Source organism: Myotis daubentonii, chromosome 8, assembly GCF_963259705.1.
Source record: "Myotis daubentonii chromosome 8, mMyoDau2.1, whole genome shotgun sequence".
Classification (NCBI taxonomy): domain Eukaryota; kingdom Metazoa; phylum Chordata; class Mammalia; order Chiroptera; family Vespertilionidae; genus Myotis; species Myotis daubentonii.
In genome coordinates this window covers 87,421,946-88,552,744 of record NC_081847.1, presented here as the reverse complement: position 1 = coordinate 88,552,744, position 1,130,799 = coordinate 87,421,946, and the positions used below count along the sequence as shown (strand labels likewise).

General features: G+C 40.3%; 6 protein-coding genes and 1 pseudogene across 9 annotated transcripts; 2 read left to right on the top strand and 5 right to left on the bottom strand.

The window, feature by feature from the left end:
* Positions 1 to 7,927: 7,927 nt before the first annotated feature.
* On the bottom strand, positions 7,928 to 13,802 carry ZNF396 (zinc finger protein 396). Its single transcript, XM_059707349.1, has 4 exons — positions 12,830 to 13,802; positions 12,545 to 12,632; positions 12,443 to 12,478; positions 7,928 to 10,151 (listed from the first exon to the last, which is right to left on the bottom strand). The coding sequence occupies exons 1-4, from the start codon at positions 13,232 to 13,234 to the stop codon at positions 9,652 to 9,654; spliced, it is 1,029 nt and encodes a 342-aa protein (XP_059563332.1). The 5' UTR covers positions 13,235 to 13,802; the 3' UTR covers positions 7,928 to 9,651.
* Positions 13,803 to 18,124: 4,322 nt separating this feature from the next.
* On the bottom strand, positions 18,125 to 42,619 carry C8H18orf54 (chromosome 8 C18orf54 homolog). Its single transcript, XM_059707341.1, has 8 exons — positions 42,431 to 42,619; positions 38,749 to 39,076; positions 36,679 to 37,461; positions 35,850 to 35,997; positions 32,290 to 32,392; positions 28,367 to 28,498; positions 26,053 to 26,123; positions 18,125 to 21,583 (listed from the first exon to the last, which is right to left on the bottom strand). Exons 2-8 carry the CDS (start codon positions 39,029 to 39,031, stop codon positions 21,511 to 21,513), a joined length of 1,593 nt encoding a protein of 530 aa, XP_059563324.1. The 5' UTR covers positions 39,032 to 39,076; positions 42,431 to 42,619; the 3' UTR covers positions 18,125 to 21,510.
* A 107-nt stretch (positions 42,620 to 42,726) lies between these two features.
* On the top strand, positions 42,727 to 59,544 carry STARD6 (StAR related lipid transfer domain containing 6). 2 transcript variants are annotated; one of them, XM_059707339.1, is made up of 7 exons: positions 43,377 to 43,489; positions 45,789 to 45,882; positions 46,060 to 46,109; positions 47,151 to 47,277; positions 51,743 to 51,860; positions 54,636 to 54,729; positions 58,339 to 59,544. In XM_059707339.1, exons 2-7 carry the CDS (start codon positions 45,793 to 45,795, stop codon positions 58,535 to 58,537), a joined length of 678 nt encoding a protein of 225 aa, XP_059563322.1. In that variant the 5' UTR covers positions 43,377 to 43,489; positions 45,789 to 45,792; the 3' UTR covers positions 58,538 to 59,544. The 2 variants fall into 2 exon arrangements, with proteins under 2 accessions (XP_059563323.1, XP_059563322.1); XM_059707340.1 differs by lacking the exons at positions 45,789 to 45,882; positions 46,060 to 46,109 and having other exon boundaries at positions 42,727 to 43,489.
* Positions 59,545 to 71,686: 12,142 nt separating this feature from the next.
* Positions 71,687 to 99,472, bottom strand: POLI (DNA polymerase iota). 3 transcript variants are annotated; one of them, XM_059707337.1, is made up of 10 exons: positions 99,373 to 99,472; positions 95,929 to 96,051; positions 94,391 to 94,555; positions 90,029 to 90,181; positions 87,878 to 88,114; positions 84,887 to 85,065; positions 83,378 to 83,469; positions 80,735 to 80,865; positions 78,865 to 79,070; positions 71,687 to 75,840 (listed from the first exon to the last, which is right to left on the bottom strand). In XM_059707337.1, exons 1-10 carry the CDS (start codon positions 99,410 to 99,412, stop codon positions 75,028 to 75,030), a joined length of 2,139 nt encoding a protein of 712 aa, XP_059563320.1. In that variant the 5' UTR covers positions 99,413 to 99,472; the 3' UTR covers positions 71,687 to 75,027. The 3 variants fall into 3 exon arrangements, with proteins under 3 accessions (XP_059563320.1, XP_059563319.1, XP_059563321.1); XM_059707336.1 differs by having other exon boundaries at positions 99,197 to 99,448; XM_059707338.1 differs by lacking the exon at positions 87,878 to 88,114.
* Positions 99,473 to 125,772: 26,300 nt separating this feature from the next.
* On the top strand, positions 125,773 to 177,415 carry MBD2 (methyl-CpG binding domain protein 2). The gene is made up of 7 exons (XM_059707335.1): positions 125,773 to 126,428; positions 143,580 to 143,739; positions 153,020 to 153,157; positions 169,999 to 170,089; positions 171,413 to 171,590; positions 175,627 to 175,749; positions 176,964 to 177,415. The coding sequence occupies exons 1-7, from the start codon at positions 125,893 to 125,895 to the stop codon at positions 176,965 to 176,967; spliced, it is 1,230 nt and encodes a 409-aa protein (XP_059563318.1). The 5' UTR covers positions 125,773 to 125,892; the 3' UTR covers positions 176,968 to 177,415.
* LOC132240118 (metallothionein-3-like) lies at positions 139,779 to 139,986 on the bottom strand (annotated as a pseudogene).
* A 299,309-nt stretch (positions 177,416 to 476,724) lies between the features above and the next one.
* On the bottom strand, positions 476,725 to 1,053,060 carry DCC (DCC netrin 1 receptor). Its single transcript, XM_059704942.1, has 29 exons — positions 1,052,985 to 1,053,060; positions 1,050,310 to 1,050,630; positions 954,405 to 954,689; positions 941,500 to 941,650; positions 939,761 to 939,897; positions 818,312 to 818,466; positions 815,357 to 815,477; positions 735,532 to 735,688; positions 723,924 to 724,078; positions 698,668 to 698,816; positions 696,662 to 696,800; positions 691,646 to 691,695; positions 630,838 to 630,979; positions 621,201 to 621,311; positions 610,580 to 610,774; positions 581,153 to 581,248; positions 575,929 to 576,161; positions 571,138 to 571,276; positions 567,408 to 567,515; positions 557,845 to 558,039; positions 552,533 to 552,565; positions 540,001 to 540,066; positions 526,717 to 526,879; positions 520,141 to 520,367; positions 518,683 to 518,799; positions 513,440 to 513,595; positions 504,837 to 505,049; positions 480,203 to 480,345; positions 476,725 to 478,201 (listed from the first exon to the last, which is right to left on the bottom strand). Exons 1-29 carry the CDS (start codon positions 1,053,058 to 1,053,060, stop codon positions 478,112 to 478,114), a joined length of 4,323 nt encoding a protein of 1,440 aa, XP_059560925.1. The 3' UTR covers positions 476,725 to 478,111.
* Between the last annotated feature and the right edge of the window lie 77,739 nt (positions 1,053,061 to 1,130,799).

Here is a 1,130,799-nt window from a genome sequence, read left to right as displayed (position 1 = left end):
GGAACTTCACCAGCCCCAGGTCTCAGCCGACCCTGCACAGGAACGAACCCAACCAGAGAGTGGGCAGCAGGACTGGAGACCGAGGCAGGACTCCAACCTTCGGCTCCCACCGGCGATGCCACGGAGCTTTATTTTGACCAATTTACCTATTAGGCTAATAAGGCAAGAACACGCAGAGCTGCCCTGGCCGGTTTGGCTCAGTGGGTAGAGCATCAGCCTGCGGACTGAAGGGTCCCAGGTTCGATTCCGGTCAAGGGCATGTACCTTGGTTGCGGGCACATCCCCAGTGGGGGGTGTGCAGCGGGCAGCTGATGGATGTTTCTCAGCGATGTTTCTAACTCTCTATCCCTCTCCCTTCCTCTCTGTAAAAAGTCAATAAAAAAGAAAGCTCAGAGCTTTGGGAATGCTCTCACATTGAACTTGTGGTCATCTGCAGGCTGGCCATTTCATACCCCAAACAGCTGCTGAAGTGACATTTAATAACATAGATTATGCTACTTTATTTCCTACTAAAGGCCTTCCCTGGGTCCCACCGAGTCTGACATAAAAGCCTTTTTACACTCAGGCCCTCGGTGTCTGTGCCCGCCTTCCCTGCCTGCCCTCCCCTTAAGCCACCTTGGCCCAGGATCCCCGGCCTCACCTTCCCGCCCTCCTGGCGCTGTTAGACGGGATCTCACTTACCCGTGGCCCGGCTTTTTGTTTGTTTTGTTTTGTTTTTAAACATTTTTATTGATTTCAGAGAGGAAGGGAGAGGGATAGAGAGAGAAACATCAATGATGAGAGAGAATCATTGATCGGCTGCCTCTTGCTCGCCCGCTTCTGGGGACGGAGCTCACAACCCAGGCATGTGCCCCTGACTGGAATCGAACCCAGGACCCTTCAGCCCGCAGGCCAGTGCTCTATCCACTGAGCCAAACCAGCCAGGGCTGTTTCGCTTTGTCTGCCCGGGAAGGGCAGGGAACTGTCTTGCTCCCCACAGCATCCCACCTCCTCACAGGAGGCTGCCTGCTGGGCTTACGGAGAACTCCAGACACATTGGTTGAGTAAATGAGTGAACTGTGCCGGCCACAGCGCCACCCTTGCTAGGTCACATGTCAGGCATCGGAAGCTGCACCACAGAGCCCTGTTGTTTCAAGTCGGTGCGAGCCGCGCGGGTCCAGCCTTGGAGAAGCCTTGCAGGATCTGCCGGCTTCGGCTCCGGTGGCGGCGACCGGCTGTGGTCACTAGTGACTGTGCACGTCCTCCTTCAGGCAAGTGCCCTCTGCGACCGCCCTCAGCCTGTGATGGGTGCGGAATGAGAGAGCGAGCAGACCTCATCTCCCCAGCAGCCCCGCTCACTCCCATGCTCCTCTCGCCTCCTCCCTTGAGGAGGCTGCAGAAATCCAGCCTTTTCGGTCTCCTGCTTGGCTCCTGCCGCCCATCTGCTTGGCTGCTCTTGCCACCTTTCCCTCTTCTGTGACCCTAAAGGCTAGCCCAGGCTTTTCTGTTTTATTTTACTGTAAGAGTTTTCGCATGTAATTAATATTGGAAAACAAAGAAGATCAGCCCCGTCGGCGTGGCTCAGTGGCTGAGCATCGACCTATGAACCAGAAAGTCACGGTTCAGTTCCTGATCAGGGCACAGGCCTGGGTTTCGGACTCGATCCCCAGTGTGGGGCGTGCAGGAGGCAGCCGATCCATGATTCTCTCTCATCATTGATGTTTCTATCTCTCTCTCCCTCTCCCTTCCTCTCTGAAATCAATAAAAAGAACATCTATATTTTTTCTTCTTTTTTAGAGAAAGAAAACAGAAAATATCAAACAGAAATACTTAAGGAAGTTAAAAATGTTGCAAAATGTTACAAATCTCTGCTGGGACCTGTTCTATAATTCCTAATTCCAAGAGAGTAAATGGAAGCCACGTGAGGTTTTCTTCTCTAATTTACTCTTTGGAGGGCAGGCACGGCACCTCTTTGAAACACCATCCTCTGAGCCCCACGGGGCGGGCTGTTTCCCGAACCCGGTCCCTGTTGCTCTTAGAGAACAAGTCAGGACAGAGCAGCGTGTTCCTCTGAGCGGCCTTCGTGCAGGGAATAGCTTAGTGCCGGCGCTGGACAACCCGGGACTTACCTACCTGGGCCCACAGCAAGGCCTGAGCCGCAGCTGATCTGAGTCTTGGCAGAACACCCGTGAGTCTCCGGAACACGAGGAGCTGCTGCCACTCCGTTCCCAGTCTCCCCGGGAGGTTGTCATGAGACCGTTTCTCATTATTTCCTGGATTGTGACTAAGGCTTTCTGCTCCCCTCCCCCCCACCCCCTCTCAGGTCAGTTGCAGACCATATAAAAGCCAGTTTGCTCAGTGACTAGAGCCTTGGCCCATGGACTGAAGGGTCTCAGGTTCGATTCCTAGTCAAGGTGTACCTCGTACCTCGGTTGCAGGTTCCAAGCCCCAGTGGGGGTGCAGGAGGAAGGCGACCTAGAGATGGGTCTCTCACATCTATGTTTCTCTCTCTCTCTCTATCTCTCCCCGCCCCTCCCCCCTTGTCCTTCCCTTCCATCTTCCTCCCTCCCTTCCTTCCACTCTCTCTAGAAATCAATGGAAAAAATACCTTGGGTGAGGCCTTGGCCCTCAGCCCCGAGGCGGTCCACGGCTCAGTGTGTGAAGGAAAACCCCTATTCTGTAAAACTACTGTTTGGAATTCTCTGCTATTCTTTAGACGGCCTCTTATTCTGAAAAGGTAACTTTGCTTTCTAGCCTGCCTGAATAGTGGGGGAGATAAACTTAGCTATCTGACCTTGTAGGCCAGAGACTAGATACACCCAATGCCATGCCAGGTGCATTTTTTAATTGGATAGAACTGTATAGTTTTCAAGGCCGCCGCCAGCAAGCACACAAAGGGCTGGCTCTTCTATAAAAAGGGAAGTTCTGCTTGTAGCTTTGCTTAGATTTGGATTCATTTCCCTAAGCCCGCCGTGGTGAATAAAGTGTAACTCCAAACTCTCAGAGCGTTGTTTGGTTCTGGTCCGGTTTTTTCTGTAACAAGTGCAGCCATCTGGCTCCTCCTGTTTTGGTGTTGGCCTTTTGATGTGTGTGTGTGACAAAAACTCGCGAGGAGTTGGGACTTTGGGCCAATCTTGCTTTCACTGTCTGTTTAAATAACAATCTGTCTAAATCTAAAAAGCACTCGTTCCTTTACCAGCCACATTTTTCAACTTTGCCTTAAACTATCTCATTCATTCATTAATGGCCACAACAAAAAACCCACAACCAACCAAGTGAAAAGCAGATACTAATACCTTCCAGAGAACTGAGGATGACGAAAATGAGGTCATGATTTCTTCTTAGCATTAGCCTCTCCTTAAGGACTTAGACAAGGAGACAAGCACTTACAAGGCAGCGGAGACTGCCACAGAGGAGCAGCGTAGAGCACCATCAGGGGACCTAAAGGAGGCGCGCTGAGGGGCAGGGAGGCACCAGGAGATGGAGAAAGAGAAGTTTTCACTTGGGGAGAGAAGCACAGGCCTTCAGATCTGGTGTTATTAGATGTCAAGCCTTTTCCAGGCTTGTCTCTAACAATTGCTTTGGAGCCCTCATTCCCACTGCTCAGCTCAGAAGTTCCTCCTGGGGGTCCTTTAAGTCCACTGGTTAAGATCCCCGTTAGCTGAGGAGTGCACTGCACCAGGAGTCCTCTGTTTGCCTAACTGGCAGGCATTGTTAGTGTCCTACATGAAGCACTCACCTTCTTTTTTTAAAAAATATATTTTATTGATTTTTTACAGAGAGGAAGGGAGTGGGATAGAGAGAAACATCGATGAGAAACATCAACCAGCTACCTCCTGCACACCTCCTACTGGGGATATGCCCGCAACCAAGGTACATGCCCTTGACCAGAATCAAACCTGGGACCCTTCAGTCCGCAGGCCGATGCTCTATCCACCAAGCCAAACTGGTCAGGGCATCCCCTTACTTCTAATACAACTCTGATCTTTTGCATTTGGGAGTGGTGGGCAACACTGGGTTCAGCCATATGCAAGAAATTGTACTGGGGCCCTAGCTGGTTTGGCTCAATGGATAGTGTCAGCCTGCAGGCTGAGGGGTTCCAGGTTTGATTCTGGTCAAGGGCACGTGCCCAGTTTGCAGGTTGGATCCCCAGTAGGGGGCGTGCAGGAGGCAGCCGATCAATGATTCTCTCTTATCATTGATGTTTCTATTTCTCTATCCCGCTCCCTTCCCCTCTGAAATCAATTAAAAAAATTATAAAAGAAATAAAAAGAAATGGTATTGAGCTACACCATCCATGACCATTCTATTTCCCTTGGCCAGGTACTCACATTGCCTCCCTGGCAACTAGGAATGGCCATATTATTCAGTTCTGTTCACTGAGGTGTAAGGGGAAGTAGTCTGTCTTTCAAGAATTGTACCTAGCCCTGGCTGGTATGGCTCAATTGGTTGGAATGTCCTCATGTGCACAAGAAGTTCTCGGGTTCAATTCCTGGTCAGGGCAATTACCTGGGTTGTGGGTTCCCTGGGATTTCTGGGTCATACAATGTTATGAACTGTATGTTTGTGCCTGTCCCCCTCCCCCCCGCAAAACTCACATATTGAAACCCTAACCTCCATGTGATGGTATTTGAAGATGACCACTTTGTAAAGTAATTATATTCAGACTAGAGGCCTGGTGCATGAAATTCGTGCACAGGAAGGGGGGTCGCCTCAGCCCAGCCTGCACCCTCTCACAATCCTGGACCGCTGGCTCCTAATCGCTCACCTGCCTTCCTGGTCACCCCTAACTGCCCTCCCCCGCCCCCGCCCCCCCTGCTGGCTTGATTGCTCCTCACTGCCTCTGCATGCTGGCCTGATCACCCCTAACTGCTGCCCCTGCTGGCCTAGTCGCTCCTAACTACCCCCCTGCCCCCCCCCCCCACGCCAGCCTGGTCATAGGCAGCCATCTTGTGAGGGCATGAGGGTTAATTTGCATATTGCCTCTTTATTATATAGGATAAGATCAAGAGGGTGGGGCCCTTATGATGGGATTAGTGTCCTTATAAGAAAAGATACAGGAAGAAGATGCTTGCTTCTCCCTCTCCTCACTACATGAGGACCCAGTGAGAAGTCCTCACCTGGGAACTGAATCAGCTGATTTTGGACTTCTCAGCTTCCAGAACCATAAAAAATAAATTCCTGTTATTTAAGCCATGTGGTACACGGCATGTGGCTATAGCAGCTGGAGCTGAGTAATTTCTGTGGTCAGGATGTGCTTATTTTTATGGGAACCTGCCACTTTTCAGAGTGGGTGTGCCATTTTCCAACCCCATCAGCAGTGTCCGAGTGTTCCAGCTGCTCACCAGCACTTGCACTTGGCGTTAGCTTTTGAATTTTGTCCAACGCTTTTATGCATCAGTTGACAGGAACATGTGGTTTTTCCTTTGGAAACTACTAATCTGGTGGATGACTGTGCTCTGAGTAGTAGGTAGTGTAACCCCACTTGCTGCGGGTATTTCATTCTGTTTATACCCGGCTGCATTCAATTGGATAACATTTTGTTGAGGGTTTTTGTGCCGATGCCCATTAAGAGTTTTTGGATTGTCGTTTTCTTGTACTGTCTGCTTTTTTTTTTTTTTTTTAAATATTTTATTCTCTGTGTTGTTTAAATATGATAATTTCTATTGATTACAGTTATTTGCCCTGTCACCTGGATCCTTCCATTGAGCTCATACAGTGAATATTTTATTCTGGTTGTATTTCTCAGCTCTAAGATTTTCATTTGATTCTTATTTATATTGTTTCTTTCCTGAATTTTTCTATTTTTCCATTAATTCACTCTTACTTCCTAGGCATGGTTATTTATAATACCTTATTTAAAGTCTTTTTCTGATAATTCCAATATCTTTCTTATCTAGGTATTGGCATCATTTGATCTTTTCCTTGCAAATTGCGATTATTCCGGGTTCTTCCCAGGCCTAGTAATTCTGCACTCTACCCTGTACATTTTGAGTCATGGTATCTGGTTCTGGGTATCATCTCAACCAGTGGTTCTCCACCTTCTGGCCCTTTAAATACAGTTCCTCATGTTGTGACCCAACCATAAAATTATTTTTGTTGCTACTTCATAACTGTAATGTTGCCACTGTTATGAATTGTAATGTAAATATCTGATATGCAGGATGGTCTTAGGCGACCCCTGTGAAAGGGTCGTTCGACCACCAAAGGGGTCGCGACCCACAGGTTGAGAACCGCTGATCTAAACCGTTAGGAGATTGATTGGTTTGGTTTAGCAGGCAGTAGCCCTGGCAAGGGTCAGGCCACAGTTCTGATCTGCACTGTGTGTGCTGTGGCTCCAACGTCAGTTCCATTTTCAAAACTCGCAGTGCAACTGGGAGCTGCCCTTTGCGTATGCCACCCAGCGGTCAGTCTGGATTCTGGGTGGCGGTCTACTCTGTGGCTCCCTTCTCAACGCCTGCTGTCTGCTCCATGCACGTGCAGTGTAGGGGTGAGCAGAGGAGTTCATACATTGCTTTTGGGGACCACACTTGGTCTCCCTCCTCTAGGCAATAAACCCATCGCTTTCTGGCTCCCTGAGGCCTCCATTACCAGCCATTCAGCTAGAAAATTGGGGTTTCCATGTCCCTGCCCTGCTGTTCACTCCTCTCAACTGCGTCTGCATCCTGGTCCAGGCAGAGGACACAGAATGAAGGCAGGGGGACTGGCGCCATGCTCCTGGGACCAACGCTCCTAGTCAGAGCAAAGGTGCCCTCCCCTGAGTAGAAGGAGCCTTCCCCAGGACCCCTGCCACTGATGGGCGGCTGCCACATACTGCCGGGAGCCTGGGCCAGAGAGGAGAGAGCCCGCTTTCCTCCTGAGAGGAGGGAGAAGAAATGAGTGACGTAGATAAGTTGGAAATTTGGTGGTAAGAGGCTCTAAGAGCTGTGATCTTTTCTTTCTGTAACATCGGAGGCACAATCACAGTCACCTGCCCACGATGAGGAAGGTGGCGAGGAGAAGGACGGCAAACACCGTTGATTGAGCCACGTGGTCCCCAATCCCGTTACCAGACATGCAACCAGGAAGCGTCAGCAGCCTTTGCAGGGGTTTCTTGGGAAGCCTTCACTTTTCCTAGTAAAGGAGACAGCCATGTCCGTGCCTCTTTCCCATTTCCTTCCTGTCATGATCCGGGGCGTCGTTCCTGGAGCTGGGACCGCTTCCTCGCGTTCTGGAAGTAAGCGTGAGGGGAGGCCAACAGAAGGGCAGATTCCCCAGCCAGACCGGCACTGTCCAGCTGCTGGTGGAGAGAGCCAGCAGCAACCCGTCCTCCAGACTCCTGGTTGCAAAAACAAACATTCCCACTGCAGGAAGCCTTCAGGAGTGATGGACGTGCTTTCAGAAAGAAGGGGGGTGAGGTAAAGAAGGAACATTGGGTTACAGATATAACACTGAAGGACCGGATAAGGTGAAATCCATCTAAAAATGTTCCCTTCGGAGTATTTGCTGTCTGTGAGAATGAGTCGATCTAACAGGGTACTACTAGCATGCCAAGTTTTATCAACGTTAGCCCCAGTCACAGTAATTCTCCACTGAGATAAGCCAGCATCTTCTCCTCATTAGGAGACCTCTGTGCGTGCAAAATAACTCCCAGGACTCAGCAACGCCCTTTGGAGACCACCATGCACTTTGATAAGATGATCCGCATCGCTTTCGGGTGGAGAAGTGCAGGCCGACCACCATGAACAGATGCAACTCTGTCAGGTTTACGGCAGCGCCACGTGCAGACACGGCAGCGCCACATGCAGACATGGCAGTGCCACATGCAGACACGGCAGCGCCACATGCAGACACGGCAGCGCTATGTGCAGACGCGTCCCCGGGATACATGATGCAGACGGTCACTTTATTCACACTGCACCCAGAAACTCTTCCCGTCACTAAGCAGTGGCTCACAGGACACACCCTCTGAGGCATTTGCTGCTTTAATAGCTGGCTTGTTCCTCTCTTAACTAGAGACTGTCACCAAACAAAGAATCCCTACATTTTTAATAACGGAAAATATACAGAACTCAATATATAGCCATATGCCCCAGAACTAGAAAATATAATCGCCACCAGCAGATTCCGGAATTAAAGCTCCCATTTACTTCTCCCCCTACTAATCTTATGAATGGAGTAAGCGGAGCTCAGGGACCCCTCCTCTGTGTCTGGGGTGACTCTAAGCACGGGACACAGCTGGATCTTCTGATGGCACACTTCCACTTCTGAGGAGCCCCCCGCAGCAGAGTTCTCCATGTGGGGTCACTGTGACGCCAGGGAAACACAGCGATACATACATTCCCAGAACAGTCTTCCCAGGCTCCCTGAGAAAGGGAGGGCCTGTTGCATCCTGTCAGGATACGTTAACACACACACGTCGGCCATTTTACACTTGTACAGGGAATCTGACTGAAGTGGGTAAAACTTGGGCGGACTCTAAATTGACTTCCGTGGTTTCATTTGTATAAGAGCGTCAAAATCCGGGGTCCCATTTTGCACACGTTTGTCTGGAAGATCATCTTATTAAGAACGTAGAGGACCCTGACAAGGCTGCCTTGTGGTGCCTGAAACACGGTCACAGCTAAAGGGGGCCAGGAGGAAGCCGGAGGGGCAGGCATCCGCCGGCTCATCTGGAGTCTTTTTTTCATCTCCCTTTTCCTTCCCTTCCCATTAAGAGGGTCATCAACCTTACATAAGCATAGACAACCCACCTCATTACCAGAACAGTCCTCAGGCCGAAGCCACTCCCTGAAGACGTGTAGTCATCTTACTGCCTTCACTGAGTGATCTCCAAATTAACTGTAAAGGAGATTATTCTTTTTCCTACACAGGGAATTTCTTAGTCTCATCAGTAATGTATATGCTCTTGTGAGTTTTCGTAAGAGATTAAGTCCCTTTACTCACCAGCCTCCTGACAATGACCCTGGGTGTTTCAGCCTAGATCCTGAGGTACATATTCTCTTGGGCCTCCTCAATCCTATTCTCATATTTAAAATCTAGTAACGGAAAGCAAAATGAGAAATGTTTAAAAAGTGCTTTCACCTTTGGTGTGAGAACTCCCATACTTAAGGTATGAAATGGAAAAGATTATGTTTTTATACGGAGTAACTCACATTCTTTCTCAACAGGGGACATGCATTTGTCTAAAAAGAAATACACAGTCGTCCCTCAGTATCTGCGGTGGACTGGTTCCAGGCTCACCTACCCCCCCCCCCCCCCCCGTAGATACCCAAATGGGCGGGTGCTCCATTCCCTTGTATGAAATGGCACAGAACAATGCACACAGTTGGCCCCTGCATCTGCAGACTCAATCTGTGGTTGGTTGAAGCCGAGGAATACAGAGGGCCAACTGGATACGTACGGAGAAAAATGTACATAAAGTACACTTGTGCTGTTCAAACCAGGGTTCGAGGGGCCGCTGTACTATGTCATCGATGGTGCAAAGAGCAGAAATAGAACGTGTCTGAGAAAGTCTTTCAAGAGCTACTCTCCGGATGGAAATCAGAAGTTCAATTCAGCCTTGTCTGCTTTTCTGCTTATCAACACAGTAGCCAAAAAGCAAACAAGGCTGACATAAGATGGTCTGTATGCTCTCCTTTGTGACCTTTGAGAGGACCCTGCTCATTAAGACCAGTGATCGACACTATTGAGCTACTGGTGCCTTGTGTCTTCCTCTGTTGAGAAAGTTTTGAGTAGACGCTTTGACTCCCTCCCAGGACCGACGCACGTGTGGCTTTTCCTGTGCCTGAAGAGATTCGAGCTCTGACTGAAGGCTTTCCCACACTCGTGGCACTTGTAGGGCCTTTCCCCGGTGTGGATTCTCCGATGCTGAACGAGGACTGCGCTCCGGCTAAAAGCCTTTGCACACACGTCACACGCGAAAGGCTTCTCTCCACTGTGGATCCTCTGGTGGAGCATGAGGGCTGAGCTCTGACTGAAGGTTTTGCCACACTCGTCACACTTGCGCTGTTTCTTCCGAGAAGGATTTCTGTATCTTCTATCCAAGGTGTCATCTTGGCTGCCGGTTCCTCTGGATGTGGAACTCTGGGAAGCGTTCCTGTGGACGGTGTTAGGGACATCGCCATGCAGTTCTACGCCCGAAGAAGTCTTTTGCCTCGAAGCTGATTTCACATTTTGAGTTCTAGTGTCATCTGAAATAATACACAGAAAAGCCAATGTCACCAGTTCCTCTGTTCGGAAAGGAAAAGAGAACGATCCAAATGAAATATACATGGATTATGTATTAGCTAGCATGCTTTACAATAGCATCACAACGTGGAGGAAGGAGAGGGTAAAGCAGAAAACACTGAGATCATAAAGCAAAGGGGAAAAACGTATAGACCGAGGAGACAGTCAACTAGGAATACGAAAAGCTCTATGCAGAAGGTAGAACGGTGAGTAGGGACAGAAAGGTATCTCAGAGACTGAAGGAAGTCTGGGCGAAAAGATGAAGGGCCTCTGATCAATGTTTCTCTCCCCCTCTCTTCCCCTCTTTCTGAAATCCATTGAAAAGAGAGGGCTCAACTATGGTAGTAGGTCGTAATAAACAAGAGTGTCAATCAACAAAACAAAGCTTAATAATGACACTTGAATCAATAATTAAGGAAGGAGATGAAGAAATCCAAGGGGACACAAAGGAAGATGGAAAATAAGGTCAGAAAATACAAATTAGGCGCACACACACACACACACACACACACACACACAGGTGCGGTGGGAGAACACAGAGCTAGGATAACAGCACCTCAAGAGATCCAGGGTAGCAAAGGGTACCCGTCTACGAAACACCGCCACTCTTCTGTCGTTTATAGTGCTACTTAAATGGCATCATTACTGGTTCAAATGGAAATCATCTTATTAGTAATGGCAAGGAGCTCAACTTTCAAAGCGACCAGAATGTCTAGTCACTACTATCGAAATCCCGGCAACAGTTAGCACCTGGCAGCATGGAGGCCAAGATCATCCGCAGAAGCTGCGACGTGACAGGACTCTGTACTGAGGAAATCATGTGGCAGCCGTAAGACACACTTCTGTTAGCCTGTCATGATTCCGGTTCTCTCTGCCTTGAAGTGAAAGATCCTGGGCCTTCTTCTTTTGGTTTAAAATTTCTATGCATTTAAGAAAGTATGCTTTCATTGATTTTTAGAGAGCAATGGAGGGAGAGGGAGAGAGAGAGAGAGAGAAACATTGATGTGAGAGAGAAACATTGATCGGTTGCCTCCTGCACACACCCCTACCAGGGACTGAGCCTGCAACCTCTATGCATCTTTAAAAAATGTAGGAGAGGCCTCTGTGAGGACAGTCACAGCTGGAACACGGTTCTTGCCAACAACAGGAGTCCAGGACCTGGCTTTGCGGCTGATCGCTTTGTTAGTTACCAGCACACCAAGCCGGGGAGGCTGGGATGGTTTCCCGCCCCATCCCGTGTCCTGTGAACACTTCCCCTTCTCCTAGGTAAGCCCAGCGATCGCTACACTGCAGGGGCCAAGTGCGCAGTAGGCAGTTTGACAAGTTTCTACTTCCAAGCCTCTTGGAAGTAGGATGTTGTCAAACAAGAGTAAGGAATCTTTTCTAAGTGTCCCTCTAAATTTTTATATATTGTTTTTTCTATAGTTTCTAATCAAAATTCCCTGGGGAAAAAACCTAACCTTCCTTAGCTGACCAGCCACTCCTAAAATTTAAAGAAGTGGGGGCGCGGGAGGGGGAGAGAAGAAACTGGGGTTCCCTCCCCATAGCACTTATTTTTTAGTATCTGCAATGGAAGAGCAAACTGCCGGGCGGGCCATTCCGAAGCATTTCCATAAAAAGTGACGCGAAGGCCAGTTTAGAAGGACGAGAAAACCAACCACCAACAAAAAGAACGGGAAGGAGCAGAGACACACGTTCAAAGCCCGTGAGAGCAACATCACGGCCGCAGCGACATGGCGGGGTCCACACGGGATCCCCTCAGTAACCCAGCAAGAGGTCGCACAGAGCAGGACACAGACCAAGGGCCCTCTGACAGTAAAAGGGGTGGATCGAGGCCACGTGGGCGCCCTCCTGGGCCGAGACTGCTTGCTCCTGCTTGGGTCAGAGCAGCTGTGCTTTCACCTGTTTTAAATATTGGAACTCCGTGTAAAAGTTCATTTGAAAAAACGATCATGCCGCTTGAAAAAGGTTTGACAATCTTGGTGGAGATGATGCCAAGAATTTTTGAAATCTGCAGATTTAAATCTATGAGAAAGAACAAGCTAGGAGAATGTCCATCAGCACGACATATAGAGGTCGAAAGCAGAGGGAGAAATTCCCACAGTGGGGGGTGCAGGGGGGCGGGAGAGGGGGAGGCTGGAGACCTCCGTGCGAGCTCGGGGACTGGGCCGCCTGTGCCCACACCAGGAGCTGGTCCCGCCCTCAGCGTGGCTGGGCCCCCTGTGCCCACACTGGGAGCTGGGCCCGCCCTCACCGCGTGGCCTGGAGGAGTGGCGCTCCCGCGATGGGCACGTCAGCTGGGGCATCGCAGGCTGGGGCATCGCAGGCTGGGGCATCGCAGGCTGGGCCATCGCAGGCTGGGGCATCGCAGGCTGGGGTGGGCCACTTGGCGACTCCCGAGTGATTTCCTGAGCTGCCACGTCCTCTGCATTTTGTCCCAAAACCTGGAAACAGATTATCTGAGGCTGAGGCAGGACCTTGGGATAAAGTGAGAGAGACCCCGGGCCACAGGGAGAGGGAGGGAAACAGCAGAGCCACGCCCTGTTTCCTGGCACAGCTGGGGGTGCACTCACCCCGCTACACACCCGGCTGCATGGAGCCCCTGACCCAGCCGGGTCGCGCATCCCCGACCCCTTCTCACCTGCTCCGCGGACCCGTCGAGCTCCTTCTCCAGCTCCTCCAGCATCGTCACGGCCTCCTCCCCGCTCTCCGGCCGGTGCGCGCGCAGCCAGGCCTGCAGCTCCGCGGGCAGGGCGGCCAGGAACTGCTCCAGCACCAGCAGCTCCAGGATCTGCCTCTTGGTGTGCACCTCGGGCCGCAGCCACCGCCAGCACAGCTCCCGCAGCCGGCCCAGGGCCTCCCGCGGCCCGGGGGCCTCCTGGTAGCCGAACTGCCGGAACCGCTGGCGGAAGGCCTCGGGGCTGGAGCGGCCCCTGCGGGGCAGGCCGGGTTCCGGGTCCCAGGCCTCCTCCTTCCCTTCCATCTTCACCTCGATGCAGTCGGGCGCTGGTGGGAGGCCCGTTGGTGCGGACATTGGCGCGGACATCGGCGCGCAGGGCTCAGGACGGCCAGGCTTTACGTCTCCGGGAGGGGGAGCGCTCCTTCAACGGGACGACAGAAACAGGTGGAACAAGACAAAGACAGTAAATGCTCCTGAGAACAAAGCAATTAGGACTAGAAACACGACTGGCCAGAAAGTACTGCTCTTCATCTTCACATGCATCATGCTCTCAAAGAATACGCCCTTCTTTAAGAGAATCAAAGAGCCCAAGGATCAAGTGAATGCATCCATTCACAGGCATGAGTAACTCCCACTTTATCCTGAAAGCCATGCCCACAGGCTGACTTCCTGTAAACAGCACATGGAGAGACCAGCCAGGATGGCATAGGCGCTCCGGGCACACAGGCACAGGGCAGCCTGGGGAAAGCTATGCCTCTGGGACAGGCTCAAAGGGCCGGTTAATTTTCTCCAGCCTGCTGCAAAGTGTTCTAAGAAATGGTCTCGAGATGGAACAGGAATTTTAGGGATAAAATGGGACAGGTTTAGGAAATTTTAGAAATGAAGGGGACCATGGAGGAGGCACAGGGCTGCAGAACAGCTGAAGGTATATTTCCATAGAATAGGGAAGCTGAAAAGCTGCAACAGGTACATTTCCTAGAATGGGGGAGCTGGGAACAGCAAAAGGTTTATATTTATAAAAAGAGAGAGAAGGAAGCCCTTCGTCCAGAAGAAAGCCCAAAGGGAATAGGAAAATAAGGAAGTGTGTGTGTGGGGGGGAGTACCTCTCATGTCCATTGTGAGGTTGGACCTTTGAGCCCAGGAGGAACTATAGCAGTGGTTCTCAACCTTCCTAATGCCGCGACCCTTTAATACAGTTCCTCATGTTGTGGTGACCCCCAACCATAAAATTATTTCCGTTGCTATTTCATAACTGTAATGTTGCTACTGTTATGAATCGTCATGTAAATATCTGATATGCAGGATGTATTTTCATTGGTACAAATTGAACATAATGAAAGCATAGTGATTCATCACAAACTAAGGGAATGGTGACCAATCAGAGGGGATATCAAGGCACCAGGATCTGCAACCTTTATAAGCCATAAGGAAAAGGAACTCAAGGGGACCCTTTCCCCCTCCCTACGTGGAAGTCCATTCGGGGGGACTCTTTCCCTCTCCCCAGGTGGGAGTCTGTACTTGTTCTTCAATAAATCTCCACCTTTCCTATACCACTTTCTGTCAGTGGATTCATTCTTCAATTCCGGCGGACAAAGAATCCAGGTTCCAGTCCAAAAATCCCGTTTCAGAGAGCAAAGGGCTTTTGTGTGCATTTTTGTAATGTTTACTAATTCTTAAAAACAGTATTATTTTGACATTAAAGGAGTCATTAAAAAAGGTAATCACAATCCCTCTACCTTAATGTATACCCATTTCCCCCATACTCACTTCTACTTCCCATCTGTAACATTTATATTAGTTAACTGTATCTGTTGTACAGTCTTAGGCTGTTTTAATTGTTACTATTATAAATAACGCTGGGAGGCACATTTTCATGAACATGCCATCTTTCTTCTTTTTAAATTATTGAAAGTATGTCCCAAGGCCTTGCCTTATTGAGGTCCAATGGGAGTGGCAAGTTCTGTCTTGCTATGTGTTACCACCTACATTACAGGAAAGACGACCAGTTCCCAATACCGCCAGCAACGTAACTGTGGGTGAGCGCAGCAGCTTCTCCGAGAATCATTAGCGCGTTCGCGGAGGGGGCACTGTTCTTCATGTAACGTTTTTCTGAGGACCAGTTTGCACAGCACCATTTCAATGCCATCAGGTAGATGATGATCAGCATCCGATGACCGACTGAAAACTCTTACACGCGCCCCTATGTCTCCCTGATGTAGCCGACATCCCCCGTCCCCCCGCCACTGCACCAAGCCCAGTTCTAGGCACCCAAGACACGCTGGGCAAAGCCCATGCTCCTTCAGCCTTGCGGATGAGAAACCGGGCCGGGCGGGCTCAGGTACCGCGACCTCGGGCCAGGCGACGGGGCTGGCGTCCGCACCCAGGCCACCCACACGGGGCCGCGTGGTCCGGAGGCCGGAGGCGGGAGCCCCAGCTCGGAGGATGGAGTCTGGGTGGCGCCAGGAGCGGCGGGAGGGTGGGCCAGGGGTTGGGAGCCCTGTAGGGTGTCACATTGAGGGAGGGTGGGGCCCGGCTCCGAGGGCTGGCGACTTACGGACCCAGGACAGCCCCCCTTCCCCACCCCCCGGGGGATGCGAGGCCGCGAGAGGAGAAGCGCTGGGCGCGTGATGGGGTGCAGAGGGTCTAAAGAGGGGTGCGCCGAGGAAGGGGCGGGCTGCACCCGGCGGCGCCGCCCTCCCCCCGCCCTCCCCCCGCCCTCCATCCCCGGAACGGACGCTCCTCGGGCCCAGCGACGGACGGGAGGCGGCGGCGCTCACCTCGGGGCGGAAGGACGACCCGCGCTGTCGGGGAGGGCCGGGGCGCGGGGGCCGCAAGCTGCTTCCGGTCCTCGCGGCGGGCTGGGGCGGAGCCTGGGGTAGCGGAGCGGTTGCCCTGGAGACGAGCGGCCGCGTCTGGCTTTCGGAGGCGGGGCTCCGGAGCCGGGGGAGCGATGACCTCCGCGGGTGGGCGCGCAGCCGCTCCGCCTCGCGGTTCAAATCAGCAGCATTGCTGTTTACCAGAGTGCCTTTCCTCACATCACCCAGGAAGCTCATTCCCACTTTCCAGGAACTAAAACCGCGGCTTCCGTGACTTGCCGAGGCCCGAGGGTCACCGCGAGGGGAGGCTCCTGGGCTGGCAGCCGCTGAGCACTTCCCCTGCGGACCCATCCCGCCCCGGGGGCGGGGTCCGCTCCCAGGCGAGCGGGTTGGACCACCCACACGTGTCTTCTCAAGAGAACCTCTTGGCCCTTGAAAGGGGTGAGACGACCTGCTCTCGAATATCTGGGGACCAATATGCATGTCTATATTCCCTCCGAAAATCCTGTCGGTTTAAAAATTGGAGCCGGTGAGCTGCAAGGCCGCAGCCCCACGAACGGGCTTGCTCCTCCTCCCCAGGGACTCTTGGGGATGTTTGTAGAAGGAAGCGGAGAGTTAGGGGAGGACAGAAGCTTGAAAACCACTACTGTTCATGAATAAACAACGAGCAGAAATAAAGCGCTTTTGGTGTGTGAGAGAAAAAAGCGTTAGTGCCGGGATCTGAACGTGTTGAGAGAAAAGGCTGGTGTGGTCCGTCTATACCAGATCTAGGCAATTCGGGAAGGAATTTGCACCTTAGCCTACAGTGACATTAAATTTGAAGAAATTCTTGATTCCACAGGGGCGTTCGCTGGATAAGATTTGTTGCTGGGACACGAAGTGTAGAAGTAAATTGTATCTATGTTGATGGTGGGTAGGTTAAATGACTCAAGGCAACCAGGAATTTAAAACAATCCTTCCCAGGCAATGAAGGCAGTGGTGTGAAATAGGTGGTTTAGGGAGAAAATGGACAGCTGTCAAAAGCTCCAAGAATAAAGACCTGTGAAAAGCCATTGGACTTGGCAAAATGTGTGGGTGAATTCATGGGTTCTCATTCCAACAAATAGCCAGATCTACGCATCTCAAGTTTTTTTTTTAAAAAAAAAAGCAAGCAGCAGCAGCCCTGGCTGGTTTGGCTCAGTGGATAGAGCGTAGGCCTGCGGACTGAAGGGTCCTGGGTTTGATTCCGGTCAAGGGCACATGTCTGGATCCCTAGAAGGGGGCGTGCAGGAGGCAGTCAATGATTCATCACTGATGTTTCTATTTCTCTCCCTTCCTCTCTGAAATCAATAAAAAATAAATTTTTTAAAAAAGCAAAATGTAAATGTGACAGGGGAAGGGAAAAAGAAAGGCAACTTACCAGCCTTTGGAAGGTTAAAATGTTTGAAACAGGAAATACACGACTTGGTCAGAGCTTTAAAGAAATAGCAGAATATGCTTTAGAACCTAAAGTTTAGATAAACTATGTGAAAGAAAGTGGAGTGTTTCGAGTGTGGGAGTAATACACACCAAGGTGAGAATATTTCCATGGAAAGCGTGGGAGAATCTGAGCACTTAGTTGTAGCATATTTGATGAAATAAACCAGTGGTGGCGTGCAGAGTCTTCAGTGTTAAGGGCTGAAAGTGCAGGGAAAAGGTTTAAGGCTAACACGGGTATTAGGCGGCCAAAGGGCTAGTCTCAGCTAAGTTACTGAAGGATGGATCAAAGTTAAATTTGTTGCCTGGGTGGCGTGGCTCTATGAACCAGGAGGTCACAGTTTGATTCCCTGTCAGGGCACATGCCCGGATTGTGGCCTTGATCCCCAGTGTGGGGCGTGCAGGAGGAAGACCATCAATGATTCTCTCTCATCATTGATGCCCTCTCTCTCTCTCTCTGAAATATATATATATATAAAATTTGTTACATTGTGAGAAAGGTTGTTACACAGACAAGTCCCGTCAAGATAACAACAATGTAAACTGGGAGGGTAAAAAGCAAAGATTTTCTTGTTCAAAAAAGGAAAATGCTATTGACCACTGATGACTTTTTAATAAAAGAATGGAAGCAGAGAAGTAGGAAAGGAGTAACTTCAAATATCACAGGAAAAGTATCTGACAATTATTGCTCTACAATGTGTTCAGGTATAGGCCTAGGTTTGTCCCAATCATTGTGATAGGCACTGCAACCCAAACGAATATCGACCCAGGTATGAAACTTTCAGTTGATAGAGGGACTAGATAGAATGACACACCGACCTCCACATTTGAAGAGACTTCCTTCGTTCAGAAATTACCAATTTTATTGGCCCATTACTTCTTTTGTCTGCTTTCATGCCACGTGCCTTTTAGCAAGTTCACTTCTTCACGATAGCACTTCCATCAAATAGGTTCTGAGACACAGTGAAGAGTGTGACACGAAAACTTAAACAAAAATCCAAATTTATGAGTAATTGTATGTATTCAAAATACAGGTGGGAGAAAGGAATCTTGTCCTGATTCATCTTCAGGCACATTTAGGTATACCTATATGTAATTTAACAAGACAGTATCATAAACATTAAATACAAAATACCAAAACACCCACATATAGAAATTTCAACAAGAAATATCATAAAAAGAGAAGACAATTAACTCAAACAAACCCAAGATAGAGTTCCTCAATTTGGTTAAAAAGCTCCATGAAGCTGAAATAAATTATCACAGAAAAAAATTAAAAGTAGAGTTCTTATTGATAATAGAGAAAATATAGTTGAGTTTTGCCATCACATATACATCACACTTTATCCCTTGATCTCAAATAACTTTTGGAATTAGGTTAAATTTTTTTCATATTCAAAAATTTTAATGTCTTATTAAATTTTATTTAATATTTTTATATACCTGAGAAAAAGATGAAATTTTATATTCCCAATGCAGTTTTTAAAATCTAATTGTTCTCATTTTTTGCTTTAAATTCCCAATTCAGCAGTCAATACTGTAGTCTCTTTTTCCCCAGGAAATCTCAAAATAAAAAAAAACTGAGCCCTGGTCAGGTGGCTGTTGGTTGTAGTGTCATCCTGTACAACAAAAGGTGGTGGGTTTGATTTCCAGTCAGGGCACATACATAGGTTTTGAGTTCGATCCCCTGTTGGGGTACGTACGGGAGGCAACCAATCAATGTTTCTCTCACATCAACATCTCTCTCTCTAAAAATCAATGAACAAAAGAAAAGAATTTTTTATAATGAAAGAGCCCTGGCCGATGCTGCTCAGTGCATAGAGCAACAGCCCTTGGACCAAAGGGTTGCAGTTTTGATGCCCAGTCAAGTTCGATCCCTGGCCCTGGTCGAGAGGCAACCATTCTATGTGGAGAGTAACCTCTCTCACATCAATGTTTCTCACTGTCTCTCCCCTTTGCTTCCACTCTAGAAATCAATGGAAAGAATGTCCTCAGTGAAGATTAGCAAAAACAAACACTGAAATATTTAACATGTAATAAATTAAATCAATTCTTAAATTTCTTGAACACTTATTTAGTTTTTTCTTAGTTGACTCTCCTACATATTTTTTAAAGTCTGAAATTAATCATTTTGATAAATTTATTCCCTTTTCAGGTAAAAGATTAACTTCCATATTTAACAAAAAAAAATGTACTCCATTAAATATAATCAAGTTTCTTAAAATATTAGTTATAACATAAAATTTTAAAGCAGTATTATCTTATTCAGTATTGGAGATATTTTCTTACAAATGGGGGCAGTAAGCAAACCAGTGCCATTCGGTCATCACACATAATCCCTTTGGAGATGCTTTCTAAGTATATCCTCTGTCTGACCAGCATATATTATATAATTACAAGTTTATTACATGATGTCTTTATCTTCTCTGCCTTCTTCAGAATTTGTCTAACAGTGGATTTCACTAAGCCTGGAGCATGCTCAGCCCAGATCCACCTGATGTTCACCTGCTAAAAATCTGCAACAGCTAAACCACATTTTTTTTAAAATATATTTTATTGATTTTTTACAGAGAGGAAGGGAGATAGAGAGTTAGAAACATCGATGAGAGAGAAACATCGATCAGCTGCCTCCTGCACATCTCCTACTGGGGATGTGCCCGCAACCCAGGTACATGCCCTTGACCGGAATCGAACCTGGGACCTTTCAGTCCGCAGGCCGACACTCTATCCACTGAGCCAAACCGGTTCTGGCCACATTTTTAAATCATCAAAATAACACCTGTTTGATTGGATGCAAACTATTAGCTGAGAAGCAGAAGACCGGAAGATGATCAGAAAACAGAATGTCCATGGCAGGTACCTCCACACAGCAAACCAAACAAACTTACTGAGGCAGGAGACTCTCAATCTGAGCACAGAGACCACTATGACAACTGGCTCACTGGTCAAGAAAATAGAGACAGGGTTCACTCTACATTTTTGACAAGTAAGTTCTATAACAAAGGTTTTATATAGAGCTTTACACTTAGAGAAAATAGAAAATTATCTGACATAATGTATTTAGAAATTCCTATTTGACAATAAAGCTACTTGGTAAGGATGCTGCCATTTGGGTAAAGAGTTAATTTGTAGCATTTGTATACAGATATTCTTTAATTTCATATGCTTCATTAGTCACACTTTATAACTTAAATTCTTATTTTTGTGGTAAAGAATGCAGCTCTGCTCACTTCCAGGTAGAGACAAACTTTAAAGACTACAGACTGCTTAAGAGAAAGTTCAGTTCTTACAAAGTAGCTTTAAAATAGAGTATTGCAAAAATAAAAAATAAAAAAAACAGAGTATTGCTTTCTGATTTCCCATATTCATTTTCTTTTTTAGTTACAAAATTTCATAAAGCAATTGGTCACTGATCTCATAGTTTTTACTAATTTCAGTTAACCCCCAAACTAAAATCTGGTAAATAATCTAGTATCAAAATATCAAATTCTCAAATATCTCCCCACAAAATGTTTTGTAAACTGTCAAATAATATCAAGGTTATCTTAAGTCTGGCCAGGTAGTTTAGTTGGTTACAGCGTCATCCTGATAACCAAGGTTGTGGTTTTGATCCCAGTCAGGCCACATACAAGAATCAACCAATGAATGTATAAGTGAAACAACAAATCGGTTTCCTTCTCTCTCTCCCTCTTCCTCTTTCTCTAAAATAAAACTTAAAAAAAAAGACTATCTTTTAGAGAATCAAATCAAAGCATTAATTAAAGTTCTCTTGGATTACACAACATAGAACAATATTCCTTTTAACACTGAACCACCCCATTATTAATGTTATTTACAAATACAACATATCTTAAAATATTTGATTTACAAAATTTAAAAGTAACATACTTCCATATGGATAAGATACACAAGAATTTTGATATTCCTTTAAGTTCCTTAAAAGTGGATGTTAACTGTAACAAAAAGTCTACTCCACTTAAGAGATTTTAAATAGAAACCAGGAAAAATTTCTTAATCCACAACTAGACGATAAAATGGCGAGGATGCTGAAGAAGGTTAAGTCCACATGAGCTTCAAGAACGGAAATCATCCATCCATCTTTGAATATTAGACATTTGCTGGCCTGAAGACCAAAGTCAGACTATAGAATAGTGTAGGTCCTTCCAGTTCACATTCTGGTATTTTGGCATAAAATGAGGATAGGTCACAAAACCTACAGACACTTTCAAGTTTGTTTTTTAAATATACAATAATTGAACCAATCAGAATAGTGGATGGCTTATCATTATTCTGCCAGCTTAAGCAATAGGAAAAAAAATACATTTTTGTTTTTGTGGTGACTATTTATTGGTTAAACTTTTATTTTCCTCTTCACATTTTCGGTGACTGTTTCCCACTGGTATCATCAACCAGGTCCCTCAGGCGAGATAAATGGTGCAAAGCCCTTCATTAAAAAGTATAAAACACATTATAAACCAATATTAAGGACTGAATAGGCAACGCAGACAGCAAGAAATGGTGATTATTGTTTATTAACTTCAAAGTTAGTAAGAAAAATGAATTTATAGAATAACAAATATCAAACTTTGAGAATTTTTCCTTTCAAAACTTAGATAACTGAATAATTGAGGGTTAAAATTCATCTAAAACTCTATAAAAACATTTACTTTTAAAAAATTATTTTTGACATTCAAGATTTTTTTTTAAAATATATTTTATTGATTTCTTACAGAGAGGAAGGGAGAGGGATAGAGAGTTAGAAACATCGATGGGAGAGAAACATCGATCAGCTGCCTCCTGCACATTCCCTACTGGGGATGTGCCTGCAGCCAAGGCACATGCCCTTGACCGGAATCGAACCTGGGACCTTTGAGTCCACAGGCTGACACTCTAGCCACTGAGCCAAACCAGTTAGGGCCAAGATTTTTTTGAAAGTTTTCCAAGTAAGCTTAGTAAGAAACAATAGGTATCATTTGTTATCACACATAACAAAACATTTTTTCAAGTAATTTTCACAACAGTGTATATCATTTCAGAAACAATGTGTATAGCTTGTTTTTTACATATGCATTCAAGATAGCTAAAATAAAAAAACACTAAAGGATCAGTTAGTTCTGAGGAAAACTCATTTTTATTGAGCATGGAGGAAACAAACAACAATTATGTTGAATGATGTAGTATTATATCAACAACTTGGTTTTCTCTAAATAAAGCTAAGATTACAGGCCAGGTATCAGTGGAGAAAACTCAGTCATCCTTCAAACAAACCAGGAAGAGAGAGGCTTTAACTTTCCAATCTTCCTCTAAAAATACTGTTCCAGTTTTCCCTCTCCTATCCTTCAGATCCAAGGGCCACTCAAAAAATGTCAACCATATTAATCAACCATATTTTAAATCTCTGATGAACAAGAGATCAAGAAAAACAAATAATAATGTGTAATCTCTAATGGTTAATTTCTAAGATGAGCTAAAGGTGGTTACTATAACAACCTATTCTACAGTCTCTACCACAGGTTCAATAAATGAAATAAATACTCAGGATAAAGAGGTGGAGGAAACTATTAGTGTTAATTACTGCATTGTATCTATTTCAACCAAGTGTCTCTTTCTTTAACACTTACTCAAATATAATTAGAGGCCCGGTGCATGAAATTTGTGCACGGGGAGGGTCCCTTGGCCTGGCTAGTTTTCAGGGCTGATTGGGGCCTCCCTTCCCTGGCTGCCAGCTGCTGGCCGGGGCCTCCCTTTGTTCCAAGCCGCCCCCTGGTGGTCAGCGCATGTCATAGTGAGCGATGTCTCCCAGTGGAACTCCCACAGGGACAATTTGCATATTAGGCTTTTATAGCCTATATAATAAAGGGTAATATGCAAATTGACTCTAAAGGTAGAACGACTGGTTGCTATGATGTGCACTGTGGGGGACAGATGCTCAACACAGGGAGTTACCCCCTGGTGGTCAATGCGTTCCCACAGGGGGAGCTCCACTGCCATAAGTCAGGCTGATGGCCGTGAGCACAGTAGCGGTGGCGGGAGCCTCTCCCACCTCCTTGGCAACGCTAAGGATGTCCAACTGATACCCCAAAGGGCTCCCAGGCTGCCAGAGGGATGTCTGACTGCCAGCTTAGGCCCGATCCCCTGGGAAGCGGGCCTAAGCCAGTAGGTGGACATCCCCTAAGGGGTCCCGGACTGAAAGAGGGTGCAGGCCAGGCTAAGCAACCCCCCCAGTGCACAAATTTGTGTGCACTGGGCCTCTAGTATATAGATAAAAGAAGAAATTGGATTCTGCTACCCTTGGCAACTTCAGTTAATTTTTGAGATTCTCATTTGCTTTAACTAAATGACAATAACTCACCCAAAGTTACTAAGCAATCAGAGGTAAAATTAACTAGACCCTATCATTTCTACATCCTATAGTACATCTCTCTACCTAAAGAATTATTTTCTTCGTAGAGGCATACAGATATGAGAAAAAAAGACAATTTGCAAATATACTTGGGAATTATCTTCCCTTTTATTTTCAGGTGTATTATTCAACTACTTGTGATTCAAGAGAAAGAAAAAGGCAAGTGACTAGAATCTTATCTTACTTACAACCCCAATGGCCAGACCCCTTGGATTTAAAGGACTTTGAAAATGGATAGAGAAAAAACATCCTCATCTTTATTTTCACTAAATACCACCTATAAATTAGAATTTCTTTCCATTATGCATGTAAGCAACAAACCAAATCTGCCACAGAAACTGGAGATATTTTCATGTCACATTACAATCATTACAGGAATATCAAAATCATTTAAACTCATCATTACTTCAAAATTATAATAGTCATATGATAATTACAAAATTACAATAGGTATCAAACCAACTGTTAGAACCTATGTTATCTAAGTCTTTCTGTCTGTATCCAAAAGTTCATATGACATAACTGATCAACCACTAGACAATTTTAAGCCTAGTTGCTTATTCATTGAATAGTAAGGTATCACTGGTGACCCAGAAATCAATGCTTTCCAATATTTCCTTTCTCTAATTGTTTGCTGATCAACATGTGAAATAAGTAAAAGACCATGCCATAATTTAATGCTTTTATTCAAGCAATGCAAAAGGCCTTCATATTATGTTTTTACAAAATGAATTTTAACTTACCTAGATTTTAAATGTATTGTCTTACTTTAAATGCATTAATAAGCACATATTACTAATTAGCAATGTATTTTAATATTTTCATAACTATAATTCAATATACCTGGTTCCTTTTTAGTCCTATGTAGTTTGTATTATACCTTTAAAAAACAATGGAAGAGCCCTGGCCGGTTTGGCACTGGGGGGGGGGTCCCAGGTTTGATTCTGATCAAGGGCACATACCTGGGTTGTGGGCTTGATCCCCAGCAGGGGGTGTGCAAGAGGCAGCCAATTGATGATTTTCTCTCATCATTTCTATCTCTCTCTCTCCTTTCTCCCTTCCTCTCTGAAATCAATAAGAAAAAAATATTTTTTTAAAAATAGAAGAAAGGAGGGAGGGAAGTAGAGGGGAGAGGTGAGGTATGATGGGAAGGAATAAGAAAGTTAAGCAGAAACGAAATCTTCAGTCTCCCTACCTTGGCTACACAACCAGCTGTCAGTGCCTGTCATTTAACCTCTATCTGCCCTGCTGACAATAAATAATTTACTTAGAGAAGTGGCGGATAAAATTGTAGAAGGAAATAATTCTTTATTTTTTTTTCCTAAAAAGGTGAAAAACAGGCTAATGGGGAAAACATCAATTTAAGGTTCATGATACAACACTGTATACAGCCAAGTGAAATGGTGTTATGAAAGTAAAAAATTTTCATCTTAGCTTTTCCCAAGCTCAATATACCATCTTCTGAGTGCACTTTATATTCATACAACCAAACCTATAAATAAATACCCTCCCTCTGCCAATTAAGAAAGACGTGTATTCCTTCCCAATTTTTATTTATTTATTTTTTTAAATATATTTTATTGATTTTTTACAGAGAGGAAGGGAGATAGTTAAAAACATCGATGAGAGAGAAACATCGACCAGCCGCCTCCTGCACACCCCCCACTGGGGATGTGGCCGCAACCCAGGCACATGCCCTTGACCGGAATCGAACCTGGGACCCTTCAGTCCGCAGGCCGATGCTCTATCCACTGAGCCAAACCGGTTTTGGCACCAATTTTTAGTTTAAAATAATTTAACTAAGAAAATAGGTGGATTAACACCTTTAGGGCATTTAGATTATCTTTATATCCACAACATTATATCTACTTTAGTTTTCTGTGGATATAGGTCAAATAATGAATTATTGATGATTATTGTATTTCTTCTAGAACAGTGGTTCTCAACCTTGGCTGCACATTAGAATCACCTGGGAATCTTTTTAAAATCCTGATTTCTGGGCCTCGTCCTCCGGAAATTCTGTTTCTTTGTTATGGGGTGGGGCCACAACATTAGTAACAAAGAAACAGAATTTCCGGAGGACGAGGCCCAGAAATCAGGACTTTAAAAAGATTCCCAGGTGATTCTAATGTGCAGCCAAGGTTGAGAACCACTGTTCTAGAGGGAATATATGAAAATACATGTCATGATCAAGGTGTTTTTCCAGGACATCCACACCAATACTAGCTCAAATTGTTGTTATTGTTCAGAAATAGAAGAGCATCAATTAAGGCCATTCACATCATTATATTTTAGGTGTCTAAGGTTATCTCATTAGGTCCTAAGAACATTTTAAATAGGGAAAAACACAGGTTTAAGAGAAAACTTCAGGATTAAACAGTATGTTCCAAGAAGTTTAATATCCTTATAACTACTTAATTCCATCCTGAAACCTTCTGATTTCAATCTAAGAGATGGCTAAAATAGATTTGTACCCATAACATATTCAGAAATTACTAGAGAATACTTACTTTTGAAGTGACCTAGTAATGGGAACCATACCTTCCTTCAGTTGTAATTCAGAGAAATCATCTTCTGAAACCTATTATTAAAAAGACCAAATGAAACAAAATACTGAAAATATAAATATAATTTTAAACATAAATGCTATTTAATATGTGGCTTAAAAGAACAGTAAAATAATATTGTCTTTGTTTCCAAAGAAATGTAGCAGAAAATTTTCAGTAAAGTATTACATATTTTTTCTAAAAATAATATAACTATATTTAGATTCATCTTTAAATTGTCCTAAAGTATGCTTTTAAATTATGTCCAATAAAAAAAATCAAATCTTGGTTTGAAATTAAGACTTTATAATGAACTCAGTCTTGTCTCAATGTTTAAAAAGGGAAGGAAAGAAAAATAAATTACACATTTTATGTTAATGTTATGATCATTAGAATGGAAAGATAAAAATTAAGAAATACAACTCCAAAGAGCAGGCCATGATAGTCTCCAAGAGTTAACTTACTCATTTGTAATGAAAACTGAATTTCAGAAAGCTCTACTGAATAATCCTATCAAAATAATGACAACAAAAACATTTATTAAGTATTTTAAGGCATTCTTATATTTAAACAATTTATTACTATTTAAGTTTTTTAATGTTTTTATTAGTAGGGTAATTATTTTATTAACGAGAGGCCCAGTGCACGAATTCGTGCACCAGTGGGGTCCCTTGGCCTGGCCTGCGGGATCGGGCTGAAACTGGCTCTCTGACATTCTGAGGGGTCCCCAATAGCGAGAGGGCACAGGCCAGGCCAAGGGACCCCACCGGTGCATGATAGGGGCCGGAGAGGGACACAGGAGGTTAGCCAGCCAGGGAGGGACCGCAGCAGGGCTCCAGGGCATGTCCGGCCCACCTCGCTTAGTCCCGATCAGCTGGACCCCATAAGCAAGCTAACCTACTGGTTGGAGCGTCTCCCCCTGGTGGTCAGTGTACGTCATAGCGAGCAGCTGAGTGGCCTTAGTATATCATTAGCATATTATGCTTTGATTGGTTGAACTGCCAACTGGCTGACCAGAGACTTGGCATATTAGGCTTTAATTATATAGGATAAGGTATTTATTAAACTTTTATCAGGTGCCAAGCACTATAATAAGTACTTTATATAATCTGTCTCAATTTCTCAACAACCTTTTTTTCCCCAAATATATTTTTATTGATTTCAGAGAGGAAGAGAGAGGGAAAGAGAGATAGAAATATCAATGATGAGAAAGAACCATTGATCGGTTGCCTCCTGCATGCCCCCTACTGAGGTCGGACCCACAACCCAGGTATGTGCCCTTGACTGGAATCGAACCTGGGACCTTTTAGTCCACAGGCTGACACTCTATCCACTAAGCCAAACCAGCTAGTGCTTAACAACCTCATTTTGCAGAAGAGAAAACAGAAACTAGTAAGTGGTAGAATTAGAATTTAATCAAACTTGGGATTATATAAATATTCTCCCAAGTTATGAATAAGAATATATTCATAAACACTATATTATTGTGAAAAAATTCAATCCCTAAAGAACAGTAGCCAAAGCAGAAACAGATTTCCAAATTCCTAGGAAATATAAAAAAAAAAATTCAATGTTTTTTAAAAAAAACCTTTCATAACTGTATTCAGAAGTCAATAAACACATGGCACCAAAATTAAGTTTCAGACGACAAAGGTCTGTGGAGAAGTCTAATGTTGAAACGTTTTCACCCTGGCCAGTGTGGCTCAGTGAGTGGTTCTATTGTCCCATACTCTAAAAAGTCTTGGGTTTGATTCCCAGTCAGGGCACATGTCTGGGTTGCAGGTTTGATATCAGTCCCCAAGTGGGGCAGGTGCGGCAACCAATCAATATTTCCCTCTCACATCGATGTTTTTCTCTCCCTCTAAAAATCAATGAAAATGTCCTTGGGTGAGGATTTAAAAAAAAAAAAAGTTTTCTAGATCTCCCCAATTTATAAATACAAGTTGGAGTACAGAGAATAATTTTGTAGGCAATTCAAAAACAACTTTTATAATCCGTTCATACCATAGTTGTGATATCATCATATCTAAATGAGATGGTGTATTTATAACCATAAACTAAATAAAACAATCCATTCATGGATATACAACTGCAGAAATCTAACAGTATTCAATGTGAATAAGTTTCTGGGGGCGGGGGGGGGGAGAATAATCCAACTCTACAACATGTGTTATGTGGCCTGCTTATTAACATAAAACTGGAGGTCTAACTAAAGAGGTTCTAGAAAGAATTCTTATCTCTTCACAGATCCAAATTCATAAATCAAGTTTGTGCTTACTTGTTTAATCTCTCCTTTTGGCTCCACAGTTTTATTCTGATTAAAACTTTCTTGTACGGCTTGAAGATTAAATAACATTTGTTTCAGGGCTTCAACAGGACCATGATGTTTTCCTCCAGACAGGGTACAGCTCTAAGGTTAAAACAGATGATCAATTAACCATCCAAATTTAGGGGCAAAATGTTATATTTTGTAATATTCTCCCCAATACAAAATTAATGCAAAAATCCTAACAATACATGTCAACAGAGTGTTTTTAAATGTTGTGCATAACTTAGCACCTCCTTTTACCTAGTTCCCAGATGAAGTTACTTAGTGGTAATCATTATTAACAGTGTGGCATATCCTTTCTAGTTTTTGCTCTTTCAAAATGAATAGTACTTGTTTATGTTTGTAATGCATTCACTTAGTACATTTAAAATCAAAGATTTTTAGAACTAAAACATCCTCAGAGAGCAGGTAAGTCAACCTGCTCTTTTTGGGTGTGTAAATGGAGCTGATTATCAGGTGAGCAGTAACTAGAATTTTAAATACATTATTCTCTACACACTTTTAAATATGTTTGACACACAGAATACTAGTTTTCCATCTCTTTATGGGCCACACATTCCTTGCTACCTAAAAAACACTCATAACTTAATTAGCACTGATCTTATCTACATCCCAAGAAGGCAATAGCACTTAAGCTACATAGGTGGTCAGGATTCTTTTAAAAGAATCTGTAATGGACATTTTCAAACTTCTTTTTTTTTTTTTAAAGTCTTTACCAACCTATTACTTTTACATATATACATGAGTTGTTGTGTACTGAAAACTATCCACAAAGTGGCAAATAGTCCTCTTAAGATTTCTGTGATTTAACGTATTCAACACAGACCGTAAATATGTGTATAATTTAAACTTCAAATCTAGAGGAAATTGTTGACTAGCAAAGAATAGTAGAAGTGTCACATTAGCATAACCAATGGACACAGACACTGGGGTGGTGGGGGCTTGCCCTCAGGGGTCAATCGGGAAAAAGGAGACATATGTAATACTTTAAACAATAATTTTTAAAAAAAGTATTAAAAGTGTGCTCTCATTGGTGAAGAGATTCAGTTAAGTATAATGGCTAAACAACATTTTCTAATAAAAAGAACCACAGCTCAAAAAAAGGGGGACATGTCAAAAAGACACAGGAGCCAAGTGAAGGAACTCCTTATGGCGTAAACTGGAAGAATTTGAGCAACAAAATAAATAATATCTATAGTAATAAAAGCGTAATATGCAAATCAACTGAACAGCCGAACAGCAGAACGACTGTCTGGATGTCCTTCTGGACGACCTTCCAGATGAAGCTGGGGCTGGGGGGCTGCAGCCGTGGGAGCAAGACAGCCGCCTGTGGCTGCGAGGGAGGGATCGAGGAGCTGCGGCTGTGAAGGCCTACTCTTGCACGAATTTTGTGCCTCGGACCTCTAGTTGTATTATAAACCTAGAATAAAATAAATATCTACGAATCCCTGCTGATATAATTTAATAAACAAATAAGTAAAAAAAACACACAAATAAGTGTGTGGAGAAGGAATAGCCCTTCATTACACAAGAATTTCTATTAATAATGTAGAAAAGACAAGATTCCCCCATGGATACTAAAATTAGTGAATGAGCCAAAACCGGTTTGGCTCAGTGGATAGAGCGTCGGCCTGCGGACTGAAAGGTCCCAGGTTCGATTCCGGTCAAGGGCATGTACCTGGGTTGCGGGCATATCCCCAGTAGGAGATGTGCAGGAGGCAGCTGATTGATGTTTCTCTCTCATTGATGTTTCTAACTCTCTATCTCTCTCCCTTCCTCTCTGTAAAAAAATCAATAAAATATATTTAAAAAATAAATAAATAAAATTAGTGAATGAGTTTTCGACTACTTGCATAGTCTGAAAGTATCTCCCCTAAGATATTTATTCATTACAAAGGGAAATTAATTTTACTAAAGAGAAAGCCAGTAGACACCAAGTATTCAAGGTTAACAGCACAAATTTTAACATATTTCCATAACTTTGTATATTGTTATACTATTGTATTAATGAATGTGACAATATCTGGAGGAGAGGCATGTGCGGAGCACATGAATGAAATTTGTGTCCTTATAAGAAACACAAGAGAGCTTGCTTTCCCTCTTCTCTCTACCATGTGAATATATGGGGAAGATGGCCACCTGCAAACTAAAAAGCAGGACCTCACAAAACACTTTGATCTTACACTTCTCAGCTTCCAGAACTCTGAGAAATAAATGTTTGCTATTTAAGCCACCAAGTCTATGGCATATTATAGCAGTGCAAACTAAGATATACATTATCTGTATATCAATGGTAGCAATACAACACGAACCCTCTGATGTAATGCACTGAGAAGGGCACACAGCATGATATCTGTTGCATTCTTGCAAAAAATACATAACCACATTCTAATCATGAGAAAACTTCAGACTAAAACAAATGGAGAAATTTTCTACAAAATAGCCAACTGACCAGTATTCTTCAAGTGTCAAGGTCATGACAGACAAGGGAAACTGAGAAATTTTAACAGACTGAAGTAGATTACGGAGACATGACAACTAAATGCAAAACTGAATCCTGGATTGGGTCCTGAAACAAGACACTAGTAGGAAAACTGGTGAAAGTAGAATAAGGTCTGTACTTGGAAGACCCCAAAAGCATTATTTCAGTATGGCTTTTATTTCTAAATCAAATTGTTTATCATTTCTTATGTGCACACATACACATTTATGCTTTATTTTGGGGTTATGTGCAAAATGCACATATGCTGATTTAGTAAAATTGGATAATAGTTTCCTATTTAAAAAATTATAGAGCCCTAGCCAGTTTGGCTCAGTGGATAGAGTACTGGCCTGTGAACCAAAGGGTCCTGGGTTTGAATCCAGTCAAGGGCATGTACGTTGGTTATAGGCTCCTCCCTGACCCTGGCCATGGTCAGGGTGTGCACAGGTGGCAACCAATAGATGTGTTTCTCTCACATCGATCTTTCTATCTTTTCCTCTCTCTTCCACTAACTCTAAAAAAAAGATCAATGGAAAAATATCCTCCAATGATGATTAATAACACCAACAACAAATCATAAAAAAAATAGAGATTTACAACTGTATCTCAGAAACACAACTCTCAATAATCAGCTGCCTGTGTGGGAAGATATAATTTACTCTATAATGGTCTGTTTTATATGTTTTCCAGAAAACAAACAAACCAAGATTGTAATGACAATTTAGGCTTTCTGTAAGAGTTCAATCCCAGGTCCCTCTACTTTAGAATCTATCTATATATATAAAACCCTAAGTGACTGTTCGACTGTTCAACTGGTAGCTATGATGTGCACTGACCACCAGGGGCAGACGATCAATGCACAGGCATGGAAACATGGAACAGAATGATGAATCTCAGAGGGAAGGGCGGGAAGAGATTAACCAAAGATCTTATATGCGCTGAACCGGTTTGGCTCAGTGGATAGAGCGTCGGCCTGTGGACTGAGGGGTCCCAGGTTCGATTCCGGTCAAGGGCATGTACCTTGGTTGCGGGCACATCCCCCGTGGGGGGCGTGCAGGAGGCAGCTGATCGATTTCTCTCATTGATGTTTCTGGCTCTCTATCCCTCTCCCTTCTTCTCTGTAAAAAATCAATAAAATATATTTAAAAAAAAAAAAAAAAAAGATCTTATATGCATGCTAGAGGCCCGGTGCACGATTCGTGCACCAGTGGGGTCCCTCAGCCTGACCTGTGGGGATGGGGCCAAAATCGTGCACCGGGCCTCCGACATCCCCTGAGGGGTCCTGGATTGCAATAGGGTGCAGGCCAGGCGGAGGGACTGCACCAGTGCACAAATCTGTGCACCGGGCTTCTAGTCTTTTAATAAGTTAAAAAGATTTAACTTCACCCACCTGATCATCATCATTTAAAAAGTCTTCAAGGAAACTTTTAGCATACTTTGTCCTTGGAGCTTGTTGAGGACTGTCATCAGAGTTAATAGGAACAGGAGATTTACTACATAGGGTTTAAGAGACAAGATAGCAATTAAGTTCCCAATTTATAAAAATTAGGCAGTATATAATTGAATGGTTATCATTTAAATATAAATGGTCACCAAGAAATAACTGTTATAGATATGATTCATATTGATGTTGCTTGATAATTCTCTCATCTTCCTGAATTTATACCAGAATCTAACCCTATTTCCTTGCTTCTCCTTTAAAGCTTCAAGAAAAAAAAAACTTGGACTGGCTGGCATAGCTCAGTGATTGAGCGCCAACTTATGAACCAGGAGATCAGAGTTCCATTCCCAGCTAGGGCACATGCCAACGTTGCAGGCTTGATCCCCAGAGTGGCGCATGCAGGAGGCAACTGATCAATGATTCCCTCTCATCATTGATGTTTCTATCTCTCTCTCCCTCTCCCCTCCTCTCTGAAATCAGTAATAAAATTATATTTAAAAAATTGAAGACATTAGTCTTCAACTAAACAAATAATCCATCAACTATAGGCTATGCTCTGAAAGCTCACTTGTTTCAAATAAGCAGTACATTTTCCCAATTAAAAACTGTTAGTTACCTAATGATAATACACAAAACTCTCATGAATTTATAAGATTTTCAACTGGGATGGCAGTTATACTTTCTGCCACGTCAAAGCAATAGGACAGATGCCCCACTCCAGAACTGGCATTAACATATAAAACAGATTAGAGTGGGAAAATAATCAAATTTGAAATTATAATTCCTAAATTCAAATCCCAAACCCAGTCACTATATGACCTTAAGTAACTTATCTGAACTTCAATTTCTACATTTGTAGTCCCACTTATCTCACAGAAGTACTGCATAAATTAACGCCATGTACCTGGTACCTTTAATAGATACTCAATAAATATTAATTTTTTTCTTAATTTAAGGGGTAGCAGAAAAAAGGGCATCCCTAGCAAAAGTAAGAATTTTCCCCAAACCAGATTCTGTTAGTCACAGAAAATAAACTCAGACTATCTTTCTCTCATACATATACACACACACACACACACACACACACACACACATATATATCAATATGAGATGTGTTTCTAACTCAAGTACTCAGATATCTAAGTATCTTTATAATATGTAAATTTCACAATAATTTTTATTAGCAGCAATTCATTATTAATTCATTTAATTTGTAACTCAGCTTTTTATTGTTCTCCAGTAGTTTTCCCCCTCATTCTTTATAAGAGTTTGTACACCCACCCACCATTATCAAAAGCATTTACCTGATTATTGAAGGTGGGTGCTGGGTACATAAGGATTCATTAGGCTACTCTTCTACTTTGTATTTCTTTGGAATTTTCCATTAAAACAAAAAAAGCAATTATCTGATTGCAGTTGTACTCCATCTTTTAGTATATTACTTTGAGTACATCCAGGTCAATTTTAAAAAATATATATATTTTTATTGATTTCAGAGAGAAAGGGAGAGAGAGATAGAAGCATCAATGATGAGAGAGAATAATTAATTGGCTGCCTCCTGCACGCCGCCTACTGGGGATCAAGCCCAAAACCTGGGCATGTGCCCTTGACCGGAATGGAACCTGGGACCCTTCAGTCCACAGGGTGACGCTCTATCAACTGAACCAAACCGGGGGCCAATTTTTTTTTATGACAGATTGATAATAATTTGTCAATGTCATACTAAGACTAGGTCTATTCCTTCATCTCACAATCCATCATTAATTTTATATACAAACATACCCATCACTATATGAACCCAATTTTCTAAACATCAACTACTGTATACAAAGTACTGGGCCAAACCACTGATGATAATAATTATACTAGCCAGAAGTTATATTATCTAATTATAAACTACATTAAAATTTTCAACCTTAAATATCTCTGATATTATTTGCGCACCCATTTGGGTTCCAACTGAAAGCAAAGTATTGCAGCTATGGTACTCTACAAATACACAGAACAACTGATAAAGAGAAATTAAGAAATAAAAATAGCCATAGCTGGTTTGGCTCAATAGATAGGGTGTCAGCCTTTGGACTGAAGGGTCCTAGGTTCGATTCCAGTCAAGGGCACATGCCCAGATTTCAGATTCAATCCCCAGGAGGGGGCGTGCAGGAGGCAGCCGATCAATGATTCTCTCTCATCATTGATGTTTCTATCTCTCTCTCTCTGAAATCAATCAATATATATATTTTAAAAAAATAAAGATAAATTTAAAAATTAGATCTATTGACTCATTTTAAAAAAATATTATTGAACCAACAAGCTATAATAATAAAAGCATAACATGCTAATTAGACCGGACAGCCAATGTCCTTCCGGACGAAGCCTGGGCTGTGAGGGCCGAGGCAATCCACTGCAGCTGCGGGGGCCGAGCACCTTGCTCAAATTTCGTGCATCGGGCCTCTAGTTGAAAAATAAAGCTAAACAAAGAAAAAATGTATTTTGAATAATCACCAAATTACAATTTACGAGATTACCATATCCTGACTTAAGTACCTTGTATTTCTTTTCTAATCAATTGAATCCTCACATAAAAACGCCAAAGCAAAAGAACTTGTACAAGACCTTGTACAAAGTAGAATTATACAAAGTAGACAAAACTTGTACACAATCTCAGGGAAGAACTGACAGAGCTGGAATTCCAAACCAGTATTGTAGTCAGTGCACACATTTAAAAATAAATAAATAAAAATAAAAAAGACATTTAATTGAGAACTAAAAAAGGATCCATTAACTAATAAACTCCATTTATGACAAAATAAAAGTTTAGACAACTGAATATAATAAATATCAGAAACTAAGGCAGGATATAGGGTTACCAAGAATGCATTTCTAATAAGTCTAGATATAATAATATCACTAAAAAAAGCTTTCCTATCTATACTCCTAATCCTTACTCTAAATTCACATTCAGTTATCTAGGTGAACACTTCTTAAATTATTCTGAGAAACTATGTCATTGAAACGTTAAATATACAAATGAAAATAATCTTAGAAATTATAAAAATTTATACAATATAAAAATGGACGATCATTTACGGAAAATAACGACTGAAAGAGAAAGTAAAAGTAAATGAAAATAGGTAACTCTTAATATATGGAGAGAATATAGTAGAAAGTAACAAGACTTCCATAGCCCTCCTCCTTCTTCTACAAAATAGTTGCTTTTGGTTCTAATTCCTCACAGTAAACATATATCAATATTTTATAGTGCAACAAAAGGAACTGTAACAAAAACAAAAGTTACATAATGTACTTATGAAATAACCCACGATCTTGTGGTAACAAATGAAAAATATAATATCAAGCAAAGCAACACTGAACACCATTTTCTACAGAATTACCATGTCATTACATTGCTAGTTATAATCAAGTTATATAAAAATAAATTAGACGTTCATATATTTTTCATATGGAAAACTAATGACCTTACATGACTTTTCCATTAATAACGTACTTACAAAGCAACAGGAACATTTTCCCACGATCTTTCTGCTTCCAGTTTATCTAATGAACAAGGACTATCATCCTGTTTCATCGACTTTGGTAATTCAGTACAATGCTCTAGATTTCTCTTGGCCTTCAGGATAAGTAATTCAATTTTGTCACCTATTTTAAAAGACTACATTAATTAAGAAAAAAATAAATGCAAAGCATGGCAAAATCTCATAAAGCAACAAGGATTCAGATAACTTGGTATGCATACAGGGTGCCCCCCAAAATGTATACATACACTTTGAATAATTATAAAGGCAGTGTTTATTAAAATACATTTCATTTTCGCCCTAACCAGTTTGGCTCAGTGGATAGAGCGTTGGCCTGCGGACTCAAGGGTCCCAGGTTCAATTCTGGTCAAGGGCATGTACCTTGGTTGCGGGCGCATACCCTGTAGGGGGTGTACAGGAGGCAGCTGATTAATGTTTCTCTATCATTCATGTTTCTAACTCTCTATCCCTCTCCCTTTCTCTCCGTAAAAAATCAATAAAATATATTTTTAAAAATACATTTCATTTTCAAAATTGAGCTATCAGCTGTTAAAGTATGCATACATTTTTTGGGGATACCCCCTCTACACATCTTTAACAGCAAATTATGTCAAAATGTGACATTTCAAACAAATAAAAGTAGATATTTTCTAGTTATAAAATGCTACTTAAAATGAAAATCATAAGAGTTTAAAAAATATATAATCTGATCATTACATCAAGAATATAACATAAAAGCTCCTATATATTAGGTCAAATTTACAGCATTTTCTTTGATTCTTAAAAGCAAACAAAAAACAATTACCATTGAATGGCTTTTTGGATTGTCCTGGAAGAAGTGGATTCTCACAATGACATTGGCTATGCTCAGAATCACATTTATACTCATTAACAAATCTTTTATCACCACTCAAGAAATCTGAACTATTTGAGGGTTCAAAAGAATATTCGAAACAATCTAATTTATTCATAGGTCGAGAAGTTCTTTGTGCCTGATAACTATGTCTTGGAGAACAATGCTCGTCTTTAAATATTTTATAAATACTTTGACTATTTGTGTCAGGTAGCAAGTCTTGGTTGTGGAGCCAGACTGGATATTTGAAATCAGGTAGACTAGTTATCCCTGAAACATTAAGGTCAGATTTATGGCCAGTGAGCCATCTTGGGTAATTCTTTTCAAGATCGCGTTCTGAACTGTCCTTGAAAGATGATTTCTTAAAAAAAGATGGTTCAGAAATGCATTTACTCGTCTTATTCACAAGTTTTAGGTTTTTTAGCTTATGACACTGCTTTCCATTTATATTTGTGTATACCACAGGAGTAACTAAGTTATCCTTGCTTCTGGCAATGCAGGGTTCTTGAAAATTGTGATTCTTTTCAGTGTCTGATAAACTCAGTCTTCCAATGCATTTCTTGGTTTTCTTGGTAATTTGATGACCTGGTCCAACACAAGTACAAGGAAATGATCCATCTGCTGGAAGTTTTAACAGATCATCAGTTGTTAGGCTAATGGAGTCTATGTCATTGATAGTCCGTCTTCTAGAAGATGAGGACAAGGAGCTTTTTTTGTGATGAAATTTTTCAAAAGCTGAAAAACAAAGCATACTTCTGTTCATCTTCCCATATCACATATAAAAACACTTCAAAATATCCAACAGTAAATGAGAATTAAGAATTTAAGGAAAAAAAAGAATTAAAGAACCATTTTTGCCACTTTCCCATGATCTCCAATAAAGTTTTGATTAAAAGAATAAAAGGGATAGGTTGATGAAATAGAATGTGCTTTTCCCCCTCACATATCAATTTGTTCTAACTAATTTCTACCCTTATCTCTACACCCTCTTGACTTTTTCCATGTTCTTTAATTTACTGTTTCTTCCATTTTTTTCATCTAGACCAGCGGTTCTCAACCTGTGGGTTGCGACCCCTTTGGGGGTCGAACGACCCTTTCACAGGGGTCGCCTAAGACCATCAGAAAACACATACAGCATATCAGATATTTACATTATGATTCATAACAGTAGCAAAATTACAGTTATGAAGTAGCAACAAAAATAATTTTATGGTTGGGGGTCACCACAACATGAGGAACTGTATTAAAGGGTCGCAGCATTAGGAAGGTTGAGAACCACTGATCTAGACATACACAATCCACTGACACACTCACATTAATATTGGTCACTCAATACTGGCTGCAACACAGGATTTGGAAAAGTTCGTGAATAAATTAGGTGAAAAATAATTTGCTTTCTTTACTAACGCTGCAATAGCGAATAGCTGTTCTAATTCTCCTCTGGAATAGTGCCCACATCCTTCTAAAATTTGAATGCAAACTTTTTCCATACTAGGGCTACTCCATAAGTGCTCAGTAACTGGTTATCAACAGACTCATTCCAAATTTGTCTTCATAAAAGCCTTATCAAGGAAAAACTCAATGTAGTGTGAATATTATTATTCCATAGAATAGAGATCAGGAAGACTAATATAATCCTTTGCAATCAATTGCATAGGAACAAGTATAAACTAAGAAAGGCTGCGCTTCACTTAAGTCATTAAGCTAGTAAATGAAAACTAAAACCACCAAGTCAACACTTTTTCTATGATGCTACAATAAACAGCTTAAGGGTTTAGGACCAGCCACCTGCTGTAATTCATCAGCTTCCACTCCAAGGTTGCAAGGGGATCTTAGCTGAAAATTCCTAAGTACCAGATAAGTATACAGTCCTTAAAGAAATATATTCAGATCTCAACATTATAAAAGTAATTTTTACCCCAAAAGAATAAAAAAAGAAGCATCTGGATTTCAAAGGCTACAACACATCTTTCAAATGATTTAAGTCAGTGGACAAAAAGAAAACAAACAATAAAAGCATACCATGGTTTGGTTTATAAATATAGTTGGAGAATTCTGGCATATTAGCAGGACATTTACCAATGTTAATCTTTCCAGTGCTTACACCAGGATACATCTGGCTTAGATCAAAATCATCAATATAGGCCTGTAGAGCCTGAGATGCAGAACTGTACAGTTTATCCTTATACTGAACAGAGCCATCAGCGGTAGAGGACTTACTACCACTGAGGCTGCAGCTTGCTAACAGAGAAGATACTGAAGATTCCCGAGAACAAACTCTGTGTTTTGTATTTGGTTTTGCCATGCCTTCCTCAAAATGGGTTATTTCTGTTCATTTCTCTTAGAACCACTGTAATACAAAAACAAAAGGTTAAGGTTCCAAGTAAAAGAAAAAATAGCCATATACAAAGAAATTATTCAATATGTAAACTTTTTATAATTTTCTTTAAAGAATAAAACCCATTACCTATAAATCCTTTAAAGGCAATACACATTGTAAATTTTTTTATTATTTTCATTATTGTGAATTCCTTCATCATTTGTTTAGAAAACATTTATTAAGTACTTACTATGTGCCTGGAATTATGTATACAAAGATTATCTGAGAACATGCATAAGTATAGGAAGGAAAGGGTACTCACTTTTTTAAAACGTCCTAAAACAACTGATTTACATAGTCTTTTCTTATGGTGATATATTCTATGACATCACAATACTTAACATTCCCTTATACATAATACTTCTCATTCATAAGCCTACCACTATGCACTACAGAGAGTAGGTCCTCAATAAATTTTTAAATGCATCAAATGTGGTATTAACAACAAGGAACAGTGGAGAATGTTGTAAATACCAATATGTAACTTTAGCCAACTCCTTCACCCCCAAAAGACTTGAGAACAAAATATAAAGAAATAAACTACAAGTCATACCATAAAATGAACGGGCAAAATGCTTTTTCTAAAACAACATCTGCCGAAACCGGTTTGGCTCAGTGGATAGAGTGTCGGCCTGCGGACTGAAAGGTCCCGGGTTCGATTCCGGTCAAGGGCATGTACCTGGGTTGCGGGCATATCCCCAGTAGGAGATATGCAGGAGGCAGCTGATCGATGTTTCTCTCTCATTGATGTTTCTAACTCTCTATCTCTCTCCCTTCCTCTCTGTAAAAAATCAATAAAATATATTAAATAAATAAATAAATAAATGTTTTAAAAAAAATAAAACAACATCTATCTATATAAAAGCCCAAGTGACCGTTCTCCCGTTACTATGATGTGCACTGACCACTAGGGGGCAGACGCTCCAACTAGTAGGTTAGCTTGCTGCTGGGGTCCTGCAGATAGCAACTGGGCTAGATGAGCCGGACATGCCCTGGAGCCCTTCCTCGGTTCCTCCCTGGCCGGATTGTACACTGATGGGGTCCTGAATTGTGAGAGGGGCCAGGTCGAGGGACCGCACACCAGGCCTCTAGTTGTTAATAATCATTTTCTGACCATTTTTGGTACTACCCTCACTATATTCAATTCTTATATTAAACAGATTCAGACTACCTCTCTTTTAAAGGAGGCTTAAATAATTAGAAAACTGACAATGTATTCATCTTACTGTTTTTGCATCACTAAAATGGGCAGAATTCCTGTCTACCTTAGTATAACAATAACAAGATCTATACTTGAAGCCCTAAGAAATAACAGAATGAACAGGCACTACTTCAGTGCACAATGTGACATTCTTTTAAAATTAAATCAATGGGTTTTCTGTACTTAAAATAAAACATTAATGTCTAGAACTTAATACATGCTATGATTATTATAAAGTTACTATGTTTAACTTTTGGCTGTATTTTGGGGATGTTTTAAGTTATAACAACTTCCAATGTTGTTTTTCTAAACAACTGTCAAATTTGACTTTAAAATACTGAAACTTTTCCATGTGAGAAAGTAAAAAGAGTAACACATCCTCCTCTAGCCTTCAACCGTGCAATCGCCTTTGCAAGAGCTGAAAGCAGCCGGTGGGAGCAGCGACAGAACAATGCTCAGCCTCTGCTTCGCCGAGTGCGGTGACGCTGGTGAACACCCAAGAATGGCCAGGCAACTCGTCCCGGCAGCCAAGGCATGGAACCACCTACGGGTCCTCCGGTGGGCGATGGCTAGAGGAGACGCGGTACATAAATACAATGAAATACTGCTCAGCGGCAAGAAAGGCTGGAACAGCGCCACTTGCAACATGCGTGGATCGGGAGGGTATCGTGCTAAGCGAAGGAAGTCGGACAGAAAGGGACAAGAACCGTAGGCTTTCACTCATGTGGGCTATAAAACGGAAAACAACAGACCCAGACACAGACAACAGCATGGTTGCCTGAGGGGAAGGGGGCAGGAGAGGGTAAAGGGGTCAAACACATGGTGACCCAAGGAGACGAGATTAGGTGGAGAACGCACAACTCCTTATACCAGCGGTTCTCACCTGTGGGTCGCGACCCCTTTGGGGGTTGAATGACCCTTTCACAGGGGTCGCCTAAGACCATCGGAAAACACATATAATTACATATTGTTTTTGTGATGAATCACTATGCTTTCATTATGTTCAATTTGTAACAATGAAAATACATCCTGCATATCAGATATTTACATGACAATTCATTACAGTAGCAAAATTACAGTGATGAAGTAGCCACGGAAATAATTTTATGGTTGGGGGTCACCACAACATGAGGAACTGCATTAAAGGGTGACACCCGGCATTAGGAAGGTTGAGAACCAACTCCTTACAGAGGATGGACCTGGAAAGCCTAAGCGGCGCTGCCACCCTTAGCTGTGACGGGCGCTGGCCACCAGGGGGCAGAGCTCCCGCCAGCAGGTCAGCCTGCAGCGGGGGTCCGGCCTCGGGGACTGGGCTACACGGGCGGGCGGGGCACTCGAACTACCATTGTGCAAAGTTCCCGAAAGGAAACAAAAGTAGAAGGAAATACTGAACCACCCCCTTCGCAGCTGTCCCTCGGCTTCAAACGGTGCCCGACAGACCCGCACTTCTCCCCGCGGGGATCTGGCAGCAAACCCCCAGCATCTTTTCCTTCCATCAACACCCGTGCGTATCCGCGCCCGTAGGGAAACTCATCGCCCCGAGCAGAACGGGAAACGCAGGAACCGTCAGCCGCCTCCGACTCGGAAACACCGTGTTCCGCACCGAGTCGCCGAGGGGAGCGGCTCACCCTCAGCGAACGGGCCTCAGACCGCACGGCTCCGGGGCGCCCGGGACGGAACCGGCTCTGGCGCATCGTCGGCGGCAGGAGAAGGAGTAAGCGGGCAGCCGGCGCCCCGCCCCGGGCACGCCCTGCCTTCGGGGCCCCCGCCATCAGACACGGCTTCAGGCCAGAGCACTGGCGCCTCGGGAGCGAACGGGGAGCAACCGAGATCCTCGGGGTGACGGCCCCCAAAGCTCCCACCCCCACCCTCACTTCAGTCGGCACCTCGATTCCCCGAGACCCAGGTCGGGCACCTCGGTCCCGGTCCGCGATCCTCCCCCTAAAACTGCCCCTTTTCCGCAGGCGCCCTCCCGCAAGAGTCGCCTTCCCCTTCCCTCCCCGCCACCCTTCCTGAGCCTTTCCCTCGGGCTGTCAAAGGACCGGACGCCCCTCGAAACCCTCCCCCTATTTTTCGGGCCGAACTCGCCGACAAAGGTCCGGACGAGAGAGAAACACGCACACTTTACAACTGCCCGCCGAGAACCCAGGCCTGTAGCCCGGCGGGAGACGCAACAAAGCATCCCGGTCGGACCCCGCCGCGCCTCAGGCTCCGCTCGCTCGCTCGCAGCATCCTCTGCCGTCACAGCGGAGCGCGACGCCCGCGCGGGCTTTCAAACTGATCCAACATGGCGCCGGCTCGCGGTGCGCATGCGTGGCGCCCCGGCGCCCGGGGCGAGCCAGCCAGGGGCGGAGTGCCGGAGGGGAACGCGGCGCCGCGGGGCGTTCGGTCGCGCTGCCTGCTGGGAAGTGTAGTTTCTCCCCACGCCTCTCTCTGGGGTGGGTGTTCGTCCACGTACTACGTACGTCCACGTCGCTGCCGCACACGCCCCCCCCCCCCCCCACCTCGGTCTCGGCTGCTGGGGGCCAGTCTGCGCGGATGACCGGCCGAGCCTCCTCCCGCCGGCTCCCGGGGCTGAGTGAGGGGACTCGGTCGGGGAGATTTGGGGCGCGTGCGGCTGACGTTTCGGGTCTCCGAGCGCCGGCCCCACCTCCCCAGTTCTTCCAAGTGAGCTGGTCTCCCCGCTTTCAGAGCACCCCTTTCCGGGATAAGGCATCACCTGGGCCAGGGGCAGCGTCCCCGGCCGCTGCCTCCCCTCCCCCCCGAGTCACTTCCCCATTTTCTCCCCGAGCCCGGCCCTCCGGGGCTGCCCAACCCCTCACACTCAAAGCAGATGCGGGATGGGAGGAAGGAGGGCTGGGATCCAGCCAACTCCGTGGGGACCTGGATTCCCAGGAAGAATGGCAGCGACCCAGTGCGGATGGGGCAGCCAGGCAGGCAGACGGGAAGAGGGAGGTGATGCTGTACAAACCGATGTAAAGACCCACGTAACAACGTGTGTGAGCCGTCTGCAGGGCTGGCTCAGCCTCTGAGAAGCGAAGAATCCAGTTTCAACCAGGCGGCGGATCAAAAAAGATGCCATCGCGGTGTCGGCGGAGGCTTCCTTCCACTGACCCTGCGGGCGAAGACGCCTGGGTTACTCCAGCGGAACACACTCCGCGCGGCCCATGTCCCGCCACCGGGTGATGCAGGGCATTCTTGCTGTTTGCTCTCTTGTTTTCATCCTCTCTAGCCCACGGCACTTAATCTTCCCCTTTTTCTTAGCAAATGAAAAACATCCAGAAACGATAACATTCCGTTGAGTGGTTCAGTTAAACACATGTTTATTGTGGCAGTAAGTGCTAGGTGATTTGACAACGAATAGGACAGAGCCCCTGCGATTGACACCCTACCGGGATGTTCCTATCATCTGTGCAATTCCTAAAGCAGTCAATATCATGTATGTTGCTGGTTGGAAATAACATATTTACTGAGACAAATCCAGGTCAGGGGCCAGCCACAGACTGCTAATGGCATGAGCCTAAAAACTTAGGCTTTTTGCTCTGGTCGGTTTGGCTCAGTGGGTAGAGCCTCGCCTGCAGACTGAAGGGTTCTGGGTTCGATTCTGGGCAAGGGCACATGCCTGGGTTTCTGGACTGATTCCCAGTAGAGGGCCTGCAGGAGGCAGCCAATCAACGATTCTCTCTCATCATTGATGTTTCTCTCTCTCTCTCCCTCTCTCTTCCTCTCTGAAATATATATTTTAAAAAAGTTAGACTTTTTAAATCCACGTTCCACCTAAATGTTTTTTAACCTGCCATTCTTTAAAATAATTGAACAGTTCTTTTCATTGACAGTATCTTTAATGTTTCACTTACTACCTTTTTCTTCCATCTCGGAGCATATGTAATGTGCACATGTTTCCTGATAAGAGCATAAAGTGTAAATAAAGGACGCTGAGAAGATATAAAAGAACATATCAAATAAATTGATGTAATTCATGGATAAAAATAATTCTACTTCCACTTTGTTCCTTCACAGTTTAAGAGATATGGAGACCTCCAGGAGGATTTGGAGAAGAGTCCCAATAGTTATTAAAATTCTGGACTAGATCTATTAGGAAAGATAAACTAAGAATCTACCAGGAAAGAGGAGTTACAGTGGTTTATGAAAGCTTTTCAAGTAGAGATGTCAACCAGGTGTCATGCCTTGATGGAGAACTAAACAGGAGAAAATAGATTTACGTTCCAACCTAAAGAGCTTTAGGTGAGAGCTAAGGAAGACATGTCCTGATAATTAAACTTTAAGAAGGTTTAGTGAGGCAGCTCTTTGGAGAGTTTCTGTAAAAGGTAGTTCTCGATGTGTCCATTTTAAGAACAGAAACTAACCTTTTTGATCACCAAGAAGGGGCTCCACACTTTCAATCCCTTTTACACATATTAACTCAATCCTTACGATGAACCCATGAGATAGGTATTATTATCTGTGTCTATGAAGAAAAGGCATAGATATGAAAGTTGAAATTCAAGGTAAGCAATTTATCCAAAATGATATAGCTGGTGTGAGTGGCAAAGGCAGGATTTGAATCCAGCTCTGTGTTGTCACCCTCTTCCCACCACACCAGCCAGCTTCTCTTAACTGAAAACTAGATGATGGGCCAAAGGATCGATGAGACTCCAGCTCCTGAGCTCATTCACAGCAGGAACAATATCTTACTCAAGCATATTTGCCACACCTACCTCGATACCTCACCCCTACTGAATTGATTCTAACTTTATATCCCGTCTGACATTTAAACAAAGACGCCAGTGAAGAGCGGTCATCCATCCATATTGAGGAAGAGTGTTACAAGCAGAGGGAACAGCAAGTACAACGGCCCTGAGGTAGGAAGATGCTTAGTTGCTTTTGAGGAACAACAGCTAAGTGGGAGAGTCGAAGACAGGAGTTGCCGTTGGAAAGGAAGCCAGGGGTCACATCATTTAGAGCCACTGCCACTCACTTTTAAAAGGTTAATTTCCAAGAACACCTGGTCAACAGATTGTGGTGCTTTACAAAAGCAAAAAAGCATGATTAAGCTGATAGAAATAATAATAATTTTTTGGTTGTTATATGCCTAGCAATGGGGTAGGACATTTAAGTGCATTATCTCACTTAATCCTCACATCACTTCTACAGGGTTAGGTACTATCCCAGTTGTAAAGCTTGAGAAAACGGGGAAACAGAAATACCAAATAACGTGGTTCACAATTAGCCCATGGCAGAGCCAGGAGGTGAGCCAGGTCTCTCTTGAGTCCAGAGCCGAGCCTTTGGACGATGCCACATCCACATTTTCTCATTGCGAACAGGGAGGAAGGGACTCTTGCCTGTGGGCATTCAACGAGTAATTATTGTTCACTGCCCTGTGAGCAGCACTGTAGAAACAGTAATCACATGTAACACAGCATTTTAAAGCGCTTTGCATGATCACATTCTTACCAATCATTTCTTTTTAAAACTTTGCAGGTAGATGGACTATAAGGTACTTGCCCAACAAACCGCTCAAGATATTTTAGGTTACAGTCAAGATACATCAGGCTGGAAAGTGGCTAAATCTTCAGTAAGAAAACAAATATGTTTCAAGTTTTTGTTTTTAAATGAGAAACAGTTGATTTAAAAAAAATTTTTTTTTTTTACAAACCATTTACTTTTGCTTTGTTTTATTTTGTTGTTTTTTCCTTTTTTTTTTTCTGTACTTGACAGCTAACTTATTTGTTAATTTTTTTTTCCCTTTGAGAAAAAAATAACTGTTTCTAGCAAGCCTTCTAAAACATTCCATGGAAATATGTAAGTACAATTTCCTATTTGCAATTATTGTTTTGAATTCAGTGGCATTTATGTATCTAGAATTTAAAGTTTGCTGACCTCTCATTTATACCTCATTACATACTTAAATTAAGAATTGGGGCTGAAAGGGGCTGCATAGCCACACAAAATTCTATATCAATTACTGTTGACTTATTATAAACACAGCAGATAAATGTTTATAAGAAAGATTTTAGAAAAATCCTAAATGAAATTTGCCCCTCTAGAAAAATAACTACAGCGCAGCTGGCATGGCGCAGTGATTGAGCATAAACCTATGAACCAGGAGGTTGAGGTTCGATTCCTGGTCAGGACACATGCTCGGGTTGCGGGCTCGATCCCCATGGGGAGATGCAGGAGGCAGCAGATCGATGATTCTCTCTCATCGTTGATCTTTCTATCTCTCCCTCTCCCTTCCTCTCTGAAATAAAAATATTTTTTAATTTTCCACTCATTTGTGGAATATAATGAACAACATAAACTGATGAACAAAAACAGATCCAGAGACAGAGAAGCAACGATCAGATGGTCAAACCTCAGATGGAAGGTAGGGGAGGGTGGGGGGAAGGGGGAGGGACCAACCAAAGGACTTATATGCAAGCATATAGGCCTAACCAATGGACACAGACACCAGGGGGGTGAGGACATGAGTGTGGGGGCAGGGGGTAGGGGGTAACGTGGGGATAAGGACACATATGTAATAACTTAATAAAAAATTAAAAAAATCTTCAGGAACATTATAAACAAAGTTTTTAGAAAAAATGAACTTTGAAGTAACTTATATTAATTATTATAATATATATTTAAATAAATCTTGCTACTTCTAATTGAATATTAGTGTTTTGTATGTGAAGGAACCGCTGAGCTAAAGCCAGCGCTGAATATTAGTGTTTTGAATTGCTGATATGACCCTCAAATTTTCTTTACTGTTGATTGCTAAATTAGTCTGTGTTATACTATGACATTATATTTTCAACTTAGACTGAATTAAATTTTGAATTTTCTTTATTTTGCTAACTATAGATACCGTGTTGAAGGAATAATTTCAGAATCAACATCTAAACTAGCTGATTTCCTCTACAAGCCTGAAATTAGAATTAAATGGGACAAATCACTGAAAGTGTACAGTATAATACACAAGATTGATTCGGTAATTTGTTGTTTAATATTAAACTTTTCCTGTATTAATATATTTTTAGTTTTATATCTTAGTGATTTAAGTTTATTAAGCCTATTTTAGGTAGACTCTTCATATTTTATAGATTTCACATTGAGTTGAAATCTTTATAAAAGCCTTAAAACTTCCTTCTTTATCACTCAAGAGTTTAATTGCAGTTAGCTTCTTTCTGTTTTAAATGCACACCACATTCTGAATCTGGTTAGCTCTGTTGAAGGTGTGTGCCTTTGGTTACCAGGGGACAAACTCCTGGATTCTCCAACATTAGGTGGAGAAAAGACTAAACATGCCTTGTTAAAGGGAAGTCAGTATATTTACATTAGTCACTAGAGGCCTGGTGTACAAATTCGTGAGCATAAGGACAAATTCATGCACCAGTGGGGGGGTCCCTCAGCCTGGCCTGCGGGATCAGGTTGAAACCGGCTGTCTGACATCCCTTGAGGGGTCCTGGATTGCGAGAGGGCGCAGGCCAGGCCAAGGGACCCCACCGGTGCACAATCGGGGCTGGGAGGGATGCGGGAGGGCCCCAGGGCATGTCTGGCCCATCTTGCTCAGTCCTGATGGGCCGGACCCCAGCAGCAAGCTAACCTACTGGTCGAATCATCTGCCAACTGGTGGTCAGTGCACATCATAGCAACTGATTGACTGGTCAGCTGTCTGTCCCCTGGTGGTCAGTGCATGTCATAGCGAGCGGTTGAGCAGCCTTAGCATATTATGCTTTGATTGGTTGAATGGATGACTGGACACTTGGCATATTAGGCTTTTATTATATAGGACTAGAGGCCCAGTGCACAAAAATCTGTGTACTTGGTGGGTGGGGGGCTGCACCCTCTCACAGTCCGGGACCCCTCGGGGGATGTCCACCTGCTGGCTTAGGCCTGCTCCCCGGAGGATCGGGCCTAAGCTGGCAGTCAGACATCCCCCTGGCAGCCCAGGAGCCATCTATCGGACATCCTTAGTGTTGCCAAGGTGGTAGGAGAGGCTCCCGCCACCCCGCTGTGTTTGCAGTCATCAGCCCGGCTTGTGGCTGAGCGGAGCTCCCCCTGTGAGAGTGCACTGACCACCAGGGGGCAGCTCCTGTGTTGAGCATCTGCTCCCTGGTGGTCAATGCACACCATTGCAACTAGTCAATTTGCATATTACCCTTTTATTATATAGGATAATAGCTTAGATAACAGGAACAATGCAGACACATACCATAGGGACTTAAGAAGGAACAGCATGTAATGTAATTAAAGAGAAGGATAAAGTGTGAAATAACAAAACAGAAAAAAGTGTGAAATAACATATACATGGTTGTGGTTTTAGAAACAGTTTAAATACATTATCTCAGTTAAATGAAGATGAAGAGAGAGGAAAAACAATGAGGAAAGAAAATATAAATAATTGGTGTAGAAAGTGATCATAGAAGCAAGTAGGGCTTAGAAGAGGGGAGGAGAAAAGATCAGTATGAGCTGAGGGTAGATATATGCATATATGCCTAGTCTATGGACACAGACAATAGTGTGGTGAAGGCTTGGGGTGGAGTGGGAGCTGAGTAGAGGAGATCAAAGGTGGGGGGAGCAGAAATGGGGGACATCTGTAATATTCTCAATAATAAAAATAAAAAAAATTCAGGAGAAGAAAAATATGATATAAATGAAAGTAATAATGAGATGTACAAAGAGGTAGAAACAAGAAGACAGAAGTGGGGTAAGGGATTCTGAACTTGGGAGCAGTTCACTAGATCTCTTATTAAGACTGCTACACTTTATGGTATGTAAATTACAGCTCAGTAAGATGTTTTTAAAAATTGAGTTGCGCAATTTTGGCTAACAAAAACTGTATTAGAAAGAGGTGGCAAATGTGAATGTTAGCAAACTTTTATGATTTTCACAAACAATTGCATTTATAAAACTCCACATCACTGGGTCTTTGAGTCTCCAAACTACATTCCACTTATCAAAAGAAACAAATGTCCCACAAATAAATCTGTCACCATTTTATCATTTATTTACAACTCTGTAGGTTAACTTTGCCTGCTTTCATTAAGCTGATTTTAAAGTCTGGGAGTTGCGGGGAGAAGCCCAGAAAGGTAAGTCAGGTAACAAACAACACACGTCCATGACCCTCTTGGGATCTGTACCTTTAGTTTGAGAAATATGGTCCAGCCCTGGTTTGGCTCAGTGGATAGAGTGTTGGCCTGCGGACTGAAGGGTCCCAGGTTGGGTTCTGGTCAAGGGATTGTGCCCGGGTTGCAGGCTTGATCCCAGTAAGGGGTGTGCAGGAGGCCACCAATCAATGATTCTCTCTCATCATTGATGTTTCTATCTCTCTCTCCCTCTCCCTTCCTCTCTGAAATCAATAAAAATATATTTAAAAAAAGAAAAAGTAAATAATAAAAAAAAGAAAAATGTGGTCCATCGCAAATGAAAATCCAAACATTGGATTGTTTCATTCATGATTGTATTAGACTAATTATATAGTTCCATTAGCACTTCAGGTCTTTCTGCTGTTGCTGCAACTCAGCTGTAATAATGGAAAGAATACAAGACTTAGCACCAAAAAACTTGAAAATAGAGTCAGAGAAATTATGTGACATGCTCAAGGTCAGCACAGCCAGTACATGATAGAACCAGGGTTTATACCTGATCTGATCCCAAATTCTAGGCCCTTTACAGTATACCACACTATCTCTGAATAGCTTTACCCTATAATAGAATTATTTTACCTTCTTATGAATATTTATAGTATTCCTCTTTAGGAGTGTGTTTTAGTTGACTCATTCATCCGATTGGTGAGCTCAGGATTCCCGCCCAAAGGTTACAGGGGCGGTAAAACATGATACCTGCCACTAGGCAAATGAGATCAACAGTAGTTTATTAATAATTAATCTCAGCCCAGAGGAGGACTGTTATTTTGTTAACATTTGTGAAGTGGAGCCTAGGGTGCCGGATGGGGAGCCGTGTTTCAACAACAGCTCATAAGAGAAATTGAAATTAGTCACAGGTCCTGGAGGAAGCACAGTGAAGCCTCAAGAGGCCACGCAGGGAGAGCAAGGCAGGTACAGGCAGGGCCGGGCAGGGCCTGAGGCACATGTCTTTGTTAGGGTCTGTGGGTGGAGTGGGCATGGGAATTCCCAGGCTAAGGTCTGATCGGTCAACTCAAACCAAAAAGAGCAGCGTTTCGGTAAGCTCCCTGGGGTGTTTTATCTAAGGGGTCACCAGAGGAAGGGGGCCCTGCGAGGCTGGGGAGACTGTTGAACCCAGGACTATTGGGACAGTTGTATCAACTTGCATTTGCTTGTGAGTGTGGGCTGGTATCCTTGGGATGCACTTGTATCAGTTTAAGGCCCCTGCAGGCTGCTTGGCCAAACAAAATGGATGCTGAGGCAATACCATGCAATGGCCTGGCTAACCTCTCAAGGATACATCATGCCAGGCTGTATGTCATGGGAGCTGTACCGGGGGACAGAGAATAACCAGGGAGGCAGGCGCTTTATAGTACCAAAAGGTTGAGATGACCCCGAATCCTGCAGGAGGATGCACTTGGCTGTTGGAATAATTCTCGAGGCTAGCAGACACTGTGCCTGATCCAGTAGATAAAGAGGGTTGTTTGGCTGAAGTCCGTATCCATGGGAACAGTCAGGAGAGAAACTTGCAGTTAGGCCAGTTAAGACCCTATTTTCACCAGATGTCAACACATAATATTGGTCACTTAATTTTAGGACTTACACCATAGGTGCTAAATCAATATACTTTTCATAATATATTAGCTAGCCAATGTGGAATAGTTGTACTGGGAATCAGGGAATCTGGGTTCTAGTTCTGTACTTATCTCTAGTTATCTGTTAGGCTTTAATTTCTTCATTTAAAATGTCAAAGTGTAGATGATATAAAGATTACTTTTGAATTTTATGCATTAATATATAAATAGATATATGATTTAAAAATATTTTCTCTAATTCTGTAGGTTCCCTTTTCATTTTTTAGAATAGGTTTTTATTGATTTCAGAGAGGCAGGGAGAGGGCGAGAGAGAATCATTGGTCAGCTGCCTCCTGCATGCTCCTTACTAGGGATTGAGCCTGCAACCTGGGCACGTGTCCTGAACAGGAATCGAACTGTGATCTCCTGGTTCATTGGTTGACACTCAACCACTGAGCCACACTGACAGGGCCCCTTTTCATTTTGTTGATGATTTCCTTTGCTGTGCAGAAGCTTTTTAGTTTGATGTAGTCCTGCTTGTTTGTTTTTGCTTTCGTTGTCTTGTACTTATAATAATACCTAATGTTCCTTTAACACAGAAAATGCAGGCTGATAGGGTGATGAGTTCTTAAAATTGCAAAGTCCTGCTTTTTCCAAGTAGAGGCCAATCTTCTACAGTGAAATTCTTTGGGGAGCAGTACAAGGAATAGATACTAACTAATTGTTGCAATCTTTATGGTTTGATTTGTTTCAGGACACATTCATATGTCATGCCATTACACAAAGTTTTGCCATGGGCTCAATTTCCCCCCGAGACTTTGTCGACATAGTGCACAGCAAGTGCTATGAAGGGAATGTGTATGTGATCAGTTGTAAGTTGAAACATTTTGCCCACATTTTAGAATTACTATGAGTTATTAATAATTTTTCCCTTTAACTCACATTTGGAAGAAATATATTTTCAATTATTTATTTTCTATTTACGTGGTGAGACTAATACATACATGTATAATGTAGACCAGCCTGCTGTTTTTACCCTACTCTGGAGGTGCCTTTTACATCATAGTCAATGGTGTGGCATCTCCTGGCCTTTTTGCAGCATATAACCACACCACTGAGTACAGGTAAATAACTGTAGGCTGAAACTACACAGCAAACATTTCAAAACTACTGAGAAACAAAAGTAATCTTTAGATATATCATTTTATATTTGAACTAGAGGCCCGATGCACGAAGATTTGTGCAAGAATGGGCCTTCCTTCCCCTGGCTGCTGTCACCGCCTTTGCTCTGGCAGGGGCCACCTTTCTGCTTTCGATCTGGCCCAGAGCTGCCTTTCTGCCTTCCCACGCTGCCCAGAGGCCCGGAGCGGCTGGGGTAGTGCAGAATGCTTACATCCCGCTCCGCCCCCGGCCGCTCGGCACCCATGTATGCTAATTAACCTGCCATCTTTGTTGGTATAATTTGCATACTCCTGATTGGCTGGTGGGCGTCACGAAGATATGGTCAATTAGCATCTTTGTCTTTTATTAGTGTAGATTGCATAGAATGAGCTTATCCAATAACTGACAAAACTCCTATTTTTACTGGGTGGGTCTTTACACAATGTGCTTATATTTCTTTTAGAAGGTTGGGGTTTTGATGTATCCTTAGCCTCCCAAAATATGTCAGCCAGTAAAACCCCAGTGTGTGACCATTTCTTAATGTGTATATTCACTTGAAACATTACCAGTTCATACCATGAAGATCTTTGGAGCCAGACAACTCCAGATAAGTCATGATGAAGGATCTTTGGCAGGACAGCGGCCTAGAGCCCTGTTTCTCTCCACAGCTCAATTTAATCTGACCACTACTATCTGAATAGCTTTCCGTACTGTAAGCTACCTGGAGATAGGGACAGTTAAGTGTTGTCAATGACTATTTCCCAACAAGGTTTCTGATATGTCCGTGGTACTAAGTTTCAGAGTCCAGAGCTGTGCTAATAGCACTCACACACACATAGCTCAGGTGCAACATGCCACTAAGGACTGATGTTCACCCTTTTCATATAGCTGTCATTTAGTTACCTCATTGTTAAAACGGGCAGATGAAAATCGATTCACTGTCTACAACGCAAAATGGTGTCTGAGTCATAGATCTGCGATTTCTGTGTTTTGAAAGCAGACCATTTCTGTCTCATTTTTTAGGGGTAAAAAAGAAGTCTGAAATCAAAATCAACAAATGGTTGTAACGAGTCATTCAGTGATCAGTACTGAATTTGCTTTAAGCACTTTCTTTGAATTAATTATCAATGAATACACATAGTTTTCTTCTTCACCTTTCTTTTGCTGTTGTTCACTTTACTGTGCTTTGAGTTAAATGTTTTGCATGCTTTATCGCACCAGTACGGAAACTGAAGTCCAGAGGAAACAAGTTAGACAGCAATAAGCTGCTGAACCAGAATTAAAACACAAGTCTTTCTAATTTTCCAAAATCAGTACTAACTACCAACCCAATATCACTCACAAAAGACCCATATCTGTTCATGGAATAAAACAAATTTTCTTTTACGAACAAGCATAATCTCCATATTTTAAACAGGGAAAATATGTTCATATCACTTCTGGAAGTATCATTATGCTAACAGAATAGACTCTGTTAAGGTGATGAAACAAGTAATAAAAATGGAAAATTCATTCAACCACACTTGTTTGCTAAGCTAGACCAAAGCTAATGCTTAACATTGTACTTCCCACAGAATTGATAGCTTATGTTAAAATCACATGGGAAAATCCATCTTCTCTGACAAGAGCAGGATTCAGTTGCACAGAATACATATATTTAAAAAATATTTTTTGAAAGAGTACATATAATTATCATAAACAATCATTATCAAATCACCTCCCTTCTGTATTCAGATTCAATACAATTATACTGCATAATTCCTAAAACAACTCTACTGATTTTTTAAAACATATATTTTTATTGATTTCAGACAGGAAGGGAGAGAAAGAGAATCATTTATGAGAGAGAATCATTGATTGGCTGCCTCCCACACGCACCCTTACTGGGGAATCAAGCCTGCCACCTGGGCATGTGCCCTGATTGGGAATCGAACTGTGACCTTCTGGTTCATAGGTCGATGCTCAACCACTGAGCCACACCAGTCGGGCAAACTTCTGATTTTTAATTATAATTTGAATTTAGAGAATTTGCAGAAAGGGACATTTAAACTATCTTCTTTGACATGCCAAATAAATACATCCAATATTTTATTTAAAAGTGATTTAACAAAAAATCTATAAACCCATTCTCCTAATAGCCTTTTTCTTTGTGACTTCTTTTGCTTCAAATCTCAGAAAGTAATAAAATGATTCTTTGAACAGTTCTTCTTGTATGTAAAAGGTAACAATAGCATCTTTAGAAATACTAGCATGAAAACGTTTGAGAGGACAGTCGTGCTCAAACTGGTATTTTCTCAGTTTTGGCCTATGCACACATTCATACGTACAAACATACAGCCCATGTATAAAATCAATGTCAGTGCTGATAATACCTAAGTTAAATTAAAAGCTGTGTTTTATATATACATTTTAAAACACCCTACTTGAAATAGGATTTTTTACCTTTGTGGAAGAGGTTTCATTTTATTTCTTTTTAAATCACTTAGCTAAAAGTGTGGATTTTCCAGGATATCCTCCATCTTCACATTACATCCGTGGTTATAACCATGCTTCTGGCTTTGTCTGTTCACCTCTGAAAGAGTAAGTATCATTTGCATTTATTTATTGTAACAGTTTTTAAGTTCAATTTGTGATTTAATTAAAGGATCCCTAACTCATTAGTAGAATATGTACCAGCACATTCTACTGGGGAAAAATGGCCCCTAATAGAATGTGATCTTTAAAATAATTGTTATAAGTATTTTCCTATGAAGTATAATCAGAAAAGATAGTTCACTATAAAGTATGATTTGAGGTTTCTGGGACAAGTCACACATACACAAAGCTTTTCCCCTCCGGGGTTAACATTAACCTGATGTTTTATATTTCTTCATTGAGTCAGTTCTGTGAATTACTAAGGAATATTTGTGAATTGAAAATAAATTCCCTAGAATTATAATACAGTTACATTTATCAGCAATGAATGCTTTATCTTGAACACATTCTTTCTAATAGACTGCCTACTAAGAACAGATTCCTTCAAAATGAGACTTCTGGTAGGTAAATTCAGATAAGAGTTGGAAATCAGAAATGAGTCATTGCCTACAGATGGCCAGCCTAGCGATAATAAAAATGGTAACATAAAATACCATTTTGTAAGTTAATGTACATTAACTTAGTGTATATCATTTCAAAAAATCCTTGTTTTAATTTTTGCTAAATGATTTTATATTAAGTAAAAAATATTGGTACATAAAGATAAACGTAAAAACTTTATATTGGTCCAATATAAACTTCAATATGAGAAAAATATTTATGCGAATGAAGTAAAAATAAAATTACATTTTAGACCTGTATTCCTTATGAATATCATACTAGTAAATATTGACTACTTAAAAATTTGTTATGATGCCCTTATAAATGTATTTTATAGAATACAAATTCCATAACATATTACATTATCAATTTAAAAATATATACAACCTTTAAATCAGATTTTTACATCATTCCTTTTCTCCTTGAACCCGTATTTTTGCTCTTTTTCTCTCACATAACTTTATCCTAGTAAAATATGCTTTGTGTTTTGAATTCTTTTATTAATCATTCTATCATAGTTCTCTGCAAAAATGAGTATTTAATTTTCAAAATTATTTTCTGTTACTATAAGTATCTAAATATTAAAAATATAAGTGTGGGGGAATAAGGACACATATGTAATACCTTAATAAAGAAATTTAAAAATTGAAAAAATAAAAATATAAGTGTGTGTGGGATTAAATTATTATTACATATTTATCAAAGCAGATAACATATTACCAAATATGTTACCTGGTGTATAATTATTAAAACTGTTATTGGAAACACATTTTTTTATTACTAGCCAAACTTAGATAGCACTTACTATGTGCTGGGAACTATTACAAACAATTTACATATATTGATTGATTTGGCCCTCACATTAACTCCACGAAGTAGGTAGTGTTACTGTCTCCATTTTACAGAAGATAAAATGGAAGCTCAGAGAGATTAGGTAACTTTTCAAGGTTCCACATGGATAATAGCAAAGCTCAGCTTTAACCAACGCAGACTGTTCCAGAGTCTCTGCTTCTACCAGCCACACTCGTCTACCTGTGGATCAGTATTACATTACTGGCACTAATAAAATGAGGAAACGCTTATTATCAAGTCCACTTCTACTTTGCATTTTATAAATATAAGCACTGAGAAATTTTGTTCACATAAATACGTGGGTTAAAATGGAAAGAGTATAAGTCTAGCACTGCCCTTCAATCCCTTGAACTTCATCTGAGCTATGTACCATAAATTATAGTAACCTATAATCAAAAACTTCTTCATGACCTATCAACAGACAACTAAATTAGATCCTTAAGTTTTATTTAAGCAAAGAATTGACAACATGACTGGGTAAGGATTTTCACCCAGTCATTAGCCATTCCCTTTCTTTCTTTAAATTTTATTTATTTTTATTTTTTATTATTAGTTAAGGTATTACAAATGTGTCCTCATCCCCCCCCACTAACCCCCCGCCCCGCACACTCATGCTCCCATCCCCCTGTTGTCCATGTCCATTGGTTTGGCTTATATACATGTATACAAGTCCTTCGGTTGATCTCTTCCCCTTACCCCTGCCCTCCCCTACTTTCCTTCTGGGGATTGATAGCCTGATCGCTGTTAGCCATTCCCTTTCTTAACTCACTTCCAATAGACGAAAGTTTCCCTTTGTCATCTCAAAGGTGTTTGCATGCCGGGGTAAAGCATCACTGTACCTTCTTTTCTGTTTTCTTTCCTTCCTTCCATAGCTATGTATCCTAGCATAATCACTATGGAGAGACTTCATTGTGAATAAGACAAGCCTATAAATTCAATAGATAAGTCATTCCTATTAGGGGTTGGGGGTGACAGGTATACCTTCATTTTGAAAAGCAAGAGAAGTGTGACGTGAAGAGGCTGGTGGGAAAGGAAAAGCCCTCATCTCCATCAGAGACATATTCTCAGATCAGTTTAAGGAAAAGATATATGTGGTAGTTAGAGTTTTGAAAAGGTATTCCCTTAGCTCTAGCTAGTTTGGCTCAGTGGATAGAGTGTCAGCCTGCAGACCAAAGGGTCCCAGGTTCGATTCTGGTCAACGGCACTTACCTTGGTTGCAGGCTCCTTTCCTGGCCCGGGCCCTGGCTCATGCAGGAGGCAACCAATCAATGTGCTTCTCTCACATTGATGTCTCTCTCTGTCTTTCCCTCTCTCTTCCACGCTCTCTAAAAGTCAATAGAAAAATATCCTCGGGTAAGGATTTAAAAATATAAAAATTTTTTTAAAAAATGTATTCTCTTAAAAATTATTCATCTTCTTGTACTCCTTGGAAAGGCTTCACATAGCCCAGTTTAAAGATCACTGGGTCAGAATATAAAAAAAAAACTAGTCTCTTGGAGGGCAATTTGGAAATAACACTAAAATGTTAAATGTACAAAACCCTTGACTTAGAAATTCAGTGTAAGTATTTATAGAAGTGCAAACAGATATATTACAAAGATGTTTATTGCAGCTTTATCGCCGCAAAAAGTGAGAAATAACCCAAATGGTAGTCAATAAAGAACTGGTTAAGTGAAGTATGAAACACTATATTCAGTCATGGAAAACAATCAAGCTGATCTATATGTATTGATACAGAAAAATGTGCATGATATCCTGCTATGAGGAAAATAAAATCAGTTGCAGAAAAATAAACACATCTCATTTTTATATAAACAAAAATGTATATGTGTGTATATGTGGGGTACATCTGTGTACATATGTGTGCTGTCTTTGTATACATTTAGACAACCATCCGAAAAGATACAGTCAAAACTATAAATAGTGATTTTCTCTGAGGAACAGGATGAAGGGAACAATTATGACAATTCTGTATTTAAATTTTCAAAAGCACACATTACTTTTGTAATTTAAAAGTCAATGTGACAAAAAGGAAAAGCTGACTAAAACTGAAGACTGTAAGTCGGACGAGTTACCGTTTTCATGTAAAATGTGTATGAGTGTGAAAATCACTGTACCTGTCCTTTTCTCTCTCCTTCCTTCCATAGCTGTGTTTCCTATCATAATCACTATGGAGGACTCCACTGTGAATAAGACAAGCCTGTAAATTCCATAGATAACTCTAAAGATTATTTATGTTTTTAATTCTTCCTTTGTTTACAGTAATCCAGCGCATTCCAAAGTAGTGATGTTTGTCCAGACAGAAATGAGGGGGAAATTGTCCCCATCAATAATTGAAGCAACTATGCCTTCCAACTTAGTGAACCTCATCCTCAATGTAAAAGATGGAATAAAGACACACAAAGCTCCCCCAGAACGTGGACGTCATCATAGCTGCCACTCGCTCCGTAAGAAGAAATGAGGCTGTTGATAATGAGGCCATATAAAATCATGTGTAGCAGTTACTGCAGTTTACTTCTAAGTCAATATGCATAATGACTGTTAAACTATTCTGGACAGTATTCTTGTACACATTACTGAAGGTACATTGTGGAAATGAGAACTCATACAAGAGGACAGCCTTAAATATAGTTTTGAATCGCATATAAGACTGATGTTCAATAACAAGTGTTTTTTGTTTTATTTTTTTTTAATTATATTTTTATTGATTTCAGAGAGGAAGGGAGAGGGAGAGAGAGAAACATCAATGATGAGAGAAACATGGATTGGCTGCCTCCTGCACGCCCCCTACTGGGGACTGAGGCCACAACTCGGGCCTGTGCCTTGACAGGGAATCAAACCATGGCCTCCTGTTTCATAGGCTGATGCTCAACCACTGAGCAACACCGGCTCGGCCAATAACAAGTGTTCTTTTTCTTTTTTAATATATTTTTATTGATTTTAGAGAGGAAGGGAGAGGGAGAGATAGAAACATCAATGATGAGAATCATCCATCAGCTGCCTCCTGCATACCCCCTACTGGGGATCGAGCCTGCAACCCAGGCATGCACCCCTGACCTGAATCAAACCCGGGACCCTTTGGTCCCCAGGCCAACGCTCTATCTACTGAGCCAAACTGACCAGGGCAACAATTGTTCTTAATGCCCTTTTATCTTTTGCTTTTTCCCCCTGGAAAATGTTCTGCAAAAAAGTCAATAAGAAAGCATAAATAGTAAGAGATCATCACTAATTAAAGATTAAAATATATTTTAAATTGGTTTTCCTTCACTTACTGCTTAAAATTGATAATTGTAAGAAACATGAACATAAAACTGAAAAGAATTACACTGGAATTATGACCAATGATATCTAGCATTTAAAATTGAATAAGTCATGAATCAAGTTCTGGTTCTAGCCAAGATGTAGTAGCCCATCCTCCCAAGTCCTTTTTCTCTTACAAGTAAGAGACTCTGCACATAACAACAAACAAGCATAGGAAGATGAGTAGAGGTGGAAAGGGGGCAAACTTCCTAGGGACTTTGGGACTTGAGAAATGACATAGCAGTGAGTTCTCGGTTTCCTTGTTGCCTCCCATATATTCAGGACAAGGCACCAGCTACAGAAGGCTCCAACCTGGAACCACCCAGAGGCAGGAACAACAAAAGTTTCTAGAAAAAGCCTATTCCTCCTAGTCATAGGACTGGCTATAAATGAGAGGGTGGCCCACCAGAACAAAATCTCTTTGACAATACCTACCCATCACCAAACAGAAATCTAAGAATTGCACCCGCCTCACCCTTCAGTTTGAGCGGGGCCAAGCAAAGCGATCTTCCACCCCACCTTGCTCATGTCCCACAGAAGTAGGTGGTGTTGGCAAGGCTGAGCAAGGAGCCAGTCTTCCCTGTGCCCTGCCAGAAGCAGGCAGCACTCTGAGCCCCTTCCAGGTGGTGCAGGCTGGCCCAGCAGGGAGCTGATTTCCCACCTCCCACCGCAGAAGCAGGTAGCAGGGTTTTGTATCCCTGCTGGGTAGTGTCAGTGGAGTCAGGTGGCAAAGTGAGCCTCCACCTCACCTCGCAGCAGCAGCCAGCCAGCTAGTGCAAAGAAGGGCTCGTCACATCCGGCTTCACTGCCCTCCCTTGATCCCGTGTCACCCAGGCCCACCGAGATGCTGAGCCACCATCCCCACCAGCACGTTTTCTCCTCTGCAGTATGTTGAATGGTGGCCCCCCAAAAGCCATGTCTTTGTCAAATCCCTGGAACCCTGATTCTGACCTTATTGGAAAAAGGGTCTTTGCAGATGTAAGTTAAGGATCTCAGTAAAATAATTCTTGGTTACCTGGGTGGGCCTTAAATCTAATCACACGTGTCCTTACAAGAGATGCACAGTGGAGAGACGGGCGAAAAAGGGAAGGCCATGTGAAGACAAGCCACAAACCAAGGAACACCTAGTTACCTAGTGTGGTAGTTATAGGAAACGAAGACACCCCCTCTGGTGTCTGAGCAGGGCTCAGTGGGCATCTGGGCCTCCACCCGCACCTGGCATCAACAAGTTAAAACAAGGTAGTGGGAGATGGGATAGTCAGCACACCTCCCTCCTACCTCCGCCACCCAGGTGTCACTTCAACCTAGGATTCTGTGATATATGCCTGGTGCAAATGCAGCTCCTCTTGATCCAGAGACCTATGAAATAAAAAGACAAGTTACCTGCCCTTCTGCCTACACACACACACACACACACACACACACACACACACACACACACACTATCCTATCTAATAAAAGAGAAAAATGGTAATTGGCGTACGACGATACCCTTTTCATTGGCTAATCAGGGCTATATACAAATTAACTGCCAACTATGATTGGCAGTTAACTGCCAACTATGATTGGCAGTTAACTGCCAACAAGATGGCGGCTAATTTGCATATGTAGGCACAATGCAGGGAGGCAAAAGGGAAAGCAGGAAGAAGCCCCCTGCCACTGACAGTGATCGGAAACCCAGGGGGGAGCTAAGAGCTGGGGGGCAGGGCAAAGGCGGCCCTGGGGCCGCCTTTGCCCTGCCCCCCAGCCATGATAGGAGAATCAGGCACCTTTGCCGCCCTGGCCAGTGATAGCAGGAAGTAGGGGTGGAGCCAGCGATGGGAGCTGGGCACAGTCGAAGCTGGCAGTCCCAGGAGCTAGGGGTCCCTTGCCTGGGCCTAAAGCGAAGCCCACGATCGCGGGGCCGCTGCAGCTGCGGGTCCCCACTGCCCGGGCCGGACGCCTCAGCCAGAGGCGTTAGGTCTGGGCAGGGGCGGAGCCTGCAACCGCGGAGAGCTGGGGGTCCCCTGCCCAGGCCTGACACCTCTGCCGGAGGCCTCAGGCCTGGTCAAGGGGCCGATCCGGTGATTGGTGATCGGAGGGTGATGAGGGTCAACTCCTCTGGCCGAGGCATCAGGCCTGGGTGGGGGGCGGAGCCGGGGATTGGGGGGATATGATGGTCCCCTTGCCCAGGCCTGAAGCCTGGGTCAGAGGCGTCAGGCTTGGGCGGGGGGTGGAGCAAGCGATCAGAGGGAGATGGGGGTCCCCTGCCCAGGCATGATTCCTGGGCCAGAGGCCTCAGGCCTGGGCGGGGGCCAGAGCCAGTGATCAGGGGGAGATGGGGGTCCCCTGTCCAAGCCTGACACCTCTGGCGGAGGCGTCAGGCCTGGGCAAGGGGCCGATCAGGTGATCAGAGGGTGATGGGGGTCTACGCCTGAGGGCTCCCAGTATGTGAGAGGGGGCAGGCTGGGCTGAGGGACACTTCCCTCCCCACACACACCCAGTGCACGAATTTCGTGCACCGGGCCCCTAGTACAATTATAAAAAAGGAAGAGGAAACCCCAGTAAACATACCCACTGGAAAGGGGGAAGAATATAGTCACTGGTTCATAGCAATTCTGATATCCCACCGGGCCTCATTCTGGCCATGGGGAAACGTTCCCAGACTAGACCCTGATCCTGCTCGCTGGGGCTTGCTCCCTGACTCACTGTTCTCCACTGAGAACAATGGTTTTCGTGACATTGCCTGAGGTGTCGCTGTCTGAGATGTCCTCCTTTTCCATCCTCTTCCTCTGTTCTTTCTGAAGAAATAATCCTTGTTTGTAGCTGATTAACTTTCTTAGGCTGCTTCCTATACAAAAACAGTAAAGGGCCAAGAGGCATTTTTATAGCTTCATCCATCTTTTAGGCAAGTTGGTGTTTTTGCCAGTACCCCGCTCTTTCAAACTTTTGAGTTTTCTATATCTGGTTATGGTCTATTATATACCCTAAAGCCACACCTAGAAGTGGTATCAACATATGCTTTTCTAGATGTTCTTACTGCCACTTTTGGATCAGGCTTCTGTGGGACCAAACCCTTGGGCTTTTGTCCACTTGAAAAATCTACTTAACTCTCAGAAGTCTTATCAAAATGTCTGATGGTCACAGTCTTGATTTGAAGTTGGACTTGTGCTCACGTCTTACTTTGAGACTTTGCTACCTGTGTGGCTACAGATAAGACAACAGTTTTGTTTTCCAATTTAGTAGTTCTGGCTCTCTGTATTACCTTTAACCTCTGCTTGCAACCTAAGTACGTATTTCCACCCCCTAAAGCTCAACTCTTTCTTTGGTACTTCAGCCTATACAGCTAAAACCCACCAGGTGGCGCTTTCTACATTCTACCTGGAGATATCCTTGCCCAAAGTCAAAGTTCATTAGGTTTATTTTGTTTTCCAAGGTACATAGGCAGCTGTTTTAGCAAATGTTTCACAAAACAGCTTCTTAATAATGCCACAAAATAACCACACATTTTTTTCTTGACTCAAAAAGAATACATTGTCATTATAAAGTTATCAAGCATTTATCCTTTATATATATATTCATATATGTATATTTACTTAATCCTCCCCCGAGGATATTTTCTCATTAATTTTTAGAGAGTGGAAGAAAGGGCGAAAGACAGAAATATTAATGTGAAACACACTGACTGATTGCCTCCTGCATGTGCCCCGACCAGGGCCTGGGCTGGGGAGGAGCCTGTAACCCAAGTGTGTGCCCGTGACCAGAATTGAACCTGGCAGCCTTTGGTCCACAGGCTGATGCTCTATCCACGGAGCCAAACTGGCTAGGGCTATTCTTTCAATATTGATATCAACTGTCAACCTCTTTCCCTATTCAGTAGTTACTATTGCTAATAATTGTTTTCTACACAAAATAGCTTTCATAATCATTAATGAACATTTTACTTTGAAATATAACTAAAATTTATACTTTGAAGGAATAATTAGAGAAAGCTTATGGGTTTTTTTTATGTTGAGCCTCTATTTGAGAGTGAATACCCAGATGCTAATAATAAATTTGAATTAATGCCTTATTTTAATGACTGGAATCAATACTGACTATACGTATATAATGGTAACCTACATATTCACATGATAATTCCATACAAAATTTCAGTGATGTCACAAATGATCCTGAACTATATGAAAACATGCTCAAAGTCACTAATCATCCGAGAGATGCAAATCAAAACAGCAATGAGGTACCATCTCACACCTGTCAGACTGGCTATCATCAACAAATCAACAAACGACAAGTGCTGGAGAGGATGTGGAGAAAAAGGAACACTTGTGCACTGCTGGTGGGAATGCAGACTGGTGCAGCCACTATGGAAGACAGTATGGAGTTTCCTTAAAAAACTGAAAATGGAACTCCCATTTGACCCTGTGATCCCACTTCTAGGAATATATCCCAAGAAACCAGAAACACCAATTAGAAAGGATATATGCACCCCTATGTTCATAGCAGCACAATTCACCATAGCTAAGATCTGGAAACAGCCTAAGTGCCCATCAGTAGATGAATGGATTAGAAAACTGTGGTACATCTACACGATGGAATACTATGCTGCTGTAAAAAGGAAGGAACTCTTACCATTTGCAACGTCATGGATGGAACTGGAGAGCATTATGCTAAGTGAAATAAGCCAGTCAATAAAGGAAAAATACCACATGATCTCACTCATTCGTGGACAATAGAGACCATTATAAACTTTTGAACAATAATAGATACAGAGGCAGAGCTGCCTCAAACAGATTGTCGAGCTGCAGCGGGAAGGCCGGGGAGGGTTGGGGGGCAGGAGGTAGGGGGGTAAGAGATCAACTAAAGGACTTGTATGCATGCATATAAGCATAACCAATGGACATAAGACACTGGGTGATAGGGGAGGCTAGGGGACTGTCTAGGGCGGGGGGATAAAATGGATACATATGTAATACCCTTTGTAATACTTTAAGCAATAAAAAAAAATAAAAATAAAAAAAAACAAAACAAAAAACAAATGATCCTGAACTAGTTGATTATTCAGCTACCCAAAGGCAAATAACTGAATTTGGCTGAATACCAAGACTAAAGCTAAACCTTAGTGTACCCCTAAATATTCAGATATTGGGAGTGTGCACTTCCCAATTCTTTTCACTGTGAGGGTGTTACATCAAAGAAGTTGTCTATAATGAACTAGAATACGATAGCCTGGCTACATCTAAAGATGGAATATTCTACTATTAATATCTCAAAATTTTCTATCAGTATAATTAGTTTACATAAATCAACTGCAGGCTGAATTTTATTACAGTACAATTTTGTAATATGGGACAAAAAGAAATTGCTACTATGACACAAGTAACCACTTTATAAAAATTCCGTAGTAACTTACGTTTTTTAAAAAATGTTTTTTTTTAATTATTGATTTCAGAGAGGAAGGAAAAGGGAGAGAAACATCAATGATGAGAATCATCTATCGGCTGCCTCCTGCATGCCCTACACTGGGGTTCAAACCTGCAACCTGGGTATGTGCCCTGACCGGGAATTGAACTGTAACTTCCTGGTTCATAGGTTGATGCTCAACCACTGAGCCATGCCGGCCAGGCTATATGTATTTTATATTTATGCATATGCAAACAGACATACATACACATATAGTTGAAAGATTCTGTGTATCCAGAATCCTGCCTGGCTTCTAATTGAAGACGACGGAAAACAGAAAAACATGCAGCCTCGGGTTGACTGCACCTAGTCTTCTGGTTGCAAATTAGGTTACACCCACTGGCTGAAGTCTGGTGGGAGTTGTGGGGCAAAGCCACTTTTCTCATTTGTTGTTGTTGTTGTTGTTTCTGCTGGCTATCGAGGACAAGGAAAAGTGAGGCTTTCCCCCCCCCATGTTCCAGTGTCCACCTGCCAGAGTCTTGTGTGCAAAAGGTGACTCATCAATGACAGAGGGGGCAGCAGCTTCCTGATCACGGGGTCACAGCAGTGGACGACTGCTCTCCAGCTCCTAGATGTTGAGAAGCAGTGGCAGTGGTGACAGCGTATGGACTCCAGCTGCTGGCATTCATAGTTCCACTGATTGCTTCTAGAGACAGCTCACCGGTGGACTGGTTCTGTCTAGTCCTGATTTGTGTCTGGAGTCCCAGCCTAGAACGCATACCTTCAGCTCCCCCATGATTTTGTAGTAAGCATTTAATTCACTACGTTAAATTTCCCCTTGCTTAACATATCTATAGAAGTTCCAAAACAACATTTGAAAGTTTATAGTTTTTTAAAGGATCTTAACATATTTGAAAAAATACTTATTAATATCTTAAACTTCGGTGTATCTTTTATGTAAAAAATACAACTTAGGAAAGCAAGGAAAAATACCCCAAGTATCACCAAATTATGAGAGCCTCACCTGTATATATCAAAAGCAGGACTTTCTTTGTGAACTAAAAGTGAGACATCATTGTTTATATGAATCAGTTTTATAGAACAAGGTTATATAGAGATTACAGAAAAAAAATAGTGCAGATAATACTGTGAGGCAACAGGATGAAAGTGCATTCCACACAACTCAATAATTTATTTACAAGTGGTAGCAGTATGCAAAAGAGAGAAATGCAATAAATAAGAAAACAAAATAAATCTAAGTACGCAGATAGCAGACAAAACCTCGGACTCCCACAAGGTAACGGATAACACTGACCAGGAACCTTGCAGGATTACCTCTCAGTAAAAGGGTGAACTAGAAAAAATAATCCAACCACAAAATAAAAGACAGAATTAATGGGGGAGGGAAACGGATAGTCTCCCTGATGTATTTTGTGTCCATTGTCTGCCCCAGATCTAGGGTTTAATTTTCAAGATGAAAAATTAAAATGATCCAAGCTAGTGGTTCCCCAAAGTGCTAGCAGAAGCAAGTGCAAATATTTTCTGGAGGGACACCTGGCATGCAGACCTTATAGGAGTCCCACAAATAAAGCCCAGCAAAGGTGAGCCCACACTCCAACATCACAGGACACGTGAAGGAAAAGGCAAGCACGAATAAGTTGCCAACATAAATAGGACAAAGAATGTCTTCCACCAAAAAATTCAAACATGTATATTACCTAGCAAAGAATAAAAATGTTTAAAATAATGAGTAAAATAAAAACAGGACTAATAAACTGGGTTTAATACAGATAGTATAAGAAAAAATCCAAGTAGATTTTTAGGAAAATAAAATAGAACTTTGTATCATTCTAGGGACAGTGCAGAACAGAAACTGTTTTGAGCAAAAAGGAACAGATTTAACACAGCTGATTAGACACGTAGAACATTGTTGAAAGAGCAGGAAGGGCTGAATCTAGGCCCTCAGGGATGTCCACCAGAATACTACAGAGCTAGGAGAGATACTACCTCTAAGTGTATAATGGAACTGTTACATGCAACAGCATATACCAGTATTACAGCTGTAATGTAAATATCAGGAAATCATTACGTCACTTCCACAAATACTTCTTGACATCCATAAGCTGGTGACCAGACAATGGAACAAGGAGTCCAGTTACCATCTCCCTAACAATTCTCTCTCTCCCAGAAAACTAGAATAGACTAAGGAATAGTATTACAAAAATAACTCATGTTTGGGGGGAAAAATAGAAAGGGGAAAAAATGACTCCTGTTTGCACAACCTTACTTGCCATCCCCCCAAATTCCTAGATGCTCTATCCAACTCCAATAGAAGACTAGAGATTTATTCTCTAGAAAAGAAAACAAGATGATCTTTGAACTGGACAATGCCAAATACAGTTGAGAAACTAGGAAGTGTACTAAAAAGGAGAGGATTAAATGACTATATGCATATTAAATGGTGAAACTTTCAGTCCCCTACCCCCCACTTTGTTCCCACAAGACAGGAACATCCATAATCCAAATAGGTTATTTCAAACATCATCTTTGAGAAATATAACCCATCCAAAAGGAAAGACCTACTGTTACTGACATCAGAAATTCCCCCCAAAATGGCCCAGCCAGATCATCCTGCATGAAATTTACAGTTGACAACTCCTGTCTAAACTACCAGAGCTTCCAAATTTTTAGTCCCATACTCTTACTCAAACAAATAAAAGCAAACTCAAGTTTGAGAAAATATTTGGAAACCCTATCACTAACATCTTTAAAGAGATAAGAAAATGTTATATCCAAGAAATAAGAACAGGATGTCATAGAAAGGAACATTGAGAGAATAATAATTTACTCTTTAAAGGTCGGTGCATAAGGCCCTATAATTGCCCTAGCTCATTCATCTGAAGAGAGTTTCTAGGGAACAGTTTGGGCGGGGAAAGCCAGAGAGCCTACCAATCTGTGAATTGAGCAGAGTACTGGAGACAAGAGAGGCTGCCCAGAGAGCTGCAAGGACTAACTCCCAAGTCTCTAGCTGAGTACTGATTAATACAAGGAATTACCCAAGTGTGGGAAGGAACCAGCTGAAAGGTGCAAAGGGAAAAATCTCCTGAGCCCACCTAGAACCAGACATATTTCATGCTATGACCAGCCAGAGTAAAAAAAACCTCACAAATCACAGGTGACATAATATGTCTTCAGAAGGATTTTACCCTGTAGTAAGGCAATATTTTTCCTAGATTAAATGCTGCTTTGGTTGCTCGTAATAAAGTAACTTTATAAAGCTATAAAGCACAACTTGTAAATATTTATGATAAAACAGAAACAATCATTATCCAACAAAGTAAAAAAATGAACAATGCCTTTCATACAATTTAAAAAATTACCAAGCATGCATAGAGCAGAAAAATATGACCCATAATAAAGAGAAAAACAAACCAATAGAAATACAATCACAAATGAGCTATAGAAAAAGACTTTAAAAAGATTAACATTCCATATATTCAAGGATAGAGAAAAACTGAGCATATTAAATAGAAACATAGAAGATACAAAAATTAACCCAATTAGGTATCCAGAGAAAAAAAAATGTCTGACATGAAAATTACACTGAATAGAAATAACAGATGAGATACTATGAAGAAAACTTAGTGAACCTGAAGACAGAGCAATAAAATCTATCCAAAGGGAAATAAAAACTGAAAGCAAAATGAACAGAGCATTAGTGAGCTATATGTTAAAAACATGATAAAAAGAAATCGTCCCAACTGGTTTGGCTCAATGGATAGAGCGTCGGCCTGCAGACTCAAGGGTCCCAGGTTTAATTCTGGTCAAGGGCGTGTACGTTGGCTGCAGGCACATCCCCAGTAGGGGGTGTGCAGGAGGCAGCTGATCAATGTTTCTCGCTCATCGATGTTTCTAACTCTCTATCCCTCTCTCTTCCTCTCTGTAAAAAATCAATAAAATATATTTTTAAAAAAAGATATCAGTAGGTAGACACACAATAAAAACTGCAAAGATAAAAGTGAATATTTTAAAACAGCTCAAGAAAAATGAATTCTAGACCCGGAGAACCAAGATGGCAGTATAGCTTAACGCCGGAGTTTGCTGCTTTGAACAACTACTTCAAAAGTAAAACTAAAAGACGGAAGGGACATCACCCAGAACCACAGGAACGCTGGCTGAGTGGAAGTCCTACAACTAGGAGGAAAGAGAAACGCATAGGGACACTCAGAGGAGGCGCAGTGCTGAAGTGAAATACTGAGGTGCGGAGTGCGCGGAGCGGGCTGGCGGCAGAGGGCGCGGTTGGCGTTTTCAATCCGGAGGGAGTCGCAGACTCTGAGCTCCAGATACAGGCGAGTCTTTAGGGACCCAGACTCAAACGGGGGAAGCGGGACTGTCTGGCTTCGGTCAGAGCGAGTGCAGCTTTCTCTCTGAGCTTTGCAGCGGGTGCTGGGACTCAGAGAGGCAGAGCCCCTGGAGACAGGACTGAGAACCGCCATAACTGCTCTCTCCGGCCCACCCTGTTGATCCTGTTCGACCCGCCCAAGCCCTGCACAGAGGCATTTGCCGGATAGCCTCAGGCAAAGGCTAGATTAGCACCTCCCTAGAGGACAGAAGTTCTCTCACTGCTGACACAGCTGATTCTCATAGCCACTTGGCCTGGAGGTCAAACCCTCCCTGGGATTAGCTACAACAATCAAGGTTTAACTATAAGACTTCGAACAAAGACCACTAGGGGGTGCACCAAGGAAGCATAACAAAATGCGGAGACAAAGAAACAGGACAAAATTGTCAATGGAAGATATAGAGTTCAGAACCACACTTTTAAGGTCTCTCAAGAACTGTTTAGAAGCCGCCGATAAACTTAATGAGATCTACAAGAAAACTAATGAGACCCTCGATGTTATATTGGGGAACCAACTAGAAATTAAGCATACATGGACTGAAATAACGAATATTATACAGACTCCCGACAGCAGACCAGAGGAGCGCAAGAATCAAGTCAATGATTTGAAATGCGAGGAAGCAAAAAACACCCAACCGGAAAAGCAAAATGAAAAAAGAATCCAAAAATGCGAGGATAGTGTAAGGAGCCTCTGGGACAGCTTCAAGCGTACCAACATCAGAATTATAGGGGTGCCAGAAGATGAGAGAGACCAAGATATTGAATACCTATTTGAAGAAATAATGACAGAAAACTTCCCCCACCTGGTGAAAGAAATGGACTTACAGGTCCAAGAAGCTCGGAGAACCCCAAACAAAAGGAATCCAAAGAGGACCACACCAAGACACATCATAATTAAAATGCCAAGAGCAAAAGACAAAGAGAGAATCTTAAAAGCAGCAAGAGAAAGAAACCCAGTTACATACAAGGGAATACCCATACGACTGTCAGCTGATTTCTCAACAGAAACTTTGCAGGCCAGAAGGGAATGGCAAGAAATATTCAAAGTGATGAATACCAAGAACCTACAACCAAGATTACTTTATCCAGCAAAGCTATCATTCAGAATTGAAGGTCAGATAAAGAGCTTCACAGATAAGGAAAAGCTAAAGGAGTTCATCACCACCAAACCAGGATTATATGAATTGCTGAAAGGTATCCTTTAAGAAGAGGAAGAGGAAGAAAAAGGTAAAGATACAAATTATGAACAACAAATATGCATCTATCAACAAGTGAATCTAAGAATCAAGTGAATAAATAATCTGATGAACAGAATGAACTGGTGATTATAATAGAATCAGGGACATAGAAAAGGAATGGACTGACTATTCTTGGGGGGGAAAGGGGTGTGGGAGATTCGGGAAGAGACTGGACAAAAATCGTGCACCTATGGATGAGGACAGGGGGTGGGGAGTGAGGGCGGAGGGTGGGGCGGGAACTGGGAGGAGGGGAGTTATGGGGGGAAAAAAGAGGAACAAATGTAATAATCTGAACAATAAAGATTTAATTTAAAAAAAAAGAAAAAAGAAAAAAAAGAAAAATGAATTCTAAATCCACAGTTCTAAAGACATAATTTCAGGAAGTAAAAACAATTCTACTTTGAAGGAATGTCTGAGATGCAAGAAAAAAAGGTGAGCCAAAAAAATTAAATAACATGTGGGCAAACCTAAACACTGACTATATAAAATACTAATAATATCAAATTTGTAGGTTAAATAATAAAGAACTGGAGGAATTTGATTAGAATTAATATATTTTAACATCCTCATGTTTGCAAAGAGGGTACAGATAGATATTTACCATTTTTAGATGTTAAATTTATAAAGGTAATACAAAGTACTTAGAATGATTAAATTTCAAATCAGTAGAGGGAAAACATAATAAGTAGAAAACACATCCAATCCAAAGACAGAACAGGAATAAGGATAGGAAAGAAGCATAGCACAGAACAAGGGAAACATGGGCAGTAAAAAATAAGGTGGAAAAATAAATCCAAATATACTTGTACTTCTGCACTATGGTGGGACAGATATACTTCATAAAAAACAGACTTTGTAATCATTGCTTGGTTTTACTATATAAGAGAAAAATCCTATCTCTCTACCCTTACAACACGGGGGGGGGGGGGGGGGGGAGAGTGGGGGGAGAAGAGCTGAAACAAAAGCAGGAAAGGAACAGGAAGCATCAGGCAAGAAGCTTGGAAGGTAGATTTTACCCTAAAAGCAAATGGCCTGCAAATGACCTCTGGAGAGAAAAACCTTAAGACAGTAGCAAGGTCAGGCGGCTCAAATAAAGACAACTATATTCAGTCAGAACCTAGAAGGGATTAAAGTGGTGCCAGTGGATTGGCACTGCCTTGCCGGAAGCAAATGCAAATCATCTCTGAAGGGAAGCACCCACAATTTAGGTCCTTTGTCTTCCCACAGTTTAGGTTGACTCACACCCTTAAGGAAATAAGCCAAAATGGTACACATCAATATCAGAAAGTTTAAACTTATAAAAATTTAATAGTATTGAAGTAATCAGAAATAGAATCCTACATAATAAAAGGGTAATATGCAAATAGACCAAATGGCAGAACAATCGAACCAATCAAAGCGTAATATGCTAATGATATGCTAAGGCTGCTCTACCACTTCCTATGATGTGCACTGACCACCAGGGGGCAGTCAATTGGTCTACCAGTTGCTATGACGTGCACTGACCACCAGGGGGCAGATGCTCTGACTGGTAGGTTAGCTTGCTGTTGGGGTCTGGCTGATCAGGACTGAGGGAGATGGGCCGGACATACCCTGGAGCCCTCCTGCAGTCCCTCCCTGGCCTGATCCCTGGCCCAGTTGATTGTGCACCGGTGGAGTCCGTCAGCCTGGCCTGTGCCCTCTCCCAATCCAGGACCCCTCAAGGGATGTCGGAGAGCCAGTTTCAGCCCGATCCTGCAGGCCACTCCCCTTGGGAGGGCGCCAGATGCAGGGCTCATGGCTGGTGAGTGCTGCTACAGCAGCGTGAGCCTCTTCTGATCGATCGCGGCAGGCACAGTGGGGCTGGGATAAGAAGGAGTGACAGATAGGAGCTGCAGGCAGCGCTGGACTGCGGGTTTCGGCTGGATCCCTGCAGGCCACCCAGAGGGACCCCACCCATGCACGAATTTGTGCATCGGGCCTCTAGTATAAAATACTTAAGGTTTTGTGTGTTTTTTTAAATGAGACTATAATGAATAAACAGGTAGAAAAAGAATCAAATGAAAAATATACTAAAATTAAAACCATTCTTAGTGTTTTAAACAGATCAGACACCACTGAAAAACAAATCAGTGAACATAAGAACTGATGAAATTAGCCAAATTGTAGCAGATAAACAAGATAATGAAAAGAAGTAGAGATTAAGGGACATGAAAGGTAGAGTTAGAATGTCCAACATTGAACTGGAGAGCATTATGCTAAGTGAAATAAGCCAGTCAGTGAAAGAAAAATACCACATGATCTCACTCATTTATGGATAATAAAGAACATTATAACCTCATGAACAAAAAGATAGATACAGAGGCAGAGAAGCATGAAAGAGACTGTCAAACTACAGCAGGAAGGCTGGGGAGAGTTGGGGGCGGGGGAGGTAAGAGATCAACTGAAAATATACAAGCTTATATGCTTGTATGCATGCATATAAGCATAACCAATGGATGCAAGACACTGGGTGGGGGTGGGGGGGCATGTGCCGGGGGGGTAGGGGTGGTCGGGGGAAGGTCAATGGGGAAAAAAAGGAGACATATGTACTACTATTTGTAATACTTTAAACAATAAAATCAAATTAAGAAAAAAAAATGTCCATCATTATGCAATCAAGAGTCCCAGAATAGTAAAGCGATCTTTGAAGGGCTAGTGGCTAAGAATTTTAGAGAACATGAAAGATACAGGATATCAGCATATATCAAAAATAAATAAAAATAAATTCATACTTCCAAATATTATAAACTAGAGGCCCAGTGCATGAAATTCGTGCACAGGTAGGGTCTGTAGGCCTGGCAGGCGATTAGGGCCAATCAGGGCCTTCCAGCTGCCGGCTGGGGCCTTCCTTCGTTCTGTGCCACCCCCTGGTGGTCAGTGCACATTATAGTGAGCAATCGGTCTCCTGGTCGAACTCCTGTGGGGACAATTTGCATATTAGGCTTTTATATATATATAGATAATCTAACACTAAATAAATATTATTTCATTAAAAGCAAAGAAAGATAAAAGATAACTTAAAAAGTCAGACGCTGTTTTCTGGCTGAAATGATTACAAAGATTAGAACTTTTTGAAAAATAGATTATCTAAAAAAGTAATAAACTCCATTTATAAGTTTAACTACCTTATCAGAAAACTACATGTAGAAACACCTATAGTTATTTGTGTGGTGAATAAGTTCTGATGTTCTTGCTACAAGTTATTGCTTTTGATAATCCCAAACTCCCTCTTAAAAATCCTTGGTGATTAGGAAATTTTCAAATTTCAAGGAATCTGAAACTTAGTTCAAACTTCTTACCTAGGAAATATTTTTAAGCCACCCTTTACTCACATTTTTGTACTTTCTTTTTATCGTCTTTTCTTTATATCTGCGAAGGTTATAAATAGGACTCCTCCAACAGCGCTCTGGTGTGTTCTAGAAACATTCTGTCTTACAAATTAAAGGTGTCCACAACCTTATATCCAATTTTTAATCTGGCAGTAAAAGGTGAAGGCAATAACAGGAGAAAGAGGACATCCATCACTTTAGTAACTGTATATTTTTTGTGGATATGACATTCTTAGTCTCATCTACAAAATGTAGAGATGCAAAAACATAATCACTGCTTTTAGACCCTACAGACTGGTCAGAGGAAATGGACCTCTTTCACTACCTAGCACCCTTATAGACCCACTCTACCTTGCACTTCTAGTGTCTGTCCTTCTTTTCATCTTTCTGCATGGAAAGTTCCTTCTAGTTCTCTACTTGTACAGTCACTCGGCTGCCCACTCCTCACCCCTTTATTCAATAGTCATTGAATGCCCTCTGTGTGTCAGGCATTGTGGTAGGTTCCAGGTGTAATAAGAGGCATTAATTGAATTTGTATCACTTTCCTATTTAAAAAAATTAACTTAATAAATGGTACATAGTACTTCAAAGATATCTACATTTTTAACAGGTGAGTTGGCAATAGAATTTCTTATTTGGTTAATTTTTAAAAAATATATATTTTCATTCATATCAGAGAGGAAGGGAGAGGGAGAAATAGAAACATCAATGATGAGTGAGAATCATTGATCTGCTGCCTCTTGCACGCCCCCTACTGGGGATCGAGCTGGTAACCTGGGCATGTGCCCTGACTGGGAATCAAACCATGACCTCCTGGTTAATAGGTTGATGCTCAACCACTGAGCAACACCAGCCGGGTTTTGGCTGTTTCTTAATGTGCTAAATTTCTTGAAATATTCCATATTTCATAGAAAAAGTTATTTGCTATGGCATAGCAATGATTTGACCAGTCTATTTTTTATATGCAGGCATATACAGTATATCTTTCCCCTAATTTTATGGGAAATGAACTAATGCTAAGATATATTTTTATTGAAAAGCAATATAAAATAGTTTTAGAAATAAGAAGGTAATGTTTAACATTATTTCTCCTATTATGAGTTTTTTATATTTTGTGTCAGAATTTACTTCCCATAACTATTCTTGCTTTAGAACATTTTATATTGGATTGTGACATTATTAAATATTGATTAGTGTTTCATTTAGACGAGCTTAATAAACTGCTAATCTGAGAACAATGATCTTCCCCTTGTTTTTTAGACCTTTTTTCTGAACATGCTTATTTATGTACATCGTGAAAATCTGATCCTGTTCTTCTCTTCCAATCAGCCAACAGTTCTTTTTGTACCTCTTCTGGAAGTTCATAGAAAACTTTAGGATCAACATCAGAAGGAAAAGTAATTTTCTCAGCAGTAGAATCTTGCTCTCTATTTTCTGCAAGTCCTCCGTAATGAGACGCCGCAGCTGTCGGTTGCTTATGGCTATCTGTAGTGCGGTTTTTGGAGAAAAGTTGCTCACTCTGCAAATTTGGAAATGAATGAAAAACAGATCCAGTGGGGTTTGTATTTGAAAAGTGGAATCTTTGAGACTTTTTAGGTCCTTGACTCATTCGTTCATCTTTTAAGCTACTGTTTAAATAATGTGAATAATCCTTTTGGCTGGACAGGTAAGAGGAACTGTTATTTAAGCCTGAGGTTCCTGGTTCACAGGGAGACAATGAGGATATCTGTTTGCTATTAGATAAATTATCTCTAGGATTTAAGGGACTATCTTGCATTTGTTTTGTAGAAAAGAAAGATAATATTCCTCTAGAGGCCTGTAATGGAGAACTCAAACTTCCTTTCCCTTGAACTTTTTCTCTAGATTTTCCAGACAGGATTTCTTCTTGAATATCTACTGGAAGCTGTTTAAAGACTTCTTGGTCAATACCCTCAGGAAGTGAGCAGAGTGGGAAATCATCACTGTTTTGATCTTTAGAAAAACTTAGTGGAGACTCCCCAGTTCTTGGACTTTCAATTCTTCCAGTTGGTAGAAAATCCCAATTTGTTTTTTTGTCTTTCGAAAAATCCTCCATTTGAGTATCTTTCATTTTCTAGAACACAAGGATAGCACAATAATTTAGATATCTCTTTAAATATTCATGAATATACCTTATTATCTGACCAACGTGTTTCTATCCTACTCAATAACTTCAACCCTTTGGGTCAGCTCCCAACAACTAGAGGTGACTAATCCACCGCAATTAGTCACACTATTGTGTGCATCTTTACTCACTATTCCAGGAAGAGGTTTACTTCATAGATAGCAGCACTAAGCCAGAAGGTAGGCATGCATTTATAGACCTGGAAGGGATCTTAACAACTGAAAATTCAAACTTCAAGGTTTGTGAATAAAAGAATGATGGCCTAAAAAAGTAAGTGATTCTCCAAGGGATAGCTAAATATTTAAGTATATATGTATAAATATATATTTATAAATATTTATATGTATGCATAGAACATCCCTATTCTAAACTGTAACATTTTAATGGAAAGGAAAAATATATACTTCCATGGTGAAAATCCAACATCATTATTAAGATACTAGAGGCCCGGTGCACAAAAATTTGTGCACTCGGGGGGGTCCCTCAGCCCGGCCTGTGCCCTCTCGCAGTCTGGGACCCCTCAGGGGATGTCCACCTGCTGGCTTAGGCCCGCTCCCTGGGGGATTGGGCCTAAGCTGGCAGTCAGACATCCTTCTGGCAGCCTGGGAGCCCTTGGGGGATGTCCACTAGCCAGCGGGGAACAGGTCTAAGCTGCAGTTGGACATCCTTAGCGCTGCTGAGGAGGCAGGAGAGGCTCCCACCACCACTGCTGTACTGGCAGCTATCAGCCTGGCTTGTGGCTGAGCAGAGCTCCCCCTGTGGGAGCGCACTGACCACCAGGGGGCAGCTCCTGCATTGAGCGTCTGCCCCCTGGTGGTCAGTGTGTGTCATAGTGACCAGTCATTCCCAGTCGTTCTGCTGTTAGGGTCAATTTGCATATTACCCTTTTATTATATAGGACAGAGGCCTGGTGCATGGGTGGGGGCTGGCTGGTTTGGCCTAAAGGGTGTCCCGGATCAGGGTGGGGGTCCCACTGGGGTGCCTGGCCAGCCTGGGTGAGGAGCTGAGGGTCATTTTCAGGCTGGCCACACCCCCTTCAGGGTCAGGGTCCCCGGTGGAGTGCCTGGCAGCCTGGGTGAGGGGCTGATGGCTGTTTGTAGGCTGGCCACAGCCCCTTCAGGGTGGGGGTCCTCAATGGGGTGCCTGGCCAGCCTGGGTGAGCGGCTGATGGCTGTTTGCAAGCTGGCCAAGCCCCCCACAGGGACCCTCACCCCATGAGGGTGTGGCCATTCTGGGTGAGTGACTGATGGCTGTTTGCAGGCTGGCCAAGCCCCCTAGTAGGGACCCACACCCCATGAGGGTGTGGCCATCCTGGGTGAGGAGCTGATGGCTGTTTTCAGGCTGGCCACAGCCCCCAGCAACCCAAGCTCCCAGTGGAGGCTGGCTGGAAGCAGGTATCTGAGATTTATTTGTCTTCTATAATTGAAACTTTGTTGCCTTGAGCAAAGGCCACAGCCAGCCAGGGCAGGCGGGAAGCTTGGCTTCCTCCATCGCCGAGGCAACCAAGCCTCCTGCTTGCTCCAGCTCCCTGGCTGCCGGCGGCCATCTTGGTTGGGTTAATTTGCATATAGTCACTCTGATTGGCTGGTGGGCGTGGCTTGGGCATAGCAGAGGTGCAGTCAATTTGCATGTTTCTCTTTTATTAGATTACACTTTTCAAAAAATTAAATTTATTGGGGTGACACTGGTTAATAAGATTATACAGGTTTCAAGTGTACAATTCTATAATACATGATTTGTATTTTGTATTGTGTACCCACCACCCAAAGTCAAATCTTCCTTCACCATATATTTGACGCCCTTAACCCTTTACTAGCCCTTTTATATATTCATGAAATAAAAATTTAAAAACGCCTTCAATTCTAATTTGCATAGTTTTTTACGTAAAATTTTTCACTTAAAATTTTAAGCACCATAAAAATGTATGCACAGTCAAATATAATTCATCAACACAATAAGTTCAAAATAAAAGAAGAAGAGATTTGGGCCATTGCCAGACACACACAAGGTGCTTTCACTTATATCTGCCACTCTAATACCACTGTAAATTAATTCTCATTTTACAGATTACAAAGCAAAAAGTCAGCACCTTTTAAAATTTCAGTTAATAGATGGAATAAAATTGGTCAGAGAAAAATAGTAATTTGAAGAGGGCACTAATTCATTATTTCTGTAACACTACTCTATTCTCATTTTAAACTTATATGTAAATAAAATATTACTAAAATTATACTAACTAATAAATAAAGAAAATAAAAACACTTTAAATTAAGAATTGGGGGGGGGGATGGACACATATGTAATACCCTTTGTAATACTTTAAGCAATTAAAAAAAAATAAATTAAAAAAAAAAAGAATTGTAGACCTAGACAATTTAGTAAAAGACGATTATTTTTTAAAGAAGCCCACATTTAGTAAATAGAGGTTTGCTAAAGGGCCATACACAGGGATTTGTTTTAGTCATCTGAAAATATGACTGGCCTTTGCCTCTCTACTGCCAACCTCTTATTTCTACAATTATAAAATTAGCAGTCATATTCTATCAATATTGCTATCAGAATTCAATTTAACGTCAAAACCAAGAAAACTTAAATGCTTTAACAAAACACTGAGCGGGGTGCTGGTAGCTTATGTATAAATTAACAGACAAAATAATTTGATTTCTAGTATCTAAAAATATTTTCATATGTATGAGCTAATCATCATATTTCTACATATTGCTATAAAATGTTTCAATACTTCCAAAACAGGGAATCTCTATAATGGTTTCCTTTTTTACCCAGTGATGCTTATGTTTTCTTCTTAATCATAATACTGTATACTTATGAGTAGCAACTGTAATATGATAGGTATTATATATACATGTAAATCACTCAAAAAAATATAACCCCAAAGAAACTCTAAGTTATATCCGTTAAACACAAACTGAGACCTGTAATTTAATAACACAAATCCAGTAACAGTGTACTTACAAAACTGCGCTTGCCAGAGCATGAAGTTGTTGATAATGATGGTGTTAAATAATAATCAATAGTCCCTTTCTTAGTAGTATTTAGTGATTTAAGGTTGCAGAAGCACACACTTAAAAGGGTAAGATGAAATGGCATCTTCACATTCACCATGCTTCGAAAAAGTTTCATAAGTATGTCAACCATTGGCGTCATCACATCATAACTTCCTAAATAAAATGTTTAAGAAGACAGTATCTAAACACATTGTTAAATAATTAACATTAAGAGTTTAATATAATTAAATTAAAATCCTAAATAGATATCATTGGGACATTTTGACAGTATATATGGAAACTAGGACATCTCAACATTACTACTAACTGCCAAATGAGTAAAAGTTTCCAAAAGAGTTGAAATATGTAATATTTCATTAAGGTAGTAATGATGTCAAAAAATATCCCCCTGTGTCATGCTCTCACATCGATGTTTCTCTCTTCTCCCTTCATCTCCCTCAGAAACCAATAAGTGACTCTTTGAAAAAAACCAAAAAACACCTAAAGCAAGCAGAAAGAAGAAAACAACAAAGTTGAAATAAATAAAATAGAAAGAATAAAAACAGAAAACAATGACAAAAGTTGGGTTTTAAAAAAGATCAAAATTGACAAACCTTTGCTAAAATTACAAAGGAAAAAAGAGAATACATAAATTACCCAAATCAGGAATGAAAGAGAAACCTCACTACAGACTTCACAAAAATTAAAAGAATTATAAGGGGATATTAACAACTTCATGACAACAAATTAGACAACTATGATGAAATGCATATATTTCTAAAAGACACAGATTACTAAAACAGACTCAAAATAAATAGAAAATCTGGATAAACAGTTAACAAATCAAATTTCTACTTTAAGATCTTTCTACAAACAAAAGCCCAGGACCATGAATACCCAAAACAATTTAGAAAAAGTTAAAGCTGGAGAACTTACACTACCTAATTTCAAGAAAGAATCAAGATAGGGTAGAACTGGTAAAAGGATAAACATGTAGATAATCAGAATAAGAACATCAAGAAATACATTTCTACAACATGTTTAGTTTTTTTACAAAGGTGTAATAACAGTTCACCGGGGAAAGAATAGTCTTTTCAACAAATTCTGCTGTAACAAATGGATACCTACATGCAAAAGAATGAACTCAGACCCTTACCTTATACCGCACATAAAAATTACTCAAAGTGGATCTAAGTTTAAAGCTCAAAACTTTAAAATTTCTAAAAGAAAACATAGAAATACCTGTGACCTTTGACTTAGGCAAATAACTTTTAGATATAACACACTAAAAGCACTATTCATAAAAGAAAACACAAACACAATTAAATACCACTACACAGCCTTAAGTATGACTATCATAAAAGAAACTGATAATACTAAATGTCAATGAGAATCTGAAAAAACTGGAATGCTCATACACTGTTGATGGGAATGTAAACTGTTATACCCACTTTGGAAAAAATTTAGCAGTGTCTTAGAGTTCAACTTACCATAAAACCCAGCAGTTTAAATAAAAGTATATACCCACCCAATGACTCGCCAGCATCATTTTTCATAATAGCCAAAAAAATTGGAAACAATCTAAGTGCTCAAAAAGAAGTTATCTCATGCCATATAATTACAACAGTCTTGTTTTTTCTGAACTTGGGAAGCATTCTTAACTGAGTCTTTACTTTTATAATCCATTAAACAACAACAAAGTTTTCTAGTGAAAATTTCTGATAAAGAGTTTAAATAGCTCACTAACCCCCTGTGAAAATCCTCTATCTATGGATATTTCTAATTCAAAATTTGCTCTTTTAAGAGTCTAATTAAATTATTAGGAAATTAGCCCATACCTATCCCAAACTTCTGAATTATGTGGGATGGAATAGAGCACTGACGACTCTCACGGCTACAGTGCTTCTCAGATGAATACCGACGGATTATTAATCTTATTGTATGTGGCTTCCTTCCATCTTGGCATACTCTAAAAATAAAGAGAAAGGGGAAATAGCAATTTGAAAAATATTACCTAAAGATTTTAAAAAACTGTCAAGTTAATTTATATAAAGATGACAGATTTAGTAACTAAAACAATTATACAGTTGATAAGTAGGCAGTAAGCAATAAAAATCCTAGACTAGCCCAAATAAATTATGCAAAGTCTACACACTAATGCTCTGAAATGTTAAGTGTAAGGCTCTCAGGCCTCACTCAGAATTGAGTGTCATCAGAAAAAAAACAGAAATAAGGCATAATTATAACAAGCAATTTTATAATCCAAGTCCAAATTATAACCAAAAGCAAAATATTAAAATTAGCAGGAAATTAAAGAAACAAAGAATCATTCACTGACAGAAACAAATATATGAAAAGTGACAGATTTTTGCACATATTTTAAAATACAGGATCACGAAAAGAAAAAAATTAATGAGATTATTTTTGTCAAAGAGCACTCCCCAAATAGATCCAAGAGAGCCAATAATAATGTCACCAATATGTTCCAAATTAAGCAATAACTTGAAATATCAATTATATATTATACTTAGGAAGTACATGTACATGCATCCTAAAGAGTGTTCCATCCAGCCCTGGCCAGGTAGCTCAGTTGGTTAGATTATCCTCCTGATACACCAAGGTTTAAGGTTTAATGCTCCACCAGGGCACATACAAGAATCAACCACTGAATACATATATAAGTGGAACAAATCAATGTTTCTCTTTCTCCCCCCACCCCTTTCTCTTTAAAATCAATAAATACAAAATTTTTTTACAAATTAGTGTTCCATACAAATTGTCTTGGTTTTGGATGGAACACTAAAACAAAGGTTTTAATGATATAGATAGAAAATTCAGTTAAAGAATAGAAAAATCTAATTAGAGAAAATACATGTCATTAAGGAATAACATTTTCCTTTTTATCTGTATGGCAATGAATTAAAAATCAAGTACAAAATACAAATATTTTACACTGTTAAATATACTCAAATTAAATATTTTGAATTAGAAAATTTAGATTTCTGTAATAAATAATTTTTCTTTTATTTATCACAAAATATCTTGATTGCTGCTTTACTAAAATAATAAATATCTTAAAGTTTCTGTAAACATATTACTAATTTAAATATTTTCCAGTTAAACTTGTTCTAATAAGTCAATATGCAATTAAAAGACAATAATTTGATTCCTATAACTAATTAAGACATATTATAAAATGGTTACATTCTAAGCAATCTTGAACTATTGCCTAGAAATTGGATTAAAAATCATATCTACATATACTCAAGAAGAAAAATACATTCACACACGATTATTTTTTGCCAGTCACTTAAAAGGTATTACACTCAATCACTGAAATAAGGGGCCATGGTAGAGAAGAGAGAATGGCAAGCAGAGATAAGGATAAATGGTTAATAGTTGGTATCGCACAGGCTTACAGCACCTAGACTCCATTTCTGGGTTGATTCTTCAAATAAGAGAACCTATAAGAGTTGTAATTCTTGTGGTTTTTCTATGTGCGGAACTATTTCTAATGGCAGGCTTTTCATAGTAGTCTTCTATTTAGTTGAAGCAAAGCAGATGACCCACTTTCACAAGCATATTCACGGGCCCAGCATGAGTCATATCATTGGAGCTGGGTCATTGGCAGCCCCACTTGCATGCAGCAAATGGTGAGCTGCACAGCTTTGCTCACAACATGAGAACCACACTGCACGTGACAGCAAAGTTGTAGGAAATTTCACTTCATCCGTTTCTGCTACTTAGACTCATCCAAAAACCTTTTTCTCTAGTCAGTCAGTCATCCAGGCATCCTTAGAGAAGCACACCTACCTATCCAAAACTGTTAGACCGTGACACCCCATTTTGAGAAATCAAAGAAATGAGAGGAACAGACAATACTCTTCTACAGAGTATTGGAATAGATACATGACGGCAAAGGAGCGTGTCAGGTAGGTGCATGTCTTGTTCTGCTTATGCTGGGCAACTTGTATACTCACAGTCCCAGTGGGCACTCTTCATGTGCTTACAGACCAGAAGCCTGCACACACTCACATTCACTCTCACTGCTCACGCACAGCCCCAGTTAGCTATGCTTTTGTCTGACTCCATTTTCTTTCACACAGAGTAAGGCTAAGGAGACATAAGGGTTCTTCTGCTTTATCGTTGTTGCTCTTAATAACTACCTATCCTCACCCATTACAAATTTAGAGGTGCAGGAATTCTAGAAAAACAGATAAAACCCCTTTAGGTAACTACCAGCAGCTTAAGATCCACAATATAACCACAATGTTACTAAAAACCAATGGAACTAGATGGATTAAATTTATTTAAGAGCATCTGTTACTATCTTTGCAATAGCTTATAATGTAGAGAAATTCAGTGATAAATGATCTATTGTTATACTGATTAGTCTCCAGGTAATCTGTAAATTCCAAGATACAACATCAAGTATTCTTTCCAGTACAGAATATACAGGATATGGCAAAATGGAAAATCACCTCTTCAAAAGACTAGCAAGTAATTCTTGGATCTTACTTTTAGCTTCAACTTCTGATGAACATTTTTTAAGTGAATCTTCTTCACTAAAGGACTACCAAAAAAGCACAAATAAGGATTACTGTACACCAAATAAGCATATACAATTACCAGTGTATCTGTCAGGTAAACCAAAACAGCCTTGACTAACTTACCTCTAGTGCTTAGTTTGAGCCATTTAGCTCACTTTGATATTAACTTGTTTTTGTCTGCAAGTTTTCATACTTCACTAGAAAGTGCACTGGACGTCAAGAAAATTTTAAAGCTCTAGTAGCAACTCCAAGCTTTACTGTACGATTGCACTGAGGCTCTTACTCTCCTAAAACTTGAATTTAACCTTGGGCAAGTTATTTAACTTTTCTAACCTACAGTACCCTCATCTTAAAAAAAAAAAAAACAAAACTAGGGAGGGAGAGAAAGAGAGGAAAAGTTTATAAACAAACAATAGAACTATCTACCTTAAAGGTTTGTGAAAATTAAATGGGCTAATGTACATAAAGAAGTGCCTGTCACATAAAAGATAATCAATCAATATGAACTAGGTAATTAAACTTTTCTCCATCTCCTAAATCATTAGACTTCTCTAAAACCAAGACTTTTTAAAAAATTAAAACATTTTGCCTCATATATGTAATACTAGAGGCCCAGTGCACAGGTTCGTGCACCAGGGGGGTCCCTCAGCCTGGCCTGCGCCCTCTCGCAATCTGGGATCCCTCAAGGTATGTCTGACTGCCAGTTTTGGCCCAATCCCCACAGGCCGAACCGGCAATCCAACATCCCCTGAGGGATGCAGTAGTGCACAAAGCGGCAGGCAGCCAAGGAGCCCGATGAGCCTCCACTCATCCCAGCCCCACTGCGCCTGCAGCTGCTGCTCGGTAGAGCTGCACGGAGGCGGGAGAGGCTTACATTGCTGCAGCTGTGCTTGCCAGCTGTGAGCCCTGCGCCTGGCACCCGTTGGTCAGCTGAGTAGCGCTCCCGCTGTGGGAGCGCACTGACCACCAGGGGGCAGCTGTGTTGAGCGTCTGCCCTCTGGTGGTCAGTGCGCATCATGACTGGTTGACCGGTCGTTCAGTCACTCAGGTTTTATATATATACTAGAGGCCCAGTGCACAAAATTTGTGCACTGGTAGGGTCCCTAGTGGCTGCTGACTGCCGGCCGGGTACTCCTTCCCTTTCCCCGGCCAGCCCTGCCCTTTGGTCGAACCCTGGACAACTCCTGGTCAAGGGGACAATTTGCATGCTATGCTTTTATTATATAGGATATAGATAGGCTATTGGCTAACTTGAGATTGAAATACTAATTCTTAAATTTAAGAATATTTATTAATATATTATAATAAATTAGTTTCCTTACAGGAAAGGGATCATGTACTGACCTAACAAACTAGATTAGTAAAAACAGCAATAAACTAGAAATCTTTCTCAAATAATGTGACAACCAGTAAGTACTCAAGTAAAATGTCATTATGCACCTGAGGTGGTCCTGAGGGTGTTACAGGAGAGTTATCTTCTCCAAAACTGAGCTTCTGGATACGCTGAGCAATGGAAATTCCTAATTCCTTTTCTAATATTTTGGATGAAAAGGTCTGAAGATCATGCACACTACTGATACCCAGTGCTTCCAGGCGTTTGGCAGTTTTATAGCCAATACCTAAACAAAAAGAAATGCACAGGGTGTTACAATAGCTTTTCTCCTTAAAATAAAGCTAATTAAAATATTATCATTCCTATAGCAAGCATATCTTTAAATTCCATAGCGAATATTTTGCTAAGATCAAAGTTCATTAAAAATTAGATTGCTCTTCTTCTGCTCAGGGCCTGAACCACTTTGAAAACCTAACAGCCCTAATATATTTAATATAATATAATGAATATAGAGAGAACCAATAAGTTCAGTCTTGATAAAATGAGATTTTTACCACCTGTTATATACCACTGTGCAAGTTTTCAAGGATCATGGTGATTTTTCATATAAAGATAAACTGTCATCAGAGCAATTAAAATTAGCATGTGCTTATTATTAGTTAATCTAACTGATTTCTATACACACACCAAATACTTATCTAAAAGTCATATCTGGCAATATTTACCATCCGCATATAATTAAGAGCCAGAAAACAAACAAACAAAAAATTCTCATTGGCAAAACTCCTATCATACAGTTTTTTGCAGGAAAACTCAGTCATATTTTATCACAGAAAAAATGTTCAGGCAATTTAGTGCCCCTTTACCTCCTCTCATTTACATAAAATTAATTCTTCAGTTATCTGGTTTTTTTTAACAGTAAAAGAAGTAAATAAAAAGCAATGGTGTGTAGAGGATATTATTAAAGTGGAGTGACAGATATTTTCAAAGCTGAAATAAAAGAGAATGGGCAAGTTGGCAATAAGGAAGAAAAGAGAATGCCTATTTAAAATAAATACAAGAATTCAAAGAGCAAAGCTGAGTAACAGTGTTAAGTATCAGTATACAATCCTCAATGTATTACAACCTGACATAGTAATTGTTCTTCAAAACACAGACTCAGATTCATCCAAAAAGTTAACAATTGTAATACTTAAGGCAAGGCAGTGAGTAACACATTTTGAAATCACATAAACACAGGTTAAATATGTGAAGAAATCTAAAGATTAAGTTTCAGTTGTCTTAGAAATTCACTTCCATAGAATTCTATTATAGCATCTTTGTCCCCAGCAATGAAATTTAACATACCCATTATTGATGGTCTATGAAAACCTAAATATTTGATCTTCAAGGGTACAAACTTGCCCCAAGACCTGCATAGATCACCGAACCCTTCAAAAAATCAATTTCCTCATCTTTAAAATAAAAACTTTGCTTAAATCTTTGGAAGGTCCCTTGTAGTCTAACATTTTATATACTAGTGACCCGGTGCACAGATTTGTGCACACTGAAAGGAAATTAAGTAGAATATTTTAGTAACACTATTTGCCCTTTCTCTATAATAGAAGTGTCAACCAAATTCACAATTGACAATGACAGATCGAAACACATGTGTGCGATTGGTGCCAATGAGAGCTTTATATATATTACACATGTGAGTCAACTTAGCCTTTTATATATATAGAACAAACTTGCTTAATTAAACTTTTTCCAGCCCCGTAAAGCACCCCAGCTTCTCTTTCAGGTAATTGTCAGCAACACAGCAGTAAATATCAACATGAAGCAGATTATTGTAGATCATGCAGGTGGAACAAAAGGTAAAATTTTTAGCTGCAGCAGTGTTTGACTATATTCTATACAGTGAGAAAACCTGGTCATTTTTAAGTTCCACCATTTCTTTCTTCTTTTCAGTCAGGTCAAGTTTCTAAACTTTCTAAATCTCTGTTTTCCAGCCACTGAAAATAGGATTCCACCGAGTCTCCTATCTACCTACTCCAGGACTTCTGTGAGAATCAAATGAGATGAGGCACATGAAAACGCTTCATAAACATTTGGTTGAATTGTAAAATGTTTGTACCTGGCTATAAAGCAAGTTAGGTTCCTGGGCTGAAAAAACTCCAAGGAGGCTAGTCGCTAGGGAGAGGAAACTGGGTGTTGCTACGTGATGTCATTCCCCGACCGTTTCTGGGCTGGAGTGGGCTGTGGGCCGCATTTTGCACCATGGGGTCTTGGCAGCGTTGGCTGCTATTTGGTGGGGTGTCACTCCAGGATGGTGGTGGGGCCTGTGTCCCACATGGGGGAAGCTGAGTGTTTGTCAGTGCCAGGTCCGTGGTGCTATTTAATTTTAAATGGCCAGTGCGTGTCATGGCAGCTCCTGCATTGAGCGTCTGCCCCCTGGTGGTCAGTGCATGTCATAGCTACCAGTCGGATGGATGGACACTTAGCCTTTTATATATATTGATATTCCTCACATAGAGTTAGTAAAAGACCTCTTTAGATGCAATGTACAGTATAAGATATGAACCAGGGATTGGAAATAAAGGACTATACACTTCCAGGTTATAGCTTTCATGATCATATTCAAACTATACAAAAGTAGGTGAAACTAGAAAAGTACATTTATATATTTCCTAATACAGATGTCCTCCAAAGAACATTAGCTTGTTTGGTTTTCTCCAAGAGTCAAGTACATAGGCTCTAAGAATTAACTACATCTTACCTAATAATAATAGACAAACATGTAAATTGACCATCCCTCTGCTACACTCACCAGCCAATCAGGAGAGTATGCAAATTAACCCAACAAAGATGGCGGTTAATTTGCATATGTAGGCACAAAGCAGCGGAGCGAAGACTGAAGGCTCTGGCCTGAGCAGCGAAGACTGAAGGCTCCGGCCAGAGTGAAGGCCTGGGTCCCAGGAGCCGGAGGAAAATTGGTGCCGGCAGCCAGGGGAAGGGAAGGCCTATTGCATGAATCTTCGTGCAACGGGCCTCTAGTATATCTATAATTTTTCAAAAAATACAATAAAATATATACTTTTCAAATATATGTGTCTTACCAGGCATTTCCTTTATGTGTTTCAAACTATGAATGAGATCTTGAGAACTTTCAGGTAGTAAGACTGTTTGTTGATTTGGTTTAAAGATGCCAGAAACTAATTTTGCCAGTAATTTATTGGAAGCTACTCCAGCACAGCCAGTGAGACCCAGTTGATTGTACATGGCTTCCCGCATCTCTGCCGCAATCTGAGATCCAACAAGTAGTTTGATGTGCAAGACATCATGCAGGTTTATAGCTATAAAAACAGCCAATGTCATTAAAAAAACCACAAAACAATTTAATTTCCTTTTTTACGAATGAGTTTTATTTACAAATGAGGGTTTATTTAACCTAAATTCTATGTCCCACCACCACCATACTGCCACCCACTTAACTAATCTGCTTTGTTCTTCACTGGAATTCTGTTAAGTAAGTAAATACAGGGAGTGAACTCCAAGGGCCTGTGATAGAGAATGCACAGACGTGCTTAATAATGCACAGACATGCTTAATGTTGAACAGATTATAAAAATTCATCTCTCATGAAAAATTCCTACTGACATCAGTAGAACTTTTACATTCCTGTTTACCTATAAGTAAGCATAAAAGTACTGCATTAATAAGACAGTCAACATTACAGTTTTAAAGAACTGAATCTAAACTTTATGTACTGGCTGTATGAAAAACAATTTTAGATCTGTCCATATTTAAGAGATTTCTTATGAAAAGTGCAGGGAAATTATCTAGAAACAAATTTTCTTAGGTGTGAAAATGGTCTTACAACTATATGAGACAATCCTTATCCTCAGGAGTACTTAGAAATGAAGTGTTATATTGCAATTTACTTTCAAATGGCTCATCAATCAGTCAACCAGTCAATAAAGAGCAAGATAAAGCAAATGTGAAAAATGCTAACAGTAGTTGTATGGACAAGGAATGTACAATGAGTGTTCTCATTGTATTATATTCTGTCAATTTTTCTGGGCAGAAAAAATTTTACCAAAAATTGTGGGGAATAGGAAGAATTCATGAAGAATTAGACATTTCCTTTTTAGGTTATAAAACCTGGCTCTCTGAATTATGTTCCAACCAATGAAGTCTGAGTTTGCTTTAAGAATTACATAGAAACCTATTTGGAATCTTCTTGCTACTTAGTCTTTGAAAGTGACAAGAGACCACAGGTACAAAAGATGGAAAAGCTTCATGTCGTCTTCTAGAAGAGAATTGTAGCTCTCCCCCTTTTCTATAATATCAGGGAGGTGGAGAACTAGATGGGAGATTGATCACCAGCTCTCAAAACACAGGGATAACATGCTGAAACCTAGGAGCAAGATGGTTTCTTACCAGGGCAAGTCTTACACAGAGCAGAGTAGCTTGTCTTCCATTGGTGTAATGTGGAAGTCACCAGCAGAACTGCTTATGTTTCAAAGTCTAATTAAATAGTCACTAGAGATATTGCAGCCGATTTTCAAATGCAATGTCCCTGGAAATACCATCAGCCATTTATACTTTAATCTGAGAAGGAAATGAACCATCCTGCTTTCATGCTAACAGTTGGCAAAGGTTATCTGAACTAATGAACTAGGAGCTTGCAAAAGATGGCAGGTAGGCCTGGACGACCTTCCACAAGGGTTAGCTCAAGGGACAACATGAGGGTTTTGGTGCCTTGGGGGACTAGAAGCAAGAGGGGACAAAATCAAATTTATTTGGTCTACCTCAAAATCTTGCTTAAAGATCGTTTTAAGAGAATAAAAAGTTATTCTAAAAGTACATTATCAAGCCAACTCCTGTAACTTAAGAGGTATGAAAGTTAAAAATGATAATGCATGGATCATGTCAGAGAAATGAAAAGTGCACGGAGCATTGAGCTACATGAGCAACACCTAATTTTAGCCATCTTAGATTACTGAAATATGGCTATACCTCCAACAAAAGCCATAACATTTTCAGAAAGTCAGTTAACTTAACTCACAGAATACTAAGCAGAAGAACATACAGGCATAACCCACAGACACAGACAACAATAAGGTGATGGCCAGAGGATGGGAGGGGCTGAGGGATGGATGGAGGTAGGCAAAGGGGGGGGGGGGAGATGGGGACATCTATAATAGTATCAAGTATAAAAAATACAAAAGCAAAATACTAAATAGGATAAATAAGAAACCACTTACACTGATTATTGTATACATGACCTGACACAGTCAGTGCTGAAAGGTCATCACTTGGAAGCTGCTGTAGTCTCTTCTCAACCATTTCTGATAGATCCACAAAATTTTCATCAAATCCAAGTCTCTCAACAACTGGACTAAATTCTTCCAACAACTCTAAATTTAAATAATATTGGAACACAGATGTAACAAGTTATAACTATAGTAAATTTGTCTATTTTATGCTTACCTCAAATAAGTCCAAAAATGATATTCCCTGGGCAGATACTCATAGCAGATTTAGTGCAATTTCCTATACTTATAGTTACTATATTCTACATTAAACATCAATGGTTATAATCAATTATGATCTTGAAGCAGTGGGTCAAAGAATAAATTATAGTCTGCCTAGAAAAGCAAAAACAATAATATATTCTAGCTATATTTTCCACAGGAATTTCTAAAGACAAAATAAAAAATTATAATTTCCAATTATTACTGAGACCAAAAGAAAACTCACTTGATTTTCCAAATATACCACAATTCAACATTTTAATTAGCCATTCCCCAACTTATTCCTTAAGGGCAGAGATGGACCATGATTTACATGTATTTGAATGTCTAGCACCTAGAAAAAACCTAGTCCTTAAGTCAAATGTTTACTAAACTGAACTGAACCAAGATTTAATATAAATTCAAAAGGATGATCAATTCTCATTTTTAGGATTAAGATTAATAACAACTTAGAAATCACTGAGAAGAAATTTCATTTCTCTCTGTATTATCTATTGATACCAGCTGGATAGCAAAAAACATTTACTATTTTTTTCATCTCTGAGGTAAATCTTTACAATTTAAGAATATCTAACACTCTCATACCTACTAATAATATGTTGGGACAAACTCATGTGCAACATATAGCAGTATTCAAAATTTTAAATGGAAATTACCTCTGACCTAGCACTGAATTCACTCTTACCTTATAAATACCCCATAAAATTATGCCAAAATTTCCATATGAAAATGTCTACTGAAGCATATATTAGTAAGAGCAAAAAGTTGGTAACAGCTTAATAATCCATCACTGTTGGGAAAACCATAAAATTGATCACTCAGAACAAGACTGCATGCCCCCTACTGGATATCGAGCCTGCAACCCGGGCATGTACCCCCAACTGGAATTGAACCCGGGACCCTTCATTCCGCAGGCCAACCCTCTATCCACTGAGCCAAACTGGCTAGGGCAAGAACAAGACATATTTTTTTATTATTATTATTAGTTAAGGTATTATAAATGTGTCCTCATCCCCCCCATTAACCCCCAACCTCCCCCCCCCCCAAGAACAAGACATTTTTAATACAAAGAGCTGTTATTAATAATTATGCAGCGACATTAGGCATAAAGTGGGATATACTGTCTTCAGATCACTAGAGGACTGGTTAAATAATATGAAACCAAATTCAATGGAATACTGCAGTCATTAAAAAGAGTGAGGAGGAGCTGTATGAACGGCATGAAAGATCACCAAGAACAAAGGCAAGATGCACAACTCTCTGTATCTTACAATTTCTTCTGTATATACTAAAAATCAACTTCTTAATATTCAGACACACAATTTTGTATAGATGCACAAGTGCTACTTGGGGAATATAGTCTTGTCTTTTCTGCATGGCTGTTTTTCCTTCCCCCTTCCTCTCATAAAAGCACTGCCTCTTCCACTCCAGAAGGTAACTATTAAAAACTTAGTCCTAGCTGGTTTGGCTCAGTGGATAGAGCACTGGCATGCTGACTGAAGGGTCCTGGGTTCAATTCCAGTCAAGAGCACATGCCCGGAGTTGCGGGCTCAATCCCCAGTAGGGGGGCATGCAGGAGGCAGCCAATCAATGATTCTCTCCCATCACTGATATTTCTATCTCTCTCTCCCTCTCCCTTCCTCTCTGAAATCAATAAAAATATGTATATTTTTAACACATTGTGTACCGCATAGAAATCTCTAAGACATACGCCAGGGACTGCACGTTTTTGGGCAAACTGCACGTTATTTAAATCATCATAATGCACTTTAGGTGTTGTTTTTCAATAATTATAACATTTTTATTTACAAAAACAAAGTTCCTAGTACTTTTTTTTTTTTTTTAAATATATTTTATTGATTTTTCACAGAGAGGAAGGGAGAGAGATAGAGAGAGTTAGAAACATCGATGAGAGGGAAACATCGATCAGCTGCCTCTTGCACATCCCCCACCGGGGATGTGCCCGCAACCCAGGTACATGCCCTTGACCGGAATCGAACCCGGGACCTCTCAGTCCGCAGGCTGACGCTCTATCCACTGAGCCAAACCGGTTTCGGCCCTAGTACTTTTTTAACGTATGGTACTGCGTAAAATATTTTCCTCTATGAAGAGGGACCAAACAACATTTACATAAGTATCTAGATTTGCTCCTTTTTCCATGGGTGTGAAAAACGAGAACACTCGTGAGCGGTCCTTAACAGATGGCGCGCGAAACACGAGAAAGCTCCTGAGCGGTACGAAATGTGTTAAAAAGTTAAAAAGAAACTTAGTATATACTCTCTCATATTTATCTTCCTGTTCATAAATACATATGTACACACATATGTGGGGGAAGGGTTTGTGCTATTATTTATACAAATGAGTGTTATACACGTTTTGCATCTTAACTTTTGCTCACTCAACAAGGTATGTATTTATGAGTCAAACATACAGCACCATGCATTCTTTTTCTTTTTAAAAAAATATATTTTGTTGATTATATCACTGGGTTAAAGAATATAATATGTAACTTTAATTTTCTATATTGCTTTTTCATAAAGGCCGTAATACTTTGTTTCTATTTTTTCTCACATTCTTTCTTTTTTTTGTTGTTGCAAGTATGATGGATATAAAATCATTATCTTACTAATTCAAATTTCCGTAGCCAATAATGAATTTGAGCATTCCTTTTTTCCAAGTAATTATTGGACATATATTTGCCCTTTTTGTCAGTTGGCTATTAACATTTTTTGTCAATTTTCTTGAGCATTTTTGTTAGTTTGTTAGCACTTTTATTTATTTATTTAAATATATATTTTACTGATTTTTTACAGAGGAAGAGAGAGGGATAGAGAGTTAGAAACATTGATGAGATAGAAACATCGATCAGCCTCGTACTGGAGATGTGCCTGAAACCAAGGTACATGCCCTGGACCGGAATTGAACCTGGGATCTTTCTGTCTGCAGGCCGACACTCTATCCACTGAGCCAAACCGGTTAGGGCTTGTTAGCACTTTTGGTTATCATATTTAACCATTTCATCTGAAAACTGCTACAAATACTAAACAAACAAACACAAACAGGAGCAAAAATATAAATAAATATAAAGCTAGTTTTTAACACATTGTATGCGGGAAACGTGTTTACACGTTTTACGTATGTATACGTTCTACCAGTGTAGTAGAGCGCGGGACACGTATTAATACGTTTTTTTATAGACTAGCGGTAGAATGCGGGTAATGTATAAATACGTAAACTAAAGTTATCGTAATTTTACTGAATGTTGCCATTTGCGCAAAAAATTAGCAAAAATGGCCCGCGCCACCTGTTAGCGCGCGCGATAAAAACTACCCGCAAACAATGTGTTAATTATGTTAATCATTACAGAAGCCTCTCCCAATTAACATTAATGCATTAACCTATAGCATATCTCTCATAATTAATTTAAATTAAAAATTAAAATATTTGGTCCTGGCTGCAGTGGCTCAGTGGTTGTGTGTTGACCTATGAATCAGGAGGTCACGGTTCAATTCCCAGTCTGGGCACATGTCCGGGTTGTGGCTGGATCCCCAGTAGGAGGTGTGCAGGAGGCAGCCAATCAATGATTCTCATTACTGATGTTTCTATCTCTCCCTCTCTGAAATCAATAGAAATATGTTTTTAAATTAAAATATTTGGCTTTCTTTAGTATATCTTCCCATTTCTTCACTGTTAAATACTGTTTTACATTTCTTATATTTACATGACACCATTCATGAAAGACTTCAAACTTCTTTTAACTTTATATTTTTTGTCAACATTATTTATATAGTCATCCTCATAAATATTTCAAAAAGTGGGCAAGACCTAAAATAAAGTTATTAGCAAAAATACCTTTGGCAATTTACACTTATTAAAAGACTAGAGGCCCGATGCAGGAAATTTGTGCAAGAGTAGGCCTTCACAGCCCTGGCTGCCTCGGTCCTCACAGCCCTGGCTTCTAGACAGTTGTTCCGCTATTCAGCTGTTTGGTCGATTTGCATATTACCCTTTTATTATTATAGAAGATTCATGTAATGAACAGGCCTCCATTGTAAAAATTAATGTTAAAATAACATTGCCTATAATCTGTACCTGTAACCTTGTATGATATCTCTCTGTAACGCGTCAAGTCTTCTCCATTAACTAACACCAGCTGTGGACACTTTTCTTTTGCATCTCTTACATTCATAAGTTTCTTTACTCCAAGTTCCCTAGCTTCATAGTTGCAGGTAACCACCAAATATTTCTGCTGAACACCTATAAAAATAAATATTTATGAGAAAACAGAGAATTAAAAAAAATCTTAAAATATAATTTACTAATTCCATCTTATAATTGTAATTTGCAAGGCAATCTGTTTTGATAAAAATAAAAAGCTCTACCCCAGCCGGTGTGGCTCAGTGGTTAAGCATCAACCTATGAACCAGGTAGCAGTTCGATTCCTGGTCAGGACACATGCCCAAATTGCAGGCTCGATCCCCAGTGGGGGTGTGCAGGAGGTAGCCAATCGATGTTTCTCTCTCGATGTTTCATTCTCTCTCCCTCTCGCTTCCTCTCTCAAATCAATAAAAATATATTTAAAATAAAAAGCCGTATCTTGGTTTAAAAATACAGCATCCATTCATCAACGTTCTATAAGTAAAATTTAACAGAAATTTACCACACATCAATACATTCTATGGAGTCTTCAGCAAAAAATACAAATAAAGTTAGTGTGGAATTTTTTTCAGGCAATACAAACCCAGAATAATTTATACTGAATTAACTCTATACAACTCTAGACCATGATTTACCAAAAAATAAAGCAGATGAAAAATAACAGTACAATTACTGGTGGCTGCTAGAAAAACTCACTTTTCTGAGTAACTGTCCAATGAATATAAAGCAAAATTCTGTTAACAAGTGCCAACCTACAGCAATTATCAGGGATCTCCCCCAATACATGTTCTAATTATTCAACTATTCTTGCTAGCCACCTACAGAAAAGATTCCACAGTGAGGGGGCATTCTGAGCCCCCTCGTTATCAAAAGTGATTAAATCATGATCTACAGCACGTACAGAAATTCTAGTTTACTGAATCTTAGTGGCTTAAGGTTGCTAAAACTCTACCTTTTCTTTTACGCAAATTGACTACGTGTTTACCACCGTAAAAACAATGTTCACCTAAAACATGGTAAACACAAATATGTAGAAAATAAAATGACTGTGTCAAATTCACCATTTGTTAAATGAGGCTTATAAAGTCTACACCTGGTAGTGAAGCATCTTAAGAACTGCTTCCCGCCGAAACCCGTTTGGCTCAGTGGATAGAGCGTCAGCCTGTGGACTGAAGGGTCCCGGGTTCGATTCCGGTCAAGGGCATGTGCCTGGGTTGCGGGCACATCCCCAGTGGGAGATGTGCAGGAGGCAGCTGATCGATGTTTCTCTCTCATTGATGTTTCTAACTCTCTATCTCTCTCCCTTCCTCTCTGTAAAAAATCAATAAAATATATATTTTTAAAAAATTGAAAAAAAAAAAGAACTGCTTCCCAATCTTTCTAATGTGGTTAATAAATCAGAATACAATAAACGTAATAAACCAGTGCTAATCCTCTTAGACAATGAGAACATTATCGACATGCACCATTACCTAAGGGTTTGCCCTTTAGTTCCGGATTTGAGATCATTTCTACTTGTGCATAAAAGCAGTCCAGGTCCACGTGTACTATGACTCTGGAGGAAGGACTTCCTGCTGGCACCGCCCGATCATGAACTGATCAAACAAAAGCAAAAAAAAAAACAAAACACAAACATAATATTCAGGCTGCTTATCATCTCTGAGCAACTGGCAGTTCCTCACAATATGGTGACTGAGGGGGGAAAAAAGGATGCAGAGTGATTTTAAAAGTCCTTTCCGGGATTTATTACATCTGTCAAAACATCTAAAAATCACAGACATGAGAGCAGTTCCATCTACAGTAGGGTCTGCAGCCCTGTTTACTTAGCATTTCTGTGTGCACTGTGTTTTTCTCAAGAAGTAATAATTTTTAGGGGGAGGGGTGTAGAAACTTGATTAATAATGGAAGATGCAAGAGGTAATCCTCTCACTTGGGAGTTGATAGTAAAATTCAGGGTAAATCGGAAGGGGCAGGAAAGTTTAAACACTGATTTCAACCGACTTAAAAATTATGTAAGTGGATAATAAAACTAGAAAAGAGAGAACCAAGATGGCGGCATAGGTTAACGCCGGAGTTTGCTGCTTTGAACAACTACTTCAAAAGTGAAACTAAAACACGGAACGGACATCACCCAGAACCACAGGAACGCTGGCTGAGTGGAAGTCCTACAACTAGGAGGAAAGAGAAACGCACACGGACACTCAGAGGAGGCGCAGTGCTGAAGTCAAATTCTGAGGTGCGGAGTGCGCGGAGCGGGCTGGCGGCGGAGGACGCGGTTGTTGTTTTCAATCGGGAGGGAGTCGCAGACTCTGAGCTCCAGATCCAGGCGAGTCTTTAGGGACCCAGACTCAAACGGGAGAAGCGGGACTGTCTGGCTTTGGTCAGAGCGAGTGCAGCTTTCTCTCCCAGCTTTGCAGGGGGTGCTGGGACTCAGAGAGGCAGAGCCCCTGGGGACAGGACTGAGAGCCGCCATAACTGCTCTCTCCGGCCCACCCTGTTGATCCTGTGCGACCCGCCCCGCCCAAGCCCTGCACAGAGGCATTTGCCGGATAGCCTCAGGCAAAGGCTAGATTAGCACCTCCCTAGAGGACAGAAGTTCTCTCACTGCTGACACAGCTGATTCTCATAGCCACTTGGCCTGGAGGTCAAACCCTCCCTGGAATTAGCTACAACAATCAAGATTTAACTATAAGACTGCGAACAAAGACCACTAGGGGGTGCACCAAGGAAGCATAACAAAATGCGGAGACAAAGAAACAGGACAAAATTGTCAATGAAAGAAATAGAGTTCAGAACCACACTTTTAAGGTCTCTCAAGAACTGTTTAGAAGCTGCCGATAAACTTAATGAGATCTACACGAAAACTAATAAGACCCTCGATCTTATATTGGGGAACCAACTAGAAATTAAGCACACACGGACTGAAATAACGAATATTATACAGACGCCCGACAGCAGACCAGAGGAGCGCAAGAATCAAGTCAATGATTTGAAATGCGAGGAAGCAAAAAACATCCAACCGGAAAAGCAAAATGAAAAAAGAATCCAAAAATGCGAGGATAGTGTAAGGAGCCTTTGGGACAGCTTCAAGCGTACCAACATCAGAATTATAGGGGTGCCAGAAGATGAGAGAGAGCAAGATATTGAAAACCTATTTGAAGAAATAATGACAGAAAACTTCCCCCACCTGGTGAAAGAAATGGACTTACAGGTCCAAGAAGCGCGGAGAACCCCAAACAAAAGGAATCCAAAGAGGACCACACCAAGACACATCATCATTAAAATGCCAAGAGCAAAAGATAAAGAGAGAATCTTAAAAACAGCAAGAGAAAGAAACTCAGTTACCTACAAGGGAATACCCATACGACTGTCAGCTGATTTCTCAACAGAAACTTTGCAGGCCAGAAGGGAGTGGCAAGAAATATTCAAAGTGATGAATACCAAGAACCTACAACCAAGATTACTTTATCCAGCAAAGCTATCATTCAGAATTGAAGGTCAGATAAAGAGCTTCACAGATAAGGAAAAGCTAAAGGAGTTCATCACCACCAAACCAGGATTATATGAAATGCTGAAAGGTATCCTTCAAGAAGAGGAAGAGGAAGAAAAAGGTAAAGATACAAATTATGAACAACAAATATGCATCTATCAACAAGTGAATCTAAGAATCAAGTGAATAAATAATCTGATGAACAGAATGAACTGTTGATTATAATAGAATCAGGGACATAGAAAGGGAATGGACTGACTATTCTTGGGGGGGAAAGGGGTGTGGGAGATGTGGGAAGAGACTGGACAAAAATCGTGCACCTATGGATGAGGACAGTGGGTGGGGAGTGAGGGCGGAGGGTGGGGCGGGAACTGGGAGGAGGGGAGTTATGGGGGAAAAAAAAAAAGAGGAACAAATGTAATAATCTGAACAATAAAGATTTAAATTAAATTAAAAAAAAAAATTATGTAAGTGGCATGTCCTTACATTAAAAAAAAAAAAATCAGAAACACAAAACTGCATTAGACCATGCATGCGGTCCAGTGGGCTATCTTTGGCTCCCAGAAGAGAAGGACTGAGATTCAGTGCTGAATCCCCGTGCCTGGCCTATAACAGAAGACCAATAAACGCTCGCTAAATTGAAAGAATGCGTAAATATCTCTTGGATTTTAAAAAAATAGCCAATGTCATGGGGGAACGGGGAGGTGGGGATGGAGACACGGGGAAGATGAGACGCCAGCTGTTAACATCAGCTGAAAAATAAGGCAGGTTAAAGGCGATGTGATATCTGGTTTGGATCCTGGGACAGAAAAAAAAAAAATTATAGTGAGAGAAAACCTGGTAACATGTAAACAAAGCTTGTACTTCAGTGAAGAGTATTATGCCAATATGAATGTCTTCGTTTTGACAAATGTACCCATGGCGAGGTTAAGATAGTAACATTAGGGAAAAGTATTTCTCCAACTTCTGCAAATCTAAAATCATTCCAAAATTTTAAAGTTTAATTAAAAAAAATAAAAGGGCAGGAAGGAGAGCCGGGGGTTGGGCGATGCCAGGTAGATCCGAGGCTGGACGTGGGTCACCAGAGAGGCGGCCACCGCACACGTGCCTCGTGCTGGGTTCCCAGCCCAGCCCCTCTTCCAGGACCCCAGCCCCGACGACTGGGGGACAGGGTCCCCCTCTTGCCACTCCCCGCCGCCCGGGAGCCCCCTCGGCTCCCAGGGGGTCTCGCAGGGACCCTACCAACACACCCTCAGCGTCTACGACGCGAAGCCACCCCTCTCGGGTCTCAAAACAGGAGGCAGCAGGCAGCCGCCCTCGTGGCAGCGCCAGGAGCCACGCGGGGCGGGACGGTCACACCCCAACGGCCGCCGCCACCGCCCCGGGCGTCCGCCCGCCCCGCCCTGCTCCTCGGGCCCGGGCGCACCCGGCGATCCGACCGACACTCCCGCCTCCGCGCCTTCCATGGCCCGAGCCGCGTCCTCTTCCTCGTCGCCGGCGCCTTCCGCCTCGGGCCCCGCCCCCAGCTCCTCCCTCCCGCGGCGGCCAATCGTAGCGCAGCTTCCGGCCGCTTCCGCCCGGTCTCTAGGGAGACCGGGGGCCCGCCCCCAGCCGCCGCAGCCCTGGCGCCTGCGTGGTCTGGGCCGACTGGCCAGTTGCCCGGATGGACGCGCGGTGTGGGAATCGTGTGGATCCACGTGCGGAGGTTTCCTACCGCCCCCTCGAGGCCCGAAGGGAGGGGTTGCCATGCAAACTGCTCATTTTTTTCTTGAGGTCATGGATGTTAGTGGGTTTATCTTCACCCAGAGGCCGGCGGGTTCTGCGGGTCCATTGTTAGGAGCATCGCTACCATATAGGCCAGCGGTTCTCAGCCTGTGGGTCGCGACCCCTTTGGGGGTCCAACGACCCTTTCACAGGGATTGCCTAAAACCATTGGAAAACACACATATATATATAATTACATATTGTTTTTGTGATTAATTACTATGCTTTCATTATGTTCAGTTTGTAACAATGGAAATACATCCTGCATATCAGATATTTACATTACGATTCATAACAGTAGCAAAATTACAGTTATGAAGTAGCAACAAAAATAATTTTATGGTTGGGGGTCACCCCAACATGAGGAACTGTATTAAAGGGTCGTGGAATTAGGAAGGTTGAGAACCACTGATATAGACACTGAAGGATTTATGGTGATGCGGATGGGGGAAAGGGGGAAAATGATGGCAAGAGCAAGGCGGCCATATAAACGAATATGATTAGCAAGTATGTTAAAGTTTATTGCGTTTTGTTTGTTGTTTGATTCAAAGAGACTGTACCAGATTGGACCCCTGAATTTTTAAAAATCTAAACTGAATAGAATTTTTAATACGTGAGTCAGATAAAACCTCTAATCCAGACCCATCAACTTGTTGGGTGCCTTTGGACAGGTTATATAACTACTTAGTTTATCTGCTGTAAAGAAATAAAAGTCCTGCCCTGGCCCGCGGCTCACTTGGTTGGAGCATCTTCCCCTGCACCAAGAGGTTCCGGTTCCATTCCTGGCCAAGGCACCTGCCTAGATCTCGGGTTCCATCCTCCTGGGGGGCAACCGATCATGGCTCTCTCCCACATCGATGTCTCTCTCTCTCTATCTCTCTCTCTCCTCTCTAAAATCATTAAACATATCCTTGGGTGAGATTTTCAAAATTATTACAAATAAAATCCCAAGATTAAATGAAAACTAACATATATCTTAATATTCCCATGTATATCACCTGCCTTCTGTTAAGATGTCTTGTGTGCCTGTGTATGTGTGCGTTTCTTCCAACAGAGGAAATTTGGAAATTTCTGTGTGTGTGTGTGTGTGTGTGTGTGTACATATATACATACATTCAAACACATTGTTCTTTTCACAGGATCTGCTCTTACAAATAGGATGTGAGAACCTTTAAGAACACCTTTAAAGGACATGTTGATGAATCCATAAAGGAGAAGAAATAACAGGCAGAACCCGACTCAGTGGTTTGGAGACCAAGTCTTCCTCTTAGACATCTGGACCAGTTCCCTGAAGGTCTCCATTGTAGGATCTAAGAGACTGATGTAAAACCCCGCTGATTTTTTGTGTGAACACTGTTTGATAAGTCCAGGTAAAGAGCTTTTGAATTAAGCGCCTCCTTGGCCACTAAGTGCTCCTTGGGCTATTTTCAAGGGTCCAATTACTTGTAGAAAACAGAGTGGTTTTTTTTTCTTAATTCCTCCATGTCGAGAATGACCCAAACCATGGAAATACCATGGGAGATTAGAACTGCCCCTTTATAAGAATCCTACGCTTCCTACACTCAACTTCAGAAAAAGTGAGTCAGCATGAAAAAAACAACACACGTAATAAAGCCCTCTTTCGTTAGTTTCATTTATTTCCCTGTCAAGTGTCAAATTGAAGGGTGGCTTTTCACTTAGTAGCATAATAGACAAGTAGAACCTTGAAAACCCGAGGGGAGGGAGCAGGGCCGGCTTGATGAGTGTGCAACCTGAGCAGGAACACAGAGCCCCATGCTGAGGCAGGCCCCACACTTGGTTCAATACTCTGCCATTGTCGTCTTGAAATTGTTAATATTTGAAAAAGGGAGCCCGCGTTTCCGTTTTGCACTGGACCTCACAAATTATTTAGCCAGTGCTGGGAACAGAGAGAAGCGGCATAGAAAATGACACTTAGAAAACACCTGCAGTTCAGGCACAAGGCTCAGAGCTTAAAACAATTATTTCATTCAATATGCCACCGAGGGTAGGGATCATCATTCTCGTTTTACCAAAGACAAAATAGGCCAGCAGACACTAAGCTGCTTAACTCGAGGTTATGAATCTAGTAATGGCAGATCCACTTTTCAGTTTTCCATGGAAGAGAATTCATTAGTTATGTTCCTCCCTTGAAGGAAATCATTCCCTTTGCCCATTTTTGTTGGTGCTTCGAACACCAGATAACCTGGAATAGCGAGAGTAAACATTCCTCAAATATATTAAGAAGCAGCCCTGCCCTGACCGGTTTGGCTTAGTGGATGGAGCATCAGCCTGCGGACTAAAGGGTCCTGGGTTCGATTCTAGTCAAGGGCATGTACCTTGGTTGCAGGCACATCCCCAGCACGGTGTGTGCAGGAGGCAGCTGATCGATGTTTCTCTCTCATCGATGTTTCTAGCTCTCTATCCCTTTCCCTTTCTCTCTGTAAAAAATCAATAAAATATATATTTTTTAAAAAGAAGCATAAAAGACTCAGAAGAGCTAATATGCGTTGTTTTGTTGTGAATTAGGGGAAGTAGGGGACTTTTTGATTTGTTTATTTTTTAAATGCTATAACCTTCCCTCCCCAGTTTAATCAATAGGCTCTAAACTAAGATAATTTCAGGAAATAAATATGTTAAGACTGGAACATAATTGTATATTTAAGTACAAAATCAAATGCCAGGCAGAATAAATGAAAGTATGCTTGAAACAATATTCATGGGGGAGCATGGGGTTTTAGAGTGTAGCTGATGGACAAAGAAACGGAGGAGGGGTGTATCTCAGAGCTTCAGAAGTCAGGATACATTAAAAGTGACAAGCAGGAACCCTCATATCAGTGCAGGGTGCAAAGGTACCTGCTTCTCTCCTAAGTCCTGAATTGGTCACATGGGGTTCAGAGGACAGTCTGTAGACAGCGTTCGAGGGCTTCAGCCTGAAGAGTGTGAGGGTATTTATGAGTGTCTGCATTTCATGTTGGTGGGTGGCTAGGTAGTCAGAGGTTGACCATGGGGTCAAAGGGACAATTTGGATTGGCAAAAACACAGAGAGCTTGGGTTTGTAAGATCTTTGGCCTAGTGCAGTGACTCTCAGTCGGGGTCCATTTTGTTCTAGGAGATATGTGGCAATATCTTGAACCTTTCGTGGTCACATCAGGGGAACTGGAGCTCTGCACTACGGCACCCGTGGGTGGAGGCCAGAGATATTGTTGAATATGCTACAGTGCACGGGACAGCCCTTCACCATAAAAAATAGCCACCCCAAAGTGTCAGTGGGGCCAAAGTTGGGGCGCTCTGGCCTAGTAGTGTTTATACCATCCTGCCCCCCACTCCCTAACTCCCTCCTCAGCTTAAGGTCCCCAGTTGTAATAAAGAATTGGTCTTCAGATATGTGCTTTTAATTGTAAATGACATTTTTTAGATATAAGAGAGGGAGGCAAGTGTTATTTAATTGCTTTTCACTGTGGGAATCTACATTCTGAAACTAAAAAGCAAATGGATGCATTTTCGAGAAGAGAGATTTAAGAAAAATACGCACACGTTTACGGAGCATGTGAGTTGCCCGTAGGGAGAAAAGCTAATGAGTCAGAAATAATTTACAAGGCTTAGATGCAGAGACCAGAAAACGCAGGAAGGCTTCAGAGGGTTGAAAGCACACTATAATTATGATGCGCTGCTGTACAATGTGCATGTCATGCAGTATTTAATAACTTCCTTGCAAGGATCTGAAACTCTGCATAAAAGCTTCAAATGTCTTGAAGAATCTCTCTCCCTCTCTCACTAGAGCTGCAGTTTCAAGCGTTCTTGGTGTAACCTAAAAATATGTGCTGCTTACCATGTGATTGTGGCTAACAGAAGGTGTAAGAAGCTGGAGCTTTTCTAACAGTCAGCTTCTCTGTGCTTTGACCTTTTTGTGGTTCTGCAGTTCTGATGAAAAGCCCGCATAGTCAATTTAGTAACAACCTTTAAAATGTTGCTTGTTAGGGTGTACTCGATGGATTTCGCCTCATCATTTTGCAGAGAGAGAGGTGGGAATTAGTGTGATCACAGTACAAATCATTTGGTCCCAGGCTGTGAAGTCTGCAAACTTCAGTCACTGAGAAAAAGAGAAGTACTTGATGTCATACAGAAAGTGGGAGCAGATTAACATAGGTCAGGTATACAGTGTTAAATTTATAGACATCTAACTTTAATGTAACAATTGTAAGATCTCTTTCTGATTGCAAAAGTAGCTTATAATTATTATCAATAATTTGGAAAACAGAAAGAAAATAAGCAACGGAAATAATCATAATAATCCATAATCCTGGTGCTCAGAGATAAGCACATTTTGCCTCTTTATAAGTCACAACTTAAAGTTTTTGTTTCATTTCACAAATAAATTTCTGTACCTATTTCTTTACCAAACCACAAAACCACTGTGAGATGCACTGCCTGAATAAACGACACAGATAAAACTTAATAGACTTGTTTTTGATGTTATTTGAAGGAAATGACTTAATATTGTCTCATCATCTCAGAAATGTTAATAATCTCAATTTTTCTGGTTTAGATTAATATAAACTCTACAAAGGAAAGTGTTTATATTTATAGGATTTATTTCTTGAAGTTGATTCAAAGACTCTATTAAAGTGCGTATTAATCCTGAAAGTACTGCTTGTGCCTCTGATAAAACAAAAAAATTTTTTCAGCCATCATTTAAGATGTTGTAGTGAGACAAAAAGGTATCAGGTACAAAGTGAAAATCTATCCTACTCCCCACTGCACTTTGAGATAACCACTGTTGACAATACATATTAATACTAGAGGTCCAGCGCACGAAATTCGTGTGTGGGTAAGTCCCTAGGCCTGGCCTGCGATCAGGGCCATTTTCCCTGGCTGCCCGCAGCTGGCCCCGCCCCCTGCCGCCACCCACCCCCAGTTTCCTGTTCACCATCAGGTGATTGGAGCCTGCTGGCCAGCTGCGGGAAGGAACCAAGAGGTGGTCAGTGTGCCTCATAGTGACTAGTTGATGGGTCATTCTGGTCGTTCTGCCATTAGGGTCAATTTGCATATTACCCTCTTATTATCTAGGATACTTTATCCGACTTCTTCTTGTAATAATATAGGTGGACATAGTGATAGTCATTTGTAATTCACATGGGTGGGATCATACTGTGCAGACTCTCTTCTTCACCAGGTTTTTTCATGTACTTGATCTCGAACATCATTTCTCTTCCCTGCAGGAAGATCTACTGCATTCTTTTAATGGATGCACTGTTTTACCAATTCCATACTGACAGACACTTACTCCTGAACTTTCGCTGCAGTGAACATCCTTGTACACTTGGTATGTCTTTGTGCCCTTCTTCAGGAGTCTGATCCCACCCTTCCCTTGGACAAAGCTAATCTCCTAAACTTTGGTAAGAATATTATCTGTATCTTTTTAAATTAATAAGAATCATATGAAAAATAAAATCCAGAAAAATTATTAAGAAGTCAATGGTAGCCCTGATTGGTTTGGCTCAGTGGATAGAGCGTCGGCCTGGGGACTGAAGGGTCCCAGGTTAGATTCGGTCAAGGGCATGTACCTTGGTTGTGGGCACATCCCCATTGGGGGGGGTGTGTAGGAGGCAGCTGATCGATGTTGCTCTCTCATCAATGTTTCTGACTCTGTCCTTCTCCCTTCCTCTCTGTAAAAAAATCAATAAAATATATTTTAAAAAAAAAAGAAGTCAATGGTAACGAAACCCGAAGCCAGAGTTGCTCAATCTCCAATCCATCGGAGGTGTTAGAAATGGAGCACTACCCACAAGCTCTCCCACCATGTCTGACATGGCTCCCAGAATAGATAGTAACTACCCAAGAATAAGAGCAATTGGTTCATTTTGGTGTCACTTGGGCAGTGACATTCACTCAGATAATGGCATCTGTTACCTTCACTTGTGTAATGACAAAATGACAAATTAATAAATAATCCAACCCACCTTAGAAAATATCCTGGTTTTGGATTTACACAGAATTACAAAATCAATACCTACTTAAGACATTTTTTTAAATTTTGACTACCTTCATGGAGTCACAGATCAAAGTCAGGAAAGACAAAGGAAGACAGGAACTGCCACAGACTGAAGGACACTAAGAAAATATAACAAATAAATGGAAGGTAGGATCCTGGATCATATCCTGGGACACTGGGGAAAAAAGACACTGGGAGAAAACTGGTGAAATTGGAATAAGCTTTGTAGTTTAGTTAATAATTTTGTACTAATGTTATCTCTTGCTTTGGATAATTATAGTTATGTACGTTGTTAACCTGAGAGAAACTGGGTAAAGCGTAAACAAACTATTTTATGAACTACTTTTGCAACTTCTGCAAGTCTATAATTATTTCAAAAGATTTTTAAAAATTGCATTGGAAAATTCCTCAGGAAGTTGTTACTTCAGAGAGAGAGAGAGAGAGAGAGAGAGAGAGAGAGAGAGAGAGAGAAGATAATATTTCTCAATGATTCCAACAGAGCCAGCCTTTCCTCCAGCTTCAAAACAGAGCACTCTTTCTTCCGTTGAGCAGCAGATAAAGTACAGCTGCTGGCTTGTGCTTTAGGAATATTTTGTACCAGAAATATATATCTTAAGATACAAGAATTAAACTTTGTACAGCACAATGTTCATACTTTGAGAGGCCCATGGGAAGTGAGGCCAATTGAGACAAAGATTTTTATTTCTCATCTTATATTTGGGTTAGAATATTTGCTTGTTGAATGGAATATTGAGCTAAGTTGACTAGTTGACTAGATAATTTAGAATTGGGGAATTTTTTCTCTTCCCATTATTTTTCTTTCTCTTTTTAAATGTTTTGTTTTTATTTTTTTTTTTTTTTTATTTTAGGGAGAGGGAGAGAGAGAGATATGAGAAACATCGAAAGGCAGCCTCCTGCACCCCCACTCCTCACCCCCAATGTGCATGTGCCCTGATCTGGAACTGAACTAGCGACCTTTCAGTGCATGGGAAGACATTCAACCAATTGAGTCACACAAGCCAGGGCTATTTTTCTTTTTTGTTAAGTACATACAGTTAAATTTGAATAAGTAAAATGTAGAAAATCATGTGACTTCACTGTACTCCAATGGAGAAAGTAAATAGGAACTTTGCTAAAAGGGTGACAGGAGAATTCATTCTTTGAGATTACCTCATAAGTGATAATCATTAAAAGGAGGTCCTTTCATTAGTTAAGCCATTATACCCTGTTTTATAATTACGTTCAGTAATCATCTACCACATGCTTGCCCATTCATCTATCTCTAGTCTAATACATAGCTCAACAAGGAAATGTCTTCCTTAGTTTATAGTTGAGGGAATGGAGGCTCAGACAAGCTAGTAACTGGCTGAATCTAGGCTTCAAACTCAGATTGAACTGTCTTCAAATTTCTACTTATATTGGTTAACTTTGCAACAAATTCTACACTTAATGAATTATGCCATAGTAAGATTTCAGTATATTTCTTTTGACATATTTGAACTGTCCTGTTAATTTTAAGAGGATATGTGATATTTAATATGAAAATTATCATGTATAATTATATTTTCTCCAACATATAGAAATATATATGAAAATCCAAGGTCTTCTAAGTTAAGTTACTAGGTTTTGTTAGTAACAGAATGTATTTAGTTAATAAATTATATATTTCATAAGTACATTAACTTAACTATATTAAGAGCCTAGAGTACCTTTTAATAATGTATAGTACTTCAGTACACTAAATGTGTTTTTTAAAAGCCAGAAGAAAATATCGGTCATCTAAAGGAGTACCCAAAGTTTACTTTAAAAGTCTTGGGCCCTTTATTTACCATTCGGAATTACAGTGAAAAATTCATGATAATATCCTTGGCACAAAGTTACCCTTTCAGAGCAGAGATAAATAATCAGCTCCACTCTGATCTCATTGAGTCCTACTAAGACATTGAATTACAGATTTTGGGAATGGAAAATATTATTCAGATGAGCTTTTATTCTGGAATGCAGATGCTCTATAATTGGATTGGTAGGCAAAGATCATCCCCTTGATAAAGAGAAAAAGAAAACTTTGTGGCTGTTGTTGCTTTCACCTTACAATTAAAAGCGACATAATTAGAGACTGTACTTTAGCACCCTGTTATAAGATACAGGTTTAAACCTATCCCTTATGTCATGAAACCAACAAGTTTCATTCCCTGCTCCCAGCAGCCCTTTTCAGTGAAGCTGAAACGCATTATAAGGGGTTCTGAGATGCTCTTTTGCCTGAGCAGACACTGTTCTCTCAAACTCTCTGATAAAAAGAGCACATCAACACTCCTTATTTAAGTTTTCCAAACTATAGCATGACCTAGCTCAGTGGTCGGCAAACCACAGCTCGCGAGCCACATGCGGCTCTTTGGCCCCTTCAGTGTGGCTCTTCCACAAAATACCACGTGCAGGTGTGCACGTACAATGCGAAGTTGACTTAAAACTTTAAGTTTATTAATTTTAGGGAACGTTGTGGAGTGAAAGAAGATGTAGTGTCAAGGATTGAGAAAGGTATGTTGAGATGGTTTGGACATATAGAGAGGATGAACGAATAGATATAGACTAAACAAGTATACAAGACGAGTGTGGGTGGGAGAGTTGAAAGGGGTCGACCTCAGCGAACGTACCTCAATCAGATTGAGGACGTTTTTAGCAAAGGCTAGCTTAGGAGTACCCTAATTAAGTTAATAACAATGTACCTACCTATATAGTTTAAGTTTAAAAAATTTGGCTCTCAAAAGAAATTTCAATCGTTGTACTATTGATATTTGGCTCTGTTGACTAATGAGTTTGCCGACCACTGACCTAGCTGATCATTGTTTCTTAAACGTTCCTGGTCACAAGAACCATCCAGGTGCCAGTTTAAAATACCTTTTCCTAGGCATGTCATCTGCAAATTCTAATTTAATAGTTTGGGGTGGAGCCTGAGGACCTAAATTTTAGACAAATGTCACAGGTGAGCAGGCATATTTGAGGGACAAATTTTAAAAAATAAAGTATCTGTTACTCCTATGGAGTGTTATTAATGACAACTGGAAAGAGTAGGAACGTTGCTATTAGACAAATTTCAGGCTTCCTCATTTACGAATTTTTTAATTTCTCCTTCAATGTCTGTTTTAAAGGTAATCATAGTATCTGTCTCTCAAATGTATTGTAAGTATTAATTATGAAGGAGCTGGGCTCTTGCTACACATTGCGTGATCTGTGGACCAGTCAGTAGCAGTCACGAAAAGTTGTTAAAAATGTGAGACTCTCAGGTCCTGCCCCAGACCTGCTGAATGGCAATAGGCATGTTAAGAAGAAGGAAAAAGTAACTGTGTGTGGTGATGGATGTTCAATTTATTGTAGTGATCCTTCTGCAATATATACAAATATGGAACCATTATATTGTACATTGAAACTAATATAAAATGTCAATTGTATGTCAATAAAGGGGGAATAAAAGCAAATTAAGTCTCCTTCCCAAAAAGAAGATGCTTGGATGATTCATATGCACATTAAAGTTGGCCAAGCGCTGACCTGGTCAATGAGGAAGTATACAGGAAGTGCTAGGTTCTTTCCTTTTCATTATATTCACTGCATTAATACTTTCAATTCAACTGGGACTCATTGACTGTCACCACCAGTTCTCACTGTTGGTTTAAACCCATCAGGTCCACTTCCAGCCCTTGCACAGTGGAAAGGCATTCACGAATAAACAGATGCATGGGCTGGAGGTTAAGCTACTGCAAAAGGTAACTGAGGATTTCATGTTCGGGGGTGAAGACGATAATGCGCATTTTTTAGTCTTCTCTAATGACTATTTCTGAACTGGTATGTGCCTCGCTAATACTTTCCTACATAGCTTTCATACCATTTAGCAGTTGATACTAGCAGGAGAGGCCTACAGCTAATAACTAAACTGGTCACTGCTTGAACAAAAATTTGAGGAAGGTTTCATAAAGACGTTGAGTTTTTTTTTTTTTTATCTTGTTTTGTTTTCACTTTGAGAGTTTATTATTGAGCCTTGCAGAGTCTGGAGAGGAGAATTAGGTAGAACCTGTCTTACTGCATCAAAGACATTTTCAGTAATTGCCTGCATTGAGATGTACAGTACATGTTAGTACATGACAAATGAAAATGAAGACTATATTTTAAACGCTGGGGGTGCACTCAGGAAACCATGTAAAAAAGCCTGGCTGCTTCATTAATATTTTAGCCAGAGTGCTTTTATTAAAACAGCAAATACATTTTGTTTGATGTTTAAAAGTAAATATTTATTTTGAGAAATAGAAATTATAATTCTAATTTAAACTTTAGAATTTTAATCTAATTCTCAGATTTTATTATCCTTATTATCTCATTGAATTCTCACATTGACAGATATTCCACAAAAATGTCTGGTGTTTCTTAAAAAGTGTGCTCCCCAGAAGGACTTATTGAAATCTGGTGTTTGTAAGTGTTCCACTGCTATCAGCAAAACTCAGTACTTGATATTAATAAAGGGAAGAAAGCAAAGGGAAGTCAGACATTGCAAGCATGGTTACCTGGGAAGCTTCACCAGGAATCTACAGCTTCACACAACATTGTTCCTCCAAGGGAACGAACACCCCGCTTCCCGTATCCAGTACTGGATTGTTGGAGGCAGACGGGAGAGATAGGCACGTGTGCAGTAGAAGTCAGGGTGGCACAGGGGAGGTGTGTGCCTGAAGTCTAGTCTGGGGAACAATGGATTGCCCTGGGGGATGGACTCCACCAGACGCACGTGAAATCTTAGAACGTTAATTGGTTAAAGAACCTCTTGGTTGAAATTTCCAAAGAGTTCCCTCTCTCTTGTTCTCTCTTGCTCCATGACCTGCATTCGCCTGTGCATTCACCCATTCTTTCGCCATAGCCATGAGGCCTTAGCAGCTACATGGTCCATGGCTGTGCAGACTCCACACGCAGGATGTTTGACTGGACTGGACTTTAATATGGAGCAGAAACTATTCTGGCCCTAGTGAAGTCAAGATTGGACTTCTTCTATGATGGGATGGCTGGAAAGGGGACATTGGAAAGCCTGGGGTTTATTTCCACCTGAATAAATACTAGCCATCCTCCCATGCATGTCTCAGGAAATTCTTTTCCTCGAGACATCACAAGAACTCTATCACGGAGCTGTTCCTTATACAAATACTCGTTTTGATTTTTCTTTTTAAACTGGTGAACACCTATTCTCAGGGGCTTCTGATTACACTGTGTTCTGCAGCTAAGCCCGCAGCCTGACTCCAACCACAGCCACACCTCTCCCGTTTTCTGGGCTCTTGGAGAAGGTGGTAATGTGTGTGCTCTTTTATTATTCCTAACTTCTTGGGGAAAGATATGAGTCATGAGAGAGTAGAGCACCAAGTTGGGTATGCCTGGAGTTCCACACAGTAGGTCTTTGAATTTACTGACCATTCTTTGCCATATTGTGGAGGAAAAGCTTATTCATCTCCATTTCAATGAGATAGATGCAGCCAAGGAAATAAGACATGCCTTGCTTGATTTTGAGAAAGTAAAGAAGGAAGAAGCTTCTTACACTAACATCAATGGGTCATTGAAGAATTAGGGCTTCAAGAAAAGGACTTTGTACCTAAACTCACAATATAAACCATCCTTCATGTTATGGGTTGAATTGTGTTGAATTCATATGTTGAAGCCCTAACCCCCAGTACATCAGAATGTAGCCTTATTTGGAGATACAGTCTTTACAGAATTAATCAAGTTAAAAAGTCACTAGGTAGATCTTTAATCCAATATGACTAGTGTCCTTATAAGGAAAGGCAATTTCAACACAGACACTCATAGAGGGCGGATGATGTGAAGATAGCCATCTACAAGTCAAGAAAAGGGGCCTGGAACAGATCCTTCCCTCACAGAAGGAACTAAACCTTGCTGGCATTGATTTTGGGATTCTAGCCTCAAAAACTAGACAATAGCCCTACCTGGTTTGGCTCAGTGGATAGAGCTTTGGCTTGCCAACTGAAGGGTCCTGGGTTTGATTCTGGTCAAGGGCACATGCTGAGGTGCAGGCTTGATCCCCAGTTGGGGGCGTGCAGGAGGCAGCCAGTTGATGATTCTCTGTCATCATTGATGTTTCTATCGCTCCCTCTCTGAAATCAATAAAAATATATTAAAAAACAAAACAAAACTAGACAATAAATTTGTTTGAGCCACAGTTTGTAATACTCTGTTATGGCAGTCCTAGTGAAAAAATGTACTTCATGAGTCATTGGGAAGGGAAAACAGCAGTGGATGTTGTATCTGTCAGGATTAGGGCAGCTAAGCTATCTATTTATTATGTGCTTAGAGTATTAAAAAAGTACAAGACTACCGATTTAGTTTTTTCTCTATTTTAACCTCGTCTTGTTTTTAGATTGATAATAACTGTGTATACATTATTGTTATATTGCCACAGTTCAGGAATGCTTTCACCTGTATAATTTCGTTGTCAGTATGAAGTAGTTTCTCATTCATTAACTCTGCTGATCTTCAAAGAAAACTTGAGCCAGACAGGAGCTTTTCAGATCACCCTCAAGAATGGGGCCAAGTACCAGGACAGAAACACCCCTATTACCTTCCGTCTATGACCTCTGCGGATGTCCCCATAGCCTTATGGAGCTGGGTGGGATTTTATTCCCCAATCAGGATTAATTGTGGTAGATAACAATAGAAAGCAGAAAGTACCTGTTCTGGATTGTGCAGAAATTGGTTATCTGGTGAATCAGGGAAGAGGTTTAACTAAGGCCAACCTTACAAGGAGAAGGTGAAATCCGAGGAGCACATCACAGATGTCACGTCCTTCCAATATCTCCAAGTCCTGCCCAAATGCCTGAAATTCCCACTCCTGGGAAAGGTTCTTGTAGAGGATCCTAATCTACACAGAAGTCACTGGGATTTCTGAAATGTATAATTTGTACTGGTTTTTATATCACACAGGAGGTGGCAAACTTTTTTTCTAAGGGCCAGATAAATATCGAGGCTTTTCAGACATAAGGTTTCTTGGTGTCTCTCACAACTATTCAGGGTTGCTGTTCTAAGTGAAAGCCATCACAGCCAGCACATAAACATGGTGGTGGCTGTGCTCCAATCAAGTTTTATACTAGTAGACACTGAAATGTAAATTTCATGTAATTTTTATGGGTCAAAAATTATTCTACCCTTCCCCCCACACACAGCCATTTAAAAATATAAAAATCATTCTAAACTCATGGGTGCTAGCTACAAAAACAATCTGTTGGCTGGATTTGGCTCATGGGTCTTGCTTTGCCAACCTCTGATATAACATAGTTCTCCACCAAACAGTGGAAATTGAATTCATATTTGAAATAATTCTTAAAGGTCATCTAGTTCAATGACTTTGAGGGGAAAACTGTTTAGAAGCAGTAGGGAACTTTCTTCCAATAGAACTGCTCAGTACATCCCCCCAAAACAGAAGCTGCTCCAGTTGAATGGGTGCAGGATGGGAGGCAGGCCGAGAGCAGCTCTTGCTTTGCTCTTCTGGGCTTGAAATACTTTTCCAGAATCCACACAACAGTCTTAAAATCACTAATTTATAGTCTAAAACCACAGATTTTCAAGGAGTAGTCCAAGATGTCATAGCTACTTAGAGGACAAATGGAGACTATAATGCAGGTCTATTGATCTGTTTATGAAATAGAATAGGAAGTCTTTCTCAGCTCTATTACGAATCCTGCTACATTGTTTAATTGCTAAGTAACTATGCTCCTATTGCCCTCCCCCTTTTTATTAACTTTTAATTGTGAAATAATTTTAGACCTACAGAAAAGTTGTAAAAATAGTAGCTAGTATTCTCATATATATAATAGGAAGAACTCTCCTGTATGCTTTCCCCAGATTCATTAATTTTAAAAAATATATATTTTTATTGAGTTCAGAGAGGAAGGGAGATGGAGAGAGAAAGATAGAAGCATCAGTGATGAGAGAGAATGATTGATTGGCTGCCTCCTACATGCCTCCTACTTGGGATCAAGTCTGCAACCCAGGCATGTGCCCTGACTAGAATCGAACCATGACCTCCTGGTTTATAGGTTGATGCTCAACCACTGAGCCATACCAGCCAGGCTATTAATTTTTAACATTTTGCCATGTACATATATACACACATTATTTTTTCTGAACTATTTGAGTAGGTTCCATATATCATGCCCTCTACACTTTAATATTTTGGTGTGTATCTCCTCAATTTTATCACTCATTTTGGCATATAATTTTGCAGCCATAAGCCTTTTTTTATTGCAATTTAACCATCAAGTTTATATCTTTTCCAAGTCTTAATTCTTTCCAACATAGTACCTATTTGTTTATTTTTTGTATGCTATTGATTTTCAAATATTTTTTTGTCTATGATTCTCTCATTGTACCTGGCTAAGTAGTGAGAGTTTCCCAGTTCCTTGTCTTCCTCATGGCTTTCCCCCCTGCTGTTCCCTGTACCTTATCTCTACCTTTCTGGTAAGGAGTGGCCATAAGTGAATCATAGCTTTGCTCAACACTATAGCCTCAAATGTACCCACCCAGAGCTCAGCAGTTATCTTTTTAATCCCTCATAATTACCCCTATATTCATACCACAATAGAGCACTGGTCATTTGGTTACTTTTATTTCTGATGTTTACTTTTATTTTGAGTTTAGAGTGGTCTGAGTAACTGAGGGAAATATCACTAGTAGAAGTACGTAATTCATGCATATCATCGATTCCAAACAGTTTTGCTTTCTCTCGTGTTTTTGTGCAGTTTACTCAGGAATTTGCTGAGACGACCTAAGTTCATGTTCCAGTTCTGCTATTTATCAGATAGGTTATATTGGCCAATCACCTAATTTTCCACGACCACATCTAAAATGATACCTAACCTCTCTGTCCTGCAAAGACTTGCCTTGTATCCACCAGGGATTCTTTTGAGGATAAAATGATAAAGTATATGTGAAAGAGCTTTTTAAGAAACAGCTGAGTATTTCGGAACAGTATATAGTTCAAGTATTCAAAGTTGGAGGGGTTCATAGAGATTATCCAGTCCCACTGGGTCATTTTACAGACAGGGGAGCTAAAAACCAGAAAGATTAAAACACTTTTTCACAGTCAGTGAGCTGTTTGGCAGAACCAGGTTTCCTGGTTCCTAAACCAGTGCTTTTCAAGTCTCAGCAAACTGTCTTCCTAGACAGAGTCTACCTCTTAGGCTGCTCTCTGTCATCCTCCCACAGGATGCTGTGATGTGAGAACACAACCCAAAGATCTTGTCAAATATTTTAAAAGTACCAATTGTGTAGAGTTTAAATAAATAGACAAGTTTCTATCTCTCTCTCCCCCCTCTCCCTTCCTCTCTGAATTCAATAATAAAAATATATTAAAAAAACAAACAAACAAAAAACATTGGACAACATGAGAAGAAAATGGGCAAAAGATTTGAACAGGTACTTCACACAAAAAAAGATGCTTAACATCATTAGTCACTGGGGAAATGTCACTTAAAACCACTACACACCCATTACAAACACTAAACTTCTAATGACTGGCTATACCAAGAGTAGATGAAGATGTCGAGCAGCTGGAATTCTCACACATTGTTCATGGGAATGCAAAATGGCGGAATGACGTTGGAAAGCTGTGGGGCAGGTTCTTGAAATGTTAAACATAACGCCCATGTGTTATTCCATTCCTAGATATTTACCCTAGAGAAATGAAAACATATACCCACATAAAGACCTGTATGTGAAAGCTCTGATCAGTTTTATTTTTAATCGTCAAAAGTTGGAAACAACACAAATGTCCATTAAAAATGACTGGATAAAGAAATTGTGATACATCCACATGGTGGAACACTATTCAGCAATAAAAAAAGAATGGATGATTGATGTTCACCACAGCATGGATGCATCTTAAAAGGAGTAGCTGAGGGAAAGAAGCCAGACAAATAAGAGCACATACCAGATCATACCATTTATATAAAGTCCCAGGATATGTTAATTAATCTGTAATGACAGAAAGTAAATCATCGGTGCTCTGAGGAAGGGGGTGGAAGCAGGGAGGGATTACTAAGAGGCAAAGAAAACTTTTGAGGCTGATGGAAATGATCATTATCTTGACTGCGGGATGTGCAAATTCTAGCTGCTCGGTGTGTGTGGTTTGGTGCACTTTTATTACACTCAGTCAGACGGAGGGGAAACACCTTGAGAAACCTAACACTTTAGGACATTTGCATTTAGGCTCTTTTCCTGGCCGCATTCCAGGGGCGGCGATTTTTGTGACTTAGGAGGCATACTGGTATACCAAGGAATGTTCTGTGTTTGGGAAATTGTATCGTGGGTTTTATGCAGCCTACAGTTAACGAAAACTACAGTTGACAGTTGAAAGAATGACACTGCGTGGTAAAGTGCCTATCATCAGATCTTGGTGGTAGGAGGCTTACTTATTCAGATATGAGTCTTACTCAGTGACACACGACGGGCTATTGTGTGTCTTTGAAGGAGAGCAGGAATGGCGTTTTGATCAGGTACAATGAACCCTGAGCTGGAGGCGGTGATGCCAGAGTGGGTGGATCTATAAATGCTCAAATTATATATCAGCTCCATAAGTCCTATTAAAGAAAGGGGGGAATTAAATTACTACTTAATTAGGTTCATTTACCAACTGTAGATCCAGCCCTCCCAATACTATCTTGTTCAAACTCTTTTGTGGCTTTCAAACCTTCTTAAAGTCATAGACTCTTTTTTTTTTTTTAATATATTTTATTGATTTTTCACAGAGAGGAAGGGAGAGAGATAGAAAGTTAGAAACATCGATGAGAGAGAAACATTGATCAGCTGCCTCCTGCACATCTCCCACTGGGGATGCGCCCGCAACCCAGGTACATGCCCTTGACCGGAATCGAACCTGGGACTTTTCAGTCCGCAGGCCGACGCTCTATCCACTGAGCCAAACCGGTTTCGGCCATAGACTCTTTAATCACACAAAATCCTGCTCACAACACCACCCTAATGTAGATTAAAAAGATGAAACTTAGGACTACATATTTATTTTATAAGGTTATATTTTAAATTCTTATCAATAAGTGCAATGTAACTAGAGAATAGTAACCTAATGGTTGCCATGTAGGTTTTGTGGACAACGCTTGCTGATATATCAACCTCAGTATCCATTTCTGTATCTTGTTTGGTTTGCAGAGTTTTCAGAAATTCCACATCCATAAAGATAAGCAATTTCAATTGGTATAGGTTTTAAAATCAGTGCCCATTGTAAACTGAATATACTCTTCAATTAAACTGACCCAGAAGCTTGAGAGAATGTTAATAAATGTTTGCCTCTAAGAGGAATCATTAATATCAAATAACTGCTTTCATCTCTTACCAAAAAAGGCAGGCAAGAAGCACCGAAAATATTCAGTAAGTGTTAAAATGATTTAATATGAACATATCACAACTTAATCTGCTGTGCATTTACTTGTTATTGCACAACTTTTACTCCATGGTAAGCACACAGAACGCAGACATACCCGAGCCTCTCCTGATATTTCACAATAGTGCATACATGTTGTAACAGTGTTTTTACTTATACAATTTTATGTGTTCAGACATGTAAAGCTCTAAGTGAAAACTGAATAGAGAAAAAGCTGAGTCAGAACCAAGTAAGGAACTCAATAGCCAGTGAAACAATACAAGTTCAAGTATCTAATCCAGATCAAGATGAAGGGGTTTTGTAGATGCAATTAATGTCCCTGATTAGTTGGCTTTGAGTTCATCGAAAGGGAGATTATCCTTGGTGGCCTGACTTAACCAGGTGCACCCTCTAAAAGAAGGTCTAGCCAAACCGGTTTTGCTCAGTGGATAGAGCGTCAGCCTGCGGACTGAGGGGTCCTGGGTTCGATTCCGGTCAAGTGCATGTACCTTGGTTGCAGGCACATCCCCAGTAGGAGGTGTGCAGGAGGCAGCTGGTCGATGTTTCTCTCTCATCGATGTTTCTAACTCTCTATCCCTCTCCCTTCCTCTCTGTAAAAAATCAATAAAATATATTTAAAATAAAAGAAAAGAAAAGAAGGTCTAGAGATCAGAAGCAGAAGCCAGAGACTCTTCTGTGGGTCTTAAATAAATCGGCCAACCTAAGTTCTACAGCTACATGGACGGAATACTGCTACCAAGCACCTGAGCTTGGAAGAAGAACAGAGCCTCAGACAGACCCTGGCCTCAGGCAACACTTGAATTCGCCAAGAGCAGAGGACCCAGTTAAGCTGCGCCCCATGGCAACTGTGTGATAACGACTGTGTGTTCTTTTTAGAGGCTACCTTCGTGGTAATGTGTTATCCAGTAAGAGAAAATGAATGCAGGTGCTTTATTCCCAAGCAAATAAGTACTGTGAACGCTTTAGGGCTATCATTCAGTGTTAAAAATTCTTTAAGCTCAAAGAGATGTAGCTGAAAGTAATTTCAGATCAGAAAACTCAGGTAAGCTAAAGAAAACACAATATGAAGAGTCATTCAAAATTATATAGCAAGAATCTGAGGAAGGTAGTAAGTAACATCCTAAGCTCCATGCAAATATGAGTTAAGCCAACTTAAGATGGCCTCCAATGAATTAAAAGTCGATTTATAACATAATTGACTGTGTTTTACTATCATTAAAAATTTTTAGCTTATAGACTTGAAAATATATATGAGTTATAAAGGCAAAAAATATATATAACTTTATAGTGGAGGAGCTTGCCAGACACCACCTTAACCAAGTGACCAAAGTTAACATCACCAGTAATGGGGCACACTGGAATCCTGTGTCAGGGAACAGAATGCAATGAGAAGAACACAGCATCGTTTCTGCAATGTCCCTGCCCAAGATGCACCTTACCTAAATTTAATTATGAGGAAACATCAGATAAACCCCAACTGAAGGACATTTTACAAAGTAACCAACCTCTTCTGTGGCCAACCTAAGTTGAGATTTCTCTCCAGAAGCTTCAAGGTCATGAAAAATCAACAAAACACTGAAGAATGTTCCACAGTTGAAGGAGACTAAAAAGATACGATAGCCAAGGGCCCTGATGATTTTGGACTAGCTCCTTTTGTGATAAAGGACATTGTTGGGAGAAGTGGCAGGACTTGAATGGGAGTCTGAGGGGTATGGTCATAGATCAATGTTAGTTTCTCGATTTTCACGGTTGGCTGGCTGTTCTAGAGGAGAATGTCCTCATTTGTAACAATTACACATTCAAGTATTTGGGGTTATAGGACATCATATTAGCAATTTACTTTCAAATAGTGAGGCCCACCTGGTGAAGCATTTGACATGTAATCAATTGAAGGGCTTTGTCTGATTAAGATACAGTGAGAAGGTACCATAAGAACCTAAGAAGGGGGTTGTCTGATCAAAATGATAGAGAAAACATCAGGGAGTGTGGGCTGAAAACTCTAGTGATTGTATTATCACTAGAGGCCTGATACACAAAATTTGTGCAAGGGGCTCGGCCCTTGCAGCCGAGGTGGCTGCCTCGGCCCTCGCAGCCCTGGCTTCATCCGGAAGGTCGTCCGGATGGTCGGTCATTCTGCTATTCGGTTGGCTGTCCAGTCTAATTAGCATATTATGCTTTTTTAGTTCAAGGAAGAGAAGTCAGTAGTTTGGGTATTGTGCTGCTTCTATGGGGGTGAAAATGACATATGGCTTGATCTGCCTCTGGTTATGAAGAGAACTTTAATGGAATATTAAAATTTGACAGTGTGATTATCTCTTTTATTACTACAAAACAATGATTTCAGCAGGGACATGCAAAAATTCCACCTGTAATGACCCCCCCCCCCAATTCATGTGAATTTTGAATGATTAAACAGCACATACTCTAAAATGAGATTTCTCTGGCAAAGAAAATTCACATTCTCATGATGGTAACAAGAGGTTCACATTCCAAAGAATGTTCAGAGATTATTCCCTTATCTGTTCCATGATAAAGTAAGGTTAGGCAAAAATGAGACCAGAATAAAATTATATTTCTTTCCAATCAAATTACTGACTTTCCTTGTGTTCCCCTCTACCCCTGCAATACACACCCCATGGAAATATCAAAACCTTCTTCACTTTATAGAAAAACTAGAAGCCTGGTGCATGAAATTTTGTGCACTGGGCAGGGGTCCCTCAGCCCAGCCTGCACCCTTTCTTAGTCCGGGAGCCCTCAGGGGATGTCCCACTGACAGTATAGAATGAGCAGGCTGCAGTCGGACATCCTTAGCAGAGGCAGGAGAGGCTCCCACCACTGCCCCTGCGCTGGCAGCCATCAGCCCAGCTTGTGGCTGAGCGGAGCTCCCCCTGTGAGAGTGCACTGACCACCAAGGGGCAGCTCCTGTGTTGAGCGTCTGCCCCCTGGTGGTCAGACGCTCATAGCGACCGGTCATTCTGCTGTTAGGGTTAATTTGCATATTACCCTTTTATTATATAGCATTATATCAGTATCTTATCCTTCTATCTTATTAGACAATTCAGATCTTATAATCTAGTCATTATTCTAAATTTTGGATTAATTCATTTGAATATTTTCCAAACTTCTCAGAAAAAACACACATGTTAACATGGTTTTGAAACATAATACTTAAAATGACAATTTTCAGCACTCACATGATATACTACTAGAAGGTAATGTGTCTTTCTACTCTTGTTTTTAAACAGCGAGGGGTTTTGTTTGTTTTTTTAGCCACTTCCTCTCTTCTCTTCCTCTTTGACATTTTGCTGCCTCCCTTGTCTATTTATTCTTGATTATTCTTAATATATCCTTGATTATTCTTGGCCATGTTATAAAGACTAAGAGTAAAAACCAGGTCCACAGAGCTGGGTGGGGGGCAAGGAAGAGATCCTATGTAATCTGACCCTAATAAAGTAGTTTAGTCGATTAACTTTTGGGGTTCAATAACAAGCCCATTAAGCTCTCACACTATATGATAACCTCTGGCCTAGACTTTCTCTTTGACAAAGGAGTTATTTTGGACATTATCTTTCTTTTTTATTTTTAAGTTTTTATTTTATTTTATTGATTTCAGACAGGAAGGGAGAGGGAAAGAGATAGGAACATCAATGATGAGGGAGAATCATGGATCAGCTGCCTCTGCATGCCCCCTATAAGGGATCCAGCCTGCAACTCAGGCATGTGCCCTTGACTGGAATAGAACACGGGACCCTTCAGTCAGCAGGCTGACGCTCTATCCACTGAGCCAAACCGGCTAGGGCTGGACATTACATTATCTTTCTTACTCCTTTTCTTATTTCTTAATTGAATTCACAACTCAAGAATGATAGAGGGGTGCTTGGCCTTGGGCCCCTCAAGACTTGAAAAGTAGCCAATGAATGTTTGTTTTTTTCATCTGGAGAACTGCTATAGGGTGTCTATAGTAGGATGACCTTGCCAATGTTGCCTAAGCCATGCTGGCATCGCAGGGTGGGAGTTAGCTCCTGTGGTTAAATCTTGTAAGTAGGCGACGTTGCCAAAGGAGAGCATGCAGAATGGAAGACAAGGTACCTCAGGGTAGACCCTCAAAGAACACCATCATTTGAGGAACTATCCAAGGAAGAATATACATGAAGGCAACTGGAAAGTAACAGATAGGAGAATCAGAAGCGTTTGATGTTTCATAAGTCAAAGAAGGAAAGAAGTTCAAGAAGTAAGGCATCACCAGAGGTGAATATTAATTTTATTACATAGGAAGAAAGGATATGCAAATTAGGGCACTTTTTCCTCAAACTTGAGAAAATACATACTCCTTTTACAAGGAAAAAATCACTAAGGACTACCACCCCTCCATGCTGAGTTAAATTATTGTTCTAATGTTACTTAAACATGTGAAAATATGAAACTTGTTTCAACTTCATTATACTTCTGGTTTTTATGTAATTAAAAATTAAACAAATTTATGTTAAAAACAAGTAAATTATCAAATAAATAGTCATCAAATTAAATAAATTTACTATTTGGAATGGTCCCCCCCAGAAGCCAAATCACTCATCCCAAAGTGAATTGCAACTAGTCAGATAGTTTATTCTTGTTTTTCAAAAATTTTGTGGAATATATATCATGAAAGACTTAACACAAAATGAGACTCTATTTCTAAACAATTATTCCTGAGTTTGTATATTTACCTACACTTACATATTTGTTTTTGACTTCAAATAAGTTGACTCCTCCCCATATTCTATGAAATTTTATATACACACGTATATCTCAATGTCTTTTTAAACTTTTTTTACATATTTTTATTGATTACAGAGAGGAAGTGAGAGGGAGAAGAGATAGAAAAATCAATGACGAAAGAGAATCATTGATTGGCTGCCTTCTGCACGCCCCACACTGGGGACTGAGTCCACAATCCAGGCATGTGCCCTTGACTGGAATCGAACACCGGACCCTTCAGTCGCCTAAGACCATCGGAAAACACATATATAATTACATATTGTTTTTGTGATTAATCACTATGATTTAATTATGTTCAATTTGTAACAATGAAATTGGGGGTCACCACAACATGAGGAACTGTATTAAAGGGTCGCGGCATTAGGAAGGCTGAGAACCACTGACTTAGAGGAAGCAGCAAGTTCACAGGTGAAGAAACCAGAGACAGTAGGAGCAAGTTTGAAAACAGTTAAGCAGACAAGCTCTCAACTGAGACGGATGTGAGACACTGGGAAAGCCACTTACCGCAGGAGGCGTCCTGGCGAGATCATTTTCTGAGTTACTCCTCCTCCTCCTCCTGCGAACAGCAGCCATAGTGAGCCCTATTTCTCCTGGATCATATGTCCTAGACTTCTGGTGCTTTGCAGAGACAATGAAGGTTTAAAACCACCGTTTAGCCTGTTAAATGGTGTCTTAGGGCCTTGAAACCTAAAGATCGTTTTCTTTCTGCTGGTAGAACTGTGTTTCCTATTTTAGGAAATTAGATCAAGTAAGCATCTCCCCATGTTTTAATCCTAAATACTTCAGAGTACCAGCCACTTGCCTATGGCTAATGTAACAACTAGCAGAAAATTAAAAAAAAAATGTATCAGACACTGTCTTCGGAAATAATTTCTTTTTGGTTCAAAATGCGCCTCTCCTTGTTTTCTCTTGCCTTTCGGGTAATTAACTCTTCTCAGTTTGAACTATGCAGTGTAAGAGTCTCTGTAGTCACTCCAAGTAAAAGGCAATTAAAAAAAAATCTTTATTTATACTGCAGGTACTTGAAAGTGTCATCCGGCCTCCTGACATGCCACACCAGCAGCGTTTCGTCTTAGCTGGGAATTAGGTGAACAGTAGTTGGGCCAACTCAGTGAATCATACAACCTGCTAATTGGAACTGGAAACGTTTTGTGGCTGTGCCCTTATTCCGGTGTAAGGTCTTGATACATTCTGACCACACTGTTTGAAAAAAGTAAGTTTCCCCAACATTTAAGTCCTTCTTTCATTTAGTATCTTATCACACTCAAAATCTCAAATGCAGGTTATATATTTGTCAAAATATATGGATCTCAAAACCAGTCATTATCTCCCAACAGTTCCTGAATTTGTCTTATTTTTCTCAATAAAAAATCCAAACGAACACTTATTTTTCTTGAAAACCACCTTTTTGTTAATGGCTTAGCCTCAAATTGACTTGGTAAACAATAAAAAGAAGAATATTTTTTGAAAACAAGAGTCTTCCAGGGGTGACAGTTGGTGTTTCAGCACCTGCTTTACACCTGGGAGGCTCAGATCAGAGGTGGTTAAGTCTCTATTGTTTGTTTAATGGACCAGATTTCAAACATAATTCCCTCTTGTCTTCCACTTTTTCCAAACGGTGAGGCCAGCGAGACCTTTTCCACTGCAACGGAGATAAAATTGAAAAATGTTGTCACAACTGTACCGAGAAAAACAGTGTTGCTATTCTTCTTGGAGGAGTGATGTAAAATGCAGTTCTCCAGAATTACCAAAGTTTATTATTTGTCCAGGGACAAATAATTATTTTAAGGGAAACAAAGGGACCTATCTCAGGTATTTAGCATCTGTTCTCAGTACTTTTAGGCTCTCAATCTAGTTCCTGAATTTAATCAGTTTTCTTCTTTTATTGACAGAATAAATAAGTGATGTTTTGTCTGTTTGTTTCTTCCTTTTGCTACGTTGCTTTATGACATCATAGCAGAAAAATTCAAGTGTTACCTAAAAAGCTTTCGAAATGTCTAAATGAGATTTTTCTTAACAGAGGGAACATTGAACTAGATCTACCAGGATTTAGCAAATGAAATCTGGTAGTAGGAGTCAAAGTAATTACCTTAAGTTGGTGATTTATTTATTTAAAAATGCTTTTATACTCACTGTATCATTTGATCTATACCCTTGGTAGATAATAGCTTGGAAAGGTAAACATTTCCAAAAGTATATCTTTTCCCACCTATTGCCTCAATTACCATTTCTACCTAGATGTTTGCTGTGTACCCTTTAGTTTTAATCAGGTGTAATAATCAAAGCCCTTTTTCTTACAGAGGGTTTGCCATCTAAACTTCAATCTCCTATTTCTCAGACTTTTACTCCTTCATCTGAGCCTTAATGTAGGTGTTCCTTAAGATTCAGTTATTGGTTCTTTTTTTCTTTTCTTCTTCTTCTCTCTCTTTTTTCTCCTTCAACTGTCACTTTCACAAGGTGCCTTCGGAGGTGCACAGGTAGATGCTCAACCACTGAGCCAGGCTGGCTGGACTGCATCAGTTTCTAATCAACTTGGCATTATTCATTAAAAGTCACTTATGAATGCGTGTGCAGGTCCAAATAAATTCCACACAGACTCCTACCTACAAGTTTGTGACAATGGGTTAACTTTCAAGATAAGGGAGTGTTTACCAAGCCAAAGGCCACTGATACTTGCCAAAGGCCATTAGTCGAGGGAGTCCAAATTAGGAGAAGATCCTGAAATTTGGTAAATTCTAGACGGATTCAGGGATTCTGGTCTTTTTAAGAATTTTGAGGTAAACCGCGTACAGCTGGAGTTAAAGTTCCAAGTTGTCATTTTCCTACATACATTCAGCCTCACCAAGTCCTAGGACAGTGATGGCGAACCTTTTGAGCTCGGCGTGTCAGCATTTTGAAAAACCCTAACTTAATTCTGGTGCCGTGTCACATATAGAGATCTTTTGATATTTGCAACCATAGTAAAACAAAGACTTATATTTTTGATATTTATTTTATATATTTAAATGCCACTTAACAAAGAAAAATCAACCAAAAAAATGAGTTCGCGTGTCAGAGGTGTCATAGGTTCGCCATCACTGGTCTAGGAGGACCATCAGTCAGGGTTTGCAGGGTAGTGATACTAAAGCAGTGGTTCTCAACCTTCCCAATGCCGGACCCTTTAATACAGTTCCTCATGTTGTGGTGACCCCCAACCATAAAATTATTTCCGTTGCTACTTCATAACTGTAATTTTGCTACTGTTATGAATCATCATGTAAATATCTGATATGCAGGATGTATTTTCGTTGTTACAAATTGAACATAATGAAAGCATAGTGATGAATCACAAAAACAATATGTAATTATATATGTGTTTCCCGATGGTCTTAGGCGACCCCTGTGAAAAGGTCGTTCAACTGCCAAAGGGGTCGCGACCCACAGGTTGAGAACCGCTGTACTAAAGGGACACTGACTCACTCCTTCCATCCGGCTGGCTGGCAAGCTTGGACGCAGAGAGACAAGAAAGGGCATCTGTTACCCCGTTCAATGAACAATCGAATTAGTGAATATAAAACATGAGACATATCTTTTCGTCGTTCAGTAACTGACAAGCAAGCGCGGGTAAAACCACCCGGTGGGAGCTGAGCCCTCTTTGAAGCTCCGGCAGCCGCATCACCTCTGACATCCCTCCACCAGGGACTCCGAGCCGGCCCGCCTTCCGGGATCCGCGCGCGGGGCGGGGCAAGAGCCGGAAGGGCGCGGCCGGGGGCGGAGCGAGGGCCGGCGCGGGGGCGTGGCCTCTAGGGGGCGGAGACAAGATGGCCGCCCCGAGCGCTTGGAGGACCTAAGGGGCGGTGGCTGGGGCCACGCCCCGGGCGGGAGGGCCGCTCTGTGCGCGTCCGCTCTATGATGCTTGCGCGCGTCCCCCGCGCGCCGCTCTGCGGGCGGGGCGGGTCTCCGGGATTCCAAGGGCTCGGTTACGGAAGAAGCGCAGCGCCGGCTGGGGAGGGGGCTGGATGCGCGCGCACCCGGGGGGAGGCCGCTGCTGCCCGGAGCAGGAGGAGGGGGAGAGCGCGGCGGGCGGCAGCGGCGCTGGCGGCGACTCCGCCATAGAGCAGGGGGGCCAGGGCAGCGCGCTCGCCCCGTCCCCGGTGAGCGGCGTGCGCAGGGAAGTCGCTCGGGGCGGCGGCCGTGGCCGGGGGCGGTGGAAGCAGGCGGGCCGGGGCGGCGGCGTCTGTGGCCGTGGCCGGGGCCGTGGCCGGGGACGGGGACGGGGCCGTGGCCGGGGACGGGGCCGCGGCCGTCCCCCGAGTGGCGGCAGCGGCCTTGGCGGCGACGGCGTCTGCGGCGGCGGCAGCGGTGGCGGCGGCGCCCCCCGGCGGGAGCCGGTCCCTTTCCCGTCGGGGAGCGCGGGACCGGGGCCCAGGGGACCCCGGGCCACGGAGAGCGGGAAGAGGATGGACTGCCCGGCCCTCCCCCCCGGATGGAAGAAGGAGGAAGTGATCCGAAAATCTGGGCTCAGTGCCGGCAAGAGCGATGTCTACTACTTCAGGTACCGCCCTTGGGGGGGGGGGAGGGGGAGGGGGTGGCGGGGTCAGGCCGGGGTCAAGGGTCAAGCGCTGCCCTGGGCCGGGGGGAGTCCAGCTGAGAGCTGGGGTGTCCTAGGGAAGCGGCACCGGCCGGCTGGCCTGGTGGTCGAGGTGCCTGAGCCCTGGGTGCGAGCTGAGCCCGGTGCAGTGAGAGCCCAGAGCCGGGCGTCCGCGGTTGCAGGTGCTGGAGACGGTGGTTGGCGAGGAAAGGGTTCCTCTGGCGGCGATGACCCGCCGCCGAAGGGTTAAAAGGAGGTGCAACTCATCGAAACTGTAAACCCCAGTCACGGTTGGCTCCGTTCCCAGCCGTCGCAGACGCGTCCCCGCCAGCGTTGAATCACGCACACGTGCAGGAACGAGCCGCCGGGCAGCGGGCTTCGGCCACCTGGTGGGTCCGGGCCAGTGGCCTGTCAAGTGCCTGCAGCCCTTTCGGTGGGTGTCGCAGGACTTGCACCCGTTTGAAAGCTAAGCACTGTCCTAAGCAGTGAGACTCCTAGACCCCAGTTAGCCTCCCGGGGGAGGGGGGCAGGTGTCAATGTCTGGGGACGTTTTTGATGGTCACCCCTTGGAAGGGGCAGCGACCGGCATCTGGTGGGTCGAGGCGAGGGATGCTGCTGGCTCTTCTAGAGCACGCAGGGTGTGCCCCCAGGGACACGGCGCCACGGTTGAGAAAGCCGGGTCTGAATGATGAAGGTTTTCAGCTGGGTGTCGTCCTGCTGTCCACGTCTTTAGTTTGGATGACCCAGGGAGATGAGGAAGATGCCTGTGGCTGTTGATACCAGTGGAATTTTCTTATCAACACATTGACTCACATTTCTTTATGAGTCTTCCCACTTCCAGGACAAAGTGGGAGCATGTTCTTCTATTCAGTGGCTTTGCAGGCTGTGTTTGTGGGCTGATGGAATCATTTTTCCAGGAAATAATATTTGGGTGTTACAACCAGTTGTCAGCCATTTGGCCATTAGAATAATATTTTGAAGGGTTTGCATTCTTCTGACCTCGAGTTGGTTAATATAGTACCCCTGGGAAAACATATTAAAGTGTATGTGCATATGAATTGCAAATACTCTTAAGTAGATTTAAAAGGTTAAAAAATAGACGCATGTGTATGGGTATATACATACGTGCATACACAAGAATGTGATCACTGCTGGGATCACATGTAAATATGAATGTATATTTCTGATAGTTGCTCAAGTATATGGATGAGTAGTTTCAGTAAATTCATCTCTTCAAGTAAAAAAATTAAAGTGGCTTATTAGAACTGTTTTGTCAGTTTATCTGAGACCACTTATCTTGACATCGTAAAAGATGAAAAACTTAATCATACAAAGATGGTTATCTTGTTTTGTATTTTCCCATCATTAAATATTAAGTGTACTTGAATAATACTAAGAAAGTAAATTGTGGAACAAATTCTTACTCCTCTCAAGTTCACTTGTTTGTTGTAGTGATATTCACGTTGTTCCCTTTTGCGCATTCTTTCATTAACAGCTCCTTCTGTTTTTCTAAGCAGGTGGTATGCAAGCCTTCTTTCTGAGAACTTGGGGGATAGGAGGCTAGTCTATCCTCAGTAGAGCATATTAAACTCAGTTGCACTCTCTGTGATGTTTCTCCTGGGATATGGGTTGTTTGGCTTTGAGATGACGTATTTATTCAAACTAACTTTTGGTTTTTGCAAAGTTTTTTTTTCCCCCCTTGCAGTAGTTAGAAAAATTATTTCAGAAAATAGATTACTGCGTTCTAATTTGTGGTCAGTTAATATATTTTGAACGTGTTGTAAATTAAAAAATATATTTTTATTGTTTTCAGAAAGGAAGGGAGAAAGAGAGAGAGAGAGAGAGAGAGAGAGAAACAGCAATGATGATGAGCCCGAAACCCAGGCATGTGCCCTGACTGGGAATCAAACTGTGACCTCCTGGTTCATGGTCGATGTTCAACCCCTGAGCCACCCTGGTCGGGCGATGTGTGTAAATTTTTGACGTTTACTTTTTTTTATACAAACTCAGTAGATATTTTATGGTAGAAAACTGATATAATTTAAAACAACTTTTCAAACATTCGTTGAAGACAAATCACAAACCAGTATAGTGGTAATTATTCTTTTTATGAGACAATACAACGTAATATGCTTTTTACTTGTTCATGCAGAATTAAAGGACACATTGCATAGATTTGTGCCGCATGTTCTTGGTTCAGGGCTGGAAGGAGTATTGTCTGTTCACTACCTACAAAGTGTGAGTTCCTAGGCAGGGTTGTAACACCCAGTCTTCATTTCCTTCTGAGAGGTTAAACTCTGAGGTGGGAGGACATGTGGTATGTGATACTGACTTCCACTTTCAGTGATGAATGTGGAAGGTCACCTACTTGTAGCGAAGGTGAACACATTTTTCAATCCGCAGTGTCACTGCTTTGCATATTACCATCCCTGTATACACCGACCCGTTAAAAACCAGTAGCTCAAAACACCCACCATATCGTTCATAGGTGGTTAAGCGTTAACTCTCCCGTTGGCAATGTGAACACCTGCACCAAGTTGTACACACTGATTCTAATAATGCTGACTCCTGAATTAGCCTGCCCCTAGGGAGATTAATTTAGAGAAATCTGTGTTAACGCAGGTCTGTCTTAACACTTATTAATTGGACTTAAGCTCATCAAGAAAGCCTCACATTTTGGTAGAATGGTATTTTGGTTTCCTGAGACTGCCAAGTTCTAATAGGAAGGTGTGCCTCCGGTTGCCAGTTAAGCAGTATAATTATGCCTTCTGTCAGGACTACTGATAGTATAGTGGCAGTTCATATATTATCACCCAAAGTTTGTTTTTCCAAAGGGTGTGGTTTGATAAAGTGTTGGATCCACTGGTACAGTTCCTAAAAAAGTTCGTTGCCATTATTTGAACTCATGATTTGAACAATCATTTTACTGGCAATGGAACCTGAGACTCTTAGGTGCTCGGCTGACACTGTAACCACTGGACCACACTGGACAGGGCTCTCGACTTTTGCTTATACCTGGGTTAAACACCTGGGAGTCATGGGCAACTGTTATAGCTGCTGCTGTAATATATCATCTGGATGGATATTGGAAACATAACAGTAAACATTTTGACTCTTACCAAATTATGATGTATTCACACCTGATCACTTCTCTCAAAAGAAAAGACAATGGAACTAGAGGACAATTAACCAAAACAAAATAAAATAAAATAATCATAGGGAGCCAGGTGCATGAAGAGAGACTAGAGATTTCATCTCAATCTGGAGAGAAGAGGACTTGGACACAAAATAATTGAGGTCTGTAAAATCATGAGATACGTGATGAAAGTAGGAGTCTAGGGAAGGCAGTAGAGCACAGGAGCTAAGAGGTCTGGAGTTGGTATTCTAACTCTGTACTTCCCAGGGGTGCAGCCTTGAGCTTGTCACTTACACTTCCCAGGGCTGTAGTTTGTTTCTCCCTTTGTAAAGTGGTATGGTTGTACCTCTACCTGTCTTCTAAGGATTCAGTTCCAGACCGTTAAAATCAATACATAGAGCTCTTGAAGCTTTAGGTATATTTAAGGACCAATAAGGAAAATGATTCAGTAACTCAAGATTTATGTGTTGAACGTATGTAAACAGATTTGAAAAAATGTATAGCAATGTCCTGGCAGGGTAGCTCAGTTGGTTAGAGCGTCATCTCTATATGCAAGATTGCAGGTTCAATGACCAGTCAGGGCACATATAAAAAAGCAAACGGTGAATGCATAAAATAAGTGGAACAGCAAAATGATCTCTCTCTCTCTCTCTCTCTCTCTCTCTCTCTCTCTCTTTCTCTTTCTCTCCCTCCCCCTCCCACTCCAAAATCTAAATAGAATAAAATCTAAAAGTAAAAAAATGTATAGTAAAAGTTGTAAAACAAAATCTCGTTTGTTACTGAAGGCTAGTATGGTGCTTTAAGGGCATGATTTCTGAATCATTGAGAATTTCAAAGTTCAGCATCTCCCCCCCCCCCTTTTTTGTCTTAAAAAAACAACTCAGGTAGTCTTTGTTGGAAAAAAACTAGCTGAGTAAATCAAGGAGAGATCCATTGCCACAGTTCTTAAATATTAAAATGTCCGACTTTCAATAAATGGTCCTTCCAAAAAAATATATATTTTGGATCATTTGTGTGTCCCTGTATTACTTTCATGTTCATTTCCATAGAATCTGTGGCTTTCTCACAAATCTCTTTCCCCCCCATGCACAGTGCTAAACACACGGATGCTAAATAAGTATTTACCAGTTGATATGACAGTTAAAATTTTGTAAAAGAAGTCTTAAATGGCTTCTTAGCCGTTGTTTTATATTACCTGTGGTGTTGTGCTAAGATGGAATAGATTGAGATATTTTACTAAGTCCATCTATTTTCAAGTTCCTAATTTTTATCATGTTCAGGGTATCATAGAAGGACAGAGAGCTTTTTTCTTTTTTAATGTTAGAGATACAGCTTAAAAAACATATTTTTAGTGATTTCAGAGAGGAAGGGAGAGGGAGAGAAAGATGGAACTATCAATGATGAAAGAGAATCATTGATCGACTGCCTCCTGCACGCCCCCTACTGGGGATCAAATCTGCAACCTGTGTATGTGTCCTTGATCAGAATCGAACCTGGGACCCTTCAGTCCGCAGGCCGACACTCTTATCCACTGAGCCAAACCAGCTAGGGCAGAGATACAGCTTTTAAAAAATAATATTAGAGATTTAGTCTCTCTTCATAGAAAATAAGATGCTTATCAGAGATACTAGAAGCCCGGTGCATGAAATTTGTGCACAGGGGGTGGGGGTGTCTCAGCCCAGACTGCACCCTCTCCAATCCAGGACCCCTCGGGGGATGTCTGACTGCCAGGATTGGGCCTAAACTGGCAGTTGGACATCCCTCTCACAGTCCTGGACCGCTGGCTCCTAATTGCTCATCTGCCTGCCTGCCTGGTTGCCCCTAACTGCCCCCCCCCCCCCCCCGCTGGCCTGGTCACCCCTTACTGCCCCCCCTGCCTGCCTGGTCGCCCCCAACTGCCCCCCTTGCCAGCCTGGTTGCCCCCAACTGCATCCCCCTCCCCCTGCCGGCTTGGTGGCCCCTAACTGCCCCCCCTTGCTGGCCTGGTCGCCTTTTACTGTGCCCCGCCCCCCTGCTGGCCTGGTTGCCCCACACAGCCTGCTGTTCAGTTGTTTGGTTGCCCCTCACCCCACTGCTGGCCTGGTCATCCCACGCAGCCTGCTTGTTCAGTCATTTGGTCGTCCCTAACTACCCCCCCTGCCGGGCCTGGTCGCCCCATGCAGCCTGCTTGTTCAGTCGTTTGGTTGTCCCTCACTAACCCCCCTGCTGACCTGGTCATAGGCAGCCATCTTGTGAGGGCTTGAGGGTTAATTTGCATATCACCTCTTTATTATATAGGATTACATAGGATAGTGAAAATGGTAGAAAAGATACTCATAAGGCACAGACACAGTAAGAAATCAACATTCAAATTTTACTAACTCTATAGTGTATATAGGATTTAGTATAAAGTGTATAGTGTATAGTATATAGTATAGGATCTTATGTAACTTAATTTTATGTGTATGCAGTGTCACAGCTCTCGTAATTTTGGCAGCTATTAGTATTATTTTGCTAAATGCTTTTCAGTATTATCTGATCAGATCCTTATAGCCCCATGAAGCATAGTACAGTTATCTCCAATTTACCTATGGGGAGTTAGGATGGGGGAGTGGAGTGTGCTCCAGGTTGGACTGCTGCTTAGTGCAGAGTTGGAATCCTGATGTAGGTGGTTTAACCCCAGAACTCTTACCCACCCTGTTCTGCAGCCTCGAATAGAGCTCCTTACTCATCTTCTTATTGCAACATCTCGTGCATAATCCGCTTGGGATACTACTCAAATAATGTAATTATGTATTATTACACTTGCATCTTAAAGTTGACAAAGGGTAAATTTTAAATCCTATTTGGCAGTGAAGACGTTGGACCAAAAGATGATCTTCTAGCTCTGTAATATTGGAAAGGGAAAATTGCCACTAATTAAAGCAGTTTCATTCTGGGTTATAGACGTGATCATTTTTGTTTAGAAATGTTGCCCTTTTCCTCCCTCCTCCCCCCTTTTTCAAATATTTAACTAGGTTGACCCTGTTATTTCTCAGATGTTCAGATAGGCAACACATTTCCTAAGGAGCAGGCTATAGGTCTTCGTTTTAAAGCGTTCACTGAAATGAGGTGAAATCAGTTGTAACTCGCAGGCTAAATGTGGCACATTGAGATAGGTTTATATGTTCCTGCAAAAACACACGCTTCTTTCAGAGTTGATGTACAGTTGAAATAGACCTTGCAGACCAAAAATCTTTTAGTTGGAAGAAGGAAAGAAATGCAATATTAAGCATTTATTGCATAATTGAAAGTTTGACTTGCTTTTAGTTTGTTTTTTCCTTGATATTGCGTGTTTAAAGCCTGGACCCATATATAAAAGACATACAAGTCTGGTGGAAATTGTGCTCTGATAACTCTCTGTCAGCAGTACCAGTACATCTTTTAGTCATTTGCTGGAGAAATTTTTGTTAGGGTGCAACATTGCCATCTGTCCTACGTCTGATTTTTAGAATCTGCCATGCAGAGTCTTACCTGCCATGACTCCCACCACAATACCTGCCGTAGAGGAAATACGGAGCTTAAAGGGAACTGACACACTCTAAAAATAATCTCCAACAAAATTGACAGATGATATTTTCAAATTGCTTTAAACATTCCAATTGTGAAACAGAATCATAAGTTGGTTTTAATAAATGGAACAGAAACAGGTGATTTGCAAGGGAAGTGATACTTTTAAAAAAAAGATTTTATAGAGGGACTAATAGAAAATTCATAACCTTTTATCCCATGTTTGAGATGTTCTCAGACTTGCATGATGAATTAGAAAAACATCATCAACTCTCATTTCCTGGATTTACTGTTTGGCTAGAAATATTCATACGCTTTTCAGCTCTTGTTATTGATCTTTTATTGTTGTTTGCCGCTTCCACGAAGAGGTGGCTAGGAAGGTGTAAAATGAAGTTTTACTTAATTTCATCAGAACTTCAAAAAACTAAAGCTTCCCAAAGAAGGAAAATAGAAGTATGGAATAGAATGAAATTTGAATAATATCTGTCGACCTTATGCTTTTGTCTTGTCTTGTAATTTAAGTTCAAACTAATTTGTTTGGGAACTTGATTACATAAGCTGTGTATGAATATAAGTAATAGCAAATGTAATTTAAAATTAAATTTTAAAATTGAACACTTAACATTTGTCAGGAACAATTGTGAGTGATTTGTAAATGTGAGGAAGAAGAACATCATCCTCTCAGAGATTTTTGAATAATGTATCTTGATATTTTTTCCTTGTTCTTTTTATGCTGGAAGAATCATAGATTAAGGCAAGGATGAATGTCCTTGAAATTCTTTTTAACATGTGTGCAATGATGTATGCATCTCTTTAAAAAGGCCTATCTTGGAGGCCACTAGCCTCTTCTTTTTTTTGAAAATATAGTCTGGTTTGGGGTATATTTAGCTATCTATTTTTTATTATGGAAAAGTTCAAACGTATGCAGAAGCAAAAGTAGATGGGAAAGTGTAATGAATCCCCCCTGTGCTGAGAAGTAGATGGGAAAGTGTAATGAATCCCCTGTGTGCTCATCAACCAGTTGAGCATATGAATGAACAACTTCTGGCCAATCTTGTTTCATCAATATTCCACCACCCCCCCGGCCCATTTTATTTTGAAATCATTCCCAGACATATTTAACTTCTGACTTTTCCACAGCAGTGTCCATTCTCCAGTTTAACCAAAACAGCCAGTGTTTTTCTTTTCTCTTTGTTCAGAAAGTGAGTGTACTTCTGAACAAGGAAGATTAAAAAAAAAAAAAAAGTATTTTTTTTTAATGGATTAACCTGGCTTTTTTTGTTTTTTTTTCTGTGATATGGCGATAATAGAATTTGCTACCAGTAACACACTGTTTGTATGTCGTTTTTGTTACGTAAATGTTAGTTTAAGGAATGAGAATGATTGGTACAATTGGAATTATACTTAAGGTCTTTTACTACTGTTTAAAATTGTATGGTGATTCCTTAAACATTTATGTTAAAGGAAAAAATGGAATGCTCTTACATTTTATTAGTACCCAAATTGTAAACAATTTTTTCCTTATCGATACTTAAAACAATAGTCTCCCTCCTAGTCCTCCTTCCCCCTCCCCCGTCCCCCCACTGCTAAAGAAATTCTATTTAAAAATTTTTATTGATTTTAGAGAGAGAGAGGAAGGGACAGAGAAAGACAGACAGACAGACATTGACTTGTTGCTCCACCCATCCTTGCACTCTGGTTGATTCTTGCATGTGTCTTGACCGACCCCATCTTGGTGTAAGGGGATGATGCTCCAACCAACCAAGCTAACCGGCCAGGGCTAAAGAAATTATTTAATGCTCAAATTACTTGCCCAAACTTCATATTTTTAAAAAGAACTTTCCAGTTTTCAGAGGAAATATTCAGCTTGCATACTTTAATATTTATATTTTAAACATTATAGGAAATTTCAAACATATATGTAAAAGAGGGAATCACGTTAGAAACTACCAAGTAAGTACAAAGGTTGCCCATCTTATTTCATCCATGCCTCAATCTGCTACTCCTGACTCAGTCTGCATTATTTTGAAGAAAATTTGACATCATTTCATTCATAAATAATGACTTTAGTATGCTATTTGTGAAGATAAGATTTAAACTTGTGGAAGTTTTATAACCATACAGAACTCAGTATTTTGAAACTAAGAGATGCCAACAGGCAATTCATAATTATTTGCCTGATACAGGGAGTAAGCTGTATGGTTTCGTTAAGGCTTATGGAAGAGGTACAGGTGGATTGGTATTTCTGGTCTCTTTGGAGTTTGCGGTAAAGTCATGCATTATGGACCAGGTGAAATACATCATTCACAAAGGGCTGAAGAGGGAAACCATTCAGCCGGTTCAGGATAGAGTGAGTAAACCAATGTGGTTAGAGAAGAGGTCACTGGGTAAGAGGAGTGGAAAGTAGGGTTGAAAGGTTAGGAGAAGGCTAGATGGAAAAGGATCTCAAATGCAGGTATTTGGCTAGTGAGTTGCTAGTGAGTTGAAGTCCATTGTGGGCTTCATCTGATAGATCATAGTGGTGTTCTAGGAAGAGCAATCTAGAGAATTTAGAATGCAACGAGACTTAGCAAATAGAAAATCAGCCTACCATGGTGATTTAGACCATGATAAATAATAAAACACTAATATGCAAATCGACCAAACAGCAGAACAACTGGTGGAACCACCAGTCACTGTGACGCGCACTGACCACCAGGGGGCAGATGCTCAATGCAGGAACTTCCCCCTGGTGGTTAGTGTACCATAGGGGGAGTGCTGCTCCGCCAGAAGCCAGGCTCATGGCTGGTGAGTGCAGCTGTGGTGGCGGGAGCCTCTCCTGCCTCTGCTGCAGGCAGGCGGTAAGGAGCAAGGGGTTCCGGCTGCGAGAGGGTGCAGGCCGGGCTGAGGGACACAGCTTCCCCGACCCCCACCCCTCCAGTGTACGAATTTTGTGCACCGGGCTTCTAGTGATAAATAACTTAGGCAGTGGCAGTGGAAAGGAAGGATGGATTCAAAGGTGATTATGGAGGAACTGGATGTACTAACTGGTTAGAGATGAAAGATAATAAGTAAGATAAGAGTAGATAAAAGCTACCAGGAACAAACTATAAAGGAGGGCTCAGGATGGTTCATTTTAGGCAAGGTCTACATTTAAAGGTTGAGGGAGTGGAGAACTGACCTGTAGATTTTTCTGCATGTATGTCATGTAGTTTTATTTTTATTTTTTTATTTTATTTTATTTTTTATTGCTTAAAGTATTACAAACGGTATTACATATGTGTCCTTTTTTCCCCCCGCCCTTGACAATCGTCATGTAGTTTTAAAGCAGTGGTATTATTCTTTGGATTAATTGGTTTTCTGATTATATGTTTTGTATCTGAAAAGGGTTCCCAGACCTAATTCTTATGTGCATGTGGCAGCTTCCCCACATCAACAAGCAAGTCTCAGACCCCAGCAGGGTGTTCAAGAATTCAACTCAGTTCTGACACTGTGTACCTGGGGATAGATCCCGCAGGTTAGGGGCTCAGTCCCACCAAGCTGCCTTCCACTTCAGATGCCAGGCACAAGCCCAGGTTGTTACCTGAACTTCTGACCATCTATAAATCAGAGGTTCTCTATTAATTTGTTAGAACGGCTCACAGAACTGAGGCAAACCCATTCATTCACTAGATCACTGATGTGTTACAAAGGATATTAAAGGATGTGAATCAGTAACTAGCTGAGAAGATACACAGGGGAGGTCCTGAAGGAAAGAGCTTCTGTCTTGGAGCTTGGGGCATGTGGAAGCTTTCTGATGCCCCAACTTGGAATTCTCCCAGAAAAGGCTGAGGAGCTCGATGTTTATGAAGGCTCATGACCCAGACATAACTAAGTCATTGGTCATTGGCAATTGATTCAATCTGCAGTCCTTCTTCCCTCCTCATGTCAAGAGGTGGGACTGAAAGTTCCTATTCTCTGACATGGTTGCTCCTGTTGGCAACCAGGCACCATCCTTGAAGGATCCAGAAGTCACCTCAACAAAACAAGAGACACCATTGTTGCTTTTATCACTTAGGGAATTCAAGGGATTTGGGAGCTGTGAGTCAGGGAAGGATGAAGACCACATGCTTATGAAATAACCATTGTATTTCTTTTTTTTAAAAAAATATATTTTATTGATTTTTTACAGAGAGGAAGGGAGAGAGAGAGAGAGAGAGAGTTAGAAACATCGATGAGAAAGAGACATCGATCAGCTGCCTCCTGCACATCTCCCACTGGGAATGTGCCCGCAACCAAGGTACATGCCCTTGACCGGAATCGAACCTGGGACCCTTCAGTCTGCAGGCCTACGCTCTATCCACTGAGCCAAACCGGTTTTGGCCATTGTATTTCTTATAAATTGCAGTATCACAGTACCTAAGTCCAAAAAGATAACTTTAATTGCAGATGTTTACTCTTAGCTAAAATTTGATTTCTGGAGACAATAGTTATTTAATGTTAGAGAAATCTCTTTTTTTCAATACTTATTCTTGTAACAGGTAAGCGTTAACATTTAAGGAGGCAGGAAAAGGTAGAAAGTTGATATTTCCTTATTCTTAAACTTTTCCAGTGCAGCTTACAGCATTTTCAGTGTGGAGATTTTCATTCCCCACCAAGTGCTCCCTGATATTGTTGGAGAGTAGGGCACCTCTGAGCATGCTCTTTATCTTTAGTCTCACAGGTAACACCTGCCATCCACAGTGCTACTTGCCCCTCATCGTCCAGTTCATCCTATTCCACTCAGATTGTTGCCCTCCCTCACAGTTTATCCCGTTATAAATTCCTTTGACAGTATATTTGTGTTTGCTCAGACCTCTGGTCTCCTCATAATGGTTTGACTAAATATGATTATTCATACCAAAGTAACATGCAAAAATGTGTTCTGTTCTACTCGAGGAGTGTTTTCAAAGTGAAGTTCCACATGCAAACAGCGGGCCTTCGTAAGGGGCAATTAGTATATCCTAGACCAGTGGTTCTCAACCTTCTGGCCCTTTAAATACAGTTCCTCATGTTGTGGCCCAACCATAAAATTATTTTCGTTGCTGTTTCATAACTGTAATGTTGCTACTGTTATGAATTCGTAATGTAAATATCTGATATGCAGGATGGTCTTAGGCGACCCCTGTGAAAGGGTCGTTCGACTGCCAAAGGAGTCGCGACCCACAGGTTGAGAACCGCTGTCCTAGACTTTCACAGCATGTTAGAGTTGTCTAGCCCAGATAACTAAAGATAATTATGATTACAGGTAAATTTATAGGGTGACAGAATGTGAATACCATTAAAGTGAGGTGACCATTATTTAAGTATTACTGGTATCTCAATTAGCTTTTTTTTTTTTTTTTTTTAATTTAAAAGCCACATGCCAAATAAAAAAAATTTTTCTTTTACTCTATATTTAGAAACCTCTAAGACAGAGTTTGGTTTAAACAGTTTAGTCAAAATGAAAGCAAGCAAAGACCGTTCAAGTGATGAAATGTTCTTATATGAACTGGAAAAATACACCTCATTTATTTTCACTAGATTATTTTCTTCAGGGCACTTAGTGGGTAGAAGTTAAAGGTGAGATCACAAGTTGGTTCAGGATTGGTATATCTATGGGGTAGTTGGTAGGGAATGTTCTTTGTGGTCGAAAGTGAAAATATTAGTATTTCATTACTGGGATTAGAAGTAGTCACTCTGGACAGAGTAAACTGAAAATGACTAATATCGTTCACTAGTCTACTAGAGCTTAAAAAAAAAAAAGTAATTTCCCTAAGTTACATTTTGATGCTCTTAGGTACATTAAGTCCTGGTGTGCTTGAGACTGGGACCCACAGCAGCCATCTTAGAGTGCAGGCACGTGATAACTTTGTCATTCTGGGTGCGACCAGAACTTAAATGACGTATCATTTTTGTGTGTTCATCTAGCATTTACTTTCTCAGCCACTTCCAGGGTCATGTTGCTACTGTGCAGATGGTCTATATGTGATGGGCAGAATTCCTGCATAACTGTTCTCTTGGGGCCTTGTCTTTTCTATGATTGGCTTCATCTTCTGCAGTAGAAGGTCCTTGGTCTTAAAATCTACTGGGACAGCCAAGCTAACTTAAAGCGCCAAGCACAAGCGATAGCAGTTACGGGAAGCAAATGCCTGTACCACGATTCTGAAGGCAATAGTGTGTATGACAGTACCTGTAGCTATTCAATATAGATGCTTCATAGACGTCCATCTTTATGACAGGGGGCAGGGACTTGGGATGGATTAGATCTGACTGAATACTAGTTGATATTTCTACTTTCTTTTGATATGCTAATAGTTAAAACTTGATTTCCACCATTTTCCTTCCTTACTCATTAAGTTTATCTGTAGAGTATGTCAGTCCTTTCTTACAATGCATACTTCTGTTTGATTTTTAAAATCACTAAACATAGGAACTATTTGAAGCCATACTAAATTGCTCACCTAGATCATAGACTGCGCCATCACTTTTCATGAATATAGCCTCTTACCCGAGGTTTTCTTTTTTTTTTTTAATGCCATTCATCAGTCATAGATTTATGGTCGCTTGCCAGCAGCTAGCAGGGGTGGAGGATACACAGCCACACCCTCCTGCAGGGAGAGGTGCCACTGGCCCCCAGCAGCATTGACATGCGTTTCACACAGGGCAGGTCCTCATCTCCTTGGCAGGCAGCTGCACGTCTGAGCCTCAGCTGTGCCCCTCTCCACCTTTGCACAGGGTCCTTGCACCCTTCTAGCACTCTGCCGGGCAGCAGGGGCAGCAGCTTTTCTTGCAGGTGGTGCATTTGCATCGCTCGCACTTGCAGGAGCCAGAGCAGGTGCTGGAACCACCAGTAGGACAGAGGCTGGGCTCAGGGTCCATGTCCAGCAGAGATGCTCCTGGAGAAGGTGAATTGGCTTCTCCCAGCAACTGGATGCTTAATGGCGTCCTTAAGTATTTAGATTTTTTTTTACTTTGGGAGAGAAGTATCTACAACTGGGAGATCTCTGATTAGTTTTGTTCTGTAGAGGAATGTTACAGTGAGGCTCTCGTATGTAGATACTACTACATAGCAGGTAACTGGCATTTCACCTGTTACATAAGGAACTGCTTATTGCAGGAACTACTAATTTGTGAAATTAGTCAATTGCTTCTTTAAGAAATGACATTCTAGTTGTCTCTAAGCCATATCCTAAGAATAACAGTGCTTATTTTTTTTTTTTTGGTAGAAGTTGCTACCTTAACATTTTCATCATTTGAAACATTAGTCTGTGAAAAGAAAATACACTCTGGAACTCAGCTTTTTATTGCATTTCCTAGAGGCCCAGAGCACAAAAATTTGTGCTGGGGGGTGGGAGGGGTCCCTAGCCCAGCCTGCCCCCTCTCACAGTCCGGGAGCCTTTAGGGGATGTTCTACTGACAGCTTAGGCCCATTCCCCGCAAGGAGTGGGCCTAAGCTGCAGTCTGGCCTCCCTCTGCGGAAGGCGATGGGGTCGATCAGGGGAAGGCACTGCCACTGCTGGCCCTCGCAGCCTCCACGGCTTTGTCCAGAAGAACATTGGTCTGTCTTGTCTAATTAGCATATTACTCTTTTATTAGTATAGATGAGATCTTATTAGAGAGATATCTGATTGAAAATTTTCATTTTATTTTTTTGGAGAGGTTTTTTTTTTTTGCTTCTGAGGTATGCTAAATAATTTATCAAAATCTTTTAAAAATATTTTTATTGACTTCAGAGAGGAAGGGAGAGGGAGAGAAAGACAGAAACATCAGTGATGAAAGAGAATTATTGGTGGGCTGCCTCCTGCATGCCCCCTTCTGGGGGTTGAGCTCACAACCTGGGTACGTGCCCTGACTGGGAATCAAACTGTGACTCTTGACTCATAGCTTGATGCTCAACTACTGAGTCACACCAGCCAGACTGCCAAAATCTTTTTTTACCAGTAATTGGTATATCTAATTTTAAGGACTATATGGCTATTTTAACTTAATTAAAATTAATTTTAGTTATATATGTGACATAATAACAGAAATCTTTACCAACTTTTCAAATTTATTTGGGTCTTTAGGTAATATTTCATTTCTTATGTGGACTAGATTAATCACGAAAATATTTTCCAGTTTAATTTTTTAAATTCCATGCAATATAACTTTTAAATAAGCATAGAATTGGCCATTTCAGTGTGTCTGCAAATGAAAACCATATTTTTCTACTGTTCAACTGATACAAGTTTTTTGCTTTCAGGAAGTTACTTTGTTTTGTGCAAGCCTGTATAAATTGTGTTTGAGGGTTTAAAAGGTGGCATTGTAATATCTGGTTGTTTTGTTATAAAGAAGTATAATGGCAAGGATAGCAGAATTATTTCTAATTAGAATTGGAGAATCACAAACAGCATTATGGAGGAGATGACATAGTAGTTGGGCTTGGAGGATTTAATAGTTTTATGACAGGCATTGCTTATGCTCATCCTTTCATCTGGAAAGACATGCATATTTTTGTGACTTTGAGTTTGGAATTCAGGGTACCCAGGGCTGGTGGGAAAAGGGTCTAGGAAAAAAAAAAATCTTAAACAGATGGAAGGGTTTTGATGTGTTATTAAGGAGGTGAAGCTGTATTGTCAGCATTGAGGAGTCTGAACATTGAGAGCTTGACACTGGATGTGTGGCTGAGGGATGGGGCATTGTGATTACCTTCTAGCTTGAGGATTAGGTGCTAGGTGGGCAGTGATGCTGCAACCCAGGGCAGTACAAGAAGATGAGGGGTGGAAGTTTGTGGTGGGCAGAGATGATTCAAGTTTTGGACAACATTGAGGGTTACAGGCTATTTTATTTTACGATACTGAGCATATTTTGAAATCTGGGTTAGAATGGGAGTTGAGGCTTGCTTATACATAATCTTAACGTCCTTTCCTCTGCTGTTCTTGTTGTCTGCTTTGTTCTATTCTGTTACTTCTGGTTGTTATTTTCATCAGTAGGCAGAATTCTATACATTGAATTGTGTTTCAGGAATGCTTACGTCATGTGATTGTGGAAAAAGAATGTTGATCTGATCTTCCATTGTCTTGAAGTTGGTGGCGGCAGAATACCAGAGTTTGTGACAAAGAGGGGTGTGTTGGTTTGGATTTGACCCAGAGAGAAGTTTTGCTGTTCCAGGGGAATATTTTATTGCTTAGTTTTCCAGCCTTTTCTCTTCTGACTTCCTGTTGAATTATTTTTCTTCTATAGTAGTCAGTTGGTACAAGGTTAAGTTCTAAATATAACATGTTGTCTTTGGTGAGAGGTATTCTAGAATTCTCACAATTCACTTCTGGTTATTTGTCCCACTGATTTTAATAGTTTATTCTAGCACATTTGGTCAGAAGATTTAGATAAGACTTTGGGGCAATGCCACACAGAGAAAACATTTTTTAGAACGTATCAGTTTAGCCTTCTCTGTAATTCTAGCACTTTTGTGATTTTCCAGCTTTGACAATATTTCTTTTTTTGTTGTTAATCCTCTCCCGGGGATGTTTTTTCCATTGGAGAGAGTGGAAGGGAGGGGGAGAAACGGAGAGCCCTTCTTTACAGAAGGGCTTTGGCTAACAAAACTAATGTCAGCATTGTATAAACACATTGGCAACCCCCCAACAGTTTTCCTTTCAGTAGTTACTTTAGGGAGCATTAAATATTGTCAAAATTAAACATTTTTTTTTTCCTATTGTAAATGAGTTCAAATTGGTAGCCCAAAGATATATGGATTCTAAGTTTTGTGTGTGTGTGTGTGTGTGTGTGTGTGTGTGTGTGTGTGTGTGTGTCTTTGTTGTTGTTTTTGTTAATTCTTGCCCGAGGATGTTTTCCATTGATTTTTAGGGAGAGGGAAGAGAGAGGGAAAGACAGAGAGAAACATCGATGTGAGAGAAACACATTGATTGGTTGCTTCCTGCACAAACCCCAACCAGGGCCCAGGCCGGAATGGAACCCAGGACCCTTTGGTCCGCAGGCCGATGCCCTATCCACTGAGCCAAACCGGCCACGGCTGTGTATGTGTGTTTTTAACAAGGGTGTTGATTTCAGAAGAGTTTGTTCTGAAGTTCTTTCTGATTACTGCTGACGTTGTGTCTGTAGTATTTATAAAAAAATAGCATTTCAAAAGTCAGTTTGGAAAACAGTTTGTGAGATTGAAGACAGTTGCAGGGTGCACGTTGTGCTGTGCAAGCGATTGTGTTGGGATTCTGTCAGTGGTTGCTGAGTGAGTGCCCATTGGGGTGACCTGTAGTAACACCTGCTACTACAGGTGGTGGACCGAGCGAAGTGTTACATTAGATGGCACATGATCTCTTTATGGTGAAGTTACTGAGTTCCTCAAACACTCACGTTTAACATGTTCAGTTGTGAAGTAACAGTTGGGACCAGGAAGACAGTATGAAAAAAGTTTTATGTAGAGTGTAGGGTAAATGTTGCTCTGTTTTGTACAATTAACATTATCTTTCTTCTAGTCCGAGTGGTAAGAAGTTCAGAAGCAAACCTCAGTTGGCAAGGTACCTGGGAAATACTGTTGACCTCAGCAGTTTTGACTTCAGAACTGGAAAGATGATGCCTAGTAAATTACAGAAGAACAAACAGAGACTGCGGAATGATCCTCTCAATCAGAATAAGGTTGGTTAACTTACTTATGACATCTGTATTCTATTTCAAGAGCTCTCTAAACAACTTTAAAATATAACACTGAGATTTTAATTGTATGTCCAGTTTTTTGTTTTTTCTCCTCCTGCTAAGCATTTTGACTTATAAATCTGATTAATTTTCTGGTAGTGCAGTCCTTCCAGAGGAGGAGCCTATGTAAATTGTACACAGTTGAAAACACATTTCAGTATCTCTCTAGGCCAGCATACTTTTCGCATGTTGGGACTATTTACAAAATATTTCTTTGTCGATGTTAATTGTCCAACCTCCCCCCCCCCCCCCGCCCGCCCCCTTAAAATAGTTCCTGTTGCCAAAAAGAGGCAGCACTTTAATGTGGCGTGTATTCTTACCATATAGTTTATAGTTACCTGTTCATTTTCAGGATTATGGTTTGAGAAGGGGGAGTTTTTATTTTGACTTGTTGAGGATAATGACTTTCAAGAATGTTCTCATCCTAATACAGTGATTAGAGATTTTCCCATTAGCTCTTATTTTTAGGTTTAGTTGATGGTTTGTAGTATAGGAATTTAAACAAGTAGCATTTGAATTATAATGTTAATTTAGTTGTATTAATGCATCCAATATCTTTACAAAAGCACCTTTAACCCCACCCCTCCCAAGGGCAACTTATAACCATTTTTTCTTAAAATTTCTTCCTGTAAATTCCATAGATATGTGTGTATGTGTGTTGCCACCACATTGCCTCACACGGACGGAAAATGGTGAAGGGAAAGGAAGGGCTTTTCTTCTGGGGGGTGTGGCTGCCGTAGCCCTGCCTGCACCTGGGAGCCCGAGGTGGTGGTGTCCAGGGCAAGGGCTTAGGATCCAGGCCCGTGGATTGATGCCCTGGCTCTGCCACTTCCGAGCTCACACAGACCCGGGCAACTTCCTTACCCTGTGATGGCCTCAGCTGTCTCAGTCAGGTAGTAGAGTCCTTCCCTTAGTGAGCATTGTGAGGGGTGAAGAGGAATTTATATGAAGACATCTCCCCAAGCATTTGACCCATGTTGGTTCCTTTCCTGCCCCGGTGCACCTTTCCAAGCACTAAGCTACCTCAGTGAGCAGTGCTGCCTGGTAGCCAGTGCAGGAAACTTTCTGCCCAAGCTGTTTTCCTCCTCTTCTTTCACTTTTCCTAAAAGGTGTGGGGTCTCTGTTTCATATCTCTTTATTCAGAAATCAGCTTCCTAGTTTGTTTACAATAGTTTAATTCCAAAAGCTGTTACGGAGATTAGATTGCAGTGTTTCCTCGTCTGTAGCTTTGGTTACCTTGCACAGGTTCCCATGGGACATTGGCAGGTACCTTGTTTAGAGAGGCAGGGTGGCGGGGTGGGGGGGGGGCGGGGGGGGCGGCTGAAATGGTGTGACTTTAGTTTGATAGTTAAGAAGGTGCTAAGATATGAAGAGTGATAGGAGTAGAGGGAGCTCATGTTAGTAAAAGTTGGGACCTTGAGTAGTGTATAGGCAAAGCTGTGTGAGTTCAGCTTAAAGAATCCTAGGTTTATTTTGCTTCTTAAATATACGAAAACAGCCTTCTAAAAGCTCTGACCACAGGGCTGGTATCTATTGAAGGGGCTCACATATTTATGGAATGAGTGGACCGCTTTCAGACTACCTTGTTGTTACCAGAATCATGGTTAAGCTACCCTAAGTGTCATGTGAAGATAAACTTCCTGATAGTTATGATTCACTAAAACCAAAACCTAATTCGTCTCTTTAGTTTGTGTGCTCCTTTGCGCTCTAGCCGTGCGGACTGCTCCTCCTGCACCGTGGCATGTGCTTTCAAGATTCTGCTTGCTCATGTGCTGTGTCCTCTGCTTGGAATGCGCCCCCCTCCCCCTCTACCTGGCAAGCTCCTCCTCCTCCTCATCCTCATCGTGGCCCAGCTCCATTGTCTCGCCTCTGTGAAGCCTGCCCTGCGCTCTCCGAGCAGAACAGCCCCTTCTTCGTTGTGCCTCCCTGGTGCTTTGCTGTGGTGTTTGTGCTTGTCTGTCCGCGTCAGTACGCTGTGAGCTCCATGAGGGCAGGGACCATGTCTTCTTTTTGTGGATTCTGTATGTGCTGTCCAACACCTAGCACACGGTAGGTACTTAATACATGTTTGCTTCATGTTTATTTGATTAAATATCTACCTCATTCCAGAAGTTCATAGTGGTCATAAATGTTTATTGAATAAATTAATGTACTGTACATTTTTTTTGGAAATGCCTTTCATTGTCATTGGTTTCTGAAGATATTCTATTAGTTTAAGGGAAAAAAACTAGAAAAGATTTAGAAATCATCAACATCAAGTTGATATTTGAAGTCTTTTTTTTAAAAATATATTTTATTGATTTTTTACAGAGAGGAAGGGAGAGAGATAGAGAGAGTTAGAAACATCGATGAGAGAGAAACATCGATCAGCTGCCTCCTGCACATCTCCTACTGGGGATGTGCCCGCAACCCAGGTACATGCCCTTGACCGGAATCGAACCTGGGACCTTTCAGTCCGCAGGCCGATGCTCTATCCACTGAGCCAAACCGGTTTCGGCGATATTTGAAGTCTTGAGCGGCTTTCTCAGAGCAACGCTCTGCAGAAGTAGTTTTTGTGCTGATGGGAATGTTGTACCCACCTGCCACATGTGGCTATTGAATGTTTGAAATGTGGCTAGTGTGACTGACTAACTGGACTTTTGATTTTATGTAATTAATTAAAGTTTAAATAGCCACATATTTCTAGTGGCTACCATATTGGACAGCACAGTTCTCAATCCTCAATAGGTACATAAGAAAAACAGAAACTTTGCTTTGAAAGCTACATGTCATTTTGGCATTTATGCAAGCTTTCGTTTTTCAAAGAGGAGCTGTTTCAAGGTTTCAGAGATAGTCTCAACATTTTAAGAAGAAGTTTGTTTCTTAAAAAGATGGTCTGTTTCTTTAAAAATTTAATTGGAGAACACTAGGATTGGATAAAGAAGAGTATAGTGATTCTTAGTGTAAGATGGGTTTAAGAAGTTTGGTTTTGTTGCTATAAATTCCTTTTATTTTAATGTTTCAGGTGTGTAAACACTAAACTCGATTCCATGTGTTTCTGGCTCTTAACATCAAAATGTTTATCAATTAAAGCTACAAACTAATAAAATTCAAACTCCCTAACAATATAACATGATGTATTTTACAAATTCCTTACAATATTTATATGGCATGGAATAAGTTATTTTTTACCTGGGCTTGTTAGTTCTACTAATACCTTGGAAAGACTCAGTTCTTTCACTACATTTCTCTATTCACACCAATTTGATACATTTTGAAATAAAGAGCATCATCTTCTCTTGAATGGAATTCATTGTATAAGTCTGTCATTCATTTCTCAAACTATCTCGGTGTATGGTAATATGCAGTTGTGATTATAATTCACACAGCTTTGCATTCTGTATCGCTGTGTCCTAGGTAGTCAACCAAAAGATCTAGCAGGTGCTTGTTTTGAGTATCTTCAACAAAATACTAAAAATAAATTCTTGTAGAGAGTTAATGTATCATGGGGACAGCATCTGTAGTTTGAGAAACAAGTGAGCTGCTGCGATGATGGGCATCCGGTTGGGTACTGGATTCTATAGAATAGGTGCAGTATGGAGAACGGGTTAGGGAAAGGGGAAACTGAAGTAGAGAAAGCAGTTTGGGCTGATGTAGTCTAGGAAAGAGATGTCTTGAATGAATGCTATAGCAGGAGGCATGGAAAGGGGTGAGACTCAAGAGAATTAGCACATCTAAGTACCTGGTGAGTGGAGGAAGGAGGACTTGATGCCTGCTACAATTCTGGCTTGAGACATTCGGGGCAGTGGTAGAAAAAGCTGCTGTTTTCTTAGAATTTATGTCCAATGTGACTATAAATGATAAACCCACCCTGTTAATTGTTGTCTTCCTTCTACCCCTAGAATGTAAGTTCTGAGGCAGGGATTTTGATGTTTTGTTAACCATTTGTACGCCATAAGTGTCTGTAGACGCAAGCGGCGGACCTTTTTAAATTAAATTCAAAATACCCTAACAGTTAACTGGTTTATGACTGTATACCCTGCATGCAGTAAGTGCCTGACAGATAGTAGGCACTCAGTATTTGTTCAGTGACTGACTGAATGAAAGCTGCCTTAGCAGCAGCAGCACTATACTACATGTGTTACCTCATTTGATCTTTATGAGAATCTTACAGGTAGTTGTTAATCCTCATTTACAGATGAGGAAAGTGACCTTAGGAGAATAGTCTGTTTCTCAGGTTGTGGCATGAATCTCTCTTGAGGGCATGTAGTATATGCAGAGCCAGAGCAATAACATGCTACTTGGATGTATAAGTTTCATTAGAACATTTGGGAGGTAGAGCAACATTTTTACATTAAAACAATCATGGCTAATTTTTTAAAAAGTACAAAATTTGCATGAATTTTAAAGATAACATATGTAGATAGAATATACACAATTCAGAACTGTTATACAGTAGCTTTATTTAAAGACAGGCTGAGAAATGTGGTATTTAGAATATACCGTGTAAGCCCCTGCTGTTCCAGCTATGCTGTGTGAAGGCTTTCCCTGGTATCACCGCATGGCTGGGTTTCTAGTTGTTTCTGTGTCCCGAACTTTCACATATGTATGCTCCAGTTGATCTGAACATGAACCTGAGAGAGGTACAGGGTCCTTTTTGCCCAGTTCCCCTTTCGTAGTCAACCTTCAGTTTTACTGAAGGGCACATGTACACTTCTCATTTATTCACAACACTACCAAGGTACCAAATTGTCTCCAATAAGGGGACAATTTGAAATATTGGTGTTGGTATGGAAAAACGAATGACTTGACAACAGTGAAGTCTTTTTGCTCGCACAATTCTTTGCAACAACATTTACAGAGGACTTAGTGTAGAGGTCGATTATTACAATTTTTGATGGTGCACATTTTGTCCTGTAACTCAAAAGAAGTTCAAAAGAATTGAGTGACAGAAGAAAAGTCATTCTATTTACTCATTTATATGAACAAGGATTCTTGGTGGTACATTAAAAAAAGAATATAAATAGAATTGACACTAACTCTTGACCCATTTTAGCAATTAATAGTATTCAAGGCCATGAAGTTATTTTTAAATAACTTCTTAATATATTTATTTGATTTTTCACCTCTTAAGTTTAATAATTATTTGTTAAAATGTAATTTATCATTTTTGGCCAGTAATATACAAATAATCGTAATAAAACCAGAATAGATTTAGTTATTTTTATCATTAAGAGCTCTATGGTCACAGAAAGTTAAAAAAAATAATTTCATGAGATAAATGATCAATTAAAGGGTTTCAAATTTAAAATAAGAAATAACACTGGGAATGGAATTATTCAAAGAGAAAAAGGAGGGAAATAAAATATATAACTTCAGCTTGTTCATGTATAAATGGTTAATTGTGGAAATATTTAGATACTGCTGGATATATTTTAAAGTGATGTAGCAGTTTATTAAAGTGTCAGTGTTTAAATACTCCAGTAAGTGGATCCTTTGAAACTATTTCCATTAAAATATGAAATATTCTTGATGTCAACTTTAAAATGTAGGTGGTGTATATATATTTTCAAAACAGTTTTAGGGGTTAGGAATGCAAATAAAATGTTTGAAAACCACTGGATTTTGACATGCACTCTTCACCCACCTCCGGTTATCCTGTTTTCTAGCCTTAATCCAGGGAACTGGAAGGCTGCACACCGGTGTGGTCCCTTTCAGACTCAACTTCACTGTGTGGTCCTTTAAGTGTTCTGTTCTTGTTTTTTATGGAAGGTCATTGAGAAAAGAAAAAGCATTTGAAATCTGTTTAATATTTGTTGTGATGTCAAGTGCCTGTAATTTTTTTCTAGATTTAATATCAGGACAGCTTTTGTTTTCTTCATTAATTGGTATACTTCCTCCTTCCTAATCATGATATCTATATAATTTAATCTTTTTTCACCCAGGCCCCAGAAAACACACATCCCTATTTGATGCGCAGCTCTAGTTTCAATTACTATTAACCTCTTCAAAAGGAAATTTTACTCCTTGTCCTTGATTTTCTATTTTTAAAAATTAATGTTTACATATCTGTTCTTTCTGAGTGTAAAAGAGCCACCTCAAGATATTTCTTGGAAAGAGATGAAGTAAAAGATTAAAAAAAATTATATTCTTGGCACCTTGGGCAATAGAATAGATCCTTAAAATTATTTGAGTTATTTGAATACTTCCAGCCTAGTATGCACATTATTGTAAAATACATTAAACTTTGATTTGAGGACTAGTCAGTATACTGAGAAAATTTTTTATAGGTTAGAAACTTTTAGTTGTAACATTAAAGTGTGTTTTTGCCAGTTTAATTTTATAATTTAAGGAACTTTTTTTTCTTATATTAAAAGGGAAGATTTCAAATATATGTATGAATAGTTTTAATCTTTGTCCTATCAAAAAAAGTATTGCCCTGGACATGTTTCTCAGTGGTTAGAGTGCACCCCACTCCCCATCCCCAGGGTCAAGGGCACGTACTTGGATTGCAAGTTTGATCTGTGGCCTGATTGGTGCCAAGGGCGAGGCAACCAATTGATGTGTTTCTCTCACATCAGTCTGGCGCGCGCGCGCTCGCGCGCACACACACACACACACACACACACACACACACGCACACAAAACCACCCACAAAAAAAGTGTTTGCTTTATAGCTCCTGGGTTTATAGCAGATTGGTAGTTCTCAAAATTCAGACACACAACTGGGCATGAATTAAAAGTGACAGGCAGTTCTGAGGGGAGAGTGGTAATAAAATGTACTGTTTTTGTGACAGTTTCTGGGAAAACCAGTTAGTCCAGCTTTTCAGATTACATGATACTGTTTTGGAATACAAAATTAATTAGTAAAAAATTCTTTCTTCAGAGCTTTGGAGGCCAATTAAAAGGAGAAAAACTAATAAAAAACAAAAGATCAAGAGGAAAGTAACAGCACACTCTTGAGTAATCTCTTCTACCACTGGGAATGAATTGTCTGTCTCAATGTTAGACAATAGAAGTCAATTGTATATTTTGAATATTTTTAGCCAGCTTTTCTAATTTTTATTTATAGAATCAAAAACATAAGTTAACAAAAAAATAAAAAAAGACCAGTCTTACTATTGTAGCACCAATAGTTTTATGTTGCATGCTTCCTTCCAGTCTGTGGATTCAGAATTCGCAGTTTGGGGTAGTCTTTGCTGCCTCCAGTCATCCTTTGTAACAATGAGAATCCTACTGGCTTGACCTTGTTTGCTCATACAAACAATTGAGGTATACTTTTTGTGTCTCCTGATGCCATCTTTGTTCTAATATGAGCAGAATATATTTTTTTATTAACAATTACAAAACCAAAGGTATTGTTTAGTGATATATACTGATTATAACTAATTAGTGACAGGAAAAGTTCTCCATAAGCATTTATGTGTGGAGCTTCTTTAGGATTGAATATTGATTGTTTTATAGATGGGGTGGCTTCACTAAGGGCCTCAGGATGCTGTCATGAATCAGAGGTGTCACAGAATTACTACCAGGAGAGCTTTTAAAAATACACATTCCCGGGTCTCACACTTTTAAAAATGACATAATAAGTGGTTATTTTGCAGCCTATTGGCTAGGCTTGTACAGTTCTAAATAAAAGTTTTTTTTTTAATTCATAAAGATAAGAAAGCTAAATACCTGAGAAATAATATTGTTAGTGTTATTTAAGATGAATATAGCTCATAAATGTAAGCACATGCAGTGAGAAAAAAATGAGTGAGATAAAGGAATAACGAGCATGCCCAGTGCATACAGAGGAGTGTGTGTTTGAGGGTTGGGTGGAGGAGGGAAGTGGAGACTTATGTAAATAGTGGGTCCCAATAATACTGTAATAATTGTCAGATTAATTTATTGTGATGCTTATTTTTCTAGACATCATTTAAGCAGAGGTCACAAACTCCATCCCCACAGGGCTCAGACAGGTAACACAAAGGGAGTTGTTGAGAAATGCTGCAAGGACCCTTGACACCTCAAGTGGGCAGCCATTGCTAGTTAATCGTGGCCTATTGTGGCTAAATCAAGTCCAGTATTTCTAGATCTCTGAGTTTTTAAGAGAAGCATGAATTCTGGACTTCATGTGGTCTCCAGATTCGTAGCTCTCAGCTTAATTTATCGAAGACCCCAAAATGGAGCAGAACACGACTATGGGTTAAACTCGGTTTGTCTGCTACCAATTTGCAGTCTTTTAGTAGAAATGCAGTTCCCAGGCCCACCTCATACCTACTGAGTCGAATCTCTGGGATTGAGTCCCAGTGGTCTGTGTTTCAATAAACCCCCTGGGTGGTTCTGACAAAAGCTCAAGTTTAAGAAGCACTATTTTGGAGTTTGAAAGTTGAGATTATAATTTTTACATGGATCACTAGTGTAAAGATAAAAGTTCATTGACTATCCTAGCATTTATCAAATATATTTCTATATTAAAAAATAGCAAATGTGTGTTGTTTTTAGATATATATGACCTTTTATGTTTTTTGTCATTATCACATTTTGTTCTTTTTCTTTCTCACTTCCCCTGGCCAGCCCCCCCCACCACCCCTTAAAGTATTGCAAATGAACTTAATGGCGATTCTGTGCTTCATTTTGACTTCAATAGAACGCATTTTTCTAAATTGAGTTCTGTTTGCTGGAATTAGAACTTGCATTTCTAATTACCTTTCTGTAAAAGGGGAAGGTTAATTTATGTGGTTTTATGAGAGCCTGGCCTCCTAAAAGCTGACCAGGTTGTTTGTATTTTAATGGCCAAGTACTAGTATGCCATCATTTTCTTCCATTCTCAGAACATAGAAATGACCACTGTCCTGGTTATTGTTCTGAAAGCTCCCCTTCCTTTTGTATAAGCCAACTTTAAACATAAATTAATTATGAATTTTATAGAGAGAAGTTTTTTACATTTAAAAGTATAAAATTTTTATTATGAAAAAAATACAGGTGGAGCAAAAGTAGGTTTATAGTTGTAAGTACAGGAAACATGAAGTTTATTCTTGTATTTATTGCATTTTCCATATGAACAACTGTAAAGCTAATTTTGCCCCACCCTGTATGTCTTACATAATAAAGTACTAAAAATGTACTTTAGAGTATTAAAAATACTGATTTTGAGAAGTTTGGAATAATCGGATTTAAAGTAGTGGATATTGGATTAATAAGAATTCATCTACGTAATTATGTATAACATTTTTTAATGAAAACATGCTTATATCCACAGGGTAAACCAGACTTAAATACAACATTGCCAATTAGACAAACAGCATCAATTTTCAAACAACCAGTAACCAAAGTCACCAATCATCCTAATAATAAAGTGAAATCAGACCCACAACGAATGAATGAACAGCCACGTCAGGTAAGGATCTAATTAGTTCTCCAATTTCAGTTTTCAGAAAATTATGGTATTTTTGGCAGATATAGTTTAAGTAAAATCTGGTTAAAATGGAATATATTTGGAAAGAAAATTGTTTTATGTCCTAGGCAATTACATGAATGCTGGAGAAGAATGAATAATTCAATATTTAGGTACAATGTTCTAAGAAAAAAATAATTCCAAATGAATCTAATATTATAGACTACATTTTTATGCTTTGTGTGGTAATGTACATCAGACTTGATTCTGCTCATCTTAGTTTTTTAAAGATTATCTTTCTAGGGATAGTATTTCCTAAGGGGATGAAGGATGCAGTTTGTGTTTAGTCTAAAAATCTTTTATTTGGAAACTACTTTTTGTTCTGATTTCTTACTACATGAAAGCTATCCCTCCCCTTTTGAAAAACAAACTTTGTAAATAAGGTGAATTGTCCTGTGACTTCCACTTTTGTATAAATTGGATGTATTAGACTCTTTCTTTATTGCCTCAAGCTGTATTCCACCAGAATCTTTTCTTAGGAAAAAGTGTTATCTTTCAAAGGCCTCCCTGCTGCTTATAATGCACATAGCCAGGGGAGGGAATCTTCACTAAATGCTTAAACTTTCCAAGTAATCTTGCTTATTCATTCCCTAATGATGGTAAAAAAAAGTTCAGGTACTTTGTGAATTTTTAGTAGCAATTAGGGTGAGGAAATGGAGGGAGAAACTTCTGTGCATTTTTTTTCTCTCCTTTCTCTGCCTCCTCGCACTTAGGATGAGAAACACTGATTGACCTACACCATTATCTTGTGCTCTCATATTCCCCTTTTAGATGTCTCGCTCCACTTTTTCATTTGAATTTTGTTTTTCGCTAGTCCCTCAAGTGTCTCATCTCCAGGCTTGATAAAGGATTGGGCCAAAACTTTCAGACAGTTGCTCTAGGAGAAACTACATAAAGAAATTCAGTTCCCACATCCTCTGTAGTGTTTTTTCCTCTTCAGGTGAGCCAGGAAAACAGAAGATATTTGGAGCCACATTGGATCAGCATCTTGCTATAGATGTCTCAAGATTTGAAGTTCTAAACTTGCTTTACTGTTGGTCCCCAAGAGATTCAACAGGGGCCATGTAAGTGTATCACATCCAATATAAAAGATGCGTACCTGCATGTGCCTGTAGGCTCTTGTCACCACTTAGGTTTTCTCTGAGCCGTTCAGCTTTTTGTACCAGGCTTTTCCCTTCTGTTTTACTACTGTGCCCGGAGGTAGTTACCAGACTGGTAGGGTTAGTGTTTTCATTGCAACAGGCAAGGACTCTGCCATTCTGAACTTTGCCCACCTTGATAAAGCCATTCCCTGTGCTTATATTCTTTCTTACATACTCTCCAAAGTCTTGAACATCTTGTCCTTTGGCGTTTTGGTGATATTAAAATTGTTTTCTTGTAAAGATTTTTGTTGAAAAATTTGAAAGTATGTAATTTGCTAAGCAGTTTGCTTCAAAAAGCCCAAAAGATAAAGAAAGTGGAATAACTAAAATATTAGTCCCATGTTGGAAATCTGCGTTGTCTTATTGAGGACAGATTGTATTTAGTAGATTTTATTCTCATCTTTTCTTTGCCAAATCATCCTTAGTATAATCTACAAACCCAAATATTTTTGTTAAAGACCAATTGAGTAACAAATTATGGTCATTTTAACAGTAATTTAATTGTTTTCTGCACCTAAGTTCATCAGATTTAAAAAACGAGTAAATATATTTGCTGAGTGTTCATCTGGCTATAGAGATATTGGTGACCTAGATTTTTGAAGTTGAAGTAACCAGATCAGTTGCTCTTTATTGGTGTATTGAGTAGTTTCAAGTTTACCTTCTTTTATTAAGGTTTATGAGGTTATTCTCAAATGAAAAGAATGTAAAAAACACACAAACCAAATCCTACCTCCCAAACCCCCCCTTCCCCACAAAAGCATGTCATTTTAACCAGATCTTTTCAGGGTTTATCTACCTTGTAGCTTGCATAGACAGGGAGGGTTAAAATTATTTGGGAGGTTACTTTTCTAAGAGTTTGGACTGCTTTTTTACTTGATCCTCATGTCACCTGATAATTTTGGCTGGATATTTTTGATTATTCTAAGACAGTAGTTGTCTTTTCCCTTCTTTGTCTTCAACATAAGAATTGAGATAATATTTAACTACTATTTCACTAATGGGATTTCAAAATGTTGGATTGTGCATTGTGCAAATCTGACAAAATAGTAGAGACAACTTTTGTGTTAATGTTTTTAAAATTATGCTTTGTGATTCTGACTATTCAGTTTAGACTCAAGTTTTTTTAGTAAAGGAAAACTGTTGATTTTAATTGTGTTTTAACATACATATGGCAGGTGACTGCTAATCATGTTATTATTGAGGAGATAGTAAAAAATTCATAGGTAAAAATGATTCTTCCAATTTTGCTACCTTTTGTATAGCTTCATTGAACTAGATTGGTAATATAAATTACCAAATATTCCACTTGGAGAAGTTATTTTGGTCATAGAGTAACTAAATTAGACAATGAGGTTTCTATTTTTGAAGTTTCTGTAGATATAAATGTTTTTATTCTTTAACCATATCATGGTCTCTTAATAAGATATTTGAGCTAGTGGTATTATAATTTTAAAGTTGAATTTTCAGACCTAGAACTAGGATTAGATTTTTGTGTCCTAATCGAGGCTCTACCTTGAATAGGTTTGAAGTGCTTAATTTAGATGTGATGCAATCATAGAAGTTAATAACTCTGTCTGATGTAACAGACATCCTATGCCTAGGTCTGGCAGTCTAATTTGAATTCTGTAAAATAACATAAATTATGAATTTCTAATGCATTGAGTCCTGGAAATGCTTTAGCTTTAAAAGTGCAAATTAGGGTATGTAACCAAATGTGCATTAAATAGAATTCAGCAGAAATTTCTGCCTACAATTAAAATATACGGTAGAGATGGGATTTGTAAAACCTGGTTATGGTAGGGTAACTAGCCAGAGGGTTTTATATATACTATCATCATATTTAATGAGTGCTCTTGTCTTTTCGTTAGTGTAAAAAGAAATCTGGAGTGGGGTGGAGGGAACTCTCTCATCTCTAAGACTGTTACCCCAAATAGACAGGCCATTGAGATGTCCTTGTTTGGCCCAATATGTAAAACACGCCAAAGTCTTTTAAATCTAACTGAATTGTGATTTTGCTGTTAAAGGTGTCTTTCCTAGCTTTCTTCTTTTACTATCTGAAAAACTCACACTTCTGTTTCTTCCTTATTTCTTTGATGCCGTCATCTTTTGATACTTCCTGGTCTCATGCTATTATTCTCTTTTATCAAATCAAAGAAATTTCATCTTTAACCCATTCTTCCTTTTAATTATTAGATTATAGGGTACTGATAGCTTTGGGTGTTTTTGATAGTCTTTGAATATTAATTACATTTCTTACAGAATAGTCACTTTTTTATCAAAAAGTAAATATTTAAATCAGTGAAGTAGATTCAAATCTTCCATTTGATCCTAGATTTTTTCTTTTATTTTGTTTGTTAATTTTTCTTTCAAAGTATATGAAACTTTTCTTCTTTCCAGAAGTCTGCCTCTTTTAGGATGATTTTTCCCCCAGCTTTATTGAGATATAATTGACATATAACATTGTGTAAGTTTAAGGTGTACAACATGATTTGATACACATATCCATTGCAAAATGATTACCACAATAACATTAGTTAACACATCATCACCTACATAATTACCATTTAAAAGTATATTTTTATTGATTTCAGAGAGGAAGGGAGAAGGAGAGAAACATCAGTGATGAGAGAGAATCATTGATGGCCACCTCCTACATTCCCCGCCCCCCCCCCCCCCCCCCCCCCCCCCGCCCGCCCTGGGATCGAGCCTGCAACAGAGACATGTGCTCTTACTGGGAATTGAACTGTGACCTCCTGGTTCATAGGTTGATGCTCAACCACTGAGCCACGCTGGCTGGGCTGATTACCTTTTTTCTGTCATGTGGTGGTGATGAGAACATTGAAGATCTCTCTCAGCAACTTTCAAGTACACAATACAGTTTTGATCATTGTAGTCACCATGCTGTACATTAGGTAGCTGGAATGTATTCATCTTATAACTGAAAGTACCCTTTGGCCAACATCTCCCCACTTCCCCCACCCCCTATCCCCTGACAGTCACCAATATACTCTCTGTTTCTATGAGCTTAGCTTTTTTTAGATTCCACATGTAAGCGAGATCATACAGGATTGACTTTCTTCACTCAGCATAACGCCCTCAAGGTTCATCCATGTTGTTGGCAATGGCAGGATTTCCTTCTTCTTCTTTTTTTTTTTATGACTGATAATCGTGTGTGTGTGTGTGTGTGTGTGTGTGTGTAGCTCACGTTTTCTGTATCTATTCATTTGTTGATGCACACATAGGTTATTTCCATGTCTTGGCTTTTGTGAATAATGTTGCAGTGAACATAGGGGTGCAGAGGAACAGATGCCATGTTCTGTGCTACTTAAAAGCATGATTCTGGGTGATGTTGGAAAGCTGTCATGTAGAAAGGGTCAAATAAATAGGATAGACAGTGCTATAGGTGTTCAAGAAAGGTGAGGTTACTATAGTTAGGAGGTTTGGAGAAATCTTTAGGAAAGATGTGGGAATATGCTGAACTGTACAGATTGAATGGGATTTAGAAAAGCAAATGGGAGGGAGAGGACATTCCAGTTAGGGAAAGTAGTGTGCTGAAAGCTGTTATATGGGAACTAGAGGCCTGATGCATGAAGATTTGTGCAAGAAACGGCCTTCCTTCCCCTGGCTGCCGGCACCACCTTCGCTCTGGCCAGAGCTGCCTTTCCACCTTCCCATGCTGCCCAGAGGCCCGGAGCAGCGCCTGAGTATGCAAATTAACCCACCATCTTTGTTGGGTTGATTTGCATACTCATGCCTGATTGGCTTGGTGGATGTCATGAAGTTACAGTCAATTTGCATGTTTCTCTTTTATTAGTGTAGATGAGCAAGGGATGAGGAGACAAGTTGGTTAGAGATCAGGGTTTTCATGGGAAGTAGTGGGAGCTGAGAATGTTGTCAAGGGTTTCCTTAAATAGCAATCTTTACAAAAAGTTCTAAAATATTATTTGCTTTACTTTTAAGAGAAAGAAATTTGAATAGATAAATAAAAGAAAAATACTCATAATTCCTTTTTTATAATATAACTAGAGGCCCGATGCATGAAATTTGTGCAAGGGGCTCAGTCCCTGCAGTCCTGCCCCCTGCCCACTGGTCATTTTGGAAGGTTGTTCTGCTGTCTGGTCTAATTAGCATATTAGCTCTTTATTATATGGGATTACAATAGAATTTTAGCATTTTATAGTCTTTCAAGATTTTAATGCTTCTTTTGAAAACATCATAAATATATGCATACTTTAAAAATTTTTACCTACTATTACATTATATACATTTTATCCATGCTTTATATAATTTGCATGCATTGTTTTAACAACTGTGTGTTGTGCTAACATGATTTACTTAACCATTTCCATATTATTTCCAATTTTTCACTATTATAGGTAGTACTCTAACGAGTATCCTTATGTATACGTATAAGTTCCTTTCTATGTTGTACAGTGTTTCCTTGGCTAAATTTCCAAAAATATAATTAGTTGACTATTAATGATTTTTGAAACCTTTTAATTTGGTTGTACCCAAATTAAAAGTCTATTGAAAAGTCCTGTTCATTCGGTTTCAGCCTTCCTTCTGTGGCACTGAGTATTACAATACTTTTTCTTTTTGGTAATTTCATTTTAAATTTGCATTTATTTGAGTAGTTGTGAAGTTGAACAGACTAAAGCATTTGTGCTAAATTTTGCAATTCAGATTTGCAAAATTAAGCTTTCTTAACAAGATTTGAACTCAATCTATACATTTACTTTCCCCATAGAAATTTAAACTCCAATTTTGTCATCAAATTTGTTAAGATGACATTTATTATTTAGAAGTTAGTCAGTTATAATGGGTTATGCTTTGTCTTATTTGATACTTATTGCCTTGAAGTAATCTATATATATAAAAGTCTAATATGCAAAGTGTCCCCTCAGGAGTTCGACTGACCAGGAGTTCGATTGCTCACTATGATGTGCACTGACCACCAAGGGGTGGCGCGGAACGAAGGAAGGGCCCAGCCAGCAGCTGGCAGCCACTAGGGACCCCACTTGTACATGAATTTTGTGCACTGGACCTCTAGTCTTATAATAATATTTTTTAAATTAAATCTTTATTGTTCAGATTATTACAGTTTTTCCTCTTTTTCCCCCCCATAGCTCCCCTCGACCCAGTTCCACCCCCCTGCCCTTACCCCCCCTCCCCCCCAACTGTCCTCATCCATAGGTGTACAATTTTTTTCCAGTCTCTTCCTGCACCCCCCACATCCCTTTTCTCCTGAGAATTGTCAGTCCACTCCCTTTCTATGCCCCTGATTCTATTATATTCACCAGTTTATTCTGTTCATCCGATTATTTATTCATTTGATTTTTAGATTCACTTGTTGATATGTATTTGTTGTTCATAATTTTTATCTTTAACTTTTTCTTCTTCTTCATCTTCTTAAAGGATACCTTTCAGCATTTCATATAATACTGGCTTGGTGGTGATGAACTCCTTTAGCTTTTTCTTATCTGTGAAGCTCTTTATCTGACCTTCAATTCTGAATGATAGCTTTGCTGGATAAAGTAATCTTGGTTGTAGGTTCTTGCTATTCATCACTTTGAATATTTCTTGCCATTCCCTTCTGGCCTGCATAGTTTCTATTGAGAAATCAGCTGACAATCTTATGGGTACTCCCTTGTAGGTAACTGTTTTTCTCTTGCTGCTTTTAAGATTCTTTCTTTGTCTTTTGCTCTTGGCATTTTAATTATGATGTGTCTTGGTGTGGTCCTCTTTGGATTCCTTTTGTTTGGGGTTCTCTGTGCTTCCTGGACTTGTAAGACTATTTCTTTCAACAGATAGGGGAAGTTTTCTGTCAGTATTTCTTCAAATAGGTTTTCAATATCTTGCTCTCTCTCTTCTTCTGGCACCCCCATAATTCGGATGTTGGTTCACTTGAAGTTGTCCCAGAGGCTCCTTACACTATCTTCGTATTTTTGGACTCTTTTTTCTTTTTGTTTTTCTGGTTGGGTGTTTTTTGCTTCTTCATATTTCAAATCTTTGACTTGATTCTTGGGATCCTCTAGTCTGCTGTTGGATCTCTGTATATTATTCTTTTTTTTTTTTTTTTTTTGTATTTAAACAAACTTAAATTTTTATTTATTTATTTATTTATTTTTTAATTTTTTTAATTTATTGCTTAAAGTATTACAAAGGGTATTACATATGTGTCCATTTTTTCCCCCCGCCCTAGACAGTCCCCTAGCCTCCCCTATCCCCCAGTGTCTTATGTCCATTGGTTATGCTTATATGCATGCATACAAGTCCTTTAGTTGATCTCTTACCCCCCTACCTCCTGCCTCCCCATCCTCCCCGGCCTTCCCGCTGCAGTTTGACAATCTGTTTGAGGCAGCTCTGCCTCTGTATCTATTATTGTTCAAAAGTTTATAATGGTCTCTATTATCCATGAATGAGTGAGATCATGTGGTATTTTTCCTTCATTGACTGGCTTATTTCACTTAGCATAATGCTCTCCAGTTCCATCCATGACGTTGCAAATGATAAGAGTTCCTTCCTTTTTATAGCAGCATAGTATTCCATCGTGTAGATGTACCACAGTTTTCTAACCCATTCATCTACTGATGGGCACGTAGGCTGTTTCCAGATCTTAGCTATGGTGAATTGTGCTGCTATGAACATAGGGGTGCATATATCCTTTCTGATTGGTGTTTCTGGTTTCTTGGGATATATTCCTAGAAGTGGGATCACAGGGTCAAATGGGAGTTCCATTTTTAGTTTTTTGAGGAAACTCCATACTGTCTTCCATAGTGGCTGCACCAGTCTGCATTCCCACCAGCAGTGCACAAGTGTTCCTTTTTCTCCACATCCTCTCCAGCACTTGTCGTTTGTTGATTTGTTGATGATAGCCAGTCTGACAGGTGTGAGATGGTACCTCATTGTTGTTTTGATTTGCATCTCTCGGATGTTTAGTGACTTTGAGCATGTTTTCATATGTTTCTTGGCTTTCTGAATGTCCTCTTTTGAAAGGTGTCTATTTAGGTCCTTTGCCCATTTTTTGATTGGATTGTTTATCTTCCTTTTGTTAAGTTGTATGAGTTTCCTAAAATTTTGGAGATTAGGCCCTTATCAGATATGACATTGGCAAATATGTTTTCCCACACAGTGGGTTTTCTCATTGTTTTGTTGATGGTTTCTTTTGCTGTGCAGAAGCTTTTTATTTTGATGTAGTCCCATTTGTTCATTTTCTCTTTAGTTTCAAGTGCCCTAGGAGCTGTATCAGTGAAGAAATTGCTTCGGCATATGTCTGAGATTTTGTTGCCTTTGGATTCTTCTAGAATTTTTATGGTTTCCTGTCGTACATTTAAGTCCTTTATCCATTTTGAGTTTATTTTTGTGCATGGTGTAAGTTGGTGGTCTAGTTTCATTTTCTTGCATATATCTGTCCAATTTTCCCAACACCATTTATTGAAGAGACTATCTTGGCTCCATTGTATGTTCTTTCCTCCTTTGTCAAATATTAATTGAGCATATTGGTTCGGGCCGAATTATTCTTTATTTCAGTCAGTGTATGTAATTTCTAGTAATTTCAGTAATTTCTAGTTGTTCCTTTTTCATATCCTCCAGGGTCTCACTAGATTTATCAAGGGTCTCACTAAATTTATCGGCGGTTTCTAGAAAATTCTTGAAAAACCTTATAACTGTGGTTTTGAACTCTATGTCCAGTAGTTTTCTTTCCTCCATTTCTGTCATTTGTGATGTGTTTCTTTGTCTCCACATTTTGGCTGCTTCCCTGTGTTGATAGAGTGGTTTTGTGTGCTAGGTGTCCTGTAGGGCCCAGTGGCTCAGCCTCCCCAATTACCTGAGGTGGACACTCTTGGTGCACCCCCTTGTGGGCTTTGTGCACAGTCTTGTTGTAGTTAATCCTTGATTGTTGTAGGTATCACTGGGAGGAATTGACCTCCAGGCCATTTGGCTGTGAGAATGAGCGGTGTCTACAGTGGGAGAACTTCTGTGCTGGAGACACCCTTATGAGGCAAGACTTGCTTCAGTGGGGCTTTGGTGCTCACTGAGTCTGCCCCCTGAGTGTGTCCCTTATGGATCTGAGGAGTTGTAATCCGGATGGTCCCACTCTGACCACTTGGTACATGGGCTCTTGGATCTAAGGAGGTGCTAATTTAGACTCTGCCTGAGGCTACCCAGCAGGAGCTACAGAGAGATCTGCAGATTCCTCTTCTTTGTTTGGGGTTTGGAGGTTCCCAGATAAAGCCCAGCTGTGAAGCAGTGAAAGCTGCTTTGAGGCCTTGGGCCTTCTTTTGTATGTTCTGGGTCTCTCTAACCCAGCTGCAGTTTGTTAGGTAATTTTAGATTGCAAAGGGCCAGGGCATTTATATGCAAAAGCCTCTGTGCACAGCTTGGGTGGGGCGCGGTCTCAGGGAATCAACAGGATGGAGCAGACAGCTATGGTTGATCCTCAGTCCTACCCTAAGAGGCCCCACGTCTCAGTGTCCCGGTAATCTCTGCAAGCATCTCTGAGAGAAAGCCGCCCTCGAGTTCCGCCTGATGCCAGACAGTCCAGTTTCTCCCCGTATGAGTCTGGGTCCCCAGAGACTCGCCTGGAACTGGAGTTCCGAGCCATCGGGAGCTTGTGTCTCCCTCCCAGTTGCCAGCCCTTTCTGCGTGCGCCTCCATACCCCTGCACTTTACTTCCACACCTCTGCTGAGTCTCAGTGTGCTTTTCTCTCTCCTTTTAGTTGTAGAATTTCCACTCAGCCAGCCTTCCTGTGGTTCTGGATGATGTCTGTTTTGTCTTTTAGTTGTATTTTTGTAGTGGTTGTGAGAGGCAGCAATTTTAGGTGTTTACCTATGCCGCCATCTTGGTTTCTCTGTACCTTTTTTTCTTAATGTCTATATTTGCTTGTTATTTCTTTGCTCTTTTTATTTTCAACTTTCTGAGCCCCTTTATTTTTATATAATGTTTCTTGCATAAAACATAGAGTTTATTTTCCTCCCATCTGATCTGACAGTCTTTTTCTTTTATTGGTGAGTTTTCCATTACATTTATTGATAGTATGGGCATGTTTGTTCCTGATTCTATTATTGTGTTTATATACCGTTTCTAACATTGTTTTGTCATTTTCTAGTATTTCCATCTTTGTTCTGTGGTATGGTTTTCCCATTTAAATCCATCCTTCTGATAATTTTGAGGATTTATAACCTGATTTTAGTTCTAGTGGTTGTTTAATGTCATATTTCACAGTGAGTACATGCTTCTATTTCTTGATTTACCAGTATTAAAAAGGAAGTAGTATCTATTGATATCCCACTTAAAAAACTAGGAGTTAACTCATATGATTGAAGTTAGTTTCAAGAAAGCTTTTCTAAAGGCCATCTCTTCTGATAAACAGTAAAGATAATGAAAGCTTTCTCTCTGTTGCAGATCACAGTTCCTGCCAGTGAGTGGGTTTGAAATCATTAATTTATTTATTCACCAGTATGTATTGCAGGTTATATTTACAGGTGCTGTATAAATGCAAACGTCAGACATGCATCCTGTCCTCATAAAACTTTCAATATAATAATGAAAAAACATACTGAACAAATGATTCCAAGTGGAAATGTGACAAACGAGTGAAATGAGGGAGCATGCCTGCGTCCCTGTGTACTGATTATGTATTAATGAGAAATTACTATGAAAACTTTGCCTGTGGGAGCAACACATGAAAAACTTGTAGGCATCACGAATGAGCACTCTTACTCCAGGGCAGTGGTCGGCAAACTGTGGCTCGCGAGCCACATGTGGCTCTTTGGCCCCTTGAGTGTGGCCACGAAGTTTCAGTTGCAATGTACGTGTGCACCCGCATGGGTATTTTGTGGAAGAGCCACACTCAAGGGGCCGCAGTTTGCCGACCACTGCTCCAGGGTCATCTGAGGGTAATGGTACCCCTGGAGGCATTTGGCGGGCGTTACGTGCCCACTCTGTGAGTTAGGTAGACAGACAGCCACAGCAGATGGCAACCGCTCCCTCACCCTCCTCAACTCTTTTGTGCATTTGCTTCATTCTTCCATCCTCTTTAGCCCTAAATGTTATCTGTTGCCTTAACAAGAGATCTCACTGTAATTTTCGCCACCACATGAATCAAGTTTTTCCTTGGTTCACATCATCATTTTCTTGTCATTGTCTAGCCCTTTCTTCTTAGGCCACTCTCACAAAACAAGGGGCCAGCTTATGTTTGTCTTTTGATGTTTGGTGTTCATGGTATTAACTAAGTTAAGTTGGGTTTTGCTGACCAAAATTAGACAGCTCATATATCACATGGGGTTGATTTGGAGAAGAGCAGTGTACACACTGGACAGTGAATTCCTTCTGGGTAGGAAACTGCATCCCTCTGCACAGTCCTGCCCCAGCGTCTTGCGTCTTTAGCTTTTCATGAGCCAGGGCCTATGAAGTGCACATTTTGTGGGTTTTGCGTTAGTTAACAAATATATGACAAGGTCCTTTGTTCTTTGATTAGATTTAGCCAAAGCCTTAGGAAAGTGAATAATATCTTTATTGTATTTAGCATCAGAAGTATCCTGAGCAATTCAGTAAAATATTTATATTTTTCAAGAATTTTCTCATGTTTTGTCACTATTTTGATACCCTTCTGAGACAGATTTAGGCAGTTACTGGTATTTCTATTTTGCTGGTGAAAATACAAAGAAGTCAAGTGACTTACCTAAGGCCGCACGTCTGTTTAGTGGTTGAATCAGGAATACAGCTCCCAAACTGGTGCTCTTTCTGTTCCCTGCACTCCCTCCGCTGGGCCACAACTTCATCCGGCCCGATGCGAGTGCCAGCTGTGTGTCTAGCATCATGCTCTTGACAGATGAAGACTGTGCCAATTGAAACTCTTAAAATGGTGAGAGTTGAGCGTTAACTTTGGTTCTTCTGTTTTACAAAGTATTAACACTTTTGTCTTCATATACTTTAAAAGGTATATTCCACCTTAGGCATTTTAAGTATTTGTTTCCATTAGAAAAATGCTAGTAGTCTTATTTCTCTGACAATTACTGTTAGAAGTTTTAACTTTTAATGTTAGGAAATACAAAACATACAGAGAACCATCAGAAGAGGCAACTTTCAGAGTCTTCTGACAGCCCGAGATTGCAACGGTGAAGTGGGGCAAAGGGGGCTTGAATCAATCAGGAGTTGGATTTGGTAATTAGAAGGTTACTGTGACCTTGGGCAGGTCAGTGTTAATACAGTAGTAGGAGTGGAGTCCAGGTTTGAAGGAAAAAGATGAGTGGAACGTGAGGAAATAAGGCAAAGTTTCTCTTCCAGTGGAAGGGGGAAGGCAGAGATGGTTTGAGGGAGAAGTGGTGTGAATAAGGGCAGTTTTCAGGTTACCAGAGTGTGCGTATGTCTGTCACTTCAGGGGAAGAAGCCCCAGGAGAGGAAGAGGGAAAAGGTGAGAGGAAAAGTTGGGCAAATTGATGAGACAAGATCCGCAGGAGGCAGGAGAAGCTGTGACCCAGAGTCAAGTTTGTAGTTAGAAAGGTAGTGGAATACTCACTCCTCGCAGTCAGGAGGTAGGTCAGGAAGTTACCCTAAAATGGTTCAGAGGAAGCCTGAGGTAAGGGAGGGTATTTGAAGAGGCTCAGGGCTTTAGGCTTGAGCTCCTGGTTTTTCTAGCCTGCTGTGGAGTCTTGACTTAGAAGCTAATAATCAGCTTATGCTATTTAAAAGATGAGAGTTCAGATATATAGGAAGTTTGATGGACCTTACCTAGTTTTATTATTGAAATTTCAGTGTTTCTTTATAATCATTTGTGGAAGATGCATTTTAAAGCAATAAACGAGGGCTAAAGGAAGTTTTAAGTTTTTGCGTGGCTCACTTTGTTGAGACGCTTTTTCCCAGGGCTTTTAATTTAGAATTGGCCAGGCCCTACTGATAGCTACATACTAAGCATTTACGGAAATTGACATGTTCAAGATCAACCCACCAGTTCTATTTTGTTGCTGCACCTATCCTTGAAAACCTAAAGTCATTCTGTGCCTTTCTCTGTATCAATCACAGATTTGCACACGCTTATGTTCTCAGAAAGCTCCTTCTAAAATCTCTACCTACAGGTGCTTTCTAGCATACGGGGTGGGATATAAAATGTCCTGTTTCAGTTGTTTGGAACTATACCTCTTCCAATAGAAATGATATTAGAAATGGCCAGCCCACAAAAGACCATTGACTCTAAAGTGTAATGGAATTATTAAAAGTAATCATTGTGGCTTGGCTGGCGTGGCTCTGGTTGAGCATCGACCTATGAACCAGGAAGTCATGGTGCGATCAGGGCACATGCCCGGATTGTAGGCTTGATCCCCAGTGTGGGGCATGCACGAGGTGGCCAGTCAATGATTCTTTCTCATCACTGATGTTTCTCTCTCTCTCTCTCCCTTGCCCCTTCCTCTTTGAAATCAATAAAAAAATATTTTAAATAATTACTGTGTATATTTATGTTCCTATCAGGAAGTCGTTAAATTTCAATTCCTGAGATAAGAAATGCTTCTCCCACTTCTGCTGTATCTTACCCCCTGCTTGTCTGGCAGTGACAGAGGCACCCAGCTCCAAGCCACTTAGCGTGGTTCTTGTAAGGCCCAGGACCGAGGAGTTGGGCCAGAGACTCTTGAAAGTGGACAGAGGAGCAGCTGCAGTGATGGCGTGTGTCGGTGGAGGGGTCTGCCAGTGTTTCAGCTGGGAGCCCGGGCACTGCCAGTGCAGACCTCCTGTCCCCTATCCTCCTCCCCTGGACCATGGTTCTCAACCAGACATGATTTTGTCCCCACACCCCACCCTCCCCCAGGCACCAGGGGCACTTGGCCATGTCTAGAGACATTCTTGGCTGTCACAAACGGGGTGCTGCTACTGGTATCTAGTGGGTGTAGGCCAGTGCTGCTGCTGCTGACCATCCACACACAGACTTCCCCAGCCCCACATGCCAGCCGCGCTAAGGGTAAGAACCTCTGCTCTCGACCATGGCTGCTGGTTCGAGTCTCTTTCCCCTTCTTGCTTGGCTGCAAAACAAAAGTGTAGTTTGTGTTCCCTAATTCTCTTCTACCTTTGTTCTTGAAATATTCTCAAAGAGTCCTTTTGAGGTTTTTCTAAAGGCTTTACTGTCATCACACCATGGAAATAGATGGGCTAAAAATAACAAGAAAATTACAGTTTCAGGACATCTTAATTAAAAGCTATCCATGTTATCCACCAGACCGTAAATAGAACAAACTTCAGCTCCTTTTCTTGGCTTTAGTCTAGTCTTCCCATTGTGGTTTCCGCTTTCCTGGGCTTCCCTCCTTCTTTACCCGGACTGCTCAGCTGGCGAGAGCCTGGGCCGCGATCCGTCACCGGTCCAAATGAGGAGTGGCTGGCAGGAGCGCTGGAAATCCTTGGGTTCTTTCAACAAGGAGTGAAGGGACGTTTCCTTTGTATTGCATATCCCGTTGCCTGCCTTCTTTTAAGAAACTCACAGAACGAGATGAGTCACAGCATCTCCCTGAGCACTGCTGCATCGGCACAGCGGTCCTTCCACGCCTGCGCTGTCCTTGCCTCCACCGCGAGCTGGTTTTCTCATCATTTCCCTTGAATTAGTAGAAATTTAAACATTAAGAATTAAAGATTATAGAATGTAAAAAATGTAACTTTTGATAATTTAGAATTGGAGTTGTTAGATGTAAAATATTATTAATCATATCTGTACATACTTTCCATACTTTGTTTTTTGGTAGTGTTGATTTATTTTTTTCAAATTAAATTATGTCTATATAAATTTTATTATAAAAGTACTTACTAATCTTATACTCACTGATTCCTCTGAATATGTTTTCATTAGAAATTAACTGGCTTTTGTTTTCAATGTCTTTTTGTGTAGTTGTGATATTCAAAGCTTAGTGATGGTATCCCCTAAAGAGGAAATAGAAAGCAGGCGGGGTTTCTTGGGACATCTGTCACATTCATCATTTATAACCTTCACCTAACTGTCTTTCACCCAGGATGATTAATGTATTTGTGTCCTCATATATGTTGACCATATATTCAGCTGATGATGCAATGTGTAGAGAGATGTAAGGAGATCTTACTATATACCAGAGGCATTCAAAGGGCAGTGAAACATTCTATTGCAGGTATTCTTGGTGCTGGCAATGAGGTTGTTTTAAATACAACATACTACTATTCTGCCATAATACAGTTATTTTACTGTATCTTTGCATTTGTCTGGGGAGGGGAGGAGGGGCAATATTATCTGATACTTTTTGTGTATCTGGGAGTCAGAATGAGAAGCCCCAAGAGTAAATATAAAGCTTGGTCTTTGCTCTGTGACAGGTCTTTACCTGTACTGGCTTGTTTAATCCCCACAATAGTCTTATGTGATAGTCATTGCTGCCACAGTTTACAGAAGAGGAAATTGAGCCTTTTAAAGCTATAGAGCTTCTGCAAGGTCATATTTCTAGAGCTGGGGTTTCAGCTTGGGTTTGTATGTCTCTCAAGATCCTCATTCTAAGTCCAGTGACTCCCATATTTAGTCATTCACACAAACATTTTTTCAGTACCCCTATGTGACAGCCTCAGGGATCCAAGATTAAAGACAGATACGGAGTCCTAAGGAATTTTTTTATCTTTTTTTTTTGGCAGTGGTATATATGAAACCGACTAGAGAAAGAGGAAGGCTTGAGGACAAAGATACTATGTTATCTACTGTTGCATCCACAGGGCAAGCACTGCACATAGTAGAAGCTCAGTAAATGCATGCTGAGTGGATCAAAGACAGTAGTGAGAAGTAGTAGCTAATAGGAGAGAGAGTGAAGTGTAGAAAGGATATGAAATCAAACAGCAGAATTGTCCTGATCCATTTAGAGTTGGGATAAGCAAGTGGCTACTCAGTAGCCACGCGAACTCGTTTTTTTTTGGTTGATTTTTCTTTGTTAAATGGCATTTAAATATATAAAATAAATATCAAAAGTATAAGTCTTTGTTTTACTATGGTTGCAAATATCAAAAAATTTCTATATGTGACACGGCACCAGAGTTAAATTAGGGTTTTTCAAAATGCTGACAAGCTGAGCTCAAAAGGTGCCGAGCTCAAAAGGTTCGCCATCACTGCTCTAGTGTGTTCACTGAAGCCCGGAGAAGTTTCCATAACAAATGGTCTTTCACACTCCCTCCCATCCCCCTGCCTTAAAATATGCTAAAGGCTAAACGTGAGTGCCTTGGAAAATCGTGTAGGTGAAGGGCTCTTTCCCTAATGACACTGGATAAAGCGGTATTACATAATGTAATTTGTTTTCTTTCCCCTGATGAAATATAACATTACACTTTCATACCAAGTGAATCTTTAAAAATTTAAGTTATGTTCTTTGGAAGATACCTTATAAAGAACTATCTATAGTGTATAATGTAACAATCTAGAGTACTGTAACAGGTTACATAAAGTAATAAAAACAACTTTTTTTGAGTAATATCATTTGAAAGAATTGTGATGCGTTGAAGTAATTTCTGTTTGGAGTACCATGTAGCTTTTTGTAAAGAAAAATATGGGGAAATTAGGAAACGATTGAAATGATTTCATTTTCATTATTCAATAGCATCGATGCGCTACTTTCTTGTTCCGAGACTGTGTCCATTAATAGTGATATTTTGCTTTACAGCTTTTCTGGGAGAAGAGGCTACAAGGACTTAGTGCATCGGATGTAACAGAACAAATTATAAAAACCATGGAGCTGCCTAAAGGTCTTCAAGGTATTACCTCAGCTCAGTTGAGCGGTGCCCACTGTGTGCTGGGCTCTGCGGAAGCTGTGGAGTCAGGATGGAGGGGGTGGTGTGCCTTGCTGGGTGAGGGCCCTCTTGCATAAACCCAGGGGGAAATGTACATGAAACGCTTGTATTTTGCAAGGATGCTTTAGGGCAGCGCATTACCTAAAATTATTTTTCTGTGTAAAAATGTTGGTTAGGTTTCTCATATAAATGAACTCATGTGCTGCTTCTGGAACCAAATGCACTGAGTGTCAGACTTTCCCAGGCTTCCTGCTCAGACTCAGAGCAGCATCTGGCCCCCCCACCCTGCCCCCCCAGCACCTGGTCTTTCTTTCTGTTACGGAAGGAAGAGCCAGCAGCTCTCCCCCTGCCTCTCCCTCCACAAACTGCTGCTGCACGCACAGCGGTGGAACCCCTGCACCTCAGTCCTGCAGCAGCAGCACGTGGGGTGGGGGTGGAGGGCTCAGCTGCTAGGTGCCTGCCCTGTCATGTTGATTCCAACTTCCAGAGAAGCATCCTTTTCTAAGCAGGAGAACTTCAGCTCCTAAATCTTCATGTAATGTAGATTGCTTAAAAAATCCTCATCATCCGTTGGTTAGAATGTTGTCTCATTCCTCTCTGCTCTTGGGAATTGTTGCTTTAACAAGTTTATGACTAAGCAATGCATTTGAAGGTGGCCCTAGGGGCCAGTCTCCCAAAAGTAGTCAAGGTGTGCAGTTATTAGGTAAATCTGTGAACTTGGATATTTTGTTCGGTATTTTGAAAAAAACCGTTAAAGCTGTAGGCACAGCATGCTTGCATTGGCGTCTCCTTTGAAGTCTTCAAACAAGGAAGATAAGTGTCGAGATATTGCTGGAAATTAATGTTAAAAGCTATAAGAGAAAGCTATTCCAGGAATAATTTAGGAAAATATTAAGGGGGATACTTGAGTATAATATGACTTCAGAAGGGACTTAGATCATTAAAATAATTGACCTTGCTTGAGTAAATGTAGCCAACTTCTAAAAAGTGGAGAAAAATTTTTGGGAAATATATTTTAAAATTATGTTAAAGTTTTATTGAATTGCTCGGCTATTTTGTTACTGTTTCTTTAATGTTAATTCATTGGTGTATAATAACTATTAAATAGATATTATCTAATCCTTTGCTGCTTTGGCTTATATCAGTTTAATATATGACCTCCCCCCGCCCCCCAAAAAAATATATATGATCCCAAATGAATATAAAAATAGTGGTTGTTTTAGGTAACATAGGTTTGTCAAACACATTTAGAAATTTCCCTTAACAAGTCCATTTTTCTGATTGCAGGAGTTGGTCCAGGTAGTAACGACGAGACCCTTTTATCTGCTGTTGCCAGTGCTTTGCACACAAGCTCTGCTCCAATCACAGGGCAAGTCTCCCCTGCTGTGGAAAAGAACCCCGCTGTTTGGCTCAACACATCTCAACCCCTCTGCAAAGCTTTCATTGTCACAGACGAAGACATTAGGTAAGGCAGTTTCACTTAACTTCAAAACCTTGTTTTTTACATCTGGTAAGTGATGAATCAATCAGAAAGTTACGCATGTATATTTATAGAGCTTTTGTGAAGCCAATGGGAGGTGATGTAGGACATTTGAAACGCGTGAAAAAAGTAGAAGTGTGTGGATAAGGGTATCATTGCAATCATGTCCAAAGGACAGGTCAGTTGCCCTCTACTCATCCTTTTTGTAGTGTCTTTTGTAGTCTGGCTCTTCCTTTCACTTGGTTATGCCTTTTGTGATTGCTTCCTGCATTGTTTTGTCTGCAAAGCGGTTTCTCTTCAAAGCAGATGATAGCCATGCTCAGTTGTGTTTTCAAAGTTAATTTACTTATCTTGATTATGTTTACTTCAATTTAGAGATTTATTATCTCTAGTTCAGCTTGTTTTAAGGAAAGATTTAAGGTGGCTCCAAAGAGAGAGAGGGAGACAGAGACACACACACATACACTCACTCACTCAAAAGCAGGGGTCCTCAAACTTTTTAAACAGGGGCCCAGTTCACTGTCCCTCAGACCATTGCAGGGCCGGACTATAGTTTAAAAAAACCTATGAACAAATTTCTATGCACGCTGCACATATCTTATTTTGAAGTAAAAAAACAAAATGGGAACAAATACAATATTTGTATTTGCATGTGGCCCGTGGGCCGTAGTTTGAGGACCCCTGCTCAAAAGTCTAATGAGAAACAAATGTGGAAGGTGACACACAGGGTAAACCAATAGAACAGAGGGTACAAGCTGCATCTGTTAACATCTTTTACTTTTTCTGAGGCTGGACCGGGACTCGGGTTTCTAGCAGTTCATAGGGAAAGGAAAGCATACAGCTTCAGCTGATAATGCCCAGGAAGTATAAGCAAACGGTTGTTCAGGAGAAGCAAAATATTCCAGCTATGAAGACCTCACAGACATTCTGATGAGGGACTTGTGAGCTTTGTTCCTATTACTTATATGAGAGTGTGGTAAATAGGGCAGTGGGAGTGCCTCCCTGTTTCCCTCTTCTGGGTGTCAATGAGAAGCTTTACTGGGTAGTATTTCTAGACAAAACCAGCAGATGGCACTTTTGAATCGTGTAATTTACAAATACGTTTTACACTTGTATTTTTTTTCTAAATCCATGAAAGTTGTCATGAGAGTGTTTTTTAAATAATGAGTCTAGCCAGGTCTATAATTGGGTTTACACCTTTCTGGGTTTACAACGCTGTAGAGCGGTTCAGAGTTGCATCACTCAGATGCCTTGCTCACATAGACTTGATGATGTGTTGTTTTTTAAGGAAAACAAAATGTAACATCAAGGAGAGGCATCAACTTGCTTTTTGGGTTATTCTTACCCTTAAGGAAGGGAATTAGTCAGGAGACAAGTTGTTTTCTGACTTGGAATGAGTAATCGGCAGGATTTCAGCAGGTCGTTATGGGTGTTGACTGAGGCAGCCTGAGCAATCCTCTGGGAATGCTGATGGCTTCAACACCAGATCTTTTGATAGTGAAGGAAAGATCTCAGAGCCAGATCAGGATGATTGCCTTCTAAGGCAGACTTGTCTGACAAATTGCCCATTTGATTTAATTGTCATAACAAAGATTATTAAACAAACGTTTCTTGTTGAATTAGTACAGATTCAAAATAAATTACCGCAAATGTAATTGTTGCCCTTTCTCCAATAGTGTAGCCAATATTCTGTTTATATCTTCAATTAGAGATCTCAACATTAAGTATATACTTTTTCAGCATCCTTGATAATATTTTCATCCATAGGTATATTTGTTTTCTAATACCAAATAACAAATAATAAACTTAGCAGCTTAAAACAATGCCCGTTTATAGCTCACGTCCGGAATCTGAGCCAGGCACGGCTGGATTCGCTGCCCGGGTCTCACAAGGCTGCAATCTAAGTGTCTGCTGGACTGCATTTCCTTCGGGAGCTTTGAGTCCCCTTTCAAGCACCCATGGTTGTTTCAGAATTCATTTCCTTGTAGTTGTAGGACTGAGTTCCTGTCCTCTTGTATACTTGGGGTGGGGCGGGGGGGTTCTCAGCAGTTAGAGGCTGATGGCAGCTCCGTGTCCCTGGGTCCCTCCGTGTTCCCTCCACCTTCTTTCAGGAAGGGCCAGCACCTTTCAGGGCTCTTCTTACTAGGTCTGACCCTTTACCATAATCTCTTTTGGTTAATTCAAGGTCAGTTGATGAGTAAAATAATCGGTGGTTTATCCCATCATATTCACAAGGTCTGCTTGTTCTTAAGGGGAGGGAATTAGACAAGGATGGGATGGGGACAGCTTGGGGACTGTGTTAGAATTCTCCCTACCCCAGTGGGCAAATGCTTTAACTTCAGCTTTCGTAAGTGTGGGACGTAATTCTCAAGGCAAATATGAGAGTCTAAGATATACTACTCCAGCCAAGAGCACCATTCACTCCATTTTCTTTGTCTTTCTAATGGGATTACTCTGGGGCGGCCGAGCACATTCCCATCCTCTATTATTAGGAGTGAGAGGCTGCCAGTGACGTCCCTGTGTCATTTGTCATAGACCTCGAGCCACTGAGCCCGAGGCAGGACTGACTCTATAAGAAAGAAACACTGTGTTCCTCTTGACGGCTGCCCTACATGAAAATCTGACAGGCTGTGCAGCTCCGACTGACTCAGCCACAGCCTCCCTTTCTTTGAAAATTCATTTAGAAAGTAGAGGTCTATACCTTTTAACGCTTTGTGCTGTTTTCAGAGTTAAAGAGAGATGACATAAGGTTTTTGTGGCTGCACAGTATCTGTTAACTTCGCCACCTTGAGGGAGTCTCATGAGATAAGGAGGCGTGTGGGCTGGAATAGGTAAATGTCACTTTCCAACTGGCTGAGCACCCAAGGATGAATATCAGGGAGTCTCAGGGCGTCTTCCGGAAACTTCCCAGGGGTGGGCAGTGCTGCATTTGTCTTCCTCCATTACTGATGAGGAGCCTCCTTTTTCTGTTCTTGTCCTTTTCCTTTCCTGTCCTGTCCTGTCCTTGAGCCTCAGTACTCCTTGTCACACCTCTTGGCACTGGGCTTCTCCTCTCCCTCAACATCTGTCCTCGCCAGCTTTCCTGGTCTCAGGAGGCGGCAGGTTCTGCTTTCTAATCAGGGCTCACCCTCCCACCTGGGCCTTTGCCTCTCTCTCCCTTGTTTTTTTCTAACACTTTAATGTACTGTTTTCTCCCTCCTCCTGTGTTTCTTCAGCCTTGCCGCCCCACGTGACCTGCATGTGACACTGCGTTGCTTGCTTGAATTGTTTGAGGAATCCCTCTCTTGCCTGTCAGGAAGCTACTCTCCATTTTTTTCTGCTCTTTTGAGATAAAATGCATTCAGTAGCCTTCTTCCGGTGCTTTGTTTTTCATCTCATGGCTCAGAGCCTTCCCCCCCTATTTTTATGGTTTGCGTTACTAACTCACTTTGGAGGCTGCAGTCGCCAAGGCACAGAGGCTTGAGGCATGTTCCAGTAGACCCACTCAGCTTGTCGCTGTTGAAGGAGCTTTTCATTTCTGTCCTTGGTGGAGAGAGCGTGTGGCCATGGTTCCTTCCTGATGGCCTGTTGCCAGCAGGCTTGGGCGCCCAGGGGGCAGCTGCCCTGGCCTCCTCACGGCCACAGTGCCACGCCGAATGCAGCTTACCCTGCCCCCCCCCCCGCCCTTTCAATTTCTCAGCGCTTCATCAAACAAGTGTCTTTTTATTCTGTGTTTTCCATGTTACTTCCTATTCTATCCCTGCTTCCGAGATATTTCTAATTACCCTTTATAGGAATAACCCCGAATCTTCACGTAGTTGACTTTCTGAAGTGGAAGAAAAGGCCACAGAAACAGGACACCCCCCCCCCCCCCCCCAGAGCTCTCTGGAGGTGAGGGCCGCCGGCTCACCGCCCGGGCGGGGTGGTTTTGTGACGATAGAAGCAGCGTCTGCAGTGTTTTCCCAGGAACATTCATGATAGCAGCTCCCTATTCCCATTGCTTGCCCACTGACACATGCTTTCTGATTCTGTTGTTTGAAAGGAAACAGGAAGAGCGAGTACAACAAGTGCGGAAGAAATTGGAGGAAGCCCTGATGGCCGACATCTTGTCTCGAGCTGCTGACACCGAGGAGATGGACATTGAAATGGACAGTGGAGATGAGGCGTAAGAATGTGGGCAGGTGGACTCACACCTGAGAGGGAGGCTTGGCCTTGGGATGGTCTCTTGCTTTCCTTCCGTCGCCCGCCTCACGGGAATGAAAAGGCTCCACCTTGGCCTGGGTTGTGCTCTTGTGGGCCCCTTCCTGGGGTTAAGGACCACGTCAGTACTCGCAGCCTTTCGTTCTCATTGTGTGGGGCAGGCCCAGCCCTGCAGCGCTTGCCAGGGACCTCGCCTCCTTCCTTAATGAAGGGAGAAGCCTGCACGGTCCCTTAGAGACTCTGCCAGGGAGGGAGACATGGCCACAGGAGGTGGAGGTAGCTGTCATCGCCACACATAGCTTTCTGGGGTCACTGTCTCCCCTGTAAAATTATGGCTGCAAAGTAGGCAAAATCCCGCCCTTTTTCTAGATTGTTTAGCGTAGGTTCGATGCAGGGAGAACGAGGACATTTCAAATTATAAATAACTTCCCTTTAAAAGTACAGATTTTGATCCTATCCTCATCTCACATAGCAGTTTCATGGACTTTGTTCCATTGGGTATATGTTCTCTTTAAATGATTACAGTCAGGTCTCAGCGTGCTTCTCTGCTTGCTTCCCCAACGTCTCTCCTGCTTCATTCCGCAGGCCTTGGCTTACTTTCCACCACTCGTAGCTGATTATTGATTTGTGTCCTTTGAAGCCAGCACTGAGGAGGGGGGAGTAAGAGAGGGTCGGGAGGGAAGGAACGAGCGGAGTGAGTCCCAGAGTTGTGGCCCTGAAATTGGCTTTGAACCCTTCAGTCTGGGGATGTGCACCTCGTCCTGCCGTCACCCTTGTTCAGTGCCAGGTCCTGGGGACACAGTGAGGGACGCAGGCGCACAGTTCCTATGCTCACAGAGCCTACAGTGCAGCCATCTTACATGAACGCTCACATAAGATGCGATTACCAGCTGTGTTATGTGCTGTCAGAGGAAAAACAAAGGTCCTGTGAGAGCTGATGGCGGGGGCCTAACGCAATGTGAGGGTCACAGGCCTCCCTGAGGAAGTGACATTTCTTTGAGCCTGAAAGATGAGGGGATGTGTTGAGCACTTTTTATGTATGACACATTACAACTAAATGCTAATCAAAGCTTTAAAAATGTGGTGCTCAGTGAAATTTAGCCTCTAATTACTCTCCTAAGTTTTGCTGACTGCACCTGCGAAATCATTGACTGACAAGTTTTTTGTTTTTCCTTACAGGTAACTTTGGCTGATGTTCCCCAAGAGCAAATTCCTAGAATTGAACCAAAACGTTTCCACTGGGTTTTGCCTGTAAGAAAACAAATGTACCCGAGCACACACAGCTGTTTAATAGCACTAACCAATGCATTTTAGATGTATTTTTGATGTATATATCTATTATTCAAAAAAATGATGTTTATTTTGAGTCCTAGGACTTAAAATTAGTCTTTTGTAATATCAAGCAGGATGAAGCTGAGCTTTGGATGCCAGGTGCAATCTACTGGAAATGTAGCACTTACGAGACCGATCTGTCTGCCCCAGTTTGAATATGAATGAGTACCAAATAAATTCCCAATGAAAGATTATTGTGACTTCACTGTATATAAGTAGATTTTTATACTTTATTGAAAGAGGACATCTGTACATTCTTCCATCATCACTGTAAAGACAAATAAATGATTATATTCACAGACCGATTGGGATTCTTTCTGTTACAGAACACACCCACCTGTCCTGGGCCTTCCCGGCTTCCGTTCAGCTGTGATCCCTGGGCCTTAGGTGTGAAACGGAGCTGGGAGGGAGGCGGGAACACATTTGCAACAGGCATCGTGAGGACTGTGTGTGCACCAGGATTCTCAAGCTTCATCCAGTGTGTGTCCTTTTCCCCCTTGCCTCTGACGAGTGCTTTTGTTTGTTCTGTGAAAATAACTTTCTTCCCTGGGACAGGAATCCGTACACAGTACCCTTCGGTGTTACGGGAAGCCCACGTGTGTTGTTGTTTGTAGATCGTTTTGCATGTTCCAGTGTCCACCAGCTGACTAAGGGAACGGTGCAGGTCAGACCCTCGGCCGAGAGAGGCAGCTTTGCTTCTAGGCAGGCTTGCTTCATGGGCCAGATTGCCATACTCTACCAGTCAATACCTGGCCTCCCGAGTACTAACAGTTTTTTCCCCCTTGTTCAGACTCATAAGTGTAACTTCATTGCCACTTAAATTCCTTGATATATTTAATTACTAAAATCGGCATTTGTTATTGAATTTTACAAATCAAAACAAGTTAGTCTGATGCTCGGGAAAGGAGGCCGTGGTTATAAGCAAACTTAAGCACATTTGGAGAAATAGAGCAAAAATAATGTACTCCTTAACTCGGAGTTCTTTTAAAATTAGACCCAGAAATGATGTGGTCAAGGATGTGACCACTTCCATTAAGTGTCACTTGTGCAGCTGTTGCCATGACCTGCAGCACCCTTCCGTTCCCGAGGAAGGGAAGGAAGAGAAAAAGTCAATAACACGTACTGGCTAGGCTTAGGCTGCTGTCTCTCTGGACCTTATGCCAAATTTCCTAAGAAGCTTGTCTTGGAATTCCTGATTTACATTCAGCGTTGATCCCTGGGCTGCCGGCACCAAGGTCCTGGAGCAGCCCTGTTGGTGGATGAGCAGGGGCACATGCAAACGCTGGGGAGACTTGGCAGAGGGGCTGCCCTGGCCGACACTCCCCATGGGGTGTCAGTATGATGTTCATGTTGATTTCCTTTTGAGAACTGGTCGGACTACTTAGAATGACGCCCAAAGGCTTTTCTTAGCCTCTCCCAAGTCCATGGTTCTTAATTGCGATCAAGTTTGGGTACTTTGATCTTGGTGAACGTATGTTCTTTTTACAGAGCAATCCAACCAAGGTATACGTGTTTTCATAAACAGCTTTTGTAAAAGCAACACCGCAATGTGCACATGTACAAAACTTTTTCGTTCTTCTAGACTTTGCTCAGGTGGAGAGCAGGTGTGAAAGCCATTGCATGGTGTCCAGCTGGGGACCAGATCATAAGTCCAGGTGTTCCCAGGATCCTCACAGGATGACACAACCAAAATCAAACTCCTTGTCTCATCCTCACAACTGTCACCGTCTTGCATTCCGTAACCCACGTAAAGGCAGATCATCTGGTCCAGTTGCCAAGGCAGAGCCCAGAAAGGATCCAGGTGCCACTCCTCCCCTTGCCTCCAGCATCCCATCATCCTGTTAGAACTGATAACCAACCGCACTTCTCACGTTTGCATCTCGTCTCCATCCCTGCGGCCCCTGCCTTCATGCAACCTTGCCTCTCCTCTGGGCTTTCAGTGCATTCCTTTAAAAAACTTTTTTATTTTTATATTTTACCTGTCCCCCTTCCCTCCCCACCCTTCCTTTTTCTCCTCCATAGAGCCATCAGAAATGGTCCTTAAAGCAAATGTGACGATATCATTTCCCATCTTAAAATCCCTCACTTAGCTGTATTTATAGTTTAGAATAATTTTTCAGAGTGAGCACTTCGAAGTGAGGAGAACCTGTGTTTGAACCCTGGTTTGCCATGTGTGTGACTTGTCAGGTTACTTAATCTTGAGCATGTTCCTCGTCGGTGACACAGGAATAATACTACCTACCTCAGTCGTGGTGAGGGCTGCATGGGATCCTGTTTAGTGGGTGTTGGGCACAGTGCCTGGTGCACAGTGAGTACTGCCGTGCGAACACATTAGTGTGGTCCCTCAGGTGTCACTTCCGAGACAACGCTTATCCTCTCAACACCCCAACCCCCGCAATCCTTACTTTCTGCCTCAGCACTCCATTTATGTCCTTCGATGAGATTGTCTAAATCTGGGTTTGGTTTATTTGGTGGCTTCCTGCCTGTCTCTCTGCTAGAATGTAAGCTCCACAGAGCAAGGCTGCGCCTGTCCTGTCCCTGTTCTAACCCCAGCCGTAGCCTGGCCTGGCGCACAGTAGGCACTCCCTCGATGGCCTTTGTTGAATAGATGGAAGACTGATCAACAGGCTCTTCATGATCTGACCCCTGCCCACTTGCCTCACTCCTCCTGCACCTTTGGCTCAAGAAAAACTGCAGGACCTGCTCCTTCCAAGTGCCCCTTGGGCCTCTGTGTCTTGGCACCTGTCATTCTGTCTGCCCGCCTGTCTACATGGCAAATTCCCGACCATTGGTCCCGTCTCAGCTCAGTGGCTACCTCCTCTGTGAAGCTGTCCCTGATTTCTCCGGGCAGGTGATCTTTTTCCCTCTTTCAAGTTCCCACTGCACTTTGTAAATACCTCCAGGGAAGCACTTTACTGTATTGTATTATACATTTTTTTGCATGTCTGCTCCTACTTGGAGATTGTAAGCACCGTGACAGCAGAGATCGCATCTTTTCATCCTAATGTCCCTAGAACCTAGCACAGTGCCTGGCACATAACAGTTGGTCAGTAAATACTTGTTGATTGGGTTTGTGATTGAACAAAGAGGCTTGCAGTTGGAAAAATGTTGCAAGGTGTGCGTGCCCTCAAGGAAAGGAGTGCCCGTGGTGGCTTCGTTTGTTCTCGAGAGGAGACCTAAGAAGCATTATGTACTTCCTTTGAATATAACATTACTTGTTTTGAATTCTAAAAATAAGTTGACTAATATAGATCTTCATAAATGATTACAAAAGATTAAAAAGCTTTGTGACCTCTCAAATGCTACAAAGTCCAAAATAAATATTTGCACTATTAGTATTTCCATAGTAAATGCTATGCGAAAATGTACAGCAATAAATTTTGAAGCTTTAAAAACGTTTGTGTAAGTCATCTTCAGTGACTTAACCCGGAAAGGACATCTCTGGCCTGGGTTTCCCAGACACGAGGGGACCCAGACGGGGACGTAGGGTCCCAAAGCTCTCGGGGCTTCTCCAGTGACGCTGCTTCGGTGGGCTACTGCGATGCTTGCTCAGCCCTTCTGGGGCCATGGCTAGTGAACAGAAGGCCCGAAGCTTCTCCGTGGATCAGGGGCAGGCCACACCAGGCCCCGTGAGGCCATCCCTCCCTCACCCTGCCGCCTTCACTTCCGGGATGCAGATGTGTCGCCTAGACAACGTACATTTGAATGGCCTCTGCCAGGTCCACAGGTGGGCATGTACATAGGGCACTTACAGCAGGGTTAGCCGGGAATGGCTGAGGAGTTGGGAACTGGAGCAGCGGGCTGTCAGTCTGGACTCCTCAAAGGGCCTGGGGTGGGCTTTAAAACTGGAAGTTACACACTGATTTTTCTGGAGGGGCGCATGTACTAATAAGTTGCTTTGTGAATTATTTGGCTTTTGTTTTTATGGCTGGAGGACAAAGGTGTTTATTTCCTGTCCTTTACAAAGCGTTTTGTAATTTGCAGAGCACCTTCACCTCCATCAATGTCATGTTTGAGTTTTAATCTATGAATAGGCCATGTAATAGGCACATGTTATCACTCCCATTTAAGGGTTGAGGGCTCTAAGAAGCAGGCAGGCTAACTGACCGCTCCAGCTGAGGAAGAGAGAGGGATTTGAATGGAGAGGCCTTCTGCTTCTAGAACATGCAACTTTCCAAACCTCTTCCCCACTCAGGCCTCACGCTGCCCTTCTGTGACAGAACAGCACAGCTTGGTTTGTAACGTGCAGTGTGACTGTGGCTTATATAGGGCAGAGTGATTCTTTATCGGAAACCTGGTTCTTTTTTGTGTGAATAGTCAAAGCTTTTGCAGGGGCCTCTTCTGCTGAGAACTCGTCACTAGGGTTGCTCATCTTTTATTAGAGGTGGGACAGGTGCAGCTTCCTAGCCTCACAATGCTAGGAGTTATTTTTATCTAAGGGGGGGTTAGCATTTTTCTTCCTACTGTAGGACTTGCCGTTTTTCCATCTCTCTCCATTTTCCTCTTTCCCATTTCTTCGTTTAACCATTCATGAACCCGACCCGGTGAGAAGTCAGGCAGCGAGATGCCACTGGACCCAGACCCTGGGGAAAAGCTTCAAAGTGGGGTGCGTGCATCTAGGGCATGTGTGTGAGCATTCACTGGGGGGGGGGGGGGATATTTGACCTTTTAATGTTTGTTTTCACCTTGTCCTTGACAGATTTTAATTTTTGAGTGTTTTATTAAGCACGTAATACATTAGGAGAGCAGCCCATGTATATAATTACTAGAGGCCCGATGCACGAAATTCATGCAAGGGGCTCGGCCCTCGCAGCCCCGACTTCGTCTGGAAGGTTGTTCGGCTGTCCGGTCTAATTAGCATATTATGCTTTTATTCTAGATAAGTATCCATAGATTTGGGACACATGCTTCTGTGTTTGAAAGGGCTAATTACTTAAATAGTTTTGAGACCACTACTCCAGGGCAGGACTCCCCATCTGAGGTGCATGGACCTCTGAGGTCAACTTGCCATCGTTGGCCAAGTTTTGCTACGATGTGCCCTGCTCTGGGGGTGGTCACGTCCATGGCTTCCGTACAGTTCTTAAACGGGGAAAATACATCACAGTGGTACATGGCAACATCCTTCATAAATGGAAGCAACCCCTTTCCTTAAAACAACAACACTGGTGATTTCTTTGGGGATTGGAACCTGCTCTTGGGGGAGCTATCCTGAATTTTGCTGAGTGGACAGATACTGCTCCTACAGAGAGAGAGCCGAAGCAAGAGCTGTGTGTGCTGGGGAGGCCATGGCCAGCTGTCCCAGTGGCTTGCTGATCACAGCATGATTTACACTAAAGGGCCTTGTCCCCAACAACAACCAGTTGTGTGCAAATAGAAACTTAAGGGAAAGAAGGCAAACAGCAACACGGCAGAATGTGCTCTTTATGATAGGAGTGGATGCCTTCTCATAAAACCTTCCTTCCTCTGTCCCTCCTCTGTCTTCCCCAGAATGCAGCGTCACTCAGATAAGGTTATACATGAGAAAACCCCAACCTTGGTGCTATGCCTAATACTCTTTAAAACGATGATTGTGGTTTATCAGAGGCCGCTGTGAGGAGAGTGAGTTAGTCACGTAACACTGAAAGCACGCAACCCCGGGGTCAAACGCAGCATTACTGTCTGATCTCTGCTTCATGTGTCTGACCCCAGGCGAAGATCTCTGTTTTTAAGAGCTCATTTGATTAGATCAAATAATCTAATATAGAGAAGCCAGGATACACTTTCTTTAAAAAAAAAAAAATTATTGATTTTTTACAGAGAGGAAGGGAGAGGGATAGAGAGTTAGAAACATCAATGAGAGAGAAACATCGTTCAGCTGCCTCCTGCACACCCCCTACTGGGGATGTGCCCTCAATCAAGGTACATGCCCTTGACCGGAATCGAACCTGGGACCCTTCAGTCCACAGGCCGATGCTCTATCCCAGCCGTGGGCAAACTACGGCCCGCGGGCCGGATCCGGCCCGTTTGAAATGAATAAAACTAAAAAAAAAAAAAAAAGACCGTACCCTTTTATGTAATGATGTTTACTTTGAATTTATATTAGTTCACACAAACACTCCATCCATGCTTTTGTTCCGGCCCTCCGGTCCAGTTTAAGAACCCATTGTGGCCCTCGAGTCAAAAAGTTTGCCCACCCCTGCTCTATCCACTGAGCCAAACCGGTTAGGGCTAGGATACGCTTTCTATTCTATGGTTCACAACTCTACCTGCATCTGCACAGTCCTTTTTGCTGTGTTACCCCAACTGTGTTTCCAGTTTCTAGGAATTACCGTATGGGCATTATTTTATTGTTACTGATTTCAGAGAAGAAGGAGCGGGAGAGAGAAATAGAAACATCCATGATGAGAGAGAATCACTGATTGGCTGCCTCCTGCACGCCCCACTTTGGGGATCGAGCCCACACCCCGGGCATGTGCCCTTGACCAGAATCAAACCTGGGACTCTTCAGTCCACAGGCCGACGCTCTATCTACTGAGCCAAACCAGCTAGGGCTTTGAGGGGCAATTCTGTTTGCTACAGATTACAGAAAAATCAGTCTCAAATGGTTTAAGAAATGAGGAAGGTTACAGTAAATGCATATGCAAGGCAAGCCCAGGGGAGGACAGATTCCCCGCGGACCCTCAGGGACCGGCCTGCTTCCGTGCAGTCCTCTGGCCCCCCTCCCGCTATTCCCTCCATTCTCTCCTCAGCAGCAAGACGGTTCCAGGGCACATGTCAGGACGTGACAGTGGTCAGAGGGAAAGGATAGACTGTTTCTTCCTTTGCCTGCTCTTTACAACCCCGCCCCCCAAACATTTTCCCTCACACCTCATTGGCTAGAATTGGTACCATGGCTATTCCTAAAGTACTGGCTAAGAAGGGGGGTTGGGATTACACCAAATGGCTTATATTAATCATATGGAAGTGATATGACTGTTGGGAGTCAACCACAATACCTGCTTCAAACTGCTAACTAGTCTTTTGTGTAATAGGTCCCCCCCCCCCTGTTGGCCCCCTGGCTTGGGGCTGTCATTTTTACTGGTTTCTCTGTAGAGTTAGGTTCTTTTTCTCACAATCAGTTCAAGTCCTAGATTTTCTTTAAGCCCAAGAGCATTACATTTCTTTTCTGTCTAGTGCTTCCCTCCCTCCAATCTATCCCTTTCAGTAGCATGACTCTACCTGGCACATTGTATATGACTCCATATCGCCTCTTCCTCAAATTTCTCATCTTTTTTTTTTTATGGTAGGTTTTGTTTTTATTTAATTTATTTATTTAAATTCTTTATTGTTTAAAGTATTACATAAGTCTCCTTTTTCTCCCTTTGACCTCTCCCCAGCTACTCCCACCCCCAGCACATGCCCTCATCCGCCCCCCCCCCCGCCCACTGTCTGTGTCCATGGTTATGCTCATATGCATGCATACAAGTCCTCTTACCACCCCCCCAACCCTCGCCACCTTCCCTCTTAAATTGGACAGTCTGTTCGATGCTTCTATGTCTCTGGCTCTGTGTTTGTTCATCATTTTATATTGTTCATTATATTCCACAAATGAGTGAGATCATGTGATATTTATCTTATTCCGACTAGCTTATTTCACTTAGCATAATGCTCTCCAGTTCCATCCATGCTGTTGCAAATGGTAAGAGTTCCTTCCTTTTTACAGCAGCATAGTATTCCATTGTGTAGATGTACCACAGTTTTCTAATCCACTCATCTGCTGATGGGCACTTAGGCTGTTTCCAGATCTTAGCTATTGGTAAATTGTGCTGCTATGAACATAGGGGTGGATATATCCTTTCTGATTGGTGTTTCTGATTTCTTGGGATATATTCCCAGAAGTAGGATTACTGGGCCAAATGCAAGTTCCATTTTTAATTTTTTTTTAAAATATATTTTATTGATTTTTTACAGAGAGGAAGGGAGAGAGATAGAGAGTTAGAAACATCGATGGGAGAGAAACATCGATCAGCCGCCTCCTGCACATCTCCTACTGGGGATGTGCCTGCAACCCAGGTACATGCCCTTGACCGGAATCGAACCTGGGACCTTTCAGTCCGCAGGCCGATGCTCTATCCACTGAGCCAAACCGGTTTCGGCCATTTTTAATTTTTTGAGGAAACTCCATACTGTTCTTCACAGTGGCTGCACCAGTCTGCATTACCACTAGCAGTGCATGAGGGTTCCTTTTTCTCCACATCCTCTCCAGCACTTGTCGTTTGTTGATTTGTTGATGATAGCTATTCTGACAGGTGTGAGATGGTACCTCATTGTTGTTTTGATTTGCATTTCTTGGATGATTAGTGACTTGAGCATGTTTTCATATGTCTCTTGGCCTTCTGTATGTCCTCTTTTGAAAAGTATCTATTTAGATCCTTCGCCCATTTTTTGATTGGATTGTTTATCTTCCTTTTGTTAAGTTGTATGAGTTCCCTGTCTAATTTCTCATCCTAACTGGGTTATACGTTCCTCCAGGACATGATCAAGGACTTTTCAAAAGAGTCAATTTGGGGATGAGATTGTCAATTTAGTACGTGACATTAGCTGCAAAGTTTGAACGCACAGTCCTCTTCAAGACCACTTCTGACACTAACGGCAAGTTCAGGGGTTCCCCTGACCACCCTCAGCTATATGCATGACTATGGATGATTGCAGGGAAAGGAAGCAGACTAACATCAGCCAAAGGAAGAGCAGAGTCTGGGAGGGTTCCAAATGCGAAGGCTCCACTGTCCTCTCCCGTTGAGTGAGGACACGCTGCCCTCCCAGCATCAGCGTGTGATAATATGCATAGGGTGTTGCCAGCCAGGAAAGCTCACCTGAGCCTCCGTGTCCAGAGACTTTTGCTGGGGCTGCACTACGTAGGCATGACTGATGGGTTGATTGACTGATTGCCCATGTAGGTGAAGTGTCTCCGGGTTGACTGATACAGCTTGACCCAAAGCACCCACGTCAAGTCACATGGTTGTGACTGGCCCACCCTAAAATGTAGTGTGACCAGGCCCCACCCTAAAAGACACCTCTTAACTGTGGCATACATTACCTTCCAATAGCCAGTCTTCTCATTGGGCAAGGCCAAGTTCTTTCCTACATACTTTGCGATCATCATTTTAGTAGCAGATGCTAACTTGGTTATTACCAGGGTCTTCGGCAAAGCTCTGTTGATGACCCAATTCATATTTAGATATTCTAGAATGAAAATACTTAAAGAGCAATGAGCATTTGGTGCCATTCCATTAAAACTTTACTTTTCAATTCTACCCTGGCTAATCTTATTTGCACTCATTATACAAAATAAGCAAGAGAATCTCTCTGCTGCTCTTTCTTCACAAATTATCTAAGCTAATTAAGGCATAATTGCTTTATTTTTTTTCTTAATCTGCAGCAAATAAATGGTGTAAGAATAAACAACCAGGCCACAGGCTGAGGAATCTTGCAAACACTTTACCTCCTGGAAAGAAAAAGCAATGCTCCTCATTAAACTTTGGCAATAATACTTAATTATTGCAGCAATTACAGAGTCATAGGTCTTCGCTACCTTGAACTTAACATTTTAGACTTTTTTTTTAACCCGTTCTTTTATCCATGTCATATTAGAACTTTCTTGGTTAAAAGGGCTAGAACTACTCAGTGAGGCTGTAGGACAGAGAAAAGGTCCTGACACGTATTGTTTGCACAGTAGAGTCTTCATATCTGGGCAGGGGCGTCCTGAGGTTCCAGCACACGCAATGAAAAAAAAACATAGTCAAAATGTGGAGATATCTGAGCATTTTCTTTTGCCTTTCAAGTACATGCCACTCTCCAGGGTTGAGTGGGAGTGGATGGGCGGGAGGGTAGAGAAGTACTCCTGCATGCCTGAAGGATTAGATACCATTCTAAGTTTTTAGAAAAATGTTTATTTTAAAAATCATATTGAATGCAGACTTTTGCGATGCAGCCCTATGAGCGTTGACAGATGGATAGAGGCCCATGTCTACCACCATAATTGATACAGAAAACTTCTATCACCACCACCCTCCCCAATCCCCTTGTGCTAGCCCTTTGTAGTTAACCCCTTCCTTACCCTAAACCTTGCCAACACTCACCTGTTCTCCATCCCTATATTCTTTTCGCTTTTCCAGAATGTCACATGAATGGAGTCATGCAGTATATAACCTGTAAGTCTGGCTTCCTTCACTTAGCATAATGCATTTGAGAATAAGTCATGTATGTAAAGTTCTTTCTTTTATTGCTACGGGTGTTTGCTTAGCCATTGTTATTAATTTATCTGTTGAAGGACATTATTTCATTCTGTTTAATATCAAAACTTAATAAGCTTACATCTTAAGAGACTTGTTTATTGTTGAGAGAATCAAACAAAAGAGTAGCCTTATAGTCTATGCACAGTGAAGTCCAAATTCAATGTAAGTTCAAAGCACATCTGAAGCAATCGCTCTGTTTTTAATCCTTCTGTTTCTTGCTTCAAAGAGTTGCCTTCCTTCACCCTAATATTTTCTCAAGATTGTGCTGGATGTAATAATAAAAATACAGAATACTCTCCAAACCCAACACATGAGTGAGACATCATCTGTCCTCTGTCCTAACCCAGTGTCATATGGGATGCTGTTTGCTTGGTTACCATAATCTTTATGGGGCTGAAAAAAAATTAATGATATTCTTACAAAATCATAACTTGATCCTGACATTTATTTTAACATTTCCCTATCAAGTATTTGAGTGATCTTTTTCTTTTCTTAGGTAATTCCATTCTGAGTCATCAGAATTTCTTTGCCTATCCTAGTATTAAACAAATGTGGATAGGAGGGCTTTCTGGCCAAAATATCTGCCAGAAAGGGGTGAGACTGTTGAAGCTCTGTGGAGAGGCAGACGTACCAGACAGACCTTGGTGAGCAATAGTTCAGTGTGGAACTGATGTTACAGTAGCATCTTCCTCATTATAAGTTTCAATTTTAATTTCTTTCCTTTGATGGCAGACTCATTACTTTTATTTTTTATTTTAAAAAAATATATTTTTATTGATTTCAGAGAGGAAGGGAGAGGGAGACAGAGATAGAAACATCAATGATGAGAGAGAATCATTGATCAGCTGCCTCGTGCATGCCCCACACTGGGGATTGAGCCCGCAATCTGGGCATGTGCCCTGACTGGGAATTTAACCCTGACCTCCTGGTTCATAGGTCAACACTCAACCACTGAGCCATGCCAGCTGGGCTAGTTTCTTTGTTGCGTTGGGTGGTTTTGCTGACAGGTTGTGGTTAGCCCTAAAGAAAAAATGCTGATGTCTGTTTTCATCTCCCCTGGTGATATAAATTGGCAGGCTGGGCTAGTGAACACGGGAAAGAACTCTCAGTTTGACCCAGTGCTGTGCTTTTAGAAGATGCAACCACTTCTAAAGCTAAGTGTGGGCACACACATGGGAAAGAGAGAGGATAGGTGGGGAGTAAACCCAGAGTCACCCCCGTGACCACATTAAGGCGCCACATTAGAAACAGGAGAAGATCGCAGTGACTGGGCCTTCCTGGCACATCTTTCTGCTCGCGCAGAGGGAAGTGCCACGTTTCACACTCTTTCAGGATAACTGTGTCTCATGTTACAGTCCATTTTCATTTCCAGAGAATATAAAAATGAGCTGGAGAACTTCCAGAGGACAGCTCATGATATAGGAAATAATAATGCCAGACACAGGCAATTAGCTCATTTTAGACTCACACTAACCCACAACAGAGATAGCACTGTCCCCATTTTGTAGATGAGGAAACCGAGTCCTAGAGAACCTCCCACAAGGGCACCCAACTAGTGGGCATCAGAGCCAGGGCTTGACCTTGGGCAGCCTGGTGCCAGAGTCCACGCAGGACCCCACCGTCCCCTCTCCCTTCTGTCTGTGTGGATTAGGTTAGTATGTTCACAGAAAGAACAGCATGGCGGCCATGCCAATCCTAGAGAGGAACGGATCAGGTTAACATCCGGTAAAATACCCAGAACCGAGAGGAATAACATGACCTCTAACAAGGGCAAAGTGTGAAGCTTGAGGAGAGTAGGGAACTTGGGAATTAGAACAGAATGAGAAAGGTGAAAAAATATGACTTTGGACAGAAATACAGGGAGGATCAAAAGTAGGTTTACAGTTGTCAGTATGGAAAGTAATACAATCATCTATATATATAAAAGCCTAAGTGACCGTTAGGGTGGAATGACTGGGATGACTGGAATGACCGGTTGCTATGTCGCGCACTGAGCATGCAGGCAGGCGAGTGGTTAGGAGCGCGCAGGCAGGCAGGAGAACAGTTAGGAGTGAGCAGGCAGGTGGTTAGTGGTCCTGGATTGTTACAGGGATATCTGACTGCGGATATCCGACTGTAGGGATCTGGCCTAAACCGGCAGTTGGACATCCCCCGAAGGGTCCTGGATTGCAAGAGGGTGCAGGCCAGGCTGAGGGACCCCCCCCAACCACTAGGTGCACAAATTTTGTGCACTGGGCCTCTAGTTAATAAATAATACAAGAATAAACTGTGTTTCATGCACTCACAACTGTAAACCTACACTGAGTGGCCAGATTATTACGACTGGCCCGATTATTATGACCACCCCATCAGTACTTCATTGACACTTCCAAAAACACTGAATATTGAAAAATTCCTAAGCAAATACTCTCAAGGTTTTATTATTATTATTATTTGCATAACTAATTCACTTCATTGTACTGATGGGGTGGTCATAATAATCTGGCCGGTCATAATAATCTGGCCACTCAGTGCATTTTTACCCCGCCCTGAATATATAGTATACACACATATACAGGGAATGCTAAAGAAAAATGCAAAGAGCCCTGCTGGTGTGGTTCAGTGATTGAGTGTCGACCTATGAACCGAGTCACTGGATCAATTCCCTGTAGGGAGCGTGCAGGAAGCAGCTGATTGATGTTTCTCTCTCATCGTTGATGTTTCTATCTCTCTCCCTTCTTCTCTCTCTCAAAAATCAATAAACACATTTTTTTTAAAAAAGAAAAATACAGTCAATGGGGAAAAAAGGAGACACATATAATACTTAAAACAATAAAGAATTAAAAAGTATGTTCACAAGATAATGGATATAACTTGGGGTTTATTTTTAATTTTATAGTTCATTAGATTGTAAATAAATATGGTTTTATTTAAAAATAAAAAAAAATGCCAAGTAAAATCTTGTGTCAAAGTTGATAAAAATAAGGGCGATAGTCCCCTGTTGAAAGAAGGCACATTAGGATATTTGAGAAAATATTGCTGCTTCGGCATTTTGCAACCCCGCTGAGACGGCTGCTTTCTTTCTTTAACGCTTCACTCTCCTAGCCTTTGGTTGGCGAGGCAGCCTCATTACCTTCATTTTTACTGGCTGTCGAGATAGGTTCAGGCGGACCAAACCGAGGTAATGACCCAGCAGGGTAAATGGGAAACTTTCTGTACCCTTGGGAATAAGTCATCAATTTAATATGTTTCCCAAACACTACATTCTTTCTAAAAATAATATAAAAATGTATGCAAGCTAGTTTCAGAATTGTTTTTATTCAAGGAAGTGTGGGGTGAGGGCTGCCAGCTCATTCATCAATGTCCACGAACTGTTTCAAGTGAAACGTGCTCGGAGAAACAGGCCTGGCTGAGCGTCCAGAATAACCCGCAGGTGTCCTTACCGGCCTCTCTCAGCGCTCCGTCCCGGCTCCTCCCGAGAGCTGGGGTGGGACTCTCGCTCGGCCTCCATCGGGGGACCCGTTATCTGCTGGGGTGTCCTTCCTTCTTCCCCTCTCCTCTCCTCTCTCCTCCTCTGTTTTCTCTCTCATCAGTCAGTGCCACGGCACCTACAGTCGAGGATCTGGGTACAGCTTTCGACTCTACCACCGGCCCTTTGCACCCGCCGATCCAACCAACCGTGGATCGGAAAGAGTTTGTATTTTCCACCCGAGTTGGGGAATCTGCGGTTGCGAATGGGAGAATAGTGTTTTTGACCCGTGATTGATTGAATCTGTGAATTGAAAACCCCGGATACACAGGGCTCATCGTATTTATTGAGAAGACCTGCGTGCAAGTGGGTCTGTGCGGTTCAAACGTGTGCTGCTCAGGGGGCCAACTGCATACGTCGCCTTTTTTTTTTTTTTTTTGTAATTTGGGAAGATTTACATTCTCCCAGTTTGTCGGAAACTGTAGATGTGACGACGACGAAGCCTTCCAGTTCGGCAGCAGGGCTTGCTCTGTTGCTCTTTTGTCATTAAAAACACGCCTGGGGAAGGGGTGTATCTGAGGACAGGCCGTGGGACCCGCTGCGCCAGGAGTCCTTGGAGATGGAGGTGGGGGCTCCGCAGACTGAGGTGCCGGCTGGACTGTAAGGTGGGTCCCTCTGACAAGCGCTTACATATTTACGGGTTTCTTTTGCTCCGCTTCTCGGCCTCCGCTGTGAGTGACAGTTGCAGAGGGAAGCTGGAAAATTGTGAATAATTAGGCTGCTTTGTGGGTCCAGGAAGGAGACCCTAATGGGCAGAAGATGGTGTGCACGCTCCTCGTCTGCGAAAACTGTCCATCCAATTATTTCGGCGAAGTCACCCATCAAATCAGGTCGCCGCCCGGTCCATGACTAGATTTATCCGTAGCAAAGACAGCCCGAGACGCCAAACAGTGCCGGGGGCAGCATGGAAGGCATCGCCGCAATTTTCATGAGACGCGCAACGGGTTTAGTCACGGACATGGGCTGTTGAGTGACATTTTTTTTTAATGTGTGGTGTCAAGTCAGGTGTCTAGCTTAGAGATCCGGCCCCAGCCCCTCGTAGGTATTCATTTTTGAAAAGAAAACAAATTCCCTGTAGTGACGGGCGCAGGAGTCCTTCTCCCACAGTCCCCGGGCTAAAGAGACTCCCTGCGATCACATCGCTCAGGCTCAGCCTCCTAGCAGGTGCGTGCCCCCGAGAGGTGCGAGCTCCGTGGAGATGTTCGTGGTTTCTCTGCTGAGGAGAGGGGCTTGAGGGCAGCTGTCTTGGAGGGGAGGCCATTACAGCCCCACCTCTCACCTGCTCAGACCCAGGCACTCAGGGGAGGAGGAACTGGGTGCCACGCAGCTCCCCCCATTGACCCCCGTGACCTCTCCAGGGCAGTTGGCATGAAACGGGCCATTGGTTTAGTCACAGACATGTCTTGGGCACGAGACGTGCACTGACAACTTTTGCTTCATTCAGGTGGTTTTAACTGAGAGCACGTGGCTAATTGAAAAATTAAAAAAAATTAAAAAACAAAGAAAATAAAAACCTTTTAAATGGTCAGACAACAACAACAATAACCCACCATCATAACATCAAAGGACAAAAGGCAAACTGGGGGAACAAAGTCTTTACATGATGTTGAGAGAGTGGGCGAGCTATGGTGTTAGAGCGAGCGCTTCCAAAGGCCCTGGTATTTCCCCCCTCGTCCCTATTTGTGACACGCTGTGGATTCCCTGACCATCACTGCGGGTCATTGGCCTTTTAGGGCACATATCCTGCTCCTTTGGACTGACGGATGGGCTCTCTGCCCTTCCAGGGTTAACTCCTTAACTGCCACCTTGGAACTCACCCTCACAACTACCCAGGCCCTGCAGTCAGACAGGCGGACGGGAATCTCAGCTCCATAAGTTTCCTGCGCTTATTTCCCTTCCTTCCCCCGCTGCATGGGACACATCCCTGTGGGGCCTGGGAGCTAAAAAGCCAGATTTCTGTTCCCGGAGTGTGTCCCCGAGGTTTCCGGGAGAGCGAGACAGTGTCCCCTCACCCTGTGGCCACAGGCAGCCCACCTTTCCGGGAAGGGTTGGGGTTTCATCGCAACAGGACTCGGCCTCCTCTCCTGGCTGAGAACGAAGAAGGTGAGGAGAGTGACTAGAACAACCTGGCCATCGTAGGTCACACCTTCCCGCACCTCCCTGCAGCCCGCAGCCCGGGAGGTCTGGGCTGGCTGGTGGCCAGCCAGCGTCTCAGCTACCACAGGGGCAGGAAATCAGAGACGCACCTTCAAAATGCAAGCAGTTGTTTCCAATCTTCCCCACTAACACTGTGGCCAGTGGACCGGCGGGAGCTGGGGCAGGAGACACAAGCAGGGCAGATTCTGCTTCACGAAGGTGGTTTTAATGGTAGCACCTGGCAGCCAGATCCCGCTGCTTTGCTCATTCTCACACCCCTTTGGATGTTAAGAAAGCAAAGCAAGCTTATTCTTTTTCCCCCCCATTTATTTCTCCCCCCACCCGCCTCCCCGCACCCTGGGCCAAATGCCTAGCACCTTCTGAACGAAAGGGAGGACCTGCAGGGGTCAGTGTGGTATAAACAATGGCCAGGGCCCGGCTCTGAGCTGAACCCCGAGGTTTCAATGACAGCTCTCTCCCTGTTTCACTCTAATGAGGGCCCGATCCATTACCTCACGCTGAGACGGCTCCAGAAGCAATCCCCTAGGCGGCCATCTCCCGCTAATGCAACTTTAAACATTGGCCATCGAGGCGGCTGTCACTGGAGTTTAGGACTGGGCGGGTGGCGTGTTTCCCAGTCTGCGGCTGGTCACCGTTGCTGTTTGACCCTCGCAGGTTGTCCCTCCCACTGTCCTTTCAAAGCTTCATCCCGGGGTGGGCAGGGCTCTGCTGTCCTTTCACCTCATTTAACTCCCTTTTATTATTATTTTTTTCTTTTAGTGAAAGAGCCTTCCTCTTTCTCTCGCTCTGTATGTGTCCTTTTATATATAATATGTCCTTTTGGCCTTTGTCTTTCCAATTTGAAAAGTCCTTATGTTCTTTCCTTATGTTATCCAAGGAGAGTTAAACTGTCGGGCAAGGTGGGGTGATGGTGTGTGTGTGTGGGGGTGGGGTGGGGGCGGAGAATGACAAAAGGGCACAGCACACACGACAGTGGTAGGTCGGGATGGAGCGCGTCTTGAGATTCCTGGGCAGACGCTGTGTGACGAAGGACCCCGGGATTTCCCGTGGGCACAGTCTCTCCTCAGTGATGTCATTTCAGCTCCTCCCGCGTACTCCTCCATCCTCCTCTGGGTGCCCCTCCACACCACGGACACAGAGCTCAGTCAACTCACAAAAGGCCAATACCAGCGTCCTTTTCTCAGCCCATAATCCTCCATGGTTTCCCGGGGCACTTGCCCCTGCTGAATATTCCTTTCTGGAGTGCTTCCTGGCTGTTCTTTGGCATTTTGTGTCTTTGGGATGCTGTCCCCATGTCTAGCCTCCTCATCCTGCCCCTCTAGCAACCCTGGGAAGCATCCTGGCACCTGGCATCTTCCCCGGGGGCTCCAAGAAGGCATGGCCGACTGATCTGATGGGTGACACCTCCTCTCCACCTGTCTTATTGTGCCTCTTCTATCAACCTGTTTCCATTTGACATCATCCTTTGGATGATGTCATCCCTTCCACAGCTCCAGTACTCATAGGGAAAGAGTCACAGGTGAGAACTCAGGAGCCAAGTTTCAGATGCATGGTGGTAAGGGAATGATTAGAGAAGGGAGTGATTGGATATCTGAATGCAAAGCCCTGTTGAAACAGACTTACCTGGCCGGCGTGGCTTAGTGGTTGAGCATCAACCTATGAACCAGGAGGTCACAGTTCGGATTCCTGGTCAGGGCACATGCCCAAGGTGTGGGCTCAATCCCTAGTAGAGGGCATGCAGGAGGCAACTGATCAATGATTCTCTCTCATCACTGATGTTTCTATCTCTCCCTCTCTGAAATAAAAAAAAAAGAAAGAAAAAAAGAAATAGACTCACCAGATGTGAATCCCAGTGGTGGGAATGTGAAATACAATGAGAAGCCGACGGGTCCTTGCATGTTTGAGGTTCAGACCATGGAAGATCCTCCAGGGTTTATTCTCTGTGCAGCCTGGCTGCTCCATTTTTTTCAATATATTTTATTGATTTTTAATATATTTTATTGATTTCAGAGACGAAGGGAGAGGGAAGAGAGAGATAGAAACATCAATGATGAGAGAATCGTTGATTGGCTGCCTCCTGCATGCCCCCTACTGCGCAACCCAGGCATATGCCCTTGACTGGAGTGGAACCTGGGACCCTTCAGTCCGCAGGCTGAGGCTCTATCCACGGAGCCAAACCAGCTAGGGCCTGCTCTGTTCTTAACCACACTATCTAGTTTTGCCCAGCCTTCTGTTTCCTTCTTTCTTCTTCTTTTTCTTTCTTTTTAAAAAAATATATTTTATTGATTTTTTACAGAGAGGAAGGGAGAGGGCTAGAGAGTTAGAAACACCGATGAGAGAGAAACATCGATCAGCTGCCTCCTGCACATCTCCCACTGGGAATGTGCCCGCAACCAAGGTACATGCCCTTGGCCGGAATCGAACCCGGGACCCTTGAGTCCGCAGGCCGACGCTCTATCCACTGAGCCAAACCAGTTAGGGCTGTTTCCTTCTTTCTTGATCGTGTTCATTCACCAGAACCGCTGCTGTTTTATGTGGCCTGTTGGTGGGTCAGGACAGGCTGAGTTCCATTATGTTGTCCACAGGTCCCCGATAGTGGCCAAGGCTGTGCCATTGTCTTTATCAGGTCACTTCAGCTTGAGCTTAAAAAGACGCTTAGAGTAACAGTAAATGCGTCCCTCCCGGCTCTTCCCATCCCTCCAATTTCAGGGTCTCCAGCCGCCAGCCATTGCCAGGGGTCATCTCAGAGTACCTCGTGTTGCTCATGAATAGAAGCCTTTCAGCCACTGCAAGGCATCCTCGTGCCCTTTGTGGTTCCGGGGCTGATGCTGGCGAAGCTGCTCTTCCTCCCGACCTGGGAGTTTTGCTGTGTCAGCCCCAAAGGGCCCTCCCAGGGTGCCTTGTGCGGGAGCCCTGAGACTGCCGAAGCCATTGAGCTCTGGGCCCTTGGTGCGTTGGTGTGTGCTAGGCACATAGATTGGGGGGCAGGCTCTCCCCAGCTCTGTGTCACCCGCCTCCTGATTCCCAGTGGTTCCAAGGCTCCCCAGATCACCCTGAGAGTTGATGCTGCCCTTTTTATAAGTAGCTCTCAGCTTTCAAAGTCCCTGACAGGAGGCCGGAGCTCTTGGGGCCAGAGGGCAGTCTGAGCGAAGGATCCCAGCAGGACTCAAGGCTGTGATGGATCTCAGAGGGAAGGGGGTGGGGGGAAAGGATGGGGGGTGACGGGGCGGCGGAAAGAGATTCACCAACGACCTTCATGCATATCCCATAACCCATGGACACAGACAGTAGTGCGGTGAAGGTGGTGGTGGGGGGGCGGGAGCGGGGTGGAGGGGTCAATGCGGGAAAAAGGGGACATCTGTAATACTTCCCACAAGAAAGATTTTAACAAGGGATTTCTTCCCTTGGATTCTCGGACCCGGCCATGGGACCAAGTGTCTGGGTCTGTGGTCTTCCCTAGGGTCAGCCCTCACCCAGGGCTTCCCCGTGTCTCCTATAAGCACACCTCTGCAGGGCGTACCCCACTATTCCGAGAGGCACCCCGGAGGTGTCTTTATCACCGAGGCAGGATAAAGGCAGCCCTGGGGTTGGGTACATTTCTGCTGCAGGAACCAGAATAGCAGGGCCTGACATGCAAACCCCGTGTTTCCACCAGAGGGCAGACTTGTCATGTCTGCTGAAACAAGTTATGTTTTACAAAGAAGGCCACCTAAATAATAATAATAATAATAATAATAATAGCAATAAAGCATCATAAAAATTAGGTTCCTGCATCTTTCTCTGAATGTCTTCATATTTACAGGCATCTGTAGGGTATGGTAGTGTATGTAATAACAATCTCTAATCTCAGTGAAAACGTAATTCTTAGCGTGGTTTTCCTTCTCCATTTACTTATGGTGGTTTTTATGGACATGGAAAGGGTATTTAGTTATGGAAATAATTTTACCCTACGTCTACTTAGAAGCATGAAATATATATCACACAGGAAATGCGTAAGACTTCCTAAATATAGATTTAATTGGTGTGCCACGGCATGTCTTAAGGACTTTTGCTCCGGTACCCTGTTTTTCCCGCTATATCGTTGAAACAACAATTCTGCTATCGTGATTTATTTCTCCTTCAAGATTTTTTTGTCCTTCATTTTGGAGAAGAGCTGTCTGCTATTTCCAGAGGATACCGTGTTTTGTTTTAAGTATTCTTTTTGCGGGTTTGCTTCTGCACAGGAAGCGGGGTCCCGTGGAGGCGGTGGCTGGTGTGCGGTGTGAGGGAGCTTTGCTCTAAACCAGGGAGAAGTGGGAGCCTTAGAAGGTGCGTGTGAGGTGCGTCTTCTTCGGGACGGAATCCTCTTTGGCTGTTGGGAAAACCAAGATGTGGAAATGATCCCGTGGGCCAGTTCAAGGGAAGTTCTGTCTATGCCGTCCTGTGGGCCACGGCTTTAGGGCATCGCTACAATGGCATAGCTACAGTTTTTCAGTAAATATGTTTCTGAAAATACAGTCTCATGGTTAACTTCAAAGTTGATACAGTGTTTAGAGCCCAAAGGTGTTCTGAGGCTAATGTGCTCCTTTGGCCCATGTTCAAAGGAAAAACTTCCCATATTCTGCACTGTTGTTCCAGAGACATCTCAAGACAGGGAGCCGGTGTAACAAACATGGCATTAATTTTGTTTGAAAGAATGAGCAGAGGGTGGCTCCGTGGAATACTGCTGCCTGAGACCAAAGCTAAAAACCTTTGATCATATCCAGTACGTCCTCCCTTCCCATGGCGGCTATAAAATGTGAAGACTCTGCTGAAAACAGTATGTAGCTGCCCCCTGCTCCAAACAGCTGCACCCCCCCCCCCGCAAAAGTGGGGGTGGGGCTGTGCTATGGAAGAACATTTGGGGAGTAGGAAATGTTGTCTCAAGTGATTTCCCCTTTCTCTCGGAGACCTCAGAGACATTTTGCCTGGATGTTCACGTTGCTGATACACCGCATAGTACAGCGTAGGCTTCTAACCGCCTGTGTTAGAGACTTGGCTCAGTATTGGCATCACCCCCAACTTGTTAGAGATGCAGGACCTCTGGGCCTCACCACAGACCCCCTGAACCAGAATCTGCAAGTTAACAAAATCTGTGGACTCCTGTGTTGTGCATTGAAGTGTGAGAAGTGCTGGCTGTGTCTTTCTTCCTCTGTCCCTCCCTCCGTCCTTCCCTCCCTCCCTCCGTCCTTCCCTCTGTCCTTCCCTCCATCCTTCCCTCCCTTCCCTCCCTCCTTCCTCCCCTCCTTCCCTTCTTCCCTCCCTTCTTCTCTCCTTCCTTCTTCCTCCTTCCCTCTTTCTTGCTTTACCAGAAAGATTTTTTTTTTTTTAAAATAGAAAAAGGGTTTTCTTCTTAGTCTGCTATTTCCTGGGATTCTGGTCTACCTGGTGCAACTTATCCTGAACTAGAAGAGCTGCTCTCATACACCCGATGACTAGAATGCATCTGGAGATAAATTGTTGCCAGGCGCTGCTACTTATTTTTAACATAAAATATAAGGTGCCGTTTGCATTTCATGACGCCAACTTGACAAAACTCCAACTTATAAAACATAACACGAGGAAGTGATTATTCACATTATAAGAAAGTATCTGCTTTATAAGGAAATTTACTGAATTCCTTCTTTAAATTGCCCTGTGGTAGAATTGAAATAGAATTCTACTCAAATGTTGATTCACATTCCGATTGTTGAGATAGCATATAATGCAGACATTGAGACATGGTTGCACAGAGTCGTTTGGGGCACATTAGTAATACGTTTCTGAAAAAGCTCTTGCCCATCCTCCTCATTTCTTATTCCCATTTCATTATAATTTTTCTAAGTCTGCAAAATGGAATGACTTTTTTTTTTTTTCTTCTCATCTACCAACCCATATAACTCTATTGCTTCACATCCCTATGAAGCCAAAGACATCACTGAGATTAAATTAGTAGAGGAGACATCTAACGATGAATAGTAGAAAAATGACCCTTTCTTTAGCCGGATGAGTAGTAATAGTGGTATTATGCGTGGTTTGAGCCTGTGAAATCCTCTCTGGTAGTACAATTCTGCCAAAGGAAAGCAGATACATTCCTATATTTCTCAGACCCCAAAATATTATCTACAACTGCAAACCCCATTGAACGGCCTCTCTGATCACCACGCCTCTGTGTTCATATCTCTGTGATGGCACTTCTATTTCTTTAGTGAAACTGGTGTTTTTGTTTGTTTCTCCTAGGAGCTTCTGGAGGGCAGAAAGTTTAATTTTCCTCATCTTTGTTTATCCAGTGCCTAGCACATAATATTATTTCACACAAGCTTGTTGGATGAAAGACTCCGGATGCTAAGATACAATTGCTGATACCTTTAGGAAGAAACAAGAATTTGATTCTGAGCAAAGCACCTACAAAAAGAGGGTGAAACACCGATGTGTTCTCTTTTGTTCATAGAGGCAGCAGTAACGTGGTTCATTTAAAATATCAGGTAGCGCCCAGCCAACATGGCTCAGTGGTTGAGCGTCGACCTAAGAACCAGGAGGTCACAGCCCAGGTTGTGGGCTCAATCACCAGTGTGGGGCATGCAGGAGGCAGCTGACCAATGATTCTTTTTCATCATCCATGTTTCTATCTCTGTCTCCTTCTCCCTTCCTCTCTGAAGTCAATAAAAATATATTAAAAAAATATCAGATAGCATTTGGCTTAGAAATTGTGGCTCTATTTGAATATTAAAAACTATGAAGCATTAGAAGCACTAAAAACAACAAGAAGAAAAGGGTGAGAGGATAAGGAGAAAGAGGAGAAGGAAGAGGAAGGGGAGAAGGAGAAGGGAGTCAGAGCTGAAAATGGTTTCTCCATTGGATAGAAATATGGGCTCCCAGGTGCTTCTCACGGAACATGGAATACTTCCCACTCTGAATTGTGATTCTCTTTAAAAACCCCATACCCGATGTAGCCTCGGATTTCAAGCACAGTTGGTGTCAAGAAGAATTTGGAAGGACAGAATACAGAAGGAGATAAGACATAATGGAAGGAAATCGATGAAGATAATTGAGCTGGCATAAGCCATGCGTTAGCACCAGATTTCTCATGATCAGGATAGAATTTCCGTTTGGGGGAGGAAAGCAGAGGACTCATCATTAGCGATTCTTGGGATTACAGGACACAGTCCTCTTCCTCCCCCTTGAGAATCAGCTGACACTTGGAGATGTAAATCTTGGGGGAACATTAACTGATTCACTGTACTCAAATCTGCCCCCCGCCCCATTTAAAAGTGTGCAGCCATTTAACTGAGCATGCTGAAGTGAAACTAAATATACACTTGATCGATTCCCTGGAATGTCAGTCTCCTTTTCGCTTGGGCAATGCATGGCTGGTTTATGAGAACGTGCCGTTAGCTAAGACCTGGAGGGAAGGGGAGTTCTGGAGACAGGTGGCTGGGTGCTCAGCGTTTTCTCACTCTGGGGCTTTGCAAGCCGTTTGATCTCTTGAAATTCTGTAAGGTGGGGTGCATCTAGGGACCTTTTTTTTTTTTTTATGTGGCTGTCAGAGGTGTGACCAAGATTGTTATGGAATGTAGCGTGAGCAGCTGACAAGTGGTAAAATAGTTGATCTCTCTCTGCTATGGGCTGTCTTAATGCTCTATGCACTCTCAGAGGAGATGGGAAGCAAAGAGATTGATTTTTGCTCCGTTTGGGGTGGGGTAGGCTTGAGTTGTATCGACAGATGCTTGTCCCCAGGGAACTGTAGGGGGAATGAATGCAGCTCCGGGTCAGACAGGCCCTTTGTCCAGAAGGGTTTTAACTAGGAGTGCACAAGGGAAGCTTCTTGTGGCTGACGTTTTGTATGACGAAGAATTACCACCAGTTAGTTGAGAATGTTGGCTATTATTCTTTCTTTTTGCATAAGATGATTTATAACCTTTGGGATTAGTCAATAACGCAGGGTCACCAATCCCAATCATCCAAAGATCAGAACCCCTGCCGCTGGCTGGAGGAAGGGGCAGGATGTGTCTCCTGACGAGGCCAGGCCCCTCAACGCCTGCCAGCCCATCTGGAAGGATGACATTGGTCTGTAATGGTTGGTTTCCGCGGTCCAAGGGTTCCCAGCGGGGAGCTGTTTGGAGTGCGTGGGGTTCTTCCTGGAAATATTTATAAAAGAGAAACCAAACGTTAGCATATTGGAGAAGGTACACAGCCAGGACTGACCCATGAAAAAGCAAAGAGGAAGGCAAAGTTTACCTTCAGCGCCTGGGGTATTCCCTTTGGGTGTTAATCTTCCTTTTCTGGATTCTCCGTTTGGCCTGGGAGTGCCTACTTTTTTTAAAAACCGGAATGAAAAATTAACATGTTTCCACATTAAAAAAATAAGCCTTAGCGGGGTGGCTCAATTTTTCTCTCTCCTCTCTCTCTCTCTCTCTCTCTCTCTCTCTCTCTCTCTCTCTCTCTCCTTCCCCTGGACATAGCAGTAAACTCGGAGGACTGGGGCACCTCAGTGCGGAGTCCTCTCATCACTCAAGCCAGCACCTTGCGATCCGACTGCATTGTCCTCACACATTTGAAATTGCATCTGTTTCTTTGTATTATTATAGCGTAAATGTGGAACACCTCAGGTGAGAGAAATGTTTCAAGAAAAATGATGGCCCGGAAAATTGCCTTAGGGGAAAAAACACAAAACAAAAATAAAAGTTGTATTTGAAACAGCTGTTAGCCTGTATTTTCCTACGTGCCAGCTATTGTTTTAGAGAATTGTCTTCAGAAGATGAGCTTCAATGATTTTTGCAGGCTCAGAGTTCAACTTAAGTAGCTTGAAGTTCCTTGCATAATTATATGCAAGAGATTTAAAGAACAACAAACACAAAAAAACCCAAAGAAATCACACATTTCTTTTCCTTCTCTTCTCTACTCACGTTTGCCAGTACACAGCTTAATTGAAAATGCTACATTTTTGTGTTTTCTGTTTTTATTTATTTATTTTTTTATGGCTCAAATCCCTTGAGATGATTTTGTGCAATTTAAAGGCTGTTAGGACCACATTGCTATTATTTATAACAAACTTTCATTGGCTGGTTGGTAAGGTCATCACTGCGACTGAAGTCATCTTTCTCTTCTTAGGGAAAAAATATCTAAGCACTGCTGACAAGACAGTTAGATCATCAGGAGAAAATGGGTGGTTTGTTTTGTAAGCGGCGCCTGTTTAAGAGATACATTTTTAATAGGAGCTTCTGGCGGTATTCCCTCCTGCCACATTTCCTGCAGAAGCTTACAAAGGGGAAAAATGAAACACCTTCAGGTTTCGCCTCGGGCTCCGTGTCTTTCTGGCATCGATCTCCGCCGAGGCCAATGTCACCATTCTGTTTGGAGTTTTAAGGCAAGGGACAGAGAGAGCTATTGAAAAGACATCATTAAACAAGTCTTATCGGCAGGAATGTGCTATTTTAAAAAGTGGAAATGAGGTGATGTTTTGTTTTTGAACAAAACTAGCTGGTGTAGTGTCAGGAACACCAAACAAGGAGTCAGAGTTGCTAGATTCTCCGGCTGGCCGGGTGTCTTTGGGCAAACTGTTTTACTTCTCTGGGCTTCAACAAACTGACACATGAAGCAAGGGCACGAGACGGCACCCCTGGCTTGTAAATAGTGCTGATGACCACTCACAGGAACAGATACACTCTACATTACAAACCAGCATGTATGTATACATGTATGCGTAGGTAGAGAAACATAAATAGAAATGTTGTGAAAACCTGAATACTCTTGCTGTATCTCATGCTCTGATGTTTTTTCAATCTATTCCATTCCATTCTCTCTGATTTAGAGGAAAATGCTGGTTGAGACACATTGAGTTGATTTCACTGCAATCAACAGTTTCATAAACACTGGGGTTAAAAGCAGTGTTTAAGGTCTTTTTTCAGCTAGAAAAACTCTGAAGTAGGATAATGAGAGATCATGGGATTGCTCTTAAGACAGAAAACACCACTTTCCCGTGAATGAGTAGCTTTTTTTTGTTTATGAGATTTGTCAGCATATGTGAACTAATCACCTGGATTTTTCCAGATGAGAATGTCATTTTTTTTCTGCATTTCAGGTGGGTTAGCTCCTGGAATCCTGTGTGTTAGTGGCTGCCGCAGGGGCCACCAGGCCAGCTTTGGGTGAAATCATGACACAGGTGACGTTTGTTTGTAGAATCTCCCTTTGCTAACCCCCTGCTCCCGTTCCTGCTTCATTCTAAAAGGTCCACGAGGTAGACCTTTCTATAGGTGGGCATGGGTCGGGCATGTTCTTGGGGAGCCAGCTAACTTCCCAGCTTGTTTACATCTGAGGATTTACTGGTAGGACAGAGGCCAAAATCCATTTTGAATGCTTGAGGGCAAACGTGTGAAAACAAGAATCAAGTTCTCCAGGCAAGTCAATCTCCTCTATTGAAATATTTTTGATGACTACTCTTTCCTGCTCTCATTTTCCCGAGTTCTTGGAGCTAGTGCAATCTATACCACTGCTTCTCAGAGTTATAGGTATGCCATGTTGATGGGTATGCCCTGCTTAAAGCATCCAATGAGGCTGAGACGTGATGCTATAAGAGAGTTAGTGCATTTATTTACTCCTAATGAACATTGAGGGTCTCTGCTAAGAGGATCAATATTCACCGTACTCACCTGACCATGAGACTTTTCACAGTCTCTTCTAGACTGTAAGCCCAGTGAGTTTGTTGCTTTTCTTCAACTAAGCCCTTAGCACCTGACAGATGCTCATAATTGTTTGTGGAATGAACATTGCTGATGGTAAACTATTTGGTGATGTTAAGATATCATGAAAAAGAATGAGTCAGTCTGAAGGCGTTGTCTGTGGAGTCTTTTAAAAAATATATATTTTTATTGATTTCAGAGAGGAAGGGAGAGGGAGAGGGAGAGAGCAACATCAGTGATGAGAGAGGATCATTCTTCAGCTGCCTCCTAGGGATTGAGACCACAACCCGGGCATGTACCCTGACTGGGAATTGAACCATAACCTCCTGGTTCATAGGTCAACACTCAACCACTGAGCCATACCAGCTGGGCGACAAGTGGAGTCTTAACAGCACATACTGGCGAAGTCTAGCTGGAAGGAGTTCTAGCCTTTGAGCATTTCCAGGCCCAAGGACAGGGCTGTCTTCCTACTGGAGTAGAATGGAGAGGACTCTGGCTTCTGAGCACTGATGCGTCCGCTGTACAAGATGGCTGTGCTAAGCCAGGCTGGTACGTTAAAGACTGAGGGCACGGAATGCTAATCTCTTTCTGTTCAGATTTGGTACTCGCTGTGCCTCATTTGGTTGCCGCGTAGGTCTACATAAAGGGTTGGTGGGGTGATCATGCAGCACAAGTATTTATTGCCCATTTGAGGGTAATTTCTTCTTGCAAATGAGTCTGGTCTACCTCAAGCTTGTGTTTGTTTTTAGCTATTTTGAGTCTTTCTTCCGGGGCCTGGGAATGACCCTGGACACTGATGGAAACTGTGTACTGTTGCCCCAAAAAAGGAAGCTCAGGTCCTACCAATGTCTCTGAGATGACATCCCTGCCACAGCATTCCAGATTTCCAGAATCATTCATGTCAGACACAGTTATATACCTTTAAGGTGGGCCAGTGCTCCCCAAAGTGTGTGCCCTGGCCTTGCCCTGTTGTCACCGCCTGGGGCTTCTTGGAGACACTTCGGAAGAGAACTAACTTATGTCACATAAAATATGTGATTTCTCCTGATGGGGAATGTGCCCTAGGAGTTTGCAGTATTCTCCATCATGACTCCCTGCAGAGTGGTGACCTGAGCACTAAAAGACAAGGCCTCTGTCCCTATCACTCAGTACACAACGCTGAGCCTCTCACAGACCTGCCTTCCTGGCTCCCTTTACCCTGATCCCGCTCCCTGGCGAGTGTCTGGAAAGGTTAGGAGTTTATGAAAAGATGTTAATGGCTGAGAATCCTCTACTGGATTCTCTCTTCCAAATAATTGCATGGTGGAAAATCTCCTTCGCTATTGTCCATCAAAGGAATGACTCATGTTTGAATTTTATTTCATTTATCTATTTATTTAAAAAACATATTTTTACTGATTTCAGAGAGGAAGGGAGAGGGAGAGAGATAGAAATATCAATCATGAGAGAGAACCATTGATCAGCTGCCTCCTGCACTCCCCACACTGGGGATTGAGCTGCAACCCAGGCACGTGCCCTGACTGGGAATCGGACCATGACCTCCTGGTGCCTAGGTAGATGCTCAACCACTGAGCCATGTCGGCCGGGCTCATGTTTGAATTTTAGTTCAGGTCTTGGGGAAAAGGTCTGGAAGAGTCCAGTGCAAGGAGCTACTAACTCATTCAGGAAAAAGGCTGGCCCTGTCTGGGCATTTCATGATTCACAGGTCATAGTGAAATTGTGGTATTGAATTAGTTTAACTCTCTTACTGTTATATTACACGGATGGCCCAAATACGAATGAAAAATAATTAGCATATTGACTTCTCTGCTTAGGCTCTGACAGGAAGAGTGGAGTGTACCACCGTTGGAAGTAAGGGTTATGTAGTAATTATAATAATAATAGTAACAAGGCTTAATTTGCATAGCAGGTTACAAGCTTGAGAGATTGTGTATATATATACATTGTATATTTACATTGTTTATGTATGGGAACATATAGCAACTGTTTATTACGTAGTCCTATTTAACCCATCTATGAAATAGGTCTTCTTATTTTACAAGTGAGCACATCAAGGCTCACTGAATGTGACTCACCCGTCTCAATGCATCTAGGCCAGTGATGGCGAACCTTTTGAGCTCGGCGTGTCAGCATTTTGAAAAACCCTAACTTAACTCTGGTGCCGTGTCACATATAGAAATTTTTTGATACTTGCAACCATAGTAAAACAAAGATGTATATTTTTCATATTTATTTTATATATTTAAATGCCATTTAACAAAGAAAAATCAACCAAAAAAATGAGTTCATAGGTTCGCCATCACTGATCTAGGAGGTGGAAGAGTTGGGTGTATCATTTTTAACTAAACGCCTGGCGGATGTTGCTGCCCAAGTAGGAACTACTACTTTCTGGCAAACATTTTAGTGATGTGTAACATATGTAACTAAAAGGTTCATGTGGTGAATTTTCATGAAGTGACCACAGCCATGAAACCAGCACCAGGAACAAGTCCAGTTCCTCAGGGGTCCTTCCCCCTCATGCCCCATCCCATGTACTGGGTCTCCCCGCCTCAACCTCAGGGAAAACCATTGTCCTATCTTTTGACAGAACATATTACATGTGTGTGTTTTTGACCATTAGATAATTAAAACCATAAAGTGTGTACTTCTTTACCCTATGTTTTTTAAAAGGAAGTATTTGGAGCTTATACATATTTGAGTGGAACGTACATATTATTTTAGATGATTTTAATTTATTCTCTCTGATGAGCCCTTTTGTTCTCCCCTGATGAGTCGAGAAGGGTGGCTTTGAGATGAGGATGAATACACGTCTGTCAAAGGGAGGTTATCCTTGATTTGGAGCTCGGTTTGAACAGGTCAATTAATCAGATCGCGGTGGTAAAATATTGCCACTTTCAGGAATCATTGCAGGTGGTGTTAAATTATAGAGTCTAGTCTTGATGTTTATGAATAACTCATAATAAATAAATAGACTTAGCATTTCTACAGAGTGACTAATAGAGTTTGATTTATTCCCGTGGGCTGATTTACAGTGTTCAATCAGCTGCCAGGAATGGGTGCCAGGGAAGCATGCCAGCAAGCAAAGTCAAGAGGAGGCATTTCTATTAAGGGAGGACAGGGCATTGCTCTTAACAGATAAAACCCTGAGACCTTTTACATAAACCATGTGGGTCTCATCAACGTGGAGAATCTCCTCTGCTGGGCGGTTCGCTTTAACAACTAGGCAATTTGGTTTGCGAACACATCTAGAGAGCTACCACTATGGCTTAAGAGGAAGACACAATAGGCTGTATCTCAGTGCCTCAGTTTCCACATCTGTGAAATGGGGATGATGACTACATTTGCCTCACAGGTGTAAGGAGAGCAAGGATTAAATGAGAGAATACATGGAAAGCATTTAGAATTGTACCTATTGCATAGTAAGCACTCAGTATCAGCTCCTAGAGACAGGCTAATGTTTAGGTAGAGTATATGGCTGCCCATGTGATGTTTGAGGGGCTTCAAGAGAGTTCCATTCACACAAAGAATTTCTGACAACCCCCATCATCCATAAGAGATTTCCTATTGGTTTTGTTAAGTGTCAGGGCGACACCTCAGAGGGCAAAGGGGTCAGACTAACACATTGCCCATCAGTTCAATCTTTTCTATTATGTTTACTCCTTCTTCCTCGGCCTTCTTATTCGGTAGCTTTGTAACAGCTGCTAATGCTGACTATTTGCTGTCCGTACACAGACATGTCCTCAGCTCTATACACTTGGATCCAATTGTCTATGAGGCAACCTCAATTGAATATGCTACAGGCACCTCTATCTGGACAAACTTGACTTCACCACCTCTCCCCCTTCAACGGGATTCATTAATTAAGTAAATTACTCATTCATCATGAATATGCTAATTGCCAGTACTATGCTAGGCACTGGGAATACAGTGAGGCACACCTCTGTGCCTTTCTCTTCTTACAAGGACAGCGGCACATTGGATTAAAGGTTTATGACTTCCTCTGAGCTAATTACACCTGCAATTAAGCTGTTTTCAAATAAGGTCACATTCTGAGGCGCTGGGGTTAGGCCTTGGGCATGTCTGTTTGGGTGGCACAGTGATTCAACCCATAACCATTATATTTCTACTGCTCAGAGATAACCACCTTCAACACTTTATCATCTGTTTTCCCCACATCTTTTGAAAAATGCAGATGTATACACACATGCAGTTTCTAACCAAACTGAGATGATACTGTATATGCTGCTTTGCAAGCCTGCCTTTTTTTTTTAAGTTAATGATCTAAGATGATTAGCTTTTATTATCTGATTTCTTGGATCTCACTTTGCAACTCTTGCTTTCTGGCTTATTTACTGTGATTTTTAGCCCTTCTATTGGAAATGTGATGCTATAATGCTTTTTTGAGTTGCTAAGCATATTTTCTGATTATTAAAGAAACTTGCTGGGTTCCCTGTGGGGCTAAAAGAGAAAAAAGAAACCGATGTGAAGGCCCCGTTTCATTATGCACAGTCCATGCAAGCGTGTCTTCTGGACGCTCCTGCCCTCATTGACATTCAAAAATTGCGGGCCAGGCTGAGCTCCCACAGTGCCCCCAGTGGAGGAGGCCTGAGGTCAAGCGAGACCCTCCTTTGAATCTCTCTGATCGGATTCAGCGAGCTGTGCGCCTAATGAAAAGTCCCCTCTAAAGGCTCATTTGCTCAGAGGAACTTGTCCTTAGCCTTTCTTCCCTCGCCGAACGTGAAACGTTGCAGGGAAAACGCCAAGGAAGGGAGCTCTGCTTAAGCTTATGCTTTGATTAAGCACAACCTAGATAACTGCACGCGAACTAAAGTAAAATGAGGCATGTTAGGGCGGAAAGGATGCTGTTTCATCTTTCCTTTCCATTCCTTCTCTTCCTTTTTCCCTTTTGCAGCTGACCCTGATGCTTTCAGAAATAGAACCATATTTGCTGCCAAAAAATAAAAAAGAATAATATTTGCGATGGCAGCAGTGACTGAATAGGAGCTGTGCATCTGGGCTGATGGAATATTGACCCTCCCCTCCCACGCCCCGATCAGCTGTGTAATCCCTCTGAGGCCGGGGTTTGACTCCACATGTTTTATAGAGAGAAAGTGTCAATCATCAATGTGGGAGGAGATATTAGGAATACACTTCCTGCCCAACTGTATAGTTTCCTACTGACCCACCAAGACGCCTGAAACTATGACATTATGCGCTTCTTGGGTTGATGTCACCAAAAGAAAAGCAGGTAGTTGAGCCCCAAACAGGGTCCGTCTGGGAGGAGTGTTACTGAGGTGACGCCCAGAAAACGTCTCTATGTGGACTCAGGGTCTAAGTAGGAGATGTATTCTTATTCATTGACTCCAATAGTCAGAACAAGGTCTCATGAAAGACTAACATGGGAAGTTATTTCTAAATCGCCAAGTTGTGAGAAATCTGGTGAGGCCAGGGGTGTGAGGGCTGACATCTAGGATGGCCCTTCCCTCTCAGCTTATAGGCACTGGTCGATAGTCATAAGGAAACACAGCTATGGAAATGGAGGGGGACCCTATAATGTGGCTCCCAGCATCTACTGCAGGGCAGGGTGGAGTTGCTTGAAAGACAGACCAACATCGCAACTAACAAGTGTAGATCTAACCTGAGAATAGAGTGAGGCTGAAATGGTGGCAGGGATTTAGGGGTGATTGGTGCATAAGCCAAAGTTCCAGTTATGCTTCTGCAGTATACTCATTGGCTGAGCCTCTCTACCCTGTGGAATAAGGGGTTTCCACCAGTAAAAGGAGGATGTCCCCTTCAACCCTAAAACTTGATTCCATTTTGTTGGCACTCAAGCCAGAGACCACTGACGTGTGGCTTTTACCCCAATTAGAATGACACCCCCTCTATCCTTCACCAGTGATGAATGATGGGCTTACAGCTTATTTTTGTGTGTTTCACTTTGAAAAAATCGAAGAAAAGCTTTGACAAGTTGGTTTTAAGTAGCACTTGCAGATCGTGTGTTTTGGTAGAGATGGATGGTCGTGGCATGGATGTAAGGAAGGCTCATCCTTCCAGTGTGTTTCTAGGTAAGGAAGTGAGAGAGGCCATCGGATCCAATGTCTAGGGGACAGGCCCAGCTCTTACTGCTCCAGACAGGCAAGAACCACGTCACCCCAAAGTGCAGGTGGAGAGCCACTCGATGGGGCTCTTGCTGATTCAAAGCAAAAGGGGGACCCCAAGTGGTGACAGCTGGTCTAGCAGCACAGTCCCGGAAGCATGATGGGGTGCCTTAGTGGACAGCCAGTAGCTTTGCTGATTTTTAGGATCTCTGGTGCTGCTTTGCTCATTTAAAATTAAACCCAAGAACGTATATACTTATATGAATAGCCTATGGACACGGGCAATAGGGTAGTGAAGACCTAAGGGGGTGACTAGGCTATCATTGTACATTGTAAAACAGTCCAGCTTGTAGGGTAATCTAAGCTTTCCTTCTTTAAAATCCCAATCTAAATTATACTTGTTATGTAAGTGGACCTTGACTTACTTCCTAGCATATGGGGGGTCACATCCTTCCAGTATGTTCTGTCTCAACTGCTACAGAGCCTGTGTGTGTGTGGAGGGAGGACCCTGCTTCCAGAACAACTCTCTCTGCATTTGAGGTGCTGATGTTTCTTAGCTCAACCAATAGCAGCATTGAAAGAATCAGCTGAGCTTGTTTTTATTATTTTTTGCCCGCCTAACGTGTGGGAAATAGAATAATTTTTTTAAAAATTTTAAGTGGACAGTATCCTCTTGGTTCTCTCTGTAGTCACTGTATTCTCCCTCCCTCCCTGCCCCTACATCCCTGTCCATCTGACTCCAACCTGCCTATGGGAATGGAAAAGTAGCCCCCTGTTTCGTGAAGTGCTAATACTTTCCAGGTATCTATTGAGGGTGACCCAGGAAACTCAAGAGGAGGCATTCAGGGGACAACCTTGAGCTGAGGTCCGCTGGCATCCTTGGATAGCAGTAGGCCCTTCGAGCTTGTAGCCCTAAACAGCAAGTGGGGTCCAGGTTGGTGTGTTTTATGAATCCCCTACCAAACCTGAACTCTTCTTCAGTGACGGGCAGAGTACCACGCTTCTGTCACTTTGTGTTTGTACTCACGTATCATTGCGATGTGCTTGGGAAATGTTTGGAACTCCCAGAGCCACGTGGATTTCTGGGTTGAGGTGAGCTTTGCCGGCTAAGGGCGTTCCTCCCTGGGAGTGCCGGGGAGCATGTGTGAGCCGAGCTCGCAGCAGCCCTAGGAGATGGGCAGCTGCGCTTGTCTTTCCCAGTTACTTCCGCACAACTTTCTGGGCCCAGAGTCCGGGGCTGGGTGCGCTGTGCATTCACTGGAAATGTACTCAGAGTCTATTTTCACTTGCTCATATGCTAGGAAGTAAGTCAAGGTCCACTTACATAACAAGTATAATTTAGATTGGGATTTTAAAGAAGGAAAGCTTAGATTACCCTACAAGCTGGACTGTTTTACAATGTACAATGATAGCCTCGCCATCTCTGATTAAAAGCAACGGCCCGTTTATCCCATGCTCTACGGGTTCCTCTATGACACCCCCCAATGCTCTGACACCTACCCCGGATGTGAGGCTGATAAAGGGGTCACTTCCTCCTGCATCATTAAGGTCGCCATCTTCAATTCTATTTTGCTCAGTGGTTGACCTGCTTAAAAAGACCTGTCTTCCGAGCTTCCATGAACTTCCTGTCAGCTCTTGGGCTTTGGGTTAAGAAAGCAAATACAGGTCAGGCTCATCCTTCCAGTATGTTCTGTCTCAACTGCTACAGAGCCTGTGTGTGTGTGGAGGGAGGACCCTGCTTCCAGAACAACTCTCTCTGCATTTGAGGTGCTGATGTTTCTTAGCTCAACCAATAGCAGCATTGAAAGAATCAGCTGAGCTTGTTTTTATTATTTTTTGCCCGCCTAACGTGTGGGAAATAGAATTTATAGGAAAGAAAATAGGGATGAGATTGTTTCCTTTATAAAACAATTTCACATGGGATTCCTTTTAATCACAACCATGAATGCAGTGCCTGATTCATTGTTAAATTAGCTAGACTATTACCAAAAAAAGTGACACACTCTCACCAGGGAAAGGGTCCCTTAAAGACTCAGAACAAAGTTTCTTGCTGTCACAGTTTCATAAAGGCGGAAGTAGCCATAAGTGGAATTATCCAACGACTTGTTAATTATTAGTGGGAAACCAAGGGCCCAGTATTGCCTCCCACAAAAAGCTAAAAACACCCCCCCAAAGAAAAACTGAACACAGGACGTGTTGTTGCCTGCTTACACAGAATGTTGTAAAACGTCACTGTCTCCGTTAAACAGCTGTCAGAGGCTTGACTGCATCTGTTGCGCTGACGACATAGAGAAGCCAAGAAACTACATTTTATTCGACAGCAGGACCAGAGTGAGCCATGTTTTGACACCGAGATGAGCACCTCCCACTCCCGGTGGGGAGGACCGTGATGCTGACGCAAACACGGGTGCATGTTCACTCTCATTCATGATGGATTTGAATGTTCATTTCGGTGGTTTGTTACTATCACAGAACCTGAAACGGAAGATGGGACGTGGCTATTTTTCACACCGTCTACAGCATTGGGATAGCACGTTTTCACACGAAAATATGGTCACGTAGAGAGCCTGGCTCGTAGAAAACGCTAGACGTGGAAAAGCTCCAATTTTCAGAGGAGAAAATAGAGACCCAGATAAGAGCAGCCAGTGTATTGAAAAGTCTGATTTTAGGAAGGGACCAGGGACACAATGGTTCTATTTTTCTATAATCATTGCCTTGCCTGTAATCATGCTCTGCCGAAGTTCCCTTTTCCAGTCCTCTGTGACATCTCGGGTGCATCCCAGAGCTTCCCAGCACTTTCAGTGGGGAGCAACCCCAGTCCAGTGCAGGCCAGTGTAGAACAATCACCGAGGTTGAATTGTCCATCCTCTCTCCTCCTCACGTGGGCCAGGTTGGTTCTCAAGGACTTGAAGAGGGGAGAGAGCCCGGCCAGCTGTGAAACACGCTCTCCCTCCTCTCACTGCTGCGTCCCCTGCTCCTCAGGGGTTGGAAATGGCAGGAGGGAGTAGATTTTTCTAAAAGCTTAACTGGGCAGGGCTCTGCAGTCTGTGTGAGTGTTGATGCTCAATACTCTCTCCGTGGCAGATGTCCAAACGCTGGCTCCCTCGGGGCAAACGTGTGAGTGTTTTGGAGAATTTAGCGAGGTTGTGTTGACATTGGCTGTGGATAGTCCTTTGCTGGTGGTTTACTCCATAGACTCTTCCTGTGCGGTCTCTTTGCCTGATGACCAGTGCTGTTGGGTGGAGTATTGAGAAGTTTGCTCAAGCCCATTACCATCTGGGGTGGCCACTGTGCCCATGGACACTCACCATCCGTGTCCCGCTACGCCTTGGGAGTGCTGGTTGCTTTGTAGCTGACTTGTCTCTTTCCTGCCACTGAAATGCAGGGCATATCATCCAGTCTTGTCTAAGCAAATGTCCAACTGGGGAACCAAGGCCAGAGTCCCCCCCAACCCCCACCTCCCTTTTTTTTTTTTTAAATGATTTTAGAAAGGGAGGAAGAGAGAGTGAGAGCAACAGAGTGAGTGACAGAGAGAGAAACATCTATGTGAGAGAGAGACATTGATTGGTTGCCTCCCGCACATGCCCCTACCAGGGATAGAACCCGAAACCTAGGTATGTGCTCTGACCGGGAATTGAATCTATGATCTCCCGGTGCACAGGACTGTGCTCCAACCAGCAGAGCCACACAGGCCAGGGCCAGAGTCCCTTTCTTGGAAGTCCTCTAGCTCTTTGCTTGGCGCTGACACTTGTCACAAAGCCAGTGATTCAGGACTGAGGAGTTTAGGTAAACTGCAGGAGCATAACACAAACTTAAGTGATAGAGTCACAGTCAGGAGCCTGAAGCACAAAAGGATGGAAAGGAAATCGAAGTGTACTGTAGCCAAAGGTGAGTTACGTTCTCTTAGCTGTGTGGGGATGGTCTTGATCGAAGCCGGTGCTGCGTCCTGCCGCTGCTGTTACAGAGGCCAGCTTTCCCAGTACCTCTCGGTGATTTATTGCTGTTGGTAATCAATGCACTGCAGTCATGAACAAAATGTAATGGACTGTGTTGGCAGGAGGCACGGCTGTGACTGTCCCACTTAAGGTTTTCTAAAGTCAATGCAGTGGTGTTCTGACCAGCTGAGAAGCTTTAATCGTGCTTAGAAAGAGAAATTGTAATATCTCCTCGACTGTGTAGTCAAGCCATAGCATATCGCCCATTTTCTCAGCCACGTTGTAATCACCTGCCAAGCATATAAAACTCAAAGTGGTTCTTAGCCCCCCCTCCCCCATTGATGAGTTAGGTTTACCATTGTTTCATGAATCCTCATGAAGAGTTTTACAAATGAGATGACGTATTTCCATCCAACATGAATGTTCAATGGCTTCCTCTATTAATTAAAGAATAGCTATGGAACATCCTTTTTTAAGAACTTAGAGCTTATGATTAGAATTTATACAAAATTTCATCACTTCTCAAACTTATCAATAAGAACAACAATGACAGAAAGGGATACTCTAGCTGAGATGCTAGTCCAGTGAATTACACTTATATATTTTAAAAAATGGGCATATTTTATTCCTTAGGATATGCTGTGATGTGAAATTTACAGAAATGTGATCTATAGACACATGGGCACAAGAAAGAAGCCAGGATCTAAAAGGTGGATCAAAGACATATTTAAGTCAATTGTGTCTGTGACCAGTGTGTTAACATCTCTGTTTACACAGCGCCTTCCCAGGCAGTGATTTGTGCTGTTGCTTGGTGCATAAAGACATATGGTTGGGTAAGGCTATAAAATGTTTTTGAGGAAAGTCACTACATTGCATGTCGTCATAAACCTATATTTTGGCAAGCAGAATGAGCCAATTTGTCTACATGATTAGGACAAAACTCTAGCAAATCATCAAGATACACAGGAGTTGGCAGCATGGGCATTTTTGGTTGCTTTATTTTTGAAACATATTTGTTTTTCCTCAAAGGGAGAGAAAAATCTAAAGGATTGAATTGCCCAAAAATAAAAAGGAGGGAGGGAGAGAGGGAGGGAGGGAGGGAGGGAGAGAGAGAGAGAGAGAGAGAGAGAGAGAGAGAGAGAGAGAGAGAGAAGGTTAGGTGGCTTCTCTGCCTCCAGTGAAAATGACTTCATCTGTATGCAGCATGTTCCATGTTCTGCTGCAAAACCAAACTGTTAATTAGGGGGAAATGTGTGAATGAAAAATTTCTTCCGAATTATGATTCACGGTTGGGAAGGATAAGCATTTAAATGTTAATGACAAAATATTCTTACTGTTCTCCCTGAAAATAAATCCACATATGAAGAGATCATTCTATGATTAAAAAAATTAAATTTGCATCAGGATTCTACTTAAAACTCACCTATGAAATGTCAAGGTCACGCACCGACCCTATTCTGTCACTTAAAGTGGCTTTCAATACAGTCTGATTAAGAAAAAGACCATCTAGATGGGAGTGAACTAGAGGTTGACATTTCTATTCCTATCAATTTTGTGGGCTGTTTCAACTTTTTAAAAAATTTAAAACTTACAGAAAGTTTGCCAAGAACTTTGGTATGCCCCTCACTAAGATTCTCAACTATTTCTATTTTTACTACTTTTGCTTTATTCTTCTGGCTCTCTTTCTACAGATACATGTTTTTTCCTTGAACCATTTGGGGGTACACTGCTTGTCACCTCTAAATACTTTAGAGTGTATTTCCTACAAACAAGGACTGTCCCTTGTAATGCAGTACAGCCATCAAAATCAGACATTACACTGATACATTGCTACTATCTAATCCACCAAACCCATCCACAATTTTGTAACTGTCCCAATGGTCTCAAGATCCAATCTAGGCTTACCCATTGCATTTAATTATACCGTCTTTAACCTGTTCTTCCATTTGGAACGGCTCCTCAGTCTTTTATCTATTATGGTTTTGACTTTTTTGAAAAGTACAGGTCAATTGCATTGGAGGACGATCTTCACTTGGGTTTATTTGCTATATCCTCACGAGTGAGATTATGCATTTTTGTCAGGAATACTTTAGATATGATGTTGTATCTTGCCCCACAATCTCACATTTCAGGTGACATTAACTTTTATCATTTGGTTAGGATGGTGCCTTCCAGGTTTCTTCAATGCAAAGTTCATTAACAAGTATTTTGTACTTGTTAATTAAAAATTAAGTGGTAATAGTTTTGATTCTGCTATGAGGTGGAACTATATCATGGATCCTTATTTTATCCAATGGGTTATAATCAATTACTATCATCATTTATTTATTTACTCATTTATTTTTTAAAATACATTTTTATTGATTTCAGAGAGGGAGGGAGAAGGAGAGAGAGAGAGAGACAATCATCAATGATAACAGAGAATCATTGATCAGCTGCCTCCTGCATGCCCCACACTGGGTATTGAGCCTGCAACCCAGGCATGTGCCTGACTGGTAATTGAGCCGTGACCTCACGACTGATGCTCAACCACTGAGCCACACCGGCTGATCATTATTTATTTTGATGCTTAAATTGTCCCAGATTTGGCTAGTGGGAGCTCCTTCAAGCTGGCTTCTGCATCCTTTAGACATATTCCCATATTTCTTAGAGCACTTCTTTACTTTCTTCCTTAAAAAGATGTTCCGGTGCATCTAATATATTTCCTTTTGAGCTCTGGTTCTTTTTAGTGGAAAATGGTCTTTAAAAACCAGGATATGGGTGCTACACATGCTTATTGCTACAGAGGTGTCACTCATTTTTACCCTCTCAGTGGCTAGAGCATGGAGATGAATGTATGTATATGTATACACACATGTATGTGTGTGTATTCATTTGGTGGTTTTAAAAGTGTAGTCCCTAGAGCAGCAGCACCAGCATCACCCAGGAACTTGTTAGGAGAGTAAATTATCAGGCTCCACCACAGGCCTCCGAATTAGCGATTCTGGGGTAGGGCCCAGCAGTTTGTGTTTCAACAAGCCCCCGACCCCGACGTTACTGCTGATGCACCTTAAGTTAAAAAACTACTGATACATTGATAAATTACATATGTGTGTGTGTGGTGCGTGGATCAGTAGTTTTTAAACTTAAGCATGCATCAGACTATGTATGTATGTATATATATTTGCATCTATATTTCTATATCTTTATATATATATATATATTTAAACCACGAGTTTGCTTTGATACTTCCAATTCCAATCCAAACCAGGGGGCTTAATCTAGACTAGTGGTTCTCAACCTGTGGGTCGCGACCCCTTTGGCGGTCGAATGACCCTTTCACAGGGGTCGCCTAAGACCATCGGAAAACACATATATAATTCCATATTGTTTTTGTGATTAATCACTATGCTTTAATTATGTTCAATTTGTAACAATGAAATTGGGGGTCACCACAACATGAGGAACTGTATTAAAGGGTCGCGGCATTAGGAAGGTTGAGCACCACTGATCTAGACTAGTCTTTCCCATATTTATTTATTTATTTATTTATTTATTTATTTATTTTTTAAATTAAATCTTTATTGTTCAGATTATTACATTTGTTCCTCTTTTTTTCCCCCCCATAACTCCCCTCCTCCCAGTTCCCGCCCCATCCTCCGCCCTCACTCCCCACCCACTGTCCTCATCCATAGGTGCACGATTTTTGTCCAGTCTCTTCCCACATCTCCCACACACCTTTCCTCCCCAAGAATAGTCAGTCCATCCCCTTTCTATGTCCCTGATTCTATTATAATCAACAGTTCATTCTGTTCATCAGATTATTTATTCACTTGATTCTTAGATTCACTTGTTGATAGATGCATATTTGTTGTTCATAATTTGTATCTTTACCTTTTTCTTCCTCTTCCTCTTCTTAAAGGGTACCTTTCAGCATTTCATATAATCCTGGTTTGGTGGTGATGAACTCCTTTAGCTTTTCCTTATCTGTGAAGCTCTTTATCTGACCTTCAATTCTGAATGATAGCTTTGCTGGATAAAGTAATCTTGGTTGTAGGTTCTTGGTATTCATCACTTTGAATATTTCTTGCCACTCCCTTCTGGCCTGCATAGTTTCTGTTGAGAAATCAGCTGACAGTCGTATGGGTATTCCCTTGTAGGTAACTGAGTTTCTTTCTCTTGCTGTTTTTAAGATTCTTTCTTTATCTTTTGCTCTTGGCATTTTAATTATGATGTGTCTTGGTGTGGTCCTCTTTGGATTCCTTTTGTTTGGGGTTCTCCGCGCTTCTTGGACCTGTAAGTCCATTTCTTTCACCAGGTGGGGGAAGTTTTCTGTCATTATTTCTTCAAATAGGTTTTCAATATCTTGCTCTCTCTCATCTTCTGGCACCCCTATAATTCTGATGTTGGTATGCTTGAAGCTGTCCCAGAGGCTCCTTACACTGTCCTCGCATTTTTGGATTCTTTTTTCATTTTGCTTTTCCGGTTGGATGTTTTTTGCTTCCTCGCATTTCAAATCATTGACTTGATTCTTGCGCTCCTCTGGTCTGCTGTCGGGCGTCTGTATAATATTTGTTATTTCAGTCCGTGTATGCTTAATTTCTAGTTGGTTCCCCAATATAAGATCGAGGGTCTTATTAGTTTTCGTGTAGATCTCATTAAGTTTATCGGCAGCTTCTAAACAGTTCTTGAGAGACCTTAAAAGTGTGGTTCTGAACTCTATATCTTCCTTTGACAGTTTTGTCCTGTTTCTTTGTCTTCGCATTTTGTTATGCTTCCTTGGTGCACCCCCTAGTGGTCTTTGTTCTCAGTCTTATAGTTAAATCTTGATTGTTGTAGCTAATTCCAGGGAGGGTTTGACCTCCAGGCCAAGTGGCTATGAGAATCAGCTGTGTCAGCAGTGAGAGAACTTCTGTCCTCTAGGGAGGTGCTAATCTAGCCTTTGCCTGAGGCTATCCGGCAAATGCCTCTGTGCAGGGCTTGGGCGGGGCGGGTCGCACAGGATCAACAGGGTGGGCCGGAGAGAGCAGTTATGGCGGCTCTCAGTCCTGTCCCCAGGGGCTCTGCCTCTCTGAGTCCCAGCACCCGCTGCAAAGCTGGGAAAGAAAGCTGCACTCTCTCTGACCGAAGCCAGACAGTCCCGCTTCTCCTGTTTGAGTCTGGGTCCCTAAAGACTTGCCCAGATCTGGTGCTCAGAGTCTGCGACTCCCTCCCGATTGAAAACAACAACCGCGCCCTCCGCCGCCAGCCCGCTCCGCGCACTCCGCACCTCAGAATTTGACTTCACCACTGCGCCTCCTCTGAGTGTCCGTATGCGTTTCTCTTTCCTCCTAGTTGTAGGACTTCCACTCAGCCAGCGTTCCTGTGGTTCTGGGTGATGTCCCTTCCGTTTTTTGGTTTCACTTTTGAAGTAGTTGTTCAAAGCAGCAAACTCTGGCGTTAACCTATACCGCCATCTTGGTTTCCGCGAGCTGGTTTTTTCTTCTTCTTCGGGACAGTGTTATTTTGATCTAACTCTGAGGTTTTGAAGTCCTCATTTGCCCTTTCCCATATTTACCGCTCCTCCTTTGACAATGAGAAACTTCACTCTCAGTATTTTCACGATGTTCACTTGTTTGGTCAGTTCCCCTGCAGCTAAGCAAACTCTTGGCCTTGGCAGGGAAATCATCTTCCCTGACTGCCTTCTTCCCTTGGCCCCAAACTCTGCTGGCCACCTTCAGCAAATATTACAGAAAGGGAAGGAGGAAGCTCTGGATGTTCAGTCTTGATTATCAATTGAGAAATATCAGTAAGTCATTCCTTCGTTAGTTGGGCAGTGTTATTTCCTCTAGGTTCAGTATCATTTTTAGTCATTTGTTCCCCCTTTCCTCATACCTATTATTATTATTAGTTTATTGTTCTCAGCAAATTGAAATGTGTAAACATAAGTCAATTTAGCCTATAATCTTTCTTCTGTAAACAGAGATCTGCTGCATCAGCAGTTGATTCTTTCAATTTGTTCTCTTTCTTCTCCTCCAGCTCTCCTACACTGATAGAATTTTGAGTAGCAATTGCCATTTTTGTGTGTGTATTTATTCAAAACACATTACTCAGACAGTACCATAATCTTCATTGGGAAAAGTTGAGTCTGAGGTGCTTTTGAGCTGCTCAAATGTAGGTGTCTAGTTGGCTGTTGGGCATACAGTATAGGACTCAGAAGAGAGATTTCTGGGGGTGGAGAAATAAAATAGTGAACCATCTGCATACATCTAGGTGGCAATTAAGGCCATGCACTTGAATGAGATCTCCTAAGAGAAAATCTAGAGCAGTGATTCTCAACCTTCCTAATGCTGCGACCCTTTAATACAGTTCCTCATGTTGTGGTGACCCCCAATTTCATTGTTACAAATTGAACATAATTAAAGCATAGTGATTAATCACAAAAACAATATGTAATTATATATGTGTGTTCCGATGGTCTTAGGTGACCCCTGTGAAAGGGTTGTTCGACCGCTAAAGGGGTCGTGACCCACAGGTTGAGAACTGCTGATCTAGAGTGAGAAGAGAGGGCCTGGGACAGATCCTTAAGGAAACCTAATACTTTATGGTCAGGGAGAGGGTGAATCTGAAAAGAAGATGGAAAAGGATGGTCAGAGTGTTAGAAGGAAAATTAGTAAACTGTGTGTCATATTAATCAAAGGAAGTGTTTGAGGAAGGAGAAAGTTCAATGACGCTTGCGGGCCAAGGAGCTACCATATGGTTATATGGTCTTTGTACAGGATGTTTCCGTGGAGTAATGGGACTAGAAGGAGCCAGTTTGGGGTCGGTCAGGGAGTGAGTGGGAGATGAGGAGATAGAGACAGCAGATAATAATTATTTTGAGGGCTTGGCTTTGAAGAGGAATGAAAAGATAAGAACTGGGGTGGGGGTGGGGTGCAGAGGGAGGAATAATAGTCCAAGTGAGCTGTTCTTCTTGAATGGGAGAGAACTGAACATGTTTAAAAGTCATTGGGGGAAAACTCTGGTTGAGGAGGAAGAGGTTGAATACATAAGGGGAAACTAGATTATAATATGGAGTTTCTGTGAAAGTGGGAGGGGATGGGATCCAAATAGAGTTAGGAGTGGAATTAACCTGCAGCAGGGATGAGGGCTGGGAAAAGAATGAAAAAATGAAGGCAGATGTGGTCGGCTTTTTAAAAAATATATTTTATTGATTTTTTACAGAGAGGAAGGGAGAAGGATAGAGAGTTAGAAACATCGACGAGAGAGAAACATTGATCAGCTGCCTCCTGCACACCTCCTACTGGGGATGTGCCCGCAACCAAGGTACATGCCCTTGACTGGAATTGAACTTGGGACCTATCAGTCCGCAGGCTGACGCTCTATCCACTGAGCCAAACCGGTTAGGGCATGGTTGGCTTTTATATTTGTTACTGGGAGGGTGCGTAAGTGCTTGCCTGGTGGCTTCCAGTTTCCCTGTAAAGTAGGAGAGTTGGATGCTGAAAATAAAGGGAGAGCTTGAGGAGAAGAGTTCAGAGATGTGAGGTGAGCAAAGAAATTTAAAAATAGGTACATGAACTGCTTTATAGGACTAATTGGCAGAGTTGAGGTTGCTTTGAGTTGGGTGATTATGTATCTACTAGAGGCCCAATGCATGAAAATTTGTGCAAGAGTAGGCCTTCCTTCTCCTGGCTGCAAGCACCAGCTTCCCTCTGGCACCTGGGACCCGGGCTGGCTTCCCTTGGGCTGCCCACAGGCACTCGGGACCCAGACTGGCTTCCCTCTGGCCCTGGCTTGGTCAGGAAGGATGTCCGGAATGACGTCTGGAAGACGCCTGGTCTAATTAGCATATTACCTTTTATTATTATAGGTTCCCCTCATTGTGGAACTTTTCAGCAGCATTCAGGGGCCTGGGTCTAGGTTTGGATAAAGGGGATACTTGTGTTCACCTAGGGTTGAAGGCAATAAAATGACAGAGGACCTGAATTCTTAGGGTCATCTCAAGGGTATTATCAAAGTGATGTACCGTGTAATCTAAGGTAAATAAGTGAAAAAAAAAAGGGCTTATGGATTGGGGGAAGGCAGAGGAGTCAGTGCTCTGGAGGTTGAAGTAGGAGCAGCTACGTGGAGAAGAGATGAAGTCAGAGAGTGTTATATCCGAGTTAATGATTTTGGAGGTGGAACTGTTTTGGATATAACTATGCAAATGGGTGGCTGGAGACCAGGGGCGGAGGAGGTCACTGGAGACAAAGAGGTTGAGTAAGAAATAAGCCGTGGGACCTTCCATGTGGGCAATGAAATCACCCAGGATGATGGCTGGGCATGAGTTAAATACTCCAGCAAGGTATCCAAGTCTTCAATGAATGAAGAAGAATGGCCATAGTTATCCATTTTAAGATGCACAGATTTCATTTCACATTTTCAATGTTTGTTAAGTATAGATGCAGCTTTTGGCTATTGATGGGTTTATTTATTTATTGTGGTCATTTTTGCTGCCCTCTCCCTTTTCCTACCAAGCATTTACATAAAAGACTCATGAAGCTTATAACTGTTGGCTTCTCTAAACTGATGAAGTGTGATATATATAACATGCATGTTATACATATACAATATGTATCATAAACAGATTGGCTGGTCTAAATTGAGGAGGTCTGAGATATATGTATAATATATCATATGTAATATTTGTCATACATATATCATATGCATCATAAATAAAATAGTTAAATCATATCAAGCTCTTAACACTTCATTTGGCAAATAATAAGCACTTGGTAAATGGTAGCTATTTTGATTTTTGTATTAGAAACCTCACTGCGGTCCATAACAAAAGAAACACTAATAGAAATTATTTTGGGCAGCTTAATAACTAATGAAACGGGCTCTTCTAGAGAACATCTGTTATAAGTCATCTTCAATAAGAAAAAAATCACACAAGACCCTTGAATTGGCTGCTTGGTATTCTTATCGTCACTGATTTTGTTTAAGACAGTTGCCAGACTAGAGAGTTCCTGTGTTTTTGTAATACTTTATAGTATTTAATTAGTAAAGAAATGTAAAAAATCCCTTCCTTAAATATTATCTATGAAATACAATGGCTGAGAATTCAACCTTGGGTGTCAGGAAGCTCAGATTTACAATCCTTGCTTCCTACCAGCCTAAGCTCCTCCTGAATTTATGCTTTACTGTGGCAATCATTCACAATTACCTGCAGAGGATATATGGTATCTCTCTGTGTACAATGCACACATATTTCTAAAGCCACCTACAGAAGCGACAAAATATTTGCGTTCCAGGCGTTGTTGGGGCCATTGTCTAATGCTGAATTTCTTAACTCATTTGTACTTTGCTGTTCATCAATAACTTTATATTAATGCAAGCTTTTGTGCAGGATGCTTTTTAGGTCATTTTTATTAGTTGCAGAACATGCGGAGTGCTATAAATAGTGTTGTATTTGGAGGACAATAACTTGGGCAGATTCAGCTTCCTCATAAACAAATCCTTGGTCCCTGTGTTTACCCATATTTTTCTTCATGAATAAGAAGTCTTGTTTGGGTTATAGAATGTATATGGTGCTAAACTCTAATTTAAGGAGCCACACCATGATACATTCTTGGGTTTTATTTCTGAACTTCATATTTTATACCAGATTGTTTAATATTTAAGATGCCCCAGTTTTCGAATTTCAAATGAAGGGTGTGGTCAGGGACAGTATTGGAGTGTTAAAGGTCAGTCTCTTGGAATTTTGACATGGTCTCCATTTGTAGGTGTAGCCAGCAGTAGGCAAGCATATGAGGCAGGTAAAATTTGTCCTATTTGTCCAAATTCTGAATTGCTTTTCAGTCTGAGGACTCCATTTCTCTCTCTCTGTAGGAATGCAGAGGCTCTATGCTCACTCTATGTTTTTCCCACCAAAACTATCATGAATGGATCCATATTTCAATTCCACTATGGCTTGTTTCTCAACATGCAGTCTATGAAAATTTACATTAGAGTTATTTGAGAGGCTTTTAAAAAATATAGATTCCCAGTATTATTGCTGTATCAGGATATTTGGAGATAGAGCTTGGAAATTTTTGTTATCAAATTTCCCAGGTAAATATTAGGCATGACAACTTTGAAATCACTAATTGAAAAAATGATCTCTCCAAGGACATTTTTGCTTTTTAATAGGAATTTCTTAAGTTGTAGAATACAACTGCAGTCATGCAATTTTAGGCACTTTTGTGTTTCTGGTGTTTTTCTGATGCCCTAGAAATTAGACCATGGTAGATGGCATGGGATTTTTTTACATTTCTTTACTAATTAAATACTATAAAGTATTACAAAAACACGGGAACGCTCTAGAATCCTGGGGGAAATCTAGTCCGCCTAAATTGAATACTTTAGCTGTTATACATAACAGGAAAATAAATTAATTGGCTATTTTCTTAGAAATCTGATATCATATACAAAGTGATTCTCCATGTTAGAAAGTAGCATTTTCTTTTTTTTCCTCAAGAGAGGAGAAAACTTCACAAAAATTGGATAAATTCACCTGGCTGTTAGGGTGAACTTGTGTATCTTTTTTGAAACCAAAAATGCATCTTTAAAGTAATTATCAGGAAAATAATGAGGTTAAAAATCATTTACTTGAAATATCCAGAGTCATGCCAATGATAATTTTTAGGGAACTCACATTATTCTGATAAATCCCTAAATGAACTCAAATCACTTTATGACTTTTTGGAGGACTGATGTTGACTTAGAGCAGTGGTTCTCAACCTTTCTAATGCCACGACCCCTTAATACAGTTCCTCATGTTGTGGTGACCCCCAACCATAAAATTATTTTCGTTGCTACTTCATAACTTTAATTTTGCTACTGTTATGAATCGTAATATAAATATCTGATATGCTATATGTGTTTTCTGATGGTCGCGACCCACAGGTTGAGAACCGCTGACTTAGAGACATAAGAGCTGGGAATATGCTTTCTGAGAAATTCATAGAATTTTTATTTTTTGGGAACTTCAAGGAAGGAAATAGAAGTTCTATAAATTCCTTAGAAAACATATTCCAGGTTCTGTGTCCTTAGGTCAACATCAGTCAAATGTTGGTGAATTAGGTCAGATATTACCATTTTACAATGATCGCAGTACAATGGCACATAGCCGGGGAACTGGAATTCATCTCTTTGTGAACGTGTTTAGAATGAGCGAGGCACAAAATCTTTATAAAGGCGCATTTTTGACCTAACCATTCCCTAGATCTCTGAGTGGAAAATTGATGCTCTCTGTGCCACCAGCCTACAGAATGTTGCTTTCCTCTTCACTGTTGACAGGTAGTATCATCAAACAAAAATGGTTTTGGAAGGATTTGGGATCTTGAGGGGAAGGAGAATTGCAAGAGGAGGAGCGACAAAAATGGGGGAAAGAGATTAGAAAGAAGAGTTTGTACACAGTTTTGCCTCCGGCTGGCCCTGTTGCCATCTGTCACCAGGCTGTCTGCATAATCGCCCTTTCCGCTTTGGAGAGACTAAGAAATATTTAATGATACTGAAAAGTAGAACATATGAATCAATTTCATAACTTCATTCTTTACTTATTTTTAATCATCTTCATCCACTCGTCTAAAAGTAATTATACATGAAGAAATAGAATTGGTGAATTTAAATAATAACTAACTTGGGGGGGAGGCCCTGGGTACATTAATTTTATGGTGAGCCATTTGCCTCTGATAATTAGTTTGCTGATACTGATGTTCTTAACAAATCATATAAAATAAATGAGGTTGAAAGATACATTTTTCCAAATTAAAAATAAGATATAATATACTAGTATGAAACAGTGGAGATTGTGTATTAGATTCTGGAAAGGAGGAGAGGGAGGCTGATTTAAAGGATGTTTTATGTAGAGATGTAGACTCAAATAATGATAACACTTTATACTTAGGGATTGATGGAAAAATCACATAGGGTTCATTTTAAGAAATAGCCAGGGGGTAGTTTATTAAACCCAGTTTTTTCATGATAAAGGTCTGGGCGGCTATACCTGTGTGAGATCAACAGAATTTTTACAGATAAAGACAGCACCTCTGCCCAAGCAAAAAGTAGACTACATCCTTTAGTTCTATTTTCAGATTCTCCCCCCAGTTTCAATGTGATCGTATTTTACTCGCACAAGAAGGAGCTATGGAAACTTTGGTATCAGACCCTCATAGAAGCTGGCAGACCTTATCAGTAAGTATAAACATAGTTAAGCTTTTAGCAGGCTAATCAGCTAATCAACCATGTCAAGTGCACCTGTATATTTCTTGCTTTAGTTTTATTAAGTTTTGCTTAGTGTCTTTTGCAACTGTTATTTGATGCGTATACATTTAGGGGTCATGTCTTTCTTGATGAACTGACTCTTTTATGATTATGAAATGTCCCTCTTTATCTGTTAATTCTCCCTGCCTTGATGCCTACTGTGTTTAATGGCACCACCGTGGACTTCTTAGGCTTAGTGTTTACACAATGCATTTTCCATTATTTGACTTTCAACCTGGTTTATATCTTTATATTTAAAATGCATATCTTTAAAACAGCATATAGCTGTGTCACTTAAAAAAATGCCAATTTCATATTATCTGCCTTTTAATTGGAGTGTTTAGTGAATTTCTTTTCAGTGTACAGGCACACCTCATTTTACCATGCTTTTCTTTATTGCACTTTGCAGATATTGTGTTTTCTGCAAATTGAAAGATCTTGGCAACACTGTGTTGAGCAAGGTTATTGGCACCATTTTCCCAACAGATTCAGAGGATGGTTAGCAGTTTTTAACAATAACATGTTTTTAAGTTAAGACGTATTTTAAAAAAAGACAACCTAGATATGTACTCTGACTGGGCATCGAACCCACAACCTTGGTGTATGGGACGACACTTCAACCAACTGAGCCACCCGGCCAGGGCAGAGGGCATAAAGGAATTTCTTGATAATAAAATAGTGAAAGGGTAGACAGGGAGGATGGCAGTGGGAGGCCTGGACCACAGGTCAGTATGAGGGATGGAACTCTGGAAGATGGATTACTAGCTGCAGCTTCATGGGGTACTCGGGCCAATGTCAGAGAAGAAAGGATGGGATTAACTGGTCTACAGTATCTGATAGAGCTTCGGCAGAATAAACGCTGGTTGCTTACTAACATGGATACAGCACGTCAGTATCACCTGCAGGTGCCTCCAGATGGTGCTGAGACTAGGAGGTGCGGCTGGACCTTCTGCTTCCTTCACAGTGACAGTGGGAGGAGCTAGCACGAATCAGAGCTTGGGTTCTTATACATGAAGAATATACTTCACCTGACAGATTCGGCCTAAGAGTGGGTTGCAAAAAGGGGGTGGAGGAGATAATTCTGTTTACTGTCTTAAATGCCCCAGGACATTAAGGTGCCACCAAAGAGGGAAGAAGATACACAGAGGACTTGAAACATGAAATCATATTTGAAATCAGAGCATTTATCACTCATCTTGCTTTCCGGTTCTGAACCGTCCCTCCACTGAATGGCATGTACTTCCTTCCTCCTTCTCTGTTCCTATCCCTTAAATTCGAGTCATGGATAGACTGTTTCTTGCTAAAGCTGTGCCTTCTGCTAATCACATGTCCCAGACTCAGGAGTTAGGGAATTCAAGTCTTGCTGTCACTGACTAAACAACTCATGAATTGAGCTTCAATTTCTTTTTTGAAAATAGAATTCAAGTTCTCTTTTATAAACATTTTAGTTTCTAAAGGCAAAGTATTAATTAAGGGACTGCTTCATAGTCATTGGATTTTAGAGCCAGTAGGAACTGTAGAGACCATTCTTACCTTTAACAATCTTTGCAATTTCATTTACTTTCAACTTCTAATTATTGTTGCTTTTATGCAAACAGAGCCGAGTGTTGCTGAAAAGTATCTTCTGTTTTCAGCAATGGATATTTTGCTTATTTTTATAGGAACTTTTTTTTGGGAAGGGGAAGTTGAATTGGGGCCTGAATAAGGTTTTTGGTTTTATTGATATTCTTTTTAGTTACAGAATATTTGCTGGAAGCCGGTCCATCCTTGCTGCTTGACACAGTCGCTGCAGGGAAGAGACATCTGCACAGCATATGTTTCAAGGGACCTGGCATATACAGCATACTGTTCTTAATATGTTTGCTCCCCTTCTTGGCACTATGTGTTTTAACCAAGGTCACCTCTCCGAGAAAGGTTGTTTCCCCAGGTAGGGATTTTCCCCTGGAGTTAGGGAGGGAATAAAACCCCTTAACTAAGTGCCAGGTGGGTAGTTAATCACTTTAACTACGAACAATCACGCTTAAGCTACATAATCTTCACTCCCTGGAATGGAGATAAGAAATGCCCTAACCTTTGGAATAGAAATTGATAGGATTAAAATCAACTGGTATAAATACAGATGTAACAAGACAATAAAACATAGAACCTGGCTGGAGACCCTGACAAGAGAACCCTGCTATGATGATCAACTGAACGCAGCCTCCATGTCATTCATTCTTCGCTGACTCCGTCCACACCTATGGGAACCCCTGGACCTGCTGGGGCTGGACCCCAACAAATATTGACAGCATGACTGTCTCGAGAAGTTACTTAGAACCAACTGCAAAGGATTCTCCCCGAAACCCTTCTCACCTTGATAATTTGTGCTAGAAAGAGCTAAAATAAAAAAATCCCAAGATACCTAAGATATTCTACCATAGAACACGGTAAAACCCTTAACATCTTAGGTATCGATTTTAGCTGGTTCCATTTAGCTCCTCCTTCATTCAGGTGGAAGAAGGACTTTCCCTTCCACACCTCCATCAGATTTCCAAGGCTCTGCTTACTTCTGGAAATTACAAGTATAACTTGATTTGTCCACCCAGGGTAAGTCAGATGGGCACGAAACAAAATCTTATTGTGCGGACAGGTGGTGCTCTTTGGCTGCAGGTGTGGGAAGCCGGCCGGATGCCCACTGGAAGGATAGTGTGCAGAGCAGTGGATGGAGATGGGGGCCTGGTGATGGATGGTGATGGTGTTCCATGGAAGCCCTCTGGATGCTGAGTCTGCTTTCATTTTCTAGTCTTATCTTATCACCTACCTCTCTCAGCTGCCTCCGGTCTGGGGTCTGTGCTGGGACTGGTGCTGGCAGCCAGTGGGGGAGTGGTTGAAGAGATTTATTCATGTTTTCTACAAAATGTAACTTCTGCCGTGAGGTGGTTTTGTTCTTGCTGCTGTTTGTTGTTGTTGTTCTCCTAACCCATAGACTTTCAAAATTCAAAAACCAATAAGGGCTCCTTTTTTCCTATGGCTTTTGCCTTTAAAGTCTTTCCCAACGACAACAAGCACAGAATAGTTTAGCTGCTTAAATGGGGAGCTAAAGCAAGGAAAACAAAACAAAACACTGGGCAAAATCAGATTTACTAACAATGTCAGCAAACCAGTTAAAATACTCTAAAAGCAATAAAAATAAGCTAAATAATGCACCTCAAAAAATGCTAAAAGTTATCTGCCTCTTTATAAATACTGTTCAGTGTCTATTGGTGTTTTATTTACCTTAAACTGTGTCTGAAATACAATCTTTGTGAAAAACAAACACAAAAACAGTTGAATGATTGAAAACAACCATTAAGTAATTGTTTGATATGATTCATTTTTCCTTCAAACTGCTTTTGAGATACATTTGTAGGTAAATTTTATAGCCATTGCTATAAATTTATAGCTTAGTAGTTTCTGTTTATAAATTTCTTAAATTATATTTCTGGAGTAGACTTAATGGGCTAAAAGGGTTTTTTTTTATGGTTTTCAGCTGTGTGTGTGTGTGTGTGTGTGTGTGCCCATGTGTATGCATGTGTGTGTAGACTTTTGGTATTTATACAATGATCTCTCACTCAAAATTCATGAATAAAAATGAGAATGTGAAGACATTTGTTAGAATATAATTAGAGCAGGACACATTATGTTTTACTACATGTATGTTTATGTGCTATTACTCGCTATGCTTCCAAGATTTAAGATAATGCTTGGTTCTAAAAACACAACAAGTTTCCTGAGGAGGCAGAGTCTAGGGTGGGCCTTGTGAGACCTGGTATGATCACTGTGTGTGCTAAACTCTTTCCTTAGGTGTAAGGATTTTCTTGGACTCTAGGTGTCTTAGTATCATTTCAAAGTCATATACTCATTTTGGCTTGGGGGAGTTGATTCTGGGAATGTAGAACTAATGAGAATTAGTACATGTGGTGTCTTTAGGTCATGAACTTCGGGCAAGTCAATTCACTGGCTCGGGTCCCAGTCTCTTTAGCATACAATGGAAGGGTTTGAATGCCTAACGTCCTCTCCAGCTCTAAAAGTCAACATTTCGGTCTCATTTTATATAAATATAATAGAAAGAACTAGAGAGAAGGATGGTGTCCTGAAACACCATGCGTTTCACTTGGGCTTCTAGGTAGGGTTCCACTGAAATCACTTTGGACAGATGCTCAAGCCTTTCTACAAGCTCTTCAGGGACCATTCTTGATAATTCCTCCTGCCATCTAGCTCTATTGAGAATTTTATAGTGTCTGATGATAGTAATAATATCCTACCCTTTGGCCCTCATACTGCAAACTCCAGAAAAATAAAATGATTATATCTTCTATTATTATTATTTTACTAGAGGCCCGATGTATGAAATTGTGCAGGAGTAGGCCTTCTTTCCCCCGGCTGCCGGCACGGCTTCCCTCTGGCACCCGGGACCTGGGCTTCCCTTGCAGCCCCGGCTTCATCTGGAAGGTTGTTCAGAAGGACATCCAGCCTAATTAGCATATTACTCTTTTATTATTATAGATATTTCTGATATTTTATTGACATATTGAGGTTTATAAAGCAAAGGGTTTAAATTTAGCAAACAATAGGTTATAAGTAGCATAGAAGCGTGGGTTCTTACTATATTCCTATCTCACAAATATTTTTGGTTTAGTGACTAAACATATTTGAAACATAGCCATGAATATTTTCCAATCAAGACATCTGTTTCAAGTGGGAATGAGGTACTTGAGGGAGTGCATTAGTTTAGAGTGGCTTCTCATTTCAGGCCAACTTGAACCACTTGCCTGGGATGAGTTGTAATTTTATCCAGACAAATGGTAAAAACTTATTTTTAATATTATGATCTTTTGAGTGTTTACCGAGTAGGACTCTTATCTGTCAAATATTATACATCTGATATCACTAAATATGTAGCCATGCCGCTGTGGATGTCCAATAATATATTTGCAGATGATGAGGATGAATGTATTTTTCTAATATTTACTCGGGTAAGATCACAATGACATAAAATTGTTTATTTTTCTCAGAGCTAGATTATGAAACTAAGATCAATGTGTTGAGCCCTAGTTGGTTTGGCTCAGTGGATAGAGCGTCAGCCTGTGGACTGAAGGGTCCCAGGTTCGATTCTGGTCAAGGGCACATGCTCGGGGTGTAGGCTCGATCCCCAGTAGGAGGCAACTGATCAATGATTCTCATCTTTGACTTTTCTATCTCTCTCTGAAATCAATAAAAATATATTTTAAATTAAAAAAACCAATTTGTTGAATATTGAATTATGTCATGAAGAAAGGCAATATTTTGTCCTGAAGTTGATCTGTACAAGCTTATTATTATTATGTTTTATTGTAGTGAGAAACACATAACATGAAATCTACTATCTTAACCATCTCTAAGAATACCATAGAGCAGTGTTAACTATATAAACAACAGTTCAACAGATCTCTAGAAATTTTTCATCTTGCAAAACTGAAATTCTATACCCATCGAACAACAGCTTCTCTTGTTCTTCTCCCTAACCCCTGGCAACCATCCTTTTACTTTCTGCTTCTAAACAATCTTATTTTTTTTATACCAAAGCCTTCACCCTCTGCTCACTGCCTAGTGTCTATACATGATGCCGCTATTCACCCAGTTCCCTCGACTCACATCTCTGCAGTTTATCTTCAGCTCCTACATTGACTTTATCATGCATGTCAGGTAACTGTCCAGTTGTGTGCTTTGAATAATCTCATCATTTTGCTTTCCAGGACAATATACTGTCCACTCTGCCAACAGCCTCACTCTCAGTGGTAACCTGTCTCAGAGTTTCAGAATATTTTCTCGTGTTACCTTTGAAAATGTTCGATGTGGAGCCGTGGGTTACCAGCCACCTTCACGTGTGGCCTGACGCCATTTTTTCCAGCCACACGTTGACAGATAGGTTGGTCTCTGCAGCAGATAGAAGTAGTTAAGCCCCATGGAAGGTTAAGCCTATGCAATCCTGACTATATGCTTGATGGAGAATAATAAGGTCTCAGCACCATTTCAAGGTTCTCAATCATTTAAAATAGATGCTAGGTTTGATATGGTAGTCAGTCTCCATCAGGCGTATCCAGAAAACCTTGAATCACTCAATTCAGCAAGCCTCTGCTTATGGTCATTCAATTCAACAAATCACTGCTCATGTGGCACTCATGATAGCAATTTGAGTGGCGAGCAAGCTTTAGAATGGCTTTGTTCCTATTGAGGACATTTCTCGTGAGCCTTTGAAGGTTGACGAACTTAGTCTGAATCCTGCAGGGCATGTTGGGTGCCTGCGGTGATGCTGCTGATAATTTATGTTGCATTTTTATTTGATAGGGTTTATACTTCTTTTATGATTCCTCATAAACTCCTCATGAAGTATAGGAGGCTTTTTCTATAAAGGAATAAAATAAGGATTTATAAAGCTTTAATATTTTTAGATAGTAGGGGTAGACATTTTATCTCGGGCTTTAGCCTCCCGAGACATTTGACCTTGTGAGTCAGCATTTTGTATAATCTATATGGAGATGAAAGGCTTCCTTACTGAGTCACACAGGAAAACCATTTGCATCAATTGGCTCTCTAATGCAACCGTTTCCAGACCAGGTTGCATAAGAAATACCGGGGGAAGAACTATGAACATGCAAATTCCCAGGCACCATTCCCTCAGATTCTTACTCATTCATCCACTGGGTCTAAGAACCTACGTAACATTTTTTCATTGTTGTAAAATATGCATAACCTAAATTGGACCATTGTAATTATTTTTAAGAGTACAGCTCAATGAAGTAAATTCACATGGCTGTTCAACCACCCCTAGTATCCAGCTCTGGAGTTGAGTAAATCAATCTTCTTTTTCAACAACACCCTTTGTGATTTTGAGGCAAAGAAATCCCACCATATCTTGTGACACATTGATATAAAGCAATAATAGTGCACAAAAGATTTTTTACACGATCAGGTCCAACATTTAGACAACAGATCAATCCCAAGCTTCTAGATCAGTTATCTCAGGCAACATGATGTTCCTAGAACCCAGTTTGTACCATTGCCAAAAAATTATACCAATAACATAGGCAACCACTGAGCCATGCTGGCCTGGCAGATCTTTTTTTTTTTTGAATTCAGCAAATTCAAATTTTCATTTCCTATGTCCACCACGCCGGTACCAGTTTGTGTGTGGATTCCAATTACTGATGAGGCGTCTGTCTTCTCTTGTGAGTGGGCATCTTTAGCTTTACACTCAGGAGCTTCCTAGGCCTACACAAACCTGTCTCCTAAGAAGAGTTTCCTTCCATAAGTAATGAAGTCAGTCAGCCAAACTAGAGACTACGTGGTGGCAACATGACTCGACTTGGTGGACAAACATGAATTTAATGGTTATTCCACAGAGTAAAGGGTCGGCACTAGTGATGCACAGCTAGGACCACCTCAGTTCTCTGCAAGGCAGGCGTTCTCACCCGGGGACAGTCCACATTTCGGACCGGATCATTCTTCTGCGGGGAGCTGTGCCGGGGTTCTTGTCCTGGCATCAAGAAGGGTTCAGGAATCTAGAGAAGACTGTGCGTAGATGTTAAGTAGGAATCCAGAGACTAATAAAGAGCCCGGAGATGAGATATAATTTTGAAAGGCATTGGAGGTCAGAGGAGCTTAGCTAAAGGAGCTAAGATCCAAGATCTTAAGTCTAAGGTCTTAGGTTCTCTCCGTCCCCAGGACCCCATGCTTTTTATTAACACAACTTGTCCTGAGGCGAGGCAGAGATATACACTTCAAAGGGTCAGTGTTTGGTACAGAGTCCATTGTCAGAATGGGGGAATTAGCCTACGGCTGTTCAGGTGTTTGGCCAGTAGGAGGCAATAACACGTAGATTAAGATGCCTTTTAGCTGTCTGGCAGCCAAGAATCAATTTAATGTATCCTATTCAGGTTTGGGGAAATGCCTTTAGCCATTCCCACCAGGTGACTATATGTGTGACTCAACTCTGTTGAGTCCCCAAGTTTTATCAACCTTTTGATGACACTGTTGAAATTATGACCTGCTGGAATTAGTCTCCGGCAGAGCTGTCCTGTGAATTGTAACCTAGTTAGCAGCATCCCTGACCTCTGCTTTCTAGATGCCACGCGCACCCTCCCACGCTGGCTGTGACAGCCCTCATGTCTCCAGACACTGCAGACGTCCCTAGGGAGGCAAAGCCGCCCTGGGTGAGGACCAGGCAGTAGTTCCTGCAGAACTCTAGCTGGTCTGCCCAGCTAGACCTGGGAAGATCTAACCCCGCTGCAGCTAAGGGCCTGCAATGCCGCCCCTGGGGAAGTAGCGACAGAGGGAGGGTGCCACCACACTGTGAGGCCACCAAGGGGGGGACCTGCCTCCTCCCCCCCCCCAACCCATGGGGCAAAGCAAAGGGAAGAGTGAGGAGCAAGTGGGGGAGAGTGGACCAGGCCCTCCACCCTCAGCTGCTGGCACCTCATTTCCAGCCCGCAGAGCAGAGAGCTTCGGTTCTGAAGTGAGCCTACAATTTTAAAATGAAAAGGATTGCTATTAAGAAAGTTAAGAGGTAAGTCTGAGACGGTGGTAAGATTCGTTACCCCTCCAGGGGCACAGAAAAATCCCATAGAACCTAATGGGGGGGGGGGGGGAGTTGGAGCCGAAAAATCAAATCAGTTCCCCTCATCCCCAGTGGAACAAAATCAAGCAAAAACAACAAGCATAGATTCTTCAACATCTTATTTTTATGTAGAGCAGCTAGCCCGGAACCTGGAGTGTGTTGAGAATGCAGCAGATGCTAGCTTTCATTACTATTAATGTTATGAATTTGTCAAGTTTGGGTTTATTAGCATTTTGTATGTGATTAGCAACACCAGAATTCTTCCTTGCAGCTTGCTTCTCAGTTATATATTGTAATCAACAGGAAACAATGTAATGGCTTTTTCCCCCCCCTTCAATGCAGGATGAGGGGGGGCGGGTTTGTGGGGAGGGCACTCCCAGGTGGTGTGTGTTCTGGGAGACCTCACAGTGGGCCCTCCCTGTGGTGTAGGGCTCAGGGCGATTTCCCCGGAGAGAGATGGGCTCCTACCCGGAGTGGCAAACTCACGGCCTCCTGTTACACCAAGCCCGGGTGGTGGTGAAGCTTGAAGCAGGCTTCCTGTTTTTAGTGGAATGCTCTGCTGTAAGTACAAAGCTAAACTGCAGAACGAAACTGCAGACGTTGGGCACATGCATCGGGTTAACGTGTTGTAATAAGCCGGTTTCAGTTCAACAGGCCGTGGGTCCCTAGCGATACACGGAATGAATATTGTCACCCAGCAGCCAAACAGAACAGAAACAAAGAAAACGTTAGGACCTGTTTAGCCTTGGCCAAGAGGAGGCCATGATAGGGCGTTCTCCTCCTGCGATAGTTTGCGGTCTCGCTGATTTCCCCAGCTTCTTAAGATGTTAATAGCTCCTGGGAATACCGACAAGAAGTAAAACCCAAACAGAACAATTCTCAGAAAGAGGAAGCTAGAACGTAAATCTCAATCGCCGGAGACAATGCCGCATTTAATTCCAGGGGTTAACAATGTGGGAATTGGCGGCACATCCAGTGTTGTAGGTCCAAATTCTGCACTCCTCAGAGAAACATTTCAGACTCTCTCCCCTCCCTCGTTAATGATCCTGATCAGCACATGTGTATGAGTAAGAAAAACACCCCATGGGGTCCCTACCCTCAAAAGCCTGCTGGGGAAGGAAAGAAGCTAAAAGATTAAGTTAGAGCTGCATTTTTGGATAATACTAGTAGCTATAAGAACCTATAATAACTCGGAGATAGAAGATGTCAGCATGACAGGTAATTCAAAGCAAAGGGAAAAAAGACATACAGCATATTGAATGGATAGCTAACAAGCGGATTTGTTTGGATGCTAGGAAACAAGATATAATAGTTAATTGGATATTTTGTACAGAGGAGGTACAGAAAAGCTTGAACTTGGAATAGTAAGAAGAGAGAAGAGAAAGCTATGGAAGATTCCGGAGCAATTGTGTAGCTGCTGGGAATGGAGGGGAACTGCCTCCCGTACCTTCCGCGGGCCCCTCTCTTCTGGGGCCTGTCCTCTCAATGCACCTTCCCTCGTGGCAGTTTCGGTCATTAGCATTTTAGCTGGAATGACTCTCAGTCATGTAATGAGTTCCTCGGGGCTCCCTGCACACGCTCCTCTAACTCTGCATCAGGAGAACCTGCGCTCATGGCTGAGCGTTCGGGCTGTGTGTTTGCATTAGTTTCTTAGCAGTGGCCTCATCCGACCGGCAGCCATCACTTCTCCTGGCTCCCCATCCCCCTGCACCCCTGTTATTCCCAACAAAGCTTTAAGAGTTTCACTGAGAGCACAGATGAAGGCCTAGCGCAGAGTACCTGCTTCATAATGGCTACTTGGTCTGCAATAAAGTCTCTCCGATATGCCTACGACTGCTCATATCTTCTTCCAATACCTGGCACCCATGGAGGTCAAGTTCCTGGCAGGGGAGCTGCGGCCCAACAGGGGTCTCCCAGATAACTCATTGCAAGTTCCTGGCAGTGGGGGAAGGTACTAGAGACCCAGGCAGATGGAAGGTAGATAGGGCTCTGTGCCCTTGCTTCCCAGGCACGTGAGGGCTCTAAATCCCAGAGGGAACCCCCACTACAGACACAGGATTTAGTGGGGCCATTTCTAATGGACCCTGGGATCTGGCTCCTCTGGGCTCAGGACCCAGGTATGGTGGGTCTAAAGGTGGCTGGTCCTTTTTGGGTAGCTCTATTTGGGCTACATCACGTATTACCAACCACCCTTCAGAACAGAGCGACCGCCATCTTTAGAATGAGGCACCCAGATTGGGGTCAGGGAGTGTTCGGATTAAAACTCTGAAAAGGAAGATGGTGTTCATGGTGGGGGTAGGAGAGGATAGACCAGTGGTTCTCCAGGGGCAGCTCCCAGACCAGCCACAGCAGGATCACCTGGGAACTTGTAAGAAACGCAAATCCGCCCTGGCCGGGTGGCTCAGTGGGTTAGAGCATCGTCCCAGGCACCAAAAGGTTTCAGGTTCAATTCTCCGTCAGGGCACGTACCTAGGTTGTGGCTTTGATCTCTGGGATGTGTGTGAGAAGCAACCCAAAGGATGTTTCACTCTCACATGAATGTTTCTTTCTCTCTCTATGGATGTCTGTCTCTCTCTCTCTCTCTCTCTCTCTCTCTCTCTCTCTCTCTCTCTGTCGTCTCTCTTAAAAAATAATGAAAACATCCTTGAGTGAGGATTAAAAAAATAAATGCAAATCTTTGGGCACAAGCACACCTGCTAAATCAGAGACTCTGGGAACAGGGCCCAGCAATCTGTGTTTTATGACACTCTCCTGGTAATTCTGATGAACATTCAAGTTTGCGAACCACTGCTGCGCATTAACTAGCTCCCTGTTAATTAATTTGAGATTGCCCTGGTGGCCTTTATGTAAGCAACAACAAGTGAAACCAGAGTAAAAAACCTTAGATAAATCACTTCTCCCAAACTTCTGCTATTGAAGAAAAGTTTATATTTCCCTCTATTACATAAAAGATAGTATTAACGGAGAAATTCCTCTATGCTTGGCAACATGCTTAGTATTTCAGCTACACTATTTCCTTGAATTTTCCCACCTTTTTGATTAATTAGATGCTATTTTTATTTTCATTTTACAGATGAATAGATGAAAGGATTAAGAATCTCATTAAAGGTTTTGGAGCTAATAAGTGGCAGAGCTGAAATTCGAACCCAGGGAATTTCACAAAAATGAGCTTGGCCTTTTTAACTGCTAAGCTGAGCCAGCTACAGATTCTTATTTTCCCATCATACTCTCCCTGCACAGTTTGGTGATGTATATTGATTAGTGTTTTCTTGCTGTGGGTTGATGTAAACCTGGTGTTTTGCCTGTCATTGCTAACTCATTGCTCTTGAACCTCTGTAGAGTCAACAATTTCAACATTTTTTTGCGCGTGGCTGAGCTTAGAGTTTAATGCTAAGTGGACTTCATACATACTCTGTTTTAATCTTGCACTTGCTAAATTTATGTTTTCCATTACACCTGTAAATCTTCCCTTGTCTTAGTCTGAATGATTTACTATTTTCCTCTCAAGGACTTTCTTGTGTTGTATTGGCACCTCCTATTATATTTTAGGACAAGGTTTAAAAATAATGAGACTTGGTGATTTTAAATCTGTCCCAAATATTGTTTCGGGATACACATCCAATTAGTCTTTTTTTTCCTGTGGTAAGTTTTCTGTAATTGGAAATGTTGAGATGACGCTGTTTTAAAGTCCAAGTGTGAAAATACTTCTATGCCCCGGAAGTCCTCTCTTTTGTGTGTATCAGTGATGGGGTGTGGGTCGAAGAGACTTGGCACATTAATTTTAATTCAGAAGGGATTCCAGAGAGACAAGTTAATTTTCTAAACCAGCCTGGAGAGCTGGAGTTTGGAAAATGCATTCAAGGAAAAACGTCGTACTCTGCTAGAACAGTTGTGAGGTGGTAGGCTCAGGAGTAAACTGGCCATCAACATGTGGTAATGTTTCTAGAGTTGTGGCTGATGTGCCTGAAAATGCCAAACATGGCATCTTGCTGATTCTAAGGCAAATCATGCTTTCACTTTTTATTTATTTATTTTTTAAAATCCTTACCGAGGATACTTTTTAGAGAGATTGAAAGGGAGGGAGAAGGGGGAGGAGAGAGAGAAACATGGTTGCAAGAGAGACGCATGGACTGGTTGCCTCCCATACCCACCCCAGTTATCGAACCTGCAACGGAAGTACATGTATGTCCTTGACTGGGAATTGAACCCTCGATCCTTTAGTCCGAGGGCTGACGCTCTAACTACTTAGCAAACCCGACCAGGGCATGCTTTCACTGTTAAATAGTTATGAAATCAGAATACACGCTGTAGTTGAACATATGGTAGGATGTTAGCAGGGAGGTTTTGGTTGATGCTAAAATAGATATTACATATTTAAAGTAGATGGTAGTAGAAGGAATCATGATTGTTTTTATTTTTAATGATAATTGTGGCAAAATAACATGTGTAAAGTTGACCATCTTAATCATTTTTAAGTGGCATTAAGTACATTCACAGTGTTGTGCAACCACAACCACCATCCATGTGCAGAACTTTTCCATCTTCCCAAACTGAAACTCTGTACCCACCAATGACTAACTGCCCACCATTCCCTCCCTCTAGCCCTTGGCAACAACAATTCCACTTTCTATCTCTATGAATTTGTCTATTCTACGTATCTTAGATAAGTGGAATCATACAGTATTTGTGTGTGTGTGTGTGTGTGTGTGTGTGTGTGTGTGTGACTGGCTTATTTAATTTACATAATGTCCTTAAGATTCATCTATGTTGTAACTTGTGTCAGAATTTCCTTCTGTTTTCAGGTTGAATAATATTCCATTGTATGTACATACACATTTTTGTTTTTTATTCATCTGTTGGTGGGCACGTGTTGCTTCTACCTTTTGGCTATTGTGAATAATGCTGCTATGAACACGAGTGTATACATATGTTTAGAAACTTGCTTTTGATTCTTTTGGGTACATAACTAGAAGTGGAATTGCCAGAACCCTCAACCTAAGTATGTGCCCTTACTGGGAATTGAGCATGCAACCTTTTTGGTGTATAGGATGCTGCTGCAACCAACTGAGCCACCTGGCCAGGGCTGTCTTTAAATTTTTTAGAAAAGTATTTTTATTGATTTCAGAGAGGAAGGGAGAGAGAGACAGAAACAACAATGATGAGAGAGACTCATTGATTGGCTGCCTTCTGCATGCCCCTCACTGGGGATTGAGCCCGTAATCCGGGCATGTGCCCTGACTAGGAATCAGGAACCGTGACCTTCTGGTTCATAGGTCGATGCTCAACCACTGAGCCATGCTGGTCCGGCTGTCTTTAATTTTTTCATGAAGTAGCACACCATTTTCCATAGTGGTTTCACCATTTTGAACTCCCACTTACCATGCACAGGGTTTCAGCTTCTCCACATCCTCACCAACACTTGCTATTTTCTTGGTAATTTGACAGTAGCCCATCCTACTGGGCGTGAGGTGAAGGAATCATGACTCTTAATGATCTTCCTCACACAGAGGGTGTAATAAATGGGCAGGGATTAGATATTTGGGATGACTTAGGGAGCAGGGATCTCAGTAGAATGCTGCTGATTTGATCCATTGGGGAGAACAAGCCAAAGTAAAACCCATGGAAAGGTATAAGTTGCGCTTCCTCTTTTCTCTGAGGCCAACACCAGCCAGAACTCTGCTGGGAAGGCGGGTGAGTGGGATGCATACTGTATAAGCAGCCAATTTAATTCTATTCCAAAAAAGTGGGCTTTTGGTAAAGTCATGTGACCATCAGTGATTGAAATGGAAACTTCTCTGTGTCAGATCATAAAAGGTTAATCATATTAAAGCTAGAAGGAATCTTAGTGTCTATCCTGAATTCGTTATTTGGAAACGGAGGCTCAGAGAATGCAGGTGACTTTCCCCAAATTCCAGTTAGGAGACACTACATCACAGACAATTCTAGTACAACAATAAAGCAATGACTCCTACGGCATTGTTCTCTAGTGATAGCTCTCTTGATCACGGCAGAGGGTCAGACATTGTGAATTGAAGGTGAAGGGCAGAGCAGGAGAGTTTCCGGGCTAATTATTTCTCAGTTGGGCTGCTGCCGCCTTTTTCTGTGAAGAATCAGACAGTAAATATTTTAGGCTTTGCTGGCCAGACGGTTTCTGTTGCAACTATTTCACTCTGGCATTGCAGTGTGAGAGAAGCTGTGAACAATATGTAATAAGTGGGCGCTGACTGTCTCAATAAAACTTTATTTGCAAAAACAGTAAGTGGGTGGAATTTGACCCTCTGTGAAATTCGTTTGCCCACCACAGGTGACATGCTTCTAAAAGATTGACCTTCAGGTTGCAGTTCCAGAAAAATGGTTTTGAGATGGACCACAGGAATGTTAGACCAGGATCGAGGATTCGCATTCCCCAAACCAAAAGTTAAAGGCACAGCTTCCAACTTTGTTTACGTGGTGTGGTAACTACTCTTTTTACCCAGTCAATTTAGCGTGGCAACTGGTACACATAGTATATTAGGCAGGTTCACATTTTGTTTCACTAATCTAATCGGTCAAGCAGTCTAAATAATGTGTGTTTGCCAAGTCATAACCTAGATGTAATTTAGACAGATAATCACCTAGGAACCAATCTACCTGAAAGTTAGTTTATCTGAAATCTTCATTTCTCAGTGAGCCTAGTATGGGAACAGCTAATTAAATTACACTCCGAATGAGGGCACAGCTTGCCTTGGAATTAATTTAACCAAATAATTAGGAAACTTCTAAAGTTGTTGCAGAAATTGGTAGCGGGAAGTCATTTGCAAATTGCCTAAGCGTTCATATTCTAGAAGACACAGGTCAACTATTTTTGGCTGGAAGTCACACGATGGGTGCGTGGCATGAAGTCTCAAGGAGAGGAACAGTGATTTGTATTCAGGGGAACTGCTTTCTAAAACTCCCAGGAGGGAGGGCAAGATCTCTGTTCCATTTCTTGGAGCAATCACTGAGGCTGCGTTTAATCATTTTGATTGATCAGCTTCCACTCGTCAGATACAATGACTTTATCTTCCCAGTATCGGATTGTGTTAATTGAGCGTCTTTTTCTGCTGGGAAGCTGACATCCTTAATGACAGTTTGGACTGATTTTCTAAGTTTTCAGTCACTTTTGGAAATTAAAATAGTCTCATTCTGTCATAGGCACCTCTCACTGACACCAGAGATGTATTCCCGGACAGGACAGCCTCCCGAGCCACGGTGTGTGCTGGGGAAGGGCCCGTGTGGAACCCAGGCCTGGGAGGCTAGGGTAGGTGCATGTCTTGGGGCAGAACAAGGAGGCATCTGTCTACCCTGAGATGGCAGGGCCACAATATATTTAGTGGGCAATGCAGCGAAGCCTCTTGACCACCCCCAGACCAAGTACCATCCTCACCCTCGCAGACGATTGCAATGCCTGGGGACTCATCCTCCACCATGAGTTGGGGTCATGGGCCCATGGAAAGGGGAGATTTCTGTCTCTGGCAAGGGCCCCTATTTTTATTTTCAGTGGGACCCACCAATTATTTAGCTAGAGCTTCCAGTAGGTGGTCCTCTTGGGGAGTGTTGGCCAAACAGCTTAAGCCACTTCAGTAGTGACCACTTCAGCCACAGCCAGGCACATGCTTATTATGAATAATGGTGAGACTGAAGCTGTCCCCTGGCCCTCGCTTTCCCCGTCCTGCCAGATCTTTCCTGAACCTTCCTCCCCACTCTAGCTGCTCAGTGACTCACCAACTTCCAAATAACCACCAGCCCTAACTCAAGGGTGGGGTGTTTAGAAGGCCCCACCCCATAATCTTGTAAAAGGGGATTGGGAGGCATTTAAAAGCCCATTCCCCTTCTTAGGTGGGAGGTTGTTCCAGTGCTGAAATGCCCCCCAAAGCCCTCTCCTCCCTCCTGGTCCTCTTTCCTTTCTCAGTGACGAAGGCTGGGAAACCATTTAGGTCTTTTTTGGATCCCGAGGGAACCCAGGACCCACCTGATCCTTGGGCCTTCTTTTACCTCCTCCCTGGAGAATTTTGAGATGTTGTTTTCATCAGGGCATGACCCTGCTTTAATTCCTGTTTTTTTCCGTCACCTCCCGGAGTAGAAAAACTTTGTCAGGGCCTCTCCCCATTCTGTTAACAAGTGTTCTCCTGGACCCTCAGCGATAAAGGAATTCGTGGTGGGCTGGAGTCGGCAGGCTCGAGACTCTCAGCAAACCACTCCCTGTCAATGCTGTTCACATTCTTGTATTCAGTTTCACTCTTCTTGAACAGCCGCGGAACTGCCCGCCCCCCCCCTCCATTGTGTTCGGCTTAAATTTGCTACGCATTTTCCCTTTATATTTTGTGAAAAGAGCCATAATGATTTTTCCACGAGTTTCTAAGATTTTCACTAACGCTTAAGCTAAGCCTTGGTTTTCTTGTGGGTAAGATGGGAAAAATAAAAATCAGTCCCATTCACGTTACACGGTATTTGTGAGAAATCAATAGGATAATTGTAAAATCCCTGAAAGTTTAAGAGTTCTGTAAGTTTGAGATATCCATAACCTAAATCTAGGTAAAGACAAATCTTAGACATCTAGGACTTCTCTCTGGGCAACAGCGATTTGAGGATGGGGGCAAGCAATACAAATCAAAGCCACAAAACCTTTACAGGTTCAAGTTAATACAGTGGTTTAATGAAAATGGGTCATTTCTTGGTGACGTGGTAGTCGCCTGGGTGGGAAGGGCAGGGCAGGTCTATGGCTCTAAATGCTTGGTGACTGTACGTGGGTAGGGGTAACTCATCTAACTCAACCTCAGATGAGGCTGGCTTACGTGTCTGCGGTAAATAAATGTGTTGGAGAAAACAGAATTGGGTGCTTTTATGTTCTGAAAACCTTGATGTGATTTACATTTGGTCCTTTTGAAGTCCACCTCATGTTTCTGCTGCTTTGATCCTTCTCACGTTGTTTCTCTAAGGAGTTTATTCATAGTCCTTTTTTTCCTCTAATCATCCTCCTGTTTTATCTCTCCTACTTAAAAAGAAAAAAGAAAAAATCCTCCTTCAGATCCAAACCATCTCCCCCCTCCCACGTGTGCATATATTCTTGGGCGCAGGCTGTCCTGTGGGTTGGATGATGGCCCGGCCTTCAGTTGTCTGCTCTCTGGATGGCATCTAGTGACAACCCCTGAGCTGACTTCTAGGGACCTGCTCCTCTGCGGTTGTTTACCCGCTTCCAAGTCCATCTGGTCTTGCCCACGGGAACCTTGACACCATCTGCACAATCGGAATGAAGCAATTTTTGGTCTGAAGAGGAGAAAAATAGCCAGTTGAAGCCTATTTGGGAAATGTCATGTTTCATGCTTCAAGAGGACAAATGGACGGAGACACGCATTAATAAGTTCATGCGTTTGGTGAACTTCCCGAGGGGACCCAACTATAGATATAACCTTTGAGGGCACCGACTCTTTTCTCTTCAATTGCGTAAACAGACTAAAGAAATCCGCCAGATGTGCTGCTGTGGCTGTGCCCCGGGATGGGTTTTGACGATGAACTGACATTAAGGTTGTGGCTGAGGCCACCTTCCACCATAGTACAACGGGGGCCACTGTGCTTGCTTGTGTGTGTGGCAGGTAAAAATGATAATCACTCCAAATACTGATCATCCTACCCTAGGACAAGAGATGATAATAATAATAATATAATAATAGTAGCTAAATTTCATATAGTGCTGAGTGTCCTGCACCGCTCTGAGTACTTTAAATATTCACCTAATTACCTCAGCAGCCCTAGAGGGTAACGATTATGTTCTCCCAATTTTAAGGACGAGGGGACTGTGGCCACAAAGAAGATAAGTAAGGTCAAGGGCACCTGGCTAGTAAGTGGAAGGGCCAGGCCTGGCAAGTAGGCTGTCTTGTATCGGTCAGTATTGTTGGAATTAGTCACTAGGCTAGAGGAGGTCACTATAGACTTTACTAAATATATTTTAGAGAGAGGGGAAGGGAGAGGGAGAGAGAGAAACATGGATGTGAGAGAGAAACATCGATCTGTTGCCCCCCATATACTCCCCAACTGGGGATCAAACCCAAACCCTGGGTATGTGCCCTGACCAAGAATGGAACCCATGACCCTTCAGTGCATGGGATGATCAGCTGAGCCACACTGGCCGGGGCCAAATGTCTTTTTTGTTTAGTCCTCATTTAGGAGCATGTGCTGGCCATTCTCCATTTGCCACACCAGGTCTATTCTCCTCCCTCTTGGTCCTGCGCTGGCTCAGAGGGGCTTGCCCTCTCCAGCGTGCACCCCTGGCTTCCTTGCCTTCAATTTCCGTTTGGGTTTGGCCAGTGGGAGGCACCAGAAAGAGATGGGAGGCTGGCATTTACTGGCTGTGGGCCTGATTTCTCCCCAGGGACTGCCCGTTTTCTCAGGTCTGGTAACAGTCCTGTCTACGCCTGTGTTTAGACTATGGGGCATAGAGCCATCCAGCCTGCGCGAGTCCGGAGGGTTGGGAGGGCCTTTGAGTCCTGTCTACCCCTTGGTAAGGAGCCCTTCATTAAAACTTGACATTTGGAGCACACTGTCTATTTCTGCAGGAATTCTGACAGGGACAGGCTTCTTCTGAGAGTTCACCTACTTGAGTCTATTGTACTCAGAAACACATGATATTTTTAAAATGAGTTGGTAGAAAAGGAATGAAAGAAAAAGTTAAAATTTAGGGCAAGACCAGGCAGGACCTATTATCTTGGCTTAGAATGGACAATAATAATACTCTCATACTTGCAAAACGTCTGATTCTTTTCCAGGTGCTTCTAGATGCATTTGTTAATAACAACTAGAGCCAACATTCATAAGTCCTGTGTTCCATGCACCCTATGAAAGGCTTTACATCAGTTATCTTCTTTAATCAGAACAATCTCAGGAGGTAGAGCCCTTATTATTCTCACGTTGCAGATGAAGAAAAGGGAGGTTAGAGATCAGACCACCTGTCCAAGGCTGGGCAGAGAAGACGTTGTGCGGCGGTCTTCCACTCAGGCAGCTGACATGGGAGGTCATGCTCGGTGTCAAGTTCTGTGTCAAGTTCTTAAAGCGACTTGGGAAGCAGGCCGGGCAGGTGTAGATTCCTCCCCTTTCTTACAGTTGAGGAAGCGGAAGCACAGAGGGTTAGGTGACATCTCCGCTCACAGAACTAGTCCGTCTGCACTTACAAATGGCAGAACGGGGGGTTAGTGGGAAGCTGCTGTGGACACCAAGCAGCCGTCAGGGCAGCTTGTTTGTGCAAAGAGCAGTGGGCTCTGGGTTAAGAGATACGGGTTTAAATCCAGACCGAGACTCCCCAGCTCCTTGACCTTAAGTAATTCAGCCTTTGGGCCTTCATTTATTCTCGTGTAAAATGGGAGAAATAATTCCTCCTTCACAGGGTGAGCGAGGATGATACAAACTAATGACAGAGACGTTCTCATCACAGTAGTGGCCATATGTTATGTATGTGTATGCATGTTATACACACACCATATGTCTATACACACACATAATCTATAACAATACATGCATGATATATATAACATGTGTGACACATGTTATATGTATAGGAATTATATGTGAATGTATGTATTGTGTTGTATTATGTATGTGCATATGTATGCTATGTGTTATATGTATATTACATATACCATGTTATATATGTGTATAAAATGTCCATACAAACTATCAAAGGGTAGAGCCATAAATTGAGGAATACACATGGAAGCAAGGGATATTTGGCTCCTGACAACCTACCCGGCATGAGGAGCTGAATCCCATGTAAGGGTGAGAACTTCTAGGGATGTCTGCAGTGGGCAGGCCATGCGTCACCCACCCCTGGGCAGGCACTGAACGCCTGCTTATGATATCGAAGAATTTGGATTTTATATCAATGTGAGGTCTTTATTTTGGAGATGTGCTTCATGGTAAAACTAACTATATTCTAACAATACATAGCCAGGTATACCTTGAGGCAGAGCGTTCTTTGGTAGTACATAAGGTATATTTACGTGAGGATAACGATTTCATAAACCAAATAACTGCATCTCTTACAGGGATGCCTTGGTCTGAGTGATTTTAGGGTCTACTCTTCAACACATTTTAAATGTGAGGCCTTTCTCAATCATCCCAGCAGGAAGTAATTTCTCACCCCTCTGAACTGTGGCGGAAGTTATCATCTGTACCATTTCTCTGAATGCAAATTTCCAAATTGAGAGCTCATATATTTTTAAAAGTACGGTGTCCTTTAGTGCTGGATGTGAATGTGTTCTGAGTGAGTTAAGTGACTTTCTGATCCATGTGATGCCACGGGGTTTCTGCTATTATTTCAAAACATTTCTCCTCCTCTGTGGGCCAGGGACTCAGCTGGGCACACAGGTACACATAATTACAATGATATACTAAGTCCTCGATGAGGCTGTGTACTAGGTACAATCAGACCTTGGCAGTGACATTAAAAACAAATGTGTTGTTCACACAACATACTGGTAAATGGTTCACATAGGTTATTTTCCTACCTAAAAACCAGAATAAATGAATACAGTAAAGAGTCCCATAGCTAGAATACCTGGGGAATGGAGTGTTTGGTTTCTGGGATTTCGCAGACAACGGAGAGTTAACCCACATGGTGTTTGTGGTTGTAAAAATGCAACGTAAATATTGTCACCGCTGAAAACACTCAAAGCTCCACTAGGTGGCGACATGTCTCCAGGAAAGCAGAGCTTTCAAATCCAATCCAACTGGAGTTCAGGGCATTCTTGCCATCATGACATTTCCCTCACTTTTTAGGGAAGGACATGCCTGGAATATATTAGCCACTCAATTCACATTCGTTGAATAAATGTCAAATGAAAAGTTTCATTTTTAAAGGTTCAGTTGAAAATGAGAGATCACCAGAAGTTCAGCCAGAATGTATAAACTGAAATCTCCGAGGGAGGATTTAGCACATTTTTTACAATGCTTCACTTGTTTTCAGAAAGAAAACAATAAAGAGAGAAAAACAAACACAAATAATAGGGCGATCAGCAACTAAGTACACAGTTTTGTCAAATGAATTTTGCAACCATCAGGGGAGGCAATGTGACTTTCAAATAATGCCTTTGCTTGATTGCACTGTTTGACTTAATTGTTCTACGTTAATAGTGGTACAAGCTTATTGTAAAAGTATAGGATCTATATACAGAATAGAAGCGAGTGCCTCTTCACCTCTTACCCCCAGGTACAGCCCATTCATCCAGTTTTTCGGCTATGCATTTACAAGCATATTTCCCTCGTAAGAGACACTGAGTATATAAATGGACAACGGCCGATCAGCTTCAAACAGCCGGGATTTGATAAATAACTGCCAGTTCCCCTAATTTCTGTCCCAGCTTCCAATTCAGGATTAATCAGAGAAAGCCACATATGTGCCCCTAACCAAACTAGGCCCACCTCCAGCTTCTCCCGGCTAACATTCTCTCTTCAGGGCACACTGGACACTTTCCTTTTTTCTGCTGTAAAGCTTTCTCTCTCCTCTGCCCGCCTCTGAGTCTTTGCCACACACCTGTGAGGGTACCTGACGCACTATTTTCACAGTAGAGATGGATTCATTCATTTAACAACATCTACGGGAGAGCCTACTGTTTGAGAGGCTGGAGATACACAATTCCTGCCCACGTGATTCCTACATTTTGTTGGAAGAGGAAAAAAAAGTAAATAAATGTGTTTATAACATAATTAATCTCCAGCAATAATGCCAAAGCAAATCAGTGGAGAAAAGGGTCTTTTCAATAATTGGATATTCATATGAGAAAGTTAGATTCATCATATTTCAAAAGATAACTCTCCATGCATCATAGACTAAAAGTAAAACCTAAAGTTATAAAACGTTTAGAAGGAATTATAGGAAAAAAAAATCTTTGTGACCTCAAGGTTAGGGAAAGATTTCTTAGATATGACACCAGAAATACAATCCAAAAAAAGAAAGAGTTGGTAAATTAGGTTCCATCAAATTAAGAACTTTTGCTGTTTGAAGGATGCCTTAAAGAGAATGAAAAACCAGTTTATAACCTGGAAGAAAGCATTTACAAATTACATATCTGATAAAGGAATTGTATCCTGAATCGATAAGGAACTTCGCAGAACTTAAGAAAAAGTACCTAATTTGAATAATGGATACAAGGTTAGAACAGACACTTTACTACCAAAGAAGTCCTATGAGGGCAACAAACTATAGGAAAGTTACTCATTATTATATGTCACTAGGGAAAGTGAAAGGTAAAACCGCATTGACTTACCACCGAACACCTATTACAACGTTTAAAATAAAAAAGACTGAAAATACCATATATTTTTAAGGAGGCAGAGCAACTGGAACTCATATATTGCTGGTAGAGATGTCAAATGATACTACCACTTTGGAAAAGGAGTTACAGGAATTTTTGAAAAGTTAAACATATGCCTGCTATATGACCCAGACATTTCAGTCCTAGATAGTTCCCTAAGAGTTGTGAAAGCATGGACCCTACAAAGATGGGTAGATGAGTGTTTAGCTTAATTTGCATTATCTCCCAAACTGGAAACAACCCAAGTGACCATCAACAGGTGAGTAGATAAACAAATTGTGGCATATCCAAAATGAAATACCACTCAGCAGTACCAAAGAATGAAGTATTGATACACACAACGACATGGATAAATCTCAAAATAATTATGCGAAGAGATGTAATAGAAAAAAAGAGTACATATCCTAGGACTGCATTGATATAAAACTCTGAAAATGCATATTAATCTAAAGTGATAGAAAGGAGGTGAGTGGTAGCCTGGTTGAGAGGAAGGAATCACCATGGGTATGAATGTGTTCATTACCTTGTGTGTGGTGATAGTTTCAGGAGTGTACACCTGTGTTAAAACTTACCAAATTAGCCCTAACCGGTTTGGCTCAGTGGATAGAGCATTGGCCTGCGGACTCAAGGGTCCCAGGTTCGATTCCTGTCAAGGGTATGCAACTGATCAATGTTTCTCTCTCATTGATGTTTCTAACTCTCTATCCATCTCCCTTTCTTTCTGTAAAAAAATCAATAAAAAATATATATTTTAAAAAAATTTAACAAATTGTACATTTTAAACATATGAAATGGATTTTGTGTCAGTTTTGTTTTAATGACGTTTAACTAATGTGTCAAAAATGGTGTGATGTCTGAGATCTGCTCTAAAATATTTCTTGGTGGAGAGAGAAAGTAGGCAGGACTAGAGAAAAATGAAGATTGGCCATTAGTTGATAATAGCTAAGGGATTCATTATCCTATTCTGTGCACTTCAATGTTTGAAATTCTTCATAGTATGCAAAATATTGTAACCGACGCTTTGTACATAATGTATTTGTGCCTCTTTGCAGGTTTTTCATCTAGAATAGGGACTGAAAGAGAAATAATGGGTGTGAGATTTTGCATACTTTATTTTCATGAGAACTACCAACTTGTATTCTTAAAAGTTTGTCTTTCTTTTAAGAAGAAGGGAGCATGATCTCTTGGGAGTTGTTGTTTTCTAGTTTTTTAGTTGGAATTGAGATAAAAATTCAAGGGAATTTGAGGCTGAAAAGCTCTGTTTTTCAAGGTAATGACTTTAAATATCTGTGATTAACTAAAGTGAATCAAAGAGCATTCTGAAACTTTTCATTCTTTTTGTCACAAGTCTTTATGCAGGCAGCTTTGGAAGGCAGAATTGATGTCTTTTGCTCACTGTTCCTTCCATTTGTGCTCTTAAAAAAATGCCACTATTTGAAAAATCTGATTATTCAAGTTTTGGTAGTGTTGAGTCTTGTTTCTAAATGACATCTAGTATTCAACACTCTTTATCTGGATATATTTGATCTCTCTAAATATTTGTGGTATATGTTATTATTATCATTATATCTACAATTAATTAAATGGAGACACCTAGAATTGAAATAATTTGCCCAAAGTTATGCATCTAGGAAAAATGAGAGCTCAAATTCAAACCCAGGGACTCTGGCTCTGGAGTCCATGTCTTTAATCACTGTCTTTTACTTCCTCAGGATTTAATTCTCAGTGAGCACAGCAAGGGATAGAAAACTCTTGGTCTGGGACTTCTGTTGCTGACCATGGAGTATTCTGACGTCTCCGTTCTAATGTCTCCCACATGCACGGCTGTGGCTTGCGCTATGTAGCTTTTATGCACCCTGGCACCACGTCTGCGGGGGAGCCATGTGCATCCTAGATATGGTTGGTACTTAATACATTAAAACTGGCAGATGGGTTGGTACTTAATACATTAAAACTGGCAGATGTTCTAGAAAAATCAACTGGCTATCATTTTCCTATAGCTGGACATAAAGTCACACGTGAGGGGCTCATTTTTTTCCTAATTGCACAAAGTCACCATGTGGGCGAGTGGTGGCTGTGATCACTTGAGTATTGCACTGTAGACATATGAGTCTCATCCAACTTCTTGGAGTTGTACTCAGTGGTCTTGGAAGGCACTGAACCAACATATGACCACAGTGTTGAAAGAAGAAAAATCCATCCATCTACATTATTCTAAAAAAAATTTTCATTGAGTTAGCAAAGGTTTAGGAATAAGGTTAGGCAATTATAACTACCAGTTTACATTTCTAATTAATTCCAAATGTACAATTTCTCTTTTAATTATTTATTTTTATTAAAAGTATATTTTTATTGATTTCAGAGAGGAAGGGAGAGGGAGAAAGAGATAGAAACAGCAATGATGAGAGAGAATCTTGATCGGCTGCTTCCTGCATGCCCCACACTGGGGGATCGAGCCCATGACTAGGAATCGGGAATCAAACTGTAACCCCCTGGTTCATAAGTCTACGCTCAACCTGAGCTATGCCAGCTGGGTCAATTTCCCTTTTATTTATTTCATCTTATAGCCTGAATTTTCTAGTTAGAAAATTTTCTAGTCAGAAATTTCAGACATTAGGTAGTGTAGTGTTTCCTCCACTTCTCCTACTGATCCCCCAGGGGAGTTCCTCCGAGTGTCAGAGAGCTAGTTCCCAGCTAATCTTTTAGGATCAGTGTGCTTCTCTTGAGGTTGGGCTTGTCTGTGTGCCTGATTGCCCCTACCACATCACAAAGTCCTTGAAGGCATATTTATGATGAAAACTTCTTTATATATCCTAGTGGTACCTCGAGGAGTGTCTTGCACATCACCTTCAGATATGTGTCAAGTTGTATTAAACTCTTCCATGTCTCAGAATTTGAAAGGTCATTGTTAAGTGGGAGAGTCAATGATTTCTTTTGCCCTTCTCTAGAAAAGTGACATTCAGTTAAAAGTTCTGTTTGCTTTTTTTGGGGTTCTATTCATGGTTTCTTCCCTCTCTAGTGTTTATTTATAGGTGCTGAGCTCTGTTCACATTTGCTATCATGCCTCTTCCTTTTCCACACATATACCATTTGTTCTCCAGTTTCTATTTATAAGTTCCCCCCACTGAAACCTCCAATGTTAATATGGGAACTCGTCAGTCACCGATGCTGCCATTTTATCAGAAAAATATCGGCCCAGGGGAAGCGTCCAGGGCTAGAGGACAGTTCCCTTCAGCCATGTCACTTCCCTGGATTAATGTGGTAGTATACAGGGCGATTGAGATAACACAGGATGACTTAGAAAAAGTCACCAAAGGTGACTAAAGTTAGTTCTATTTTTATTTCAGTTTTGCCACCTTTCTATTACTCCCCTCCCACCACGATGAGGTTTAATTTAAACATTTAGCTAGCTTGCCATAAATTCCCCAAATCTGCGGTTTTCCAAATATTAAGTAGATAAGGGTTTTCTGATTGATTCCCGAGATTTTTTCTGCTGTGAGAACCTCTTGGGCCGTGATTTGTCCTCCTCATGTGGCCATTGTCCCTTTTCGCAGAGGGCTGCTGTTGGTCAATGCAGCCGCTTACTGGGGTCACTTCTAGAGCTGGACTTCCCCACACTCTTTTACTCTTCCTCTAACTTTTCACCCTCTCCCAAATGTATGAGTAGTTGGCTGGCTCGCACTCAGACACACAGACACACAGACACACCCGCCCATTCTCCCTGATGATTGTATGCCTTTGAGGAAATGCATTCTTCTGGTTTTCTGTGAGTCCATGTGGCCAGCAGTTAACTGTACAAAGCAATGTGTGCAGACGGAGGAAAGGGACCAGCGGTTAGCGAAGATTTATCACACATGGAGGAAATGGGTGGACAGACAGCTACTAACAGAGCGGGCGATTCTCACCCTCACGTGTGCTTATTTTATGTGCACTTCCCTTTGGAACGCCCCACCTCTGGCCCATGTGTAACAAGTACTTGATTTTCCTAGAGTTTAGTGTGTGAAGTTCAGAGCTGGTGTTCGAGCAGGACTCACAATGTGGCTCTAATCAGTTTAACTGCTTGTGTTGGTGCATACTTACATGTTATCCTGGTTCATTCGTAAGGTTTACGGCAACTTCCCCAAAGCCACGGCCTCAGAGACTGTTTTCTGTGTTTCTATTCTAGAATGATTTGTTGCCTTCAGATTTCACTACCTGGGCTTTTCATCCAATTTAAAGGTATCCATTGTGAATAATTGTATCCCTGTGCCTGAAATTATAAATTAATGCCAGCTAATAGACTGTGATTTATTGGATATAGCTCAGTAACATCACTCCTTTTATTTTACTGAAGTCAATTTTGTTAAGCTCCACTAAGGCTCACAGAGTCTCTCTGGGCCATAACAGCATTAGCCTCATTTACATTCAGAAGGGTACCCATTGAGCCTCAGTGCACTGGTTTTTCACTCAGGTGTGGGAGCCGTGGTGAAAACGTGTGTTTCTTCAACCCTCCGACATTCCACAGAGATTTTTACTGGGCTGAGGAGCAAAATATCTTGACTAAGTCTTGGGCAAGCCCTCTGTTTCCTTGATGCTTCTTCACGTTCATTCTATATCATGTTCTCACCTGAAGTTACATTAATGGGCATTTATTTGCCACTCGCTATGTGTCCATCAGAGTTAAATACTGTGTGTGTGTGTGTGTGTGTGTGTGTGTGTCTATCCTAAGCCACTTGACATCTACTAAGGAGCATGTGAGTAAGCGCCATCACATGGGGATTGTTGCCTTTTTTCTCTAGTGTCCAGACATGCTGGATACACACACGGCTCTCAATAGTAAGCAGTGTTTGAATAAATGGATAAAGGATATTGTTTTGGTTCAGCAAAGGTTATGGGGTGTCTGAGACCTGCGGGTGTAGAGGTATGTTCCCACCATTCGGCAGGATCTGAGATGGAAGCATGCAGTAGGCTCGGAGTGGAGGAAGCTGGGTGGTGGTGCTTCAGGCAATCACGGGCGCAGGACTTGTGGGCACCGGTGCTCCTGAGTCCTGGCAGTTGGGAGAAGATTGGAAACGATGTGGAGAGTTTGGATGATGTCTAGGATGGAGCTTTCTACCCGCAGAACAAAGTGAGCGTCAGAGCGCAGGTGCATGGACACTCCGAACTGGAGATGCTGAGTGCCGTCTACACCTGACAGGAGACTGCCCGCTTCTTTCTCTTAGAACCTTGCGCAGGAGGGAATGTATTACTTCATAGGCGGATAACTCCACTTTGGTTTTGGTTACAGAAAACTCTTCTATTGAGGTAAGACTTCTACTTCTTTGTCCTAGTTGTACTCCCTAAAAAGGACTTGTGACTATTTCTCTTTCTCTACTGTGGAATGGTATCATCTTTACCATAAATATGTTTCATTCTATATCCCTTTACCTGAACTTCTTGCTACTAAAAGAAATGTGTGCAAATAATATTTCTGGGATCGAATGATTTAAATAGGCTGGGATTTTCCGATTCTTCGCTGTCCATTTGCTTCTTCAGTCTTTACTAGTAGTTGGTATGCATTGGTTTGTCTTTGAATCGAGGTGTTATTTCCGTATCATACGATGCCTGATCTTTTAAAAAATACACTGATCTGATGCATACAGTTTGATGAGTTTTGACAATAGTATGCACATCTCTGTAACCACCATTTTGATCAGGATATAAAGTATTTTCATCATCCCAGAAAATTCCCATATGCTCTTATCCAGGCAGCTCTTCCTGAGACAACTGCCTGCTTTCTTTCTCTCTCTTTCTTTCTTTCTTTCTTTCTTTCTTTCTTTCTTTCTTTCTTTCTTTCTTTCTTTCTTTCTTTCTTTCTTTCTTTCTTTCTTTCTTTCTTTCTCTTCCTTCCTTCCTTCCTTCCTTCCTTCCTTCCTTCCTTCCTTCCTTCCTTCCTTCCTTCCTTCCTTCCTTCCTTTTAAATAAATCTTTATTGTTGAAAGTATTACATATGTCTCTTTCTTCCCCCATTGCCCCTCCCCCCTCCTCCCCAGCCTTCACCAGCCACTGTCTGTGTCCTTGGGTTATGCATATACGCATATGAGTTCATTGGTTGACCTCTTCCCCCCCTCCACCCTCCCTGCTTTCCCTCTGAGTTTTGACAGTCTGTTCAATGTTTCTATGTATCTGGGTCTATTTTTGTTCATCAGTTTATGTTGGTCATTAGATTCCACATATGAGTGAGATCATGTGATATTTATCTTTCTCTGACTGGCTTATTTTGCTTAGCATAATGCGCTCTAGGTCCATGCATGCTGTTGCAAATGGTAAGAGTTCTTTATTTTTTATAGTTGCATGGTATTCCATTGTATAGATGTACCATAGTTTTTTTTATGTAATCTTATTTTTTTAATTTTTCTATTGATTAAGTTATTACATATGTGTCCTTATCCCCTTGTTACCCCCCTATCCCCCACTCATGCCCTCACCCCCCTGTTGTCCATGTCCATTGGTTAGGCCTATATGCTTGCATATAAGTCCTTTGGTTGATCTCTCCCCCTTACCCCCACCCTCCCCTACCTTCCCTCCGAGGCCCGACAGTCTGATTGATGCCTCTCCATCTCTGGATCTGACTTTGTTCATCAGTTTATGTTGTTCATTATATTCCACAAATGAGTGAGATCATGTGGTATTTATCCTTCTCTGACTGGCTTATTTTATTTAGCATGATGCTCTCCAGTTCCATCCATGCTGTGGCAAATGGTAGAATTCCTTTTTTATAGCAGCGTAGTATTCCATTGTGTAGATGTGCCATAGTTTTCTAATCCATTCATCTGTTGATGGGCACTTAGGCTGTTTCCAAATCTTAGCTATGGTAAATTGTGCTGCTATGAACATAGGGGTGCATATATTCTTTCTGATGGGTGTTTCTGAGTTTTTGGGATATATTCCTAGAAGTGGGATCACTGGGTCAAGTAGCAGTTCCATTTTTAGTTTTTTGAGGAAACCCCAAACTGTTTTCCACAGTGGTTGCACCAGTCTGCACTCCCACCAGCAATGCATGAGAGTTCCCTTTTTTCCACATCCTTGCCAACACTTGTCGTTTGTTGATTTGTTGATGATAGCCAGTCTGACGGGTGTGATGTGATACCTCATTGTCATTTTGATTTGCATCTCTCGGATGATCAGTGACTTTGAGCTCTTTTTCATATGCCTTTTGGCCTTCTGTATGTCCTTTTTGGAGAAGTATCTATTGAGGTCCTTTGCCCATTTTCTTATTGGGTTGTTTATCTTCCTTTTTTAAAGTTGTATGAGTTCTCTGTAGATTTTGGAGGTTAATCCTGTATTGGATGCATCATTGGCAAATATGTTCTCCCATGGAGTGGGCTCTCTTGTTATTTTATTGATGGTTTTTTTGCTGTGCAGAAGCTTTTTATTTTGATGTAGTCCCACTTGTTTATTTTCTCCTTAATTTCCATTGTCCTAGGAGATGTATCCGTAGACATGTTGCTATGAGAGATGTCTGAGATTTTGCTGCCAATGTTTTTTTCTAGGATTTTTATGGTTTCATATCTAACATTTAAGTCTTTTATCCATTTTGAGTTTATTTTTGTGTATGGTGTAAGTTGGTGGTCTAATTTCATTTTTTTCCTTAAACTTCATATTAGTATGCACTCTTTTCCTTTACTGAAGCTTGGCTTCCTTTACTCAACATGCTGTCTTTTGAGATCCGCCTATATTGTTGCATGTGGCAATAGTTCTTTGTCAATGCTGAGTGGTAGTTCATTGTGTGAGTATACGCCTTTTGTTTTAATCTTCTTTTGATGAATGTTGGGTGTGTGCCTTGTTCTTTACCTGAGACTCCCCTCAGTGGTCTGACCAGTGCATCCTTCCTCCTTTGTTCTGACCTTGTACTTTCGTTCATCTAACGTAAGACTGCATTAGCTATCACACTGTATGTATGGCACTGTTCACACGGTGATGGATTGAGAAGGGCAGGGCTTTGCCACAAGACTGCTAGAGGCTCAAACCCCAGACCTGCTTCTTGTAATGTATAGGACATCGGGGAAATTATTTTATGTCTCTGTTCCTCTGTAAAATGTGAATCATAATAATGTCTATGTCTCCTTCATGCCCATGGTTAGGACCTGAGGCACTCAATAAACACTAGTTCATATCCATCTGCCCACCTGCTTTCATATTGAAATTGCAATCTCTGAGAGCAGAGATAGGTTTGTCACACCATCTCTCTTTGATGCTCATGAATTTTCATAAACGCATATGTCAGACTTTCACATTTATCCTATTTATTTTCGTGTAAATCCAATCCATCATTCTATCCCATTGAGACCAACTGGCTCTTTATATGATCAGCCAGTGGAGTTGCTATCTGCCTCAACTCTGTCATCTTTGGATTTGATAAGCAGATCATCCATGTCCTCATCAAGTCCCTCTTAATATTTGAACAGAACAGAAACAAGAACAGATTCTCTTAGCATGAAATTAACAACCGCTCTTTAGTTTGAAATTGATCTACTAGTCAATACTCTGGTTGCTGTTGTGCATACAGTTTCAAATCCATTGAACTCTATTATTTTTCAGTTATCTTTTCACAGGATGTCAAGAAATATAATTTTACAAATTGATAGACTTCAAAGGCCTTGGAAATTCTACAAATATAGAGAGTAAGTTATAATAACCTTCTTTGAATATGTCCTTAGTTAATTAAAATTTCCTGGAATAATTTCTGAATAGTTGACTTCATAATTTCAAAATTATAAAATGTTATCCCTGGTCTACTGTACAAAGAATATTACATATGTTGTCCAAAATGATCCTTTAGGAAAAAGTAGAAATCTGATATTTAATATTCTTTATTTTAACCCTACTTGTCATTTTTTGTGTGCTTTTTATACCCTTTACTTGCAAAATTAATAGATTTCCTAAGTTCTTTTAATGAATAAAATTGCATCAGATTCTTTCCTTGCATTATCACCTCTAGAATAATTTTAAAATACTTTTCATATCCAGCCAAGAGTAAACAATAAGCCAAAGCATACTTTTTCAATGTCTATTACTCTATCATGATTTTTAAAGCATCCTTTTAGTTGATCTAGCCCTCACATGCAGGTCAGGTGTAAATTTACCTAAGCATATGTGTTTGTTTCTTGTGGTTCACATTTCCTTATTCTTGAATATGAGAACTGATCATGTTCAAGAATTGAACAGGCCCTTGATATACAAAGCATTGTTCTTTCTACTTTGAGAATTGCAGACCATTTCGTTTATTTAAAAGAAAAAAAAGGTAAGTTGATTTGAATGATTCTTGAGTGTGAGGGGCATGTCATGTATTTTTTAACCTCCTCATTATGTAGCATTGTGCTTTGCACAATATAGGGACACAAAAAGTCTTTACTAAATTGTATTTAATGAGAATTAAGTTATTCTTATTGGCTTTCCATGTGTATAATTTGAATTTCCTGTCCAGGAATATAGTTTCAGTAGTTTTAATCATTCCCTTACCCTTAAAGGCAGCCTGGAGGGACCTGGAGAGTATTATGGTAAGTGAAATAAGCCAGTCAGAGAAAGACAAGCATCACATACTCTTACTCATATGTGGAATCTAAGGAACAAAACAAACGGATGAACAAAAACGATCCAGAGACATTGAAGAATGCAACAGGTTGATATGTTTCAAAGGGAAGGGGGGCAGTGGGAAGAGATTAACCAATGAGTTTATATGCATATATGCATAGCCCATGGGTAGACAATAGTGAGGGGAAGGCCTGGGGAGTAGGGTGGAGGGGGGTCAATGAGGGGGAAAGGGAGGCATCTGTAATACTTTCAAGAATAAAGATAAATTTAAAAAAGAAAGGCTGTGAATACAAGAATATAAAAGAAGAAGAAAGAAAAAAAGAAAGGCTACGAGACATGAAAACAAAAGAGAGAGGTGAGTTCGGAGCTATTGTCTAATCTGGGAGAGAGATGAAGTGGCTTGGATCAGTTTAATAGAAGAGGAGGTGTTGAGAAGTGGTCACAAGGAAAGAACCAGACAGAACAGAGCAGAAAGGGAGGATAGCCACAGGGGCTGAAGAGAAAGCACCACGCCGGAGCTATACTACATAGCCATATGCCTACTTGTAAAAAGAGCCCAGTCAGTGCTCAGGAATCTGTTCAGTTTTGATTGATATTTTTCCTTCTTGAGAGTTGATTAAAGGAGGCGATGGCATAAACGGCATGGGGGAGGAAGGAGACCGCCACCCAGTAAATTCCTATTCCAAGTTTGTAGAGTTTATTTAGATGCTTTTCCGGTTGCATCCCTGCAGGGCCCAGCCTTCAGGTGTACTTGCCAGCGAATGTGCAAGATTAGGCGACAGTATCTACAAATGAGAGAAAGGTCTGAGAGCAGGAGAACCAAGATGGCGGCATAGGTTAACGCCAGAGTTTGCTGCTTTGAACAACTACTTCAAAAGTGAAACCAAAAAACGGAAGGGACATCACCCAGAACCACAGGAACGCTGGCTGAGTGGAAGTCCTACAACTAGGAGGAAAGAGAAACGCACACGGACACTCAGAGGAGGCGCAGTGCTGAAGCCAAATTCTGAGGTGCGGAGTGCATGGAGCCGGCTGGCAGCGGAGGGCGCGGTTGGCGTTTTCAATCGGGAGGGAGTCGCAGACTCTGAGCTCCAGATCCAGGCGAGTCTTTAGGGACCCAGACTCAAACGGGAGAAGCGGGACTGTCTGGCTTCGGTCAGAGCGAGTGCAGCTTTCTCTCCGAGCTTTGCAGCGGGTGCTGGGACTCAGAGAGGCAGAGCCCCTGGGGACAGGACTGAGAGCCACCATAACTGCTCTCTCCGGCCCACCCTGTTGATCCTGTGCGACCTGCCCCACCCAAGCCCTGCACAGAGGCATTTGCCGGATAGCCTCAGGCAAAGGCTGGATTAGCACCTCCCTAGAGGACAGAAGTTCTCTCACTGCTGACACAGCTGATTCTCATAGCCACTTGGCCTGGAGGTCAAACCCTCCCTGGAATTAGCTACAACAATCAAGATTTAACTATAAGACTGCGAACAAAGACCACTAGGGGGTGCACCAAGGAAGCATAACAAAATGCGGAGACAAAGAAACAGGACAAAATTGTCAAAGGAAGATATAGAGTTCAGAACCACACTTTTAAGGTCTCTCAAGAACTGTTTAGAAGCTGCCGATAAACTTAATGAGATCTACACGAAAACTAATAAGACCCTCGATCTTATATTGGGGAACCAACTAGAAATTAAGCATACACGGACTGAAATAACGAATATTATACAGACGCCCGACAGCAGACCAGAGGAGCGCAAGAATCAAGTCAAAGATTTGAAATGCGAGGAAGCAAAAAACATCCAACCGGAAAAGCAAAATGAAAAAAGAATCCAAAAATGCGAGGACAGTGTAAGGAGCCTCTGGGACAGCTTCAAGCGTACCAACATCAGAATTATAGGGGTGCCAGAAGATGAGAGAGAGCAAGATATTGAAAACCTATTTGAAGAAATAATGACAGAAAACTTCCCCCACCTGGTGAAAGAAACGGACTTACAGGTCCAAGAAGCGCGGAGAACCCCAAACAAAAGGAATCCAAAGAGGACCACACCAAGACACATCATAATTAAAATGCCAAGAGCAAAAGATAAAGAGAGAATCTTAAAAACAGCAAGAGAAAGAAACTCAGTTACCTACAAGGGAATACCCATACGACTGTCAGCTGATTTCTCAACAGAAACTTTGCAGGCCAGAAGGGAGTGGCAAGAAATATTCAAAGTGATGAATAGCAAGAACCTACAACCAAGATTACTTTATCCAGCAAAGCTATCATTCAGAATTGAAGGTCAGATAAAGAGCTTCACAGATAAGGAAAAGCTAAAGGAGTTCATCACCACCAAACCAGGATTATATGAAATGCTGAAAGGTATCCTTTAAGAAGAGGAAGAGGAAGAAAAAGGTAAAGATACAAATTATGAACAACAAATATGCATCTATCAACAAGTGAATCTAAGAATCAAGTGAATAAATAATCTGATGAACAGAATGAACTGTTGATTATAATAGAATCAGGGACATAGAAAGGGAATGGACTGACTATTCTTGGGGGGGAAAGGGGTGTGGGAGATGTGGGAAGAGACTGGACAAAAATCGTGCACCTATGGATGAGGACAGTGGGTGGGGAGTGAGGGCGGAGGGTGGGGCGGGAACTGGGAGGAGGGGAGTTATGGGGGGGAAAAAAAGAGGAACAAATGTAATAATCTGAACAATAAAGATTTAATTTTTTTTAAAAAAAAGGTCTGAGAGCACAGTGAAAGGAAAGAACCTTACAAATCAAAAGCTCTGCATTTTTATTCAGATATAGTCATGAAATTAAAAAAATATTTTGCAAATCCTATCTTCTTCTGTGTAGCATCTAGTGTTTTCCAAAGATGATTGCAACAAAATCTGCCATCCTACATGGTTTTCATTATTTTGTTGTTGTTGCTTTGCAAATAAAGGTTTATTGAAAAACAGTCACAGCCATTTGTTTCCATGTTGTCAGTGACTGTTTTCCCAACCCACTGTTGAATATTTGCTACAGAGGCTATAAAGCCGAAAATATTTACTTTCTAGACTTTTATAGGAAAAGGTTGCTGACCACTGTGTTAGATAATATGGAAAGAAAGGGACTGCCACAGGTGACTTTTCTTACATATTTGTCTGTTGAATTTCTTCATAGTCAGTTCAATGACTACAGACTTTATGATACCATGGGTTTATGGTGTCACCAGATTGTAGGTACTTGTGTGGAACTCTGTCCACAATCTTAAAAATAATGTCATTTGTCCAAAAGAAAAGTGTTCATTGAACCGAAACAGTGAATATGTTCCAAATCTTCCTCCTATGCTAGGGATTTCTATCTCACTTACATTCTCCAAATACCTGTTTTCTAATAGTGCACGGTGTCATCTTGATACACACATGCTCTAATGCTCACAGGGCAGCTCTAGTCTTCCTTAAAACCTGTAGTCACTGTTGAGTGGTACCAATGACCTTTGCTTTACAATAACTTCCTTATCTTGATCCATTTGAAAAACTATGATCTGCTACTAAGTCTATTTCTCTCACAGGAAATAGGCCTCACATCTCATTAGCAACTTACTCAGGCTGGCCACTTTAAAAATGATTAAATTTATTGGGGTGACATTATTTAAAATGTATAGGTTTATACATACAATTCCATGATATATGATCTTATATTGCATTGTGTGCCCAACGCCCAAAGTCAAATCTTCTTCCATCACTATATATTTCATATCATCTGCTTAAGTATTTTAGTATTTTTAAAATATTGGAGGAAGAAAATGTTCCTTGTCTTCTGTAATTTTGTAGTTGACAATATTTTGCTATATAAGATCATTAAAAGGAGAACAGCTGGGAGGCTGACAGCTTCAAAAAAGTTTGGAATAATACTCATGTAATCAGATTCTCTCAAAAGATAACTGAACAATTAAAAATTTTTTTTTTCTATACAAATTCCCACCAGAACAATTTTATATAGCAGTTAGAAAAAAATCATAACAAACTATTGTGGACATTTTTTTATATTTGTACTTCTTTAAAAAATATTTTTATTAATTTCAAAGAGGAAGGGATAGGGAGAGAGAGATAGAAACATCAATATTGAGAGAGAATCATTGATTGGCTGCCTCCTGCATGCTCCCTACTGGGGATGGAGCTCACAACCTGGGCATGTGCCCTGATTGAAAATCTGTGACCTTCTGGTTCACAGGTTGATGCTCAACCACTAAGCCACTCTGGCCAGGCTATTTGTATTTCTTGGAAAGGTGATAACTTATAAGAAGGAATGAATGCCTTTGGGATGAGTCTTTGATCTGCATTATTAGATGACCATTATTTATTGCCTTGTTTATTGGATTTCAGAGTCATTTACTATTGACTGATTTATTCCTTCATTTAAAGATTACTGTATTCACTAGAAAACCCACACTTGTCTTTGAAAGTCTTCCAAAATTGCTCTTTTATGATATCTATCTTTGTTTTATTTTTGTATAATGGAAAGTCAACAAAATGAGGAAAGAACTAACTAAAAAACATTTTTTCATCATCATTGTGGTTATCATCATCATTCTTACCATTGTCAACAATATATTTGCAATGAACTTGAAGGCTAGAGCTTTAGCATGAATTATTATTATTTTTAGCTTTTGCATTTCAAGTAGATAGTTTTTAGAGACATGCCTGTTTACATGTGAGTTATCCTGGTAGATAAATCAGAGATCATAATACTAAATGTAATATCTAAGAGTATTATAAGGATTTGTGATGCTTCTTAGAGGACCTGAGGTCCATAAACCAATGAATAGTTTACAATGAGACATAAATATCACATATAAAGTATGCAGTCTTTTCTTAGTGGAAAATCTTGATGTGTTTGAGTTTGGCAGTGATAAAAGTATTATTCTCACATATTTTATATGGAGATGGCTTTAGTTTTCAAATGTGTATAAGTGAAATTTTTACACTCTTAATTGAGCTGAAGGTATTACTGATCTAGAGAGGGGGCAGCAAATGAGGATCATTGAGATTCCTCTTAAGGGAAACCTTATGGATCCCTGCTTAAGATCTGCCTCCTTCCCTGAAAATTGTCTGCATTTGGAAATGATGGGGCCAGGGAGAAATTCACTTAAGAAATGACCAGGAGAATGTTCTGAAATAAAATGAGAAAGCCCCAAATGAATAATTTATGACTGAATCTCATCCTAAATTCTCATTTTCTTGAGAAACACATGAGTAATCTGCCAGGGATGAGCCACTCTTCTGGAGTTGCCAATCTCAGCTTGTGTTGACATGACAGAGCATTTGCAAGCCCAGTGCATTTTTTCAAACTCAACTTTATTCAGTCATTTTCCTGAATATCTGCATAGCAAGTCATGCTGATTTGCTCAGCAATAGAAATGCTTTGCACATGCCCTTCTCTCCCAAGGGCCTTGACTTGAGCAGAACTGCCTCAACAATAGCTTCATCTATCTATCTATCTATCTATCTATCTATCTATCTATCTATCTATCTATCTATCTATCTATCTATCTAGATATATACATATATATGTATATATATAAATATATATACATATATATATGTATATATATGTTTTCATTGATTTTAGAGAAGAGGAAGGGAGAGGGAGAAAGAACAATATCACTTGTCTCCTCTTGCATACCCTCTACTGGGGATTGAGCCCACAACCCAGGAATCAAACCAGTAACTTCTTGGTGTGTGGGATGATGCTCAACCAACTGAACCACACTGGCAGGGCAATAATAGCTTCTTAACATGGCCTCAGAATCTCAATATATGCCTGTAATTCCCTGAAGTTGCAGTCCATGTTCTGCGAGCTTTCCCCTAAGTTCACCATTGGAGTTCATATTGGTTAAAACGCTTGGCTGTGCCCATCCCTTTATGATGGTTTAAAGCTTCATTTAGCTAACTGCGAGTGGGTGCAGGACAACAGAGACTTTGTCATGCATTTTGCTAGAATGAGGAAATTACTCTCTAGTTGAAAGAATAACCAGCTAGCAGGAGTCAGCCTAAGACTGGCATTTTGCACCGATAAGTCTGGGTTGCCTTAAAAATGCAGAAAGAAGTGATGGAATGATGCCAGGGAATATCACTGGTTTCTGTTGGATACATCCCTTTCAAAGTAGGGAAAAGGGACATGTGGAGGGTCTCTACATCTGTGTGGTGAGAACAGAGTGGTTATGATTAATATTTTCCCTGATCTACCAGAATAGATCAAAGACCTCCATCGAAGGCTCAGATGCTTTGTGACCACAGTTGCTCTCCAAATAGAATAGTTTTTTGTTCCCAACACAGATGTATGTGTGGTAATTGGCTGAGAATTTTGGGAGAAGTTGGGTGAAAAACATGAAAGAATACACATACTCTTTGAGAAATTTCAAATTAAATTCCTGCTTTAAGATGGAAAACAGTTAAATAGATGTGCCCAAGGATGTTTACTGCAGCACTGTTTGTAATCTATAATAATAAAAGCGTGATATGCTAATTAGACCAGACGTCCTTTCGAATGACCGTCCGGATGAAGCTGGGGCTGAGAGGAAAGCTGGTGCTGGCAGGAAGGAAGGAAGGTCTACTCTTGAATGAATTTAGTGCATTGGGCCTCTAGTGCTGTATAACCTGAAATAACCCAGTTGTTAAGTAATAGGAGACTGATACATAAGATTGAATAATATGGAGGCATTAAAAGAATGAGTGAGAGCCATCCATATTGATCTGAAAGGACACTCATGACATATTGCTATTTGAAATGAAAAGGTGTGCTGTACTTTTGATTCATATAATTCCATTAAAAATAAATAAATAAAAACCCTGTGTCTGTAGATGCCCGAGATGAAAGAAGGTAGGAAAAGATACACCCCCAAAGGCTAACATCCTTACCTGAAAGGCACGAGATTGCAGCGAGAGGGAGAGTATGAACTGTTTTAGTCTGTATAAATATCTGCATGGTTTGCAGGTGTATGAGTTTGCTAGGGCTGCCATAACAAAGTACTGCACCTGGGTGGTTTCAATAATTGAAATGTATTCTCTCGGGGTGCTGGAGGTCAGAAGTCCAAAACCAAGGTTTAGGCAGGGTTGGTTTCTTCTGAGGGTGGTGAGGGAAGGATTGTTCCCAGTCTCTTTCCTTAGCTTGTAGAGGGCCAAGTCCCTGTGTGTCTTCACAGCATCTTCTCTCTGTGTCTGTGCCTGTGTCCAAATTTCCTCGCTTAGAAGGATGGCGGTCATATTGGAAAAGGGGCCCATCTCTACTACTTACACCTGCAACAACTTTGTTTCCCAGTAGGTCTCATTCCGCGTACTGGGCGTTAGGACTTCAACATATGAGTTTGGGAGGGGGGATACAGTTCAACCTCGAGCAGCAGGTATTACTTTTGTAATTTTGTTTTAAAAAGGGGGAAATGAGGCCACTGCAAAGAAAAGGATTTGGAAGTGGTCGACAGGGAGGCACGGATGTTCTAGACTTGGTTCTGCCGCTCTGCGGCTACTCATGGGCAAGTCGTCTCTCACTGCCTGGGTGAATTTTCATCTGTAAGGTGAAGGTTGATTTAGCTGCTCTCTAAAGCCTGTCACACATCTAAGCCATCTGCATGCCTATACGAATCAAAGTGATGCATCTCCCCATCATTGTGTCCTGTGCTTAGGACAGCTCAGGTCCTAGATTTTATTTTATTTTTCACAGTGACTCAAACCACTTGTCTCTATCCCTTGGAATGGCCCTGTTCCCTAGGTGGTTCCATTGCCACCAGCCCAGGATAAAATTTGCTGTAATTCCGTGTATTCATTTTGTTCTCTAACTTCCCCACCTCCATCTAACACCCTGCTTTTTATGTTCTCAGACTTTGGGGTGTCTACCTAGCACCTGGGATTCTCTAGCAAAAAATTTTCTGTCCCCAGCCAGGGTCTCACGGTCAATCTATAATAGATAAACTATGACTCCTATAGCCAAGTGACTTTGGAGGAGAGTGAATACCTCTTCAAAGACTAACTGCTGGACCAGATTAATCTTAGAAGAGCAAAATCACCCATGGCCTCTCTCCTGCTCACCTGGCTTTGCTGCTCCTTTCTTGTGAGAGGCCACCTGCCACATGTCACTGAACTCTCTTAGCTCTGGTCCAGGAAAGTGGCTCGGAGGTGGTTTAAACTGATGGGCCAATGTCTCCCTTTCGGGCTGTGAAAGTCACTCCTGATGATTCCTGGTAGCGTCAGTGTCTAAGAGGTGACAGTGATGTTTCTCTGCTCAATGACACAAGCCCTTGCAGGTCTTTGGATGAAGGGGGTCCTTTCAACAAGACAAAGGAACAGCCTTCAAGTGAAACATGGGATTTTCCTAACTTCATCCTAAGGGTGCTGATCACAACAGTTCTGACATGCAGGTGATCCAAGGTCTAATTTGTGGCAGAGGCACGGGGTTACAAATACAGTAGTTTAACAGACTGCTGCTGAAATAGCATCGAGTGCAGGCATAACTTGTTTATTGCCCGTCCTTTATTGCACTTCACAGGTGTTGCGTATTTTACAAATTGAAGGCAAGCCCCTCCTCTGCATAGATTACTGCTCGTGTTCTTGCAAAACTCGCTTTACTACGGTGGTCTGGAGTGGAGTCCGCAGTATCTCTGAGGTATGTCTGCACGTTTGTTTGGCTTTGCTTTTAATATCATACTTTAAATCAGGGAGTAGTGACTGGATGTCATAGTTTGGAAGGTGTGTTAAAATGCCTAGGTGGGTATATTGTCAAAATGAGTCTACCTGTAATATATTCTGCGAATCTAACAATGTTCTATGTTTATGGTATGTTTTTTGAGGATGGCTTTCATTTGGTTTTATTATTTTTACTTCCAGGCATTTCTGAACTATCTGAACTGAGTGAGAATTCAAAACACAGAGATAAATTTTCTCTTAATTCTGGGAGTTAGGGCATTTTTGATTCCCAATGATCAATTTGCAACTGGTATTTTCTGGGCAATTAACTCCAAATGGGTGAAGTATGAGAGCCAAGATGGAGACGTGGGGTGGGTTTGGGAAACTGTGAGAGATCCTCCCTGCAGGAGGGTAAAGAGAAAGACCGCCAACTCCGTGTTATGGTTGATTTCCCTAGTGGAATAGCTAAACTGAAGACGGTCGTTGTCTTGCTTGTTAGCTCCTTACCTTATTACTGTGAGGAGTCAGGCCCTGACGCTGGGTTTGATTATTTGGTTACAGTGCTACTGGGTCGCACATGAGAGGGTTAGCTGGATAAACAAGCTCTCTGTGGTTGCAGCGTGGAATGAGAAAAAGGTTAAGTGTGTCTTCTGTTTATGCTCTCTCTGTACAAAGTGATCATACCTGGAAAGTCTTCAGTTGGTGTTGGAATGGTACTGGGGCACGCACTCATATTCTTCTTGAGGACACACGTAACATTGCAAACTCTGTGTAAACATGTGCATGAAGAAGCTGCTGTGTAGAGCTATGCGGAAAGTACACTGTGGCTTCATACTTGTCATTGCTCTGACTTTTATATTTTGCGATCTTTCCTAGTCTCCTCTGGCTTTCTGTCACTGGGCTGTACCGGATGCCATGACTGGTACCATTTAGGGAAAGCGATTAGACTTTGTCTAGAAGACCAAGTCCATTAGGTTCCTTAGGAGCTATCTCTTCTATACACATGTATCCTTTGCCCCCAATTATTTAACTTCATTAAGACTAGGAGCTCGTTGAGGGAAAGGTTCATGACAGTCACCTTTGTGCTCTTCATAGGGCTGAGGGCAGGTGTTGGGTAGAATGGAATGTGGAATGGAGTGAATTCAGTCAGACAAGTGATTATTTTCAAGGCAAACTCAGTTATTTTAGAAATAATAGAGTTAAACTTTCCTTCAAAAGCTTTTTGTGTTTTGATGCAAACTTCATCCTGATGACACGCTAAGTGCTTCTTTAGATGGGTTACTAGAAAGTGTGAAATCGTCATCTCAGTAAGAAGAGCCCCAGATTTACTTTCGGGTTCTCTCCATTGAATTATGTCCCAGACATTAGCATAGATATTAACAAACAAACAGCCTGAGAACGGAGCCTACTTTAAACATTTCAGCGGAGGGACATTTTCCAGTAAAATCTCAATTGCCTCTCAAGCGTGTCACATTCTTTTAGTTTCCTATCTTACGTTTTTTTTTTTTTTTAAGAAAATTTTTTAGTTCTATTAAAGATTAATAAGGCAGAGAAAAAGGCACTTTAGTCAAACAAAACAGTATGCACAGAACACAAGAATCTTTCAGCATGATTGATTTATAAGTGACAAAGACCCGAGAGAAACAGCTACTCGGATTACAGTGTGGAAAAGACTTTGTTGACTAGTATGAATGAAAGCTAGAGTCCTTCTCTCACAAAAGGTAAGCTCCAGAGACAGGCATCCTGTCTGTTTCACTCACTGCTTTATTCCTGTAACTTAGAACAGGGAACATAGTAGCCTCTTAACAAATGTTTGCTGAATGACTGAGTGAATGGATGAATAATAATAATGTGATAGACTTTTAATAAGTTGCGTATCAATTGAAGAAAGATATTTTGGACTAACATTTAGAAAACTGTCATAAGTGTCCCTACTGTCCTGGTTTGGAAGTAAGCACCTACTTTCATACTGGAATGCAAAAGACAATGATAATATTTAATCTGTCTATGTAAAAGCCTAAGTGACCGAATGACCGAATGACCCGGTCAACCGGTCGCTATGATACACACTGACCACCAGGGGAAAGATGCTCAATGCACAGGATCGGGCTCCCTCCTGTCTGGATTGGGCCTGCGGGGATTGGGCCAAAACTGGCTATCCAACATCCCCCGAGGAGTCCCAGATTGAGAGAGGGTGCAGGCCAGGCTGAGGGACCCCACCGGTGCACAAATCCGTGCACTGGGTCTCTAGTCTATCATAAGGCAGATCCCTTTAAAAAAGATGCCTCATCTTTTCTTTTTCTTTAAAAAATTTTTTTATTGATTTCAGAGAGGAAGGAAGAGGGAGAGAGAGAAACTTCAATGATGAGAGAGAATCATTGACCACCTGCCTCCTGCATGCCTCCTACTTGGGATTGAGCTCACTACCCGGGCATGGGCCCTTGACTGGAATCGAACCTGGGACCCTTCAGTCCGCAGGCTGACACTCTATCCATTGAGCCAAACCAGCTAGGGCAATGCCTGATTTTTAAATTAAATCTCTCCTTTTAAAATTAAACCTTTTATTTTGAGATAATTGTAGATTCATGTGCAGTTGTAAGAAATAATAGAGAGAGATACCATGTACCCTTTACCCAGTTTTCTCCAATGATAACTTCTTGACAAAAATATAGGACAGCATCACAACCAAGATATTGATATTAATAGAGTCAAGACACAGAGCATCTCCGTCACCACAAGGATCCCTCTTGTTTCTCCTTTATGGCCACAGCTGCCCTATACTCCCTCAGCCTCCTCCCCAGCTCCTGACCTTTGGCTGCTCTGTTCTCCATTTGTATAATTTTGTCATTTTAATTCTGTTGCATAAATGGAATCGCATAGGTGGTAACCTTTTGGAACGGGCTTTGTCATTCAGCATCATTTACTGAGAGTTCATTGAGGTTGTGCTGCCTGGCAGAGATGGGGGTTCAGCTCTGGTGGGGGATATCAGAGCCCCACTGTCTCCCTCAGGCAGGGAATGGAGATCAGCTCTCTGCTTAGCCCCACGGACACTACCCTTGGCAGGGGAACCAAAACACCCTCAGTGTTGCTGGATGGGGAATGGAAGACTAGCTTTCTGCTTGGCCATGCCAAGACCATCCAGTGGGGGACTAAGGGATTGGATTGCCTCTGTCTACATGGGCGGGGTGGGGAGGGCGGGGGGAGGGGAGGAAGGCTGGAATGTGTGTGTGTATTGAAAGTCAATTGCTTGGCTTTGCTTAACCCACAGCCTCCTGTCCAGGCTATGTAGGACACTGTAAGGAAACCCAGGAAGTCAAAATCATAGGCTATACACCTTCTTTCTACCTTCCAGAGTCTTCTTATGCTTGTTGCTTATTTCCAGGCTTTTTAGTTACAAGAGGGAACACCTGGGAGGAATGGAGCCCCTGCATCTTGGTAGAACCAGAAGTCTCTGAATCTTTTTCAAGAGAATTCTATATAGTTTTTCCCCCAGTGCACTTATAAATTGTTAGCTTTGACACAGGATATTAATTTTTATACTGTGTCTTAGAGTCTATAATTCCTATTGCCATTCAGTATATCCTGTATTTGAGACTAGTATCTGCATCACAATCTTTAAAGTAAGACTTTCATCAAGGTAAGTATTTAAGGATGATTTGATAGGTCAACTTAGGGGGAAAATGATAAGTATGTAGTGCTTCCTGAAATTGTCTCATAATTTACAAGTGTTCCTTTACATATTTATTTTTCAAAATATCACTCTCAGACATTTTGGCTGATAGAAACTATGCATCATTTTGACATTCTGGAAGACTTGAAAGATAATTACTTATGATTGTAGACCAATTTTCTGATACTTCTAAGTGGAAGGTGCTAAGAAGTGTTATGATCTGGAATAATTTATCTAAACATGTTTTCAATATATTATTGATCATACCTTATTTTACCCCTTGTTCTTACTCATGGGCTCTCTTCTTTGTCCTGGTATCTTCTTCCTTCTACCAAGGCACAGTAACTGTCCTACTTCTTTGTAGAATTTGAGTAATTTCCAGTGTAATTGCATATTAGAGACAGAGATTTGTAAGAAGCCGATACAGTTATACTAAGGAAATTAATTAGCTTCAGACATAAAACTTTTCAAGGGGAGCTGTAGACCAGATGACCTCTCCCAAGACAAATCTTTCTAAAGACAACATCTAAAGGTCCAAATCCTAGAGACAACTAAACTATGTTCTTATTAACTCAAAGCAAAGACGTCTAAGGAAGCACCTATTTAGGTAAAGGGACTATAGAAGAAATTAAATTGTCCAGTGGGTTTGATATATTTCAGGCAGTCAATTTAAATCCAGTGTATAGTTTTAGTCACTGACATTCACATGGTATCAGTAATTATTTGCACACATGAACATTCATACACTTATTAGACCCAGAGTTATGCAATCATTACCACAATTAATTTTAGAACATTGTCATCATCTCAGAAAAGAACCCTCACATCCATTAATTATTGCTCCCCGTTTTCCACCAACTTTTCAAGCTATGTTTTTCTAGATATGCCTCTTCTGGAAAGTTCATATAAATAATATCATATAATATGTGAGCTTCTGTGAGTGGCTTCTTTCACTTAGCATATTGTTTTTAAGGTATATCCATGTTGTAGTATGGAGTAATGCTTTTGTGTGTGTGTTTTTTTATGGACAAATAATATTCCATTGTATGGATATACCACATTTTATTTATTCATTCATCAGCTATGAGATTTTTGGGTTTTTCCCACATTTTGGCTGTTGTGAAAAATGCTGCTAGAAATGGTCATGTTCAAGTTTTTGTGGAAATATGTCCTTATATCTCTTGTACATATATATCTAGGAGTGAAATTGCTGGGTCATATGGGAGCTCTATGTTTAACTTCTTAAGGAACTACACCATTTTATATTCTTGCCAGCAGTGTACCAGGTACCACATCTTTACCACACTTATTATTGCCTGTCCTTTTCAACTTTTAGCCATCCTAGTGGATCTGAAGTGATATCTCACTGTGGTTTTGATTTGCATTTTCCTGATGGCTGATGATGTTGAACATTTTTTCATGTGCTTATTATTAGCCATTTGTATATCTTTGGAGAAATGTCTATTTGGATCCTTTTTCCATATTTTAATTGGGTTGAGGACTTTGGCTTTTACCCTCAGAAGATTGGGAGCAACCAAAGTTCTGAGCACATGAATGGAATAATCTGATTTTGATTTTAATGGGGTCATTGTGCAATGTTGAGAATGGACTCTGCAGGGAGGTAAGTATGTAATCAGTTAAGAACATAGTGCAGTAACCTAGTAGAGAAATTATTATGACTAGTACTGGGGTAGTAATGGAATGAGGAAGAAATGTTGGATTCTACAAATATTTTGGAGGTAGAGCTAGCAGGATTTATTGACAAATTGTATGTAGAGCGGGGGGAAAAAAAAAGAAATGGGTCAAGGATGACTCTACAATTGTGGCCAGAGAATCTGGAAATAGAGAGTTGCTAATGAAAAAGAGTTTATATGGAACAGATTTGGAGAGAAATTTAGTATTTAAATTTTTTAAATTTTAATTTATTTTTTGTTGGTAGTATTTCCCACTACACTACAAGCTCCTTGAAGTCAGGGACCATTCCAGTCCTATTCATCATGGCATCCAGGGCCTGGAGCATGCTCCTGACATCAATCAATAAATGAATGAGTGACTATACTGCAGAAGGACAAGCACCATGCATCATTTAAACATGGAATTTAACAAATTTTTTGACAATCTGATACATTAACACCATACTTTTCCAATTTTCTCCTAGCTTCTAGAAGGAATATCATGCCCAAGAGCATGGGCTTTTTAGCCAGACAGTCCTGGGTTTGTACTGTTATGTTACCGCCATGACATTGGGCATATCACCTAAGTGCCTGGAGCATTAGAGGTGTCAATACTCATTTGGGGGTTCCGGCCTTGAAGAGTTCTCTGAGTATTAAATTAGCACATGGAAAAAATTCTCCGAATTTCTCTCTCTCTCTCTCCACACCCATATTTAAAATGAATATTAAATGCAATGTATACTTAACATTTTGAGAGAATGTTTCAAAGCTGTATGTTTCATATAATGCTGAACTATTTGTTGCAGCAAACACTATTTTATTGTATTCTTTCATCAGATGCAGAGGAAAAACGATGAGGCTCAGGGCCAGAAGCCTGGGGTCTGAACCCCAGATCTCATTTCATTACCTAGGAGGCTATTATTCTCTCGGAGACTGCATTTTCTCACCTGAAAAATCATGATAATGATAGGGACACTCACCTTATATACCTAACAGAGTTAAGGGGAGGAAAAAATGGAATATGCATAATAGTGGTGTTAATGTTATACGAGTCTTTATCTACTTAATATTATATGTTCAAATATTTAAGTGGTTCTTATTACCCTTCGCAATCTGTCCCCCTCCCCCCTGCCCCCCCCCCCCGGGAGATTGTATCAGTAAAGGAGATATTTCATCAGTGAATACAGAAAAAATAGGGGAAGCACAGAGAAAACTTTTATTGGAAACACAAAGTTCAATAATCTGTTAAAATGTCTATAGCAGCAAAATAATAAAAATCCAAGACATGACTTTAATGGAGGTAATAGCGTGGCGCCCACAGCATTTTCCCTGGGTTTTATTCAATGACACGTCAGACTCATTATGTTTGATTCATTGGGTTTCAGTGTCTGAAGCTGAGGACTGCACTTTCTACAACCAATTGTGAGAGAACAAATGATGCTACGAACAGATAGCTCAGCATCTTCACTGCTTTGAAGTGCAGGTCACTGAGGACACCAGTGTGGGAAATGTCCGAGTCTGGGGGTTCTGACCTTGAAGTTCATTTGTTTGTATGTGAGGCATATAGCACATAGTAGGTATTCAGCAATAGACATTTGTTGATAAACGTCACTCATTACTTCTTTGATGTTTGACCTGGGGCCTTTGTTGGTCATGTAGGAAGTGTGAGAATTAAGAAAGTAATAAAGCAGACTTAATGTACTAATATCTAGAACTGGCTTTGAAAGGCATCAAAAGTAAAAGACAAATTTTTGGAGGGAGAGAGGGATGGAGAGATGAGAAGATTCTATATAATAAAAAGCTAATATACAAATCGACCGCACGGTGGAATAACCGGTCGCTATGATGCACACTGACCACCAGGGGGCAGATGCTCAATGAAGGAGCTGCCCCCTGGTGGTCAGTGTGCTCCCACAGGGGGAGTGCTGCTCAGCCAGAAGCTGGGCTCATGGCTGGTGATCCAGCAGTTGGACATCCCCCAAAGGCTCCCAGACTGCAAGAGTGTGCAGGCCGGGCTGAGGAGACCGCCCCCCCCGCCCCCCGCCCCGAATGCACGAATTTCATGCATCAGGCCTCTAGTATGTAATAAAGCAATGCTTGTAAAATGTTAATTGTGGAATCTAGATGGTGGGTATATGTGTACTCACTGTACAATTTTGTAAACTTTTTTTCGTGTTTGGCACTCTTTATAATAAAAATGTTTATAAAAGTGAAATGAAACTACAATTATACTATAGAGAGATAAGCAAATTAGCTCGGTTCTCTGTTGCTCTAAGCGTTGTGGTACAGCAAAGCAGTAACAATAAAATAGTAAGTGTTTTGATGTTATTATTTGCTTAGCTTCCCACCTGGAAGACAAGTATTGCTGTAACAAATCAGTACCTAAATATTAGTCACTCAATACCACCCAGTTATTTTTTACTCTCATGTCCATGGCACGTTGGCTTAGGGCTCTGATCTAGGACCCAGGGCAACAGAGGTTCCCCCATGTGCAATGTCACCAATCCTAGCTGAAAGGGAGGAAAGCATGGAGAGTCACAAAATGGCTTTCAAATACAGGCAAGTCTAGTCTTTCATGTGCTAAAAGAGTAGAGGAGAATTTGGTATTGGTTAATATGAACTAAGTCTTTTATAGTGAGACTGAGCATGAAGTAGAGTGTTCAATGTCCATTACTTAAAAAAAAACATATTTTTATTGATTTCAGAGAAGAAGGGAGAGAGAGAGAGAAACATTAATGATAAGAGAGAGTCATTGATTGGCTGCTTCCTGCATGCCCCTTACTGGAGATTGAGCCCACAACCCGGCATGTGCCCTTGACCAGAATCAAACCTGGGACCCTTCATTCCACAGGCTGACACTCTACCCACTGAGCCAAACCAGCGAGGGCAATGTCCATTACTTTTTTACTCTACTTACTTTCCAGTAACAGGTACAAATTGTCATGCCTGCACATCCAAAATCTTTATTAAACTCCAAAATACAGTCTTGAGAAACAAATGATGACCACTGATGCATCGTAGGGGTGTTATGCTCCTTATTGGCATGCCTACACTCTGTGTTGCCATTCTACTGTTCTAGGTCAAAAAGATTCAGCACTTACTTTGTGCCTGAAATTCTCAATCACCATAAGGAAAATAATAGGTAGGGATCCTGTCCTCAAGTCATAATAATCCAGAAGCTAATAGGCATAAGATAGAGAATAATTGTTATAGATGCAATTGAACCCTGCAGGCCCAATTTCATAACATCTATCATTAATTGCATAGATGTTATTAATGAAGTAGGGTTGAGAAAGATGAAAATCAGAGCAATATAAATAGTTGGAGTGGTTGTAATATTTGTTACAACTGCTAATGCTAACACCATGCTTACTATCTGTCAGGTAATGTTTCAGTCCTATTACCTCCTTGAAAGTCTTCATTAAACTTGTGAGATTGGAACCATTACTAATGCACACGTCATGGGGAAGCAGGGACTCGAATTCTGTCTCTGAAATAGGTTGATATTAGATAGGAAGAGGGGTGGGAGGAGGCACTCAGGGAAAGGGGGTTACGTGCCTAAAGTTACAGACATCCGAACAAGCGAATGGTGTGGAAGAGCAGGAAGGAGACTGATCTAAATAGAGCTTAAGGTTGAGAGGGAAAGGAGTTGGATAAGTTGAGTATGACAGATAATGGAGACCTTTAGAAACATAGAAAGCCTCAGTTTTCTGTTTTTTTTTTTCCTTAAAAATTTTAAAGCCTTTATATTTGTCCATCAAAATGATTGAGGGGCCCAAATTGAAATACAATATGCAATTTAATGATGATATTGTACATCTAGTCTGCAACAAGAGAAAGATGGAAGGACAGATGAATAGCAACGAGACAGTGGTATAAAAGAACTCTGCCCTGGCTGGGCTTTTATTAAACTTGGAGGTAGAACAGTAGCAAACACAGTCAAAATGTACCCTTGTATGAGGAATTCAGGCCAGTTGTAAAATTCAGAGGGCACAGTCCCCAAGTCTTCCCTCGTTTCTGGCACCAAGTGAAAGTTTAAGGGCTTAGCAATCCACCTGCAGTTCAATTGGTCGGAATCAAACCTGGGACCCTTCAGTCCGCAGGCTGATACTCTATCCACTGAGCCAAACCGGCTAGGCAACTTTCTCTTTCTTTCTTTCTTTCTTTCTTTCTTTCTTTCTTTCTTTCTTTCTTTCTTTCTTTCTTTCTTTCTTTCTTTCTTTCTTTCTTTCTTTCTTTCTTTCTTTCTTTCTTTCTTTCTTTCTCTCTCTCTCTCTCTCTCTCTCTCTCTCTCTCTCTCTCTCTCTCTCTCTCTCTCTCCCTCCCTCCCTCCCTCTCTCTCTCTCCCTCTCTCCTCTCTCTCTCTCTCTCTCTCTCTCTCTCTCTCTCTCTCTCTCTCTCTCTCTCTCTCTCCCTCTCTCTCTCCCTCTCTCTTCTTCTTTCTTTCAGACTCTATCTCCTATAGCAAGCCCAATTTACAATCAATACTTACTCTCAGCAAATATCCCCAAGGTAGAAGATAGTCATTAATATCAGCTCATCTAAGACTCTATCCTTTGTCATATTAAATTCATTTAGTCCTCTTTGCTTCAATAGTTATCTATCTACTAACTTTAACAATAGGATTTTTTTTTTGCAGTGGGAGTGATGATCTGCTTTTATCTTTTTTATTTTTGCTTAGTTTTTGTACTGGGCCTGCTTCTACCTACTAAATCCTACTCAGATTGAGAAGTTGGGAAAAAAAGGTAAACATAAAACAGGAGACTTAAAGGATAATTTTTACCATGCTAGAACTGTTTTGCGTTTATTCCCGGACTCTTATAGTTCATCTTCTTTGATATTTAGGGATGTTTTAGTTATAAAATTTTGACCAGATCAGCCTCATATAATGAATCAGCCTCAGTTTTTTATATGTATTTTGGGTCTAATCAGGTCGGTCATGGTGCATTGTTGTTGTACAAAACTAGAAAATAAAAAACATAATGAAAGATGAGAAATTATAATAGAAAACAATATATAAATGATAAAGCATTGTAAAGATATTAAGTGTCATAATTATGTTTGAACATATAAATCAGCTACTGCAATTTCTTTATGTTTTTTTTAAATGACTACACAAATATAGTTCATTGCCTGAGGACTGAGATTAGATGTATTTTGATTGAGACTTGTGAGGCTTAGGAAAACCACCGGAGTCCTCCTACATATGTGTTAATTATCCTCAGAGTCTCTCTGATGCTTATTATATATATTTTTTCATATGTTTCATAAGTGATTAAAGTAGAATTTATCTTAACATTACATCTTGGCAACAAGTTAACTTTATATTACTGAGAGTGATAAAACTGTCTTCTAACTTCGCTAGAACATTGATTGCCTGGGGAGAACAAATTCACTCTGGCAAAGTTTTGATTGCAATTCAAATACACAAGTATTTCTTGAGGACTTGTTATGATTCTACCACTGTTCTGGGCCTCTTGGATGCCCAGATACTATAAATAAACCCGAAGCCATCATTTTAGTCTATTTCTGTTTCTTCAACTACTACCCTTTCAAATATTCTTTTATGTGTTTCATCGATTCTATTTTTACCTTCGTCAAGTTTGGCTGATCCATTTAGTCAAATGATTTTTGTATTTTTATTTTTTAGGTCAAATAGAAGGATCACAGTCATTTTATTGGTAACTTTTCTGCAATGTCCACTTCTACGGTTTCTTTTTAAAAATATTTTATTGATTTTTTTTACAGAGAGGAAGGGAGAGGGATATAGAGTTAGAAACATTGATGAGAGAGAAACATCAATCAGCTGCCTCCTGCACACTCCCCACTGGGGATGTGCCCTCAACCAAGGTACATGCCCTTGACCAGAATCGAACCTGGGACCCTGCAGGCTGACGCTCTATCCACTGAGCCAAACCGGTTAGGGCACTTCTAGGGCTTCTTGATGTCATATTCCCTTAACCTTAACTCTACTCAGTCATTTCTGCACATTTTCTCCTTTGTGTATCTCCTATTCACAAAACATTTGTATGTGTGTGGTGTTTAACAGAGGTGCTGGTGCAATAGATTTTCAAGAACTTTTGGCTAAATAAATAACAACCTCTTGCATTTTGAGTAGAGAATTCTAGGGCTCATAGTTCTGTCTTATATTGTTATCTTATTCCATTGTCACAAAAATTTCCTATACAAAATTGGTTAGAAATACAGATACACTGTCTGATAGTAATTATTTGCTTATTAAAGACTAGAGGCCTGGCGCATGAAATTGTGCATGGGTACCCCCTAGGCCTGGCCTGCAATCAGGGCCGGCTGCCGGCAGCTGCCCCTCCGCCCCCCACTTTCTCCCCCCCTCCTGTTCCCAGTTCCCCATCAGGCGATGGGGGCCTGCAAGCTGGGGGCAGCTCCTGTGCTGAGCATCTGCCCCCTGGTGGTCGGTGTGCATCAGAGGGACCTGTCGTTCTGCCGTTCAGTTGATTTGCATATTACCCTTTCATTATATAGGATTAAAATGAAGAAAAATCTCAATTTAGAATTTTTCATTTTTGTTATCTAAGTGAACTGGTTTAGACCCTGACAGTATTGTCATTTACAGATGTTAAAATGTAAGTGATGCAAAGGCTATTTGATTTTTTTGTGTGCTCAATTCAATACATGATACTAGCTACTAGTAAGTAGATGTGACCTGTTGAGAATGAAATGATAATAAGTCTTAAAGAATTACCTGATTTTTTCATGAATGCAAATGGAGGTAGAGAAAACAGCATTTGTAAAATGGCCCATTATTTGCATCAATAGTTCCATTCCCAAAACACTCCCAAGAAACTTACATTTTAAGTTAAACAGTGTGTTGCTATGCAAATGTCAGCACTGAAACAAATTCCCTAGTGCACTCTGTTAACCAACTGAGGCCTCTAAGCTATTCTTATTGAGACATTTTTGATCCTTTATTGCATTGGTAACTAACATCTGTACGGTGCCTTTTATTTTTACATTGTACTTTAGTTTATATTTCTCAGTTAATCTCAGCAATTCTGTATTACAAGTATTATTCTTTCTATTTCTTAATAGAGAAAATAGAATCTTATGAAAGCAAAGTGACTTTCTAAGGTTACATATTAGGATGGGAGCTAGAATTCAAATTTGGGTAAATGTTCCATAGGAACACAAAAGAAATGTGTATTCTGCTACTATTAAATGTAGTCTTTTATACTTGTCAATTAGGTCTAGTTGTTTCATAGGTTGTTGAAGTATTTAATATCCTTAGTGGTTGGTTGTCTGCTTACACTCTCAGTTATTGGGCACTGTGTGTTAAATTCTCCAACTATGACTTCATTTTTCCGTTTCTACTTTTAGTTTTGAGACCCTTTTTTTTTGCTTTACACATTTTGGGGTTATATTATTGGGTGTAAATTTAGGAATATTGTATCTTTCTGTTGAAATGACTGTCTCTAGTAATACTATCTGGCTTTCAAAACAATCAAGTTGAGACACAAACTCAGTTTGAAAAGCCAAGTCATAATTAGAAAGTTAATTTGCTGACCCTTAAAATCACATCATAAATATCAAAGCCTGTAGAAATTACCTTTGTTTATCCTTTATTTTGGACTATTCATCCCTTGATTCCTTTATTACTGTGGAAATTAAGAGTTGCGTGTCTAAAAATGGTAAAATAATCTTAATCTTTACTTTGTCTAAATAGAGCCATTTATTGGCACACATCTTTGAGACAGCTCTATCATATATTTGGAATTAGGCATCTTTGTGGTAAATGTACTATGCATTTGCAATAGGTTGGAATGGACTACCTTTGAGGGCGTCATTTCTAGAGATGGGAGAAGTGGTTGAGAAGAGTATTATCTGGGTGCTAAGAGTTTGCATCATACTTCCGATTTGCTATTAATTCTCAACAGAGAGTGGATGGGTGTTCCCAGCATGACTTAAGGCCAAGCTACTGCCCAAACAGATAACAAAAAAGTTAGCTCAGGAAATCTTCAACTAGTAAGGCCATGGACATCATGGCTTTATTTAGTACAATTTCAAGCCAAATGCTTTAGGCAGTCCATCAGTGGTTCAAGGAGCCATGGCAGAAAAATTGATAGTGTCTTTCCTTTCCCTGATTTGTTCAAAGATGAAAGCCTTGCACTCATATTTATTCAGGGATTTAAATTCCTATATTCCTTCTCCATCCATATAGTTACCAAGTCATGATTACCTCATAATCTTAAGACCTTGGGGAAATTAAAAACAGCACCCATTTACTGAAACGTTAGGGAAACCCAGCATAGATGATGATGAGGGAAAAACTGCTTGCACTGTATTTCTCATCCTAATATGAGATGTCACCTCTCTATTAAAATGTTCAGTGAATGCTGAATCCCCAATTCCACTGTTATGTTTTCACTTATGAAAAATTCAGAGGCTTTTTAGTACCTCTAGGTTTATTGATGGGACCGGCTTTAAACCTATAATATTCATTAAATAGCGGCCTCAGACTGAAAGCTCTATTGGGAGAATGAAGCCTACATATCATCCATCCACATCTAAAAATCTGAAATGCGGGTTTCAAAATATATAGCGAATGTGGCCGTTAATTTAACTTTCATCTAAGAGCAAAAGTCAAAGATAATAAAGATCCAACTCTTCAGTGCATACAGAATCCAGAAGAGAGAATGAATCTCCCTTAGGTATGCATTCATTTGCATTCATATTAACTGCATGGCGAAGTTTTATATATGACCAGGTTGGGAAATAGAAACAGATCTTGTCCTGTTTCATCAGATGCATGCTGTTTCCATGTAGTGGAATCATGGTGAGTGATTTAGGTCAATTTCCACAGTGACTCACTAAGAATCTCCCAGGTTGGACTCCAGTGGCCTTGGCTGTGTCAGAGACATGAAATTCCAGAGGCTTTATTCCTACATTGGTTATTAGTATTCTAAAAATATGTTGAGTGTGGATGTTTCCACACAACAACCTACTTTTCTGATGTTTGAAATGGGTGAAAGAACTTAGCAAATTAAGTGACTTGGGAACTCTTGAGAGGTGCACAACCTATGTTCACTGCAGAATTATTTACAATAGCCAAGTTATGGAAGCAACCCAGATGCCCTTCAGTAGACGAGTGGATAAAGAAGATGTGGTACATGTAGTGCTGAAGGGTCAGGACTGACATATAAGGGTCTATAAAGTGAAAACGAGTGAGTAAATTACTGGAAGCAGAAGTCTGATAGGAGAACAAGGAGAGAGATTCACGCTTTCTTAATATCAACATTCTATGAATGTGTAATTCCCTTCAGATGTGGCAAAACTATAATAATTTGGGAGGGAAATTTGTGAGAATACAACCACAGGTTTTGAGGAACCTCCACATTGTCTTCCACAGTGGCTGCACCAATCTGCATTCCCATCAACAGTGCACAAGGGTTCCCTTTTCTCCACATCCTCACCAACACTTGTTGTTTGTTGATTTATTGATGATAACCATTCTGAGAGGTGTGAGGTGATATATCATTGTGGTTTAATTTGCATTTCTCTGATGTATTATGCTCTACTTTTGTATATGTCTAAAATTCTTTATAAGAGTTAGATGATAATAAGGCTGCATAAAAGAAGTGAGAGTTTAAGTTGGCTCTAAAGAATACGATATACAAGGCTCTAGTTTTCATTCTCTATTCTTCTTCTGGGAAGAGTAAATCTTATGTTTTTAACTTGTCTCATTATTCTTTTCCAAATCCTGAATTTTGTGAAGTTTCCTTTTTTTAAAAAATTTTCTGTGAACCAATTTGCTTTTTCATAAAAGAAAACCAATAGCAACTTGACAGACTCTTTCCAGACTCTTTCCAACTCATCCACAGCTTCAGCATCAGGAAGTTCGTGTAGTGATCTTTTAGTTTCCCCCACCCCTGAACTGGTTCTTTTAGTTCAAGACACACATTCATAATTGGTTCATGCATGGCCCACTATCTTTAGTTAGTTATTTTTAATGATATAATAAGCACCTACAAGTCCATCACCCAAAACAAAACACATCACCCAGGACCTTAATTATAATCAACAACTAGTCATGTCTCTCCTTATCTCATATTTCTGCCTTTTCCAACACCTTCCCCAAATAATCATTATTCTAAATACTATGCTCATAATTCCTCTTCTTTTTGCAGTTCACTTGAGTTGTCTTTCACTCACTTTAGTTGTTTTAAAGTTAATAAAATGGATATCATACAACAATATGATGGATCCTTTTTTTTCTATTTAGGCACACATCACCAAGATCCACCTATATTTTTGGGTCACCCTGTAATTTATTTATTTGGACCATCATATAACATGCCATTGTATGAATTCTCTCTGTTTATCCACCCAGTCTCTGATTGATGGGCATTCGGGCTGTTTCTGGAGTTTCAATGTGATCCAAGGTACCGTGGAACATCTTGTTCTAGCTCTAGTTGTACAAGCTTGAGGGTGTCCCTTGGGTGTATTTTGAAGAATAAAACTGCTGAGTTTTAGGGGATGAGAATGCTTCCAACAGTTTCCATCTGAAAAATCTTTCCTGCAGGAACACAGCTTCATGCTCGAATCGGGAAGGTGACAATAGTATGCTTTGTCCTGGTTTGTCACTGGCTCTTCTCCAGCTCTTGCTTTTCCAGCCCTGTGGCAATGGAAGAGATTTGTTTCCACATTTAATGCTTTGGAATAATTGAAGAAGAAGCACTAGCAGAATTATCCTGAGCTTGGAGAGCTTCAGGCATCTTTAATTGGTATAGCTTTTGCAGTCAAAGTGATGAAAATTTGACTGCTAACTACCTGCATTTCTTTTGGGTGTTGTAATCAAGAAAAAACAACAACAGAGCTTCGTCTCCATATAGACAGGCATCAAATCTATTCTAACTTTCATTTTAAAACATAATATTGAAACAAATTCATCTTGATCTTTTTTAATGTTGTGCTTACTGTTCCCCCTGCCTTTTCTTTTGAGAGAAACACAATTTTAAAATCAGTAACACGTTGGGGAGGTACTGACATTTATGAATCTCTTAAAGCTAAACTCTTCTTATATTTTATGACATGGAGAAAAACTACTTGAGGAAATGAATAATTTTCCCTTACTTGAATGAGAATTTGAGTAAGGGATGTAGGGCAGTCCCCCCATTTGCAAAATGTCTATACCATATGCTCCCCTTATGCTAACTATCACCTCCAGAATCAGGTGCTGGCTGGTTGATGGGGAGGAATTTTCTCCCCTTTATTTTAATCAGGGGAAGAGAACATGAGTACTTGAAAATTCATAATATTAAGTCTAATTAAGAAATTAAAGTTTCTTAAATGCTGTTTTAAATTAGGATAATTTTAAATTATTGGATGTGACAACTCTATAAACATAAAATGCTTTAATTAGAGACTTGTTTGTGTGAGAAAAAAAAATCATCGACTTGAAGCATCAATCTGTCATGTGTATTAACTTCCAACAGTCACGAATTCACACTGGACAACAGAATCTTAGCAATAAGTCTAACCCCATCATCCTCTCAGCAATTTAATCCTCACCCGTGTGCGGCCAAGTCTCTGCCCTTTAAAGAAAAAACTCAGGCTAACAAAGTTGAGTTCTCATTCAAATTCATAGCGACTCGCAGTGTTTCTGAATTTGCTTAATGTTATCTCTAAGCACAGTCCTCTGGGGCCTTCATAAATATCATGCCATGCTACTGACGAAATAAAGGTTGTGTCAGTAGCTCAGTCTTAGAGTTATAAAATAAACAAAAATAAAATCTGTCTCCCTTAAGTAGCTATTAACCTTTTAATATCACTTTCTTCTTTTAGAATCTGATGAAAGCCGAGGTCTTTCCCATAATCACACACATACACAAATCCTTAGTCACAAAAACGTTTGTGTACAAATTCAGAAGACTTGTGTAGCTCATGATGGTCACACCTATCTTCCCTCTTTGAATCCTCACGCTCATCATTAAGAACCTCCTTAAGGCCCTGACTAGTTTGGTTCAGTGGATAGACCGTCAGCCTACAGACTCAAAGGTCCCAGGTTCGATTCCAGTCAAGGGCATGTACTTTGGTTGCAGGCACATCCCCAGTAGGGGGTGTGTAGGAGGCAGCTGATCGATGTTTCTCTCTCATCGATGTTTCTAACTCTCTATCCCTCTCCCTTCCTCTCTGTAAAAAATCAATAAGATATATTTTTTAAAAAAGAACCTCCTTAAGGTTCAGATTCTGTCTCTTGTGAGATAAAATCTTCGTCAATCAGTAAGTATGTTTGGCACCTACTAGGCACTGTGCTAGACACAGAGGACAGCAGAGAACACAGATAGACCTGGTCCCTACTCACCAGGCTCATAATTTCATGGAGGAAGCAGATATTAACTAACTGATCATGCCAACAACGTAGACTATATCTGCACATATATGATTACATCGGTGGACAACTATTTGTTATATTCCTAGGAATAGAATTGCTGTGTCAAAAAATATGCACTTTTAACATTTTAATAAATATGATGATTTTCTCTTGAAGAGGTTCACTGATTTCATTCCCAACAATAGTGTATAAAAATGTGTCTTTACTTTCTCCTCAACAATAGATATTACAATCCTTCAGTCAATTTTCAAACTGAAGGGTGATTTTTTTATGGCCTGCCTTCCTGTGTCTATTGCTCATCTAGATCTATTGAATTATTAAGGTCTTTAACTCTGTCACTGGCATTGCTAAAATGTTCTTCTATTTTTTGTGTGTGGCTTTTAATTTTTTTTTTTTGCTATATAGAAGTTTAAAAATTTAAGTGTTAATTTGTCAATATTTCTCTTTATAAAGTTTGAATTTCCTAAATGGATTAAATTATAAAATTATAATTTTTTTGTTTTATCATTCATTTTATAATCTAGTTCAAGTTCATAAAATTATTATATTTTAATTTTTTAGATATTATACATATATAATTATTTTAATGTCAGCTGTAAGGAAGAGGCCCAATATAGATTTTTGAAATAGAAAATTATGTCTCTGCAAAGAAAATTTTATCTCCTTAAAAATATTCATATTTTTAATTTCCTTTCCATGTCTTATAGCATTGGCTTTATCTTTCAGAACAGTACTGAATAGTTTTGGTGATTCTTATCATCTTTATTTTTCTGACTTTAATGGAAATGCTTCTAATATTCCCATATGTAAAATGTACTGTAGATTGATTGCTTTTATTAAGAAAGTTGTCTTCTCTGTTTACCTCACTTATTAAAGAAAGTGTTTTTAATAAGAAATAAATATTGAATTTGATCAAATATTTTTCTATCATCTGTTGAGAAGATGATAAAGTTTTTCTTCTTCATTCTGTGTTAGAAATAACATTAATGAATTCCCTAATGTTGAAATATTCTTGCATTCCTGGAATAAAATCTACTTGCTTAAACTCTATTTTTCTTTGAATACAGTCAGTTTATTATCTGATTTAGGATTGCTCGTCTATACTATTATGTAAGATGGGTCTGTTCTATATTTTTGTTCTGCTATTCTTTTATTTTGGCTTCAGAAAAATGTTAGTCTTAAGAAGTTCTTGGAAAGATTTCTATCTTTTTTTTCTCTCTTCAGATTTTGTAAAACTTAAGTAGCATATATCTCATCCTTAAAATCATCCTGGCCTGATGTCATTTTGGAGGCCAACGCATGTCTCAAATGTGTGAGTGAACTTACTGTTCAAACACTGCTTTTTGTTTATTTGTAATTTTTCCAAAGACAATGACACTGAGAATGAAGTTCAAGTTCACATTTAGCAAAGTCCCCAGATGTCAGGACCACCTTTCTTAGAAAGCAGTGGGCAATCACAAGTAACAAATACTGTTTTTTTTTTTTCTGTAACATGCTGAAATTTAAGCCAATGCTTAAACTTATTTATGTATTGAACAAGAGTGAGCATGTGTTTGAGAGCAATTTATGTTTAGCATAAAGAGTCACGTATGGAATCTGGAGTTACGTAGCACCGTGTTTCTAGCTCATTCCAGCGAGATGTGGGCCACCTTAGAGATTAATGCTTTAGCCAGCCTCCCAGCTAACACACTCATTAATTTGTTTCTGTTGAGAGATCTTTGTCTCTATGTGTTTATATAGTTTCTTACCTCTTCTAAGAGATAAAATAGGTCACTTCTTCTTGTTTTCCTTTCCTCCCCCCCCCCCCCAGTTTGGTTGGAGAATGTTTCTATATGATTTTTTTTTCATTTTGGACTAATCCATATGCTAATTTCTATTGTTCCATGGATATTTGAAAATGAGAAAGGCTTATTTGTACTAGTCAGCTATGTCTGTATGACCTACCATCATGCTTTCAGCAAATTGAAGGGAGAGAATCCGGTGGCCAAAGAAGCAAAGTCTTATTCTAATGGCATTTGCTTAGGGAGCCATACCCTCAGAATAGGATTGTCCCCAGTTTTCCCACTGAGCCTATTACCCAGCTGGACCTTGCTGCCCTCTGTCACTCCCGCCTCCGCTAGCCTGTTGCTGACACCACATTAATCTATCGTCTTCAGAATTTTGTTCACTGATTGAGCTATCAAATTTATTTGTTTGTGTACCTATTAATTACCTGTCTCTCCACTGAAATGTAAGCACCCATCTTATACTCCATTGCATGACCAATGCCCAGATCCGTGGAGCCCTTGATCAATGAATATAGGGCTAATGGAAGGATCTGGAAGCCCAGCATCAGCTGTCCTGTTGAGGGGCCCTCCTATGGCAACAGGATCCCTGAGATCTCTCCCTGGGCAAGGCAGGTCATAACTCCGCCAAGACTGGCAGGGGAGGGTGGTGTGGGACTTTTCCAGGCAGGATTTGGGGGATGTGAGCTGTTGAGGTTCTTGAGGGTGAGTGGGAGCTCTCCTAAGCTTACTTTAAGGAGGAAGAATGGCATCGCAGTCAGCCCACGAGTCCTGGACAAGTGGCCCGTCATCTCTACCTATGTCTTCATCCACCGTGCTAAGCTCTCCATGCATGACAGTGCCGCTTCTGAGTGTGGGAATGGTTGCTGGAATCATATAATCAGAGGCAGGATGATGACAGGCAACATCCCATACCTGTCTGTGATTACTTGGGTTAGCTTAACCTCAATTAAGGAAATGAAGCATTCACCTGATGAATTCAAGGTGGGCAGATGGAGCTGCCACAGCTGTCTGGGATGCCAGGTGGAGGGAGGACATTTAGACCCAAGTGAGAACAACATCTTCTCAGTTAGCAAATGTGCCATCTGCTCCTCTCTGATTGTGTTTAAAAGGAGGCACTTTAACTCTTTCAGGGGACAGCTTTCCCGGACATCCATTGGTAGCCAAGGTACCTGCAGGAGTGCGAACGAATTTAAAGGGGACAGTTTACTCTCTTCCCACTGACGAGCAGGAAATGAATATGGCAGAGTGTGTGCATAAGGAACCTCATCAAGGCTCACTAGACGCCCATGAAGAGGCCAGTAAGAGTTGCCTCATTGTCAAATGGGAAGCGAAGGCAGCTAAGCCCAAGGTGTTCTGTTTTTCTGTGACATAGAACAGAACGTTGGGGAGGGAGGAAAAAATAACCAGGTGGTTTTGGTTAACCCTGGAGAATGTGAATGAACAAATGGCAGCACGGTGTTCACTTTGCTCTGTTGTCAAGTGTTGCTGCTCAGCCATTTGGAGTGGAATTCTCCACCTGAACTAATAGATTAACACATGTTTATGCAGCTAATCCATTTTGCTCTTTTGTGTCACCTACTATTCCATTTAGCAAACTGTTGGGTATTTAAATAAAGCGTTGTGCTAGGTCCTATTAAAGGTACAAGGACAAATAAGATAAAATTCCTGTTGTCACACGTTTCGCCTACAGGAGGAATCAGATGCCTGCATAAATCTAACACACAGTCAGATTTGGGTAAATCCTATGAGAGGGCCTTCTCTTTGTGTGCTTTGGGGTTGTCTGAATCTGGACTAAAGAGTGAGGTGCAAAATCCACCCTTTTGTGATTTCATTTATTCATACCACTCCACATTAAATTCCTTAACAAACCTCAACTTATCCAATTCCAAAGTTCTCTGTTTTTATAGCTATAATAGAAAATAGGGAAGTTCTGGGGAAAAGGAAGATGGCTAGCTTTGCTGGCAGGGAAGGGAAGGGTAAGTTGGGAAGAGGGATGTAGAGGGCTGCTTATATAGAGAGACTAGCTAATATAAATCAAGAAAAGTGAGCTTAGTTCGGCTGGTGTGGCTCAGTGGTTGAGCACTGATGTATGAACCAGGAGGTCATGGTTCAATTCCTGGTCAAGGCACATGCTTGGGTTGTAGGCTCAATCCCTGGTGCAGGAGGCAGCTGATTAATGATTTTCTCTCATCATTGATGTTTCTATCTCTCTCTCCCTTTCCCTTCCTCTCTGAAATAAAATATATATAGTGTGGAACTGATCAATATATGCACTCAAGTCTGATGAGGTCCGTTTTGGAATTTTGGAATCTTCTGGCAAACTGTGACAGGGTGGGCTGGTAACTCTTGTTCCTTGGGGAGCATTGTCCGTGAGAAATGCAGTAACACTGTAGACTTTAAGTTCTGTCACCAGCCTTCCTTCCGCAGGAAGGATTTTGTGTTCTATTTGTATAAACCTCACATTCTGTCTTTGCTTTCTCCTCCCCAGTGTGGTACTTCCTGTGCTTTGGTTGCAGAAATAGCTTTTGAAAACTTGTTCCTGTTGTCAGACAAAAGTCTGAGCTGAAAATGAATCTCCCTTTAGGCGGAACTATGGATGCTGTGTTACTTTCGGTGTAGCACTTGTAAGTTATTCTCTTGTCAACAACAGATCCAGAGTTGACTATTGATCCATATTTCCTTCCCACTTTCATCGGCGCCACATTGGAAAAGTCAAAATGTTTATAGTACAGGAGAGAGGCAGTAGCAGAGGCCTACACTCGCTTTTCCTAACTGATATTCTGATGCTCTACACTCAGTTCTCTGATGTGGAAAGTGCCAGAGATCAATGACAACATAGACGTGACCAGGCGCCCGGCTAAGCTGTAGTCTACTAGGTTTGTTAGCATCTATAGTTCATACCACAAAACTTTGAGTGGTTCTCCTTCAGAATCACCCACAACAGGGCTCATTAAAATAGAAATTGCTGGGCCCCACCCCTAGAGTTTCATCTTCAGTTTGGAAGGAGGTGGGGTCTGAGAATTTGCATTTCTAATAAGTTCCCAAGTGCTGCTACTGCTGCTGGGGCTGATCTGGGGCCACCCTTTGAGAACCATGGTGCATACCAAGTATTTTAGCACGAAATTCTGCATCATCTTGAATTATTTGATTATTTTCTTATTTTTACATTCAAATCAGTACAATTTGAGTACTTGCTGTCTGCAGGACTTTATGCAACCTGGTGTTAGAGGTCATCAGTTATATTTCAAAAATATAGATTTTTAAATTTTTTTTTATTTTGTCATGTTAGTAGGTAATCAGTTCACAGTTATTAATGATTAGTGTGAACCAATACAATCGACTTCTATCTCATCTCCACTTAAAACCACAAATGACTGTCAGAATAAGCATAGACCTTATGCAAACATGGTGATAGGAACCAATTATGAAAACTTGTTATGTAGCCTTTTGACCTCTCAGATTGTCTTGTGGGAATAGACAGTCTTACCCTGTTATGTTAACATCATCCTCAAGCAATTTAATAAACATGGCATATGAATTGTTCAATTTCATGTCCTTGGACATCCTCAGTCAAAGGTACTGCACAAGCATTGTAGGTAATTAGAATTGGCTCTAAATTTAAAAGACATTTTGACTTTACATAGATATTAATGGAAGTGAACTGCAATTCCTCCAGACTACATTTAAATAGCTAGAGAAGGAAACTCTGATACTTTAATTCTACCCTAATACTTCTTGCCCAAAGGTGAATTTTATTCAGGGGTATTGATCCTGTTTTATTTTATTGTTCAGTGTGTTTGCCACGGGATATTTTGGCTCCACAAAGGACTCACCAGTTGGAAGTCATGTAATGCTCTATAACAATGTCAGCCGCCTAGAAACATTTATTGTTCTGCTAACATTTAAGGTTAGGGTTCAGTTTCTTTGTGAAACATTTTACAACTACTATTTTCTCATATAATACAAAATTTTGGACTAATTTCACATCAATATTAAAATCTTATTTACAGTATGGATGGAAATTGTACATAATATGAATTTGATGATCTAAAAATTAAGTTCCTTTGAAAACATTTTTGAAGATGAGGCATGAAACTTTTCGTATTCACACAATAAAATCACTGCTCTTAATCTAGAGGAAGTAGCACTCTGCTCTTTTTCTTCTCCCACTAAATATATATATATTTAACATGTTCAAACACATTTCTGGTTCAAATTGTAAAAAGAATATCTAAAGTTGTTGGGAATATGCCATGGGAAGAAACTTTCTATTTAAATTTATTCCACTTTCATTTTCGGCTCTGTGGAGGAACTGCCTCAGGCTCTTTTCTTCAGCACTGAAATTCCCTTCCCACACCCTCTCTCTCAAATTGGGGGACTGCCTTTTAATCTTCTAGAGTTCCACAAGGGAGTAAATATGCATATAGATAAAAGAGAACGCACGGATAAAATACAGTTAGACTTTCTAAAACCTTTGACAATATTTTCATAAAAACTTATTGAAAGTTGAGCCACTGTAGCGTCGCCTGCATTATTTGGGCAGTGGCATTCATCAGTTTCGGTTTAGAAGGAAGGTCAGTAATCAGGGCGTATTTCTCTGAGAGGAAGAATGAGTTCATGGCAATCAATTTTAGGATAAATTAGAGCTAGTGATCTCTCAAGTAAGTGTGTCAGCTTTGAAGGTACCACTTTCCTCGTCCAGATTCTAAATTGGTTTGAGTATTTTGAAGCCACATGAATGCTAAGAAAATTGACCGATGGGATGTGTGGGTACTTATAAGGGAATATGTTTGGGGATAACTTCTCACATCTCATTCTGAGGAAATCCTTGGGTAAACAGAATTAAACTGTGATCTGTATTGTAGAGCCTTGTGAATATATGAGTTCACTCCTACACCCTAAGAACCAACAGTGGGGTCTGGAACATAGTATATGCACAGTAATTACGTACTGCTAATGAATGAGTGGACGGTGCTTTGGCTTAAAGCCCTCATATCCAGTGAGTTAATCTGCCTGATCTGAAGAATCCCTTGGTTTTCCAATGACCAGAAAGCCCTAAGCAGCTTTGCATTCTGTTAGGCCAGCAGGCCTGCTCTATTTCCATCCAAAAGACCAGGCCTGAGTTTTACATATTATAATAACATTGATAGCTAATGCTTAAATAGCGTTCTGATGCATATTGGCACAGTGTTATGTGATCTGCATTTATTAACTCATATATTATGTATTCATATTTTGATTCACAGCGATCATATAATTTAAGTGCTACATTATCCTGGTCCTACAGATGAGGACAATTTAGGCCCAGAACATTTAGGAGGGTCGCCCAAGGTTCCACAGCTTGTTAATGGGGGAGCTGGCTTTGCATCCGGGCAGTCTGGCTCCAAATCCATGCTCCTAACTGCTTCCCTGTGAAATAGGAGAGAGCTGGCTGGCCGCTGGGCTCAGGTAGGTGAGCGCTGAGCTCGCACATGCTCCTGGCCATTGCACCTGGCAGTGGGGAGGACAGAGAGCAGAATTGGGGGGTAGGGGTGACACTCCCCGGAGATGTGCAAGGACATTTGACCACTGGGAGTGAAGAGCAGAAGAATGGTGCTAGAGTAGAGGGAGGGTGCAGGTCAGGTCCAGCTTGGTGTGTGTGAGTGTGTGTGTGTGTGTGTGTGTGTGTGAGTGTATGTGTGTGTGAGTGAGTGTGTGCATGTGTGAGTGTGTGTGTGAGTGTGTGTGCATGTGAGTGTATGTGTGAGTGTGTGTGAGTGTGTGTGTGAGTGTATGAGTGTGTCTCTGTGTGTGTGAGAGTGTGTGTGTGAGTGTGTGAGTGTGTCTGGGTGTGTGAGTGTGTGTGTGTGAGTGTGTCTGGGTGTGTGAGTGTGTGTGAGTGTGTGTGTCTGTGTATGTGTGTGTGTGTATGTGTGAGTGTGTGTGAGTGTGAGTGTGTGAGAGTGTGTGTGTGTGTGAGTGTGTGAGTGTGAGTGTGTGTGTGAGTGTGTGTGTGAGTGTGTGAGCAGAAAGAGAGTACAAACAGGGGGGCCCAGAAAAGGGAGAGAAAACCAGCTGTGCAGAGATGGGCGGGGGAGAGAGCTTCCCAGGACTGAGGCGTGTCTGCCTGCTTCTTAAACGCTCCTGGCCTCAGGCAAGCAGCAGAGAACCAACCCACTGAAACCTTAGGATACTGACCTTTTAACATATCATAGAAGCTCCAAAACCTCTGCAAACTTAGCACTCCCTGGGGAGTCAGATGCAAGGTGAGGAAGGCGAGGGAGCCACAGATACCCTTCCCCTGGAGGCACCTTCCTGGGTAGCCCTGGGAGAGGCGCAGGTGGCAGCTTTCTCCTCTCTTGCCCCTTCTGCCCCACCCTGCCCTCCAGCGGCTCCTGTCTGGAATGGACAGTGCGCCTCCCAAGTCCTTGTTTCACTTCTCCACCTTCTAGTGGCCTCGGCAGCCTCAAGAGTCTGGACTGAAGAATAAGTCTATGCAGGCCCTGGAGTGACCTCCGTTGGGACCCTTTGGGCACAAATTGCCTTTGTCCCAGGAGTGGGTACTGGGACCTTGACCTATGAGGGGGACCCAGGCTCCAGGTGGGCATGTCCCCCAACCCCTCGGACATGGCCTTTCATGGAGAGGGTGTGGTCACAGGGGAGCCAGAGCAGGTGCCCCCTAATGAGATGCTTTCCCAGCTTGAAGGTGCCTATAACCGGGGGCTCAACTGACTCAGTGCGTGTTTCTAACAGGCGCCCAGGTGATTTTGCTGGTGCAGGTGGAGAATGCTTACAGTTCAAAGACAAAAGCAAGGGCAGACCTGCAGTGCACAGAAATGTCCTGCCCAGAAATCACACTCAAGGCAGGTCCTTCATTGGAGGTCAGGATTTTAGCCATAATTTTAGCAAAGAATCTGGAGTACCTGATGGGCTATTGAAAACAAAACCTCGAAGTAGACACCTAGTGATACGCACTGGGCAAAAGGCCACATTGGGACTAGCAGCACAGGTGACTTGCTGCCGAATGTCACAGAAAAGGGGCCACTGTGAGCAACTGAAGGCTGCCTCAGACCGTCACTGCTGGCATTGGGACAGAAAGGGAGCGAGGTGGGGCCAGAGCTGGCCCCCTGTGTGTACGTAGGAGCGATGATAGGGAAGTGCAGGCTGGGCCTGATAGAGCTACATCTAGGCGGCAATAAAAAAAGACCGATGTTGACTTAAAGCGAACAGAAGGAAACACTCAATGTTGACTTTGTGAATTCATCAAGGGCGGGGTGAGGGGGGGGTTGTGGGGAGCGGGGGAGAAACGTTTGGGGAAAATTGAGGGGAGTGCAGTGCCATCCTAGATGGCTGTCACCTGCTTCCATATGGTTGCATCTAACTCTGAGTGCTGTAAGAAGTTGCTAAGATGATTTGTTTGTTTGCCAGACAAGTGGCATGTAACGAGAGCTGCCACATGGAAGAACTCATATCCGCAGTAATATGTTTTAGTCTCTTTAGAAAAATATTACGAACAAGCAACCCTTTTCTCCCCAAAGGAATCTCCACTTGAGCTCTGGGTGAAATGGTTTCCTAGGAAACAGATCGCATGAGTAATTCTAGGGCTCAGTCACTTATGCCCTGAAAATGAGCCAATGAAGCTTTTGTCAACTCCTCCATCCATTCCATTCTCAATTGAACATGTGCTAAGAATGTGAAAGAAACATTACTAGTTTATCACAACTTAGAAAACCTTTGCTTCTTGGGAATCTGGCCATCATTGTGATGCTAGAATTTCTTCTCCAACCTCCTTTGATCATAGTAGGTAGTCATTTTTAAAACATATTGATTTACTTCTGGGGTAAATTAAATCTATTGATCACAATTTCCCCAGATTGTCTATACTTTAAAAATTGTATTATGACATAGTATCTATTATTAAAATGCACTAAAATTAATTTTCTATGAGGATATTTAGAGGATTTTGGACACCTCTTACCAAGTGGAAAGCTTGATTTTCTCTTTAGTGACTCCTTTTCTTTTTTAATCTGGAAAATGAATAAACCATAAAGGCACGTATTAAAAAATTGTTGTAAAATAAACACCCATGTATCTGCTATGCAAGTCAATAACAATCAGAACTTTAGAAGCCTCTGTTTATCACCAGATATAACCATTATGCTAACTCATAACCTCATTTATTTATTTATTTATTTTTTTGTTTGGATCAGCAATAATATGATTTACATAATATAAAAATGGCCCACTTTAGGCCTATCACGCAATGAGTTTTGATAAGTGTACTCAGTTGTGGGTAGCCACACCACAGACAGGATGTGAAACATATCTACCATTGAAAAATGTTCCCTTTAATTCCTGAAGCATATTTTCACTAGATGTAGAATTGGGGTTGATAGGTAGGAAATTGAGATCCCAAAAGAGGCCCCAGAATGGGCACAAAAGCAGGACTAGTAAAAGCATTATAGGGGAGTTCGATTGGGCTGGCTTTAAATTACCTACCTCATATAATACTTTCCTTTTAAAAAAGTCTTTTGGAATTTCTTGTGTGTGTGTGTTTACCAAGTAACTCTGGAAGTTTTCAGTATATTCTTCCTTTGGGTAACAACAGCAACAACAAAACTTAGAAATCACTTCTTCCATTCCATTTCCCTCCTAAATGGAATATCTCTTTTCCTTTACTTTTTCAGACCCACACTAATAATTATTAAGCAATGTGACAGTATTGATCACATTCTTGGACTATTTATAAGTAGAAAATATTCCATTATTATCTGGTGTAGTTGCTCATAAACTAGAAAACTATCTAAATAAACATGATTTATAGGTCTCAAAAACTCCCAATGGTACTGTATATGCACACATATTTGTGATGAAAACAACTCTAAAGTTGAGTAAAGCTTAAAATTTATCTTCTTCAAAGAGATATAAGGAATAAAATACTCAAATAATTTCACCCTGGTAATGCTTCCCTATCGCTTATAATATGCAATATTAAGGAAAATTGCTAAGCAAAGTGAAAGCAGCGCAGTGCATGTATGTTGTCTTGTAATGTGGTGCTGTACTTATTCTGAGGGGAGAGTACGGGCAATTCCCACCAGATCAGGCCACTTAGCCAGGCCCTTGAACTTCACATAGGCCCTAGGACAGTGGTCGGCAAACTCATTAGTCAACAGAGCCAAATATCAACAGTACAACGATTGAAATTTCTTTTGAGAGCCAAATTTTTTAAACTTAAACTATATAGGTAGGTACATTGTTATTAACTTAATTAGGGTACTCCTAAGGCTTAGGAAGAGCCACACTCAAGGGACCAAAGAGCTGCATGTGGCTCGCGAGCCGCAGTTTGCCGACCACGGCCCTAGGAAGTCAACTTTAGATTCAAGACATCTGATGTGTGAATTGCCTGGTTCTTGAAGGTGTCAGTGTACATACTGTCCAATTGCCTTACCAGGTACATGCCATGTTAGGAGGCAGGCAGAAGAATTTTCTGGAATAAATATAAATTCTCCAGAGTCTGACTAAAATGACACATGATTAATTTCAGTGCCATTTTCAACAAAAAGACCAAACCCCAGGAAGGAACACAAATAGTTCAGTGTGAAATTATTCAGCTTTAAAACTACGGTTGGGTAATCAGCACCGAAGCTCTCTATAATGGTGTGTGAGAATGAAAAAGTCAGAGGCGATTTCCCAGGATATGTTCTTTACAGCAAAGTGAAATAGAATAGAAGATATTATGGTCTGTAATAATGTACAGGATCCTAATGGGAAACGGAAAAATGTAGTGCTTTCCAAACCTTTTCCACACATAGAAATTTCAAATTATTTTAGTGGTCTACCCGGTTCCTTTTGTCCAGAGCTGATTGTCTTGGTTCCCCGCTGGCCACCCCAGGGGCTGAGGGATTGATATCTCAGGCATTACCACAACTTCTTCCCAATCCACCAGGATCCCATGGCTCTGGTATGGTTTATTAGAAAGATCTTATCAGAGTTAGCACTATATAGTACTTACTATAATCATACTCTGTGCTAGGCATTGGTTTGGAGCTTTATATATCTTAGCTCATTTAATTTTACAATCGCATGATACATATAATATTATTATCATTCCCATTTAGCTGAGGCACAAAGAGATGAAAGGACTTGCCCCAATTGCCGGTAAGTGGTAGAACCGGGATTTGGATTCAAGCAGCCTGGCTCCAGATTTTGTGTTCTTAGCCGCCATTCTAGATCTAGCTCTAGAAGAGGTTAGGAAAGACCTTGTTGAATCTGTAATTGGGATCTCACCAGTCATGAAGGGGCCAATACTTGTAGAGCCCAATAGTATTTGGGTGTTTGTCTACTTTGTGGTCAACTCTACATCAGTTCTGCCAGCATTGTCCAGTGTGGGTGTCAGGACTAGCAGGAAAAGGGTGCTTCAAGGAAAAGCATTGCAGAGAAGAAAGGATCTACAAACTTAGAAAAAGCTTACTGTAAAAGGTGTTGCTACTGAAATATGTTTAGAATTTTAAGACAGTTTCTGGAAATTGACTAGTTTCTGCCAGGTATAATGTTTGTGTTTATGGGAGCTTCTTGTATGAATCTGCTCAGAGCAGCACTGCCTCTTTAGTTACCCCATCCTGGCTTGGATCACGATGCACTGAGATTTAAAATAACAGACACGCAGTTTCTGATCTGACATGGAAAAGCTTGAAGTTGACACTCTGTCCTAACAATAAGTTGAATAAACTGAAAAATCAGCAACTCTTCTTAGATCTGTCTGAGAACTGAGGTATTGGAGTACGTCCCACATTGGAGAGGCTAGCAGGTGATATGGAGAACCACACTCACCAGAGTGGAAACCTTTGGAGGACACAGGGCTGGGTAGGAAAACCTGAAATGTAATTGACAAGTTGCTGGGGGCTCAGAGTGGACAATTTTAAGAAAAAACTCCAGGGGGAGCCAGCAATAGGGATGGGCACATTTTTGTGAGTTTTACCTCCAGGAGCTCTATTATTGAAAATTGCTAAAACATGAAAGCAACCAAAATGTCCTTCAGTAGGTGAATGTATAAATAAACTGTGGTAGATCCAGATAATGGAATAATATGCAGCACTAAAGGTAAATTATCTATCAAACTATGAAAAGACATGGAAGAGACTTAAATGAAAATTACTAAATGAAAGAAGCCAAATTAGAAGGCTACATACTGTATGATTCTATATATGTGACATTTTGGAAAAGACAAAACTATGGAGACAGTAACAAAATTAGTGGTTGTCAGAATTAGGGGGGAAGGAGGAATGAATAGGTTGAGCAGAGATTTTTAAGGTAGTGAAACTATTCTGGATGATGCTAGTATGGTGGATACATCTTATTACACATTGGTAAAGACCCATAGAAAGTACAACAGCAAGAGTCAACTATGTAAACTGTGGACTTTGATGCATCAATATATATTCATTTTATTTATTTATTTATTGTTTAAAGTATTACATATGTCTCCTTTTCCCCCATCGACCCCTCCCCGGCCACTCCCATCCCCCAAGACAAGCCCCCACCGCCCCGGTGTCTGTGCTAATATGCATGCATACAAGTCCTTTGATTGATCTCTTACTCCCCCCACCCCCCACCCTCCCCTGCCTTCCCTCTGAGGTTTGATGGTCTGTTCGGTGTTTCCCTGTCTCTGGGTCTGTTTTTGTTCATCAGTTTATGTTGTTCATTATATTCCACAAATGAGTGGGATCATGTGATATTTATCTTTCTCTGACTGGCTTATTTCACTTAGCGTAATGCTCTCCAGGTCCATCCATGTTGTTGCAAATGGTAAGAATTCCTTCTTTTTTACCGTAGTGTAGTAGTCCACTGTGTAGATGTACCACAGCTTTTTAATCCACTCATCTGCTGATGGGCACTTAGGCTGTTTCCAAATCTTAGCTATTGTAAATTGTGCTGCTATGAATATAGGGATGCATATGTCCTTTCTGATTAATGTTTCTGATTTATGGGGATATATTCCTAGAAGTGGGATTACTGGGTCAAATGGCAGTTCCATGTTTAACTTTTTGAGGAAACTCCATACTGTTCTCCATAGTGGCTGCACCAGTCTGCATTCCCACCAGCAGTGCATGAGGTTTCCTTTTTCTCCACATCCTCACCAGCAATTGTCATATGTTGATTTGTTGATGATAGCCATTCTGGCAGGTGTGAGATGGTACCTCAGGAACTCATACAACTTAACAAAAGGAAGATAAACAATCCAATCAAAAAATGGGCAAAGGACCTAAATAGACACTTTTCAAAAGAGGACATACAAAAGGCCAGGAGACATGTGAAAACATGCTCAAAGTCACTAATCACTAGTCACTAGTCACTAGTCACTAGTCACTAATCATCCGAGAGATGCAAATCAAAACAACAATGAGGTACAAATCAACAAATGACAAGTGCTGGTGAGGATGCGGAGAAAAAGGAACCCTCCTGCACTGCTGGTGGGAATGCAGACTGGTGCAGCCACTGTGGAGAACAGTATGGAGTTTCCTCAAAAGGGTAAACATCGTTTTTAACAAACGAGTCACTGTGGTTCAGGATGTCCATAGTGAGGGAGGTTACTAGTATATGTGTGGGAGGTGAAGAAACTCTCATAATTTGTGCTCAATTTTACTGGGAACCAAAAACTGTTCTCAAAAGAGTTTATTTTTAAAATAACAAAAACCTGATCTAATTTTTATATTGCTTTTCCAGAAAAGTAGAACTCCCCATTAAAAGAGTAATTTTGTGTTAAGTAGTCATCATCCATATTTGAGTGTTTTCATCAATAGCTCCAAAAGTTATTCTCTTTGAAGCAAGATTAAAGCAATGCAGCAACCAGGCATAAATGACACTCTCCTCTTTAACTTCAGAGCAGGGATGGCAAGTCCCATCTTTGGTACCAACTCTGTGGACTCAGAGTGGCAGCAGGAGGATTGCTAAGGCCATGTCCAAGCTAATCATTAAAAAAGCAAGAACTAGTTATATGTGCTCTGGAATGGAGGAATGGTGGGATTAACACTCTTTATGATGAGTGTAATCTTTTTTTTTTTAATATTTTTTATTGATTAAGATATTACATATGTGTACCCTCTACCCCCCCCCCCCCCGCTCATCCCCTCACCCCCCCGTTGTCCGTGTCCATTGGTTAGGCCTATATGCTTGCATATAAGTCCTTTGGTTGATCTTTCCCCCTTGCCCCCACCCTCCCCTACCTTCCCTCCAAGGCCCGACAGTCCAATCAATGCCTCTCCGTCTCTGGATCAGTCCTTGTTCATCAGTTTATGTTGTTCATTATATTCCACAAATGAGTGAGATCCTGTGGTATTTATCCGCTCTCCAGCTCCATCCATGCTGTGGCAAATGGTAAGAGTTCCTTTTTCTTCTTCCTCTTCTTAAAGAATACCTTTCAGCATTTTATATAATGCTGGTTTGGTGGTGATGAACTCCTTTAGCTTTTTCTTATCCGTGAAGCTCTTTATCTGACCTTCCATTCTGAATGATAGCTTTGCTGGATAAAGTAATCTTGGTTGCAGGTTCTTGCTATTCATCTCTTTGAATATTTCTTGCCACTCTCTTCTGGCCTGCATGGTTTCTGTTGAGAAATCAGCTGACAGTCGAATGGGTACTCCCTTGTAGGTAACTGAGTTTCTTTCTCTTGCTGTTTTTAAGATTCTCTCTTTATCTTTTGCTCTTGGCATTTTAATTATGATGTGTCTTGGTGTGGTCCTCTTTGGATTCCTTTTGTTTGGGGTTCTCTGCGCTTCCTGGACTTGTAAGTCCATTTCTTTCACCAGGTAGGGGAAGTTTTCTGTCATTATTTCTTCAAAAAGGTTTTCAATATCTTGCCCTCTCTCTCCTTCTGGTACCCCTATAATTCTGATGTTGGTACGCTTGAAGTTGTCCCAGAGGTTCCTTACACTATCTTCATATTTTTTGAATCTCTTTTCTTTTTTCTTTTTCGGTTGGGTATTTTTTGTTTCTTTGTATTTCAAATCTTTGACTTGATTCTTGGGATCCTCTTGTCTGCTGTTGGATCTCTGTAAATTATTCTTTATTTCAGTCAGTGTATGCTTAATTTCTAGTTGGTCCTTTTTCATGTCCTCCATGGTCTCACTATACTCCTTGAGGGATTCATTAAATTTATCGGCGGTTTCCATAAAATTCTTGAAAAACCTTATAAACGTGGCCTTGAATTCTATATCCAGTCGTTTGCTTTCCTCCGTTTCTGCCATTTGTGACCTTTTTCTTTGTCTCCGCATTTTGGCTGCTTCCCTGTGTTGATAGAGTGGCCCTGCGCACCAGGTGTCCTGTAGGGCCCAGTGGCTCAGCCTCCCCAGTTACCTGGGGTAGACACTCTTGGTGCCTTGGTTGTTGTAGGATCACTGGGAGGAATTGACCTCCAGGCCAATTGGCTGTGGGAATCAGCTGTGTCTGAAGTGGGAGAATGGTCCCCCTCTGACCACTGGGTACAGTGGCTCCTGGATCTAAGGAGGTGCTAATTCAGCCCCTGCCTGAGGCCACACAGCAGGAGCCACGAAGAGGCTCAGCTGTGAAGCAATGCAAGCCGCTGCGGGGCCTTGGGCCTTCTCTTGGAAGTTCCGGGTCTGCCTGGCTGGGCTGTAGTTAGGTACATTCACATGCAAAAGCCTCTGCCGCAGCCTGGGTGGCGCGGGGTCTCAGGGAGTCAAAGGGCGGTGAAAGCAGCTATGGTGATTCTCCGCGCCCTGAGCCGCGCGTCTCAGTGTCCCGGTAACGGCTGCAAGCACCTCTGAGGGAAAGCTGCCCTCAAGTTCGCCCGCTGCCGCCTGACAGACCAGCCTCTCCCCGTATGAGCCCTGGGTCCCCAGAGACCCGCTGGAACCGGAGTTCAGAGCAGTCGGGAGCTTGTGATTCAAAAAGACAGCCGCGTCCTCAGGCGCCACCCCCTTTCCCCGCGCGCGAGCCGCCGCCGTACCTCTGCACTTCACCTCCGCAGCTCCGCTGGCTCTCAGCGTGCCCCTCTTTTCTTCTAGTTGTAGAAATTACACTCAGCCAGCCTTCCTGTTGTTCTGGACAATGTTTGCTCTGACCCTTGCGGCATTCTTCAATTGTTGTGTGAGGCGACAATTTCCCGGTGTTTATCTATGCCGCCATCTTAGTTTCTCCGATGAGTGTAATCTTTACGTAAACTTTTTTTTTAATTGTAAGAGGCCTCTAGTAGCCAACACACTACCCATAGCCATTCTCCATCTAGAATGGAGACCTCTTTAAGCTCCTAAGCTTCTTTGCTCTGGGTCATGATATCCCAGAATTTAGGATATCAAGTGATAGATTTTTTCCCTCTATTTGTCGTCTTGTAGAAAAGACAGTTGTGTCTCTGCAATTTCAATGATCTCTTTGCAATTTCAATTATTTTTCTAAAACAATCTTGACTTTCAACTTCAGCTTCTTTAATTGTGGCCAAGTGAATAATTATAGACGGTATGTAATTTACCCCACTGGTGGACTCCATTGCTAGTCCCTGACTCTGCTCTCTCCCCTTCATGCTCATAATCTGTAGGAAAAATATTTAGAATATAGTAAAACAATTTACTAATTTTTTTAGTAAGTTGTTTTGCTATGTTCTAAAATTTTTAGTAGGTTTCCTTGAACCCAGATTCGTGAATAGACTTTGTCTCTTTCCTCTTTCAAAACCATTTATAAGTGTATTTCACGTCTATATATTTATTACTCTTATCCTTCCGTTTCCTATCCGGTACTGCCTGACAACAGCCCGGAGGGGGAGGGAACAGGACATGCTGCTGTGCTTTTGATGCAGTAAAGTGTGCAAGTATTGGACAGTCTTAGGGACAGCAGGGAACATTTTATCTTGCTTCCAGGGGGCTCCATTTTGGTTCTAGTAAGTTTCTTTTCTATACTTGTACCATCTTCAATAACTCAGAAATGCTTTATGGAAACAATCAAGATAAGCATATTAGATGAAACCATTTTCAGCCATATTCTCAGCTACTTGCTTTCCCTTAAATGCTCATTTGAAAAAAAGAATTATTGTTTGTTTAGCTACAGATGGCTAGAACACGATCTTGATTGTAGGTATTTTACCCAAACCACCTGCACCCCATAATCCCCTCCAGATGAAAGCAGGAGAATTCCAAGTTACAATGAAGGTGGGCAGCCCTTTGTTAGGGAGCCAGCCTGCCCTAGAACATCAGCTGTGAGCTTGCAGGGCATCAAGGAAATTTTTAAGTGCAGAGATATGGTCTCCCTGGGTGTTTGTATAGTCTTACTAGGGCTACATGCTTTCCAACTTTGTACCGTCTTCACCTTTCAGCCAATATTTTTGAAAAACTGATCCTGAAGTCATTCTCAGACTAATTAACAGTGTGCACAATTGCTCTCAGGGGTATTTTATTTGGAAAGCAAGAGTTTTGCAGGATTAAAAAAACACTTTAAGGTACAAAACATTTTGGTTATATCATTAGATGCAAAATGCAAATATATCCTATATATTTCATAGTTCTGTGTTTATATATACATGTATATATGGGATCTATAATAATAAAAGCGTAATATACAAATTGACAGAACGGCCGAAGAGCAGAACGACCGTCCGACGACCACACTATGACATGCACTGGCGCCAGGCCAGGCCTCTGGCAGCGGGGAGAGGGGGCGATCGATGGGGGGGGGGGTGAGGGCTCTGTGGAACTGGGAAACCGGGGGTGTGTGGTGGTAGACACAGGCAGCGCCAGGCCAAGGTTGGTGGGGGCGGCGTGGGGGGGGTGGGTGGGGCCGGGGCCGGGCCATGGGACTGTGAAGGCCTACCCTTGCATGAATTTTGTGCTTTAGGCCTCTAGTAATATGTATAAGTATATAGAGGGTGTTCCCCCCCAAATATATATACATACTTTAAGAGCTGATAGCTCAATTACTGTTTCTTTCTTTTTAGATTTAACCCATTCTGCCCTTATAATTGTTCAAAGTGTGTATACATTTTTGGGGACACTCTATGTATATATTTTATTACATAATGTGTATATTGTATTTTTATGTATAGCAACTGATATTCTTTTACTCCAAATAGATGTGTAGAATATACCATGTAGTTCAGAGGTGATCTGTTCCAACTCATTCCTTTCAATTAAGAAACGAGGACTTGATTATTCTGTTACCCCACAAATCCAGTAGTGCTCGGCTTATATTCAGTGCTCAATATATATTTGTTAAATAAATGAGTGAAGAATATGATTTCTACTTGGCCCAACCTATTTCATTCTGCCCAGTTATTGTTTGCAATACAGACGGCACAGCTTACTTTAGGGAAGCAAGCCAGCTGATTTATAATTTTGATTTCAGCAAGTAGGTTTTGAGATGATTGAAAATGTTATCTGTTCTTTTTTGCCTATTGACATTCTTGTGTCACTTTCATGAAAACCTGAAAGAAACTGTACTAATATTTGGAATGCCTACTCCTGTCTGTTCTCGAAACCATATGCCTTCATATCAGTTACTATCTCGCCCATCTGTTCAGCAGACAAAACTGTTTCTGATAAGGTTTCTGATGAAGGGAGAACAAAATCATTTCTGAGAGCTGAGCCTGCACTGAACCAAAAGCAGACAGACCAGCATGTCCCTGTCAGGGACAAACACCCGACAGTATTGGTGATGGGATTATAGCAGCAGTGAGTCCACTCCCACCTCCAGCCCCTGACTGTATTTACACCTGCAATCTCACTTCTTTCTCCAAGACTAGATTCATGTTTACTTTAAAGGAAAAAGTGCTTCATTCATTGAACTGCAGCTAATTGTTTATGAAAAGAAAAGGCGTTCGATGAAAGTGTTACTGTGATTAAACAAGGAGGCGATTAGACTGAGGCTCTATGCCTTGGCAGCCTACAGAAGCAAACCCAAACAGAGCCAGATCTGGTCCATGCACTCATGGCTGAGAAAATGAAACTTACCAACAACGAGTCAAAATAGCCAACTAGACTATTTCAAACAAGGCAGCAACTTAAGTCATGCCAAGTACAGTGGGGCCTTGACCTACGAGTGTCCTGACTAACGAGTTTTTCGAGATACGAGCCGTCTCTCGGCCGATTTTTTGCTTTGAGTTGCGAGCTAAAATTTGGGTTACGAGCCATCTTCAGATACCCCACCGCTAGTTGGCGCAGCGAACATCACAGTGAACGCCACAACATCAGCCCAGCATCACGTGTCTCATTCGTTCACTTCTTGATTTGACATACGAGTAATTTGAGTTACAAGCTCAGTCACGGAACGAATTAAACTCGTAAGTCAGGGCCCACTGTACATAACTTCCTTACTTTTCTTCTGCGTCTTCTCTATAAAACTCTCTTCCCTAGGTCCTGATGGGAGTCCTTCTAACCATGTTCTGTTTGGCGCTGCCTGATTCAATTCAATGTATATGCTAGAAACTCTTGAAAATTTCCATATGACGCAGCTTATGTTTTAACAAAACTAAACCGGTTTTCTTTAAAAGTAACAAGTGGACAAAATGTGCACAGAAACCATTTCCTGGGTGTGATCCCCAATATGTGACTCAAGAAACACACGGCCATGAGTGTGAACAGAGGCAGTGTTTCTGATGTTTAGGATGATTTTTTTTTCTTTTACCTCTTATTGAAATGAGATGGAAATTATCTAAGAAGGACACACCTGATGAAAATCACAAAGGAATAGTAGTTCCTGGAGCTGAAGAAGAGATGGTGTCTAGACACTATAAAGGATATTTCCCTTCACTGATGGGGCACTAAAGTAATATGCATCTACCTATTTCCCACCCACTATTCTAAACCTTAATCCATATCTCATCATATGTCAAAAAGGCTTACAGATTTTTAATACACTTCTAAATCAAACTGTTTGTTTAGATAGGGACCCCACAAAAACAATTCCTGTGGTCTCACACACCTCTGGCGTGGCCCTGATGAGGTACTTATAATACCTGCTTATAGGCAGTTTTGTATCAGGCTATGCACATGTAATCCAAACTTTTGCAATTATTTCATCTCCCTCAGGGAAGCCTTCCCCGTTTTAAAATGAAATATTAGCCTACTTGATCATTCTCTTTTAATTTCATTCTATCATTCAATTAGAAGTGTATGAAATGTTATGAATTAATATCCTATTGTCTAATCGCCTCTAACTCGGTTTTATTATTTGTGAATTAATACTATTTTATACACTACAGTACTTGCTTATGTATAAATTATTTCATACATATTTACTTTCTCTAAATAAATGATAAAAATCCTTAAGATCAGATATTATGTATTAAATCTTTAGTTCTCAGTATAAACACAAAACAGATGCTTAATAAATCTATAAGGACTTTATAATTGTCTAAGACTATAAATAGTAAATTAATGGAAATAATGATAATGCATGTGGCTATGTTTTGAGCTACTAGAATAATTTTAATTAAAGGCAAAGGCTAATTTGTGCACACAGTTTGGTTCACTTAGAATGTACTCTTGGAAAACATTGGTGTAAAGTGTGTCATTATAGATTTTTACTGGTACAAAACATGACAAGTCTACTTGCATTAAAAGATATTAATTTTATCTTCTGCTGCTACTGACTTTGAAAGGTCTTGATGGAAGGTAGAAAGCTCCCCGCCCCTTCCAGTTCAGTGAAGCCATCTTCACTTATCTTGTAGCTGATTTCTATTCTGGCGCAATCAATTTTGTTAATGTCAAGTACCACTGACAAGGGTGTTTGTGACTCAGTCACCTGGAGGCATTCAAAGGGTTGGTGCAATGATTTGGATTGGAAAATAAACAGAAATAAAGGTCCTCTAGTCTGAACTTTCCTGCAACTTGAATGGCCTCTCAGGGTTGTGAGCGAATGACATAGACTGTGGAGCCCTTTTCCTTTGAAGATGATGTCAACGACCGACCTATAGGAAGCGGGCAGGAGTGGTCCATGCCTGGTAGGAGAGGAATGTGTGGGTTAGGTTTTAGCACCAGAATGGTAAACTTGACCCTACGGGGATGGTTATTTGTTCATTTTCTACCTCCTCTGTCCCCTCTTCCCTCACCCCTGACTCAATGGACTGAGCTTCTCTCTAGGGTGGCACTGTCTGTCTTCTTCATTGACATTTCCCTCTCACCTAGCACAGGGAAGTCTTGCTAGTAGAGGACCTCACTACATACTCGAAAGTTTGTCATCAGACTTGATGGCATTAAAAGGCCTCTAAAGATATGTGGTTCCTAAGATGAAATGTGCTGTATCACCTTCACGTCCACGAATCGCTGGAAGTAAGATCCATTGATAACTGTTTTCTGGCTTCAGGTGGTAATGGAAGAGTCAGAAAAAACATGGGGCATAAAAGGATACAATTTCCCTTTTACTTGTTGTCTGCTTTTGTTTTACAGTCCCTGAGTACTGCCCCTCGACCTCCTATCTCTCCCATCTTGCTCTTCACGCTGACTATGAAGCCCTTTCTCATAGGCCCTGCTCCCTTTCAAATCATGCCTTGTCTAAGCTTGCTATCTTTCCTTAGAAACACGAAGCATTCCCTGAGTGAGAGGGGAAAGTCACAATGGCAAATGTAGATAGCCCAGGGTTTAGTTTAGCCTTCTCTCTGCCCCCATCACTCTCTTACTCTATCTTTGTATATTTGGGTCTATGACAGGAGTACTAAGCCCTCATCTTGGCATCAGTAACCTCATCCTAAATCCCATAGACGCTCACTGAGTGAATGAGGGGCAGAGTGAATTATTTCCTCCGATACCTCTGGGCTGCCCATTTCCTTGGTATTCTATGCAGAATTTTCAGTAACCAATCCATTGTTGTGTGAAATGACATTTGCGGAGATCCCTCTACTTGAAAGGCTGTGTATCTGACACATTTTGACCAATTAATGATGCTTCTCTTCACTGGGCTGTGCTGAAGAAGCTGTTGGACAGAGTGCATCCTGCAATTAAGTAAATTTGAGTGGATTGGTTTGAAAGTGGGCTAATAAATGGCACTCTGCTTGTCACGGTGAAATCTCCGTTAAACACGGGGAGGCAGGCGCCTGGATTTACTTGTGCTGTTCATCAGGAGCAGGGTGGATATGCTTAATTTGACCTTTAAGCAGACACCGCTCAGGCTCAACTATCTTTATATAAACATTTGGCAAACTTTTTCTCTATTTTAGCCAGTACTGATTCCCGATTCCTTAATAGCCTGAATGGTTAACAAATGGTGAGATTGTAGGGTGTCAAGGATAGGTAACATTTCATGAGCACCAACCATTTGGAAGAAACAGAGGTCAATCAGAGCTATAATTTTCCTAGATCTTTATTACTAACGCCAGGCCAGTCGTTTTACAAGTGAATTTTGCCATTGTGTGCACAGTGTGACTTCATAATCTTCTCAGGAGAGCTCTGATATGGCTCTCCTTTGGCAAGACCCTTTCACCAGCTGGCTGCCAGACGAAATTTTATTTCAGCTATTGACATAAGCATCCCTGGGAAGGAACATGCGCAGACATTCTTAAATTTTGCTCTTTCAGAACTCAAAAGGTCAGAGAGCAGATTGCAGGAGACGTTGAAAGAAAAGAATTTGGAACAATCTGAGAAACATAGGCAGGCTTTCCAAAGTGGTTAAAATGAGGCAGAAATGGAATTATGGGGGCAATTTTTACCAGAGCCAGTCCTTAAAAACACAATGTAAAATCTAGACTTCCTATGTGCCTCCATGGGACAGTGGTGACAGGCTATTTGTCACAGAAAGTTACACCAGGTCAAGAGTATCTTCTTTACTCAACATTGTCCCACACCATGCAGGTAGAATGAATAATCATGAGGCCTAGACAGAAAAGATCTCAGTTACCATGATGTTCTGAGCATCACTCATAGCATATTTTGCTTCCTTTGGTTTCCAGAATATTGAATGCACTGCAGTATTTAAATAAAGTAAATTTTGTCTAGATATTTTAATATCAATATCTAGAGGATTGAGGATTGGCCTATGCTATTGTGCATTTTTCTCCTTTCTGTATAGCATTCTTGGCAATGTTTGTGTTGGAGCAATTTTATCCTTCACACTATTTGGAGAGAAGAATGCCTTTTTAATTGAGAGACAAGGATAGAAACGATACTACCCTGAACATAATGAATGAGGCAATGACACTTGTGATATAAAAAATTTCCCGGTAAGAGCAGTTCAGGGTGTTACTCATTAATCACTTACCATCCAGAATCAGGCAGAGATTTTTAAGTTCAGATTGGGCAATATAGAATAGGAAAATTATCATATGAATTTCTAACTAATAGTGATAGACTATCTATGGATGTCAGAAGTGATCCCCAAAGGATTATGACAATTTACAAAAGAGCCTCTCTTGCTTCATTTATTTTAAATATATGTATATTTTAATCGATTTCAGAGAGAGGAAGGGAGAGGGAGAGATAGAAACATCAGTGAGAGAGAAACATGAATTGGCTGCCTCCTACATGCCCCCGACTGGGGATTGAGCTGTAATCTGGGCATGGGCCCTGACCAGGAATACTGGGGACCTCCTGGTGAATGGGAAAAGGCTCAAGTGATTGAGCCACACTGTTCTCTTGCTTCATGATACCCAGAATAATGAGCTAAGATCTGCTTGCATGCAAACATTTTTTGAATCTTACTTAAATAACCAAATTATCCCCATCATTTTTAATTGTTTTATTATGCACAATAAAATAGTAATTACAGGGCACAATCAGCTATATTTGTTTGAATCTAGCAATATTTTATGATATCTGTCTTGGATCAGGGAGAGATGTTTCCTGAGTTCTTTATTGGATCAGTCCATCAAGGAGAAGCTGGAATTGATCAGTTTTTCTAGGACCATCATTTAACGGACTCACTGACATCAAGAGGGCTTGGGATAATGTGGAAGTGGTAGAAGGAAAGGGAGGATATTTCTTTCTCAAAGCAACTCCAGGGAAGAACCAAGATATTTCTTTGTTAAGACAGTTTTACAGAGATAAGTGAAGTTGGTCAGCACACCAAGGCAAAAAGGTATCTTCAGAATCTTAAGAAGGGGACTTTGAAGTTATTGCTTTGAATGCTTCAGGAAAGTTGATGAGAGGCTGACAATTTTATTTGAGTCTCTTGCCACTTGATTAGTCTATACATCATTTTATCCTAGTGATGTCATTATCATAATCATAATTTAGCATTTGAGTTTTTGGGAGACAAAGCATGCGCAAGTCATTGTTGCTTAACCTGCACTGTAAGCTTCTTGAAGACTAGTTTTCTTTTTTTCTTATTCAATTTTATAACTTTATCATGTAGTTCTGTGTCTAGGACACAGTTATTTCTTTTTTTTTTATTCATCATCACTGCTATTTATTATTTATCACTGTTTTGAAAGTTCTAATCAAAAACAATGAGATAAGAAAACCAAATAAAGAACTACATATAGTAAATAGAAAGGGACAACTTGTCATTATTGTAGATGATATGAGTAACTGAAATACCCAAGAGAATCAACCACCAAATATGTAGATAGTGAGTTCGACACAGTTATTTCTTAGTAAATGGTGTCAGAGGACCTTATATTAGAAAGAAGTATATGATTTAATTGTGGAGCAAGTCAATGTGTATAAAATAATAAATGAGCAATACACAGAACATGGGCAAGTGTCCAATGAGATTCATAGAATGAGAAGGTTAGAGGTTCAGAAGAGGAGAAAATCTGTGAGGCTTAAAAAGAAACTCATGGAGGAAGCATACCTTGAACTAAGCCTGGGATATAGTTAGAATTAAAGTCATGGTGGGTGGAGCAGACCCTTTCTGTGTCCATTTTCCTACTTTTGTGGTGCTCCATTTTCTTGGTGGGCAGTATTGATCAGAAGGAGAATCTAAGAGGGAAATGTATGGTTTAGGAAAAAAGCAATGGTATCAAAGTTGGTGAGTAGGAATACTGAGGTTAACAAATTCAGGGGAATAAAAATAATACATTTCTGGAGAGACAGACAAGAGAAAGAAATTAGTATTCTTTTGACATTTTAGTGATGGGAGCCAAGACCACAGTTACATTTGAGCTAACTTAGAATTTTAATAAAGGTTGAATTGTGCATATTCCCATCCAGGTTGTCTTGGCAGTAGGGTTCCCAACCTTATAATAATGACAATTTAATGGGGGGAAATGCAGCATACTAATTAAATCTATTTTAATTAGAGACACAGAAACATGCAGTCTAATGAGCTCTACTTTTGGAAATGGTCTAGGGTTGATGAGCTAAGTAATTTGTATATCTGCAAAAGGGTTAAGTCTACTTACCTGAGATAGCCTTTGAGTTACTGTAGACCTACTTACTCTCATTGGTTTAATCACAATTAAATCATAAGCCATATAGTTGCATGCCCATCAGAATTGCTATCTGGAAGGACATTTAGACAGATGAAAGCTAATTTTCTGAAGGCCAGAATAAACTGGTTTGGAATCAATGCATAAAGATGAGGATAATCTTTTGCATATTTTGGCCATTGAGAAATAACAGACTGCTAGGGAATCCCAATAAATCATCACAGAGTTGTCTCCCACACCTATTCTGAAGCTAGGAGTGAAATAGTAGCAGCTGTCTTCTTTGAAATGGGAGTGGGGTATTACCACAAACAAGACAGAAAAGGGAAAGGACTTTTGCTTCTTTTTCTATCCCCAAAGGAAAAACGATTTAAGGATTATGGAGACTGGGAGATTGACCTCTCTGTCAGGAATTCATGACCAGCTTGTACCTGCCTCGTCATCTATTTCAATATGATTGACTGGGTGCCATGGGAAAGCTGATACCCACCTGTTATGGGAGGTATTTTGCCAATTCAAAGATCAGAAACTCTAAGAAATAACTTTGGTCAGCTTCGGTTGGTGTGTCCACCATCCTTGATTAGAGTGGTGGATAGTTAGGGGAAATTAACTAGGATAAAGTCATAGTTAGAAAAATAGCTGTCATCTTTGCAATGTCCTCTGCCCTCAGGAAAAAAAATGGGAGAGCTCTCTGAAATGTCAGAGATGAATAATAATAGCAATAACAACAAACATAAAAATATAAATGGTAAAATTATATAATTGCCAGGGATTATAGGCAAATAGGCATAACAGTTGAAATCGGCTGTCATATCATATAAGAAAATACTTTAAAGGTGATAATGTTAGGGTAATGGAAAGTCAAGGGTTTTAATAATGAATGCATTGGTTTCAAAGTAAATATATAAAATCTCGTTTCTTATATGGTACAGAACCAAAGGGAAGTTTCTAAAGCAAACCACTGCTAGAGAGCAGTTTGGGCCCATGCATCTTGGTTCCTAGGCCAAGCATCTTTAGCTGGTCTCAGCCAGCTATCAAGTTGTGCCCCCAATCCTTCCAGATACCCTGGGTGGTTATGGCCAAAGAGAGGTACTGGGAGTAGAACAGGGGAACAAGTATCCTCCCTTCTCATCTACACAAATGCATTCTTAGGCCTGATGTGCTTTATACCTCTATGTAATTTGAAGGGACCGTGTTCCAGTAGTCCCCATTAATTGCCCAGCGCTGTACTAAAAAATTACCCCATTTAATCTTTTTCAAAGTATTCGAAAGAGTGCGTTACTTACTCTCTTCACTTAACGCCCACCCATTTACTACAATTTAGTGTTGGCTTCCACCAGCACTTTGAGACTGTTCCCTCTATATCATCCATGTCCTCCTTGTTTGCAGATTCAATGGATACATCTTCTTTCTCGCACTTGCCAACCACTGCCTCTTTATTAACCTTTATTCTCCCTTGCTTTGTACTACGTGGCTCTTCTTGCTCATTTGTTGTTATTTCTCTAGCTTTTCTGTTGGTTCATTTTTTAAATGTTGGTATTCTGCAGGGTTCTATCGCCAGTGTACCAATATATTATCATCTGCTTGTTGTTCTTAAGCAATTTAAACATGTTTGTGGTCTTGTACGTACACCTTGAAATAATTATGTCCAGCACAGACATCTCCTACTAACTTGAGAAATGTCCATCTAGTAGCTCACTAGATCTTTTTATCTGCATGATATATAAACACCTCAACCCAGTATGACTCCAAATAGACTATCTTACTCTAAAACTGCTGTAAAAAGAGTTTTGTTGGCAGTACCACCATTCATTCGGTTGTCCTAGATACAAACCTGTGAGCCATTTTCGGTGTGTTTCCCATGATTCTCATCAGCAAGTACAAAGATGTCAAACGTATAGTAATTCTCCAGATATAGAGCACCCCCAGTTTGCTTTAAGCAGGAAAGCGATTCCTCCTATTTCCCTCCCTATGCAATGATTCCCTCTGAGACACTGCTGGGTGGGTGTGGTGACTAGCCCCCACTTGACAGCTCTGCAGACCCCGTGGTCTGTTGCCTGCCACTTTAGCCCTCCTTGATTATTTTCACTCTGCTGCTCATCCCTATAACCTTCTCTACCTCTTGACTATCACCATTGGCCTCCTTCAGATCTCCAATCTCCTGAATTGCTACTGTCCCCCAACCACAACTCATGACCATTCATGTCCTGTGTCCTCCCTCTCTGGCCAGGATAAACACCTCTTTGATGTTTTATTTTAATTATTGGAGTTTTCTGACCTTGGGAAGAGAGTATCTGGCTTAGGAGGCAGCCAGGCAGCGTCTCAGTCTTTACCTGGAGTCACTCTGAGTCAAGGTACTGAGTGTACAGTATGTTACCCGGTCTGACATATTTGGAAACAATTCTTACCATCTTATGGTGATGTTCTCTCAGGGATTTCATTCTTTCTCACCCTGAAGTGGGCTCTTAGGTGACACACCTGGATCATAAAGAATCCATAAGGTCTAATAATATTGCTGGAGGTCACGTGATCTCTCACAGAGCTCTTTTGCGCCATGGAAATCGGTGGATGTGACTGGGCATTCATGTTTCCATCTTAGTTCATAGTCAAGAAGGTTCCCACCTTTGGAGACAGAGAGGAACAAATAGAGGATACACCTGCCTAAATCACCCAGCACCCAAGACTCTTATATCTGTTCCACAAAAATATGGGTTTCTGAATTCTGAAATTAAAAGAGCTCTGAAAACTGAGAGGGTTTCATCGTCGACTTGGCTATGAACCTGGACTTGTCTAAGTTCATTTGAGGTGACTGAATCCAAATAGAATTATCTCAATTCTTTATCCATACTTCATTGTTATCTATACTTCATTCAAGAAATACTAACACGTTGGAGTGTGGCACTGCTATAGACCTTTCTGCATGTGTTCTGGAATATATGGTATACATGCCATATTATTTTTATTTTTTTAAATTTTTTTATTGATTAAGGTATTACAAATGTGTCCTTATCCCTCCATTGCCCCCTCCCCTCACCACCCCACTCATGCCCTCACCCCTTTGTTGTTGTCTGTGTCCATTGGTTAGGCTTATATGCATGCATACAAGTCCTTTGGTTGATCTCTCCCCCTTATAAGTCTGAAACTTACTGCATCCTTAAGTACTTCTGGCCACATGATAGAAGGATCATATGGCTATGCACTCTAATAACTGTTTCTGGCTTTTGGTACCTTCCATATTAACAGCCATCAAGACAACTTTATCTTTCTTTCTAGAATCTGTGTCTTTGCTTCTATTCCTGCCCTTACTAATCAAGCCAGAGACCAAAACTTCCGGTGGCTGCAGAATCAGCCTCTTCTCTATTGGCCAGAACAATCTAGGCCTGCCCCCAGATTTTGTGTCCCCACTTAGCAAAATAAAAGCCTTGCACTTGGTTGAAGCCACGCTCTTTATATCAAGTATGACACCTAGGGAGTTGGGAAGCCCACCTTCCCACTCCACTGTCTCATCAAGAATTCCTGCTCAATGCATATACTTGTGTTCCCAGCAGATGTATAAAACATATTTGTTAAACAACTGAACAGAAGAACTAGTTGCTGCCTTGGTCCTGAGTTGGTTGCCATAGATTAGGTCAGGGGTCCTCAAACTTTTTAAACATTGGGCCAGTTCACTGTCCCTCAGACCGTTGGAGGGCCGGACTATAGTTTTAAAAAAAACTATGAACAAATTCCTATGAACACTGCACATATCTTATTTTGAAGTAAAAAAACCAAAATGGGAACAAATACAATATTTGTATTTGCATGTGACCCGTGGGCTGTAGTTTGAGGACCCCTGGGTTAGGTAGTCCCTGGTCTGCTAGCCCCTGGTTTATTTACACAAATAACTTTGTGCAATGGTGGCTTTTTAAATGGACATCCAATTATTAGCTTGGCATCTTCAGTAGGATTTGCAAGAGTCATCATTAGGATAGGCTTGAGAGAGAACTGCTGACGCCCCCTCAACCCCAAAGTAGTCTTACACTTCAAGCTATCCCTGCCCAGATTGACCAGAAGAAAAATGAGGAAGATAGAGGGATGACAAAGGACAATAAATAAGAAAATCAGTACATGTACTATTTTTGACACTTTGAGAATCTTAATAACCCAAGAGATATATTTACGGTCTCACAAAAATAAAGGTTGAGCAGACTTCCATGTCTATCCTCAATACCCCTAAAATCTGGGTATAAATTTATCTCTTGATGTGTGTTTATCTGAGAAAGGACCAAGAAAGTGTGAAAGTCTGAAAAATTATCATTTCCCGAGGTCCCTCATGGACCACATAATAGATGTTTATGAAATTTGAAAAATGCTGTGCATCTACCATTTAAAAGTCATATCTAAATGTACTTGGTACCTTCTAAGTAATCTTTTCCTTTTAATTGTAATATTATTTATGAGTTTTCACTCACTAGGAAATCTGTGTCGCTTTAAAAGCGATGGAATGAAGCACAATACATCAGGAGAAAGACATGTGCTGATGAAATACGCTCCCGAATGCCATCGTCCCGGTGATGTATATTAGAATAGGGATGGGAGAGTGAAGTTGAGGGATGAGTCTGTGTGCTGTGCATTCTCGAACAATCCCCATGAAAACTATGATTGAATTATTATCCATGTTCAATGCCATGTAATCAGAAAGCATTTGGCTGTAGAGGGAACCATTCTGCAAGGTAAGTAGGTGAACACCACTGACACACTAGTCACATCCATTTAAAAGTCTAAAATCAAACAAAGAATAAGAATGAATCAAATAGATTGTATTTGCGTAAAAATAATCCAAATCCCATCCTCATATCTTCTGACAACCTAGATTTAATGGGCTGGCAAGTATAGGCTCTGTATATGGTACTCATCATTTAGAAAGTTCTGCATATGGATGAATTCATTTTAGCTCTGAGAATGCTGGCTATAGGTTTCTGTAATTACGTAGTAGATTTTTCACAATCTTCATATTAATGATCACCTGTTATTTAACTTTCAGCAGTGACATTATTAAATCTGAGGTGACAGCCCTTCACTTGTGACATTTAATTTACTTTTCAATTTTCCTTCTCTCTTGGTCCTTTAAATGGTTCTTAAAGGCAAACAACTGGAGATAGTTGTCAATCCTGAAGAACATCAGGCATGGTGATTTTTCTTTATAAATAGCTTCAAAAGAAGTGTCCCAATCCAAGTTTTACTTATGCCTTCTTAGGCGGCATACTGTTATTTTGAAGTGGTGTCTTCCACACATAAAATGGTAGTGATCAGATGCTGAATATCCTTTTATGTGTTGCTTAAGAGAGAGTGCTTTAGGATATGCTTGCTGTTAGTTACGCCAAAGGCCATTACTTACCCAGCAAATCTTGCTGTCTGCTTTTTCCTGTTAGTAAACTCACAAAAGGTTACCTTTCTACAGGAAGGTGAGCTGAAGAACAAATCTCATTTACTTACCTGCCTACAGATAAATCTTTTCTTCCAGCTCTTTCACAAACTTCAGAATTAAAAACAATACCCATTGGATGTCTGCGAGGCACCCCAAAATTATATTTCCCAAACCAAACTCATGAATTTCTCCCCCAAGTAGGTGGGAACTCACTATCTAACATGCTATTTAGGTTTTTATGTTGAATACATTGGTCCTAGTTTTGTCAAGTGTCATGTAAAACATGTCTTCTTCATATTCATAGGAGAGATTGTCAAATATTTAAAGGGAATAGACATGCCTCTTGTCCTCTAGGTTTCTCTAGGATCCAGCTTCAATAAACGTACTCCACTCAAATGTCCTCATATAACAACATTCAGAGATTTATTACACTCTTCCTATAAGCAGCCCAGTTTTTATTGCTCCTCTCATAATATGACAATTAGAATTAAACCTTATATTTCTGACATGGTTTAACCAATATGGGATCTCTCTCTTTCTCTCTGTCTCTCTCTATCACATATTTTATCACAATGTATGCATTGCTTGCAAGTACTTGCATTGAATTTCTTTGTACATGTCAGCAGTTATTGTTTTATTGTTTTTAAAATAAAACTGGACAATCATAACTAGAGAAAAACCAATACATCTTGACAGATTTTCACAGAAGTTCTTTTAAAAAAATGTAATTTTAAGGTACTTTCTAAATTCAGAAAAAGGCATTGGGAGAGGATCAAAAAAGTAATATAAATTTGTATAAAGAAAAAGAATGCTGTGGTGTTTATTTAGGGTACTTTCTCTTTGTGACATTTATCTCAGTGGCCTGGTGGCCTGTTCCTTCCTCCTCTGGGGAAATCTGCAAGTCTGAGTGAGGTAAGAAATTTGAAAGAAAACAGAGACTACTTTTATTTGTTAGAATGGAAAAGCATTTTATTCCCCTGTCAACTAGACCTAGGCAGGCAACAATTGTTCCTTTTGCTTAAGAAGATGGATTTGCTTAGGTTTAGGAATTGTCAGACCTTAACAGGGGACAGTTAATTCAGTGCTACTGAGAGAGAAAGAGACATGAGTGTGAGGAGGGCATGATCTAAGTACCCCTGACTACGTCATAAGATCAGGCACTTTCCTGGGTGCCAGTGAAAACAACAACAATAGTGGGCTCTTATATATGCATGGCTTTTACAGTTTTCCAAGCACTTTTGCACACTATCTCCAACCTCTCTCCCTCCCACTCTCATTTCTTTTCTTTCTTCCTATCAAGTATGTGCTAGGAACTGTGCTAGATGCAAAAGGCAATAAGATATTTTCCATAACTGTCAGGGGGAAAAATAAAAATTACAGAGCCTGCCTTTATTACTGCCCTGTTCACATGGTCATCTAACCATTAGTCCACCTCTAAGGTGACTCACCCCCTTTGCACAAGGCTGGCTTTTTTGATACCTCGCTGCAAGTCAATAGGCATATAGACAAGTCAATGTGTGCTTTAGCAATAAGCCAATTATTCTTCCATTGTCTAACGGAAGATGGCCTAAACAATGATTCTCATTAAAATGAAAATCAGAAATGCAATATAAAAACAAACTCAAAACACACAGTACAGAAACTTACCTCAGTGTTCCAGAGATTGACACCAATGCTTTAAAGAAAATTCAATTCCTCGGTGGGAATTCAGCTAGAAAAGGCTTTTATCTCAATACTTAATGTGAAAATATTACCCAATATGGTATGTGACTAGCAGTGAGAATTTTTTTTTTGTAAAATTAACTTTATAATGCGAAGAGTTTTAATAGGGTGATATTGACAGAATATGAACGATGGTTATAAGTTCAAGGGGGGCTAAAATTATTAATGAAGCCTGAACTTCTTAAAATCTGTGTAATTCACTGACTTTAATTCTATGAAAATTGGACCTTCAGCATTATTAATTTTTAAAGACTGCAGAAGAATAAGATAATAACTTTTTCATGTATATTTGAGGACTGTAACATTGAGATGGCAAGAGCTAATGTAACTTAATTTCAAAATTAATGAATAGGCTACATTGAAATGAGCCCTCCTGATTGAGTTGTGAAGCCAGCTGTTTGAGGGAACTGTTATTCTTATCTCAGCTGGACAAATACTGGTGGAGGGACATATCAATAACCCAACATATAGGTGGGGGCCTCTAATACTAATATATACAGGATTTTGCATGTCTTTGGGCTTTATGGGTCACTTAATGAGAAAAGAGGCCATTATTGTCAAACTCCAAGACAAATGTTATCTTTGCGTTTCTAAGGCTCATTTTGCAGTATGAACATTTGTAGCATTTAACTGCAGAAGCGCAGGACTTTGCAGGATCAGCATCATTTTAAGGAAATCACAGCTAAGCATTAGTGACCAGATTTATTTTCCTCATCTAATGATGTAAGAATCTAAATGGATTTTAATATCCTATTTTCAGCGCTAACATGCTGCACTACCTGTTTCTGTGGGAGGTGTAGGAGAGCCTGGCACGTCTGTTTGATATATGACCAGTCTCGGGGGCTTGGCTTGTTAATTACTTGATGGTGAAACTGTAGAAATAATCGAAATGTGTTGGGCCGTGGTGTTCTTTTGGTGGACAATCCCCACTGTATCAGGCTTCCTGAGGGGGAAAACCTTGAAAGAAGTAGGGAGGGTTTTGGCCTGTTTGTGATGCCTTCTTGTTGTTTTTAGAGGGCGTTTTCAAAACTGTCAGCCAATTCGGATTTGTGGAGAGAAATGATGTTGAAAGCATGCAGTATAATTTAATAAGTATTCTCTAAGCCCCACTCGGTGCCTTTTCCTGTATTAGCTATTTAGAATTGTGTAAACAAAAGCCTTGAATGTCTACTTTACACACTCCATTGATTTGAATTGGCAATGTGGAACTAGTAAATAAAAATGATTAAAAAAAAGTAAAAGCTTACTAACAAAATAAAAAAATGTAGGAAATGTCTCATGGAAGCAAATGTGTAATCAGAGAAGAATGTGTTTGTATAATATGATCACGGCCCAGGTATGGGCCGTCTGGCATGGTTTTTGGAGCCCAGGCACCTGGCTTCTGACTGCCTGGATTTAAACTCTGATCAGCATTCAGCAGCTCTGTGGTCTTTGCCAGCCACCTACTGGTTGGATTGCAACAGTGGGTGGTTACGTGGATTAAATAGGGGAGTTGGTTTAAAGCACATAGAGCAGTGTTGTGTTAGTGGTTACCTCTATTATACCCCATTTGGTGATGTTGCCATTACGAATGACTTACTGTTATTTATTTACTCTACTTAGGCAAAACATATCACACAGCCATCTCTGGCAGACAATGTCTGGCAGACAATATATGAAATCAAGTTTTATTCATTTTGGAGGCTGAGGGGTGTTAGGGACTAGATCTCATCAAATCCATGAGCTTTCAATGATGATATTTATATTCGTCCTTATCCATTTTTCTGAATGTCAAAGTAATATTTGTCATTGAAAAATATTCAAAGAATATAGAAATATCCTAAAGCAGAGCTTGTTTGTGGAAATGTAAGTATGCCTGTATATGCACACACCATTACTATCCTGATCAGTAATTTTTTTTAAAGCAACTTTACTGGAGTATAAGTTACATACCATGAAGTTCACAAAATGAATTTAAAGATTTTTAGTAAATTGACTGAGTTGACTGTAAAAACATCACCACAGTCCAGTCTTAGAATTGTTCCATTACCTAAGAGAGAGTCTTCATGTCCATCTGTAGACAATCTCTGTTCTCATCCCAACTCCAGGCAACAATTGATCTGTGTCTGTCTCTATAGATTTGCTTTTTCTAGAACATTTGATGTAAGTGGAATCATACAATGTGTACTTTATTTACAGCTATCTTTTAAAACAGTATACTGTTTTTGAAGTTCAAACATGTAGCATGTATTACAAACTTGGTATGGCATTGGCATCTGCTTTTCCTTTCTCTCTCTAGTTGTCTGGAAGTTTTGCATCTTTTCCTATCCTTCTATACTTATTTTTTAAAAAATGGATTTTTAAGGCTTAGAGATAATTTTACAGTTTTTTAATAGGGCTCTCACCAAATAAGATAAAACCTTTAGATTCGTTTTACTTCACTGCTCCCTGCTTTATTCACCCCACCTAAGCTTATTCTTCAATTTCAGGTTTTGTTCAGATCATGTGGAATTTTAGTGCCTACCCGTGGGCTTCTACTATATTCTGATTGTTGAATCTCTGCTTTTCTTGAGATTTGTCGTTGTTGGTCTGGTTTATTTTTATTTTGGCTGGAGGTCTTCCATGACTATTTTTTCCACAGGAAATTAATTCTAGATCATATTGTTTTTGAGTATTTTAGGCTTCAAAATGCATTCTTATCCTCTTGCACAGGAATCAGCAAGTCTAACGTCCCCAGGTGGAAACTTGCTGGCCTGGAGGATGGAGAAATTGAGCAGGACCGGTGTGTAGTGAGGAGCGTCTAGGAGAGGCAGTTGTGAACAATTGTGTCCTTACAACCGAGTTTGTGTTGTTCTCTTTGCTGCTCGGGAGCCATTTACAGCAGCCTCGGCAGTGCTCTATCCTCCCCCCTGTTCCCTTTACATTTTGTGCTCTTTCAGTCCCAGTAGTCAGCACCCGTGTCTGCGGTCAAGGGCTGTCTCTGAGGGGAGTGCTTGTTCGTAGAGCAGGAAGGGCCTGGGACTCTTTGTCTCCCCGGAGCAGCTCTTAACCAATGACTGACAGGTGCAGAAGTGAACATACTTCACGTCCTGTCCTAACGGGCCAGACTCTGAGCAGCCACAGTCTCCAGCTTCCCTGAGGAGCTGAGAGAAAGTTACCATTTCTGGAACTCGATACTGTGCCCTTGTTTGACTTCCTCACCCCCCATGGCTATCTCCCCAGTCCCACTGTCTCACTCTCTCCATGTTTCTTGGGAATACTTTCAAATGAATCTATTTCACATACATCTTTTTTTAAAAATATGTTTTTATTGATCTCAGAAAGGAAGGGAGAGGGAGAGAGAGAAACATCCATGATGAGAGAGAATCATGGATTGGCTGCCTCCTGCACTCCCCTCATTGGGGATCGAGCCTGCAACCCAGGCATGTGCCCTGACCGGGAATCGTGACCTCCTGGTTCATATATCGATGCTCAACCACTGAGCCACATACATCTTAGAGTCTCAGGAACCCAACTTAAAACCCATTGAAGGATTTAAGCAGAGGACTGGCATGTCTGTTGGTGTTTGTTGAACTGAGTCTCACTGATTTTTTTCTTTTTGTGTGTGTGTTTCAAAATGCTTCCAACAGGATTTCCCTGTTTGTCTTATGCTTTTATTTTTAATGGACTGTATTTTTTAGAGCAGTTTTAGGTTCACAGAAAATTGAGCATGAGCATGGAGATTTCCCATATACTCCCTGTCCCCAACATGCACAGCCTTCCTCTTTATTGTTCGGTATATTTGTTACAATTGATGAGCCTCCATTGACATCATTGTCACACAGTCCATAGTTTATAGTAGATTTCACTCCTGGTGCTGTACATTCTGTGGTGTTAGACAAGTGTATATATGGCATGTGTCAGCCATTATGGTATTGTGTGCCGTAGCTTTGTTGCCCTAAACAGTATTTGTTGAATCATAAACAGTAGTTCCGTGCTCCACTTATTCATCCCTCCCTCCCCCAGGTCCCTGACAAGCACATCTTTTCAGTGTTGCCATAACTTTGCCTTCTACAGAATGTCATATGTTTGGAATCACACTCTATGTATCCTTTTCAGTGACTTATTTTACTTAATAATATGCACTTCAGGTTCCTCCATGCCTTTTCATGGCTTTCTATCTATTGTGAAAGATGTTAAGGGACATATCCAAGGCCAGAAAACCAAAGTAGTAGAAAATTTGACCCTAGATCTCAGTGGCCTGATGTCCTAGTTTAGAGCCCTCACACTTAATCATACAACATTCACAGCAGAGCACATGAAATCTGTTTCTAACACTAGAGGCATTAGATTTAAAGAGCCAGTTGTGATAACAAAAACATGTCCATGATGGGCACTATTATCTTTACATACATTTTGGTCCCTAAAGAACTGGTGGCTTTTCTAATTTTCTTTCAGATGGCAGGTGCTACAAACTTAGAATATGTGCCAGAAACTGCTAAGGATCCTCTAATGTTAAGATGAACATATGTCTTGGTTTTCCTGAAAGTGTCCTGGCTCATACTTGTTGTCCTAGCATAATTAGTGATAGCATCCTGTGTCTTTCTTAATAGTGTCCCATATTGGGAGAAAATTCTCCACGGGTCTCTTGCATTTCTGTACATCCTATGAGTTAGACCTGTGGTCGGCAAACTGCGGCTCGCGAGCCACATGCGGCTCTTTGGCCCCTTGAGTGTGGCTCTTCCTAAGCCTTAGGAGTACCCTAATTAAGTTAATAACAATGTACCCACCTATATAGTTTAAGCTTAAAAAATTTGGCTCTCAAAAGAAATTTCAGTCGTTGTACTGTTGATATTTGGCTCTGTTGACTAATGAGTTTGCCGACCACTGAGTTAGGCAATAACTCCTTTGTTCTGGACTATGTTTTTCAGGATGTTTATATAGTGAATAGCTTCAGAAAATAGAGAGTGTGGCTCTCTTACTGCCATTATAAAAGATTTGGGTTTCCCAAATTCAAAATTCATCTTCTGTATTACAACCAACAATGTGTACAAGTACCCATCGGACTGATAGCATTGCCGCTATGGGACTTGGGAGGGCGAGTTAAACTAATGCAAATATGATGTTGCCCATGCTCCTTGCAGTGCCACGAGTAATAAATCTTTGTCCCTGACCCAGCATTCTCATGCCTTTGCCAGTATCCATGGAGCTGTTCCAGGTAAACTTATCTTTCAAGTGGCATACAATCTCAGACCCTTCAGAGTTCTTACCATTCCGATTAGTACAATAAATTATATGGTCTACTGAATTAAGCATTCTCCTTTCTTTCTTTAATGAAAGCACATGAGGTTTGGCTGGGCACCCTGGTAGAGACTGCATTTGCCTTGTTTTTTTTCATGGCCATGTGATCAAGTTCTGGCCAATGGGTGGTAAACCAAAGAGCCACTTCCCTATCATGGTCATAAAGGGATTTGTGTTGCCCTTGACGTTTCCTCCTTGTATCTGGCTGGGATACAGATCTCCTGGGCGGAAGATAAGAAGACATATTAGACACAGGGTAGAAGCCATCTGTTGAGGATGGATGGACCATGCTATTAGCCTTGGACTGGCCACCTCTGTAAGAGAGAGATAAACTTTTGTTTTACTCAAATCAACATATTTTTGGCTCTCTTAAAAGTGAACTTAGAGATCCCTTTGTTACTATTAATAAATGAAGACATTGAAACCTCAAATTAATAGATGACTTGCTCACGGTTAGAGCAAATAAAACTGAAGCTAAAGCTCCCAGTTGATTCCCTCGACTCCCATTCTGCACATCGCACCAGACCTGTATTACCTGATATTATTGAATGTGCATGCACACACACACTTGCAGCTAAGGGAGGTCAGGATATTATGATAAGTACATGAACAAAATACTCTCCAGTAAAGAGCATTTGAAAGAAAAATATGCTATTCTCATGCCGGGGGCTGCTTTTGATAAGGACACAAATAACAACGATAATAAATTGCATTTATTTAGCACCCATTGCTTAGAAAGCACCAGCAATCTCTGCCCCAGGCTGGTTTGTACTAAAGAGGAGTTGTTCTGCTCCCTATGAATTTATGGAAATGTCAGAAGAACATCCTCAACAGCTGCGCCTAACAACTGGGATCTGGGCTACTCTTGGAGAATACTCTTCTGCTTGAGAAGGGGAAAATGGTAGTGGGGAGATTTATTTATCTTTGCTATATTTCAAATTTATTGTGAGCGAGGACCAGATAACAAGGCGTTCTCTCATGTTCCTTATTGGAGGCACAAAGCTGGAAGATGGAGATTTATCAGCTGACAGTCAGATCGTGAGGGGCTAGAAGAGTTTCGGATTTCCGAGAGACCCAAATTTCTTTGTGGCAAACATGCCCTCTGGGCTTTATATTTGGTAGTGAAATATGTGAGCAGTGTGCTGTGGAAGACACAATTTCCCGTCCATCTGTGCTGTGCTAGCAATCATCGCCCTCAGCTCAGAGTGTGTCACCCTCAAAGAAGAATGTTGCTTCATCTGAGAAAGGCTGTTCCTCACTGTAGCATGTGGCAATTTGAATAAGAACAGAGTGATAAAATTATAACTTGGAAAAGGAGATGGGGAGTCAGTTTTGTAGACTCCAGAGGTAGAAAACAGAAGAGACGTCTCTGGGATTCCTAAACAATTTTAGCCAGCAGCCCAATTTAATGGATTGAGTCCGCAAAGTTCCTTAGGATCACCCAGCCTTCTTGAATTTTCAGGCGGTCCTTTCTGCCCTTGGTGAGACTATGTGGATTCTGATACTCTGTGGCCTACGTTTCTGCAGTTTCCAAGAGGGTACTCTCTTCCAACATATTGAAGAGTGATGGCCCATGGGAGCTCTAAGTGCAGAATATAATTGAGGAATATTAATTTATGGTAAAATCAAGGATCAATGGAAATGGCATATTGGGGTTATAAGAGCGTGGTTTTGAATAAAGGCAATTTAAGCTTCTTGGGCTGTAGAAATTGCCTTCGCTAATCTTCAGAGTAATCATATTCGCTCTTGTTTTTCTCACACTTACCCACTGCCTTTCGCCCCACCCTCACCCCCGAGGCTATGGGTCTCAGTCAGGGGCCACCAGGAATGGTGTATTCTAGTTTACCAACGATGACCACGTCCTTTCTCCACAGGGTTCAGAAAAGACTGGGATCGTGAGGACACTCCTTTTTCCCTGTGCAGTCAGCCTCCCGAACTAGCTCCCTGGACGGGAACTGAAGGGTCAGGACATTCTCAGAAGGGATTTATAAAAACGTTCTAATTTGCAATTTGTTATAATTCAACAACTTAGAATTTAACACATTTGGTGGTTGAAATTTCAGTTAATCTGGGCTCTTTGTCGTTTGATATAAGTGAAGCTTCTTCAAGACTTGGGCTTTCCTAAGGGGGGGGGGTCTTTGTAGATGCATCCTCCCCGGTGAGTTAACTCCCCGAATCATGTTTTCCACCTGCACCCTCTCATGTCACTCAAATGCCACTTCTCTCTCTGTGGAAAAGTCCATCTGGGCATCGATGGAGTTTGTAGGCTCCTCTCTGAATTTTCATGTCAAGTGTATCCCTGGACTGTCATCAGATAAACCCCGAGGTCCCCTTGAAACACTGCCAAAGGCTTGATTGCGATAGAGAATGGAATTCAGTCCAGGAATGAGGGTACAATTGGGTCCTCAGATTATTTTCACATTTTCCTACCAGTTGTTGGGTTTAGACTGCTGTTTATGTTTCTAGGGTACCTGACATGGAATCATGTCATTGGAAATATTAATTTTTCTCAAAAGCTAAACAGCATGATCCCATCTTATTGAAAGAACATTTCTCCTACTAACAGGGCTGCGACACTCTCTTATAGGACACTGCATTTTCATTGCTTCAGTAAGGTCAGTTGGTTGGTTTCTGCTCCAGCTGAGGTCTGATGGCACCAGAAAAAAAAAATCCCAGCGTCCTTTTCTTTTTGTTTCTCAAGGCATGACTCCAACTCCCATCAGCTTGTTTGGATTCAGTCTCCCACTAGAGAGGGTTTCAGTCAGTAGTAATTCCAGAGTCTTCTCTTAACAACCAACTGCCTGCCAAGTACTCATTTGTGTTATTTCTCTGTTGGAGGCAATCGGATCTTTAAAAGATTTAATGCTTTCCTATTTTAGAGACTCTCTGAAGCAATTATCTTGTCTAGTCAGTTGAAGGGGATTCAAGCCTTCTTAACTCGAAGTGGAAAACCTTGAAGAAATGCTTAGGTGGCTGCTCCTCAAGTTGGGTTGAGAGCCTGGCTGTCAGGGGCCAAGTGGCAACTGTGACATAGCGGTGTTCTCACTGCTTCTGCTTCCGTGGTTTAAAAATAAGCTTATGACTTTTCTGCTGGTGGTCATGCTAAGCTATGGGTGACCAGAGACCCATTCCTTCAAGCAGCCTGGCCTCGGAATGGGGTCAGCTCTCTCTCACCTTCACCTTCTCTGAACACCTGAGCCCCACCATGGACAGCACGAAGAAATCGGTTGGGAGCCTCAAGCACACCTGCCAATTTCCAACAACCTTATAGCTACCTCTAGTATTAGGTAAGATGTGAATGTGGGAACACTTCCTCTTAGTTTTGGCTGAGTTTCAGGACTGAATGCTCCATATATTCCAAGATGAGATGCTAGAGTACCCTTGTGTGGGGCTTGACCTGTGTTTCCTCATTCACTGATGACTGTAAATTACCACTGTGGAGGCAGAGAGTAGCTGAATATTGGAGAATTTTAGTCCTTTGTGCCTTTTGCTCACCTCAAGGCTAGTTAGAGGGGCATCAGGAATACACTTGAAGGACTTCAAGGAGAATACTTGTAGAGCTTTTGTGAATCCTCTACACCGAAGGAATGGTAGATTGTGGTTGACCTCTTGTCGGAGAAATCTCAAGGGCAAAGTGGGCTGTGGCCACAATGCAGAATCCGAGGTTTGGGACCTCACTGCATTCCCACCAAACATGGCTGACAAATGCGTGTTTCCCAGGAGCCAGTGGTGGCCATGGAAAACCATCTGCCAGGGTCTAGAGTCGTCTTGCAGGGATTCTTCCGAAAGAGCTGCTGGGAGGGGAATGGATCCCCAAGCAAAGAATCAGAGAACCAGGAGCCTGAGTGGCAAGCAGGGCCAGTGGGCACTGCATGCCTGTTGTGGGGAACAGGGATGGTGGTGAAAGACCAGAGCAACGAAAGCTCTGCAGAAACACACAAAGGCACACGTGGGAGAGACAGCTTTAGCGCCACAGCCAGGCAGATCCCAATTAGGAAAGACGGTTTTATACTCTCTCCCTTCTCCTCCTCTCTCTTCCTGGAGGGGAGTTTCAGGCATGTTAGTTAGAAAGAGCTCCCCCTTCCCATTGCTTCCTGCAGTAGCAGTCTTGAGATAAACTTGAAATTGAAGTTGGAGTTTTGATATGGAGTTACACCAGAATTTTCACTACTCAACTGGGACTGTTTTAGGAAGCAAAGTGAAGGACCACATTGAATGCACACATGAAAGTTGTGGCACGTGCCCAGGTTTTCATGCCTGGGTAGGGGAAGAAGAAGCCCAATGGGTTAGGTTTGAAAGGCTCGCAAGGAAAAAGAACAAAGCAGTTTGTGCTGTATTGTCAGTGTAACTTGCGCAATGTAATCCTATATAATAAAAGGCAAATATGCAAATCAAACGAACAGCAGAAAGACTGGTCGCTATAATGCACACTGACCATGAGGGGGCAGAAGCTCAATGCAGGAGCTACCCCCTGGTAGTACGCTCCCACAGCGGGAGTGCTGCTCAGCCAGAAGCCCTGGGCCAGTGCAGTGGAGGTGGCGGGAGCCTCTCCTGCCTCCGCAGCAGTGCTAAGGATGTCTGACTGACAGCATAGGCCCGCCCACTCTCTGGGGGGAGGGGGGAGCAGGCCTAAGCTGTCAGTTGGACATCCCCCGAGGGCTCCTGGACTGTGAGAGAGCACAGGCCGGGCTGAGGGATTCCCCCGGAGTGCACGAATTTCATGCACTGGGCCTCTAGTAATTACATAAGGATATGATCTGAGTGAAACTGGGAGCTTGCTATGCAGTTGTAGTTTCCAGACCCCTCCCCAACCCCATCAGATGCCGCCTTAGTGTACACTCCACCTAAATGTGAAGACCAGACTTGTATAATTCAGCCCAACATTCCGTACCATCTTCATTTCTCAATGACAATAAACTTAGATTTCATTTTTGGATAGTAAAACAGCTCTTCCTTTTTAAATGGCTGGCCTATTCCTGATAGTTGGCTAATACTTTGCATATATTACTTTTCAGATGCCTCCCAAAGCAGGTTTTATTATCTGCTTTTTTACAGATTAGGTAACTGTGAATCTTCAGCAGGCTGATTCCAAATCCAGGGATTCAGCCTCACCCTGGTCCCCACGCTAGCACACTGACTTCTTGGGAGTTGTGTAGTGCTAGAATTCTTTACCATTAAAAAGTGAGCTGGTTTGTGGAAAGCAGTGGCTGATGTCCACCAGGGACAGTTGGTTGTCATGATGTTGGGGAGGGTGCGCCTGGCATCTAGTGCTTAGAGGCCCATGATGCTGTGAGCAGCCTACAATGCCCAGGAAAGCCCCACCACAGACTTCTCCAGCCAAGTAACACCAATAACAGCAGTGCCCAGAAACTCTGATTTAAAGCAATTTTTAAAAATTAATGAACTCTCACCTGAGGACAGGTTTTTTTGATTTTAGATAGAGAAAGGGAGAGAGATAGAGGTGAGTAAGAGAGAGAGAGAGAGAAACATCAATTAGTTGCCTCCCGTATGCATCCCAACCAGGGATTGAACCTGCAACCCGGGTATGTGCCCTGACTGGGAATTGAACCCACACCTTTTTGTTGATGGGTCGATGCTCCAACCAACGGAGCCACATTGGCCAGGGCTGGTTTAAAGCAATTTTAAAAATCAGTTTATATGACAATAGAACAGATGTGCAGTTTTAGCTAAATACATTGCTAGATCAATGAGTGACTGTGATAGGCTTTTAAAAAGAGAAAATATCATGAAATTAATCTTATTTTGTGATACTCCTGAGTCCCCTGATGTGTTACACATTTAAAAATTTGGTTAAGTAAGGGATGCCTGAGCAGGACAGGTCCTCTAGGAGTACCCCCCCCCCCCCCCCCCCGTCTGGAAAGGGTGCAGGGAGAATGGTCATGTCAGGTGGGCTCTGGTTCTTTCTGGCCGATACAGACTGTGGTGAGTTCAAGAACCTGCTGTGAGGAGCCTACTGGATTGCAAAGCAGAGAAACCAAGCCCTTGACTAGCTGAGAAATCACCAGGGGCTCTTGCATTACCAGTATTTTCCAGAAGTTTTACCTTTCTGCCCTACTTAATGTCTTTTAAAATCCTAAACAAACCTCCTGTTAGAGTTCTGAAAAGCCAAGTGAGTATCTTTCATTTATTGTCATAATAGGAAAGTCATGCAAGTTTGCTCACTGCAAATTACTCACTGATTGAATCAGGAAAGCACACTATTACATACAAACTATTCTCTACTATTCCTCACAGCAGAGGAAAGACTGTCCTAGAAAAAATGTAATGGCATCCAAAATATTATAGTATTAATTCAAGTAACCAGACAGTAGGAAAAAATAACCCCAAACCGACAGCAGGCCCTGAACAGCAGTAATGTTCTGTTCCTGGAGCTGAATACAAAATACAAAACAGCAGAGAAACCTATGGACCAGAATGCAAACGCAAACACAGTCGCACATCAGGGAAAGAGCTTGGAAGGGGAGCGGCAGTCACCTATTGGCCAACTTAATTCTTGACTTCTAAAATGAGTCGGGAGTGGGAAGAAGCGAATTTCCTTTCACGTAACCAAGTGACTCCGAGTGTAATTCTTAATGAAGCCCCCCAAACGGCATTCATATGGTTGCTGCTGCCCGGAGAAGAGCAAATGAATGCAAACATCTGTGCGTACCCCCTGCATTTGTGCACAACAAGCTCGTGCTGGAAAGATCTCCATAAAACAAAGCAGCCTGCATACCACTCAGGCTGATTTTACAATGCTGCCAGGATTTAAAGATGGATAGAGAGGGCTATTATGTACTCGTCAATCCAGGCCAATTAGGCAGAGAAACATTCTGAGCACAGTGCCTCCTGTTCCTGCTTTCTGTCACCTCCTGTAGGTGCTATTCCCACGGAAGAGGAAGCCTCAGAGCTTTTCAGGTAACTTGTTTTCCTGGCTAGTAGGTAGCATGCCTTTGTAGGACTTTGGCTGGTCGAAATCCACTTTTTCTAATAGGATGATGCCATTAGCCAAAGTAGATTAGCCCTGTTTCAGAGGATGGAAGGTCATCAGAGCTCGAGGAAAAGTGTTCTGGAGACTGAATTAAACGATGAGTAGTTGGGGAGGGGAAGGTGATTCAAGTGCAGAAAATGACACATGTTAAGATGGAGTGAATGTGAATATCCCATTATTCTAGAATGTTGAGCTCTGTCCTTGAAGCTTTAAAAAGTTTATTTTAGGAAGTGTCAATTTCCAAGGAAGTTAGTAAACATGAGTTCATCACTAATTATTAAGAGCAGAACTCAATTTATTGAGCACCTATTATGTGTCAAGTATTATGCCAGGTGCTCAAGACATAAACTTAAGAAGACACTGTCCTTGATTTGATGGGATTTCAGTGTCACAAGAGTAAAACAAACACACTTACAAACAAATATCTTTTTTTTAAAAAATATATTTTATTGATTTTTTTACAGAGAGGAAGGGAGAGAGACAGAGAGTCAGAAACATCGATGAGAGAGAAACATCGATCAGCCGCCTCCTGCACATCCCCCACTGGGGACGCGCCCGCAACCCAGGTACATGCCCTTGACCAGAATCAAACCTGGGACCTTTCAGTCCGCAGGCCGACGCTCTATCCACTGAGCCAAACCGGTTTCGGCACAAACAAATATCTTGATGCAAGACGATACATGCAAGTCTCAGGAGGCCATGGAGATTAGGGAAGTACCCAGACAGCAGTTGAATCAGTTACTGACTGATTCAGGGTGGGTTGAAGGAGAGGTGCCTCTCAAGGGTGCCTACTAGTCCTCCATTGCAGGGCTAGATGGATAGAAGTCCTGGGAACCAAGGTGATGTTGGTGCAGGAAAAGAAACCAGTTTTAAAGGGAAGTTTGGAGTTAAGTTTTTAAGAGATTGAATTTAAGGTTTCTGAATAGTCAGGTAGCAATTTCCAGTAGTGAGGCAGAAATATGCGTTTGGCTATGTGGAGAGAGTTCTGAGTTGGAAAAATAGATTCAGGATACCTTTAGGTTAAATAGAGCCACAACACTTTGCTGCCCTTTCCCCCCCCCCCCCCCGCCCCCCATGGGTACGGAGATGGCTTCTCATTTTGTGTCATTTTTTCCTGCTGGCCTATAGGATTCCTGGAAAGCACTATTTCAAGTGCCTAGACATTTTTTTTTCATTGTTAACTTAAAAAAAATACCTGTGGCTAAAATCAATTGATGGCCCTAGCTGGTTTGGCTCAGTGGATAGAGCGTCGGTCTGTGGACTGAAGGGTCCTGGGTTTGATTCCGATCAGGGCACATGCCTGGGTTGTGGGCTTGATCCTCAGTAGGGGGTGTGCAGGAGGCAACCAATCAATGATTCTCTCTCATCATTGATGTTTCTATCTCTCCCTCTCCCTTCCTCTCTCTGAAATCAATAAAAATATATTTTTAAAAAATCAATTGATGAATGAAATGAGTAAATTGTATTATATGTGAATATATCTCATAAAGCTATGATAAAAAGAAAAAATTCAGTTGATATACTTTTCCTCCTCCAAAGAATTTTTCATAGGAAAAAAGGAAGGAAGGAAGGAAGGAAGGGAGGGAGGGAGGGAGGGAAAGAGGTAAGTAGGTAGGGAGGAATATAGGAAAACAACCTCACAGTATGAATTCATGGGATGAATGAACTGAAAGCATCTAAGAAATTTGATTCAATTTCCTACGTTTGCTGTGAGGAAACATTAGACCAGAAGCGTGGAAATGTGTTTATTTAGAGTTACACACTCAGTTATTTCTAACCACCCAACCTTCTTTCTCAGCTTTCTTGTTTGTTTGTTTGTTCTTTTTTAAACATATTGTCAGTTTAAGCAAAACAGAAGAGGGGGTGACCCTCCAGAAGGAAGAGATCGGCATGAGACCTGAGGAAGGGGCAGGCTTGCCTAGGCTGTGGAGAGCCACATATTCAGCGAGGCCGATTTTCTCCATTTCCCTTTTTAATAAAATGAGTTCTGACAGCAAGTGTTCACCAAGTCCACTTAGTACCTGTCAAAAATGTAAGGCACTTAACGAATTAAACATTCTATCTTTTTGTATGTGACATTTTAATCAATTAGAAACTTTCCAGGCCAAATGATTGAGTTTGAAATAAAAATTTTATGTGATTCAACATTTAAAAATGAAGATGAATGCGTTTTCAATAGAGAGCCAGCCTTAAGGACTCGAAGCCTGACTTCATTTTAGAGTGGACCAATGAACAATTGAGAGTTTCAAGAGCAGCTTGCTTATAAGGCCTAAAGTGAAATAAAAATTTCTAAGTGGCTTAGTGGTCAAATGGAGGAGCCTGTGAAAGTCGCATGTGCTATAGCCGTGGCCGGCAAACTGCGGCTCGTGAGCCGCATGCGGCTCTTTGGCCTCTTGAGTGTGGCTCTTCCAGGAAATACCGACTTCTGCGCATGGGCCAGGGAGTTTCAATCGCACTGTACGTGCGCGCCCGCACGTGGTATTTTGTGGAAGAGCCAAGCTCAAGGGGCCAAAGAGCCGCAGTTTGCCGACCACGGTATAGGATTTCCATTTTTCACAGAATAAGCCCATTATATGTCCTCAAACTCAATTCTTATGTAAGCCCTACTGCCTCTACATCACTTATGACTGTGTAGTTAGTGAGATGTTGTCCTTGGCCACTGGGGAGAACAGTATTTCTAAGAATAAAAGGGTGGGCCATTGATGACTTGGAGAACTGACAGAATAGTCTCCACTCTCTTATTCCTGCCTCCCCTTTCACGGAAGTGCACCCTTCCGAGTTGACCTCTTCTAGGTATCGTTTACTCCTTTTAAGTCACCTTCTCCTTCTCTTAGTCTATGTTCAGGGAGATATGTGATTTCAGCGGAATAATGCTGGGTCTCCTCCTTCCTTAGCTTAGGATATCATGTCTATGAGAGGTAATTTTTACCCATAGTGCTTGGAACATAATAGTTGTTCAATAAACATCCAGTGAATAAATAACCATGTGTAGGCAAAGGGACTACTTTTTCAGTTAAAATGCATAGGCTACATGACATTCTTTTTTAAAGAATTTGTGTAGTGCCTGAAAGAGATATTATGGGCCACTTATTGGCCCATATGACAATTTGGTGGGTAAATCAGTCAGCTGCATTTGTGACTCGTGTCCTACCCATTTTATAAATCTGTGACTTTAAAAGGCAGGACAAAATGGTTTTATTGTGCTACATTGGACATGAAATGGTTGAAGAGTAATAAAACCTTGATCTTTACCACCTGAGAAAATGTTTCATAACATCATGTATGCAGAAGTGGGTGACCCTGGGTAGGAGTGTTACCATAAGAAAACTTGCTTTCCCCGGGTGTCCTACATATGCATCCCTGTACTTGAAAATAACCCAATGCACATGCTCTATTAGCGATGTTCCGGCAATACCTTCTTCCCACCCGAAGCCTACACATGGCTGACCCTAAGGCTACACGCAGGCCTTGAGAATGTTAGGCGTTTATCCAGTTTGCACAATGACACTCCGACTAGACCAAGAAGAGAATGCAGAGCTTTGACAAATCCCTCTGTGAGGCTTAGCCTCTTTTATCAGTGCTTTCATCTTGTTATTTTCATTCGTACTAACCTACAACTATTTCACACTGTTGTTGTACCAGGCCTAAACTCACTGAGAGGTTTTCATGACCCTCCATAATCTGATACCATCTGCTTTCTGAAGATGTTTCCATTACATTCAGATATTCTCTCCTACAGAGACCTTACCTGCTGTGCATGTGTCTGTGTGTGTTGCTTGAGGTACACGAATCTTTTAACTAGGAAGGCCCTCTTTCTTATCTCTAACATACAGATGATTTTCTCCCACATCTTAAGGTACTGTTGTACCCACATGCTCCCCTGCTCAGAGCTTCTACAGTATGAGTTCTGAATACCACATAGTTTATCACGTAATTATATACTACCTTTCATAGTTTTCTCATTTAATTTTTTGTGAGTCTTATCTTTCCAATTAGAATTGTATTTCTTGAAGGAAAGGACTTCTGGTAGTTCCATGACACTCAGGTCAACAATGAACGAATAACAGACCTTACACTATTTTAAACTTACCTTTTTTAAAAGTTCTATTTAAAAAGCCTCCTTGTAGAAGCACTCTTCCACAGAGCTGTGGTGCTCTGTTGTTTTGCAATCCCGGTGCCCTTTCATTTGTTCATTTTATAGCTACCCCTTCCCATTCTTCACATTGACGACAGGCCTGAAATAGCATGCAGATTAGTTTTTGAAAATTAAGATTAATTTTGTTTTTAGAACTTTGCAGCACCCCTTAGAATATAATTAGCTTTTCTCCACGTCAATGCACAGCTTGATTTGAGAAACATTCTGGAAATTACAAGTAGAGCTAGTGGAATACATTGGCATCAACCAATGCAGATTAAGCTCATTGGTTAATATAGTCACAAAGTGTCATAAATAAGGGGCATAAATGGCTTGCATTTAGGAAAACAAAGAGCCTGTGGGTAGTCAATGGCTTGAGGCAGCAGAAGAAAGCCACAATGAAAGAGATTTGGCAATGGTGAGATGCCACACAAATGTAAGATAACACTATATCATTAATATTATTTCAGAAGTCTGGTCATCCTAGTGTTGGGCACTCAGTAATATTCAAAACACATCATTTGTCCACTTTGGAAGCAAACTCATATTTTATTGCTTTTCATGAATGTGGTTTGGGAGTGGGCAAAATTTTGGTAAATTTAATTAATTTATGTTTAAAAATTACCTGTTTTATTTCCCCATATTGTCATGATGATTGCAATTTTTTTTTATCATGGTGAGAACATTTAAAATAAGATTTACCCTCTGGACAATTATTTAAGTGCTCAGTATGTATTGTTAACTATAAGCACAAAAAAGGTTGTATTACAGAATTTATTCATCTTGCATAACTGAAATGTTATATCTATTGACTAGCAACTGGTTTTCCCCACAAAGTATATTTTATTTGCTCTAACTATCGCCAAAAGGGTTATTTTATACTAAAATAACAATATCAGCCCTAGCCGGCTTGGCTCAGTGGATAGAGCGTCAGCCTGTGGACTGAAGGGTCCCAGGTTTGATTCCAGCCAAGGGCACATGCCTGGGTTGAGGGCTCGATCCCCAGTAGGGGGCGTGCAAGACGCAGCCGATCAATGATTCTCTCTCATCATTGATGTTTCTATCTCTCTCTCCTTCTCCCTTCCTCTCTGAAATCAATAAAGAAATATATTTTTTAAAAAATAAAATAACAATATCAATTTTACTTATATTTTCTACACATTCAAGAAATCTTATGTTGCTAAATTATTCATTGGTTTAAAATTTCATTGATCTAAAATTTAAGTCTATAATCTAATCCCATTATTTGAGAAAATCTCTTTCAAATGCTGACTCATCAAATCCTATTTTATTTTAGTTTTTATAATGGCCACTTACATTTTTAAAATAGTTATATTGGTCCTCAATCACTGTTCTCATAGGCAGAATTTTACAACCCTTATTAAACTTTTTTCCTTCAGGGGTTTTCAATTCAAATACTTAAATGACATGATTCCACCTGTCCTGAATGGCCTTCCATTCTTAGTGTTCTTTTAATTTTTCTCTTGGATATTGTTTTGAAAACAGAGTATACAATCTCAAAATAATTATTATGTACTAGAGGTCCGATGCACGAAATTCGGGCTAGGGGCTCAGCCCTCACAGCCACGGCTTCATCTGGAAGGTCATCCAGATGGTCGTCCAGAAGGTCGTCTGGACGGTTGTTCTGCTGTTTGGTCTAGTTAGCTCCTTATTATATAGGATGTGGAGCCTGTAATATTTCTATTTGTGCTCCTTGTCAAAGGCATTGCCTTTTAGCGGTAGTAGGAAGGCAACATTCAAGGTTGATCCATATTCATTGCAGTCTGAATGAAGCATTATTTCTGTGGCTGTGACTTGGCTTAAATATTCCATGTGATTGTTCATTTTGTATCTTTACTGTATTCTGCATTCTTTCGATCTTATTTGACATTTATTATATTGATTTCAGACAATTCCTCCAATGTATCAACATGATGTTATATTATAAAACAATCTTTTGTAGCTCTTTGAAACCTTTCCCAGCAATGAAATGCCTGCATACATAAATGTTGCATTAAAACAGTCTTTAGATAAAAGCAACATCTCAGCAGGGTCTACAGTTGGTCATCTCTCTTTCAGTTTAATACTATGTGATTCACAATTGGACTTCAATTTCAAATATTTTAATTAGCAGTCCACTTTAGTATTAATTGTTTATCATACTTTACTTCCTATTTGAGTATGTCAACTGCAACTTGCATTCTTCTTATATGTCACTTAAAATAATGATTTGAAACAATGAACTGTCCAGGGAGGCAAGATTTCTTCTAACTCTTTGTTGGGCTGCCTTGTGGAGAAATAATTGCTAGTTGGGATAATGTTTAGAATTCTGGGAAGACTTGTTGGTCTAAAATATGTCTACTCAGTGGCTCACCTATCCTAGAAATTCTGTTACTGCAGATTTGGGTTTTATTTTTAGCAAATCATTCTGGGAGGGTTAGCGTTCAAGCCTTTCATCCACTCGCACTTAGGAGTCAACTAAGGAGCAGAATCTCATTCTAAAGAAGTTTTTAGTAGGAGGCAAGGTTATGAGGGTAAAGAAGATGAGGAGCAAGTAGACCAAAGAAGAAAGGGATGCAGGGGAGACCCTGATGGTGAACATTATCCCTGTTTTATTTGTGGCAGAGTAATATTTTGATAGCCAACCATGTGCTTTTCATACTCTTCCTTTCATGCATACTCTGATCAAGTAGCATGGAGAGCCCTATCCTCAGCAGGATGCTCTTACAGAATGTGCCCAGTGTGAGGAGCAAGGAAATGTTCAACTTTTGAATGATAAGGCAGAAGCAGCGGTCTTGGGTGCGGAGATGTCTGATTTGTACAAGCTGGGTGTTTTAAGAAAGCTCTGTAATTCCAAAAGCTTGGGTTGGAGTATCAGAAGCAAAGCCCACAGGAATCTATTCACAGAATCTGTGACATACATGTAGTACCGGTTTTAGGAAGGAAACATGATGGAAATAGTAGTTTCCTCACCTTTGACTTGATAAAGACCCCATGGGATGGGGCAAGGAGGTGGAGTTGTGGTGAGAACAGTGGACATGTAGGCATGTAACATGAGCTAGAAAAAAGATAACTCTTTGAGATTGAAGATCAACTCCTCCCCTCCTCCTCCTCCTCCTCTGCCTCCTCCTCCTCTACTTCATAGCAGCAGTAGTATTTTTTCAGCAGCAGCCTAACTGACTGATATGAATGGTGATTATTTTAAATAAAAATAAGTATATTTTTAAAGGTGGTGGGATGGGGGTAAGGTATTTTCCTGGTGTAGGGAGCCTGAATGTATCATTCAGCCCAGTCTTGGGGAGGAGGATGAGAAGACCCTCTCATATGTTGGAAATCTAAGAATAACTGAGACTTCCTTGTCTAAAATCTAGGAGAGAGTAGAGCTCCCCAGTGCCATGATGGAGTGGAAACAGAGGAGCCGGATGGCCACAGAGCATGTGGAGTCCCGAGGAAAGGGAGGAGTGCAATTGGTTCATCGCGTCTCCCTCAACATCAAGAGCAGGAAGCAGAGTTTCCCGTGCTCCCGGTGAGGGTGTTTGCAGGGACACCGTCTCTGAAGCTGGAGCTTTGCAGCAAAGAGGAGCAGGTTTCAGAGAGCACACAGGTATGACTGGAATGAGTTTGTGTTTTCACATCAAGTCCCTCCACATGAAGGTCCACGGGGCTGGGCCAGCCTTCTCCCCCATCCTGCTGACCTGAGGTCGTTTTCAGGCTGTGGTGCCCCTTCCAGCCACTTCGGGACCCACCTGTGATGGCTTTTATGGTGCCACTGCAAGATCACACTTCCTCCTGGCCATCCAAAAATATTTGAAAACTTTATTAACCTGAAGCTCAGTGTAGGGCATGTTCAAATTCACGGGAAAGGGGGTTGAGGGTAGGTGAAGGTGGGCAAAGGGGAGCTAAGTGGGGGCAGAAAGAGATGGTACCTTTCATTTTCTTCAACAGAGGAAGCAGGTGCTCTCCAAGGTCCCTTCCCTTTGTGATGCTCTGTGATGGCAACACAGTCATTACCAAGTGCAGCAGATGGTAGTGCGTGTTATTTGAACATCTCGCATTCAGAGAACTGCCAGCATTGTCTTGTTAGAGAAAGCAGTGGGGGAGGCGGCTGTGTCCTCAGATGCTGTTTCAGAGCATTGGAATGTCTACACCATGGTGTTGGCAGGGTGGGTGATGCAGTGCAGGTCTAACTCCCCTTCCGGGAGTTCTGTATGTGAATAATCTGTGAATATATGCACAAAGTGGGTGTGAGTGTATGTAGAAAATGCACTCCTGGGTTTTGAACCATCTCTCCCAAGCATCCAGCTGGGGAAGATTAGCCTGTATTTCACAGCTTTAGTTCATCCCAAACACACTGAACACAATAAAACCAGCTCGAGTCCTTGGCTCTGGGCTGAAGCAGCTCTGAGAAAGGGTAAAATAACCATTCTCAGTTTATCTTCGCGCGTCTGAATGAAGCCTTTTTGTCTTGCTCAATATAAACAGCCCTTTTGCTCAAAATAATAGATGTCTTTTTTTGAGTTCTTTGACTTCAAGAAATAAAGGGAAAGAAAAAAGAGTAAGGATATGGAAGGCCCAGCATTGATATCCTGACAGAAATTCCATTTATGAGAAAATACGTTCAGGAAATGAAAAAAAAAAAAAAAGGTATCAGATAGACACAAGGTAATACAGGACTATCAATTTGAAGGAGGATAATGTGAGTAAAATAGAGTTTTATATTTAAGTTTAAAGTGTTCTCATTTTCAGGGAGAGTTTTAGAATTTTAAGAAACTTTAGACTTAATTTGTACACTATTTTAAAAGTGATAAATAAAGAGGGAACTATTTTATGAAAGTAACCTAATATTTTTGAATATAAAGTCCTTCAGCTGAAGTTTAAGTATCTTACATTATAATCTGCAAATACAAGGGGAGACTAAGGTCTAAATATGACAGAAAGTAATTTTTAATAAATGAGGTTTGGATGGTAATTCCCCTGAGCTAATCCTCTCTTTCTCTTTAAAGCCATGAATCTGCTCATTGTATTTTTGAGTTGAAAATGAAGATCATTTCCGTCTTTTCACATGTATCGTGCCTGTCAATGTTAAAATAATAGAACCTTTAAAATGCCAAGCTGTACAAGGAAACAGTGCACCAAAATCGTTAGAGAGTGCGTGTGAGAGCAAAACATCTGGAGGAAAAAAAGGAACATTAAATCAACTGTCAGGCAACTGTTTGTTTCCTGTGTTAAATCTCTCTCTCTCTCTCTCTCTCTCTCTCTCTCTCTGTTTTTTTTTTTTTTTTTAATTTGGAAACATCTGGAAGTTTTTTGTGATGCAGAAGTACCTTCCTAAGGGTGGAAGGCTCTTTTATGTTGTATCTGGGTGCAGCAGGATGATTTCTGGCTGGGATCAGGATTGAAAGACATTGACCTTTCTGATAATGGAATTTATTTCCTGGAACAGAAGTTGAGAAGGGCTTTCTAATGAAACACCTTGACAATCACGCACAGATATCCCTTCATTAACTTCTTATGTTTCCCAGTCACCCCATTCTGCTCCTTATCCCCCAACCCCAACCCTAACATACGTTTTTAACTGTGCTCTCATTGGTGGGCCTTAACTGAGAAAGCTGATTGGTAAGTCCATCAGGTTATCCTTGCTGGTATGTGGGATCCATTTTTAATCTTAAAGATTGTGAAGCTTCAGGTCTCTTGCCAGCTCTATTCCCATTGTATCAGTCACAGTCCAATCAGGAGACAGGTCACAGTACTTTGAACAGAGAGGGTTTAAGATAAAGAATTATTAACTATTTTCAGGAGATTAACTAAGAGGAGATAAACGAGAACTTGAAATGACTGATGAGGGAAGAAGGGACAAAATCAGAAGGGGAGAACCCATCCCAAGGCAAGAATTCGGACTTCACTGGAGAGTGTTGTTTGCTGAGTTGCCAGGATCAGAGCTTATCCAGAGTCACAGGCGAAGGCCAGCAGGCAGCGAACTCACCTTCAGAAAGCCGGCTGGGGGCGCTGCTGAGCTTTCTAGGGCTGAGTTTCCCTGGGCACCCTGACTCCCAGCCCAGGGCGGCAGGAGCAGGAAAAATGAAAGCATACCACCGGAGCCTTCCTCTTCCAGGCCCCTCCCATATCTGTACTGAGAGAAAGACTCACGTCATGCCAACTGGCAAGGGAGAAATGTTTGAGTATCCCAAGTAAGCAATGAACAGTAAACTTGGACCTGAGAAGCAATAAACGGATACCTGACACATTCCTTCTTCAGATAGAGGGCAAAATCAGGTTAGAAAGTTGCATTATTGTAAAAAAAAAAAAGTAAATCACAAACCAGGGCCATGCAGTCTCACATTGCAATTCAAAGGATCAGTCCAATTGTCATTCTCTCTGTGGTTTAGGTTATTAAATGACTAGTGGCCTGGTGCACAACATTCATGCACGGGGCTGGAGGGGAGGTCCCTCAGCCCAGCCTGCACCCTCTCCAATCGGATATCCCTCTCACAATCTGGGATCGCTGGCTCCTGCCTGCCTGCCTGCCTGCCTGATCGCCCCCAACTGCCTTCCCCTGCTGGCCTGATTTTGCCCAGTCTCTGTCTCTCTTTGTTTTTCTCAGCAGTCCCCCAGGCCTCCCTGCCTCCCTGCCTCCCTGTCTCCCTCTTCTGCCGGGAGCCGGTCCATCCTTGCTGTTTCAAGGGACCTGGCATATATGGCATACGGTTTTTAATATGTTTGCTTACCTTCTTGGCGCTGTGTTTTAACCAAAGTCACCTCTCCGAGAAAGGTTGAATCCCCAGGTAGGGATTTTCCCCTGAAGTTAGGGAGGGAATAAAACCCCTCAACTAAGTGCCAGGCGGGTAATTAATCCCTTTAACTACGAACAATCATGCTTAAACTACATAATCTTTTCTCCCTGGAATGGAGATAAGAAACGCCCTAACCTTTGTAATAGAGATTGATAGGATTGAATCAACTGGTATAAATACAGTTGTAACAAGACAGAAAGTCTCAGAACTTAGAACAGAATTCAGAGAGAGAGAACACAGAACTCAGAACACAGAACTAAGGACACAGGGCTTGGAAGACAGGACCAAGAGAGACAGAGCCTAAGCACAGAACCTACACAGAACGTTCTCTAGAGACAGAAGAACTTCGCTGGCGAGAGCATGCCGGAGGATCCTGGACAGGGACTGGCCTCGGAGCTTGGAGGCAAAGCCTGGCGAGAGAGCATGGCAGGGGATCCTGGACTGAACCTGACTGCGGAGTTTGGCAGGAGCGCCTGACTAGAACCTGGTGACTGGACCTGCCTGGAGAACCTGGACAGAACCTGGCTGGAGATCCTAAGCAGAACCTCTCTGGATATCGAGACCAGAACTTGGCTGAAGATCCTGGCTAGGCTGCTGATCAACTGAACGCTGTCTCCGTATCATTCCATCTTCGCCGACTCCGTCCACACCTTTGGGGACCCCTGGACCTGCTGGGGTTGGACCCCAGCACTCTTCCTCTTTCCTGGCTGAGAGGGGGCAGGGCCAGTGGGGACTGCTCTACCCTCTTCCTACCCTTCCTTCCATCCAGGCCTCTTCTGAGAGAGGCCCCAAGAGCAAGCTGGGAGGGAGGGAAAGAAAAGGCTGTGAGCTGGTAGGCACTGTGTGTGTCTGGGCGTGTGTGCGGTTGTGAGTGAGTGTGAGTGCCGTCCCTGCCTCCCCCGTCCCTGTCTCTGCTTCCACAAGTCCTCACCCACCAGAGCCTGCTGTGCGCACAGCCTGGGTGTTAGGTCGAGCCTCTGGTCGTTATGAATGTGACAGACCCAGGGTTTTTATATATTAGGATTATACATTCTCTACATCTTTGAGAGCTTGTTTGGAGGTTCTAGCAGGGGAGCGCAGCTACTCGTGTATACCCTTGATCGAAGACCGAAGACCGGTCCTCTCCTGGGGGAGGAGGGGGAAGGTCGTCCTCTTCGACCTAGCCCGCAGCTTCGGGAGGGACGCACATGGATCGGTGAGGGAGGAGGGGACACCCGCCTAGCCAGCCAGATCAGCCGAATCAACCCTGGCGATCAATGGGGTGACAGATGTCGCAGCCAGATCGCCCTCACATCCAATTCTCTACATCTTTGGATATAAGATACCATCAACCAAAGGACAAACCATTGAGGACCATGATGGTACTATCATGATAGAAAATCAATGCCAATTGGACTATGACATGCCATTGACTGGGAATTGCAGCTTAGTCTCTGAAACATTAAAGTGTGAAAAAAAAAGATCTTAGAATTTTTGAATCTTTATTGTCTTAGAATTAACAAAATACAATAACAAAGGATCATCACTGCTTAGCAAATGGTCTCTCTTCTCCCTTTTTCCTTGCCCTTGTACTTATTCCAACCTTAATAAGCTCTCCAAGTGTCGTGCATATCCCACCTCCATGATGACATTGATCCTTGGCCTTCCAGTTTCCTCATCCCCCATAAAGTTGCCTTAACTATATACATTCATATTATTCCTTAATTATTTTCTGTGTGTTACACTTGTCCCCCTTCTTCATTATAAATTCCTAAGGAATCTTATTTGCAACTTTTATACATTTGTACAAAATGTTTGGTTGATTCAGTCAATATTCTGGTGAGCAAGGTAAAATCATGATCAATCTGTGAAAATCCCTATTCTTATTTGGCTTTATACATTAAAATGCAGTTGGTTGGAAAATTTTGGTAACATACATATTTACATTTAACTTGCATAGGAATTGGACGTTGGTTCGTGTTTTTTAAGTGAAAACCAGAGCGTGATAGTGTAAGAAGAACACACATTTGAACTTGGGCTGAATGATGTAGACCCCTCAGATCTTCCACAAACACATTGGCCCCAGTCTTCAGAATGTATAGAAACCAACAGACTCACTGCATCTTCCTTTTCCTGAGACCCAGGTCAAAGGTAACCTTTGTCAGCCAGTGGGTGTGCTTGGCACCAAGGTCATTTTCAAAGATCTCAGTCTCTATTAGCAAAATCATTTCAAAAGGCAGGCAAAGGAATTGATATGTGGATTTCCTCATGAGAAAAAGTCCTTGCAACAAGTCACATTGGAGGAAAGTATATTTTAAAACAAGGTGGCTTAGCAAGAACAGATTTTAAGCATTGGCAGTAGTGACAGAGGGGAAGGTTATTTTGCAATTTAATTTCCCACTAGAAGAGTACAGCTTAAAATCAGACAACTATACATAAACCTTAGGAAATACCTTTTGGACAGGAAAGGGTAGTAAAAGAGAGAAAGAGGGAGGGAGAAATCAAGTTTTTCGCCTCGGCAGTGAATTAATCTCTTGAGTTACTTTCCTTCGGAGGCAGATCATAACTCTGGGGGATGCTGGTGTTCTGTGCTCCCCTCGTTGCCCCCATTAAATGTTGTTAATGAGAATGGTGAACTTGAAGAATTGGGGCTGGCCCCATTTTGCACTCATTGTTTCAATAGACCTTCCATCTGTCCCATCATGCTATTGGCAGCCTTGTTCTATATCCTGAGAACAGAGGGCTAGGAAGTGTAAGTATTCCTAACTATTTTGATTCGTTTAACCCGGGGGTGTTTCTTTTTAAAATAAAAAATTTGAACAAGCTTTATTTGAATTTCATTTTGGGAATAGAAGTTGAAAGTGGGTGAAGGGAGTACCAAGCTAAAATGATCACCTTCATTTCATTCAGATTTGAATTCTGTAAAAACCAAAACTTTGAAAATAGAAGGAAATGGAGGAAGAAGGCTTGGGATTATAAGATAAAGCTGATTTAAAAAAATATTCCAGGCTGTTTATTCTAGTTCACCAAAATGTTATTCTTTTATTTGTGGTCACATCCTAAGCCACAAGTGGCAAGAGGTGATGTGTATCTTGGGAAATGAGAGAGGTGTTTCAGTCATCATTGAAATTATAGCTAATATCATGAACAAAGGGATTGGCCTTACCATCTATGCCTGAGAGGGCCAGAATCTGACATCTGCTCATGATGTGCTCACACGATAGAGTTATTGTAGTCTCCCTTGGAGCCTGGGTACAGTCTCAGAATTCTTCTCAACACAGAGCCCCAGAACACCACTTCTGATTATTTAGAACAAGCTGGCGAGATGTCCCTTATTAGTCACCGGGATCTTTGTACTACGCAGTGGGAGGTCTTGGCGGTGATGGTGATGACAGCAATGGCAATTATAAGCACTTCCAAGTTTGTGATGGGCTCTCACAGATACTATTAGGTTTAATGAGATCGTTCTCTAAAACTGGAACAGATGAAATGCTGAAGTGTATAAGCTTTACTTACATTTGCCCAAACCCACGAATTATTTTCTTTAAATTTTTACACATTTCTCTGATACTTTTGGAAATTGAGAGAGGAAGCAGGACTTTTCCTGCATTTTTAGGTCCCTTTATAGTAGACTGGGAGAAAGAATGGGACATTTCAGACACAAATAGAACCCCTGTGTCTCCTCCCTGCCCCTCAGCATGTGTTTGACTGTGGCTGAGAGAACACTGGTTAAGGATACCACACAGCCCATCAAAAAGATAGTGCACAAATTGGTAGGCTGTAGAAATGCCAGGCCACACTGGGGACCTTCAAAAGTTGGGAGAGTCAAAGAGTATTTGCCTCTTTGAGGCTGTTTGTGTAGACAGAGGCAGCAGCTGAGTTCAGTGGTGGAAGGAAGGGGTCAGGAACCAAAGCCGCCTCCATGCCTCACTGAATCTCTCTCAGAACCAGTCAATTAGAAGTGGCCATCTTTCCTAATGTACGCTATTCAAGGAGACACTATTTGGTACATAAAAGCTTCTTTGTAAGTTGTAAACTGCTATGACAATGTTAATAATTATTGCTTTGTGGTATATTTGGCAGTATCAGTAAATAAGGCTTCTCTATGTTGTACTCCGTCTCTTTAAATAATTCTCAGAACATAATAAAAATACTACCCCTGTTGCCACAAGATTTAGCATCGGCTCAAATACAGTGTTATCTAAATGTATATGGGAAAAAAGATTTTTTCCTCTCAATTTCTCATTTTTAAAGACACAAACAATTCCTTTTCCAGCCCATCCTTTCCTCTCAAAAAATAGTTTCTTAATACAGCAGTGTATGCTGACCGATGTATCAAGCAATGGCCGTAAAACACCTGCACTTAGATTAATGGTGCCTGCGGTGTTTTCTTGGATAGCAACCCATACTCCCAGGGAGCTCAGGATGACCTAACAGCAAGTCTCAAAGAAGTCTGTATTCTAGAATATGGAAAAGTTTTCTGCTTCAAATGACAGGCTGTTTATGTTTCAACAGATTAAGGTTTCATACCCTGGTTCTTTCAGTTTCAAGTAGAGTACTCTGATATTTTAGCTCATATCTTTCTTGAGCTTCTCATATCATTCTCTTCACAAAGTTAGAACTAGTAACCTTAATTTACACATATTTATATAAACAAACTCCAGTGTATTCTAACCCTAAGGCTTAGAATAAAAAGACCTGGATTTAAATCTTGATAGAGCCATACCAAGCCATTTTTAGTCCCCCAGACACATTATAATAACATATGCCCCCATGAATTTGCTGTATCCCAGCTGTTTATACTTCCTTTGCTCCTCTTTCCATCTGGCTCACTTCCACTCATTCTTTAAGACTCTTTTTGGTGCCATGTCATCTTTGGAAACTTCTTTAACCTTCTTAGGAAGTGATAGAGCCTTTCATTTCATATTGGCACCCATGGCCTCCTTCAACTCTAACAGGTAGTACTACAATCACCCAAATGTCTGCTTTCTTGACTATACTGAGAACTCTTTAAATCCAAACGCTGTCTTTTGTAGCCATAGAATGGCTGGAATTAGTAGATGTTCAAAGTAGTCATTGAGTGAAAGAACATTTCTTTCAGACGTTTGAATCTCTTTGAGGAACCTGTAGGTTAGAAAAAAATCTACATAGTTCAGATCCTTAGAAATTATTTCTGGTTAGACAGGACCAGGGAAGGACTGCTAAGAAGACTGCCTCTTACAAACTGCCTAGAATGTGTCCTTGTATAACTGTGAGGGATTCATTTATTGAGGGTTATGCATTTCCCTCTTACCTGGGTTCTCTTAAAAATGTAAATTTTAGAGAAAGAGAGTAACATGATAAATCATTACACAAAAGATAAGGCCTTATAGTAGAAAGAACACTGGCTATGTGTAGTCTCAGATCTTTCCCTAACCTGACACAGAAACTTAGTCCTAAGAACTAGGCTATGGTGAATACTGTAGCTCTGCAGTTTCAATAATAAAGTCAATTACTTGGAGAGACAAGGCATATGATTAATTGATAAAACTATAAAATTCTCTTACAAATCTTGGGGTAATAGTAAAAGGGCATTCAAAAATAGGATGAGAAAAATCATTACAATTTAGAGGGGGGAAAGGGTACAAATGATTTCATTGGAAAATTATATTTGAAAAAAAATAGTCCTTATTGTTATTCACCAGCGATAGAGGCTATTATGCTTTGAAAAATGCAATCCTGATATGGAGGCCCTTCCATGTTCCATGCTCCTTGGTTTCCAAATGAAACCTAGCCAGAAGGAGGTGGCTTCTAATCCCCATTCTTAATTGATAGTCTTGCCACGGACTGTGCTCTGAGTTTCCTAATTGTCTCAGGGAGGATTTGTTCAAATTTCCATGCCCAGACTGATGTCCAGATGCTTACAGCTTACAGCCAGCCCCTTCCATGTGCAATTTTGAGACCAAGTTGAGTATTATCATTAGTAATACCACGGAATGGGAACATTAAGACTCTTGGCACCCACCTCTCATTCATTTTCAAAGTCATGGGAGAGAGATTTACCTAAAGTCCTGCAGAGCTGCCTAAACCCTCCATCTCCAGAGGGAGGCCGAATTGGTTTCTCTAATGCAGTATTCTGTAGTGGGGATCTTAGAGGCAAGACTTTAGCCTCGACACCTGAGCCTCTGTTATAAGACTACCCATATTTCTTAGTTCTAGTAGCACTGACTAGCTTACATGTGTCAAAATATAACGATTAGAGCCTTATCCTCAAGGGAATGAGGAGGGGGATAATATAAGCCCTTTCTGGGGATGCAAAGGCTGAAAGGAGGAAGGTAAGAGGATTGCTGTCTAGCCTAGACCCAGGGTCCTATATTCCAATTCCAGTCTCCTCTTACATCTCTCTCCCTTATTGAGAGAGACCTCACTGTCCCTCAAGTATGAGTCTTCTTTTCTCACCTTATTAGCTTTCAAAATGCTATCCCACTTACCTGAAATGCACTTCTCATTCCTTCCCATTTATTTGAGATCACTAAATCATGCAACGGCTGGCACCCATTCCATCTTCTATGTGAAGTCCTCCCTGTTTCCTGAAATTAACAATCCACAAAGCCCCTCCTCTTCCATCTGGAATCTTTCATTTGGACAGTGTTTACCAAGGTCTTACTCTGTGCTGGGCACTGGGTCTGGTGTTAGTGATAAAATTGTGAGCAAATTAGACAAGCCTTTCTCTATCCGTCAGGAACTCTCAGTCTAGTGGGGTGGAAATAAATTAATTAGTTGCCAAATTATAGCTAATGCTAGTATTTATAATGTTTGCTGTGTTCCAAGAGCGTCAGGCCCAGGTATCAGGTCTGGTTGAGGGCGGAGCTGGTGATTGGGGGGAAATGGGGATCCCCTGTCCAGGCCTGAGGCCTGGGCCAAAGGCGTCAGGCCTGGGCCAGGGGGGCCAAGCCAGCGATTAGTGTGAACTACAGAGGAAACACCTTTTCTGACTGCTCATTGGCTAAGCTCCCTGTATGCCACTGGTAATATTCTTAGTAACTTGGGTAATAAGGATCCAAAAAGGTGATCTAGGGTTTTCCACCACACTCCTGGCGAAAAAAAAACAAAGGTCCGCTGGTGGAGGGCTAAGAAATGTCATATCCTGCCCTAGCCGGTTTGGCTCAGTGGATAATGCCTTGGCCTGCTGATGGCAGGGTCTGGGTTCAATTCTGACCAAGGGCATGTACCTAGGTTGCAGGCTCCTCCCTGGCCGGGGCCCAGGTCAGCGCTCATGCAGGAGGCAACCAATCAAAGTGTTCCTCTCACTTTGACGTTTCTCTCTGTCTTTCCCTTTTTCTTCCACATTCTCTAAAAATCAATGGAAACATATCCTCAGGTGAGGATAAAAAAATAATAAAGAAATTATTATTATATAAAAGACACATCTTGAAAATGCCTAGAGAAAGTTGTCATTTTTTCATGGTGAAGGGACTGAAGTCTGTGTTGATGAAAACACCTTGGTGGCTGCGGTGATGGCAGTGGCTGTAGCAGCGGGGTGATGGGGCTGGTGCCTTCCTCTGATCAGCCTGGTCACCTCCCACAAAGGGAGGGCAGACTGTGGCTTAGGCCCGCACCCCAAGGGGAGCAGGGAGTGGGCCTAAGCCATCACTAGGACATCCCCTGAGGGCTCCCACTATGTGAGAGGGGTCAGGCTGGGCTGAGGGACCCCCCCCCCCCATGCATGAATTTTGTGCACTGGGCCCCTAGTATATATATATATATATAAAAGGCTAAGTGACTGTCTGACCATCAGACCGGCTGGTAGGTATGACGTACACTGAGCACCAGGGATAGACCCTCAACGCAGGAGCTGCTGAGCTGTGGTGACTTGGCAGCAGTGGTTCTCGGGTGATGCACCTCAGAACCAGAGATGGGGAGCCCAATTCCTTGCAGGGCTGCACGATTCCACTTTCGGCTATGGGTTATGTTGTTGTTGGGGCACTGTTGGCCCCGAATCTGGTTTACTGCACACTTGCATTTGCGTTCCACACCCTGTATGACAGCAACTTTGTAGAGTGCCCTCTGGCACTCCAGGACCCCTTGGGGGATGTCGGAGAGCTGGTTTCAGCCTGATCCCCACAGGCCAGGCTGAGGGACCCTGCTCACTCCGCAGATGCCCTTCAAGCTGTGGCGCCACCCCAGGTGCAGCTGGTGGGGAGGGATCCTGGGAGGTTGGCTCCAGGGCATGTCCTGCCCGTCTTGCCCAGTCCCACCCTGCTGGCCACCTTCTAATTAACTTCCTCTCAATGTGCACAAATCTGTGCACCGTGCCACTAGTTAGATGAATAAATTCAAGAATATTTTACTTGAATAGCACTCTAAAAATACTGCAGATAACCCAGTATTTTTAATCAGTTATTTTCCAAAAGACAACTTATTAGTAAATTCTCAGAGAGTATCTGATTTTTGGTGTTGAAAGCAATAGACTCTTACACATTCAGTGTTGATGGTATACGTACATGCCCGCTTTGATGAAGGTGATTATCTGTAAAACAGGGCCATTTTTTAAGAGACTAGCATATTCATTTGTTTTGATGGTGAGAAATGGAGATGCAGGAGGTGATACAAATGTGTGAGTTGTTTGGTTGTTATAACTATAATCAGAATCCTCTGAGTGAAAAACAAAATGAAATAAAACAAAGACAAACGTAGCTTCACTGGAGTGATGGGGAGATAAAAACTGCTCAGGGCTCATGTGCAGCGCAAGGCACTGGATTAAACAGAAGTCAAAGCTGCTCGAGCCTGGAGAGTGAGTGTTTGAAGGCCCAGGCAGGTAGTGGAAGGTATGCATTTGTGGCCATCCCTTTACTTGTCACTATGACACATTGTGACACATCAGCTACCAAGTGAAACCCACTGATTTTTGTGTGTCACGAGAAATAGTTATTAATGGGGGGGAAAAAAGCTTTCAGGAAAGACATTTTCTTGGCACAGATATTTACAAGGAAGGTAATCCTATATAATAAAAGGCTAATATTCAAATTGACTGAACGGGGAACAACTGGTCGCTATGATGCGCATTGATCTCCTGGTGGTCAGTGCACTCTCACAGGGGAAGCACTGCTCAGCCAGAAGCCGGGCTCATGACTGGCAAGCACAGCAGCGGTGATGGGAGCCTCTCCCACCTCCATGGCAGTGCTAAAGATGTCCAATTGCCAGTCTAAGCCATCAGTCAGATATCCCCCGAGGGCTCATGGACCACCCCCTCCCTGAGTGCACGTATTTCATGCACTGGGTCTCTAGTGGCTGAATAGTGTTCATTTGCAAGGAAGGCCAGTCTTGCTTGAAATTAGTTGAGTTTTTGGTCTATGGTGATGGCAGTATGTATACCAAAATACCAATTTGCAAAAACAAAATGTTCAGAATAGAGAGAGGCTATTAGAGAGGCTAATTTTTCATCTGAATTCCTTAAGGAAGGATTTATTTTTCTGTATTTGAAGAGGTAAACCTTTTATAAAACAGGTCCTGAAATTCCAAATTGTAAGTTGTTTTCTTCTAAATATCCTGTTATATAAGGCTTGGTTCAGATTCTTCTGGTCAACTGAAACTATATTAATTGACATTTAATTGAAGGACCTGTTCTCTGTACATCAGACTGGATTGTTCTAAACCCAATTGATTAAATGGAACTGGTTTTACATGGTCTGCGTCTACACAGACAATGAGCAGTGAAGCTTTAAGGAGAAAACCTAAATGACTACCCCTCCATGAAATATTCCATCACCCACTCTCTTAGCGCTACTACCAATAGCAATAAATTAATGTCTATCTCAATTTAACTGATTGGTTATCTGTGTTGTTTTATATCACAAGTCATTGATTCCCAATCACTAATGTCCTTAATCACAGAGGATCACATTCAATATTATTGCTATTAGCTAAGGTTATTTTCCGGGGTTTTCAGAGAAAAGATATAAACAAACCATAGGGGCTAAAACGAACACTCTCATTTGACAAGTGAAGACTTGCTGGAAACTAAATATTTTGTTCAAACGTACACAGCCAGTTGGCAGGAGAGCCTAGACAAATTCTATTCTGCAACTCTTCCCCCTGCCTCGTGATGTTATTTTAAAGCACATTCCACCATTTTACTGTGATTGCCTTTCAGGGTCAGCAGTCCTCACTGGGGAAAGATTTTCATCACATCTTTATTTGAGTTAAACTCACTGCTACACTTTAGTTTCTTTTCTAGGGGACCTGTAACAGCCCAAACCTAAAAGCAAACGCCAGGAAATCATGACCCTCAAACTGAAATATCCAAACTTCATGTCCTCATTTAGTTCTTCTGTTTCCTTAAGGAACAATCCTACTTCTCAATGACTTCTAGCCAAGTCCACTGTAATGAGTGACATCTCCTGCCCCCTTAAGAAATGCTTGTTTGACTATTGCTATTGGAAAGCCCATTTCTACATTCTGCTAGATGAAAAGCGAAGGTAGAGGAAGTCAATCTCCATTTGCAATTGATTCATTAGCTTGTTGATTTAATAAGTATTTGTTCCTTACTTTATGCCAGATAGTTGTATAAGTTTTGGAAATATAGTAGTAGAATAAAAAAAAACCTCAGAAAATATTCCTGCTCTCATCAAGATAATATTCTAAGATGGAAGACCTAACCCAAACCACTACTTAAATACATAATAGCGTTTCGAACTGAAGGGTCCCGGGTTCGATTCCGCCAAGGGCACCTGCCTGGTTTGCTGGCTCAATCCCCAGTAAGGGGCATGCAGGAGGCAGCCAATCAATGATTCTCTCTCGTCATTGATGTTTCTATCTCTCTCTCTCCCTCTCCCTTCCTCTCTGAAATCAATAAAAACATATTAAAAAAAATAAATACATAATAGGTCAAGTGGTGACAAGGGCTATGAAAACTTAGAAAGCAGGATAAAGAAACTGATAATAGCAGGAAGTACTAATTAGATAAGCCAGTCAGAGAAAGTCTCCCTAAGGATTCTGAGCAGAGGTACATAGGCAGTGAGGCAATAATTTATGCAAACCTCTAGGGGAAAGGTGGAAATATTAAATGCTATAGCTATTTTGGAAAACAGTCTGGAAGATCTTCAAATGGTTGAATGTAGAATTGCAATATGACTCAGCAAATCATTCCTAGGATGTACTACGTAAGAGAGATGAAAACATGTCCACAGGGACAGTTCTACTCACATGTTTATGGTGATTTTGTTCATAATAGCCCAAAGCTGAGAAGAACCCCAATGCCCATGAATGGGTGAATGCATAAACACAATGTTGTATATCCATGCAATGAATTATTGCATGTCCACAAAAAGGAATGAAATATTGATACATGCTAAAACATGTATGAAACTTAAAAATATTGCACTAAGTAAAAGAAACCAATCACAAAAAACACATATTATATGATTCCATTTATATGAAATGGCCAGAAAGGCGATTCTATAGAGACAGAAAGTAAATTAGTGGTTGTGTAAGGTTGGGATGGATGGGAGCACTTAGGGAGGGCCCTAAAGGTTATGGGGTTTCTTTTAGAAGTGATGAAATTTTCTAATACTGACTGTGGTGAAGATTGCATATATTTGTGAATATATTAAAGCCCATGCATTTGTGGTATAACAAGAAATATATTTGGTCTTTGTCCCTAGTGCCTGGCACATAACTCCTAAAACTCTTGGAATTCCCTAAATAATAGAAGTGGCATTCATAAGAAGCCCCTTTTCATCACATCTGAGTTTAGATGATTTGGGGGGGCGGGGGCGCAGTTCTGGATAGCCTCAAGATGGGATTGGTCACCAGAAAGACCAAGTAATTAGGGTGTTGGAACTTCCAGTGTTACTCACTGCACTTAGGAACTTTCTTGACTTTGCCCTACATACCTCTTCATCTGACCGTTCATGTGTATCCTTGATAATATCCTTTATTATAGACTAGCAACATAAACAAATGTTTTCCAGAGTATTGTGAACCACTATAGAAAATTATCAAACCCAAGGAGAGAATTGTGGGAACCTTTGATTTATAGATGGGTAATCAGAAGTAGAGATAATAACCTAGACTTGCACTGGCACCTGAAGTTGGGGAACAGTCTTATAAGACTCAGCCCTTTAACGTGTGGGATCTGGTGCTACCTCCAGAGAGGTAGTGTCAGAATTGAATTGTTGGATACTCACTTGGTGTCTGGAGACCTGAGATTGGTTGGTGGTGTTGCAAAACACCCTGGACATTGGATACTTCACATGAGTTACTTGTGCTGTATGTGAATTACACCTCAATAAAGCTGTTATTAACCGCCCCCCCCCCCCCAAAAAAAAACAAAAAACTAGAGAAGTTTGGTGCCACTGTTTTGATTCATGCTCAGGCTGCAAAGTTTTGCACCATTAGTACAAATGTCAGTGCATTGAAAATATAATAATTTGATATTATTATGAAATTAAACACCTAGAAAGGTCTGAGGTTCTCCCAGGCATTACAGACAACATGGTTGAAGAGGATAAAAGTGTAGTTATACAGGGTGGAGCAAAAGTAGGTTTACAATGGTCTCTATGCAAAGTTACACAATAAATAATAATACAAGAATAAACTCTGGCCCTAGCTGGTTTGGCTCAGTGGATAGAGCATTGGCCTGTGGACTGAAGGGTCCCGGGTTCGATTCCCATCAAGGGCTCATGGCTGGGTTATAGGCTCGATCCCTAGCAGGGGGTGTGCAGGAGGAAGCCAATAAATGATTCTCTCTCATCATTGATGTTTCTAGCTCCCTCTCCCTCTCCCTTCCTCTTTCTGAAACCTATAAAAATTATTTTGAAAAAGAATAAACTTTGTTTCCTGTACTCACAACTATAAATCTACTTTTGCCCCACCCTGTATAGAGCAGTATTCACATCATGCCATATCACACCTTCCCTGGAGAGAGCTCTGTAAACAAGGCTTCACTTGGATCTCATTCAAGGGTTTTGAATCTCTTAGAAAGCCAAAGGCCATCTTTATAAATTGTTTTCATCTACAGTATAGTCAAGTGTCTTGGGTCTCAAGAGAGGAAGATGAACAGATCTCTGGTGTATTTAATTTTCAATGTGGAATTGCACCAGTAACAATAAATACTGGTTATGAATAATCTATAACCCCTTACAAATCACTCTTTGGCTGCATTTCTGATTGCTTTGTTACAGGCAATAAACACTTGTAGATAGAAGACCTCGGATGCTTTCTAATCAAATAACAGAATCCTAAAAAGGTCACAACTGTAACTTATAAAAGCACTTTCTATTGGTTGTCACAAAAGGCAAGAAAAATCAAAATATGAGTGATTCCCTAATCAGAAATGCCATCCAAACACAAGAATCAAAACCTCATTGCTTCAGAATGGGACAGCATTGACAATAAGTAGGAAAAAGACAAATTTCTCCTGTGTCCTGGACCACCTTCTTACATTTGCAGTCTTTCATTTAGGTTTGAGAAATTAAATTATATTCATGGGTGTGAGTATTCTGATCCCCATATTAACAAATGGAAGGAACCATCTTGCTATCAATCAGCTTAATAAAACAATTTGGCGCATGTCATATGGAATTTATGTACTTTTGTCAGTAATTTCCCCCAAGATATTACTCTCTGACCATTCATTGTGTGCAATTTTATCTGGGAGGTAGATCAAAGACAGGGCGGTACATTTGCTTGACCTTGAGGTCTGCAACTGTAAATATCTCTCTCTCTTTCCCGCGTCCAGTGCGGCTAGAAAGGGGCCTAGGCCCTGAGTATCGGTGGCTGGGATTGAGAAAATGAAAGGAAGAGACAAACACAGAGATGGAAGAAAAAAGCTGGGGCCGGGTGGGACCACTGTCCTCTGATGATGAGACAGAGACAGAGATTGTGACCCAGAGCCAATACAGCATATTTATTTTATACAGCAAAAAACAGGAAGTTTTACTAAAAGTCAAGACAAAGGAGATGATTTGCATTCTTGGGTGGGCTGAGTCATATTCATTCCTGGTGCTTGGCTGGATTTAAATAACAAAACCCACGCCCTGGCACCTGGGCTGAAGGTTAAGCTGACAATACTCCTGCCTTTTGGCAAAACAGTATTTCCAGAACAAGGCTTTGCCAACACCACTGGCTTCAGCTGACAATAATTAAAGAAATGCCCATGTGCCTTCCCAGGTGCTTTCTACAGCAGCAGTTGCCAAAGTATATAGTTTTATTCGTGCACTTCCTGCCTTACCAGCCAGCTTTTCTACAATCTGTCACTTCACATTCCTTTATTCTTGGAATCCTTGTACCTCATTTGAACACTGATTGTTCAGGAATTAATATATAGAGAGAAGAGAAGTTGGCAAACTGAATGAAAATGTTCAGGAATTGAATGACCATGAAGGAATGGATTGAGATATTTCAAAGCCTCATTTGTCATACTAGTAGAAATATCAAGAAAGAAATAAAACAACAACAAAAACAAAACAGAGAAAAGTAGTAAAAACTAGAAAGAAAGGTGGAATACATACATAATATGAATTTCTAAAGATAACTATTTTTTGTCTGTTTTTTTAAAAAAAATTCAAAATTATACATTTAAATAGTCATGTAGTTCTCCAAGGCTTAATATGAAAACAATTTCTCTGCCCCTACAAGTTCCCACTTCCAGTGGCAATGACTTTCAATCCTTTGTTGACCAAATGACCAGTTGACTGGTCGCTATGACACACACTGACTACCAGGGGCCAGATGCTCAATGCAGGAGCTGCCCCTTGGTGGTCAGTGCACTCTCCTCCCCCCAGACTGGGTGAGATGGCCCCCATTGGCCCTGATGGCCAGTCAGGTGAAGGACCCCACTCGTGCACGAATTTGTGCACTAGCCCTCTAGTTTATGAATAACATGCATACTTAGCTACACTTTTTCTTTCTTTTGGTAATCATCATCAGGTATGTTTATTTTATTTTATTTTTTAAAAATAAATCTTTATTGTTCAGATTATTACAGTTGTTCCTCTTTCCCCCCCCCATAGCTCCCCTCCACCTGGTTCCCACCCCACCCCCTGCCCTTACCCCCCACTGTCCTTGTCCATAGGTGTACGATTTTTGTCCAGTCTCTTCCCACACCCCCCACACCCCCTTCCTCCCGACAATTGTCAGTCCACTCCCTTTCTATGCCTCTGATTCTATTCTATTCAAATTTGTCAGATTTTTTATTCACTTGATTTTTAGATTCACTTGTTGATAGATATGTATTTGTTGTCACTTTGTTGTTCATAATTTTTATCTTTACGTTTTTCTTCTTCTTCCTCTTCTTAAAGAATACCTTTCAGCATTACATATAATACTGGTTTGGTGGTGATGAACTCCTTTAGCTTTTTCTTATCTGTGAAGCTCTTTATCTGACCTTCAATTCTAAATGATAGCTTTGCTGGGTAGAGTAATCTTGGTTGTAGGTTCTTGCTATTCATCACTTTGAATATTTCTTGCCATTCCCTTATTGCCTGCATGGTTTCTGTTGAGAAATCAGCTGACAGTCGTATGGGTATTCCCTTGTAGGTAACTAACTGTTTTTCTCTTGCTGCTTTTAATATTCTCTCTTTGTCTTTTGCCCTTGGCATTTTATGATGTGTCTTGGTGTGGTCCTCTTTGGATTCCTTTTGTTTGGGGTTCTCTGCACTTCCTGGACTTGTAAGTCTATTTCTTTCACCTGGTAGGGGAAGTTTTCTGTAATTATTTCTTCAAATAGGTTTTCAATATCTTGCTCTCTCTCTTCTTCTGGCACCCCTATAATTCGGATGTTGGTATGCTTAAAGTTGTCCCAGAGGCTCCTTGCACTATCTTCACATTTTTGTATTCTTTTTTCCTTTTGCTTTTCTGGTTGGATGTTCTTTGCTTCTTCGTATTTCAAATCTTTGACTTGATTCTTGGGATCCTCTAGTCTGCTGTTGGATCTCTGTATATTATTCTTTATTTCAGTCAGTGTATGATTAATTTCTAGTTGGTCCTTTTTCATATCCTTGAGGGTCTCACTATATTTCTCGGAGGTTTCTAGAAGATTCTTGAATAACCTTATAACCGTGGTTTTGAACTCTATATCCAATAGTTTGCTTTCCTCCATTTATTTCATTTGTGATCTGTTTCTTTGTCTCCACATTTTGGCTGTTTCCCTGTGTTGATGGAGTGGCTTTGTGTGCTAGGTGTCCTATAGGGCCCAGTGGCTTAGCCTCCATAATTACCTGAGGTGGACACTCTTGGTGCACCCCTTTGTGGGCTGTGTGCACAGTCTTATTGTAGTTAAGCCTTGATTGCTGTTGGTATCACTGGGAGGAATTGACCTCTAGACCAATTGGCTGTGAGGACCAGCTGTATCTACAATGGGAGAACTGCTGTGAAGGAGACACCTTTATGGGGCAGGGCTTGCTTTAGTGGGGCTTTGGTGCTCACTGAGTCTGCCCCCTGAGTGTGTCTCTTATGGATGTGAAGAGTTGTAATATGGATGGTTTCACTCTGACCACTGAGTAGACTGGCTCTTGGATCTCCAAGGAGGTGCAAAGTCAGCCACTGCCTAAGGCCACCCAGCAGGAGCTACAGAGAGATCTGAAGATCCCTCCTCTTTGTTTGGGGTTTGGAGGTGCCCAGATGAGACGCAGCTGTGAAGTAATGCAGGCTGCTGATGAGACTTAGGCCTTCTCCAAAAGAAGCTCTCGGGTTCTCTGACCCAGCTGCAGTTTGACAGGTTTTTAGGCAGAGAAAGCCCAGGCCATTCGTATAAAAAAGCCTCTGTACACAGCTTGGGTGGGGCTGTAAACTGGGTGGGGTGGAGTCTCAGGGAATCACCAGGGTGGAGTAAACCACAGTGGCTGCCAGTCAGCTCTGCCTCAGAGCTGTACCGGGGTCTGTGTCCTGCGGCCCCGTGCAGGAATAATGACCGCTGCAAGCACCTCTGTGAGAAAGCCGCCCTCACATTCCAGCCCGATGCCAGACAGTACAGTTTCTCTCCATATGAGTCTGGGTCCCCAAATTCTTGCCTGGAACTGGAATTCAGAGCAGTTGGGAGCTTGTATCTCCCTCCCGATTGAAAAAGACAACAGCGTACCCAGCTGCCAGCCCCTCTCACACGCACCTCCGTACCTCCACACTTCCACACCTCTGCACCTCCTACCAGACTCAATGTGCTTTTCTCTTTCCTTCTAGTTGTAGAGTTTCCACTCAGCCAGCCTTCCCGGGGTTCTGGATGATATTAGTTTTGCCTTTTAGTAGTAGTTTTAATGTGGTTGTGCGTGGCAGCAAGTTCAGGTGTTTACCTATGCCGTCATCTTGGTTGTCTCCCCTAGCTACTTTTTGATTTATTAGTTTTAAGCATTAGCTATTTACTTCCTACTATGTAAGATGAAAATGTAACTTTCTTTGATCTCTTCACTCTCTAGTCCACACATGTATATTTCCTGTACCTGGCTGCTGTATTTCTGGAATATTTATATCATAATTTTAGTAAATATATAGAATAATTTTCAGTGTTAATGAGAGAGAGAGAGAGACAGAGAGAAGAAGAAGAAGATGAAGGAGGAGGAGGAGGAGGAGGAGGAGGAGGAGGTAGAAGAGAGATGCCAGCTAGGCTCAGTTGTTCCAGCCTTCCAGCTGAGAGGTCAGACCTCTGAGTGACATCATCATGGATTTCCAGTTCCAGTCAAGCCCATAAATGACTGTGGGTGCATAAAGGACTCCAGGTAATGCCTGTGGAAGAGTCACACACATTGAGCCCAGCCCAGGTTGCAAAATCATGAACCAATAACCAGGTGAAGCTATAATGGTTTGGAGTAATTTGCATGCTGAGTGGAAAAACTCAATAGAGAGGGGGGAAAATGTATGATACAGAGTGAAGATCACTGAAATAGTAAAAAAGGGGGAATATTAGAAGCTTGCAAAAAATGAGGAAAAATATGAAATAGCTGCCTGTCAAAGATGCTACTTAAAATGCTACATGGAGAGAATATGGAAGGCTGAAGCAAGACAACAATGCTGGAATAGGGAGTTCTGAGAATAATTGTGAGGAGGCACCATCTACAGAAATTTGTAACTGATTAGATTCAGGGTTAAAGGAGGAGGGTGGAATACTGGATGACGGACAAGTTTCAGACTTGTGCAACCAAGCGGAGGTATTATTATTCTCTGAGATGGAGCAAGAAAGCCCACTCATCCATTTTGGAAAAATTTGAATTCCATGTGTATTTCTTGCCTTGCTAGTATAATCATATCTGATACCTAGAGCACAACTTATTACCTATGATTGAGTGATTCTGAGTGTGAAAAGGAATTCAGCTGTAACTCTCTAGGGGGGAGCGTGGTCCTTTCCCAGGGGTGGTTAGCGCTGCTCCTCCGGGAACTGCAGAGAGCAGGAGCGGTCAGGGAGGAGCCCTGCCTGCAGGTCCAGGAGGTGGCTTGAAAGGAAAGCTCTTGGAATCTGGGTTCTTTGTCATTGTTGGGACCACTTTTTCCTTGACCGGGAAAGAAAGTTATGAAATGAACACAAATCAAAGCTTGAAGCAGTGAAGCACCCTGTATTATAATCAAAACACATACGCATGTTAGTACTATTTTACTTAACTCACTATATATTTTTGTTAGCTGTATATTTTTCATTTGATCTGCGCCTACCTCATAAATAACATTTAGATGGAAATCTCCGTTCTGCTGTTTACATGATTCCTCTGTAAATTTCTTCCCTTTTCTTTCGAGCCAGGAGCACAGCTGTCCCTGTGTGCGTGCCAGGATCCCTCTCCTGCTGGTTGGCCGTGCACCCTCCACAGGCTGCAGCGCCTCCCTCCCCGGGGGGAGCAGCTCACTTCACAGCTGTCCCCAGCCGGGCACCAGGCTCCGTGTGCCTCCAGAGAGGTGACAAACCTCTCAGATTTCTTCTCAGTCTGGCTGTCACCGAGGAGAGAGGGGCAATTTGTCTTAGTTTGTACTCATGTCTGTGTTTGCGAACCTTGGATCACCATATGGTGACCTGTAGGATTATTAGAAACAATAACAAAACCCTCCTCATAATTCTAGGGCTTAAAAGCTGTTAGCACTGAACGTGGGTTTATTGGGAAAATGTGTAGATGACGATGGCCACCGAGCTTCCCCGTAGACGGGTTGACAGCTCTTTCAACGGCAGATGGACTGTTCTACCACTTTGAAGCCGCATTGCCAGCTCAATCCACCAAAACAGCAGTGTGCCATGTTAGAAGCAAAAAGACAAAGCTCAGGAAATATTTACACACCGCTGGTAGCTCTTCCTTGCTATACATGTCATGCTATTTCCCCCACTTTTTATTGGCAAATATTATAATGATGTAACTTTTAAAATCAGTCAGATGTACTAATGGCCAACACTTTGCCAAGATTATTGGAGGAAAAATCAACTCCATCTGCATGGTCAGATAAAAGATGATAGATGAACAAATATAAAATCACAAAAAAATTAGAAACAGTTAAAAAAGTTGGCCATTCCAAAGATGCACACAAATCCATCTTTTTATTGGCAAGATCACCTGTTTGCATTTGCCATCTTATGGGATATTTCCTACCCCCCCCACCCTCTGTCTGAAAATATTACCATGTGGTGCTGATACTGAGATAATTATATTTGTAACATCTTTTGGTCTTTCAGGATGCCAAACTATATGTTATATTAAATATTCTTATCCTGGGCCAAATTCATCAAGAAAAATAAAGGAGATGTTTCTCCTCTAGCTTTATCCAAGAAATGTAATTTCTATTTACTTCTAGGTGAAAGGAGCTAAAATAAAGGATGGCTCCTGTGATGAATTGTTTAATTTCAATATTTACAATAGCTGGCCCAGAGTTCAGGGAGAGAGCAGCATTGTTTATTATTTGTGAAGTCTCAATTTTTGGAAAATATTGATATTTTGTTATTTAAAATAACTATCCATTCTTGTTTTGAAGACTTTGCTCCTCTTCAACCTAATTACTTTCCTTTGCAGCTTTAAATGGAGAAAAGCTTTAGAATTTCAGCAGCCTCTTTTCTGACCTGCCTGGGGAGGGTTCAACTATAAGGAGAGGATGCTATTTATCTGAATTTGAATGAATAAGAATGCCATTTACTTGTGAACACTTGAATAATAAGAAATGTCTTAGCATTATCTCTTTGATTAATCTTGCTCATCACTTGTGAATATACTACATGCACAATATGCAACTAAACACACTGCATTTAGTTTAATTGGAATTTGCTCAAAGAAGCACTTTTACTAGATGATTTTAAATGCACTCCTTGAATCTTTCAGTACTAGCTTCTAGGTTTTCAGGGCATGGGTTTGGGTCTGAGCAATGGTTCTTTTATATTCTTGGAAGCGAATGGGAGAAGTTGATGGGAATTGTAAACCTTTTAGGGGAAGAGAGAAAAAGCTATAGAAGTAAGAGGGAATTGACTTATGTTCTTGCACCCAAGTTAGAGAGATATCAATGACATAGGAGCCAGGATCTTGAGTATATAACAAGTTAAGCAGGCTGTGGGTTTTTTGTGGTCATGGCTAACTGGAGACAGAAAGTGCCAAGATACAGGGGCCACCAGGAGTTGTGGGTAGAGGTAGCTAATCCTGTAGTTCTGAGGTTTCCTGGCTGTTTGTGTTGTGTGTGAGGGCTCATCTAGGTAAGGCAAGCTTGTCTTAGTAGCTTGGTGATGTATTCCATACAGATTTTGTTGAATATAAAAGTTACTGTAAACAGCAAACCCAGAAAAGCATTCTCTGAGCAGGGAAAATTGTGCTTCTAAAATACAGTCCAGCCCAAGAAAGGGCCAAAGCATCAAAGATGGGGCAGGTGGAGGCTATTGCTTTTTAGATTGGGATGACACCAGCGTTTTCAGGGACTCTTGGTGCTTCACTCACTTAATGTTTGGTGTAATAATTTTATGTTAGTTAAATTCTTAGTAAAATGGAGTTATAAATGCTTGACTGGTATAGATAACGGGTAAGAATGGGGACCGTGGTGACTAGTCACCAGGGAGGAAGCCTTTACTGTGGCTGAGGGTGATGATGGTAAGTTTTGTGCTTTAGGGGAAGGGATTTTCTGTGTTACCTCCACTTCCCGTGTTCCTCCCCCCTCCTCTCTGAGGAGTATTTTCTGAGGCCCCTGCAGTTCTCCCGTTGAGTTAGTTCTCTTGGCATCCTCTTTAGGGAATCACGCCCATCAACCTGGGGAGTAGAGGGCTTGCTGTTTTTCCCTTTCCCATTTCTCTCTTTCTATGTCTCTATCTACTACATGAATATTGCAGATTTGCTCATGGAATGTGTGTTTTCAGTTTTTCATGCTTATTTGTAAGTACCTTCTTTGCAGTTATTTGAAATAAAAGTGTGAAATCTGGTGTGTGCTGAGAATTAAACCTGCCTCACCCTGATTGCTCCCTATTATTTTTATTCCATAAAAAACTACTGGATGAGTTAATATGTAATACATAATATTTATGATTCTACTTTGACTTTGGGGTTGGCTGTTCATCTAAGTGAAAACTTCCTTCTTTTCACATATCCTGTATGTCTATATATGTTCCTAAAGAAGTAATTCTCTCTCTCTCTCTCTCTCTCTCTCTCTCTCTCTCTCTCTCTAACACACACACACACACATACACACACACACGTCATGTATTTATAACTGAATACAAATAGATAACAAATGTAATTATGGTTTTATTCTAGATTTTAATAGACCACAAATTACTAATCATACACATTATGAAACACTTTAAATTACTGTATACTCGCATAATCTACATTTCATTTAATTTGCATATCCTTGAAAGTGCACACTTACAGTCTTCTTTTGTCTTCATCTTCACTATTTAGATAATTCAATAATTTATTGACTTTCCTTTATTTTGCTGTTGACCTTTATTTCAATTTTACTTTCCTACATGTTTGCTATGAGGAATGTAGAACTGAAAAGTTCACACTCAGATTCTCCTTCCCTACCTATGTTTTTGTGGCATTAATAAAATTAAACTCACCACTATGCACATTACATACTTCATTTCTTTATGCTTTCTTGGGCACGACTTTCCCATGATTCTTAGCAAGTTTCTTCTTCTAACTATGACATATCTAACTCAACAAAAATAGATTCAAATAAGAAGCTTGGTGAAGGGTGGGATAGAACAGACCATGGAGGGACAAGCAAGGCTGGACATTTAAGATAACCAGTAGAGTTAGGTAGAATCTGGAAAAAGGGAAGTTTCTAAAGATAGGTTTACATCAAGCTATTTTTTGGTGGAAATTGTTTCTGAATTTACATAGGTGAGAAATAAAATTATGTAATGATTTAATTGACATATATATTAAATGTATCCAAAATGTATCCACACTATGCCTGTAGATTCTATTACATTTTGAAAATTAAATGTATTTTAATATACACTGCCTTTATAATTATTCAAAGTGTGTATACATGTTTTTGGGACACCCTGTGTGTGTATGTGTGTGTATACATATGTGCTACAGTACTTAATATTACTAAATACTATAGTGAATGTAGAGAAGTGAATGGTAGGAGTCTAAGTAGCCACTTTGTCCAGTTCCAAGTGGACCAAAGAAAGAATTAGGAATGTCTGGGGCTAGTCCACACGATTCTTCAAAAGCAAGACAAGGACATGACCAAATGGAAAGTTGAGTACATCCATATCATCAGAACTTTCTCCTGATGCTGAAGTGGAAAATTTCCAGTCTTTACATTTTTTTAATGCTAAATGGAGGACTAATTCCAGAGATTGGTGTGGGATAAATACAGTATAGAGCAAAAGTAGTTATACATTTGTTTGCATGGAAAATAATACAATAATTAATAAAAATACAAGAATAAACTCTGTTGCACCTACAACTATAAACCTACTTTTGCCCCAGCCTGTAGAGCAATGGGTCTTAAGAGGTTTAATTACCACAGTTAGATGGATTTGGAAGGGAAGTCAGATCATTTACCAGTAAATATACAGTTAAATTCCTACTGAGAAAGCACTGTGTAAAGCATTCTATTGGCTATAAATATTAGAGTTGATTTAAATGCTGAAATGTTATGTTATGAGTGCAAATGTGATCATGGCAACTAGGGGAAATAGTCTTTTTTTGGGCCTTTGGATAAATTATGATTTCGAACATTTTGAGAGAGATGGTACACTTTGGTGAGCATGTCTCCATGGATTAAATACCTTTGCTATCCCAAGAAATTGAGCCATACTGTTAGTGATAAAAGTCAGTTTTCCTTAATTAATTAGATTTTATTAATTCTCTTGTCTTCATGATTAAATTAAGCGGAACCCCCAAGGAGTCATTGGACTCATTTTAGACTTATTCTCTCTTAGTCCTTCTCTGGAGAATCCTAAAGAACCTTAGTCCCACCACTCACCTTGCTAGAGGGAAATTATAATTTTTACTAGGAACGTAACTTTGACTTTTGGAATGTTTCATTGTAGTTATATTAGAAACTAGAGGCCTGGCACACGAATTAATGCACAGGTGGGGTCCCTCGGCCTGGCCTGCGGGATCAGGCTGAAACAGGCTCTATGACATCCCCCGAGGGGTCCCAGATTGCGAGAGGGTGCAGGCCAGGCTGAGGGACCCCACTGGTGCACAACTGGGGCCAAAGAGGGACATGGGAGATTGGCCAGCTAGGGAGGGACCACAGGAGGGCTCCAGGCTGTGTCTGGCCCATCTTGCTCAGTCCTGATTGGCCAGACCCCAGCAGCAAGCTAACCTACTGTTTGGAGCGTCTGCCCCCTGGTGGTCAGTGCACATTATAGCGATTGGTTGAGTGGCCTTAGCATATCATTAGCATCGATTGGCTGAATGGCCAACTGTCGACTGGACACTGAGCATATTAGGCTTTTATTATATAAGATAAGTGTTATATCGTGAAATTTACATTTTGATTATAAATAACTTTTTTTTTTGGTTATAAAAGGCAATTACATAAGTAGAAAGTGATATTGAAGACAAATTTAAAGAGATATGACAGAAGTTAAACAAAGCCATACATTCTGAGATAAGGATACTTATTATCTATTTAACTACAAAGAGACTGTCTCTTACTGTACATCTTGTGAATAGAAATTAACATCTAATATTTTAAAGAGGTTACAAATAGGAGATAATTATCCAGAGATGAATGCAGTGTGATTATGTCTATATTATGTTACATAAATGAATCTGCGTAGGTGATACTTACCTGATGACTAATGTGTGATAAGTTGAACTGTCAACTAAAGCTTAGATGATATGCCTATGTCAGTTGACTTCAGAGGTGACTTGAAGTTATTATTCAGATGATCTGAATGAAAATATTTATTTACCTAAAATTCCCAGATCACTAAAGCCGATAGTATTTTTATCTGGAAGGTTATTTAGCACACAGGCAGCACTACAAAGAGATATGGCAAGACATTATGTATTTAATATTCAAAGAAGGCAGTGATTACAGTGAGATCTGAAAAGGGAAGGCCACTGTGATCTGGGAAGATTTTATAAATAAGAAAAAAACTTATTCTAGAAGTTACAGTCCAAAGTGAAGGGGGATGGGGTAGGCAAACAGAAAGAGGAACCAGTGCTCCACAGAGGAAAAGAATATATGAACAAAATAGGCTACTTTAAGGTATGTCTAGGTGGGAGTGAGCAGAGAGATTATAACGTTTCAGTGGGAAATGAGGTTGGGAATATAAATGGGAGAGTGGTTATGGAAGATCTTCATTATCAGTTCAGAAAGTTTAGATTTTATTCTCAGGGCAATTAGATTTTGAAGCAGAACACGATCTTTGGAAATGGCATATACGGAGGTGGTTTGCAAATGAATTGCCTATAGAAGAGACTAGAAGCAGGGGGAGTTTGAAGAGACAAATGTGGAAATTGGTAGATGAGATGAAAAAATTAAGATAAATGGGCTAGATATCTCATCTAGGACAATATCAGGAGGCTTGGGTCAAACATGGAAATTCTCAGGAATTTGCACGGAGAAGGGCAAGCCGTGTCCATAAGCCTCAGTGAGGCAGAGGAGGTAACTAAATATGTTATCCTGAGAAGAAAGTGACGATGACAACCTAAAAGATCAACCAACTCAATATTAGAAAGGACTTTGCAGTGAGAACGAATGTGTAAATGGGAGAAAAGACCTGAAACCTGGGGCACATTCAAGAATGGAGGTTTGAATTTGTAGTGAAAGGAGGAATGTGGAGAAATTCCTTGATCAGAAGTGGAAAATTTATACCTAAGCCCAGGGTCATGTGGGAGCTACTGTGGCACAGAGCCTGCTCAGATGTAATAGAAATCGGAAAGGTGCCCTGTCTCTGGGAAGAATAGCTGGCAAGAATAGGGCGAAAGGCAATTACGCAGGCCTCACCCACGTCTGGTTTTTAGCCCAGGGGGTTATTAAATGAAAACTAGGTACTAGCAACCTAGACTGAATAGGCACGTGTGGTAGAGGTTTGCTAAGGAGGATGCAGACTCCTGTTCACAATGATTTAAACTCGGCTGATTGTCAGCAGAGCAGCAGGCAACATTCCCATCCCAGGTTTGGACCAGGCTCAATGAGCCTGCAGGGAGGAAATGTGGGTCCCTGGGCAAAAAGAACTGTTGGCCATTTCTCTCGGGGTAGTCTGGAGCTCCTAGGAAAATTCACAATAATAGACAGAAAGGCCCAATTTTGTCTAAATTTATGAGCAGTCATTTTAGAAATGCATTTAGTTGCCTGTCTGAACAGTTGGCTTCCCTTTGCTGTTTTTCTGGGCATGGAGTCTAGTTTGATTAAGTCCTTATTTGTTATCACACACAGAAACCTACATCCTTCAATCCCCTTCTCTTCTCTGCACCCCCACTTGCTTCTTTTAGCGTTGGCCTCTTTGTTTGGAATTATTATTAAATAAAATGGAGAGTGCAGGTAATTAGTATGTGGATAAGACACTGACGAAGGAGGCGTAAATGGGAAATTCAGAGGCACCAAGCTGTGATAATCCCATTATAGGCTTTGCTTCAGTGGGGCCTTGGATCCAAGGACATAATGAGACAGTAGGGGGTCTGCAATTTTACTGACTGAAGGTTTCCCTAGGATGTGCCCTGCTTAGGGAATTAGATTTGAGATTCATCATTTTATTAGTAACATTTTATCAGAGTAAATTAGTGCCCCGGCACCCAGTTCTCTAGGCTAAATCGATGAGTTCATCCCCAATGACTCCACCGCCCCTAATCGGCAGTACTTTTCCACAGAGTTCTGCTTTAGTTTAATAACATTGTGTTCCTGTTAACTTCTCCTTCCTGCTACCTCCCTTCCTCCCAGTTGCATTACAAACAGGCATGACTTCAAAGATAGAGGCAAATTTAAAGTGCACTAAGCCAACTTAATGTAAAATGCAGCGATTGCTGTTTCTCCTCATAGGAATACAGGCATAATTACTGCACGTTTTCCCCAGTGGAGAGGTCCCCAGTTAATTTTGCAGCTTGAACAAACTGGAGCTGAGGAGTGGAAAATTCCCTAGGATTATAGATACAAGATGAAAAAACCAAACCAAAACAAAAGAGTATCTTCAGAGACTTTCATTAGGTCAACATATTCACTGGCTTAATCAATGAGTTTTTGTAAATTGCTGCCCATGATCTCAGGATGTGCTCCGTGCTCTGTGGGGGTGTTCTTCCGGCCGAAGTAAATTTGGATTTGGAAGCACTTGAAAGTGAACTTTCCCCATGGCTATTATTTTGCCAGAAAGATTGGAAGAAAACTCATGCCTCTCATTTCATCAAAAGATCAGCACTCTCTCTACAGTTCCCCAGCTCAGCCCAAGGCAGAGTTTATAGCAAGAATATAGGAGGAGAGGCAGGATCAGTGCATGGGACGATACTCCAGCCGAGTGAGCCATAAGGGCGGGGTGAAACTTTGTACTCTTTGACCAACGTTACCTCCTTCCCCCAGACCTTGAAAACCAACATTCTGTGTTCTAAATTAACACCTATTTTGAAGTAGGTACAACATCTGGATGTCTTGGTTGCTCTCCAGTGCCTTCATTGAGCGGTTTTGAATTTCACACAGCTTTTACAAAGATTTTATGAAATGCCAGGTACTCCATAATAACCAGAAGTACAAGTTTGGATTAGAGATTTGTCTCTTCCGCTAATTGGCTTTGATACTGGGCAACTTGCTAAGCTTTATAAACCTGAGTTTGTTTATTTCTGAAGTGGATCCAATACAAACTACCTTGTTAGAAGGAATAAATAAGATTTTCTCATAAAGCAGTTAGCATAGTTTTTGAGATTTAATAAGCAGAACATTTTCATATTCCATTTTACTAGTGATAACATTCACAGAAATAATGATCCATCTTTCACACTTACTCCAGGTAGGGTTGAAAGGTTGTTCGAGGTGGAGAGTACAGAAAAGTGTCCCAGGGGTTTTACCTTAGCATTTCCCAGGCAAGTAGTAGATGGTGGAGATTCAGGTTAAAGTAAAGCATAGTCCAATTGTAGGAAAAGCACAGTAATGGGAAGCAGTGATTGGCAGTCTTATCAGATACCTCGGTTGGCTGTCATTTATCACCAAGCCGGTCCTCTGGCAATAGATAAAAGGTCAGAACACAGGTCTCACATTTTTAGATGTGGACTGGCATGGACAACATGGCCACAAGATTAACAAGTAATGTATGAATGGTGAGGATATAGAAATGTTTTTTTTAAAAATATTAAGGCATTATTAAAAGTAACTAGGCAGAAAGAGGCCCTTGGAATTTGAGCAGGGATCAATTACAAGGCTCTTGCATATGTTTAATTGGGCTTTAACAATTAATCCTGATGATATGTTCAAGAACATGGGGTTAGAACTTCCTCAGAGAACCCTGTTTCAGGTCAAAACTGGGAAACGACTTAACTTATAAGGGGAATTGTATGTCCCAAATAGTGGAAAGAGAAAAGATGCAGAAACTTGAAGTACAGGCATTGACTAGCAGGTCAAGGAGGCCAGGAAGTGATGCTGATACTGTCAGACAGGTGTAGTAAAAGATGGCAACTACTGGATCTCTGGCCAGCTTTAAATCACTTGTAGGGTATGGGGAGCATGATTCCAGAAGCATTAATCAGAGAGAAGAGAAAGCCAGAACCCTCAGGTGAACATGTGGAATCTTCATGGGGGAAATTGACTTACCCCAGGTCTATTACAATTGAATAGAAATAATAGAAATTGTGTTTTGTTTTATCTTATTTTAGTTGTTTGGACATGATCATATTGAATCAATCAACACAGATTCTTTGGTGCATACTATATGCAAGACCCTGTATTTAGAAATTCTTTGATGATAACCCAGGTACTCCCATCACACTCCAACTATTTTATTTCTTTGTACTTTGGCTTCCTAACATATAAAGGGGATGATAATAATACTAATTACTTTATGGGGTTGTTATAGAAAGCAAATGAGGTGTAAAGTGCTTAGTCTTGTCTCTGATACATAATAAAAATTCTGTATGACATATTTTAGTTATCTATTGCCATGCACCTAAGTTATTCCAAAACTTAAAAGCTAAAAGCAATAACGATTTATTATCTTAGAGTTCCTGTGGGTCAGGATTTCAGAAGAGCTTAGCCAGGTGGGCTCTGTTCCGGGACTCTCATGAGGCTTCAGTCAAGGTGTTGGCCAGAGTTGCTGCTATGTCAAGGCTCAGCTGTTGGCACCAAGTTTCTTACCAGCTGGGCTTCTCCTCAGTGCTGCCTCAGGGGCACGGCAGCTGGCTTCTCCCTGAGCAACATAATCCAAGGGAAAGAGAGAGAGAGAGAGAGAGAGAGAGAGAGAGAGAGAGAGAGAGAGAGAGAGAGAGAGAGAGAGAAAGAAATAGATATCGAAGCCCAAGACAAGATAGTCTTTTTATAACCTGATCTCAGAAGCTATATCCTATCACTTCTCCTGTCTTCTATTCTTTGTAAGTGAGTCACAAAGTTCAGTCCACACACAAAGGAAGGGGCTAACACAGAAGTGTGACTAGCAGGAGGCAGCTGTCATGTGACCATCAGAGAGGGTGACAACCACATAATATTAGATACTTGTAGCATTTCTACTGAGGTAAGTGTTGGCAAGAACAAAGCATATACACTAAAAGTTACACTTCAATTTTATGAGGGGAAGGTGGAGAAATCTCCCGTGACATGAGGTGGACAAAGCAGGAGCCCATGTCAGATGGTCAGATAGCTTCTCTTGGTCTCAAGTTCCTGACTGGGGGTGGGGGTGGGGCGGGCACCTCAGGAGTTTAAGGGGTGAGGAGATGGCCTGCAGTTGCCGGTGACACTGTGCATGGAAGTCAGTCATGTCAGATCTCCCTACAGGACAGCCACTCTATCCCAGGGACTTACCCTGCAACCCATGATAGTGGTTAGGCATAAGGGCTTTTAGATACAGGCTCCCAGGGTTAAATTCTCCACTGTTTACCAGTCAGATAACCTAGAAAGTCCTACCTTCCCTTGCTGCATCTCAGTTTCTTCGATTGTCAAATGGGAGCAAATGCGGCTGTTGTGGGAATTAAATAAAACATCACGTAAAGTCCTTTAGAATGGTGCCTGCCCACAGTAAGTGCTCAATCAACGCTAGCTATTAGTATTTCCATAAACATAAAGGAAGAGATTGCATTAGCAGTTTATGTTCTTCCCTTTGTGGGCATGTGCACAAAACTTGCACTTCCCAGGGAGGTATTCGGACAAAACTCAGGGTCATACAGGCTTCATCTCTCCACAGGGAGAAAACAGCTACTGCCCACGCACCTTGGAGCAGGGTGTTACTGCTTCTGTCTTTCTGGAATCAGCCAGCACTCAGGAAATCCAGTCCCCACACACTGAAAGTGCCTGCAACATGCTAACCACACAACAACAACAACAACAAAAATCACCTCCCCGTTTCTCCCTTTACTCCCATTTACAATGAAGTAGAAGTAAAACCCACCTGGCGCTGGAAAGCAACGCCCCCTGAAGGAGTGGTAAGGTAGTGAGCGGGCTGAGATCCCACAGGAGGGAATGGTTTCAGGGTGAGGTACTCAGGAAACAGGCCATTATCAAGTTAATTTAGTCTGTAGAGCCATCCAGAAAAGATAGTTTAGGTTTCGGGCCCATTTTCTTGCAATTACCTGACAGTGTAAGGTGAAGGCAGGCTAGTTGTTTGAAATGTTCTGATAATGTAAATGCTGTCCCCATATTTTCTTCTATGTCCTCAACCAACTGGGTTTTCTGCTGGTGAAAATGGTGTTGACCAGACCTATTTTCTCCTCTGGCTGAAAATCAGTATCTTTTCCATCTTCACAGTGCTCTCAGCTCTTCAAAAGCAAGTTCTTGACAAATAAAAGGAAGCTCACTCTTTTAATGATCATATGAATTAACAAGGAAGGGAATTGTTCAATGTGGTGCTAACTGCTGTCAATTTGAGGCCATCCCTATTACATGTTCATTAGAATTCTGCTAAAATAGGTAACCTGCTAGGGTAGAGGCAAGAATAGTGGGATGTGGAAGTATGTATGTTTTACAATCATGCCATTTAAAGAGTTTGACACCATTAGAGCATTAACTGTTCCTCTCAATTTATTAAGCATTGAATGACAGAAAGAAATCGGGATACAATTTTACCTTTTTAGGAAAAAAACTGTCGGAATGGAAAAATATAGCTTTATTTCTGAACTACACACACACACACACACACACACACACACACACACACACACACACACACACCAACTTGAAATGGAACAAAATGATTGAAGGCTCTCAGCCCAACAATCAAGACTATTAACTAGATAAAGTCTCTAATAAATTAGATACTGGGAATGTAATGTGAAACAGGGTGACTGTAGTGAACACTGCTTGGTGGTACATTTGGAGTTGGTTGAGAGAGTAGATCCTAAAAGTTCTCATCACAAAGAAAAAAAAATTGTGACTACATGAGGTGATGGATTTTAACTGAATTTGTGGTCATCATTTCTCAATACATGTATGTCAGGTTCTTATGCTGTACACCTCCACCTATTGGATGCTGCATGTTAATTATAGCACTGAAAAATATCTTTAACAAATTAGAGCACTTAATTATAATTGGTAAAGCCCTGAAAGATTCAGAATTCCTCTTGTGGGCTGTTTTTGTGCAGCTTTTAATTGGATTGTTGTTGTGCCTTCAAGAAGATACAAAGACTATTAATTATATATATTGGTTTCTAACATGTTTTATAGCACTTATAATAACAAAATACTAATCTATAAAACTTACTGAAAGAGATGTAATTTTCTTTTTCTATAGCAATTGCAATTGTAATGTTAGCTGTTTGCAAAAACAATTGTTTTTATGGCTGAAACATGGGTCAGTTTGCAATTTGTGAATGTTTTCTGTTGCAGTGGAGACTGACATTTCTCCTGATAGATAATGGGCAAATTTTGGTAGCAATCAAATGATTTAAATGTAAAGCAAATGAAAAATGTACTATAAGAAAAAGGTTATATCTTTACCAAGACCTATTGCATAAATGCAACATGTCACAGAAAAAAAAAGATTTGCAATAGCATTCTTCTCTTCAAGCTAGCTTGATTTTATCTGATGAGGAGGAATGCTTAAGATAAGAAGCATATGTTGCATTGATCTCTGAGTGCCTTTCTTCTAATATCTGCCACTAAGCAATTATTATTTATTATAAATTTCTCATCAAATTTTATATTAAATTAAATGGAAAGTTATTATTTCACAAGAAAGACTAAGGAAATTGGTCTGTTTCCTGGCTTTTGTATTTTAAAGCACCAGCATAAAACTTTCACTCATTGTTTGAGTTTTCTCTTGCTACCATAACAAATTATTACAAATTTAATGGTAGCTCAAAACTCCTGCTTATTATCTCACGGTTTCCATAGATCTGAAAGTCCAGGCACAGTGTAGACCAGTGGGTTTCTCTGCTTATGGTTTCAGGAGGCCAAAGTTCAGGTATTGGTAGAGCTTTGCTCATTACTAGAGGCTCCGATGAAGAAGCTACTTCAAATCTCAAACAGGATGTTGTCAGAATTCAGTTCTTTCCCATGCTTCCCACATGGCCCCCTCCTTCTTTAAGCCAGCAGGAGCAAGTTGAGATCTTTTAATGCTTCACATATCTCTGATTTCCTCCTCTGCAATATCTCTCTGCTCTTAAGGGATTACGTGGTTCCATTGGGCCCAAATGGGTAATCCAGGACAATCTCCCTATTTTAAGGTCAACTGATTAGTAACTGTAATCACATCTACACAATTCCCTTTGCCACATAATATAATATAAAGAAGTGTAACACCAAGGGGTGTAGTTCATAGGAGTAAAAGTTCTGCCTATTACACTTACCTTGAGATGGGGAGAGAGTAAACATCAATAAAAGAATTCCCACAACACTTTGTAGATCTAATACATAAGGTTGGAAAATTTTTGAGTCTCATAAAATAAGCAAATTAAATCTACAAAATGATACACATATTTACCATAACACAAAAACTTTATATCCTCAGTACATTGTGAGCTCATATAATTGATAAAAGGAGGCCTGACAGAAACATGGGTTCTTTTATCACCCATACTCTAGTGTATCCTTCCCCATTTATATGAGTATGTTTATTCTTGAACCAATAACTCTGGTAAGGGGGATGGAATATGATGTAAGCTTAAGCTAATTATTTCATCTCCTGCTTAAAAATGTATAAGGTGGCATTTCTGGTCAAAAGGATGAAGTAATGCCAGATGATAGGCCACTCTTTCTAGAAAACAGGAAACAATAAACCATCAACAAACAAAGGCTAAAATAGGTCTGCTATTCATGCAACAAATTTCAAAAGGTCCCATCCAAGAGAAGAAATAAAAATATAGAAACCATATGCTGATTCTAACTCAACTTGTCATCCCTATCATTACCATGTCAACTCCTCAGTACTGGGGAAAACCAGGTAAATTTAAAAATAATCTGTCTTAGTAGTAGCCATGTTGGGATAAGAAGCTGAGGTAAATATTGTTTTAGGTGCAATTGTGTTATTTAATTCACTTATTTATTTTGTAGGTGCAAGTCTAGGACAGTGAGGGGAAGGGGAGGAAAGGGGGACTAAGGTAAGGAAAGATGCAGGTGTGGTGGGATGCATTGACCTTGTGTAACGGCGACTGCCTTGTGAGAGCTGCACTGACAGAGCATTCCACGAGAGGGATGTCTCCTGTAGCACTGCAAGGAGGAGACCCATCCTGCAGGCCCGCTGAGTCACCGCTGTGCATCTGAAACCAGTGTGATACATCACTTCACATCGCTTTGATCTTCTCACGGTCACTTTCCTTTTTCTCTCTCTCATCTGCCAAGGCTTTCACCTTACAAATAAAATGTCACCACTTTAATTTTTGCTTTAGGTTTTGCTTTCAAGGAAAATAAAAACAAGCTAATATAATTGGTAGCAAGCATGGGGTTATCAAGACTAACCCTCAGAATATCATTTTGAGTGACTATATTTATTCCCGAGCCTATAACTCTGGCTGGTGGAATGGAAGGTGCTGCAGGCTTATGGCAACCATGGCCCATTCTTGGAGCTGGGGGTAGGTCAAGTCAGCCTGCACCACCTGGCTGGAAAATCCAGGGCCTGGTAGAAATGGGAAGTGGAGGCTGGCATGGCAGTTAACAAGTGCCCTCTAATAAGAATTTGTAAATTCCTTTAGCAAAAATATACACTACCAATCCAGCACAACCACTGTTAATATTTAAGTTTATCTTCTAATTTATGTCTTTTCCCCCTAGGTGCTTTATGTAGCATAGTTGTAAAAAATAGTGTGTTTATAATTTTATGTCATACCTTTTCATTTGCTATTATTTCATATTTTTGATAAATTCTAATAACTACATAATATTCTATTGAGTAGATCCTACCATATTTACTTAACCAATTTTCTACCATTGAACATTTAGTTTGCTTCTTTCCCATTATTGTTTGCTTCTTTTGTTTGTTTTGGTTTAGTATTTATTTATTTGCTTTATATACAGGGTGGGGCAAAGGTAGGTTTACAATTGTGGGTACATAAAACAGTTTATTCTTGTCTTTTTCTTTATTAATTATTGCATTACTAGAGGCCCGGTGCATGAATTCGCACACGGGTGGGGTCCCTCGGCGTGGCCTGCACGGATTGGGCTGAAACCGGCAGTCCAACACCACCTGCTGCCTCTGTCTGCTGCTCCCACTCATCTCGGCCACTGCGCCTGCCACAGACTCACACTCAGTTAGTACTAAGCAGGAGAGGCTCATGGGCTGCAGTGGCGCTCGCCAGCCATAAGCCCTGTGTCTGGCCCTCCTGGAGGGCAGTGGGATGCCCTTGCTGGCCCAGGATCTGGATCCATCCTGCTGACATTTGTGCCAGTTGTCGGGAGCCACCTGGTGGCCACTTTTATATCATTTCTTCCTTGTGAGGTGTCTAGGGAGGGGAAGCAGCCATGGTGCCCAAGGCTGACTTTCAGGAGTCCAGAGGTGCTGTAGGAATCATGTTGGAGGCGCTGGTCCATCAGTGCCTGGCCCATTCTCTGGAGATTGGACCTGCAGGACTATTGAGGGAGTGGCTGCTGCTGGGCTGGTAGGCTGCTGGGACCCGTTGTTCAGCTGAGCACACTGCTGTGGGAGCGCACTGACGACCAGGGGGCAGCTCCTGCGTTGAGTGTCTGCCTCCTGGTGCTCAATTCAATCATTTGGTTGCTTATGCTTTTATATATATAAACTAGAGGCCTAGTGCACAAAATTTGTGCACAGGGGAGTGTGTCCCTCAGCCTGGCCTGCACCCTCTCCAATCTGGGGTCCCTTGGGGATGTCCGAATGCCGGTTTAGGCCCAATCTCTGTGGGATCAGGCCTAAACTGGCATTCAGACATCCCCCTCATAATCCAGGACTGCTGGCTTCTAACCACTTGCCTGCCTGCCTGCCTGATCGGCCCCTAACCACTCCCCTGCCAGCCTGATCACCCCCAACTGCCCTTCCCTGCTGGCCTGGTTGCCCCCAATTCCCCTCCACTGCTGGCCTGATCTCGCCCCCAACTGCCCTCCCCTGCCGGCCATCCTGTGGTGACCATCTTCTGGCAGCCATCTTGTGACGATATCGCAGTGGCCATCTTGTGATGATGTCGCGTGATGCCACCTAGGCTTTTATTATATAGGCTTTTTCATAGGAACAACTATAAACCTGTCTTTGCTCCACCCTGTATACTGTAAAGGAAATCTTCATATGTGCTATTTCAAGTTTTTGTCTAAACATGCCTAAAGCATGATCTAGTCTCAATGTCTACATTTATCTTTATATATCAACAAGATAAAAGATGGGATTTGCACATGTTATATACCTGGTTCTCTTAAGGATGTCAGTATCTTTTTCTATGTGCCAACTTATTTAGAGTCAATGAAATCAAATGCTTACTGTTATCTCTATATGAGAACATGCTGTGGCCTTCGCTAAGAATTTAGAGATAAGGGAATTAAGTTGCCTTCTTGGGAGTAAACTGGTGAAATCTCTAGGCACAATTTATTCAAATATGTATTGATGCCCAATGTATGCCAAGCACAATTCTAAGCACTGGGAACTAAGTGATAGATAAAACAGACATACTTTCTTGCTCTCATGGATGGATGTGGTTAATCAACTGTGGAAGTAGTTAAAGAGATTATTTACTGATGATTGAGTCTAGCATTTGGGCAATCCTAAACTCCAATCAAAATAACCTAATTATAATTATAAGAAGTAAGGATATAAATAAGTTAGTTAGAAATCACAAACCTAATTGATTGCATTAGTTCCAGTTTGAAAGTTGAATATGGGAAGCATAGAACTGAGATGCTCAAAGGGATAGAAGTGGCCATTGTGCATCTCGAAGTTGTTCAGGGGAAAGACTTCCCAGCTCTGTGGATTCATGAAATCTGGTCCCGATAAAAGGGAAATCTCTGCTTGATCATGGAACCATTTTATTTTGTTCTGATTTCACACTAACTCATATTTCACCCAAACCAAAGATTTGTCTCATGTGGTTTAATCAGAGCCTAGTTTGGAGTGTATCTTTCAATTACACCGGATTTACTTGAAGAAACTTAAACATGTGCATTGGCAGGGTATCACCTAAGTCCTCCTATAGCAGAATCTTTCAGGGATGCTGGCCCAGGCCATGTATGTTTGAAAAACTTCCTTAAGACATCGTTTCTCAAATTGTGGATCAGGATGTATTAATAGGGAATGAAATGAATTAAGTAGCTTGTGAATAATACTTTTTTGTGTTAATCCTCTCTGAGGATATTTTTTTCCATTGATTTTTAGAGAGAGTGGAAGGTAGCGGGAGAGACAGAGAGAGATAAACATTAATGTGAGAGAGACACATTGATTGGTTGTCTCCCGCACACACCCCGACCAGGGCCGGGGATTGAGCCCTCAACCGAGGTACATGCCCTTAACTGGAATTGAACCCAGGACTCTTCAGTCCATGGCCGATGTTCTATCCATGGGGCCAAACCAGCTAGGGCTGAATAACACATTTTTAAAAACATGAAATAGAACAGAGTAAAAAATGTCTGTGCTGTACTCTGACAGCCAAGCATTATGCTAATCTTGTGCTAGCCTTTCCTGTCAACACTCTGGTTTTCTCCTTTTTATCTGACTTTATAACACTCATCAGTCAACCAACTAGTTAATTAAAAATCATCAAGGTAGTTTTGTGCATCACTTATTAGTTAATAGGTCATTAATTTTCTAAACTAGCTATGCATCAGTATCAACTAGAGTAATTTAAAAAAATCCAGACTTCTTGCATTCACTCTTGGGTATTTCAATGTCATCATTTTGGAGTGAAATCTGGGACTCTATTTTAAAAAGGGAGCCAGATGACTTTGATCAAACAGGTCCTGAGTGTGAAAACCAAGGGTTGGGTGACAAAGTCATCACAGGAAGACACTGCTTTGTCTAATCATTGGAAGCACTGGGACATTCCACCATCAATATGTAGGTGTTTTAGGTTCACCAGTAAAGCTAATGGAAGGCAACTGGAGAAGTATATGAAACTTCTCAGGGTACCTAGAACAAAACACTGTGCTATGGAGAGAAAGATCCTTCCCTATGGAGACTGTTATTTCTCAGGACTCAATGTGGAGAGCATTATGTTGTTTGCCATCTATAATAATAAAAGCATAATATGCTAATCAGACCAGACAGCCGAATGACCTTCTGGACATCATTCCGAACATCCTTCCAGATGACCTTCCAGACGAAGCTGAGGCTGCGAGGGCTGAGCCCCTTGCACGAATTTCGTGCACCGGGCCCCTAGCTGTTTTATAAACAGCAATATTGGAATTTACTAGCAAAGGTGGACATTCAGGTTGGGACTGACGGAAAGGCTAAGCTCAGTGGAACTGATACAGAACAGGCGTTTCTATATGTTGAAAAAATGTCTTTATGCTAATGTGATCAAGTTGCCATGGGAACCTAAAGGCTCATTTACCACATCTGAATGCTGCTATTAATTTTTAAAAGAACACCAAAAACTTGTGTTTTTTATCCATTCAGTTTACTCTGCCCCAAGAAAGGTAGTTCTACTAAAAACTAACGAATGATCTAACTGTAGATGTGCAAATGTAAAATTTTGATAAAACTCCAAACTTGCAAATGACGTTGGTTATGGAAACTTTAGCTAGAGTATGAAGTAATCTTTGTTCATTCAAATGTTTTTCTCCAATAATCTAGATGCGGCCATATGTAATCTTCCAAAGAGGGGCAATATTTGTGTAATAATGTGACTAATTTGAGTGGACACAGGCAATAGCTTTGCAGGGTCTTGTGCTGGGGGTCTAGGCATTAACCTGGTTTTTACTAGATCCGGGGGAAATTCTGTGCATTGAGAAGGGGTGATGTGTGTGGAATGGGTGGGTGAGAAAGATAGAAAATTCTAACAGTAGACATTTTCCATCTAGGATAAAAGAATTCCAGCAATTTAATACATGTACATCCAGTGTGAACTGTCTGACTTCCAGACCTGCTTCAAAGGGACTTTTGAGCTTTTAACTTCAGGTTGAAGCTTGGGCTACTGAGGTGACAATTAGATGTTGCTAGTAAGACTGTAGATGCAGTTTAGAATGAGAAAATATAGAAATGCACAAGATCATTAGGGTGATTTTCCAATGAACCAAAGAATTGGATTGTGTATTTTGTTTTGTTTTTTTAACCATTTACATGCATCAGTATTATAATGACAATAAAATAGAAGAAAATTAAATTAATTCCACTGTGGAGAAGGAAGGTTATACCTCAATGATTCTTTTCCTTGCTCCTGTCAAGATTATGAAGCAGCACAGTGAGAAAAGGGGCTGCGGAGGGAGGGGGAAGCTGTTCTGTGACCCCTCTCTCGCTGTGCTTTTGGCCTTTGCTCTCAAGGTCTGTGCTGTAGCTCTAGGGCTCACCCCCCACAGGCCCCCAGGAACTCCTGCCCCCTGCTCCATCACCATTGTGGCTCTAGGACGCCCCTGTCCCCTGGAATTAAGGCTGCATTCACTGCACAGCGCCAGGAGAGTTGGGGAAGGAGTCTTTTGAGGGGCACAGGGTTTGTGACGCAGCGTCTGTGCCTCTCACCCCACCTCCAGCCAGGGGTGCCTATGCATTTTCCTTTGAGCTTTCAATACCACCGCACAAACTGGCACCCATGTCTCCAATCTATTTTTTTAAAATAAATCTTTATTGTTCAGATTATTGCAGATAATAGCTCCCCTCCACCTGGTTCCCACCCCACCCCATGCCCTTACCCCCAGCCACTGTCCTCATCCATAGGTGCAAGATTTGTGTCCAAACCAGGATTACATGTCTCCAATCTTAAAGAAGGTGTTAGTGATGAGAGGCAAGTATGCTTGCGAGATGGGGAAAATAGTTAGAGCTGGAAGCCACATGTGGCTCTTTCTTCGAGTCCAAGGAAAGAGCAGCCAGGCAGGTCCAGCCTTTGCTGTGTACATCTAAGGTCCCAGCATCGATGGCTCCGCTCTCTGCGTGGCCCGAGCACCTTTCTCCCACGCGCGGGGTCACTCTCTGCTGACCCTCAGCATTCTGGGCAAATGCATGTAAGGATGAGCAGTGTGAGGACACTTGGTATTTATAGTAGATCTAAAGGGCAGCAGAATAGAAAATTCACGACTTAATTATAACATGGCCCTACCTACACTGTATGTTCAGTTGATGTAAGCCCTATGTTGATTTAGACCCTAGAGTAGGTTATGTGAATTGACATGGAAAGTATTTTATTAATAATTTTCAGAATGCATGCCCATTGATTTCTAGTCTTTAATATTCTTATATTTTCCCTAATATAAGAAATTATTTTTGAAAAGCCTAAAGATGCAAATTTAGGAGTAAAGGTTTTTGAAAATACAGTTAAGGAGTTTCTATCCTTACCACACAGGATGAATGATTCCTCCCAAATTTCCTCTATATGTTTAATATTTTTGAATGCGTACAATTCCATCTTGAATTACCTGTTAGGACATTATTTCTGGATAAAAGCTTTAAAATTGGATGTTACAGGTCGCAGATCTGTACTTATATATCAATTTCATGCTTCAGAAAAATAGTTTCTACAATACTTAATTACCAAATTATGTTATGTAAAAAAAATGTGAATGTGCGTGCTAGTGTTGTTTCAATGCCGGGAGAAAAGAAATTAGATGGTTTGGAAAGGAGACACACAAAGCAAAGTCAGTACCAGTTGTTTAAAAGGAATCTATTTGCCTACATTAAATCATACTGATAGCCTAGCTGAAAAACGCCTTCTCAATTGCGAGTTACATACTAGCCACATGGAGAGTTGGTTTTTCTAATCCAAGCCCTTTTAATAAGTGGTTTGTAAAATAATGGCTAGAGGGAAGAGGCTCTATGTGTGCATTCAGCCAGGTGGGTGGGATGCTGCAGAACGTCTTTGGTGGATGTGAGTTACAGAGTGAAAATATATCTACAGGAGAACAAAGGGACCACAGATAAGAGAGAAACGGGCTTAGAATGGGGAAACAACGGGAAACTAAAACACAATTGCTTCCTGATTTCAGTTAGTGTTGAAAAATTGTTGGGTTGGCTAGTTGTACCAAATGTATAATAAAAATAACATGTTTTTCCTGATGAAGAGTGTCTTATGCTTCTGGGAACTGTATTGGACAGTTCAAGGGCATGGTAAAATATAGCAAGTGCACCTTCAGTCTTAAACTTGGTCATGTTCTTGCTGATGCGCCTGCTGCCAGAATCTACCAGAAGAATAAAACAAGTTGGATGAGCGCTGTAAGAGAAAAATAAACAAGGACACACAGTATGCATATCAAAATCAATAGCATAAAATGGAAGCACCCCCTTTGCCCAGAAGTTCCTCGAGGTTTTATCACAAGCTATAGCAGAGAGCTATAAAGTGCTTTTCTCTGTGGTCCTTTGGGGAGTTTGGGTGAGAGAGCTATGGAATCAGAAACTCATGGAACACAGGGGGAAAGGTTCAGAAAGGAAAGCATACAGAGCTGAGATAATCTGAAGAAAGTGTTTTGGGAGGCTATCTGTGCTTGGAAATAGAGCCAAAGGCAAGCTTTGAAAATCACCTGGCGTGGGGCAGCTTCTCTGGTTTGGACTGTTTTAGATTCCTCCACTAAGTGTATCATGCAGTATCGTCTCTTTCTGTGCCTGGCTTAGTTCACTTGGCATTGTGTACCCCAGGTTTATCTGTGTTGTCCCACATGGTGGCGTTTCCATGTTTTTTAAGGCTTAATGGTATTTCATCGTATGCATATACCCTGGACAGGAGGTTGCTACCATATCTTTGCCAATGTGACTCGTGCGGGAGTACAGAGGGGGATGTGGATAATCTCTTTGAGATCATAATTTCAATTCCTTTGGGGATGTATCCAAGAGGGGAAGCACGGGATCATTGGGTAGTTCTGTTTTTCATTTTTCAAGAATTCTCCATACAGTTTTCCATTGTGGCTGCACTAATTTACATTTCCACCAATAGCATGGGCGGGTTTCCTTTCCTCAACACCCTTGTCAACACTTAATTTTTTCTTAATAGCCATCCTAACAGATGTGAGGTAATATTGTATTATGCTTTTAATGTGCAATTCCTCTGATGATTAGTGATGTTGAGCACCTTTTTATACACCTATTGGCCATTTGTTTGTCAGGTTTGGAAAAATGTCTATCCAGTTCCTTTATTTATTTATTTTTGCTATTGATTTACTTGAGTTACTTATATATTTTGGACATTGACCCTTTATCAGATGTATGGTTTGCAAATACTTTTTTTTTTATTCTGTAGGTTGCATTTTTATTTGGTTGACTGTTTCCTTTACTGCGCAGAAGATTTTCACTTTGATGTAAATGCTTTTATCTATTTTTTCTTTTGTTTCCTGGGCTTTTGGTATTATATCCGACACGTTATGGCCGAGGCCAATGTCAAGAGCCTTTACCCTATGCTTTTTTCTAGAAATTTTATATTTTCAGTTCGTTCTCAATTTAAGGCAGAGATTCCTAATAAGCCAAGGAATGCCAAGGACTGCAACAACCACTGGAAGCCAGGAGGGAGGCATGGAATCAATTTTTTTCTTAAATCTCCAGAACGAACTTCCCCTGCCAACAGCGTGATTTCAGAGTTCTAGCCTCCAGAAGTGAAGGTGTTTTGTTCGTTTTTTTTTATGTCAACTCAAGGGAATGAATACATCTACTTTACACAAAGATTAAAAAATTACAGTGAGGTTTAAAAGCCCATTATAATCATGTTATCTATTTTATATAAAGATTATTATCTAATGAGATACGATAAGAAACAAGGGTGAGAAGGCACACATTTTTAACTTTTACAATCATTAGATTGAGATCAAGCTTCCCCAATGTTTTGCAAGTATAACTTAGAAGAAGGCTCCGACGGAATTTCCTCTCATCAAAAGCCATATGGGATCAAAAACAGGGAGAGAGATATGCTCACAGTAACAGCTCAGAGACCCATGAGGTGAGCCTGTAAACTTTATCAAAACAAATCCAATGCTCACTATCTCTTTTACATGAGGATTCATGTTTTCTACTCAGAGTATTTTAATTATCTGATTCTAATGTTAATAAAAATGGCAAAGAGAAAAAAGTCTAAGTATATCTTTGATCTAAGAAGTACAGTATGTATGATAAAGGATTTAGATGTCCTTTGTACTCCTTAACATTGGGATGGAAACATTGAAAATCTTACCATAGCATACTTCTTCTTAGCTTCACTTCCATTCAAAGGAGAAGAGAACTAACAACACATTGCTAATTAATGCAAGTGACATAATATAAGCAACTGTTTCATTAAATTAATGTCCTGACGCTTTCCTGGCACATTTTTCTACTGGGATTGCATGGGAAACATCAGCATTTTTTTTCTGCTTTGCCATTGAGAATTGATGTTTAGTCTTAACAATGGAACGTAAGGACCCTGTGTCCAAAACGCTGATGCAGAACACCACAAAGCTGCAGAAGACTTGGAAATGCTTCAGTCTGCGAAGGGATAATTTAATCTCTGGGCACCAGGAAAGAACAAACTGACCGTGGTTGTCAGGCATAGACTAGCTAGGTCTATTCAACCACGGTGATTCTGGAAGCAGAGACCAAGTATTTAATTAGGCTGGTTTCCTGGGCATCAATTTCATAGGAATGACGCATATACTTCTGAAGCCTGCCCTACCTCCTGATGAGCCAATCAGAGATTTACTCAGCCCCATTCATCCAGCTCTGTGTGCTCAGTTTGTTTGGTCGGACAAAGCGAACAGTTGTCTGCTGCTCAGTCTGCAAACCTAACCTCAAATTGCAATTTATATCTGTTTTTTAAATGGCCCTTCAAGATGAGCCGGTTTTGTACCAACAGACCAGTTCTGACAGGTACAGCCCTGCCCACCAATGCTGTTTGTTTACCTGCAGGAACGCCGAAGGCCAAATGGGACTCTTCTTTCTCATTCCATTGTTATGTTACTAGGTTCCAAATCTTGACCAGGAAAGGTAAACATTTTGGTCCCATATACCTATAGGTCTTGCTGTTCTGCTTCTTCCTGCCTTGTTGCCCACAAGAGAGCATATATGCCTCCAATTTGATGGGGTTTGCAAGGACCTGCAGAAGTTAGAGATTTTACCTCTTCAAAACTTTGGTCCTTTAAAGAAGAGAGAGGAAGCCTGAATATCTGAGGAATAGAAGACCATGGGTTTGCATAAGGACATGCCCCCGGCTCAGCTAGGATGTTGTTTCTGGTGCCTGAAGGGGACTTCTCTTTTCAATGAGCAAACCTGGCATTTTAATCAAGGATGGCACGGGAGGAAGGTATTTATAAAAACAAACTATTTGTAAGCAACTTCTGTTGCTTTCTAGTTCAACTTTGAGTTGGGCCTCATCTTAATATTGACATAATTTGAGTGTTCTCTCTGGGCCAAAGTACCTTAATCAAATACTTGACTTGTTGGTCACTACTGATGCAGTTGCTGGCTTTGGGTGTAGTTGCAGGGTTAAAATGGAATGTTTTTCAAACTTCAAATTTCTGCCTTTTTTTTTTTTTAAAAAAGAATATCAGCTAGAACACAGATGAATCAATTTTAATGGCCAAAAAGATACTTGTCTCACATAATTTAGTGGTTCCACAAACATAGACTTATGCTTTTAAGTTCCCCAGCCTACAATAATTGAGTGAACAAATCAATGAATGAGTGAATCGATGAATCAATGGATGAAGTTAAGAAGATTTTAAGGATATGTTGATTCTAAAAGGATTTTAGGACACATAAGAAGAAATATAGTAAAAACCATAGAAATAGATCTTTGGAAGTTTTATGCCATTAAAATGAGATGAGAACAGAATATTTTATGAATATTTACCACATGAAATCATTAAGAAGAAGATACATATAATCTCAAAAGATTTAGTCTAATTAATTAGTGAAAGAGTTGCTATCCAAGAATATCTTCATGATTGCAAAATAGGGGATTTTTTTTTAAAGACACAATAGCCACTAATTTTGGTTGAGTTTCTATCCTCTCAATATAATGAAGATAAAATCTAGCAACTGAAAATTTTTTTGGAAACCAGGTCCCTAGTTACAAACCTCTATTATCTTGATTGGAGTGTATGCATATTTTTCTAAGTAGAAAGAATTTTTAGGAATGTCTTTCAGCTCATAATTAACTTCCACATGTATTCTCCTTTTGTGGAGAATTAAGCCTACATACTCAGTCTCAAAGAATAGGTACTTCGGGACCAATGACAACCTACAAATCTTACCTTCTTTTTCTTCACTCTCTCTATAATATTTGATAGTTTCTCCAAGTTTTGAAACATCTATGAAATTTAATTTTTGCTCTTTAGCTATATTGCTACCTTCTTAATTCAGATATGCTGTTCATTGTTGGTGCATGAAAATGCCCCCAACAAATGTTTGTAAAAATAATAAACTCTGTGTGTGTGTGTGTGTGTGTGTGTGTGTATATATATATGTGTGTATATATATACATATATATATATACATATATATATATACATATATATATAATACATTCTTGTGTAATCATTAGGTAATTGTCTATTTTGTATGTGAATTCATTTAAATGTTTATACGAGTAGTTTCATTCACAAGTATAATCAAGTAAAACTAACATTTTATTCTAATATGAAATGATGGTGAATGTATGGTAATTAAGCAGTATATTATTACAATTAGCATAGTATTATTGCAAATAGTATAATATTACTTTTACATGAACAAAACACATTTTGAGTTTTTCATCTTATTCTGTAATTCTTATAATATGTGTAATGTTTGCTAATATTGACTATTCTACCCGAGACGCGAACCAGTTTTGATCATCTTTGCCACCCTCCACCCCTAACACACACGTTTCCACCTGGAGCTCTCTTGCTCAGCATTTCTCTGGTTCTGTCCCAGTAGCTTTCATTTCACGAATCCTTTCCCCACTTGGAAAATTCTTGAACCACTGAGTTCCTGCCCACCCTCATAGTTCAGGATGCCAGAGGGATGGAAATGGCAACAACTCTGCAAGTGGCTGGAGGAGGGATGGAAATGGGTTCAGCCCAGAAGAGACGCACATGCAGCTGCTTTGACAATCGGTAGAGGGAGGAGGAGAGCAAAGTCAGGGTGAAGAGAAAGTGAATGGAGGAGAGGAAGGGGCCTGTCCCAGCCACTCCTGTTGGCAGTTCTGACCATTTCTCAGATTTAACTCCAGAACCAGCAAGGGCTAGGGTGGCATTTCAAGGCCAGTCACACTGATCAGGAATTTTCTGGGCACATTTCATCTGCCAAGCACTGTAAGGTACCAGATTAAACCCTGATAAAGGTGTAAGTCTCGCTCTTAAAATCAGGTCACCTGTTGGGAGAGAGAGAAGTCAACATGCAATAATTAAATGTGACTAGTGTCAAAACTGGGGGAATGATCTTCACACTATGAGGCCAAAAAGAGGGGAGGGAGTCTACCTCAGACTTGGGGGTTAAGGATGGCATCCTAGAGGCAATGGTGTTTTCACTGAGACCTGAATGCACATTGAAATTAGCCAGCGAAATGGTGAGGGTTGTACTAGGGAGGGTTCAGGAGAGAAACATGATTGTAAGAGTTATGAGCATGTGCTGGGACCCAGATGTTCAAGACAGGCCATGGGTAGAGGGGGAGGCTCTGTATTGCTGCACCCTCCCATCCTCCTCTTCTCCCCGGCTTTCATCCTAACCTGAAAACACATTAATCTCATATTTCTGCTGATGCTGCGTGAACTTGCTAAAATAGTAGATAAGTTATTGGGAGAGAAAAGCCTTTAAAATGCAAATATCTTGGAGATTTTGTGCTGGCTTTACTAAATTTTGGTCAAAGTATACATTTATAATGTGAGATTCATTTCCATCTTGATGTCGAGAGTACATAACAAACAGGAACCCAACCTGATGCTCAAATCCAGACAGAAATGGAGGTGACTAGAACCAGAGCTATATACATTCAGCTTATTCTTGGCTTGATAGGAGTCTAGAAGCTTCTTAAAAACAAACAGGAAAGCCCTGACCAGTTTGGCTCAGTGGATAGAGCATTGGCCTGCGGACTGAAGGGTCCCGGGTTCGATTCCGGTCAGGGGCATGTACCTTGGTTGTGGGCACATCCCCAGTGGGGGGTGTGCAGGAGGCAGCTGATCAATGTTTCTCTTTCATCAATGTTTCTGGCTCTCTATCCCTCTCCCTTCCTCTCTGTAAAAAAAATCAATAAAATATATTTAAAAAAAACCCCAAAACAAACAAACAGGAAATACGCCGTCTGATTCTATTTCTGAGAAATGAGTTATCAGTTGGTATAAGATAAAAGCATACATTTGGTTCTATAGACACATGATTTTTAAAATGCTAGAATTAAAAGAGGAAGGAGGGAGGTAAGGAGTAGCGGAGAAGACAGAGAGGTAAAGAGATAAACCATCGAGTTTTTCAAAGCGTTAGTGTCGCCAAAAGCTTTGTGCATCTCTCAGTGGGGATGACTGACCCTCTTTCCTAACCTTGTTGGCTGTGTAGCCCTTTTATCATGAAATTTCCATTAATTTCACATTGAAATAGTGTTTTTCAACATTCTGAAGAAGCACTATGTTTTTGGATTTCCCCCTCAATGCCATACTCTATTGGGAATTACTTGAACATTTTGTCAATGTGTGTATTTCTGTAAAATGTCGCAGTTCTTTGAAATGCAAATGTTTTCATTGTGGAACTGTTCTAGGAATAGAGAATGAGCTACTTCTAGAATCTACTTGGTCCTGTTAAGATTGTGGGTTACTTTGTGATATTAAGAAGAATCAGGATGAGACAGTGGTCTAAAGTCTGTGTATATTTTGAGTAATATTATAAACATGAGAAGCTTCCAAATCTGAAATCCTTTCTCTTACAACTTTTTTTTTATAACTACTTTTTTTTTTTTTTGGTTTCCCATCAGCACACTAAGTACAATCCAAAAACCTTAGGAATATTATATTCTAAACTTGTACCTAAAGGCTCAGCAAATAGATTGCCTAATGAGGTTTGTTGTTGTTGTTTTATGAAGACAAGTTTTTGTTTTGCGAGTGCCAAGACATTGCAGTAACATCTGTTCGGAATAAATAAAACCTACCAGGTAGCCGGTTAGGATTTTCTCATAATGCCACATCCATCCATTAGTAGAAAATATTAAGCAAACTTGGAATTAATCATGTTGGACCCACTTATGTTAATGAGGAAGACAATGCTGAATTTCTTCCCTCAAATTCTGGCACAAACTATTTCAGGCGCTGAGATAATTATGTGTGCAAGGTTGTTAATGAGAAAACGGTGCCAGCTCAAGATTTACTTGGGGAGAAGGGAGCATTCTGAAGGTATAGACGAAGTGCTCATGCAGATCTCGGCTCCTGGCATCTGAAATAAATGTGAAAGAGCAAGCAGTTCACCAGCAGTTCAGATGTAGTGTTAACACTCTTTCCCTGCCCCCTCATTAAATAGCTAAGAGGCTCATATTTCGACACCAACTCCTATGAAAAAGAAAGCACGTGTGAATACTATATTTTTAAATGGCATTTCTGAAAATGTTTCACATTTAAATATAGTTTTGAATATTTTAAAGAAGAAAAATCCTACTTATTAGGTCAGCTGTTATGGGTTGAATTTTATCTACCCCTCAAAAAGGTAAGTGGAATTTCGAATCCCCAGTAGCCCTGAATGGAACCTTACTTGGAGATAGGATCTTTACAGAGGTAATTAAGTTCGTTAGGTTGGGTCCTAATCCAATGTGGCTGGTGTTCTTATAAAAAAAGGGGGAAATTTGGACAGAGACACAGGCATACATCCGGGAAAGATAGTGTAAAGACACAGAGGGAGAAGACAGTCATTTTATGGGGGCATCCACAAGCCCAGGAAGGCAAGCATTGCCGGTAAACATCAGAAGCTAGAGTAGACAAGCAGGGATTTTTTCCTACGGCCCTCAGAGATAGCACGGGCCTTGATTTCAGACTTTTAGGCACCAGAACTGTGAGATGATCCATTTCGAATGTTTTAATTAAGCCATCTAGTGTTTGGTACTTTGTTACAGCAGCCCTAGCACATGCATACACCAGCCCTGTGGGTGAAAGCATAGGCTTTAGGATGCTGGAGTCCTAAAATTATACTGAAGAAAGTTCCAAAGGATGTTTCAAAAATATTTATAGAATGGCAGTTTCATTGGGATAAGGGTTTCCAGCTCTTCTGTGTAAAGCAGATGAAAGAACTAATACTATTTTACAAATTTTTACATATACTCATATTGTGTGTGTGTGTGTGTGTGTGTGTGTGTTTACACTGTTCTCTACTTCTCTATAAAGCACCAACCTAGGAGAACCTAGGAGAAGAGATGAGAGAGGAGCTGAGGGAAGAAAGCATACCTTGTGGGGAAAAATTATTTCAAAGTGAAAATACTAAAATTGTGGAAAATTGTTTATTTAATCATCTCCTTGAAAAAGGTTTAAAAATACAGTAGCAATGTACTGTAGGTTGATCACCCTTAATCGAGGGCTGTGTGGCAAACCTGCCTTTTACAATATGGAGGCACATCTGTGTTCGTGGCATGCAAGCTGTCAAAGCCAATGAAAGTAATCTCTAAATCCAAGCTTCAATATATTCTTAATTTAGAAAACGAATAGATTGATTTATTTTTTAACAACAAAAAGTAAAAGCATTTGTTTTCTAAAGTAAACTCTACTATTATTATTCATATCTGCTTCAGTAACCTCTCCATTACCTCTATCACAAATGACGCAGGTTCACCAAGAAATCTCTACTATTTACATTCCTTGACTTTTGCTAAATATAACAATCTGTATATAAATAGCACAGCTTCTAACAATTCCCTTCTCAGATATTACCTTAAGTTTACTCAAAGGCATTCAGTGTATCTCCAGGGTTCAGCCACATAATTTGGGCTGGTATTTCAGTGTGGGTCTTTAGAAGACCAAGTATAATCCTTGATATCAGAAGTCAAGTGTGTCCCCCCACCCCCACCTCCACCCCCACCCCCACCCCCCAAATATTATTTTATGTGATTAGAAGAGCCTGAACTATGAGTCACATCTTGTTGAATAAAGATTTGGCTCCACGACCTAAATTTGCTATCAGTGATTAATCTTAAATTGGATAACATACATGCTATGGCTTAAAATGTAGATGATAGATAGTGTTGTTGTTGCTGGGTGCATGTTTCTTGAGAATAGAAAAGGAAGGTTAGAAATACATTACTAAGAGACATTTATTTTTAAAAATAACTAAAATGTATTTTGCTTCCATGGTGCCTATGGCCAAAAGAATGTCTCTGGCACCAAATACACTGTGAATGGAAATAAATCTAGCTAATGCTTTCTGGTAAGCAAATAAAGTAACACTAAAACATCCCGGGGTATTCTCAGGGTAGAGTGCCTCACCTTCTACTTCAGTTTTCATTTCTCCTGTTGACTCTCAAATTTCCCCCATTCTTCTCCAAAATTTTAGAAAGAAGTTTATGGCTTTGGTGACAGGTGAACAGGCTTCGTTCTGAACCCTAACTCCCTGGCATGTAAGAATGCTTCCATTCCTGATACTCAGGGAATAATTGTTAGCAGTCATGGCTAAAAGTGGCATGAAATAAACTGGTTGATAACAGCTGATAATTGCACAGAATAAGTGGGTTGATTGATTTCTTCCTATCATTTAAATAAAGAAATGCTCTTTGAGGCGAAACAAATTTCCTATTGGTGATAGGCAGGTGGACAAGGTAACACTTGCCATTGTCCATGGTGAGAGAAATGAAGGATCTAGTGCAGGGGTGGGCAACCTCTGGCATGCGTGCCAAACATGGCACGCCAGTAACTTTTGCTGGCACGCGAAACGCTCTCTTATAATCTTCCATTTACAAATTTTTTTCTTAATATCGACTTTTTTATTTTTCAGATAAATTCAGTGCAGGTGCATCTTAGATAAATAAATAATTTTACATAACATGTATACAGTAAAAAATAAATGTATTTTTCATCATCATCTACTGTGTTTTTGTCGCTCGAATGAATTTTATTATTTCTTCAAGGTTCTTCACATACATACACCTTAAGAGATATCAAGTAGGCGTAACATGTTCTCAAAAAATTAGGGTTGGCACGCAGAAGAATTTTGAGTCAGAGATTTTGGTGGTTTTGGCACGTACTCACAGAAAGGTTGCCCACCCCTGATCTAGTGAAAAAGAAAACCCATACGTGACAGTCTTTTCCTTTTTGAAAACTCCTGTTTGCTTCAACACACACTTAGACAACCAAGACGATCACACTGCCTCTTGGCGCGTCAGGATGCTGTGCCTCGCACTCCCTCCTTTTCAGGCTGTCTTTCACTCTGCTTATTCTTTTCTGCCTCTTTTTAATCTTCCCCACTTCACTCAATGCCAACCATTCTTGTCCTACATCCCGTTCTCTCGCAGTGTTTCTAGGTGTCAAAAATTAATCTTGAAAACTAAGGTGTTGATGGATAATTATAATACTTTCCCCATCAAAAAGGTATTTGCATCTTAAAGGAGTACTTCTGGAGGTGGAATGCCCTACCCCACATTAGAATAGTCAGTTATGGAGTATTAGGTTCCATGGAAGGTGAATTGAGAGATCTTTTTGGTGGGGGAAAATGTTACCTTCTCGGGTAACCTTACCTGGACAGGGACTTACTTTGCTTATGTTGCTCAGATATCAACAGGCATGAAACATGTAGCTATAAAACTCTGGGTCATTGAGCCAAAGTGTGAAAATGTAGGTATACTGAAAGTAATTAGATAATAAATTTTATAATTATGCATAGACTTCCTTATATGGCCCTCAACCTTGAAGACTCTTCATACGAAAGTTTGGAAAAAACATATAATTTTAACAGCAACAACAATAAAATCTACATGAGACTTTTCAACATTGTTTTGCTATGAATGGGTTACAGATGTTCCCTAAAATATTGATTTTTTAAAATCCCAGTGATTCTCAAACTTGAGCATGAATTAGAAAACATGGAAAGCTTGTTAATACACAAAATGTTTGATCATACACCCAGAGTTTCTATAAGTCCTGAGCAGGGCCTGAGAGTTTGCATGTTAGTAAGTTTTTGGGTTTTGCTGTTTCTGCTGTTGTTTTTTTTGTTGTTGTTTTTGTTTTTGCCAGGGTGGGGGAGAGAACCACACTTTGAGAACTACTTCTTTAGCCTTTGGGGCACCTAGGTTGGGCCATCAAGCAGGAGGTCAAGGAGTCACATCTGGAAGTCCTAGCTTTAAAATGCCTGCTGAGCACTAAGGAGATGCTCTACCTTGTAGGAATCTACCTTAGTATCCAGCGAAAGCAGCCCAGGGTGGTGCTGAAGCAGTTTGTGCAGAACCAGAACATGGCTCAAGGTGAACTGGGCAGGCATGAGGCTGAGAGTTCAGGAGAGAGGGCCTGGAGGGTGTCATTTTAGGAATGGACTCCTGAATTTGTCTGTTAGTGCACACGAGCTAGCTGCAGTATGACTATTCTAAAAATGGATGCATATTTTGCAAATTAGATGTTCTCTGTTCTTTTGAAATGTCTCATTTACAAAAGCTTATTTGGGGTTGAACCCTTTGCATTACTGTAAGAAATTTCCACATTATTAGTCAGTGAGAGCCAGAAAGTGCTTTCAGATTTTTAAAATAGAATTTCAATTTGCTTGTTTTTAAAACAGCTATAATGATGGAAAATGGTTTTATAAATTTTTATTATCTATATGTGAATAAAGTTTGTTTTTGATGTGACTCTCAAGCATTTGAAGAAATATTATCATTAAAAATCATGCTTAGTAATTGCCTGTAGCCAGCTCAATCATAAAACCAACCATAAAAATCTATTTTTATGAAGGTAAGTTCAAGTTTCTCATTAAAGAAAAAATTGAAAAGCCTTTATTTATAAGTTCCATATAAATTCACTTGTTAATATTGTTTCTCTACCACTTTTATTCTATTTTTCTCACATTGTTATATTCTGCAAATGTAACTTTTTTTCACCAAGCCCTGTATAGATCCCTCCCAAATCCATTCCAGTTTATCCTGTGTGTCATAGAGACATAATCATTTTTTATGTGTACTATAACCTGAAAATGATTGGGAGGCACTGCCATGGTTCCCATTGGATGCTGATTAGCAAGGCAGAATTTAAAATTATGATATCCACTTTTATGTCCAGAGCTGCAGACAGTAAACCACATTAGAGCAGATTTGTGATGTTATTGACAGAATCAATCGTATTATTCCTCTTGAAAATAATTTCAAGGTACATAGGTACTCATTGCTTCAGGGGAAATAGGTAACAGCATCTTTTTGTGTTTTGACAAAGATTGCTTGCCTCAATTTTCATTGGTCTATGGAAGTATATATATGTGGGCATGAGAAAGTAGAAGATAAATTCACACAAAGGATAAGGGAAGAAAATGATCAAGATCTCAACCAGCATTCTTTTGTGATTCACTGTTGTCATAATGAACTTCTGTGACAGATTAAGGTGGCTCCAACTTAGGCCCCCAGGGCCCCTAAAGGAATTCATCTTATAAGAAGTGGAGATCCTGATTGATGATCTGCATTCATAAGCCCCAATAGTTGTTTAGGCACAGCAGTTTTCAAAGGGGGGAGATCTCTTTCTGATCTTGATGCCCAGACATGGAGGCTAGCATTTGAGAATAATGAGCACATTTGTAAATAGAGATGAAGCATGAATTCTTACTAGAAGCTACTAGGAAATTCTTGGGATCCAAAGAAGAATACTTCCTTCACTAAATGTACCATTAAAGGCAGTCTGGTTTTTGATTCTCCAAATAGCACACACACACACTTGGTTCAGACAGAACTTCCTCAAAGCTTCCTGAGATTAGCTTTCAATGGCAACAATGGCGGTCTAAAATGTTGATGGGTCAGATTCTTCACGTGTGTTAGCTTGGCATTTGGAAACACAGATGATTCCCTGTTCTAGTAAGTTTCTTTGGTTCTTAAGATATTTCTGTTGCTTAACTAAGTTGATAAGGTCTTTACTTGAGTAATGAATGAAAATATAAGGAGATATTATTTACCATAAGGTGGTGAAGAGTAACAAAGCACCAAGCAGATAATATTAAATACATATATGTATATATATATATATATATATATATATATATATATATATATATATATACTAGGGGCCCAGTGCACGAAATTCGTGCACTGGGTGTGTGTGTGGGGGGGAGTGTCCCTCAGCCCAGCCTGCCCCCTCTCACATACTGGGAGCCCTCAGGCATTGACCCCCATCACCTTCCAATCGCAGGATCAGCCCCTTGCCCAGTCTGACGCCTGGGCCAGAGGCGTCAGGCCTGGGCAGGGGACCCTCATTTCCCCCCATCACTGGTTCTGCCCCCAGCCCAGGCCTGATGCCTCTGGCCCAGGCGTCAGGCCTGGGCAGGGGACCCCCAGACCCCTCCGATTGCTGGCTCTGCCCCTTGCCCAGGCCTGACGCCTCCGCCAGAGGTGTAGACCCCCATCACCCTCCGATCGCCTGATTGGCCCCTTGCCCAGGCCTGACGCCTCTACCAGAGGTGTCAGGCTTGGACAGGGGACCCCCATCTCCCCCCGATCACTGGCTCTGGCCCCCGCCCAGGCCTGATGCCTCGGCCAGAGGAGTTGACCCTCCGATCACCAATCACCGGATTGGCCCCTTGACCAGGCCTGAGGCCTCCGGCAGAGGTGTCAGGCCTGGGCAGGGGACCCCCAGCTCCCCGCGGTTGCAGGCTCCACCCCTGCCCAGGCCTAACGCCTCTGGCCTAGGCGTCCGGCCCGGGCAGCAGGGACCCGCAGCTGCAGCGGCCCCGAGATCATGGGCTCCGCTTTAGGCCCAGGCAAGGGACCCCTATCTCCTGGGACTGCCAGCTTCGACCGTGCCCAGCTCCCATCGCTGGTTCCACCCCTACTTCCTGCTATCACTGGCCAGGGTGGAAAAGGCACCTGATTCTCCGATCATGGCTTGGGGGCAGGGCAAAGGCGGCCCCAGGGCCGCCTTTGCCCTGCCCCCCAGCTCTTAGCTCCCCCCTGGGTTTCTGATCACTGTCAGTGGCAGGGGGCTTCTTCCTGCTTTCCCTTTCGCCTCCCTGCATTGTGCCTACATATGCAAATTAACCGCCATCTTGTTGGCAGTTAACTGCCAATATTAGTTGGCAGTTAATTTGCATATAGCCCTGATTAGCCAATGAAAAGGGTATCGCCGTACGCCAATTACCATTTTTCTCTTTTATTAGTGTATATATATATATATATATATATATATATATATATATATATATGCATTTTTAGAATTATAATATGTTTTGGAGGAGAATAAACATTTTGACATTTCATTACAGAATGTTTAACTTGAGAGGCAATTTAGGAAATTAATAAGTAGAACTTTAGAAAAATATTTGAAGGAAACTATAAAGTCTGAACTTGAAACAGTTTCAGACAGAAAGATTTAGGATTGAAATTTCCATAATGAATTCCATACTCTACTGCATGAAAGTAAACATTTAGCTGTGGAATAAGGGGAGTTGACATCCTTAAAACAAAAGTTGGATGATGTAGAGTCCAAAACAAAAACATGCTGACTAATAAATTCCAAGCTAAATATTATTAACAGGAAAGAGAGATCATTCCTAGAGTTTATTTTGTAAGAAATCTTGGCTTGAGATGACTTCGTCTTGCTTCTTTGCCTATTTTCTTCTACATCATTTCCTCTAATACATTATACTTAATAATAGGTATAAGTCACATAGGATCATATTATACTAGAGGCCCAGTGCACAAAATTTGTGCACAGGTAGGGTCCCTAGGCCTAGCCAATGATCAGGGACGATCGGGGCCTTCCTTCCGGCTGCCAGCTGGGCTCTCCCTTCATTCTGCGCCGCCCCCTGTTGGTCAGTGTATGTCATAGCGAGGGATCAGTCTCCCTGTTGAACTCTGAGGGGAACAATTTGCATATTAGGCATTTATATATATAGATGTTTTTATTTTTGTTTAATTTTTTTTTTTTCATTTAAATTCCAGAGCTCAAACTCTTGACTATCAAATTGTTTCTTTCTGGGAATTGTAGAGATATTATTATACTTTACAGTATTATGCTGGTTATTATCCTCAGCAGCCATTAACTCCCACAGGAAGTAAGGAGGTTATGAGTTTTTTCCAATAGGAGAAAAATTGAAAATAAATCTAAAAGAGGAATAAAAATATAATTATAAAATGGGTAACTTGCTTCACTATTTTCATGCACCAGAGCTGAGGGAACATGGGGAAAACCCAAGTGACGAGCAATTTTGCTCTTTTATAGCTGGAGAAAAGAAAGTTTCACCAACTGTATTAGAGTACTGAATGTGTAAACAAGTAAAGCAAATAAATAATATTAATGAAGAAATTATATTATTCTTAATTCATCTTAGAATATAGAAAAGCTGGTAGGCAAACAGACATAAAGACAGAGATACACACATTTTTTTTCTCTTTTTTTGCCTTTAACAGAAGCCACAGAACTGCAGTCTTTTCTGTAAGTGGATTTGAAAACCGTAAGTGCCAAATACTTTTCTATCGCAGAACCGTAATTAAGGCTGGAGGGTTGGGAACTCTCAAAAAACTTCTGAAACCTGATATTCCCGGAAGATTCTACTGGCTAAAAGTTTAAGTGGGTTAAGAAGGGTTTAGACAAATCCCTGAATGGCTGACCCACAACCAGTAATTTAAAGGTCATTAGAGACGCAGAGGCCAAAGTCTTGTGAAGATCATGTTACAGCAAAGGCAAGGGACTCTTAGGGCAGTTTAAGGGCAGGGATTCTGCCCAGTTCTTTCTTTTTTTTTTTTTTTTAAATATATTTTATTGATGTTTTAAAGACAGGAAGGGAGAGGGATAGAGAGTTGAAACATCAATAAGAGAGAAACATCGATAAGCTGCCTCCTGCACACCCGCTACTAGGGATGTGCCCGCAACCAAGGTACATGCCCTTGACCGGAATCGAACCTGGGACCCTTCAGTCCCCAGGCTGATGCTCTATCCAGTGAGCCAAATCGGCTAGGGCTCTGCCCAGTTCTTTGACCTTATCCTGAAACAGAAGTTCTAGAATGATACCTTCATACTCTGGGGCTTCATATATAGTTGAGTTTTTGGCATGGTTCCCAGGAAACACAATAGCTAGTCCAGGCCAAACCTTAGGCAGCACTGGGTAATCTCATTGTAACTGATGAATTCCAAATTAAATGTTATGTACCAGGAATGATAGAGGATCATTCCCAGAGTTTATTTTGTATGAAACATACTAGTAGATTTGAGATTACTTCATCTTCTTTTGCCTATTGTCTTGTATATTCTGGTAATTTCCTCTAATAATGGATAATTCAGATATAATTACATTGTGTAAGGATAAAGGAGAAGGAAACATGTAATGTGACTAAAAATGAACCATTCTGACCTCTTTCATAGCTATTGCATTGAGTAGGTGATGGACTGATTGCAAAACCACCCCAAGTTCTTTCTCTCTCTCTCTCTATTTGCACCCTTTGCATTGGGATTTTGCAGTATCTCTGGTCAAGAGGTGCTCTAGTTTCCCAACTCTTGTTTAGACCAGCCTTCTTATTATCTTTGACCAATAAACATTTTTGACTTTAAAATAATTTTTATTTTTCAATTACAGTTGACATACAATATTAAATTAGTTCCGTCAATCAACTGGGTATAATGGACTTTTGTAGACTATTCAACAACAGCAGAATATACATTCTTCTCAAGTTCACATGGAACATTCAACAAAGTAGATCACATTCTGGGCCATATAACACACTTTACCAAATTTAAAAGAATAGAAACCGTGTAATATCTATTCTCAGGCAACAATAGAATTAAACTAGAAAGATAGATGGAAAATAAAAAAAATACATGGAGGTTAAATAACACACGTTTAAATAATACATGAATCAAAGAAAAAAATCTCAAGAGATTTAAAAAATTATTTTGAACCAAATGAAAAGAAAACAACTTATCAGTATTTTTGGGATTTGATGATGGCAATGCTTTGAAGGAAATTTATAGCAATACATGAATATATTAGAAGAAAAATATAAAGTTAATAACCTAAGATTACACCTTAAAAACTAGAAAAAAGAGAGCAAATTAAATCCCAAGTAAGCAGAAAAAAAAAAAAGAGTAATAAGAATTGGAACAGAAATCAACTGGAACAGAAATTGAAAACAAGAAATAAGTATATAAATCAATAAAATCAATAAAGGCAAAAGCTAGTTCTCTGAAAAGATCCATAAAATTGATAAACCTCTAGCCAAACTAATGAAAGAGAGAACACAAATTACTAATATCAAAAATAAAAGAAGGGATATCTTTACAGATCTCATGTACATTAAAATAATAAAGGCATACTATGAACTACTATGAGCAATTCTAAGTCCATAAACTTGATAACCTTCAGCATAAAATTAAAACTATAGTGCTTCCAAAAGCAGACATTGAAGACTATCTTGTAAACTTGAAATAGGCAAATATTTGGAAAACTATTTGCAGCACAAATAATCTGATAAATTCTGGTAATATGAAGCTCTTCATTTATATTTCATGTACTCTTCTGTATGAGAATTAAGCTTCTCAATTAAAGGTTAAAATAAACAAATAAAATTAACAACAACAACAACAAATTCCGAGTTTTGAGCATCATGTTCCAACTAGCAAAATTCTTAGCTTCTAGGATGATATCCAGATGTGTTCCTGCACAACAGTAGCTCCATTTTAACACTGGGTAACTCAGCTGTTTTCCCACCTACTTACTATATCAACACAGTCTCCCTTTACGGAAAGATAGGCAGAATAAAATAGAAACTTCCCTATTAAATAATCAAGGGAGCATAGAACACCTGGAAATACATAGTCATTCATATACTAGAGGCCCGGTGCATGAAATTCATGCATGGGTAGGGTCCCTAGGCCTGGCCAGCGATCAGGGCCGATCAGGGGCCTTCCTTCGCTCTGTGCTGCCCCCTGGTGGTCAGTGCACATCAGAGAGATTGATTGAACTCCCGGTCTCCGGGTTGAACTCCCAAGGGGACAGTTTGCATATTAGCCTTTTATATATATAGATACATACTACAGACATGTAGATTAAAAAAAAAAAATCTTCGTTACTTTTTATTTAGTACTGTTCTAGAACTTTCTTCTCCAAACATGATTAAGCTTGTTGGCTGTCTGAGACGCATCACTGGGGAGGCAAGTCGCTGTTTCCTTGCATCCCGAATAACCCTGGAGGACCAGGCCATGTCTGTGTCCAGTCACCTGAGATGTCGGAAAGCCCTGCTGCACAGCAGCTGCTTAAAGCTTTCTTGATGACAAGTTAATTCTACATCTGAAATATGTGCATTGACAGTTTAAATGGAGAGTTTAATAGACCTCCTTGTATAAAGTTTTAGCTGGTGACCATGCTGCACGAAGTGGTCTGAGTCTTTTTGACTTCCCAATGTTGTGCTGCCTGCTATTGATGGAACCAAGGCAGTTTCCACCCGGGAGCAGCCTGCTGCTCCTCCCTCATTGATTTTTGGCTGGTACTGCTCACCAGGGAGTCATTGTTAGACTCTCCCGTGGAATAGGGAGAGCGTGCAAGCCCAGTGTTCAGACAGCTTTCATCGCTGAGTAACTTACAGAACCTTTCCACAACCTAATTACACCATGACTCAAGGAAAGAGGATATTTAGTTTGTCTAGCCAGAAAGGAAAATGTACTGAACAAGGCTCCAAAATTGCAACACCAAATGTTTAGACAGGGGTGGGCAAAGTAGCTTGACAGCTGTGAGTTCACAAAACACAGTTTATTTTGTATTATTAATTATTGTATTATTCTCCATATGGCTAACTATAAACCTACCTTTGCCTACCCCTGTATATTCTTATAGATTAGTGTTTTTATGCAATATTTTATTTTATTACATTTATCAGGGTGGCATTGGTTAATAAATCAGATGGAAAAAGTCAATAAATACATGATTTCACTCATGTGGGATGTAAAACTAGATTAGTGTTTGTTTTTTTTTATTGAAAAGTGCTATAGTGATATGGTAAACTGTGTAAGAATATGTACAATGAAAATCAAGAGCCCCTTCCACCATGGGACCCCTAACATTTATCCTTAGGGGCGACCACACTGAACAGTTCCTTGTACACTGCCAGGAATGGTTTATATGCATGTATAAGCATGCATCATTGTGTGAATTTTATGATATACAGTACAGATATCACACATATATAAACAAAATACAAAGACAGGCCTGTAATACACACCCTTGTGCAAATATGTTTTAGATCTATATTTAATTTATTCATGGTAAAATGTACTCTTTTTGATGTGCACATCCATGAGTTTGAGCAATGCATAGAGTCACGGAAACATAATCAAAGTTCAGAACAATTTAATCACTCCGCTCCCTAAAAATTATTCCCACATGCTATGTCTTGTGGTCAAGTCTTCCCTCTACCATTAAGTTCTAGTGCTCACTAATCTGTTTTTCTCCCTATTGCTTTGCCTTTTCCAGAATCCTATATAATAAAGAGGTAATATGCAAATTGACCATCACTCCAACACACAAGATGGCTGCCCCCATGTGGCACAACATGGCCACCAAAAGATGGCCAGCAGGGGAGGGCAGTTGGGAGGGACCAGGCCTGCAGGGGAGGGCAGTTGGGAGGGACCAGGCCTGCAGGGGAGGGCAGTTGGGGGGAACAGGCCTGCAGGGGAGGGCAGTTAGGGGCAATTGGGCCAGCAGGGGAGCAGTTATGCGTCGATCAGGCTGGCAGGGGAGTGGTTAGGAGGTGATCAGGCTGGCAGGCAGAAGCGGTTAGGGGCAATCAGGCAGGCAGGCAGGCGAGCAGTTGGGAGCCAGCAGTCCAGGATTGTGAGAGGGATGTCCGACTGCCCGTTTAGGTGGGATTGAGCCTAAACGGGCAGTCAGACATCCCTTGAGGGATCCCAGATGAGAGAGGGTTCAGGCTGGACTGAGGGACACCCCCGCCCCCTTGGCACAAATTTCGTGCACTAGGCCTCTAGTGTCATATAAATGGAATCACAGCATGTAACCTTTTCAGTCTGACTTGTTTCACTTCACAATATGTATTTGAGATTCATCCATGCTGTACATCTTGGCAGTTTGTTTCTTTTTATTGCTAAATAGTATTTTATTGTATGGCTGTACCACAGTTTATCCATTTCCGAGTTGAGGGGCATCTGGGTTATGTCCAGCTTTGGCTATGAAGAACAGAGCTGCTACAAATATTCCATGGATAGGTTTTTGTAGAAACAACAGTTTTTATTTCCCTTGGACAAATACTTAGGAGTGGATGCATATTGCTTTTAACCTGATATATTTTGAATATTATTTAATATTAGCATTAAAAACACATGAAACATACATACCTTACAAACCTGCTTCTCTGGAGAGGACGTACTGGTATCGCAGGCTCTCGCCCCTCTGTCATTGCCCAGAAATATCCTTGGCATTGAGAGGTGTGAGTTCAATTTTTCTTCTTTCTTTTCTAATTTCCTAAAATGAACAACTATGTATTTTCTATCTAATAATGGGGAAACAACAACAAACTGTGGGTCCAATTTTGAAAGTGAATTTATAAAAGTTATGCTGGCTTAATGTTTTTCAACTCTTTTAAGATTTTGTAACTAAATTCAAGCAGCAGTTTCTTAAGTCTGAGTTTATAAACACAAGCTGCCTAAACTACTGGAGCATTTCATTTAAGGTTTTTGCTAATACTGTTGCTCCATGTTGATATAAAAAGAATTCACTTATAAACAAGCTTGGCAAATGTCTCTGACTTGACTGGTTTAGCAATCTGAAAGCATTTCATGCAGTGAAATAATTGGTTATGTGGATGAAGGACAGGAAATAACTAACTGGGTATTTAAACCGTGTGTAAATAGCCATCGTGTGATTTCCCAAGAAGAAAGATAATAATGAACACAGACGGAAGTGTAAATTCAGGAAACTTAATACAAGTTTATAAAGTTCCTTAGCACCCAACTCTGTCAGACTGCTCCCCCTATAAATATACCTGTGGGTGTCTCAAGGCATCTGGCCTCTGATTTATAGGTAATAGCAGAGTAATGAGATTAATTTGAGGCATTTACCATATAAAGTCCCATCATGTTTTTACTTTTAGGAGTTAGAGGGTCCTTGTTAAAGAAAATCCCTGACATATATTGTGTTATGGGCTGAGTGGTGTCCCCCCAAATCCATATGTTGAAGCCCTAACCCTAGATCCCTAGGATTCTGCTCAGATAGAGCAGCTCTTCCTCGTTTACTCTATGATTAGCTATCCTTTCATTAAGGGTCATTTTCAGCCCTTATTGGACCATGTATAGAATTCTCATCTATCTTATGCATCCTGCTCATGCTGCCCTCTATTTCCAGAGCTTGATCTCTCCTTAGAATTTTGAGAAACTTTCCCATTGATCATCTCTTTCACATTTTCTCAGAGGATATCTTTTATTAGCAAATATGAGGTGGCAAAGAAAATAATTTTTAGTTCTGACAATAATGGCTTGGCTTCATATTTTATTAGTTTGTGTTTGTAGTTTTTAATAAGCACTTGTCTCAACTATTGGAATACCCAATGCCTATAATGTATTATAACTATTAAGGTACATAGAAGCAATGTCTTTGTTCAATTTTTAAAATATTGTTTCTGTTTTTATAGAGTACCAATGTACTCTATAATATCTTACGTTGTCAGATATTATAGACTTTGGCAGGGAATAGAGTCTAATAAATACTTCTTCATTAATTATAAGGATGAATAATAAGTTAATAAATGGGAATTAGTGTTAAGGTTTAAATTAAAAGGAAAAAATTCCTTAGAACCACCACTGAAATTACATATACAAATATTGACAATGATGTTATTAATGATCTGATTCTTGGATGTGCGTGTGTGTTACCATAAGCCAGGGTGATCAATCATTTAAGAGTGGAGAGAGATTGGAAGACTTTGACAAGTGGCAGATGTAGTCTGTAAATGTAGTTCTCTGGTAAGTGATCAAAGAAAAATAGAACTATTTTACTCAATCAAAATGGTCATGAAAATCTCTAAAGAAGCGACATTTGAGCTGAGATTTGAAGGATAAGCAGGAGCTATTTCAGCAAAGTAGGAGAAGGGACTGGCATATACACATTCCAGACTGTGAGAGAGCTTGGTGAACACATGGGCTGGAGGTAAGCCAGAGACCTGTTGAGAGATGGCAGTGGCATGTGGGTAAGACCAGACAGGGCAGGAGGCCACAGTTATGGGGAAGTTCATGCAGGGATCCTGCCTCTATCCTGAATGCAGTGGAAAGTCATCCAAGAGTTTTAATCAGGGAATGAAGATGGTAATTACTGTGGGACTTGGAGAGGAACCAGAGTAGATGAAAAAAAAAATGTGTGCTATAGACTAGTCAAGCAAAAGATGGTGGTAGCTTAGACCAGCACGATGATGAAAAGATGGAGAGGTCTGGGTAGATTAAAGAAATCTATAGGAGATGAAACTCATACAGCTGGGTGAGGAAGGATGTGAGAGACGCCAATGAGGACTCCTCCATTTCTGCTTTGAATGACGGGAATTGTGGTGAGCCAGTGACTCTGATGGGAAGCTAGAAGAGAGTCAGGTTCAGGGAAGATCAGGAGGTTTGGTTGTGACCTTGTCTACTTTGACATGTCTATGAGTTATTGAAAAAGAATCAAGTTGGCATTTGGATATGCAGGTCTGTAGCTAAGAAAAGAAGTTTAGGATGAAAATAGGTATTTCTCTATGAGTCTTCTGAAAAAGAGCAGTAAATAAAGCTACAGTTACAAATGAGCTTTTCCAAGGAGAGAGCATTGGGTGAGAAGATATGAGAACTCAGGCTGAGTCTTGAAGAACGCTGTGATTTGTTGGTGTAGGCAGAAGAGAAAAACTTGAAGGTTTGGTCAATACACTCAGAGAGGTAGGGGAAAAATCTGGAGAATATTTATAAATGAATCCTCTGAGAGGTAATTTATTTACAAGGGAGTATCAAGAAATTTGAATATTATTATAAGTAAGGTAAGATGAATACTAGGAAAAATCTACAGGCTTTAATGACATGGAAATAGTTGGTACTGGGGAGCTACATAAGCAAAGAGCCAGACTGAAAATGATTGGAAGTGCACAGAAAGTGAGAAATTAAAAAATAGAGAATAGATGAGGGTTTTGAGAAATGTGGTTGTGAAAAGGAAGAAAGAGAGTCAATTACTAAAAAGGGTTGAGATATTGAGGGATTTTTGCTTTATTGTTTATTTGTTTTAATAGGACAGAGTGAGAGCATTTAATAACAGTGTGAAGTTGAATTATAAGAGTAACAGTGTATGTTCCCCAGAAGGAAATAAGTCGACCTTGGATAGGAGCAAGTTGTCCTTGTTCAAAGCAGGAGAGAGAACAGAATGGTTGCTGATGAAATAGGTTTGTATGTTTGGTCTCAGGGAAATGGACATGCTCTTAGCTGAGAGCTTCTATTTTTTTAAGTTAACCTATTAAATTGGTGTTAGAAAGAGAATTTTAAGATTTGCAGTAGACATGTGGAGAGTTTAGTGGGAGAGGTGAGTTGGCCAGACAAACCTAATAGGATTTCTAGATAAAGTGATTGCTTCAATTAAGGATGCTGGGGATTTTTTTTTTAAATCTCCCCCCACCCAGACATTCTAACCTTGTTTTGTGTAATTTTATTAAAGCTCATCTGTTCAGAGCATAGAGTTGAACCCACCCAGGGTTGGAAGAGAAAAGAAAGTTAGGAATGTACAAGAATATTAGTAACACAAAATAGTAGATCCTCTATAAAACCAACAATCTTAAGAATCCTTCCCTCCCCCCACAAACAATGCCTATTTAAAATTTTTCCTCTCCCCTCAAAGTTCTAATTTTTCTCTTCCTTCCATTACCTTCTCAGAATCTGAAAGCTACTCCTACTTTATAGAGAAAACTAGAGGCCCGGTGCATGAAATTCATGCTCAGGGGCGGGGGGGGGGTAGTCCCTCAGCCTGGCCTGTATCCTCTCATAGTCCAGGAGCCCTCGGGGATTTCCAACTGATGGCTCCCCATGGGAAGCGGGCCTAAGCCGTCAGTTGGACATCCTTACCACTGCTGCAGAGGCAGGAGAGGCTCCCGCCACCACTGCAGCACTCACCAGCTGTGAGCCCGGTTTCTGGCTGAGTGGCACACCCTCTATGGGAGTGCACTGACCACCAGGGGGAAGCTCCTGCATTGAACGTCTGCCCCCTGATGGTCAGTGCGCGTCATAGCGACTGGTTGTTTCATCATTAGGTCAATTTGCATATTAGCCTTTTATTTTATAGGATAGAAGTGGTCTGACAGAAATTTACCTATTTCCTGAGATCAAACTTTCAAATTTGTGATTAACATCCAATCTGAACTTTATGTAGAAGAGAGTGAAGAAATGAGAGGGGCTGATGAATTGGTGGTCCCTTTCTCCACTTGTTTTTACATAAATATTAATAATCTAATCAAGTTTCTAAAATTCCTTTTAACATAGATATGCTATTGTTTCAAATAATTAGAAAATTCTCCCACTAATATTTCTACTTATTTTATTTGATCTTTCACTTTCTTATTTTAATGAGTTTTCATGGTAAAAAAAAAAAAAAAAAAAGAAATGCTTTCAAATAGCTACTACGGATATATGGTTCGGAGACTCCTCTCATGTCCTTGAGTTATGACAGTGACAGCTTAGCTAAGATTTTTAAAGTTGATGCTAATGAGGCCAGGCCTATTTAGTGTCACTGTCCTCCCTGGCTTCTGACTGGCCTTTCTCCTCCAGCTCTAGTCAACTCTCCCTTGTAAACAGACCATCAGTCTCACAGAGGGGTGGAGGAGAGTGGAGCAAATGAGACTAAAAATACATCAACGCTGTAGAAAGAAAACGCAGCTCCCTCAATGTGCTGTTCTTTTTGAAAGAATAAAATATCTTCATAAGTGGTTTAGTGTTTAGGTTTAGTGTTTTCAACATCTGTTTTCTGCCAATTTTGAGGTAGAGAAAAGAACATTATTTTTTCCACTGTTCAGATGTGAAATCTGAGATTCAGTGATGTCCAAGGGCTTACCCATCAAAGTCATTGTATTAATCATGTCTTTAATGTTTGGTATTTCTGATGCTTCAACATCTGGGGCCTTGCTGACCCTGGAAAGACCACCCCTCTCGGGGCTGGACAATTCCTAGAGATAGTAAACAACTCATCTGTGACTGTATTTTCAAATACAAACCAACCCATCCAGAGCCCATACTCCAACTAGCACCAGCTTCAGGCTCTCACACTTCACCTACTGAGGGCCAAGTACAAGACACTAGGACAGCTCATCTGCTCCTGGCCTGCTGAAATCATTCATACAAGCCAACCCTACACCTACTTACTCTTCCTCCCCCATTCCTTCTGGAAGAAAGCACAATAAAGCTCTTGCCTATAGCTGTTCCCTCTCTCTCCCTCTGCCTCCTGACCAACCCTGGTGCTTCTCATTGTGGCTCCCATGTGGCATGTTATGTCCCTCCTCTTGGGAACAAGGGGCCATTTCTAGCAATGCACTATATTTTAAAGTAGTTGTGTGACTTGAAAGTGGTGAAGCCAGACTTAGAATCAAGGGTTTAGATTCTTTACATTTTTACCACTCTACTGAACTTGGGGTGGTGTTGGGGTTGGGGGCAGGGAGGAACCATGTCTACTATTTATTAGATTCATTCATACATTTAAATATTTATATTGGGAAAACCCATAAAATGCTAGGCTGTTGCAAGCACTGAGTATCTATATTATAAAAATCCAGTGGCCCTAACGCTATAAGGACCAAAGACCGGTCACCAGGAGGCTGTGTGTGCAGCAAAGCTTGAACGGGTGGGCGGGGACTTGACTCTGGGTCTCGGGCACAGTGGGACTTGGGGGAGTCCCGCGGCGCAGTGGGGTCTGGGGTCCCGGGTCTCGCGCGATTTCATGTGCTGTGTCACTAGTATATTGATAAACTATAATAGACAAAGGGGGGAGACAGAAAACAAAGAAGTAGATCAACATATGAATATGTAACGTATAATTACAAATTGTGAAAAGTGCTATAGGTGGAAAGGAACACTCTAATAATATATGCTTGTCTGCTTAGATGGGAGGTCAGAGATTTTTTGAGGAGCTAATATCTCACCTATGACTTAGAGGAAATGAAGATCCAGCCGAGCAAAAAAGAGGATAACGCAAAAGCTCAAAAGCCCTTAGACAAAGATGATATTGGTTTCTGAGAAAATGGAAAGAAAACCAGGGTAGCTATAGCACAAGGGAGAATAACGGAATGTGAGACTGAGGAAGTAAGGAGAAGTGAGATCATTTCAGGGTCTTGGGGGATATGGAGTTTGAATTGTTTTGGGTGGACACTGGGAGCTATGGGAGGGTTGCAAGCAAGCGAGTGCCATGATTCCTTCATGTGTGTAAAGTTCACATTGACAGCTGTGGAGAATGGATCCAAGAGTAGAGGAAGGCAGGAGGCCAGTTAGGAGGCTATTTTTATAGATCAGAAAAGATGTGTTGATGGTGACTAGGTCTGAGGTGACGGCTGTAAAGACAGACAGAACGAGAAAGATTTAAGATACATTTTTGTGAGGGATTGATTGTGTGTGTGAGGGTGAAGTGAGGAAATCAGAAGGGCCGGGAGTAAATGGAAGGGTCCTGGATTAAGTAATTAGTCAGATGATGATGATACCATGTGCTCATATGGAGAAGACAGAGAGCAATGTGTGTGTGTGTGTGTGTGAGTGTGTGTGTGGTTATAGATGTAAAATGGGGGTGAAGTAGAAATTTAGAATTCTGTTTCAAAAACACATGTCAAGTTTTTGGCATGTCTCTGAGCTCTTTCAGTGGAATAGTAATAGTTGCCTATGAATCTGCATTTAAGATATCAGAAGGCTGAGCTAAGATATATTTTGGAAATGAAAGCATAGAGCTAGCATTTCACAATGTAAGAAAGAATAGTTTATCTGGGGCCATGTATAGAGAGAGAAATAAAAAAATTCATAACTGATACTTGAGACGCTATAACATTTTAAGGTAAAGTTAAGGGGAAAATATGGAAAGGAATAAATAGAAGTTGCCAGGGATAAGTGAAGAAACCAAAAGGTGGACCACCTTGTAAGGTAGGAATTAGCGTTACTTAAAAGACTCAGAAGCTAATCCAACAAGTGATAGAATCAGGATTCAAACTCCGTTTGTCTGAGTTCAAAGTTTCTATTCTGATTGTTCTACCAAGCCTTCTTTTTGAAAACAAAGATAATATTTGATGATTATATATTCTCAATGTTTTCCAAACTTCCAGGTTGTAAAGTATCTCCTGGAATTCTTATTTAAAAAGATTTTCTAATCCCTCTCCTGATTAAAGAAAATTCCTTTTTTTAAAAATCCTGTAAACATAGGTAAATACAGGTTGATAGAAAGATGAAATAAGTTAATATAGTTTTGTCCAAACTTGCTGCAATCAGAGAGGTTAAATGACCTGCCAAGGTCACGTAGCTAGGAAGAGTTGGCATTTGAACTCAGATCACTCTCATGAATAATAAAGAAATTATCCTCACTAATGCTTTTAATAATATATTCATACCAGAGGCCGGATGCATAAAATTTGTGCAAGGGGCTTGGCCCTCGCAGTCTGACTTCATCCGGAAGGTCGTTTGGCTGTCTGGTCTAATTAGCATATTATGCTTTTATCATTATAGATTAATGCATTTATATATTAATAATTTATTAGTGGTTAAGGCTTTAAAAAATAAAAACAGATCTCAAATTATGAGTTACATGTTATAAGAAGAATAATATTTTTGTAAAACATTTGAGAGAAAAAATAATGTTAAACTATAGAATCAACCAACTAAGAAAAAATAGATTTTCAGTGACATTACATAGAGATATAATTAGACTAAGATAGAAAATGCATTGGAGTAAATACTTTTGTCATTTTTCTTTGAGTTACAAAGTGTGTTAAATTAATAGGAAAAAAGAGGAGAGGAAAATAAACAATTTTGTTCTGTTACCTATCAACTAAAACTTGTTTTAACCAAAAGAGTGATTATTTTTATTTGTATTATGTACTGTATTATGTATTGTAGACAATGTACTGTATTAAGTAGACAATGATGTTGATTGTTAAAGCCTAATATGACTTGTAAATGCAGTGTTGGGCAAAAGTAGGTTTACAGTCATGAGTACACAAAATGCAGAGTTTATTCTTATATTATGAAAAACCATCCTAAAACAGAGACAGCCATGTGATTGTAATGCCTGTATTTGTATTTATGATCATGATGAAACTTTTAATTAATTTGTCATCATTAGAGAGGTGCATCTAATAATATTTAATGATTCACTAAGTGAATTCCATAGTAAAAAGGTTTTGCAATAAATTGAACAGGAAATCTTTTTAAATGAGCCATCTGATGGTACAACATAGAATAAACAAGTCAAACCTAAATTATTCTATACACATTCTCACAACAGTCACATTGTAAATGGTGATATAGATACAGCCTCGCATTATGTATAACATTAAATTATTGTCATTAATATTATTTTTATTAGTTTTTTAGCTCTATTGGTTTGTTTTTAATTTATAAATTTGTTTTGAATTTATAGTTACATGAAAATTAAAAATATGTTTTTAATGTTTGTACATATTTAACCAATTAATTCCAACATTAGAAGTCCATTATATTTTTCCTCTTAAAAGGGGTACCTGTACAATCAGATTTGAGAAATATATATATCTATACATATATGATATATATCTTTAATGTGGTTTTATGTCACATTCTTAATTCATAATATCATGTTTTCCATTTTATATTCGTAAAATATTTTACTTAAGATATTTCCTAAATTGCATTTTCAGACATATAATGTGTAGGCTTTACAGACCTGTGTTTTTGCAGATAAAGCAAAAAGAAAAGGAATAGTTATTTAATTCTACATTCCCATAGATGTCAAATCAATACATTCATCATGTGGCTGTTAGCTTTTATTTCACACCCATGCATACTGTCACATGGCTCACAAATCCATAATACAATGGGCCACTGGGAAAGATGAAAAGCATTTTCTTGAGTTCAGCTACTGTGGATTCAAAAATCTCAGTTTCAGCCAAATTTGTGATTGCTTGTAAATTCAGTGAAGAGATAATTCTTTAGAGATGAAGTTATCTGTCATCTATTCAAATAAAAATGTGAGAAGCCCATAGGGTATATTATGTTTAAATGAGAGGTGAAGAAAAGGCAAGAAATGCTTAAATGATGCTTTAGATAGAATTTGTTATTCTCACCCTTGCATTGTCCCTCAGTAATAGAATTCTTTATTAGGGCTTAAAGGAAAAATGTTATTATGCATTTATTTTCCATTTTTTATGTATATTCTCATTCTTGTCCTTTTCTGCTAAAAAAAAATCCCATTTTAAATTATGGGAACTACTGAGGAAAGTTGTCCTTGAATCATAGTCAGGACTTATATGTGCCCTCTAAGTAGGCCTAATCCTAGTGGCAATAGTTCTGCAAATGAGTCTTTTTTCAAGATACTTACCTTTATTGAGGGTAAGAAAGGATATTTTGACCAATTCAGGTAGCATGATTCCAGGATTGTATCCTAACTAGAATTCGTGCATGGGTGGGTCTGGCTGACCTGATTGGAGCAGATTGGGGCTGGGCCTGTCTGGAGGAGGAGATGGCAGAAGGTTGGCTGGCTGCCGTGCCTTGATCAGGGCCCAATCAGGGCCAGGCTGGCTGGAGAAAAGGGGCTGCGGGTGATTGGCCAGCGGCCCCCGACCCTGATTGGGGTGGGGGACGGGCCGCGGGAGGTTGCCGACTAGCCTCACCCCTCATCAGGCCAGTTCACTGGCCGCAGTGGGCGTCACAGCGACTGGTTGTTCTGGTAGTTACAGCATTCCAGCCGCTGACTTTTTATATATATAGATATCTCAGTCATCAGACATTGACCCACTGAATATTACATAGGCAGGAAGTAATAAGTGCTCTCTTCAAGAAACAATTTTCAGTGGTTGCCATGATAGACTTGCAAATGGATTCCTAAAAACAAGAGCAAAAACCTCATCTCAAGGAACACATCTGAGCTGTCACTTTAGATCTCAAAAGCTCAATTCTCTGTTGACCACATTCACTAGGTAGGCCATCTGTAACTGGTTCCTATCTCTTTCTAGTTTCATCTGGCCAGTTAATGTGTCTTTGGCCTGATGCTCCAAGAGTCTGCAGTGTGTATAAAATAACTAGGGGCCCGGTGCACGAAGTTTGTGCACTGGTGGGGGGGGTGTCCCTCAGCCCAGCCTGCCCCCTCTCACATACTGGGAGCCCTCAGAGGATGTCCTACTGACGGCTTAGGCCCGCTCCCTGCTCCCCTTGGGGAGCGGGCCTAAGTTGCAGTCTGGCCTCCCTGTGAGGCGACCGGGCTGATCAGGGGAAGGCCCCAGCCCCATCACCCTGCTGCTGCAACCACTGCCAGTCACTGCAGCCACTAAGGTGTTTTCATCAACACAGACTCTAGTCCCTTCACCATGAAAAAATGACAACTTTCTTTAGGCATTTTCAAGATGTGTCTTTCATAGGATATGACATTTCTTTATTATTATTTTATCCTCACTTGAGGATATGTTTCCATTGATTTTTAGAGAATGTGGAAGAGAAAAGGAAAGACAGAGGGAAATATCAAAGTGAGAGGAACACTTTGATTGGTTGCCTCCTGCATGAGCACTGACCTGAGCCCCAGCCAGGGAAGAGCCTGCAACCTAGGTACATGCCCTTGGTCAGAATTGAACCCAGACCCTGTGGTAGGCAGGCTGAGGCATTATCTACTGAGCCAACCCGGCTAGGGCAGGATATGATATTTCTTAGCCCCTCCAGCTGCAGACCTTCATTTTTTTCTCCAGGAGTGAGGTGGAAAAACCCTACATCACCTTCTTGGATTCTTATTACCCAAGTTACCAAGAATATTACCAGTGGCATACAGGGAGCTTAGCCAATGAGCGGTCAGAAAAGGTGTTTCCTCTATAGTTCACACCGATCCCTGGCTCGGCCCCTGCCCAGGCCTAAGGCCTTAGACCGGGCATTAGGCCTGGGCAGGGGACCCCCAGCCCCGTGTGATCACTGGTTCCACCCCTGCCCAGGCCTCAGGCCTCTGGCTGGGGCATTAGGCCTGGGAAGGGGACCCCCAGCCTGCTCCAATCACAGGCTCTGCCCCTGCCCAGGCCTCAGGCTTCTGGCTGGGAAATCGCCGGCTCCGCCCCCCAGGGTAGTGTCTGGCGCTGCCCGCCCTGCCTCCCCGGTCCCCGATCTGCGGCCTGGATCCCATGGGTGGCGTCTGGCGCTGCCCGCCCCACCTGCAGTATGCAAATTTAATGCCCATCTTTTTTTGGGTTAATTTGCATACTCTTCTGATTGGCTGGTGGGTGTAGCGAAGGTATGGTCAATTAGCATCTTTGTCTTTTATTAGTGTAGATTGATAATTTTGATTGAGCTGATGGAGAATAATTGCTCTTTTAGATATATTGCAAGTTTAACAAAAATAGTGGGGCTTCAACAGGATGAAAGACATTATATATTTTATACCATGAATGAAACATTTTCTCAGCTGTGTTCATTCGATAGAAAATTATGTATAACCCATTTTAGATGGTGTCCACACACTATACCCATCCAATTGATATCTGGTTTCATTTACCAACTGAGGAAGAGTACAGCAGAAACTCCCCTCACCTGCTCATCTTTAGGAAGAAGATCTGAGACACAAAAAGCAATTCAGTTTTTTCCCCCTTTATATGAAGTTTTTGACTTGTGAATTCTAGTAAGAGCCCTATCAGAATACAACAATTCAAAGGAACTTGTCCTTGGGCACTTTTTGATTGCTACCTACTTAGAGTAAATAAGTAGACACTTCTAGGAAATCTATTTCCATTTAGTGCAATAGGACTCACACTATATTATGAGATAAAGAGGACTATTATGAGAAATATAAACTGCAATGACAGAGAAGATTTGTTGAACTTAGCAGAGAAAAAAGATTCTTTAAAATGTAAAAGTAGAAAATACACTGTTTGGATTCAATTTTTTTTAATATACAGCTTTCAAGTGGAATTATTTTAAAAAGAATTGAAATATGAGGCCATTCTGTCATATCTTGAATGAGGTGGTTCTGAATTCTTTTCTTGCAGGAACTTTTCTTATTTAACCCTCCTGACTTGCCTCAATTTCCTGCTCATAATACTGATCAATATTATGACCATTGGCTTTTGTTGTGTCCCTGTTGAATGAGTTCCTTGCTTTCCTAAGATTTTGGCTTAATTGCTTCCACAAGATTGATGGGTCTTTAAAGATCATTGATTTTCATTTTCAGAGGGCCTTAGAAAGTGTTATCCAGGAATCAGGAGGTTTAAGTTTGTGTTTATGTAGCAATAAAAGTTTTGTATCTGCTGTCAGCTTGGTTAGTCACCTGACTTCCTTGAGTTTATGGGTCATTATCCTTATCTCAGGGGAGCTGTTTCCCACCTGTGAATATATTTTTCTTTAAATCTAATATCAGTATTAATAATTTTATACAACTTAATAAATAGTATTATGATACTATAATTACATATTATCTATCTTATATATAAAATTCTGATCAGAACCGGATCAAGCAGGCATTGCCTTGATTGCCAGGGGTAGAGCTGTTGATCTTCAAGTGGTAGGATGAGCTGGCCTCCCCTTTAGCACAGTTTCTAGTTTCTCTTCTCCCGAAAGGCACTTGCTCTATGCTGTCAGGCAGTGAATTTACTTCTGAACTCACTCCTTCTTTTCAAAACTTACACTACGGAGTAAATGACCTATGGGCTCCCAGTGCTCTTTTTTCTATGGCATCTAGGGTCTATTTAATAGCAGGCAAAATTAAAGAAATTAGGGAATGATTTAAAATTGTTGAATTTCAGACATTAAGACTAGATAACAGATATAAGAGGCTTTTCAAGGCCCCTAACCCAACTTCTACTGGTGACATTTCTCTCTTGATGTTAGCTAACCAGGAGAGCCTTTCTTTTACCATCCCATTCCAGAGACTTCTAGCTCTGTATTCCATGGAAATGCAGGCCTACCACACCTAACCTGAAACCTTGGAACCTGATGTTTTTCAGAATTATTTATTTATTTAATCCTCACACAAGGATATTTTTTCCCCATTGCTTTCTAGAGAGAGTGGAATGGAGGGACGGGGGGAGAAAGAAACATTGATGTGAGAGAGACACATTGATTGGCTGCCTCCTGCCTGAGCCCAGACCCCCAGACTGAGGCCAGGGATGGAACCTGCAACCCAGGTACATGCCCTTGACTGGGAATTGAACCCATGACCATTGGGAGCAGGGGCCTACTCTCTAACCTCTGAGAAACACAGGCCAAGGCCAGAATTAGTTTTTTTTTTTTTTTAAAGGTAATACAATGAGTAGGAGGAGCACAGAGAATTTTTAAGGTAGTGAATCTTCTTTGTATGATTCTCTTATGCTAAAGACATGTCATTATACATTTGTCTAAACCCATAGATTGTATAACACCAAGCATGAACCCTATGAAACTGTGGGCTTTGGGAAAAGATGATGGGTCAATGTAAGTTCATTGATTGCAACAACTGTACTGCCCTGGTGTCAGATGTTGACGATGGGGAGGCTATGCATGTGTGGGGCAGGGAGTTTATAGGAAATCACTGCACCTTCTTCTCAATTTTGCTGTGAACCTAAAACTGCTCTAAAAAAGTAAAGTCTATTTTGTAGAAAAGGTAATACAATATATAAGGCATGTATATTAAAAGATCACTAGTAGGGTCTGAAGTAATACCCAGTAATCAAAATAATATCTTTGCAGTGAAAAATATGCTCATTTATGTTAAGTAGGATAAAATAGCTTACAAGTTGCCTCAAGTCAATTCAGGTCAGATTTTGCTGCAAATGAGTTGCATAAAAGTTACCATAGATGTAGTAGTAATAATAATTGGGTTTCTGAGGTTTTTGGATTTTATTATTATACTCTCACTTTTTAGCTCTTATCTATTTATTGTGAAAGAGAATGCTTACAAGTGTACCTTCTTTTTTAAAAAATATTTTTTTTTATTTCAGAGAGGAAGGGAGAAGGAGATGGGATAGAAACATCATTGATGAGAGAGAATCATTAATTGGCTGCCTCCTGCATGCCTCACACTGAGGATTGAGCCTGTAGCTTGGGCATGTGCCCTGACTGGGAATCAAACCATAACCTCCTGGTTCACAGGTCGACAATCAATCCCTGAGCCATGCTGGCTGGGCAGCCTTCTTTCATGAATTAGTTAGCTTGTCTCATTAAGAGAGTAATTTTTTAAAATGTAAGTATACCTGAGGAGTATGCTACTCCCACAAATCCCTCAGTGTTTTTTCTTTCTTTCTTTCTTTTTTTTTAAGTAACTAATGTCAGTTTAACATTTATGTTCACTGCAGAGGAAAAAGTGTTAGGCCGGGAATCCAGCGGCAGGTCTGACTTCTAGTCACAATAGTTACTTCTAGTAACTATTCATTTAATCTGAGAAAAGGAATCTTTTTCACGCATAAAATAAGGATGTTGAATTCAAGCCTATCTCTAAAGTGTGTGCTCATAACCTGGGCTTCAGTGTGGCTTCAGGAAGTCTGTGCAACCATTGCTAATTAAAAGCATGTGCATGTGTGTGGGGGTGTGCATATGTGCCTTAGGGTGAAAGCATTGTAGCCTTCATGAAATTCGAAAAAGAATGCATTCATTTTGTTTCTTAAATTTTTTATGATTTGATAAGATTGAATTTTCATATATCACATTTGCTTGAAACTACTTATATTTGCAAATTATGGCAGCCTTACATGGATGTTTGGTTATTGAGTCAGTGGGGTCCTAGTAATAAAGATATTCCTGTGTTGTAATGGCTGTTAAAATAAAGAGAGAAAAAAACAACAATTAAGTGACATACTCAGGGTAGTTTGAGGAATGTTTAACAAGGAACTACTTACAAATGTTTATAAAAACAACATATTCTGTAACATATTATGAAAGAAAAAGGATTAATGCCGCATCCGGGGACTGGTAATGGCGGAGAAGGGGTCATTACCACTCTTAGGCCTAAGAGGTAAGGAAGGGGGCCATTACTACAGCCCAAGGAGAGTCATGATCTTGACAGGAGCCGTGGCTTCTGGTCTAGGGTTGCAGCTGTTCTTATGTGACCCTTCAGAAAGAGAGCTGGGAAATTAAATGCTCCAGCTGTCATCTCTTCCCTCCCTGGGATTTCTCTCCAGTGCCCTGCAGTAGCCAAACGCCAATGAAGGATGGAGGGAAGGGAATTAGGGATGTAGGTCAGCTTCCCTAGGCAGAGGAGAGTGGATCTGGATGGGCAAATGGAAGCTGTCCAGTGAAGCGGTGTAGAGTGGATGAGATGCAAACAGCAGGAGCCTGTAGACAGAATCAGTCTTGTCCTTGCTGTGTGACCCAGACCTTCCCTGTGGCTGTTTCCTCATCTATCATCTAAGGGTGATGGTACCAATGTACCTGGGAGAGTTGTTTTCCAAATGACTAATAAAAACGAATATAAAACACTGTGCAGATAAAAAGTGCCATATGGATGCTTCACATTCGTGGTTATCGGTTTTTAAGTTCTGTAGGAGGAATGCCAAAAGGAGGGGTGGCCTGTGCCCTGGTCTGAATGGCCCTGAGGCTCCAGCCGGGACTGAGCCAGCTGTGGAGAAGACATTGGCAGCTTCAGGGACATCCCTGCAGGGTGCGATCTGTCCTTCACAGGCCGCGCATAATATGGCGATGGGATACTAGAACAACACTAAATGACCCAACGACAATATCCATCAAAGACTGGTGGAGTCAGCTACTCACTTTTCCCAATTTTAAATCATGCATTTTTAACCGACTGTGTATACTACTAGTGATTGCCACGCCAAATACAGATTGCCAAGCCATAGCCTGGGAGACTCCGACTCTGCTGTGACGCACGGATCCTTGTGCCTCTACAACAAGCTCCCTGGGTGATTTTTATGACCAGGTTGGTTTAAGGATACATGATGAAGACGAACAGGAATGGCCTTACTGTATCCATTCATTCCTCTCTCACTGAAGGGAATGGTCTGGAGAGAAGAAGCAATGTGTGGGGAGGTAGTTGGTTTATTTCTTATTAAACTGATTCAATTTTTGAATCTAGTGAACATGGGCTGTGTACCATTTGCAGGAGCTAAAAGACTCTGCTTGAAAAGGCCTCTTTCATTTCTCTGTTCAAAGCCCCCACGTCTCACATGACTCATTCTTTTGCATTAGGTCATGGAAGCCTCTTGTTCCAATGCAGTCATTATCTATGAACCAACATCACAGCTTGGACAGGTCACTGGACTGGGAGTTATTGTATTTCTCACCTCTGGTGACCTCTCTGTGATTTATTGTATTTCTCACCTTTCATTACCGACCTCTACGGCTCCTGGAACCTCATGTTCTTTCTTTAAAAAAAGGAAACGGATGAGATTATAGTGGCTTTTGGGGGGCTATTTACTTAGTGAAAGTCTTTTGTCAAATTAAAGCTTGTGAAAGACTAGGGTATGTCAAATAAATAAAAGTTTAATTATTTTAATTAAAAGGAGGGCAGCGGACTTATAAAGAAGTCTGTTCTACTTCTTCTCTTGCCCACTCATTGTTCCCATTGTGTTGCCTCCCCAGAATCTAAGATTCTACCACTCACATTTAGAGAATCATTGCCAAAATGAAATCTAAATTCTGTTCATGTTTAATTTTTCAAGGTTCATTTGGATATATATTAAACTATGAACAACAGTTTTATTTTGAGCCATCAATTCAAAGTAGTTTCTCGTACAACTTAATCATCTAAAATATCCAGATAAACTAGCCAGTAAATAAATATATTTTGATGAAACCTGGGAAATAGGAAAGGAAAAGCAGGGTATAAAGAGAAAGACCTGAGCAGGGAGCTGGATGGAAGAGGCTGAGATGCCCTGAAAAGAGTGGAATATAAAGGTAATGGGTTCGTTGACAGAGGGAAGGAACTCTAAGGGGGAAATGGGAGTAAATAATACAGTAAAAATAACATCACTGATTATGTAATGTTGTGGATTCCTAAACCATTCACATTCTTTTCCCTTTTGTCTTCAAAACAACTCCTCCATGTAGTCATTGCAAGTTAGATTTCAATCTCTTTATCAGAGTGTCCCAGTCTCAGCGCTAGTGACACTTGGGGTCAGGTCATTCTTTGTTGTGGGACTGACTTGTGTATAGAAGATGTTTATCAGCATCACTCGATGCCAGTAGCAGCTTCTCTCCCAAACTGTGATGACAAAAATGCCTCCAGACATTGCCAAGTGTCCCCTTAAGGGAACACTAGCTCCGGATGAAAACCACTGGTCTACATAAAGTAATCAGGATGCACAGAAGCTATGAGACTTGACTGAAAGGACTCTGATGTGTAGGTAGGCCATTTGTTCCCAACCTTTGTTTATTTCCTGTGCAATGTTGTTTGAAAAAACCATTTCTTCTTTTCCTATCTTGCTTACTCTTATATCTGGTCCTGATAACAATGATCTCTCCCAACCTTCCATACCCCTTCCAGAAAATACACTCCTGAGACTTATTCTTTTCTAAAAAGAGAAAGCCCTGACTGGAGGGGCAAATTTAGGGCAAGGATAGGGTCAGGCATGTGGTATGCACACCTAGCACTTCTTGCTTGGAGAAATATTTGCTATAGAATTCAGCCCAGGGCTTTCGAGAGATGCTGGTCTTGACAGTTGATAGATCTATAAAAGAGATTCTTTGGTCTACTATTGATGCAGCTGTCTCAATGCCTCTGTATGTTCCTTCTTTAATATTTTCTGTTGAAACTTTAATAACCATTTAGAGAAATTAGCCATTAGTTTACAAAAGCTCATTATGGTAATGAATTTCTCTACCCAGAAACTGATATCGTGGTCTATAATTTTGAACCTTGATTGGACTAGTATTGGAAAAGGAATTTATTGCTTTGAAGAGCTATAGGATCAATATGCTTGGAATAATGTGTTGGGTAACCATGCCAACACAACTTACGTACAAGACTGGAGGGTAAAGTGGTTTTAAAATAATTGACAGAAAGATAATTAAATGTAGTTGTGACAAGACATAAGATAAACGATGATTCACTTGAAGCCCCCTGGTATTTCTTTAGCTGAAAAAAATAACAGGCTAGCATAGCATACATTAAATCTAATAAATGATTCTCAAACAAGGTTTCCTAGAGTATTTCTCTAAGAGGAGAATTTCCCCTTATTTTATACTAGGGGCCCTGTGCACGAATTCATGCACCTTGAAAGGAACTGTGGGCTGTGAGGCTGCAGTAGGCACAGGGGTGGGTCTCGGCCCATCTTCCACACCCCTGCCAGCCCCTCCTGCCATGGCCCCTGGTCCCCTATCTGCTAGCAGCCCTGCTCCCGCTGCTGCTCCCATGCGCTGATGGTGCCAGTCCCGCTCAAACCTGCTGATGGTGTGGAGTGATTGGGGCCAGTGCCAGCAGCGGGTGCGAGCGGGGCTGGTACAGTCAGCAGGTGCTGCCCCGATTGTCCCTCAAGAGCAGGGGGAGGTGGAGAAGCTGTTGGGGGCGATTAGGGCCAGAAGCCACTGCTCACACCCACTGATGGCGCTGTGAGATCTGGACTGGCACCAGGCACCAGCAGCAGGTACTAGCACCGGGTGGGACTGTGGCGTGCAGGAACAAAAAATTTTCAGTAACCACCAGAGGCTCACCCCAATGACACTGACTGGCGCCTTGGTCTGCTACCCCCAGGCACCTGCCCTACCATCCCACTGTGGCCAATGCCTGCCATGTTCCGCACATGCCCCTTGGTGGTCAGCGCACGTCATAGCGACTGGTTGTTCGGTTGTTCTGCCTTTCGGTCTATTTGCATATTAGCCCTTTATTATATAGGATTTCCTCTTTTACATTTGGGCTCATCTCATCCATTCTTTTCTCAAGGACTGCAAGGAACTCATTTATTTCCTGATTAAGAGAACAACATGAGTAAGCATGCAGGAAGGTCGTGGCACTCAGGGTCAGACCCTCAGCATGGTAAAACCGTGCTGATTGTTGAACTTTCATTGGTGGACATTCCTGTTCAGTACCCCTCTCCTTTCTGAATAATTTTGTATTTAACAAGATGTTCAACTAGTATCAACCACTTCCAGCAAAGAATTTCCAGAATGCTTTCCTAGGTTGTACCCTATGTGAAAAGTTCAAGCTTAAGGACTCCTATCTCTGGAAGTATATGAAAACCCTTTTGGGGTACCCTGGCATGATAATATTAAGTGAATCAATTTCCACTTGCATTCTTTCCTAAAATTGATTTGACTAAGGCATCTGCAATTGAGATGTCAATCAAATTTTCTTTTCCACATTTCTTATCCCCTTCCATCTCACCCCTCAGAACCTTACTATGCTTTATTGCCCCTATATGCAAAAACATAAAATAAAAAGGCACAAGATAAAGGAAAAATTTGAAATACTGGTGTCCAGGATATCTCCTTTAATCATTTCCACCAATATCATTAAGAAAAACATTTCCAGTTCTATTTTTGAGTTAAAAACTATTATGCATTTATTTGTTTAGAATAATTGTATACTAACAACAATAATAAAACTCAATCCAGATGAATTTTTGATAACACTATGGAGCTTTAGTGTCAGAGAAAAAAAATATAGCTGTTACAAAGAAATATAATGGGTGCTCAATAAAACTCAAATATAAATAAATATCCTATATAATAAAACCCTAATATACAAATCGACCAAACAGCGGAATGACTTGTCGCTATGACGTGCACTGACCACCAGGGGCCAGACCCTCAATGCAGGAGCTGCCCCCAACCAAGAGGAAGGTTACTGGCAGCAGCAGCAGAGCGAGGGGGTGGGGAGGGGTGGGGGGATGGGGAGGGCAGGCCAGCGGGTGGCGCCAGGCTGCCAGCCAAGGTGGGTGCCAGTGGGGCCCCCCTCCTCGATCACCCCACCTGCCAGTCACCCTACAGTTCGGCCCTGATCACTGGCCAGGCCTAGGGACCCAACCCTATATATTGGGAACAGTTTCTTAGATTTAAAAATTAAAACCTGGCAAGGCTGCTCTAACACTGAAAAAACAGGATGATGCAGCGATGACATGCATGGACGCTGGCTTGCACATTTTGTGGTCAGCCCTGATTTTGACACTTATATCTATGTGACAAAGCCAATTACTTAACTTCTGTCTGCTTCAGTTTTTTCACCCATAAGATGGGGAAAATGGTACCACTGCCTCAGAAGGATCATGTTAGGTACTACTTTTTATAATCAGGGCAAAAAAATGTAGCTGCCCATACAACAGCAAGATGCCTTTCACCTGTATGAAAAGTATGGTCACTGGTGCATGTAGCATCCTGGATTGCGAGAGGGATGTTTGACTGCTGGTTTAGGCCAGATTGGGCCTAAACCGGCAGTCAGACATCCCCCAAGGTGCAGGCTGGGCTGAAGGACCCCTGCACAAATTTCGTGTGCCAGGCCTCTAGTTGCATTGTAATAAAATGTTGTGGAAGAAATAAAATGAAAATATGATTCTGAGGTATACTGATACAATGTAAAATTGTTAATAAAAATGCATTTATCTAAAATGGTGGTGAGTATCAAATTACTATTGTATTTACATGCTATTGAATATATTTAGAGGAGTGATATATTACTTTAAAACATTAATAACTACAATATGCTGAAAATTACATCTTCCTTATGATGTATTTGAGCAAAATATTTCAAGCCTATTACTGTATACCATGGACTGCTTCTCCTTTCAAAGCCTTTCTAGTACCTCAGGGATGGACACACTGTTTTCTTAATTAATATCAACTAAAATATTAATTATAGATAAAATGTAACATATTATGACACCATTTGGCTGTTGGGTAGAGTGGGCATTTGCTACTCTTCATATTTCATATAATTAGCTTACTCCTCTGCCAATCCTCAAAATTGTCTTTAATGAATCAAATGACTCCTTAGAGAATGTGTCACCTAATTATTATTTTTTAATTTTAGGTGTTAGTTTTTTACTTTTTAGGATTTCAAAAAGTTATAGATTTTATTATTTGAGTGAAGTAAGGCAAAAAGATATCCTCCAATTCTGTTTTTCTTTTTATTTTTTTTCTGTTTCTTTAAAGTCTGAAAGAACGCTATACTTAACAGGACTTTTGCAGAATGAAGACAGTGGGAGATTATGAATTTAAATGTTTTTGGAAAACATTTTAAATTTCAAGGGTCTTAAATGTGTCCAAGCAACTTGGAAAAAATAATCCTTTCCAAGCAAAACTGGGAGTTCTAAGTCATTTCTTATATATAGCCATGGCTTCATCTATGTAATGACCAATCAGATTACTGATATAATGAAGAGGGCCATAAACATTTTTTCTGTCCTCTCAAGATGTTTTACCTTTATGGGGAAAGGAATAGATGTCTTTAATTTTATGTGCAGCAATAAATTTTCCCTCTTTTCTTTAATTGTGGCCATGAACAATTAAAATTGTGACTGGACTGTGTTTAAATAACATTTTCTATGAGTTCTCTGAGCATTTACTCTTGGGTATGTATGAAATATGGAGGTCTTATATAAATAACCCAGTAGACACTGAGCTACCTGAAGAAAGGCAGCATCTTATAAATCTTTGTATTCCTGGTGCTTCACTCAACAGCAATATCATAGTAGGCAATAAATAAAATTGTGTTCAATTTCCTAAAGCAGCATCTTAACTCCCAGGAAAAAATTTAATATAGCAAATTCATGTCTACCAAAACAAAACTACCCAAATAATTGATGAAAACCATCAGAATCAGTCATATAATTTCTCCAGGATCCATTTTCAGTTTTACTATATAGACTCACCCCCAAGTTCAAGATGATTGCAAGGACAACTTACAGCTCCCTTTGAAAAAGTACTTGGTGACATACTAGTATATAGCTCAGCTGCTTAAAAGTATTATATTTATCCAAACTGGCAAATAATTCACAGCCAAGGACAATAAAAGTAATCAAAAAGGTTTTAATCCTCACCATTCTCCCTGGCACCCTTCGAAATGAGTCTGTGGCCCCAGAAAGATCGAAGCAAATATATATACATACACATATATCTCCCGTTTGTCTTAGTTCTGCTTGTTCTGAGTAAAGACAAATGTTGTCAACTCTGACCAAATCTAAACTTTGAAAGGGGAGAAAACATTGTAAAATATTTGTACTCTACTGAGGAGAGAGATCTTGTTCGGATCTGCTTACTTTTTCCCCCCATAAGATTTTTGTTTGTCAAAACATATTTTCTTGAGTTGCCATAAATTATACTATATAATGGTTTTGGTCCCAAATCCAATCTGTCAGCAGTATGCTCACAGCTGGTGGATCTGTTACATTTTGCTTTTGGCTTGCAGTGTTTCACTTTATTTAAGAGTAACATCAACTCAGATCTGGCACTGGGGCACAGACTTAAGAAACTTGGTGCACCTAAGTCCTTCACCCTGCAACCTGGATCTGCTAACTAGATGTGTTGAGTTCTGAGTTTTGCTCCAACTCCCCTCCTCATCCTTCCTCTCTCCCCACTACACACACTCTTTCTTTCTCTCAAATGGCCGTAGAATGGGCAGAGTTGGCTGTTACAACTTAATGTTAGTCCACACTCTCGGAAATCTGAGCTTGATGTATGTTCTTCTTATTTACAAAAGCACACTGCGCCCAGCTGGTGTGGTTCAGTGGTTGAGCATCAGCCTGTGAACCAGGAGGTCACAGTTAGATTCCTGGTCAGGGCACATGTCTGAGTTGTGGGCTAGATCCCCAGTAGAGGGCATGCAGGAGGCAGGCAATCAATGATTCTGTCATCATTAATGTTTCGTTCGATCTCTCCCTCTTCCTTCCTCTCTGAAATCAATAAAAAATATATTTTTAAAAAAGCACACTGAATTCTGCACAGTGTTATGTTGTAAGCAACAATTGCAACCACCACCACAACAAAAATCCCGTATAGGAAAGTTCTCTTTTATGCTGAGGGAACCAAAATGAGCAGTCTGGACAAGAGTCTCAGTCCTCAAGAACTAGAATCCAGAAGCTCAAAACCATACTCAGGAGCCAGGCTGGATTAGTGTTCTGAGAAGAAAGGGGCTCTGAGTTTATTTCTCCAATGATACCCAAAGTCATTACTGTTAAATGAAGTTTAAATTCTCTTATAGTTCCAAAAGATCCTGGTAACTTAAGATCTACAATTTGGTGTGGTCAGTGTAGCCATGTCCATGAGTGGACACCTGGTTAGAAAGAACACATCTAGAGCGGTCTCCTCCCTTCTGGTGGCTGAACTGTATGAGTCTCCGCTGAGGAATTTCACCCAACATGGACTGTTCACAGGCATCCGGTGTGGGCACTGAACAGGAATAGAAACAGAAAAGAAATCCTTGGGTATTGTCAAAGGGGCTATAGCAGGTAAACGAGTATGCACTTTTGTGATGCCTTAGGATGAGAACTAGATCATTGGTTGATAATCCAGAAATTATTTGTTTAGCCCTGTGATAGCTACTTATACAGAAATATGAAATTTAATCTATTCAGTATTGTTTGGTACAATACATTCATTCCTCCTCTAAATCCAAATAATCTGACTTTATTTTTTATATATAAGAAGGTTGTCAATTCTATAGACACTACAGATTTACAATGTACTTGTATTTACAGTGGAGCAGGCAGTGAAATAATTTTTATTCCCATTTTATATGTGAAGAGACTAAATAATGTGTCTGAAGCCACAACATGTCTCATCAAATGCGAAGCTAACACTGGGTGAAGCCTGCACGTATGCCCTCTTTCTTCTCTTCAGGCAGCTTTTCTCAAGGGCTGAATCCCATGGTGCTCAGTTGTACATGCAGATCCGGACTAGGGCTTGCCCTGATGGTGAAGCGGAGAGCTGACCCCTGACGCCATGAATTCCCTTTTGGTGTGCTCCGCAGGATAAGGCAGGGCCAGGTGTGTTTTTCTGCTTGTAAAGGGCTGTTTGGTCATAAAGACCTATTTTTGGTTCCTTTTTATTTTAATTATTGGTGATCATTCACATTCTTTTCATTTCACACGTGAAGAGTGGTGATAGTTTTCTGTTGACTTCCCTTGACTGGAAAACCCCTTAATGAGCTCTGGCCCTGGGAGGGCAGAGCTGGCTTTGTTTGCTTCCCAGAATCCTCTGCCCCAGTGGAGCTTTCTAGGCTCATTGCTCTTTTAAAGGAGCTGTTGGTGGAGCCTGAGGGCTCTTGAACTTTTGATTCCCGTGGATAGGGAGACACTTTCTCAGCTTAACAGGTTCTTTCCACAATTACTAGACTGTATTTGTTTTTTAGTACTAGCAGGCTGGGATATCCAGAGGGGATCTTTGTGTATAATTCAGAAGACAAGTTTTTTTTTTTTTTCTGCTTGTTGTTTTAGTCCTGTTGCCTTTTTTTTTCTTTTCTCATTTCAATTTGCAGCTATCTTTGCATAAAACACTTGGTGTGTGTAGCTAATGTCTCAGAATGAAAACAAAATGAATGTCTTCAGTTTTTTGTCTCCTTGACAAAACATGATTTCCAGACCAAGAATTCTGCAGTGAGGGGAGATAAGAGTTCATCTTTGTATCTGCTTCACTCCATTCTAATATCCACTTATTACACACTCCTACTTTGAGTGTTTGTGTGCGTGTCCACTATTCTCTACTTTCATAGGCTAAGATCATTGATTCAATTATAGTTTTCATATTTAAGGCAGTAGCTGCTTAAGCAAATAAAATTTCTCTTTTAAAGTTAAATAAATTAAATTTAAAAGTCATTAACTCTATCAGTATACGTAAAATTATGTTTTGGCAAAAGAGGTCATTTCTTCTCTGTTGTTCTGCCAAGCAGTATAAAGAATAGAGTGCTTTTATAAGGGAAGTAGTTGACAAGGAGCACATGCTTGTATGTAAAGGGAGAGACTATTTATTGATAACTTTTGTTTTAAATCACAGTGTCTATACTATAAAGTGAAATGGAGAGGACAGGAAATAAGAGATTGAGGGAGAAGAGAAAGGAAATGTTTTAAAATATAGGCATTAATAACAAATTTGAGGGCTAGTAGATCCAACAGATCAGAAAATGACTGCCATTGAAAAGATAGTTTGTTGGTCACAGTTCCTAAGACGTAACGGGGTGGTGGGAAACATCAGGGTCGATTGGGAGGTGCAGGAAAAGGAAGCAACTGTTGGCAAGAGCCTTTGTCATGGGCAAATAGGGTAGACAGGTTTAGGGTTAGCTGGTATAAATCATTTTGGTGGGCTCTGGGGCATAGGGACAGTCCCTACTTGTTTGGTACCTAGCCCTGGGGTGATTAAGGTGGGTAGATAGTGGCCCTGAGTATGACAGCCTGATAGATAGGGCAGCTCAGTGTGAGCTCTGGATTGGTTATTTGTATTTAAAAAAAACACCTAGTTTTGAGTAAGTTGTTTCCTATGTCTAGGACTTGGCTAGCCCTGGAAAGGGTAGTCCCTTAGGGTAAGCAAGGTCCAAGATTCAAAACAGGAGAATATGGACAATAAAATACCAGGTTCATACAGGGAAAAAGAGCAGGAAGGCTGAAGATAAAAAGGGAAGACACACAAAATACCCTCTAACATATGAAGATGCTTTAGGAACTTAATATCATAGTGCCAATGAAGAGATCGAGGTTTTCCCTGACATACCCAAGTTTTAAGCATCCCCTTTCCTTGGCCTTCACAGAGCATTTTAAAGTTGTGAGTATAACAACACTTATCATAGTGTTTCATTTCTAATTATTTCTTGGAGATCTATGATTTCCGTTGAGAAGCTCTGGAAGCTGTACTTGATCATCTCTGCTATGTAGCAGTTCTAGCACTTTCTGCATCTTTTCAAATGCTTGAAGAAGGAAGGGGAAGGAAAACAAGAGAAATGGAAAGGGAAAAGTGAAGTGATAAGGTTCCAAGGACGGCTAATGTAAGAAGGGACTTGAATCTCTAGGGAAACATAAATGACAGAATTATTTTGTAGGGAGGAGGCAAAGGGCATGAGTTTTGTCCAATTAAGTACATAATTGAAATCACCAACGCCATCCAGCTTGGATGATACCTGTGTCACTAACCTTACCTTGTCATCGGTCCTCAGGTTGGTACCTGACAGTAATTGTAAGACTGGGAAACAAAGATGAAGAGCTCACCATGAGCCAAACTGATCATAATCTTGAATAATAGGTAGGAATAATGATATTTGAGAATAAAAATGAGAATGGAAAGCATAATTATGTGTTGAGTTGCAATACTATAATATCAAGAAAGGGATACAAACATGAGGACCCAATGAATCAAGACAGATATCTATGTTTTTCTCTGTTTAGGAGATAGGCTGTGATGCACTGTGCCGAAGACAGACTTTATCAGCAGAGTATTGACAAGGGGCTGACTGTGGCAGTATCTGCCAACATCAGACACAGTCTGACTGCAGTTTGAAAGAAAGACAGATATGAAAGGAAAATACAAAATCAGAAATTGAGTGGTTTTAGAGGAGGTGGCCTCCTATTGTGAGAAAATAAATAGTACAGGTGTTGACATTGTCCAATTTGCCCACTTAACATCACTTGAGGTCTTGTGATTTCAATTTTCCTAGTAGACTCAAAGACCCCCGCAGGAGCCTCTCAGGGATCAGGAATAATTGTTGGGACAACCAAATGAACCCAGCCAAGAGTGATGGGAAGCCAATAAAAAGCTGTTCATGGAAGCATAGACAATAGAACTTATATCCTTTTCCAGTCTGGTGTTTGATCTACTGGTTCTTTTTAGCTTCTGATCTCTGCGGTAGAATCAATAATTGATAACCTATGCCATTGGTGGCAAATAAGTTTATACTTGCCTATCAACTCCAATGGATTGGTAGAAGCTGCCTGGAGCCTTGCATTAAGTGATATTCTGAGAGCACATTTCAGCTGAGTAGGAAAGATCATTGAGCATCATCTACCATGGACATAGCCATTTTTGATGAGTATTTATCATCCATTTCTGGATACACTCTCCTATATCTTGGGTACTTACAGTGTTATTTGCAGGCGGAGGAATGGGTTTAATGTCTTCTCATAAAATTCCTATGAGAGTTGTAATTCTATTTGATAATAATCCTATCTAATAAAAGGGTAATATGCAAATTAACCATCACTACATCACAAAGATGGCAGCACCCATAGCCACAAGATGGCAGTGCCCAGTCCTCTCAGCCCTGCCGGAGTCCTCCAGTCCTGGGGCGGGGAGGCGGGGGCGGCATGAGTGGCCTGGTGGAATGCATGCTGTGTCGCTGTGGCAAGGCAAGCGTTCCACCCTGGCCACAGAGGGCCTCTGGCCAGGCCAGCCTTGGAACGCTTGCGTCATTGCAGGCTGGGCGGAGGGCCCCCCTCCACTCCCTGTGCATGAATTTCATGTACCGGGCCTCTAGCAATAATATAAAACATATAAAATTTACCCAGAAATCTTTATACATTTTAAAATAATAGACGAAAAGGATCTATGAGTCGCATGAAAAATACTTAAAGGTTACTATAGCCTCACTTAAGACCTGAAAATCTACCTGGACAACCATATAAACTATGTAATCATAATTCCCAATTCCCCTCACCTTTCTGCCTCACTCCACTGACACAAAAATGTTCAAATCAATTCTATATTAATGTAAATTAGTCATTTAAAGAGACAAAATAATTTTTTGAACATAATCTATGTATACTTTTCTGTATAAAATAAGATTTCAAAATATATTTTGGCCTTTTTCTAAGTAAATCCAGCTTTCATTCATTTTAGTTGTTTTAGATTTTATCCTTGAAGCTATCAGATAAAGTATGAATACGTGGAGTTCATACATATCATATAGTGGAACAAAACAAACATTCATCCAACTGAACAAATAAACCAATACATGGAAGTAGTGATAAAAGTGAAGATAAGAAATAGGCCATTGGGAGAAACCAAGATGGCGGCATAGGTAAAAACCGGAAATTGCTGCCTCCCACAACAACTTCAAAAATACAACGAAAAGACAAAACGGACATCATCCAGAACTACAGTAAGGCTGGCTGAGTGGAAATTCTACAACTAGAAGGAAAAAGAAAAGCACACGTAGACTCAGAGGAGGTACAGAAGTAAAGTGCAGAGGTACGGAGGCTCGAGCGCGCGCGGAAAGGGGCGGGCACCTGAGGATGCGGCTGTCTTTTTGAATCGGGAGGGAGTCACAAGCTCCGGACTGTTCTGAACTCCGGTTCCAGGAAGTCTCTGGGGACCCAGGACTCATACGGGGAGAAACTGGACTGTCTGGCAGCAGGCAGAACTCGGAACTTGAGGGCGGCTTTCCCTCAGAGGTGCTTGCAGTAATTACCAGGACACTGAGACATGTGGCCCCTTAGGGCAGGGCTGAGAATCTGCCATAGCTGCTGGCTCTGCCCTTTGATTCCCTGAGACCCCGCCCCACCCAGGCTGTGGCAGAGGCTTTTGCATATGAATGCCTGGCCCTTTGCCACCTGAAAATTACCTAACAAATTGCAGCTGGGCCAGACAGACCCAGAACTTCCAAGAGAAGGCCCAAGGCCCCACATCAGCTTGCATTGCTTCACAGCTGGGCCTCATCTGGGCACCTCCAAACTCCAAAAGAGGAAGGGGAATCTGCAGTTCTCTTCTTAGCTCCTGCTGGGTAACCTCAGGCAGAGGCTAAATTAGCACCTCCTTAGATCCAAGAGCCAGTGTACCCAGTGGTCAGAGTGGGACCATCCAGATTACAACTCCTCAGATCCATAAGGGACACACTCAGGGGGCAGACTCAGTGAGCACCAAAGCCCCACTGAAGCAAGTCTTGCCCCAGAAGGGTGTCTTCAGCACAGAAGTTCTCCCACTGCAGACACAGCTGATTCTCACTGCCAATTGGCCTGGAGGTCAATTCCTCCCAGTGATACCTACAACAATCAAGGATTAACTACAACAAGACTGTGAACAAAGCCCACAAGGGGGTGCACCAAGAGTGTCCACCTCAGGTAACTGGGGAGGCTGAGCCACTGGGCCCTACGGGACACCTAGCACACAAAGCCACTCTACCAACACAGGGAAGCATAAAAAATGTGGAAACAAAGAAACAGGTCACAAATGACAGAAATGGAGGAAAGCAAACGACTGTATATAGAGTTCAAGGCCACGTTTATAAGGTTTTTCAAGAATTTTATGGAAACCGCCAATAAATTTAGTGAGACCCTGGAGGATATGAAAAAAGACCAACTAGAAATTAAGCATACACTGACTGAAATAAAGAATAATATACAGAGATCTAACAGCAGACAAGAGGATCCCAAGAATCAAGTCAAAGATTTGAAATACAAAGAAACAAAAAATACCCAACCGAAAAAGAAAAAAGAAAAAAGATTCCAAAAATATGAAGATAGTGTAAGGAGCCTCTGGGACAACTTCAAGTGTACCAACATCAGAATTATAGGGGTACCAGAAGAAAAGAGAGGGCAAGATATTGAAAACCTATTTGAAGAAATAATGACAGAAAACTTCCCCTACCTGGTGAAAGAAATAGACTTAACAAGTCGAGGAAGCACAGAGAATCCCAAACAAAAGGAATCCAAAGAGGACTACACCAAGACACATCATAATTAAAATGCCAATAGCAAAAGACAAAGAGAGAATCTTAAAAGCAGCAAGAGAAAGACAGTCAGTTACCTACAAGGGAGTACCCATACAACTGTCAGCTGATTTCTCAACAGAAACCATGCAGGCCAGAAGAGAGTGGCAAGAAATATTCAAAGTGATGAACAGCAAGAACCTACAACCAAGGTTACTTTATCCAGCAAAGCTATCATTCAGAATTGAAGGCCAGATAAAGAGCTTCACAGGTAAGAAAAAGCTAAAGGAGTTCATCACCACCAAACCAGCATTATATGAAATGCTGAAAGGTACTCTTTAAGAAGAGGAAGAAGAAAAAGGAACTCTTACCATTTACCACAGCATGGATGGAACTGGAGAGCATTATGCTAAGTGAAATAAGCCAGTCAGAGAAGGATAAACACCACATGATCTCACTCATTTGTGGAATATAATGAACAACATAAACTGATGAACAAGGACTGATCCAGAGATGGAGAGGCATTGATTGGACTGTCAGGCCTTGGAGGGAAGGTAGGGGAAGGTGGGGGTAAGGGGGAAAGATCAACCAAAGGACTTATATGCAAGCATATAGGCCTAACCAGTGGACACGGACAACAGGGGGGTGAGGGCATGAGCGGGGGAGGGGGGTAGGGGGTAACGTGGGGATAAGGACACATATGTAATATCTTAATCAATAATATATATATAAATAGACCATTAATATGTCACTACATTTTTTTTGGTGTTATTAGAAAATATCCAAAAATGAGTGACATTTAACACAATAAACCCTCCTGTTGTAATTGGGTACTGTGGGCACATTTGTGCCATTCCTCTACATTATCCACATTCTATCATGATAGGAAATTACTGTAGAATTGTGTGTGTGTGTTTCAATAGAAAACTATACACTGTCTGCAGCATTCACTTCCAGGTTGATTCTAGCCCTGTTCTTTGTCTTTGAGCTATTTTGCAATTATTTATCAATTGTGGGTAATGAATGAATATATAAATGCTGCCCTGTTTGGTAGTGATGTTAATTGATTTCCTTCCTTCTGGAAAATCAAGTTTTGTCCCCATTTCCTTATTCCCAATTTATCTTGACATTCCTCTCCTCCATATAAATGTTGTGCTCTTTTTATTTTTTCTTTGAACCATTAATAACATCTGCTTGGTTCCTTCATAACAAATGAGTAAAATAAAATCTTTAACACCTGTTCATTTTTATATCTTCACAAAAGTCATGATTTACCATGTTCTGAAAACTACCTTTTAATACCACATTTAGAGGAATAATAGTACCTTCTAGTTTTACTTTTGATCAATTATAAATGAGGTAAAAATTATTGCAAAGATGACAAGTCATTTAAAAATATTTTAAAATTTATTTTAAATAGACTATTACTTCTTTTCCACTTTCTCATCCTCCTTTTCTTCTTATTTATCAACAGAATCAGTTAAGTTGGACATATGCTTTTTTATGTTAGAATCACAGAGAATTTTTTTGTATAAAGTTAAGGCACTATAAATATTCAAAAAACTTTAAGTCTCTGTTGATTCACTACAGTAAAGGACATTTTACATTGTAAAGTTAACTGTAATCTCGGGGCTAGAGTAAAGTGCTAAATTATCTTGACAGATGAATAGTCTGCCAGCTTTGCTTTTTGGGTCCCCTTCCAGCCTTCCAGTGACTGCTCATCTCTCTTGGGAGAAACTAAACAGAAGATTTCTCACAAAAGAGAGAAAAAATTCTGAATTCAATTTTAAAATAATGCTAGGGAAAAAAGAAAATGAAATGCCTACACAGCAATCGAGAACAGACAGAAAGGCATTAAATTAACAAAAATACCAAGACAAAAAAGAAAAACGAGGCTACTTCCTTTCTGTCCCATTTCCTCGCAGAACAAATATGGGATCATACTTGGCATTGGATTTCCACAATGCGGTATCAAAGGCGAGGAAATACGAGCAAGGCTTATTTTGTTTTTGTTTCTTTAAAAGCTTTGCTATTTCTCCTTTCCCCACCTGTTCCCTTTAAGTATTAGGGATTCAGGTGGTTCTAACTTTTCTCAAAGTTTATTTGTTTTCTTTTTTTTTTACATTTAAATTTGTTATTCTTTAAAGTATTACATAAGTCTCCTTTTTTTCCCCATTGACCTCTCACCCAGCACATGCCCTCACCACCGCCCCCCCCCCCCCATCTGTGCCCATTGGTTATGCTCATATGCATGCATACAAGTCATTTGGTTTCAAAATTAATATATATATATATTTTTTTTTTTCAAGTTAATTTTGATTTCTATAGTTACTTTATATTAAACTCACTATATTTATTTTCTCCCCTCCCCATCTCCTTGGGCCATAATATGAAAAAATTAAGCTTGAAAATATTGATTTAATAGACCAATTATTTTCCCCCCCAAAGTTGTGTATAGTCAGAAAACTACTTTTAAAGTTGATATTCATAATTAAATTTACCAAACTTTTATTCAACATATATTACAAACTGTTTGGGGCCTGAGAACATAGCAGTAAAAGTTGCAAGGCCCTTAAGGAGGCATAAATCACTAGCCATAATTCCAACAAAAGGATTGGAGCCACAAGAGGGTTTGAGTCTTTTTTCTTTTAATTTTAATTGTATTCAAGATTTCTTGAATTTGTGACTCCATACTGGGGAAGTAATATCTTTTTAAATGAAATCTTCTGATAAAAAGAATGATTAGATTATCATAAACCTGATCCAAGTAAAAAGAGAGCTCAGAAGAATGATACTGATAACAGAGAATAATATTCAGAAAAAGAAAATCACAACTTATATAGGTATAAAAATAGTTTAACTCCTATGACATGATATTTTACTCATGATATGAGGGAACTAGGAAAATGTTTAACCTTGTTCCAAGGAAAAGTCAAAGGAGCACACATTGAGATGGAATAAAGGAATGTTGAGATGAATCGCAATTGGAGACAAAACTGGATTTCCACAGAGTTGGAGGAAGTCCATTAAAATCACTATCAATTGCCTATGACTGATAAAGAATTAATGAATGAAAAAATGAACAAAGACAATGAGGACATCTAGAAACTGATAACTGAGAAGGATGCACTGTAGAGGAAGCATAGTTTTCCATTGAAATACATTTTTTTCCTCTATAGAGGGAAAAGAAGATTATACTAGAACAACATATTAAATTAATTTCTGCAAATCATTTCTCCTATAGGCTCAGAGTGTCATGTCCATGTAGAAATGGATACATATAAAGAAAAATGGTCAAAGGCAACACAGAGCACAGGAAGCACCTTGGTACATTTGCCCTGCCCAGGTGATATCTCTTCTCTGAAAAATGCCCTCTTCCCACAAGGTACCCAGCATTAACTGTGACCCTGGCATCTTGACCACAGGTGGTAGACCAGATGTCCGCTATTGTCCCCAGCTAAGTCAATTAGATCCTCTCCCAAGAAACATACATGTTGAACTTGATGCCAGATTCTGTTTGGGTTATCTACTTGAATGTAGGACATGCCAACTTGTGGGCTCTGTTGTGATAATGTTTAACCATATGCCTAGTGAAGCAATGAAAACTAGTCTCAGAAAAAATGAAGGCAGGAAATTCTCAGAAAGAAGCAGAACAGAGAGACATTTCTGGGTTCCTAATGAACTCCCAGTTCTTGGTCCTAGTCCCTTATAAAGTCCAATGTTGACATATAAGAGAGAAAATAAGTCATCCAAAATGGAAGGTACCTTGACAAAGAGAGTTAGCTTTTAAGCAAAGGGTGGCTATCACATTTTTTAGACCTCAAAATAATTTGTTCAGGTACTCTGCTGTATCCCATTTCTGGTCTGATAAGAAAATTGAATTTATGACCAAGTAAACTGTAGTGAGTTGGTCAATCAGGATAAAATCAAGGTGTTAAGTAAGGTTACATTTGGCTGTGCTGTGTTGATCATCACTACAGATTTCTGCAATGCTTTCCTTTTTTCTTTATAAAGAAACAAAGATGTTATTTTTGACAAATTGTCTTACTCAGAGATTGTTTTGACCCCTTTTAAATAGTAAATCTATTTACAAAGTCAGAATTTGTGAGACTTTACTAGATAATTATGAAAAATCACAAACCGGGCTAGTTTGAGGGGGTAGTGATCATTCATGAGTAATTTTTAATACCAGTCACTTGAGATTTAACTGAACCTAGAATTCAACTGCTCTTCATTTTGATGATCTTTCTAGTTTTTCCATTCCAGTTAGTCCATTCCATGATTCTTAGGTATATTCCCACAAAAGGTGACTCTGTCTGAGTAAGCAGAAAAGAATTTTTATTAAAAACATGGACACTTCTGGCTCCCATGGAAGCTGTAGAAAGCCAAGAAGAGCATGGCCTCCAACGAACCACCAAAAGACAGAGAATCTACAATATCAAAACTTTTCTTGCACCTGTTAAAAGCTGAGGATGTGGCCGAACCGGTTTGGCTCAGTGGATAGAGCGTTGGCCTGCAGACTAAAGGGTCCCAGGTTTGATTCCGGTCAAGGGCATGTACCTCAGTTGTGGGCACATCCCTACTGGGGGGCATGCAGGAGGCAGCTGATCGATGTTTCTCTCTCATCGATGTTTCTAACTCTCTATCCCTCTCTCTTCTTCTCTGTAAAAAATCAATAAAATATATTTAAAAAAAATAAATAAAAGCTGAGGATGTGGTGGAACTAACGAGCCTGAGTTCTTGGGATAGATGAGCATCTCCGAGGACAAACAGGATGTGAGCTCCATGTCTCTGTGGCAGTTGGAGGAAGGCATGGCCTTCATGCAACTTGTATGAGGAAACGCTGATAGAAAAATTTTCAGTTGATCTAGATGAAAAGTAGTTTTCAGTTGGTCTGATTACTGGGCAACCTAGAAATTTCAGTTCAGTAGTTCATTTTGTAGGAGATTGAGAATGAGGTGTAGAGATGATGTTCAATGTTAATGAAAGGTAATACTAGCAATAGACTTGGCTTTGATGGGCTCACATGACCATGTGCATATATGGAAGTGGAGGGCTATCTTCATGGACTTTATTAAGCTAGTAGTTATTATATGCCCCATTCTAATGATTATTTTATTTTTAATTATGGTAAAATATACAAAATATAAAATTTCCCACTCAATAATTTAGGTGTACAGTGCAGTTAATTACATTCACGTTGTGCAACCACCAATCTACAGAATGATTCCTCTCTTGGGAAACTGAAACTGTCTACACTCATTAAGAGTGACCATTCTAATTATTTTAGAACTTTATTCTCTTGAATTGCTTGATAAAGGGCATCAGAAACAATATATCCTATGCCTTGTGTTCATGCAAATCTGTAATTCTTAGATTACAAAGATAGGCAACGGGCACCAGGTTCAAGGTGTTTGTACCCAAATTGACACAATGTGCTTATTAATTAAAAGGATTCTGATGACAACAGTGATGTATATGCAAATATTAAAACCTGACCTCATATTTGACTTCAGGACCAACTTGGAGTTGACTTAGTTAATTTTTCTGTTTGATGAAATAATAACAATAATAGTAATAATAATGATTAGGACTTTGACTTCATGGAGCAACTGGTTTGGATAGGTGCTCCTTACTTGGCTAAGGTTTATGAGCACTGACCTCCCCACTTACTTTTGGGTGATAAACGTGGACTCTCAGATTCACCTAGAGATGCTCATTATTGATTCTTCTGTGCAGGAGACTTTGGGTGACGTTTCCCACATGATATATTCTTGTATGGCAATAAAAAAATTTCCAAGTTCATTTTCATGCCTACTTTAAGCAATTGTAAAAAACAAAACAAAACAGGTCTCTTTTCCTGCTGCCTTTCCAACTTTAACACTCCAAACAGTGTGGGGTTAAATCAGTTTCACAAAACAGCAACCTGTTGCGAAGGAAATCCACCTGAAGTGCAAATGGCAAAGGCTTTTTGCTGTTACTCTTCTTAGGCCTAGAAAAGCAATGGAAATAACAAAATTAAGCACCATTGATCATATAATCTTTCTCATCCTTCATCAACTCATGAGACTCTGAAGTTTTAATAGAGGTAAACAAAGTCCCATGTGACTTGCAAGATGAAAATAAACATGTGATAAGAGATGCATATATTCCTCTCGTGCTAGAGCAGCAGGAAAGCTGGAGGGGTTTCAATAGATGCTGCTTCTCATGGCATGACATGGATTATTATTCCCATTATCATTTCCTCTTTCATCGGAGGACAACAGGCGGCACTGTCACAGTAGGAGAAAAAGAAGGAAGCAATAAAAATGAATGTTCTTCCTCAGATGACAAGAATTTATCTTGTGCCCTAGCTAGTTTTGCTCAGTGGCTAGAGCGTTGGCCTGTGAACTAAAGGGTCCTGGGTTCAATTCCAGTCAAGGGCACATGCCTGGGTTGGGGGTTTGCCCCTCAGTAGGAGGCATGTAGGAGGCAGCCGATCAATAATTCTCTCTCATCATTGATGTTTCTATCTCTCTCTTCCTTTCCCTTCCTTTGTGGAATCAATAAAAATATATTTAAAAAAAGAACTTATCTTGCAAAGTTTGAAATACTATTTAGGTAGAGTAAAAACAAACAAACAAACAAACAAATAAACAAACAAAAACACCAGAAAAAAAACACACCAAGGCATTTCCCTAAGAGTATCAAATTAGTTGCATTGCTCTGTAGACACCTTTATGGAAAAACAGTTGAATGTAAAATATTTGAGGCTTTGGTAGGAATGATTTAAACTAGCATTTATTCTTAATTAAATCACACTAATATGCTGAAAATAAGATGGCATAAAGTTGTGTGAATTTCACTGGAAAATGAATGGCTTTGACTGAATAAAAAAGGAGTTGTGCCAAACATTTATTGAAAATAAACAATTAGATGGCAGTAAGTATTTGGAATAAGCAAATCAAACAAATTTGCTACTGGTTCCAATTTCCAATCACATTTGTTAATCCATTCATCTTATACCTTTATATGCAATGCATTGAAATAAGGGTACTTGATGAATGTATATGCAAAAAGCAGGAACAAATGCTTTAACATTCATGGAGAGCTGTGAAATGAATTTGATACCACTCAGGCTTTGTGATAATATTCATGCCAAGAGATTTAGAAATTAGCTGGTATAATTCAGTCAAGCCATGGAAATAAAAACCAACCAAATGAAAATAAGCAAAGATTACTCTGAGTTTGCTCTAGCAGGAGAGTTGGCTGTAGTTGTTGGTGTGGCAGAGACTCGAAGGCAGGCAGAGGGGTAGGAAAGCTTAGTTGTGGAAAAAGGAAAGGCTTCGGGTGCACCCTGATGGGAAGCTGTTGGCCTGGGGAAAGTGGGCCAACCAGAAGCAGGACATCTGTGTGACTAGAGATGCATATTTGACTTTCCTTGTTGGTCCTAAGTTGGAAGCAGGGACAAAAAATGGAAAGGAAGCTGACAATTTATCAAGTCCTGGTCATTTGGGGCCAATAGCTACAGGAGTTCTTGATTGGCTTCCTGAATTGTGTCTAGCAGCAACAGCAGGCTGGCTTCCTATGAGTCTGAGTCTGACTTATAGCAGGCTGGCTTCCTGGGCTGTTATTATAGATAATGGGTTGGTTTCTGGGGCAGGTTACTCCAAGTTATGGGTCAGAGTTCCATTTTTATGTGGGGTCTGTTCATTGTCCATTTGTACATTCAGTCTCAAAACAAACCAGTATGAAAGACAAAAGGCACAGAGCAAATAAAGCGATGACTTTATTTAGGCTATTACAATGCGGGGGGCGGGGAGGCATTCATTAGAAAGCAGTGCCTCAAAGAAGAGAGAGGAACCCGGAGCTTTATAAAGGCAAGTAAATAACAGGGTCATTAAGAAGCACGGGGCTGCGTATCATTTGAGTTACTGAGAAAGGATGGAGATTGGTCTTATCTTGCAATATGCTAGGGCAGATGGTCCTTTGCTCTTTGCTTCCAGAATACAAGGGAGCAGGGAAATTCATCAACCTTTGTTGCCTTCCAGGGGCACATGGATCTTTAATATCATCACCAGTAAACTGTAGATTGTTGGAAATAATTTAAATGCTTATAAATAATTAGTTGCTTGATCGAATGCTCCCATTTCCCACTTGCCATTGCCTATCTGTTACGTGCTGCTCTGGCCGGAACAAATCCCATAATGTGTTTGTGCTAGAACTGAGAAGAGCCCCATCACTTCTGACAGGAGTGACTTGGCCAGGCTCATGTGCACACGTGCACACCTGAACTGGACTTTAAAGGATGGCTAGAATGTCGCTAGGGACTGCAGGTGAATAAAATGGAACACAACACAATTCAAAGCGTAGAGAAGTAGGAGAGCCTTAAAGCTTATTGGGTGGATTGCCAATATGTCATGCCTTTTAAGGGTTTTGTGTAGGAAAATTTGGCTGAGTTAATCTGGAAAAGTAAAGGGGAAGACAGAGTATAGAGGGCCTGAGGAATTTGGATATCAGTTAGCAGACAATGGGGAGCCAGAGAAGATTTGGGGGCAAGGGAGTGGTTCAAATAGGGAGACCGGTTTCAGGCAATGTAGAGGCTCTATTCTTAGAGAGAGACTGATGAGAATTTAGGAAATGTCAAAAAATACTTTGGCCCACAGAAGATAGAGGAGAAATAGTGGCTTTTGAGAGGAAAATGAGAAGGACAACTTCTATTTCTTGCTTATCCAGTTTGCATTCCACTTTCCTCTATTAAGAGAACATCAACTATACTCTTTCTTTTGATGAATCTTCCCTCTCACACTCTCTGGTAAAGTTTAAACTTACTTATTTTGAGGCACCTGTGGGATAAGCACATGGGGATAGATGTCCAGAAGATAGTTTGGTATTTATGTTGAAAACTTATATTTTTGGCCTCAGACTTGCCCTCATTGCCAATTTTCCCTGTCAGTGAAAGGTGCCAGCATATCAAGGTGCCACTTAGAATCCTAGATAATGTTCTTAACTCCTTTCTCTCACAAATCAAATCAACAAAGATGCCTTATTCATTCTACTCAGTAAATAAGATCTGAATCTATCCTTTCTATCGTAACTATCACTTTCAGCCCACCCCCTCATAATCTCTTGAATAAACTTCTGAATCCTCTCTAGATGCTCCACATCCCTCCCTCTCCCCCTCCATCCAATCCCTTCATTAACATTAAGATTTTATTAAAAATATCAGAGGCCTGGTGTACAAACATTTGTGAACTCAGGGAGGTCCCTCAGCCCAGCCTGTGCCCTCTCACAGTCTGGGACCCCTCAGGGGATAACCACCTGCTGGCTTATCCACGGGAGGCCTGGATGGCGGCAGGGTGGGCGGTGGCTTGCACTATCCCACCCTGCCACCCCGGGTCACACACGGGAGGCGTGGATGGCGGCTCGCACTGTCCCGCCCCGCCTGCAGTATGCAAATTTAACGGCCATCTTTGTTGGGTTAATTTGCATACTCTTCTGATTGGCTGAGGGGTGTAGCGAAGGTACAGTCAATTAGCATCTTTGTCTTTTATTAGTGTAGATAGATATGATCATGAAATTCCTTTGATCCTAATTTATTTTTATTTATTTTTTTAATTTTGTTTTATTGCTTAAAGTATTACAAAGAGTATGTCTCCTCTTTTTTTTCTCCCCTTGACCTTCCCCTGGCCTCCCCTACCCGCCAATGTCTTGTGTCCATTGGTTATATGCATGCATACAAGTTCTTTGGTTGATCTCTTAACTCCCTCTTCCCAACCCTCCCCAGTCTTCCCGCTGTAGTTTGACCCTTGGAATAAAGTCCAAACTCCTTTACAAGGATTACAAAGCCTCATATGACCTAGCTCTTCTATAGCACCATCCAGATTTCTCATGTATACCCTTTTCTAGCTCTGCTTCATTTATTTCTTTGGATAGACCTTTTTTTATTGCCAATCTTTTCAATATTATTTTCTATCTTCTAATAATGTTTTTTTTCTCTCCAGTATCCTTCCATCCACATTTCATGACTAATTCTTATTTATCTTTTAAATATTATCTCGTATTTTATTCCATTCATGAGGAAAATGAGCCTACAACTTGTGGAGAGGTCAGGGCTAGAGGTATGTAGGCAACAGGGAAAACTCAAAATAGATGGGACTTCTCCAGAAGAGGTTGTGAGGAAAAATAGAAAATTTGCAAAGGTGGCTCCTTGGAGAGTAACAATACTTACTTAATGGAGAGGTAGAACAACACAAAAAGTTGAGGGTAGATGACAAGTGATGAGGTACAAGACAAAGCTAGCAATCAACAGAATTAGGTGCATCACTGAGGTATGTTAGGGTTAAGATCTGAGAAATTTGTTCTTCGGATTTGCCAATTAGGAATTGATTGTGATCTTAAAAGAGTAGTATTATCATAATACTTAGGATAAAAGTCAGATGGCAATGAGTTAAAGAGTAAAAATGTGGCAAAGAAGGAGCAATAATGAGTAAAATAATCTTTTGAGAATAAAACTTGACAAAGAATGGGAAGAAAAGAAATACTAGCATTGTATTTTTAGGGGGATGAACATAGGACAAGGATTTGTATATGTGTTGTGAACTAGAGGTAACTTCAATAGGAGCCAGGGAAAAACAGAAGATTAATTTCTTGTGACATGCTCGTACATGGTCTTAGAGTGGTATCTTAAGGCATATAAAACGTGGAAGTCTGAAAGTACAATATGGCTAGTCACAGATGGTGTCTATAATAACCTTTGATATTGGTTTTGGAAAAGAGGCTCCTTTAATATTAATTAAATGGTTGTTTGTGCTATCATGAAAATTTTATTTACTCTGTGAATGTCCCAAAGGTTTGGGCTTTTATTTGTCAAAACAATCTAAATAGGAAACGGTCCATTTCCCTACTTAAATGCTCTCAACTCCTTTTTGCAATTCACCATAGGCTGGGAAAGGAGAATTAGTATACCAGACTGATATGAAAACATAGCTAAAGCACAGTTACTATTTCTTCTTTCTGGAGTAAGGAAGGACTTGGTCCAAAGATAGAATAGGTTGCCCCAGGAAGTAGTGAGTTCCACATTACTGGGATTGTTCAAGCTTCTGAGAGTCCTTCAGACTGATGATAGGCATAGGTGATTTTCAAAGGCTCTTTCATCCACAGCAGTTTATGAATTTCACATTTCTAAATGACTTTAGTGCTTGAATGCAAGCTACACGCCAAGTTAAGAGTAAATAGATGTGAGCTGTTAACAAAATGAGCAGTGAGGTGGAATATTGTCCTTGCAGGCAAGATTTGCCGAGGATAATCTACTCTAAGAGAACTAAGCGTTGATTCTGCTAATGCTTATTGTTGCTCTTTTTAGACAGATTTTCATCTTGTGCATAACTTCTGAATTATATTTTCAAGGAGAATAAGAAGATAGGATGAGAGCCTAGTGCTATGGTGTCTGTCTAGATTCTGAATAGTAAATAAAGCTTTATATTCATGGAACATTTCAAAGAAATTGGCTGGGTTCACGTTCCTCGATCTGTATATGGTTGGCCTATGTTGTCATCTCTCCCCATCGTTTCCTTGACCCCCTTTTATTTATTTATTCCCTTTTATTTACTTATTTATTTGTCTTTTTTTTTTGGTGCCCTTGACAGGGAATCGAACTGTGACCTCCTGGTTCATAGGTCGACGCTCAACCACTGAGGCATGCTGGCCGGGATCCTTGACCCTCTTTTAAAAGTTGATTTTAGAGAGAGGAAAAGGGAAGGTAGAGAGAGGGAGGGAGGGAGGGAGGGAGAGAGAGAAAGAAACATTGATGAGAGAGAAGCATCGATTGGCTGCCTCCTGCATACCCCCAACCTGGGAATGGAACCGGCAACAGGGGATAGCACTCAACCAATTGAGCAACACCAGACAGGCTCCTTGTCCCTTTTGTCATCCACCTCTTTTTAGTTGAGGAAACTGAGTTAGAGTAACATGAATGGTCCAAGGTCATGGAGGGAATCACTGGCAAGAAATCACCTTATACATCAGGAGAAACCATCAATAACACTATAATCAATGATGATTCATCAAGTTCCTGTCTTGATGCTGACATTTGGCCTTATGCTCAGTGATTCTGCATGCCCAGCAGTCTAGGCATATTTTCTACTCAGTACAAATTGAATTACTGCTGATGCCTATACATTATTACTTACAGAACAACTAAACAAATATCACAAGTAATAAAAATCAAGTTTGTGTTTAGAAGGCTCATTTCTCCTTGTAAAAAATCAGAACGTTGCCTCTTCTAATAATGAATTCCTTAATATTTTTGTTATACAGAAAAAAGTCTGGTAAATGAGAAAGAACCATGAATTTGAAAAAAAAAATGTCTCAAATATTTTCTCAGCTTTGTGCCTCATGAAAGTTCACAAAAGGAGCCACAACAAAGAGACACAATTTTTCAGTGAGGTTTATGTATCTAACAGAAAAAAATCAACAAAACCACTCAATAATTTATTTCATCAGTGCAAATATTGGAAAAATATCATCTAATTTGATTTAGGTTTTATCCAGCTGGTTCTATTTTCACTTCGTTTTCTGAAGTAAAAATAGTTTTAAATTTTTACTCTAGGCAACTAAGTTCATTTTAAAGTGAGGTACTTGAACATAATCAAATGCTTAATTAGATATAATATGTTTCTCTCAAGTAAACGGGCATGATAGCGTAGAAAGTTCTATTCTGTTTCCCATCCCTGATCTGAGGAGAAGTCAATGGAATTTAACTTAACACATATGTATCGAATGCCTACTCTAGCTTCAAACACTAGGCATTCAATGTACAGAAATGGAAGATATAGTCACTGTCTTTAAGGACAACTGTCTCAGGGAGGAATACACAGTCTTGTGAGACAGTGTTTCTTAAAACTCTGAGCCCCACCGATTCTCATTTTTAAAGCAATTTTTTTCCCAAAATTGCATTAATTTTGTTTTGATCTTGGTTGAAAGATCTTGCCAGTTCTGCTTTCTCAGTTTTCATAGAATAACATAAAAGATGGGATCTGAAAATGACTTCATGAGAAACCATGGCAATATGTACCATAAATGCTCAGTTGTTTATGTTATACTTCGAAACCTCTTAGTGGAACAGCCTTTCTCAACTTAATGTATTTGCATACATTTTGAAGGAAGTCTTATTTCTGAGTGAGTCCACATCTTTTCCTATAAATAATATACATCAGAATATCAGAATGATCAACAGGAAGATGAGAACAAAGATTTTAAATTCCAAGTTTTTAGTATTTTTTTTTACCAGTCCTTGTGAAAATTGGCTGTAGATCTAGGAACAACAGAAAAAGCTGATGAATTTGCATGAAATAAATAAAAATTAGAAGGTTTCTAGAAAAAAGATGGCAAGTTTCCCCTACTATTAGAAGAGATCGTGTCAGGTAGTTGGATATTGACTCTTTCCCAAGACCCGGAAATCAGTATTTACTATATTGCAAATCAGTTCAGTGGTCTTTACTGCACAGCAGTAAAACCAAAGATACAAAACTATTTGATGTAGTGCCCTTAAGAAAAAAATGAATTGCTGAGTGGAACTAGCATAAATATCCAAAGTGAAGATTGTTTTGGCTTTTCAAATTCTCTTCCCCTTTGTGTTCTTGCCTTTTCACATGTGATATTCAAGGTGCCCTCTATGGCCCACCGGAGTGTTGGAAGGAGCGAGGAAGCCAAGGGCAGGGTGGCAGAAGACAGCACTTGTATCTGTGGGTCCTCAGAGTGAATCTGCCAGCAATTCAGGAGGATGGTAGCCTGGCCTGACCCTTGGATGCTATGCCACAGGCTGACCTCTGGGTCACTGACTCTCTTGCCATTATACTCAGATGGGTCACTAGGCTCTCACTTCAATAACCACTAAGCCCTTTAGAGTCTAAATAGCAATATGACAAGTCTCCATTCAATTTATAACGTTTTTATGGTGGCCTGTGGCAGCGAAGGGTTTACCTAAGGTGGAACTCCCAAATGACCACAACCAACTCCGATGTGTAGGCCAATTTAAAGCCAATGTTTACAAACTACAAAATGCTTGAAAACAAAATCAAGAAAGGTTGATTCTTTGGTTATGAATTTAGTTAGTCCTTACACACAAAATGTATGGATTTTTAAATAGCCACATGGCTTAAACAAAATAAAGCAAGAGAATCCTCTCCCACCAAATCACGTAGAAGAGAAATGCCCTGGCTTGAAATACCTTCCTTAGGGTTATTCAAATAGTAAGTTTCCAAGCCCATTATTTTTCAAAGGCAGTCTTTCGCGGCAAACTTCTATTTGAAATCTGCCAATGCTCTCGTGGTTTCTCTAATGGGTTTCCACATTGGAAACTGGGGAGTGAGTGCTGCAGATGATGCCTGTGTTTTCAGCTATGGTCTCTGAACAAAAATCAGTTACTTCTCTGTCTGCTCATCCTGCCTGGAGAATTCTTGCTTCTCTCATTACCAGCTGTGGCAAAGCTGGTATAGCCAACAGTACTTGTTCCACTTTCAGGGGCCACTGGGGAAAGAGTTTCCATCAAGCTATGGCTCAGAAAAACAAAAGTGAGTTATTATTGAATCACAGTTAAGCTTCTTACACTGATACATACCTCCCCTAGAGTTAGGGGATCTTAGAATTTCAGGGCTGGAAAAAACACAAGAAGTGCACAAAATCACAAAGTTTCCTCTTGAAAGAGAATTACATGGAGAGCTTGGGAGCAATCTGCATTATGGGAAAAAATATCCCTGGAGCTGAGATGCCTAAACTCAAGGGTGAAAGATCTGTTCGACTTGACTGGGCAGAATGACCCTGGCCATCGCTGGATTCTAGCTCGGGCCACTCCTAGGTCAGCTGCTACCGGGAGGCCACAGCTGGTGGAATGATTAGAATGGTACTTTCTAGAAATGCCTGTTGTCTCACTGGGAACAATGAGCCTTTCCCTAGATTTCCCTTAATAAGAGATTTTGTAGGCATGGAGCAAGGCATATTTAGGTTGCAGCATTGGCGTCCTACACATTTGTTCTTTAACAAATGTTACTGAATTCCTATTATGCTAAGTTTTTTTCCAGTCGCTGGGAACACAGCAGTTGACAAAAGAGACAATCCCTGTCCCATGCAACTATTGCAGTAAGAGGAGACAGGTGAGTAACAGAATAAATAGTAAGGGATGTAATGTATTAGAAGGTAAAGTGTACCAGGTCTAAAGAAAAGAAGAACAGGAATGGTAAACAGGAAATTGCACAGCGTGGTTGGAGGATCCGCTGCCCCAGATCACGCGAGAGCGTGCGGGAATACAGAATCCAGGCTCCACCCCAGCCCTGGTTCTGCATCAATGGCAGTTTTTTAAAAAGTGGTCCAGAGGCCTCCCTGAGAAGGTGTTAGTTTAACAAGACTTGAAGGAAGTGAGAGAAGATGGTATCTGAGGGAAGCCTGTTCCTGGGACAGGGGACAGGGGACAGGACGGCAAAAGGCCCAGAGGTGGGAGAAGGCCTGACCATTGAAGGAACAGCAAGGACACCAATGTCCCTGGAGCTGGGTTAGGGACAGAGAGCGGGGGGAGAGATCAGGGACGATGAGGAGGCCGGGTCACAGAAACCTTGTGGGCCCCTGTTGGGGCTTATGTCTGTCTTCTCAGTGCAGAGACCTTTTAGGTTTTGTGCGTAGGAAAGACATGGATTGACTTATGCTTTAAGAGGTCACTCTGATTCTGTGAGAATAGATTGGAATAGATAAGAATGAAAACAAGGAGATCTGCTAGGAGGCCACCGTACTAATACAGCTGAAATGAGGCGATAGCTTGGAAAATGATAAGAAATTGTCAAACTTGGATGTATTTTAAGGTAAAATTAAGAAATTTACTGATGCACTGGATGTTGGGGACAATTAGAAGAGTCGAAAATGATTCCAAGATTTTGGGCTTGACAATAAATTGCACAGATATTTTTTGCCTATGTAATTACCAAAACAGTTGGGAAAGACTGCAGGCAGGTCAGGTTTGTGGAAGAACCATTAAAAAACCTCTTAGACATGTTAAGTTTGAAATCAGACATTTAATTGAAGTTTAAGAGGAACTTGGATGTTTAAGGATGGAGCTCAAGAGAAAAGTCAGTGCTACAGACACTAATTGGAGGCCCAATCTGAGGGATCAATAAATGTTAATTTTTAAATGTGACCTTTTGGCTTCAACTGAGTAGCATAAGTATTTTAAGGCTTTTATCTTTTGGAAAGCAAATCTGTTCTTACCTTCATATTTATTTGTGCTTTCACTCATCACATATTTAAGCATTGCATGTATCTGGCAATGTACTTGTAGGTGCTTTGATTAATGTGATAGAAGGGGGTCTATGTTTTCATAGGGTTCAAGGTGGGACAGAGTGAAAAAGAGCCAGAGCCTCATAACACTTGGTGTCAAGTGCATGGTATGGGCTATAGAATAACTTGTAATTGTAGAAAGTGGTGGCACTTTGCACAGTAAACGAGTCAGGGAAAGTTTCTTGGAAGAAATTATATATTGAGATCTTAAGGAAATAGAAATGTAAAGATAGAGGGGAAAACTATGCTAGGAAGATAAGAATAATCTATGAAGAGCTTAGAATCGAGACAGAGTACATTGTCTTTATCAAATATAAAATGTTCAGTTTGCTTGGACATAGAGTACAAGGTTGGAGAGGGGTGAGCTAGGGACTGAAAATATAAAGGGCCATATTAAGGAATTTGGACTGTATCTTAAGAGTAAAAATAAAGAAATAAAGATAAAAGCAACAAAAACTTCAAAGCAACTAGTGTTTGTTTTATTCATCCAATGTCCAATGCTCAATCTGTGTATGTTTCTCCTCACTAAAATTGGGTTCACCATGTTTCTCATTTTGAAGGAATTTTCCCATCAGATCAATATTGATTTTATTATTTTTTATTACCCATGATGGGCATATTTATTTCTGTTAAAGTATCTGGTTGTTTCACTCAGTTGCTGACCTTCAGTTCAGGTGTTGATGCACATGCAGAGATATTCATGAGTATCTGCAAAAGTCAAACTCATTTACTTGTTCCAAATGCTGGGAAATCAGTCCTCTGCTGTTTCAGATAGTTGCAAAATTTGAAGAAACAAATAGAGCCAAGAACAGAATGGTAGAGACATAAAGAATTATACATATGGAGTTGGAAGATGAAATCAGGTTCAAAAATTCCAGACAACCCAGTTTTCTACCACCTGTTAGCAGCAATTATTGGAACACAGTGTCAAGTCTACTGTCCAGAAACTCAATGGCCATTTATGATACCTCAGGAAGTCTTTTGCCAGAAATGTGTGGAATGGAGTCACTTGAGATGCCAACAAGTGGGATGAATGAGGAGACATGACTGATAATAAAGCCATTAGAAGAGGCACATGTATATGTTAATGCCACATCTGTTGTAGAAAAGGGAGATGAGAAGAGAGAAAGTTGACAGACAGCCTTTAATCTAAGGTCAAGAGGTGAAATTTGCTCTCAGAAGCAATCTGGTCCCAGAAGAGAGGTTGCCAAGGTGAAATGAAATAGTTTAGACTAGTTTTCAAACCAAATTTGGCAGGATCCCTTGATACTGTGCCATGTGCATAGGCAAGTATCACACACAGTGACAAGCTACTAATGTCCTTCTAGACAACTCAAGGTTTCAGGATGCTTGTAGGTAGGGAAATGTAGTGGGTACAATTCTGTCCTTCTTGAATTCACTAACACAGTGTGGGTGCAATCTCAAAACCAGCTGTAGGTAAGAAAAATGGCTTAATCTCATTCAACCTAAGAGTGAGTTTTCTTCTCAATCTTAAAGATAGTTAATATATCAATATACAACTTTTATGTTATAACATTAAAGTGTTTAAATGGCATTAAAAGCAATTCACTTATTCAGTGTATACTACTTGTTATGTCTTCTTTTTTTAAAAAATGGAATGTATTGGGGTGACATTGGTTGACATGATCATATAGGTTTCAGGTGTGGATTTCTATGTTACAAGATCTGTATATTGCACTGTGTAACCACCACCCAAAGTCAAATCTTCTCCTGTCATATATTAGGACTCCCTTCTCCCCCAACCCCTTTCCCTTTGGCAACCACCACACTGTTGTTTGTAGTCACGAGTTTCAGTTTTATATTCCACATATGAATGAAGTCATATGGTTCTTAGCTTTTTCTGACTGGCTTATTTCACTTAGCATAATGTCCTTAAGGTCCAGTCATGTTGTTGCAAATGGCAGTATTTTTCTAAGTTTTAGCACCCTATCTTTATATTAGTTTCTGTTGCGCATTTTAACAAATGGTCTCTAGAGAGTTTCAGGAGAATTTAAGGAAGTAATAAACAAAAATGACAGTTCCTTTCTGTGGGTCAGGATGGTCTGAGATTTGTAATTTCCCATGAGAATTGTGAAGTTTCTTATCAAGGCCAAAGATGCTAAAAACGCCCATTTATCTAAAAGGGTCAAAATAGCTATCTAATAAGGAAATAGAACATAAAATTTGGGCAGCCTTTCATTTAAAAAAAATATTGTTTTTGTGTGTGTTTTTACCCTTTGGATTCCCAAATTGACAAAGGTTGGGTAATAGTCAACTCAGCCATAGGAAGCAGAGATAATGTCAGACCTCTCTAATTTTCTTTTATGATGGAGGGACCAGCTTTGTAGATTGGAAAAAGCAATAGGTATAATATATCTTTCCTTCAGGAAGGCTTTGACTTTTCTCCTCAAGATATACTCATAAAGAAGCCAGAAAAAAAAATAGTTCTTTATTGATGTCAGATGTGTGGAGGTCCAAGAGACTAATTATCAATGATTCAGAGTCAACACAACAGAGCATGTGGAGGGGCTCAGCTCTCCAAATTGGGTTAAAGTTCAAATGTAGAACAATAGCACCTTATCTTTCCTTAGAAGTTAGGACAATTTGCTTATGACTTAGTGAAATGATGGACCTGAACCTCAATGGAAGAAGGTTGAGTAGGATGCATTCAGTTATTTTTGGAATGATAGCTTTACAAGGCTAGAGAAGAGCAGCTATTTTAGGAAGGAGGATGGAGAGAAATAGATGACTCTTCTAAGTAGAATTATGTTACCCAAAAAGAGAAGCTGATGACCTAAACCACAGTATCTTATTTGGCATAGCTTTGCGGATGTAATCAAGTTAAGATAAGGTCCTCAGAGTGAATCCTAATCCAAAATGACCATTGTCCTTATATGAAGAGGACAATGCCATGTGAAGATAGAGACACAAAGGGGGAAAGCTATGTGTGATAGACTGGAAAGATATAGCTGCAAGCCAAGGACTACCAAGGACTTAAGGCCAACACCAGGAGCAAGGATGAGGCAAGGAAGGATTCTACCCAGAGTCCCCAAGAGAATATGGCCCTGCTAATATCTTGATTTTAGACTTCTGGCCTCTAGAATTGTAGAAGAATAATTCTTGTTTTAAGTGACTCATGATGTGGTGCTTCATTATAGCAGTCCTAAGAAATTAATACAGTGACCAACAGCAGATGTTCTGCAAAAGAAAGTCACGGGTAGAGGATACCAGAGTACCAACTGGACAACAGAGCTGTAGGGGTCATTCAGAAGTAGTTACCTATTAGCTATGACAAGTAAATCACTTCACTCATTTGGGCCTTAGTTTCCTAAACTTTATAAAGGAGAAATGCTGATGTAGAATGCAATTAGATCAGACTTTTCTAAATAGTATTCTGCTAGGCACATTGTTTAAGGGGATGGGGAGTGCATAATATTTTTTAAAAATTTTGCAAAATATTTTCAGGATTTCATAGACCTCTTGCAGCCCAGCACATGGTCCCCAGTTTATATCCCTCACTTTAATCAATTTTGTCACTCTAAAAGCAAGCCTCATGGTTTTTGTCAAACCATCTTATTTATTGTGAGATTACTATCTTATTACAAAATAATATTAACTCTAATTCTTCCCTTTAGCTGATTATAATTCTTTCCTTTAGCTGATTATATATATATTTTACTTATTTTCCACTTTGAATATACTTCATTAACTTTTTCTTCTTCCAATTGACTTTGAAACAGGCATATTTTCAGTTGCTTTTTATTTATTTATTTTTTAAAAATGTATTACATTTATGCAAGCCACTTTAAGATACCTTCCATCACTGTATCATGGTCGTGATGACAATTTCAATCAGCCAGCAGTCTAAAGGAAAGAAACAGAGTCTTTAATGTATTTGATCTTTTGTCTTCTGCCATCCATCTACCTACTCATTCTCCAAGTTCCTGCACAAGGTCATCACCGCCACAGAAATTCTCTTTGCACTTTTTTTTTTTTTGCTGCCTCTCCCAGCAGCTATCATCAGAGCTTCAGGTATAACACTTGATCACTTGTATTTTCAGCAACTATTACAATGTTTCCCATGCCTTTGCAAATGGGTTGTAAAATAATGCTGCTGTTTTGGAAAGGATAAAAAAAAAGGTGAGATAGCCATTCACCACGGCAACTACTGCTGAGGATTTCAATTCCAGCCTCAGTTTTCCTATATGTCACCCCTGGCAGGTGGTGGTAGTATTTCCTGTCTTCCATACTCTGGAATGAGAAGTCAAGTGTAGGGAAGGAGGGAGAAAAGAAAGAAAGAGAAGAGGGAGCTTGTTGCATATTGTGGTCAGTTACTATTTGCAATCTCCAAATCAACAGGAAGGTGTGGTAAAATGCTATAGGGCAGTGGTTCTCAACCTTGGCTGCACATTAGAATCACCTGGGAATCTTTTTAAAATCCTAAGTTCTGGGCCTCATCCTCCGGAAATTCTGTTTCTTTGTTATGGGGTGGGGCCACAACATTCTGTTTCTTTGTCATGGGGTGGGGCCACAACATTAGTAACAAAGAAACAGAATTTCCAGAGATGAGGCCCAGAAATCAGGATTTTAAAAAGATTCCCAGGTGATTCTAATGTGCAGCCAAGGTTGAGAACCACTGCCTTAGACCGAAGGTCAAAGGTCGTTTGCTGTCCCGGTTAGTGTGAGAGAAGATTCTAAGGCTAATGTCCCAGTCCATCTTTTTGAGAGCACTCATTTATTTACTTTGGGGGTTGTTTTTGTTTCTGTTTTGAAATAGGATAAGATCTCTTCTTATATGCAAGATTTCCTGTTGTTGCATCCTACTCAGAAAGAAAAATAGGGGGAATACACCTTCTAAACCCCTCAAGTCTTTCTCCTAGAAGGGCCAGATCCCCTTTCCACTACCATTTTGGTGACCCGAGATTGGACTTTCTTTCCTGAGCCTATGCCCAGCTGACTCACTCGCAGTGACTTGGATTGCTGTATTGTGGTGTAAATGGCAGGATTCCAGAGAGGAGCCCACCCATGACCACCTTGTAGACCAGGACCCATGCTAGGTACCAGCCGGGGCCCTTCGTTGGCATTGGGAGAACTTGGGTGAGTTCCCTTGGAATTTCAGACACCCCTGTTGTTATCAGAGGCTGACTTTCTTTGATCTGCCTTTTAAAAAAATTCCTCAAGTTAGAGCTAAAGGTTAAGGTTGTGAAAAAGCCAGGCTGAGGCAGAACAGGAAGAGAGAAATGAATGGCTGGTTTTTAACTTTGGTTTTTCAATTGAAGTTGTTGTGTGGGAGTCTGAATGTGAGCCTAGCTCCTTTGGTTTCCTTGATGTTGGGGGAGCTTACTCACTCTTGTTGTCCACAGCAAAATGTCTTCCTCTTTGCGGAAGCCTCAGCTCAGTTTTTAAGGCCTTTTCGTTGATTATATCAGGCCCCTCCTTCTTAACATCAACTGATAATGAACTATTAGTCACATCTACAGAGTTCCTTCACAGCAACACCTAGATTGGTGCTTGATTAAATTGTAAGGTCCCAAGACCCCCGGTGAGTCCGACGGAGGGGGCGACGACCCCAAGTCAAACGCGGAGACCGAAACTTGATGCAAAAGCAAGAGGTTCTTTATTGCAAGCGCAGCGCAGGGGCTCTCAGGCAGACAGACAGCAACACAAGGGAAGTGCTGGCTGACTGGAGCCCTGAGCAATTGCAGGACATGAGTTTATAAAGGCAAAAACCACACGCAGGTAGCCGGTAAAACAGGGAACTAGGTTAACAGTTAACAGTTGACTCATCTCCTAGGGGGCAGACCTGTGTTAGTAGTTTACTCCTTTCCTAAGGGGCAGGGTGGTCTGTCTTTACACATACCGATCCCAGGAAGAGATAAGATAGCTATGCTATGACCAGACCAGGGCACCAGAGCTTACTGGAAAGGTCAGTTAAAACACAGGAGGAGGGGGGGGTTTCTCTTTGTTCTTACAATAACCAGGGCTTACTGGAAAAGTTAGTTAAGAGGGGGAAGGGAGGTTTCAGCGGCCTTACAAAATGACTAGGGACTGTAGCCTAGCCAGGTTGACATACAAAAGGACCATCAAAATGTTTATGTCCTCAGTGATACACCAAATTTGATTAACTTCCTCATGAATCAAACGTGACAATTCCAAGAGATCAAGTTGAAAAGGAGACCTTTTTTCAGTTATCCAGAAAATGTATGAAAAATAAAGTGTGGGTGGTAGAGAAAACATTCTCAGAGAAACATGGTCCCCACTTTGAAAATAAACATCCCTGCTTTGCCTTTTTTTTTTTGGTGTTTGAAAATACTTCTGTCTTTATCTCAGCATTAATCTAAGAGCAGGTGGCCATTATCCTGCACAAATGTTCTATTTCACTGACATTATCTTTAAATGATCATCCCAGGATACACCTCAGAATGAGTTCTAAACTACTGCGTTTCTCCCTCTGTTCCAGAGCCCTTGGAAATTTTACTGGAGTATGTCAGAGGGGATTAATGAAAGCTGTTTCTATTATATTACATTTAAACACAGAGACATGATGGAGGAGTAAACTAACTCATGATAAATAGTGTGTGCTAAGACTTTAATCTGAATTTAAAATGGTGGTTTTCTAATAAATTTATCATGGGCCAGTGTTTTATTGGTCAAGAGGGGATATTATACTGTATATACAAAAAGATAGCATTTCTCCCTGGGTCTAATAAATTTTATTCATTTCAGACATTCATGCAGCCAAATGATGCAAATTTTTTGAGTAAATCAGGTCAGCAGATAAAGATGACAACGAGCTAGTGCTTTTTACCATCTTCTGAAATCAGACTGACTGGCGTATTGGAGGTTGTTCAGGTCTGGTTGCGCTGCGGCAACGCAGCCATTTCATGTATTATGTTTCTAATGACTAGAAAGCATAAAATTTTCATTTTTATTCATGTGGATGGCTTGACAAATTTGTACACTCCACAGAAGCTCATTCCCAGTTTACAGCAAATATTACAATTGCATGTTAGGAATGTTCGGTGCCTCTACAGGGTGGCATCATGTTTCTCCTTTTGTTTTTGTTTTCTTATTTGTATTCCATGATATAACCACAAAACCAACAGTTCGGAAAGAGTGTTAGCTACCACTTATTGAATACCTATTATTTGCCATTTATCATGCTAAGGGTTTTATAGTCATGTCTTCTCATCCGTTACCATCATTTCTGCATTGTAATTTCCATTTCAGAGATAAAAACATGAAAGCTTAGGGAAGTGCCATCCCTGGCTTCAGATCACACAGCTTCCTGGTAATGGAGGTGGTATTTCAGCTGATAACTGTTAACAAACCCAAATTCTTCTCTTCTGAAATCAGACTTCTCTAACATCCCATCTGTCAATTTAATTTGTTATTGACAATATGTAAAAATGTACCTTCCAAGGGGAATGGTGATTCCTGAGTCAGGGAACCTTAAGTCATTATTTCTGAATAGACTATTACCTCAAATTGTGGCAGGATACTAGGAAGCTAGGAAAGTTCCTGGGCAGGTGGAAGGGGAAACTGAGATAGAAAATCAAACAAGGCCAACCAGTTTGGGGAGCTTGCAGCCAGCTTGTAAATTCCAAGACCTTATCTTCCCCAAACAAGGACACTTGAAAGTAAATGGTTAATACTTCTCCTGCTTAATCAGAGAATACACAACTTAATCAACCTGGCCTGGGAAAATGGAGAACAAAGACCCCAGCTAAACCCAAGGAAAAATTTCACTTGGGGGATATTAGGGCAGGAGGAGGGAAGGGGGAAGGAAAAAGAGGCAAGTTTTATCTTTCTCGCTAAACAAAGAAGTCAGCAGTCTTGGGACTTGCCAAGATAAAATTGCCAGATAGTTCCATAAATTCTTGGAGAAGCCACAACAAAGTAAAAGGGGGGATATTGAAATCTAGTCTGTTGCCCAAGATATCCAGCAGAAGAACCTTAAAACCCGTGGACAGAAAAGTATAAAATCCTTAAACCGTCCCCAGGTGGGGTACTCAGATTAGCTGGCTGTCCCGCTTGTGCTATATACAAAGTATATTTTTAATACATTTGCTTGCCTTAATAAATTTGCTTGCTTTGCTAACAATGCTATTTGTCTGTCACTTGTCCAAAATCTTTCTTACAAGATTGACAAAGGCCAAAGAGGGGGCAGCTCTCTCCCTCAGACTCAGGGGTCTGTGTGCTAACAGTGTAACTGTCTTTATATAACTTAGGCAGAAATACCAAGAACAATCAGAATCACCTTGAGCCTCTTTATTTATTTATTTTTAAAATATACTTTTATTGATTTCAGAGAAGAAGGGAGAGGGAGAGAGATATAGAAACATTAATGATGTCAGAGAATCATTGATTGGCTGCCTCCTGTACGCCCCACACTGGGGATCGAGGCCGCGACCCAGGCAGGTGCTCTGACTGGGAATCGAACTATCACCTTCTGGTTCATAGGTCAACGCTCAACCACAGAGCCACACTGTCTGGGCACCTTGAGCCTCTTTAATTTTGACTTTATATTTTGAAATCTAGAACTATTGTGTATTGGTATGGAGGATGTCATTTAAATGGTAAGAAATTCACCTTTACACTACATTCACATCAAATGCATTTAAAATCAAGTGATATCTAAACAAATTAATTGTGCAATTAAGATTGCAGGGCAAATGTTTAGATTACTTTAAAGGACTGTTGATTTTAAGTACTTTAGAAGTACCATTAATATATATATATACACATATTTTAGCTGTGCTCCTTTGAAAGTGGTCTCCTTGTTACCCGTCATCAGGCCTATCATCGAAGACTTCTGCTCCACAACTTGTCTACCTTCTTCAAGTTACTACATTTACCTAAAAGTCATTAACTCGCCCTCTTTGAAAAGTTCTATAAATGCTTTGGTTTCATACTAATCATGATGATAGTTTCCTCCAAAAGTTTCTAATCAGTGGAGATTTTTCTACCTATAGATTACTTAGGTCATAGACAGTGGAGTTTTTTCCTTCACCTCAAAAAACCTTATTTGGGGATCTAGACAGAAATAAAGTCTTGGACTGCATTCAGAAATGACCATTGGACAGATATTTTGATTAATTTCATTTAGTGACATGAGGATTTCTGGATATAAGACCCTGCAGCCACACAACTATTTAAAGACAGCATAATCCAGTCAATGGTGATTATCTGAGGGCACTGTCATTGCCCTCATGACACCAAGAGCATGGAATCATGTGGGAGGTTTACAGTGGGACAGCTCACACCCATCTCAAAAGTCTGCATTAACATAAAACACACACACACACACACACACACACACACACACACACACACACACACACTTAGTGTTTTGGGTTTCTTTGGATAAATTCCCAGAAGTGGAATTGCTGGGAAAATAAATAAATAAATAAATAATAACTGAAAAGCTTAATTGGTTCATAACAACCGTCTTACTTTAACCCATGTTTCATAACCTGTTTCCAAATCCTGTCTTGCAACTTCAAAACTGGTGTACATTTCATCCCGTGGTAATGCAAAAGGACAGAGGAAGAAGACAAATATTATAAGAGAGAATGATAGTAAGAAAACATCCCCATAAGTTAGGTAATATTTGTTCTCAAAAGACACATTTTCTTCTTTATGTAATCTTTGGAAACGTATCCACAGGCAGGGAAGAACATCTCAATTACAAAGGCAGTTTTTGGGACCTTCCTCCTGCCCAGATACACTTCAAAATTACATAGGTTTTATATATTAACTATCGATTTTATACATTAAAGATGAAAATAACTTTACAATGATATAACAGGGCAGTAACCCAGTTTGACACATAGGAAAACACAAGCTTTACATTACTGCTTAGTATAAGTTACCAGGGCGATGAAACAGCACCTTGTCAGAAGAACACGGAAGGAGAAATTCTTAACCAGAGGGTATTTAATGCCATGTAGGCACCGATGTCAGAATAACTACATGATTCTACAGGATTTGGAAACAGATTATTTTTCTCTAGTAGAATGAACTTTTTATTCCCTCCCAAACTGGAATTTTTATGTAGCTATTTCCAGAAGTACCTAGATATTCATTATGTTCCTATGTATTTGGTGGGACATTTAGTCTATAATAATACCCTGCTTTGAACTACACTCCAATGAGATGGAAGAGAAATTGCTATCTTGCACTGTAACTTCTATGCTTTTTGCTGACTGCTGTTGCCATTGAGTATCTCAGCTTCATTTCCTAAGTAAATAACTTTGGACTTGTTACTGCTAATTATCTGTCTGCATCTATTAAGTATCCATATTGTGAATTGGTTTTTGACATGAGGGTGTAGTTTGGTTTCCCTTTATGTTTCACAAATATGTCACGGGAAGATTAGCTTAGAGAAAAGACCTGTCATGAGCTATAGAAAAGATGGATGAGTGTGTACATTGACTAGAAACTTCTCAGCTATAGAATTGTCTTATAAAATGAAATTAGATTACCTGTCTATAAGTGCGAACCATTTTGTTTAAAGTCCATAAGACAGCAGAAGAAATTGTAGCCAGTTAGCTGACTTTTTAAGAAGCAATCACATCAACTATCAGCCCCTCCCCCATTTATTCTTGATGGCATGGCTAAAATGAAAGAGATGGGCAGTATCCAGTACTGGTAAAGAGATGAAACAACCAGAATTCACACACACTGCTGGTGGGAATATAAAAGAGTCCTGCTGGCGTGGCTTAGTGGTTGAGCATTGACCTATGAACCAGGAGGTCAGGGTTCGATTCCCGGTCAGGGCACATGTTTGGGTTGCAGGCATGATCCCCAGTGTGGGGTGTGCAGGAGGCAGCCGATCAATGATTCTGTCTCATCATTGATATTTATATCTCTCTCTCCCTCTTCCTTCCTCTCTGAAATCAATAAAAAAAATTTAAAAATAATAAAAGAGTACAGCCATTTTGGAAAACAGTCTGGCAGTTTCTCATAAAGTTAAACATATAAGTGCCATTTGACCCATATGATCTTACGTTCCTAGGTACATAAGAGAAATGAAAACATATGTCTGCACAAAACCTTGTGTTCAAATGTTTATAGCAGCTTTATTCATAATTGCCCAGACTAGAAGGAATCCAAATATTCAACAACGGGTGAAAAGATAAACAAATTGTGATATTTCCTTTTAATGTAATACTACTCAGCAATAAAAACAAATTACTTATACACACAACAGGCCAGGCCTCAAAATCATTGTGCTCAATGAAAGAGGTTAGACACAAAAAGTACTTACTGTGTGATGCCATTTATATGATATTCCAGAGTAAACCTAATTGCAGAGTGCAACCAGAACCTTTCTGAGGCGGTGTGTGTGTGTGGGGGGGGGGGGGCGGGTTGGGGGGGGAGTGGGATGATGGGGGATGGGTTGGGATGGGAAAGGGCAAATGGATCCTCTTTAGGCTCATAGAAATAGTCTGTATCTCAATTGTGGTGGTGCTTACATGGTGTAAAGATTTGTCAGAACCCATTGGACTGCACACGTAAAAGTTGTGCATTGTATTTTATGCAATTGTATTAGTTTCCTAGGGCTGCCATTACAAAGCACCACAAACTGGGTGGCTTACAACAACAGAAACTTACCCTCTCACAGCTCTGGAGGCCAGAGGCTTACACCAGGGTGTGGGTACCACCCTGCTTCCTCTGAAGTCTCTACAGAAGAATTCTTCTCCCTGGGCTCTTCCTAGCTTCCAGTGTGGGGGCCATTGGTGGCTTCCCTTGGCTGTGGCAGCGTTACTCCAGTCTACCTACAAAGCAGCCCAGGCTTTTCCTCTGCCCCGATTTCCCTCTTCTTCAAAGGACACCAGCCTTCAGGGCTGGGAACCCCTCATTTTAACTTAATTATACCTGCATGTACCCTATTTCCAGATAAAGCTATCTTCTGTGTTGCTGGGAAGATGTCAATTTTGGGGGACACTATTTTGGGGATACTGTCAACCCAGTACAGCAATTACACCTCATCAAAACTGATTAAGAATACGTAGGGGGCAAAGAGATCTTCTTGAAATCTATTAGTACTTTTGGAAAAGTCAACACTGCCCCAGAATTGTAGACACCACTGGGCACACACACCAGCTTCCACAATGGAGGCATTCTTTTCCTTAAGGCCTTAGTGTCAACGCTCACGGGAAAATCACCTGTGGATCCTTGAATTATTAATTACACTGCCCGATTTTGTTATTAACAAAAATCATATTTAATAACAGCCACAAGGTTTCTGAAAGCCCAGTAGCTCTGCAGGTTCAAATCCGCCTTCTCAGTTCTGTGAATGGCGGCTCTGATTGTCCCCCGCAGACCTCCTGATCGCATCTCAGCCCACAGCACAGATAGGGTCAGAGTCACTGGGCGAGTTAACAGCCTTTTCTTCAGCTGAGAGACATTAGAGGGACAGTCAAGGGAAGGTCAAGTAGGGGCCGTAGCAACAAAGTTAATGGGACATTTAATAGCGCCCCATGGTGTCTTCCTCTGCTTCCTGGCACAGGCTCAGTCCTCTCCCTCTCCCCACTGTGTATGTGACCCCACAGAGAAGCTCTGCCCTAGTCATTTGGCACATGTTCACCTAGCAGACGGCATGAGGCAGGAGCACAGTCTTTCAAATCCCAGGGTGCAGGTTACTTGCGCGATGAGCTGGTAGGGGGCTGATAAGGCCGGCAGAACACCCTGAGGAGCTACTGTGAAGAGAATGGTGGAAGTAGTTTTAATGACTTCCTTTTGCTTAAGTAAGAGATAGGAGACAGGTCTCTTATGCATAAGCACCATACCAGCGATGTGTATAGCGTTCTATAGCTTAGAAAATGATATAAATGTATTTTTTAAATAAGAGATTCTTGCAATAAGATCATGAGGTGAGCAGCTGTTATTGGCCATGTTTTGTGGAGAAGGGCAGGGCATTCACTGACTCATCCAAGCTAGTGATGAAACATCTGGGACTCAAGTGTAATGCTTCTGACATGCCTATTGCTACCTTGACTGTTATTGCTTAAATTATGATAGTATTCCTGCAGCCTCATATGATGCCTCACACAGAGGAGCTACTTAAGAAATATTTGTGAAGTGAGGAGATGAACTGTCTGCAATGTTCATAATATTTTATGTCCATCTTGAACAAAATAGCACCCTGATATAGGAAACCCTGAGTCGATAAACCCAGCTTTATTCCTAAGTGCCATATAAATGAGGCTCAGGTTGGAGGTTGAGCAAATGCTTATTAAATGAGTGAATGGACATTTTTCAAGTGCCCATCTTTTAGAAAAATACATTTCAAGGGTTAAGAATATATAAACAATTCTGTCCCATATGTGCTGCCATGCTTTCCTCTAGGACCAAACCTATGTGATGTATCACGTTTATTGATTTGCAAATATTGTACTAGCCTTGCATCCCTGGAATAAATCCCACTTGGTCAGGCGTATGATCTTTTTAATATATTGCTGGATCCGATTTGCTAGAATTTTGTTGAAGATTTTAGCATCTATGTTCATAAGAGATATTCTCTTTCTTTGTAGTGTCTTCATCTGGTTTTGGAATTAGGATAATGCTGGCCTCCTAAACAGAGCTTGGAAGTGTTCCTTCCTCTTGGAGATTTTGCAATTGTTTGAGGAGTATAGGTGTTAGTTCTTCTTTGAATGTTTGGTAAAATGCCTCTGTGAAGCCTTCTGAACCCAGGCTTCTGCTTGCTGGGAGTGTTTTGGTTACTGCTTCTGTTGCATCAGTAGTTATTGGTCTATTCAGGTTCTCCGATTCTTCCTGATTCAGTGTTGGGAGATTGCATTTTTGTAGGAATTTATCCATTTCATCCACATTGTCCAGCTTGTGGTCATATAGTTGTTTGTAGTATTTTCTTACAATTCTAGAGCCAAATCTCAGCACAGCCCTGGAGATTCACCAAATTGGCCAACACTGACGCGCTTCAGTGTATCTTTTCTCTCCTGCGTGAGGGAGCGCCAGGTCTCACGCAGGAGGAGTGTCACAGGTTCCAGCTTACAGAGAACGCCTCTCTTCAAAGCCCTCTTCACTCTGTGAGTCTGGGCCCCAACCCAGTAAACAGAAGCCACATGCATTCAGGACAGCATCTGTCTCAGGTGCTCAAGCATTCCGAGAGCACGTAGTGGATAATCATGAATGAATTCTCAAAAGGATGCTAATACGTGAAACTGTGCATGGGATTGAAATTGTGAGTACAGCACTTTTGACAGTAGCCTTGATCAGAAAGTTCTGAAGTCAAACTGTTCCTCTACTGGCATTTAACATTCAAATATTGAAGAATTCGTGAACACAAAGCTTCAATACACTTTTATATTTTTCATGGTAGATGATGCTCATTTTGAAGGAGATTTGGAAGATTTCAGCACTCTGGGAAATGCCAATGCCTAAAACTGGGACATTTCCCAGAAAACCAAAAAAGACATTTTAGGACAACTCTCTGGATGTTTAAGACTCTTCAGTCACTTTAATAATGCCAAGAATGTTCTAGATAGAAACATTTTGGCATCAGTGTCCCCAAATTTTTAAATATAAACAACTTTCTAATCATTTTGCTCTTGCTACTGCCAAATGTGCAGACTCAAATTTTTCCAAATATCTCCTATATTACATATATGGTTTCATACACTTAAATGTATATTTTAAATTTTTTTCTTCTTTACTCTCACAAAATTTTTTGGTATTTTTATGATATAAATTAGACGTTAATGCATAAAATGCTGAAGTTGACAATGCTGAGATTTTTTTCTACTCCAGACTATTTTCTTCTAGAAAGAGCATTTCCTTCTAGAAAAAGTAACTTGTCAGCCATTTCTCTCTCTCCATCTGCATTCCTTCTCCTTCTTTTCTTTCCAATAGCCCCACCCCCCAACTGTGCTGCATTGGTTGTAGCTGTCTAGCACAAGGTCTTCTTTCCAGGCATAGGTGTGGTCCCTTAGCCCAGAGTGCGCCAATCACATTACTCAATCTACCTGCCTGCAGAGGTTGGTCCAAGTAAGGGCACTTCATCAAAGTAGGTCAAAGAGCTCTTCCCAGGGATCTCATTAACAAGACCTGGTGCTCTGGTCTGAGGGTACAACCCAACATTAGCTGTAGATATATTCTAGTCTTGTGGGAACAGCTAATCTAAGGGAGCAGTGTTTGTACTAGGGTCCCTGATGTGTTCTCTAATGTTCTTGAACATTAGCTTATGGGAACCAATACATTTCCCATTATTGCTCAAGTACAGTTTTGATCCCTAGAAACTGAAGAGACCCCACTGGAGTGTTAGAAGTCTTAAAGTTCAAATCAAATATCGATGGATATTCTTGAAGGTTGGTCGAGCAGAGCTTGGTGTCACTTCTAATTTATTCCCTTCTATTGCCCTTTAAATATCATGTCTTGAGGGTCAGGGTTTACATTTCTATTTTCCTTATTTTTTGATTACCTTCATGTTTTGGATGATAAAATTATTTTGTGTAATTCTGCACAACAGAAGGAGAAAATCTGAAATATGTTTAAAAGTGTGGAATGGCCCAACCAGTGTGGCTCAGTAGTTGAGTGTGGACCCAAGAACCAGGAGGTTGCGTTTGATTTCTGGTCAGGGCACATGCCTGGGTTTTCGGTCTGATCCCCAGCAGGGGGTGTGTAAGAGGCAGCCAATCGGTGATTCTCTCTCATCATTGATGTTTGTATTTTTCCCTCCCTCTTCCTTCTTTTCTCTGAAACCAATAAAAAAAATTTTTTTAAAAAGAGTAGAATGGCTGTTCTGTGCCACAAACACTTTTTGTATATCCAAAGTTCAAAAGTAACTGCAAATAGCTATTATTTTCTAACCTTTTTACATGAAGAAAGTGATGTTCAGGGGCCCTATTTTTAGAGGCTTACACTCTGAGGTTCATCTATGTTCAAAGTAATTACCTGAAATACTCTCTCTAGTTCACTCTTTTCATCTGTCAAAATATAAGCTAGAGAAGGAGGGAAATTATGGAACTGGGGCATTCTGCATACCTACATATATATATATATACTAGGGGCCCGGTGCACGAAATTCGTGCACTGGGTGTGTGTGGTGGGGGGAGTGTCCCTCAGCCCAGCCTGCCCCCTCTCACATACTGGGAGCCCTCAGGCGTTGACCCCCATCACCCTCCAATCGCAGGATCGGCCCCTTGCCCAGGCCTGACGCCTCTGGCCTAGGCGTCTGGCCCGGGCAGCGGGGACCCGCAGCTGCAGCGGCTCCGCGATCGTGGGCTTCGCTTTAGGCCCAGGCAAGGGACCCCTAGCTCCCGGGACTGCCAGCTTCGACCGTGCCCAGCTCCCATCGCTGGCTCCACCCCTACTTCCTGCTATCACTGGCCAGGGTGGAAAAGGCGCCTGATTCTCCGATCATGGCTGGGGGGCAGGGCAAAGGCGGCCCCAGGGCCGCCTTTGCCCTGCCCCCCAGCTCTTAGCTCCCCCCTGGGTTTCAGATCACTGTCAGTGGCAGGGGGCTTCTTCCTGCTTTCCCTTTTGCCTCCCTGCATTGTGCCTACGTATGCAAATTAACCGCCATCTTGTTGGCAGTTAACTGCCAATCTTAGTTGGCAGTTAATTTGCATATAGCCCTGATTAGCCAATGAAAAGGGTAGCTCGTTCACCAATTACCATTTTTCTCTTTTATTAGTGTTGATTTATAGTACATATTTGTAGCAGTGTATTAGTTACTATTCTTTAGGTAACGTTTATCAATATTTAATTATATCTATACTAATAAAAGAGTAATATGCTAATTAGACCAAATATCTTCCAGATGTCCTTCTGGACATCCTTCTGGCCAAATCTGCAGTGGCTGTGAGGGCCGAGGAAGGTCAGCAGCCACAGTGGCCAGCAGTGGCAGCAGCAGCAGGATGATGGGGGTGGTGCCTTCCCCTGATTAGCTGGTTGCCTCAGTAGGATATCCCCTGAGGGCTCCTGGACTGTGAGAGAGAGCAGGCCAGGCTGAGGGACCCTCCCCAGCGCATGAATTTTCGTGCACCGGGCCTCTAGTATTTATATAAAAAGGCATTTGTAGAAAGGATTAACATAAATTATTCTCCTAGATGAGATACCTTGAGGTGATTTCCAAAACCCTCTGTTTTTATTCTACACCTGATTTTGTTAAGATTTGAAGAAAAATGTTAATTGATAATTAGCTTTTCTCAACATGTGCAAATTAATGTTCCCTTAATGTTTGATGAACCTCCATAAGTGCAAAGTAGATCTGAGGAGCAAGGAGCAGATTAGACAACAGCCATTTCTAAAAGAAGAATAGAACAATAGAGAAAAATAATGTATATCATTGTATGTATAATAATAACATAGAACAATAATATTGACTGATCTTTTTTTTCAGGACTTAGAACTTCTGAGATAAATACTCTGATACACTTAAATTTTTGAAATGCAATTATAGGTAAAGAAGTTGCAGAAATCAAATTGGTTCCTTTTGGGTTGTTATATAAACACACTAGAGGCCCAGTGCACAAAAATTTGTGCACTCGGGGGTGGGGGGGTGCCTCACCCCGGCCTATGCCCTCTTGCAGTCTGCGACCCCTCAGAGGATGTCCACCTGCAGGCTTAGGCCCACTCCCTGGGGGATCGGGCCCAAGCTGGCAGTCAGACGTCCCTCTGGCAGCCCGGCAGCCCGGCAGCCCTTGGGGGATGTCCACTTACCAGCAGGGAGCAGACCTAAGCTGCAGTCGGACATCCTTAGCGCTGCTGAGGAGGTGGGAGAGGCTCCCGCCACCACCACTGTGCTGGCAGCCATCAGCCTGGCTTGTGGCTGAGCAGAGCTCCCCCTGTGAGACCGCACTGACCGCCAGGGGACAGCTCCTGCATTGAGCATCTGCCCCCTGGTGATCAGTGTGTGTCATAGTGACCAGTCATTCCCAGTCCTTCTGCTGTTAGGGAAAATTTGCATATTACCCTTTTATTATATAGGATAGAGGCCTGGTGCACGAGTGGGGGCCGGCTGGTTTGCCCTGAAGGGAGTCCCAGATCAGGGTGGGGGTCCCGCTGGGGTGGCTGGCCAGCCTGGGTGAGGGGCTGATGGCTGTTTTCAGGCTGGCCACACCCCCTTTAGGATGGGGGGGTCCCCACTGGGGTGCCTCGCCAGTCTGGGTGAGGGGCTGAGGGCCGTTTTCAGGCTGGTCAAGCCCCCTAGCAATGGAAGCTCCCAGCCTCTCCTTTTTTTCTTTTTTGTTTTAATTCTGGGATTTATTTAACTTCTATAATTGAAACTTTGTAACCTTGAGTGGAGCTCAGAGCCAGCCATGGCAGGCGGGAAGCTTGGCTTCCTCCATCACCAGGGGCAACCCAAGACTCCTCTTGCTCCAGCTCTGTGGCCACAGCCGGCTGAAAGCAGGTATCTGGGTTTATTTATCTTCTATAATTGAAACTTTGTTGCCTTGAGTGGAGCTCAGAGCCGGCCGCAGCAGGCGGGAAGCTTGGCTTCCTCCATCACTGGGGCAACCAAGCCTCCTGCTTGCTCCAGCTCAGTGGCTGCCGGCCGCCATCTTGGTTGGGTTAATTTGCATATAGTCGCTCTGATTGGCTGGTGGATGTGGCTTAAGGCATAGCAAAGGTATGGTCAATTTGCATGTTTGTCTTTTATTAGTGTAGATGATTTTGAAATCTAATACATCCTTTGGGATCAAAAGTGTCACTAAGAAACCATTTATCTATAAGAAATATCAGCTAGAAAGCACTGAATCCAGATGGTTATAAAGTTTCATTTTAGGAAATATTGAGTGTTAAAGTATATCCATTTTTAAGTGAGTTGCAAATAGGCAGTAAAGCTATTTCATCTTAATTTAGTAGTGAACATTTTCCTTCTTGAAACAGAAGCAAAAACTCCAAGAAAAGATCACTTTTTAATTTAACATGAATCAAGTAAGCTCTACAAAAATATAGAAGTATTTCTAAAAATTTTAAGTAAAAGAGAATTATGTACAACAAGAAGGCTCAGTTCAGTCCATTTCCCCATGCCCCCTCCTCCTGGATTGGAGAAGCCTATTTGCCTAAGCATTCAGTTGACCCTTGAACCATCAACAGCCCTTGAAGAACTTTGACTTCCCTCAAACTTAACTACCGTTGTCCTTCAGAATACTCAGGTGATTAGTTCCAGGCCTTTCAGTGGCTCCCAAGATTGCTGGATGCCCAAACTCCTTTCAGTGGTTCTCAACCTGGGGGTCGTGACCCCTTTGGCGGTCGAACGACCCTTTCACAGGGGTTGCCTAAGACCATCTTGCATATAAGATATTTACATTACAATTCATAACAGTAGCAACATTACAGTTATGAAGTAGCAACGAAAATAATTTTATGGTTGGGTCACAACATGAGGAACTGTATTTAAAGGGCCAGAAGGTTGAGAACCACTGCCTTATATAAAATGACATAAAAACAAGGAATACAATCGCCCTCTGTGTCTGCAGACTTTCAACCACAGATCAAAAGCACTGATTTCCATCCTCAGTTGGTTGAGTCACTGGATGGGAAACCTGGGGATACTGAATGGTGACTGTATATTTCTTGAAAAAAATTTGCCTATTAAGTGGCCACACACATCTACACGTATGCTAAACATTTTACCTATGAAGTTAGAACCACACCCACACTACAAATTTGCTAAATTCCCATCTATATTTTAAAACACACACACACACACACACACACACACACACACACACACACACACACACACACATATATGTTCACAAATGTCAAGGGGGTTAAGTATAGAGACAAAAAGAACAGAAGTAGCATTCATTAAGCTTTGGGCAAGTGTTAGACATTGTACTAGGAGTTTTATATATATCGTGTAATTTAAGCCCACATATACCTATAAAGTAAATGTTATAGCTAATTTTTTGAAACATCCTCTTTAGGGGAGAAATAGGAACAATTTATGACAAATAAGGTGTCACATCTACAAAATTAAAATGCTACTATTGTTAAGATATTTTTTCACCAGAGAACAGTTTTTGCTTGAATAAAAAGAAAAGAAAAGAAGCTGAGGGAATCCATCACATATTCAAAGACTAGTACAAGAATTAAATCCTCAAGAAATATTAAGAAGGTGAGAAATTGTTCTACTGAGGGGTATTTTGTCAAATTCACATAAATAGTCAGAATAGAAATTAGCTAAGACAGGGACATTAAAGAACTGTCAGTAATTTATGAAGAAGAATGTTAATTAAAACCTGAGAGGAATCTGGGAAAAATAACCTCTGTTATTTATTCCAAGAAATCTTTTGAACTGCTAATGAGAACATTTGGATTATCTCAGGAATAATTGCCTTAGTATTTATTGTGTCAAATTATGAGTTCTAAAGTTAAGGCAAAGGAGAGAGATTAGTCACAAATGAAAGGAAAAGGAATATAGCAATATGGAAATAAGAAATTGCTAAGTAAAAGGTATGTTAGGCTTTGACTTAGGTACATAAAAAGTCGGATAAAACATTGGCTTAGGTAAATAAAACATAGAATAAAACTTGGGTGCTTTAAAAATTATATAGGATTCAGTAATTACCACAGAAAGTTGCTCCTAACAGTCTATCCAAATTTCCCATTTTTATATCTATAGACTCAGAAAAAATACACTGGGATAAGAAAGAGGAGGGGGGAAGGGAAGAAAAAGAGTATTATTTCTGAAAAGCAGGATCTCTTGGCACAATTCAGAAAAAATTTTATTTTACTAACTATATGGTCAATAAAACTTTAAGAAAATGCAATAGATGGACCATCCTCACTATATCGCCAGTAGCTTATGCAAAATTACCTTCAGCTCACAACTAAAATGTTTATGTCAACCAAATATTGAGGCTACTATCACCCTGGCTGCCTCAAGAAGCATCAGGCACACACCTGTTATTTATTTCTTGCTCTAAACTCTCTCTCTCTCTCCTACACTCATTCATTTACTATAAACTGTCAGAACAGAACTGGAGAGAAAGGGTAAGAGAGGAACTATTAGTATGGGTACCTTCCCATCTTTCCAGCATTGCAGGCAGAGGAAGAGAAGAGATTGGACATCTGTTTACTCTTGAGCTCTGCTCTGTTTCAGATACTCCACTTGGCAATCAGAGGGCCAGGTAGAAGAAAGCGAGGACATGCTATCATTTAGCAGTCACACTACATGAAAGCCAGGGAGACGGCGGGAGCGTGGCTGGGGTGTGTGCAGGGTAACTGACAGAACACAAGGGGTCAGGAAATGGGCAGCGAGCGATTCAAAAGTACTAGGACTGACACACATTGATCTGAAGAGATCTTCCATTTCAGAGGAAAAGAATAAATTAAAAATACTACCTAAATACAAAATAAAGATAAGACATAACAGGCTCCCAGGATAATTCTTTTACAAAACCAAAAGGTGGCTATTTCATAGGAAACTGGCATTTTTAAATGTTTAAAGTACAATCAACTCTATGAAAGAGAATTGTAATATGATGAAGAGAGAACACGATGGTATAAAAAAGACAACATAAGGAAATGAAGGAGATGGGTAAGAAAAGGAAGAATTGCAAGAAAATTGACGATGCAAGTGCAAAATTAAAACCGTTATTGGAGGCAGAAGACTGAACTAAAAAAAAAAAAAAGTAGACGCAGTAATATGGCTGACTAACCTGAGAGGATACACAGAATATCTAGAAAAAAAAAGAGTAATCCCCTTGGCCAGTCTGCCAGCCCTGCGCACCAAACTACAGGGCCCCAGGTTAGACTCCTGGTCAGGGGCATGCACCTGGGTTGCAGGTTTGATCCTTGCCCCAGTCAAGATGTGCTTGTGGGAGGCAACCAATTGATGTGTCTCTCTCACATTGATGTTTCAGTCTCCTCCTCTCTCTCATGTGAGAATTAACAACCAAAAGGAGTAATCAATGAAAAATTGAAGTTTAAAGATAGAATGAAAATCAGGAAGTATTTTTTTAGCAGTTTAAATTTAAATATATATTTTATTGATTTTTTACAGAGAGAAAGGGAGAAGGATAGAGAGTTAGAAACATCGATGAGAGAGAAACATTGATCAGCTGCCTCTTGCACACCCCCTACTGGGGATGTGCCCGCAACCAAAGTACATGCCCTTGACCAGAATCGAACCTGGGACCCTTGAATCCCCAGGCTGACGCTCTATCCACTGAGCCAAACCGGTTAGGGCTAAATTTAAACAATAATTTTCTTCTGTTTGCTGATACCACGGGTCAGAATTTCCAGAGTGGGAGTGATTTGTCAGCTCTGTGATGTCTGGACTCTCAGCGCCTAAAGGATGCTGATGATTGACAGCTGGAGCTGGCATCATCCAGGGTTCCATTCACTCACCTGCCTCTTTCGGGGTGGGGATGACTGAAAGGCTGGGATTGCTAAGCAGAGGGCATGCCTGTGGCCGGGCTATGTGCTACACATGGCGGCCTCAGAATTGTCCAATTTCCTCAGAATTGTCAGATGGCCAGGGCTCCAACAGTGAATGTTCCAGCAAACAAGGCAGAGTGTGGCCTTTTATGAAAATTCCTCAGAAGCCATACAGTGTCACTTTGGGATAGATTCATGCAAAAAACCCAAAAAAACTAGACCACCTTCTTACACAAGAATAAATGCAAACGAAAGATTTAATGCAGTGGTTCTCAACCTTGGCTGCACATTAGAATCATCTGGGAATCTTTTTAAAAATCCTGATTTCTGGGCCTCATCTTCCGGAAATTCTGTTTCTTTGTTATGGGGTGGGGCCGCAACATTAGTAACAAAGAAACAGAATTTCCGGAGGATGAGGCCCAGAAATCAGGATTTTAGAAAGATTCCCAGGTGATTCTAATGTGCAGCCAAGGTGGAGAACCACTGCTTTAGAAGGACGCCTCTGCCTCACCCAGATGAAATCTCCACTTTCACAGCCAGGGGTTGTGGGGGACTCCTCTTCCAGCCACTGGGGGCCCTCCCTCCCCAGTCCCTTCCCTTCCCAGCCCCTGGCAATTACTGTTCTACTTTCTGTGTCTAAAAATATTCCTCCCGGCCTGTTTCACAGTCTCAGCGTGGCTCTTCTTCACTCCCTAAGTTACAGGTGCTCTGTTCAGGCAGCCTTCAGGTGTTTCTTAAGAGTGGTGGTTCTATAATTAGTTGTAATTTAGTGTGGTCTTGGGAGGAGACAAGCACATCACTAACCTCAATCAGGAAGTACTTTTAAGAAGTATAGATACACCTTTAAAACACATCAAAAAATGGAACAGATGCATTATCAATGAATTGAAGAGAATTCTATGAAACACCGGCAATGTTAGCCTTTTTGTATTCTAGCTCTGGGTAAATCTCTGAGTATCCACGTTCTTTCAGATCAATTAAATTCACCTGTAATGTGATTTAATACTGATCTCATTCTTCATTGTAGCATCATAGGATATTTAAGGTAGAGAGCATATTACTCTTTGGCCTCTCCAGACTCCTTCCCATAAAAATATTTGCACTGAGAGAGTAGTTTAACCCTTCACCTACTCCTCTTTGGGTCAGACCCTGGTAATTCATTTTATTTTTCTTCTAATAAGAAGGTTTCCATGGATAGAATTTTTTATATAAATTGAATATGGAAGTATAATATGTGTGAGATAAAATAGACTGTGGTAAATATGTTGCTTTTATTTCCTGCATATCAATCTTCTTAAATATTTTGGTGTTAACATATTTATATTTCAAGAGTCAGAATGAAAATGTTAGCATTTATAGAAGTTGATTCTTGAATATCCTTATATGGAAATTTAAAAAAATCATGGTAAAACATACATAGCCTAAGGTTTACCATTTTAACCACTTTTAAGCGTCCAGTCCAGTCGAATAGCACTAAGTACATTCCTATTGTTGGATGACCATCACCACCATCCATCTCCAGAATCTGTTTCATCTTCCCAAACTGAGACATACCTAGTAAGCAATTACTCCCCATCCCCTTATCTTCCCAGCGCCTGGCAACTACCATTCTACTTTCTGGGTCTAAAAATTTGTCTACTCTTGGTACCTCATCTGAGTGGAATCATACACTGTTTGTTCGTTGGTTATGGGCTTATTTCACTTAACATAATATCTTCAATACACCAACACCAAATAAGTGTAATAGTGTAGCCTGTGTCAGAGTCTCATTCTCTTTTAAGAGGAAGGCCACCTGTTGATGGCGTAGTCATCTATCTGTGGTGGGAGTAAGAGCCCGCACCACGTGTTAGGCCAGTGGGGCCAATCCAGACCTGGGTTTAGCAACCTCGGTACTTGAGTTGTGTCTAGGTAAGAATTCAGAGGCAAGACTCAAACTACAAGAGAGTATTTACTTAGAAAATCACAGAGGTGGCAGTAATTCAGAGAAAAAACGGGCTGGGGAAACAAGCTCTCTTGGAGCTCAGAAGTGAGGATGGTAAAGGTGAAGCACCTGGGGGTGGGGGTGGAGAAAGCAAAGGGAAAGGCAGGAGCTCGCTTCCAGGAGGTCCCAGGGCACTGGTTCTCAACCTTGGCTGCACATTAAAATCCTGATTTCTGGGCCTCATCCTCCGGAAATCTGTTTCTTTGTGATGGGGTGGGGCCACAACATTAGTAACAAAGACAAAAAATTTCCGGAGGATGAGGCCCAGAAATCAGGATTTTAAAAAGATTCCCAGGCGATTCTAATGTGCAGCCAAGGTTGAGAACCACTGTCCCAGGGGAAGATCTCAATAGGCTATCCACCAGCTTTCCAGGCGTGACCCTTCAGGAGCTGAGTGATAGGGCAGGGGTCATTATTCGGTGCGGCTGGTCCTGAGGTCAGCCGTGGCATTGCTTATCTGGTTTTGTTGCTTTTCTGAGCCAGGAGCTGAAATGTAACTGAGGCCTAGATGTTATTTCTAGGAGGAAAGGTAGGGGGGCCAAACTGAATGGCCAGCGATATGGTAGGGGAGGAAAGGTCACCGTGGGGGCCAGGCCCCGCCCTACAATTGTCCCTTGCCAGGCACCCCAGGCTTTCCGCCTTCTGTACATGCCCGTCATCCCTGCTCTGCTCATGTCTTACTGCCTATAACAGTAGGCAGTTGGATTATACCTCAGATTGTCTCCATCAGGGGCAAAGGGGCTGGAGTGATTATCAGCTATGGGTAAGATGTGATCAGGCATCGCCAGCTCCCCCGTGCATGTGGGCAAAGCAAGTTCTGGAAGCTTAAGGCTGCTCTCCAACAAAAGGACATGGGCATTGGCTGTTGGGGTTGAAGCATACTGAGCATGTGCATAAAACTGGTCTAAGGATCCAAGCAGAACCTGCCACATGTCAAAAAAGGTAGTATGTATCCTGCGGATAAGAACAGACAGGCAGGGGTAAGGGTCAGGTGAGTTTGTGTCAACCATTTAATATAAAAAAACCCACACATGACAAAAGAACTTTATATCAAAACTTTATTTATTAAACAAAAAATGCACCATTGGAATACCATTTCTATAAAAAATGAATATGAGACTGTTCTACAGTGATTACAAAACCCCTTTTCCTCGAGTAGTAGTATACAAGATCTTGTAGAAACAGTCATTGTTTTAAACTGTAAGCAAGTCTCCTTTCTCATAGAACAAGATTTACACTTAAATATTGCAATCACTAGTCTAATTTGGTTAACAATGCTAGAGTCTGACAATTTAAAGAAATTCTTTGTAGGCTCAAAATACCTTCTTTTTTTTTTTTTTTTCAAAGGTGTTTTGTTGCAACAAAAATTTTCTTTTTCTACGAAGGCTAGTTAAAGCTGTAGTATACCCATTTCTACCACATAAACCTACCGCTAGCACATTAACAATTTGCTTGAATTGCAAAGCCCTTAGAGAGGATGAGTAGCATCGGTCTGGGAAATGCTATCAGCATATTTCGGGTGTGGCGCTGTCTTGTTTGAATGACCCTGGAAAGGGAGGAGGCGGAGATGACGGAGCTTGGTGGAGGCTTTGCCTGCGCTATCCTCATACTCAGCAGGTGGACAATTCATTCCAAACTGGTCCCTCTAAGACACGGAACACTGCAGCTTTAACAGCTTTATCTACATCCCAACCAGATCTCCCTTTTGTTCCCCCCCATAAATTATCCAAAAAGAAGCCACTCTAAATAATAAATTAAATATTACTTATAAAAAGTACACCCCATACCCAACCCACCCGGCCCCCAAACAAGCTGACAATTCATAAAGTTCAGAATTGTCAGGTTTCCCCTATAATAATAAAAAACAGCATTTCTCCTCCTCCTCAACATTCCTTTCTTGCATCTGAAAATACTTTCAACACAGGGAGATCCCTCGGCCCATGCGTCTGTGTTTCTGACATCTTGTAGAGCTTTGCTGCTGTTCTCCTACCAACCCCAAATCATAGGATGACAATGTACGAAGGCTTCACGGAGGGCAGGAGGAGCAACCCTTCAGAGAGTGCCCTCGAAGCGTGCCACATGAGCGTTACCCGCAGCAGGCCTGGGCAGGGCAGAGGTGACATTCGCTGTTGCTGTGGGCGTGGTGTTGGTCTCCTACATCATCACCTCACTGACCAGGAAACACTCAGGCATTTCTTTTCCGAATCAATACCATTTGGAAACAGCTAGTTGGACGGCAAGTTACACTGAGACATGGGGGCGCCTACTTTTCAATAGAATGGACTATCATCCAAAACTCCTATCTGTGACTTCCTCAGGCATCCAATTTCCTTTAAAACAATCAGAATCCAGGGGCAAGCTCTTCTGTCCACTATTAAAGTGATTTCTGAGAGTTGCTAGAGAAATAGGAATTGTGAGTAAAGTGCTGCTTTGGAATAATTTTTAAAAAGAGAGATTGCAGGTCTGAGTGTAGGAGAGCTTCCGTCGCTCCAGAATGTGGTGGGCTCGGTGTTGGGATACTAACCTGGCCTCTCGGGGGGTCTGCGGTTGCATGAAGCAAACGGTAAGAGGGAGGAAAAGCAATCTTGTCCCATAGCTGTTGCAAAGTTCAGATGATTTTGTTTTCTAAAAACACATCTAAAATTAGGGAATTTTTCTGTTTTTTGTTTCTCAAGACTAAAAAGAGACACTAAAATTATAAGAAATCTGAGTCTGGGCTACAATTTTCTCTAAAATGGAAAGGTGACCTCTTTATAGAGGACTTTTTTTGATCATAATTACAGTCCAACTGCCATGTGTGAGACACTCTATTAAAAGTAGAGAAAACCTGTCCTAGCTGGTTTAGCTCAGTGGATAGAGCATCAGCCTGTGGACTGAAGGGTCCCGGGTTAGATTTCGGTCAGGGGCACATGCCTGGGTTGTGGGCTCGATCCCCAGCAGGGGGCATGCAGGAAGCAGCTGATCAATGATTCACTCTCATCATTGATGTTTCTCTCTCTCTCCCTCTCCCTTCCTCTCTGAGATCAATAAAAATATATTTTAAAAAAAGTAGAGAAGACCTGAAGATGCTTCTTTAAACAAAGTCAACAGACAGATAAATCCAAAGGGTGGAGAGCCCTGGTTGGTGTGGCTCAGTTGGTTGGGCATCCTCGTGTGCACCAAAAGGCTGCTGGTTCAATTCTCAGTCAGGTCACATGACTGGGTTGTAGGCTAAGTCCCAGTAGGGGCCACACAGGCAGCAGCCTATTGATGTTATGCTCTCACATTGATGCTTCTCCCTCTCCCTTCCTCTCTGTCTCTAAAAGAGCAATAAACTATAAAAAAGGGGGGAGGGGATAAAAATGGGTAACCATCTTCAAGCACAGACTACAAAAGCTTCTGGAAAGACCTGGACTTAGAGATTATTTATTGGAAAAGCCAGTGAGTGCCAAAGCTTGATATGCTTATTTTTTTTTTCAGATTGCTCAATTGAATGTGTATTTTATAACACCCAAATGTAAAGTCCCATTATTTAAATATTCTAGAAGCTTCTAACTCTGTTCTACAAGGAGGCAGCTATGACTGGTTTCTTACTGATTGGGAATCACTGAGAAAATACTTAACTTTTGGCTAGAGCATCATCCAAACATGCCTTATGCCTTTTGAACTACCTATGAGCTTTATCAGAAAGAAATGCAAAATAAAAATGCCGGAAGCTTTCCAGAGGCGGCTCTTGCCTGACAGGTCAGCACAGGGCAGGGGAGGCCCGACATGCCCTGCCAAGGTTTACGGGCTCCTTTTGCAGGGAGAAGGGAGTCCTGGCGGCAGCATTGCTGGATGGCTGTCACGCATCGCCCTATGGGAATCAGATTTAGGAACTTCAAGAGCCCTGTATGTCATGGGCTAGACTCAGAGTAGGAGCAAAATGGAGGCAATCTTGCAGTATTCCCAGATTTCCTCCTGTCAAGGATCAGGGGATTGGGAAGTTTAAAAGTCACCTGTAAACTTGGTCAGGCAGTTGGACACATATGTGAACTATTTGAGTGGGGAACAGAGTTGTATGGGAGTTGTGGTGAACTCATTGTATATTGAAACCACTGGGTAAATCACAAAATAGTCTCGAGATAATTTAAATGGATACTTCCATACATTCACTGCATGGAGCTGAGGCATATTAGCATTGCCGATAATTACTAAAATGAACCATTATATTTGTTTTGAGAGTATGCATCAGAAATATACCCCCCACTGAAAACAATGTGCATTTTCGTGTATTTAAAAAAAATGTTATTTCCTAAGGTCAATGACTTCGATTTGAAGGGTCTAGAATTTTGTAAACACGATAGTTGTCTTGATTGTCCAGATACAGCCTACCGATTGAAGATGGGACTCAGCCCCTGAAGTCTGAGACTGGCAGTCTATTACAAACTGAGCAGCCAGGGTGCCCTTTCTTGCATGTCAAGTGCCTTGAGTGTTGTGACTATTAGAAAGGGGAAGCCATTCGAGGACCCCAAGAAGGTAAGACTAGCCTACTGAACATTTTCTCTTTTGAAGTAATGAATTCTTTCTGGAGATTCAATATGAAATGCCTTGTTCCAGGTCAGTGGGTCCTACTAAGCGCCCAGATGTTAAATAAGAGTAATACAGCCCACAGAATAACGTCATGTAGCTCTTCAGAAGGACTTCAAGAAAGTCTTAGTAAATTGAACAAGCACTCTTGTTGAAGGAACGATTTCACCAATGGACCGGACTTCCTAATGAACAATTTGAACAAGCCCTCTCTCTCTCTCTCTGACACCAGATCTCCTTCCCGACATAAAACTGTAAAAAAATAATCTGAATTATTACTTCTGTTACAGTGCCATTTTGCTCAAAATAGTTCATTCAGGGATTTGTATATAATTACCCACCTAATAAAAGGAGCTATTAGGTTGTAAAGATTCTATCCTTCCATGCTCTTTTAAAATTATGACCTACTCAAGCTTGAAATCAAAGGCAGAGCTGAAAGGAATAATTCAGCGGAAACTCTCCTATTGGGTTTTGAAGTTGCCTAACTGATAAATATGCAAACTAGCTCTCTTTTGGCGATTCAGCTGCATAAACAGGGATTAATTCCAAATGCAGCTGAAAACTCAGAAACTAAAAGGTTGCACTCAAAATGTTCTTAATTTCACGTAGTTCCAAATGGTTGATAAACATGGCAATAAAAGCTTAAGATTCTAGCTCACAATGAATGCAGCTTTGACAAGCAGCTACCGGAATTAGGATGTGTCAGAGGTGTCCAGTGGCTTCTTACCCTCTGCTCCTCTCTGACTCTGGGAAGCTGGGAGTGCTGGGTGGGAACTGAGGTGGGGATAGGAGGTTCCCTTGACAACAGGGCCCGTTGGTTGCCACTTACCAATACTGCCCACTCTAAGCCAGTGAGAACTCTGTTGGTGGAAGTGACATCAAGTCACGTGATATTTGAAACTGCCTTCCATCTTCCTTCCCTTCCTCAGGGCCTGTTCTCAAGGAGTCTGTCATTTCTGTAGAAGGTTACATGGACCTTGATCAGGAGGCCATGTGATGTGTGGAGCTGGCCCCCTGGCCCAAGGCTGGCTGCCAAGGAGAACTCAGGGAGGGGCGGGGAGGACAGGGGAACCCTTTCAGCCAGACTCCTGAGGAATATGGCCTTGGTGCATCTTTGAAATGTCATCACAGTGTGGTATGGCCTAAAAGCCACCCAAATCGAAGAGTGTCCTATTACGGCCTTAATCACATAATTACCGCGTGTCTGAGAAGACTGCATTTTTTATCCTCTTACAGGAAATGGACTGCTGCTGTGGGTGCAGACTTTTATGTCCCTGTTCTCCAGACGTAATGTAATGGTAAGTGTTAACCACGGGTGGATTTAAGAATACTCGCTAAAAATGGGTGAGTGTTACAGCCACTTGCTAATACCCACCACCTGGGCAAGAGGAATGACCGAGTTACAAAACACAAGCATTTGCTGCCTTTTGTTTGTTTACTTGTTGACTTTTTGTGCTGTCAGGAAAACTTCCAATCCTTTGGTGCTATGTCGAGAGAATTCCTGGGGGTGCTTTGAACTTGTAAGTTGCAAATGAAAGAATGACCTCGCACTGGTTTGCCATGGCAGGGTACGGGCTTAAGTAATGCACTTGCATTTTGTAAGACTAGACCTACACGTAAGGAGATGACAGGCCTGGATGAAGGAAACATAAGCATTAGTTGTGGCAGTGAGATCACTGCGGCGGGAAAGACCCAGGACTATTCTTGCAGCTTCAGCTCCGACAGTGCGGTGAGGACGTATCCTTGTTTGTGGAGGGAACCCATTGTCATCATATTTGAATTCCTGATGCCTGTGCCAGAAGGGACGATTACTCCTCCTCCTGCACTGCTTCAGGTTCTTCTGGAACTGAGTGGTCCTGACGGTTGGCCTGTGCACTGGTGGGAGTTCTTGGACACAGGTGTGCTGTTGATGGGTCATTGATATGCTGCAAAGTTCCCGGAAGATTCACCCCATCTGCCCGGCAAGAGGTGTTAGAAGGCCGAGCCTGTGATGGCATTAAGTTGCTTCATTAGCCCTTCCAAACTTGCCATTTGTTCACTCAAGTCATCCTGTTCGTACACCTGCAGAAAGAATGAGAGAGCAAAGGGTTAGTATAGGTCAGTGGTCAGCAAACTGCGGCCCCTGGAGTGTGGCTCTTCCACAAAATACCACGTGCGGGCGTGCACGTACAGTGCGATTGAAACTTTGTGGCCACACTCAAGGGGCCAAAGAGCCGCAGTTTGCCGACCACTGGTATAGGTGAATAGCCACACATTCTTTTGTGAAGACAGGGGCCATGTCTAGCTGGTTCACTCTGTATTCTCAAGGGAGACACAGTGGCCCATAATCAGGGGCTGTGCTCAAAATATAATCATTGATGGGGATACTAGTAAAAGGTGGTGATGAATGATTGCATACTCTTTCACCAGCTTCATCCCTGTAGTGAGGAAAAAGCTTTAGAGTGAAAAAATACCTTGTTTCAAATCAAGATCTAACAATCAATAGCTGTGTGGTCTTGGACAAGTTAGGGGACCTGTCTGATGTATATTAGTATATAGTTTTCTGCTATCAAAGGATGATAATGGCATCTAATTTTATAGGCTAATCTGAGCATCTTGTGGCATGTTCAGTGCCTTTCACAGTGTGGCACAAGGTACATATTCAATACATTGGCTCCTTTCCTTTCCAGAGGCCACCATGAGGATCCGAGCAGAATTACATCCCCACGTTTCTTTTCTTTGTAACACAATCTAGGCACCCTTTGTGTGGGAACTTGATGGGCTTTGCCTTGACCAACGAAAAGTCTGAGGATTATGGCATCAGTTTATATGTGGGGAAAAAAGAATTCTCACCATAAACAGAGTTGGCTATATGCATAGTTGTAAAGGTAGCCTTATGGCAGGATTTTATTGGTAGATAAAATGAAGAGTCTAGACTGCAGGACTCTTAGTGAACATACTCTGCATAGCTCTCACTCACTGTGAGTTACTAGCACCACATCATTAGTAATACCGGAGTATCAGCTCTCAGGGATTTGATTCAGTAGGTCTACAAAGGCTTAGAATCTCTCAATCTCCTCTCTCTCGCAGCGTATCTCATATGTTAGTTCCTTGGCCTTCTTTTAAATGTTTTCTCTTGAATTATATTCAGAAACACTCTAGAGTTTTCTAAACTGCTGCCTTTAGGTAACACCTTTTAAAATACTTTCGTAGTACATTTTTGGAAAAAAATGTTGTTCTCTCAAAATTTAGATTATTTTGTCTGCATTGATTTTTCTTTCTGAGTTTTCTAATTTGATTACTTTTTAGCTTCTTCATTTTTATGTGTGATTTCTTCTTCTCAATTCCATATTTCTATTGATGATTTTAAGTGAAATCACACACACACAGTAAGTCTTCACTTAATGTCATTGATAAGTTCTGCAACTTTAAGAGAAATCACATATGAAGAAATCAATTTTACTATAGGCTAATTGATATAAACAAGAGTTCAATTCCTATGGCATCTCATCAACATTATAATGAAACAACACTGAAAAAAATGATATTCGAGGACCTGGTATACATATTATATATAAAAATATAATAAAATACAAACATAATATATACACTGAGTGGCCAGATTATTATGACCACCCCATCAGTACAATGAAGTGAATTAGTTATGCAAATAATAATAATAATAAAACCTTGAGAGTATTTGCTTAGGAAGTTTTCAATATTCAGTATTTTTGGAAGTGTCAATGAAATACTGATGGGGTGGTCATAATAATCAGGCCACTCAGTGTAGATAGCTATTATATAGGTGTGTATGTAAAGTCACACATTCTGTAGCTACCTGCTTGTATTTGTAGGATTGCCTTTAAGTACCAGCAATTTTTAAATTTAATTAAATCTCACATACAATCTTCCCTTAGAGTTCAAACTCTTCACATTCAAGTGCATGAAAACAGAACAAAACAATAGTCAGAGCAACGATGGGTGCGGTTAATGGAGAGTTCTGGTTGGGTTAGGCTCAATTGCACAGCCCTAGTTCCTGCTTCATGTGACGCAGCGGGAATTTCGGGGGGCAGGTGCCCTTACATTGGCTGGATCCTCTGTTGGTTTGTGGCTCTCCTCAGACACTTCAGGGGCCGTTGGCACAGACACAGGAAGCAAAGGAGACCTTGCCTTCCCAGCCAGCCCAAGAGAGGCCGTCTTCACATGAGTCTTAGGAAGAGCAGGCCCTGGAAGAGAAAACACAGTGACAAAAGTAATGGGTGAAGCAGCCTGGCCATCAATCTCTCAAGCATGTAAGCCTAATCCAGAGGGTGGGCATTGATCTTAGGCTATTGTGCATTCTGTAGTTTACAAATGAATTCTGACACAGTGAGTGGGCTCATTTCATTACTACTAAATGCACGACAGATTCTGATTAGGCGCCTCCAGATGAAGCTCCAACGTCTCATGTAATTTCAAGTGGATTTCAAATCACACTACGAAAGGTTGCCTGGGAGCTTGGGCTGTGCAGCACACCCTAGAAAGTGTCAGGCAAGCTCGTGTGGTGCCAGTCTCAGCTTTGGGCCAGAAAGCCCGGTATAAACCACCTATATAAGCCCCAAGGTGTCTAATAGTACCAGAGAATATGTGTGCAGTTTAAAGAAATCCTTGCTCTGGCCTATAAGTGAGTATTACATATTATAGTAAAAAAACAAAAAGTCCTTCCTGGCTAACCCGATAGAATCTCATTACTAATTATCTTTAGGAAAAAAGCAAAATATTGTTATGTCCTGATCATTCAGTTTCTCTCAATAAAATACATACCAATGCTCATGCAAATTGTTTGAGGAACTGCTGAGCTACTTCTAGATGACATTTCTGTTTACTGTGAGCAATGGCTACTTTTCTCTTTTGAGTCTGAAATCTGCCTTATGAACCCTGCTTAGCTTATAGCAAGAATATCACCCTGTCCCTATAGCCTAAATAAAAAGTTTATAAGGGCTGGTATACCTCATGTACCTGAGAATTCTCTTTCTTAGCATTGTAACCAAGACCTAAGCATAGAAGATATTGAACTAAATCATTAAAAGAAGTTTGCCTCGCCCTGGCTGGTTTGACTCAGTAGATAGAGCATCAGCACACAGACTGAAGGGTCCCAGGTTTGATTCCAGTCAAGGGCACATACCTTGGTTACAGGTTCAATCCCTGGCCCTGGTCAGGGTGCATGCAGGAGGCAACCAATCAATGTGTCTCTCTCATGCTCTTCCCTTCCTTTCCATTCTCTAAAAACCAATGGAAAAATATCTTCGGGGGAGGATTAAAAATTTTTTTTGCCTCATTTCTCTTCTATCATCAGTGATGATATTTGAATTCTAATGATTCCAATGGCATACTCATTATTTAAGGGGGAAAAGTTGTAAGTTGTTTTGGCCATATTTGGGAATGTAATTCCAGTTAATAAAGCTCAAAAATTATTCTACAATCAGAGAAATAGGGGGCATTTGCTTCTTGGGAAAGAAAAAATGCAAACAGCTGGGCCGGCATGGCACAGTGGTTGAACATCAACCTATGAACCAGGAGGTCACAGTTCGATTCCCTGTCAGGGCACATGCCCAGGTTTCGGGCTTGATCCCCAATAGGGGGTGTGCAAGAGGCAGCCAATCAATGATTCTCATCATTGATGTTTTTGTCTTTCTCTTCCTCTCCCTTCCTCTCTGAAATCAATAAGAATATATATTTTAAAAGAAATAATGCGAACAGTCTGGTAGGCTGGCAGTTTTCTATATGCTAGGCAAAATAAATGATGAGTCCTAACAAAAGCACTTTCCTCAGACCATGGCCTAGCAAGTAATTCCTTCATATTTACATCCTTTCACTCTTTTCTTCAACTTCAAGGATCAAAAGTCTGCAGTTGGAATGATTTATCACTAGAGGGTGATCTATACACCCTCCAAGTCCTATCCCAACAGAATAATTTGAATAAACATCATTGATTTAACGTGATAAATGCAGTTGTTGGGCTAAAAAAAGATAGCCGCATAAATCTGATACTGACTGCTGTGTCACAAGACATTTTGGATTTGTCACATACGCTCAGTTTTCACTACCAGTTTTCTCTGGTTGAACAATAGGCAAACCTGCACTCTTCCAGAGACTAATGCCAGCTGGTCTTCACTGGATGTGAGCAAACCACTTGTATATTAAGCCTACCTCCATCCTTTTCTCTTCAGTCTCTGACTATAAACAGACTGTCCCCGTGTGTTTATCGTCCCAAGCTGTAAACCCAAATACAAAGGCAGGCACTAAAATCCTGGCAGGGGCGATAAGAAAGGGACCTCCAGATGCTCTAACATATGCAGTCACATTAATATTGTAGGTGATTAGTTAAGTCGAAGGGCTAAGAATTGAAAGGGGAATTTTCAGAGAGCATTGGGGAGGCTTGAGAATGTATCTATGGAACTCCCACTGTGAGTTGCATTCTCTGATTGACTTTTATATTTCCTTCTAGAATGTTCACAATGTTCTGCTTACACCTGAGTTTAGTTTAATTGCCATGGAAAGCTGCTCCTCCTAGCACACTCCAGGAGTCACCTCTTCCTTCCCTGTGTTTCATAGGACAGCTGCATTTTAACAACACTTCCTGTGCGTGTCTTTTCTATTCATTGCGTTTGCTACAATTTGGACTCAGGGTTCCTGGATGGTGAAGCCCACTTATTTTATTTATTTTTAAAAATTTTAACTAAACAAAACTATTTCTGAAAAAAATATAATTTAACTCTTAACCAAACACACGGACTGTGTGTTTAACATATATTGCAAATCAATTCATTTAACCTAGATATATACAAAGAGAGTGACACAAGCAAATGGCATGAGCATAGCTGATTATATAGGAAATTCAAATTCTGTGCCTTATTTTATACCAGGAAATGCATAAGAATAAAGTTTCTTTTAGACTTCATCAGACTGTTCTAAATAAATTCCTAGTATTTATTTGACTACTTTTTTGTAGTGCTTATTATAAAAATATATTCTGATGATATATTTTCTGCCCAGGATCCTAAATACTTGTGTAGGTTCACAGTGCATATACTGTGCATATGCAGGTTATGCCTTAAGAGCACCATAACTCTAACCCAGTAAAGAGAAGATCATTATAATAATTGATTGTCTCTAGTGTCCAGGCAACAATTATACTTTAAGAAGCTGCTGAGTGTTGAACAATGTACAAGACACAGTGCATTTTGCAAAAGGAATTGAAGACATTGTCTTGGCTCAAAGACCACACAATGTGCTTAAACCTCAAGTGACTGCCTTTTCTCAAGTAACATTCACACATTCAAAGAAATTTAGAATGCTGAAACCTCGCGGGCTCTTTATTTTGTTAAAGAGAACACGGAGGTCCCTGGAGATCAAGAGATCAAGGTAGAATTAATTTCAATTAAATTCCAGTACAGGAGGAGAATTTAAACACTCATAGAGCTCATTATTAGCAAGGTTTTTCTAGTGTACTATATGCCCTTAAATATTTTTCTTTCCTTTTAATGAATGGAAGTCAAAGAAAAGACTACAAGGAAAATTTCCCAGGAGACATTATCAACAGCCAATAAGACAACCTAGGTCTCAAAATGACCTTTTAGTAGAAGGGAACGGACATTTTATAACAAAGTTTCTCTTGAAATCGTCCTGTGTTGGGAAGCTGACACCAGGACTTGGCTCTTGGGGGAGTACTCACTCTGACCTACACTATGGAGTTATGCTGGTATTTGAGTAGCTTCAGCATTTTCTGTTCTGAACCCCAGAAGCTTTAAGCTTGGACACTGGCAAAGCCTAGGTCCTTACAAGCCCACCAAGCTGTGTTCTTGCCTTCACTTATGTACAGTAGTTCACCAGTGTTACTGGCCCCCGTCCTGATTCCTGTTCTCCCACTGGCCTGTGGGACATGCCTTTAATCCTTCACCTCATGCCCGAGACCTTATCAGTGGCCTTTCCAAAAGGCTAAATTCTGAACCCATTTTCTACACTATTGAAACCAAACAAATATATATATATACTAGGGGCCTGGTGCATGAAATTCGTGCACTGGGTGTGTGTGTGTGTGTGTGTGTGTGTGTGTGTGTGTGTGTGTGTGTGTGTGTAGGGGGGGGAGTGTCCCTCAGCCCAGCCTGCCCCCTCTCACATACTGGGAACCCTCAGGCGTTGACCCCCATCACCCTCCAATCGCAGGATTGGCCCCTTGCCCAGGCCTGACACCTCATTTCCCCCCATCACTGGTTCTGCCCCCAGCCCAGGCCTGATGCCTCGGTCAGAGGCGTAGACGCCCAACACCCTCCGATCGCCTGATCGGCCCCTTGCCCAGGCCTGACGCCTCCGCCAGAGGTGTCAGGCTTGGACAGGGTACCCCCATCTCCCCCCGATCACTGGCTCTGGCCCCCGCCCAGGCCTGAGGCCTCTGGCCCAGGAATCATGCCTGGGCAGGGGACCCCCATCTCCCTCTGATTGCTTGCTCCACCCCCCGCCCAAGCATGACGCCTCTGACCCAGGCTTCAGGCTTGGGCAAGGGGACCATCATATCCCCCCAAGCCCCGGCTCTGCCCCCCGCCCAGGCCTGATGCCTCGGCCAGAGGAGTTGACCCTCATCACCCTCCAATCACCAATCACCGGATCGGCCCCTTGACCAGGCCTGAGGCCTCTGGCAGAGGTGTCAGGCCTGGGCAGGGGACCCCCAGCTCCCTGCGGTTGCAGGCTCCGCCCCTGCCCAGGCCTAACACCTCTGGCCTAGGCATCCGGCCCGGGCAGCGGGGACCTGCAGCTGCAGCGGCCCCGCGATCGTGGGCTTCACTTTAGGCCCAGGCAAGGGACCCCTAGCTCCTGGGACTGCCAGCTTCGACCGTGTCCAGCTCCCATCGCTGGCTCCACCCCTACTTCCTGCTATCACTGGCCAGGGCGGCAAAGGCGCCTGATTCTCCGATCATGGCTGGGGGGCAGGGCAAAGGCGGCCCTAGGGCCACCTTTGCCCTGCCCCCCAGCTCTTAGCTCCCCCCTGGGTTTCTGATCACTGTCAGTGGCAGGGGGCTTCTTCCTGCTTTCCCTTTCGCCTCCCTGCATTGTGCCTACATATGCAAATTAGCTGCCATCTTGTTGGCAGTTAACTGCCAATCTTAGTTGGCAGTTCATTTGCATATAGCCCTGATTAGCCAATGAAAAGGGTATCGTCGTACGCCAATTACCATTTTTCTCTTTTATTAGATAGGATATGGCTAATATGATAAATGTTCTTCCCATTGTCTGACCGGTCGCTATGATGCACACTCACCACCAGGGGGCAGACGCTCAATGTAGGAGCTGCCTTGATGCACACTTGCCATTTACAGAGAAATGGCAGCGTGAACCTGGCCGACAAAGCAATACTCAGCTTCCCCGAAGTGGGACACAGGCCCTGCCACCAACCCGGAGTGACAACCCACTGAATCCCAGCAGAGGCTGCCGAGACTCCATGGCCAGCCCAGAAATGGTGGCTGTGGGCACCAGGTAATGACATCACATAGCAACTCCCGGCTTCCTCTGCCTAACGACTAGCCTCCTTGCAGTTTCTTTAGCCCAGGAACACGACTTGCTTTATAGTCAGGTGCAAACATTTTACACTTTAACCAAATGTCTGGAAGCTTTTTTTCTGTGCCTCATCTCATTTGATCCTCATTGAAGTCCTAGAGTAGGTAGATAGGAGACTCGATAGAATACTATTTTCTTTTCATTAGCTGGAAAACGGAGATTTAGAAAGTTTAGAAACTTGACCCTGCTGAAAAGAAGTAAGAAATGGTGGACCTTGAAAATGACTTCAGGTTTTCTCATTGCAGAATATAGTCAAACACTGCTACAGTTAAATATTTTACCCTTTGTTCTTCCTGCATGATCTACAATAATAATCTGCTTTGTGTTGATATTTACTGTTGTGTTGCTAAAATTACCTGAAAGAGAAGTTGGGGTGCTTCACTGGGCTGGAAGAAGTTTAGCTAAATCAGAAAGCAGGTCTAATTAAGTAAGTTTATCTATATATATAAAGCTCTCGCTGGCGCCAATTACACTTGTGTGTTTCGATCTGTCATTGATCGTGAATTTGGTTGACACTTCTATTATATAGAGAAAGGGTGAATAGTGATATTAAAATATTTCTTCTAATTAATTTCAATGTGTACAAATTTCGTGCACCGGGCCACTAGTCTTTATATAAAATAACCAGTCTCATGTCGTGGACTAAATTTAAGTGAGAAAGCAGTTCTCAATCACCTGTCATTTGGAAAAGTAAGTGATGGCTGGAGGCTTGGTCCAAACTGAAGAGGACATTGGGAATATTCTTGCTGCCCCTCACCTGCTGATGAAGTGCAACTATGGGGAGACCCCTTATCCTGAGTCCATTCCTCTACTGAAACTTCCTGGGTTTCAGTTGCACTGGGGCTTGCTTTGTCCCACGTCCTCCATTGCTATCTGGCCTTTTTTACCCTGCCCTCAGAAGTGCATTTAAAAGCCACTTTGTTCTGGAGCCCTGCTCTCCCTTTCTTTGTGTTCTTCTTTTCCATGATGGGCTCTTTTAAGGAATGGTAGCTTTTGCCATATCTGGTGGTGTTTTGATACACTTGAAGAGAGCCATGAAATGAAAACTGTAGCAATTAGAAAAATAACCAAAACATTTTCTTTAGGGTATTAAATGCTGGTTCTTTGAAGTCAAGAAGTACTAGAATTTTTGACAGCTTCTTGTATTTTTTTTTAGATCTAGGGAGTAGCCTACAGAGAAGACTTCGTATATTGACTTCTTTGCTTTGGAAAATGACACTGACATTGATAATTGGTCTAAACATGAATAAGTTAAATGAAACTTCTATCAACTTCAGAGAAATACATCAAAGCAAAAGAAAAGGAAAGACAAAAATTAAAAGAATCCTTTCCATGGAGCCCAACTGCTAATTTAATATAATTTTAGCCTGGCCATCAAGAGTCTCTGTAGTCACTCTCAACTATGAAGACTGACTTCCAAAAGAAAAGCCATGTCACTTTCAGAGTAGAAGGTAAGCAAATGAAAGAGGAGGGATTCCCAATCCAGAAGACCAACTGATCTTCATGATAAAAGGTTTGTGACTTCCTATATTATTTACTTTTTCCCCATGATAGCATGATGTGTGTGATCTACACAATACATTCCAAGGAGAGAATGAGTACTCAGGTAAACATCCAAATGTCAGGCAGAGTCCTAGCCTGGGACTGAGGAGATCCAGTCTTACTTTTGTGACTTTGGCCCAGTAGTCTTAATTTTTTTGGGTCTCATTTTTTTTTTATATCTATAAAGGTTAAACAATTTTTTTCTTTAAGCTATTAGCTATTAAAATTATACAAGGAAGGAGAATATAGCTATTCTACCTAAACTGAACTTTACTTTAGGATTTCTCTGCTCTCCTAGAGATTAAGGAAACATTAGTTAGTCTATTGGTAAAAATGAATTCAAAGAAATCTCCAGCAAGTGAATCCTTAACTCATAAATTACAATAATTGGATTTTAAAATGGTGTTTTCTAGAAAAAAGTTCTATAATGTTCTCTTAACATTATTAATGAAAAACCGTATCAACTATGGCTATTTTGCATTCTTATTTCAAACTAACAACAGTGGCCTTCCCAAAAGGCTAAGTTCAGTCTTAATATAAACAAGCAGTATTAAATCACTATGAGTATAAATGATCCGTGATACACTGAAAAATTTAAATTTACAAATGCTCGATCTGAAAGTGCTGTAGATGTCCCCCTACCCAGCGTGCATATCGAAGATGCGTTACAGGTGACCCTGAGGTGAAACACATAATGCTGATAGGCTAAATAAATGGATTGACACCGATACACAACTAAGTGAGCATCGTTTTGGATTTAATGTTATTTTTTCTCAGCAGGACCCCCTAAGGGGCGGATATGAATGATGCTGGAGTTCTGAGCTGGCCAGCAGTTTGCCTCTGAGGTGGATGAGCAGCCTCAGCAGGAATGTACTGTTTTAAGCTTTATTTTCACAGCACAGTTATTAAACACGTCATTTGCTCATTAGGTGCATAATCTATGGCTGCCAGGTGCACACTCCTGCTTGTCTCCCTGCAGAGGGTTTTCCCTACTAAAATGATTCTTGGTGGGAAACATTAGATTAACCTGCAGTGGGAATGGAGTGAGCAGACTCACCGGCATCAAACCTGAGGCCAGAGTGTAGCATCATTTTGTTTTCAATATGAATTCTCTGATCCTTGCCTACATTTTCCTATCTCATTTTCCATTCCTTCGCTCTTAAGAATAAAATCAACATGGGTAACTTGGAGGAGGCCTGGATTCTCCTCTCCACTCTGACCTATTCTGTGATGCCTGACAAAGGAAACAGCCTCTCTTGGTCTAGTTTCTATAGAAACTATACTCTTATTCTGACATGTTTTTGTGATTGAGTACCTACTCGCTGCTCAGGCTGTCTGTGGGCATATGGAAGTGTCAGGTAGTGTGAAGACTTCTCACATGTGAGGAGCTTTTGAGATCCTGAAAGAAATAAGACATGTATAGGAAAAAATCTGTAATACTCTCTACCTTTTCATCGGCACAGGCATTGAACAAAAAGACAGTAGCTGAGTTAAACTAGATACAGTAGCCTCAGGCATTCCTCCTAAGTGAATTTCAAACATAAGTTTTGGCATCAATCTTAACCCTTTGTGGTCGTATGTCTGCTCTCAGCCACCACAGCAAGGAACCGTAAGAATCTTAACTGTATTCATTCATGTATCAGTTCATAATTTCTCTGAAAGCTCTTAAGTGTCTAAGCGACCTTGTCACGAACCAAAACATTGCCCCGACAAATCGGTGATATCAAAACTCAATATAAACGAACGCGGTCGTTCCACACTCGCCATGCAAAACACCGTGGCAAGCCAGTCGCCTTTTGAGAGTGAAGAAATCGACAAGCTTCGGAGATACTTCGCAGAATTTCAAATAAAGCTTTACAAATTACGTTTAACTGTAATTAGGCATTCTCGCTTGTTAAGATATTTCAAAATAATACTCCAAAATGGCAAAGAGAAAGTTACCGAAAGAAGTGTACTGCGAATCTGAAAGTAACGATGAGGAGTTTTATTTTGGCACCTTGAATACTGACTCTGACGTAGAAAGTGATAATGTTTGTAGTGATTCTACTAGTAGTGACGTAGTTCCAAAAAAGAATGAATAAATCTTGTTGATCCTTCATAATCTTGCATGTTATGTATCACTGCTCTTTCAATGGAAATTAATTCCGACCAGTACGACACCCATGTCCAAATTTAATACGACCTCAAAGGGTTAAAGCATTTACTCCCCTGTGTGAAGTATATTGTAAGGGTGATAAGTGTATTTAAATGGCATTTCTGGGAAGAGAGCTTTTGTGTTTCATCTGACCTTCCCGTTTCTCCTCAAAGACAAAGGAAACACGGAGGATGTATTAATGTGGTGCTCCTGCCCCTCTCCTCTCCCTTTCTACTCTTCCCCAGGTGAGGCGTAAGATGTGAGACTGGACTACTCTGAGTGACAAGTAAGGTGACTTTCATGGTGCCATCTCTCTGTGAAGGTGGGAGAGTAGAATTAATGTGCAAAGTTGGTCCCTAAGCAAGTTCTTAAACCTGTCTGCCCTGCGATATAGAAGCCCCCCCCCCCCCCCCCAACTCTCTGGCCTTGAACTTTCTGAAGGCTGCATTTCTTAAACACACAAGGCAAGGCCTGACTCCAACAGAGCAAGTCTCTACTATCTGTTCCAACTCCCAGCAGGTAAGCCCATAGTCCTAACTTTAGGGAAGAGGCCTCCAGATGCTCCTACCCAGTTCTTCCCGAGGGCCATGATTCTCTTGGGTCCTTGATTCCATTTGGTTATCAGCTCCCTTTTTCCTATTATTTCCATGAGCTGGAACTCAGAGAGAAAAAGGGTAAAACTTGCATATCCCGTCCTTTTCCCACAGGTACAATGAACTACAATAAAACATCTCTGCCTACATTGTCCTGTATGTTCTTTCAAACAGGCCTTTTGAAACATATCCTGTTGCTCACATCTTGAGATGGAAAAGTCAAAGTTCAAAAAAGATAAGCAACTTGCTCAAAGCCACTCAGCTGGTAAGTGGGGTTTGACTACTTCTATTGTTAAAGTAGATGTTCTTCCTTAGACAAAAACAAATAAAAATAAATCTACAACATAGGCATTGATGAAAAGCAAAGGGAAGTGGACAGGACATTCTTAGTGCTGGAAAGGGAAGGAAAGAGTAAGAGAAGACAACAGTGACAGTGTAGAATGGTGGAGGTGAGTGATAGAATGGAGGTAGAGGAAAAAATCAACATATCGCTGCTCACTTCTCTATCTTGATCTCAGCTAGACTTGTTTCCATCTAAGTGGTGAACCAATGCAAATATAAATGTCATCGTATCACAGAAGTGAAGACTTCTGACATCTTAGGAAAGAATAATATAGTACATAGTCTTATAGTTTACCTTTGTTTGACTACTACAAAGGATGAACATTGTGTTCAAATATCTTCCCTTCTTCCTTTTGAGATACTTTCCTGCCCACACTGTTCCCCATTACCTTCTTTTTGCATATACCCAACATGAGATACCTTTCCCACACCCGTGATATAAAATGATATAATAACATAACCTGTGACAAACTCTTAGTACCTTATCATCTTTCCCTTCTTGGATTTGTTTAAAATTTTAAAAATAAATGATAGAAAGGGCCATATAAGAAATGCTTTTCTACAAATGAGTCTTTAGACACAGTTGCACCTGGGTAAAGAAAATGCTCTTGCTTCTTGGGACACCTCTAAAATCTGACGCTGATATTTTTAACATCTTCTTTTTGCTCTAGGCTACAAGTCACCCAGCCTCCCGTTTTGAATAATTATAATCCAATAAGTAATTAAGTTCCTCTCCTGAAGTCATTATAAGATCGAGCAGCCCCAATGATAAAGCCACGACCTTTCTTAGTTCTACCTATTTGTGGTTTGTTGTACCTTCATACCTTTTGGAGTAGGAATCCAAGTTCTTAATGCACTGGGCACATCAGAAGCTACCCAATGGTAACTGAAGAAAATAACAAAGTTACCAAAATACTGAAGGGGAGGAAGTGACAACTGTGTTGGAAACACGAGTTTAATACTATCCCAGATGGCGTTGAATCCATACAAATCCTGTACACAAAAGGGTGTTTATTTTGCATTTTATAATGAGTAAGAAGAGCCTTAATTAAAGAAGGATTTAAAAAGTGCTAGAACTGATAAATAGTCATCAATGAAATTCATGTTGGGAAAGAATGACTAAGCAAAGGATGAATAAGAGACCCTTCAGAACAAAAACATTGTTTAATGTGTCTTTTTGTCCTTAGGACTACCCCAGTGCCTAATTCATACAGAGCAGAGCTGACATCATACTTTGTGAATTTGTTCTTGGAAATGAGACGGAGGCAGACAAAAGTCACAACAAGCAGATGAGCCTGCAGAACCCTTGCACTCATCAGTCTGCCTGTTCCTGCTGCTTCTTGATTTAGAAACCTCATAGAAGAAGAAAAGTTTCAGGAAAACCACCAACAATCATGAGAAATGAACTCATCAGGACAGTTCTGCATTTCTCCCTTTTATTTGATGCTTCTCTGGGGTTCCTACACCACATATTAAAAACACCCAAAACAAACCAAAAGCAAAACCACAGACTCAACACTCAACATCTGTTTTGCTTATTGGGGGGCTCCCATAATTAAAGGTAAAAATAAGATTCCATATTATTTCTATTGTTCACTTTAAGAGGTCTACTTTCACTTCCTGTATTTTTTTTTTTTTGCATAGGATGTCAAAATCAAGGGGTCTCTCAGTTAATTTCATGGATATTCAAAATCATTTTTAGATAGTTTGTTATAAAAGAGACATTTATATCTTCTGGCCAACTTTATTCTTTAATTTTCTTTCTAACTTTTTCTACCCTGTTTGCAACAAGAAGCAACAAGCTTAAGTACTTATTTACAATTACTGCAATTCAGATGTTTTGTGCTCCAGGAAGGAAAATTGTCAATCCCATTCTTTATGAAAAATAGGCTTACAACCCCTCCTTTATTATCTTATTTTTGATGATATCCTATTGATCAAACTTCAGAGAAAAACCAGACTCTCAAAGCTTAAAAAGACATATGACACTGCATAAAGTTTCCATATTATCATGAAAACATCAGGAAAATGAAGAAACAGTGTAAATATCTACACTTCAGTTTTCCATGATTTTTAAAATTATGTACTCTGTGTAGAATGTCATTATAGCCTAAATTCAGCCACATTAGAATGCTATAGAATATATTTCTGGTAAATATTTCATATGCTGGTTATATGTAATAATTTCCACTTTAAAAAATCTATTTTATAAACATCGGAATATTTCCCTTTATAAAGACAATTTGATCACCACAGAGGATTCCGTTTTTATAGGAAAGCCTTTATTACTCAGAGCCAGATTTTTTAATATCCTGAAATAATTTATTTTTTTCTCTGGTTTGATCTTGAATAGAGGTCATCAAATTGTACACACACTCATATAGGTATAATGACTAGCCAGAAATATAACTTCCAGATTACATTCTGAGGTTAGTACATTACCAGTTTAACCCCAACTCTTCCAACTTTTACATGTGTATCTCTCACACTGATCAAAGCACAACATGAATAGTATTTTCAAGGCACAAGAGCACTTCAAAAAGCTCAAAGAAACTTAGTCAATGAGTTATGATCATATTATTTTAAATTATTTTCAACTGTGAGAGTTAAACACCATCACCACTTCCGCCCCAAGGAAACCAATGCCATTGAGGAAAATAGCCGAGAGAGCATTAGCATTTTCAGCACTGACCAACTTCTTCTCTGTAATCTGCTGCCATACTTCTAGGGGTAATCTGCACTTGCATATTGACTATTAGTTTACTCACCATCACTCTCTCGCCCCCTGGCTTTTGCTCTCAACCATGTATGTAAATGTCAGATACAAAGGTCATAAATACTCTCATAACCTTTCAGCCTAATGAGTATCTGCCCTATTAACCTCTCTATGGGATTTGTTAGTAATTACGTCTCTTCAGCTCTAAGATTCACAGCAATGTCACTGAAATGGAGATGCTTCTTACAAGGGATTTTGTACAATTACTATAGTTAACTTTTAACACTATACAACAAGATCATCGGTAGACTCCAAAGGCAATGGCATCTTGATATACTTGCTGAAGTGTTTAGCGGTAACGTGAACGGATGTCAACAGTTTTATTTGAAATGCATGAAACGTTAAGGTAGGACCGATGAGTAAATATATGGCAAATAAAATACACAAATTGTTAATTATGGAATCTAGGTGGTGGATATATAGGAGTTCACTGTACAATTTTCCTGAGCATTTGATATTTTTATAATAAAACATTAGAAGCAAAAGAATCTAAGCCATCTTTGAATCAAAGAACTATTATATGTAAAACTTTCCTTTCCTTTAAGTACTCTCCTTTTTTACCTCCTAAAAAATTATACTGTTATTGTTCTGTTATCTCTAGTACCTGGTCTTTACTCCCTCATAAAAATAAAGATTTACCTTAAATTTCAGTTTTCCAATTTCTTATTTTACTTCAAATTCTGTCCCTGGGAGTTGTGATCTAATTCAGTCTACCATATGCCAAAACTCTTACCCCAAACTACTCTTCAGCTGTGACTTCCCTCTTGAGTTCTTAACACTTTACCATATAAACGGTACATTTCCACTTTGATGTCCAACTGACCCAGCATACTTCACTGTCTCCCATTCTCCCATTTCTTTTAAAGAGTAACTTCTCAACTCACTTCCCTCTTTCTGTGTGTTTATAACCATGTTCTCAAAGACAACAACACAGTCACCTTGGACTTCACCTTGTCCCTCACTCTTCATGTCCAATTATTCACTCAGCCGCCTGCTTCATCTTCTGAAAGATAACCATTACGGCTGTCTCTTCCATCTATTCTCACTGCCATAAATCCACATCACACAGCTTCTGTCTCAGTCTTGGTTTACCACTGGATCCTCCCACTGCTATGTTTTCACTCACTGTATCCTGCCCTTGGCCAGCGTATTATCTCATAATTACTCTATAAATCACCCTCCCTAGCAAGGCGCTTTACCTACAGACTCTGAAAACATCTTGTACTTTCTCATCTCCGAGTTTTTACTTACTCTGTCCTTCTTGGTACACTTTTGTGATTCTCCAGCAAGCAGGTAAAATAATAAATATTATAACAATGCAGAAGAAGACTTCTATCTTGCCCCTGCCCTTAATAACTGTGACCTTGAAGATGTTATTCAATGCTTCTGTACTCTGGGTTCAGGCCCTATAATTGACTTGACCCACATTATAGAGATAGTGTGGGATTTAAGGAAAAGACATGTGCAAAATGGCATTCTCCCAGTCCTTAGTTTATACATAACATAGATTTGGCAACTGATAAACATTTATGCATTATAAAATGATTTCTATTTTGCTCTGAGCTGTCCAGAAATGCAATTTCCTGAAAATAGTCCATTCCCTAAAGATACTAGTTAACTGAGATTTTATTTTTCTTTATCTGCAGTGGAACTAAATGCCAATGAAAAAATCTGACTAATTCTGTCACGCTGGACCAAGAAGAAGAGCTCTTCGAGCCCACATATGGGAAATTATTTATGAGAACAACATGTTTCTATGCAATGTTTCATACTCTTCAATATTCAACATATTCTGCAGCAATGAAGTTTCTGAATATTTCATATCTACAGAATGATTGGAAGCTAGTCCTGGGAAAATAGGCCTTGGCTATCTTATATTGGGGTTAGAAATAAGCCCACATTATCTTTCGGCTTTTGACAATATGTAGATATTTATGCTAGGTATTTATTCTAGAATAAATCTGAAATAAAACTTTCCCCAGTTGGATATGTTGGGCCAACTCAAATATGAAAAAACATGTGATCAATAGATATTTGGAAAGGAAACTAAAAAAATTTGTCAAAATTAAAACAAATTTTTGGCTGGTAGCTCAATTTTGAAAATGAAATGTATTTCAATAAATACCACTTTTATTCAAAGTGTGTGTATACATTTTTTTGGAACACCCTATATTATCTTTAAATGTCAGCAATGTCTCACACGTGTTCAATAAGGAATAACCTCTTTTCCCCACTTTCAACAGCTCACTTCCTGCTCCTCACTTCTTACTCTTCTTTGCCCTGCTATTCTCTTTGCAGAAGGTTCGTGCTGGGGACAGCTAAGTGGAAAGTTAATGCTGAGCTCTAGGAAATTCCATAGACTTTGGACACATTAAATTGGCTCATGGTGAGAAGCAATTCAGAAGATGCAGTATTTATGAGAGGAAGTCAGGCATGTTGCCATCAAACCTGTGACCCTATAGGACGTAAATCCTTATTGGGCTTGCGGAGCAAACATGCATAACAGTTGGTAGAGACACAGATGAAGAAACTGGAAGGGACAGGCTATTTAATGCAGTTTGATCATTTAAAGCTGCTGGTGGAAGATTGTTTCCTGGCTGCCGGATAAATGTATGATTTGAAAAAGACATGTCCAATTGGAAGAGGCCACGGCTTGCTGGAGACTCAGGAAACAATGCTCAGACCGCTCTGAGCAGCTGTCCTGCTCTTCTCTGCTCACCATGTTGTCTTGCAAGGGCCCAGTTCATTGGCTCCCTTTCTCTGGTACATGTGCTTGTGATGAAATACAATGCTCAGGAGTTAGACCTTGTTTCATCACCAGCCATGGAACCATTAACATTTACTTTAACCTCCTTCCACCTGACCTCACTGCTCTTTAATATAAGGCATTGGAGATTCACTGGGCCAAATGTATACAGTCATGTGGTTCCTGATCGTATCAAATCAGGACCTCCTGAATTCAGTGCTAACATCGTTAGCCTAATTCAGTAATGGCGAACCTATGACACGCGTGTCAGAGATGACACACGAACTCATTTTTTTGGTTGATTTTTCTCTGTTAAATGGCATTTAAATATATAAAATAAATATCAAAAATATAAATCTATGGTTGCAAAGATCAAAAAATTTCTATATGTGACACGGCACCAGAGTTAAGTTAGGGTTTTTCAAAATGCTGACACGCCGAGCTCGAAAGGTTCGCCATCACTGGCCTAATTCATGGTCACAATCTTTTACTCCTCCTTAAAAAAGATGAAACCAACCCTTTCCAGACTAGATTTTACTTTCCCCATTGATAGTTGTGGGAAATTGCAACACGAAAAGGTCAAATAACTGACTCGAGGCTGACCCAGCCAATAACCAGGGAGTTGGGCCCTAGGGGAGTTTCATAGTTCTCCTCGGGTAAGTGCTCTTTCAGTCACAGGTTGCTCTGCCAGTGAAGAGGCCTGGAAAGTGGGTGGAGCTCTCCCTGCCACATGGCAACGCTGCCCTGCCTTTCACCCGCACTGTGGTGAGCATCAGCTCAGACCCCTATGCACAGGCAGCCCGTTTCTCTCACCCGACTGAGGTACCTCTCCAAAGAGGAGCCCAAAAGGAAAATAAACAGATCACTATGATTTTAAATGCAACACCAACTGAAGCAATAGGTAAAATTAGCAATCTTGGGCTTCAAAGGCTAACACACTACTGTAGGGTAAACTATGCCATTTCTATTCGAAATCCTGACGCTGGTGATCGCAAAGGTAGAAAGATACAAACAACTGGGGAAGGAAACAGAAAATGTGAAAGACTGTTGAAGAGGGCAATTTGGAGGAGATAGGAAAAGAGCAGTCATTTGAAGTTCCATTATCCTTATACGTCTCTAATATGCAATTATGTCATAATATGTCTCTCATTTTGAAATCAATTAGGCTTACTTATCATTGTTTTTCACACACACACACAAAAAGAAGCTTGTTAAAATCCCTTTACCACAAATGATAAAGGCATTCTCTTTGGAGAGCCTTGATGTTCCAGTAAATAGATTCTGGCAATAAGAAAATCAGTCCTGCAAGCCTACGATAATAGTCAACGCTGTAAAACACACAAGATGATTAACATGGCACTTGAATTCTTTGTTCAGTTTTGTCAGTAGGATCAAAGTTATACACATTCTTTTAGATGTTATAGGTCATATCTTTAGAAATACTTTGCTGATGGTTAAGTTCTCACTTGATTTTCATATCACAGATTTTTGGTTTTCATTGTGTTAGATTTCTCACAACACATTTTCAATGGTCCATTAACACAGAGCTTTATGTGGACATGTTTTATTTGTTTCTTTCAAAATTTCTCCTTTCCAAGGAGAAATTGGGAAACTATAAAGCCTGACATTAATTGATAAACTATAAAGAACTCTGTCAACTGCTTAAAATCTTTATTCAAATAAAAATATTTCTTTTATATTATTTCACAAAGCAAAGAAAAATCACAGAGAGAATATCCACTCTTATTTCTGCAACAATTAAGACTGTTAGAGTTCAGTATCTTCTAAAGAGGAAAGACTAATTTCACAGATGAGAATGATCAGGATTGAGGGGAGTAAAATCAATTCCCCGACTGGCATAATGAAGAGATTAATCCTCAAGACTCCATTTCCACGGAGCTGCACACCCTGCTTTTAAGAACAAAGTGGATGCTACTCTTCTCCATTTTACTATGGATGTCACCGCGTGTCTGTTTATTTTCACAAAGTTAAATTGTTAAATAGAATTTCCAGGGATGGTGCTTTCATATTGCTTTTCCACCCCATGCAATTTACTTTCACTTTAGCCTGAGGTGTTAGTTATCGTTAGGAACACTTAGCATTTTCTAATCAACTGGTCATGGGTCTGGAAATCATTTTATCTTACCTGCCTCTATCATCAATATCTAAACTTTTTACTGACTCTCAGGTTGCCTTGTCTCACTTATAATCATCATTAGACTTAAAATTGAAACTTGAATTCAATTTTTGGCTCTTACCTTTATTATTCTATTCTGGAAAACTAAACAAATATTGACTGATTCTGTTATGTGTGTTTGTATAAAGGTCCCAAGAGTAATGATACATGATGCTGGAACAGTTACGAGCTATTCAACCCCTCTGAATATCTATCTACCTCTGCAACTATACTAGTGATATTAGTTAAGCCTCAGGTAGGCATGAATTTACTCAGAAATGACCTCAATTAACTATAAAAGGTGACAAAATTAAAGCATCAACCTTATTAATGTCATCTAAGCTGGTTTTTAAAAAGACATTTTGACGCTCAAGGTTATTTCATAAATAACAAAATCTATATAGCAGTAGTTAACCATGTGACTTACCAGGTTCTTAGGAAATGGGAAAGGAATATTTTCTCCTTTGAAACAACCTTTTGCTCCCCTTTCCCCTCACCATTCTCTGCTACTTACAAGTCACCACAGTATAACCCAAGGACATTCTTCTTAAATGATATAGTTCAAATTATGGAGCCTACTAAGTAACAAAGTTTTGAAAGATTTTTTGAAAAATTTATTTTATGATTATCTAGATGGCAACTCAATACTTTAACCTTTGAGTTTAATTGTCTATTAAGTTCCTAATTAGCCTCAGTTATATAGCCTATATAATAAAAGCCTAATATGCAAATCAACCAAATAGCAGAACGACCGATCGCTGTGACACACACTGACCACCAGGGGGAAGACGCTCAACACAGGAGCTGCCCCCAGCCTGCAGGCCCCAGGCCAGCCAAGGCGGGTGCCAGCGGGGGTCCCCCCCAATTGCTCCACCAGTCTCCCCGCAGAGGGAGGCTACTGGTGGCAGTGGCAGAGCTGGCTGGCGAGTGGGCAGTGATGGGGGGTGGGGCCGCCCCCCGATCACCCTGCCAGTTGCCCCACAGATCGGCCCTGATCACTGGCCAGGCTTCGGGACCCTACCTATGCACGAATTTCGTGCACTGGGCCTCAACTATCTATCTATCTATCTATCTATCTATCTATCTATCTACACTAATAAAAGAGAAACATGGTAATTGGCGTATGACCGCTACCCTTCCCATTGGCTAATCACGGCAATATGCAAATTAACTGCCAACTAAGATGGCAGTTAACTGCCAACTAAGATGGCAGCTAATTTGCATACTGCAGGCAGGATGGTACAGCGCCATCAGAGAGCGGGTTGGGGGTGTGAGTGCCGGCGGTCGCCAAGGACCCGATCCCGCCGGCAGACCTGGACGTGGGCTGGCGGGGCGGCTGTGGCGTACGCCAGCACTCACGCCCCCAACCGGGACCCGATCCCACCGGCAGACCCGGACGCCAGCCAGCGGGGCAGCTGTGGCGTCCGCCCGCAGTCACGCCCCCAATCCGCGAGAGGGCACAGGCCGGGCTGAGGGCCCGCCCCCCCCCGAGTGCACAAATTTTTGTGCACCGGGCCTCTAGTATATATATATAGTAATTCTTGGGGTAATATTTTCTTTTATTTTTTAATTGGGCAAAAATTTGATCCAAAGAATTCAAATTGTCACTCAATTGTGGTCATCCAGTCCCTCCTCCCAAAAACTTTCCTCAGTTCTAAAAAATACCAGCCATTCATTTTTTAAATCTCCTTGGCCCTCACATTCTAAGCACAATCTGATAGTATTCTCATGTGTCTTAACTTATTTTCACTTTATACTTCCTTCTGCTCATCTTTACTTTTATTATTGGACTCCAAAGCCTTGGCTATCCATAGTGTCTGGTACTGAAAGCAACAAATATCAACTCCCTTACTCCCTACCTTCCTGTGAAGAACTGTGCAGGTTGGTCAGGTGAATTTATGAACATAGGAGCTATTCCAGAGGACTTGGCTAGTCCCAACCCTTGCTATAATGTCTTCACTCCATGTAGCCTCCATGAAGGACTAACACATTTACTCAAATACTAAACTACATGAACCTACCTGCCACAAGACAGTTCTTGTTGAGGAATACTTAATTAGGATCATTCAAGAAGTCTACTTGTAGAGGAAAAAAAAAAAGTCAATTCAAGAATGAGTGTTCACATCACGAAGAAAGTTAAATAAGATCCCTTGTTTCCCTTCAATGTGATATTGTTTTGAGTTCTTTGAATTTTAGCCATTAGCTCAGTTGTTGACCTTGGGCAAGCTGCTTAGCTTTCCAGGCCTCAGCTTTGTTACCTATAAATGAGGCAACAGGCGCGTGGCTTCCGCATAAAGAACTCTCTTGAAGTTGTTTCCCTCTCTGAGATTATTAGCAGACACTTTCCTACATATGGAATGCCATCACAGAGGAAACAGGAATTTATTAACATACCAAGTAGGTTCCAGAGTCACAAATATTGGTGACATCTAAGGCAACTTTAACGTAAATACTTTTTTACTGAAGGATAATTTAGGATGACTAGACCAAAGCAAATCACATTTCATCTATGAAAAATATCACTTAGGGATGAGAATAGGCCAATTTCAAGGAGCTACTAAAACAAAACAAACAAAAACACCCCCACACAAATGAGCTTACACATAAGATGGAATTTGAAAAGGCAGTAAGTAGTTTAATTTTCCACCCTAGAATGGATTGGTGTTATTGGTTCCAATACTGCCAGATCAATATACCCCTCGTGCTTAGCTGTGCCAATGATTGATTTGATCTGACAGGCCCGAAAAGTGACCCTCTTGTTTCACTCACTAGAGGATGTCTGATCTCTTGTGACCTCATCCTCTGAGTGAGGTCAGCAGAACAGAACACGCTTGGGGCATCCTTGCTGAACACCCCGGACGGTGGCCTACAAGTGGCCCAGGAAAAGCAATTGTATTAATGCATTCAAGTAATTTATTGGCGGTTTTGTGTGATAGCATATTTACTGAAACGAGGCCTGTCATAAAGATCAGGTTGGAGCAGGAACACACGATTTCCCGACCAGCCAGATAAGATAAATCAAGTGTCTTTTCTGTCCCCTGCAGCCACCTCCACCCACTCCGTGTCCTCCGTGCTCAGACAAATTGAAGCGCATGCCACAATTTGCAGAGGGAAAATCAAACTCAATTTCGCAGGACAATGAAGTGAGTTTTGGTCTTGTCATGTCCACTGACATATTGATCCTTAGAAGATTGAAAAGATGAGAATGTTCTAGGGTCTGGCTTTTACAAATAAAAATGGATAGAAATGCAATGTGTACATGAAGGACAATAGAGCATTTACGCAGCTTTGCAAAGATGCAAGAACTCGGGGGCTCATGTTTGCAAAATGGTGCACGGTGTAAAAGTCCCTCTCGAAAGGGTCAGGTTTTATGTCCCTTTAGAATTACAGCCCGGAAGACAAATGGTCCCCTGATCCAGGTTCATTTAAAGTGCAGCTGATCATTTCAGCGCTAAAAGGAATTTTCACTGGTGAAGAAAAAGCCCCACCTTCCCTTGACCTTTTGTCGAGTATGTGTCAGATCTACGGTGCCCTCAGCCCAGCGCTCCATCAAACATTTTCCATTTAGCCTGAAAGGGACGGAGCCAAATCCCTTACATGTCCACCCTGTGATCTGCAAAGTGCTGTGGCTGCGGCCTCCCTGAGTTGCATGAAGATCGCACGGTTATTCACGTCTGTGGAGGAAGCATTAAGAAAGGGAACCACGCCGGTGCCGGTTTGGTTATGTGGATGGAGCGTTGACCTGCAGACTGAAGAACTGTCCCAGGTTCAATTTGGGTCAAAGGTTTTGGGCTCGATCCCCACTAGGGGGCGTGCAGGAGGCAGCCGAGCAATGGTTCCCCCTTACCATTGATGTTTCTATTCTTTCTCCATCTCCCTTCCTCTCTGCAATATATATTTTAAAAAGAAACAGAACCGCTTTATTATGAGGTGATGATGAAATTGTAAGAAACACAATGAAACACCCCAGAGTCTAGTAAGCGAAATTTGCAAATCAGCCGGTGAAAGGAAAACAAACAAACAAACGAATAAAACCAAAGGGATCGATCTGTGTTTCCGGGTAGGCAGGCTTGAGACTCTATGAAAACAGGGTGGCTTCCTAACTCCCACGTGCTGTGGAAACCCCGCACAGTCCCCTCCACGCCGTGGACACCATTACTGCGCAATGGGTGCTGCCCTGCGCCTCATATGTAAGTGCTGCAAACAGCTGCGTGTCTTAGTGAAAAGCAACCAGGTCAATGACGCCCGCGAAAACCCACGCTTGGGAAGGGCAGGGGGAAGGAGCATCTTCATCGATCCTCATTTTCAGGTTTCAAAGCAGAAAGAGCTTCTTATCAGGCAGGATCTTTAAAACATTATAGCGCCGCCTCCCACTCGAGAGGAATTACTTGTGTTAAGTAAAGATACATTCATTAGTAATTACGCGGCCTTTTATTGTGAAACGCAGAGAAAATTTCTTTGAGATGTATTTTTTTTTTTTCAGCCGACAAGAGAATGACCTCACTTCATCAATCAGTTTGACTAAAGTAATGATTTTCTTTGAATTAAAATTGGTTGAAAGCTCTAAGTATTTCATTTTTTAGGCTGAGACACATGTAGTTAATGTCACAGCTAATACATTTGTCAGTCAGCTAATTTTCTTTTTCTATTAGAATAAGTAAACATCAGCGCTTTCTTAAAAGCACACTATTTACCATGTGTCAGGCGCAATGCAGGGAGAACTTATTTGAAAATCACGAGGTAGGACATTATGAAATGAACTGGAATCGCAGGCAGACAATGCAGGGGAAGCGTGAAAGGAAAAGGCATTTAACGATTCCAAAGTGCTGGCGGGTGTGCCTCGAGGTGAGTGGGGGGGGGGGGGGGGGGCGCTTAGAGGGAAAAGATGAAAACTATAAATTCAAGCCAAAAACGCAGGACACGGAAACTGGAAAATATGAAAGAAGCTATGGATTTTATGAAAGTTCAAATAAAAACAAGAATGAGAGTGAAACAAAAGAGAGCTCATAAAAGTACGACGAGGACAAAAAGAAAATGAGATCTTGCCCACATGACATAAGATCAGAGAATGGTTCTTCTTAGATGCTTGTCATTGGGAGAACAGGTGTAGAGATTGAAGAACAAACCCTATTTCAAAGCTTTTAAAGACATAATATACCCGCTCGTGCTACAGGGTGTCAGATTCTGTTGACGGCAGCGGTAGTATTTTCATAACTAGAAGAAAACAATAACTAGCCAGTAACAAGGGCGTTGCTTTGTCCTGTCTACTGGCAGGTGCGCTTTCTAAAATTAGAGTTCTTTGGGGTCATTTGTTAGCATAGATCTCTGGAGCACGAGGTGATGTCCAAACTGCGTGTTCCAAACCAAACATGACTGCCGCCGGAAAATGTTCATGTCAAATGGACTTCCGAGTACCATTTTTAGCTTTTTTCCCCCTCTCTGTATAACATAGCTACTAAAAAACCCCCACTTTACTTGCAAGTAGAGAGAATAGTTAACAGTACAAAGTGCTATAGCACTTTAGTTTTTGCAATAAAATTATGTTCTTCAGCATAGGATAGTTCAATCTCTTATGTTTCCTTTTAAAATGTGAGTGAAGAAGCCAAAAGTAGTAATAATACTGTGAAAAGTTTGTATGGTGACAGAGGATTACTAGAATTAGCGGGATGATCACATTAGAAAGTGTAAAAATATCAAATCATGTACTATATTGTACACCTGAAACTAATCTAATACTGTGTACCAACTATGCTTTCAAAAAGGCTTGTGAAGAAATGGTATTCCTTAACTCAGGATTAGTTCAGATGTTCCCAATTTCCTCCTTTTTATCAGTTTTGGAATAATTTAATCTGATAGATTTTTAAATTTTTCTCTTTTTTTTAAATGAACACAAACTGAGAGCTACAAATGAGTTCCTAACATTTCAGAACCCGTGCTTTCTGCAAAGAGTAGGAAAGGGTGCATCAACACTCCCTGGCTGAGGAGCCTTAAACATGCTACTTCAATGCCCTGTGTCCCAGCTTCCATATCCGTGAGGTGGGGCTAAGAAAGTAGCTACTCACGAAATTGTTTTGAGGATCTAATGCAGCGGTTCTCAACCTGTGGGTCGCGACCCCTTTGGGGGTCGAACGACCCTTTCACAGGGGTCGCCAAAGACCATCGGAAAACACACATATAATTACATATTGTTTTGGTGATTAATCACTATGCTTTCATTATGTTCAATTTGTAATGATGAAATTGGGGGTCACCACAACATGAAGAACTGTATTAAAGGGTCGCGGCATTAGGAAGGCTGAGAACCACTGCCTTATAGCGAGGAAGTTGGATTCCGCACAGGTTCTGACACTCTTTCTGGCCCTGGAAGTCTGCAGTAAGAATCCCCAAAGATGACTATTGACAGGCACGGAGCAGAACTATGAGAGCAGGCGCTGTGCTCTGAAAGGTGGTCTGCAGACTCTCCTGCCTCTAACTCCAGCTTTGGAGTCTAGCCTTAAATGCTGGGACCCGTGTGGCAAACGGGAGAATCAGGAACTTTCCCAACATTTCCCAGTGGGCAGACCCACGGCCTGTCTTAAAAGTACTCACCGGGCCTTCAGCATTAGTGACCAACTTTCCACAGGAAGGAAGGGCACCGACAAGCCAGCTGCTTTGAAGCCGGCTATGTACGAGCTGCACCTCACACACCAGTACCAGGCACGGGCACGTGATCACTGCTGGGAACATACCTGCATCCGGCCTTCTCAGGAACCCTCATGGGCACAGGAAGAGGCATCAAAGATAACACTGTTTGCAGTGTGACAAACGGGCACGTTACCTGGCTGCGACAAGAGCGGCGTGTAAGGGACTTTCGGTTCGATTGCACTCATTGGCGGAGGTAGCAAGGGGTTAGCAAAGCTGCGGAGCGGGTGCGTTGGCCGGACACAGGCTGTGGGGATGGTCCTGCTTGGTGCCTCCTCGCTGCTGGGATGCTCAGGCTGCGCCGGGGGCAACATGGGTGGAGGCTGGGTGGTTGGTCCTTCGTTCACGGCTGCAATGGAGAAGTGAAAATCCATTCATCATTCCAGGACAAAGCTTGCTTCTCCTATCCGTGGTTGGCAAACTCGTTAGTCAACAGAGCCAAATATCAACAGTACAACGACTGAAATTTCTTTTGAGAGCCAAATTTTTTAAACTTAAAGTATGTAGGTAGGTACATTGTTATTAACTTAATTAGGGTTCTCCTAAGGCAGTGATGGCGAACCTTTTGAGCTCGGCATGTCAGCATTTTGAAAAACCCGAACTTAACTCTGGTGCCATGTCACATATAGAAATTTTTTGATATTTGCAACCATAGTAAAACAAAGATATTTATTTTATATATTTAAATGCCATTTAACAAAGAAAAATCAACCCCCAAAATGAGTTCGCATGTCACCTCTGACACGCATGTCATAGGTTCGCCATCACTGTCCTAAGGCTTAGGAAGAGCCACACTCAAGGGGCCAAAGAGCCACATGTGGCTCGCGAGCCGCAGTTTGCCGACCACGGCCCTAGGTCATCTGAGAGCCCCTGGATCAATGCAGAATGATCTGCGAAGATCTGGCCAACCTCTTCTTCATGTTATGAGCATCCCCATTCTTCTTGGTATATTCATGGGATATGATAGCACTGCCCCTTTAAACAACAGAAATAGATCCAGCGAGACAGGCCTCTATTTTTCAGGAATAGTAGTAAAATATGTACGGCACACACTACATTGCCTGAACTGTCTGGGCGCTGTAATCATAAGTGATGAAGCGAGAAAAAAGAGTTATTTCTCTCTTCATAAGTGGCAATGTCAGTGAAATTCAATGTACCAAACCCAGCTACAGCTGCATTATTATCCAGCAGCCAATATGCCAATTCTTCTGTGATTTACACATGCTATGCCAACTATCAAACACATCCGTTACCGGGTGTTAAAGGCGCTGCTAATAAAATGACACAAATAATACCCCTAGCATTATCTTCCATAACAAAACAGAAGTACATCCAACTAAGAAGTTACACGAGGGACGACTCGGCGGGAACAAACTGAATGCAGAATGATAATTTTTTCTCTTTTGTAGCAAACCTCGTAATTTGCCGTTAGGTTACTATGCGAAATAGTATTCGCATAGTCATCTGTGACAGCCGTTGGGTATTTGGACAGTTTTGCATAAGGAAACACACCTTTGCCCCCAGAGAACACAGTTGAATGGACTTAAACATTGGCAAGGCAGTTCCCCATGCTAAGGACACTGTGACTTGCCTTTATTCATTCAGAGGCAAAGTCAATAGGTCCACGTGAAACCACACAGGAAAAGAGCTGCATGGTAAGTAGAAGTGTTGATAATGTAAGAATATTTCTGATTATTTCTTTCTTAAGAAAGTTCTATGGGGTAAGTTGAAAAAAATGCAGTAATAGAAGATAATATCTCACGTCTGAAAAATAAATTTTAACCAGGAACTATTTCAAGATAATTATTTTGTGAGATAATTTTGAGGCAACTCTCTGGGAGGCTCAGTGAGGTCAGCCAAGGGCAGAAGAGATAGAAAGAAAATCTGATAATGCTGAAGGGAGTAGAGATTAAGATAGCAAAGAACAAGACACGCTATTAAAGATATGCAGAAGTGAAATGTGCCTTCAGAGGGGATATGATATTAAAACTCATTTTTCTATATTCAGAAAGGGTTAGAGGTCCTCTGGGTCACTGAGAAGCCTCCGGCTCACCCCATGCAAAGATGAGGATGAAGAGATAAAGGGTTGGCTGAGGACAGGATGTAGCAACATAGCAACCAGAGCCAAAAACAGATAAACACTTGAAAACAACAACAATAACAAAAAACAGTTCTTCAAAGAAGAAAAATGCAGCCAAGAGAGCAAAGTAGATAGGACTCGGGGGAGGGGGGGGGGCAAGAGGAGTTTGAACTGAAGGGCCTCATCCCTAGGCCAGGAAGCCCTGTTAAAAGTGGAGAGAGGGGCACGTGCGTGCAAAATGGCAAGAGCTGCAGGGAAAACATTAAGGCACATTCTTGTGGTTCTCAGGTAAGAGCAGAAGGGATGGGTCTTCGGGTAGGTATAGGAGCTGCATTCTACATGCCTGATAGAATGTAAAGGGGAGAGGAACATGTGTGCTTGTGTTCAGTCAAGATTGTGTAACTTGTTGGATGAGAATACAGTTTTAGAGATAAAGATAATGTAAAGGTTTAGTCTGGACTATTATTCAGTCTAAAGGAGAAAATTACCAGTGTTCTATTGTCCAAGTTAAAAAGAAAATGTCTCCACTCTAGGTCAGAGAGAAGCAGTGGCTCAGACCTATATGTAGGTCCCTCCTCTTCATTATCAATGGGCTGTTTTTTTTTTTTAAATATATCTATATTTTTTTATTGGTTTCAGAGAGGAAGGGAAAGGAAGAGAGAGAGAAACACCAATGATGAGAGGGAATCATTGATCGGCTGCCTCTTGCACACCCCCTACTGAGGACCGAGCCCACAATTCAGGCATGTGCCCTTGACCAGGATCGAACCGGGGACCTTTGAGTCTGTAGGCCAATGCTCTATCCACTGAGCAAAACTGGCCAGGGCAATGGGCTGGTTTTTGTTAAAGGGTCCATATTATCATATTAAAAAATACCTCTCTAGGGAAAGAAAGTTTGGAATTTCCCTCAGAAACCTGCCTTAAGTAATTCCCTCGATCAAAGACGGATGGCAATTAATTCATACCATATTTTAAAAATGGCTTTTTAGCCATTAAGAAAGTATTTCATGAGTTTTTCTTTTCTTTATTCCTTCCATCATATTTTTCTCATCTCTCCGAAATTTTTGAAATGAAAGAGATCCATGTTAAAATATTATTGCGGTCATAGCTTTAACAAAATTTACATGCGCATTTTTCGTCTGAAATTTAGTTTTTTAAAAACCTCAAACTTCACATTAATTCTGATGATGTCGCTGAATTTTGGGGGCTGCTCCCATTCTCCTTCTCTTTAATGGCATCCTCATCAGCATCTGATATAAAGATTCTCTGTGTGCCCAGTCCTCCATGCTCAGGTGTTTGCCTGGCCACCATGATTCCCATCGGAACCACCACGATGTGGCTCTTGACTTTGAGGGGAGGAATGGACAGGATGTAGCAACATAGAAACCAGAGGGACCTGCTCTTGAGTGAAATCAATCCTTACCACCACACATAGGGAAGAGGAACATGCCTAATCTAATCTGCTAGGTGGGGAATGGAAGGGCCCATCCTCCTGACTAAATGTATCAGTGATTCATAAGGAACTGCTTTTGTTTTGTTCAATATGACAATTTTGCTTAATACCTAATACAATGGACAAGGTACAGGATTCCATAGACAAATCACAACTTTTATATTTTTATATGGAGCAAAAGGATAGCTGTTCAGACCTGGCTGGCAGGTAAGGCAGGGAGAACTCTTAAACAAACACAGTATCATCTGCTCCACTGGAGGGAGGCCCTCATTTTAGATGAGCCCCTTCGGCCAGTCCAGGCACCAGCTCCAGGACGCCTATGTGAAGCAGACTGGCTCATGACAGGACGTTAGCTGTGCTAAGAGCTCTGAAAGCAAAGAAAACCTCCATTCGCCCGCAAAGTGCAGCCTCCCTGTAATTCAGAGAGTAAAGCAAGAATCAAACATGCCCCAGCAAGGCACTTGTTTGCAAAGGAAGAAATGTTAGAAATACATTGTACAAATAGCACACAATTACACAACGGAGTCAAATCTCAGGGCACTTTATAAAAATTTACGTCAACACATAAATCACTGCAACAGAATAACTGCCAAATATATTGCAAAAATTCAAATGAGGATTTTTCTTCTGTCTGAAATAGCAACATTTGAAAGAAATAAAGCATACCCATGACTCTAGGCAAAGACACTTTGAGACATGAACACCTTTAGGAATGTGCTTCACTCATCAATCTCAGAAGAATAGCATCAGGCAATATTTCTGAGTAACCCCAGCTCCTCACAGCCTAGATTTTTTATAAGAACCTAGAGAAAAATTTATTAACTCCCTTGCACTCCTGGTATTATCTAGAGCAAGCCCCATTGTAAGTTAATTTCCAATTTGGGGTAGAGCTGGAGCAGAAAAATAACATAGCAAAAGTTGACCAGCCTTCTAAGACAATGCTCAACTTGAAAGGAACAATGGACATCACCTGACTTTCTCTACTCCTGCTTCAAAGATGGAGAAGTGGGGGTACCAATTTTGCCATGACTTGGCCCGAGGACTATCTATCGGTTGAAGTTTTTTAAAGATAGCACTGCTCCATATTTTCCACGGACAACTCATTTGCCTATTGAGGCTAAGGTCAAACCTGCAGTGTATTGGTAGGAAAAGAAAATATCTGTGTATCAAAACTGCATAAATTCTGTCGATAGATCACCAAATGTGTGTAATGCGAATACATTATATATTCCCCCCCTCCTTACAGTAGGAGAGGCATGCAGCTGTATTTGTGACTTCAGAAAGCAGTGTGTCTCTGGGGGCCGGGTTTCAGTGATTTATTTCTTGTAAAACTCAAAGGTCTTTCGGGTAACTTTGGAGGAAGAGGAGCCCGCGCTTGCACACATTTTTCTTTTCCTACGTGTGCCTTTCGCTGTTCCTCAAGGTGACTAATAAGACATCTCTAGCCGGAGTCATGAAGTGTTTTCTGCTTGAGAGAGAACAGGGATGTTTAGAGTTCTCCAAGGCATTTAGAAACCAATACTGAATGGCTGGGAGTTAACTGTTTCTGACAGCGATTCAGAGAATATTTAGTTTCCTAGAAAAGAGGGTACTTATTTTTTTCTAAGCAATCACTTGGAAACACATATTTGTTCCCATTCCTTTGGCACTGCACATAGTTCTGCTCAAAAGTCCTTGACGAATGACTGAAGACATATTTTTAAAATCCATGACATCTAGGAATAGAAGAATGTCTATGCGTTTGATTTTAGATGAGGTTCAAAAGCACTCTGTCAAGAATCCTTTATTTATATAACTTTATATAATTGTTATTATTTTATTTTATATTATTTAAAAGTTATATAACTACCTTTTCAATTATATCTACTTTTAAACAAATTAACAAAATAAAATCTACACAGGGACTAAAGTTTCTTTTTCCTTCCTTTTTTTGTTCCTTCCTTTCTTTCCTTAATCATTTCTCCCTTTCTTAATAAAGCTTATTTTTTAGAGCAGTTTTAGATTCACAGCAAAATTGAATGGCAGACACAGAGGTATCTCTGCTTCCACATATGCGCAGCTTCCCACACTATCCGAGTCCTGCACCAGGGTGGCTCATGAGACTCTAACCACCAACAAAAACAAATTGTGTACTAGTTCTTTTATTGCTTTCTTTTTCATTGAACTCTCACTTTTGGAGTCATTTCCCCCATGATTCAATGCGACAGTTTTGCATGTTGTACCAAATCAAGAGAGAAGGAAAAGAAGAAACGGGTCACTGGATTTTCCAAAGGAGGCTATGCCTTTAACTAAGGAAAAGAAATTATAGGAATACATTATGAATAAATAAAAATTAATTTTTAATTTAAAAAAAGTAGTAAACTTTGGCTTATACCCGTCTTGCTGGAGTGAACAGATAAAGGTCATTCTATACATCCTTCCTACACAAAGTGAGAGAACATAAATGAAATCAAAAGAAAGTAGTAGGAAATGATCCAAAGAGAAAACTAAACTAAAACTAACTCTCTTTTCTGCTGGGGAGAGGACATTTTAAAAGTTGAAAAGGGGACTTGTGGTTCTGAATTCTTTGACTGAAATTACCTTCCTAATTATCCTGGGTTTTAGAAATTTTTAGTTATGGGACTTCCCACATTTTTCTCATTTAATTCCCTCCAACATGGTTTGAGGGACTATTTTCTCTCAAGTTTTCTGCACACAACTCTATTCTGTAGATATGATGTGCAGTGAGAAAAGGGAAAATAAACCCAATTCTCTCTTGGCAGATTTTTGATGCCTTTTAATTCTAACCTTCCTGCATCTAACAATTTATGATTTGTCAGAGATATAGCTTACTTCACAAATATATTTTATTGCTGTTACCATCTTCTCTATTACAAAACATCCTATTTCACATGAGCTGCTGAGTCACCTGTTCTTAACTAAGAGAAGAAAGCCATAAAATCGATTTTAAAATGTGCTTGAAGGGAAAAAAGTCAAATGGTACAGGAAAAATCATCAGGGTATATATAATAGCTTGAGAGTCTCTCCATTCCCACCTTTCTTCAAACAAATGAAATACTACTACCAGGATAAAAAAATCAATAGCCCCAAATTAATTGCATTTCCATACATCCACACAAATTCTGAGAAAAAATTAAGAAAATAATCTCATTGAAGGTAGCATCAAAATAAATGCTTAGGAACAAATTTAGTTAAAAAGCGAAATATCTATACATTGAAAACTATAAGATGTTGATAGAAGACATTGAAGAAGATACAAACAAATGGAAAGCTAATCTGTGCTCATCAATTAAAAGAATTAATATCATTAAAATGTCCATACTAGCCAAGGTGATCTACAGATTCAATGATATTTTTCACACAAATAAAAAAATTCCTAAAAACTATAGACCCAAACAGCCAAATAAACCTTAAGAAAGAACAACAAAACTGGAGACATCACACTTCCTGATTTCAAACTATATTACAAAGCTATGGTGACCAACATAGTATGGTGTGGGCATAAAATATAAATCAATGGTATAGAATAGGGAGTTCAGAAATAAGCCCATGCATATATGGCCAATTAATTTGTGACAAAGGAGCCAAGATTATACAGGGTGGGACAAAATTAGGTTTAGAGCTGTTCATATGAAAAATAATACAATAATTAATAAATAATACAAAATAAACTGTATTTTGTATATTCACAATTGTAAACCTACTTTTGCTTCCAACCTGTACAATATAAAAAGACTACTCTCTTTAATAAATGGTGCTGAGGAAACAAAATTGTCACATAAAAAAATAAAACCAGACCCCTATCTTACACCAAACACCAAAACAACTCATAAAGGATTAAGGCCTTAAATTTAAGACCTGAAGCTATAAAACTCCTAAAAGAATATATAAGGGTAAGCTCCTTGACCTTGGTCTTAGCAATGGTTATTTAGATTTGACGCTAAATGTAAAGGCACCAAAAGCAACAATAAGCAAAAGAGGAACCACACCAAATTTCAAAGCTCCGATACAGCAAAGGAAACCATGAACAAAATGAAAAGGCAATGTAAGGGGTGGTAGAAAATATTTGGACACCATTTATCTGATAAGGGGTGAATATTCAAAATATATTTAAGAACTCATAAGAACTTGTATGCATGCATATTAGCATAACCAATGGACACAGACACCAGGGGGGGTGAGGGCATGTGGGGGAGTGGGGGGCAATGGGGGGATAAGGACACATATGTAATACCTTAATCAATAAAGAAAAGAAACCAAAACAAAACTACAAAACTACCAATTGTTAAAAGACAAAACAAACAACAAAACTCATAAAACTCAAAAGCAAAAATAATACATTCAATAATATTTAAAAAGTGAACAGAGGTACTGAATGGACATTTTTCCAAAGAAGACACACAAACGGGCAACCGGTACATGACAAGGTGCTTGGCATCACCAATCATCAGGGAGATGCGAATCAAAACCACAATGAGATATCACTTCACACCTTTTAGAATGGGTCTCATCCGAAAGACAAAAGATGACACATGTTGGTGATGGGACACTGCTGGTGGGAATGCAAACTGGTGTAAATACTATGGAAAACAGTATGGAGTTTCCTAAAAAATTAAAAATAGAACTACCAGTGGACCCAGCAATCCCACTTCTGGAAATACTTTATCCAATGGAAACAAATATCTATCTCATAGAGGTAGCTGCACTTCCTTGTTCATCATAGCATCATTCACAATCGCCAAGATGTAAAATCAAGCTAAGTGTCCATCAATGGATGAATGAATAAGGAAGATGTGGTACTATATGTACAACGAATTTTTATTCAGCCTTGAGAAAGAAGGATGCACTGCCCTTTGTGACAACATGGATGGACCATGAGGACATTGTGCTAAATAAAATTCCAAGCACCCATCAAAGCGTCTCTTTCCTGAAACATTGAACCTTTGCTTCCCATCATTCCTTATATTGTCAATTAAGTGTACTCTGGAAAGAGATCCTAGAAAATCAGTCCAAAAGCATGAAGTAGGATTCTAAAGGAATGACTATGTTGGAAAAAAATTCTCCTACCCAGGTCATGGGTAAGTCAATCTTTCTAAGAGATAAGAACATCAAAATGCTACACCTTTGACAAGATACCCCATGGTATTATTCATTGGTTCCCATTAAAAAACAAAAACAAAATCAAGAGGAAATACATTATACTGACTTTTTCCTGTTCCGAAACCTCGGTCCACTGACAGCGTTGGGAATGGCACAGGCCGGAGTGTGAACTGTGGGTGGGGGTATCCACATGTGGGAGACGGAAGGATTCCTGGGTACTGGGCACTTTCTAGGGTTGGCACAGGAATTGCACTCACGACAGCTGCAACACAAAGATATTAATTTTTTAATCCTATGTATTCACATGACTGGCCATGGAAGTGGCTATATTTTCACATCATTAAATCCATGCATGCTCTTCACAGTATCGTGTAGGTTCTTTACTTACCTCTTTCCATGAACTCCTTCACTAGTCATTTTAGAAAAGACAATCCACTCCTCCAGCATCTGACTACTAAGAAGCATTATCCTGAAGTTTAAAACTTCCCAGGGTTTCAAACAAAGGCATGATTAATCAAGCCACCATAGGACCACCTTAAGGCTCCCTGGGTTTTGTTTAACTTTCTTTTCTTATTTTTTCTCATAAGCCAGAACAATGGCATTAAAAATGTTGGGTTGTTCAGAAACTGAATCTATTGTATAGAGTGGGTTGAAGAAATGAGAATTTTCTGTTAATTCTGTGAAAGAATTTAACGCTTTTGAGAGAGAGTCTGGAAACTAAGGCTCTAAGAGTCAGAACCCTAAACCTGTGCTGGGTCTATTCACTGCACTGTTGCCTCATGTTGTCACCTCAAGCTCTGAATTGCTCTGTGACTATAAAAACAAACCTTCTCTTTTTCCTCGAGTCTTACTCTACGTGAACGGTGGCCCTAACATGACTAGTAATTTATTTATTTTTATTATCGTAAAAATTATAATATAATGCATGTATATGATTTTAAACATATATATCTTTGAAGTTACTTTGACACATAAATTCTTTGTTATCTCCAAGCTCTGTGTTGGCGAAGCTTTATTCAACAAAAGGAAATGACTTCAACATATAATCAAAATTGATTTTAAAGTAAACTTTTAAGCTTTTTGATAAATAAAATAGGCCTTTTGCAACTGATGTGATTGATGAGGCCCTAGATAACTGTGCTGATCAAACTGTAAATATGCATCTTGGCAGGGTTGTGATTTCATGCAGTCATGTAGCAGATATTTAGCAAGCACTACTTCTGTGCTAGGTATTGAGCCATACAGTGTGTGAATATGAAGATGAATTAGGTAATTTGTTCCCTCTCATGTACTTCACAACCTGTTAGAGGAGGGATGATTTGGACTTGATTACCTAAGAAGATGGGGCAGAGCTTGTATACCATAATTAATGCCACAAAAGTGGTATAAAAGTGCTATTCAAATATGAGAAAAGAAATGATCATTTCTGAACGAGGTAATCAGAAAAGAGAGAATGTATGAGATCTGGAATCAGTATCTGCTCTCATCTTTGAAAGATGCACAGAACTTTGTTAGGTAGCGTTAGGCACTGGGTCATTCCAAAAGGAAAAACGTGTTCAGAAGGAAAAGCAAATAAAAGGCAATGGATATTAGTGGACTGGCAATTAGTCTAGCTCAGTAAGAGACTAGGGTATGCATAACAGAGAAGGGCAGAGCCACAGGAACCTAGGAATGCAGACTCAAACCTGATATGCTGAGGAGTTTGTACTTGTTTATCTTGGTAGACACTGGGGAGCCATTGGGGAGATGTATGGAATGGAATGGAATGTTTAAGTCGTTTTAGGAAGAAATCTGGTAAGAGGGATGCAAAAGAGTCTGGAAGACACACTAGAGATAGGAAGAGTAATTATGAAGCTGTTTGGACAGTTCAGGTGTGAGGCCATAATGAATAGAATAAAAATATGACTCTTGGGAATGGGAATGTAGCCAGGGATTCAAAAGCTATTGTGGAAGGAAAGTCAATGGGAATAGGAACTTGCTGGATGTGAAAGTTATATGTGGGACAGAAAGGCGCACAAAGATTCTGAAACAATGATTTTTGAAAAGAAAGCTAAGTTAGATTGGCACCGATAGAACTCAGTGACGAGAGGAAAGTGACTGGAGGGAGAAACAATAGGGGCAGCTACATGTACACAGTCTCTCTCTGTAGTGAAATGAATGGGAAAAAAGAACAATGGCTTCACAGAATATGACAGCTGGGAGCATAGTGATTAGAGTGTAGAACTCTGAAGCCAGACCTCTGTGTCCAAAGTCTGGCTCTGACACTCACTCACTGTGTGAATGCAAGCTATGTTCTTACACTCTCCAAACCTCTGTTTGCTCATCAGTAAAACAGGAATAATAATACTGTCTACCCCATGAGTTGAACACTTGGCATTTGTTATAAATTCCATATATGTTTTTGCACTTACTATGGTACAATGAGAGATATGATGTATAGAAGAGATATGATGTATAGCAAATAGAAAGAAGCAACCATTAATTCATTCACTTGAGTGAATTGTATCAATTGTGTGCCTACCATGTGCCAGGCTCTGTTCTGGTTATTGAGGACACAAAGTAATCAGAACAGGTGAAATCTCTGCTCTCATATAGATTGCATTAAGATATGGAAAACAAATAATAAATAAACACAAACATGTAAGTAGGATGGTCATACACAATAAAGGAAAATGAAGCAGAATGACCAAAGACGCTATGTTAGGCAATGGTCAGGGAAGTCCTGTTTGTGGTAGTGGCAGTTGAATACAGACTTGAACGATATGAGGGAATAACCATATAAATATCTACGAAAAGAGATTCCAAGCAAAGAGAACAGCAAGTGAAAAACCCGAGTTGGAAGGTGCATTATTGTCCAAAAAACAAAGAAGAGGACTATGTGACTGAAATGGATTACAGACAGGAGTAGCAGGAGATGAAGTGAGGGATAAGGCCAGAGGGTGGATCACATGGTACCTTGTAAGACATGGTAAAAACGTAGGATTTTGTTCTATATGTGATGGAAGTCAAGACGGGTAACACAAGGAATACCTTTCAATGTTTGTATATTGAAAGGCTAATGAGAAGTCAACTTACTGTAGGCTCAAGAGCTAAAGGGAAGAAAGTAGTTACAAGCTTATAGCTATAGTCTGTTATCTTTAATAGATAGTGGTGTGTAGGATATGGGCAGAGCAGTGAAAATGGAAAGCAGTGGTTAGATTTGGGACAAGTTTTGGAAGCAAGAACTAAAGATTAAATTTGGAGTGTGAGATAATCAAAATGAAACTAAAGTTGAATTAGAGTAAATGAATCAATAGTGGTACCATGTATTGAATGGGGAAAATAGTAGGAGGGTTGAATTTGAAGTTGGGGAGAGGAATTATGGACAAGCAAGGTTTTCATTTTGAACATAGATGGCTTGCTTATTAGATAGCCCTTTGGAGATGTTGAGTGAGCATTTGTATAGAAGTTGATGTGGACTCTGGGAAGAGATTAAGCTGGTGATGACATTTGGGATTCATGTGCATTTACATGGCATTAAGGCCATTGGTACTAGATCATCTGAGAAGCTAGTGTAGATAGACGAGAGAAGCTTGAAGACCAAGTCCTAGTGCACACTCTGACTCTTGGGATTGGGAAGAAGAGGGGGAACAAGTGAAGGATACTGAGAAGGAGCAGCCAGTGGGATAGGAAGGAAGCAGGAGCATTTAGTATACTACAACTCAACTCAAAACATATTTCAGAGCAAAGAGTGAGAAGCTGTGTCCAATTTTCCTGAGCATCTGAGAACTGATCGTTTGATCAATGTGGAAATTATTGATAACCTTGGCAACCATGTTTCAATGGAGAGGGACTGGAAAAAAGGCCTTAAAATGAATAAGGAAGATTAAAAGAGGACAAAAGAAAGTATAGACAACTTTAAAGGAGCTTTTCAAGCAAGGAGAGGAGTGGAGCTTCAGGTGGAGGGGAAAGTGGTATCAAGGGAGGGTGCTATGTAAAACAGGAGTTGTGAGACAATATTTGTATGCTTATTGGAGTTATCATTTGGAGGAGAAACTGATGCTACAGAAAAGGGAGGGAGGGGGACAGAAGAGTCCCTAAGTGGGTAAGAAAGGGATATCCACAAGAGAAAGAACCAGCCTTAGGTAAAAGTACAAATAGATTGACTCAATTTGATGGAAAGATAAGGATATGATTTCTGATTGCTTCTCTTTTCTTACTGAAATAAGAACCAAGGAAATAGGTATCAGGAGTCTGAAAAGTGAGAACAGATATAAGACATTCATCTTACAAAGTGAGACAATGAATGACTACAGAAACGCAGTGGCATTTCCAAATAGATGGCAACCCACCTTGGATTTGTGGCCATAAATACCCAGTAAGCAGGGTATGATTTTTTTTTCTGGAGTCAGCTATTAGGGTATGTGGTAAGAGTTGGCAGAGAAGCTGATTTAAACAGGGTTGTGTTTTTTCAGGTGACACAATCGGGAAGGAGGACCAAAGGAGATGAGGGTGTTTGCAAAGGACTAAAAATAATAAATGATGATGGATTAGAAACCGAGTTTGGATGAAAATGAGTACATGATGTGGTGAGGAACACTGGAAACGTGGCAAAGTTAATGGATTGGAGGTCACAGTGAAATTGAAGAATTGTTGGCAAGGGGGAAATCAAATAAGTGAGCAAGAAAGTAATAAGGTGCTGGAAAAACAGATGATAGAAACTGACATTTTATAGGGGGTGTGATTATTGCTTTAGTGTGTGACATGGAATTGATATGTTGCAGTGGGAGAGAACCAATATCATTGCAGGTAACATAAGGGAACTAACAGTCTAGGGCACTGGATGGATTGTCTGCATGGGTATTGTAATTACCAAGATTGATCATAGAGGTAATTGAAAGGAAGGGGTCCCCAGATACTAATATCTTCAATAAATATGGGAGTATGACAGAAAACTTCAACAAGAAGGGGATAGTGAATGAGTATCTCTCAATACTTGCTTCAAGGGTGCTAGATTATTTAAGTTTAAAAATTGTACTTATTACATAATTTAAAAAACCTATGAAGGTGATCATTAGAATAAGTCCAATAATATTGACATAAATTTCAACTCTTTTTATGTCAATATATACAATTTCTTAAATATGTAGCAGGTTATTTGCCAGAACATTTCATTGTATATAACAAATGCAATAACAGAGTGAAAATTCTGACTTCTAATTATAAATAATACGGTTTTAGTCATTCTTCATTAAGTCCATTTACCCAGAAAGATCAGAGAAAATGTTAATCACTTTTTGATAATTGATATAGAAAAGATACAAAAAGAACCCACTTCATTTCCTCGGTGTGGCACCCATCTTGACTCACCAGGATTGTTGGACTGGGCATCCATAGGAATCATGAGTTTTGCCCGGGTGGCTCGGCGTGCAGCCAGTGACCTCTCCAGAGTGGACATGGAGCTCCCTGCTTCCTCAGTGTCCTGACCTAAAAGAAAAACAATACTCCTGAGAGACACACTTTCTTCAATGAGTCAACTCTTTATATCATTTCTAGCCAGACACACCAATGCCTTTTTCATTTTAATGTATTAAGTTGTAACATCTAATGTCTTGTGACCCAAGCAATATACCCTCATTAATAAAATTCACCTTAACCTCATTACCCAGAAAATAACATAGCCAGGACGAAGAGGTAAGTAGGAGGAATAGGTAAATGTGTGTCTGAAATAGACTGTCCCACTCTAATCACTCAATCTCACTACGATGCTAGAGGATTAAAGAACAAATTATGACCTCAGCCTTGAGAGCCAAAAGTCTAGCTGGCCACAAGGAGGAATCTTCAAGTGTCACACTGTAGTGCTTAAGGGAACTAAAATGCATTTAATAACTGAATGTGACAGCAAATTTAGAGACTCTGCGTGAGATATTATTTAAGGTCTAGAAAAGGAATACTCAAAAACTTATCATTGAAAATCAGTAACTGAAGTCTTTGTTAAACAGTCCAAAGCTGAGAAAGTATAGTTATTCAGTTACACATTTACACAACTAAAATATTTTTATTTGGTTTAAAAACCACAGCTACTCATTCTACAAACATATCATGAGTATATGAAGAGATTTTCTGATGAGAGCACTTGTTAATTATTCAATTCCCCATAAGCATTTCAAAAACATGAGGACCCACAGAAAGTGAAATACCTTACCACCAACTCTCTAGATTTCTCAGTTATACCAGAACACGGATTGTTCTGTATCATTTTATTAAACATTGGGGGTTTTCTTAAGATCACTTTGTACACCTACAGAGCCATCAAATAGACTTCATCGAACTAGGCTAGTGATCATATCACATGATTGCATGGGGATGGGAGTTGATCTTCATGGTAATCGAGGCAAAGAAACAGAATTGTCAATGTTTTCACATTTCAAGTGTCCTTGATGTGATTTTTTAAAGCAAGGAATTGACAACAAATTTATAATCAACTTCCAATTACCCACAGACACAGGGAACTAAGAAGTGTACAATAGCTTCAGCTTTTATTGCTGATTTAACAAAATGCAATCAATTCATTGAAGCGTCACATTTCAATGTTTCCCAATGGTATCACCTCCTACCTCTTAGAAGTTTCAAATAGCATGGCAATCATAAAAAGCAGGCAACAGGATGATGGGATAGAAAGTAAACCAGGTTAATCAACCACATGTATATCAGATTATTTGAACTATTGGCAAATAACTGCGAATTCGTGGGAAGGTTACCTCCACAAAAGAGGGAGTGGAGAACACCCTGAGGGGTTCTTTTTCTGATGGCAGAGGAGAGAATTACCTGAATGAGAGGTGCTTTTGCTCCCCATTTGGGTTTCTGACTGGCTGTGACTGACTGGTGTGAGCTCTTGGCAGCTTTGGATGGGGGTGTCCCTCCCGGTAGGGTCGGTGCCTGATGGCTTCTCGATGTTCTTCATCTCCATCTCCTCATGATGGATCCAAAGATCAGGGGGCCGCAGGTCCTTCTGGCTGCCCTTCCTTTTGCCAACACTGTGGGTGGCCCGTTTCCTATGGGACAGAATTAGAAGGCCAATGTGAGAGCCTCGCCTCAATGGCCCTCTCTCCTCTCTGTCAATTCAAGTTAGAAGCCGGGGAAGGAAGCAGAAGCACTCCCAGGAGGAAACCTGTGAAAGCCAGGAACTGGCAGGCTGGTGTTGGCCGCCTTTCCCCCTTTCCCAGGAGCGTCACCACGTGGCAGGAGATGTGGTGCTGAATCCCCAGGGTCTCGGGGGCCTGCCAGGGCGCACCTCCCTTCAGCTTCCCCAGCTGCAAATCCGAGCCCAAGCTGACAATGGCTTCGATGGAGCCATATGCCAGTCTTTGGAGCGAGGCATAAGGTAACTGACTGCAGCATCTGCTTAGGAGGTAAAGGAAGGAACTGCTTTGAAAAGGCAAATAGAAATAAAAAGGCCAGAGTCTGTGCCAACAGCCAAGGTAGAAGCTTCGAAGGAGGTCTACACCTTCGCTGTATAATTTAACGTGCGATCCGGAAGCTTGCTCTTTGTGGACAAAAGATCACATGGGGACGTTCTTAAGAGAAGAAAACGCCTTCCCCTTAGAGCCACTGAGTGTCTGGATTCAAACTCAGTAAGACCCATCCTTCTGAGAAGAGAAGAACACCCTTGGGAGTGTGATTCAAATGCCTCTTATTTGACTCAATAAGAATTTTGGCCTAACCGGCATGGCTCAGTGGTTGAGCATCATCCTATTTACTGGGAGGTCATGGTTTGATTCCCAGTCAGGGCACATGCCCAGGTTGAGGGCTCAATCCCCAGTGTGCATCTTGCAAGAGGCAGCCAATCAATGCTTCTCTTTCATCATTGATATTTCTCTCTCTCTCCCCTTTCCTCTCTGAAATCAATAAAAAATATATTTAAAAAAAGAATTTTGCAATCATAAGTTTTATTTTTTCAGTAGCTGTCTCTCCTTGGGCCTAGAGAGATTCAAATATTCTCTGCATGCTAAGGAAAGTGGCAGGATGCTCATTCTCTGCAGCCGGGGTGAGTAAACGATGGCCTGGAGGCAGACCTGCCCACTGCCTGCTCTTGTAAATAAAGTTTTATTGGAGCCCTGCGGAGCTCACTCACTTCGCAGTGTGGTGTTGAATAGGTGCAACAAAGACCACAGGTCCCGCCAAGCCTAAAGTAGGTACTATTGGGCCTTTTCTAGAGAGTTCTCAACCTCTGTTCTACAGCTTTAGACTTTTTAAAAATCTCCACTTGTCGGTTCTCCTACTTTTAAAATAATAATATCTCTTCATAAGGCAAACTCCAGACAGTTAAAATCTAACTTTGGTCACAAGCCCGGAGAAGTACCACCTTCTCACATCCTTCACTCGCAGGGCTTTGCAAGAACAACTGTTTTTATCATCGCTAAACGGGTCAGACAAACCACTCTCAGGGAAAACTCTTTGTAACCTTGCAAGGCCACGGGGAGTGGCTCTGTTTTCCCAACTACTGAATAAGATGCTTGCCCGTATTAGGTAATTAATAAGTGTTTAATGGGGTGATCGGTTACATTTTCCTTAATAGTCTTTCCTTTGTCTTTCTCAAAGCATGCTGATGAGTGTAAAACACAAAGAACCCCAGTCTTACTATCTACCTAGTAGTTTATGAGAAAAACAAGGCAGTGTTTCCTGCTCTAATATTTCCCCCCAAAGCACCTGCATTTTGCTGACTTCCTGGCAGCAAGGTCATACCGACTCCAGACAATTGCCCCTCTTTGACTATGTGTCAAGAACTCTGCTAAGTACTGGAAATGCAAAGATAGATGAGACATTGGGAGCTTAATAAATATATGAAGAATGGCATGGCTCCTGGGAATTTCTGTGTTCGTGGACTAAGGAGCTTGCACTGGGACATGGTAGGTAGGAAAGCTGAAAAAGCAGAGGGGGCCAAATCACAGGAGGCTGTGCCTTCAATAGAAACATTTTTTAATAATAAAAGTAAGTCTGTGGGGACCTGCAGAAGGAGTTATAGCTCAGGACTCAACATTAATCAGATGTTACTTTGTATGATGCAGATCACATACTCAGCACATAGTAATTACTTGAATTAAATAATAAGAATTTTTATTATTGACAAAAGTATTTAAGATTTTTAAAAATTGATTTTTAGAGAGAGAGGAAAGGAGATAGAGAGAGAAAAATATCAATGTGAGAGTGAAACATCCACTGGGGATCGAGTCAGCAACTGGGGCACGTGCCCTGATTGGGCATTGAATCGGCAACCTTTGGATGCAAGGAACAACACCCAAACAACTGAGCCACACGGGTCAGGGCTTAAAAATATTCTTTGCTAGGTTCTTCCTTGATTCTTTATTGGCTCACCCTGCATATAACCGATTATTACAAAAGAAGTTTCTTTTCTTTTCACTTTTAATCGGTATGCTGGGGAAGTGAATAGGTAAGAACCAACATTGATTGAGTATACATTTTATTTGAATGTGCCCTTCCAAGAAATACAAGACTAGTATCATTTCAGAGGTCCTTTTGCCACATTATAATGAATTAGTAAGTTCAAGTTCCCATTCTGTGCTTAGGAATCCTTTGCTCAAATTGTTCACAAGAGGCAGTCATAGAGCTCTGTACTAATTCTCTTGGACACACAACCATGTGTCCAAGATCTGAAAGGAGATTGAGGTGGGAACACTGCCCACTGGGAATTTAGGGAGGGCTGCAGGCAGAAAGAAGACCTGAACGGAGGTGGAAAATGATTGTAGTTTAAGTAGGAAGAATATGTTGGGAAGTATAAACACCTGCCCTGAACCCTCCATCCAAATCCTGCCCAAAGGTTTCTAATTCTCTGTAGAGATTATTTTTATTCTACTAGCTGCTATTAAAAACAAAAAATGTATTAGAAACCAAGGGAAAATGTGCCTTAGATTCTCAAATAAACCTGGATTTTTTGAGATGGAATTAAGATATTTTGGGGTGCTAAGTGGTTGAGAGTTAAAAATCTCTGTGTGATAGATACTGAAAAATGACAAAAATGTTAAAACTTTGAAAATCAGTGCAAATGACCTAGAGTAGTTAAGATAGAGTAGATTTCCTTTAAGAGTATAAACATTTGATCCTGAGTAATGAAAGTAATTATTTTGGTCAGGATTTGAATGCATGCTAATATGGAAAACTTGCTGTGTGCCTGACAAATTAAATAGGAGGTGTTACATTTTATTTACATATTCAAATTTAATGTATTTAGACAAATTGTTGATCATCTACATATGTGATAACTATGTGCCTTGGATTCCCAGGATATTCTCAATGTCAAATACATTGTCTTTAGTACCTATGGATACATTATGACTTATCAAACCATGTTGTATATTTTGGCCAGAAAAATGTTATGGCTTTAATAAAAACACAGAACACCCCATATCAAGTAAAGCTTTCATAAAATACTTTTTCTATATTATGACATTCTATAATCTCACTAATTCTAAATGTGTAAAAGGAATCTCTTCAAAGTAGCACATCATTTTAAATTAATAATTAAGAAGAAATAAAAAATTATTTTTATTTCATATTTGTTTGAAGCTAAATGCTGCTATGTGTTTCTATAATATAGTAGTATCTGATGGGGAATTTCAGTGTTTATAGGTAGAGGGGATGATAAAAAGTATTTAGTCCTATTTCTCATTTGAGGAAACTAAGAGGAATTAGCTCTGCCCTTAGGTTTAATTAAATACCATTGATTTAATTACATGAGTGGTAGAATCAGAACTAGATCTTGGGTTCTAACTTCTGTTAGTTATTTTATATCGTAACAAATAAAATCTTACAAACTAGAATGTGAGTCAATCAGATAACAGACCTCATTATTATATATAAGGTCTATATGATAAACTATATGAATATGATTAACCATGAATAAAATGCATAGGCATTGACTTGAATGAGATATTACTGATAGTATACACACATATGTTTCAAATCAATTTGAATGTAATTCACGTCCCCCAAGAAAACTTACATTCTCAACACTTCCAGATAGAGAGATAATGAAGAAGTCCATGAATTGGTTCCCTATTTCACCTTATTAATTACATTAAACTCCCTTTTTTTTTTTTTTCCTGAGAGCCCTATAAGGGGCAATATTTCTGTTTCAAATTGGAATTGATTTTGCTTTCATCTGCATTACTTAATTTGTTCTAAAAGGCTCAATGGTGGTGGGATAGGAGTCCTCAATGAAATCAAGAAAAACTAATTTAATAGAAGGAGAAACTTTTTTCTCCCTTTTCTGTTAACATATACAAAGAGAAAAAAATGAACGGCAATGGTCTGTGACTGAAGAAAGGTATATGCATAAACATGGTGAAAATGTGCCAAATAAATACCGAGAGACTTTGGGAGGAAAAGGAGGCAGCAAGTGCAGGAACTCACAATTTACTTTCTTTGGGTTTTCAATTATTAATGGAATGGTTTGTTCTTTTGTTCATTCCTTAATTTTAAAAACAAGTCATATACAGAGCTCAGCCTCTACTCATTCTAAATAAAATCTTTAAGTTCTTACCAAGATGCTTAGTGTGGAATTTAAGATAATTTGAGAGTTTCTCTAAATAGTATCAAATCCCACTGTTGCACATTGAGAAGACTGGCATTTTCTCTGCGGATGAACAAAATATGTCCAGTATTCCAGTTCATTAGGTCAATATCACCCTCAAATATCCTTCTTGCAACGATAAAAATGGAAAACAACACAAAATACCATGCTACAGATGTTTGAGCTAGCAAATTTAATTTTGTGAATTCACTGATGTTTTTAAAACTATCATGACACAGGCTAAGTTGGGTATGGTATCCTCCCCACTTCCCCTATTGTGGCTCTTCCTCAGCTCTGCCTCAGATGCCCAATGCCATGATGTCCCACCAATCTACACTTGCACAACCCCTTTCTCAGGAATGCTGGACCAAGAGATTGTTTAATGTTTTATTCAAGTACCTTTCTCCCCCCTCCACCCCCACCCCAGAGCCTTACTAAGTGCCCAGCACTCCGGAAACTCTGTGGGTGACCATCAATTCCCAGAATGCTCATGTGTAAGACTGGTCTTATTAAGCTCAATTTTCTAATTTCTTGTTTGGACACAATGCACCAGCACACCAGCTTCAAGATAGTCAGTCAGATGGATGGAGCTAGATACCAAATTTTCCCTGCATAGATATACATTAAATACAAAGACTGCATCTATATCCTCATATGTAACATTCTTCAATATGTACATATTCCTATCCTGTTTCTAATCACCTCACTTCAAGATGCTGGAAGAGTCACTACAGATCAACAAGTAAAGTCACAGGATTTGTCCAGAGAGAAAGGCTGAGGTATTAGCAAGGGAAGAGGGAAAATTATTTGCTAGAGAATCTCTCTTAAAACTTTGAAAATCAGTGCAGTGACCTATATATAGTAGTTAAAGTGGAGTAGACTTCATTTAGGAGGTTAAACATTTGCTCCTCAGTACTGAGAAATGCCATGCCAGAAAAAAAATAACAAGGGAAGAGCCTACGATAGCCAATCCAGTAAGACAGTCAGGATGAAAAAGTACTAAACTGGCAAGGATGCAGAGAACAACCAGGAGGTTACTGCTGACTCCCACTACGGACTGGCTGGCACCAGGTTAATATGCTGGTTAGGGGGCATTGCTAGAAGAGGAAGAGTGGAATTAAAACAACTTTCCACTCTACACTCTGTACTTTGATGTCTCAAGCTCTGCTTGTGCTAGAACCTAGAGCTGCATAATATGAAAATACTTTAAAACCCCTCAATTATTACTATTTTCTGGAATCAGCATAGCCAGGAAATAGGAACCATCTTGAATTCCTGACTCTCTCCTCCTCCCTAACTTCTGCCTCCAAAATAAACACTCTCTAGTATTGCAACTGCATTGTGTTTGGTATTCTGCAGATAGTTATTCATGCGACAAGCATTGGTTAACTGCCTACCGGCCTCCTTGCCAAAAGTGATAAACACTTTTAGAGGAACACGCATCTTCACCCCTTTATAGATAATTGCAGAGAAGGCCATAAGTAGGGACATGGTGAAGCCCATTCTCTAAGTGCGACTTCGGGAACACCTGCTGTCACTTGAAAGAAAGAATCTGGCCTCAAGAAGTAAAATAAAACAGAAATGCAAAGCGGATCTGCAGGATTCTACTATTCAGTCTGCAAGTCTAGCCCTCACCCAGTTCAGTTAATGGGCCTGGACTGGACAAAAGGCAAGGTCTTGCCCAGGCCAGGAGATAAGGAATATGTGTGAATTATGAAAGAGCAAGGAAGAGAGCCTTCAAAAATAGAACTCAAAAGGATGGTAGTTGGGTCAAGCGTGGACTTCTCTCCCTTTGGGAACCAGCTGTTACCTACTTTCTCTGCTGGGCTGAAGAGCGTCGGGTGCAAGTCACGGCCACGATCGCCACCACCAGCACCGTGATGATGCCAACGGTGACCACAATGATCACCAGCAGGTTGCTGTTCTTCTGAGGAGTGACGCTGCCATGAGGGGGGTGCATCTGGCCAATGGGTGGTTCTGGGAAAAGACAGGCAAATGGAGATCAGGTTTAGGGAGACATGGCAGCCGAGTGTTTTTCCATCTCTGTTAAGGATGTGAAGAGTTCCTGTTGTTCTGGGTATGGCTTAAACTGAGAACAAAGCAATGAAAACGGAGAAGAAAGATCTAAATTATCTACCCAAGATAAATGAAAGCTATGCCCACACAGAATCTTATACAATAGCTTTCAGAGTGACATTATTCAAAACAGCCAAAAGTGGGAACCCAAATGCCCATCAACTGATGAATGGATAAACAGGTGTGGTCTATCCACACAATGGAACACTATCCAGCCACAAAAAAGGAAGGAAGTACTGATACATGGTACAACATGCATGTACCTTGAAAACGTCATGCTAAGTGAGAGAAGCCAGACACAAAAGGCCACATGTTGTATAATTCCACTTATATGAAATATCTAGATAGGCCAACCTTTAGAGAGGAAAGCAGATTAGAGTTTGGCAGCAGGTAGGGGGAGAAGTGAAGAGGGAAATACTGGGAATGGGTACAGGTTTCCCTTTGGGGCAATGAAAATGTTCTGGAATTACATGGTGGTGGTGGTACCACCTGTGAATATAACCAAAAAGCACTGAACTGTGCATTTTAAAAGGGAGAATTGAAGTTATATGAATTTTATCTGAATTTTAAAAAAGCATTTTGCTATCATCTTGACTAGAAAGAGGGAGGGGAGGAGGAATGCTGCTTAGTTCTATAAGAATTCCAGTGGGACAGGAACCAGAGAAAGCTGTGCTTTATTAAAAAAGGCGATTTATTTGGTGCTATGAAAGATGAACTGTTTGGCACCTATCACTCACGATTTACCTCCATTCCCTTTAAGAAGCTATCTATAAAGCACACTTAATTTTCAACCTGTCGAGAGTGTATGAATCCCATTTAAAAGCAGCCAATGGGTTTGAAAGAGAGTCATAGAGTCCTGATATGAATGTTGTCTTGTGTCGCAACAGTACTACATGGTAGACAATATTTAGGCAAAAAATAATAGACTAATAAGACAGTTTTGGTAATTTGCTTATGTAAATAAGAATAGCTAATTGACCTTCTAAATTATCTTCTTTAAACCCAAATCAGTGATCAATCTAATGAACAAAATAGATCCAGAGACATGAAAGCATGGAACAGTCTGTGGAATCTCAGAGGAAAGGCGGGTGGGGTGGGTGGGTGGGAAGAGACCAACCAGTGAACTTGTATGCATATATGCATAGCCCATGGGCACGAACAATAGGGGGGTGAAGGCCTGGGGTGGGGCGTGGGGGCGGGCTATAAGGGGTCAATGTGAGAAAAAAGGGGACATAATGTAATACGTTCAATAAAGATTTATAAAAAAGAAATACCATGTTCTATGTCATGTTTATCATTTAAAGCTACACATTTATAAAAAATAAATATTAGACTACAACTTTATTTATAAATTAATTTATAAATTAATTTAGTTGCAGAAAGCAATGACTTTGGATATTTTCCCAGACCTAAGTTTGAAAGTATTTCTTTAATAACTTATATTAGCCTTCTATACCCCTTGAGCAAAATGTTTAGGCCTTTTGCACGTCAATGTTTTTTTTTCTGTAAAATGAGAATAATACTTATTGGATACAGTTACTGTCATAATTAAAGAAAACATATACAACGTACCAAGCAACCTTTCAGTGCCTGACACAGAGTAAATGCTTATAATATCACTAGAGGCCCAGTGGACGAAATTCATGCACTCGGGAGGGGGCCCCCCAGCCTGTGCCCTCTCACAGTGTGGGAGCCCCGTGACTGATCACCTCAAAGAGATAGGCCCTGCTCACCCATCTAGGGTCCTCAATGGATTGCCCCAAAGCGGTAGGCCAGAGCCGTGGGCCCCGCCTCCACACAGCACACGCAGTGCCAAGCCCCCGTCCACCCACGTGCACATGCAGCCCCACCCACCCGCACGTAGCTGCTGCACACGCAGCCTCCTCATGATCGCTCCTTGCGACATGAGGGCGTCTTGGCGTGAGGGCGTGATGATCACATAGGCTTTTATTAATAGGATTGTACTACTGAAATCTATATATAGACCGGTAGCTATGATGCGAAATGATCACCAGGGGGCAGACACTCAATGCAGGAGCTGCTGAGCTGTGGTGACTTGGCAGTGGCAGTTCCCAGGTGACACACCCCAGAATTGGGCTCCCTCCTCTCTGGTTCTGGGGTGCGTCACCTGCCAGAGACCCCTGCTCACTTCAGACACCCTTCGAACCCTGGCGCTGCCCCAGCTGTGGCCGGCCAGGGAGGGACGGAAGGAGGTTGGCTCCAGGGCATGTCTGGACGACTTGCCCAGTCCTGCCCCAACAGCCACCTTCTAATTAATTACCTTTCAATGTGCACGGATCTGTGCACCAGGGCACTAGTATTAAAGAAAATGTTGCCTAATTAATAACATCCTATACCATTTGTGGACTTCCAAATTTCAAAATTTTGATAAATAATCCTCAATGTAAAAGATAAATGAGCTAAAAAATGAATATAACCACCAACCCAATACTTGACTCAAAATCAAAACACTATCTACAAGTTATCTAAGAATCATTGCTTTTTTGAAAAGACATTCACCTATAGTTAAGTAAATTATTGTTGATTCATTATTATTGGAAAAATAATTAGCGCTTGTGTTATAAATTGAATATCCGGGAGACAGGGGACTCCCCAGAAGTTTTTAATGGCACTATCTTGTTAAAAGATTCTGATTATAAATGAAAGACATAGGATTTCCTTGAAATAATTTTACATTTACTACAAAGAAATGGGGCTAGTAATGACAGGTCAGAACTTTCTGTATCATAGTTTTACTTACAACTTAAAAAGTCACTTTACAGTAGTGTCTCAATATGCCCTTTCTGTGCTTAATAAACTAATTGACTGTCATGAATTCACCTTTTATGTGAGAGTTTAGAATGGAAACAGTTGGGGATTTCATGGATTTTTGTTAGCATGGCTTAAATGTAAAGAGTTCATCATTTCTCATAAAGTTGGTTTGAGTTGTACACGGCAGTATGCCTTATGCACATTTTTAAAAACCTTGTAAACTAGAATATTTCGAATTTCTATTCTCTTTCTCTCTATTCAGGAAGACAACATGCTTCAAGTAAAAAAATAGGACTGCTGAGCATCAGAGAGATTATACTGAGATCATTTTCCTCAGAGAGTTAGGGTTCATGAGAACTTTCATATAAATCTTTCATTTCAGTCCTTAATGGCTTCTTCATAAAAGTTCCATCAGTTTAAAAGTTGGCATTTGAGGTCTTGTATTAATTTCCCAATCTCAATTCAAAAGCTGAGTAATCAGATTATCAGACATCAAACCATCAGTTAAGAAAGTCAAGTTCGATGGTGTCTCTGGATATAGCTGATCCTCATTGTTTGGGGAAGTTGTAGTTTATGAAGTTGCCACAAACACTGAATTAGAGAATACTAAGTATTGCTTGTAAAGGAAATACAGGATTAGATTCCTGTATTCCCCCTGGTTACAACATTTTTATCAACCAATTAATATAAAACCTTGTTTTATGTGTGTTTCTGTTTAAAAACACCTTATTTAATAATAATGTTGATTCATTAAATTGAACTCACAGCCGACAGCACCATAACTCATGCCTAATTGGAGTATGATCAACACATATTTCCCCCAAAAGGCACATCACAGCGTTTTGAGCAGTAAGAGCATAGACATCATTCAGCACCACATTTAGGGGTCACTTTATACAGTAAAACCACCAACAAAAAATACAAAAATTAACAAAATTGGCACAAAACACATACATCACGGAAAGGACCCTCATTTACGGTCTGAGCGCTGGAACAAGGCCGCGTGTCTCCTTGTCCCATATCAGCTGAGTTTGTGAGCACTGGGCTGCTCATGTATTCAACATGTTCACGAATGACCATAAAAGCATTGCAAGCATTGAATGGGGCATTAAACATGCATTTTAGCAAGAAGGTGAATTCACAAATACAGAATCTGTGAGTAATGACAATTCACCATATATTTAAACACACCAAATGCTGCTCCAAATTAGGAAGGTTTTTGAAGTTCACAAATCTAGATTCGTGCAGTTCAGAGTTCTGGGAGACAGCCTGACTCAGAAGGGGCAAGGTGACATTTACCACCTCCCAGGCTCAGAGGGGAAGCTGCCTGGTGTGATTCAAAGGCTTGCAAATATCCTCCCGGACACTGTGATTACTTCACGAGATAATGGATGCAACACACTGACCTCAGGCCCCGCACAGAGAGTTGGCACTCAACAGACATCATGATGTGGCTCAGTTATTTCATTCTGTGTAAGTTTTCCAAATTAAAGAAAAAGATATTCCTCAGAGTGAAGGTAAGGGAGGGTGGGGATAAAGGGGAGAGATCAACCAAAGGACTTATATGCAAGCATATAGGCCTAACCAATGGGCACAGACAACAGGGGGGTGAGGGCATGAGTGGTGGGGATAGGGGGTATCGTGGGGATAAGGACACATATGTAATAACTTAATCAATAAAAAAATTAAAAAAATAAAAAAAGGAAAAGATAGGAGACTATGCATCTATTTCTGATGTTAGCATAAGATGTGGGTATCCGAGTAAGCCAGATCTGACTGTTTCACTGAAAACAGTGAGAAAGGAATCCATTTTCTTTTAAATCACATGAACATTCCATTTAGCTTTTACTTTCATGATGTTTGATCACCATCAATGATTTCACACTTTTTTAAATTAAATTTAATAAAAGCAAACACATATATTTTATAATCTGATGGGTATAAAGTTTTGGTAATGATTAGGAAAATTCATTCATTTTTATAATACTTTGTAAGCTTTTAAAAATATCTTATGTTTATCATATTTGCCCTCAAAAACTCTGCCAGAAGCTCACTGGTAGACCAGTACTCTGAGTGCTTGATTCTCTTATAGAAAACAAAGCCAAGTGTTGAATCCGAGAGTCCTGGCTCCTATTTTTTGAGGACCTGGTCCCATTGCCACAATGGCTGGGCCCTAATAGCTACACACTGTCAACAGGCAGGTAAACAATGCGAACATTAGGTTCACCTGCCCAGTTCTGAGGAGAGATGATCCAATGAGAGTTTCTAGTTCAGGACTGAACTTCTCTCCTACAGCTTCAGGCTTCCCTGGTAACAGTTTTATTATTAGAACACTTTGAACTCAATATATGTCTTAAACATTTTATCGGTCTTTGAATTTGAATTGAAATTCACATGGTATTGATTTTTTTCTGAGCATTTTCCTCTGAAATAAGTTGCCATAGAGTCATTAGCTGGAAGAGATGGCACAGATAATCTAGCTCAATGTTTTTTACAATAAACTATTAATTAGCATTATGGGGGGAAGTTCCTTCATCAATTAAGTTAGAAAACATATTTTTTCCTCAAATCTCAGAATTTTGAACATGCTTATCTGAACCGTGCATTGCCAGGAGAGATTGGGCAGTTATGTTAGAGAATGTATCCGATTATTCCATAAGCATGAATGGAAGATCCAGTTAGGTGCTGTGGATATGATGTTGTGATCAAAACATGAAGGGACCTTAGAGGGCATTGTGCTAAGAGACATAAGTCAGGCAGAGAAAGACAAATGCTGTATGAATCACTCATATGTAGAATCTTAAAAAGCATTGAAGTAGAGACTAGAACGATAGTTACCAGGGGCTAGGGGCTTGGGGAAAATGAGGAGATGGTGAAAAAGTACAAACTTCTAGTTATAAGATGAATACATTCTGCAGACACAATGTACAGCATGGTGATTATGTGGATATATGGCATTATATACTTGAAGTTGCAAAAATAAAGAAAAATGTTGCTAAGAGACTTTAATGTTCTTATTACATAAAATGGTAATTATGTGATGTGAGGGAGGTGTTAGCTAAGCTATAGTGGTCAACATTTTGCATTATCTAAGTATATCAAATCAACACATTGTACACCTTCAATTTACACTATGTTATATATGTCAATCATAACTCAATAAGCCTTGGGGTCATGAAAGTATTCAAGCATGCAAAAATAAACTATTTGAGATAAAAAGCATCTAATTTTCATGTAGCCATAGGCCTGCCTAACTAGTTGAGAAAGAAAAAAAGATGTTACATGTTAAGTGACCTGTCTTTTCGTTTCCTAAAACATGTGCCCTGTCTGGGTCACTGTGACATGAATAGCAAGTCAGATTACTTTTCCCCTGGGATAAAAGTGGAGCTGTTAGAAAGGAGTTCTGAAAACTGTTTCTGAGCTATTTTTCTGGTAGAGTGGAGAGGGAACAACAGCCAGGCTATGGAACTATTAGTAAGTATTTGTAGGTTCACAGCCATTGTTTCACAATAATTGGGGTGCCACTGTCTTTTTGTATATTGTGTGGTCTGAGAACAATTTTCAAATGAGAATATTGTGATTATTCTCCACCTACCTTCCCCCCGCAAACAAAACAAAACAAAACAAAACAAAAAACACACAAAAAAACCAGAGTCATGATTTTTTTTGACCCCACGGCGTTTACTACTTACTGGAAAAGACATAGTGAACAAATCATGAAGCAACTAAACATAAAATTACAACTGTAATTGGTGTTTAAAACAAAAGTGAAGTTTACATAGAAAGATGTAATATGAGGACAAAATGGTCATTGGAGGAGGAGGGAGTATCATTTAGGCTGAACACAGGGCATTGCTAGGAGTTAGTTCCTATTTCTCTACAAGGGTAATGAGAGCAGGTCTGGAACATTGGAAGCAAAAGGGAAATGACACAAAAGGAGAGTAGAATGAGAAATAGGACCCAGTTTATAGAGCTTTGTAGATCACGGTCAATTACCCTAACTGGAATCACAGAGCATTTAAAGGTTTTCAGGAAGGAACAGACTTGATTTGTATGAAGAAGACTTCTCTCCCTGCTGCGTGGACCGGGGCTGGTGGTGAAAGCAGAGAGGCCAGCAGAGAGAATATTGAATTTCTCCAGGTGAGAGAAGATGCTAGCTTGAACTGAGATGGTGGCCATTACAATCAGACAAAGTGGATAGTTACCCAATATAATTTGAAAGTAAATGAACAAAGTAGATTGCATGTGAGGGACTTAAGGAAGGAAGTGTCAGCTTCAGGGTTAAGTAATAGTCCTTATGCCTGAGATGAGGGAGAGGAAGTTAGGGCAGGCTCAGTGAGGGTAGACAAATATTCAGTCTTGAATATGTCAGGGTGGAGATCTTTAGTCATTACAAAGAGGCAGCTAGAGTTTGGCAGTTGGCACACAGATGGAATGTGAATGGAATAGATGTTGTTATATTGACCTCAACCTTTAAAAATGATTCCACTTTTATTGCAGGGGAAAAGTAACCTGATTTGCTATTCACGCCCATAGATGGAATCCTGGGAGTGGATGCGATCACCAGAATAAAGAGTATAGCTTGAGCAGAGAAGCTCTCAGAAGACTCAGATCTAGTGCTGAAGCAGAAGGGGAGGACCTGGACAAAGAGAAATGAAAGGCCAATCTTTAGTTAACGAAGCACTTCTTTTTTTCTCAGAGCTTCTCATGGGACCCGTGTACACTGGAACAACTTTTGGGGAATAGTCATCTAGATCAGTGATTTTCAACTGGGAAGACTGTGCCCCTCCCTTTCCCCCTAAGCCAGTGGTTCTCAACCTTCCTAATGCCGTGACCCTTTAATACAGTTCCTCATGTTGTGGTGACCCCCAACCATAAAATTATTTTCGTTGCTACTTCATAACTGTCACTTTGCTACTGTTATGAATCGTAATATAAACATCTGATATGCAGGATGTACTTTCATTGTTACAAATTGAACATAATCAAAGCATAGTGATTAATCACAAAAACAATATGTAATTATATATGTGTTTTCTGATGGTCTTAGGCGACACCTGTGAAAGGGTCGTTTGACCCCCAAAAGGGTCGCGACCCACAGGTTGAGAACCGCTGCCCTAAGGGGAAATTTGGCAATGTCCAGAGGCATTTTTGGTTGTTACCTGGAAGGGGGAAATATGACTGGCATTTAATGGATACAGGCTAGGGATGCTGCTCAACAGCCTACAATGCAAATGTACAGGACAGGTCTCAGAACAGAAGATTATCCAGGCCCCAGTGGCAATAGTTTGGAGGTTGAGAAATCCTGACTAGCTTAATAGGTCCTATTTCAGATGAAAAACTGAAATCCAAAGAGTTTAAGTGACATGACTGACAGTCCTAATCCCTGGCAAAGTCAGTTCTAGAACCCGGTTTTGGGATTTGTCTGGGATCCTTAAGATCATTTGGGATAGATATTGGTGGGCAGGTCCTTTTGTAGAGTAAAACCTGAGATCCTGGACCACTTCATTGATCTTTCCGCAGGAAAAACAACTGTAAAATTTTATCTCTGGACCTTGCCTTTGGCATTCAGAAGTCTGTTGAATGTTTTATAAACAGCTCACCAACCTATGTTGATCATTTCATGCAAACATGGAAAGAGCTTTTGTGTGTATTTTATTTAGATTAGTTTAAGTGGTATTGAGTTCTGAAAAGAATAAAAGTTTTCTAAAACTACAGGACAAATCATGGTATTTTCTCCTAAACACAGAGTACAAGGCGTGTTTTGCAGAATATCTAATATGCTTCTGAATATTCAAAAATTAATAACATTGATTTTTAAATAACATTTCACCAAAGTATCAACATAGTTTTCAACGTAATTTTAATTTAGTTTTTAAAGGTTGAGGTCAATATAACAACATTTTTTTGTCGGGTTCATAGATTTCTTAACTAAAGTTACTAATTTTTAAATTATTGGAGGAGCAACCAACAAAAATAAACTGGTGATTTATCATCCTCACTAAGAAAAACATGATGTAATTGAAGTAATTTTCACTATTCTTGTCATTCATACAAACATAAACTACAAAGTCACATTTTACAGAAGTTGAAGATGTTTCTGATTTAAAAATGGGGACTATAATTCAAAACCGAATGCCTCATAAAAATAAAATACTGCCATATCACCACATATTGGCTTTGAGTCTACTTGTCATCATAAAATAATTTGGAGACCTCTTCAGTATCCTCAATTTAATTAAGCGCTCCCAACTACAACAATAAACATGAATTATATCTTTGTTTTTATTTGTTTGAATTCCATTTTAAAAGGGTGACATGCTGTAGGAGAAAGTAAATGATTAGCTAGGTCTAAATTTGTTTGCACCTGGCTTGAGTATCCTGACAATAAGCCATTATTCTCTTACAAGGCATTAAAGGATGAATCCAGCAAGGTAGGGAAAGAGAAAACCTCCATAATCCCATCACTCTAAGAGGAGAGGTATGAAATTTGCATTATATGTAAGGTTCAAAAACTCAAATTTTAAAGTGTTCGCATTGATACAGCCTACCTTTTAAAGATGGGGTGGGGTTAGAGTTTTATCAGTCAGGGTATTATTTGTCCATCTAATTGGAAAATATATCCCCTTCTTCAGACTTAAGACATTAGTAGGATTTTAATCAAAAACTCTGATTTTTAGATGTCTTTGCTGATTTTCTTGCAATATCCCAAACTAAAATCAAATTACAAATTTGCCATCATTTATCTGCTGGCTACACAGAAAAGTAGATGAAGTTTGCCTGCCACCATCCCTGTCTCTCTGAGGTTATCAATTCACCTTAGACAAGCAGCCTGTCATAATTTGTTATTCCAGTAGGGATTCTAGAAATATTTCAGGTGCTTTGTTCATCCCATCTATTTAAGAATATCTAAAACTCCATGAGTGATGCAGAAAATTAAGAAGGAATAATGCCAATATTCTAAACTGGTTTCAAGTAACGAATACCATTCGTCTATTTTATCTCCATGACTTTCTCTGGTGAGATAATGTGATCACATTAAATTAATCATAATTACATTTACAATTATATTTCCACTAGGAATATTAATAAAATGTAAAAACACAATGAAAGACATTTCTCTCAATTACTGTCACTCCCTTCATGTGAGGTCTGACTCCCACGAAAAGTTCTTGTTGACTAACCTCAACAACAAATTTGTCCTAGGTTTCTTTTCAACCAGAGAATTTGTTTTATTTGGAAGGGCAAGTTCAAATAGTCAATACCAAGGTTTTAAACTTGATCCCAAATTAGAATTGCCACATTTAATAATTAAAAATAAAGATACAGTTATCTGAATTATTTCTAGCTTCCTATGTATGTGTACATTGAAAAAATATTACCATGACTATCCCTTTATCTCATATTTATAGGCAATTAGAGAGGATTCAAGTTTTACTGAGCTTCCTGTATGTTTAGGTACTAAGTCTGGCAATTCTATGCAAAATTCAAGTTCTTTAGGACACAGTTTAAGAGACTACAGAGTTCTGTATCTGTGGCTAACATCTGATCCACCTTTCACACAACTAACACTGCTCAGTAGTGGATGGAAACTGCTAGAAGATAATGGCTTTTTCCCAATTATCTATAACAATTATTTCTTTAATTTCCTGGCACTCTCTCTCTTCAAAAAAAAATTATTCTATAGGCACGCCTTTATCTGGGAATGAATTCCAACTTGAAACCCCCATAGACACAACAGCTCAGAATCTGTTCTGCAGGATGATTCTAAAGGGGAAAAGTTAATTCCCGTCAAATACTCCATCTCAGGGTAACAAACACTACAATTAGATTTCCACACAATTTCAGCGACAACCTTCTTTTCCTTTCCTCAACATGTCGGGGATTTTTCGCACTCTCTTTCATCTTTCCTGGGTGCACTTCTCAGCTGTGTCCACCTGGGTAACCCTCTCTCTTTGTCTATTGCTCCTGCAGCAGTCTTTTTCCAATATGTCCCATGTCTCACAGCAAGTACCCTGCATGCAGTGAGGCTTTATAGCATTTCTTACTGACTACTGAAATGCATGAAGGGTGTTCGGCATATTGTAGAGATTTTGGGATAAAAGTTGAAGGAAGAGAATGACACTTGCAAAGTTTGGGGGAGGGAATTCTATCTAAATCAATCTATGTAGCATGTTCATGGTCTGTTTTCGGTCCCAACACATCCCTCCTCTCATATTTCTTCTGTGAAATCTCCAAAGTGTGTCTCTGTCTATTGGAACCTGGGAACTATCAGAGCCAGGGACTAGCTATAACCGGCCCCTAAAACTCTAATACCTACAAAAGACAGGAATGCTACTAAAGTGAGGGAAGAGTATTTGTGTAGGACACAATAGAAGTGGTGAGGGCGATAGCAACCTGGATAGAATATCCTAGACATAATCTTAGAAAAGCTTGAATGGAATATATTTAGAAAATTTAAATATGAAAGGTTGCACTTGTCTGGTTAAGTAATGCATTAGTGACAGACAGGCTATGCCTGGCAACTAGAAGGGTCAACAAAATGTGTACCTGAGTCCACCACTGGCCAGGGGAGAGGGGACACTGAGCCTCTCATGGGAGCATCTGGTCTACTCCCTAGATTATACATATCCTCTTTGGGGAAAGGGATGCATTAGATTGTCATAGTCTATGATAGGAAATAATCACATAATTCACCCCTTTATTCTAATGTCATGGTCAGCAAAAAACTTTTAGATTGCAATTTTGGCTTCTTACATGGATTTTTTAATGGAAGAACATCCAAATGGATATTTCGCTATTCATTAATCATATTTCTCATGAAAACCTGATAAAATTGTTAAGGAAATCATTGTGTTATTTTCATAAAACATAGTACTATATAGCAGCAAAGATATATGAAGGAAAGCTATTTGCAAATACATGAATAAATCTTAAAAGCAAATTAAATAATCTCACTCATATGTGGAATCTAATGAACAAAATGAACTGTTCAACAAAATAGATCCAGAGACACAGAAGCATGGAACAGATTGTGGAATCTCAGAGGGAAGGGGGGAGTGGGTGGGTGGGAGGGAGAGAGTAACTTAAGAACTTGTATGCATATATGCATAACCCATGGACACCAACAGTAGGGGAGTGAAAGCTTGGTTCAGGGGGATAGCGGTGGGCTAGAAGGGGTCAATGGGGGAAAGAGGGGCCACATGAAATATTTTCAACAATAAAGGTCTAAGAAAAACAAAACAAACTTAAATATAAGTGCAAGCTGTAGCAGGATAGATATAGTATGATGTCATTTCCTAAAGTTTTAAACATGTATAATATTACCACAATATTTAGTGGAACATATACACATATGAGAAATATCATATGTGGGAGAGTGGCTACAACATAGTGAGAGATGGAAGGAATGTGAGATAAGCATGTGAGAAGATAGAGACATATGAGATTTTGATTGCATTGTTGACTATTTTATAACTTAACTTAGGTGATGGGTATATGTGTTGATATCTGTATTTTGAATATATGAAATATGTTTTTAGTAAACCAAGCCAATCAGCAATAGCAACAATTGTTTAAGAACCTAGAGAAGGAAGTTATCATATATACATCGATCCCTGGGAGTCTGGCTAGTATTTATCTAACTTCCCATAGTTTCTGCTTCAGCAAAACTCAGGACAAGATCCAGAAAACAATGCCAACAGGGGTTCTTCCAGGCAGTTCTAAGATGGCCTCCATCTGGCGATTCTCAAAACCAAGAGTACGTGAATGCTCATTAGGACGAGAAGAACTAAATGTCTAATCTTGACCATGTGATGGGAAATCGGCTCTAAGGTGCTAGGAGATTTTGAAGAGTACATGTACTTTAGGCAAAAGTACTGGTAATGTTAATTGATGAAACTGATGCGTTTCAATTCAATCTATTGTAGGTATCACCTCTCTCTAATAAAATAATTGGAAACATTTTAAATACACATAACACTTTAAAGTTTAGACATTTAAAAGTCCTCTGTCATTTATAAAATTCTCCATGCTTGGGTTTTTCTGACTCTGTTTTGTGTATTTGTCAGCTCTCTTCTAATTGAATATTCTACAGGTTTGTTAATAACTTCATGTTTCTATTATTCCCACTAAATCCCCACGTCTGGGAATTTTGGAACTTGCAGTCAACAGAAAATGTGCTGCAGAGCTCTAGAATTAAACATTTAATTAATATAACCAATCCAATATAAACTAATTTATATACTTACCATTGAGAGTACTTCTATCAATCAAATTGGTATCAACTGGCCAATAACCTCCATCTCCATGGCGACCTATGTATTGGGAAAGCATATCAGAATGTTAGTGGCTATACAACATGAAAGCACAAAGAAAACAAAGCATACAGACAGAAATAATAAATATTTCAAAATACACCAACAATGAAACATGATTATTTTGGCCACCTCGAAGAAAGCCCGAGGTTGTTAATACCAAAATACCTTGTGAGAATGTTATTTTCTGTGTTAGAAAAAAACAAACCAGCTCATGAAAATGGACTATTAAACAAGCTAAATTCAATTCCTGTTTGAAAAGCTACCCTCCCTCCCCCTAATATTCTTGTTAAAAAGTCACTAAGGGTACAATAGCGGTGCTGGTCTACATGTGCTTCCTTGAACAGCTTGGGACAGAAAGGGTGCTCGCTGCTCATGGCTCCAGAGAGGCAAAGCCAAGCTCTGTTTGCTGCAGCAGGTTCTGCCTACACTGTTGCCCATGACATGACTTGGGCAAGCTATCCTTATTACTTTACAAGGGACAACACATTTAATCTTATATCTGCGTTTCAGATATAATGTCAACTAGGTGCCTGGAAAGGAGCTATTATAAATGGAGAAAAGCAACCCACATGGTCTGAATATTTCTGACAAACACACCAGGAAAGGAAGAAGCATTGCATTATTGGAAACAGCACCTCCCATTAGGTGTTCAGCAATTGAAAAATTAGTCTTGAACAGAATTGAGCCAGAAATTAACCATATATAATTATTCTAATATCTTCATCTTTTTGTACATCTGTAGAACTATAATTATTTGATTAGATTTTGTGTTCTAGATTTCTATTAGGTACATCATTTATGGAAAGACATTTGGGAGCTGAATTAATATGCAAACACATACAAGAATAGAATTAATTCTCTGTTTTATTTGCTTCAGGGAGTTATTTCTGAAAGTGGTTTTAATCAGGGGATGCTGAGGAAGTCAATTGGGGAATCAGCTACGGTAATGGCTGTTTCCTCACAGGCATAGATTTTAGCTTTCTTCAAGTTCTACTCTTGAGACCTTCTTTCGCAGACCCAACACTCTTCTTCCTAAAGCTTTTCCAAGATCTCATTTTATTTACAAAATAGTTGTGAAGGGCTGACTTGAATTTTGTTAACAGACTATACATTCACAATTTTAAACATTCTTTTGATATCAAGTCGGCGCTGAAGTTAGGATGGCAAGCTTCCAACAAGCAATGCATAAATTAATGCAATCACTTCATATTCTGTTTTCAGCATAACCTGGTACATTTAAAATCTGCTGGCCAATGACTGTGAGTTTATAAAGAAGTGGAGGCTCCTATGTGTGTGGAGGTGGTGGGGTTAGGGAGTGGTGAGAGAAGCAACTGAAATAAGAACCAATTATGTAAATTTTGGTGGGTTGGCTAAAATTTGGACAAGCCTAACCCTTTTCCCAAACACCTTGCTCATGTGGCTCAGACACATTTGCAGTTTTCAATGAGCAGAGGATAAGCTTTGTCCACCAGACATTGTAAGATCAATGTCGGAAGAAATGAAGTGAGACAGAAGTTCCGTATAAATACTAAGATGACTTTTCTCAGATCTGAAAGCAACTAGATTGCAAAGCAGTCAGGCAAAGGAGATGCTAACAGGACCATCACTTAGGCCAGTAAAGCAATAAATGATTCCTGTGGGGAGTAATCCTGTATTGGCTGGAAATTGGGCATAGAGCCTGTGGAGGATTTTCCTTTCCCTCTAGCATTCCCACAAATGTCTTTTTAATGAAGTTTCTCATTCTCCCAGCCAGTTTGTGGGACGATGCAAAAACAAGCCCATAAGCACATCCATATGTTACTTAGGCAGAAAGCTCTATGGGTAGAGCACCCCTTAGATTTAGTGAGGCTATTAATTACACTGTGAATTTCAATATGTAGAAGAAAATCAGATGTCGGGTGGTTCAAGCTTTGAGTAAGATAAATGGACTCTCAAAATGCTTCCTAAATAAGAGGAGGCAGCTTAAAGCTTGAACTTTCTACTCATGGAATCTAGTGCATTGACATCGGTGAACTTTTTATAACTAGATTAATACCATGAAAGAAAATGAAGTAACTCTTAACATACCCAATAGAAAGTACTTTAAAGAAACTTGATATCATCAACTAGTTAGATTGGATTTATGGTAATTTAGAGTTCTTACACCACTTCGGTAAGGAAACACAAAATTCGCCTCTTGTATATTGATGAGTCTGAGATTCTCTTTATCTAAAGACATGAGAATCAAATATTAATTTTGTGTGCTATGTTTCTGTTCTCTAAAATGTCTTTTCAATTCCAGGAAGGCATCCTTTATGGGTAAAAAAAGTTTTTAAAAAAGTGATTCTCCCCCTGCTTTAAGGCAAGAACCAGAAAGTGTAAATGAGGAGACACTGGAGACTAAAGAGGATGCTGTTATTGCTGGCAGTAAAAAGCATTGTTAAGGGCTTTTGGCTGTGGGTTGAATATTGAATGTATTTAGTTCACTTGGTTAATTTCATAAGCACTGATTTAGGCAAACAGAGGACTAATTAGACTCTAGTACATGGAAAGCCAGTTACTGAAAAGATACATAAAAGATCCCAGAGATCTTAATTTTTTTAATGGAGCATAAAACTGATAAAAATCCATTCAAAATTTATTCAGTGCCTACTGTATGCAAGGCACAGTCCTAGATCCTCAGGGGAGGGATAGTGTACAATGATCAATTGGATATGGATCCAGCCATGACAGAGCTGGTTCAAGGTATCCAGGTCCTATTTAGGCTTAGTCACAATTAATATTAGCTAACTGCAGAGGCTTTTAATTTACTCTGACTTTGAAGATGTAAGAATAAGTTAATTCATCTATTACTATATTTTCATTGTGGTGAGTGCTGTGTATGTAAAATGAAACATTAATGTTTACATTAAACCCCTACTTCTAGCACACGTGGGCAGATGGAGAATATTTCCAATGACAAAAATTGTATTACCTGCCAAAGATTAATTCAACTGAGATTTCATTTCTACAGTCTTATTTTTTCTGAGTGGATGTTTATAAGTTTAGGGAGGAATAAATGGAAAGTTAATATGCGGAGGACATTGGCAAAAGAGGATGTGGTGTTTCTAATGGATTCTTTAATCCATATTTCTGAATGGGGGTAACAGACGGTGCCCCACAATGGCACCCACATAATCAATCCCAAGAGAAAAAATATGACCCATAATCTAAATGAAATGGACAGACTTGTCAGCTAACAAATGATCAATATAGATCTCATGGATGCAGAGCACTGAGAGATCTTGAGCTTAGAACTATTCTTAGAAAATAATTTGGGTGATAATGAAGAAAATTGCATTGATTTTATATCATGTATACCAGTGGATAAAAATAATCCATTAATGCCGCTTGAACACAGTTTCACTGTCTAATACACAGATCATAGCGAGATATATTTAAAGCAGATGGTTTTTCAGAGGCAGGAAAATGTGTCTAAGAGATCAGTTTTTCATGTAGTTGGTAACACTGCTGACTTTGAACAAAGTCATCAGGATGTCTATAAGCCAGGCAGCAAAATCATAATCCACACCTAGGTTATTTCAAACATATATTAATAAAAATAACTAACAAGCTCTTCTTAATCTTTCCTAAGGTTCAACACAGTGTTTTCAAGTTAACATTAAGGAAAGTTTGTGGATTAAAAAAGAAGACTAAGGTGGGTAAGCTTAGAAAGCCAGGCAAGGATGAAATAAGAAAACTTCCTATATGCTCTACCAAAGAGTTAGAATTTATCTTGTAGGGGGCAGAGATTCACTGAAGTATACTAAGCAGAAAAGTGACTCAATTAAATATGTATGTTAGTAAGATTATTCTGGCTGAGTTGTGAAGAGCAAATTAATTAGAAGAGGCTGTTATAATAAATAGGGTGAGACTAATATTAATTACAAATCCATGAGGCATATGTTATTAGCTCCATTATAAAGATGAGTAAACTGCGGTTCAGAAACACTAATTTACTCATTTTATTAAGTGGCTGAAGCTGCCTGACTCTGGTGATTATCTTATCATTATTTGGCGAATTGATAACTAAGAGAAGGAATGGTGAGAGTATTGGACATAAATTAGAGCACTTCTTAGAGTTGATCCTGGTGTGTAAATGCGAGGGTTTAGGTGAATGGGTGTGACTGGGGGGTGGTAGGTCCATTCTCAATAGGACACACAGAGCAAAACAGACCTTGGAAGAGAAAGGAAACAGTTCAGTCTGTAACCATAGAGAGCACTGGGAGAAGTAAAGGTGACACTTGACAAAAGGCATAGCAGAAGTAGACTAAAACTTCTTCTTAAAAGTTACCTATTAGAACATAAGGCGAGGAAAACTCTGAGGATGACACACTGAGGCCCCGTCCAGATCTTCCTTTCCCTGCCCCTGCCCCACACGCTCCCATCATCAGTCAATAGTGAATGGGGTTTGCAGGGCTCTGGCTCCAGGGGAGCATGCTGGTCTTCGGTGGCCAGTGTAGACAGTAGCTACTGGATGTGTTGAAAAGTAGGAAAGCCTGACCACTGCTGTGATTGAGCAGAGAAACACAGCCAAAGCCCACTACCAAATGTGTCTTCATCACAGAGCCCTACTTTGCCCAGTGGGACCCTAGTTGTCTACTGAACACATCCTGCAAATCTCCTTCTTTGAGTAGCTTCTTGGCCTCTTAATTTCTCCATTTTGGGATTTCTCGAAATAAAGGTTCCAGTTATCTTTCCCTTTGTGGTCTTTTGTGTTGGTTCAAATCCTACTCATATATGTAGTGTCCAGCTGTGGGTTTTAAGAGTCTTCTAGACTACTTACACACAGTAATTGCCCATCTCAAACCCTGTAATGTACATATTAGATGGTACCCGCTGGTTTAGCATGTTGAGCTTGGAGTGTTTGTATATTCCTCCTAACTATGTTGCGTGTTTCTTTTCAATGGCCCGGTGGAACTGTATTCTTTCTTATGCTTCCTCACAAGCAGCACAGGGCTAGGCAGAGTTACCGGCAAGTTGGCAAAAGTGAGTCCAATTCCTTTCATACTGCACATTTGACATTTCAAAACCTCATCAGCGCCCGCTGGCTCTGATTTTCTCCTTTCTGTACTCAGAATTACAAGCAGCTGTGAAATGCAAGTCTATAATTTTCTGCTAACAAGAAATGACAGGAAGGGTGGTGGAGGTCAAGAAAAGAGCACAGGAGGTCAGAATCATCTACCATTGCCTGGATCACAGAGAACTTGTTGTTTTTCTGTTGAACTTTAATTTAACAGATGAAATTTGAAGATACGATACTTTCTCTCTACTGGAAAAATATTTCCCCATCTTTTTCATATCCCCCAAGATCCGTAACATGTACAGTACCCACAGCCACGGACACTGTCCCTTTGGGTTCTCTGGACTATTCTTTTGATTAGATGACAAAGTCAATCTTTCCAGATTATTCCATGATTGTTTCCCAAAAGACCTGTGTCATCATAATTCAACAAAACACTTATCTGGCATCAATAAATATAATCCATTCACAATTAGAAACTGGGCATTCAGGGAGGAAGGAAATGACCATGTGAATCAGACCAGTCATCTGCCATCAAGGAATTTACAACCTGGCCTAGAGTTTGAGAATATAAATAGCAAAGTATAAGAAAATGACTACATAGCAATGAATAAGTCAGATGGTAAGGGCATATAGAAGAATAAAAGACTGCAGTGTATGGATAGATTGGTCATGAGGCTAGAAGGGGGAAGTTGGGGTCAGATAGTCAGGGTCTTTATGTCAAAGAACTGACTCCATTCTATAAGCAACAGTGAAGCATCATTTTGGGATGTTTTGGAATGAAAATTCAGGAGGTAGAGTCCAGGACTGATAGAAGTGGGCAGGGAATAAAGCTAGGAATGCGGTATTTAACTAAAGAAGGGCATTCAGCAACACAATGAGTCTTACAAAAGGACATAATTTCAATAATCTTTTGGAGGACTTGTTAACAAAAATGTCTACCTTTCAAGTCTTAGAAAGTTAAAATTATACCATGAATTGTATCAGTTCTTGTGAGTACTGAGCATGTTGTTTTCTTTAAAAGTTACCTATTAGAACATAAAAGCCCCTGAGACATTGACTGAAGCAGCTACTTGCCTACTTGCTGGGAACACGGTTAAGCACCCCAAATGCTATGTTTAAAGCACATTATTCATTTTTTTTGCCTCTACTTTACCACCAGTCATAATTTCTAAAGTTGCAAAATTTTCAACCTGAGGAAAGCACATGTGAGAATAGCTATTTTTTCTTTTTAAAAATATATTTTATTTATTTTTTACAGAGAGGAAGGGAGAGGGATAGAGAGTTAGAAAGAGCGATGAGAGAGAAACATCAATCAGCTGCCTCTTGCACACTCCCTTCTGGGGATGTGCCCGCAACCAAGGTACATGCCCTTGACCGGAATCGAACCTGGGACCCTTCAGTCTGCAGGCCCATGCTCTATTCACTGAGCCAAACCGGTTAGGGCGAGAATAACTTTTTAAAAGGGGTGGAGCAAGCACTTGGATAATAAAGTGAATTAAAATGACACGCAATAACAGGGCAAAAAGAGGTTTTCACTTTCAATTAAGCATCTCCCACCAAAAGGTGATAAAGGTTTCAATTCTTCAAACAGCAGCTTGGCTACTGTGATCTAAACCCTGCAAAGTTTGGGTTATATCCACTAAATTACAAGCTTGACTACGCTGCTTTGGAAACAATTAACATTCTGTTTACTCATGAGATTAAAACCATGGGGGGGTGTGGTGTGTAAAATGGCAGGGGTAAGTATGTTGCCTGAATACCCTATTGAGGAAAGACAAGGCCTGTAAACCAGATGAGCTTAGTTGAGGCCATTTAGGTTTCACTTCTTGATAACAAAGTAGGAACCAATGAAGTCACTGAATTTCCAGAAATTATACAGTGGTTCAGAGAAGAAATTCTCAGGTTAATTAGCCTGGGAATGCATCTCGGTCTAACTGTTTACATATGGTGAGAGTTTGGGCAAGTTTTAAGCTCTCTGTGTTTCATGTTCTACCTCTGTAGGGATGTTATGGGAATTAACCATAGTAGAACATGTGCAGTGTGCCAAAGAGTGACATATCGCAGGAATGGTAAAAACATGAAGTGCTACACTATGCAAAGATGCTATGCCTTTTTTTTCTTAATTCTAATATTAATCCTAAAATTTGATCATCTTAAATCCTGAAAGAAATAAAAAGATAACTTGGGCTGAAGTCATCATTTTAGAGGTGAGGATGCTGAGAGAAGATCAGTCCGTGCCCAAAGTCACACAGGAGGTCCCAGTGCAGGATGGAACCTCCTGATCCCGTCCAGCTGCCCTGGACCACACACCATGATTGCTGATGGAAAGCAGAGCATTATGGGCCATGACCAGGATCTACAGGAGAGTAATTCTCTCTCTGCAGTGGGAGGGCCCTTTCCAGCAGGCCACCTTCTTCTGGATCTACAAAATGGCCTCAGAGCTTAGGCCTCTTTTTCAGGCCTGGCGTTTTAGATCAACCACTCAAGCTACGGAGAATTAAAGAAACACGAGAGGGCTCAAAGCAAGCATTTTCTTCCTAATTCATCTCAGCAATGCTACAGATCGCGTCATGAAGACTCCTGCCTCTTTAAGGTACCATGTCATGGCAGGCATCGAAACATACATGACTTGTAAATGTTTATGCTCATGGTAAGAATGAACAACTTTCACTCATGCACACTTCAAACAGGAGTCCGATATTTGCGAGTAAATAAAATAGAAGGATGTAAAAACAATCTTTTAAGATTAAAAGTTTGATCAAATAATCATTTTTGAGAATTTGTTCTATTTTATGACTATTTTCACTGCAACCTCCAAACGAAAGGATTTTTAAAATACATTTGTGAGAAGCTCTAAAACAGCTCAAGCTAATTGTAGAAAAACAAAAAGCCAAATTTTTAGAAGTCTGCAATGCAAAGACTATAAACTCTGGGAGTAAGAGAGAAACATGCTTGGGTTCCAACTCTGTCCACAAGTGTATTCTTGTGACTTTGGGGAAAACATAACCTTCTGCTTTCTCATCTGGAAATCTGGGAAGACAATCAGCTTTCCTTTTGAAGGAAGATGTTATGAACTGAATTGGGTTGCCCCCAAACCCCACATTCATATGCTTGGAGATATGGGCCTTTATGGAAATAATTAAGGTTAAATGAGGTCATAAGAATGGAGCTATGATCCAATAGGATCAGGGTCCTTATAAGAGGAAATCTGAGGAGGGTGGGCAGGGTGGGGGAGGTCGGTGAGGGGGAAAGAGATCAACCAAAGAACTTGTATGGATATAAGCATAACCAATGGACACAGACAATGGGGGGAGGGGTGGTGGTAGTGGTGAAGACCAGGGCTGGGGGGCAGGGACAGAATGAGAGAGGACAACGGGAAAAGGGGATATAATTTGTAATACTTTCAACAATAAATATTTTTTTTTAAAGGGGGGGTGGAGATTTGAGAGAGCTTATCCTCTGTCTGTCACTTGAGGACACGTTGAGGGGGTGTCTCCAATCCAGGAGGAGAGCCCTCCTCCAGACCTTGATGTAAGGCTTCCTGCCTCCAGCTCTGGGAGTAAATGCCCGTCTGTGGTCTAACCCACCCAGTGCTGGGTTTTGCATTAGCCTCTCAAGCTGAGGAGACAGTGGAATTGGAGCCGTTCCTGTGTTTCCCGAGATAGAGAGCCTTGGGGCCCAAATACACTCAGTGCTGAGGCTTCCCCCGGGCAAGGTGACGTTAACTTTGACCCAGATGGAAAGCCCTTTGCCTTTGTCTGAGATGACTCACAGAGTTGGGAAAAGGAAGGCCAATATTGGGGAAATATCCAAACTTTCTAGAGCTAGGTTAAAAGCATGTGTGTGTCCATGTATACATGTAACATATATGTGATGAATATACTTGGTGGTTAAAAACAGGGTTTTTGGAACACGATGGTCTCAGTGTGAATCATGGTCTTGCTGCCTGTTAGCTGTGTGTTTATAGCTCTCTGAGCTGCAGCTTCTTCATTACCAAAGTGGAGAGGAGACAGTAATAGGATCTGCCTAACAGTATTGGTATGAGGATCTGAGCCAATAGAAGTCATGCTCTTAGAACAGGGAGTGATAATAAGCGCTTTCAGAGGGTTCATTTTAACATTATACACGCACATATAGACACAAACACATTGACAGTGGTTTCACCAAAATATGGAAAAAATAAAACCTAAAGTGGAACATTGCTATACCCTTTGCCTCTACTTCACATAGGTCATACAATCTTCCTGCCCTGCCTGACCCTCCGAAAAATTAAACTGCTTAATCTCTCAAATCTCTTAATTACTTTGGCCACAGATGCCTGGAAGAGATCAGAAAAAAAAATAATTAAGACATGGAACAAGAGATAAGAGCTACAAAAAGGAGGAAGTATAGAGTAGCTTGAGATTAGAGGGTTTAGCAAATAAATGCTAGATAACACCAATTTATAATTACAGAAAGGGAAAAAGAGTTCCATGTGAAGTCTATCATTTTAATACTGTTATAACTATCACTCAGAAGAACCCCCCCCCACCCCCCCGCCTGCCAATCCACAAATGATTCGAATATAACTGACTTTTCCTTTTCACAGTAATGTTCTTCAGGCAGATTTTCGAATACAAGAAAAAGTTATTGTGACAAGAGCCTACAAAGATACTATTTTAAAACCATTCAAACAATTCTCATTTTCTCTCATATAAGATCAAGTATATTTAGGGTTCATCCCGACTGAGTTAACTTTGACCCAGGGTGCTCATTTTTTTTCCCAGAGGGAATTTTCTCGCCACAGAAATTCAGCACCTGTCATAAATGTAACACAAAATGGGACCATTTCGCTGTGGGAGGGGCAAATTGGTCTACCAGCGAGCACAGAAAAGCATATTGACTGATTTGCTATGTGCTGAGACAGTTTCTTTCCTACTGTTTTCTTCAATCTTAGGAGTATCTTTTTTTTTTAAAGTAATAAATCTTCTTTAAAAAATATATTTTATTGATTTTTTTTTTTTTTTTTACAGAGAGGAAGTGAGAAGGATAGAGAGAGTTAGAAACATCCATGAGACAGAAACATCAATCAGCTGCCTCCAGCACACCCCCTACTGGGGATGTGCCCACAACCAAGGTACATGCCCTTGACGGGAATCGAACTCGGGGCCCTTCAGTCCACGGCTGATGCTCTATCCACTGAGCCAAACCAGTTAGGGCCTTAGGGGGATCTTTACATTGGGTTATTTTTCACGCACTTGGTCATCAACCCAGAAGACTAATTTTGTTTAGAAATAGTTATTTATATGCTATTTTATATGCCTTCTTCAAAAGAATGTAAAGATATTCTTATTACCACTAAATTATATAACATCAGTCCAATAACATCAAATTACAAGTGATTTGAGTTTGACCTAAAATTTAGATCCTATCAATTTGACCAACTGTACACCAGCTGTGACTGAATAAGGTACCACATAGTATATTATAAGTGACAGAATCTTCCGAAGTAATGTTAGATGAAGAAAAAGAACAACTGCTGGACTATATTAACAGACTCAGTCACTGGCAGTCATCCTGGGGAATTCCTTTGTTCCTGATAATTGACCTGATTTCACTGTCAATTTGAAAATCTGAGTAAAATAAATAGGGGGTGTGTGATACAGCAACTGGGGAATAATTTATTCTCTTTTCTTTTTTTTTTTTTTAAAAAATCCATTTACAAAATATATTTTGGTAGCTTAAGATAATAAGAAAAAAAGAGTTAATTGAAAAAAATAACAGCAAAAACAATTGAAAGGAATTGAGAGACAATGAAAAGGAAGCGGGAGACAACTGGAAATCCATTTATAGAGACGCTTGAGCACTCCATCGCCCAAGTGGCTACGAATGTAGCATTTTACCTGGTTCATTTACTTTAAACATTTCTCTCTCGCACTAAATATAATTTCAAAAATTAGGATATATGCCTGTAGATGTTCCAAATTCATTTAAGTTTAAAAAGCTATGAGAGATTATTTTAATTATTTTATAAAAAATAAAAATCCCTACTTCTGTTAATAAATTATTCCAGCATTGGATTTGGCCAGCACTAATATTTACTTTACCTAAGCAAATATATGCTAACTGCTAATTACTCATCATTTTCTAAGTACTCATCATTTTACAAATATTACTATTTAGTAGATATTAATCTTAGGAAAATATTTTTTAAGTGGGAGCAAGCGGGTACAGCTCGGTGATGAATGGGAAAGCTAACTAACCCTGGGTGGGCATTTCTGTGCATTGCATCACTGCTCTTCCTCCCTGTGGGGGACCCTCACCACGTTCTCCTCAGCAGAGGCATGGTGTAAGGACCGGAGCTGGACCTGAATACAGGATCATTAACTAAAATACCACTCATGTAGGCAACCTTCTGTTAGGAGTGAGCCTTACCAACCACAGATGCTTAAAATTTAAAAAATATTCTTGTTGAAAAGGATATTTTCCCCAACCAACAAGATAGAACTTTCTGAGACCTGATGCTTGCAAGCAGGTTGTGCTGACAGTCGCTATCCAAAGCAGAAGACAAGTCATAGGCTCTGAACCAACAAATAACGAACACAGACTATAACCAGTGGTATTTCCAAATTCTCCCTTCTCTAAAGAATGGAACATCCCCCCAAAATAAAACTCAGAAATATTAGTTTGCTCCTCTAACATCCTACTAATCACTCGGAGTGAAAAAATAATGGCATCTTAATTTTTCACTCTAAGAATCATGGTATTCCCAAATTCACATCTCCCTGTGAGTTGATGGATAACTCTCATTTATCCCCATTTTCCTTTGTGTAAAACCATCCCTGTGTCTCTACACAAGTCAAGCTTTTAGCAAAAGAGTGGAAAGAGGATACAATCCTCCAAGTCCACCCAGCATCCGATTCAAGGAATGAAAGCTCGCTGACTTCGAAATGAACAATAGTGATGCCCTAAAAACGTTGACCTCACTTTGTGTTTATTAACTGCAGGAAGCTGGTGGCAGAGGACAAGCACACATGATTTATGGCGTTTCTCCGCGGAACCGCAGAACTGTAATCCGAGCGCAGGAAAGGGTGCGAGAGCAGCTTGGAAATTATGCCGAGCTTAATTATACTTAATGTGAATTATTCAGAAGTGCACACAGAGACGAAAAATTTATTTCCTACAAAGAAGCTTGACATTTTAATTGGTCCTTCAGAATAGAGACAAAACAATTTCCTCTCAAGAAAATTTACATCTTCCCTATCAGAGCCTCAGCCCCATCCAAGCAGAACTTCATTAACAGGATTAATTATCGCCCCAGAGTGGGCTCCGTCAGGTGTATGGCCCAGGTGAAAAGAGGAAAACAACACAGTGACTGACATCTCCGACAGACAGGACGGATTCAAGGGGGGAGAACGCGGCAGGGCGAGCCACACATACCTTGGTCATTAGCCATTTTGTCAGGGTGTTCCACTGCGGGGAGGGGAAAAGAAATAGTATTAGATTTTGACAGTTCCCAGCAAGAAAGCTGACATTTGAAGTCAACAGTTTCTGTGAGCAAGTTCTTATATCAAGGCCAATGCCCTATGGAAATAAAATTAATAAGGAATCAAGGTTAATGTAATTATTTCTATTAAATAATTAGAAGGAAAAATGAAAATGTTTTTGTTGTATAAACGTGTTCTTAAAAATATGTTATTTGTCACGTTGTTCTAACCATAAACTCAGAATGATCATCATACAAGTCTAATTAAAAACAGGATAACCATAAAAATGCATGTGATTTCGCCTAGCACAGTGCTCTCTAGGTCCCTTTCTTTTATGTTAATATGTAGACATATGAAAAGGGTAAACTAGGAAAGGTATCCTAACAAGAAGTAGACTTTGAATTCTGAATGAGTCTTTGAAAAATGCTATACACAAGTGTTTATTACGGCAAAATTTTACAAACTTTATACAAATTTTATAAATGTCTTTGTATCTTCTCAAGATTAACATTTTTTAATTCGGCAGGCTATCTAATCTAATAATTTCTAATCAAATCATTACAATTTAATTTTTGTCTTGACTTTCTCTCCCATTTCTCATTGAAGACTAACAGCACCTCAAAATACAGTAGTGAGGTGTTTTTGATGACAAGAGCTTTTGATAGGCAACTGAGTTAACTGTACTTTATATTCAGGGCTAGAACCTTAATGCAGCTTTTAAGGATGGGCATCATGTTCTAGGAAATGCCATGCTGGTTTTCCTAAGAATGGGGAATGATATGCCAGGATCATATGTGACCACACAATCCAGGAAGGGTAAGTGTCTGGTAGCCAGAACAGACATGCTTGAGAAACTACCATACACAGTATCACATATTTAGGGGAGAACTGTTTGCAATGATATAAAACAAACAAACAACAAACAAACAAAACAAAAATTTCATCTCATTTTGATTTATCTCTCCCTTTGTCTTTAATTATATACATGCACTGTCTGTAGTTTAAGCAATTTTTAGCAAGGGACAAATAAATGTTATTGTGGACAATCTGATCTCTATTCTTATCTTCTGGATTTGCTTTATTGTTAGCAAATCTGGGCTGAATATTACTTGGGAAACCTTGAATGACTCGAGGAAGGTTATCTACTAAAGACTATTTCCAACAATGACCAAATATATTCTAATAGTTACTTTTTATTAAAGGCAAATAAAGGCTTGAAAGTATTGTAATTTGTACCTGGACTTTTTAATGGCTTCTGTCATTTGTCAAGAAAATAATGGATTTTGTCACAAGATTCTTTGCAGACTAAAGCTTTTTTTGTATTGTAGTACAGAGCTTTCAGTTCTATATTTTGGATGGAAGAAGTGCACATTTCAGAATGATGATTAAGGATCCCCGAGAATACATCATATTCTGCTGCGGAGATGACTCTGTCCTCCACAGAAATCCTCATTGGTCTACTCCATCCATCCTCCCTATGGACAGGCCAACGGGAAGAAGCTTACTTCACTGGAAGAAACAACCATGTGATAGGCAGAGATAAACATGACTCTTCCTCATCCTCCGAGGGTTCAACAGTGTGTAGGTATTGTAATGGGGAGGGTCTGGGGAAGGGAGGTGGCTATTTGAAGAATCCTATGTGGTCAAGAATCAAGTTTCAGAGTCTTTTAATTAACATTTCAAGGAAAGAGTCAGACATATCCCCTATACCATGTACATAAAGGGTATAATAACTTAATCCATTTTTAATTATAAATGTCTCTTTAATTAACCAGTGATTACTAATTGAGCTTCCTGTACCTCTCTGGCTGGTGCCTAAAACCAAAAAGGGATAAAACTCTAGTCTCAAGTAGAAAATATGTCAATCTTACAAAGACTGAATATAAGCCTGAGGGCACCTGCCTAAGGGGCATGATTACAACAAAGCACTTGCCTGCTACCCAGTAGACTATCTTGAGCTGCCTCAGCTTCAGGACAATAGGAAAACCTTTCTATTTGTCAAAGTTACACTCTGATGAACAGTGGCCTTATGTTTTGAAGCAGCTTTGGAAAATGAAAATCTTAAATCAGAGAGCAATAGCGTGATTTTATGTCTTTAGTGTCAATTTGGTTCACTTGGCTTCAAATCTCTTACGATGAGTAATTTATTTACCTTAGAACATTTGTCATCCCAAGTGACACGTAGGATGCATGCATGTGCAATATCAATTATTTAAAAAGATGGGAGATATAAATATTTCTATATAATTTCAAGTGCACTCAAGACATCTAAACCTCAGTGTACTACATATGAGCAGGATCTGCTTAAAAAAACTTTTAATTGGTTGTTAATGGAGCATGCCATACCTAGGGTAGACAATATTAAACATTCCAATCAGGATATTAGAAATGATTCTTGTGGAATATTATGACTTAGAGCAAATTCCTGAATTCCTTCTTAATGCTGAAGATCATTTAATAGACGAGTTTAGGACACTGAGGGTAAACAGTACCAAATGAGACAGGGAGTTCATTACACAATCCACAGGATGATTATCCATGTGGGCATGTAAATCCTGTGATAACTCATCATTCTGCTGCTTAACACATTTGGATGCCTTAAGTCGTTTTTAAACCCTCTCTGAGATCTCCAGTTGGCATACGTTGTGAGCATGAAATTAATTTGGCACTTGTCCGCAGATAAAGATGAAGCGTTTGTGAAACATTATCGAGTTACATTTCATGCTCCCTCAAAATGAATAACCAGTTTCCTGTCAATTGCTCATTTGGAATGAAACCTGATTTAGACATGAAGTCCTAAAAACCTGGATAGACAAAGATTAGCTCATTTCCTCCTCTCTCCCTCCCAACTTCTAACCTGTCATTAAGAACCGTCACAGACTCAGGCTGAATGCTTGCTTGTGTGTTCCTGGCAAACTTTCAGATGTGCTATTACCAAATCCAGCTTTTGAATAGCTCGCTCACAGAATTCAAAAGGCCACTGTTTATTAGGCTACCGTCCCTAGGAGAATTGAGAAACAGACTATATAATTTTTTCTAAAACTCTTCTTCAGTATGTCAAATGACTGGGTGAAAATGTGAGACACGTGTTTCTAATTTTTCAGTTGTGTGCCATCATGTAGTATCACGTTTTCAGCCAGATATAGAGGCATAATGTGGTCAGGTCCAAGAGCCAAGAATCCTTCCTTAGAACAAGACACATCACTCCTTAAATATCGATCTTTAAATATCAGCTATACAACATTGAAATTATTTTCAATTAATGAGTAATAGAGGCCCTTGAAATCATCTGACCTCCAGAAAAACAATACTCTGCTTTAAAAAATGTGTATGAAGATTATTTTGATGTAGTTACTATTCCTGGGCCTGAGTATTTTTCTATCCTTAACCTGAGTGCTGAACACATAACGATCCTTAAATTGAGTGCTCATTTTCATTCTTACAAGCATGTGGGTTTTCTTCCAATCATTCTGCAAATTCTTGTCATTGTTGCTGACCTTCCTCTTTAAAATAAACACATTCATTTTGTTTGAGGTTTTCTACTTTGCCATATCGAAATGTCCTTTACTGTATAAGGACAATTGGTCCTGAAAGAAGATATTTACATTTAGCAAGAGTATGCCATTTACATAATCCAATACTTTTTAATTTTTGTTCCCTTACATAAAATGGCTAAAGTGTTTCATTATATTTCGAATGGAACCAACATACATGAAATCAATACAAAATTCCTAGGATTATCAGTGAAAAACGTCAAGTTGAAATGTGTGCCTTCTGCTGAAGGCAGAAAATGCGGTGATACAATAGATCTTCCTAAGAAATGCTGGCTTACATTTTAATTAATTATTTATTTTTCTTATTGTTTTCTAGTTACATTGAGAAATAATTGACATTTAACACTATATAAGTTTAAGGTGTGGTGGCATGAGGGTCTTATTTATATATATGGTGAAATAATTACTATAAAAAGTTTAGTTAACATATATGCATATGCCCATGGACACAGACAACAGTGTGGTGAAGGCCATGGGGGCAAGTAGGGACTGGGTGGAGGTGGGCAAAGGGGAGGAAATAGTGTCAACAATAAAACTTTTGAAAAAGGTTTAGTTAACATAAATCATTTCATATAGATAAAATAAAAAATGAAAAAAATTCTTGTGATGAGAACTCTTAGGATCAACTCTCAACAAAATTCCTCTATATTATACAGCAATGTTAACTGAAGTCATTATGTTGCACATTACATCCTTAGTTCTTATTTATATTATAACCAGAAGTTTGTACCTTTTGACTACCTTCCTCCAATTTCACTCTCTCCCTATCCCTTGACTCTCATAACAAAAATATCTGATCTCTTTTCTATGAGTTTGGTGTGTTTTTGTTTGTTTGCTTGTCTGTTTTTAGATTCCACATGTAAGTGAAATAATAAAGTATTTGTTTTTACCTGTCTGACTTATTTCACTTAACATTATGCCTTCGAGATCTATCCATTTTGTCACAAATTGTAGGAGTTCCTATTTCTTTGTGGCTCAATAATATTCCATTGTGTATGTATACCACAATTCAACCACTGATGGACATTTAGTTTGTTTCCATGTCTTGGTTATTTGAAATAAGGTTCTTATGAGCATGGGGGTGCAAATAGGACATCTAGATAGTGTTTTTATTTTTTTTTTAATATATTTCCGGGAAGTGGAATTACTGGATGGATCACATAATGTTTTTATTTTCAATTTTTTGAAAAACCTCCATACTGTTTTCCGTAGTGGTTGCACCAATTTACAATCCCACCAACAATGTACAGGATTCCCTTTTCCCCACATCATTGTCAGCATTCGTTATCTCTTGTGTTTTTGATGATGGCCATTCTAATTTTTTTAAAATATATATATATATTTTATTGATTTTTTACAGAGAGAAAGGAAGAGGGATAGAGAGTTAGAAACATCGATGAGAGAGAAACATCGATCAGCTGTTTCTGCACACCCCTATTGGGAATGTGCCCACAACCAAGGTACATGCCCTTGACTGGAATCGAACCTGGGACCCTTCAGTCCGCAGGCCGACGTAATGTCCACTGAGCCAAACCGGTCAGGGCTATGATGGCCATTCTAATAGGCATGAGTTAATAACTCACTGTAGCTTTAATTTGCATTTTAATGCAATTTGAATACCCATGTAGTCATGCTGCCAACAGAGATGGTAGAAGGGAATTCATAACAATCCCACAGGAAAAGAGAGGCAATAGCAAAAAATGATTCAAACCTTTCAGAGTCCGGAAGAGGATGGGATCAGAGAGGGGCCCGACTCCTTTCACATTTCGTGCTTGAATTCGAAAGTAATACATAGTGTCAAGGTTGAGATCCATGATCTGATGAGTAAGACGATCACCACTGATTGTTTCCATAACCCAGTCATCAATTGGTATGTTCTTGTCCAAGGTATAAAACAAGATGTAAGCTGCATAAATAGATGAATGCAAGCTCTGTTAGTAGCCTGCTCTGCTACTGCTTCCAAACATCCATGTTTCCCAAGTGTAATTTTCAATGATTATTATATATCCACAATCTATAAACTACAGTTTTGGGTTTAGCAAGTAATATATATTTTTTTCATATTGCAAGGATTAAATAAGTAATTGCTTCAGTGTGCAGAACCTGAAAATGGAATAAGATAGAAATAAAAAAAATATATATGTCATTTAAAAATGTGAAGATTCTGCTGCCTACCAATTCTAATTATTGGTTTATTCTAATATATGCATGACAAAATGTAAAACATAGATAACAACTCTGTATAATTTGTACCATATCCCAATAATGAAAACAAGGAGTATTTATTTTGGCTTATGCTTAAATAATAAGAATACACTGAAAAGCATAACATGCCATGCTTGTTTACAGTGTTATAAAAGAAACGGTGATATACGTTTATCATAATAACTCTGTGAGGCTGGCAGAAGCACGGTTGCCTCCTTTCACAGATGATAAAGTTGAAAATGACCCAAGCTAGGGGTAAAAAAACTAGGATGATATCCTCTACTGTTATGCTGAAAGTCCAACACTATTTCCCCTAGTCCGTCCCAACTAGGGAAAAAAAGACAATGTATTTCTGGATAATTGTAGGTTATCTAGTTACTATCTCAAATGTTAATAATCTATCATTGGATAGTATCATTTGCCCTCTGTGTTAGGGGATGTTACTTGACTACTACTAGGGTACTCAGTGGTGATAATCTAACATGCACCCAAGTAAACCCTGTAATATATTAATATTCTAGCATTATATTTAGCCAACATGTAAACTAGATTTTATTTAAACATATTAACTCATAATTTTGTACTAGACTATCAGATGAAACTGTACGATAGCTCATCATAGGTGTCTTTGGTCTATGACTATAGTGCCAGCCTCCACTTCTGTTAAAATTCTGCACAGATGGCTACATCAGCTAGGCCACAAGTTTCCCTAGTTCTATTCTTATATACTGAATATGTTCTTTAGAAATCATATTTTTTAAAAACAGCAGTCTTTGATCGACTGGTTCCTTCCTTTTGAGTCCTGCTTATCTTGTGAGGATTGGGACCCTCACACATAGATCTTTTGTGGTTATATCACAAGGTTCTTTGACTCAGATCCACTGTCCTCCCCCAATAACCATGCACACTACCTACATGAAAACACACACACTTCCTCCCGGTGGACTGCAGTGAGGTCTCCATACTATGCTTGTTCCCACCTACCACTTATTCTTCACTCTTCCCATCCAAATTCTACCCATCCCCCAAGGTCTAGTTCAAGCTATATCTAACATATAAAACCTTCCTCCATAGTGAGAAATTTTTTGTAGACTTTGCAATACACCTCAGTAAAGTAAAAGAACATTTATATAATTTTTAATCATTTGTCACTTAATGCCATATTTAACCTCAATTATGCTTGGGTTTGGAGGGATGCATTCTAAACAATGAACTGGATCTGTCTTCCTTGTGATTCTGCAGGATTAAGAATTGTTGCAAAGCCCTAACCGGTTTGGCTCAGTGGATAGAGTGTCGGCCTGTAGACTGAAGGGTCCCGGGTTCGATTCTGGTCAAGGGCATGTACCTTGGTTGTGGGCACATCCCCAGAAGGGGGTGTACAGGAGGCAGCTGATCGATGTTTCTCATCGATGTTTCTAACTCTCCCTCTCCCTTCCTCTCTGTAAAAAAAATTAATAAAATATATATATTTTTTAAAAAAGAATTGTTGCAAATTCCAAGATCCAGAAATCCATTTCTCTTCAATTCAGATCAATGATAAAAACCTACATGTCTTTTGCTTTAGCTTTCACTTTTCACCAAGTTTAGTGTTTCCCAAATCTGCCTAATTATAAGAATTACCTGGTGACTGGGTACAAGTTACAAAACATAGGTCCCAAGAAAGGGCATTTTGATTTAATAGGTGTGGCAGACAGAGTCTTAGCCCCCCAAAGACTCCCATCTCCTGATAGTCACACTTTTTTGTAAGCCTTTCTGTCTGAGCATAACCAATAACACACAGCAAATATGATGAACTATCACTTTCATGATTGTGTTACATGAGACTCTAACTTCCGTCTTGCTAGCAAACTCTCTCCTATGTTGGCTTTGATGGAACAAGCTGCCAGATGGCGAGGACGACATGGCAAGGAAACGAGGATTGGCTCTGATCAACAGCCAGTAAGAAACTGAATCCTGCCAACAACCACAGGAATTGGAAACAAATCTTTTCCCCAGTCAAGCTTCAGATGAGACATCTGTCTAGTCTAAAACCTTGACTGCTGTCTTGTATGAGCCCCTGAAGCAGAGTGCTCAGTTAAGCTGTGCTTGGATTCCTGACCAACAGAAACAGTGAGATAATGAATGTGTGTTGTTTTAAGGTGCTAAGTTTGTGGTGATATTGTAATCGATAATACAATAGGTTAAATGTAATCCCAGCAATCGGCACCCCAGATGATCTCTGTGTTTAAGCAAGGTCAGGAATCACTTCTTTTGTTGATATGTGGGATCTGTATACTAGTATATGTGTGGCATTTGTTGAGATGTTGACACTGCAGATATGAATGTCTTAAGATGCAGAGAGTTCAGGGGAAGGTAAAGGGCCAAGGTTAAGAATTCTGCAAAACTTATAAAGGTTGTGTGACTCCTCTCTCTGGTTAATATTAAAATTGGAAGATTATAATTCAAAAGGGATGATGAAGTATCATTGGATAAAATAATTGTTTCTGACTCACAAATATCCACTCATTTATAATTCAGCCCCCATAACAACATCAATAAAATCTGATATTCTTTGAGCCAGAGCACCCCCCATTCTTGTCCCCAAAGAGTTATATCTATTGAATATAAGACCCTGATATTTGTAATAGTTTTTTTTAGCTTTTATTATGTGCATGTCATATCTCTTCAAGAGAATAAAAACATTTCTTTAGTTCAGGAGCCCTATCTTATATTACATTTTATTATTCAAAAGAACTAATAAAATATCATTACATACTAGATATTGAAACTCACTTATTGAATGAAATCCATTAGCCAGAAAGCATATAAGTTTTACATTCATGACATTTAATAAAACTGTTAAAGTTTTCTTGGGCTGTTTTAAATGCCCAACACATCTGAAAGTTTGAAGAACTGTGTTCCATCCCAGTCAGCTACACTTTTCCTGAAATTTCTTTATTTATCAAATGATATTAAAATATATGCCTTCACAATGCTTTTTTATGTAAAAAGTATTCAATTTAGCATTTAGAATGACAATTCTAGAATCAAGTAAGGTTGAAGATGCAAGCATCAGGTTCTGACCATTTCATACTGTATTTGAGCAATTTCCTTATACTGGTAGGCAACTCTATTTTTTAATTTAATTTTTGTAAATTTGAGAACTAATATGGGGAATAGAAACACATTACTTTATTCAAAAGTAAAAATTGGCCGCAGAGAAAGCAAACAATTTCATTTAAATATGTGAGTTTGGTATGATCAAAGGATATTAAATCTAGTATTGAAAGTCTTACCTTATAGATTTTCATATAACCACATAAGTTGGGACAAATTCATTGGTTTCTCACAACCTTTCTGTATATCTATATTTATTTCTCTGTGTCCAAGTATCTGTTTTTCTTGATTGTTTTCTCTTACTTTTTCCTACTTCATTTTTGTCTCTTACCCACCACAGTTGGCTATATAATGAAGTTTTATATCCAGTCATGGGTTGTAAGAGCTGGGATTGCTAACCCATCTGAGCACTCCCACATTGGAATAACATTTGTCTAAATACATATAAAATTTAACATCATACATCTCTTAGTGTGACCCTACTTATACAAATAGGTAGTTGTAATTCCAGAAGCAAAGGGTAGAAGTGTTTAATGCCATCTCTCTCTTCTCTTCTGTCTTCTTGTCACTCATTAGTGATTTCCCTCCAAGACTCAGGTAGACTGTGAATCACAAGGAAGACTAAGATGACCCCTACTAACAAGAAGATCTATCCAGTCAGAGCTTTTCTTCTTAAAAAATGATTCTGCTAATCTTGTATATAAATAGATACATAAGGATGGAAGGACCCATTTCTTCCTCCTTTTTGGTCAAAAATAACAGGCAATGGATTCAGGGATACCTGACCTCAAGTCACAGCTCTAACACTGACTGGCTTTGTAACCTTGAACAACTTGCTTAATCTGAATATATCTCAATTTTATCATCTGAGAAGAAGTTGCTATGAGATAATGCATTTTAAGAACCCAATATGTGGGGATATTTCTATTAAATTACCTTCTACATACTAACTACACAGTAAATGCTCCAGCTAGTCTTCGGTCCTTCCGTTCTCTCTATCTCTCTCTTTCTTAATATTAATACATCTGAAGGAAGTTGTCATATTTGGAAGAGCTGAACTGTTGGTTTCAAGTGAAGCAATAGATTTAACAGCAATTCAATGATTATTCTACCGACTAAATATTTATTCATTACCTACTACGTGTTAAGGATATTGTTACAAGGGAGAAGGCATTGGACAAAATCTGAAACCTGTTCTTATAAAATTTTCGGCAGTGTACTATAAGCATTTGATTTTACTTCATGAATACATGTTGACGAGATGAAAAAGAAGGAGTCAAGATGACTAAATTTCCAACTTATGCAACCAGGTGAACTGTGGAGGCTTTGGAAATGATGGTAATAAAAAATGCAGGAAATTAAGATTTCAGTGTGAGTGCCCAGCTGGATCCACATTCTTGGATAGTCTTAAAACCTATTACTGAATATAATAGTGCATTATTTAGTTGGTTATGGTGGGTGAGAGACAGAGAGAGAGAGAGAGAGAGAGAGAGAGAGAGAGAGAGAGAGAGAGAGAGAGAGAGAGAGAGAAGTGGAGAAAGAGGTGTTGGGGAATAGAATACAATAAGACAGACAAATGGAAATATACAATATGAGGTTTTAATATGAAATTTAAGAGACATTTGTGTTCACTGAAGCTCTTCGTATCATATAGACACTTTTGCAGAGAAAGTAACAAAGAGAATATAGAGAAGCATTGATCAGACCATCAAACCTCAGAGGGAAGGTAGGGGAGGGTGGGGGAAAGGGGGAGAGATCAACCAAAGGACTTGTATGCATGCATATAAGCCTAATCAATGGACACAGACACCAGGGCGGTGGGGGCATGAGTGGGGGTGTGTTGGGGGGGGCAATGGGGGGATAAGGACACATATGTAATACCTTAATCAATAAAGACATTTAAAAAAAGAGAATAAAAAGATCTGAATTCTGGAAGCAACGCTTAAGGAACAGATGGAAGAAATATCTGCTAGCAAGACTAAGCTATAGCCTAGAAGTGGGAAGAAAAATGGTTAGGTGAATTTTACAAAAGTAAAGAGAGAAGAGAATTTGAAGCAACAGGAATTGGAGACACAGAAAAAGCAAGTATAATTTTCATCATTAGATACCAATAATAAGGAACAAATCTCCGAAGACCTAACTCTTCCCTCTATCATCCTTGATCTCTGATCTTAATGTTGGATGCTGCATGTATTTAGATCAATGTTTCACAATTAGCCATATTAAAATCACTTGGAAAATACCATGCCCAATCCTTCTTCAGAAAAATTAAATCATAAATCAATTGAAAATCACTGATTTGGACCAGTTGAATACTAAGAAGTTGAAGTACAGCATAATATAATAAGAGTAGGAGCCTGAGTTTTAAATCCTAGCTTGACCCTATCTTGAAATGCGGACTCCATCTCAGAACTAATAACCAGCTTAACTTCTGAATGAATGAACCGGCCAGATCTTTGACCCCCCCGCCCCCCACCTATTCCCTTTAGTGGACTCTGGAATGTGTACAGAGACAGCTGTCTAATCATGAAATTTTCATTAATCCTTCCTCTGGGGCAAGGCACCCTTGATTTGATCTATCTCTTGGCTCACCCTGGTGCCAGGGACTCCTGCTATCTGGCCTATTGATCCCCTTCCCCCCGTTCCCCCCCCCCCCCCCACACACACATTCCTTGACAACACATATCTCCATCTCTAAAAAGAGGTTAGTCTAGTGCAGGGGTGGGCAACCTTTTTGTGAATGCGTGCCCAAAACAGCAAAATCTCTGACTCAAAATTCCTCTGCATGCCAACCCTAATTTTTTGAGAACATGTTACGCCTACTTGATATCTCTTAATGTGTACGTATGTGAAGAACCTTGAAGAAATAATAAAATTCATTCGAGCGACAAAAACACAGTATATGATGATGAAAAATACATTTATTTTTAATGTATACATGTACACTGATAGTCCGACTGAAAACTTTATGACTCCGTTTGATATTATCAGTGGGACTTTTGCTGCTGCATCACTGATGACAGAGATTTTACATCAGGTTTATATTTCATGACCTTCAGAGATATGCATGAGCTACTACTTTCATCCGTCAGGCTACTCCTATTATGAGACTTAACAAAATTCATCACTGAGAACAAAGATTCACAATTATAAATGGAAGATTATAAGAGAGGGTTTCACGTGCCAGCAAAAGTTACTGGTGTGCCATGTTTGGCACGCGTGCCAAGGGTTGCCCACCCCTGGTCTAGTGGGTGAACGATGCGGAAATCTGACTATCCTACAGCCAGGACCAGGTTTCTGTATGTAAGTAAGTACATTCCCTATTAAACTCATTAACCAACAAGCTAGACTTGTCTGACTCATTCTTTGCCTCTTGCTCCTTTGGTATTTGGGAGCTGCTTTGTAAACACGGCCTTTTCACTGAAGATCAGCTAGCTCTGCTACTTTGTGGTTATTTGATTTTAGGAAAGTCAGTTACCCCAGAGAAGGCCCTCGTCTCTTCATTTCAAAGTGGAATAACTGGAATATATGAACACTTATAATAGCAAAGTGCTTAGCAGAATGCCAAGCATGTAACAAATGCTTAATTCAATTTGAACCACTTTCTTCTGAAAATGTCAGTCCAGATCCTTAAGCTGCCAGTTGATGATCAAGGAATTTAAGCACCAGAATCATCTAGGTCTTCTCCCTCACCCTCTTTTCGTTTGTTTAATCGTTTTTGAAGTATACATATTTACAAATTGATGAGCTGGGTTCCATGCAAAGCCCATTAGCAAAGCCTCTTCCTTGAGTGGATTTCAAATAGGAATAATAATAGCTCATTTGTTTCTGTACGTACTGGGCATCAGGGACTTATCTGGGCACTTTATCATAATGATTCTACAGAAGAGGTTCTATCCCCGTATTTTATAGATGAGAAAGTCAGACTCCAGGAGGTTAAATCACTTGCCTGGGCATCGCTCTCTCAGAAGCTCAGGTTTTCAGTTCTTAACCACCCTGTCCTACTGCTGTCCAGATGCAGGAACTTAGGAAGACAAGGAAATAGAAATGTTGGAAGGGAGAACATTCTTCCATAGGCTCACAGGTGCCCAACACACTGGGAAAGAGCTCACATGTTCCTTTGCACTTTCATGGAAACAGAGTGTAAACAAACCTGGGCCTTCTGCCTAATAGTCTTCTATTTTGAATATTTTATCATCCTATTTTCTAAAAGGAATTTGGTTGAAAGAACCAAAATATGTATAGGAAGAAGTTGTCTTATGGGCTGTGTGTGTGCGCTCTCCGTTGAGTTGAGTCAAAATATCTCAAGCTGAAAATCACAACTTGGCCTTCATAAATGCATACCATTATTAGAGAATGAAGTTTTAGTTGTGGAAACTATTATGCAACTCTACATAAAATATGTGGACAAGGTCTCTTACACATACACTGTGATTTTGGCACACTAAATTTTTTGCTTAGATTAATTGCATGTCCCCCCATTTTTTAATCTTGAAAAGCAAAATAAAGCTTCCTTCCGGAGTTGAAAACACATTCTATTGTTTACATTGACAATTTGATGAGATTTACTTAAATAAGAGTGGAGCATTGGGTAGGATATGACTTATTTTATCCTTTAAGAAAGAAATTCTTTCCACCAGAACTTGTTTTGATTTAGAAAAGTTCTATTTTGTTTTTTTCTTAAACTTATTATCTGTTGATTTACCATACGTTTATAAATAAGTTTGTCACATAATAAAATAGTCATCATGTAAGCCAATCAAAATCTACAAAAGTACTGAAATGGAACCAATGAAAACAGATCATAAAGTTGAGTGGAAATAAGAAGAAATTAGAATGAGCCAACCTTCATTTTAAAAAACCTGGCAGAGTGACAACTGAACATATAAGATTTAGGAAGATGTTTGTTCCTCTTTTTCCATATTTGTCGGCTCAAATGAAAATTCTATTAGCTATTGCACTAAGAGCAATTTCCTAGAGAAAACAAGTCTTCTACTTATATTTGCATCGCATTTGGAATTTTCACATATTACCTTTGCATTTTGTAAATTTCAGAAAGTCACTCACTTAAAGCACATGTCATCTGAACTATAATTCCCATGCTTGTCTCTGCATCACAGAATGACTGAATTACTTTGCTAATTTGTAGTAGTGCTATCCACTTCTTGTATGCAAAGAAAAAAGGAGTGACTCTTACATGTGCCCAATCCAATGGTTCAGGTTAATTAGACTATAATGTGCCCATTTTTAGTTATACAATATTTTTTTCATAATAATTATATGCTATGGAGACATCTATTAAAAGACTAGAGTGATCATTTAAATGCAAAACCCCTGGTAGAACTCCATTATATTTTTCATACTAAATTAACATTACAGGCTTCTAATGGATGCTTTAATTAGGCATTGATGTTATCAGCAATATTTGGTAAAATAAAATCTGTCACTGTGAAATATTCATTAAGTACAATTTCTGTCAGTCAACATTAAGTGTTTTCTGAACCTTAGGATTTAAATAAGAAGCTAAAAGCGGGTTTTCAAGCTAAATACATGAAAACCCGCCCAGACAAACCTCCTTTTTCCTATGTGTCACACAAAAATACATGGTCATTAGGTGTCTTTTGTGTTTTATAATTGCCAAACAACCGGCTTCTTCTCAGTCACTCATGCTCAGAGACATCCCATTAGAAGGTTGTCCTCAGGCTGCACAGACTAAAACAACAAAAGGCCTATGCTAATTGAAGTGCACATCTTTCAGGAAGCAACTCCAATCACACCTGTGTGTGTGTGTGTGTGTGCGTATGCACCAAAGAATTCCACAAGCGAGGGCCAGAAGAGACCATCAGAAAGGGTCATGAAGTCAACCAAGATGCTAGACAGAAAACTAATACACAAAAGGCACCAGCAGCGCACTCGGGGTGAGCCATCCCGGGCCCAGCAGAGCAACGCTCAGAATGCAGCTGAGATGCTTACCCGTGATTTTCCCATTGGCTTCCAAGGGAGGCTGCCAGCTCACAATGACAGCACGGGGCTTCCCTTCCCGAGTAATGACTGTCAGATCCTTGGGAGCAGAGGTCGGGGCTGCCGGGGGAACAGAGACAAGGCCTTGTCATTGGATGTGAGAGAAAACAGACATTTATGGGACTTCTAATCACGATGTTGACACTCAGAATCTATCATGCAGTATATCATGCTGATTTTACCATTCACAATTCCTCTCAAGTATTTGGATGAAAGAAGCAAACAAACACAAATACAGAAATTAATGTGTGTTATTTTTCCCGAGGAAGTTTAATGACTTCCAAAGGAGAAGAGAACATGTGTGAACATGGAGGAAAGACTATAATGTATTTTCAAGTGAGTGCTGCACTGAAAATGTGAGAAGCATAAGAGAACAAACAAATGTGCACATACTTGTGAGATTGACGGCTACATGTCTCCGAGGGACAGAACTCTGTTATGACTGTAGGATTTATAATTGAAACGTCACCTAATTCTATATTTCCTTAGAAGCCCCTCCTCAAGAAGAGAATGCATTTGAAAACAGGTCAAAGCAACTTGCTTAGGTAACATACCAGTAATCTCCTAACAAGAAGGCGAAGAAATATTTGAAAATAGAGCTGGCAAGGAATCTCTGGTATGAAACTAGATGGTATGAAACCCTGCCTTTCTTAGAGCTTTTCCCACCTGTTGGTGAAAGGGAGCAGAATTTGTCACCTCCAAAATATGCCTCTTTGGTATAAGTATTATTTTAGGTGGATGCAACAGCATAGAAACTTCATTTCTTTAAATGACTTTTTCTCCTTTATTTCCTTCCGACTCAAACTGGCTTCATCCAGCACCTGACTCGCCTGCCTCCTTCTCCCTTGCATGGCTTCTCCCTTAATCATAAACCCTCAGGATGAGGAGGTTCTGATCAGCATCAAATGATCTTAGGAACAAAACCTCTGGTCTGTTGACCACAGAGATAGAATTCCAGTCAACTTAGAGATAATGTCTACGCCTCAGTTGTGTTTCAGCTCCAAGCCAAAAAAAGCAGCAAAACCAGACAAAGTGACTTCATGGTTGACCTCAGGACCAGCCGCACTGATCAAGGTTCCCTACCCTAGAACCAAACAACCAGTAGAGACCGTGACTCTGAAAGGAACACTTGGAAAGCTGTGAATGTTGGTGAATCTCTATTCACCAACATTTCCCATGTTGCTTCAGGTTAAAAAAATATTTTTCCTCTCTCCTAGATTATAATTTTCTCAAAGATATAGGCTATATCATCTTTGCTTTTTATACCAAGTCCCTATCTCAGGACCTGACATTTACAAATGGACATAATTGGAAACTCATAATTAATGTCTCAGTTGACTGGACAAGTATTGCCCTATGGTTTGTCTGGTTCTCCTTTTCCCATGCTTGACTGTCTTGAAGTGCATGAATGGGAGGTAACACTCAAGATTTAGAAGATTTCCAGCCATGGGAATTGTACTGGCCGTTTGTTATTTGGAATGTCCAACATCCCATCCCTTCCTCCTTCGTTAAGAGAAGCACTTGGCTCCTTTCTTTGGGAACAAGCTCTTCTCTGTCATGTGAATTTCATGGCCTTCACCCCACTCTCGCCTTAGCAGTGGGATCCCCTCTTCTGGGAAACAGAATGTTCATAAGAAAGATAAACATAACGGGTCAAACCATTGTGATGGCAACACCCTGAATAACAGTCCGATAGGTTCTTCTCCTCTAAAGACTGGGAGTACCTCTGGTTTCTGTCCCTTCCCAAGACCCATTATTTCAGGAGTACTTGCAGTTATTTTTTATTTTACTTAAGCTAACTAGAGTAAAGTATTCATCACCTGGGCAGAATGAAATGTTTTATTTCAAGAATCCTCCTGCCACCTTTGTCTTTATCATGAGCAATTTCAACACAAGTGCCTAGCAATGCAGCCCCTATAGTCTTTATGTTAGTGCAGAATTGGAAGGAAACCCTAGAGTCATTCCATTCACTTCATTTCCTTCTCTCAGTTATAAAACCTGCAGACACTTGTGAATTACTTCTCACTTCTCATCATCACCCAGAGATCTCATCCACACGCTATTTACACCTTTGTCCAGATCATTATCTGTTTTGACAATCACCCTTCCTGCTAACCACATTTCTGAAAGTTAATATCTTTTTGTCTCACCATTGGAGTGCCTACAAGGTTAGGCAGTTGATGAGAAATCAATAGGGTACATTTATCAAGTCAGATGCTGGTGTGCATTTTATGTTTATGAAAGGGAAAAATGATTGAATTTTTTGCTTAAGAGGAAATTAAACTCCTTCTCTTTCACTCAGGGAAGAGCAAATGTCTTAGTGGTTTATATTTCACTCCTTCATCTCATATTAAGTAAAAAGAAAGAGCAGAACTTTTATTATTCCCATAGTACATAACTCATTAAGCTTGTCTTAGTCTTCAAAGGAAGATGTGAACACTGGCATCGAGGGAAGAATTTGAGGAGAAGGAGTTAATATATGTATACATGTAAAATAGAAGAGGATGTTGAAATTAAATCGGACAAACTAAAAAACTTTGTATAGAAAAAAGTACCCATAAAAATGTAAAAATGCAGTAAGCTCTGTGAGTTAACATGGTAGCCAAAGATAAAAATTAGGACTGCAATACCATGGGACAAATTCTAATAGAAAGAGAAATTCAAATTCTCCAGAGAAGAGTTTTGTGATCATATTTAAGAAATTCCTATGATATAATATCACAAAGCCAATAAAAAGGCAGGTTAATCCCTGGCCAGCATGGCTCAGTTAGTTGGAGCACCATCCCACACATCAAAAAGTTGTGGGTTTGATTCCCAGTCAAGGCACAGACGTAGGTTGCAGGTTTGTCCCAGGTCAGGGCAAGTTTAGGAGACAACTGATGGATGTTTCTCTCTCACATCAATGTTTCCCTACCCCCCCCCCCCCCCGCCTTCCTCTCTCTCTAAAAAAAAATCAATAAAAACATATCCTGGGGTGAGGATTAAAAAAAGCATGTTAAACCTTGTATTCTTCAAATGTTGGATCCCTGTGAACAATGAATGTCAAGTGCACTGCAGGTCTTTTAAGGTAATAAACTCAACTTTTATGATCCACAGTAAATGTGACTGGTAAAATTTATAGGAAATTGCTTTTACCCCAGTTTTGAACTATTTCAAATTGCATGAAGGTTTTCCATTTTGTTCTCTTATTTCTAAAGAATGAACATGACCACCCAAAACTGCTTCCCACATCTAGCTGAGGTTATTTAGGATAAGAATCCATGAGCCTGCAGTTATAATGCAAGGCTTTATTTTGTACCTAATTTCTTTCCCAAAAAAGTAAATCCCTACTGTGACTGTTGGTCAATGATACAAATGCTTTGGACAGAGAGTTCAATGCATAGCTGTCTGCCTTTATGTAAATGCATGAAAAAGAAGATTTCTATTTAGATCCCTTGAGTTAATGCCTCAATTAAAACCAGATTGCTTAATCCATTAGGAATTCATTTTCTTTTTTCCTAAAATGGGGAGGATAATATTAAATATAAAAGTTCTATGAACTATAAAACTTAAGATATTTTACATAAAACAAAGTGTAATTTAGAGCTGAAAATGCACCATGTCCCACCTTCCACAGGACCTGGGAAACACCTTTACAAAATGTTGAAAGTAGAAACTCTGAAGCCAGCCTTTCTTCACATACCTGCTTCGTATGTGGTGGCATGTGCCGTCATGCTCCACGTGCTCGACCTTCTGTTTTTTGTGACCATGACCGAGAACTCGTACATTGTGTTTGGTTTGAGGCCTGTTGCTGTGTAACTCAGGGATGTTGTGTCTTCTGACTATACAAGTGGGAAAGAAGCAAAGAGGGGAAAAAATGAACTCTATCGACTTGGTAAATCAAGACATGTGAAAAGACTGTATAAAATAAGCCAACAAAAACGGAGTCCAGGGAGCTAGGACACAGCACTCACTGACTTTACTTCCGTTCTGTCAGCTGGTGTACACTGGCTTATTGGACAACCAAAACATGATCCACCAAATCAGGTGTTATGTTGCTTAAAGGGGCCGCAAGCTGATAAATACTTCCAAGTGAGGCAATAACCATGGCAACAAGACCAACTCTGTTTCTTCCTGTCAATTCCCTCCTTAAGGTTATCCGTACAGACTTTAACTTCAATTTATTTATAATAATATATATATATTTTTAGTTTTTAATGTTATGCATTTTACATAGACCATCATGATAATAAGATTAATATTTATTTCCACTGGTAATAAAACTAATTTTTTAGAGTTCTGCTTATGATTTTTGCAAAGAGGCTTTATGGTGCAAACTTTTAGTGATTCAAGAATCTGACTGTTATAAAGAAAATGGACCAAAGCAATGTTGTGTCATGTGGTTTCTTTCTTGTGTGCATACTTTACATTGAACACACATTTAAATTTGGTCACTGAAGCAACTGTTCAGGAAGGGAACAACAAATTGGATAAATATTAAAAAATTCCATTTGTGTTAATATTATTTGTCTTCTGAATCTGTTTTTTTTTTTGTCTTTTAAACAACAGGTTAAAAATATTTTAGTAGAAAGTAAATTATCTGTCTTTATTGCTTACTCAAAAGATCAAAATGATAATGCAGAAAAAAATAGGTCAATCCTTATTTTCCATATGATCAGGCAAATTTATGCCTCTTATAAATACCGATTTATGCTTGGTATTTAGATCTTTATCTTCTTCCAGAGTTAAGTATTTACTTTGATGTTTATATTTATTATATTTGTTATATATCTATGTCTAGGGAAGTTCTCTTTCCCCACTGATGTCCTATCGATCTCCTCCCTTACTACTTTAGTGTGGCACATCTTTTTTTCTCTACAATGAATCTTTCTTAGATTATAGCTATGAAAATCCTTCATTTTATTATAAAACCAAATAAATACTTAATGGTACAAATAACATTTTCATGATGTGACCTTTCACCCTATTAAAGCGATGACCTCATAAACATCTATCAGATGCTCTTCTTTAAAACAGCTGTAAACACGCGTGCCCTAAATAAATGAAAAATGCGTTGTAGACTCGGGAAGACGGATCCCATCAAATAAAACACAAAATGGGCAGCCAGTGTCTGACGTGCTGATATATAACTTCCAATCTTGCCTTCCTTCCCTTTCATCATGAAGGTCTATAAGTCTTAGAGATGGAAATAGGGGAGAGATGGGACCATGAGAAATGTTTCAGTGAGGAAGGATCACATATCATACTAGTCTCTTAGAGCACAGACACCAGAGGCATCTGGAAGGCCACTAAGCAATAAAGTCTTTATTTGTGGTTTAGAATGACACATTAGCATTCTATAAATACTATGAAGTCACTGAATTTTCTCAGGAACCTCATGGAAAATTGCTGCTCGGCATAAAGCGCTAGCCTAGAAGTTATTGGGAAATCATGGCCAGTTATTTTTTTTGAGCGTAGAATACCCAGGTACTGCTTGTCTGAGTATCAGTTTCCTCATTTATAAACAGAGAAAACCATAGCACTGACCTCATGGCGTTATTTAAAGTGTGTAATAAGTCAAGTGAAATATTGTCTGGCGCACAGTATGAAATAAATGTTGGCTACAATATTTCATGCATTGCTTAATGTGCTATATAATTTTAGGTATGTGTTCAATTCTGTTTTGAGTTGTCAGCATCTTGAGGGCAGAGGCAATTTTGCATAACTTTGTATCTTCTGTAATACCCACGCGATGTCTGGTAAATGCTAGTTGGTACTCTAGGAATGTATTTGGAATGAAAATTTGTATAAAGCATCAGGTGATTAATCACTTTAGTAGAAAAGAAATTATGGACTCTTTCTCCATTTGATAAAGCCATTTGGAGTTTTGGACAATGACAATAGGAAAGTCTGGATTATGGCTTGATTTGGGACTAAATGAGGTAGAAAGGTGCACCTGTGAGGAGAGCCCTGAATATGGCATCTAGTCATCCTGAGTTCCAGCTCTCCTGTAATAGGGAATTTTTGCCAAGTTATACAACCTACCCAAGTCTTCATAAACACAACTACATACATGTTTAACTATGAAGAAGCTCACTTATTCTTTCTGTAGTGGGTGCGAATATCCAAATCATATAGATGAGAACAATCAGATTAAGTTAAGTGACATGAGAGGACAGAGTGAGGCCAACTCCTGAGCCTGGGTCATGTGACTCCACGTATGTGTTTGTTGCCCTCTATCTTGTGTGTGCCCTGCCTACCTTATAAAGCTGCTAAGTGAGATGAAATAATATCACGACAGTGGTTTGAAAAGTTCAAAATGCAAAACCAAAGCATTCTATTACCACTATTTATAAAATTTAAATTTATTGTATGTTCTTTCTAGTGGATCAGATATGTTCTACAGTTATCCTTGCTCTCCAGCTTACCCAACTCTTCCTTCTAACCCTTCTTCTTGGGGTGTGGATGTAGACTGTGCATGTGTGAGAAGGGGGCTTGAATATTAGTAATTGAAAGACTTGGATCAGGGAAGATAATGTGGAGAAAAACAGTTTAAATCTTTTTATTTTTTTTTATTTCCAAACTCCAACCTATGAGAGAATAGTTTTGGGGTGGGGTCTCCCTTTCCAGGCATTCTTTGTGAAACCCAGTAATTCTGTGTCTGCTGTATTAGTCTATTCACCTGAAATAATTTGCCTCACTCAAGAAATTTTGGAGCTCAAACTGTTGTGCAGAGAGCAACCATTGTCCTTCAGAACATTTCACAGAATGGCAAAGTACCCATGGTATTTTTGTGAAATGAATGTAACAAAGTATAGCAATTATGATCATAAATTATTTTAAGTAGCCATTTTAAAGTAAACTTAGAATTGGGCAACCTGTATATAAAAATATTATTTTTAATGCTCTCATGTTTCATTGGTTGTCTTATCTGATAATGTTATCTCTATTCATAGCTCTGTTGAGTATTAAATCTAATACTATAAGGATGTGGATAGGATACTTACAACAATATCTTATATCAGTGACACTAAGGGCTTCCCTGGAGAGTTTTCCAAAAACCTGACCTAGCATGGAGGCAATACCAAAGAGTCCTTTCTTAAAAGAAATGGTTTCAACTAAAAACTGATTTATGATGAAATGTGAATTTTATGCCACTTAAACGTTAAATGCTGGAAGCAAATTGAGCATGGCTGCATGAAGAAAGGCTGACATGAAACTATTGGTCGGATTTTGCTTTATCTCCAGGATTTTACAATCAGAAGTTCCCAAAGGATATTTTCATCCCCCTGATCACCACTGGATGGAGGCTGGATTAAGCAAGATGGCAGTTTGGTGGAATGAACATTGGATAAAGTATCATGTGGTCCAAATTCTCTCTGAGAGCAACCTTAGGAAAGTAGTAAAGAGAGGGGCTATAAGAAGCTGGAGCACCAGAGTTGAGTTATTCTGTACTTGGATCTTGGGGAATTTATTCTCTTGTTTTTGAAACACCTTATTTATCCCACATCACCAGCCCGTGGGCTTTATATTTTAAATATATTATCTCACTTGAATAGTTTATGAATTCTATAGAGTCAATCTATGGAGCTGAGTGTATTACTCATTCTAAAATTATAAATACTATATTAAGTAACAATGACTAAACCATATTTAACAGCACAGTTCTAGGGACAAAGTAGGTGCTGGACAATCACTTGTGGATCTCACTTTTGCCTACATTTGTGTATTGTTTGTATATGCCAACATGGTGGCAGGCTTTGGTGGTAACAAGATTGTCCTGGATTATAATGATTCGTTGCAATTCCTGTGGCCGGCTGCTAAGGGATTTAAAATTATTAAGGACAAGGCCTCAACTGTGTATCTCAAAGGAGCTCTTAGGGGCTGTGAGATGACTGAGTGATAAGGCAGGAATAAGGAGCCTTGTATAATTCAGATTAGTTAAAGGGGGTGTACATTGTGAGTTTTCTTTATTACATAAGGGTGTTTCAAGGTTAAATAGAGGAGTAGATGCTAATGGCTGAGAGTGTTTTCCAAGGATGCTATAAAAATCTTCCATCCACGTATCCCCAGTCAGAATCATTGTCAGAGAGATCCTCTGTAACATTAATAAAGTGGCCTTTGGTGTCAATCCAGATTCCAAAGGAAAAGAAAGATAAAAATCTATCTAGACAACTAATGTGGAGCCCTGCTATTTTCAAAGGAAAATGTCATTCCTTTACACTGTATTAGTTATTTATCAAGATTTTATTTCTATAAACCCAGCATCTGGTGGAATTCAAATACCATTGTGCATCTCTTGGTATTTTTCTACCTCGCCTTAGAATTGTTTCCCAAGACATAATGATTCCTGTGCTACTGAGTTATTAAAATGCTTTGTTTTCCCACTTAGCTGTCACTGCAGCAAAAGGACTCAGAGTCAGGAAGCCATAGAACGATGTATTCAACAAACGACAGTTCGTTTAAAATTCCACGCTGTCAACGCGAACTTCACCTTGTATTTCGTATTTGCAGAAAAGCTGGTCCTCCACCGGACAGTGTAAAGTCGCACTTCGGACGCCTTCTGGTTCTTGGGGACAGAGTTGTCTGCCCAGCTGACCCTCACGGCCTCGTGGGTCAGAGCCACAGCCTGTACACCTACTGGTGGGAGCATGGGGGTGGAGACATCTGGGACCGAGGTGGGGAGATCATCAAGCAAAGGATAATAATCAACTGGGTCAGTGGGATCTGGGTTCCACAACCCACCAAATGAAACAAACAGATAAATACATAAATGAAAGAGTTAAAAAATAAATACCAGTGGTAACACATCACAATGAGTTAAATGCATGGCAATAATGATGAAAGGGAACATGAGAAGAACAGAAAAAAATACAGTTAATTCAATCGGAAAACTCGTCAGAAAGTGTTGCTATATTACAAAAATAACTATTTTCTATAATGGGCTCAGCTCCTTGGGGTGGTTTTATCAATTTGGCTGCCATTTCTAGTTATATATTTAAAAAGTCCATTTCTTCTTGAAATTTTGCCCATTACTTCTCCAATGATCTGGTATAGACAGCATCAGATTTATAACTATTCAAATAACTTAAAATAACATGATAAAAAGGAGTGTCTGGCTTATATCCTCCTGCAAAAAAAATCTGTCTAGCTTATTTTTTAGAATTAGTAAGAGCCCAATTTTGGGCCTTTTATTTTATACCTAAGACATTTAAATTTGTAATATTTTACCTTTATGTCATGTAAAGTGTACTCTCACTAACCAAAAACAAGATGAGCTCTCAGGCTGGGCATGTGACACCATTTGGGGAGATGGTACTTTCTAGAAGGTAGAGAATCAGAAGCAGTGTACACACAGAATTTAAGTTTTTAAAGAGCCTCGTTCAGAGAGCAGCGGCTACTGGCTGGTTTTGATGATCACTTTGTCCACTGCATTTCACATGCATAGCCCCTACTCATCTCTCTGTTTTCCAATGAATTATTTAGCAGTGTATTGGGCTGTGGTCTTTGGAGCAAAATATAAAACCCCCAAGCAAAAACAACAAAAGGCAAGAAAAAAATAGAGAGAGAAAGAAAAATGTGTGTTTAAAATTTAATGACAGAGCCCAGGCTTTTTGTATTTCCTTTCATGTGTCCTTTTTATGCAGGGCTCCTTTAACGCCAAATGGATTTATGAAACAATGACGGGGGAGTGAAGGCACTGCAGCCTCCGGGAGGGTGCCCAGCAGTCAGCAGGCTGGAGCACAGGTGGAAGGTGCTGTTGCCAGGACGCGGTGGGTGCTGCCCCCTGTGCCTGCTTCTATTCTCAGCTGACTCTCCAAGGAGAATGTTATGCACACGGGAGGCCTACTCGAAAGTACAAACCCCCTTTTGACCAAGCTTATTCATGACTTACCCATGTGCTGTTTCTTTGCCTAATCTAATTTTGTTGGTACATCTATATTCACTTTATAGCCTTTTGGTGAGCCCAACCGGCGTGGCTCAGTGGTTGAACGTTGACCTATGAACCAGGAGGTCAGGGTTTGATTCCCGGTCAGGGCACGTGCCTGGGATGTGGGCTTGATCCCCAGTGTGGGGTGTGCAGGAGGCAGCCGATCAATGATTCTCTCTCGCCATTGATGGTTCTATCTCTCCCTCTCCCTTCCTCTCTGAAATCAATAAAAATATATATATTTTTTGGGGAAAAAAAGAAATGGTGATACTCAGCTCTGCTATTTCTGAATGTTAGAAGAAAGTATTTTTTCACAACTTGTTGAGTTTCTTGAAGCCTCAGTTTCACAGTGCATCCCTCAAATCCCAAGTAATGCTATTCGGTGGCACTTATCTGTGGACTTTGATGATGCAAAAATGTCTACCCTTGGGCACATGTGTCTTGACTCTTACAGGGAATTTTTTTTAAGCATGGTTTGTCATTCTACTCGCCACCTCTTTTACAGCTGCATTGCTTCATGGTCGCTAGTTACAGAAATAATTCAAATTTAAATTAAGTAAAATTAAGTAAAATTTAAAATTCACTTCTGTTGCACTAGCCAATTGCAAGTGCTTAATGGTCACATGAGCCTGGTGCCTTCCATATGGGACAGGACAGATGTAGAGCATTTCTAACAAAGCAGAATATTCTAGCTGCGAGCAAACACTCCTCTAGATTCATATATGCTAAATATATTGCAAATTATGCTTTTTCTCTCAGGATAGAAATGGAGTAGTCCAATTAAAAACATCTTTGTATTGCTAAAACAACTTCTTTTAATTATTTTATACTCCTGGGTGTCTTATATGCCATTTATTTTCAATGGTTATATTCAAAAGGGTAAAAAAAAGTAACAAAGACAAAACATGGCTTCAAACTTTCTGCTAAAAAGAGAACCCTACTCAATTCCTAATAGATGTTTTGGTCAGAGCCCATGCATTTTTTCAGTCGATATATTTATATTCTAAAAGAGCTATTTAAAAAAAAAAATAACACAGTTTTACATCTGGATTGTACTTCATTTAGACATTGATAAAACAGTTGAGAATAAACAAATTCAAACAACACACCTCCTTATTCCCTGGCCCTCTCCCTTCTCTGGGCTCAAAACAGCTTGCCCTCATGACAATAGGAAAGAAAAGGTTTTATAGTGAAAACGAAGCCCTACCCACCCATCTGACCTGGTGACACTTTCCTCAGCTCTCATTCTGATACATTCCCGATGGGGCGGGCTCCAGAGAGGGCCCGCATCCGTGCGCACATGGGTGCGGGAAGCACCAGGGCCTGGCACTTACTCTGGCCTGAAGCCTTTATTGCCTGCGTTTTTTTACTTCTGTTATCCTGGTCTCTTCGCAGACTGCTCATGGGAATACCCCGCAGAAGCTCGGAGTCAGAGCATGTGTGCTCTGCAGCGGTAGGACACATTTATCGATAGAGTTTCTCCCAGAACCTTAGCCTTTTCCTGCTTGCTTGTCCTTTATTCTCCAGGATGCGCAGAAACACAGTGAATCTGCCATGACCAGGACGAGTGCAGGCCCTTCTCTCAGAAAGGGCTGGTTTTATTCATCCCTCTTCAGCCCCTTCCTGACTTGTCTTCAACAAGAAAATCCCTCACACCATATCCCACTTTGGGTAGCATTTCATTTCTCAGATCCATGAGGATTAGAGTCAGATCAGGGAAAAAACTGTCTCAGCGATCGCTGGTTTTAGAAACCACTCGGGGAATGCCATATGCTGGGAATTAAAGACTGGCCACCAACACTACGGGGAAGTGAAGTTAATTAATTACGCCAGAACGGCTCCTCCTGAGCGACTTCGCTTCAGTTGATTTGAACTCTACTATCTCTATGACTACCACTTGCTGCTCAAAATGTTATTTATTTTTTGGTCGCCTAAGTGGGCCCTTTCTATGGGCTTCAGTTTCGGTAAAAATAAAAATAATAGCCTTTAAAACTGGCTACAGTATAACGGTGTGTAGCCTGATCTCAAGTTCAGTTGCCACTTCCACAAGCAGTGGGCCAGTGTCTTTCCTCACGCAGGAAGAGGTGACATACTACAGGAACATTATGGAAAGTTCAGGTACAGCCAAAGCCAGCTGCGACCTCTCCAAGAACCTGGCTGCTGGACGGGCAGGAGCGTAAGGGGAAGTGGAAACCCTAGGCCCCGCCCATGTGGTTATCTTGTATTTTACACTCTGGACCTCCATTGCCTCATCCCTCTATATGTAGGGATAATGTGTTTAATAGCAATGTTTTGAAAGTAGTAATTCTACTTCAAGAAATGCTAATACCTCAATCCTGCTATTTCTGAATATTTTTCATGACATTGAATTTTTTGGAATCTCAGTCTGAGCATGCATCCCTCAAATTTTAAGTAATGCTGTTTGTTGGTATTTATCTATGAACTTATATAACTAAAAAATGCTTCTTGCTGATCCTTCTGGGGAGTCATGAGCTTCTTTGATAACACAATGAGAAATATGTAGTGTCTCCACAGATAACTGTATAGATGGACATATACACAAATTGCACACATCACTTTCAGCAGAATATAGACCTTGAAACCAATGGCCAAAAGGTCAAAGAGACTCGGAATAACAGCTTCGCCTACTGAATCTGAAATCAATAAAGTGATGCTATGCCCTGGAGACCATCATGTAACTGCTGTGAATCCACAGAACAACTGCGTGTTCTCCGCGTAGTCGAAGAATGGAGCTGTTGAGTGTGGAAAACAAACTGTTTAAAGTTCACATAAATTTAGGTGGTAGCAGCAGTCACCGGCTTCTATTATTTATGTTATGATCCTTTATTCCTGCCTGTCAGTGCTCCACTCTCGGGCACTCAGTGGTTTTCCATGTCCTCTGTGCTCACTGTTAAACCCTGCCCTTAGATCCTTTATTCTCATCACCTACACATAGGTGCTAGGTTATCAGAGGTCTGAGGGTTGTGGATTTTGAAAGAGGTTGAGGTCAAAGTATTCACTAAAGAGATGAACATCTTGGGTTTTACTTTCAGATTTCAGACATAAGGCCACTGGGGTAGTCATGTGACTTTCTGGTGTCCCTGAACAGACCACAGAGGTGTCACTTATCCTGTCTTTTAAAAAGCCCAGGCTTGCTCAGAAATAGTCCTCATAAACAGCTTGGATCTCACTTTCTTACCCATCCTTCCCTCAGTTCTTTGAGCCCAGTTTCTCTTGTGTGGGCCTTTGCAGTCCAGCTCACCTGAGAATTCCCAGAGGAGACACGCCCTGGGCGCAGCCAATCCTTTTGCGGTCCAGGGGCCCTGGACACTGTTGATTGACCTGAAGGTCCAACCCAGGAAGAAGGCACTGGGGGGCTCAGCCCAGCCCCTGCACCCCCAGGAGGGCAGGTCATCCTTGTCAAGGAGCCCGAAGGACCTGCAGAGAAGCAAGGGCTCCTCCTGGCATTTGGGGGCCTTTGTGCAGAGACCCTCTCACCAAAGTGGCATCGCTGGGCTCCTCGGGGGAATGAAGGGTGGTATCAGGGCACCAAAATAGGAAGCCACTCCGAGGAGAGGATGAGAGCTCTCTTTCCCTAAGTCCATGTATAGTTTATAGACTGAACTTCTCTTCCTTGCATTTGAAAACCAGAAAGATAATCAAGTTTGTGTGTGCGTGTACACACAGGTAGGGCTCGGAACAGGACTGCATACATTTCCTGTGTTTTATTTTGCCATCACTCAAACACCGGCTGCTTGTCAGAGCGGGGTTAGCTATGGTGGCTTACCTGTCATAGACCTGGTGGTGGCACTTTCATACAGAGGAACGCCTTCTCCTGCGTTATTGAAAGCTTTTAGGGAGATTACATAATGGGAACTTGACTCTGGAGAAAAAAACAGAAAGAATACGAACACGTTGATTTATTTAATGCACTGAAATACGCAGGGTAAATCAAATCCAGTATAATCTAATAAGTAAATTGTGGATTAAAAACAAGTGAGTGTGATTCTGGGAAGAAGGCGGCAGTGGTGACAATGTGCTTCCCTGAGTTTCCTCAATCTTCATATTAGAAGAAATTGAACCACTGGATAGAAAACCAGAGGCATTTGATCATTTTCAACAACACTAGGTGCTGAGGTGTACTCTCACGTCCTCAACCACAAGTGAGTACAGAGGAACCAACAACCCTCAGGCCTGCACAGTATCTGCTTCTGTGGGAGAGAAATCTGAGGGAAACATCCAAGCTGAGGACACGGTAATTTCAAGTCACCAGCAGGCAATGCTAGCAAGTGCAGCAGAGCAGTGTGAGGACAGTAAACATAAATCCCGAAATTAACCCATAGTCTCCTTTTCAGGCCGAGGCTCACACTGAGGACAAACCACAGGAAATAGATTTAAAATTTGAAGCAATAGAAATGAAGGGAAGAGAAAATACAGACACAAGTAGGAAAGAGGAACCATCACAAAACTTAGAAAAAAGGTGCACAATTTTTAGTGCGTATCAGGGGTTGGCCAACTTTTCTACAAAGGAGGAAGAGAAGAAATATTTTAGCTTTGTAGAGCACTCTGCCTCCGTCACAGATTTGTGTTTGCTTTGTCTGCTTACACAGTACTTCAGACTTCAAATCGATGAAAACCATTCTTAGTTCAGTGGGATCCAAACAAGAACAGGACCTGGGCCAGGCTTGACCCACAGGCTCTACTGTGCTGAGCCAGGAGCCCTGGTCTAATGAAAACAACAGGCGAGGAGCTCTGTGTGTTGAGAAAAGAAAATGAACCTCTGGGAGAACAGGAAAAAGAAACACATGCAAGAAAGCAATAAAAATCTGTTGAGGTTAAATTTCATACAAAATAAAATCAGGAGAATATCATTCCTGTAGACAAGTACACACACTCACACACACACACACACACACTCAGGATAAAAAATACACAAAAATTGATCAAATCTGCAATTTACTATTTCAAAATGAGCTAACAAACATTAAGAAAATAAAATGCCAAAAATGCAAGATCAACATAGAATGAGAAAAAGCTCAGAAACGAATTGGCATAACTCAAAAATTATGTATAAGTGAAAAAATAACTTTAGAAATAGAGGGTATCAAGAGGAACAAATAAATAAAAGAAGAAAACAAAATGAAAACTAAGTTACCATCTTATAAGTAATCAGGATATTGTTCCCCTGATCCTGAACACTACTGGAAATGAGCTTTAGACATTTGAAATGACCAGGGGAGATATTGAGCTAACTGGTAAACAATGCATTTAATGAACGAAGACTAAGTGAGGGTTAAGAGGGAGCTATTTTATCTTGCAGGGCTACATATTCTGCCTTTGAAGATATATTACAACCATAGACAACATTGAGGAACAATGGGGATGCCATATGCAAAAATGTTTCAATAATTATTATTTCTGGTGATACTGTTACTGTTTTTATTCTGAAACTAACATAATATGGGATAAAGCAAATGTGTAATCATAAAAAATTCTAACTCTATCATCCCCTATGTCCTTGGAAACCGGTTTCTTGATGTGGATGGAACAACATACAGATTTAAAATAGGAAAGGTGACATAAAGTACTGTGTTCCAAAATTTTAATTAGAAAAACCAGTTTAAACTCCACAGGTATTTTATGTTTTAGTTCTGTCCACTGAAAAGTTTAGAAACAGACTTAATAACAAAGAGTATCCCCGCACCAAGACTTGGATTTTGAAATCGTATTTCCCTCTGCAAGAAACAAGGGCTTATTGGAGAGCGGATTGATTCTGGTCTGAGATGACTCCGGCTCATATCAGTTGAGCCTGAAACATCCTGAAGTACCAGATAGAAAGGAAACAACCAGACGAATAGGCTGATGTCAAATGGATTCACAAATCAGCCTGAAGGGGCTTCCACAGACCAAAGACAAGGACACTCTGAGCTTCCATAGAGAAAAAAGTTGCAATGGATTAAAGCCCAACAAATACATATAAGTGGATAAATTCATTAAGATATATATATCTATGTGTGTGTGTGTAATTCTTATTCAATGTATTGGGATGACATTGGTTAATAAAATTATGTAGGTTTCAAGCACACAATTCTATAATTACATCATCTGTACATTGTATTATGTATTCAACATCCAAAGTTAAGTCTCTCTTTCTGTCACCATTTATCCCCTTTACCTTCTTCTACCTCTCCCCACCCCACTTGTAATCACCATACTGTTGTCAGTGTCTATGAGGGCTTTTGTTTTGTTTCATTTTTGCTTGTTTTGCTTAATCCCTTTGTCACTAGTCCTCAGAGAAATGCACATTAAAACCACCATGAACCCGGTTGGTGTGGCTCAGTGATTGAGCATCGACCTATGATCCAGGAGGTCACAGTTTGATTCCTGGTCAGGGCACATGCCCAGGTTGTGGGCCTGATCCCCAGTGGGAGGTGTGCAGGAGGCAGCCAATTAGTGGTTCTCTCTCATAATCAATGTTTCTATCTCTCTCTCCCTTCCTCTCCAATAAAAATATATTTAAAAAAATAATAAAATGGAACTGCCTTACAATCCAACGATTCCATAAAGATATTTTTAAAAATAATAAGAGATATAGGTTAACGCCGGAGTTTGCTGCTTTGAACAACTACTTCAAAAGTGAAACCAAAAAACGGAAGGGACATCACCCAGAACTACAGGAACGCTGGCTGAGTGGAAGTCCTACAACTAGGAGGAAAGAGAAACGCACACGGACACTCAGAGGAGGCGCAGTGCTGAAGTCAAATTCTGAGGTGCGGAGTGCGTGGAGCGGGCTGGCGGCGGAGGGCGCGGTTGTTGTTTTCAATCGGGAGAGAGTCGCAGACTCTGAGCACCAGATCTGGACGAGTCTTTAGGGACCCAGACTCAAACGGGAGAAGCGGGACTGTCTGGCTTCGGTCAGAGCGAGTGCAGCTTTCTCTCCCAGCTTTGCAGCGGGTGCTGGGACTCAGAGAGGCAGAGCCCCTGGGGACAGGACTGAGAGCCGCCATAACTGCTCTCTCTGGCCCACCCTGTTGATCCTGTGCGACCCGCCCCGCCCAAGCCCTGCACAGAGGCATTTGCCCGATAGCCTCAGGCAAAGGCTAGATTAGCACCTCCCTAGAGGACAGAAGTTCTCTCACTGCTGACACAGCTGATTCTCATAGCCACTTGGCCTGGAGGTCAAACCCTCCCTGGAATTAGCTACAACAATCAAGATTTAACTATAAGACTGAGAACAAAGACCACTAGGGGGTGCACCAAGGAAGCATAACAAAATGCGAAGACAAAGAAACAGGACAAAATTGTCAATGCAAGATATAGAGTTCAGAACCACACTTTTAAGGTCTCTCAAGAACTGTTTAGAAGCTGCCGATAAACTTAATGAGATCTACACGAAAACTAATAAGACCCTCGATCTTATATTGGGGAACCAACTAGAAATTAAGCATACACGGACTGAAATAACGAATATTATACAGACGCCCGACAGCAGACCAGAGGAGCGCAAGAATCAAGTCAATGATTTGAAATGCGAGGGAGCAAAAAACATCCAACCGGAAAAGCAAAATGAAAAAAGAATCCAAAAATGCGAGGATAGTGTAAGGAGCCTCTGGGACAGCTTCAAGCGTACCAACATCAGAATTATAGGGGTGCCAGAAGATGAGAGAGAGCAAGATATTGAAAACCTATTTGAAGTAATAATGACAGAAAACTTCCCCCACCTGGTGAAAGAAATGGACTTACAGGTCCAAGAAGCGCGGAGAACCCCAAACAAAAGGAATCCAAAGAGGACCACACCAAGACACATCATAATTAAAATGCCAAGAGCAAAAGATAAAGAGAGAATCTTAAAAACAGCAAGAGAAAGAAACTCAGTTACCTACAAGGGAATACCCATACGACTGTCAGCTGATTTCTCAACAGAAACTTTGCAGGCCAGAAGGGAGTGGCAAGAAATATTCAAAGTGATGAATACCAAGAACCTACAACCAAGATTACTTTATCCAGCAAAGCTATCATTCAGAATTGAAGGTCAGATAAAGAGCTTCACAGATAAGGAAAAGCTAAAGGAGTTCATCACCACCAAACCAGGATTATATGAAATGCTGAAAGGTATCCTTTAAGAAGAGGAAGAGGAAGAAAAAGGTAAAGATACAAATTATGAACAATAAATATGCATCTATCAACAAGTGAATCTAAGAATCAAGTGAATAAATAATCTGATGAACAGAATGAACTGTTGATTATAATAGAATCAGGGACATAGAAAGGGAATGGACTGACTATTCTTGGGGGGGGAAAGGGGTGTGGGAGATGTGGGAAGAGACTGGACAAAAATCGTGCACCTATGGAAGAGGACAGTGGGTGGGGAGTGAGGGCGGAGGGTGGGGCGGGAACTGGGAGGAGGGGAGTTATGGGGGGAAAAAAAAGAGGAACAAATGTAATAATCTGAACAATAAAGATTTAATTAAAAAAAATAAAATAAAAATAATAAGAGTTGGTCCATTGTGAGGTTGACAGATGACCAAATTATAATCTTGAAAACTGGGTAAAAACTCAAATATTGAATGTGTCTTTCTTAAATAAACTCTGTGCAACCAACTGTATAAGAGGGAAAGCATCTCCTTATAAGTTATTCCAACTTATAAGACCAGTAATAGAATTCAAATACTGCTAGTTTGCAGCCCCAATGAGCAAAGTGGAAACATCTAGATATCATGTTCCTACCAATCAAAAAGCACATGACCCAATAGAGTAAGCATGTCAAACTCAAAGGCTAATACGGGCCAAATAAATGAGTTTGACATGCTTGCTCTAGAAGAGTCTTGCCAAAAAGATAAAAATGACTTAGTCTGATTAAACCTCTAGATCCAAATGCCAGTTTGAAGGAAATAGAGAGAAAAAGGTTTAACTCCAACTTAAAGCAATTTAGTGAGCTATAGATTTGTTGTCTGTGGTTTTCTGTATCTGAGTTTTATTTTACAATAATAAAGCTTTTAAAATAAATGAATTTATCTCTGACAGTGTTCTTTGAAAATTGATGAAATTTTTCTTCATAAGATTTTATGGGACCTAAATATTAGAGTTAAAGTTATTGGTATTTCAAAGCACAATAACAGAAGAGCTACAATATAGCAAACAATAAAATAAAATTACATATTATGTAACTAAAGGGGATCTAGTCAGTGAACTACTTCATGTATAAGGGATATTTATTATTTTTTGTTGTCTAAGTAGGTTATTTATAAGAGAATGGTCAGTCAGCAAGTGTTAAATGCTCTTGGAGATCCAAGAATGTTTGATAAAAGATGGATCTCTGTGTCAGGTTACAGTCATAATTCTGGGCAGAGAAAACAAGAAAAGACTACATAAAATTGAGCAGTAAAGTGAGTGCTACCACTTATGAATACTACATGAGTTCAGAGGTCTAAAAATTAGTGAGGAATTGGGTCATCAAAGGTATGGAGTTGGAACTAGGGCTTGAGGCATGAGTAGGATTTAGAGGTAAAAGAATGGTGAACATTTCCTGAAATGTTTATAATACAAGTAGGGAGGTCAACAAGGGACTTTCCTGCTAGGAAACATGTCCTTTGTAGTTACTGGAATAAAGACTTAAGTTTGCTTTGACACATAGGCTTTTTCTCGACAACTATAATGCAAAACATTGGCATTAGGTTCAAGCCAAATAAAATTGCCTTTTTGTGTGTCAAACTGCAGTTGATTTCACCTATTATACATATACTAAATATGTGCATTTATCTATATTTTTGTTTCTCAAGGGAGTGAGAGAGATTCAAAACTCACATGCTTAGGAGTTAGGGTGTAATTTGTATTTAAGAGAGAGAGAGAGAGAGAGAGAGAGAGAGAGAGAGAGAGAGAGAGAATTCGGCCTCAGTGTATGAGATAATAGTGCAGAGAGGATGCTCAGCAGTAGTTCACCCAAGGAGCAGAGCCACCCCTATTCCTGAGCATGTGGAAGGAAGGCAGTCCCAGTGTTGTCAGATTTTCTGGAAATCCAGATTTTTACGTGAAATCACCAACATTTTTCAAATGTTGGCACACAATTTAAATAAACAAACAAACCTGTGCTGGCAAAGTAAATATATATTTCTGGACTGAATCTAAATTCATGGCTACTAAATATGACCTCAGATCCCTACATATTCATATTCATGCCTAAAATGGGGGGCAGGGGGAAGCCTAAACTTCTTTAACCGTAGGATCAACAGCAACAAATTAGAAACTATAATGTGGCAAGGAGGTCAATAGAAAATAAAGCAGATCTCATTCATGCAAACTGATTAGATTGCTTTCTGTGGCCCTCTCCTGTGCAGATTGGAATTCAGAATGAAGAAAGACCAACTTGATCAGAAACTCTGAACTTCCCGTTCTGTTAACAGCTGAAGAGTGAGCTGGTCAGCGTGGTCCACGAGGCATTGCATTGATGCCTTAACCTCTGCGCCCCGCCTCCCACCTGCCCCACTTAACATTCCTTAGACCACGGATTCCATCAAGGCCTCTCTAGCATTTCTGCACTATTGGCTTTTAGATCTTTCAGATATTGTTTCTCAGCTAAAAGGAAAAAAAAAAAGTCCCTTGACTGGTTGATTCTCATTTTCCTGGTTTGAATTTTTGCTGTGGCTGGAATTCCAGCGGGTGCACCTCATCTATGTGCTGTCCGGCTCCTGAGCGGCAGCCACCATTTCTTCATCTCTCTCCCACAGGAAATGTGAGGCGATGGCCATGTCAATACTGACGCTTGCTAAGACTAACGCCCGCCCAGTCTCTCATTGTCTGAGTAATGGCAGCTTCTTCCATTGAGGTCAAGCCCTGGTCCAGGGGACCCTGGCGAAGACTGTGAAGCTTTATCATTTACTTGCTGCTGTGTTAATGAGCTATACTAACTAATAAATTCAGGGAGACCAATTTTAAATTTAAATGAAAAGTGGTAATGGCTTAGCCTCAGGAAAGGTAAACAGATGTGCAATGGAGTTGTAACTGGTAAAAGAATGCCACGTTGGCTAGGGGTCTTACTTAGACACCTTGTGGTCCAGTATTTTCCCGCCGTCAGTATGTAATCTGAGGTTCAGGTGAGTTCATTTCTTTCTAAAGTAACACAGAGTGACATGGGAAATAAAAGGACCAGGACAGCTCCATAAGCCTTTGTTGTAGCTTTTTTCAGGGTGCTTTTATTTATGCCTTCATACTCTACCTGCTTTCTGCTCTCCCTGGCCTCCGGATTGTGCTTTTGTCAAACTGCATTTGATCTACTGAGAAAGCAAGAGGATCTTTTCATGCTGCCATAAAGCTTGATCCAATACTGAATCAGCCTGAATGACGGCAATAAATATATTAGTCAGTTATTGGTTAATGGTGGACGGAGGACTATATTGCTCTGATCCCCTTTTGTATTGTCATGGAGTCGTGGCACTTGAGTGTGTATTGAGGGAGAATATGCTTTGAGTCTGTAACTGAGGGGGAAAATGCTGTGAGAGTGAATGGGGAGCAAAAGAGAACGAGGGTTTTCTCCCCACACAAAAGAAGGGTGTCATTTACCAGCACACCACTAGAGAGCAATGTGGAGCTATTTTCCTGCACATGCTCAGAGCTCTTCAACTTCAAAACCAGTAAATCACAAAAGAATTGCCTAAAATCGCTCCCTCTATAGAAGCATCAAATGAGCTAAGCACACTTAATATTACCATAATGAATTCCAAATGAATTAATCATTAATTATGGTCAGAGCCCATTGTTCAGAATTACACTTAGTGACAATTATGACAGTAAATTTATTTTTTGGATTTGCTAAAATGTTGTAGATATGTAGGCTTAAAAATGTATCACTTGCCTCTGAAAAATAAAATACAGCAACACTTTATTATTTTAACGTACCCTGAATGAATCATACTGAAATAACTTTTTTTTTTTAGATGTCCATGGGAATTATTTTTAATTATGGATATTCTGAGTAATTCAACAGATTTCAAATTATTGACCAGATTTTCATCATAGTCTTTCTTACATAATACATTGACTTGGGATAAAGGGAGCTAAAGAAATACTTAATTCTTTGAGCATCCAAAATAGATGGTTGCTGGCTGGTATCTTCTTTGTAGCTGGGAAGAGAGGGAGGAATAAATGTACTTTCATTGATTATAGGGGCTGTAAAGACAAGCAATAACTAATAGGGAGAATTTTTGGTTCTCCTCCCCAGAGACCTGGTAGGTGATAGGGCCATTATTCTAAGAGTGCGTGTTGAGACTTGCCTAAAGATAGTGAGATGAATGAGGTTTTTTGGGACAGAGGAATGAATCAAGAGGCCTGCAGATAGCTCCTCCAGGGCTAGACCAAGATGCTGCACTGGGTAACAAATCCAGTGAGAACATCATTATTTTTAATTAATATTTTATGTGAGTTAAATGCCACTGGCACGTGCCAGATTGACAGCCCATAGTCCTTTATTCATTACAGATTATGTACGTACTTAGCTCAGTGGCCCCGTCCATGCCAAGTGCTTGTCAGGGCCTGGTCTCCATGTCCCTGCATCTTTTGCCCTCTCTGTTAGCATCGCCAACATGTCAATTAGAGAACATTAGAGTGGTAGCTGCTTTCCTAATGCAGATGCCCGCTCGCTGCAGTGAACCTGGGCTACCACATGCACAAAGCACAGGCCACCGGATCGCTGTCAGCTGGTAAATGCCACTGAACACCTCTGACCTCACTGGATCCAAATCGTGTAATTAAGTCCAATGGGTGGATGGCAAACACAGTTGATTGCACTGATCTCTTTAAAGAATGAGCAATTACAATTCATATTCAAGAAAGATGCAAATTGGAAGCATGGAACAGAGTGTGGAGTCTCAGAGGGAAGGTGGGGGAGGGAGGGTGGGTGGGAGGTAATCAACTAAAGACCTTGCATGCATATATGCATGACCCATGGACTCAGACAGTGGGGTGGTGAGGGCCTGAGGTGGGGGGCAGGGGTGAACTGGAGGGGGTTGATGAGGGGGAAAGGGGGGTATATATAATACTTTTAACCGTAAAGATTTTAAAAAAAGAAAGATGCAATTTATGTAATACATACACTATTCAATTTTACCTCATTACATATACTCTTTTGCAAATTTAATTAGTAGATAATCTAACTAGTACCCATTTTTAAAATAGGAACACTGTCCAAATAATGGTCAGATTTATAACATTAATCAATCTTGCAGGTAGTCTGTGTGAGGAAGTATTTGAGTCCAACAAAAAGAACTAAGGTACATTTTTATTTAAACTACCAAGGAGGAAATCCGGTAAAAATAAACTTTACAAGAAATATTTCAGTGTTTGGTAGATAGAAGATGCTTAACAAATATTTGTTGTTTGATAAATGCATGAGACCAGAAAGGATAAATTACTTAGCAGGTGTTAAATAACACGCCCCCACTCAATCTGAACCTAGAACTCAGATTTGTTGACTCCATACTGCCCATTCTGACATCTGTAGGGTCATTTAAAAATGAATCCAAACAGATTGTGGCACATTCCCCCCTCCCCCTTGCATAGTCACATTCAACTATTCTCCATTCATTCATTTGCTCATTCACTCATCCGTTATCATTGAAGATATTCTGTATGTAAGACATGGTTAGAATTTTTTTTTAAAGCCTTACTTGCCTTGATGAATGTTTTAATGTAGAAGCTGTATTAGATTTAAAAAAATATTAGAGCAAAGTGTTCTGAAACCAGAGAGGTTTTATGGAGAAGATGGATGGTTTTCTGACTCTTGATGAAGAAAGGTTGAGGAGAAAGAAGGGAATAAGCAGATGCAAGTGAACAGCTCAGAGTGCTGGTTAGCATCAGAACTTGGAGACCATGACAGTTCCTGTTTCTCCTCCCCCTCCTCCTTCTCCGTCTCCTAGAAGTAACAGTAACATTTGTTGGATGCTTAATTAGGTTCTTGGTTAATGACCTCACATCCCCTCTTTCATTTAAGTCTTCCCTTAATCCAGTGTCTGGCATACAGTAAGTACTCAGTGTACATTTGATGAATGAATGAATAATTGACTTCTTAATGGTAAGAGCGGGAATTCTAATTCCCAAAGTTCTGCCTCATCCTCTGTACTACTTGCCTTTCACTGAATAAGAGCTGGTGAGTTGAAGAACATTTTGAACAAGTTTCAGACTGCACTTTTAGGGAAATGAATGCCTCAGAGCTCCGTAGCCCAGGAAAGATGGAAAAAGATGTTGAACATGGGTATGCCACAGACAGAGACTACTATAATTGTCCAGGCAAAGGTCACAAGGGCCTGGACTGAGGTGTGTAGCGCAAACGAAGAGCGAAGGACAGGTGTGAATAGCACACTCTGTCGCTCTCTTCGGAAGGACAATGGGGAGAGAAACATATCAAGGATGACTCCTAGATTTTCAGTTTGATCTGAGATTTTTCCGTCAGTGATTTTAGTGATGCTATAAAATTGTTAGGACAAGAATGATCATGTCTGTTTTAGAAGTGAAGGCGCTGATGCAGGTGTGATCATCTCAACCACAGAAGACACAGGAAGAGTTGAGGGCCTTCTGTGTTCTCAGGTTTGCTCCTCCCTCTGTAGTGCCTGGACTAGACGATTTGGGGTTTCCTCTGGACCAGTCTGCAGAGCAGCCTTTGCTCACCCATTAGAACAGAAGACTCATCCCTCACCTGCTTCTGTGGTGAGGGGCTTTAGCAGAGAGCCCCTCAGAGTCAGAGAAACGACTGGGCAAATGCTTCCATTAGGGATCACTGCAAGCAGCTTGCAGAGGGAGCCTCAATGAGAGGAGTCCCCTGCAAAGCCTCACATCAGGAAAGTAACGGGACAACATAAGCAAACACACAGCTTTCCCCCTCCTGTCCACCTTTCCCAAAGAAAAAGTTGAATTAAATAAAAGACAAGGTGGAAATACTATATGACCGCCCAAGGGCTCAATGAATAAGAAACGCAGATGATCTTCACTTAGTTAATTCAAGCAAACAGACCATTGCTTTGGTTTAAAACGCCAGTCAAACTGACTCCTTAGCATAAATAGATCACATAATAAACCATAAATAAATGAACTGTGTTGGTTAGGAACTCAAAGAGGAAGCACATCCTTCCCTTTCACAAAGGATTGCCGCCCTTCCTTTTGTCCCACCTCCTTCTCCCTTTCTTTTAGTCCCTGGGTCCATTCCCTTCCTTCCTCTCCACTCACTTCTTTGAGTTTCTGGGAGAGGGGGAGGGAGCAAGGAAGTAGAACAGAAAACAAGACATGAAGAGAAAGAATGATGTGAATATAAATCCAGAGGGGCTGAGGAAAGAGAGGACTGGAGTCCTTGTTTAGGGCCCCTGGCCTCACCAACGCTGCCATGCCTTCCTTCACAGGAACCCTATGAAGTGGGCTCAACTATGTCTACTCCACAGACCAGAAAACACAGGCTTAGTGATGGTCATGGAGCTCAGTAAGTAGCAGTGCTCCAATCAAACCCAGGTCTGTCCTATTTGCAAGTCCACCCACGGGTCCTTGTAGAGTAAAGTCTGAGAAAGACCATGTGGGCAAAGGCCTAGATGTTTTATATGTTCTTTAAGTGGACCAGTAGAAATATGGCACAAGACATAAATAAATTTTTTTGAATCATATATGAGCGTTCATTTCAATACTGCTGGCAAGATGGGAGAGCAGCAGGTCTTCCACAAAAATCTGCTCTGCCGCCCCCCAAGACACAAATAATTTCAGTTCTTCATCATGCCTCACTTTAAGCAGAGCCAAAAGGGAATTTTTCACTTCTTAGTAATGTGTATCAACATCACATAGATGCCATTTAATTTTCACCTTACTTCGTGGTATACTAACGTATGTCATGGTAACTATTATTTTACACTTGGATTTTACCTTTCCCTCCAGTGTCTGAGACTTTGTGTGCATGTGTCCACATGTGTGGATATCAAAGTCGCTGGATCAATCTGTCACTCAAGTTCCTGCCTTCATCTGGGCAATGTCTCTTGTTATCTGCATGGCAACCTTTAATTACCCAATATATGAAATAGATGATAGTCAGACATTCAGGTAACATGCAGCCTGCATACATACATGTGAGTACTTACTTAAAATTATATAGTTGTCATCTCTGTATGTACTGCTGTTTCTGCTTTCTTCATTATCTTCAGACTAACTCCCATTTCAGGTAACCCACTAAGTATTGTAAAACTGTTGTCCCCTGGCACTTTCTGGGATGATGTAAATGTTCCATCTCTATGCTATCCATGATGGCAGTCAGTAGCCACATTTGGCTCTTGAGCAGAGCACTGGAAGGTGAGTAGCATGAATGGTGAACTGATTTCTTTCATTTTATTTAATTGTAATATATTTCAGTTTAAATTGCCACATGTAGATAGTGGCTCCCAGGTAGGACAGCACACCTATACAGAGGTTCTGGTTACCTTTTTCTCCCATGGTGTTGCCATAGTTACTAAAGACTTGTGGACAATGCCCAGGGCAGATGGAGTAGATTCAGTATGAGGGTTCCTGTTGCTATTGTTCTCTAACAAATGTGAAACAATGCACTATGATATCTACTATGACTCTATAGCCTGGGCCAAAGCATAATTTAATAAGTTGAATACATATATTACTTTTGGAGTTAAAAATAAAGCATTCGCATTGTATCTGATTCAATTTCTTATACACATATTAATTTCTATCCTCATGGCAATATGATTGCTTCAACTGATAAGACTTGAAGGACTCATGGTTTTTAATTCTGTGCTCTAAATTTTGGATTTCTCATTCAATACTCAACTCAAGAAAAGAGGTCTAGATGGAAAATAACTTTGTTAATAATGGAAAAAGATTAAATTAATGATAATTCAAAGGTGGCTGTGAAGTCATTTTTAATCCACGCTTTAATAAAATATGAAAAAATGAAGTTGGAATAATTAGGTAAGAATAAAGACCCAGGGAAAATAACTACCAGTGATAAATGGTACAAGGATTACAGCATTGGGCCATTAGCTCATAAACAAATATAGCCTCTGATGTAAGTTATCAAGAAAATCAACTAGTATTTTAGTTACCAACTCAGGTTGTCTTGGGATGAGTAGGAAGGAAAGGGAGAGGAAAAAATTAAACAAAATCAAATGGACTTAAATGAGCTGAGCCAAGAATCAACCAAATGTCAGCATTAACAGTAATAGTCAGCGGATGTATGAGAAAAGTAAAAAAAAAAAAAAAAAAAATGCTATCAGTATCAAAAAGTCAGTGAAATAAGAAGCAAAATAGGTTTATTAGTCCAAGCAAAATAGTTTATGGAATTATAACATTCCTCATATATATTTCTGTTTTAACGGACAACTTTGTACATGATTGCTTTTTTTTTTTTTTTAAATATATTTTATTGATTTTTCACAGAGAGGAAGGGAGAGAGACAGAGAGTCAGAAACATCGATGAGAGAGAAACATCGATCAGCTGCCTCCTGCACATCTCCTACTGAGGATGTGCCCACAACCCAGGCACATGCCCCTGACCGGAATCGAACCTGGGACCTTTCAGTCCGCAGGCCGACGCTCCATCCACTGAGCCAAACCGGTTTCGGCCATGATTGCTTTTAAGTGATCTAGATAGTAATACTACTGCCATGTTTGGGAAATTCTGCTGAAAGGCTGCAAGCAAAGAGAAGGAAATAATAGCAGTTTATCCATTTGTGAGGGGACAAGAATCCCAAATAATACTCTAATTATTTTGTTATTCAACTATTTTATTTTATTGGGCATACTTGAAGTAGGAGGGCTATGAACAACGACTAAGATTTTTTCCCCTTTGTGCACCTAAGCAATTTTTCCTGCACTGTAATTACTATAATAGAGCTCAAAGTAAAACTAACAAAGTAGTAAGTATAATTAGAGAGATAGTTAAATAATCCAGTGCTAGCTTAAAAGGTGAATAGAAGATATTTTCCAGTGATGAATGTGAGTAAGTGATGTCCTTTCTGGGGTTCAAGAGAACAGATATGGTAGGAACTGTATTGGTCACAAATACAATGTATTCATTACGATACAGACCAAGCTGCGTATCACAAAGAAACCCAAATACAGCAGCTTCAGTAAAATAAACATGATAGTGTAAAGGTGACCAGTCCAGAGTGGGTCATCTGGCTCTGCCAGCCTGTGACTCCCTCCTCTGGGTCTCGCTCAATGTCGTCTCCCGGCCAGTGAGAAGGGGAAGGGCTCAGGGTGCTCACAGGCACAGCCCAGGATGGCACGGCCGCATTTGCTGAAGTGCACGGCAGATCTTACTCACACAGCCAGCCGCCATGTAAAGGCCACGCCTGAAACATGCCACTCGCCGGGGGGGCGTGTGTCTTGCTGACATCAGGTAAATGAGTCTAATATCAAAATCACTGCCGTTGGAGGGAACCACGAGAGACAATCCATGGGACGTTTCTCCAAAAGAGAATGAGATGACTCAGGATGTGTCAATAGAGTGCTCTCTCCTTTAAAGCATGCATTGTCCACGGGACAGGGCCTCCTTATTCACACCGAAGGCCGGTGCCATTTTTTATTTTTATTATTTTATACTCCCAGTGCCTTCTCATCATTTCTGGCATGCAGGAAATAAAAAAACTTTAAAAATGTTTTTTGCTGAATGAATAAAATGACTGGCTAAATGAAGGGAATGAAAGGTGAAAACTTGACATTCAAGAAGATTAAATCTCTCTGCCAAGGTCAAACCGCCCCTGCTGGTAGCATCTGGGTCCCACCCATATCTATTGGAAGTTTCCTCCTAAGTGATTCTCCTGCGAGAGTTCCTGTGATAACGCCGAGTCATCTGCTTGAGAGCAGCTCTTCCTCCATAAGCGGGGACATAAAACCGGTAATGACTCCAGCTTTGTCATTCTGCTCCTTGTATTTCTTTTGTGGGACGTGAAAGATGCTCATGCGGGCCTCGTAAATCCCCCGAGCGCTCGCCCACTGTTCTCGCAGCCTTTGCGATGTCAGGCGACTCTGTGGCTGACTGATTCTCCAGTGAGTAATTCTCACAAGCCTCACCCCGGCCGGCTGCATTTTTTGCTTATGATTATAAATGGGAAGGACAACACCTGATGAATGGGTGTTTTAACAAATACTCAATACTAGAACACGCACACATTCCCGGTCTCATCCTTTACCCGTCAACTGGAACGATTTCTGAACTGATTCCTTCAAAACCCATTAAATCTGGTAATGGACGAAGTGGGCTCTCATCCCAGGGTTTGAGTGTTGGTGCTCACTCAGGAAAGGATACATTTACTGCAGTTTCTTTGTCCTTGAGGGTAGAATTCAGAGAGTTTGCTGACTAGTTAACATAGGACAAATCTCCACCAACATTAGGAAGATAATAGTGAGTGTGTGTGTGTGTGTGTGTGTGTGTGTGTTTATGTGCATGTGGGGGAAGCTGTGTGAGAGTTCAAAACTATGTCTAACACATATATTTTTAATTTATAAAATAATGCGTGTGGGAAATTAAGATGGTAAATCTGGAAAAATTGAGATGTAATGTCATTATTTGCACATATATGTATAAATAGGAGGTAGGAAACAACTAACGATAATAATAAAGATATTTTCCCCCAAATCACCACCTGTATTTATTTTTACTTTATTTATGTGGAAATCTTTCAGAACAGTTGGGGTTTTTGAATTCTCCACGTCACGTTGCATTTTGTAATATGGTGGATATAGTAGGGCAAACCCTTAGTGTTTGTGATGGTTAAGTGTATGCAACTGCTTGACTGGCCACAGGGTCCCCACATAAACTCTAGGTGTGCCCAGGAGGGCATTTCCGGATGACATCAGCTGGACTGGGTGGCTGAAGCAGAATGCTCTCCCCAGTGTGGGTGAGCATCATCACCTGCCTGAAGGCCTGCATGGAACAAAAGGTAGAGGAAGGAGGAATTCACCCTTTTTCCTGCCTTACTGCATGAGCTGGCACATCTCACCTCTTCTTCTCCTGCCCTTGGACTTGGATGTACACCATCAGCTCCCTGATTCTCAGGCTCATGAACTTGGACTGAATTACCTTGCTGGCTTTCCTAGGTCTCAAGCTTGCAGATATCTCCTATTTCTCCTATTGGTTCTGTTTCTCTGGAAATCCCTGTCTAATACAGAGTTCTCCCTCTGTTCATTCTCCACTTGTTCCTCAATAAGAAAATCCATGAAAATCTGATACTCCCATGTCTTGGTCAAATAAAGGTTACATTTCCAGCTGAGCTTGCAGCTATGTGCCCATGAGAAAACAGGGATGATTCCTCTTTAAATATGAAATATGAAGTAACAATTTTATAAGAAATATTTGTTAAGTGACTTTATATAATTTCCCTAATAACCTAAAAAAATCTGTCATTCTATCTCTAATTTGATGATGTAGAAATTGAGGCTTGGAGAGACTTACATTTTTCAATAGTCTCCAAGGTAATAAAAAGAAGGGATAATAATAGATTCGAAGTTAAGTCTATGATTCCAAGACTAGCATTCTTTCTATTCAGCCATAATTAACAATATTGTTTCTCTCTGTGGCACTGGATATATATTGATTGAGTTGCTGATTTATATTGTTAAACCCCAAACACGCTAATGCTCCAATAACTTGGTCTCATTAGCCAAGTAGACTTATCCACATAATTCTATTTGGCTATTATTATAATGTTAATGATCTTGAAAAATTGCTTATTACATTTGTACCTCTAATGGGTATCTCTTTAATAATAATAACTATACCTAGTCTGCTCACTGACTTTCAGGGAAACCAGGCAAAGCATTGGTGGGCTACACTCAGATGTAGGAGTAACTCGTTTATAGAGAAAATAAATTGTTCTACTTAGAAGTTATTATAAGAGCCATCATTATTCAATTCAAAATATAATTTAAATTGAATATGAATTACATACATTTTCTCTATATTATGGGCAACTCTGCATGGCTGAGGTGGGGAACTTTAGCTGAAAAGTAAGAAAAAGACTTATTAGAACACTCCTAAGGTGTGTGTGTGTGTGTGTGTGTGTGTGTGTGTTTGTGTGTGTGCCCGTGTGTATGCGTGAGAGAGAAACTCATAGAGAGACATACACACAAGGAAAGGTAAGGTCAGAAAAGTAAACTTTCAAACTTCTGCAGTTTTAGTGAAAAACAAACAAAAAACTCCCCAAAGAATTCTTCAAGTACTAGATGGCTGTGGAGAAATAACTTAGACTTCAGAAAATTAGTTTCAAAGGGGTTGGATCCATTTGCTAGATAATGTTCAAAGATAGCTTGTGCAGGGTACTTAACCTACCAGTATTGTAATTTGGCACAGAGGTCAAGAAATGCTTGTGAGTCAGGAAGTTTGAGTCCAGGTCTGTCACTTGCAAAGAGCTTTGGTGCAAGTCATTTAACTTTATAAAAAATATATATGTTTATTGATTTCAGAGAGGAAGGGAGAGGAAGAGACAGAAACATCAATGATGAGAGAGAATTATCGATCGGCTGCCTCCTGCATGACCCCCACTGGGGATAGAGCCCACAACCCGGGCATGCTCCCCCGACCGGAATCAAATCCGGGACCCTTCAGTCTGCAGGCTGATGCTCTATCCACTGAGCCAAACCAGCTAGGACAAGTCATTTAACGTCTTAGCCTCAGTTTAACTTTACATAGTTTGTTAATTCATCCATGGCATGCAATAATTACAGCATCTCCTCTTAGGATAATTGTGAGGATCAAATGAGATGATTCATATAAAATACATAGAGCTTGGCACATAGTAAGTGCAAAAATAAGTCATTTATTACCATTCTGATGGGCTGTTGAAGCCTTTAATTATTTGTAATGCACATATTAAGTAAGTTTCCTAAGTGTATACCACATTCAGCATAAGCATTGATATCTTCTTGTTTTGCCTAGCCGGCGTGGCTCAGTGGTTGAGTGTGGACCTATGAACCAGGAAGGTTACAGTTCAATTCTGGTTGGGGCACATGCCAGGGTTTCAGGCTTGATCTCCAGTATCAGGCATGCAGGAGGCAGCCAATCAGTGATTCTTGCTCATCATTGATGTTTCTATCTCTCTTTCCTTCTCCCTTCCTCTCTGAAATCAATATAAATATATATTTTTAAAAATCTTATTTTATTGAACACTATTAATATCAATTACCCTTTTTGCTTTCTCCTAAAGTCTAATATAAAATATAGTTCATAGACAATATAAGTATAGTGTTCACATTAAAAAAGATTTAAATGTTTATAGTAATACCCTCTTCCAGATTTTGTTTCCTAAAGTTACATGAGACTTGTTTCAAAAATAACTTCTTCCTCCACTACACTGATGGAATCTCTCCCCCTCCCCTCCTCCCCAGCCCACTCACACTTGCTCTTTCCAAGGCCAGGAGTGCTCATTATGCTCATGTGACAGAGTGAGGAAACCCGGACACAAACTCAAAGTAACCCGACCGGCAACAGAGAAATCGCTGTGATGTGTGCAATGTGTTTGGAACTTCAAGTCGCTTCCGCCTCCATTCAGACAAATAGAGCCACAAGAGAGACAATATACAATTTCACCCTCCATTGCCAAGCGATAGAAACTCTTACTACCCATCAAAAATTTTTTAAACATATTCCATTTGACAATATGTGTGTCCATGCTTGTGGTTTCCATATGTCATTAAACATACCCGCCTCAATTGTCAAAATAAACAGCTCTAATGTTTCACTGCAAGTTCAAATAATAAAAGATGGTGTGGTCATAATTCAAGAGACTTGAAAAAAGAGAGCATAGCTGAGAACTGAATGGTTACTCATGATCACGAGGTGACATGGTAGGAAAGGACTATGGTAGGAATAGGGTCAAGGATAAAAAGAAAATCGCCATGTTTCTGCCCTGATCCTATAACCTCTCCATCAGTACAGTTTTGCTCAGTATTTGTATAACGTTCTCTGATTTCTGCTCAGCAATGATTAATTGGTGTGTAAACCTTGTGAATTAGATTACCATAAAGCTAAAGCACTTACTTTTATTCTTGTGGGTATAATTCCTGGCTCTGTATTTTTTTTTTTAAGAATTTGATTTGTTTGCTGTAAATGTGGCTTGCTTTCAGGAAAAAAAAGGCTTCTGTGCAAATGCATTGTATTCCATCCAAGTTTCATTTCTGTCTCTTGCTGGAAAACAGAGGCCTGGCCACATTACAGAAAAGGTAGACAGATGAACGCGCAATTTGTATGCAGTTTCTAAAATTCTTCTGGACATTGACATAAGAGGTATGGCTGACCAGCCAGAACACAAAGCCTTCAGATAACTGAGGTAATATTGCTGTTGATTACGAAGTTAGAACCGTTTTATTCACCTAATTTCACTCCCAAGAATCTGTTCACGTGGCCATTCCCTGTCACTCTATTGGTTTCTTTCACCCATAGCATCGCTTTTGTGTTGAGTTCTTTTTCAATTTTTCAGTTTTTAAGATCGGTCATGATGCTTTAGAGAGTAGATGGCACCGGCTCCAGAATTTTTTTTTTTTCTTTTTAAATTCAGAAGGAGATTGAGAAAAAACAATGAAGTTTGAGTCACCTTTTTGTATTGTCTTTTTAGGGTTGCTGGAGCAATTTATACAAACTTGCTGACTTAAGTTTAGAAAACTATTCTCTCTCAATTCTGAAGGCTGGAAGCCTGAAACCAAGGTGGCAGGGTCCACACTGCCCTGAGGATCTAAGGGAGAAGCCTGCTGTGACATTCCTGGCTTCAGGTGGCTGTCCGCAGACCTCCTAGCTGCATCACCCAATGGCTGCCTCTATCTCCACAGGCCTCCCTCCTCTTCTCTCTCTGTCTCTCCTCTGCGTGTCTCTTATAAGGACACATCCCTTGAATTTAGGGCCTACCTAATAATCTGGGAAAATCTTATCGAGAGATACTTAACTTAATTCTACCTGCAAAAGCCCTTGTTCCAAACAAGGTTACATTCACAGGTTCTGGGCATTAGGAGGTGGACATATCTTTTCAGACCCCATTCAAACCACTACACCTTACAAAGAGACATAGCTAAGCAACCCATAGTTTCTAAAATGTCACTTCTCTGCTAATTATTAAGAAGGCTATGTTGACATTCATTAAATGCTTTTAGAAAAAAAAAGATCTCTTAGCTTATAACACTATGACTTCTCAGAAATACTCTAGGCTGCCAACACAAATATTTAATCTCTACTAATTAAAGAAGTAGTGTACTCATGCTGTTTAAGGGGTAAAAGCCTGTTTTTATTATGGTTTTGCTTTTAGTTCTTACTTACACAAATTAACATACAAAGAAGCAGCAAAAATACAACCCAACTTGCTATGTGTTCTTTCAGTGATTTGTAACATAATCAGCTAGTTCCAAACTACATGACCTTTTGTATTCGTATGAGACAGTAAAATGCTTAGTTTAGGGAAAGGTCATTCCTATTGAGAAAGTAAATTTTGAGATAACAAATTTCCAAGTATGGTTAAAATGTTCTAAGGTTTGGGTTGTGTATAACTAAGGGCCCCTCTCAAATGATGGTGTGAAATAAAGTATGTAATAAGTAAGTTACACATTAGAAATTCTACATGATAACTGATTAATATGTTTCAGGGTAGACATTGCTGGAAATAATAGATTCTATTCAATTGTCATCCTTAATTTTGTAATTAATCTGTCCTAGTCTTATGACTAATATATGCCCCTTTTTGCGAGGGAATACTGAATGTTAAAACATCCCCTGCCCCTCACACCCACACCCACACCCACACCCACACATGTAGAGAACCTGAAAAACAGAGACATTTTGAGATGCACTATCTAAAGAAGTAACTTGGCATTTTTAAAGGTGGACTTCTTTAAATTCTTAACTATATACATTTTAATTATCTAAATCTTAACTATCTGTGCCACAGGCTGCTCTCCCTGTACCACCACCTTCAAAATAATGAAATGCCCAGGCACAGTCCTAAGAAGGAAAACAAAATTTGTATCTTCACAAGACACATGGCTATAGAGAGAAAGGCTGGAGGCAAAGGCTAGATGGGGAATAAGTCAGGAGTCACTCTGATATGACTCTCCAAGGTAGTCAGGGTATCAGAAGATACACTTCAAGTGTCTTTATGAGACTATCAGGAGCTTCACCTTGAGAAATTCTAGACATGCAACAAAGCATTAAAAGAGAAGTACCAAGGTATAAGGCACAATACCCCAGCACTAGCTTGGATTAATTAAATAATGATCGGTTAATAACTTTTCTTTTTCATGGCTTTTTAGAACAGACTGTGGTAAGAAGAAAAAGAACACTTACCAATAATTATTTTACATAGATAGTCAAGTAGTGACTATCTCACATTATTAAACTGCACATTACAGAGGCCAAGTATGAACATCCAAGACTACCACAATGTAGTTTTAGCTTCCTGCTTTCACCCTGGATTATGGTTTTCCCAGAACTTTTTAGGATACGAAACATTATTTTCTCGTAATAATGGATATTTGACAATGGGAAGAAAGGCTAGGTGGTGGGTAAGACACTGATTAGCTAAATAATTGCACACATGTTCTCAGCATTTGGGATTTGATTAGTAACTCAACAAAATACCAATAATACACAACATGAACCCTTAGAATTATTTGGAAGTGGATGAATTCAAGAATGTTCAGAGTTTCAATTTTGTTCCATCCCAAATTATAGTCAGGTTTTCTCTATTCATTATTCCTGCAACTACCTTATATGAATTTTCACTGACAAGTTTTGTTTTTTTACTAGACCTATGCCTGCCTTGCTTTCCATTGACTTTGTAGTCTTATACATACCACAACATGTCTTTTCCCATAAGAATAAATCCTACCCATCCTTAAAGTCAAAATTCTCTTGCCAATATTTCTACCAACCTCAAATATAGGCTACCTACCAAAGCAAATATTATCCTTGTATAAACATTTTACCTCATTTATTCTTTTCAAGAAATATTTTTATATTTATCACATAAGACGTTGGGAGCCTAGAATATGTCAGAGAATATGTCTTGCATTTCTTAGTAACTTTCCCGATTCTCAACATAGTATCTCACACTTAATAGTTACTCAATATGTAGGTATATACAATATAAGTAAGAAATTGAAAAGACATAATATACCATTTGGTCTTTTAATACAAGATATTTTGTTTTGTTTTGTATTAACTGTCTGCACTATAGAAAATTCACCCATTTGGTGTTTTGACTTATGTCAGTTAAATAGCCAAGACAATTTGAAAAAGAAATTATGACTCAGATAATATGCATTTTGTTATATTGAATCCATCTACACCTGTAACAGAAAAAGCATCGACACCTACTAAGGTGAATGTCAAAGTGATTATGACATGCTAAGGAAACAAGAAGAACATATGTTGTTCTTTGGATTCCTTAGAGTTCTTATTCCATTCACAATATTGAGAATATTATAGACATTGGGCAAATAGTATTGACAGGGAGAACCATATGCAGCAAAGGTAATAGGCATATTCAACCAAACCTGAGATAAACAACAGACATACACATGTTCACACAGAAATTCCGTTTAGAGCCCCCGCATTAAAACTGTCAGAATAAAGTTGTGTTGCAAAACTACTGATATTATCTTAAGAACAAGCAGGGGTTCCCTGTGAAAATAACAAAACTGCAAGGTAATAATGAAAACAAGGTAAGTTGGCTTTCTTCTAGAAGTGCTTAAACAGCACACAATGGATGGCTTTCCAATGATCCGCTATGTCCTCCAGAAATACAGCTGGAGTTTGCGTTCACTATTGCCTCACTATAGGTGAACACTCTGAATAAGATATTTGTGAATAAATAAGGGGTAAGTGTATCCTCCCTTTTTTATGTTCTTTACCATTGAATGACTTATTTCTGTAGGGTTTTCTGATCAGGTTTTTCAAACTTCAGGTCAAAGATTATTTTTCATAATTCTCCTTATATCCTGCTTCAAAAACGACAAAGCAGAATTTGTTAACCAACACCTATAATGTACTTCATTTAAAAGTAATAAAATGTTCTCTACATGGTGCTTATTCATTTTTTATTCATGAATGTCAGCTATTCTAGAGGCTGCTGAAGTGCATTGATATTTCTGATTTAAAGTGTTCGCATGTCATAAGCTCAAAACTTCTATTTTCCATGCATGATGGAATTATTTTGATGGGAGGGGTGATGCTGAGGTTAACACTGTAATTTACATTGTATTCACTGAACTCAGAATGCACTCTGGGAGTTATAAAGGTTCATTTCTCCACAAGCTAGGAAACCTGTTTCTAAGAGCACTCCAGTTAAATTTATCTCCAAAAATACAATCTGACAGTTAAGATCCATTCTTGATGAGATTGGTGACAGGCATCAGGAAATAGAAGGCAGTTTGACATCTTTGGTACTTTTGAAAAGCTAAAAGTTTTGGCATACTGAAATAATAAAATGACTGCTTAATTGTTTATTAAAGGGCTTCCCTTCTGATCAATATAGATGAAGAGGGAATCAATTTACCTCCTTCCTGGATCAATTTACAAAAACAAAACAGACAAAACATTTTTCTGATATTGGGCATCAGACAGGTCAGGTCAGTGGTCTCTGGGAGAAGAGAAGCAAAGTGAACCCACTGATTTCCCGAGCTCATCCCCTGGGGAAGTTTTCAGGCTGCAGAAGAGAAAGGGAAACCAAGGGGAGCCCAGTGGTTCTGTCATTGAGCAGATAGAGTTGGAAGTCTGAGTGAAGCAAAGCAATTGGAGTTGGAGAGGAAGAAAACCAGAGAGCAGAGAAATGCACAAAAGGAGAGTTCTGGAGGTCTAGAGGGGTCCCTCTTGAACATTCATCTGAGTGTCTATCGGTGCCTGTTATGGGGGGATTTTCCAAGCCTGGGGAAAGAACCACGGGATATTAGCAAGAAAAAAATATTTGGTGCTCAATGATGGCCAGTAAGTGGGTTCCCAAAAGCCAGTTTTTAAAGAAGTCACATAATTTATGGGAATTTAGGTAGAATACTCAGAAGCAATGGGCTTAATAGTAGGGCAAATTAGCCTTAAGCTATTAGATGGTACCAGTGCTCTAAAACCATGTAATAGCTGAAAAGCAAACCTTGAAAGGGTCAACATTTTTCCAAGTTACTTAACTGCATTCTAGAACAAAACTTGAGAACCTTTTTTTAAAAAAATCACAGAACTCTTCGGCATCACCAAATTAAAAAATGCAATGTCTAAAAAGCACACATGCAAAATGTAGATAATATGCAGTATGTTACACTGCATTCATCTACATCTGAAAAAAATCAGAAAAATACAATCCATAGCAAGGAGAAATTTTAATAAAATAGATATGGACTCAAAACGACATAGATAAAAGAATCTGTAGATGAGAGCATTCTTTATGTTCAAGAAGGTAGAGGGAAATTTGAGTATATTGACTACAATGTGGACTATATAGGAAAGACCCAAACCAAACTTCTAGAGATAAAAACTGTCGTGTGCAATATGAAAAACATACCAGATGGGATTAAGATTAGAATAGCCACTTCAGGGAAAAATAAGTTGCTTTAAAGACATGATAACTATAAAAAATGAAACACAGACAAAAACAACCGAAAATAATGAACAAAGAATCAGTGAGCTGTATGCAACCAAAAGTTCCATACATATGTGTAAATGAAGTCCCCAGCTGAGAGGAGTAAGAGTGGAAAAGAAAACCTACTTAAAAACTAATAGCCCAAAATTTCCCAAATTTTATAAAACCTATGAACCCAGAAATCCAAGAATCTCACTAAACTTCAAGCAGAAGAAACATAAAGAATACGACACTGAGACATCATAATAAAATTGTGTAAAAGTAGCAGCAAAGAAAAAAATCTTCAAAGCACCCACAGAAAAAAGACACACTATGTATATAGGCACAAAGATAAGAATGATTAAGCAGTTTTCTTGGAAACAAGACAATAAAAGAGATATCAAAGTAGAGTAATATCATTAAAATAGCAAAATAAATAAAATTTATTGACCTAGAATTCCATCTCCACTGCAAATGGTAAAATGAAAACTTTTTTAGATGTACAAAAATTAAAAAAAACTATCACCAACCTAACTCCATTACAAGGAAGTCCTTCACAAATAAAGGAAAATGATACCTGTCCCAAATCTGGATTAGCACAAAGGAATGAAGAGCACTAAAAATGCTTAACTACAGAGTTATATACACAATACATCTTTTGCTTATTTATCCTTTAAAATATTTGATTATTTAAAGAAAGAATAATAGCAATGCATTATAAACTTCAATAATATTTTTTGTGAAGTCAACAGTGATATGTCAAATATACATACTATAAATTAGAAGCAAGCACTAAAGAAGCAAAAGAGTTATAGTTAATGAGCCCACAAGAATGGAACATAAATGATTAAAAATAAGTAATCCCCCCCAAAATTCAGAAAGAGAAGTAAAAGGGACATAAAGAACATATGGGACAACAGACAGAACAACAACAAAAAAACCACACACAAATAGTAGGATGATAGATATAAACCTACTCATATCAATATTAACATTAAATGTAAATGGCCTAAACACCTCAATTAAAATTCAGAGACTGTTAGATTGGATAAAAAAGCTAGACCCAACTACATGCTGCCTACAAAAGCCCACTTAAATATAAATACATAAACAGTTTGAAGGAAAAATATGTCTCATGCGAGCCTACAAACAAAAATCAGGCTGGAGTTGTCATTAATACCAGACACAATGCAGATTACAGAGCAAAGGATATCAGCATTGATAAAGAAAAATAGTTTATAAATGATAGAGCAGTTAATTCATCTAGAGGACATAACAACCCTAAATAATTATGCACCTTATAACAGAGTCTCAAATTGCACAGGGGCAGAAACTGGTGGAACTAATAGGAAAGAAAAGTATTCACAAGTATAATTGCTTAATAAAGCAAAAGCTCCGGCATCTCTTTTTCTGTTGTTTTTCTTTTCCCCTCGAAGTCAGTCCTAACCTTAGCTCACAGGATAACAATTCTCAGACCTCCATGATTAAACTCTGAGATTCATGCCTGCAGCTATAGCTGTGTTTGATCGGAAATTTTAGGACTGTGTCCTATCTCACTATAGTATTCTGCTGTTGCATTAAAGAGCTATGACTTTCCAGAAGCCCTTGTTTTTTCGTGGGGGAAGTGTGACTTCTCTGCAGTAGTGTGTGCCAGCTTCAAGTCAGGCTCAGATTCGACCCCAGCTTCCTTTCTCGATTCCGAAAAGCCAGGTCTTTGCTGTTTCTGGCAATATTTATCTGAGTGTCTGAATGGAACATTTAACTCTCTCATTAAAAATTAGCTTTGACTTTTCTTGTTAACTTAGTTCTCTTGCTGTCTTCCCTCATTAATAAAATTGAGATGATACCTGACACTAACAAAATGTAGAGGATGAAGAAATAGACTGGTATCTGTAAAGAACATGGAAGAAATGCACGGAGCCGCTATCCGTGAACATTAAATGACATGGGTAATTAAGAAGAGATTTGGATTATTCTGACCCAAAGAAAGTATTTTTTTAAAATACAGAAGATGCAGGAATCGTTTTTGATTGAATGCTTGGATTTAATGTTGGTAGAATGAATGGCCACATGGTCCTTTATTTCATCAATTTGATTTTACAAGTGATAACTCAGGTTATAAAACTCAAGATGCAATGTGAAAGGGTTATTAAAAAAGGGGGAATAAAGAGGGGAGATTTTTAGGTTTTTGGTGAAAGATACATATATATTTACTCCAATGAAGGCTTTTCTCCTCTAGTTCAATAATATTATTAATCTTTCCTAAAAGATTCTTCCAAATAGCCTTAGAAAATCCACCAGGTGTAAGACAGTGCGTGTGCTTTGGACCTCGGGGAGTAGAAAATGAGAAAAGAGTTACAAATAGAAGGGTATGCATTATTAATGAATCCCCCTGAGCTGTCCTTAAAGATGGCTAGAAAATGCCTGTAGGTTGAAAAGACACTAACCTAAAAAAAATCATGAAAGATAAAACCATTCTTCCTGATCTATTCTGAGTAATGATCTTAGGGAATGACCTTTCCTCTCCCCGCTCACTCCTCCCTGGCAACCAATGCTCATGCTGAATGACTCTAACTCTCCCACTCAGGATTTTCTCCGCATTCTGTTATAGCCCAAACCATTCACATTTTTTGCCTTTCACAACGAATTGAATGTCACTGTGTTGTTTATATTTTTGATTCAAATTAATTAATTTTTGTAAATAAGTATTTTATATAATTCCATGCATTTGTTGAGTGTTCTGAGTTTAGAAACCTAGAACCTTCAACTATTTTTTTAAAACTGTTTGACATAGTCCACTATTTTTAACTGTGTTGATTATAGTCCACTTTTAGGTAAAGAAGATAACATACTTGAATACTATAAATGTCATAGTTTATAAAAACACAATTCAAAGCCTGTGTAACTATATTATATACATTTGCTAAACTGCTGATGTACAAAATGGTAAAAAAGAACAATGCCTTATTTACATGTATGTTTTACCTTTAAAAATTGCAAATAACTTGACTTTTATTATCTCAGTATATCTCATACAAATATTGTGAGGTAGCAGCATGCTATTCCACTTTACAGATGAGAAAACTGAAGCTCATAGTGTCCCACAGCCACTATGCCACCTATGACAGTGATCCATTGATAGAGACAGAATTCAAACCCTCATTTGATACCAATGGATTTTGAACAAATTTAATCATAAATAGAACACCCATTTTCTTAATCTTTTTTTTACTACGCAGTCTAAAATAAAAATATTTCTAATTAGTATTATAGAAAAGAGATTTTTTTAAATCTTTGTTGTTAAAAGGATTACATAGGTCCTCTTTCCCTACATTAACCTTTAGAAGTAGGCAATACATTTACCTTATAAAAAAAGTATTTTAATTAAGGCAAAACTTTAATATTTTTTGCAATGACAGCAATGCAAATGTTCATACTTACATGTCTTACAAAGATTAACCTCTCCTCCTCTATTAACTCTTTTTAATATCTGTTAACTCCCTAATGCCATAAAATAAAGGATCAAAGGTACTCTTTTCCCACATTTTCACTGAAATAAATCACTTTCCCAAGATTAATCATTATGGCAGAGAGAAAAGCATGTATCTAAACCCAGGCTTGAAGTGCCATCCAGATCCACCTTTATTTACCTTTCATTATGCTTAGACTATATTTTGAAAGTATGTGTCCTTTGCAACCATGCCCTCTACTAAACATCATTGAAAAGAGAATAAAAATGAAAACAAATAAGAATTAAATATTCATAAAATAACTAAAAATAGCTTGCTGTAAGGGGGTTAAACACTTCAAAAAAAGTGATAGTTGATCATTAAAACTCTAAAAGTTTTAATTATGCATTTTTTCTTTCATGGGGTAATATCAAATTCTAAGAACATTAGTTTACTGTATATCTCTGTGAATCCACAGCAGTGTTGGTGAAATATTTTAATGAAGTCTCCTTAAGATATGTGATAGTTTTAAATAAATTCCTAAATATCACAACTCAAGTACTATACTCAGTTGTGTAAGTAAACTAAGACTGAGTACAATTTGAAGAGAACTTGGATTGGAGAGGAATCAGCAATATATGTAGAGAGGAGTTTGATAACTCTAAGCTACTGGCTTGACTGAAAATTTGTTTTTGTTTTTTTTTTCATTTTGTTGTTTTACAGTCATAATGACATAGCCATAAAGCTTTATATATAAATGCAAAAGATAAAGGAGGTAATGTGACTAGATAATTCAAGGTTAAAGAAAATTGATAGACTATCTTCCTAGTAAGAAAAATATGTTGACTTTCATTTTATAAGAATTGTTAAGATGAAAAGTTTCCATTTATCAGTAGAAAAAGAAATATGATCTAATATACATTTCATATCTTTATGACACATAAGCAAGGGCAAGAGTACCCACCCCTGTGAATAGTCCTAGATACAATTATCCAATTGAAAATTCAGAGAGGAAAAATGTGTGTGTGTGTGTGTGTGTATGTGTGTGTGTGTGTGTGTGTTGTGGATGGATAGAAGACAGAAAAATAGAATTGTTTTAAGAATATATGCCGCAAGCTGAAACAACATTCAAAAAAACAATTTTTCAAGAAACAAAATAATTTCAGGAAATTATTTATTTTCCTTAACAGAAGAAACACCACAGGTACTCACCTAACCTCTCGATGGAGTAATACCGCTGCTTACTATCCACGCGCACTGTCTCGGCATAAGGGCTTCCAACGCCATAACCAATGATGTAACCTCGCACCACGATGTTGGGGTTCAAGGGAGGAGTCCAGCTCATGATGATGCAGTTGGTCTGGGGCCTCACATGAAGAGAGCTTGGCTGGTCAGGGACTTGAGACTCTAGAATTCAGAGAGAGGCATCATCAGCCTGTCTCCCAGAACACACAGCATGGCACAGTTCTCACTCAACCAAGACTCAGCGTCCTGTGCCCTAGATGCTCAGCTGGTGTGTTACTTATGGCCCCAGGCCCTCCATGTTTCGGCATGTGAGACACTTTCCATGTTTGCTTTGACTTGCACAGAATTTCTTAAGCACAAGAGGCTACTGAATACTGTCCATTCTTCTTTATTCTAACAGCTTTTCTCTGCGGTTGTTTTTTAAATATATATTTTTATTGATTTCAGAGAGGAAAGGAGAGAAAGAGACATCAATGATAAGAGAGAATCATTGATCAGCTGCCTCCTGCACACCCCTATTGGCAATCGAGCCTGCAACCCAGGCATATACCCTGACCAGGAATTAAACCTTGACCTCCTGGTTCCAAGGTCGACACTCAACCACTGAGCCACACCCGCCGGGCAGGAGTTTATGATTTAATGGGAACTGCAGACAAGTCAAAAGGCAGTTATAATATACTATTATAAATATTTTAGTAGGTTTAATACCGGCACATGTAATCCATTCTTTGATCAAGTAAATATTCTGGGAAGAAATTTAAAAATGTGCCCATGTAAACTTAATAGTCCATTAAGTGTTTTAGCACAGTTCCTAGCAATTAGTAGGTACTCAAAAATATTAGTGATTTGAACCTTATTCAAACTATTTGTGTTCATTATTTCTTTCCTAACTGAAAATGTCTAATGGTAACATTTGTCAAATTATGCAAGAGCATTTGATGATTAAAAGAAATAGTACAGTATATTTTCTCCTTGATGTAATAGCAAAAGGAGATGTGATCTCTTCCAATATTATCTACCATCAACACACACTTCTAGCTTAAGTGATATATGAAAGTGTGTCTTCTATTCAAGTTTTAAAAATAGATACTGTAAATAGACACCTTTCAAAAGAGGACATCCAGAAAGCCAAGAGACATATGAAAACATGCTCAAAGTCACTAATCATCTGAGAGATGCAAATCAAAACAGCAATGAGGTACCATCTCACACCTGTCAGACTGGCTATCATCAACAAATCAACAAACGACAAGTGCTGGAGAGGATGTGGAGAAAAAGGAACACTTGTGCACTGCTGGTGGGAATGCAGACTGGTGCAGCCACTATGGAAGACAGTATGGAGTTTCCTTAAAAAACTGAAAATGGAACTCCCATTTGACCCTGTGATCCCACTTCTAGGAATATATCCCAAGAAACCAGAAACACCAATCAGAAAGGATATATGCACCCCTATGTTCATAGCAGCACAATTCACCATAGCTAAGATCTGGAAACAGCCTAAGTGCCCATCAGTAGATGAATGGATTAGAAAACTGTGGTACATCTATACGATGGAATACTATGCTGCTGTAAAAAGGAAGGAACTCTTACCATTTGCAACGTCATGGATGGAACTGGAGAGCATTATGCTAAGTGAAATAAGCCAGTCAATAAAGGAAAAATACCACATGATCTCACTCATTCATGGACAATAGAGACCATTCTAAACTTTTGAACAATAATAGATACAGAGGCAGAGCTGCCTCAAACAGATTGTCAAACTGCAGCGGGAAGGCCGGGGAGGGTTGGGGGGCAGGAGGTAGGGGGGTAAGAGATCAACTAAAGGACTTGTATGCATGCATATAAGCATAACCAATGGACATAAGACACTGGGTGATAGGGGAGGCTAGGGGACTGTCTAGGGCGGGGGGATAAAATGGATACATATGTAATACCCTTTGTAATACTTTAAGCAATAAAAAAAAAAAAAGAAAAAAAAATAGATACTGTACTAACAGCTTCTCAAAAGATGCTACATTCTAAAGATACATCAACAGAATTTTCTAAAGATGCCTTTTTCTTCAAAGATTCCCATTTGTGAACAAAAAACAGACACACTATTCTTTGTCCTGAAGAAGCCTGTGATGTAATATGCAAAGGCATTATAAAAAAAACTCAAAACATGGATATAAACCTTTACAGCAAAACACAATGTCTGTGAAGGATTTTCCACTACAAACCCTAAGTAAAATAATAAGAGAAACGAAAGGGATGGTTTAATATTTAAATTAGCCAGTCAGAGAAAGACAAATACCATATTCGTTTATATGTGGAATCTAATGAACAAAATACACTGACGAACAAAACAGAAACAGAGGCATGGATACATGTGTTAGAAGATTGTTCATAGCTCAAAATAGCCCATTTGTGCTCTGCTATTCACTTCTTAATATAAAGACAGAAATGAAAATTTTCCCTATACTACTATGTGAGTGAGTTTTCTCCAGCACAGATGATGTTAAAAAGCATGAAAACAGTTACTATTAGAATGAACTATAAAACATTGACTCAGAAAATCCGCTGTGGAAGGTGTGTGACCTGAATACTTTTGGGGGGCTGAAACTGAAATTCGCTACTCAGAAGTACATGAAAGATTTCACAAATACCTCTAGGACAATGAGTGCTTATATAAGGCATAGATAAGTATTAAGGCAATTATTGAAATCACTTGAAACCAAAGAACACATTTGGCCTGAAATATGCTAATTAATGAGGCCCAAAATTTCTACGGGAGTCTGAATTATTAAGATAAGTAGGTCAACTGCCATTCTTGATGATACGATGAAATTATGGATCCTTAGTTTAATTTGTTTCTAAAGAACATTTATTATTCTTTCAGTGGTGATTACAGATTTCCACTAATGAGTAATGTTCACATATAACACACTAGGAAATTTATCAGATTAATCCCTGTGAATTTTCAACAATTACTGTGGATTGCCTATGTGCCAGTCATAGTATTATAGGACTAGGTAGGGGGATATAATTTCGAGAAGGTAAGACCACAAAATAAAAAATGAAAGAATAAACAAGGAAATCATGAGATCTTGGTAAGTGCCAGGCTGTTGGCATAGTAACTGACTTTCCAATGAAGGTATCACCTGGTAGAGTCTAAGGTGAATGATCAGAAAGAGCTAGTCAAGCAAACAGGGTGGAAAGCTTTATAGGCAGAGAGAACAACTCTGGAGAAGTCTTATAACAAGAGTGAGGTTGGTATGAAAAACAAAACAAGCCCGACTGGCATGGCTCAGTGGTTGAGCATTGACCTATGAACCAGGAGGTCACGGTTCAATTCCACGTCAGGGCACATGCCTGGGGTTGCGGACTCGATCCCTGATGTGGGGTGTGCAGGAGGAGCCGATCAATCATTCTCTCTCATCATTGATGTTTCTCTCTCTCTCTCTCTCTCTCTCTCTCTCTCTCTCTCCCCTTCCTCTCTGAAATCAATAAAAAAAGGATAAAGAAAAAAGAAAAACGAAAAAGCAGAGGGTCATTGTACCTGGATCATAGAGGGTAAGAAGGAAAATGAAGAAGATAAAAAGGAGGTCACCCAATGGGAATGTAAAATGGTGCAGTTACGATGAAAAATATAAAGGCAGCTCTTCAAAATATTAAAAATAGCATTACCATATGATCTTTTTAAGTGTTCAGAATGGAAAATTCCAAATTGAGTGACTTTTCTTATTTAAAGCTTAGTGCTCATTGTATTCATACCTTTGGGCCTCAAAGTGATGCTAATATAAAACCACAACACAAACCAACTGGTTTATCTTATTTCATGCAAACTGTCATTTTGGCACAAGCATACTTCTCTTTGTCAGTGATTCTAATGACAACCAAAACATTTCTTCTGGCAACTGTATTAGTTTCCCATTGCTGCCATACCTTGTGGTTTACACAAAGAGAGAGAACTCATGACAAAAATGGACAACAGTGTGGAGATTGCAGGGGGTGGAAGGGGTGAGTGGAGGTGGAAGAAGAGGACACAGAGGGGATAAACGGTGATGGAAATAATGAAGTGAAATAAATAAAACTCCGCACATTTATGATGTTATGTTCCTGGAAGTCATAACTCCAGTGTCAATCTCACTCAGGGAGCTAACTCAAGGTGTCAGCAGGGCCACGCTCCTTCCTGAGGCTTTAGAGACCATGCTTTCCTGGCTCTGTCAGCTTTTTCTAGAGATTGCCCACCTGCCTTCCTGGCTCCACATTTCCAAGCTCTGCTTCTCTTGTCACATCTTTCTGTCACTCTCATCTCCGGCCTTCCTCTTATAAGGACCCTTGTGAGTCCATCGAGTCCACGTGGACAACACAGGATAATCCCCACTATCCTTAGCTTAATCATATCTGCCAAATCTCTTTTGTCATGTAAAGGAATATGTTAAAGGACATGGACATTTTTGGGGCAGCCTACCATGACTCACAATATTCCCCTCCCCTCCCCTCCCCTCCCCTCCCCTCCCCTCCCCTCCCCTCCCCTCCCCTCCCCTCCCCTCCCCTCCCCTCCCCTCCCCTCCCTTCCTTTCCCTTCCCTTCCCCTTCCCTTTCCTACCTCCCTTTTTTCTCTTCCCTTTTTCCTCCCTCCTTCCCTCTCTCCCTTCTTTCCTTTTTTCTTTCTATTCTTCATTTTTTCCCCAAGTAGTCAAAAGCTTATTTTTCTCATTTCTCATTCTTCTGCCAAGAGATATGCCATTTTTCAGAGTCCACTTTTTGAATGAGTTTGACAGTTTTATTGTTAGTGTTCTTTCTGGGTGGTCTCATCATCTTCGATTTTATGAGTACTGTGGAAATAGCTTTATGCATTTCTTCTCGCTTTTTAAAACGAATGAATTTGTGACAATCCCATTTCACTCAACAATTACTTGATCAGGCTAGTAGGGCTGGAAATAAGAGACTGCTCCTAGGTTCATAATTTTTGCTACATCCCATTTGTATTTTCAGGAGTCTCTGCAATGCAAATTCTTGCTAGCCAATCTCCTCCATTTCAGGGTAGAAGTTTAATTTTTAAACTACATTATGATAGATGTGCATAGCAATTGCTATCTGCTCACTTCAAAATTAGAAAAGGGGGGGGGGCAACACAGAGATTCCCCCAGCTTTATTTCCTAGAACAGTGATTTTGAACCTTTTTCATCTCATGGCACAAATAAACTAATTACTGAAATTCTGTGGCACACCAAAAATATCTTTTTTGCCAACAGGACAAAAAGTAGGTATAATTTTGATTAATTCATACTGGACATCTATTGTTGTATTGGCTGTTGTCACTTACCTATGTGACAATCTAAGGGGAAAAAAGTCAGTGGTCCGAAGTCAGGTATTGCATGTGGGAAGGTCTTGCCGCACCCACGTGGAACATCGCTGTACTAGAGGGTACTCTGCTCAACTTCATCACAAATTCTCTCGAGCCATTCGTTATGCAAGACATTTACATAAGAACTTTGGGGAATTCTATCAATCTTGCCTTTTTTAAGCTGAAGTTTTGAGGCACAAATTAAATATTTTACAACTTCCCAGCTGTCAGTTATTGCAAACCTGGTTTCAGGCAAACCGGAACAAACAGTGAGGTTTATTCTATAATCACTTTAACAAAACATCCTAATTAAAGGGCAATCCATGAGGAATAGGAGTCTTTCTCTAAGTTACTGTTGATCCTCAACTGCTTAAGCCAAGCAGAGAATGCAGGAGGAAGTCTGGAAGCCACAGGAGACAGAATTGCTTTCCGCTCTCTGCACCAACCACTGTGTCTGTGCAGCTGATTGCAGGGCTCAGAGTTACCACCTAAGGAGGAGATCACCCCGTTGGGGTTCACCAGGAGACTCCAAAGCCATGGGGGAAGTAATGCAGCCCAAGGCGCCTAGAGAGGGCTAACACTGCAGTTCCCTTCCACTGCAGTTTTGCGGCTACAACAATGTCTTCCATTTCTGTTGGTTTTCAATCCCTTTTCCATATCCACAATTTATGAAAAATCAAGCAAGTTTAATATCAAAATTTCTGACTTTGGAATGTTTAGAGTTCAAAGCTTTCTAACATTAGCCATGAAAGATTTGGTAGAACTCATTTATATCTTATTTTATGGTTCAAACATATACATGAATAAGTATAGATGGGATGAGGTGAATATTTTTTAAAAAATCTCCTTAACATCCTATATAATAAAAGCATAATATGCAAATTGACTGAACAGCCAAACATCGAAATGACCATCCGGACGACCATCGAGGACCACGCTATGACACCCACTGGCGCCAGGCCAGCCAAGGTGGGTGCAATGTGATTGGTTGGGGGCCTGGCCATCACCCCATAATCGCCCCTGCAGAGGGAGGCCCAGGCCACCAACAGGTGGGCTGTGGCGGGTGGGTGGAATCTCCCTCTGTGAGGGAAGCCTGGGTCCCAGGTGCCAGAGGGAAGCTGGTGCTGGCAGCCTGGGGAAAGGAAGGCCTACTCTTGCACGAATTTCGTGCATCAGTCCTCTAGTTCATATATATCTTGCAAGCCATCAGGCTGAGTTTCCCTTTGGAGTTACTAGTAACCAACTCTGAAGTTGTACACTTGTCCAGATATATTAATTCCCATCAAGATTTATACTTTTTATATTTGAATAACACAGATATAAAAATGAGAGAAACAGGGTGGAGGACAAGAAATTGAAATCATTTTAGGGGAGTATCTCAGTGCAAAGAGGCCATGAGTCAATAAATTGAGAAGGCCTCAGGAACAATATGTCTGGTCCTCTTAATTTCTTACAGCAAGCAAATCATTGCTTTACAAAGCACATGAAACACCTCTCTCCCACAATCATATTGTAAAATGCCCTGAAATGGCTATTAGTTTCCATTTTGTTTTGAAGGTGAACAATCTCAAATCATAATCATAACAGCACTGCACTATGTACAAGAAGTATCAACCCTACTCCCTATCTTCTATTAATTTTTATTTACCTTTCTGTGATGGTACCTTGTGGGCAAGGTCAGAATTGCCTAAGCAATTATCATCCATATAGAGAAATAGAAGAATGGGAAAAGAGACAATATTTGAAATGTGTTAAGATAATTGACTGATAACTGAGTAACACTGGAAAGAATGAGGATGCATTTTGAACCAATATTGGCAGAAATAATTTTCCTAAAGGCATTCTTTTAGAAGAATACCTCCTACGCTACCTCACACACCTTCCCTGTATACCTGGTCAACCCCTTTCCCTGAAGTTTCTAGCTCAAGTGTTATTTGTTTTCATGAGGTCTTTTCAACCAGTGCAGCCAATACCTGTTTATCCCTCAAGAGAGCTGCTCCCATCTCTTTCACGTCTGTACCTCCTCCTCCCCCCTCTTGGCACACTTGAGGTTCTTAATTATATTTAATAATGACCACTAAAATGAAGAAAGGGTGAGGAGGTATGCTGCATTCATAAGAAGGACATTATGAAGCCACGGGCTTGGAAATGTTTCAGCAAATCCAATTAAGCAGCATAGCACAGAGATTCTTCATCAAAATAGATATGTGAATTGGATTATGGTAGGATTGCACGGACATGAAAAGCACGCAGGGAAATAAAAGTTTTGTGCCATCCCGGGAGCTGTGACACTACATTTTAGTTTCACGCAGATTGTGAGTCATCCGAGTGAGGGGAAGGAGCACATGAGTCAAGTGGAGAGCCCCATCCATCCTGGGTGTTTTATGGGACCTTCAGCACCTCTGCCCCATTTGTCTCCACTCCTTCTGGTAAGAGATACAGTCCCTGGGCTTGGGGAAATGATGTGACCTCATTTCTTAGAATCCTTTGCCTTGAGTCACTGTCTCCCATTGCCCCAGGGTCAGTTCCAGAGCATTGGTGGAGGCTCTGCTCGGATAACCTGCCCTGGGCATTCACTCACAAACCTCGTCTGGAGTCTCAGCTCCACAGTTACTTACAAACATTAAAAGTTAAATAGAAAAGTAAGGTATCTGTATAGCATATCCTAACTGTCTTTTTATTCTTTAGAGAAAACAGATCACATCCTCATGACTTTAGGCCCAGCTATCTTGGCCTCCTTGCCATATGTCTACCACCAACTGGGCTCCAATCTCAGGATGCGGTTTCTTTCTGATCCTTCTGCCTGAAGGGCTCTTGTCTTACCTAAACACAAGTTTGCCTCCCTCACTGCCTTAAGGTCAGTGCATAAAGTTTACCTGTCAAAGAGATCTTCTCAACCTCCTACGGTCAAACAGTTCCTAACCACTTTCTATTCCCTCTACCATGCTTTGTTTTTCTTTAGAGCATTTATCACTATCTCTATATGAACAAAATGTATAAATATTGAGAGTAGGGACCTTATTTATTGTTTCACCCCCATACCTAAAATAATGCCTTTTACATATAGGCCTTCAAGAAGAAATCCATGTTGAATAAATAAATACATAAATTAAAGTTCGCTAACCTACTAGGGAAGGGTATTGAGCTTTGTGAATTACCACTCTGTAGCTCCACAACTTCTCAATTTATATCGCCTACGACAAGTTAAAGAATAAGTCTATAAACTGTAAAAGCTATTTCTCAAGTAAAACAGAAAAATAAGGCATTTGTATAGCTTAAATAACATCTTCTAGGATTCAAGTTATTTTCCCATAAAGTATAATATCACCTCTAGGGTTGTCCCAACTAGATTGGCCCAAGTTTGCCTACTTCTAATACATTGTCTTTGTTTGTTTCTGCCAGAGTGATCTCATCAAAATGCACATATAATTAAGTCACTATTTTAAAAAGCCCATTAATGACTTGCTTAGGAGAAAGCATATTATTGCTTTAATGACATTCCTAGGACAGAGTTCAAGCTCCTTAATTTACTCTTGTCAGATTTAGAACTTACTTCACAAACCTCATCATATGTCATCTCTGTGTTTTAGTCTCGATGGCTTTTTTCCCCCCAGGCGCCCAACAGTTCCATTGTCTGTCTTAACTTCATACCTGCATTTACCTTGCCCTCTCTTCTTCCTCCCTCAATTTCTAATGCATGCTTTGGCGCAGCTAATTCCTGTTCATTCTTCAAGTCTCAGTTTAAATGCAAATCTTGATTATGTTTGTCTACTTGCCTATCAATCTACCTCTCTATCCATCCTATGTTAATATGATGGACAGGGCCAATATTCAACTGGGTTTGAACTAAAAAAAAGTCAATTTCCTATTACTTCACCGTGAATGTTTGTCTTTCTTTGTTATACCCTAAGATCCACAAGAAAAAGATCATGTCTTCCTTATTAATTATTATATCCTCAGTGCCTACAGCTTAGTACATTTTCTTTCAATATTCTTTGGATGAATATGCTGTCCCGTGTCAGTGGTTACTATTATTGTGGAAACAGCATTTGTTTATTATTTTAGAGCTGTCATAATTACTTTGTATAATCTATTCAGTGACTATATTAAAATCATAAATGAGGGTAGATTATTTAGAAAGAGAAAAAAGGAAAGGTCAAAGAGGAGAACAATGAGAAGGAAGAGTTTGCGAAAGAGGAAGGTAGGATAGACTTGAGAAAGGGTGATGGAAGAAGAACCAGAACAAGAATAAAAATGAGAAGGGAAGGAGGAAGAGAGAAAGAGGACAGAAAAGGGAAGGAATATAGAACTAATAGGCCTCATAGTAATTTAACTGTCAGTTACTTAGACAGTTGCCTTATGTCATCATATTTTCAATACATATGTATTTCTTATTTGAATCCTTGTCTGATGATATGTTTTTATTGATTTTAGAGAGAGAGGAATTGAGAGAGAGAAACATGAATGTGAGAGGGAAACATCCATATGTGCCCCACTGGGAATCGAACCCTCAACTTTTTGGTGTAAGGGATGATGTTCCAACCAACTAAGCCAGTAGGCCAGAGCCACATGTATTCATTCATTACCATTTTTTCATGGTCCCAGTTTTGATCATCTAGCTTTAAGTTTACAGATCACAATTTCTTTTTTCAAGTACCACTCATTTGCATGAATTTCTACCTCTTTCACTTGTAAGTTGTAATCTCTGTAGTATATTTCTGTTTTATTATTTAGATTTTTTTCTGTTGTTTTCATTTCTTTCTCTTGATTTTTAGTTTCTTATTTAGCTATATGATATTTTCATTTCATAAAATATTTCTCATCTTGTAATTTTGAAAAATTTTCTGATACTTAGTTGTGATTTTTATATGAATCACAATAACTATCAAAATCAAGAAAGTAAAGTAGATTGTCCTTTATATAAGAATTAAGTGTCAAATATTAAGAACCACAACATAAACAAATAAAAAATATAAATTGCTGTTTTGCATAAGCATCATAAAACAGCAAAAAAACTATGCAAGTTAATTATATTTCATATTATGAGGACTATAATTAATGCATGATTAATTTATATTTACATGGCATTGTTGAAGACTATACTCATTAAGGTTTTTTGGTATTGCATCTAAAGATATAGAAAAAATAAAATATCCCCCATGATGGAGTTCATTAACTTTTTTAAAGAGAGCCTTTGAAGCTGAAGTAGCAAGGAAGATAGAAATCAGAATGATAATGATTGAGGAAAGGTCTTACCATCTAGATCATTCTCTGGGGTCTCCGCTGTGTGCCAGTTGGAAGCTGGTCCTGTGCCATTGACTGTCATGGCTGACACTTGAAAACTGTACTGACTTCCTTTCTCCAGTCCTAGGAAAGAGTTTTTCACAAAGAAAAAAAAAATACTGAGTAACTATTTGTAGCTGAGTTTCAAAACTTTAAGTTAAATTTTAACAACTGTAGACATGCTTTATGTTGTTTGTGATGGTTGAGGTAATTATTGTTATTTTGGCCAAAAGATCAGACATATTATAGCAAGAACTCAAATTAGTTTTCATATATTCTTATTTATTTTGGTCCAGTTTATAAAAATGTATTCCTAAAAATAGCCTCAGGGTAGATGCAGAATATAAAATATGAACGATGAAGAAATAATCAGAAATAGCAAGGATCATTTTTCCTCACAGTCCGGAAGAGGCCTGCCTATAAATCAAAAACCATCAATCTAAAAATTTATGTCCTCATCATCCATCCAAGGTCAGTGATTATGTTTTATTTGGGCAAAGCAAAAAGAATCCAAAGCTACTGCACTTCAGCAAAAAATATTAGGGCTTTCGTCTCCCAAAACCATCACAAGGCATACTTTGTTTTGCATTGCTTCCATAATAGAGCATGACACAAGTCTATCTCTATGATAATTAGTACAAATAATATTGTATACTGCAGGCTAATTTTAGAGTACAGGTAGATGAGAGAGCCCGTGGATCATTAGTGTGATATGTGTTAATTTTGTATGTAAATAATTTTCCTTTTAGCTGAATCGCTAGTAGCTCATTAACACAACAAATTACTGTAAAACAGATGACACCTGTCAAAGGAACACGTGACTTTTTTGAGATGTTGAGGACTCAGTTGAAATTGACAAGTCCTTAAATCTCAAGGCGTTGAACAACCCTGATAAAGATAAATATATAATCCCTCTTTGCTTTTTTTCATTAATCACACATGGCACACACATTTGGTGCCAAGGAAAATTCATAAAGAAAGTAAACTACTAAGGAAATGAGGCTTATATAATGTGCAACATTATGCATTTGCAGATTTTTGCATAGGAGAATGAACACATGTTGGTATTAAGGGGAAGTATAACTTACTACTCAGAGGAGATAGTGTTTTAAGTGATGGATAGGATGGACTTCTTAATGTCAAGGGACAATTGCCATCAATAAATAGTACCATTAGAGAAGACAACTTGATTAACTCGCCCACACAAAGGTAACTATAACACAAAATGTCCTGTTAAGGACTTCTGATTTTAGAAAATAGACTGAAGCTCCATGAAGACATGGCCCGAGAATGGTGTTGGTGCTGTGGTTTTTGTTATTATTGGTATTTTAACTGTATATCTACAGAACCCAGCCTGACACATGAAAGGCACACACATAAAACAACTATTGAAAGATTCACTAACACACGAAGAAACTATAATGATAAAATATAATGATAAAATACCCAACATCATCAGGAAGGTGGCAAACACATACTTTTGAACATAAGATCTTTGTCATGCCTCACGTAGGCTCATTGCTCACCATGTTTTGTCCTTTGGTTATCTGCTATTTGTTAATATCTGAAACCTTCTTAATGAGCTTTAAGTGCACAATACAGTATTGTTGACTGTAGGCACTATGGTGTAACACAGACCTCTACAACTTACACAACTTGCATAATTGTCACTTTATACCCACTGACCAACTTCTCATATACTTCTCATGTCTCTCCCTTGTCCCTGGCATTCTGTACTCTGCTTCTATGAGTTTGACACTTTATACTCATGTAAGTAGAATCATGTAGTATTTGTCCTTCTGTGACTGACTGATTTCACTTAGAATGTTTTCCATGTTGTCACAAATGGCAGGATTTCCTTGTTTTTAAAGGCTGAAGACTATTCCATTGTATGTAGATACCACACTAAAAGAATCCTTTGTCAGTGGACATTTGGGTTATTTCTTTATCTCGGCTATTGTGAATAATGCTGCAGTGAGCCTGGACGTGCAGTATCCTTTCCAGATACGGATTTCAATTCCTTTGATGTATTCCCAGATGTGGGATTGCTGGGTCATCGGTAGTTCGATTTTTAATTGGCAGTTCTATTTTTAATATTTTGAGAAACTTCTCTACTATTTTCAGCGTAGTTTTTGCTTTCAAAGTTAATGTTGGTATTAGTGCGTAAATGTTTGAAATATTTTAATATTAATAATCCTCTGCAGATTCATATAACAGCCAGTCATCTAGGGAGCTAAAGACAACAACATTGTATAGCACAGGCTGCATGTGACCAGGAGTCAGGACACCTGTCCTTTAGTTGGGCTCATCAGTTCAACTAGTAAACAAATGTTAGCAATGTCAGGCTGTGGGCCTCTGCTACCTTTTCTGTAAAACAAGGGGAATAGGTGAGATAAATGGTATAGTTCCTGCTTTGGTTAGTTTAGGCTCCAATCTCAATGTGTGTGTGTGTGTGTGTGTGTGTGTGTGTGTGTGTGTGTTAACACGTGCATACCGGGGTCCAACCCCAGCAGGTCCAGGGGTTCCCAAAGGCATAGACGGAGTCGGCGAAGAAGGAAGGACACGGAGACAGTGTTCAGTTGATCAGCAGCCTAGCCAGGATCTCCAGCCAAGTTCTGGTCTCGATCTCCAGAGAGGTTCTGCTTAGGATCTATAGCCAGGTTCTGTAGCCATGTTCTTTTGTTAGGTTCTCCAGGTTCTCCAGCCAGGTTCTGTAGCCATGTTCTCTTGCTAGGTTCTCCAGGTTCTCCAGCCAGGTTCAGTTACCAGGTTCTAGTCAGGTTCTCTTGCCAATTTCTGTAGTCAGGTTCAGTCCAGGATCTTTTGCCATGTTCTCTCCAGCGAAGTTCTTCTGTCTCTAGAGAACGTTCTGTGTAGGTTCTGTCTGTAGGTTCTCTCTTCTAAGTTCTGTGTCTTGCTGTCTTGTTACATCTGTATTTATACCAGTTGATTCAATCCTATCAATCTCTATTACAAAGGTTAGGGCGTTTCTTATCTCCATTCCAGGGAGTAAAGATTATGTAGCTTAAGCATGATTGTTCGTAATTAAAGTGATTAATTACCCGCCTGGCACTTAGTTAAGAGGTTTTATTCCCTCCCTAATTTCAGGGGAAAATCCCTACCTGGGGAAACAACCTTTCTTGGAGAGGTGACCTTGGTTAAAACACAGCGCCAAGAAGGTGAGCATACATATCAAGAACAGTATGCCATATATGCCAGGTCCCTTGAAACAGCAAGCATGGACTGGCTCCCGGCACGTGCACATGTGTTACTCAGCTGCTTCTAACTATAATTTAATTCTAAAAAAAAAGTATGGTGTAGGTAGCAATTCTTTTCTTAGCTGTAACAAAATTTCACTGTCAAAAGCTGATTGCCTTTTGCCTATTTCTATCTCCAACAATACTAAGACCCTTCAAGCTTTGTAATTCTTTTGTTCTATTTCTCATTTCTTAGAGCTTATGGCAAGAGACGGTATATTATTCAAACAATATGATCCCCCTTTATTCTCCTAATGTTAACCTTGTTATAAAATGTCTATGCTATTGTTTTAGTTTTTCAGTCCTTGAAATATCAATGTGTGTTTATCATTGTTTATTCTATCTCAGCCATGAAACACAAGAAAACTCCTGAACTCAATCCCAAACAAGCTTTTCTGAAGAGCTCTCAAAAATTAAAAACAGCATTTTAAAATACAGTTGACAGGGCTTTCCACAATAAACTCATCATTGTGGTTTAAAATCCTTGTTATAACTCAGAATTACTTTGTTATTGCAGATGTCTCATTCTCCTAGAAAAACACACAACAACAACACACACCTGTATAACACACAGAGGTTTGTACAAAAAAGTGTTTGCGTGTCTATACCTGAATATTTATTTATATCGTCAAATGAAACATCTGGCATTTCCAATTTTCTAACGGCCAAATCAATAGATCCACGTGTCTTACAGGTATTGAAAATATGGGGTCAAATACTGTACATTTTAAAGTGTTGTAGATCACCATAGAAAAATCAATTACTCTGCTTACTAGAAAGTGCGTAAGTTATTAACTATATCCTGGGGACAAGTGAAAACCACAGGCAATCTACCAGTGTAAGTTCCTTGCTGACTTCTCCACGCTTTGCAGCATTGAAGATATTTCCACAACCTCTAGAAATGCAGCAGGCACAACTGAAGCCAATCCACATAGCAGAGGAAGAGAAGGCAAATGGTTTGTAAAACTTGTTTTTAATGTTTTCAGGGCACAAGGCTATTTTCTGGCTCTTTTTATATTTCTTTGCTTCAAATTAAAACTGGCACTTGTGCGGCTTTTTTATAATAAACATCAGTTACAGTTTTAAATATAACTGCTCAGGTGATGTTTGCATTTTATAAGTATAGAAAGGAAGAAAGAATAGTATGAATGAAGGCTTCAAATTTGGAGTCGAGATTCCTACAAAGCTATGCAAATGAAAGCAAGCATTTGTGAGCTAGTCCAGTAACAAGTTGAGCTACTTCTTTGACATAAGCTGGAATGATATTGAACCAGAGTGGTGATGGGTTATGTCATGTTGATGTGAAGCTCTGATTGTCACACATATTTTAGATGAATAAAACATGTGGGTCTAAATTATTTATTTTTGAATAAACAACGTTTATGAGAGGATACAATTCACAATAATTGTCCTTGAGAGAAAAATGATAGGAGGTGTCTCTGGTGAGATGAATAGTGTCCCCCTGAACATGAGAATGTGACCTTCCTTGAAAATAGGAACCCCTGCGAGATAATAAGTTCAAGATTTCAAGGTGAGTCTCTCTGCCCCTCTCCCTTTCTCTCTCTAAAAATTAAAAAGCCCTGGCTGGCGAGGCTCAGATGTTTGAGTGTCATCCCAGACATCTAAAGGTCACTGGTTCAAATCCCGGTCAGGGCACAGATCCAGGTTGCAGGTTTGATCCCAGTCGGGGGTATACAGGAGGCAACTGATAAATGTATCTCTCTCCTTCTTCCTTCCTCTCTCTCTAAAAATCAATACAAACAGATTTAAAATATTTCAAGATGAAATCATCCTGGATTTATGGTGGGATATACACCATGACTGGCATCCTTATGAGAAGAGGAGAGGCCATGGAGACACACAGAGGAAGGTTTGCAGAAATGGAGGCAAAACTTTGAGCAATGCAACTATAAGCCAAAGAATGTCAAGGATTGCCAGCATCCACTGGAGGTTAGGAGAGAAACATGGGATGAATGCTCTCTCATCACCTCCAAAAGGAACCAATCCTGCTGATGCATTGATTTTTAACTTCTCACTTCCTGAACTGAAAGGAAAAAAATCTGTTTTAAGCTACGATGTTTGTGGTAATTTATTATGTCAGCCCTAGGACTAATATAGGGTCTTTGGTAGTGAAAAGGCTTATGCTTGTTGTTCTCTGTATAATCATTTTAAAAAAATGATTAGCTATGGTAAATTGTGCTGCTATGAACATAGGGGTGCATATATCCTTTTTGATTGATGTTTCTGGCTTCTTGGGATATATTCCTACAAGTGGGATCACAGGATCAAATGGGAGATCCATTTTTAGTTTTTTGAGGAAACTCCATACTGTTCTCCACGGTGGCTGCACCAGTCTGCATTCCCACCAGCAGTGCACGAGGGTTCCTTTTTCTCCGCATCCTTGCCAGCACTTGTCATTTGTTGCTTTGTTGATGATAGCCATTCTGACAGGTGTGAGGTGGTATTGCATCATTGTTTTGATTTGCATCTCTCGGATAATTAGTGACTGTGAGCTTGGTTTTATAACTCTTGGCCTTTCTTATGTCCTCTTTCAAAAAGTATCTATTTAGTTCTGTTTCCCATTTTTTTTATTGGGTTTATCTTTCTTTTGTTAAGTTGTATGAGTTCCCTGTAAATGTTGGAGATTAAACTCTTATTGGTGATAACATTGGCAAATATGTTCTACCATGCAGTGGGCTTTCTTGTTGTTCTGTTGATTGTTTCTTTTGCTGTGCAGAAGCTTTTTATTTTGATGTAGTCCCATTTGTTTATTTTCTCTTTAGTTTCCATTGCCCTAGGAGCTGTATTGGTGAAGATATAGCTTTGGCATATGTCTGAGATTTTGCTACCTGTGGATTCCTCTATTTTTATGGTTTCCCGTTTTATGTTTAAGTCCTAAGTGCCCATCAGCAGATGAGTGGATTAAAAAACTGTGGTACATCTACACAATGGAATACTACGCTGTGGTAAAAAAAGAAGGAATTCTTACCATTTGCAACAGCCTGGATGGAACTGGAGAGCATTATGCTAAGCGAAATAAGCCAGTCAGAGAAAGATAAATGTCACATGATCTCACTCATTTGTGGAATATAATGAACAACATAAACTGATGAACAAAAACAGATCCAGAGACAGAGAAGCATAGATCAGACTGTCAAATCTCAGAGAGAAGGTAGGGGAGGGTGGGGGTAAGGGGGAGAGATCAACCAAAGGACTTGTATGCATGCATATAAGCTTAACCAATGGACACAGACACCAGGGGGGTGAGGGCATGAGTGGGGGGGTATGGGGGATAAGGGCACATATGTAATACCTTAATCAATAAAGAAAAAATAAAAGAAGAATAACAAGTGAAAAAAATGATTATACCTTCTGTAGAAAGAAAATTCTTTATGTTTGTCTATCTAGGGAGCCTGAATCTTGATTTGATATTACTGAGTTTAATGTGACACTTTCAATTTGCAAAAAACATTGCACAAATACTAAAAATGTCACAGCAGCAAGTTCTTTTGGCCATGTGGCTACTGTTCCACACTTATTTTTCTGGGCCAACTCACTTCTTAGCTGTCTAGTGGGAGTACACTTAGCTATAGTGGGAGGAAATCTTCAATTTTTGTAACCAAAAGTTGCAATATGACACTAGAGTCTTGGCCTTTTGTTTTACACTTTACATATGCAATTAAAATACATATTTTATTGTTATAAAAGAAGCAATCACTATTAATATTTGATATCTATTATTCTAAATATTTTCCAATGATTTCATTTTTTTGGATTATAAATATGGGCTTATATATTAATACTGATTGAAAACTAAGTAAGTGATATGTTTTAAATATTTAATATATAATTTAGTATTTTTATATTACTTCATTTTCAATAGATGTACAATACTCCATGATATGATTATGTCCGAAATTTCTAGTTAACTGTCTATAATTGGATGTTTAGGATCTTTTTTATTATTTGTTATTAAAGTAACCGTGCAAATAGATAAGCATTCTTAGAGTAAAAAACTTTGCCAAAAATATGATTGTTGAATTGGAACAAACTGCTAGAACTTGGAAACCTAAAATGTATTCTTAAACACACACACACACACACACACACACGTACATACATATATACATCTGTATATAACATATGCACATTGCTTCCAGAAATATTCTAGAAATTTTATGTCCCACAAGCAGTATATGAAAGCTCGTATTTCTCTTATATGCTTTCCAGAAAAAGGTATCATCATTCATTTTTACCTTTATAACTTTAATCAAAGGAAAATGCTAACTCGTTTTTGTTGTAATTTATATTTCTCTACCAATAAGATTGAACATTTCATCATGCTTATTCGGCATTTATAGTTCTGTAAATTGAATATCCAACCCTTAGTTTTTCTATTGGAATGCTCATAATTAAGTTAATTATTTTATAAAAAGAAGTTTATTTTTTGTATTTAATCTCTCATTTGAGGAAAAAAAAGCATTGATTAAAAAAAGTTTCAGGGCTTCAAGTGCCCATATCTATTAAAATATAAGGCTTCCATTAAATTATCCTTAGAGTCTTTCTTCTGGACAAACATAAATCTTAGGAATTATACTAAAAATTTTCAGTAAGAATTTAAAATTTTGGTGATTTCTTCCGAAGGATAGTACATGTTCTATTAAACATAATAAAGAACACATCTACCTCACTTCAACTTCAATTATTTTTACGTACTTGTGGTCATTTCATCAGAGAAAAAGGCATAGGATCTTGGCTTTTCCTAAGCTTTTTAAATGTACAGTAGAGTGTCATGACTTCCACTTAGAGTTAACAATACCTCCCTGAGAGATTTTGTCCAGATATAAAACAAATAATACACTTTTTGGCAATCTACCTTGGAAGCGCTCTCATTATTATGCTAAAATGTTATAGGCATAAAAGCCAAACAACCTGAGGCGGAAAAACAGATTTCTATCAATTTTAAGACAGTAGGCTGAATACGATCTTAAAGTGTGCATGTGCATGTGTGTGTGTGTGTGTGTGTGTGTGTGTGTGTGTACGCGTGCTCATGTGGGATGTGCACCTGTACTATGATTGCAAGGGGAAATTTACCGATTACTTACCACAGAAAGGGGAATAAATAAAGGGTTACTTTCTTTCTTCTCCTCTGCAGTAACAGTTTACTTCTGCATTATCTGTAAGTTATGGGTTTTAGTGTGCATATTGTCCTAGGCACAGTTTCTGTGCCATCTCAGATTGGCTCAACTTCATTCTCCAATCCTTGCCATGAGCCACCGTGATTTGCTTTGCTTCTCAAGCTACTAGGCAAAATTTATGCTCTCAGTGTTATCAGGGCCTGAATATTGCTGCTACACCAGACCCATCTACCCTCACATAAGTGCTGACTGACAAGGAGAATTCCATGTTTGCACACTCCCTGTAGCTCTGGCATCCCAGGGAGCTGTGTGTATGTCCAAAATCCAATCTGTCAGTGGATTTTGACTAATGATCGGAAAGAGAGAAACCGCTCATACTTCCCATCCAGCCATTCACTGTGAGATTCACAGTCTCTCAAGAGACACCATATGAGGCCAAGCAAGCTCTGTATTTGTCCTAAACGTGTGGCCAGCTCAATAACATGCCTCCATGATCTGATTTCCCTTCTGCCCTGGCTCCCTTCCCTTGTCCCCTCACTCTTGTTTTCCTGGGCTTGCCCCCCACCCCCAAAAGGCCTTATTTTTGAAAGCCTGCCTCAGCCTCTGTGTTCTAGGAAAGAAACTAGACTGGCATTGTATGACAATAGCTAAAGTAAACATATAATTATTCATTTTATTAAAAATAATCCTCTACTACCTGAAAACTGGGTCCAGTTTTCATAGAGAAGTTTGACCTATGAAGAGCTCTACCAATATTGCAATAAAAGTGAATTTACCTTGATATCTATGAAATGTAGAACAATCTATCTGTTTATTCCCCAAGCTAACCCTTCTTTCCATTTTCTAAACACCATTACCACCCAGGAGATTGGGGGAAGTGAGACCAAAGTGGCTTAAACTTGGAACCATTTAGTTATTAGCTAAAAATTTAGAAGTTGCTATATTTAGGTGCTATGTTAAATCAGCAATGCCGAGAAACTAAAGTAGATTTTAAAAAATATATGATACACTTATTAAGATGATGATCCAGAAATAAAATATATAGGGAAAACATAATAGAAAATATCAAGTTCAAAATATAGAGGTTATTCTTGTTCAGACCAACAAATGTCACCTGCCAGGAAAAAAAATGTTCCCTTGAAGTGAGAATGTATTCTATTCCCAAAGCATTTAATTCATCAAAAACCTGTAAGACTACACCGTGTGAACACTGACCTGTGAACAGGTACCAGAGGTTGTTTGGCTCCAATGTTTCCATCTCGCCCCTGCGGGTCGTCTTCCTGTGTCGAATTTTATAGCCAGTAATAAATCCATTTTGTGTTCCGGATGGAGGAGGCAGCCAGCTCACTTTGATACTCTGAAAAATAACAGATGCAAATTCAAACAGAGACAGGATGGACGACAGAACAGGGTCAAGGAAATGACCCGAACCTACCAGTAATTATAAAGCTGAGAGGCAAGAAGTGCTGGGGGTTGCCCCTTAGAACCAGATTCAGTGCATTCGTACAATTTGGCAGTATTCCTATTTGTCTAATTTTGACAAAAATGCACTTCATTTGATTGACTACGCTCTTTGGGAGATAAACTAATGAATAAAAATAATGATATATTGTCTGTGGCTCCCAAAGAACTCATAGCTATAAATATATACAGAATCGTCCATCCCTTATTTCCCCGCCACATTCATGTGTGTGGACATGTTCTTTGCTCTCATGTGTTTAAGAAAACCAGATTTGATGAAGAAGTATACCTTCTATTTTTATTTTTCAGTGCTCCAAGGTAGTAATAGCAGATATTATCATTATTTAACAATTTTACAAAAAATGAAATTGAGGTACAGAGTAAAATGAATGGGGCCAGAGTCACCTTGTACCGTCATTGGAAGATCACCCAACTGTTGATTCTAACATATGTTTATCCATTCATACTAAAATAACTAATCATAGGGTGTCTACTTGCCAATTCTAATCATCTAAATTCTCCTATAAAATATTCTTGAAAGAAATAAAACTGAATTGAAATCATTAGATTTTAAGCTATCCAATAGGCCTTCCCATAAGTAGCCCTTGGCAAATCAATAAGCATCATTTTCCAAAGATTACAAGCTTATTTTTCGAAAAGTCAAAATGAATTTCAAATAGGAAATGAAAATACATGTGAAGAGATTAAACCTTAGATCCAGAGGTAAAACTTTATGATTACTAGTTAATGCTTTGCTATGGTGTTGCTGAGTTACCTCTCTTTTTCTCATAAATGTCCTTAATTTCAATGCATATATTGAAAAAGGGAGACTAATTATGCTTAGTATGTCTACCAAGTACTTGTAAATCACTTGATAAGCTTGAAGATCTTAATTATACTAATGATCACATGAGAAATAGTTTTTCACATAAATAATTTTTCTTTATCACATTTGGGGATTTCCAGTGATTGTATAAATTATGCACACATAGCTGATACCTCAATATCAATGCCTACAGCAACTAATTAATAGGATCAGTTATACGCTCTACATACCAAAGGGTAAAGTCTCTCAGTGCTTATTATTTATCTTTGGAAGTAATGATATTATTCATCCTCATAGGTGGGTAGCAGCTAAATTTATTAACATCTTTTATGCTTTCTTACTGATTTCAAGCAAACACCAGTAGACTGCAAAACCTTTGAAGCTCAAATTCTTTCTATGCAAATTCTTCTGCACATGCTATAGCTAGATGACCCAAGGAATGTTGCTTGGGGAAGTTAAATGAAAGTGATCAGCTATTCTTTCCTATTGAATGGTCGAATGCTTTTCTTTTCTGTATGAGATCTCTTCTGCTAGTGCTCAGTAGCTCACACTCACTGCCCTTCCCCCACCAAGCCATCTACAGCTGCCACTGCTATGGGGACATTCTTGTAACATGACCTAGTCTTCCTGGGCCAGTCTGGTAATGATTTTTATTAAAAGTACTTAACACATGACCTTTGACTTTTGAAACATCGATTCTAGTAGCTGTGACTTGACTTTTGGTCCTTTCATTACTTGAGAGGGAGAAATTAATCCTTTTCACTGTTACAGTGAATAAAGGATTAATTTCATTTTTTTTTACAGATTTGGAAAAACAGAAAAAAATGTAAAACTGAGTTTCTCCAAATTCCTCTATCCCCTCTTTGGTTAGTATAAAAAATGAATTCGCTTACAAATAGCATTGTGGAGAGCAGTCAGGTTTATTGATTCAAAAGGAAATGTCTCATTGGCCTTTATTCCTGTTTGAGATAGTTGCATCCAATTTGGTGATACAGTGTTGTTAGGGACAGAAAGAGAATATTGGTGACTAGCTATTATCCTATATATTAAAAGGGTAATATGCAAATGGACCCTAAAGATGGAACAACTGGGAATGACTGGTTGCTATGATGCACACTGACCACCAGGGGGCTGATGCTCCACAGGAGCTGCCCCCTGGTGGTCAGTGTGCTTCCACAGGGGGAGCTCTGCTCAGCCACAAGCCAGGCTGATGGCTTCGAGCACAGCGACAGTGGCTGAAACCTCTCCAACCTCCTTGGCAGCACTAAGGATGTCTGACTGATGGCTTAGGCTGGACATCTCCTGAGGGCTCCCAGGCTGCCAGAGGGATGTCTGACTGCCAGCTTAGGCCCGCTCCCCAGATGGATATTTCCTGAGGGGTCCTGGACTGTGAAAAGGCGCAGGCTGGGCCGAGGGACCCACTTTTCCCCCCAGCACATGAATATTTGTGCACCAGGCCTCTAGTTAAGAAATATTAACCATGGTCTATTAACTGTGATCGTTCTGTTCTGATTATAGAAAGCAAATTCTAACCTGGCTGAGAGTTATATGCCCTGGGACATGGGAGCTAACATCAGAATGCAGCCCATCCTCCTTTTCCGAGAGCTGCCCATCATTATGGAAAGAGTCACAACCACATGACTGAAACAATCTAGTCCCTGGAGGCACCCACCCTCTGCAACCCCCAGCCCCAGCCTGCATTGCTGGTTACCTGTAACCATTATACTATGCCTACTTTCCCATGCCTGTAACTCTTACTTTCCCACATAATCTTTGTCTATCTACCCAATATAAGCAGCTGGCTATTGGGAGGGGCAGAGCAGATTTTTGTGGATGACTTCCTGCTTTCCCATCCTGCCAGCATTATTGGGGAAAACGCTCATATAGGATTCAGCCCTGTCTCCGCTTAATTGGCTCAAGTGGTGACAGGTAGCCTGGACCCCTTGGTTATTTGGTTACAGTATTATCCTTTTCATGGACCACATTAATTTATTCCTTCACTCTAGGTGCATATGAGTAGTAAGAAAACAGAAAAAAACAACAACTGATAAACCCAACGCCCCCTCTTTTTTTTTCAGGAACTACATTTCACAACGTTCTCTTTTAAATTCTACATATCCCATCGCACACTAACATTTTGCCTTACTCTCTCTAGAGCAGTGGTTCTCAGCCTTCTGGCCCTTTAAATACAGTTCCTCATGTTGTAACCCAACCATAAAACTATTTTCGTTGCTACTTCGTAACTGTAATGTTGCAACTGTCATGATTTGTAATGTAAATACCTGATATGCAGGATGGTCTTAGGCGACCCCTGTGAAAGGGTGGTTCGACGGCCAAAGGGGTTGCAACCCATAGGTTGAGAACCGCTGCTCTAGAGGGAACTACAGGGGAAGACAAACTCCTCTCAAAACATGTTCAGTTTCTTTGTAAAGAGCCTTTAACAATTTTTTAAGTGGTTTTATCTGGAGAGCATTCCCCCAGAGGGAATTGGAGGGCCTCATTCGAAAGAAATTCCTTGTAGCAAAGAAGGATGCTGTGGCTGAAATATGGCAGGAACTGAAGGATCTTGAAACTAAATTGAAAATCAGTTTTCCACTCTGCCCCTTCTTTCTGTTCTGTACTTCCAATGACTTCTTGAATCTCAAGTGAAGTTGCTTGAAGAATGAAACATGCTTTCAACAAGGCTCTACTTTTATTAAAGAGTGCCCATCAGCACTTTGAAGAACTTTTTTATTATTATTATAAACCCCAGCTGTCTTTATTTGCCTTCCCTCTGCCAGTGCCCTGGTTCAGGCCTTAATTAATCATTGCTCAAAATATTGCCATACATAACTAATTGATCCCCGTCTCCAGTGTCTCACCCATAGCAGCCATTCTCCTTATCAGTAATGAACCACTTAAGCTCTCTAAGCCCCAAAGTTCTCATCTGCAATATGAGCTAGCTAGAGGCCCAGTAGACGAAACTTGTGCACTGGGAGTGGGGGGGGGGGGGGCTGGTGAAGGGGCTTCCCTCAGCCTGGCCTGCACCCTCTCACAGTCTGGGAGCCCTTGGGGGATGTCTGCCTGCCAACTTAGGCCCGCTTCTCATGGGGTTTAGGACTAAGCCAGCAGTTGGACATCCCTCTTGCAGTCCAAGACCCCTTGCTCCTTATTGCCCACCTGCTCCCTGCTCCTTACTGCTTAGCTCACTGCTCCTTAGGGCTTCTGCAGAGGCGGGAGAGACTCCCACTACCGCTGCTGCGCTCGCCAGCCATGAGCCTGGGTTCTGGCTGAGCGCTGCTCCCCCTGTGAGAGTGCACTGACCACCAGCGGGCAACTCCTGCATTGAGCATCTGCCCCTGGTGGTCAGTAAACATCATAGCGATCAGTCATTCTGGTCGTTCTGCCGTACTGGTCAGTTAGGCTTTTATTATATAGACTAGGGGCCCAGTGCATGAATTCATGCACTTTGAAAGGAACTGTCAGCTGCGAGGCTGTTGTAGGCACAGAGGTGGGTCTCAGCGCATCCTCTGTGCCATTGCCTGGCCCCTCCCACCACGGTCCCCGGTTCCCTGTCTGCAGGCAGTCCTGCTTCCACCCCCACCACTCCCACACACTGACAGCACTGACCCCACTTGCACCCACTGATGGCGCAGAGTGATTGGGCCAACATCAGCAGCAGGTGCAAGTGGTGGCTGCTGATCTGATCATCCCTCAGGAGCAGGGGAAGATGGAGAAGCCCTCAGGGAAGATCAGGGCCATTAGCTGCCACTCACACCCGCTGATGGCACCAAGTCATCAGGATTGGCACCAGGCACCAGCAGCAGGTGCAAGCAGGGCTGGCACTGGCAGTGGATGCGAGCTGCGGCTCCAGCCTTGGTGCCCCTCCTCACCTGCTCCACCATCCCACCGCAGCCAATGCCCACCATGTTCTGCACACGCCCCCTGGTGCTCAGCGCACATCATAGCAACCAGTTGTTTGGTTGTTCAGTTGTGCCAGTTGCTCTGCCATTTGGTCAATTTGCATATTAGCCTTTTATCATATAGGATAACAGCTCTACCTCAAAGGATTGTTGTGTGGATTAAAGGAGACAATGGGAGCACACTTGGAAATACCATCAGAGTGTTGATGCATAATAGCTATGCAATGAATTGTAAAGACTTCAAGGAAGAAAAAAAGGAAGGAAAATGAAAGAGGGTGAATGTGAGAGACCAAGAGATTAAGAGATGGGGAGGGGGTGAGTAAAGAAAGGCAAAAGTGAACAAGGGTAGAAAGAAGCAGGCAAGGCCATTGACAGTAACAACTCTCAGAATGTGGACCTAATTATTTGTGTACTGACTGTGGTTTTCTTCTGTATATAAAAGGAACATTGAAAGAGAGATGCTACTCAACACGTTTAAAACACCCTTTCTCCCATAATTATGTATTGACCAATTTATTCTACAGGTTACTATTCACATTTCTAATTGTATCCAATAGGAAGTTCAGGCAGGGGTGGTAAAAAGATAAAAGAGCCAGGTGGCTCAGTTGGTTGGAGTGTTGTTCCATGCACTGAAAGGCTGCGGATTCCATTCCTGGTCAGGGCACATACCTGGGTTTTGGGTTCAATCCCCGGTAATGGCTTGTACAGAAACGACCAATTACATGTTTCTCTCTCGCTCGCTCTCTTGGCCCTCTCCCACCTCAAAAAACAGTAACACATCTACAGGCAAGGATTAAAAAAGAAAAAAGAAAAAAAAGAAGCCCTAGGATGGGGTGGAGATGAGAAAAATGCAAAAAGGTGAAGAGATCTAATATATATTTTTGGAGGTAGACTTGACAGGAGTTGGTGATTTATCAAATGTCAAGTGTAAGGAGGAACAATCATTAAGAATGACTCTTAAGGTTTCAGGCATAAGCAACTCAATATATGATAATGCGTTTACTGGGACCAGACTGTCTGAAAATAATCCATTTTAAAAAAAAGTTCACTGGACCTGCTGCCGGCATCAATAAATGACAATTCACAGAGGATGTGGAAACAAGGCAACCCATATTGATAATATTCTAGTTACTGGGGAAGGGCATTTTTTAATTTTATAATTTAAAATAATATCTTAATTTCAAAATTATATAGTAGCAACAATTAATATTTAACCTTTGACATTTATTTAAGTACTTGGTAAATATTTCTATTAATCATCTGAAATCAAATTAAATTTCATCTTGGAATAGAAATTAATTTACTACTGAAACAGTAATTTAAACTCTATTATGTTTATAAACTGTGAATCATTTCCAAAAACTGTCTTGCCTTTTTATAAATCCATGTACTGTAAAATACTAACCAGGAATGGATTTGATAAAATGTCAGTAAGATATTATAAAGGTCTCTCTATATTTTTCCTGCAGTTTTATACTATTCTTGCAGACTTGACATATTTTTGCCTCACTATCATAAATATAGAATCTCTTATGATCAGTGAAGTTAGAAATTTGGGGAGCATGCTGAAATGGGCATTCTTGAGTTCCTGTAGAACTGTTACTCAAAACGACATAAAGCTATGCTAGCAAATATTCTGACTGGCTTCCAGACTGAAGTCTGCTAGTAATATGTAAATTTTGAGTAAAACATTTGTGTAATAATAAAATTATGGTTATATGTAAACTAGAGGCCTGGTGCACAAAATCTGTGCACAGAGGGGTTCCCTCAGCCCAGCCTGCACCCTCTCCAATCTGGGACTACTTGGGGGATGTCTGACTGCTGGGAGTCAGACATCCCTCTCGCAACTCGGGACTGCTGGCTCCTAACCGCTCAACTGCCTGCCTGCCTGATCACTCCTAACCACCTCTGCCTGCCTGCCTGATTGCCCCTAACCACTCTCCCCTGCCAGCCTGATCACCCCTAGCTGCCTCTGCTTTGGCCCTGCCACCGTGGCTTTGTCCAGAAGGATATCAGGAAGACATCCAGTTTATCTGGTTTAATTAACATATTACCCTTTATTAGTATAGATTGAGTAACATTTTATTTTAAATAAAATTTTACAAACTGGTCTTAAATTCAGACAAGGAACTCTGCTTTGTTTTATTAAAAAAAATGAAACTGACCTGTTGTAATCTCATTTAATGTTTTTGAGATAATACAAACATTTCTTAATCAATAGATTTGTTTAGTTTAAACATAGGCTTCCCTTTGTCTCTGCCCTGGTGGTCTCGTGAGAGTTAGTGCAGTGGGATTCCTTTCCAGAACTTGAGTCTGACTTGACCTACTCTGGAAAAATCCTCCTCTGGTTATATAATAAGTTAAGCCATACTGGGACAATTTCTCAAGTTGCTCGACTTCAAATCACATACTGTGATTTGGGGCCCCGTTTTAGTAGCTGGGTTTCTCTGCTTTTGCCATGCTAATCTGCCTGTCCATTAAAGACATCTAAGACATGCAGGCCTGGTTCCCTCCAAAGCTAGAGTCTTCTCAGTCTCAGGCTGGCTGACTACTCTCATAATACTTAATTGCCTTCCTGAACCTAACACTCTGAACTGCCCAAAACTACTGGCCTTCTGAGTCACCACTGAGAGCTCTTTATGGCACCTCTCACCAAGCACAACCATCTATCACTCTGATCCTCTATAGTCTGTGACCAGTCTTCCTAAAGGAACAACCCTAATTACCTTACTTACTCCTGGATTTGGGGCACGATTTTCCTGGCACTGGCTTTGAATGTCATACTCATTCACCTCCGTAGATCTATCATCTTCAGGTCCATACAAGAGGCATATGTCATTAGAAAAAATTACACACAGTTAGAAATGTCTTCTGGAATATGCTCTATTTCTTATATGTTCCATTTTTTTATTTATTAGCTAACTTAAATGGGGCTAAATTTAAATTGATGCTGGGAAATTTCTCTGTGTACTGACTGTGGTTTTCTTCTGTATATAAAAGGAACATTGAAAGAGAGCTGCTATTCAATAACACGTTTGCTGAAATTCTGAGAGCTCAACATTGACAATTCCAAGTATAAAAAGGGAAGCAAATAACATAACATAACCCACTTCATTTTAGCTGCACAGGGGACTTGAACCAGTAAATGAAGGTCAAATACTAGGTGTACCAGTTAATAATGTGGATTTTTTCAATAGATGGAGTTACACATATGTTGATATATATGCAATTTGATATGTATGCTATTTTGTTGTATTGACAGCAAGCTTCAAAACTTCATATGTCAAATTTGCTGAAGGTGTTTCTCTCTCATGGATGTTTCTAACTCTCTATCCCTTTCCCTTCCTCTCTGTAAAAAATCAATAAAGTATATTTTTTAAAAAAAAATGGGCCAGAAGGTTGAGAACCACTGGCTAAGGGCATCAATTGTACATCGCACCATCCTCCCTAGTTGTTGAGAGATGATCAATGAGAAAAAGGATAGAAACTTCAAAACACTGCAAAAGACAAAGTTCTACACTCTTATTTTGTACTTATTATTATTATTAGTAGTAGAATGCACATCTGTTTTGAAGTACACAAACGGATGCTTAAAACTGAAGCAATTTTTTATGGGATTCAATACTAAAGACATAGAACTAAATAAATGAATGAGTGATTCTCATTGAGACTAACTTCATGAATACTTTATATGATCACAACTAGATTACACTTCCCAGAAAACAACTTTCTTTGCCACTCAGAAATCCTTCATTGCAACGTGTGAACAGAAGTGGGTTCTTTATGGCAGATTTCACCATCTTTTGATGGGTGGCCCTTAGAAATAGTACTTTCTCTGTTCGTTACCAAAACTCTATTGGAGTTGATACTCCTATATGTAATTATAGATGGTCTTTATTACTTTAAGAAAAATCAATTAATCTTACCAGCTAGCCAGGCTTTCTTGGTCAAGTAGGAAAAATTAACTGAATACTCTTAAACTAACCAAGAAAATCACCCTCAAACACAGAGGATAGCTCATCCTAAAGCAAAATAAAGGAAACAAAAGAAAGAGGTAAAACTGGTCTGTACCTAGAATCGTTTTTTTTTGTAAATAAATTCCTGGATTTAAAATTGCATTTTTTCATGTGATAATTTGCTATGCATAGCCTCGTAGTCAGGCCTGTTTGCTTCTAGGTCCTACAAACTGAAAATGCAATTTCAAGAGGGTATTCACATTTTGACAAAATTCCATTACAATAAAGCAATTTGGTTGTTCCCTAGAGTTCATGATAAAGTGATCTTACAAGTAATACATTTCAGAATTTGTCAGTATCAATAGACTTTATTCTCCAATGCCTAAGTCATTCCCTGACTGTGAGTTAGATGTTTAAGGAGGATCATTAACTCTTTCAGATCACTAGGTCCTTTCTCAGGCTATTCATTTCTACTAAACAAAACTGCTAAAAGCAATCTAACAGCCTTGATGGAGGAACTGAGTTAAAGCCAGCACACAAACACATCAGGAGAGTTATATGTAAAATTACACCCTCCAAAGGCACAAGAAAATAGACGTGTAGATAATTTAAGGCAGGAAATACAGTGTCCACTTATTTCCCATTTCTTTTTTGTTGTGAAATAAAAACGAGCATACTATTTGAGCAGTAGGTGAACGGCATAACTTCAGAATAATTGATTTCACCATATATAAGAACCTAAGGCAAAGAGAGATGAGTTTAAATGCTGGTTTGTGCCTATGAAAATTCTTTCTCATATGGGGTAAAAGGCATTTATCAAAAATAACAAGGTCTCAGGGTACTGCAATAATGCACTCATTCAAAATGATCATAGCACCCCAACTTGGTTGGTAAAAAATGAAACATTATCTTAAAAGTTGTTCAATGCTCAATAAGAGAATAAAAATGTAAGTTTTACACCACCTTATACTTGAAAAATCTCATTAGACCAATAAAACTAGGACCTTTAAAATTACTGTCACAAAACAACCTCTATCTAATATTTGATGGAAGAAATATAATTGTACCATAAATGCGTCTCATCCTATACAGAACAATTCCATTTTTTTGCTTTTATGTATATTGAAATTTAGACATGTCCAATATTCAGGAGTAAACACACACATATGAGTATGATATAAGGAAATAAAATCTTATCATGACGCTTTTTTTTTTAAATGCAGAAGCTGCTATTTAACAGATGCCTGTCTTCAAGCGAACTGTCAAATTAGGCCCTAAATAATTAATCTGTGAAGCCAGCAGGCTTTCCATCTCAGAGCAGCCATCTCAAAGACATGACTTACCATGTAATTACATGGGACATTACAATGTATTTATGAGGTCATTTGTTACAATGTACAGTAATTACAGACTACTTACATAGCTATTTATGTCTCATAAAGTGAAGTGAGACTAAATATTTTAATTGTGCTGGAGAAATAAGGGAAAATATTTGAGTTCCAAATGTCAGGTGAGATTATAGGTCAGATTCACATAACTCACGTTAACAGCTGGCCGCTTCACGACTCACAAGGGGTTTGTGGTACTTTCTTGTTGGAAATGAAGGTTTGTGGAATAATTTTTCAAGGATGAAGAGAAATTGCTCTCAGTTCTAATCTTAGGTAATGCCAGAAGATAGCCCAATAATAGAATTTACTAATTACACTTCACATCCATACCATAAATGTCCAGGTGTCAATGGATTAAAAATAATGTCACGTACAGTAGTTGACATCCCATACAGCTAGGCAGAATAAATTAGCAGTCTTTTTGTTTTCCATTCCTGCGACTTTGTATAAAAATGGTATTTGCTCAAATTTTCAGAGCCCCAATTCTAGAATACACAGCCTAAACCCACTCTCATTTTCTAGAAAAGAGGAGTCTTCAAGTGACATTTTCAATGTGTGCTTTTCCCCCAAATGTCTTCCTCTTATCTCAGTCTGTACTTGAAAATTCTGACTTAGTCTAACAGGTGAATTATGGCAGCCCAGCCGAGGAGGTTTTCGTGCTTCTTAGATCTGAAATACCACTGACATCTGAATAATCAGGTCAGCTCAGTGGTCTCATAATTACATTGCTAATTCTTAAAATTATAATTAAAAAACTTTCTGGATTATTAATGATCTCTTCTCTTTGGATGAATGCCCAAAGCAAATCTTGCTATTATTTACTTGCCATGCTTTATTCATTTATTCATTAAACTTCCAAAATGCTTGCTGCTCTGTTCCTGGCATGGTGCAAGAAGACAGGCCTACTCACCCAACACACTGGCCTTGCATAGCTTGGTGCTTTCCAGTGAGGGATTCTGGGATGCTGTCAGTAGATTGGCCTTACTGAAATCTGTTCAGCTAAGCAGACATCCCATACGAAGATCTCTTTTAGGGAGACTAAATTCCGGCTGTATACTCAGAGTTTATGCCTTTCAATTAAGGATGGTCAATATTTGATGAATCATGAAATGCAAATAATATTGCCCTCTGCTTATGCTTGCTAAGCTGCCTCCCATTGATGTGATTCAGTGATTAGAACGTATGAAAGGATTTTTAGTTATGATGACATAGGCAAAATCTTCCTTTCTAAGCTTTAGCCTGTCTTACGAATTTCAACAATCATTTTTCAAAAGGAATAAACGTCAAATCTTTCTTTGTCAGGTAGATATCCTAACCACCAAATTGCTATAAATATGTGAACTAATTAATTCCTGTATAGACTGATCAGCTGGTTGACAGTGATGGGGACAGCAGCCTCCTGGCAAAACAGGGCTTCTCTCAGTGTTTAATGACTGTTTCATTCCTATGTAATAGGCCCCGAATTTGCCAGATACTCAGGGCCCACAGAGCCATCTGCAGAATGTTGCCTGTTAATATGCAAATAAGCCAATTAAAATTCACAGATTCATTCATCCATTGACCATCCGTCAGGTCAATTCAGATCAACTTTACCAATGTTATTTACACCTGCAGAAAGAGGAGGTCCATTTCCCACTAAAGTCCAGAAAAGCTACTCAGACAGTACGTGGCAACATGTTCTCAACACCTTATCCCCATTTCAAAACAGTAAGAGGTCGTTTGCTTTTGAAAAAATAAATGTGGGTAACTATCAATACACCAATCAGTATTTCAATTAGATATGCAATCGTTATGGCTCTAATTGATTAACAACTAGCAGCACCTGTAGTTGGCTATAATTTTAATTACTGATTACATTATGGCTGATTTACTGAAAAAGATATCTACTAGTCCATGAGCACTACTGGATTATGAAGGGAAATTTTAAAAATTCCAGAATAATTAGTCTATTAAAATTCAGATGGAAGCCAATTCAATAAAATGTGTTTAAAGATTTTTATTTTAAGTTATGTTAGTGAATTTTCCCTAAATTGTACAATGTGGAGAGAAGCTGGCCAACGATTGTTTTAATGTAACTCATCAGTTTTCCTAGAAGATGAGGCAGGAGTTCAGAATAAGCCTTTGCCCATCAGACCATGAGAATGAGAATGAAGTTCCCATGTAGCCACAGATGACAATAGAGTCCCATTTCTAATTTGCTTTATCAGTCATGTTTTAGAAATTGAAAAGTTTGGTCATCTATTATCATAAATATCACAGTCCAATCAACAGTCATTTTCAAAAGAGATACTAGATTATTCTTTTAAGGCCCAATGAGAACATAAATAGTCGTTTCACATATAAAAGTATTAAGTCAACTTTTAACTAGAATACCTTATGCACAAATGTTCATAGCAGCATTATTCATAGTAGCAGAAAAAAAGTGGAAACAGGCCAAATGCTCACCACCTGATGAATGGATAAGCAACATGTGGCATATCCACACAATGGAATATTATTTCACCATAAGAAGGGATGAAGTATTAGCACATGCTACAACATAGATGAACTTTGGAAACATTATACTACTTTAAAGAAGCCTCTCACAAAAGACCAAATAATATAGAATTGCATTTATAGGAAATGGGCAGAATAGGCAAATAGTAGAGACAGAAAGTAGATCAGAGATTGCTTGTGGCTGATGCTGGGGGGCGGGGTAGTAGAAAAATGAAGGGTGACTGCTAAAAGGCACAGGATTTCTTTCTAGGTTGACTAAAATATAAAATTCATTGTGATGATGGCTGTGTATCTTTAAGTGGGTGAATTATATGGTGTGTGGATTCTATTTAAGTAAAGATGTTACAAAAATAATTGTACCACCAAAAAATTAGAATAGTATAATGAACCCAATGCTTTCATCACTTGACTTCAAATTCTCAGTTAATTTTAGTTCTTATACATACCTACTAAACCCTCGCAACTGAGGTTTTATTTAAGAAAAGCTTATATATGTTTATAAAGCAGAGAAACATACAGCTTCTGTGGGTCTTGCTCTAAGTGTGGAGGAAGTATATTTCAGAGAGATGTGAATATAATCCTTTTTATGCTACATCATGGGCACGATGCCCTGTACACATGGTAATTACAAATGTTTGTAGATAGCAATGGTGGCAGATGGGGCTAAATATAGCCTCCAGAAGGCGGCAGTGCCTGGAGCAGCTGGGTTCCACTACACTGCTTCAGGTGCTACCTTTGAGGACATGTAGAGAGTCAGGTACAATCAGGGGCTAACACATCTGCAAAGGGCTCAGTTGTTTAAGACCTCTAATAAACTCCTGGTCAAAAATGAATCCTACAGAACAGAACTAGATGGCAAACATGGTTCCAGCTTTCACCAGGTGTATTTTTTTTTTTAAGAGGGGGGAGCGGGGGTACACAGGGTGGAGGCTGGTGAATTATTGCATATAAATGAGTGATTAAACTAGGTATGAAATTTAGAAAAGGACTCAGAAAACTCTTTTATATGCTTATCTATTTGCCTAAGCTCAAGAAAATGAAATGGAAATCAATGTAATATTTTCATGGGCTCTGAGCTCTTCTTGATAGCGCTTACCACAGTTCTAAGTTTCCATTTATTTGTTTGATTATTTGATTAATGTGCTTTTAGCTCACTAGGACTTAAGATGATAAACTTTTTTCCTCTTTCTTGCCACAGGGTTCCTAGTGTCAACAATGTCTAACATTTAGAATACACTCAATAAATAGTTGGCGAATGAATTAATGGATAAGCATTTTAATGGGAATAGTTCTTGATTTAATAAAATTCTACTTTAAATCATAGTACTTTCTTTTTTTCCTTGTTACCAACATGTAAATAGCATTATCGTCATGCTTAGAAGGCATTACAGGAACCTGATTTTGCCTCACCCATGCAGTGATGAAAGAAAGAAATGACAGGAGGGTGATAGCTCTTGAGGAATCTAACAAAAGTTTGAAGGGAAAAAAAAGAAGCATGCTAAAAAGTGAGAGTGTACTTGTGAGAAAGAGAGTGAGCACCTAATAAAATTAAATAAACTGTAGTGAAAGAAACCAAAACCCTATTTGAACTATGGTTCTCCATACCTTCTATCAGGTGACGTCCTGAGCTCCCTGGAGGAGGAACAGGGATGTGCTGGGAAGGACAGTGCTGAAAGGAACATGTGAACACAGTCTCAGGAGGAGGGTTGGGTACAGTAAGCAGGTCACATGGATCTAATGTTCTCGAGCTGGATGCTTATGAAGCAAGGTGGGCCTACACAGAACTTCGGCAAAACTTATACGAAAGTTAATGAGTAATAAATTTAAGTAGAAGCCAAGCAAGTAATCATCATGGTACAATTTTCTTTTTTGGGGAGTTGTGAAACCACAGATTGGAAAAATATATATTTCTCACAGACACTGGTTACATACAATTGTGATACTGGTTCATGATCTATTTTTTCTTTTCAATTTCTTTTGGTGTGAAGGAAATAGTCGAGGAGAATGATGGAGGAAACATGACCTCCTGGTTATCTTCATATCCTACCTTTAATTTTTTATCTGCACTTACTATCTACTGTTTTTGCTTTCAAAATTAGCCTGAAATATTATGAAAACATCTGGATCTAATCAGGAAACACTTTCTTCCTAAACCACTGTCTTAATTGAAGACACAGAGTCTGAAGCTTACAAAAAAAGAGGCACGTAATTCTTCCCTGGAATAAATCAGAACGCACTTGTCGGCCGCCAAGCAGATGGCACCCTTTGTTTATCATGTTGCAGACAACCTACGGGTAAACATCGCTACTCCTGAAACTCAAGGTTGGTCTTATTCATGAATTCTGGCTGAATTATCCTTAATTGTTTTTGCTCGAAGTTTTATGATTCATGTGAAATATTGAAGTGCTTGAAGAGAAATATTTCCTCACTCTGAGCTGCCTGCAGGTCACTTGTAAAAACATTCACTTTGCAATAATTAGTTCAGTGTTGACTTTCTGATTCCTTCCTTTGTGTCTCCTTTTACTCTCCAGTTTATCATCCAATTCTGGCAAGATCATGTGATACAGCCACTGGGCATCACTGGGAAAGGCAAGTGACCAGAAGCCACCAGCCAACATTCTACCCACATTGATTTTCCTTTTTCAGGATTAATGATGAGGGTCATTCAGTGCAGGCCTTTAAATTTTGTCCCCAGTGGCATTTGGATAATTAGAAGTCTTTGTGGTTCCCTGAACATGGTCAATAACATGAGGCTAAATACTATTGTCTGTGCATCTTATATCTTAAATTGGAAATTAAAATAGAGCTCCTACTTTACTTTGTTGTTTCTTACTTCAAAGAATCTGAATATTTTGAAAATCGGTCTGAAAGTGGGGGATGGTAGAAAAGGTGTAGAGAGATGTTGACATGCAGAAATAATTAAATTTGAATGTTCCACATTTATATAACATGTTGGTATAATAAATTCCAAAGATAATAAATAACATTTTTCTGTTCAATTTCCTTTATAACAGGTATTTTACAAATGAAGACATCCTAGGCCCATAAAAGTCCCAAGTATGTGAATGAAAGAGCCATGAAGTTAATTATGCAGATATTTTATTATACATAATGCAAAACAAAGGTAGATTTACAGTTGTTCATATAGAAAATAATATAATAAATAACAAAAGAGTAAATTCTATGTTTTGCAGATTCACAACTGTAAACCTACTTTTGTCCCACCCTGTAGGCTACATATCCCATCATACACCTGTGTGAATTTTTAGATTTTTGTTAATTCTTAATATCAGTTTACTTAAGAGAAATCCCCATTATCCTCTGATCTCCTTTTAAGGAAAAAGAATAAACAAATTACCTGCCCCAGTTCCAATTATTTAAGTAAATACAGAATAATTTAACTATGAAACAAAAACCATAGTTACTATTATTTCTCAAAAAAGCAAAAAAAAAAAAATTACAGCCAATATCCTGGTTATAATAGGCCTTTCTCTCTGTACAACTTGCCTGGGGACTTCTCAGCAGAAAACTGCTGTCACACGGACTAGCATCGTAGCTGGTGTCTTTACAAAGTGCAGAACAACCTGGAGCCCCACCAGCTACAGCTCGGCCAGCGCGGCCGCGGATCAGCCCTGCTCTGAGGCCTGTGTGGCTGGGTTTTCTGTAGAGAGAGGGCTTCATTCCTGCAGATGGTCAAAGGATCACCTGGGTACAGTCAATGGAAAGAGGGAAGGTTTCACTGGGAGACTAGCTCACTGATTTTGACTGCTCAACTGTATCATCCAGCTTGCAGAGGGGAAGAGAGCTGGGGGCAGGGAAATGATTCTTTAACATCCCTGTCAGAAATTGAACGAGACAAACCCATTCCACACTATTTTCTAATTTTGTCAACATTACATATGCCGTCAAGTCAACTATTGAAATGTTGAAGCAGCAGCAACACTGCCGCGCTAGATGAATACTCAGGTCATGTTCTCATTTGGCAAGCAAATTGGTGAATGAACAGATTAACAAGCATCAGAGCATCCTCCTCATTCAAACCAAAGGCATAGTAAATGCAACCCTATGAGATGGCCCAGTGAGGTGACTGGCGGGGAACCCCACTTTGCAGGCGATGCAGGCCAATGTGTGTCCTGCAGGCCAATGGCAAAAGCGGCTTACAGTTCCATTCCTGGTTACATTCACAATTGTCAATGGCTCAGGCTGTTGCCTGCAATGAAACGTTCCCAGTAAAATAATGATCTCTCGAGAGTTTCCAGGCCTCTGGTAGCCAACTCAGAGAGTGTGCACAGCTAACCAAATCCAGTCTAAGTGCATCGAATACAGAGGCAGCCCAAATCCCCAAAGACTGAATGGAGGTTGAGCCAATGGCCACCTGTATCCCTCAAATGTGTTTTTTGCTATTGTTCCCTTAATTTCTCAGACAGATAACTTCTTATTTGGTTCATTTATTAAAGAAAAAGTGCAGGTCTGCCAATCTCATTTCCCCTCTACCAATCTCAAGGACCTACTAAAGATGGTAAAATACAGTGCCTAAAAAAATGTCTTTAGTAATTTAGAAAGGGTAATGAAATATTAATATGTAGAAATTAAAATCAATCTCGGTATCTGTGTTGAAAGTACTGTATTTCTTTGATTATACTTTCAAAGTAGTTTGCATGCACTTAGATTGTCGCATCTTGTTTCTCTTCTTGTCTGACCGCTCTTCCTTCATGGCCCCTTCTTTTCCTAGTACCTCGCACTGATTAAGTGGAGTTTGGTCTGAGGTCCTTTGCTCCAATCACTCTACATATTCTCTCTAGGTGACCGTTTTTAAATCAGTTTCCATGGCTTCAATTCTCACAATCAATGGGTACCTAGCAAAGCTCTAGTTTGGTTTCAATGCTGATCCAAGTCCCAGAATAAAAATTTGAATTGCCTTATCAACATCTTAACCTCAGCGTCTCATTAGTACCTTAAATCCAAACCTTCCAAGGTCATATTTATTCCCAGGGTAATTTCACCATCACTTTTGATGCTTTTCTCTCCCAGACTTCTCTGCACTAAAGCAGACATGAGGTCCTATTGATTTATTTTGTAGGTTTATCTTAGCCCCATCCTTCCGTTCCCCCTGCGCAGTCCTCGCCTAGGTTCAGGTCCAGCCATCTCTCGCTTGAGCCACATCACTAAACTCTAGCTGTTCCAGAATTTTATGAGGTCTCAAGGCATTAGGCATGTCCTAACAAAGAAAGATCACTGAGGAAAAGAGAACATTTAGAGTAATTTGGTATTGCTGTTATTTTCTAAGGAATTCAGAAAACAAATTATTGTTTATTGACTCCAAATAAAGCAAGGGCAATAGAGGGTGATTTGGAATTCAGGTATGATGTGTCTAAATTCAAATAGTGATATTCAAAAGTATTTAAAACATGCAAATAAGAAATAAGGGTAGACATCATTTTTTCTCTGGGGCTTTAACAGATCTATATAAGGGTCACTGACTTATCTATGGGAACATACTTTATTAAATTTACTGTTTAGTATTGATTAAGGGATCTTAGCTTAGGGAAGTTATAGGCTAACCTGTAGATTTCTGTCCAGTAGAAATGTGAATAATTTCTGTCCAGTGGGGAAGAAAATGTCAGTTTATGGTTTATTACCCCAATGGACATTAACCAATTTAAAAAGCCTCCTAGCAATTTTATTCTAACATTCCTTTATTAAATTGCTCATAAATACCAGGCTTGCCATCTTCCCAGGTCTGTCATTAATTAATGAGATGAATAAAATGTTTGGTAAGTTCATTTTGTATTTATATGGGAGTCATATTTTAATGTTTTCAAAGTTATGCTTTATCAATGGCTTAAAAATAACTGATTCTTAAGAAAACTTACATTAGTTCACAAAGACTATCTTCATTTGCATTCCTGATGTAAAGGTATACAAAGCATTATAGCTTGGTTTTGAAAATAATATTGCAGTCAGTAAAATTTGCTCACAGACATTACCAGTGATTACCCTCTAGTTAGTATCTAATATGACACTAGCTCTGGAAACACGATATGATGAAATCTTTGCCATCTCTCTTTGTCCGGCCCTGGATGTGAATCATCCATTTGTTCAGCATATCCACCCTGTATCATTTAGTAGCCTTCTCAGTTATCAGATAGACCATGGTAGTGGTCGGCAAAGTCATTAGTCAACAGAGCCAAATATCAACAGTACAATGATTGAAATTTCTTTTGAGAGCCAATTTTTTTAAACTTAAACTATATAGGTAGGTACATTGTTATTAACTTAATTAGGGTACTCCTAAGGCTTAGGAAGAGCCACACTCAAGGGGCCAAAGAGCCGCATGTGGCTCGCGAGGAGCAGTTTGCCAACCACGGGACTATGGCATTGTTGCAATGCCTGTGTTTAGGTAACCCTTATTTTGCTTAATAATAGTCCCAAAGTGCAAGAGTAATGATGTTGGCAATTCAGATATGCTGTGAAGTGCTTCTTTTAAGGGAAAAGGTGAGTACAGTACAACAAGATGTTTTGAGAGAAGCCCCATTCACATAACTTTTACGGCAGTACATTGTTATAATTGTTCCATTTTATTTATTTTAATATTTTATTTTTAAAATATATTTTTATTGATTTCAGGGAGTAAGGGAGAGGGAGAGAGAGAGAGAAACATCAATAATGAGAGAGAATCACTGATTAGCTGCTTCCTGCACGCCCCAAACTGGAGATCAAGCCCACAACCTGGGCGTGTGCCCTGACCAGGAATCAATCTGTGACCTCCTGGTTCATAGGTTGATGCTCAACCACTGAACCACACCAGCTGGGGCCATTTTATATTTTTATCCTCTTTTTTTTTTAAAAAAAATTAAATCTTTCTTGTTGAGAGTATTACAGATGGTCCCCTTTCCCCTGCTGCCCCTCTCCACCCAGTTCCCACCTCACCCCAGGCCTTCACCACCCTACTGTCTGTGCCCATAGGTGAGATCTTTGGTTATTCTCTTCCCACACCCGTCCCCCCTTCCCTCTGAGATTCATCAGTCTGTTCCATGTTTCCATGCCTCTGATTCTGATTTATTCACCAGTTTATTTTGTTTATTAGACTTCTTGTTTATTTTGATTTTTAGATTCAATTGTTGTTAGATATGTATTTGTTGCCATTTTATTGTTCATATGTTTTAAATCTCTTTTTCTTCTTAAATACTACCCTTCAACATTTCATATAGTACTGGTTTGGTGGTGATGTACTCCTTTAGCTTTTCCTTGTTCGTGAAGCTCTTTATCTGACCCTCAATTCTAAATGAGAGCTTTGCTGGATAGGGTAATCTTGGCTGTAGTTCCTTACTATTCATCATTTTGGCACACAATTTAAAACTTGTGAATTGTTTATTTCTGGAATTTCCCATTTAATATTGTCAGGCCATGGTTGCCCATGGGTAACTGACATCACAGAAAGAGAAACAGCGGGAGGGGTATATAGATTTTCCTCTACAGCTACAGATACAGCTCAGTGTCTTGATCTCCTCCAATTAGGCTCTGCAGCAGCAGCAGCACCTTTGGAACATGAATTTTTGCTGGTACCACGTATAATCCCCAGTCCCACTGGAAGCATGAGACATGTGCTAAAGAACAGAGATGCAAATTCTGTGACATCCTGTGTCCCACACACTTACTTCCCACCTAGAAATCATACGTAATGACAGCATATAACATTGACTACCCTCAGGGGTTTAAAGGTCCGTTCGACTCCTCTAAGTCTGTGGCAGGGGAGGGTCGGGGAGCGGGTAAGAGATCAACCAAAGAACTTGAATGCATATAAGCATAACCAATGGACACAGACAATGGGGCAGGGGTGGGGTGGGGGGGATGAAGGCAGGGGCTGAGAGGCAGGGCAAGCTGGGAGAGGATAATGGGGGAAAAGGGGACATATAGACATATGTACTACTTTCAACAATAAACAATCTTTAAGAACCACCCCCAAAACAAACAAACAGAAACATTGACTGCCATAGCAATCTGTTCCAAAGAGTATGAAAGGTGAACTTTAAGAAGTAGAATTGTAACTTGATTGGGAGATTCTATACGACCTAGGAATAAGCACAACTATTTAATTTAGCTCCAATACACAAACCATTAGTGATATAGTAAGATTCTTCTGTAGAACCAACAGCAGCTCTCTCAAATACTGTCCTCCCCAAATTCTATGGGGATTTTTATTTTTTATTATTTTTAAATTTATCCTTATTGTTGAAAGTATTACAGAAGTCCCCCTTCTCCCCCCTCCCCCAATGACCTCCTCCATCCTGTTTCCACCCCCTCCTCAGGTCTTCCTGGTACTATTGTCTGTCCATAGGTTATGCATATTTGCATATTAGTTCTTTGGTTAATCTCTTCCCGCACTCTCCTTCCCTCTGAAATACATCAGTGTGTTCCATGTTTCAATGTCTCTGGATCTTTCTTGTCCATCAGTTTATTTATTTTTTCACTCCATTCCACATATAAGTGAGATCATGTCAAACTTGTCTTTCCCTGGCTGGCTTATTTTGCTTAGCATAATGTATGGGGATTTTTGAATCTCTAGTATAAATTTTTATGTGTTTAATTTAGCTTAAACATAAGGAAATATATGAGAGTGTGTTTGAAAAGTGAGAGCATAGTTCTCTCTTCTTTTGCCTCATCCGCTACCCCCTTTAGCATTTTAAATACATTTGGAAAAGTTCCTTTTAAACTTATCTTGCAGCTTGCCAATGATGCGTCTCTTACCCACATCCCTAATGAACTCTCTTTCTCAGACCTGCCTGGGGGCCCTATTGATTTCTCTCTCTTACACAACATCATCAGTGGAAAGGAGCTACGTCTGCATGACCATGGAGCAGATGTGCTGGTGCCTCCCAGATGTGCCAGGGCCGCATGTGTGATGTGTGGACTCAATTGACCTAACTCATTTGAACAACAGGAGTGAGCCCCTAAAGTGCCGCTGAGTTGAAAAGAAGATTCATATTGAAGTAATGTTTTTTTGTTTTGTTTTTTTAAAGAGTAGCAGAAATAGATATGACCCAAGGAGATAAATTATAAGTAAAAAAGTTGTAATGTGTAGAAGAACAATATTTCCCATGGCATAAAAACCCAGTAAATCAAACCCAGAATTTGTGTGCAAGTAATTAGCTCTCAGGCAACACTTATGAAATTTAATATTTAATTTCTAGAGTGGAATTCAATATCAAATGATTTTCTTAACAGAACAAAATATTAATTGAATATTTTGAGGGTTTTTGTTGTTGTTGTTAATCGTCACCCAAGGATTAACATGTTTCCATTGGTTTTTAGAGGGAGTGGAAGGCAGGGGGAAAGACAGAGAGAGAGAAACATTGATGTGAGAGAGACACATCAATTGGTTGCCTCACACACTTGCCCTGACCAGGGCCGAGGACTGAGCCTGAAACCCAGATATGTTTTCTTGACTGGAATCAAATCTGCAGGCCAACACTCTATCTGCTGAGCCAAACCGGCTAGGGCAATATTTTGATTTTATAAAAAATTATATTTTAATGAAGTGTGTTCTTTAAATGTTAACCAGTTTATAATTTGTTAATCCTACCCGTCAAGTTTCATTTGACTAAAATACTTTAATATAAGCATTTAGTTATGATTAATATTATATTAGATCATGGTGCAGGTTGGGCAGTGCATCTGTACTGGGGACTATACCAATTACCAATGCTAAGAGCACAAAAGGGGCAACTTTCACCAACCTAAAAAGAATTCAGAGGTTCATGTATAATTTCTTATTGTAAAAAGAAATCATAAGGTGATTATTATTCATAAGAGCTCATGCTTTTGGCTCCATGGGACTAAATGAGATTATGGTATCTTAAATATAATCACAACATCACTACATTTAATTTACAACTCCGTACCACTTGTCTGCATGTGGTTGATCTTGCTGACTCTTGAAAATTCAGGAATAATCAAGCTAAATTATTTCCATTTAGCAATGGATCATTATCCCCCTTTCACTATTTGCTACTGACTCATAATCAAGGTTCAAACCCAATCAATAATTGTGTTCTTTTCTTACTAGATTAATTTACATTCCTGTATCTGTGTTGAGTCTTCTATTTATCTGTACGTGTAGCTTAATTCTTAGAGAATCATATATCAATTTTGTTGATATTTAAATACTCTTTAAGAGGACAGCTTTTCTGAAACAACCAAAATGTAACAATTATTTAAAACTTGTTTTCTAATGAAAATATTAAGAAATAAATTTTACCTCAATCCAGTACAAGTTACGAAATACTCTTAGACATACAAAGATATCTTGAAACATACACAGAAACAGAGCTACATTGCAGTGTTTAGAACTGAGTTTGGCTCAGTGTAGGCACCTGATAAGCAATTAATAAATGAATAAATGAATGAATTCCATGAGAAAATAAAAATGATCTGAGATATAAACAAATGTGACACAAATAGATCCATTAAAGATTTATCCTATAGTCAGGGTCATTTGTAATGATAAGTAGGAGAAAAATGCATACATCTTCGAATGGCCACTTTGACAAAGAATAACAACTGATAGTTCCTTGAGAGGGGATGTGTTTTAAAACTGAAACCTGATCTCATGCTCTGATGGAAATCATCATTCATAAAGCATGATCTTACATAGAAAAATTCCATTTATAATCTGCTGTATTCCTGAAATATTTAATTCATGAATCCCATGTTTCCCCTTATTTGGGGATCTAAAAAGTGGGCTGGGGAACATCTGCTCTACTTCTCAGACTTGTTCGACCTAACGCGAAGTGAACATGCCATCTGATTAACTCAGCTAAAGAGGCGTGTACTGAGTGGACTCAGGTCAGTCCAATCAGTTTCTTGCCTGGGCTAACTACTTGCTTAAACAAATTAACCAGTTAATTCTGCCACAATGCCAAGTCTATCTCTGTAATGAGGGAGTAGTCACTCTGAGGCAGAGAAGATTTAATTAAAGCATCTTATCACAACACAGCAAACTGGGCAGAATTGGTGTGAAGTTAATGAAAGGTACACAGATGTTCTTTTCCTAAAAAGAAGCTCTAAGTAGAAAATAAGTTGCTGTGCCCATTCACTATGAAAAGAGACAAGGAGACAACGGATTCCCTGGCCTTCTATTAACCCATAGCAATTCTTACTTCACTGAGGCTGACAACCCCAAAAATGGAGCCCAGCGACTCCCAGCTCTTGGTATTTCCATCCTTTGAAATCCCCTCCCCTAGAGTATGGGCTGGACCTACTGACTTGCTTCCAATGAAGGAATACAGGAGAAGTGATGGTAACAAAAAGACTGGGCCCAGCTGGTGTGGCTCAGTTAGATTCCCAATCAGGACAAATGCCTGGGTTGTGGGCTCAATCCCCAGTAGAGGGTGTGCAGGAGGCAGCCTATCAGTGATTCTCTCTTATCATTGATGTTTGTATCTCTCTCTCCTTCTCCCCTCCTCTCTGAAATCAATAAAAAAATATATTTTAAAAAGACTGGGGCTTCTACCTTGAGTCACCCTCCCTGGGGTTTGCTCTGAGCGAAGGCAGCTGCCATGTCATAAGCTTCCCTAAGGCGAGGTCCATGTAGTGAAGCATTGATGCCCCCGGCCAATGGCCAGCGGTACCTGGGCACAGCCAACTGCCCTGCATGTGGGCTTCCAGGCAGACCCTCCCCTGTCCAGCTTGGCGATGCAACCACAGCTCCAGTCCACACCTTGAAGACAGCCAGTGAGAGACCCTCAGCCAGAGGCACTCAGCGAAGCTGTGCCTGGGTGCCGGGTTCACAGAACCTGGGAGATAATACATCTGTTGCTTTAAGCCAATACATTTTGGGGTAACTTGCTATGTGGCAATAGATAACTGTCACAGAATGAGGTGCGCTATGACTGAAATGCTACTTGTCCCCGCCTAGCGTGAACGACCTGTTTTTCCAGCTTGGATTTGTCTTTTTCTCATGAATACACCACAGTCTTCCCTACCCCCGCTTTAAAGAAAGTTATTCTTTTTTGTTTGTTTGTTAATTCTCACCTGAGGACATTTTTCAATGAATTTTTAGAGAGAGTGGGGAGGGGCGGAGCAGAGAAACATTGATGTGAGAGAGACACTTCATTCGGTTGCCTCCTGTACACGCCCTGACTGGGGCTGGGGGAACGAACCAAACCCGCAACCCAGGTACATGTCCTTGACCAGGAATCGCACCCACCGCCCTTCAGGGCACAGGCTGGTGCTCTCACCATTGCACACACCGGCTCGGCAGCATGCTATTCTTGTTATATGCCAATGAGACCTCAACAAAGCTCGGGGGTGGGTGGTGGGGTGTTATTCTTTGCTTCTAAAAGCCTCCTTCCCTTTCATCATTCCAACCCTCAATCTATCCAACACCATCCCTTCCCCTGGCCCAAATCAAAGATGTCCATCTCTAAAACCTCTCATTTCATATGAAGGATGCCCTCTACAGTCAAGTTAGCCACGTATGATTGTATGATTTCTAGATTGGCAGCCAGATGTGCATTTGGGACTGTTTTTAAACATTTCTCTGCTTCAGTTTCACCACCTTTAAAATAGTACCGACTCTGTGAAACTGTATTGTGAACCAAGAGTATAATATGCACAGACTACTTAGCATCGTGCCTGGCACAAAGCGGGTACTTGGGGGACATTAATGATTCATGTTACTGCATTAGTATGCTCACTACTATGATTGGTAACATCCTATGCCTTTCACTCTTCCATTTCTTGCACACAAGAGAATCATTTTCTCATCTGTTTTTTCAACTGGGATGTGGGTAGAGATGGTGGAGAGGGGAAAGGCATAATTAAAACCATCTCATTGGATAGAACTTTGTGCCCAAGGATTATGACTAGATTTTGGTGTAAAATAGGACACTGCTGCCACACTTAGGACATGCAAAGGAAACCTCTGTTGATTTGGCAAATGCAAGAACGATTAACACATGCGTATTATTAAAGTGCAACCGAGAAGATAAAAACTTCCCTTGTGATTAAAATCATTTTGTAACAAACAAATGGAAACCGCAGTAATTCTTTCATCAAACTGCTCCAGCAAGTTAAATCATTAATCCCACGGGCAGGATTCAAGTGCACATACATAGGAATGCACACATCCGCACACGTCTATCAGAATCATCAGCGACCTGGCGTTTTTGCTGTGAACCCTAAACCGGACTAAAACTTGCCTCTGAGATGCCTTTGCTATTGAAACCACTTGTCCACTAATGGACAATATTCTTCCCTCGGCAAACGCATTTCTAACGTCAGTGACCTGGAGGCCACAGGCTGGCTGGGGCAGCTGCCCTCTATCCCAAAGGCGGGCTTTGCAGACCTGTTCCCCCTGCGCTCATCCATCCTCACCCCGCACAGCCCCTCGCCCCATGCTCTGCTCTTCCGCCGACAGTGGCCGTCCTGCCCCCCCATCCTGTTCAAGGTGTCAACGTAAAGACAGAGAACACAGAATGGAAATGAGGCTTCCTGCCAGCAGCGTGACAGCACAATGACCCCTTATAAAAACACGGCTGTTTGAAACCCAAGAGGGTTCAGCAGTGATATGAATCTTGTCATTTTTTAAGGCCACGTAACAAAGGGAAGGAAGAAAGGGAGCGTGAGGGTGGCATTGCAAATGAGGAACTCGAAGGCTGGCGAGTCCTGATTAGATACACTCTTGAGAGGAGCTTATTGAATATGTAAGAACGTTTTCCTGGGAGAAAGGGAGAGAGAGTTCTTAATTTTAATCCCGTGTGCTTAATAAAGTGATAATTCTTTTGATTTTAATTTTATTCATGTGGAAGTACGTTTCCCTTCCTCCCAATATTAATGCGAGGCTACTTTAAACTCAACATATGTCTCACATGTTCTATTTATATGTGTAAATCATGTTAATTCTAATTTGAATTGCTAAAATCTTTTTTTGACAAATCTGTAAAAATCAGGATGCTTCAGGGTATAGAAAAAATTACCCTCCACCCCACTGAGAACCCCCCTCCAAAACCTTTGAAGAAAGCCAGAGACAACACTTAATATTAACCTTGTATTTTTACTAAATTTACCTCAATAGACCTTCTACAAATTCATTTTCATTGCCTGTGTTCAAGTGGAAATAAAATATTATGGGTACAATGGTCACTCTCAGCTACATGTAAAGTAATATGTTTGCAATATGGTGTTCTCAGAGGGGTCCTCAGAATGCTGACTTTCTTGTGCCTGCAAAATAATTATATCTGTGGTTATAATCTAAATGAATCATCTTCTGATGTAACGAGTCTGGGCCAGGTTTGGATTTATTAAGCATTACACTTTGGAAATCTGCTATCCACAGAGTAAATGCGTCTGAGTTATGTCCACTCAACTTGACAACTCTGAAACATACAGCACCGCCCATTCCTCATTAACAAGATGGCATGTGCACTTGGAAATAATCATTTCAAAATGCAAGATCCCAACACTGGCTGAATGGAGTGACCGATGTGAGGCAGTCTGAGATGCAGAATAGGAACATGGTCCAGGAATTGTGTCCAGTCCCAGTCTAGTGTATGAGGAAATTATGTCATTGTGTTTGGTAATAACTATAGCTGGGTTTAGGTACTTCAGAGATTAGGTGGTGAGTTTTGGACGGAAATTATACATTTTTAAAATTCTTGTCAGGGTTTTTTAGTCTAGCTAAGGTTCTCTAAGTGAGGAATATAAGCAATAATGGCAAAACACAGGAAGCTGTTTCATAATACCCATTTCCAAAGGGGTCCGAGATACACATGTGGCTCTCCTGGGAGCTCTATTGCTCATTCTAGGGTATTAAAAGGAAAATACACAATCAGTCCAGTGAGGGAAAAGCTAGGCTTAGAAGAAAGGGCACTAAAGGCGCTCAGCATCATCAGCCATCAGGAAATGCAGATCAAAGCCACAGTTTGATAGATGCCACCTGAGGCCCACTGGGCTGGGTATAGTAAAAATGACAGCGAATATGTGTTGGCAAAGATGTGGAGAAGTTGGAACCTTCATATACTACTGGCGGGGATTTAAATGGGATCACAGCTTTGGAGAGAATCTCTGGCAGTTCCTTAAAAGGTTAAAGTTGGAGTTATCATCCGACCCAGCAATTCCACTCTTTAGGTATCTACCCAGGAGAAACAAGACATATATTCCCACAAATAGTCACAGTGGCATTATTTATAATAGCTACGAAGCGAAAACAATCCAAATGTCCATCCTCAGAAAAATGGATAAACAACATGTGGTTTATATCAATACAGTATTCTATTATTCAGCAATCAAAAGAAAAGCACTGATACATGCTACAATATTATGAACTTGGAAAACATGTTAGTAAGTGGAAAGAGGCCAGTCAAAACAGGTAATATATTATATGATTCCATTTATATGAAGTGTCCAGAATAGACAAATCCACAGAGACAGAAAGTGCATTGGTAGTAGCCTGGGTAAAGTATAAAATAAACTGATGAACAGAATAAATCCAAAGACATAGAAGCATGGAACAGACTGTGGAATCTCAGAGGGAAGGCAGAGGTGGATGAGTGGGTGGGCAGAAATTAACCAAAGAACTTACATACATATATGCATAACCCATGGATACAGACAGTGGTGTGGGGAGGCTTGGGGCAGGGGATGGGTGCAGGCTAGAATGGGTCAATGGGGGAAAAGGGGGGACATCTATAATACTTTCAACAACAAAGAAACATTTAAAAACAGAGTCGTCAGCATATATAGCCTTGGCATATTTTTCATGATAAATTTGTTTCTAAAACTATATAACATGTGATCATCTTTACTTTTCTCACTTCCCATTAATATTGGAAGGTCAAGGAAGTAGAAAGGTTAAACTTGCACTGGCTAAGATTCACAAAAATAAAAGTCTGTGGTCAGTTAGGAAGAAGAGAAACAAAAATTGTCTCGAAATTCTCAAAACTTTATTCTCTCTAACAGAAGAAACTTCTGTTGCTGTCAATCTTCACATCTATTTAGAATCTGATAATAATCAGTCTGCCATTTTCTAGGTTCCCTTTATAGCCAGAGTATTTCTTCAATGCACGGTACACTCTTTTGACTGAAGTTCATCACCCAGAAATTATTTGTGACATGCAAAAATTCACCGTTACCCCTCTAATTTCTCACAGGCTGTCACTTCTATTGGTAATACTGACTCAGAATATCTAGTGCTAATGAAGCCAATGACCTAGCTTCTCATTAGTGAGCATTTGGGACGAAAAGAAAAACACACTATTTTCCCTCGACCGTATCCCTAATGCCATCCAGTTGCTTCTGACATGAAATGTGCTTAGCTTAGAATGGATCCACTTTCCTACCAGCAAGAGTGTAGGTTTGCTTTCACAGTTCACTTCTGAGCCCATATTAGGAATTACGTGAATAGAAAACACTCAACAAACTCTTGTAAATGAAGATATAATCCTCTTTAAGTAAGAAATCTTGAAACAAAAGTTGTAATATTTTTACACTCTAAGTATTAAACAGTAGTTCTCAAGAACCTTCTCTGAAAAAGAGATGAAAGAAGCTCCTATCACATTGCTTGACTTGAGGGCATATTGCTCTGTCCATGCTGATATTTTCATTCTCATTCTGTTCAGTGAAAAATGATGAGGATCATTGAGCTAAAGGTAAAGCCATCTGACAACTACTTGATAATGAGCTAAGTGCTGAGCAGCAGGTCTTACTTCTGCTGAACTGAAAGGCTGATTCCAGCGTTTCCAAATTTAGAAGAGAATCAGGGGTGCCGTAGGTTCCATCTAGGAGCCAATGGGAGAGGGCTCAACTTTACTGTTACCACTACATCTAAGCCATGGACATACCATGGGGGTTGCCTAGTAGGTACCTAGTAGGTTCTTTTTAAAAAATATATCACTTTACAACATTCTGTGTAAAAGTGTTTGCCGGTAAAAGGAATTTATGAAATATTAGGACAAAGTTAAAGAGGTTTTGCTACCAGAAGACCCCTTAGAATATTTTCTATGCTGATGGGATTTGCAAATTTTAAGAGCAAAATATAATTGCTACCTCTGCTAGGGATGCTTTTCTCTTCCTTCCTTATAAGCCCAACCTCTGTTTTTCATTAGACTCATCCCATCCCTCACTCCCCTGGAAAGGCTAACCTGACCATCACAGATTGGGTGAAGATATGCGCTTCCACAGTAGCCCTATTTACCACAAGTAAAGCATACTCCATTTTAAAAAAGAGAGAGAAATATAGAGAATAGGGTTTTCCAATTACAGTTAGCCCTTCTTTGAGTATATATTTGTGAGTTATTATATTCCAGTTAAAATCAGAGAATGTTCCTATAGAAAGATTAAATCTTGTCATCTCCAAGTACCTCTCCCTGAAATAAATGGCTGAGGAAGTCAGGTACAACCTGGGGACAATGCCATCCCAGAGGGAGGCCTCTCACCCTTATCTAACCCTAATGATCTCTCTCCTAAGTCCCCACCTCCTAATACCATAGGGTTACAACATATGAATGGTGGGAGGGCACACAAGCCTTTGGTCACCACTTCAGTGAAGGGTGACTCTGAGGCCATTGTATTCTCTCAAGTTTGCTGACTGGGTTCTCCATCTCCGGAAGGAAAAGTTATTTCAGAGCAAAGATCCACAGGAACTGGCTTGTCTCCCGGGTGATCATTTGATGCTAAGGATATTTACTTGATTAAAAAGAAATAAGTCTGGTCGCTCTCCCCCACACTAAGTAACCATTCATTCTCATAATGAGGGAACACTAGAAAAACCCGTTCCCCCATTAGCTTTAAATTTACTCATTTTTTACTTCTGATGCTATATGACTCTTTATGCTAATATGTTTGAAGGATTTCATCTAATCAGACATTGTTTAGACACCTGCCACAGAGCTCTGATTCCTATACATCCTTCATCTCCCTGTCTAAGAAGCAGCATCAGTTTTTAAATGAACTCATTAGTCATGGAGAACAGTGTTGAATGGACAAGTCGGGGGAGGAGGGGTGATTTCTTACATCGCGGTAAATAAAAATGTCATGGATTTATAATTAGCTTCAACCTAACTCCTTAAATCTGTGTGAGAGGTTTCTTAGTCTGAGAAACTTGATCTACTTTTTTTATTTTTCCGGACAACTCCCACTAAGCTGGCTTTGAGAAAGATCAGGATGCTTTCCCATCAAAAGAACAGTAATACAATATAATTGACATGATGGTTAATTAGCTAATTTCTTCAGAGCACTTGTCAACTCCATAGGGATGGTAATATCAATGCACAATATTGTTATAATGAGACCAAACTGATCTATACCTAATTGGAGGCAACATACAGAAGGTCTGGAGTTAAATACTCCCAAGTGAAGTTGACATTCAGAATCACCTCTAATTTAAACGCTGACTCTGATATCTAATATCTGAGTAGCCTTGGACAAATTCTTTGATCTTGCTCTGTTTCTATATCTGCAAAATGGAAATATTAGCTATTGCTAGCTCATCGTTTTCTTTTAAGAATGAAGTAAAATAGTATATATAAAATGCTTACAATCTGCTTGAAATATGGATAAATGTTGGCCATTAATACAGGAATTGGGGATAGATGGTAAGTTTAATAGTTGTGGTAGATTATCAAGACATTCTAGACTCATCTGTCTATGATTGAGTTAGCTAATTTTTATATCTATTTATAAATTTGCTGGCATACAGTGGTATTTTCAATTAACAAATAGAGAAAAATCAAACATCAGTAAAATGAGTAGTGGATCAGACAACTGATTAGGAGTTGGGAAATATAAACACTAATCCTATTACTGTCATTGGCTATGTGATTCTGTCCCTTAGTTTCCTCACCTTGTTTTGAGAAAACAAAGAAGAGTGCTGGATGGAATAAAAAATGCCATACAATGGAAATTATTACTATATACTGAGGTTTCATATATTGAGGTGTCATCCAAGATTTACAATCAATTATGATGTCAATAACTTTTATTGAAGATTGATATAAGTGCTAACCATGTAACCACATGGCTGTATTTTTGGTAAAATATACTCAGAAAGAACCTGTCCATATATTAAATTTCTTTGAAAATTTAGTTCTATGGACAATGTTTATTTCAATTGTCATGCTTCCTATTGTAGCATATGCAAGGAACAGCAACTATCTCACTTGCTTTACTTTATGCCTCAGGCCGCAAGAAGCTTAGAATCAAATTTGGTAAAATAAACGAGTAATTAATTCTTCTCCAGATTTCTAGGTAGAAGATCTCCGTTTTAGTTTCATCAAATCACACGTTCATTTTATCCTTAATTCCTTCATGGAATAGACTCCAAGTACCTCAAATTTATATACATGGCCCTTTATTTCATAAATAGCTATTATGAAAATGTCAAAAACAAATGATTCCATGGAACCTTCTATCAACATTTAGTATGAGGTTTCTCTCAGAATGGTACCCATCAGATTACTTTAGGATACAATACACACATTGACAATTTATTTCTCTTTATTAACAGCTGATTATAATAATAATTGATCAAATAGAAGACAAACAGACTTGGTTTTACTGAGTGTTATAAGAGAATGTAATAATAGAAAAACATAATAAAACAACTCCACAAATTGCCTAAATTCCTGAAGCTCATTGTCAACTATGGGCAACACAACACACGTTCACATCGGGCCTGATAGGCTTCCTAAGCAAGATAAACTCTGCAGGAAAACTGTGAAATCTCTGTGCTGCAATATTGTACATGAGAGGGATACAAACCATCTCATGAAGATGCCAAACAGAAGCAACAGCTGTCATCCCGATTTTCTATCCACAGAGGAGGGTAAAACAAGAGCATTCAGGCAAAGGTATCATTGGTTCTGAACTGCCAAAAAACACCTTCCCTGATATTCATCCTCAGTTGTCAATTTTTATTGAATTATTGATAGTTATCTGTATTTTTTATTTCATGATCATACAAGGACAAAAAGGAATATTCCCAATCCCTGCTGGATGGTGAAGGGGGGAACTTTATTATTTTTTTTAAGTCAGCGTCTAATTTTTCCAATTGGCTAGGAATTTTGTATCAGGATGAGGCTTTTGATGTTGAGTATTAGCAACCTTCCTCAAACTGGCATAAACAGTGCAGAGGGAACTGGCTCCCAGAGGGCTTTCACACGGAATAGGACTCCAGCTCTGGCTTGTGTTCTATTTCCCAGGCTTCATTTTCCTCCACGGAGAGTCTTGTGGTTTCCTTTATGGTCACAAATGAGCTGCCACCAGCCAACAACTAGGACAATGTGTATTCTTAATCACTCCCAGTGGAAGAAAGTGAAAGTGGTTTCTCACTGTTCCCTTTTAAGAACAAGGAAAATCTTTCTTAAACCCTCCCTCCTAATCATATCCTCAAAGCTCATTGGCTAGAATTTGTTCACAGGACCTTTCTGGAGGTAGTCATTGACAAAGGGGTAGGTTTACCAAACCTGTCATAGACTAATCTGGACCCATCTCTGAAACTTGCATTGGGGTCAGGATCTCCTACACTACATGGAAAGTGTTGAAGAAAGATGGATATGTAATCAAATCCAAGGTGCAGTTAGTTAAGACAAATGGTGGAATGGAACTGGTCAGCAAACAATTCATGTGTTTACTCTGTATCTATGGAGCACCTAATGGCAATCCATTTGTCCATCCAGTAAACGTTTACTGAGCATCTACTATCTCCTATCACTCTACTAAGCCAAGGGATACAAAGAGAAACAGTGAATGGGCTGATGTGGGTAGATAAAAGGCCAGTGGGTTTGAGAAAGTCAAGAAATCATTAAGCTAGAGTACTGAGTAAAATGGCCACATGAATATTAAAGCACTAAAGTTAAGGACTAAAATGTAGGGAAAGAATTCTGTGACTGTGTTAAGAATAAAAGAAGAAGTTTTTGAAGTTCAAAATACTTTAAAGGAAGCCCTATAAAGCACAACCAAACAAAATAGGACTAATTCCCAAGCAAGATCAGTCTCAAGAGCCAGTCTCCATTAAATAATTGGACAAATAGCTTCAAACAAGAAGACTTAAAAATTAATAGCTTATGAAATGATTTAACTTAACCTAATGTCTATATCAAACCAGCATTGATCTTCATCTCTTTTTTATGACCCCCCTCAGCTAAAGAAATACCCCCCAAAGTGATGGTGTTCATATTATTATATTTCCCTTTAGTTATTTAAGTCAATATTATGCTAGACAGCTTCCTATGCTCTTTCATATTTGCTAAACCAAAATATGTAAGTAGATGTAATGTAATGTCAGCTTGTAAAAATAATCTTTACTATTTATAGACACATAAAATTTTGCTGGAAATAGACACATTTGCTGCAAAAAAAATAAACAATCAAAACAAACACACACACACACATACACACACAAAGACAAAAACAAAACAAAACAAAAAACACCTTTCTTTGAAATGTCTCATCTTGTCCTCTTCTCACAGAATAAAATGTTAGATACACGGGAAGTGGAAATATATTACATATAACCTAGTTTTTCTTCCTGATATCCCATAAATGCCACAATTCCCAGCTTCCCTTATTTAGTTAGATTGAGGGCCATTTGCCTATATTTAAAGTCTATGGAATGTGAGCAGAAGAGAGAGCTACTTCTATGTCCTAAAAATAACCCATGTCTGCCTGATTTTCAAGGAATCTAACATTTGCCTGATCTAGGCCCAATCTGTTCTTATAGTTTCACTAGGGGCCCGGTGCACGAAATCTGTGCACTGGGTGTGTGTGTGGGGGGGGGGGGGGAGTGTCCCTCAGCCCAGCCTGCCCCCTCTCATATACTGGGAGCCCTCAGGCGTTGACCCCCATCACCCTCCAATCGCAGGATCGGCCCCTTGCCCTTTTGCCTCCCTGCATTGTGCCTACATATGCAAATTAACCGCCATCTTGTTGGCAGTTAACTGGGCAGGGGACCCTCATTTCCCCCCATCACTGGTTCTGCCCCCAGCCCAGGCCTGATGCCTCTGGCCCAGGCATCAGGCCTGGGCAAGGGACACCCAGACCCCTCTGATTGCTGGCTCTGCCCCTTGCCCAGGCCTGATGCCTCGGCCAGAGGTTTAGACCCCCATCACCCTCCGATCGCCTGATCGGCCCCTTGCCCAGGCCTGACGCCTCCGCCAGAGGTGTCAGGCTTGGACAGGAGACCCCCATCTCCCCCTGATCACTGGCTCTGGCCCCCGCCCAGGCCTGAGGCCTCTGGCCCAGGAATCATGCCTGGGCAGGGGACCCCCATCTCCCTCTGATCGCTTGCTCCACACCCCGCCCAAGCCTGACGCCTCTGACCCAGGCTTCAGGCCTGGGCAAGGGGACCATCATATCCCCCCAATCCCCAGCTCCGCCCCCCACCCAGGCCTGATGCCTCTGGCCCAGGCATCAGGCCTGGGAAGGGGACCCCCAGCCCCCCGCCCAGGCCTGATGCCTCGGCCAGAGGAGTTGACCCTCATCACCCTCCAATCACCAATCATCGGATCGGCCCCTTGACCAGGCCTGAGGTCTCCGGCAGAGGTGTCAGGCCTGGGCAGGGGACCCCCAGCTCCCCGCAGTTGCAGGCTCCGCCCCTGCCCAGGCCTAACACCTCTGGCCTAGGCGTCCGGCCCGGGCAGCGGGGACCTGTAGTGGCAGCGGGGGGTGCCGCGATCGCGTGGGCTCTGCCCCTGCCCTTGTAGGACGCCTCTGGCTGAGGCGTCCGGCCCGGGCAGCGGGGACCCGCAGCTGCAGCGGCCCCGCGATTGTGGGCTTCGCTTTAGGCCCAGGCAAGGGACTCCTAGCTCCTGGGACTTCCAGCTTCGACCATGCCCAGCTCCCATCGCTGGCTCCACCCCTACTTCCTGCTATCACTGGCCAGGGCGGAAAAGGCACCTGATTCTCTGATCATGGCTGGGGGGCAGGGCAAAGGCGGCCCCAGGGCCGCCTTTGCCCTGCCCCCCAGCTCTTAGCTCCCCGCTGGGTTTCCAATCACTGTCAGTAGCAGGGGGCTTCTTCCTGCTTTCCCTTTTGCCTCCCTGCATTGTGCCTACATATGCAAATTAACCGCCATCTTGTTGGCAGTTAACTGCCAATCTTAGTTGGCAGTTAATTTGCATATAGCCCTGATTAGCCAATGAAAAGGGTAGCGTCGTACGCCAATTACCATTTTTCTCTTTTATTAGTGTAGATGATCCATAACACTCCATTACATAGTCTTTCTATCAGAAAAGTGGAGAGCTCTCTTTTCTCTGAGCCCCCCAGGATCTGCCATTTCTGTGCCTATATCCTCAATGCTTCCTTTATTTAGAACATATAAGTTTCCTGGCTTGACCGCCTTGTGAAAGCCACCCATCTTTTCACAGTATATATTGAACTTTCGCCTTATTTTTAAATTAACTTTAGATTCCAAGCTTTGATCTCCATGAATTTGAAAATCCAGGCAGCTGTTGAATTTGTTACAAGCAAAGCATACTTTATGATATCCAGGCTTTAAGGGGTAACTCTTGTTATTCCTCCACTAGAAATGGACCAAAAGAGATCTTCCACACCCATTCAACTCCTACTCATCATCATGACCCAGATAAAAACCCCACTTTCTCCATAAAGCTGCTATTATGTCAAGCCCCCAAATGCCCACAAAACATGGAGCAGATGCATATGCAGCTTAGCTCAGTAAATCAACAGAATCACAAGAGAAAATCAAACGGTCATTGTCTTAAGCCACTAAGTTTTTAAGTGGCTTGTTACACACCGTGTACCAACAACCGTATCTGTCCTGGAACACTCGGTTCAAGTCCTGTAGTGTTATTCTGAGGGTCACATCTAGCTAATTGGTCACAGGCACCTCCCCACTGATTCTAAGTCTAAGTCCCTGTAATCGCAGATACTAGAATTGGAACATCAACTTTTGTGTTGTATTTGAAAGGGAAATATTTTGCAAGTGCATTTTCACAAAATGAAATGGAAGTAATAAGGTATCAAACTTTCCTTTATGAGGAGAAAGTGGATTGCAAAAGGCTGTTACATCTGCAGCAGCAGAATAACCTGACTGTTCATTGATACAAAACGGTGTATAACATGCAGAAGCCAACTCCTATTTTTCATAATCGTAAGGATTATCTCTTGCCTTGTGATGCTTTGCTGAGAATGTTAGGGCATTGTACTTGACAAATTAACCCCAGAGAACAGCTCGTATCTTGCTCTCCTTCTCCTAACAAGCTTGCTTGAGGGTTGAATCTACTGCAGATTTCATAGAAAAGAGAAGATTTTTGGATTTGATTTTTTTTTAGAGAAACCAGCTGAATCTACAGAATCAGAACATTGATTCTCACCGCTACACTTCAGCGAGAGCGGCCATGCTATGTACAGGGACGTTATCCGGCAAACACTGCACAAACATCTCATTGAAACGGAGAGCCTGAAGCCTGCTTTCAGTACTTTCCAAACTTCCAGGAGTCACAAACTTCCTTGCAGCTTCTTATACCACATGGTCTGCCAGTGAATTATGCCAACTCTTTGTTGAGAGCACAACAAACTGAAGCATTATTGGGTGAGTGTGCCAAGCTCACACCCTTTGATTACACTGATACGGAAGCTACCAAGAATCGTCAGAGACAGAGTGACAACTGGTCCCTGCCTCGTCCCATTTGTTCTCCTCTGGTTGCTCAGAGAATAACATGTCTCCTTAGTAGGCATTTGAAATGAGCTTCATCACCTGGCACAAGGAGGTCTTTAATACATGATTGCTAAAGATGGCAGCCAAGTGCCAACGCCTTCTTGAACTCTCAGGTTTGGGGTTGATTTGTTTCCCTGTGGTCAATGCAGAAGTGTCTTCCCCAAGCTGTGCTACACGATGACTCTTCTTTAAGAGAGATTTTCCCCTAGAAAACCTACAACCGAGCCAGAAGCTGTGTTCACACTCCTGGTGAGGACCCAACTCCTCCGCAGCTCACGTGACATTTCCTTCAGTGCCAGGCTCTGAGCCACATTCACCAAAGCAGGACTGCTTTCCTCATCACACTGCTCTTTCTTGGAATCCAGAAATACCTGCATCACAAGCACCAGCTCTCGCCTAAGCAACATGTACACAATAGAGCAAGACTCCAATAGTGAAAATCTGTCATTATGACAAGTAGCTTAAAATGGGTTGACAAAGTGCCAACTTAAAAAAAATGACTCTGATAAACTATTTTGTGAGTCTAAACATTGCCTTAGATAATGAAAATGAAAATATTAATAACAACAACAACAACAATCTGTGTCTAGGGATGGTGCACTTCCACCCCCATTCACAATTTCACTTTTGAACGTTTCAGTCCAAAAACAGTAAGTGAAGATTTCAGAAATAAACAATTCATGTTTAAAATCGCACACTCTTCTGAGGAGCGTGATGAAGTCTTGCACTGTCTAGCTGCATCCCACCCACCGTGTGAGCACCCTTTGTCCAGCATCCCCACACTGTGGACACTCCCACCTGTCAGTCAGTTAGCCGCGTGGTGATCAGCCTGTCTCGGTATGGCAGTGCTTGTGTTCTAGCAACTCTTTCTGACTTCATAATGGCCCCAAAACACAAAAGTCCATGCTGCCAATTCGGAGGCTCCAGAGGGAAGCTGTAAATTGCTTCCTTTAAGTGAAAAGGTAAAAATTGGGTATTATCTGCAGTTTCAGGCATCAGTGGGGATGTTAAAACACATGCCCTACAGATAACGGGGGACTAGTATCCTGCGCGTTTAGAGGCATTGTCGTAATTCCAACAACAATCTTATGAGAGAGAGAACCTAGTATTGTCTCATTGTACAGAGAGATGGTTAATTAACTACAGTAACGAGACACAACAGAAAACAGGGGCTCGATACTGAGTCTGTTTAACACCAAAGCTTTTTATCATTGAAAGATCATTGCCTAATCCATTTTCTACAAATATTCCTACTTTGATTCAGTTGAATAGCTCTATTTCTGACCCTTTCAACAATAGAACCAGGATTAGTAGCTTTTATTTCTCCACTTATCATATATAAAATTGACTATAACTATGGCAATCACAGACAATCGTTGATCCCGCAGCCGTTATAGCAGATTTTTTATATTACTCAGGTTGGGTTCAGGCTATCTCAGAAATGGGAAAATATTCAGTGTAGGAAACATTAAGGATGGAAGCTTTTCTGTTGTTTTTTTATTTAGTTTTTAAACATTAACTTTGGTATGTAATTTCATTTAACAACTCTTCCCTTTTTAAAAAGTTCCCAGGAAAAAATTCTATATAATAAAACCCTAATATGCAAATCTACTGGATGGCAGAACCACTGGTCGCTATGATGTGCACCAACCCAGGGCAGCTCCTGCATTGAGCATCTGCCCCCGAGAGGGAGGCAATCAGCAGTGGCGATCAGGGCTGGGGCCTGCCTGGTGAGCGCTAGCCAGTCGCCCCACTCGCTGGTCACCCAACAGATGGCCCTTATCGCTGGCCAGGCCTAGGGACCCTACCCTGTATATTGGGAACAGTCTCTTCGATTTAAAAATTAAAATCTGGCAAGGCTACTCTAACACTGAAAAAAAAAAAAGGATGATGCAGCAATTACATGCATGGATTCTGGCTTCCACATTTTGTGGTCAGCCCAGATTCTGTGTGAGAAAGCCAATTACTTAACTTCTTTCTGCTTCAGTTTTTCCACCCATATGATGGGGGAAATGGTACTCCTGTCTCAGAAGGATCATGTTAGGTACTACTTTTTTATAATCCGGGCAAAAAAATGTAGCTGCCCATACAACAGCAAGATGCCTTTCACCTATATGAAAAGTATGGTCACTGGTGATGCAGCATCTCAGATTGCAAGGGGACGCAGGCTGGGCTGAGGGACATCCCACCCCCATGCATGAATTTTGTGCACGGGGCCTCTAGTGTCTAATATATAAAAAAAATAAAACTCTGTTATTCATTCTCTGGAAAACAGTAGAGGCATGACTTCTGATTGTGTATTATAGGCTTGTGAGAATGTTTTTATGATTCTAGAACCAAAATTATAGGTATCTAAATATTTTCACTTCTCTTTCTTCTCTAACAAAAGTAAAATTACAAGCATAACCTTTCTTGCTCTGCCCTAGTTCTGATTAAAATGTGTTATGTTACCATTTTGCTTATGTAGCACTTTCTCATGCTAAAAGGCATAAATTAGAGTATTATTTCACCTCTTGAGTATTGAAAATAAAATAAATTCTGTAAATCATATGCTCATTTCCAACCCCCTTCAATGAAACCAAGAAAAACCAGAGATCTGTTACCCTAACTCTCTGATTCCTGGGGTGGAATACTAGTGTCCAAAACTTATGAATTCCTCTACTGAAGGCAGGAAATCTAGGAGGTTTTTGTTTGACATTCAGTAGCATTTTTCTTGTTAATCATGTCAAAAACTCTAATCAAGGGGTCCAACGATGTAATAATCCACTGTGGGCCCTTCTGTAGGTGCGTTGCCTCCTCACTGTTATCTCTGTTTGCGAATTCACTCACTTATCAGTACAACAGCCCTCCCTAGTCCACAGCCTCTTCCAAAATGAGCCACCACTAAAGAGCTTCGAGCAGAGGACATTCAGAACCAAAAACAAGAAAGAAAACTGTCATGATTCATGGCTATTTGAGGTTTGAAGAACCAGAAAATGATAGACCTGGGAGGAGCTCTGAAGGGTCATTTCATCTTTTCTGTTTATTGGGCTTTTCTGTCTCCCACTTTCTGCCACTGGAAAATAGAGAATAGCAGTGGGATTTTTGTGAAGGTTAAATAAGACCAGGGGTATAGAATGCACATGGAACCTCATAGACATTGAAGGTCCTTTCAACAAATATTCACTGCGTGACTTCTCAGAGTTCACCTTCTGTAGGTAAGTGTCCCCCATAAATGTGGGGTCAGGTTCTCTTCTCTCTCAGCAAACCTCCTACCACAGCATTTTCCAAATTCAGTTTTCCATGATTGGCTGTTGTCTCACTCCTCCTCTTGACTGTGAGTTCCTTAGTTTTATGTCAGTTTTAGTGTCCACTCCAACTGAAAGGCTCAGAGGGAGTACAGAGGTCCTCTGCAATGTGAGTCAGTTTGGACAAATCATCACTATCCTCTTGAGTGGAAATAGTACTATTTCAATTCCTTCAGTGTCGAACTTTTTTGTAAGGATTCAGGTGCATAATTATAAGCTTACTGTCTCACTAGTTGTTATATTTATGAAGGCATTTCCAAAATAGTAATAATCTTATCTAATGTAAGTATGGTAGAGAAATGTAACATTTATCCTCAGAAGGCATCACATTGCATAATGGTGGGATCCATGATTACCTAGAATACCTAGGACCCAGCATAATATATCCCCTATTATAAATTAGGATATTCATTAGAAGAGTAAAAATCAAATTGCCCTAGATACAATACATTTCTCTCTATCATAAGTAAAAGTAGCTGTCAGGAAGAAAATCATCCACAATGTACCCTAGATAGATTCAAAGAATATAAGAAACACAATTACTTTTCACCACTGATATCTAAGAGTTCTTCCATGTGAAGGTCAAGCATAGTGCTTCATGGGGCTCTTTTAGAACCTAATTGATTTAAAGGTTTTAGACAACTTGCCTTCTCAGGTCTTCTCAGTAAGTGATAGATTTAAAGGTTAAACCCAATTGCTAAGTCTTCTCTCTCAGTGGTGGCAAGATAATGATCATCCAGTTGTTTATTTAAATTGATTTTGTGACTAATGTATAATTTTGCAACTATTAGTCTTTAATGCTGTCAGTTCAGTTCATCATATTTTTGTGTGTGTGTGTGTGTGTGAAAAGAATGCTATTTCTGTTTGAATTTTTATAGTCAATAATGGTTTTGAAAAACCATGAGAATCAGAATTTTAGTTTTCTGGCAACCACTCCTTTTTAAATAAAGTCTTTTTGGATAGAATTTTAATGGAAGTTCTACTGAATGGTTATAGAATTATTAAAACTACGCTCTGGATTATGTGTGTATGCATTGTGATAGCTGGCTGGGAAGTATAGGAAGACTTGTCTCTCCCAGAAAACCCAGTTGTCAGACTTAATGCCCACCCCTCCATGTATTCAGGCAGGATGACTACTCATTGGCCATGATAGTCAAATCTTTTGAACAAGTTAATTCTTTGACCCTCACGTTATTCATTTATTAATAGAGCTACTAAGAACTATGTCTTAGAGTTTATTCTGAGAATTAAATTTAACTGTGACAAGATCTGAAAAGAACTTTGTCAGAATGCCTAGCCAGAAAAGACATTCCAGAGCACATTAGCCCTGGTCTTGCTTTCTCTCAGTCACCCACGTGTGCACATTTTGGGTAGAAAGTTCTTTTGTTGGCCTCACTTGCTTAATTATGCAGGATAACCAAATGATGTAGATGAACAGAAAGTAGAATCGTGGTTATCAGATCCGGAGGGGAGAAGGGAATGCGAGTTATTGTTTAATGAATATAGAGATTTTGTCTGGGATGATGAAAACTTTCAGGAGTGGTTATGATTATCCAATATATACATGTACTTAATGCCAATGAGTTGCACACATAAAAATGGTTAAAATAATAACTTTTATATAATGTATGTTTTAGCGCAATTTTTTAAAAGGCAAATAATTCTGAAAGAAGGAAGGAGGGAAAGTCCAGTTTTTGTTTATTTGTTTCTGTTCTATTAACTTATGTATGCTCGTATGGTATTGTATAGATACTTCCATACTGTTCTCATTAATCCTTTCAAAAAGAGAGAGTGGATGCTTGAAAGACATGAATCTATGGAAAGGAATGGAGAATTATATTTCTACTAGAGGCCCGGTGCACGGATTCATGCACATTGAAAGGAAATTAATTAGAAGGTGGCCATTGGGTAGGACTGGGTGAGACAGGCTGGACACGGCCTGGAATCAACCTCCCATGGTCCCTGCCTGGCTGGCTACACCAGCGGCGATGTCAGGGCTTGAAGGGCATCTGCAGAGTGAGTGGGGTCCTTCCGGCAGGTGGGGTCTCTCAGCCTGGCGTTGAGGGGAACTGGCTGAAACTGGCCGTCTGACATCCCCAGAGGGATCCGGGAGTGTGAGAGAGCACTCTACAAAGTTGCTGTCGCTCAGCAGCTCCTATGTTGAGCATATGTCCCCTGGTGGTCAGTGTGCATCATACCTACCAGCTTTAGCCTTTTATATATGTATATCAGTTCTTTCTCCTTGTAACTCTATTCAGACTAAAGAAAAATAATTCCAGGTACCACATGCCATTCTAAGAAGTTTATTTTCATTAAAATGAGACAGCAGACATGTTTTCATGGAAGTAATGGGAATTTGTGCCCACATCCAGCAGGGATAATGATTCTTTTAATGACAAGTTACTGGGCCAAATTAAAGGAGACGTGATCGGCAGGCGTTAGGAAACTAAGGAATAAATACTAATTGCATTTCTTCCTTTGCATTTTAAAGGGAAAAACACCTGAGAAATTCTACTTGATATTCCTTACACAATGTACCCTCTGTGTCATGAAGTCACTTGAAATAATGTCATCTGATGCAGTGCATCCCATAACTTTGAATAACTTCATTAACATTAAAATGAAAAGAATAGAAATAGGCTATCCAAAGGGCATCCTTCCTCATACTTATGAGGTTTATCAAACAACAATTATGTGACTCTCCCTTTGTTACACATATTTGTCCGGGATAAGTAATAAGATGAATATATTTATAAGGGAGAAAAGAGGACAAGAGGAGCAAACCTTATCATTATCAAAAGCTTCAGCTTTAAACTAATCAATATGAATCAAGTTATTATCTTTGAAGAGATTTAGGTACAAAAAAGCACTTAGCTCACGGAGAGTTTGTGAATGAACACCTGTGCTTTTTTTTTTTTTTTTTCCTGATATAGAACAGAATACACACTAGTTTAGGTGGAGAGCTGACGTTGGAGTTTCAGGTCTGTTACTAAATTGCTGAGGGATTTAGACATGTCTATATTTTACATGGTTTTTAAAATGAAGGGATGACTTTTATCACTAAAGTTGTTCCAAGTATCTCGAGTCACTGTTTAAGAGAATGATGGTTATCTATAGGGTATACTGATGATTTGTGTAATACTTCTTTCTGACCAGGCTTTGTGCTTCTTTTGGAGCCACGAAGAAGAAACAAAACAAAAAAACTGGCAGGTCAATACATTTCAAGACTAGAAAGAAGAGGAAAATATTTACTTCATTTCTGTATCTAGCATTTGTGTTGACCTTTGAAACTATTCCACATACTAGTCATGAAGTTACAAGAACTGGACCAAAGATGATGTGGGAGAGTTTTAAGTAAAATCAGACACAGTTCAGTAGAAAAACCAGGAAGTCAAGCAGGAGCACAATTTTAATCAACTCCTTTTGCTGTGGCTTTGAATGACAATATTAATAACTATATTGACCCTGAAACTAGAGAGGATAAGGTAGAATAGTAACCTATAATAATTACCAAAATAAATCAGCTTCAGCTATTTTTTAAATATATAAAAAACAATTTTTTTTATATAATTTTATTTTGGATGAAAAAGGGCTAGGTCAGTGGAGTTCAATCCCTACATAATAATTGACCTTCTGAATATGGGCCACAGTGTGGATTTGGATGTAAAGCAGAATGCATGTCTGATTAATTTTGTGCATGACAGGGAAATATAGGGAAACTCAAAGGAGTGTGAGATTAATAACTGACATAATGACTATATGGAAAGAACTGGAAAATTTCAACATGATGAAAGGATTAGTCACTCTTTAGGGTTCTTCAGATCTCGTCATTTCAACCATTGTAGGATTTTTCTCTCACAATGCCCATTAATTAGTTTTACTATAGAAAAAGGTAAGGGAGTTCATAGGAGTGATAAGGGATAAATGAGAATAGTTTTAAAGTAAAACAAAACAAAATAAAAATAATCTGAGGGTACTGAATACAGTTAGTCACATGGTCATCCACACAGTCCTGTTTCAAGATAAGGTGAGATAAAGAGGAAAATGATAAATGGGGAAATGATAAAAGGATCAAGCAGGAGTATTCATGAGGTTAGTCAGTTTATTGAGGGTGAAGACAGTAAAGATCTGAAGTGAGAGGGGAGTTTGGGATGGTTTTAGAGTCTGAGGTTTTGAATGAAAGATCCTTCAAGGGGAAGAAAACAGTTAAGGTCTGGTCTCAGTATGATGGATGAATTAGAGTGGAAGAGAAGATTGCTGGGCATGAAGAAACCAACTGAAGTTGGGTGATGCATCAAATAATTCGACCACAAAACTAGCATCTTACACACTACCTGACACATACAACCAATCTTCATTTACTGATGTTGGATAAGCGCATAAGGTTCAAGGAACCTTCAGAGGTTGTCATAATGGATTTAATCTGAGTTAAATTGTGATAAAGATAAAGAGGTCTTACTTGCATATGAATCATAAAAGGCTGGCATGAATAGAGTGAAAGACATGCAGTTTGTGGGCAACATTCAAGAAATACTCAAGGGTTTTAGTAGAGAATCAGCTCTATCAGTGAGTCCACAAGATAATGTCACCACTCTAATGACAGCATGAATGTGATTGGAGATTATATGAATGATACTGTCATATTTCAGATTAGAAAGGTATCCTATAGGGATGTTTAATAATCACAGGATAGCTATAAACTATGTATAGGAGGATGACATATCAAATCAGAAGCTGACAAGCAAATGAGAAACATTTGTAGAAACTCAGGATATTTAGCTTGGAGGAGAATCAATGGAGAAAAGGAGGCCTTGAGAGACATCTTCAAATATTTAGAGTTGTGCCATAAAGAAAGTCACTAGACTCGCAAAATTTGTTCTTTAGAGTCTCAGTAGAAATAATTATGACAAATGAGTGGAAGTTATAGGGAGATTGAGCAATTCACTTTGAATTTGAATTGAGACCTACATATGACAAAAATGGCTGCTCAGAGAGAAAAAATAGGTTCCTGTCAGCAGAACAGTTCAGGCATGAACTAGAAGAAGGTGTTCTACAGGGAACTCATGTATATCAGATCGGTGATTGGAGAACCAGGGTTTTCAGGGCTCGTCAGCATTTATTTTTTAACTAGAGGCCCAGTGCACAAAAATTTGTGCACTCGGGGGGGAGACAGGGGGTCTCTCAGCCTGGCCTGTGCCCTCTTGCAGTCTGGGACCCCTCGGGAGATAACGACCTGCTGGCTTAGGCCCGCTCCCGGGTGGCAGAGGGTAGGCCCAATCCCTAGGTGCAGCCCCTGGTTGGGCTCAGAGCAGGTCCGATTAGGGAGTTGGGGCGCCACCCCCTGTCATGCACAGAGCAGGGCGGATCGGGAGGTTGCGATGCCACCCCTATTCATGCTCAGGGTAGGGCCGATTGGGGGGTTGGGGCACTGCCCCCTGTCACACTCAAGGTAGGGTCGATAGGGAGGTTGCGGCACCACCCCCTGGCATGCACAGAGCAGGGCCGATCAGGGGGTTGAGGAGCTCCCCCCATCACTCACAGAGCAGGGCCGATAGGGGAGTTGGGGCACCGCATACTGTCACACAGAGAGCCGCAGGGCAATCGGGGGTTGGGGAGCTCCCCCCTGTCATGCACAGAGCAGGGCTGATCAGGGGGTTGAGGAGCTACCCCTTGTCACGAACAGAGCAGGGCGGATAGGGAGGTTGTGGCCCCACCCCCTGTCACATACAGAGCCACAGGGCAATCAGGGGGTTTGGGCGCTGCCCCCTGTCACGCTGATCCCGGTGCTGGGAGGCATATTACCCTTTTACTATATAGGATAGAAGCCTGGTGCATGGGTGGGGGCCGGCTGGTTTGCCCTGAAGGGTGTCCTGGATCAGGGTGTGGGTCCCGCTTGGGTGCCTGGCCAGCCTGGGTGAGGGGATGATGGCTGTTTGCATCTGGTTACACCCCCTTCAGGGTAGGGGACCCACTTGGGTTCCTGGCCAGCCTGGGTGAGGGGCTGAGGGACGTTTTCAGGCTGGTGGGTGACTGAAGCTCCCAACCTCTCCTTTTTTCCTTTTTTTTATTCTGGGCCAGCTTTAGCTCTGAGGCTATGAGACCTCTGCTGCTGAAAGCAGGTTTCTGGCCTTTGTTTACCTTCTGTATTTGGAACAGTGTTGTGGTCCTGCTGGCTGAAGCCCGGGGTTTTGTTTAGCTTCTATATTTGTTACAATGTTGCTTAGAGTGCAGCTGAGAGGCTGGGAACGCAGGCGGGGAAGTTTGGCTTCCTCCGTCACTGAAGCAAGCAAGCCTCCCTGTTTGGGTCAGCTGCCTGGCTGCCGGCTGCCATCTTGGCTGGCAGTTAATTTGCATATCGCCCTGATTAGCCAATGGGAAGGATAGCGGTCGTATGCTAATTACCATGTATCTCTTTTATTAGATAGGATTAACAGAATTAAAATTATAGGTGCGAGATAAACTCATAGTGATTCTGTTGTGTTTTTTGTTGTTGTTGTGTATGCACGATAAAGGAGACTATAGATTAGTGAAAATTGAATAAACAAAAATTGTTAATACTAAAAGGGCCACCTAACATCATGAGGATTAAATAGATTATTTTGTAAAGCCCACACACATTTAAACTAATTAATCATAAATTTTAATCTAATTAATACATCAGAGTTATTTGCTGGACTCTGAAAACTTTCCATCAAAAGTAAAATTCAGAATTGAAATAAGGCTCAAGTTGCTATTTTGAAAACATGTTTCTTGGACAAGAGATCTACCAAATCAAAGTGTGTGATGGAGGGTGGGAGAAGGGATTCTGTATTTTAAAAGAGCACCTCGCTTTAGGGATTTCCATGCTCCTTACAGCTTAAGAACTGCAGCTCTGACCTTTTCCTCCCTAAAAATAACATCTAGGCCCACAAAAGCAGCAAAACCAGACAAGTGATGTCCTGTCTGTCTCAGAATCAGCTACATTATAATGACCCCCTGTCCTGGCACCGACCAATCAGAAAAAACCAAGAACCTCAAAGAGCTCACCCAGAATGCTGATGAATATTCTATTGAGACCCTCCCCTAAGATTTCCACCTGCAAGAAAGCGATAAATAGGCTCAGGACAAAGGACCCAGTGTGCATGCTCTCTCCAAGGCAATTCCCCCCAATTTCTAAGGGGCTCCATGAGACTTGCAACCAAAGGAGCAATGGGCAGTGGCAGCTCATCCTGGGCCAACCCCCTGAACCTGTCTCCAAGGCCCCCTTTTCTCTGTGTAGCCCTTCCCTCTGGATGTCCCCGTCTCCCATCCCCTTTTCCTTAAATTCAATTTTCTTTAATCACCATCTGAGATGGCTATTTACCCTGCCCTTCCACCACCGACTTGAACCATTCAAGCCGGAGTGCTGACTCAGCAGCACTCAGCTTCTGTTCCAGGACAGTAGGACAATGAGCTGATCAGTCCCACCTGTAGCTGAGGTTCAGCTTCCTAGAGCTGGTGCCTCATCAACTCAGAACATCGTTGAGTGTATCAAGCAAGTATAATCCAATCATGTCCCAACCACCTATAATCCATAGGCAAGCTCCCTTTATCAAAGGTAGAAAGGTTAATTTCGTTCATAACAGAGGTTCTCAACCTGTGGGTCGCGACCCCTTTGGCGGTCGAATGACCATTTCACAGTGATCGCCTAAGACCATCCTGCATATCAGATATTTACATTATGATTCATAACAGTAGCAACATTACAGTGATGAAGTAGCAACGAAAATAATTTTATGGTTGGGTCACAACATGAGGAACTGTATTTAAAGGGCCAGAAGGTTGAGAACCACTGTTTTATATGAACAGAAACTCTGTTCAATCTGAGGTGTTGTCATTTGTCAGAATTTCTTATTCACTGCTGTCACTCACGGATGGACGTGGGAAGGTTTCCTGACTGAGAAGCAACCCAGGAGGCTTCTCATTAAACAGGAGGAGCTGAAGTGTCTAGCTAGTGTCTGCCATAGGAATATACTCAAGGAGTATGTATAGTTAAACAAACAAATGAATAAACTCATGAAAGAAGGAACCCAAGATTATGATGGAAATAATCTCTAAATTATTCATTGCCTTTTTTCAAATAAAACATTCACATTAAGAGAGCATTTGGATATGTTTTTTCAAATTGACCATGTTTCCTCTAAGAGCCATTATATTTGATTTCATCAAGAGAATTGTGTACATTCATATCTAAATAAAACACAAATATGTATTTTCCTTTCTTTGAAGTACAAAAGGAAAACTCAACTTGGAAATATTAAAATATAAACATCTCTGGAGAAATACATGCTGATATTACAGCCAGGGACATAGACATATATTCTTTGGGACATTTAGATTCATCTGTGCATAAAAGATACAAAGCTACAGTCAGCTTTAGACTTTAAAAAGATGAATTTTATTTAAAGTTGGTCTGAGGCATTTCTTCACATATAAATCCCTTTTGTGTGAGTCTATAACTTTATCCAGGTAAAACTAAAATAGACAACTACTTAAGAGCTACTGCCTCTCAGCTAACATACAACATGGTCTGTCCAGTAGATTTTTCTGAAAGATGAGAAATGTTTAGGTAGGAGGAACTTGAGTTACTACAAAGCAAACAAACAAACAGAACCACAAAATTTCTTATTATTTGCCTTGAAATTAAATTATCTGTAGAAGATACAAGCTCTCCCAATTCAATTAAGATTAGATATGTAACATGACCTTAAGTCAATTTTCTGAAAATATTAAATTGTTCTTCAATACTTTTTAACCTACTATTACATGCTTTTTGATTTTATTTTCAAAATGTAGAGCACTTTTTACATTATGTTTCAGAAACATAAAGATGATACTCTTAGATTCTGTCAATTTCACATAGTTTTCCAGTGGACTGAGTGATGGATTAAACAGCTTTGGGAAAATAATGGAGGATATCATTTTCTGTGTGGAAGAGCAACATATGAAATAAAACAAGAAGATTTTAATGTTGGCGTTATTGAGAGTATTCCGATTGCCTCATGTTAGTGGGCTTTTAATTAGATTAAACTAAAATGAATTCAGGGGAGATAAACTGTATTAGATTTAGTTTGGTTTCTAAAGCAGCTATATCTTAAAATAATACTCTCAGGCAGTTGCTCTATTATTATCTGGCAACACCTGCTCTATACTTCTTGTCTAATTCAAGTCCATTTAGTTTAGTTTTATTTATCATTTAAATTAAGCATGTTTTTTAATAAAATGTATGCCCAGTTTTCTCACTTGCCCTTTTTCTGAATCTAACCTACATTTCCTAATAGTTCCACACCACAACTGCTGAAATAATGAGATGTTTTGTTTCATTGCCAACAAACCTTGAGGGCTGAGATAAAATGCTCTTCCCTGTGATCTCAATGCCCCCTCCCCATTCAAACATTTCATAACAAATACATTTCAGAACTTGGAATTGAGGAAAAACCAGAATTCTATTTGGAAATGCCAGACTGTTGATTAATACAGCTTGTTGAGCCGTCAGCTTTTGCTCCCTTCACAAACTGTACCTCCTCTGATGTGCTGGTTAGGCTCTTGGGGGGAAATACATAGTTATGAGGGACAGAATCTCCCAAGTAGATTTATACCAGGAAAAACTGGAAAGTCAGGGAAATGTGTGTTTTTTTAAATCTCCTTCTTAGCCCTCCTTTCTCAGGACTTACACCCATGTCTCCCTGTTTTCCTCACACAGTTCTGACGTCCACTTGGTGAGTTAGTCCATCTCCTAGCTTCTGGTCTAGAACTTATTTCTGCCTGAAAAGTAATCCCATTGAGAGCGTAAACCACCTGAAGGCAAAGATTATTCTGAATTCTTCTTAAAAAATGTTTTAAAATTGATTTTTTTTAGAGAGAAGAGGAAGGGAGGAGAGAGAAATTGATCAGAGAGAAACATAGATCTGGGTGCTGAGCTGGCAACTGGGGCATGTGCCCCGACTAGGAAAAGAACCCTAGACCAGTATGTGCATGGGATGACACTCAGCCAACTGAGCTACACTGGCCAGGGCACATTCTTATTTGTGTCACTTCCCTCCTATGGCCCTAAACATAGGAAGCAATGTGGCCAAACCACCAACAGGCCAGGCTTGGGTTCCAACCTGCGGGTTCCACTTCCTCCCAGGGGCACTGGAGTACATCACCCAGACTCTCTAAGCCTCGGTGTTCTTTTGGGTAAAATGGAGGTCATTTGTACAATCCGCTGACCTTATCCACCACCCAACCCCTGCCCTCCTTTTCTTCCTTAGTTTAGATTCCATGGGTCCTCTTTTTAGTTACTCCCTTGCAAAACCTCTTAACTCACTCCACCCTTTCGTCCATGGCAAAGACCAAACAGAATAAAACCCAACTTTCTGCCTAACTTAGCCCAGCAACCAAGCAACCAAACACAGAGAGAAAAACACACACAATTATGGTGGCTAGTTTCACATTAACTTCATGATAACAAATCTCAAATGGTCGGACCACACTGCTCGGCAACCATGACTTCACATATATTGTGAGCTCTTTTCTACAATCTGAAATAACGATTTCTCACATTTTTCCCTGTCTTCAAATCCTCCAAGACTTTGCTCTCTGACAATGACCAATTTTTTGTTGTTAATACTTACCTGAGGATATTTTTCCATTGATTTTTAGAGAGAGTGCTAGGGAGGGGGAGAGAAACATTATATGTGAAAGAGACACATTGACTGCTTGCCTCCTGCATGCACCCTGATTGAGGCGGGGAATTGTGCCTGCCACCGAGGTACATGCCCTTGCCTGGAATTGAACCTGGGACCCTTAAGTTCAAGGGCTAACACCCTGTCTACTGAGCCAGACTTGCTAGGGCTGATGACCACTTTTCATATTTTCCATCATCCCGGCTCCAAATTGCCTGACATAACTGCATCCGCACCCACTCTCTCTGCCTTTGCTCATCTTACCCAGACTGACACATCCTTTCTTTCCAGTGAAGGCTGGACACCACATCTCTTGGTTTTCCCCACAATTCTTGCATCTCTTAAATGGGCAGTGTCCGAGATTCAGCCATTTCATTTCTAATTATATTCTCTCTCTGGGTGTCCCTGATCTGACAGTGAGTCCTAAATTTCTATCTCCCAGAATGGCCTGTGATCAGACTTCTAGTCTCACATACCAAGTTGTCTACGTTGTTGGCATTCCTCATTGTATTTCTAGTAGTTTTCTTAAGTTAAAAATATAAAAAAATAATGTATTTTTCCCATTAAACCATTTTTTTCTCCACTCATCCTCATCTCATTAAACTATCCTCAATCCAGTCAGCTATTTTTTTATAGCAAAATAAATCTAATATGTATTGTTGATTCTTCTCCCTGCCCTTTATAACCAACCCGTTAGCCAATCTGATTGGCTCTACATCCAACAAATACCATGCTTGTTTCCACCCTTTTATTCATCTGCTCTGACTCCTGGATCCAGCTAAAATGATCTTATACAGAAGACTCCATTGTCTCCTAATTGGTCTTCCTGTTTGCCCTTTGCCCATTCCCAATAATTTCCCTCACAGCAACTTGATCTTTTAAAAAGGTGAGGGACCAATCCTTTTTAAAAAACCCTTTTCATCATCCCCCAAAACCAGTTTGGCTCAGTGGATAGAGCGTCGGCCTGCTGACTGAAAGGTCCCAGGTTCGATTCCGGTTAAGGGCATGTACCTGGGTTGCGGGCACATCCCTAGTAGGAGATGTGCCGGAGGCAGCTGATCAATGTTTCTCTCTCATCGATGTTTCTAACTCTCTATCTCTCTCCCTTCCTCTCTGTAAAAAATCAATAAAATATATTAAAACACACACACACACACACACACACACACACAAAAACCCCTTTTCATCATCCACAGAATGAATCCCAATTTGTGCCACGTTCCCTAAAGCCCCACATGATCTGATCCTGACCCAGCATTCGGTAACCCATTCACATTGCTCTTACTTCAGGTTCACGATCATGTACAGTTTCCTTCTCAAGCCTCTTGCACTACTCGTTAGCGTTACTTGAAATGATTCCCCTGAGTGTGCCCAACCTGGCCCTTTTTCATATTTCTGTCTCAGCTCAAGTGTCCTCTCCTTAAAAGGCCTTTCCCTGACAATGTGATTTCAACTAGGTTCTTCTCTAGCACTTGACTTAATCCTCTTCAGAGAATTTACCATTTTATTGTGTTAGTTGTTAATTTCTTTGTTTGCTTATCAGTCTACTCTCTGTCCTTGACTGTAAGTAAGCTTCTGGAAAGAAAGACATTGGATCGCCATCATGCAGCTTTCTCAGCAATAAGCACAGCTCAAGATTGGTCTCCCAGCAATTAGTGTAATAAAGAATACTTATAAGGTTGTTATAAGCATTAAATGAAATACTGATTTAATTGCTTCTCACATTTGCTAGACACAAAATACCTAATGAAAAAGTTAGCTATTGCCATTATCATCATCATTATTATTATTAAGTGCTCCTTAAATATGTGTCAAGAACGTTAAATGAAATAACTCATGCTAATGTCTTAATCTTTCAGATGAAGGAGTATTTGTATTTTTAACAGTTGTTTTCAAATGTAAGCAACATTTTAAGCTACATTAGCGAATTGCATTTTCTGCTTTTAGGCAAATGTTTCCACGTCTTTGAAAACAAATCACATGGTTAGTAACTGCTTTCACTTATTGGCAGAGCTAAACCTATTCATGTCTTCTAACTAATAAAGCATCCCAACTATAAGGGAAACTCCCATGAACTAAATTAAAATCAGGGACATTATAACTAGACCTAAGTTCATTTAATTTAGGCCTATTATTCAACTTCCCACTTTTCAAAAATGTATGACTTGAGGGAAATCTCATTAAACTTCATGGAAAGGCTAAAGTGAGCTTTGCCTTCGGAACCAACCAGAAATGGAGCCATTGGAAATGTGTGTGATGAAGTACAAATTACAGGGCGATATTTAAAATGGGTCTCAAACTCAAAAGAGAAGGTATTCTATGACATATTTCATTCTCTTCGTAAAAAATTTTTTATGCAGACATACTAATAGGCTGTGACTATAATAAATTTGCAAGGGCAAAATACAATAACCTCAAAACACAAAAGAGCAAAAATGATGTATTTAAGTATTTGATATATCAAAATGAGAACAGTCCAGAAAGTGTTTCTCTAATCGTATTTTCATTAGGAAAAGTTCATATTGACATGGAGAGTTAATCAGGCCTCTCATTTATGCAGATGCTGTACTATATGGCAGAGGTAACTCTCAGGTCCCTCGTCTACCGCTACACACTTCAAAGACTATAACTATATTCACTTCTAGCTTTCCATTCATTTAATTTATTCTCCCCTCTCTTTTTTAACTTAACTCTATTTGTATATCTGTTTTAAATTAATTCAGGTTTGAATATCTGATTTGGGGAGGGGAGGTTGCTCAATTTATGGACCACTTGGTTCTTGTTTGGAATATATATGATGGATTTAAGTAAGTTTGAAAAAAATATTAAAGATAGTATTTAGGGTAAAAGTCTTTTGTAGAAAGAAATAATGTGGGTATGGCATAATTAAGTCAAGTACTTCTCACAGACTTTGGTGTCTCTAATAGGGGACTTCATTGCTTGGGAAAGTACCGTGAGACTTTAGGAAGAACCTCTCTAAGAATATGCATGATAGTGTGACATAAATATTTTGAATTTCCAGAGTATTCTCTTATCCAATTTATTTATAGAATGTATTTGGTATGATGCATTTATATTATTTAAAAATTTATTATCCAACTTTTTCTTGCTATCCTAAGATCCTTCCCATTCATAGTTTATCCTTATCCATTCATTGTGTTTTCACTGGAAAAAAAAAGTTGGGAACTGTTGACTTATTGCGACTTTCAAAAACAAAATCAAAAGATCACTTTAGGTGAGGAGTTTAGTCTAAATTGTGATGGGATCTGAAACTGAGGCTAATCACCCAAATCATGTTTTCAGAGCTACTCGGGGACAATCCCATGCTTACAGTTCTGGTTGCTTGTTAGTAACTATGACAATTGGCTTTAGTAGATTTAAAATAAAAACCTAAATGGGAGATGTTGGAACAAAAGTATTCTGAAAGCACTATCACTCATGGAAAGTGAGGTGTTTCTTCCTAGCCAATTAGAGCATCTGCCTATGTTTTGACCACTGTGATTCATTGCATCCTTTTTTTCCCTGTGGGAGTGAAGATCTAAAATGTTAAAAGTGTTTAATTTCTCTAGTAAGATCAAATGAACAGGCATTAAAATTTTTGCCCATGAGTTTGTTTCCTCGCTCTTTTATAAAGTCAGTCAGAATGCAGAAAGAATGGTGTGGCTGCCAGGACCAGGAGAACGGGAGGGGATGGGCTCAACAGTGAAGGACAGGAAATTTTAGTTTGAGAAGATACAAAGTTCTGGAGATGGGTAGTGGTGATTGCCACAAAACAATGTGAATATACTCATGTCACTGGACTATACATTTAAAAGTGGTCAAAATGGTAACTTTTACATACATGTTATCTTATTTTACCACAATAAAATAGTTATCAATTTTTATAAATGTAAGTAGAAAGGCATATATATTAAGATGGCTCTATCCTAATTACAGACTAAATACAGGTTTATTTTTGAGGGAGTCTCATGAATTATTACATGTAATCTGGATTTTAATATAATATAAAAATGTATATTCAGTTTATCCTAGAATTCTAGACAAAACCAGAAGACTCCACTGTAAGAACCATCAGAAAACATTGCCTTCCTTATAATTATGTTCCTATTTTTGCACCCTCCCAAAAACTGTTTCAGTCATAATTTCCTGGATATTAGCTATGCTCAAGGAACAGTCACATAATGGATCAATGAAGGGGTCAATAAAATAAACATCAGAGATCTACATCTCCTTGAACTGAATTGATGGATAACTGCTCCAGACACCGTGTTCAAACAGAAATCTCTGTGTATTTTGATTGAGGACAAATACAAGTGTTTGTGAGCATAAACATTATCGTATTTGAATTGACCATCAGTAAGCAAATGCCAGTTTCTAAGTTATTGTTAAATGGAACCAATCATCTCGGGTCTCCCAGGTGTCTTCTTTATCTGCACTAAATCCATTTCAGAAACTCACTATATTTGTGACGGGAGGACTCTGAGCTCTGGTTCCAAAAACCTCAGTCCCAAAGTGTGTTTTATAAAGGATTTAGGATGATTCAGAATGAAATCAAATTATGGTTTTTCCCCCAGAGCTATCTGAGGCCCATGCCTCTGAATAAGATAAAACAGGAAGATGGTCATTTACAGGAAGGTTCCAGAACACCTGTGTGCAGAAATGTTTTCAGGGGGGTTATATGCAGCAGGGAGCAATGTGAATTCTGTGCCCTCTGCACAGCCAAGAGAAGGCAACCCCAATTTCATACAGGAAGCCACAGAGGGCCTGCAAATTAACATCTTAACTCACATTGCCTCCTTGTTTGCCCTTCCTCCCTTTTCTCCTTCTCTTCATTTTCACACTTTTGCTCTCAGTACCTAACAAGTGGTATCCCAGATGGAGTCAAATGCAAATGACCCACTCAGCTGTTCACCTGGCTATCACTTCTGTTGAAAAGGGAAGTATCACTTGCCCAAGGACAGGAGAGAGAGGCCTCAGCGCTAAATCCACCCTGTCACACCCCATCTTCAGAAGCATGCCCTCCGAGGTTAGTTACCCCGGGATACAACATTTAGGTTCCCTCTGAAATGTTAAAAATGTATATACTAGTATATGCTAAAACATCTGGGGCCAAGATGACCAGTTTGGTGTCTGGAGTTGGAATAGCTGTTTTAGTTCTCCCTTTGGGTAGTGCCTGGGTAAAGGGAATTGTATGGTCACTAAACTAATTTTTAAGTTATTTAAGCACACCAAGTCCTGCTGACACAGGGGAGTGAGATGCGTTGAGACGCAGGAAGAAACCAGCCACAAAATCTACTGCTGCAGGGAAGGCGGCACACACTCCATCTAATTGTCGTAAAAGAGCTTCCAGAAATGCAACACGATGACTTCCACACAGATGCTTCTGATGCTCAAGGATAAGGGTTTCAACACTAGAGAGGTGTGTGTGACATAAGGAGAGGAATCCAGTATTCTGCACTTAAAAAATCTACACCTGTGTGATAATCCATGCCCAGTGGGGTGTGTGTGTGTGTGTGTGTGTGTGTGTGTGTGTGTGTTCTTGTTGTTGTTGTTTAAATTTGGGTTTAATATTTTCATTCCTTACAATCACCCTATAGTGTTCAGTTGATAAATATCTGAGCGTGTCAGTGAAGATCGGTATATTTTAGCTAATATGCTTGTTCCATTTTCTCTAACTCTGTAAAGATCAAATGATTGAGAAGCTAAAAGGTGGAAATACAGCTACTGGTGTTTGGAGCCAAGAGAGATTTCAGAGGTGACCTCTTCAACTCTCTCATTTTATCAATGAGGATATAATGTCAACTTTGAAGGGTTGGAATAGGTTAAGTATGAATAGATAAAACATAAATTTTCTCACGTTTTCCTACTAAACTGTGAGCTCCATAGAGGCAAAGCCTATTCATGGCTTTAGCATTAGACATATGCAGATACAGATATAGATAGATATAGTGTATATGTATATATGTTACCTACCATTATATATAACAGTGTGAGAGAGAATCATTGATAGGCTGCTTCCTGCATGCCCCACACTGGGGATCGAGCCCACAACCTGGGCATATGACCTGACAGGGATTCGAACTGTGACCTCCTAGTTCATAGGCTGACATTCAACCACTGAGCTATGCCAGCCAGGCCATAAAAATTTTTCTTAATAAAACAATCACATTTTAAAGTCTATACTGTAAAACATTATTTTTTTCTTATAAAAATATTTGATGTTGTAAGCAAAATTTTAGTGCAAAAAATAACCATCTTATATTATCAAAACTAGTATCTATAGTTCAAGTCCTTCCTTCAAAACCAAGTTTGTGTTCACATTTACCCTGAAGAAAGGGATCTGGTTTTTCCTGTGGTTACAGCTTTATAAGGTACCCACTACACTCCCTTTTCAAGAACAAGAGCACCAAAATTTCCTTTGGTTATTTTTCCTAAATGCATAAGGTACTCTCTGTTCACATACCCTGGATCATAATTTCTTGGTTCAACTGGCTTATAGGTGGCCATAACACTAGCAAGTAACTATAAATGTGACTTTTCAGTTCTAGCCATCTGTGTGCAAAAATATCAGCACCACCAAATTTCCTCATTGCTTATCTATAAAATGGTCAATTATGTTTTATAACTGCAATTTTTAAAAATATACTTTTATTGATTTTAGAGAGGAAGGGAGAGGGAGAGAGAGAAACATCAATGATGAGAATCATTGATCGGCTGCCTCCTGCATGTCCCCTACTGGGGATTGAGTTCGCAACCTGGGCATGTGTCCTTGATTGGAATCAAACCTGGGACCCTTCAGTCCACAGGATGATGCTCTATACCAGCGGTTCTCAACCTGTGGGTCGCGACCCCTTTGGCGGTCGAATGAACCTTTCACAGGGGTCGCCTAAGACCATCCTGCATATCATATATTTACATTACAATTCATAACAGTAGCAACATTACAGTTATGAAGTAGCAACGAAAATAATTTTATGGTTGGGGGTCACCACAACATGAGGAACTGTATTTAAAGGGCCAGAAGGTTGAAAACCACTTCTCTATACACTGAGCCAAACTGGCTAGGGCATATAACTGCAAATTTGATATATTTACCATATAAATATAACCGCAGATTTTAAAATAGCTCTGTTCCTTCTATATTACATAAAAATCCTAAGTGAAAAGAATAACCTAAAAGTCATAATTCTATTAGTTTAAAAGAATACAATACTCATTCAACAATGTTTCTTTTTAAATAAATCATGTTCCTTGAAATGGTATTAGTCAAGAGTATATATTAGTACATTTGAGAACTATTATTTCAAACAAAAGATGACTATCAAAATAGAATGCTGTTTTTATCTTTTTCTGCATCAAGATATTGGGAATGATAAAAGAGTGTTTAGATCATCCAGTTTCTTTTCTCTAGGCAACAATCCAAGAAAATAATTTATAATTCCTCAAAAGCTAGGAAATAAGATCACAGAGGGCGCGAGAGGAAAGGAAGAGGCATTCCAGCATCTGGCCAACTGTATTCACTCTGCAAAGCTCCAAGCAAGTTACATATCCTAGCAGTGCAATGTTCCCAGGTAATTACAAGCAGATGGAAGCAGGAGTGTTTCCAACACATATTATGAGCTGTGAGCTGTGATGTGTGTGTGTGTGTGTGTGTGTGTGTGTGTGTGTGTGTGTGTGTGTAGGTAGGTAGGTAGGTAGGTAGGTAGATGATAGATAGGAAAAAGTCAGTTTTACAATCTAGGAATTCCCTGTTCAGGAAAGTAATAAATCCATATTTAAATACAGTCATCATCCAGGGTCACTTAATAATCCTCATTCACATTTCATAACAAGATATTCACCCATAGTTGAATAGATTTTTAAGGGATACAAGCACACATATGAAATAGCTTTATATCAATTTCTATGTTGTGTCCTGGAAGAAAGATATGAGGTGGATTAAAAGGCTAATAAAAAGGAGTCATTCAAAAAAGAGGAATTACAATATGCTTTCCAAATTTCATTCAAAAACAACCTATAATAATTGTAGAAATCTTTTTGACTTTACTTTGGCAATCTCTTAATCTGAGTGGTGCATCTGTAAAACATTTATTGTTGCTGCAAACAATGTCTTTGTTAGGGTGATTTTTTTTCCTGGTTATTTTCCTTTAGCTTATTTTCTCTCCCTAAATTTATTTATTTTCATCCCTTCTAATTTTAAATTTATCTCACTACTTCTTATCCAATACACTGCCTAAAAATATAAGAGGCTAACAATTTTAGAGACATTTCATGAGCTCCAAAAAATAAATTCATACAAGAGAGGAAAATCTGGTCAAAGTCACCAAAATATGGCTGCATCAGCGATTTTTGCAAAATATGGCAAAGATTTGTACAATGATTGAAGTAATCACTATTGACATTAAGTTGGCCTATTGTATATGTTATGCTACTATTTCCTCATGATAAACCAACAAGGAAGGCATTGCTACCCATACTACATGAATAGAGAAACTGACATTTGATGAGTTTGGAAAGTTTTCTAAGATCATATACAGATACTACAAGGGAAAGCCAGGATTAAACACCCGAGTATGAGTGTCTCCAAGACCCACAGAATTCCCCTGCTGTGTCCAGAGCTTAGAGACCAGTGAGGTCAATCCCGCTCTAAGGCCAGGGGCAGTGAACACAACCAGAGAGCACGCAGCAGGTCACAAGAGTCAAGCCTGACCGATCCTTGTTTGCTTCTCTCTTCTATAGGGTTTGGACTGATTTCCAACCCTGAGACACACTTGAAATAAGATGTTTCTAGAAAACTAAAGTTTGGCAATAGGTTCTTTTTTTCAGATATAACTAGCCTAATTTAAATCCTTATATCCACTTCCCAGGTCAGGAAACATTGGCCACTGGGTGATGTTGCTTCATAAATACAACCTTTATGGACCTCACGAATGCCATCACTGTCGATAGACATAAGGGAAGCATTGAGATGGCGATGAAGCATTCAATTCTAACTAATCTTTCAGCAAACAAAGCCTTGCTTTATCCCTCTCTTTCAATTGTCTTATTCATTCCTATATTCAAGTGTTCCAGCTTGCATATGATGTCCTATACTTGGGAATATCAGTAAATAGAACTTTTTCTTCCTGGTGGAATAGCCTTTTATTGTTATAACACCTATAACATTAAGTGTAAAAGTAAACACATTCTCCTTATAATGAATTCGTCTGGTCTAAGAAGATGCAGGAACAATGACACCCTTCTGGACATTTCTTTACGTGGGCACACCATTCACCCTGCACGTGGGTGAGTGAGCAAAGGTCACGTGTCCACAGGTAACAAAACAGTGAACATTTCAACAACTCACCCTCGAATTCACCACTTCCAGTGAGACGTTCTGAGGTGGGGCACTTGGCACTGAAAGGAACAAAACAAGGTGAGATGGTTACTGCCAGTGTCAGGCAAGAGAAGCTATATCACGCAGAAAGGGGTCTTTTTCTCAGTTCTTCCTGACAAGCAGCTAGGTTGATCCAGGTGGCACTTTCAAATTTTCCTGGAGAGATCTAAAAAACAACACACCTGCATTTGCTTATTTCTACTCGCTTGGTGGGCCAGTTATCCATCCAGGGAGCCCCAAACACTATTAGGCAAGAGAGCACCTGCCGTGATACCAAACACCGACATTTAATTACAGCTTTCTGGCAATAACCTTCCCAGGAAACCAATAAAAACACATAGGAGGTTTCCTGGAGTGGTTTTAAAGGCTTAAGATGCTGTGCATTTCAGCATCTGCATGGTTTTAGGATGAAATGTGTCATTCTAATGACCACTTGTGTTGCTCAATCCCTTTACTGCAACCTTTATTATCTCTTAAAAGGTGAAAAGAAGAAATACAACCCTCCCCCCGCCCCGTTTTTTTCAGCTGAACGTGATTAAACCCCTCTGTCACAGAGGCAGGTTACCAAATGGCATCTGGTGAGTCCATTCTATTAACAAAGGAGCCGTTTATTTTTCTTTGTGGATCTTCTAGGAATTTTCTTTCTCTTGCCGGCACTTTGATTGCCCCATTCATGAAATAAGGAAGAAAATATACAGTTTCCTCCACAACACTTATCATGAATATTTACTATATCAAAAAAGCAAACATTCTAGCATGTGAGGATTTCAAAGACAACCATTCCCTGAACGGCTGTTCTCTGTCAGCCACTATTCTATATGTCTTAGGTGAATCATAAAAAAATAAAGCTCTCTGCCCCACAATAGAAGTAGCAGTCAATAAATGTTTAATATAGATTGATCTGTAAAATGAGGAGTACCTCTCCTTCTTCAGGATGAATAGGTGAATTTCATGGGGAAGAAATGCTCTTAGCATTTTCAATATTTTTTTTGTCATGCTCCCTTTTACTTAAACATGAACGATATCTATATTTTACTAGGTTACTTATGTTTTACCCAAAATTTAATTATGCTATACTCTGAATTTAGCTTCTGAAATATAATCAGCATAATGGTATGATATATGTATTATTATTATATCCTCTAATCTGACATCTAATAAATAACTCAATGATTAAATAAACAAATGAGTACTTACTTAAATCTTAGCTCCTGGGCCTTTCTGGATAGGATGGGAATTGTAACCTCTTATTTTGTTTTAATTTTGAACTTGTGTTAGTGTTTGATATAAGCTATAGCTAATGTAGCTTGTGATAAATTGTTCACTGGACACTTGTTTTTCATGAATTACACCAAGTATTTTAAAAATATATTTCATAATTAAAAATAGATGTTATTATTTAATTTGTTTCCATTCATATTATAGTTTTCTTATCAAATATAGAATATAAACCCCACAGGGACCAGAATTTTTGTCCCTTTTGCTACTACATCCCCAGTATCAACAGGAGCCCAGCACATCAGGCACACTCAGCCAATAGGTGTTGGAGAAAAGTTGTAAGGTATTTAAAACTCTTTTTCATATTCAGGGTTTCACAACCAGCTTTTGTCTTTCAATTATTTGATGAATTTATAGCATATGTCTAGTAAAATGCACAAGTCTTGAATGTATGACTTGGTAAGGTTGTCTGCGTGTTTCCATTTAAACACCACTGAGATCAAGAACAGAGCACGTATAGTCCCCTGGAAAGCTCCCTGGCACCTCTTTCCAGTCATGCCGCTGTTCTGACTTCTACCTCCATCATTAGTTTAGCTCGCTGTTGAGCTCACTAAAAATGAAATCAGAGTTGTTATTTATCCAGGCTGCATCTTTTGCTCATTATCAGTTTCATTCATGTTGCAGCATGGGGCAATAGTTTTTGTTTCTGTTGTTTGTTGTTATTTATTTTTATTTTTAATCCTCATCCGAGGATATTTTTCCATTGATTTTTAGAGAGAGTGGAAGAGAGAGGGAGAAACAGAGAGAAATATCGATGTGAGAGAACTGCATCCATTGTTTGCCTCCTGTAGGAACCCTGACCAGGGCCCGGGCTGGGAAGGAGCCTGCAACCAAGGTACATACCCTTGACTGGAATCAAACCCAGGACCCTTCGATCCACAGGCCATTGCTCTATCCACTGAGCCAACTGGCTAGGGCTGTTGTTATTTTTTATTACTCCATAGTATTACAATATAGTATATGACCATTCTGTTTTACATTTTTCCACTCTACTGACAAGTAATATTTGGACCATGTCCAGTTTGAGGCTATAAGACTAAATCTGCTTGATGTTCTTGCACATGCCTTTAGATGGACAATTGCACTCATTTCCTTCATTATATACCAAAGAGTAGAAATACTGGCAAAAGTGCAAACCCCAATGGGGGATGAATCATATGCTAAGCTTCGATAGATAGAAACTTTACCAAAGTGGTTGTACTAATTTACACTCCTACTAAGAATGTAGCAAAGTTCCAGGTGCTTCATATCTTTACCAACATTGGGTATTTTCAATTTTTAAAATTTTAGCCATTTGGTAGGTGTATTGTGTTTTTATTTTTATTTCAGTAAGTATATTGGGATGACATTGGTTAATATTACATTCCACATGATATGGTAATATTTACATGTCATATACTAATCATGTTACACCCTCTTTCTCACAATTAGTTTCAAAATATAATTTCAGTAACACTAGATGGATTTATGATAGGTGAATGAATTTTGGAGTAAGGAGAAATTTACTTAAAATTACGACACATTTTGTTCTAGGTACCGGTTAGTTGATATGTAACCTTCAACTGTCATTTTAATGTAAGTTTCAAAATAGTATTTCCAGAAAGCCAAAAATTAATAAGAGAACGGATACCTATTTGCACTTCTTTTTTAATACCACACTTGATAAATATCAATATTATTTTCTGTACTGGGAATTGAAAGCCACAAAGTCTTAAAAGTGGGTTTATAACAATGGTGTTGATGTATTTTTTCTATTTTTTGGTGATATAAATATCTCTTACTGTCCATTGATAGCACACTGGCTATTCATGCCTTAGTCAGGAAAGAAAGTAGAGAATTTGTTCTATAGTAATTTTTGTTATTAATTGAGAAAGGGACACACACATCGGCATAGATTACATTTAGTAAATACTTAGATGTATGTCATGCTCATCTTTTTAGGTGTTTACATGGATTAGCCCATTTAATTTTCACATCTCCCTTTTAGTCAAGGAGAAATGAGCTTGCCTGGCGCTGGGAAGCAGGTGACTATTAAATGTGATTAAGTTCATATCTATATGGTGCATGACCTCACCATGCACAGCTCCAGTAGAGGAGAAGACATCACGCTGAAGTGGAGAGAAGGGGAATGGGTGGTAGGGAATGGAAGCCAAGAGTGCAGGGTTTTTTGCTTGAAACATGACATGACTGTATAGATGAATGCGGACATGTTCAGGGAGTCCACGTCAAGAGGGTCATGAAGTTCCCGTTTTCTCCTATCAAATGTATCTGATAGAGAAAAATTGGGGTCCTTTGTACAGTGATGCCTGTTGGGTAAGGATCATGAAATCCTTTGATATAGTGACAGGCATTTTCTAACTCCTAAATTTCTACATTTCCATTATCATTAACATTTCTAAGTGATAATTCTTGGACTAATGAGTAATAATCTATCTTTCTCACTATGACATTTAAAACCTAAGTGGAAAATAAGGCCACAGTCTTACAGTTCAGAGTGTGAATGAAATCTACATAAATTATGCAAAATATTCATTTTCATTTGTTTTTCTTTTATTTTTATAATTATAAGTTGTGAAGTAATTTATTCTGCCAACAAATATTCTGTCCTGTCTTCAATAACAGAATCAGTTGGATGGGCATAAGAATTACATTAAAAATGAAGAGGTGTCACACATAGAACATTTTTTAAAATTGAAATTGCAAATGAGATTTACGCACGTGTCATTGTTGCACTACCCTTAATAGCATGGATGCCCTTCCTCATCCCTCTGATATTGTGTGAAATATAGGCCCAGATACTTTCCCAGATTAAAGAATGGTGGTTCAGTCAAGGAATCACAAGCTAAAGTCATTTTTTTAAATTCAAAGATTAATAATTTATAGAATTACACACACCAACATGGAAACCAGTGCTGACAAGAAATAGTTTGTTGCCTTTTTAATATTCATGGAGGTCACATCTTTGCATTTCTACACCTGCCCGAATTTTCACTAATCCCACATTCTATCCTCATCTGTACTTTATTTTGACTTTTTATTAAATTTCCCATTTCATTTTTATCCATTTCTTATACTTATGTTTTCCTTTGAAACTTTTTGTGTAGTCTATCCTCTTTATGAAGTCTTTTCCTCTCTTTTATGACATTTAAAAAGGTATGTGTAATCTTTCATTTGTTAGCACGGGACAATTAAATGTATATATTTTATATTCAGCTGTAATACTTTCAATGTTGGATTATTTGGCCTAAATCCTTATGCTATACTTTCAAATGAAGGTGAATATGTAGAATTGTCCATCATTTAAATTTTTAATCTACCTTTTTTAAGAATGAGAAATAAAAGCAACATGCCAATGTATATAGTCCAAATACATGTACAAATGTATTTGTGGTTAAAGAAATAAAGAAAAGTGCAAAAAAATCATTTTGAGCTCCTAGGCAGTAGTTACACTTGAAGATAACCTGACTTATGAAAGTTTAAATTTGACTGTAAAAGTTTGAGTGAAGTAGCTAAAATTCTAATGTATGCTAACATATGCCATCAAGTTTTATTTGGGAAACCCTGAAAATGAAATCTCTGACATAGACACCATATTATTTGATTCTAGTGTGAAAGTGACATAAAATATGTGTAAATATGACATAAAATAGTGACATAAAAAAGTGACATGACAAATATGTGAGTCAAGTGTTACTGGCTGTAACTTACCATCAGAAAGCGTAACCACCGTTACGTCGTCAGTCGAGACTCCGGGCCCATAGCGATTATAAGCTAGGAATCGAAGGCTGTATTCCGTGAATTTTTTCAGGCCTTCCAGCTTATAAGACAGTCCATCAACCTCTATATTCTGGAGACATAAAACAACTGTCATTCAGGAGGCACATGGAAGCCGACATGGCAGCCATTCTGTTTAGTCAGGAGATTGGATATTAGACTCCCAGTCTCAAAACTACACTCCGGCCTTAGAATGAACTGTTGTAAAATCCGCTTGTGACACTCACTCCCCCGCTGAACCCCAGGCCTCTCTGCAGACTACTGGTTAAAACAGACCGTGCTGTTTCTACAGTCATTACGTTCCGATCTGATCTGTTTAACGCCACCTAACGTACTGAATAGAGAGGCCACACTGAGAGCCTGACAGGCAGGAGGCAGCTATTAAATTCAGGGGAACAGAGCGCTGCTCCTGCACCCTAAGTGGATAGCTCCCCAGGAAACAGTAGACTTCCTTCTTCCCTAGCGGAAACAGGCTCATGGCTCTTGAAACTGACAGAGAGTTTGCCACCGTTTGTATCTGCCTGAATGCTGTGAGGTAGGCTGGGTGCTGCTGTCAGCCCTTCATAGCTGCAGAAATGAGGTGCTGAAGGTCAAGGTCACTGAGCAATCAGAGCCAGTTTGCTCCAGAAGACCCATAATTTAGCTCTCCGCTAGGATCCTCTCACTCACATCTATCTTGGGTAACATCATTTTGGGATTTATTTAAATGGATTGGTGATATGCATTATTGAAGAGCTAAAATATGTAGAAAAGTGGATAGAATAGGAAGATGAAACTAAGAGCTAAAGGGCAAGCACAGAAAGTGGAATGAATGATTACATAGGAGGAACTCCTAGTGATTCTTATTTTACAACATGACTTGGGAATTAGAACTATTTCTGAATAAAATTGCTGCAAAACAGGTTTTTAAATGAAAAAACCTTTATCACACAGTTTATGGGGAAGCACGAAGACCACAGGAGGCTTCGGAATCGTCACAATGACCTTAGAAGTAGGCTGTCCCAAGGTTACCTCTCTGTCTTTCCCATTTAACTACATACTTGCCTATACAACTTCTCCCACATGAAGCTGAGAATCTGGAAGTAAACATCTCAATAGTCATGAGTCTTAGCCAGTTCAGCTCAGTGGATAGAGCATCAGCCTGCGGACTGAAGGGCCCTAGGTTTGATTCTGGTCAAGGGCACATACCTCGGTTGCAGGTTCCCCAGCCCTGGTTGGAGGCAACCAATCAATGTATCTCTCTCACATCAATGTTTCTCTGTCTCTCTTTCTCTCTCTCTCTCTCCCTTCCACTCTCTCTAAAAATCAATGGAAAAATATTCTTGGGTGAGGATTTACAACAACGTATACAGTCACAAAGGAGAATTGCTGAGTCTCCCTAAGACTCAGCCACTCTTGCTTTATCTGAAATCCAATTGGCTTATTTTCAGGTGTCTGTACTAATGACAGATTGGGGGAAAACGTAAGAAGGAGGCAGGTAGCCTTCTGAGTAAGGTAGACTGAAAAAAAAAGTGACAGGTGACAGTCTGATATGGGGAGAAGACAGATATACCATCAAATAGATAAGAATGAAAACAGCAACTTGGGTGATATCATTGACAGTAAGAGAAATCCTCTGTTAGGTTAAGGACTGAAAATACAAATGCTTCCTGGGACCAGATGGGTTAATAGAAATGTGGTTACACTGGCCTGGGCACCTATCTACTCACACAAAACATAGGTATCCTTTCTGATCCATCTCATTACCCATTGGCCTCTCTTAGCACCAGAATTCAATTAAATTGTGTAACATTTCAAGTGACAGGTACTTTGAAACTGTTCAGCTATCCAATTAATATGCCGGACACTGGACTAGACATTGGGAGCTTGCAAGCGTCTATTTCTCCAGCCCTAGAGCCAAACCAACAGGTGGCAGCAGTGGGACCCATTCCCTCGCCTACCTGTTCCTTCCCAGTGGACACCTCAGTGCAGAACAATCTGTAACCTTGAACTGGGCCATTTGCATAGGCAGGGGGTTCCCAGGTAATGAGAATTGAGGTAGGTGAGGTAGATACAGCTTGCAGGTTTTCTACTGGCCCTGGAACTTGCACTGTGTACAAGAGAAATGGATTAGTACAGAGGGTTCTCTTTCTCCAAACAATCGGAACGACATCTTTTACAGTTTGAGGAAACTATAGCAGCATGTAGTACCTTTAAAACCATACGGAATACGGATATAAAACCATAAAATACACAGTAGTAACATTTTGGAGTTATTTCTCATTTTCACATTCAGAAGAGGACTTATATGCATCTACATTTATTTCATTTTACAGTTGAAGAAACTGGTCAAGGATAATAGGAGGAAAAGGTGGGATTCTTAATCGAAATTCGTAGTGTGGAGAAAGTTCCACTGTGTCAGCGTGGCTTTGCCTGTGTCTTGCTAATAACTGCGGAGGGAAACAAGAAACTACCATGAGAATATTTGGACATCTTGGTTCACTCCAATAGACAGCACGGCTATGGATAATTGACCACACTCACTGTCTTTAGTCAGCATTTTAAGGTCTTGCCCAATTCTGGCTCCTTTATATTAATTGAAGGATTTAATTTTCCATTTTATTTTCTAGTATTCCATTTTCTCTCATAACTGTTAACTCAATCAAGGGTAAGTAACTTCTGCATTAGAGTAGCTAGACAGCACAGGTCTACATTTACTTAAGCAAACACTGTGTCCGGATGTATTTTCAGATCCAGAAATTTTCAAACGTTAGAAAGCTAACATGGTGGGTATGCAGAGCTTTATGTAAGCTCCCTACTAGAGTCTGTGGTAGTACCCTATTATCAAATCATGTATTTTCAGCAAATATATGATATTCACACCAACTAGAATTATTAAAGACTATCCATAGTCTAGCATAAGATCAGGTCTGGGTACAAAATGCGTTAAGAAAATCCTTCAGATTCCAGCTTTGCAAATTTTGAATTGTGCCTATTTTTTTTTTATTTGTGCAAATACACCTAAATATGTATGGTTTGTGAATGGTAAATGGAAAATAGCCATGCTATGACAATGTAAAATAAATACAGTCTTGGCACTGCAAGTGTAACTATGTTAACTTAACACACCGTGCATGTTCTTGGGTACCACCTAGCTTTGGACAGCTATACATTAAAGGCCCATACTACAGTCCTGCGAGTTTGAACTTCCATAGCAAATTATCATATGAAAACGTGGCTGACATATCTAATGATACCTTTTTAGATCTGCCAGGCACCTGTGTCTCGGGATCATTTTTCAGAATTTGTTCCATGAAACCCAGCCGCCTTAAGGTATTACTGCTCACACATTCATTTGGGGGAAATAAATATATTCATGTCAGAAACACATATTTTATGTCACTTTCACATATTTTCCCACCAGTTGCCGGATCTTGAGAACCATTATTACTGACAATTGCATTCTTTTCACCTTTACAAATGACTGTTAAGAACTTCTTAAAAACTTTAGAAATTATTGTAAACCTACAGACAATTTTAACAATGAATAATACAAAGAACACCCACATTCCCTTTATCCAGATATACCCATTGTTAACACTTTGCTCTATATATTTTATCATATCTATCTCACTAGACATATGTAGTCTTCCTTTCTATATATATCTATAGATTGCATTATCACCTATTATATATAGATTTTATGTGTAGTGATAAATGCTACCTATAATCTACATAAATACATATTGTGACTATTTATTTATTATCTCTTGATAGGTAGAAAGAATATATATCCATATCTCTCTATTCAGATTAAGCTGTACACAGCTCTTTACCCCTATAAATTTTAGTGCATATTTCCTAAGAGCTAATGTGTACATGAATACTATAGTTATTAACTTCAGTGCATTTCACATTCATTCAATATTTTTATCTAATCTTCATCTGTATTGCTATTGTGCCAACTGACCCAATGTTGTCATTGATGTAGCATTTCTCTACCTTTCCTCAGCCAGTCTCTTTAGTCTGTTTTAAGCTGAAATAATTCCAGAGCCTTTCTTTATCTTTAAGCCATTCATATGTTTGAAGACTATAGTCTTTTTTTAAATTAATAGAATGTTTCTCATTTTGGGTTTGTCTTTGTTTCTTTATGTTGAATTTAGGTTATGCATTCCAGTCAGAAATGAAACATGAAGAGATGTCCGTCCTTCTCAGGGCATCACCTCCAGAGGCACAAAACCTCTCTTAGTCACTTGGATGTGAATGTTGGGTACCTGGTCAAGGTGCTGTCAGGTTTCTCCAGGTGGAATTTACTGCCCACCCTGCACTCCCACCCCGACTCTGACCCCTGATCCATCACTTCCAGCTAATAAGCAATCTGTGGGGAGATGGCTACATCAGCATCAGGACCAGGTAAATATCATGCTCTTTATCAGCTCTCCTTAGAGTCAGCATCTACTCATGGTTCTTGATGGAATCAACCTTTACCAGGGTGATTACAAAGGTGGTTATTTTTCTATTCAAGCACTTCTTCTGAATTAGCAACTTGGCACTCAGCATTCAATTATAAGCAAGAGCCCATATTTTTCTCTATGTATCTATTATCGTTATGGGGACATGGGTTCCTTCTTTATCATAGCCTACAATTCATTATTGTTCTTAATTGTGGGAAAGCACAGGACTTGGTTGGAAAGTCTGTAAGGAGGATTCTGCAAAAGGTCCGGGACTTTGCTGAAGGTGGCAGCCCCTACCTTGACTTGTCCAAACAAGTCTGATCCCCCGGGTGTTTTGCTGAAATCTCTATGTTTACTCTTTAAGACCTGACCTTGCAGAAGCATGAGCTTTCTCAAGGATACCTACCCTGTTGATTGTATCTAGAGGTTAATTTCAGTTCAAGCTGTTGTTACAATAAAGGCTAATGAGGCAGGTAATTGGGGCTGTTTTGGTTCCTAAAGCCAAACAAGCCCCTTAGCCTTCTCTTTCACAGAAACATATGTCAGAGTAATCTACTCATCTGCTGCTCAGGGTCAGCTGGTCAGCCCCGGCACTTAACTATTTGGGTGTTTGAATTGTGCCAGATTTGGCCAGTGGGGCCCCCTTTAATCTTCTGTCCTTATGACATGCCCCATCCTTCACAGGAGCACTTCCTTTCTTCCTGGCATAATATATTACAGGTTCATCTTGATCCTGCCTCAGCTCTGGTATCACATTTCTCCAAAAGGTTTCTGGTTCTTTTCTCGGGGAATGGTATCTGAGACAAAGGTCAGGGTGTTAGACTGTTCATTGCTGTTTGGCTGTCCTTGCTTCTAGATCCTTTCAGCAATCAGGAAACATATGACTGTGTATATATGTATATACACAAATGCATATGTGCATATGTATACTCAAATATACAGATACATATGTATATCTCTCATGACTCTACAGAGACGTCTCCTATTCCAAGCCATCTCTACATGGTTCATTATCACGTTCCCTGTTCTTCTTTCATGCATCCTTTCTTCCACAAGTAGACCTCTAGATCCCAAACGGTTGCACTTTGAAAGACATGGTATGAGAGCATCCCATGCTGCTATTCTTCCAGGAAGGGATCATTTGTCTGTGGAAAATCCCTTCTTCCACAAAGGGGCCTTCGGTAGACAATACTGACCTACAGGGAGTCTTCCCTGTGTCAAAGCTTATAGTGATACAATTAGACTTAGATTATAATGGAGGCATTTTGCTTCATGGGGAAAAACAAACCGAAGCAAATTAAAAACTTGCCCACTGACATTTTCAACTGGATTTGCAAAGTACAATATTTGAAATAACAACATGAAAATTAAACAATTTGGATGCTTCTGTAATTTCACAAAGACAAAGCAAACAGCTCATGAGGGAACATTTCTGATTTGGAGTCCACTATTCTTCTAAGGAAGGTAGATGCCAAAGAAAGGAGGAGAACTGAGGCTGAGCGGCCTGCTCTGGCACATGTGAATGTGAGGATTCTGGAAGCTCACAGAGCATATCTGCGCAGCCCAGTGATGTGGAAAGTATTAACTGAATGAGTTCCTTCTCACTACTCTGTGGATAAAATGAAAGCTACTACTACTAACATGGCTCATTCTGGGAATGAAGACTAAAGTTTAAAAATGGCCAAATGCCAAGGCCATCATTCCTTCTGTGTGATGTAACACATTCAAGGGAGGTTTTCCAGGGTAGAAGCTTTTCCAGGACTAGGAGAGAAGTGAGTGTATGGAAGGGGGGAGGATATTTGAGGATATTCTGCTCATTTGCTTCACTGGAGCACAAGAGGGTAATGGAAAATAATTCAAATTGATTTGAATTTTTGCAGAACAAGACATCTGAGAATCTGGAAGAACGAGCTGAGAGGGTTGCCTGGCAGGGTAGGAGCCGGGGATGCACAGCCTGCTAAACTAGGACTTGTTGGGGGCATGGGGGTCAGACGGGCCAACCTCACAACCACTTCCATCAGGCCTTGTGGGAAGAAGAGACCACAGGGACATCGACAGCTCAAGGAGCAACCCCACAAGAACAAACATGAGGCCAACTTCCTCCCTGCTGAGCCCAGCCATGGCTGCTAGGGTCTTGGCTCTTGGTCCAGAGAATGGTCAAAAACCTCCACTTAGTTTCCCAAATAATAAGATAAATGCTCTTCTCCACAGGGATAGGCACAATGCTAGGTATGCAGATAGTATTTAATAGATGTGTGCCAAATGAACGACTTTACATACAATTACCAAAGGTTACCGTAAATCACAAGCCTAAAATAAACTATGTAGTCTAACTCATTTGATGTGGTTTATTCAGCATTGTCACTGCAAGTGATCAGAAAATAGTGTTTCCTCAAGACACCTGGTGAGAACTGAAGTTGGTATGTACATCCATGTTTGTCATGTGCATGGAGCCTGTGTGCGCTCTGCACAAGGTGTAATTTCTTTATGTGCACATGTAGCTTAGTCACTGATGGGAAAACACCAGGCAGTAAGTACTATAATTTGGATCCAGTTCACACTGGTAGTGCCTACTCTGATCACTTCTTAATCCACTGACATATTCTCTCTGGTCATTAGATACTATCAGGAAAGAAGTGTGTCTAGGTTTCTAGAATTTCAAGCAGAAAATTTAGACATCAGAATTCAAAAAGGGCATTCAGTTTAAGTACTTTCAAACAACTGTATGTGTTTTCACCAGTTTCCATCCACATGATAACATTCTATTGGCTGTTTCAATGTTTGCAATTATCTTTCTCTGAGAAAAGACTGCCTTTTACTACTAAATTATTTCCTACTTTAGCTTTCTGTTATGAAATAAAATGAAAATATAATAACCTATGCTGTTCTGAGTAAATATAAACATCAAGACATCAAAGAATCACCATCAAATCATATTTTTATCATCTACATCATTATTTGTTTAATCCAGATCCAAACACTGCCTGCCTGTGAGATATTCTTCCCCACAGCATTCATGGCTAGAACCAAGACTATTTTTCCACATAAACTATTAAATGCTTACTCTTCTTCACAATAGTGCTATAAATTCAAACTCATAATTTCTGAACAGTTTCCCTTTGATTTATAGCTTTAATGTAGGTTTGTAGTTAATATATTGTGTTTTATATTAATTGTGGAGGTATGTTTGTATATGTATATATGCATGACTATACTTTCTTATTCAGATTCATATCATAAAGTATAGTTAAGAATAACATATAGTTTTACATCTGATTTATTATATGCACATTAGAAAGAGAGAGAGAAAGAGAAAAAGGGAGACACAAATGTTCAACAATGGAAATTAGATGTGAAATCAATACAGTTAACGGCATCTGCCTTCCATTTCATCACATCTTAGTATGTCAGTCAAGAAAGGTAATGGGCTTAACTACTCATCATTTCCGAGATGTCTTTAATGATCACCACCGATCCCTTCCTTTGGACAATAATGTTGTGGCAAACTGCATCTAATTTCTCTCCATCTCTATTCAGGCTACCTATTTCTTCAAAGAATGGAAAGATTTCAGAATAGATGCATAATCCATGCAAGTAACTCATCAATCAATGTCAGCCTAACCAACCACCTTTTTAAATTTCAATATTGCGTTTCAGTAGAAAGTCATTATAATACCTGTACCTAAGAACAAATTAAATACTTACGCCAAAGTAAATGAGATGTATTACATGTCACTATTTGCAAAGGGAACAGTAATTTCTGACTATATATAAATTTATAATATATCAGAGTACTTTATAATGAGATCTTATTGCATATTAATCTCTAAAATGGCATATAAACGTTAGCTGAATTTTTATTAAAGCAAGAGTTATCAGACACAGTCATATTGAAGACAAGATGTATGTGTGTGTGTGTGAGGAGAGAGAGAGAGAGAGAGGGAGAGAGAGAGAGAGAGAGAGGGGAAGAGAGAGAGAGAATATCATTGTTTAATGAGTTCTAATTGATTAAGATTAGAGTCAGAAGTATAGTTTCTTGTCCCTAATCTACTTATTATAGGAACCAGTCGTTAACATCAACGAGTCCATGGACCCCCTGAAATTGTATAAACATTTTCAAGAATGTAGTATGTGTATTTTTGGAGTTGTAGGATCCATAGTTCCCATTGTTCTTCAAATGTTAGCTCCCAATGTATTAGATAATATCTCTGCTTTATTTTAGTTTTGAAAACTGGTGATTATTATCAAATCACTTGTAGTGATTGTAAATTACTTCATGATAGAAAATATGGTAATAATTTCACTTTAAAGAGACATCTTCGATTTTTAATAAAATGCTATTGGTTTCAAAAACTGAAATGTATGTGAATAGATTTTTACATTTCATTTTACATTACATTTCATTTTACAAATTACGGTCATTCAAAGACTTCTGAATTCATCTGGTTTAATTCAATAAATATTTTAGGTTTTATAAGATGTTAGGGCTTCTGATCATTAAGAAATCACGTGGCATATATTAATTAATACCCATTTTTTCCTTTCTCTTGCTCTGTTTCTATTTCAATGTATATCTATCCATCTACCTTTCTGACTTTTCTTTACTGTAATGTGATATTTGTAGAAATCAGACTAAAACCTAAATTATGATTTATCAAATATATAGTTCTAAAAATATCTTGAGAGTTTAAATAATCCCTTCCAAATAAGAATGTGAATATAAGGTATTCTTAGAAAAAGCTTTAGAAGGGTTATGCCACTGTCTTCATAATCCTGCATAAGGCTGATGTCTTTTCACCATTATGCTGATGTTTCTCAGCTGGAAGTCTGAAATGAAGACAAATGTTAGTGTCAGAGAATGTGTAGTTGAACATTTGAATATTTAAAGTCTTTTCTAAATGACTGTGCAGTATAATGTGTCCTACTGTTCCTAAATCATCAATTTAACAGTCACCAAATCCTTTGTTTTAAGAACTACTTTAGTAACAGTGCATTTAAAAATATATGTCTCATGGGTTGTCATTCAAATGACGACCTATAATTCAGAGGTCTTCAATTCAGAACAGAATTCTGAGGGTGAGTCCACGTCCTTCTGCTTTTGTTAACTTAAAAAAGGTTCTTGAGTCCACTCGAAAACACTAGATAGCCAGGGATCTAAGTAATTATCTGTAGAGATCCAAGTAGATTTATACCATGAAGCTCTCTTATTTAAGCAGCACCTTCCATTGCCAGTGATCTCCCCACTGAATCTGCTTCAAATGCGAGGCGTTGCTGAAACTATTTGCATTTATTGATAATAAAGCGCATGCTTTGATTGCCTCTTTGATTTTTTCCTCCTGTAGTTAACAGCTTTAATGATATTTCTATGAAATCTTTTTCTATTCTGCATGGGGAATGCAACATCAAAAGCCTGCAGGCAATGTAATTGTTAACATAATGAAACCCCCTCTTGACTGAACTATAGGTTGTTAGGCGATATGACAGTAATTTGGCAAGAAGAAGCACAAAGTATGGGGTACGGTTTCTGTTACAAAACCACATAAATATGACAAGATTTGATTGGAGGAAGCAGTTATTGCCTAATAATTTTACTTTAGGTTTTAATAGGTGCTATCTGCTAACTTACAATATAATCAACTGTGTCATTGTGTGATTTTGTCTGTACAGGTATACCTATACATCTATACACATATATAAAATGTGTGTGATATATATGACTTAACTTACATATTTCTTCTATAGGCACACATATCTGCATGTACATTGAGTGATGGATATTTTTGACAGCACAGTAGGAAAAACTTTAACAATTCTCTTTGAAGAAACAGTATTGAAAGTAGTCTTCTTGTGATTCATCCTAGAACTCGAAGCAGTTTGATAAAAAAAAAAAGTGATTACAAGAATTGACTTCAAAATAAGGTCTTTTCATTCCACGCGGTTCCTCAGATTTTTCACTAACATAGCCAAGTTGTCATAATCTTGGCAATACTTGGAGAGTTCTTTTAATTGCACTTTAAAACACACAGGCACTGCCTAGAGATTTAGAGTGGGTGAAGTACATTTCTGATTTCATAACTGAGGTCTCAAACCATGTAAACGGGAGATTTCTAAGTAATGTCAAAAGCAATTGTTTTTATGATCTAGAATAATTGCTTAAAAGATATCAAACAATAGAGCTAAAAACTTAAAGTTTCAGCCAAATGTGCTTAGGTTTCCGTATTACTAAAGGCAGTTTGATGTCATATAAACCTCATGAATGGTACTGACATTTTTCCTTTTAAAAAATTTCTCCCCAGAATAGCTTGGGTTTGGTTACTTTCCATTATGTTTAAATTTTTAGATAAAAGTATAAACTGATTTAAAAAATAATCATACTTTTTATATGGTTAGCATATAATGCTATCTCCAGTACTATGAAATATTTTATTATGGCTGCCAGAGGGGAGGGGGATTGAGAAGTGGGCAAAATGGGTGAAGGGATCAAGAGGTACAAACTTTCAGTTATAAAATAAATGTCATCGGGATGGAATGCATAACATGGTGACCAAAGTGAACACTGTCTTGCATATTTGAAAGTCACCAAGAGAGTTCATCTTAACAGTTCTATCACAAGGAAAATAAAATTCTAAGTTCTTATGGTCACAGATGGTAGCTAGATTCACTGTGGTGGTCATTTTGCAGTGGATACGAATATTGAAGCATTATGTTGAGTACCTGAAACTAATATAATGCCATATAACAACTGTGGCTCAATAAACATAGAGAACTGCAGTGATGCGTAAAGGAAGGACAGGTGAGTTCAGGTGTGAAGGGAGAATCTAGTGAGTCAGGACACATGGGTGTGCATGAGAATGATGGGTAATGGCCTTGACATTAGCCTTTCTGGAGGAGAACTTAACCAGTTGGCAAATGGAGAGAAAAACCGGTTTGGGGAAAGCTTCAGATAATAAAGCATTTAAGTAAAATATTATTTGTACTTAAATACTTTATCCTCTGAAGTATTTAATGGCACAATTAATATTTTATTGGGGAAAAAACTCACAAGCATGGAATTATTTTCTTTTCTACTTTGTTAGCATTATCAAAAAATCAAATAATGTTCTACCAATTTTAGAAAAATGTGATATGTGGATTTAAAAACCCCCACAAAATCTCTTCTCTAATAATAGTCTATCCTTGGGCCAAATTACTTAAACACTCTGCACATTATTTCATCTACATTAGAGGGCTATGATAAGGATCATAGGAGGCTACATAGAAAGTAAAGAGTTCCAAATACTGTGGTGGTTGATATTACTGTTTCCTGAACTCGAGTCCCTTAAACTTCTCCATATTTTGGTTCCTTCATCAGACAATTGAAGGAATGAGTATTTGTTCTTGGTTCTCAAGGTTGCTAGAAGAACACAAGGAGGTGATGTATGTAGAAGGGAAATGGGAAGCACAGAATCCCGTACATGCGTAGGGCATGGTCCTGACCTGGATTACGTTTACAAACCATAAATGGCCAAGAGAGTACCTGATAAAGGAACCAAGATCTGCCTGGTGTGTCACAATATCAGATATAAGTTAAGCCTTTTAACCTCCAAATAAATTCTCTGCAGGGTGACTTTTGTTGTTATCCAGACCATACATTCTAATTTATTCCATTGGAAGAGCCTAAGCAGCGAATCCTAGGAAGGGGCAGGCCTCTCACTTACTTCCTACTCATTTGAGACTTGGATATACTTCCAGGTTGTCTTTCTGTCCACAGAAATATCACTTCTCTGTAGTATGCATCACAGAAACAGTCTTCGGCAAACTCAGTGTTCCCATGGTGATGATGTAACTTTATCCCAGCAACCTTTCTCAAGTTGGCTTGTACTATGGTCAGTGTGGGAAGAATCGATATACAATGTTTGTAGTTTTAATAGAGCAATAAAATGACGTGTAGAGGCTGCTTTTATAAGAGTTCTGCAGCCATTTATCAGAGGAGAAGAAAGCAGTGATCTTTTTTTAGACAGTCAAGTGAGTATGTTTGTCTACATAATGTCAAAAAGATCCTACCTTAAAGATACCATCTCTTTGGGAAAGAAAATTATTGCTTTTCTATTTCTAGGCTTCAAGAGATAAGATACTGCTTTGGATAAGCTGGCTCTTGGGGGAGGGACTGTAAGTTAAGGAAGAAATTTAGAACTCTATTCTCCAAGTCAGAGGTCTGGGCTACTCTGATGCAGGCAATGCCAACGGATGCCAACTAATAAAGCTTTGGTGACAGAGACTAACAACCCGGAGTGTGGCCTCCACCATCAGAGACCCTCAGTTCAAATCCAGAACCGTCCTCGTGCAGGCGATGTGGCTGGGGTCAAGCTACTACGTATCTTGGAGTTTACGTTTTTCTTCTCTTAAAAATGGGGTTAATACCAGTATCCACCTCCTGGGTTTGTTGTGGAGATTAAGGATAAACATTTGGCAAATGGCATCTGGCACTATGTAAATGCTCAGTACATATTAACTAACTTCTACAAGGTGCTAGGCCTTGCGAGAATTGGCCGGGGAAGCAATAAAAACGCTCTTAAAATTCACAGTCTCCTGCAATTCTTTTCTTTCATTTTCCGTAGACAGCCAGCGGCTTTTCAGGGACATCAGCTAGTCTCCAGATTTTGTGATCATCTATTTTTTTCTCCTCACACCTAACTTAGCGCCTCTAAACCCACATTTTGGTCTTAGTAGAAATAACTGTCCCAATGGACAGGGAAGACTGCGCTAAGGCACCTTTTGTCAGAGCATTGTGCATGGATGTTGAAGAATGATGCTCCCTTTTGCTCTTGAAGCCTGAACAAAGAGGCCCAAGATAAAAAAATCTTTCGTAGCAGTGGCTGCAATAAAAATTCCAGGAACAATGAACCTGGGCACACATCTGACCTTGACAACACTGAAATTAATATTCACTGTGCGATGCCACTGACATTTATCACTGAGAAGCACCTTTAACACCCTTACACATACATGCGCGCATGGGGAAGATTGATAATCGCAAGGGGCAGAAAACCAGGCTGTCCTCTATCTCTGAGACACATCTAAAAGGCTCCCGGACTCTTGACTGAACTACCCTGAGGATTAAGTTTATTTTATTTTCAGTATTCAAAAGATAAGAAGTTTATTAACCACATGGAAGATTTAGGCTTGTTCAGAGATAGCAGCAGGAAGACAAATAGACTTCAGCAGTTAATCATCTCAGGGAAGTTGGACAATGACTTTAAGTAAATCTGAACACAGGGACACCGGTGTGCGGCTCTGCATCCAAAGAATCCTTTCTGTCCTTAACCCCATCTGTCCTGGTTTTATTTTTATTTTTTAAATATATATATATTTTTTATTGATTTTAGAGAAGAGAAAAGGGAGAGAGAGATAGACACATCAATGATGGGAGAGAATCATTGATTCGCTGCCTCCTGCACACTCCCTTCTGGGCATGTGCCCTTGACTTGAATTGAACCTGAGACCCTTCGGTCTGCAGGCTGATGCTCTATCCACTGAGCAAAACCAGCTAGGGCTGTTCTGCTTTTATTTTTATTGGTGCTATAAATTGTCAGACCAATCGGAAAAAAAAATGTCTTTGGTGTTCAAAGGCTATTGGTATTGATGTTGGGTAAATCTGCAGTAAAATAAATTAATTGCTAAGTATAAATATATTAGGTAATTCTTGCAGATAAATTTATCTACTCTATTTCAGTAACTCTGAATCTCAATTTAATATTCGATTGACAATATCAATTTAATATCACATTAGCAATATCTGATATTTTTAATGTCTTCTTGACTGCCTTCTAGTTGGGTATAAGACATAAGGGTATATATTAAATCATCACTGTCAATATAAATATTAGTGTGAGACAAAATATTCATATGTACTTTAAAATTTCTAGTAGCCACATTAAAAAGTAAAAATTAAATAAATTTAATTTTAATAACATATATTTAACCAAATATATCTGAAATGTCATCTCTTCAAAACATAATCAATGTAAAAAAATTTTAATTAAATTTATTGGGGTGACATTGGCAAATAAATTATATAGATTCTACAATACATCAGCTGTTTATTTTAGTGTATATTCACCACCCCAAGTCAGACTCCTTCCATCACCGTTATTTGCCTTTTATCCCCTTGTACTTCCCTTTGGCAATCATCATACTGTTGTGTGTGTTCATGAATCTCTTTTCTTTGCTTATTTGTTAATGTGATATTTTACACTGTTTGTACTAAGCCTTTAATATCCAGTGTAGATTTTATACTGACAGCACACCTCAATTTGGGCAAGCCATATTTCAAGTGCTCAATACCAAACATTACATCTATAGGCAATGCTACCAGGATAATTCAAGAATTCTTTAATTAGAATAGAGGAAAATTCAATATTTCTAAAGTGAGTGCAATTCAAAATTACTATAAGAACATCCTACATAATAAAAGGTTAATATGCAAATTAACCAAACAGTGGAACAACTGGTCACTATGATGTGCACTGACCACCAGAGGGTAGACGCTCAACACAGGAGCTGTCCCCTTATGATCAGTGCTCTCCCACAGAGGGAGAGCCACTGATCCAGAAGCCGGGCTCACGGCTGGCGAGCGCAGAGCGGTGGCAGAAGCCTCTTGCGCCTCTGCAGCAGCAGTAAGGATGTCGGGGAGCGGGCCAAGCTGTCAGTTGGACATCCCACAAGGGCTCCCAGGCTGCGAGAGGGCGCAGGCTGGGCTGAGGAGAACCCCCCCCCCCCAAGTGCACGAATTTCGTGCAGCAGGCCTCTAGTTAAATTATAAAGAAGAGATAGAAGAAATCATATTCAAAGTGGTAAAATTAGCAAGATGTTGGCATAATCTAAAGTAAGTCAGTGATATGTTAAATCTATTATTACATTGTTATTTGTGGTTAAGTATTATATTAAATGATAAAATACTTCACTAGACGTAGCATCAGTTTTCTCTGGGAGTCCTAAACATTTTTGAGAGGAGCTTAGACTGAACTATAAGTCAATTGCCCCCCCCCCCTGAAAAATGTAAGTAATAATTATTATTAGGTAGTAGGAGAGGGTTTTGAATCAACACAGTGGACTGAGGGTTAGGATCAAGTTAGTGATTTATAACAAGAAGTTCAAATTAGGTGTCTAGCATGTTCCTCAGCACAACAGTTAGCACAACTCACTCAGACTGGATGAAGCTCAATCATGTTGGGATTTTTTTAAACCTACCCTGGCATGGCTATAATTTCTTACCTAATAAGTATTTTAACTCATTAAAGAATTGTTAAAAGGCAGTTAACTTTCAACTAATTGTTTTTTTCTTTTCCCTAAAATAATCAAAGCTAATCTTGGTTTGAACATGCAAGCACACACAAATGAGCTCGCCCTCCTCCCCCCCCCCCCACACACACACACTTTGTCACACTTCAGCATTGTGGTAGAAATGTTATGCTAGGCTGGAATCCCCACTCTCACACTATTATCTTTGTCCCATTTAATTTTGTCACATCTAAGGTAGGAGTTGGGTTGAGCCATATTTCTTGCTCCCAGGATATTTGACAGGTGCAGGGGATTGCTGTGGCAGAAGTTGAAAGAGTTTAAGGTGATGCCACATAATTACTGCTTCAGGTTGTAGCTGTTAAAATCAGAGTCAAGGTGTTGCCATCAATGCCTGGGAGGAAGTGATTATGGGGTTTTTATCAACCGAAGGTCAAACAGTAAAAATCTGAGTGTGTGGTCAGTGTCAGTAAGAGCTCTCACTGGCAGCTTCTGCAAACTCTGTTATTCAAATGATTCCTTGGGCTCCTTGGTTCCCTTAGGGTCACCTGAGCAGTTTGCAGCCCTTAATATTCAGAAAGTGCTTCGTGCTACAGCCTACAAGCCGGCATTAGAACTTCAAAGAGAAAAAAAGGTAGAAACATATCAAATATGATTTAAAGACTTTCGGGATGCTTAATACTTCTCTGCTTGAGCAACAATCTCTGAGATTATTTTAAAGTGAAAAAGTTAGCTTCCTAATGAAAAGTAAATAAATATTTATTTTTATCATTATTTTTAAATTTCACAGTTTGCCTCAATATGATTACTTGTCATCTTACTTTAACAATATGTCTGATTGGTAGGTGGTAGATGTACTAGTTTAAATAGTGTCCCCCCCAAAAATTTCATATGTACCCAAAAAGATCTTTGCCTTTAATAAACTAAGATGAAGTCATATTGGATTAGCATTAAACCCAATATGATAGGTGTCTTTATTAAAACAGTGGATGGGACTCATAAACAACTCTGAATTAGGACACTGGACGTAGACCTGGGGTTCCCACCCATGTACTAACCCATCCTATGATTGGCCTTAACCGCTCTGATTTCCAAGTTTATTCCTTGTAAAATTCAGTGACTTGAATCAACAATCACAAAAGTATGTGCAGATTCAACATTATTTTTCAGGTAACATTTTGGCTTCTGGATGTCCTGAGCGAATGGAGGATATAAGATTGCAAGGCGGGGGAAAGGGTAGTGAAAAGGGATGTTATGCGTCCAAAGGCAAACTCCTCCTTAATTCTGCAGCCTTTGCTTAAGCCTGAACTAGGCTTCTGCCAGTAAAATTCTGATGCATCTCAGAGCCATAAGGTGATTCCTACTCTGGATCATCCCTGCATAGACATCCCATCAGAATCCAATCTCCTGTTTAATGAACATAGGCAAAGTACATGCCGGGAAGCAAGCTGATTCTGAGCTAATACTTATCTTGGCACTACCTTGCCCATTTTGGAATGGTTCATTCGAAAATCTTGGCAGCTGGAAGACTGGGCTGCAGATCTGAGGCCTCCTTTTGTCAATTCTCCTTTCTGTGGTGTTAGCCACATCAAATGATGTCACTGGCCTGCCGGAGGCTTTCTAAGAAGGTGCCTTCTCTGTGATGAATACACCTTTGAGTGTCTTCTGTGCATGGCACTGTGCATATCCCTGCAGTGCATATCCCTGCGGTGCATGCCTGAGGGGCATACATGGCACAGATGTTCCACAGTTTACTGCATGGGAATTCGCCCATGTTTTCCAACAACTACTCAGTTTGACACTATTAGAAGATAATAGCAGTTTGTGGCATTTGCTTTTAGTTTTATATTCAAAATATTTGGCACCTTATGTGAGCTCATTGTCTCACTAAATTAATAAAACTAAATCTATTTAATACTCTAACCTAAAGTAAAAAAAAAAAAAAAAGGAATCATTGATTTGTCCCCCATAGTACTCCCCTCCCTCACTACACACTCTCCCAGACAGCTCCTTACTCAGTATCTGACCCCAACAATGATCCCACAATTCACTCAGCTTCTGAGGCCTAAAATCATGGAGTAAATATGGCCCTTGTCTTTTCTCCCATCCCACATCCAGCGGCAAGTCTTGTCCCCATCTTCCAAAGGTATCCCGAATTCCACCAGTTCTCAACACCTCCACAGGTCCCACCAAAACTTGAGCAACTAACAGCTCTTTACTAAACCACATTCACTTTCTCTGGAGTCTCCTTGCTTCCACTTGAGAAATGAAAATTGGATCATGCCCCCCCCCCCCCTCCTGTGTAGATGCCGCTGCACGGAGAATTGAATCAATGTTTCTTAGCATGGGTTGAAGGTTTTTCACAGCTGGGCCCTGCTGCCTGCTCACTCATGTTTCCACTCTGCCTCCTCCCCCATCTCCTGGGTCTTGGCTCTTGCTATTTGCTCTGTCTGACATGTCTCTGCCCAAGATCTTTGCTGGCATGCCTCCCAAATTCACTTAGAGATCCCCTTAAATGGCCTCCTTCATAAAGACTTTCCTGCTTTTCCCTTGTGCAATCACCTCTGTCCTCCTCATTCCATACCCCCTTTAGCTGCTCTATTCTTCTGCATCATTTATTTTTGTTTACTGTACCTCTCGATCACTAGAATATAACCCCCTTGAGGATAAATACTTTGTCTTTATTTACGGCTAGGTTCCCAGTGCTGAGAAATACAGGATAGCCCATTGGGGAAACAAGGGCTATTTGTTGAATGAATGAATGACAAGGTAAGGTTCAAAATTTGGAAAGTGAAAGGTGAACTTATGCAGACTAACATATTGACCCATGTGGTGAATTTGAATTAGCCAAAGGAGGCTTTCTGCTCTTAGAAATCTTAAAGTAGAAATAGAAGAGCATTATGAAATAGCCTAAAGAAGGAGAAAGTTTCAAACACATGAAAAACACAGAGACGGAAATGAACAAATTACCTGCAGTGTTAAGGAACAACACAATTGCATGAGAAATAATTAGAATCCAGCAATGGAGGAATGAACAATTATAGGAGCTAGCATTTATTGAGGGCTGATAATGTACCAGAGAATATGCTAAGTATTTTACAGTAATTACCTCATTTAATCATCAGAATAAGCAGTTGAGAGTGTACTGTTGTGTCCCATTTTACAGATTTTCTCTTAGGCTTTATAACATCCCTGAAAGATAACTCCATTTTACATAGGACAACACTGTGATTTAGCTAAGCCAACTTATCCCAGCTAGCAGGTAAGTGAAAGAGGCAGAATTCAAATGCAGCCTGACTTCTGAGTCATTGTTGTTAATCCCCTTTCACTCTCCTTTCATTTGGAAGATCTGGAAAACTGATTATGAGTGTAGGTAAGGTGGTAAGGGACAGGTCACTTGCATTGACCATGTCACCATGTTCTATGAGTTCCACCATTTGACATATAGTTGATAAAACCCCATTATCATTTCCTCTCAGACAATGATGGCAACCTCTGGACTCAGATTTCAAGAACTATGATCCGAAGCAGAAATAGTGTATTATCAACTTAAAATCTTTCAATTTCAACCCAGGGCAATCCCCTGAACCTGTCCAGTGTTCTGTATTCTGAAATTCTGACCCAACGCAATGGCTATATTAGATGTGATCTGGGTTTCCCAAGGTGTGAAGATTGGGTTGAGAGAGAGAAGAGTTTTCATAGAATAGGGAACATTATGTACTTATCTCCCTAGGTATCTTCCTACTAAACAGACTTAATACCTTTATTAAAACAATATAATGATGCAGGAACATTGAAGTTAGAGGACAATAATTAAAGTCACATTATTGTCCTTTTGTGTAGCATATGAGATTTACTATATGTGGCAGTATGCAGAATATAATCTGCAGTTAAAAGAATCCATAAGATAATGACATGAGTTTTACTTAATTTTTGTTGGGTATTACATTAGGCTAGTCAACTATAAATTTCTTGATGTGATACTTCAAAAATACACTATCATTTTTCATAGTAAAACATAAAAATTAACTGTCATATTTCATACTAAAACATATAACTACCCTGTACTCCTACTTTAGGTTAAAATAAACAGAAAATCAATTTGATTCTGAACAATTTATCTTCCCGATATTTTCATCAAATATTTCATTCCTAATTTCTTTGACATTATCCTGTCTACCTCATTTTACTTTCTATCTTGTACAGCTTATAAAAGCCTTGACACTTAGTAGGTGTTCAGTAAATGCCTATGGGGTGCATAGGTAAAAAAGGGCTCTCATGATGAGAGAATGCATAAATACATATGTGATCAAAATGCCCTATTCCCCTCCTGTCTTTATTCACCAGTCACCTTCACCAGCTTCCCGTAAAATCAGATGTAGCTGAGAGAGTGCCACAGGAAAGCTCAGCTCAGCTCTGCTGTTTTGTCTTTGGAGAAGAGTTTGACTTGGCTGCCCTGCTGGATGATAATATCCCTGAAGATGCTCACGCTCTCTTTTGCTCTAATTCAGTTTAGCAAGTAACCTACTTTCATTTTTATAGGGCATAATCAAAGTAGGCATTTAATCCCAAACAAAACTACTTCTATTACCTCTATATCCCTGGCTAGATAGCCAAATTTCCCCCAAACTTCCCATTATTATGACACCTTCATGTCCTCTTTCTTTGTACTGCCTGTTATCAGTGAGAAATACTTAGTTTGTTCCCTTTCTTTTAAAAAATATTGAATTTATTGGGGTGACACTGGTTAATGAAATAACACAGGTTTCAAGTGCATTAGCTTTTTTTACTATCTATTTCTCACCAAGCAGGCAGCTGCTCTGGGTGTTTGGTGTACCCCTGGAAGAAGCCTGAATTATGCTTGGTGCTCAGAAGAAATGAGAATAACAGTGAGACAGTAGAAACTGAAGGAACTGAACTTACGCTGTTCCACTACTTAACTCAAGCAACACGTGATCTTTGTCCTTCATCTTCGTGATTTGAAAGATCCTTTCTCTTTTTTTTTAACTTAAAAAATATCTAAGGACCTTTGCCTAACTAACCAGAGGATATGTTCAGACCCAGATTATCTGGTCTTTTTAAGAATAAATATTTTATATTAATTCAATGAATAACACACTTCTCAATATCCTCAGGGGGCTCATCTGTTAAGTATGTTTCAGTGAGTTCTACTTACAGTAGTTTCCTGGAGAGTCAGGGCATTATTTGACTGTTTATTCCCTCATTCACTAGTCCAGCGTCTGGAGCATTTCTGTCCAATAGGACTTTCTACAATGATGGACCCCTTCCCTGAGCTGTACGATATGGTAGGCAAGAGTCACATATGAACGTCTGAAATGTGGCTAAGATTAAAGAATTAAAATTTTAGTTTTCTACCTACTTAAATTTTAAGTGCTGTTTAACAGCTGAAGTGCCTCTAGCATGCTTGAGATATTAAATTTTAAATTTAATTTTATTTCTGCACATTTAAATTTAAATAAATAAATGTGGCTTGTTAGTCCAAAACTTAGGTGGAATGTCAGTGCTTATCTTTATTTCTTTCTACTATCAACCTAAAGCAGCCGTGGGCAAACTACGGCCCGCGGGCTGGATCCGGCCCGTTTGAAATGAATAAAACTGAAAAAAAAAAAAAAAAGACCGTACCCTTTTATGTAATGATGTTCACTTTGAATTTATATTAGTTCACACAAACACTCCATCCATGCTTTTGTTCCGGCCCTCCGGTCCAGTTTAAGAACCCATTGTGGCCCTCGAGTCAAAAAGTTTGCCCACCCCTGTCCTAAAGCCATGTACCAAACAACTGGACCATTGTTGGCTGGTTCACGGTCAACTTTGCTACCACAGTCACCCCAAATATTCACTCAAATTTTCAGGCAGTACAGCTAATAACTGGAAATCAGCTCAAGTTATTAAAAAGTGAGCTGGACAGACTGTAATTTACTTGATTTGCTTAATTTATAGAATCATGATAAAATAAGTATAAATGATATTTAGTATCTCAGCCACACATTAAGTACAGATCAGATTCTACCTGCATCTTTTAACCAACCAGCTAATCATAAAAAGGCAATGCTGTGATACATTTTATGGGACAGAATGTTTTCTGATCACAAAACTTCCACATGTAGTTAGGGATGTAAAGATGTGCATTAGGTAACATTAGAATACAACCCAGTCTATAATAGCCTGCTAAATTACAGGGAGGGGATAATTAGGGGCAACGTAATAAACATATATAAGTGGCTTATTATACTAGTATAGCAATCAAGCCAGTTCCAAACTGTCAATAGGTATTATATTAGCCTTTTTACCTTGGTGATTAGCCTGCTGAGTCACCACTATGTTTGCAAGTGCAGGACAGTTGGAATTAAATTTCAATCAACCTTGTTAGGGGCAGGGAACTTCTACTGAGTGCCTACTAGATGCAGCTAAGACTCAGGGGCTTCCTGGGAGGAGGAGGATGAGGATGAGGAGGAGGAGGAGCAGGAGGAGGAGGAGGAGGTGGAGGGGGAGAAGGAGTAAATAACATCTCCAATATGAAGTTGAGAAAACTGGGGCCTCAAGGATTAAGCAACTTGCCTAAGATACTGCCGGGAGCTGGTCCATGCTTGCTGTTTCAAGGGACCTGGCATATATGGCATACTGTTCTTAATATGTTTGCTCACCTTCTTGGCGCTGTGTTTTAACCAAGGTCACCTCTCCGAGAAAGGTTGAATCCCCAGGTAGGGATTTTCCCCTGAAGTTAGGGAGGGAATAAAACCCCTCAACTAAGTGCCAGGTGGGTAATTAATCCCTTTGACTACGAACAATCATGCTTAAACTACATAATCTTTTCTCCCTGGAATGGAGATAAGAAACGCCCTAACCTTTGTAATAGAGATTGATAGGATTGAATCAACTGGTATAAATACAGTTGTAACAAGACAGAAACACACAGAACTCAGAACACAGAACTAAGGACACAGGGCTTGGAAGACAGGACCAAGAGAGACAGAGCCTAGGCACAGAACCTACACAGAACATTCTCTAGAGACAGAAGAACTTCACTGGAGAGAGCATGCCGGAGGATCCTGGACAGGGACTGGCCTCGGAGCCTGGAGGCGGAGCCTGGCGAGAGAGCATGGCAGGGATCCTGGACTGAACCTGACTGCGGAGATTGGCAGGAGAGCCTAGCTAGAACCTGGCTAGGCTGCTGATAAACTGAACGCTGTCTCCGTGTCATTCCTTCTTCGCCGACTCCGTCCACACCTTTGGGGACCCCTGGACCCGCTGGGGTTGGACCCCGGCAAGATACAAGTAGTACATTTTGGAGTCATAATATTCAAAGATGGCTTACTTCTCCCCATAACCACCATAGAGCCCTGTTAGAATTGGCAAAAAAAATAATCCAAGGCAAGAGGAGCCAAGTAAACATGTCCATTCCTCTAGCTAATGCGCTCTAAAGCCATTTGACTTAGGGGGCTGGCTTTCACGTATCTTTTCAGTGTAACGAACAGAATGGACTAAGAATATTACTTACAACTTGGAAATATAAAGAGGTTTTGTGGATAATTGGGTTGTGGCCGAGCAAATAGGCTTCCCATTCTAACTCAAGCCTCCAGCCAGCATGTGGCCCATTTTTACATCGTTCGTGATAACACTGCCGTAACAGCATCTTAAAGGACCCCGCATAATAATTCAAAAATTCTCCACATGTGGTATGAAAAGATTAGACAAGTCTTAAGCAGGCAGGGACTTAAATCCTGCTGATAATACACTGGAGAAATTATATGCCATAAAGGCAGGGGAGGGAGCAAGGGTTTAGCAAAAGGAAGATAGAATCAGGGGACACAAACCTTTCTATAAATCAAGCCGTTCTATTCTGGGTGATTATTTCATAAACTGGGTCTTGGGCTGTTGATCTCTTTAAATGATTATTACAAAATGCATGCGCTTTTGGAAAGAGTCACTGGCTGATTTGTATTTCAGACATATTTTCCATCAGTATTTATTTATTGAGAATATGGTTTTCATAATAGAGTTGATACTTTCAAATAATATGGAAAACTTGAATTCAATTTGTATAAAAGCTATGCAATTTTAGTGTAGCATTACCACATCATATTGGGGAAAACAGTGATAAAAGGAGCTACCAAATGCATACCCAGACGAGAACCATTTTCAAAAGATAAGATCATTTTGTCAGGGAGAGAAATAATGATGGAAATGTGCCCCCATTCCTCTTGCCTCTAAATTCTGTTATTCTTGTTAAATAACAAAAGCAGCCTTTTCACTTCTTCTAAAAACACAGAAATAATCTGGGAGAGTTCTAGAAAGAGGAGGGAGGGGAATATAGAGAAAGAAGGAGGGAGAAGGAGGAGAAGAAAAAAGGAGAAGAGGATAAGGGAGGGGCCAATAGGAAGTGAACACTGGGTCTCTAGAATGTTCCATCCCCATCAGCAATTGGTGCAGAATTGAGCAAGTTTGGAGAAAATGAAGCGTTCCTTAAGCTGGAAATATTTTTAAATCACCAAAATGGCACTTTGTGTTAACAACAGAAGATAAAATACACATGCAATACCTATTAATCATGACTACATAATTTATTTATTCTAACGTCTGTAATAAGACAGCAAGAGAGCTGCACAGTACTCTTACTCAACATGAACTGAAGGAGCTGGCTAACTGTTTGAAGGTGTAAAGGATATTCTAACGTGCTGTTTTGGCAGAATTGTTCCTATCTACCTGTTTACTCAGCAAGAGAAGAATTTTCCAATGGCAATTCTCACTGAAGTAGAATCAGGTCACCGTGCAAATGAACAACGGCTGTAAAGGAAAGAATCCTTACTCCATCCACAGTGGTATGGACAGAGATGATTTAATAGCACAATGCTGGGGTGAAAGGCCAAAATATAGTGAGCATTCCAAGGCCATTATCACTGTCCTTAATGAAAAAAACCCAAGGCTCCTTCATGCTTCTGAAGCAGGATGCTCCATTTTCATCTTCTGGCGGAAAGATAACTTCCGTCAGACAACACTACCAATGAGCCCCGTATTTTATTCAGCCAGGCATGTAGTTTCCATTTTGTGCCTTCTCATCATTTATGCTAATTTTTAAGCAAAGTAAATGCTGACAGAGACCAGCGCCCAGTGGAGTCCTCTGCACAGATTCTCACACTGCGTTTTAAATGAGGAGGAATGGATGATATACCATGAGTGCGGCAGCTGTAATAAAGTGATTATTAGAGGAGGTGGGCATGATGTGATTTAGGCGTAAAAAAGGAATTAGATACTATGCCTCAGCCATCACAGGTAATGGGCCCACAGCTATTCTATGCCTCAGTTGGTAATACTTCATTTAACAACTTCTTACAAGATTCCTCACTTTACTTGTTTTGTTACATATTTAGAATATTTGCTCCCCCAAGAAGCTGCTGATATCCGTTAGTGCTGTTGCTTCATTACATACATGTGTGTGTGTGTGTGTTTTAATGTGCCTCAGACAGCATGGAATCGTATTAGGAACATACTAGACGTTCATTAATGCAATTATAATGATGTATGTCATTGTTTGTCTTTTATAAAGCTAAATGTGATACAAATAATCACTGACTGACTTTTTTTTTAAATTAAGAATACAAAAAATGGCAGAAAAATATTATATCCTGAGTAAATTTTTTTAATGAAATAAAGCATTAAAATTAGTCGCTGCCAAAACAGAAAATATGTTCTTGTCCTTTGTCGTGGAAATTTGGCATAAAAAGTGAGTTTTTTTAAAAAAATAACAACACACCACTGTTAACTGACTTCCTAAACTGGATACTTAGAAACTGGTACTTACAGAGGAAAAAATAACGTTGCTCAGTATTAGAAAGAGAGGCTGACTACCTAGGATTTTTATCAGAAATGTAATCCTGGCCAGTCAGCCCTAAAAAGTGTACTGAAACCATTCTAGGCATACCACTATGGATTAGGAAGTAAAGAATCCAGAGAAACTGGGTCTTTTGAAATGAAAATGCTTTTAAGTTCTACCACTAGAAAACTAGACACAATTTTTCTTTAGAGAATTTTTATGGGTTTTTAAACACTTTCTGTAGACAACATGGCATATACCATTTTTGGAAATGGATATTTTGACCTAATTCTTTTTATTTAACTTTATAGATTAAATAGAGCAATTATTTATAAAAGTTAACGACTCGAAAATAGTATATGATTTATGAAGAGTAAGTCAATAAAGAAATTGATGACACAAATAGAATGTTACCAGAGACACCGTGAGTGGAAATGGACATTACCTAGTGATTTAAATCCAAACAGCCAACAGAACAAAGCATTCTTAAGAACAGAAACCTGAGAGTGGGACCACCTTTATGGGTACATGACCAGAGAAATTTCATGAGGACCTGAGCTCAGAGGGGTCATGCCTGGAGTGTGATTTCATGTCTTGCTGCAGCTGCTTAGTCCTGCAAATTACTTAAAAGAGTTCTGCCTGCAACTCTGCATTCCCTAAAGATTGTCTGCAACCTTACATCATTATGGCTTTAAATATGCTACCTGAAGTTTTATTTCTGTGACGCAAATATTTCTAAGACTTGTGCTGCTGGCCCACCCCTCTCCCACCCCCCAACTTGTTATCATCTTGTCTTTGTAGCGGTCACCAAGTGGAAGAAAGAATGGAGATGCTGCCAAATGTAGACCATGAGACCAGCACCCAGACGATATATCTGAGCGCACCTGCTCTCTCTTCTTCAACATCTTAAGTTTTAAATAAAATAAGGCTGGCGAACTGCTCATCAGTCATCAATCTTTTCAAAATGACATTAGAAATTTAGTAGAGATCAACATTTTGTAAGATCAGAAGTATTTTTAAAAGGTACAGCTTGGGGGCTGTTCCTTCACAAAGGTAGAGATCACTGCATGATAAGTTGGCCAAAGAACACTGAGCTACTTCACTCTGCGATCACGCAGCTCAGTAGAGTGGTTTGTTCGCAGACAGTGCGATTTCACAATAGGGATCATCTCTATACATTTCTTTAGTCTTGGTTCCCTCTTGGGAGCTTCTTGAGGGCACTGGGTGCATGTTTAAGTTCTTTACTAAGTCCCTGCATTTAGAAGTCCTATGCCATCGTTATTTTACCTTTGATGCTCCATTCTCATAGACAAACTTGGGAAATCTGAAAAAATCAGTGGAGGAGGCTGAAACCCCATATTGACTATGAAGTGCTGGCAGGTAGGGTAAGTCATTCACTCACGTAGGAAGTAAATACATAGACTGTATGGAAGGACTAGGCTTTTGTAGTTGTTAAGTTGCCAGTAAGGAGACATGACCCAAGTGGGGAGGCCATTTTGTTAACAGTGATCTTACCTTTAAAAATCCTTCAGTTAAATACATTGCTTCAAACATCTTCCTTCCATTTTCTCAAGAAATTTCTATGAAAGTATTCAAGGAAATGGCTGGAGGAGATAAACACTTTCTAAATGCCACCCTTCCCTTTCATACTCACACTCAGGCTGAGTGGCCACTTTGATGGGTTGCGAACTCTCCCCCGGGCCCCACTCATTGTAGGCCACCACGCGGAAGGTGTACATGGCTTCTGGCTTCAGGTTCCCCACGGTGAGCTGAAGGGACCCAGGCTGGGTCGTATTCAATGCTCGTTCCCTGGGAAATCAAAGTTATAGGGAAAGATTAATCCAACACCCCTACTTTAGCCCAAACCTTACTTAATGTTCAAGAGTAGTGAGGTAGAAAAAAGGTTGCTTCCTTATTTAATGTTGACTCTGGGACATAATCCAAGACCTCTGAGACTTACTATGGGAAACAAACCGAGGGCCTACAAATGGATGTTGCAGGGTGACTGGGGATTGCGAGTTTGTGCTATTTCCACGAAACTTGCATATTAAAGTATTTTCCCTTTGACACTTTATAAATTTGAATTTAAACCTTATGAAACAGAGCTATTAAAATAAGAAGAAACATCTGGAATGCATTTCATAAGCCTCCAGCTAATGACAGAAAATCAAGGCTTCAATTATTTCACAAATCAATCTTTGCCAGTAATGCCCACAAATGCATTTCTGCATTTCCTTTCATTGTACACAAGGAAAAGGCAGAGGCTAAGTGTTGACATGTGTGGAGCATGAGCTCCTGTGGTTATGTGAAGAGCAATTAGTAAATGGAAGTGGGTCCCCTTCTGTGCAGAAACAACAACACGTCTCCTTTCCTTGTTCTTCAAGCACCGCCTACAGGTGTCCAACTCATTTCCCAATTAAAACTTCCTCAATGGTTCCCAAAAAATGAATCAATCTGCTGACCATGCTGGGATTCATATATATATATATTAAGAGAAAATAAACCCTATGGACCTGTGCTGACATGTGAGAAACAAGAACTACTAAACTACTCTTTAAAGACACACATGTTTTTAGACCTTAATACCCTCATTGGCTTCATATAATTGATTGACTGGGTGAAGAGGGAAATCCTTCTAACCTACTCAACTGTTTCTTAACGTTTCTATTTATAGATACTATCTCTTACCTCTCAGTGGAATTATAGGCAGGTTTTAATTTTGCCATTTGGTTTTATTTGGTTTTGGGAGATACGGAGAATGAAACTTATTACTTTTTTCTGCCAGAGTAAATTAGGCTTCTAAAAAGAGAAAGACAAAGTTTGAAGGGAATGAATGGTGACTCCTGGCATATATATTAACTCTAAAATCACTTTGACGGACACAGCAGAGACTGGCTGACTCATCCTCAACCCATTTCTTCTTCATGTGCTGGACTCTACTTCCCAGCCCCCCTGAAGTCTAAATAAGGCCGTGTGACTAAGTCTAACCAATGGGTTTAAGTGTGTGTGATGTGTGCTGACTGTAAGGCTGGCCTAGAAAAACTACACATACAGGATGGGGCAAAAGTAGGTTTACAATTGTTCATATGGGGATTAATACAATAATTAATCAATAATAATCTATAATAAAAAACATAATATGCTAATTAAACTGGACAGCTGAACAACCTTCTGGACATCCTTCCAGACGAAGCCACTGTGGTGGGGGCCGAGGTTGAGGTGGTTAGGGGCAATCAGGCAGGCAGGCAAGCAGTTAGGGGTGCTCAGGCAGGCAGGCAGAGGGGTTAGGGGCAATCAGGTAGGCAGGTGAATGGTTACGGGTGATCAGGCAGACAGGCAGAGTGGTTAAGGGCAGTGAGGCAGGCAGGCAAGTGATTAGGGGTGATCAGGCAGGCAGGCAGACAGGTGAGTGGTTAGGAACCAGCAGTCCCGGATTGTGAGAGGGATGTCCGACTGCCAGTTTAGGCCTGATCCTGTGTAGGATAGGGCCTAAACTGGCAGTTGGACATCCCCCGAGGGGTCCCTGATTGCAAGAGGGTGCAGGCCGGGCTGAGCCCCCTTTCCTCCCCTGTGCACGTATTTCATGAACCAGGCCTCTAGTGCGAGAGTAAACTGTGTTTCACATGCAACTGTAAACCTACTTTTGCCCTCCCCTGTATGGTTTCCTTCATGTTCTCTTCCTACAGCTGTGGGCTTGAGGCAGGTAAGCAAGGTGAGCTGGAAAGCCATACACTAATGATGGAGGAAGCAAAGTTTGCATGAATTCTGGAGAGAGTTGGGAGAAGAACTGTCTCCACTCACAAAAATCCTTTTTCTATTTTATAGAATCAAAAAGTTTTGAGCCATTATTTGTTAGAGCAGTTAGCATTATTTTATCCAGTACTGCTAGTACATTAAAATATGCACTCTGGGTCATTACCAGGGATTATGGGGAGGGAGGAATGATGAGTACAAAGTTTCAATTAGGGGAGGTGATAATGTTCTGGAGATATAGGGTTGTAATCGTTGCACAAAAATGTGAATGAACTAATGCCACAGAACTCTCTACTGAAAATCATTAAAACTATAAATGTTATGTCATGTAGATTTTACCACAAAGGAAACACACACACACACACACACACACACACACACACACACACACATCTTGTATGAATTTGGGTATAGCCCAAGGTTTAGATATTTCTTTTTTTCTTTTTTAAAAATAGTTGTGTGTGTGTTTTTTTTTAATTTTTAGAGAGAGAGGAAGGGAGAGGGAGAGAGAGAGAGAAGCATCAATCAGTTGCCTCCTGAACACCTCCTACTGGGCATCTAGCCCACAACCCAGGCATGTGCCCTGACTGGGAATCAAACCGGCAACATCTCGGACAACCAACTGATCCACACTGCCCAGGACTATATATTTCTTTAGGAGTGCTGTGTTAAGTTGCTTCAAGGATGAATTGTGACATAGTGGGGGAGGGCTTGTGACTGTGTGGGATTCAATATTACTCTAAAGTAGGTAAGAGTAAAATTATCAGATCATGGTTCACGTGTCACATGTCACACTGCTCTCTTTTGCCAGACCAAAATTATTTAGGACAATACGTTTCTTTGTAAAAGGAAATCCTCCCAATCAGATTGTCTGCCTTGTGGATGTGAATTTTTGCATCTTGTTTATTTTCTTTTAGTGGAATAAATTTTATATACATTGTCTGATATAGCCCTTTTATATAGACAGGGTGGGTTTTTTACTGTTATTTTACAGATGCAATGAATTAGTCTATGACCTATTGTGAGTCATTTCCTCTTGTCTAGACCTTCCCGCCACATAGTTGTCATTGAAGGTCAGATTTTCATACCAAACTTCTTGGATATCTATAAGAAAAGATGGCTTTCAGAATTGACTTTATTTTCATAACTACTAAATAATTTAGATGAAATAGCTGTGTTCTGGGACGTGCTGGCAAAACCCTTTCAACAGGCAGTCTTCAAAGGAAAAAGAAGAGGCAAAAAAATTTGGGTATGCGCAGTAAAAATGCCCACGATCACAGAAGGAAAACATCACTCACACACAAAGGGGGATACCGGACTTCATGACAATGAAGGGAGTGTTAGGTGTCCTCCATCTCCAGCAGCCTCCCACCATATCCCAAATTAACAATAGTCATGAGAAAAATGACACTCACTCATACGGACAATTGATCCTCTCTCAATGTTACATAAAGCGTGAACAAAGGGTCTTTAGAGAATACGTGTTTGGGAGAGATCTGTAAGAATACAATGTAAGCCAATATAATATGCTTTAAAGAAACATGGCTTCAGACACAACTCCACGGGCCCTCCTCTAACCATAGGCTCTTCCTGCCCTAGATTGCCCACTAGTTTCTTCAATGTGGGCTCTTAATTTTAAATAATGATTTAACTACATGTGTCTTTTTCTTTCAGAACTCCACTTATCATATCAAAATGGGATGGCAGCAAAATACTATGTAGACTGCAGAGTGGATTCAAGAGTCTTAATCGGGGTTTGTTTGGGCTTCCTCATGAACTTATCTGAGCCTCAGATTGCTCGGGTGCTAATTGTTGTCATAAAAATATTTTCCTTAGAGAGTTTCTAAGGAATAAATGCAAACCACCTCAAGTAGTAGGTGTGGTGCCTGGTACTCCCTATGGTGTGTTCTCTATATGGTAGTTAGTGCTGTCATTTTTATTATTACTACAAAACACAACCATAACCTCAGAAAAAAAGAAGTGCTCTTGAGTCCAAGAAGAGAACTTTTCCACGAAGTATTCAGATATAGGACTATGAGAAAATAAATTAATAAGAGATACAATCATCATTTTAAGAAAGAAAAATAAACAGATTTAACTGAGCTATGGGCCTGCCCCCATTTTTTTAAAATGTTCTGTCCGATAAATTCTGCTTGCAGAGATGTTAAATTTTTTAAAAAAGTGGTCATAGATATTGAACAGGTTCCAATAATGAAAACAGTAATATTTTTAAAAGTGGAGGTTTCGTTGACAGCAACCGAGTAGCTTGTTCTCAGAGTTCCACCACATAGTGGACGCCCTGTCCTATGTGATGTCCGCGCTAGTGTCAGGGTTTGCTGCCAGGCTGCTCTGATGCCTCCTCAGGTCCTACTGGAGGAACATCAAACGCTAACAAGATACCAATGCATTCTGGGAAAATGACACCTGCTGCCACCTGGCCTTTCCCAGAGTTGCCCAGTTACCAGCCCAGAAGATTCACAGGAGGCACCTGAGTCCCCCTGTCAGGCTTTCATATCTGAAAGAAAAACCTCACAAGACATTTTCCTACAAGAAAGTACAACCTGAGTTTGGGAAGGCAGCTCAATCCAGCCCCACACAGGCCAGTGCCAGCCCCTGAAGCAGTTACACATACTAGTAACATGCACATCTATGCAGTGAGGCATTAGGTTTCCCTGCTGCTCCAGGCCAGGCCTCCCTATAAATGGGCAGATAAGCGAGGAGGTTCTGAAGAACAAAGTCCAGGAGATGTTAAGACTTTGCCCAATTACTGTGCTCGGGTGTCCTGCCTGTCACTGTCATTGCCCTGACAGCTCCTGGCTTTGCCGCTTCTCAGGATGTTCTCTCCGATGGCTCTGAAAACGTGATGACCCTTCAAATCCGTAGAGCTCAGGGTCACGGTGTCTACTGTCAGACAAAACTTCATTACCCCACTCCTTCCCCCAACTCAGAGTTAGCAGTGTGGGGTTCAGGCAAGTTCAAGGTAAATTGACTGAAGTACAGGGATTAGGTCACCTGAGCTTTCTAGAATCCCTTCACATGAAATTCATTCCTTGAAAATCCACAGAGTGTAAGTGCACAACTTGGACCCCTCCTGCTGGCTGAAACGCTGCAGGCAGCATGCCCGCTGGCACCTGTACAGAGACCAAGAGGAGGCCATCTGCAAGCACTTCTGTCCAGTGCTGAGCGCTGGGGGTCACATGGCTGAGGCTCCTTGGGAAAGAACTGCTGTGTTCTAAAAGCACACGCTGTGACCCAGTCACAGTATCGCTGCTGCTTTTCTGAGCTCAGCCCATAAGTCCTGACCCTTGGAAGTCACGAGTGACACAGGTGGCAGGGAACGTAAACTTGCATAAGTTGCGTGGAGACCTGACCCAAGTTGGGCTCCAGTCTCCTGTGCCCGGAACCAGCCCTGCTCTGGCTTGTGCTCACAACGCATTGCATTAGGACGGCTGTTCCTAGTGCTTCTTCACTGATTTCCCAGCTCTTCCTATCTTCCGTTGACAGAGATTCTCTCCTAACATACACACTCGGTCGACTCCATGCCCACACCTTGAGCGAATTAATTATCATCATCCTATGGTTAACGCAACCTCAGCTCCTTGGCACAAGAGCCAAAGACCTTCAGGCCGTGGGCTGACCTTTTCACACTCACCGGCAGTCTCCAAGCCTCGCCACACCAGATCGCAGCCTCGCTCCTCTGTCCCTTGTCATCCTGTCTGGCATCAGTTTTGTTCTGTTTCATTCTGACTATCCTGGAGTTCCTTCTCCTGACTCGCAGTTCTTCTTGGGTTTGGGTTTGGCAAAAGCTTTTTCATTCTTCAAATCCAATTCAAATGATATCTCCTGGCCGTTGGGTCCTACCATTATGCCCTCTGACTCTAGCGCATTGAGCATTCTCTCCTTTGTGCTTTTGCTGCTATTGGTTTGTACGTCTACTCTAGCACATTTCCCATTGCTTTATTAGACACGTCTGTCTCCTTGACTCAATGGTGAATTATTTTAGAAGAGAAGCCATATTCCATTTGTATTTCATTGGCACTCAGCATATATACCCACTGAGTCTAAAGAATGGCAATGTTGCTGGTGTTCGCAATTTTGTAATTGAATGCATATATAAATGGGAAAATTTTAACAGAAGAATTGCCAGGTATCTCCACAGCGTGTGATCGCATAAATGCTCACAGAGCTGGATTCTATCCACGTTCCATCCTAACTTAGTCCCACGGGTGGCCTTGGCATGCCCATCGCCTTCACTTTCATTATGTGAAAACTGAGAGCGTGGGATCTACTCAAAGCAGTCTTTCCAATCGAATACCCTTCATGGGCAGAGAAAGTCACCCACGTGCTTTTGGTTTTGTTTTTAGCTGAATCCAGCACTTCTGTATGTACATTTCAGAAGTAAACAGAGATTAGAGATTAAGCATGATGCTGCTTTTAGTGGGTCATTTGTAACATGTCTCTAGCACACATTCTAAATAAACACATGCTGTCTTGTCTAAGTGGACCAGGGTGTTCACACTTGTTACAGCTGTGAGGTGAGCAACAAATGCTGCCTTGATGCAGAAGATACCTAATTAGTTGCTTCAAGGGACAAGGATTCTATTTTGTCCCTTTGTAAGGAAGGAACTCTGTTACTTTTAATGGAGAGATTTTTAACATCTTCTCTTTATTTGCTCCACTTTCGTTTGTATTTCCTTAGTGAGAGAAAGAATGGTGCAATGATGAGAAGATTTCAAAACTGAAATACAGAGTTTGCTAGAACAGGGAGCGTTTTTCAAGCTTTTTCATCTCACGGCACATGTAAACTAATTACTAACAGGTGGCGGCACACCGACACATACATTTTTTGCTGACCTGACAAAAAATAGATATACTTTTGGTTTATTCACACCGATGACTATGGTGTTGGCTGTTGTCATTTCGTCATTAGACAACCCAAGGCAAACGAGGTCAGGTACTGCATGTTTTAAAAATCCCTGCGGCACAGCAGCTGAAAATCGCTGGAACAGGAAACAGGCTTCAAAGTGACAGCGGCAATGAAAGTGACAGCCACCCAAATGTCACCCCAGACGCACCCTTTGCAGCTGATGCTGTCATGAAGAGGAGATAGGTTCAGAGGTGAGTTGCCACAGACAAAGACCGTGGGGGATGGAGAGCACCCTGGTCAGAGGTATTGCCACTGCACCCAGGTTAAAAACTAGTTTTTTTTTCTAAGCACAGTCTGAGAAGCAGGCTTTTAAACATTTTGTTTCTGTATAACCTCTGTTTCAGCATCTAGTAAACTTCTAAGAGACTAGTCACATAATAACTACTGCCACAACAAATAAGAAGTTCTTTCCTGGAAAAAAGTCTTGGGTTAAAATCATTTACTCTGTTGGATTTTGACCAATGTCCCTATAATAAATCTGACTCACTCTGGGTGATCTAGTTCTGCGTTGTTGGTTTTTTTGTGGGGGAGGGGGATGGGAGGGAATCTTATCTTTCTCCATTGCAGTTATCATTGATGTGTAGACACATTCCTGGTCTATATATCAGGCCTGGACTTCTCCTCTGAGCTCCAGGGGCCTATTTTCTGGGACCTGCTTGACAGTCCCCCTTGAATATTGTAAAGGCGTGTCAAATCAACAAGCCTGAAACAGAACTGATGCCCTTTCTTCCCAAACCTGGATCTTCCCAGCATCCTTATCTCACTCAGCACATTGCCCCACCATCCACCCATTTACAGGAGCCAGAGACCTAGGAGTTATCTTGAAAAATCTCCTTTTCCTCACTGTGAATGCCCAAGCCATCACCTGGTCCTTTCAGTTTTGTTACCTAAATATCTCCAGAATCTGTTACCCGCTTCCTCTCCACCCAGTCCCCCTTAATCTGACCCAGCATCCTCTCCATCCTAGATCCCTGCAAAGCCTGCCCAATGGCTCCCCAGCACCCACCCACTGCTTCTGATCAAACTTCCACTCCGCAGCCACCATCACCCTCTCTAAATGCAAGTCTGAGTATGGCCTAGACCAGTGGTCGGCAAACTGCGGCCCCTTGAGTGTGGCTCTTCCACAAAATACCACATGTGGGCGCACACATACAGTGCGATTGAAACTTCGTGGCCACACTCAAGGGTGTCAAAGAGCCGCATGTGGCTCGCGAGCCGCAGTTTGCCGACCACTGGCCTAGACATCATGCACGTGCTCCGTGACCTCTCTTACAGAAGCGTGTTCCTTCCGTTAGAGCTCTCCACTCGGTGTATAGTCATATACTCATCAATAGAATGATCCTCCCAACACTGTTAAACTGCTTCCAAAGAGACTGCCGGCTTCTCTGTTATTTCAATCGCAGTGCTAGGCGAGTGAATAAAGGGTCACTCATTCGTATATGGCATTTATAAATGGCATACCTTTTTTTAAAAATGTATTTTATTGATTTTTCACAGAGAGGAAGGGAGAGGGATAGAGAGTTAGAAACGTTGATGAGAGAGAAACATCGATCAGCTGCCTCTTGCACACTCCCTACTGGGTATGTGCCCACAACCAAGGTACATGCCCTTGACTGGAATTGAACCTGGGACCCTTGAGTCCGCAGGCCAATGCTCTATCCACTGAGCCTAACCGGTCAGGGCAAATGGCTTACCTTTAAATACCTGTTCAACCCATTGGAAGAATTAAATCACAGTTTCTCATCCTAAGACCATTTTGAGGTAGAAAGGATGGGACTGACTTTCACTGAGGAGCAGAGTGACAGGAGAGCCATTCCTGCTGAGCCTTAAGCCAGGGCCAGAGTGTGGTGGTTTGGATTCGGAGACGTGCTCTCCTTCCCTCACAACCCACTCCCTTCACCATAACAAACCTCATCAGCTGCACGGTCCTCAACCCTGCAGAGCAGGGGAAGGACATGTAAACACCATGCTGAAACTCTGCCCGGCCAGCGTGGCTCAGTGGTTGAGTGTCCACCTATGAACTAGGAGGTCACGGTTCCATTCCCAGTCAGGGCACATGCCCAGATTGCAGGCTCCTCCCCAGTGGGTGGTGTGCAGGAGGCAGCTAATCAATGATTCTCATCACTGATGTTTGGATCTCTCTCTCCTTCTCCCTTCCTCTCTGAAATAAATAAAAAATGTGTATTTTTTAAAATGACAGAAAATCACCCTACCTGGTTTGGCTCAGTGGATAGAGTGTTGATCTGTGGACTGAAGGGTCCCGGGTTTGATTCCAATCAAGGGCACATGCCCAGGTAGCCGGTTCAATCCCCAGTAGGAGGCATGCAGAAGGCAGCTGATCAATGTTTCTCTCTCGTCACTGATGTTTCTCTCCCTCTCTCCCTCTTCCTTCCTCTCAGAAATCAATAAAAATATATTTAAAAGAAAAGAAAAGCCAATGCACAGTGAATTCTAAAGTGAATCCTCCATGTCAATCATGAAGAGCTGCTCTCTACTCCCAAGCAGTGAGCAGAGGTTTCCCGAGGCAGCATAAAGCACTGCACTGCATACAGCCCTGCACATGGAAGACCCTGACTTTGTTCTGCCACAAAGTCAGCATGTGACCTGAGCAAGTCGGGAGCTATCTCGGAGCCCTCCTGCTTCATTTGCAAAAGGAAGATAACAGTCACTTATCTGCCTACCTCACAGGGTCATGGTGGGGATTAAATTGAAAGATGCCCATGAAAGTGTTTTTACTTCTCTCATCTGAACTCCTGCAGTCTTTATATGTAGCACTTTTACCGAATATCTTTTACTTGTATGGTGCAGTGAGGAGATCACTGGACTGGAAACCTTGCATTTAAATTCTGATTTTAATGTTTACTGGTTGTGTAGCTCTTCAGGCAGTATTTTTGAGGCTTTCTGAACAGAGCAAGGCATGCTCATCTGTAATATGGAGATTATCATTCCTGCTTTATCCGAGGATCAAATGGGCTAATGTTTGTGAAAGTGATAAAGTCCTTTCTATTTATCAATTGGAGAATATCTGCATTCCACTGATGTTCATTTCTAACCGACACCATGATTTGCACATGGCACTGCTAACAAGAATGGGGTGCTTATGGGGCACCAGGCGATGGGCATCTGTCTTAGTCACTTTTTCTTAACTTCATTTAATACTCATCATAACCTGCCATGTTGGGTCAAAGATGATCCCAAGTGCGGAAAGCAAGGCGCCGGTAATTGGCCCAAGGCCACACAGCTAGTCACATTCTGAGCCAGGACTGAAACCCAAGCAATTCAATTCCAGAGCCACAGGGCCTTACCCTTTCAGCTACACCGTGCCACACTCCATAAGTCACTTTAGATTACTAAGTGGGAGGTATGATGTTCTATGCATGAATTAAAAAGTTTGCTCCTGTAAGTTTTACATGGTAAATAAATGATGCAAATAAACTAATTCATCAAGTCAGAAAATTATTAGAAATAAGCCTACAGAGGAAATTCATGTCATAATTCTAAAAAATATCAAGAGAGCTGGGTTCTTTTCCAGGTTAATCCGTTAGGAGGAAGTTAGGTAGCCATTGAGAGCACCTGCTTTAGAGTCAGGCCTGTATTAAACCCTGGTCCCACCACGTACTAGCTGTGTCACAGAGGTGCGAACTTTTTCCTTAAGGGGGATGTTGTTGTTGTGAGGATTTGATAAGACAACTTCCGTCAGATGCTTAGTCTGGTACCTGGCACCGTAAGTGCTCAGTAAATGACCGCTCCCGTTATCCATGCTTACGCTGTGGGCATGGGCATGTGATTTCAGCCTCCCCAGAGCATCCGTCTCTAAGTGTTCAAGTAGAAGGAAGTTCAAGTAGAAGGATTCAAAAGATCCCTTTCAAGTCTAATGATTTTTAGGTACTAAGAGGGGATAGATGGATATCTCTGAAGCAATTATGTCTTGTGAATTCTGACTTTCAGGATCTAAGATTTATGCCTCTCTCTGATTTATGGAGTGAAAGCACCGAGGCGGATGGATAAAAAAATGTTTACTATGGCACTTGCATTTATTGCCACCATTACCTAATCAGGCAGATTCATGATAATCTAAGCCAGAGTAATTTGCCTGACAAAATCATTGCTAATCTGAGGTAAATGTTCAATCCAAGACTTTTAGAAAGCTATTGTGTTAAGGATTTTAATAAATATGAGCAAACGAGCATCACAGCTCAGAAACAGGTGGTTGAGCATCATCCCAGGCACCCAGAGGTCACTGGTTCAATTCCCGGTCAGGGTACTTGCCCAGGTTTGGGTTTGATTCCCTATAGGGGGCACGCAGAAGGCAGCTGATCAATGTTTCTCTCTCCCGTCCACGTTTCTTTCTCTCTCTCCCCCTTCCTCTTTCTCTAAAATCAATTTTTAAAAAACATATTTTAATTAAAGAAAAACCCAACAGAGAAAGGAGTCATAAAGTGTCCATTTAGTAATGAGTGAAGGACACAGAGTTGATTCCACAGGTCTCCGAGGCCCCTGCCAAGATGTGCCGCCGCCAGTGCCCCACAGTGTACCTCTAAAGAGAGGGGTGGCTAGGCTGAATTCTCTTGGTGGCACCTACCTGTTGTCACCTTCTCTGGAGAAAAAGACAGTGAAGGTTTGAATGTTCCCTTTTGCTTCTGCGGGTGGGCGCCAGCTGAGACGGATGAACCGACTGGAAACCAGGACAGGGACCACATCTCTGGGAGCGGAAGGGAGCACACTGGAGCTTGGGATCGCTGAGGAGGAAGGAGAGGAAGTGGTCAGAGGTGTCGGTGCCATGGGCAGACAAAGGGCAGGGAAGCAAAGCAGACCCAGCAGCAAACACGGAATGGCACATCCACACAGATGCTACGGAAATGAAGACGAACCAGGAAAGAAACAGTAAACGGAATCAAAGGTATAACGGGATTCCTTGGGGTTCACAAAAAGGTGGCTAATTAACCACATATGTAATTTGACTCATATTTCTTCAGTTTCTATTAATCATGAGATCAATGACAATAAGACTAAATGTCCTATTTAAGTGTGAAGCGGGGAAACATGACCATGGACCTGCACGTATTGATAAATGCCTCAGGTAACCAAGTAGCTGTTACAGAACCTCATTCCTCTCAGAGCCTGTTTACACTGTTTTGGGTATAATTTGAGGAACTTTCCTATGCATTCCCTAAGACCACAGAAAATTTAAAGAAGCAAATTAAAATTGATGGGAGCTAACAACAAGTAGAAACTTCTCATGGACTACCTGCTAGTAAGGGAAATGACCAGAAAAAATCCTAGGACACAAAGATAGGCAACTGCACCTATCAAAATTATCAAAATCTGACAATTGTTATTCATAGGAATAACTCAATCATTCACTATTGCAAAACTGGCTTTTTAAACTTTTGGGGCATTGCTAACCTGTATTAGAAGTTTTTGATTGTGTGTGTGTGTGTGTGTGTGTGTGTGTGTGTGTGTGTGAATTCATAACTCACCTTTGCTGGGAAGATATTTTCTTATGTGTTCAAGCCCCCAGGTCTAGGGAATGTGAGTTTCTGGCCCCAAATCACAAGAACCCATTTTCCTATATTTAATCTTCAGACTGGCTTTTGTGCTCCATTTGTGTCCACTTCTTATAAAAGGTAGTCTCCTTCCTTGCATTCTCTTTCTCCGCGGGCTGGGTGCTGGGAACTGCACCCCTGTTAGCTAGAAAACCACTTGGGGGGCGGGGCCCATCTCATTTCCCAGCGGTTCCAGAAACATTATCAATTTACTGTACATACAGGTGATACAGAGGGAGAGGTTTTAAAGAACTGCAGAAAGCTTTCGAAGTGATTTCTGGCTCTGCAGCTTCTCAGCCCACGTCTTCATTGATAGACTTTCCCTGGCTTTCCTGATCAGCACAGCATTAGAAATAAATGGGAGACTAGCAGGGGCATAGCCAATCTTCTGTGGCAGAGTGGAGAGGGGAAGGTGGAAGGCTGATGCCTGGATATGCAGCGCCTCTGTCCAAAACATGGCTGGTATCAACCCTCTTGACAAAACCCGTTACTTGCATACACCTTGGACAGCGCCAACCAGCACAGTGAAGGGAATTCATCCCCCCCCCCCTCCCTACTCACTGCCTGTCCCCTCCAAGGCTGCTTAACTCACTCATATCTACACTGTCCTCTCAACTGGACAGCCCGAAACCCCAATTGTATCTCCTATTCCCGACTCTCTCCCACTCGCCCCTTCTGGGATCCCCGCTCCTGGACAACTTACTTTATCTGCACGGCCACACTTACAGCCACACCATCACTCTCTCCCAGAACCGTCACGCTCTCCTCCAGCTCCTCTGCTTCCCCTGCCACTCCCCTCCCACACGCGTGTTCTCTGTGCAGCGTCCAGAATAAGCTTGTAAAGGACACATCTGGTCACAGCACTCCACTGTTTATTATCCTCCAGGCCTACTCTTTCCCTCAGAATCGCCAAACTTCTCAGTCTGCCTGCTGGCCTGGCTCCTGTTGACCACTTTTCTTGGTTTGGCTTCCTCCACAAAGAGAGTGTTAGAAAAGGCCTTCAGGGCACATGCTTTATTTGGAAGGTGATCCCAGGAAACACCCTCGGGGAGTGGGGAAGTGAGGCAGCAGGGAGAGAGCTACCTGGCAGTTATTGCTGTGGAAATTGAAGGGAGCCCCACTGGGGACTCTGGGAGTCAGGGTGCCACAAGCCTCTGAGCGATCCACTCCTGAAGGAAGCAGGCTGGGGCATTGGTCTACCATCCTACTCTCCTCCACTCATTGGGGATGATTCCCAGGGAGTTAGCCTTCCTGCATGGTAGCCTAGTGCGTCCCTATCACCGCAACAATACCACCCAGTGCGTTCCTATCGCCGCAAAAATGCCACCCAGTGCGTTCCTATCGCCGCAAAAATACCACCTAGTGCGTCCCTATCACTGCAAAAATACCACCTAGTGTGTTCCTATCGCCGCAATAATACTACCACCAAGAGGCTTGTAGGTGTCCACAGCAAGCAGCAAACATTGGCTCTATTCATTCAGCAAATGTTCTGGAGCATCTATCCCATGTCAGCCCTTCTGCTAGGCCCGGAGGAGTGTGGTCCTCGGCAGCTTGCATGGAGCTCCTGGCTCTTTAGCGAGCTCTGCGGCAGAGTGGAGAGGCCAGGGGGGAAGGTGCATGCTGAGCCAAGAGCAGCTCCCTAGGGCCTGGGCACAGGCAGCTCCCACCCATGAGAAACCCATATCATTCACTTAACTCCCACTTTCCTCTTGACTTAGGCCTTTCCTTTGGCAAGATGGACCCAAAGCATTCACAAAATATGTATCTACCAGGTACTAACTCATGTCTATAAAATTAAAAAGACTGTCTAAAAATCAATAAAATAATGAGGAATCTTATTTTAAAATAAGGTTCAACCTGACCAATAAATGTGCATTAAAATAAAATCTAAAAATGTCTGTCTGAATAAAGTCTATTGAAACAATCTGTCTGTACTCAGTCAGTGTGGCTCAGTGGTTGAGCATCGACCTATGAGTCAGGAGGTCACAGTTTGATTCCAGGTCAGGGCACATGCCCTAGTTTCAGGCTCAATCCCCAATGTGGGGCATGCAGGAGGCAGCTGATCAATGACTCTCTCATCATCAGTGATGTTTCTATTTCCCTCTCCCTCTCCATTCCTCTCTGAAATCAATAAAACATATTTTAAAAATAAAACAATCTGAGTAGCAAGACTTTAGAGAGTGTTACTACCTGGTTTTGGCCATGGAGTGCCACTCCCTTACGCTCTCAGCTGAAGCCTGTGAGAGTACAGACTACAGAAGTCAATTTGGCAAAATTCTTTAAAATGAAAAATATTCATACCATTTGACTAAGCACTTTCATGTCCATAACTTTCAAAAATAAATACCCCATTTATCAATGTGCTGATGTGAAATCATTGGACTTTTCTTCAAAATATAATGCCTGTACATTTTACCAGTTTAAAGAAAAGGGAATTCTTACGGACTATTTTTACAAAAGATTTTTTACACACAAAAGGTGATCAGTGATGACTTTGAAAAATCTTCGGAAAATTTTCAAGTTAGAAAATAATTTTTAAAAAGAACAAGAGAGAAATTTCAAATCCTTTTTGTCCCAAAGCCCCTCCCTTATAGATGATATCACATCGAAGTGAGTAGGGTTCCATCCATTCAGGGACCCCAGGAAGGAGGGCAGCGGAGTCTCTTCTCTCCAGCTTCCCCGAGTGCCTTCTCTCAGAGCTGGCCTACACTCGGAGGCACAGATAGAGCTCAGAAAAGAAGTGATCACGGACTCTTTACTTCAATTTAAATGGTCCTTATATGAAAAGGAAGGGACGCATTTTTAACAATGAAATGGCTTCTTGCTTTACACAGGGAAATTAATTTTGTTCTGACTAATCCTCCATGCTTTCTCTCAACAGTAACTTGTCTTCACAGAGGTCTCACTCAATAAGGAACCAATCAGGACTCCTTTTCTTTGCTCTTGGAGGCCTAATCTCCACTCTGGTCCTAATCTCTCTGGCCCATTACTGTTGCTATGGCTACACCTTCTGTTGTCATGGAGAAGAGGAGGCGAATTTGTCACACTCTAACATAGTCTTTTTTTTTTTTTTTTTAAAGAACCTCTTAAAAAAATTATCATAGCAAAATCCAGGAATAAGAGGTGATCTCTGAAGATAATATAAATGGGAAGAATAGATAGTTTTGAAACAAAAAAACTATGAATAACATTTTTATGATGTCATTGCAATAGCCTTGGTAATAATTATATTATTGGGTTAATTTTTCCCTGAAGCTACATTTTGTCTACATACCAGAGACTTTTGTTCTGTCAAATTTTTACTATGTTATTATATGAGTATTATTTTATATCTGTGCTATTAACAGTATCTGACCTCCACTTCTATGAGGCATATGAAAGATGATAAAATGTATTCACAAAATCACAAAAATATTTAATTTGCATTAAATATCAAACAACCAATAGGCTTTTTCCACTGTCACTCCCCATGTTGTTAACTGAAGTACTATCAGTGTAGCCACCAGGTCAGCTAGATGCTTTCTTCCATGTATCTCCTTATTATCTTGAAGATTTAATAAAAATAAAATATAACCAGATAACATTAGTGACGTGACAGGAACATTTAATTGTCCTAAGAGCAAACATTTATTTATTTGCCTTTCGCGTTTTTTTCTTGTTGGTGCTCTCTTGACACCAGACTCTAGCATTTAATGGTCTAATGGAGAAGTAGATAAAATTTAAATTTTGGTTAAAGTTTTTATAGTTAAGAAATTAATTTTACAACCTTACCAAAAAGAAGTGTGGCTGTTTATATTTGAAAATAACAAAATAACATTTTTATAAAGCTTCACTTATTTTCAAATTCAGAGAATAAGGGCCTTTGAGCTAGTGTATTAAGAACCATATAAAACGAAGACAATTTAAAATTTGTGTTTAAAAAAAAGTGATTTGAAACAATATTTCATTTTAAATGAATAAGAAGTAGATGTTAATAAACTACAATATTTCATTTAATCTTCCTTTTTACATAAAATAATTTACTGGATTAGTATCTAAAAATGAATAACCGCCGAAACCGGTTTGGCTCGGTGGATAGAGCATTGGCCTGCGGACTGAGGGGTCCCAGGTTCGATTCCGGTCAAGGGCATGTACCTGGGTTGCAGGCACATCCCCAGTGGGAGATGTGCAGGAGGTGGCTGATCGATGTTTCTCTCCCATCAATGTTTCTGACTCTCTATCTCTCTCCCTTCCTCTCTGTAAAAAAATCAATAAAATATATTTTAAAAAAATAAAAATGAATAACCAATTTTTCATTTTTCATTTTTGAATAAAATGAATAATGAATTTTTCATTTTTGAATGAAATGAATAATTCTAAAAATGAATAACCAATTTTTCATTTTTGAATGTCTATCATGTTCCTATTATTATGCTTATAAGAATTATTATTTTTCTATTTTCTATTTTTAAATATATTTTTTATTGACTTCAGAGAGGAAGGGAGAGGGAGAGAGAGATAGAAACATCAATGGTGAGAGAAAATCATTCATCAGCTGTCTCCTGCATGCCCTCTCCTGGGGATCCAGCCCACAACCCAGGCATGTGCCCTAAGTGGGAATGGAACCTTAACCTTCTGGTTCACAGGTCAACACTCAACCACTGAGCCACACGGCTGGGCAAGAATTATTTATTTTTAGACCATGTTCTTTTGCCCTGAGAGATTAGGGAACTAAATTGTTAGACAATTACGACATTTGAGACAGTCACTTACATATAAACAAGTTCCACGCTAAATTTTTGGTAGGGTGGTTGTTTAGAAATCAGAACTCACTTCTAACTAAACCATTTCTATCCTATTCCCCAAAAAACTATTTATCATTTCATAAATGATCACAGTACTCACACTATGACATTGGATCCCACTTGTATGAGTATTCTTTGGCAAAATCAATTTATGTGTCCAATCACTAATCCATTCAATGCCCATGGAGCAATTACTATGTGTAAGGCACCATGGAAGGCCTGTTTTAATTCATTTCCTTATTCCCCCTGCCTCTGATTCTCCCACAAGGACCAATATCCTCTCACCTCCAGCATTGCTCCCCCATTCCAGCTCTACTTCCCCAGCTGCCTGGAGCAGGGTGGCCTGAGAAAAATCCAGGGGGAGGTCCTGGAGGTAGGGAGCTAGGCTTGAGGGCTTCCACAGGCTTTCCTTGCTGGCTCTCAGCTCTCCACACTGAACTTGCTCGGTTCCATGATGACCTCACACTTTCTTCTCTGCTACTTCCACGTGCTGCAACCTCAGCTGCCTCCCTCCAGCTGCCTTGCTGCCCTGCCCTTCAGATTTCAGTTTAGCTGTCACTCACTGATCCCCACCCTGGCTTAGGTGCCTCTATCATGGGCTTTTTTAGGACCAGGATAAGTGTCCTCTCAGGATACTTACAACCCTGCACTGTAATGGCCTACTCACTTTTGGGTGCCCTTTACTAAATTATATGCTCTGTAAGAGGAGGAACCAAGACTAAACGGTTTACCACTTTAATCCCCAAGCCTAGCACAGTGTGTTTAGAAGCACCGTAGGCATCCAATATATCCTTGCAGTGTGAGCAAAATGAAAGGCTTTGCAAATTTGTGAAATTATAATGATTAGACTTTGACTAGAAAATTCCCTGCCAGAACCCTCTAAATTGGGTACTTGAGAATATGTCTGGGGAGGGACCTGAGCTATTATTGCAAGCTGGTTACGCTAATAATTATAACTCTGCTAATAAATTACATGTACATTTCAAAACTAAACTCAGAAGAAGGTTCCAGGGGAATGTAGGTATGGGGTGTGAATATTTCATTTAGGGTCAAATGGAGAGGAGAAAATGTTCTGGAAAGCCAATGATACACTAAAGATAAGTTGTGTTTAGGCAGCAATAATTCCCCAGACAAGTAATGCTTTCATTGAGAAGATTTTAAGAAAGGAAGCCTGAAACACTGGCTTGGGCTGACCTGTGCCTCCAAGAGGAAAACCTGGGGATCTGATATCAGAAGTCTGATACTTATCCCAGGACCATGCATCAAAGAGAATTGCCAGGCCCAGGCTGTATCCTAAGAAAGATTACCTATGGCCATACCCAGGGACAAGGTGAAAAACAAATTCTGGACAATATTATCATATCAGCAGAGGTAGCTGCATCTCTCAGAGTATGAAGTCTTTGCAAGAGACAAAATGAGAAGACAGATATTGGGTAAACTGGTCAACCAACATATGTGTGAATGAATGCTTTTATTCAAATCTGTACATTGTATGCATATGAAAGCATACATTGTATGCTTTTAATAATTTCTTTTTAAAAAATGTATCTTTATTATTGAAAGTATTACAGATGTCCCCTTTTTTCCCCATTCACCCTGTCTACCCCACACCACCCCTCCCAGGCCTTCACCACACTATTGTCTGTGTCTATGGGCTTTGCATATAAGTTCCCCAGTTAATGTCTCCCCACCCACCCCTGCCTTCCCTTTAAGATTCCACAGAGTGTTCCATGTTTCTATGTCTCTGGATCCATTTTGTTCATCAGTTTATTTTGTTCATTAGATCCCACATATGAGTAAGATCATGTGATACTTATCTTTCTCTGACTGGCTTATTTCACTTAGCACACTACTCTCCAGGTCCATCCATGTTGTCTCAAAGGATAAAAGATCCTTCTTTTTTACAGCTACATGGTATTCCATGGTGTAAATGTCCCACAGCTTTTTTATCCACTCATCTGCTGATGGACACTTGGCTGTTTTCAGATCTTTGCTATTGTAAATGGCACTGCTATGAACATAGGGTACATATGTCCTATCTGACTAGTGTTTCAGGTTTCTTAGGATATATTCCTAGAAGTGGGATCACTGGGTCAAATGGCAGTGCCATATTTAACTTTTTGAGGAAACTCCATACTGTTTTCTATAGTGGCTGCACCAGTCCACATTCCCACCAGCAGTGCACTAGGGTTCCCTTTGCTCCACACCTTCACTAGCAGTTGTCATTTGTTGATGATAGCCATGCTGACAGGTGTGAGGTAATACCTCATTGCTTTATTTTCACCTTGTTTACTTAGGAAAGTACCTCTTAAAGAGCTCATCCAAGATGGAACAAAGACCACAGGAAGCTTGGGAAGGCGGCTAGTCCCTCATTTATGTAAACACAGACGGATTTGAGTATAAAACTGTCATTAAACAGAGGGATGTTGGATCCGTTCTCTGACACTCGGTGAGTATGTGAATTGCGAAGTTATTTAGCTTCTCTGAGCTGAAAATTGATTAAAAATCGATTCAAAATATTTAACATGCATGGTTAAGTGCTGGTGAGAAACAGATTGTAAGGGCTCCCCACAGGAACTAGCATATGAGTTGTATACAATAAATGGCTGTTACTATTTGTCTGTTTTTAGATCCAGGGAGCGTAAAGTCTGTCTTTGCTGGGCCAGTGAGATGATGCCCGGCTGGAAATCCATAGACCCTCCTGGAAAGGCTTTGGGAAGAATTTGGGCTAAATCGATAGGTGAAGTAAGCTGGGGACAAGGGTACTTCCTTCATGCAAGGACAGGACTTGGTCACTTCAATATCTTTCCAATTTCCTGTACCAGCTGGCAGAGAAAACATCATCCTTTGTTTGCCCTTTTTGTCATCCCACATGCCTGCTCCTACAAGAATATACTTCATTTCAGGCTTCTTTTCTTTCTCTGCACTTTCTTGCTAATCATTGTACCCTTTCCATCTGTCACCATCCAAGGCTCCGTAAGGCCACCTTTAATCACCTCTCCCATCAATGTCTTTTCCTGGCGTCTTTCACCAACTGCAGGGTGACTATGCTTCTCCCCAATCCCCAGATCCCTTTGTTTCCATCCTTTCCCTGGAGTTTATGCCTTTGAATTCCTAGTCATTGTTTATCTACTCTCTATGCCCAGGGACCCCAAACACGCCATTTCAATCATCCTCCTGTCACCAAAGCTTCCTCTAGGGAGAACGGCTGACAAGCTGTGACATCTCCCCTCCCTTCCCTCATGTGCCTTTATCATCCTTCACCTCATCCCAGCCATATGGTGCTTTGTCCCAGCTGCCATACAACCCTCTTCCGCGGCCCGTGAAGAGCATGTGAAGAACACAGGCACTGCTGATTTGGATCAAGAGGCTTTAAGAAGCTGTGCTTTCCTCTTTGGTAGTCAGACAACTACCAGAGTCAAATAGCAACAAGCTGTTTTGTTAAGAAAAAATAACTGGATTAGTGCTAGGGAATCTTATTATTATTATTTTGTTAAGTACCTGAATTTTTCCAGCAAGGAACTCAACTAAAGGTACGTTGAAGCCCTAACTGGTTTGGCTCAGTGGATAGAGCATCGGCCTGCGGACTGAAGGGCCCCGGGTTTGATTCCGGTCGAGGGCATGTGCCTGGGTTGTGGGCACATCCCCAGGAGGGGACGTGCAGGAGGCAGCTGATCGATGTTTCTCTCTCATCGATGTTTCTAACTCTCCATCCCTCTCCCTTCCTCTCTGTGAAAAATCAATAAAATATATTTTTTAAAAAATAAAGGTACATTGAAGATAATACAAAGTAAGTAAAAAGAAGTAAAGGTTTAAGCTACTCCCTTTAGTAGTATAGCCCCTTTTAAGAACCACTTTTACTGTTTCAGGATTCGAAGTGACAAAATAAAGTTCCAATCACATTGATGGCTCAGTGGGTTCTCCTAATGGCAAACTTCTAACTCTGTCCCTGGGACTTAACATAAAATTTCAATGCACTTACTTAAAGTTACAGCCTGTGTAGCTGTGGGAATGCTCATTGCCAGGGTAGGCTAGTTCCAATGTTTGTTCCAATGAAATGTCTCTGAGAATGAGTCTCAGGATGGCAGGTGCGCCAGCGCCGTGTTTCTGATGGACAGGCAGAGAGCGGGTGTGTGCAGAGGCCCTCAGGCCAGGAGTGCATCTGCAGGGCATGGGAGTTTATGAGGCATGTGTGTGCCGTACAGTCGGCTCTCATTTCTAGCTATTCGCCCCTGAATTTTATAGCCATCAAAACAAATTAAAGAAAAATAAAAGTAAAAAACAACAATATAAGAGGATATAAAACTCAGGTAAGTTATTACTTGTTCCAATTAAGTTTATATAAATAGAACCTATTGCTGCTGAAGCCTCTGCAAGGCGCCAGGGGGCCATAGAGGGAGCATGTATGAAGGATGCTTCCTTAGATCCTTGTTTCATTTTAGCGTTGTCCTTCTAGGTCTATAAACCCCGGGGAGAGAGAGCAGGGAGGCAGAGAGGGAGGGAGAGAGAGAGAGAGAACAATTACACCCTTTATGGGAATTTGGTGAACATGGACAGTTTGAAAACATGTAAGTTCATTGCATTTTATTTTTTTAATGTACTGCAGTGAAGAAAATGATAGTGAAGCTATATAAACTATAAAAGAGGCTTATTGGCCTGAACCTAGCACTCACACTTCAAATCCATTAAGCAGGCAAACAAAATAACTATCAGAGATGACTGATAGGTAACAGAGACATTATATAATCATAAATTGTGGCCCTGCATCCAATGCCAGGATTCTCCTTGGCCACTCTAAATAGAACTAGAGTAATTCCTACAGAAAGAATGTTTTTTAAGTCTTGTTAGAATATGTAAAAAAAAAAAAAAGATCATTAATGTGTTGATTTAACTGATGATCCACATCAATTTGAATTACAGTTGATAAATTTATAGAATAATTCAAAATGTATCATAGCACATGAGAAATTCTGAAATATATATATATATATACATATATATATATATATATTAAGTTTAATTTCTTGTTGCAATTATAGCAAAGCAAAAAATATGTTTTTCCTGTATTCACATGTTCACCCTGCTCAAGAAAGAGGTATGATGGCCCTTGCCAGTGTGACTCAGTTGCTTGAGCATTGTCCTATGTACTGAAAGGTCGCCAGTTCCATTCCTGGTCAGAGCACATGACCAGGCTGCCAGTTCAATCCATAGTCAGGGTGCATATGGGAAACAACCGATCAATGTTTCTCTCTCACATCAATGTTTCTCTATCTCCCTCTCCCTTTCTCTATCTTTAAAATCAATAAGCACATTTTTTAAACAAAGAGGAATAATGGATGGTATTTTTTTAATATATATTTTTATTGATTTCAGAGAGGAAAGGAGAGAGAGATGGAAACATTAATGATGAGAATCATTGATCGGCTGCCTCCTGCACACTCCTAACTGGGGATCAAGCCCGCAACCCAGGCATGTGCCCTTGACTGGAATCGAACCCGGGACCCTTCATTCCACAGTCCGATGCTCTATCCACTGAGCCAAACCAGTTAGGGAGGATGGTATTTTTTATGAAATAAAGAGAAAAGAATTATGAGATGATCTATATTCTCTTTCAGTTAGTAGTTGGGCAAATATCTTCCAGGGTGTAGACAGGTTAATCTCTAAACTCACTACCACTCAGGTTCTATCATGTTAGGAAGCAACAATATCTTCCATTTCTGTCTCTTTTCTTCCTCTTTTGTTGTTTTACTTGTTTCTTTTTTCTCTTTTTTTCTCTGAAACTGATTAATCCAAACTTTAGACAGAATTTGGAACCCAATGACAGCCTCAGTATCCAGGCCAGGCATAATAGCTGGACTGAAACATAATACAGTACAGATCAGTTTGGAATTAGGAAGTTAAAACAATACAGTTCTATGCCAGGCTCACTACTGATTATATGACCTTATTATAATTAAAATACCCACTATCTCTATACTTTTTCCAGTGTCAAAACACTGTATGAACATTCCTCTTCTTCTACCTGACCACAACATATAGCAGCTGATACCCATCAAATGCTGAAGTTTACTAAAATGGGCAAGACAGAGGCTGGTGCCTCTTAGCATTAAATTCAAGCATTAACATTCATTTCTATTCAAGCAAAAAGATAGATTGTCCTTGCATAGGAAGCCTCAGTAGTGTTAAGATGAAAATTCACACTGAAATATATCCAAATCTCCAGCAAGCAAGAGGCAGCTCTGACAGCACTGGACAGGTCTATGGCTTCCTGAGCCCCAGCTGGGCTCTGTCAGGTACTCTCTGTGTGATACTGGGTGAGATGCTTAAAATTTCTCTGCGCCATAGTAAAGAGGGTCAGAAAAAACGTAGTCCAGAATGCAGCGTACAGGAATAAATGTTCAAAAGTCAAAAAGAAACACCTGGAAACTGCTCAAGAAGAACCAAGGGCAATATGCTAATTAAGCTATTGAAAGGGGTGGCAGTTCTTGGAATATGACAGAAGCAACATACATGAAGAGAAATATTAAAAACATGACTGCATTTAAGCTATAATTTCTGAATGGAAAAGTATAAATGAGATTGAAATATAAATGACAAGCTGAAACAGTATTTTCCATAATACTGCAAAGGATGAACTTTTCTAATAAGAAAAGAGATGTCACAAATCAATGAAACTAACCAAGAAAATAAGATAGAAAGGCAGAGTTATAAAACATGGGCAAGCAGTTTCAGTGCATGCAACTTTATTTTTGATATATTTGAAAATTCCAATCGTCATCTCCTCTTTGGAGTAATTATTAATTCCACCAAAAAGAATTATTTTACTCTAATGGATGGAAACATAAAAATACAAAATCCTGGGGCCTTTCCCTTCGAGAATGTAAAAAATGTGTTACTCTGCAAATGAAAAGGAAGCCAACATTCTCACCCCTTTGGTTGTGTGAAGCAAAGAGTACGCAATGTCCTATATTCACAAGTAAATATTTTGACAAGAGAAGAAATTACCTGGACAGAGATCAGAGCTCCATGCCACATATACACGAACATTTTTAAATTACTAATATGTAGTTTGGGATTCTGTAGCTATTTTGTTATAAGCATGAAGATATGGTTATGGAAGCTGACTAGTTCTGGCCTCTAGGTTTTTTTCTGACTACAGCTGTGTCTGGGAAGAGACCAAAATATGGTATTTAAATAAATTCACTTGAGGATGACTAGAAAATAAAACGAACAGAAAAGCAAGATGAATTAGAGGAGATGTTTTCTGCTCTCTGTGCCACCCAGTTATGTTATAATCCAAACACCTAAATGACCTCTTCTGGCCCTGGTGGGGTAGCTCAGTTGTTTGGAGGGTCGTCCCACATATCAAAAATGTTGTGGGTTCAATTCCTAATCAGGGCAGGAAGCAACTGATCGATGTTTCTCTCTTATACTGATGTTTCTCTCTCTCTCTTTCTCCCTCTTCCTGTCTCTCTCAAATCAATAATCATATCCTCAGGCGAGGATTGAGTGAATAAATAAATAACCTCTTCTGGGGTCTAATTCTGTTGGGCACAGATAGGGAATGGGAAGGCTGGGACTGTGAGGGCTTCACTGTTGACCTCTCTCTGAGTAATCAATCTCAAAGGAGGAGGTCATCCCCCAGGCAGCAGCACGTGGCGACATCGCCTGCTACAGCTATCTAGACCCGTATTAGAGAATTAACAGAGAATGTGATATAATCATGCTAGTCTTAGTCATAGAGCTTATTACAGCCATTAAGATGAGAATTCAGGAGACAATCAGGAGGCTAGATTTAGTAAGTTGCTTCCTAAGAAAAGAGTTTGGAAAGGAAAAATAGTAAATTCATGGTAAAACCCTGGCAGGCTTTCGCTACTTACCCAAGTGGTGAGGGTTATCATCCCCAATGATACCATGTGGCCATCATAGGTCCCTGATACTATGTGACAAGAAGGGCACCTGACCTCTGTGTCATTCTTTCCCAAAACCCAGAACCCCGATCTAAATCATAAAACAAGGCTCAGACAAACACAGATTGGGAGACAGTCTACAGGAAAACCAGCCAATACTCTTCAAGACAGTCAAGATCCAGAAAAACAAGGCCAGGCAAAAACCGTCACAGAAAAAGGAGACTGGTATGACATGACAACTAAATCAGGTGGTACATCACACAGATCCTGAGACAGAAAAATAATATTAATGGAAAAGCTGGTGAAATCCAAATAAAGTCTAGAGTCTAGTTCATAGTAATGTACCAATGTTGGTTTCTTAGTTTTGACCAATACACCTTGGTAATGGGAAACGATAACAGTAAACTAGTTTATAGGAGCTCTGTAATATCTTTACAATTTTTCTGTAAACCAGAATTTATTCCAAAATGAAAGTAGTATATTTAGGAAAGGGAGGAGGAGCTGTTACAATAATTACAGTTGATAAGTCAACCCTACTGCTCTTTCTGGTGTTTTTTTTTTAAAGCTGAGTATGGATATCTTAATGACAAGGGATAAGGGGATGCTTATCTATTAGTAGTGAGCCATTTCATTCTGAGTGGAGAATCAGAAAAAAGAAACAGTATCATGGTTTAGGATTCTTGGTGTGGTCATGACTACCATCTATCAGCCAGTATGAAAAGACTAATCGTGGAGGTTGAAAGGATGTGCACCACCCTGACTTCCAAACACAGACTTGAGAGACAAAGCATTCAGACAGCAACCATCTATCTGGGACGTGTCATCCCATCCAGGACGTGTATGATTCATGCTGATGCTTCTCTATCACCTGCTGCCAGTCTAGCTTTGTATTTTATCATAGGGAGTAATGCATTGGATTCCAACTAGATTCTTGTTTCATTCTATTTTTCAACTTTCATAGCAACTAATGGCTAGTAAAATGAAAGGTGACAGCTTGGAAAGACAGTTTTGCTGAGGTTGGCATGATGAATTCCAAGACAGCACGGACCTGGGTAATCACCAAAGTTGTTTGTAACATGGGGAGAGTCACTGGGGTAAGGAGTTGGACATCTGAGAAAGACCAGAAATACCATCAAACATGGTAAGGAGATGAGAAATAATAATAGCCAAGATAATAAAACTTAAAAAATTATGGGGGCGGGGGGGGGGACTTCACTTTTTGTAAATGCTTACCTATGGAGAGGAGGAAAAGTAATGAGTAGAACAGCTTGCCGAGGGAAGTCTAGAAAACAGAGTAAAATTTACTGAAGGGGAAATGTACATACCAATGACTCAGAAGAAATGACTGAATAACCAGAAGAATCCATAAAATCCAGGCAGTTAAAACAGTATTTCTAAAAATTCACATATCACAGATCATGCCGATCTAGGTAAGAATGTCACGGATCACTAAAATCTAAGATGAACTTCCCCATAAGTTAATGTGTCCTCAAACATGGCAATTTGTGATTCCAGCAATTCTGCACACCCACTTCGGTTAACAATCTCAACCTCTTTCTCCTCCAAGACCTTCTCTCATCTCTGACTATTAGCAGTCATGATGCATCATTTTGAATTTCACTTCACACTTGCCTTCACCTGCCCTCTGCTTTATGCATATTGGCTCAGAACATGGTCTAGTTTTGTTGTTAAGAATGCCTACCCCTACATACTCTTATTCTCTTACTGTCTCATTCCTTGTATTATAATCATCTCACTATTTCCAGACAATTAAAAACAGAAAATAGCCCTGGCTGGTGTGGCTCAGTTGGTTGGAGTGTTGCCCATACACGGAAAGACCATGGGTTCAAATCCCAGTCAGGGCACACACCCAGGTTGCAGATTTGATCCATGGTCTGGGTAGGTACAGAAGGCAACCATATAGGAGGCAGCCAATCAATTTTTCTTACATTGATATTTCTCTCCTCTTTCTCTCTCCCTTTCTCTCCTTCTGAAATAAAATTTTTTAAAAAACCTAGAAAATATAAGTCATTAGGCACTTTCATCATAATTTGTCTCCATAATAAGCAACTCTAAAGAAATATATACATATTAACTCAAGAATCAACGAGTCTGGCAGGTTTTTTTCCAATGGAGCTTTCACCAGGGGCCATGCTCTATAGAAGCATTTGACTGACCCTCATGATAGTGACTGCAAAATTGTGGGATGTGTGCAAATCTCACGTTATCCTAATGACGTATTAGGGAGCTTCCCTTTTCACTCTGAATTTGTTATCTGCCATGAAATATACTTAGAACTGACGCTAAAACAACCACTTCTAAATTTTTTAAAATATGTTTTTACTGATTTCAGAGAGAAAGGGAGAGGGAGAGAGATATAGAAACATCAATGATAAGAGAGAATCATTGATTGGCTGCCTCCTGCAAGCCTCCCACTGGGGATTGAGGCTGCAACCTTGGGCATGTGCCCAGACCAGGAATCAAACTCTCAACCACTGAGCAACCCGGTCAGGCCACTTCTAAATTATGAGATCTTTGGGCTATAGGATACTTGGATTTATTGAATAAATAAATGGCAACATTTTATAGCCTTCTTGGTTTTATACATTTTGTTGAAATTCCCCTCTTAGGCCTTGACTTTCCAATCTTAAAAAAATAACCCAACCCCCTCCATCACCACACACTGACACTTCTTCCTCCTTTCCCTTAGCTTGTATTAGTCTTTATATGAAAACCCATTCTCCTCTCTTGATTATATTAGTTTTCCTTCTTAAATATATCTGCCTGTCTCTTTTTTAAAGCAAATTGAATGGCCCATAGTTTTTAAAATATAAACATGCCATTATTTTTTATAATAATAAGGAAATAAAAATTCATCTACCAAATCCTTTCTATTAACCTCAGCATGTTATTGATTTAAGTACTTCTATATTGAGGTATTTTTAAGACACAGGCACCTTCAACAACCTTCAACAACCACCCCCAACCCCACACACTCCATTCTTAATTCTGCTTCTCAGTTTGCTCTCATAAAAATGCTTCCCATATGGAAAAGGCATGCTAATTCCTTTGAATTAGCAAAATAATTTCTGTAAAATAATTCATTTTCACTTCTACCAAATTAATCTGGGTCGAGACTGAGCCATGCAGTTAAGACTGAGCCATGCAGAAAAAACTTGTTAATTTAGATTTTAGCATATGATTTTCAATATATATTTTAAAACTGAGCAAATCTCTTTCACCTAGATTGGAATAGTTTTATGTATAAAAAGCTTCTCTGAACAATCTGAAAGAGATAAAAAGACATAAAACCTTTTATTTATCTGAATTATGCTCTGTCTTCTTAGACTAAAAGCTGCTTTAAAACAAGGTGCATATTTAATTCATGAATTTATCCATTCCTTCCTCTATTCACCTGATCATTTTTTCATTCAAAGTATTTTGCTAAGTACCTTCCATGTATCAGGCACCATTCTAGCTGCCTTCTGGGAGCTCATGTTCTTTATTTGAATCTTTCTTGGTGACTGATTCTATGTGTTAAACAGAGTAGAAACTCTAGTGATCACAGGGTGGGGTGGTTGGGCATTATTTCATGTGTTTTTGATCTAGAGGAGGGGGGGGAAAGCCACATCTGAGAAAGAAAGGCAGCATAGGACAGTAGTTAAGTATAGATTCCAGAGCCAAATTGCTTCTGCAACATACTAGGTGTTTTCATGCACGTTACTTCACTGCTCTGGGCCTCAGTTTCCCCACCTATACACTGTGGAAGACTTCTATTCCCCGATGCCTAAGACTGGCTTGACAGTCAAATGAGTGAAAGGTCTTATAAAACACATCTAGGAATGCTTGACTCCTAAGAAGCACACCATAAGCTTTTGTTAAAGAAAGGAGATGTCCAAGAGGACAGAACAAGCACAACTAGGAATTAAGTCGTGTAATGGTCCCATTAATTCCAACTTCAGCAGTGCACCGCCTTGGACCAACATTTTAATCTTCCTATGATCCTATTTCCTAATTTAAAAGACAAATATGAAAACAAAAATCCCCACTGAAGTGAGTCCGGATGACGCCCTGATCTGGGAAGAAAGTGGCATCATTAAATATGAATTTAAAATTCAGAAATTGGAAAGCACTCTGCTGCTTTTTGCGCCGTGAGTTCTGAATCCCAGGGCAGTGGTTTAGGGGAAAAGAGGAAAGAAAAGAAAAAAAACACACAGGCACTGGCCAGAAATGATTTAGTTTGATGAGAAATTGTATCATTACTGGTTTTTGAATGATCCCTGTATATTAGGTATTGAGCAAATTAGCCCATGCACATTTAGTGGGTTCTACTGTAATTTTGCATCATAAGAGGCTTTGAAATGCCTCCAAGGTCACCGATAAAGTGGCAGAAAATGTCTACAAATCTAAGCTCTTAGCTGCAATGGTACCATAAAGTATGCGCAAGTGCAGGAAATGTTACACCAACCTCTACTGACACTATCTATAGCTGCCTTTTGGTATTAGAAAATGAATATTAAGTGCTGAGTGTTGTGTACTTGTCATGAAAAAATATGTTTGAAAAAAAGATGCTAAAAGTCATATTTATTAAAAGTCATATTTCTCAGCTTGAAATTATTGATGCATTTGCAGTATTTAGGAGCTTGTCAGAGTTGCAGTTTTATTTTGCTATAAACCCACACGCATATAGTTAGTGTCATCCTTGAAATATTCACTAATTCAATGACAGGATTGTAAATTCTTTTCAGTCTAGAAGGTATAGAACCACCTGTTATTTTGAAAACCTAAACATCATCTACTTAGTACATGATAAAATTAAGAAAGCTACTGGTGTATGAATCACAGATGCTAATTTTCTGGCATAAATATAGAATGATATATTGTGCAATCCTAGCAATTATGTCAGAAATCAGTCTGGAGTAATTCATTAACACCTTTTTCTTTAAAAGAAAAACCCACAAAAAACAGAGGAAGCTGTCATCTGTAACTAATATTATGATCTATGTTATTTTATATTATGTTTTTTTTGTTTGTTTTATGAGCAGTCGACAACCAGAAGATAATTGAATAGCGAATTATTAAAATACTCAAATTTTTTTATTCAGTCACTGTTCAAGAATATGGATTCATTTTGCAAATTACAGGTCTTATCTACTGATGAGGATGAAAGAAATTAGACAATTTTAGAGAGGTACATTAACTCCTTCAGGGTGGGATGCAGCCTGTATGAACATGCCTGGATCTGCTCAAGAGGTATGGCCTGAGGATTTTCTCTAAAAATAAAAGCAACATAAATTAAATCAAGTTTTAAATGTCCTCTTAACCCCATTATTTAAAACTGAATAATACGCTGCTTAAATTGTTCTGAAATATATTTATAAATTCATTTAAAGCTATAGCTATGTACTTAAATATATTGTGAAAGAATTATTCATTTCAGGAGCCCTCTATCACACAACTGTGAATATACTCTAAGGACACCCAAGTGACCTAAGGAGACTGTACTTCCTCTGGGTGCAATGGGACTTCCAGTCAACAGAATAGGACAAAGCGACTGAGACAGGCATGCCGGTACATTATATGGCAAAGGTGAAGAAGCATTCGCTCTCGTGATTAGGTAACAGCTTGTAAAGCTCAGTGTCAGCGGACTGAGAGGAGAACTTCTGCTGGCTTTGGAGACATTGTGCTGTCCTGATAGAAACTGCCTGCGGGATGGGCCACATGGCAGGGCACTGTGAGTGGCCTCTATGACCTGCAGGTGGCCACTGCGTAATGGTTACTAAGAAAAGGGGACCTCGGTCCTATCTCCATGGGCACAAAAGCTCTGCCAACAGCCTAGGAGGAGCTTGGAAGTGGGTCATTCCCCAGTCAAGCCTCCAGATGAGTCCTCAACCTGACCAACGTCTGGATTGTACCTTGGTGAGAGCCTCAAGCAGAGAACTCAACAAAGTTAGGCTTGGACTCCTGACCCAAGGAAAGTAGGTAATAAATGTATATCATGTAAGTTGCTAAGTTTGTGGTAATTTGTTATGCAGTGATAGAAAACAAATGCAGCCACCTATGAGGTAGGTGAATATGAGAAAACCAGATCAGTTCTTGCTCTCTTCTTTCTAGGAAAGTGGAAATTATCAAGCCCAGAGGAGAAAATCTCAATTGTCTTCCGAATGACCCTTTGGATCCTTAACATTCAACATATGTCATGAATATTATCAATTCAATTCCCCATAAGAATATACTGAAGCAATATGAACATTTTCTTTATATGCACAATGATTTAATATTATTAGAGACAAGGCAAATCTATAGTAATTCTCCAAATACTGTTTAAGTCATGAAGTATAGATCTCATTTTTTAAAAACAAGTTTATTGACGTATTATTTCTGTTCAATGACTTGCATCCATTTGATATACATAATTTGATGAGTTCTGACAGATGTATAAAGCCATAAAATTACCATAATCAAGAAACGAATGCTATCTATCAACCTCAAAAGTTTCCATGTGCCTCTTTGCTGCTATCCACCGTGCCATTCCCTGTTAAACCTGTGATCTCCTTTCAGATTTGAGTTTTCTGGAATTTCACATGGGAACTCACATGTGTGTACTTTTTGTGTCTGGCTTCTTGCACTCAGTATAATAATGAGGATCCAGTAAATTTTCCCATCATGTTGAGAAACTGAAAATGCAGTACACTTAAAATTCAATATCCTAGAAATCCCTCTTTTGATATAATGACTACAGCTGAGAGCATGGCAATGACAAGCTGTGTCTCTGCTCACACACACGTTTGTGTATGCATTATAGGGACTTTACTCTTCATGGGCACAGGATATTCATCATATCTTGTACTTATGTATATCTTAGGACCATAGATATTTCAGTTTCTGTTTGGCTCAAAATGACCAATTCACAGATCATGTTTGTAGGGGGAAAATCCATTGAAAATACAGACTACCTTCATGGTTCTTAGTAATTAACTGACATCATATACTAGCACAGTCAGTAAGACATATGTCCATGCATAGCCTTTCTATTTCATCAACAGAGATTGCTCTCTCTGCCACTGTCTTAGCATCAGACCAGCCTGAGCTGAAGAGCTTGGGGACTCCTTTCATAATCAATTAGTCAAGTAGAAAAGTGGTGTAAAAACCTGGCTTAAAGATGGAGAACAATTTAGTCACCCTCTAGAGTTCCCTCGGGAAATGAAAGTCTGTTGTTCCATTCAGCTATCTTTGAATGCTGAACAGCATTTTCTTTCCCCATTCATGTAAAAATAACATAAATACATGTGAGAAACTTGGAACTATTTTGGTGAGAAAGGAAAACCATGAAACCTTGCCCAGTCAGAAGCAACTCTTGGCCCTCGGTGGCAGTACTCCCAACTGTAACCACAACGGAAGAGGAAGAACACATTAAGAACTCCCAGTGAAACTCACAGAAATGGATTCCTACAACCCTGGGGAACTTCATCCAGACTTGGAATGAGGGATGTAAGCAGCAAAATAACATACTTCATTATCTTGACTTCATAAAATAAACATGATTTCTTAGCTGGTATTCTAGCCCTATGATCCTTACACCACAAACCCTAGTGGAACTGTATTTGTATGATGAATCCTGACTTCCCAAGTTCTTATCTCAGCTCTCCTCCAACCCCCATCTCAGGAGCTTAATGTTTCCGGGTTACATCATCTTTGGAAGGAACCTTCCCCAGATTTCCCACCACCATTGAAGCCCAGCTCCAGGAACTGAGAGATGGCCACCGTTTTTGCTTCCCTCATTCCAAGACGCTGCGAGGCAGAGGTTTAGGGAACATGCCTGGTGAGCAGATTTGGAGAATCCATTACACAGGTGTGTCCTCAACAAGCAAAAACACATTCATGAGAGTTCCAGGAATTACGGTTTCCTGGTCAGAAATGTGTTCCAACCACAGAACCACAAACAACTTAGCGCGAATGCCACAGAAGGGTAGTGGCAGTGAGGACACCAGAGTGAGGGAGAAAGAATAAAGTGCCAGGGAGTGGGAAACAGAATGCCCAGTTTTGCCTCTGTTGTTTGCAAATGTCACCTGAGCTTGCTGATGAGAAGGTCACTCTGGCTTTTGCCAGCCCAATCTCTAGCTACAGTGTCAGAAACTGGGTTCCCTATGTATTGCCCTTGAAATCTCTAGGTAAATACACAAAGTAAATCACTGTAATAACACTGACAAATGTCAAAAAAAAATAGTTTCTTTTAACTACAGTCTTCCTATCACAGAGTCAAATTCTGAATTAGGAAATGATAAGCCATTCACTGAGCCCTTAGGTTCTGACCTCTCAACAGGCTAAATAAAGTAAAAATTTGTGTATAAGAATGTGTCACTCAACATAATTCCGAGGGGCTCTGTATCTACAATGACCTGCAAACAAATCTTGTTCATATTTAAGAACAGTATGAGGCTCTAGCACTGTGACAGTCTTGAAAAGCACATATGTACACTATTTATATATGTTTGTACATTCTGATCGAGAGACTAATGCATAAGTATTCAGGGTCTAACACCTTCTTCATACTCAGCATATAAATGCTACTTCATTATTATTCAGTTAAATTGAGCTTAGATTTTATAAAACTATAATTACAATAGAAAAGTTACCACTAAATGACTATAATTAAATGTATGTCCTGCTTTATTAGGAATGACTATCTGTGAAGATATTTAATATACCCTTGCCTTGTCAGCACATAGGCTGATGTTTTGACAAACTTGTGGTACAGCAAAATGTCATTCACTGTAGGTACATCTTTAAAATGCAGACACGCAAAAGAGAGAAGCAGGCTTAACTTGTCTTTTTCACAGGAGGATGACTGATGACAGTAAATAATTTTATATAGTTCATACCTACCACCCTGCCCGGCACCATTCACCTTCCTGGTAGTTCATAAGAATGGTCTCTGGTTCTCTGATGATATCCATGGCCATTTCTCTCAACCATGCTTCACATCCCAAATCACATTTGTTCCTGATATCAGCACGTGATCTCTAAATGTTATTCTCTGTATGACCTTCAGCTCTTCATCACTGGCATTAGGGCTGCATTCCAGGCCCTGACTTTTGGCTTTATTTTTTAATCCTCACTGGAGGATATTTTCCCATTGATTTTTAGAGAGAGTGGAAGAGAGAGGGAATAACAGAGAGAAATATCGATGTGAGAGAGACACACTGATTGGTTGCCTCCTGCATGAGCCCTGACTCAGACCAGGGCCCAGGTTGGGGAGGAGCCTGCAACTGAGGTACATGCCTTTGACCTGAATTAAACTCAGGCCCCTTTGGTCCGCAGGCCAATGCTCTATCCACTGAGCCAAACCGGCTAGGGCCCTGACCCTTGGCTTTATCTAGACGTTTTTGAAAGAGAGGTTTCCTATTGGAGGAGTTTGGAGACTCATTGATAAATCTTTTAGGTCAGAGCTTTCAATCAAAGTTCCCTTCTGTTCACTGTGTTCAGTGAGAGGGAAGAAAGTAGGGTCCAGCTGTAGTTAACGCATCAGGAATTTCTCTCTCATCCCTTTCACAAAGTTTATGAAATCTGTGTGGCCAATGAAAAGGTGGATGATCTTGTTGAGTGGTAGACAAAAATCCCAGAGAAGGAATGATATCCCCTGGGAGGGAACGAGACGTATATGTGCAATTCCAGAAAAGCATCTTAGAACAGAGAGCGTGAAGAGTCCGTTCCACACAGGACTCGGCCCAATTATGTGGGCTCATTGCTGAATCCTGTAGAAAGGATTCTCAGCAAAAGAGAAGAAAAACAACTAATACAGCTCTTGAATTTTGCACTAAAATCTCAGAGATGTTGTGAATTTACAGCGATTGCATTCAATGCAATCATATTAGTGTGGTTGGTTTTATATCTGGGATGGCTTTAAGGCCCATCTGGGTCTTCCTAGGAGCCTCCTGAGCGTCAACAAACGTGGTGGCACCTGCACCTTGGCAGAGGCTCTGGCACCACAGCAGCAGCCAATTCAGAGAGCCAGGATGTGACAAATGCCACATGGTAGCTAAGAGGACGAGTAGATACCCACAAATATGTGGATATTTAGTGGAAGTCAGTACTTCCTAATAGAAGGTGAGTACTGCACCTTGCTTGGCTGTTGGCAAAACAGGCTTGACTCTCGCTCACTGCTTAATTACTCTGGTTCAGGTAGTTCTGGGTAAGTGCCCGCCTTGGTCAAGCCTAATACTGGATGCCTCCCCATGGCGCAAGCACGCACGGCTTGTGAACCTCTCTATAAGGTTGCCCCCACACCTATTAAAGGAAATGAGGTGTCAGGTAAATTCTGTGACCTCGGCATAGCCTTCAGAGTCCCTAATTGTAAGTCATAGGAGGACTCTGTTTTCCGAGGAGGAACCCTGGAGTGACAAGCTTGCATCAGAAGTGAGCTCATAACAGAGAGCCGCATGATGTCCTCACTGTGCTCTGGGTCCTGACACCTCTCCCCTCCGCTCCTCACATCTCTGCCACATGCCTGCTCAAGCAACAAGGCACTGCTGCTATCAATAACAAACTAAATTGCATCCGACAGCCTAAGCGAGCAAGGTATATATTGGATAAAGTATCTTTGACTTTTATAATGTTGTCATCCAAGCCATCTACCTGGAAAGGAAGAATAATAGGGACCAAGAGCGGATTAGATTGGAAACAGAAGGACTAAATGTCACATATCATCCCTCCTCACGTTTCACAGGGTGGAACCTGAAAGCCTGCTAGCCTCAGCTCGTGCTGGAATGAGCTTGTCCTAGCTCAGGACAGCCAATTGTGCTCAACTATCCCCAAGTCAGGGTTCAGCAACCTCAAGTTAACAGTTTGAAATTGGCCTTGGTGACAGTAGTCATACCCTGGAAATTGGTCAATGTTACAAATCACAGATGTTTTCCTTATCATCACATCATGGGTTAGACCCCCTTCCACTCCAGGTTCTCCTGGGGAAATTTACTTATTAAATAATACGAAAGTCAAATGTAATATTGTCTCCATATGCCAAAGTCCTCAGCTTTGGAAGTTGGTGATCATATAAGTACATAAATAGAGCAAGAAGACATACTCTCACTATAAAAGTATCTAAAAATCTACTATCTACTATTGCTATCTACTAAACAATGATGAATTCCATAAATCTTTATCTCAACCAAAATGTAAGGTAGCTAACAGGAACAAGAAGACCATGTTTTCCAAGTTCCCTTAGAGATTACAAAGTTTGCACCACCCATTTTGATTCATTCTGATTTATTTTTTTAAACTAATGGCAAATTTTATTTCTCCAATGCAGATCTCATTCTCCATCTACCTATGACTTTCTCTGTCTCTTCTGAGCTAAGGTCGTACTTGTTATCTGTACTTAATTTAAACCCAGTGTCTATTTCTTTATGGTACCTAATTCTTTTGAAATCATGGGTGTGTTCATAAATCTTGATAGCCTACCCAGTGACTAGCATGCCATAGGCTCTTCATTACATTTGCTGATTGACACATGGGGGAAATTTTCCCTCTGATCATACACATCAACAACCACATACACACACAGCCAGATCATCAAAGTGACACTTTAGGCACATACTCCCTTGGTTGCCTCCTAACATGTCAGTAATTTGCTAGCTTTTACCCTTCTTGTTGTTTCCAATAAGCTTAATTTATAATTTTTTTATTATCTTTGTCAGTGAGTAACAACTTCAGCATCATTCCAAGATACATTCTAAAAATAAGCAATTTGGCCTAGCAATCCTTAAATCTTTGAATATTCTTCTCCAATAGTATTTATTAGTTATTTTTCCTTAACAAATTCTATAATTATGGGTTTTCAAAGCCTTTCTTGAGAGGATAAAGAAAAACCATGATTGCACTTATTTTTATTTTTTTCAAAGACAGGACAAGAAAATTATGCTGATGTTGCAGTTGATTTACATTTTAAAAGGTGAATACCTCATTTGTTTGAACTTTACCCTCATAACTCTTATGGTGATAAGAGATACTGGATACTCCGCCCCCCCCCCCTTCTGAAGTTCTTTTGTGTCATTTTTCTGAAGCAGTCTTTTAAGCATTCTCGAAAACGAACTGAATGGCCCCATTAGGTTTAGCTCTTCAAAAGAAAGAACTAAATTTGCTCTTCATCAGCAAACACTACAGTTTTCCTCTAACTCAATCCCCTGCCAGCCTCAAGTACAGTGTAATTTGAAAGTCATGGGTGAAACCATGTACAACTGAAACTTAAAAACACATTAAGCTCTCAAAATATAGAAATCAAGGAACAAATAAAATATCTTTTAGGAAAGTAGGGAACATCTATAACCAAGGAGGAAAAGATGATGTGTGAAGAATGGCCCAGGACTTAGGAGAGCCCAGAGGACCAATAAACCTAAGTGTATTTGAGACACGGATTCACCCTACAGACGATTCACCCTGCAGATCGCAGGAGAGCCAAGCACCACAGAAGGCTCTGGTCAGGGAGGGGCTGAGAACAGGAGCATGGTTTGGAATTTTGTGTTCATCACACCCGGTTCTCTCTATTCCCGCTGACACTTAGTACGGTCAAATGACTGCTTCTCAGCCTATCTGGGCAGGAAAAAGGAGGTACAGCCCGTGGAGAAACTAAACCAGAAAAGTTCTAGACATGAGGACACAAAATACAGAGAGGAGGAAGAGTCAAGTGTGAGACAGGAAACAGAAAGATGAAGGGAAATCTGCATACTGAACAGGAGGAACACCACACCTCTTTGTCCCACTTGGATCCAGAACCTGAGTACCAGATATACAAACCCGAAGCAGAAGATAATAGTGTTTCTCTCGGGGAAAACTGACCATCACAGAGTAAAGGCTAAAAGAAGCTACTATTTATTATTACTTATTGTGCCGAGCCAGCTCAGCCAAGGGCTCACAAGCCTGAGTGAGGGCGGTGAAAGATGAAGAAATGACAGACAAAGAGAATAAGCTGAGTCTAGGTCAGTGATGGCGAACCTTTTGAGCTCGGCGTGTCAGCATTTTGAAAAACCTTAACTTAACTCCGGTGCCGTGTCACATAAAGAAATTTTTTGATATTTGCAACCATAGTAAAACAAAGACATGTTTTTGATATTTGTTTTATATATTTAAATGCCATTTAACAAAGAAAAATCAACCAAAAAATGAGTTCGCTTGTCACCTCTGACACACGTGTCATAGGTTTGCCATCACTGGTGTAGGTGGATCTGCCTGTGCCTGGCTGAGGCCACAGAGAGAGAGAGAGATCCAGAGGCAAGCTGAGCCTTTATTTTATAGCCAGAGGTAAACAAGGTAGTGGTCACCATAGTTACAATGTTCTTGTGAGTTTCACTTGTTTTGGCAGCACTTGCTATATCTTCCTCAGCCCATTAGTTTCCCAGATAAGATCTAGGGAGCGTCATAAGGTCAAGCCTAATTCTGCTAAGAGGACTGTGCCCTCTGAGCTGGGACTTGTTTGTGGCTTTGCCAACAGGTCAGTCCAAGGCTTAACCTTATAGCCGTGCCCTACAATTTATTTATTTATTTTGTTAATCCTCACCTGCGTATAGTTTTTCCATTGGTTTTTAGAGAGAGTGGAAGGGAGAGGGAGAGACAGAGAGAAACATCTATGTGAGAGAGACACATCAATTGGTTGCCTCCAGTATGCCCCCGAATAGGGCCGGTATGTGCCCTTGCCTGGAATTGAACCCAGGACTCTGGTCCGCAGGCCGGTTCTCTATCCACTGAGCCAAACGGGCTAGGGCAGATGCTACTATTTAGAAGATGTTCCCAAAAGACAGATGGCCATCTGATTGTCCTAGAGTGAAGCTTGTTACTGGAAATCCCTGCCTATAAAGTCAATATTTAGTGGAGAACACCAAGACAAACTGTAGGCTTGTTAGTTTGGCCAATTTCAAAAAAGTATGAGGAATAATTAAGAGTTCTACCTGAATTATCCTGATCATCATTATCAACTAGAAGCCAGTTCATTCTTTGGGGGAGCATCTCTCTTTTGACTAAATCCTTCCAGAAATTGGTTGCGGAGACTCACCTCCATCGAACACATGTTGCATCTGAAAGCAATGAGGCACCACCTGAAAGATTTTGGTTCCTGGAACACCTCTAAGTGTTTCTCTTTTATCCTTTCCAACCTCAATTCTTTAAAGACAGGGATACTTGGCATAAGCTATTGGATATATAAAAAATAATATATATATTATCACAGACAGCGTGATCCTCAATTTATGCTCTTATTTGTAAATTTCCATGTTTGTTTTTCTTCCCAGCGATCTCTACATGTCAAAATTATGCCTGTCAACTCAAATGCCATAGCAATGCCTTTCTTCTTTAGAATCCCATTTGACCCCAGCATCTGGATGATGCCAGCGTTACAAGAAAATGATGACAACAAAGAACGTGAATTTCAAAATGAACAGTTCTCAGTGATATGAATCAGTGCTCCTTTTTATTCTCCACATATTCTGTATTTATCTGGAACAAACAGTTGGGCAAATAAGATCAGTAGGAAAATCAATGAGCAGCCCATAATACGTGGTAAAGTCTGAAGAGATCATATTAACTGCTCCTAGCAACAGCTCAGCACAATGCCTCACATAACTGCCACAATGAATAACCCGATTTCAATGACAAATAAAAGGAGAGCACTTCCGAGCTTATAAAAGTTGCATCATCAACTAGGCTTGCCTTCCTCTAGCCAGGCAGTGTATTAGCTAAGGAGAGCTGAGACGCTGTCGAAATGTTAGCTTGCCTTCTCAAAAATTCTAGCCATGAATAATATCCCAGAGACTAACACCAAGGAACTGGTCTGCAGTCAGTAACAGATGCCTTGATAGTACAACACAAACAAATTCAAGAATTGTGAATTAAAAATCCCCAGTTTGTACAGAATGCGTTTTGAACACGCTGTGGTCTTTTTGGATTCACCCATACTATGGCCTCTATCTTTATATCTCACTTCCTCCTCTCCTGTTCACTCAGATTTTCCCCTCAGGTCTCTCTAAAACATCTCCACCTCTTCAAGTTCATTGTCTGTGAAGCCCTTTTCTTGTAAGTTCACATATAATGTGTTTCTTCTTGGGCACACTCAATAACTTGCTGTTACATGACCAATGTGTCTCTCCCTCCTGCAACATAAGCTCCCTATTGGCAGATGCATCCAATTTCCTCTTGTTGGTAGTATGTTCTCCTATGGGCACTCATATGTCAAGTTACACAATAACAGCATGAAAGGATCATCGTGTCTGGGTGTACAATTTGGGGCTGTGCTCCAAGCTGTGCTGTGCTGGGCTGGTTTGAGATGTGCTGCTTGGTGTTCAGAAACCAGAGTGTTGGGACTATAGGCAACTGTGGTACCATGAGAGCTTATCCCACTGACCCATTTGCTTGGTGGAACAATTTGGGGTGGGAAATCCCTGGTGGTGGGTTGTTTGGTGGCCGTTTTGAGCCAAACATCAAATCCAGCCAATGTTGGAAGGACCTATCAAAGTGAGTACCAGTAAAGGGAAAATTGTTAGGAGAATAATGAGGACACACAATGCCAGGGCATGGGAAGGTGTGGTGAGGGAACCCAATGTAAGAACTTTTCAAGTGAAGAGAACACAAGTTTATTTGGCAGAACAGAGCCAAGATGAAGCTCTGAAGTGTCCTTAAGGCTTAAAAGCACTGTGACAGGCCTGGCCAGTTTTCTCAGTGGTTAGAGTGTTGGATCTAAGGATCTCAGGTTCAATTCCCAGTTAAGGGCATGTACCTCGGTTGCAGGTTCAATCCCCGGCCACCAGTCAGGATGTGAGCTGAAGGCAACCAATTGATGTGTCTCTAACACATTGATGTTTCTCTCTCACTGTCTCTCTCTCTCTCTCTCCTCCCCTGTCCCTTCCAGTCTCTCTAAAAATTAACGGGGAAAAATCTCCTCTTCAAGTGAAGATTAAGAAAAAAGAAAAAAGTAAACAACACTGTAACAGACAGTCAAAGACTGAGTTCCCTCACATAATGCTGAGAGAAGACAAGCTCCGTGAAAAAGGTAACATTTTGCAAAATAGATAATGAAATAAAACCCCTAACATCACAGAAACTATTGTTTCAGGAAAATCCATGAACCTTTCGCAGATCAGCACTTATTTGTAAAAAATTATGTCCCTGGAAAGTTTTAGATTACAAATTAAAATAGAGTAGCTTGCTATTCATTAAAACTTTTAGGTTAAAAAGTATCTTATAATACACAAGTATAACTGATCAATATTAGTTAAAATCTTCAATATGTTCTATATGCTTGGATTCTTTAAAAATGGAGATGATTATGGGGAGACCACCAGCTACTCAGGGAGCTGCAAGAGGCCTACGATGAGGATCTAAGTACTGACTTCCCCACCCCCTTCCCCTGGACTTGCTTACAGAGATGGGTCCCTGGACAGGTAACTGCTAATCTGGAAGAATGAGCACAGCCCTTACCTCAGAGTGGTATCATGAGTTCCAAAAGGCGGGGGTTTCCACTCCTTCCCTTGCCATAGAAAGCACATTCGTGAATTTAAGGAAAGACCTTGAAGAACCCAAAAGACTGACGTTGCTGACGGTCAACCTGACAGGATTTAAAACTAACTGCATAAAATAAACTATGCACACTTATTTTCATCCTTAGCTTGGAAGTGCTTTTCAGAGGATAGTAAATATCTACAAATTATGTTTTTAACTTGTTAAGTTTGTTTTTAATCAATCCACTGATTTGGAATCATTAATTGCCCCATTCTAGAGATTGAACCTGTGTTGCATAAAAAAGATAAATCTAAATTTCTTTAATTGGACATGACGAGGCACCTTTAACAGCACATCATTTTCACCCTCATCTTATCACCTCATCCTCAGCCACACGGTGCCCTGACTGGTTACCTATCAACTCTTATCCTGAAACCCTGGCAGATGATTCTAATTCTCACCCCACTGAGCTCCCAGACGGAGATGTTTTGCTGTCCTCCTGGGTGAGCGCCCCCTGGCTTATTCTTGGAATTCTCCCATCCTTCCAAATGCTAGGCATGTGATGTCCATTAACCCTCCCCGCATCACTGAGCCCTCATTGTACATACAGACATGCAGCATTTAATAGAAAACCTACCAAAGTCAGGAAGAAGAAAGCACCATAGAAAGCAATCTGTTGAGAACCGAGAAAAGAGAAAAGTGTCATCACAGGAACGGAATAAAACCAACAGCCTGGATGGAAACCTTGAGCCAACCTTTTCCTCAAAATATTTAAAACGCCGCATCCAGGGAAGGCACAGTAGCCAGGAGAGCGTCAATGAGCTGTGCGCCCGCTGGAAGTGTAATTCAGCCCAGAGCCGATCATCTGATATGTCCTGGACGCGCCTCACTGACGATTTCATCACCCGGAAAGTAAAGAAAGCAATGAGCGAAATGGCAGCTCGGGACTGGGTCCCGCCAAGGAGAAAGAGCAGGGAGATGAGCTGGATATAAGAAAATGGGGAGTGAAGGCCATATCACAGTGAGTGCGGTAATCACCCGTGCAAGGGCGGAGGACCTGGGCTAGACATGAAAATGATTTTTTAAAGCCGGGAAGAAAGCAATCGGAAGAATGAAATAAAGAGAACCAATGAAAACTAGATTTGCCTCCATCGTCAGAAACTAAAGGAATGTCTTCACAAGAAAGGGCAGTCCTATTAAAAAATCGCAACTATGCATCCTTCAATTACCTCAGGGGGAGTAAACTGATAAGAATATCATAGGGCTGGTTGCACACAGAATTTTTCTAACAAGCTCAGATTTAAAGAAAATATATTATAAAGCCTTAGAGTGATTTTCACGCCTCTGAGAACTGCTTCTGCTTCTCTCTCCAACCTCCCTTCACGCCTCCATGCCCATCGCCAGCCCCCTCCCTGCCTTGGCCCCCCCTCACTACCCCGGTCCCCCTCACTGTCCCAGCCCCGCTCACTCTGCTTCAGTTCTTGAAGGTCCTGCTTCTTACTGTTGTAGGTCTTCATCCATACTGTTCCCCAGTCCTGGATCACTAGCACCTTGCCCTCCTCTGCTGCCTACTTCCTCCGATTACATTCTGCGCCTCTTTCAGATCTCAGCTCAAAGGGTAAGATCCCAGGAAAGTCTGTATCAGATGCCCTGGACGTGTATTCTATCAACATCCTCCATTTTACTTTTATATTATATTCTTCCAACACCCTCCACTATATATATTATATGTACATATAAATTATATGTATTTGTAGAAATTATAAAAACTCATTATACATGAGGGGTTTGTTGACTAAAATCTGTCTCCCACACTAGCATATAATCTCTGTGAGGCCAGATGCAATGTCCATTTTGCTCATCACGAGAAGTCCAGCGTCTAGCTCAGGACTCAGCACATATTATACGTGCATTGAGTATTTGTTTTTATTGCTTTTGATTTCACACAAAAATGACTGAATACCAAATGTAGATGAAGGGGCACTTGACAAAGATGTGTCCACAAAAGGGAGATTAAAACTGTTAGAATAATGACAGGTAGACTAAAGGTAAAAAAGACCTGATGTTTGCTAAGCATAAAATGTTAATACCGGAGAAGTCGCGTGACATTCCCTCTTTAAGGTCAGACCATAGAGCAATTTAATTAAATGCTGAATTGATTCTGACAGCTAAAGGGTCCATTCTAATGGCCTAATGATAGAGCTAAGCTACAATGGTCAATTGTGTTTACTATATGCTTTCCAAGATAAACTTTTTCTAGAATATTGAATTTTATGGAAGGAAGAACCAACAGAATAAATCTATATCTTAATAAAAGTCAGTGTTAAAACAACATTAAAACAACAGTTTTCCCGAGACAAAGAGAAATGGAATTGTGACAGAAAAGGTGACTTTGGGGTTAGTTGCTATATGCCTCCATTAATTTTGGTTTATATTTTTCCAGGAGATTATAATGTGTTTGTTTACACTGCTACCAGATACCATAAATCTGGAAGAAGTAAAAAGAGAAAATTCTGCCGCAATATTATGGCCAAAGCTATTTTTACTTCTATTCCAGTAAAATGAGTGCTGAGTGTCCTAACTGTGACCAATTAAAGGCAGAGCAGAGCAGACCAGCGGTCTTCAGTTTCACAATCTCTTAGACTGAATTTACATGAATGTCAGCTTGAAAATTGAAAAATTTGAAATCATTTACTCAACTGGTCAAAACCTGTGTAGTAATCGGATAAAAACAATTAGAGAAGAAATGATTACGTTTACTTATTACTTCCAAAAATAGGGTTTCCGTGAGGAATTCAGAAGGAAATCTTTACATTGTGTTCTCTCTCCCAAAACAGTTATTGCTGAGAGCCTCAATGTGTTCAGCACTGAGTGAATCCTTGAACTATCCAATAAATCATTTTATGAAGATGTAATAGCTTTCATTGACAGAATTGGACACAGGGTGAGTGAGATTTATAGGGCAACCAGCATTAGGCATAAGGTTGGTACCTCAATGCAAGTTATTTAGTTTCTCTGGTTCATAGTTTTTCCCATCAAAAAATGTGTATGAATCACAAAATCATTTAAGATTATAAGAGCTAATGCATGTAAAACTATTAATCACAGTGTTGAGCACATAATAGGTGCTCAGTTAATATTTATATTGTATTACATTTTTTAAAAAAAGGAGAAAATGCATAAATTCAAAATGACAGTTTGACTTTTCAAAACAAAGTAGATTTATAAATATTATTTTAGCAGGTGAAATACTCCTAATGAATAGAGACAATGAAAGCATGACTTTAAATCAAAATCAGCCCTAACTGGTTTGGCTCAGTGGATAGAGCATCGGCCCAGGTTCAATTCTGGTCAAGGGCATGTACCTGGGTTGCCGGTACATCCCCAGTGGGGGATGTGCAGGAGGCAACTGATCGATGTTTCTCTCTCATTGATGTTTCTAGCTCTCTATCCCTCTCCCTTCTTCTCTGTGAAAATCAATAAAATATATTAAAAATAAAAATAAATAAATCAAAATCACCAACGATATGCATATAACTGTAAATTTAAATAATATGCCTGAGAGAAAGGTTCTGTGAATGCTCAGGAATCTGAGGGAGAGAACAAGAATTGTGAACTTGGGTCCAAAATGCAAGTGAGTGGTAACCCATCACTAGATTTGAAATATACCATACAATTGAATGTAACTTTTATACTTAAAAAATGTTTTTATTGATTTCAGGGAGAGGAAAGGAGAGGGGGAAACAGAAACATCTACTGGCTGCCTCCGGCACGCCCCCTACTAGGGATTGAGCCTGCAACATGGGCATGTGCATTGACCCAAAATCAAACCCTGTCACCTCCTGTTGTATGGGTGGATAATCAACCAGCTGAGCCATACTGGCCAGGGAACTTACACTCTTAAATGCAGCTCATATTATTTTACATGCAGCTTGTTCAAATAATATTTTGTATAAAAGGGGTTAAATGGCCCTTAATTAACCTGTGAAAATATATATCTCTAATAATGTATGTATAAATGTGTGTGGGAAGATGGCTTTATGACATCTCACTCCCCTTAAATTTTTCACCAGATTTTGCAGAAATTTACATATTTAATGAGGCGTTAAATACCCAATTCATATTTTGCTTCCTTAATAATCAAATATATTTTCTTCCTTAATATTGTCCATAGAATACAGTGAATAGCAATTCCACTAATTGTAAGAGTTTTATTCCAAATGCATTTCTAAAATTTCAGTAATTCTTCTTTGGAGTAGCATTCGCCCCAAACAAAAATCTATTAATTTAAAACCAGTTTCTCTTTAAACATTCTAACTTTAACACATTTTCTCTATAGAACATTCTCCCCCCACCCAACCAAGAAGGGGGAAAAATGGTGCTGATTAGGAGCTGATTAGAAACTGTGATAAGAGCTTTACCATGTACAGATGTAGACTTACAACAAGTCTATAATTATCAGCAGCATTTTAAATAATTTAGCAGCAAGATACTTCATGGCTTATGCCTTTATTCTGTAATAACATTCCAATATTCATTATTCATAATCATTACTATGCTTATTAGCAGAGTGATCTTCTCCCTGACTTCCTTGTAAATTCAGTATTGTTGTGCATAAAGGTATGCAGAACATAGAGTTAATCTGCACCATGTAACCTTCCCATTAGTCTAGGTATAGCTGCTGGTTAAAAGTTGATTCTTGTGTATATTAAAAAATAAAGCTGCCCTAGTTGATTTGGCTCAGTGTATAGAGCGTCTGCCTGTAGATAAAGGATCTGGGTTCGATTCTGGTCAAGGGAACATGCCTGGGTTGCGGGTTCAATCCCCAGTGGAGGGCATATAGGAGGCAGCCAATCAATGATTCTCTCTCATCATTGATGTTTCTATCTCTCTCTTCCTCTCCCTTCCTCTCTGAAATCATTAAAAATATATTTTTAAAAAATCTGAATTCTTAAAAAAAAAAATAAGGCAATAGCATTTCATTCAACCAAAGACTGTCTTAACCAATTACAATTTACCTGATGCATTTATTTTGAGGGGTAAATATAATTTTACTTGATAGGGAAAGTTAGAAAAACAAAATAAGATAACATTTGTTCATGGGGGCACATTGGCATTGTAAATTTGTAAGTTGGTAAGAGGCAATGAAATGCCTCAATACAGGCTTTGGTTTCAGAGAGATAGAAGGCCTAATTTGGACTCTGTCAATACCAGCCATGGTTCTACTTTTCTATGAGGAGGGACAGTGACATTTATTTCATAGAGTTGTTATGAGGATTCAATGAGATGATATGGTTAAAATGCTTAGCACACTGCTCGCCGCATAGAAAGGCCTTAATGTACCATCCCCATTAATACAAGTACCACAACCCTTTAGTGAATTAGTCAACAGTTACAATGATCAGAGACTCAGTAATCCAACTTATGGAAGTCTTCCTAAAGGAATTAATCTTAACATCAAACACTGAACAATAATCATCTTAGTGAAACAACGGAACGTAGCCAGAGTGTCCAAAATTTGCTAAAAGTCAGGTATAGTGTGGAAAAGTCACTCAAATGAGGCTTCTTTAGTTCAGACACCTAAACTTATAGTTATCCTATATAATAAAGATCTAATATGCTAATTAGACTGAACAGCAGAAAGACCGTCCAGAAAGTCATCTGGACGAAGGCAGGGCTACAAGGGTCAAGGCAGCCGGGCTGTGAGGGACGAGCCCCTTGCACGAATTTCATGCATCGGGCCTCTAGTAAAATTATAAATATTCTCATGATGTAGTGTTATTTCTATGATAAAAGTAGTATCTAAACATATTCATTATAACTGTAGTTATCCAAAAATATACATAGGATGATTTAGAAGACTATATTGCCCAACATTAATGATAATTGTTACTGTGATAGTATTTTCAGAAGCCTCTTTTCCTTTTCTTAGTTCAAAATAGAGGTTATAATATGGTTCTACTACACTTATAATAAATGCAATTGAAGCGTTTGAGTGTGCTGACTTGCTTCATCTCCCAAACAAGTGAGGTGGTTCTGATAATGTTGGGTGACCCATATCAGAGATGGCTTGGAAAGAATGGCCTGTGGTAAATCCCTCTGGCCGCCTGTCAGTGCAGCCTGTGAGATAGGAAGGATTTTTACATATTTAACTGGTTGAAGGAAAAACCAAATGAAGAATAATATTTCCTGACCTGCGCCAATTACATACAATTCCAATTTCAGTGTCCATAAATAATGTTTTACTGAAACACAGGCAGGTCCATTTATTTACAAACTCTCTAAGGCTGCTTTTGCCCAACGATGACAGAGTTTGAAGTAGTTGCAACAGAGATCATATGGCTACAAAGCCTGAAATATTTCCACATGTCCTTCACAGAAATGGTTGATGGTCCTTGCTGTAGGGATCACTTTAACTAAGAACTGGTAGAAGTCAGATACACCGAACGGAATCTGTAGGCTCCGTCCAGTGTGGAGGTTCTCTTATTCTCTGATAGCTGTTTGCATATAAGCAGCAGGTGAGGAACCACAGATTTAGAAACAGCAAGACAAATTACACATCCAAGGAGCCTCACAGGGCCAACACAGGGAAACTGGCTACAAATAAGAGGAAATACAAGGAAGGCCTGAGAATGAAAAAGCAAACATAGACCTTGATCCTGAAGCTTTTTCTGTCCCCTCTTCCTCCTTTTTTATTCTTAAAGGAGCTGAGGATGGGCAGTTTTAGTTTGAGCCAAATGGAAATGCTATTTTCTAGGTCAAAAACCATTGGATCCCGATCATTTCATTCAGTGCAAGTAAGTAAACTTTGGGGACAAAACTGCCACGGCAAATTCTGACAAATGCGATTTGGCCACAATAACTCCCGATTTAGAAATGGATTAAATTATCTCCTATCAGCACATTTTAATGGAAGTTAGGTGCTCTAGATGGAAAATGTTTAAGAAGTTTTGTATTCCAAAGCTTCGATTAGATACTTTCTTTTGACATTTGAAGGACGTATATATGCATCTTACTGGATTGTCATTGATTATAACTTTCCATCTCACACATAGTTCAATGTGAATTTGGTTATTTAAAAGTTCACTTGATGGGCTGGTTGAAAAACTAAACTATTCTGGTCACAAGAGAAAATAAATTATTTCACTTTTTCAAAACTAACTTAATATGGGAGGGTCTGCCCTTTAGGTCTAGACACAGGAATAAGAGAAGTGGGTGAGGTAAGTGTGGACTGTTTTTAACATGTTAGTAATGTATATTAGAAATCAAGGAAATGTGAGAAATCTTGAATTGTAATTGAAGTAGAGCCTTAGACAGATTAGATCGTTAAGAACAAAGTAACAAAAAGATGGTATTGAACAGAATATTAAGCGCCCTCCTTTGCTGTCGAAGGCGGTCAGAACAGGCCTCCCCAACAGGTGGATGAATTATTGGGCATGTGGACTATTTTGAGCTGATGGCAATTGAGATGCACTTAAAATGAACTTTTACCTCTCCCATAAAGAAGATAAATTGGGGATCTTACACATAATCAGAGTTACTACCAGAAAAATATGTTATGACCTTTCTGTATACCAGGGCATATAGCTAATTACTGAACACCTCCTGGTCTTATCGCCCTGTGAATTACCTTCTCTCTTCTGAAGCCCCAGGCCCCTATCTCTTTCCTTGGCTCGATGTTGCATAGATACCTCATTTTACCGTTCTATCTTTGAACCTCTCATGCATGTGGGGTTCCAATATATACAAAATTAAATTTGATTTTCTTCTGTTAATCTGTCTCATGTCAATTTAATTATTAGTCCAGCCAAAAGAACCCTTGAGGGAAAGAACGCTGCAAATCATTTTTAATAATTCTTGATCTAAAACCCAGGAATACTTTCATGATTATGTGAAAAGTTCAATAACGAATAGCTGGAACTGTGTGTAAAAAATAAAATATGAACCTATCCTAGTTGAGAAGAAATTAACTTTGTCAAACAGGGACAAACAAAACCGTTAACTAAGCTTAAATCATTCCATTTGTTGCAAATTTGGCTCCATTTGCATCTTTTACTAAGTAACAGATCTGCAGAATAAAATGTATGATATGTGACTTCATCCCCTGAGGACTCAACTGATCCATCAGCTTATCCTCTCTGACTTGTTTTTCCTCCTGGAGTAAGAGTTTGTTCTTGGTGTATTACTTCTACATCTCCTACAAACTCAGAGCATGTCCCTGAGGTTACTGCGGGTGAACACAATAGTAAAAGCTGTCACCACAACATAAGAAGTACTAAAAAAAACAGTTTTCCTCAAAGAAAAATGTGACTCTTCCCATTCAAATATCTCATAATGATGTCTAGCAAATACACAATAATTTCCGCGTTAATTTCAACTTTATGGTACTTTTAATGTCAAAGTACTAAATGTACATATTAAATCCTGATATGGACTTTATCATCAAAGAAAACGTCTGTCCTTTGTATGTGCAAAAGACATAAACGTCTTTATGAGTCAAATGTTCTTTGGTTATCAAAATGCTATCACCAATGTATTTATATTTTTCAGAACTACTGGCCAAATTATAATAATTAGGCAGGTGAATCAAATCTAAGCATGAGAGCCAATGGCCCAGTTTCAACACAGAATTTAGAAAGATGACTTCCAGCCATTTCATTTCACTAATCCACTATCAAAGTCCATTCCCACCCCCCAAACCAAACACACACACACACACACACACACACACACACACACACACACACACACACCCCAACCTTAATGTATTGGGTAAAACATGCAAAACTAGTTCTTAGAAAACTTCATAGATTTCTAGGGCTGGAAAAAATTATGTTAGATATCATTGTGAAATATTGTCTTTAATTCACGCATATTTCTTGTTGTTAATAATCTTTTTATTTTATTTTTTTGATGGTAAGATTTCACTTCATTTTACATACCTCAGAAAACCACCATTTGTGTACAACCAAGTAAGTTAGTTTGCTCTCATGGGTCCTACAACAAATTACTCATTCGAGGGCCTACCAATAATCGATGAGGGTGACTTTCAACCCTCTTTCTTGAAAAGTCTATTTCTCCAAATCACTGATGCAATAATAAATATTAAGTATTTATTTAAGGAGGTAAAACTTGAACATTCGATTGCCTACTTGAAATAAGAAAAAAACCTTGGTGTTTATTTCAAGTCGGAGCTTAGCTTGCCAGGCAGAGAGCCACGTCCCATGTTTTGGCGTTGATGGCAGTGGGCCTTGATTTCCAAGTTCAAAATAATCAGTGCATTGTGTTTTTTTGTGTGTTGTGGGGAGGGGTGGGGTGAGGAATTTGTTAACCCTCACAAAAAATCCTAATAATATTTTTCCATTGATCTTTTAGAGAGTTAAAGAGAGAGGGAAGGACAAAGAGAAACATTGATGTGAGAGGAACACATCCAATGGATGCCTCCTGCATGCGCCCCGACCTGTGAGGAGCCTGCAACCAAGGTGCGTACCCTTGACCTGAATCAAAACTGGTACCTTTTGGTCCACAGGCTGATGCTCTATCCACTGAGCGAGACTGGCTAGGGCAAAATAATGTGTATTTGGACACATTTCTTTCATCAGGTGCATAAAAATTTCTTCATCTGTATTCCACTTGGCCCCAAATAAGTGAGCTGGCTTATTTTTATAAATTTGTGAATCCACCCATGAATGTAATCAAGAAACAAGAGCCAGCAAAAATCTAGTATAGCCCTGGCCTGGTCTTTTCAAAATGATTTGAAGTCCTGAGCTCAGTGTGGCTCATCCACATGTAAATAAACCTGTATTTCAGTTTGCAAAGACAGGTCGCTCCTGCTGCTCCTTTGCCCATTGGCTCCATGGTGCATTATACAACAGGCTTGACTTTTTGCAAATTGTAGCTTTGATTTAAAAAAAACAAAACAAAATCAACCTCAAAACCCCTTTCTCAATGGCACGCCAGATTTTAAAATATAATATAGCTAAAGTGGAAAAAAACATCTTTTGAGTTTGTTTTCTACACAAAATTGCTTTTCATGTGATTTCTGTTAGCATATGCAAGTTCTGATTCTCCCCAGAGTGCATTGCGCAGTTGGCAGTCATTTTTTCTTTTGGATGTTGCGTATCTTATACAGAAACAATGATCAACTACTTAACAATCATTTGCATTTTTGACATTCTCTTTTCCAGTCATTAAGATAAAAAGAAGTTTTCATTATAAAATGAATTAAAATTTAGAAATAAGACATTGCCAAGATCCAATACAAATTTGACTAACTGGTCCTGCAAATGACTACTTGGTAGGACATCATGAACATAAGCATATTATGCAGAAGTTAGGATTCTAAAGGGTCAGAGGATACTAATTTCTACAGGGATATCTATTTGTCTTTCTTTCTATAATTAGCCATTTTAAACATATCTTCAGGTCCACAATTTTAACTTTCAAAAGAAGAAAACATACTGTAAAGTTCCATTTGAAACTTCAAGAAAATTAAAATTTCAGAAAATTCAGAATGTAGAGCAGTAGAGAAAATGTAACACCAATATAGTAAAGAAATAACTCAAAAATATCATTGGCAAGATTTAGTTAAGATCTATACTAATAAAAGGGTAATATGCTAATTATACCAGATGTCTTCCGGACATTCTTCCAGACAAAGCCACCAAAGCCACGGTGGCGAGGCTGAGGCAGAGGCGGTTAGGGGTGATCAGGCTGGCAGGGGAAAGCAGTTAAGAGGATCAGGCCGGCAGGGGAGAGCAGTTTGGGGGATCAGGCTGGCAGGAGAGCAGTTAGGGGCGATCAGGCAGGCAGGCATAGTGGTTAGAGGTGACCAGGCAGGTAGGCAGGTGAGCAATTAGAAGCCAGTGGTCCCGGATTGCTAGAGGGATGTCTGACATCCCCCAAGGGGTCCTGGATTGAAGAGGGTGCAGGATGGGCTGAGGAACCCCTCTCCCCATGCACAAATTTCATGCACCAGGCCTCTAGGTACATAGTAAAATGAAAGAAATAAGGCAGCATGGCTTAAAATTTAATCAGTTAAAATCAAAAGAAAGGCAAAAGACCCAGACTTGCCAACCCTATATTAAAGGAAAAGAACAAAATTGGAGGATGAATGTATAAAGCTACAGTAATCAAGACAGTGTGCTATTGGTGAAAGAATAGACAAACAGACCAACTTATCTTTACAAAGAAGCAAAGGCAGTACAATAGAGCAAAGACAGTCTTTTCAACTAATGGTTCTGAAAAACTGGACAATCGCATGCAAAACAAAGAGAATGCTTGAATGCGTGTTTCTAAGGGAAAGATGCTAATCAAAAGGCTGTATACTATATACCAACTACAAGACATTCTAGAAAATGTAAAATTAGGGTGGTAGTGAAAATATTCGTGGTTGCTAGGGGCTGGAGATGGAGGGACGAGTAGGCAGGGCACAGAAGATTTTTAACGGAATTAAAAATACTCTGTATGATACCATAGTGATAACTACATGTTATACCATTGATCAAACCCATAGAAAGTACACCAAAAGTGAACCCTAATTAAACTATAGACTTTGGGTGATTATGATGGTCAATGGAGGTTTATCAATTCTAACGAGCATGCGACTATGGTGGGGGATATCGATAATGGGGGAGCTATGCATGTGTGGGAGCAGCGAGTATATAGGGAATCTCTGTACCTCCCTATCAATTTCTCTGTGAACATAAAACTGCTTTACAAAAGCCTTTACAAATTAAGAAAGAAAAAGAAAGTTTAACTAGGTTGTCAGCTTAACACCTGGGACTTACTTGCAGTTTGTTGTTAGGACAAGAAAGGCATCTACTATTGCTACATGAGATGCATCTTTTGATAAACATAAAAGGTGTTTGCATTGATAATTCTAAAAATAATCTACATTCCAAACTTTTCTTACTATAACATGTATCCATTTGACATATGTCAACGCTTACTCCCACACATAGGATCTATGGTATGTGAATTATATCTCAATGAAGTTGTTGATAAAAAAATAAACAGCCCTGGATGGTGTGGGTCAGTTGGTTAGAGTATCATCCTGTGCTCTGAGGGTCTTGGGTTCAATTCCCAGTCAGGGCACATACCCAGGTTGCTGGTTTCATTTGTATGCAACCAATCAATGGTTCTCTCTCTCTCTCTCTCTCTCTCTCTCTCTCTCTCTCTCTCTCTCTCTCTCTCTCTCTCCATTTGCTAAAATCAATAAAAACATATCCTTGTGTGAGAATTTTAAATAAAGTAACAGAGGGAAAGAAGAATAACAGCATGCTTTTCTTTATTTTTAAGAAAAATGGGTCAGGGTAATAAAAACCATTACGTGGTGTTAAGCCTATGAGATTTCTAAAAGGGAAGTGAATTGGGAAAAATATAAATTTTATAAATTATCATATTAATCATAAAAGTACTCTAAGCCTCTCACTGGTATTGAAATAGAATTAATAAATTATATCTAACTATGTGAAAATGAATCTCCCCTATTCTGTATTTTATTTACTGAGCAGCCTTTGAATAAAAGATTTCCACCCACTGAATTTTCATCCCATATAAATATTTTAAAAACAATAAATATACTTTAACCTTCTCTTTTATATTGTTCTCAAAGAACACTCTCTGGAATGTGTTATTTTGGTGGGTTCAGTTTAATTTTTAAAATGTCTTTTAATGGGATTTTTTGAATCACTGGAGCCCTGGAAACTAATTTAAAAGAAAACCTCTCAAAATACTGGTCCAGCATATTTTCGATTCTATAAATCAGTCATGAGCAAGAATCCAAGTCAAAGGGGATCATTTTTTAGGGGATTTTTGAAATGTAATTCACTACTCTAATTTCAATTTTGAAATTAAGTGACAAGTCACATAAGTAATAATGACAAGTAATATGCATAGCGGTTACACAGCTGGATACTGAAAGCGAAAATAGTTTCAAGGTAGTACAAACAGAGCAAGTCACCATATTCTGTTGCTGTGTTCACTGCCCGGTGATCTTCTGAGTGTGACTAACACCCAGTTCTACCGGCAGAGTCCTGTCAATGTCGGATCTCCATGGGAAGTGAAAGAGATTTTCTTCCCATTTCCAAGGATGCCCTCTGGAATCTAAGAAGCATGTCTCGAGCTCCTTACCCTTATTAGAGGGTAGCTGAAAGCTTATAATTTATAGATCACAATTATATGTCCATCACATGGTTCAGATAGCCCCCGATACACACACGGTGCAGCAGCCCCGTGGTTCATAACAAAGCCAGATCTGAGTTCAAACTCAAATGCTGCCATTGACTACCTGGGTGACTGGCAAGTTATTTTACCACTTTTAGCTTCCTTTTCTTCAACTGCACGACAGAGCCTCTCTCAGAGCAGTGCTGTGAGGATTGAAGGCGGGAAAAATGAGTAAAAGTACTCAGCAGAGTAAGCACCCACTAAATGTTCATTGCTATTGGTTTGTTCAAAACATGATGGCGAGGAGTGGATTGCTGTAGGAAAATGAGTGTTAGTATAAAAGCCAGCGTTATTTTCCTTCCTCCAGTATGAGCAGTATCACAATGTTCCAAAAATATTTCAAATATGTTTCTGGCATAAGACCGCCAAGATGTAAGACAAGGTTTTACATATTTTGGGAATTTTTTTCAGTAGTGGCTTCCAAACGTAGGGCTGGAGTCACTCAGTGCAGCTCGGAAGCAGCAGTGCAAACAATCTCCAGTATCCAATCAGACCGGGGCTCAGGCTGCGACACAAGGTGTCTCTTCCTTTTTCCCACCTAACACAGCTCAGGAAGGTCAGGAAGACAGTCAGGCATTCGGGAGAGTTTCCAGCAATTCAAACTACAAATTGCAAAACAACTCAAGTGTCTAAAGTCACCGGTGCTTGGCTGAATACCCATTTTTCTCATTTTTTTTTTCAGATTCATTATCCTTAGAGGTTCTAGAACATTCACTGCAGTCATTCAATGAAGTCCAACAGGGTTACAGAAAAAACTTAGAAAATGGACATACATTCATCCTCTCAGTGTAAATGCTTAGGATTAAGACAGAGGATCTAAACATCATGCAAGGAATTTTTTTCTTCCTCTTGGAAAGCCATTTCATCAAGCATTTGTACTGTCAAAAGGTAGACCAAGTAGATTGCAGAAGCCCAGTTTATGAAGAAAGCAAACATAGCAAAGTGGGAATTTTTCTGAGTTACTGTTTGTAACCAGGAGGATAGAGAAGGCAAACCCCAAACTGGCGGCTGATTTAGAATTTCTACTTCCCACTCTGACATCTGGACCAAAGTGGCAATCATCCTCCTGTGTCACACTGGTCAGGTCTGAAAGTCCCAAAGATTTAAAACTTGCTGATTGCTAAGTCATCTGATTCCACTTAGCCTCCAAACTGTGTCTAAGATAAACAATGGTCCTTTAGTATATCTGCATAACAGAGAGAAGGGAGAAAATGCTAACTGTGGGCTTTGTGTTTCTGTCCACACATCTAATGTAGAAGATATTAACATGGCAAAGAAGCTGTGCTAAATCAGCTAAGAAATTGGGGAGCTGAAAGTCACCTCACTTTATTCCAGAATTACTTTTTATTTGTTTTGTTTTGTTTTCCACTTTCTTTCCTGTCCCTAAATTATTGAAAAGTTGAGGTTGTGGCTGGGGGAACAGAAAGAAAACAAGAATTATAGAGGGGCTATAGCCAGATACAAACATGTATGCAAACATGTATTCAGGGGAGCATGGGTATGCTTCTCTCCTGTTTAAGTATGTGAATTGGGATTACAGCACCTAAAGAAAAATGATTCGAAGTTTTCATTCAAATAAGAATGATTTGTGTGTGTGTGAAATATGAGAATAGCTCAACATTTTCAATAGTTTACAGTGAAATATGCATTATTTCCTAGAAGAAATGTTTTCAGATTTTCCAATGATGATTTTCTCAAAGTCCCATCTGGAAATAAGTTACAAATGCATATGCAAATAAAACAAGAATTCTGCTTCCTGTCATGGTGAATTAGATCATTCAAAACAATCTCTCCATTGAGGGCCTCTAGGAAGAAAGAATAAAATTTAAAAACAAGTCTGCTTGGAAGCACTGGAAAACAAACAAACAAACAAAAAACAGAATGAAGAATTATTGGGAAATGGAAATAAAAGAGGCAAAAGGAAGTGATTTTAGACTTTAGGACCCATTTTGCTTCATAAGAGTTGCTAATTTCAAAGGGTAGTGACTAAGAAGTCCTGAGGATCATACTGCCTTGGACAGCCTTGACGGACTAAGGCTACCAAGATTTGTGTCTAGAACCAGTGAGCAGGTTGCTCAGGGAGCCATGCTAAACCTTACTAATTCGGGATTACATATACATACTAGAGGCCTGATGCACAAAATTCGTGCCAGAATAGGCCCTCCTTACCCCGGCTGTCAGCACGGGCTTCCCTCCCAGTGCTGGCTTCATCCGGAAGGTCATCCGGAAGGATGTCCAGTCTAATTAGCATATTCATATTACACTTTTATTATTATAGATATACATATATAGGATATAGATATAAATATAGACATACACGTTAAACCCAATGAATAAAAGTAAAGTACAAGTATGCAGAAGTTTGGACTGAAGATCAGCCTTTAGTAGCTTCAATATCAGCTGAAGGAGATCTATGGCAGAAGCAACATGAATTCTCTCTGGAGAAAGATAACATCTTCCCAGGTTTCAATTTGCTTTCCTAAACATTTTTGCTATGTTGTCCAGCACACAGTAAGAGCTCTTAGCAAAATGGGAATCGTGTTTATGAGAATGTAGGCTAACAGCAACTCTCATAAACACTGGCAACCATTTTGGCAAGAGGTTGACCTTATCTCCTGGAGTTGAAAATGTGAAATTTCATATCTAGATATATACCCAACAGAAAATCATGTGCTTATGGACCAAGAGGTTCATGTCCAAGTATGTTTGGATCTGCATGATGGCCATGAGCTAGAAACAATCCACAAACCCATCATCAGTAGAATGAGTAAATTGGGACATTGATACCATAGAACATTAATAGCAATAAAAGGCAAAATCATGGATGACTCTCAAACATAATGTCCAGAGAAAAGGCTAGGCACAAGATAATATATATTGTCTGATTCCACTTAAATATAGAACAACTAAAAAAACAGAACAACTAAAACAGAACAACTAAACTATGATGTTTGGATATACTTGCGTAGGAACTACACTCCAATGAAAAGTAAGGAAGTGGTTCAATACAATTCAGGACAGTGTCTTCCTTTGCGGGGAGACTGGGAAGTGATTAGGAAGGTCATAACGGGCTCCTTGGGCAGCTGGCAATGTTCTATTTCTTGGTCTAAGAGAGTGTGTCTGTGTACACTATCCTGTATAAGGCTTTATTTCATAATTTAAAAAAAGATATAAAAGAAAGCAAACAAATAAAACGCTATTGCTATAAATTTAAAGTTTTTAAATGTCTAAAAAATACTTCCAATCTTACATTTGCATTAAAGTTCATTTCTTTTTCTCTGATGCATTACTCCTCTAGTGATTATCTCCTTGAAGATAGTAAGGGGAAAAGTAACAAACAGATAAGGAGTGAGTAAGAACCGTAAGATTAATATACATAAGCAGCCCAAAATGAAAGTACAGAAGATAAAACTCAGAAATAAAAGATGAAGTAAAACAACAGATTAAACATATATTGAGCATAAATGAATCATAGGAAAATCATAACCCTCCCTCTCATCTAGATTATTATCTTCCAAGTCTACGTAGTGGAGCATGAGGCACCATTAAACTTTATGGCATCATGTCACAGAAAGTCTCTCTTAAAATATGGATATGCTATCTTTGGGAAGTAACATACGATCATCTATAAGCAGTTTAATTTCTTTATCAGATTAGCTAGTCACCTGGAAATACCTTCCCAGTAAGTTCTGATTGAGGAGGAAACATAAACTTTAGTATAAGCTCTTTGAGTTTAGACATTTTTCTCCCCTCAACCCCGCACTTCCATTTTGGATTAAAGTGTGAAGCAAAGATTATAAGGATGAGAGAATATCAATTCAAGGCTGGTCTCTCTAAGGTAGTCATTAGAACTTTTAAATACCAGGGTTTGGTGCTGCACAAAAGTTCTCTTTAGAAAGACCAGGACAAGTGAGACGGACAGTTCTTCTACTTCTATCACATAAGACATGCAGTGGGTCAGAGGGCGCCCTGTACTTATTCTCCTACATGCCTCAGTGTTTCCTTCTGTTCCTGGCACACTCTGTGGTCTTTATTCAAGGTTTGAGGCATTTTTCTGGAAGTTCTAGAAGGAATTGTCTCCTCTTGTTACATCTTAACTACCAGTTGGCCCAGCCATATCTGACCTACATCCAAGTCAGCATCCACTGAACAGTTTCTTCAAGTGAGTGAAAGTCTATCCCAGCCCTGGAGAGAATAACACACCCCAAGTTCCAGCTTACAATGAAATGGCCTGCACAGAACACCCTGTAACAGGCAAGCAAATGTGTCCTGTGAGCAAGCGAGCACCAGGCACACAGCAGACAGCAAGGAGCAGGACGCTGCCTTGCGCAGACGGCAGAATTGGCTAAGAGGCTACCTGTCATTAGCTATGAATCTAATTTAGGCAGCAACGGGAGATAGAGGGCTTCCCTTGAGTTTTAAGCCATCAGGCTCAATTGCCAAAAAGTTCAATAGAAAGAACAGAAAACAATCTGATGTGTCAGGGATTTTATTAGCTTCCCCTAAGAGATGACTGAGGGCTCGGATATACCCATGAAACTTCCACAGTCAAAATAAAAAATGACAGAAATCGAAGAAAGCCAGGCCAGGGCTTCAAACAACCCTGCTTTGCAGATTACTCTCTCATCTCAGGTCCCAGGGAGGCGTGAAAAAAAGGTGAGCAGATAAAATACCTGCGGCGGCCCTGCAAACATGCTAAAGGGGACATTCGAAAGTTGGTCACAGTAGAGTGACTCTTTCAGGCAGGCTCGATGGCAGGACGCCAGGGTGTGAGACTACAAATTGTCAGAGACTGATAAGAAAATAATCTATTACCTGCAAAAAAAAATAACCAAAAAAAAAAAAAAAAACCCAACCAAAAACATTCTATTTCCCAGGCCCTGAAAATGGCTCCAGTGGTTCTCAACCTTCCTAATGCCGTGACCCTTTAATACAGTTCCTCATGTGGTGGGGACCCCCAATTTCACTGTTACAAATTGAACAAAATTAAAGCATAGTGATTAATCACAAAAACAAATATGTAATTATATATGTGTTTTCCGGTGGTCTTAGGCGACCCCTGTGAAAGGGTCGTTCGACCCCCAAAGGGGTCGCGACCCACAGGTTGAGAACCGCTGCCTTATACACATGGGATGTGCCGGGGGAGGAAACCAGGATAGGTGAGTGAAATCTGGTAACTTGGTTTATAAGATGCCTAGCTTGTCACTGTTTTGATGAAGTTAAAGTGTGGATAAAATCACAACCCTTTCAAAAACAATCCGCTTATCACAGATATGAGTATCCCCTTTAAACTAGATCCTGCTTGTGCAGTCTGAGATCTGATTATAACGATAGACAAACAATAGCCCTCACAGCCTTCCATGTGCCAGGGCCCGTGACACAGGAAGGACCACAGGACAGAGCAAAAGTTGTGGATTCTGAGCGGGATACTCTGGGCATAGGATCAGTAGAGACAGATAAGCTCAGAAAATGAATGGCCCTTTGATATCATGAGCATGTCCATTCCCAGCTGCCCACAAGAGTAGCCTGCTGCTCCTGGAATCCCATGGGGTGCCTGGCTTTCTCTGCTGAGGAAATTCCAACTGCTTTCCTAAGGAACTTCTTCTGTGGCAAGAAATAGCCTGAGAGGGAACACATTTCCCTGGGACTTATAGCATTCTAGTTACAACTTCCTCTCACCCCATTTGTTCAAGATCTGGGATTCTAAAAATGCCAGTTAATACATGAACATAATTAATTTACAAACCTCCAAATGATGCCATTGCTTTGTACAGTATTTAAAATGATGATTGCTAACCCATTAAATGTGTGTATGAAAACCAAAATGCATTTACATAATCATAGATGGGAATTAATGTATCTGTTCTTTGTCTACTCCCATGTGGTTAATTTTGTGTTACAAGGTTAAGCTGAATTTCCGTAGCCCGTCCCCCAGGAGATTTCACAGACAGGAGCTCTAAATGGTAAATAACTTATTCTTCCTGTTGAACACTCAGGCCCAGGTTGTCTGATGACTTAGCCAGAGGACTGCGCTGGGAGTCAGAACAGGAGATTCCAGGCCCAACTCCTCAGCTTACTGACTTGTTAATTGGTCCATATTTCTGAACTGCTATTTGACCACTAAGGATACTCTGCTTCTAAGATACTCAGATTCTGTGTCTTTAGTAGAAATCTTCTAGTGATGTATAATTTCTTCTTTAGGATCACCAGAAAATCAAGTAAAAATGTTGCTTGCTTGTTTTTTATTCTGAGGAATGGTGTAACTCATAGTTAAAACTCTATGGTTGTTATGGCACACAAGCGCATCTTCTGCATCTACAGCCACTCTAGGTTGGTACCGTGCTGAGCCACACTGGAGCTGAAGCAAGAGGAAACTTAGGTAATTCAAATTCTGTCTTTTATTAAAATTTAAATATTTTGTTTGTCGTGGATTTCCCATTAATTTTAAATTTTTAAAAACTATTGCATAAAAAATGTTCTTATTTATGGAGTGTTTTGACACTTGCATTTTATACCCTAGGCAAGAGCCTGTCCTGCCTCACCCTACTCTCAGCACTGTCTCTAGATCATTCCTCTAAGCCCAGGTTTGTTGGTCCAGCTGACACAGAGGCAAATAAATCAACACACTCAAATGCTTCATCGTCCTTTACTTGAGAATATTTGGATTCAAACTGTGGCAGAGGAAATGAACTATTTAATACGCATTTAGTCAGAACCTACTGCCTTCTAAATACTAGCAAGGCTAGATGATATAACTTCTAAAAGATCATGCATTCCATGAAAGTGGTTTTGGGGACAGCTAATTTATCATTTATGGAAACTCAATTTTAGCACAACTATTAGCTTCAGATTTTCACAGGGAGTTAGTCATAGCATATTATTTGAATGATGTAACTATTTTGGGGTATTTCAAAAACATTCATATTCACGTCAAACAAATACAAAATAGACTGCTTTAGATCTCACCCCGGTCCTATTCTCTCATGGCTCCCTCTTCTTCCCTGAATCCTTTTTTCATCCCCTCATGCTTCTGCTATCACAGGCTGCAGAGGGTGTGTCTGTTGGTCCCATTTGCTCCTGGAAGGAGCTGAGTCCGGATGTCTAGCTCAGGTTATGCTCACATACTAGCACTGTAGGTTCTCCATCTCGTGTTCTTACATTTCAGGAAATTTATTACGGTGATATTGCTCCATAAGAAATCACTGAGCGAATGAATAAATGGAGTGAGTGAATGGATAAAAAAGTAAAAGATAATTAGTGAAACTGTGAGGGAAGCATCCCTAAGTAACCAACCCTAAGCATTACACGTTTTTCCAAAATTCTCTCTGAAATTTAATTTTCTCCTTGAGCGGTAGTGATAACACAAAACAATCCAGGCAATTTGTAAAATACATAGATAACGTGGGGCATGGTGCACACAGTCTCTCTTATGCAACAATTTCATGACTTGAAATTCCTAAGGGGATCCTCATGGAATCCTTGAGTGGTGTGCTCTGTCATAACCCATTCTGAAGACCCTGAAGCAGACTAAAGAGACTAACAGCCTGGATCAGGAAATAGGTGAAAGTGTACTGGCAAGCTGTTAGTTGGGTCAGCATTAAAGGGCTTTATCTGATGCCCATATGCCCACAGCATTGAAAAAGCCCGAGAAATAGACATGGTCTGACCTTTAGATTTCATGGCACCATGATTCACTTTAAAAATCAGCTAAGCAGACTGTCTGAGGGAGCAAAGCTCCCTCCCTCATTCACTCACAAGAATGCAGCTTGAATATCAGGTTGGAAACACATACACACTTTAAAACATTATGCAGAGGCCCTTTCATATAATATGTAAAGAGCCTTATCGAGATTGAAATTGATTCACAAATGTACAAAATCTAGATCTCAGATGCTCTAAGGAATAAAAATACATGAAATGATCTCTCATATCACTTAGAAACATTTTAAAAAAATCAGAGTGTTGTTAAAAAATGGCTTGTGAACAACCAGCTCACTTTAAAAGATATCAAGATGCATATTAAAACGACAATGAGGTGTCAATATGGCTACGATCAACAAATAAACAAATGACAAGTGCTGGCGAGGATGTGAAGAAAAGGGAACCCTAGTACACAGCTGGGGAGCTGGGGGGAATGTAATCTGATGCAGTCATTATGGAAAACAGTATGGAGTTTCCTCAAAAAAATTAAATATGGAACTGCCATTTGACCCAGTGATCCCACATCTAGAAGTTTATCCTAAGAAACCTGAAACACCAATCAGAAAGAATGTATGCATCCCTATGTTCATAGTAGCACAAGTTACAAAGCTAAGATCTGGAAACAGCCCAAATGCCCATCAGCAGATGAGTGGATAAAAAAGCTGTGGTACATGTACACCATGGAATATTACGCAGCAGCAAAAAAGAAGGATCCCTTACCCTTTGAGACAGTGTGGAAGGACCTGGAGAGTATGTTAAGTGAAATAAGCCAGTCAGAGAAAGACAAGTATCACATGATCTCACTCATATGTGGAATCTAATGAAAAAAATAAACTGAAGAACAAAATAGATCCAGAGACATAGAAGCATGGAACAGACTATGGAATCTCAGAAGGAAGGCAGGGGTGGGTGGATGGGTGGGTGGGAAGAGATCAAAGAGCTTGTATGCATGTATGCATAACCCATGGACATAGACAATAGGGTGGAGAAGGCCTAGGGCAGCGGGTGGGTGCGGGCTAGAAGGGGTGAATGGGGAAAATAAGGGAACATGTAATACTTTCACCAATGACATTTAAAAAAAAAGAAGACAAGAAAAAAATCATAAGGGTGAGAAATTTTAAAAAAGATATCAACATTTCGTCATTAAAAAAATAGGAAAGTAAAAAAAAAGATAGGAAAGTACTCATTACATAGTAGTACTCTGAAAAAGGGATGCTAGCTAGTTTTAGTAATTTTATTTTTATGTGCCTGGGTTTCAAATACGGGCATTTGGATCCGTCTTTATACTGAAGCAGTATTTGAGTCTCTGCCCAGGCCGCCACTTCTGCATCCTTCAGTGATAATGAGCGTGGCCGCTATTGACGCAGAACTTGAGGAATCAAAGCTTGGGAGTCTTAAGCTCTCCTGAGAGATCTTCCTTAATGCAGGGCCTGCTTGTGTCTCTGAGTCTGTCATTCCCTGCAAGCAGAGGAGACATGCCCTTTCATTCCCTGCTCCTGGAGTAATTACAGGCGCAGGTAATGGGTCAGTAGGGCGCTTGGGACTCCTTCATGCCAAGAGAAGAGACATCAATGTCAACACTAAAGAAAACAGCCCAGTGACAGGTCAGGAAGCACTCCACTTGTCCTAGGGAATCTCCAGGACCTCGATGGCCTCTCTGGTAAAAACAGTGTCTTCGAATCAAGGCTCGGCATTTTATCCTCATCCTGGGAGGATGGCTACTGAACAAAGGACAGCAAACCTGCCAGGGAAAAGTGAGTTGTTCTCTGTCTTCGTGGACAAGTAGCGATAGGGGAAATCAGCTATTTTGAACACGCACCTCTGTGTATTTATTGCTCCTAGTAAGCTGGTGTGTGGCTAGCAGTCCGGAGAATTCCTTATGTAAAGGTCACCTTGCACATATGTCAGGGCTAATCAGATTTGGGTTAGCACCGCTGCCAAAGAGTCTCACATAGGCCTGTGGATTTAGCATTGGTCATGCGTCTCATTTTGTTTCTTGCAGCGTCTCAGGGCTCAATCATCAGGGCTAATACAACTAGCTCTTTTCCTCAGCCCTTGCCGTTGGGACATCACAGCTTCCTTTGGCATCATAAAGGATCATCATGCTTTTCCGACCATCCGGCATTTGAAATGAAGAGATTGTCAAACATTCTTATTTCATTAGGACAGAGACTTTGGAAAATGTAAATTAATATGCATCTCTTCTGATAAACCACAGAGACTTCTTTTGCTCCCTTTTAATCTTATGCTTAAGGGCTGGGGGTGAAGGGGTGGATGAAAGCTCCTAAGCTAATGTAACTAATACTCCAATGTACTCTAACTGAAATAAGGTGAACCCTATGCTATTTCATAGATAAAGATAATTCTACTTCTTTAATTCTACTCTCATTGCAATAGCATTCAATAATAACAGAATTTACATTTATTACCTTCTTGCTGTGGCTCTAAAGCCACTTTTGCTGGATTTAAAACCGCCTTCAGGAAGTTACTAGTTGTTTGATTCAAGTTCCTTAATTACTATCTATCTTGAAGGATTAAAGGACACATACAACCTGCTCACTTCATTTATCAACAAGTGCCTCACTTTACATCTTAGAATGTATTCAAGATGGAGAAAACTGAATACAGAAGACATATATTTAAACCTAAGATTGTCTACCTTAGCAAATCAACCACTTGGGCATAAAATTAAATTTATTAAGCAATTTATTATTGAATAAACAAATTAATATAACAACTCTATTTTTGTACACTAAGTTTTTCTTCCTTCAACCTTGCTAGTATCATGTCGCATAAAAACCATCTGTAGCTTGTGCTTTATCTTTTCTACTTTTCTTTCTTTCTCTGGATATGTATTTCTAAATATAGTATTTAACTTTGCAAATCTTTGAGAATATATTTTGTGTAAAATGATCCATACTAAATATTAATATTTTACTTTATTATAGAGTAGTTATGATATTTTTAGCATAGCAATAATGATAATGCTATCTGAGACAAGCAACATAATAATAATAATTAGCATATCATAAACTGTAGGGCTGATTTTTAAACAATTGCTTGGGCTCTCTGCTTAATCCCTCCTTACCTTCTATCCTTCTTCCCTCTCTTCCTCTTGGTGTCTTTTGGAATAAAGTTAAAGAGGATCTAGAATCCACCATAAGCCTACAAACTTTAATAAAAAGCACAACTCCTTCAATTATATTTCTTTTGATGCCTTTAATCATTATATTGTATAGCCTATATCTTCTTTACCTTTTCATTTTGGGTTCTCCATGAAAACAATATAAGTATTAAAGTTCTAAAAATAAAAATCATAATATATAACTAGGTGCCAGCACGACTAGCCAAACAAATGCAAATGGAATCTCCACTTTCTAGCCCCTGATACACTCCACTGGAGATCAGACCATGTGATTGGTAGGTTCTCCTACATGGCTCACTTGAAAGCTGTGCCTCTCCTTTTTATTCAACCACAAACTCGTGAATTTTCATAATAGTATTTCTTGTATATCTCTGTGTATTCATTCTCATGTATTCGTTTGAGAGATATTTGTTGAGTGACTACTCTGCACACATTTTATAAGATGAAGTTGCTTGTGTTTGTGGTCAGGCTGACTAAGGCTCTTCCTTGGCCAAATAAAGGTATCCACATGCTATCCCTGGAAAATATAGATATAAATAATTTAAGGATCTTGAGATGGGGAGATCAGCTAAATTATCCAGGTGCCCTCAATGCAATCACAGGGTCCTTTTAAGAAGAGACTGTGGGGAAGCCTCAGTAGTAGGAAAACTGACAACAGAAGCAAGAGTTTGAAGTGATCAAAGAAGAGGCCATGAGCCAAGGAATGCAGGCAGACTCTACAAGCTGGAAAGAGACAATAAGACTAAAGAAATCATCCCTGCCAACACCATAACGTTAGCTCAGTCAGTCTAATTTTGGACTTCTAATCTCCAGAACCATAAGATAATACAATTGTGTTGGCCTAAGTCACTTAGTTTGTGTTCCTATGTTACAGCAACAGTTCCATTTTCTAGAACAACTCAAAAACACTATGTGAAAGCCTTTCCCCCATTTATTCTACCAGCAAAGGTAGTTGCTTCCTCCACGATGGACAGAAGATACCCAGGGCAGATAAACAGACCATCCAATCCACCATCGTCCTAAAGATGAGCCAGCAGCCATCTCTGCATTTTGACCTGGCACCAAGGAGTGTTCATCTCCTTCAGGCTTTATCATATGGTTAATCAGATTTCCTGAAAGGAGCACCAGCAATGACTACTGGAATATATTTATATTCAACCTTCAAAAAAGGCTGCACAGCAAAATGCCCATTCTAATCAGGGGCTTTAAAAATAAGTAGAAGTGTCTGATATTTTATTTTCATAGGAAAAAGATAAAAAGGTTTTGTTAAATTCTGCTGCCAAGTATAATTATGATTCATGTGATAGAAGTTAACTGTACTCTCCAATTCTGTAGCAATAACAACACAATCATAATATAAGTAATACTTAGCTTTCATTTAATGTAGAGTATTAGAATATATTATCTAAACCAATGTTACTATCTTCTATAATAACTAACTTCTATAATGTTACTATCTTCTTTATTAGAGCCAGTACACCAATATGCTAAGTAGCCTCAGTAAATATTAAAATATGCATAGAAAATCAAGATTAGAATTAAAAAATTAGGGTTTTTTTATATTTTATTGATTTTTTACAGAGAGGAAGGGAGAGAGATAGAGAGTTAGAAACATCGATGAGAGAGAAACATTGACCAGCTGCCTCCTGCACACCCCCTACTGGGGATGTGCCCACAACCAAGGTACATGCCCTTGACCCGGAATTGAACCTGGGACCTTTCAGTCCGCAGGCCAACGCTCTATCCACTGAGCCAAACCGGTTTGGCAAGGATTAGGTTTTTTGAAGTTATTCAGCACCCACTGCAAAACTAATAAAGAACAATGAAATCATTGGGATTTCCAGAATAAAAAAACAACATTTTATCTAGATACCCTGTGGTCTCTGCTGGATCTCTCTATATACCTCTTAACTGCATGCACTCTTATTAAGACATAAAGGCATCTGAAATTATTCTATAAAAATCCATCGAAGTTCCACTGAACAATTTGTGAGTTTAGTTTTCAGCGGATGTTATGAATTTCACTGCAAATTTGAGAATCCCACAGGGGTTCTGAGGATTTTGACAACCTAGTGATGTGTTGTCAAGAAATAATACAAGGCAAGAATGCTGATGAATCTTCCACATAGGAAGGATCATAGGATTTCACTCCTATGTGGGATATAAAACTGAAACTCATGGACACAGGCAATAGTATGCTTGTTACCAGAGGAGATGGGGTGGTAAACAGGAAAGGGGGGCAAATATATGGTGATGGAAGACTTGACTTTGGGTGGTGGGCCCACAATGCAATATACAGATCATGCATCAAAGAAATGTACACTTGAAACCTATATAATCTTATTGACCAATGTCACCCCAATGAACTTAATTAAAAATAAAATTTAAAAAGAATTAGGGCTAAATTTGACAGAATCCTAAAGGAAAATGTAATTTGCAGGTTTGTGATCTCCCAGGTCTAATGCCTTAAAAAGGCAGGCCACCCTTTCTTTCCTTAAAAAGGAAGGAAAATATAGACAGATATTTCAGGACAAAAGTCTGCCAGTCGAGATGATGTCTGTACATATTTTCTTCCACCCACTCATTCAACATCTAAACTAATACAAGTTTTATTACAAAAGTAACCTGCTTTCATCACTAATATTACATTGAATTTATGAGTTATAAGAAGACTTATAAGTCAAATGGATACTAAAAGCTTAAACACTATTCTCATGTTAGCATACCCAGGGGGAAATCTGTAAGTATTACCACAATGGGAAACAGGTTAATAAGGAATAATAATTCACTGATGGGTTGTTTTTTGTTTAATTTCAATTTTAAGCATTCCCCGTTTATAATTCTGAGGGTGACTTTAATTTTTTGAAAAATTTTAGCACTCAATCCCTCTACCAACATATTCACCTACTAGCTATTCCCTCAGACTGACTCCCTGCTGTTGCCAGGGAAACGGCCAGAAAACAGGAGTTAAGCAGACTCTTTCATCTGGTGGGAGGATGATGGGAATGGATGCGGGAAGTTGAGCAAGGTCAGGCGTTTACCACTGAATACAAATCTGTCATGCCTAATGGATGAAGCTCCTTAGCTTCTGCGCTGCTGAGGCTACTCCCAGCAGCCAAGGAGAAAATAAAATGCACACTCAAGCATGAATGCCAATCAGCCCGCACTGGCAGCGCTGATGGATTTCCATGTGCCACAGCAGCTGCACGAGGCTTGGCTATGGATGAAAAGATAAATTAACTAGGTGTCAATAATTATAGGAGGTCAGAACCTAGATCCTGGGGGTATACTAGTACGATCAGACAGATGGGATTTGGCGGCTCTATCCTGTTGACATGTCCAAGGCTCCCTTCTCTGAGGTCAGAGTTCAAAGTTTGTGACAGGCTCAAATGCATGGAGCTGAGAAGACCCTCAGTCGGTTCAATGATTACTTGCCAGGGCTGACAATCTTTTGATATTTTTTGGCAAATGTGACATGTCTAGTTTTTATTTATAGTGAGAAGATGTGTGATATAATTCTAATAGGCTCTTCAAAATATTTTATTAACAATAATGAAGACTTTATGTAAGCACACTTTATTTTAATGTTAATGTTTATAATACTAATATAATATAAGTATAGTAATGATATATATTTAATAGCAATAGAGATACTCATATTAGAAATGAAATGAATCTTTAAATCTGTTCATGAAATTCAGTTGCTAACCTAAAAAATGCCTAGATTGTGTGTGTGTGTGTGTGTGTGTGTGTGTGTGTGTGTTTATATACAACTGAGTAGCAATTCATTTCCTTAACAAGTATTCCAGGGTCTGTAATATATCAGATTCTGTGATTCTGTGATGGATACATGAGGATAAATATCAAAAGAGGGATAGAGATGTAGAGTGATAATTATAAGTAAATAGATATTAATAGATATTTTCAATATAATCCATTCAAATAGTAGTTAAAGCCACATTAGAATGATTTCCTAAAAGTTAGATCTTGAGGTTCATGAATTCCAACACAGGCATAGGGTATTTACAGATTCACTTTCTTTCTTATTCTGTCAAAATATCTACCTTGGATATTTCTATTCCTAAAACATATTGTGGCAATGAAACAAAAACACAAATATTACATCAGATTTATGAGTTATAAAAAGACTTCTAAAATAATATAATGAGTGTATGATGGTATGTTTGGTTTATAATGCCCATTTTCTAATCATGTACTAATTGCTAATTCCTCTAATAACTTATTATGCATTTGCATCTCTGAGGGAGAAGCAAAACAGAAATTAAGAGTAGGGAATAAAATATTTATATAGTTCACTTGCATAAGGCATTGGTTCCAAAACTTGCTATTATAAAGTGCACTGAGTTGTTTGTTAAAAGTATAGCTTCCTGGGGATATTAAACTTAAAACACACACACACACACACACACACACACACACACACACACACTCACACACACACACCAGAATTCTAATGATAAATATTTTTTAAAATGTATTCTAGTTGTTAACACTAAACCCTCTAAATTTTGAAGTTTAGGAGTTACTTTAATTATCAGTATAGTAGGTCTATGAATAATGAAAATGTTACTCTATAGCTATCTCCTAATACAGTAAATCTCCTAAAACTTTCAAAATTCTCATAATAAAGATAGCTCACAGAGGTCTTAATGACCTCAGCTGCCTCCTGCACACCTCCTACTGGGGATGTGCTGGCAACCAAGGTACATGCCCTTGACCAGAATCGAACCTGGGACCTTTCAGTCCGCAGGCCGATGTTCTAACTGAGCTAAACCGGTTAGGGCAAATGTTACTCTCTTGAACATTATCATTCTTTCAATATTTTAGAGAGATAAAGGGCTATCTGAAGCTTCTTGGATCTATAATACCTATATGAGTTCTAAGTACTTTGAGCATCAAATTTATTGGAAGTCTTTGATTTGCATTTTCCAATTTAACATGCACCCGCTAAGGTAGCTTTGCTCCCTTACATGTATCCACATGCTGCAGATAGTTGCGGCTCAACTCCTGCTGAGACCGACTCCCTTGAGAAATGAGTTACAGCCCCAGGATGTGGAACTGATGCTGGAATTCTGCACCAACTCCTGACATTCCATTAGGACACAGCTGCCATGGGTGCTATGAACAGGATGACCCCAGGGCACGTGTGGTCTCTAGAGCAAGGCTGTAAATTAATAGTGGAGCCTGCCACAGTTTACCCTAAATTTTCCTCAACTCTTAGATGACCTACATAAACTGTGAAAAATCATTAAGCTTGGTGACCTGGTTGAACTGGTTAGGGTAGCGTTAGCATCAGGAAACATCACACATTCCTGAAAACACCAGATCTGGTTTCCTTTTCTGCATTGCACACAGCATGGAGACAATCTCCTGGATGCTGAAAGAGCCGTTTTCATTGTCACATAGTAAGGGCATCACCAGCCTCATGAGCTGGTATTTAGAGTTCTATTTCCTACTTAAATATTGTCTTTAAAGAGATATGTTTGCTATTAAAAATATTTCTCCAAGTCCTTGCATTAAGGAAAAAAAATATAGACAAATTAGTATTCCCACTGACATCACAGGTAAGTCAGAGATAACAATTTTTGTTTGAAAAATATTTTCTAAGTTTTTAACACCTTCCATAAACGTGAGTGTGTGGGTCAGACCATCAATTCCAGGACAAAGGAGTATGCCAACAGTGGGAGGGAAGTGGTAAGAAACTAGAAGTCAAAGATTCTCAAAACGTACATGTTAGATGCTATTCAAGTTGGAAATTAATAGGAAATAAAGATTCAATTCCTTTGTAGTCATAACAAACATCAATGAAAAAGAATAATTTAATCGATCAAAAAAATAATTGGCACAACCTTACAGAATATGCCTATGACATAAACATAATTTAAAAATAAAAATGATTTATTAAATAACATAAAATCTGTGTTGATGAAACAATTGGTTAACTGTCTTTATGAATCAAAAGATTTCAAGCACTTAGAAAGTTAGAGCAGAGCTAGTTCCAGGGACTGCCTTCTCCCTGAGTACCTGAATGACGGAGAGGCTTTCAACTCCTCCCCAGGAATTCTCTTTTTATTTAGAGTAAGAATTACAAAGGGGTCCCCTATTTTCATAGTTCCATAACCTTTCTTGTGAAATACCAAGACAGAGTTCTTGGCAGGGAAACTTCTGCATGTTAATAATATAAGACTGCTATTTGCTTGATGCGGTAAAATTCCTATAAGAATTATCCAAGGTGATCGGAATTTAGAGCCAAAATTAATTGCAGGGACTTTCATCCAAATGGTTTCATGTTCTGCTGTTGCTGTAGCAAATTACCACACATTTAGTGGCTTAAAGTGGTACGTGCTTGTTATTTTATAGTTCTGCAGGCTAGAAAACTGGCATGGTTCTCACTGTACCCAAATCCAGGTGTTGGCAGGACTGCGTTCCTCTCTGGAGGCTCAAAAGATGAATCCATCTTTTATTTTGTGTTTTTCAGAAATTCTGCCACTTTTGTTAACAGTGCCTTTTATGAAGCCTTCCCTGGGTTAAGTCTGCTATTATTCATTTCCTTATGGGACACTTGTATAATCAGACTCACATTTTAGAGCTTAGAACTTCAGTAGATAAAATTTTTTAAAGAGTTTTTAACTTTTAAAAGCAACAAGTATTGCTAGGTATGTCTTTGAAATTGGCAAAATCATCTGAGGGTGTCTCTCTTCAGCAGTCCCTCCAATAACCCATTTCCCAGGCTTCTGGGGCACTTTTATTGCCTGTCCGTCTTCTGCATTGTATCAGTCAGGGTTTGATTAGAGCATTAGGGTCCTGGGGAGGTGGAAGAGGCACAGTTGATTACAGAATTTAGCATTGCACAGTGGTGAGAGCTGGTTATACAGTGCAGGTAAGGCTATTGTTTCTGAATCTGGTCATTCAGCCTGAAGTCATCAGGGCAGGAATTTGAGAAGGAAGATGGATGGAAACTGCAGAAAGCAAACAAAAGATGGAATCTGTAATGCTTAGATGGGGCCCATAAGAACAGGCTGGGTTCCATGCCAATCTCTCCTCATCTCCATGGCAGACCTATACACGCACCTGGTCCAGGTATAGAGGGAGTGGAAGCAGAGGTACCGCAGGACCTGGAAGGGCTATTGGCCAGTCTGTTGCCTTGTTTCAACAGGTGAGTGAACAGATGAGGGGCAACATGTGTCCTACAGTGACCCCCAAAACAGAGAGAAGTATGGCTACTCCCTCACGTCTACATGCCGGATCTCAGACAAAACTCCTCATGGGCCGACACTGAGCTATAACCATGCCGGGAAGGAAATGTGGAGATGTGCTGTCCAGCCTCACTAAACGGACACAGTAGACACCCACCACGTCCATGTCTCTGCCAGTGAAAAACACTGTCAACTACTATTTCTGCTTTCATCACTAGAGCCATTGATTTTCCCCTGAGGCCTCAAACATCTGGAAACATAGTAGGGAATTTGTTGACAGGACTACTCCAAATTTTTCTATCAACTCTGTACACATATGTGGACAGAGAGCTAGATTTTACATAAGATTCTCTCTAAATAGCAACATATTATTATAAACTAGGGGCCCGGTGCACGAAATTCGTGCACTGGGTGTGTGGGTGGGGGGAGTGTCCCTCAGCCAAGCCTGCCCCCTCTCACATACTGGGAGCCCTCAGGCATTGACCCCCATCACCCTCCAATCGCAGGATCGGCCCCTTGCCCAGGCCTGACGCCTCTGGCTGAGGCATCCGGCCCGAGCAGCGGGGACCCGCAGCTGCAGCGGCCCTGCGATTGTGGGCTTCACTTTAGGCCCAGGCAAGGGGCCCCTAGCTCCCGGGACTGCCAGCTTCGACCCTGCCCAGCTCCCATCGCTGGCTCCACCCCTACTTCCTGCTATCACTGGCCAGGGCGGAAAAGGCACCTGATTCTCCTATCATGGCTGGGGGGCAGGGCAAAGGCGGCCCCAGGGCCACCTTTGCCCTGCCCCCCAGCTCTTAGCTCCCCCCTGGGTTTCCGATCACTGTCAGTGGCAGGGGGCTTCTTCCTGCTTTCCCTTTAGCCTCCCTGCATTGTGCCTACATATGCAAATTAACCGCCATGTTGTTGGCAGTTAACTGCCAATCTTAGTTGGCAGTTAATTTGCATATAGCCCTGATTAGCCAATGAAAAGGGTATCGTTGTACGCCAATTACCATTTTTCTCTTTTATTAGTGTTGATTATTGGTATCCTTATGTCTTGAAATTTACTTTGAATAGGAAAGAAAGTTAGAATGTAGTCATTCTAAAACTACTATGCAAAGAATCTGGCCAGTTATGTATAAGACAGTTGAGTCAGTAATATTTTCAGAATATGCAGTCTTCCATGGATGAATCAAATATTGAACAAAAGGGCTCTTATAAATTCCTTGGGTTCTAGTATTCTTGATTGTATTACAAACTTTAGAAGAAACTGAGGCAACATACAGTGTATACTTTAATATTGTCAGTGCTCATTTATGTTGCTAACTATCCAAACCATACCCATGTTATGCTTCAGGCATCCAGGATTTTCTCACATCAGAAATCAAGTATTTTCCAACTCGACTCATATCTAACATCTCTTGCAGTAATAACATACGGAATTTTACATGTCTATCTCATCTACTGTCATCCAAATGCCATCATCAAAATACTAATTGTCACTCCTATTTAGGATAATTGGAAAACATAAAGAACTGAAGCTTAGGGACAGAACATTGTGTTAAAACACAGCAGAGAAAAATAAATGTGATGATGATGATGATGATGATGTGTTTTTCTTTCTTTTTTTTGTCAGTGATGCTTAGGGAAAGTTATTGGAAGAAAAAGTAAAGGTGAAAAGGCTCTCAGAACTGCTCTCTAGTACAATCTGCTCCGTAAGATCAGTGTTACTGGGTAGGCAGATGCAGAGCTCAGTGAAGTATAGAATTTAGGGATCCACAAAAGCAGATACAAAAAGGAAAATCTAGAAATGAGAGGGTGGAGACCCAGAGAGGCAGACACAAAAGCCAGATATTTCTAGTTAACTAATACCTGACCGGAAACCGGACAATAAAGTTAGGATATGTGTGGGGTTTTTTGTTTGTTTGTTTTTATTGATTTCAAAGAGAAGAATAGAGAGAGGGAAAGAGAGTGAAACATCCATGATGAGAAAGAATCATGGATCAGCTGCCTCCTGCACGCCCCCTATTGGGGATCAAGCCTGCAACCTGGGCATGTACCCAACCTGGAATCGGACCTGTGACCTCCTGGTTCATAAGTCGATGCTCAACCACTGAGCCATGCTGGCCGGGCAGGACATATGTTTTTAAAGCAAAACAAACATTTTATATATATTACATAACAACTATGAGGGTGAGACATCCTTAAAGGATCTAATAAGAAAAGGCTGACAATAGAGGTAAAGCAAAATATCTATTATACTAGTTCAAAATGTCATTCATATTGCCTTTATCTAGCAGGCTGCCTAGTGATTCATTAGTGAACAAAAATAGTTGCAAAGGCTTTACATATATATTTTTTCTTCTTTTTTCTTAAAATCCTCTTTCATTGATTTTAGAGAGAGAGGAAAGGAGAAAGAAAGGAAGGCAGTGAGAGAAAAACATTGATCTGAGAGAGCAATATCAATCAATTGCCTCCTGCACATGCCCCGACCTGGACTAAACCTGCAACTTAGGTTATGTGCCCTGACTGAGAATTGAGCCCTCACCATTTTTGGTTTAGGGGATAACACTCCAACTAACTGAGCCAGGGTGATATATATACAATGGTTGACACTATTATAGATGTCCCCCACTTCCCCTCCCTTTACCCACCTCCACCTAGCCCTCGCACCCCCCCCACACCCCCACCCCCAGGCCATCACCACAGTGTGGTCTGTGTTCACGGGCTATGCATATATGTGCTTTGGCTAATCTCTTCACCTTCTTTCACCTTCGTTCATTTAGTCCCTTCTATCCCTCTCCCTCTGACCTTTTCAGTCTGTTCCAAGCATCCATGCCTCTGGTCCTATTTCTTTTATCAGCTTATTTTGTTCATTAGAGTCCACATATGAGTGAGATCAGATGGTATTTGTCTTTCTCTGTTTGGCTTATTTCACTTAGAATAATAATCTATAGTTCCTGTAATTTTTACCCTGAAATATATATATTCCTCCACTATGATTTGTTTAAAAAAAAAAAAAAAAGCCAGGGTAGGCAAAGTTCTATTGTATATGAAAGTGGAAATTAAGGGAAGTAATATGAGAATATAAAATGATTATAGTGAAAGAGAGACAAGCCTGTTAGGGGGGAAAAAAGTCTCTTTGGAGAGTTAAATTTCAACCCACCAGAAGAAATGATTAGTAAGAAAGCTAGATTTAGTCATAACTATATAGCACGTTGTTGTTGCTATGTTTGCAGTCAGTTTAAGAGGTTGGTTTATCTATTTTTAGATGTGGATTACACTCATTACTACATTCAGTGCTTTCTGTTTGAAAAGTGGGTTACAGACCCACAAGACCTGTACACTGCAGAAATGGATAAGACAGGGTGGTTTAAAGCACACAATGGAGAGCCTCATGGAATCTTATACAAAACTAAAATCCCCTTTCCTGCTGCACGGAGACCGAAGCTTCTCCTTTGACAAGGGCAGCTGTGATATTAAGCTCTCTCGGCTTATAAAGCACCATTCTTGGTAGCTGGCCTCCTTCGTCTGTGGTGCCTTAGAGAGACAGGACAAACAGTGAGAAAGCGTAGACTTCACAAAGGTCAACCCTGTCTCTTAACCATCCCCAATCCCCACACCCAAATTTCCATGTTTCAGGAGAGGGAAAAACAATGTGGCGACACCGTTGAATTTAAATTGGAATAAAGGACATTATAATGATGAATCTTAGTAGTCATTCTTGGAATGACAGGCTGATACTCTTGTCCCCATCCAGTCACCAATGACAATTACATCACACTTGGCCACTGGAGAGCAGGAAGGTGGGGGCCTGCTAAGAGAAACCTCTCTGGATTCATCTTCAGACTTGCAAGGAATTCAACTTCAGAACTTAGCTGCATGCCATTTAGGCTAAGTAATTAATATTTTAATAAGGTAGACATGACTTTCTTGAGAAAGGGAAAGGAGGAATGGAATTCTTTTTTTTCCCCCCTGTTTTTCCCCCTTTAATCCTGTCACTCATAGATAAGGTGTTTAGTGACTGTTTCCCCTAGAAAGGGCTGGAAATGCTAAATCACTGTGGGGTGGTTTTTTGTTGTTTTTTTTTAAATATATTTTTGTTGATTTGAGGGGTAGAGAGAGGGAGAAAGATAGAAACTTCAATGATGAAAGAGAATCACTGATTGGTGCCTTCTGCATGCCCCACACTGGGGATTGAGCGGGCAACCAGGACATATGCCCTTGACTGGAATTGAACCCGGGACCCTTCAGTCCACAAGCGGATGCTCTATCCACTAAGCCAAACTGGCTAAGGCATGTTTTATTTTGTTTTGAACTCTAAGTTTTCAAAATATTGGGATGACAAAATAATCATAGATTAACTTCCTTATCTTTTTTAAAAGAAAAATCCTTTCATTGTATCAAAAGAAGTCCACACGTAAGTATGTAATTCAAACCTCAGTAAGCAGATGCTCATTTCCTAAAGCAGGCAAGCTGCAAAATCAATTTGTGAACTCGTTACATAAATCCATGTTAAACTATCTAGTCTATATTTAACACTATAACAAGGATACTCAGGGTAAATTAAACGGATTTTATTTCCAGGTGGCGAACAGCCAAAGTTATTCCTTCCACTTCTAATCTATTTCTCAGTCGTAATCTGTGTCTGCCACAGATAGAAGGAGAGACAAAGAAGAGAGAGAAGAAAAAAAATGTGATCACCTTTATTCTTCTGATATTTAAGGGCTAATCAAATCAGTAAGTTCTTGGTGGTTATCTTATGATAATGCAAAATCCTTTAACTCATTATTCCAAGATGGCGGTACAATGAGTTCCTTCCTCAAAGCTGGGTACAATATGTTCGGCCAGGAGGAATCATCTCATCAGTAGGAGGATGATTCAGTTCCATATCATCAAGGAACTTGGGATGAATCACATGACCCTGTCCTACCCTCCCTTAAGCTTTTCATTACCATCAGCAATGCCAACAATTTACAGAATTCCCCTCAGCATCAAAAGCTCCTTTTCAATTCAAATGCAAACTGCTAACCATTTCCTCTTCCATATTATTCTTTGAATTTATACTTCCCTCCATGATCAGAGTGGCACTCAGTTCAGACCGTAATTATTTCCCTCTGGGAATATTACAAAATATTCTGCACTCATCTTTCCTCCTGCTTAGATCTACTGAATATGCACAGCAGAATATTGCTTTTCAGTCAGACTATTAATTTTGCCTGCATTAGTTATAAATGTTTTACTTCTATGCTTTGAGATCTTTTAAATATTTACCTCCTTTGCTTCATCTCTTACTACATCATAGTTTACACTCAGCATTATCGATTAACATGTAAAACCATGTACTTGCCTTTTGGGTTTCAGACCTCCTGATGAAGAGTTGAGAGTCTGCCCCTGGTAGGCCCTTCCTTCACCAAATAATTGAAATATAAAGACAGGGAGCTTTCAGTGAGCACACATCCAGGCTCTTTTGTCATAATGCACTTAAATCACTCTTCCAGATCTCCCATCTTTTAAAAAAATCTTACCCTCACTCAATATATGTTTCTTTTCTTATTGATTTTAGAGACAGAGGAAGGGAGGCAGGGAGGAAGGGGGAGGGAGGGAGGGAGGGAGGGAGAGGGAGGGAGAGAGAGAGAGAGAGAGAGAGAGAGAGAGAGAGAGAGAGAGAGAAATAAGTTGCCTCCCATACTCTTGCCCACCTGGGACCAAACCCTCAACCTAAGTATGTGCCCTGAAGGGGAATCAAACCCACACCCTGGTACACAGCGTGACAACCAACTGAGCCACTGGCAGGGCTGGTCTCCCACCTTTTGAAAGTAATGGCTTAACCATCTATTCTCTTAAATTAATAATCTAGGGATCATTCCAGATTCTTAACCCATCTGTACTTTTAATAGCAATCTCCATGTTTTGAAGAACTTCTAACATAACTATGTGTTGTAGTAGATGGCCTTATTCTCTCCTGCCTAGCCTACTGATATACCTTTCTAGTTAATTTTTCTAGTTTCCGCCCCTCATTATCCACATTGCTTCCAGAGTTGTCTTCCAAAAACGCCAATAGGAGCATGTGGATCTGTTACATTCGAGCCACTGCTATCAAACACAGCCTAGACAAAGAGTCTAATTTTCTTTGCATATTCTGAAACAAATATTCTGTAATCCAGCCCCTGCAGACCTCTCCCATCTTCCTGAGCCATGCATGCTCTCCTGAACATATACAGACAGGATTTCTGCTTCTGTGCTGTTTTTCTAGGCTTTGGGGATCATGCTTCCTCTACCAGCCATTTCTTTGCCCTTCTGGACTGCCTTCATAGTCATACTTCAAAGTCCATCTCAGTTCAGATGCCACAGCCTCAGTAATAAGTTCCTCCAACTCCTATAGAAAGAGCTGCTTAAGCCTCCAGGTGCTTACTCCTGTGTCCTGGATCACATTCTCCTGGGACTCATGGCAATGATTTGTTCTGCTCCAAACTTCCCTATTTGACTACCAGCTTAAGCCACCACTTAGGATCTATGTTATAAAATAGGAATAACTTTCTCCGGGATAATGCTTTATGTGCAATCAACTACATACGTGGTATGAGGTTCTATTGTTATTGTTTTTGATGTAAAAAGCAAAAGTTGTTTTTTTTTGTGGTTTTTTTTGTTGTTTTGTTTGGTTGGGTTTTTTTTTTTTTACCATTTCTATCAGTTGAATTTCCCTACAAGTCATGTTATCCTTTTCTTGGCCAGCCTGCTAAAGACCTAAACTATCTGATCAGAATTGAGCTCAAAGAGCTCAGATTAAATAATGAGAAGGCTCACATATGAAAAGAAAGCAGGTGGGCTGCTGTCCTTATCCAATGTCAGAAATTGGATAAGGAATCATGAGATCCAAAGGCTTATGTCTGGGCCACTGATTCTCTTATCTCATGTCTCTTTCTATTCATGAAATCAATGATACAAGAGAAGGGTAAAAAATAAGCTACACAGTATTTTTATTTCTTTTTCCTTCTATACTGTTAGGAAAAAAACTATTTGGAGAAGAATTGTTTTCTCTGTTCAAATTAATCCATTCTACTTTTGTACATTTTCATACATATACATTCAGTTGACATCTTTCAGAACTACAGAATATTTTATGTATCAGGAATATCATTATTTAAATAGGAACTGGGACAGAAAAACATAAGGAAATTTTGGAAACGGGCTTTTCTACTTGACTTTTCTTGCTGTATAAGGATGCATGCTTTATTTTGAGCATGGGTTATTTTTTTATTTCAAGTGAATTTTCTTATGTTCTACAATGCTCAAATTCAGATAACATCTAAATAAATATGTTTTATCAATATTGGCAGAGGAAACTAAGAATCTACAGTTTCTTGGTGGATATTAGTCAACATAAGATAACAAAGACATCTATGCATAGCACACTCTAGTTAATTAGGCTTATTAACTAATTGTGTTGTGTGTGTGTGTGTGTGTGTGTGTATTTAAGGAACTGCATTACAGGCTAAAAACCTATGAGTAGATACTTTGTATAAAAGAAAACATTCCTGTTTAAAAATACTTCTTTTTGTAACCTAGAGCTTTTCACTTAAAGCTGTGAAAAAAATTAAAAAAAATAAGTGAAAGAACAGTTCAAAACAATAGAAGCCTTGTCATTCGGAGTGAAAAGAGGCAATACCGTACTCCTAAAATAGGTTTATAACAAAAATTATATCTAGAGAACTCTATATTAGAGTATCTGTATTAGAAGTTAAGGAGTATTAATACAAAGAATTAATTTTTTTGAATAGCATCTACCATCTCTAATTTGCATTTACATTTGTGAGTCTTTATATATTCTCTGGATATTTAATAAATATGGAATAATTAATAGACCAGTATAAGTAGCTCTCTCTTAATTGCACTTGATAAGATTAATTCTGCCAAACTTATTTTTATTTAAACTATAGATTCCTGGATAGCAGAGATTGTGTGAAACTCAACTTGTCACCACTAAGCAATAACATCTACTCTAGAACAATGGGAATTTGGACAGAAATCATTTGGGTGGCAAATTTTAGAAATTTTAATTAAATTCAAGGTCTTTGCCTTTATCAATAATCCCCAAACTCATCTGACTAAACTAAAAATATCTGAAATATCATCCATTTATCTGACCGGGCTCCATGTGGCTTACAGAATGCGGGTGGACAGTCGCATTAGGACAGAATAGCTGAGGTATTAGGTACAAAAGTCAGACTTCCTGCTAGCTGTGGGGCCTTGATAAGTTGGTTAACTTCCCTGTTTTCTCTCCCACACAATATGGGGAAAACAATTGCATTCTCCTGAGAGGAATCAATTAATATGTGGTTACAAAGCTCTAACTCAGCCTGGTGCCCACCAGTAAAGATTCAATAGCGGTTTTCAAATCCAGCCCCACAACTTTGTAGCTGTTTGATATTGCATGTTATCTGAACTCCATGAAGCATCATCCCCTAATCTATACAAAGAAAAACATAATATAATCTGAACTGGATTATCATAGAAATGAATGCAATGATGCATATAACATGCTTAGCACAAAGTACTGATGCAATAAGGTTCTTGAAAATACTATTCTCTTCTGTGTTTTCTTTTCTTTTGTATTTATATAAATCTTACCCTAAATAGGACTGACTGTAGCTCTGTTGACATGTTGTTTTCCGTAAGTTAAAATGGTGCTTGTTTTCTTGTGTTTCTATTTCCCATTAGATTGAAAATACAAAAGCCGTATCTCCCGAGGCTTTCTAACAGTCTCAAGGGGCAGAGAATGCTCCAAGTCATTTATTTGAGGGCTGAAGTCAAAGGCAAACTCATACATTTCTAAAACCCCTGCCATGCTTTAGAATATATTGATTGTTGTTTGATCTCTTTGTATTCATGTATTTTGATTTCTAAAATAAATATATTACAGTAGAGTTTTCATTATAAATATAGATAGATTTATATTTAAATTTTTTTTAAAAAATCTAGGACTTTTAAAAGACCAAGCTGTGTCTGCTTGGTTTGTAGGTGCACTCAAAGTAAACCACAACCATGCTATAGCCCCACTTAGGAATAGCTCTGAAAGAGAGCAGAACAATAAGAGAACTTTTCCTAATGGGCAGAGTATTGGATACAACATGTGATCTACCCTAGATGAAAAAAGAAATGGCCTAACATAGGAATACATATCTATATCTATGCCTATACCTATACCTATACCTATACCTATACCTATACCTATACCTATACCTATACCTATATCTATATCTATATCTATATCTATATCTATATCTATATCATCTATATCTATCTATATCTATGTATCTATAGCTACATACAGATACACATATGCGTACACACACACACACACACAGGGTGTTCCAAAAATGTAATATGCACACTTTGAATAATTATAATGGCGGAGTTTATTAAAATATATTTCATTTTCAAAATTGAGCTATCAGCTGCTAAAGTGTGTACTGGGAGGGAGGGAGGGAGGGAAGGAGGGAGGGAGGAAGGGAGAGATGGAGGGATGGAGGGATGGAGGGATGGAGGGAGGGAGGAATAGAGAGAGAGAGAGAGACTTTGAGCAGGCTTGGCTAATAGACCAGGGGTTTGCAGGGAGAGTAATCAGAAGATCAGGAACAAGGAAGTTGGGAGAAGAGGGATGAGGATGAGGATGGGCCTCTGGGACTGAACACCAAGTGCAAAGATCTTTGAGTCACATCTAAACACCAGATTGCATCCTCTATGAAAGAGGCACTAAATAATCCTTTAGCTGGAATAATACAGCCACTTGGAATCAGCCAGGCTCCAGTGGTGATACAAAAGGTGTATTATTGAGGAGGCTAGCAGGGCAGGATGGAACCTATGCATGGCCCACCAGCATGGCTCAAACTCAGCAAAGCTGCTGCTCCTTACAGCAGCTACCACCACTGCTGAATCTACTAGACACAGAGGCCGCGGGGGAGCAACCAATAAAACACATTCTTCGGGAGAGCAGCTAGCCCTTGGGAGCACGCTGTTTCTATCGGACTCCTTCTATCGGGAAAGGGCGGAAATTCATCTTGATTAGGATAGACACGTACTGGCTTGTCCTGTACTCAGGACATCAGCCCCAAGTACTCTGAGAGATCACAAAGTGTCTGAGCCACCAACCTGGGATCCTACATGACACTGCAGACGATGACATGACTCACTTTCCAGCAAAAGAGGCATGGACATGACTCCATGACCCTGGGTCCATGGACCCTATCACCTACTCACCACTGAGGACCTGCAGACTTGATATTGAATAGGTACAGCTTCTTGGAGGAGCAGTTGAGGAATGATTAGAGATATTATCCTAAAGAGATAGACTGCTTTCCTCTAAGGTCCAGACTATGCTCCAAATCAATAACCAGTATATGGTGCCACATCCCCAAGGGTAGGCTCTGTGGCCCGGGAAGTCAGAGGGTGATGCTTCTGTCATTCACCTTTGAGCTATCACTGTTGCCTGACCATTTCAGGCTTCTTGTGCCAAAATAACAGCACCCAAAGCAAGCACAACTACCCAGATGATCAGGAGGAGGGGAGAAACAGGGAAGACTATGATAGGCTCCCAGGTGATCTACTGGAACGTCTCTTGATACTCTTTCCCAATTTTGATGGTAAATGGACTAGAATAGATGCTATGACCTTCAAAGGCATAGAACTTAGAGTCGTCCACCCAATAAGCCACATAGACCAGCAGAGATATTAGTTTTGGGAGAGAGAAATCCAGAACAAGTAGTAAGAGGAAAACAAGGAGTATCAGTTCCAGCTTTGATATCAGCTGCAGTTACACTGGTGGGGGGGTTGTAGCTTATCCTATTAACCTTCCCTTTTTCCACCCATGGAATAAGACCAACCTGTACCCTAATATCATTATTTTAATAATACATTGCATGAAGCAAATAGATTTCAGTGACACAGGGAGGGCCATAGTGGACGGACTGATGGACCATCCAGATCTGGTATTCATTCCTCCGCCCTGGAGGGCGTGGCAGTGGCTGATGGCTCCATCTCAGGTAATTGTCCTCGGCTACAGACCACCACTTCAGTCAAGGTCACACTCATCTCTGGGGGCAGAAGAGCCTGAGGAGCTATCCCAACTTCAAAGCTTCCTATGGGATCATCAGAGGCCTTTGTTGTGCATTGGAATCCATTCCTTCACACTGTGTACCTGAGAGCCATTTCACTGTACCTGTCAATGTTGATGTCATCACTCTGTAATCAGTTAAATATATACCTATATAATTTTAGCTCTAAACTATATGTTCCTCCTACTAATTATTGCATGGGTATTTTAAAATTCTCTAATAATATGTCAGAAGAACATATTGTGTGTGTGTGTGTGTGTGTGTGTGTGTGTGTGTGTGAACACACATACCTATTACCAAAGGGTGAGTTGTAAGTAAAAGATAAACATACAACAGGTGCAGGACTGAGTTCTTTCTAATTCTTCTTTTCTAATTCCTTACTATAAAGATTTTTTAAAGAAAGATGTAGAATAACACTCTCTGGTGTGTTTATTACCAAAGTCTGATGTGATCAATGTTTATGAATCTATCAAGTCTTTCATATTGTATGAATGTATAGTTATTAAGGGTTTCAGGATCTTTCATAGAACTGTAGCATTCATTTCTAATTTCAAAGTCTGCCAGACAGCCATATCCCCTCAATGAAGAACTGAGCTAGATTCCTACTTGCAGCACACCCTCAACGAGGGACAGGGTGGATGAGAAGCCTTTATTAGCTGAGAAACCTCTGCCTACATTAAAATGAAATACGTAAGTCAATAAACTGATGCTGTAAACCTTGCAAACCTCTCCACTAGCAGTCACGGTGAAAGAGACCATGACCTTCACCTTGTCCATTGAGCTAAAAACCCTAAACTTTGAATGGATACTGTTGTTGAAATATTTATTAAAATTATTCATGGAGGATGAAAAACTATGCTAGGAGAAAGCTATCGCTGTACCATCCCAATAAATATGCCTGCTATTTTTCTTAAGATGATACCAAACAACAGAACACTGTAATTGTTAACATTTGTACAGTAATTTACAGCCTACAGGTCCCTTCTACATACATTTATTGCACTAAATCTTTGAGACAATTACCTACTGAATTTTACAGCTAAGGAAATGGAGACTTGGAAAGGTTAGGCAATACCATCCATGATTCTGCTCATAATATTTTCTATATTGCAGTATGTTTTTAAGTCTCTATAGGTAAACTAGAGAACAATGTAGAGATTAGATGTGTCCACATCTCATATACTAGATAAATATTAGATAGCAAAAGATCAAATGACTGGTTTATGCCAAACGTGGACCATCATTGACCACTCAGGGAAAGAGTTACTTTGTCAATATTTCTCTACAGGAAAGGAGACTTTGAGGTAGAAAATATCTTTTTTTTATTTTTTACCTTAACCTTTGACAAGCAAAAAGCAAAATTAATTTTTCAGTGGATTTAATAAAGTCATAGCCATATTTATTAAAGTTAATAGCCATCCTACAGAAATTGGCTCTGTATCCTGTGAGCTATAGTTAATTACTAAGGGTTGTAAGGGAAACCCTTCTTGGAAAACTGATAGCTAGACATCCCTACATTGGAATTATGTTTCAGAAATACTAAATTGCACTTTTATTCATTGAGACACATGATGGAACTCTAAAGAGAATTTCTGTAGTTTCAATGGACATCTCAGTTTGTGTGAAACTGTCTAATGATTGATTTTCCAGGTTGAGTCCATCAGTCCTGGACCTGACTCTTCTTAATTATTTACAGAACGCCAGGAACAATTGGATCTCACACTAAATACAACTGAGATCAAATTGTTTAAATCATAGTAATCCTTCTCCGATTAAGAGACAAAAATTCAACTTAATTGGCCACCAGTGACTGAGACCAGATTAAGAAGTACATCCCTTTACCTTTAGTTACATTATCTTTTATAGTTGCTTATGTGGTAATACAATGAAAAATCAAATTCTAATAGATCTTGAAGTGTTAAGACTAATTGTATAATTTTTCATTGATTCACATAATTCCACCAAAGTTATTATGTTAAGAGTCAGCACTTTAGTAAGAAACACTATAATTAGGTGCAGTTAATATACAATAATTATATGGGTATGCATACAAATATTCCTCTTGTCCATTTGGATTGCAAGGTATTTTCATATTGATAGGGAACAAGTTACAAAAACAGAAGCAAATGACTTCTGATTTGATGCCTCAATGTTCATGACTGAATTAAAAACACATTTGCTAATTTTAGGCTCTATGACATACTGTCTTAATAAAATGCTTAAATTCAACATCATTTTTAATCACTAATCTTTTCCAGGGAGGACAGCTCACATTTTTCTAAATGCCTAGCCAATGTATTTCTCATCCTATAGTGGGAAACTTCTGTGTTACATTGTTGAAGGAAAGAAACAAAGCCAGAATTAGAAAATATTCAATATTAACATAGGAGACATAATATTTATAATAGAGTCGCTTCATTTGCATTCATATAGCCTTTTGTGCATAGTAGATATGAAAATGTATTATTTCTCCCATGAAAATTTCACCCATTTCTGTCATTAAATTAAAAATATTCCAGACTGCCCAGCCGGTGTGGCTCAGTGGTTGAGCATCGACCTATGAAGCAGGAGGTCACGAGTTCGATTCCCAGTCAGGGCACATGCCGGAGTTGTGGGCTCAATCTCCAGTGTAGGGCATGCACAAGGCAGCCAATCAATGATTCTCTCTCATTATTGATGTTTCTAGCTCTTTCTCCCTCTCCTTTCCTCTCTGAAATCTATAAAAAATATTTTAAAAAATATTCTAGACGACATATGCCACAATCATGGCTGCATTGCCAGCTCCCTGTCCCTCAACTTCCCTGCCCAACAGTTAGGTATTCTGATTACCTTCCATGGCAGACGATTGCTAGGAAATGGAATGCCACTCAACAGCTAGAACCAGGAGAGCTAACTCAGAGATAACAGCTTATATCTACTGATCTTTTCTGCCTTTTCCCTTACTCTCCTCCTCCTAGCACCAGACAATTGCTAACAGTTTGCCCCAGCTACCAGAGTCTTTTTAATTTAATTACCATCTCTGCCAAATCTGACTTATTGGATGGTGACTCAGGGTAATTAATGCATTAGCATCTGCTATACCAACTAGATGCTAACTTATTGCTTACCTGGCTATTGGAACTTCTTATTCTTGTGACAACATTGATTCTTGACACTTTTTGGCTGGGTTATTCATTGAATAGGGGACTTATTTGAAAAGGGGACATCTGAACCAATGGCCCCCTGCACTAAAATAGATCAACAAAAACAACAATTAAGTTTTCCTTAGTTCTTGGATGAGGTTATTAGACAACACAAGTGATATAAATCAGTTAAACTATTTTAATTTGCATTCATCACCCCTTACAGAATATAGCAGAGTATTTTTGATGTATATGCAAAGTATACTTAAGTGTTCAGAGGGCCATTCTCTGTGTGTGCAGGTGCATGTGTAGGCATATATGGAGAGACAGTAAGCAGTTTGCATCCTTATGTGGGGTTGTAGTGATATATATATATATATATATTATTGATAGAACTTCCTGTCGTGTAATATTTTTTTAAAATACCATTGAGTTTCTTTATCTGGAAAGCAGGTACATAGCTCACATGTTACAGTGCACATAGTTCAATGTTTTTCCCAAACTAATTTTCTGTAGAGAAAAATAAGTCATTACCATAATTTAATTCAGTAGATAATGTTTAGTTCCTAAATCACTAATGGCTAAAGAGAGAATCGCTAATTATACAACGAAAGGCTATGCTGAAACCTCACTAGGCTTATGTAAATATCCCAACAATGGGCCCTGGCTCCCAGGGGTCACAGGGTGTGCTTCAGGGAGAAGCAGACTGTGGCGGTTGCCAAGAGTAACTCAGCCGCGAGCCTGTGCACAGGCCAGAGCTGAATGGCTGGGTAGCGCGGGCCCACAGTGTGTCCCAAATACACGGCGGCTGTTTATTGGTAAAGCTTAGCCAGAGAAAGCTCTGTCCTTCCCATCATGGTCAGCCTCAGGGCCGCATTCATACGAGAGCTGGCCTCTCCCATCTGTGCACGCAGCCCACCCTGCACCTCTAAGAAATCAGGGAGCTATTCTTTGAAGACCTGATTGAATAAAGCAGGAAAAAGCAACCCATCCTATATAATAAAAGCCCAATATGCAAATTGACCGAATGGCAGAACGACCGGTGGAACAACCGCTCACTATGATGTGCACTGATCACCAGGGGGCAGATTCTCAATGCAGGAGCTGCCCCCAGCCTGCAGGCCCCAGGCCAGCCAAGGCGGGTGCCAGCGGGTCCCCCCGATCATCCCACCGGTTGCTCCACAGATCAACCCTGATCACCAGCTAGTCCTAGGGACCCTACCTGTCCAAGAATTCATGCATCGGGCCTCTAGTCATTTATAAGGGGCCATGTGAGATAGTCACCATGGTGTCCTGTCACACTTTTGGATGTTTGTCTTTATTTTCTTTTACTCTCATTCTAACCCAATGCCAAGTATGAAAAACAGCGACAAAGAGTGAAGAATCTACTGACAACACTTTACCATCTAGATGGGAGAGGAATGAATTACTGAGATTTTCTGAGGCTTCCCCTAGTGAGAAGGTAAAGGATGCTCCTACCCTGGAGAGCCTCGCTCTTTTACAGTCACACAGACCAAATGAATCAGGGCCCTAGTGGAGTGCAAGATGCCACTCATAAAGGGCTGCCTGTTGGTAAGGCTGGAAGTGACATTGAATTTCTATAATTGGTCTATTGAATAAGCCAAACTACTGAAATATTATAAGCATCTACTTTCAAAGACACTTTGTCAGATCTATTTCTTACCTCTGATAGCAACTTGGGACACACACACACACACACACACACACACACACACACACACACACACACGAGAGCTAAATCAAACATTAACCTAATGTTCACTGTAAAATTTCTTCCCATATCCCAGAGTAGGCCTGAGACCAGGAATGGGGAAGGGGTAGTGGGACTATCTGTCACCTGTTTTTTCAGTCTCTTCGATATATTTTCCCTTCCTCTGCTTATGGCTTTTCCAGGATCAGAGAAGAGAGGACAGAATTAGAATAAAGATACAAAGGCTGTTTTTCTCAACTTGTGCTCTTAAAAATCGACCATTGCAGAAGGTTTCTGCATGCCTCTTTTCTGTGGGGCAGCTCGCCTCCACCTTAGGAATCCATCACTGGATCCTTCCTTGAAACAGGCAAGGTATGGTCCAGCTGACCTTGCACACTGGCTCCCCAGTTCAGCTCCACCCCAGACAGTGGCCCTCTAGCCTTCTGGGTGGATTGGGCTCAGCGAGCAGGACCTCTTGGGCAGGGTCCCTTCAAGATGCCTGCAGCCTGGCTTTCTTCCCATGCAGCTCACGCCTGTGTTCTTCCCACAGGGGGAAGCAGAGCTTGTCCCCACAGCTGCCTCCCCCTTTCTCTACCAGCATGTTGGGATGTTCCAGAGAACTTTCACTCAGAATGAGTTGCCGTTTCACATTTTTTGCTAGCACCCTAGTACACACACACACACACACACACACACACACACACACACACACACTGTTCAAGGGGTTTTCTTAGTGTCTCTACAACTTGGCTTGTGGGGGGAGAAAATACCATGACAATCTCTAATCCTGTGGATTTCAGCACTTCAGAGAATCCTCATGAGCAATTGACTATGAGATGATCACTGGGACTCTGGTCAGTTCCACAAATCCTAAAAAACTGTATCTCATTCTTTTCTTTAGAAACAGGGGATTACTTACCGTGCATTTTCCTCAGCTTTATGGCCATGGCTGGACATCGATGGTAACCAGAATTTGGGACTCGAGTTGCAGCCAGTATTAACATCAAGGGGGCCCCACTGCCATTGCTAATGAGATGATGCACAGTTTTTAAACCATGGCTCACATTACAGACCGTGAGTTTAGAGATTCCTTTTCTCCTACTTATCCGTTACTGCTTCAGCACAAGAGCATGTACTCAGTCACACACATGAAGGCACACTGATGCTTAAAGCACATTAAGTGGAGAGAGAAGTAGTCTATCAGAGAAATCAGTGATCTCGAACAGAAGTTAATTATCCTTTTTCATACCTAGATGGTTCCTTTACTCACCTTTGACTGTTGCTTTTTTTGTTATAATAAGGAAAAAAGAAAAAGCCATCCTTATAAGCACTAAGAGAGTCTGAGTCTTCAGATATTTGATTAGAGATACACAAAATATAACACCTTGATAGCCACTTAAATTATGGAAAGCGAAGAAAGACTATGCTGCCTGGCCAGTGCGGCTCAGTGGTGGAGCATTGACCTATAATCAGTTGGTCACAGTTCAATTCCCGGTCAGGACACATGCCCGAGTTGTGGGCTTGATACCCAGTGTGGGGCATACAAGAGTCAGCTGATCAATAATTCTCTCTCATCATTGATGTTTCTATCTCTATCTCCCTCTCCTTTCCTCTCTGAAATCAATAAAAATATTTTTTTAAAAGAAAGACTGTTTCATACATTTCAGCTACTTTCTACTAAACTTACTGCAGGAAAGATTAAGAAAAATATTTTTATGTTCAAGATATTTTTTGACCAACTTTTACCAACTCAAGACTACATATGTGTGTAAACATATATATGTTTACACATGTGTGTATATACATACACACATATATCTTACCTAATAATAGACAAACATGTAAATTAACCATCCCTCTGCTACGCTCACCAGCCAATCAGGAGAGTATGCAAATTAACCCAACAAAGATGGCAGCTAATTTGCATACACAGGGGCGAAGCAGCGGAGTGAAGACTGAAGGCTCCTTCCAGAGTTGCGAAGACTAAAGGCTCCATCCAGAGCGAAAGCCTGGGTCCCTGGTGCCACAGAAAAACCGGTCCTGGCAGCCAGGGGAAGGGAAGGCCTATTGAACGAATCTCTTCATGCAACAGGCCTCTAGTATTTATATAAAATGCTGAAGAAAAAGGAGATTACAAAAGAGAGGGGAGAACATAGTGATTTAGTGGTCATTGTCTTCACAACCAGAAGTACCTATTATTCATGATGATGATTATATCTTACTGGATGGTTATATGTAGATAAATAGATAGCTAAGATATATATCTACTTAGCTATCCATTTAACTATATACATATGTATATGTAATTTGCTAGGAAAAATATACTCTCAACACACAAATGTATAATTTAATTAACTAATTAATTATATAATTTCCAATCGACTGAGAGACAGGGAAAACCATAGGTTTGGGAAGCAGATCATGAATAACTGTAACCACAGGCACCGGAGCAGTCCCCCCTCCTCTTACCAGGCTTAGGGACGATAAGCTGTACACTGGTCTGGGCATTCCCAGCCTCATTCTCAGCCACACACTGATAAAAGCCCTCATCCGACTTGACCACTCCAAGGATCCGCAAGTTGCTTCCTCCCTAGAGAGAAGAAAAGGCGAAGTGAAATATTTTAAAAAGAAAAAAACTCAAAGAAAAAATGAACATAAACACATTTTAATAAAACTTCACAGAAGAAACAAGAAGGGAGGCCATGATCATCCCAGCCTCACAGATATGTCCTGTGTCACCTGGGAAAGTCAGAGCTTCTGAATACCGTGCTGAATCCCAGGGCATCAACTTGACCTAGTTCTGCAATGAAAAATCTACTTCCCAAAATACACAACCTCCTCAGTGTCTAAAAGAGCAGTAAACAGGAAACTCTTCTATTAGGTACAGAAGAAGCAAAGGGTAGCAACAAAAGAAATCTCATTCTTTGACTTGTTTTTGAAAGAAGCTGAGGTTAGGCAGCTACTGGGGGGGGAAAAAACACACACACAAAGAAACAAAAACACCCCTCTTTGCAGCTTCTATCACGGGTAGATATTTCCTAGAATTGTTTATCAAGAAAAAATGTCTGAAAATCCTTTTGAAATTTTCATTGCCTTGACATGTACAATTTCGGAATTTGTAGGGGAGCTGGGTGGATATTTTATGCCCATTGCATCCTGTTATATGACTACAATGTTTCACCTTCAGTAATCAATAAATTACAGAAAGCAAGGTTATCATTTATTTCATATAAGTCGAGCCACCATCTTTTTTAAGGATGGATGGTAAAATGAACTGGAGAGAGCATTTAATTATACTAACTCAGTTTATCTTTCATATTAGTGCAAGAATTAGTTCAGTAAGTGAGATGTGTTAAATCACTTTCCCTGAAGTCATTAAGAGATAAATATTACCTCGTGGGGAATTCTTAATTGTTTTTAGTCTCTTGGAGTCGGTTCTTGGCTGATTTAAAATTCTTAGATAAAGCTGACTAACTTCTAATTAAAAATTCACATGTAAGTTACTATCTGTGCTAAATGTTACCTGTACAACAGACAATGGCTCTCTGATTTCTGGAGCGATTGGGGAAATATTTTTAAGCACAATTTAATGTGAATGGGGCTCCTACTATACATTTTCTTTTCACCTTAAGAAAAGAAACACTGAAAGAGGTTGGCTGTAATGAGTCATGCTGGGAGAAAGATTATTCAAACTGTAGAAAAACATAAATGTTGCATTTTATCATGTGTCCTTAAGGGCACTCAGTAATTTCTTTTATGTGCAAGTAGCATATATTTTAGGCATAAACAACAAGTTGCCCCTTGGCAGGCCATTTTTAATTCAGTGGTAGTCGAAATAGCATCACACTTAAAGGAACTAATGGATTGGTGTGACATTCAAAAGTTAAAAATTTTCCCTTTCTTACTCTATTCCCCAGCAATTAAACAAATGCGACTAAAAGTGGGAGAAAAATAAGTGGTGATAAAAGTGACAAAAATTTTTTTATGGGTTTATCCCTTAAGAATCCTTATAGTATGGCATAGTGCAGGCACGGAGAGGCCATGGAAGTTCCTGAAAGTTGACTGATCATGGCAAAGGGATCCAGCATGGAGAGCCAGGGGCCGGGGGGGGGGGGGGGGGGGGGAGGGGCATAAGGCCATGGAGAGGGCTTGAGCCTCAGCCCACAGGGCACCTATGTTCCAGCCCCATTCTATGGGGAGACCTGGCTTAGAAGAACACTCTTTTTTGACAGATGTGAACCCCACATACCTTTCTTTGGCTGCAAACGTTCTTTAACAATTGGAAAGTGTTTCTCATATGTGTATATGTGTGAATTCAAAACCTCCAATGCTAACCGGCATCTCAAGGACAGTTTTCATAGAGCATTTACCATTGAGCAAAGAATTCTGCTGGTAACAGTCAAAAGAACAACAATAATATAGCACTGAGCTTTCACTATGAATAGGACAACAACTCAGTGACTAGGGTACCAATGCTCCTATTATCTCCCACAAGGATAGGAACCTAGTGTGTATGGACACTTAGAGTAAACGAGAACTACTGCTCTTAGCTTTAAAATGTTCAAAATTATAACGCAATGTCAACTCTGGCTTCTCTGCCATGGCCACTACCACCATCACTGTCAGCATCACCCCTGCCCTGTGTACTCTTACATAAGCTCAGCTGGTCCTTGATGGAAGGCAAGTAAGACTACCGCAATCACAGTAGCACATCTAATGAAACTCCATTACAATAGGTAAGTCTCGGCAATAACAGATTCCTGGCTTCACATAGTCCAGAGCAAGGGCCTAAACTGTTTTCCCAAGAACAGCAATGAGAATACTTGGAAATAAGTCCTAAGTCCTCGTTTAAAACCTTGTCTGTTAAAAACAAAAAGGGATGGGGAGGCTGGCTTGTGTTGCTCAGTGGTTGGAGTATCAGCTCACAGTCAGACCAGAGGTCTTGCGTTTGATTCACAATCAAAAGTGTGTTCAATCTTTGGCCCCAGTCGGGGTATATGTGGAAGGCAACCAATCTCTCTCTCTCTCTTTCTCTCTCTCTCTCTCTCTCTCTCTCTCTCTCTCTCTCTCTCTCTCCAACTCCATCTCCATCTCCATCTCCATCTCCATCTCCATCTCCATCTCCATCTCCATCTCCATCTCCATCTCCATCTCTCTCCCCCTCTCCCTCCTTTCCACCCTCTCTAAATAAGTCAATGGGGAAAATATTATTGGGTGAGGATTAACCAAAGGGAGGGGTCCTGTTTGATCACTCTTTTCAGCTCAAAAATTCTAAGTCCAGCGTCATTTGCTTTCTTAGGAGAGTTGTTTTCAACACATCACACCAATGCCAGACAGGAACCTCCTTCCCAGGACAGGAATACGCCTGAAAACATAGTCAGCGATGAGTGGGATTGGAAAGCGAATATGAGAAGAGATGTTTACCACGATCTGAAAATAATCACTAGGAATGACCACGTCTCCGTTCTTCATCCAGTTCACGGTGGGCACCGGCTTTCCCGAGACCGCGCACTCAAACTCGATGTCCATGCTTTCGTAGGCGTAGAGGTTGGAGGGGTGATTCAAGAACCAGGGCGGAACTGCGGAGACAGGAACAAAAGTGAGTGGCCTGAGGTGTGATTTTGCATGCGAAGGTTTGCACTGAGTTAAAAACACTGCTCTGGGATAGGAAGTATTTGTAATTCAAATAATTCCCCTAAACCCTTAGTTTGTTATATAAGAACTACTTTAGAACACATCTATTTATCTATTTCCTGCTCCTCTCACCCCCTCCCCACCACCAAATGCAGTTAAACAGTTTCAGTTCGTGGTGTTTTGCCAGAAGAAAAACAGAGAGAGAGAGAAAGAGGGAAAAAACACTTTTGGGAAAAAAAACTACACAGACTAAACATTGTGAATATCCAAGTAATGGTATCCAATTGACCTGCCCTGAAAAAGAACATAAAACTATGAAAACTATACTACTGATAAGGTAAATAAAGACATGCCGATAGGACTGAAGACAGCCCTGAGCATAGAAGCAGCAGCTTCCTGTCCCTGTAATTCCAGTTTCATTAGGATTTAGTTAATGGGATAGACTCATGCCCTGTTGACATTGGCTGTGGTAACAGGGTACAAAAAATGACTGTCCCTCCTATGGTGGACACATTGGTATTGTCCTAGCAATTTGTATTATCATTTTCTCAGCATGGTGTGTGATATCCTAGTGTGATTTAATGTCTTAATTATCATAATGCTAGTAATTCTGTAATAGAAATTTGCAGCTGAAAGAAATTTACAAATATAATGTAACACACCCTTGCTGATGAATCTCTTAGGTTTGGACCCTCAAAACTCTGCCTGAGAGAGGAAGATTTTAAAAAGCAATGTTCATCCTCTTCCACTGGAATCTTAAAGTGATGTCAGAATTGAATATTCATATTGACCCAGGTTATATGCACAGCCCAGTAGCAGCCTTGATCTCCTTTCCACTGAGGACATAAATATGCATTTTTAGTAACCATATATAAAGTTAGCTTGTATTTTTGTCATTTTTGTTGTTATGCTCAATGAATAAGGAGTACTATTTTTTGCTCCTTTGAGTAACCACCGTATTTTGCTCTTTCCAACCACAATCAGCAAAAACCCTTGATGTCAAAGTGAATTTATAATCTTTGATGGGAGAGCTAGTAGGAAGCTCCCAGGATTCAAGTTCTAGTTTTTCTACTTAATGATTTTGAAAATATCAATCACAATTCTCTCTCTCTCTCTCTCTCTCTCTCTCTCTCTCTCTCTCTCCCTCCCTCCCTCCCTCCATCCCCCTCCATTCTTCCTTCCTCCCTCCTGCCATGTCTTATTTCCCTAAATTTTAATTAAATATTTGGACCTAGAGTACTAAACAACTTTTAAATTCTTAAATATTTCTCAGTGGAAAATTAATTTAGATGACTTGGCTGGGAGGCAGTAATATTCATAAATTAAAGACATGATAAAAGGTATGTCTGAGAAATTTTCTAAAGCAAATGTATCCTCATTATACACTGGGCTAAATTTTTTCTTTATAAATGATAATAATATTAGTATGAAACTTTTTACAGTCCCTTTACAATGATCCCAAAAGGTCAGAAATATTTCTTGAATGTCTCTGAGCAAATATATTAGTTGTTTCATTTGGATTGTGTCCTCAATTTTATATCAGATGTTGACTGTGTATTTACTAGCCAATAGTCAATTGCCGGGGTCCAACCCCAGCAGGTCCAGGGGTCCCCAAATGTGTGGACGGAGTCGGCGAAGAAGGAATGACACGGAGACAGCTTTCAGTTGATCAACAGCCTAGCCAGGATCTCTAGCCAGGATTTCCAGCAAAGTTCTGGTCTGGATCTCTAGCTAGGTTCTGTGTCCATGTTCTCTTGCTAGGTTCTCCAGTCAGGCTCTCCAGGTTCTCCAGCCAGGTTCTGGAGCCATGTTCCCTTGCTAGGTTCTCCAGCCAGGTTCAGTCACCAGGTTCTAGTCAGGTTCTCTTGCCATGTTCTATCCAGGTTCTGAAGCCAGGTTCTGTCTCTAGGTTCTTCAGCCAGGTTCTCTCGCTAGGTTCTGTCTCTAGGTTCTGTGGCCAGTTTCTGTACAGGATCTTTCGCCATGTTCTCTCCAGCGAAGTTCTTCTGTCTCTAGGTTCTGTGTAGGCTCTGTGTCTAGGTTCTGTCTCCTGTTGTCTTGTTACATCTGTATTTATACCAGTTGATTCCAATCCTATCAATCTCTATTCCAAAGGTTAGGGCGTTTCTTATCTCCATTGCAGGGAGTAAAGATTATGTAGCTTAAGCATGATTGTTCCTAGTTAAAGTGATTAATTACCCACCTGGCACTTAGTTAAGGGGTTTTATTCCCTCCCTAACTTCAGGGGAAAATCCCTACCTGGGGAAACAACCTTTCTCAGAGAGGTGACCTTGGTTAAAACACATAGTGCCAAGAAGGTGAGCAAACATATTAAGAACAGTATGCCATATATGCCAGGTCCCTTGAAACAGCAAGGATGGACCGGCTCCCGGCAGTCAATGTTTACTGAGAGCTGACCATGCCCAATTTATTAGTCTCCATACTTTTTAATTTTATATTCACTATAATTCTCTGAGGCAGGCCCTTTACTAATTCCAACTCTTTGTTCATTCTAGTTTCTCATCTTGAACTGTTTTCCCTTCCATCTTGAGTCTAGACACCCTATCTATCCTTCAAAAAGGATGTCCTGATTATTTTTCTTGTAAATTGTTTTCTCCTTTAAGAATACCTGTGGTATTTATTTCACCTGTTTTATAGCAGTAGACATGGTTACCTTAGCATTAGTTTGTAAGTCCTTGGGGGAAAAGGCTTTATCCCATGAACATGAAATCAATACATGGCTTAACGTAATTTTGATCATTATGCTATTCTGATGGAGGGTGGACAAATGAAGTTTACCCGGGTTTCCTCTTCTTATTTGGTCTCTTTGTCTTTTTCTGTGATCAGCAGGTGAAGATCTATTCATCCCATTTTATGACTGCTTCCTAGTATTTAGGACCAAGGTATAATAATCACCTTACCCCTTTCACAGCTCTGTGGGTCTATAATCTCAACACAAATTGAAATTGGGACTAAAGAGCGAATGTGGCTTATCAATGGCTGTGAATACCTTTCTCCAGCATTTTTCTGATTATGGATTCCTGATGGAATTGCATTCCTCAGATGATGTGATTTTTATTCATTCTCTAAGAGGAGCTCAAATACCTCCTCTTCCTTGAAATTCTGTCTTTCGTGAAGCTGACAATGGATTTTCCTGCTCTTTGTAATGCTCTCTCTGAGCCCAATTTTTATAGAACTTGTAATTTAAGATATCTTTCAAATATATCATTATTTATCAGCTAGATGGTGATTCTTAAAGGGGCCTGCAGCATATGCATTTATTTTTTAATTCTGTTTGGATATTACATACTTTCCTCTCTCTTTCACTCTGGCAGAAGAAATTGTTTCACTTCTTTAAACTATTTGGTCGGCAGCAACTCTTAATGAGTTAATAAAGATAAAGTTTCATGAATTCAAGTTTATCACATTGTTCAATTTACATAATATTAGGCCACTTTAGAAAATTTCTTAAGACATACAATGTTACAACAATTTCAGACAATATATTGATTTTTTAATACTTTTATTCTTTGGATGAAATAAAATTCATGTCCATAAATAAATTATCCACATTCCCATCAGACTATGGTTTCTCATGATCTTTTCAAGTACTTATAGTGCATATATAGATCATTATTTTTATTTGGGAGCTGAGGTAAGAAGGAATAATGACTAATATGCAACAGAAATATAGAAAGATACAATTCTGTTTTTGAATATGCTTCTTATATTTAGAATTGACTAACAGATGGAAGATGGAAGGTACTTCTATACTACAATTGTTAGTTAGATTGTACAACTAAACCTTAAATTTGGGTAAAATTTTACTGTAAATTTATTTGTTTTTCTAAGGAGTGTCTATACTGTGGCAAATGACTGGAACTTTGCAGAGTAAAGTTTCTTCTGTAATCTCAGTCCCCAAGCTTACAGGGCTTGGGAGAGTCCTGCCTACACAACCTAAAGAGTATGATGGGCATCTGATCGATGCTTCTCTGTCTCTAGGGGGGGTGGGGGGGGTGAGGGGGAGAGATCAACCAAAGGACTTGTATGCATGCATATAAGCATAAGTGATGGATGTGGACAACAGGGGGTGAGGGTGAGGGCAGGATTGGGGGATTATGGGGACATTGGGGGGATAAGGACACATTTGTAATATCTTATTCAATAAAGGGAAAAATTTTTTTAAAAAAAGAGTATGATGAGTTTTATTTCACACTAGAGGCCCAGTGCACAACATTCATGCACTGGGGAGGTGGGGGGACCCCCCTCAGCCAAGCCTGCACCCTTTAGCAGTCTAGGAGCCCTCAGGGGATGTCCTACCGATGGCTTAGGCCCATCAGCCAGACATCCTTAGTGCTGTCACGGAGACTGGAGAGGTTCCTGCCATTGCCACTGCACTCACCAGCCACCAGCCCTGCTTGTGGCTGAGCAGCGCACCCCCTGTAGCAGTGCACTGACCACCAGAGGGAAACTCCTGCATTGAGCATCTGCCTCCTGGTGGTCAGTGAGTGTCATAGCGGCCAGTCATTCCACCATTTGGTCAATTTGCATATTAGCCTTTTATTATATAGGATAATACATTTTAAGTAATGTCCCATACTATTCTCTAATCTTATTTAGACATGACTTTTAGTCTTTTTACCTTTAGATATGTTACTTAACAATTATTTTCCAGTTATTTATGTGCATAACAAATGTGGGTCAATTTTACAATAGGCCTCTAACACACACAATTAATATTCTCCATAAGACCTTAACTTTGAGACTAAGCTATACATCCTAAAGACTTATTACAGCTCTTTAAAATTGAAAAGTTATGTTTAAAGTTATGCAGATGAATGAACAATAGGCAGCACAAGCCACTTTGGTGAATGATAAAGAATCAAGCACAAGAACAGATTGGTGAGGTTTTATTGGGGGGAATATGAAAACTGCAGGATCCTTGAGTGGCTGCATTTTTATTTTTTGAGGACAGTGAAAGGCTGGCTCCTTTCCCTGGATCCTAACACCCTTCGCTCCCTCTCCAGGCCTTTGGAGTTAGTCACTTTGTTGTTGAAATAGCGGAGATAAGACTATTGGTCTTCTTTTGAATGCAAATATCTGAAGGAAGTGACCACACCAAATGCCTAGAATATGCTTATTGGCCAATTGGGCTACCTCTATATCCCAAATAAAGGTGTTCTTTTAAATTCAGTGCTGCAGCTGTATCAACAGATAATTTCACTTTAAGGAGCCATAGTTTCATATGGAATCATATTCAGATTGGTACAGAGGAAGCAATATGGAATTGAATGTATATTTAGAGAAAACATGTCATAGGATGAAAAATATTCCATATAAATTCAGGCTTCCATGTAAAACTTACCTCAACCAAACCCCAGTTTTAAGGAATTATGTTTCTAATGGACTGCTCAATTTATAGATTTGAAATTGTTCTCTCAAGTCATAGTTTCAATTCTTTCTGCACCAACTTTTGTTTCCAAAGTATCTCTGAGCTAACTTGATCACTAAATGCATAATCCGCCTTCTCCTTTATTAATAAGGTTCCCAATCCGACACTTATCTCCAGGCTTATTCTTACGTGACAAGTAACTTGAAATCTGCTTAATATTTCTCTCTGGTTTTCTCTTTCCTACCTCCACACCTGTCCTCCCCCATAGGGTTGGTTGTTGAGATTTGCATTTCATTCTCTATTTAAATCGTCTCTCACACATATCTGTCTATACTCTCCTAAAAAAATAGGTTGGGTGAAGTTTGGTTCTAACCTCAAGTGACTAGAATGTGTTCTATATTGAAAATAAAACTACACTTGAGTCTTTTTCTATTAATATTGACTGGGGCTGCCATTATTCTGAAAAAACATGTATTTTTTAAGCTATGGATTTTATTCTTAGCATTTTCTATTCATTTCCTGTCTCCAAATGAGTAATAGTTATGGAAAAGCTAAGTGAGGAACACATTAAGAACATAAGGGTCCACTTTTTCTGTTTAATTAATACTAATCACAATAATAGAATATAGAAGCTTTAAACTATAAGCTCTTCTACTACAATTGGCAAAGATGATATTTCGTTCATCTTAGAATAATGAAAAATTTAGACCTTTTGATTTTATTTTCCACACCCCATTAGTACTTCTTATTGTGAGCACAATAAGCCCAAATAATTTTTTCCTCCTATGTAAAAATTATTGGCCATGTGCTATGGGGGTGAAGAATATGTGATCGTCAACCTTTATTTTCAAGTCTTTTGTATATGCTTCAAAACTATTTGAGGTCTCTCCTCACAGTAAATGCAATTTACTGTAGCTCTTCAATGTGCATCAAAATGTACACAGAAATAGCTCTGTGTATATTCATCCAGATAAATAATCCCATTAGCCTTCCTCAGTCCCTGCTCTTTCTTTAATCAGGGAGGCTTTTTTTTTTTCTAAATTCAGACTGAGCTTTCTTTTTCTCTTTTTTAATTGTGAAACCTGGAATTAGGAGAATAATGTTGTGAGGCTCAAACCAGTGATAAAAATTTCAGTAGGAATATCTCAAGGTCCTCATTCTATGTGCATATGTTGTGATTGCTATGTCTTTGGAAACTCGATTTGTGTGCTAGCAATAGCCTCCATTTGTTACTGACAACTCTCCAACAGTTGCTTGGATGTGTGTGCATTTCTATATGTTTGTATGTAAACTGTATGATCATATAGAATACCTATATTTAAAATGCCCACATATACACATCGACACAAAAATATACATCTATACACATATAATTTAGAAACATTTTTCTTTGTCCAATTTTTAATAGGATCAATGAAGAGAATGAAAACATATTCAGAAAAACAAGATAAAAGTGTTAACTCGTGTGTTATATGATGACATAAATAATTACTATATTAAGGAACTTCTCCAGGTTCCAACACAACATATTGACAGAAATTTGAGAGATATTATTTCCTCTTACTCAAATGTTTCCTACTATGCCCTCTTGGTATTTGAAGTAAAAGGTACGGATATTTTAAAAGTCTAAAGAAATATTGCTGTTGTGCAGGGGGACTATTTCTGTGTATATTTTAATGTACATTGAAGAGCTACAGTAAATTGCATGAGAAAAATCATTTTTTGTTTCTTGGGAATAGTAGATGTTCTATAAGGGAGCTTTCCTGCACATTGAACTGAGAAGATAATGAATTCTAACATATAACTATCTCATAAAATAAAAAGGTATGTCACAGGGCACACACAGAGATACACAAAAATCAACCACGGCAACCAAAAAAGAAAAAGTAAAGTCAACTGCAAAAGAAAAAATAAATCAAGACAGACATTTCTGGAGTAGAGCAGAAAGGTAGAGTAGGATTTAGTTCTTTATCTGCTTTTAAACCCCGGAAATTGTCCTGGAGTTTGGGGAAAAGGCTAAGTATTCTCATTAACACCTCCTTACCTGAAGCAATGAAGGACCTAGGACCAGCCTTAAGTTTTCCCTTTTCTGAGTGAGGAGAGCCTGGAGTGGCTGCTGGGGAGACACACAGGCCATGGGGCTGACTAAGGTGAAGGCTCTGGGGCTACCATGGCAACCTGAGGACAAGCCCCTTCCCTATGGAAGAGGGTAGGGGGCAGCACCTGGCAACACCGCGGCCTGTTCTCCAAGAGACTGAGCCGCTCCTGCTGACCTCGCTCCGTGACCGTTCCTGCTGGTGATTAAAAATCCATAAGCCTGAAGTGTCCAGTCTTCAAACAGGACCCCAAGGGGTCGAAGGACGGCGGGTAACTAATCTAGAAGGAACTTCTACCACATTGGAACAAATAGGGTCTGAACAGAGCCATCTACACCTGCCACCTACACCTGAACAAGACAAAAGACATATATCAGAATATAGAAATATACTACAGCCAGAAATCATGAGAGAGAGAGAGAGAGAGAGAGAGAGAGAGAGAGAGAGAGAGTAAAACAAAGCACGTCATCCAGAAGAAAATATAAAAGTAAAGCAGAAGGAAATTCCTCAAGTTGCTTCACACAATCCATTAATTTAATATGAAAATAAAGTCAATAAAACTAGAGGTCAAAGACTAGGTGATAAAACAATAGAATGAAATGAAAAGGGAGGTAGGAGACCTAAGAAAACAAATCAGGGACCAAAGCAACGTCATTAGAGAGCCAATACATAAACTAGAAAGCACGGTAACATAATTGACACCACTAAAAATCAAACTGCTCACACACAGGAGATGAGATAATCAGTGGATGAGATGGAAAGGCAATGGGACTAAAGTAATTAGAGCAAAACTTGCATGGGAAGAAGACAAGCGAAGATGATCCAACATTAAGACAACTGGCATTCTTGACGTAGCAAGCCCGCATGGGAACAGAAACTACATTCACAGATAAAATAATAGGAAATTTTCCCTGAAAAATCAGCCTCCATTTTTAGATTGCAAGACTATACCATGTTCTTGGAAAATTGAAAGTATATTTATTAATAGTGAGGCATATATTTGAGCTATTGAATCTGGAGAATGACAAATTAGATGAACATTCAGACAGAAAAATCAACAGCAAAATACATCTTTGAGGGGTACATTGGGTTCCCACATAGAACAATCCAATGTCAGAAGACAATGGCGAAATATTATATATGATCGTTTACCTACAAAGAATATTATATATTATCACTTATCTACAAAGAATATTATATATGACTAGAGGCCCGATGCACAAAGACTTGTGCAAGAATGGGCCTTCCTTCCCCTGGCTGCTGGCACCACCTTCGCTCCAGCCCAGAACCGCCTTTCTGCCTTCCCACGCTGCCCAGAGGCAGGGAGCAGCTGGGGCGGTGCGGAACTCCTGTGTCGTCACCATGGCGACGATGCAAGCATCCCGCCCCCCACTACTTGGTGCCTGCGCATGCAAATTAACCTGTCATCTTTGTTGGGTTAATTTGCATACTCACTCCTGATTGGCTGGTGGGCATTGTGAAAGTACAGTCAATTTGCATCTTTCTCTTTTATTAGTGAAGATTGTTTATCAACAGTCATATTCTCAACTATGAAAGTGCTTAGAAAATGTAGCACTTCTTAAATATGCCTGATGAGAAAATCCAGGTAATTAACAATATCATCAAAATTAAAAGGTAGGCATTGTTAAAAAAGGGACCAAGAATGGATGCAGAATCCAATTCTATACAGAAATAAAAGTAAAGACAATGGAAACACTGGTTACTGAAGATAATTCCATTGTCAAACACCTGAACAGGCATAACTAATAACATACCTACCCAGACCAGAAGGTGGGGAAATGAGAAGATGAATGAAAATGCTAATCCCTGTTATGAAAGATGTTTTATAGTAGGAATTTCATCAATCATGCCCTTATAAATGAGACATGAACTGAAATCCACACTTGAAACATGGAATGCTGAGATTTGAGAAGATTTTTAATTCACATGGTTTATTTACACAGAATTAATAGAGTGATTTTTCTAAAAATAATTTTTTAAAAAGGACTCTGGGAAAAATATTCTAAGATGTCACAGGGGTTATGGAAGTATGGATATATTTCTTTTATTCTTTTGTATTTTTAAAATTTCCAATGATTAAAAAAGATATTTATTAAAAATCTACCTACTGGGAGGGCTCAACGCTCCAGCTTTAAGTAGAAGAAACTTCTAAAAATCCTAAGAGTTTGTGTAAACTGTGCATAGATAAAAATAGAGGATAAATAAATTTATCCTCCTTTCCCTTTTGAAAAAAAAGTCATTCTTCTCCACTGGGGCTTAGAAGGACTTCAGAGAAATGCTTGCTGCTGGTGACAAGAGCACAGAAACCCTAAGGGAAATCACGTGGAGGAAAGAGCAATGCAAGGTTATCGACCACAAATTTGGTGAAGGGAGAGGATGTACAGGATGACCTGGGCAAACCACCATATAAGAAACAGGAGACCCCTGAACTCGGACTCCTGCTTCTGATGCTACAGGAGGGCAGATTATGAACACTGAGCACTGGACTTAACTTTTATTGCCTTCTAAGTGTTCCCTTGAAAATTTAGAAGATTCATTTGGAATCCATGTGCTCATGATTCTTTGGTGCCCCTTCCTATGTCCCTGGGGAGGGGACGGTTGTGATGTTAGTCTCCAACCCTTCCATACCTCCAAGGAAACAAGCGGTACGCTGACCGGCTGTATATACTGAGTTTCCATAGTAACTTACAGCTGCATAAGAACACTCTGCTGCTAAAACAAAGAAAGGAAATCGTGGCCAAGCTTTTTCCAGCTTTAAAATTCCTAGTCTAACATGACAGCATATACGGCTAATCCAAGGCTATTCTGCACGAACAGTTTATATAGAGTAGATATTAAAAAGAAAACACTGGGAAAATAAAATTGTCAGTTTGCTTTTTATTCTGCCATTAAAATAATAGTTAGCTAGAATAAATGCATTGCTTAAAATAATAAATATCAACTTAAGTCTCATAAAAATCAGAAAGCCTCAAAGGCAGGTCAAGGGTAATTGGTGCAATGCCTTGCTGCAAAACGACAGTATTCCTTTCATACTAACACAAATTATTTATTTTTAAGATTACTTGGTGAAAGGGTACTTCCAGCACTGATTATATTCCAATTTTCAGCTCTATCTGCCTTGGGCATTCTTACTTTTTTGACCTCAAGATACTTAGCTATCACCCTATAGATAAGACCAATCTCCATGGTAATTTCACTGCTTTACAAGTACGGATTTCAGAAACCATGGAAAAGGTGTGTGTGTGTGTGTGTGTGTGTGTGTGTGTGTGTGTGTGTAAGATTTATAAAATCTCTCCACATAGACAACTCATTTATAAACTTGAATGGCTCTCCTACGTAGTAAATGAAAATGGTATTTGGGGGCATTTTGCCTAATACTTTAAATCCATGAAGAAATTCTTATAAAATTTGCATGTAATTCACAGTCATCAGTGAGATTTAAAAATTCAGAAGATTTGGTATCAAATTTTAAAATATAATCTATTAAGAACAAATGATGAAGGCATGCATTAGATTAAAAACAGCAAAATCTACTATGTATTTGACAGCAATTTACATCAAGAGAGATCTAGGAATGTTGTTGACTACTAAGAATTCCACTCTTAAACCTCTGTCCTGAGTCTTATACTTTGGAGGACCCTGCATACCATAAACAAATATATACATATATGTGTGCATGCTGCCGTGTTGCGTGAGGAATATCTGGCTGCCTTTATTATTTGGGACCTAGCAGTCCGTCCTGACATGGATCAATCTGTAAACCCAAGCATTCTCTCCTCTGATTAACACTCTTCAAACCTCAGGGAAACCCTTCATCTCCCCCTCTTTGCTCACCAAGTACAAGGGCCAAAATGTAACTCTAAGAAACACTGTGATCTTATATCGTGGTCCTTGCATTTTATGGTGAAATCTTCTTACAAACCTAAGCTCATTGTCCAACTCAGACAAAGACCCTCTTGCTTTTGCTTTATACAACAAGTAATCATGGAAATCAAAAAGGTACCAACTCCAAATTCTCCTCTGACATGTTTATTAGATGCTTCCCAGCAACTTTATTGTTGGAAGTTAGGCAACTTTCAAAATTCTCCTTTATGGTTTTTGTTCTTAAACGAAATTTTTTAAATTAATTCTTCAATGTATTTTGATATGAACAGGCAAGGATGATGATAATAATAATAATAACAACAACAACAACAACAACAACAACAAGTTCTTTATGGAAAATTTTTGAAGCTGTCAGAGCCATTACCTTTCATTCAGGAAAATTTAACGATTTATAGGCATTTTGTCCTGCCTACAGCTGGGCAATCATAGGCCAGGCAGGAGCCAGGTACTGGAGGGGTTAACTGCCATCATAGAATACTGAGTAGATGGGGTTCCATGGAGGAATAACAGGAGTGGATTCTCATTTATCTACACAATTAATTGTTTACTACAATTGGGTAGTGTAAAAGCATCTAATTTAGAGTTACATTAGAATAATGAAACTGTTAAGGCATGCATTTTGGAAATAGACAATCTGAAATGCAACTTTGCCACTCAGTGGTGTAACATATCCCTTTTATGAAAAGTCAACTTGATAGTTAAAAAGTTAGGCAAATCACTTTCAAAATTCTCCTTAGGAAAGAAAACTCATAAAGTGATCTGAAGTTTTTAGGCCACGCAAAAGGGCAATTTCATTGGTTATGTTAATGAGTGGTTCACTTATTCAGAGTACTATGTTTTCAAGAAGAAAATATCAAATAAGTAATCTATCAAGTTTTGTTCCTGTCTTCTTGTTTTTTAGACTTTTTCTTAGCATTTTCACCCCCTGAACCTTTCAAATTTCACCATATTTAATCTTGACTTATCTCATGAGTTTCAAATTTATAACTAACTGGTGGCTGTGTCCAACTCCATTTCTGCCCAACACTGGCCAGCATTTCCCCTTAGGTGCTCCCCACGGCCACCCAAGCATTTATTACAATGTGTTTCCATGGTCTATTTCTTCTTCATTCTTTTTCTCATTAGTCTAGTATCTCCTGGAGGGAAGAAATTATGTTGTTTATTTCTATATCTGTGAGCCTGAGCCAACTTCTATAACATTACAGCAGCTTCATGAAGTTTTAGTAAATTGAATTGAAAACAAGATTGATAAAGCTTTAGCTGGCATAAGCACTGTTCGGGGTGCTTAAGTAGGCAGAGTCTTTGACTCCATAATGGCATGTTTGTGGTGGGGCCTAGGGATATGCATTTTAGACCACCACCTCTGCATAATTTTTGGTTTGGGGAGTTCTTAGATCACACTGGGAGAAACTCTGCTTTTGTGGAATACAGAGAAATAGCACTTCATTCAATTTCTGGTCTTACTAATTACTTAGCATTTTGATCATGTGTCTCATTTGTAAAACAGGTTATTATATGGAGAGTCAGTGAGATAATAAATGGGAAGCACTAACAGGCACAGTGCTGGGCACACTGTAATTGTTCGGGAATAACATGTATTATTATTATCTCATCAAACCCACTGCTGTGCTTTATCTCTGGCACCCGGCTTATTTGCAGATGGTCTCTGACTTACAATGGTTTAACCTAACGAATTTTTGAATTTAAGATGGTGCAAAAGCGATATGCATAATCAACTGCATGAGACATTCAGCAATTTTTATAAAACAGGCTTTGCGTTAGATGAGTTTGCCTAAGTGTAGGCCAATGTGAGTGTTCTGAGCACGTGTAAGCTAAGCTGAGCTAATTCAGTAGGTTAGATGTATTGAATGCATTTTCCACTTTGATATTTTCAACTTACTATAGGTTTCCCAAAATGTAATTGCAATGTAAATTGAGGAGCAACTGTACATTATCCACCCCTGACTTTTTCTTTCTTACATACCCCAAATTTAATCATTGCCAAGCTTTGGCACTCCATCTCTGTAGTGTCTGCTGCCTTTTTTAAAAATATATATTTTATTGATTTTTATAGAGACGAGGGGAGAGGGATAGAGAATTAGAAACATCGATGAGAGAGAAACATCGATCAGCTGCCTCCTGCACACCCCCTACTGGGGGATGTGCCCGCAACCAAGGTACATGCTCTTGACCAGAATTGAACCTGGGACCCTTCAGTCCGCAGGCCGACGCTCTGTCCACTGAGCCAAACTAGTTAGGCTCTGCTGCCTTTTTGCTGTCTTTACTGCTATTGCCATTACTATAGTGGCAATGTAATTTAACTTAATTTAGCAAATGCTAACAAAGCATGTACATGTTAGACACTGTGTTAGACACCCAGGATATAAGAACAATACATGTGCCCTCAAGGAATGGACAGTCCAATGGGGAAGAGGAAAAATATATTTTTAAAATTCACAGGTTGTTATAATAAACGAGCAGCAGCTTCATTGGGCTGTATAAGAGAAATAAGGAGGAACCACAGTATTTGATAATTTGATGTTCCTAGCGATTAGGATCTAAAATTCACTGGAGTCTCACCAAATAGGAGAAAAGAGAGTGGCAGATACCCCAGGCCTGCGATGGGAAAATGTGGTGGCAAGACCCAAGGGGACGCGGCAGAAACTGCTGCCCCCTGGTTGGGGCACGAGGGCAGTCAGGAAGCGCTTTCCAATCTCCACCACAGTGCGGACTGAGTAGGATTTGTTTAGGTCCTCAGCAAACCTCAACCAACAAAAGCACAAACAGAAACTAATTATCCTCTCTATCCCCTTTAAGAATATAATTGGCAAAGAAAGCACAGTATGGACCTTTCCCTCTGGCCAAACTTCCTTATTGAGAATCAATGCTGAACAATACAGGGTCAATTCAAAGATGTTTTGTAGTTCTTACTTTATGAAACCATAAAAATGGTGGAATTTGCATAATTATTCCTATTTGCATGAAAGTTACTAACTAGATATTACTTGGGGGGGGGGACACAATTCCCAAGTCACCCCCTTAGAACTATAGTCTTGGTATTGTCCAGAGACGTGGATGTTAAAATAGGTTCCACCACTAAGAGTGTAAATAGAGAGTTTGATCAATGGGCTCTGAAGGGAAAAGGTCCCACACTGCTGGATAGAGACACCGAAATTCCCTAATAAATTTATCCAGAAGCTTCTGAGGCTAATGGGATACATGCAAGATGGATCAGCTACCAAGCTCCCTGTTTTAGTGACCGTGATATTTCTTCCAGATATTTTCCCCGGAAGTGACAGCTGACTGGGTCATGAATAATTGTATCCCCAGAAATGTTATCTTTTCTAATACAGAGTGTTCTTTTTTTGCATGTTTGAATTTTTTTAAAAAATATGTGTGTCTATTGATTTAAAGAACAGTCCTGCCTCCCCCAGCTGACTAACCTCTGTCAACATCTCGTCTGAGTGATGCTTTGTGAATCTGCCTTTAACAGCGCTAACATGCACAGTGTCACACAGCTGGAAGAGCCCAAGATGAGCGATCACAAAGGCAACTGCAGGTCAGAATTCCGTCCCTGACACTTAGTGGCTATGAGACTTTTGATCAATCAATTCACCTCTCTGAGCCTTGAATTCTATCTGTCAATTGAGCACACGGATACCTATCTAACGAAGGGTTTTTTGAGGATAAGAGAAAACGCAATAAAACTCCTGCTTTAATGATAGTCTATAGATGTCCTGAGCTGAATGTTTGTGTAACCCCCTCCCCGCACCCCACCCCACCCCCAGTTTACATGTTGGGAACATTAGAAGTTAATTAGGTTTAGATTAGGCCATGAGCATGGGACACTTTTGATGAAATTAGTGCCCTTTAAGAAGAGGAAGACAGAGAGATCTCACTCTCTCTTCACATGCAAACACAAAGAAGAGCTCATGTGAGCACACAACCAGAAGGTGGCCATCTTCAAGTCAGGAAGAGGCCGGCCCCAAGAACTTTGATCTTGAACTTCTCAGCCTCCCAAACTGTGAGATATAAGTGTCTGCTGTTTCAGATACCTAGCTTATGGTAGTTTTCTTAGAGCATCCCAATAGAAACTGTTGTATACATAGGGTTAATACCAATAATAATCTGTATCCTAGAACATCCAAAAGGAATGGGAACTAATAGATTACTTGTGTCGATTTCCTAACTTTACAAAAGAAGGCATCTAGAACGGGGCTGGTCTGTCACTTTGTTTTTTCCCTGGAGCCTAACTTGGTGCCTTATAAACAGTCACTCAAATATTTGTTGACTGGCAAATGAGTACCCGCATCAATGAAAAAATAATAGCGTAAATGGTGATAATAATCTCAGGTGTATGTGTTTGCTTTTGCTGTGGGGTTGCCACGACAATCCTGGCCCTCTGGATGTGGATAGGTCTCCAAAGGTGGCGCTCCGACACAATGCTTTTTACTTCGTTTCTTTTTATTCCTGTTCGCCTCCATTCCCCACCTTTTCCAAGTGCCAACCATGTTAGAAAATGCTCGCACAAATCTATCTCATTTCATCTTTTTTAAAAGCCTCCAAAGTGGTCGCATCAGTTCTGATTTTACAGGTGAATCAAGTGAGACTCATGGTGGCTCAATGGTTCCTTCTATAATGTGAACCATAGTGGAGGCTCCGGACGAGGCGCAGCTCTGCTTGACTTCCAAGGTCATGCTCTCCAATAGCACCATGTGCTTTTCTTACATTATCGTAGGTTTTATTTGTTGCTACCTATTCATGGTACATTCCATACTTCCATGGCTCATTCTTTCAGAGTTGGTAAATTACAGTTCAGCCATTTAAGCACCACCTCCCTATTAGCTTCTACTCAAGGCTTAGGAGAGAGACTCTTAGGAGACATTCGAGTCCCTTAAGAGATGCGAAGTGATAACAAAGCAGGCTGTGCAAATACTGTTCATGACCATAAAACAGTAAGACCACCTCTGGTTTCGGTTCTTGCCAGCCCCCTCACACACAGGTACGGTGCCACGTTAAAAGGGCATTTCGCAGTCAGCCAGCCAAGTAGGCAATATATGCCATTTGTTCCAGTTCTGGTTGTTTACTTTTATTTGTATAACTCTCGGGTTTTTTCATCAACTGCTCATGGCCAGTGTCCTTAGCCTGAAATTTGTCACAGGAGGACTTGCTGTCATTTGTACCCGAGTCTACATTAGGGTGCCAAGAAATCAAATCCAGAGATGGTTGCACTTGAAGCTTAATCTCTACCTGTCACGGGGAGCCATTCGGGCATTATTGATTGAGTTGGCAATGCTCCTTTCAGTAAAGGGTCTTTTCTGATGTCCCCAAAATCATTTACTCGGTTTAAACAGAATGCCAGCTCCCTTGCTTGAAATGAATGAAAATAACTCTGTTTGCTGAGCATTGAAGGATTGATATGAGTGCTGTCCTACTACTGCTACCTTGAAAATGCATATCAAGTTGGAGCTAAACTTTATCTTTCTAAGGAGCTGAAGGATTCAATTATACCCAAGATGGGAAGCAATGCTTGAAAGAACTCATTTCCCAGACTCTAAAGCATATTTTCAAACAGAGATATTCAGTTCCAATATTGCTTCCTCCAAATGCTCTGAGCACTTCCATTTCCATTTCGCTTTCTGCTGTCTCAAGTTTGCCTACTCCGTGCACAATTAAGGAGCAGAAAGAGGGCTGGGACACATGAGCAGAATAACAGACTCATCAGTGCCTTCACCAGTGATTCAGAAAGTTTCTAAAATAGAATGCTACTTATCTAGGGCAGTGGTTGGCAAACTCATTAGTCAACAGAGCCAAATATCAACAGTACAACGATTGAAATTTCTTTTGAGAGCCAAATTTTTTAAACTTAAACTATATAAGTAGGTACATTGTTATTAACTTAATTAGGGTACTCCTAAGGCTTAGGAAGAGCCACACTCAAGGGGCCAAAGAGCCGCATGTGGCTCGCGAGCCGCAGTTTGCCGACCACGGATCTAGGGTATTAACAAGCACACACAAATAACACCAGCTCAAATGTAACCTCTGGGGTTTGCTGAATTCATATCATGTATATCAGTTTCACTATCATGAGATACATTTTTTTAAAAACTGAACAATCTAATAAAGTGTCAGAAGGAGTATTATCTGAAATCAGAACGTTGTAAAATCAGATATGAATAGGTGTGGCTCAACATGCATGATGAACTAAGGGAGCCAGCATATGTCTAGGTTCCGTATTCCTGCAGGACATTGTTCAGCTGGGTGCACTTTTATATACTAGTATTCACCTCTTGCTCCTTAGAGATAAGATGGTATGTACAAAACTGCAAAACTTGCACTATATTAAATTTCTTCCATGACATATCGATTTCCTTGAATAAATTCACATTTTCACAATAAGCACTATAGCAGAACTGACTAGGTATATATCCTAGTCAATTGTAGTAAAGTTTTTTTTTAAAGTCAGATATGGATAGGTGTGGCTCAACATCTTCTTAGAAAGTTATTACTAGTATTTGTAAAGATAATACCAAGTGTTTTTCCCCACTCATGTCTGGCTTCAGGAATTCAAGTGCAGAGGGGGGAAAATTAGGTTTAACCAGGATTGGGTTTTGCCAGTTCAGCTCCCTCTTCCTGCTATATTGGAAGCCTTCCCCACCCACAAACTTTATCGTTTCTACGAGGTATTATATTCCCTTTTGGGTTAAGTCAATTTGCGAGTCTTCAGAGACTTGCCCCACAAGGAGTCTGACTTCCATGGAGACTGGTTTTGTTACTGGTATAGAAGGCAGAGTGAAGCAGAGAATTCTCAACTCATTAAGAAGCCTTCTGTGAAGAACTGGGTATGCCATTCTATATTTTTTTAGATTTTATGTGGGTTGCAGAGAAAAGTCAGACAGGGCCAGAGGGAGTTTTCTTGGGGAGTCACCATTCCCACCTCAAGTCTTACTTGAATGAAAATTTTCCTCTATTATTAACTTCTTTCCCTCCTGTCAGCTTCAATGCTCGCAGTTCAGCTCAGAAAAGCATCTCAGAGTGTTCTGTGCATTCTGTACCCGGAAGCGCTCACGGTAGCCCACAGAACACTGGATCATTCCCCTGAGGGGTTACCTGTTTTCCTGACCTATTTTTCCACGTGGGTGCAAAAGTTTTCAATGTGGTAAGCTGATATTTTTCTATTTCTACCAATGTAAGTTAGGATGGTAGGTAGTAACTCCACAGACTCACAGATTCCTAACTCATGGACACAGTTTTGCATAAAAGACAAGGCACCTATAACTCCAAACTTTCTTCCAAATGGATTCATGCCACGCATGCAAAATATGTTTCTCAAAATACAACCCCATCTATCATGAGGGAAGGGTTAGATCAATAAGTGCTTGTATCGCATCCAAAGAACTGACAACGGGGAACTCAAATGGGGAAAATACACACTGAGTCTGAGGGTGTGCCAGCAATTATCTTCCCCTCGAGTAAAAGGCTGCTAATATATTTTCTTTTCTCTCCCATTTTCCTGAAAATGAATTTGTACAGGGAAAATCAGAAGCAATTTTCTCTTTCTGAGGTTTGGGGGAGGGTTAGGGAGTGTGGAGGAGATTCCAAGTCTTTGCAGCATTAAAAAAAAAAAGTATTCCAAAAAGACAAAGGTGTGTTTGTATCATTTCTCTGTAGTAACATATTTTTTTCTGGCATCCAAACAACAGAAAAGTTTGTGGCTGACCTTCAGGGCGATGTATGAATTTTTCACAGACTAGTACTTGGTATATTTTCTAGGCTATCACATTCTTTTATTCCCAGAGCAGTTCCGTGAAAAACATTGAGTTGTCCTTTTTTGAAAAATAACTTAAGAGAATATTAAAATCCGTTAAAGACACACACACACACACACACACACACACACACACACACACACCTATATATGTTTAAACCCATATTCTGAAAAGTATAATACCCATTAGGAGCCCTTTCCATGAAAATATCTTCAGAACACTTTAACCTACTAAAAATGTCAATTCTTTAAAAATAATTTGTTTTACAAAGGAGACATATGTGATACCCTTTGTAATACTTTAAGTAATATAAAAAAATAATTTGTTTTATATCTAGGACATGTAATTTGGGTAAATCCTAATATTACACGCCTTGTGTCCCATTTTTTCTCAAAAATCTGTTTGCTTTTTGAACTTGTTTATTCTGTTAACCTTGACTTTTCTTTCTCAACTTAAACTTGATTATTTATCCAAAATTCGAATAAACCAAATGAATCATGTCTACTGATATGTATCAAAGTCATTTCCATTTGATCCAAACGAGTGAGGACTCATAACATGAAAGAATTGTTATCGCATCTCTCACACTCCAGAGATCTGCATTTTTAGCAACTTCTAATAGTATTTCAGAGTAAACAAAAGCTACCTTTAATTATAAAAGTTGGGAAACCCTAATATACCACACAAAAATACTTTCACAGTGTACCTAATCTCAGAAAAATTTTATCCAGATTACAAATGATCAAGTGTCAGAAAAGGACTTCATGACCTAATACACAGGTCACATAGCCCCATTTTCAGATGTAAGACCACCACTCAGAAGGGTGAGAGATAAAATCTAGGTCACCTGATTTCTGGTAGACCGAAATTTGCATTTCACTTCATTTTTTTCCTGGGAAAGTATTTCAACAGATTTGCTATTGGTAGGTCTCAATGATGTGATGGGACAGAACAACAACAGAGTGCCCTGTTACAAAACATCTCCTTCAGTAATCTGGTGCCTAACAGTCTCTTCAGGAGCATCTGTCCTTTGAGTTAGAGTGGAATCCACTAAGCTTCACCGAGAAAGAAAATGCATATATTAACGTGAGGACAATTATTATAACATAGCCTCTGGCTAGTAACGAGATAGGGTAGGGATCCATAGTAATAAGTCTGAGAATAGCTAAGTTTTCTTATAATTCTAGAGAATAGTATTTCTAACTCAAACAGCGCCTCCTGTCATGCATAATGCTAATCCTGAGTGCAAGGTAAAATATTAAGATGGAAATGAAGACATAGGAGCCCTTGCTCTAACAATCAGAGTCCCATTCATTGAGTATCTACTTAGAAGAATCCTCCAGCATTTGTCCTGGGTAAACTAATATGGTTAGAAAAGATATCCAGGTGTCAGTGTGTGCTTCTCTCCTGGTTTGGTTTGTTTGTTTGTTTGTTTTTGTTTTTGAGGGGGTGTTCTTCTTTGGTCTCTCTTAGTCTACAAAGATAGTCAGAACTTTGTGGTTCCTGCTTCAACGGAGGGAGAGTGGGTCTTGGTTTTTGACCAAAAGCCTAAATTCCCCCAAACCACATCCTTTCTTGTCTTTGTTTTAAATCTCAATTTGAGTGGATTGTACTAGACTTTCCAAGAGGATTGAGGAAGAAAAGGAAATTCTTATATGGTGTGTGTCATGGGCCAATCTAAGGCGCATATTAATGAATTTCTGATTCATTAATATCAGAAAGTATTCCTCTTCAGCTCGAGGAGGATGGCAGAACCTGAAGTGAATGCCTGCAAAAAATATCTCGGTAGGCTGGGTCTAGGAGTCAAGCTTCCTAACGTCAGGAAATATCCAAGTTCTCAAATTTAGCACAAAATCAAAGGAGCTACCAACCTGCAATAGTACAGGCAAGCTAAGATCATAATTATTTGAGAGGAATAAAGGATCATAATACTTGCAGTATCTCTGACTTTGTGTGGCTACACAAAGATAAAGATGACACAGAATTAGTACCTGCCTTCAAGTTATTCCCAATCTAGTGACAACAATTGATATAGAGTAGATCCTTTTCATAGAGTTAGTGAAGGCTACAAATAAGGCATTTGTAAGTTGGTTTGGGATCATGGAGGAGGTATGATAGACTCAGCCTAGTGCTTATTTCTACCATAATGTACCTCAAAAAAGTTTTAGCAGAATGATTTGCATAGGATAGCCAAGTGGCAAATACTGATTTTGTTCCTTTATGTTGAATTAAGGTAAGTTTCATCCTAGCCAGTTTGGCTCATTGGATAGAGCATCAGCCTGTGGACCAAAGGGTCCCAGCTTTGATTCCGGTCAAGGGCACAGCATGTACCTAGGTTGCAGGCGCAATCCCCGCCCCAGGTTTGGGCCTGTTGGGAGGCAACCAATTGATGTGTCTCTCACATGGATGTTCTCTCTCTCCCCAGCTCTTTCGCTTCCTTCCACTCTCTCTAAAAATCAATGGGAAAATATCGTGGGTGAGGATTAACCAAAAAATTAAAAGAATAAAAAATAAATTAAAAAAAAATTAAGGCAAGTCTTAGGATCTTGTGAACAAGTGACTCTGTGATAACAAAGCACCAAAGGAGGCGTATTTTAAGCTCTGTGTACCCCCCACAGGAGCATGTCCACCCCCACATCTGCATTTCCTTTCTTCACCAAGTACACATAGATGTTGTTGTTTTTAAACTATCGACAGCTGTCTAAACACCCACATTTGGGGGGGGGATTTTAGTTTATTTCTTTATGTATTAATTGAAAAAGACATAATTATGATTCAGATACATTCCCTCCTCCCACTATTCAATTGAGTTATAACTTAAATGGAAGAGAAAGAAATGTGAATTTTCTTCCAGGATAACTAATTTTTTCCAGTTCTAAAAATTCTACACTACATGGCTGAATATAAGGTTGTATAATGAGAATAAATTTGGATTTAATAGCAGTGTGATTATTGTTTTCATCATTGTAACATACTGAAATACAACAGTAGTAGCGTTAAGTGTGGTGGGTCATTAGGTATATTTGAATGTCATAAACACTCCAGTGGAATTATTTATTGTTGTTTAATATTGTCTTTGCTGGAAGTTTTCACATTACACTGCAATGAGAAATGGTTAAAGATCAACTTTACAAATGACTAATAAAAGAGCTATTACGCTAAGAAATTGTGGAAGGTTTAAGTCCGCCTAAATTGCAGTAATCATTTAAGGATTTTGAGTTTTAACAACTATCTTCCGTGATTGATAATAGTTTCAGTATAGTGTTTCTGACAAAGGTCCTTGAATAGTATGCATGCATGGGATGATTTCATGCAGTGGAGATGCTATTCGTATGATTGTTTCCACTTTTAGTAATTACGTGGGGGATAGAGCCAGGACATTTAGGTGGGGACAGGAGCATCATTAACTGACAGAGAGAAAAATGTGATTGCTAAATATATTTTTAACGCGAGACTAATTTTAATAAAAGTATCAATTCTCAGGTTAAAAAACAAAACACAAGAGAGGAAGTGCTGCTGTTGGTGGTACCTAAGGCACACTCTGAACTGGATAACAGCACTTCCAGTTACCAGTTACTGCGCTGTTTGTCTGAGCTGACCCCGCCTGTGCAGGCACCATGAGCCATGCATTTTCGATGATGCTATGAACTTGAACACATCGTGTATTTCTGACTGGTTACCTGCACTTTGATAAAAATGGCCATTTGCCTTATTTACTGTTACTATGAGATTACCTTCAAATGTTTCTTAATGTGTCTTTATCGGTATGCCCAAGTATATCACCGTTCTGGCCTCCGCGCTATCTCTGCTGTGGCTAAACAGTCTCTGCCTAAACTGCAAGGCGGAGGTTTTCAACCGGGTGTGCCGCACGGATTTCTCACCCACGCGGCACCTGACTACTCAGTCAGCGGCACTGACTCTTCCCCCTTAGATTTCCAGATTAAAAAATGACAACAGCATCACAACAAGAGCCCATTCTGATGTGAATGAATCAAAATGATACCTACAATTTGGCCAAAAAAATATTTTATTTGCTGTGCCCCAGAATTTTAATAATTAGTTGATGTGCCATGAGATGAAAAGGGTTGAGAATCGCTGCTCGAAGGTCTCATATGAAGCCAGTGGTCCCTCACTTTATAACCCTTGCTGTCTCCTCGGCCAGATTCCCCTGGGAGACTGGGATGGGAAGGGGATCTCTGCTTTTGCCATGAGTCGAAGCCATATGCAGGGGAATGCTAACAACCATAGGAAAGGGAGAAGTAAAGTTGTAAAATAAAATAAAAAGAAGAGAGGGAAGAAGAGAAGCAAACATTAAAAAAGAAAAGCAAATGGTTGGTGCTAGGAGCAACTAGCTCAGATGTGTCCGAATATCTCCATACCTAGACATTTTACAAAACACCGATTTCCCTGTGTTTTCTCTCCTGCAGGCCTGAAGGCCCACGCCCTCTCCGGCGCTCTTGGTTGCCATGCAGCCATGTCCATGCATGTTGGCCCCCCCCGTGTAGCCTGCTCAACGCTGGTCCTCCGTCCTGCAGACATTGCTCCCCTCCTGTTCTGCTGCCGCCCCCCGACCTTCACAGAGAAATGGCCCCCTGTCTTCAGGCCACGTTCCTTGGACTAAATCCCCCAACCCCCGGCTTCAGAATGTAGCTGCATATCTTTAGTGGCCCTGGGCAGGGTTTGACTGAATTATTTCAAGTCATCACACTTGAGTCTTTTTTTTTTTAATCCTCACCTGAGGATATTTTTCCATTGATTTTTAGAGAGAGTGGAAGAGAGAGGGAAAGACAGAAATATCCATGTGAGAGAAACACATCGATTAGCTGCCTTCTGCACGTGCCCCTAGGTACGTGGCCTTGATTGGAATCAAACCCGGGACCCTTCGGTCCGCCGGCTGACGCTCTCTCCACTGAGCCAAACTGGCCAGAGCTCACACTTGAGTCTTAAATGTGGCTCTGGCATGGACAGTGAACATTTGAATTTTAGATATGCTACATGCCTGTTTAAGTATAAAAGCAAGAGAGCAGTCTATATACATTCTATCCTTGTAATACCTTCTCAGAGGACATACCATGTAAAATTCTCAAATGCCACTAAACCAAAACATCCCCACCAAAGTTACTCACACAGTCAGTACAAAAGTCTCACGGAGGCCAGGGCGTTAAAATGGAAGGGCAGAAGGATAAACTCTGAAATAGCAGCTGATTATCCCCCCGGCACCTCCTGATCCTTTCTGAGTTTGACTAGCGAGAGAGTGAAACATTTATTACCTCAAGGACAGGATGGTGCAGCTATTTGCAAAGGAAAGGCATGAGTGTTTCAATAAGCTAGCAACTCACTCACGGGACTTTAGACAGAGGAAACCAAAACCCAACCCAACAGGAGTGCCCTTCTCGCACTGGCTCTGAGTAAAGATGCTCTGTTACATTGGGAAGAGCAGAGACCTGAAGGCAGAGTGAGATTATCTTAGCCCCTGTCTGCCTGTCCTAAGCACATTGGTCAAGGTTGTATAGTCAGTTGATCACAAGAGGCCACTAGTATACTAAAAAAGAATAATGTTGCCCAACCAGTGTGGCTCAGTGGTGAGTGCCAGCCTATGAACCAGAAAGTAACAGGTTGATTCCCAGTCAGGCCATGTGCCCAGCTTGCAGGCTCCATCCCCAGCAGGGTGCATTCAGGAGGCAGCCGATCAATGATTCTCTCTCATCCTTGATGTTTCTATCTCTACCTCTCTGTCCCTTCCTCTCTGAAATCAATAAAAAACATTTCTTACAAAAGGATAAAATAGAGTTGCCTTTAGAGATGACGGTCACAGAAACAGCTAGAAATTAAGAGGTGACCTTGAGTGCTGGAATGCAGATGTGACACCACCCAGATGAGGACCCAGGCTTCCTACCCCTGGCCTAGGCAGCATGGACCTTCCCGTGTCCCCCACCACACCATACCCCGGGATTAAGAGAGATTAAGTTTCCATCTTCAATAAAATAAAGTGCCGCTAAAAATGATAATTAGGATCAGGTATAAGAAAGCAAGTTATATTTTTGGCAAACCTGCGTTTGTGCACTCAGCTTTACACATGGTACATGCGTAATGATTAAGATTAATAGTTGATGGGACTTAGGGGACTGGTATAATAGTACCTGTGAGATGGTAACTGCCATTATGTTATTAGTGTGACTAGGAAAATTGAAGGTTTTAGAGCAACAGTATTTCTGAGTTCATGGGGGAAAAATGGTTGTGTGTCATCATGAAAAAGAAGGTGAGGAGGATGAAATAGGAAGAGACCCACTTGGAAAATTCCGAGGGCTCAGTCTGAACGGGGGTTCCAGTGCTTGGGCTGAGGTATAACTGATTACATACAGCTTTCCCTTGCTTAAAGCAAATACTTCTTATGAACACTTGTGTCCAAAAAGTGATAAAATGCATCTTTATTTTGCAGAAAGATTTACAGCATAATATGTTAAGTAGCATGATAGTGCAGTGAATGTAAAGTATCCAGTATTTTGAAAAGAATTCATCTACACACACTTTTTAGGTTCAAATTTATTAGAATTGTGCCAAGTGATCTATTCCTGTACTCAATCTAAAAGTAAACATCATTAAATCATTCTGATGAGTGATATGGTGATAAAAATACTTATACTAATTCAAATACCATTTGGTGAGATGAAAAGCTACAGAAAAAATAGTCACTTGCAATATCTTCAATTAGGATCAGCCAAGTACATTATCATTTTGGCTACCACAGAAAGAATTTAAGTTTTCTATTGTGCCGGGAGCCGGTCCATCCTTGCTGTTTCAAGGGACCTGGCATATATGGCATACTTTTCTTAATATGTTTGCTCACCTTCTTGGCGCTGTGTTTTAACCAAAGTCACCTCTCCGAGAAAGGTTGAATCCCCAGGTAGGGATTTTCCCCTGAAGTTAGGGAGGGAATAAAACCCCTCAACTAAGTGCCAGGCGGGTAATTAATCCCTTTAACTACGAACAATCATGCTTAAACTACATAATCTTTTCTCCCTGGAATGGAGATAAGAAACGCCCTAACCTTTGTAATAGAGATTGATAGGATTGAATCAACTGGTATAAATACAGTTGTAACAAGACAGAAACACTCAGAACTTAGAACAGAATCAAGAAGACAGAACCCACACGGAGCCTAGAGACAGAAGAACTTTGCTGGAGAGAGCATGCCGGAGGATCCTGGAGAGGGACTGGCCTCGGAGCCTAGAGACAGAGCCTAGCGGGAGAACATGGCAAGGGATCCTGGACTGAACCTGACTACAGAGATTGGCAGGAGAACCTGACTGGAACCTGGACACTGAACCTGACTGGAGAGCCTGGACAGAACCTGGCTGGAGAACCTAGCGAGGGAACATGGCTATAGAACCTCGCTGGAGATCCTAAGCAGAACCTCTCTGGAGATCTGGGCTAGAGATCCTGGCTAGGCTGCTGATCAACTGAACATTTTCTCCATGTCATTCCTTTTTCGCCGACTCCGTCCACACCTTTGGGGGACCCCTGGACCCGCTGGGGCTAGACCCCGGCACTATTGTATTACTAGGACGTGCTATGACATCTTCCCAGAAAGATAAATAGCATCTCAGTTATAAGGTCTATCTAAATGTTGGTTCATTAAGCTAAATAATAATAATGATGATATATTCAATTAACCTACTGTAACCAGTAATTTACAATTAATCAATTAGATAATTGGTACAAATTAGCTCTTCTAATGCATATAATGCATCTTCAATTTGATGGAAAAAACTGTGTCCAAAGGTCACTTCCATTTTCTGTTGTTGCTCAAAAAACAATAACATGTATAAGCGACACCCATGTTTCCCAATGGTAACTGCAGCAGAAAACAGAGGGTGACTCCAAATGATTATATCTTGGAGGCTCTGGAAATGATATAATATCAGACCATTGCAATCCTGTTTCACAAGTTGATAAAATATATATTTCTATGATATAGAGGGAAGTGATAAGGCAATAAATTACATGCAAAATCAGAATATCAAAAACTTTCCAACTCAGAACATATTATAGGATGCTATTATCACCACGTAGGTATTAAACAACCAGTTGAGTCGACCCCCATCCCTTTCTAATCAGTGGTGTTGCCCACCACCTCTTTTCTCCAGGAGACTAGGATGAAAGCCCGGGCCCATGAGCACCCAGGGAAGATTCCCACCGGCCCTCAGGCACTCACCACCCATGTGCCTCAGTGTGTACAATGTGGATGGTCTCTCTTCCCACCGGGCAACGTTGTTATGAGGTCAAAATTAAATTATAAACTTACAAATATTTGAGAAATAAGGTGTTTTATCAGTCAGAGTATTACTGTGTTGGAATTATAGATCCACTTTCTGTTTGACAATGTTTCCTCATCCAGGCTACATATGGGGCTAATTAAAAAGTCTACAGGGTTTAGCACTGTTGTCATTTTCTCTTTGTTAGAAGACAGACTCATCAGCCTTTTCTGATCAGAGGTGGAGGGGAAGTACTGGAGGCTGAGAGTGATAGACAGTGCAGCGACACAGAAAGTGTCAATTCATTTTCAGTGTTTGCTAATTAGGTGTGAGTAGCCTTATGCGGGATCATTCTCCCAGTGAATAGGCTGTAGGATAAAAAGTCATGGTACTTTTTTCCTTCTAAGTACCTAGGGAAAGATTGCTTCAGAAATGCTGAATCAATTTCTCTTTTTACAATGAAATCATCAAAACTTATCTTTTGACAACCGGGTGAAAAGAAGTCAAGAGGGATCATACACAATGAGAAAGCTTCACAAATGCATTGAAGTGTTGTATAAGTAAGCATTGCTTAACAAACAGGACAAAAACACAAAACATTTGCTAATAATTCTCCCTCTTTCTTTCTCTCTCTAAAAATCAATAAAAAATCTTTCAAAAATACAACAATGCCGAAACCGGTTTTGCTCAGTGGATAGAGCATCGACCTGCGGACTGAAAGGTCTCAGGTTTGATTCTGGTCAAGGGCATGTACCTGGGTTGTGGGCACATCCCCAGTAGGAGATGTGCAGGAGGCAGCTGATCGATATTTCTCTCTCATCGATGTTTCTAACTCTCTATCCCTCTCCCTTCCTCTCTGTAAAAAATCAATAAAATATATTTTTAAAAAACAACAACAATGGCTTCACATTAAAAAGAAACTACACAATCATTTCAGAAGACATAAAAATACATTATTTTATATAATTTATAGTAAAGAAGAGACCAACAAAACTCTATCATTATTTAAAAAAAAAAATTTAAGTGAGTACCGAAAGAAATCTTTAGATTTAGTATTAGAAGTATTCCTGCCTGGCTGGTGTGGCTCAATGGTGGAGCATTGACCCATGAACTATGAGGTCAGTTTGATTCCCATCCAGGGCACATGCCTGGTTGTGGGCTGGATCCCCATTAGGGTACATGCAGCAAGCAGCCAGTCAGTGATTCTCTCTCTTCATTGATGTTTCTATCTCTCTTTCCCTCTCCCTTATTCTCTGAAATCAATAAAAAGATATTTTTTTAAAGAAATAGTTAAAGCCATTGAACGAAAATGTCAGGGAAACTCTAGCAGGTAATGAAGTTCCTCATCATTGGAGGGATTCAAGTATTGTCTAGGAGTCTAGCTGTTAGGAAAATCAACATCAGATGGGGGAGGGGAGGACAAAACATAAAGATAAATGTGATGTAGTATGAGCTGTGCTTTTCTGCCCCACGTTGGCAGCTGTGTGGCTTTAGGCCGCACCCTGACACTCTGTGGACCCCAGCTTTCCTACCTAGAAATCACGTATATATTACCCACAGTTTCAGAGTGGTTCTGAGAATAAGGTTACTTAATGCATTTAGAGCCCTTTAGAAACTGCAATGGACTATATCAGTGTTTGCTGATGCTAATGGTATTGTTACTGGACTAGATGGACCTTCACAATAATTTTCATCAATATGGATTCTCCGAGGCCTAGTCACTGCTGAGCTGTGACAGTCTTCCACGTTGCGTACAGCAGATTTCAGGGCCGTGTCCCTATAAAACAGAAACCAGATGTCCCATTCCCCCAGGTAAGTTTCAGGATCACTTCGTCACGCTGTACCGACTCCTGTGTGTGATCCGCCAATCATCCCAGAGCACGGTATGGTTTTCTAGGGGTTACGGTTAAGAATAAGATACACGAGAAAGACAAATAGCACCGTACGGGCTTAAGAACGCCCAGAAAACCATTGTTGGTGTCAAACTAAAAAAAAAAAAAAAGTAATGAAGGGTTTGGGTAACAATCTTTTAGGTAAGCTCTGGTGACTGGAAGAGAAAAGAAAAATTCTTTTAAGGATGGGATGTCATTATAGACAGAAATCGGGAAAACCCTTACAGATCTTCGTAAGACGTTTTTGCCTTTTGTTTTTAAAGAAAGGGTGAAGTGGGGTAGCATGGGATGGGGGTTGCCCAGATGTGAGTTACTAATTCAGGCCATTTCTGAACCGAGAGAGGATGTTAGTAGGATAAAAGCAAGTGTTACAATGTAGGACTGAAAAAAAGAGCATCGCTCCCCAGTGAAGGAATGAAAAGCTGACAATGTTTCTTTCTTCATAACATAGCTTTTAAATGATGGCTCAGAAGATTGTGTCCTTAGAGGGAACATGGATGAAATATAAGGGGAGCATTAAGAAATGTCTTTTTATATTATAAAAGAAAGGTAAAATGTTGTATCGATGTTACAGAGTTCTTCATTCCCCCCCCCATTTTTCTCAATAATGTTTGAGTTCACATTAAAATGAACAGTGAAATAGCACTATCTTCATCAACATTTTATAGTAATTAAATGTATATATGTATGTCACCATAGGTTGTGAGGGCATGGGGACTTCAGAGTTTCTAATCCCTTGATATTAGTCAATTAGTCCTACGTGAATCCTGTGAAAATTCACCTGAAAAGTGATCCTCCAAGCTCAGTTGGGACATCTCATGTGATGAGAACATCATCCTATATAATAAAGAGCTAATATGCTAATTAGACTGAACAGCAGAACAACTGTCCGGACGACCTTCCGGACGAAGCCAGGGCTGTGAGGGCTGAGCCCCTTGCATGAATTTCGAGCAAAGGGCCTCCAGTTCTCTAATAACAGACCTTATTCTAGTTTTGAAATGAAAACAGATATTATAAAGATTTTTCTAAACAAAATGTGTCAACGTATTATGTTATATAATAAAGGGCTAATATGCAAGTCGACCGAACGACTGGTCACTATGACACACACTGACCACCAGGGGGCAGACGCTCAGTGCAGAAGCTGCCCCCTGATGGTCCATGTGCACCCACAGGTGCATGGCTGGTGAGCACAGCAGTGGTGGCGGAAGCCTCTCCTGCCTCCATGGCAGTCGGACATCCCCTGAGGGCTCCCAGACTGCAAGAGGGCTGAGGGACTCTCCCCACCCCCCACACACACACTGAGTGCACAAATTTCATGCACTGGGCCTCTAGTCATATAAATAAAATACATTTAGAGAGGGGAAGGCTATAATGATATTTCCCCCTACTACAAAGGTGGGAGATAAAAGAAAGGAAGTGTAAAGTGGCTTATTTTTTACAACAAAAGCAACAGCAAATTATTAGTGTTATTACTTATGAAAGATGTGCCAAGTTTTTATTAAGAAACAACTACAATCCCTTTACACACTGCAGATAAAGATTTAACATCTAGCACTTCCATATTTCACAGGGCTTAGAAAATTTAAATTGAATTGGTAATTAGAGTGTTGTTATTATTCAAAAGCTGATCAAAGGACTAGAAACCCACTGGAGACCAGTTGTTGTGGAAGAGTCCTTGGTTTAGCTGCCAGGAATGGCCGGGTCTGCTTTGCTGAGTCAGTGACAGGTCCCCACTCCCTGTGATTCAGGGGTGACCCTTCTGTCCCTCTTCCTTCCTCTTAGGACGTTGATGAGCTCTTTGGCTCAGAGGCGGTTTCTCTTGGCGGAGGTGTGTGGAGAGCATTGGAAAGCTGTTAAGAGCTATGCAAATGTAACATGTGAACAGTAACTACACTGATTGTTCTTATGGGATGATTCTTTGGAATTTTTGAAGGGAAATGTACTTGAGAGATTGCAAAGGAGGCAAACCAAAGTCAAATTCATGAAATCAGTTGTGCCCAGAAAGTATGACAAACCCATTTCTCCTGATACCCAAGATTTCCTGCCCACTAACTATGCTGATACTCATCTTTTATAAAGCCTTTTAAACTGTTTTATGAAAAAAAAAATAGCCCTGGCTGGTTTGCTTAGTGGTTTGATCGACCGCCCCGGACCAAAGGGTTGCAGGTTTGATTCCTGGCCAAGGGCATGTACCTGGGTTGCAGGTTTAATCCTGAGCCCAGATCCGGGTGTCTCTCTCACACGGATGTTTCTCTCTTTCTCCCCCTCCTCTTCCTTCCTTCCACTCTCTCTAAAAAATATATCCTCAGGTGAGAATTAAAACACTGTTTTATTAAGCAGGATAGGCTCAAATTTTGCTCTTAGAATTTTTCTGGGAGTCTATACTTTGCATTCTCAATATGTTTTTGCTCAGTTCTCCACCTTCTCCCCAATCAAGCTATGAAGTACTTGATTACACCTGTGTAATAATCAAAACATCCCTTCGAATGTACTCATCTGAACTAAAATGTATATAAATACACATTTTAGACTTAATTCACCAATAGCAGACGTGAAATAATTCCCCTAACTAGATGGCCAAGGGAAATGTGGGGCATCTGCAATCAGGACAGTAAGGGTTGCAGCCTGGATAGCAGGTGACATAACAGTTATCAGCACAAACCACACACAAGTGAGGCCTCTGAAGTGCCAGGCACTGCACTAAACTCTAGAGATACCGCATTCATGCCTCACAGGCTCTGTAGTATTACTGTTATACATCCATTTGGAAATTTAAAATATTAGAAAGGGCGAATAAGTTGCCGAAAGTCACTCCACTGACAAATGGCAAATCACATTTCAAATAGACTTGTGAGTAGCTCCAAGGTCCAGATTGTTAACTTGGATGTCATACTGCTGATATCTGTGGTGCCTGAGCAGGATCTTAGCGAGAAACTTTCCTTTAGAAATGATCTAGAATTAAAGATCAGCTTACTAGGGATTTTTTTTATAAATCTCTGCATATCAGAGTGGTTCCACTAACAGTGCAAAAGAACCCCAGAGAATCTTCATTCTAGTGACACATTCTCATATTTTCACCCATATCATTACAACACTTTTCTAATATATCTATGGTTCCTAGTTTTTACAAAATGTTTTACATAATCACATAAGAGTTGCTAATTTTATTTATTGAGAGCTCACTCTGTTCCAGGCACTAAGTACTTTGTAATTATTAATTCCTAGTTCTTACAACAATCTGAGGAAAGTGACCGTATAATTCTCCTTATTTTACTCATAAGGGAAGTGAGGCAGAGAGGTGAAGCAACTTACCCAAGTTCACAGAACTACTAAGGAGCAGATCAGTAGTCAAGCCCACATATTGTGATTCCAGGGCGTATGTTCTTAACATATCTTTTAATAAGAATATCTAATTTAGTTTTTACCCTTTTTAAAAAACCTGTTATTATAAATGTATATGCATGCTAACTCCTTAATATTTAATTTAGTTTCCTAAAAAATATTCTCAAATGTATGCTTTGCAATAAATAAAATACTTTGAACTAAAAAAAGCATTTAGACAATTAATATGTGTTAATTGCACACATGGACAACACAGAATATCAACCCTATTAATATAACCTAGAAACACTGAAAAGTATAGCTTTTCCAATATTTTAATTGAAACTTAATTACTGGAACCAATTCTAGAAATTTTAGCCCAAAGAATAATATTCTATGAAGTTATATGTAGGTGAGACCAGGGCCTTTGAATAATGTCCAGATTAAGTCAAATGTAGCCAATATTCTAGAGCTTGCTTTCCCCCAAACACTAATTAAGGTTTTCCAGAACTGTGTAACACCCTTCAAGTCATCCAGGTTCATTTTCCTTGTAAGACCAGGCTACAACTAGACTTAACAGTGAAATGCTTTATTTCCCTCATTTCTAGGAACGTTTTCAAGATGATGATCTGATTAAAGAAGTCATTTGAACTTCAAAGTAGTCAGTTGAGTTTAGTACTGTGAAGTGTTTCAGTATATAACCACACAACTTCTTATCCTTTTCTCCATGGAAATCCTTCCTTCAAAGCATCCACATACCAGTTCCTTTAGAATAGCAATTGCCTGTTCAATACTCCCTCTCAGAAGATGATAGGTGTATGATGTTTCACAGTTTACAAACCTGTCTGTCACCCTCACTTGACTTCTCAGCTTGCCAGACATAATAGAACAAGATATGATAATAGTCATTAACAGACACATTTGATTCTCTCTGCACAAGTATTCACTCATAGCTCATTCAACTCAATTGCTCTATAGAAAACCTTGCAATTCATGTTCTATATTACTGTGTTTTCAGCTTTCGAAGACCTTTGCATTTTCACAAGTTACACAGAGCACTCCATGCACTGAGAGGAAGGCTTCTGAACGGAGTATTCTTTCTGTGCCTCTTCAGAGACAACCTCAACCTTCACACTCTGCTCTGTGCCCCAGGGGCCGACCTTTCTGGAGGGTCTCACAAATGGACTGACTGCCTTTCCCTCAGACTTTCAGTGGGCCCAGCAATGAGAGGAACCAACAGGAGGCAGAAGAAAGGAACGAAAGTCAGGATGTTTTTTCCCCCGTCCCTCACTTCTAAGCCGCAGCTGGTCGTGATGCCTCTCTACCAAAAATCTCCTGTCAGGTGGCCAGGTTCATTACCTAGAGGCAATGACAACGTAAGCTGGGGGGCTCAGTATTCTCTCTTGTTCACAAAACTCTCCCCCCTTCCTTTTAAAACAGTCCTCTACTCAGTTGCCAGCTAAGGGAGCCAGGACCTGCCGTACAGATTTCCTACCCTTCCACATGAAAATGTTGTTGTCCTGAAAAGAATTTTAATACAAAGATGCAAGAAGATACAATTTAGGTATTTGTTACAGTTCGCTCTTGGCCTCAATAGATATTGGCAGGTGTTCACCCAAAGCTAATTAGATTGCATTAACATTTACACGGAAGGCTAAAGACTAATAAGTGTGGAGCATACCATACCACATTGATTAAAAATTGCATGCAACCGTTTTCTTATTATTATTACTGATTCCAAGTAACTCTTTGGTGCAAGTTCAATTTTGAAGAAAAGCAGTCTTGATCAATAACACCTTTATTATATTTACATTATATTATTTAAAGTGTTGAAAATTCTATTATAAATATTTTAAGCAGGATCCATAAAAATATTTGGATTTGCTAATATATCATTGGTGGTGCAATATGGTTCAATGTTAGATTTCTAGAAATAAAAAGCTGAATTTTTTAAAGCTGCTATTACAACTGATGACCCGGGCCAAATTCAAGTTTTGTTTAGTTTTTGGCACAAATTGTCCTAAAATATGTAGTTTTTTGTTTAATTTAAAGTTTTCACATAAGACTATACATTTCTAACTTCTCTTGAAAAATTTGGTTTGGAATACATGGTCCACAACCCAGCAAAGCCAATTACATTGGGGGTAGGTAGGGGTTGTATTACTTAAGCAATGTCTACCATGCTCCCACAGTCCTATCATTCCTTGTTTCTTCTTAAAAATCTGATTCAGCTTTTATTTACCTGCATGTGGTCACAATCCGTGGTTAAAATCTATGTAGTTTGTGATTCCTGGTATACAGGAAACTGCATTCTCTAATGTGTCCTTGAAAAACACGCTTAATAATTCCCTGTATCTAACCTGGGGATCAGTAAAGGCTCTTTTTCTACAAAGAACCAGATAGGAAATATTTCAGGCTTTGTAAGCCATAGTGTCTCTGATTTGCTGTTGTAGCGTAAAAGCAACCATAAATGCTATGGACACCAATGGCCATAGCTGGAATCCAACAAAAATTGATTTTAAAACTGGTGGATTACATAGTTGGCCATGGTTTTCTATCCGATGGTCTAAAAAAATAGAGAATCTGTAATATATTATTGCAAAAGACAGGATAATATATCCTATAATTTTCATTCCTAGACTTGATGTTTTATAAACAGGAAAGAGAAAGGCTTATGAGTAAGGGAGGTCACAGATCGTGGGAAGAGGCTGCTGAGAGTAACCATTAAGAGTGTACAGACCCAAGGACCCAAAAGCAATGACCTAGATTACTAATTCAGGTCCATATAACTACAAGCATTCTAAGATTGTAACAATAGAAAAGTAACACACAGCAGTTTCCAGTTCTCTTAAATTATAAAACTTCCTACTTTAGAACTTATTCTCAGATCAGAAGGCTAATTCTGATGCCTTATCCAAAATTAGGAGGTATTGCCTTTTAAATGCCAATGAGCCATACAGGCAAAAGAGAGAAAGTAAGCCTCGATAGCAGTTATAAAATGTATAGGTTTAAATAGATGTTAAAAAGGTAATGCGTTGTAGAGAAGATTCTGAATATTGGAGTCAGCTATTGAAATATTGACTGCTCTTAGCTATTTTTTTGTAAAGATGAGATTTTTTGGAAAGAATTGTGCTATTTAGTAAAGGACCTATTCACTGGTAAAAGCAGTGGTCAACATTGGTAAGTTATAATTTAAAATTCAGGCAACAGAATCTCTCAGTTCAAATCAAATTGGAGCTCTCCGTGGTTCTGAACTCTAGTTTTAAACATTAGTAAGAAATGGAGATTCAACAAATAAAATATATCGAAAAAAACATTGTATGAAAAATAGACTTATGATTTAGCCACAAAATAGGATTTGCATCTATATTATATATGAAAAGTTAAAGTTTGATTATTTTAGTTTTTGTCCTGAGCATCTCTAAAAAAATAGACATACTTTGCTTATTAGACAACTATATTTTGAATATACACAGGATTATAACATTCCCATTCATTCATTCCTTCGTACATTTAATGTTCAACAAGGAATGCTGTTTGAGCATATAGAATATTCTAGATATCATATTACTCCATTCTTTTGTATGTCAGGAGAAAAATGAATTACAGATTATGATAGAAAAAGGACATGTTTGGGGACAGTGTCTCAGAGGAAAAGATGTTTAAATTGAAGTATCAAGGATAAATTAAAATAGATCAAATAAAATTATAGCTGGGAAGGCAGAAGTATTCCTTAAAGAGAGAACAGAATATGTAAACACCCTGGAAAGGAAGAGAGAGAGAGAGAGAGAGAGAGAGAGAGAGAGAGAGAGAGAGAGAGAGAGAGAGAGAGAGAGAAAGAAGAAGAAGAAGAAGAAGAAGAAGAAGAAGAAGAAGAAGAAGAAGAAGAAGAAGAAGAAGAGGAAGAAGAAAAAGAAAGAAAGGAAGGAAGGAAGGAAGGAAGGAAGGAAGGAAGGAAGGAAGAAAGAAAGAAAGAAAGAAAGAAAGAAAGAAAGAAAGAAAGAAAGAAAGAAAGAAAGAAAGAGAAATAAAGAAAGGAAGGAAGGAAGGAAGGAAGGAAGGAAGGAAGGAAGGAAGAAGAAGAAAGAAAGAAAGAAAGAAAGAAAGAAAGAAAGAAAGAAAGAAAGAAAGAAAGAAAGAAAGAAAAAAGAAGAGAAAGAAAGAAAGAAAGAAAGAAAGAAAGAAAGAAAGAAAGAAAGAAAGAAAGAAAGAAAGAAAGAAAAAAAAAAAGAAAGAGAAAGAAAGAAAGAGAGGAGGTAATGAGGTTAGTGAATTATTATCCCTTAAAGCCAGATGGGGAACAACTAGCCAATCCTTGCAGCTGCAGTTTGGGCAAAGTCAATGCAGAAGAAAGCTTGATGCTGTGGTGTCCCCTACACCCTGATGTCCGTATTCATTTCTATGCAAGTGTTGTTCAGTCAAGAGTTTGTATCATTGTGCTTAGGTAGGATAACATAATGACAGCTTTCAATCCCTTGGATATTCGTAAGCAATTTTACTAACACCAGAAAGTCACATATAACATTAAAGATCAGCAGAATACAGCTTGTGCCCCTGCGTGAATAAACGCTGGTGGCAGACCTAATCCCCTAAACACAAGGATTAAGAACAGGTTGTGGAAATAGACTAAAACACCACCAGGCAGGAATTCACATGGGGTAGCTCAGGCAGCATGGATCTAAAAAGGTCCCTTCCGCCTGCACTAGCAACAACTTTGTGGAATCTGGAGCAAGTATGTGGCAAAAGGAGTACTACAATTGTGTTTTGTTGTTGCTGTTGCTGTTTTCTCACACTAAGAGTCAAGAGTCAATGGTGCTACATCTACCAGCAGTAAGTGAATTTACAAGATATGCAGCCATTATATTGAATTTAATTTTTAAACATTGTATGTGTGTGAATGTGTACCTTTTCCTGGGAGTGGTAAGCCTTAGTTTTTACCAGTTCTCTATACCCTTATGGGCCATTGCTGTAAAACTATGCCTTGAATATCATGAATGTAAATAAGATTATTAGCTGTAGCCAGTAACTACAGATTTTCGATTAAGTACAGATATGAAGGAAATTCACAAACTCCTTAGTTTGTATATATCTGTTTCTAAACTGGACTTAGGTAAAATATCAATTAGATAATTGGAGATGAAAACCCTAGAAGAAATTCCACTTTAATAAAGAATGAAGTAAAGAGTTAGGCTTCCTGCCTCAATGATGTGTTCCTTTAGAATGGCTAATTCTTAATTTTAATTTTTAGAGGAAGCTGTTGATGCACAAAATTACATGTAAATAGAAATATATTTGCACACTATGAACCATATTAGTAAAGTGAACATTTGTCCATATTAAACCATAGGACATACCATCACTATTAAATTCCACAATGCCTCTCATAAAACCTGAGTAAGGACTTCTATAACCCATCTTTCAACGCACTCCACAGCGCATTGACACGAGACAAGCTTTTGGCTGAAGTTGATGAGCTACTTTTCCGTCTCTCATAGAGAAAATCCTTATCAATCAGTGAACATACTTTAGTAAAAAAGTTTGCCATAAATACTTGCCTCAAATTTTTAGTTGCTGATAAGCTCCAAATAGTAAAGGGCAGACACATGAAAAATCTTTTGAAAGCGAGTTTAGTTATCCTTTGCTCATTGCTTCTAAAAATTTGACACAGTTGCAAAACTGTGTGATTTTACTACATTTTCACTTGAAGTTTAACTTAGTCTCAATACGCTCAATACTCTGAATCCGATTATGCAATTAATCAAACAGAAGAAGCAAGTTTTTTCTATATGTTTTGTCTCACTTTGGCCGGTCATGACTTACAAAAATATGAGGTAACATATTTTACTTCCATTACTTCCAGTGGATAATAAAACGGAAATTCCCATAACAAACATGTGTTTGCAGTTTTTATTTGATATGTGATCATAATTATTAAATTATGGAACTTTTAAAGTTATAAGCCAAAGCAAAGGCAAATATTTTAAGTGCATTTTTCTAACTATAATCTCAGATCTGCTTTGTCAAAGGAATGTGCCATTTGTTCTGTAGAAGTACAGCATCTTTATCAATGTTTTTAGTGAGAAATACTTGTCTCATTTCTCTGCTTGAAGAGTTTTAAATACTAAATTAAAATTTGCACAGGTTCTGAGTTAAGAGCTTACAACTGCACATAAGGAGTAGTTTGGCCCCCAAACTCTCAATCTCCTCCATACATTTTTTTATTTAAAAATATTTTTATTGATTTCAGAGAGGAAGGGAGAAAGAGAGATAGAAACATCAATGATGAGAGAGAATTATTGGATGGCTGCCGCCTGCACGCCTCCCAGCGGGGATTGAACCCACAACCACCTGCTGGGCCATGCATTTTCAATTTGAATGGATCTTGAGAACACTGAAAAAATAAGGGGGAATGTGAATAAATTTTTTCTTTTTTAAATCCTCATCTGAGGATATTTTTTTCCATTGATTTTTTTTTTTAAGAGAGAGTGGGAGGAGTAGAAACAGAAAGAAACATCAATGTGAGAGAGACACATTGACTGGTTGCCTCCCACACGCTGGGATCCAGGTAGCAGCTAAAGTATGTGCCGTTGACTGGAATGGAACCCACAACCTTTCAGTCCATGGGCAGCACTCTATCCACTGAGCCAAACTGGATAGGGCTAAATTTGCTTGTTTTTTTTTTTTTTTTTTTTTAAAATAGGAGATCCCCTTGAGTAACCTTTTATTTTTTTTCTCAATTAATTTATTTCCATTATTCAGTCATAGACTTAAATTTAACAGTGATAAATTTAACTCTGTGGATTCTCACGCTCAGTTAATTCCACAAGTTTTGAAAAATTATTCCCTATATATTTTCACATGTTTTGGTGAAAAAGACATGACTTAGTAATGTGCCTGTTTTTAAGAAGTATGCTAACGGTTGTTATACTTCATCTGTAGAATGTAATGGAACTTTCCTCATCTGTTATAATGCATAGGGCTGTTTAAAGTACAGCTTTATAATGAATTTTTAAAGAAAATCTGGTAATAACTTCGCAAGTGATATAAACTTAAGTTCTGACACAGTCTCTGTGGACCTCCATTATTGTTTCATAGCTATCTTACATATGAGTGTTACAAAAGGGACATCTAAAGCCAGCAGCAACTGAAGACAACCTGGTTAAAGTTAATCTACATCAGAAAAAGTCAATAAATTGAGCTAGTGAAAATCTGATATCGCATTTATACTTAAGAGAGCATAAGATTAATGACATTCATACAAGTTGAAAGTTGTTTAATTCACTTAAGTGAATGAAGGTTATGTTCATCCTAAAACTCTGTTCCAAGGTTTTGTCTACCAGATATATCAGAAAGAGTCCTGTTCATTCTATACTTTGGGTTCACTATACATATAATTTTATAAAGGAATTGAAAATCAGTTATGAATTAACTTTGTAGAACTTATTATTAAGAGTCATTATCCTAGAAATCAGGGCAATAATAGAGAGAAGAAACCTAGTGATACTGTAAAAGCTGAGTGTGTTGACATTCTTCCTATTTTTTATTAAATTTCTGATGATAATTTTATATTTGAATGTTTTTCCCTTAGTAATTATTTATATCCTAATTTTTTTATTACTTGGGGAGAAAAAAACTTAAAATGTAATATATGGGGTACTCTTTTGATTCCCGAGGGAATTTAATTACATGAAGAACTCAGTTCCTCAATACTGCATTTTGCAGATTTCACCAGAAGGAAGTTTCTGAGCTTCCTTCACTCTGGTCCCCCAAGTATTTTCTCTTTCCACCTTCAGATGCTGGTGCAGCTCAGCCATCCTTTTGAAAGTTCTTTGGTAATCCCTAAATCAAATCCCATAATGCTAACTCATTTGGTTTAAACATACAGAAACATTCTACTTAACATATCTGCAACTGAAGAGCATAAATAATTATCCAAATGGGCCCAAGACTGCTTAAACTTCAAATACAAGCTTAAGAAATTGCCGTGGCTGACATGCTGATAAGTGATGCATCTCATTCACTGCAATGGTCTTCATGACCCAGTTTTTGGTCATGTCATCATTACACTCAGAATATCTGGTATAAAATTAATACATTGTTAAGGATAGGTTGTCTGAAATCAGTGTACTTAGGTGTGAGGTACAGTTCCAGGACTCCCTAAAGATAAATATCATCATCCACTTCATTATTGTTGCTCTGAACAGAAGTGAACTTGTGCATGTAATGGTACTAGGTATAATCTTGGCATATATAAATATCTGTCTACAATTCTTGTTATTGTAGTTCATTAAAAAATACAGTAACTCAATTATATATACAGACACTACATACAACTTCTGATTTGTGTATTGTTTCTGTTATTAGCAGAGTTTTTGAGTTTTGCTAGAAAGTGTATTGTGTGACTAAAACAATTCTTAAGCTAGCAATGGATAAGAGTTGTATAGAAAATAAGGGTAGTTAAGCTGAAGAGGATTTAGACTCAGATTCAATGCCTTTATGTATTTTGTTTTAGTATAATCAATACATATAAAAATATTCTAAGTTGTTTCTATGTACCAATAATCAATAGTACCATGCTTCTTTTATTTCTTAAGGAATAATTTACATTTGATAAAATGTGCAAAGCTTAACAGTATAGCTTGATTAATACAGATGCGTGTGTATTTATGAGTCTGTGTATGTATATTTTAGCAAAAATAAGATATAAAACATTTCCACTCACCTAAACTTATATTGTGCTCTTTTTTAGTAAAATTTGACCCCAGATGTAATTTGTATTCTGACTTCTTTCATGGTCAACAAATTGGCCTTTTCTTGATCTTCATATAAATAGATTTATACAGTATATGCCTCCATTTTTACTTTTTTTCTCTCAAAAATAATGTACAGGGGTGAGCAAAAGTAAGTTTACAGTTGCATTGTGACATTCTTAATGAAGCTATTGTTATAATCATAACCTGCATGTCCTTTTCCATTCAAACTGTAAACCTACTTTTGCCTACCCCTGTATTTGAGATTTATCCACGCTGTAGTGTATGACATTGTTTTCTTACTGTTGTTCAGTGTACTGTTGTTTAGCTCGAACACGATTTATTTATTTTCCTGTTTATGCACACTTGGGTTGTTTCTAGTTTTGTGCCACTATGAATAAAGCTTCTATGAATATTCTAGGAATCATTTTTTGCCTATATGCACTCATATCTCTTGGCTATATACCTAGAAGTAAAATTGCTGGGCCATAAAGAAGGCATATGTGTATTAGAAATTGTCAAATATCTTTCCAAAGTGACAGCTTCATGTTTGTGTTTCCACCAACAATATATGAATATACCAGTTCCTCCACATCCTGCAAATACTTTGCATTGTCAGTCTTTTTAATGTAAGCATTCTGGTAGGTGCAGGAGGGTATTTCATTGTTGCTTAATTTGCATTTCCATGACTAAAGATATTGAGCAGTTTTCCATATTTTTTCTCCATAATGACAGCATCGATAGAATCCACATTATCTATATTTTTCTTCTTTTTAAAGTTACATCTGCAAATATTATGAGTATATGATATAGTCAAAACTGAGTAAATCTGTGTTATATAAATCAACATGGAAAATACGTGAAAGAATCAGAATATCTTGGTAAAAAATTTAAGGTAGCGCCCTTGAGATTAATGAGTAGGAAGAGAGGGTTTGACCCATTCCTACTTAACTGCACAATGCCTTTAATTCAAATAAATCAAAATTTTTCTCTAAACACATGCAATTAGAAAATGTATTTCTTGATTAAAAATTGCTTTTTACATAGTAAGTTTGTTACAATTCTTTCCATTAATGTACTTTATTAGGAATAAAATTGCATTTAAAGGAATTATAAAGGAACCGATGTATAAGTCTTTAGCTATGCAAGGCTTATTTCTGAAATGAAGATATACTAGTAATCAATCCTCTTTATAAGTTAAAAAGATATATTCTTGGGAAGTAAAATTAAAATACTGAATTTGGATAAAAGAGAAAGAAAATATAGTCAAATCTGGAAACATATGGAGAATAAATTATGCTTTTAGAAAAGAAATATTTTACGTATTAAAATACTTGAGAAAAATGTTCAAAGATTAATTTAAAACAGAATCCCTAAAAAGAATGCTTAAAAATGGTTTTCATTACATGCAAGCATCTCTGAGTATCATAATACTGGCTTCTTTCAATTATATGCAAATAGTTTATTGAAATGATCAACACTGATATACTAAAAACTATTATTTACATACTCTTATATGTGCTTTCAGTCAGAGTATTAGTAAAATGAGTTTAGAGAGACCTTTTAAAAAGTCGTCTCATCCACATGTTTAATATGTAGTGTGAAATTAATATTACTATTAGTCATTTAATTAAATGTACATTTTAATATCAGTAAAATTATTTAATATCAGATTTGAACATGCCCTGAGCATTAGGCCTGTTTTCTTTGAAAATGCTTGGGCTTCATCCTAATATTGTTTAATGAACTTTCCAACTTTAGTTTCATTACTAAATCATTTAATTAACAAATCAATGTGAAGTAGCCATTTAAAAAACACAACCACTTTTTCTTATTGATTTCAGAGAAGAAGGGAGAGGGAGAGAGAGAGATGGAAACATCAATGCGGTGAGAGAACCACTGATAGACTGCCTTCCCCATACCCACTACTGAGGTCTGAACCCACAACCCAGGCATATGCCCAACCAGGATTTGAATGGTAACCTCCTGGTTCATAGGTTGACACTCAACCACTGAGTCACACCGGCCAGGAGACACACAGCACTTTTTTTAAAAAAATATATTTTATTGATTTTTTACAGAGAGGAAGGGAGAGGGATAGAGAGAGTTAGAAACATCGATGAGCGAGAAACATCGATCAGCTGCCTCCTGCGCACCCCCCACTGGGGATGTGCCCGCAACTAAGGTACATGTCCTTGACTAGAATCGAACCCGGGACCCTTCAGTCTGCAGGCTGACGCTCTATCCACTGAGCCAAACCGGTCAGGGCCACACAGCACTTTTAACTGTATTCCATGTATTGTCCACACCTAAAAATAATGTTTGCCATATGACAGAAAGGAGAAAACACCAATTTGTACAATGATGTGCAAAAGAAAAATTCGAAGAAAACCATTCATGGTTCTCTAAATTCTTCCCTACTTCTATTTTATTACTAGAGGCCCAGTGCACGATTTGTGCACGGGGCGGGGGGGGGGGGAGGGAATGGCCGGCCAGCCCGCCCTGATCTCAGTGGGTCAGGCCAGGCTGGCCAGGAGAGGGGCCACAGGCAGTTGGCCCACCAGTCCCGGCCCCTGGTCGAACTCCTGGTCGAACTTCTGGTCAAAGGGACAATTTGTGTATTATCCTTTTATTATATAGGATTATGAAGGTTAATTTGATATTTAAAACTTCTAGGTGCATATCTACTAATGAATATCTCTCTTTTTCCTCAGATAATAGGCCTATCTTTTTTTTCCATTAAAATTTACAAATATTTCATTGTTTATTTGTATTGTAGATTGTACGCCTTACTTATACAGGCAATTACAACAAAAATTAATATACAACTCCTGCATACTACCTACGTCGTACACTCTAAAATAATTTTGAAAAAAATATTAACATTCCTTATTTATTTCTAAAAACCATGTGTTCTGATGACCATTAATAAATTCAAAGCGAAACTGCCATTTACTGAATTTCTCTTCTTTAGATACATATGTAATATTTCCTGTAGTCTCATTACAATGTCCAATGTAAAGGACACTTTTTTATTTGCTTACCTAGAATATAATAAATACTATATTATAAATATTATAAATAATAAATTAAGATATATAGATATATGCCTAAATATATTACATACTACATATTATTTAATATAGTATATGTAATATATAAAGGTATATATTATAAATATATCTTAAATATAAACAAAAGATTTGTGTATCGCAATTGCAGATGACATAGCATTATGTATTGTATATTTTACTTTAAACATTCTTACAATGGCTTTTGAGAATACTATTTAATAAGAGACTGATCATATTTGACAAAGAGGTCTGGCTTAGATTAAAATCTGAATATGCAAATAAACATTGGTGTATCTCAAACTTGGCAAGATTAATTCTTTTGACTAATGACAGAGATAAAGAAAGAAAAACAGTGTATTCTATTCTATTAGGATGTGTAATAGCCAAAGCAAATCTAGATTAAATTAATTAGAAAAGCGTGGGCATCTTAATTATATCACTGTAGAAACAAAGCAATATCAAGTTACTATTTTCAATCATGACCACAGATCAAATTAGACAGGGCATTTTGTTTCAGGATACTTACACAAACAGATCATGGCGTGAGAGAAGCTTGAGGATGAATTAGATTTTTGCAAAGATTAATTACAACATTAACTAAACTAAACCAAACCAGTATGAGGCAAGATCACAGGAGTGGGTCTAATCAATTTTGAGTGAATTTAAAGTAGCAATATTTGATGCATTTGATTTTAAAAACATCTGTCACATGTATTTCCCAGAATTCCTCTTTTTAAAAAAAAAATATATATTTTATTGACTTTTTACAGAGAGGAAGAAGGGAGAGAGATAGAGAGTTAGAAACATCGATGAGAGAGCAACATCGATCAGCTGCCTCCTGCACATCTCCTACTGGGGATATGCCTGCAACCCAGGTACATGCCCTTGACCGGAATCGAACCTGGGACCTTTCAGTCCGCAGGCCGATGCTCTATCCACTGAGCCAAACCGGTTTCAGCCAGAATTCCTCTTATTACTTCATTGCTGCTACCTGGAAAAGTCACTCTGGATTCAACAAAAAAATTCCAGATGTGACTAAACTGGTGACAACACCATTGATGTGGAGAGCTAACAGGGCAGCTGTTTTGACTGAGTTAGCCTATATTTGAAGCATATTGGGAAGTCAGAACTTTTAACACTGGGTGCCCAGTTAAGAGCATAAGAAAATGTGATTGCTTTTTCAAATTTCCAAATTATCTAACCCAAAACTTTGAACAAAACCTAACAACACTAACTAAACAAAATGCAAAAGAAAATTGATTTTTATCTTGTTACAAAAATATATAGGAAGAACAGACTTCCTCCAACATTGAAGACCTATATAATGCAGAAATGGTCACAGGCTCAAATCTCTAACACAGTCTAAGAGTAAGTCACCTATTTGCAAAATTTGAATTCAGGTCACTTTAAGATTTCTTATTTTGACTTTATCTCTTTTTTTAAATCATAAATCAGAGCCACCAAAACCATTTTACTAATCATATGATCAACATAATGGATAGACTGTTGTGAGATATAAACACAAGTGTGATTAAGCAGAACAAAATACTAATGGCCCATGGTAAAAATGATCCGTGACTCAAGTGAGATAACTCAGCAGAGTGCTGGCCATCAATACACATGAAAGTGTGCTCTCAGCTGATTGAAAGAAATTGATTGGCAGAAAACTTTAACCAAAGAATGCAAAGCACATTGCTAAAATGTTAGTATTTATTACAGCCTGATTTCTTACGTAAGGGCCCTAAAACTTCATGTGTGATTCAGATGCCTCCTTTAAGTAATACTACAAATTTTGGTGCCAGTTCTTAATTTCAGAGTTGCAATAGTAAGATCTCTCTCATCTTTACATAATATATTTTTAGGTAAATTTGGTTCAAGTAATTATTTAATCATTTCTGTCTGAGTTCCTGGGGGGTCTATTGGTCAAAATCACCTGCATGTGAATTTTCCAAAAAAAGGTTTTAAAGCAGAAAACTGAATGGAAATGACTTCGCAGTATGCTGTGGTCCCTAACATTCACTACTATATAACACTGGATGCTTTTTGTTATTATTCATGTTAACTTCCTGCTTGTATAGGGATCTGAATTTGCAACTTCTGGATTTAAATTTTGTCAGGTAGAAAAAAAATAATTACTATAGATTAAATAGAAATATATAAATAAATATAAATATGTAATTATAATATATATAGTATAACATAATACAAAGTAAATATAATATGTATTCAGAGAAAATAATGGGATCTTTAGTTTCTATTTTTTTCTATATATTTTTTATTGATTTCAAAGAGAAAGGGAGAGGGAGAAAGAGAGAGAAACATCAATGATGAGAGAGAATCATTGATCGGCTTCCTTCTGCATGCCCCCCACCAAGGATCAAGCTCACAATCCAGGCATGTGCCCTAACCTGGAATTGAACCATGACCTCCTGGTTCATAGGTTGGCGCTCAGTCACTGAGCCACTCTGGTCAGAGCTTTAATTTCTATGCACAAACTTTTAACCTACCTCTGACTCTGGGAATACTTTACTTAAAACTTAATAGTTGATGATCTTGGTTCCAAATTAGATTTCCCTCTCTTATAAACACAGTTGCTACCTCAGCTCTTATTTTGTTCCAGACAATAGATTTTGATGGATTTTTACTATAAGTTGTCTGATTTTTTGCCAAGTAATGGGGCTCTCCATGGAGTTGGCAGTTCAAAGGAAACTAATTCTATTTGGAGTTTGATTGCTTATTTAATTTGCTGATACCCACGTCCAAACTTACCATCAATTTATTATGAAATCTGTCATTGTCAACTTGGGTTTCTCTCCAACTAACCATATCTTTCTAAATTATCATAGCTGTTATAACTCAACCTCAGTGCTTTTCCAACAAAGGCTAGACACTTAAGCTCCATTGTGCCAGATGCAACTAATTTTGGTCTATATGGGAAGCATGGAGTACATACAAACAATTTAATTAGTTGCTTTATTTCAGCTAGGGATTTTAAATTTTTATTTTTTTGTATGTATATGAGTGTGTTTTTATTTTTGTTGTTTATAAATCTCCTTGGAATTCCTACAGAGCGGGCCCATCCTCTGCTTTATAGTGATTAAAAGTTTCAGTTGATGGTATATCACATTCTGTAACGCAATCTCCTTGGAATCCCCAGTCATTACCATTTACAGGAAGAGGAGGCCTCGAGACATCCTGACCTTGTCATGTCCTGTAGGAAGTGAATCAGCTGCAGATATTTATTGACAGGACTCAAGACTTAAGTGCTTTACGCACCGGAACTGACAAGGTCAGAGCGGCTCTCAGGTAATGATGAAATCAATTCAAACAGCTGTACTTACATGATGGGTTGACATCTGCCTTTGCTTCCTGTCTGGCTTATATGAATGGCCAACCTCTACAAAAGCCAAAACTAACAATGTGCCATGGCACGGTTTCATGTTATCAAACTACTAGCAACATCAGCATACACTTTTGTACTCCTCTGGATTGTTGCATTCAGCATCTCCATCCACAGTGGAGGTAAGTTTATGCTTTTCTGAGCAATATCTCGGTCATAAGAACGTATCGCCAGGACATCATCAAGCTGGTGACATAGGTCACTCCTGACTCAGTCCCCTTCACAAGAACACCAACTAGCAACTATCCAGAGACAAGACACCGCTGTGAAAATCCCAGAACCCCGTGCTGAGGCTGAAGCAGCTCCTGGACCAGAGTCCTCGAGGTCCATATCGGAGGATCAGAGGAACAGCTACACTCTGCCACGACCCCTCCCCCGGGCTGGCCACACAGCGAGGACCTCCTGGGCTCATGGTTGCTCCAGTGGGAGAAAGAGAGCCCAAAGTAAATATCCAGTTCCCCTAAACTTGCATAACACTTCCTGGGAAGCCACAGAGACACCTAGGGAAAGCTGTGGGGTTCGACCACTGTACAGCAGGTAGAGACGGAGACAGAGGCTGGGACTTGGCAACCAGCCCTCAGATCTTGGCAGACCACACCTGCTTGCAGAAGCATCCACGTGAGATCCCAGCCAATGAATATGCCCATCGGCAGGGCTGAGCCAGTGGTCCCGTCTGGCCAGGAAGCTCTGCTAGCTATTCTGCCTGATTCAGGTCTCCAGCCAGTGAGCCATACCGGGTATGGAGACTGTTCTACAGCGCTGCCTGGGCAGGGGTGCAGATTCTAGCCCCACCCAACTGCAGAGTATAACCTCCAGTCCTGCCCAACCAGGAAGCCTGGACAGAGAAACCTGGCAGCTCTGCAGCCCATCCGATAGCCCCGAAGGGAGCCAAGCCAACAGCCATACCCAACTGTCAAGGATAGCATCTGGCCCTGCATAACCTGGGAGCTTGAGTAGAGACCCTGGGAGCCTTGGAGTCCATCCCACAGGCCTGCCCTGCACAGACCCAGCCTGTGGCCCTGTCTAATGGGAGAGCACAGCGTGTGGCCTTCCCAGGCACGCAGCCCAGTCAATGATCCCTCCCAGTCACAGAGCACAGCCTGCAGCCCTGCCTGGTCACAGAACACAGCCAGTGTGGAGTCCAGCCTGGAGCCCTGCTCAATCCTGGAGCTCAAACACTGGGCAGCACAGGGAACACAGCCTGTGGCCTGGCCTTAGCAGAGCTGACTTCAGAGCCCGGCTCAATGGTAAAAAATAATAATAATCTCATTAAAAACGAACACACATTTTCCTAAAGGAATATATTCAAATCAAAACCACAATGAGTTATCACCTCTCACCTGTTGTATTTTTTAAACCTTTCATAATCACAAAAGAAACACACACTTAAAATACTCTTCTGCCACACAAAGTAGTGGTTTAAACAGACTGCAACACACAGAATAATTCCTAGCAACCTAAAAACTGCTGCCCAAATCTGCTGTGATAAAAAATACACACACATCACATATCATTAATTAATTAAGAAAGATTAATGACATGTTTACCTATCTGAAAATGGGTTATCTCCCCATGCTCTTTATTTATTAAGAAAGATTAATAACAGATGTTACCTCTCTGAAAATAGATTACCTCCCAATGGTCTTTGATATCAAACTATAGAGGAATACTTTTATTTTAAACATCTGGTGGAAGCTTGAAGTGAAATGTGCTTTTGTACTTATACATCACTCATATATTTTTGGAGGCTTTACAACCCTCTAAACCACAAGATAGACCCCTTAAAAGAGCACTTAAATTAGTCAAACACATTTTTAAATGCTTTATGTTAAATCATTTCATTTTATACAACACAATGGGTAATTAGACCCATTTTACTTATGAGGAAACTGAGGTTCAATAGGGGTAAGTGACATTTCTAAGTAATAGTAAATAACTGAGCCAATGTTCCTTTAGGACTGTCTGACACCAAACTCCTATTCTTAATCACTATTCTCTGCTATGTCTCCATAGGTCTGCTTTACTAACCTTATTAGAATTACATTATAGTGTAGTCATCAACATTCTATATTTCTGAAATTTGGACATACATTGATGATATTTATATATCATTTTGGTGTGTGTGGAACAAAAGAAGGATGCACAAAAGGAAGAAAGGACAGAAGAAAGGGAGGGAGGGGAGAAGGAAGAAAGGAAGGGAAGAAGAAAGAAAAGAGACAAGAATAATTTCTATATACACAGTGAAATAAAATGTATGTATATACATATACACCAAGTGGCCAGATTATTATGACCACCCCATCAGTACTTCCTTGGGCCACCTTTTGCCTTCAATACTGCAGAGATTTTTCTTGGCATTGACTCCATGAGATGTTGAAAGGTGATGCGAGGAATCTGACACCATGCCTGATGAATAGCACTGTCCAGTTCTGTGAGATTTGATGGTTTGTGGAACCAGTTGCCTGATGGCTCTTTTAACTTCGTCCCACAAATGCTCAATTGGATTGAGATCTGGTGATTGTGGGGGCCACCTAAGCATGGTAAAGTCTCCCTCATGTTCTTGAAACCACTCCTGCACAATACAAGCACCACATGACTTTTTTCCAATGCTCGACTGTCCAATCCTTGTGTTCCTGTGCGAATTGGAGACGTTTTATCTTGGTAACTGCAGACAGCAAAGGTGTTTGAACAGGTCTTCGGCTTCCATATCCCATACAATGCAGTGTACGGCTAATTTGCCTACAAACGTCAGGTGGTCATAATAATCTGGCCACTCAGAGTGTGTGAGTGTGTGAGTGTGTGTGTGTGTGTGTGTGTGTGTGTGTGTGTAGTAGGACGTGAATATCAAAGAAGCGCGCGCGCGTGTGTGTGTGTGCATGTGTGTGTGTGTGCGTGCGTGTTCTTATGGATGGTTTCTGTGATTCTTCTCTTCTAGCTTTTCAAAATCATTCATGAAAGAAAAACTTACCTCTTCCCACCTCAGACTTAACCACATATTTGAGGCTTAAACCCAGGGTCTACAATAGACACAGAGATATGGATAGAAAGCCTTGGGCATAGCTTCCCTCTTATTCTCTTTCTAAGAAGACAAAGGGGAGTGATTTCCATCGCCAAGCATTTTATAGCTTTCATATTAATGAATCTAGACCTCGGCACACCCCGGAGAGGTCAGAAGCAGCGCATGCATATGATGGGGGAGAGGTAGCTCCACCCACCTCGCTCTCCTCTGACACACGAGCTCTACCACTGACCCCAGGGTCATAGCATTGGGTTCAGAGTGCATTATAGATCCAAGAGGAAGGGATCTCTTAGTTTAACAGCATTTTCAATCACGTATTGAGTAGTTTGCCTTCAATAATCCATTATTTAATTAAAGAGTAATGATTTATTCCAGCATCTTAATTACTTCTCTAAGGTCTGAGCATCTTAAAGCCCAGTTGCTGAAGAAACGGAAGAGCAAGATGCAGTGGGAAGCGTGTCCCATCACCTTCTGGACCTGCAGCCTTTACCCAGTCACGGTCCTTTCTACGGCCTTGTTTTCAGCATGTTACCCATTTTGTTTTCCCCCAAGCTCCGCGTCCATGTCTCTTACAAAACACAAACACGAGATATGTCCTAAGGACCGAGTTTCCTTTTCTCCACGGAGGGGCCTTGACGGGAAGCTTCCCGTGATGTTGGCAGCACAAAAAGAAATGGACTCAAAGGGAACTTGACCAGTTCCATTCCGAGCTTTTATAAAGTCCATGTGCTGATGCCAGTCTTGCCCATGAACACATCAGTGCAAATCTACCTTCTGTCTCCCAACTTCTCCCATTTGTCTTTTCAATGCAAATGCTGCTAGAAAAACAAATGCTTTTTAAACATCTGCCATGTACTGCTTGTCAGAGTTTTGAGAAAAACAAAATTTTAAAAAGGCTGTAATGAAAGGAATAACAAGCAAACATGCTCAATAAGAAATGAGTTGATTTTGAATCTCACCACAAGGCCAAAGTAATTTGGTCTATTGTGAATCGCTTGCCCATCTCTGACATTCCTGGTCAGTTTGTCTCTGACAAGCAAAAGCTGCACGGCACGGCCATCTTAACCGGGACAGGAGGCCAGCTAGATTATCCAGAGAGGAAATCGATTCCTGAGTTGTCAACTGAATGTGCAGCAGAAGTCGTTTATTTTAAAATGCACCATTTTGTCATAATAATGATGATGATGATGGCTCCTCCACCCCCTCCCCTGAGAAGACCATATCATCCAGGACAGTCTCTCATGTGGTAGCTCTCATTCGTGTTGCTCTGAAAACATTTTGCTGTATTGTGTGCAGGAGCATAGTGTCAATAGATATGCCTAAGTGACCATCCGACCGTTCACCTAGTAGTTATGACGCACAATGACCACCAGGGGGCAGATACTCCAACCAGTAGAGAAGGGAGCCCAATTCCTCGCAGAAGCTGCTGTAGGTTAGGTTGCTGCTGGGGCACTGTCAGTCCCGAATCTGCTTCACCCGCACCCAGACCCAGAGAGAAGGGAGCCCAATTCCAGGGTGTGTCAAACGCGAACCGCCCTCTCGCAATCCAGGACCCCTTGGGGGATGTTGGAGAGTTGTTTTTGGCCAGATCCCCACAGGCCAGGCTGAGGGACCCCACTGGTGCATGAATCCATGCACAGGGCCTCTAGTATGTACATACGCTGAAAACTCAAAGACATGTTTATGGGGCTAGAGAAGCAGTATTAGCCGTGTCATTAGTTAGTTCAGCCATCTCCAAACAATAAGTGTTAACAAAAATTAACTCCATCTCAGGCCCTGGCCAGTGTAGCTAAGTTGGTTGGCATGTCATCCTATACAACAAAAGGTCATGGGTTCAATTCCCAGTCAAGTTGCAGGTTTTGGTGGAGGTGTGTGTGAGACAATCAATGCTTCACTCTTATAGCGCGCGCTCTCTCTCTCTCTCTCTCTCTCTCTCTCTCTCTCTCTCTCTCTCTCTCTCCTCTTCTTACTCTCCAAAATCAATAAAAAGCATTTCTTTGAGGAAGGATTAAAAATAATAATAAAATAACTGCATCTCAAGAAAAACTATCCATTTCTTTTCTATTTCAGTTATAGCAACATGAAAATAAAGAAATCATAATTTAAATTGTGTCTGTCATAGGGTGAAAGCTAGCAATATATTTTGATGCCTCTAGTAATTTTCTCAGGTTGTGATACAGTGATACAGAGTTTTTGGACAATACAGGTTAATGAAGTTAGAGAACAACCTCTGGAACAGCTGCACAGCTGCATTACATGCCAGGCTGGTCACACTCATGGACAATCCCAGGAAAAATGACTAAAGAAAAATTAAGAATAAAGATAGGTTTTCCCCAGATCTCACCCAGATAAAATTAATTAACTCTGAATTATAGTATATTATATCTCACTGCTATTGTCTAAGGGGAAAAAAGACAATAAAAAAACAAACACAAGTATATGAATTATTTATAATAAGCTGGGCATATTTTTTCCAAGTAACATAATCACACAAGAAACAGTCTCTCGTAGGTTAGAGACAGTATTAAAAGGTCACCCAGGAGAAAAAGGTTATATTTTAAATGCAAAATGTGACTCATTGTTTTCATAAATTGCTACCCAGTCAGGCAAAATCTGGGACCCAAAAGGAAAATGTCTCCAGGAGATTATGAACTTTTTTACTCTTATCCATTTTAGGAGAACAACTGATTATGCTAAGTCATAAGAAAGATGGTGGCATCTTGTTCCCTTAAAATGCTGTAATTGGAGGACTGAGAACTCCTTTATATTCATAAAGGTCAGAGCTAGTCCTAAAGCACATTCTTCTGTTAACTTCCCTATAAAAATGAAGGCCCTGTTTAACTGTAAGGGCCTTCCTTCTAGTCTAGTCCATTTTAAATAATATCTCAAAGTCATGAAACCCTCAGGGGTCCAAGAGTGAGCAATGGGGCACATGTGAACTAGCGATAGGCTGGTACGTATTATCAACTATTTTGGTTGGGGGTTGAGGAGGCTAAAGTCCTCTTCAGTAGCATTTGCCAATTTCCTGGGCTTTCTGGTTTCCCGTCATGATGGATTTCAAGCTACCAACATGGAGTTGGGAAGAGATGTGTAAAGACACATCCTTATACAGAATGCCTCTCAGGCTCAATAGATGTAAATCACTTCAAGGACATGCATAATAGCATGATATAGTAAAAATAATTAGAAGATGGTATGTTTTGAGTATTTATTACCTTGGTTTTCAAATAATGCATTTAAATGTGAGTCTATATAATTTAATTTTCATGATGGCTTTGTTTAACAATCAGCTTGCAAACATCCTGAACATTTACCAATCGGCTTTCACAAGCTGGCAGCTGGCTGCAACACAGGACTGGTCCTGACTGAGTTCCTGTCCCTGAGTTGTTGGTCTGGCAGATTCTCGACATTAGACTAAATTCGGGCAGCTCATTCCCAACAAGGTGAATATTCTGGACTCTCATTGTGAAAAGAGAGGGCTGTTCCCAATTTGTAAGCTCCCCGTGGAGAGTCCGATAAATACTGTACGTATGCAAATCCCTACCACCTCTGGCTCATATTTGCAGGGGCTGTTGTTTGCCCCCTCCTCACTCCAGCAGCCCGGTTTTAGTGAGCAGGCAAGTAGCCAAAGAATGGCCAACACAGCCTTAAGAGGATAAGGGGGAACGGTGGGAGCCACATCAAGGGACACTGCCACATATTCTTACAACATTTATTTCCACTCAAGTGATTACAATAAATCTGACTGAGAAAGGAGAAACTGACTGGTTAACCCCTATGGGTATTATATTAGGTTCCCAGGGCTGCGGTCAAAAACTATCTCAAACTGGGTGGTTTCAAACAATGGAAATGTATTTCTCACAGTTCTGGAGGCCAGAAGTCTGAAATGAAGGTGTCAGCAGAGCCACGCTCCTTCTGAAACTCTTGGTAGAATCCTTCTTGCCTCTCCCAAACTTCTGGTGGTGGCCACTGAGCCTAGGCATTCCTGGGCTGATAGCCTCATCACTCTAATTTCCGCCTCTGCCATCGCGTGGCATTCTCCCTGAGTGTCTGTGTACCCTCCTCTGAGTACACTGTTATACTGCACTGTGACCTTACCTTAACTAATTACATCTGCAAAAATCCTAGTTACCAACAAGGTCACATTCTGAGGTCCTAGGGTTTAGGACCTTAACATAGCTGTTTGGTGACAAAAGTCAACCCTTAATAGATGTTAAGTTAATAATTTAATAAATTATGTTTGGTTAATGTCACTTCTCTCACTGTTTTTTTAAAATATATTTTTATTTATTTTAGAGAGAGAGGAAGGCAGAGGGATGAAACGATAGAAACATCGATGAGAGAGAATTGTCAATTGACTGCCTCCCATACACTCCTCATGGGGAATTGAGCTCACAACCTAGGCATATGCCCTGACCAGGAATCGAACTGGTGACCTCCTAGTTCATGGGTAGATGCTCAACCACTGAGCCACACCAGCCAGGCCCTCTCATTGTTTTGACAGGAAGGCTATTTCCATTTAAGAGAGGAAGAAGCTGACTCACTGATAGAAAATTGCTGCAAATCATCCAGGGCAGCAATAGAAAAGCCTACAATTTTGTCAGATTTAAAGGTAGGGCTCTGTTTAAAGCCCAAATTCACTTTCTTCCTCTTGAAGCCCTGTGTCAGGTTTTGCTCTAGCCTATTCTGTGCACGCTCCATCAGCACAGCAGCGCCTTCCAACCAGGAGGAAGCGTGCACATCTCCCAGCAAATGAAGTGAAATATTCTACCCCAGAGATCATTTAACCTCATGCATAAAATAGTGCATTGTGCCTCATGTCTTCAGTTACATAAATATCATTAACCTACAAAAACATCCGCTGTTTCTCAGCTGTTTTTAATGTTTTCTGAGCCTGTGATGCTGTTTTATAGTGAGAACCATGCGGTTTTTTAACATAAAGATAAAAACACAAAAACATTACTATCATTTCAAAACAGGAAACAAGTTTTGAAATGGCTCAGCTAATCTGTAGGGTTTTCACTAGACAAATTGGAATGGGCATGAAAAGTCACACCTACAACCTTTAGTCTCTTCACAGTCAACAACATTGAATGCCTACTATGTGCAGAGCCCCAAAATATAGTTGAGTTCAATTATTTCGAAGGTAGGTGTCTAAAAATGTCTCATAAATTGTCCCCCACCACTTTTAGTCAATCTCATAGTCAATCTCTGGATGCTAAAATCTCATTTGATATTGATTTCTTAATTATTCTTTATTATAGTTAGTGTTTGTTTCCTGACAAACATTCAATCCCTAATTCAGCGTTGTACCTCCCAACAGGCTTCCTTAACAAACAACAGAAACAATCTAATAGACAATTCTAGAACTATATTAGTTCAGTAAAAGCTATCCTAGGAAAAGACAGTGTCTACATTTGAGATATTCTAAAACAAAGAAGGAATCATTGCTGACAGGCAGTCAGGGACTGAAATGTGACAGACAGGTAGTCGTCAAAGTTTCTGAAATTCTCCACAAAATGTTCTCAAATATTGCTCATGACAATGACTGAAACTCAATTATTCTCTTCTGGCTCCAATTCCCACCCTAAAGCAAGGATCTGATGTCCTGGAGTCCTGCAAGGTGATATCTGGCTTCAGTGGAATGATTTTGGGGCCTGAGCTAAATATCTAACACGGAATCCCACTTCATTTTCCAATAGGTCTGTTGAGAGAAAGCTGCTTCTCATCACGAACTCAAGTCTGCCTCCATGCCACCCCCATATGTTAGAAATTCTATCCTCATGTTTAGAGCAATACAAGTTCAGTCCGATTCTATTTTCTACATAAGCTCACCCACTACTTCTCAGTTCTGTTCAGTAGTTTACCAGCTATCTTCCATGTGCGAAGCACTACCCCCTGATAATGAGGATGTAGAGATCATGGAGATAAAGTCTCTTCTAAGGATCTCAGTCTAGAGCAGTGGTTCTTCCTAATGCCACGACCCTTTAATACAGTTCCTCATGTTGTGGTGACCCCCAATTTCATTGTTACAAATTGAACATAATTAAAGCATAGTGCTTAATCACAAAAACAACATGTAATCATATATGTGTTTTCTGATGGTCTTAGGTGACCCCTGTGAAAGGGTCGTTCGACCTCCAAATAGGTCACAACCCACAGGTTGAGAACCGCTGGTCTAGAGAGTTCTGGCCAATAGAAATTTTTACAATTATAGAAAAATTGCATCTCTACACTGTCCAATATGGTAGCCATTAGCCCCATGTGGCCACTGAGCATGTGAAATGTGATAGAGCAACTGAAAACTAAGTTTTTAGTTTTATTTAATTTTAGTTGCCATATGGCCCATACATTGTTAAATGTAATAGTAAATATATAGTTCCAGGCAGAGAAGGTCTGAATTGAGAGAATAAGTAGGGTCTGAGTTAGAATTACCCAGAGCAGGTAATGGTTGATGTGGGTCTTTGTGTTTGAACTCAGCCAGGGATAGAGGGGACAAAGAATTGTTAATTCTATATTAATTGAAATTTTAAAAGTCTCTTTCCCCTCCAACTTTCCTCATAGTCCTAAATTGGTTAAAATGTGGAAAAAGACTTGCCAAGAATCTATTTTATTCACTTTTCTCAAAGATGCTTTTTAAAAAGAATATTCTGTCAATAAATCCAAGTGATTACAAGAGAAAGTAATGAAACTCAAAGGTCTAGATGGTTGCATTTTATAGAAAATCTGATGTGCAATATTAATTTTAACATTTGTAAGAGATTTAAGCAGTATGACTCATTTTTATACATACTGGCTGCAGCTACCTAAGTTGAGACTTCCTTTTTGTGAACATAACTATGTGAGTAGATTTGTCAGTGTGGGCCACCATCACCTTGAACATCTGTGTGATAATATTTTTTTCATGTTGTAATGCCTGATCATTCAAAGACAAATGAGTTCATGTCTTTAAAAACTTGGCCTTCTTCAAGGAAACTGCATTTATCCTAATTCAAACATGATACAGAGTGGAAGGTCGCATGGCAAAATCTAGGGAATTCCAAGAATGTATAAAAATGAGGACTACCAGTTACTTATTTCTACAAGTTAGATGTTTCAATACTGTCAATAAAACAAAAAAAAATATGTAGCCCCAAAATGGTACTGTATGCCCAAATATCAACACTAATAAAAGAGAAAAATGGTAATTGGCGTACGAGCTACCCTTTTCATTGGCTAATCAGGGCTATATGCAAATTAACTGCCAACTAAGATTGGCAGTTAACTGCCAAAAAGATGGCGGTTAATTTGCATATGTAGGCACAATGCAGGGAGGCGAAAGGGAAAGCAGGAAGAAGCCCCCTGCCACTGACAGTGATCAGAAACCCAGCGGGGAGGTAAGAGCTGGGAGAATCAGGTGCCTTTTCCGCCCTGGCCAGTGATAGCAGGAAGTAGGGGTGGAGCCAGCGATGGGAGCTGGGCACGGTCGAAGCTGGCAGTCCCAGGAGCTAGGGGTCCCTTGCCTGGGCCTAAAGCGAAGCCCACGATCGTGGGGCCGCTGCAGCTGCGGGTCCCCGCTGCCCGGGCAGGACGCCTAGGCCAGAGGCGTCAGGCCTGGGCAAGGGGCCGATCCTGCGATTGGAGGGTGATGGGGGTCAACGCCTGAGGGCTCCCAGTATGTGAGAGGGGGCAGGCTGGGCTGAGGGACACTCCCCCACACACATACCCAGTGCATGAATTTCGTGCACCGGGCCCCTAGTATATATATAATTTCCTGAGGAGCCCAATAACTCACTTAACCCACCCTTTTATCTTGTTCTAAAGTTAAACATCCCAGATCATAACCTTTTCTGTCCCAAATTTCTATGCCAATTCAGTCACTTGTGTCAAGACTCATTATTACATGAAGAGATTATAGAACTTCAGTCTCCCATTTAAATTTGATAGTAATAGCCATTATATAACACTAGAGGCTGATGCATAAAATTCATGGAAGAATAGTCCTTCCTTCCCCCGGTTGCCAGCACCAGCTTCCCTTTGTCTCCCAGGACCCAGGCTTCCCTCAGAGCCACGGCTTCGTCTGGGAGGACTTCCAGTCTAATTAGCATAGTATGCTTTGATTATTATAGATTTGAGGTGACCACTGTTATGAAAGTAAATACTCATTCTATTTTATACAGGAACTAGAGGCCCTGTGCATGAATTCATGCACGGGGGGGGGGGGGGGTGTCCCTCAGCTTGGCCTGAGGGGATTGGGCCAGAACCGGCTTTCCGACATCCCCTGAGGGGTCCTGGATTGCAAGAGTTCTCCCTCTTCTCTGGGTCAGGGGTGCAGGTGAAACAGAATTGGGGCTGACAGTGCCCCAGCAGCAACCTAACCCCCAGCTGATTCTGCGAGGAATCAGGCTCCCTCCTCTACTGGTCGGAGCATCTGCCTCCGGTGGTCACTGCGCGTCATAGCTACCAGGCAAATGGTCAAATGGTCTGATGGTCGTTTAGGCTTTTATATATATACTAGAGGCCTGTTGCAGGAAGATTCCTGCAAGAATAGGGCTTCCTGAGGCCGAAGCGAAGCAGAGAAGGGAGCGAAGCCTGCCGAGGCGGGCTTCCCTCCCATCTCCGCCACCTTGGCTCCCTCCCCTCTCTGCTGCCTTGCTCCCTCCCGTGTCTGCTGCCTCGGCTCCGTTTCCTTCTCCACTGCTTCGCTCCCTTCTGCAGTGCTTGGCTTCCTTCTAGCTGTCTTCAGTCTTCGCTCTGTGCCTGTGTATGCAAATTAACCGCCATCTTTGTTGGGTTAATTTGCATATCACTCTGATTGGCTGGTGAGCATAGCGGAGGGATGGTCAATTTGCATGTTTCTCTTTTATTAGTGTAGATAGATTGGAATATTTTAGAATTTCAGTATGCTCCTCTTATACTTCCTCCCACCCTATGTCCTAGTATATCCATACTTTTGCCAAATGTTCTTGTGCACTGGTGTCAGAACCCACTTAAAAACACTATATAAAATGGAAGCAGCAAAGTATTTTTCATATCCTGCCTGCCTTTTTTACTATCCCATCAAGCCTCACAGCAACTCTTCAATGTTTTGTGGGTCTCAATAGATGTCATAAAATAATTGTCCTTTTATATCAAAGATATTTTCTAATTATTATAGCTTTATTTGCCTTACCTTTATGGAAACTGGGACAATCATGTAGACAGAAAGACACTGACTCCCAGGTTCAGTCCGCTAACAAGATACTGCACCATGCTGAGGATGGTAATGAACTCATTCCTCATGAGATATTTTAAATTAAGTCATCAGAGAAAGGGTTCAGGAGAGCCATGTACCCCGAGTTGTACTGATTGATGATACGTTCGCACACTTGTCTAAAATAGCAACTCTCTGTCTCTTGAGAATTAGTAGCTTAGGGAAGCAGTATTGGGCATCTTTAAAAGAAAATATAAAATTGATCCAGTCCATAGTGGGAGAGGCACTAGAAAAAGAAACTAACCATAGAAATACAGAGTAAGAGACGTGTTGCAGGTTACTTATTTAAACATTTTACCACATGCATCAATCCTGTATCCCCACTCCCCTCCCCAAAAGGATTCAAACGGGACCTGCTTACATACTCCTTGAGATGGGACAATACATTCTATTTCTTGATAGGCTAGTTGGAAATTCTCATTTAAAGTGAATTGCAATCTGCCTTCCATTTGAACACATTGCATTTAATTCTATTTACAAAATAACTATTTCGGGAGGTGGGCTCCTGTGTTTGCAGTCCTGTACTGAGTATGGTGGTGGTATCCAAAGACATACGAACCACGTGTTCTCCTTCTTCTCTCTGGCAAGGGAGCAAAGGATGCACACGGGAAAGAGGTCCACCGAGAGGCAGCAGAGTGCAGGCTCCCACCGCTCACTTGGGGAGGTATAAGAAGTCAATGTTGGTGTCATTCCAAAGCTCGTATGTTGAAATCCTTTTCCCCAACGTGATGGTATGAGGAGGTGGAGCCTTTGGTAGGTAATTAGGTCATGAGGGAGGAACTCTCACGAATGGGATTAGTGCCCTTATAAAAGAGGTCCCAGAGAGCTCCCTCGTCACTTTGCCCATCTGAGGACACAGCAGGCAAGCCCGCACCAAACATGAAATCTGCTGGCATTTTGGTCTTGGACTTCCCAGCCTCCAGAATTATAAGAACAAATTTCTGTTTTTATAATCCACCCAGTCTAAGATATTTTTGTTGGCAGTATGAACGGACTAAGGCAGTTGTTTACTTAGGCAAGGTACTTGGCTTCTCAGAACCCACAGATAGTAACAATATCACCTCATAAGGTTGTTTTAAGGATTAAATTTGCATACAAAATTGTTTAGCAAATTGTGAGACCCACAGAGTGCAAATGGTGATACATGATACCCATTTGCTACATACCCCTGCATGGGTGATACAGTATCCCATGCAGATTTCATGCTAAAACATCCGATCTTGGGCTAAAATAATTTATTAACTGTTACCTATGAAAAAATGATGGCATTTCCCCCCCATTATATTGAACATTAGTTAAAGTTCCTAGCACACAGTGTTAGGTGAAAGTCTACTGAATTAATCCAAATGAACATTACTACTCTGGCATCTCACAAATTGTGATGCTGCTGAATCGTGGAGGTAGTTGAGAAGCAAGGGAGTTTTAACTTAAAAATTAAATAATGCATTTACTTTTCATGTAATTTGTTTATATATGAAGCGTATTACAGTAAGGGTCTAGAGGGCAAATGAGAGGACACGGCTGGACGTTAAGTTTTGGAAGTGTTCACATAGAAAAGATGGGTGGCATCACTTAGCTCAAGAAACTTTACAGAGGAAAAAGCAGCAATTCAACTTCAAAGTGGGGCAATACTAGGGCACTGATGCTTGCAGAAGATACACCCAGAAAGCCAAAACACAGACAGCCTTACTCAACTGAATCTGACTTGGCTTGCTCTCCTAAAAATGCCCTTCAATCAATCAATAAGTATGTGGTAGCATCTACTCTTTGCCAACGTAACTTGGTATTTTGGTGTGTACAAGAGAAAATATAAATAAGACCCATAGTTGAAAGTTTTCAGTCTCATCAATAAACACAATTTAGTTAAAGCAAGAAACAAACAGAGAACGTAGGAGACAAGTGGTACCAAGGTGTGTGACTGTATGTGTGTGATTGTCTGCTGCTATGTGCCACGGACTCTGGAACTGCAACAGAAGCAACAGAACAGTGTGGGTAAGGAATTGAGAAAGCGTCATGGATGAAATGGTTCTACAATTGAGTCATACATATAGATAGACTGTGACACATAAATTTCATCTTCACAAACGCAAATCATTAAATCCTATCTCCTAGCCCTAACCGGTTTGGCTCAGTGGATAGAGCGTTGGCCTGCGGACTGAAGGGTCCCAGGTTCGATTCCGGTCAAAGGCATGTACCTTGGTTGTGGGCATATCCCCAGAAGGGGGTGTGCAGGAGACAGCTGATCGATGCTTCTCTCTCATTGAAGTTTCTAACTCTCTATCTCTCTCCCTTCCTCTCTGTAAAAAATCAATAGCTAAGATTTAGAAACAGCCTAAGTGCCCATCAGCAGATGAATGGATTAGGAAACTGTGGTACATCTACCCAATGGAATACTATGCTGCTGTAAAAAAGAAGGAATTCTTACCATTTGCAACAGCATGGATGGAACTGGAGAGCATTATGCTAAGTGAAATAAGCCAGTCAATGAAAGAAAAATACCACATAATCTCACTTATTTATGGGTAATAAAGACCATTATAAACTGATGAACAAAAATAGATACAGAGGCAGAGCAGCATAGAACAGACTGTCAAACTACAGCAGGAAGGCCAGGGAGAGTTGGGGGCAGGGGTAAGAGATCAACTGAAGGACTTGTATGCATGCATATAAGCATAACCAATGGACACAGACATTGGGGGGTAGGGGAGGCAGGGGTAAGGTCAAGGGAGGGGGGGCGAAAATAAATAAATAAATGAAGAGGCATCTTGAAGGCTAAAAAGAAATAAGTAAAATGGGCTTAAATTACAAAAAAAATCAATAAAAATATATTCAAAAAATACTTTTAAAAAATCCTATCTCCTCAGTTTACTAGCTGTATGATCTTGGGCAACTGACTTAACTTGTCTGGGCATCAACACCCTCATTAATAAACCAGAGAAAATAGTAATTTCTATGAAAGGGATGTTATAAGAATTAAATTAATTAATATGTGACTCATGATTAGAAAAGCAATGGTACATTGAAATGTGTAATGATGTTAGTTATGCTTGTTATTATTCTATTGGCTTGAAATAGAATAATTTTACTATGAATCAGTAATATTCATGTTTACTGCATGTGAATTTCTATAGGAACTTTTTCTTGTACAGGATTTAACATATATTGTCCTTCCAATTGTAGCCTCCAAAACATAAACTGATGAATAAGATAGACATTGGGAATTGCATATAGGTGGGAGAATAAAAACACAGTTTTTATTATTAACACAATCTCTTTGGTCATTTTTGCAACTGAAGAAACAAAGGGAGCTTTTAGGATTCTGAATATACTACCTCTTTTATTTAGCACATGAGCGAATGAGGTAGTCTTGAGAGAAAATCAGTATACCAGGAATTAGCATCTTTGGGTTCTAGTCTGGTCTCTGCCACTAATTTGCTGTGAGACTGTGGATGAATAAGTTAAATTCTTATACTTAACTTTTTAACTGTAATGTTAGGCATTATAGTTTCTTTCATTATTGCTCAGATGAGTTGTGCTGTGAAGCCAATGATGATTTAATATTGCAGAGTGGTACTGGCCCAAGTCTAGGCAGTGTCATTCTGCATCTCGGGTGCTGGGTGATCACAGATAAGCAGCTGCAGACCTATCTCCACCTGTAGCATAAGTGGCCAGCTGAGCACTGGGGTTGTGGTCACAGCCCCATCTCTAGTCTCCATATGGATTTGATTGTCTGAAATTGTTTTCTGCCACTCCCGTCATAGTAGCAGCCATAGTAGTTATCCCATTGCCAAAGTTGGTAAGTTATAGAAAGTTCAAGCCACATCATAACTTTTGTAATTCCCTTTATTACAAAGAAACCCAACTTATCAGAGATGGGAGAAGAGATACTGTGTTCATATGGGACTATATATGTGTTCCCAGAGTTTATATCTTATCTATATTTGTTCTATTTTCTAGATTAGAGAAGGCTGCAAGATACAATGTCTTTACTATGTTCAGTGACTAACTTTCCCAAAACTCACAGCAGAGAAATGTTCTTGGTGGGTATATACTTCTAACAAACAAAATTATGTTCAAGGTTCTGAAAATTAAAACTATATTTTAAACAGAGGTAACTTATTTTGAGAGAGGGAAGTTGTACGAACTGAACTCTTCTCTCCCTCTCTGCATGCACTCTATTGAGAGGAAAACATTTCTGAACCTTTGGAACCACATTATTTTACGAGGTTCCAAACAGAAAGGATGCTCTCTGTTATGTGGTCTCTTTAAAAAAAATTTTTTTTCTAGGTATCCAAAGTAATATTCTGGTAGATAATTAAATAATGTCTGCTTGAGTTTTTAAAATTAATCATGTGAGCCAAACAAAACAAAACTGTATTTTCTCATTTACAAGTCAATTCAAACCAAACAGTAAATGATGCATTGCTGTGAGGCCTGACCGTGACCTGCACAGGTACAGTTTGTTTTTCAACAGAGGCTGCTTTCATAACATATACACATGTTTCTGGGTTTTTCCTTACACACAATTCACACCTATCCTCTTTCCAATAGAAAGACTGAACTTTTATATGCATAATACATAAACAGGAGTAGCAATTTTTAAGCTAATAGAAACAAACATTTGAGTACAAAATGCTTTTTCATCTCCAATATTTATATCATCATGTTTTTTTAAAGTAATTGACTCCTAACATATTATAGATTTTACAACTGCATGTAAAATAATCAAGAACTGAATAAAAACCAAGTTAATGCACCTAATTGAGATGTTTTTCATATTTTGAATGTGTGAATTTTTCTCACAGAACCTCTCCCTTTGATATCATTTTAGTTATGTCTACAGAGGAGCAATCCTTTCATAACCAGAATAAAAATGTTTCTCATTTGAATGTTTCAGTAGAAAATATATATCTCAACAACATATGAACTTTCTGTTTTATCTTTCTGTAACAAATGTATAAAGAGTAAAGATTGATTTTTAATAATAATACCTGTAAATTTAAAGTATGAATAACATTACATAAACCTCCAGAGTCTCCCCATTTGGTAAGTTAATTTCCATCAAAATTTGTTTACATTATATAGTGCTCAGACTCTAAATCTTTACATTTTATATTCTGCAATGTTCAAGACACGTTAAATTATTTTTAGAACAAGGTAGAGTATAAATAAATAAAACCCCGAGTGCAATATTCATTAAGCAACCAGTAAACACTAAAATACAAATTACCTAAATTTCTCTACTGGCTTAAAAGGTTGTAAATATTGGCAGGTTTGCTGGTTAAATAGCTTGTGCTTTCTTGCTGGGCAATGCTGATAAGGACAGGAAACTATTATGTCGTCAGGAAAAAATGCAGTAGGTTAAGTAATAATTATATGAAATGCATTTGTTCAGATAGTTTGAAGATATTTTTCTTGTTATGTTAAGAGAAACAGAATGTGATAAATCAGGAAATTCAGGAGAGACAGTGGGAAAAATGGAAAAGTTTGTGCAGATGGCCCAGTGTTTAGATACCTATGATCACAGGAATGTAGTAAGCTGTATACACAGATGGAGTCGACCAATTTTAATTGAAAACTGTTGAAACTGAACCATTGGGCCCCAGTGCCGATCCTTAGGTATAAACCCCTCTCTGCTTTACATTAACAGTGTTATAAATAGTGAGAAAACATATATGGGAATGGGTCAAGACTAATCAAGGATCAGGAAACAGATATTTTTCCCAAGTTCCACGTTGGGGATGTTTGAGGTATAGCTTGGCTAGAGTCAACAAATGATAAGGTTACAAGGCATGGTCTGAGATTGTATTTTATCTTTAAGCTAAAAAGAATTTCTTGTAAACTCCACATTGTTTTGCTATTTTGCATTACCTGTTCTGATAGCCACTGTGCATGGATAGATGCAGTAGAAGAGACAGCAACAAAGCTCACTGTTCTTGTGGAAACCTGGGTTGCTTTTATGCCTTAATTAGAAGGTTGACATAGAAAAAACATGTAGTAAATAGTTCTTGAGTTTTGTCTTAACTTAAAAATATTGTTTCGGGTGCAAAATACCAGATTTAAGATGTTATTTTACCTCCTTCCAAAATTAGAGGAGACAAATCAAAACAATAAATCTGTAACCATTCTAAAAAAAAAAAAATCAGGGATGGCTAGGTCTCAATGGAGCCACTTTTTTTGGACAGGTATCCGGAAGAGAGAAAGTGAGTGGGATCATGTAGATGTTTTACACAAAGCAGGTGAAACAGGCTTTTCAAGGCAAAGCCTGTAAGGAGGTGGAAACTATCCTTTATGACAAAGACCCAGAGATGCAGAGTAAATATAGAAAGTGGGGCAGGAAAATTAGGGAGGTGTGTCTGATGAATTCCTATGCCATTCACTTCCCTCCCTGCCCCCACCATTGTCTGGCACCTGCTGACGCACCATTTTCAGGAACATTTCCGCTAATTTCTAAAATTATGAAAATACTCTCTAGGGAAATTTAATGACTTCCATAGGGTGGGCCAACTATTAAGTCATTCGCATTTTTTGAGCTTTCTAACATATTATCCTACTACCTCACCACCCACCCTGTAGTGAAACCAGCCAGGTCACTAACCCACTTGATCAGTCCTAGTTTTAAGTGGACAGAATTTACATAATGACAGAGACATTATTCAATATGTATTTATATTTCCTTCATAAATTAGCAAGAACATAGAGCAAATTAACAACACAATGCAAAAAAAAACTAGCCAAGAAAACAGCCAATCCTAAGAGGCATTGAGATAATACTAGGAACAGAAAAGAACTTTACTATATATTCTTGTTACTGATTTGAGAAATGGTTGCATCTATAAACAAAAACGGTATTATGATAAAGAGAAATCTAAGAATAAAGAGTTCTTGAAGCTAAATAATCTGTAAGAAATTAAGAAGTCTCATTTATAAAAGGTAAATGAGTTAAAACATAAGAAAAAAGGTTAACAGACATACAGAATTAACCCAGATGCCAATATCTATCTAATAAAAGTCTTATGAAAACAAGGAATAGAAAATGTAAGGATTGAGAAAATCAAAGGTGAAATAGATGTTAAAAAATCTCAGAAGTAAAAAAGTACAACATTTTTCAAAATAAAGTGGCTATTGTGTGGTTGAGTGCCCAGCAAGACACACATGTGCTCAGAGCTCAATAAAATGTCTTCAAAAATTCAGAGAACACAAAAAAAGCTTATAAAAGGCAAAGTTGTTTGTCTGCAAAAAATAGACAGCAAATTGGCACTACAATTCTTATCGGAATGCTGAATGTCATATGACAATAGAACAATGTCTTTAAAAGTATGCGGGAAAATAATTTTGAACTTCAAATTACTTTCAGTCCAATTATTAATTATGGTGGCAAATAAATGGCATTTGAGATGTACAAGGACTCAAAACTTTTACTTTCCAAAGACCTTCTGAAACATTGCTTATGAATATCAAAAAAAAAAAGTAAAAAAGGAAATCAAAGCATGAAAGAGGCAGACAGAGATTAAAACATGCAAGCACAACCAAGCAATATGGGATCAAGAGTAAAAGAGAAAAAGAAAGAAATCCTGAGATGGCAATCATGGGGAAGAACTGAAAAATTATCAATACAAATTGGAACAGTAATCCAGAGAGCTTCGGGGGGGGGAGGGGGATGAGATGCCCTTAAGAAAAATGCTTTTTCATTTTAATAATAGTACATGATTAAAAGAAATAAGTAATCTTGCCCAAGCCAGTTTGGCTCAGTGGATAGTGTCGGCCTGCGGACTCAAGGGTCCCAGGTTCGATTCCAGTCAAGGGCACATGCCCGGTTGTGGGCTCAGTCCCAGGCAGGGGGTGTGCGGGAGGCAACCGGTCGGTGATTCCCTCTAATCATTGATATTTATATCCCTCTCTTCCTCTCTCAAATCAATACAAATATATTTTAAAAAGAAAAAAAAAGAAACAAATAATCTTATTGATGAGGTGGAGATGTGCTAATATTTTTTAAAGACTATAAATGCCATTTCAAAATTCCAGGAAAAGCAAAAAGGCAATTCATGGTCAAACTTTAAGGCAAATTAAGTGTTGGTGGGTAAAACAGAGTGATTGAGGGCGGCCGCCTCCACGCAGGTTCCCTCCTGGTTCTCGTGTCTCCCGGAATCGTTCAGTGGGTTTGCTGCCTCTATTCACCCCGAGTATCTCTATTCCTCTGTCTACGTCTCTGTCTCTGCCTCTGTTTTTCTATTTCTTGGTCTCCCTGGGTCTCTCTGTTTCTCTGAATCGTAGTCGCCATGTCTTTCTCCATCATGGTCTGCCTCTGAGCCTCTTTCTGTCGAGTCTCTGTGTCTCTGCCGCGGCCTAAGTCTCCCTGTGTGTCTGTTTCACTCTCTTTAAGCCACTCAGCCCGTGGATCTGTGCATACGCTCGGACTGGATCCCATCCTCACTCCCTTGTATAACTGGAAAACTCCTATTCATCCATCAGGGCATCTGCCGAGCTCAGCTTTGTAATGGAGAATGAGCAGAGCTTATTTGAGAAGTCTCAACCCAGGGCAATCCTGCTTGGTCTTCAACCCCTTCTCCAGATTGCTGAACCCTTCTAGACGCTGGAACAAGAACCCCAGCAGAAGAGTACTCATGTGGTTCCTGAAGGCCTACTGTGTGCTTGGCAATGTGCGGAGTGACTGACATGTGCTATCGCCTTTAAACTCAACCTCTAAGAGGAAGCACATTCTAACCTGGCTGAGAGTTCTACGCCCCAGGACATGGGAGTTAACACCGGAATGCAGTCCATCCTCCTTTTCCAAGAACTGTACAATCTGGTCCTAGAGGTGCCTGCTCTTTGCAACACCCCCCCACCACCCCCACCAAGCTCACATTGCCTGTAACCTGTAACCGTTATACCTCGCCTACTTCCCCGTGCCTGTAATTCCTGCCTTCCCATGTAATCTTTTGTCCTTCTACCCAATACAAGCAGCTGGTTTATGGGGAGGAGTAGAGCAGATTTTTGTGGGTGACCTGCTGCTCTCACATACTGCTGGCACTATTGGAATAAATGCTCGAATATGAGTAAAAAAAAAAAAAGTGTTGGTGGGTAAAAGTAGAGAATTTATTTGGCTTCCATGCTTGAGAGGCACATGCTTTGAGATAAAGGATTACATTTCCTCTCTGTGGATCCAATTAGACTTCACTGTGAACTAAATAATAGTTGGATAATCATAATACAGTAATATGTTGTTTAATTTTTTCAATTTTATGATTAATCTGTAATTATGTTTTAAAAGAGCATGCAGTAGTACAGTCAATAGAATAGATACCATAAAGTTGAAGTTTTAAGCAAATGTTCAAATATGCTTAATTAAATATGCAATTTTCTGAACATTATTTTCACATGACCGCAATATCTTTTAAAAGCCATTATAATGTACCTTTTAAAATATTGTTTTTCCTTAATGAAAAATGTATGTTTAGCTTAATTATCTGTAAATGAACCAAACACATAATGAATATGGGAAAATATGAATGGACTATTTTCTCAAGGTCACTGTCAAACACTGATAAATTTTCAAGTTTGCAAACCTAGGTACTCCCCACTCTTCAGAGAGACTTTCATTCTGATCACAGTGGAAAAAAACAAAGTCCACAGAGGAGAATTCTATTTCTGTAAAACTTCTTACCAATGTTCAAATTATAGTATTTTATAGGTAAATTACATTGGTCAATAACTCTCACATAAAATACATCCCATATATCCCACATAAAATAATGTCCTTTGTGATGTTTTGAAATAAGTTATTTATATTTATAGCTAGTTGAAATACTATATTTATAGATACCACCATACCACATTTGCATACATACCCAGGCCTGTTTGAGTACATGTATTTGCATACTGACTCCACAGTGTAAAAATATTTCAATGCCAAGACACCAAAATGGTAAACATTTTGACTGGGAAAGCTGTTTTTACATAGCAAGCCTAACTCAGCTCACTGCCCTATGAAAAAAATTAAGTGCATAAGGCAGTGAAAAACGACCAGTCATTCCTTTTCTCCCAGTTGATACATATCTTATTTATTCTTCCTTGTAATGTGTGAATGCTTCACCATGCCCTATTTTGTCTCCTGCCTCAATTAAAATGTAAATTTCTGCAGCCCATCTCTCTAATTCCAAACTGCTCTAGGCAGGGGGATTTAAACTGCTTTTAATAAAATCAACTACAGATGTTAAAATAAGATTCCTTCCCAAGTCTTTGAAACCTATATATGTGTGATGATATGCTAGGACCTCTATAGTTATGTCTCAGCTGAAAACATTCAGATAAAAGAAAGCGAAGTGATCATTGCATTTTAATATCAACACATCTGCAAACCCGTAGCCAGGGGACTAACACTCCTCTCCTTTTGGACAATTTCTAGCAATCAATTCTGTTTCTTTTGTAAAAGATAAATATTGGTCACATTTAGAATTTATAGCCTCAAAATGCCACTGACCATTTGCCAGGTAGGACAACAATTTGATAGGTAGATACAAAATTGAAGTCAAGTTTGCAAAAAATGACTTTGGGATTTTCATATTAGCCTGTTGGTCTAACTCTTCAGTTTATCCAGCTCGGTGTCTTGTCCTGTCTTGGTCACCTCTTTGCCCTTTTCCCTGGTGAACTCCTAGCGTTCTCTCAATCTGAACTCCAGTACCGTCTCCTGGAAATAGTAGCTGGGACAGCCAGAGAGGCAATTTGCCTCTTTGCCTCCTTCAACTCTCGTTGTCCCTGATTGTTCTTTCACCATTCTAGGAACAATCTGTCTTTGAGTGATCATATACTTTCCCATCCAGTTTAGGGCACATTAGAGCAGGGGTGGGGAACCTTTTTTTCTGCCAAGGGTCATGTGGATATTTACAACATTCTCTGGCCATACACAATTACCAACTTAAAAATTATGTTGCTATTTAAAAAAAAACAAACTCCTAGATATATTGAATTTCTAGACCAGCCTTCAGCTGTCTTGGCAGGGCTAGATGTTCCCCACCCCTGCGTTAGAGCGTGAAAGGGGGACTAACCAGAAAGGAGTGGAGAAACAGGTGTAAACCAGGACTCTCCCAGGCAAACCAGGATATGCGGGCAATCCGCCAATTACATGGACGGTCTCACATTGTTGCTGGATGGCAGAGAGCAGGATGGAAGTTGGAACGTGTCAATGGAGAAGGCATTTCAACCTGTGTGGATGGCATTTGTGGGTCCCTGAGGGTATGCTACGTACACAGCTCATAGGTTAGTCATGTTGGAGAGGAGAAAGAGTTTTTACTCTTTTGCCACAAATGCTGAACATTTAACAATAAAACATGTGTTTCTTTAAGCCAGTGGTTAACAACAAGGGGTGATCCCACCCCCCACCCCTGACACACACACACACACCTCTGGGGAGCCATCTGGCAATGTCTGGAGACATTTTTGGTTGGTAGAATTTGGGAAAGTAATGAGGCATCTAGTGGGTAGAGGGCAGGTATAGGAGAGCCTCCTAGAACAAAGAATTCTCCAGACCCAAATGTTACTAGTGCCGATGTTAAGAAATTCAGTGCTGAGCAAGTGATGGATTGTGCAGGCAAGGAGGGCAAAGAGCAAGAGCAGAGGAAATACACAGAGTTGAGCTTACAGAGCCAACCCTGCAGCCCTGTGTGAAGAAGCCAGCTTGGTGAGGAACACCCACTTCACAACCATCCTCGACTTGTCATCTCGGGCGCTGCTCTCCTTGCTCGTCACTGATGAAATAGCTATGAATGAGAGATGACTCTATGTCTAGATCATCCTCTAAATATTTCACCAGCTACCTGAATTGAGTGTCCCAGCTCCTTCCCTTTTTACATCCTTCTTCCCACCACTGCCAGGCGAGCCATCCAGAAGCGCTGTGTTCACCATTGGGGTGCCCTGCTTCAACACCCTCAGCAACTAAGTTCAAAGTCCTTCAAGCAGTCTTTCTGAAGCTACCTAGGAAAGCTCTTCTTAGGAGCACCTATCTTCAGCCATATTGTTCTAGTATCCATCCTCCAAATAACATTTCCAGCTTCTAACTCTCTGAAGTTTCCTGCCTGGGAATACCTTCTTGCATCCATTTTGTCTATCCCAATCCTATTTTTCTTCCAAGGCTCTACTTAACTTGCACTTCCCCCAAACTCTTCTCTGCCTTGTGCCTCCACGATATGTATTTACTTCATTGCTCATTTGCTCATATTAATCATTATCTATTAATGTGCACATTCCCAGTCTTCCCTTCAAGACAGAAGATACTTAAGAAAAGATATGAATTTCCATAAAAAATGTTTTCTTCAGTAAACTTATTTATGCTAAGTCATTCATAAAGGTTTTAAGACATATTCATTGATCATCTAGGACATTAATCCTTCCACTCATATTTATTGGTTTTCAATAAATAGATGTTGTTGACAACACTTATGGAGACATATCTATGATTAAATAAACTCCTAATGAGATCAGCTTTCAAAGAAGGCAACTTTTTTTTCCTGTCTGATTGGAGGGAAAAAAAATAGGGCTGCCAACCCCTTGGGAAACAAGTTTGTTTTTTCCCAGAATATATTCATTTTGTTGCTAATCTTCTTCTTATTGCTCAGAGTCTATAAAGATAGGAGAAACTTGGGAGCAGGATTCAGAGACTGAATTAAATATAAGGCTATAGAAAATTGGCAATGTAGCACATGTATAAAAAAGAAAAGAATTTGTTGAAAAGTCTAAAATTTTGGTTAATTGTGCTTTAAGTAGTGTTTTTCAAATTGAGTCTGCAGGCATGACATTGTAGGTGCACAAGGTTTTGTGTTTTACGGTTACTTCATTTTTTAGCCTCCATTGCAAACAGAATCTAAAATGATTTATACCTGTATAAAATAAATTTTCTATTTTTCTAAGATTATTTGCAGTTAGATATTTCCATGCAATAAGCCTTGGAATCCTTAGCCAATATTTCTCAAAATTGAGAGAGCATATGTTACTGAGGGCCTGAGCATTTCTTTTCTTAAAGAAGTTCTGTATAAACTCAAATTTGGAAAACACTAACTTTTGATATATCTTTATGGGCCTTATTGGTCTAGTTAATGAAAAATGATAGCAATATATTTGCACTCTGAAACAATTAGAAGGATTGTGATATATTAATTCAAAAATCAGCTTAGCTTAGCTTTCTTCAACTTTTGGTCTTTTGTATGGCATAGTCAATTCTTGTTCACTTCATGAGTTACCTGTTATATGAGACAAGTGAGGGAAAAGACTTCTTGTGTTATTTTATAACTAGAGGCCTGGTGCATGAATTCATGTGCCAGTGGGGTCCCTCGGCCTGGCCTGCAGGATCAGGCTGAGACCAGCTCTCCGACATCCCCCTAGGGGTCCCGGAATGCAAGAGGGTGTAGGCCAGGCCGAGGGACCCCACCAGTGCATGATCGGGCCGGGGAGGGAGGTGGGAGGTTGGCCACCTGGGGAGGAACCCTAGGAGGGCTCCAGGGCATGTCTGGCCCATCTCAATCTGGATGAGCTGGACCCCAGCAGCAAGCTAACTTACTGGCTGGAGTGTCTGCCCCCTGGTGGTCAGTGCACATCATAGAGACGGGTCAACCAGTCGACTGTCAGTGCACATCAGAGTGAGCAGTTGAGCAGCCTTAGCATATCATTAGCATATTACGCGTTGATTGGTTGGCCAGATGACTGCCACTTAGCATATTAGGCTTTTATTATATAGGATGTCTTCTGCAATTTTAACCTCACAATTTTTTATTGCATTGTTTCATTTGAGTCATTGCTAAAAAGAAAACACAGCAGGTGAACCACAATTCTGTTTATCTTTTTCCTCAAGATCTTGTAGAGATTCTAATCACAGTTGTTCCTTGGAACAGGCAAACAGTCATGACAGGTAAAACAAGAGAAGGAAGAGAAGTTAATCATTAGACTTAAATATAACTCTACCTGGGTAACTGAACTCTGAAAATTCTAGAATAGAATAGGATCCTGTGGTGGTTTTTCACATCCAAAACAAAGAAATTCTAATGTGTAAATGACATAGGTCCTTTTTTAAAAAAATACAATTATCTCAATCCAATATTTTAAAAAATCAGTCCATGTGTAGACCTGGTCATCTTGCTGCTGCAGGCAGCTGGAGCCTCATGACAACTTCCCAGAGGAAGCAGCTGGGTGAGTAAGACCTCCTCCTTTATTGAATTTCCTAATAAAGAATGCACACCTTTTGGGACTTGCAGAACCATCAGCCATCACTCTCCTCCCAACCTTCCTTGTAAGGCAGACAGTTGGAGGTGGTGGGGGCAGATAATTGAATTAAATGCAGTGACTGAACATGAAAGCCGTGCCTAGGTCTCAGGGGATGTCTGCTTTCTGGGGAACTGACAACCCCTTCCCTTTCCAAGTCAGGATGACAGTGACTGGGCTGCCTGTGCGAAGTTGTTGAAGTTGCCCTTTGCAACCAGCTCTGCCTGTGAAGTGAGAGGGGGGAGAAAGTCTGCATTTGGGAATTCATTTGAAGACATCTTTCTTCCAAGGCTCTTCCTGCTTAAGTTTGAAGTGTTATTAATGCAGTTCACATGCTTTCCACAGGCAGGCAGATCCCTGCCAAGCTGACTGGATGTGTTACCCAAAGGTCCTCTTCTCATTCAGCACACTGAGAGGGAGCAGCAAACTGTAACTCAATTTCGGACGCCTCATGGGTCACTCCTGACACATGCTATGCAAGAGCCTGGCTTAGGCTATTCTCTAGGGAGGTATCTTTTTACTTGGTACTGACCTGTGCCTTTACTGAGAAGAGGAAATATTAACTGAATTCAATACCTAAAACTTGAAGAATGTGCTGGCTGAGAAAGATGGCTCCATACTGAATGGGTGAGTTAGCAATATCGATGGCTGTTGAAAACGTTGGAGCACAGGAAAGAATACAGTCGAAAGGCTAGCAGACCCTACTTCTTATCTCATGAGGAATGAAAGTAGTCTGGGTAAATATGCCTTCACAACTTTTTGAGACAGATATGCTGTTATTTCTACATCCTCTCCTTTCCTCTTCTCTCCTGGAAAGAGGTAGTCAGTACTGATTCTTTCCCCCACATTCTGATCTTCCTCTTGCCTTCATCTCCATGGGACACTACCGTAACAATGTATCTCCTATATCTCCTTCCATATTTTGTATTTTCTTGGTTATATTTGAACAGAATGTAATGATATTCAGCTCATCCATTTTTAAATATAATAATACTTTTATACTAAGTCACCCTCAAGGTATCACCATAATATGCATTACTTCCCACACAGAAACTACTCAATTTAATAAAGAAATTTGGCAATGTAGCAGGATACAAAATTAACACCCAGATATTGATGGCATTTTTATACACCAATAATGAATTCTCAGAGAGAGAAATGAAACAAACAATCCCCTCTACCACTGCAACAAAAAATTAAGATACATAGGAATAAAGTTAACCAAGGAGGTAAAAGACTTGTACTCAAAAAACTACAAGACATTGAGAAAAGAGATAGAGGAAGATATAAACAAGTGGAAGAATATACTGTATTCATGGACTAGTAGAATTAGCATCATTAAAATGTCCATACTACCTAAAGCAATCTACAGATTCAATGCAATCCCTGTTAAAATACCAACGGCATATTTCACAGATCTAGAACAAACACTCCAAAATTTTGTATGGAACAAAAAAAGATCCTGAATAGTTGCAGCAATTTTGAGAAAGAAGAACAAAGTTGGAGGAATCACAATAACAGATTTCAAATTATACTACAAAGCCACTGTAATCAAAACAGCCTTGTACTGGTATGAGAACAGGCATATTGATCAATGGAACAGAACAGAGAGCCCAGAAATCAACTGAAGACATTATGCTCAATTAATATTTGACAAAGGAGGCAAGAACATACAGTGGAGTCAAGACAATCTCTTCAAAAAATGGTGTTGGGAAAATTGGACAGATACTTGCAAAAATTAAACTAGACCACCAACTTACACCATACACAAGAATAAATTCAAAAATGGATAAAAGACTTAAATGTAAGTCGTGAAACCATAAAAATCCTAGAAGAAACCACAGGCAAAATCTCAGACATCTCTTGTAGCAATATGATTACAGATAAATCTCCTAGAGCAAAAGAAACTAAGGAGAAAATAAACACATGGGACTACATAAAAGTAAAAAGCTTCTGCACAGCAAAAGAAACCATCAACAAAATGAAAAGCCCACTGTATGAGAGAACATATTTGGCAATGATACATCTGCTAAGGTTTAGTATACAAAATATAATCACACAACTTAACAAAAGGAAGACAAACAGTCCAATTAAAAATCAGGCCAAGGACCTAAACAGACACTTCTCCAAAGACGATGTACTTAGGGCCAAGAAACATATGAGAAAAATGCTCAAAGTCACAGATCATCAGGTAGATGCAAATTAAAATGACAATGAGGTATCACCTCACATCTGTCAGAATGGCTACCATCAACAAATCAACAAATGACAAGTGTTGGCCAGAGATGTGGAGAAATGGGAACCCTAGCACACTGCTGGTGGGAATGCAGACTGGTGCAGTCACTGTGGAAAACAGTATGGAGTTTCCTCAAAATATTAAATATGGAACTGCCATTTGACCCAGTGATCCCACTTCTAGGAATATACCCTAAGAGACCTGATGCACCAATCAGAAAGAATTTATGCACCCCTATGTTCAGAGAAGCACAATTTACAATAGTTAAGATCTGGAAACAGCCCAAGTGCCCATCAGTAGATGGTGGATAAAAAAAGTTGTGGTACATGTACACCATGGAATATTATGCAGCAGTAAAAAGGAAGGATTTCTTACTCTTTGAGACAACATGGAGGGACCTGGAGAGTATCATGATAACTGAAATAAGCCAGTCAGAGAAAGACAAGTATCACATGATCTCACTCATATGTGGAATCTAATGAACAAAATAACCTGATGAACAAAATAGATCCAGAGATTATAAAGCATGGAAGAGACTGTGGAATCTCAGAGAGAAGACAGGGTGGGTAGATAGGTGGGAAGAGATCAACCAAAGAACTTGAATATATATATGCATAACCCATGGACACAGACAATATGGTGTTGAAGGCCTGGGTCAGGGAATGGGGGCAGGCTAGAAGGGGTGAATGTGGGGGAAGGGGGACATATGTAATACCTTAAATAATAAAGATTTAACTTAAATACAAACAAATAAACCAGAGTGTCTGGGGTCTAAGGTACATTTTTAAAGCTCCCAGGTGACGTTAATGGATAACCAGGCTGGGAACCACTGATCCTGTCTAGCCCCTCATTTTACAGATGGACACGTAAGTCACTTGATTTCAGTTTCCTCTCATTATTTTCCCCAGCAGAAATGACTAAGGCTAGCAATGAGGGCTAAGTAAAAAAGGAGGCCTTAAAACAAACTAAAGACAAACATAGGAAAAGAGTTTATTCTGCATGAGAAACAGTGACAAATATTTTATCATCCAGACTAGGGCATATTGAGCTCATTGAAGACAGAAACTGCTCTCTGTTGTCACTCCAATGCCTAGAATAGTGATTGACAAGTCATATATATTTATTTAAAATTTATCAGGAAGAATTAGTGACATTTTACTAAAACCTAAAAGAATACACCTTAGATAAGAAAAAAGCTTAGGTGCCCTAACCGGTTTGGCTCGGTGGATAGAGTGTTGGCCTGCGGACTGAGGGATTGTAGGTTTAATTCAGGTCAAGGGCATGTACCTTGGCTGCAGGCACATCCCCAGTAGGAGGTGTGCAGGAGGCAGCTGATCGATGTTTCTCTCTCACTGATGTTTCTAACTCTATCCCTCTCCCTTCCTCTCAGTAAAAAAATCAATAAACATATTTTAAAAAAGAATAAAGCTTAGATAAGAATAACATGAAAAATTGTATCTCTTTCTATAACTTTTATTTGAAGAGCTATGCACCCTTTACATATAGACTCAGAGGAAAGCTTTGTGCGTTTGCATTTCTAAGACAGCAGAAGCAAGGGTGACTATTATTTCTTTCTTTTAGGAAGTGGATTCTCATTTAAAATTTGAATACCAGAGTAGAATACCCTCGGGAAAAAATAAATAAATCTTGTGGTTATTTGTTATTTTTCAACTGGAGTGAGATTGGGGGGAAATGTAAAAATATCTTTGGTGACTGAATTAATGGACTTGCAACAGAGTGGAATTTATCATTGAACATAGCTGTAAAGGTTGTTATGAGGCAAATTATGTTCCCCAAAATTCATATATTAAAGTCCTAATTCACAATGTATGTAGAGAGAAGACTTTTAAAGAGGTAATTAAGGTTAAATGAGGCCATAAGGGTAGAGGGTCCTAATCAAATAGGACAGGTGTCCTTAGAGAAAGAGACACCAGGACACCCTGAGATTCCCCCGTCTGCAAGTGAGCAGGCATGCCAAGCCCTTCACCTTGGATTCCAGCCTCCAGACTGTGAGAAAATAATGTCTCCTTTGGACCCGCTCAGGCTGTGTACTCCACTATGGCAGCCTTAGCCAACCTCATGCAAAGGTGGACTTTTGTCTTTAGGGTCCGCAGTGAGATGGCATAAAGGAAGCTAATCATCCAAAACAAGTACCAAGACTCTCTCTGCTTCCAACAGAGACCGTTCCAGGGGTAAAGTGTGAAAAGGGGTAGAAATATGTGAAACAAAATTCCCTGGAAACGAACCCTATGAACATTTTTCAAGTCCATGGTAAATGTCTGGAGTATTTTGTATGGGCTCTAACTCACAGCAAAATACAATTTCACGTAAACTCACAACAAGTTAACTATGCTTTTTAAAGGTTACGGTTAAAGACGAGATGCCATACCACTATGATTTCCTCCCGACAGCCTTAGGTCTTCCACTGCAGTCACCACATCTGGGTTTTGTTTTAAAATGAAAACTGAAAAAGAAAATTTAACTGTCTAACCTAGCAAGTGGAAATGACAGGTGGACATATTGGATCATTTGGATTCTCCTCACCAGGTAGGCTCAGATAACACGGCTAGAGTTTATTCTCATCTATTCTCCAGGCCTCCCCGCATTAGATTCCACAGGCTACCCTCTGCCTTTTCAAGCCCAATAATCATTCTTTTTCTTATAAATTCATTTTAGCAGCACTTGTGTTTTGATTGGCTGCGAGTCCTCTGGCACTTATTAACATTCAGTGTGGTTCCGGGCAGCCTCCTGCCATGGCGGCTCCTTCAGCCAACCAAATGCACATTTTCTGTTTGACAATCAACATTCCATGAACAGCGTGTGTTAAAGCTGGAACAGACTTTAATGATGACCTAGTTCACTCCCTCCTCTCACCCAGTTCATATTAGCAACGGGTAAAAGACCCAGGTGCCCTGCTTCCTGCCAGGCTCTGCTAAGGGCTACTAAGACCTGAATCCCACGCAGCAGGAAATTTGTGTCAGGGTTGCCCTTACCTGGACACATTTTAACACCCCAAATTCTTATTTTATTATTGAAATAAAAATAAAACACTGTTGTGTGTGTGTGTGTGTGTGTGTGTGTGTGTGTGTATAATAGCCTTTAGAACAGTGATGGCGAACCTATGACTCATCTCTGACACACAAACTCATTTTTTGGTTGATTTTTCTTTGTTAAATGGCATTTAAATATATAAAATAAATATCAAAAATGTAAGTCTTTGTTTTACTATGGTTGCAAATATCAAAAAATTTCTAGATGTGACACGGCACCAAAGTTAGGGTTTTTCAAAATGCTGACACGCTGAGCTCAAAAGGTTCGCCATCACTGCTTTAGAATGTAGGGTATCTTTCAATTAAAAATACCTTTCATTGGCATCAGGAGTATTAAAGCACTAACTTAATTGTTATCTATCTTCTCTACCTATTACACAAAACCATCTGCTATTAAAACACTCACCTATATGGACGGGCTAATGCTCACACCAAGAAAAGACACTCAATGAATCTTTGAACCACTGAATGAATTTTTAAAACATTTGGGTTTGACACTTACAGAAATGAAAGGTAAGCAGAACTCCAATAAACACAGGTTGTTAAAAAATAAAAAGAGTCCTGAAGCTCTAGCCTCCTTTCCCCTCCACTCCTACCAGGTTTTGAACCCCACAGGTTTCCTCTCCAGGCCTCCCAGGAATTCCTCCTGTTATGAGTGAAAATGGTACCTTTCTGACCAGTCAGGAAGCCAGTTCACACATCGCTGAGGTCTCCTCCCAGGCTCAGCTCTATGTCTCTGTTAACGCACAGAGCACAGAGCCTGGGGGAAGGAAGGAAATCCCTTGCTCACCTACTCAGTGATGAGTCTCAGGGTTGGAGCTCTGGGAATGAGAGGGGCAAGGAGGGAGCTATTTTCTTGTAGTCATCAGAAAAAGGGGAGAGGAAGAGCAAAAAGCTACTTTCCCAGAGCACATGTGACTCAATAAGCAAGATAGACAATCAGTATTTTATATGCCACAATTTGAAAATTACATGAAATGTAGATAGTATTATTTAGCATAAACTTGATAAGCTTAAATTGTGATTTAAAATTCACACTAATGCATGTTAAGTTAAAGAAACCTTACCATTTTTATTAATTGGAAAACTCTGTGACTCCTTGAAAGAAAATGATAAAACAATCATTTTCAATAAAAACAGCTGTTGACATAACTGCGTCTTCTATAAAGCACATTACATTGAAGATTGAGGTAAAGAAAGACCCCACTGAAGACACATAATGTATCTATTCATCATTCAGTCACCCACCCAACACACATTTATTGAGCAAACACTAGGTTCCAGAACTGTGTTAGCAGAAAACTCTGGCTAAGTGGCCAAGGAGACTATGAATGTTAAACCTGCTCTGTTCCATGTGGGTGCTGAATCAATTTCTCCAGGGCTGGATTATTACCTCCTCCCGTGTGCAATGCAGTGGCTGCCTCCTACACAGCCCAGTGCACCCACATAAAATGATACAGAGAAGAGAACCATTCAAAACTATATTCAGTGATCTGTCTAGAACAATGCAAAGCAGCAATAGAGACACAGCCAGCTTAACCCTGAGCACAGAATAAATAGTATGCCTCCTCCTCCTCAGCACCAAGTACCATTGAGAAGGGATGGCAGCTGCTCTATCTATCATGAGTCCTCAAAGGTAAGCACATGTGAGCTCACAGAGCACAGAAAAGAGAGGAAGACATGGACAAGGCAGACTTTGCTTCCTTAGTGCTGGGGGTTCACAGTGTTTTGGCTCAGCATCCACATATGTGAATGCATGTATATGCATTTTATTATATAAACATATCCACCTTGATGTGCCCGTGGAATCAAATCTATCGAAGGATTGCTTTTCCAAGAAACATGGAGAAAGTTTCATGCACACCTATGTATATATCCCTTAGTATAGAAATACAAGTGTTCCGGTGCATGGATTCGTGCACGTTGAAAGAAAATTAATTAGAAGAAATATTTTAATATTGCTATTCAAATCTTGCTAATGAAAAGAAAGTAGGATTCTATTGAGTCTCCGATCTACCTATTCCAGGACTTCTGTGAGGATCAAATGAGATGAGGCACAGGAAAAGGCTTCACACACATTTGGTTAAACTGTGAAATGTTTGCACCCAGCTATAAAGCTTATTTGGGAAGGCAGGATTTATAACTCAATTTATAAATATCTATACTAATAATAGAGGAATATGAAAATTGTCCAGGATGCCATCACAGTAACAGTAACGACCACACAACAGGCAACGTGGGGCGACCAGGCCGGCAGGGGGGTTAGTGAGGGACGACCAAATGACTGAACAGCAGGCTGCGTAGAATGACCATGCCAGCAGGGGGGTTAGTTGGGGGCTACAAGGCTGGCAGGGGGGTCAGTTGGGGGCAACCAAGCCGGCAGGGGAGGCAGTTAGGGGTAACCAGGCAAGCAGGCAGAGGCAGTTAGGGGTGATCAGGCTGGCAGGGGGGGCAGTTAGGGGCGATCAGACAGGCAGGTGAGCAGTTAGGAGTCATAGGTCCCAGATTGTGAGAGGGGTGTCTGACTGTCAATTTAGGCCCAATCCTGGGATTGGGCCTAAACCGGCAGTCAGACAACCCCGAGGGGTCCCGGATTGGAGAGGGTGCAGGCTGGGCTGAGAGGATCCTCCCCCCATGCACTAATGTTGTGCACTGGGCCTCTAGTTGTATATAAGTATAAAGATTCTAAATATATATGCTATGCTCAATATATAGATATTCTAAATATATATACTATATATACTAAATATAAATACAAGTGAATATATATACTAGTATATGTACATATATATATTTAAATTTTTTTCTGCTACTAATGCCAACCTATGGCTTTAAATGGGAAGGGAAATGGAAATAACTCCCCAGTCCTACAACTTCTCTTCCCGACATCCCCTAGGCTCATTAGGGTTGATCAATGGACATATTTCCTTTATGTTCATAGATTTTCTCACTGCACAGACCTTCTTTAAACCTGCATGATGCTAAGGGAGGTCCCATGTTCATTTCAAATTAACATCAGCACCTTCATGTGAATTAGTTTCTGAGCGCACCTTCTATCTGGGTACAGAGGGCAATGGGGTTCTGACATGGCCAGGGTTGCAGGCATGTTGTGGAGCACAAGGTACCTGAGGAAGTCATGCCTGGGTGGGATGTGAAGCTATGTGTATATGGGGGCCCCATACCTGGAAGAGATAAGAGGAGGGGACGAATCTTCCTCCTGAGCATCACTGCCAGGTGTCAGCTCTGAGGAATGCTGGACTTCTCTCTGCCTAAGGAGGTGTGTTCAAGATTAAGACCTGCCTGGCCTGGCACGGCTCAGTGGTTGAGCATCGAAATATGAACCAGGAGGTCATGGTTTGATTCATGGTCAGGGCATACACTCGGGTTGAGGGTTCGATCGCCAGTGGGGGGTGTGCAGGAGGCAGCTTATCAATGGTTCTCTCTCATCATTGATGTTTCTATCTCTCTCTCCCTCTCCCCTCCTCTCTGAAACCAATAAAAATATATTTGGGGGGAAAAACAAAAAAAGAAGATTGAGACCTGAGGGTAGGATCACTGAGTCACTTTAAGTGGATACTGCAGAATGCAACCGAATAAGAAGATAGAGGTGGAAGAAGAAAAATTTCAAAACCACCTAGATCCCATCTCCCATCAAAGTGAGTGAGTCCCCATCACCACCTCCCCCAATCCCACTCCTGTCTATAAGCTCCCCTGGCTGAGGTCTGGAAGACTCCATGTGCGCACACCTACCCCTGTATCTTGCAGTAGGATTGTCAACTTTGCTAAGATGTTCAGACTCCTTTCTGAAGACATTCTATTCCTATCACTTGGATGCCAATTCTACTCTACAGTCAGGGAGCTAGACTTCCGTTGCTAAACAGACCACAGTCCCAAGGGTGCTGAGCAAGCCAATTTTCTGGGCCCAGTTCGCAATGTTCAATCGGCAGCCAGGGAGCTCCAAGGCAGTAAGCTCTGATATGATGGCTAATCATTCAGAATGTGAAGCTCCTGCTCAGGGAATTCTAGGAAGATTCCATGAGACTCTGGAAGCTGCGCTGAAGGAAAAGGAAAGGCTGGAAAAAGACTGTTTCATTTCCTCCTCGGGCTTGAACAGCTGTCATCTATCTCCAAGTAGGAATGCTTTTATTAAGTAAAAATCTCATTTACATACTATAGAAAGTCATGGGAAATCAGCAAACAAACAAATTCAGCATCAATTCCTAGCTAATAATCATGGCCTTTTCTTTTCCTGGGGAGTCTCAATTCCAAAGAACTCAAGCTTCACAACATTAGCTTTAGGCGCCAGACTTTTAAACATGCTCCTGAGAGGAAATGCCGGATCTTTCTCTGCACAGCGTGTGCTGCTGTTGTCGTTCTGCCTGATCATACCCCAAGCTCCACTGGTTTCTAACTACATAGACTAATTCTAAGAGGCTTCAGATGAAGTTGTGTTCCCCAAGGTGGGTTCTACTGATGCTCAGGCTCGAGCATGCCCAAAGAAATTATGTTATTTATTTTTATTTGTTGGTGAATCCTCACCTGAGGACATTTTTTCAATTGCTTGTCAGAGAACGTGGAAGGGAGGTAGGCAGTGAGGAAGGGAGAGCAGGAGAGAGAAACATTGATGTGAGAGAGACACATCAACCGGTTGCCTCCCACATGCGGGGAGTGAACCCGAAACCCGGTGCCTGCCCTTGACCGGGAATTGAATCTGCGACCTCTGTGTGTGTGGACCTATGCTCTAACCACTGAGAAAGTCTGGCCAGCACAGAAATTCTTTTATCAATGGCAAGTAGCCCCTGCTACTCCATTTACAATTTCTTTTTATTCGTACATATCATCTGGAAGGTGAAGTTAAGTTTGTCCCATGTGTTTAGTAAATATCAATGTTCTCTTTGAGTAGTCCTGAAACTTTATAAGTGGCATTTATCTCCACCGTACTCTGATGTGTTTTAAGCTCACCACTTGGGAAAATCTGCATTAGCTAAATCACCGAAGAATAATGCCAACATGCGTGCATTAGATATTAGTTTATATATTGTGCTTTATTTTTTAGTTTGGGGACACTGAATGCACATCTCTAGTCTAAAAACAGGTTTCTATTTTCTCATAAATAAAAATGGGTATCACAGATAAAGAAAATGCACAGTCCTCTGAACTAACTTTTGATGTTACAAAGGTTTAATTATGCCCCCAATGTCATTGTAGTGCAGATTCTATTTTAATATAGTCTAAATGTTAGAAAAAATGATTAATTATTCAAAAGATCCAAACAATCAGAATGTCAACATGTATTGAATATAACAAACAATAAAGCAGGTTCAATGTATTTAAATATTTATGTAACTATACACCATCGTAGGGGCATTTAATGATTATATGTATTTAAATATTCATATGTACAGGCACTCATACATAAATCTCACAAAATCATGGCTCTTTATTATTAATATCTGAGATACCATGTATGATATCAACTCCCTCAAATGTAAGAGCTATCTCATTAGTGTGCATTAAATATTCTCATCTCTGACAACATAATTTTACAAACAAATTTCACTCTAAAAATTCTCCCTATCATTCTCTCATTTATATGAAAAACACTCATTGAATGCCTGCTGCCCACAAGGCATGGGGCAATGCAGAAGCCAGACCATATGTGTTCTTCTATCCTTCAGAGAAAAGACCACAGAGGCTGGCAGAGGTCAGATTCTGGAGGGTGTGACCCAAATTTAAAGTTTAGCGCACACCCTGCAGAAAATAATAAGTATTAAACCAATTAATAAACAATAAAGAAAAATACTAGTATTCAATTTGATATTTTGGAGATGTCAGAGACATCTGATGACCTTGTGTGCATGTTTATGCACACCTGGTAACTGTGTGTGCATGTGTGCACACCTGGTAACTGTATGTGCATGTGTGTGCACACCTGGTAACTGTGTGTGCATGCGTGCACACCTGGTAACTGTGTGTGCGTGTGTGCACACCTGGCAACTGTGTGTGCGTGTGCGTGCACACCTGGTAACTGTGTGTGCGTGTGCGTGCACACCTGGTAACTGTGTGTGTGTGCACATCTGATGACTGTGTGTGCGTGTGTGCACACCTGGTGACTGTGTGTGCGTGTGTGCACACCTGGTAACTGTGTGCGCGTGTGTGCACACCTGCTAACTGTGCGCATGCGTGCACACCTGGTGACTGTGTGCGCGTGTGTGCACACCTGGTGACTGTGTGCATGTGTGTGCACACCTGGTGACTGTGTGCGCATGTGTGCACACCTGGTAACTGTGTGCGCGTGTATGCACACCTGGTGACTGTGTGTGCGTGTGTGTGCATCTGATGACTGTGTGTGCGTGTGTGCACACCTGGTAACTGTGTGTGCGTGTGTGTGCATCTGATGACTGTGCGTGCGTGTGTGCACATTTGGTAACTGTGTGTGTGCGTGTGTGTGCATCTGATGACTGTGTATGCATAAATGTGCACATGTACACAGGGAAATGCATTGGGGGCTAATCTAGTATTCTAAATGAGACGATAAGGTAGTAAACTAGGGAGATTCCAGGGAAACTTACAGAAGAGGGGGAAGTTAAAGCCATGGCAGGAAGAATTATAGGGAGTCATTGGCTGAAGCAATGGAGAATGGAAGGAAGGGGCAAGGATGACTCTAGGACAGTGATGGCGAACCTATGACACGCGTGTCAGAGGTGACACGCGAACTCATTGTTTTGGTTGATTTTTCTTTGTTAAATGGCATTTAAATATATAAAATAAATATCAAAAATATGTCTTTGTTTTACTATGGTTGCAAATATCAAAAAATTTTTATATGTGACACGGCACCAGAGTTAAGTTAGGGTTTTTCAAAATGTTGACATGCCGAGCTCAAAAGGTTAGCCATCACTGGTCTAGGATGATACCTGAGTTTCTATGTTGGTAATTTGGTTGGTGATAGTACCCTTTGTAGACGTGAAAAATTCAAGAAAGCAGCAGTGCTGGGACAAAGATGATATATTTATTTTGGGTTTGTGGGGTTTTAGGTGCCCATAGGAAATATCCAGTAGGTGCCGGATAAATTACTAAGATGCTTCTTCCTCTTAGTAAATTTCCATCCATTGACCCCTTGAATTTGCTCTTTGGCTATAAAATCCCCACTTTTCCTTGCATTTGGAGTTGAGTCACATCTCTTTCCCCTACTACGAAATCCCACTGCAGTGCCCGCCCCCACCTTGACTAAGGTCTTCCTTAATATTTTTAACAAGTGTCAGCATGACTCACTTTTCTTTAAGAGTGGGGCCATGGAGAAGGGGCTCCTGGAACAGCTGTGCGCATGGAGGACACAGCCCAGTTGGAAATGGAGAAGAAAAGCCCAGCAACCCCTTCCGCTGCCCGCCTACCTGTCTTCTGCAGGGGGCTCCCATTCGACAGCCGCACTAGCAGGCAGCTGCCCAGGGCACCCGTTCGATGCAATGCCCAGTGGTCAGCCTCGGGGACACATCGGGTGGCAGAGATGGTCAAAGAATGGCTTTGGCACAGAATAAACAAAGAAGAATTTGAGATTGTTCAGACTATTAGTTCTCAAAGGTCTATGGAATGCCCGAGCAACTCAAAAACAGGACAAAATTATATTTGCCCTCTTGGGTGTTTTAAAGTGTAAATAAATAAATGCTCCTCTTCGATGAATCATTCCTAGAAAGCGAATCGTTCAAGTTGTCAGAGAGTATAAGCAATATCTCTTTATTCGTGGCCATGGAATAGCCCTTGCTCAAACAACTTTTGCTTTAGGGAAAATTTTAGCTTCATAGTAGCAAGCAAAAAAACGTTACATAGGCTTCTGTTTTCCCGCTGGGAAACGACGGGTGAATTTTGGAAAGAGTTGCTAGCAGTCAGTCTCAGGTGTTTTGAAATTCCTCAGCAATGGAGAGAAGCAGGTCTGGGTGACAAGCACGCTGTCCCTTTATGACACCCCACAGATGTGAGTGCACAGCGATTTACACAATGTACTAAGGAACGATCCTGGCTCACAGATTAACGGGTTTGTGAAAGGAAGAGGCTCATAGGTAGTCTGTGCATTGCACTGAGATCTAAACTCAAATGCAAGTCACTGAACCAGTGCATTTAGTGGACACAGAACTGAATTAGGAGACAGGGAACCTGGGTTTGGGAAGTGATGTTTAAGTCTACCACTAAATAGTAACATGATTTCAGCCCACAAAAGTAAAATTCTTTGTAACAAAATATATTTTCTCTGTAAAAGCCTAAATTTATTTCCAGTATCCTTTGCAAAATAACGTAAAATATAGATCTAAATTCTAAAGGCATTCATTGAAACAACCAGATATGCTTTGAAGAATAAGTAGTGCAGGAAAGGAAAAGAAGAATTACCTTTCTTTGGCTATGTTTTTTTTTCAGGCCATATTTTAAAATCTGACTTTGGAATTCATAGTTTCATGACCAGAAACATTAAATATATATAATGTGTACGATCGCATCAGTTATAGGAAAGGGAGCGGAGCTTTGGCCCCGGTCATCAGAACTTTGTCTTTGATAAAATTGTGCAGTGTGGATTTTTAATTTCTTACTTGAGCGATGGAATGTTTCTTTCATGCTTTACTTTTACTTTTCTTTCTTTTTCTCCTTCCTTCCTTCTTTCCTTCCTTCCTTCTTTCCTAACGTTCAAGCATGTTTTTAATGTTTTTCTCAATCTAGCCTAGACCTCCAGTATTAGGTGTGTTTCTCCAAGAGCTTTTTCCTTATAATGATATTACCTTAGACTATATTGACAGATCACAGCCAACCTTTAAATATTGTGAGAGGCTAAATAATGACACCTCCAAAGATATCCATGTCCTAATCCCTGGAATCTGTGAACAGGTTACGTTGCATTGTGAAAGGCATCAGTGCAGTGGTCGGCAAACTGCGGCTCGGGAGCCACATGTGGCTCTTTGGCCCCTTGAGGGTGGCTCTTCCACAAAATACCACGTGTGGGCGCACACGTACAGTGCGATTGAAACTTCGTGGCCCATGCGCAGAAGTTGGTATTTTGTGGAAGAGCCACACTCAAGGGGCCAAAGAGCCGCATGTGTTTCGCGAGCCAAAGTTTGCCACCCACTGGAGGGGTTTTGAGATGTGGAGATTGGCCTGGATTACGCAGATGGGACGAATGTAACCTCGAGGTTTAAAATAGTAAGGAGGCCTGAAGATCAGAGTCCGAGAAAGAGGAGATGTAGAGATGGAAGCAGAGGTCAGAGAGGACAGAAAATGCTACACGGTTGGCTTTCAGGTAGAGGGAGAATCACTAGCCAAGGAATGTAGGCAGCTTCTCGAATCTGGAAAAGACAGGCAACAAATTCTCCCAGAGTGTTCACGAAGCAAGGCAGCCCTGCTGACCCCTTAGGTTTAGCTCAGTGAAACCAGTATCTGACTTCTGGCTTTCAGAACTGTAAAAGAATAGAATTATGTCGGTTTAAGCCACTACCTTCATGGCAATTTGTTTATAGCAATAGTAGGAAGTGAGCAGAAATTCTAAGACAATTGTAAATAGGATCTTCTGGAAAGAGAAAAAACAAAAAAACAAAAAAAACTCCCTCCATTAGCCAAAAAATAAAATAATTACTTAATAAATATACAATGATTTCATATCCTCTAATAGAAGGTTGTGAAGTGTTTAGAAAATAGTCCCCTCAGTCCCCAAACATACCTAAGTCAGCCTTGTGTTCTGTTGACTTGCAAGGTAATAAGCCCACAGATAGCCCTAAACTATGATTCTAAGAAAAAATCTGAGATCAAAAAAAGAATCACAGAGGTGCACAGATAGGCAAAAGACTACAAATAACTCTTCTCTCATCATTGGCAGGCACCCTCATGAATTCATAAGAATGTCTTAGCATTTCTGTTGGATTTTATACCATTCCATTTTTTTTTATTAATAAACATCGCTGAACAGGCAGGAATTAATTTTTAGATTCAACAATATCAAATGTCTTTTTTGTTGTTGTTCACTATAATGTTGGTGAACTATTTCTAAATCCTCCCTTCCTGAATGGAAGCGTGCTCATGATGAATTAGAAGGCAATAGGCCTGGCTCAGTGGTTGAGCATTGACCTGTGAATCAGAAGGTCACAGTTCTATTCCTGATCAGTGTGGGGAGCTGCTATAGGGTTAAACCTCGGACTGACCTGTTGGCAAAGTCACAAACAAGTCCCAGCTTAGAGGGCACAGTACTCTTAAGTATAATTAGGCTTGACCTTATGGCGCTCCCTAGATCTTACCTGGGAAACTAATGGGCTGAGAGAAGTGCAATAAGAACAAAAACAAGTGAAACTCACAAGAACAGTGTAACTTTGGTAACCACTACCTTGTTTACCTCTGACTATAAAATAAAGGCTCAGGTTGCCTCAGGATCTTTCTCTGTGGCCTCAGCCAGGCACAGGAAGATCACGGAGACTAAAAAGAGCTAGAGAGCTCTGAACACTGTCTCCATGTAAAACATTCTTCCCCGACTCCGTCCACACTTTTGGGAACCCCTGGACCCATGCAGGAAGCAGCTGATCAATGATTCTCTCTCATCATTGATGTTTCTTTCTCTCTTCTCTTTCTCTCTTCTCTCTCTCTCTCTCTCTCTCTCTCTCTCTCTCTCTCCCTCTCTCTCTCCCTCTCTCTCTCCCTTCCTCTCTACCAGGCTTCTTAAATTGAGCTTCCAAATAAGGTATTGTGAAATTTACTATAGATGAAAATGGCTACTTATTTATTCGCTCTATGCTCTGTTTCTGTCCATTAGAATCTAATGATTACCTTGTGAGGTTATTAAGGTTAGGGATCACTTTTATGCACCATTTTAAACAAAATCTCCCAAACACTAAATAAATGTTTTTGGAATTAATCCTTGCATAGGCTAAAGTTATACTTGGTAGTACTCATAGGATCTGGGAAAAAATTCCTAAAGAGAATCAGAAAGATTTGTCAATATTGAACAATGTACACTAGATAATATATGCAATGGTCCAAAGCAAAAATATCATGGTTTAAAATAGAAGTGCTTTTCTTATGTCAAATGGTTAAGAGTTTTTCCCTTTGCATCTCCACACTTGCCCTTCCATCTGGACTTCATAATATCCCTCATCTCACTCTCTCATTCCCAGGGACCCATTCCTGCTGTGGCCTGTCTTCAAACTGCTGTGTATTTACATGCAGTTTCATTCCTGTCTCGATGATCAGATTGCCCTTGATGCACAGGGCTTTGCTCCACAGTCTAGATTTCTGCTTTTCTCATTAAAGAAATGTGTACTCACTGGTTAATATATGTGTCAATTTAATGCCATTCTCCTCGGAAATAGCTCACACTGGGGCTTTTTAAGGAACAACTTCTTAGCACACAGCATAACAAAATTCCAGAGTGTGCGGTGGTACTGTATCATAAATTTTATGTTACCAGATTGTTAAAGTGCCCTCAATTAACATAAAGCTATGTTTATGGGTAGCTTTGCTCCTGCATGTAGGAAAGTGTGAAATTTTACTGTCCTCTCTGAAGAGCCATTAAACTTCAATTTTATCATACAGTATACATATATATATATATATATATATATATATATATATATATATATATATATATATATACATATAACAGTAGTTTAGAAACTACTTTATTCTTACCACAAAAATATTATAATTGTAAAGTAATATCACTATATGACAAACTACTTACAAGCCTATCATTCACTTACTTCAACTATCAGTCAATCGATAAATTCTTGATTTCTAACATTGCCTTAGAGGTCACAGAAATTGAATTGGACTTGTCTTCTGAGAGTAACTGTGTTGGAGGGATAAAAAGAGGCCAATAGAAACAGCCAAATTACAAAGTTGAGTTTGTCAATGAAGTCAGTTAAGAGTATGAAATGCTATTATAAAGTTGGGCACATTTCGATCCCCTATATCTATTTTCCAAGGACAGCTGAGAATTGATAGCATTTAAATTGAATATGTCATCTGGATTTTGGAGTCAATGGATAATGAACTATGATGAACCATGCTGTGTTTTACAGAAGATGATTGAAGAAAAACAGATGAGCTTCTCAAATGGGTAAAATAAAAAGAAATAAAGAAAGTATGCCAATTAGTACAGTAGAGACAAAAGGCCTAAAGTAACACTAAGAATGTAGAAGTTCAAAGAAATTTGTGACAAGCCTAGAAGTCAGAAGCTGCACAACTCTAAATTTATTTTTGCTAGTAATATAAAGTGTAATGATTTCCATAATTTATTACAAATTTTAAAAAATTAATACTGGAAATGCTTTGGGTATATTCACTTTATAGGTTTTCCCTCTTTAATCTGCCAATCTGTAACATTTTTGGGGATATGTTATATACAAAAACTAGACACATTCAAAGTTCTATGAGTATGAATCCCAGGGAAGTTTTAAGCACCTATATTAAGTCTGAGGGTATGACAATGGAGATTGAGTTAAGGGTGCAGATTGGGAAGAAAGACATAGAAGAGGGTTGGACAACACCAGCTAATCTCTTGTGGTACACATTGTTCAAAATATCTCTTAGGCCTTAAATCATCAAATTCCCACAGGAACACTCTGTGCAATGATTGAGATCCTCTCACCAATATTAAATGTTACATATATATCCCACGCCCGATTAAAGTCCTTGGTAGTAGGGACGATGACATTTCATTTTTGTTGTTGTTCTTTGGTAATTTCTTACGTGTCCAGCATAAATTCAGCAGAGACTGGGTTAGACTCAAGAATCTGTACACATAAAACTCAAAGTTTTAGAGAAGGTATGTAGCTGCACCCAAGACTGAGAATTACTGCCCAAGTACTCCAGCTATTTTTTATCACTCAATTATCAAGAGCCTTATAAAAATAGGCTGTGGTCTCATATAAATCTTCTGAGAGCACATTAATTTCCTTTGCAAACAAGTTACGTAGAGAAGCCAACAAATATAGCTTGTTCTGCTTAGAAATCATTTTATTATTAGTACTATTATTAATAAATATTATTTATTGTGTATCTTGAATGTGCTAGGCAGAGTGATTTAAAAAAATTATAGCAAGTGCTCGCAAAAATATCATAAACAGAATTTCATTTTCCATATTTTAAAGTTAAAAACACAAGCATAGAAGGCTCAATAAAACCCATCCAAGAGCACACAGCAAGTGAATTCATTGGTTTAAATAACTTTCCATCTTCTGTAAAACTGGGTTACACAGGGATTTTTCTGGGGATGGCGTAATCATGGGTGTCGAGAAAAGCAAACCAGCTTCTACTTACTTCCCCATGACTTATTAGATCAAATGCAGCCAATCACACTCCTTTTAAACTCAGTTTTTACTTTAATTTTTAGTATTTCATTCTCAACCTTCTTATGAATGTAGTCATTTCCTAGAAATTGCTTTTTATTCTGTGAATTAAAGTAAACTGAAGATCTCTAATCCCTTATTCTAGCTTCAATGTTTCTCTACTTCTGTGTTCTCCACTGTGGACACTGCCCCCTCTTCTTGTCAATCCAGTGAGTCATCTTTAAATCTTGATTCCCCGTCCTAAATGTCAATAGCCAGCATGTCCTGTTAATTCTCTCTTTGATGTGCGTACATGTCTTCATTGTAATCATCTCTGCCCAATTCAGGTTATCAATGACAGATTCCTAAACTTTTGAAATATTTCCTAACTACTCTTCCTCCCTTCTGCATTTTAGTATCAATCTGTGTCTTAGCCATTTTTCAATACTCTCTTTGAAAATACAGATTTGATTACTGAAAGCTAGAGTTTATTCTTTTTACCGGTAAGATCACGTCCCCACTTCAGGGTTCTCTTACAATGCATTCCCAAGTATATATTCCCCAGTAACACAGTTCACATATCAATAATATTAATAAAAGCAGCTTACATGTGTTCAGATTTAATTGTGAAGTCTGAGATCTATGAAACAATAATTGATAAGCTGGGCTTTATTAAAACTAAAAACTTCTGCTCTATGAAAGATAGTTCAAGAGAATGAGAAGACAGGTCAAGGATTGAAAGAGAAATATGCATAAGACACATGTGTTAAAAACTGTTATCTAAATGCACAAAGAGCTCTAGAAACTCACCATTAAGAAAATTAAAAACTCAATTAAAAAAATGGGCAAAAGAATAAGAAAGACACCTAACTAAAGAAGATATAAAGATATCAAGCAAGCATTTGAAAGACATTCAATATCATATATCACCAGGGAATAGCAAATGAAAACAATGAGACATCACCATACACCTATCTGAATGGCCCAAATCCAAAACACTAACACCAGCAAGTGCCAGTGAGGAAGGGAACAATAGGGACTCACCCTTTGCTGATGGGGATGCAATATTGCACAGCCAATTTGGGGGACAGCGCGACAGTTTCTTATAAAACTAAACGATTACCATGTGATCCAGCAATTGTGCTGCTTGGTATTTAGTGACCTGAAAACGTATGTCCACCAAAACCCTGCACAAGGATTTTAATAGCCTCCCTATTCATAACTGTCAAAACTTGAAAGCAACCACGATGCCCTTCAGTAGGTGAATGGATAAATAAAATGCGGCACACCCAGACAATAGGATATTATTCAGTGCTAAAAGGGAAGGAGCTATCATGCCAAGCCAAGATATGGGAGTAATTTGAAATACATATTACTAAGTGAGAGAAGCCAATATGAAAATATTACATATTGTATGATTCCAACTATATGACACTCTGGAAATGGCAAACTATGGAGATGTAAAAAGATTCGTGGTTTCAGAGGTAGAGAAAAGAGAGGCTGAGCACAGAGAAGAGCAGTGAAACTTCTGTGTGGCATTACAACAGTGGATACAGGTCATTATACACTTGTCAAAACCCATAGGATGTACAACACCAGGAATAAACCTTAATGTAAACTATAGGCCTTGGGTGATAATGACATGGCGATGTCAGTTCATCACTTGTAGCAAATGCAGCACTCGCGGGGGAGTGTCCATAGTGGAAGTTGGTGCGTGTGTGGAGAACTTTGCAGGACAGGAGAATATGGGAACCCAATGTACTTTCTGCTCTAATTTTCTACGACCTTAAAATTGCTCTAAAACCTACAACTTGGTAATTAAAAAAGTAGTAATTAAAACATCCAGGCTAACTTAAGCTGTTAATTAGAAATTACAGATTAATTAGAAATTAAAATTAAAGTACACAGTTCTTCCCTGGACATAATGAGTGGACTACAATAGACATAGGAATCTGAGAAAAGAACAAACTCCTTTTGCTCCATTCATATTGTTATTAAGTTAGCCCTAGTCAGTTTGGCTCAGGTCTGCCTGGGGATTGAAGGATCCTGGGGTCAATTCCAGTCAAGGGCAGGTGCCTAGGCTGCAGGCTCCAAGTCCTGGCGGAGGCATGAGGGAGGCAACCAATTGATATGTCTTTCTCATATTGGTGTTTCTCTCTGTCTCTCCCTCTCTCTTCCACTTTCTCTAAAAAATTCAATGGAAAAATATCCTCTGGTGAGGATTAAAAAAAAATAATCTACACTAATAAAAGAGAAAAATGGTAATTGGCGTACGACGATACCCTTTTCATTGGCTAATCAGGGCTATATGCAAATTAACTGCCAACTATGTTTGGCAGTTAACTGCCAACAAGATGGCGGTTAATTTGCATATGTAGGCACAATGCAGGGAGGCGAAAGGGAAAGCAGGAAGAAGCCCCCTGCCACTGACAGTGATCGGAAACCCAGGGGGGAGCTAAGAGCTGGGGGGCAGGGCAAAGGCGGCCCTGGGGCCGCCTTTGCCCTGCCCCCCAGCCATGATCGAAGAATCAGGCGCCTTTTCCGCCCTGGCCAGTGATAGCAGGAAGTAGGGGTGGAGCCAGCGATGGGAGCTGGGCATGGTCGAAGCTGGCAGTCCCGGGAGCTAGGGGTCCCTTGCCTGGGCCTAAAGCGGAGCCCACGATCGCGGGGCCGCTGCAGCTGCGGGTCCCCGCTGCCCGAGCCGGACGCCTCAGCCAGAGGCGTTAGGCCTGGGCAGGGGCGGAGCCTGCAACCGCGGGGAGCTCGGGGTCCCCTGCCCAGGCCTGACACCTCTGCCAGAGGCCTCAGGCCTGGTCAAGGGGCCGATCAGGTGATTGGTGATCAGAGGGTGATGAGGGTCAACTCCTCTGGCCGAGGCATCAGGCCTGGGCGGGGGGCTGAGCCGGGGATTGGGGGGATATGATGGTCCCCTTGCCCAGGCCTGAAGCCTGGGTCAGAGGCGTCAGGCTTGGGCGGGGGGTGGAGCAAGCGATCAGAGGGAGATGGGGGTCCCCTGCCCAGGCATGATTCCTGGGCCAGAGGCCTCAGGCCTGGGTGGGGGCCAGAGCCAGTGATCGGGGGGAGATGGGGGTCCCCTGTCCAAGCCTGACACCTCTGTCAGAGGCGTCAGGCCTGGGCAAGGGGCCGATCAGGTGATCAGAGGGTGATGGGGGTCTACGCTTCTGGCTGAGGCATCAGGCCTGGGCAAGGGGCAGAGCCAGCAATCGGAGGGGTCTGGGGGTCCCCTGCCCAGGCCTGATGCCTGGGCCAGAGGCATCAGGCCTGGGCTGGGGGCAGAACCAGTGATGGGGGGAAATGAGGGTCCCCTGCCCAGGCCTGACACCTCTGTCAGAGGCGTCAGGCCTGGGCAAGGGGCCGATCCTGCAATTGGAGGGTGATGGGGGTCAATGCCTGAGGGCTCCCAGTATGTGAGAGTGGGCAGGCTGGGCTGAGGGACACTCCCCCCCCCACACACACCCAGTGCACGAATTTCGTGTACCGGGCCCCTAGTCCTATATAATAAAAGCCTAATATGCTAAGTGTCTGGTCGACGGGTCTGCTGTTCAACCAATCAAAGTGTAATATGCTAATGATATGCTAAGGTTGCTCACCCACTCGCTATGACGTGCACTGACCACCAGGGGGAAGATGCTCCTACCAGTAGGTGAGCTTGCTGCTGGGGTCCAGCCAATCAGGACTGAGCAAGATGGGCTGGACACACCCTGGAGCCCTCCCATGGTCCCTCTTCAGCTGGCCAACCCCCCTGTCACTTCCCAGCCCTGATCATGCAACAGTGGGGTCCCTTGGCCTGGCCTGTGCCCTCTTGCAATCTGGAACCCCTGGGGGGATGTCGGAGAGCTGGTTTCAGCCCAATCCTGCAGGCCAGACCAAGGGACCTGCCCCCCTAGTGCACGAATTCGTGTACCTGGCCTCAGTAAGTAAGTAAATAAATATTGTTATTAATTTAAATAATGCAGCTTTAAAAATTGCTTCTTGAGGGACCATATGCATAAAATTTGGCAATAGTCCCTTGGAAAGAATTGGGTTATTAATCTGCCTTGTAGACTGCAAAATCCGTAGGCAGTCATCAGACCGGCCTCACATATATGTCCCTACCCTTTCCTGAAAGTGTTCTTCAGACCCACTTGCAAAATAAGTGTTTCCTGCGTGAATGTAATTTTAAATGTTTGAAAACTCTGTCTTATTTATTTCATTTTGCCCCAAAAGACTCCTGACAGAACAAAAGAAGTCAGACTGAATTAAATTACATGTGTAAGAAATGGTAAAACGACAAATTAAGGGAAAGAGGGTAATTGTTATGACATTTTACAACTAATATGTTGATTACCTTATCTTCAAATGATCCTGAAAGGAACAAGTAGTAACATGATAATTATCCAGCATATCAAAAATGGTTATATCATCTGGAATGATCATTTTGCGACATTTCCTAAGTTTACACCACAGGATGTAGGCGTGCCCCACGGCATTTGAGTTGTGAAGATTTTTGTTGCAAGCCTAACGTTACATTCTGAAGACAGTGTGACAGCAACTGATGAAAATGAGTAATTCCCATTTTACAGAAAGACAAATGGAGCAGGAACACAGAGAAGATGGAGGCGATGTGAAAGCTGAAAGAAGAATTCAAGGATCACTAACTACATCACGTGATTTTGCTCAGGGTTTAACGTTTGTGCTGCGTAATTTACACAGATCAGGGCTTCTCAAGATTACTGCTACCACCACCACGGTGTTTTAGCCTAAACATGCCAACACTCACGAAAGTTTCTCATTGCTTTTGTGAACCCAATAAGCAGGATCGGGGAGGAGGCAAGGCCATGGTTCCTATGGAACACGTTTACCTAATGATCATTTCGGAGTCATGCAGACACTGTTCTATAGCCTGATGTATCTTCATTTCTTTCACAGTGTTTGAGGCCTTTAGATCCATCAGCTCAAATTTCTGCTCTGAACACACTGAAATGTTTGGTTAAGCTGACAAATTTGTGTGGTAAATACAAGTGCCTGGCAGGAAGCTTTCTGTCTGCTTTAGTCAACGCTTTGAAATAGATCCAGCCAGAACCATTTGTTCAGGAAGCTTTGAAAGTCAGTGATACAAATGGCAAGCTGTACGTTCTGTCTTCCGTGCGTATCTGAATGGCCCGGTGGGTATAGGCAGGCCACTGCTCTGGGGGGTCCAAAGGACTCACTGGCAAACAGAACTGGCAGATGCAGGGGGAACTTGGCAGGAACCACTCAATGAGTTGTGTGCGCGTTTGGACCACGTCAGAGGGACAGCAAGCCCGGAGGAGGCAGCCAGTCCATGCTGTGCATCCATGTCCTACTAGTATTTTAGGTGCCACTCTAACACCTGCCGTGGCAACTGTGGGGGAGGGAGGAGGGCGTGTGTAGACATGGCTTTAAGTCTTGTTATCTGAGTGCTGAGAATGGATGTCCATAATGACTTCGAAATACTTCCCTTACTCACCCATCTGATTATTTATTAATCCACTTATAACTTTACAAATGCTTCAAATCTGCTCTGAAAGGAATGTTGGATGCTTCTGGGGGATGTTGAGCCAGAGATACATTTAGGACCCTAAAAGGGTAAAATCACATGGAGGAGAATGGTGGTAAGAAACCAGGAAATGTACAATTATAATTCTATGGGATTTTAAATAAATGAGAAATTACTCCGGTTGGTTAAGAGTGATTGTTAGTATATAAATGGGTAAATTGGTTCTGTTTATGAGAATGAAACTAAGTTCAGCAAAGACTAAGGCTAGACAGAGTAAAAGGGGTATTTGAACTGAGAAGGACAAGTTTTATACAATAAATGCAAGTGACTTAAATTTGTATGGCCTGTTAACGTCACCAATTGCTTTCACATACCCTATTTTATTTTATGGGATCATCACAACAGTCCTAGGGTATAAGTGGGGAAAATTATTAACCAATTTTACAAAGGGAAAATAAGTTTCCTGTGATAGTTACTGACTGTCTTAAGGGCAGGGTAGAAAAATCATACTCTCCCTCTGGGAGCCACATGGTATTTTTTCTGATCGTGTGGTTTCTAGTATAGACGGCTAAAGATGTGAGAACTCTTAAAGGTGTTTGGCCTTAGCAAATGGGAATAGGATTTTATTAGAGGGAACAAATTGAATTTAGTTGTACACATTGCTGAACTCTTTGAAGTTCTTTTTAGTAATTATATACTCCTTTTAAATAAACAATAATTAGGAGAAAATATCCAGAAAAAAGAAAACATAAAATAAGAAAAGTAAGAACACAAGTTAAGATGCAGAGAAAGCCGAAACTGGTTTGGCTCAGTGGATGGAGCGTCGGCCTGCGGACTGAGGGGTCCCAGGTTCGATTCCGGTCAAGGGCATGTACCTGGGTTGCGGGCATATCCCCAGTGGGAGATGTGCAGGAGGCAGCTGATAGATGTTTCTCTCTCATCGATGTTTCTAACTCTCTATCTCTCTCCCTTTCTCTCTGTAAAAAATCAATAAAATATATTAAAAACAAAAGATGCAGAGAAAGGGAAAGGATATATCCCATCTGGAATATAAAAAGACTACATTACATGAGCAGGTAGGTATGTCATGTTTAGGGAGAAATGGGCTGAATAGCTTCATCGTAATATACAGATGTGATCCACTATGAAGGGGTGGATCACCTTCAATGCAGGATCAAGTAAACTTCCCCCAAATAATATTCATCTGCATCTACAGTCCAGGCAAATATGCTTATCCTAATGGAAAATTTATCCCATGCCATGTGCACTAGCTGGGCACACTTGAAAAATTCACTGAAAATATCTATACTTAGATATCTTCTCTTTCTCATGAGACTAAACATATGTGCCTATCTGCCACACTATTAGGAATAACAACACAGATTGTAATGATACTTTGCAATTTAAGCGACAATGATATTACATTGAACATAATATAGTATATGATATTACATTGAACATAACATAATATAGAGATGTAAGTACATATTTGGAGAATATATGCATATTTCTAAGTATATATTTATGTAGCTATTTTATCAATTTAGTTAATTGCCTGTAAAAATTTAATAGTGTTTCTATCTTCTGAGTTACTACAAAAATTAAAACCATAAAAAATCTATACAGTAGAAAATATAAACAAAGAAAAAAGCCAAAATGGTATTCAAATTTAAAAAGAGGTATAAAAATAAGACAGAGAAAAAAATCACAACAATAATAATTTGAATGCTTACTCTGTGCCAGGCACTATACGAGTGTTTTAAATTCACTATCTAATCTAAATCTTCATACTATAATATAGCTAGATAACAATACCATTATTCAAACCCAAATACTCTATTTCAAATATCTAATGACAATAATTTAAATTATGTGTGACAATAAATATGAATAAGTGAAACACTCCTTAGAAAAGGCAAAGCATTTCAAAGTGGTTAGATATGAAATACTTGTGAGGCACCTATGTGCTATTAAAAAACACATCTAAAGAGTCTTTACATACCAAACAAAATAATATTAAAATGTGAAACAAAAAACATTACAAATAAAATGCCATAATTATAGAAATGTAAAATTAGAAAACTATTTAATTTCTGTGTATAATAAACCTGAATATTAAAACGAGATTTTAAAAAGTCTGTAGTCTAAACTTAGTTTGAATATTAAGCAAAAGTCCTACATACTCATAAACTGAATTTAACAGAATATTAGTATTTTCACATTATGATTTTAAAAATGCCTATATTAAATAAACAGTCTACATGGTTAATAGTACAATCCTAGAGGCAGTGAATGCTTTTTTAAAATCAGATAAATGGCCCTAGCCAGTTTGGCTCAGTGGATAGAGAGAGCGTTGGCCTGCGGGCTGAAGGGTCCTGGCTTCAATTCCGGCCAAAGGCCTGGGTTGCGGGCTCAATCCCCAGTTGGGGGCGTGCAGGAGGCAGCCAATCAATGATTCTCTCTCATCATTGATGTTTCTATCTCTCTCTCCCTCTTTCTTCCTCTCTGAAATCAATAAAGAAATATATATTTAAAATAAAATAAAATCAGATAAATGAAAATTACAAATAGTAAATAGTACAGTAAAATATTAATAGTAGATAACTTTGGATAATGAAGCTATGTGTGACTTTTTTTAAATCTACTAGTCTGTATTTTCAAATGTACTTATAATTAATGCATACATATTTTTAATGATAAAATATTTTATTTTAAAAGTAAATATAAATTCATAGATGTCTATGCATATGTGTGTGTGTATATGAGTGTGCAAAACTTTTTTTTATGTGCAAAACTTTATTACTATTTCAATCTTCAGTTCCTGGACTTTATTTTTCATGAGGATGCCTAGTTTTGGATTTCCCCAAAATAATGTCTCTTTTAAACATGAAGAAAATGTCCAGAATAACCTAGGCTTCTCTTTTATAAAGCATTTTGAATCTCATTTTCCATAAATAAATAGTTATTTTTATTCCTTATCATATTTTTAGTTTGTAAACGCTCTCATGGGGTCTCATGGGGAACAACATCAATAAATGTACCAACAGGTATACAGGGTGGGGGCAAAAGTAGAATTACAGTTGTTCGTATGGGAAATAACACAATAATTAATAAATAGCAATACAAGAATAGACTTTGTGTTTCTCTTACTCACAACTGTATAAAGAAGTTCTACACTTTCTTTTTTATTGTCATAAAATTACCTTCAAGCTTCAAGTGAATTCTTCTAGGTAAAGTATTCCTGAATTTGTTGAGCATGTCCATGTTCTATTACCTAATATCTTCATGGACATAAATTTGATGTCCCTTTTCACCTATCATTTTTCGGAACTGAAAATTCCTCATCTGGTCTTACTATTTAATTCCTTTGATCATTTCTGTTAACCTTTCAGGCTTCTCTGACTGTTTTATAGCCTTATTGGAATGCACGGAATAGAACTATGAACTCTACTCCAAGTACAGAAATATTATTAGTTCTGTTGAAAATTTTAAGACAATTTTCTAATACTGGTGGGTTTTTTTTTCAATTTTATCATAGCTATCTCTGGTATTTGGTGGACCTTCTGAACTGCCACTCTACACTGGACTGTCTTCAAGGGACAGTTGGCATAGATTCCGATATCATTTTTCTAGACACAGTAGTAGCAGAGAGAATAATTCATTTTATCAGCATAGCTTGAATTATATTTTCCCAGGTACATTACCTTATACTTTCCACAGTGGAAATTTTTCCACTATTTTTTGCCTATTCACACAGCACTGCAAAATGTTCTTGCAGGACCCATCCATCTCACCCATTCAGAACAGCAGCTGAGTCATCTGCAAACTTACAGACCTGTTTCAGTGCAGCCTTAAAGACCCTCCTGCCTCCCCACACTCACATTCTTTCAGTCTATAAAACTGGAGTCATGGTGAAGCATTTTTTACTCTACCTTTGGCTTAGTCCAAACTCATGTACTGATACTAATCCTGTGTACCAGACAGGGATTTCAAGAACTTGAGCAAGTGCTACAGGTGAGAAGATCAAGTCCACCTGAATGCTGACTAGTCTTACTTTGACTCACTGCCCTGCCCTGTTATCTAACCTTGACTGTTTTTCCTTATGACCAATCCCCTCCCTACATTCCCATTTTAACAGCAGGTCCACATGTTTGTGCATGGCCTACTAACCTGACTTTTGTTTGTGTGGTTTGATTTTTGAACATGAATGTCTTGCCGACTCTTGTGAATTTCCTGTTTCCTTGACCAACTGCCAGATTGAGCTTCCTTTTCCTAATGTAGTTGGTTAAAAATTACTTTGAAAGCTTCTTTAGATAGTTTCCTGGCCCCAACCCTAGAGATTCTGACCCAGTAGGTCAGGGCAAGGCCAATCATTCTGCATTTGTAACGGGCTCCCAATGCCAGTGCTGCTGGCACGGAGACCGCACTTTGAGGATTACACAGCCTCCAGGATGGCCATCTGTGTGCCACTTGCTGAAAGCCATGGCTTGATGGTCCACCTTTCTGACCAGTTCTGGGGGTCATCTTGGTGAGATTTTCTACATAGATGGGCCCTATTGCTTCCTCTGGCCACAGTGTGAGAAAGGCAAGCCAATTCTAGCTCTGCTTCCTGAAATCATGACGGTGACGATGATAATGAAAATGACAATGACAGTGATAATGCGATGAGCCTCCATTTCCTTACCTTTAAAATGGAGATGAAAGCAGGCCTCCCTTACAGATTTTTTAGGTTAGGAAATAAGAAAGCACATAAGTTGGCCCGATGCCTGGAACATAAGTGGGTGCTCAACACATGTGGGTTCTGTAAACATCAATACCGATGATGATGGTGGCAATTTATCATTATTTGAACAGATTTACTGATTGTTTGATTAGCTTCTGGGGATGTAATATTGAACAAAAGAGAGAAGATCTCAGCTTTGGTGGAGACAAAAGCATTGAATGAGTACACAGATAAAACCCATAGCACATTGTAATACGTGCTACAAAGGAAACAATAAGTGGACGGTGGAATGGAGTCACTGGGAGAAGCTGATTTCATCATCACGGACAAGGACAAATCGCATAAGATGTGGTGTTTGCAATATGAGTTAGGGCAAAAGATCTACAGACACATATTCTGAGATTGGAACTTCTTTGGTTTGTTCAAAAAAAAGGCAGGAGGACATTACTAGTGGAGCCTGATGAACAGAGGAAGGGTGGTGAAGTTAGAAAAGTGAACGCAAGCTAAATCCTACAGTGGTTTAGTCTAAAAAATAAAAAGTTTGTAGTTTCTAAGAAGGAATATCCTATATTCTGATTAACCTGTTAACAAGATCATCCTGGGTGAGAGTGGGTTATAATATGGTAAGACTGGAAGAAAGAGTTAGGTGGTTAGTTAGAGGCCTGCTCCAGGTAACAGATGAAATTATTCGAATTCAGAGTGAAGTAATTCAGGATGAAGGGAAGTGGGGAGATGCCGGAAGCCGGTCCATCCTTGCTGCTTGACACAGTCGCTGCAGGAAAGAAACATCTGCACAGCATATGTTTCAAGGGACCTGGCGTATATAGCATACTGTTCTTAATATGTTTGCTCCCCTTAGCGCTGTGTGTTTTAACCAAGGTCACCTCTCCGAGAAAGGTTGTTTCCCCAGGTAGGAATTTTTCCCTGAAGTCAGGGAGGGGATGCCTCTCCTAGAAAGGTTGTTTCCCCAGGTAGGAATTTTTCCCTGAAGTCAGGGAGGGCATGAAACTCCTTAACTAAGTGCCAGGCGGGTAGTTAATCACTACAAACAATCATGCTTAAGCTACATAATCTTTACTCCCTGGAATGGAGATAAGAAACGCCCTAACCTTTGTAATAGAAATTGACAGGATTAAAATCAACTGGTATAAATACGGATGTAACAAGACAATAAACAGCAGAGCCTCTCTGGAGATCAAGACCAGAACTTGGCTGGAGATCCTGGCTAGGCTGCTGATCAACTGAACGCTATCTCCGTGTCATTCCTTCTTCGCCGACTCCGTCTACACCTTTGGGGACCCCTGGACCCGCTGGGGCTGGACCCCGGCAGGGAGATTTAAAATAATTCTGTAGGGCCCAGCCGGCAGGGCTCAATGAATGAGCCTCGACCTATGGACCAGGAGGTCAAGGTTTGATTCTCCGTCAGGACATATGCCTGGTTTCGGTTCAGTCTTCAGTGTGGGCTGTGCAGTAAGCAGCCGATCATCATCATTGATTCTCCCTCATCATTGATGTTTCTATCTCTAACTCTCCCTTCCTCTCAGAAATCAATAAAAATATATTTTAAAAAATAATTCTGGAGGTTTAACTGTAATGGATTTAATGTAAGGTATAAGAAAAAGGAGGCACAAAGCTGATGACTGGGTGTAATATATTGCAACACTGAAGCCATATTTATTCAGCAAAGCTCTATTTACTTATTTTGACATTGTTCATATGCATTATATATATAAATGACAAATATTCCTGTCTATCTGAAGCTCACTTAATTGAGAGTATTTATTTTCTGGGTGATTTTCTTAATAACTTACATCGTTAACATTTTTCATAATCTTTGGTAAAGTATAAATAATGGTAACACACTTCCTAAACTCCCTCAGGAAAACCTGTAATATATTCAGCTCAAATTAGTTTTTAAATAATAATAGCTAATCTATAATGCTTCTTATGTACCAGACCTTGGTTCACACCCACGTCCCTAGACTATTTGGTCCCATAAACCAGCACAATGTCTTCATCTCCTCTCCTTAACGTTGCTCCAGTCCCCACTTCTACAACTTTGGTTCAGTGATCCTGTAAGTTATGATAAATTTTGCTCCCCTGCTTAAGTTCTGCTATTCTCAGAGTCACCTGTAATACACGTCTTTATCACAGTGTCTTTCTCCTTGAGTTTTCTTGAAATGTCAAGAGATGTCAAGAGATGGCAAGAGCTCTCTCACTGAGGACGCGATCTGAATGAGACTTGCTGTTCTGAGTTTGCGCACTTAAGGAGGATGCGTGTTCATGTGCAGGTAATAACAATGGTGATAACAAAGCCGCTTGCTGGGTATCTGCTCTGCTCCAGGCACTGTCCTGGAGCTGCACTGAACGTGCGTTATTTCTGAGTCTGATCTTCATAACAAGTCTGCGGGTTAGCTGTCATTGGTCCATTGCACAGACAATGCATAGAGATCCGAGATGTGTTCATGGCCACTTGCCAGTAACAACCGCAAGGGCAAACTGGGGTAAGTTGAAGGAGTAGAGAGAGGAGAAAGATGCGGCAGGAGGAAGTGAGGATAGGATAGTAGATGAGGGTCATAACCATACAAGTGCTCCTGCTTTTAGGGAGATGCTGATGAGCATGCAGTGTCCATAAAGGATCAAGCCTCAGTGAGGAACACCAAGCAGTTTGCTGTGGAAGTGAAAACTGAGAACGACCCTGCTTCTCTCTTTCCATGGAAGAGTGCCGGAAGCCGGTCCATCCTTGCTGCCTGACACAGTCGCTGCAGGAAAGAAACATCTGCACAGCATATGTTTCAAGGGACCTGGCGTATATAGCATACTGTTCTTAATATGTTTGCTCCCCTTAGCGCTGTGTGTTTTAACCAAGGTCACCTCTCCGAGAAAGGTTGTTTCCCCAGGTAGGAATTTTTCCCTGAAGTCAGGGAGGGGATGCCTCTCCTAGAAAGGTTGTTTCCCCAGGTAGGAATTTTTCCCTGAAGTCAGGGAGGGGATGAAACTCCTTAACTAAGTGCCAGGCGGGTAGTTAATCACTACAAACAATCATGCTTAAGCTACATAATCTTTACTCCCTGGAATGGAGATAAGAAACACCCTAACCTTTGTAATAGAAATTGACAGGATTAAAATCAACTGGTATAAATACGGATGTAACAAGACAATAAACAGCAGAACCTCTCTGGAGATCCAGACCAGAACTTGGCTGGAGATCCTGGCTAGAGATCCTGGCTAGGCTGCTGATCAACTGAACGCTGTCTCCGTGTCATTCCTTCTTCGCCGACTCCGTCCACACCTTTGGGGAACCCCTGGACCCGCTGGGGCAGGACCCCGGCAGAAGAGAGTGAAGGATGGTGAGGAGAACATGGCTATCTTCTTCAGAGGCCAGAATTTCACTTATTAGTATTTTATTATTGTTTTAAAAGTCAAACAAGGAAAATGTTCCTCTTTTAATGCTGCCTTCCTGCATATATCTACATAATGACCTGGTGAATCTTAAATTTCAGAGGTATTTTGCAAGCAAAATTAACATGCCAATGGAAAAATACAATGTTACTTGCACAACCACCACTTCCATCTGATTAACCATCCTTTAAGAATCACACACTCTCTCACACACTCACACACCACAATCCCCCAGCTCATTTAAATTTTCTTTTGTTTTCATGCACGATAAAGTGGTGATAAAGTGTTATTACTGAGCATTCAGCAGTTGAATTCATGAACTATTTTGTCAGTAAGAACATATGCAGGGGAAAATTGAATTATACGATTTAATCACGGGCTAATTATTTTCTTTGCTGGTCCTCTAAAGAAGCAGTGGATGCAAACTCACAAATATCACATTTATTTTTCTCAGCAGGAGGGAAGCGCTGGGCTGTGATTAAAATGGAATCATGTTGCTTCTTGCAGAATGTGGAATGGGTCCGAACTGCAAGAATAAAATATCGACTACACCCATTAACTGTGGTAGAAATCCCATTTAGTGGGGTAGGCAGTTTCCATAGAAATGTATATAGTACATTGCAAATACGTACAAGCCAAATCGGTGAAGCTGTACTGATGGTACCAGGAGATTCTTCACCTGAAGCACTCTTTCAGTCTCCAGATAGATGACACTGGGTCAGAAGGAAAATAAGTTTTACCTCTTCCACCTTTGTAATTGCACACAGCATTCCCCTAACATTATTAGCCTGTTTGAGATTCTGGAAAGTCCTGTCGTATGTACCTATTTAACTCTGTTTGAGCCAATATTTCCCAAGTTGAAGGAACCACAGCAAATTTTTGTGTTGTTTGTCTTGTTTGTTTATTATCTTAGGAATACCTAGCAATAAAAACACCATCTTGGGAATGTTGGTAAACAAAAAGGTTTATCCTTCATCTTGATGAGATTATGTAGTTGCTCCACCTTTAATTTTGCCCACTGTGTTCATACCGAACTTGTACCCAAAATATGTTTCACAAGGAATATCTAGCAAAATATCTCTATTAAAATTTAGCACATGATGCCGCATCTTAATTGTAATGCAGTTAAAACTTCATGCATAAAAACAGCTTTTCTGAACCACCAGAATATTGATAAAATGAGAAAGAAGGCTTAAATCTGAGCATTGTGCACAAAGATTTTTTTTGTCACAAGAAGGATGAAATAAATGACAAATTTCTTCACATACTAAAATTCAACATTCAGGATGAAAACTTAATTCTGAGAGAGAAAAATCTGCATTTTTTACATATTTCTTAAATGTTTAATTCATGCCAACTAGTATGCAGGTTACTAAAGACGTGAAAATAACTCAGATACAACCCCTTCCCTTGAGAAACCAATTTCATGTATATGTGATTACAACTGACCGTATGAATTTCTATGGAAACTGCCTTACCAATGTGTTAAGTGTTAATAGTAGAATTAATGAGAAATTGTGGAAGTGCGGGACAGAGAAAGGGTTACCTCATGGGTGCCCATAGTGTCAGACCTAATGATTAAAGAGCAGTGTGCATACATGACACAATGTCAGCTTAAGAAAACAAAGCATGAAAAAAGTCTTTTTGAACTCCAATATTCTCACCCAGGTAGCCAATGACCTCATGTTGCCTTCAGCAGTTTCTCCATGTGACATTTCATGTAGCCTGTTCCTAGGAAAGTGGTATACCTCACCCCAAACACATGTGCCCATAAAAAGTCATCACAACTCAATAATAAAAGGACAAATAACCCAGTTAGAAATGGGCAAAGGATCTACATAGACACTTCTTCAACAAAAATATACAAATAGAGAATAAGCCCATGAGAAAGAATCAACATCATTAGTCATCCCAATCAAACCCACAATGAGATGCCACCTCTCATTCATTAGACTGGATATAATAAAATAAAGTTAGTTAATAACAAGTGTTGGTGATGATGTGGAGAAATAGAAATACTCATACTCTACTCATACCATGGAAAATGGTATTGTCAGTATAGAAAACTGGTAGGTCCTCAAATGTTTAAACATACTTACCACATGATTGATCAATTCCACTTCTAAGTATATACCCAAGAGAAATGAAAATATAGGTCCACATAAAAAACTGTACACAAATGATTATAAAGAATTAGTCACAAGAGGCAAAAGGTGAAGATAATCCTAATTTTCAACTAATAAGTGAATACATAAGACATGGTATATTTATACAATGGAATATTATTTGGCCATAAGAAGGAATGCAATAATACAAGGATGAACCTTGACAAAAGTATGCTAAGTTAAAGAGAGATAAGTCACAGAATGGAACATATTCCATTATTTCATTCACATGAAATGCCCAGGAAAGGGAATCTACAGAGAAAGAAAGTTGATTGGTGTTTGCTGGGGGTGTTAGGTTAGGCAGGGGAGGAGGGAGAACAGGAGGATATAAGGGTGATAGCTAAAGGGTACAGGGTTATGTTCTGAGGTGAGAAGTTGTCCTAAAATTGGCTGTATTGAATAGAGTTGCACACATCTGTGATGATACTGAAAAACAGTAAAACATGTATTTCAAATGCAAAATTACAGTATGCAAATCACAGTAAATGATATCTCAATAAAGTTGTTTTTTTCCACAAAGATTCAGGCAACAAAATTACTGCATTTTCAGTACATATTTGTTGAATGAGTGAATAAATGATTTAAAAATGTACAGATAGAAACTTCAAATGCTTTAACAGAGTTCACTATTTGAAGATATGTTTTCAAGCTAGTGTTTTTTGCCCTTAGGGACACTACCATCAAGTGGTGGCAGGAGCCTTGCTTATATGGTATGAGTTTCCAGTGTATGAGTATCAGTTATACTCTGATTATTTCCTGCTCATATATATGATGCTATACTGCAGGTGAATACATACCTTGCTATGTAAAAATAACAAAATGATTATACCTTCATATATGAAGTAATAAAACAGAAAAATGCTAAAAATGTAAATAAGGAAATGTCATACTTTGCTCTCTAGTCCTTGAGAATTAGCAAGTACAACTGACACTAACTCCTGCCAACTTTAATTAAAACACTTCTGTCTAATTGAGTTTGGTCCTATTACAGATTCAAACTCCTTCTGGGATAATGCATAGTTCTTGTACCTGAGGACAACTTTGGTATGAAATGCCCTTTGACCACTCTCAGCAGTTTCTCTCCTTCTGTACCACAGATGGTCCGTTCACCTTGCTGAGATTGTGAGGGCTAATTAAAATCATGGCCTTAGATTGCCTTTTAATGCTCTGAGTTATTGCGTAGTCTTTGCCTTTCCCTCTGGGGCCTCTACTTCCTTCCTTGTCTATCCAAGAAAGAAAAAATAGATTCATAACCATCTCAAGGATAAATGCAAAACGCTGCTCAAATTGTCTTCTCCAAGATAAGAGGGGTGGGGGGGGAGTAGAGCTCCACATAGTAGGCCTTCAAATATATTAAACTACATATAAAACATATGTATTCAACAGAATCTTCTGAACATTATTTTGGATAGAACTTTGGCATACTCTTATGAAAGCTATAATCCCAGATGAGGAATCCTATATCATAAAAGGCCAATATGCAAATAGACCGAAAGGCAGAAACTAACAACCAATCAGTCGCTATGACGTGTGCTGACCACCAGGGAGCATGCACAGAACATGGTGGGCATTGGCCACAGCAGGATGGTAGAGCAGGTGAGTGGGGGCGCCAGACCAAGGCAGGGCGTTGGTTGCTGTCATCGGGGTGAGCCTCTGGTGGTTACTGAAAATTCTTTGCTCCCGTGTGCTGCGGTCTGCCCAGTGCTCGCACCCGCTGACAGCATTGGCCCTGCTCACACGAACTGCTGGTGCCAGCCCCAATCACTCTGCACTGTCAGCGGGTGCGAGCGGGGCCGGTGCCATCAGAACATGGGAATGGCAGCGGGAGTAGGGCTGCCAGCAGACGGGACCGGGGGCCAACAGGAGGGGCCAGGTGGGGGCACAGAGGATGGGCCGAGACCTGCCCCTGTGCCCACCGCAGCCTCGCAGCCCACAGTTCCTTTCAAGGTGCACAAATTTGTGCACTGGGCTCCTGGTTTAACTATAATAAGAAAGCAACACAGAGATAAGAAGCAGCAGCTCATAGTTTTGAATTTTTAAAATTTAATTCTGCCTTAGGTTAAGCACTTGTATCCTACATTTAGGTCATGAAAAAATTCTAAACTAATTTCAATAAGATCCATTTGGCAATTACCTCATGAAGGATAATCAATATAAACTTACCTAAGGCACTACTTTTATGAATATGATCATTAAATGTGATGGGTGAGGGGGGTCACTAGTAATAAAGGCCAATTATAGATAGACATGAAATTTAAGGACTGCTATTAAATCTGAAGCAGTGATGTTGTAAATTCAGGAGAGCTCCATTCAAATGAAGAGTTGCACATTAGAATAGAGGGATAAATATGACCTTAATGAATATGTTTTATGATGGCTCTTTTCCATTTCTGACTAAGAATGAGCCTAACACCCAGCATAGGTGATCTCCCAGCACATTTATAAAGGAGGCCATTGAACACCTTGATGGGAAGTGGATGTACCACTTTCTCTCCAAATGGATGGGTCAGTTCACTACTTGGCCAATTACACATGCTCAGAAGTTAGCAACTAATATCATATATTTCAGGAAAAATTATTAAAACTAAAACATATATAAAAATACAAAATCACATCAGTGTTTAATTATCATGTTTTCTTTTATTACTAGACACATCTGAGAGTTGATGGGGCACAAATATTTACTTCAACAAGCTTGTTGTAGTAAATTAAATTTATCTAAGAATTGATTAAGAAAAGAAACTTAATTTCCTAATAGCTAATGACATATTTACTATTAAATTGGGACGTATTTAAGATGATAGGATCTAAAATGTGAGTAGTACCTGTTACTCAAAAATTACCAAGAGAGGGTGATATTGAAGAAAAGCTAAGACAGGGGAACATTAAATTTATAATCTTATAACTACACAGAACCTCATTTATAAACCAATAATTTTCTGATTCATTGCTTTTTAAGAAGAACATTATTTTTCCAACTGCCAGGAATTTAAGATTGTCAGTACTTACGATATGTAATAAATATTACTGATATGCTTCTCCATTGTAGCTCATGTCTCTATAAAACCAATGAAGAATCTTTTTTAAAAATATATTTTTATTGATTTCAGAGAAGAAGGTAGAGGGAGAGAGACATAGAAACATCAATGATGAGAGAGAATCATTGATTGGCTGCCTCCTGCACCGCCCGTCCCCTCTCCCCCCCACACACACACACACTGGGGATCGAACACACAATCTGGGCATATGCTCTTGACTGGAATCAAACCTGAGACCCGTGTTCACTCAGCAGGCCAATGCTCTATCCACTGAGCCAAACCACCTAGGGCTCAAAAATCGTTTTAACAATATAATGCATAGAACACATATTCTTTCTGTGGTTACATTAGTCTGCTTGAACTCCCATAAGAAACTCCCTGGTTCTGGGCGTCTCAGACAACATAAACTTACTGTTTAAAGTCCTGAAGGGAGGGAGGCTAAGATTGTGGTCTGGCAGGGTTGGTTTCTGGTGGGACAGTTCTCTCCTGGGCTTGCAGACCATGTCCTGTCTGTGTCCTCACCTGTCCTGTTTTCTGTGTGTGCGCTCTGAGAGATAGAGTGCTATGATGCCTCTTCCTCTTCTTACGAAGAAACCATTTCTATTGGATCAGTGCCCCACTCTTATGACATTTAACCTTAATTACCTCTTTAAAGGCCCTACCTCCAATGACAGTCAAATTGGTGATTAGGGCTTCAACATGTCAATTTGGGGAGAAACAACTCAGTCTATGAAAAAAACCATGAGTCTCAATGAAGAGCTTGTAAAATATTTTGATAGAAAACTAGATAAGTTAGGCATGAGGTACATACAATGGTATTTCTTAAGTTTACATCTCAGATGAGCCAGAGAACACACCAGGGATTTGAGTGGTCAAGATAAACAAGCCATGAATGGCATCTGTTTTTAAGTTTCTTATCATCTAGGTGGGAAGAAATCATGAATAGCAGGCTGCAGAAGCACAGAGGAAAGTAAAAAATACAAAATGTTTCACAAATATGGATATCCTGTATGTGCCACAAACTGCCATTTTTGTCTGTTCCTAGATTGCTGCCAAAGAAAAATCTGTGCATCACGAAGACGTCATTATATGATGTCTCCATGATCAGGAGAATAATGTGAGGATCAGTTGTGGAAAACTTGGGACAAAGAGAGGGCATGAGGTGTTGTAATAGGTGGCACTTCCTTTTGTTCGTTTCTGCTTAATCTTTGCAACTATGCCTGAGGCTTCTTGTAAGGGCTAGAAGAGCGTCTTATGATTCTTTATGTCCGGGGCACCCACAGCTGTGCCTGCTATTCTGAAATACTTCTCTCCAAATTCTGGCCCCCAAGCAGACATCAAATCCTATGAAGAAATAATTATCATTCTCTATAAAAGAAGAAGAGGATTAAAGAGACAACTAGCCAAGATGAAACTGCTAATAAGGCACTACTCAAAAACTTTCCTGTGTCTTCCCATTGTCTTTAAGATAAAAATTTAGCCCAGGCAGTGGGGCTCAATGGTTGAGTATGGACCTATGAACCAGGAGGTCAAGGTTCAATTCCCAGTTAGGGCACATGCCCGGTTGTAGGCTCGATTCCCAGGAGGGGACATGCATTGAATTTTCTATCTCTCACTCTCCCTTTTTCTCTGAAATCAATAAAGATATATTTTTAAAAAGATAAAAATCTAACCACATTAGGGACACATTCAGGATCTATGCCACTTTTCAGCCACCATCAGAAACTCTTCCTACCAAGATTTTCAGTCACATCAATCACTTCCCCTCCCCCATCCCTTGCTTTCCTGCAAACCTTTGCCCAATTATTCCTCCTGCCCTGAAAGTCCTCCCCTGCCCCTCCAACCAACCCCAACTCCCATTCCCTCATCTTTGTTGAACTCTTTATCCAGGGCCCTGGACTCCTTCTTCCCCCGACTGTTCTTTGGGTTTTGTTTTTTTAAAAAAATAAATATATTTTATTGGTATTTTTACAGAGAGGCAGGGAGAGGGATAAAGAGTTAGAAACATCGATGAGAGAGAAACATCGATCAGCTGCCTCCTGCACACCTCCTACTGGGGATGTGCCTGCAACCAAGGTACGTGTACTTGACCGGAATCGAACCTGGGACCCTTGAGTCCACAGGCCGATGCTCTATTCACTGAGCCAAACCTGTTAGGGCGGAGTTTTTTTTTTTACTAATTGCCCACTTCCTGTCTTTTTTCCTAATGAGGCTTGGATCTGTGTCATATGGGCCTTTCTGTGTCCACAGAGTACTTAGCAGAGCACACAGAGGCATTCACTCACCCGTTGGTCGCAGCTTTACTACTAATGCTGAGTTTCAGTTGTGTATCTGGGACTGGAACTGTAATTGGATAATTCACTACATATTCAGCCATCTTTTTTATTATTCAAAAGCATTTTCAAAATAAAGTGAGTTACTAACGTGGACTTTTCCATCCCACTACATTACAAAATGATAGTTTTTAACAGTTTAAACTTCTCCCATGTATCTTCATATGCTGTCTTCTTAACTCCCTTTTAAGATAATGTTCCTAAAACTTTCTGAATAGCTTGGTCTATTAGAGTTACATTTTCAGAATCAGTACATTAATAATGGGTTGAGATAATGATATGCATTTAAGAGACTATGGGAATCAATTTTGAAGATACATTTTCTTAAAAATAGAAAATATATGTGAATTGTGTATATGAATGTTGATAACATGTATTATTCTAAAGACACAACCATCAGGCTTAAAGAACATACCTGTCTAAGGTGGACATGCTCAAGTCAATGGGGAGAGGCCTCCTGAACACAGGCATTCAGAGAGGGGACCCATGGGAGCCGCTTTCTTAAGGAGAAGTTCCTGCAGGAGGAACACCTTCCCCAAAAAGACTTCCTTGAAAAGGTGTTTACTTGGGAAAGTATAAACTCAACCACCATGTGACGTGATTAGGCCCCTCATGCCATGAAGCATATGGGGAACTCTTAGATGTGGCTTCAAGTCTTTAATTATGTTCAAAGGTCTGACCCATCAGACTTATTTGTCTCCTACTGACGAGTTTGTGCCAATTAGAGCCAACATTTTTCTAGAAAGTTGATGAGGAAAATCATTGAGGAAAACTACACACAAAGATAAACGTTTTTCTTTAATTTTTTATTTTTATTGATTTCAGAGAGGAAGGGAGAGGGGAAAATAAAAAATCAATGATGAGAGAGAATCATTGAGATGAGAGAGAATCATCAATCTGCTGCCTCCTGCATACCCACTACTGGGGATGGAGCCCTGCCGGGGTCCAACCCCAGCGGGTCCAGGGGTTCCCAAAGGCATGGACGGAGTCGGTGAAGAAGGAATGATACGGAGACAGCGTTCAGTTGATCAGCAGCCTAGCCAGGATCTCTAGCCCGGATCTCCAGAGAGGTTCTGCTTCGGATCTCCAGCGAGGTTCTGTAGCCATGTTCCCTCGCTAGGTTCTCCAGCCAGGTTCTGTCCAGGCTCTCCAGTCAGGTTCAGTGTCCAGGTTCCAGTCAGGTTCTCCTGCCAATCTCTGTAGTCAGGTTCAGTCCAGGATCCCTTGCCATGTTCTCCCGCTAGGCTCTGTCTCTAGGCTCCGAGGCCAGTCCCTCTCCAGGATCCTCCAGCATGCTCTCTCCAGCGAAGTTCTTCTGTCTCTAGGCTCCGTGTAGGCTCTGTCTTCTTGATTCTGTTCTAAGTTCTGAGTCTTTCTGTCTTGTTACAACTGTATTTATACCAGTTGATTTAATCCTATCAATCTCTATTACAAAGGTTAGGGCGTTTCTTATCTCCATTCCAGGGAGAAAAGATTATGTAGTTTAAGCATGATTGTTCGTAGTTAAAGGGATTAATTACCCGCCTGGCACTTAGTTGAGGGGTTTTATTCCCTCCCTAACTTCAGGGGAAAATCCCTACCTGGGGATTCAACCTTTCTCGGAGAGGTGACCTTGGTTAAAACACAGCGCCAAGAAGGTGAGCAAACATATTAAGAACCATATGCCATATATGCCAGGTCCCTTGAAACAGCAAGGATGGACCAGCTCCCGGCAAATTCCCCCTTTTTTATTTTTTTAAAAGCAAGCATTAAAAAGAAAAACCTGAAACGCTCTCTTGTATCCATTTTAAGAGTAGGATTGGCGCTTTCTGCTATTACCTGAGTCCTGATCTATCACCCCAGGGAGAGCTTGCCAATCCTGCACTTTCCCAGGGTGGAAAGGCTGCAGTGAGGTTAAGGATAAGGCTCCTTGGGCCTACCTTCTCCCATGCCTCTACATTTACCTTTCCGGCACCTTTCCTTCCTCAGAAAAGCATGGACGTATTTCTTGTATAAAATGTTCTGTCTGACTGGGAGTAACCTTAATTCCTCTGCTAACAAGCATATATGTTAAAAGATCAATACGGAGTCTTTTTTCTTTAGACTCAGTATGGCACATCTTCTTAATCTAAAGATCAATACAGAGTCTTCTTTCTTTGGACTCAGTATGGCACATCTTCTCAATCTAAGAATCAATACAGAGTCTTCTTTCTTTGGACTCAGTATGGCACATCTTCTCAATCTAAGTTCTGTACTATCCACCTTCTTACCCTACTTATCGTCTATAGGGGGGTCTGTAGCACCCTGTTGGAGTCCTATCCGTCCCGAGTGTGGGGTTCTCAATGGGGGGGGGCTTACCTAAGGGAATCCTGTTCCAGGGGTTCCCAAAGGTGTGGACGGATTCGGCGAAGACTATCCACCCTCTTCCTACGGTGGAGTCTGATCCGTCCCGAGTGTGGGGGTTCACAATGGGGGAGAGGGGCTTACCTAGGGGAATCCTGTTCCAGGGGTTCCCAAAGGTGTGGACGGAGTCGGCGAAGACTATCCACCCTTTTCCTATGGTGGAGTCCTATCCATCCTGAGAGTGGGGCTTACCTAGGGGTCCCTGTTCGGGCGCCATATGCCGGGGTCCAACCCCAGCGGGTCCAGGGGTTCCCAAAGGCATGGACGGAGTCGGTGAAGAAGGAATGATACGGAGACAGCGTTCAGTTGATCAGCAGCCTAGCCAGGATCTCTAGCCCGGATCTCCAGAGAGGTTCTGCTTCGGATCACCAGCGAGGTTCTGTAGCCATGTTCCCTCGCTAGGTTCTCCAGCCAGGTTCTGTCCAGGCTCTCCAGTCAGGTTCAGTGTCCAGGTTCCAGTCAGGTTCTCCTGCCAATCTCTGTAGTCAGGTTCAGTCCAGGATCCCTTGCCATGTTCTCCCGCTAGGCTCTGTCTCTAGGCTCCGAGGCCAGTCCCTCTCCAGGATCCTCCAGCATGCTCTCTCCAGCGAAGTTCTTCTGTCTCTAGGCTCCGTGTAGGCTCTGTCTTCTTGATTCTGTTCTAAGTTCTGAGTCTTTCTGTCTTGTTACAACTGTATTTATACCAGTTGATTTAATCCTATCAATCTCTATTACAAAGGTTAGGGTGTTTCTTATCTCCATTCCAGGGAGAAAAGATTATGTAGTTTAAGCATGATTGTTCGTAGTTAAAGGGATTAATTACCCGCCTGGCACTTAGTTGAGGGGTTTTATTCCCTCCCTAACTTCAGGGGAAAATCCCTACCTGGGGATTCAACCTTTCTCGGAGAGGTGACCTTGGTTAAAACACAGCGCCAAGAAGGTGAGCAAACATATTAAGAACCATATGCCATATATGCCAGGTCCCTTGAAACAGCAAGGATGGACCGGCTCCCGGCAGAGCCCACAACCTGGGCATTGCCCCTCATCAGAATCTAACCCAGGACCCTTCAGTCCACAGGCTGATGCTCTATTCACTGAGCCAAACCGGCTAAGGCCAAAGGTAAACTTTCAATAGTATACTGAATAAATTGCTGTGGACCTCTTTAAAATAAATTCCAGAACACTTTCTGGAAAGTTCAAAAATGTTTTCATTTTCTCATGGATGTCAGACCTAATGGCTTCTACTGAAAAGTGACCTTTCCACCTACCTTCTTGTGTGTGTGTACATGGACAGTGCACAGGAATTATTCAAGGTTGGGCACTTTATTGGTTAAAGATCAAATACATTTTTAACGCATGCATGTATGCATCGATTCAGACAAGGATCAATCTAGACCTAAGGCAGTGGCAAATCTCGCTGTGCGTATGAATGTTTGCATGATGATGGAGGTGAGTAGATATAGGGAATAATGAATATATTTTCAGAAATGGTAATTATAATTCTTCAGTCATAAAGTGGACTTTTTACAAATAAAAATGGACAGACTCCTGCTCTGTAGCTCATTATGGCAGTAGTGATTCAAATGAAACAGAAGCTAGAACCATATCAGAGAGCCTGGCTCTGCATCCTCTCCAGGACCCGTCCTTCTCCCCCTCACCCCCCACCCGGCTGCTGGCTTTATGCTCTATCTTTTATGAGAATAGAGACTATCAACTCCTCATATCTTCACTGATTCCAAGTTTACATTATGAAAAAATCTTAGTCATAAGGCATTAGAGCAACTGATTGTATACATTTGTGGTGATACTAAAATCCCATTTAAGCCAGACTTCAAACCTTTGTTAGCCTTCCCAGAACCTATGTGGTGCATGTACTCAAAACTTGTTCACCAATAACATATTGATGGATATTCCAATAGGTCATAATCATTAACATAAATGGTTATTTTCTTGTTGTTTTTCATCTTCCACTTAAAAGAATATTAAGTTCTATTTTCCAAATAAATTCAGCCCTGCCAGATTAACTTTATATCAGAATAGTCAAAGAATATATCAAAAATTTTATTATATTGATACTTATTTTAAAGCCTGAGTAGAACAGTTAAAACAGCATTATAACCACCTCCTGAATTAAATTATGCCTTCTACAATAGTTATAAATTATACGATGGTTGTAGGGAAATCTTTAAAATGTATACCCAGTTATTAGGAAGATTCAACCCCCCTCCCCCGCTCCCCCAAAAAACCCACGCCCAAAACACCCAAGATATAAACACAGTTCCATCTATTTTTAGAAATGAGTACCGCTTCTAATTTATACATTCAATGCATAATCACATCTAGATTTTTGTAAATAAGGTGATCCATTTAGAACAAAAATGTAAGTCTAAAGCCCACAAAGCCAGCAGCCATTAAAAAAAAAAAAAAAAAAGACGTGGTACCATATATAAAATATAATTATTTTTTAAATTTAAAAAAATGAAAAAAATACACATGGAGCATACACAGCATAGTTACTATTCTTCCTATGGAAAGAGTGCCTACAAATCAACAAAATGAAGATGACTATTTCCATAAAAGTAAAAAGATGAAAAATGACATTAAAACTATAAAAAGAAACCTGAATTTAATAGAGATGCAAACTAGAAAAAGAAGACTTAATTTTATAAAAATTTTAAATAAGCAAATATTGGGGGCTAGGAAAGAATGTACTCATGATGACAGGCAAATTCTTTTTTAAAATATACTTTCATCGATTTCAGAAAGGAAGAGAGAGGGGGAGAGAGAGAGAGAGAGAAATATCAATGATGAGAGAGAATCATTCATCAGCTGCCTCCTGCACGTCCTACACTGGAGATTGAGCATGCAACCCAGGCATGTGTCCTGACCAGGAATCGAATCATGATCTCTTGGTTCATAGGTTGATGCTCAACCACTGAGCCAGGCTGACCTTGGTGACAGGCAAATTCTTGCACTGCTAGTGAGAATACAACTGTTTCTGCTTTACTTTTCTTTAAGTTATAAGCAAATAAATAACAAAGATATACTTATAAAAATGATCATCTCAGTGTTTGTTTTTGTTAAGTTAAACTTGGAAACAAGATAATCCTCAATAATAAAGAACTGAAGGACACAAACATGCACAGGAACACACAGAGGAATGTGCATGAATGTCAATATGTGTGCAGATATTTAGATCTGTACAGATATTTCTAGGCTAATTCTGTAGTCTCAAAAATCAGAATTTACATATTTATCATAGATACCAATGAGGCATTACATATTTAAATACTGTGCATTCGTTTGATATATAATTTGACTTCATGCATTTGCAATTAGAGGCTTACCTATGATCATTATGAATTGTATTGCATCCCATAACTGTTTTTGCCTTATGATCTGTAATACACCTTACAAGATAATTTCTATGGTAGCCATTCTATGTTACTGTACTTTGATGTTACAAATATAAAATTTTTTGCTTCACCAAAAACTTCCATCTATAATAATAAAAGTATAACGTGCTAACTAGACTGGACGACCTCCGGTTGAAGCCAGGGCTGCGAGGGCCGAGCCCCTTGCATGAATTTCATGCACCAAGCCTCTGGTATAAGAATAAATGAAATTGTTGTCATTTTAAAGACAGATGACATTTAAGTTAGAATAACATTACCTCCAAAACCAAAGAATGAAAGTCCTTTGCCTATTCTTAGTTTAATATTTATGGTTTGATCAAGGAATAAACAAGTCCATTGCCTCATCCATCATATGCATTATTACCCTAAATACAGATTAAAACATTTTAAAAATAAACTTTAAGCTCACAAAGCAGAATGGATAGCATAATGATATTATGATATGTGCTAGCAGATATAATCAGTGTATCAAATCTTTTCCTTTTTACTGAATAAATTTTCAAGGGCCTATGATTTTTCCTGGGCTCTTTAAAAGGTAAGAAGATTTACTCCAGAGGAAAACTAATTCGAGGACTGGTAGACAATTTTTTGTTGTTACAGGAAAAATCAATTGAAATTCAAATGTTAATGTACTTTCTCCAAACTACATAATTCAAAGAAACTGGCCTAAAAACAATCTGGAGTAGAGATAAAATATGCATCCCATTTGAGTACCTACCATACATAAGAATTATTAATTTGCAATGATAGCCAGTGACCCTTCTTCTTGGAATAATATGAACCCATCTGTGGTCCTAAAATTTCTTTAAATTGGATTCTTGCCATGTAAGTTTTCTTTAGATGTATTTGATTTTTATGATTCACTTGCAAGAAAACATCTATAGTCCTTCCATCTCAACAAAGCAATTTCAGCAACACATCTGAACTTACTCTCAGATACCCTGTCATCTCAAATGACAACTGACTTTTCTATTGAGGTTCATATTTGTCATGCAATTTATCTCATTCACTTCATTTCTTTTCCCCAGGTAATATATTTTGCAATATCGCATTTATTTCTTTAACACATTTGTTAAATAATAATTTTGGTAGTTTTCAGTTGTATCACTGAAATAAATAAAAAGACTACAGTGTGATGAATCTGGATTTTAATCAATGAGCAAGTATTCAAACACTGCATTTAACCCCTATGCAATTAATCAAAGCAGAGCAAGGCTGCAAGTGGAGTATTGAGGGGGCAATTTTCCACTAAAAAAAAAAAGGAAGCAATTCGGCAATAAGCAGTTGAAGCATCGTGGTGATATATTTTGAAGGATACCATGTAAACTCATTTCAAGCCATTAACTTACCCAAGACGGTAAGCTCTGCAGAAGCACTGATATTCTCGTTTTTATATGTGACAACGCAGGTGTAAGTTCCACTGTCATCATCTGTCACATTGGAGATAAGCAAGTTGCTTCCACCCAATAGTGAATACTTTTTGGACCTGTAAGACATAAACATATGAAATTAGAGCGTTAACGAACAAACCCATCTATCAACAAGGTACTCAAAGGTTTACATGAACTCCACGAAAATTCAAATTATAAAGCTGAAAAGAAATTCTGTATCATAGGGGCTTGATGGTATGGCAGTCATTGGTGAGAAATTTCTTCAAGGTAAACCACTCCCATTGGAAGGCTGTGTGCAGTGATTGAAGAACTGAAGTAGATTAAACTTGGCACTAATGTTAGTGCTGCGAAGAATGTATAGATAATCTGGGCCAGTTCTTTCATTTTGGATTTGAAAGCTGCAAGGTCCTGAGAAGTTGTTCCCCACCGCGGAGGTCAATGTCCTGTGGCCTCCATCCTACTTAGCAGCCTTTGTACAAGGCCCTTTCACACTGCGCCAGCAATGCCCGCTATGCTCAGGGACACATTGTGATACTCTGCAGATGGGAAGGGTTTCCGCATGCTTTCATATTCTCAGAACTATTGTGATACCATACCATTTATTAAATACTTGAGGCCCAGTACATGAATCCATGCACGGGTGGGGTCCGGCCAGCCCGCTGTGATTGGGGTGGGGTGGGGGCAATAGAGGACGTGGCCAGCAGGGGGAAAGGGCCACGGGAGATTGGCCGACCAGCCCACCCCCCTGGTCGAACTCCTGGTCGAGAGACATTTGCATATTAGCTTTCCTTTATATAGGATTTAAAGTAAATGACATTTACAGATTAACTTATTGTCTCTGCATCTATCAAACCATAGAAAATAAATGTGTTGAAAAGGAGCATGCCAAACCTCAAAATCAATGAAATTAATTTCTTAAGTGAAACCATTCAATCAAAATGTTTCAGACTAAGTGTTCCATTCTATTTAAGAGTTTATTTTCTAACTATGCCTTAATATTAATGTCCAATGATTCAAACCTGGCCAACTCCTTTTCCTGCCTTATCTGAAATATTCGCTGTAGAGAAGATAGTGAGAGAGATCATTGGAGCTAAGAAAAGTTACAGAAACCTACTATATTTGAATGTAATATTTTTATTCAAGAAATGTTGGTTTCTTAAGAAATATTTCACTCTCTATATGGTTCCTTAGGATGAGACCTTCCAACTATCTTTGCTGAAGACTCTTGGGGGAGAATTATCTTAATGACAACCTGGCTTTAAAAATTTCCTTTTAGAATTGATCTCATGAATTTTGACTATTCCTTGCCCTTTATCTAAGTGGGTAAATGTCTTTCAGATACTGTATGTCAAGGAATGTGGGAAAATATTCAATCATTATCAAAGACCCTGCCCTAACTGGTTTGGCTCAGTGGATAGAGCGTCAGCCTGCGGACTGAGGGGTCCCAGGTTCGATTCTGGTCAAGGGCATGTACCTTGGTTGCAGGCACATCCCCAAGAGGGGGTGTGCAGGAGGCAGCTGATCGATGTTTCTCTCTCGATATTTCTAACTCTCTATCCCTCTCCCTTCCTCTCTGTAAAAAGTCAATAAAATTTATTTTTCTTTAAAAAAGACCCTAATATTTGTAGGCATCTATATCAAGCTAGAGCAAGATAAACAGTAGCATATACTTCACAGAAGCCCTAAAGTTACAATACCGGAGTTGGACAACTTCCTCTCCTCGTAACCAGGTGAAGCTCGGGGGAGGGTAGCCGGACACACAGCACTCCAGGACAGCATCCTTTCCTTCGACGGCTACCACATTGGAGGGTCTTTGCAGGAAATAAAGCTGCCTATGCAATCCTGGGTCTGTGGAGGGAAAACACAGGGTCACATTTAAACAACAAACAAACATATTGTTATTTATTTCAGAGAGAAAGGGAGAGAGAGAGAGAGAGAGAGAGAGAGAGAGAGAGAGAGAGAGAGAGAGAGAGATAGAAACATCAATGATGAGAGAGTCATTGATTGGCTGCCTCCTGCACACCCCACACTGGGGATCAAGCCCTCAACCAGGGCATGTGTCCTGGAATCGAACCATGACCTCCTGGTTCATAGGTTGATGCTTGCCGGCTGGGCCACAGGCTCATATATTTTATGAAAAACATTGCAAAGGTAAATAATGTAGCTCGATCATTTTTGTTCCTAGCAAGATCCCGTGATAGAAATGAAGGACCGAACAATGGACAGATGCCAATATAACTTATGAAATGAATTCCTAAAAGGGTTTTTCTGCCCTTTGTTTCTAGAATTATGATATTAAAATACTCTTAGCTATTGATGACCTCATGGTATAAGGCAAAGGGAAAATCATGAGACTACAAGGCACTCCTCTGGGCCACAGGCCTTGTTGCTTTGTCCTTATTAGAGAACAAGACAATATTGTCAGTGACTAAATGTTATGGCTCCAAACTTTCCATAGGTGCAGTTTGTCTGCCTCTAATATCTCTTCCACTTCCTTCTGCTTTATTGCTTCTGTGGATTGGGAAATAGGATAAGCAAACATGTTAGAATTATGTTAAATAACACACAGGTGCAGAGAATTAGAATATAGAAGGTATGAGAAAATATCTGCTGTCTTCTCAAAGGAAGTTACACGAAAGTTTGTTTTTCATAATAATACTAGAGGCCTGGTGCACGAAATCATGCACAGGTAGGGTCCCTCATCTTGGCCAGTGATCAGGGCCAATTGCGGGGGGGGGGGGGCGGCTGACCAGGGGGAGGGACCGCCGAAAGTTGGCCAGCCATAGGAGGTTGGCTGTGGGAGGGCACTCACCACTGGGGCAGCTCCTGTGTTGAGCATCTGCCCCCTGGTGGTCAGTGCACATCATAGCAACCAGTTGACCGGTCATTCAGTCGCTTAGGGTTTTATATATATAGATGTTTGGCTCTTTCTAAGCCTTGTGTTTATTTTTAATTTTTAATTTTTAACAACTTTACAGAGACTGAGACTCTAAATAAATAAAGTGCCCCTGCACCCTTCCACTTCACCCACTGCACCTTCTACTACATAAGCTCTTTATAAATCTTGGGTATTCACTCCTTATCAGATGTCTCATTGGCGGATATGGTCTCCCATTCAGTGGGTTGTCTTTTTAATCAGTTGATGGTTTCCTTAACTGTGCAAAACCTTTTTAGTTTGATGGAGTCCAGTTTGTTTATTTTTTCTTTTGTTTTCCTTGTCCAAGGAGGAATATCAGAAAAAATATTGCTACTAGAAATGTCTGAGATTTTACTGCCTATGTTTTCTTTTAAGATTTTTATGGTTTCACGTGTAACATTTAAGCCTTTTATACATTTTGTGTTTATTCTTATGTGTGGTGTCAGAAGAAAATGTTACCTTTGGGAAGAGAAATTTGGTTTCACTTCTCCAAAGATATTTCTCTAATCTAATAAACTATGAAAGTTTTAAGAAAAAAAAAAGCTAATAGAAATGTTTTCAATAGGAAAAAGTTCATATGATTCACAACACGGTGATAGATTAACTAGAATCACAAATTGTTCGAGTCCTCCATTCCAGAATCAAAGGTCTTTCTCATGATTTAGATCTGGCCTCACCCTGAATCTTGCTTTGACCAATAGATGGTGGTGGAAAATACACTCTGAATTCTGGAGTCAAGGCCTCAAGAGGCCTGAAAGTTTCTTTCTTTCTTTCTAACTCATTAAATGGAATATTTGGCCCACTTCAGCTTAGTCTGTTATCTGAATTAGAGAAAACTGATCTGCAATGAGTAGGAAAATGAATAATGATGTGAAAGTAGATCTCAAACTGTTTGATCTCAATAACCATGTACTCTTAAAATTGATTGAGGACTCCAAACTTTTTTGCTTATGCAGGTTATACCTACACATATTTGCCATATTCAAAATGAAAAAAAAATGAGATATTTTTAAAATATTTATTTATTAAATATGTATTTACCCATTGCCAAAAATAACAACACCACCCTTGTTCTGGCCAGGGGGCTCAGTTGGTTGGAGCATCGTCCTATATACCAAAAAGGTTGCAGGTTTGATTCCTGGTGGGGAGCAGAAACCTGTAGATAACAGATCAATGTTTCTCTCTCACATTGATATTTCTCTTTCTCTCTCTCCTGTCCTCTCTCTCTAAAATCAATAATAATTTTTTAAAAACCCTCTATTTTCCAAAACAAAAAATATTAGTGAGAAGAGTGGTAGTACTTTACACAGGGTGGCACAAAAGTAGGTTCCTAGCTGGGTGTACACAAAACACAGAGTTTATCTTTACACTATCTATTAATTATTGTATTATTTTCCACATGAACAACTATAAACCTACTTTTGCCCTACCCTGCACTTTTGAAAATATTTAAATGAGTGGTTTAATAGGAAATACTAGTAACTAGATTTTTGCGTTATTTCCTGCACTTTGACCTGATATGTTGATTTGGTTGAATTACACGAAAATAACTGACTTCAAACAGATATGCAGTTGGAAAAGAGAAGTACATTTTAATAGTGTTTTCAGGTAATGGTAAATTTTATCCTTTAACTCTAAACCAAAACTCAATACCTAATTTCTTGAAAGTTTGTTTTTATGTGGAATCTGGCACCATATTGATAACCATTCTATGCTATACTATATAAAAACCCACTGGTCTCTCTTGCACTTTGAAAACATCTTTTACCCATGCATGATTTTGGCACATCAATCAATAGTAATCTGGAATGGTACACTGAGTTAGACAGATCTTCCAAATGTTGAAACATTGCATCATACACTACCACAAAACCTCATCTGCTACCATCACCACCAATCCCATCAAAAGCCCTCAGAATGTTGTGAAGGTGTCAAGTTCCTAGGAGAGGACACAGGTTTTCCAAATTTCTAATTTAGCCTAAAAACTTGAATTCATCCTTGGCACCTAATACTATTTTCCTTGAACTGACTGGCCCACTTCATTTATTTTTGAGAAAATGTCTAACTAATACCCTAGTCTGCATAGCTCCAGTTTTTCTGTTGATTGTCCTCTCAGGTGAAAATGGTGTCCATGGGGGAATAAGGCAGCTAATTCAGCTTGAAACTCAAATGTCCACAAAAGTGTTTATCCCTCAAAAAACCATTGTATCTTCATACCCTTCATGTTTGGATATGCCGACTATTAAAAAGATGTTTTTAAGGATGAAGATATTAATATAATTAACAACTTTTACTGCTTCATCAATGACATTCTTAAGTCAACATAGAGGAAAAAACACACACACACAAAATATTATCTTGAAAATAAGTTTCACCTCACAGATCTGAAATCCTCTCAAGAAATGCCATTGGACCACACACTGAGAACTGATGTAGGCACGTCTCAACAAATTAGCTCTTCTTCGGAGACACTCACAAAACCCATTTCCTTTCAATGTGGGGCTAGTTTTACATGTTTCAAGTAGCAATTGATAAACTAAATTTACTTCATCCTCCTCCCCTTCTTTTTCCTCCTCTTTCTCATCAAAATCATTAACAACCTCATTATTTTTCATTTAGGCCATTCAAAACTTAAGTATTTCCAATCCCTGTCTTTGAGCAATAGGTTATTAAAAGGTAAGAAACATCTTAGATCAGATTACCTGACACATTTACCCACGCTTCACATACTCAGAAATAAAAATTCACTGTCTTCACGGCCCATGTCCTAAAGAGACCCAGGAAGGCACACCATGAAGGCAGAGAGAGCATGTTCTGTTTAGAGGCATTTTTATCCCTGAAAACTAGTTTCCATTGGACATTACACTGGCCAAGTTCATTGAGTCTGTGAGGCTATATCTGGCTCCTTGCTTTCACGGGGTTTCCCAAATGGCTTGGGGCCACACATTTTTGTCTTCCCTCATAGGAAGAGAACAGGATGACTGTATAAATGATCCAAGCCCGGGTATGTGATAGAGTGAAAGGTAACTATAATATTCTGAGACAGGAGGTGTGGAATGCAGGCACACCCTGCTATGGCAGTGACTTTCTTTTAATGAGGCCGTGTCCCTAAATCAGCATTACTAAACTTACATGGCTGAGGCTTAAGAATAACTGAGGCAGAGAGAAATTTAATTATGGACTGTTGGCATCTGTGTCAGCAAGAACATAATACTGGTTTGCACAGCTTAATAACTGTCTTCCTTAAAATAACCAGTACTTGCTTTTGACTCATATGCTTTCCTAACGCAAACCCTTTTTGTTTTCTGATTGGAAATGAAAGGATACTGCCCACTCCAATGGGGTATTCTCTTCGATTTCTTCCCACGCATAAGAGTTACAAATTAATTTAACTTCACAGACCGAGTTTCCTGGATTTCAAGCTAACTTACTGCTTGCTCACCTTCTGGCTGCTTAGCAGCCACATTGAGTTTTCTTTTAGGAAATTCAGCAGGTGCTATGTGTCTTCACACACAAGTGGGTGCTACGTAGCATACCTTATCTGAGGTGCTGGATTTTTTACAAATTGAAGTCAAGACCCTCCAACAGCAAAAAGATTATGACTTGTTTTGTTGTGATCCTCCCTGCATTGCAGTGTTCTGGGGCTGTGTTGTGTGCTCCGAGTGAAACATTCCATGAAACGCCCCTAATTCTGTTTAGAGTGTCTTTCATTAAGACCTGCCTAATCTCTGGAATCAAAATTTATTTAACACCAAACAGAAACCTCCATGTGGCCAAAAGCCAAGGAGCTCTGAACAGAGCGGGAAAAGGGAGCGATTTCCCAGGAGCTGTTATTCATCATCTATGATTCTGTTACTTTCCTTCCTCATTTACACCAATTCAGGACTAAATATGACACTCCTTGTCTGTACATACTCCCACATCTGTTCATATTTCCTCTTTCTTTTTCCATGTGCTCGCGCGTGCACACACGCACACATGCATACACACACATACTGCTAATTGTAGTTAGAGTTTGGAGGAAGAAAGGAGAGCATCTATTCTTATCACTGGCATATGGCCAAATCCCTTCTGTCTCACAGGCACATTTTGAGTCTGTCAGTAGCAGGCCTGAAGGAAGTGATTTTTTCATTTATAGATTTTTGTTTCTAAATTTTACAGCTGACAGTTGAATCCCAGAAAACAAATGTTGCTATTGTGATGTGTCAAAATTAATTTAGAGAACCCAGAAATCTTCATAATTTATACAAATGTGTAAAATTACATTTAAAACATTCCAGAAAAGTAGATTTTTTATTCTAACTCCCTTTTTTATATAAAGAATCAATAAAGGTATGCCTGTATATCATGACATAGTGTTTTTTTTGTTTATGTTTTTTTATGTTCCAGGAATAAATTGAGGTAAAACAAGACCAGAGGAGGAAGGTGCACAGGCTCGCTCATTCATCTGTGTGACCTCTGCATTCACTGGGTATAGGTTTGGCTTCTACGTGCCTTCAGAGAAAGCCTCTGTGTAAGTCAGGGCGGACTGCCTGACCCTTCAGTCACCCCCTCGTCACATGTCTAGTAAATGCGGAGCTGACCATATGCCAACTTCAATAGGTTCTGGGGGACAGACAAGCTCTCTCCTTTCTTTCTAAGAAATCTTCATTCCTACAGGTGGAGGACAATTTCAGGTATATTGTTTATGCTTGTGACCTTTAGAGAATGGGAATTAAGAGAAGATAGTATAATCAATATCTAACGTCAGTCAAGAAGGATGAAATAGAAAACCTAATGAGGTGGTGAGGGAGAGATCACTAGGGACATGAGAATTATAGCCATGCAAGAAAAATATACTAGGTCCCCCAGTAGTTCAAGTACTTTGAACTTGGAACCCTGGACATTGTTGATGTCCCCCAAAATAGCACTGGAAAGTCTATTTGAAGACTTATTTTTTTTTTTAATTCAAACACTAAACAGTAATTATCTATTTATCCATGTAAGCTAGCTTATGTTTACTAACATATTAGATTGTTTCATCAATGTCATGTGAAACACTGGTTATCTCATGCCAGTTAAAAGATCTGACCTACAGTAATGAATTCCCACATGGCATGATTATCCATCGGCTTCTGTGCTGTGCCAGGCCCTGGTTATCAAAGAGCAAGCTAAGTTATCATCTGGGAGGAGCAAGGACACACTGTTACATGGAACTTGGTTAGCTTACGTGTGGTCAATTGTATTAAATAAAAGGTATCCTATCTTCTTTTGTGACAACATAAATCAAGTTAAAACTATTGTTTTAAAGTTAATCTAAATGTAGTACCATCTCATATCTGATGATAATCTGTTTTGATCTTTAGTTGTTATGTGTCAGAATGGCCTTCTGGTTTTCAGTATCTAGAGTTTGTCTAGCAAACTTGAACTCTTAAACACTGGGACCATGAAGATGGATTTGGGGATGATTGTGGAATAAAACAATAAATGAGATCCTTGGTAGTGAAGCTGGTTAACAGATAAAGAAACTTAACAGTTTTAGAGGATTAGATGAATTGGTAATGCCTAATAAAGTTCAAATACCAGAAGTCTTGAATTTATCTTCTTACTCCAATTTTCAAGCCAGGCGTCTAGCGGTATTTTATATAGCAAAAGAAATGATACTGATGGAAAGTGAAGGTGGAAATCATGTAACAGTGAATTACTAGAGAAGAAGTAGTTTCAGAAGACTCTGACTTCTAATAGATGTAAAAGGGAAATGCCTAAATTAGTACTATCGATAAATAGCATAAGTAAATACCAGTAGATAAATGAATACTTAGAGATCTAGAATCAAAATCAGGTAATTCATTATCAGAGAAATAATCTTGACAGGAGAATCAAATTCTTTTTTAAAAAATATATTTTATTGATTTTTTACAGAGAGGAAGGGAGAAGGATAGAGAGTTAGAAACATCAATGAGAGAGAAACATCGATCAGCTGCCTCCTGCACACTCCTTAGTGGGGATGTGCCCGCAACCAAGGTACATGCCCTTGACGGGAATCGAACCTGGGACCTTTCAGTCCTCAGGTTGATGCTCTATCCACTGAGCCAAACCGGTTAGGGCAAGAATCAAATTCTTTAAGACTGGAATTTCTAGAATGCCAAAGTAATTATAATAGCTACCGAGGACTTAATTCCAGGCATTGTACTTGGCCTATTAAATTAAGATTGCATAACCATCCTATAAAATGTATACTATTCTCTATATTTTACAAGATAAAGACTTAGATTAAACTACTTGCCCTAAATTGCATTAGTAGCAAGTTTTAAAACAAAGATTTGTACTGAGTCTGGTGTGAGACTCCATGATTTTAACAACCTCTAGTAATAGTTCAAATTGCGAATTTTAAATATTCATTAATTGATCAAGAGTGACTTAATGTGAACTGATTTCATGAATTATAACAGTTCAACTGCTGACCACTTCATGCCATCTGGAGTAAATCTATGTAACATATAGGAAACGTGGACTTCACAAAACCACCTTATCCAACTTAGATCCATGAAAAGCTAAAATACCTAGTTTATAGCATGATATAATAGTTTTCTTGCCCGACTGGCGTGGCTCAGTGGTTGAGTGTCAACCTATGAACCAGCAGGTCACAGTTCCATTCCCGGTCAGGACACATGCCCAGGTTGCAGACTCGATCCTCAGTGTGGGGCATGCAGGAGGCAGCCGATCAATGATTCTCTCTCATCACTGATGTTTCTATTTCTCTCTCTCTCTCTTCTTTCCTCTCTAAAATCAAAAAAAAATGTATTAAAAGAAACGAGCCTACAAAAAGAAAGTGGGCAATGGGAAAATCCTTCAGTGCAGTAAAACATTAAGTATGGTACATAAAACAAGTTAATATGTTAATCTTATTTGCTCTTCACTTTGTTGTTTCTGTTTATCCATATGCATGTTTATGGTATCCATTGCTCACAACCCTTTAAGAATTTGCAACCATTAATAAAATGAACAGAATTAAATCTAGTTGATTGGGATTGGATTCAAGGCTTTTCGCAATGTAGGTTCAACCTTTCCTTCTAGACTTATCATCCGCTGCCATCTTTCCATAAATGTTTCTCCCCTGATGATCTAGAAACGTAAACATCTCTATAAAGACTTTCCAAATTTTCCGCCTCAAATTTACTTATTTCTTGTCTGTGTTGATTTGGAACTAAATATGTTTTCCTGAATTTACCCTCTCCTGCCTTATATAGTCATACAGCTATACGAATTAGCTAGCTGGCATGATAGTAAATTTAAAAACAAAGTATGCATCATTTTTGTTGTCCCCTACAGATCATTATTCTGTAGAAACTGTAAAAACAAATGATAACAAAATAGATTTAATTTTGCAATATAAGCAATATTTAGTCAAACCAAAAATCTTAACGCACCCATTGAATTAGTAGTCATTCTTAGTGATGACCAAAATAATGAAACTATTTTTAAGCTAAAAACCATAATGTTTCTATTTAAATAATATAATTTTGGGAATGGTTTTTGTTAAAACTTATTTCAATAAAAATATTATGGAGAAAAATTATTTGAAATATACTTTAGCCCAATTTATTCCATCAAAACCAATGACTCTAATTACACAGATATTTAGTTCATGGCTACCCAGGGCCGGGGGTCATCTAATTGTATTTAAGTGGATGAATAATATATTGAATTACAAATTGTTCAATTCAATTAGGCTATTATGAAAACTGAAATATGAGTATGGGCCAGTTATTTTATTCAACCTCGTGTCCATAGCAGATTTATATTTCAGCAATCCAATGTACTACTTGGCACTCAGGAGTAATGAGAGCTGAGTGAAGTGGACTTGACAGTCTCAATGGCCACTTCAGCCCCTTATACACTCATACAGTCTCCACTGCATACAATAAGATATTTTAAAGCATCTCAGCTCTTAGTGTATTGTTATCAATATTTCAAAAATGTTCTTTGTGCTTTAATACTAACTTAATGTGCTAAAAATGTACAATTCCTCAGAAGCAAAAGTCTAACTTCTATCTTAAAACATTAATCAAAAAATTGAGTTCGTTACCAATTTTCCTACCATTGAATGAAAAAAAATATTCACTGAATCTGGAAAATATTAAGTTATGAAAAAATCTCCTTTAAAACTTTACAATTTATTTTGTACACAATGCACCACTACCCCAATCCCAATCTCAGTGGAAATTTCACTACTCAGATTCCATTGAGCCTGAACTCCATCCCCTCCTTCTTAGATCACATCTAATATGTTTCCAGGACCTGCCCTCAAATCTCACCACCCGTCTTCATTTCTGAATCCCTAGTGATATCACTTTAGTAGCAGCTTTTGGTCAAGTCTGTGAAGGATTGCTGCCACACAGTCTACCATACCTTCCTTTATTCCATTTATTTTCTTTACTTGTGTTACTTGTAACTCGTTCTCCTTCAACCCTTCCTATGCCCTATGATCATGTTAAACAGAATGTATGCAGTTAAGTTACTCCGAAAAGTCTTTATTTCTCTTTCCTCTATGGTTTTCTTATAAATGCTCTTTTATTCCTGATGTATATGCATCTCTTGGCCTAGCTACCACTTGTTCTCCAAGATTGACACATTGGTGTTTTTATCTTATGTATCATAATGGCATTGTGTGTTTTAGTCTTTCATAGCACAGTCCATGCTGCTTTGTCTATGTCCCCCACTAGACAATAGCTGTCTTAGGGCAGTCTTACAATTTTATCTTCCTAGCAACCAGCATCATGCCAAGTATATAAGATCCACTTAAAAGTTTTTGAATAAAGTATTTATTTATTTATTCAGTGAATAAACCAAAATTGCTGTTGAAAGACAGCATTTCAAAACAGCTATTTGATTTTTAAAATCTTAATTCAATAGATCTCAATTACTGTGTAATATTAGACACCTGCTATATAAAAGTGGCAACTTGAAATGTATTTCACATAACTTTGAATAAGTACAATAACATATATATTATTTAGAAGTAGATAACTGTCTATATACACATACATACAATTTGAATACTCTCTATATGAACCGTGGTAAAAAAACAAGTGTTGTGTATGCGACTTCTAATTAGCATTTATAGGTCAAACTAAAGCAATATAGTCAACTTCCTCACTCGACATGGTACTTCAATGACCATGGGTGAATACATATTTTAAAGAGTGGTAACCATTCAGGTTCCACTTCAATGCTCCTAAATCATGTTAATAATATGACAGGTTTCTGTTTTAATGGACTTTATCATAATGGATTAAGTAAGTGTTAGAATAAAGAATGGGCAATATATGTATGTAATTTATCACTCCCTCAAATTGATACTTCCTTAAATTGGAAATTGGAAGTTGATTCAGAAAAAAATAATCATGTTCTTAAAAATGAGAGAACCATAAGTGGCAAGTAAGAGGAGCTGGGCGGAATCATTCAGTCACTCATTCTCTGACTCATTTTTGTACTTGTGGCTCTGTATATTTGACCTCTAAATCAACTTGCTAACTTAAGAATAAATGGACAAACACGCATCCCTTCAGCAGCCCCTTTATGTGATCAATAGAAATGAGACAACTTTATTCAAGTATGACAGTAACATGTGTGTGTGGGCGTGAATGTGGTGTGTGTGTATTTATTACCTTTGCTCATAACTCCTTTTTGAAGTTAATATTATTCAAATAGAACTTGGAGAAAAGTTCTCATTAAATGTAATGAATTCAAAAATTTTCAGTTTCCTCTCAGGTAAGAAAAAAACAGACACCTCCAAAGTATACCAACATATTCTTGATTTAGCCAAATTAACAACATGAAATTTGGCTTTACATAAACCTCCATGGATTACAATGCAAACCTGCATTGATTTACAAAGTGAACAAATAAAGGTAAATGGTGATTTAATGATAATATCTCCATGCCTTTCAAAACTTTCCATTTCAGATTTAATATTTAATTAGTCCAACTATATGCCTTCATACCACAGGGAAATAACCTCTCAGTCATATTAAGATAGTCAAACATATTCTTGCCAATTTTCTATGTAGTGTACCTAAGCCTCCCATGTGATAGATTTAACAGATGCATTATTCAGGATATGTGAGTATAAATATTTAAAATTTGTACGTATATAATGGATACCTAAACAAATGCATGTATATTTTTGGAATAAATGCTAAATTTGCATCTTTCACTGCCTAGCAGATGGAAGGTAACAGTGTTGCTGATGGCCACTGACACATTTAAGTCAGTATTTCTGTGAATAATGGGGAAAAGATTAAGCAAAAGAATTTGAAGAGGTTTTAGATATGCCCTTATTAAAGAACCTGCGACTTTCATCAAATTGCCAGTTCACTTTTTAATATAAATCTTTATTGTTGAAAGTATTACATGTCCCTTTTTATTCCCCCATTGCCCTTTGCCCCCTCCCTGCAAGCCTTCACCACCCTATTGTCTGTATCTATGGGCTATGCATATAAGCATATGAGTTCATTGGTTGATCTCTTCCTCCCACCACTCTCCCCTGCCTCCCTGTTTGCTTTTGGGATGACAGGAGTGTGACTTTCCACACAGCTGAAGGATTTGTGATAACTACACACAGAGAGCAGAGACAAGGGCCAACATCAATACTTAGATAGAAGTCTGTCATGGTTTCTCAAGTATGTGCCTTTATGGTGATTCTCAAAAGTCTAACTAAACCTTACAAGTGAGACTAAATGAGAAACTAGTATTACATAGGTATTTAATAGTAGTAGTAATCGGAAGAGACAAGGTCCTAGGGAATAGCCAATCCAATCTCTGATTATTTTGAAGAGGAGAATGAGCCTAGAGTTTCAGAGAGTTGCCAGAGAAGAGAAAAAGAGATAAGAGGAGAGGAACAATTTTTCTCATCATAATATCAATCACTCTTCAGTGTAATTATGTATATGTCCATGCCACCCAGAACTCCAATAAGCCAGGTTCCATGTCAGTCTTAGTCATTATATATCCCTAGTACTTAGCACAATGCTTCTCAAAAACAAGTGGATGAATGGGTGAGTAAATACATGTTTAATGTTAACTTGGGGAAGATTCTTAACCTCATTAAGCATCACCTTCATGTTTAAAAAATGTTACTAGAGAAAAAAATTTAAAAATACATAAAAGTGCTTAGCAATGGGCTTTGCTCAAAGAAACACTCATATATTTATGGAATGACTGAGTGAATGAATGTAGCCAAATATAAGGAAAATATCTGTTTCTCTGGAAACTTCAGCTACAAGACATAGACAAATAGGAAAAGCTTTTGGCATACCTTCATCTAATGGCTCCAAGAAGAAGTGAAAGAGAAAATATAAAACAAAACCCCAATACACAATAAGGAACTTAAAACAAATATATAAACAATTTGTTAAAGGAAAAATGGTTGTTTATTCTACTCTAGAGAATAATCCTAGAGAGAGAATAAAGAACACTATAAGCCCAGTCGGCAGGGCTCAGTGGTTGAGTGTAGAACTATGAACCAGGAGGTCATGGTCTGATTCCCAATCAGACGACATGCCCGTGTTGTGGGCTCCATCCCACGTGTCGGGTGTGCAGGATTCTCTCATCATTGATGTTTCCATCTCCACTCCCTCTCCCTTCCTCTCTGAATTCATTAAGAATATATTTTTTAAAAAAAGAGAGAGAGTACTGCAGTACCTGATAAAATCCTGACTTCGGCTTCATTTCCTGTCCTTGAGCTGGCTGGATTGCGGGCTGAGCACCGGTAGATGCCCGTGTCCCCAGGCTGAAGTCTGCTGATCTGCAGTGCGCCAGAGGGCAAGACCACCACCCGGGAGTCGCCCAGGCCTGGAGCCAGGTCCTGCTGGTTTTTCTGCCAGTGGATCGTGGGCATGGGCTCCCCAATGACTTCACACTTGAGTAACACCGTGTCTCCCATGAAGGCCGTGACAGACTCTGTCTGGGAGAGAAACCTCAGAGGTCCTGAAGGAAAAACCAAGAAGGAAGGGTACAGCTTTTAGAGGAGATGCAACAGTCACCAATAGAAATAATCACATTTGTATTGTGTATAGAAAACTGTATTTTACAAAGTATTTTCTCATATTTCATCTCATTTGCTTTCTCATTTTACCACAGTATGTGCCTGGCACTACAACAGTTTCTGGGGCTAAAATCCGATAATGATGCGGCCATTAATCTCTAGAAGTTCACTGTTCTGTTGTTACGGGTTAATAAAAGAGCCTTGTGAAATAAACAGAGAAGACAAGATCATCCTCATTGTATACATTAGGAAATGGAGGCGCAGAAAAGTGAAATTCCACAAATAAATTCCCAATGGTTACGTGGTAATACTGCAAATGAGACTTGCTTCTTTTTGATCCGGGTCCTGTGCTCATTCCATCATCCCACTTTGAACAAAGAACTATTAAATATGGGATTATGATGAACTGGCCACATGGCATAACCTAGGGCAGCTTCAAGAAAAAAAATGGGCGATATTAACCACAGATTATAGTAACAGAGAACAAACTGTGATGGGCTAATGGCTTAAGGCAAATACGCATCCGTATTTGTCAGTTAGGGTTGTGGTGTAGAGAAAAAATGCTAAAGCTGGGGGGGTCAATGGGGGGGAAAGGGGGAAAATATGTAATAATTTTTACAATAAAGAATTTAAAAAAGAAAATGTAGGGGAAAGTGAAAAAAAAATAAACCAATCAACTGTCAGTCTCTGAGCACAAGCATTGCTAGAGAAGCCTCCTTCCTCATCGTGATGTTATAATGTGAAAGGGTGGATGATGCTGTAATCCTGCCCTCTGAAACCCCTTTTTTGGACAGATGGATAATTGTGACCCTAAAGCTTTGACCATAAGAAATATTTTTATAATTGCAAATAAACATTATTATATGGACTGTGCCATTACTGATGGATGAACTTTATTTTTAGAGTAACCTCAATTAAGTAATCCTAATTCATTGACTCATGTGCTAATCTTCACAATTATATTACTATATTTCTATTTCCATTTTAATCTTACTCAAAATTTTTTCATTGTATGTGCATTTCAGATAACGTTTTATTCATATATCAATTTGGGGTTCACATTCAGTTTTGCTGATCATATTTTATGTAATTTTTATTTTATAGACTTATTTTAACTAACTCAAAATTTGCTAGGTTCAGGTTTAAATTTTATTTAGTCAATGTTTAGTCTATAATAAATTCCATTATATTCTATTTTAAATACTGTTGGTTTTATTTGGGATTTATTGATTTTCACAAACCTAACTTTCCCTACAATATGATGAATATTTTGTTGGAGTGAAAAGGGCAAAGGCAAAATGGTCTAGGTCAGTGATGGTGAACCTTTTGGGCTCAGCGTGTCAGCATTTTGAAAACCCCTAACTTAACTCTGGTGCCGTGTCACATATAGAAATTTTTTTGATATTTGCAACCAGAGTAAAACAAAGACTTATGTTTTGACATTTATTTTATATATTTAAATGCCACTTAACAAAGAAAAATCAACCAAAAAATGAGTTTGCGTGTCACCTCTGACACGCGTATCATAGGTTCGCCATCACTGGTCTAGGTCAAGACATCATAATTTCATGTGGTCTCCATCCCTAACATTTAATTTTGTAACTAAGGAAATGTAGTTGGGAATAATGTACTTACATATACAAGTTACATATTTTTATATACAACATCGGTAAGTTATGAAAATTTCTGAATACTTTTGCATATTCAGATGGATGGTCCTATATAAGTTATGCATGTTAGATAAAACTCTAAATATCTATTTTACATCTGAATGCTGGTGGCATTCAAAATGTTCATTTGCAAATTTCTAGAAATAGAATAAAACATAAAATGAAAGGGTAATTCAAAATGATACTCAACAATTGGTTCCTTTCTGTAAACTTCTTCTAGCTAAAGGAATCATACACGACACAAAATTGTGTATTAATATAATTAAACTTAATTATATTGATTATAAACTTAATTATAAACTTAATCAGATACTATTCTACATACTTATTCAATATGCATTCTATGCTGATTTCAGACCTTAATAAACAGGGGTCAGAAATGCCTATTTAAAATTTATCAATGTAATGTGTGAAAACTTCAAATAATTGATTATTTAACAGAGTGAGAAATTATGATTCTGTACCTTTTTCTTTTTGTCTGTATAAAGGAAACCCTGCACATCAAAAAGCAATTCTAAGTTTATGAGGCTCTATATGGCTAGAATTAATGCTCCCAATATTATGCTGAATTGTAGCATTCACATCTCCCAATGTTGTACAAACCAGCAATAGTATTAAAAGGAGCAGAAGTTATAGGCTATCAAGTTAGTACTATATTTCCAAGGCATGAGTATGAGCACCCGGTAATGAACACTAAACTCACTGTAACTCATAAGAATGAAATGCAGTGTCGTCAGAAGAGTCATTTAATGCTCTAATGCAATGCGAACAATTCCTGTGCTTTATCCATAAGTAGATAAAGGTATAATTTTAACTAGATCCTCATGAAAAATAGTTACCTGCTCAACAAGAGCCTGCCTGTGTATGAGAATAGCCGGGTTCAGGCTCATTAGATCTCGTCTGAACCCCTGTGATCACAGCACAAATGGTCTTCCTATCTCTACTCTTTTCTTACCCTAATCCATTCAAACAACATCAAAAAATCAGTGTTCCTACATCACCCAAGTTTTTGTTTCTCTCAGGAAATTCTGATGCTCCAAAACATTTTTAGTATTGTCTTACACCCGTAATTCTGGTACCCAAGAATCTAGCACAATGTACCACCTTGGCTCAACTCTATAACGCTTGCAAAATAATTCTCCAATCTAGTGGACCATCCTATGCCCTAAACATGACTTCCTCTTGACTTAATTCTCATGATACTTCTTCCAAAGAGGTATACCCTCTCTTCTAATATATCTACCTATCAAAACTGTAGTCATTCTTAAGATACTGAGTCAAAAAATAACCATTTCCCTAGGATTGCTACTAGAGATCATCTCTCAACCCTTTGAATGTCTATGTCACTCACAGATAGCATGACATAGTTGAGTGTATAAATAAAAGTCCGGTAACTATTTATATGTTTATATGTGTGTATTTTTTGGTATTTTATGTACACAGAGTATATCAAATATCTACTAAAAGAAAGAAATACTTCAACATTTACCGAGTTTCGATGTGACTCTAAATATTTAAATTGAGCATTGCAGACCTGCAAATGTTGATAATTATGTTTGAATACATCTCCTCGCTCCCCAGCATATTTTGTGGCATTTGAGGATGCACATTCCTAGGTGCCAGATTACTTGGGGTCACTTCCCCGCTTTACCATTTAACCAGCTGGGTGACTATGCACAAGGCCTCAGTGTTATCTTTTCCTCTAGTCTAAACTCCTTTATCAACAGCCTCATTTAATCCTCACAACAGCTCTTTCAGTATTACTGTCTTCACATTACAGATGGGACTCCAATGGGAGCAAAACTGATTCAAAGGTTTACATTATGCATGAATGTTTAAGGAAGTAAGCTTCGGGACTGAATTATTACACTTCCTGAAACACCTTATTTCCCCAACCTAAGAGAAAATATCTCAAGAGGAATTTCTTTTATATATCAGTACCTCCCCACTCTTGCTCCAAGTATATCAGCACAGCACTGGGTAAAAACAGTTATTTAATAAGTACTTTATCTCTAGATTGTCTTATAGGCAAGCTTCAGCCTGTAGTACTGTACTATTAAAAAATAGCACACAAACATGTTTTTAGTGCTTTCATGGAGGTCTTTATATTATTGATTTCAGATAGGAAGGGAGAGGAAGAGAGAAATAGAAACACCAATGATGACAGAATCATTGATGAGTTGCCTCCTGTACAACCCCCGCTGGGGTTCGAGCCGATAACCTGGGGATGCGCCCTGACCATGAATCAAACCATGATCTCCTGGTTCATAGGTGAATGCTCAACCACTTAGCTTCACCAGCCAGGCATGGAAGTCTTTCACTGTTGACCTTGTCAAAGGCTGTTTTTAAGAATGACTTGTATTCAAGGTCTCTGCCCTCACACTAGCCTGGCCCAAGATGCAATGCCTGCTTCAGATTTGGAAATACCTGGACTTGCTGGAAGCATCCCATGTCAACCAGCTTACAGTTTACACACTATCTGCACAGCCAGGGATTAATGAGGATCAGGACCAGTTCAGGAGCGATTCACATCAAAGAACATGCGGTTTTACATATGGGAAAGTCAGACACATATTGCAGCTCTGTTTATCCCCTGTCCTGGAAATTATAAACACAGATACTTGTAATTCAAATTTTATAAGTGACTAATAGTCAGTCAAAGTCTAAGCTTCAGCCTCAGGTTTTATTGATGCCAACTATCCTGATTATAGTTGTATAGTAAGCATTAGGCGCTGTGAGAAGGTGATATATAGCCATGATTAGCATGTCATAAAGAAATGGGTCTCACCATGTTTATTTTGGTTTCTGTAAGAGATCCTTCAGTTATTCTCCAATACTGATTTGAACTCTAAACGGATTCATATATTAGTGTCTATTTATATATGTTATTTTTGTTAAATGTTGCTCAAGGCTTGTTAAACAACTATAAGCACAATTCTTTTTCTAGAACATTTACTAGCCACCCATGCAAGGAGAGAATATTTTATTTTCAGCTCTTCAATAACAAAGTGCTTGAATACCTGGGGTTTAATAGTGCCAACACAGTATTGGAACCCTCCCTTCCTCGGAGACACGTCCTCAGACACAGACAGAACCAATTTTTCCTGTAGATCTCCTTTGTTGCACTTATTTCAATTGTAATCAATTAGCTAGAAAATTAATTTGCTAGCCATCATCCCAGCTAATTTATAAATTTCACAAAAACAGGGCTGGGTCTATTTTATTCTGTACTGTGAATTATATATATGGCATATAATTCTCCATCAAGTACATGTTGGGTGAAAAAATGTATTACTGGTAAATTAACTAGTTTAGGAAAATATCCCAGACCCTAGACAATGGGGATTCTAGGAAAGATAGCCACAGTTAGGGAAGCAGGAAGAGAGGGAGAAAACGGATTTCTTCATGAAAAGTAAAACAAACAGCTGAGGCTACATAAATGGCAACCCATCAAGCCTTTCATTTGAAAAGCGATGGCATGGAGAGCAAACCTATGCCTAATGCATCCATGACAATTTTATCTACGCCCATAAATTTAAACTGTGGACCTCGGATGTACATGCAGAATGAGATTTCCCCATCCTCCCTTCAAATCCTGTCCCCAGGAACAAAGTTATCAGCGTCTCAGAGGCAGCCCGCCCCCCCCCCCCCCGCCCCCGCCCCATCTGGGACAGCCTGGGTACAGGCCACAGCCATCCATTGGGTTCTGGCCAATGCGTATTTCCTCAGGAGCAAGGGACAACCACACTGTTGGCTGTCACTAGGGCAGTGGAAACGTTAATGACAAAAGCAGCCAACATTTTTCATTTGGGGGTTTTTCTTTGTGATGCTAAACAAATGGGGTAAAAAATCACCATGGCAATGAATGAAAGCTGCTAAGTCTGCAAGGACAGCCAATGTGTTAGAATTAAAATCATAAGAACAATAGTCTCCTTCCACCCATGTACCACACGGACTAGGAGAAATCTTCCGATCCGATCCTGACAGTCGGAAAGTTTGACTCTCCTCAACATGCACTCTGCTCTCCGAATCATTTAATTTGAAACTATTTTGCTTTTTAAGCAGAAGTGGAAGTAAAGCATTTCACAGCCCAGGTTTACGCCAAGACTCTCCGCCTCCAGGGAGACCTCTCCTCCACCCACACACTCAAATGCGGGCCTATCCCTTCCTTGAAATTCTAATCTGGAAATGGCACATTCTTCTGCTTTGCCCTCTAGCCTCTTTGCCAGACTATCAGGATCCTCATCTCCTCCTATGGAAGGTCTAATTATTAAGGAATTAAAATTCATTTAATAAAAGGAGACTTATCAATTGGGGGACAGGCTCTGGGGTTGGAAACACGCCTGGCTTCTACATATTCAGCAACGTGGTGAGATTTTACAGCAACTGCCCCAGGGGAGCTGCTGTTAATGCCTTGTTTGCTCCAAATGAAAGCCTGAGAGCTGCGTCCCTTCCAAGTCAGACCTTGTTTACCCACCTCCCCCTTTCAATTCTCAAATTAGCCCCAGGAAAGAGAATAGAGCTAATCAAAGAGAAGTTCTCTAAATCTGGTGCCTCTTAGTAGCCAGAAGACCAATAAAGGATTCTGGGAATTCATTATAAGCACATTTCTGTCTCCATGTCCCTCTGAGAGTTACCATTTCCATTCTCTATTATTGAAAGGTTTTGTTTGAGTTTTAGCTTTTTAATTTTCATGGGAAAATCACAGACTCCTAGGTGGTTGGCTGAAGAGCAGTGGGTTGGAAGTGGCGAGGCAAAACACGTCTAGTAAGTGTGCCTGGGGGGTGATAGCCACACTGGTCCAGTGTGCGAGCTTGTAAGAACCATCATATGGCCAATTAATTGAACATCAAAAGGATGTCATAGAAGAAGTGTGGCAGGAGGAGGAAAACTGCACATTACACAGTCCTTCTCTAACTCTGCAAGATTAGGGGCACTAGGAACACACAATGAACTCCTCTCATAAGCAAAAACAAAAAAAATAAATGTCAGGAAGATATGTCATCAGCTGAGTCTTTCTTAGAGTCGTCTTTGGGGTTTGTCCAATCTAAATGCTATTAACGAACTGGTCTTGAAGACTGATTATACCTATGACTTGGAACCAAGTGATCATTTTGGGACCCCCAAAATCTCTGGGTGAACAAGAGCCAGTTTAAATGCTGGTCTGTCACAACCTCACTAAGTAGCCTCGCTAGATTTTTGGTCTTCAAGTCCATGGAGTAATTCAAGATTCTCCAAATCATCCTTTTTGATAATAGCCTTCGGGCCTCTGGTAGCCTACATGGTGGGGAAGCACTGAGCAATCTCTACAACTGCTTTTTTCTACCGCCCGAGAGAGCCTGGCAGTTCTCTAATTTGATCAGATGTCATGTGTGCTTTGACGACACAAGTTCTACAGCTCCATGAGGGCAGCCTGGGCATGGCATCATATGAGATTCACATCCAGCATGTTTCCTGAATGAATCATGTCAAAGACCCACTAACAGGGAAGCCCATATCCCGGACACTTAGCAGGAGATTATCCTATTGGTTTCAACGGTCATTAAAACAAGAATCTATTGGGTTAAGATTGTTTCAAACCTTTAATTTAGCATATTATCCAAAAGATTACATTATATTCTACCTGTCAATGTTTAAACTAAGTGCCAGTTTCTCTTATTACCAGTAACACTGAATGAATACAGACAGAGGTTGGCAAATGTAGGTTTACAGTTGGGAGGATAAGACACATGTTTATTCTTCTATTATTTGTTAATTATTGTATCATGTATGCATATTGCCATTGTAAACCTACTTTTACCCAGCCTATATTGGGCACTGGGTAAGGCAGAGTATATATGGATGAAGTCTAGCCTTTGCATTGCAGTAAAGGGCACTACTGAAGTTCTCTCACAACATTTTTTACTCTCAGTTTGTTCCAAGGACCAACATCCTCTAAAACTGAATGACTTTTTTTCTGTCGTAAATATGCACTGAGTCCTATATTTAGAATTAGTAGACAGAGACCAAAGAAAGGAGAAACCTAAATGGAGTACAGTTTCAATAGAAGGAGGCAGCAGAGAGAGTAGTGTCAGCTCAAAACCTGTATTTCAGTATATAACTGATTAAACTCAATTTGATAATAGCCAAGAGCCACATCAAATATAGCAAAAGAATTCTGTTTTTTTTCCTCTCAGAATTTTAGTTTCTATTTCCTCCCCCATGAAATCAATCTGTAATATGAGAATCAAGAAATCCCAGCAGAAATAATATCTTTGATTAAAGACTTCTGGTGAATCTATTTAATTTTAATTTGGATTTGGAAGTTCCTACTGGGAGAAAATTGAAGCTAATAAAACACATTTGCATGCTATGCATTCACACAATAAAAATGAAACACCAAAATATTTCTGCTTAACTGTTGAACTTGTGTGATTTTTGTATTCTCTTTTTATTTTATTTTTTTAATATTTTATTGACTTTTTACAGAGAGGAAGGGAGAGGGATAGAGAGTTAGAAACATCGATGAGAGAGAAACATCGATCAGCTGTCTCCTGCACACCCTCTACTGGGGATGTGCCCGCAACCAAGGTATATGCCCTTGACCGGAATCAAACCCGGGACCCTTCAATCCGCAGGCCAACGCCCCATCCACTGAGCCAAACCGGCCAGGGCATGTATTCTCTCTTTTTAAATAAATCTTGATAAAATCAAAACTTTTTAAACAATTATGAAAATATGGGTTAGCTTGACCCAGAGTAAGCAAATATACCTGACATAATGAGGTATGTATGAGGAAAAACATTGTTTGGCCTCTAAGATCATAGTTTGGTAAGGGTTTCACACTCTCCTGGCTCAATGTCCACCACAAGAGTCTGAACGAATCATTTATTCCAACTGATGTTTTTGTGTACTTGGTCCCTAGGCATTATTTTGCTGTAGAAGGAGAATGTCAGTAAATTGGAGAAGAGTAAAGCATCCTTCATGAACATTCTTTAGTTGCGGAATCCTTCTCCTGGCCCAATTGTATCGTCTGATACTTGAACTGAGGAGGAAGATGGAAAAGGACCTGCCTGGGCAGTCAGAGATAAAATCCCCCCTGCTGCTAAGGGAGCCAGATGTGTGTTACAGGTGTATGTCGTTGGAAGTGAAATATTCCTTTAGAGTAGCTTTAAGCCTCAATATCAGAGTTCTTACACACTTTTTATAAAAGCACAAACAAAACGACTTCCAAGTTTATGATCTTATGACCTATGAATGTAAAAAGAAGTCTTAAAGTATGGAGAAGTAGTTCTTAAGAAGAAGCATGGCTCCATCGCTAGAACATAAGCTTTGAAGAGCAGTGTTTGTATACGTGTGTGTAGATGCAGATGCAGACGCATATGTAGGTATATGTGTGTATGTATAGTTATATATGCACAACTATAGTCAAATACACATACCTCTCTTTCCAGTGAATTTATGTATGCATAACACACATCTGCCTCACATATATCTTTGCAGAGATATATAGTTAACTATTAAATTTGGGCAAAGCAATTATATTATCATAGTGCATTGTTCTTTGTTGCTAAAGAGTAATTTTATCTTAACGCAAATAATTAACAGGAGATTTTCACCATTATTATATATATATATATGGTTTCCCTTTATAAAACATAACACCTTTCCTACACGTCCTTTCCACTATATTTTTCAAGTTACCAGAGAATTTAGATCTAAAAAATGAGCTGACTCCAGTTCCATCATTTAGAGAAATGGTAATAGTCTTATAAATCATAAGCTTGTCCAGAATACAGAACTTTAATATGATTCAGACTCATCAGACAAGATGCCTTATTATTCACACCAAGCTGAACTGCTAATTTTCAGAGACAAATGCACCTGTGGAGAAAGAAATCATATCTTTAAATTGCATTATCCGCTGACAAGACCACATACTGTTTGTCCTTGTTCTTAATACAGAAACCAGAGGGTGTAAATCCCTTCATCTTTCTGTCAGCACTTCCGGCCAGGGTGTTAATGGCCTACAGCCAGGAAGTTGTATAGGCTTCCAGCCAATCAGCAAGGAGACCATTTAATGGGCTTTTCAAACAGGAAGCACAATTCGGGGAGGTGGGGGAGCTCAGTGCTAATGCATTTAGATGGAAACATCTTTTAAATCTCCAATTAAAACAAGGGACAAGCAATCTTAATCCTTTGTGACATAGAGTGGGGAGAAGAGGCTCACTTCATTTATTAAGGGAAAGGCTAATTTTCCTGATGGCAACTACATTATCAGCATCTCAGCAGATTTCTTTTCAGAGACTAAACCCAGTCTGCCCCTGCCAAGATGAAAGTACTCCGAGTTTCTCCAGAGAGAAGCATTAGACAGGTCTCCTGCTTGTTAAAACCAACACATCCAAGGGAAGACGGTTTTGTCTGGTACACAGGCTGTGAACTGTCTAATTCAGAGACAAATTGACCACAGTAATGACGACCAGTAACAGTTGGCTAAGCTAGACCGTGAGGCTGTGGAAATTCACCTTTTGAAATGCTTTGGGGAAAAGGGCATCATAAAATTGAGATGAACTACTGTTTTAAATATCTTGGAAAAGATATTATTTGGTATCCTCAAGGGTTGGATTATTAGAGCAATAAAGATTATATAAGTTGTAAGCAATTTATTCAAACAGGTTAATGAATGGGTGGGGAAGTGATCATTGTGGACAAGATCTAAAAATAGAAGTTTATGCAATTGTGTCTTTAAGTCTTAATTGCATAGTATTAAAACTCTGAACATCCTTTCTTTGCCTTTTGCTTGTATTAACTCTTTGCAACTAAAATGACACATAGAAAAAAACATAATATTAAGTATTAAGCAGCACAAAAGGTAGAAAATAACATGCTTGACTCTCCATTTCTACAAAGATAGACTAATGCTAGCTTAAAAAAAGAAGCCACGGAGACATTTTTCTAAAACGTTAGGAGAAGAGATGGTACAAGCCTAGATGGACGAGCCTGCTGAATTAGGCCGACAAGTTGCAGAGTGAGAGCAGGATTTAGATAAAAGCACAAGTAATCTGCAACGTCTTAATTGGAGATAAAACTTAGAGTCAGTGTTGCAACACCTGCAAGGAGCTCCTGTCTGATTCAAAATCTTGCTGTTCTTTCATTTAATCTGGGCAGATCTCACACACTTACCATGGCCACTCTGTTTCTATCTAGTCCTGCTCAGATTGCACTAGAATAATGGTATTGGGACACCAGAACATTTGGAAGCAAAAAGTCTGTGGTCAGCAAACTATAAATCTGTGGGCTAAATTTGGCCTGTCATCTGTTTTTGTAGGTCCCGCAAGCAAAGAACAGTTGAACAAAATAAAGACATATATATATTTATTTCATGAAATGTGAAAATTATATGCAACTCAAATAGCAGTACCCATAAAACAAAGTTTAATTGGGACATAGACACACCTCTTTGTTTACTGATTGTCTATGGCTGTTTCCAAGCTACCAGGACAGTTGCATAGTTGTGGCAGAGACTATATGGATTGCAAATGTGGAAATATTTACTATCTGGTCCTTTAGAGAAGTTTGGCTCCTTGTCTATGGTAGAGTTGACTCAGGAGTTCTAGATTAACCTGTCCATTTCATGTACATTTCAGTCAATGTGGTTGGAAGAATCACTTACCTACCTGGCATACCTGAGCTCTATGATCTATTGCACAAAAATAATCACTTTGTATCTTAACGTTTCATGTAGGCAGGGCCCCAGAGGGTGCTTGCTACTTCAAATGGAACTTTTATGAAAAGAAGTAAAAGGAAAAGAAGCAAAGGTTTATGAGACAGTTTTCTTCTACTTTCTTTTAGGTCCAATTTGATTTCTACAGCAACTTAGATAGTAACGAGTGATAGAGTATTTGTTAGAGCAAAAATTGTGGAATCCCCAGAACCTAGTATTAGAGAACTTTAAGCAAAGGAGCTCTTTTCAGTACCCTTATCTCCAAATTGCAATCAATGCATTTTTTTCAGGTTTTCTTCCCAAGCCTTCTGTTTGAAATAAATTCAAGGTAGTGTTATAAAGTGATGACTTTACTAGTATGTTCGGGTGTGTGAGTTATAGCTATGAGAGATTTTTGTTTTGTTTTGTTTGTTTTTCTTATTGTTCTTACTACTATTCCCATGGATCAAATAATTTTAAGACCAATTCCTTTTGAAGTGCTTTTAGGTGCTCAGAACATTAATTTATTTATTCAACGTTTATTGAGCACCTAATATGTGCCAGAAACTTCTCCATTAAGAAAAAGGTAATAAATGAAAGACATAAAACACCCTACCTTAGTAAAATCTATATACTTTTAAGAGAAATCTGACATTAAACAAATAAATCAGTAAAAATAAAGTCTGAGCGAGGGGACTGAATATCCTGGGGGAAAAATCAGTCAGGAAAGGGAGTTAAGTGTGTGGAGGTTGGGAGCGTTGGCAATATCAAGTAAAGGAAGCTCAGGAAAAGCTTTACTTAGAACAAAGGTCTTGAAGGGGTAAAGAGGAGACTATGTCATGCTCTGTGGGACCAGACACGTCAACAGCAGCAAACTCACATGCCAAGACCTCAAGGAGGGGGCATTTGGGTCCTATGGAGAGTGCACCATGGAATAAGTCCTCAAACTACTCTAAAGGTCTGTCCAGGTGTGTGAGAGAAATAAAGTTAGGAAACATTTCAAATCTAAGGGAAAAGCATGTTGTATTGTGTACACAAGAGGCCGATAGTGGGGTGCTGGGAGAGAAGCTCATTCTTTCAAGCTCAGAAAATAAAGACGGGGTTTCCAGAAGAAACGGCTTTTATAGATCGCTTGGAAGGATGGCTATGAGGCAGAGTGGAAGGAGGGCAAGGCTAGGAATGCACGTGATCAGAAAACACATGTGCAGCACCATCGTTAGAGTGGTACTCATTTGGTTTGTGTTGCATGATGAAGTGGATGGCAGAGAAACATTAGAAAATTTAGTGGAAAATCAAAGGGAAGAGGGATTGAAGAGGGAGAAGGTAGCTAGTGGAAGATCAGAAGTCCTGGGGAAGAGACTGTCAGCTTAATGCCACCGGCATGAAGGAAAAATATATATACTATGGCTGCAGAAATGAGGTAAAATACTCAGGAAAGAGAATAAGTACCATTATGGATAATATAGCTTTAACCCGCTAAATTGGTGCATAGGTTGGGGTGATAGGACACAAGAAAACAGATTCATAGGTAGGTAAGTAGGAAATATTATTTGCCTCTAAATGGTTCCATTGTCTCATAACTTTAACTGACCTTACTTAGCTGACTGGAAAGGACAGATGTCCTAAACTTTCCTCAAGTTTCATGTGTTGGCCCTTGGTTAATCAAAGGGCTTCTGTGGACATGGCATAGCTTCATTTGGGTAAAAGATTTCACAAATGGTGGGTCGCTCTTGTGCCAGCAGGTATGTTCACCTCTGCAGACCTGCCTTTTCTGTAGGGCCCGAGCCTTCTAAGTGCTAAAGCTTTCATGCAGGTAGAATGCGGGGCTGGAGGAGTAACCTCAAACTTCCCATTCTACACTCCCCATAGTGAGCTGGTCTGCTGATTGACGCATTGTGCACACAGCGAGGGTTCAATAGTTTTATGTGAATGAATGAGATGCTTTTCCCCTCACCATTCTGTACACTATTTACTGTGAGATGGAGAGCAGAGCAATAGTTGCAAATGTTGAGGAGACAATTTTAGAGAAAACCTTGACCCTTGAAGGCTTAGGGAATGATCTTGTTGCTTCTGTTTATATAGAAATCGTGGGCCTATTGCAGGGAGGTGGGCTTGGGTGGGACCTGTGGGAAGATGAAAATCTTTTCTTAAGAACTTAAAAGCCAGTGTGCCACGGATTCAAAGAGTAAGATTTGAACATCACAGGAAGTGTTAACATGTTATGAGTAGGCAATCAGTAGGATTAACACAGTTGATCTGGGATAATTTAGAAATTTTCAAAAGGCCGTCTTTCATTGTTCTTACAGTAAGGGCATAATAGTTCATTTCTTTTTTATAACTTTTTAATAAAAGTTCTTCTATCAAAGCATAATAGCTCATTTCTTTTTATAGTCAGTATTTCTGACTTGAAATGATCAGGAGGCCAAATAACTAATAAAGAGTGGTGAAGATTTTTTTAAGTGTCATATAATCACTGAGCTCTTCCAACTGATCAAAGCGCTCTCAGCAGGAGCAGTAACCCCTATTAGACAATATGTAATCACTAGATCAGCGCAATAATACCGTTCCATCCACTTCAGAAACACTGTGGGCATGGCCGACGGCTTTGCCTTGGGGGTTTTTACTTTATTGTATTTCATGGACATGTTGAACATCATCAATCAGGTTAGGGTTAGGCCAAGTACAGGGGTAAGCCTCCTGTTTCTTCTATGAAGCGGTTAAGCATTGGGCCAATCCCAAGTAGACCTCAACAATGGTTAAAGCGAAAGGAGGAGCAAGTCCAGCTCTCACACCAGCTTGTGATCTTGAGGGTAGCCACATCACCAGGACAGGACATTCTTAACATCTGTCCAGTGTGGAAAAGAACACTGTATTCGCCCAGACCAGCTTACTACTGTCTTACTAGATTATCATGGTGATTATCCAAGATAACGCATAGTGGTGCTTGTTTGAGAAAGGAAAGGAAGATACTTTAATTATGGAAAGTCCCTGGGTTGTGAACACTTGCTCCCCCAAACCTTCCTACAAGCCCGCAAGGGCTCCCCTCCAAAGGCTGTGACCTTCCACAGAAAGCATCCCGGCAGGCTGCCATCCTCTACCGCCTTCCCTATCAGTGAACTCCCATCCGGGACACCCCTTTCCAGCAGCTTTCCAAATGGCTATTAACCTCCAACTTGATATTTAAACTCTCTTGGTCTCCAGCCTCAGAGGGGCCATGTTTCAGGGATAAGGAACTCAGCAGACCCCAAAGAGCTAGAAGAAGCCATTAAAAGGAGACCAGGGACGTGGGCAGAATTTTATGCCTCTATGAAGTATTATGCCACCAGAATATGGGTAGGTCTGAACACCCATTCACAATTACATAGACACATGCTTCTGCGTGTTCTGAGTTGCAGATAAAATCTGCTCATAAACTGAGAACTGTCAAGGTCATTAAAATGGTTTTTCCTCCTGATTTATGCCACCATCACTGCAGTGACTGCCAGTACTACTTATAGTAATCTGCATATTGGACATGGGAACTGATATTCTTGAATTCTAATTCCAGTTCAAGAATTCATTTAAACATTGAGCAAGCCACGTCCTATTAATCCAACTGTGAAATGGGTGTGGTAGCCCTACTTCCTATAGGTCATCTTCAGAAAGACTGAAAGCGATTTTTTTTGCTCTAGATTTTAGAGAGAGGAAGGGAGGGAGAGGGAGAAACATCAATCAGTTACCTTCTGTAGGCTCCCTGACCAGGGACTGAACCTGCAACCTAGGTGTGTGCCCTGACCAGGAATGGAACACCACCTCTTGGGGTATGGGACTATGCTCCAACCAACTGAGCCACACTGGCCAGGCCTGAAAGTGATTATTTTATGCAGGAAACATTAAAATACTACTTGTATAGAATTGGCCCTTGCTATCTCAATATATAAAAAAGAACAATACTTATTTGCACTAGAAAATCAGAGTGAGATTCCAACAATGTACATTTGTGAAAATAAGCCAGTCATTCTAACTCCCCCTTTCCAGTAAGCTCTTTGGTATTAATTTACATCTTTTGAAAAACTCATGGCCAGCATTTAGTCTAAAAAGGAAGTTCTAATTATGAGGAGATTATTATTTTCTCATTTGCACAGATTTGGCTCATTAGAGCTGTAATCCTTTCCCTCAGCCCACAGAGTGAAAGCAACCCCTTCCTATGATTCTGAGAGTGAAATTGGCTATCTCAGTAAAAGTTCAAATCGCAGCGATGGGAAGACCTGGCCAATATGACCTTTAATAATAACAATGCCCACAGAGGAGCCCAATTCTCACATTCCATTTGAGGATCTCCTTAGTAATTGTTCATGAAAGTCACTGGGCTTCATCTTGGTGCCTTCATAAAAATATGATGTTAAATTCAAATTATGCAATATAACACCATGGTGTCTACCCAGCCAAATTCAAATGACATTCAGTTTATGCTTCTCTAATCTCTCCGAGTGCTTCAGTGGGTCATTTATAGAATTGAGTCTTAATGGCTGGAAATTAAATTAGAAAGGAAATATGCATCATGCTTCTACTGCACTAAAATGAAAACTTCTTTTTCTAGTTAAGTGGCCCATTTTTTTCTCTTTTGGATATTTAACAAGAAAAAAGAACGAATTTAATGGAGTGATCTTATTAATGCTACACTAGCCCTTTTATTAGCATGTGTCTTTAGAGCAAAGATAGCAAAATGTTACTCAAACATGTCTACAGCCTGGAAAAGCACATCCTTCTCATACTACTTCATTAGGCAGTTACTTAGTGTCTGTTTTCTCTTAAATATGTATTTCTTAAAGTTTTCCAGTTGCATTTGACGTATGCTTAATGTTTTTTTTCCCACCAATATCCAATCTGTGTAAGAAGGAATAGGCATAACATCATTTTTTACCTCCCCTCGCTCCCAAATGAAACTGTAATCCACATGTAATGGTGAGGAGTCAGTTAAATCACAAAATACTTATGAAGCAGGAAAATTAAAAGAGGATGTGAGTCAGTTTAAACATATGGAAAGGAACCCACTGACCTATGCCGGGGTCCAACCCCAGCGGGTCCAGGGGTCCCCATAGGTGTAGACGGAGTCGGCGAAGAAAGAATGACACGGAGACAGCGTTCAGTTGATCAGCAGCCTAGCCAGGATCTCCAGCCAAGTTCTGGTCTGGATCTCCACAGAGGTTCTGCTTCAGATCTCCAGCCAGGTTCAGTCACCAGGTTCTAGTCAGGCTCTCCTGCCAATCTCCGCAGTCAGGTTCAGCCCAGGATCCCTGCCATGCTCTCTCGCCAGGCTCCGCCTCCAGGCTCCAGGCTCCGAGGCCAGTCCCTGTCCAGGATCCTCCGGCATGCTCTCGCCAGCGAAGTTCTTCTGTCTCTAGAGAACGTTCTGTGTAGGTTCTGTGCCTAGGCTCTGTCTCTCTTGGTCCTGTCTTCCAAGCCCTGTGTCCTTAGTTCTGTGTTCTGAGTTCTGGGTCTTGCTGTCTTGTTACATCTGTATTTATACCAGTTGATTTTAATCCTGTCAATTTCTATTCCAAAGGTTAGGGCGTTTCTTATCTCCATTCCAGGGAGTAAAGATTATGTAGCTTAAGCATGATTGTTCATAGTTAAAGTGATTAATTACCCGCCTGGCACTTAGTTGAGGGGTTTTATTCCCTCCCTAACTTCAGGGGAAAACCCCTACCTGGGGATTCAACCTTTCTCGGAGAGGTGACCTTGGTTAAAACACAGCAACACAGCGCCAAGAAGGTGAGCAAACATATTAAGAACCATATGCCATATATGCCAGGTCCCTTGAAACAGCAAGGATGGACCGGCTCCCGGCAGACCTAAAGCTAAGACCCATACTAATAGCCTGAAGAGAAAGAATTGGTAGCTGAGACCATAATTTCATCATATTCATACATAATCTATTATATAGCAGTTATTCCTAATCTGTGGGCTAAGGAGCCAGAGTTGTTCATGCTTTAGAGTCATGGAAAGAAGTTCTTGAATCAACATACATACCAATCATTGTTTCACAGCTACTAAGTGCATTCAGGACTATTTTCCAGGAATACAGAGATACTGATATCACCAATAAAATGATTTTTTTATTAAATTCATAATAATAGATATTGGCACTTTTTTGCTGTTGTTTTTAAATTAGTGACTATCAAAAGAGTAATTCTATTATTTTGTTATAAAAACTCTTTAAAGTATGTCTTTATAAACCAGTGGTTCTCAACCTTCCTAATGCCATGACCCTTTAATACAGTTCCGCATGTTGTGGTGACCCCCAATTTCATTGTTACAAATTGAACATAATTAAAGCATAGTGATTAACCACAAAAACAATATGTAATTATATATGTTTTCCGATAGTCTTAGGCGACCCCTGTGAAAGGGGTTGCGACCCACAGGTTGAGAACTGCTGTTATAAACAGAAGACATAAAATTTTAAATTACACACACACACACACAAACATACACATGTGTGCACTCACCACAGATGTTCCTCAACTTATGATGGAGCTCTGTCCCAATATACCCAACATGAGTTGAAAATATTATAAATTGAAATGCATATAATACACCTGACCTACAAAACATCATAGCTAAGCCTAGCCTACCTTAAAGGTGCTCAGAACACTCACATCAGCCTACAGTTGGGAAAAACCACCTAAAAGCCTATGTTATGATGCTTGAGTATCATATCACGTCACATATCACTAGACCAGGAAAAGACAAAATTATAAATTCTAAGAATGATTTCTACTGAATGTGTATTGCTTTTACGTACCATTGTAAAATTGAAATTTCATAGGTCGAACCATCATAAGGTGGAGACCTTCTACGTTCATACATATATGCATATATACACACATCATGCACACTATCCTATCTAATAATAGACAAACATGGTAATTAACCGTACCTTTGACACGCTTCCCATTGGCTAATCAGGGTGATATACAAATTAACTGCGAGCCAAGATGGCGGCCAGCAGCCAGGCAGTGGAAGCGAACAGGAGGCTTGCTTGCTCCAGTGACGGAGGAAGCCAAGGTTCCCCACCTGCCGCCGCCCAGCTCTGAGCTGCACTCTAAGCAACTATGTTGCAATTACAGAAGCTAAACAATCCCCAGAAACCAGCTTTCAGCCAGCCGGGCCTCAGAGCTGGAGTTGCAACAGTATTTCAATTATAGAAGCTAAACAAAGCCCAGATACCTGCTTTCAGCAGCCGAGGTCTCAGAGCTGGAGCTGAGCCTCAGAGCTAAAGCCGGCTCTCAGTTCCAGTGACAGCCATAGAAGGTAAATAAATGCCAGAATAAAAAAAAAAAAGAAGAAGAAGAGTTTGGGAGCTTCAGTCACATGCCAGCCTGAAAACAGCCCTCAGACCCTCACCCAGACTGGCCAGGCACCCCAGTGGGGACCCCCACCCTGAAGAGGGTGTGACCAGCTGCAAACAGCCATCAGCCCGTCATCCAGGCTGGCCAGGCACCCAAGCGGGACCCCCACCCTGATCTGGGATATCCTTCAGGGCAAACCAGCCAGTCCCCACCCATGCACCAGGCCTCTATCCTATATATAAAAGGGCAATATGCAAACTGACCCTAACAGCAGAAGGACTGTGAATGACTGGTCACTATGACACACACTGACCACCAGGGGGCAGACACTCAATGCAGGAGCTGCCCTCTGGTGGTCAGGGCACTCTCTCACATGGGAGGAGCTCTGCTCAGCCACAAGCCAGGCTGATGGCTGCCAGTACAGCAGTGGTGGTGGGAGCCTCTCCTGCCTCCTCAGCAGCGCTAAGGATGTCCGACTGCAGTTTAGGCCTGCTCCCCGCTGACAAGTGGACATCCCCTGAGGGCTGCCGGGCTGCCAGAGGGATGTCTGATTGCCATCTTAGGCCCAATCCCCCAGGGAGCGGGCCTAAGCCAGCAGGTGGTCATCCCCTGAGTAATCCCAGATTGCGAGAGGGCACAGGCCAGGCTGAGGGACCCTCCTCTCCCCCCTTAGTGCACAAATTTTTGTGCACCGGACCTCTAGTCTATATATATATAAGCCTAAGCAACTGTTATGACCGAACAACCAGAACAACCGGTTGACCAGTCACTATGATCCACACTGGCCACCAGGGGGCAGATGCTCAATGCAGGAGTTGACCCCTGGTGGTCAGTGCACTCCCACAGCCAACCTCCTGCGACTGGCCAACCTCGCCCCAGCCAGCCGGCCCCATAGGAAGCTCCTGTGTCTCCTCCCTACCAGCTGGCCGGCCCACCTCCTGCAGCCCCTCCCCCTAGCCAGCCAACCTTCCATGGCCTTACCCCTCCCCCCCCAAACAGGCAGCCCCAACTCACCCTGATTAGGACTGGGTGAGACACCCTAATCGTCCCGATCGCTGGCCAGGCCAAGGGACCCACCCATGCACGAATTCGTGCACCAGGCCATTAGTCTATAATATGTAATAATACATATTTAAATTAACAGATGACAGCATGCAACTGATAACACCAACCCAAATCTTTTCTTTTTATTATTGATTTTTTACAGAGAGGAAGGGAGAGGGATAGAGAGTTAGAAACATCGATGAGAGAGAAACATCAATCAGCTGCCTCCTGCACACCTCCTACTAGGGATGTGCCTGCAACCAAGGTACATGCTGTTGACCGGAATTGAACCTGCAACCTTTCTGTCCGCACTCCGACGCTCTATCCACTGAGGCAAACCGGTTAGGGCCAACTCAAATCTTTTAAAGACTTTTGTTGTCCTGGGCTGAATGATCATAATCCTCTTAACTCCAACCTTCACCAGAATGTAGGCTCTAATGTCATTTCAATCACCACCATCATGGTATTTTGCCAGATTATATACGTGTCCCTTTAACAGTAACATATTTCCTCCATCCCCATAACAACTCCATCCTGATAACTTGAGGTACGAGTGATTTCTCCCATTTTACAAGCAAGGAAATGGAGGCTCAGAGAGGTTCATGGAGCTTTGCCTGTGTCCACAGCAGCAAATTCCTAGGAGACTTGGAACGAAAACCTACAATTATCGATTCCCTTCTGCGTGTGGTCTTTGTACCATATCACGGTCACATCCTCACTGACAAAGTAAGTCATTGAGTGAATCATTAATGAAAACAGCATTTCGAAACTTAATAAAACTTGTACAAAAATAGAGCATATTATTCTATTTACTATTGCATCCATGATTGTAAAAAGTAGAAGGAGAAAAAAAGTAAAGACAAAAACAAATTTTATTTTAGCCTCTCCAAGCCTTACTCCTCATTCGGATCAAATTATTGGAACCGCCATACTTTGTCAGGGATGCTCTTAGTAAAGATAACAGGTTGGGAAAGGAGAAAAGATAAATAAAACCTGGAAATGGCCGAGGGAGAGATCAGGCGTGGAGCACAGTGCAGGGCGGGAGGGACGTGAGCAGATGAGATGGTTGGGCTGTCTCACAGAGAAGAGCTCCATGCGGAGTGTTAAGGGAAGCCAGACACCAGAGCACGACCCTCCAGTGTCTGCCTGATTCCTAGGGGGTGAATCACATCCTCGTGCAAACCACCTCTTCATTCCCCTGTCAGCAAGGAGTTGGGAGGCTGCCTAGACTGTGGGCCTGACCCCAGAAGCCACTTCTGACAGCTTCACTCACGCAACCCAGGTCCTGGCTTTCACTCCTGTGGGGGCCAATTATCTCTGCTCCGAGAAAGAGCATCACCGCTGGCCTCTGGCAGGCCTCTCAGAAGGCATACCCTTCCTTACAGGTCAGGGGAAACACCTTCAGATAGGAAGGCACCAAAGATTTCCTTTCTAGCATTACACACAGCCCCAGACACTGCTGGTGGGCTTTGTGGGATGGATAACTAACACACAGCTTCAATAAGAGTGAGGGCCTCCAATGCAGTGCTGTGTGCTCCAGCTGATGCTCAGTCACAAACAGAAGAGAATGAATGGCTGCCTGCGGGATGCCCAGGGTGCCTGAGAGCCTAGCAAGTAAACCGACTGTTTCAGGCATCGGATGCCTGGCTAATGAGTAAGTGATAGGCCTTTTCTAATACTACTCAGTTTCAAAAAAAAAAAAAATGTTCCTAAAAGAGTAAAACATGGAAAGAATTCCATAGAAACTTACCAGCGGGTTAGGATTGGTATAGTCTTGATTTTACTTTTTAATATGCCTAGGAAATGCTAATTCCTCTATTTTCATCTACCCCACCTCACCCCAAAGTCACACCCACGCAAACCATCAGGCCAACCACTCCAAGCGTTTGAGAGGTATTCCATAAACTGGCTCGGTTCTGGATACAGGTTTATGAGCACTGGATAAATGAGTGGTTGTAATTTGCCCTCATGATGCAAAATAGGATCAAAAGAAGCCAAATGAGCCTTGCAGACGGAGCGTTAACGGTGCTTATCACCGGGATGTGAAATCAGAGGCACAGGAAACAGCCCCAAAATCTATCAGAATTCCCTGTCTCATAGCCTGTGCTCAGTGTTCCTACTCTACAGATGAAAACACCAGCAGAGCGAGGTCAAGGAAGGCCATTAGCTGCAAACAGGGCGGGTGATACTTTGTGTGCTGGGCACGGAGTTCCACACTCCTTACTGCTAGTGCTTTGAGTTTTTACTGTAGCTCTTGCCTTGCTTCTTGTACAAAAACCCCAAAGACTGGGACTCGTGCTGCTGAGTTAGTCTGCAGGCTGCATCTGTGCATCATCACTTGCTCATGAGCCGTGATACTCACCAATGATCATGTGTGCATGTTGGCCTCTCCCTACCCTGTCTGCTCATTACACCTGTGGCCTTGGTCCCTCGCTCAGGAGCAGTGAGAGCCCCATGTATTGGGATACCAGAATCTCTGCTTCTAGGCTCTGGAAATTTGCTACTATTTCCTGGGTTGATCAGTCAAATCCCTTCAGGAAAACAAAGTAAACAGCCCTGATGAACAGTGACGGTGTCCCTGCTACTTCCCATAGCATCTCTGCCACGTGTTAGGTCTCCCTAGTTGGCATTCCTGCAAAATCCAGACATCTGGCTTCCCTGCTACTTACATACCTTGACAGTATATGTACTGTTTCATAAGATCTTTGTGGGATTTAATGGGCATGAGAAGTTGCTCAGTACAATATTTGGCAGATAGTAAGCAGTTAGAAATGAATGTTATCTCCCGGAGGCTGATTCCTAACGATTTTAGGACCTGATGGTACTAGACCATTTTCTTTTGTTAAGTCATTTTTTAAAAAAATATATTTTTATTGATTTAAGAGAAGAAGGGAGAGGGAGAGAGAGGTACAAACATCAATGATGAGGGAATCATTGATCAGCTGCCTCCTGCATGTCCCACACTGAGGATCAACCCCGCAACCCAGGCAGGTGCCCTGACCCATGTACCCTGACTGGGAAGCAAACCGTGACCTCCTGGATCATAGGTCAATGCTCAACCACTGAGCCACACTGACTGGGTTTGTTCATTCATGTACTTACTCCTCTGAAACTGCTTAGAGAGGGTCTATGCTGTGCCCAGCTCTCTGCTAGGCACGGAACTCTGAACCTGACCTTCTGCTGCCTGGTCTATAAAAGCAACATGATATACCAAGCATAGATGTACCAGCACCTGCCCTGGTCCTGCTCAACTCTGGAGTCTCCTCGCTTGTGCCTTTTGTCTCTGCTCGTGTCTGTGCCCAAACTCCACATCACTACGTCTCACTGTCCCTGCCCTGCCATTTGGTCCTCTGGGAGAAATTCAAAACATATAAAATCAAATTAAAGGATACAATAAAATGGGAAGTGTAAAGCCAGAAACTTTGGGGCAGAAACAAACGGAGTATTTCAAGAGGTAGAATTATTAACTATAGTAAAACCATCACTATAACCTTGTCTTGCTTTTATAATCACTGACCTACTGGCTCTTATTATACAGTCATAATAGTACCTGCCACCCTGCGTGGCTGTGTGGATCAAATGAGAATACAAATCTACAGATTCCACAGTAGTCATTCGATAAATGCCAATTTCGCAATAATTGTAACTACTAACCATAATAACTCATCGAAATGTTCATGTGCGGGTTATTTAAGTGACACAGGAAGGGAAAAGAAGCTTATAAAATGTTTAAAAAATGACCATCTGAGCAATGAAACTGCAAGAAAATATAAAAGCGTGATGCCTCTTGAATTATTTGTTTAAAATAAATGTATATGTACCTTAAGGGTCTATTCAAGGATAGTAGATTCGATGGATTTGATATATATACTTAACATCCCTAGAAGTAGAGAAAACGTGTTTACTTTGTATTGGTTTGCCTGTTTTCATAGAATACTAGGAAATCATCCTGCATAAAGCACTGGGTGTCCACAGATGTTGTTTTGTTTTGTTTTTAGACTTCCCAGATCGTGTATTCTTGGCTTTTTAGCTTGTGCCATTCTTAAACAGATCGATGAAAGATGAATAATAATCTCACCTTCTTAAACCCTACCCTTAAAAATTAATATGTAGCCCTAGCTGGTTTGGCTCAGTGGATAGAGCATCAGCCTACATACCAAAGGGTCCCAGGTTCGATTCCAGTGAAGGGCATGCACCTCGGTTGCAGGCTCCTCCCCATCCTGGGCCATGGTCGGGGCTTGTGCTGGAGGCAACCAGTCTATGTGTTTCTCTCACATCAATGTTTCTCTCTGTCTTTCCCTCTCTCTTCCACTCTCCCTAAAAATCAATGAAAAAATATCCTCGGGTGAGGATTAACAAATAAATAAATAAATAAAGTTTAAAAAAATGAATATGTAAAGGTAAAAGTTATATTACCACAAAGCAATATGATGATGTAAAAATAGTACCAATTCTGGATATAAAGAATACAATAATTTTTATTTCTTTTTTTGTTATGCCTGCAAGCCTGATAAGATAGATTCGACATTAATTTTTATAATTCAGCCTCTTTTTCCTTGATATAAAATGTCAATTTTCAGTTACAGTGCATTGTACCAGTACTGTGCCTGCTATTGAAAGATAAAAATTGAAATCAATCAGTTATTTCAACTATAATAGCCAAAGAAGGATATGTGTTTGTATGGAATTCAAGTTTTGTACCAAAAAACTATATTTGATGTTTCATTTATTCTACCCACAGTACGTTAGTAAAGTATGATGATTTGTCTTATAAGGCAATTATATGGTGTCTGGTTAAAATCCAATTGTAAGATTAAAATTATAGTAAAGTAAGTTGTTTAAACAACACTTCCATTATCATTGGTCATCACTTATTTCCTACTACATGTTTTGCAATATCCAAAACCTGGAATAAGGCCTAGCACAGAATAGGTGCTCAATAATTACATGTTGAATGGATAAATGTTCAACATCTGCTATTATTCTAACATGTCCATTTAGATTCAATTGACCTTCAGCATTAGGCTTGACATGAGCACCATTTTCTGGTTCCAGTTTTCCATTTATTAGGAAAGGAGAAGCAGGGTTAAGGGGTGGGGGTTGATTTTCAGAAAACAGTGAGCAGAATAAGCTAAAGTAAAACAATCATGAAAAGGTTATGGGGAGATTTGTACCACATAAGTGTCTGTAAGCCAGTGATCACACACTCCATATAAAGACAAAAGGGAGGGAGTGATGAAGACTATGGCTAACTGCAGTGTCCAGGGTACGCCCAGGTCATTGCCAGGCAGAAGGCAGTGGGCTGCTTGGGAACTCCATTCCCTTGGAAATTCTACTTATGACAAACATGATATTTCCTGGACTGTACACTTTAAGAAAATGTGTACAGTATTTAATAGGTTTGACTAAAATTATATCAAATAATATATGAGCAAGATATATAAAAATGAAAACACAGAGTAACATAGTCTTAAAGGGGCTAGATATCTATTTATATATATAAAAGCCAAGTGACCAGAATGCCGGAACGACGAGAACAATCAGTCGCTATGGCGCGCACTGCGGCGGCCAACCGGCCCGATTGGGGCCCCGATAGGCCCCCACAACCTCTCTCGTCCCTTTCCCCCTGCCAGCCCAGCCCATATCGGCCCCCATCAGGGCAGGCCAGCTGGACCCCACCCATGCACGAATTCATTCACCAGGCCTCTAGTATTGTTATAAGTTTCAACTTCCATTTTTAATCCACTGCGGCAGACATTTTTGGGGGAGGGGTGTCACTGTGAGTAAAAATACAATATAGACTTTAAACTATTGATAGATTAAAAATGCATCATTATTCTAATTATCTCTTTGTGGACTTCTGTAGTATTGAAATAAAAAGAACACAAATCCTTTAAAAATCCTTTTGTATTCATTACTAAAAACATAAGAAATGTAAAAAGAGATAATACTGAAGCTCTGAAATGCCGTAATGTATTAATGTAGAAAAATTCAAAAGACAAGAGATACAAACTTCTAGGTATAAAATAAGTCATGGGGACATATTGTACAGCATGGTGTCTATAGTCAGTAACACTGCTGCATATTTCAAAGGTGCTAAGGGAGTAAACCTTAAGTTCTCATCACAAGAAAAGTATCTTTTTTGAATTATCTAAAGTGATGAGTGGTAACTAGACTTACTGTGATCATTTCACAATAAGTGTGGCAGTCATTAATTTATATGGCAGATTTAGAATGTGTCCAATAACATGAAGTAAAACCTGACCCCAGATATTACATTTTCTAACTTGGTACAAACAATATGACTCAAAATTTATATATAATTTGTCTCATTTCCTAAAGAACGTTTACACAAGTTCTTTTGTCCACAGCATCATCACAAAATGCATATGGGTAAATATAAGGCTGCAGTTAGAGGACAACAGGTAGAGGGCCGGTTTTGTATGAAATAGATGAGAAAATACTTCCAGAGAAGCATGAGCCATCCTTTTCTATTCAAAATGCTAAACGATGTTTTCTGTACATCCCAAACAATAAATCACAATTGAGGACTTAAATGCAACAGAACTTGACTGTGCTGGAAAGCCAACAATGGATTTTCCCCTCTACCACAAGAATAACCAGTGAGCTAAGCATGCTTAACAACCAGACATGGTTGGAACCGATAGGTCATGGTTTGATTCCCTGTCAGGGCACATGCCAGGGTTGCAGGCTTGATCCCTGGTAAGGTGCACATAGGAGGCAGCCGATCAATGATTCTCTCTTATCATTGACATTTCTATCTGTCTCTATCCCTTCCTCTCTGAAATCAATAAAAATATATTTGCCCAGCTTGTGTGGCTCAGTGGTTGAGCATCGACCTATGAACCAGGAGGTCGTGGTTCGATTCTCGGTCAGGGCACACACCTGGTTGTGGGCTTGATCCTCAGTGTGGGGCGTGCAGGAGGCAGCCAATCAATGATTCTCTCTCTCATCATTGATGTTTCTCTCTCTCGCTCCCTCTCCCTTTCTCTCTGAAATCAATAAAAAATAAGAAAAAATATATAGTTTTTTAAAAATCTGGTTAGAAAAAAGAAAGGGTAAGATTGTAATGCCTATTTTTGAAAAATGTATCTGAGAACTTAAAGCTAATTACTGAACTAATTACACTTCTCTTGAATTTCTTATACACAAATGATGTGCTTCCAGATTAATTAACTTTACTTCAGAAGAACTGGGAGTGATTCCAAGTTTTGACTGTCTGATTATTCAACTTCCATGGAAAATATTTCTTAAAGCTCTGTCCTTGGGCACATGACATTATAGGCACTTTCATGGGGTGTAGGTAGAAATGCAGAAATAAATTTCTAACTTAGCAGCTGATCTTCCAGACTTCATGACGGTGAAATAGACTTCTTTCCTTTCAACCTACATTGATTTCAAGATTCAAGAATAAACCACAACATCGATCTAAGTGCTGTAATCTACAGTTCTATTTGTGTTCAATTTTATGTTACCCAACAGCAATGCTGTCTCTCATGACCTGGGATTGTGCGGTGTTCTACCAGATTGGAAATAGATGTATATTTCCTCCCCAAATCAAGTAAATAAGCTGGGAAGCACAGATGCTCTCTCTGCTAAACCTCCGAAATGTGAACACTGAAATCAAAAGTTCAGTTCACTTGCTAGTACATGAGAAATCCATATCCCTTTGGCTCCTTCTTCTGTTATAAAATTCTATGCTAGATTTTCTGCCTTGAAAAAAAAAAGAAAAACAATCTAATTAACAATCAAGTTATAAAAGTCACTTTTTATGAGCTTTGCTGCTTAGGGACATATTCTGTTGCCAATGATGCCTTAATTTAAAAAAAAAAAATCTTGAGATCCTGGTTTGGGAGCAAACACAAATGATGTTACTACACTTATGAATGTTTGTGCCCGGATCTTTCCAACACTCTCCCCACACAGGTTCGCGGTTGCTGGATTTAATTTCAGCTGCTCATCCTTGATTATGAGTAAAGTTTCCCCCGTAGCGTTAGAAATACAGAGATGAAACTGGCCAGTTCCATCCACTGGTGGCCAGATTTGTAAAAATGGGACCAGCAGGGAATCAGTCTTTGTTTTAAAGAGGAGAGAGAGCCTCTAGCTTATTTCCAAGAGGAAAGGGCAACACGTAATTAACTGGGGCAGGCGTGGCCTAGGGCAGTGGGGGAACTTCATGTCTAACAAAGATTTCTCTGGGTAGGATACTCCTCAGAATTAGGAGGGACTGAGACAGCTTTCTCAAAAAATTCTCAAAAATTCGAATTCTCCTTGAATACATACACACAATATTTGAAATGACTACAAAATATAGTTCACCAGCAGGAAGAACATACAATAATGGTATGATGCAGTAATAATAGCTAATATTCTATGGGAGTTTAGAAGAGGCCAGATATTATGGTAAACTCTTTAAAGTATTATTTTATCCCACATGCGCAACATCTCTGAGGGACATGCTATCATTGCTGCCTTCTTCAGAATAAGAACATTTAATCATCAGAAAGGTGTGACATATGCCTGAGCTCACACTGTAAGTCACCACACAAAGTATTTGAGTGTGAATATAGAGAACGTGAAACAGAAATAAAAGCCCCAACGTAACTTGATATAAACAGGAAAATACATATAATCTCAAACCATTAGGGAAAGATGAGTAATTGCATAAATGTAGTTGGGACAACTGTGCAGCCATTTGGAAAATATTTATAAAGTCAGAGTCTGCCCACAGCCAGGAAAACATGATACATTCCAATGCATAAAAGATATAAATAGAATTGCAAATAAATGCATAAAACAACTACTAGAATAAACCAAGACTCTTCGTATAGTCTTGGAATGTAGACGGCCATTCCAAATAATACACAAAATTTTGAAGCCATTAAAGAAAATATTTATAATTTAGGTTAAATAACATTTACTTACTCATGTAAATTGACTTGGAAATGAAAATAAAAATAAAAACCATTGGAAAATTAAATCAATAACTCCCCCCCCCCTTCTCCTCCCAAATAGAGTCTAGAAACTGTCTTCCTCTGCTTTACCACGTCCAGGTCCATTTATAAGACAGAATAATGGGCAGATATTGGTATCAATTCATACAACTAGATTCAAAATATCTCAACTGGAGGAATCTCAGAGATTAGTGCATCCTACTTTTTAAAATATATTTTATTGATTTTTTACAGAGAGGAAGGGGGAGGGATAGAAAGTTAGAAACATCGGTGAGAGAGAAACATCGATCAGCTGCCTCCTGCATACCCCCTACTGGGGATGTGCCCACAACCAAGGTACATGCCCTTGACCAGAATCAAACCTGGGACCCTTCAGTCCACAGGCCGACGCTCTGTCCACTGAGCCAAACCGGCTAGGGCTGCATCCTACTTTTGTTGTAGAGATGAGAAAGTGTTTGCAAGGAACCTATGCAAAGTCATGAAGCTAATTAATGCTTACGTCATTCCATGGGGGTATCTGTGCTGTTACAGATTGCTTCCTATTAGCAAAGCATCGCAGAGGGAACTATCTTAATCCAATAGTTTAACCAGGGAAACAATAATTACTAATGATAGTGTGCTATAAGCTTTTTCTACAAACCAGGTCCATGTAGATGCTTTATATACAATAACCTGTTACAAAAGCTCTATCATTATAGTCCTATGAGGAAATGGAGGCTCCTAGTCAAGGTCACGACTCGCAAGCAGCACCAGGACCTGAACTCAAGCAGTTTTTGTTTTGTTTTGATGTTTATTTATTAATTTCAAAGCAGAAGCGAGAGAGGGAGGGAGGGAGGGAGGGAGGGGGGGAGAGAGAGAGAGAGAGAGAGAGAGAGAGAGAGAGAGAGAGACAGAGACATCAATGATGTGAGAGAATCATTGATTGGCTGCCTTCTGCGTGCCTCCTACTAGGGATTGAGCCTGCAGTCCAGACATGTGCCCTTGACTGGCATCAAACCCAGGACCCTTCAGTCCACAGGCTGATGTTCTATCCACTGAACCAAACTGGCTAGAGCAAGCAGTCTTATTCCAAACTCTACCTCATTTTAGAAGCCTGTGAACAATAGGTGTGTGGAATGCTAGCTGAATGTGACCATAGCAAGTTCCATGTTAGTTCCTCACACTTCCCAGATGTCCACAAGAATCATGTTCCATATCTCAGGCTACGATGCCCTTCCCTATGCCTCTCCTGACCTTGGCTAGGATCACAGCACTATTTGCTATATTCCCATTATTCTTTTATGAACAATACTCCAGCCTCTTCTCGATTGAAAGAAGACAAGGCAGGAAAACTATTGTCTCTCTCTTTGTTGGTCAAAGTTTTACTCCATTAATTTAAAAAGTAAAAGTCAACCTGAAACACCCTTTACATGTTTGCACTTTTATTCCTCTCCTCTCTTCTTGTATTACTCTCTTGTCAAAGATTAAAGTGCTAAATAGATTAGGACTAGGTTCATCATTGGAAAATTGTTCCTATTCCTTACAACTCTATATTTTTAGTCCTGTTTGGAGCATTTGCCCAATTGGGTAGATGCATTTGGAGGAAAGAGAGAGAGGTCACAGAGATGAACTGATGATAGAGTCTTTGTATATTCATAGAATTGTCATTTGGCAAATTGATGGCTTTATAATTTGCAACTCAAAAGCTAAATTCCATGCATGATTACGGCTATCCTGTTTACTAAATACTGAAATATTTCTGTTCTGATAATCAAATAGCTAATTGCCTGAGCCCTGAAGGGTTGTGATGCCCACATGCCTCAGTGCCTCCATGAACCATCTCAAAATCCAGAAACCAATAGGTCAAGGCCATTTGAGCAGGGAGTTTCCAGATATTGCCCCAGCATAATGGCTCACATTCATTCTAAAGACATTTTGACCATACTTCTGGTTACATAAGTTCAAAGATAAGTCTAAAACCCAGATTCTATGTAGAAAGAGGATGGCTAAGTAGCAAGACTTTCAAATCAAGTCTAAAATGAGATCATAGAACATGTTTCTAGGTACATGATACAGGAGGAAATTCCATGTAAGGACTAGATGGAGAGAAAAATAGTAACAAGATAGAAGGTTCCAAATTGAAAGACCGTCTTGAGTAGAAAGTGTTTTATGTAAGAATGAAGGCATGTTACCTGTGATGTCAGGAATCTACAACTTACTGCTCATGTGCTAGAGCTCAGACCGGCTGACTTCTGACTACAGAGTGGGTCAAAATCCACACACTATTCCCTGCATTTTCACCCTCCCACAGATTTATGTGCCCACCTCCAATCTCAGCCACCCACTTGGTACGTGGAACTCTGCTGAATATCCATCACATACATTTTCAATTCCAATGGCTATTCAACTCCCATTGGAGGTTCCCCATTCCAGTGGAAGCTCAATCATCAGCATTTTCCTACTCCTAGTGTACCACAGCAGAATAGGCTCAGCCAGTTACACCACATCTGAAAGCACCCGCCCTTCTACATGAGACCAAAAGTAGCATCTTCAGGTATATGTGTGGTGGGGGGGCTGGGGATGGTTAAAGTTTTACTCTTTGAATCTCAGAGCCTCTTCATTAAACTCTTTCCCTTCCATAGCACCATAGTCCATAAATAAATCCAGTGGTACTTTTCTTCAATGCATTCTTTCTGTAAAAGAAATGAGCCAGTGTAGGAATTTATTACCTGCTGAAATCAATCAAATCCCTGGAAAGGACAACTGATATTAATGCCATTACTTCAGCCATTTGCTAGTGCTTCTATTTAAGGATTTATGTTGGTGGCTTTGCACTATGCCCAATGATGGAGGACCACCATTTTACATGGAACATGGGCATTTTAATGGAGATTTCCCTGTGTTTGGGGGAAGTTGTGTCTTACCTGGTGCTGGAGCCAGGTTTGCAGCCTGTTTACTCCATAGTTTTGCAAGGTCTTCTTCCTGAGTGATTGAGGATGGATGGCTATGGGAATCACAATGTGATTTCAGTGGGGCCATGGCCGCATTTGGTCCATTGCTGCAGTGCATTATCACGGCTTTTACTATTCGGTCAGGAAGAATTACTGAGATCATCCATTATATTATCTTTCTATTTCACACCTAAAACTAGTATCAATATAAAGGTCTCTTTTGGGGGTACTTTCAAGTCATGGGAAGGAGATCAATGAAGAAACTAAGTTGATGGGGCAGTTCTGTCTTCTTTAAGATGTGTTGTCTTTTCCTGGTAACTCATGGGAATTCTGTAGGAAGCTGCTCTCAGACCTCTTCTAGTGCCCGCGTGTAAGCTTTTCTGTGCCTCTCTGTCTGTCTTTCCCCATGGGAACTGGGATGCATCTCAGTGAGCTCATTTTCACTGACACCTTGTCAAGAAGGAGGTTGGTGTTAGCACAGATGAATACCTCTTAGACAGGTCTTTTCATTGTGTTAAGCAGAAAACTACTTTGTTTAATGGCAATTTCTTCTCTTTTCATGACCAAAGCATATTTTCTGTAGTTACTTCATGAGATATACCACCTATAAAATACAAATCCTGAGCCATTCATTCAAATTCTCTTGTTCAGAGACGCCTGATGGCCAAAATCAGAACTTCTTATCTCACAGATATCATTTGGAGGCTAACATCAAGAAAAAACCTTGCCTTTTTCCAAGTTCACAAGGACTGGACATGCATAAAAGTAGCAACATAGTATGTCTTTTTATATTAATGCATTTGAACTTTAAGCCTACATGGACTTGCTCTTTGTCTTTGGACTAATTTATATTTACTTGCTATACTTCTTTTTTTAAAAAAATATATTTTATTGATTTTTTACAGAGAGGAAGGGAGAGAGATAGAGAGTCAGAAACATCGATGAGAGAGAAACATCGATCAGCTGCCTCCTGCACATCTCCCACTGGGGATATGCCCGCAACCCAGGTACATGCCCTTGGCAGGAATCGAACCTGGGACCTTTCAGTCCGCAGGCCGACGCTCTATCCACTGAGTCAAACCGGTTTCGGCTATACTTCTCTTTTTTTATGATACAGGAATATCAACACTGATCTAAATTTTCCATCATGGTTCTTGGCATATTTATTAGAAAAGTCTTAACAAAAGTTTGTTCTTCTTAGAGAGATACTGTCCATCAAATGATGCCTTTGCCTAACTGGGCATTCCTGTGGTTCAGAAATCGGTGGCACTGGATATAAAGTTAGGGGTATTCTGAGGACTTCCACTGTTCCAAGCAATGTTCTATGAGCTTTACAACTGTTATACTGTTTAGTCCTCACAATATCCCTATAGGATTGTCACTTTATAAACCAGAAAATTGAGCAGAGAGAGATCAATTCTCTTATTCAGGGCCATATCCACACAGAAAAATCACTTCTGGAAGATGATTCAACCTGGATGCCCCTTACATGTTTTTTGTTTTGCCTCACCTATGCTAGTCCCTAAATAGTAAAAAAAAAAAAAATAGTTAAGATCTGTTCCAGCAATCTGCTTCTGGAAACTGGGTTAAATTTTGCATCATAAGCAATTGATGCAACTGAGGCTAACAGGTGTGCAATGTGGGTGGTGTTTTAATAGGCATTAAGTAATGAAAAGTGTAATGTATTTTTAAATTATGTGAGACTTACTTTATCTTACTAAATGCTTAACTAAAGGAAAATTTAGAAATGATGTTAGAAAGCAATGGTGTTTAAGATATTCACAGTTATTGGACACATTTAAATTTAACTTTTAATGATTTTACTGTATAAATTATAAAAATTTCTTTACAATGAAGCACTTTCTTATGATCATTAAGTTTTATCTTTATAGATGGTTGTGAAAAAATTATAACTTCCAGGCTATCTTCCAACATCAATCTTTGTATTTCTCTGTTTCACAGCTCTCATTTGGATGCAGGGATAGAACTGCCTTCTTGACATCTCACCAAGTTCTGCTCTCTTGGTGTCCAAATGTATGCACATATAACTATCTTCCATAAGAAACCCTCTCTAGTTAGCAGGTTAAACAGGTTATACATCCTTAAAGCCAAATCAGACTTGAATTCTTTAATTAATAATTAGCAAAATCTATTTACGCCTTTGCATAGACACAGTACAAAGATTCATATTCTTAGTACATTTAGCTATTATTTGTTCTGGTCTACATATTTTTGGAACCAATGCAATTATTTTATACAATCTTAGAGAAATAAGTCACCTCGATGTACTTTGTAAAGTTTCCAAACATGCAAAAATTAGAGGCAAAAATGAGAAGTTCTTGCTACCCTCTTTTCTTTATTTCTCCAGGATCTCTTTTTAGATCTGATTATCCATATACTGAAGGCTCTAAAATGTATGACTTTAGTCCTGACTTTTCACATGAATTCTGGTCTTTTACATTAATTACCAATATGGCATTCCCACTCAGGTATCTAATAAGTACCACAATCTTTTCTTTTTAATCCTCACCTGATGATATTTTCCCATTGATTTTAGAGAGAGTGGGAGAGAGAGGGAAAGACAAAGAGAAACATTGATGTGAGAGAAACACATCGATTGGTTGCCTCCTGCATGAGTCCTGACCAGGGCCCAGATTGGGGAGGAGCCTGCAACCAAGGTACATGCCCTTGACCGGAATCGAACCTGGGACCCTTTGGCCTCAGGCCGATGCTCTACCACTCAGCCAAATGGCTAGGGCAAATTCCTCAATCTTAACCAAGTTCAAAATAGAAAGCTTGATTTCTCCAAACTTGCTTCTCCCTAAGTCTTTCCCACTTCAGTTCATCGAAGTGTGTCAGGATGCTCATAGCCAAAACCGAGGAATCGCCCTCCATTCCTGTTTTCCCTAATTTCCTGTCTTTGGGTGCCTTTCCTAGTGGTGGGCCATGAAGGATTATTGTTCAAGTGACTTATTGGGCATGAGCTTTACTGCAGTGGTTCTCAACCTGAGCAGCATCAGAATTGTCTTCAAGGATTATTAAAACAGAATCTTGGACTCCCTCTGCAGAATTTCTAATTAAGAAGGTCTGGGGTGCGACCTAAGAAGTCGTAGCTCCATGTTTCCAGGTAATGTTGATGCTACTTTTCCCAAAACCATTCTTTGAATCCCACTGCTGTAGGGAGATGGTGGATGAAAGGATATGGATAAAGAATGGCAAAAAGCAAAATGTGGTCTCAGATGGAACTGAGTGATGGGCAGAGAGACAACTATAAGCTCTTGGTAGTCAACACTCCCAAAAGCATGACTCTCCAACTAGCAAAGGGTATCTGGACAGGGTACAAAGAGCATCCACCATATCTCCTAAATCCATTTCTCAGCAAGCCTTTTCAGATCCAACTCCAAAATAGGTCCTGAACCTAAGCACTTCTCACTATATCCGCTGCTACCACCTAGTTCACTATATTATTATCAGCAGATAGCAATTCCTTCCTCAGGCAGAATGGCCTTTATAGGGTTGTATCTAGGACAAGAGCCAAATTCCTTGTATGAAATCTGGATCTGCAGGAGGAAATAATGGCCTTGAGGTTAAATAAGCTATAGCTGCAAATTCAAGGTCAATGTAAGTCAGAACTTCCCATCATTTTCCAGTGTGCTTAGAAGAAAATAAAATGCCCCTCCACCCCCCAAGGTCAACAAGGCCTTGGGCTCTTCAGGCTCATGGCATTTACAACTTACTGCTTCCTCTTCCTGAAAGGTTTTCCTCTACCATCACTTCAAACCTCACCACTAACCGCCACACAGAGATACAGGTGGGTGACTGCTGCGTATCATCGGGTCTCAGCCCAAACGCCACCTCCTCAAAAAGGCCTTAGGCAGATCTCTCCATCCAAAGTAGCTCCACACACCGGCCACAGTACCATGCTAGCCCGCTTTAGCTCCTTTACAGCACCTAACGTGTCTGAAGTTAACTGGTTTATTAACCTGTTTCCTTATTTACAGCGCCTCTCCCCAGGAGAATGTGAGTCCCACAGATGCAGACGTTGATTTCCAGTTCACTGCGGTGCACCCAGTTCTTGAAGCATGTTTGGCACATAGTAGGAGTTAAATAAATATCTCTGAGTACACAGATGGATACTGCACATGGTTTGGGTGAAGATGGTATTTTACGTCTTAGCTTTCAATTGCTCTATTGGCTGTAGGCCAGGTTTTTAGTTATTTACTTTCAGGTCATCCATAGAAGGATCCCAAGAATCGGTCTGATCATGACTAATCAGCACAGTTTATATCTAAGATCGTTTCTTTAGGACAATGAACATATCTCCGTTTTGACAGCTGGACTATTCATTAAAAAGACAGACCAAGCCGATTAGTTTGACCCAAGTTACATTTAGAATGGTTCTACAAATATTGATGCCACTTAGGATTTAGGCACAGTGTTATTGCATCAGTGCCTGGATACTAGCAAGTCAGAAAACCAATCTCCGAAAATGCAATTGTAGCATTTCTCTATTTAGAGCATCGCCTGTTTGCCTCATGGATAAAGACCATGAGGTGAGGCTACAAAATCCAAAGCAAAGCAGGAACTGAAACATTTATTCAGGTACAAGTGCAAACTGTGCCCAGACAGATGTCAGAGTCTGTGGGACTGGGATTCAGGAAAGCTTGGGGGGGGGGGGCGGGGCGGGGCGGGCATCGAGGTACTGAATGTCTGGACAACACAATATAACCAATAAAAAGCCATCCCTTCAGGCAGGAATTCTCTTAAAGTCTTTCTTCTAGGGAAATGGGTCTGATCTCCAGAGCAGCAGCACCATCAACATCAGCATTCCCTGATTTACTAACACTCTTCATAAGTCAGAGCCCACCCCAATAACTAAACGAGGAGCCCTGGGTGTAGAACCCAGGGCTCTGTGGTCTAGCGTGACCTGCCGGTGACCGTGACGTTTGCTCAAGTTTGAAAACCCACTTTCCAGGGCCAGGGCCAAGCTGCTGGTGGAAGAAAGAAGTGAACCACATTCTGGTTAAAGGTACCTGCAACTGGAGGTCCAAAGGTGGGAATGAACTTAGGAGCCTGACACTGTGCTTTTACGTGGCCAGACAGCCCTCAGGACAATGCTTTGTCCACGGATTGTATTTTTCATGCATAAATAAGACGTAAAACCTGACCCTCAACATCATGGCTACCGTTGTCCAAACTAAAGGTGGAAAGCACTCCAGAAAAGTACAGAGTTCTCGGAATGGTGGGTAGCATTGCAATTGGGAGAGAGCTGTTAGAACTGGCTCTCGGCATAGGTTTCTAAGCAGTCATAACCTATTTTGCTAAGTGAAGACGCCCTCGCTGAATTGCCTTAAATACATATTTGATAGTACACGGCAATGTTGTCAGAGAGGGCTGGTCGGGAGGAGCTGAGTTTCTGAGGAAACACCAATCAGCTCATCAGTCTGCCTCATCGTGCAGTCATTTCCTCTCATGAGAGGTCTGTAGCTGTCACTCATGACGACAGCATGTCAGTGTTGATTACTACAGGAGATAAAGATTTCTCAGGAGCAAAGTGACACAGCTCACCATATCCAGCCTTTGCTCTCCCCGTGCCTAACTGGTTGGGTAGCTGTAACCTTCTATTGTGATAGATGACAACTCTAACATACACATGCAAACACAAAACACATGTGCTTGAGCATATATGGATACACAGGCACATCCGTCACCTTATTTAATAGAAAATTTTGCTTCAGTTAAAAACAAAGGCATTGTCTCACATATTATGGGATAGTTGGATCCAGTTGTATATTTTCTCCTACTAAATAAAAGGTGTTTATGGAACTGGAATATGGTTAAGGAGATTACCAACTTCTCCTGCCTTTTAAATCCACAAAGTGACCTCACACAAAAAAAGCCAATATATATTTTCCCATGTGATTCTTACACCTTGATTGAGCCAGGGTAACCTTGTCACTTTCAGTTAAATAAATCAAGTGCAATACCATTTTTACTCAGGCTATTTCCATTCTCAGAACCCTCTTAACACATCCCTCCCATTTCCCCAAAATTGGCCTATCTTCTAAGATCCTCTTCAAAATTCTAGCTTAAGTCCTGCTTTCTCCCAATGTGTTGATGAACTATTTTAGTTCATTTTCCCATCTCCTGAACTCTTATGTCAATTACTGTTTTCCTACAGATGGTTGGGTTTGAGGACCATGGCTTTTATCAGTGTAATAACTAGGAAGTATTTGTTTTGAAAATGCATCCCAAGTATCCATAGAAGTGAACTTGTTACATGGAGGTAATGAATGTGGACTTAGTTGCATGTAAAAGCCACGTGACAATGAGTTTTATTTTAGTGTAATTAAATCTGAGGCACACTTTCTAGCAGTAATTAGATTCCATAATGTCTTGTCTGTTTAAACCTCACCTGGGATTGTCTCTTTTTATGAAAAATACCACATAATTATTAAACAAGAGGCTATTTATTCTTTATGCTATGGCAGAAGGAGTATACATATGGCTGATATAAGAGTAATTTCAAATCATTTATGTATAAGTTTACAAATTTAGGAAAGAAATATAGCCCCATTTAGTAATGTTTAGGATTGCCATCTGTCTTTCAGGGGACTAATTCCATTGGACTTGCTTACTACTTTGGTAACGAAAAGATTTTATAAGCACACAAAAAATGGGAAAGTATATGAAACATGTGCCACTTGGCTAGAACTAGTTTCTGTTTGCAAAGGCAATGGCCAATAAAAGAGCAATGAAGTTGCAAATACCTTTTAATTATTCTTGGCAAGTTTCGCCATGAAATGATCATAACAGTAATAGCGGAATAACTGGATCGCATTCCTATTTGCTACTGATGTGCAATAGGGGACTGGGTGTACCAAACTTGCAATTAATTAATTTAGAAGCTGACAAAGTTTTGTGATAAATGTTTAAAAAGTAACCAAGACTATGAGATTTGTACAGACTGAGGTAAACAGACCCAGGGCGTGCAAGCCAACCATTGCCTGTTTTGCTTTCTTGGAAGGCCTCACTACTCCATCGCGGGGGTCTTTCCCCCAAGAAACATGTTCAGCCTCCATCTCTTCTGTTACCCAGCATGCCAAGTGGTCACCACAAAGTGATGGGAGTTGTCATGTAAAGTGACACATACTCACTTTTTTTTTTGAAAGTCTATGCTAGAGGTATAACTAAAAAAGATCAAGCTACAAAAGTAGTTAAAGGGTAGTTTCGATCTGGCTAAGTTCAAACTATTTTTATAACAGATCTTCCCTGTTATGCCAGGAGAAGTTATCAAGTCCAATTCTAAGCTATTTGAGGTTTTTCACTTTCCACATCATTTAATGAGGGTACACAGGGATAAGGCATTGAACTTACTCTGTTCTATATTCAGACACTGCTTTGGAGACCTCCTGCTGTCCATGGTTTTAAATACCATCATAACCTGATGCCTCTTTCAGTTTTGTTTTCAGCCCAGACACTCCTTCCTAAGCCAGGCTTATTAACTGACTGTACCATCTCCACTTAAATGTCCAAGCATATCCTGCACCCAAACACAACTGAAAGTCCCCTGAATCTGCTTCTGCAAGCATCCCTCCTGTCTTGGGTGACAGTGATTTCACTCTTCTCGTCTCTCAGGACTCGCCAACTGTTACTGTCATTATAGCCTCCACTCTTTCCCTCAGACCCCATATCCCATCTGCTAGAAAATCCTGCTGGGTCTATCTTCCAACCTCAAAATATAACTAGAATGTGACCATCTCTCACCACCTCTACTGTCACCTTCTTTGTCTGAGCTTTCATCACCTCTAATGTGAATTGTTGTCATTCTTAACTGGCCTCCCTGCTTACATGGCTGCCCTCCTGTATCCTCGCACATACAGCACAGGAGCCAGAGTGATATGCTTACGTCAGATTATGGTTCTCCCTCTCTTGGCTTTTCATTTCATACGATGCAAAATCCAAAGTCCTCGCAAGAGCTTTCAAGCAACTATATGTCCTGGCTTTCCCTTCCACTCATAGCTTATACCCTACGAATTCCCCACTGCCCACTCCGCTCCAGACCCACTGATCTCCTTGCTATGCTTTGAATGTGACCATCATGCTTCTACCTTGGAGCTTTTGTACTGACTGTTGATGGCCTCTGCTTGTTTCCTCTGCCTGGAATATTCTTCTCCCAGAAAGTCCTATGGCTAAATTGCTGACCTCTTTGCCCAGCCAGCATGGCTCCGTGGTTGAGCACTGACCTATGAACCAGGAGGTCACAGTTCAATTCCCAGTCAGGGCACATGCCCGGGTTGCAGGCTTGATCCCTAGTGTGGGACATGCAGGAGGTAGCCAATCAATGATTCTCTCACATCATTGATGTTTCTATTTTTCTCTCCATCTCCTTTCCTCTCTTAAATCAATACAAATATATTTTTTAAAACCACATAACTTTACATTTGGCCTAACTTCTTTCCCACATAAAGCTGTATGCATTAGAAAAGTCTGTTACTGAATATGTTTTCTCATTGTGGATAGCAGATTCAAGAAAGAACTTGGAGTCAGATCACTGCACTGGTAGGAGCACCTTAGTTCTATTTTCAGTGCCGAAATGAACTGATAATGGTCTTTGGATCTATTATTTACCCATCATCTCTAAAGTGAAGGACATATCATGGCCCATCACTGAAGTCTCTCTAATCTTCACTATTGCAGACATCTGTAAATTTGTGAAATGCCTCTATAGAGAAGGGACAGTATAAATGATTTATATTGATTCACTTTGCAAGGGGGATGGCTAAGCTCAGAAGTAAAAAAAAAAAAAAAAAGAAGAAGAAAGACAATTATTCTATTACTAGAGGCCTGGTGCACAAATTCGTGCACCAGTGTGGTTCCTCAGCCTGGCCTGTGGGATCAAGCCGAAAGCGGCTCTCCAACATCCCCCAAGGGGTCCTGGATTGTGAGAGGGCGCAGGCCAGGCCGAGGGACCCCACCAGTGCAGGATTGGGGCTGGGGAGGGACCACAGGAGGTTGCAGCTGGGGAGAGAGCACAGGAGGTTGCAGCTGGGGAGAGAGCACAGGAGGTTGCAGCCGGTGAGGGACCGCAAGAGGGCTCCAGAGTGTGTCCAGTCCATCTGGCTCAGTCCTGATGGGCCGGACCCCAGCAGCAAGCTAACCTACCAGTTGGGGCATCTGCCCCATGGTGGTCAGTGCAAATCATAGTAAGCGGTTGAGTGGCCTTAGCATATCATTAGTATATTATGCTTTGATTGGTTGAACAGATGACCAGACACTTAGCATGTTAGGCTTTTATTATATAGGACGGTTCCATAGTCTGAAGGAACCACACAACACAGATCTCAAGAAGTGCTTGGTAGCAGTTAAAATGACACTTTGAAAAGCACATGGGAATTGTGCTTAGATGTGTATATACCTACACATTCAATTATTCATTCATAAAAGTATAAATTTACCAGAATCTGTTCTAGATGCTGGGGTGTAGTAGATACACCACACACACACAATAAAACTGCCTTTATCGGCTTACACTTTGAGAGAGCTTGGTAAAAGAGAGATAATAAGATAATGAGGTAAAATATACTGGTTGTTAAATAAGATAATGAGGTAAAGATATATTAAAGCTATAATGAGAAGTAAAGCAGCAAATAAATGTGGGGTATCTAGAGAAGGTAACTTTACTTTAAATATTGTGACCAGACAGGTGCCCATTGAGAATATGAGATTTCAGTGCACATCTGTAGGAAGTAGGTATAAGCCATAAAAATATCTGAGGAAGGATGCCCCAGGCAGAGCCAACAGCAAGTGCAAAGTCCCAGAGGTGGACCTCCTGCTTCCTAGGTTGATGCTCAACCACTGAACTACACCATCCAGGCTAAAGTTATGTTTTTTTGATTTATGAGAAGTTCACTCCTGTATTTCTGAGTAAATTATTAATGAGATAAGTTTAGGAAATGGTTAAATTAAACAAGTATTTTTAAATCCAATTAATCAGACTAACCACAGTTAATCAGACTAGTACTTAATTCAACCTAATACTTTTACTCATTAGATGAGCAAATTCATCTATATTTCATCACCAGACCATAAAGATGGCTGAGATAAAAACCAACATCATTGGGGGTAGGAGTGGCAGAGGAGAGGTCAATGGGGGGAAAGGGAGACATATGCAATACTTTAAACAATAAGTAATTTAAAAAAAAACTAACACCATCATACTTAGACAATTTTACTTTTCTTAAAACTTTACAGGGTGAACTTCATATATGAGCAAATAATTGTTTAATTCAGAAATTTTAATTATAAGTGGTTATGCATTTATATATCTCACATATCTTCCTCACCTGAGGAGAACTTCTCTCACAAGATACTAGAGCATTAACTAAAGGAAATGGCTACCAGGGGGCTCTAAGCCAAGTGGACTTCATTGCCAAGGTAGACAGAACACTAGATTTTTAATATTTGTATTACATAATTACAACTCCTCTGAGATGAGTTTTTTTAAATATATTTTATTGATTTTTTACAGAGAGGAAGGGAGAAGGATAGAGAGTTAGAAACATCGATGAGAGAGAAACATTGATCAGCTGCCTCCTGCACACTCCCTACTGGGGATGTGCCTGCAACCAAGGTACATGCCCTTGACCGGAATCGAACCTGGGACCCTTGAGTCCACAGGCTGACACTATCCACTGAGCCAAACCAGTTAGGGCTGAGATGAGTTTTTAATGCAATATCATTTCAGGAACAGGTCTTCTATCAGCTGAAGTCCTCATTAAAACTGTAGTAGTTTTACATCCCAGTTCTCCATGACAAGCGGACTTATCAAAGTATATTTAGGTAAGAAGGAGAAACTGGAGACTTTAAATACCTTTAAACCAATCATACCGATTGGCTCACACTAGCTGAATCTATTATTCCTCATATTTATTTGAATGCTTTTTACTATGATACTTGCCATATCTTTATAAGACTGGGTTACAATTTCCTTGGGTAACATGTAGTTAAGAGGGACAGCAAAAATGTTGGATGGAAATCAGAAGCTAATAAGATGTCAATATTCCGGAACCATGGACCAAATAGAGATTATGCTAAACGGGAGTCAATATAATGTCTTATATTTGTTTCCAATAGCAATTTAAAAAATTCAGCATGAAGGAGACCTGGGTGTGTAGTGAAAAATATCTCAGAGGTGCATTTGGTTGTAAGTAGGATATAAACTGAAGAGTGGTGTGGTTGCCAAGACATAGATGACAGATATTCAGGCTACATGAGTTACAGAGAGCATGAGAAATGAATTATTATACAATTTTATCATACGAAAGATGGGACACAGAATTGAACACATAATTTTTGAGACCTGGTACAAAATGAAAATGTGGGGATCCTTGTTCAAACCCTATTAGAAATTTCAAGTCAGGGAGGGCAGTGCATCAAACTACACATGGGGCCTTTTTAAGGATATGAGAGTCCTGCAAGATTGCACAGGTAACGAGACCATGAAGACTCCCCACTGTGACTTATGTTAAGCCTAAGTGCTCACTACATCCCCTGAAAATTCAGAGAAGAGCAAAGAAAATGTGCAGTTTTAAATCAAGTCACATAAAGAAAGACTGAAGGAACTAGGGATATTTTCTAGACAAGAAATTAGTAAAATGGGAGTGTCTGACATTAGACATAATAGCTGAAGAACTAATACATAGATTAGGAATCAGATTTTTTTCTCCCTGACCCCAAGTATAAAATTAAAATCAATGAGTAGAAAAACATATTTTCACTTAATACAGGTATATTTGTTGTAAACAAGCCCATTTAAAAAAGTATGGAGACCTAGGCATATAATGATTTTGTGGTCACTACAAGTATTCGAACATACTTTGAGTTAGTAGTTAGGCAAGGCTCCAAGGAAGTTGCATAGGAATTCTCTAGTGCAAACTCATTAATTAATGCTAAGCATGACATATCAAGATTACCTGAAACATGTTGAAAAGCTGGTTCCTGCCCCTCTATCCAAAGACGAGGCTCAGGAATATATAGTTATTAAAAGTACTCACTAGAGAACTCTGTTCATAAATATGGGCTAGGAAACTTTGGTCTAGAAGGAATTTATATAGCAAATGACTGAGATAGATGAACTTAAAGGACCTACATAGTATCTCCTTCCTGTAATCCCTAGTTGATCACTGATTATCTCTCTCTATCTCTATCTCTATCTCTATCTCTAGCTCTAATCATCTATATCTATGTTATCTATATAAGGCATCGAGATTTTTAAAAAAAATCCATGATGTATATCAAAAATCCAAACTCATTCTGGCTTTTTCAAAAACCATCATCTGCCCAATCCAATTTGGCTCAGTGGATAGAGCATCGGTCTGAGGACCAAAGAGTCCCAGGTTTGATTCCAGTCAAGGGCATGTACCTTGGTTGCAAGCTCCTCACCGGCCTGGGGCCTGGTCAGGGCTCAAGCAGGAGGCAAACAATCCATGTGTTTCTCTCACATGGATGATTCTTGCTGTCTTTCCCTCCTCTCTCTTCCACTCTCCCTAAAAATCAATAGAAAAAATATCCCCAGGTGAGGATTAACAAAAAACAAAACAAACAAACAAACAACAACAAAACAAAAAAAAGAAAATCGTTATCTTGGAAAGATTAGTTCAGTTATGTTGACATTCAAGTTAATGATTAATCACATAGAATGTTAAATTCATTATATTATGGAATTGCCTCATTTTCTAAAAGTGAAAACACATTGCCCACCATAATCATTATAGATAAATACATAGATGCAATAGACCATTTTTGAAGAAGAGTTACTCTATCAATAACTAGAGATAGATATAGATATAGATATAGATATAGATATAGATAGATAGCCAAAATTCAGAATGTTTACTTCCTACTTACCAAGGAGAAGATTTCAAACTGTTTCAAGCTATGGGTAGTCCCTAAAATAATGAATGGCCCTTTACAAGACTGGCAGTTCTTGACAAAATTGTGGTATATTTTGTGAAGTTATCTTTGACTTGTACACAGGAATCTTCCAGTTTTCTTTTTCACATTTCTTAGAGATGTGAGGTCAAGCATTTTCCACAACTAACATACTAATTCTGACTGTTCTTTGTATATTGGCAATATGGAGAAGGGCACATGCAAACGCTGATATTGAAGACAGGAAAGACCAATCTTACAATTGACGTCACTTGTAGCAGTAAGTATAAGAGTCACCTAGCAGCAAAGAAAAGCTAAAACTGCTCTTAGGGAGAAAGGTAGGACCTATTTTCCCCAGTGTACGCATGTGGACACCTATCCGATCTCTTTGCCCTTACTGCTCTTAAAACAACTTCCTGACACCATTCTCACTTGATAAATGGCATCTGAGTCCTTTTGGCAGAAAAATAGATGATCCATGCCAGAATGAATGCAAAAAATATTGTTTGCTATTGTTTTGTACAATTGAATACAAATCATCTACAAACTTGTGGTAACATTTTTGAAATGGTAGCTTAAAATAGTATCCTCAGTAAAATGGTTTGATTATAGTCACTAGAAAAACACGGGACTATACCAATACATTTTATCATTCAAGTGCTTTTTAAAATAAAAAAGTAAAAGTCAAGGACAAGTTGTAGAAGAGTTGGGAGAAAACGTTATTTGAAACTTTTTTATAGCTTGTGATTTTCTGTAACAATACAAGGGTGGGCAAAAGTAGGTTTACAGTTTTTTGTATGTAAAAATATATAATACAAGTATAAATAATACTATAAGAATAAACTGTATTTACAACTGTAAACCTACCTTTGCCCACCCTCATGTTTATTATTATTTTTTTTTGTAGAGGAAATCTTTCAAACTATAGCTCATCACAACTTTCTCAGTATATTGGCTTATACACTTGCATTTTTAACCATCCACATGACAAATTAGAAGAATGTGAGCAAGGTGCAACTTTTGTCTGAGATAGGTATGAACATTCTAGAATGTAACATTGACTTTCACTCATGGTTGTATGGCGCAAAAGGACAATTTAGGACTTGTTCACAAGTCTCATCAAACATAAATTGACTTAAAAGCAAACCAAAACAATTATGATCATATTGTTATGGGTCTAGAATTTAGTTGTTGAAATGTCATCAGAAATTTTAAGAGCAGAGATAGTTCCTTGGAGTATTGCACTGTTTGTACCAATAGGGTCACTAAATTTTAAAATAAAAGCTTCCTATACAATTAATTCTGTATACAAGTAATTATAATATACATTATTCTAAGTTATGAATTATAATATATAAGTTATGCATGAAAAATTTATAAAATTAATAGGTTAACCTAAAAGGTAAACAAATGTGCAGCTGTTCCTCTCACTTTTCACATGTCAGATGAAAGTTCATGTAAAATATAAAATTTAGGAGGAATATGAATTGCTTACTTTTATTATTCATAAGAATAATGTAGCACTTTTCTTTAGCAGATCCTAAGCTATCGCATGCATATTACCATTTTATCTTTATAAGAACCTTAGTTAGGTAGGGTCACGTCCATTTTATTTTTAATATGTATTTTTATTGATTTTAGAGAGAGAAAAAGGGAGAGAAAGAGAAACATGGATGATAAACATTAATGAGCTGCCCCCCTGCATGCCTCCTAATAGGGAAAAAAGCCACAACCCAGACCGGGAATTGAACTGATGCTCTTGGTGAATGGGACCATGCTCAACCAACTGAGCCATGCCACACTGGCTGGGCGAGTCATGTCCATTTTAAAAAGGAAGAAGCCAAAATACTGAGTGTAAATTGACCAATATCTCCCAGCTGGACGGTTAAGGTGTGATCCTGGAAGTCTAAATCCATTCTCATTATTGCCCCATAGAGCCTTTCCAGGGAGAGCAGTTCATCCTTAGAATCTTTAAATAAAAACTCACCATAATAAGTTGCTCACTCAAATATCTTAACTCCAAATAAATATCTCTCTCCATGGTAAATGTTGAAATAGAGCTTCCAGAGGGATTTCTTGTTTCATATTCTCCATCTAGTAACCGAGTAGCTGGGCACCATCAACAAGTCCTCTAATATTTTGCGTCTCCCATTGTTCATTGCTGAGATGGAGGGTTTTATCATCTCCAGAGCTGCAGCAGTGATAAGGACTGGGCTTTGAGTTTGTCTTTTAAGGTGAAAGCATTAGAAAACTTATAATTCCCCCCCCCCCCCCGCAAGACTAATATTTTTGAAGTACAACCAAACTCAAGAAACCAGCTATGAAGACACATTTAAAGCGACCAAAACAACATTTCCCATAACTTCCCAGCCACAGGTCCAACCAGCATCCCGTGATATACAGTGGGAGCCCACAGTTAGGCAGCCCTTCCAAGGCATTTCTCATGAATGGACGGAATAAATAGGCCACTTCACGTCTCTGAAGCTCCGTTTATCTTCCGTCACCATTTTTGAAATAGATCTGTCATCATTCACAAGACATGAGGGGAACTAAAAAAACCCAAAACTTTCTAGTTCTTTTGGAGTCTGTTGGAGCTTAAGTCGAGAAAACACTTTGCCATTTTGCTTTTCATTGAAAACTGGTGTATTTGTCATCTAAATGAGGAAGGAAGTGGCCCACTTTTCCGAGTGTCAAAATCTTCTTGAAAATAAATCAAGTCAGCCAGAGAGATTCACTTAGATGGAAAGGTATCAACGAGCTATCGAGTTGCAATTTACAGCTTTTGAGAGAATGATCTCACTATTTTTTCTCACTTCCATTCTCAGTTTTAGCAAGAATGGCTCCTTATTCCATTTGGTTCCAAGCTTCTCACTCATTTCCCAGATAATACAGGTTACACAAGTAACCTACAGACATCACACTTTTAATAGTCTGATTCTCATTTCTTTGTCATACGTGTCACTCCCTGTGTGCTGCTCTGTCCTTCTCACGGAGGCCCATTTATCCATCCCTATGCAGGGCACCTGCTAAAAGCACTTAGGCTCATTCTCAGTAAACAGATACCATGTATGAAAATCTTTCAGTCATGATGTATAATTAAAACCATGATTCTGATTCTTGAATGTTCTGGCTAACACAATTAAAAACTTATTTTCATTTTACTCTTGTTTAAAACAGTTCTTGTGGAGTATCTGAGTCTGCTGTATATCACTCCTTAGTAAGTAAAATAAATGCTAGCCTCCAGACAGAATGTTTCTTTGACTTTTAAAGGATGTTGTAATTCTAGAAAAGCTTTGCTTTTCAAAGATAACTACCCAGACAGACATTGGAAGAAATTGGGCCAACCCTGTCTGATTATAGACCACACTACAAATACATTGCTTAACAATATATTTATTTTATTTTTTAAAAAATATTTTTATTGATTTCAGAGAAGGGAGAGGGAGAGAGAGATAGGAACATCAATGATGAGAGATAATCATTGATCAGTTGCCTCCTGCATGCCCTCCACTGGGGATAAAGCCCGCAATCCGGGCATGTGCCCTGATTGGGAATTGAACCCTGACCACTGAGCCACATGCTCCAGGCAACAATATATTTATTTTTAATACAGTATATATTTTCAGTGCATGAAGCAAAGCACCCTAACAGTTAAGACTATTGTATTCACTTATAAATTCACCCAGAATTTAGGAGAATCCATAGGTTTTCAATAAACATTGACTCAACCTAATTGAAAGTAAAAGGATTATAGGCTCTAGTTATTGAGTTCAATTTTTCCTGTTTTGACTTATTTTCTTGAGGGGAAAAATATTAAACATCCTAACAGTCTTTGTGTAATTGCCTATATGGTTCATTAATGTTAGAACACATCCTGTACTTAGTCAAACATCCATAAGCACATGTCCTAGGCAAACTGCTTGTGGATGAATTCTTTAAACAAACCACTAAAGGACTCCCCCAGATCTCTAACACCCATTTCACAGCCTTAATACTAAAGGTGGCATTTTTATCTAGAGAAAAAGAAGTGCCACATGGTTGAAATACCAAGTAATTTCACACACAAATTTGTGGATTCCAAAGATGCCCAGTCTCTACCCAAGGTTGTGCCTGACAGTCCTGAATGCAGCATTTCAGCTGAACGGTGTCTCCCAATGCTTCCTTTCCTGTTTGCTCAGGGGGGTGAGGCAGGGTTGAAATTTGGGAGGATTTATTGTTTTGATGTATTTCTGGTGTGTTAGCTTACTTATGGTCTAGGTGGGGAAAGAATTAAAAATAAGAAAAAGGCCTCCCAACTCAGCTATCAGCTTCCTCAGAGCTATAAATAGACTTCTTGGCTGCAGCCTGGACCCACGTGGATTATTCAGGTCAATTGCTGGACGGAGACCTTTGGAATAAGTGGGGGATGACAGGGCACGGGGATGATATAGTTGGGTAGTTTGCCTTGTCAGCACTTAGCTCAGTATGGAGAGGGCCCAATGCATCTCAGAGGTGTTGTTTGGGGATGAGCCTGAAAATAGGAAAGGGCTTATCCTTTTGTGGTCATAGTTTTACAAAAGCAGCTGAGATTTAGCCTTCTGTTTTCATGAGATACTAACTCGGATTAATGGCTTCTGTGAATATGCTTATTTATCCTGAGTCAACTGGAAGTTGGAGCTAAGCTGTGGAGTGCAGAGGACATAGTGGATGGGTTCATTTGGAATCCATGGAAACAAAGAGATTCCAAAGCTCAGGTGTCATTGTTCTGGTGCCAGAAAGAACAGCAGTAGGAAGTCTCTGACTCCCGCAATCTCGGTATTATTCATAAACTCTGTGTTTGTGGCTTCATGCACCTACTATTCCAATCTGTTACTGCTCCAAAAATTAATTAAATGACTTAGTATTTAGCACCTAGTTTATACCAAGTACTGTTCTAGATATTGGGGATCCAATAGTCCCCGACACCAGGGATAGAAGAAGGAGAACAAGGGTTATACCACACAGTGCCCTGCTTTGATATTGTAGTGATAAAGAAAGGTAAGAGACAAGCAAAGAGGTTCATAAATAAATATACATTTAGAGGCCTTCCAATAGAGGAGTAATCAAGAGGGTCAAAGGTTTCTGAGAAGTTGAAAAACAAAAAGTCAAAAATTGACCTTGTATTTATCAAGATGTGGGTCATTGATGACTTTCGTGAGATTGGTCTCAATGGGGGGATGGGAGAAAAGCCTTACGGACGGGCATCCATGTCAGAATAAGCGACTAAGACGGGAGACAACGGAGAAATGAAAACAACACTACAGGAAATGCTTCAAAAGAGAGAAACATAGATACGAGGTAATCCCTAGAGGGGAATATGCTGTCAAGAGATTATTTTTTAATTGGAAGCTATTACTTGTTTTTAGGCTGATGAGAATGATCCAATATGTGGTGAAATAAATGAAACAGGAGGGAGACAGAGGGGGATGCACCTTGATTGGTGAGAGGGGAAATGAGGTAGAGCATCTATGGAGGGCTTGGTTAGATAGAAGCCAGGAGGGTACTAAGAGGGACATAGAATTTATGGGCATGGACACAAAAGGTTTGGCGTTGAGAGAATGAGTAAGAGCATTCTTTCCTGGTTGCTTCCCTCTTCTTGACTATTAAGAAATGAATACAGCAGTAAGAATGAGGAAAGAGGAAAGAGCACTACAGTTTAGAGAAGAGAGAAGAAATTATGACATAATCTCGCAGAATGAGAGAGCATATTTACCTAGGATAGTGCTGGCGAACCTCTGACACGCGAACTCATTTTTTTTGGTTCATTTTTCTTTGTTAAATGGCATCTAAATATATAAAATAAATATCAAAAATATACATCTTTGTTTTACTAAGGTTGAAAATATCAAAAAATTTCTATGTGTGACACGGGACCAGAGTTAAGTTAGGGTTTTTCAAAATGCTGACACACCGAGCTCAAAAGGTTCGCCATCACTGCCCTAGGACATAGAGAGGGATTGCTTCTCTGGGGTGGCCTTGAGAAACAGACCCGGTGTTGGTGGCTTTTCTCCAGGTAAATTCAGCTGTTCAGACCCAGCACAGACAAGGCAGAGAATGGGGCTACCCCTGAATAAAAGCAGGAGCAGAGGGCTGCGTGCTTAGCTAAGGAGCTCACGGTGGCCTTTCTTCTTCATGTGCTGACTTTCCCGGTGTGGTTACTGATCCCAGATGAACTTAATGCTACTTCGGAACAGAACCTCTGGCCAGCCCCAGGTTGAACATATCACGTTGCTGACTCATTTCTCCTAGGAGACTTTGCAGACCACCTGAAGGGGCAAAATTATCCCATAAAATTCAGTATAATTTTGGGACATCTCAAAAAGATTTTAGAATTTGTGTGGAAAAAAATATAAATGTGTGACTTGTTTACAAAAATCCTGAAAATACTTTATATTTCTGATTTAGAGTCTTTATATTTAAAGATAAAAATATCTATGTTTATGTCTTAGCCAGTTTTTCTCAGTGGATAGAGCGTCAGCCTGCAGACTGAAAGGTCCCAGGTTCTATTCTGGCTAAGGGCATATGCCCAGGTTGTGGATTTGATCCCCAGTAGGGGGTGTGCAGGAGGCAGCCAATCAATGATTCTCTCTCATCATTGATGTTTCTATCTTTCTCCCCCTCCCCCTTCCTCTCTGAAATCAAGAAAGATAAATTTTTAAAAATATATATCTATTGCCGGGAGCCGGTCCATCCTTGCTGTTTCAAGGGACCTGGTGTATATGGCATACTGTTCTTAATATGTTTGCTCACCTTCTTGGCACTATGTGTTTTAACCAAGGTCTCTGAGAAAGGTTGTTTCCCCAGGTAGGGATTTTCCCCTGAAGTTAGGGAGGGAATAAAACCTCTTAACTAAGTGCCAGGAGGGTAATTAATCACTTTAACTACAAACAATCATGCTTAAGCTACATAATCTTTACTCCCTGGAATGGAGATAAGAAATGCCCTAACCTTTGGAATAGAGATTGATAGGATTGGAATCAACTGGTATAAATACAGATGTAAGAAGACAGAACTTAGAAGACAGAACCAAGAGAGACAGAACCTAGGCACAGAACCTACACAGAACGTTCTCTAGAGACAGAAGAACTTCGCTGGAGAGAACATGGCAAAAGATCCTGGACAGAAACTGGCTTCGGAACCTAGAGACAGAATCTAGCGAGAGAACATGGCAAAAAATCCTGGACTGAACCTGACTACAGAAATTGGCAAGAGAACCTGACTAGAACCTGGTGACTGAACCTGGCTGGAGAACCTGGTGAGGGAACATGGCTTCAGAACCTGGCTGGAGAACCTGGAGAACCTAGCAAGAGAACATGGACACAGAACCTGGCTGGAGATCCGAAGCAGAACCTCTCTGGAGTTCCAGACCAGAACTTGGCTGGAGATCCTGGCTAGGCTGCTGATCAACTGAACGCTGTCTCCGTGTCATTCCTTCTTTGCCGACTCCGTCTACACCTTTGGGAACCCCTGGACCTGCTGGGGTTGGACCCTGGCAATCTATGTTTAAATTTTCCAAAAATGCAATGTCAGGAAAGTGTTTATATTTACGTATGCATGGACATGCATATTAGGCAGAAATTTTAAATTTTCTTTAAATTTCTGTGGAAAAGTTTCATCACCATCATTACTCATTAAGGCACTTCCTTAGAACTTGGGAACTACAATTACACATATTGTATATTTTGGTCCACTTATTAACCTTCCCACATGTCAAATGCATGGAGAAACTGCTGTGTCTGAGCATTCTTTCACAACGGAATGTCAAGTGGGGTGGTGGAACCAAATGTCTATATACACAGCAGGAAATGTGTTGCCCTATAATGATGGTCACTCCAACATAATGATGGTCACAACATCATTTATGTTGACAACATAAAATGAAAGTTCACAAGTTAGTCTTCAAGGAAAATCAGGTTTACTTAGAAACATAGCAGATGAGACGATGCACTCATTAATAATTGGCAGCTGAGATCAACCAAAGGGCTTGTAGCATGCATAGAAGCATAACCAATGGACACAGACATGAGGCGGGTAAGGGCATGTGCTGACGGCTGAGGATGGCCAATGAGGGAAAAGGGAGACGTATGCAATTCTATAGGCAATACTTTAAACAATAAAGAATTCAAAAAAATAATTGGCAGCTGGATTATAAGAAAGCAGGTCTTTTATCTTCTTTCCAAGATAAAAAGGTACATGGTCATCTTAGGTCAACTGCACCGTCAATGAGGTCACTTTTAAGCTTGTTTAGATGCCCGACCTCATTGAGTCATTATGCTCTTTGCAGACATCATGAGATACAAATACAATAAACTTAAAATAAGCTGATAGGTTCTTTGGGGCTAACTCATGTATTATCTTGCATCTGATTCGAATTTAGACAGGAAGTCACAGATATCAAAACTTCAAGAAAAACAAAACACAGATTTTAAAACTGAAAAAAATAGTATCAACTAACTTCTTTTTCCCCCTGAAAACTTAGAAAATGAAACTGTTAGGTTTATCAGTGGGAGAATATTTTAGGATCCAAAGAGGGAAATCAATTGGTGAGGAGGACAGTTATTACCTCTATTCTTATTATTTTGGTTTCTCTGCTCAGATTTAGATACTAAAATTCACAATGACCCTTCTCTTATAAATTTTAAATTGTAAAATACAGTGCTTCATTGCTATATTAATTTTCCTACCTGTAAATATTTCCGTATGAAGACTGTAAACTTCTCTGATGTAAGGGTTGTATCTATCTCTTTTGTAATCCCTATCACATTGAAAAACTTATTTTCCTGACGTGGTAGTTGTAACTCACAAGCCTCTAATTTTCTCCATGATACATCTCTCTATATAAAAGCCTACGCTACCAATTTCAATGACACACACTGACCACCAGGGGGCAGACGCTCAACGCAGGAGCTGCCCCCTGGTGGTCAGTGCACTCCCACAGCAGGAGCAGTGCTCAGCTGACAGAAGGGTGCCAGATGCCACAGGGATCACAGCGGAACAGCAGCAAGCCTACTGAGCAGTGGAGGCAGGGGCAGCAGGGCTGGGATGAACGGGAGCAGCACAGTGCTCAGCCTGGACTCAGGCTCCTCCCCAGCTGCCTGCCACTTCATGCTTGGGGGATGTTGGACGCTGGTTTCAGCTCAATCCCCACAGGCCACGCTGAGGGACCCCACCGGTGCACGAATCCGTGCACTGGGCCTCTAGTCTTACAATAATGTGAAGAACTGAATGATGCAAACCCTAGATATAATTGATAGAATTATTCAAATCTCTACCCAACCTTTTACGTCTGTTCTCAAAATAGTCACAGGTATGGGAGTGACGATCTTTTATCATACCAACTTGCTCTGGTGTCCATTGCCTTTTAAGGTCACCTGTGTTGTGCATTTCCTGGCATGTTGTCCCTGACCATTCTGATAGCCTGGTATGTGGTCAGTACACAAAGAAAGGGAATATATAATTTAACATACAACTCTTAAAAATAATAGCAATTTTATAATCAACAAGAACCAAGTTTAACAGTATAATAACATTGTTTAAATAAAGTTGATGGGGCAATGCTAATTGTTAGAAAAGTATTGTTTTAAAAGTAATTTCCATAAATTGATCTAGGAGGATAAATTATTAAATATTCTTTTGATAAGAGACTTATCAAAATAAAAAAATAAATGCAAATAAACAAATGTGAGTATATGAGTATGTATGCTTGTGTATAAATGTAGGTGGGAAGAGGGAGGGAAGGAGAGAAGGAGGGAGACAGAGATACTAAAAATCAATAAAATATTTACAAACACTATAATGAAATCATTTATAATTATTTTAGGATTATTTTATTAAGATCAATACTAAAGTACTGGTAAAGTGAAAATTACTAATAATGGAATGTCATAGTCATTAAAATCATGTTTTCAAAGAGTTTGTGAGAACTTATAAAATGTTATCCATTATAAGAATGAAAAATAGAATGCACCAAAAATCAATGTAATGTAAATGCAGCTACTATAACAATAAAGAAATAATCATAGGACATAAATCAAGACATATATTAATTCAAAAAAGATTGACTGCTCAGAAATACTAGATAATTTATATTACTACTTTGTGCATGCTAACAATATTATATAATGAGCATGTGTGGCTTTCTAATATAAAAAGGTTATTTTTAACAATGTCATCTTCAATAATTTTAAAAACATAGCATTTGGATTCAGGGAGATAAGGGTCCATTGTATGGAAAAGCTGAATTCCAACTTTAGCTAATACTTTCAGTGTAGATAAACTGGAGAATTCGGGGAAGAAGAACTAGAATGAAATTTGCACTACACTGGCCATTAAATATGCATACTGTGTGTGGTTAACCCGTACCCTTTGAGCTACCAGCCTCACATTCCCCACTGTAAATGGAGTGGTAACACCGAATAGTGTGATCACATATGCAGACTCCATAAAATGCTCAGTTACCCAGAAGGACACACAGCAGAAGTTCAAGAAATGCTAGTTTTAAAACAGGAAAATGAAAGTACAGAGGTTCCAACTGGACATCTGAGCTCAGTATATTGAGGAATTTAGAAACATTTGGGCACTTTGCTATAAAATGGAGTAAATAACAGTACCTTCCCAATAGGATTTCAGAAGATCACTTACATGAATATACTGAGGTGCTAGGAAAATACCTGACAATGCTTGTGTTCCATAACTGTTACCACCACCATCATCATCATTCATTTATTCATTCACTCAGTATTCATTAGCTAGAGGCCTGGCACACAAGATTCGTGCACTGGGGGGGGGGGGGGGGGGCCCTCAGTCCAGATTGCGAGAGTGTGCAGAGCAGGCTGAGGGACCCCACTGGTGCATGATCAGAGCCAGGGATGGATGCAGGAGGTTGGCCAGCCAGAAACTGTGGGAGGGCTCCAGGGCATGTCTGGCCCATCTCCCTCAATCGGCCTTACCCCAGGAGCAAGCTAACCTACTGGTTGGAGCGTCTGCCCCCTAGTGGTCAGTGCACATCATAGCGAGCAGTTGAGCAGCCTTAGCATATCATTAGCATATTACACTTTGGTTGGTTGAATGGCCAACTGGACGACTAGACACTTAGCATATTAGGCTTTTATTATTAGGATTAGTTGGTTTACCTTCCTCTTACTATAGGAATGCTAATAAAGCAGTTCTGTCTTGTAAATTTGTAAACATTGGTGGCATGTAAGTAGCTCTATATCCAAATAATCCTGAAGCTAAAATCTTCTAAAGCAATTATAGCTGAAGTTGGCAATCTCTTCTCCAAAATGGACATTGTCTTCGAATATTCTTGGAAATATAACATAATTATCTAATAATGAATCATGTTATTACTTTTATTTTTCTTACATTACATTTAACTTTTGTTTTGTGCCTTAAACACAATAGTCATTTAGGAAGAGTTAAACATAATCATGTTATGTTCTAAGCATGAAAATTACTGTATTAGTTAGGCCAGGCTGCTATAACAAAATATCATTGACTGAGGGGCTGAACAGAACATTTTTTTCCTCACAGTTCTGGAGGCGTGGTAGTCCAAGGTCAAATGCCAGCTGACTCAGTGGTGAGAGCTCTCTCCTGGGTTGCAGATGGCTGTCTTTTCACTGTAACCCTACGTGGTGGAGAGAACCCAAGCTCTGTGTCTCTTCCTCTCCTTACTAGTATAAGAGCACCAGCTCTACTGGATTGGGAACCTACCCTAATGACCTTATTTACCTCCTTATAGGCCTTACCTCAAATAGAGTTAAATTAGAAGTTAGGGCTTCAACATATGAATTGGGGGCGGGGAGCACAAGTTAGTCTATAGCAATTACTTAACTTGCCATTCAATCTTACCCAAATGCTAACCAGTCCTCCATTTCATTATAATCATTAAGCCTGTATTTAGTTTTATCTTTTTGGATGTCACTCTCTCACCATAAAATCATTCATCTTCTTTGGTCCACAACAGAAACCCCTATGTGATGTCCCTAACAGAAACCATATTTTTTCTAGTTGCCTAGTTTTACGATTTTGAAATTATCTTTGACCCATCTCCTTTATCATCCATTCCCAAGGAGGCACCACATTTGATCGACTCATCCTTCGAAGCCACTGTCAGCAATATCCCTTTGTTTTTATTAACCTCGTGGCCACCTCATTCCAGGGCTCTAATCACTTGATGGATCACTGGGATAGCATGCTGACCTATCTTCCTGCCTGTGTACTCCTCCCTCCAGAGGATCATGCACAGTCAATTACTCTCTCTAATATAACCCCATTTTCATTCTATTACTTGCTGAAAAGTCTACATTTCCCACCGTCCATCATATTGAGTCTAAGAAAGTCTCCTTGGTCTTCTGAAGCCTTTGAGTTCTAATCAGTATATATTTCCAACCACTTTTCAACACAAATCTTCTATAAATTATAAAATATGAGAGAATGGTATCAGAGGTCTGGAGCAAATACTGCAGAATGTGTCCTTAGCCTACTATTATTCACTAATCTTTATTTTCTATACTGACATTTTCTTCTCTGCAGCATCTTCCCAGGAAGACTGCATTTGTCATGGTGTCATTCACAGAAGATCATCAAGTCTAGTCCAACAATGTGTGACGCAAAGATCAAGACAGCACAGAAGGGTCCCTGATGCTCACTCTGGGTTTCAGAGAAAATAAGGTGGCAGGGACCAGAGGTCCCCTTCTCTCAGCTGCCTGTGGCTTCCTCTCCACAGTAGACAGGATGGCAATTTCCCAAGGGTCACAAGATCCCCAGGAGCTGGGCTTCTAGCATCCCAGAAAAATTCTAAGTGCAGGTCCAATGCCAGGCCAGAGTGCTGGCACCAAGCAGTTGGTCCCTTCACTGGTAAGATTGCCCCTGTATATGCCTCTTGGTGCCAGGAGAGATGGGGCAGGCAGAATTCCAGCACTGAAATACAAACCCACGACGCATGTACTGTGGCACACTTCCAGGAGAATGAAAGAATGGGTGACCTGTATATATTAGGATTATTCTGAGAAATAGAAGATAAATATTCATTGTAAGGAGCTGACTTATGTAATGATGGAGCCTCGGGAGCACCGTGATGGGGAGGCCGGGTAAGTTGGAGGGAGGCTGCAGCCCAGAGCTAGCAGCTTGAGACCCGAGAAGACCAATATTTCAGTCTGAGTCTGAAGACCAGAAAAACCAGTGTCGCTGCAGGCAGGCTGAATTTCCTTTTACTCAATCTTTTTGTTCTGTTCGGGTCTTCAATAGATCGGATGAGGCCCATCTACATTAAGGAGGGCAATATATTTCACTCAGTCTACCAATTCAAATGTTAATCTCATTCGGAAGCACTCTCACAGACACACCGGAGTGATGTTTGGCTAAATAGCTGGGCACCTCAGGGCCCAGTCCAGTTAACACATAAAATGAACCATCACACTGCTTTCTTTTCCTTTTACTGACCTCCTATAAGGTATATCCTTTAATCCACGTACCCTCATAGAGTCCTCCTTGCTAACTACTATCTTCCTGCCCTTCATTTACCCAAATACGTTTACAATACGATGTTTTTTATAAAAGTTATTGACCTGCTTCTTTTTGGTATTTTTCAATAATTGTTCCATGATTTCTATGACTTTAAAAAAAAAAGCAAGGTAAATTTATATCTCAAATAAACAAAAAAAAACCACGCTCATAAATACCTAATCTGAATACCTATTCCTATTTTTTTTGGTAATATATCTATTGATTTTTAGAGAGAGAGGAAGGGAAAAGGAGAGAGAGAAACATCAATGTGAGAGTGAAACATGAATCGGCTGCCTCCCCCTACCACACACACACACCCCCTACTGGAAATCGAGCCTACAACACAGGGGCATGCGCCCTGGAACTGAACCAAAACCCTGTGCATGAGACGATGCCCAACCAACTGAGCCACACCAGCCAGTGCACACCGTTCCTATCTCTGACTGAGTATCCATATTCAGTCTCTCTTCTTGCCCTGCTCAAATTTTTTGGGGGGGTCCTGGTCTCAAATAGGGTCTCCATGAGGTCTCTTTGCTTTGGCCATAAATATTAAATATCAGCTAGAAATTGCTGGTTACAGAAAACCACTACTTTTATATGATAGATACTGGGATACCCTCTAAAGAAACAGGCTTTTCCTCTCTACCACAGTGACACAGTAAAAGATTTTCAGAAAGCCCCTCCCTCTTATTTTCTTTCAAACACATCCTTTGTCCGGAGGCCTTCTGTGTCTCACTGTAAATGATCTGATCCTTTCCTGATACATTTTCATCAAATAATTGTTCTGGGCTAGATGCTTTTTGTTCTTGAGGAAGCAGTTAGCATATCTATATCTGCCAACGCTAGCAAACTCCTTCCAGCAATGGGCACTCATACTGATATGGCAACCGGTTGGGTTGAGGGCACACCCAAGCCCAAATAGGCACCTTGACATCTTAAATGTCTTAGGCTGGAGGAGTTTGAGAAAACAGCAGAAGCGGGAAGGCCACTGGTCTTCCAACCCTTCACCTTTCTTCCCTGAAACAGTGCATAAAACTCCCAAGTGAATGGTGCTCTCGCTGTACCAGGAGGGAAGGCATTTTTATCAATAGAGAGCGGAATTTAGGACCAAGAAACCTGTACAAACAAACCTCATTAAACCAACCCTTATCTTCCTAGTTACTCTTTACCATTTACTTCCTCTAGTCCGAACCCCTTTGTCTTGTCCCCTCTTTACAAATTTACTGCTTCTTTGACTACAAGGTATAAAAACTTCCCGTTCTGGTCATTGCTTTGGCATTTCATTCTCTTATAGGCTCCCATGGACATGTAAAACATTAATAATAATTTGTAAACTTTTCTCCTATTAATCTGTCTTTGTCACTTTAATTTTCAGACCCGTCCAGGGACCCTAAAAAGATTTATGAAAATATTTCCCTCCCCTACACAACTCATTCTCCTCAAAAGTTAACAGCTACAAAGATTAGACATCTGTGCCTAATTGCACTAGAAAACCTTAAGGTGAAGCAGCAAGACTGTTCTGGAATCATATGATGTTTTATAGGGAAAAATGTTTGAGTTCAACTTCCTCTCGGAGAACCAAGGAAAGAGAACATTGTTTTATTTAAAGCAGGTACATCCTAAGCCCGTGTGCTGCCTTTATTGCGGTTTCCTAAGTTCTATGTTTCTGTTCTCTACAAAGACCGTGGGAGCACTCAGTGACGACCCTCCATGCTGTGTCATTTCAGGAGACTAGAGTTTCTGCCTTTGATTCCTGGTGATCAGTGCTCACACCCACAGAATTCTGGTCAATTGCTCCCAACCTGATACTATCAAACTCTCAGCCCAACAGTGTTCAGTGGGTGTTCAGATCTGTTGAATTTTAATGGCGCTATGCCTTCCAGCACCAGAGCAGCAAGTATGCAGTGCAAGGCAGCTCAGACCTAGACCCCCATTACTGGCACCTACTTAATTAAATGGAAACTCATACGCATTATTTCAGCCCCTGAGTTTCCTGGCACTGTATGGCCTTAGGCTTTGAAAATAAACATGATCTCAGTTTTACCCAGGTTTTGACCATTATTTTTAAGATAAAAGACTTGGTCTTGGATGATACTTTCCTGCCAATTTTTTCTCTTCTCTGGGATTTCAGACCCTAGGTGAGCACAATGAGAGAATTTCTGCCTTTCTGATGTATTCCTTATGCTCTCCTTGAAGACAAACTTTAATAAAGTGAAATATTATTTGTTCTAGAGAAACTTGTCTTCTCTCTTGCCTGAAATAACAATCAGCTTTTCAACCTCAATTTAGAGAAACAGGTATATATATTTTCAATGTTTTTACACATATTGATTATTGGGAAGAAAAATAATTTTCCAAATAACACATGAGGAAAGAGTGCAGACAGGGAATATGTAAAATTGAGTTATTTTAACCCAGCTGCTAAAAGAATTAATATTATGAGGGCTGGGGAATGAGAAGAGATTCCATTCTTGTTCTGCGTAGCCTGGGAATGTAAACATTGGTCAATTTTCCAATCTTGTGTCCATGCCTGGATGTATATCTGGGCTTCCAGGTAACCCTCTAATCTTTCCCTGAAGGGCTCACATATCCAGGCCACCTGACGACCCCCTGCAAGACTCGCCTACACGTGTACCTGACATGCATTATCCAGACCCCAGGCTACCTGGCACCCATCTTCTGGGCCACCTGGCTTCCATCATCCTGATTGCCTGACTTCTGACTGATAGCCATCCTGGACCAATCCCAGGGCTAAGAAAGAGGACTGGTACTTCTCAAGAACATTTTTTACTGTAAGAACTTTTAACTTTTCGTTCTCTTTTGGAACACTTCTGGGTTTTTGCCTAGCTGTGTTCCAAGTTCGCAAAGTTCCTTGAATCAATCTCTCTCATTTATTTCTAGCAAAGCCTCCAGACCCTTCTTGAGTTGGGATGACAAGAGATATCTTATAAAAATTCTAAGTAGAATACACATAAAATATACAATAAAAGTAATATAGGGAAGGGTAACTGAGATAAGTTATAAATACTCCATTTTTAACTCCACAAATTGTAAAAAAGAAATGCTATAAACTGAATTCAGTCATTTTCAGTGAGTCTCTAAAATACTGAGTGATTTTCTCCTAACTTATAAGTCTATTCAGATCTTAGGATAATCAGGTTCTTTTTCTTCTCAAACCACTTCCATAGAAGTTGCTGGTTCTGAGTCCTAATCCAATGTACTAATGGCAGATTTTTAAAAGTTGCTGCTCAAAAGGATTTGGGGTTTGCTTATTTCACAAAATACAAAACAAATTAAAATTTCAAAAAGAGTTCCCAGAATGAATTAATTTGGAATTCTGGTTGGCATTCAGTTTTCTCTTTCCTCAGATTCACCAAATGTCTTTCGTTGATAAGATAAAGATAATTAAAAGAATGATTGATGTAAATTATATAAGAGAGCTAGAGCTAGGATTGCAGCAAAAGCATCTTTTAAAAAGAAAATTTGTCTATTCAGATCTTAGATTAAAATAATGAAAAACTATAAAAAAAATGTTCTTTTGTAATTTACCATATTGTGTGTTTTTTATGCTTAATAAGATTGTGATTGTGCTGGCAGTGCTAAACTCACTTCTTTTCTAATGTAAAAATAAAAGAATCCCACTAGCAACACAATTTAATGCATGAAAATGAATTTATCTGCAAACTAAATAAAAACATTCATTTTCCTTACTGATTATAGTAAGTTATCAGCACCTCCTACATATAAAGTGATTTCATTTTCCAACATTAATTTCTATAAGAAAAGTTATTTGCTCAATTATATTTCTTTTAACCAAACCAGTGCTGTTGAGCACAGGCACTTTTGAATCACATCATGACAGTTTTCTTTAAAACTGATTAGTGCAGACATGCAGTTTAAACAGAGCACTGATGAATATCACCCATAAAACCTGATCTGGTATTTTCACACATATTCAATACAATCAAAAGTGACAAGAAAAAAAAAAGTTACCATGTAAATGTAGATAAAATCTAGAGATAATCTTATATCACATTATTCATAGGTCAGCGTTTTTATTCATAAAATCTGCAAAACACTATAGATCAGCGGTTCTCAACCTGTGGGTCGCGACCCCTTTGGGGGTCAAACGACCCTTTCACAGGGGTCGCCTAAGACCATCGGAAAACACATATATAATTACATATTGTTTTTGTGATTCATCACTATGCTTTCATTATGTTCAATTTGTCACAATGAAAATACATCCTGCATATCAGATATTTACATGACAATTCATAACAGTAGCAACATTACAGTGATGAAGTAGCAACAAAAATAATGTTATGGTTGGGGGTCACCACAGCATGAGGAACTGTATTAAAGGGTCGCGGCATTAGGAAGGTTGAGAACCACTGCTCTAGCTGGTGACAATTTGCCAGTTTGCAAGTACGGCTGTATGATATTTGCTGATCTCCTATAGGTGTGGGGGCTACAGTGGTTTTTGTTTGGGGTTTCGGTTTTTTAAGCGAACTATGCCTTTTTCTCCCCCAAAAGAAGAGCACAGCCTGAATTCTATGACTTCCCACATTTTTTAACGTATCAGCTATTTGCATGTTGCCTCCTCTGTACCCATCACAGTGCTGCCACGTGGGATTCAAGCCTCTTGCTATTTCACCTTTATCGAAGCCCATCCACCTTCCCTTTCAGGTGCTGGATCCACACGCCTCTCTGGGTTCCGCCGTCTCTGAGCCAGCACCCCAGCACATCGCAGTTTCCCGTTGTCTGCTGGTTTCGATCCCCTCCCTACTTTAGACCTTCCACCTACAGCCCACACGCCTGTTATTTCTCCGTTGTCTCTAGAACTGGCTCCATGGCGATGCTTTACCAGCTCCTGTGTCTTACAAAAATGTTAAAAATGTGGTGAATTTTGCTAAACTAAATATATCCTTTTTTATCTTAATTAAAGTAAGTTTCCTTTTTGGAGACTGTATTCCTGTTAGAAAGTCCTTTTTTTATGAGATAATGATAATGTGTGGTAGCTCTGATTCATTTTTGCCAAGGCTTCTTACTTGATAAAATATAATAATCATAATAATTGTTAATTATTATTTTTTTACTAGAATACAAAACCTTGAATGATCTAAGGATGTAATCATGCCCTAGCTCTCATTTTTGGCAGCACCTACTGGATCCTCTGCACCCAAACCAGGGCGATATGAGATAATTTGGTCAATGACACCAATTACTGATTAATCACACCACAATACAATTACTCATTGCTTAACATGTGGCATTCACTAGAACCCAGGATTACCAAGGCATAAGCTCTTCTAAACACAAACCTAGACTGGAAAGAAGTGGTTACAATTTTAGTCAAGCCAAGGAACTAATCGGCAAGTCAACTGGGAAGCTCTAAAATCCATGGGTCCAGACCAGCTAAAAAAAAAAGAAAAATTATAAAATGAGAAAAGACAAAGAATAATATAAAAATCTATAAATAAAAAGAAAGAGGAAGTAACAACCAGGGCAGATTTAAGTACACGTTCACTTAACCAGCTGTCGTCATAAGAATTTCCAAGGTACAATTGAAAGCAAGGAAACCATACAACAGGCCCAGGACCTCTTTGCCTGCTACCAGCAGGTGGCAGCAGACACTCCTTTGGTAATACTCCTTTGCATTTATATGGATTTGGGAGTAATTTTCTCCTCCCTTGTCCCTTCCAAAATAGGGAGCTTTTGTTTGCGCCTTTCTGTGACATACTGGCTTTCTTTTTCCTTTTAAAAATGATAATGTAAAATATTTATATGTTATAAAATAACTTACGGAAGTGTTTTTTCTATTTTGCACTGAAAAACAATACTAGTATATGTATAAAATTGTTTTTATTTTGCATTTTGTTATCCTCTACAAATGATTTACGTCGGGCTAAGCTTTTGAGCCATTTTTGAAGGGACACAAGAATGCCAACTGTGCTTGATTGAGCCAGTGAGTCAGAAGTGCAGGCTGTCCCCTCGAAGGTTACCTCCGAGGTGAGTCCTCATGGTTCAGGTACGTGTCAAACCACTCCACTCAGTGAAAGCCCCCCAAGGAGAGATGAGATCAACCATCAAACTAATATTCTGAGTGAAGACACCAGAATAAGACCTTTTGGACACGGCCATCCTCTGAGGCGGATGGCGCCCCAAACCTGTGCGTGTATCAAGCACGTTTTCATACAGACATCTAAGCTTCAGAAATCCCACACAAAGGGACGCTTGCTGGGGAATGACTGACTGCAAGATGACAGCATCAGAATCGAAGTTAAGTGCGGATTTTAGCCACACAAAGCGTTAGTGGCCATAGCAACAGCAGAGCCAATGCCCTGAGCCATTGAATGTGGAATCAGTCCGCATGAACACATGAAAGGGGATTGAGGTGGATCTCGGTGGCCTGGACCAAACCGCCAGTGAATGGACTCCATTGCCCATACGCTCCGCGAGAAGATTGAAAAGGGAAGTGTGTAATTGGATATGCCTCACTCACAATAGCAAAACACAAAACCACGTTAAACTCCTAAATCTGCACCGATATTAAAACAGCGTTTTGCAAGGAGGATAAACACCTGTTTCCTGTACAGTCTGTAGAAATACCAACTGTTGTAAGATTATTATGGATCTTGTAAAAGCCAGTCCAGGGGCAACAAAAGAAGAATGTGATGGAATTGATTTATTTCAGGCTGATATTTAATGAAAAGCCAGATCCCGAGGACAGAGTCATAATCATGTTTCTCCTCCTGTTACAGCTTCCAGCATCCTCTTTCTGTGATCCATTACTACACTCATAGCTGTGCTATGGATTTTGATGTCATTATTTAAAAACAACCAGGTTTGTATCTTTGCATGTACATGTATAGCTTTCTCTTTGAAAAAAAAAGTAAAATATGAATGAATGTATTAATATCAAGCCGAGTCAGGTCACCTGCTGGGACATGGCTGCATCTTATACTTGATCAGGTATACTCGCTGAGAAGGGGCAGCTCATCATCCCATCATGCTGTTGGGCAGGTGATTCATTGGACCCGAGATGTGACAGAAGTTTGTGGATTAAAAATAAAGGAGGTTCACCAAATGTGAGCCCTGATTTAAACAACGGACTTTGGATGAAAATGATGTGTCCGTGTAGATTTATCTGCTGAAGCAAAGTACATTCCAGTAGAGGATGTTGATCGTAGGGGCAGCTGTGTGCATGTGTGATGAGGTTAGTATGTGGGAATTCTCCACTCAGTTCTACTGTGAACCTAAAACTGCTTTAAAAAAACAAACACACACCAGTCTATTTTAAAAATAAGTAAATAAAGGCAATTCAGAAATGACCCACCGTGGCTAATTCCTGGTCTAATCAGGCCAATACCGTAAAGGAGGAACTCCTTCTACGTCAATGTCAACAGTTTAATACTATGTTTCAACGGTGCCTAAAACTCCTTAATAATCTGCACCTTAATGTCTCTGGTTGTCCCCTCCAAATGTATCTACTCCATGCTGAACTTGGAACCATCTTTTGGTCCACCAACTTTCTTTTCAAGTGGACTTTCAATTAACTCTGTAACCCCTATGCCCCCTAGGATGGCCAGTCTCTTGAGGTCACCCCAAAATTGTCTTGGGCCCTCAAGGTTCCTAAATTTCTGAGGATGTCATGGTATCTTACATTCTTGGGGTCTCTTCTATTCCCAACCATGATGCATTTCTGTTCTTCCTTATGGTAATCCAGATGGGACATAAAACGCATTCACGAGTGTGGTAGATTTTACTGATTTTTTTTTTTATTGGTAAAATTTAAATCAAATTAATGTAAATAATTTTAGGTTGAAAACAGCCTTCCCTGTCCGCCTATAACCTTCCATGGGAGACTACCCCCTAGCTCAGCTCACTGTCCTTACCTCACCCCAATTCCCCAGCTCTTCTCTCCCCTCCTACCTTCTCTAGCCTTCTCTTCTCTCCTCTCTTTTTGGGCACAAAACATAAACTCTTACAATTTTCTTACCCAGAAACATCTAACCTTCTGTTATTATAGCTGGTTTCCTGCTGACATCTATGCCTGCAGAGTCACACCTTCCAGAAACGCTTATTGAGGTATTTTGACAAATAAGTTCCCTTCCTGAGATGAATTTTGGCGCCAGCTGTTAAGATAATATAACTTTTACTTGGTTATATAAGTTGCACTTTATCTTATTTGTCCTGAAATTACCCCCATTTGAGTTGAAAGGGATGAACAGAAAGAAAGCAAGAGATTATACATTGAATACCTAAAAAATGTTGGGCACTGGGCTAGACATGCTTACTTATGTTTTAATGTAAATCTTGTAATATCTCTCTGAGGCAACTATATTATTATACTTATTTTAGAAATGAAGCAGAGGCTCAGAGAGGCTAAGTATTTTTTTAAATATATTTTTAATTATTTCATAGAGGAAGGGAGAGGGAGGGAGAGATAGAAAGATCAGTGATGAGAGAGAATCATTGATCGGCCACCTCCTACATGCCCCACACTGGGGATGGAGCCAGCAACCCCTGCAGGTGCCCTGACTAGGAATTGAACTGTGACCTCCTGGTTCATAGGTCAACACTCAACCACTGAGCCACTCCAGTCTGGCTAAGCATTTTTTTTTAATTAGACATTTGTTTAGTAGCAGAAGCTAGAATTGAAAATTCCTATGCTGATTAAAAAATAAGCTTGTGTATCACATCTATTGTCATAAGAAAGAAACATGGGCAGATAAAAAGAACTTTAATTTAATTAAAAATAGTTTCAGCCGAAACCGGTTTGGCTCAGTGGATAGAGCATGGGCCTGCGGACTGAGGGGTCCCAGGTTCGATTCCGGTCAAGGGCATGTACCTAGGTTGCGGGCACATCCCCAGTGGGAGATGTGCAGGAGGCAGCTGATCGATGTTTCTCTCTCATGGATGTTTCTAACTCTCTATCTCTCTCCCTTCCTCTCTGTGAAAAATCAATAAAATATATTTTTAAAAAAATAGTTTCAGGATCTGGCTAAAGAACTTATATCTATGTGAGCTTGGGGGAAATAACCAAACTTCTCAGATCCTCATATTATTTTTTGTAAATATGTTTGTTATTGATTTTGAGAGAGAAAGGGAGGAGAGACAGAAACATCAATGATGAGAGAGAATCATTAATGGGCTTGTCTCCTGCACTCCCCCTACTGGGGAGTGAGCCTGCAACCTGGGCATGTGCCCTGACCTGGAATCCAACTATGATATCCTGGTTCTTAGATCAAAGTTCAACCATTAAGCCACATGGGCCAGGCTCATCTTTCTCGCCTATAAATCTCTGATCCTTTTGATCCTGCTGAGTTGTTATATGGATTAGGTGGATTAATTAACATGAAAGTATTTTGTAAACAGGAAACAATATTTTTGGTTCAACAGTGAAGAATACAGATTATGGGCATGGGTGGCACTTAGTTTAAATTATGGTCAATAGGTCAATTACAAATGGTTTGACCTTGGTCACATTATACACCTGTGTCACTTTCTTCATATGCTAAACAGAAATAATGAGTATAAATTACTAAAGTTGTATGCACTAAATAAAATAAAGAATATAAAGTATTTAGCAAACCCTGACACACGGTGAGATGTGAAAAAAATTAGTAATTATTATTGTTGTTGTTTTTATATTTTGGAAGTATTGGAGGTGATGGTAGCACTGTCTTCACCAGGGTCCTTTCAAATCACTAAAGGCAGCACCAAACAGAAATGGCAAAGAGCTGTTGAAGAGGAGTAGCTGTGCTCACTCGCATTCCAAGCCTAAATTTTGAAACTCTCCTCTCCCCATTGTCAGGAAAAAACTTTAGACAGTAGATTGTGGGGTACCCAGTCATGTAGGCGAAGATTCGCAAACCTGTTCTGTAAACAATGTCCTGCAAATGGCGAGTAAGAAGCATCTGTGCATTTCTTGTGTGGCCCTTTTACCTGAGAGACCAGTGGCCCAGCGGAAGTTGGGCTCTTACCAACTCACTTAGTTACTTGGATTTGGTCTGGAGGAGTCCTCCCCGGCATCTCACCTCCTAAGCAGTGAAGATTAGTCTCTTCTTTAATGTGGGAAGAAAAGCAGGTGTTCCCCTACTGTGATTAGTTTTAAAAGCATATTCAAGTAGAAATGATTTTATTGTTATCAGTCGTCATGGTTTTCATAAGCTTTAATGAAACCTCCTCTCTCCTGATGTGTGCTGCTTTGATCTGAGTCTTGTCTGCAATCACATTAGTTTCTCTTGACTGTACGTCTTTGAAGGACTACAATGGCCTCCCAGAGAGATACTGTAATAGCACTTGTTATCAACCTTTACGTTGGCCACACTCGGGTGTAATCCCAATCACTGATCTAAGACTTCAAAATTATCTACAGACACGCAGAGTAGGTCTAAATGGACAAAGAAGTCTTTCCTCACTTCTCTAAGGCTTAACTGCAGAACCGAGATATTAGCCTAAGAGTAAAGCTCTGGATCTGTGTGTGAAGGTTGAACATTTTGGAAACAGGAATAATGTAGGAGGAACTATGTTGCTGGACAAAGCATCAGTCTGAATTAAACTCTCACTTTATGGGAAACAAACCCAGAACTCCTTCTTTAGGTCCATCAGTTGCCTCACCAGGTTCTTGTGTTGATCTTGCTCCCTTGGAATAACCAAAAAGGAGTGTTTCCTCCCACGTCTCTAAGAAAAGCTGCTGACTTGTGTGGGGTGAAAAAGTGTTGGCCATAGGGTGTATTCCGAAATGATTCCTCCATTTGAGAAACAGAATTCTCTATCCTTGGGCTATAAAGGGATTATCTGAGTCTGTGCATGTAGAGAAAAATGTTAACTTCTTTAAAGTTCTACATTTACCCAGCTGGTGTGCCTTAGTGCTTGAGCAACCGACCTAGGAACCAAGAGATCACAGTTTGATTCTGGACAGGGCACATGTCTGGGTTGCAGCCTATGTCTCCAGTAGTGGGTATGCAGCGGGTGGACGATATATGATGTTTCTCTCTCATCACTGTTTCTTTCTTTCTTTCTTTCTTTCTTTCTTTCTTTCTTTCTTTCTTTCTTTCTTTCTTTCTTCTTTCTCTCTCTCTCTCTCTCTCTCTCTCTCTCTCTCTCTCTCTCTCTCTCTCTCTCTCTCTTTCTCAAATGAATAAAAACATATTTTTGAAAATTCTACACTTATAGGTAACTGTTTAGAAATTTGCCACATATATAGCTCTTGCCAATTGATTTATATAAAAACTAGAGGCCCAGGGCACGAAATTTGTGCACGGAGGGGGAGGTGTCCCTCAGCCCAGCCTGCACCCTCTCCAATCTGGGACCCCTTGGGGGATGTCCGACTGCCTATATAGGCCCAACCCCTGGGACTGCTGGCTCCTAGCTGCTCACCTGCCTGCTTGCCTGCCTGCATGATTGCCCCTAACTGCTTCTGCCTGCCAGCCTGATTGCCCCCAACTGCCCTCCCCTGCTGTGACCCGCCTCCTCCGTGCTGCATAGAGCTGCAGGACCCCCAGGCCTCACTGTGCAGAGTGGCTGCCAGGCCCCGCCCCCCACTGTGCGCACAGCCATCTTGTGATGGCCATCTTGTGGCGACATCACGTGTGAGGGTGCGAGGACCACCTAGGCTTTTATTAATACAGATATGTAAGTACAGATAGGCCTATTCTATTCATTCAGACATTCATTTAGTGAACATGTACTGAATTCAGTAATGTGCTAAACAAGAGCAGTGAGATGGAAGAGATGAGTACTGATGAGTTGAAGTAGGATAGATGGGAAATACAAAATAATCACTATCACAGTTTTAGGTGCAGTGATAGCACAAAAGAGGGGAGTGATATAGACACACACACACACGTGTGTGTGTGTTTAACCACAATGAGATCCAACCTGCCTGTGGGCACAAATGTGGTTACTTGTGTGTGAGTAACCCCATTCCTGATATAGGGTCCAGGTGCCTCACAATGTGCCTTCAGGCCAATTCTCAGTTATTTCCGGAAGTCCCCAGGACTTCCTGTCCTGCCCACATGCCTCTGGCTGCCCTGGACTGCACCCAGCCACAGCTGCTGCTGGGCTCTGATTTTATTCAAAGCCTCTGACTGTTCAACTCCTCCTCACCTCGGGCTGAAGGACAGAGATCACCCCTTTCCTTGGAATTAAGAGGTTTATTATGGCTAGATCATCTCCCAGCAGATTTAGCAGCTTTCGGGGTTATGTACGAATTCCTTCAAGTCATGTGCCCTGTCCTAAAATAAAAATGTGTTTTTTAATCTCTAGATAGTTGAATAGGAATGGGTTTAAGTTCCAAAACCCCCTTCATTCCTCTCAGCAATAAACCTCCTCCATTCACCCACATACCATTACTCCACTAAGAATCCTCACCCGGAAAAGCAGTGCCTACATGAATGAGGAAAGGCCAGGGCCCAGACCAGAAGAACCACCCAGCCAACCCATGAATCACACAAACAGATGTTGTTCTAACCAGTGGTCGGCAAACTCTTTAGTCAACAGAGCCAAATATCAACAGTACTTCTTCAAAATAGACCTGCCCAGGCCAAAAACTGACTTCTGCGCATGGGCCACAAAGTTTCAATCGCACTGTATGTGCACGCCCGCACGTGGTATTTTGTAGAAGAGCCACACTCAAGGGGCCAAAGAGCCGCATGCGGCTCGCGAGCCGCAGTTTGCCAACCATGGTTCTAAATCATTGAGTCCTGAGGTGGTTTGTGATGCAGTAAACACTAACTAATACATTAAAAAAAAAAAAAGAAAAACAAAACTTTGGTCTTTTTACTCCAGTCCGGCCTGCTTGCCGTCTCTCAGGAGCACAAAGGACTTCTGGATACAATGCGACATGTTAATGAAATGCATGTTTTGCTATTTTGAGTGGCCAATGATCCGAAAATGTACGCAGCATCTGTTTGGAATTGAAAGTTGTATCTCATGAAGACATTTCCAAACTGATTTAAATATGCATTTAATCACACCATCAGCACCATTTTCACCTGAGGACAGCAGTCTATGCACAAACATATCATTTTCATACTCACTTATACACCTATGCACCTAGAAATGAGTCAAGGACTAAAACATACATTGCAAAGGGAAGATGCTGCTCAAACACCACTGGGAATGTCACTTCATAGAGCGTCTCCTAGTATTTCTCATTTAAAAAATACACCACATAATAGTATCTTTCCTACTCCATCACTGTCCTTAAGACTGCACACAAAAATCGAATTTTTGGAATATATTTTTGTTAAATGACTCAGTTAAAACATCACGTGCCATGGTGCATTTGATTCTTTAACTATAAATATAACCTTTTCTCCTTACTAACTCACAGTGTTATCTAGGGAACACTTAGACTCACGAATTTTGCTGATGGTCTATATCGAGTAAAACCCTTGGATGCCTTCTCTCATCAAAAACCTTGCAACACTAATTTTATTAATTCATCAAACGCCACAGGAAAATGAATACCATTGATCATAATACGTGTATCATCCAGGAATATCCTTTAATCTAATTCAACAAATGTTTATCGACAGTTACTATGACAGCCACTAATGATTCAAAATGAAGAACACTATCCCTGCCCTCAAAGAGTTCCCAGTGAAGTAAAAAACAAAAACAAAAAACAAGCCGAAACCGGTTTGGCTCAGTGGATAGAGCGTCGGCCTGCGGACTGAAAGGTCCCAGGTTAAATCCCGGTCAAGGGCATATACCTTGGTTGCGGGCACATCCCCAGTAGGAGATGTGCAGGAGGCAGCTGATCGATGTTTCTCTCTCATCGATGTTTCTAACTCTCTAAATATATTTAAAAAAACAACAACAACAAAAAAGAAAAAAAACAAACAAAAACAGAGAGAGAGAGAGAGAGAGAGAGAGAGAGAGAGAGAGAGAGAGAGAGAAAATTATTGATCTGTGGAACAAGTAGAATTCAAAATTTCCATAATTCTACCTTTATGATCAGCCAAACTAGCCATAGATCCTAAGGTTCAATTATAATAGGCACTATTTATTATTTTGGCAATTAGTAAGAGATAAAACGAAGTACCCGGTAAATCAGTAAGTTGGAGAGTTTTATTTTCTGCCCATTGCTAAGAAATGAACAGGATGCTGCAGTCCTCTGTAATAGCCATCCTAGCCCTTTGGCACCAGGACACATACGGGGGTTTTTCCAGTGCTGATATGTGGGTTTCAGTTGGGTATCATAGGAATATTTTGAAAGTAGGGTTAACTTTCCGCATTTGGGTAAAATTGCTAAACTCACTGGATAGAGCCTACATTAGTTATAAAGATGCTGATTGACCCTGAGACTGACTTAGGTTCAAATTCAATTTTGCCCGGTTAGTAGCTATGCAATATTGAGAAGTCACATAACCTCGCTTCCCATCATGCTTCCTTGTTACATGTATACATGCCTAAGAGCAAACAAGCACCACGCCACAGAGCAATAAGTACTATTTACCTTTGATCACGTTTCTGATTTTTCTTTCATTTAGGCGTTTACCACTCCCAGGATTTCAGTGCCAAACCCCTGCAACCTGTCACAGCTGATGCAGAGCAGCAGAAACTACTCCATAGACCATAAGTATAATGAAGACCTGTGCTCCGCAAATGCTTACAAATTAAAGTGCCAGGTAGTCCTGGAGCAGCTGGTGTTTTATTCCGGCCGCTTTAGAAATATATGTCGATATTTTTTAAGCTCCACAACACAAGGACATATCATGTCAGTTTGTAATAGCAGCTCCTATTTTATTTCAAATGTTAAAAATGATAGAAAACTTCAGGTCAGGGTTCTTTAACTCTAACTATAACCTTTTCTCCTTGCTGCCTCCTCCTTTTTTTTTTCCTCTCCCCTCTATTCACCCCCTTCATTTTTACCTCCATCACTAAAAGGCTCAAGGACAGACACACACAAAATCCTTCACCTATTAGAATAGCTTCCTCCCAACTCAGAATATCTGCCGTTTCCGGAAAGCACAGCACCATTAACCCTACTTAGAAAGTGTCTGAGGTCCCTCCGAACCAGCCAAAGCTACTCCTCCAGCTGGGATGGAAACGTTTGCCAAGTCTTTGCTATCGACTGATATTAAGTCACTTTTACAAAAATGCTATTGGCCTCTAAGGCAAAGTCAAATAGAACCATTAAGGGGTTTCCGTAAAGTCTGATAGTTAGAGGAGTTGGGCATTAGGACTCTTGTTAAGTGACTGTTTACCAGATGCCTGAGAGCAAGGTTTGGCTCCAGAACATCTTTTCAACATTGTATTGCCTTTAACAGAAAATACAGTAAAATACACTCAACATTTTAATGCACATAATTTAACTTTTATAAGGATTCAGGAAGAATTATAGGATCCTGGCAAGCCTCAAATCACATTATTTGCATTAATCTCCATCATATATGCCCAAGGATACCGAGACTGAAATGATGCTGCCCTGTAGGAAGTAATAGCATTTTTAGGTAATTTGACTTTGTGCTATAAAAGTAAAAGCAGAGTACAAATAAATTATTGGTGGTTCTGGATAAATGTAGAATTAAACAGATGTTGAGGGTAGTTGTAAAAGGAACAGGCAGGGATGTCCAACTCATTCAAATTGACAGCTTGTGTAAACTGAATTCCCTGAATAATTATTAATTCTTCACTTATATGTAAAATAGAGTCTAAAGCTTTGGCTTCTCTCTGGAAGTATCTGTAGTGTAGGTCTGTTTTTCATCATGACTCACAACATATTTCTAGAAACATCTGAACACTGGGAATCAGTATGGTCTCTTGTTTTTCACTTCCTTGAATCTCACAGGGCACCATCTGTCCAAAGACATTTAAGCCTTTCACCTTTTATGTGACACAATAAAATAGTAATGATTTACCTTCCTAGGCATATGTGTTACCTGATTCTTCTGGGTAGAGTGTCAGGTTTTAAAATTAAAATGTTTATCAGAAGAACATAATGGGGAATACATTCCCCTCAACTCTTCTGAAATTGACTTTTCTCTTAACAGAGTATTGGGGGTAAAATCCCAACTTTACATATGTTTATTTCTCTTGTCCAGTAACTTAGAGGGGAGAAGGAAGTTCAAATCGAGCCCAGCAGGAGAGAACCAGTTATCTAGGTCTAGAAAGCCTGACCAAGAGAGGGCAGATCCAGAGATCGATCAGCAATCCAGGACACTACTACAGAGAATACATAGCGGGGAAGGCCGGGGCTCCTATAGTTGGATTAAATGAATGTGCTTGGCCAAAGAAAAGGGTGAAGTTAGGATCAGAGCAGAGAGCTTAGGAATGGACACGGGGCACTAGAGTACCCAGGGTCAGGAGCTGTCTGGTGGTGGGGCTGAGAGAAATATAGACCAGAGGAAGGGAGAAAACAAGAAATAGAAGCTCAAATTTCCTCTGTTTACTTTGAAATAGGATAAAATCTCCTCTCTAAGCAACATGAGAGGTTACTTCCTATCAACCTGTGTACCAGAGCTTTCACAAGAAAACGAAACACCCCCCTCGCTGGCATTCTCAAGAGGGTATCATCACTTCCCCAGCCTTTAGAACCGCTGCCTTTGCAGAAGCCCTGCTGAATGAAACAGGGGTCCTTTGCAAAGATCCTCTCTGAAGTGCGCCTTCATTTGTAAAGGTCCCTTTGTTTAGGAAGCACCTTTGTGCGGAGTTCTAGAAATGCATTCACTGAAGAGGTCTTTCACTTTTCTACTTCTGCTCAATTGTGTTTTACCTTGAGGGTTTTACCAGGAAAACAGTCCCTTTCATCATTTCGAAATTCTATTTTAAAAAAGAACCCCACATTGTTTTTTATTGCTGAAGTGTCCCCTTGTGTATGAGATCGGTAATAATAATAATTTAAAAAAAGGTCATTCTGTTCAGCTAACCAACTCTTTAAATATATCCTCATTCTATTTAAAGAACAGAGTAAGGCAAGCTTTCTTTACTCTTTCACATATAAAGAGATGGGTACAAAAGTCTCAGATTAATGAGAGCTTTGTAGAAAAATGAATATCCATACAATTTAATGCCTAAAAGGCTAAAAAAGAGTACTGCATTTTGAGTAGAAACAAAGTCCTCCACTCAAAGACCTCTGCTCTTAAACCTCATAACAGGCCAATGAGATAAAATTTTGAGAAAATGAGCAATAATGGAGAGAATGCTGGGGCTTGAAGGACACATGAAAGGTGGGCTTGAAACTGGCTTTGGCAGAAAGACAGTGTTGGAGCTGATCCTTCATCCTTCCGGCTGCCACTGAGCTCCGGGGGGCAGGCAGCCCCTGGTGGCAGTGACAATGACACTTACATACAATCGGTGTTCTATGAATACTGGCTGTGAAATTCAATTCTCCACAATGACTTGCATTCACCAAGATCAGAGCAGTTTGGTGGATCCCCACCTTTCTAACACCCAGGGCTGCTTATAGTTGACTCTATCTGTGAGAAACGCTCACCTGTCCGAATTCAAATAACGGACTCGGAGACGGAAGTATGATGATATGTCCTGGAGAGTGGGTGTCCATTGGTACAGGCACACCTGGGGCAACGAGCACAGGCGATTTCTATCCTACTGTGTGAGAGCCCCTCCTCCAGCTCCTCATTGGCTGAGAACTATGGAGTTTACATACTATCCCATACGTGGCCTAGGTCTTATTGTCTCCTATTGGGTTATTTTAAAAAATGGGCTGAGGCCTTTTCTAGTTGCCTCCATCTCCCTTTGTCTATGGGGAATCTTCCTGGAAAATGTGCTATCAGCCACATGCACAGTTCTCATACCCTCTCCCCAGCCCCCTTCCCCACATCCTGTTTGCTCTGGGGAAATTCAATAACTGACTGGCCACACGCTGTATTTTTTTCTATGAAGATGAAACATAGAGGCCTATCTCCTACACAGAGACCATATATTTTGAAAGACATTATCTAACAAACAACCTTCATTTCTCATTTTTTTATGAGATGAACATAACATTTCTAAATTTTCAGATTGTAAAGTCCACAAGAATACCAAGCTGAGTTATTAGAACTTAAAGAATTGAGCTAGGTTCCTGGATTCTACCTACCTATTGAATCCCATAAAGAAAACAAGCAGATAAAAATTAAAATTACTCTTTAATGTATCAGGCACTAATACATCTGATATGCTAGTTTCAGATGCCTAACTAACTGAAAGTATGAACTTTAATACAGAAGTTATAGATTTCTGTAATGGTCTTAAAACCAGGCTCTTCCACTGAAATTGTAATTTCCTTTTGCAAAGTTTTCCCAGGAGCTGCTATTCCTTCCAGCAGATCCTGGACGAGGTGGTGGGGAGCTCTCTCCATCAGAAGTATAAAAGGTTGGCGATATCATGGTATGATATCCATGACTATACAGTCAACCCACCCACCATCAAAGAGTTATGTTCATAGCACTCTGGACCCAAAGCAATTGACCAGTTTGCCAAGTTCATTTTCTTGGCAATGAAAATAACTGGCATACACTTGGATGTGTACTGGACCCGGAAATATTCAGGAGGAGCAAGACAGAGCTAGGCGTAGATCGTGCACCATGACCTCAGTGTTGGAGGCAAGAGGTTTGAAAGGAGACGCTAAACAATTCCTTGGACAGTTTCCATTTCCACCGAGTCTTCACCGTAAAGAAAAAACAAATACATCAAAAGACAAACAAAACAAGAACACAGAAACACTGTGATGGATCATATGCTCTGCTGGACTGAAAGCTCCTTGAAGAGAGGGTCTTATTTAATCTGAGCTCTTATCCCTTTAAATGGAGAATGCAGCCAGCTCTGACACTGACCCTAGAGACAGGCTTTTGCCCTTTGCATTAGAGGATTCTTATTAGGACCTTGCATGGTAGTTTCTTTGATGTAGTACCGTAGACAGTAACTATCAGCCAAAGGGAAGGAAATGAAAGCAGAATAAATTTTCAACTCTAAACTTATTAAACCTCTCTCACAAATCATCACATCACTTGTGCCATAAAGCATGGCTATACACAGAGAGGCATTTAATCAGGCTCTTTCAGAAACAAAGTGCTGGTGCCCCACATGCACACTTCCAAACCTCTTGCTATTTTTCTCCTGATATTCATGGCTTACTGGCTGTTTTTAATCACGGAACAATGGAATATTCTTGAAAGAATAACTGTCAACATAAAGTTCTTACACCAAGAAGTGTTCAGTATGAACTGATGAAATTACCATGTACCTAAGTGTTTGTCATTCTATTTTAATAAAGAGGATCTGATCAATAATAGCTTCTAATAATAATAAAAAAAAGTCAGCTATTGTAAGTAAAAAGAAGATACCAAAGAGTAAATACCTACATGATGAAATACAAGGGGCAGGTCATAAAGTAACAACATGGTGCTACTTTGCATAAACTTGAGATTATAAACATATTAACCATTGGTATATTTCAGAACCACCTGGGGAGCCAGTCAAGAAAACAGCCTCATTGAAGTAGGGCAACGCCTGGTATTTTTAGCAAGTTCCTCCAGAAGATTCCGATATATCCAAATTTGAAAAGCACTGCCCTGGGGAATTAATTAAAATAAGAGAGAGAACAGTTCAATGTTACAGGAGGCTTTTGCCCTTGAAGAAATTCCCACCTCCCTCAAAGAGATACAACAGCGCAGAGAAAACTTCCTTGGAGACCTCGCTGGGACCATGTCTCCATCTCTATTCCCACATCAGTGCCAGTGAAATGCTCCCAGTGTCTTTGGGTTCTGGGCCCAGCCTCGCCAGTGTTTCTATGAAGAGAAAGTGCCCGGCCGTTCTGTCTCCTCCTGCAGGGGAGGGTAGAAAATGTGACTCCGCCCACCTTCTGGGAGGAGCCTAGCGGCCACCTAGCAGGGAAGCACTACAGAAATCAGCAGTGCCAGCTAACCAAGGGCTTGGGCATGTCCCCTTTCAATTTGATAAATAATTAACACTTAAAGTTGAAAAGAACTGTAACATAATTAGCCATTTATTTAATATTTTGGATGTTGGATTTATTTTGCGTGAACTAGAGTTTTTCCTGGCTGCGTTAACAATGGCTGTGCATGTTCTGCGCCTCCTGCCTGCTTCACGGTTGGCACCAGTTCTGCTGATGGGCCACCCCCGGGTTCAGCTCCTCCCAGAAGATGCTGATTAAATCAGGCCCACTGAGGCCTGAGAGCACACTGGGAAACACGTGAGAACTGCTTTCTGAAAGGGAAAGCAGATGATTCCTTAAACATAGAAGAGCTGAAAGCCACATGTTCCCTGTGCACGCCCAACGGGAGGAGAGGCTGAGAACGGGGACTACCCTACCCTCCTCCTTCTGTGGGGATCCTCTATAGCAGTGATGGCGAACCTTTTGAGCTCGGCGTGTCAGCATTTTGAAAAACCCTAACTTAACTCTGGTGCCGTGTCACATATAGAAATGTTTTGATATTTTCAACCACAGGAAAACAAAGACTTATATTTTTGATATTTATTTTATATATTTAAATGCCATTTAACAAAGAAAAATCAACCAAAAAAGTGAGTTCGCATGTCACCTCTGAAACGCGTGTCATAGGTTGGCCATCACTGATCTATAGGAACCAAAGCAAAGGGTGTGGAAGGAAGACGAACTCTGAATCCTTTAATACTCGGGGTTTCAGATGGTTATAAAAAGCCTTGCCTACTACATGCAGAATGTCATCTTTTCCAAATCCACGATCCCGTGGCTCTCCAATGCCCTACTGTCCAGGTAGTTGCTGTACAGTAATAGCTAAAGTCTTTTGACTCACAATTTGATTACTTGACTCCCAGATAAACAGAGAAGTCCTGGGACCCAGGAATCAGGGGCTCGCCCTCAGGTTCATGTCCTGCAGATCTCTTTTCACTCTTTACTGGTTCAAGTTCAGTTCCTGCCCACAGCCCTAGTAGGGCACTAGGACACGGTAATACCATGCCCATTGTGAACACATCAGGGAAGATGACAGACACAGCTTTCCCTGCACTGATGAAGCTTAAATCCTAGTGGGGTAGGCAGATGCTAAAGAAATCATAAAATTCTGATCTGCAATTGTTGTAAAGAACACTTAAGGCTTGATGCCCTAATGGTGGTTAGCAGTAAGACCTGAAACATTCAACAGATGTCCCAGAAAAAGTGACATCTAAACAGAGCTCTGAAGAATGAATAGGAATGAGCTTAACCGTGGGGTACCGGGATAAGGGTCTATAGGCGATTACTCCATTCATTGCAATGGGACTAAGAGGGAGAAGGGAGAAAGAGATGGCTGAGTTGAAATTGAAAAGGAAGTCAGATTCCTTGTTTAAACTTAGATTACTTCAGTCCTTTGGTCCTTTCCTCTTTTTTTTAACTGGAGGGCCAGCCTTCCTATTCTAACATTTTTTTCATTGGGAAAATATAAGCCACTTGCAGGGTTAGGCATAGCATGATTCTGATAAAAATATGGAATAAAAACAAATACCTTTGTACAGATAAAGGAAAGCATAATAGCATAAAGAATATGGGAATGTGGCTTGGGGTCTGAAAGACCTGGGTTCTGAACTTGTCTTGAGACAAATTAATTAAACTTCCTGTCCCTCAGCTTCCTATCGGGAGCCACTGCATGCTGGGTGGTTGTGAGGGGGTAGAAATGATGTTTTTAGATAACTGGCACAGAGTTTGTACTCACACAATAAATACAAGTGCTGGGATTAAACACTGGATGCTTCTCACATTTTAACATGAATTTGATAGCTGCATAAAAATATAATGCAAGCAAGTAGAATTGGAATCATGCTGAATATATACCAGGAAGTGGTAATCTCCTAGAATTCTCTGAAACAACTTAGACCTGATACCACACCTTTTCCTGAGGGCACTCCGCTTTCTTCTACATAGCCTATGGTGGCTCTTTTTGGGAAGCAATGCTAAATAGTCAATCCTCAAGACATTGCAAGGCCTGATGGCCAAAAGGCAGCATGTAATTTCTCTTCTGTTTCTTCTTTGTTCTTTACTCCCTCTTTTCTGATTATATTTGAAAAAGTAATTCCTTCAGAGATAACTGCAGACATTTCAAAGTGTCAAAAGGATGTCCGTATGATTAAATAATATTGACTGAAAACCTGAGTGCTAAATATGATAGTGCGAGTGCACGGACACACACACACACACACACACACACACACACTCACACACTCACACACTCACACACACACACTCACCAATAAGACTTAGCAAAAACCCAGCAAGATCAGAATGAATGTGATGAAGCTTCAGCAAAAGGTCTTACACCATCCGCAAAATAAATGAATGTGAAATAAACAGCCTGGGGACTAAGAATTTTCCAGCCAATCTGGGTCTTCTCTGCAGAGATTTGGAATAAAATACTCCCTGGATAGCAGACAGTCTAGTCTAAAATGTTGTGTGTAGTGCAGAGCTCTTCCTGCTTTTTGTACAATGAGGTGAGGGATTAGTGTGGATGTGAGTCTTAGGGATGAGAATCACCAGCCCGGACCTGTGTTGACCATGATTGTAGATGGTCCAGGCCACCACCACCATTGGCGACCTACCACATGTTAGCCTGCTGCCTCCAATTTCTGAGACACAGAGCCAAGTGAAAAAGTATGAAAAGGTTACTGATTACACACTGAGAAATGGATAAACTCATAATTTCTCAAACATGCGAAACACATGTTCCCCAGGTAAGACCTTGCACTTCAAATGTCAGACCAGAGTGAATTCTTAAAGCTGAGTTATAAAGCTCTGGAAATGGAGTTTATAATGAAAATGTTGACAGGCTACGGGAGCCCTTCTAGTATGAGAAATTTAATATGTCACCGTGTTTTACAAGATTTTACTGGCATAGGAGAAAATTAAAACATTTACCACCCTTCACTTCACCAAATTGCTTGCCTCCTCCAGTGAATAATGCCATGTGGGGGGCTATTTCATTCATAAACATCCTTTTTATTGTCACTGGGCCAAACAGGCACATTCCCAGCTTCACACTCACCTTCCCTTCCCAATGCATGGCCATGATGATGCTGGCGGCATTACCTTGTAACCTTACTCACGTTTTTGAAAGACATGTTAAGTTGTACACGTTCTGGTGAAGAGAGGACTGAGATTACTTACATAGCTACACAAGCAACCTAAATAATGCTGGTCATTAAAATATTTTCTGAGAGCCTTTCAAAAAGCCTTTTTTTTTTTTCTGTTAAAGAGGAACACTCCTACTGTAGATATTTATACAAATTGGGGGGCGGGGGGGCAGAGACTTAGAAAAAAATAGGTGGTTATTGGAGGAAACATTTAAAATCTCTGGCAAAATAGGATGACCGCTTACATTTCTGAACAGAAGGAAGCAACAAGCATGAAATAGGGAGTAATTGTCTAAATATATTATAAATATTCAAGATTTATAATGAAAGCATAGCTGTTAATCCAAGTCAGATCATTAACATAACTCTCTTAACCTCAGTGACATTTTCTGTATCTTTAATGACCATTTACATTCATGATATGCTGAAGGTCAACTGGGGTAACTGGCCAATCTGTAGTTCACATGCCTTCCCAGAAAAAGAAGGAAGAGTCCCAAAGTTTGCTGGTCCGGAGAAAGCTCTTCAAAACCACAACAAACACTATTCAGACTTCTTCTGAGAATTAAAAGAATTATAGTCAAAAATAAAACCAAATCCCTGAATATTATCCAGATACTTTTAGCGCAGTTATTATTGATCCTTCAGGAAGGGGTGCTGATCCTACAGTGTTGGTGCTAAAAGCGTTAAGCAGGCACAGAGAAACTCACATGTTAGCACGGGGCCATCTGGATGTGGAAGACAGGACTCTGGATGGGAAAGAGGCCAGACAGTCACAGAGCCTGCAGGGCATGAAGACGTATGTCCCCACCCAGGTAAAGAGGGCTTATTCATGGGATGCTCTTTTCCTGTTTGCGTACAGGGTACCTAGCTCTGGCTTCTTCTTAACTTGTAGAATTCTGATACACTTTGACTGGGCAATTACATTGTTAGGCAGATGTCTTTAATGCTACCCTAATTCTCTTATTTTTCATTTATTGAGCTGTTTCTAAGTCTCAGGCCCTCTGCTAAGCATGACTTGATTATCTTCACCAAATGCTTTTTTTTGTTTCGCTTTTTTTTTTTTGTATTTTACTTTTTAATCCATAGGCTGCCTCCTGCACCCCCCCCCCCTACTGGGGATTGAGCCTGCAACCCAGACATGTGCCCTGAATGGGAATTAAACTGGTGACCTCTTGGTGCATGGGATGCCACTCAACCAACCGAGCCACACTGGCTGGGCCCAAATGCCATTTTGATAGTACACCGTATGTAACACCTGGGGAGACTTGGTTTGGACTTAAGGGTAACATCAACCCTGAGTCATTTCATGGAGTGACACCTGCTTCTTAGAAGCCTCCTTCCACAGAAAGCAGGAAACACACATATCAGTATAGGGAAATTCTAGAACGTAGATGTTTCCTTCTAGGCTTCTATATATAAGATTCTCTCAAGTGAGGCAAGCATGGTGGCTGTTTATTAACAATGTCAACTCCTTTCAGCCCAGCGGTGGGAGGGAGAGGGGGAGGCAGTAGGCACACAGTGTGGCCGGACCTGCCCTCAGTCTCCCAGCCACCAAGGGCTGCCCGAGGCTCAATAACCAGGGCTGGCTGAGGCCTGCATTGCTGGCTGTGGCAGCAGCAGAGGTGTGATGAGGGCATTGCCTTCCCTTGATTGCTGGGTTGCCAACTGCCCCTGAGGGCTCTCAGACTGTGAGAGGGGGCAGGCAGAGCTGAGGGACCCCCCCCCCCCTCCAGTGCATGAATTTTCATGCACCGGGCCTCTAGTTTCTTAATAAAAAACGAATAGACAAATCCCAGGTATGTGCAATGTGCATCTTTGTGCCGGGGGGCGGGCTGGGGGTGGGGGTTAAAGGGAAGATTAACTTTATCTGGAGCTACATCTTCCAAAGCCAGGCTCCTCCTGGGCTGATAGTCAATGAGAATAACTTTAGAGAAATAGCTACAATATTCACTCATGAAGTGCCCAATGCCCATGGGACCCAAAGGATGCCCCTGGAAGCAGTGGTTGGATCATACTAATTATGTTTTATGTCGTGTTTCTGTCTTCAGAGATGAATTCTCCTTGCAAGAGGGACCACAAAAATCCCATCCAATAAAATCAACCGTCACTGAAACTTAATGGCGAAGCTGTATCAGCTTTATTAATCTTCAACACACTTTCTTAACTAGACTCCTAGTTGGTGAAATCCTCCAGGTGAAATATCAGCAAATGAAACCTTGTGTGCAGCTTTTTTTAAGGGTGGTAAAGCTTCAGGGTTACAATAGAACCAATTTTTTTTTTTTGCAATTTTTAACAATGTGTATAATATAACAAGAAAAGTAAAGGGGTTACAAATCAAACAGTAGATTTTTATGACTGTGTTATTCTTCATCAGATTTAGGACCTAGAGGCTTAGAAAGTCATCTAAAGGAAAGGTGTGTGAGCATGTGTGTTTGCGTGTGTGCATGCTCTGTATTATGTCTAAATATCTGTGGCTGACCTAGGTTAGTGTATAGAGATAATGTAAATCCAATTGTTTGAAGATCATAATGGGAAATACGCAGACAATAGAATACAGATTCTCCTACACACACACACACACACACACACACACACACACCCCACCTCTGCCTAAATCTATCACACTATTTAGATGCAATTGCTCTGCCCTGAGCTCCCTAAATTCTGAGTTACACACACCACCCAACACTTCACCACTCTCCCAAAATGAGGGCCCTATTTTGGGTTCCTGGACCCAACTCACAAGTATGATAGAAGAGGACTCGACACCAGCACCACACCTCTGAACACTAACTGTGTGTCCTTACAATTCAACTCAATCCTAACAACCAGCAGATCCCACAGGGTAAGGGCTCAGTCCTACGGGACTGCCTCCCCCATCAAAACCCCAGCACTTCTGATCTACTGGTTCCCAGCTACTCCTTGAGTTTGATTAATTTGTTGGAGCGGATCACAGAACGCAGAGAAACATTTCACTTACTAGGTCACCGATTTATGACAAAACGATACAGCTCAGGAACAGCAGATGGAAGAGATGCAAAGAGCAAGGAATGCCCTTGGGTGCAGGCACAGTTCTCTCCCAGCGCCTCCACTGATTTATCGACGGGAAGCTCTCAGTATCCCCCCACCTTTTTTTTGGCTTTCTTTATGGAGGCTTCATTACAAAGACATGATTAATTATATTATTGAATACTGGTGATTGATTCTACCTCCTTCCCCTCTAACCTTAATGGAGGTCATGGGGGGCCTGAAAGTTCCTGCCCTTTAATCACATGGTCGTTTCCCCTGGCGACTAGCCCCCATTCTTCAACGGGTTCCAAAAGTCACCTAATTAACAATAAGACACCTTATCACTCTCAGCACTTAAGAAATGTCCAGGGTTTTAGGAGCTCCATACCTGAGATAGGATGAAAACCATATATGTATTTCTTATGATAAGTCATAATATTACAGCCCTGAAGCTCTATAACAGTGGTTCTCAACCTTGGCTGCACATTAGAGTCACCTGGGCATCTTTTTAAAATCCTGATTTCTGGGCCTTATCCTCCGGAAATTCTGTTTCTTTGTGCTGGGGAGGGGCCACAACATTAGTAACAAAGAAACAGAATTTCCGGAGGATGAGACCCAGAAATCAGGACTTTAAAAAGATTCCCAAGTGATTCTAATGTGCAGCCAAGGTTGAGAACCACTGCTCTATAAGGTTCAGTTAGAGCAGGTGTTCTCATATCTTCATAGCATTTAAAAACAAGCCCCAGTTAAGAATCTGTGATGGATTGTGGACACAAAAGGGCTGCTTCTAGTGGGATGGTTTGGGTGGTTTTTCAATGTGACTTTGTCCTCTAGGGCTACAGCATTAGGTTTGTCTTTTAATAGAAAGTCTCCAAAGAACTTTCATTTTATATATATATATATATATATATAAAAAATCAACACTAATAAAAGAGAAAAATGGTAATTGGCGTACGACGATACCCTTTTCATTGGCTAATCAGGGCTATATGCAAATTAACTGCCAACTAAGATTGGCAGTTAACTGCCAACTAAGATTGGCAGTTAACTGTCAAAAAGATGGCGGTTAATTTGCATATGTAGGCACAATGCAGGGAGGTGAAAGGGAAAGCAGGAAGAAGCCCCCTGCCACTGACAGTGATCAGAAACCCAGGGGGGAGCTAAGAGCTGGGGGGCAGGGCAAAGGCAGCCCTGGGGCCGCCTTTGCCCTGCCCCCCAGCCATGATCGGAGAATCAGGTGCCTTTTCCGCCCTGGCCAGTGATAGCAGGAAGTAGGGGTGGAGCCAGCGATGGAAGCTGGGCACGGTCGAAGCTGGCAGTCCCAGGTGCTAGGGGCCCCTTGCCTGGGCCTAAAGCGAAGCCCACGATCGCGGGGCCGCTGCAGCTGTGGGTCCCCGCTGCCCGGGCCGGATGCCTACGCCAGAGGCGTCAGGCCTGGGCAAGGGGCCAATCCTGCGATTGGAGGGTGATGGGGGTCAACGCCTGAGGGCTCCCAGTATGTGAGAGGGGGCTGGCTGGGCTGAGGGACACCCCCCCACACACACCCAGTGCACAAATTTCGTGCACAGGGCCCCTAGTATAATATAAATATATATATCCTATATAATAAAACCCTATATGCAAATCGACTGAACCGCAGAATGGCCGGTCACTATGACGCACACTGACCACTAGGGGGCAGATTCTCAACACAGGAGCTGCCCCCTGGTGGTCATGGGCTCCCATAGGGGGAGCACTGCTTAGCCAGAAGCCCTGAGCCAGGCTCACAGTTGGCGAGCACAGCGACGGTGGTGGAAGCCTCTCCCGCTTCCGTGGCAGTGCTAAGGATGTCCAACTGTCGGACATTCCCCTGAGGGCTCCCAGACTGCAAGAGGGCGCAGGCTGGGCTGGGGGACCTCTCTCCCCCCTAGTGCATGAGTGTATGAATGTCCTGCCTGCACTGGGCCTCTAGTGTGTGTGTGTGTGTGTGTGTGTGTGTGTGTGTGTGTGTGTGTGTGAGTGTGTGTGTGTGTGTATATATATATATATATATATATATATATATATATATATATATATATATATATATATATATCATTCTTAGTACACTGTGAAATGAGGCAATAGATTTGAGACCTACTGTGATTATTTATTTGGTATCCAAAACATTTTTCATTGTTGTTTTATGCTAAACTCATGCCTCAAGGTTCTTTCATACATACACATTCTAGACGTTCTACATCAAGAATATTTGGCTCCTTTGTGTATGTCAATGGATACCTATTCAGTAGGAATCAACTCTTATTTTAATTCGCACCTCTTCAGAATAATAGTATTAAAAAATAAGCCCAAATGGAGTCATTTGTGCTAAGCCCCAAGTCAACAAACCAACACAACCAACACTTTATACCTAAAGTAATTGCAGTGTCAACCTCTCCCAGGAATGTAACCTTTAGTCAGTGGAACGGAATTTCCTGGTCAGCACTAGTGAGGTCATCTACCTGATAAGGGCACCCTACCTCCTCCTAAGGGAGTAGGACATGGCCTGAAATAGTCCACTCCTTGCAGGTGGCTCCACCCTCTTTCTCTAAAATAAAAAAAACCTGCCATTTAGTACAGCTCCTTGTAGCTCCTTATTCTTTGCTAGATATGATGTTGATCCATTCTGAATCTTTGAATGAAGCACTAGATCCTCAGCTATATTTTGATTTTCAACAGTAGACATATTTAATTAGCCATTATGGGAGAAATGACCAATATATTACACTGCTTATTATCAAATATATAGATATCCATTATAAGTATAAAATTAGACTATTAAAAGATAATAACTTCTTAAAGGAAGATGAGTAAGTGTTTTCACTAATGGTATTCAGTACTTTCATCTATATATACTGATCCTGACAAAAAAAGTTTTATGATATAGAGACTATAGACATGAGATTTTCCATGATTTCTTCTTGTTATGGCAGAAATCAGGCCAGTGGGAAGCGACAAGCCAAAGCCATGCGGAGGTTCAGAAAAGGACTATTTATTCGCACCACTACTAGCTCAGCGGAGTCCCCTCTAGAGGCTGATGCTGAAAGTGCTGGGGCGTTGCCTTATATACTTCCCTAGGTTCTTTGTCTCCCACATGTGGCATACGTACACATTCTAGACATTCTTTCTAGGCTACATGCTAAGCTTCCAGGTATTTCCTGGGCTTTCCACACCCATTGCAGTTCGCTCTGAAGGCCTGTTGCCTAAGCTACAGAGGAGGGCTGGATTCTTTATCTGTGCCTAGCGGGAGGTCTCCAGACCAGACCTTGGGCAAGAGTGCCATGTGAGCACGCACACAGCCCTCCCTCTCCCCAGCATCTCACTGTCCATCTGCTAAGAAGCCAGCGAGATTACAGAAGCCAGGGGTGTATTTATGGTGGTGCAGACAAGAGCGAGGGTTTTATCTGCTCTCAGACTTGCCTTCTCATTCTAACTTACTTTCTAGAATATTCCCTAAACTTGCTTTATAGGAAAATTTTGTAGGTGACACATATATCTTAATTCAAAGTTCTTTAGGCAATATTAAACTTAAATAATAAATTTTAGCATAGACATAAAAAACATGACAGGAAAAATCAGTACCAGAGACGGGTTCATAAAAGTAAAAATGAATTATTAAATTTATTACCAGTCATAATTTCATCAGAGATTTATAATTATGTCACCTGATCTATCTACTTATCCTGATTTAAGTCTTTGTTAGCCTGACACTTGTAAAAAAAAATCAAGCTTTTGTATTCCAAAGGGATCTTCTAAAATTCAGGAGAGGTTTTGGTTACTCCATTGAAATGACAGTACCTGCAAAAATCACACTGTAGCTCCCTTAAGGGTTGAACAAAGAACAGTGCTCTTAAAATACTGATTTTTTTTAGAGTGAATAATTAGCTATTTCCATTGCCACATAAATTAGAATTCATAACAAAGAAAAGGAAATGAAAGGTTGAAAGATTTTTTAAAAAGTTATTTTGTTGATGTTTCTACTATAAAAAGCCCTGTCAAATGCTCCTTGCAATTTTTATAATGTAGATGATGTCTTTTCACTCTGCATTATTTTTAGGAATATATTTCTATGTTAATTTTACCGCAGAGTTAATTGACTTAGGAAGGGGGCAACTAAAGACCTACTTTTACAAATGCAGTTCTTTAACTTGAGGGTGTGGGAGTGTGCAAGTAAGTGGGCATTGGGGTAATATTAGTGATTATCCCAGTTTTATTTGACAATCAAATTAAACAAAAATTATAAGATTAAGACACATACACATTACTTATAACACCGCATTTCTTTCTCACACTTTCTCCCGTTTTAACTACAAAACAATAGGAACATTTAGCAAAGTGGAGATCATTAAGAATTATGGAGACAGAACCATTTGTATTAAATTGTTAAATAAAGAATTGTTAAATTCTTGCTTATTGTTTGAGAATAAATAATATCCCTATCTGTTTAAAATGAAAAGCTCTCCTCTGTAACAGAACCTTCCCAAAACAGAAACCTGAGAATATTCAAGGGCCTGGGATACATTTTCCAAACTGCTTCACTGGGTGAACTTGACCTTCTAGGCAAGATTCTCATATTTGTTCTTGTAGAGAAAAGGAATATGAACATTTTTCCTGCTGTTTCCTTTACACTGTATAACATTTGAGTGACCCGCGGCAGTGTAGTTTATTCTCCCTTCGCTTAATACAAGCTTGTTTTTCTGTTTCCTTTTAAGTAAAAACGTAAAGGTCAGGTTATCATTTCACAAAATGCTCCATTCTACTGAGGCGATTCCAGCTTCTCTCACCATAGTGTGCTTTCACTAATTATGTCATAACTCACTTAAATGGGAGGCACTCTGGAAGGGAATACACTGAAACACCTCCTCAAGTAACTAATTATTTTTTTAAAACACAAGAGAATTTTAATTATAATGCCTGTGTTATTTAAAAGCAGAATGCGTCAATTTGCATCTTGAAACATCTACTAGTATTGTAATAGGGAAGAAAAAAAATACACTACTGAATAAAATAGCAACTCAAGTAAAGGCAATTTAGTTGGCCTTTTCTCTTCTTGATTTTCAAGAAATAAATGAAAAAATGCAAACTTGGCCTTTATTATAAAAACACAAATATAAAAGAAAATCAAAATCTTGCCTTAGAAAGACCATGAAGAGGATCAGAATTTGTTACCCCAAAATGTGCCACAGTGGCCAGTGCATTATTTTGAGCTGAAGGCAAACAAGAAAGAAGTTTACTTCTTCCTTAACCTTAACCACTTGAAAGAATTTTGATAGGGCTTGTGGCCCAGAAAGAGAGCTATTATCAGAGATAACTTTTTATCTGAATGACCTATCTGTTTGGCAGGGCAGACATCCAATTACCAAACTTCTGCTCTTCTTATCATCTTGCGAATTACTCTCCTCACCTTTGAAGCCTCAGATCCTTATCTGATTCATTAGCATAAAAGGCAAACAAGTCTCAATTGCCTGGCTATCCTGGGGTTTCAAATTTTTAGGGGGCTTCCTTACATATGAAATTAAGTTCATTTTTTCCCGTTAATCTGTATTATGTCAATTTAATTATTAGATCAGCCAAAGAACCTAGAAGAATGAAAAAAAAAATTTCCTTCCCAACACCTATTTATAAGCTTATTTTAATAAGAGGTGATCTTTTCATGGGACTAAATAAATAAATAAAACCAATTATTATTATTTTTAAATTATTATTATGTTTATTTCCCCTTAGTTTATATTTCAGAGAGTTCAATTGATTAAAAATAGAAGACTGTGTGGGAAACTATTCAGTGTCCTTAAATCGAGTCCTTAGAGTGAGAAGCAAAATGATAAGGGATTAAGAACATGCCAGAGTTAGAGGACTTGCGTTCAGGTCTCCGCCTATAGAATGTCATTACATACCTTCTTTCAGTTTGTTCTGTCAGTTTGGATACCTATATCACAGATTTTTTTTTTAACATTATGAGATAATGCATGCAACGGTACTGTGCAAAGAGGAAATTGCTATTGAAAGGGCGAGGGCTATGCCCTCCATCTTACCCCGGATCCTCCATGTTGGGGCAGCCGCCATGTGCTCAGGAAAGTACCTTCTTCCCGGAAGCCGGGATTTCTTTAAACTAACCAATGACATCAAGGGACATGCGTGCCATAGAGATGACCACATCCTGTGTAACAAGACCCGACTTGCACCTGGCCAATCAGCGGAGCCCACTGTCAGCTCCCCTCCCCTCACTCCACCCCCTATTAAAGCCCTGATTTTCTCACGGGTGGCACTCTGCTTCCGGTCCCTGCGTAGGCCAGGAGGCAGGGTCGAGTTAGCTAGCTCAATAAAGGACCCTCTGCTTTTGCATCGGACTGGCTAGTTCCCTGGTGTGGTTTCCTTGGGGATCTTGAAATCTGGGCATAACAGCTATAAAAAATCAAATCATTGGCTTTAATATTCCAGATTTAAATGCTTACAAATTAACACAAGAAGAACCTACCTAGAAAAGGAAAAAAAAAAAATAGGCCCTACAATGTGTCCTGCAGTCAGTTTTGCTTCACCTGAGGAAGGAGGGGATGCACCCACTCCACCCCCAAGAGTGTGAAGACAAGCAGATGAGTGTGAAGACAAGCAGATGCAGCACTTAGGCTCCCACTGCCGTTCTCATCGCCCTGCCGGGAAGTCGGCAGGCAAGTATCAGTGTGGATACATGGGCGTGCTGAATGGTGAATGAGTGGTGATAAAAATGAATGAGATGGTACTTTTGAAAGGCCTAAAAAGGGCTAATTCCAATGAAACCCTGATATTTGGGGGGCTAGCAATCTGGATCTGTGCCAGCAAGCTCAGTGTACATTCTTGATAACCTATAATTAAGTCATTGCCTCTTCCCCAGAAACTGGTCTTGCAGAACCTGTTACTGAAATGCTCACATTTCACAGAGGCCATAAACTGGGAACAGCGCACAGCCCTGGAGGGGGGTGGGGGTTATTAGTGCTGTCGCCATACCATCAGATATGGCCTGGAGACCCCCAACACCTGGGGCCTTCTTGCACACCCTGTGAAAAGGACCGGAAGCATAATCCATATTTGAGGGACAAAGACCCCAGAAAGATATAAAAGAGAAGTCCTCTGCATGTTACTTTACTCAGATTTGGGAAGTTATTCTGCTGAGTCTGCCGGTGTATTAAACAGTGTAACTCCTTTTCTCTAAAAGCGTTGCTTGATTTTTCTCTGGTCTGCAACACTTCCATGATTATTCAGAGGAGCTCTGAACTGATCTGGTTTTCTTACACACTGGCATTGCTTTTTTTTTTTTTTTGTCCTGGAGGAGAGAGGGTTATGTTACATTCCTAGTCTAGACCAACTAATTCCCATGACCTCAGCTTTCATAAATCATTCAGTTGAAAGGCATTAAGGAGTCCAGTTGAGAATATTTCTCAGCATTTTTTTCTGAAATGATAGCACTTGCTTGATCTAGAACTCTTGGTCTGACCAGTGCAAATTATATTGGCTCCATTATAATAGGTCAACTTGTGAAAAATAAATCTTTCAGTCAAATAAATGTTGGTACTGCTTGCCAACACACTGCATAGATTCTATTTGGAGAACTGAAGTCAGGCTTGCCAGTTGTCTTCACAGATTACAAAGGCAGATATCTGAGGCAACGTGACAATATTTGTGGTTCATGATTTGTAGTCTATATGTTTTCCTCCGAAGAAACGTTCCACACCATCACATGAAAATATTAAAAGTTGTCATTTCCAGATAAGTGTAATAACACAATAATAACTATTATTATGTCTGTTTGTACTACTGTTGTCATTGCTTGACAATCTAATCTGCTAAATTTTACAGCCTGGATATTATTTAAAAACCACCACAGCCTCAGGAGGTAAGTTATTATTATATCTGTTTTACATAAGAGAATCCAGAGGCTGAGAGAGTTGGAAGTATCTGGAGGAGGGAAGCTATGCTTGGCTAGGTGCAAGCTCATGTTGATATTGTGAATTAGGAATTAATAGAAATTGGCACATGCCTTTTTGAAAGTAGCATATAAATATTCTAGTACAGACCATCTTCCAATTCTGGAGACCTCAATAGTTCATTAATTTGTAGACTACTGAGATATAAATTAAAGTATTCCAACTCAGTCCATGGAGATTTTGTTTAGAGGTGCACAAACAGGTAAAGTTAATTTCATCAAGTTCATTCAAAAAGAAGAAGCCCTAGCCAATTTGGCTCAGTGGATAGAGCATCGACCTGCGGACTGAAGGGTTCCAGGTTTGATTCCAGTCAAGGGCATATGCCCAGGTTGTGGGCTCAATCCCAGTGTGGGGCATTCAGAAGGCAGCCGATCAATGATTCCTAGTCATCATTAATGTTTCAATCTCTCTCTCCCTCTCCTTTCCTCTCTGAAATCAATAAAAATATATTTTAAAAAAACATGGAAAAGTAGAGGAGGAGGGGAGTGAGGGGGATGAAGATGACATTGATAAAATACTCTCATTTATGGCATATAATCCCAAACCACATGTCTTCACCGGTAGGACAGTCTGAACAACTACTAAACATTCCCGATGCCTTGCTAGGTGGACAGAGCAGAAGAAGCTTTATAAAGTCCCACCCTGCCTCTCTCCTCAAGCTGTTCTCAGTCTAGAGGGCTAAACAGAGGCATCCTGGCAGAGAAATGCTGTACTATCTTAGATAAGAGCTAACTGGATACAAATAAAAGTCCCAAGTTCCAGCCAGGACTGGCCAAGTTGCTTTCACGTGAGATTTAATAGTCCCAGCATTCCTGATTGATAGAACTCAGTTACCAGGAATACCAACAGTCCATAGCCTGTTACCACCAAGATAGTTAACAAGATGTTGGATGGGGTGGAAGCCCTTCCTTTTTCTTTCCTACTCTCCCTCCCTCTTGAGCCAAGTGTTCACTCTGGTTTAAAGAGCACTTTGTGGGTCCTTAGGAAATACGATGAATGGTGCATGGCAAGATCATCGCATACAATGTGCTGATTGATTACGAACAAATTTCATTTGCCACATTTCTTTTTATCAAAAGACACTTGGAGAGAGCAAAATGGAAGACGGGCATTATATTAAATAGGGTCTACATTGCACCTGAAGGTACAGAACAGGTGTCATTTTTTTTTTGCTCCCCCCCTCCTCCCACACACACACCTTTTAGTGGTGACTGGTTTACTGACTGCTAATGCTTTAAAAATGAGATTAAATCAAGCCCATGGTCTTTATTATGAGGAAGATATATGCCCCTTGTGCATTCCAGCAGTTTGGCAATTTTAAGCTCGGCAGACATAACATTGATGTATGCTGTATTGCCAAACAGCACGGTAAGTGTCTAAAACACCGGGAACAGTCTTATTGCCTTGAAATGATACAATCTAATATTAGATTGTAACTCAGTGACTGAACCTGCCAGCCTATCCTTGTATAGAATATGAAAGCCGAAGCCACTTTATTTTAATATCTCACAGGGAAGAAATTGTTCTTCATTTCAGCATTGAAACAGAGAACATGTTAAAAGTAAATCTAGATTGCACAAAAATGGAAACCACAACATATCAGGCCCTTTTCATCAACAGCCCAGACGCATCAGCCTTTTGGAATAGGGCATCGAAATGCCAGTCCAATTCATTCAACGTGGAGGGTCCCCTTAGCACTGTGAGTGACTGCTGGGTGGGATCTGAGAGTCCCGGGATTCCCAAATGAGAGAAAAGCAGATGCACCCTTCCCACTGCGTTTGGAAAACTCTGGGAAGAAAGCAGCTTTTCTCTCATTCTCAGCACTGCTGGACTTGTTCCTTTTAATCAACCATAATTCACAGAGACTCTCTCAGGCTCCCCCTCACTTTCTGCTCACCGATCACATTTCAGACATCGATCCCTCAAAGGTCCCAGGTGGCTGATAGCCTTAGTTACCATGGTCAGGATGCCACCTGTGTCTCCTGCGTAAAGAGGACGTTATGCACCCATGCTTCAGCCTGCCCCTGTTATAGCAGGTGGGGTATCACTAGGTAGGTTGACCTGGAATAAGGGGTTCTCAGGCATGGGACCTTCTTAGTGCTAAATCCAGGTCAGTTCAGGTTAAATCAGGATGGTTAGCTACTATGTCCCTCGGTGAGGACCCTGCCCACCAGATCACCTTCACCCAAGTGCAATCTGGTTTACTAGTAACTGAATATGAAAGAGAGTTCTTTATGGGGAAAGGAAGCCACCAAAGAGTGGCATGAAGCTGGATTTATGGACTGATTGTATTCTATGAAATCTAGATTCTTATACCTGAAAAAAATCACCGCCTTCAGATTTCAACTTCATCACACCTTCACTAGGAGAGCATGGGGAAGGCCTGTTCCTGCCTGACTGCCCTAGTCCATGTTACTGCTGAAAATGAGTCCTCATTCTCATAAGTCTTCCAGGTTATAGACTAAATGGGACCTGCGAAAGGAAACCCACAGAAAATGACCAAATAACAGCTTATTGGTTTAATTTTTTACCGATAACTAAAGATTAAGTTTAAAAGTGGCCCTTCAAACCTGTGTATCCATTTGAAGACCTAAATTTATTTCAGTTAAGATTAATTTGCCTGGCTATATACCTCACATAATTTTTTTTAACCAAAGCTTAATTTTTAGCCAAATCTTTAGAGAAGTGAGTAAAATTTTTTCTTTTTTCCTGTAGGTCTAACACAGCAAAGGCCAAAAGAAATAATTATGAGCTGCCATCTAACCAAAATAAGAGGGACAGAAATACCAATATCCATAGATTCCAGAACATTCAGTTTGGGGTTTTGTTTGTTTGTTTTTCAGGGTCTACACCACTTTAAAATATCTAGAATAAAATTAAAAAAAAAATACCGTTCATCTAATCACAGTTATTGAGTCAACACATTACCAAGCATTAAGGTATTTGGAAGCACTAATGAAAGTTTTTATATTTGGAAATCTATATGTTGTAGGTGAAGCCATCATCATTAAAATAAAATTCTGAAGGAAACACAACAACAAAACAGAAAATCTGCAAAATTTAAGCAGTAGTGAGGCCATAAAACATAATTAATTGGAAAATTATTCTTCTAATATTTTTATATTAGTAAAATGTCCTCTGGTACACATAAATAGTAAATCAATTTGAGCCTGGAATTGTTTTGGGAAAAACAACAAAGAAAGCTACATTGATTGTAGAGATCCTTCTACTGCTTCCCGAATTAATTTATATTAAAAAAAAGAAAAGAAAAAGGCAAGGCCATGCGGGAATAAGTACATGCTTTCACATTTTTTCCTTTCTCTTAAAAATATACACCGTTTCTGCCAAGATTGTTTTATTATCTCAGCAATAAGGAATGAGAAGAGATGGAGGAAGAGGAGGGGGAGAAGGAAGAATCCATTACCTGCGACTGCGACTTTTGCTGTCCGGCTGGTGATGGACCCCGCGTCGCCTACGGAGGCCTCGCATTGGTAAAGGCCCTCGTCTGGCTTATGGTGCCTGGAGTGCAGGACGTTTTGTATCAACAGAGACCCGTTGGGAAGTTGCTGCTTCCTTTCGTCCACCCCCAAGGCCAGGGGGATGCCATCTTTCTTCCACTTGATGACCGGGACTCCTCGGTCGGACTCCGCGGAGCAGTTCAGGAGGACATTTCCTCCCCGCATGGTGATGGCATCCGAAGGTTCCGACAGGAAGCGCAGGGACGTGAAAGCCTTGATCTGGAAACCTGGAGCAGGAAGACCAGGGGAAGAAGTTCATTTACGCAAAGAGATTTCCCGTTTACATGCCCAGCCTTTTTTGTTGCTGTCGTTAATCATCACCCACGGGTATTTCCCCATTGATTTTTAGAAAGAGTGGAAGGGAGGGGGAGAGACAGAGAAACATCAATGTGAGAGAGACACATGGATTGCTTGCCTCCCGCATGCGCCCCAACCAGCGCCAGGGACTGAGCCTGCAGCCCAGGTAGGTACCCTTGACCAGGAATTGAACCTGGGACCCTTCAGTCCCTGGGCCGATGTTCTGTCCACTAAGTCAAACTGGCTAGGGTTTCTCTGCTTTTTCTTTCCAAAACTCTTTGAAAAATGTCCCTGAATAAGTTAAACTTAAAATCAAGGATTTGGTATTAAAGAAGCAAAAAAAGTACACAATTAAAGTAACCATAATTAATGAAAGAATTGGCCCAAAGTGTAATAACATGAAAAGTTAAGAATTAATACTAATCTAGGCCTGGGCTTCATCACATATCAGTCAGTACTTGAAAATTTAGGCAGAATAAACTAAAATTTTCCAAATGAATCTAGATATTTTAAAGTAGTAATGGATAGTAGTACAGTAGCTTAGATTTGGGATACTATTCCTATCTCTTCATTCTGATTATGGTATCCATTCGTTTAAAAAATCTACTCAGACAGGGTGTTTTATTTATAACAACAACAAAAAGACTCTGAACAGAGTGGGGGATGTCATTTAGAACAAAGCTCAGGTGGGTTTTAAAACAGGTAAGTAATCCCACCTGCAGAAACAAGTCAATAAAGCTACTGCCTAAATCACAAGTCCCTGATGTGTCCTAATTTCTAGCCAAATGTTGCTCAAAGCAGGAAAATCTAAGCGAAGATTCTAGGTGGAATCCCCCCATAAACAGAAGTGAGCACAAGAAATCAACAGGAGGAAGAGAAAGTCATGTAAGAAGCCTGAGGGGGTAGAACAAGTATAATTAAAGAATATTCTTTTCGGGCTGCCAGCATGGCGTTTGGCAGAATGCTTGTTTGGCGAATCACAGACTTTGAGGGTGTTTCAAGGGGGTCACTCGGCTCACCCTTTGCTCAGACATGCGTATACCTAAGTCCTTCCAGTTAAATTACTTTCCATTTCATTTTTAACCATGTCTGGAGGCAGGGGATTCTGCAGTGCCCCTTGGTAGCTTGTCTTCAATATTTAATCATTCTTAGACTCTAACTGAATTTTCTTGATTCTATTTAATCCCATTTCCCCCCTGAATCACTTAGTGTGAAAATGCAGAGGAGCTAGACATTTCTTTGTAAGAGCTCTTTATACGTTTGAAGAGGCATTTCATTTTATTTAAAAAATACCCACTAAAATATATTTTAGTCTTTTTTTTTTTTTCAGAATAACAATCCAACTTCACCAGTTTTCATAATTTTTCTATGATGGGAACAATTTTTTGTCGTGCTTTGTATAAGCTTTTTATTTTTCTATCATTTAAGACAGGCGTCTAAACTGCTTGTGATCAACACTCCCACACGGGATTGACCCACGCTAGTTCCATTGGACAGAAGTACTCCTTGCTTTGTATACCGCACTTTCCAGTGAAGATAAGTCTGAACAGCTTCTCACTGTTTCTCCATGGCATGCTCTTGCCCACCAAACTTTCCTAAACCGTATATCTGAGGGCTGTTATTGTACTCTTTCTGTTGAGCCTTTCCCAACGAACTGCATCATTCATCCCCATACGCTCATTGCATCCAACGAGGCCATTCACCCAAAGAAAGCAGCTGGAACTTTGGTCAAATTAACATCAATTGTAAAATAACAGTGAACATGTAAGTCTACCATCAACGATATTGGTAAATATCCCGAAAGATACAGCCTGGCTCCCTCACTGGCCGATAAGCTCCTCCTCCCCACAGACCCTGATAGTGTAGCTCACCCAGGTATTACCGTCCATTCTAGTGAAAAGTAGGAAAATAGGAGACAGAGTGTTTAGCGCTTGGTCCTGTATGCATTACTTAGAGATCTGTGATCCAAATAGACCTTCTAAGTCCTCATAACATCAGTTCCTTCATCTATAAAATCAGGCCCCTGAAGTGTAAATTCAGGATCCAGTGTGGAAACTTGGCAGAACCAGGCTCGGTTGAAGGTATCCATCAAATGAACCCAGCTCTAAGTTGACTGAGATGCAGGCTGAGTTTGCTGTGAATGCCTCCCCCATGTCCACATGCTATCCCCTTAATGAGAAGAGAAACAAGGTAGTAAATGCCTAGCTTGAGATACACCAAGGACAGGAAAACAGAAAGAAGTTCTAGTGTCATTGAATGTCAAGGCATTTTACTAGAGCAATACCTGCAACTTCTGTACAAGTAGCCTCCATAAGGTAGAAGTAAATTTCGAATTCAAGACCAGGCAAATTGAAAAGCATTTACTACTCTTCTGTTCTTCCTGGGGACTATATCTTTAACAACGAGCTCATGTTGAACACCTTATTTATGTCAGAGAACACGGCATACATTTAACACAGCTGTTTATGACAGCATGGTAACGAGCATCTGTGCCCATTATCACAAATAAAAACTCCACTCCATCTGAAACAAGGAGGCTATGACAGTTTTCAGTGCTATGAGCACATAATTTAGGCAAGTTAAGTAAAGATTAACTTTTCTTCAATACAATTACCCTTGCAGTTGGCTGGTAGTATGAGCTGTGCACTCCTTACAACAATTACATCTTGAAAATACGGCTCTGGAATAAAGATACCTCGCTGCTTTGAGTGACAAGCATCACTTACTTAGTTCTTAGAAAAGATGGACCCAAACAAATAGAATGTGTTGGGGAATAACAGATATTCCTCCAATTGTTCCCTTTTCAAAGAGTCCGCCCATGTTAGACACAAGCTGTCTCCACTCCTCGCTGAGGTATTTCCAAAATATCCCACTATTGATGGGGAAAGTGAGACATTTTTGGGGGGCTAGCAATCTGAATCAGTGCCAGTAACCTAATGCACATTCTTTTTTTTTTAATATTTTTTTAATTGATTTCAGAGAGGAAAGGAGAGAGAGAGATAGAAACATCCATGATAAGAGAGAACCATGGATCGGTTGCCTCCTGCATGCCATGCCCCCTTACTGGGGATTGAGCCCACAACCCGGGCATGTGCCCTGACCAGGAATCGAACCTGTGACCCCCTGGTTCATAGGTCGATGCTCAACCACTGAGCCACACCAGCCGGGCGAATGCACATTCTTGTTAGTCTATAGTCTAGTCACTGCCCCTTTTTTAATTATCTGGTCCTGCAGGTCCTGTTTACCTAAGTACTACTGCCATTTTAGAGAGGCCATAAACCATGAACCATACACAACCCCCAGACGGGGTTATCAGCACTGGCGCCAGGCCAGGCCTGAAGGTGTGGTCTCACAACCCCCATCCCATCACACAGGGCTTTTTGCAAAGCCCATGAGAGGTCCGGAAGTCTGATCCATATTTGGGGGACAAAGAAACCAAAGGGTATAAAGGGAAAGCTTCCTCCATATTGGCTTGCTCAGGATTTGGAGAAAAAGAATTTCCCCTGAGTCACTGTATTGGTACATGTGAAACATCTGAAAATAAATGGGTTTTTCCTGTGTCTCCAAGTACTCCTGTGTGTTCTTCTGTCGCCTGGTAAATTCTATAACACTAAAACATTACACTGACTTCAATTTAGAGTTTTCCTTGGAGGCATTTTGCCTATCAGTATACATATCTTAATATGAAATGATTTTATCAAATTGTTTCATCCAAGACCCAATCTGAAATCAACTACACTAATTTAATGTACGAACAGAGAAAGAGATGATAAAAGTGAAGATGACAAAGAAGTAAAGCTTGTAGACCAAAAAGCTGTGGCTAGAATTTGGGCATTAGTAAGGTTGATGAGGGTAGAGATCTCTTGGGAAGTGGGTGAAAAAAACAATTTGGAAAGCAATAGAAGAATGCTTTAGAAAGGTCAAAATGGAGCTACTTTACAATTTTATAGAGGATTTGACATTAGAATGACAATGGTGAGAATTTCATCCAGAAGAAGCCTTCGGGAGAAGTTTTGGTTTTGCTCTGTTTTGGTTTTATTTTTAAGATGCCAGTGGTCATTCTGTTGAACCCTCAAATAGGAACATTTCCCAGCCTTGCTTCATAAAAGAAAGGAAAAGTGTCCAATTATGATATGACACTTTATTATCTTGTTTTCCAGACTGACACAGATTTTAAAAAGATTCCTTTTCTTTGAGCCTGCTGTAAAATGACATAGGTAGTATATTCAGGGCAATATATGCAAGAGTACCAAAATCCTATCCACTAAGAAACCTGCATAACTGAGTCTGACACCAGAGTCCATGATTAGAATGAGTGAGTCTCCAATGCCCTCACCCTCTAATCATTGTCTTGGGAAGATTTCTAAATCTTCAGTATTTAGGCACACAGTCATATATGCATTTGACTAATTGGTATCTTTTCTTAATCTGTGTCAATCTGAAAAAAATAAAAATAAAGTGTCATATCCTAATAGGACACTTCATTTTTTTCTTCTTCTTTTTTGAAAGACAGCAGTTTAAAGGCAAGTACCACCTTACTAAAACCTTCACTCTTTCCTGAATGAAGATGCAGAGAAGGGCCTACTCTTGTAGGGTGACCCAAAGAAGAAATACTAACATGTGTTTGCTTTCGTGTTGTCGGACATAAGCATCGGAGATAACATTGCCAGGGATAGTCCAAGTTTATATTAATTACCCAGAGACAGAAAATATATTTAATGTATTTTAGAAACTCACCAAAATGATCAAACAACTGTTAGAAATATTTCGGCAAGCTTAATTCCCTTTGTGCTTGCTCTCCCCTTATGGTTCTCTTGTTAATTTCAAAGACCTTCCAGTCGGAGAGGCAGACTACCTTAGATGGTTTTTTTAAGGTCTGACATTTTATCTACAATATCAAACATTGTTAAAAATTGTGAGAAACAATGCCCCACGGAGTCAGAAATTCCTTCCCAAGTCTAAAATGTAAAAGCTTTTGGTTAAAGCAATAAAAGCTAAAACTGAAATTTACGAAAAGTAACATGAAAGTAAAAAGGAAGTTCCTGCAAAGATTTTAAGATGAAAAAATGTCATACGAATCCCCACCGAACGTGCTAGGCATAATTTTCTCTTTCAAATTACACAAACTTTCACTTGGCGCTGCTGGGAGATTTTGATGATTCCCAAGTCTTGTGAACAACCCAGGAAACTGCCATCATTATCTCTTCTTAGAAATAGAGGCTACTGTATCTGCTTATCTTGTGATAAAATAAAGAGATCTCCACTGAAGGAAATTTAAATTATTCTATGGATGATGGCATAGCATTCATTTTCAATTCACCGAACATCAATCACACGTGCCTTGTAACGCTGGACTTCTGCCTCAGCAAAAGCCAATAATGCTTGTGAGGCTTTGCAATGAAGTGGGATTTTAAAAAACACAAAACACAAAAACATGAATGAAGAGAACTCCTAACTAGACGCCAACCTCGCAGGGTTTAGGACATCAGAATACAAATTCTGAAACAGTCATTTTCAAACGATAGTCCCCCGATGCGCAAAGCAACATTACCTGGGAATTGGTTAGGAAGGCACGGCCTCAGGGCCCACCTCAGACCAGCAACTCTGGAGGTGGGGTCCCACAAAATTAATTAGCTTTAATTAATTAATGAAGTAATTAGCCTTCCAGGGGAGTCTGGCATTCACTGAAGCTTGAGAAGAGCTGTTCCAAAACATCTGGTGGCCTAAACCAGATCATGAGGATCCTTGTGTTCTTCAGACTACCTCGTTCTCACTTTCCAGATTTGGGGAATTTGTGAAAGATGGCTCAGTTCCCGCTCTTAGTAGGGAGATGAAGTTTGGTGTGGACGCAAAAAGGGCCAGATGCTGACTCAGGGTAGGCCTGTGTAGCCGCCTTGCAAACTCAAGAGACCTAAAGTAACCACAAAGAATGGTCTAAAATTAAAAACCTTTCATTAAAAAGCAGTTTGTGGTGGATAGTCGTGTCCTAGGCCAGTATCCTCCTGGACAAAGATCAACCTGGATCTTTAATGAGGATCCTGCCTTTTTGCACTAAGATAGCAGGTCATTGAAATGTCAGGGTAACTTGTAACCTCCCTTTTGCCAGACCCCTTCGGGTACAACCAAATGCCTTCATTGTTATTGTTATCATGTTAATTGTTGACTGTTGTGTACCCACCTAAGTAAAAGAAGGCTGTGTCTTTCATTTTACTTTTTATCCAATACAAGAGGTCCCCCCCACTTTTGCTTTCTCCCGCCTCCCTAATCTATCACCAATGGATTTCATGTGACCCACTTATGTCTCCTCCTTTGATGGTAATGTATAAAACAAGGTGAAAACTGCCATCTCCGGAGCAGTCTCCCCATTCACTGAGGTTCTTGCTTCCTGGCAATTGTGGGCAGTTTGGCTCAATAAACTCACAAAAATTCTTTACCGGTTTGAATGCTTTTATGTTAACAATGAAGATGATCTGGGAAGGTAACTAGTGGAACACCATTTCTATATATATATTATTGTAATTTTTTATATATTCTCTGAGAGGCAGAAGTGTAGAAAAGGCCAAGAAAGTGGGCTGTTGTTGACAATACCTCATTTTTCCTCTACTGTAACCAGCACTCTGCTTGGACTCCCAAATAGTTGCCCTTTAAACAAAATTAAAATGCCACAGTCTACTGGACATTTAGGAAACTCCCAGGAATATTCTTGGTTCCTCACACAAGGAGCTATCAAAAGATTTCTTTTGATCAACTACAATAGCCACAGTCCTCTCCCAAAAGAAGTTTTAGTAAATATAGTGCTTTTATTTTTCTAAGATTTTTAATTGATTTTTAGAGAGAGAGAAACATTGATGTGAGAGTGGAACACTGATCTGCTGCCTCCTACACGCTCCCTACCGGGATTGAGCCAGCAACCCAGGGCATGTGCCCTGACAGGAGTCAAACCAACAACCTTTCAGTGCTCTGGTGGACACCCAAGCAACTGAGCCACACCCACCAGGCCAGGGTTTTTTTTGGTGTTTTTTTTAATATAATATTCTTTCTCAGGTTGCATTTCCCCCATTACACTTTAGCTCTGTGGTCCATTGTAGCCTCTTAAAATACTGGCACTTGAGACACTCATTCTGCTGACTTGCCCTTCAGTGCAGTTTGGGCTTTAGGTGGGGTGGATAAAACCATAATAGCACTTCATGTGCTTCATCTTAAAGTAAGACTTGAACTTCAGCCAGACCAGAGCGAGAAAGTGTAGCTCACCAAAGCACCAGAACCAATAACACTGGGACTTCTGTGAAGTATCAGAGTGTGTGTGTGTGTTTCTACTTTGATAAGAGACATAGTAAAAATAGTTGTCAGAAGGTGTGGTCATCTCTTTCAAACACTGTGTGCATTCCAGCTCTTGCTAGAGATGAACATATTTTAAAGCTGTTTCACTTTAAGATGAGTTTTTATTACTAACAAGTGGAAATCAAAAAATGAATTAGGTTTTGTGGAATTTCTTCCTGAATTTAAATGATGCAAGGAAGACTTTCCAGAAAGAAATATAGTTTTGTTTTACTATGGGGATTTATTAAGAATCATTAAAATGTAGGGAAGATTTGGATGAAAATTTTTAAATGTTCAAGTTCCTCTCCCGTTACAGTTGCCAGATTTATTAAATAAAAATTAAGGACATCAGTTATATGTTAATTTCAGATAAACAACAAATAAAGTTTTAATACAATTATGTCCTACATAGTTGCATGAAATAAATATTGCGTAGGACATACTTGGACTAAAACATGATTTGGTGTTTACCAGAAACTCACATTTTACTGGGCATTCCGTGTTTCACATGGCAACCTGATGCCACAGGAAATGGCTTCCTTCCTTCAGATCCTGGCAAAAGTAAGCATATAGTTTATGAGTTCATACTACTCCATTCAGCTCTCACAGAGAAGAGTGAGCTCTTGGGAAGTTTCCCTGATTGAATCAGGAAAAGTGATTTTAGTGTCAGGACACGTGCTGACCTGGACCAACACCACCAAATATCCACAGGTGCCGAACCCGGTAAGTTCTCGACAAAGCGATTCTTCTTTTTCTGTTCCCTTTACAAGACAGGGAGCTGACTTCAGAAATAGAAATACCATCTGCGGAGTTCAAAAAGCAACTGCCCCCGCAGAAATCTTAGTGCGGCTCTCCAGAGGCTCCCCATCAGACATTCTGAACACCCTGTTGTTCAGAGGAGATCTGATGTTTTTATAGGGCAAGAAATGTGTGCCCCAGGCAACTGCCTGAGTGTCCTCTGGCTAAATCCAATGGAGAAGAAAATGATAAGGGCCAAGTTAGAATGGGGGAATAGCTTCCACACCCCTTTGTAGCTCTAGGAGCTACACCTGTAACTACAGCTTGGTGTTGCTGTGTGAAACCGGACAGATTGTAATGAGATTGTTTTTCAGCTCAACAGGTAACAAAGGCAGCCTGACATCTAGATGATCACTTCCCAGGCTTCGTGCAAAATTAACACTTAAAAGAGAAACTCCGAAGTGCTGCTTAATCTGCCCTGGGTTTGAGCCTGCCCCTACTCTCATTTTGGTAAAATGTAAGCTGGTTTTCTCCTCCCTCTGTTTTTCAGCATCGGTCTCAACCCAGGGGGATACATGCCTTGTTGTAAGTGCACAGCTGTGCACTGGGGCACTGAGAAAGGTTACCCAGAATATTTTTTAAAAGTATCATCTGAAGAATACCCAGTGCGCAGGACTATCTCCACCGGGATGGCAGTGAAGAGTGGACAAGCATTGGAGATGCTGTTAATTGTGAAGAGACCAATTGACTTACTTTCAAAACCAGATTATTAATTGATACCCATTGCTAAAGTAAGCATATAGTATAGCCAAATAAGAAAATATGGACATAAAACCAAATATCATAATAATTGCTCATAATCTTGTTCATCTGGTGACAGCCACGAGAGAGAGAGAGAAAGAGAGAGAGAGAGAGAGAGAGAGAGAGAGAGAGAGAGAGAGAGAATTCCTTCCCTTGCTCTCTTTCTCTTATTATAAAGATTAATCCCATCAATGGGTCCTGCTCCCTTGACCCCATCTAAACCCAATTACCTTTCAAAGGTTCTACCTCCGAACACACACCTTAATTAGATGCTTTGACTTATAAATTTTGAGGGAACACAAACATTTAGTCCATAACAGACATAGACCACAAGTACCTAGGGGACTCTGTAGGGAGACTGAAGAGTAAGTCCTAAGGTCCTGAGTGAGAAACGTGACTGACCTTTTCCAGGAGCTGCAGGAAGGCCCGCATGGCTGGGTTAGACTGAGGGAGAGGGGGAGCTCAAGGAGATAAGGCCCAGAGATTATAGGGAGGTTGTAGGTGTAGGCAAGCAACTTTGTTTGAACTCTGAGGAAGATGGAAACCTATTGGGAAGCTTTGCTCATGTGAGTGAAAAGGTGCAACTTACGATTTAAAAGAGTAGTTCTCAATAAGAATGGATTTTGACCCCTGGGAGACATTTGGCATTGTCTGGAGACATTTTTGCAGGTCACAATTGGGAACAAGGGTTCTGACATCTACTGGGAAGAGGCAAGGCTGCTGCACATCCTCAGACAGAATTATCCAGAACAGAACATCAATAGTGCTGAGGTTGGGGACCCCTATTTTAAAAGAACCACTCTGGCTGCTGTGCTGGGAAGAGGGGTCATTAGAAGGAGGGAAACCAGTCAGGAGGCTGGTTCCACAGTCTAAGTGAGAGATGATACAGCTTGGACAGAAACACTGCAGTAAAAGTGGTGAGAAATGGTCAGATTCAGGATCCACGTTAAAGACAGAGCCAATGGGGTGGCTGAGAAATTAGATGTGGGTTGTTCAAAAAAGAAAAGAGTTCCAGGTGATTTCAAGTAGATCAATAGAGCAATTTATGTAATTTATATGCAAAAGGGGTCACACTCATGCCAAAGAAAGCTTTCAGCATGAGGGGTCAGGAGACTTGAGTTCTTTGTCTAATGTGTCCCTCTCTGACCCTGTGAGCGTGGGCCACGCCTCTTGGGATCATGTACTCATCAATGAAACAAGGAGCTGGGTAGACAACTTCTAGGAGTCTGCAGCTCGAATATCATAGAGGTCTCTATTAACTTTTCTACTTATGGAACTACCCTCAATTTAGGAGGAAATTTGTTCTATGAAGAGATTTGCTATAATCACCTGTGATCAGTTTATCACGAACTTACACGAGACCACAAAGAGGTGTAGTTACCGAAGGTGCCCAGAGACCAAGAACCCGCCTCATTCTCCATGAAACAGACAGTCTAATCTTTTTTCTTGAAGATAAAAGACTGCAGAGGTCACTCTGGCAGCAAAGCACCAGCTGCTTATTATGATTCATGAGAAATGAAGTACTCATCCTGTGGAAACTGCTGTTACAAATATGAAGGATTAATTCCATAAAGGTCTGACAGGTCCAGGGAAAGCCTTAGATATTCAGCAAATTTCATGGCTGATATTGTGGTATCGAGTCTGATGGGGGGACCCATACTGATAAAACATCTGTGTTACCAGAGTCCAATTTTCTCAAAATGGAGGGCAAACAGTGCTTTTCATTAAAATGCTGCCATTCATTTTGTCGTGATATTTACTGTATCTTGTCCCAGCAGCAAGGTGATATTTCCCTACTTAGTCCATGCGTGACATCGAGAAGGAAAACTCACAATGATAAGAGAAATATCAACTTTGAATTGAGAGCCAGTGAGCTTTCAACTGTTCAGGAAGTTGGAATTTATTAAGGGAGCCTCACAAACAACCTGTCTTATTCAATGGTGATTTAGGTTCAAGGGGATATGGCTTGGAGAGCAAGGATGACGTCTCTTTAGAGGGTCAGAGCATAACGGGACTTCTTAACTCAGTATTTGCAACATATGCACAGTCTATGTTAATGTCAGGGTGAAGGTACTATTTATGTAACTCTCACCCAGAGGAAACCAGAAGATAAAGAAAGATGTGTGCTTCTCATTCAAAAAGTGCTTAGCGCATGCATGAGTTGGTTGTTTCAATTTCTAGGCATAATTCTACTTAGACCTTCCCTGGAATCCAGTGGTTATCACCTTGGACCCACCATAGTAGCGGGAGGGAGCCAATGCTGAGAGCCCTTTGTGCCCACACAGTGGTTCAGAGTGGAAGATAGTGGGCCAAGGAGTAACCCTACTATGTCTGTATTTCCAAGAGTGTATTATTCAAATAAATAAAACCATGTTGACACCTGACTATCTGAATGGAACCTTGAGAGTTCTCTAGACTGAATATTTCTTAAAGTATATTTTTATTGAAATCAGAGAGGAAGGGAAAGGGAGAGAGAGATAGAAACATCAATGATGAGCCCTAGCTGGTTTGGCTCAGTGGATAGAGCATGGGCCTGCAAACTGAAAGGTCCCAGGTTCGATTCTGGTCAAGGGCACATGCCCGGGTTGTGGGCTCGATCCCCAGTGAGGGACTTGCAGGAGGCAGCCAATCTATGATTCTCTCTCATCATGGATGTTTCTACCTCTCTCTCCCTCTTCATTCCTCTCTGAAATAAATAAAAATATATTTAAAAAATAAAAAAGAAAGAAACATCCATGATGAGAGAGAGAATCATGGATCGGCTGCTTCCTGCAGGACCTCTACTGGGGATGGAGCCCACAACCCGGGCATGTGCCCTTGACTGGAATCGAACCTGGGACCCTTCAGTCCACAGGTCGATGCTCTATCCATTGAGGACTGGGCTAGACTGAATATTTAATATTTAATAAAGCCTTTGTTGGTTAAGTCCTACTACAGACATCAAACAAAGCATAGGGCAAAAGGTTCTCTGGGAGCTGTCTTCAATACATTGCCATCTGGTGTGATTTCCAGTAATAGCTCAGAACTAGTCATAATTCTTAACCAAATTAAATAATAAACATTCATTCTCCTCAGGTTCTCATTTTGCAAGGGGAAAAGCGGGACACAAGCCTGTGCAGAGATGGGAAGTCTCACTGAGTAGCGGTGACAGGCCGGCTCTCCGCAGGGACAGCTCTTTCTGCGCCCTCTCCCGGGGCTCTCGTCTTCCTGCCACACAGCAGGTTCATGGGAATTTCTTCCCTCCGACACTGCAAACTCCAGGGAGCAGAAGTGAATCCGATTTCTCTCCATACTGCTCAGCCCTTAGTGGCCTTTACCTATCTCCGAGGTACTTAATTAGCATCTATTGAATAAGTAAAGGTATATACACAAAGACATGAATAATTTAGGAAAATTATCTAAGTCACAGAAAGAAAATCATAACATAGGTGGAAGAAATAGGAACCCAATTCCTCTAATTTGGCTGTGAGTGAGAGATTACTCAATATTACCATCAATATAAATAAACATTTTCAATATCTATATTGATAATATTTCCTTGCAGGTTCTGAGATAGGGTTGGCTACCTTTTTCTGTTAAAGGCAAGAGAGTAATTATTTTTTCAGCTATGTGGGCCAAGAAGCAAATTTTGATATATTATATAGGTAGAAACCATTATTAAAGAAAAACAGGCAGAGAGCCAAATATGGCCCTATCCTAAGAAGAGGATATTGTGGATTCACAGTGCGGGGAATTAAGGTTTGAAGCTGCCACCTGGGCTAGACTCACTATCCCTAACACAGCATTCCTCTTGGGAATGGATTTACCACTTACAAGAGTTTCCACAAAAATATTTGATGTATAGGCTATGCTAGTGATGGCGAACCTATGACACGCGTGTCAGAGGTGACACGCGGACTCATTTTTTGGTTGATTTTTCTTTGTTAAATGGCATTTAAATATATAAAATAAATATCAAAAATATAAGTCTTTGTTTTACTATGGTTGCAAATATCAAAAAATTTCTATATGTGACACGGCACCAGAGTTAAGTTAGGGTTTTTCAAAATGCTGACACGCCGAGCTCAAAAGGTTCGCCATCACTGGGCTATGCACACAGGAACTTTTTCACTATAATCTTTCATTTATTTTCACATATAATTAAACATCTATTAAATGCCTAAGTACCTCCCTGATACAGATACCGTGTTCCTTCCAATAACTCTCTAGTTCAAATCCACAGACCGATTATCCCATCCTCTCCTCTCCCCTAGCTGCCTCTGGACATTCCTTGTCTTGTCTAATGTCCCCGCTGTATGTATTCTGGGAGCTCAGCAGACAGAGTGGTGGGGGATGCTGTGGGGAATGTATTCTTCTCATTCCTGTGACATATAAAACACATGCTGTTATCATAGCATCATTTACTAGAAGGCCCCAGAGAGAGGGAAAACAGTCTTATTAGCTTTCTTCACCTTGCACGCAGGGAAAGCTGTTCCTTTTGTTTTCTTATTGCAGTTAAGCCGCGCAGACCAGCCCACTGGCTGCAGCGCAGCAGAGCCTCTCTCTGGCTTTGACAAGGTGACAAAGCTCCAGTTAGATCCGAGGAGGACCTGGAGGTCTCCCGCACAGCACAGTGCCTGCACTCAACAACATGCAGTCTTTACTTAACGGCTTGCTCTGAGGCTAGAACTTAGGTTAAATGTTTCTTAACCACAAAAATTTAGAAAAATAAAAATGGTGGATGGAATATTAAATAGTACAGCTTTTTGTATGTCAATCGGAGGTCAATAAAGTGATTTTTAAAATGGGTACCTCGCAGTCCTGAATAGCCAGGGACTTACAGCATCACTGATGGTACCGTGTGGGTTCCTGAAGTGGTTTAACCACTTTTTATCACTCCTGAATAAGCTTTTATCCAAGAACTTTTCATGCATTTATCTTATGTGACTTTCAACAGATTCCTTTTGCATTGTCTCTAATTGAAAATAAACTCAGGAAGATTCACAACAAATAAATGATCTTCTGTGGCATCACCTGAGAAAAGTAACAGCCCGCCATTTTTCTAAATAATAAACAGCAGGTTCCCCGAATGACAGAAACTCTAATTCCACCCCAGGGTCCCAGTATTATCGTAAAACACTGAGAAGTAAATTTATACACAATTCCCAAATAAAAAACAAAACCAAGAGCAGAAAATGTGCTGAGTTTACTGAGTGTACTTCACAGGCCTTTATCTCAAATGTGGGCTTCCCCATGATTCATCAACTGGAGACACTCACCCCATAACCCATGAGCCCAAATACATCCGCTTCCTCTCTTATTCTGCCCCGCTTTGGGGTTCTCACGTAATGCCTTTTAACCTAACATCGCCTCAAGATCAGAAAAGCCAGGGGCTCAACCGATGTCACAGAACATGAAAAGAGGGTTACTTTTGGCTATATAACACTTTAATATGTATGATATATAACAGAACTGTAATTTTTAAAATCATAATTAGTATATATTTTAAATATTAACCAAACCTTTTATTATTGTTTTACATGTAATCAAATAAACTCTCTCTTCCCTTTCCAATTCTTTTTCTCTCCAGTTAAAAAGCATGAAAAAAGGTCCATGCTGTTGCCTAATGAGGGGATGAATGATATAGACATGGACGAAGTCACAATGGTCAAAGTCACAGGCAGACCCATGCTCTTGTGCACAGGGTGGTCTGGGGTGTGGGGCTGAGTGTTATTCACCACCTTAATTCATGGGCAGTGTTGCATTAAGGTTTGCTAAAGGCTTGTGTTGCAGCCTATGGACACTGTGTTATCACTTTCTCCATTTATTTCTGCTTACGTTTTTAGTAACTTACTTAGAGTTTACGTGGCAGTCTCATTTGATTCTGTTGATCAGGTGGAGACTATTAATTTTATTTATCAGCAGATAAAAGGCTCAGAGAGGTTAACCGTTTGACCAGAATCACACAGCTCAGAAGATGATACAGTAATAAAATCTAGGGTTGTCTCCCTTCTAGTCTAGGACTCATTCTTTATCACCTTTCTGCTTCTCAGTCATGCCCTTTCTTTTTCTCAGACTATAGAAAACGTACAATACACAGCCAAGGGAGGCCAAGCAGCTCAGAGGTGAAATCGATAAAAATGCAGAGTATTGATCAAAATAGTTGATACAGATTCCCCTCTGACTGCTGTGATTCCAGAAAATGCATCAAGCAGGGTTGTGGTGCTGACACCTTTTGGTCATGTGAATATGTAACCTGGGAAGAGGGACAAAGGCCATAATCCTATATCCAAAACCACGAGGTAAAACCGATTTATATGATTATAGATTTTGTCACCCCGTCAGCCCAGAAGGATGAGCCCAGAGCTAACACAGTGAGTGCTGGCAGGAGAGGGGGTGCTTTCCTGGGCGGGGTCCTCAGGATACAGTCACTGCACTTCCAGCAACAAACAGAAGACCCAGAGCGCCCCACATGGATGGGGACCAGAAAGAAGGCTGCTGGAGCAGGACCCTATTAGCAAACCTTGACAATTTTCTCCTCGGGATTGTCCCTAAATCACTCACACACACACACACACACACACACTCCTGAATCCACTCCATGTAACTGATTCTATGAACAAGGTATTTGGTTATCAGAATTTATAATGCTCATACCTGTCAAATTTTGATTTAGTCCAGTAAGTTTGTATTCCTCTAATATACATTAACATTTGAATGACTACTTTCAAAGTCAAGAACTATGCAACTATGCCTAAAATTCTGTTAAAGCTCCTTCCCTGTTTGCTCTTAGAACTGATACACACATCCTAGATAATAGTAAAAAAAAAGAAAGTGCTCAGTGGTGTTAGTCTCAAGTTAGGAGATTATCTTGCTGTTTTTAACATGTTCCATGAATCACAGGGGAGGAAAGGAAAACGAGTGAACATTTTGAGCTTCCGTTAGTAATTCTTTTTCACTAGGTCCAAAGTTTAGTTCACTAGCTTCAGGCCTCAATTGTAAGCCCTTACTTAAGAGCAAGCGGGTCCCTAAACATCTCTTTACCGGGCTTGGCGATTGAAGGCATTCATGGATGTGTACCGGGGCACCTCCAAGGTAAAAGTCAGTAGCACAGCTGGTGAAGGTCTTAAAAGTAGCTTTTACCTGGGATTACTGTTGAACTTCAGCCTGTCAATCATTTCATCATCAATGTAAAATAAAGTAAAATTTAACCAAAAAATATATATGACATGAGGACGGGCTAATTATGACATTGTGCATTTTGCTCTTGACTAATTTCAAGTTAAATCACTAGGGCGATCACAAGGATAATCATATAATGTTTTGTACAAATCAGATATTTGTAAGACTTAAGGGAACTTAATTTATAATTATGCGAGGACAAGCATAAATTCGAATTGTTTCAGGCACCCTGGGATGTATGGCCTCTAACCATCACTGTTTTAAAGAGGATGCAGATGTTCACAATTGCACTATATATATATATACTTTATTTTTTTTTAGAAATATGTTTATTTTTATCTGATAGTGAGAAATCTTGCCAGGTACTAGAAGCATTCAGAATTAATTATATGTAATTACACATTTCTATTTCTGAAATAGTAATATCAGAAATGCTTCTGGTTGTTAGTCAAATTTGGATTTAAAGAGAATTATTGCCTCAGTTTCATCTAAATCAGTGGTTCTCAACCTTCCTAATGCCTCGACCCTTTAATACAGTTCCTCACGTTGTGGTGACCCCCCAACCATAAAATTATTTTCGTTGCTACTTCATAACCATAATTTTGCTACTGTTATGAATCATAATGTCCATATCTGATATGCAGGATGTATTGTCATTGTTACAAATTGAACATAATTAAAGCATAGTGATTAACCACAAAAACAATATGTAATTATATATGTATTTTCCGATGGTCTTAGGCAACCCCTGTGAAAGGGTCGTTCAACCCCCAAAGGGGTCGTGACCCACAGGTTGAGAACCGCTGATCTAAATGTTGGCTCCTCATCAAAAGACATTCCTTTGGGTGGAGATAAGAGGCCAGCATTTGTTGCTGTACCTCCTGATGGAAGTGGGAAGGCTCCTCAAATGGGCATGGAGCCAGAAATACATGAAAACCAAGTGACTGTAAATGTGATGGGTCTGAGCGAAGGGGACTGGGGACCAACAAGTATCACACCTCCTGTCAGTCTGCAAAGCGACTGTGAGACATGACACAGGACGCATGCTCGAAAGGACAGCAGCCACTTAGGGGCCACTATGAACTCCTTGGCTTTGGCCAGGAAGAATAGTGGCAGAATGAGGCACAAGGGTTGGGTTCAGAGGGGAGAGAGAGCCCTGCTCCATCATGTTCAGTGACTCACAGCACTGGGCCTTTCTGCTTGATGGTGGTGGGTGCAATGCTTTGACGGAGATAAATATGTTCAGGAAACCTTGCTGACATGAGCAGCTCACAGCTTAGCATGGCCATAGCTAAAAGCAGGGACATTTACGGAAGACTGACGTGGTAATTTTGGTTGCATTAATTATTAATCTGTAAACCTACATTCTAAAAATAAATTCGCATAGGGCTAATGGATCTTCCATTGACCACATCATGGCAGGGTATGGGTAACTACTAGATAACATAAACTCTAATCATATTCTTGAAACGTTTCCTTTGTAGACAGGAAGAAAAGGAGGACCAAAGCTTATCCATTGCATGATTTAACTTCAACTGCTTGATAAAATTATCATCATTGTGGTGATTTTAGGAAGGAGAAAACTGAGATTAAATAAAATCTATGCAAATTTTGTCCAATGGATGACTTTGAATTTGAAATAATATCTTCGATTCTAACTCCATTTCTGACAGTCAGATTGGTGTCTCTATATCTGGAGTCTGCATTTTTTTTTTTTCTGCAAAGGGTCAGATTGTAAATACTTTAGAATATGTGGAGCAGCTACTCAATTCCACCACTGCGGCAGGAAAGCAGCCATACACAGTACGAACAGAAATGAGTGTGGCCAGATTTCTACCCCCACCCCCACCCTCTACTCCTAAGTAACCATCAGCAATGAAAGCAACCAAACAAAAAACTAAAGAATGAATAAAATTACCTAACACACTGATACCTAAGAATATCTTATAATCGTGCTCCTATAATACCTCCAGGAAATAAATCCTGGATAGAAAACTAAATTGTTTATTTTGGACTTCCTAACCCCTCACAAAGCCCCACCCCACCTCCCACCCACCAGGCATCCAGTGCTTTCCTGGCATCAGGGCTCCCTTCTCCAAATGCCATTCAGCCCGGCCCTTCCTGGCTGAATCTTACATCCTAAGCCAGGGGTGGGCACACTTTTAGACTCGAGGGCCACAATGGGTTCTTAAACTGGACTGGAGGGCGGAACAAAAGCATGGATGGAGTGTTTGTGTGAACTAATATAAATTCAAAGTAAACATCATTACATAAAAGGATACTGTCTTTTTTTTTTTTTTTTTTTTTTTTTTTTTTTTTTTTTAGTTTTATTCATTTCAAATGGGCAGATTCAGCCCGCAGGCCGTAGTTTGCCCATGGCTGTCCTAAACCCTTCTTTCTCTGGCTTCCCATTTTTAAAACGTATTCAAAATAGCATCACCTACTGGAGGGGATAATTAATTAATTGTTTTTGTTTGTTTTTTACCCATATTAAGGTATGGCTAGCTAAAACAACTTAGTGTGGCAACCTTAATAATTATTGTAGTTTTTTTAAAAAAAGTAATTGTAGTTTAATAGTGGCCTATGTTTAATTATGCTTAACTAAATACAGCAACCATTTATTAAGTCTCTATGCTAGATATTTGGAGTGGGAATGTTTCTTAAAGAAACTGACAACTTAAGCCATAAAAATATTTAGGTTCTAGTAAATCCACTCCTAAGAAGCTACCTCCAAAAAAAAAAAAACTGAATGCAACAAAAATTACTGTCTAAACAAAAAAGAAATTTCATTATAACATTTGATATTAGAGCAAATCCAGTTAAAATAGAAACATATTAACTGTCTAATGTTAGGAAACTAGGTGGGTAAATCACAAAACACAAAGACAAAGATATCTTAGGAAATAATCAAAATCATCACCATGAAGACCAGGGAGAAACATGAAAATGAGCACATGATTGTGGTAGATCAGTGGGTGATTGGTTTGGGGGTAAAATTCCTTTCCAGTTACACCTCAAATAATGTCATGAAGTCAACCACTGACTGCATAGGAAAGACTAGGATACTGCTCTAGTGCTTCAGTGCTCCGTGTCTGGCTAGATGCTGGTACGCACAGAGGAGATAGTCTGTGGCCTCCTCATCTTAAACTCTTCTCTGCGGAGGGAGACGGGGCTGCTGAGAGCACAGCACAGACAAGGCCTCTGTCACCACATGAATACCCTTCCTGTAAATGCGAACTCTACCGCCTCCGAGAGAGAGACACAGGCATGCCACAGCTCTTGCTCATTGTGCCCCCCCTTCCCACCCACCCCCACCCCCCATTCCTCAGAGGCCAGTTAGCAATGCAATAAATTAATTTGTACTTTGGAGTGAACTCTTTAATCCTTTTTGTTCTCTCACCTCCCAATCAAACGCACACTCTCCCATTTGCATGTATTACCATAATGAAACATTAATTACGCAGCGTCTAGGATAGGACAAGCAAAGCGCTTCAATCAATCTCAATAACTCGCATCAGGAAGGTGAGGAACGCTGCGTGCCTTATCAGGACCACATAATAGACACAAGCACAGCCTCGGTGCCTGTTGTGGGTGTGATTTATAACTGGCATCTGAAAACAAAAAGCAGAAAATTACAAGGAGGCTAATCAATAACAATTATCTTAATGATAGATGGACAAATTTTATTCTTTTGTTGGGTGGTATTGCCCGTCTCGCGGTTTGTTTGCAAGAGGGGATAAAGATTAAGCAGGCGGCTCCAGCAAACCAATGAGGTCGGAAAATGCCTAATTCCCAGGGGCAGAGAGTTGTTGAATTATCTGATTTCCCTCCAGAAACCGGGAGTTTCCCTGAATGAGAGAAGCGGACCAAGGCCTCCCACACATCTGTCCCCTCACCCCTCTTGACTTTAGTTGGACCTTCTGGTCTCTCTCCACAAAGATGTGTCCCTTTCCCAAAGAAGGCCTGCATTCTGCCAGTGCGTGCCTAGAGGGCCACACTGCATGCTCACAGCCAGCAACAGCTCTCATGGATGGCTGCTCAGCTGTGCCAGCTGTGATTATACAAAAATCAATCCATGAGGGCTCCATATTTGGAACCCAGCACTAGCAGACAGCTTCAGTATCTCGCATACTTTTCAAGAGGTTTTTGCAAATATCAATCATCATTATGTATGTACTTGGGTCCATAGAAAACCAGTTTTTGTTCGATTTCTTCTTAGAACCATGGAGGACTGATAAATAAAAAAAAGAAAAGGACAAGAGATACTGTAGCTTGCCTCCAGGCCATGGTTTCTTAACGATGGACGAGTGGCATTTTGGTCTGGATAACTAGACAAATCTTTGCTTTCAGGATCTGACCTGTGCATTGTAGGAAGTTGAACAGCATAGCTGGTCTCTACTCACCAGATACCAGTACTCTTGCCACTTCCCTTCCAGTCCTGACAATAAAAAAATGTCTCTGGCCATTACCAAGGGCCCCGTGTTGGGGGAGGGGGGACAAGCAGTGTTCTCTAGTTGAGAACACTGCCCAATGCTCTTCTGTACAAGAATCAGGTGTAACATTCTTTTTTTTTGTTTTTTAAGTATCTTAAGCAAACTGCAAAAGAATGTTTATGGAAAAAATTCATTGAATTATTTTCGAAATAAGGGTTTACTTGGCATTTTAAAATATATATTTTTATTGATTTCAGAGAGGAAGGGAGAGGGAGAGAGAGGAAAACATCAATGATGAGACAGAATCATTGGTCGGTTGCCTCCTGCAGGCCCCCTATTGGGGATGGAGCCTGCAACCTGGGCATGTGAACTCCTGGTTCATAGGTTGATGCTCAACCACTGAGCTACACCAGCCCGGTTACTCAGCTTTTAAGTAAATACTTGAAGGCATTTATAGAACACAGAAAACCAAGAAAACTAAGTTCTATTCTTGTTTATCCCATCATGACTGCATGGTCTTGGGCAATCGATCCTCTTCTTTTTACTACATATTACTTTCTTCTTCTGCCAAGTGAGAGGCTTGGACCATGTCAGGTCTAACATCTATGCGTCTAACTGAGGAGATTGACTCACATGGATTAGCTCTTTAACTAGGACCCATCACCCGCCTCCCAAGCATCCCACCCAGTGTGGGTGGTTCTTCATTCAACCCTTCCCTCTCTAAGAGCAATAAATGTTTCTCACTGACCTTAGCATAGTGCCAAATTTGAATGCCGCAGGAAGGAAATAGTGCATGCATTAAAAGATGAATACGCAACTCAGCAAAGGTGGGGGCAGCTTTGTTTCTATGTATTTAAAGAGACAGAAACATCAATGGGGGCATAATTAGAGTTTCTTTAAAGACAGGTATGATCACCAAGTTAGCAAATAAACAACAAAAAAATAGACTACTAAGTCAAGCTCTAATACTAGTATATGCATTGTGCTAAAGCTCTTCCTTTTCCATTCTAACAGTTTTACTCAAGGTAGAAACTATACTTATGAGAAAAAAATAAATACATGCAATTGTTAAAAATCCAATTTTCCTGAATTTGACCCTAGGAGCAATGAGGTCTCAGAAGCACAGGCTTTCTGATTTGTGGTTCTCAGAGCCCATTAATATTTGTAATCACTTCTCCAAATACACGCCGGTCACATAGATCCCTGGAGAGTCTAGAGACCAATCTGCCTTTCTGGCAGCTGTCGAATCCTTGTTTGCATGAAAGATGCAACAAGTCAACGAAATCACCATTCAGGACTCTCAGCCCTGTCAACTATTGGCTATTGAGATTCATCCATCCGTAGCCCTCATTTGGCCCTTTCATAACTGATATGTTAGCTTGTGCATTCCTGCAATAGCTCATGTGAGGACAAAGTAAAATAACATGACAGAGACACAACATTATAATTCTCTACATCCAGAGACTCGAATGCCCTTCTTGCCAATATCTTATAGTATGTTCCATTTACAGTGCATTTATCTGAACAAAGTGTTGAGAAAATCATCTTCCATATAGGTTGCACCTGTGTCTCTTCACTGCCTCTCTAGAAGATGCATCAAAATCAAATGATGTTTATATTTTCATATGTAACAATCTTGGGAGAAGAACGTCAAACTGCCTTGCCCTAAGAAATGGAGCAGCTAAGCAGTAACACCACACAGAGAAACCTTTAGTGTGCGCACTTGGTGAGGTATCTGCCGAGTGTCACTGTGCTTAGCTGCCTCTAGAAAGAAAAATAACTTTATTTCTAAGGCCATGGGCACCAAATAATTTCTGTCAGTAACAACTACGGAGTGCTTTTTCAGTAGCTTATGGTATCTTCACAATAGTTCTCCATTTTATTCATTAAAAAAGAGAGGGGCTGCCGGAAGCCAATTCCAGCAGGTCAGCGGGGCTGAATCATATGGAGGTGGCTGAGGGCATTTCCCCAAACCTGAAAAGGATGCATGAAATGATTGCTTGCTGCCAGACAGCTCAGGGCATTTCAATGTACATGTTATTGCCTCCTACTGGCCAAACACCTGGACAGCTGGAGGCATTTCCTCCAATCTGACAATGCTTCTGTATACAAACCCTGGCCTTGGATGTGTATCTACCTTGCCTTAGGACAAACTGTGTTAATAAATAGCAAGGGGTCCTGAGACAAGGAGAACTTAGTTCCTTTAGCTAAGTCTTCTCTCACTCCCCATAATGCCTTCCAAAATTATGTTTCGTCTCTGGACTCTTATTTACGCACAGCGCCTTCTCCAGATTCCTGAACCCTTCTAGATGCTGGACCAAGACCACCTGCATTAAGGGGCAGAACCCACAGTCACAATTACACGGGAAAGACACTTATAAATCCCAGGAACCGAGTCCTCATGCATACAATGGCTATATCGTTTCATGTCTACACACCAACACTGAAAATAAAAGCCCTCTAGTCTGAGCCAAGAACCTACCAGGAGTTGGGGGGAAAGATGTTTACTATTAGGTGGGTAAACCATATCACTGTAATGAAATGGGACAGTTGAGAAAATAAACAGCTAATTCATGGCAAATGCAAAACCATTCTTTCTCTACAAAATGAAAGCCATGATAAAACTGATGGGCCATGGGTTATGAACACATTGATCTGGGTTTTCAAAACCCAAAGATACTTTAAAAACCATCCTCCAGACATAACCAGACCACATCGCATTCAGTAACCAATGTGTACATGTGGGTCCTGCCCTTCCAACCAGCACCACCAGCGAGAGGGCCCTCCCGTGCTCTCTGACCACCTATATTCGGTTACATTCATGAAAAGTCACAGCTTCCGGATCTCATTTTCTTTCGATTCGGTGGATTTGGCAATTTCAACATACAGAAATTAAAATTTGAAAATAAATAAATAAAACGATCTCTGGGTCATAAACTCACCAGCTCAGCAGTTTTAATGTTTAAAATAAATGTTTAATGTCCGACAGCAGGATTAGGTGATATTACAAACGTGGATCCTCTCTCCGTCTGAGGTGCACAAAGCAAACAGGAGGAGGAAAAGCAAACACAGTAGCAGGGTCCTGGAACCGTTATTCATTACACTGCGGGCTTCCTGTTGGGAGTGCATGTCACCTTTCTAAGTCCTTATACCGATCATTTATGAGCCAACAGTAGTTTCAGACAAATAAGAGATGTTCCCATTGACCTCATTAAGAAACATTGCTCAGCCACAGGTATCTTCAAAAGAATCACACTCTTTTCATGACCCAGGAATCATAAGAGGCTGAAGAATATCACCTGCCCACAAATTAGAGACAAGAAAATTTTAATTTCCATAGCTAAGCACTGTGGATGTTCGTTTCTCCGTTTTCTTCTGATCGTGCAACCTATGATGCAGCAGCACACCCACTGCTTCCAGTGTCATACCTAAGAGGTGGTTTCTGTAAAAACAGATGAATATGCATTTCACCTTGAGTTACATGGAAGAGGCTCCCATGCATTAGACCCTTAGGAAATGCCTAGGAATTTCCTAGGCAAGAGAAACTTGGAGTGTGGGATATTTCCCCAAGTTGGCAACTTTCCTTTCACAATGATCAACACTGCTAATGTTGATAACACTAACAGCAGCTTCTGTTGTGGAGTCATTTTTAATCTGCTACTAATTATGTGAAATATCCATTATACATTGTCTAAACCCGTGGTCGGCCAACTGCGGCTCGCGAGCCACATGCGGCTCTTTGGCCCCTTGAGTATGGCTCTTCCTAAGCCTCAGGAGTACCCCAATTAAGTTAATAACAATGTACCTACCTATATAGTTTAAGTTTAAAATATTTGGCTCTCAAAAGAAATTTCAATCGTTGTACTGTGGATATTTGGCTCTGTGGACTAATGAGTTTGCCGACCAGTGGTCTAGACTATTCCTCAAATCTGACCTACGATTTAGGGGCTTCATCATCTCCATTTCACAGATGATTAACCTGTGGTTCAGAGAGGCTACAAAACTTGGCCGTCTTCATCCAGCCAGTACCAGGAAGTGGCAGAGCCAGAACTTGAATTTGAGTCTTGTTGACTCTAGAGACTGTGTGGTTGATCATAGGATAACATGTGGAGGTAGGAGATCTTAGTTCCAGAGCAAAACATTAAAACATAATGTAAAATTTAAAAAATTGGCTATGCCTTATTTAAGATTTCCAAAACAACTAGAAAAAGAAGAGAGACTTATACAAATAATGCTGAAGGACCCAGTGTGTTGGGAGGCTGGGCAAGTGAGGTATATGGAAAATTCTTTAAGAATTATGTCTCCTGCCCTAGCTGGTTTGGCTCAGTGAATAGAGCATAGGGCAATGGACTGAAGGGTCCCGGGTTCAATTCCAGTCAAGGGCACATGCCCGGGTTTCAGGTTCAGTCCCTAGTCCTGATGCATATGGGAGGTAACCGATTGATGTTTCCCTCTCACAGCAATCTCTCTCTCTCTCTCTCTCTCTCTTTCTCTCTCTCTCTCTCTCTTTCGCTCTCTCTCTCTCTCTTTCTTTCCCTCATTCTACCTCTCCTTCTTCCTTATTTCACTCTATTCTTCCATCCCTTTCCCTTTCTCTCTCTAAAAATTCAATATAAACATTTTAAGGAAGAATAAAAACATTTTCTGACATGAAAAGTTTAAATTCTATCCCTCCCACCAGAAAGGAAGGAATAAAGAAGACATGAGCTTCAGGTAAGCGGTGTAGCAAGGCAGAGGAGAAGAGGAGGGAACTCAGCATGGTGGCGAAAGGAGGCCCGGGGTATAGTAGCCAGTATCTTATAGCAGCCCGGGGTATAACTGTGCCTGTGGACACAGTTAGAGAGTCTCTGGGAAGGATGCGACTTCCTCTTGAAGAGTGTGCTGTTGTCAACATATTTGAAAACTATTGTCAATAAAGTTTGCTTAAATAAAAGAGTCTCTTGGAGACAGTGCATCAGGAAGAAATGATTGACAGTTATGTCAATAATTGGGAGATTGAAGTTTGTAATGAATAGATAAGCACATTAAAACTAATGAAACAAAACCAAAGTGTATAAAAGACAGTTGTTAACTCCTAGGGAGGAGTATTGTACTGGAAAGCAAAAGTAACCATAGTATATTCTGATTCGTCATCGTAAACACTGAATATTGAGCTATTCAACATGAAGAGATAACTTTATTAGGAATCTGGGGATGAGGACAGGGCACACACATGGTAGAGAGGAATGGGTGAAGGGGTACAAAAGAAAGTCTGTTCACTACATGTCACAGCAGGAAGTCAGCAGATGAGGCTTAAAATGGAAAAATCAAAAAGGAGCAATCTAAGTATGTACTTACAGATATAAGGAAAAAGTCCTTAAGAATCAGCTAGAGGAATTCAGTGTGGTAACTTCTGGGAAGGGAAGAAGCATTGAGGGGGGAGGGCGGCGGAGGGAAGGAGGAAAGATAACGATGCTTTTAGTAACAAGTCTTGCATAACTCCAGAGTTAAGCCATGTGCATGCACAACTTTGGTACCAATGAATGCAAAATCACGACACCTAATTCTAAGAAGTGATGCGAGGTATTCTAAGGCCAAGGACCAGCAGACATGGAGAAGAATCAGGGTGAAGAGGCACGGATGAGGAGGATCGCTGTGATGATCTTGCCTTAGTGAAAAGCCCCCCTGCTCGCCTTGGGACCCTGGCCAGCTCTATGCTTACAGACAACCCAGCATTTGTCTCTCTAGGTAAGAGAGCATCTGAGAGTTAGAAGGTGATTTCACACAATGAGGACTTGTCTCCACAAAACCCAGCGCCAAGTGGATAAGGTAAAAAAATGACTTGACCTTTTATACTTGGGGCCAACAGAACTGTAATCTCCCACTGTCCTGTTAAGCACAACGCTTGCTCATAATAACATTATTTTTAGAATTTTGTGAGCTTGACGGGAAAACAGAAGGAACAGTCCAACATTAAATTATTCACTTGAATGACTTTCCAAATTGAAATCACAAAGATGGCAAGTACAGAGTTGTAACTACACAGGAGCCCATTTGAAATAATTTCAGATCCGCACATTGCCATACGGCTTTGTTGATTTCGGGGGAGGCGGCCCAGTCATGTGGATAATGCTATGCAGATGGGGGCAGTGGTGCTGGGGCCCTCTGCCAAGGCCATCTCTGCCCCCATCTACCTCTGGCACCCAGATCCCTTTTTACAGAATCTGTAAGGATTATCCGCCTCTTTAATAGGGCTGGAGGAGCTCAGGTTGGAGTGGAATATGTATACATAACATTAGTTATCCTCCCGAAGAGAGGACTTCTGCTGTGAGGACCATGGGCTCCATTGACGAGGTCACTGTGTGCCAAGAAAATGAACCCATTCGCTGTAGTCAGATGCCAGGCTTTTGTCAGCCAATTGCACAGGGGGCAGGGGACCCTGTGGGAGAGCCTGCCCATGTTCAGTAGCTCAAAGTAGAGCTGTACCTACATGGCTTCGAATAACAAATTAAATGGCCACATTATTTTCACTGAGAGGAGACATCTTTCCTTATATCTCATCTTAATCTTGCCTCTTTTCACCTGAAATCCAGGTCCTCCAGGGATGGACAGACACAAAGGCTGTTGGCTAAGGCTGCTTCCATTGATATTTAAAAGGAGTGGGTCAGGCCAGCCAGCGTGTCTCAGTGGTTGAGCGTCCACCTATGAACCAGGAGGTCATGGTTCTATTCTGGTCAGGGCACACACCTGGGTTGCAGGCTAGATCCCCAGCGTGGGGTGTGCAGGAGGCAGCCAATCAATGATGAGATTCTCTCTCATCATTGATGTTTCTGTCTCTGTCTCCCTCTCTCTTTCTCTCTGAAGTCAATAAAAAATATTTTTTAAATAAATCAATCAGAGGTGTGTGTCACACAACTTTCTCATAGGAAAAGGGGTGCCTGCTGGTTCAGAGCCAACATGGGCCAATGTTCCCAGGTCTGAGAGACTCGCACTTTCCTGGGAGGACCTTCCCTCCCTGCACTGAAGTCATCTCAGGGCATGGCCGTCTGCATGAGACGCATTCTGGACCGATATTCCAAACTGAAATTTACTTTCAAATTTTTTTTGCAGCTCGGGAGCAGACAGACAGGGTAAAATCCCCTTCGTTGAACATTTTCGATGACATTCACTCAAAAAGTATTTTCATTTCATCTCTTTAAAAAGTTGATTCTATAGAGAGGATGGAGCTGTACAGATCTGTACTGCGCTGGGCTCGCCTGTCAGCCTGGAAATAATCCACTGGGAACCTGCCGGTCAGCGCCAGCAGCAGGAATAGATATGGAGTCGTGTTCCCTGGACACGGGTCTCGGCTCTAGCCGCCTGTCACCTCATCCTGTTCAGCCCGCTGGTGCCACGTTTTTGTCCCTATCTCGTCTCCACGCATCAGCCAGGAAGATCGTCCTAAAATAACACTGAGCTTGCATTCCCCCGCTTACCTTTTCTGGGCTTCCCGTTGTGGGGATACCCAATCCCGAATGTGAACCACCATGGGTGGGTGAGCGGACTCCCCACTCTTCATCCTAGGACTTGACCATCGGGCCTGGCCACAGTGGCCTTCTTTCTGCCCTTTGAACTTTCACCTCCCTGAAATGTTCTTTTCAGATGTATACCATGCTAATTCCCACTCACCTTTTATTTCAGCTTAAATATTATTTCCTTCAGGAAAGTTTTCCTGACAGACCTGCGAATAAAATAGCTGGACCTCCCCACTGCACCCCCCTACGCCGATATGATTCTCTCTCATAGAATGCTGTATCCACTGCTTCCTTAACAATCAGCAGGAAGAGATATGGTTCTGTGCTTTGTAGGTTAATATTAATCTCCCCTCCATGGACCATAAATGCCAGGGGGATGGCTTCTGTCTCTTTATATTCACCACTCCGCACCCAGTGCCGAGTAGAGTGCCTGCGCATGACAGGGGCTCAATGATTATTTGCTGTTCAATGAATGAGTGTATGATCTCTCTCTGAGCCCTTGCTTTTCTTGAGAACTGACCTAAAACTTAATTCTCTTACCCATTTAGTTTGCATCTATTGCAGGACCCGGCATTTTTTAAATGTTACAATTTTTCTTTTTTCTTTTCCAGAAAGTGTATGTAGTGGGTTGAATAATATCCTTGCCAAAATTTATATCATTCTGGAACCTCAGACTGTAACTTTATTTGAAAATAGGATCTTTGCAAATGTAATTAAGGATCTTAAGGGGCCATCATCCTGGGGTTCAGGTAGACCCCTACATACAGTGACTAGAGGAAAGAACCCAGAGAGACACACACACAAGGGAGAGGGTGTGTGAAGATGGAGGCAGACACTGGAAGGATGCAGCCACAAGCCAAGGAATGCTAAGGAGTGCCAGGAGCCCCCGAAGCTGGGAGAGGCAGGGAAAAGTTCTCCCCTACAGGTCTCAGAGGGGGACTGGGCCTTCCAACATCTTGATTTGGGACTTCTTGCCTCTACAACTGTAAAAGAATAAATATCTACAGTTTTAAGACACCCAGTGCGTGGTCATTTGTAATGACAGCCTATAGAGCAAACACAGTGTTCTAACGGCAATGGTATCATTCTCTAACCTCTGTGACCTCCTTTCACAGAGTTCCTGAAGGAGAAACTGACACAGAGACAAGGACCCATATTTAGTAAGCCGGTTTACAAACGCACTTGCAAACTCACAGAGCACAACAGAAAGAGAACCTCGGAATTAAAGGGGTCTGTACAGGTGATGTTGTGCAGCGTCCCCACAAGACAAGCGCTCTGCAGAGCATCCTTTCTAGAGGGTTCCCTGACCTCTACTAGGAAGCTCACTACCCCTTAATGCTGCACACAGAGGTGGGACTTACAAGGGAAACAGTGTACATGACCCGGAACCCACAGCAGACTGACTAACACTGCGCTGACTGCTCCAGCTGCCATGTGTCCTAACAGCTCCAAGGAAGCAAAGCTGCTTCAAAGAGCAGCAACACTGTGATTTAAACGCTGACAAAACCTTGCTCTGTCTTCCTTAAACCGAATTCCAGTTTTGCAAGAAAGAAATAACAGAAATATTATTCAGTAATGTAATTTTCTCTCCGCCCAAATCCCTGTGGCAACTAAACAACAGAGTTCATTTTCATACCTGTGACCAACACCCCAAAGGAGATCAAATCAACTAAGACTTACTGAGCACATTGCTGGGGAGGAAGGGTTATATGTTTTCATGAAGCAAAACAAAGGCTTAGCAAAGTAGGTCAGTTATAGCGGCGAGCTCGATGAATCCTCACAAATTCCACCTGTTCGGCCTGTGGTCAGGTGAGAGCCAGCACCTCCCCAGCATCCCCGAGCCGCCCTCACGTCCCCTTCCAGCCACCGATACCCCCAACGCCAGCCACTCTCACCACTTTTAACTCATTACCTTAAGTTGTGCTGTTTTTTGGTTTTGTTTTGTTTTGTCTTATTTTCTGTGGTAGAATATACAAAACATAAAACTTGCCATCCTCATCATTTTAAACTGTACAATTCAGGGGCATTAAAAGCTCCGCCTGCTTTGGGATTTGATATACAGGGAGTCACACAGAATGTGCTTTTGTGTATGTTTCGTCCATTTACATCATGTTGTTTCTGAAAAGACAGTAAGTACACGTCTTTTTAAGTGTGTTATCCATTGAAGGACAGCTCAGTGAAACCGTCCCATGGGGGCTTAGGGGTAAGGCCCTGGAGACATTGCGTCGCTGTCCATTACACCTGAGTGTAGCGGGGGGGCCGCTCCGATGACTCCCTGGGCGACCACCTGCATCTGTGGCAGTTTCACGGTCTGTGGTTTCTGAGCTTTCGCTGAAGCCACTGAGGGGGCATCGTGGCTGCCTGCTTGCTGGGCTGGAGGTTACAGAAGCCCAGATGTGGATGGGCCTTCCCTTTCTGGAACAAACAAGGTGTGGAAATTCTTAATTGAAACCAGAAAAAGTAAGGAGAGACCTGTGTCTCACAGTGTCGCTGAAATAAAAGCTGCCCCGTACCCTGCGCCGCTGACAGATGGGAGCTAGAAAACATCTTTATGTAGCTTTATGGGCCCTGTTCTACTAAATATCGCATTGCCCGCTGCACGCCAGGCTGTGAAATAGCCTTGCTCATTCCGTTTACAAATCTGGACAGCTCTTGGCCAACCTTCTGAAGCTCCATTGACGTTTGCTCCCTGGGGCCCTCTTGTGGTCAGTTCTCGCCAGGGACAGGATTCATCTCTATGGTTTGACACAGAACAGGCAGCCCACACTGCGGGGTGGGGACAGAAGTGTCATACTCTGGTTCTCTGTCACTGGTCATCGTGTTCAGATTCCCATCTGTGGGCTCATTCTCTGCTCTGGTTTTGACACCTTGATGCCTTCTTTAAAGGTTAGGAAGCTTTGAGATGGAGAAAGGATCACCTCTGACTCACATAACAGAACGCTCTGAGAAACGGAAGGAAGTAGCATCACATCACGTGTAAAGAGGACGATGGGAGCTTGGACATGGTCTTTGTGAGGACTGTGCAAGCACAGAAGACATGGTGATACCTTTGCCAGAATCGCCCATACCAAATCCTGTCCTCATCCCTCTTGCCGGTGCAGCCTTTCCTGACAGCCATGGAGCCGCATGGACAAGGGCAATTGTGTGGGGCTCTTAATTGGGCATCGTCCTTATTTATCTTCACCATCCGGCACACAAAGGACCTTGCCAAGCACAAGACTCCCACCCTCCATCATCGGCCGCATGTGTGACTACAGAGGTGTCACTGAGCAGCTGCCACCGCTGTGTCCCATTATGTCTTCAGGAGCTTCCTTCCTGTCCGCCAGTGATGTCAGGAGCGCTCCCACCCCCTCACTGTCCATCACAGCATGACAGGTGAGCAGGAGGACAGCATCAGATGGCGGTGCCTGAGGAAGCCCGGGTTCACAGGTGCAGCTGATTGTCAGCATGACAGATCGCTTGCTTCATATGTAAAGGAGGGAGGAGAAGAGGGGCCTCCTGGGATGTCAGGGCTCTGCAGCAGGCAGGCACAGCCCGCGGGCATGGGGCAAGCGAGCCACGGCCTCCAGGGCCCCTGCGGAGGGGTGACTCAGTAAACAGTGACCCGAGAGCAGCTGAAGGCCCCAGCCCAGCACCTGGTCTCTAGTTCTAATCAGGGATCATGGAGTCCCAGAGAGGGAAAGGATGGTGAGATGGCTATGCCCTGCTTTCCTTTTCCCCGATGAGGACGCAAAGGCAGTGGAGGGAAACTTCCATGGGTCAGGTCCAGACCTGTGTATCCCCGGGGCTACAGGGAAAACCCAGATCACCCGCCTCCGAAGCCAGAACTCCTTCCCCTGCACTTACAGTCTCCAGAGCCAGAAAAAGCAGCTCTCTCAAGCATGAATCAGTACAGAAAGCCAGTGGGTGGCTGGGCGGGGCAGTGGGTTGCACATGTAGACTTCAGGAAAGGGCACGGAACCTCGGCACAGCCAACATACTGGCCTACAGCAAACCCGATGGCGGAGGGCTGTTGTAATTGTGGCCAAGGATTGCAGGGGCTTTCCATGGCCTCCAAAGTGAGCCTGCACGCAGCCCTGTTCCATGACAGTATCCCCCGTGATGGAAATGGTTTGTATCACCATTCACATGGTCTAAATGTCCAACAAAATGAAGAAGTAGAGGATCTCACACCAAAAAGAATCCTTATTCTTAAGAAGGGAAAGTGGAAACTGAAGGGAGAAGGGGTTAAATGATGTGTTTCTCCCTCCTATCCATCTTTGCCCCCCCTCTCCACAAAAATGAAAAGAGAGAGCAATTGTGACAGAGAATGAGATAGGGAAAGTATGGAGGAAAGGGCAAGAGAATAGAATTATTAACACAGTATCAACTCGGAAAGAGTCCTTAAGTAACATGGAATCATTGAGTCCTTCTAATGGGATAACTGGGGCCTAATCAGCAGCCGGTAATGCAGCAGGAGACTCAGAAATGAGAATTCAGAGGAGACTCGTACCCATTAAAGTCTTAAGTCACTCACTCTCCCTCCAGATAGTGCTATTCCTTTTCCCAACACGGTACTTCCCTTCCAGTTCAGGACACAGCCCTCTTTCATTTCTAAACAGGCTTCTGACATTGCGATATTCCACAAAAGGTTATGGAGCTAATCTTAAAACTTCACTCCCCTAAATCAACTGTGTTCTTCCTTGCTCGCTCCCCTTCTTGCTTTGTCTGCTCAGCTGGGTTTTATATAGTTATAAACGTGACGCTCCCTGAAATTGTCAAGATAATAATGCAACGTGGTTGAGGTCTCTCCCAGAAGTGTGTTTCCCACGAAACGTGGCAGCGGTCCCCGAGGGGTTTGAGTGCTCCCTTGCCTGGACCCTGAGCTCGGACAGGTTGGTTTCACATCTCTGCTCTGCCTCTTACCAGTAGTGTGTCCTCAGTGTTGCCATCTGGTAAGTGGGCTGGGAACAATCATGGCATTTCATTTACCACGTCCATCCATTGCAAGGGTTACGTATGACACATATAAGGTGCTTTGGACTGTGCCAGGACATAGTGGTGTTTAGAGGTAGGATTTAAACAGACTACAAGTCCCCACAGTCCTAGAGGCCAAGCAGTCCAATCCTCATATGACCTGCTCACCTAAGTCACTGTTTTCAAGTTTTCTTTCTGCGTGAACTTGCAGTGTCGGCCTGCGCTGGCGTAGAGCGTGCTTCATTATGCACATCTGGCCAGGAGAACCGTGCGCCTGCTCGCATTGCACTCAGCACCCTGCCACGTGCAATTAACAGGCTTAACACTTCCATTCTGATGATAATGATGATGACAGTAAAGCACCACTGATAATGGTGAAGAGATGAAAAATAACCTGAAATCCAAAACTTGCCAGAGGAGGGGCCCTCTCTCCCTGGCTCTGGGCCGAACACAATAAAAATATTCATCTCAATCACAGTTGCAATTAAACACTTCTCTGCAGGAAGCTGAATGCGAAAGATCCATCAAGTGCTTGGGGCTGCCCTGGGAGTATTTCCTGTCTTCCCGCTGTAGATGATGCTTCAAGATAGTAACAGGCCATTCCGCACCCAAGGTCCCAGGGCTGCCCCGGTGGCCAGGGCGGTGTCTTAAAGTTTTGTCCTCTGCGCTTTAGGGGTTTTTGATGCTCTTCCTTCTGTTCTCTCTTCCTTGTGGTAATGAAAGTTCAGTTTTGAACAGGTCGCTGGTTTCCGTGGTTTTCCAGAGCTCCTTGGACTCCCTGGCACTTGGCTTTGAACCCGTGCCCTGAGTCTTGTTTTGTACAGCCAGCCTTGTGGGCCCTGCAAGTGGAAGCTAAGCATTCTCCTTCCCCTGCCTCGTTTCTGATGGGATCTGAGTCAGGTAAGTTACAGAGAAGGCGTCCCCGGGGAAAGACCTGACCCAGAGAAGCCCAAAGACTTAAGCATCAACTCCCACCAGCCCCGGCCTCTCTGCTGACAGAGCTTCCAGAAACTTCCTGGCGAGGCACAGACATGGCGTTATGCCCCAAGGGCCTCTCTCTACCAAGTAGGAAAATTAATTCAAAAGTCAAAAAGATGGAATGGAGTGAGCTCTGTTTTCCCTTCCAGGACAAAGAATGAGAGTTGGATGAGTCAAGAACAGCCATGGAAATACATTTCAGAGGGTGACCACTTCCCTGATGATGATGATGACGATGATGACAGTAACAACGTCACAGGCAAGAGTGTGACACCTGAGGAACTTTCATAGTCTCGGCACTTCATCGCTCCAGCCTTCTAAACTAAAGGTTCCTCACAGATCTCCCCTTTGCCTTTGCAAAGCAGTTTGCCTCCAGGTTTAAAGCAGACCAAGTAGGGTATCAAATAACATGTGAATGGAAGGCACCCTGGAAACACCGGAATGCTGGGGTATGAAAATGAAGGGAGCCAGTGTGAGTGTTTCAGAAAACGAAGCTCCTCACTGTGACAATTACTTCCTATGGACTGTTGCTCCCAGATCCAACCCTGGCTACTTGTGGACTACACAGGATGTGTATGGAGTATTTCAGGATTCTTACATGGAACATGGGTAGAGTAATACCTTCTTTGAGGTCAGCCCACCTGCATCATAACAACTCGCTTTTTTCCATCTTTAAGTTGGGGTGGTGACCTCTATTTCCTAGGGTGATGATAAAGGCTGAGTAGGGAATGTGTGTAAATGATTTAATATAGTGCCAGCATCAAAGTGACATTTTTTAAACAAATGATTGCTAATGATAATAAATAGAAGAACAATAAGATAAAATATTATATTGCACATATGTAACAGTATGCTAAATCCCGTTATCTAACAGGGTCATTTAAAAAATTAAGTAGGTGGGAAAGTACTTTATTTGACTTGGATGCCTTAAAGATCCTCCTAGGCGTGTGCAAGACTTGCTGGCGCACTGACATTTAACTATGTAAAACATGCTTGTATTTAGTAACTCAGACACATAGAGAAGCCCGTGTTTCCCAAACTAGGTATAAACCAAACAGCCCTGAGTGGGACACAGGCAATGCCACAAGGGGTCCCACATGTGTCCTCCAGTGGGTGGGACGGGGCACCTCCGTCACCTTCTAAATAAAGGCAGCGAAACCAAAGGAGTTCTGATTCCTAGAGCCCTCCACTTCCTTCCCAGCTTCTAAACCTGCAGGCAGTTTAAAGTCTGAGGGGACACCAACTGTCTTGGTGAGTCCAGTTTAAGCTTCAAAGACTAGAGGTCAAGTCCTACAACAGATTTGTAGCGAATCGGTTATTTCATTTCCCAGTCAACAAACGTTTATCCAGAGCCTTCTGTGTGTCGGGTCATGCTCTCAGCATTGAGCAGAGAGGGAAACAGACACGCATTGGTCCTCTGTGCCCCACGGTCTAAAGAGAGAAAACAGACAACCCCAAGAAAAGAGGATTGTAACATATCTGGAAGTGCTGGGTTATATAAATTAATATAAGGTCACAGAACAGGATGGCTGGCACAGGGGTGGGAGTGTGTATTTTAGACGGGGCAGTTTTCCATCTGCAATACAATCGAGCTTTTAGCTTCCATGTGCTCACTGGCAGAATATTTGGTAATTGGGATTCTGTTAGAGACCAAAGAGTATTTCCTAACCAATCACGTAACGTCTCCTAGAGATAAGCTTCCCTCCTCTGTAAACCCTCATTCCCAGGCAGCATCCTCTCCCCCCCTCCTCCACCCCAGGATATTGGGGTGAGAGAGAAAAGGTGCCCCTGGGAATAAAATGCATATCTAAGTCATATCTAAGGTCACACCAAAGTAGCTTCATTTTTCCATGTGCTCAACCAAATACTTGTTCATGGGAGAAAATGTGGAAAATCATAGTAAAGTATGAAGAAGAAAATTAAAATCACAATCTCATGCAGCAAGAAGACTACACTTAAAATCTTGGTGTGTTCCCTGCGTGTTTTGGTGGAGATATCTCTCTCTCTCTCTCTCTCTCTCTCTCTCTCTCTCTCTCTCTCTCTCTCTCTCTCTCTCAAGTTCACACTGCACATGATGGATTTTATGTTACATTTGTCCACTTAACATTATATCACAAGTATATTCTCATGTACAACAAAATACTTTGAGGATATTTTAGGCACATAACATTCTCTCATATAATTATAGCATACTTCTTTAATCAGCCAGTTCCATATGGGTGGCAACCTAGACTACTCCCAAATTTTCACTGTTGTTAAAAATGCAGCTGCAACAGTATATATATGTATAAAATCATTTCACATCTTTAATTATTTCCTTAAAATAGATTCCAGTGAGAAATACTGGATCAAGGTTGAGGGTAACAAACATTTTTAAGACCTTTGATAAAATTGCCAAATTGATTTCCAGAAACTTGTCCAGGGAACAACAATCTCACGAGCCGCATCCGAGAATGCGTGCTCCACTACATTCTCAAGAGCACACATGCATTATTCCCCTTTAATTGTTATTTCAACAGTAGAAAAAAAAACACCTATCTCACTGCTATTAAAAATCTTATTAATTTTTTTATTCACTGAATTGAAAAAGCCTCTATGTATTATTCATTCATAGGGTTTCTTTCCTGTGAATAGTAAAATCCACATACAATTTGACCATTTTTTAATGGAGTTTGAATATTTTTTCATTCATTGTGTAACAGTTTTGCTGGATAAGGGTTGTCCAGTTACTCAATGGCGGTATTCATCTTGGGAACATATTTAACTGACTGATACCAGAGTTTAAAATCAAGTTACCATGGTGGGCGTGTTCTGTAGAAACATCTGGTGCTGGGAGAGTCAAAGTTGGTGCTGCGGGGTCACCCCTGGGATGAAACTGAAGGTGAGAGCGGAGGTGACTGTGCCTGGCACAGTGAGAGTGAAGCCAGGACGGCTCCCTTCCTGTTGCAGGACTGGCCTTGACCCCTGGGCCTCTGAGCCTCTGCACTCCCCTGAGCAGAACCTTCCCCTGGGACATGCCTTGATCTCTCCATTTCTCTCTTGTTGGCACCACTCTGCTTTCCCCACCCATTCTAATTTCTATTATTACTTTTTAAACACATTTTAACTAGGTGGTGATTTGGGACTTAGACCACCAGTCTTTCTGGACAACGACTAGCACTCCACATTCGAACATGACCTTGAACCTGAACAGATCTCAAATAACGATTATGCAATGTACTGGGATTTCATTAGTCCCAGTGTATGTGAGCTGGGACTAGTTATTTAAACTCTCTGAGAGTGAGTTTTCCAGACCAAGTATGTACATAAGCAAGAAACATTTGACAGAAACTCCACCCTTTCTGTGTGAATGTCATCAGCATGAGCATCACATGGACTGTTGTGTCCAGTGATGGAAACAAGTTTCACACAAGCAGCAAGAATTCTTTCCACCCAAGTCAGCTGCCTTTCAAATACAAAATCTCAAAGCCATATTTTAAAAGGATCAGAATTCCTAACCCTCCTCTAGCTCTCTAGCATCCTTGCTTCATTTTCTCAGAAATCCATTTTGGGGTCGCTGACAACTTTAATTAACTGGTTTGCAAAGCAGGAATTTTCAGGGATAAAAATTCACATTAAGATAGCCATCTTCATCTGAGCAACGGGTAACTGTCCACTCCTACCCCTAAGAGAGGGGCAGATATGAAACCTCCTGAGAAAGCAATGAGACAAGTATTTATGCATGGCGTAGGAACCCGTCTCGTCATTTTATAGTCCCACTTTGCATAGCATAATTACTTATGGGGATCCTAGGAGAGGATGCCAGGGGCACAGCTGTGGATACAAAGCCCAGGATAATGTCACCACCTGGGAATCAAGTGCCCCAAAGCTTCATATTGAGATGCATGAAAGACACTAGAGGCGTGATTAGTCAAAAATTAGGGCCAGAATGGGAACGGCCAGGCTGCTACCGATCCCCCAACTCACAACAACAACAAAAAGACAAATGAAGAAGATTGGAAAGGCATTCCCAATGTCTCCTACAGCAACAGACACAAAGGGTGAAAAGACATGAGTAAAACCAAGAAGCCATGTGCCTGGGGGAATTCAGGACCTGAAGAACAAGAATGTTAGTGTGACAAAGAAAGGCAGAGGGCAGCCTGTTTCACAGCACCGCCCATGGCCCTGGTCCAGCCCTGGTGGTGATGGCTGGGAGCTGTTTGCAGGGAGAGAGAGCAGGGTGACTCCATTCCCCACTTGGCCTCGGCACCTTCCTGTGCTTCCAAAGAAGCTCAGCTCCTGAGCAGAAGCCTCAATCGCCATCCTCAGTGAATAACTTCTGCACTTCCGGGACATGAGAAGGACCTCTCTTACATGCCAAGTATAATTGGAAATGGTCTCTCTATAATTTTCTTTAAAAAGCGACTATAGAAAAATAACTGTGACTGTTGTTGAAAGCCTCAACATTCATTTGTTATGTCAGGACCCCAATTTGTAAGCAAACAAATTGTCAGCTGTTATTATATATATTTTTTACAAATGGGCTATCCATGTTATAAGGGCACAGAGCAGATAATGAACTGCGTTATGTAAAAAATAAAATGTTTCTTCATTGTTAAGGTGACAAATAATAATTACATTTGAATTTTGTCATGCACAAGGGTGAGGGTTCATGTGGACTTGACAGAAACTTGAAATGATATCACATTATAGTTATAAAACTCTCTCTTGCCTGTGAAATACTTTAGACCTACTTTTTAAAAAAAATTGTTACTGATTTCAGAGAGGAAGGGGCAGGGAGAGAGATAGAAACATCAATGATTAGAGAGAATCCTTGATCAGCTGCCTCCTGCATGCACCCCACTGGGGATAGAGCCCACAACCCAGGCATGTGCTCTTGACTGGAATTAGAACCTGGGACTCTTCAGCCCACAGGCTGACGCTCTATCCACTGAGCCAAACTGGCTAGGGCTAGACCTACTTTTATAGGATCATAGAATATTAGCATTATAAGAGGGGACTAAACAATAAGAAATGTGGTAGGGCCCTAACCGGTTTGACTAGAGCATCAGCCCGCGGACTGAAAGGTCCCAGGTTCGATTCCGGCCAAGGGCATGTACCTTGGTTGCAGGCACATACCCAGTGGGGGGTGTGCAGGAGGCAGCTGGTCGATGTTTCTCTCTCATCGATGTTTCTAACTCTCCATCCCTCTCCCTTCCTCTCTGTAAAAAATCAATAAAATATATTTTTTTTTAAAAAAAAGAAATGTGGTAGGAACATCAAAGAAAGGGCGATGGATTGAGCTGGAAAAGTTGAGATCGGCAAGAAATAATAAAGATCCGAGAAGAATAAGGATTATGCAATCATGCTGTGCCTCCTGGCATATGGGGACTAGAAGCATGAGAAGCAGCCACTCGGAAGGCGCAGTGTTTCATCACATGGAAATCGAGAGGTGTAAAGCCTGTAGTCTCGGCAACATTCGGTAAGGATTCTTCGCTTCTCCTCCTGCCTGAGTGAAAACATGTAACCTGGTGTGAAGAGGGAAAATGTGCTTCCTCACACATTGTGTTACCACAGTTCACTGCAGTGGCATCTACATGTTTCTGCTATTGTTTAGTGGGGTGGAGGGAGGCCACCTGCACAGCTTATGTGTGTACTCCTGTGTGCTGGAAGTTGTCCCCTTGAGAAGCAAGAGCAAGAAGCTCAGGGCGATGGCCTTTTAGCACAGCTAATAGAAACCCAACCATTTTCTGAGTTGTTATTTGCTCTGCACTTTCAGAACAGGTAACATTTCAGGTAGTGAGGCTACTGTAGCTCTGGCATCAGTAAGAAGCACTAGATTCTGTTAAATTAAAAAAAATAATAAAAAAGAAACTGCTAACTATATTAGCAAAGTCAAGGTGAAAACACTTGGAAAGATTTTTAAATACAATACAGATGTACATGATTGTATTGAAAAATGGATTTCCACCATCGAGATAAGTCCTTATCAGAAGTCGCCATATGTTGCTTAACTAGAAAATCTCCAGAACAATGCTAGGCATTGATCAGAGGCTATCATAGATACAACACACCATGCCCAACGAACTTTACCATGACAATATCTTTGTTATAAAGAGATGTGTACAGGTTATTTATTAAATCCCATCGGAGCAATATATAATTATGCACCTGCAATGCTGGTCAATCAATATTATGTACTACTCAGGGTCACCATGCCTGTACTTTATGGGGCACAGCTGCGATCACAACTCCTAAAGTGCTTCCATTTTCAGAATCTTTGAGCTTTCATAAGCTGACTCTGGCAGTTGGCACAGGAAGAATTCATCTATGTCTTAAGACACCAACTGTATTTCTCAGTAATTTTATATGAGAGACTCAACAACTACTCATTGAGATTGGGTAGAAAGTGATGTGTAGGATAGAAATAGTCAAGTTCATACTCTTGCTCATGGGAAAAATATATTCCTATCAAACTATATTAGACAGCCCATATCTATGAGACAATCTTTGTACATGATAGAAAAAAAATGCAGCAGAGGCCAGTGGGGAAAATTTTCAGGTAGAAAGTAAAGAAGGTGAGACATAAACTGGATGAAGAATAACGAAAACTTTGATTTGGAAACTATAGAGGGAAGAAATGTATATGTGCGTATATGTGTATATCAGAAAGAGAATAACGGGAAACAGTAACTTACAGAATACTCACTATATCTGATGAGGTTTTTTTGCATAAACATATTACTGTAAGGCTTAAAATTATAGACTTATCACTAAAAGGAAAACTGAAAAATAGATTTCTCCACACTTAATTTACACATGAGGAAACTCTCAAATTTATCTGAAGTGATAGAGACACTTCAAGGAACAGAATTAACAACTCTGTGAATATACTAAAAAACACTGAACTGTATATGTGAAATGGGTGACTTGTATGGTATGTGAATTATATCTCAATAAAGCAGTTCCAAAAAAAAAAAATAAGACACAACTGGGGATATGGGACTAGAATTTATCTGGTGAATTCCAAGTCAGAGAAAAAAGTAATAATATCTCAATCAAATCATGATACCAAATAGAAAAATTTTAAAACTTATGAAACTTTTGCACTGCCTCAGACTCAAGGATGCCAAACTTTATCTCTCAGACACCACCAAATATGCGCCATTGTGTCTGCTCACAGAGTTAGAGGAATTCACCACCAACAAAAAAAGCTATATTTCATTTGTCATTTTCCCTAAACCACTGACATTTTGATTAGTGGATTTATGAATGATCAAAAATATCTAAGCAGGAGTAACAATTATTTTCCAGTTCTTTCTCCTAAAGGGGCTGGGATAATTATAGTGATAACACCTGACTTGTCAGCACTGCTGCCATCACAGTCAAACCACGGGTAAGAGAAGGGTAGGATCCTGATCGTCAGCTGTCTCAGAGAAAATTACTGAGCAGAGCTCCCCGGACACATGGGATTTCCATATATGATCCCCCAGCAGGAAGCCACTCCTAGCCTGGTGGCTGCTCAGCTGGTTCAGGGGTAGGTCTCCAGGATGGCTCTAGACAGCTTATACTCTAAGAGCTCTGAGACTCACAGCTATGAAGTTTGCCTATAAATCTCGCAGCCTGCCCTCTTCATTGAGTTTTAAAACTGACATTTCCTCATTTTATATACACACAGACAATTTCACTAAACACTATGTCCTAATTTTGTGAACTTATTTCCCTTTTATAGTTGATCCATAGGAAAGAACATCCATTCATTTAGTTATTTATTCATTCATTTACCCAAGCACATGTAACAAACTCCACATGACTTTGGTAGAGGTCCTAAGGATGGTCATGCCACTCTATTCCTATGTTCTGGAAGAGTCCCTTTTAAAGACCTTCACCTTTCATGTAGTGGATACTCTATATTTTTAAGAACCCTGGGACGATGGTAAAACAAGAGGGAGAAGGGCTGCCAGTGGAATTGGAAAAAAGGGCCAACTTTGTAGACCATCATCTGATAACCAAGGTACTCAAGAGAAAGTTGGGGCCCTCATTAAATTCAAAAAAAGAAAAGTGGAAAAATCTCACGTATTTCTCCTCCCCAATGGATATTCTTTCTTGCTATAGGTCAGCTCTGATGCTGATACATTCTTTAATGAGGCAGAAATAAATTAATGTACTTTCCAAAGTTAAAGAATGAAAGAGAAGTCGAACTGGCATGGCTCAGTGGTTGAGCATAGACCTATGAACCGGAAGGTCATGGTTCAATTCCCCATGAGGGCACATACTCAGGTTGTGGACTCAGTCCCCAATGTAGGGTGTACAGGAGGCAGTCAATTAATTATTCTCTCTCATCATGGATCTCTCTCTCTCTCTCTCTCTCTCTCTCTCCCTATCTCTCTGAAATAAAAATATATATATATATATTAAAATAAAATAATGAAAGAGCTAACAATTTCTGAAAAGCTCAGCATTAATGAATCAAGTACAAATGTCAGGGGTTTTTGAACATTGAAGGTATTTCACATTGTTAAAAAGTGGACTATTATACCTAGGCTGAAGGATTTTGAATAATTTGGTTAACTTTAGGGAGTAAGGAAATGTACTGATTCCCTAAATAGGTATTTTTCAAATGTCTAATTGTCCTTGGGATTTGGGGAGAACTGTGCTAAAATTCTAGCTCAAGAAAAAATTGTAAATATTCTCTCTTGTTTTGTGTTTTGAGAAGACTGTATGCTTATACCAGAGCTATGATAAGGTCACTCATGGTTTGTTGCTGCTCAGATATAGTGCCTCCTACCTCTCAGCTGATCTTTGGCCTTGATTTCTAATCACTTTATTACTTTCTAAGGATTTCATTGGATTAATTGCTTGGTAGAACATAGTGGCAGAGCACAAGACACTCAATTCAACCCAGTCCTTTTTAAAGTTTATGAGTGGTACCTAGACCTTCATTTCTATCTTTCTTCCAAAATTAGATTTAATTTCACGGAGCTATGTAAGGTAGGCAATCTTATTGCAAGAGTGTGAATTCAAATTAAACTCAAAACAAAGAGCAGATGATACTCTTTAATTATAAGGAAGAAAAGTATAATAAAATATAAGAAGGTGCCTGTTACATCTAAAATAGATTCTTAATCATAGTTCCACAAATGTCTTCCAGAAGGTTTACACAGATGTTCTTCAATGAAATCTCTTGGATCAACTATTATATTTCATATTCAATTTTATGTTTAGTAGGATGGCATCTGCAATTTCCTTATTGAACAGTGCACTTATAACACTAAATACTTTTAAACCCTGTAGTCAAAACCCTTATTCTGAACACAGAATGAATATATTGGTGGCGACATGGAAGGACTTTTGGATAAAAGCTTCAAATAAATATAAAACAAAAATGCAGTATCTTGATAATACACAAACTAAAGGATATTTACATGTATAACTTAAAATAATTATCAGAAATTAATAAATATGGTCTTCAAAAATTATATACACATATCTAATAAAGAACAAAAATGTAGATTATACAGGGACATTGGACCCTTTCTGTTTTACTATTCATCTATTTAATCTAAACAAGACAATTGCCCAGAGAATTCCTTAATATGTATGGTCTATTCCTCTCCCTTCACTTCTCCTCTTCAATCAAAACCAGACTGTGGAATATAAAACAAAAAGTAACAAATAACAAACAAAACAAATAAAAACTAGCCCACAGATACAGATAACAGGATGGTGGTTACCAGAGAGGAAGGGTGTATGGGGAGGATGAGGTGGGTAAAGGGAGTCAAATGTATGGTAATGGAAGGAAACTAGACTGTGGGTGGTGAGCACGCAATAGAGGATACAGAAGTTGAATTATGATGTTATACACCTGAAATTTACATAATGTAGATAACCAATGTTACCCCAATAAATAACAAAAAACCTAGGCTGTCAGCTGGTAGCACAGCTGAACTGGGCTTCTGGAGCCAAGTAAGAGAGGTAAATGGAATCCATGAGTTAATCCCCACCTCAGAGCCAATGGTGAAATAGAAAGACCCAAACAACACTGTTTCAGCTCCAGCATAAAATAACACCTGTCTCTGCTCTGAAGCTACTCATCCAATAGACTCATGACTCAGTGAGCACTGTGTGCTCTGTGGTATTGGGACTGAGCCTGCGTCATCTCTCATGAGGGACAAGACCCCCAAGCATCTAGCAGCGGTTCTCAACCTGTGGGTCGTGGCCATCAGAAAACACATGTAGCATTCAGATATTTACATTACGATTCATAATAGTAGCAAAATTACAGTTATGAAGTAGCAACGAAAATAATTTTATGGTTGGGGGTCACCACAACATGAGGAACTGTGTTAAAGGATCACGGCATTAGGAAGGTTGAGAACCACTGAATTCTAGAGCTAAACAGAAGCCCACATGTATTCCAAGGGGGTCAAGTAGGAAGACTTATTTGCAATGGAAAGAATTAGCCAAAGCTGCAAGAATGACAGGGCATTGGACCTGGCTCCTGAAATAAAGTAGCATTTATTTCTGAGGTAGGATCAGGCAGAATGATGATATCAGGTATGAGGGCCAGCAGATGAAAGCCATATTTGAATAAAGCAGATCGCATGCGACTGTCAGGGCCCACTAATGCTAACTCATGGGTTCGCTGCATTGGAAATACTTGAGCCACTTGAAACTTTAGCTTCTGTAACTTCCCATTCTGTAAGTGTGGACTGGGGCCAGGAGTCTGCTGCACAGTTAGGACTGAGAGTTAACCTCTAAGATAGGAATTAGGATAAGTAAGGCCACATTAAAAAGGCAGTTTTCATCAGCCCAAAAAGAGTGTTGGAAGTCCACAGAATCTGGGTTTCATTGAATTAAGAATAGAGGTTCTGCCTAGCCAGCATAACTCAGTGGTTGAGCATTTTTAACCTTGAACCAGGAGGTCATAGTTCGATTCCTGGTCAGGGTACATGCCCAGGTTGTGGGTTCAGTTCCCAGTGTGGGGCATGAATGAGGCAGCCGATCAATGATTCTCTCTCATCATTGATGCTTCTCTCTCTCTCTCTCTCTCTCTCTCTCTCTCTCTCTCTCTCTCTCTCTCTCTCTCTCTCTCCCCCTCTCCCTTCCTTTCTGAAATCAATAAAATATATATATATATATTAAAAGAATAGAGATTCTTAATTAATTACATGATTTTTTGACCTTAACAAAATATTTGGTAAAGTCAGAATATCTCAACTTAGAAATATATAAAGTATTTATGACCTGGAGACATTTCAGGTTGGGTTCCAAACCATTGCAATAAAGTGAGTTGTAAACTTTTTACTGGGGGAGGGTCTTGCCTTCAGTTTGTAAAAGAAAGAAAGAAGGAAGGAAGGAAGGAAGGAAGGAAGGAAGGAAGGAAGGAAGGAAGGAAGGAAGGAAGGAAGGAAGGAAAGAAAGAAAGAAAGAAAGAAAGAAAGAAAGAAAGAAAGAAAGAAAGAAAGAAAGAAAGAAAGAAAAAGAAAGGAAGCAAGCAACATCTATGAAGCACAATGAAATAAGGTATGCCTGTATTTCTTAAGATCCTTATCCTGAAGGACATCTAAATACCAATTTATAAACTTAGGAATGAAGACTTCTGAGTAAAAGAAGATAATATAAAGACACTCACAACCAGGAAGGTTACCATAGTAGCAAAAATGGTTGATTATTCTAATAATAATGGCTTTCGATTTCCTATCTGACAATGATATGGTCATGCGGGGGTTGGGGTGAGTTACCTACCTAGGGGTTGAAGGAGCCTAGAGGTCTCTTGTCTCTGTCACTAACGGGCAAATTACACTCTCTGTGGCTCAGTTCCCTCCTATGTGAGGGCACAATAATGCCTACTGAGATCAAATGACCCGGCGAGTGTCACAAGAAAGAGTAAATCAAAGAACTCCAAAATATTACACGGCATCTGTAAAACCCAGTCTATCAAAGGCATAGTCCGTTAAGAGTTTCAAGGGAATACTTTCTGACTCCTGAATTCTAGGGAAATCATCCTATTTCCAACCTCATTTCAAAATATGTACTTTTAAAGTATGTAAATGGGGCCAGATCCCTCCTGAGACCAGTTGCTCTGCCAGAAGCCGGAATCCCAGGGGCCTCCTGCCGCTGATCCCTCTCTTCCCATGGCCACAAAGAAGGGGGCAGATGCACGGAGGGAAGAATTGAGGGACTGAACACTGAAAACCTCATTTACGATAAAATAAGAGCACGTGCCAGTGTAAAGTGTGGGCTGGAGAAGAGCCTTTGTTGAAAACCTATTAAACACAAATCCACATGTTGAAAATATTCCCAAGTTATCAATCTTCCACTAAGACTCATCGAATGCTGACTATCCCCACTCCCGTGCTCCTCCTCCACCGCCTAGGCACCCCCAGGAGAAAAACCACTAGACACTGGTACGTTCTGATTTATGAGTATAAACATGGATATATTCTGATTTAGGAATAGAATCATAAATCACATGCAGCAAACTACTGCTTTAAAATCGTCTCCCCAAATCTTTTAAGTTCATATTAGGAAAATTAAACCTATCCTCTTGGTGTAATTCAGGGTTTTCTCAAAGGCAGGAGCAGGGCGATTCTATTTGACTTTCTCTACCATCTGACATGAACAGACTACTGTCATCGAATACTTGATGAGCATCAAAAGGCTAGAAAAGTTCAAACAATGATCCACTTAAATAAGGAATCATATAACAAACTGCCGCCTTGGAACTGAATTTGCTCAATTCATTCTCATAAAAGCGATGCAAAGTGGTTATTTTTAATCTCCATTTTGTAGCTGAAGAAATTGAGGCTCATGGAGGTTAAGTAATTTGCTTAAGATGCCACAGTTAATTTTTGGCAGTGTCAGAACTATGATCGGTAATGTCTGAAAGAAGAGGAGGCAAGAGAGAGACCAGCAGAAATCATTCTTTTCACCCTGCTTTATCAAGGTTTACAGCTGATGCCCCAACTCAGGCTACATGGTTCTTGGCTCACAGAGGACCTGCTGTTCCAAGGGAATCAACCCAGGGGGAAAGCCTGTGAGTCCGCCAGCAGGTGTCACTGTGGTGTGTGAAAGAACAAGTATCTGCCCCAGAAATTACACTACTCCTCAGACTTCTACCACTTGTAGATATAGAGAGCTAGTAGCATTATGTACTGTTATAATTAGAAATTTAGATATTTTCCAATAGAATTTCTCAGTTTGTAGACAAAGAAATTGAGGCATAGAAATGTGACTTGCCCAATGCCCCATGCCTAGACTGTCAGGACTAGAAGGCGAGTCTCCTGAGATCCACTGAGTTCTGATCCCTTTACTCAGTTCTGCCGTCTCTCATTCTTGTTCTGTGTGGCCACATGGTCCCTATCTAGAGCAAAGCCTACTGCAACTTTCTCTCTTTTTAAGAATGGAAAGAACATATGTAGGAAGAAGCATTTTAAAAATAGAAAAGAGTAAAAAAAAAAAAAAAAAGAACACTGAGACCTTAATTTCAACACCTCCTCTAAAGCATCTCCATAGTTAACCTTCCTCCTAAAACACTAAAAATTTCTATAGCGAGAAAGGACTGAATCATCTGGCCCAATTCTTTCTTTTTAAAACTTCTAATTAAACTCCATATTTTATTTGGAGTTCACTAGTTTTTACACTAATATCCTTTTCTACCTCAGAACCCAACTGGGGGTCTCACATTGCATTTCGTTGTCATGCCTCCTCAGTCTCCACTGGTCTGTGATAGTTTCTCAACACTGACAGATTTGTTTTGTTTTTAATCCTCACCCAAGGGTGTACTTCTATTGATTTTTGAGAGAGAGAGAGAGAGAGAGAGAGAGAGAGAGAGAGAGAGAGAGAGAGAGAGAGAGAGAGAAAGGGAGAGAGAAGAGGGACAGGAGAAGAGGAAGAGGGAGAGGAGAGAGGGAGAGAAGGAGGGAGGGAGGGAGGGAGGGAGGGAGGGAGGGAGAGAGGGAGAGGGAGAGGGAGAGGGAGAGGGAGAGGGAGAGGGAGAGGAGAGAGAGAGAGAGAGAGAGAGAGAGAGAGAGAGAGAGAGAGAGAGAGAGAGAGATTAATCATTGGGGATTGAACCTACAACCTAAGTATGTGCTCTGAACGGGAATCAAACCCACCACCTTTTGGTGCATGGGATGACATTCAAACCAACTGACTCACACCAGCCAGGGCAAATTTCTGTTTTTTGTTTGTTTTTTTAAGCCACTTAGTTTGTGGTACTTTGTAAAGCCAGCCCTCAAAAACGAATACAGAATTGTGGAAGTATATTTCTATTTTTGGATGAGTGAATCTTGACCAGGGCGCTGGCAAGGTGATCTTTAAAGACAAAAACAGTGCTTCAATATCCCTGCCCACCCCAAGCCTAAGCTCACTTAGTCAACTCTCTTCATCCTAAGAGCAAGGGCATCAGAAAGCGTCCTTGAATGCCTGCCTACAGGGACTGAATGGGCTAGTTTTGCCAACAGAATATTCTCAGGTGCATGGTAGTGACATTTCTCATTACAAATTAATAGACCTGTCTGCAATTTGCTAATGCCAATATCCACTTGAGAGATAACCCTGCCTTTGCGCTTAGTCAAATGTGCAGCTCCCAGAGCTGAGCTCCTAACTTCCCGCACTGGTATGCTCAACTCCCTGAGGAGCCTCTGGGAGACACCTGCCAGGCTTTCCGACCAACCCACCATTCACACCACACTTGTCTCTTCTCTTTACACTTCTATAGAGGTGATCTGATGTCCCTCTGACCCTTTCTCATGGCGTTATTGACTGAATTAATTGTATACATCGATGTATATGCTGTACTTGTTTTCAAAGAGCCTGAGCTTTATCTCTGCCGCTTAACTACCCATTTGACCTTGTACATAATACTGAGCCCCTAAGAACCTCAGTTTTCCTACTGAAAAAATGGGTACAATAATGACAGCTCTGCCCATATCACTTGGTTCTTGAAGGATCAAATGAATTACTATATATGGAATACTGTTAAAATCAAAAGAGAAGTGTAGTTTTAGTATTGTTCTTATAACTATTAACTTGATTTTTTTTTCAATTTCTAGGATCCATTTCTGCAATTTTGTCAATGTCACCACAAAGTAGAAGAGTTCATGCAAAATCTCATCATCCTCACATGCATGAAGCACACTCTCCAAACAAAACCCAACTCCAATGTCCCCTCTGCCATGAAGCCATTTCTGCTCCCTCTTGCCTACTGCCTCACTTGGTGGGTATTTGTACAGTATGTGTAATTCTCTGCACTCAGCTGTTGAGACTTTAAGGTCAGGAACCAATGCCTTATCTCTATATCCCACAGCATTCAATGCCTTTCACATGCTGGTTGAGTTAATCTGTACCTTCTCCCACATTTTCCCAGAGTCAGGACTCTGAGCGTGGCTGGGCCCAGTGTTTCTGGCTCAGGCTTTCTCATGAGGCTTCAGTCAAGAGTCAGTTGGGGCTGTAGTTATCTAAAGGCCTGACTGAGATAGACGGTCTTTTCCCTAGCTCACTCGCATGGCCATTGGCAGGGAGCCTCAGTTTCTTGCCATATGGGCCTATCTTCAAAGCCGCTTACAACTTGGCATCTGGGGTCCCTCACAATGAGTGATGCCAGAGACTGTGTGTGTGTGTGTGTGTGTGTGTGTGTGTGTATGAGAGGGTGGGGAAAGAGCACACACTTCTTTTCATGAACTAATCTCCAAGTCACACACTATCATTTTTGTTTTATTTGACTCGTTAGAGCCATAAGGTCTAGCTCATACTCAACAGGATAGACCTATACAAGAGAGTGAATGCCAGGAGGCAGAGAGGTAGTCACCTTGGAGGCTGGCTACCTATAGCTGGCTGATGGAAGGGATTTGTCATGTTTATCTTTAATTTACTTTCCTCTCTGGGCTTTTTCTTCTTCTTCCAGTCAACACATACTTGACTTCTCTTTTGCTAAAGTATGCTCAGGAATGCAAATGCAAACCAATCATTAACCCTTGATTAACTCAGAAATGATGATATACAATAAAGAAGCCTAACGCAAAATGAATTATTCAATCACTGTGTGGTCTACCCTCACCTCCACTATTATGTACACATAAGCGATTGAATGGACTTTCACCCAAAATTAACAGAATCTTTTTAGCAAAGTGACACCAATAAAATCTTCAGTGCATGTTAACTGAAATAAGATAGCAATTGGCTTTTATATTTCCTAATTTATATTTTCCATTTCCATTTCCTACTACACCAAACCCAGGCTCCTTTGACTCTTACAGTGAAGAGCCGCGCTGCATTTATTATGACCCTAAAGCATGCCGGGCACTGTGCTTGAGATAGAAGGTGAGGAAGAGGCAAAAACGTCCTGCCTTCCTCAGTTTATAAGAGGACAAGCAACATACACTGCAAGCAGTCTCTGGAATCTGATACAATATATCTAACCTCATTCACTACTTCACAAGACATGTTTCTCTGTTTACCCAAAGCTTCTCCACATTTTTGAAGGCTATCCAACATGGAATACCCTCCATAAAATTTTCAATGAGCCTGTGCTTTTTTGTTATTTTTAATCCTCACCAGAGGATATTTTTCCCCCATTGATTTTTAGAGAGAGTCTGCAGGCTGACGCTCTGATCACTGAGCAAAACAGCTAGGGCAACCCTGTGCTTTCAATAAACTTCTGCTTCCTTTAATTTCTATAGAAAATTAGCACTTAATTATAAACTACCTTGCTTCTTTTCCAAATTTCTCCAAGTGATTTAGTCATATTGCTGTAATAGATGGCGATCTCCTTACCATTCAGGCTCCCCCCAATGCTTGCCAATGGATGGCTAATAAAGATAAAGTGTTTGCTTCCACGTCCTTGACCAAAACTCTGTGCATTGGAATCTGAATAATAGCTTCTGAATTAATATTCTAGGTGCCTAAAGCTGAGTCCAATTTGAATTAAAATTTACATAAATTATTTTAATCAAAATAAATGCACAATGTCTTAATCTTTTCTGTACTTAGGACTTATTGAAGAGATTAATAGGTTACTATTGCTTAGTGTGGAAGCTGAGCAATGGGAATGTTAAATATTTCATATTTTCCAAAACTATGCAAAGCAGCTAACTATTATTTGCAGCATTCCTTTAGCTAGATTACCTAGAAGAGCCTAAGGTCTTAGGAAGATTGGAGAGTCACACAGATGTGGCTAAGTGAAATTCTAACATTACTGTATGGAAAATTGTAATACTGCAAGCTTCCATTTTCTCATTCATATAATGAGGATATTAATATTTGCTTTTCAGAGCTATTGGGAAGACTACAATGATGTACCTAAACCAGCTGGCCCAGGACGTAGCTGTGCCTACACCACTACTACTCATTTTATAATTTCTTTAGGAAATATTGAAGCTATATTGACTCAAGGAAGAAAATCTATTGTTAATTACTCAGCACACCAAAACAAACAAACAAACAAACAAACAAAATTACTGACATTTTCAAACACTTCTTTATTAAACAAAGGTCCCATGGATGAGCAAATATGACAATGCACTCAGGAAATAGTGGGCAATTTAGACCCACAGTTTCCTCAGATTTCAGTAGATCATAAAACAGCCTTGAGTCACAGACACTTACAAAGCAGAAAAGCTGAGGGGAAAAAAGAATGGTCAAAGACAACTGAAGAACCATGAAAATAAAAGCATTGTTCTCTGAAGTCTTTGCTTATCATTTTTCTTTGACTGCAGTAATCCATTGTTATTCTGGATTGCCAGTCTAGTCTTTATTTGAACAGTCACATTGTTTCAACATTGGACCTCTGTTCCCCATCCACAATGCCTGTAGATTTCTAAAGCCATATAGATTTTAATTGTATTGCCAATTCTCACAAAACACATTAATAATAATATTTGGCTTTGAATTTTAGAACTACTTTTGGTTTTGAGAAATAGTATTGAGAAGTTATCTTAAGATGTGTTTCTAAGCCTTAGCTGGTTTTGTCTCAGTGGACAGAGCATCGGCCTGTGGACTGGAGGGTCCTGGGTTTGATTCCAGTCAAGGGCATGTACCTTAATTGCAGGCTCATACCCTGGTCCTGGTTGGGGTGCCTGAGAGAAGCAACCAATTAATGTTTCTCTCTTTGTATCTCTTCCCCTCCCTTTCACGCTCTCTAAAAAAAAAAAAAAAAAAAAAACAAACAAACAAAAAAAAAAACAATGGAAAAATACCCTCAGGTTAGGATTAATAACAACAACAAAAATAAGTATTTCTAACTTGTATGTATATATGTTGCCTAAACTCATTTGAAAAAAATCCATATATTTTAAAACTATTTATTTAATATCCAGAGAGAAAGTCAAGCTGTCTCCGTATTTCTTGCGCAAATAAAACTGATTCAAAGTATATTTTAGAACCAATTTTTAGAAGAGTTTTAAAGTGAAAAGTTGTTGGGCTGAGCGTCAGCAGGCATGAGTTCCAATTTAATTACAGTCTAGAGACTAAGATGAATAAAGGAAGATGGTGGTGGAGCGGATGAGTAGAACCACCACTAGAAAGAAACTTGGAAGAAAATTACACAGAGAGGCAAGATGATCCATGTACTGGGTCTGATAAGAATGGCATGGAGTCAGATTCCACAGGTTAGTCCAAACTCTTCTTCTCTTAGTGAGAAATTACGGAGGACTGGACGATTGGCAGAAACATGATCAAGGGAAGTTCTCAGTGGGGAAGCTTAGAGCTAGGAACTCGGCCTCAAGCAGTGGTTGATTTTTATGCAATCCCCTTAAATTTACCCAGCTAGACTCAGGACAGTCTTCAAATAATGTGCCAAGGAATTCATGGATCATGCTGAACTTACTCGTTCTACTCAAGTAACTTGTACAATTGACAGGAAAGAACAAAGGTTGTCCTGTGGTGATAATCTGTTGATCTAATCGGCTCTAGATCTCATGGATTCTGATAGGATTCTTCTTGGGGATCTTAACTGGGTATTTCTGGGTTTTGAACACTGTTTTTGAAAATGTTGGTGGACAAAGCAGAGGTCACATTATCTCCATTCTAAACATCTATTTGGGAAAATTCACACCTCCTAGGTGTCTCTCCTTTATTACTCACGCAGAACACTTTACATCCGACAATTCTGGCCACGATCATGTGGAGATCTATAGTTTAACTCAATTCTGAAACTATCTACCTGTTCAGAGAACCAGACTTCACAGGCTAAAGGCTCAGTCTAACAATACTGACCCTCTCCCCACCACACTCTTCAGACACCGATCATAGTCCAGGATGTTACCTGTGCTTCTCACTGACTAGCTTTGTATCATAGATTCCCATGACTCAATTCTTCAGGATCAGTTAATTTGCTAAACTGGCTCACAGAACGCAGGAGAAGTTTACGTAACTAGATTACCAGCTTATTATAAGGGGCATAACACAGGAACAGCCAGATGGAAATACATAGGACAAGGTATCTAGAAAGGGGCACAGAACTTCCATGCTATCTCTGAGCCTCATCTCTATGCATTCATCAACTCTGGAAGCTCTCTGGACCCCGTACTTTTGGGATATTTATGAGTGCTTCATCACATGGGCATTATGGATTATTAACTCCATTTCTAGCCCCTCTGCCCTCTCTGGAAAATGGAAATAGGGGCTGAAAATTCCAAGCTTCCAACCATGGATTGGTCTTTCTGGTGACCAGCCCTCATCCAGAAGCAGATCAAAAGAAAGACATCTATCAAGAAAAATATGAAAACTCTGCAGAAAATTAACATAAGGTGGTATGACAGAAGGTTACTTGAGATCAGGAAAGGCCTCTGATAATCTAGGACAGTGGTCAGCAAACCTTGGCTCGCGAGCCACATGCGGCTCTTTGGCCCCTTGAGTGTGACTCTTCCACAAAATACCACGTGCAGGCGCACACTTACATGCGAAGTTGACTTAAAAGTTTAAGTAAAGTTTATTAAGTTAATTTTAGGGAGCGTTGTGGAGTGAAAGAAGATGAAGTGTCGAGGATTGAGAAAGGTATGTTGAGATGGTTTGGACATATAGAGAGGATGAACAAAAGGAGATAGATGAAACAAGTATACAAGACGAGTGTGGATGGGAGAGTTGGAAGGGGTCAACCTCAGCAAATGTACCTCAATCAGATTGAGGATGTTTTAGCAAAGGCCAGCTTAGGAGTACCCTAGTTAAGTTAATAACAATGTACCTACCTATATAGTTTAAGTTTAAAAAATTTGGCTCTCAAAAGAAATTTCAATTGTTGTACTGTTGATATTTGGCTCTGTTGACTAATGAGTTTGCTGACCACTGATCTAGGAGAAGGGCTTCCCAGACAGGGGAAACAGAAAATGTGAAGGCCCTAATGTAAAAACATCTTCCAAGTGTTCATAAAAGGACATCTAAACAAGAACAGTGGGGCTGGAGAAGAGTGAAAAATGGGGAGAGTGGGGCAAGATGGGCTAGAGAAGTAAGACTGGGTAGATCATCCTTAAACGACAGTTTGACACGTTTGGGTTTTATTCCCAGCTTACAGCAGGAAAGGGCACAATATAAATTATGGTTTTAAAGATTAGTGTAAATAGATTATAAAGAAAAGGTGGAGTCAAAGATGCCAGTTACAGGATTATTTCAGTAGTCCAGGGGAGAGATGACAGTGGTGTGGAGAAGGTGGTGGTAGAGAACAGAAAAGGGAACAGGCCCTAGCTGGTTTGGCTCAGTGGATAGAGCATCGGCCTGCAGACTGAATGGTCCCAGGTTCAATTCCAATCAAGGGCACATGCCAGCGTTGTGGGCTCAATCCCCCATAGGGGGCATGCAGGAGGCAGCTAATCAATGATTCTCTCTCATCATTGATGTTTCTATCTCTCTCTCCTTTTCCCTTCCTCTCTGAAATCAATAAAAACATATATTTTTTAAAAAGTAAGTGGGAACAGGTGCAGTGTATGTTTTGGCTGTCGACCTTCTAGGACTTGCCAATATCTGGGATGGGGAGATGGAGAAAAGAGAGGAAACAGGACAGCTTTTATGATTTGTTTTGTTTTATCCCCTGGTAGATTGAGGTGTCTGTTTACATATATGAGTAGGAATCAGGAAGGTTAAATTTGAGAGGGAAATTCACATCTTTCCCATTTTGGTTAGGTGAAACCTAATATATCTTTAAAACCAGTCCATGCTAATTAGCTAGCTGATAATAAGAGGTCAAACGTTTGTTTCAGAACTAGGGAGATCTGTTTAGAGTGGCTAAAGAGAATGAATCAAAAGCTCATTTTAGATTTGTGTTTAAAGTGACTGTCATCCCACTCACCACATCATCTTGACACTGACCTTCAAAAAAATTACCAATTAATCAAATTAATAGGTCAGGGCAAAATTATCAATGGTAAATATTTATTGTAGGCCAAGAAACACCTGGTCCTTATCCTGAGAAAGAGAGATGAATAAAAGAAAGGCAAGGTAAAAAATGTAAGCATGGCCGAAGCCTGTTTGGCTCAGTGGATGGAGCGTCGGCCTGCGGGCTGAGGGGTCCCAGGTTCGATTCCGGTCAGGGGCATGTACCTGGGTTGCGGGCATATCCCCAATAGGAGATGTGCAGGAGGCAGCTGATCGATGTTTCTCTCTCATCGATGTTTCTGACTCTCTATCTCTCTCCCTTCCTCTCTGTAAAAAATCAATAAAATATATTTTTTTAAAAAAATGTAAGCATGGAATAACAAATAGTAAGCTAATCCCTGGTAGCCACCTGCATATTTCATTAGTTAACCCTTTGAAGATATGGACATATTCCATTATATTGTGTCAGAACATACAAATAATATTGTCCTAAATTAAATTGAACAAGCAAGTGTTGGGACAAAGTCTATCTTCAGAACATAAGCAAGTTTGCATCTACATAGCAAAAAAAAAGTAATTGGAATCACACATCTACCTATTAGCACTTTGAGGAAAAGGTTATAGCTGCAAATGCCAGGAAAGCAGATTTAAAATTTTTGAAATCAATATTCGCTTTGCACAAAGACAATAAATTAACGGAGATTATGATTTGTATCATTAGTAGTTTAAGCAGATTAGCCACCTGCACAACTGAAGGCCTTTTCAAAGTTCTTGTTCTAATTTTCCCCCCTGAATATGTTAAGCGCTTTGGAAACTATGAACACAGCAAGCCCTGCTTAGCCTGCCTCATGCCTTCCCTTCACCCTGAGCTTCAACTGGCACCTGCCAGATGGATGAGTCTGTCCAATCATTACCAGGGACAGTTGGAACACCCTTCTTGACTGATGTTATGCAAAGTGTCAGAGACTTTTGAATCTGATCTTGGCACGACATGATGGAAACCTTCCAAATACGAAGATTGTAGAGCGCGGTACAATCACCACACAAAGGGACTGATGCGTTGCACATGGAATTCAGGCAATGATTACATATAATTGTATCATTACCATCATTACCTAGAGTGAGATTAATGGAAGCAACTATTCAGCAAAACAAGAAAGAAATTAGCTTTGAAGTAGCATAATGAAAGATTTTAATTGTGGGAAGAATTCAGTCACATTTTCAAATTGCTGGTTGTGATTCCATCAAACTCACTAAGCTCAGATCTTAATCACTGCTTCAATGCATATGCTTTATTTCATTTGGCCACAAAATAATCAACAAAGGTCAGATATCCATAGACCATAACCTCACTGCAAAACTAATGAACCTACCTGTCCAAAATGGTTGTTAATGAATAGGCAGAGGCAGTGAGAAGAACATCTATTGACAAAGCAAACAAATAAATGGGATTTTATTTATTTACTTATTTTGAGTGCCATTAAAATCAACACCTCAGTGGCGTGACCCCGCCTAGAAGCCAAACAATGGGGTATAGATGAGAACCACATATGCTTCATATCAAGCTGAAAATTAGATTATTAACATCTAAGTAAACAGTCCAGTTTTATTCAAATGAATTTATTTACTATACATATAAGAATTCTGTTGGTTGTTTTTCTCACCAAAGTTGGTGTGCATATATTACATAAATATTCATAAGACAAGACTCTTGCTAGTTCCTGACACAGAGTAGACAAAGGGATGGTACTAGGATTCTAAACTGAAGGGGCCTTGACATGTGGAGATGCACTGTTCTCTTGGAGGGTCTGAACAGACTCGGCAGCCTGATACCTGGGAGTGGATCCAAAAACTTAGCTCGATTTCTAAACTTAGATTTGAACATAGGCCATGGTTTAGAAATTATTGAAATATAGACAGCAGTTGACTTCAACGTCAACCAATATGAAATCATATGCACATGCTACCTAAATTGCAATATATATAAAATAAATATGATGGGCTTCTTTGTATTACTTATGTGTTCACTCCAGAAACTCAGAAGAATAAAAAGCTGCATATCCTGTAAACTGGAAAACAGTAATCATATTGTTCAACCACCCACTATAGAATAACAACTGCTTACCCTGCGTATGATACAGTACTTTCCATAGTTTGTCTTTTTTATATATCTGTTCTTCACAAAAGCATAAAGAGGGTATAAAGCAGAAATATAGCTCAAGGTGAAACAGATTAAGGACTTGAAATCATTTCTTCTTATTCTTAGTTCATAACTTTCAAAACCAGCACTGTCAACTTAGAACCATGTGGGATTAAGAGCCAGCTCCGACGATGAAAACCGTCCAGCTTCAGCCACCTCCCCTATGCCTACATGGTCTGAACCACCATCATCTTCTCGCCAACTGCAGTTATTCCCTTACGGGTCCCCTGCTTCTACTCTTTCCTATTCTCATCTTTTGTGTCCTCTACAGCCAGGTCGATCCTTTAGAATGACGCTCTGATCATGTCATCTCTCTACTTAAAACCCTTCAGTGACATAATACTTGCTCTTCAAAAGACAGACTAAGATCTTAATATAGTCTACTTTCTTTAGATCTCTATTCAAATGTCAACCTACCCTCCTGACTACTCTCTCTAAACCAGTAACCCTTCTATCCAGTCACTTTCTATCCCTATCACCTGCTTTAGCTTTCTTCATAACACTTAACCCTCTGGCATATTCTATGTTTATGGGTTTCATTGTTAATTACCTGTCTTTTCAGGGATTCATCAATTTTGTTCACTTCTTTATTTCCAGAATAGTACTCATTGCAAATAGATACATTCTGTCCTTGTCTGGGCTCCTCTAACAGAATACCATGGACTGGGTGCTTATAAAAAGTAGAAATGTCTTTCTACAGTTCTATAGGCTGGGAGTCTGAGATCAGAGTGCCAACATGGTCAGGTTCTGGTGAGGTTTGTCTTCCAGATTGTAGACTGTTGATCTTAGGCTGTGTCATCACATGATGAAAGGGGGCTGGGGAGTTCTGTGGGGTCTCTGTTAAAAGAGCACTAATCCCATTATGAGAGCTCCACCCTCATGACCTAGGCATCTCCCCCAGACCATACCTCCTAATACCATTTTATTGAGTATTATGCTTTCTACATACGGATTTGGGGGTGGAGAGCACAAACAGCAAACATCTACCAGCGGTTCTCAACCTGTGGTCGTGACCATCGGAAAACACATAGAGCATATCAGATATTTACATTACGATTCATAACAGTAGCAAAATGACAGTTATGAAGTAGCAACAAAAATAATTTTATGGTTGGGGGTCACCACAACATGAGGAACTGTATTAAAGGGTCACAGCAGTGGGAAGGTTGAGAACCACTGAGAGACCAAAGCAAAGCCCTGCATGACCTAGCTGCCTCCTGATTCCCTCACAGCATGCCCTCCTGCTCTTGGTTCTCCCTCTACCTTCCTTCATATTCCTTGAATGTTGCGGATTCCTCCTACCCCATGTCTTCTTGTTAAGCACGGAATGAATTTGCATCCAATGTTTGTTTCTCCCACTTGATTATGTTTCATCGTAGCAGGATTTTGTTGTTGCTGTTGTCTTGCTCACTTTTGTGTCACCAGTAACTGGCCTATAGAGGGAATGTCACTTTGATATGATGTTCCTATTTACTTATGTCTAAGTGGGCGATGTGTTATATGGAATTACAATCCATTGATGTTTCCCATTAACCGGTTCATATTCAGAAGTGCCTTGGTAAATTGGGTAACGTTAGGCAGTCCGTAGACTGCTACAAATGCAACCCCATTAGCAGATTGCCCTCTCCATTTGCGTAGTTAGTAATGGTGAGTTTGGAGTGGCTTTCACAAAGTCAAATGCTTTTAGTGGAAATTAACTTAGTAGATTCTCAAAGCTTCTAACATAAACCAAATTGAAAGCATTTATTAACCCTCTAAATTAAAGTGAGACAAAATTAGGCTTGAGATATTTAAAGCAGCATAATTACGGGGTCTTCTTAGGAAGGGAAGGACACCATTCAAACACCATGAAAGTTACATTTGTGTGTTAGAAGCTACCAAAAAGAGCCACTTAGCCCTCCCTTCTGTTGTGAATAGAACAGTCTCCTCCAATTGTCCACTCATCAGACGGCTGAACGAGATGACTAAAAAGAAGGCTTTATTCTAACTCACCCACTACGCAACCACCTGTTCCAGCCCCAAAACAAAGTCGGAATTAGCAGCAACTTTTCAATATTTGATGTATGCTAACAAAGGGGACCAATGAGAAAGTCTTCCTGCTTTGGAGATAGCAAAGCATGACTTATCCATAAACAAACAAACAAATAAGTAGATACATAGATAAATACATGGAGAATACTTTTTCCACTTCTGAAACATTTTGCCTAATGCCATCCCTATGGAGAAGAAAGAATTCCATTGGTGTCAATCAAAGAGATAGATATTCTTAAGATACTTTCGTGTTTTCAATGGACCATTATCTCCCTGATATCCTGGAAATCAATTGGTATATCTGGACTCTGAACATATTTGATATATAAAGATTAGTTTTCCGGATTCAGATAGTAAAGGCTAGAGGGTAGAGGAGTGAGGATAATGGTAGAAAAATGGCTATAATGTCAAACTGACTGGTGTTGACAATCAGTTCTGCTACTTGCTGCCTTTGAACTTGAAAACACCATTTAACTTTCTAGACATCAGTCTCCTTCATTGTAAAATGATGATAATAGAATCTTAGTTATAGTATTGTGTAGAAATTAAGTGTGATTATGTAGGTTCAGGGGATAATACGAAGTTTGACATAAAGTAAGTAATTAGTAAATATCAATCCCCATCCCAAAGTAATTTATTAGTAGACTCTGCGAGGATTTCAGGCACTGTTGGGTCAATGTTAGAATTAACCAGTAATACCTTTCTCTGTGTTTTAACTATCCATAGTCATCTAACGGGGCTATTCCTCAAGCTATATATATTAGGACTATAGATTGTATTTGGTAGACTCAGATTCATGGTAGAATATATATGGTAGACTTAGGAAGGGTAGTGTACTAAGCCAAGATTTTTTTTTAGGAACCTCAAAGACAGGGAATATGAGTTCAGTCACCTATATAATAAAATCAGGGAAGGCAGCTACCTAAATGATATGATCAGCAAGTCCACTCACTCATTCATTCAACATTTACCAGGTTTGTACTATGTGCAAAGCATTGTGTTGGTCCATGGGGATGATGTGAGTATAACTGCTGTGACCCTTTCCTGAGGGAGCAAAGAGACTAAGGGTGGGTGGTACTTAAGGCTAAGTGGTACTTTGTCATACAATAATTCTGTCTCAGCAAAAATGCAAGGAAATGCAGAGGACTTCTCTCCTGTGGAGTTTTCTGCATTTCTGCTAGATCAGAGATACACACCATGGGCCCTGCTTCCCTCTTAGTATTCTGTTACCTAGCAACCTACATGTCTAAGGCATTAGGAGCAGGGGGGCTCTATGAATATACACCCTTACTCTCTTTTAACAACAGATAGGAGGAAACGCAGTGGGGAAAGCAGCTATACATCATCATCAACAACAAAAACTAGCTTTGAAAAGTTTTCTTGAGAATGAGCACACTATCAAACATGCAATGCTGATTTGCATATAATTTAAATATCTTCCTCAGTGCTTGCTGAAGACCATACTTCCTGTGTTCCTGGGTCTGTTTTAACATATAAAACTTAAAACAAAAGCATAGAAAGAAAAATTAAAAAAAAAAACAAACGAAAACAACAACAAAAAACCTCACAAAAGTATAATAGTAAAATTAGGTTGATAATTATAATTAAAAACCCCTTCCTATCACCATTAAATGAATGTATTTTAGAGATTGCCTTTGGTTTTATTTCCAAAAATAACATTCACTTAAGACAAATGGTCATGCCCGGTAAGAACAATATTTCCAAGCTTTATTGCAGACTGTCAAACTTTTCCACTGAGTTTATACTCCTGGGGTCAATACAGGTCCCCACACCCCCTAATTAAAAATGGAAAAGGAAAAGAGGATGCAATAAAACAGATAATGACAAAAGCTAAAGTAAGGAAGAAAGGTGGTTGCTGTCTGACTGCCTGACGTGGTGAGGAAGAAGAGACCCCCCGACCAGCTGGCAGATGTAACAATAGAATCATTGATGAAAGAATGGGCCAAAGGAGAGGGGGGATAATAGAAGAGGCAAGGAATAAAGTGTGAGAGCCATGGGGTGGAAGCTGAAAGAAGAAATAATGAAGGCAGCGAGCAGAATCGGTTTCCTAGTGAAAAGGTTAATTAAATCTTTCGTGGCACGGAATTCTTAAAGAACTACTTTTCTGACTGCGTGTGTATGTATTCATGTGTGTTCTTTGTAAACACACAGAGACGATAATGATTCTCTTCTAACATCCTTTCACACTGATGCTTCAGCACATGTGGTTTTCTTTTTAAAGGACAATGATTTGTTTTTTTTAAAGCCTCTTACATGTTGAGTGGGAAGAAATTTAACACTGCTGACCTGAAAATAAATCTTAGGAGCCAGAATTGGTTCTCGTTTCATTGTTCTGATCTATTTTCTCCAAAATTTAAAACCAGCAACACAGAAAGCAAACCTCGTGTCTCTATTAAAATTAATGGCAAAATGAATGAACTCCTATAAACAATAGAAGAGACGAAACCCACAGGGCTTGGGGGCTTCAGTCCTACTCCAAAGACCGCCAGGCTGACTTCGAAGCTGGAGAAATGATTATAGATCATCCCAGGAGGATGCCAGCCAATAAGATGGCAGCGGTGCTATTTGTTTTCTGCCTTTTGTGTGTTTCTTGAGGTTAATCTTCATGCTGTCGCACAGATTCCGGCAGCCCCGGGCATGTTGGGACTCAGGGAGGGAGTGTGCAGTTTCTGATGTCAGTCGAAAGGGCAAACGCTGATGAGAATAATCAAGAACACAGTCCATTCAACGAAGACACGGGATCTCCACCCCTGCTACCCTTTCATGCCCATCTGAGTAGTTTATACTCACTCACAGGAGAAGGTAATGCATCCACTAAGTACCTTCCTTTTGTTTGTTCTGTATTTAGCCTTAGCCTTCACTTTAAAAAAGCATTTGATTTAGCTTGTTTTCAGGATCCTGGGTACGGTGTTTACAGAAATAATTGCAGTTGATCAGGCTAGCAGTTGTAGGAGCAAAAGTATTAATACACCTGCTCAACACGAATCCAGTATTCCTAGACCCTCCTGTGCTTAAATAGAATCCTTTCATGTGGAAAATCAAAAACAACAGAGTGCGGCAGTATCTGGAGATAGAGACTTTTTTTTTTCCTTTTTCCATTTTGTCAGAAAGCAAAGTGAGAGAGAGAAAGAGAGAATGAATCTGTCACAGACATTTCACTCGGCCATCTAGTCTTATAAGTTGCCAAAGGTTTCATCTCCAAAGAAAGGCATTTCTTCCTTCTTTACCAGTGACAGATGAATTCAGTTTGTCAAAACTGGCAGGATAGATGTTTTTATGAGTCGAATCAAGATGATGATGATGATGATGATGATGATGATGATGATGATGACAGTAGCAACAATAATAGGAACAGTAATAGAAGCAAGGATGGCAAAACAATGCAGCATAGAGTCAGCTACAATAATTCTTCTTGCTGTGCAGCCCATGAAAACTCTTCCAAGTCCCGTGAGCCTCAGCAGAGGCTGAAGAACAGGCACTTGAATATTTAAGTCTTTAGATTCTTATTTAATGTATGCACATTTACTTTCCCATAATTATAGGACAAAGAGTTTTAGCATTGCCCGATGAGCTCTAGTGATACTAATATATGCCCTCTGGATAAAAGGATGGGCAATAATTGTGATTAAAGAATTTATTCAAAGCCAGAAATTTAAAACCCTGGTGTTAACAGATAAGCATTAAAACCTATCTCATAAATTCAATCCATGATGTCATGCCTATCACAGAATGTTGGCTGAATTATTTGCTGTTCAATGTCACGATTTCTCAGAGCTCTTTGAGTTACAGTAAGAAACTAACTAGAGCAGTGGTTCTCAACCTTCCTAATGTCGTGATCCTTTAATACAGTTCCTCATGTAGTGACCCCCAATTTCATTGTTACAAATTGAACATAATTAAAGCATAGTGATTAATCACAAAAACAATATGTAATTATATATGTGCTTTCCGATGGTCTTAGGCGACCCCTGTGAAAGGGTCGTTTGACCCCCAAAGGGGTCGTGACCCACAGGTTGAGAACTGCTGAACTAGGGGATGTATTGTGCTCATGTTTCTGTAGTAAGTACTTGGGAAAAAAACAAAGATATGAAAAATGTTTCCTCCCCCCACAAGGCATCTATAATCTAGTTAAGAAAATAAAATTGATAACCCCCAAATGATTTCAATTCAAGGCAGGAGGAAATCAACCTCTGGGAAGAGCCTGTTGAGTGAGAAAAACAGGTCCCTCTCCACGCCCTGAGCTGCGTGAACTAAGGCTCAACAGCTCCCAAAAGAAACCAAAGCCTGGAAAAAGGAAGGAAAAGCTAAAAACCCATCTGCCACTAGGTCTAACATTAACTTTGGACGGGACCCTGGTCATATCTAACTTCACTCTGTCTCTGGGTGCCCACCACAGAACCAACACTTGTCCTGGCGTCTGTTTAGTCAACTGTAAAATGAACTTAAAATATCCCAATAAAACTCTCTCCTGGGAGCGAGGTCTGGTTTGTAAAACTTGCTCAGACACTATGGGCACAAATCATTTACAGATTAGTAGAGAATACAGTCGATCGTGCTATGGGATAAAGTATGTATTTGTCCGATTTGCTATTACTATCAATAGTGGTTATCCTAAAATAGCAGTAAACACCATTTATAAAGCACTTATCATATGATGGATTCCTTACCCAGTAATTTATCTTATTTAATTTAATCCTCTCAACCTCCATGAGGTACCTGTAACTATAACCACACACAGACAAACACAGAGTGGTTAAACCTGAGACTGCAAAGTCTGCTGGTGATAGAAGCCAGTATTTGAATCCATTTCTGCCTCTGACAAGAGGCCCCCTATTGGTAACCACCAATCTAGACTCCTCTGTTAACCATTCTATCTTGGATCTAGAGACTTATGTACCTAGCTCATCCTGCTAAATAATAAAAGTTGATAAAGATATGAATTAAAAATAAAGAACGTATTACCCAGTTTTCTAGAGTTGAATCATCTTTAAAGGCCGATGAACATCCTTGGGTAAATAAATTGCTGAAGGTTACCCACGTACATAGTTAAAACTAGATATGGTACCCAGGCGGACTGATTCCTGTTCCAGTCCTCTGTTACCTCTTCAATAACTCAAAGGAAAGAATATGGTTCGCCAAATATGCTAATTATCTAAAAGATTAAACAGAAAGCTCTTTCTATGTCAATCTTGGTTACTGAAAAATCTAAACTATGAGTTGGATTTCTTGCTTTAGAAAATAAAATAGAAGAAGAAAATACATTTCTTGGCTTCAATATGCTACAATGGAGATGGTACTGAAGTAGAATTTACTTGTTTTCTACTCTCAACTAGATATTTGCTGTGCAGCTGGGTATATTGTCACATGAAGGCTTCTCTAGCATTCCCACCTCTGGCTACTCATTCCCTTGAATCAATTCTGGACTTGGATAGAATTTGCTTTGGCAAATGGTACATCAGCAAGCATGATACAGCTAAGTTCGTGCACTGGAGACACCCATGGCTGCACTGTGAAAGCCCATAGGAGAGAGATGCCCAGCCAGCCCAGCCACTGTCATTGCAGCTGAGCTCAGTCCTCAGCTGTGGAGCCCAGAGCCTAGTGGAGACACCACCAGCTGGGAATAAGATTAATAACTCAAGGTAGAAGAGTTTGCCCCATGTGGTGTATCCATGTTCAGGAGGACAACATTTCCTCTTTCATGTCTTCAGTCTTTACTGAAAGATTAGCAGTGATTAGCTATTGCTTTTATTCATGCACTCCTTCCTACCCCATCGGGCTGCATGTCCTATGTTTCCAACAGGATGAGCTAGATTAAGTGACTCACTTCCAAAAAGTTGTGTGTGTGAAGAGAAAACTAGCAACCTAACAATGGAGAAACTTGGCAAGTACTCCCTAATCCAAGTAATGAAGGTTAACATCACCAGTGACAAGTCTTGTGGATCCATTTACCTCTCAAAATGATGTTACAGGAAGGACACTTCATCTCTTTGATATTCTTCCTGATGTTATGAAAACATCACATCTGTCTAAACATGAGATAAACATCAGACAGTCCTAAACTACAGGAAATTCATCAAAGACCATGACTTAACTAGTTATTTGCTGTGCAGCTCCTCAAAATCATTGAGGTCATGAAAAAGAAGAAAAGAGTGAGGAACTAGTCCTGACTAGAGATGACTAAAGTGGCACGGCAACTAAAGGCCATGTGCACTCTGAGTTTAACCAGAGAGAGGACATGAATGAACAAACTCGTGACATCCCAATGAAGTCTGGAGTTCAGTTTAAAAATTGGAGAGATGTTTATTGTATAACAAAATGTCATTACATCCTTCCAAGAGATTAAAAATTAAAAGATATTCTTCACTCAAAGGAGGGGATTTCTGCACATTGCCCACACTAAGTAGCAAGGTCTTATTATGTATCCAGACCCAGAATATACTACATTAAGTAGAATTGTTATTGAATCAAAGTCCTTCTTCAAAGCTAGGGCAAAAAGGTAAAAATTAAGGAAGGCAGGAAAAACAGAGGGAGGGAGATAAAGTGACTGTGCTTATATCATTTTGTTCCATCTCTCCCCCTGGACCCACTTCTCACAAAAATTGGAGTACATAGAGAAAGACCACTTACTGCAGAGTTAGTTGAAAGAGTCAGAGTTGGATTCTAGTTAACGGAGACTTTACCTATTGATATATTGTGGTGCTAGCCTAAAATTAAAGTGTATACACTCACATATCACATTTTAATAAAATGATTTCACAGAAATAGTCATTTTAAATGTTACTATTAAATATGCTTAGGTCCATTTTAACGAGTCACAGATCTTTTAATGTCAATAGCCTGTACTTATCCTTTGTTATCCTGAAGCAGAAACATAGCTGCAGTATTACTGCTTTCTTCCTTCACACAACTATTCATACTAGTTTATCAAAACTGATTTGTTATGACAACATGGTCTGGGATGGAGATAGATAGGATCTAAAAAACTGCACATGAATAAAAGCTTACCCTTGGACAAAAGAGCACCTGGCTCTTTAAATATTCATGAAAATAAGACCATAAGGCCTCTGCTCTGTGGGATGTTGACTCCCTTTTCAAGAGTTCAGTGCTTCAAATGTGATGGTAAAATGTTGGCATACGATATTGAATATTGTGACTGACTAATGCTATTGTGAAGGGGGAAAAGGATTCTGGTGGACAATGACATCATCTGTGCCTTTTGACTTTTTGTCCAAGCATCTTGGAAAGATTTCAGGGTGTGCCCCTTGGCAAATAGCATAAAACAGAACTGACAACGTGAAGGAACAGAGGCAGACAGCCAGGAAGAATGTGCTAATTCCAAACATGTCAGTTGGAGAACTGGTCACACGCTCAGTCCTATGACCAGGGCGATTCCCTTCCAGGGAAGGATCAGCTTCCTGTGATGCACATGGCGATCTATTTACAAAATCGATTGTCCTGGATTATGAGCAAGTCATATTTGAGGCCCAAACATCTATGTTGCTGAAACCCCAACTTTGAATTTAGGAACCATTATCTTAAGCTTCCCAGCAGAGGTCACTAAGCTAATGATAAATATAAGCTCTGTCACAATATGTCATCACTGTTCCCGTGGACAACATGAGAGGGAAAATATAAATAATATCAAAAATGCTGTTGAGGAAGCTTTGGATGAAAACAAAATATTTCTCAGCAAAAGTGACAGTATTTTACATAGAGATTCAAAACATAATAGGTGCATTCTAGTGTAATGTTTACAGAGAAGACAGTAATCTACAGCCTGCTAGCTTTAGAATTATATACACATACATTTGGTGTACTATTCAAATGTACAAAAAAGAGGCATAATGATGAATCATTAATGGTTTTCCAACAAGGATTTTACTTGAATTTTATACTTAAACTAAAGGCCCTGTGAATGACATTTATGCACTGGGAGCAGGGGGGCGGGGGGAGGGCGGGAAGAGTACCTCAACCTGGCCTGCACCCTCTTGCAGTCCAGGACCCCTTGGGGATGTCTGCCTACCGCAGAGGTGAGAGAGGCTCCTGCCATCGCTGCAGCACTTGCCATCCATGAGCCTGGCTTCTGGCTGAGCGGCACTCCCCTTGTGGGAGAGCACTGAACACCAGGGCAGCTCCTGCATTGAGCGTCTGCCCCCTGGTGGTCAGTATGCATCATAGTGGCCTGTTGTTCTGCCATTTGGTCAATTTGCATATTAGCCTTTTATTATATAGGATGATTTGAACATAATAGAGGAAACAGTGTTCTATTTAGATATACCCTGATTTCATTTAGAACTCATCACTTAAGTCAGTCTTCATCTCCAGAGAGGACACTGGTCGCCTTATTCTGGTACTATATCCCCACATGTGCTATACTCCCTGGCCCTAGAAAGGTTTGCGGCTCGAAATCAATTACATTAACATTCTAAAGAATGAAGGGCTGAGCTATTTTACTTGAAAATATAGTTGACTTGAAATCAGCCCTAAATAGTTTCTAAAATGTAAAGGATGATAATGGACAAAAGTGGCTGTGTCATCTTGTCAGCCAATGAACCTGAAGTTTTGTTTTTTTATCAGGATCTAAGAAACTTTGCAAGACTTAGCCTCTGCTACTGCCCTCACTCTAGTCTTTACACTCAATTAGTCTGGCTCCTTGATGTTGGAAGAACACACCAAGCACACTTTCCCCATAACACTCTTCCCAAAGACATCTGGGCAGATAGTTCCATCATCTCATTTCATTGTCTCCCAACTTATTTCCCGAGTCCCTCCCTGATCACCAGACCTAAAGAACACCCACCACTCACATTCCTGTATCATACTTCGTTTCCTTCAAAGCACTGTCAACACTTAATGTTATCTTCTGGGTTTATTTGATATTAACTATGACCCTGTCTAGAATAATAAGTCTATGGAGGTGGGAGTTTTAGCTGTTCTGTTTTCTGTTGAATGGTCAGCATCAAGAACTATGCCTGGCACAGTACGAACTTAACAAATATTCACAAATAAATGAGTAAAGAAAAAGCCAGCTTATGTACCATGTACTCCTCAATCTGGAGGAGGTGAGACATGGGGCATGATCACAAGGCACTTATATCAAGTTGAAGAGACAAGAGCTGAGCACAAACTAATTTGTCAGCTCTACATCTTATTTGAACCAAACCAACTGGCAGTAGAAAGATAAACTGTCCTTAACTAACAGAAAAATAAGCCTTCAGTAAGAATCTGTGGCAACTGATCAGATATTGGTGATAATAGTTTTAATCAAATCTACCATTTTTTGAGAAATCACAGAGAAAAGGCCATATTCTGCCTGACTGTCAAAGACAGAATTTAAGGCTGAGTAGCTTAGTGCTCTAAACTCACATGAAATTTCATGAAGTCTGATGTTCTTATTTCATTTTGTTATTTATTCTTTCATCTCTAAATTCATAGCATCAGACACTTTCAAGATGAGAGATCATTTTGTGAACTAACAACACTTAACTTTTCTTCTGCTTTTCTCTTTTCTAGTTATCACAAAAATATAGATATGAAAAAAGCCCCTTTTTGTTCTTTAACTCCTATCAATAAATCATAGCTTATAATTAGAAATCTCAGTTTTTAGTCTCCTAAATTTCAAATTAAGCATTTGATTCTGCTTTATGTGGGATATAATTGGAAGTTAAAGCAAAAGGGATTGGGGAGGTGGTCTACTCAAATGTGAGATTCCTTGATAGCATCAAGAATTTTACCTGTTTTTCATTCTCTATACAACCTCTAATCCAACAATAAATATTTAATTAATGCAAATATCCTTGCTTGACTTTCCAGAAAGTTGGCAACCTTACACCTCCCTCCTGCTTTGATGGACTCATTCATTTCCCCCACCCATTCAGGAGAGAAAAATAGTGGGGAAAAACCAAGGGGTTAAAAAGACACCCCTTAATAAATGTGTTTAAGAGCTGACACGTCTTCTTTCTTTTTGCTCCATTAAACTGGCACACACTCAGCATGGCATTGTTCACTTTGAAGTGGTTTGCCATTGTTCTCCCACCAGCCTCTATCAAGGCCTACTGACAGATGACCTATCAAATGCTTCCCCCTTTGTCTTCCAGCATCCTTGCCATCCCTAATTTTTTTTTTTTTTTTTGAAAAGACACAATCTGCTCACCCTCTGGCTCTTCCTCTTCCAGGGGTAGCAGTTGGTAAGCCTGGGCCCTCCCAAAGTCAGGCTGTTATGCAGAGCATGTCTGGATCCCAATGATGTGAGGGAAAGTAGTGCCTAAATCAGAAGATAGTGTTTATAACACTGTCAGGGATAAATTGTTCTTATTTCCTGAAACTGTCATAGGAAAAAAAAAAAAAAAAGGTGGTGGGCGGTGGGGGGGGACGGGGATTCTAAGATGAGCTCTGACATCCCTATTGCTCCTTGAAGACAAAGAGCCCTGAAGGTCTCTTGCCAGGTCTGACCAAGGAATTGGCTTACAACAGATGGAACTTCTAGCAGAGCTTTAGAAAATAAAATAAATAAAATACAACTGGCATTGTGGCCAGAAAACAAGTTCCAATTAAAAATAGATAAGCCCGGCCGGCGTGGCTCAGTGGTTGAGCGTCGACCTATGAACCAGGAGGTCACGGTTCCATTCCCGGTCAGGGCACATGCCCGGGTTGCAGGCTCGATCCCCAGTGTGGGGCGTGCAGGAGGCAGCCGATCAGTGATTCTCTCTCATCACTGATGTTTCTATCCCTCTCCCTCTCCCTTCCTCTCTGTAATCAATAAAGATATATGTTACAAAAAAATAAGACAACATCTATCAATAATAACAAACATCATAAATCACTGGAGTATTTGCTCTGAGGCTGCTTGGAGGACATTATATAAACGCCCCACCATTCTTTTAACATTGACTCCACAAATAACTTGTAAATTCACATGTAGCTACTGATAAACAGTCTGTTGGCTTAAAGGTTTCTAGGAACTAACCTCCAAGGAAACAGATTTAAGCCTTTCCAGTGGTTCTCAACCTGTGGGTCGCGACCCCTTTTGGGGGTCGAACCACCCTTTCACAGGGGTCGCCTAAATACATCCTGCATATCAGATATTGAAATTACAAGTCATAACAGTAGCAAAATTACAGTTATGAAGTAGCAACGAAAATAATTTTATGGTTGGGGTCACCACAGCATGAGGAACTGTATTAAAGGGTCGCGGCATTAGGAAGGTTGAGAACCACTGCTTTAGGCATTTCAGCTCCAGGAGATATGCTCACCTTTGAGGAAAACCACACCATCACTTGACCATCTCAGAGATGGTTTGGTTTTTGGAGCAGACTGCTGTCTTGCACATAGCACCCACAGCAGAGCCTACAACTCCCTCCGTTTTCCTTCACTCTTCCTTCCATAAAAATCCCCTCATAACAACCCCTGCCTGCACTGAGATGTAGATGGTTTTTGAGACTAGAGTCCCCCATCTTCTCAGCCTGCTGGCTCTTGAATAAATCTGCTTTCTTTTCATCAGACTCTATTTCCTAAGTATTGGCTTTTGAGTGGCAGAGAGACAAACCTGCATTCAGTATCAACTATAGCATGCATGCTTGACAGGAACTCCATTAACAGGCGGGGTTGAGGCACACCAGCCCCTACTCCCACCAGTTACCTTCAGGCCTGGGAGGCTGGAGTGACTAAAATAGTTTTTCAGATCTTCCTGGACAAAAGTCCTCTGAAGGTCTATCTTTAACATGAACAGGTATCTACTCTATTCCATACTCTACCTTGTGTCTGAAATTCCTCTATTTGCCCCTCACTGCCGGGGTCCAACCCCAGCAGGTCCAGGGGTTCCCCAAAGGTGTGGACGGAGTCAGCGAAGAAGGAATGACACGGAGACAGCGTTCAGTTGATCAGCAGCCTAGCCAGGATCTCTAGCCAGGATCTCCAGCAAAGTTCTGTTCTGGATCTCCAGCGAAGTTCTGGTCTCGATCTCCAGAGAGGTTCTGCTTAGGATCTCCAGCCAGGTTCTGTACAGGTCCTCCAGTCAGGTTCAGTCACCAGGTTCTAGTCAGGTTCTCTTGCCAATTTCTGCAGTCAGGTTCAGTCCAGGATCCCTTGCCATGTTCTCCCGCTAGGCTCTGTCTCTAGGCTCCGAGGCCAGTCCCTCTCCAGGATCCTCTGGCATGCTCTCTCCAGCGAAGTTCTTCTGTCTCTAGGCTCCGTGTAGGTTCTGTCTTCTTGATTCTGTTCTAAGTTCTGAGTGTTTCTGTCTTGTTACAACTGTATTTATACCAGTTGATTCAATCCTATCAATCTCTATTACAAAGGTTAGGGCGTTTCTTATCTCCATTCCAGGGAGAAAAGATTATGTAGTTTAAGCATGATTGTTCCTAGTTAAAGGGATTAATTACCCGCCTGGCACTTAGTTGAGGGGTTTTATTCCCTCCCTAACTTCAGGGGAAAATCCCTACCTGGGGATTCAACCTTTCTCGGAGAGGTGACCTTGGTTAAAACACAGCGCCAAGAAGGTGAGCAAACATATTAAGAACAGTATGCCATATATGCCAGGTCCCTTGAAACAGCAAGCATGGACCGGCTCCCGGCACCTCACCCCAATTTTGACACTCAGATTAAATTTTACGGTATAGTCGCCATCATTTACATAGAAGTCAATTGTTTTCTTATTAAATGACCCACCACACAACCAAATATATAGCCATACATATATACACAGTTATCTGTGGCATAATTTTAAAGATTTTTTCATCAAAATCCTTAGGGATTATCTCTTTTAAAAAGTATTTTCTTTTATATGTTAGCCTTCAAATTATAAGCATAAGTCACCCTTAAAATTAACTTCTGTAGCCCTAACCGGTTTGGCTCAGTGGATAGAGCATCGGCCTGCGGACTAAAGGGTCCCAGGTTCGATTCCGGCCAAGGGCATGTACCTTGGTTGCAGGTACATCCCCATTTGGGGGTTTGCAGGAGGCAGCTGAATCGGTGTTTCTCTCTCATCGATGTTTCTAACTCTCTATCTCTCTCCCTTCCTCTCTGTGAAAAATCAATAAAATATATTTTAAAAAAATAGATAACCAATATTGGAAATGTAGCATGTATTTTTAAAAAAATTAACTTCTGTAAAACAGATCCTCTCCAAAGGTGCTGGAAGTGACAGGTCATGATTTTTCGCTAGCGAGGTACTAACAAGTTTTTTTCCAAATTTTAATATGAGTTGAATTGAGCAATGATACTGTTAACAGGCTATAGAATTTACATAGACAAAAATAAAATTTAAATTGCACTAAATATTTGACTGGCAAAAACATGAGTCATAAATATATATTTTTTCCTTTCTGCAGAATTTCAATTTAAATGTTACTTTTTTGCCTAGCTTTACTCTAAATGGATGTACATATATAAGCAAACCCGTTAGGAGAACAAATTCCAGAACTGCTGTTTAGTGTCAGATCTGACAAGTATTAGTCACATACTGGAAAAGCCAAAGTCTACTGTTAGTCTCTATGACTATTTCCTATTCTCTTTATTTATAAACGTCACCAGGATTTCAATCAAGTTAGAGAAGTGGATGTAAGTGAAGTACATGGTCACTTTCAAACTAATGGTGACTTCATTTCAATAAGCAACCATCGAAGGAACAAGGCCTAGGACTTAACTCTGGACTCCTCTGATAATTCAGGTATTCTAAATAAAGTGTCAGCTTCTTAGCAAGGAAGGGAATGGCTCTCTCCCCATATAAACAAGAAGTGCTTGTTTCGCTGCTGCTGATTTACATGAGAAATTAGGCTTCTGACTTCCTTATATCTGGTTGATTAAATTTAAAGTTTATAGCAAGCGGTAATTACCGGAATGTCACCTAGGCATAAGCTGCTTCATCCCTGCGCTGAATAAGGCTGCATCAGTGAAAATAGGTGGCTATTGTTTTTCAATAGATGGTATACATCCGCCTCCAATCATCTAAACAGTCACAATTCACGAACTTCTGGATGACGTCCAAACTCTTCAAGCACATCTGCTCCATGCACCAGCAAAACGTACAGCAGCTAGTGCAGCACAATTCAACACAACAATTTAAATATTTTATATAATTAATGATATGTAATTAAACTTAATGTAATTACATTTGGGTTCTCTGAGGTACCTATTTTACAATTAGTGTTTCATCAACAAATAGCTTTTCTGAGGCACAGCACAGCTCTGCCTGTAGTAGCAATCCATACCCAGAAGTGTCCCTGTTACTTCAACACGCTGCGGAGCAAAACCAAACATTCTAAGTCATCAGCCATCAGCCTTTGATTATGTTAGAAAGAAGTCCATGTGCCAAAACCACATATACACTTGAACACTAATGGCTTTGCCTTCAGCCTGTGAGAAGCTGAAAAGGTGATAAGAAGGCCCAACCACTAGATGACCATTCTCATAACTTTATAAACACAGTCAATTACCAAGAGGTCCACGAAGAGAAGGCTCAAGATTCTACAGTCATATCTCAATGGGGCCAATAAAACTGCCTTCTGGCCAGCTTTCTCACACACAGGAATTTGATGAGGTGGTGGTGGGAGTAGGGGCTGGTGTGCCTCAACCCCACCTGTTAATGGAGTTCCTGTCAAGTATGCATGCTATAGTTGATACTGAATGCAGGTTTGTCTCTCTGCCACGCAAAAGCCAATACTTAGGAAATAGAGTCTGATGAAAAGAAAGCAGGTTTATTCAAGAGCCAGCAGCCTGAGAAGATGGGGGACTCTAGTCTCATATTGTTATGGTTATAATAGCAAGAGATAGAATTGCTAGAATTTTTGCTTTGCAACATTTGGACCATAGAACGTAGGGATGGAGCATGTATAGGATTTTAAAAAATATCCTCTCCCCAGAGGTGCTTGTGTGCAAAAGAATTGGAGTGAATAGGCTCCTGCTCTTACATGGAGGGCTCAAGTGTGTAGCTGTCTAGACTAGCTCTCCAGACGCAGTCTTTTGAGACCCATGGCACCTCTACAGGAGTGACCAGTCAACTCTTACTGATTCTTCTCTTATTTCTTGATTTTTTTATTTAAGATATTATTTGATGGCACTCTACCCAAAACAGTAACAATATAGTTGTAGTTGTTTTAATGCTGCCTCCCCCCATCCAAAACATAATTGTCTTACTTTCTCTCAGTATAGATGTAGCACAATTATATGTATGTTTATTAATACATTAATATGACATGTCCACTGTAGAGTCCCAATGACTAAATATCCTTTCTTGTACAAGTTTTTATTTTACCTAGGGTTAATGTATTTTTTTGTTTGCCTAATTAACGCCCAACTCTCCTGTTGAACTATAACCTTTTCCCAATGGAGGTGAACACATCAGGGTTCATTTAGGGGTGCTGCTACTGCCCCACGCCACTCAGTTGTCATCTGGAAGTTCCCCCTCTAGCATCATCCTGAGCATTTTCTTTGCACCTTTCCTGCACAGGACTCTCTCTCCTGGACCCCGAGGCTTCATTGTTATTGGCTCTTTCCCCGTTTGGTAGGGTCACATTCTCACCTAGCTTCCTGTGAAGGAGTGCCTAGGAGGTATTTCAAGACCTTAATGCTAGAAAAGACTTTACACTTGAGTTCTGGTTGCACAAACAATGCTACTTTGAAAATCATTTCAGCCAATACATTGAACGCATCCCTTCATTCTCTTTGTTTTATCAGTGTTGCTATGGAGAAGTTTGAGTCCACTATGATTCCTTATTCTTTGCATGTGAACTTTGTCCACCACCCCCCTTTCTGGATATGTTTTTCTTGAGGTACTTATCTCTAAAGTTCAGAAATGTCATCACTATGTCCCTTGGGGGGGTCTTTTTCTTTTATAGTGCCAGCACTTGACATTCCCTTTCAAACTGGATATTCATGTCCTTGAATGATTTTAATAGTCATGTCCTCCCTCTCTGCTTTTTGACTTTTTGTCAGAAATTGCTCTTATTCAGATGTTGACTCTCCTAGAGTGCCGGGGTCCAACCCCAGCGGGTCCAGGGGTCCCCAAAGGTGTAGACGGAGTCGGCGAAGAAGGAATGACACGGAGACAGCGTTCAGTTGATCAGCAGCCTAGCCAGGATCTCCAGCCAGGATCTCCAGCCAAGTTCTGGTCTCGATCTCCAGAGAGGTTCTGCTTTGGATCTCCAGGGAAGTTCTGTAGCCATGTTCCCTCGATAGGTTCTCCAGCCAGGTTCTGTCCAGGTTCTCCAGTCAGGTTCAGTGTCCAGTTTCCAGTCAGGTTCTCCTGCCAATCTCTGTAGTCAGGTTCAGTCCAGGATCCCTTGCCATGTTCTCCCGCTAGGCTCTGTCTCTAGGCTCCGAGGCCAGTCCCGGTCCAGGATCCTCTGGCATGCTCTCGCCAGCGAAGTTCTTCTGTCTCTAGGCTCCGTGTAGGTTCTGTCTTCTGAATTCTGTCTCCTGAGTTCTGAGTGTTTCTGTCTTGTTACAACTGTATTTATACCAGTTGATTCAATCCTATCAATCTCTATTACAAAGGTTAGGGCGTTTCTTATCTCCATTCCAGGGAGAAAAGATTATGTAGTTTAAGCATGATTGTTCCTAGTTAAAGGGATTAATTACCCGCCTGGCACTTAGTTGAGGGGTTTTATTCCCTCCCTAACTTCAGGGGAAAATCCCTACCTGGGGATTCAACCTTTCTCGGAGAGGTGACTTTGGTTAAAACACAGCGCCAAGAAGGTGAGCAAACATATTAAGAAAAGTATGCCATATATGCCAGGTCCCTTGAAACAGCAAGGATGGACCGGCTCCCGGCACTAGAGCAGCATTTCTCAAGTCCATGGGCTTGCAGCATCTGCCTCACCTGAGACATTGTTAGAAACATGCATTCTCAGGTCACATCCCAGACCTTCTGAATCAAAAACCCCAGGGGTGGGCCCAGGAATCTGTACTTCAACAGCCTTCCTGGTGAGTCCGATGCAAGTCAAGTTACAGAATCACTGTCGTAGACTGATCTTCTAATTTGCTTGCTCCTACCTTTTTTTCTTATCTATTTTTCTTCAACATTATCCTCTACTCCTATTATTGTGTTTTTCTTTTCTTCTATCAGGAATACCCAATTTTAACTTTTGAGCACTTTTTCTTATTCTTTGAAAAGCTGTCCCTCTTATTTATAACTTTCTGTTCTTGCTTTATGGTTGTTTCATAGTTTCCTCTCTCTCTCAGCTGGCCTGGTGGCAGTGGGCTGGGGAGGAAGGGCATTGGTCTCCAGCAAGAGACACATTTATTTTGATGGGGAAGTGGAGCCCTGGGCAACTTGATTGTCATGGGTGCCAACAAGTCTGTGAAAATAATGTCTTCCCAATGGTCAAAGGAGCAGGTCTTATTCCCTTAGCTTGAGCGCTTGCCAAGCCACACAAACATAAATCTGAAATATGCCGGCTAAGAAAGCCTAGGAAATACTAAATACTAAAAGTTTTCTCCTTTAATATGTGGTTGTAGTCACAGCTCTGTCATCTTGACCCCAGGGATGACACTCAGATTCATTTCAGTCTCTTTTTGTTTGACTCCCAGGTACTGTGAACCTGAACCAGAGAAATGTAGCCACATGGGTGATCTGATAGTCAGAAGCAGTCGTGTTGCCTCCCAGAAACAGGCAATTAGATTGTGTATCTGCTTTATGTTCCTGTCCTGGTTGTGTGGACTTGAATTGATTATCACTTGGTCTCTGCATGGATTCTCCCTTTCACAACATTCAATTGCAGGAAAAGGAGGAGAGGAGGTGGGAGAGAAGCATGCGCACTAGAGCAGTAGATTCATGGGAACTCCTTTTGCTGCCAGGACAATATGGATTAACTCAGCAATAGTGGAAAGAGATGAGGCAAAATAATTGACAAGACCATCCTTCACTTCTACATTTAAACACAAGCCCACTAACATATCTAATGATCAAGTAAATATGTGGCATGATATAGGAGAAAGAACACTGAGGCGGGCTCTAGACAACCAAGTCCCACTTTTTTCTGCCATGGACTGGCTAGCCAAGACTTAGAAGGCAAGATCGTCAGGATCATTTTCAAGTTCTAATTCATCCTGAAATGGTTAGACTTGGGCAAATCCCTTAGTGTGTGGATTTTCGTGGTCTTACCTATAAAATGGGGATGACAGCCTACAAAATACCCAATAAATTCTTCATGTGATTTTCATAATCCATATATTGATATTCCTTAGTATGCATCTCTGATCACTGCTTATGCTGACAGGGATGCAGGGGTTGTGTTGCAAGCTTTGGGGTCCCCTCTCCCATCCATGCTTTTATTTTTTAACTATAATTTAACTTTAAAATTTTATATCTAAAACAAGAAGTATATTGGGTTCAGTGGTTCAAAAGCATTTGTGGAGCGTTAGTGACGATGTAAGTGAAACATAATTGGGAAGCAAAATTATTTAATGCATACCACAGTTCAGGGCACATGTTCAACAGGCACACTTGTCTTGGCCTGGCTCATTTGCTCCCTGACTATATGAGCTCTTATCAGGATGACTTTCTAGATTAAAATTTTAAATAGCTTCACTCAGTGAAGCATTGCACAACACAAATAAAAAGAGGTGCATTCGATAATACAAGTGAGCTTAGACACCACTGGGCTATGAGATTCAGCCCACAGGCCTGACCGAGGAAAGGCCATCAGCAGCTTCCTCCAGGCAATGACACAGTTAGGGCACTTGCCCCCATTTCTGTCCTTTGTGTGGAGTCCTGGGGATAACATGGTATTTGGATTATCATTCACTCCACCAGTGAGATATTTATGTCTAAACCATCAACATCAATTCGTTAATTATAGCTGCTCCATGGACAAATCTACTAGTAGTAGCAGACTGTGGTCTGGACACTTTACTGAGTTTCATCATCCTGGCCTTACCTTCTGACCTGGTGGCAGCGAAAGGCAGATGAAACTGCTCTGGCAGTGGTAACATGCTGGGACATTTGTCGAGAGTGAATGATGGCCACAGGCTAGAAGAGTGCCATCTCAGAGAACTTTCTCTAGTTTAGAGATTTTTATCAAGGTATTTTTTTAAAATTTTCAAGCAGACACTCACTTTTGCAGGGCAAGTAATGAATTCTATTGAATAACAAATGCTGATTTAACCTCCATAGGGATCAAAGGTCTCTGGTAAAGACAATTAGAAGGAGAGTCATTTTCCAGTCTATAAACTGGTCTTGGATATTCAAATACCAACTGAAATATACTCTGAAGCAATAATTAGCCTCATCCAGAATGGGTGAGCCAGGTAACCTTTTTACCTTTCATGCCCAGTTACTATAAAGAAAACACTTGTTAAAAAAGCAAAAAGTCTACTTCTCACCAACTGGAATCCACTTACTTGACAATGTATAGAACTGAAGTGATGAGAGGTGCCCTTTTCAACCTTACCATGCTTCTCAGATTAATTAGGAATCAGCATATTGTAATCATGACAGTGTCTAACTAGAAGATGAAGAGAAGATCCCTTTTAAGTTCTGGGTCGCTGACACAAACGGAGAGTATTTAACCTCTAGATGTGATCACTCAGGCTTCTAAATAAGAGATGGTAAATGGGGTCCATAATGTGCCCAGGGTTATTTAGATAAAAGGCTGCATGTAACGATGGAAGGCTGGTACAAGAGTGTGATGATTTGATCATCTATTCAAAAGTATAAGCCAATGTGGCTTTTGGAGCCCTTTTGAGAATTAATCACAACTGGAATGCAAACTCTGAAGAAGAACCTGGTCACCTTTTCTGCCCATGAGCGAGGCAGGGCGGCTGGCTGGGAGAACGATCATCTGAATGAACGTTCCCACCTCCCCCATAAGTTGGGCGAGTGACACTAAGAATACTCAGCTTACTTTCCTTTGTGATGGATAACTCGAAATCACACTAATCACACCCTGAACATAAAAAAGTACATGGCGAGTGGCTGCTCCTCCTTATAATACAACTAAGAGAGAGAAATAGATCCCTGTTTTAATTGGCTGAAACTTGAAGCTAGAGCTTCCTCCAGTCAATCAAATATATGGAATTACAGGATGCTAATGCTGCAAATGTGATGATTAATTGGTTCTTTCATCATTTCTCACTGTAAGAGCGGAGATCTAGACAGGTTAAGGGATATGAAAGGGATTTGAGCTGGTACAATGCAGTTCATCACACACAATAATTATGAGCCTGGAACGTGTTCAGCAATAAGAAAGAAGAAGGCACAGTCCCTGCTCCTGCGGTGGTCACCATCCCACAGAGAAATTCAGGCACAGATATAGAATCCAATGCAGGCCCTCCCGCCAAGACGTGAGGATGACACGCATCTCTTGGTTTATCAGTGGCGGTTCCATCTGCCCAGCTGTCTGTAACACACTGACGAGGCCCCAAGTGGATCAGATCTGTCTGAAGCAAGACAGGCAGACTGCAGTGAACAAAAACTTCCTATCACTTCAGGCACATCGCAGGCGTCCACGAGGAATGCTGGAGCCCTGCCAATGAACAGAAAATCCCGACTATGAACATCAGACCTGATCGCCTGCACTGAGGAAGCGCTGGCCCCTGCCGAGGGGGCTTCTGCACACTCTTTCTAGCTGAGAGCTCCAGGAAACGCGTCCGGCCCACGCTGAAATGGAGCCGCTGCCACTGGGCACAGCCCAGCTCATAACTTCCAGGGCAATCCTGGGACCAAAGAAGCCAGGAGGAGGA

Bases quoted from the DNA above. Each gene is read 5' to 3' on its own strand.
- MBD2 (XM_059707335.1), top strand. From the start codon at position 125,893: ATGCGCGCGCACCCGGGGGGAGGCCGCTGCTGCCCGGAGCAGGAGGAG. The intron at 126,429-143,579 runs GTACCGCCCTTG...TCTTTCTTCTAG, and splicing joins AGCGATGTCTACTACTTCAG to TCCGAGTGGTAAGAAGTTCA. The intron at 170,090-171,412 runs GTATTACCTCAG...TTCTGATTGCAG, and splicing joins GCTGCCTAAAGGTCTTCAAG to GAGTTGGTCCAGGTAGTAAC.
- DCC (XM_059704942.1), bottom strand. From the start codon at position 1,053,060: ATGCTTTTCAATTTGCCTGGTCTTGAATTCGAAATTTACTTCTACCTT. The intron at 735,689-815,356 runs GTAAGAGGAGGG...CTTCCTCCTCAG, and splicing joins GCTTATCGTCCCTAAGCCTG to CGATCCCAAGCTCCAGTGTG. The intron at 518,800-520,140 runs GTAATTCTCTCC...TTTTTCTTTTAG, and splicing joins CAAAAGCACCTCTCATTCAG to GTCAGGACACTGAGGAAGCA.
- STARD6 (XM_059707339.1), top strand. From the start codon at position 45,793: ATGGACTATAAGGTACTTGCCCAACAAACCGCTCAAGATATTTTAGGT. The intron at 45,883-46,059 runs GTAAGAAAACAA...TTTCCCTTTGAG, and splicing joins GGAAAGTGGCTAAATCTTCA to AAAAAAATAACTGTTTCTAG. The intron at 47,278-51,742 runs GTAATTTGTTGT...GATTTGTTTCAG, and splicing joins TAATACACAAGATTGATTCG to GACACATTCATATGTCATGC.
- POLI (XM_059707337.1), bottom strand. From the start codon at position 99,412: ATGGAAGGCGCGGAGGCGGGAGTGTCGGTCGGATCGCCGG. The intron at 88,115-90,028 runs GTAAGTGGTTTC...CTGTTTTTATAG, and splicing joins TCATGTATACAATAATCAGT to CTATAAACCTGCATGATGTC. The intron at 79,071-80,734 runs GTATGGGCTAAT...CATTTTATTTAG, and splicing joins AATTCAGAAGTTTGGGATAG to GAAGTTATGATGTGATGACG.
- ZNF396 (XM_059707349.1), bottom strand. From the start codon at position 13,234: ATGTCCGCGCCAATGTCCGCACCAACGGGCCTCCCACCAGCGCCCGAC. The intron at 12,479-12,544 runs CTGCGATGGCCC...CCCAGCTGACGT, and splicing joins CCAGCCTGCGATGCCCCAGC to GCCCATCGCGGGAGCGCCAC. The intron at 10,152-12,442 runs GTGAGGGCGGGC...GTATTATTTCAG, and splicing joins CCACTCCTCCAGGCCACGCG to ATGACACTAGAACTCAAAAT.
- C8H18orf54 (XM_059707341.1), bottom strand. From the start codon at position 39,031: ATGGCAAAACCAAATACAAAACACAGAGTTTGTTCTCGGGAATCTTCA. The intron at 35,998-36,678 runs GTAATTGTTTTT...CTTTTAAAATAG, and splicing joins ATCCAAAAAGCCATTCAATG to GTGACAAAATTGAATTACTT. The intron at 26,124-28,366 runs GTAAGCACAAAC...TTTTAATAATAG, and splicing joins CAAAAGGAGAGATTAAACAA to GTTTCAGAAGATGATTTCTC.